Genomic DNA, 1027826 nt, shown 5'->3' on the forward strand with positions numbered 1-1027826 from the left:
GTTCCTTCCTGGTTCCACGTGGTCACTGGCTAGTGACCTTGACTCTGTCCCTTCTGCTTGCAGGTTTCCTTTCTTCTTGATCCCAGCCTTGGGATCCACCGGACACTCTTCACTGACTGCCTGTCAGCATCTTTCTTCAGGCATCCATAGGAGTCGACGACGAAAACGACGCATCTTCACCCCTATGCACCCGCAGCCTGTGGGCTAGGTAACTTGGGTACTCCGGTGCTCATCAGGATAGTGACTATCCTAGTGTCTAGTTTTCAAGTCTCAACTTCCTACCTACTCCGGAAGTGTCCTAAATCTACCGTTTTCTAAACTGTACTATTGCTATTGACTTTTACGCATTACGCGTGAGTGTTTCCACTCTGCACACGAATCCCGTGGGCCTCCCACTTCCTAACTAACGCTAGTGTAGTGTAGCCCCAGCGATTCCCTAGGCCTAGGCCTATTCTATTTCCGTGACAGTGGTTCTTATACCACTTACTTAGTATATGGTTTGCGTGGCCCCTAGGGCCTAACTGTATTACTTACCTGTGTGACTTAATGTATGCATAAATAAGACTGTGTTGTACTTACCTCTAATCTCATAAAGAGTGCTGAGGGTTTGCTTAGAATAAATACACTTTATTTTATATATATATCTGTTGTGGTGTCCTTTCATTTGGTATTCAAGGGATTATATATGGTATCACAGCTGGCTTCACATGCCATTCAGAGTTTAGCCTAAGACTGCTCTTGTCCATGCTACCACTAGGATAGCTGGTCTATAAGGTTGACTTTACAACCAATCACCATAAGGGTATTTGGACTGATATAAGGTGTACACTAGAACTAGTGACATCATACATCAGGCTAACTTCTCACAGACCTCCATTACTATAGGGGCAGTGCCAGACTTTTCATACCTGCGGTGGACTGTTATTCTCTGTGTGCTCTGTTCTTGCTGGACGGCACGGTTCTACATGGTACTGACAGCCTATTTTTGTCTGTTGTTCTGCATGATAATAACAGTCTATTTCTGTCTGTTGAGATATTCTTCCCTTTTTGCACTTGGGAAGGGTCTTCGCTTAGCTTGCGAGGGTCTTTCTCACAGCTTATTCACCTATATGTAGGCAGTGTCTAATTCTGTTTTTTATGATGGTGTCTTGCATCATCCTTCTTATTTTTTCACAGATTTTCATCCATCACACACTGTTCCCATACTTTCACAGTTTTTTTATTGGTAGCTCTGCGTTGTCGCGGAAAAGTTTCTCCGAAGAAAACTGACGTCAGCGCGCCAGGAGGGACTTATATGACCTCACTGACATCACTTACGTGGACGACGTCAGGGCGGGGTCGTGTGGCGCTGTCCCCCGGTGCGCAGAGGTGCTGCTGCAAACGTTTTTCCGGATGCAGTCTGACGCCTGGGGATATTGTAAATCTGAAAGAAACACGTTAGTTAGATTCCTCACCTTAGAATATCCCCAGGCGTCAGGCTGGATCTGGAAAGATTTTCCGTCAGCAATACCCCTTGCGCGTCGCTGGGCGTCGTCTGCAGCTCCGCGTCCGTCGTCGGCGTCATGCGCCGGAATGACGTCGTCGGAGTACTTAGACGCCGCCCTCGCGCGCTGACGTCAGTTCTTCTTTTTTCCGTGCCAGACAGCACCGATCCGGGAAGAGCTTACCCCTTTAGTCACTTTTTGACTAAAACTTTTAGGACTCTTTTGTCTACTCGATTCGAACTGGTGCCGGTAGGATGCCCGGGTTTAAAGCCTGTGACTCCTGTCATCGACTGATGTCGGTGACGGACCACCACCGCCGATGCCTTTACTGCCTGGGGGCCGACCAGGATGCGGAGTCGTGCCTCGACTGCCAGGCCTTGACCTCGAAGGCTAGGCGGGAGCGGTCCCGTAAGCTTCTCGAGCTCCGACACTCGGCTCCGCGGCGTTTACGGTCCCGGTCCAGGAGGAGGTCGAAGGACCGGTTGCGGAGCCACAGCCACCACCACCTCTCGTCAGGGTCGAAGTCTTCGGGTAAGTCGAAGTATGCTAAGAAGTCCAAGAGGCGACATTGCTCTTCAGACTCCCCTCGCCGGTCGCGTGACTCGGTCGAGGGTCCGGGTGGTACCACCCCCGCGGCTCCGTCGGAACCGCAGGAGCCACATCCGTCCCCATACCCACCGGTCCCTGGGACTGACGCGACTCCGGCGGAGATCAGTGCCTTTCTCTCTGCCATGAGGGGCCTGGCTCCGCCATCGACGCCTGCCGGCGCGCCTTCGGGCCCCGCGGACTCGACTGGGCGACCTAGCGAACCGGCGGCTCCCGCCCCGGCGCCGTCGTCGACTTCGGTCCCGATGCCGCAGGTCCCCGTGGGATCCAGGCCTGGATCTCAGTCGTGCCGGTCGACCTCACGACGTCTCCTCCGCTGGCACCGACACCAGTTCCACCCCCGGCGCCATCTCCGGATTACTCCGTTCCCTGGTTCAGCCCCGGTCCAGGCCCGGCGGCGTTGCAGCCGATGCCGATGGATGACAGTTTCATCTACCGCCCGGCTCCGATTATTCCCCCTGTTTATCAGGAATCGGATGACGGGGGCGACTGGGAGGGGTCTGAGGACCCTCTGGCCATGCAGGCCAACTTATCTCAGGACTGGGCAGATGAGCTGGGGGATGCCAGTGGTCTGGACACCTCCCCTGACACTGGTTTCATCTCTCCTCCGACTGTGGCTTCGGAGGAAGGTGCTGCATTTTCAGTGGTGCTGCGTAAGGCGGCCGAAGCCCTTGGGCTGGAGCTGCCTGCTGTGGCCTTGAGGACTAACCTCCTCACTGAAGTGCTTCAACCATCAGCAAGCTCCTCGGAGCCTCTGCTGCAGTTCAATGAGGCACTAGTGGACGTTCTGAAGGGCACCTGGTCCAAGCCCTCCACAATACCTCCTGTGGATCGGAACGTGGCCCGGCGCCAGCGCCCTGCTCCGGGCGACCCCAGTTTCCTGTCCCAACACCCCACGCCCGAGAGCCTGGTTATCCAGGCCTCTACTTCCCAATCCTCCTTCCCGTCCGCTCCCCCGGATCTAGAATCCAAGAGGCTAGAGCAGTTCGGTAAGAAGCTGTTCTCTTCCCTTAGTTTGGGACTGCGGTCCTTGAACACCGCTTGCCTCTTGGACCGTTATTCCCACTCTCTGTGGGATACGGTGGAGGACGTGCTGCCCCAGTGTCCGGAGGAGGCCCGGACGCGGCTCGCCCAGGCTCTTGCCGACTGGCGGGATGCAGCACGACATGCTATTCGATGTGGACTAGACACTACGGACTCGCTGGGTAGGGCGATGTCAACCACGGTGGCGCTCCGTCGCCACGCCTGGCTGCGGTCCACGTCTTTCTCAGGGGATGTCCAGAGCACCCTCATGGATATGCCCTTTGATGGCACTCGCCTTTTTGGCGAGAAGGCGGATAGTGCGCTGGTGCGCTTCAAGGACTCCTGGGCTACGGCCAAGTCCTTGGGCCTCTCGGGGCTGCGACCGCAAACTTCCGCCTTTCGTCCCTTTCGTGGCCAAGGAAGGGGCGCCTCCTCACGTCCGCCTAGCCACCGGCCGCAGAGCCAACCTGCACGTGGTCGGGGAGGGGAATTCCGCCGAGGCGGTACCGGGGGTCAACATGCCGGTCAGTCCACATCCACCCCGGCAGCATCCTCCTCAAAGCCCTCTTAGTCCGTGCTTTCAGGCCCATTCCACGCCAGTGTGAGGCAGAGTTCGCCATCACCTTCTCCACTGGCGTTCCATCACGTCAGACAGGTGGGTGCTGCAAATCGTCCGAAGGGGCTACTCCCTCTCCTTCGAGACGACCCCTCCAGCCATGCCACCGCAGTGCCACCGCATGTCGGGGGATCACTTGAATCTTCTACGGGAGGAAGTTGCAGCCCTCTTGGCCAAGGGGGCCGTCGAGCGCGTTCCTGGTCCAGAAGTAGGTCGTGGTTGCAATTCCCACTACTTTCTGGTTCCCAAGAAGGGCAAAGGGGGCCTACGCCCTATCTTGGACCACAGGAGCGTCAACGCCTTCCTCCGGAAGGAGAGGTTCAAGATGCTTACCCTAGCTCAGGTTCTGGCTGCCCTGGATCCAGGACACTGGATGGTAGCGTTGGACTTGCAGGAGGCTTATTTTCACATTCCCGTCCTGCCGGCCCACCGGCGTTACCTGCGGTTCACGGTGGGTCAGGAGCATTTCCAGTTCACGGTGCTCCCCTTCGGCCTCACCAGTGCCCCTCGGGTGTTCACGAAAGTGATGGCGTTGGTAGCAGCTCATCTGCGCAGATCTGGGGTTCCAGTCTTCCCCTATCTCGACGACTGGCTGTTGAAGGCGGGCTTGCCCCAGCAGGTTGTCTCCCACCTCCAGACTACGGCCGACCTCCTGCATTTGCTGGGGTTCTCCAGCAACGTGCCGAAGACTCATCTGAGTCCCTCCGAGAAGCTCCTTTTCATCGGGGCGGTTCTGGACTCGGCGCAGTTCCGGGCTTTTCCTCCGGAGCAGCGGGTCCGGGATATTCAGGCTCTGATTAGCATCTTTCAGCCTATATCCTGGATTTCGGTCAGGTTGGTGCTGCGACATTTGGGTCTGATGGCATCCTGTTAGTGCATCACGCCAGGTGGCGAATGCGGGCTCTGCAGTGGTACCTGAAGTTTCAGTGGGTCTAGCATCGGGGCAACTTGTCCGACCATGTCTTGACCTCAGAGGGCACTGCAAAAAAGTTTCAGTGGTGGCTCACGAACCGCGATTGGGTCAGCGGCAGATCCCTCTCCCTACCCATCCCGGAGCACGTAGTGGTAACGGATGCGTCCCTCCTGGGATGGGGGGGCCACATGGGGGAGGAGGAGATCAGAGGACTCTGTTGTCCGGCGGAGTCTCGGCTCCATATCAACCTTTTGGAGCTGAGAGTGATCCGATTTGCACTGAAGGCATTCCTTCCTGTTGTTCGGGGAAGTGTGGTGCAGGTGTTCACGGACAACTTCACTGCCATGTGGTATTGTAAAAAACAGGGCGGGTGGGGTCGTGGACCCTTTGTCAGGAGGTTCTGCGCCTCTGGACATGGCTGGAACATCAGGGCATCACCCTGGTGGTTCAACATCTGGCGGGCTCTTTGAACGCCAGAGTAGACGAACTCAGCCGCCGGTGCATGATGGATCACGAATGGCGTCTCAACTCGGACGTGGCGCAAGGCCTCTTTCGGCAGTGGGGAGAGCCTTGGTTAGATCTATTCGCCACCGAAGAGAACGCGCAATGTCAGCAGTTCTGCGCGTTGGAGTTTCCAAGGCGGCACTCGATCGGGGACGCTTTTCGTCACAAGTGGAGTTGCGGTCTGTTGTACGCCTTTCCGCCTATACCACTTCTGCCCAGAGTGCTGAAGAAGATCAGGCGCGACTGGGTCCAAGTCATCTTGGTGGCTCCGGATTGGGCACGAAGGTACTGGTATCCCGAGCTACTCAGTCTGTCAATCGATCCCCCGATACGACTGCCTCTTCAGGAGGACCTTCTGTCGCAGCATCAGGGGGTGGTCCTCCACCCGAACCTGTCCAGTCTCCACCTTCATGCGTGGAGATTGAGCGGCGACAGTTGATGCCATTTGACTTGCCTCCTGAAGTCTGCGATGTGATTCTGGCAGCCAGGCGTCCCTCCACTAAAACGGTATACGCCTGTAGGTGGCACAAATTTGTGGCATGGTGCACAGCAAAGGCTGTGGATCCCCTTTCCGCCCCTCTTTCTGAGGTTCTCCTCTTCCTTCTTTCTTTGGCCCAGCAGGGCTCTGCTCTGGGCACTCTTAAAGGTTATCTTTCTGCTATCTCTGCCTTCCTTCGACTTCCTGATCAGCCTTCTCTCTTCAAATCCCCTGTTGTTTCTCGGTTCCTTAAGGGCATTACTCACATGTTTCCTCCTGTCCCTTTCGTAATGCCTCAGTGGGATTTGAATCTTGTTTTGACATATCTGATGTGCGCTCCCTTTGAGCCTCTTCATAATTGTCCTCTTGGTCTCTTGACGCTTAAGACTGCTTTCCTGGTAGCCATCACCTCTGCTAGAAGGGTGAGTCAGTTCCAGGCTCTCTCTTCTAAGCCTCCTTTCCTTTCTATTCATCCGGACAAGGTTGTGCTCCGCACTCGCCCTTCCTTCCTTCCTAAGGTTGTGACTGCCTTTCACATTGGGCAGTCTGTTACGCTGCCCACCTTCTTTCCGCCTCCGCATCCCTCGAAAGAGGAAGAGTGGCTCCACCGTCTGGACCCAAAACGTGCGCTCTCCTTCTAGCTGGACCGCACAAAACAGTTCCGGGTGGACGACCAACTCTTCGTTGGCTACGTGGGCGCTAAGAAGGGGCGGGCGGTGCACAGGTGAACTATCTCATGGTGGGTCGTTTTGTGCATCAAAACTTGTTACTCTTCTGCAATCCTGCATAGACACTTAAGAGACAATAAAGACAAATAATGCAGCCTGAAATAAACAAGGCTACTCTGGCCAGTTCTTCATCCTGAAGTGAAAAAGGATAGCCAGATAATACTGAATTTTAAACATTTTGCTAAGTTTCACACATAGAGAAACTCCCCTTCACAAAAATCCTTTGTCATGATAGAGAGGGAGGGTTGGGCAGACAAGCCCCAATAGGCTGCCATTATGTGTCTGTAAAAGGCTCCTGTGCCTTTAAGGAACCCTCCAGAGACCCTCGGTATCCCATGATGCACAGCCAAAGGCAGTTCTTTTTTCCGGCTCCTGCTAGCAGGACCCTGGAGCATTGAGCTCTACCTTTAGTGGTATATCTTCAAATATTTAAGCTTTTTTGATAATTTGAGTGTTTCACTCAACGTCTAAGGCCTTTACCTTCCTTTTGCTTTCTTTTTGGGGCAGTTTAGCCACTTTTTTCTTGTCAAAATGCCATCTTTATTTGACAAGTGCCCTGAATGTGGCAGGAAGAAGGCCAAATCGGACTCTCACAGGGTTTGTATACTCTGTCTTCATGTTCCTGACTCCTGTGTCATCTGCAAGTCATTCTCCAGGAGGACCCTGCGTGACAGGGAGAAGATTAGTCTTCAAGGCCTGGAGCAGAGAAGGCAACAGGCTGCAGGTGGGACATCTGGGCATGGAGAGAGCCTTTCCTGTTCCACAACCCATGTGTCGGCCTCTGGGGGGCTCCCCAGTCGAAAGAAGGCTCAGAAACTACGCAGGTCCCGGTCGACGTCGAAGGTGACCACGTCGACGTCGAGGCCAGGTATGACTACCATATGCTCCCCGTCAACCCAGGGCTCTGGGTCCAAACAACGTTGAAGATCAACGTGGAGGGGAAGGACATCGAGACCTCGGACGAGGTCGACGTCGAGGACTTCACAGACGACGTCGACACATCATCGCCATCGATCTGAGTCCAGGAGACATCGGCGCTCGCCGTCGAGGCGACACCGCCGTTCACCGTCGACGCGCAGGTCGCCGTCGACGAGAAGATCAATGCCGTTGAGGAGAAAGTCGACGTCGTGAAGAAAATCAACGTCACGAAAACGGTCGACGTCGAGTAGAAAGTCGACATCTAGGAGAAAGTCGACGTCGAGAAGGAGCTCGTCATCAAGAAGCCTGTCACCCTCTGTGGTTAGCATCTCCACATCTGGGAGTTCAAGGTCAAGACAGCGTCGACGTTCACCGTCCAGGGGCACTGCTTCCAGAGCTTCCTCTTCGAGGCCTGCCTGCAAGCGGAGGAGGGTGATTCATACTTAGGACTTGGAGTACTCCAGGACCTATTCACCAACCAGGTCACCGGAATCAGCTCAGCTTGTGGCTCCTTGTCAGTTGCCGCTGCGACCTAGGACGCCTACTCCTCCTCCTCCTCCTCACGTCTGCCTCCACCTCCGCCACCACCGCTGCCCCCGCCTCAGCCGCTTCCTCGGTCGCCAGCTGCTTCACCTGTGCCAGTGGTCCTGGCGGTGCCAAGAAGGCCAAGATCTTGAGCCCGGCTGAGATATCGCTCTCGTAGCCGGCACCGGTCTTCAACCAGATCACACCGTCGTCATCGTCACGAGCGGTCACGTTCCAGGTATACTAGGGACACGGAGTCCTCTAGTGCAGGAAGATATTTGCAGACTCTGTCGGATTCCCCACCTCCAAGGGTGTCACCGGTTGACATTAGCACGTTTCAGGAGGTTCTGGTAAGGGGAGCGACGAAGCTGGGCATTGCACTGTCCGTGCCTACCCCGTCCACGTCTGTGATCTATGAGACGCTACAAAAGGAAGCAAATCTCTCGTTCTCTGCTTCCTCTGGTACCCGGTTTGGAGGAACTGGCAATGGAGTTGTTCCTGACACCTGCCTCAGTGAAGTCGGCTCCCTCGAGACTTCAAAAGAAATACAGGCCCCTGCAGGACTCTGACCCTGCATTCCTGCGGGTGGATCCCCCTCTGGATTCAGTTATAGTGGTGGCGGCGAAGAAGCAGCACGCTACGGCCCCTTCGACCACAGTTCCACCGGACAAGGAAAGCCTTAGACTTGATTCTGCGGGGAGGAAAGTCTGCAGCACTGCAGCCACTTCAATGAAGGCAGCGAGCTCGACGGCTCTCTTGGGCCGGTATGACTGCTCCTTGTGGGAGTCTCTCCAACAGTTCGTGGAACTCCTGCCTAGAGACAAACGCGAGGACTTTCAGGAGGTTCTCAATGAGGGTCTGATGGTCTCCAATCAAATCATCAGTGCGGCTGCGGACACCTGTCTCCTGACAGCTCATTGATATTGTCATGGTGTGACTCTGCGGTGCCATTCATGGTTGCGTCTCACCTCCCTGAAACCGGAGGCTCAGCAACGTATCTCTAACCTGCCATTCTCGGGTTCCACCCTCTTTTTGTTTCCCATGCGGACGAGGAAATGGCTCGTATGAAGGCGGAGGTTGAGACCCTCAAGGCTGTTGGCTTGGAGAAGCCGAAGGAACAGCGTAAGAGTTTCCGCCCCTACCAACGGCGATACTCTTCCCAACGGTTCCAACGCGGACAGGGACGTCAGGCTGGACAACAGCAGCAGCAGTTTCAGCGGCAGCCCTTTCAGAGACGTCAGAGAAGCAGGGGCAACTAGCAGTCCACATCGGGGAACAAGGGCCCCGCTGGTTCTAAGCCCTGAGGGATTACTGCCCCCTCTTCTGTTACCCACTCCGGAGGGGGGAAGCATTCAAAATTACCTGGCAGAGTGGAGACAAATAACTCAGGACAATTGGGTGCTGAATACTGTTCGCAGTGGATACTGTCTACGTTTCATCAGTCCCCCTCCATCTATTCCACCAGTTCGTTCACAATACCTGTTGCGCGAACTTTAAGTGGAGGCCGATACCCTGTTAAGAAAAAGGGCGATAGAACTGGTTCCTCCTCCTCAAAGGGGAAAGGTCTATACTCCAGCTTCTTTGTGGTGCGCAAAAAGGACAAAAACGAATTCAGGCGATTCTCGATTTGCGGCAAGCAAACAAATGGATTCGCAGAGAGAAGTTCCGGATGCTGTCCCTGCTCCAGATTTACCCTCAGCTGCATCAAGGGGACTGGCTCTGCGCCATGAATCTGCAAGACGCGTACTTCCATGTACCCATTGCAAGGAAGCATCGGAAGTTCCTGCAGTTCCTGGTCGGCACCAATCGTTACCAATATACAGTGCTTCCATTCGGCCTGAAGTCTGCGCCCAGGACTTTTTCAAAGCGCATGGCGGTGGTTGCAGCACACCTGAGGAAGAACAATATCTTCGTCTATCCGTACCTGGACGACTGGCTGATCAAGGCCTTTACGTTTCAGTAAGCGCAGCTACATTTCAACAGGACGGCTGTTCTGTTGAACCAATTGGGCCTTCACATCAACATGTCAAAGTCTGTCTCGACTCCTGTTCAGTGTCTGCAGTACCTGGGAGCCTCCATCGATACACTCCAGGCAAGCATGTGTCCTTCGGAGGAGCGACGCTTATCGATCCTTCGGAAGGCTCAGACTCTCATGTCCATTCCTTCTGCGACGGTGAGGACGGTGTCCTCTCTCCTGGGTTCGATGGCCTCTTGCATCTTTCTCACTCCACATGCATGCCTCCACAGGCGGCCTCTGCAGGAATGTCTAGAGGATCAGTGGGACCAAAAACGAGGGAACTGGGAGGACAGGATCCAACTGTCGCAACACGCTGCCCAGTCCCTGAAGTGGTGGTGTTCACCTCACAATCTCCTCAGAGGGATTCCGTTCCACAAAGAAATACCGACTCAAACCATTGTGACAGATGCTTCTCTCCACGGCTGTGGAGCGCATTCGGAACACCTTCAAATACAAGGGACGTGGTCCCAGACGGAGTCCACGTATCACATCAACTTTCTGAACTCCCGAGCAGTTCACTTGCCGCTGAGAGCCTTCCCGCCATCGTTCCACACCAGTTCCCTGCTTGTACAGACGGACAACACAACAACAATGTATTACCTCAACAAGCAGGGGTGCTTAAGATCGCGCACACTGTCTCGGGAGGCGCAGACGATCTGGAACTGGCTGCTGGCCAGGGGACTGACGATCACGGCAACTCATCTGCCAGGTGTGCAGAATGCGCAGGCAGACACGCTCAGCAGGCTCGTTCAAGAAAATCACGAATGGGTCTTAAACGACGAGGTGTTAAGGTGCATCTTCGCAAGGTGGGGCACTCCAGACATCGATCTGACCACCGCAGAAAACAGCAAGTGCCGAGAATTCGCCTCCAGGTTTTACCAACCGGGTACGCTGGGGAATGCACTGTGGATCAACTGGTTGAACAGCTTTCTCTACTCTTTTCCACCCATTCCGCTGATCCCGGCAGTGTTGATCAAACTGTCCCAGTCCAGGGCCAGAATGATCCTCATTGCTCCGGAATGGCCTCGGCAGTGGTGGTTCACCGACCTCCTACACCAGTCTCTCCTGCCACATCTTCGACTTCCGTGTCGGCCGGACCTTCTCACGAAGTTCGGAGGGCAGATTGTGTGTCCGAACCTCTCGTCGTTGAGTTTGGCAGCATGGCTCCTGAGCTAGTGCAGTATGGACATTTAAATCTGCCTTAGAATTGCATGGAGATATTAAAAGAGGCAAAAAGACCGTCTACAAGGACTTCCTATGCATACAAATGGAAGAGATTCTGCATTTGGTGCAAGTCTAAGGGTGCAGACCCTACATCCTGCAAGGAGGATGTCATCCTCCCATATTTACTGCATTTGGCTCAATCTGGCCTTAACTTTTATTCCATTAAGGTTCACCTAGCAGCTTTAACTGCGTATAGGAAATGCCCTTCACAAACTTCCTTTTTACAAATCCCAGTCATCAAAGATTTTCTGAAAGGTTTGAAGAAGGTGTTGCCTCCCATTAGGCGTCCTTTGCCTCCGTGGGAGCTTAATGTGGTGCTGTCTAGACTAATGAAAGAGCCTTTTGAACCTATTCATAAGGCTTCTCTACAGCATATATCCTGGAAGGCAGCTTTCCTTGTAGCTATAACATCGGCTCGCAGGGTGAGTGAGGTCCTGGCTCTTTGTTGCCAAGAGCCCTATACTGTGTTTCATGCATCTAAAGTTGTCATGAGAACTCACCCAAAGTTTCTTCCTAAGGTTGTGTCCGATTTCCATGTGAATCAAACAATCACGTTGCCCACGTTTTTTCAGCATCCTTCATCTCCGGCGGAGAAGTCCCTCCATTCTCTCAATGTGAGAAGGGTGTTGAAATTCTACTTAGATAAGACTAAGGAGATTCGTAGATCGGATTAATTATTTGTTAATTATGGATCGGTCAGGACTGATCTTGCTACCTCTAAACAGTCCATCTCTAGGTGGATTGTGTCCTGTATTCAACTGTGTTACCAGAAAGCTAACAAGACTCTAGGGGGTAAGCCTAAGGCTCACTGTACCAGAGGTAAAGCTGCTACAGCGGCTTTGCTGCGCAATGTCCCCATTGCAGACATCTGTAGGGCTGCCACTTGGAAGTCAGTCCATACTTTTGCTAAACACTACTGCCTGGACTCTGATGCCAGGGCAGATGCTCAGGTTGGGCAGGCTTTGCTGAGAAATTTGTTTGCACAGTAGTGATTCTGTCTGTTTCTTCCACCGCTGGGTTTGGTTTGTGGGGATGGGCTTGCCATTCTATTCACGTGATTATGACTATACACAGAGATCCCTTACTACAGAAGGAGTAGTTTCTTACCTGTAACTCCAGTTGTGTAGTAGTAGTTCTGAGCTCAGAATTTAATAACACACCTTTTAGTGGAGGTGGTTTTTAAATTGTGTGTTTGAAAATGCTACTTTTAGAAAGTGGGCATTTTCTTGTTTAACCATCCTATGTACCTCTGTCTGTTATTGTATTTGTTGCAAAATATATATCAATATCCATATAAATTCATGTGTTTGCACTTCAAAAGATATCATGCTTAGATATATCACATTAACATGAGACCTGGAGCTCCAAAGGGCTTCCTCTCTGACCTTGACTGGACAAGCTTCAACAAGCTATTCTGTACCCCCTTAGAGGTCACTTTGCCTGTCCTTACTACATGATATTTCTTAATCTGGTTGTGCAAGTTGCTTACACAGTGCCGAGCCAGCCTTTCAGGTCTGCCCCTATCTTGCTGTTTATAATTTGCATGGTGCAGACATTGCACATCCATGTTAGCCATATTTGGCTTGGTGCCTTATTCTATTTACGCTGACATGGCATTACTGAACTATATAGCACCCAGAAACCAGCCACTCTGGGAAGAAGCGGTCTGAGAGCCCCTAAGGCAGGAGACATGACTTCCTCCTTGCTAATTAGCAATGATGCATGCTTTTGGTACCAATAAATACATTTCACTCTGAGCAAACCTTCTATGTCTGGTGAGTTTCATTAATTTGCTCCAGGGATGGTGCCAGTATTTCCCCATCAGAATGGTGTTAGAAAGTGGGACATTGGAGGACTGTGATGTCACCAGTCAGTAAGTGAGATGTAAGCTAAATAACTAACTTGCCTTGCTGCAAGTGACCTTTCAGTCTTTTAAATGCAGCATACACTGCAGGAGAGCCTGGGTAAGAAAATAATTTATGTGTACCTACACATATAAGAAGTAGTGAAACAGGTGACTGATCAGTAACTAAGTTACTTTATGTCAATAAATATTGACAAATGGCTAGACCCTTCGGGGATTTTATAAAAATCCATTGCAGGAGACCCTATGCTAGGATGGGGTATTGATTTTACTCACAAAAAGAAACTCTTTCAGAATATAGTGAGTGGAGCTTCTGATTTGCAGGTTGCACCGGAACACAGGGAAATGATTTTGAAATATGCGTAGTTATGTCATGGATGAATGACTGCATTTGAATAGGGTATTGATCTTCAGTACTGGACCTCTATGTTTCCTTGAAATGTTTCTTTGATTTATATAAAAAACGGATCGCATTAGAAAAGCAAATGGGTTTTATGTGATGTCTCTGGCTGGTCCATAACTGTTGATTTTCCTCTTTTTAACACATTTTATCCACTACCTAACAACTTTTCCTTTGTAGGAGACCTTTTGTATTTATCTTTGAGGGTAAGTGCACATTGTGAGTAAACAAAACACATTTCATGAGAGGAGTTCTCAGAAGAAAATCATGGTAAGCCCACTAGAAAATTTTTAAAAACTGGCAGGAGGAAAAAAAGGTTCAAAGCAAATCATCACCAGATAGCCCTGCAGATAAAGGTAAGAATTGCACTTTAAATTTCAAAGAATTAATTATATAAAATATGTTCACAGCTGCACGCTACTTTAGAGAGTAAAAGCAGTAACAAAGTATAGATGTTTGTACATTAAATTATTATATTCCCACAGGGGTAAAAATTAGAATTAAAAATAGAGGCAGAATTGCCTAGCATTCCATATTAAAAGAGAATGGACTTTTCATACATTGTCCTGTGTTTCATAGAAGATATTTTGTGTTTGTTTATGTACATAATTGATGTATTAAGGAAGGTTAATGTTTTATGTCCCTCTTATAGATGTTATCTCGCAACAAATAAAGCGCTCTGAAACCTTTGAGTATAGCTAGACCCATATAAAATTAATAATAATAATAATTGTAAATGTAATGTTAAAACTAACTTTTCCTAGGAAAGGGCACTAAATAGGAAAAGAGTAGGCCTCACAAAAAGAAAAAAGAAAAGTAGCAGTAAAATGTGCACACAGGCCGAGATTTTCAAAAAAGGCTCCTGTGGAAAACGTTACATCACTCTCCTTAGTAACATGATAATAAATATTAAAAGCATTCACATTGTGTGAGTAATTGGTGGCTGCTGTATGGGTAACATGCTAAAATGAAAACGAAAGATTTTGACTGGCCTGGAATGCCTGGGTTTTAATAGAATGAACAGAGCTGACTCCCAGCGCCAGCAGCTGCTTTTTCTCCTGAGAAGTTTATAAGGTCACACCTGCCGGTCATAAAACAAGCTGCAAGTAAAGACAGTGGCAACTAGGTTTTAAATTAGTATCAAATAGCACATACAAGCCCATGCCTTAAAGACAAATTGAAAGTTTTGAAATATAAGTTGATTATTTTGGATAAAAGAAAAGGGATAAAAGTCAGGACTTCCTTTCCTGCTTTTCCTAAAAATTATATTTGTGGATCTCATAGTAAATAATTACTTATTTCTAAAGGGTGAAAGAAAATGTCTATGTTTCAGTAAAGTTTCTGTACTTAGTTTCAAGAGAAGTTCTGTAAGTATTATAAATAAATGCATTTAAAATAAATATTTGCTAAGTGTGCATTCAGATTTCAATGTGCACATAAAGATTTCTATGTCCAAATGGTTAAATATGTTGTTGCACCAAATTAAAAGGGTGAATATTAGTTTATCTACCAACAATACTGTCTCTTAGTGACAAACTTTAAATGTAGTATGGCCTAATGGCTGCAGTGTCAAATACAAAGGCTATTAAATGTCATGCAAAGGGTACGTTAGGAGACATGTGAATTATATTGCGCGCCTTAATGCACAATAGTTGTGGACGCATTATGGCATTCTGAAAACCGAAATTTTAAGCCAGTTTTTTAGGTACTAGAAAAGCGCAGTACACAAGAATAAAACAAGTAATAGAGTAAAAGTACATTCTACCTTTAAAATATCACCACCGGAGTAAGCCCTTCAGTCATGCTTCTCGAGAGATACTTTCAAATGTGATGGCCACATGGAGTAACGTTGCTCAGACAAGGGACAACAGGTTTAAGGGTCAGAGGCCAAATTCTGTATTTAGAACTGACCACCACTACTGAAAGACAAATGTCCACGCAGGAAGTTTTGGAGCATTTTTTTAGCTGAGGTTAGCTACTGTGACTGTGTGTGTGTAACGTTGAAGAGTAGTTTAACAATTTAATTCCTTTGTGTTAAAATAAAGTTAGCTCTGATGATAGCTCAGGCTATCATGTGCCTAGTAAAATTAGGGTCAAATTAATGCTCAATTCATGTCAATATTATTCAGTATATCATCATTAGTATTTTAACTACATTTAAGAAATGAAAGAATTTACATAGTTTTTTCAACAAAATTATGGCCTTGATTAAGCCTTCCTGGAACTAGATTGGACACCACAGATCTGTTTTAGGTACCATTAGCTAAAGGAATGATTGCATATTATGTTAGGAGCAGATGGGGATAGCACTATTTTCTTGAGAAATAATACCTTTGTAGGAGATATGCAGGGTGTGGTTTATCTTAGTGAATAACATTATCAATGGGCACAACGTAGATACCAGAGAGTACATAAGAGTAGGGTATCAGTGTTATTGTTGCACAGTGTTTCAGGATGAAGATATCAGTCATGCACAAGGAGAATCTCATGTTTCCACTAAGGTGGAAAATGTTTCCACTAACGTGGGAGATAAAGGGATACATTTCACAATTTTAATATAAATAAATATACTTTTTTGCAGCAGTATATATATATATATTTTTTTTGGAATTAATGGAATTTTTTTTAAACAAATTTTATTTGTCAAGTTGCACATATATTGCAGGGCTCTGCACCCCAGAGACAACTGCTCAATTGAACCATACAGTGATAATGACTTTGACTTTTGCATTTAATATCCAAACACATATTAACAACTCCTCCCACCTCCCCCCACCCCCCTGAACGCGCCATTTCCACAGAAACCTGTCCACCACTTAGATACACAACAGGAAAAGCTAGACCCTCCGAGCCTTCCCGCAACATGCCCCCATGGTCTAAAAGTAAGCGTATATATTATCCCGACAAATGGACCTCTACCACCGGTGGCGGGTCCAACATCAGACCCCGATAGTCTGCCCACCGTTTCCAAATCTTGTAGTGTTTGCGCGGGCACCCCATAGCAACGAAAATGGGTTGTTCTAGCCCCATGCAGAAGTCCAGCCCATTCTTCCATGCGGCCACCGATGGGGCCCTAGGTGCCTTCCATGCCCTGGCAATATCCCTTTATGCCAGTGTAAAGCCCAATTGCATGAGGTGTCGCTTATAGATATTACCCCCTACCTTCTCCATAACGTAGTAGGGCCAGCTGCGCCGTGCGGGGGAGCTCCCATCCCAGAACCTCCGAGAGACAGGAATATACCCCACTCCAAAAGCGACCAAGAGATGGACAGCTCCAAACCGTGTGAATAAATGTGCCCTCCTCCCGATTAAAGCGAAGACACAGAGGAGGCATTCAGCCCTGCCTTCCACAAACGCACTCTGGTAAAGCAGACCCTGTGTAGGTACTTAAACTGCACCAGGCGAAGGCTTATTGCTATGGTCACCCCCGCGGGGCTGCTAAGGCCTCTGTCCAATCTTCCTCCTCCAATGTGCCCACATCCTCCTCCCAAACCCTCCGAAGCCTCTGTAGCGTGGGGGAGCAGAGAGTGACCAGGGATTGGTAGATTTGAGAGATCTTCCGGTCAGTTAGATCTCCCATGAAGACCTTCGCCTCTAATGGGCTGAACTCCGGCAGTGACTCCAGGCCCTCTAAGCTAGGGGATAGGGCATGCCTAAATTGCAGGTAGCTGTAAAACTGGGATCATGGCATCGAGTATTCCTTCTGCAGGTCTTCAAAAGATTTGAGCGTCCGGCCCTTCATGACATCGCCAAGGACTGAGATACCTATCGCGTCCCAACCCCGGAAACCCTGCAGGGCCGCTAGCTGAGGCAGACGCCCGTTGTCCCAGAGGGGGGCCTCACGGGTCAAAGTGTTCCACCACCCAATGCAGCGTAGAGCTTTCCTCCAAATCAGGAACACCATTCGCGTGACCGATAGCAGCGACCCCCGCAGCGCTGCCGAATATAGTATCGTATGTAGGGAATGACGCCCCATGAGCTGCCGCTCAACATCATATGCCGGGTCTCCCCTGTCGCCGTACCACCACTCATTAAGAACCAGCAAGTGTGACGTCTGATAGTACGAAAGGACATCCGAGGATGCCAGCCCCCCACAGTAGGTGGACAAGAAACATGTGCGCAAGGCCACCTGCACCTTTCCCCCCTCCCACAGGAACTGTCCCAGTGCTGCGTTCACTTGTCTAAACCATCGGGGTGGGATCTGGTACGGATGGTTCTGCAATTGGTAGAGGAGCCGGGGAAGCGCCACCATCTTAAAAATGGAATTTACTCACAAATACCTAAGGATAGGTTAGAACAGGGCACTTACTGCTTGCAGCTTCAGTAAGGATTCTCTGTTGTACGCACCCCCTGTAGAGCACGTGTGGATGTGTTGAGAGATGATGAATGATGCTGTTAGACTGCAGTTTGATACATATGAAAAGGAAATGGCTGGATGTACACATAACTAACGATAAGGCTATAGAACTAGGGAACAGAGAGGTTTGGAAAAATGCCCTTACCATAAAGTGATATTTAAAATAAAATAAATAAATAAAGAGAGAGAGGGTGGTGAAAACATGCTGTCCCCATGAAGTGATTACCTTATGAACTTGTGGTTCCCTTAGAGCCTGTAGATCCTGACACCAGTACTATATTATTATTTATACCTGTAGAGGCAGAGTATTTTTCTCTACTCAGTGGGTTTTAGCATTAAAGTCCATCTACAGAGTGAAAGCCTCTTTGCTGTCGTGCTGGGATACCCAGTACACTTTGTTCACTGTGAGTCCCAATGTCAATGCACAGGCAGTAAAGAGAGACTTGGACCACCTATGCCTGGAAGGTGGTAGCATCGTCTTGCAGTAAGCTGATGACCTCCTTGTGACATCTCCATCACTTGAGGCCTGTGAAAAAGACACTGTAGAGCTGCTGAATCACCTCCTGGAGAGAGGACACAAAGCCTCATTGTCAAAATTCCAGTGCTGCCATAAAGAGGTGACTTACCTAGGTTATCTGGTATCCAAAGGTACACTCCGCATATCACCTGACAGGATACAATTGTTTCAGGGCATTCAGCTCCTGCCCACCAAGAAAGGAATGATGTCCTTCCTGGGGATAATGAACTGCTGCCACCAATGGGTCCTTAAAATGCAGATGCTATGACTAATGAACTTGCAAACTGTTTCAAGAAATTGAAAGCGACATTGTGTACTGCACCATCGTGGGGACTGCCTGACTACAAACTGCCTTTACATCTCTGTTTCAGAGCAAAATAACATTGCAAATGAAGTGGTGTGCTGACACAGCTGGAAAAGAAAGGCCTGTGGGACACAACTATGTGACTTTGCTTTCTGCTGTAATTAGGGGTCAGCAGCTGTGATGGGGGAGAGGACGGCTCTCATTGTGTTAGACAATACTTGTATTGTCTAGGTGCCACATTTGGTGCTGATGCATTTGGTACGGTTGTTGTTGTCTGGATCGACACAATATTTTCCGCTGGCAGGCACAGAGGTTATAATGGCACCATGTTGTCTAATTGTAATGTCATAATAAGATGCCCACCTGTTAATTTGGCAAAAGTATTACCTGCAATAGTTTATTCTGATGAGATCCATTCTTTTAGAAACAGATAAGACCCCTAAGTAAGTTGGTGTTGAGATTGTAGAAAACGGCACCACGCCAAGATTAGACACTATTAGTAAAGGCAGACTATGAGTGGTACACTGATGGTTTCTTCAGCAGACTGATAGACACTAATTACAGAGCAAGGTATGCCATAGCAATAGCAGACAACGAAGTTGAAAGTGCAGCTCTGCCACTTGAAACATCTACCCAGTAAGATAAGCTGTATGCTGTAACAAAAGCATGAATACGGGTCAAGGGTAAAACTGTTAACATTTACACTGACTCCCATTATGCTTTGCAGTTCTTATTTGTGGCCAGCTGTGGAAGTATTACGGATTCATAACAGAAGCAGAGCGCCTTATTAAAAATGGTCCTTTAGTAAGGATCTTGTTAAAAGCAATACTATTATACACCAGGATAGCGGTAATAAAATGTGAAGCCTACACAGGAGCTAATACTAAGTTAGCCAAAGGTGATGCCATCGCTGATACAGCATGAAATGAAAGCATGTTACAGCCAGTGCAGATGGGACTAATGAATAGAGCATTCCCAAAAATACAGCTCTTTCAGAGACAATTGTTGCAAGCTAATGTAAAGGAATCACAATGGTCTGCAACACCAGATGAACATAGAGGGTGGATTGATGATGGATGTGAGCCGGATAATGAAGAGTATGGGCCTACCAGGATGAGATACCTGTGTCCCCACGCAGTTAGGTCCTTTCCCTTACAAGACTGGAGCAGGGACCCTCTGATATTGCACAAGGGAGGATGAATGCGCAGATGCATGTTGCTTCCCAGTGAATGGATTTAAATATTTGCTGGTGTGGGTGGATATGTTTTCAAAATGAATGGAGGTGTATCCAACAGGAAAGAATAATGCAGAAACTGGGGCGCAGTACTTCAGGAAAGCCATCTCTCCAAGGCTAGGGACCCACCAGGGCATAAATAGCGATAGAAGGAGATCACTTAGTGACTACATTTATGCTAAAGAGGTTGTTTTGGGGAATAAAGTATAACATGCATACCCCATACAACCCTCCAACTTGAGGCCAGGAGGAGTAAATGAGCGCCAAAATAAAAATAGATTATTAGTAAAGGCAACTGATGAACTGGACTGAAATGGCCTGATGCTCTGACTTTAGTACTGCCTGCAATGGGGCAAAGACTTCTAAAGCGATTATGGAGACATGGTCATGGTGAGAAAAATAAAAGCGGTTTCTTTTAGTTCTGGGTGAACTACACCACAGATGGTGAACCAACGCCATGAATGGATTGAGGGGACAAAATGCAGGGCTGCACCCCAACGCCTGAGAGCACGGTACAAGAAATTGATGACCTTCTGTCACCAGAGGACCTGAGCAACACAGCAGTCAAGAAGAGGATGGACCAGACCATTTCTACGATCCATGGGGGCCCATCATAAAGTGTCAGAGGGATGCGACATCTACTGATGCTGTTGAGTGAAGTACACGACGCAGTCTCGAAGAAAGGTGATGGTCTGCACCTGCAGAAAAATAGACTGAAAAGGACAAGGCAGGGCAGGTCCGTGAAACCGCCCCTGAACAAGACGACTGCGGACCAGGAGGAGAAGCAGATGACCGCTCACTGTGTGCCTTTAAATTACAAACACTTGCAGAAAGTACCTGGTAACTGAGTGACTAAGGGACAATGTAGCCTGATGCATTGCATAGAGCAAACAATATTTGATGGACACCTAATTAGGATTATGCTGCTGGTATCACAACAGGCTGCTGATATAATAATGATCTCATCAGGATGTATAAATGTGATAATATATGCATTTTATGCAAACACTGTGTAATGCCATCCAAAGATATGTAACTAATGTTTCCTTCATATATACATATATATATGTTGGTTTTACACTAATGTTGGATAGGTCTATCCAAAAGGGAGGATTGTTGCAAACTATATAAGAATATCCATATAAATGCATGTGTTTGCACTTCATAAGATATCATGCTTAGATAAATCAAATTAACATGAGGCCTGGAGCTCCAAAGGGCTTCCTCTCTGACCTTGACTGGACAATCTTCAACAAGCTATTCTGTACCCTCTTAGAGGTCACTTTGCCTGTCCTGACTACATTATATTTCTTAATCTAGCACCCAGAAACCAGCCACTCTGGGAAGAAGCGGTCTGAGAGCCCCTAAGACAGGAGACATGACTTCTTCCTTGCTAATTAGTAATGATGCATGATTTTGGTACCAATAAATACATTTCACTTTGTTTCTGAGCAAACCTGCTATGTCTGGTGAGTTTCATCCATTTGCTCCTGGGAGGGTGCCAGTATTTCCCCATCAGTATTCACTGTCTGGTTTTGTAGTGACAGGTGCTGGGAATGTGCACTCACTCTAGACACTCACAAGGGAGGTTGAGGTGTGTCCTGCCTATCCTAGGTGACTCTTAGCCAGGCTGAATAGACCTTTCTGCATTTAGAGTGGTCGGAGGAGTTTTCACCAGCAACTGAATAGGCTTGTCTGCTCTTCACAATGCTGTCTCCACCTCCTGTAGTGAAGCTGGACTAGAGAGACAACTGGTTTCTAGTGAGTAAGAGAGACTCGCTGTCTAAAACTTCAAAGGGAAAAGTAGTATAAATATTGGGGCCCTGACCCCAGAAATGTAGAACTTTTTTGGACTAAGGAACCTGCCAAGAAGAAGAACTAGAGAAGCTGTAAGGAGGAACGTCCACTTTGCTGTGTGCCTAGCTGTGTTAGCCTGCACTGACTTCTTTTGTCTTGGGCAGTGGAAGGATTGGAGGGGATTTTCTGCACCTTATTTCTTGAGTTTCTCCAATGCCTTGAAGTAGAGCTTGCCTCCTGTTGTAAGTCTCAGGCACACCAAAGACTTCACCCTCCTCTGGGTACCTGCACCTGGAACTGGGTGTTTCAGCTGTCACAGAAGGAAAAAGCAACCCGACGCCATCAACGGCACCGGTGGCGGCTTCTTGACTTGTTGGCACTGCAGAGAGCACCACCCGCTTCACACCACAACCCTGGCCTCACCAACGCCACCGCCACAACTTGCATGGTGACCTGAGGAATTACGCAAACACCAATTGTACCTTAAGGATAAGAAATTACAGAAAATCAGGAGGGATGAAAGGGATTATAAAAATGGCAGGGTGTATACCTTCGCCAAAGAATTTGATAACATTGGCATTGATAAAAATCCAATTACATTGGAACATCTTCCACGGTCAGCTGATACAGCCAGTACTCCGGATAGATCCAGTATCAGCAGTGCCACGAGTAGTGAATCACTTAACATGCCAGCACGAATGGAGGGTACAGTATCTGATCCCTTTTTTTTAGAATTACAACACTTCAGAAAAGGGAACAAACAGGCATACAAGAGAGATATGGGCCAAAAAAGACAAGAAGGGGAAAATCCAGGTCTAGGTGCACAACAAAAAACAGGGGTGACAACGAGGTCAGGTGCACGCAACCAAAAGAACTAAATGATAAACTAGACAAGATACATATGGATATCGTGAATGTTGTCAATCTATCAAACCATGTCTTGAATAACAATGAAATAAATGTATTGAGGAAGGGCTTGAACTTCTGTCCGAGTACATTGCCTAATTTTACATCTCTACATATCAGTTGTTTCAAATTTGTGAGAAAAATCAAATTATTAAAGTTTTTTCAGGATAAACATAAATTGTCTAGTACAGAGGTTGTTGACACTGATAGGGTAGACATGCCCTCTATTAGGGATATTAAGGATGTACAATTGCTGCTATCTATAGGAGAATGCGATGAGATTCCCACATTGCAAGATGTAGCATCAGATCTTGATTTAAACACATTCTCTAGTATTGATAGCGGCCTAAGACATAAATCCAGGTTCACTCCAAAAATGTCAGGTTATAACCTAATTGACAAATTTCAACAAAATGTTTTCGATGATTTGTACAAATTAGAAGATAAGACTTTCATCAAAAGAACACATCGATCACAAAATCTCTCGAGGGAAGAAAAACGGGCATTACTAAATCTTAAAAATGACCACTCCCTTGTCATCCGGGAGGCTGACAAGGGAGGTAATGTAGTTCTCATGAATAAATCAGATTACATGGCAGAAATAGATAGACAACTGAGTGATACTACAACATACACTCATTTAGATCACAATCCACTTTCCATCACTAAAGAAACAATACACAATAAACTACTATTTTGGAAAGATAGATGTCTTATTTCAGACATTGAATTTAGATATCTATACAATGATACACCAACCATACCATGTATATACTGTTTACCTAAAATTCACAAAGAAGGACAATTCCCCCCGGGCAGGCCTATTATTTCGGGGATTGGATCCCCTACGGAGAGAATTTCGGAATATATAGATTCTTACTTGCAGCCCTTAGTGGTTAATTTACCTTCATTCATTAAAGACACGACAGATGTATTAAGTAAAATTGCGGATGTGGACTGGGTGGAGGGACATTATCTGGTTACACTGGATGTATGTTCCCTCTACACCAGTATACCTGGTGATTTGGGAATTCAGGCAGTTCAATACTTTTTGGAGTCGAGAACAATACAATTTTACGAACATACAGTAATGCTACTGGAATTAATTGAATTGGTTCTCAACAACAAAATTTTTATGCATAATGACAATTGGTATCGCCAAATCAGAGGCGTGGCAATAGGGGCGAAATTTTCGCCCTCTTTTGCCAATTTGTATATGGGATACTTTGAGCTTACACATCTTTGGAAGAAGGGTCCTAATACATTAATGGAAAATGTACTATTTTTAGGAACATATATTAATGATATCTTAATGTTTTGGGCTGGCACTAAGGAGATGTTAGAGGAATTTTTTCTCTTCCTTAATGACAATCCTTTTAATTTAACATTTACCAAAACACAAAGTACCTCTCATATTAACTTACTTGACATCACTATTGTAGTGGAAAAGGATAAATTACAATCAAGACCGTTTAGAAAGGACATGGCATGTAATTCTGTGCTTCATGCCAAAAGTTCACATCCTCCCTCACAAATTAAATCTATTCCGTTGGGAGAGATGATAAGAACAAAGAGAAATTGTAGCGACATGGAAATTTTAGATGAGGAACTGGATGCAGTAGAAAGAAGATTCATGGCTAGAGGCTATAACAATGTAGTAATCAAAAATGCACGCAATACTGTCAATAAAATTAACAGAACACATTTACTCACAGGCCATGCTAAAACCAAGAAACAGAGACACAAGAAAAGATTAATTAGATTAATTACACCATATTCAATTGTTAGTACTGATTTATTCAAAATACTCAACAAACACTGGCATCTACTAACAGATGACAGCAAAATATTGGAGGTAGTGGGACATAAACCTAACATTACTTTTGCAAGGGGTAACACCCTTAGACAAGCATTGTGTCCCAGTTTTATTCCAACAGCCACCAATAAGACTTGGTTATCAGAAAAGCCCAATGGTTTTTTAAATGCGGGACTTTAGTGTTTGTCCTTTTGCATTAAACAAAACCAAAACTTTCAAATACAACTCTGATAGAACATACACAGTCAATAACTTTATAAACTGCAACACGAAGTTTGTGATTTATTGTATTATTTGAATATGTGGGAAAATCTACATTGGCAGCACCATCAGACCGCTTAAGGAACGGATACAGGAGCATATTAGGGCAATAAGAAACAATAATGCCCAATATCCCTTGGCTTCCCACTTCAACACCATGCATAACCAAACAGAGCTGATTCGAATAGGATTTCATGGCCTGGAAGTAGTACTTCCGAACGTGAGAGGTGGTAACAGAATTACTAAATTACGACAGAATGAATGTAAATGGATTATTTCTCTTAGGGCAGTAGAACAAGGAATTAACATTGACAAGGAGATGTTTGAATTTTTGTAAGGATTACAAATGCATATACTGCTATTAGCATTGTTTATCAGTCTTTAGACCATACTCCCTGTTTTTTAGAAAATCTCTTTGCAAAATAATACAATTGCAAAATAATGTCACATGTCATAATGATGATGTACCTGTTTATGTTTGTTCTTACGACTTGGACTATGCTTAGTTCACTACTATGGGGGCTTTGTGGTTTCTTTTTATATTCATTACTTTCTGGTACCTGTCCTGTTCTTTCATTATATTCTCAACCTCTATCAAATGAAAGGGCAGCCCACCTGTGGATTTTTTATAGTGTGGACACAATTATAGATGGGGGTACCTCATTCTAAAAGGATCCATTCCCTCATGATAGTTGATACGTTACACATTGGGTCACATGACCTTATTTGAACGGTGTAAACTGAATGCTAGACTCGTATAAACATGTTTGCATACATATTGCAATACATAAATTATTTTTGAACTTGAATACCAAAAACGACAGACCGTTCGTTATACTTAATTACATACACAAGAGGGTAAATTCTTAACATGAACATTGGTTACTTTCATCGTTATAAGATGGCCACTATTTGTTGAATACAAGGATTAACTAGGGTTTTCCTAGTCCATTTTCTATTGCTACCCACTACGCTTTAAACGGTATGGTGGGAATTCGCGAACGTGCAGACGCCGAACTATGAGGAGGAGTGATCATATGCAGGTTGACAAGGTGAGCAGGCAGTTTCCGATTATAACGCTTATGGAGTTATGATAGGGGTTTTTTGTTACCCACTTCGCTCTAGTTCGTGTGGCGGAAACTTGGAGCGTGTAGATGTTTAATTACGAAATAAGGGGTAATCGGATGCATGCAAAATAAGGTGCCGGTAGTTCCGGACTACAACGTGTATGAGGTTGTGGCAAGGGTTTTTATAGGCATTTGAAATAGGAATGGTTCAATAGTTACGGTCCGTTTGTCACTATTTGAAAACAATTACATTTTTGTTTTCATTTACTTAGTCCTTACACATTTGTTTTTGTCACTCTAGCCCATATATACTTGGCGTGGTACATGCACCACTGGGATTTATGGGTTAAGATTACAGACCGATGACACATTTTATTGTACTTTCGTTGTACACGAATCTATGCATACTTTGAGGCACGATAATTAAGACCACGTGCCTCCAGAGATTCACACATTAATATATGAACTATATTTATTTGATAACCTCCAACAGAATGTTTTCTTTTTTCTTTTACCCTAACAGTGAGGACGGATATTGGTCCTAAATTATCCATATTTTGGTAGCCTGTGAACTAGGAGCTTCCTAAACTTGTGTTTTTGTTACATTGGCTTCTGATCAACCTTGGAAACTGTTCATTTTAGGTAAGATTTCCAATAGGTAAACAATTTGGGGGAACATTGACTTAATATAGGCACCTATTTAACATCACATATATTTTTTTGGTGCCTCTAGTACAAGTTTACGTTAATGGCCAATAACATTTATACATGTATACACATTTCCATTTACTTTCAGAACTCAGGGTACGATAATTAATACTTTCAGGAATCACGTACGGTACTATTTACAAGTGGAACCAGTAAGGTGAGACAGCGGTCCTTACATCAAGCAATACTACTCTCTATACACTATGAGTTTCGACACAATGACTAGCACTTGTCTCAATACCCACCTCAAATGGGGTTTCTATGATTATCACTCGAGCCTAGTTTATTCTATTTTACTTTACAATTTTTTGCTTCATCTGGTCATCTTTTATCCAATCTTCGGTCAACTCTTTTACACCGGGAATAGAACTATTTTTCCGGTGGTGGTATTCTCTCAATCTATATTTTTCAGTCTTGTCCCTATCATGCACTTGGGTGTATCTTAATTTCTTCCCTCACCATATAGGTTTGGTGGAGGGTATTATGCCTTTTAGTTTTTGTTTTTTACGTATGGATTCAAGCAGAATATATGCTTTCTTTTCTTTTCTTGTTTATATATACAGCCTTGAGAAAGCCCTGTGGGCGAAACGCGCGTCGGCTGTGATCTGAATTTTGGAAATGCACTTGGCAAACTATAAGTCTGCGATTTGAATATTGGAAATATATTTGGAAATAAAATATATCCATCTTGATAATTCTATGAAGACTGGACATTGATATATTCCTGTACATGAACTTTTCAACATATGGATAACACTTAATGGATATGGAGAATTCAGGACATTATTAGACTGTTGTGGTGTGCTACGTTGCCTCTTCACCTGAGGGCACTCACTTCGCACCCCCTCGCTTCACATTGCCACCTGGCATCCCCAACGCCAATGCTCCACACCGACATTGACGCCGCTGCCTTTACCATGGCCCGGGGCACCACTCGTAAGTTACTCAACGCACCGCCCCACACCACAGCCTTGGCCTGATGCTGGTGCCATTGACTCCAGATCGTCTACAGACAGCGCTTCAGCAACGACACCACCACTGCTTGCTTAGGGACCTGCCAGCACTGTCATGAGCACCACCCAACTTTGCACTGCAGCATTGGTCTCACTGATGCCGCTGGAGGCCGTCACCGAGTCACTGCCTGCACCGTTACCTGGGAACACCGCACGCTGCTCCACTTTGCACAGCAGCCCTGACGCTTGCTCACGCCGGTGCTCCTGACTTCAACCTCATGGAGTTTGAACTGCAACGTGTGTGACTTCAAGGGCCCGACGACTCCTGCACCAACCTCCAAAGCCGACACCGGCAGACATGTTCGGATTCCATTGCAAGGTCCACGACGCCCTGCATTTCCAAGGTACTGTTTGCTGGGCTTCCCAACACCGTAGCTGGCCCAAAACACCGTGGTCAGCCTGAACTGTTGGATTTCTCTGTTCACGATGCTGTGAAAGCCCCGGACGGAAAACACTGTGCGGGAGATTGTGTGGTGGTGAACCTCCGTAGCAGAGAGCTGGTTGAAGAGTTGATGGTGATTTTTGCAAATAAAAACATGCTAATGACCTCAAATATGACCAATCACATAACTGCTCCCCCTTTGGGATATTTTTATAGGCCAAACGAGGTCAATTCAAAGGCAAACGCCCCCATTTTCCAAAACCGATTCTAAATATCCCTACATATAATAGGTATGAACTACTTAGATCTTGTGGTGAGATCGACTGACATAGGGAAAATATAGAAATTGCTTTGGGTAGAATACCAGAATATATTGCCGCCACATATGTGCTTGATGATAACGTAAAGGTAAACAAGTTAGATGATTGCTTGAGTGCACAAATACCTACTGAGGCTCGATGTTGTGAGAAGTTGGCCTGATATATGATGTCACTAATTCTAGTGTACACCTTGTATCAGTCCAAACAACCCTTATGGTGATTGGTTGTAAAGTCAACCTTATAGACCAGCTATCCTAGTGGTAGCATGGACAAGAGCAGTCTTAGGCTAAACTCTGAATGGCATGTGAAGCCAGCTGTTATACCATTTGTAATCCCTTGAATACCAAATGAAAGGACACCACAACAGATATATATAAAAATAGAATGTATTTATTCTAGTCAAACCCTCAGCACTCTTTATGAGATTCGAGGTAAGTACAACACAGTCTTATTTAAGCATACATTAAGTCACACAGGTAAGTAATACAGTTAGGCCCTAGGGGCCACGCAAACCATATACTAAGTAAGTGGTATAAGGACCACTGTCACGAACACAGGATAGGCCTAGGCCTAGGGAATCGCTGGGGCTACACTATACTACTAAAGGTTAGGAAGTGGGAAGCCCACAGGATTCAGGTGCAGAGTGGAAACACTCACGCGTAAAAGTCGATAGAATTACTAGCAGTTAGAAATTAACAGTTTTAGGACACTTCTGGTATAGCTAGAAAGTCGAGACTCGGAAACTAGACCCTAGGATAGTCAATACCCTTGTGAGCGCCGAAGTACTCAAGTTACATAGCCCACGGGCTGCGGGTGCATAGGTGTGAACTTGCGTCGGGTTTCGTCGTTGACTTCTATGGATGCCTGAAGGAAAGTTGCTGACAGGCAGTCAGTGAAGAGTGTCCGGTGGATCCCAAGGATGGGATCAAGATGGAAGGAACCTGCAAGCAGAAGGGACAGCGTCTAGGTCACCAGCCAGGAAGGAACCAGGAAGGAACCAGGCAATGTCGTGAAGATGCAGGTGAAGAGGTGAAGCTTGTCGCAGCAGCCACGGGTACCAGGAGACGTCGAGGACGACCAGGAGGTGAGCTGTCCCACGAAGGCTCTTGCTGTCGGCGGCGTCGAAGTCGAGTCAGGACCCAACAAGCCTTGGCAAGCGGAACACGCGCAGGATGGAGGACTTGCTTCTGGTGCAGACCAGGAAGGTCTGAGGTGCTTCTCTTTCACAGAGGAGCGGGTGTCAGTCTGGAGGAGCCGGACCAGCAAGGTGAAATTAAAGGTTCGTCGTCGCAGAGGTCACTAGCCAGCGGGCCAGCAACCGGACAACACGTCGAGCAACTCAGGTGCAGAAGGGCCCCACGCAGAACATGTGAAGTGTGGGGAGCTGATCTTCGTTGCAGATGGTGCTCGGGATTGGGGCTTCTCAATTCCCCAAGCACAGCCTTGAGGGAGCCTCGGAAATCGCGCTAGTCAGTTACTAGCCACTTTTCCCAAGTCGCCGGTCCCACGTCCCTCGTCGCCTCCACGGGTCTCAGCTTCGCTGGAGATGTGGATCTGGGTCAGAGGTGTCTGGAAGTCTCGGCGCTGGTCAGTCTCTGCAGTCGTCCCTCGTAGGATCAGTCGCAAAGCAAGCAGCGGTCGCTGGATGGTGCCTGGTTGCCCAGGGTGGTCACTCCTTGGCCACAAGGGAGATTTCTTCAGTCTTCTTCCTGAGGTCGAAGGTCCAGAGTTTCTGTTCAAGTTGCAGATTCAGGTTAATCTAATTTAGCAGGGCTCAGCTACCTACTGATATACTGGGCTAGTGGGCTGGGCTACCTGCAAGGTCCCTCCTATGGGTGGGACCAGGAAGGGGAGTGGCTACACCCTCTTTCCTTTGTCCAGTTTCGCGCCAGAGCTGGGGCTGGAGTGCCCCAGCACCGGTTTGAACTGGACTATGCATGGAGCACCTTGTGTGCCCCAGGCATGTCTCATTCCTTTCAGCCCTCCCTGCCCCAATACACTAAAGTCTGTCTGGGGAGGTGCTAGCACCTCCCCAAGCAGGAAACCTATTGTCCAGGCCTCCCTGGCTGGGAGGGCTCCCAGCTGCAGGAGGTCAGACTCGTGTCTGTGGCAGCAGCATCCATTTTGTGATGCTGAGGCTTTGGTGAGAGTTAAACAGCAAAGTAGGATTTTAACATGTCTCTCCCTCTAGAAGGGAGGAATAATATCCTCATCACCAGAAATGGTAGGGGGTATTATTCCAAAGTGTTAGACACCTTACACGACATGTTTTGATAAAGCCAAACCATAGTTACCATAACCGTTTAAGATTATAAGGTACTTTAAGAGTATATGGTAGGCTATATCATAGAACAGCTATAAGGACATGGTTCCGAAAGCTGCAGACAGGCTCAGCTCATGCTAGAGCACCATCTCACATGTTACCAAGCACTCTGCCTCCAGGATTGTTAAGGCCTGCCATAGGAGTGGCTGATAGGTACACATGTGTCTATATATAAGGTAGGTATAGGAATACTACACCTAAGCAAGGGGTGATTACACGACCTTGCCCCAGCTGAGTGATCAGCCAGTTGTGTCATAATAGAAGGCCAGGCCAGGGGTGGCATAATACATGCTGCAGCCCCTGGTAGGCCTAGGGTACACCTATGCCCTGGGTACCTAGGGTACATTGTACAGGGTCCAATAAGGTGATCCTTACCAATTGGGTATGTACCTAGGGTACATGGAGTCCATTGTAAAGAGTGTGCAGACAGCCTGAGACCCTGAATGGCAGGATCTCAGGCCAACTAAGTCGAAAAACCAGCTAAACACTAGGCAAAAAGTTGGGGGTAACTATAGTCAGATATTCACCTTCCTACAGATGTGACATGGTTGACCATAATATGTGGTAAATAAAATATCACGCTCTCATAATTTCATAATATCAATAAGATCATGCATAAAGCAAGAGGCTGAGTCTGTGGTATCAGGTTCATAAAGGGATTTATTCCATTAACTCGAGTCAAAGGGAGAATATTTCCATCACCAAAAAAGGATCTGGAAGGGACTGAAAAGTATTCTCAATATTCTCAAAACATTATTCACAGAGTACAGTATATATACATTTCTCAATTGTACGTAAGCAAAAGAGCAAGAGAGAATGAGATAAGAGCATGTGGGCGTGTAAGTAGGCGTGAAGGTGGGCGTCCATGGGGGCGTCCACTTGATGATAATGGGTAATTTGTCATGTGTGGGTGGATACCTGGAGAATCCTGCAATGTCAGCAGAAATATTTGGCAGAGATGCGTGCGCAGTCGCATGACGTGTGATAGACGTGCAACTAGAGGGAGAAAGGGACTTGACATTTAGCTCTACATGTGGAGACAAAAGTCTGGGGTTATGTCAACCTAATCCCAAATCATATCTAATATCCTATGTTTAAAGAACTGTGTTATCCAAAAAGAAAGGTCTCTCGAACAAAATCTATTCTATACTGACTGTGAGTGCGTGTACAAGCGTCTAAGTGTTTACACTAAATGCGAGGGGGTAGGAATATTCCATGGTAACAGGGCTATGAATTACTTGCATGAGGACAGAGAAGCCGGGCCTTTTGCTCGGTAGCTGGAAGAATGTTTACTTAAACTACTAGACAGGAATGCATTGGGCAGGGAGCGGAGCAGATAATTTCCGAAGGTGAAATACAGTTCTTGGCAGGCAGCAAGCTGATGTCGGGCATCGTGAGCCGCGCAGAGGATGAGACAAAGTTCATGGTCACAGATGCAGGCTCGGACTGGAGCTTTCAGAGACAGAAAGCAAGAAAAGCTTGATGACAGAATCAGGGCCTACTTGCCTGGACTGTAAAATGGCATAAGTGAACCATATAAAGGCGGTGGCCTTTCGTACTTAGGAATGGAATATCCGGCCCATTCATGGCGGATCAACAGAGGACATGTTAACGGTGGACGCACATGTATTTGCGTCTTCATAACTGGAACTGGAGGGAACATACATGTACTTGTAACATGCACATAGAACCGTTGGGGTCCAAGATAGGGGACATAACTGACCAGAAAAATCCATATTTCCACATTCCCTCCTTGTCCCCTACTTGCCCGTCAAGAGATATCAATCTTCATTAATCCATTGATCTGTTCATATAGCATCATTTGTTCTTCTTTCTTCTTCCGGGATCTTGAATGAAAATCTTGATGTGGAATGCACGATGTGGCACACAGACCACAAATCGCTGGTCCACATTGCAGGCATAAGCAGCAACTGAATAGTATGAGAAGGCCAATACCTAGGAAGGATAGGACCCTCCATCCAAAGGTAGATAATACACTCCAAAACCAACCGGACCAAGTCCAGGTGCCTGGATTCTGGTGTATTTGGCTTACAATCTTATGAAGGCGAGTTATGGCTTTATATACAGATGGCGAATTTTCTGGTATGAAAAATGCAATAGCTTGATCCGATGACCCTACAAGCTCCGCCCCTATCGGCCAGGATAACGTCAAGGACAAGACTATTTTGAAGCACAACAATCCGCATAGCAGACTGCTCTTCTGTTAAATTGCCTAAGGCGGAAATAGTTTCGTTCACTACTGCTTCAAGGGTTCTGGTTAATCTACGTATCAGCTTACTATTGGTAACTGTACCTATATAGGGAAAGAAACCTTTATTGAAATCTGTGTATTTTTCCCATGCTGTTTCAGTGTAATCGACAATTGGGAGATCTCTCTGCTGTCTATTGTGTACTAAATGAGTATTTCTATGATAATCAGGAGGAGCTAGGAAAACAGGTGGTAGGAGGAATGCTATGTAACAGGTACCATCCCAATCTAGAGGTAGGCGTATATATGCGGTCTGGCCACATATAAAGTAGGAATGACGAGAAGCTCTAAATGTAGACTTGCCTTGATCACTGAATTTTATTACAGTGGTGCATTTACTATGGCCCATGTGTATGGAGCCATTCTTTCTTATACATAATTCCCCTTTTACTGGGAATACGGACATGGCGGGCAAGATTGGTGTAGCTTCAGATTCAACGTTCAGGATCATGAGGTTAAGTGTAAAATTACCTAATCCATATACTTCATTTCTTAGATCAGTTCCTGTTCTTTTGGGAAGTCCCTCCTTGTTAGGGTAGCAGACTTTAAGCAAAAACTAAATTCAGGTTTCCCCATACCCAGTTGTCTTGATAAACTGCGGAATTCGAATCTAGGGAATTAATCAAACTAAACCATGCTCCACAGGAGCCATTGTGTGTGAACGGATAGAGAAAGAGGGGCAAAACTCCCTTATAGTTCTGATAGGGGGGGAGTCGGCCACAGACCCAGCAGTCTGTAGCATTGCTAGTCTGATGTGAATGGTGCAGCATCTGAATAAAGGTATTGTTGCGTAAGGCAAGTCGATATGATAGCTCATAGGATGGCAGATCACTAAATGTGTGCTTTATGGTATCATTAGTGGAGGAGTATAAGAGTGAGGCAATAGGAGGAAAAATAGCATGTAGTATTAAGCTGATACATATTATCGTGATGCACATCTTGCCCTTTTTTTATCAATATTATAGTCCAAGATCTTATGCAAGCCAGAATACATGTTCAACCGCTTCACCACCTAGTGGACTTAATTGATCAAACGGGTTCTGACTTTTTTTAGATCTAAGTTTAGCTTTGTGGAAACTGCTGGGGAGTCTCCTCTAGAAAATGGTGTTCAAAATCCAAAATTCAAGTTCAAAGTCTTTTTCCTTTGTAAAAGAGTGGTGAAGGTGCACTTTGACTTTAACGGCCGTCCCCGTGGTCCAGAGCACTGACTTTGGCGCCTTCCATCCAGGAGCGATGGAGTATTCTTTGACCTGGGTGTTGTCAGGGAAGGCGGCAGCAACCTGCGAACAACAAGAGAGTAGTGCAGACATCAAGGAAGCCAGGTAATCTGTCAGCATGTTATTATCTTTTAGGCATTGGAGTGCCCCACATATTTGGTGGTCTACCAAAGACCACTTCATAGGGAGATAAGCCTGTTCTAGAATGAGCTACAATTCGCATGTAAAAGAGGGCAACCGGCAGGGCTACCATCCAGTCTATACCTTTGTCTGCGCAAATTTTTAATGTCTGATTATGTCTTTCTACAAGGCCTGCTGCTTCAGGATGTCGCACACAATGGAATTTCCAGGTATACCCTAACAAAAGGGACACCTGCTTCATTAGTACCAGGACATATTTGTAACCTCTACATCTGTTTATTTGGATATAATCCATTTGGAGCACTTCAAAAGGGTGGTCAGGTGGATGGAATCCACCTTGTTCCATCGGAATGCCTTTACCTGCATTGAATTGGCAACAGATCATACATGTTCTGACCTTTTGTTTCGCTGCTGCACGCAGGTGCTTGTTGAACCATATATTCTGTAAGCTATCTATCATTGCTTTCTCTCCTAAGTGTGCAGGACTATGTGCGGTATTTATAATCACTTGTACCATCGAATTTGCCCTTATTCATCCAACCCTGATCAGTCAGTACCCCTCCTTGTTCCGACCATTTCTTTAATTCGTCCATAGTAGCATGTGTCTGTATGTCTTGTACATCCTTGGAAGGATCCCTAACTGTCATGGCTTTGGACACTTATTGAACCTGTAACTTTGTCATGTCTAGTGGGGTCTGAGCTGTCTGTTTAGCAGTTCGGTCTGCCAGATCATTGCCTTGGGAAATGGTATCTGTGGCTCTAGTATGTGCTTTACATTTTAGGATAGCTATGGCTGTTGGTAAATGTATTGCTTCCAGTAGGGCTTGAATATGGGGGCCATGCTGTATCTTGGCCCCATGAGAGGTCAAGAAACCTTTTTCTCGCCAGAGAATCGGTGTAAATGTTTACTCTCAGGTGCTTAGCTCTTATGCACGCTTGTGTCAGGGCGATGAGCTCTGCTGCTTGTGCTGACAATATGTCTATTCTTTTAGTCTCTATTATTACAGTATCAGTAGTCACTGCATATGCTGCCACTAATTCTCCCGCCCCTGTCCTCATGCATGAGCCGTCAACTTATAGTGTTAGGTCGGGGTCTGGGAGTGCAACGTCTGTCAAGTCTTGTCTTGGTTTAGTCACGGTATGTATTACTTCAACACAGTCGTGTGGTGAAACGCTTTCTGTACTGGAGGGCAAAAGGGTAGCAGGATTCAGTATGTTGCATCGTCTGATCTCTATGTGTGGTTGAAATAACGTTGGCTCATAGCCTGTCAGTCTAGCTACAGTCAGGTGTTGTGTTTGTGTCCGGTTCAAGAGAACCTCTACTGCGTGTGGTACTTGTACTGTCAGAGGGTGGCCCAGCACTATCAAGTCACTTTGTCTTATGGCTAAGGCCGTTGCTGCAACTGATTTTAGGCACGCAGGCAAAGCCTGTGCTACTGGGTCTAATGTACTAGAAAAATAAGCACAGGGCTCGTGTTTTCCTGCATGATCTTGTGTCAGGACAGATAGTGCTGTTCCATCCCGCTCTGTCACAAAAAACATAAACGATTTGTTGTAATCAGGGTTTGCTAAAGCTGGTGCTTGACATAAAGCTCTCTTTAATTCTTCAAATGCCACAGTGTGTTCTTGTGTCCAAGGGAGGACTTTAGTAGAAGCTGTATTAGGGGCTTGGACTAATTCCCCTGAAAGATCACAATAAAACATGAGAAAAAGGGGAAAGCACCATACCTATTTCCTCGACTTAATTTCTAAGGGGGCTAATTTCTAAGGGGCTTAATTTCTTAAGGGGCTAGCGGGAAGCGAACCTCCTCAGGGGCCAGCAGAAAGCCAATATTCTCCTCCTTCCCCCCCTTTTTGACAGGAGGAAATCTGAAACAGATTTCACTGCTGTCAAACACTATCAAACCCTGTGTCTTGTCAACACTATTAATCCCTGTGTGTAGCTACTGGGCGTAAGCAAAATTATAGGAGATACACAGCGTATTTGAAACGGCGAGAAATCCTTCAAATTAATGTACAAACCTCATTGTGTTAGCTCATAAGCTGGCCAAATGACATCTCATATGCAAATGTCCCTATTACATGAACCTACACCAACCTGAAGTCAATATTAATGCTAGTAGGCCCTAATAGGAATGCTAAATTACCTAAATATTCGGAAAACCAAGTTTAAGAACAGTTGTTAATGTTGATAATTAATAATTTATCTGCTAAAGAAATCAGTCATTTTGCAATAATTTCCACCTATACAATAAATAGCCTAATTTAAAAACAAGTCAACTTTTGGGGCCACCACTTACAAGAATGAGCTTACTAAAGCAAACTTTAAAAAGGAAATCCTGTCAGATATTTTCTCATTACCCTAAATACCGAGCCTCATTTGTCACTCTGTGGTGGCAGTCCTTATTTAAAACAGGCCTTCAAGAGTTAAGATGCGAGTGCACAGATCATAATTGTTCCTTAATGTCCAATCTGGAAACATATGACCGAGGCTGCCTGTCTATAAGAGAAAGGCAGTCATGTGAAAAATATTTTAGTCTTGCATAATTTTTCCTTTTATTTCATCCATCTCCAACACCAATTAGACATACACGGATAACGTGTTGTCTGCTATTTTGACAGCATGATAAAGGTAATATCACGTCTGTGAAATTTAGTAATTGTGAACAAGTTCCAGCCAAGCGCTGTGCAAAGATCGCCGTCGTCACGACTATCTCTGTACTTGCACAGGAGAACTTGGTATTAAACGCTAAACAGACTGGTCAATACAACACAAAAACAAAACATATATAAAATACATATGCCAAGCCATCAGTATACCAAGCACAGAAAGCATAGACAATTGCACTAACATATATAAATGAGCAGCGATGCGCAATTACAGTACCTACAGCTCAGAGGCGAACATTCTGGCCTGCTTAATTTGTCAGGCTTTTAATCAATAATTGATTTACCTGCCCTATACACCCCCATCTGAAATCACCGTGTCAAGTCTGACACACAGAATCAGCAAGAATAATCAAAAACGAAGAACACACGAACCTGTTTGGTTTCTTTTATAAAAACAGAATCAGCAATAATAATCAAAAACGAAGAACACACGAACCTGTTTGTTTTCTTTTATAAAAATGAGCTATGCATCTTCGTCAACACAATGTACCCTAATGTCCCAGACGAAGACGCACCTCTCATCTCTCCTCACAGACTTTTAACCACTGGATCATTTATCCAATGCAACTGGTGGCAGCTTGTGGCCACAATTCAAAAATGTCTGAATTTGAAAATCGTTTTTATATAGGCACATAGCCCTTAAAATTCCAAGCAAGAGCAACATTTTACTTTCTGTCCAGAAGCGATATAACAATTGCTAAAAAATAAAACAAATCTTCTCCATAGACATTTCCTCGGGGCACTGGTTTAACACAGAATAGACCAAGGGAATCTTTCTCGACTTACATTTCTCAGCTGCCCTGTCTTATCAGAGAAGCTAAAAATAGCCCCTCAGCGCGGCCTGAGCCTGGGCTGCCAGCCAACTTTTTTTTGTTGTTCCGGCTGCAGGCATTACACAGATGCGATGTCAGAGAAGCTTTCTAAGCAGTGCCTCTGTTCTGCTCCTCTCACCGGCCCCCACCTACACTGGCTACAAGGTCAGAATCTGTCTCCGATTTCTGTATCACATACTGCTCTACACAGCCCCCACCTTCTCCTCACTCTGAAGCTGTCAAAGACAAAAAGACTACTCAATTCCATAAAAACTGCAATAATTCGCTCAATTGAAAAATTATTTTTACATACAATTTGCACTCAGGGGGTCATAATCTCACCGACTTGACCCAGCACATTGGCTCACTGGACCACCAAGAACACAAACCTGTATTCTTGAACAATTTGCAAATTCGAAATACCCACAATTCTTTTTTTTTTTTTTTTTTTTTTCAAGCTAAACTTTTCAAAAATTACTCTTTCATAAGAGTGTTTCGTTGTCCATCTACTTGTTCTGCTTTTACTCGGATACCTTCCTCAACTAACATATTTTCTCGAACTTTATTTGAATTCTCCTTACTCTTCTCTTCCCGTCTACGTGCTTTTTCCCTATGTCTATACCATTCTTTTCGCCATAAATCAATGACGTCTTTCTGTTACTGTCCGGCTATCTTTTTCCATAATTCTTCTTCTACTCTCATGATGCAATCTGCATCCCATGTCCCAACTGCGGGCCACCTCTGACTTTCTGGTAAATCCTTGGTGTAGTTCACCCATAAATCAAGAAATAATACGGCATCTAGGCCATGCTTATGATACATAAAGTACCCTGGAGTGTCCCTAGGTGGAATGGGAACAGCTTCTTCGAGTACCCCTTTTCTAGTTGTGATCTGTCTTAATTTCGAAAAGAGCGGCATATTGAGAACTGATCTGATACTTGATCTTGAACAAACTTAATACAATAAACACGATAATGAACATTCATTCACACCACAATATGCAGGACGTATTTAAAACATTTAACATTTAACATTTAACTGAGCAACGATGATGATGACGATCTAAGGAAAACTTAATCACTTAAACATAATACTCGGCATTAACTGAATTATTCTGAATTTATATACTTGATATACTAGATATACTGCTAAACAGTACAGATACACTGCTGAAACAGTGCAGACCGGATTTGTGTACCCAAACCCGTCTTGACCGGCACAACCTATGTGCACGTCAGAACGCCTCCCCGGTAATGGTACTCACCGGGTAGCTCGGAAACGGAAGGCCTCGGAAACTGAACTGAACTTGAACCGAACTGGACTCGACTCGAAAACTTCGGACACTCTGGACACTTGGTGGGCCTCTGTATACCTCGGACACAGCTCTCTCGCAGGTGGGCTCTGGGTAGGACAATCTGCGTTCCTCACCGCCTCGTATGGATGCCTGGTCGCAGTCTGTCCCCTTCGTTGGCCTGAGGGAGTTGGCGGGAAGACCCGCGACATGCGCGCTTGAAGTCCATCACGGCTGTGGAAGGGGGCAAAACTGGACCTTCATCTCCGGCGTGTGGGGAAAGAGATTGTCCCTGTTCGGGCGCCATTATGTGGTAAATAAAATATCACGCTCTCATAATTTCATAATATCAATAAGATCATGCATAAAGCAAGAGGCTGAGTCTGTGGTATCAGGTTCATAAAGGGATTTATTCCATTAACTCGAGTCAAAGGGAGAATATTTCCATCACCAAAAAAGGATCTGGAAGGGACTGAAAAGTATTCTCAATATTCTCAAAACATTATTCACAGAGTACAGTATATATACATTTCTCAATTGTACGTAAGCAAAAGAGCAAGAGAGAATGAGATAAGAGCATGTGGGCGTGTAAGTAGGCGTGAAGGTGGGCGTCCATGGGGGCGTCCACTTGATGATAATGGGTAATTTGTCATGTGTGGGTGGATACCTGGAGAATCCTGCAATGTCAGCAGAAATATTTGGCAGAGATGCGTGCGCAGTCGCATGACGTGTGATAGACGTGCAACTAGAGGGAGAAAGGGACTTGACATTTAGCTCTACATGTGGAGATAAAAGTCTGGGGTTATGTCAACCTAATCCCAAATCATATCTAATATCCTATGTTTAAAGAACTGTGTTATCCAAAAAGAAAGGTCTCTCGAACAAAATCTATTCTATACTGACTGTGAGTGCGTGTACAAGCGTCTAAGTGTTTACACTAAATGCGAGGGGGTAGGAATATTCCATGGTAACAGGGCTATGAATTACTTGCATGAGGACAGAGAAGCCGGGCCTTTTGCTCGGTAGCTGGAAGAATGTTTACTTAAACTACTAGACAGGAATGCATTGGGCAGGGAGCGGAGCAGATAATTTCCGAAGGTGAAATACAGTTCTTGGCAGGCAGCAAGCTGATGTCGGGCATCATGAGCCGCGCAGAGGATGAGACAAAGTTCATGGTCACAGATGCAGGCTCGGACTGGAGCTTTCAGAGACAGAAAGCAAGAAAAGCTTGATGACAGAATCAGGGCCTACTTGCCTGGACTGTAAAATGGCATAAGTGAACCATATAAAGGCGGTGGCCTTTCGTACTTAGGAATGGAATATCCGGCCCATTCATGGCGGATCAACAGAGGACATGTTAACGGTGGACGCACATGTATTTGCGTCTTCATAACTGGAACTGGAGGGAACATACATGTACTTGTAACATGCACATAGAACCGTTGGGGTCCAAGATAGGGGACATAACTGACCAGAAAAATCCATATTTCCACAATAATAAAGGAATTGCCTTAAACTGCTCTGTAAATAAGTTAGACGGTTTTTTATGCTCCCAAATACCTAGCGCAAACCGACACGAACATCTGGCTGATGAAATAGATAATACTCTAGGTACCGTAACACTCGATATGGAAGTTGTGGACGTATATCGTCCAATTAATCAAGCTAAGAGTTCCACGATTATTATGTTGTGGAACATAGCAGGGATTAAAAATAAGATAAATAATGATGAACGGCGTAAATTGATAGAGAGCTGTATTGTAATTATGATTCAGGAAACATGGAACACGGAGCCCTTTTTTATAAATGGTTTTAAAGTAATCTGCACTAATACTAACCCCTCTAGAAGAGGGAGAGCAAAGGGAGGCGTAGCAACTTTAATAGCAGTTACTGCACCCCTGACAGTGAAAGATGTTAACACCAATTCACAATATTATCAGTTGATACAACTATATTCGGAAGGGAAACAAACAATTGTTGAGGTTGATCTAGAGCACTTTGTAAAGGAACTGGGGGTGGGAGTATATAGTCATATGGGGGTGATATTAATTGCAAAATTTGTGATAGTTTAGTGGGAGAACAATGTGGCTTTAGTGACAGTTTCGGGTATCGAACTCCACATTTTCCACATGATCCGTATGGGGAAGCAATAAATAATATAATTTTTAAATTTAATTTAGTAATTTTAGAACCCTAAAAACTCAGAGTGGGAAACCGCTATTTCCACTTACGTAGGGGCGAGAGGCACATCGAGTATTGATAATTTTATTATATCAGCAAAGTGTAATGATCCAGTGGAAAAAATTATAATTAGTGAAAATCTACTTAGCGACCATCATCCACTAATATTGGCACTCAGATTTGGCCTGGCCCATCAACAAAGGGGTAAGACCGCACACACAGATATTAAACTCCAAGGTAAAAATGGTGTATCCATTAAATGGTCAGGAGTAGATCCAACCATCTTTCTGGAAAACTTAAGAGGGAAAAATCAAAAGGACATTGATAACTGTATGAATAGCTCCTCTACAGATTTGTTAATTATAAATGCCTTTTATAATATCACTACCGAAATAGCGAGTAATTTAACCCTCAGAAAAAAGAAGAGGATATGTGACAATAACCCCAGATGGTTCAATAGTGAATGCTCTAGGTTAAACAGGGATCTAAAAACAGCTCTCAAATTAAAACCAAGAGACTGTAAAAATTAGTACCCTAAGGGAGGATGAATGCGCAGATGCATGTTGCTTCCCAGTGAATGGATTTAAATATTTGCTGGTGTGGGTGGATATGTTTTCAAAATGAATGGAGGTGTATCCAACAGGGAAGAATAATGCAGAAACTGGGGCGCAGTACTTCAGGAAAGCCATCTCTCCAAGGCTAGGGACCCACCAGGGCATAAATAGCGATAGAAGGAGATCACTTAGTGACTACATTTATGCTAAAGAGGTTGTTTTGGGCAATAAAGTATAACATGCATACCCCATACAACCCTCCAACTTGAGGCCAGGAGGAGTAAATGAGCGCCAAAATAAAAATAGATTATTAGTAAAGGCAACTGATGAACTGGACTGAAATGGCCTGCTGCTCTGACTTTAGTACTGCCTGCAATGGGGCAAAGACTTCTAAAGCGATTATGGAGACATGGTCATGGTGAGAAAAATAAAAGCGGTTTCTTTTAGTTCTGGGTGAACTACACCACAGATGGTGAACCAACGCCATGAATGGATTGAGGGGACAAAATGCAGGGCTGCACCCCAACGCCTGAGAGCACGGTACAAGAAATTGATGACCTTCTGTCACCAGAGGACCTGAGCAACACAGCAGTCAAGAAGAGGATGGACCAGACCATTTCTACGATTCATGGGGGCCCATCATAAAGTGTCAGAGGGATGCGACATCTACTGATGCTGTTGAGTGAAGTACATGACGCAGTCTCGAAGAAAGGTGATGGTCTGCACCTGCAGAAAAATAGACTGAAAAGGACAAGGCAGGGCAGGTCCGTGAAACCGCCCCTGACCAAGACGACTGCGGACCAGGAGGAGAAGCAGATGACCGCTCACTGTGTGCCTTTAAATTACAAACACTTGCAGAAAGTACCTGGTAACTGAGTGACTAAGGGACAATGTAGCCTGATGCATTGCATAGAGCAAACAATATTTGATGGACACCTAATTAGGATTATGCTGCTGGTATCACAACAGGCTGCTGATATAATAATGATCTCATCAGGATGTATCAATGTGATAATATATGCATTTTATGCAAACACTGTGTAATGCCATCCAAAGATATGTAACTAATGTTTCCTTCATATATACATATATTGTGGGAGGGCGGGTCGGATAATCAGACGAGGAGGCTGTATATAGTGAGATGCTCTGCGAGTTTTATTCGAAATGACAGGTAATGGACCACACGAGGGTGGTATGAATGTCTCAACAGTCCCTTGCGGTTCTTCTTCTGTTACGGGTCCTTCGACTGATGGTTCTCCGCCCCTTCCGACCGCTCCGAGTACTTTGTGAGATTCTTCTCCTAGTTGTATATCCGGACCCACATTCGTCCCAGGGAGGCTCATAGGAGAGAGGAAAAGACGGCTGTCAGTAACGTATATGGTATGTGCCAAGGTTGTATCCCATCACCGCAACACCACGTGAGAATTGTGCTTCCCTCCTTTCCTATGAGGGTGGTTGTATTTACAGGTGATTTTGGGCGAGAACGGTGAAGAGGTAAAACAAAGGGGGGGGGGGGAAGCGAAGGGAATAAGGTACAGATCGGGAAAGGGTTCGTACTCTCTTCCTTACTCGGATATATGACCCTTAGGCAACTCAAAACGACAAACAGAACATGGGAGAAAAGGGGTTTCAGGAAAGTGCAGTCCTAGGGCTGACTAATCATTCCTATTGACAAACCACGATTACGGAGACAATTGCGGACTTTTACTCTAAACAGTGCAGACAATTGCGGACTTTTACTCCAAACAGTGCAGACAATTGCGGACTTTTACTCAAAACAGTGCTCCCTCTCGTCAGCCAATCCCTCCCTTCCTGTACCCGGTCCCAACCTCCACCCGCTCCTCTTGTGCCCTCGCTCAGGGTTACTCACAGGCTCCGCCGCAACTCTCCCTGAGTTGCGGCCGCTCTCCAGCCTCCTCCGGTGGGCACCACCACTCCTCGCACCACGTCTCGTCTTCTTCGGCTTTTCCGTCCTCTTCGGTCTTTCTCCCGACTCGATCTCGGTCCTCGCGTCCTTCTTCTCCGTTGCTTCCGCCTTGCTCTTCTCCTAGTCCTTCGACCGCTTCCTCCCCGATCTTGTGTCCCTCGTCTCTTTTCACGGTCTGGTCTGTTGTGCTTCCGGGGTTAGCCCCTCCTCCTACCACGCTCTCCGCGTCGCTGATTCGTCCCTGCGAAGGGGAAGGACAAGGGGGGGCGGTTATCCTTTCCGTCATACGTTCGACGGACCTGTGACATCGGGTGTCGGCTCTCCGGGCTCCCCGAGACCAGGGGATACGGGGGCCCCCGGAAGGTAAGTGACGGGGTGAACCTGTCTCCTTCTCACATCCCCTTTCCCTTGCTGTCCTTCTCGTAGGGGTTTGGGTTTGAGGAAATCGAGAAAGAAAGTCTACGTTGGCTTGTTCACTTCCTTTCCGATGTTTGGTATGAAAGCGATATGGTTGGAGGGATAAAAACCACCGTAGTACTCTATCGTTGTTCCCCTTGTTCCGCGCCAACCATTCTAATGGCGCATGATCGGTATACAGGGTGAAGTCCCTTCCTTCCAAGTAATACTTCAGGGCGTCGATGGCCCACTTGATGGCCAGGGCTTCCTTTTCGATGACTGCATAGTTCTGTTCCCTGGGGAACAGTTTTCTACTGATATACAGTATGGGTTTCTCCTCCCCTTGTTGGGTGACTTGCGACAGGACTGCCCCCAGCCCTTGATCGGAGGCGTCAGTTTGGAGTATAAACGGCAAGCTATAATCAGGGCTAGCCAATACAGCGTCTGAGGTTAGGGTGGTTTTCAGGGTGTGAAATGCTTGCACTACTGTGGGGCTGGGATTCCTTAGCATGACTTCTGTTTTTACTGATTTATGTAATAGATCTGTCAGGGGGGCGGCTATCTGGGAGAACCGGGGTATAAACCTCCTAAAATACCCCAGGAGCCCCAAAAAGGCCTGGAGTTCTTTTGCGGTACGTGGGAAGGGTATTTGTGTAATAGCCGCTAGTTTATTGTCTTGTGGTCGTATGACTCCTTCTCCCAACAGATACCCCAGGTATCTTACAGTTTGGGCGGCTAGATGGCTTTTGGCCGGGTTGATTTTGAGTCCCTGGCTGCCCAAGGTCTGGATTACCTCATAGAGATGAGTCAAATGTTGTTCCCAGGTTTCACTGTAGATGACAATGTCATCTATGTATGCCCCGGCATACCTTTCATGTGGTTGTAATATCCGGTTCATAGCCCTCTGGAAGGTAGCCGGAGCCCCGTGCAACCCGAAAGGGAGTACTACAAATTGGAACAACCCATCGGGAGTGGAAAAGGCTGTCTTTTCTCGATCTTGGGGTCGAAGGGGTATTTGCCAGTACCCCTTACACAAATCCAGGGTACTGATGTATTTAGCCTTCCCGATCCGCTCTATCATCACATCTACGCGGGGCAAGGGGTAGGTGTCGAACTCTGAGATTTTATTGACCTCCCTGAAATCAATACAAAAGCGTACCGAACCGTTTGGTTTCGGTACTAATACTATTGGGGAGTTCCATTCACTGGTGGAAGGTTCTATAATGCCCATCTGCAACATCTGCTGAACCTCCTCACGTATAGTATTCCTACGGGCCTCCGGTATCCGATACGGACGAAGGCGTACCGTTTTCCCTGCCTGGGTTTTTATCGAATGTTCCACCAAAGTGGTTCGTCCAGGGGTCAAGGAGAAGACGGGCTGGAGGGGTAAGAGAGAGTTGACTAATTCCGATCGTAAGTCGGAGGGCAATTCCGCATCAATGCATTGGACATATAAGGGAAGATCCTTCCCAACCCCTACTAAAGAGGGAAGAGGTCCTTCCCATCGTTTCAACAGGTTCACATGATACACCTGGTTGGTTCCACGCTTCTTATCTAATTCGATCTTGTAGGTAACGGGGGTCACTCTCTCTAACACTATATAGGGACCCTGCCATTGTCCTAATAATTTGTGGTCAGAGGAGGCCAACATGAGCAGAACGGCATCTCCCACAGCAAAGGTTCTACTCTTCGCCTTTTTATCATATTGTACTTTTTGGGCTTCCTGTGCTTTTTCCAGATTGTTTCTTACTATCGTTCTTATTTGTCCCAGATGGGTTCGTAGTTGGGATACATATTCTACTAGCGGTTTAGCGTGGTTGGGTTCTGCCTCCCAGGTCTCCCGCATCATGTCCATTAAGGACCTAGGTTGGTGACCATACAGGAGCTCGAAGGGGGAGTAACCCGTGCTTTTCTGGGTTTTGCAGCGGATGGCATATAGGGCTAAGGGTAACATATCCTCCCATTTCCTTGTTTCTAGTTCCAATAATTTTTTTAGGGTGATCTTGAGGGTGGCGTTGTATCGCTCCACCACACCGTCGGTCTGTGGGTGATACGCTGCTGTTCTTATCTGTTTTATCCCCAATTGGGCACATACTTGTCTCATTAATTTGGACACAAACGGCGTTCCCTGGTCAGTTAAAATTTCCTTCGGGAACCCGACCCTAGCAAATATGGCGATCATTGCTTTGGCGATACTGGTGCCATCTGGATGTTTTAAGGCAACAGCTTCTGGGAACCGGGTCGCATAATCCACCAGTACCAATACATAGCGACACCCACTCCGGGAAGGAAGTAAAGGTCCTATGATATCCATTCCGATCCTACAAAACGGCTCATCGATTATTGGGAGGGGTTGTAATGGGGCTTTTGGAGGTCTATACCTACTGTTTTTTTGGCAGATAGGACACTCACGACAATAGGTTTCTACCTGTTTATATATGCCTGGCCAAAAAAACTGTTCTAAGATTAATTGTTCGGTTTTCTCGTCTCCAAAATGTCCTCCCAGTAAATGACTATGGGCTAGGCAGAGTATTTTGTCCCTAAACGGGGTAGGCACTAACAACTGGGGATTGGCTGTGGCTTTGGCCTGTCTATACAACAGACCATTCTGGATGAAGAATTGAGGTCCTACATGAAGGGGGTCTACCTGGTCCTTGGCTTGGTTCCAGGCTTCCTGTAATACAGGCTCCTCTCTCTGGGCGGCTCGAAAGTCTTGGTTGGTTTCCCAGGGACCCTCTTCCGTCCTGACGGGAAAAACGGACGCTGGATGACCCTTTTCTTTCCTTCTTTGATTCCTGGTTTTTCTACTCTTGGAGGGTGGCCATTCGTGATTCTCGTCCTGAGAGAAAGGTGCTATCTTCCACCAATCCTTCTCTTCCGGAACGGCTTTCGTGAGTAGCTCGGGTAGATATTTATAGTCGCTCCCCAGTATAATGGGTTCCGGGAGTCGGGGAATCAGGCCCACTTTGAGATCTGAGCCGGAATCTGAGGCATGCTGTATGTGAACATGAGTGGTGGGGTACGATTTAGTGTCTCCGTGTACGCACTGGATGTGCACCGTGCCATCTGGATCCCCACATGCTGGACCTAGATCCTGGGGTCGTACGACACTCTGTCGGCAGCCTGTATCGGCCAGTGCGGTCAGGGGCTGTCCATTTACGTAGACCCCGCAGTGATACGGAGGGGTTTGTCGGGTCGAGGTGTGACAACTGTAATTCCGTGCTACTCCAATCTCCATGGGTTCTTCCTTTTGGGGACAAAACCGGGCTATGTGTCCTAGCCCCCCACAGTGAAAACATTGGGGCCCAGGGGGGGGAGGTCTGAACACCGGTGGACCCTGAGGCCTGAAGGGAGGAGGTCCTGGGATGATTATAGCAGGATCGGGTTTTCGACTTAACGTCGGACGAGAGGGTCGAAGGGTCCCGCTTATTCCTGTTCTCCAAGGATGTTCTTCTCGTCCCTTTTGTGCTTCCTGGGCTTGGCTATAGGCACTAGCGATCTCCACCGCTGTTTCCAGGGTCAAGTGAGCGTGCTGTCTCACCCATTTCTGTATGGGAGGATGAAGGGAGGACAGATATTGCTCCAAATAGACTTTGGCCATAATATCCTCCTTGGTAGCTGTGGCAGGTTTTAGCCACCGGTCGGCCATGTCTTTTACTCTAAAGTAAAGGGCTCGGGGTGTTTCTTGGGGCCCTTCTTTGATCTGTCTGAGTCTCAATTGGTAGGTGTCGTCATTGACTCCTAGTCTTTCCATGATACAATGTTTGATATCCTGATATGGGGTCAGTCCCGTGATGTTCGCTGATTGGTAAGAGGCTTGTAGTTCTCCCGAAAGCAAAGGCCCTAGGTATTGTCCCCATTTATCAGCTGGCCATGCGGCGGCTAATGCCATGCGCTCAAAGTTATTGAAAAAGAACTCCGGATCCTCACCACTGACGTATTTTTGTAGGATGACGGAGGGTAATGTACTGGGGCCTCTTTGTTGTCCCAGGGCATCCGCTATTTTCCCCATGGTCGTATCGGGAGTCTGTCCTTGATTGGTGATGACTTGTTGTAATTTCCCACGATCTTCTTCCACCACCGTGAGGAACCTCTCCATCGCCTTTCCTAGGCTCTCCTGATTTTCCGCCATTTTGGTTAATACGGCCTCCATGTCTCCTCGGGATCCCACTTCTGACACAACTTGTGGGAGGGCGGGTCGGATAATCAGACGAGGAGGCTGTATATAGTGAGATGCTCTGCGAGTTTTATTCGAAATGACAGGTAATGGACCACACGAGGGTGGTATGAATGTCTCAACAGTCCCTTGCGGTTCTTCTTCTGTTACGGGTCCTTCGACTGATGGTTCTCCGCCCCTTCCGACCGCTCCGAGTACTTTGTGAGATTTTTCTCCTAGTTGTATATCCGGACCCACATTCGTCCCAGGGAGGCTCATAGGAGAGAGGAAAAGACGGCTGTCAGTAACGTATATGGTATGTGCCAAGGTTGTATCCCATCACCGCAACACCACGTGAGAATTGTGCTTCCCTCCTTTCCTATGAGGGTGGTTGTATTTACAGGTGATTTTGGGCGAGAACGGTGAAGAGGTAAAACAAAGGGGGGGGGGAAAGCGAAGGGAATAAGGTACAGATCGGGAAAGGGTTCGTACTCTCTTCCTTACTCGGATATATGACCCTTAGGCAACTCAAAACGACAAACAGAACATGGGAGAAAAGGGGTTTCAGGAAAGTGCAGTCCTAGGGCTGACTAATCATTCCTATTGACAAACCACGATTACGGAGACAATTGCGGACTTTTACTCTAAACAGTGCAGACAATTGCGGACTTTTACTCCAAACAGTGCAGACAATTGCGGACTTTTACTCAAAACAGTGCTCCCTCTCGTCAGCCAATCCCTCCCTTCCTGTACCCGGTCCCAACCTCCACCCGCTCCTCTTGTGCCCTCGCTCAGGGTTACTCACAGGCTCCGCCGCAACTCTCCCTGAGTTGCGGCCGCTCTCCAGCCTCCTCCGGTGGGCACCACCACTCCTCGCACCACGTCTCGTCTTCTTCGGCTTTTCCGTCCTCTTCGGTCTTTCTCCCGACTCGATCTCGGTCCTCGCGTCCTTCTTCTCCGTTGCTTCCGCCTTGCTCTTCTCCTAGTCCTTCGACCGCTTCCTCCCCGATCTTGTGTCCCTCGTCTCTTTTCACGGTCTGGTCTGTTGTGCTTCCGGGGTTAGCCCCTCCTCCTACCACGCTCTCCGCGTCGCTGATTCGTCCCTGCGAAGGGGAAGGACAAGGGGGGGCGGTTATCCTTTCCGTCATACGTTCGACGGACCTGTGACATCGGGTGTCGGCTCTCCGGGCTCCCCGAGACCAGGGGATACGGGGGCCCCCGGAAGGTAAGTGACGGGGTGAACCTGTCTCCTTCTCACATATATATATGTTGGTTTTACACTAATGTTGGATAGGTCTATCCAAAAGGGAGGATTGTTGCAAACTAAATAAGAATATCCATATAAATGCATGTGTTTGCACTTCATAAGATATCATGCTTAGATAAATCACATTAACATGAGGCCTGGAGCTCCAAAGGGCTTCCTCTCTGACCTTGACTGGACAAGCTTCAACAAGCTATTCTGTACCCTCTTAGAGGTCACTTTGCCTGTCCTGACTACATTATATTTCTTAATCTAGCACCCAGAAACCAGCCACTCTGGGAAGAAGCGGTCTGAGAGCCCCTAAGGCAGGAGACATGACTTCTTCCTTGCTAATTAGTAATGATGCATGATTTTGGTACCAATAAATACATTTCACTCTGTTTCTGAGCAAACCTGCTATGTCTGGTGAGTTTCATCCATTTGCTCCTGGGAGGGTGCCAGTATTTCCCCATCAGTATTCACTGTCTGGTTTTGTAGTGACAGGTGCTGGGAATGTGCACTCACTCTAGACACTCACAAGGGAGGTTGAGGTGTGTCCTGCCTATCCTAGGTGACTCTTAGCCAGGCTGAATAGACCTTTCTGCATTTAGAGTGGTCGGAGGAGTTTTCACCAGCAACTGAATAGGCTTGTCTGCTCTTCACAATGCTGTCTCCACCTCCTGTAGTGAAGCTGGACTAGAGAGACAACTGGTTTCTAGTGAGTAAGAGAGACTCGCTGTCTAAAACTTCAAAGGGAAAAGTAGTATAAATATTGGGGCCCTGACCCCAGAAATGTAGAACTTTTTTGGACTAAGGAACCTGCCAAGAAGAAGAACTAGAGAAGCTGTAAGGAGGAACGTCCACTTTGCTGTGTGCCTAGCTGTGTTAGCCTGCACTGACTTCTTTTGTCTTGGGCAGTGGAAGGATTGGAGGGGATTTTCTGCACCTTATTTCTTGAGTTTCTCCAATGCCTTGAAGTAGAGCTTGCCTCCTGTTGTAAGTCTCAGGCACACCAAAGACTTCACCCTCCTCTGGGTACCTGCACCTGGAACTGGGTGTTTCAGCTGTCACAGAGGGAAAAAGCAACCCGACGCCATCAACGGCGCCGGTGGCGGCTTCTTGACTTGTTGGCACTGCAGAGAGCACCACCCGCTTCACACCACAACCCTGGCCTCACCAACGCCACCGCCACAACTTGCATGGTGACCTGAGGAATTACGCAAACACCAATTGTACCTTAAGGATAAGAAATTACAGAAAATCAGGAGGGATGAAAGGGATTATAAAAATGGCAGGGTGTATACCTTCGCCAAAAAATTTGATAACATTGGCATTGATAAAAATCCAATTACATTGGAACATCTTCCACGGTCAGCTGATACAGCCAGTACTCCGGATAGATCCAGTATCAGCAGTGCCACGAGTAGTGAATCACTTAACATGCCAGCACGAATGGAGGGTACAGTATCTGATCCCTTTTTTTTAGAATTACAACACTTCAGAAAAGGGAACAAACAGGCATACAAGAGAGATATGGGCCAAAAAAGACAAGAAGGGGAAAATCTAGGTCTAGGTGCACAACAAAAAACAGGGGTGACAACGAGGTCAGGTGCACGCAACCAAAAGAACTAAATGATAAACTAGACAAGATACATATGGATAACGTGAATGTTGTCAATCTATCAAACCATGTCTTGAATAACAATGAAATAAATGTATTGAGTAAGGGCTTGAACTTCTGTCCGAGTACATTGCCTAATTTTACATCTCTACATATCAGTTGTTTCAAATTTGTGAGAAAAATCAAATTATTAAAGTTTTTTCAGGATAAACATAAATTGTCTAGTACAGAGGTTGTTGACACTGATAGGGTAGACATGCCCTCTATTAGGGATATTAAGGATGTACAATTGCTGCTATCTATAGGAGAATGCGATGAGATTCCCACATTGCAAGATGTAGCATCAGATCTTGATTTAAACACATTCTCTAGTATTGATAGCGGCCTAAGACATAAATCCAGGTTCACTCCAAAAATGTCAGGTTATAACCTAATTGACAAATTTCAACAAAATGTTTTCGATGATTTGTACAAATTAGAAGATAAGACTTTCATCAAAAGAACACATCGATCACAAAATCTCTCGAGGGAAGAAAAACGGGCATTACTAAATCTTAAAAATGACCACTCCCTTGTCATCCGGGAGGCTGACAAGGGAGGTAATGTAGTTCTCATGAATAAATCAGATTACATGGCAGAAATAGATAGACAACTGAGTGATACTACAACATACACTCATTTAGATCACAATCCACTTTCCATCACTAAAGAAACAATACACAATAAACTACTATTTTGGAAAGATAGATGTCTTATTTCAGACATTGAATTTAGATATCTATACAATGATACACCAACCATACCATGTATATACTGTTTACCTAAAATTCACAAAGAAGGACAATTCCCCCCGGGCAGGCCCATTATTTCGGGGATTGGATCCCCTACGGAGAGAATTTCGGAATATATAGATTCTTACTTGCAGCCCTTAGTGGTTAATTTACCTTCATTCATTAGAGCAGTGCTTTCCAAAGTGTGTGTCGCGACACAGTACTGTGTCGTTTCCCATGAGTGGGTGTGTCGCGCGACGATGATGTCTGTGGGCTAATTAGGGTGAATGCTCTCTTGGGCTTCTGACTTTAGTGACGCAGTACGGCGTACGCAGAGGAAGGAGAAGCGTTAGGCGGGCGTGAGGTGAGCGTGCAATCTTGTTCCTTTTGCAATGCAGTGACCACCGAGCCTCTTCTGCTCCCCAGGCGCACAGGTAAGGTAAATATTCGATATTTTAAAACTTTCCGTAGAGTGAGGATACTTACACACTCCATGGTTTTAGTTATGTGCGATTGTGACAGTAGCCATATCACGGAGGTTGCTAATGTACTGCTCTATCAGACTCACACGTATTGTACGAACACAGGGTTTATTTGACGCATAAGAGGTTCTGATGACGGATGTAACTGTGTCTGTACATACTCTCGTTTGTGCCTTTTGTCTACCATCCCGCAGGTGAGGGGTGCTCGTTTGTGTGTGTGTCTGAGTGGATGCAATGATGTTAGAGAGCGTGACGTGAGTGCATTATGCCTTATGTGTCAGTCACAAAAGTGTTGCAGGAGAAGTGCTTGCTCGGCAGCCCCCAGGTAAGAGGTCAAGGGGCATAGTACGACTGCCGTTATGTGGGGGTGGGGGGTACAATGCTGCCTTTGCCTTAACAAAGGCCTTGGGGGTCAACAGAGGCATTATTACCTCTGAAGGGTTTTACATGCCAGTGATCTGTGCAGCAAGCAAAGGACATTTGGCGGGGCCAGATGATCTTCACAGATCGCCATTGCGTGTGCATTCCATTTGGTGTTGGGCAAACATTTTACTAAAAAATAGCATCGATTTAGGTTACCCATTTCATTTATTTATTAGAGCAGAGCATTTATTTCTTCAACTATGCACACACCCTTTTACATAAGTCTGCCCCCTCCCCTCAGCACACACATCCTCCCAAACGCACACCGATATCTTTTCATTTCCGCATCATCACCATGCTTTTTATCCGCTCTCTCACTTAAGCCATCCATCGAGGCAGCCCTACAACTTTCGTCCAAGTATTCCATGTATCCACCATCACTAAATCTATTCAGCCTCGCCCGTGCATCCATCCTGTACGATCCTACTGCTGTTGAAAGTGACTCAATGTGTACTGACATTCGTGTTGTCTGTGTGTATTTGTGTTTTGTTTTCAGCGAATGCATAGACATCTGCATATGCCGTTACACCTGTTGGCCTGTATGCATAGTTGTCTGTGTTGATTTGTGTGTGCAAGGTTTTCTGTGGGTATCGCCCGATGTTTGTGTGCCTTCTGTGTGCATTTGCCTCTATTCTGTGTCTTAGTGCAAATGCACTGATTTTTAGTAGTAGTAAACTTTGTTTGGTCAATATAACCTGCAATAACTGTGTGCATACAGCAAATAAATATGCGATATAAAGGAATAGAATTGGCTTTGTCCCATTTTCCTTCCCTGACCTGACCCACTGTGTTTGTTAATGTGCTCTGTTTGGTGGAGTTTAAAGTTTGGCTTTTTCAGTGAAACCTTCTACCCCGTGTGCAGACCACCTCAAACTGTCCAGTAGTCATTGCGCTGCCTTTTAGCAGGCCTGCTTACTGTCTGTGTATTATAGAATGCAAGTTCGTTCTGTGTGTAGCAGTATGTACCACAGAGTCTGCAGCCGTGTGATGCTGTATGCGTGCAGGAGGCTTGAGTCTGTGTGAACAGTGTAGCTGTGCGCAATGCTGTGTGCGTGCAGGAGGCTTGTATCTTTGTGCACAGTGTAGCTGTGCGCAATGCTGTATGCAGGAAGAAGGTTTGCGTCTGTGTGCATGGTTAGCATGCCTCAGGCCTCATCTCTCAGACTCTGTCTACATGAGGATGGATGTTTGTGTGTAGCAGGCTTTCCGTCAGCATACAGTGCACCCAGGCCTCAAACTCTGTGTGCAGCACGCCTCAGATTTGGCATTAATTTATTCACCACATGGCTCAGACTCTACGCTACGTGCACAAGACCCCTGTCTCTGTTTGCTCCAGTTTAAGGCTTTCGCTGCTCAGCAGGCCTCCTGTTATCTAGTGCAGCAGGCCTCATAGTGTTCAAGTTTAGCATTCTGTGGTTCGGTCTCCAAGTTACACATTTTTAGAATTACAAGGAACTATACAGAGAAGAAAACAAGGAGGGAAAAGGAAAAAAACATGTGCAAGTCCTCCCAATAATGTCACTACTGTGGTATTGCACAGAGTCAGCCATCTATAGTACACAGCATCTTAAAGCTGCCTCCCAGGTCATGTTGCCGTCCATTTGTAGCCCTGGACCTCTCTGTTTGTACTTTGTGTTCCTGGGACCATGTCTGGTTACATTCATGTTTAGGCTTTTCAACCTGCATTTATTTGCCTTCCTGTGTTTTTTGTTTCCGAAGCTTTTTCTTTGTGTGCAAGTTGTTGAGTGTGTTTGTCTGCCTGCGAGGGTTTCTGCGTTTGTTTTGCATGTTTTTTCACAGCTGTGTGCGAGTTTAAAGCCAGTTGTATTTGAAACATCTAGCAGGGCAGACATGGTTTCAGTTACTTGAGGGTGTACTGTCAAAAGTGCAGGTGCTTCTGGTTTTGTTTTGGGGTGCTCCCGGAGAGTTTGTCTAGTTTCAGCATTGTGTGTTTGTTAGTCAATTGCCTTTGTGTATAGGAGAGTGCAAGCTTTTGTGTATGCGCGTGTCTGAGAATTTGTGTTCACCATGCCGTCACTTCTTTGGGTCATCTCTGTGTGTGTGAGCGTGAGTGTGTGTATGTGTGTGAGAGAGCGTGTGCTCGAGTCTGGAAATGTCACATATTTCTATGCATGTGTTTATATGTTTGTTTTTGAACATGTGTCGGTTATCCTTGGTCTGTATATTTATGCATGTTTGTGGCAGCGTATGAGGGGGTATGGGAGACATTTACATACTCCAGCATGGTAAGCAGAGTATGAGGGGGAGGTATGAGAGACACGTTTACATACCCCAGGTACCCACTTCTGTGGCATGGTATGCATGAAAATATTTCAAATGGGCTACAGGTGAAAAATGTTTTCTAAGATTGACTTTTTCATTTTAAATGTTTTTTTATTGTGGCGATTCGAAGAGGCGCAGGTGGCAAGAGGCAACTCATATTCAGCAAGGCAGAAGGCAAACTTTGTGCATGGTTGAAAGGGTTGGCAGTGCGTGCACCCACCCTTGTTGTGCCGAAATCACTGGGGCATGTGTCAATGTGTGCATGATTATATTCTTGTTTCAGGCACAAACCTAACCTTGCTTACACCCAGTTTTGCCAGTCACTGTCTTTGTTAGAACAAATTCATAATTGCTTTATTAACCTTCCTGCTTTCTCAAATTTGCTTGAAAATGCACCATTTGCCCACTATTTTTTCCAAATTCGGGCTCAGTTGCTGCGCTCGCTTGCATTATTGTGTCGCAAGATGAAGATTGCCTAAAAGGTGTGTCACCAACATGAAAAGTTTGGAAAGCTGTGCATTAGAGACACGACAGATGTATTAAGTAAAATTGCGGATGTGGACTGGGTGGAGGGACATTATCTGGTTACACTGGATGTATGTTCCCTCTACACCAGTATACCTGGTGATTTGGGAATTCAGGCAGTTCAATACTTTTTGGAGTCGAGACCAATACAATTTTACGAACATACAGTAATGCTACTGGAATTAATTGAATTGGTTCTCAACAACAACATTTTTATGCATAATGACAATTGGTATCGCCAAATCAGAGGCGTGGCAATGGGGGCGACATTTTCGCCCTCTTTTGCCAATTTGTATATGGGATACTTTGAGCTTACACATCTTTGGAAGAAGGGTCCTAATACATTAATGGAAAATGTACTATTTTTAGGAACATATATTAATGATATCTTAATGTTTTGGGCTGGCACTAAGGAGATGTTAGAGGATTTTTTTCTCTTCCTTAATGACAATCCTTTTAATTTAACATTTACCAAAACACAAAGTACCTCTCATATTAACTTACTTGACATCACTATTGTAGTGGAAAAGGATAAATTACAATCAAGACCGATTAGAAAGGACATGGCATGTAATTCTGTGCTTCATGCCAAAAGTTCACATCCTCCCTCACAAATTAAATCTATTCCGTTGGGAGAGATGATAAGAACAAAGAGAAATTGTAGCGACATGGAAATTTTAGATGAGGAACTGGATGCAGTAGAAAGGAGATTCATGGCTAGAGGCTATAACAATGTAGTAATCAAAAATGCACGCAATACTGTCAATAAAATTAACAGAACACATTTACTCACAGGCCATGCTAAAACCAAGAAACAGAGACACAAGAAAAGATTAATTAGATTCATTACACCATATTCAATTGTTAGTACTGATTTATTCAAAATACTCAACAAACACTGGCATCTACTAACAGATGTGAGAAAAGACTTGAGAGGGACCCCTTGAAACTCAAGGGAAATGGGGTACTTTAAACCAGTAAAGAGAGAAATATTCCCTTGTCGTTATACTTAAAAGAGCATACAATGTTATGTCAAAAAAATTATAAAAGGGAGTGGGGTATTCTATATCAGATATTTATTATTCTCTTAAAAAACATGTTTATCCTTAAAAACATACACAATCATAAAAACATTTCATGTTACATTAAATCACATTAGTAAAAACATCATATAATACACATTCATTTGATCTCAATCACATATACAATTGTAGCCCAATTATGACCAGCATAAATGGAGATAGACAAAAATAAAAAGATCCAACTACTCTTTTTCAAATGCACATCAAGAGGAACCCTAAAATACAGCTTGTTACACGTGGATAAATCTGTGCATAATTGAATCTGTATTGGGGCTTTGATTGTGCAAATCCTCTGCGAAACGCGTCGAGTGTATATGTGATTGAGATCAAATGAATGTGTATTATATGATTATATGATGTTTTTACTAATGTGATTTAATGTAACATGAAATGTTTTTATGATTGTGTATGTTTTTAAGGATAAACATGTTTTTTAAGAGAATAATAAATATCTGATATAGAATACCCCACTCCCTTTTATAATTTTTTTGACATAACATTGTATGCTCTTTTAAGTATAACAACAAGGGAATATTTCTCTCTTTACTGGGTTAATCTACTAACAGATGACAGCAAAATATTGGAGGTAGTGGGACATAAACCTAACATTACTTTTGCAAGGGGTAACACCCTTAGACAAGCATTGTGTCCCAGTTTTATTCCAACAGCCACCAATAAGACTTGGTTATCAGAAAAGCCCAATGGTTTTTTAAATGCGGGACTTTAGTGTTTGTCCTTTTGCATTAAACAAAACCAAAACTTTCAAATACAACTCTGATAGAACATACACAGTCAATAACTTTATAAACTGCAACACGAAGTTTGTGATTTATTGTATTATTTGAATATGTGGGAAAATCTACATTGGCAGCACCATCAGACCGCTTAAGGAACGGATACAGGAGCATATTAGGGCAATAAGAAACAATAATGCCCAATATCCCTTGGCTTCCCACTTCAACACCATGCATAACCAAACAGAGCTGATTCGAATAGGATTTCATGGCCTGGAAGTAGTACTTCCGAACGTGAGAGGTGGTAACAGAATTACTAAATTACGACAGAATGAATGTAAATGGATTATTTCTCTTAGGGCAGTAGAACAAGGAATTAACATTGACAAGGAGATGTTTGAATTTTTGTAAGGATTACAAATGCATATACTGCTATTAGCATTGTTTATCAGAGCCTTTAGACCATACTCCCTGTTTTTTAGAAAATCTCTTTGCAAAATAATACAATTGCAAAATAATGTCACATGTCATAATGATGATGTACCTGTTTATGTTTGTTCTTACGACTTGGACTATGCTTAGTTCACTACTATGGGGGCTTTGTGGTTTCTTTTTATATTCATTACTTTCTGGTACCTGTCCTGTTCTTTCATTATATTCTCAACCTCTATCAAATGAAAGGGCAGCCCACCTGTGGATTTTTTATAGTGTGGACACAATTATAGATGGGGGTACCTCATTCTAAAAGGATCCATTCCCTCATGATAGTTGATACGTTACACATTGGGTCACATGACCTTATTTGAACGGTGTAAACTGAATGCTAGACTCGTATAAACATGTTTGCATACATATTGCAATACATAAATTATTTTTGAACTTGAATACCAAAAACGACAGACCGTTCGTTATACTTAATTACATACACAAGAGGGTAAATTCTTAACATGAACATTGGTTACTTTCATCGTTATAAGATGGCCACTATTTGTTGAATACAAGGATTAACTAGGGTTTTCCTAGTCCATTTTCTATTGCTACCCACTACGCTTTAAACGGTATGGTGGGAATTCGCGAACGTGCAGACGCCGAACTATGAGGAGGGGTGATCATATGCAGGTTGACAAGGTGAGCAGGCAGTTTCCGATTATAACGCTTATGGAGTTATGATAGGGGTTTTTTGTTACCCACTTCGCTCAAGTTCGTGTGGCGGAAACTTGGAGCGTGTAGATGTTTAATTACGAAATAAGGGGTAATCGGATGCATGCAAAATAAGGTGCCGGTAGTTCCGGACTACAACGTGTATGAGGTTGTGGCAAGGGTTTTTATAGGCATTTGAAATAGGAATGGTTTAATAGTTACGGTCCGTTTGTCACTATTTGAAAACAATTACATTTTTGTTTTCATTCACTTAGTCCTTACACATTTGTTTTTGTCACTCTAGCCCATATATACTTGGCGTGGTACATGCACCACTGGGATTTATGGGTTAAGATTACAGACCGATGACACATTTTATTGTACTTTCGTTGTACACGAATCTATGCATACTTTGAGGCACGATAATTAAGACCACGTGCCTCCAGAGATTCACACATTAATATATGAACTATATTTATTTGATAACCTCCAACAGAATGTTTTCTTTTTTCTTTTACCCTAACAGTGAGGACGGATATTGGTCCTAAATTATCCATATTTTGGTAGCCTGTGAACTAGGAGCTTCCTAAACTTGTGTTTTTGTTACATTGGCTTCTGATCAACCTTGGAAACTGTTCATTTTAGGTAAGATTTCCAATAGGTAAACAATTTGGGGGAACATTGACTTAATATAGGCACCTATTTAACATCACATATATTTTTTTGGTGCCTCTAGTACAAGTTTACGTTAATGGCCAATAACATTTATACATGTATACACATTTCCATTTACTTTCAGAACTCAGGGTACGATAATTAATACTTTCAGGAATCACGTACGGTACTATTTACAAGTGGAACCAGTAAGGTGAGACAGCGGTCCTTACATCAAGCAATACTACTCTCTATACACTATGAGTTTCGACACAATGACTAGCACTTGTCTCAATACCCACCTCAAATGGGGTTTCTATGATTATCACTCGAGCCTAGTTTATTCTATTTTACTTTACAATTTTTTGCTTCATCTGGTCATCTTTTATCCAATCTTCGGTCAACTCTTTTACACCGGGAATGGAACTATTTTTCCGGTGGTAGTATTCTCTCAATCTATATTTTTCAGTCTTGTCCCTATCATGCACTTGGGTGTATCTTAATTTCTTCCCTCACCATATAGGTTTGGTGGAGGGTATTATGCCCTTTAGTTTTTGTTTTTTACGTATGGATTCAAGCAGAACATATGCTTTCTTTTCTTTTCTTGTTTATATATACAGCCTTGAGAAAGCCCTGTGGGCGAAACGCGCGTCGGCTGTGATCTGAATTTTGGAAATACACTTGGCAAACTATAAGTCTGCGATTTGAATATTGGAAATATATTTGGAAATAAAATATATCCATCTTGATAATTCTATGAAGACTGGACATTGATATATTCCTGTACATGAACTTTTCAACATATGGATAACACTTAATGGATATGGAGAATTCATGACATTATTAGACTGTTGTGGTGTGCTACGTTGCCTCTTCACCTGAGGGCACTCACTTCGCACCCCCTCGCTTCACATTGCCACCTGGCATCCCCAACGCCAATGCTCCACACCGACATTGACGCCGCTGCCTTTACCATGGCCCGGGGCACCACTCGTAAGTTACTCAACGCACCGCCCCACACCACAGCCTTGGCCTGATGCTGGTGCCATTGACTCCAGATCGTCTACAGACAGCGCTTCAGCAACGACACCACCACTGCTTGCTTAGGGACCTGCCAGCACTGTCATGAGCACCACCCAACTTTGCACTGCAGCATTGGTCTCACTGATGCCGCTGGAGGCCGTCACCGAGTCACTGCCTGCACCGTTACCTGGGAACACCGCACGCTGCTCCACTTTGCACAGCAGCCCTGACGCTTGCTCACGCCGGTGCTCCTGACTTCAACCTCATGGAGTTTGAACTGCAACGTGTGTGACTTCAAGGGCCCGACGACTCCTGCACCAACCTCCAAAGCCGACACCGGCAGACATGTTTGGATTCCATTGCAAGGTCCACGACGCCCTGCATTTCCAAGGTACTGTTTGCTGGGCTTCCCAACACCGTAGCTGGCCCAAAGCACCGTGGTCAGCCTGAACTGTTGGATTTCTCTGTTCACGATGCTGTGAAAGCCCCGGACGGAAAACACTGTGCGGGAGATTGTGTGGTGGTGAACCTCCGTAGCAGAGAGCTGGTTGAAGAGTTGATGGTGATTTTTGCAAATAAAAACATGCAAATGACCTCAAATATGACCAATCACATAACTGCTCCCCCTTTGGGATATTTTTATAGGCCAAACGAGGTCAATTCAAAGGCAAACGCCCCCATTTTCCAAAACCGATTCTAAATATCCCTACATATAATAGGTATGAACTACTTAGATCTTGTGGTGAGATCGACTGACATAGGGAAAATATAGAAATTGCTTTGGGTAGAATACCAGAATATATTGCCGCCACATATGTGCTTGATGATAACGTAAAGGTAAACAAGTTAGATGATTGCTTGAGTGCACAAATACCTACTGAGGCTCGATGTTGTGAGAAGTTGGCCTGATATATGATGTCACTAATTCTAGTGTACACCTTGTATCAGTCCAAACAACCCTTATGGTGATTGGTTGTAAAGTCAACCTTATAGACCAGCTATCCTAGTGGTAGCATGGACAAGAGCAGTCTTAGGCTAAACTCTGAATGGCATGTGAAGCCAGCTGTTATACCATTTGTAATCCCTTGAATACCAAATGAAAGGACACCACAACAGATATATATAAAAATAGAATGTATTTATTCTAGTCAAACCCTCAGCACTCTTTATGAGATTCGAGGTAAGAACAACACAGTCTTATTTAAGCATACATTAAGTCACACAGGTAAGTAATACAGTTAGGCCCTAGGGGCCACGCAAACCATATACTAAGTAAGTGGTATAAGGACCACTGTCACGAACACAGGATAGGCCTAGGCCTAGGGAATCGCTGGGGCTACACTATACTACTAAAGGTTAGGAAGTGGGAAGCCCACGGGATTCAGGTGCAGAGTGGAAACACTCACGCGTAAAAGTCGATAGAATTACTAGCAGTTAGAAATTAACAGTTTTAGGACACTTCTGGTATAGCTAGAAAGTCGAGACTCGGAAACTAGACCCTAGGATAGTCAATACCCTTGTGAGCGCCGAAGTACTCAAGTTACCTAGCCCACGGGCTGCGGGTGCATAGGTGTGAACTTGCGTCGGGTTTCGTCGTTGACTTCTATGGATGCCTGAAGGAAAGTTGCTGACAGGCAGTCAGTGAAGAGTGTCCGGTGGATCCCAAGGATGGGATCAAGAAGGAAGGAACGTGCAAGCAGAAGGGACAGCGTCTAGGTCACCAGCCAGGAAGGAACCAGGAAGGAACCAGGCGATGTCGTGAAGATGCAGGTGAAGAGGTGAAGCTTGTCGCAGCAGCCACGGGTACCAGGAGACGTTGAGGACGACCAGGAGGTGAGCTGTCCCACGAAGGCTCTTGCTGTCGGCGGCGTCGAAGTCGAGTCAGGACCCAACAAGCCTTGGCAAGCGGAACACGCGCAGGATGGAGGACTTGCTTCTGGTGCAGACCAGGAAGGTCTGAGGTGCTTCTCTTTCACAGAGGAGCGGGTGCCAGTCTGGAGGAGCCGGACCAGCAAGGTGAAATTAAAGGTTCGTCGTCGCAGAGGTCACTAGCCAGCGGGCCAGCAACCGGACAACACGTCGAGCAACTCAGGTGCAGAAGGGCCCCACGCAGAACATGTGAAGTGTGGGGAGCTGATCTTCGTTGCAGATGGTGCTCGGGATTGGGGCTTCTCAATTCCCCAAGCACAGCCTTGCGTGAGCCTCGGAAGTCGCGCTAGTCAGTTACTAGCCACTTTTCCCAAGTCGCCGGTCCCACGTCCCTCGTTGCCTCCACGGGTCTCAGCTTCGCTGGAGATGTGGATCTGGGTCAGAGGTGTCTGGAAGTCTCGGCGCTGGTCAGTCTCTGCAGTAGTCCCTCGTAGGATCAGTCGCAAAGCAAGCAGCGGTCGCTGGATGGTGCCTGGTTGCCCAGGGTGGTCACTCCTTGGCCACAAGGGAGATTTCTTCAGTCTTTTTCCTGAGGTCGAAGGTCCAGAGTTTCTGTTCAAGTTGCAGATTCAGGTTAATCTAATTTAGCAGGGCTCAGCTACCTACTGATATACTGGGCTAGTGGGCTGGGCTACCTGCAAGGTCCCTCCTATGGGTGGGACCAGGAAGGGGAGTGGCTACACCCTCTTTCCTTTGTCCAGTTTCGCGCCAGAGCTGGGGCTGGAGTGCCCCAGCACCGGTTTGAACTGGACTATGCATGGAGCACCTTGTGTGCCCCAGGCATGTCTCATTCCTTTCAGCCCTCCCTGCCCCAATACACTAAAGTCTGTCTGGGGAGGTGCTAGCACCTCCCCAAGCAGGAAACCTATTGTCCAGGCCTCCCTGGCTGGGAGGGCTCCCAGCTGCAGGAGGTCAGACTCGTGTCTGTGGCAGCAGCATCCATTTTGTGATGCTGAGGCTTTGGTGAGAGTTAAACAGCAAAGTAGGATTTTAACATGTCTCTCCCTCTAGAAGGGAGGAATAATATCCTCATCACCAGAAATGGTAGGGGGTATTATTCCAAAGTGTTAGACACCTTACACGACATGTTTTGATAAAGCCAAACCATAGTTACCATAACCGTTTAAGATTATAAGGTACTTTAAGAGTATATGGTAGGCTATATCATAGAACAGCTATAAGGACATGGTTCCGAAAGCTGCAGACAGGCTCAGCTCATGCTAGAGCACCATCTCACATGTTACCAAGCACTCTGCCTCCAGGATTGTTAAGGCCTGCCATCGGAGTGGCTGATAGGTACACATGTGTCTATATATAAGGTAGGTATAGGAATACTACACCTAAGCAAGGGGTGATTACACGACCTTGCCCCAGCTGAGTGATCAGCCAGTTGTGTCATAATAGAAGGCCAGGCCAGGGGTGGCATAATACATGCTGCAGCCCCTGGTAGGCCTAGGGTACACCTATGCCCTGGGTACCTAGGGTACATTGTACAGGGTCCAATAAGGTGATCCTTACCAATTGGGTATGTACCTAGGGTACATGGAGTCCATTTTAAAGAGAGAGCAGACAGCCTGAGACCCTGAATGGCAGGATCTCAGGCCAACTAAGTCGAAAAACCAGCTAAACACTAGGCAAAAAGTTGGGGGTAACTATAGTCAGATATTCACCTTCCTACAGATGTGACATGGTTGACCATAATAAAGGAATTGCCTTAAACTGCTCTGTAAATAAGTTAGACGGTTTTTTATGCTCTCAAATACCTAGCGCGAACCGACACGAACATCTGGCTGATGAAATAGATAATACTCTAGGTACCGTAACACTCGATATGGAAGTTGTGGACGTATATCGTCCAATTAATCAAGCTAAGAGTTCCACGATTATTATGTTGTGGAACATAGCAGGGATTAAAAATAAGATAAATAATGATGAACGGCGTAAATTGATAGAGAGCTGTATTGTAATTATGATTCAGGAAACATGGAACACGGAGCCCTTTTTTATAAATGGTTTTAAAGTAATCTGCACTAATACTAACCCCTCTAGAAGAGGGAGAGCAAAGGGAGGCTTAGCAACTTTAATAGCGGTTACTGCACCCCTGACAGTGAAAGATGTTAACACCAATTCACAATATTATCAGTTGATACAACTATATTCGGAAGGGAAACAAACAATTGTTGAGGTTGATCTAGAGCACTTTGTAAAGGAACTGGGGGTGGGAGTATATAGTCATATGGGGGTGATATTAATTGCAAAATTTGTGATAGTTTAGTGGGAGAACAATGTGGCTTTAGTGACAGTTTCGTGTATCGAACTCCACATTTTCCACATGATCCGTATGGGGAAGCAATAAATAATATAATTTTTAAATTTAATTTAGTAATTTTAGAACCCTAAAAACTCAGAGTGGGAAACCGCTATTTCCACTTACGTAGGGGCGAGAGGCAAATCGAGTATTGATAATTTTATTATATCAGCAAAGTGTAATGATCTAGTGGAAAAAATTATAATTAGTGAAAATCTACTTAGCGACCATCATCCACTAATATTGGCACTCAGATTTGGCCTGGCCCATCAACAAAGGGGTAAGACGGCACACACAGATATTAAACTCCAAGGTAAAAATGGTGTATCCATTAAATGGTCAGGAGTAGATCCAACCATCTTTCTGGAAAACTTAAGAGGGAAAAATCAAAAGGACATTGATAACTGTATGAATAGCTCCTCTACAGATTTGTTAATTATAAATGCCTTTTATAATATCACCACCGAAATAGCGAGTAATTTAACCCTCAGAAAAAAGAAGAGGATATGTGACAATAACCCCAGATGGTTCAATAGTGAATGCTCTAGGTTAAACAGGGATCTAAAAACAGCTCTCAAATTAAAACCAAGAGACTGTAAAAATTAGTACCCTGAGGAAAGAATATAAAATAATTTAAATAAAACAATGAAAAGTAAAATCTGAGAGGATGCTTGGGCGAGTTTGATTCAGGCCACAGAAACCAGAAATGCAACTTTGTTTTGGCATACCATTGATCACCCTTTTTTTAAAGATAACTCAACCTCGAAAATTGAAATCGCGGTACCCTCACAAGATTGGATAGCACATTTTGAGTCCATTTTTAATCCAGGTGCTGTTAGCGTTACTATAACCCAAAATAGCAATTTTATTTTAGTCGATCCTGTAAATTCCCTGCCAGTTACGACGGCAGAAATTAAAACCGCCCTCCGACAAAAGCGCTAGCGGGAAAGCTGCAGGCCCTGATGGGGTACCTATTGATGTTTTCAAAAGTGACATGGACTTTTGGACCCCTATTTTATTAAATGTTTTCAACGCTGCTATAGGAGGAATCCTACCTGCATCATGGTCACTAAGTATTATCATACCCAGTTTTAAAAAAGGTGATAGAGGGAAGGCAACCGGCTACCGTCCCATATCTCTTCTCAACTCAACGTCAAAGTTAATGGGAAGAATCCTTCTGGGGAGGTTAGAAGATGGGGCTAATGAGAATAACATTCTCTCAGAAGCCCAGTTTGGATTCAGACGAGGTATCAGAACTGTAGAACAGTGCTTAAACTTGGAACTTTTAATAGGAAAATATACACTGGCTAAGGAGGGGGTTCTACATCTTTGTTTCGTAGACCTCACAAGTGCATTTGACCTTGTCAATCATGCCAAATTGTGGCAAACCCTAAAAGAGCTAGGAGCACCAAATGATATTGTTATATACTTGTCCCAAATCTATACCTTTTTAACTTCAAGAGTACGTTTTGGAACGAAGGGTGAATGTACACAAGATTTTATGGTCACAAGAGGAATACGCCAAGGATGTGTACTGGCACCACTGTTGTTCTCCCTATACATTATTAATGTGGATCCTTTTTTGCAAAAGCAAATCACAGACAGATTAAAAGTAGGCAGACATACAACTCCGGTACTACTCTATGCCGATGATGCTGCCCTTTTACCAAGGACAGGGAATGGATTACAATGTCTAATCAAGAAATTTGCCCAGTACATGTCAGATAAGGATTTCACAGTTAAATCGTACCAAAACGTTTGTTATGACAGGTGGAAAGACCAAACTGAAGTATAGACAACATAATGTGGGAGGTGTAATCATAGGTAGGGTGCCAACCTTTGTTTACTTGGGTTTTTTAAATAAAAATGGCAGCTGGAAACCTCACATTGATTCATGTAAATTGAAATTATATTGTACACAAAGAATTGGCAGTACCTTATATAAATGATTCTATCAGTATAGCAGGACTCACATTCTGGCAAAAAGTGGGCAAAAGAAGAGACAACATTTACTACGGATATAATAAAGGATTGTCTGGCCCTTGATTACTGGGAAAAAATCCCATGACTAGAATATATCCAAAATCTACTATTATACTGTATGTTAGACCTTGATAAAGGGGATCCGTCAGCCATACAAGATATCAGTAAAGATGAGCTGAAGTCTAGATACATCTCGGCTAGGGATTGTGTTAGAACCGATGAGGCTAGACAAAAATATAGTGTTACCACCTATTGTCAAATCCCCTCTGTGCTGGGTACACAGACATATCTTACAATGATAGGAAATATCCAGCACAGATTCTATTTAACAAGGTTAAGATTGGGCACAATACACTATATAACCGCTTTTCGTGATAAAGAAAAGGGACTTTATAACCTACCTAACTGTCCATGTAGTGGAAAAACCCCTCAGTCCACGCTACATTTTATATTATTCTGCACCTTGTATAGCGATATTTGGAAATCTGTTTTAAAACCACTTTTCCTTACTAATAGGCTGTATAACTATAAAAATGCTTTTAACTTTATATGTAGCCTGGATAACATGAAGACTGTTTACAATGTTGTTCACTTCATAGTAAGGGCGGTTAGGAAAAGAAAGGAACTAGCACACTTAGATATGTTGTTATATGAGAAATCCGATGAGAGTAACTAGCTCCGTTACAAAGAAGAGCAGAGATCAAATTTTTAGATCCATTTTAGTCACCTTGTATAGTGGTTTTAATTAAGCCTGAGCAAAGCACTATGCTACGCTCGCGTAGTTTGCGAAGTTTGCGCTACTTCGCACTACGCAAATTGCACGTAGCACAGTGCAAACACACGTAGCGTAGTGTTGCGTAGTGCAGCGGTCATTTTTTGCTTGCTCGCGGTCCTCAACGTCAAGTTGGCGACCGCGAGCAAGCAAAATGACATCCCGGCGAGACTTTTTCCTCGTTCGCGATCAGCAACATCAAGTTAGCGATCGCGAGCGTGGAAAATAAACCTCCCGGCGAGATTCTCAACACGAGGAGGTCAGTTTCTCATTGCGAGTGGTCGCGTCTGCTCGCGATGAGAAACTACCAGTCCGCGTTGAGAAAGCTGCCACTCGAGCAAAAATCTACTCGAGCGGCAGAAAACTACAGCTCGCACTGTGCAAGATGCCGTTTTCAATTATTGCACAGTGCCGGTTGCTTGTCCGCACTGTGCAATCATTGAAAACGACATCTTGCACAGTGCGAACAGGGTACTACGCAGTTCGCGAAGTGCTACGCGTAGCTCGTGTAGTGCAAAGTGCACTTTGCGTAGCTTTGCGTAGTGCTACTTCGCGAACTACGCCCAGGGTTAGTTTTAATACGCAGTTTTGTACATTATGCATTTGTTTGCACAAGTCTTTTATTTTGAATATACTGTATTACGATGTAAGAGAAGATGTATTACTAGACACAAATTTTAAAGAATTTACATAATATACATTTTTTGCATTTTCCTTTTAATACGTTGTGCACTGACTCGCCCTTAGAATACGATGTATCTATTGCTGTATTCAATAATATTTTATGGAATTTCTTGTGAAGTATGTATATTGTTACAAAATTATTGTTTGCTATTAATCACCCCCCAACACTTAAACATGTTTTGAGTGATGATCCCTTCGTACCTCCATAAAAATCAACTGTAAATGATCTGAAATTTTAATTTTGCAAATTGCACCCTTGATCTTTCTTTTTGCTGTTTTTATAAGTATGCTTTTATGGTTGTATAATTTACACCGACTAAAGCTGTTTTGACTTGACTTGACTTGACACATGTTAGGGACTGTGTAATTTGGATGCTGGAGATCATATGCTCTGTCCCCGTTTTCTAGGGCTATGCAAACAACCGGTGGAGTACGAGTTCTCTGACCCCAGGAAGCTTGCAATGGAGGCAGACCCTTTGGTGGATTCTAGAGAGTCTGAACAAGCATCTGGGAGTGAACCTGCAGAGAGTGGCTCAGGTCTTCCCCAACCAAGGGAGGTTTGCAGTAGCTCAGTTAGGTCCCAGGGGAGAGGTAGAGGGTCCCAAGTCCCTTCTCAGAAGAAGAGAGGTAGGGGTGGGCCGAGGCCCAGGTTGCCCAAAACCCAGTCCGAGAACCTTGATGGTTCCCAGTGGTTGCACCAGGAGGGGGTCCTAGACGGTATAAGGAGACCATCCACTGAGGGGGGATCCCTAGTGTCCGGGGGGGGGCACAGCTCTGCCCAGTTTCCCTCCAGTACTGATGCCTGGCAGCACCACTCCAGATTGGTGGGTGCACACATCCAGAGAAAGGGGTAAGGGGGGAGACAGTCGGCCACAGAGCTGCTGCTTGCACCGTGACCTGAAGGCACCACACTTTTCACCGCCTCACTTCACATCACCGCCTAGCATCCCCGGCAACGATGCTCCATGCCAACATTGATGCCGCTGCCTGCAATGTAGCTCGCAAGTCACTCGACGCACCGCCTCGTCCCCCACCGAAGCCTTGACCACTGACGCCGGCACCTCCAAATTATCTACAGATGACAGCACTTCAGCAACGACGACAACGCTGCTAGCACCATGACATGCCAGCACTGCAACAAGCACCACTCCACTTCGCACCGCAGCCCTAGTCTCACCGACACTACTGGATGCCGTCACCGAGCTGCTGCCTGCAACGCTCCACTTCGCACTGCAGCCCGATGCCTACCAATGCTGCCACTCCTGACTTCAAACACACGGAGTTCAATTATCAAAATGTGTTACTTCAGGGGCCCGATGACTCCGAAGCCGACCTCCGAAGTCGACGACACATCTTCGGATCCCATTGCAAGGTTCACGACACGCTGTATTTCCAATGTATTGTTTGCAGGTCTTCCCAACACTGTAGCCAGCCAGCGATGCCGCGGTCGGCCTAAACTGTTGGATTTGTTTGTTCACAATGCCGTGATAGCCCCAGACGGAGCTATTGAGTTCAAGGAACTGTATTTTAAGCCTATGTTTTCAATATTCAGATAAATGATTAGTGTATGTTGGATCTTTATCGTTTTGGTATCTTTTTACACAGATAAATATTGGCTATTTTTCTAAAACTGGTGAGGTGTCCTTATGTAATATTTTCACTGTATTACTGTATGTTATGCGCAAATGCTTTACATATTGCCTCTGGGATAAGCCTACCAAGGGGGTGAGCAGGGGTTAGTTTAGAAATATAATCCCCTTACCCTGACTAGAATGAAGGGTCCCTACTTGGACCGGGTACAAACCTGCCAATCAGAGACCCCCATTTCTAACAATGAGGTATACAGTTAACAAAATATTGACAAGGCAAAAGTAAATGGAGTGCTTACATGTGAGTGTGCGCTCTGTTTGTAGTTGGTGAAGTGAAGGAGATGCAAGTTAATTCATCCAGAGGAGAGTGAAAAGAGGGTGCTGAAGAGGAAAGAGATGAGATGTAAGATATGCAGAACGACCGGATGTGGAGGGAAAAGGGGTATACATGTCTTCCTAGAGTCAATATAGCATAAGCGATTGAGACACTGAAGACCACTACCACTTTCAAAAAGGTGTCAGTACTTTATAATTAAGTCTCAAAATTTCAGAATGTAAACATTCTCAATATTCATTTTTTACAACAAAATCATTGTTGTTATTCATTCATCTTAAATAACGAACGACCATTGACAAAGACAATAGCCCCAGCTGGTTTTAAGTGCTTGTCAGTTGTTATTTTAAATATCTGGATGCAATATAAGAAAGGTCAGAGAAGCACCAAAAATACCGGTTGGGTGGCACACTATGGGAATGGCAGAAATGTGTTTTAAGTGTTTAAACCAAACCTTTAGTTATATAGGTCACACCCCTTTTGAGACCCCTCACTTTATCCATCTCACTTAAAGCCCTGCAATGTATACAGTGCACATTAAAATATAAATGTCTCTTAGATTACTCCTGGCACAGTCAGATATCACAGTATTTAATATTTAATATTTCTAAGTTTACCTTGAGAAATTATGAATGTTAATAAATGGCGTAGCTGCCATTTAATTTCCTGTTGTGCGTGGCTTTCGGGCAATCCTGGTTTTGCCAATACATCACGTTGCATGTTGAGCTTTAAATTTGAGCTCGTTCTTAGTTAAAGATGATTTCTTTTGGTTTGTTGGGCTTGTCGTACTCTGAGCATGTCCGAGTGATTAGTATCTCTTCTGGGAGCAAGCTTTTTTGCGCGCTGTCTCTGAGTCTGTTCTAGTGATTAGTGTCTTGTGTTCTGAGCATACGAGCTATAAACAATCCCCTTCGTTTTATTGGTTAAAACTGCAAACTCGTTTTCATAGGGATCGTTTAGCAGGCAGACGAGTGAGATAAATTGAGAGCAATGTCTTTGAAGGATTTAAATGTGGTAAGACTTGCCAAGATTGATTGGTGCATGCTTCGCAGTGCTAGTTTAACTTGCTGATTTTGGAAGGGGCGCTGTGTAAACAGTGATTTGTGCTGGCTTTCCCTAACATACAGAGGAAGAATTTGTTGTATAAAAATCAATTAGATACTGTAGCCTTAGAAGTATGGCCACTCATGGAATATTTTATTAGACTTTATTAATTGCAATTTATTATTGTGTCACTCCCTACTTGGCTTTATTAGAGATATCCCCACCATGCCGCCGAAGCAAAAACTTGACCCCATGGATGGGGCAATCCAAGGACTATAATATGCAGGCCTTCCAATGATATATGTATGATTTGGTTAAATAGCGCCAACCTAGTTTTAGAGCAAAAGAGCGTTGTACAGCAATGGAAATTTCCATATTTTTGTATTTGGATCATTACATATATATTAAGACGGTGATTAATTTGAGCCGGTGTTTGCAGTTTGGAACCACTAGCACTCATCTTTAAGGACCAGCACTTCCTTTTCCTCACCATACTTTGACCGAGAGTTCAAAAGGGTGTGTGATTTTCATCCCAACACAGGCATTGTATTCACAGTGGTTTCTGCAGGGAAGAGTGAAGGAAAAGAGTAACACATGGAAACAGGCAGCAGAAGGAGAAACAGTAGGCGTAACAGCCGGTTAACTGTATGAATTAACTGCCATTTCCTGCACTTGTAGGGCTACCACCGTTCTAAAATATGTACCGCTATCCTTCAGCAGACATAAAAGTGACCTAAGCAACCCGGAAACTGAGCTCAGTTTTTTATTGAGGAAACATAACCAGCAATTTCTAAAGACCTTATTTCCATAACTCTACTATGATAGAGTCCATGCAGTAGCTTCATAATTATCACTGGAATTAGCAAATGGGACTTGTGCGTATGGAAAATTCCATACAACAGTGTGAACAAATAACGGCTCAATGGTACTATGAAACTGTGTACTTCCTCAGCTGAAAGTCTGGTAGAAACGTTTTGATATCACAGCGTGGCCGTTGAGAGTACTGCGCAATGCCACCGTGCCAATCGTTGCACTCGCTTGCAGGATGTCTCAGTGAGTTAAACAGTTGCAGCCGGCACATACTGTGATCTGCAGATCACAAGTTCAATACCTGCTAATGCCGAGTCAGACTTCCATGCTTCCAAACCGAAGTTTGTGAAATTAGAACAATTGTAAACTAGTTAGTTACAGAGCTTAGAAGTGTCAGAAGTGGGGTACAAATCACCCTGTTCCTAATTCTAAAAGTAATTTATTCTGAAAGACTCATATTTCTGTTTAATTTACAGGAAAATTAGCAATTGTTGATCTTTCTTTGTACAATTCCGTAGCGTAGTGGGAGCTTTTTGAAAGTGTTATAGTAGAGAATTTAGGAAAGTGAAAGGTTTGGGGCATGGATGTGCATCAGTGCTTTAAATGGGTCAGTACTGTCCGGTACTGAGTACCAGCACTTTTTAATTTTGAGGGGGAAAGTACCTGCACTTTTCAAGAGAGACCTAATACTTTTAATTGGAGAGTACCAGCACTTCTCTGAAACAAGCAGTTACTCTGGTACAGAGTACCTGCACTCCTATTTTTCCATTTCAAGCACTGATGTGCATAGAGACGCAAGGGTATGGACAGGATGAGAGAGAGAAAGAAAGCCCGGCTGATATGAGGTGATACCCTGAAACCGATCTTAAGATGCTTGTTTCCGGTCCAGGGAGGACCTGGCCTGTCAGTTTGGGCTGAACTGTTCCTATTGGGAGCAGGGTCAAGACTGATTTGCATATGGCTGGGTCCAAACTGGAGTGGCACGGTGAGCTAAAGAATGATTGATTAAACCCAGATCTCTTAACTGGGGTGAGTATTTGAACAGTTTCAGCACTCCGTCCATCATCTTGTTGTGTCTGCTGTGTAAGAAGCACATCTTGTTTAGATGTGGCTCCTATTTTTAAACTTGTTTTAATCTTTTGCAGTGAGTTGGATTGTAGATCAGATTGGTTCTCTAAAAATGTGTAAAGCTGAAGAGAGTCCTCCCTCAGAAGAATAAGCTGTAGTAAAATATCTTATCAGAAAATGATGCACTCATATATCTCTATTATCCAGAGTGACTCTTAGTTTATGACTTATTTGATTTCAGTTTGCCTGTGGCCAGCAAGGGGCGACTTGTGATAGAGCACACAGAACTGAAGTCAATAGTCTAAATCTCCCTTGGGATGGGTTGGCACTGTCAGACTGAAGTTCTTGAGGAAGTCCATGCATGATCATGCTCTTCTTTATTATATAAATATAAATTCTGGCAGGTATCCTCCAATGCAGACGGGTGTGAAATGTTTCAAAGAACAACACTGCTAACCAACTGCGTATTTTCATTTTAAGGTAAACATTGCATTTCACGATACTTCGACATGTTTCTCTGAAGACGAGTGGAAGCTTTTGCAGGAGTGGCAGAAGGAACTTTACAGGAACGTAATGAAGGAAATCCACTATGCATTGATTTCGCTAGGTAAAGTAGTACTTTAACACATTATCCACACATGTATATAGCCTGTTAAGTGTCTTTTTAATACTCAATGGTTCATTGCATGAATTCGATTTAGTGTTTGATGTTCTCTAACATCTTAAAATTTTGCACTAATGTATTATCCTAATATCAATAATTTATTTTCCATCTATCGAATACAGTGGAGTTAAAGCAAGCAGTACAGCACATATATAATTGTAAATGAAGGAAAGCCTTCAATGCAAATAGTTTATAGGTGGAATACAGAGACGGTCTTTGCTGCATCAGAAACAGTGTTGCATTGAATGTTTTTGAGGGAAAGCTTATTGGAGACACTATTCATTTTCATTCATGGACCCACCCGGAGGAAGCGTCCCGGTCTATTTGACGCCTCGAGCTAGTTAAAGCTTACAGGCTTTTTAGATTGGGTGAACTCTATAGGAATGCTATAAATGGCTGTTTAACTTCAGATTTTTTTAACTTTAAAGACTAATATTTATTTGAGATTTTTCTCGATGACGTCTATCCACTTATGGCAAGGAAAGTATGTCCAGTTTAGATGGGGTTGTCTGCCAGTTCATGCACTCACAAACAAATGGACCAAAGCCTCCCCATCTGGCTGTCCTGCCTGTGAGAGTCAGGAAGAGTCCCTTACACATGTTTTCTTCTTTTGCCCAGGTTATATTGCAACTAGAAGGTACTGGCTCCTACCAATATGCAGGAACTTGGGGTTCAGACACACACAAGAGGCTCTTAGTCATGCGAACTGGAACGCATCCCCCGATTGTTTTTGCTGTGTCCCGCTTCCTTAACTCCATGTGGCTTAGGCATCGCAAGTTTTTAAATTCCACTAGCTCAGTCTAAACTTACCTTTTCCGTCTTCCTCAGCTTTGAACTTACTAAATATGAATTCACTGTTTTAAATGCTTTTTAAATTTCAATAACTTTTTAACTTGTTATTAAGGTTGTATAATGAAATGCTATTGGTTATACCTTGTGATGCTTAAAAACAATTATGTATTATATGCTTTTTTATCTTCTGATTTTATGGTCTGTAATGATCGAAATAAAGCTTGGAAATTGGAATTGGACTATTCATTTTCTCATGGCAGTAGACAAAGCAAATCAAACATATAAGTTGAAAACGAAGCCCCAGCTTGCAATCATCCTTGGTTCAGATAATAATGTACAGTGTTTGTATGGTGCAGTGCCTTTCCTTTTCAGCACCCTCTTGGCATTGTTTATAGTTTGAATTTCTGGTGATGGGTTAGTTCAAACTCTTTAGGACCAGTCAGGCCTTGTTTGTCAAACCTTTGCTCAACTCTGGGTAGCTGTGGCTTCGAGCAGTCAGGCTTCAACAAAGGAACAAGTGTAAAGCATTTAAACAACACAAAAATAACTGAAGAAAGAAACATGACTCTCAAGAAATCCAACACCAATTTATGAAAATAAACTGTATTTTTACGAATTTATGGACACCAAAACCAAAAAGATCCAGTGAAAGGTTCCGGATATAAAGATATTTAAAGAAACAAATTATGACTCTTAATTCAACCATGAACAAGCAGTGGCATATTCAACAAATTTGACAGAAAACCTTTCAACCAAAAGTTCCATCAAGGATGAATGTGGTTACTTAAGAACTTTGGACAGCCGCCTTCTGTGGGTAACCAATTAGGAGGACCATCAAGGTCCAATGGAACAGTTACCTCCACAATAAAAGTAGTCTACAGTCCAGTTCCAGCGTTTGTGGCCAGAGGGCTGTAACTCCTACAGAGTGGTCTTATGCACGGGATACAGGATGCTGATAATGCCCAAGAATGCTGATTTTCCTATGCGGTCAATGGGGGACTTCCTGGTACTACTCCTTGGTTCATGTTCCTGATGGGCTGACTTCTGTCCCTCTAAGTCTTTTTTGGATCCAGCAAAGGTCATTAGCCACTAGACAACTGGTCACAGACAAACCAGTGGTTCCCTTCTGAGCATAGTTATCCTTCACGGCGACCAAACTGTGCTCTCACAACTCTCCTGGGACCAGCAGATTAGGGTGCAACTTTTGAGCATCGGGGCTCAGGCTCCCAGGCTGCTCTGTGGTGAGGAGCGACTATCCTGTAATCTAGGCTACCAAGTCGCCCAAGCAGGATTCCTCAGCTTTTGTGGATCTGAGCTGCAAACATGAAGTCAGTCAACTGACTTTTGGAGTCTCTGCATCTGGCTATGTTCCGGGGATTACTTTTCCATGAGCAGAACACTGCAGGCGCAGTCCTTCTTTGCTAGCCCAAGGAGCAGCAAGTGCAGTCCATCTTCAGTGCAGCCTCCCTTTGCCAGGTGCTCAGTCAGCAGGACAGTCCTTCAGTCCTTTTCTCCAATCCAGGCGAGATCTGAGTTTTTTTGTGCCCAGAAAGGGCTCTTTGGGGAGATTGCAGTCACTAGCCTATGAGCTACTTGAATTCCTCCTGCCTGAAGACAACTTCCTGTGAAGTGTGGCATCTAGCTATCTCAGACTGCCCGCTTCCAAGTTGGCTGAACCACTCTCTGTGTGTGGAGTTTGGTACTCCGCTCTAGAGTGTGACTACTTCTGGGCTACACGCTCACAGAACAATCAGTCTGACCGGTGTTTTCCAATTGCTGTCCCTGGTGCCCTTTTGTCTACCTAGATAAAAAAAACGTGACGGATATCCTGTTTGCCATATTATAAGTTCCATTTGATATAATGCACCTGTAATGCGATCGACAGGATATCCGTCATGTGTGTAACAGTGTAACCCTTCTGAACCTGGCCCTTATTCTCTTTTTTTGGAGCTCAGATGGCTCCAGCAGGGCAAAGGCAGCAAGCTGTATCCAGGAAAATTGCACCGAAGTAGGATAGGCTTGCTGCAAGTATCTGCTAAACTGGGTTTTCAGGCAGCAGAAAGCTCTGAGGGAGGACCAACCTGATTAGTTTTGCCCAGCGAGATCGTGCCTTTAGCAGTTTTACTTGGGTGGTTGGTTCGGGTTCTCCAGCGGTCTGGAAGTCCAAAATATTTTGAAGTCCAAATGTTTCTAATATTTAAGTCCTACTGGGTTCCACTAGTGCTCCTAGGTCCCCAGGGGCTGCCCTTAGGGTTTAGGTCTCACTCTAGCAGAGGCCACCAGCATGATCAAGTCCACTTCCAGTTGCAACTGGTCACATGGCACTCCAGGAAAAAGTCCTTTTGCAGCTTTTGATATCCCTGTAGCACACAAGAGGTCAGCCAACTCACCCTTGGAGTCCTTCTTCTGCTCTTTCACAGGTCCAGAAAGAGTTGTAAGTGACTGAAAATCAGTGCTAATTTTGTACAGTTGAGTAGCCAATGGGTGGGAATGGCTCCTGTTTAATTTGCTAAGACTGGCTCTGAATGTAATATTCTAGGTGGTGAATCCAAGATGGCACATGCCTTCTGCCTTTGGAGGGAGCTGTTGTGCTAGTCAGTGGGGTGCTCAAGTGTAGGAAAGTGCCTCTTCTTGACATGGTCACCCCCATTTTGTGCCTGGTATTTGATGCAACTTTGACTGAAGTGCACTGGGTTCCTGCTAACCAGGTCTCTAGTGCCAGCGTTCTTTCCAAAAAACAAGGTAACTGTGCAATTGTTCCACAATTGGCAAGACCGTTAGCATCCATGTAAGTCCCTAAGAAATGGTACCTCTGGTAACTAGGACATGGGTACTAAAGAGGATCACTAATGGCGGCAGCATGTATTGTTTCACCTTGATGGACCCACCACCAAACTCATGCAGACTGCAATTGCAGACTGCATGAAATCTGTGTGGCATGTCCCTTGACACTGCATGCAATATTGGTAAGTCACCCCTACATCAGGCCTCACAGCCCTAAGTCAGGGTGCAATATATTGCACATGAGAACATATCTGCATGTACAGCTATACCCCTGTGCTGCCTAGTCTAAATACTAGATAGTACAAGTAAACTGGGCACTGATCTTTTCGAGTTACCCTGCTACGTGATGGCTGCACTGAAACCTATTGCTTTTGGTATCAAACACCTCATCTTAATTTTTTTTAGATTTATTATGACATGCACCCAGAGGGCACCTTAGTGGTGCCCTTTGAAATCCTACCAACTGCTAGTGTGCTGGGTGACTAGAAAAGACCACATGGGCAGGTTTCTGATCCCCTGCCGGTGAAGTGCCCATGTTCTTGTCAGAGGTGTTATTTCCTCCTCCAAGCAGGATGGCTAGTAATCAGCTTATCAAATCAGGGGGCTTCAAAGGCCTCTGCCACCTTTGATACCCGACCCCGGCTTCCCTCAGACAGCGGAAATGCCACCCCTTGCCCTGGGTCCATTTGGCACCAGGACAGGCAGGAAAATTAGCTAGTCAGGAGGCGTGCTTACTATCAGGCTAGTTACACCCCTAAGGTGGGCTATCTGAAGTGACCATGAGAAGTAGAATTCCACCATCTTGGTTTTTGGTGAAATTAGATACACTGGGTCAGGGTTATTCCTACTTCCCACATGAAGTGGTCATTCATGGGGTGAAGGCACCCCAAAGGTAAGTAGCTTATTGCCTGATACCTTACATTCTCCTTAACACCCCTAAATTGAATATTTAGGTGGCACCCCTGACACCAGGAACTGAGATTCGACCGACACAAGAATAAGAGGACAAAAATGAGCAAACAAAGTGAAAACTGAGGATCAGCTGTGGACTTTTTGGCGCCAAGCCCTGCCTACCTGCACTTGTCCCGACAAACCGTCTCGTCCTGCCGCTGTGCATCTGCTAAGAACTCTGGTGGGCTGCCAGCACTTTTCAAATTGCCAGCAATTTCCCTTGGAGTAGAGAAGCTACTCCCCTGCAGGCACCAAACAGCAAAGGCCTGTCTACCGTTCTGCCGCCATTCGGTTCTACCAAAGCAGCAGCCGCCTAGGAAGAGGTACCATGCTCCAGGAAGTCAGATCTGAGTGAGAAGACACCAGGGTCAGCCGGAGCCGCACAGTACCAATACCTCGGGTCCCGGACCCCTTGCAGCAGCCAAAGCCTGTTTAAGCCCAATCGGACTCTGACTCCAAGTCCGAGTAGCCATCGAAGGACGTCAGCTCAGAAGACCCACTTTAAGAGTTGCCCAGCTGTCCTGATTTTTGTCTGGCGCACAAGCTTAGCTGACCTAACCACTTCGCACCCGAGCACCCAGGTTCCCGAGAACCAACTGTGCATCTTTGCTCCCAGGGCCCTCACAAACCGAGCCCCCTGTTTGGCGCTCCTGGACATGTCTGCATGTCCCCCTCTGCAGCCTGATTCTAGGTGCCCCCCCTCTCCTTTCGTGTAGCGCACAAAGCTAGCAACTCAACCAGCCCCTCTGCACCCAGACGCTCCCGGGCAGGTAAAGACTAACTGCTGGTTACTCTTTGGACCTTGGCCCACTAACACCTTGGGTCCTGAAGGGGATACTCAGAAACCTTTTGCAAGTAACTGCATGCAGTATATACCCTTTTTCCCATAGGAAAGCATCACCGTGTGAAGACGCAGTTAAGTGAACATTATGCTTACCTGTGAAAATCAATATCTCGAAAATTACTTACTTGATAACAAAGTTCTTGGTGATGAAATTTGTATAAAATATGTGGTATTTTTCTGAATTGGTCTTGTATTTATCCATGAGTGTTTCTCATTTATTGCCTCTCTGAGTACAACAAATTGTTAGCACTACCCTCTGATAAGCCTGAACTGCTCGCACACTCTACCACAAAAGAGAGCATTTGGGTTTGTTACTTGTGCCTCCGTAAACCATTAAGGGTCACCTGGACTCTCTACACAGTGTACCTCGTTGTGGTGCACTATATAGAGAACCAGCTTCCTACATCAGGGTTATGCACACCCCCCTCCTAAGCTACACCAAAGAGGTTCTGGCAGCAGCTCCCTCTCCCACTGACATAGAGCCAAGCTAACTACCAAGTGTTATGGGAATATAGTTTCCCCATCCCTTGTTTCTTCTTACAATTAAATATGAATGGGCACACCCCACCTCTGCTCCTTTCAAATAAATGAAGTTCCTGAACCTTTTCCAGTTTTCTTTCCTGAGCTAGAGCTGATATGAATTATGTGCCCTACATCCAGCCCATCATGTCATCAGACTTTGGCCATTTTCTTTCTCTGGGAGCAGTTTTCACATCTCATTAAGATAAAGTACTGGCAGGGACAGCTACTGTTAGGCTAATACAAAGTAGCCCCCAGGAGCTTTAGGTATGAAAAAGGTAACTTTTTAAAAGATAACTTTCCTAAATATTCATTACAAATCTAACCATTGAATTACATTTTTAATGAATATTAAAAATAGTGCTTGAACCATTTATCATGCTTGTCCCAAACCAGAGATAGTAAAATTAATATGTTGTATGTGTGTTGTAGACTTGTAAAGCGCACAGCTGCCCCAGCAACGGGGCGTCCCGGCGCTGTAGACCGCTGGGGAACCCGTCCTGGCTATCCCTGTGAGATGGTCCCTTTCTGGGTATCTCCAAGGTGAAACCAGGCATCCCCAGCGTCTGTGGGGGGCCGTTGTAGAGATGAGGCAAGCTTAATGCCCAGAGTTGCCGAGTGTGTTCCTGGTTAGAGTAGGTACCGAGGCGAGAATTATCGAGTCCGTTTTGACCCTGGTCCACGACCCTGCCGCGTCGGGAATTGAACCCTGGTCCCTGGCCGATTCTCTGCTTACGGGTCTGCCGCCTCTAACTAGTGAGCCACACCTCTCTACAAATATATTCATAGAGCAGCATGAAATCTGCATGTTCCAAGAAACATGGGCCAAAGATGAAATACTTAGAATGGGCTATGCATCGTTCAGCATCCCAGCTACTCATGTGGGGAAGGGCAGACCTTCTGGAGGCCTGTGTACCTGGGTCAGAGTACATCTCGGCTGTGAGGCAAAACAGCTAGAGAGTTCTTCTTGTGACATCCTCTGTGTACTCCTCACCTTTCATACGGGAACAGACATAGTCTTAATTAATGTATATTCCTGACCAGTACCCAGAGGGAAAGAGTCTACCACACTTGAACAACTAACTACTTGTCTCACAACCATCCCTGCAAACCTTGAGGTAATCATTGGCGGGACTTTAATTGCCAATTTGAACCCTTGAATGGCTTTGCCTCCGGCACTCTCTGTGAGGAGGATTGTTACTGGTCCATCCCAGAGCCCAATATTCCTCCAATAAGGTCAGGGACCCCACTAGCATTACAGATAAGCACCCTTACAATAAACTTCTCACTGAGAGCTTGTAATGGACTCACCATATCTGACTCGCCTGGGAATCACACGTTTAACAGACAGGGGCATACTTCTATCATTGACTACATTATGGTAGATGTAAAATTTTGGCCCAGAGTGATAGATTTTAAAATCATCCCTCGCTATGATAGCGATCACAATGCCCTCATTCTTGTAATAAGAACACCTTATGCTGAGAATTAATCTGATGATTTGCCAGCTCCAGATACATGACTGATCCAGTCCAATGGAGGGATGAGAGTCCTCTGGGGCGAATTTTCCCAGTCACAAGATAAACTGGCCATGCTCTACCAAAAAATCCTTCCATATTTTATGGTTGTAAATCAAGCCACAGAGACAAAGGGCACTCTTGAATATAATACCAACAATTTTCAAAAATCACCAAGAGTTGTTTACTTCTATGGCCTCTTTCTTTTACCAAAACAAAAAGCCTAATAAATCCCAACACCCATGGTTTAACTCATATTGTCGTGTGGCTAAAACTGGCCTTATCACCGCCATCAAAAGCAACCCCAGGCCAGCGATTAAAGAAGCGAGGGTAAAATATAAGAACACCATTACCAAGGCCAAAAAAAGTTGGGAATCGTAAAAATGGGATGAGCTCAGAAGTGCTTTTAAAAAATTTCGACCTGAGGACCTTTTGGAATGTCATCAATTCAGGGTCCCAGGAGGGTAAACCAGCCATAGAACCCAATATTAGTGAAGAAGCATGGAAGGCCCACTTTGAATCACTTTACACAACCGTCGATGAGAGAAGTCACCGACGCCCTGGGTATGATTAGACCAGCCAAAGCCGCAGGGCTGGACAAGATCCCTGGTGATCTTTTTTGCTCTGAGCCGACTGTATGGACCCCTTACCTGTCTTCCCTGTTTAATGCTATTCTCCAAGGCATGGCGATCCCCACCACCTGGGCAGGGGCCAAAATAATACCAATTTATAAAAAGGGCTCCCCGCTTTCACCTGTCAACTATCGTCCGATTAGTTTGATAGATGTAAGCCAAAAAATATTCCTACTGGGGTGTCTCCAGAATTGGATGGAGGAACATAACATCCTTACCCCCCTCCAAGCCGGGTTTCGAGCAAGGACATCAACAACTGACCAGATCCTAAGGCTACAGATGATACACTGGAAAACTGTTTGTATAGAGGGTGGCAGCCTCTATCTTATATTTGTAGACCTTAAATCTGCCTTCAACGTGGTACCAAGGGACAAACTCTGGGTAACTCTGCTAGACATGGGACTCCCAGAGTATCTTTGCCACCAGTTAAAAGGCTTACATGAGGGCAATTTTGCTCGAATTAGATTTGGTAAAAATGGTGAACTTTCATCCCCCCTGCCTGTCGAGAGAGTGGTCCGACAAGGCTGTGTCCTGGCCCCAACTCTCTTCTGCCTTGTTATTAATGGCTTATAGAATCACTGAATGCCGGGGAAAACATTGATGCTCCCAGGCTGGCTAAATGCAAAATACCTGCCCTCATGTTTGCAGATGATACGCTTCTGCTTGCTAAATACCCTATGGAAAATTGAGAGGACCCTTAACAACTTTAGCGCCTTCTGCAAACAACGGGGACTAGAAATTAACCTACAAAAAACAAAGTACATGGCTTTCAACGTAGGTTACACCACTCGCCCAAACCCTTGTCTGGATGAAAGTCCCCTAGAGAGGGTAACCATCTTTGAGTACCTGGGAATCACATTGACAGAGAGAATGGATTGGGGTGCCCAAATCAGTAAAACAGGCTTAAAACTATCCCAGACTACGGGGGTATTTTAAAACTATATAGGACTTGTTCTGAAAAACTGGTGAGGCCAGGACGGCTGCACTTTATGGAGAAGAACTATGGGGCACTGTTCATCTGGCCAGTTAGCCCGCACTGAGAATTTATTCGCCAGACAACTTATGGGACTGTCTTCTAGTACACCACTAACACCTCTCCGTATGGATCTAGGGATTAGACCCATTGAGGAAGAAGCTGCTCTTAGACCTATATTATACTGGCGTCGCCTGTGGTGCACCCCTGAATTAGCCCCTACAGAGAAGAACTGACTGATGTCATCAGGCTGCGATGTGCAGGGAAGTTGCCATGGCTGTTGTATGTCAAGAAAACATGTGAGGACCTGGGCAGGGGTAGTCTGTGGCACAATGAAGAAGAAATCTCCCAAATGACTTCCAAAAAAGCCCTGGTAGAGAGTTATAGAGACTACAAACTCACCCAGCTTGAGAGGAGACCCTCAGTGGTGCGACTGACTGCTGAGTTTCTGGAAGTAAAAAAAACATATATCTTAGAACTAGTGTTGGACGACATACAGCCGCTTTTGGCGCAGAAGCTCTATTTGCAATTTAGGTATGGAGTCCTTCCGCTGCGTTCATTTATAAAAAAAAATGAGAGGGCAACACAAACGCAGAGTGCCCTGCGTGTAACAACACAGATGAGACCGAACTCCGTGTGGTATTTTTCTGTCAGGGGTACAGGAAGGCAAGGTCGCGATGGCTACTTCAACTCTGTAGGAATTTGGGGTCTAGACATTGTTGCGACGTGTATAGGATACTAAAATCTGACACGAGCATGCCCATTGTCTTTTCTATTTCACACTTTTTATTTACCATGTGGTGCGCATGCAGAGCCATCTTAAATAAGTCTGCAAATAGGAATGATAATTGCCTATTACATATGTTCTAATTGATGATTTTCGCACATACTGTATTTATTTGGTTGTTGTAAAGATGATTGGAATATTCTTAATGACCAATACTCGCTGGCACTGAATGTATATAGATCATTGCCCCCCAATGTTTTTGGGTTTTACCTAACCACCATGTTGATAACTATGGGCAAATATGCGGGCTGAGTAAATGCATTGCTATTCTGTTTTTTTATCATCATCTGTGTATCTCAATTTTAAATTGTAACACATAATGGAACAAAAATATTGCTTGGAAATAGCCTTCAAATGTATATTGCACAAGCACTTTATGTCCCGTTTTTAAAGATGGCTGATCCCTGAAAATGTTGCTCTAGAGCGTGGACTGTAGATCTTTTTATTCTCTTTTTTTAACTACTTGTATTTTAAATTGCTATTTTAAACTCCTTTTATGGCCAAACGTGCCGAACTAAAGTTCATATGATGATGATGACAATATATTCATTTGCACTCTAGTTTTCTTAATAGCACAGCTAGAGCCTTCCACAGTGAAAATTGCTTTTGTGGACGTCTCACTGTATGGACATGACAACATAAATATCTATAAGTCCCACTTTTAAATGTACCCTTGCTTGTGGGCTACAAGGCCTACTCAAATGTGACTTATTAATATTTAAAGGAAGGTTTTTCTCCTGTTAAAATGGTTATTTTGACAGGAAGGGCTGCATTTTTAAACTACAGCAATAGCCTGTAATGGTAGGGCTGAAGCCATGTTACTTTGTCACACTAGTGGATGGCGCAATAAATGCTACATTCCACAGGCAATGTTTAACCATGGGTGTATTTCTGCACCTTATAAGAAAGTTAAATATGTAATTTAGGAGATAGCCAGTTGTACCATATTTTAGGGATCAGAGCATATCCACCTGGGCCTGATTAGCAGGCTCCCAGTGCGCAGAGTAAAAAATCAGCAGCATCAGTCCAAACAAAATCGGGGTGACCATGCAATAAGAGGCACTTTCTCACACCCACAAAAGCTGATCCTGCGATTTATGGTGGACTTAAGTGAGAATGTGGACATGAGGGATGTATCGTGTCACTGGCTTTGCTATAGGTTTGTGTGTTTGTGTAGCTCAGTGTCTTCAAGGTCCTTGACTACACTCTCCCTGATCTTGGGTGAAGTTAAGCTTGAGTAGTTGTGTTTTGTATTGCAATGTGACATTGAATGGCCCAGACAATGGTGCTTTCCTGTTGCTAAGACACATTTAGCATAGTTACTGGTACCATGTGAGCATACACCTCCCCCCTCACCCCACCGCTCGTGACTTATAGCCTTGTCGCATAGACAGGTAATGGTCACCAGAAAGATCCAGATGTCCCTGCAAATTGAGGTCTTTCCGAAAGCCTTTTTGGATGAAGAGCTCCTTAACGTGTCTTCTTCACTGCTGGATAAACAGCTTCTGTTTTCATAAGTGGGTACACTGGCTTTGCACATGCACACAGTTGCACATACTAGGCATTTTTATTAATAGAATAGGCCAATCTGCTGTTTAGTAGAGATACTACACTCTCCACACAGATATTAAATTCCAGAGTTACCAAACCCAGCATATGCACATGATAAGGGTTGTTAAATGTTTTTACTGTGTCGAGGAGAAGGTGATGAGTCCCTATCCCTCTCACTCCTGATTGTTCAAGCATGAATTGATATTTTTTTGTAACATAGCAACCCTAATTCAAATTCACATCAGAGGATGCTGTGCATAACAATTATTTAGTTCTAAGGATAGTATGGAAAGGAAACCAACTAAGAACAAGCATTGGTAAAGCCAATATGTTTGACTTTCATGTTCTAATGCATGCAAACACACACATGCATAATGCTGTTTGTTTGCTTTAGCACATGAATGCCTGCCCTTTTGGTTATGCCAATGCTAGTTGTTTTGTGTACTTAAGTAGTTTTTTTATATTGACCTAGGTGTTTTTCACAGCCCGCCAAGGTGTTTTTCCTTTAAACATAGCTCTTCTTATGTCAGGTAACATGATCTAATAATGTTAATAAGGCTTTATTAACATATATATATCTATGAGGCCCGCACGCGGGTGACAGCAAGACGAACAGCTCCTCAGCATGGAACAAGTTTATCTAGCACTAACATTCTATGACATCATATTACTACCTAAATATTCTATACCTACTACATCATAATACAAACTGGATTTGATTGGATTATAATGGATACACAGTCAGTCAGGGTTATGTGCCCTATGTAAGTGTGTGTGAACCGACATATGATGTTAACAGTATAAACTGTTATGTACATCTCCCTTCTTTTAATAAAACAAGACATTCAACATAGAATAAAGTCATCAAATTTATTTGGTATTTTTGATATCCTGCCAGAAGATAAAAACATTGTCGTCATTGGCATTATGTGAAGTAATATTTAATTCAGTTGTAACAGCTACACTGTTATCTAAATTATGGTTGTCAAAAATTCTATTGTCATTATGTGAAGAAATATTTGGTTCAGTAAGTGAAACTACATTCTTGCCTAAGTGATGGTTGTCACAAATATCACTGTAACAATCCTATGCATCGTCTACAATATTATCACTCCTTTTCTCATTTGTGTATCCTTCATTTAACATATGGCCAGTATGATTATCCTTAAAACTTTCACCTTTTTCTGTAAAATCCCAATACGAGTACTCCCTTACACTGGAATTACAAGCTTCGCCCTCCTTATTAATAGTGAATGTCCCTATGCTAATAAATCTATGATAATTACTACCTCGCAGCACCCCTAATATAAACAATAAATTCCTACAAGAACAATAGTATAAGTTCTCCTATACATTACAAACTAAAATAATATTCACCACATAACAATATTTCTGAAATATCCATTTATCTTTTCCCATAACTTCTTATATAATCATTTAAATGCTGAGGAGATTTGCGTATCCTCTCACTTTTCCTGATATCTCCTCCTTGTTCAAACAATCTCTGCTCCGCTGGTCCTTTGTCAGCAGGCTGAATACATACGGTTTTGACAACACCTGGCATATGTCGGGCTTCCACTACCCGATTCAAGTTCCATATTCTCCCATCATTGGTCTTAATGGCACTTTTAAATAATTTGGCCACTTGTTTCTCCTTAGTAAATTTGGCCCACTTTTGACACCCAACTGGTGCCTTACTTTTAACCTAATCACCAACCTGAAATGTAATCCTTTTGACACATTTGTGTATATCAAAATAATTTTTCCTATCATGTTGACATTTCAATTCTCTCTCTCTCTCTCCATTCATTGATTCCATTAAACTTTACACCCTTTTCTGGAAACAATGCAACCCGGGCATAATTTTGTATTAGCAGCCCTCCCTTTAAGCAGCTCAAATGGCGTTTTGCCAGTAGTAGCATGTGGTGACAATCTGTAAGCAGTGATTCTTTTTCGTAACTCCCTTTTTCAAATCTAGACTGTTTACTCTTGCCAACTGTATACTTTCTTTCAAGGTTTTGACTAACCTCTCAATTGCTCCATGTGTCTTGGGATGGCACAGCAAACTTTTTTATGACTTATGCTACACTCCTTCAAGTAGCTTTCCATTTCTTGTGAGCAAAATTGTGGACCATTGTCAGACAACATAAAATGAGGATAACTCTCCCTCCTAAACACCTCCTCTAAGAATTTGATCACATTATACGAAGAGATGTCACGCACACCACTCACTTCAATCTACCATTAGTATTAGTCAAGCAGTTCTATAAGACAAGGTGTGTGATGCTCATCATGGAGAGGACCCACTATATCAATTGCTACCTCCTCCCACTGATATTTTGGTAATTCTCTACAAACCATGAGCATTCGTCTGTTTTTTAACACGTCACTCATATTACACTGCAGACAATCCCTCACTGTACATTCTACCATCAAATCTAATCCAGGCCTCCAGAAGTCTTGACGTAAACATTCTTTTGTTTTAGCTATGTCCATATGGCCTTCATGTGCTAATTAAATCAATTTACCCCTCAATCCTTCCGGAGGAACCAATTTAGAGCCTTTCGCTAAAATGCCATCAATCACCGCCAATTCCTCTTTGACCATAGACCATGGTCTCTCCAGTTTGTTCATTTTTTCTGACAAAATTGTGTTTATGGCATTCAAAATTTCAGCTTTCTACTCATTTTCCTCTATTGTACCTAGGACAACTTTACAGAAATTAACTTCTTGTTCTAGAAAATCATTTGAATAATCCTGCGAGTCTTGTGAATTTACTATGACAACCAACTGTGATAACCAATCAGCTGTGTAATTTTGTGCACCTGGGATGTACTCAACAGTGTAATCATGCTCTTGGAGAACAACAACCTACCTCCTTATCCTAGACAAAATTGATTCCAGGCCTTTCTTTTGAAAGACTTCTTTTAAGGGTTTGTGATCAGACAATACCCTAAAAGAGGTTCCCAAATCAGGTTGCTGAATTTGGCTACTGCCCAAAAGATAGCAAGAGCCTCCTTCTCAATCACGGAGTAGGTCAACTCTGCACCTTTCAAGCATCTTGAGGCACATGCAATCAGTTGTTCTGTACCCTATCTCATCTGAACAATAACTGCACCAATTCCTTTACTATCGACATCCATAATAATACAGGTTACTTCAGATGGATCTAATACCTGTAAATTGGGTGCATTGTTTAGATCTATCTTTCAACTGAATACATTCTTTCTGGCACTCCTCATCCCAATTGAATTCCACTTTCTTTCCTAGTTACTCTCTAAGATGGACTGTTTTATCCTCAAATCCTTTTATAAATTTACTGTAGTACTCTGCCATTCCAAGGAAAGACACCAGTTCTCTCCTGGAACACAGGTCTTTCTTGCACACAATTGTTTCCACAAGTTCTTTTTTTGGTTTATCCCTTTCCCAGAGATGTGATATCCCAAATAGTTGACTTCACTTACACAAAACTTGCACTTGTCTTTTCTCAATGTGAGCCCTATTTTTTTATAATAAATTTTTATTGATTTTAATGCAAACAGTACAATACAGCCACATACAAGCACCTTCGTATTTCAACCCACTGTATGGTTTGTGTTATTCATATCCTCGCCATCACAACATGACATAGTGCATACGCATCCCCCTCTGAGCATTAGCAGTCTAAAGTCACCTGTCTTGATACACTGGACCCAACCATTTACCCCACACCCTGCCATATTTCTGCGGGCAGCCCTGTGCTATAAACACCAGTTTCTCTTTGAGCTCACACAAGTCCAAGCCTTTGTGCCACTGCAACATCGTGCGGGCTGTTTCCAATTGGCGGCGATGTTCCTTTTCGCCTACATGAGGGCTGTACCCAAAAGCCTTATCTGCTCGCGATCCTTCCACACCCTCCAAAACCCGCAGGTCACAGACCACAGATTTACGGGGAACCTCCGATCCCAGCACCTTCGTAGGTTCCACAGCTATAGTGGTCCAGTACTTGCCAGTTACTGGGCATGCCCACACCATGTGGTAAAAGTCTGCTGGGGTCTGTGTACAACTGGGACAGTCTGGGCTCGATAAAAGGCCCGCCTTGTACAGCCTGGCTGGAGTGAGATAAGCACAGTATAAGTAGTATGTTTGGACCAGTCTCTGTCGGAAAGAAATGAGGGGGGGCATGAGGGCATCCCTCCAATCGTCATCTAGGGGGCCCAACCAATGTTCCCATCGTGCCCTGAGGTAGTGAATCAGATCGGAGGCATTGATAACGAGTTTCCGGTAAATTTGGGAAACACTCCAATGCCCCCCTCAGAATCTTGGCCTTTAGCGGATTAAATTCAGGAAGAGGAGTGTCTGAAGGAAGATGGGTGTTAAGAGCGTGCCTGAGTTGCAAGTATTTGTAAAACTGTGTCACATTGATCTCATTAGTATCTTGCAACTCCTGAAACGCACGCATATGGGCTCCTGACCAGATATCATCCAGTTGTGAAATACCTATAAGGTCCCCCTGCCCAAAACCCTCCAAAGTGGCCACTTCCCTCAGCCAGGTGCCATGCCGAAAAGGGTCTATAGTGTCAGTTTTGCATCCCAGTTTGTCAATCAAAGTGCATATCTCCACATGAGGAAACCGCTCAGGTCACCGCTGGGATAGAGTGGGGGAACAGGGAAACTTACAATATTGCTTGTAGCTTGGCAAAACCTATGAGGGCGAGCTCCAGCTGATACGTTGAGTCGGACCATCCTTCGGAGAACCAATCATTAAGCACTAATAGTTGGTTGGCTAAGTAATAAAAATAGAGGTTAGACATCCCCAGGCCTCCATCATAGGGCCTGTGCTGACAATGGAGAGGCAGCCGGTGTCTAGATCTCCCCCTCCCCCTCCATCCCCACAGGAACGAGGTTGCCAGTTTATCTAGATTTAGGAACCAATGACGTGGGATGCAGATCGGGAGAGTCTGCAAGACATAAAGGAAGCGGGGGAAGATCATCATTTTATATAGGGCTATCCTGTCCATTGGATTTAGCAGGAGCATCTTCCAGGCCCTCCCGTGCCCTCTTAGTCACCGATGTTAGGTTTAGTGCCCAGGTGAGTTCCAGAAGAAGCGCCACCCATATCCCCAGGTATCGAAAGCTTAAGCGCCGAATTGGAATAGTGTACTGCCATGCAACACAGTACGGGAATTAGCCACTCGGATTTAACCGGGTTAACCCACAGTCCAGATGCCTTGCCAAAAAGATGGAGTAGATGAAGACAGCGCAGGCCTGTCGTCTCCAGTTCCGCCATAAAAAGAGGAACATTGTCCATGTATAGCGCAATTCGCTCCTTTGGGCATTACAGCGTACCATACGGTCCAAGGGGTCAATTGACAAGGCTAAGAGGAGTGTGGACAGGGGGCAGCCATGGCGAGTTCCTCTACGAATGGGGAAGGAGTCAGAGAGGACTCCATTCTCCTGCACTCGGGCCGTAGGGATCGAATTAAGCACCGCGGACCCATACCCGCTCTCAATAGCACCTCCTCCAAATATTACCAATCCACAGTTCAACGAGAGGAGGTGCCGATGGGCCTAGGCAACGTAAAGGTGGTGGAGGCAATGTGTCATGCTTGTGTGAGGCATAAAGCCACACTGGTCGGGGTGAATGAGGGTACTGAGCATTGGTCTAAATCGGGTGGCCAGTATGGTGGAGTAGATTTCCACGTCGGTATTTAAGAGGAATGGGGTGAAGGTCCGAACAAAAGGTCGACTGTGGTTGCAGTTCGGGGATTACCACAATTGTAGCCATGTCAATGTCTGTGTCGAAATGGCACCTCTGCGCTGCATCCTCATGCAAGGTGTGGAGACGAAGCGTCAAGCCCTCTCTAAATGTGGAATAATACTCTGCAGGGAACCCGTCCGGGCCAGGGGTCTTCCCAGATGCCACTGCTGAGATGGCTGCACTCCACTCACCTCCTCCATGGAAATTTGCTGACCCGGCAGCTGAGCGTCAACGGAGGAAAGGCGTGGAGAGGTACCTTCTACAGGAGGTTTGGCTGATGCTCAGGCCTGGCCGGTGGGACGACCGCATAAAGGGTGAGATAATACATCACAAAAGCTTGTGCAATACCACAAAGTGAGTGCTGGGTGCATCCCTGATGGCGATCTCTAGTATGATCTGGTTGGCGAGACCCCCCTCACCCATAGACTCTAGCTGTGGAGGCCTTCCACATGTGCTTCGCTGTCTCTAGAGAGGTGTCGGATTTCTTCCCGTATCAGGCCACGCTGGCGGGAAACTTGTCCCCCAGTGTTTCGAGAGGCCAATTCTCCCTCCAGGAAACCTCTAATTAGGAAAGATGGTAATACTGGGCCTGAAGTTTCCTACAAGGATATCCCTTTGTGTGCCCCCCGACAGTGGCCTTTCCTGCCGCTCAAAGCGTGGCCGGTGATTGAACCATGCTGTCATTAAATTGAACGTATGTCTGGATCTCCGCCCCCACTGCCTGTTTATACTTCTCGTCCTGGAGGAACCAGGTGTTGAGTCACCTCATCGGTTGCAGCTCCCCATGGGGGTACCCAGATGAAGAAGGAGAGGGGCATGCTCCGAGATGCCACAAGAAAGGATTTTAATGTGGTTGACTGCAACACAGTCCAGGGCTGGCACAAATATATAATCTATGCAGGCTTGACTATGATGGGCTGCCGACATGTGGGTGCAGTAGTGCTGCAGAGGGTGCCATATCCTCCACACATCACATACGGACAGTGCAGTGGCACTGTTCGAAAGTCATCGAGCACCCATATGCCGCCCTGTCGAAGGGGTCCCAGTGGCATCTTGGTGGGGAGCCATTACTGCATTGAAGTCGCCTCCAATAATCGTCAGTCCCTCTGGAAGCCTAGAGATCATATCAGAGAGGTTGCACAGTGCCACACCACGAGAACTCCATGAGGAACCAGCCTGGAAGACCCTGTCATGTCCTTGCCTCGCTAAAAAGGGACAATGGTGTGTCTCCTGCAGCATCAGGACCGCCGGAAGTAATCGGTGAGAGTATTTCAGAACTGCAGTATGCTTAATACGGTCCAATAGTCCACTGACATTCCAGGAGAGCCCTTTGAGGGGCTCCGGGGTTCATGGTCTTGATGTCATAGAGCTAGGGTGCGAGGAGCCGGCAAGCCTGGGCGAGCTGCTCGGGGGCAGCAGCGCATCATATCAGAAGATCAGTATTGTGCTATTGGAATTGGCTAAATGTGTGAGAAGAAAGCATCAGTAAGGATCTTGTCATGTGGCGAGAACAAAAAGGAGTGAGCAACTGTGATAGAACACATTCCCCATCTCCCCCTCAACCCCCACCCCATACTTCGACCCTAGAAGCATCTGTTTACCCCCAAATTAAGAGAAAACTAGAACTCAGTCTAAACTCGGGCGGAGTTGTGGACCGCTCCATTTTGCAGGATCACATTTGGCGTAACAGGACTCAGGATCACCAAGCAGCTGTTGAAAGTCTTAGTTAACAGTAACAGCTATAACCCAGTACATCAACTGATTGCAGCGCTCCTGGGCAGATCAGTGTCATCTGTCTGGACGGCCAGCGAGGTAGGAACATGCTCTGAAGAGCTATGCCGGGCCGAGTCTGCCTCAAGCGGACCCAAGGGCGAAGAAGCTGGGTCTAATGATGCAGTTTGATTGTCCCCTGCCGAAGAAGGTGACAGTGAAATCCCTCTCTTGGCGTTACGCCCTCTCCGTGAGCGTGTTCGGTGACTTCTTGGCTTAGGTGGTGTGTCTACCCTTGTCAGTCTGGTGGGGATTTGTGCAAGGCTCACAGTGGCCGCTCCTCAGTAAGCCAAGTCCAGGCTGCTTTAGGGGTGTCGAAGAAGAAGGTTTTGTTGTAGAATATCACTCTGAGGTGAGCCTGGAAGAGTAGTCGGTATGACCAATTGAAAGCTTGGAGCTTCTCCTTGACTGCCGCATATGATCAACGTTGAAATTGCACCTCCCTAGGGTAAAATGGAAACATAAGGACCTTGTGCCCTTGGTAGAAGAGTTTCAACCTGGTACGAGCTTTTTGTAGAATGGTGTCCCTTTCCCTAAAGTTGAGAATTCAGGTATCATGGACCTGTGGGTGGCCCCCAGCGGTCGTTTTGGTGTCAAGGCATGATGCGCCCACTCTATCCTGAACCACTGGGACAGGCGCTCCGACAGCATCCATGATCTGATCCAGTCTTCCAGAAAGGTGGTTGCCTGAAGTGGTTCCACTTCCTTCGGGGTTCCAATAAAGCGCAGGTTATTACGGCAAGCTTGACTTTCAGCATCCTCTGCCTGGCAATGGAGTTCAGCTGTGTGAGAGAGCAAGCAGGATATCAGCTCCTTCAGGTTAGTGACGTCGTCCTCCACCGTGGATATGTAGGACTCTGTCTCAGTTATCCGAGCTGTCGCATTCTGGAGATCCTGCCAAATCAGTGCCATGTCTACCCATGTGTATGGCCTGAAGAATGCTGGCGAGAGTGCCTTGGAATGGCATAGGCTTGCTTGACGAGGTGCTGGCAGCATTACTCTGGTTCGTGGTGTATTGCTTTGTGTGCATCTGTGATGCTGCCTGACGTGTCGGCTTGTCCTTGCCCATGGTGTCTTTTACAGAAGAGGGTAGTCGGCTCGGTATGGAGACAAATGCTTAGTACCAGCGCTCGAATAACGGGGGGGGGCCGTTCACGTGTAGAAGATGGTCCGTAACTCCAAGCGGTCAGGCAGTTCTACTGCCCAGGGGAAACGCGGTGCGCAGTCACATTCCATCAAGATTGGCCCCAGGCGCTCCAGCTACATAACTCTGGAGATGCCATTCAGATTCCAGTTCAAGTGGCGTGTATTATATAGCTTCCAAGGAGCTGGCAGTACCCAAGGGCAGAACAAAGGAGTAAGCCTGGTCCTTGATTCCCTCTCAAGGCACTCTTCAAGGTCGCAAGGACCGGGGCAGAGGAGGTATGATGGACGACTGCAGACACAACGGCCTGCAGGTGGGACTGGGAGAGGGACATCTGCCAGGTCCAGGGAGGGATAACAGGCCAGAGGCTCACAGGTCGGTCGTTGCCCACTGCACATAGTCTGTCCACTCTTTTCTGCACTACATCTTGTCCAGGACCCCAGCAGTTACAGTCCTGAAGAAGCAGGGCTGGGGAGGGATGGGGGGGGGGGTTCATGCACAGTGTTCTGCCCTCTGGCCAAAGCAGTAGAGGGACCCCCACCTCCACACACGTCGAACTTTAACTGGACTTCACAAGGGCCCACCAGACCGAGCAGGATCACCTCGAAGCTGCGGCTCCCAACCACTGCACTCCTAGGACCAGAAGAGGCAGGCTCACCTAGACCACTGCAATCAGGGGGGACTTAGCCCTACGGCTAGAGCAATCGACCTTGGAGCTGGGGAACCAGGTTCGAGTCTCAGCAATAAAGCTCAACATCCTGTGATTCTGGGCAAATCACTTAATCTCCCCATGTCAAAAAAAAAAATGAATGTGTTCATCTGTAACGAAACTGGTGCTCATGTAAAGCGCTCTGATACCCGATTTCCCGGGTCTAGTTTGCGCTATATAAAACTCTAAAAAAAAAAACAATCAGGAAGGAATCAGCAGGGCCCATCTCGCAGAGTCACCTGAAGCGGGGAAGCAAATGACTCCAGGACTCCTGCCACAAGGCTGTATCAAGGGGCTCTCATCACCGCCATGGCCCTGGCATCTCAGCCTCAGCGGTTCCATCAAGCCAGGTCGGGAGCTCGGAGCCAGTTCACCTCCGCTCCATCAGCGCCACAGCCAGTCACTCCTCATGGTCCAGAGTGGCACGGACAGCCACTTGCAGCTCCTTTTGACCCCTCTGAGCTACCCAAGGCTGTCACGAAGTCCGCACAAGCTCACCGCCCTCAGTAGGGGAGCCACGAGGCCCGCATTTGGTCCCCATCGTCGCCACAGACACCGCCACTAAAGCTCTTGGTGTCTTCTTCGGTTCCAGGGGGGTGCGGAGAGAAATCAACAGCTCCCCTGCACTGTCTCATTCATTCGTCTGCCTGTCCGCACTGTCTCACCACCCGAACCCTAACTATAACGACCCTGTAACCTTTGGTTTTTTAAGTGAATTTCTAAGGTTCATCAAAATCTATTTCCTAACTATAACATCCCTGTAACCTTTGGTGTTTTAAGGGAATTTCTATGTTTTTTTAATTAGTAGTCACATTTGCAGAGTGGTGGACAAAGGGTGCAGGGCCTCCGAACAGCTCTCAGAAACCCTGCGGTGTCGTACTTACTTGAGGTAACAGGAGGGCTTCTGGGACCCCAAGGACCCTCAGCATCCAAGAGGACTTCAACCCCCAACCAGCTATGCACCAGGTGGCGTGTTTGCAGAGTAGTGGAGAAAGGGGGTGTGGCCTCCGAACGCTTCTCAGCAACCCCACTGTGTAGGACTTACTGTAGATAACAGGAGGTCTGTTGGCAGCCATTTACCCTCAGCAGCCAAGGGGACTTCATCCCCCACCAGCAGTGCACCAAGAGGCTTATATGCAGAGCAGTGGAGAAAGAGGGCATGACCTCTGAGCACCTCTCAGCAATCCCACCGTGTGGGACTTACCGGAGGTAACAGGAGGTCTTGTTGGCCCCCAAGGGCCATCAGCATCCAAGTGGGCTTCATCCCTCCAGCAGCAGTGTGCAGAGAGGCAAACTTATAGAGTGGTGGAGAAAGGGGGTGTGGCCTCCGAACGCCTCTCAGGAATCCCACTGTGTGGGACTTACTGTAGATAACAGGAGGTCTGTTGGCAGCCATTGACCCTCAGCAGCCAAGGGTACTTCATCCCCCACCAGCAGTGCACCAAGAGGCTTATATGCAGAGCGGTGGAGAAAGAGGGCATGGCCTCTGAGCACCTCTCAGCAATCCCACTGTGTGGGACTTACCGGAGGTAACAGGAGGGGATGTCTGCCCCCAAGGACCGTCAACATCCATGGGGGACTTCATCCCTCCACCAGCAGTGCGCCGAGAGGTGCGTTTGCAGAGTGATGGAGAAAGGGAGCGTGGCCTCTGAACACCTCTCAGCAATCCCACTGTGTGGGACTTACTGGAGGTAACAGGAGGTCTTACTGGCCCCCAAGGACCTTCAGCAGCCAAGGGGACTTCATCCCCCACCAACCAGGAGGGGTGATTGCAGAGTGGTACAGAAAGGGGGCAGAGCCTCCGGCATCATGCCGGTAGCTTTTTCTTTTAATTATAAGGGAAGGGAGCCGTATGGTCCCCCTCCCCAGGCCAATTATGACCTGGGGACCCCATCCCCTGGGGCCGAGCTTTTTCTTTTTGTATATATTTCTTTCTAATAAGAGAAGCGGGCCGCATGGCCCCTCTCCTGGGCTGATTTTGGACCCGGGGACCCTATCCCCTGGGGCCCGATCACAATACTGAGTGCCCTGGTCCCACCCAGGGCACCCAGTTGTTAGGTCTCGCCTAGGCAGCGCTTGCGTTGTCTCTTTGAGATATGCTGTATTCAGGATATGTGCATAAAGCTCTGCCTACTTTTCACCCATCTTTTTAATTGCCTCATGTCCTTTGTAAATGGTGCCTTTTCATTGGTCATTAGGCTTAGTAGTCCCTCCTTAGTACCCCCTTGTCTCTTCTAGTAACCTCCCATTAGGACATCCCCTGTTACATGTGTTGTTACGCCCTAGGTTTTAATTACAGCCTGCAGGCACTATTTTTTTTAAAGGCCTTCAGACAAAACACTTACTTGGTCCTAAACTAGATTGTCAGTGGCTAATTTAGTCGGTAGCACATCTCACATTTATATTAGTCAAGTCAAGTCAATAAGTCTTTATTTCGATTGAATTCATCATAAAAGACATTTGCACAAAGGTTAAAATGAGATAAAAAATACTCTCCTATTAAGAACAAACATTAAAACTCCGCAGTTATAAATAGGATTAAAATCAATACAATGAAGGTTAAAAAAAAAACTACATAAAAACAGGACACATTAGTACCATTATGACCTTGCTCTTATAATCCATGCCCAACCTAAAAATGTGGCCACAGCAAATACGATGGGTTCACTCGTGTCATGTCTCAATAGTCTTAGGGCCGCTCACCCCACTCTAGTGCCCATATTACGGCAAATGGGTTTAAGCCATTTCGCCCGGGACACGGCGTAAGCAGGGTATTCGAAGAATATATGTCCCATTGTTTCTCTGCGATCAATACACCAATGACAAGACTCTGACTCCTCCCTCTTCCAATTTTTTGTAAATGATTTAGTTGGTAGGGAGCCGACCCTTAGCTGATGATAAAGTTTCCTGTCACTGGGCTTGCAGATGATATCCCAGTATTCTTCCAGTAAAGGGTCACTTTTACACACCAGAAACATACCGGTCAGAGAGGTAGCCGAGTTTTGGCTAAAATGTTTCTGCTCAATATGAGACCAATATAGGCTTTTAAGTACTTTTTTAGAGGGGAACGGATTGTCAGCGGGATTAGACCACAAGATTCCCAAGCCCATAGATTCCAGGAGCAATCTAACTTGCTTAAACCAAGCCAGGTTTCCCGAACCCAAGATGGAACGGACATCCTGGATAGCCTTAGCATATAGTGCTATTTCTGGTGTGGTCCAAATTCTTCTCCATAGCGCCACTGGTTTAAACCGGGCAATATCTTCTATTGAGTGACACCCAATATCCAATAGTAGGGGTTTCACGGGGCTTGAGCTAGGGAGACCAATGATTTTCCTCAAAAATGTATTTTGGGCTTTAACCATAGAAGAAAGGTCAGCAAACCCCCAGAGGTCCGCGCCATAAAGAATCACTGAACTGATCCTGGTGTTATAAATCTTCATGGCTGGACCTATCCTTTTAGTCTGAGACAGACACAGCTCTTTAACCAAGCACCCGGATAGCTGGGCAAACTTTAGAGATAAGATGTCAATTTGGGGCTTCCAACTCAATTTACTTTCAAGGACGATCCCCAAATAGGTCATAACATTAGTTTGTTCCAGCTTCTCATTGTTCATCATAACATGGCCTGCCACTCGTCTACCCTTATTAAAAACCATAAGCTTCGTTTTTGAGACATTGACTTGGAGGTCATGATCGCGGCAGAATTCATCAAACTTATTTAAAGCCGCCTGTAAACCCATCTGCGTCTGCGATGATAGGAGGGTGTCATCCGCAAACATAAGTAACGGAAACTTATTACCACCTAGGGAAGGGGCGTCTGCTGAAATAGTTGAAAAATACTGCACAACCCTGTTAATGAATAACAAAAACAGGGTTGGCGCTAAGACGCACCCTTGCCTGACACCCCGCGTTACTGCAAATCTATCTGTGACCTGCCCTTGATTCCCCCATCTTACCCGTGCAAAATTTGCATCGTGTAGCCTAATCACAATGTTCAAAAGATCTGGGGGCATCCCTAATCTACCTAGGACCCCCCATAGTTTAGACCTGGGGACTAGGTCAAAGGCTGACCTAAGATCAACAAAAGCGGCATACAAAGTGCCACCGCCTAGGTAAACCGTTTTCCATACAATCAGTTGAAACATAAAAACCTGATCGATGGTACTAATACAAGATCTAAACCCAGCCTGAAGGGGCGATAAGAACTCCTCCTGCTCGATCCAAATCTGAATTTTAGCTAAAACCATCCTAGCAATGATTTTTTGGATCGAGTCGATCAGACTAATTGGGCGATAATTCCCAGGGCATGAACGGTCACCCTTCTTGAATATAGGCAGTATCTATGTGCCTTTCCAGGATTCGGGGATAGCAGCCCCCATGGCTATGGCAGTTGCCAAAAAGGCAATATATGGTACCCAGTTTCCTCGGTCGTGCTTGAAAAGGTCCGCCGGGACACAATCCATACCAGGTGCCTTTCCACAGGGTATCTGATTAAATGCTGCTTCAACCTTGCTGCAATCAAATGTAAGGTTCTGCGAGTTGGTCATATCACGGAACTTATGAGGGGTAGTTTCATCAATCACGTTAGAACCTGAAAACTGGGACTCAAAATGCTCTACCCATAGTTCAGGAAGAACATGATTAGTGGGGACCTGTGCTTTCAGTGAGTTACCCCACTTTACAATATGCTAGAACTTAGTCATATTTTTAAGTTTACTGGCAGCTAAGAGCTCCAGCCAGTGGTTGCTATCCCAGGATTGTTTGGCCAGGGTTTTGGCTTTGAGGTAATTGCGCCTAGCTAATTGAATGTCACCCATGATCTTGGTTTTAATGGCAAATTTCAATTTGCCATAAGTCTCACGGCACAATTTATTGTACCAATGATTGCGCTTTGGTTGAGTTGGTTTTTTGACTTGAGTGGGTTTGGAAAAATATGTTTTTAGGCCCAGAAATAAGTCCTCGTGGATTTTTGTGATCTCCCCGTTGACGTCTACTTGGTGAAGAGAGGGAGCGCAGGCCTTTCAGGGCACAAGAGACTTTTATACTGATCTCCTCTAAAGCACCAGTATCAATTTCAACCCTGTCCCAGCGCACTCTACGTAGGTTATTAGTAAGAAAGGCATCAGCAGTGGCTATCTCGGTTTGCTCAACACTTCTGTGGGCAATACAAGGCGAAAGGCATAGAATTAGGGGGTTGTGGTCACTCTCAGGGCGATCCAGGATCACCATATCAATAAGGGTGAACCAAAACTCCACTTTAATGAGGGCATAATCAATTCTACTATGACGAAAGCCATCGTCAAATGTGTCCCGACCCATTTTATCAGAATCAGTCCGTCCATTTGCCGCCCTAAAGCCACGCCCCAGGCACAAACTCGTCCACTGAATGGCGGACTCAGTCCACTTCTTGACAGGAGGAAGGTCAAGAAAGGGAATATTCCATAGAGCATCCACATCAGTCATAAATGTTTCCCCATTTACAATCAAAGGCTCAAAACAGCAGTTAAAGTCCCCCAATATCAATACATTAGTATCGGGGTTAACTGTTTCCAGAAACCCATCAAGAAGGAGAAAAGTGTTGGAACCACGCCCTCCTGGCTGGCCTCTATTATAAACATTAATAATCATAATATCGGGGCTGCCCTGGAGGTGCAACAATAATATTAAAAGATCTGGGCTATCTATGAAAAATTCTGTGGGTCTACACTTGGTTTGCCTAACCCAAATACTAAGACCACTTGAGGTTCTTCCCTTAATCCCTCTGATAGCAGCTTTATGGAAGCTAAGGTAGCCAGATAGGTAAACCGGGTCCACTGACCATGTCTCCTGGAAAACCAGAATGTCATGTTTTTCCACTCATGCGGACCACTCATCTATGGAGATTTTACTCCTAAGGCCAGCTATATTCCAGGAGACCAGAGTAAGCTGTTGAAGAACACTAACAGCAGACAGATGTTGCGGAAACAAGACCTGGGGGTTAATCAAATTGGCATTCTTGCCAGAAAGTAGGGACCCTATCTCACGGGGGCTTAGTTCCGAGCATGTGTTATTAGCCATGTCACACTGGGCCTCACTAACATGGGGAGCTTGCACTAAAACGGCTGGCTTTTTGCAAGGTAGATTTCTACCTTGTGAGTAATCAGAGGAAACAGGGGGTAGAAAAGGAAAATCTGGTTTATTAAGTAACACAAATGATATAGGAGGTGGAATGCATAGTTTTTCGCTCCCAGCTCCCGAATACCCATCGAGTTACCTCTACAAAATACTTGCTCCACCCTGCTAGTACTTCCATACCCCATGTTTATTTCACAGTCTAGACCCATGTTGTTATCGACCAGTCAGTCCACCCCCTCCATGCCACTCAATGGTCCGAATCGATTGTGCAAGGGGAATAGAAAATCCTGTCTGATTTGGCCATATGGACGTCTAGAAGCCCTTTCCCACCCATCAGTCTGAGCATTGTATATATCATGATGGATGGTGGAGTAGAAATAACACAAATCAAAAGTAAGGATCCCTCTGGTACCCTGGGTATTGGGTTGACTGCAGATGTAACTAACCACTCTTGGGTCCCTAATATTTGTGATTATGCAGTCACCCTCCACATCCTTGTTTTTGGTACCTAGCCAGCACACTCTTCGAACAGACAACATTTCCGTATTCATATTCTTGTTGAGCCAATGTATGACCTTGTTTTTAAGCCCTCTATGGGACTCAGACTTATCACGGGATAACCCCGGGACACCTGCCAAGATTACCGTATACGATAGGGATTCGGGGGGGTAAGTTAATACACGGGAATTTAGAAAACAGACCATCACTCCGGGGCACGGTAATCCCTCTGTTATTGGACTGGGGTCTAGGGTTATTAATGGCCATCTTCAACCTACCCATTTCGTCGAGCGATTGACCTTCTGCCCTGGTAGAGTCCAAAGCGGGTGGATTTACTAACTCAATGGGCATAGTAGAGGTGGAACCAGGTTGGAGATGACTAGGCATGATGGAATGAGGAGTGTCAGTCAAAACGTTCTGGGCGTTTGTCACTATACCTAGAGAAGTTGTTGGCCCATGGACAGCAGTGGACTCAATGAATTTATTTAAAGTAGCCATATTGGCAAGCACAGTGCTTTCCAAATTCCCAACATTAATGCTAAGTTGTTTAACTCTCTCGTGTATAGGAAGCAATAATGATTTTAACAGTTGCTGAAGGGTCTCCAAGAAGTCCTTTGGGGGCTGATTAGAACAAGACTGGCAATATGTTGGCTTATTTGATCTAAGACTAGGGGCGACTAAAGATGTCGTAAATGTGGCTAGGGAGGGGATTACATTTGAAGTAATGTTGGGTTTAAACACTTTAGCGCATCTTCCCTTTTGGATCCCACCTCCACGTTTTTTCCTATTTCTTTTTCCCACAATATGCTGGATCGTGCTCCCTTTTTCCAAGTTAACAACCGGTGGTATTATAACAGGATTTTACGGCAGGTGGTCTATTCTCTCGAATGGAAATACTTTCAGGGGTGGTATCTAAGCTGCTATGATTGGTTATATCCAACTCCTCGATATCAATACTTAAAACCGGGTTTCGCGCTGGCACGCGCTCGGGGGAGACAGCAGACATTATATTACCAAGTGAAGATCTCTTGGCCAGTAGTTCTAGGGACAATCTTTTCTCCGTAAGGGTAATTTCATGCTTGAGAACACTAGCCGCTCTTATAATGAAATTATCTAGGGTCCCAAACACAGAACCCCCTATACTGTCCTGAGCGATCTTTCTCCCTGACCCTAGAGAAGAAGCCATTATTAATATTTAAAACACCCTGTCTTTCAATGGAGCACACTACGGCCACGTCAGAATTGGCGGAGGGGGGCTTGTTAATCACACAAGCAATGACTCGTGCACTATAGTGAACAAAACACCGCTAGCTTAGACACAAAATACACAATAACAGTCTCAGGGATGACGATAGTCACTCATTTCACAGTGCAAGTCCTGGAATACCGGAGTTAAGGGGGGTGGCCCGGCCCGTCCTCCTTCGTCCCCTGACGGCCACAGACGGCCCGCCCTTTGCCCGGGTCTAGCCCGGCGCTGCCTGCGCGCTGTCCCACGACGCAGGGGCTGCGCTGAGAATTAAAGCGCCTCAAGGCGCGTGTGATACGACGCCGGCTTCCGGCCGCGGCGCTCAGGAGCCTGGGAAATGTAGTCCCCCTCCACACAGTGGCCGCGGTGTTGGCAAATGCGGCGGCGGGAGGGAGACAGGACGGTCACAGCAGGCACAGGTAGATGCTAGGTAGGTGCTAGGTCCCCCTGAACAAGAGTGTCAGACTGGATTATGGTGCCCGCTCCACCTGGGCTGCGCTGAGATTTAAAGCGCCTCCAGGCGCGTGTGATATGACGCCGTCTTTTGGCCTCGGCGCTCAGGAGCCTGGGAAATGTAGTCCCCCTCCACACAGCGGCCGCGGTGTTGGCAAATGCGGCGGCGGGAGGGAGACAGGACGGTCACAGCAGGCACCGGTAGATGCTAGGTAGGTGCTAGGTCCCCCTGAACAAGAGTCTCAGACTGGATTATGGCGCCCGCTCCACCGGGGCTGCGCTGAGATTTAAAGCGCCTCCAGGCGCGTGTGATATGACGCCGGCTTCTGGCCTCGGCGCTCAGGAGCCTGGGAAATGTAGTCCCCCTCCACACAGCGGCCGCGGTGTTGGCAAATGCGGCGGCGGGAGGGAGACAGAACGGTCACAGCAGGCACAGGTAGATGCTAGGTAGGTGCTAGGTCCCCCTGAACAAGAGTCTCAGACTGGATTATGGCACCACATTTATATTAGACCTTCTAGAAATGTCCCTTCATCAGTTCCACATAGAGGACGACCTAATTAATATAATAATTTTTTCACATTTGAAAGCTACTAATTGTATATATGGACATAGCTATTTGAATGTACTCGTGGTACGCTATACGGTGCCACTACTACCGCCCTGTATTCTACAACGGTGTATGTAGTTTCTTGCAACCACTGAACATGACAACCCTGATTCCTCAGGTATCGTGAAAAAAATACGGTATCTTTCGCTCAGTCACTCAGTCACTCAGAATACACATGGAATTAAAAGGTTTAAATAATTATTTATTGGTCAAGCGTCATTCTAGTGTGAAACATATTAGCTGCGACAATCAAAAGACAGGAGCAGACAAATGTGATCGCTAGTACCAATATCGTAAATAGCAGATTCATTTCTACCATAGAGCTAATATGATGAATAAAAGCAGTTTACATAAAACAATAGCATTGGCGTACTCCTACGATGCATAGCTTTACTTAATGTACCTAGCCTAGGTGTGTGGGTGAAGCCTGTGTATGTAATGTCAGGATAGATCCTAATGGAGCCATGAATCCCCTGGGGAAGTACTAACCCCTCAACTGATGGTTCTGAATGAAGGACTCCGTCTCTGCGTCGAGGATGGCACCCCGCAAGGGATGTCAGGTCTCTGCTTCCCGAAGGATCAGCCTGCAGAGTCTCGGTCCAACCTGGAAGGAATTCTCCTCTCTTTTGTAAGGGGAGTGAGGGACTTTTATACTAAAGTGGTCACTCTGGGGTCTAGAATCGATATGTTTTGAAAACATTCGCTAATCCCGATCTAAACAAACATGATCATGCACAGCTGTCTGTTGGCCATGGATGAAAAAAAGTGGTGACCCTTCTACAGAATAAATCTACCGTGCCTGGGAACATGTTTATGTACGTTGGGGAGAGGGATTAAGATATGGTAGGAAATATTAAGAAATACGGTGGGTGTGCAGTTCCTAAGGAAGGGAAAGGAAGGTCTTTTTCTAAGGTGTGCCCTCACACACCCCAGACGATGTCATGCTTCATCATTGGGTCATGCTCCTCGTCGGACCGGCGCAGCAATGTCTGACAGGCACCCGCGAAGGGGCCGCGTTGGGTGAGTGCGGGTGTGTGGGTAGTGGGCTGGTTAGTGCAGTGGGTGTTTGTATTAAAATAGGTCCAGGGCAGTCCTAAATACAAGTGATTTATTCTCAGGGAGCACTAGCCTAATTAAAAATGGTGGGCCCCAAGTGGATATAATGATCCTATAGGGCTAGTGTGATGTTTAGATCGATATGTTTTGTGCCTGCTAAGCCCCCTAGCGGGTCTGGTGGCACTTCATCAGGACTGAATATGAAGTAAAAAAGTGAGTCATGCACTACCACTGGTCTGGTTCACAAATTCATGCCTAACAACCAGACGCATTACAGATTCCGCTGGTGCAATTGTACCGGGGTGGAAGACCTAAGGGGAGAGATGAAAACGGGGAGACAGCCAATGGCTAGTTATAGCAAACAGTAGGAACCTGTCAAGTAGTACATATTAGTAGCAGGCTTACACGTAGTTAATGTGACTAATTGAAACCAAAGTGGCAAAATAAGGTGAGAAAACAGTGCAAAAGCATACATACTCATATCGGTTTATATGAAAGGTCTGTGGCAAAGCAAGAGAATGATTCAAGTTGAGTCAGTAGTTGGGTTTGCACAAACCCACCAACATGAGGCGGAGTCGGTGAAGTGGGCTCGATAAGCTATCGGCATAGACATATCAGTGGCATTTGTATCCAAGACATGGTATCCTCAAGGTTGGCATCCAATTGGGAAGGGATGCTTATCTAGGCACTCAAAAACATTTACACCAACACGCATTCAATTTCAGATTCGAGTGCCATTCCCCGCTAGTGGAAAAGTAACAGGACCTGCCTGTTTGTTTTTCTGTGTCACCGTGCCTGGTAACTAATTAGTGCCGAAGATGCCAAAGTAGCGTTGTGGCTAGTTATATAGTTGAGCGCGTTGTAGTGTGACTAGATCCTCCCCATGAGGCAGAGCCACAAACACACGAGTGCCAAAAGGAGCCGGTACGTGCCTGCGGATTTTATCATATACCTTGGCTGGCTGTCAATTGCTGTCGGTGTTTGCCAAGAGTGAGATTGCTCGTAGTGGAGAAGTGCATGACCGAGTGTGTCTATGACCGTGCTTTAAAATAAATACAGCGTGGTTAAACACTCACCCGTAGTGATAGTCTATTACTGACGGGGATGGCAGAGCACATCGTTGCTCTGAAGCTGTAAGAAAATAGAGCGTGTAACCAACAAGTGATCATAGCATTATAGGAACTTAATACTATCATGGCAGATTGGTATGAGTTTAACGGTGAAAAATGCATTCATACTCACGCAGGGTGGCTGAACGACAGTCGTCTGTCCTACCCTTGCTCAGGGCCCCATGCTGGATGCTTCCGGGTCCAAGGCTTAAGAGGCGGTTCTGTGTACGTGAAGAATGTCGAAAGACTAGACTGTCAACTTGGGCAGCCATATTGGGGATGAAGTTAACTTTATTGACAAAACGAGTCTGTTGGTACGTGAGTGCCGTGTAATAGTCAATACTCTAATATACTGAGATGACCTGAAGATACAAGTATAAACCTTAATGTACTGCTCTAATGAGGTAAAAAAGGTACTACCACGATCAAGTGAGCTTCATCAATAGGTAGTAAATAAAATGGTGTTCATATGATAGCGTGTACTTCTGTAGTGGATGATGTTGACACTAGTCCACATGGAGGAGCCTACCTAAGGTTTGGCGGTGTAATGAATGCTCGGGCATGATAGACCTTGGGGCTCAAACATATGGAGTACATGTGACTAAAAACAGAAATTGGAAGGCCATTAGGGTCGGGCCTTCAGTGGACCAAAGTGTGGAAAGATTCCAAGTAAATGCAGCGCTACAAAGTAGGGCCCTATTGGGGCATGTGTAATGGAACTAGGCAAAGGAGGTTGTTTGGACAATAGTTAGGTTCGTAATCAGTGGTGGTTCAATTCCGCCCAGAGGATATCATCGTTACGACCCCGTATGTGGGAGGAAAGCCCACATACCCAGTTAGTTTTTTCCTAAACAGTGCCTCCTTATAGATATGTGGGAAGGCCCCAGGATGGTCCAGTTGAGGTCATTGCTCGTGTGATTGTGTTCAGCATAGTGGGCGCACATTTTTGTATTAGTTTTTCTGCACCTGATGTTGCTTCTATGTTCTGTTATCCTTGTTTTCGCTGGCCGGGTGGTCATACCTACGTACTGCATCTGGCATTGGCTGGTGAGAAGATAAACACAGTTGTGTGTATTACAATTAGTGTGTTTATTTTGCCGCCATGTCAAGTTGATGGTTTTGGTGGCCTTTGTTAATGGGAAAACTGCACATTGTCCACATGGAAAATGACCAGTTACTGGAGGTAAGTTCCATAGAGTGTTAAGAGGTGGTGTTCTCTTTTTGGGTCTGGTGTTGATGAGCAAGTCTTTCAGATTTGCTGTGCATTTGAAGGCGAATCTAGATTTACTGAAGGCCTGTTCACCTACATGGAGAATGGTCCAGTGCTTGTTAATCACCCGTTTAATTATGTTAGATTCTGGTGTGTAAGTAGTGACATATGTAATTTGGTCAGTGTTGGGTTTGGGTTGTATCTCGAGCATAGCCGCTCAGTTGGTATTGCGGGCTCTTTTCTGAGTATTTTTTTTTTCACTGATTGGGTATTGTCTTTGAGCTAGGTGGTTACTTAGTTCAGAAGCTTGTGTTTTGAAATCCTTTTTTTCTAATACTTAAAAACCGTCCATAGGGGAGGTTATCCCTCAAAGCTTTTGGATGGCAGCTACTATATAGTAATGGACTATGGCAGTCAGTGTTTTTTTTTTTTTTAAAGTAATGGTGTCCAGCCTGTCTTTCTTCCGGCTAATCCTCAGGTCTAGGAAGGGTAATTAACGCTATGAGCTGTTGGCGGTGAATTTGAGATAGAGATTCAGGCTGTTTACCCAAGTCAGAAAAGCAGGGTGGTGTTGGCATCCCCCTTCCAAAACACCAAGATGTTGTCAATGTAATGTGGACCCCCTTATGAATTTTAGGCAGAGTGTGAAAATAGGGCAGTCTAGGGTTGTCATTAGTGAGAAAATCCGCCTCATTCTTGGTGATCCATCCTTGCTTGAGGGAAGATGTCACCAGTGATTTAATGCGGGTTATGAGGCGTGGTGTGGGGTCCTCTATGAGGGGGGTGTAGAATCTGACGTCCTGGAGCTGCTGACGTAGACATTCTGTCCTGTAATCAGTGGTGGACATGATCACGATTGCTCCCCCTTTGTCTGCTTCTTTGATGGTGATACATTAGTACCTTTTTTACCTCATTAGAGCAGTACATTACGTTTTATAAGTGTAGCTCTAGTTCACCTCAGTATATTAGAGTATTGACTATTGCACGGCACTCACGTACCAACAGACTCGTTTTGTCAGTAAAGTTAACTTCGTCCCCAATATGGCTGCCCAAGTTGACAGTCTAGTCTTTTGACGTTCTTCACGTACACAGAACCGCCTCTTAAGCCTTGGACCCAGAAGCATCCAGCACGGGGCCAGGAGCAAGGGTAGGACAGACGATTGACGTTCAGTCACCCTGCGTGAGTATGAATGCATTTCTCACCGGTAAACTCATACCAGTCTGCCATTGATAGCGGTAAGTTCTATGATGCTATGATCACTTGTTGGTCACACGCTCTATTTTCTTACAGCTTCAGAGCAACAATGTGTTCTGCCATCCCCGTCAGTAATAGACTCTATCACTACGGGTGAGTTTTTAACCATGCAAAAATGTATTTTAAAGCACAGTCATGGACACACTCGGTCATGCACTTCTCCACTACGAACAAACTCCGACAGCAATTGATAGCCAGCCAAGGTACACGATCAAATCCGCAGGCACAAACCAGCTCCTTTTGGAAGTAGTTAGTCACTTTGTAAATTGGATATGAAAGCATGTGTTTGTGGCTCTACCTCATGGGACTGATCTAGTCACACTCCAACGCGCTCAACTATATAACTAGCCACAACTGTACTTTGGCATCTTCAGCACTAATTAGGTACCAGGCACAGTGACACGGAAAACAAACAGGCAGGCCCTGGACTAGCCGTGAATGGCACTCGATTCTGAAATTGAATGCATGTTGGTGTAAATGTTTTTGAGTGCCTAGATAAGCATCCTGTCCCAATTGGATGCCAACCTTAGGGATACCATGTCTTGGATACATATGCCACTGATATGTCTATGCTGATAGCTTATCGGGCCCACTTCCTCGACTTGGCCTCATGTTGGTGGGTTTGTGCAAACCCAGCTACCGACTCAATTTGAAGCATACTCGAGTTTTGCTACAGGCCTTTCATATAAATTGATATGAGTATGTATGATTTTGCACTGTTTTCTCACCTTGTTTTGCCACTTTGGTACAATTAGTCACATGAACTATGTGTAAGCCTGCTACTAATATGTACTACTTGACAGGTTCCTACTGTTTGCTATAACTAGCCATTAATTATCTCCCTCTGTTTTTATCTCCCCCCTTAGGTCTTCCACCCCGGTACAATTGCACCAGGGGAATCTCTACTGCGTATGGTTGTTAGGCATGAATTTGTGAACCAGACCAGCGGTAGTGCATGACTCACTTTTTTACTTCACATTCTAATGAAGTGTCACCAGACCCCCTAGGGGCTTAGCAGGCACGAAACATGTCGACCTAAACATCACACTAGCCCTAGAGGATCATTATATCCACTTGGGGCCCACCATTTTTAATTAGGCTAGTGCTGCCTGAGAATAAAACACTTGTATTTAGAATTGCCCTAGACCTTAGAAAAGACCTTCCTTAGGAACTGCACATCCACCGTATTTCTCAATAGTTCCCTGGTGCTTGTGTGCAGGACCTGTTTAAATATAGCTCCTGGTTCCTCTTGTTGCAAATCATTATGATATGGTACTAAGAGCCTGAAGTCAGAGAGACAGAAGTAAGCTACTAAGTAAAAGGTTACCTGTGTATGACCGTTATGTTGTGTGGATGGGACAAAATGTATGTAATTGGTATGTACATGATGGGACTAACCTAAAGGACATGACAATAGGTGCAGAAAGAGGCAAATCAAGTGCAGAAAGAGGCAAGACAGGTGCAGAAAGAAGCAACAGAGGTGTAGAAACAGGCAAGACGGATGCAGAAAGAGGCAGGGGGTGCAGAAAGAGGCAAGAGAGGTACACAAAGAGGGAAGAAGGGTATAGAAAACGGCTAGAAGGGTGCAGAAAGAGGCACAAGGGGTGCAGAAAGAAGCAACAGAGGTGCAGAAAGAGGCAAGATGGGTGCAGAAAGAGACAGGAGCGGTGCAGAAGGAAGCAACAGAGCTGGAGAAAGAGGCAACAGGGGTGCATAAGCAAGAGAAGTGTAGAAAGAAGCAACAGAGCTGCAGAAAGGTGGAAATAGGGGTGGAGAAAGGCCAGAGGGGTACAGAAAGAAGCAAGAGAATTTCAGAAAGAAACAAAAGAAGCGCAGAGAGAAGGAACAGAGGTGCAGAAAGAGGCAAGAGGGGTATAGAAAGAGGAAAAAGGGGTGCAGAAAGAGGCACAAGGAGTGCAGAAAGAAGCAAGAGAATTGCAGAAAGAAACAAAAGAAGCGCAGAGGGAAGGAACAGAGGTGCAGAAAGAGGCAAGAGGGGTATAGAAAGAGGAAAAAGGGGTGCAGAAAGAGGCACAAGGAGTGCAGAAAGAAGCGAGAGGTGCAGAAAGAAGCAAGAGAAGTGCAGAAAGAAAAAAAAGTGAAGAAAGAGGCAGGGGTGCAGAAAGAATGAAGGGAGGTGCAGAAAGAGGCAAGAGAGGTACACAAAGAGGGAAGAAGGGTGCAGAAAAAGGCAAGAGGGGTCCAGAAAGAAGCAAGAGAGGTGCAGAAAGAAGCAAGAGAAGTGCAGAAAGAGGCACGAGTGGTGCAGAAAGAGGCAAGAGAAGTACAGAAAGAAGCAACAGAGCTGCAGAAAGTGGCAAGAGAAGTGCAGAAACAGGCAGGAGGGGTACCGAAAGAAGGAACAGGGATGCTGAAAGAGGCAAGAGAGGTGCAGAAAGGTTAGACCGGTGCAGAAAGAGGCAAGAGGGGTGCAGAAAGAAGCAAGTGAGGTGTAGAAAGAGGCAGTAGAAGTGTAGAAAGAAGTAACAGAGGTGCATACAAAAGAGGCAAGAGAAGTGCAGAAAGAAGAAACAGGTGCAAAATGGTAGGAGAGGTGCAGAAACAGGCAGGAAAGGTGCAGAGAGAGGGAACAGGGGTCCCAAAAGAGGCAAGAGAGGTGCAGAAAGAGGGAAGAAGGGTGCACAAAGAGGCAAGAGGGGTGCAGAATGAAGCAAGTGAGTTGCAGAAAGAGGCAACAGAGGTGCAGAAAAAGGCAAGAGAAGTGCAGAAAAAGAAAGGCGCAGAAAGAAGCAAGAGTGATTTGCACTCTATTAGTACCAATTTAATATCCACATTTAGCAATAACTAATAGGTGACCATTCTAGGTTTGCAAAGTGCCTTCTACCACGCTGCAACACTTGTTGCTGCATTTTTGGTTACGTTTGAGCAAGAAACATGCTTTTTTTGGTTCAAATCTGCAGATTATGCAGCAGATGATGGATTATGTGACAAATGCGGAATATGTATTATTGTGCGAAAGTCGGTGCAACCAAACAGTCGCATAATTCCAGTGGCCCTGCTCATACCTCTGACTAGGTCCAGAAGTTCTCCTCAGTGGTTCTTTCTTTTTTTTGTCTCATTGAGTTTATAGCTTAGCTTCTATGGAAACAAGGAAGACTAAACCTGAGGTTACCACTCCACAACACAGACTACCATACCACATATTTACTCTCCATAACACATAATCCCACTCTACATAATTCCTATACACTAAATACCACATACTTTCTATCCACATAATTTCACTGCACAACATACCACATAATTCCACTACACACAACGTACATCCGCTCCCCCAAAATGTAGTAAAAAACGGTTACATTTACGCTAATAGCTCTAACTCTCGCAAATGCGAAACCTATTACGTTGCAAATACTGCATTAACTAGTAGTCGCGCTTGCAGAGTGGTGGAGAAAGGGTGCTGGGCTTTCAACCAGCGCTCAGGAATTCCGCTGCGTATGACTTACAGGAGATACCAGGAGGGCTTCTTGGCCCCCAAAGTCCCTCAGGAGACAAGTGGATTTCATCCCCCAACCAGTAGTGTGCCAGGAGGGGTGTTTGCAGAGTGGTGGGAAAAGGGGGGCGTGGCCTCCGAAGACCTCTTAGCAATCCCACTGTGTGGTACTTACTGGAGGTAACAGGAGGGATAGTTGGCCCCAAGGACATCTTTGGGGGTCTAACTACCCCACCTATTACCTCAGGTAAGTACCACACAGCAGGATTGCTAAGTTCTCATTGCAGGCGATGCCCCTTTTGCCCACCATTCTGCAAACGCGCATCCTGATGTGCTCTTGGATGAGGAGTGAAGTCCCTTTCACAGCTGGGGGTCCTTGGGGGCCAACAAGCCTACCTGTTACCTCTTAGTAAGCTCCACACAGTGGGATCGCAGAGAGGTGGACACAGGCTACGCCCCCTTTCTCCACCATTCTGCAAACGTGCTTTCTGGCACACTCTTGGTTGGGGGATAAAGTTCCCTTGCCTCCTGAGGGTCCCTGGGGGCCAACTAGCCCTCCTGTTACCTCTAGTAAGCCTCACACAGCTGGATTGCTGAGAGTGGTCAGAGGCCACACACCCTTTTTACACCACTCTGTAAACACGCCTCCTGGTGCACTGCGGCTTGGGGGATGACGTCCACTTTAGTCCTGAGGTCCTCAGGACACAAGGGGTCCTCATCGCCCACCAGCAGGGCTCCAAGAGGCTCGTTTGCAGAGTGGCGTAAAAAGTGGTGTGGCCTCGGACCACCTCTCAGCAATCCCGCTGTGTGGGGCTTACTGTAGGTACCTGGTGGACTATTTGGCCCCTAAGGACCCATAGGATCGAAGGGGACTTGATCCCTCAACACAGAGCGCACCAGGAGGCGCGTTTGCAGAGTGGTGCAGGGAGGGGGTGGGGCCTCTGGCGAGTTGGCGCCTTCTTTTTTTTCTTTTAGGAAGGGGGGCTGTGTGGCCCCCCTTCCCTTCTCCTTTTTGGGCCCCTAGGCTGATTTCGGCCCCGGCCTTATTTTTTAAAAAAAATAATTAAAGCCCCGGGAAGGTGGCGTTCCCCGAGGCTTGGGGGGCCCATGAGGCTCCCGCCCATTAATTAATAAAGCCCCTGGGAGATGGCTGTCCCCGGGGCAGGATGTGAGGGGCAGGAGCCCCCTCCACACATTTCTTTTTTAAAAAGCCCCGGAGAGGTACCACTTTTCCTTGTACTTTGAGAGGTTTACACCACTATGCTATTTGCTTCGACTCTTACAGAGTGTGGTGTTTGATAACACTTACCCCTCTTGCCCAAGAAGGCTCTTGACTAGCTTCTGAGATGCTGACACCTTCCTATATTTTTCTGTGCTTTTCTGCATTTCCTTATTTTTCTGTATTTCCCTTGTTTTTGAGTTCGTGTTAGGTATAAAACCATCCTCTTAGTCTGGACTTTAATTTAAGATGAACTTAGACTTTACTAATGTATAGACAAGAGACACAGAAACATTTCTCTGTGCACCACATTCTATTATTGATCTTTTGCATTGCTATGAATGAACTTCTTGTTTGCCTTCTATTGGTACGCCTAAACTTCTTTAGGAGGTTGGGTTTCCCAGTTGTTATTCTGTATTTTTATAGCAGGGTACTAAGATTTGTGAACCTTAACCTGACTGCTAATTTGTAATAAACATTCTTAACTATAGTCACTGATTCCCGGTTCGTATTGTGTAGCCATATGGCTTTTACTGTTAATTGAAATTTATTGATTTAATGCTAACTCCATTCACCTCTCAATCAGTGAAGAAAAGGTCCATCGGAAGACAAACTGTAAGAGGGTTGGCCCAGAGCACTGCAGCAACTTGGTAGACCCTCGAATGGTTTGTCACTGAGTGGGCAAGTTAGGGTGCGCCATTAAACATTGCCCAAGCCCAGTCAAAACCCCTAAAGATCATGATTCGTACAGAGCATTGATGGAGTTCCAGCGGTTCGGAAGAGAGTTGTAACACATTCGCTGTTTGATGTGAGTATTAATAGGGTTGGGCGTTGAAATTACTTGTGCTTAGCTTGCAGTATTTTGCTGTGATTGTATTATGATCTGCGGAGATGTTTTAAGTTGTTGTGTAAATGTGGCGCTTAATGCAGGTAAGTTGAAGTGGTTATTGGGTCCTTCGTGGCCTGGGATACATGGTAATAAATTGTCAGTGTAGAGGACACTGGGTGTACTTCTCTGCTTTGTTGTGGTCCTGGTTGTGAGATGTCAACAGCATTATTGAGCTAGGAGCTTTATCTTTGTGTGATTGTGAGGTGTGGTTAGTATAGTGAATCTCAGTACACAGGGAGGAACTGTATCAATCTGAGTGAGACCCCGCTGGTCGAGGTTTCATTTGAAGTAAACGTCAGAGTAGGTCGGAAAGTGTTGCTCTGGACCGTTTCTTGTGTGATGGAATACTTTAATTTCATTAGAGGAGCAGACAAGGTTAGTTGTTGAATTTGCTTGCATTTGTGTTGTGCGTAAATTGGTGGGAGAATGCGCTTGTGACATTTGTAAAGGATTGTGAGCAACTGCAAGGAGTGAGACTGATGTCACAGCGTGCCGCGCTGGTATTGGTCGGTTGGTGTAGAGCCGCGCTGGTATTAGTTAGATACTTCATAGAGCGCCGTGCTGGTATTGGTTGTGATCACCGAAAAGAGAATTGTGGGTGAAGAATAATTTCCTGGCTTAAGCGAAAAGTCTTTTGTGAATTTTGCATATTTGTCATCGTAAATCAAATTCTTTAAAGAACTACAAGGCCTAATGAGGGGAGATGTGATTGAACCTGTTAGAAAGGAGGAAGAGGCACCACCCAATAGTATGTCAGATCATATTATGGCAATATACGTGGGTCTTCACACATGTATTTGGCTTGAACAATGGCATAAGATCACTGAGAAGGATCGTCATTTGACATTTCCTTGTTATGGCACATTTAATTTGAGAATCATTGAACATTTAAGGAGGGCATTGTATGACATGAAACCACCTCCTACACAATACGAAGCACTTAATACCTGGGAACATACAGCCCACCTTAGGCAGAGAGAGAGATTTCAAGGAAAGGTAAAGAAAGCATACGCTCTTGTGCGGATGCTAGATGGGATGCACAACAGAAAACATGGTGAACTGACATGTTTGAGGAAGCTAGATTGTACCCTGCATTAACGAGTGAGGAAGAAGGGAAAGGTAAATGAAAGGATAAGAAAAAGAAGAAAGAGGCAGATACAGAAAATGCAGCTGAAGACAGTGATACCGATTCAAATGAAGATTATTTAACAAAATTATTGTTAAACCATCCACTCCCATAGAATGTGACCCAAACTGGAGATGTAATGTACATACTGATGGAACTTTTGGTGTGCCTACGGCACCAGTAAATGTAAATTCTAATCTAATGAGAGAGAGTTCAAGAATGGCAGCCCCTTAAAATTCACCTGCTCTAAATGCCCCAGATGCACTGACTGTTAGAGTCTGCCGCACTGCACTGAAACTCCCTGCTTAGTTTTATTGCCTTGCACCTCGCTCCTTTTTAAATTAACTGTGTGTTGAATTTGATGTACTAAGATTATTTGTAATGCGCACCTCTAAGATGCCTATTGCGCCGTTTTAGAGGGCTCCTAGACACTTCAAGTCAGAAGCTGATAGGACTGGGGGAACCAATCAGCCTTAGAGGGGCAGAGCCTGTTGTGGTCCGTGGTCTCAAAACACTGGCGACAGCGTGGACATGCGCAGCGGGTGCGCCGCTGACTCGTGAATCCACGTAAAAGGCAAGCCCGTCTGTGCCAGTCAGCGTCCGGACGGGGCCAGGGGCCAGCCACTATGCCCAAAAATTTACTTATACATCTAAAGAATTAAAACATCTTACCCCACAAGACAATCAACAGCTTGAACCTTTAGTTAAACACAACCTCAATAGGCTAGGCCTTCTTAACTCCAACCCAGAAATGGACACACGCCCCCTGTGGCCTGCAAACACTTAAAGAGTCATAAGAATACTATTCCCATATTCAACAACCACCTAATAAAGGAACTTAATATTATATACTTAAATACTCACTCCATGGTTAAATACCAGTTAGAAATATTTAACCTTTTAAATACAAAGTCACCAGATAGTTTATTCATGACAGAATCCTGGTTAACGGATGAATCCACTCATGATATACTAGCGGCACTACCAGAAAATGATTACCTTTTAAAGACCAATAGATCCACTGGGAAAAGAGGCGGCAGTACCTGTTAAAAAAATATCTGTCCTTCACTGCCCTATTCTTCTTTTTTTTTTTTTTTTTGGAAAACCTTTATTTCAAAAATCAGGACACAGCTATTCAGCCGACAGCCCGAAGGTTCGGCAGCATTGAGAGTTAGATACAGTGACGTGTCCCCAGTACAGTACAAAGAGTAGTGCAAAGGTCCAATTTTAGGTAAACACAAAAAACCACAACAAACCCCAGCAAGGCAAGAACATTGAAAGCCCATGGTGAAAGCCCCCAGGGGAGGCCGGACCCCCCTCATCTACTAGTTACAAGACGGTGTACGGAGGAAGAAGGGGGACAGCAGAGGCCCAAAACAGTTCCTAAAACCCAACTGTGCTGGAAAGAAGGTCAGGGGGAAAGCTGTTCCTCGGGAGGTTCCAGATCCGGGGCAAGACATATTCCCCCCCTGTATTGGTTCCACCGCCCCCAGATGGCATGCCACTTCCGGGGGCGACCTCTGGAGCAATAGACCGTCTTCTCCCTAAACATGCTCCAGTCCATGTTCTCTTTCCACGCGGTCAGTGTAGGGGGTCCCGAGGAGCCCCACAATCGCGCGATATCCCTTTTAGCGACCATGTTACCCAGAGTCACCCATTGGGTCTGCGCCTCATCGAGGTCAGTGGGCCCCCAGACGTTCAGGAGGCAACACCGCGCCTCCGGCTGCACAGCAATGCCCGTCACCTCCCCCATAACTGCATGGACTCTCCTCCAGAACTCCACAATGGCACCACATTCCCAAATGATGTGCAGGAAAGTGCCCACCATACCACATCCCCTCCTGCACAGGCCATCCTCCGAGAATCCCATGTGGACCAGCCTTGGCCCCGTCACATACACCCGGTGCAGTATTTTAAGCTGCACCAGCCTCAGACGCGACGGGATCGCAACCTCCTTAGGAGAAGAAACCGCTGACTGCCAGTCCTCATTATCCAACTCAAGGCCATCCCTAGTCCACTGTTCTCTCAGCCCCAAAAGCATGTCTGCCCGGACGTTAATCAATTTTTTATATATGAGCGAGATCGTGCTCTCGGGCATATGACCATCAAGGACCCGGTCCTCAAGGGGAGAGGACTCCGGCACCTTCTCACCCTCCACGAGGACTGATCGGAGGGCGTGGCGCAACTGGATATACCTAAAATACTCGGAGGGCCCCAGCTCATACTCTGTCTGCAACTCCTCGAAGGACTTCACTCTCCCCTTATGCAGCACATCTCCCACCTTGGATATACCTATCAGGTCCCACTTATCAAAGCCCTTCGTATGCCAGAGCCTTCCCAATCTCTCCGATTCAAACAATGGGGTAGCGAGGGTGAGCCTATCCTTCCAGCCCAACGAGTCAGTCGCCATCTTCCACACACGCACCGCCACACCTGTGGGCCCCGTGAGGGACGAGTCTAGGGACCGCGAATACAACGCCCTGTAGTAGTTGCCACCACGCAGCAACCACCTGTCCATGGCATACCCAGGGCTGAGGGCGGGGCCATAAAACCCATGGTTGATCGCGCTCAGCTGCGTGGCCCAATAGTACCGTCGGATGTCTGGAAGCGCAATGCCCCCATCGTACCACGGGAGCGTCAACTTTGCAATAGCTATTCGCGGCCGCCCATCCCACAGCAACGTCCGTTGGAGGCCTTCGACCTCCCGAAAGTATTTGGCCGGGACCCAGTCCAAAGTGTTCTGGAGGGCGTAGAGGAAGCGGGGAAGAGACATCATTTTGAACAGGGCCGCACGCCCAACAAGGGAGAGCGGCAACTTCCGCCAACCTTCAACATCTCGCCTCAAACGTGCCGGGGGGGGAGCAGATTCTTCTCGTAGCGCACCGCAGGGTCCATGGATATAAAGATCCCCAAATACACGAAACCCTGCTGGGCGACCTGTATCGAACATGTTCTAGGGATCGGTGGGACCTCGCCACTAAGAACGTACAAGTACGATTTGCCCCAATTAATAACGAGCCCCGAGTTCCTACCGAACGATGCGAGTACGTCACAGACCACTATAAGTGACTTCTTAGGTGAGGCAAGATACAACAGGATATCATCGGCATAAAGCGAGATACGGTCCTCGTGATCAGGCGACCACCGAAGGCCCCGTATATCCGGGTGCCAACGTATCCACGCAGCCAACGGCTCAAGGGCGAGGGCGAACAACAGAGGTGACAGGGGGCAACCCTGCCGAGTACCCCTACCAAGTCGAAACGGAGTAGAGGCCCGACCATTCACCACAACATTCGCTAGTGGCCCCTCGTACAGCAACCTAACCCAACTCACGAAACCGCGACCAAAACCAAACTTGGCCAGCACGGCCCATAAGTATGCCCACTCCACCGTGTCAAAGGCCATCGTGGCATCAAGAGACGCCACAATAGCCGGTTCACGCAGCGTGCCCGCCCTGGCGATGACGCCATGAAGACGCCTAAGGTTTAATGCTGTGTTTCGGTGCGGGATGAATCCGGATTGATCCGGGTGAACCAAGTCGCCAAGTACCCTAATCAAACGGGTCGCCAGGAGTTTAGCCAGAATTTTCGGCTCAGCGTTGAGGAGTGAAATGGGCCGATAGGAGGCGCACCTATCTCGGGGTTTACCCTCTTTATGTATGACCACGATCGACGCCAGCCGCTGGTCCAATGGAAGGATCCCATCCCCCCGCGCCTCCAAAAACATGGCGCGCAGGTGAGGGGCGACCCTATCCGGGAACAGTTTGTACAGATCGATCGGCAATCCGTTCGGTCCAGAGGCCTTACCCGAGTTTAACGCGCGAATAGCCCCCGCCACCTCGTCAACCGTTATGTCACCATCCAAATCGTCCCTATCTATGTCAGAGAGGCAGGGCAACTCGATATCACGGAGGAGATCCGACGAGTCCTCGGGCGGCCTGTCCGACACAGAGGAATAAACCCTATGAAAATACTCCGCGAAACACTTCACAATCCCCTCAGGTTCCGCAATCGCCTCTCCCCTCTCTCCCGTCAACTCTGGCACCACTCTATTGACCCGTTCTTTCCTGTCCAACCACGCCAGGAGTTTCCCTGCCTTATCTCCAACATCATACAGGCGGCCCTGTTGTTCCCTACTGAGGGTCTTAGCGGCGTTCGTAACCAGGTCCCTATACTCCGTCTGCTTCAAGCAAAGCTCATGCAGTGAGGACTCTGTAACCCCCTCCTCCATAGCCCCCTCAAGGGCCGCGATCTCCTCCTCTACCTGCCGTACCTCGCCATCCCTCCGATTCTTGGCAGCCACCACCAGGGAGAGGGCTTCCCCCCGAAGCACGGTCTTAAAAGCTTCCCACAGCGACACCGCCGAGTCCACAGTTCCCAGATTGTCCTCGAAGTAATTATCTACCTTCTTTACCAGGGCGCTGCGCATCTTGGGGTCTCGGAAATACCATGGGTTGATGGGGGCCACCCTCCCTCCTCCCTCCCGACCTAGATCCAGCCGGATCCACACTGGCGAGTGGTTCGAGATACCGCGTGCCATGTGCCTCGCCTCGGATACCAACGAGGCATGTGCGGCCAGAGTGAGCAGGTAGTCAATCCTGGAGAGGCTACCATGCGCCCCGGAGTGGAACGTGTATTGACTCTGTGTGGGGTGCCGGAGTCTCCAGCAGTCTATCAGACCAAGCGTGTCTAGGAAATCTGGAAGCCATTTCTGAGCCCCCCCTGTGTCCCTGGGCGGGTATCTATCCAACAGTCCGGAGCCCACAGCGTTGAAATCCCCTCCCACTACCAGCATACCCCCCGGGAGAGTCAACAAAGCCCTGCCCAGATCAGCAAATGTGGAGGCCTGCAGGGCCGGCGGGACATAAACCGAAACCAAAACCAAAGTCCTTCCTTCCCACCGCCCCGCCACCGCCACAAACCTCCCCCTATCGTCAACAATGGTGGAGTCCACCTCAAAAGGCAACGATGCTCTAACTAGGATGCCCACACCCCTGGACCCAGAAGAGAATCCAGAGTGTGCAATGAATTTATACCCCTTCCTATTCAGGGCATAGCACGTATTACCTATGAGATGCGTCTCCTGCAGCAGGGCAACATCTGGCATTGAGCGTTTCAAAAATTGCAAAACAATCCCCCTCTTGATGCGATCCCCCAAACCATTAACATTCCAGCTTATAACACTTAAGCCTCTACCCCCCATCCTCAAACGGAAAGAGGCCCACCCCACACCCGAGGAGCCACCATGGAACCGCCCTGAGGATAATCATCATGCCTTGCAGAAATAAACCCCCCAACAACAAAGTCCAAATCCCCGAAACTCCCCCCACCCTGCACCCCTGCTGCAGCTTACAAAGCCCCCCCAACTTGCAGTGTGCCTGTCGCCCTAAAAAACCAAAAGTCTACAAAAAGTACCCTAAGGGAGGAAAAGAGCACCCCTCGTCCTCCCGCAACCCTCCACAGTTACTGCATTCTGTTCAATTTCTCAAGTATAGTCAAATCAAGTCAGGCCGTCTCTGAGATATCAGCCCTGTCCATCCCGGCCATTGTCTCCATGTTCGGCTGTGTCGTCCCCCGTCCGTCTCCGGGGCAAAGCGTCCAGCCATTCGTCGGCCATAACAGGAGAGTCAAAAAAGAATGTTCGATCTTCGTGCACCACCCGTAGTCTGGCAGGGAAAAGCATGGCATACTTCAGATCCAGTTCCCGAAGCCTCCGCTTCACCCCCAGGAAGCTCTGTCTCTGTCTCTGCACCTGCTGGGTGAAGTCCGGATAAAAATTCACCGACGCATTCTGGAAGGGAACTGGGCCCGTCACCCTCGATGCTTGCAGGATGGCGTCCCGATCTCGAAAATGAAAGAGCCGGGCGACAATCGGCCGCGGCGGGGCACCCGCCTTGGGCCGCCCGCCCGGCACCCTATGGGCCCTTTCCACCGCAAAAAACTTTCCAAGGCCCCTAGGCTTCAGATGATTAAGGACCAAATCCTCAACAAGCAGGTCCGCCGAAGCCTCATCCGAGGACTCCGGGACCCCGATGACGCGCACGTTGTTGCGCCTGGCCCGGCTCTCGAAGTCCTCCAGCCGGCGGGCGACGAGGTCACTCTCGGCCCTCAGCTTACGGACCTCGGTCTGCAGTTCCGCAACATCATCAGTGAGGCCCGTGGTCCTGAGGTCCAGGTTCTTAACGCGTTCGTTCGTCTTGCCCAGGTCCGAGCGGATCAGATTGACATCCACCAGGATGGCGTCCACCTTATGCGCCAGGGCCTCGAACTGTCTCCCCATCGAGGTCTGCATCCCGTCGAGCGCGCCCATGACATCCTGTAGGGAGAGCTCCGGTGTCACAGGCGAGTCCTCCTTCTGGGCATCCGGCGCCTGGCTCGATCCACTCGGTGATACTTTCTGGAGAGCGTAGCGGTCCATGCTGTTGACTTGGGTATACGTTCCCCGCCTGGTAGACTTAGTCTTCAGCCGATCCCCTTCTGCTTTGCCCGACATAATGGACTCCAGGCCGTCCAGTGTAGTTAAGACTGGTCCCTCTCAGAGAGAGGAAGAAGGAGTGAGCAGTTCTGTCTTAAGCTGCCAGAGTAGCTCGCCGAGCGTCCTTGGGGCAATAAAGCCACCCAGAGCTCTCCAGTGTCCGGGCAGACAAAGGGAACGAAATCGAAAGTGAAAGCGCGGGGACCTCCGTCCAACAGTTCACACCTCGCCTGTCCGTTGTTGATCAACTAGGAGCCGGGCATCCTGCCAACTCTGGCCCCTGGCATCCCCGGGAGATAGGCCGCGATCTTCCGCCAGGCGTAAGTCCGGTTCTCGATGGGCGATCCGACCGCGGGTAGCATCAATCGCCTCCCTGACAACTCAGCAACACGATGCCATGCATACCATCAGGATTAGAGACAGGATAGTCGACGGAGGGCACGAGGGTCTCGGGAGCTCTAAGCTCACGCGGCCATCTTGGTCAAGCGCTAGGCTCCTCCCCCCCACTGCCCTATTCTTGATAGAGATCACATTAGCTGACAGTATAATGATTAAGCTTTGTTCCCGCACTTCTGCCTTGGTGTGTGAGTACTTGTTTATTGACCGTCTAAAGCGCTGTTGGAGTTTTTCAAAGACCTAGCAAATAGCATCGCCTTACTGACTCTTGCCTATTCAGAAGTTTTAATAATTGGACATATGAACTATTGGGCGAATGAAGAGGAGGGAGGCAAGGACTCCAGGTAATTGACTGACATGCTACAGAGTCTGAATCTTGAAAAACATATACATGTGCCTACACATATAAAAGTACATGCACTAGACCAGGTTTGGTCTATTAACCTTACTCTCTCTAATCAGGTTATTCACTCGTGTATATGGTCAGACCATTATTTGACAAGCTTTACACTAAGCGACATTATGCTATCCAAACCCATGGCCCATCCTAAAATTATGCCCAGAAATTGGAATCACATAAATTTGAATTCCTTCTGCAATACTCTGGCATCCAAACTACCCACTACCCACCATGACAGACAATGTGGACAAATTTGAGGAACAAATCTCAAAATGGCTACTCAGGACTGTCACATACACGCCCCTCTTCAAAATAAAACTAGTCACGCTCATCCACACGAGGCTTCCAAAGGGTTTACAGCTGAGTTAAAAATAGCCAAAATAAGAACACGCCAGGCAGAACAGAAAAGGCGTAGAACATACTCGCCAGAAAATAAGTAGCTATTTATTAAAAATATGACAGCTTATCAAAAAGCCATTTGAGAGGCAAAAAAATCCTTTTTCACTAACAGTCATATACTCCGACAATAAAGCTAAAGATATTTTTAACATTGTGAGGAATTTATCTAACCATGACCGAGTAATACCTCCAATTACCTCTTCACAGAAACTGCGATGATCTCAATTCCTTTTTTCTAGACAAAATAAAGTAAATACAAGTATCCATTGTTCCTAGCCCACAAGATACACGGATCATACATGGAAGCAGAAACCCCATCACTATCTCTACTTTTCTCTGTATTAGCAAAGACTGACTCGCAGAATTACTAAACAAAGTAAAATCAGGCTCCCCAAAAGATGTATGCCTCCCCCCAATACAAAAACAAATTCTCACTTCCTTCCCAGAAAGCACTCTTTCCTTATTGAACCTATCCCTTATGAAAGGATATGTCCCTCTAGTTTTCAAAGAAGCAGTGGTTATTCTAATTTTTTTAAAAACTGTCGAGAACACTCAGCAGCTAGATAGCTACAGACCCATCTCTCTTCTCCCTTTCTGCGCAAAAATCTTAGAGGCTCATGTAGAAAAACATCTTTGCTCCTTCATAGAAGAGACTAATTTTCTTGATCCTCACGAGGCAGCCTTTTCGCCCTCTCACTCCTCTGAAGCAATCATTTAATCATTGGTGGACAATATGAAAGGCAGGGCAGATGAAGGACGCACACATACGCTAGCCTTATTAGACTTATCTGCAGCATTCAATACCGTTGATCACTGGATTTTAGCAGATCGAATTGCTGCGGCAGGCCTTTGGGAAACTACTGTACATTGGCTGAATTCCTTTTTAAAAGACCAAACCCGGTCAGTCCGCCTCTTACCCTACAACTCTGCTAAAGTCACATGGAGAAGAAAAATTAATTGTGAACATTTCCGAAAGACCACTCACAGACCATGGTACTCAAACGGGGCTTGGGTTTTGTGCCAGCCCCTAAAATCGACAATTTTCGAACCAACTGCGAGCGAAATAATTTTTTCCGAAAAATACGCCTAAAATCTTTCTTTTGGAATCAACCAGAATCTTTACCAGTGGATACTGGCCTTCGCAAGCCTTCTCCCTTTAGCCCTAAGTCTAGTATGGTACCCCCAGAAGTCCTGACATTTGAAAAGGCTGTCCTGATTTTTTAATACATCTAAACCAGAAACAGAGGCCATTAAGACCTTGGGCAATGACCCTTCCGTCACCATCAAAGAAGCAGACAAAGGGGGAGCAATTGTGATCATGTCCACCACTGATTACAGGACAGAATGTCTGCGTCCGCTCCAGGACGTAAGATTCTACACCCCCCTCATAGAGGACCCCACACCACGCCTCATAACCCGCATTAAATCACTGGTGACATCTTCCCTCAAGCAAGGATGGATCACCAAGAATGAGGCGGATTTTCTCACTAATGACAACCCTAGACTGCCCTATTTTCACACTCCCCGGGAAACCTATTGTCTCAGACATAGGGTCAGTCTTGGAACCCCTCTCTAAATTTTGCGACCACTTCTTCCAACCTTTGGTCCGCACAACACCTGCATTCCTCCAGGACACCAGGGATGTCCTTAATCTGATAGAGGCAACCAATCTAGAGGGCACTCAACCTGATGTTTTACTCACTCTTGATGTTGGGGCCCTCTACACAGACATCCCTCAACTATCTACACTTGAGGTTGTAGAAGAAATCCAACGTAACACGACATGGTCATCACCAACCTCCAAAAGCTTTATTATGGAATGTGTCCATGTGGCACTTACAGAGAATTTCTTCCAATTTGAAGGACCAGCTCTACCCCCAGAACCAGGGGACTTCGATGGGCAGCACTTTTGCCCCTAGTCTGGCATGTCTACGTGTCAGACTTTGATGCAAAGTACATGTTCATCAATACCAACCCCTTCATGGACAACATCACCCTATGGCGTCGTTACATTGACGACATCTTGGTGCTTTGGAAGGGGGATGCCAACAAGATCCCCGCTTTTCTGACTTGGTTAAAGAGCCTGAATCCCTATCTGAAATTCACCGCTAACAGCTCGGAGCTTGAATTACCCTTCCTGGACCTGATGATAAGCCGGCAGCAACACAGGCTGGACACCATCACTTAAAAAAAACCACTGACAGCCATAGTCCATTACTATGTAGTAGCTTCCATCCAAAAGTTTTGAGTAGGAACCTCCGCTATGGACAGTTTTTACGTATAAGAAGAAATTGTAGCAACCTAGACAATTTCAAAACATAAGCTTCTGAACTAAGTAACCACCTAGTTCAAAGACAATACCCAATGAGTAAAATAAAAAATGCTCTGAAAAGAGCCCGCAGTACCAACAGAGCAGCTCTCCTCGAGATACAACCCAAACCCAACACTGACCAAATTACACGTGTCACTACTTACACACCGGAATCTAACATGATAAACGGGTGATTAACAAGCACTGGAGCATTCTCCATGTAGGTGAACAGGCCTTCAGTAAACCTAGATTTGCCTTCAAACTCACGGCAAATCTGAAAGACTTGCTCATCAACACCAGATCCAAAAAGAGATCACCACCTCTTAACACTTTTTGGAACTTGCCTCCAGTAACTGGTCATTTTCATGTGGACAATGTGCAGTTTTCCCATTAACAAAGGCCACCAAAACCATCACACTCACCAACACCTTGACATGGCGGCAAATTAAACACACTAATTGTAATACATGCAACTGTGTTTATCTTCTCACCTGCCCATGCCAGTTGCAGTACATAGGCATGACCACCCTGCCAGCGAAAACAAGGATAACAGAACATAGAAGCAACATCAGGTGCAGAAAAACTAATACAAGAATGTGCGCCCACTATGCTGAACACAATCACACAAGCAATGACCTCAACTGGACCATCCTGGAGGCCTTCCCACACATCTCTAAGGAGGCACTATTTAGGAAAGAACAGAACTGGGTGTTCAAACTTTCCTCCAACTTACGGGGTCTTAACGATGATATCCTCTGGGCGGAATTGAACCACCACTGATTACGTACCTGACTACTGTCCAAACAACCTCCTTTGCCTAGTGCAGGGGTCTCCAACCTTTTCTGTAGTGAGAGCTACTTCTGCTCAAGGAAGGTCTTCCCAAGCTACTAGCAAATTTTATACCTGTAAAATAGTGACTACACTATGACCACTCAAAGCAAGATTTTCAGTAGTTACCTCCCAAGTATACCAAGTGCGGTTACCAGCAGAAATGCTGGGAACAAGTTCTTCAATATTAAATGCCTCTCCTTGACTTATGAAGTAACATTCAAATCTTGACATGCCCAGTGGCCCAAAGGACATAAGCACAGCAGTACGTCTCCCCAGCTCAGCTTGAATTATCATTCACCAGTTTCTGAAAATGCAAATTTTTCTATCTAATGTAAAGAAAATGGTGGTACATTAATGATACAATGCTAATTCTATATGTACCGGATGCCCTTTGACTAATGAATATTTTTCATAACTGAATTGTAGCTTTTTAGAAGTCTAGGACCGTTGATTCCTATACCAATCGTTACCCAGGTCTGTGGACAATTGTGGGTTACCCCATTATATCATAATGGATGCTCACCATAGCACCACAGATGCCTGGATTGTGCCAGTAATGCCCACCATTATACTAGGGCCACAGTTGTGCCAAGGCTGGAAACCAGAATGATCAGGGATAAGACCACATATCAGTCATGACCATAAATATGCCAGAAATAGGTACATATAGGCCAGTCATGCTCAGAGTAGGTCTATGATGGCTGCCAGCATACCACAACTAGACCAAAAATAATAAAATATTCAATGATGACCATAATTATGCCATTGGCACTATAATGTCTGGAATGGACAAAATTATGCCAAATATAACACTCTTATGATGGGGCTAGCATATATATTTGGTGGTTCTTGGCACCGGGCATAGTTTCAGGAAGCAATAGTGATCATTATGGGCACACAATTAAATGTTGATGAATCTCTTAATTTTCTATGGTCTGTATCATAACCTGTTCTCCTAAGGTCTTGAGCTGATCATGCACATCTAACTGACACATTTTAACTCTGACTCCTTGTCAAATCAAGGTTGCGATCTCCCCAGGAACAGATGACTAGTCCTCAAATCCCTCTCACCAAAGCCAGCGACAAAAGATTGACCTCTGTCTCTGAATTCAGCCAAGGGGGAAAGGGGAAGTGGAAGACAAAACATGAGAGAGACTGCCTCTGGTCACTGGTGCTTCACAGGGATTTTCTTATGAAGGTACCTGAAAAGATAAACACACTGATTTTATATTTCCCCTGCCTGCCTTTTCTTCCTTTTGTTATGTTTATCTTCAAACCATTTATTTATTACCTTTTAATACCAGGGATCTTGCCACTCTCTATTTTTGTTCTGCCTATTGTTTATTTGATCAGTCTTCAGAAATTCAGTATATTCTCTATTTGATATTCTTGATGTTTAGAATAAACCTTCTCAACCGAAGGTAAATGGTAGAACAGTCTTTGAAACTTTTCAAAAAGGATTGCTGACAATCTTGCAACTACTGTCCTAAATAGTCATTGTCTCTTTAGCAACTTGCAGGCTACCAAAAAGAGTCTTTGTAGAATTACAATTAGCAGTTGCAATACTTGCTGCACGAGATTTATTGCAAGTGAACTACTGAGAAGTTCAGCCAAGGTATTAGTCTGTGCTTCCTCCAAAACCTTTCCTTCTGCTACAAACTTGAAAATAGAAATAAAATGAACACGCTTACTTCTTAGGAGAGAAGGCTTCTCTTGACTGAAACGCTTCTCCAGGTTCCCAGTACTCCGTTACTCACTTCTGACACAAAACACCAACTGAAAGCCACTTACTGAGCGAGCTCTGTAAATATCAAAAGGCACGTCAGAAAAGCTCCAAAACCTACTTGAATGAGTACTGAAATAACTTCCCTGTTCACTGGAAGCCTTGTGTTTAAACAAAATACACTCGTAGGATTCTCCTCAAGAAAACAGTCATTCAGGAATTCGAAAGACGACCGTTGCGGAGATTCCTACAGTTGAAGTGCGCCGCGCGGATATCGCGCAGGCGCATTGTAAACAAAGAAGTGTCTCGCGCCCAGAACAACTAGACCGAGAACCTGTTCAAGAAGTGTAAGATCGTAACTAACAGTGGATAAAAGAATCTCTCAAACCGTTGAGGATGGACTTGAGAGAGGTCCTCCAGGTCGGAGCCAATCTCAACCAACGCGGATATTTAGCTAAACACAGTCTTTCAGGGAGTGAATCTGCTCCATTTGAAATTAAATTAAAACAAAGCATAGGCGTCTTGACACTCCTGCAGTCCCGCACTTTGGTGGGTCAGCACTGATTACCGCTCAGGCTACTGCTGCCATACTTTTTTGATGGTGCACTGTTCACACACATGTTGCGACTGATAAAGGAGGGACTGCAACATGGTCAATCTCCTTGTGGCTTAATTATATTGAGATTGGATACAGACTGTCATGTAGCAGGTCCTATAGGCTGACACAGTGTGTGTTTGAGTGTTAGTATGAGTTACTGTGATACGTTTGCTGGCTGTCACTCTTAGGGTCTTGAGATGATCAGTGCTGCCTTCTTTAATAGGCACCTACTCTGAAATTGATACTGGGCTTGACTTCACCTCAGAGAGCTACTTTGAAGGTACTGGCGAGCTACCAGTAGCTCTCGAGCTACTCGTTGGAGACCCCTGCTCTAGAGTTATAGTCACTTAGAGTTTCGTTTCTTCATCTGTTGATTAAAGAGTAAGAACTGCCTCTTCTACCAATTCAAAAAGTTATTGTAGACAGACTTGTAACTTCTCTCCTATAAATGTTGAAAACAGTTTGTTACTTGTAGGCAGGAATACTCGGTTCACGCTTGTAGTCTAAATGTCTTTTGCAGATTTTAAACTTGCAGTTCCGAATTCTTACAGCTGCTTGTAATTTTAGGACTTGAAAGTAAACTGCGAAGTTCTGCCAAGGTTTTTTAACCCTGCAGTTATCCGAGCTACTAATTCTGCTTGCAACCATTAAATTTGAAATTAAACACGCTTACTTTGAAGTGGAGAAGGTTTCTCTTCACAGAAACTCCTCTCCGTAATCTGCTGTCTCCGTTCTCACTCAGGAACACTTCAGAAGTATTTCACGCCGTCTTGAAATCAGCTGACTGAAACATGCACTGGAAATAAAAATACCACAAGGCACGTCAGAATTACTCTGTGCAAACACTAAATATATTTTCCAAATACTTCCCTTAAGGATGATTCTTCTGGCCCCAAGAAAAAACACTCTCTTGAAAATCTCCTCAGGAAAACGGGCGCTCTGGAAAACAACGTCCGTTAATATGATTTTTTCAGTTCAAAGGGCGCCACGCGAAACTCGCGCAGGCGCATTGAGCACAGTGAAGTGTCTGGAGTCTAAAACAACTAGACCGAGAACTCTTCCAGGAAGTGGTAAATCGGATCTAACAAAGGATGTAAGAGACTCTTAATCCACATAGAATGGACTTAAGAGAAGTCTTCCAGGTAGGAGTCAGTCTCCGCCAACGCGGATATTTTAAGGGACACAGTCTTTCAGGGAGTGATCTTGCACCTTCAGCATCGATATTGGAACAATACAATGGCGTCTTGACACATCCCTTCCCAATTGGATGCCAACCTTGGGGATGCCATGTCTTGGATACATATGCCACTGATATGTCTATGCCGATAGCTTATCGAGCCCACTTCACCGCCTCCGCCTCATGTTGGTGGGTTTGTGCAAACTCAATTCTGAAATTGAATGCATGTTGGTTTAAATGTTTTTGAGTGCCTAGATAAGCATCCTGTCCCAATTGGATGCAAACCTTGGGGATACCATGTCTTGGATACATATGCCACTGATATGTCTATACCGTTAACTTATTGATCCCACTTCCCTGACTCCGCCTCATGTTGGAGGGTTTGTGCAAACCCAACTACCCACTCAACTTGAAGCATACTCGATTTTTGCCACAGACCTTTCATATAAACCGATATGAGTATGTATGCTTTTGCACTGTTTTCTCACCTTGTTTTGCCACTTTGGCTACTATTAGTCCCATTAACTACGTGTAAGCCTGCTACTAATATGTACTACCTGACAGGTTCCTACTGTTTGCTATAACTAGCCATTTGTTAGCTCCCCCTGTTTTTATCTCTCCCCTTAGGTCTTCCACCCCGGTACAATTGCACCAGGGGAATCTCTACTGCGTCTGGTTGTTAGGCATACATTTGTGAACCAGACCAGCGGTAGTGCATCACTCACTTTTTTTACTTCACATTTGGTCCTGATGATGTGTCATCAGACCCCCTAGGGCACGAAACATGTCGACCTAAACATCACACTAGCCCTATAGGATCATTATATCCACTTAGGGTCCATCATTTTTAATTAGGCTAGTGCTCCCTGAGAATAAAACACTTGTATTTAGAACTGCCCTAGACCTATTTTAATACAAACACTCACTGCACTACCCACACACCCACACTCACCCAACGGCTTCATCCCAAAAGAACTCCGCCAAAGAGCCCCTTCGCGTGTGCCCGTCGGACATTGCAGCGCCGGTCCGACGAGGCGCATGGCCCAATGATGAAGCATGACATCTTCCAGGGTATGTGAGGGCACACCTTAGAAAAGACCTTCCTTTCCCTTCCTTAGGAACTGCATACCCACTGTATTTCTCACTAGTTCCCTGGCACTTGTGTGCAGGACCTGTTTAAATATAGCTCCTGGTTACTCTTGTTACAAATCATTAAGATATGGTACCAAGAGCCTGATGTCAGAGAGACAGAAGGTAAGCTAGTAGGTAAAAGGTCACCTGTGTATGACCGTTATGTTGTGTGGATGGTACAAAATGTATGTAATCGGTATGTACATTATGGGTCTAACCTAAAGGACATGACAATAGGTGCAGAAAGATGCAAATTAAGTGCAGAAAGAGGCAAGACAGGTGCAGAAAGAAGCAACAGAGGTGCAGAAACAGGGAAGATGGGTGCAGAGAGAGGCAGGGGGTGCAGCTAGAGGCAAGAGAGGTACACAAAGAGGGAAGAAGGGTGCAGAAAAAGGCTAGAGGGGTACAGAAAGAAGTAACAGGTGCAGAAAAAAGCAAGAGAAGTGCAGAAAAAAGCGAGAGGTGCAGAAAGAGGCAAGATGGGTGCAGAAAGAGGCAAGACGGGTGCAGAAAGACCAAGTGAGGTGCAGAAAGGTGCAAGAGAAGTGCAGAAAGAAGCAACAGAGCTGCAGAAAGAGGCAAGAGGGATGCATAAAGAGGCAAGAGAAGTGCAGAAAGAAGCAACAGAGATGCAGAATGGTAGAAATAGGGGTGCAGAAAGAGGCAAGAGGGGTGCAGAAAGAAACAAAATAAGCGCAGAGAAGGAACAGAGGTGCAGAAAGAGGCAAGAGGGTTATAGAAAGAGGGAAGAGGGATGCAGAAAGAGGCACAAGGAGTGCAGAAAGAAGCAAGAGAGGTGCAGAAAGAAGCAAGAGAAGTGCAGAAAGAAACAAAAGAAGTGCAGAAAGAGGGGTGCAGAAAGAGGGAAGGGTGGTACAGAAGGAGGCAAGAGGGGTACACAAAGAGGGAAGAAGGGTGCAGAAAGAGGTAAGAGGGGTGCAGAAAGAAGCAAGAGAGGTGCAGAATGAAGCAAGAGAAGTGCAGAAAGAAGCAACAGAGATGTAGAAAGAGGCAAGAGAAGTGCAGAAAGAGGCAAGAGAGGTGAAGAAACGGGCAGGAGAGGTGCAGAAAGAGGCAAGAGAGGTGCAGAAAGAGGCAAGAGAGGTGCAGAAAGAGGTTAGAAGGGTGCAGAAAGAGGTAACAGAGGTGCATACGAAAGAGGTAAGAGAAGTGTAGAAAGAAGCAACAGGTGCAGACAGAGGCAAGAGAGGCACAGAGACAGGCAGGGAAGGTGCATAAAGAGGGGAAAAGGATGGAGAATGAAGCAAGAGGAGTGCAGAAAAAGAAAGGTGCAGAAAGAAGCAACCGAAAGAGGCAAGAGAGGCGCAGAAAGAAGCAAGAGTTGTTTGCACACCATTAGTACCAATTTAACACCCACATTTAGCAATAAGTAACAGGTGACCATTCTAGGTTTGTAAAGGGCCATCTACCACGCTGTAACAATTGTTGCTGCACTTTTGGTTACGTTTGAGCTAGAAACTGGCTTTTTTTTTGTTCAAATCTGCAGATTATGCAGCAGATAATGGATTATGTGTCAAATGCGGATATGTATTATTGTGCGAAAGTCTGTGCAGCCAAACAGTCGCATAATTCCAGTGGCCCTGCTCCTACCTCTGACTAGGTCCAGAAGTGCTCCTCAGTGGTTCCTTCTTTAGGTCTCGGCGAGATTTATTGCTAACAAGGACTTTGAGAGAAGGGCTTTAAGCCCCGCCCCTTATTTCCATTGGCTTGCGTCACCGTTTATGATAAACGGTGGGCTGCCATTGGAAATAAGCTTTCTGGGGTGCCTCCTTTTCGCTATTTTGTCCGGCCCATCGAGAGTGGATCGCTAGCTTCACGGCTGTCGTGAAGCAGTTTTTTATCTCAAGAAGCGTGTTAGATAAACAAGCCCTGAGATCCAGTCCGGATGGGCCGTCTCAAACGGAAACAGGGCCCGCGTGTTTATTTTTTGCAATGCGCTTTCACTTTAAAGTGAAAGCGCGATGCAAAAATAAAGTAAACAGCGGGAATGGCGAGCGCTTGTTAGTTTAGTGCCTAAAGCTGGGGACGCGTTCTGTTCCACAGCGCTTGCAATTTCGAAAGAGAATGTAATAACGGTAAAAGACAAACAACTTCACAAAGAGACACACGAGCCCCAGAGTAATAGAGACAACATCTACCGTCTACTTTATTCTCCATTGGCAATCCAACTTGGAAAAGTCCACACCGAAGAAGGACAATCCTGGCCAATGCTGGGGTTAGGGCTGTGTTTCTGCTTTAAATCTCCTCAGCTTCGCGGAGTAGCAGCGAGTCTCCTATACACAAACACATGTGCCCAGGTAAACAGAGCTCGCAGTCCTCTCTCCCAACTTCCTCATCTCGCAGAGCTTACTGCTGGGGCGCCAGGTTCTGGCAGCTGGCAGTGCCAGCCTGCTTGACGGGTGCTGCTGGGAGCCCAGGTGAAGCCAGTAGGCACAGCTGGAGCACTTTGTACGAGTCCCTTGAATGTCTCTCCCAGCCTAGCCCCGCCTTCTGTACCCCTCCCCTCTTCCCCTGACTCCTCCTGTGGATTGAGTGCATGCAGCAGACTTTCCAAGAATACAGCCCTGCAGCACTGATCTCCCCCTTCCCAGCCAAGATCCTTTGTGTGCGCCTACAAGCCCCCACCCCTAGGAAGGCAGGTGCTTCGACGCGGATGGGTCGGCGTGGCAGGAGGCAGAGATCTCGCATCTTTTGTCCTCCTGGTGCCTCCGTACCTGCAGTGCTGCTGCAGAGAGAGACAGCAGCTCGCCTCTTTCTCCCCCTCTCTCTGCATTATGACAAATCAAGGCAGCAGCTGTGCCCTGAGCACATCAGAGGAAGGAAACAGGGGGAGGGGGCGCAGGATGTGCCGGGAATGGACTGAAGTGGACCGGTGCGGCTGGAGCAGGGTTCAGAAGAAGGGGCAGGCTGCCTTCTGTTCCTTCTTAATTAATGAACCCTGATGAGCAACATTCCGACAAGAGGAGATTATGCAGAGGAGATGTCGTGGGGGCATGAGGGTTAACACTGGTAGGAGGGACATCGGCGGACCAGGCAAGTCTACCACCATCTATCTCCCCGCAGACCCTCCTGTGCCCCTCGCCTACTACCACTTCTCGTCCATATTCAGGGAGCAGACGGGCAGCGATAAGTAGTAGGACAGACCCCCCCACCGCTGACAACTCACTCACTTCACAAACACACGCCGAGGGGAGACGCAGCGATATAGGGGAGACAGTGGGGCAAACTCCGCAGGTTATGGAGGTCCAGAGAATTGGGCGGGTGTAATGGGTGGCCTAACACCTCTCTTCATCAGACTCATGTCCCACTGTCCCCTCCACAGAAACACAGAAAGCAGGAGTGGTAGGGAAATATGTACGAGGGAGTCCGTAATGGGGCTATTGTTTGGGGGCAGTGGGGCGTCCAAGCAGGAACCAGGAGATAGGGTCTGATCATGCCACCCTGAACTCTACATAACCCCGGCCATGCTGTCCCTGCTGCACTGTGTATGGAAATGAAGCCAGGGAGGGAGACGAAAGCATGAGAGTGAAAGGGTGAGAGTGAAAGGATGAGGGCCCCTTGTCTTTATGAGGAGGGAAGTGCAGTGGAGGTGTGAACCTCCGGGCCAGGCTGTTCTAGTTTTTATTTTCTCTTTGTGGTGCCCCTGGCGCTTATCACTCTTCCTGTTGTGAGTCGGCTCTTTGCAGAGTTTTGCTGCTGAAAGGCCCACAGGGACCCACATATAGGCAGAGGATTCCCCTTCATGCAGGATGCTCGCAGCCTGTGCCTCACTTATTGTTTCATGGAGGGTCAGCTGGCACATTGCCAACCTCCCTGTATTGAATGTCTGTGGTTATATGTTCTTGGACTATTGGTGGATAAAAGCAGACTGTTCACCAATCAAAAGAACAGGAAGCTGACAGTGGATGGTATTTAAAGGCGACGAGAACGTCTGCTTACGGTTGCGCAAGTCTTTCTAGTTGCCTGTCTGAGCAGCAGGGACATCGCAAGGATTTGGGGGGCCCTGGGCCAACGTATTTTGGGGGCCCCTGTTTAGAACAGCTTTGAATTTAAGATACAGTTTTAGCTGTTTCAAGCCCTCTTTGGCCAGGTCACTTAGCGATAACCTTCTTCCTTCACGCGGTCCATTTGTTGCAGGTGAATTGCTGTCATTTCCTCTCTTTATCGTCCTCCAATCACACACTGTTGTATTTTTTCGTTTATGCCTGTGGTTTATGGCTGAGCCTCTTCTATGAAGTCTTTGCCCATTCAATGTATCTTTGACTGTTGGTGTTTATTGTAAAGCACCTGCATACCTTACTGTGCTTGAGCGCTTTGTAAAACGGTTAGTTAAATAAAAAATCGCCGCATTCTACAAACCAGCATTTGCAATGCAATAGGTCTCGCATTTACGCGAGTTTAAGCTATTGGCAGTGTAAATGACAATGCCTTTTATTTATGTTTTAAAAACCAAAACATAAATAAAAGGCATTAACATTTAGAATGCCAATAGCTCAAACTCGCGTAAATGCGAGACCTATTGCATTGCAAATGCTTGTTTTTTTGTCTTATTGAGTTTATAGCTTAGCTTCTATGGAAACGAGGAAGACTAAACCTGAGGTTACCACTCCACAGCACAGACTGCCATACCACATACTTACTCTCCATAACACATAATCCCACTCTACATAATTCCTATACACTAAATACCACTTAATTTCTATCCACATATTTTCACTGCACAACATACCACATAATTCCACTACACACAACGTACATCCGCTCCCCAAATAATTAGTAAAAATCGTTTACATTTACAACGCCTATAGCTCTAACTCTCGCCAATGCGAAACCTATTACGTTGCAAATGCTGGTTTAACTAGTAGTCGTGTTTGCAGAGTGGTGGAGAAAGGGTGCTGGGCTTTTGACCAGCGCTGAGGAATTCCGCTGCGTAGGACTTACAGGCGATACCAGGAGGGCTTCTTGGCCCCCAAATTCCCTCAGGAGGAAAGTGGATTTCATCCCCCAACCAGTAGTATGCCAGGAGGCGTGTTGCAGAGTGGTGGAGAAAGGGGGGCGTGGCCTCCGAAGACCTCTTAGCAATCCCACTGTGTGGTACTTACTGGAGGTAACAGGAGGGGTAGTTGGTCCCCAAGGACATCTTTGGGGGGCCAGCTACCCCTCCTATTACCTCAGGTAAGTCCCACACAGCAGGATTGCTAAGTTCGCATAGCAGGCCACGGCCCCTTTGCCCACCACTCTGCAAACGCGCCTCCTAATGTGCTCTTGGATGGGGAGTGACTTCCCCTTCAAAGCTGGGGTCCTTAGGGGCCAACAAACCTACCTGTTACCTCCAGTAAGCCCCACACAGTGGGATCGCTGAGAGGTGGACACAGGCCACGCCCCCTTTCTCCACCACTATGCAAGCGTGCTTCCTGGCACACTCTTGGTTGGGGGATGTTTCTTTTTTTTCTTTTAGGAAGGGAGGCTGTGTAGCCCCCCTTCCCTTGTCCTTTTTGGGCCCCTGGGACCCCATGACCCATTTTTCATTTTCCCTAGGCTGATTTTGACCCCGGGGACCCCATCCCCTGGGGCTAAGCCTTTCTCTATAATTTTATATTTAAGAGGAGGGGGCCCATGTGGCCCCCCTCCCGAGGCACATTTGGCCCGGGGGACCCTATCTCCCAGGGCCCGGCCATTTCTTTAAAAAGTTTTATGGAAGGGCCCAGCCTTAGTTATTATTATTTTTTTTAAATTTAAATTAAAGAAGGGAGGGGGGCCGAGTGGCTCCTCCTTACGGGCCATTTTTTGCCCCGGGGACCCCATCCCTGAGGGCCTTGCCTCACATTGCGGCCGGATATGGAGCCCCTATGCCCCTGCAATCCCTGCCGGCTCCCCGCCTCCTGTGGGAGCTGGCAATGCTTTTGGGCAAAGGGAGCTCCTGACATGCAGCTCCTTTTCCTAAAAGCAATTCTGCTTTGCTTCATGGAAGCAAGAGCAGTTTTTCTGCTCTCGCTTCCATTAACCGAAGCAAAGTTTGCCAAGACATTGCCGGAGCAGGGCTCCCCGGACATTGATGTAGCCAGCCCTAGAGCCATCTAGGGCTCCAGGAGGGGGCCCCCCTCCCAACAGAATAAAAGACCTGGGTAGGCGGTGGTTCCCAGAGCTGGGGGTCCGTTACGGACCCTGTTTGCTAATTAATTAATGCCCCGGGAGGTGGTGGTCCCCGGAGCAGTGTGGGGGGGTGCAGGAGCTCCTCCACGCATTTTTTAAAAAACCTTTGCAATAAAAAAAACCCTGGTCCCCGAGGCTGCAGGGGGGCCATGATGCTCCCCTCACCCACAATTTATTATAGCCCCGAGGAGGTGGCGGTCCCCGCGGCAGCGAGGGGGGCAGGAGCCCCCCACACTATTTTTTTTTAAAAGCTCCAGGAAGGTGGTGGTGCCCGGGGCTTGGGGGTCCCGCGAAGCCCCTGCCCATTAATGAATAAAGCCGCGGGGAGGTGGCAGTCCCCGGGGCAGCATGGGGGGGCAGGAGCCCCTCCACACATTTCTTTTTTAAAAAGCCCAGGGGAGGCAACTTTTCCTTGTACTTTGAGAGGTTTGGCAGGGTACTAAGATTTGTGAACCTTAACCTGACTGCTACTTTGTAATAAACATTCTTAACTATAGTCACTGATTCCTGGTTCTTATTGTATAACCATATGGGTTTTACTGTTAATTGAAATTGATTGATTTAATGCTAACTCCATTCACCTCTCAATCAGTGAAGAAAAGTTCCATCGGAAGACAAACGGTAAGAGGGTTGGCCCAGAGCACTGCACCAACTTGGTAGACCCATGAATGGTTCGTCACTGAGTGGGGGAGTTTTGGTGTGCCATTAAAAATTGCCCAAGCCCAGTCAAAACCCCTAAAGCTCATGATTAGTTCAGAGCATTGATGGAGTTCCAGCGGTTCGGGAGAGGGTTGTAACACATTTGCTGTTTGATGTGAGTATTAATAGGGTTGGGCGTTGCAATTACTTATGCTTAGCTTGCAGTATTTTGCTGTGATTGTATAGTGATCTGGGGAGATGTTTTAAGTTGTTGTGTGAAAGTGGCGCTTAATGCAGCTAAGTTGAAGTGGTTATTGGGTTAGTCGTGGCCTGAGATCCTGGGATACATGGTAATAAATTGTCAGTGTAGAGGACACTGGGTGTAGTTTTCTGCTTTTTTGTGGTCCTGGTTGTGAGATGTCAATAGTATTATTGAGATAGGAGCTTTATCTGTGCATGATTGATTTAGTATAGTGAATGTCAGTACACAGGGAGTAACTGTATCAATCTGAGTGAGACCCCGCTGGTCGAGGTTTCATGTGAAGTAAACGTCAGAGTAGGTCGGAAAGTGTTGCTCTGGACCGTTTCTTGTGTGATGGAATACTTTGATTTCATTAGAGGAGCAGACAAGCTTAGTTGTGGAATTTGCTTGCATTTGTGTTGCGCGTAAAGTGCTGGGAGAATGCCCTTGTGACATTTGTAAAGGATTGTGAACCACTGCAAGGATTGAGATTGATGTCACAGTGTGCCGCGCTGGTACTGGTTGGTTGATGTAGAGCCACCTGGTATTAGTTGGATAGTTCATAGAGAGCCGTGCTGTTATTGGTTGTGATCGCCAAAAAGAGAATTGTGGGTGAAGAATCATTTCCTGGTTTAAGTGAAAAGTCTTTTGGGAATTTTGCATATTTTTGATTGTAAATCAAATTCTTTAAAGCACTACATTGCCTAATGAGGGGAGATGTGACTGTACCTGTTAGAAAGGGGGAAGAGGCACCACCCAATGGTATGTCAGATCATATTATGGCAATAGACGTGGGTCTCCACACATGTATTTGGCTTGAACAATGGCATAAGATCACTGAGAAGGATGGTCATTTGACATTTCCTCGTTATGGCACATTTAATTTGAGAATCATTGAACATTTAAGGAGGACATTGTATGACATGAAACCACCTCCTACACAATACGAAGCACTTAATGCCTGGGAACATACAGCCCACCTTAGGCAGAGAGAGAGATTTCAAGGAAAGGTAAAGAAAGCATACGCTCTTGTGCGGATGCTAGATGGGATGCACATCAGAAAACATGGTGAACTGACATGTTTGAGGAAGCTAGATTGTACCCTGCATTAATGAGTGAGGAAGAAGGGAAAGGTAAACAAAAGGATAAGAAAAAGAAGAAAGAGGCAGATGATACAGAGAATGCAGCTGAAGGCATTGATACTGATTCAAATGAGGATTATTGTTAAACCATCCACTCCCATAGAATGTGACTCAACTGGAGATGTAATGTACATACTGATTGGAGTTTTGGTGTGCCTACGGCACCAGTAAATGTAAATTCTAATCCAATGAGAGAGAGTTCAGGAATGACAGCCCCTTAAATTCACCTGCTCTAAATACCCCAGATGCCCTGACTGTTAGTCTGCCGCACTGCACTGAAGCTCCCTGCTCCCTTATGTACTAAGATTAGTTGTAATGCGCACCTCTAAGTTGCCTATTGCACCGTTTTAGACGGCTCTTACACGCTTAAAGTCAGAAGCTGATAGTACTTGGGGGGGAACCAATCATCCTTAGAGGGGCGGAGCCAGTTGTGCTCCGTGGTCTCAAAGCACTGGCGACAGCATGGACTTGCGCAGCGGGTGCGCCGCTGACTCGGAAGGCATGCAAAAGGCAAGCCCGTCTGCGCCAGTCTGCATCCGGACAGGGCCAGGGGCGAGCCACTATGCCCAAAAATGTACTTATACATCCAAAGAATTAAAACATCTTGCCCCACAATATAAGCAGCAGCTTGAACCTTTAGTTAAACACAAACTCAATAGGCTAGGCCTTTTTAACTCCAACCCAGTAATGGACACTCGCCCCCTGTGGCCTGCCAAACACTTAGAGTTATAAGAATACTATTCCCATATTCAACAACTACCTAATAAAGGAACTTAATAATATATACTTAAAAACTCGCTCCATGGCTTCAGTAAGGCTGCGTTTGCCGGTTATCCATTTTAAAATTGCTTTTGTCTAATCGTATGTTAAATTGAGGGAAACTGTGGGGGCTGAATTTTTATTGTGTGAATTTGCTTTTGTGTAAATTTTGTGAAACGAGCCTCGTACATCAGGCTTTCGTCTGGGGGACGTTTTTTCTATCATGCGGCCATCTTGAGGGCGACGTGCGTTTTTCGCGGTCAGGTCTCTAGTTGTTGCACGCTGTTCCCGGGTCCCAGGCTAATCCTTTTAAGCTGGTCAGTCCGGCAGCGCGGCGCTTCAGTAAGGCTGCGTTTGCCGGTTATCCATTTTAAAATTGCTTTTGTCTAATCGTATGTTAAATTGAGGGAAACTGTGGGGGCTGAATTTTTATTGTGTGAATTTGCTTTTGTGTAAATTTTGTGAAACGAGCCTCGTACATCAGGCTTTCGTCTGGGGGACGTTTTTTCTATCCTGCGGCCATCTTGAGGGCGACGCGCGTTTTTCGCGGTCAGCTCTCTAGTTGTAGCACGCTGTTCCCCGGGCCCCGGCTAATCCTTTTAAGCTGGTCAGACCGGCGGCGCGGCGCTTCAGTAAGGCTGCATTTGCCGGTTATCCATTTTAAAATTGCTTTTGTCTAATCGTATGTTAAATTGAGGGAAACTGTGGGGGCTGAATTTTTATTGTGTGAATTTGCTTTTGTGTAAATTTTGTGAAACGAGCCTCGTACATCAGGCTTTCGTCTGGGGGACGTTTTTTCTATCCTGCGGCCATCTTGAGGGCGACGCGCGTTTTTCGCGGTCAGCTCTCTAGTTGTTGCACGCTGTTCCCCGGGCCCAGGCTAATCCTTTTAAGCTGGTCAGTCCGGCGGCGCGGCGCTTCAGTAAGGCTGCGTTTGCCGGTTATCCATTTTAAAATTGCTTTTGTCTAATCGTATGTTAAATTGAGGGAAACTGTGGGGGCTGAATTTTTATTGTGTGAATTTGCTTTTGTGTAAATTTTGTGAAACGAGCCTCGTACATCAGGCTTTCGTCTGGGGGACGTTTTTTCTATCCTGCGGCCATCTTGAGGGCGACGCGCGTTTTTCACGGTCAGCTCTCTAGTTGTTGCACGCTGTTCCCCAGGCCCAGCTGCGCCCTTTAATTAGGATGCCTGACAGGAAGCGCAGCGGGCGGGCCGACAGCGCACCAAAGGCAAGCCCGTCTGCGCCCGTCAGCGCACTGTCAGGGCATAGGGCATGTTATTCTGCCCGTCCTACCTCTGTGACCTTCGCCCCACTTATCCTGTCGGCTGAGCGGCTCAAATCTCTGCAGCCACCTCGGTGACCTATCGATAAAGTCTGCCCCAACCTCCCCTTCCCAGACTTTGTTTGTGGTAGCTGTGCGTTTCGTTTTTCGCAAGAGCTTACACCACGTGGCTCAGCTGATGTCTCTTTAAGATCTGTCACCATCAGCGCTTGTCTCATTAATGCGCGTTCAGTGAAAAAGCACTATGTGGATGTATTTGACTTGATCTTAGACAACAAACTGGATATCTTGTTTGTGGCCGAGACATGGCTTGATGCTTCTTCTAATCCCTTAGTGACCATGGCTACACCCATGGGATTTAAAGTTCATCGCGTGGATCGCTCCTCAGGCAGAGGTGGTGGCTTGGCCATCTGGTATAGGGACAAGTGGACTTTTCGGAGTGAAATCTCTACCCTCTGGGGCGACTGTGAGGCCTTGCATTTTAGCCTGCAACAGTCGGCCCAATTGACTCTTGGTGGCTCTCTAATTTATCGCCCTCCAGGTACAGCTGCGAACTTTTTAGCATCCTGTGGCGAGGCTTTAGCAGAGCGAGCTTTGAGATTTTCGAAGTTTGTTCTCCTTGGGTATGTTAACATCCACCTTGATTGCAGCGAGGAGACAGATTCGGTTGCCTTCCTAGACTCTTTACATCTTGTAAACCTATCTCAAATGGTCTTGTTCACAACTCATCAGGGTAGTCATACTCTTGATGTGATTTGTTCTAATTTTCCTACCTCAGTTATGAAGCCGCGCCCTGTGGCATGGTCGGATCATTTTCCTATCTTTTTTTCTCGGGCGTTACAAGACTCTTGGAGTCCGTCCAACAGTAAACGCCCGCCCCTCTCCAAGAAGGTGGTTCCTACTCAGCTCAGCCTTGCGCTTGATGTCTCTCGGCCCACCTTTGGTACAGACATGGAGGTTAATGTCAACCAATTTGATGAGTGGATCACAGGTGCAGTGGCTTCCGTGTCGGCTGCTGGGCTGCCCAGGCTGAGAAGAGAGGCCCCCTCTAAGCCATGGTTTACTCCCTCGCTGCGAAGTCTTAACCTCTTCGATGCCGATGACGGAACGGTTCCGTCATGCACGCCGGTTGGGCTGTGCTTATGACGGAACCGTTCCGTCATGGCCCCGCCCGCGCTCAGATCTTTCAGCACTGCGCGGGAATCCGCGCAGCGCTGAAGAGGTTAAGCACATCTGCAAAGCCGCAGAGAGGTCCTGGCGTTCCAGTGGATACCAGCACTATGACAAAGTGCTTCTCAGATCTAAACAAAAACTCTATTATAGAGCGATTGGGGAGGCCAAGGGCCTGTACTATGCTGCCCGTATTGAACGAGCAAATAACAACGCTAAAGAGATCTTCGCCATAGTGCAGAGCTTCCTAGCTCCTAGTGCTCAAGTAGCTGTGGCCCCTGTCTCGGACACCTGGTGTAATACGTTGGCATCTTTCTTTAAGGATAAGATTATTAGCATCCATGAGACATTTCGGCCTTCAATGAAGTCGGCCAGTCCTGAGCAGGTTCCCCCCTTATCTAGGGCTTTTCCGTTCTCCAGTTTCTCGGAGTTCTATCCGATTGACCTGCCCGGCACCCTTAGAATTCTTAAAGCCCTCAAGTCTGGCTCGCCAAACGATCCATGCGCTGCCAGATTACTCTCGGATGTGGCAGATACCATCAATTCTGAGGTCAATTACTTGGTTAATCATTCACTAAGGGAAGCACATGTGCCCATGGCATGGAAACATGCTTTAATTTTGCCACTTCTTAAAAAGCCATCCCTTGATCCTCTGCTCCCAGAAAATTATCGACCTATCTCGCTTCTGCCTAGTTTGGCTAAAGTTTGCGAGAAGGCGGTCACGCTCCAACTGACTAATTTTGTCGAGGATGTGAAGTACTGGGAATTTAAAGCCCAGCGGTGCAGGGGAACACACCCTAATACTTCGGGTTCTTCCTGTTTCAGACCTACAGAAACACAGAGTCTTCTTGGTGAAGTCAAAGATCGATTTATTGGCTGCAGACCAATTACAGGTATCCGAGAAGTACAACACAATGTATGTTCTCAGGAGACTGCTTAAAGTTACAGAAACGGGCTTCTCCTTAAATACAAAATATCATGCTTCAGGCACACATTCCTTGTTTTACGATATGGTCATCTACATGTATCCATTACAAACGAAAAGGCAGAGTCATGATGACCATCCCACATTCCAGTTTAGCCAGCCCACAATTATTTACCCAGCGAGGCTCAGATCCCACATCAGATATCAACAGGCCCCAATAAACACGGGCACCTCCTGTTTGGAAAACAAGCCATAAAGCAGGAAGAGTCAGGTGTGAAAGAGATTAGCCGGAGGCTTGTGTTCATGAAGAGGCTTTATGGTGTGTCAAACCCTGACGCTAATCACAGGTGGCCGTAGGACGGGGAGCTCGTGAGACCGGACTGACCTGGGGCAGCGGAGCCAAGCTGCACAGGTCACAGAGAAGTCAAACAGAAAGTACATGTGTTCTAAAGGCCCATATTTGTTCGTAATGTGTAGCCTATGTGAGGGCAACCATAAGATGGCCACCGCTCCAAGATGGAACCCACGAAGTTAATGTAAAATCGTATATAAAGTGCATTTATCAATGAAATGTTATGCGAAGCACTTGTACATACTGCATTGGCCATTCGTGGTTCGCTAATACCGGAAGAGGCAGGGGTAGGGCCCTGTCTCCCACGCGGTCCCAAATTCTAAAGTACAACAGACCCTCCTTTTGCCCTTACATAGGCAATAACTATACGAACATCAATCCGAGTCTAGGTCAATATTCACAAAGTCATGGAGATGTTGCTGTAGCATCATCCTATTACTTAGCTCGTCCCTCGATACAGGTTTCCTTACACATAATGTAGCACAGAGGCCACATATCGCAGGAGCACACTGTATGCACAGACAGAACAGGAAAAGAATGGCTAAGATCATTCCTATGACCATCAGAACTTTCCAACCCCAGGCAGATATCAGTTCCCAGAACCACCCCACCAGTGACCAATCTCCTTTATCTACGTGTATGGATTCAGATATTTTATGCAGTTTGGAGATGGCCTGATAAACTGTTGGAGCGTTATCTGGTATGAAAATGCAACAGCTAGATTGGATAACTTTACATACCCCACCGCGGTCTGCAAGTATGACGTCTAGAACCATACGGTTCTGCAAAGTCATGAGGCGATCCGCTTGGAGCTCAGCTGTCAAATTACCGAGGGCACCAGCCGTAACATTAACGGTGGATTCAACCACACGAGTCAGTTGTCTCAGGTTCCTACTATTGACCATAGGTCCCCAAAACAGCAGGAAACCAAAAAAGAAGTCTCCTGCTTCCTGACCGGCAGTATCATCCTTACTAATCACTCCTCTCACAACTCTGGTCTTGTGATAGTCAGAGGCAGCAGTAAATGTCGGCGGTAGCAAATTTGCAATATAACATGTGCCCGAGAAATCAGGGGGCAACCATGTATATGCTCGGTCATTGCAGACAAAATATGTACCCTTGGCAGCCAAAAACGCAGGGGAAAACTGTGATGGAAAAGTGTACGTTTCAGTACAGTCACTTCTCCCCAGTTGAGCTCTTGGATTCTGACCATTACCTTGTAAACAGAACCGACCCATGTGGGGTACGACCCAAATTGGGGATGAGATTTTCGCTGTCTTTCACCCAGACTAATGCTATACCCCGTCGCGTTCCACCCTACATAAGCTCTTAATTCATCCTTGGGAATAGATGAGTATGCGTCGATATCTCTGCTCATATCGGCAACTCCTTTCATTAAGGCTTTATTATTTGTACTAGGTCTGATGGAACGCGGTTGTGGCGGGGAGTAGGCGTCTAATGCAAAGAGAAACATGGTCTGGAATGCCCATGACGATCCATTGTAACTAAACGGCAGCACTAAATAAGGAATACCTTTGTTAATGGTATGTGGCATTAACCCACACACCCAGCAATTGGTTGTATTCATGACTAGTTGGTGCTGGTGTAGGAGCTGAATAAACGAGTTGTTTACAAACTCTGATCGTCTAGCTTGTTCGTGTTCAGGCAGAGGGTGGAAAGAGTGCAAGGAAGCAGTAGGAGGAGGTATAGGCTGTACAGTGGGTGCATTGGGCTCTTGAGAGGAGAATAATACAAATCCTACAGTAAACACCATCATACTACATAGTATAAATGAACATAATAATATAAAACGTTTGCTCTTCATTATTTTACATATTTTCGCTTTAAAGTTTATTTCCTCAGCAAGTCTCTCCATCTTGAAAAACTCCATCCTCTAATCGGGCCGCTCGCGGCGGGTGAGTCTCTTCTGCTAAGGAGTACGCCTGTCAGTCCAGGGAACGCCCTAGACCAACCAGAACCGTTGACCTAACGTCTTCGGCCTGTACCCCAAAGTCTTGTCACTGCGACCCTGCGGCTAAACCCGGATGGTGGTTCGAAAAACAAAAATCAAGAAAGTCCTTCAGATGGGAGAGCTATTGATATAAAAAAATAGTAAGGGAAGGGAATATTTATTTGTCCATAGGCCTTGGTCTCAAGTTGTAGCGGAAACGGCCAGGTACTGTCTGGTCTTGAAACAAGAGTTCAGGCTCTGTGGTGTCCAATCGAATTGACGGTGGCACAGCTTCTTGTAAAATATCGTCACTCGCTTGTGCTGAAGTTGTGCCTCTTACGCGTGCATCACTAAATGGTACAAAACGAGGTACAGTGTCTGTTTCAGAATCGGCGATACCCTCCTGGACCCACTGGTCATATGGTAGAGGCAAAGGGATCCTCTTACAGTGGGCGCCGTGAATCCAATTCTTCTTCCCCTTTACTCGAACAGCTGACCTTGTCGACAGAAGTACGAGGTGAGGGCCAATCCAACGGGGCTCATCGTTGCTCTTTCGCTGGAAGTTCTTTACAAGAACCTACGTGCCAGGGTCGATAGGGTGTCCTCGAGCTTCAGAGGCCTGGGGGAGAGTATCATGCACCTGTTGGTGTAAAACACGCAATTTAGCCGTCAATTCACACAGATAATCAAGCAGTACTGGATGTTCGATTTCGCTGAATTTCGTCGGTCTTGGCACACCCCATACATTGCCCGGGCGGCCAAAAACCACCTCATATGGACTAAGTCCCACTCGTGAGTGCACAGTCATTCTGGTGGATAGGAGTGCTAGAGGCAGAGCGTCAGGCCATTTAAGACCGGAGCTCGCCTGGATTTTGGCCAGTTTTAGCTTCAGAGTGCCATTGTAGCACTCTACTAATCCAGCTGATTGGGGGTGATTTGCAGCGTGAAACTTCTGCTTTATCCCTAACCCCTCACACACATTCTTCATCACTTGACCCACAAACTCACTCCCATTATCACTCCACACCATTCTTGGCATTCCAAACCTAAGAAAAAATTCCTTCACTACGGCTTTGGCTGTGGATAAAGCAGTGTTGTCTTTTAGGGGATATGCTTCTATCAATTTTGATAAAGCGCAAACAACAACCAATACATATTTCAAGTTGTTGCACCTTTCCATGTGGATAAAATCTAGCTGCAAAACTTCAAATGGATATGATGGAGGTGCAAAATGACCAGCTGGAGTTGGGGTACCCTACCAGGGTTGTATTTCAAACATACCATACAATTCTTGACCACATTCTCTGCACACTTGGGAATTCCAGCATTCTGCCATACTGGGGCCAACAACTTACAGATTCCTTTCATACTGATATGTGCCATTCCATGTGCCATAGTAACCACTGGAAGCACATATGCATCAGGTAACAACCATCGCCGATGTTCTGACAAATCAATCCAACAACCATTCTCATCCAATTTACCCGTACTTTCTCTCCACTTGCTCAACTCTTTCTCTGTGGCTTCAGCTTGAAGGGACTTCACACTCTGTATCGTGTTTTCACACATTCCAACATCACCAACCCATCTTGCAGGGCCTGCAACATACATTCGAGTCTTCACATCTTTTGCTGTTTCTTTCGCGATTTCATCAGCAAATGCATTACCACGACCAACATCATCAGTGACTTTCTTGTGCGCACTGCATTTCATAATCGCAACTTGTAACGGTAGGGTCAGTGACTCAAGGAGATCATTCACCAACTTGCAATTCTGAATCTTAGCTCCATGCGAAGTCAGGAATCCACGTTCTTTCCACAATCGCCCAAAACTATGGGCCACGCCAAAGGCATACTGGCTGTCAGTATATATGTTCACTTTCATTCCTTCAGACAACACGCATGCTCTTGTAAGGGCAATTAATTCTGCTGCTTGAGCCGAATTATGTGGCACTCGTGCAGTTTCAACAATCGTGTGCAAAGTCGTGATAGCATATGCAGCAGTCGTATCACCATTCGGAAACTTGAAACACGAACCATCCACCCATAAGGTACCATCACACTCAGTCAGGGGAGTATCTTTAAGATCTATTCTCCCTTTTGTCTCTTCTTCTGTTCTGAACAGACAATCATGTTGCTCAATCTCATCTAGGTCTGCTGGAATCGGCAATAATGTAGCTGGATTCAACGTGTTGCATCTCTTTATGTGTATATGATTTGCCAATAATGTCAATTCATATCCTGACAATCGCGCACTAGTTAAGTGCTGTGTCTTGGTCCTGTTTAACAATGTGTCCCCAGCATGTGGAACCATAACAATTAATGTATTATCCATCACTAGTCCAGCAGACTGTCGAATAGACATAGCTGCTGCAGCTGTAGCTCTCAGACAACTTGGCAATGCCCTAGCTACCGGGTCCAAGGTTGACGAGAAATATGCGCATGGACGCGGTCTGTCGCCAAAGGGCTGTGTTAGCACTGATAATGCGCAACCATCTTTTTCATGAACATACAATGTAAAAGGCTTGCTGTAGTCAGGGGTACCCAACACAGGAGCTGAACATAATGCATCACGCAATTCCAAAAAACGTTTCTGACACTCTTCAGACCATGGAATAGGATTCGGTGTGTCTTTACATGTTAGTGCTAACAAAGGTTTTGCCAGCAAAGAAAAATTTGGTATCCAGTGCCTACAGTATGAAGTAATGCCCAAGAAAGCACGCACTTCTCTCTGTGTTCTTGGCACACTCAATTGTGCAATGGCTTGAATTCTTTCTGGGGTCAGTTTCCTTCCCTCCTTCGATAAGAGATGACCTAAGTAGGTCACTTCTTGTCGACAATATTGCAGTTTTGAGAGAGACACTTTGTGATGGAAGGCAGACAAATGACGCAACAATGACAATGTAGCTTCTTTGCAAATCTTTTCAGTATCTGCGGCGATTAGTAAATCGTCAACGTACTGAATGAGGATAGCGCCACTAGGTAAAACAAGTGCATCAAGCTGCGCTTTTAAAGCTTGACTGTATATTGATGGACTTTCACAGTAGCCCTGGGGAGCGCGTTTAAAGCGGAAGCTTCGACCTCCTAAACTGAAGCCAAAAATTTCCCTGTTCTCCTCTGCAATTGGGATGCTAAAGAAAGCATTCTTTAAATCGATCACTGAGAACTATGCAGCGGAGGCTGGAATCATAGTTAACAAGGCAGTTATATCAGGGACAACTGGAAACTGTGGCACAACAATCTTGTTTACCTCTCTAAGATCAATCACAAATCTGTAAACAGGTGGCTGTGAAGGGTCAGTACGTTTTAAAACAGGCAAAACAGGACTATTGCAAACGTTGCCTCTTGTCTCTTCAATTACACCCTTTTTAATCAAATCACTGACAATTGCTAACAACGCTTTCTGACCTTCATTGGAGATCTTGTACTGGGGAATACGTGGCAATCTGACATTGGCTTTTAAAGTGACCACATATGGCGGTATTTCCAAGAGACCCACATCATTGGGACCAGTAGTCCAAAGGACATCCGGAAGGGATGGCAATTCGGGTGGCATCGCATTCTTAGACAAATACACAGGGGAAATCACTTCCTTACCTAATGTAAGTTGTACTCCTGAGGGAGAACAATATAGCGTCGCATGCAATCTTTTTAACAAATCTAATCCTAACAGATTTTCACCACAACCTGTCGTTAGAATGAGGGGTGCTTTTAACTCACAAGGTCCAACAGAAAGTGGCATAGGACTAGAAATCGGGTTCCTAACTGGGGCGCCAGAAAAACCTACTGAAACGTTCATTTCGCCAGACAAAGGCACGCCAGGGAGTTTTGAATGCATAATTGAACTCTTTGCAGCACCAGTGTCCAGCAGAAAGGGCTCTGTTACACCCGCTGTAGTCACTTTAACATATGGTCCGCTCTGATCCACTGGTACTGAAACAACTCCCTCTCTCTGTCTATGGCTGTCCTAGTAATCATTACCTTCCACATTGTCGTCTTCTGCATAATAATCATTATTATAGTACTGAGCTGTATTACCAGTTGCATTGGCTTGCTGATCAAAGCTATTTATGGTATTTTGAGGCGGAAGAGGACGCGCGTTCTGGGGAGCATTTCCACGCCCTCTACCTCTAGGAGCCTGCTGACCACCTCTACCTCTTGCGCCATACGCATTACTAGTACGTTGCATTAATTTAGGGCAACTATACTTGAAATGACCTTCCTCTCTGCAATATGAACATTGATTGGGACTTACAGGGATACGTGGTTGATAATACCCATTCATTTGCTGGTTATTCTGAAACTGTTGGGGCTGCTGATACATACCTTGGGTTTGTCTATAATTAGTCTGTCCTCCACGTGGCGGGTAAGCCTGCTGTAAAAGGACCTTCGTTTTCAGTTCTTTCGTTTTCTTATCTGTTCTATCCTTTTCGTCTTTATCTCTATTTTCATAATTCTGTGCAGTAGCCAGTATTTGCGCCGAAGAGGAAACAGCCCAAGAACTCTCTGAATCTTTTAATTTCTTACACAACTCGGGGAGCAGATTCTGCACAAATTTATCAACAAATAACCGTTGGCCACCTTCAGTACTCCTGTCTTGACCACTGTGGTCGATAAACGTTTCTTCAAACCTTGTAAAGAAATCGGACACTGTCTCATCTTTCTTCTGCTTACATGCAGATAGTTTATCCCAATTCACGCGCATCGTGGGCATTAAAGTTTTCATGTATGTAATAATTCTACCAGGGAGGTCTGCTACTAACGGGTCAGACTTCGCACCACCAACTTGGCCAGCGTCTGCAGCAATGATATTAGCCCATGTGCCCCCTAGTTCTGCAGCATGATCCGTATTACGGATGGATCCCCATAAAGGCTGTGGAACCACATTCCCGAACAACATATCTATGTCAGCCAAATTCATGACACACGATTCTGCAGTTTGTGATAACTCCTTATAATATCCTGCAGGGTTTTTACGGGGGTCAGGCAAGGTCTGCTTAAGCGCTAACACCTCAGAACGCTTCCATGGGACATGTACCCAAACACGCTGAAAATGAGCTGGAGCAGCAACAATACCTCGAGCGGCATCAGCCGCAACGGCTTCCTTCCATACCGGAGGGACTTCTCTCATAGGGTATTGTCGCACTTTTCCCTTTTTCCCCACAGGGAATTCCTGTTGGAACAATGATTGTTGACAATCGCCATTCCTGAAGGACAGTAAAGTCGCAACTGCTCTATCTACATCGGGACCCACAATTGTACCTTTTTCGAAATCAAACCGCATTCGACATAACTCCTGCGGGTTTGGGTTTGAACCATGATCCTCCAATTCCTCACAGAGGAATTCACACATTTTGTCAAAGACATACCTCTGTTTTGGGGCATCCCATTGGTGGAAAACCTTAACAACTGATTCCACATTATAGAGTGAAGGGAAACCAATCCACCTACGCGCCAGATGATCCAGTACGTCTTTCTCTTCAGGATTAGGCAGCTGACTATGCAATTGCTTACGTTGTAAACCAGGGGTCATGCTAGATGACTCAAAGAGAGGCGACATTAAACTAGTAACTACATTAGCTAGTCGTTGTCGTGCTGAAGGAGAAGTTGAGGCGAAAACGGGGGGATAGACAGAGGGAAGAAAAGCGGATTCAGATACAGGTACCTGGGTAGTGTATGAAAGAGCGCCAGGGGAGGCAGTTGGTGTGCTAGGCAAAGTCGCAGGAAGCGCAGGGGCAACAGGTAACAAAACTGGCGGCCCTTGAGAGGGCTGCACTGGAGGGATAGGAGCCAGCTGAGGAGGAGCTGGCGGTTGTGGGAAGGCTTGCGGCATATTTACTGGAGGCTGCACATTTACGAGCTGTGGAGGCGCTGTGGCATTTTGCGCATACGGGGGTGGCGAACTTAGCAAATGGGACATTAGGGAATCCTTTTCTATCTCTTTTGTCTCATCTTGCACAAGGGGTGACAAAACAGGGTAACATTTATTGATCCCTAGTTTGCGCTGTCTATGTAACTGCTCATTAATTTGTTCCTCCTCATTATCTTTAAATTGCACAGCTGCTTGCATCATTGACATACCTGTTTCTCTCTTATTCCTTTTCGCTAGTTTAATTTCCTTCTGTTTGGCTTCCTTTCGCCATAGGCGGAAAGAATCAAACATCGCCGGCCGGGCTTTCTTTTTAAACAATTTAACTTCCAAATTATCTAAGATATCTGTATCGAAACTACCATTTTGGGGCCATTTTAAAACACCGTCCTTTCTGGTGTATCGGATCCATACTTCATTATATGCAATGGGGCCCACGCCATGTTTTACATAAAGCTCATAAGTTGGAGTTCCAATTGGGGGAACCGGACACGAATCCTCTAACTGGGAATCCCTTCTACAACCCAAACAAAACAATCTTCCAAATACACTAGAACCAGGCATCTTCGCTCACTAGTCTAGTTTCAAACTTCAAAGGATTATCGAATACGATAGTCTCGTGAATACTCGAGTCCTCTGGCTTTGGCGCTTGCAAGCTCCAAATCAAAACGATCCCGAAGGATACCAAATTCCCGAAGGATACCAAACAAACTGGGAGACGCTCCACTTATACTTAACTGAATATCGATGATTGATGGCGTCACCAGAAGACTCTCTCGATTGTTTCGCTCTACCAAAATCGTCAAGGGTCCAAAACAGGGCGATTAATCAGGGCAGCAGTCCTTCGTAGCCGTCTGGACGCGGAGAACCTCGCAGAAAAGACTTTCGGACCACGTCGACATGCAGGGGTCGATGAAGTGGCGGCCTTCCTCCGGAATTTCCACACGAAGCTCCTCACGAACCTCTGGCTTGGACTGGTACCGCTGAAATTGAGCCCTACGTTGGGCGCCAACTGAAGTACTGGGAATTTAAAGCCCAGCGGTGCAGGGGAACACACCCTAAGACTTCGGGTTCTTCCTGTTTCAGACCTACAGAAACACAGAGTCTTCTTGGTGAAGTCAAAGATCGATTTATTGGCTGCAGACCAATTACAGGTATCCGAGAAGTACAACACAATGTATGTTCTCAGGAGACTGCTTAAAGTTACAGAAACGGGCTTCTCCTTAAATACAAAATATCATGCTTCAGGCACACATTCCTTGTTTTACGATATGGTCATCTACATGTATCCATTACAAACGAAAAGGCAGAGTCATGATGACCATCCCACATTCCAGTTTAGCCAGCCCACAATTATTTACCCAGCGAGGCTCAGATCCCACATCAGATATCAACAGGCCCCAATAAACACGGGCACCTCCTGTTTGGAAAACAAGCCATAAAGCAGGAAGAGTCAGGTGTGAAAGAGATTAGCCGGAGGCTTGTGTGCATGAAGAGGCTTTATGGTGTGTCAAACCCTGACGCTAATCACAGGTGGCCGTAGGACGGGGAGCTCGTGAGACCGGACTGACCTGGGGCAGCGGAGCCAAGCTGTACAGGTCACAGAGAAGTCAAACAGAAAGTACATGTGTTCTAAAGGCCCATATTTGTTCGTAATGTGTAGCCTATGTGAGGGCAACCATAAGATGGCCACCGCTCCAAGATGGAACCCACGAAGTTAATGTAAAATCGTATATAAAGTGCATTTATCAATGAAATGTTATGCGAAGCACTTGTACATACTGCATTGGCCATTCGCGGTTCGCTAATACCGGAAGAGGCAGGGGTAGGGCCCTGTCTCCCACGCGGTCCCAAATTCTAAAGTACCACAGATGCTGGGGTGCTCCATCAGGCGCAGTCTGGATTCCGTGCCTCCTACAGTACCGAATCTGCCCTGTTGGAGGTTTCGGAGTCGATTCGGGAGTGTCTGGACGCCGGCGGGAAAGCGGCACTAATATTGCTTGATCTCTCGGCGGCGTTTGACACGGTGCCTCACGCTATGCTCCTTGACCGCCTCTCGGATATTGGAGTGTCTGGGAAAGCTTTGCTTTGGATCAGCTCCTTTCTTGAGGGAAGGATGCAGCAGGTTTGGCTTCCTCCTTGCGCCTCGGTCCCCTTGAGGGTTACTACAGGGGTACCGCAGGGGTCGTCACTTAGCCCTCTGCTTTTTAACATCTATGTGACTCCGCTGATTTTTCTGGCAGGGTCTTTGGGGGCTAAAGTGATGGCCTACGTGGATGACACCCAACTGCTGTTCACTTGGAATAAAGAAGACGACTCGGTGGCCAGACCTCATCAGTGTTTGTCCTCCGTCTTTCAGTGGTTGGCCAATGCACAGCTGAAATGCAATGAGGCAAAGTCGGAAGTCCTGTTGTTCGGCTCTTTTTCCTCTGATTTTAGAACAAGACTTTGGCCTTCGGGCTTCCCCTGCCCCCCAGCGATAACTGGAGCCGTTAAAAATCTCGGCGTATGGTTTGATGAAAACCTGAACTTTGCTTCACATATAAAAAAACTTGCTGGCACATGCTTTGGGCTGTTGAGGAGTCTCAAGAAGTTTCTACCCCTGCTGCCAGATAGGGACAGAGAGACGGTGGTGCGTGCTGTGCTTCTCTCTCGATTAGACTACGCTAATGCCCTCTTGGTAGGATGCTCGGGCCACCTTGTAAGGAAATTGCAGGTGGTCCAAAATTCGGCTGCCAGACTTCTGGGCGGCCTGTCCACCTGGCATAGTGCTCGGGCTCAACTTCGGTCTCTTCATTGGCTTCCTGTGGAATCACGCCTTAAATTTAAAATTTTGTCTATCGTTCAGCGGGCCCTTTATGGTCTCGGCCCCAAGTATTTGCAGGACAGATTTTCCTTCTACATTCCCAGGAGACAGTTGAGGTCATCATCACTGCTGCTTATGCAGACCCCCAAATTCAAGCGTGAACGATTGGGGGGTAACTCGTTCGCCCGCAGAGCCTGCCTTGCCTGGAACTCTCTTCCCCTGACTCTGAGGGCCATTTGTGATCCGCACCTGTTCAGAAAGTCCCTGAAGACATTGCTATTTTGATGGATATCTGTGGGTTGGCCGCCTTTTCTGTTGTTAGCCGCCGGGACACTTCCGAGTAGCTGTGCGCTTAATAAATTACAATAACAAAACATAACATAACATAACATACCAGTTATATTAAATATTTAACCTTTTAAAAACAAAGTCACCAGATAGTTTATTCATGACAGAATCTTGGTTAGCATACAAATCCACTCCTGACATACTAGCGGCACTACCAGAAAATTATTACCTTTTAAAGACCAATAGATCCACTGGGAAAAGAGACGGCGATGTGGCAGCAGCCGTTAAAAAACATCTGTCCTTCACTGCCATATTCCCAATAGGGATCACATTAGCTGACGGTGTAGTAATTAAGCTGTGTTCCCACACTTCTGCCTTGGTGTGTGTGTACTTGTTTATAGACCGCCTAAAGCACTGTTGGAGTTTTTCAAAGACCTAGCAAATAGCATCGCCTCACTGACTGTGGACTATTCAGAAGTTTTAATAATTGGACATATGAACTATTGGGCGAATGAAGAGGAGGGGGGCAAGGACTCCAGGAATTGACTGACATGCTACAGAGTCTGAATCTTGAACAACAGATACATGTGCCTACACATAAAAAAAAAAGTACATGCACTAGACCAGGTTTGGTCTATTAACCTTACTCTTGCTAATCGGGGTATTCACCTGTGTAAATGATCAGACCATTATTTGACAAGCTTTACACTAAGCGACATTATACTATCCAAACCCATGGCCCATCCTAAAATGATGCCCAGAAATTGGAATCGCACAAATTTGAAATCCTTCTGCAGTACTCTGGCATCCAAACTACCCACCATGACAGACAATGTGGACAACTTTGAGGAACAAATCTCAAAATGGCTACTCAGGCCTGTCACATACACGCCCCTCTTCAAAATAAAACTAGTCATGCTCATCCACACAAGGGTTCCAAAGGGTTTACAGCTGAGTTAAAAATAGTTAAATTAAGAACACGCCAGGCAGAACAGAAATGGCGTATAACATACTCGCCAGAAAACAAGTATCTTTTTATTCAAAACATGACAGCCTATCAAAAAGCCATTCGAGAGGCAAAAAAATCCTTTTTCACTAACAAAGTCATAAACTCCGACAATAAAGCTAAAGATATTTTTGAACATTTTGAGGGATTTATCTAACCCTGACCGAGTAATACTTCCAAGTACCTCTTCACAGTGATGGAGCAGGTAAAACAAAATGTTGTATATCTCCTCTAATTTGCATGAAATTAATTACGTAATCATTCTAATTTAAATTTGCAATAACCTGTTTGCAGTGAAAATTTATTAATCAACTTTGCACCTTGATAAACACGAATTACATGTAGGACTAAAATGCTAATTGCATGGCAGAACAATTCATTAATTAACTATGGTACGCAAACTAATCATAGATTGTGGTGAAATAGAAAATTGCATGGTTATGTTGCTTTGTGATTGTGCTTTTAAAATCATCAAATAGTAAGTATTATCGCTTTAAATGTTGCTACGGCTAGATTAGTGTGGGTTTAAACATTAGAATCTTCATTTCTATATTTTAAATACTGTTATGTTTATTTTTGCTTAAGTTGACATTTGGGCCTAATAGGCCGCAGTAGCCAGGATGGTGTTCTCTGAAGCAGATGCCACCATGTGAGTGCAATGATTTCTGCGCATGACCGGATGGCTCTGGAGATCTCTAAATGTCCCGAACTCTTGACGCCGTGTTCCCTGTCAAGGATAGGAACTTGTTCGCCTGCCAACAGATGACTATGTGGGAACAGCGGAAAGGACAATAAAGAACCTGTGTAATACAACTTCTTCACCTTGGAAGAGTTACATTCGCTGCTCTCGCCTGGGAGCCAGGATGAAACTTAATAAATTTGTGCCTTCCTATGCCAAGTTATCATGAAGAACCAGTTTTGCTCTTGGAAACTTTTAATAACCTACAGATAACCCCGAACTGTCCAATTAGAACATTTTCTCTGCCCCTAATTGTCACAAAATGTTGTGTGAAGTAAGGGGAAAGAGGGTATAAAATGGCCCTCATCTGTCATTGGGGGAAGAGCTCTTTGTGGTTTGTTCCCGACCGTTCGAGGCGTTGGTTTGCATTGGGCTTGTTGGCGTTTGGGAAACGAGATTTGCGGTGTATCATATAATTTGCCTGAAGGTTTGATCCCTCGGTGTGGGTCAGACAGCCTGTCCTGGGAATTGTATCTGAAAATGCGGATAACTCTCTTTTTGATCAGGAGCCGTCTTCATTTGCTAATTGGTAATTAATTGACTGTGTTTTTCTAAATTCATGTTTATTTACTAAATGTTTGATTTCTCTTTAAATAAAACTAAATTTTCATTATGAGCTGTAGTGAATAAATGCAAACGTAAAGAAATGTGTTATTAGATAAGCAAAATTGAAATAATAATAAATGAGTTTGTGGTTCTTTAATTAATTACAGAAAATACCAAATGTTTCCTAGGCTTTAATTGTGTTTTAGCTGGTTCTAATTCACCATCAACCAGTCCAACTAATTGGTCCATCGACCAAGTGGTGGAGTGCCTTGATGTTAAGGTCAGGATTCTGAAGATGTATATGTATAAAATGTATATAATATAAAGCAAATTAATCCTGATAGGTAATAAGGTACCCACATGTCCAGCGCTTTTCTCCTGTGTACAGATTTGAGTGAGATTTATTGAATGACGAGTGTGTGTTGGTGTTATGGGCCCCACCAATGAATGAGTGTATGGATGAGTTGTTGTGATCAAGAATCTGTGACATAGGGAGAATATGTAAATCTTGTCCACGGCGCTGCAACAACAGAAACTGCGATGATCTCAATTCCTTTTTTCTAGACAAAATAAAGTAAATACAAGTACCCATTGTTCCTAGCCCACAAGATACACAAATCATACATGAAAGCAGAAGCCCCATCACTATCTCTACTTTTCCCAGTATTAGCAAAGTCCGACTTGCAGAATTACTAAACAAAGCAAAATTCTGCTCCCCTAAACATGTATGCCCCCCCCAAATACAAAAACTAATTCTCACTTCCTTCCCAGAAAGCACTCTTTCCTTATTGAACCTATCCCTTAGGGATATGTCCCTCTAGCTTTCAAAGATCATTGGTTATTCTAATAAAAAAAAGCCTGGCGAGAACTCTCAGCAGCTAGATAACTACAGACCCATCTCTCTTCTCCCGTTCCCCCGCAAAAATCTTAGAGGCGCATGTAGCAAAACATCTTTGCTCCTTCATAGAAGAGACTCATTTTCTTGATCCTCACCAGGCAGCCTTTTTGCCCTCTCACTCCACTGAAGCAATCATTTTTTCAGTGGTGGACGATATGAAAGGCAGGGCAGATGAAGGACGCGCACAGGCGCTAGTCTTATTAGACTTATCTGCAGCATTCAATACCGTTGATCACTGGATTTTAGCAGATCGAATTGCTGCAGCAGGTCTTAGGGAACTACTTTATATTGGATGAATTCCTTTTTCAAAAGACCGAATCCAGTCAGTCCGCCTCTCACCCTACAGCTCTGCTTAAGTCAGCGCGAATTGCCGGGTGCCACAGGGCTCCTCCCTGTCCCCCTATCTCTTCAACCTTTATATTCTCCCCTTGATACATACTCTGCAACAGAAAAAGGTCAAAATATATAACTATGCAGATGAAATGTAGCTGATTTTTACAATTGATGAGACACCGGACTCTAGGGAATTTTTCCAGGAAACTATGCTATTCCTCCGAGATTGGAAGAATAGCAACCAGCTAAAACTAATTCTGGCAAAGCAGATTGTCATCCCCAATAACAAATTAAGCCACTGGACTCTTGCTTACTGGTCAATAGAGTTAGATCCCCACCAAATCCCAAGAGCACTGTAAAAAGTCTTGCCGTCCAAATTGATGAGGACTTATCCATGAAACCCTAGATAAGCATTGTAACGTCCTCTTGTTTCCTTAAACTGAGGAAATTCAGAACAATTTGTAGATTCTTCACTAGAGAGGCCAGCATTCTTGACTTGAATGTGACTAGAAGTGATTACACCAATGCCCTCTACCTGGGACTTCCTATTAATCAAAATCATAGACTTCAGCTGGTACACAATCAAGCTGCAAGAATCATTTTCCAACAATCAAGATATTGCAACGCGAAGCTTCTGATGAAGGAGATTCATTGGCTCCCAATGGCTTAGTGCTCAATTTTTAAAACAGGATGCATTATTTTTAAAGTGATCCACATTAAAGGCCCCAAGTACTTAATCTGCAAGGATCTATAGACACTCCCTGAATTGTAATCTCAGTTCTGCTCAAATGAATTTACTGGTGGTCCCGATTTTTAAACACAAAAGGATGGGATGGACACGGTTCTCCACGCTATGCCCCCAGCTCTGGAACTCTCTACCCATCTCAGTCAAACAAGCAGCAAACTTTGTGTTTTAGAAAGCGGCTATTTACTCAAGCCTATAGCTAGGTGTTGGTTCAGACGGCGGCTAACTAACTCAGCGGCAAGAGATCTGTTGGTGTATAAATTCCTCTTAACATAACAATTTACTGTTTCTGTTACAATTGGTCCTGTAGTTCCTTTGTATCAATCTGGAGTGGTAGGAAATATTAAACATACTTTGACTGTTCCTATTGGGATGAGTACATCAGGTAGTAATCCTGTGGACTCTGAAATGAGACCAATTCTTCAAATGATTTGGATTTCTACACAAGGGAATACCCCATGTGCTGCGAGTGTAGACCCTACATTGAATCAGATAGGGTTAGACCCAACTAGAAGGTTCTCCCAAAGATCACCACCCTTTTTCATGCCTAAAACGAATGTGCCTCTAAATGTTATTTACAATAACCCCAGGACAGAACTGCCTACAGGCTCACCAAGTTAAGACAATAGATGAGGCTAAATTGAAACTAGAATTAGATGAAATGATGCTGGAAAATCTTGACACGTCTCAATTAAATGTCTGTTAGGGTGATGATCAATTTTTCATTTGTAAAGACTACTAGACTTGCTGGCCAGGCTCATAAACACTGTCTGAATCGGCGTCCCGATATGAAATTGACTTGCAAAAATCCAACGTCCTACAGAGACGTCACCGTTTAAGCTTTAATGACAGGGATATCTCAAATTTGAGACCAGCAGGAATGAAATTACAGATCAAGGAAATAATTGCCCGTGGCCGAAAGTGGAGTGAGTTGGATAGATGAGAAGGTAGAATATAGGACGTTTTTTTGCATGCATTTACAACGCATGCCATAACAACGCGGTCCTTACAACGACCGCGTTGTTATTTTGCATACCGTTACAGAACAAGTCGGAACAACGACTTGCTTTTAGGGGGTGCTGGATGTTGGAATAGTATAATTTACTATTCCAACTCCAGTCTTTGCGTACACTAGGGAAGGTGTTGGATTTAAAATCCAACACCCTTTGCCCCCTAACGCAAGTCGTTGTACCGACTTGCGTTGTAACGGTATGCGAAATAACAACGCGGTCGTTGGAGGACCACGCAATGTTAGCACATGATGCTGTGGTGGGGTCGGTATCTCGCTTTTAAGGCTGCGTGGCAATGATCTCTGTTAGGGGGCTGGGAGCCATATATCCCATTTCAACTGCTAGATGTGGCATGAATGGGGGTGGGTGGAACCAGTATGTTGCATAATGTGACTGTGCACTAAGGTAGTATAATTCCAGGGCGGATACCTCGAATCCCCCAGTGAGAAAGGGAGAGTCAGTATTTTCCATTTTAGCCTAGGATCCTTGCTCCCCAAATCAATCGAATTATTTGTGTTTTCAGAACTGCAAAATATGGTTGCCCAGGATAATAAGGAATATTTGTAAACAGGTAAAGCATCACCCCATATCATTCGTGATCAACACTGGTGCTACCAACTCTACTGTGAGAACAGCAGAAGTTCCCAACCTACCCCTCTCGGAAAATAGAATCCAAGTTGTAGGAGTTGCAAACAAGCAAATGATTAGTCCAATTTCAGAAGCAGTATCTGTCAGAATAGGGTCCTTCGAGGAGAATCACTGATTTGTTGTGTGTGATTCAAGTCCTGTGAATCTACTTGGATGAGCCCTTTTGTGCAAACTGAATTGTTCCATTTACACCAAATGGCATCGAATTTCAGACACATGATGAAGACATTCTCTTTAAACTTTTCATTCAGAAGACAGGGATTGGATATTACCCCATGTTGACAAAATATGATTTGCCCCCAAAGCTTAGAGACAGTGTGTCATCTGAAGTCTGGGACTTTTCAAGGAACGATATAGGTCTAACAAAGGGTGTTGAACCAGTCCACATAGCAGTGAAACCTCATGCGGAGAACTTGAGGATCCAACAATACAAGCTGACTGGCAAATTTTGCTGGGAGTACTCGTGTGATTGACTCATTGGTGCAGCAAGGCACTTTGAAAGAGATTATAGGAAGTCTATGTAATGCACCCATTGTGGGCTTGCAGAAACCCAATGGAAAGTTAAGGATTGTTCATGATTTGAGACAGATCAACAACATTGTTATTGCTTGCTGTCCTGTGGTACAAAATCCAGCTGTGATTTTGTTTCAGATTCCATATGAGACCGAGTGGTTCTCCGTCATTGATTTATGCCAAGCCTCCTTCTCCATAACGTTACATAAGGATAGCCAATTCCTCTTCGCATTTCAGTTTGGCAGCCATGTTTTGGTATTGTGCTGAGTCCTACAAGGGTATACAGAGAGTCCGTCTATCTTCAACCAGATACTTGATTAGAATCTGGAGTCTTTAGTAATTCCATATCACTCAGTCGACCTATTGGTGGCGTCAAATACACAAGAGGCTTTCAAACGAGACATAATTGCTAAGTTGAACTACTTTGCTGAGAATGGATATACATTTTCCCCATCCAAACTGCAGTACTATAGGGAGTGTGATCGCACCGAGCAGCAAGATGGCCACTTTGTGAGAGGGCTCTGCTTGCCGAGACATGAGTCCTGACTAATCTGCCCGTCAAGAGGATTCTCACTTGCTGCTTTACAAGTGCGCAACACCAAGAAGACCTGCCGGCACTATCTGGGCAGTTTGGGTGCTATCGGCACTCGCCCTCCTACCAGGGGGTCGGAGGGGCTGGACTACCCGACAGTCAGCGGCACCCTGCCTCCCCCTACCCCGAAAAGGTGAACTATCCGAGAGTGGCTGAGTCCTGGCTAGCGTGGCTGGCTGGACATAACCCGGCCGCGGGAGAGAGTGCCAGAGCAAAATAGCCCATCCTGTCCGGGTGGTATCGTGGGCCTAAGGCCTAATAAAATCCCTCATCCGACTGGCCGCTGAAAACTGGAGCACAGCACCATGCATGGGTGTAGTTCGCTGAGTTTTGCTACGTGGAACTCAGGGAAGTTACAAAAAACCTCCGCAAAGTTCAGCGAGTGGCGGAGTGCAGTGCGAACTGCAGTTTTTGCTGGAATTCCTGCCGCTCGGGTAGAAATTCTACTCGAGTGGCAGCTCACCCTCGCAAACTTACCATCTATGATCGCAAACTTACCGTTTGCGATTGCGAGTGGAAAAAAACTTTGCTGCACATCGCGAAGCGCAATTTTCTGCACTCCACAAACTCCGCGAACTGAGCGAAGTTTACTGCCCAGGCCTACCCAGCACCAGAGCCTGGACCTCGAAGCCTACTTGATACCTAGGCCTACAAACACTAGACTCTCTCTCTCCCTGTCAATGATGTGGCTGGCGGCCTGGTAGCCAGAGTGAATTATCGGTTGGAGGTTCCAGCGGCGCCGGGACCTCTGAGATTGAGCCTTCCTTCAAATGTTAAATGCTGCATGAATTTCCCAGAGGGCACTCTTCGGGGTGGAGCTCCTGCCTTCACTAACCTTAGTTGCCTCAGGGTATTAGCCCTGCTTAACTTGCCCATCCTGTCATTATTTTCAGCATTTATTTGCACAGGGATCCAACTGTGTCCGGCTCCATCTCAAATTACCCTGATCTTCAATGGCAAAGGAGAGGTGCAGAAGCTGAGGCCTGCACATGCAGCTGCAAATAACCGACACAGGGCGGTGTGGCAGGTCCGGAAGACACGCTGGTCGGACGACCCCTTCCTGCTTGTCGTCATCCCACAAGGGAGAACTGACCATACCCAAACTGATGCCAGATTGGTCAAGGTGAACATTCCGAATCAACATACGGCCACAGTTGTCCTGTGCATTAAAAACAAGAATGGGCAAAAACAATGTAAAGCAAACAAATGTATCCTTCCAAAACAGGCACTCCACCCGCTAAATTGACCATACCCAAGACACCGACGCGGACACACCCCTGCCAGAGGAGACCAGCGCACAAGACTCAAGTCTCTGTGCGCTACTAATGGAATTCAGAGCCAGCCTGAAAACCATAGACTGCAAACTAGATGTGATCACAAATTGCCTCAACAAGGTTAAGAGTGGACACACACATGCCCGGCAGGACCACCTGAAAATCGGGTCTCAGATGCTGATGACCTACAAGCGGAGTCCAAGAAATATAACTTGAGAATGGACAAAATGCTATAGCTTATCAAGGCAAAAATGAAGACCTGGAGGCCCGCTCCAGGCATAATAAATTCTGCATAGTAGGAATTCCAGAAACCACTGCCATTTCTAGAATAAAAGACTTTGTTGAGACCCTATTGCACAACCTCTTTGGAGCAAAGCTATCCTCTGTCTTCATAGTGGAGAGAGCCCACAGGTCCCCGGGTCCCAGGCCTCCGGTGGCAGCCCCTCCCTGCCCAATTGTAGCCGCTTGCTCAACTATAGGGACCGCAACACAGTCCTCAAGCTGGCCCGCAAGCGAGGGGTGAAACAACATCAGGGCAACAACATCTCCTTCTATCCGGATTTCACTATGGTGGTCCAGGCAGCTTGCCAGGACTTTCTACCAGCCAAGAGTATCCTACAACAAGCGGGAGTAGTATGTACACTTCTGTACGCCGCCAAGCAGAGGATCTCCCACGAGGGTGAAATGCACTTCTTCATGGTGCCAAATCCATGTTGAAATTCGCCAAGCAAACAGCCAGGTCTTGCCGCTTCACGGGAACTTCTCCTAGCTCTTCAAAAGGATCGCAGCTAAGTGATAATGACTGCCTCTTTCCTCAGCCCACTCCGCTGGCTCGGCCTGACTCCTGATGGTGCTCGGGTGCGCTGTACACCAGTTGTGACATTGAAATTGACACTAGAGATGAGCCACTACTGCTTGTAACATTACATCGTTCTGTTTACCTTGTTGCGCTCTCATGCAAGCTTGCTTAATGCTTGGGATCCTCTTTGGCCCAACAGCTCGGCCACCCAGCCGCAAGGCGGGGTAGTTTGCCAGGTGACTCCATGACCCGAGGGTTAATTCCCACTAGTTGGGCTAGTTCTTTTTCGTTTACCTTTCGTTTCTCTAGTTGATGGGGGAGGGATCGCACAACCTGATTGGGGAGTTGGTGTGGGTAGGGGGGAGAGAGGAGGGGCTTTTCACAGTTCTAAGTATAGGGGGAAGCAGGGTGGAGAGAGTTACCTAATTTGCCCAGACAAGGGAGAAGAGGGGCGGGAGGGTTTCGGGGTTTATTGTAATAATGTTGGTTAAATGGCATGCACTATTGCTTTGTTGCAAGAATGCACACTGCAAGTATGGTCCACAGACAACCACTACACACCACTTCATCTAAGCCCATTCCACCTTATTCCAGAGCGGGGCAGATAGTATGGCCTGCGCATCCTGTCTCACATGGACCATGCGTGGCCTGACTGGCGGTAGGAAAGCATGTCTTGTTTACACCTACCTCACACGGCACAAAATTTATATCAAAGCACATAAATAAAGGCATTGTCATTTACATTGGCAATAGCTCAATCTCTCGCAAATGCGAGACCTATTGCATTGCAAATGTTTGTTAATACAGTTGTATTAAGCAAATAGTTTGTGAGAAAAAGGTGCTGCTGTTAGAGGTGTGGTTTATGTACATTAACAATCAGAGTGACATTGAACAATTAACCATGAAATATTGCAGAAGTGAGCAGCTTCCACAACACAGTACTAGAATTTCTTTATACTAAATAGGTTTTCCAGGCAAGACTGCACTGTACCCTAGCAATAGATATATAAGCCCACTAACTGGTCCTGTTGGACCTCAGTGCTGCCTTCGATACGGTGTCGCACGAGGTCCTTCTGACGAGACTGGAGGAAATTGGTATTACAGGGACAGCTTTAGGATGGTTTAGAGACTTTCTTTCCAACAGGTCTTTCAGAGTCTCCACCCTCCCTTACATCTCGAAGGAGCATAACATCGGACAGGGAGTGCCGCAGGGTTCTTCCCTGAGCCCTACCCTGTTCAATGTCTATGTCCGCCCTCTTGCAGAGGTGGCTAGAAGGAGCGGACTAGCATTGGTATCCTACGCTGACGATACCCAGCTGGTGGTGGCTCTTAATGACAACAGTGGACTGGAGGCTCAGCGCTTTAAACAGACACTCACTGACATCACCAACTGGATGACGGCGAATTTTCTCCAACTTAACGCGGGGAAAACAGAGATACTGCTCCTGGGGAAAAATACCGCGTCCTGGGGAGATAGCTGGTGGCCTGATGTCTTGGGACAACCTCCTAAGCCTAAGGAATGCGTTAAAAATCTGGGAGTCTGGGTGGACTCGGCACTGAGGTTCACGCACCATACTAAAAAGGTGGCGGCCACCTGCTTCGGCATTTTACGTAACCTCAGACCTATTTTGAGGTTCTTCGACTGCCGCACCCGCCAGTTAATTGTTCAGGCGACCATCCTTTCAAGACTGGATTATGCCAGTTCTCTTTTATTAGGGGCGAACCTTGCCGAAACCTCCAGACTACAGAGAGTCCAGAATGTGGCTGCCAGGGCGCTGGTAGGTCTCCCTCGCCACTCCTCGGCGACCGGAGCCTTGAAAAAATTACACTGGCTCCCGGTGGGTAAAAGGATCCAGTTTAAGGCACTGTGTTTAGCCTTTAAAATCCTTAAAACCGCCTCTCCCCCAATGTTGTGTCCCCTCTTGTTGGAGTATACTCCTAGGAGGTCACTTCGCTCAGAGGGACAACATCTCGCGATCATCCCTCGCACCAGACTGGCCAGAGTAGGCGGCCGATCCTTTAGCTTCTTAGCTGCCAAGTTATGGAATAGTCTTCCGGAATCTATCCGTGGCATGCAGGACCTTTTGGCCTTCAGAAAGGCTATCAAAACTCACCTTTTTCAATAATTGCTTCCATTTCTTTGCGCCTCTTTCTCTCTGTATTTGGTCTTTTCGCAGCGCCGGGACGCCCCTTGGCTGGGGCAGCCGTGCGCTATATAAATGACCATAACATAACATAACCTCTTTTTCAAGCTATATGAAAGCCTTCGCCATTTGAGGTAATGGACTTCTGATTCACTACGACTTGCTTTTGCCCGTCTGAATACAGGCCCTATCTCTGCAATGATCTTGTATTCCTCAGGGTCCAAATGATTCAATAAGGGGTCCAACCCTTGACATCCCCACCTCCAACTCAACTTTACGGAGTAATAGGGTGATCAAGTGAGGGAAAGGATAGGTTGGGAACAGCAGGGAGGAGAACCTATAAGACAAAGAACAAGTAACATGAATACATACACATGCATCGCTACTCTTATTTGATTTCGCTCTCTAGATACCTTATCTACTTGAGTGATTATCCAAGCCTTTTCCTAGCTTCTGGAAACAACCAGTCCCATTCATAGATAAGCCTATAATACACAAACTCAGTAGGTTAAACCACTCTCATACCATCCCATAACACTAACATCCTCCATACATAGGAACCCCAGTACATACCGGTTCTCTTAATATCTGTGACTTTAAGTTGCTCTTAGCCAAAGTCTCGATCCATAAATAGCAGAGTTCAAAGTATTTTCCACTGGTATCACAGTAGTGTTTAAGTAGCACACCTTATGTGAAATTAATGTATTCGGTTTTGAAGTAATACATTAAAGCTGCTCCCTCCAGGAATAAACTAAAACATAACTGTGTGGAGGCCTTTCTGCTCCTACCTCCAGCAAGTTGGTACGATAGGGCGGAGCGGTTATCCTCACCGCCGCACTAACCAGCTGATCTGGAGCACACTCCCCAGCCAGCAGAGTGTTTGATCAGCTCTTCCTAAATCTCTTTCTTGGCGTCTCCGCAGACATGGCAAGCCTTCCTTGGATAGCCAACTGAATCCTGAGCCCTCAGCAGGACAAGGCCGTGCTCAGCCGAGCACAGCGGAGCGGCGGTTCACCTCCGCACTGATCCTCCAAGGTCGTGCACGGAGCTCTCTCCACTCGGGTCCGTTTCCTGCCTGAGCCAAAACAAAAACAATCAAGAATCACGCACGCTGCCGAGCGTGCGTTGCGTCTTCTTGTTGACGCTTGCTATAAGTATTATTTCAAAACCAAATACATTCATTTCACACGAGGTGTGCTACTTAAACACTACTGTGATACCAGTGGAAAATACTTTGAACTCTGCTATTTATGGATCGAGACGTTGGCTAAGAGCAAAACTGCCCCAAAGTTGCTGAGTTTTGGCACAAGCTCTTCAGTACAGTGCAAGACATCATCAGCGTGCCAATACAACCCAGTCTACTGACTGGCTTACTGGGATACCTGAAAGAGTGTCCTCAAACCCATTGCAGACTCGCTGCTATGCTATTGCTCTTGGCCAAGCACAGGGTCGCAATACACTGAGGAAGAAAACAAAGTGAAATGCCAATAAACCCCCGCCCTCCCAAAAAAACACAACAAACAAGTTTAGTATTATTAGAAGGAAGTCCTGTACCTAGGACATCACAGTGAGAAAGAAGCGGGGAAGGTGTCCCAAGAGAGGATCTCAGCGATTCTGAAAATGAATCAACCAACCACTCAGAAAGAAGTCAGGATGTTCTTAGGAATGGTGGGCACCTGTCGACAGTAGATCCCCAACGTTTCCCTAGTGGCCAGACCTTTACAGAAGTTGACATGCAGAGATGTTTGAGATCCGGCACCATGGGATGACATGTGCATGCGTGCCTTTTCAGAGCTGAGAGGAAGTCTGTCGTACCCCAGCACTGGGAATGCCCGATTACAATAAATATTTTGCTTTGTTTTGCAGTGAGAGGGAGGGCTGTGGTCTCTCAGTGCTAACCTAGACATCAGGAATGCTCAGAGAACCATTGCATAATTTTACAGCTACACTTGAACCAGTAGCTTCTGCTTTGCCTTGCTGCCTCAAAGCTGTGGCTTCCACAGGTGTCCGTATCGAGCAGTGTGAGAGCATTTTTATGGGTCATCCTCTAACTGTTTTTGTTCCCCATTCTATAGAGGTATTGTTAACCCACCAGAACCCAGTATCTTACGAATAGTCGCCTTACCAATTATGAGCAGGCCATACTGGTGGCGGAAAATATTACTTTGGAATACTGTGCTACTTTTAATCCTGCTACTCTGTTACTAATACCTGGGAATTATGTTTCGGAGAGTGAGATTGAGCATGACTGTCTTGATGTTACTGAACTATGCGCCAGGCCGAGACCTGACATACAAGATGTGCCACTACGTGAATCAGACTGTGATCTTTGTTGATTACTCCTGTTTACGAGACCATAAAGGACCCCTGAGAGCTGCCTGTGCAGTCTGTACATTCTCAGGTATGGTCGAAGCTTCCTGGCTTCAAGGGGTATTTAGTAGCTGAAATAATTGCTCTTACTAGAGCATGCTGTGTTTCAGAACTGTTGAGGGGTGACCATTTTCACTGATAGTATGGTTTTGGTGTTGTTCATGACTTGGACAGTTATTGTCGCAACATGGATTTATGATCGCAAAGGGGTCACCATTCCGCAATGGCTAGAACGTACATAATCTGTTAAAGGTGTTACAGTTACCTGCCTAGATTGCGGTTGTGAAGTGTGCTGCACACCATAATGGGACTGACTATGTGACTGTAGACAACAGGTAAGTGGATGAGACCACAATATATTGTGCCCTGAATGCTTGTTCCTATAATGGGGAACACCACAACGAAAAACAGGTGGAGACAAATTACAATCTGTTGTTAGCCACTGTTTATTCTTGGGAGTAAGTATACGAGGTTACTGAAGGTAGTGTCAGAAGCAGAACAGCAAGGTTGGATTAGAGTAGGTTGTGTCAAAAGATATGAGAACGGCATTTAGGTTGCAGGAGATGGGGGACCTGTGTTGTCAGATAGCTTGTTACCTCTAAGGGCTAGACATTATCATGGACCTACACATGTAGGTGGAGAAACCAAGGTGTGGTTGTCGGGTTCAATCCTAGGTTCAGATGGGTGGCTGAAGGGTTGTATCACAGATGTGTTGTGTGACAGCAGCAGAATGTGGGCAGGAGAACAGCAGTAACACTGAGTCACACAGGGAGATCAGGAGTTTATTCAATAAGATGCAACTGGACTTTATTTAGATGCCTGTGTGCAATGAGCTGAGAAATGTCCTAGTGACTGTGTGCATTTTCTACTGTTGGGTATGAAGCTTACCCGGCCAGGAGGAATGATAGTCTGACAGTGGCTAAATTGTTGTTGAGGGAGTTATTACCACGTTTCAGGTTCCCGACTTCTCTGAAGTCCGACGAAGAACTAATTTTAATAATGAGATCCTGAAGATGAAGTTGAAAAGAGGCTATATTGCAATTACTGACTGGAGGCTTCCAGAATTGTGGAACACATCAATGGGACTTTGAAATCCAGACTTGCAAAATTGTGTTCTTCGACATCCTTTGAAATGGTCTGATGCCTTGCCTCTTGTGTTGATGATCCTACGCAGTACTCTGGATAGGAGAACAGGATTGTCTCCCCATGAAATAATCATGGGCAGAGCTATGAGACTGCCAGATGTCCCTGCAAATGCGCTTGTGAACATTACAGATGATGCTACAGCCCCGCCTCAATAAGAGCAGTTCGATGATCCCAGTTCCGGCGACTGGGTTATGGTGAAGAAGCATGTGTGCAAATCATGCTTGGAACCTCAGTGGTGAGGCCCCACTAAGTTCATCTTGGTCACTACAGCAGCTATTAAGTGATATGAAGTCTCCCCCAACTTCGTGCATACCGCCCATACTCGCAGAGTCCCTTGTCCCCTTGATAATATAACAGCACCTGTCCCTGAAGAGCCGGTGGTTGCAGTGAGATCAAGGGATCGGGTTAGTCAAGCTTTTGGGGATAAGCTAGAAGCTGGGACAGCACTTGTTCAGCCTGTAAGTGGTCTGAGACAGTCAACAGTTGACGTAGGTAATGGAGGGTCCCATTATTTAGTGTTGACTGCACCAGAATCAGACCCTAGTAAAGGGCCTAGTGCAGTACTAACATGAGTTGTGCCTGGAAAATAGGAGAGAGGAAGACTTAGTTTGTCTGAAGGGCATGTGCCATACACAATCTAGAAGATACTGAAGGATCTGGCCTAATTGGCAATGATGGGGAAAGGCCATCAGTGAGGATATCGACTAGAGCAAGCGTACCTTGTTGGAGGTATTCTTCACCAGAATGGACATATCTTGCCGTCAGTGATTGGAAGAGAGCATTTTTGACATTTTGCTATAATAATTTTCAATCAATTGAACATACTTGAACTGAACTTTGTGCCTGAACTGAGTTTTGAAATTGCATTGCCACTAAATAGTCTGAATCAGTTTATCCGGGATCAGTAGAGTTTGAACAGAGCATTTATTAGAAAGAACTTAATAGATTTTGACCAAACTACTAAGAAGAGCACCAAGGCCCGAGTCTGCTGAAGGAGGGTAAGGTTGTCATTTAGAAGAACATGGAGTAGGGCTAAGGAAGTCTCACAAAGATTCTTTGTACATATTTTTCTGAAAAGACATTTGAACTTTGCTTTGCTGTTTGTGCAAGTGGAAACAAACTGAGTAGACTCTGCTGCAATCTTCCACTTAAACTGTCTGACCTCAGAGAACTTATGGAACCTAGCTCCAATACTGGTAGATGTAGATGCTTATGTACGGAGTATTTGTCATTGTGACAGAAGTACTCATTGCTTTGCTTATAATGATGAGCTTACCACACCCTTCTCATGTAGAAGAGCTTAGGACTACAAGTGCCCCACAAAAATTATTTCTTACAGACCTTAGTTTACATTAAATAGATGAGAACTACTTACATGTAGATTCATATAGAGGAGACTATTCATTCAATGTTTATTCTAAATTGATGTATGAATATGTTGACACTATAGATGCTAGGGATTGTTATGTATGTATGCATGCAATTGCCTGCTTCAGTTGCTGAGGGAATTACATACCATCATCTTCCCTTGACATATGGAGTTACCTATTGTTTATTGTTTAGCTTATTCCATGATTTAGTCTTTTCAGAAGTTCCCGTGTTGAAGCATCTGAATCGTCAGCGTGATACTGAAACCATAGCAAAGGTTGGACATTTCTTTAGATCCACTATGACATTAGATACTTTCTAAGGGTAGAGAAGAAATTCATAGATTCAGTAGTAGACAGATCTTTTGGCTAAATCAGCAAATCATTCAAAATTACCCCAATGGGCCAAAGAGGAAAGTGAGCATAGGTTGGTCTGAAATTTAGCAGCATTACCTCTAGATTGGCAACGCAGAGGGAAATTATGCTTATTCATTAGGTACTCCAATTTAGACCAAAATTATGTGGGAAACAGTGAATGTGATCATACTTTTGAATTTCGTTGAAATTGGGAATTACATTTGCATAGGGCAGATCCTGTCTTTCCTGGAATTATTATATTTTGTAGGAAACATGCATAATATAGGTTACCCTAGAGATGGTATGGAGCTTGTTACATGGTGATAGTTTTTCCAGAAAGCTATCATATGTAACATCTTGATGACCCAAGAGCGGAAGAACATTTGAGAACTGAGAGAGGTGCCAGTGCTAGTGAAATTGTGGGAGATATCTTTGGTGCTCTAATGCCATCTGTAGGAGTGATACTGAATTTGCATAAGATATAAGAATATATAGCTTTCCATGGTAGTTGATTAGTTGTCTACTAGTACAGCTGGAGGATTTTTTAGTTCTAGATACTGAGATGGTTGCTTTCGGATCTATGGTTTTGCAGAATAGACTTGCATTAGACGCCCATCTTGCAAAAGAGGGCAGAGTCTGTCAAATGTTAAAAGTTCAACAATGTTGTACCTATAATCCAGGCAAAAGTAAAGACTTAAAGGAATACATTAAGAAAGACTTAAAGAAATACATTAAGAACATTACTGACTTACAGAGAGATTTGAAAGCGTTAAAAGCAACAAGTGCTTGAGAAGCGATAGAGAATGGATTTTCTGCTACAAGCAGATGGTTTGGAAACTTAGGGTGTGCAATTGTTGGAAGGATCCTGAAACCCCCACTGATTATTGCTCTTTGTAGATTATTTCTGTTTGTAATTGTTGGACTTGGCCCTTTTTACTGGGGCATTCCTGAACTTTTTGCCTTCCTCCTAGTATTTTTTCTGACCTGGTGTTGGTGGTTTTAGGACTCTGGGCACTTTATCACTGCTGTCCAGAGTAAAGTGCATGTGCTCTCTATGATAAAACATGGTAAGATTGGTCTAAACCTGTTTGGCTAATTTAATTTACCTATAAGTCCCCAGTAATGTTGCATCTCATATACCCAGGGCCAGTAAATTAAATGCTACTGGTGGGCTTGCAGCACTGATTGCGCCACCCACCAAAGTAGCCTGTCAAATCTGTCTCAGGCCCCTGCCATTGCAGGACCTGCACGCACAGTTTACTGCCACTGTGACGTGGCACATAAAGTGGTTGCCACGTCTGTGACTCCCCTTTTACTACATATCAGTCACCCCTAAGGTAGGCCCTAGCTAGCCCTATAGGCAGGGTGCAATGTAGGCAAAAGGTAGGACATGTGCATTAACTGTGTGGCATGTCCTGGTAGTGAACAACATCCATTTTGGTTTCTCACTACTGTGAGGCTGCCCTCTGATAGGAATGCATTGGGGAGTCCCTGATAAGTGTTTCAGTGGTAATTCCTGATCTGAGAGGAGTAGTGTAATCAATTTTGGTATGTTTGGAATAGTGGTAATAAATGCTGCGTAATTGTGTGCGCACATGTATTATCACTATTTTAGAAATGCCACTTTTAGAAGTTGGCATTTCTGTGTGCTATGTGTCTTTGTGCCTGCCTGATGTTTATTGCATGTCTGGCTCTGGTGTGACAGGGGTTGGGGAGGTGCAGTGACTCCAGAGGGGCTGGGTGAGTCAGCGCTAGGCTGAATAGGCCCATCTGCATTTGGAGTGGTGGGAGGAGTAGCACCTGAGTCTGAATAGGACAGGGCCTGCCTTACCCAATGCTGGCTCCGCCCCCCTGTGGTGTGTCTGGGGCCAGAGCCTACACTGAAAAAGGAGGGTGTTTGTGCACTGAAAGGACATTCCTAAAGTGCCCCCCAGAACTGGTTTTGACTGGACCTAGGCCTGTGCCAGGGGGAGAGAGTAAATACATGGGAGGTGTAAGTACTGGGGCTGTGACCCCATGTCTGCTGAACTGAACTGGGCCTGAAAAACACTCTGCCAGGAGGGACTGCCGTGGGACTCATCTATTGCTAGGAGACCCTGCGTGCTGGCCTCATGTTGTGGACGGCTCAGGGACATCAGAGTCTTCCAGGGGCTGTTACTTTGCTTATTTGGAGTTTCCTTGTGTTCTTTCGCTTTCTTGGAACTCCCTTACTTACTGGAAGTTTCCAGGTACTGTGCGCTACTATTGCCAGTGTGTTGTGTCCCTGGCTCTGCCACCGCACTGTGTCATTCACCCTTTGAGTATAAAGGAGCTCTTGGTGTTGGCCCCCAGGAAGCGCAGTGACTTTTCCCTCCGTTGTGGGGAAAGGAGCCCATGAAACGCAGTCCTTTCTCCCCTGTGACGTGGGGGAAAGCGTGGAAGGAGCGCGGGCTGCTTGATGGAGGACTAGAGAGGAATAGCGATTACACGGAAATCTATTTTAAACAGTTGACACCGGGAATAGAGACATTTTTGGAAGCCCTGATGAAGTCAGAGATGCAGACGCATCATATCTGACGAAACACGTGTTGGCTATTGTTGCTATTTTGAAGAAATTTGTGACGTGTAAAGGAAGAATGGATATTGACCTATGATGAAAATATCTCTATCTCAAGAATAAACAACGAAATTGAAAGAAGACGGATTGGACTATGATTTCGCTAATACACAAAGAGTAGTGCTCAGGATAACTTGTTTATTGTCTGCATGTGGAGCTCTATCAGTTCTGGTGTCTGGCGGTGCCGCTCCTGAGTGGAAGGTGCAGGAGTCCAGATGGAGGAATGAGAGGGGGAGGGAGTCCCCAGTGGGAGAACCAATGGGTCAGGGGCTAGCTATAAGGGCTAAACCTCCTAGGAGTGACCATTGTGACACCACTTCAGTCCTGGGGGGTCTTTGTGCACTGTCAGATGGACAGGGGTCGGGAGATCAGCGTCAGGCAGACTGTCACACAACACATGAGATATGTGTTACCCTTGGGTGGAGCATGTGTGCTCCCCAGGAAGTCCTGGTGTACCAGGAGGGTGCTCAGCCGCATGGTTTAGTCTCTGAGTTGGGAGGCCATGTTCAGGTTCTGCCTGACCTGGAAGGAAGGACATCTGTAAGCAGTGTCCTGACTTTGTCTTCTAGGGGTACCACTCCAGGTGGGAGGGTGCAGAACTGTGGAAGGGTGTGCAGAGGGAGGGAGTCCTCACCTCTGACTCCGGTTCAACTGCAGGATTTAGTCTGCGGATTGGGAGGCCAGGTTCAGGTTCTGCCTGACCTGGAGGGAAGGACGTCTGTAACCAGTGTCCCTATCGTTTTGTCTTCTGGGGGTACCACTCCAGGTGGGAGGGTGCAGAACTCTGGAAGGGGGCACAGAGGGAAGGAGTCCTCGCCTCTGGCCTCGGTTCAACCTGAGGGTTTCGATCCTAGGTTGGGAGACCAGTTGTAGGAGAGTGGTCCTGAACTGATGGGAGAGTTGTGTTCTGAGGGTGCCTCTCCTAGGAGGAGAGTGTGGAACCCTAGAAGGAGGTGTAGGGGGAGGAGAGCTTCACCCGTGACTCCTGGTCAGCCTGAGGGTGCGGACTCTAGGTTGGAGTATCAGTGGCAGTTTAGAACTGCACTGATGAAAGGTAGAGTGGAGAATGGGTACTATGTACCAGGGGTTACTGCACCCCACTCTGTGAGATGGCGAGGACCAGAGACTTCTGGATGGCCTAGGGCCTGGTCCTGCCCGCGGACAGATAGGGAGTCCCAGTGGGGTAGCTTAGTTGGTCCTGGTAGCTTTGACAGAGGGAACCACATGGGTTCAGATTGACATAGAACTGGAGTGTGCCCCTGCAGTTGCGTGCCCACGTCCGTGTTCAATCGCCCCAAGCAGGGAAGCCTATCATGGTAATGATTGGACTACCTGGCGTTTGGCTGGAAGAGGGTTGTGTTGGACTTGGCCCTTTTTGCAGGGTCATCCCTGAACTTTTTGCCTTCCTCCTAGTATGTTTTCTGACCTGATGTTGGTGGTTTTAGGACTCTGGGCACTTTGTCACTGCTGTCCAGTGTAAAGTGCATGTGCTCTCTATGGTAAAAAGTGGTAAGATTGATCTACAGCTGTTTGGCTAATTTAATTTACCTAAAAGTCCCCAGTAATGTGGTATCTCATATACCTGGGGACAGTAAATTAAATGCTACTGGTGGGCTTGCAGCGCTGATTGCGCCACCCACCAAAGTAGCCTTTCAAACCTGTCTCAGGCCTAAGACATTGCAGGGCCTGCGCGCGCAGTTCACTGCTGCTGTGATGTGGCACATAAAGGGGTTGCCACGTCTGTGACTCCCCTTTTACTACACATCAGTCACCCCTAAGGTAGGCCCTAGCTAGCCCTATGGGCAGGGTGCAATATAGGTAAAAGGTAGGGCATGTGCCTTAACTGTGTGGCATGTCCTGGTAGTGACAAACAGCCATTTTGATTTCTCACTACTGTGAGGCTGCCCTCTCATAGGAATGGATTCCCTGATAAGTGTTTCAATGGTAATTCCTGATCTTAGAGGAGTACAGTTATCAAGTTTGTTATGTTTGGAATAGTGGTAATACGTGCTGTGTAATGGTGTGCACAAATTATTATCATTATTTTAGAAATGCCACTTTTTGAAGTTGGCATTTCTGTGTGCTAAGTGTCTTTGTGCCTGCCTGATGTGTACTGCATGTCTGGCTCAGGAGTGACAGGGGCTGGGGAGGTGCAGTGGCTCCAGAGGGGCTGGGTGAGTCAGTGCTAGGCTGAATAGGCCCATCTCCATTTGGAGTGGTGGGAGGAGTAGCACCTGGGCCTGTATAGGACAGAGCCTGCCTCACAGAATGCTGGCTCTGCCCCCATGTAGTGTGTCTGGGGCCAGAGCCTACACTGAAAAAGGAGGGTGTTTGTGCACTGAAAGGATGTTCCTAAAGTGCCCCCCAGAACTGTTTTTGACTGGGCCTAGGCCTGTGCCAGGGGGAGAGAAATACATGAGAGGTATAAGTACTGGGGCTGTGACCCCGTGTCTGCTGAACTGAACTGGGTCTGAAGAACACTCTGCCAGGAGGGACCGCTGTGGGACTCAGTGGTTGGACGGGGCTGCCCTCTGCTAGGAGACCCTGTGTGCTGGCCTCCTGTTGTGGAAGGACTTTGCTTATTTGGAGTTTCCAGGTGTCCTTTTGCTTTCCTGGAACTCCCTCACTTACTGAATGTTTCCAGGTACTGTGTGCTACTATTGTCAGTGTGTTGTGTTCCTGGCTCTGCCACCGTGCTGTGTCATTCACCCTTTGAGTATAAAGGAGCGCTTGTTGTTGGCCCCCAGGAAGCGCAGTGACTTTTCTCTCCGTTGTGGGAAAAGTGGGGAAAGGAACCCAGGAAACGCAGTCCTTTCTCCCCTGAGACATAGGGGAAAGCATGGAAGGAGAGCGGGCTGCTTGTGGCAGCACTGCCCGGCGGAATCCTCTTTGTCGCCCCCCTCCTTGCGGCCGGAGAGAGAGGGATGCGTGGCCACCCAGCATCGGGCCCGTGCTAAAGTAGTAGTTAGTAGTACATCCAATGAGAGTGTCCCAGGGCTGGACGGGCTGCCCAGAGCTCCCAGCTTTTCCTTGGCAGCCGCTGAAGGGAGCCCGAGTCAGTGCAGCCCCTACAGCTTTTGACCCAGGTTGTGGGCGGGGCCATACGGACTGCCACCCGAGAGAGGAGATGCCTGGTTGTTGGAGAGGAGGCCCGCGGAAGAACAGGAAGTCAGGCAAGTCTGCGCTTGACTGTGAGCCGGGCCTCCCCTGTGAAGGGAGTCTGTGAGGAGATCGGAAGTCAGACGAAGGACGCCTGGTTGTGGACGGAGTCCCACAAGGGAGATCACGTCAGAAGGCATGGAGAAGCCGCAGTACCACTCGGCGCGCACCACCGCACTGACGGAGACAGTGCAGCTTGAGGCGGGTGAGTGAGCACTGAGCCCCTCACCTCTACCGTCCTTGTTGGGCAGCTGACTTGGGCCATTGGGTTGTTTTCTCCATGGAGGGGAGATCGAGTCTGTGTCTCCCCTCCACCCCTACCTTGAAGGAGCGTTTCCTGACTTCCGGGACTGGACGGAAGCCTCCACGGAGGTCCCAGTCCAGCACAATCGGTCAGAGTACTGTGGGCAGTGGCCTTACACTAACTGGGGCACTTGCTCTTTGTTGACATTGCGGGGCGAGCCCAGGATAGGTCCCCACGCTTAGGAACATGCTGATTGTGGGGCGCATGTGGTAGGGTTTCCACCCTTTAAGGGTTGTACTACGGTATACTGGCGTTCATGTGCAGGGGTGGTGCTTAGGCACTCAGCCTTTATGCGTAATGTTTCTATGCTGTTTGGTAATATGTGCACACTACTAGTGAGTACTAAGGTGCACTGCTGATGTTATGCATAATATGCTATGCTGAGTCCTGTTATGATGTTCATGCCACGAGCTGTGTGCTAAGCGCACTCCTACCAGTAGTTATGGGTTGTTTTTGCCTACTGCCTGATACATATATGGAGGAGGGGTTACATGGTCCAAGTTTGCACACTATGTACAGTGATGGCGATTTTATGGGTTTGCGCACTCTGAAAAGTGTTTACTAAGGTATGCTGCTGATCATGATATGTAGGAACAGTCTTTGCCAGTAGTGACAGAGTTATGCTAATGATTTGGGGGCACTGTTGTTAATTAGGAGGTTTGACTGATCTGTGAGCGCGAGCTCTGTCCTGCGAGGTCCTTCCTGTTGGGCTGTTTGTTCTGCGGCTGCACCTCGCGGAACCCGCTCCGCGGGTCCCGCTTCGCCCGTGTGCCTGGGGGCATCGTTGCTGATTCCTGACAGGGGAGCTGCCTGAATCTCGGGGAGCAGGGCTGCGAGCGCCAGGTGAGGATCAGGGACTCCATTGCCCAGGAGTCCCTGTGCTGCCATCATTTCCTGCACCTGGACGCTCTCCCTGCTGGCCACGCCCCCTAAGCACAGCTGAAAAGAGCCTGCTTGTCCCTAGCTCTTTGGGAGACATTGACTGATCTGTGAGCGCGAGCTCTGTCCTGCGAGGTCCTTCCTGTTGGGCTGTTTGTTCTGCGGCTGCACCTCGCGGAACCCGCTCCGCGGGTCCCGCTCCGCCCGTGTGCCTGGGCGCATCGTTGCTGATTCCTGACAGGGGAGCTGCCTGAATCTCGGGGAGCAGGGCTGCGAGCGCCAGGTGAGGATCAGGGACTCCATTGCCCAGGAGTCCCTGTGTTGCCATCATTTCCTGCACCTGGACGCTCTCCCTGCTGGCCACGCCCCCTAAGCACAGCTGAAAAGAGCCTGCTTGTCCCTAGCTCTTTGGGAGACATTGACTGATCTGTGAGCGCGAGCTCTGTCCTGCGAGGTCCTTCCTGTTGGGCTGTTTGTTCTGCGGCTGCACCTCGCGGAACCCGCTCCGCGGGTCCCGCTTCGCCCGTGTGCCTGGGCGCATCGTTGCTGATTCCTGACAGGGGAGCTGCCTGAATCTCGGGGAGCAGGGCTGCGAGCGCCAGGTGAGGATCAGGGACTCCATTGCCCAGGAGTCCCTGTGCTGCCATCATTTCCTGCACCTGGACGCTCTCCCTGCTGGCCACGCCCCCTAAGCACCCTCCCCCTATATCAGGTGCAGCTTCTTCCGCGGCGCGGGAGCGCGCGGGAGGGCGCCGGGAGAAGCCCGGGACAAGGGCGGGACCATCTGTGGCCGTCCGGGGCCGAAGGTGGCCGGGCTGGGCCTACCCTCTTGGATTGTGCTTCCGACCCCTGGTCTCTTACACTCGGTGGAGCCGCCCGCCGAGTTTAATTTATTGTGAACATTATGCCGTCCCCTGCAAGGGAGAGCACCCCACTAAAACCGGGTGGAGCAAAGAATAGGACTCTAGAGAATTATTTCTCCCGGGCAGTGGGGGAGGGGGACAAAGAGTGTAATCTGTCCAGGTTAAGGGCAGAACGGAGACGCTCAATAGATAATATGAAAAACACGCCCCTCGGAGACCAACTTATTTTACCAAGGGAGGAGTTGTCCCGAATTGATGATGTCCCACTATTGCTGAGGGATTGCACTAACATGTCACCAGTTGAAGCCTTGAGTATAGCCCCAGAAATTAGTTCTAGCCCCCCAAGGGTGACCATTGATTTAGTGTCCCAACCCCCTCCGGCCCCTCCAGCCTCGAAGATTAGGAAAACTAAATCTAAGCCAACTAACACACAAGTAGCCTTTGGACCTCCTCCAAATAAACGCAGGAGGAAATCGAGGGGAGTTCAAGGAAAGAGCAAACCCAAGGTTCCACACTCGGATTTTGGGAAGTTTTTAAAAACCCCCACATTAGTAGAGAAACCATTGGTCGATTTACACCCTAAACCCATTGCTCATGAGGATCCAGCTCCTACTATGATAAAAGACACAGGAGTTGGTATTGCTAATATTCCCTTGTCTGTTGTCCCGCTGGGAAACCTAGAATTTTTGCTAAGGTCCCTGTTATTACCGATCAGCGAGAGTATTAAAAAGATTGAGATCAGACTAACCATTTTAGAGGCCACATTGGGCAGTCTGAAAACTCCAGCTGGCAGACAGGGAAGGCAATCAGAGTCCACTCCCTCCACTGTAGCCCCTAAGCAGTCGGCAAATAGTGTCGCCAATCCAGTCCCTCCACAAGCTGTGAATGTGGCACCCTCGCAACAACCCACAAGGCCAAAGCCTGCAACAGCTAAGCCCCCTAACACCAATATGCCCAACCCTCCTTTAGGATCTGTACCCCCGGCACAGCCGGTAGACAAGAGCACCCCGACCCCTTTAATGAAGCTCACCCTGAGACCACGCAGACCCAATTTACCTCCAGAGACCAATGCTTTTACTGTCGTTATGGCAGGTGTCCCCCCACTTGAGGAAGGTGAAACGGAGGACTTTTGTGCCCTAAAAAGTAGGGTAATCAAGTGGTTAAACATAAATAGACCCCTCCCGACACACTTTAATAACGAAATTATAATGGTAAGAAGGGTACCATGGGTGGGAAGAACACAAAAATCCATTAAAGGGGACTGCATACTGGTGAGTTTTAGGGACACAGGAACGGTGTCCCATATATGTCAAGGGAAAAACAGATCTAGGGAATCCACCATCCAAACCCTCCATGTGTCGTTCTTTTTTCCCATCATCCCAGTCCTATCTCAGCAACCCCAAACTCATGACAACTGGGAGAGGGTTGGCAGGAGGGGGAGTCACCAGGCCTTTAACCCTAGGCCGTTTTTTGCCCGACCTGAACAACCCTTTTTTTCTTATAACCGGTTCCATTGCCTAAATGGCCTTGAAGGGGTCGATTGACAGACAGACAATGCCCCCCAGGGTTGTATAGAAATTGGAGGTACGGTAGAAAGACTGGAGGAGCAAAGATCCAAGGCTCAGCAAATCCAGGTGGTTGGTGAGGGGGAACCAAACTGCGTTGTGCCAAAGGAAATAGTTGTAGACAAGACAGGAGGGGGACATGGGCAGGGAATGCAAAGATCAATGTGGGAAAGAAGACCAAGGGCCCAGGGGGGTGTTGAATGGAGTGGAGAGGGTGTGAGACTTATCTCATGGAATATAGCGGGTATAGCGGGCAAATTCAACAATAAGGAATGGGTGGACTTCATTAGAACATTTCACATTATATGTGTACAGGAGACATGGGCTGTGGAGAATAACTACCATCTGCAGGGGTACAAGTGTTTTTTTGTTCCCGCCCGAAAATCTAGCTCAGGGAGAGCAATGGGCGGTTTGTCCATCTATGTAGATTTAGACCTGCCAGGCACCTGGTCCTTTCCAGACTGGTTCTCATATGGGATACAGGCGGTTCGGTTCCAGGGAAAGGGGTTACGTTTCTCTGTTTTTAACATATATAGCACCGAGTTAGAAAATAGCCACACCCCGGTATTAACTGAACTCGACCAAAGGTTAGGAAAAGAAATCATATCCCAGAATAAGGGACCGTCTGGTGGACTGCTTGTGGTGGGGGATTTTAATTGTCACCTTTGTCCGGCACTGGTCAAAAAGAACACAGATTGGGCGCAATGCCCAATTGAGAAGGGACCGCATTTTTCTCACTCGCCTACTGGGTCGGCTCTTAGGTTGCTTCGGCTTAAGTACGACCTAGAGCACACCATTAATATGGTAGACCCACAGTCGGATGGTACACTCCCACCAACTTTTAAGGGCAGGGGCTGCTCGTCTATTATAGATTATATTCTGGTCTCGAGATCCCTGGTTAATAAAGTAGTCAGTGTAGGGATAGATTGGAACACTTTCAGCGACCATAACCCGCTTGTTTTAATGCTCGCATATAGGGCGGGTATTGGCTCCAATGCCCATCGTTCAATCGTGGAGAGGGTCACCGATCAAGGCAGGAGACTGAAATGGTCCAAAATAGATGGGGCAAAGTTCTATAAAAACCTGAGCGATAAGGGTCTGCTGGCCATAAATGAATGTTTGGATCTGGAAGTCCAGGAACCAAGGTTATTAGAAGCATTTAACCATATTGCCAACCTGATAGACGGATTACTAAGGTCCAGTGCGCCCACGCGTAATCTGGTCAATCCCCGGTGGTTTGATAAAGATTGTTCCAAGGCACTGAGGGAACTGAAATGCTCCCTTAAGTCAAAACCACGAGATCCACAAGTAATCAGGGCATGCAGAGAAAAATATAAAAAAGAGACCAAAAGGAGGAAACTCACCCTGCAGGCAGAAGCTTGGGCAGATCTGAGAGAGGCAGGGGAAAGAAGGGACCTAGCGGGGTTCTGGAGAATCATCAATAAACCGACCTTTCAAGAAAATGATTCTCCGGAGATAGGGGCTAACATCCTCCCGGAGCAGTGGGTCACACACTTTAGGAGCCTGTATAACCATGAATCGGGTCCCCACGTAGAGTCATCAGTAACCCCAAGTCAGGCTCCTCCGGTAGTATTTACCCTTAAGGAGATCACGGCAGGGATGGAGAGTCTAACTAAGAATAAAGCCCCGGGCCCAGATGGAATTCCCCCTGACCTTTTTCTTAGTAATATAGATCTTTGGGCCCCACTGATGACCAGGGTCCTAAACACTGCTATCACCTGCGATCTCCCTCCATCATGGTCTAAAGCGATCATTGTGCCAATCTTTAAAAAGGGCAACAAGGACGACCCCAAGTGTTATCGGCCTATTTCCCTGATTGACGTCTCGGCTAAACTTCTGGGAAGGGCACTCCTGAACAGATTGTCCGAGTGGACCGAAGAGAACAACATCTTCTCGGACACTCAATATGGGTTCAGGTCAGGGAGGTCCACCAGCGACCAATGCCTGAACCTATATATGCTGACTGCCAAATATACTCTGGCCAGTAAGGAACCCATTTATATGGGATTCATGGACCTGGCAGCAGCATTCGATCACGTCAACAGAGGGAAGTTGTGGGACATGATGGCAGGGATGGGGATCGAGAGCGGCCTAATTACCATACTAAGAGAGCTGCATAGCGACACCACGGCTAGAGTTAGATTTAACAGGGAGGGAGGTTTGACGGACTCCTTTCCATGCAAAAGTGGAGTCAGACAAGGTTGTATTCTTGCCCCTTTTTTGTTCTCCCTTTACATTAATAATTTGGAACAGTTTCTTTTGGGCTTAAAGGCAGATTCCCCAAGGGTTGGGACGCGGCAAATCCCTGTCCTGCTTTACGCAGACGACGCGGTCTTGCTGGCGCGTACACCACGAAGCCTACAGATTCTGATAGATGGGTTTGTCAAGTTTATGAGCGATCTGGACTTATCTGTCAACCTAAGCAAATCTTACGTGCTCCTGGCAGGCAAAAAACCTTCCTCAAAATTTTCTTACGCAATAGGCTCCCATTGTTTAGAGGAGGTTAAAACGTTCTCCTATCTCGGAGTAACCTTTGATGGTGCTCTTCAATTTAACTCCTTGGTGGAAGAGCGCTGTAACAAAATGATTGCCTCTAACGGGGCAATAGCCGGATATGGCAGGAGGTTGGGCAGATGGAGTCCGGAACAGGTGATGAACCTGTACGGCTCCATGACATGCGCTAAAGTAAGCTATGGGGCAGAAGTTTGGGGCTTCGTGAATACCTCTAGAATTGACCAGGAAGAGAACAAACATCTGAAATCTATCCTGAGGGTACCACCCAGCACTGCTGGACTCATAGCTCACAGGGAGCTAGGGAGGCCATATCTGGTCGATTTGTTAAAACTTAGGCCAATTGTGGCGTGGCTAAAAATCTGGGTAAATCCAGACGCGCATCTAAGTAGAAAAATCTTACTGGACTGCCTAGGTAGGACCCACTGCATGCGCATCCCATGGCTCAAATATGTGAGAAACACTCTTGAGGAACTAGGGTTTGGAAACCTCTTCAAGAACCCCACCACCATTTCAGCACAGCACAAGAAACAAGTAGGGGAAATTTTCCTAGAGCGGAAAACCCAATGCCGTGCTCTGGCTGAAGGGGAAAAAAAGTCAATAAGGGCTCATACTTTGGTGAAGAGTGTGGAGGGTATGGAGCCCTACCTGTATCTTGTACACAATACACAGGACAGATTTCTTATGTGCCGTTTCAGACTGAGCCTACTTCCTTTTATGTTGGCCTCGCCAGCAGGTTTTACCATGTCAATCGAGCAGAAGGGACCCTGCGGCTGCGACAATCGGTCTCCGCAGGACTCCCTTCATTTTACTTTGCTCTGTCCCTATTATTCAATGCCCAGGCGTAGATTCCTAGTAGACATCCTAAAAAAGGCCCACCTGGAACATGCCAGAGATGCACTAATCTACTTGCAAAAAGCTTCTGACCCGCTAACCTTGTGTTGTGTTATGAATTTTATCAAGGTTGCGGTCCGACTAAGGAAGACGAGGGGAGAGGATTAAAAGACTTGTGACTCCCTGTTTTAAATTTACAGCCTTGTATGTTAGTATTTTATTGTTATTTATGCACAAGGATCTTGACTAATATTTAATGCCGTTTTATCTATGTATATGTATGTGTGCTTTTATGGTGTTTTTTAATCACCGAATAAAGATTCTTCAATTGAATTGAATTGACTATGGTGTGTATGCTGAGTGTACCTTTTCCAGTAGTTACTGGTTGTGTTGAACTTTCACTACTTGTGGGATTCTAATGGTGATGACAGTGGCCCGATTGGCCCTGTAATGTATATAATCCCATGTAAAGTAATACTTAGTGCCAGGTCGCACAGTGTATATATGTGATTGCATTCTACTGTGTTTTATGAATAATACAAAGGCTATTTTTTATATACCCTTGTGTGGAGTTTCTTTTGTGGTGTGCCTAGTGTGTCGCTGCTGTGTGAGTGTGCTGCGCAAACTCTTTACACATTGCCTCTGGGTTAAGCCTGACTGCTCTGCCAAGCTACCAAGAGGATGATCAGCGGTTATCTTCAGCGTGTCACTCCCTTGCCCTGACTACAGTGGTGGTTTCTGCCTGACTTGGGCGCTTGCCCTTGCCAACCAGAAATCCCATTTCTAACAGTAATCTATAGGGGATACACACATGCACATGTGAAAAGGGGAATGAAGAGAAAGAGAGCAGGATTATAACTCGAAAATAGACAGAATAAATGCTATGATGATGGGACATTTCTGGAGGAATCCAGAAGAAAGCTGTAGAAAACAACCAGATTGTGACTTTTCCATCTGATAAAAGAGTATTATCTAGATGTGATGGCTTGATTCACCATCAGAGGAGGGATTGGAACAGCGTAATTTTGGTTCCACCTTTATAGTCACAAATACCTAATATGAACATACAGTTAGCACTTGTTTTCTGTGTGCCCTAACAATATTAATGTACACTGTTTCACTTGACATCATTACTGAAGTGCATTTGCCATAGGATTAAAGAGTTATTATGGAGTTATTATGCACTGTGTGCCTTAATTCATTACATGATATATACTGTTTAGATGGTTGAGTAGAAAGCATCCTCACACTATGAAAATGTAGTTACTTTAGAATTAGATTTATATAATGTGTGCAATAATATTTCATATATGACATTAAGGTATTTCTTAGTCATACTTATACACACGCATTCAAGATTTTACTGTATGCCACATGTAATATGAATCTAATGTACTGACATGTAATGTTTATTTGTGTTTGAAAGTACACACGCATATTAGATGTGCACCATTTATTTAATGCTTTAAAGTTGTCCTGACTAGGCCTCTATTTCATTCTTCATAAAATGTTGTTTTCGATTTCTGCTTGCATGTTTTTTCCTTGCAGGTATAATTCACTTTGATAGTTTGAGAATAGATACAACACTATATTAGCGATAGAGAGAGGCTGCGAAGAAGACCTTGACAAGGAACATGCAGAGCCAGAGCGTTAACTGAAAATCTCCATTTATTAATGATGCAAATGCTCTTGGGTGATTAAGGATAATATTGCTCCCATGTCTGGCCTGGGAGAAACTACAGATGTTACAGCTTACAATGTGAGAATGGAAAGGACTATGGAGCCCCTGATGATTCAAATAGAGGGGTATTACTTAAGAGATTCTGGTGGAAATAACTAGTGCTCACCATGCCTGGTGTTACGCCACTTCTCCTTGGACTTTGAGAGGTTTAGACCTCTATGGTATTCCTTTCGACTCTTGCAGAGTGCGGCATGAGTTCACAATTATCCCTCTTTTGACCGAAGAACTTTATTGACTGAGATTCTGCAGATGCTGACACCTTCTTATATTTTTCCGTACTTTCCCTCATTTCCCTATTTTTCTGCATTTTCCCTAGTTGTTGAGATCCTGTAGGTATACAATCTTCTTCTTAGTCTGAACTTTAATTTAGATTATCTTAGACTTAACTCATCTATAGACGAGAGAAGGAGAAACATTTCTCTGAGCATCAAATTGTATTATTAATCTTTTGTATTGCTGTGACTGAACTTCTTATTTGCCTTCTATTGGTCCGCCTGAACTTCTTTAGGAGGTTGGGTTTCCCAGTTGTTATTTTGTATTTTTATCGCATGGTACTAAGATTTGTGTACCATGACCTGATGGCTAATTTGTAGTAAACTTCCTTAACTGTAGTCACTGATTCCTAGTCCTTATTGTGTAACCAAAAGGGTTACACTGTTAATTAAAATTGATTGATTTAATGTTGTCTCGCTTCACCTCTCAGGCGGTGAAGAAAAAGTTAATCGTAGGACAAATGGGAAGAGGGCTTACCCAGAGCGCTGCACCAATATCATTTATATTATCAATTGGGAATAGGGGAGTAAGCTTTGCTATTATTTTAGTCCGTTGTCTTCCGTGATCCCAGTATCCATACTCTTTTCCTGTACAATTTCTTCCAAGTCAAGAATCACATCAGTATCGAAGCCTAAAAATATTTGTACATTTTTCCAGTCCTTGAAAGTTGTGCATAAAACTGTCTCTTATGCGCTGAACATAAGGTTGTTTCCTTTGCAATGTGTTATTTTTTTTGTTTACTTTATTGTGCTAAGTTCTGTTATGTACTTTAGGTATGTCCACATATATTGCTACATTTCCAATCAACAGCAGCACATGGTCTTAGAGTTCGTGACACAGGCAATCATTTCTCACTGTCAAGGTGCTAAAATTGCATTGCTCCAGCTCTTCAACTATTTAAAACACAAGTCAGTCTTAAACGTTGGCAGATATTATTTCTTTAATTTGCACTTGCAGGGCTCACATTATGCGATGCGCTCTTTGGTGACGGTTTACCTTGATAGACTCATGCCTTTTTGGGTAATCATGTGTATGGCTGCTTGGAGCTCCTAAAGACTTATGCCATGCTGTTTTGCTGCAAACCCGCACCTATTCTGTGGTCTGTTTTTTATGTTTGTGAAATAGTTTACATTGGTAAAATACTTGTTTATTGATCATGTCAAAGCTGTTTTTGAGCATTTCTGTGCTTTTGTGGTTAGTTTTAGAATTAAAAAAAACATGAAAGTTAAATACTGTGTTTGTAGGGTCATGGTCCTACTTCTTTTTAAAATCAATTTATGAAGCATTTTTAATACGTCTTATCACAAAGATGACTTTCTTAGTGGACATTGCTTTTTAGGTCTCGCCTGAGACCGCTTTAGCGCTGCTCTCGCGAGAGCTTTTGTAAATGGGGGATCTGGAAGTGCAAACGAGTGCTTTCAGGCCTCCAAGTACAGTGCATGTGCGCCGGCCGGGCGCGCGCACCATTTGGAGGCCTGAAAGCACTCGTTTGCTTTCACTTTCGCGGGCCGCACGTCAGTAAAGATCGGCAGTAAAGATTGCAATCTCTTTGTTCCCAGCATCAGTGAGATGCAAATGAACAAACAGCGTGAGGCCAAAGGTCTTATTTTTTTTAAAAACAAACCAGGTCACTGCTACAGTGAAAGGAACAACAAGCATTTACACAATGCAATAGGTCTTGCATTTACGCGAGTTTGAGCTATTCACATTGCAAATAACAATGCCTTTTATTTGTGTTTTCGTTTTTCAAACATAAATAAAAGGCATCGTCATTTACAATGCCAATGGCTTAAACTCGCGTAAATGCGAGACCTATTGCATTGCAAATGCTTGTTTGAGAAGGATCAGTGAAATATAAGCACTTATCATAAATCCTAGTTAACCAAACTTGTGTATAAGTACATTATAATCCAGTGTAATGCGAACACATTCGACGTTAATACCAAAGATGTTTACACCTTTCTACAGACATCAAAAAATTCACATGCCATCTTTCTTTCAGAATCTGACTTATGGGTCATCGAAGGCTTTACATACTTTCTCATTCTCTGTACATCTCAGAGAACTCGGTTAAAAAGTTATCTATACGTATAAAAAAAGCTATTCAGTTCTGTTACTCTCCGGCAGAAAGAGAGTGTGACAAGCAAAACTGAGAGCCCACTGCTCCAGGAAGAAGAGTGTCTATGACTTTCCTAAGTGTCCATAACGTTATCTTTAGAAACATTTACCAAACATTATTATGTAGACGTGCATTTAAGGCAGAAAGCGTCAGTTGGAAAAATATTGTTAACACATTTTTTTGCTACTAATTGCGCTTCAAGCCCAGCTTCCTAGGTTAGGTATTGCAGTTCAATTGATGCATGACAGGTGAAGCTAGGATAAGTTAACACTATAAAGGAAAACAAGGTGCTTATTTCTAGCAGTAGGTTAGGGGTGTGGTGGAGGCTATTATAGATCCATCCCATGACATCCTACCCTCATCTTCTCCGATAAAGATTAGTAGAACAAACATGCTAAGATGTGGATAGCTCTCATGTAACGTAACTGGTGCTATGTAATGCACTCTGATACCCGATTTGGGTCAAGTACCCGCTCTATAAAACTCTGTAAAAAAAAAAAAAAATTGCTGCGTACATAATACAATTCATTTTCCATCCTGACATGTCACCATAAATGATAAACTGAATCCAAAGATGGAGGTTACATACTAGGGTATTATGAAACCTACTCTCTCTACGGCTGCTGCTCAAAGTAAAAAACAAAAGACACACAGATGATGGGCGGAATGCAGAACAAATCAAACATTCACCCTCAGTCAAGAGATCTGGGTTAAATCTATCGTTCTTTTGCTCACCATGCCACCCCAGTTTAAACCCAGCCATATGGAAATCAGTCTTGACCCTGTGTCTCATGGGAACAGTCCAGCCTGGACTGTCAAGCCAGGTCCTCCGAAAACAAGCATCCTGGGACTGGTTTCAGGGCATCACCTCTCATCAACTAGGCTGGCTTGAATCCAGTGGCACGAGCATTGGCAAAGTCAATAGGTCTTGGCAATACCGGAGCTATTGGACTTGTGAATGTCTTTTAGCCATTTTGTCTGGCAACACATCTGCTGTTCAGCATGGCTGAAAGTCACTGAAAGCCCAGAATCGCAGGATGTTGAGCCGACGCTGCGTTTCTTCACCCCCCCCCCCCATGTTGAGTTTATTGTCCTGCCCCTCTAACACAAAAAAACGCTACGACGTGGGCTGCGCCGGCCACCTCATAGCACTTTTTTCAGTGATTTTCAGCCATGCCGAACAGCAGAGGAGCTGCAAGAGAACATGGCTAAAAGGCATTCACATTGACAAGGCGAATAGCTTGGGCATTGTCGAGATCTATTGGCTTTGCAAATACTTGTTCGGTGTTGATAGGATCTTGCAGAACAAATGTGGAAATGACAAAGAGAAACAGTTGAGGAGCTTTGAAGTGAAGCGAAGAAGATGTGGCGTAACAGCCAGAGCTGCCAACAGGGAAACTGGCGAACCAGTTTCGAATCTTGGGGTTGGCTGAACAATTTGTGATTTTGGGCAAATCACTTACGCTTCCCCTGCCTACGACAATGAATGAGTCATTGTGTAATGTAACTGGTGAGCACTGAAAGCACTCCAATACCATCAGCTGGTGTTAGCACTTTGGCAAGATGGAGGAATAAACAAGCACTCCATTACCATCAGATCGTGCAAAAAAAAGCAGCAGCTACAAGGGAGGTAATGGGGGGATGGGTGAAACAGGGAAGCAGGAGGGGATGGGGACATGGGTAAGCAACAACAGAAAAAAACCTTCATTGTAGGATGATCAGAGACAAAAATCAATGTGTCATTGTGTAATGTAACTCGTGAGCAATTCCATTGGCTTGTTTTTACGCTATGGACGATGGAGTGAGCGCCCCAATACCATCAGATGGTGCAAAAAACTAAATAAACAATCTTGATTGTTTTAACATCTTTTTCAGAAATATATTTGTTTATGTACAAGTGAATGCATTTTAGTGGTATGTGTACAAAGGGAGACATCTTTAGAACACAAGTACTCCGATGGAGTGCTTGAAAACAAAGGAAAGAAATAGCTCTGCAAATCGGGACCAGTGTAAGGAGATATAAACTTGGTTCTGTGCGCTATGGGAGGGCCAAACACAAGCAGGGGGCATGACGCCTGCATGCCATGATAAACGGATTCAAAGAAAATGAGAGCAACGTTGAAGTTTACTAATGGTAGGAGCTGTGGCCACAGATAGAACACAACAGGCACCCTCAGTGCGGCCGTGACAACAGGGCTCTTCAATACAGTGCTTGCACAGTCAAGCCGAAACCTAAGAATGTTTCTATATGTTTTTCCAGACGCAACCACTAGATGTCAGAATAAGGCCAAGCATATCTGATTCTAAAACCCTATGCGACTGCACAACTATTGTTAAGAGTAAATGAACATGTTTATTAAAGAACTGCAGACGGCCAATCTAAAATATTTAGAAATATTAATTGTTGAAGACAGCAAATTAACAGGGAGATGAAACGCTGACAGAATTATTTTACAGCCGAGAGTAACGACGTTAGCGGCCAGAGGCTATTTCAGTTGAGCTTTGCACTGGGGTGGTGTCTAATCAAAGTACCCATAAAGGAAATCTGGGCTGCAACACAACTGCTCTGCACGTGCTCGAGCCACACTGCTGTAATCTCCATTTGCCAGATGTTGACAACAGGAAGGTGTTCTTGCATATTTTAATCAAACTAATTTTGTCAACTGTTTGCACCGAGTATTGGGTGGTTATCAAAATCTATTTCATTTTGCTAACAATGTGTTCCTCGCAGTGGGTGTTTATTTAAGTCAGCTACATTTTGCATACGTCTTGTACCTTACACTCGCTGTTTATTTAAATCCACTCCAATTAGCCCTCAAGTTGCTCCTGGCATTGTCGACATATTAAATGAACTTCATTTTGCTTAAAGCCGATGCCTCGTACTGTGTGCATAATTTAATTGGCTTAATTTTGCTTAAATCATTTGAATCGAAGTCAATATTATTTTGCTTAAATATATGCTTCAGACTGGGTGCATATGTATCTCAACTTCATTTTGCCAACTTTGTCTGCCTTGCACGGCGTGCATATTTAGACAAACTTCATTTTACTAAAGCTAGATGTATTGAAAACGTGCATGGACTGTGTTGCTATGTGTACATTTCAATCTGCTGCGTCTGCCCTTAAGCTTTTTAGGACTCGCCCACAAAAGCATGTTTGCTGCATGTGCTCTTGCTTGCAAGGGATATTGTACACAGCAAGGGACTTGCAGCCTTCCCAATGCTACCATTGGTTGGCTTCACTGTTCCTCTTATTTGCTGGCTTCCAATTGGCCTGATCTCATTCCAGCTTCACTGCCTCTTTTTTCGGCTGGAGTATGGACCAAGAATTGATTGCATCAGCTCGTTTGCTGTTCTTCTGCTGATCGTGCTCGCTGGGATTGTGGTACTACTTTATTTTTGTGTTGCTCCTTAACCTCTTCAGTGCCCATGACGAGATAGTCTCGTCATGGAGCACGGTTGCGCTGTGCCCATGACGAGACTATCTCGTCATGAACCCCGCCCGCTAATGTAACGCCCGGCACAGGGCGGGGAAAGGGCGGGGCACTGAAGGGGTTAACCTCCCACCCGTGCCTGCATTGCTTCTTTTCCCTCCCATCAACACAGTTTTGGTTCCATGAAGCCTTCTCCTCTTTCCATTATTGACCCTTTCTGATTCCTGTTTACCGCCATCTCAGACTTTAACAGTCTTCCATTGCTTGTGGTTGCAACCCTCTGCTGTATCCCACTGTTGGCGTCTGCTTACGCTGTTGCCTCCCATTCTCTGTGGCTTCTGTACATCCACTTTGTTCAATGGTTCTTTCTTGTTTATGTGAGAGAATACAGCTCAGATAGGGAAAGACGTTTTTAGCCTGCAATGGAGGGAAGAAAGTACAAGTCCTTGCAGTCCTGCCACCCACTTCCTCTGGCTAGATAATATTCTACCTTCTGTCTTGGCTCCCATTACCCACAACTACAAGACTTCTCTCTGCAGTACCTCACCTGCATCAATAATTTCAGTTCATAATGTTTCCATGTATGTTGTCATCATCATCAAGTCTTTATTTCGGCCACTATGGACCATAAAAGATGCAAATAGGTACAATAACAATTTAACAATAAAACGTGAACAATAATAAATTCATGATAAAAAAGACATTTTTAGATGTATTGTTATCTAACATAGAATGATAGACTCATAAAACCAGTCTAAAAATATTTATAATGTAGTATTATCTAGTCATGAGGCGATTACGAATAAACCATGCTGTAGTTAAAAATTTGGCTACGGCACATACAATAGGGGCAGACAGATCAGATTTTAAGATTCTATATGCAGGACGGTGTTCCTTAAAGCCTAAATTCCTGAGGAGTGGAACAAGCCAGTATTTACGTGGATTATTATATGCAGGACAAAAAAAGATCATATGTAAATCATCTTCTCGCGTAAGAGGGCAAACCTGGCAATTAGGTGTAGTCTGCGTTTTGAGCCAGTGTTCTGTGTGTGCCCTCAACGGGAGTGATCCATAGCGCCACTGCAAATACAGTTTTCGTGTTAATTGTGGGCCAACATCATCAAGTACCAACTCCAGATAGTAATGGTCCTTGAGAGCGATGAAATGTATGGACAACGAGTCTTGGCGAAGAGATTCAATTGTTGCCTGTAACTTGTACTCGCGGTATGCGTCCGCCAGTGACCTACGAGAGATCCTTGGGTAGGCACTCCGCGGGTCAAGCCACAACTCTGGCTTCCCCATCATTTTGAAAGTGTTCTTGATGTATTTAAACCAGGGTATTTGCAGCACCTTAGGGAAGCGCATAATTTCTTCTAGTTCTGCTCTATAACTAGATAGCTCTAGGGAACTCCAAACTCTGCGCCAGTACATCAGGGGCCTGAGTCCCAATTCTTCAATAATTGGTCTTAGGCCGAGATCCAATCTCAACGGGAGGAGCGGGGTATTTGATGGTAAGGCGGTCAATTGTCTGATGAAGTTGTTCTCAGTTATCTGCAACTTCTGACACGCTGCATGTCCCCATATCTCACCCCCGTAGGTCACCGCCCCTCTAGCCTGAGTTTTATAGATAAGGAGAGGTGGGCCTAATGGCTTGTAGGTGGACCTGGATATCATCCTGGTTATACCACCTGCAAGTTGAGCAAGTTTCAGATTTACTCTGGTAATATGCGTGTCCCAGGTCAAGGATTGGTTCAGGGTGACACCTAGGTAATCAAAGGTGGAGACCCGATCCAGACTTTCTTTACCAATTGTGGGATTAGGGCGAGTTGAAGGGGGTGGGTTGAAGGTCATGAACTTGGTTTTAGTCGCGTTCACCTCCAAACCACGAAGCTCACAAAAATTGATGAATCCATCCAAGATTCTCTGGAGGCCCATTGGTGAATTTGAAAGCAGGAGGGTATCATCCGCAAACATAATTGCGGGTACCCTCCTGCCATTCAACACTGGGGCGTCAATATAGCTTAGCCCTGTCAGGAAGTCTATAACACCGTTCACGAAGAGGCAGAACAGGGTCGGTGCGAGCACACAGCCCTGTCTGACCCCCGTGTCCACGGGAAAATCCTCTGTTAGAGCGCCTCCCTTGCCACACCTGACTTTAGCATAATTACCCTGATGAAGTCTCATCAGCATAATTAAAATGTCGCCCGGAACATCTAGGTCTTTGAGTACTGTCCACGATTTGGCACGGGGCACCAAGTCGAATGCTGCCCGTAGGTCGACAAAGACCGTATACAGTGTGCCTCTACCCACAGTCACAATTTTCCAATATAAATAGTTAAATCGAGAAATCTGGTCTATTGTAGAAACGCCCTCTCTGAACCCAGCCTGGTATGGGCTCAATATGTCCCTCTCTGCAATCCAAGTTTGGAGACGGTTCAGTAACAGTCTGCCAAACAGCTTTTGTGGGACATCTATTAAGCTTATTGGTCTATAGTTGGAAGGGAGCAGAGGTGATCCCTTTTTAAATATTGGGACAATCTCTGCTCCCAACCAAGTATTCGGGACCTCCATGCCGCCCAGAATGGAATTGAATAGGCACAGCAAGTATGGCGCCCAGATGAGTGGTTCGTGTTTAAATAAATCACCAGGCAGACCATCCAAACCAGGCGCCTTGCCTGGTGCTAGTCTATCTATCGCCTCGTGTACCTCCCTTAGTGTGAAGGAGTGCACTTTGGCTACCTCAATATTAAAATTGGACATCTCCATTATATTTGATGTGCTGTATAGGGATTTAAAATGATTCCGCCAAGCAATAGCTGAAATATTTGGTTCAATTGCATCTGGTAATGTGTCTGACCCTGTGTTAACAAGGCGCCAGAATAAGCGGGAATCTCCTTTTGCTAAACTCATTTTTAGTTTCTCCCACCTACTGTGCTCCCATTCCTTTTGTGCAAAGCCCGTTATGCGTTTATATGCTGAACGCCTAGCCCTGATAGCCTCAGTCCTTTGGCCCTCTTTCAGTGCAGCCAGGAGGCTCAATTTGGCCTTCCGGCATGCAGAGTTATACCAGGTGGGAATGGGTAAGCGTTTGGGCGGTCTTTCCTGTGTTGTAAAAAGGATGTCCGATAATGCCAGGGTTAGGTCTGTATGGAGTGTCCCCCACTCCGTCCAGTTATCGGGGCAATCCTCTCGGTCAGAGATTTCCAGAGCCTTAGTCAGTATAGGAATTGCCCGGGCATAAAGATTGGGAAGGTTGTCTGGGTTTAAAAGTAATCTTTCCCATCTCACTCTCCGTCTATTATTAGCTAGTGTTAGACCCGTCCGAAGGGACGTGGTCTGCTCCCTCATAGCCACATAATCGTGAATAATATATTCTGCTTCAAGAGCGCGGTGATCACTATCCACACCTGGCAAAACCCTAAAATCTTTAATGGAGGACCAGGATGCTAGAGGAACAAGAATGTAGTCCAGTTTGGATTCCCTCCCACCCCTGCTGTATGTGTATTTTGGAGGGATATCGGATTTTTTCCGGCCGTTACAGGCCCGTAAACCGAATTTTAAAGTTAGTGTCGTGATTTGGACCGCAAGAGGTGTCCATGCTTTTGGTCTGGGCGCCTCAAGAGGGGGTATGGACCAGAGCGCATCCTCTTCATCGGCCAAACCATCTGATAGGCCAAGGAGGGGCTCATAGTGACAATTAAAGTCGCCACCAATTAAATAGGGCGTGTCCACAGGGATTTCGCTTAAAACTAAAGCGAGTTCCTCTATAGTACGGGATTCCTGCCCATTAGTTACTGGGCGGGAATAGACATTTACCAGCATGAGTCTATTAGAGTTAGGCCAATCCAGTACTACCACAAGGATATCCTCTGTGGAAAGCGGATGTAGGGCAGCACTACAACCCAAATCTGCCGCTATCCATGTTGCCAGTCCACCCGAGGGTCGTCCTTTTCCTCCCCATTTTGCTTGCATGGTAAATGATTCATATCCTAAATATGTCACCTCATCGCAAGCCCAGGTTTCCTGGAACATACAGATGTCCTTACTCCTAATGAATGTGTTCCATTCTGGACAATGCAACTTATTAGCAAGGCCCGCCACATTCCATGATAACACTTTTAAAAGGGGGGAATTAGTATTGCCAGTGGGTTCATCTGAATCTATGATATTACCCAGCTCATGTATTGAAAATGTGCTCGTGTCAAAGACAGGAGCTGTAAGGATCACCGCCTCAACCGGCGGGATATCTGGATATAAAAGATTGTGATCTACCAAGGTCCTGGCCTCAACCTTCGAAGGAATGGATTCCTTTGTTAGAGCAGATGAGACACATTCCTCTTCACTACTCGTCCAAGTCAGTCAGTCCACCCAATCTAAACTCCCAAATCTGTTCTGCGTGGGGAAGTAGTCAAGGTGTGATAGGTCAGTCATGTGCGGGATACCCCTTTTCCCAAAGCTCCGCCTTCTACCTCTACTGCATACAAGTTCCCAATCAGCCTCTCCCTGCACTTGTGCTAGAGGTGGATAAAAGAAAGATAACGGTAGAGCTTGGATTGTGGTTCCCCTGTCACGATAGGGCCAGTTACATATGCGGGAGACTGTCCTAGAGTCCCTAAAATTGACCAAGACACAATCTCCCTGTATCGATTTCTTTAGGCCACCCAACCATTGGACTCTTCTTACCATCAAAACCTGGCTACTTATTCCAGCAGGGAGTGGTCTGTTGATAGTAAGCCAGTTGGTGACCTTATTTTTAAGCGATTCAACAGATTCTTGGGTTGGTTCTTTTAAGGCAGGGATACCTGCTAGAATTACAATATATGGACTAGCCTCGGGGGGTAGGTCAATGATCATTAGTTCCCCACTAGAGCTCTTATTCAAGCCCTTAGTGCCACCTACAGGCAAATTCTTTTTTGGGGTTCTTTTTGGTGTTAAATCAGTAACTGGTGATTTGGGTGGAAGGGAGAGGATGTAAGGTTTAGAGGGAATGGTGGCAAGATTCAGGTTGGAGGCTGGGGGGGGGTAACTTGTTCGGCGGGCCACTCGAGACAATATCTGGAGCAATAGTGTCTTTTGCGCGAACAGTTGTTAATTTAATTAATTCACTAGCAACACGATTTAGGGAAGTTTCTATTTTCCCCAAGCGTGCTACCAGTGGATTAAGAAGTCGCCTCATCAGATTGTGAATGTCTAAAAGTGTGATGTCCTCCTCCCCCAAAGTTGGGCCAGTATTATCTGCTTTGTTCGATAGCAGATTAGGTGACAGAGGCTCTTTAGTTTGTAGTGTTATTTGGGGTCTGTTAGTGGACTCAGGTTTCTCGGTCTGTGGCACATTTAGTAATTTGGCGTTTTTGCGTTTATTCCCCCGAGACGTCTGGGGCTTCTTACTATGTTTAGGGATGGCTCCTTCCCTCACCCCTGCCCCATTATAATCAGGCAGCGTGGCCCCCAAAGTGTTTTCCTCCCTACGGTGTGCAAGGGTGTTGAAACTGGTCTTAGAATGTGGAGGCTTGGATTGGGGGAGGGGGAGGGGCAATATACTAAGGTCAGCCTGTGATGAAATAGTACATTCAGAGTTGGGAGTACCACGTAAGAGGGGGATGGCAATCTAGCCAAATCTGTCACGTTGGCCGGAAAATTCTCTCCTCAGGATGACGCTGCAGATAATGGGGTCCACCTCCCATCCGTCCCCAGTCCGGAGAACGTGTAACACACACGGACTATGGAGACAGGTGGGCGAGGGAAGGAAGGGAAGGAGCAGCTGGGAGAGGGATCTGGAATGAAACAAGCACACCGTCAGACACCCGTCAATAGTGACCCACATGTTGCCTCCCCCCTCCCGCTTTGCAGTGGTTTCTCACCTGTCACCTTCCCACCCGGGGTTTTGAGGGTTCTCTGGCCTGGCCTGCGTGTCGTTCAGTTGAGGTTCGCACTGACGAGTCACCGCAGAGCCAGGGCGGATTCGTGGGATCTAATCCGGAAGGGCAGAGGGACGCTGCCCACTGGGAGCAAAAGCCAGCACTTGAAGGTCAGTGCTTGATGCCCCCCAGAGCGCGTCCTGGATCAGGGTCACTCCTAAAAGAACGAGGAAATCGCCTCCCTGAAGGCTAAAGGAAAGAACAGTACTCACAGTTGTGTAGTGCTGAAAAAAGGAACGGGCGCTGCTACTCTAAGCCCGGAACTCCATGGGCCGAGGAGCGCCCCAGTTCGCGCTTCCACTCTGGACCCGGTTCTCCGTGGGCAGAGGAGCGCACCAGTCCGCACTACAACTCTGTGCCCGGAACTCCGTGGGCAGAGGAGCGCGTGGAATGGATGAGGGAAGAAAACAGGAACGTGGAAGCGTCGGGGCTCACCGACGAGGTTTTCACCTTCGCGCTACCACTCTGGACCCGGTATCCTTGGGCAGAGGAGCGCTGATGTAGTGTTTCCTGGAGACTGAATACAAGGACTAGGGCAAGGCCGAGGATGCAGGGCTGGAACGTTGTTTCTGGAACAAGAGTACGAACAGGACTGGCTGGAATCATCGGCACCGCTTGGTGTTTGTTGGCGGTTTTAACCGCTGTCGCGCTCGGCGCCGAACACGTGGGGCGTGTTCTGCCGGGCGTCCTGGGAAACGTAGTTCCCCCACATGGCGGGGATGCGAGCGGTGTACTACCGGTTCTGGCCACCTGACAGTACACCCCCCTCCCCACCGAGTCAAGCGCCGCGAGGAGCCCCAGGCTTCCCGGGGCAGCGGCGGTGGAAGGCAGCCACCAGGCGGGGGGCGTGGATCGCCGACGCCGGCTCCCAGGAATGTTCCTCCGGCCCATACCCCTTCCACGCCAGGAGGTACCACACCCTGCCCCGCACCAGCTTGGAGTCCAGCACCTTCTCCACCACGTACTCCCGCTCATGCTGCACCCACACTGGAGGAGGGACACGTTTCACAGGACATAAAGAGGGTTTGAGCAACGAGACGTGGAACACGGGGTGTATGCGCATGTGAGGTGGGAGACGGAGCTGTACGGCCACGGGGTTGACGTGGCGAACCACCGCATAGGGGCCTATAAACTTGGGATTGAACACACTGGGTTTCTTGAAGGAAATGTGTTTTGTGGACAACCATACTTTATCCCCCTTACGGTACACGGGATTGGGCCTACGGTGCTTGTCGGCCTGCGCCTTGTACCTATTCTTTGCTATGCGGAGGTTTTCGCGGGCCGTTGTGAGGGTCGAGCGTATCTGCGCGAGTCGGTGTTGGAGATCGGGCAGAGTGACGCCAGAACGTGGGAGCAAAAAAGGGGTGAAACGAGGGTGATACCCAGAGGAGAGGTAGAAGGGAGTGTGTTTTGTGGATGCATGAACGGTGCTATTATAAGCTATCTCCGCCACCCATAACCACTCCACCCAGGCTTCTGAGGCTTTGTCCACATAGCAACGGAGGTACTGCTTCAGGGTTTGGTTGAGGCGCTCGGTTTGACCATCGGATTGGGGATGGAAGCTGGTGGACAGGGATGATTGAATCCCCAGCTCGGTGCACCAGACCTTCCAGAAGCGGGCTGTGAATTGGGACCCCCTATCAGACACGATCTCCAACGGAAGGCCGTGGAGCCGTACGATGTCCTTCAACATGAGTTTCGCCAAGGTCCCCGCCGTGGGTATCTGTCTGCACGGGATGAAATGCCCCATCTTGGTGAGGTAATCGATGACGACCACAATAGCCGTGCAGTTCTGATCTTTCGGCAGTCCCACTATGAAATCGACGGAGATCTTTTCCCACGGAGTCATAGGGGTCGGTAGGGGACGCAGGAGGCCTTGTTGCTTGCAGTGGTCTGTTTTCATCTGGGCGCAGACGGTGCATTGCTTGACCCATCGTAGGACATCCGGTCGAACCGACGGCCACCAGAATTGTCGCAGTACTTTTTCCAGGGTCTTGGAGCCACCCATGTGACTGGCGCAGGGGGCGTCGTGGCACCAGCTGAACACGAGCTTTCGGAGGCGGAGTGTAGGAACCAGAACTCGGGAGCCACACAAGGGGATGCCTTGCAACAAACGCCACTCCTTGTGGCTGCGCAACCAGGACGACCAGGCGAACGATTTGATACCCCGTTTCACTCCGTCGAGGAACGATCCGGTTTCCACTCTCCCCACCACGTTGTCGGGGGTAATGATGGCTCGTTCGGCATCTGCCAAGGGGAGACAGGTCATACCCTGGCGGGATAAGGTATCCGCCTTTTGGTTCTGGGTTCCTGGTCGGAACGTGACGAGGAAGTGGTACTCCGCGAAGAAGAGCATCCACCGTTGTTGTCTGGGGGTGAGATGCCTAGCAGACCGCAAAAACTGGAGGTTGCGATGGTCGGTATAGACCGTGACCTGGTGTTGTGCCCCCTTCAGCCAGTGTCTCCATTCCAGGAAGGCTTCCCGAATCGCTAGCAGCTCCTTCTCGGCGATCGTGTAGTTCTTTTCGGCGGGGTTGAGTTTCCTGGACAAGTAGGCCACTGGATGGAGGTGGCCGGTGTCTGGATGCCGCTGTGACAGAACCGCCCCAACTGCGATGTCCGAAGCGTCCGCCTCCACAATGAACGGGAGTTCAGGTTTGGCATGGCGTAGGACCGGAGCGGTGGTGAAAGCGGTCTTGAGCTGCTCGAACGCCCTCTGTGTTTCGGGTTGCCAGGAAAACGGAACGCCTTTGCGAGTTAGTTTCGTAAGAGGTGCCACCAGTTGGGAGAAATGATGGATAAAGCGCCGGTAGAAATTGGAGAAGCCGAGGAAGCTTTGCACTTCCTTGACAGTCGTAGGAGGCGGCCACTTCACCACGGCTTGCACCTTCCGATCCGACATGACTTGTCCGGCGGGAGTCAGGAGAACACCCAGGAATTCCACTGTCATCACGTGGAATTCGCACTTCGTGAGCTTGCAGTATAAACGGTGCGCGCGGAGGGCTTGCAAGACCTGTCTCACGTGGACGACGTGCTCCTTCGCGTTGGCCGAATAGATAAGGATGTCGTCGATGTAGACTATAACGGACTTATCCAGGTAATCCCTTAAGGCCTCGTTGAGGAAGAACTGGAAGGCGGCAGGGGCGTTGCAGAGCCCAAAGGGCATCACGAGGTACTCGAATAACCCATACCGCGTCTTGAACGCCGTCTTCCATTCGTCCCCTTCTCTCATTCGAACCAGGTGGTATGCCCCACGGAGGTCCAGCTTGGTGTACAGGGCTGCCTCCCTGACCTGCTCGAGCAGCACTGGGATCAATGGCAAGGGGTATTGGTTCTTTACTGTCACTGCGTTGAGCGCGCGATAGTCAATGCAGCAACGCAACTCGCCGTTGGCCTTTGGGATGAAGAAGAGCGGAGAGGCTGCGGGCGATCGAGAGGGGCGAATGAAGCCCAACGCGAGGTATGTGTCCAGATACTCTCGGAGGTGACTCGTTTCGGGTCCTGTGAGAGCATAGACACGGCAACAGGGGATGACAGCTCCAGGTTCCAGGTCGATGCGGCAGTCATATGTCCGATGGGGTGGCAGCTCTTCGGCCTTCCGTTTGTCGAAGACGTCCGCATAGGCGCTATACCAAGCCGGGAGCACTACGTCTTTCTCCGCCGCCGTGGCGATATGTTGCTGAGAGACCAACGGAGGGGGTGGAGGTGAGTCAGGCACCGTACAGTGTTGGCGGCAAAAGGTGGAGCAAAAGGAAATGGTGTTCGCGGACCACTCTATGGTTGGTTCGTGTTTCCTTAACCAGGGTAGCCCCAGAATGAGTTTGCACCGGGGAGCTTTGATGATGTTTAAGGCCAACCATTCGCCGTGGGTCTTCCCGATGGTCATCCAGAGGGCTGGGGTGACATAACGGATGGGCCCCGAGTCCAACTCCTTCCCATCTACCGCATAGACGAGTTCAGGTGTATGTTTGGGGAGGAGAGTGACCCCCAGCTTCTGGGCTTCGGTCTCGTCCAGAAAGCATCCTGTGGCCCCAGAATCAATCATGGCCCGAATGGTCCGAGTGGTATGGTCTATCACGACTTGAAGCGTGAGGAAGAAGTGGTCCGGCTCTGCCTCAGCATCGGCTTCTACCGAAGGGATAGAGTGGTAGCTTGAAGGCTTCCCTTCGAGGTCCTTCAAGCCTGGGCGTTTCCCGCCTCCCCTTCTCCCGTCACTGCCGCGGCTTGGCCTGCGCGAGGCCTCCCGACCTTAGGACGGACGGGACATTCTCTGAGGTAATGACCTTTCTTGCCGCAGTACAGACAGAGGCCCTGCTTCCGGCGGTAATCCTTCTCACTCGAGGTGAGGGACGCTCTCACGGCCCCTATCTCCATGGGTTCGGGCCGGGCCGGTCCGTGATCGGGTGCTCGTGCCGGATCCGAGGACGGAGGGGGTCTTTCCTTTTTTCTATGGTCTCCTTTCCTTTCTCGGAGGCGGTATTCCAACCGCGAGGCAAGTTCCATCATCGCGACACAGGAGCGTGGTTGGGGATCTATTTGTGCTATGACGTCTTTCAAATCTTCCGTCAGCCCCCGGTAAAATATGGCTGACTGCTTTGCTTCAGGCCAGTCAGTTTCCGCTACCAGCCTCCAGAAACTGTTGAGGTATCCGAGAAAATCGGAACTGCTCTGTTTGAGGTCGAGGAGATCACGATCCGCGGAGAAGGTATCGGCTCTTCGGTCGAAGGTTTTCTCGAACTCTTCGCGGAACGTATCCCAATCATAGAGCAGGGCGTCGTCTCTCCTGACGATAGGCACCGCCCATTGGGCCGCGTCTCCTGACAGGTACGAGATGAGGAAAGCTACCCTAGCCTGGTTAGCAGCGAACAGCTTGGGTTTACAATGGAAGTTGAGGAGGACCTGAGTCATGAAGACCTGTACTTTTTGCATATCCCCATGGAATCGTTCAGGAGGGGCCAGGGGAACATGCGCGGGCATCTCTACCACTACCTGGGGCGTGGAGGCTGGGCCAATACTCCCGGCATCAAAGGGATTCCGTTGGATACGGTCCATCCGGGAGTGGAGGGCAGCGGTTTCTTGACGTGAGGCGGCTAGTTCCCCCTGGACAAGAGCCAGGGCGGCCACCACGTCCTCTAAGGAGGTCATCCCCTATGACAGCGTGATCGGGAGGAGCGATAATTCGTGGGCCGATGATTCTGTCACGTTGGCCGGAAAATTCTCTCCTCAGGATGACGCTGCAGATAATGGGGTCCACCTCCCATCCGTCCCCAGTCCGGAGAACGTGTAACACACACGGACTATGGAGACAGGTGGGCGAGGGAAGGAAGGGAAGGAGCAGCTGGGAGAGGGATCTGGAATGAAACAAGCACACCGTCAGACACCCGTCAATAGTGACCCACGTGTTGCCTCCCCCCTCCCGCTTTGCAGTGGTTTCTCACCTGTCACCTTCCCACCCGGGGTTTTGAGGGTTCTCTGGCCTGGCCTGCGTGTCGTTCAGTTGAGGTTCGCACTGACGAGTCACCGCAGAGCCAGGGCGGATTCGTGGGATCGAATCCGGAAGGGCAGAGGGACGCTGCCCACTGGGAGCAAAAGCCAGCACTTGAAGGTCAGTGCTTGATGCCCCCCAGAGCGCGTCCTGGATCAGGGTCACTCCTAAAAGAACGAGGAAATCGCCTCCCTGAAGGCTAAAGGAAAGAACAGTACTCACAGTTGTGTAGTGCTGAAAAAAGGAACGGGCGCTGCTACTCTAAGCCCGGAACTCCATGGGCCGAGGAGCGCCCCAGTTCGCGCTTCCACTCTGGACCCGGTTCTCCGTGGGCAGAGGAGCGCACCAGTCCGCGCTACAACTCTGTACCCGGAACTCCGTGGGCAGAGGAGCGCGTGGAATGGATGAGGGAAGAAAACAGGAACGTGGAAGCGTCGGGGCTCACCGACGAGGTTTTCACCTTCGCGCTACCACTCTGGACCCGGTATCCTTGGGCAGAGGAGCGCTGATGTAGTGTTTCCTGGAGACTGAATACAAGGACTAGGGCAAGGCCGAGGATGCAGGGCTGGAACGTTGTTTCTGGAACAAGAGTACGAACAGGACTGGCTGGAATCATCGGCACCGCTTGGTGTTTGTTGGCGGTTTTAACCGCTGTCGCGCTCGGCGCCGAACACGTGGGGCGTGTTCTGCCGGGCGTCCTGGGAAACGTAGTTCCCCCACATGGCGGGGATGCGAGCGGTGTACTACCGGTTCTCGCCACCTGACAAAATCTGACGTTTCCTCTAAACCCTTACTCCTATCGATTTGTTGGCTGACATCAAGTCTCTGGGTCGGGGTTGTTGCGGCGGCTAGAGGACCCAACGATGATCTCCTTACCCATTCGATTTCTTGGGAGATACGTCGTTCTAGTGTGGTAATGTCCTCGATTAATAAAGTTCCAGCTTTGGCAAAGTACGCATCCAAGGTGCATTGGGAATTCCCAGCAGCGCTCTGAGTCTTGCTTCGTGTCTCCCTCATGGCCATAATTCCAGAGCAATCAACAGACAGACGACAGGGGGCACAGGAGGGCGAAATTGCAGAGTGACTGCCCGAGACCGATCTCGACCGTCCTCGAACGGCCTCAAACGGCCCGCTCTTTGCCCGGTCTTCGCCCCGGGCTGCGTCCCGCGCGTGTACCGCTAGTTAGAAATAGAAAGAGGGGCGTGGAGGAGGCGGGGCCGGGAAGAGGGACCAGGTGTGCAGGAAGAATGAGCAGTATGCACCCTGGGCCTCGCAGTCCCGTGTGATAAGCCTCCTCGATGAATCCCTCCAATGGCACCACAAAGTCCTCGCAGGGCAGGTAGCAGCGAGCCCAACAGCGTCCCAGCGCTTTATAGCAGCTAAGGGAACAATCCGGCCTACGAGCGGCTCCCGCAAAGCGGGGGCCGCGAGGCGTGGAGTCAATCAGTGGAGGCGGGGCCGGGAAGAGGGACCAGGTGTGCAGGAAGAATGAGCAGTATGCACCCTGGGCCTCGCAGTCCCGTGCGATAAGCCTCCTCGATGAATCCCTCCAATGGCAGCACAAAGTCCTCGCAGGGCATGTATGTTGTATATATGGGTCTGTGTTGTCAGCATTCGTGTTTGTTGTCTATGTTAATTCTTCCTCTCCAACCCCACCCCACCCCTCTGTTGTCCATGTAGCTTATTCCCCCTCCTGCCCCACCCCTGTTGTCTGTGTTGCTTCTCACCCATCCCACCCCATGTTGTCCGTGTTACTTCTTCCTTGCTGACTACCCTTGCTTCTTACTCCTCCTACCCTCACTTATAAGTGTTGCTTTTTCCTCCTCCCACCCATCATAAGAAAAAAAAATTCTGTGACGCGGTCAGCTCTGGTCACGTACCAGCGTCTTTTTGTCCTGTTGCCCGTTCCCTCCCTCTCGCTGCCCGTTCCCTCCCACCCTCTCTCTCATTGCCTGTTCCTTCCTACCCTCCCTCTTGATGCCCGTTCCTTCCTAATTTGTCTGTGTTGTCCACCCCACCTGGCTGCGCCATAGCACTTAAAAAATATATAACGTTTAGCCTTGCTTCAGACGTCATACTGATCTTCAACATGGCTAAGCTTGCATAGACGAGGCCTATTGGCTTTGCCAATGCTTGTTTTTAAATGTATTCTGCTGTTTTGAGTAGTGGGTTGCAAATCTGTTTTTCCCGGTGCATGGGGGTGTGGGGTGTGTGGCATAACAAATTGCTAGTGCTACAGGGTGGGGATAGTCACTCTTTCTTAGGTTTATCATTTTGCAGTGTCACAGGGTTCGTTCGGATGTTCACTCCTGGGCATTCTGATCTCCACTACATTGGAATTTCAGGCCTCATCTTGCCTTCACCCTCCTACCCAACTAGCAAACAACATTTTCCCCATCATGGCCCCATATAGGTGGGCTATAACAACTGTACCATCTAATAAATTTAAGGTATGTGTCTACCATCCTAATCTGCTAGGAGTTCACTTTATAACCACTCCCTACTAGATGGGTGTTGGATTTGGCCCTTTTTGCAGGGTGATCCCTGAAGTTTTTGCCTTCCTCTTAGCCTTTTTAGGTCTCGCCTGGCTTAAGACTGCACAGACATGCGCAGCCTCGCTGGCGAGATTTAATGATTTTAGGAGATTTCTCTAGTGGGCTTTAAGACCCGCCCCTCTTTTCTATTGGCTGGTGTCACCGTTTATGCTAAACGGTGGCCAGCCATTGGAAAAGAGCGTCTAGTGACGTACACTTTTCTCTTTTAGAGCCTTCCCAGTTGGACTGGCTGCCCCGACTTACTGCTGGCGTAAAAGTTTTTTTTATCTTTATGGGGCCAAACACATGGCCCCATAAAGATAAGAAACCAGTCAGGCAAGCCAGTCCAACTCTAAAAGAGAAAAGTGAAAGAAAAAAAAGTGTAATTGCGAGCGCTTGTTCTGCTCTCTTGCCCCCCTCCCCCTTTTCCGTCTTTTCCATATGAGCGTGTGTCCGAAATGATTCTTTCCAAACTTTTTCCTGCCTACAAACCACTCCTGACAGGGCCTGTGGCGCAAGACTCACACATACTCTGTCATGTGTGAGTGTGTGTGTCGTGGCGGGTCAGGGTGCTTGGGTGTCGCAGCGAACTGCTTTTGTCTTTTTCTCTGACTTTGGTGTAGTAGCGCAGGCGTGTCCTGGGAAACTTTCGGACTGTCAGCGAGCGCTGCGCCGCCATGATGTCGGAGATAAGGGTTTGGTGGTCTTTGGTGTGCATTTCTGAGTGGAGGGGGTGAGGCGTTGCTCTGATACTTTCCGCAGACTGCTGCCCCAGGAGAGGGCAGGCGGCAGGGGGTGTCGCTGCCCTGCCTGAGATTTACCAGCACTGGGACTGATTTGGACTCCGCCTGTTTTGTAGATTAGACATTGCTCGACCTCTGCAGTGACAGCAGCTTTCGTACTCTCCCTGTACTTTCCTGTGAAATATACCGCATCCCTGCTGAGAGTTTCGGGGACTGCCTCTTTAAAAGTGCAGACGCCCTGCTGAGAAGTGCTGGCACTCTGTGTCTGCTAGGCCTGGTGCAGGAGTCCTGGCGCGTCCTTCTTGGAAGCGCGGCAGCTTGTTGTGTGGTGCTGCTGGTTTCCTTAAAAGTACAGCGCCGCAGCTGAGAAGGCGCTGAAGTCTACGTGAAAACAAAATTAATTGTCAGAGATGGAGGCCTGGTGTTTCTTGGCTGCAAAAGACGCCGCGAGGGGTTTAACTTGGTTGATCCCAGGAACTCTTTCCATCGACGCTCCATGGACCCCGCTCTTCTAAACCCCCCACCTGACTTCAGCTCTGAAGAAAGACTTTAATAACAGCAGTTATGCATTATGGAAGTCCTTTGTTAGAATGAAAGCCTGTCTCTAGGGGAATTACGCTCGTTCCTTGGATCTCCACAGCCAGATGACCTCTCAAACATTGTGTCGCACCTTGTGTGACAGGGGCCTTTTCCCAGTACAACTATATCAGCTAAACTAATTGAAACTCTTACAATTGGCAGTCCCCCAGCTGGGAATTTTCCTTTGAATGATCCACCTAAAATGTTTCAAATGTGTACTCTGTGTTTGTACTACAACTTGGTAACTTATCTGCTTAAAAACAGAAAGGAGAAACATTCACATTTCAAAGCAATACACACGCGTGGATAATGTCCTTGAGTGCTGAATTTGGGTGGAGGGAGAGATGTGGCGCAGAATTTGTATGCAGGGACAGTGTCGCAGTATAATGCGGTCCCTCTCCACCCCCAAAGTGTGAAAACAAGCAGAGGGGCCTTAAGTGCTCTATTTGGAGAGTCCCCAGCCTGTGAAACTTATCAGGGGAAGCTGACAAGTAAGAAAACACTTTCTCGAGATAGCCATGTGCATCCTGAAATTGGGGGTATCAGTTTAGTGTGACTAGAAGCCCTCTGCCGCGACTCTGATCACGTGCCATGCAGAAGGCGCTGCTCCTTCCAGCCAGGGTCTCCCCCCTCAGAGGGGGTTAGGATACTGTCAGAATAGGAACAAGCTTTGGCATAGCCAATAGGTCTCGCTTTTGGGACCTTATAAGTATTTATTTATGCAGCACAATATCCTTTGTGCAACAACATTAACTGTTGCATGGCTAAACACTTATAAGGTCCCAAAGGCGTGATCTATTGACCATGCCAATGCTTGTTTCTGACATGGTGTTGGTAGTTTTAGGACTTTGGGTACTTTAGCACTGCTGTTCAGTGTAAAGTGCGTGTGCTCTCTGTGGTAAACATGGTAAGATTGGTCTACACCTGTTTGGCATATTTAATTTACCTGTCAGTCCCTTGTAAAGTGGTATCTCGTATACCGGGGGCTGGTAAATTAAATGCTTCTGGTGGACTTGCAGAGCTGATTGCGCCACCCACCAAAGTAGCCTTTCAAACCTATCCCAGGCCTCTGCCATTGCAGGGCCTGTGCGCGCAGTGTTACTGCCGCTGTGACATGGCACCTAAAGTGTGCCATGTCTGTGACCCCCCTTTTACTACATGTCAGTCGCCCCTAAGGTAGGCCCTTGCTAGCCCTATGGGCAGGGTGTATTGTAGGCAAAAGGTAGGACATGTACCTTAAGTGTGGAACATGTCCTGGCAGTGTCAAACCGACATTTTGTGTTTCTGCCGCTGGGTTTTTCTTGGTTGTGTTCAGGACTCTCTGCCAAAGCGCCGTGACACCCGTTCTGGGTAGCCGTGCGCTCAAGAAATATAGCTCTAACATAACATAACATAACATTTTGGTTTCTCACTGCTGTGAGGCTGCCCCCCCATAGGAATACATTGGGGATTCCCTGATAAGTGTTTCAGTGGTAATTCCTGATATGAGAGGAGCAGCGTGGTCAAGTCTGGTATGGTTGGAATAGTAATAATAAATGCTGCGCAATGGTGTGCGCAGATTTATTATCACTATTTTAGAAATGCCACTTCTAGAATTTGGCATTTCTGTGTGCTATGTGTCCGCCTGCCGGATGTGTATTGCATGTCTGGCTTTGGAGTGAAAAGGGCTGGTGAGGTGTGTGTGGCTCCAGCGAGGGAAGGGTGAGTCAACGCTAGGCTGAATAGGGAATCTGCATTTGGAGTAGTGGGAGGAGTAGTCCCCTGACCCTGAATAGGTCTGTGCCTGCCTGGGTGAATGCTGGCTCCGCCCCCCTGTGGTGAGTCTGATCACCGATCCCCACCTGACAAAGGGGAAGAGGAACCTTGTCAACAAAGTGCTCCAACACCCCCCAGAACCAGTTCAGGCTGGTTCCCCCAAGCCCTGTGCCAGGGCAAACAAAGCAAATGGTGTATACATATTGGGGCTGTGACCCCATGAAAGTGTTGTGCTGTTCCTGTGCTTACTTGGACTTGCTACTGCTGGGCCCCAGCAATAACCGCCACAAGGGACTGCCTCCCTCCTGGAGGGCCCTGTGTGCTGGCCTGCCTGGGCCTAGCTGTGCCCCTTGAACCTTTAAGGATTATAGCGCGTCGTAAGCGCTACATCTGTTACCAGGAGAAGGGAGGCGTGAGTACACTACATCGCTAGACTGCGCGTCCTCCTGAAGGGAATCCCGGCATTGGAATCCCCCCTGTGCTGCTGGAGGAAAGCGGGAGCCCACCCCGCACTGTGGTGTTCCTAGAGTCAAGCGGGAGCCTACCCCGCGTTTTGACGTTTCTAGCAGGAGCCCACCCCGCAATTGTGCCTTTCGAGCTGGAGCCCACACTGCATTGATGCTATTTTAGGAGCAGGAGCCTACCCCGCATTTGGCCGGAAAAAGGAGCGCCGTAAAACAGGCAGAATCCTGTGCCTGGTTGTGGGTGGGGCTAATTCCCGGCCCACCAATAGAAGCGGGCTGGGAAGAGAAAGTTGCCTAGGCCGTCAATGGCAGCGCGGGCGTAAAGGAAGTCAGGTAAGTGAAGCCTGACCGTGGGCAGAACTCTACTCCCATCACCGGAGAGAGCCCTGCATGCTGCCCAGCAACGGAAGAAGGCTGCGGAGAGGGACCCGAGCCTCGCGGGCCCCATGCCGGAGTCCTGTGCAGCCGTCTCCCTGATACCTGTAAGGAAGGAGAAGGAGCCTCCCCGGGTCCTGGAGCAGAGGAGCGGAGTCCCCGACAGAGCCCCGGTGAGTGGGGGCTGAGACGTGAGCTGTTAAGGGGTTGGTCGAGGCACATTGTCGGTGCCTTCCCCCTTGGGGTCGGGAGTCCAAGAAGGAGCCCGGTGAGCGGGGTTCCACAGGCACCAGTGGGGCCCGCGCTGATTTCTTTTGGGGCTGTGTTTAAGCCCAGCATAGGAGCCCTGGCGAAGGGGGCTAAGGAGGCACAGTGGTGCCAGTGCTCTTTCTACATCAGCTGCACCGACAGGGGCATATTATTTTTAGAGCCAGGAAGGGGTGAGATACACCCCACGCCCCCAGCACATTACGCACTGTGATTTCGCTGCATTGGCAGCTACGGCCTGACATTCTGGACATAGGGCATTGGGGCCCCAGAGAAAGGCCAGTTGGCCTGGGGTCATTTCAGTGTGTAGGCTACGGTGCTGTGTACACTTTTGCAGTGTTTTTTTTTTTTTTTTTTTTGAAACCGTTTATTACATGTTAAAGAAAGGTTACAAGTATGGGCCTACAACCATCCGGCCGGCCGCTAGAGTGGGAGAAGCATATGACATACATACAGTAAGAGTCTCTTGGCGGTGCAGATCGGTAAATCAGGAGATATTAATAGCGCAGGCCACAGAACTCCAAGCCCACAATACGGTTTCCTTTTTTCAAAACAGAACAACACAAAAAACCACACCCGCAAGGCAACCCGCCATCCAAGGTGACGGCACGTGCTCCTTAAGTGGGGGATCCCAACCAGCAGCCAAACTCTGAAGAGGGGAATGGGAATAGATCAGGGACTGGGGAACCACATGCCCACGGCTGAGGGAGGGGGTCGGCTAGGGGGACGGAGCTGGTGAGGCAGCCGGTAGCAGTGGCGGCTCACAAATACCCCCGCGATAGGCGTTCCAGGGGCCCCAGATTTTCACCCACGCCCCAGGCTTACCCCTCGCCACATACACTACCTTTTCACGAAACATACACCAATCCATATGTTCTTTCCAGGCCAACACCGCTGGGGGCCTCTGGGATCCCCACAATTGAGCAATGTCGCGCTTAGCTATCATGTATCCCAGAGTCACCCACCGCGTCTGCGGGACCGAATAGTCATTTGGTTCCCACACATTCAGCAAGCATCTCCTCGCTTCAGGCAACAGCGCAACACGCGTCACCACACGCAGGACCTCCAGCACACCACGCCAGAATCGCTCCACCTGTGGGCATTCCCACAGAATATGCATGAAAGTTGCCAAGGCACCACAGCCACGCTTACACAATCCGTCACCAACAAAGCCCATACGTAGAAGCCTTGGCCCCGTCACGTAAACCCGGTGGAGGATCTTAAGCTGGACGAAGCGAAGGCGAGCCGGGATGGCCACCTCCTTCGGAGAGGCCACCGCGGAAATCCAGTCCTCGTCGTCCAGTTCCAGCCCGTCGGCAACCCAGGCCTCGCGGAGACTAGTCAGCAGGCACGATCTGTCGTTGATCAGTTTTTTATATATAAGGGAGATCGTGCTGTCTGGGACATGGCCATCCAGCACTCTGTCCTCCAGGGGGGAAGACTCCGGAATGGACGCGACATCCGGGAAGACGGAGCCCAGCGCGTGGCGGACTTGTAAGTACCGAAAGTACTCACTGCCTTGCAGCTGAAACTCCGTCTGCAGCGTCTCAAAAGTTTTGAATCCCCCCCTCGTCCAGAGATCTCCCACTGTGCTGATTCCGATCGTGTCCCACTTCTCGAAGCCCTTCGATGTCCACAGGGAGCCCAACCTCTCAGACGCATATAGCGGTGTCGCCCGGGTCAAACGGTCCTTCCACCCCATAGCTGCATTAGCCGCGTGCCAGACACGCACCATGACACGCGTCGGTCCCGTCAGACGGGAGTCGGGCGCGCCAGAGTAGAGCGCTCGATTGTAATCGCCACCGGGCAGGAGCATCTTGTCCATTTCAAATGCCGGGTTCAGGGCTGGCCCGTAAAGGCCATGATTAATCGCAGCTAGCTGGGAGGCCCAGTAATACCGTTTAATGTCCGGGAGGGCAACCCCCCCATCGTACCACGGGAGCGTCAATTTAGCCAGAGCAATACGCGGCCTCCCGTCCCAGAACAGGCGCCGCTGCAGGCTCTCCACCTCACGGAAATAGCGTGCCGGAACCAAGTCCATAGTGTTCTGAAGCGCATACAGAAAGCGCGGCAAGGACATCATCTTAAACAAGGCCGCTCGGCCAAGCGGCGAAAGCGGAAGACGCCGCCAGCGCGCAACGTCCTCCCGCAAGCGCTGGAGGGGGGGTAGCAAGTTCCGCTCGTAGCGGGCCTCCGGGTCTAGAGTAATATATATACCCAGGTACCGGAACCCCTGGGAGGCAATCTGGATCGGGCAGTCCCGTGGTAGGGCCGGAGCCTCCCCGGAGAGCACATACACGCAGGATTTCGCCCAGTTGATGACAAGGCCTGAGTTACGACCGAAGGAGCGCAAAACATCAACCAGGACAATCAGCGAGTTACGCGGGGAGGCGAGATACAAAAGGATATCATCGGCGTAGAGGGACACGCGGTCCTCATGCTCGGGGGTCCAGCGGAGACCACGGATAGAGGGGTGCCACCGCAGCCACTCCGCCAAGGGCTCCAAGGCCAATGCAAACAGGAGCGGTGACAAGGGGCAACCCTGACGCGTGCCCCGCCCCAGCGCGAAGGGGGCCGAGACTCGCCCATTCACCACCACCTGCGCCAATGGGCCCGAGTACAACAATTTGACCCAGCTAATGAATCCCGGTCCAAATCCAAATTTCGCCAGCATCGCCCAGATGTATGGCCATTCAAGTGTGTCAAACGCCATGGTGGCGTCTAAGGACGCCAAGATGGCCGGCTCCCGCACAAACGGGACACGCGCAAGCACCCCATGCAAGCGTCGCAGATTAAGAGCCGTGTTGCGATGGGGTATAAAGCCAGATTGGTCTTGGTGGACCAAATCGCCCACCACGCCAACCAGCCGGTTGGCCAGTACCTTGGCGAGGATTTTGGGCTCCGCGTTCAAGAGCGAGATAGGCCTATAGGATGTAACCCGCTCACGGGGTCTCCCCTCCTTGTGGATCACCACGATTGTGGCCAGACGCTGGTCCGGCCGGAGGGAACCCTGCGAGTGGGCCGCCAGGAACATGGCGCGCAGGTGGGGCGCCAGTACATCCGGTCGCAGCTTGTAAAGCTCGATGGGGATACCATTGGGGCCCATGGCCTTGCCGGATGCGACCGAGCGAATAGCCAGGGCAATTTCGTCCGAGGTGGGAGGAGCGTCCAGCAAATCCCTGTCCTCCACCGTGAGGGAGGGCAGTGCGATGTCCCGAAGCAGGGCATGGGAATCTTCCTCCGAGCAGGGAGAAACCGGGGAGTACACCTCGCGGAAGTAATCCGCGAAGCAGGAGACAATGGCTTCCGGCTCGGTGACAGGCACACCATCCATCCCCTCAATCAAAGGAACCACACGACTCGCTCTCTCCCTCCTGTCCAACCACGCAATCAATTTACCAGCCTTATCACCCACATCATACAGTCGCCCCTGTTGCTCTCTACTGAGGCCCCTGGCCGCCTCCGTGACGAGGGCCCTATAGGCCGCCTGCTTGAGGTGCAGAACATGCAACTTGGCGTCTGTTACCCCGCTCCCCAGGTCACCCTCTAGTTCCACAATTTCGGCCTCCACCCGGGCTACCTCCTCCCGCTCGCGCCTCCGGGCGTGGGAGATAAAGGAGAGGGCCTCCCCTCTGAGGACTACCTTAAAAGCCTCCCACAGGGAGATGGCAGAAGGGACAGACCCCACATTCTCATCAAAGTATTGCTGTAAGGATTTGATCAAGTTGGCCCGAATAGTGGGGTCACGCAAGTACCAAGCATTGATTGGAGCCACCCTGCCCTCCCCCCTAGGGAAGACATCGAAATGTAACAGTACTGGGGAGTGATCTGAAATGCCCCGCGCCAGATGGCACACCTCTCCCACCCTCCCAGCATAGGCCGCCGGGACAAGGATGTAATCAAGCCGCGAGAGGCTACCATGGGCACCCGAGTGGAAGGTGTATTGCCGCTGTGCGGGATGCTTTAGTCGCCAGCAATCCACCAGGCCCAGTGTATCTAAAAGGCCGGACAGCCAGGCCCGTGCCCGGGGGAGGTCCCTAGGGGGATGGCGATCCATAGACCCAGAAACCACCGCATTAAAGTCCCCCCCAACCACCAGCAGGCCACCCGGGAGGTCCAGGAGGAGGCGCCCCAAGTCCGCAAATGTAGTAGATTGTAACCCAGGCGGGACGTACACTGATATAAAAACAAACACTCTACCCTCCATTCTACCCACCAGAACAGTGTAGCGTCCCCTCTCATCATGGCGCACCTCATCAATCTCCAACGGGAGCGAGTTCTTAATCATGATACCCACCCCCCGCGAGCCCGAGGTGAACCCCGAGTGGGCCACCAAACGATAGCCTCGCCGATTCATGGCATGAAAGGAGTTACCTATAAGGTGTGTCTCCTGCAGGAAGATAACATCTGGTGAGATACGTTTCAGGTACTGCAGGACCACACCACGCTTAATCCTGTCCCCCAGGCCGTTAACATTCCATGACAACACAGTCAAATCCCTACCCCCCATCATACGTAGAAGCAATCAGTCGTCCCCCACAGAGCATCTCGAGAGCAACAACACAGTAAAGGGCTTGCCTTGCGGTGCAAACAAACAACACACCCCCCCACCCCCCCATCCCAACAGAACTCCCCCCTCCCTGCACCCCTGCATGAGCCCAGACAGCCCCCCCAAAGTGCAGTGTGCCTGTCGCCCCATAGATGAAAAACTAACTAGTCCCCCAGAGGAGGAGGGAAGCCCCCAACAGACCCCACACGACCTCCATCGGAGGGGAACATAAACGATGAGTAAATGGTAAAGGAATGTTGTCCAGAGCAAGGCCTATTCTTCACCCCTCAGTTCTGATCCGGCGGGCCCTCCCCGCCAACAGCACCCCCCCCACCCCCTCGGCCCCGATCTCCAGGCAGAGTGTCCAACCAGTCCCCAGCCGCCTCGGGTCGGTCAAAAAAATGCGTGCGCCCATCCACCTCCACCCTTAGCTTAGCTGGAAAAAGCATTGAGTACTTAAGGTTCAGGTCCCGTAGGCGACGTTTAACTCCGAGAAAACTCAATCTCTGTTTTTGGACCGCCGGAGTAAAGTCTGGGTAGAAATGCACATCCATGTTATCAAGCTTGACCGGTCCCTGTTGCCTGGAGGTCTGCAGGATAGCGTCTCTATCCCGAAAATTAAAAATCCGGGCAATGAGAGGCCGCGGCGGGGCACCGGCCTTAGGTCTGCCCCCAGGGACCCGGTGAGCACGTTCCACCACAAAAAGCTTACTCAGCCCCCGGGGCTGGAGATGGGTAAGGATCAATTCTTCCACAAAAAGATCTGCCGCCTCCGCCTCTCGTCCCTCCGGCACTCCCACAATGCGAACGTTATTCCTCCGGGCCCGACCCTCGGAATCCTCCAGTCGCCGGTCCATCAGGGCGCTCGCCTGGCCAAGCCGGCGCACCTCCTTTTGGAGGGCCACCACGTCCGTTGTGAGGCTCGTTGTGGTGTGGGCCAGGGAATCGACCCGGTCGTTGGTTTTGGACAAGTCAGCCCTCACAAGGCTAACATCCACCAGGACCGAGTCTATCTTTTGCGCTAGGGTGTCGAAGCGCTGGTCCACCGAGGCCTTCATCTCTGCGATGGCGCCCATGACGTCCCGGAGGGTCAGATCCACCGGTTGAGCAGATGCCTCCGTCGGGCCCGCCGGGGATGTGCGCGATGTCTCCGGAGATCCCTTCTGGAGGGTGTAGCGGTCCATACTGTTGGATTGAGGCGCCGGGCCGCGGCGGGTCGTCTTCACCTTCGCCCGGTCGCCATCTTGTTTGGTGGACATGTCTGCTCTCCCACCGTCGTGCCAATCTCCTCGAAAGGGCCGATAAACCAGTTCACGGGTTCCGGGGGGGGGGAGGGCGACCACTGGGCCGCAGGACGACTCACAGCCGGCGGGTCAGCCGGGCACCTGGACAAGGCCACACCACCGCACCCCGCTCCGCAACCCTACCTCGCTTGAGGGCAAGGAGAGCGCAAAAGCGAAAGTGAAAGCACGGGATACGCGAGTCGCCCTGCCCTGCCCGCCGCTGTTGTTCGCTTTGTCCCCGGATCGCCCAACTACTCCAATCCGGGGGGCCAGCGCGGAGAAGGCCACAACCTTCAGTCGGTGCTCCCACCGGCGTCCGGGGTCCGATCCGAAAACGAAAAACGGATGGCGCCTCAGCTCGGGTTCACCGATGCAGTCCCCTCAACAAGGACAGGATATAGCCAGGATTAATTCAGGAGGTCGTGGTGGTCCTCGGGAGCCTCGCACCTACGCGGCCATCTTGGTTGCGCGCTAGGCTCCTCCCCCACTTTTGCAGTGTTACTGTGGTGCACGGATTATGCCTAATGTGAAGCCTACTGCATAATGTGTGTATGCTAATGTGTTCTATGCCTAATGTGATTTATGCACCATGTGTTGATGCAGACATAATACGTTTATGTTGCAGGTGATAATGCTAAGTACCATATTTTACCAGTAGTTACTGGTTGCTTTTTACATTTGCTACTAGTACTTTCTAAAGGTTCTGACAGTGGCCCGATTGGCCCTGTCCTGTGTATATAGCCCCCTGTGAATATTGTCTAGTGCCAGTTGGCACAGTGTATAGTGTGTGATTAGTATTCTAATGTGTTTTGGTTAATACAAAGGCTAGTTTTTTATATAAAGCGGTACAAAAGGGGGTGGTGATGGACGGAGCATCAGAACCAATCAAACACTCACACCCAGTCAACAGATCCGGGTATGATCCATCACCGTTCTTTAGCCCACTCTGCCAAACCATACCCTCCCTGGACCGGAAACAAACTTCCTAGGACCGGTTTCTGGCATTAAATTGTGTGATTAGTATTCTAATGTTTTTTGGATAATGCAAAGGCTATTTTTTATATAACTTTGTGTGGAGTTTCTTTGGTAGTGTGTCTAGTGTGTGGCTGCTGTGTGTGTGTGTTGGGCAAACGCTTTACACATTGCCTCTGGGATAAACCTGACTTCTCGTGCCAAGCTGCCAAGGGGGTGAGCAGGGTTTATCTTCAGCGTGTAACTCCCTTGCCCTGACTAGAGTGGTGGTTTCTACCTGGCTTACGCACATGCCCTAGCCAACCAGAAATCCCATTTCTAACATTGGTTGTCAGCCGTGAGGATAGGACTTGTGTTTGCGTAGTACCACATCTACAACTAGTGGCACTACAAACTCTGCATTTAGATAATCACATGTTTGGGGATTATTTTTTCTGAGTTGTATTTCTCCTTAAAAGTGTCATTTTGGAATTGTTTACTCTTGCTTCAGCTCAGACGCCTGGGTCTCCCGTGTTGCACCTGTGTATTTGGTGCCTTGCCAAAATTGAATCTACGTTTAGGTTTTATGATCTGTTCAAAGTCAGTAGGGGGAAGTTAATGGATTTTGTGAGGAGAGAAACATAGAAATTAGTGGATCAGAGACCTTACTAGACCTCAGGAAACTCTACTCCGGTGGCAGGATAACAAATGGGTATTGGAGAACTATGAGAGGAAGGGTTCCCAGTCTGCATACTGAGAGGGTAGTGGGTCTGAGGGTAACCCTGAAGAGGAGGAAGAAGATGACAGGGCAGGAACGCCAGTAGAGAGTGAGGACCCCATAGACAGGGAGTCCCTTGCTGGGTCCAGTGCCGGGGGCAGTGCCCCATCCCTTTTCCTGTCCCCAGAGGAGCGGGTAGATAGGAGGGAAGAAAGGGAGAATGAGCTGGCTTTACAGAAGCTCCAGAGGGAGAGACATGAGACTGTGGAGGCTCAGAAATTGGAGCATAGGAAGTTAGCCTTAGAAGAGAAAAAGGCCTTGTTGGCCCAGGAGTTGAGTCTCAAGGTGTTGGGCCTTGAAGACAAGAAGCTAGAGACTGAGAGGGTCCTAGCGCAGAAGAGGATGGCGGAAGCAGAGAGGCCCTTCGCCAGGGAGAAACTAGCTCTGGAGGGTAGATTATCCCCTGAGTGCAGTTTTAGTTGTCTGGATTCACCAGTGAGGGTGGGGTCCAGTGGTGGCAGCAATATGGAGTCCAGTGCAGGAAGTCCCACACCCAGATCCCAGAGTATGGTGTCTGGTTTTCGGTGTTAGAACTAGTACCATTGGCGTGAGTCTCCCTTCCATTTTTTACTGATTGCCTCCTCTGTTTTTGATATGTTTTGCTGGTTTAGATGCTTTGGGCACTGTGCCACTGCTATTCAGTGCCACAGTGCAAGTGCTCCCTATGTTAAATTGATGTATTGATTAGTGACTCCATGATTGGCTTATTTGATTTACTTGTCAGACCTTAGTATAGTGCACCATGTTTGCGCAGGGCCTGTAAATCAAATGCTGCTGGTGGGCTTGCAGCACTGGTTGTGCCACCCACAGAAGCAGCCTGTAAAGTGTGTCTCAGGCCTGCCATTGCAGAGCCTGTGTGCAGTCTTGTACTGCCATGTCGACTTGAAAATACCACTTTTAGAAAGTAGGTATTTTCTTACCTAACCATACAGCCTGCATCTGCTAGCTTGTGTATTGTGTGTCTGGTTTTGTGAGTGACAGGGTTTGGGGGATTCCAGGAGACAGGGTGAGTCAGCACAGGACTGAATAGTCCTATCTGCATGTAGAGTGGTGGGAGGAGTAGCACCTGGGTCTGAATAGGGCTGCGCCTGCCTTTCACAATGCTGGCCCCACCCCCTGTGGTGTGTCTGAGGACCCTGGCCCACCCTGCCAAAAAAGAAGGAGTCGGGTAAACAAAGTGCTCCAGGACTGCGCAGAACTGGTTTGGACTAGGTACAGGCCCCTCTGCCTTCAGAGAGCAAAGTATTTAGTAGTATAAATATGGGGACCCAGACCCCAAGACTTTAGATCACTTCTGGAACAACAAGACAAACCTCTGCCAAGGAGAAGAACCAAGGAAGCTGTTGGAGTTGGGACTGCCCCCCCTGCCAGTGTGCTGTGTTGGCCTACAGTGGTGTCTTCAGTGCCAAGGAGAGGAGAAGGAACATTCAAAGACCTTTCATCATCTTGCAGAATATTACTCCAAGGGCTTGAACCACCAGCTCCCCTCTGAACTTTTTTGCTGGGAATTCTGTCTGCAGAAGCCTGCATGTTGCTGGGAGCTGGAAGCGCGACTCAACGAGAAGAAGCATGTTGAAGTCGCAGCTGTTGCCGTCGCATTGCCAGAGAAGCGCGTCGTCGCCGCATCACCAGAGAAGCGTGCCTTCGTCAAAGCTGTTACCCGATGCATCACCGGAGAAGCGTGTCGCAGGGCCTGTCGCGGCTCCAAAGTTACAGAGTTCGCCGCCGGGCGTGCATGCATCGACTTCACGTCATCGCATCAAGGGTGCCATCTTATCGCATCGCACCGGATTGTCGCATCGCGGCGCCATCTTGTTGCATCGTAACCGGAACGCAGTACGAGAATCAACGCATCACCTCCTCTCCAGTAAGGAGCAAGACGCATCCTCTCCTCTGCGCAAGCATTGAGGCGCGACGTATCGTCTCCCCCGAAGCGAGGAACCGACTCATCTCCATCCCTGCGAACCTTTTGTTTGTTTTGCGCTACGCATCCAGGTACTTTTGTGAGAACTTTGTTGCATTTATCATCAACTTGAAATAAGTGACTTCTACTATCTTTAAGTCTATTTTGAGTACAATATTGTGGATTTTTGTCGTTTGTGTTCTTGTGTTGTCTATATAAAGAATACTTATTTTTATTAAACCTGTGTGTTGTCCATCTGTAGTGTTTTCACTGTATTACTGTATGTGTTCACAAATGCTTAACACACTGCCTCTGAGATAAGCCTGTCAGCTCGTGCCAAGCTACCAAGGGGGTGAGCAGGGGTTATCCAGTAGTGTAATCCCCTTTCCCTGACTTAGAAGCAAGGGTCCCTATTTGGTCATAGATACCTACCTGTGCCAACTGGAGACCCCCAGTTCTACCACCGGAAAGAAGGGTGCAGGTTGAGGTTCAGGGGCAGTAGAAAACTGTCTCACCAGTCTTGGGGGGAGTTTGTGGATGAATGTTGTGATGCATTGGAGGATTGGGTGATGGTTAGCACGGCAAATGATTTTGAAGGGCTGCTCAATCTGGTTGTCAGAGAGCACATGTTCAGTAACTGTGTTCCGGGGTTGCGCCAACACTTGTTGGAGTGTGAGTTCTCTGATCCCAGGGAGCTTGCACGGGAAGCGGACCTCTGGGTGGTTACCAGAGGTTCTGAAGAGGCATTGAGGAGGGACTCTAAGAAGAGTGGCTCAGGTGTCTTCCAACTCAGGGTGGTGGGAGAGGTTCAGAGTAGCCCAGCTAGGTCCCGTTGTAGTGGGAGGGTTGTAAGGCCTCACGTCCTGTCTTAGAGAAGAAAGAGTGAGACTGGGATGTGTCCGGATGTGCCTCAACCTCAGTCTCAGGGACTGGATGGTTCCTCAAGGGAACACCAGGTAGGGAACTTAGTCTGTCCTGATGGGCCATCCGTTGAGGGGTATCTCCTAGTGTCAGAAGAACTTGGAGTGTCTGTAAGCAGACCTCCATCAGTTCTGGTGTCTGGCAGTACCACTCCTGGCAAAGCTGCTGGCTGCTCGCTGCATTTAGTTATAAAACTGGGCGCAACATAATCCCTGAAACTCGTTGAACCCATATCCAATTTTACCGGCATCTCTTTTAAGAAAACAGTTTTTAATTGCTGTTTTAACTGTTCTGTACCGCATTTTGCACTATCTTAACCTTGCACTTATCCTTTACTTCAACCCCTCAACTTACCTGATTGTTTCTACTGCACATTGTTGTTGGTCCTCTGCTGCCTTCCCTCGCCCTGGTCCACCGCGGCTGAGTGCCGTTTGAGTGGAAGGCGTTTCAGGAAGCAGCTGGGTCATTCACGGGGCACTTCTGGTCTTGGAGAGGGCGGAGCAACGTTCCCGTGCACTCCCCTATAGCAGACCGATAGGCAAGCCTGTCTGCGCCCGCCTAGCCGGGACCAGGGGCCAGGACCCCTGCTTCCCGTAAACCTGCTTCGAGCACTGTTTATCACTACACAAGAAACACACTCCTAGCTATTTCTCAATGTGTAGCAATTAGCAATGCATTTTGTACAAAAGCCCACCCAGGGCACACTGAGGGACCATTTTCTAGGCTGCCGGTGGAGCAGCATAACACAATCAGACCGGTCCTATAAAGAAGTGGACTTGGGTAAACTGACATGCATTTATTTCAATGCCAGGTCGGTACCAAAATATTCCCTTGAAATTTGGGACACCCTCAATAACAGGAACGCCGACCTGGCCTTCATAACTGAAACCTGGTTAGACGAAAACAACTCCCCTGACATTTCTAATGCCCTACAGGCAAATTACAAAATACTAAAACAAGACAGACATAGACGGAAGGGAGGAGCTATCCTGTATAAAGATTATCTGACCTGCTTGCATGTCCATGTGGCACAATTGGGAGAGCACGAGATACTACCATTTCAGCTATCCTAAGATGGCCGCACAATACTTGCTGGAGCAGTGATCTATAATCCCCCTGGACATCAAGCTGAACTCAGCACTAGATTACTCACCCAACTTCTCTGTGTCTGTTTGAAATATAAGAACTACCTAGTAAAAGGGGACTTTAACGTCCACTATGAGAAGACGAACAACCCTGCAGCAACACACTTGGAAAGTGATATGCAAATTCTCCAACTTAAGCAGTAGATCAAGGGGCCCACTCATATTGCTGCGCACACGCTAGATTTATTATTCTCTAATATTGAATCCACACTTATCCAGGAGATAAAACCTCTATCCTGGACAGATCATTCACTTATATCCTTCTCATTCAGTCTGCCGGCAAAATTAGTAAAATCCAGCAAACCCCCCGCAGATGGCCAATAGAGCCTGTAAGCTAGTTACCCAGGACTCCTTTCAGTCCCACTTCATTCCCGACAACATGAAGTCTCTGAGTGCTCTCCCTGTGAACATGGGAGCAGTTCACCTCGAAACGGAAATGACAAAAGTGTTGGACCTATGCGCCCCCAAGTTAAAACGTAAGTCGACAAAAAGACCCCACTCTGAGAAGTGGTACACCTCCGACCTCAGGGCACTTAAAAGAAAGTGTAAAATGACAGAACACCAAAGGAGACTGTCCAAACAAGAATCTGACAGGTCAAGGTACAAGTCTGAGCTTAGGACCTATAACAACGCCATTGGAAAGGCTAAGAAGACCCACTTTGCGCAACAAATTAACGAGAACTGTAACTCAGCAAAAGAGCTGTATAAAATAGTAAGGGAACTTAGTAAACTTGCGAGTATGTCCCAAACACTGCCCCCCTCAGAAGAAGCCTGCGAAAAAATCTGTAGATTTTTCTCTGATAAAATCACCAAATCTACTCTTCCTTCAGCCCAAACATCACGGCAGATTCAATCAACTGGGAACACCGGATTCCTCACCCAGACGCTCCATCCAGCATGGGTAACCTCTCCCCTCTTACAGAGGACGAGGTCCTAAAAGCAATGGGCGAAGTGAAATCAGGATCTCCCCTAGACCCCCTGCCCTCACTTTATCTTTGCTCGGATCTCAGCAGTATTATGTCCTTGTGTCATTCCGCTTTTCAACCACTCTATTAACTCTGCTGCCTTGCCCGAGGCCTGGAAGCAGGCGGTGGTGACCCCCCTGTTGAAGAAAGCAGGAACAGTTGTGCACAACCCTGAAAACTATAGGCCGATTTCTCAGCTCCCATACCGTTGGTAAACAGACAACTATCCAACTATTTAGAGTCCAATGATCTATTAGACCCCTCACAAACTGGCTTCAGGGCTACCAACAGCTCGGAGGCAACGCTTCTGCCCGTACTAGATAACATCAGATCTCTGACCGATCAGGGGGGAGCTGTAGCCCTGATATTATTGGACCTGTCGGCAGCATTCGACACAGTCGCGCACAATCGACTTCTGGAAATCCTGCATGAAAAATGAGTCCATGCCAAATCCCTACAGTGGCTGAGCTTGTTTCTGAGTAACAGAACACAAACGGTACACCTGGGCCATTTCTAAGCCCAGCGCCATCGACTGTGGCGTGCCGCAGGGAGCATCCTTGAGCCTGACACTTTTTAACGCGTACGTGTCATCTTTGGCGAAAATTAGTAAGGAATGGGGCCTCAGCATTTGCTCCTACGCAGACGATACTCAGTTGATGGTAGCGCTCGAGGAAAGGCATGATGACACCAAAGCAAAATTGAAAAACTGCCTCTCAGAGATGGCACTGGATGTCAGAACATTGCCTGAAATTAAACGCAGGAAAATAAGAAATCCTGCTCTTCAGTGGAGCCAACTTGGTTTGGAATGCCACTTGGTGGCCACAAACCCTGGAAGATGCCACAGTACCAAAGCAATGTGCAAAAAACGTAGGCATCCTCATTGACAATACCCTTTCCATGAAGGACCATGTGAGGGCCCTGTGTGGAAGGGGCTTTGCAACTCTGAAATTTCTAAGAAGACTCTTTCCCTAGATCCCACTGGAGTGCAGAAGAACAGTTACACAGGCCTGCTCATCAGCAAGCTAGATTATGGTAATGCTCTGTTCGTAGGCATGGCAGATTACCTCTTTGCACGCCTGCAGGCACTACAAAACGCGGCAGCCAAACTGGTGTGCAATAAAAGCAGAATGAGCTCAGCATCGATGTGCATGAAACATCTCCACTGGCTATCCATGCGACAAAGAACAGTGTTTAAGCTACTCAGCCATGCACATAAGGCAGTGCAGTGCAGTGGAGCAAGAATTTTACAGAATAAAATTGAATTCTACGTTCCCACAAGGTGCCTATGGTCAGTCCATCAAGTGCAGGCCAGGACAAAGCATATATGGAAAGTGAGGGCAATAGGACGTTCATTCTCATTTCTGGCGCCAAAGAATTGGAACAAACTACCCCAAGTCCTACGCCTTACGGCAGACTATTTAGCCTTTAGGAAAAAACTTAAAACTTATCTGTTTCCCAAGACCTAATATCTGACAGATCTACTACCCCCGCTGGCAGTCGTACAACAAATTCTCGATTAGCGCCGTGATATCCTTCGGTATGAATGTTAGCGCTCTATAAATAAATAAATAAATAAATAGAGGGTGCAGATGTCCAGATTGAGGGGTGAGAGGGGGAAAGAGTCCCCAGTGGAAGAACCAGTGGGTCAGGGGCCAGCCAGAAGGGCTGAGTCTCCAAGGAATGACCATGGTGACACCACCTTTATCCTAGGGGATCTTCACACACTGTCAGATGGACAGGGGTCGGGAGATCTGCGCCAGGCAGACTGTCACACGACACATGAGTTATGTGTTACCTTCGGGGGGGGCATGTGTACTCCCAAGGAAGTCCTGGTGCGCCGGGCAGGTGTTCAACCACAGGGTTTAGTCCATGGATTGGGAGGCCAGGTTCGGTTATGCCCGACCTGGAGGGAAGGACAACTGTAAACAGTGTCCTGACCGATGTACCTTCTAGGGGTACCTCTCCAGTTGGGAGGGTGCAGAACTCTAGAAGGGGGTGCAGAGGGAGGGAGTCCTCGACTCTGACCCCGGTGCAACCTTAGGGATTAGATCACAGGATGGTAGATCAGTTGCAGGGTCAAGGCCCTGAACTGGTGGGCGAGTTGTGTTCTGAGGTTGCCTCTCATAGGAGGAGAGTGCAGAACCCCAGAAGGAGAGGTAGGGGAGGAGAGCCTCACCCGTGACTTCTGGTCAGCCTGAGGGTGCGGACCCTAGGTAGGAGGATCAGTGGCAGCTTAGAACTGCACTGGTGAGAGGAAGAGTGGAGAATGGTTACTACGTGCCAGGGGTTACTGCCCTCCACTCTGTGGATTGGCGAGGACCAGAGACATCTGGATGGCCTAGGGCCTGGTCCTGGCGGTGGACAGTTAGGGAGTACCAGTGGGGTAGCCTAGTTGGTCCTGGGAGCTTTGAAAGAGGGAACCACATGGGTTCAGAGTGGCGTAGAACTGGAAGGTGTCCCTGCAGTTGCGGGCCCACGTCCATGTTTTATCGCCCAAACCAGGGAAGCCCATCAAGGTGGTGATTGGTCTGCCCTGTGTTTTGGCTGGAAGGGGGTTGTGTTGGACTTGGCCTTTTTGCAGGGTCATCCCTGAACTTTTTGCCTTCCTTCTAGCCTTCTTTCTGACATGGTTGTTGTGGTTTTATGACCCTTGGGCACTTTAGCACTGCTGTTCAGTGTAAAGTGCGTGTGCTGTCTGTGGTAAACAGGGTAAGATTGGTCTACACCTGTTTGGCGTATTTAATTTACTTGTCAGTCCCTTGTAAAATGGTATCTCATACACCCGGGGCTGGTAAATTAAATGCTACTGGTGGGCTTGCAGCGCTGATTGCGCCACCCACCAAAGTAGCCTTTCAAACCTATCCCAGGCCTCTGCCATTGCAGGGCCTGTGCGCACAGTGTTACTGCCGCTATGACATGGCACCTAAAGTGTGTGCCACGTCTGTGACACCCCTTTAACTACATGTCAATCACCCCTAAGGTAAGCCCTAGCTAGCCCTATGGGCAGGGTGTTTTGTAGGTAAAAGGTAGGACATGTCCTGGTAATGACAAACCGCCATTTTGGTTTCTCACTGCTGTGAGGCTGCCCTCCCATAGGAATGCATTGGGGATTCCCTGATAAGTGTTTCAAGTGGTAATTCCTGATATGAGAGGAGCAGCATGGTCAAGTCTGGTATGGTTGGAATAGTAATAATAAATGCTGCGCAATTGTGTGCGCAGATTTATTATCACTATTTTAGAAATGCGAGGTCTAGAAGTTGCCATTTCTGTCTGCTATGTGTCTGCCTGCCTGATGTGGATTGCATGTCTGGCTTTGGAGTAACAGGGGCTGGTGAGGTGTGTGTGGCTCTAGGGAGGGCAGGGTGAGTCAGCGCTAGGCTGAATAGGGGATCTGCATTTGGAGTAGTGGGAGGAGTAGTCCCCTGACCCTGAATAGGTCTGTGCCTGCCTGGGTGAATGCTGACTCCGCCCCCCTGTGGTGTGTCTGATTACCGAACCCCCACCTGCCAAAGGGGGAGAGGAGCCTTGTCAACAAAGTGCTCCAAAAACCCCCAGAACCAGTTCAGGCTGGTTCCCCCAAGCCCTGTGCCAGGGCAGACAAAGCAAATGGTGTATAAATATTGGGGTTGTGACCCCATGAAAGTGTTGTGCTGTTCCTGTGCTTACTTGGACTTGCTGCTGCTGGGCCCCAGGAGGAAACGCCACGAGGGAATGCCTCCCTGTTGGAGGGCCCTGTGTGCTGGCCTGCCTGGGCCCAGCTGTGCCCCATGAACCTTTAAGGACTCTAGTGCCTCTTGAGCGCTATATCTATTGCCAGGAGAAGGGGAGCATGGGTGCACTACAGTGTTAAACTCCGCATCCTCCTGAAGGGAATCCTGGCGTGGGGATTCCCCCCGTACTGCGTAAAGTGGGAGCCCACCCCGCATTGTGGTGTTCCCAGAGTCAAGCGGGAGCCTATCCCGCGTTTTGCTGTTTCTGGCGGGAGCCCATCCCGCATTTGTGCCTTTCAAGCGGGAGCCCACCCCGCATTGCTGCTATTTTAGGAGCTGGAGCCTACCCCACATTTGGCCGGAGAAAGGAGCGCCGGAAAATAGGCAGAAGCCTGTGCCTGGCTGTGGGCAGAGCTAACTCCCGGCCCACCAATAGAGGTGGGCCGGGAAGAGGAAGTTGCCTAGGCCGCCAATGGCAGCGCGGCCGTAAGGGAAGTCAGGCAAGTGAAGCCGGATTATTGGTGGAGCTCTACTCCCATTACCGGAGAGAGCCACGCATGCTGCCCAGCAACGGAAGAAGGCCGCCGAGAGAGACCGGAACCTCGCGGGCTCCATGCCAGTGTCCTGTGCAGCCGTCTCCCCAATACCTGTAAGGAAGGAGAATTGGCAGCTACGGCCTGACTTTCTGGACATAGGGCATTGGGGCCCCAGTGAAAGGGGTCATTTCAGTGTGGAGTCTGAGGTGCTGTGTGCACTTTTGCAGTGTTACTGTGGTGCACGTAATTTGAAGCCTACTGCATAATGTGTGTATGCTAATATGTTCTATGCCTAATGTGATTTATGCACCATGTGTTGATGCAGACATAATACGTTTATGTTGCAGGTGATAATGCTAAGTACCGTATTTTACCAGTCGTTACTGGTTGTGTTTTACATTTGCTACTAGTACTTTCTAAAGGTTCTGACAGTGGCCAGATTGGCCCTGTCCTGTGTATATAGTCCCCTGTGAATATTGTCTAGTACCAGTTGGCACAGTGTATATTGTGTGATTAGTATTCTAATGTTTTTTGTATAATGCAAAGGCTATTTTTTATATAACCTTGTGTGGAATTTCTTTGGTAGTGTGCCTAGTGTGTTGCTGCTGTGTGTGTGTGTTGCGCAAACGCTTTACACATTGCCTCTGAAATAAGACTGACTGCTCGTGCCAAGCTACCAAGGGGGTGAGCAGGGGTTATCTTCAGCATGTAACTCCCTTGCCCTGACTAGAGTGGTGGTTTCTGCCTGGCTTAGGTGCATGCCCTGGCCAACCAAAAATCCCATTTCTAACAATGGGTGACTATTAATAGCAGCTGAGATCTTTGCTCTCAGCTTTTAAATGGGAGATTTGGGAGGAGGAGCCTAGCGCTCATCCAAGATGGTCGCGTGAGCACAGGGCTCCCCGGACCCTCGCTGCTCCTCGGAACTTATCCTGACTTTATCCTGACTTGGTTGACGGATTCTGGAAGATGAACGTTGGCTGAACCCTAAACTCTTTTCAGAAACCAAATCGGACCTGGGAGACCTGATCTATGGTGGTTTGAATTTTTGAGGCCCAACTGATGGCTGTGCCCGGTGCGAAGGTGAACTGTGGAGCCGGGGCATAGTTGAACAACAACGGCATCGGGGCTGTGCCAGCGGCCGTCCCATCACTTTCGGTTTCACTTTTGGATCTCTGAGTGGCTGGACCGTGGAGTTGCTTTGTGCGGCTGGGTTTTCACTCGGCCTTCGCTTGGTGCCTTTGCCTCCGCCTGATACCAGTCTGCCCATTGACTTTGATCCTCTTGCACCGCCACATTGCGGTCTCTGGTACGGCTCGTGTCTGCTTCGTCTGTGCCCCTTCGACGATTGCTCGGTGGTCCCCTTCGGTGAGCGTGGTTCAACATGGGTGGCAAGGGGGATCCCGAGAGGCGTAAGACCAAGACATCCCTACGTGGGGGACCGGTCCAGACTAACATGGACCGCTACACTCAGGGTAAAGGGTCCCCTGGGACGGCCAGTGTTCTCACGGACGAGGCTGATGGTGTTCCGTCCGTCCCTCCGGATTTGTCATTGCAGGACATCATGGGCGCCATTAACGGCATCAAGGGGACCATCGCTAAGCAGTACGAGGCCTTGGCCCGTAAAATCGACACGGTGGCCATTGATGTTACGCTAATTCGGGCGGATCTCTCTAAGACCAATGAGAGGGTTCAATCGCTGGATTTACGGACGTCCACCCTTGGTACGGATGTGTCGGACCTGCAGACTGCTCTTGGCGACCTCAAGTCGGCCAACGACCTGATGGCCCGGCGGCTGGAGGACTTCGAGGGACGGGCTCGACGCAATAACATCCGCGTCATTGGTGTTCCAGAGACCTTCGACAATCGCCCGGTTGATCTTATGGTTGAAGATCTCATCCTCAACCAGCTTGCCCCCGCTGGCCTGAGTAAGTTCTTTGCCATGGAGCGGGCCCATCGAGTCCCAGGCGGTCGGCCGCGACCGGGAGCTCCCCCGAGGCCTATTGTTGCAAAACTTTTTCACTACAGAGACCGAGATGCGATTCTGCAGGCCTCACGGGTACATGGCCCGGTCCGATATGAGAACTCATCCGTTAACTTTTTCCCGGACTTCACCCAACTTGTCCAGAAACAGCGGATGGGCTTCCAGGGGGTGAAGCGCCGTCTCCGGGACCTGGGTTTTAAGTTCTCCATGCTTTTTCCTGCTAGGCTCCGAGTGGAATACGAAGACCGGACTACCTTTTTTGACTGTCCTGCGACTGTAAGTGACTGGTTGGATTCTCTGCCGGACCGGGGTGACCGGCCTGGGCCTTCTGGTGGTACCGAGGGTGGCGGGCCTCCTTCGGAGTGACTTTTGGTCCTTGACTTTGACATTGTGTTTTGTTCGGCTGGGTTCTACTTCTTTTGTACATTCTGTTTAATTAGGATCTGTGTTGGGGGCGGGCAGGGCTGGGTCCCTTTCCTCCTCCGGGGTCTTTTCGTAGAATGGGGTTTGTAGGGCGACAGGCACACTGCAAGTTGGGGGGGTTTTTTGGACCGCAGGGGTGCAGGGTGGGGGGAGTTGAATTCGGGGGGGGGTTGGTGGGTGGGAGGGGTTGTTTGGATTTGTGTTTTTTGTTTTCAAGGCGAGGTATTGGCTCTGTTTCAGTTTCAGGTGTCGCGCTATTTGCTGGGGGACCCTTGATCTATTGGGGGGGATGGGGGGGGACGGGTTGAGATTGATGTCTTGGAACGTCAACGGATTGGGGGATCGTATCAAACGGGGTGTTGTGCTGCAATATTTGCGTCGTTTGACTCCTGATGTGGTATTCTTACAGGAGACGCATTTGGTTGGTAATGTTTGTCATGCCATGAACAGGGGGGGCTACCGACTCGTGGCCCATTCCGGTTTCACCACCGGCTCTAGAGGGGTGGGCATTCTCCTACGATCTTCACTTCCGCTAGAGATCACTAGGGTTGTCCTAGACGATGTAGGGCGCTATGCGGCCCTGATTGGGAGGTGGGAGGGACAGTCCCTTTCCTTGGTTTCGGTTTATGTTCCCCCGGGCCTCCAGAACTCCACTTTCTCAGACTTGGGTCGTATGCTGCTTGAGCCTCCTGACAGCCTTTTGCTTATGGGTGGGGATTTTAATTCGGTTGTTTCGGGTGATCTGGATCGCCACCCGCCCAGGGCCCTCCCTGCTGCCCAGGCGTGGCTCGGCGGGCTCTTGGATACCTTCGGTCTGGTGGATTGTTGGAGGTTAATGCATCCGACACAGTGTCAGTACACATTTCACTCTGGGGCCCATGGGAGTCTCTCCAGATTGGATTATTTTCTTATGCCCGCGGCCCAGACTGCCCGGATTCGAGAGGTGAAGCACCTGGCCCGGGGTATCTCTGATCATTCCCCACTGTGGTTGCTTTTCGACACCGGGACGCGGTCCGCTGGGCGGATCGCCCCTATTAACCCTTGGTACTTGCGAGACCCCAAGATTCGTGATAGCCTTGTTAAGTCGATTGATCAGTATTTTCTCGAGAATGAGGGGTCGGTGTTGTCCTCAGTGTCCCTGTGGGAAGCCTTCAAAGCAGTGCTCCGCGGGCATGCCCTATCCCAGATAGTGGATGCTAAGAAGGTTAAGAATGAGGCGGTGGTGAAGCTGGAGACTGAAATATCGGGGCTGGAGGCGGCTTTGGAGACGGGGGTCACTCAGGATGGGCTTCATGCCCTCAGCTTGAAGCAGTTTGAATATAAGTCTCTTGTTATGGACGCTGCCAAGACCATGTATAGGGAGCAGCAGGGTAGGTTGTATGATGCCGGGGACAAGGCGGGTAAACTGATTGCTTGGTTGGATAAGAAGGAGAGAGTGAATCGTGTGGTCCCGGAGCTTCGGAATTCGGATGGAGTGTGTGTGACTGACCCTGGTGAGATTGTCGAGTGTTTTGCTGACCACCTCCGGGCGGTGTACTCCCCGGTGTCTGATAGAGATGAGGATGACTCTCGTCTCTTGCTGCGGGATATTGCCTTGCCCGGCTTGTCCGTCGAGGACCGTGAGCAGATGGAGGCCTCACTGTCTGTCGACGAGATTGCTACCGCGATTCGTTCCCTTCGCTCGGGCAAGGCTTTGGGCCCCAACGGACTGCCGATTGAACTGTATAAACTACGCCCGGATAAAATCGCGCCCTTCCTCCGTCGTATGTTTCTGGAGTCGCGCGAGCGGGGTTCCCTTCCCGACGACCAGCGTCTGGCTACTATAGTTGTGATTCCCAAGGACGGTAAGCCACGAGACCGCTGTGCCTCATATAGGCCTATTTCCCTACTAAATGCCGAACCGAAAATCCTAGCCAAGGTCCTCGCTAATCGCTTGCTGAGAGTTGTATGTGATTTGATACATCCGGATCAATGCGGCTTTATCCCTCATCGTAATACCGCTCTCAACTTGCGGCGTCTACACGGCGTCCTCGCTAGGGCGGAGTACTTCTCTGAACCGGCCATATTGGTTTCCTTAGACGCCACGATGGCCTTTGATACCATCGAGTGGCCATTCCTTTGGGCCGTCTTGGCGAAGTTTGGCTTTGGGGAGGGATTTATTAGTTGGGTTAAGCTCCTATATGCTGGACCAATGGCTCAGGTTGTTGTGAATGGGCGGGTTTGTCGGCCCTTCGCTCTCGGGAGGGGTACTAGGCAGGGGTGTCCGTTGTCCCCTCTGCTCTTTGCTCTCGCCTTGGAACCGCTCGCGGCCTGGCTCCGCTGGGAGCCCTCGATCAGAGGGATCCGGTGGGCCCCGGGCTTCGAGGATCGGGTCTCGTTGTACGCGGACGACATTCTTTTGTACCTCACCTCTCCGCGGAAGTCGCTCAATGTGCTTTTTGATGTCCTTACTTCCTTCGGGAGAAATTCGGGGTTGATAATTAACTGGTACAAATCTTGCGTGTATCCTATCTCCGGTGGCCTTCCTCTCTTGCCGCCTTGGCTTCCGATTCCAACATCTCAATCCGGCTTTAAATACTTGGGGGTGTACGTTTTGTTGGATCCGGCGGTCCGCTACGAGCAGAATCTCCTGTCTCCCCTCCGGCGTTTGAGGGTGGATACGGCTCGGTGGTGTAAGTTGCCCTTGTCTCCACTTGGTCGCGCAGCGCTGTTTAAAATGATGTCCCTTCCCAGATTTCTTTACGCAATCCAGAACTCCTTCGATATCATTCCGGCGGCCTACTTTAGGGAAGTGGAGAGTTTGCAGAGGAGACTGGTTTGGGACGGTCGTGCGCGTATCGCTTTGGCAAAGCTGACTCTTCCCTGGTATGACGGGGGCATCGCGCTTCCTGACATTAGAAGGTACTATTGCGCCTCCCAGCTGTCTGCCATTAACCATGCTACGTACGCTCCTGGTTCGAACCCGGCATATGAGATGGATAAATTCCTGCTTCCCGGCGGTAACTATGACAGAGCGCTTTACTCTCGATCTGCCGGGAGGACCCTCACGGGCCCTACTAGGATTGCGGTACGTGTGTGGAAGGCGGCGATTGTAGCTGTGGGCTGGAGTGAGCGTTTAACGTGTGCTACTCCTTTATTCGCCTCAGAGCGCTTGGGAAGCCTCTGGACAACGAAAGGCTTTGAGCACTGGGATACGATTGGCATTAGCAGAGTGGGGGACCTATGGGTTAAAGGCGCGGTTAAATCCTTCGCGGCGCTTCAGAGCGAGTACGAGCTTAGTGAAAGGGAGTTCTTCCGCTATGCCCAGGTTCGGCACGCCCTACTCTCTGTCTTTGGGGAGGGGACCACGGTCCCTGTTTCTTCGCCTCTCGAGGACCGTATACTCGACGGATACGTCCCCGACAGTACTATCTCCCTGATTTATAAAAAACTAATAAATAATCGGGCTGATCTCTTGGCGCGTCTTCGGGAGGCGTGGACGGGGGATGGGGTGGAGTTGGACGACGAGGACTGGCAGTCTGCGCTGTCATCCCCTAAGGAGGTTGCCATCCCGGCCCGTCTCCGTCTGGTCCAGCTTAAGATTCTCCATCGTGTCTATGTGACGGGTCCCCGTTTGGTCTCGATGGGGTTTTCTGACGACGGGCTCTGTAAGCGTGGCTGCGGGCTCAGTGCCACCTTTCTCCACATCCTCTGGGAGTGCCGCGAGGTGGCGGAATATTGGCGCCAGGTGCATGATGTTATGAAACGAGTCACCAGGGTCGCTCTGCTGCCGGAGGTGCGCCGATGTGTTCTGAATGTGTGGGAACCCAATGACTATAATGCGGCCCAGGCTCGGTGGGCGGCCCTTGGGAACATGATTGCAAAGAGAGATATTGCGCAGCTTTGGGGTTCCCAACGGCCTCCCACCGTGTCAGAATGGAAGGAGAACATGGACTGGTGCATGTTTAGGGAGAAGACGGTGTATGTGGCTCGTGGTAAACCGGGGGCGTGGGGTAGAATCTGGGGTCAGTGGAATGTGTATCGAGGGACTATCTGTTCTCCCCCCCTGGTGGATACGTCTGAGGTTGCCTTGTCCCCCTGATCCTTGAGGGTTCCTTGCTTCATTTGTTCATCTGTGTATAGGTCTGGTTTTCCCGTGGCCCCCCCCCCCTCCCTCTCAGACCCCCTTTTTATTGACCACCCTATGGTGGTCGGGTGTGGAGTTCCTCTGCTGTGGTTAGACGCCCTTTCAATGTTTTTCGCCTTGCTTTTTTTTTTTTTTTTTTTTTTTTTTTTTTGTTTTTTCTCTTTACTTTTGTTGATATTTGTGTAAAAAGGGTGTATCCTGACGTCCCTTATGTGCAGTCTGATCTCCTGTAATTTAGCAGAGCCCCTGTGGGCCAGTCATTGTTTTTTGAACTGCTTGACCATTTCTGAATACTAGCGGCCGGCCCAGGTGGTTGTAGGCCCGTGCTTGTACCCCTTTTTCTCTGCACAATAAAGCCTTTTTTACCCAAAAATAAATAAATAAACAAATAAATAAATAAATGGGAGATTTGTCATAGCTACTACGTCTGGCAATAAATCAGGCGGGTCCTCCGGGTTGTATGTGTCTAATCGTACGAATCTTAGTCTGCCAGAGGTAAGGATGACCCCTTTCAGTAGCCACGTTCCTGAAGACACTAGGAAGCCCCAAGTAGGTAAGTGCCCCTGATAAGAAGCCCCTCGTAGAAAAAGGCAAAAAACATCCAAGAGGATACTGAGGTTCTCAGAATATGTTGTCAAGGGCACAGTAGCTGGAGTAGGCCTTAAAAGACGAAGCACAGCAAAGGACTAGGTACAGGAACAAGAGAAGAGGCTGGAAAAACGATGCAAGGAGCTGAAACTTCTACCAAGACTGGATCCGGGCATGAGGAAGAGAGAGAGACAGAGAGAGAGAGAGAGAGAGAGATATGTCACAGAGGAATTCTGGGAAGGAGAAAATTCTGCAACATGCTCCCTCGAGGACTGCCTGATCCTCCCATTGCCCAGGAAAACATTAATGATGCATTCACCAGCAGACCATGAACAAGATAAACTTGGGGGAGAAAAGTGCTGGCCCACAGGTGCCACCAGATGGCTCCAACAACTTGCTCTGCAGGGAGGCAGCTCATCCCATTTGCCCGAGGCTGTCAGACTGTGTGTGAGTAGCGCAAGAGGATTCTACTCATAGTCCATCCCTGCAGATCTTTACCTATACTACATACTCCATGTCTCTACTCTGATCATACATAGGATGACAATAACACAAGCACATCTCAAGTAAACATCCTCTGCTGTAACCAACCCAGTAGGGTCCATAAGAACTCAAAACCTCCAGAGATCTGCAAATCTTTTCAATGCTACCACCCGACACAACTTTAGACCTGCACGTCTATTTCTCACACCCCTCATTAGTCACACACTAAGCGCTGCGCTGCTGACCGCTCACTCATGACACCAAAAAACTTCCCAATATGTTCGCAACTGAGACAACAACTTTCCGTCCACACATTCATCCATAAGTGGCCTGCTACAGTTCTGGGAAGGTGCTGTGGCTCCTCCATAGGGTATGAAGTGCTGTATAGATACTACCAAACAATGAACCAATGACTTACATTGTATTGTATTGTAATTGCTTTTATTTATCTCTTACTACCCCGGACGACGTGTCGAATCGCTTTTTTGGCGAGCAGCACGCTACTCTGGAACCCATAAAGGATTAGTGGTGAATTAGTATTGTGAAATATGAAAGCAGTTTGAGTGGTGGAAATGTTATTCTTCTTTTTGGATTGAAAAGGAATAGTGGAGTGATAGAAGCAGGAAGGATCTAGAATCTTTTTTTTTTAGTTCATAACAGCAGGTGGGGGTTTGGAATGAGTACAAGGAAAGTGAAGAGGAAAGAGTCGGAGGTAAGGGTTTAGAGAAGCTAGTTCTGGAGATCTGAATAATAAAAGAGGTATGAGATGATGCAAGGAGGGGTAGAGGAGGAAAGAGTCTAGAAACAGTTATTTTGGGTATCATAGTAGTGGTATCGGGCTTGGGATAAATGAGAGTGGAGGTAGAGGATATATTGATAGAGGTATTGGGTGAGACATAGGGTAACGCATTGGAAAGAGTAGTAGAATGAGGTTAGAGATGAGTCAGAAAGTTAAGGTAGAGGATATACTGAGAGCAGTATAGGGTGAGATAAGCTAGTGTAATGGATATGCTGAATTAGAAGAAAAGTAATAAATATATAGATAGACAAGTACAATGAAGGTGTGTATATATATATATATATATATATTCACTGAAAAAACCATAGGTTTCACACATGTTATAGTTAGCGGAAATTTTACTGATAAAAAACCAATGAAATTCCCCCGTTATAGTTAGTGCAGGCAACTATAACTCACGCGACCGCAATCCTCTGCTGATGCTAATACTGTATTTAGACACTTATTTGCCCATGTCTTCTTCCATACATTTTTAGCTATACATATATTACAAATATTTTTTTTTCATAAAGACACATATGTCATCAGCAGAAGATTGCGGTCGCGTGAGTTATAGTTGCCTGCACTAACTATAACGGGGGAATTTCATTGGTTTTTTATCAGTAAAATTTCCGCTAACTATAACATGTGTGAAACCTATGGTTTTTTCAGTGAATTTGCAAGGTTTTTTAAATGCTAATTCCTAACTATAACGTGTGTGAAACCTATGGTTTTTTCAGTGAATTTGTACGGTTTTTTAAATGCTAAGTTACTTTACGCCATTCGTGGCGTGCGCGCCCACTTAACGCAGTTCGTTCCGTGCGCGCACGGTGCGCTTCGCGCACCGTGCGCGCACAGTGAGCACGCGGTGCGCTTCGCGCACCGCGCGCCCACTTTACGCAGTTAGTGCCGTGCACGCAGTGCGATGACAAAGCAAGAAAGCACGTCAACAAATCTGTTTCTGCTTTCCTCCGTGACTATGGTATGGGTGCCATTTACCACAACAACTTGCGTTATGACATGCAAGACATTTATAGAGGAGATGGTGTGCACTTCAATGATGAAGGGAACAGAGACTTCCTCTTGAACCTTAGACTCTGCATCGGTACTTACTTGTAGGTACCACTAAAAAATCATTTCATAAACACAACGGCTCTTTTTAGAGCCCCCTAATATCTAAACACTTAAATCTGATTTTCATTTTTTTTTTTTTTTTTTCCTACCGTACGCTTACCGTAAGCTTACAGTACGCGTACCCCGTGATTTTTTTTAAAATCAATAAATGTTTTCTTTGTACTTTTCTGTCCTTCTTTGACCCCCTTACAAATGTTAGGGGGTCTGTAACTCTCCTCATTGCCCCCTTTCCTTGTTTTCACTCTTTTTTTTCAGAGTGAAATACACAAAATGGCGGCCGCCGCTTCCTGGTTTCGGCCGATTCGAATGTTTACTAAGATCTAAGAGCCAATCAGAATCGCGCTCGCGCACGCCACCGTACGCTTACCGTAAGCGTACGGTAAGCGTACCGTAAGCGGGCTCAGATATATATATTGATTTAAAGGCTATTTTCTCAGAATCTACTGAACAGATTTACACCAAACCTACAAAAGGCACTTCCTTGACCTAGGGACTACCTCTCTGCCAAATTTTGAGTAATTCTGTTCAGCCGTTCGGGCTGTAGCTCGTTCTAAAGGTCCTATGGAAAAATGCATGGAAAAAACGCGTTTTGGGACCCCCCTTTTATCTCAGCCCCCGCTTGACGGATCCCCCCGAGACTTTCAGGGTAGGAGCGGAGCGTAGCGCCCCACCTATTTTGAGAAATTCGCGAGGATTCGTCGACCGGCGCCAAAGTTATTCAAAATAGAATGTTGAGGTTTTCCTATGGAAACGTGGTCCTAACTATAACTACCTACTGGCGACCGCCAGTAGGTAATATTATATATATATATTATATGCATACGAAGGTAGAAAATGTAGATTATAGATGCATTTGATAAACTGGCTTTCAAGTGTTGTACTTTGAATTTTATTTTTTATTTTTTGTAATTAGATAGTGAAGGAATTGTAGATAGTTATGATAAAAGATTTACTTATTGATACAGTCACATGCATATTCAAAACAGAATAATGTAACTATCAGTAATATGTACATTTGTTAGGCAGCACTAATTAATATCTATAATTTAAAAAATATAATTATACACGTTTATGCAAAGCAATACACATATATAGGTACATATCTATAGTCCAAATAAATGCTTATATATAGAGGGATATGCTGTATATTTATGTTTGCGTATGGTGGTTGTGTGGGGAAGAGCCAATTCTTGAGTAGTTTTCTGAAGGTAAGGTGGTTATCTGTGGATCTTATGTTGGGGTAAAGAGTTCCATAGTTTTGCTGCTTGTACACAGAAGGATGTGCCACCCATGGTTTACATGACAACGTCCGAATTGGATTAACCTGCCGGCACACATCAACTACCCCATGTATGAGTAACTCTACCTACTCAAACTTTCAATAGAAACCTTTGTAAATGCATGCCCTTTCTGGAATACCATGAATAATCCCTTTCTCTACGTGACTAATACGTAACATTGGGCACCTATACTCCTAACACTGGGGTTAACCTGTACACACAACCAACCTCCGCAGGACAATACTTGCACAAACTTTATGAGAAACATCTTTTAAATTGCATGCTTCTAAATTGCCATAACATGGGTAACAGTAACTCTGATTATGACTAATAACGAACACTGAGTACACATGAGTATTGTGCTAATCGTCTGAAAAAGCACTTCAGCGCTTCATCAAGGGTAGTCAGCTCTTTAAAATACAACCAAAACAAGCTTTGATAAATGCAATAGGTTTCGCAGACGTGATCATAAATAATGTTTGTTGTTAGTTTTATTTAGTTTGGTGAGCAGATGTAAAACTAATATGATAAACTAATATTTGAACGGGGGTACGTGAATGCCAGAAGGTAAGGGTGTGACATGCAAAAGGAGTGCATGCTCACTGCTGGATGTAATGAAAATAATACCTTACTCTCTGTAGGTAGGACACTATTGGAGAATAACCGATTAGCATGGGGATGTTAGAGAGAATGCAGAGGCGAGATGGGGTGACAGGTGGGAAGTGAGTGTGTGTTAGGAGGAAGGACCTGGCAGAGGAGGAGAGAGGTAGGACAGAGATAAACTAGTGGAAAAATATTAAAATAGAGTGTGTGTGTGTGGTAAAAAAGAATTAGGGAAAGAAGGCACTGTGTTACGAGGAGAGAGAGAGGGAGAAATAATGAGAAAATCAACAAAGGAAAGCACGAGAGAAGGATTGACAGAGGAAGAAAGCAAGAAGATAAGTAAGGATTTAAGAAAAAAGTAAGGAAGGGTGGGCGAGCAAGTAAAAAATCAAAGAGGGAAAAAATGTGCAGGCAAAACCCAATAATGTGTTCAATGGCCCCAACCATGCGCTGTGGGGTGTACATATTTGCACCGTGAAATAAGGTGAGTTGTAGCCTTATCATATAAGATGGTGAGTATCCGAACGTACAGAGATTTATCGCGTGGGCGGTGTACGTGAAACTGATTGATTATGTGGTGAAAATACGTTCTATGTGACGTTTTCCATATTTTTCCTACGGTATGAAATATATGGAAAACGTCACATTATTTCACCTTATTTCACGGTACAAATATGTACACCGTAGCCTAGCCGTGTGATACCACCACATGTTGAAAGCCCAATACGTTGTCACCTACCCTGGGAGCACATTTGTTTGCTTTGTTAACAAATGTTTGCAACATCTACAATAACATTGGACTAATGTGGACTATCATATTAATTTGTACCTAGCCGTGAACAAGTCGCATGTACGATATTACTAAAGGCGACGAAACACGTGTTGGTTTGGGAACCACTGTGAAGACTGTGTAACTACTGTGAAAACGGGAATATTAAATTGAAGAAATACACAAGAAAGAAACAAAGAACTGCTTTATTGTGTTACATGCTGAATCTACATAATAATCTTGTAAACCAAATCTTTGTGTGTGCTTGGGTATTCTCAACATCCTAGACATCTCCCAATCCGGACTCCGCAACAACCACAGTACAGAGACCGCCCTACTCTCTGCCACCGACGACATCCACTCTCTCCTCAACCAGGGCCAAACGGCAGCCATCATCCTCCTGGATCTCTCATCTGCCTTCAACACCAACTCATCTGCCTTCGACACCAACTCCCACGGCACACTAGCCACCAGACTCCACAACTCCAGCATCCGTGGAAAGGTCCTTGACTGGATATGCTCATTTCACACTGGAAGAACCCAGCAAGTCAGCTTCCTGCACTACCTCTCAGAACCAACGAAGACCAGATGTGGACTGCCCGAGGGATCTTCCCCCAGCCCCACCCTTTTCAACATCTACATGGCCTCCCTTGCAACTATCGTCAGAAACCACGGCCTCAACATCGTCTACTATGCCGACGACAGCCAGCTCATCCTCTCCCTCAACAAAGAACCTGACATATATACAGGCACAACTGCCTAGAAGGGGTAAAAGCCGTCGCTACCTGGATGAAGAAGAGCTGCCTGAAACTCAACTCAGAGAAATCATAAGTCCTTATACTTGACACCTGGTGGCCCCCTGCCTTCGGAAACCCCCCTCACCCTGCCGACCACGCACGAAACCTCAGCATAATACTAGACTCATTGCTCTTGGTGAACCGCCAGATCAACACAGTATCCTCGGCCTGCTTCAACACCCTTCGCATAATACTCTGAAAAGCGTTCAGATAGATCCCTTCCGAATCCAAAAAAACTGTCACACACCCCTTTACTAGTAGCAGACTGGACTACGGCAATGCCCTCTATGCTGGAATCAAAAAGAAACTACTTCGCAAACTTCAGACCATCCAGAACGCCGCTGCCAGACTGACCATAGACATCCCCCATCGCAACCACATCACTCAACACCTCCGAGATCTCCACTGGCTCCCCATCAAAAAAGAACAACATTCAAGCTCCTCACTCACGCTTACAAGGCCCATCACAACATTGGACCAGCATACCTAAACAACCGACCTCGCAGCCAAGGCCTGGAATGACCTCCAACTCTGGCAAATCCCTAGACTGCTCTAGTTCAGGAAGGACCTCAAGACCTGGCTCTACGGCTGACCCCAGCACTCAACGGAGCCGCCCCCCTCTCCTGCCAGCACCTTGAGACCCTTGCGGGTGAGTAGCTGCACTTTGCCAACCCTGATTGATTGAATAAGCCAAACCTTTTTTGAGCAGAAGGGTCGATCGGACATTGTTGTTTTAAATCTCTATGCTTACATGCACAGTCAGAGTGTTCTTGTGCCAAGGAGTGAAAGTCTGTGTAAGCTTTGTTCAGAAAACCAGCCCTTTGTTTGTTATGACTCAACCAAAACTAAATAGGCTGTTTGTCTAAGTGCACTCATATTTGTCGATGAAAAATATTGCCATAGTGGCTTTAATAGAAGCAGACGTTTTGGCTTCTTTGCGTAGAGAGTCCAAAACAACTTCACAAACATTAATGAAGGAATGCTTTTCTTTGGGCTAGCTTCACAGCACTTCAGTCGCACATTTATATGGAACTAAAAAAATACCTTGAACTGACAGATACAGGCAATGGATCCCCCGCAAGAAATATTATATCTCCTCATTGGCCTTGGGCCTCCTTGCCCTAATCCGGTCATTCTTGGACGCATGAATGGAGGCCTGTGCCAGGATGAGGGAGGAGCTGAGCTGAAAGCGGTGCACACTTATCTATCACGTTTCTGTGACGAGAGCGAGCAGCCGCATGGCCATAACAGACAGGGCAAGCATGCAAGCTACGAGCAACACAGTCTGTTAAAACACCTTAGCTCAATCACCACATGATTTCTTGTCACAAACCATGCCAGGAAAATCAGAAGAAAAGCTACCAAACAGCTGGACAAAAGCGAAGTTTATTCCTTAAGAGAGCTGTTCAGAGCACTAGAGTGAGTCCCTACTTCTGCCCCGGGGGACTGGTGAGTGCGCTTTACAAACAGCTAAACAAGAGCGAGGTATATTGCTTGAGAGCCGTGCCGAGCACTAAAGTGGGTCCCTGCTTCGATGACTGATGAGTGACCCAAAACGAGAGAAAGAAAGAAATACAAGGGGCAAAGAAGGAGGAGAAAAACAGTGACAAAAAAAGAAAGCAAGGATGAGAAAAGAACCTTTAAAAATGAGATAAAGGAGCAGGGGCTGTCTTGTGGTGGAAGAAAGAGGCATGGGGTGGAATCAAGACTACTCAGCCTTGGGTGTGCACACCCCGACCTTTGATAGAGCTGGCCCTGAGCTTCTGATCCAAAATGTGGCCCTTGCACTTATTATTTTACAAATTAAGCATTGCTTCTCAGTGGAATGACGAAAAGAGCTCCTTTTGAGGAATGGATACATCTAAATTACTAAAGATCATCATGTCTTAAAAATTATTTTAATGCATACTTTTGGAGTGCTATCCAGAGGATAGCGACCCAAAGGAAAATCTTTTATTAAATATAAACAAAGCTCACCACTTAAAAAACAGAATCCTTCTATCAGATATACATTTTGCATAATCAAACATAAAAAAAACATAAAAGGTAAATCTTAATACATCACTTGAGATCAACAGGAAAAATGTAAAAATATAGCTCGGCACATGAAGGCAAGATCTGTTCAGGTATCTGTTTCAATGAGGCTTTAGTTTAGATTTCAGTGGTAAGTTCATGTTTGCAAACTCCCTAGTAGCAATTCCATTTGTGCATAGTGATTGCCAAGGTTTTCCGTTTTTTTAGGGAGACGAGGCCCCCGCAGACATAACCACAAAGAAGATGAGATACAGTGGCTAATTCTGGAGAAAATTGACCATAAAACTAAACAAGATTCCGAATCAGTCAGGAAACGCAGCGAAGTGTATTGGATTTTTACGTTGGATACACACATTCATGGTTTAAACTTAGAAATCCCATGGGATCAGGCGATACGGTATAATAACTAATCTGTACCATTATCATTAATGCAGTAGATATTGTATTCCCCCATTATTTCCTGTTGGTAATATAGCTCGAATGGAACATAATGTGTAGCTGTGACATTTTTAGCTATTTGTCCAATTTATTCTTTTGAGCAGACATCCTTTTTCTTTTTATCCCATTAGATGTGACGTTTTTTGACCACTATAGGTATGTCCTTTTCATTCACGAGCGGTCCGTTTACACTGTGGGCAGGCCATTATTGTAGTTTCAAACCAATCCCAATATGGCCGCCGCTGCCCAACGCATGTTTAAGATATAACAACTAGACTACATTGCCTCTATTCGTGTAGAAGGTATATTTCATATAGTATTGTAGGCGAGCTGCAAACGTTCAGGTTTATAATCAGTTTGAATATGCCGCAAACCGTTACGTGTTGGAGATTACATTACTAGACTGTACCATCTTCATATAGTAACTACTATATTATTCTACGATTTCATTTTTGTACATGGCTTTGACTGCCTTATAATTTAAAGTCGTGACGTTTTTAATCAGCTTTCTGATTTAATTATTTTTTCTAATCATTTCTGCTTTCCTTTATTAGATCATATGTTAGGTAGCTGGAACCTTTTTGGCATGTTCATCATACGTATGTATGATTATCGTACTGTAGGTGAGCTGTTATGTCTGGCGCAAACCAGTTCCAATATGGCCGCCGCTGTTGACAATTTGTTCAAGGTATGTTTTCTCCAGCCGTCAGCTGACAGTCAGGTGATCTACCGGCGCGTTTGTTTAAATGTCGGGCACGTTAGCTTCTTCATTGTTTTTGACCGCGACCAGGTTTGGCGGACGGTCCCGTATCCGCGGGCTTTGTGAAGTTATGTGGAGCTGCCTGCATCATTTTGTTCTTTCATCGGTAAGTCGCGCACCACAAAGGATTTTTATAATCAGAGGCCTCATTATGTTTTATGTTATCATTAGGTCATCTCTCTCCGTTTTATTAATATGATCGGCAGTACGTTAATAGAAGTTGATGTACACTTTGTTCCATCTTAAATGTTACAATAATTCTGCACTTCGTAACATTTTCACATGATAGACCGCGGTTATCGCGTTGCGTTTCTTTATGCTAATATAATTGACATTGAACATAAACTGGGTTTAGGCTTCAATCAGTAAGGCCAAGCCTCTAAACGTAAATAGCAACAAAAATACCAATACTGATACTGAACTTTCTATCCACTTTTTTTGTGTGGGGACATTTTGAAAAACAACAAAATGAGCAAAGACCACTTTTTCCTTCTATTTAATCAATCAATTTCATCAATTTTTCTTTCAATTCACCATAATTTGTTAGTGACTTTACAAGAAAAAATTCAAACAAATATCACAAATATATAACTGTGAACATATAAAAAAGTCTTTCTTTCACTCACATTTTTTACACACTTCTTTCATTACTAATCTTTCATATCCACATTCGCTCCCATACCATACTGAACAGTCCAGAAACAGACATAGTCTCAACTAACAAAATCATAATCATGTGACCACTTCTAAAAAATATTTAATATATATAATTGACAGCACGCACACACACATTGTTTGATGGCCAGTTTAATCTATTATGATTGTAGCAAATTCGCATGCCTATATATGAAGGTTTACTCCACATTCACCTTCACCAGTAGGAGGCTAGATAGGCTCATGTTTAGTAAAGGATTTGGTTTAACAACACCTAAAGCCCCTCATTCTTTGGTACAATTCGAGCTGCTGCATTGGCGCTAGTTATGTGTGCATGTTATTAGTTATTCTACCGTCCTCCCCATTTTATTTTTAGCATAAAGAGTAGCTTCAGCTCCCAATAGTGTAGTACAGCATCATGATCCTATTACAAGTTATACCGTATCTAAGGATCCACTATCTTATGTTAGCTTTATCTATATAAACTTTGAGAAAACATTACACTAATAATAGAAAATGTAGACTTTCTTAGCATACTTTTTAATATAGTATGTTTTTTGCTTATTACACGGAGACTTTTCTTAGGTTTGTTTGTTTTTCAGAAAGCAAAACAAGTTACGGTACTTTATGGACTAGCAGCTCATCTATAAGACTAGGACCATGCTCCATGAGGTATTTGTCTTTTGTTCATGGATACTATTTGTCTCCATGTTAGATTATTTTGCTGTATTTGACAATGTGTAGCATTATCAGTTTTTAAATGTTGTTCTCGGGGCTTTTCTTCGCATTGACAGCCCGTTTTTAAAGAAGCAGATATTGGGAAGAATCTTACAACATAAATCGTTCGAGTCATCATGTCAAAAAGGTATAAACATACTTTTGAGCACTACATCTGCTTATTATCAACTGATAGTGCCCATATGTGTTAGGTTATTTATGATTTTGTTTGGTTCCTTCCCCACCTTCTGTCTCTCTTCCCCTGTTGCTGTAACACCTTGGAATACACAGGTATGAACAATCAATATACAGAGATTTATCTGTCCCCTTCTTGGGTCTGTAGATATTTTGAAAAATCGGACACTGGCAGTATTACTGGTAAGCTGCCATATACTTCCTATCGTAATAGCCATGTGCCCCTGCTGTTTTCTTCACAACAGATATATAAACTAATTAGACATTCTATACAGTGATATTTGCAATATATGAGTATGGCATATCTTTTTTTCCATCTGCAGGGTTTGGTTTTATTGTACATCTGCAAATTAAATTATCTGCTGTGACCTACACCCTTTACAAGTGGGACAAATTACTAGTTTAGATATGCTTGCCTGCTGGTAAGTCTATCTATATTTTATACCACATGAGAAGTTTAGTGTGCTCTAGAGAGGTTACATTTTTCTGCGATACTCCCACTTATAGATGTATATATGTTTTACATATGCCGCTCTATTACAAAAAAGAAGGGGCATGTCAATAGAATTCGAGGTCCACTCTCTTTCTCTTTTTTTCTTCTTATCATTTCATACTGTCTGTTCACTTATCTAGCTTTATAGCTATGCACTTAAAATTCTTTCTCAATTTTGAGATTTTAATTCTCTTCATAAGGCTCTTTCCTACATTAGAATAGAAGTGAACTAAATAACATTACCTTAATGTTTAATGATGTAAATATCACAAAGAACTTGTTATGAAAATGGTAGTGACACTACATGTTGTATCAAAATATATGGTTATGATATTCAGTTGTCTTTGCAGAACATACTATTTGGAGGTGGAACTCCTGAGGAAGGCAGTAGTCTGCCGAAATGCGTTATGAGACAACATGGAAACCACCCGAAAATCATATGTTCAAATGAAATCTTTTTTATATCCTGTATAGTTGACCAAAAATGTGTACTACTAATAAGAGAATGTCCAAAACTGCTGTGCTTAGTGGCTCACCAGTCCCACGATGTTGGTGCCGATTCAGCGGTTACAGCAACCGAAATATATCCCAAGAATAGCTTCAAGCGTCCTTCCACCGAAGGTGATAAAGCAGAGGAACGGCACACCAGGAGAATGTACAAAGTTTTATTGTACACAAAAAGCAAGACGACGCGTTTCGGCGTTAAGCCTTTTTTGAGTGAAATAAAATTGGCAAATTCCCTTAGAAATAGGCACCATTGTTTTCAAAATAAAGAAAAACATAGAAGACATACTGCACTCACGTACGGAGCTTCGATCTTTCAATTGTAACAAAATTAAGTATCGGCGATAAATCCTATTCATTGCATTGGTCTCCGGTACTTGTTTGTGTTGACATAACAATAAAAGATACCCAAAAATTAAGATAACACAATTAGATCATGCTGAGTTGCACTTTTCAAACAATATACATTTTGTCCGTGCCTCAGTATATACAATCAAGTTATTAGTTATGTATGCAAACGCTCCGTTGATATGCATTAATCTGGACATTTTCCATTTATAAAGGCATAGATGCCGGGAATAGGCAACAGTAACAATCATCGATGACCATATGCAATTTGCGTTAGGAATCAAATATTGGACATTACTCCGCCATAATAATGATAAAATACCATATATGCGAATGTTGCCCTGTCAACATGGATTCCATCTTCAATTACGCCAGCAATGGTCATGCACTCTTTGAAATTCATAACGGAACATATAGCAATCATACACGTCAAGACAGTGTATTGTGGGTAATGTACCCTTGCTTATCTCTATACTGGTTGCTCAAATCCCTACAGAAATAATAATCATAATAATAGTAGTAAGGGGTAATGTACCCTGTCGCTGCAAACCATGTAAGCGGCCATCTCGACCATATTGTCACCTATACCTATTTCATATTAGCCTACTGGTCCTCCTAAGTATCCTAGGGGATAGCCACTACAAACTAATGTGCCTAAAGTGTGATAAGTGATATCTGAACTGTAAAAGTGCTGATGGTGCTCATATACGGAACTGGACAGGCTATATCATTGGCATTATCGCTAATGACAATTCCCATATAAAGAAGAGATTTCGAAGAAAAGATATTTTCTTATATTAGGAGATTTATAGTCATAAATGTTTCCATGCGATAATCTACAAGGAAAACTGGGGGATTAGCCCTGTACTAATTCCAATTAAAATCAGTGATACAGTGCAATTGATTTTGAAATGAAGAACGAGATACTGCTGCTACATCAAATTCAACCTATGTGGGTGGCCAATTCTTCCCCACTGTTTAGACCATTTGGGGTTTTTGTGTTTAAGTCAATTATATATCTTGATTCCTTTATTTTCAAATTGCGCTCCCGATCTCCACCCCGAATAATGTGGCAAAATTCGGTCAATACCGAAAAAACGCAATAGTTTGTTATCACTGTTGTGTTTGTGTGCAAAATGTCAGGCTACTGGGTAATTTCCATCTCGATTAGTTATTGCCTGTAGATGCTGAAAAATACGTGTTTTCTGTGGTAAGTTAGTGCTACCAATATAGTAATACCCGCACGGGCATTCCAAAGCGTAGATGGTATGGTAACTATTGCAATTGATGATTTTCGTGATTTTCTTGGTTACCCCAGTTATTGTTTTGTACTTTGTACGATTCACCCCATTTTTGCACGCCTTACATGATCCACACGTGGTGAATCCATTGGGAGGATTTAACCAATTGAGGCCCACTGATTCCTGAGGATAGCTATGGACCAGAGAATCTCTGAGGGATTTAGCTCTCCTATATGTTATTTTGGGACTTTGGGCAACATACTTGCCAATTATGGGGTCTGCTGTAAGTAAACCCCAATGTGCCTTCATAAGTTTTCTCAGATCAGATGCCCCTTTGCTGAAAGTAGTTATCATTCTTGGTATTTTATCATTCTTTTTTAGGGGGTCTGATTCTTGTTTAGATAGGTCTTTGAAAAGGAGTTCCCTCTGTGTTATGCCTTTGAGTTTGTTTTTGGCATTTTGCAGAGTTTTGGTACCATAGCCTCTGATTTTAAATCTGTTTACCATATTAGTCCGCTGTGCAATGTAGTTTTCTGTTGTGTTACAATTACGACGGGCCCGCAGCATCTCCCCATAGGAGATACTCTCAATAAGGGGAACGGGATGATTACTTGACCCATGTAGGATGGTATTCCCTGCTGTCTCCTTTCTATGGAGATGTGTTGTTACTTTACTGTCCACTATCTGTATGCAAATATCCAAAAATTCACAGTAGTTTTTGCTAAGTTTGTATGTGAATTTGAGATTGAGATCATTTGTTTCCAATTTGTGTATGAATTGAATGGCCTGTTCAACAGGACCATCCCAAATTAGAAACAAATCGTCAATATATCTTATCCAAATGTGTATATGATCAGTATATTGTTCGTTATCTTCGGCCCAGACAATTTGCTCCTCCCACCAGCCTAGGAACAAGTTCGCTAGGCTGGGGGCAAAGCAAGTGCCCATCGCCGTCCCTGAACATTGACGATAAACACTTTTCTCAAATAGGAAGCTGTTTTCTTCTAGGCAATAAAGCATCATGATTTCTAACATTGCATTGTGTTCCCACATCGTAATGTGTCTGCTTTTAAGAAAGTACATGCACGCTTCTACACCTTTTTTTTGCTCGATACATGTATAGAGGGAACATACATCAAGTGCGATCATTGTAAAATTGTCCTCCCATTGCACATCGTAAATTCTTTAAAAAAAATCTGTACTGTTCTTACAATAAGACCTCAAATTGACAACATATTTGAAAAGATGAAAATCCAGAAATATTGAAGTATTTTCCAATACTAATAAGAGAATTTATTTTAGAAATATGAATCTAATTAGTATGAATGCTTGAAGGATGATTGAAGCTAGGACACTGTATAAATGAAAGCCCTGTGCAGATCTATAAAAACCATATTTATGAATATTTTATAATTATCATATATAATTAAATAAATGTTTTTATGTCTTTCTAAATATTAATGTCACTACCTTTATTTGACATGTTCTGATTTTTCTATAAAAATGAAGTTGCCTTAGATTATTTACAGTTTACTTCCGGTTTACACTTTTTGGGGGAAATTGTATTATAAAACTCACATTGTTTCCACATCTTTTTTGCATGCATATTTTCCTACATATTTTCCTGCATATTTACACTACTATTCGGTGTTATTATAAGTGCAAAATGAGCCAGGCCAGTTGGGCCAGCCACAAAATATTTGGTCCTGTGTTTACATCTGCTCCTACAACTGGGTCTGGCAGAGTCAGTTATAAAGTGGCATATGAAATCCGTGCCAAGATCAATTTAAGCAGCCATGCATTGAGAGGTGATCACACATTAATTGCCCACACAGCTCGGAGGCAAAGGCAAGCATTTCTGCATGACCATGTCTGCTCTCACAGGTAAATAGCACAAGGGAGCAAATAAAAGTTGTCATTCAAATGCACTAATACTCTAGTCGCATAAACTGCCAGGAAGCCCAATTCTAAATCATGCCTAATTCATGGTTACCACTTTACCTGATGTCTCCGAGACAAATGTACTACTTGTGACTAGCAACAAATGTGGAAAGCACACGACAAAGGCGGGTGTGGCAAAAGAAGGCACTTATCACAGCAAAACAATGATTATATGGCGAAGTGCAAATAATCAGAACAAAGACTCCTACAAACAAGGCAGTTACAGACAAACCAATAGTCATGTGCTGTACATCCACACACCCACATGCAGCACAGACATAAAATTCCCTGAATAAAAATGCCATGCAATCGTCTGTGCTGGACTGGTGAGTGCGTGTTGCAGACAGCTGACCAAGAGCTAAGTATATTGACTAGAGTGGGTCCCTGCTTCGGCCCGGGGAAGGGGGGGGGGGGGATTGGTGAATGCAAGTTGCGAATGGAGCATTGGCATCCCACAAAGCACGCAGAGATACTGACACAGAAGCTCCAGCAAAGCAGATGAAAACAGTACTTGGGCCATGGAACACTGATAAGAAAAACACATGAGGAACAGGAAATAGTATGCTACAACCTATAGAAACAGTGTAAAATTAAGTGGCAAGCACACGGACCAGTAAAAAGAAGGGGCAGGATGTAAGCCCCTTTTAAGATTTATGTTAAATACAATACATTTCACATGCACAGCGCAAGCACTGTGCAGGTGAAACCTAAAAGTAACTGATCTCACTTGGCTGAGATGGTATCTTATAATACAGATCCAAGCCCTATCCAAAGTGTATATTTGTTCTTATCTTGGGATGTTACATAACTCTGGGGTTAGCTTTAAGCCTCTTCTCTCAAAAAATGGAGGGATCATGCAAAGGGCTATTTCAGGTCTCCAAAACGTTGCAAGCCGTATTGGGAATAAGCCTCCTAAACTTTTATTAGATGTTTACAAAGCCAAATGTATACCAGTGACCACTTTTGGTTGTGAAGTCTGGGGGTATAGCAATATTGATCATCTGCAGGTGCAAGAAAACAAATTCTTGACAATACCTGCAGAAATTATTCATGAGGAACAGGGAATGACATACATTTCAGATTTTATTTGTGTCTGCCCATTACTACTATGATGTTCTGTATGGCTCAAGGAGGAGTTACATCTCAATTAGCTCATTTTGCAAGATTGCCAACTCCTTGACCATTCTACTTGAATCCATGGATGCATTATATCAACAACCAAAAAAAATTGATGACTTAGGTCGACCAGATTCATTTACTAACCTCAGGGTCATTGGTAACAGGGACCATCAGTAGATTAAGCAAGTGTTGCTCCAAAGGGCAAAGGGCGACAGCTGACAGGGAGAATTTTTCTTTGTTTGAAAACACATCATGGTCAAATCCATTCCTGGATTGAACCTTGCCTCCTTCTGAACATTTCCAGTCGTCATCATTGTTTTCTGACACTTCTGAGGTTAGACATATTACATCAGCTGCCATTTCCGAAAGGAGCATGGTTCAAACTGTCTAATTTGCCTGTTTGTATTTGCGATAACATCTCTGTCTGTGATTCAATGCATATTTTACTTATTTATCCAAAATATTTTAATATTCAGCACAAATTTATTCGACCTCTTTTTTATTGCAGAAGATTTCTCTACTTACAGCTTTTAGCGACACCCACAATCTGTTTTTTGTATCCCACTTCCTTATGGGACTGTTTTCCGTACCCCATTAGTTAGGGCTTATTATTTTATTTTATTTATTTTATTTTGTAGGTTTTATATAGCGCTAGCTAGACCAGAGGGCATCAGAGCGCTTTACATGAATGAGAGAAGAACACAATATAATCAAGTCGCTAACCATATAATGCGAGACATATTGGATTTTAGAACACACATAAAAATATACAAAGAAAATCAGGCAATGAACGTGAGTTACCGTATGTGGGCATTAAGAAAAATAAAATGTGTGTTAAGGTAGAAAGAGACCTAATAGACAACAGACATAAACATACAACCAACTTCCACAGAGGGTTGGGACCTTCAAAAAGAGATAATTAACAAAGTTGCTTAGGTGTTAAAGTATTTGTTGAGGAGGAGGAGGAGTTTCAGGTCTCTTTTGAAGCAAGAGAAGGAGGGATTGCATCGTAGATCCCTAGGTAGGTAGTTACATATGCTGGGTGCATTTCCAGAAAAAGAGCGAGTCTGGGTTGATTTCTTTTTCAGTTTGGGAGGTACGAGAAGAAGTGAGTTGGAGCTTCTCAAAGTTCTGGTTCTTCCCGCTTTCATGAGCTTGTTGTCAAAATAGTTAGGGGGGAAGTGAGTGAAAGACTTTGTGTGTGATGCAGGCAATCTTGAAAGTACATCTTCATTCAATGGTAGCCAATTGAGAATCTTGAGGGCTGGTGTGATGTGTTCAAACCGCTTAACACCTGTTATGAGCCAGGCCGCCATGCTTAGAGCTGAGTTTTTGTTGTGCCTGTGAGGATGGCATAACCATAGTCCAGTTTGAAGAGGACGAGAGATTGGACAACCATCTTGAAATCATCAGAGGGAATGAAGGGTTCAATTTTCTTGAGGTGTTTTAGTGTGAATAGCTCTCCTTTGGCTGAGTTTTTGATGTGATTCTTCATTGACATGTTATTGTCCAAGTTGAAGCCTAGGGACTTTGCAGAGTTGGACAGAGTGAGAGAACAATTTAATGCATTCAGGTTGCTGAGCCATTCGTGGATAGGTAGGCGGTTGCTTTTAGGGGAGAACAGAATAATTTCTGTTTTGTTGGGGTTTGGCTTTAAGTGGTTAGAGTTAAACCAAGATTGTATCATGCTCAGAGTGGCGTCAAGATGTAGGATGTCACTAGGTGATTTAATTTTGTAATAGAGTTGGGTGTCATCAGCATATAGGTGATATTTGATCCCTGCTTGCTTCAGGCTTATTGTAAGTGGTTCCATGAAGAGGTTGAAAAGGGAAGGGGAGAGAATTGAGCTCTGGGGCACACCAAGTGACCCTTGTGGATTTAGATAGACAGGAGTTGATTTTGATTTGTTGTGATCGGTGTTGTAGGTATGATGTGAACCATTTTAAGACTATGCCATTGATACCAGAGTGGATATTCAGTGATTCAAGTAAGGCTTGGTGATTTACGGTATCAAACGTCACTGATAAGTCAAGTAGGATAAGAAGGCATGTGTCACCATTGTCTAGGGATCTGTGGATGCCATCTGAGATATTGAGCATGGCAGTTTCAGTACTGCAGTCTTTGCTGAACCCTGATTGGAAGGTGTCTTGGAGGTTAAATTCCCCTATATGATGGTTAAGTTGTTGAAGGACACATTTTTCCATAGTTCTGGCTAAGAACGGGAGGTTGGAGATAGGTCTGAGGTTATTGAGATCATTAGGGTCAGCCTTGGGGTTTTTGAGAATGGGTGTGATTTGTCCTAGTTGGAGGGTGTCATCAGGGACACAGCCAGAGGTGAGAGATGCATTGATGATTTTTGTCCAGTACGGAGCTAAGATGTGGTTGAGATTTTGTACAATCGTGGATGGGAAGGGATCCTTAGTGTGTGAAGTGGGCTTTAATTTTACGATTATATCGAAGACTTCACATTCTGTCATGGGTTTAAAGTCACACCAGTTGGCATTGTTTTTCAGATGGGTGTGATTATGGTTGTCGTACGTTCCATTTGGTCATTGGTTAGTTCTAAGGGTGGAGCTGCCATGGAGGGAGGTGGGTCGGTGAGGATGGTTAGGGCGGAGGGTAGATTAGTGACTTGTAAGAAGGATTGCTCAATGTTTGCAATTTTGTCCATGAAAAAGATGGCAATTTCTTCTCAGCGGAAATTAGTGGCGATTAATTCATGTGAGGGTGAAGACGTGGTTTGTCGTTTGACAATGTTAAAGAGCTCCCTGGATCTATTGTTTGTACGGTCCAGTTGGTTGCAGAAGAAAGAGGCTTTTCTCAATAAATGTGTTTCTTATATGACAGCCTTGTAGTTCTGAGTAGTGCTAGGTGGATTGTCGAGAGGTTTTGTCTTCATGTCCTTTCTGCTTGTCTGAGTTGTCTTCTTTCGTTGTTGAGATCTGAGTTAAACCAAGATTTTGATTGGATTGATCTCAGTTGTTTTAGTTTAGGGGGTGCCACTTGGTTGAGAACCTTCGACATCGCAATGTTATAGTGGGTAGTGAGATCATCAGCGGTATGCGTGAGGGGGTGATGTTGCAGTCGTTCACAAATCTTGGATTGCAGTTCAGTTATAGAGACTTGTTTGAGGTTTCTTGTCCACTACTTGTGTTTATTTGTTAAGTCTAGGTGGGGTTTGACTGGGGTATTGATATTGAACAGTATGAGATGATGTTCAGACCAGTCAATAGGTTAAATGGAACTGTGCAAGACCAGTTCATTATTAGTGATAATTTCATCTAGAGTGGAGCCTTTGATCTGTTTTGGTTCATTGCAGAGTTGTTTATAGTCGTTTATTTCAAGGTTCGCTAGTAGCCAGACTGTGGTGTCTTCAGAGTTGCTCCAATGAATGTTGAAGTCGCCCAAGAACACATTCTTCATGTCAGTTAAGGAGAACTGAGCTATTAGGTCAGACACCTCTTCTGCGAAGAGGGTGTGATCACCAGGAGGGTGGAAGATGGTGTGAAGGTTGATAAGGGGGGGGGAGCCTTTGCTTTTAAGTTCAACACCAAGGTATTCAAAAGTAGAGTATTCCGCGTTATTTTAAGTGGTAAGATGTATTCCTAATTTGTGAATTATGGCTAGACTTCCACCTGTTCTATTAGGTCTGTCATGTCTAATGATGGTGTACCCAGATGGAGTCAGCAGATCAAGCATGGGGGTAGAGAAGTCATTAAGCCAGGATTCTCTGAGGAAAACAATATCAATTTCTTCACTGAGTATAGATTCCGCGATATCTGTAGCGTGTTGGGCTGCAGATCTACTGTTGAGGAGCATGCATGAGAGAGGGCAGGGATTATCCTTAGTGGAACGTGTTGTTTAAATGGTGGTGAATTGAGCGGGAGGTCTTGGCTAATTAGTAATTATAGGGATTCTATTAGTGCTCACAATTATGGGGATTGCAGAGGGGGTTTTTGGTTCTGATAAGGAGCAGAGAGCATGGTGGGGTCTGTGGGACAGATGAAACAAGGGGGTGGAGGGTCATGGGAAGAGTTTCATGGCCGTAGGAGAACCTGTGTATTTAGGCAAGTTATAACTTTCGGAAGTGTCATTGCGGGATAACTTAGCTTGGGTAGAGAGTTCTGGTCTTAGATGTGCTGTCATTTGCAAGAGAATCAAGTTTTCGCTCCATTCGGTTCATTATCTGTGTGAGTGTGTTATTGATGCTGCCTACATTGAGAGTGGGAGGATAAACAGCAAGTCCTGGGAATAACGGAGCGGAGAGCGCTTTTCTATGGGAAGTTCCTTGTAGTTGGGACTAGGATTGTTGATAGTGTGAGGGGGTTGAATAGGGTCTTTATTAGTGGGGAGGTATGGGTGAGCTGAGGGTTCAGCAGATGATAGTCTAAAGTTGGGGCCCACATCACTAGGCTTGTGATCATTGTCGAGATTTGTTACAGTGTGACTGCTGGTTGGGGTGGGAACAAGTCAAGTCCTTTCAGTGGGTATTGTGTGTTGAAGAAGGTGTCAAGGTCATCAGTAGCATCAGGGGGTGACTCAGAGTTTGATGGTGAATTTGTAGGGGAAGGAAGGCGAGGCAGTTCAGGGTTGGTGGTCAGAGGTAAAGGGGAGGAAGGCGGTTAGGAAAGATGGCCCTGTAATTGGACTGAACAATGACGGGAAGTGTCTATCAAAAATGGCGAGGTGAGGGTCGGTTGCTTGCATACGTATATTTCCTGTCTTGAAAATGGAAATATTGATTTCCCCTCTAAAGGATGGGGAGGGGGAATTCGTCATTTTAGTTCCATTGGGAATCTTGATTGTCTTAGTAACTTGTAAGAGGGGCAGGAAGATGGCAAAGTCGTTATTTTGGGTGCCATTGGTGGTATCACGGATTTGTGTTTCCGGTTGCTGTTTTATAGTTTGTGTTTGAGATTCTTTTTCGCGTTGTTGGAGACATTTTTAGGATACACAATGGTCCATGAGTTGGGGCCATATCTCATAAGTGCAGCGTTGAGAGGTTTGTGGGGGTATATTGTAAGAGACATTAAGTGTCAGGTTAACAGTTGGGTTGAAGATGGTGTGAAGTAAAGAGTGCATAAAGGCTAGACCAGATGTGGTGAAGGAGTGACGGTGCGCAGTGAGCAAAATTAGTTAGGATATGGTAAGGTTGAATAGAAGGCTGAGCAGGACGTTATGAAAGTGTGGGAAAATAATAGTGATCAATATGATTGTCAAGATTGAGACGTGTATGAGCTGCTGATGGGAAAGTCACAGATATGTCCGTCGACTGCGGTTAGAGTAGGCAACTAATAGGCACTTTTAAGTCATAAACAAAGATAAGTAACAAGTAAGAGAAGTGCACAGATCTAACAGATCAATAAGGATTGAAAGCTAAGAACCACACACCAGACATCAGATGTATAGGGATACTGAGCAAACAATATGTGTAATAGTATGACCAAACAGAGGAGGTCCAGGCTAATTCAAAAAGACATCATACAGGGGCATATTAATTATTGTTGCGTCCACAAGGTGGCGCTCCAGGCGTAGACAATCAAGCTCACATGTCTAGGTAGATGAAGACATAGAGTAGTGTGGTTGCAGTGAACAAGGGATAATGGCTGCCATGAGGAGGAAGACACTGAGGTGCAGTTCAGACAAAATGGAGGCGAAGGTGGCCACAAATTTCAAGTATTGATGCAGCCTGATCACAAGTTCCTGAGCATGCAGCAAGTAGCAATTCATACAGGGGGGAAATAGAGAGGGGAGCCTCACCTTAGGTAGCGTCCCAAGAAGGTCAATGCGCCCCCTCTCTGCGGCCCTCACTTCGCAGCCAAACTCACCACACTGGAGGAGGTTCTGCAGCCTGAGGCGTCAGCCAGCGTTGGACCACAACCAGTTGAGAGACACCAGACTGCATCCGGCGTGTCTCGCTGCAATGTGAAGAGGCAAGGCAGCCACGTACCCTACACAAAACAATGGCTAGCAGCCTGCAACCCGGCAGGCGGCATCGGTCTCAGGGCAACGGCAACCGGGCAGAGGCACGGGGTCGTGACCGTGTTCAGAGCCCCTAATAGGCGGCTGTAGCACAAATGGCAGGTCTAACACCAACACAGTTGGTTAAACACCCACCAGGCTACTAGGCCCGTGTCCTGGGACCTCGATGGCTCACTGCAGCCAGCTCAGCCCACTCATCTCTGTGGCCACTGGTCGGCGTTCACCTGGGCAGCGGTACGGGGAGCCTCGTTGGTGTCAGGAGCTCCCGATGGGCAGTATCATCGGGAATAGCGGATCCAACACCAGCACAGAAGGCTGGACTACACCCGCCGAGTCACAGAACCTGTGCCCAGGTGCCTCGATGAAGCCTCCAAGGTCTAGCGCCTCAGCGGTCGCGGCGTCCCTGTGGGTCCTTGCCATGAACAGAAATCTTGGGGCGGCATCATCGTCGTGCAGCAGGCATCACCCCGGTAAGTTAAAACAAGTAGTTCAATTTTCCTCCCGTATTTAGTGATGAGGGTGGGGGATGGCTGGGCTAAGATAAGGATATAAAATGCTGGTTTTATCCCCAGCCAGAAGCATCAGAGGTGAGCTCCTCACCATCGCGGCCATCTTCTTCAGGGGGGGCTAGTTCTTGAATATTCAATGTATCACTTATCTTATTCAAGTTCAAGTAAACTTTATTCGGTTATAAAAACAAAATAACCATAAAAGTACAAAAAACAAATTACATATATAAAATTACTGTCATTGGCACCACGCAAGGAAAAACTGCATAAGTTCAGATCATAATTGTTTTCCGTAGTTTAAAAGCATTTTTAAGGAATGAGGAAATAAATACGACTGTTAAAATACTATCCAATTTCTGTACACCTAAAAAAGCAGGGCGACAACGATTAATTTCCATGATCTTTAGCAGAGGAACAACATACATTCGTCTGGGTCTAATATAAAACTTACAGAAGAAAAGTATATGCATATCAGATTGGACTGATAAATCGTCACAAGGACATTTAGTTAGTTTTTGACCAATTATTCATAGCTGGGAAGCTGAGTGATCTGAATAATAAATTGAATCTAAAGCGTATTAGCAAAAACCTTTCATAATCGCTCATCAATAGCTTAAGATATGGCTGTGAATACTTGCAGAAGACAATTTGCTCATGGGCTGCCACCGTGGTTTTCTCAATCTCTGTTCTAGTTCTAGTCTCATGCAAGTAGGTCATACATCTTTCTTTTAGACATTTCCTAGATATATTACACAGAGTAGGTGGATCTGTGTAATAATTCCACATCCCTAATAGTATGAAGAAGTATTTAATATAGTTCAGCCATCTAATTTTTCCACACTTCTCTAAACCCATCGCATTTTTCATTATCATTCGGTTTAGTCCAGGCTCATCTGCAGTCCATATTCTATGCCATAATAGAACTGGTGCAGTTTTTATTATATCTTCCAAATATGGCTCCCCAAGTTCTACATGGCAAACATATGTCGAGACGCTCTGTGGGACCCCTAGAAGATATTTCATAAAGTTATTTTCGACCACTTGTAGAGTACTGATATTTGCATGCCCCCACAGGCCTGCCCCATAAGTAACAATAGCTACGCAAGTCGCTTTATAAACAGTCAACATTTCTTTCATTGGCTTCCTCCCTATTTTACGACTAAAATTTTTTAATGCCATGATAGATTTACAGTACAACAATTTTCTTGTCTTAATTGTATTGTTCCATAGGCCCGTACTATCAATTAAAACCCCTAAATAGGGGAAAGTTAAAATATCCTCTACTGGGGTAGATCCAATATAAATTGCTTTTTTCTTTCTCTGTGCACCCGGCCCACAGTGCATGGTAAATATCTTAGAGCAATTTATACTTAAATCAAGCTGGTTCATAAAATCAGAGAAGGATGTAACTACTCTTTGCATAGCCTGCGGTGTTCTGGCCATCAGGACCGCGTCGTCCGCATATAGCAGTATTGGGATTGCTCTTTTTCCTACCATCGGCACGTCCCCACACTCAGTTACCAGTGTTTTTTCCACATTATTAATATAGAGTGTAAATAGGAACGGTGCCAGGACACAGCCCTGTCGTACACCCCTTTTGATTGCAATTGATCTAGTACATTCTCAATTTTTTCCATATCTAAGTCTGGCCGATGCTCCTGCATAGAGACCTCTAAGAAAATTAATAACTTGTTTATCTACTCCCAAATTACTCATAACTATCCAAAGTTTACAATGTGTTACAGAGTCGAATGCAGAGGTAAGATCCACAAATGTTAAAAACATTCGTCCCTCTTTGGCTTTAGTATATTTTTCAGTTAAAATATGCAAATTCAAACACTGTTCAATTGTCCCGAGCCCTTTCCTAAAGCCATACTGTAGGTCACTTAAAATTTTAGCTTCATCTGCCCATACATGTAATCTGTTTAAAATTATCCTTCCTAGGATTTTAATAGTAGAATCCAGGAGTGATATTGGGCGGTAACACTGACAGTTATCTCGGTCGCCCTTTTTAAAAATAGGGACTATCAGGGATTCGCACCACGATGGGAGGAGGCCTTTATTCAAGGTCGCATTAAAAAGACGTGTAAGAATTGGGGCCCATAGTTCCTTGTTGTTTTTAAAAAGATCAACAGGAACCCCATCAGGGCCGGGTGCTTTCCCCGCCAGACAAGCATCAATACAGTTTTGCACTTCTATTACTGTTATTTCAGGTTCAAGTGGGCTACTAATGTGAGTACAATCTCTCATTTGGGTATTGTCATTAACACATTCCCTCTTATCTTGAGTATTGGAATACAACTTGTCAAAATATTCAGCCCACTCACTCTCTGTGATTGCCACCTCTAGTGGGTCTGTATTACTATAATTTAAAAAAGGGGCATTAACAACTTTCCAAAATAAGGCAGAGTCTTTGCTTAACGAAGCATCACATAAAGCATCCCATGCTTCAAACTTTAAAGCATTTTTCCTATTTTTGAAGGTTAGCTTATAGACATTCCTACAGTTTCTAATTAGGTCAATGTCTTTCTCCGTGGAATGTATAGCATGCTTTAGACTTTTATATGCCTTTGTACATTCAGTGTCAAACCACCCCTTCTGCCTTGTATTCCCACAACTGGTACCAACCCACAATAGCTTTCTTGTTTGGGCAATAATCAATAAAAAATTATTGATGATATCAGAATCATTGGCATTCTCGTCAGTACATGCATAAAATTGGGGCAACATACTTTTTATTAATTTCTCCTGAAAGTCAACTGGGGAAATTTTTGTCCACTTTAAAGCGTATCCATTTTTTCGGGCCATGGTGATATTATCTATTATAACTTTAGCTTTGGCCCTACCACGATATTTCTTGGATCTCAAACTTAGTTTAAAACTTAAAGGGAAATGGTCGCTAAGCGGGCAATCCAAAGTACTATAGTTCTGTAACATATCCCTGTGACTAGAAGTCATCAAGGTATAATCGATAGTTGTATTTGCCCCTCTGCCATTAAACGTTGGTAAAAAGGGGATTTCTGGACTAATCAACCTGTTTACAAAGTCCAAATCATTCTCAAATATTAATTCATTTAGAAAATCTCCTCGACTAGTATGTTCAAAATGACTAAAGCCAATGTCTCTATCTAATTTTACCCCACATAACCCACTCTCTGCACTCCTGCATATTTGGCAGTTAAAGTCTCCTACCCAAATAATACAAGTATCCTCGGTCCTCCTCCCTGCCGCCGAGGTGATATTGCTACCTAATAGTCTGAAGACATCCACTAGGTCTACTCCTTGGATAGTATTATAAAAATTAACCAACACTAAAGAAAACCCTTTATTAATTGTGATCTTAATAATGTGATAGTACACATTATTAAAAACGAACTCAGTTTTAATACCTGCTAACAGATTTGAAACGTAGGTACACAAACCTCCTTTAGCCCTGCCATAAGGTGAGCTTACTGCTGGGGAGAAAAATGTTTTAAATCCATTAATATGTATAGGTTCAGTTGTCCATGTTTCCTGGAGGCTAATAACATCATAATTACTTAGCAGTTTTTCCCAGTTTTCATTACCCAATTTAGATCTCAACCCTGCAATATTCCTGCTCAAAAAAGACCATACCTCCCCAATAGATTGTTCAACCACTCGATCATTATTGCTGTTTAGAGATGATTTTCCACCACAAGGTACCTCAATTTGTGGGCTCTGCTGACACACGAGGCCTTGCCTCTTGCTAATATGAACCACCTTAACTATCTCTGGTTCTATACTAGTACTTTGAAGCGCTTGGTCCTTAAGCTCATTCCATTCACTCGTGATCAAATCAGTGGGTCTGTTGTCCCCCTTGAGTCAGTCAATGTCTTCTAACCCCTGCAGGATTTGAAATCTATTTGCTAAAGGGATTTCAAAATTTGGGTTGACATTACCTCTATATCTAAACCTATGCTCCCCTTGATACCAAGTATTATCTCTCCTTGAATCCATTAATGGATAAAAATAGGTTAGGTCTACAGTTTGAATTCTGCCAATATCATACTTAGGTTCCCAATGACATATAAAATTCACCGCTCTTCTATCTCTTAGGTTTACAATGATACAATCTCCTGGTATATCTTTGTGTCTCTGACCAATCCAATGTACTCTCCTAACATTTAGAATTTCCACACGTGTTTGTCCAGGTAGAGGTCTATTGTAGTTCAGCCAGTGTATTACCTTATTCTTAAGTAATTGGTAATTTTCTGCCTTTCCTTTACTCAGCTCTGGTACCCCTGCCAGCACTACTGTATAGGGAATTGACTGTGGGGGGAGATCAATATGTATTTTCTTGTCCTTATCGTAGTTATTTTCAGCCTTATTTTGATTATACACATTCGATTCTGCCATTCCCTCCTTCCCCACAAGTCCCTTGTCTTTGTCTCTCTCAGTTCTTTTAGATCCAGAGTCCCTATGGTTTAACATATTTGCCCCCGTAGGTGAAATAAGGGGTACATTATCCTTCTCACGCCTTACAGCTGAAATTGTCGGTTCTAGTGTATGCAAAACACTAATAGCGACATCATCTGATTTATTAGGGATAGATGCAGCTATAGGACTAATTAATGTACTCAGTTGTTCCAGTGTTTGTGAATTATCTACCCCTTGCTTTTCTAAACCCTCCATTTTTTCAACAAGAATTTTTAATCTTCCTACTATTGGCAGTACAAAAGACTTCATTACCTGCTCAATTTTTATCACTTATCTTATTATAAATATATACTTCATAATGAAATGTTACTATTTTATGCGGTAAATGTTGTGTTGTATACTTAAATGATGGTGATTATGATGACTGATCTCACACTTAAAAATTATTTCCAGCCCTTATAATGTTGTGGAGATAGGGTAATCTAAATAAAAATTGCCTCCCTAATTCTCATCTTTAAATGTACTCTATCCATATTTCCCTTGAAAGGTACCCAATTCTTTTTCAAAGACAGATTCAACTATTAACAGATTTCTGTGAGTTGGGAGGAATTAACACATTTCCCATTAAGCAAGTTTCGAATAGATACATGTAGAACAGGATTGAGAATAGCCATCATTTATAATTATCAAATGCTCTTCCGCTCCAAATAAAGTTTAATTAATTTAATCTGTATTATAACCGTGGATAAGAGTGGCTCAAAATTAAAAGAGACCTTGCTAGCCTTTTACTGCTACTTGTAATCATGTTCTGCTAATTGTTTCTACACCTAAGCCAAACCCGTCTACTGTGGAACTCTAAATTTACAAAAAGTATGTCCTCTTCCTAAAGCGATTTGTATGCCAACTATAATTGATAAAAATATCTTATTTGGAACACTTCCTCTTTGAATATATTTGATTTGATTAAATCAAATAGTGTCTTTTAAAGGTATGTGATGATAATGATACAATTTATTTTTGCCGAGATAAAAATTCAAATATATCAATACTAATAGTGAATTCTAAAATGTTTTCGAATTCAAAACAGCCATTTATGTTTATGAGTTTAAATCTGTAATTCCCACCTGGCCTTGCTAATCAAATACTTGGACTGATAATAAATTAGAGTGTAATTACATAATTGATTTCAGAGCTGTTGTTTGCCTTCAATTGTTACAAAAGTTTAGTGTTCACCTTAAGAGATTTTAAGAATCTTACATTGTGCCTATGACAGTGAAACATAGGATACAAGAAGAGATGTGGCACCACGGTCAGGGTGACTGATTCTGGAATATGGGGATCACGGTTCGATCGCCGGCGGCAGATTAGCCCAGCACCATGTGACTCTGGGCAATAGCTTGCTTAATCTTCCCGACGGCCCCCAGCGCCTAGACACCGCTACGGGTGATTGTTCGCACTTTACAAATGTGCAATATTATTATTATGTTTTACAATGTCTGGATGCAAGCTACCTTTCTCATGCTGTCCAAACTCTTAGAATTCAATAGTTGAAGAGTGCTTTCTACATCTTTACATCAGGCCTTAATAACTGGTTTGAGGTCTTAGTGCCTGATTAAAGTTGTACGGTAATATGACATTTGTCAAAAATATGCAGATGCCTCCACCCCCCTCCAACTCTAGCTCCCCCACCTCATTTAGAGGTCATGGAACCACACATACCATTACTTTAAAGCCATCAATAGTGCCAGGGTCAGAAACACTGTATCTACTACAGGACTACATCTGTCAATGGAATCAGAAGGCCTGCCATTTTGGACCGAATTGTTGCAGCCATTTTCAACATATGTTTTCTCTTGCCTGGAATCATCATGGCCTACATGCACTGGGAGACAATCGTGCTAGGGATTTTATTTTAATCCGAAACCTCCAACTTTGGAGGGTTTATCTTTGGAAAATGAAAATGGAAAAAATTCCAGCAACTCTATCATGCCACCATTGTGAGGAGATGGGCCGCCCAGTGTAATGTATTTTTGCCTAAAATGCTCCTGCATTGTCGGTGGAAACACTAGCTGGGAAGTCAAGAAGTGGGCTGGCCAGGCACCGCTGGTCTGATTGAAGTATCCAAGTGTCACTGATAGCCCAACTTAAAATGAGGTCTTAAATGTGTTCACCTGTAGACAGTCATCAAGCACCTGTGTAGTGTTTTCTTCTCTAGATTTCCATAGCTCATTGGTCCTATCTCCTCTTTGCCCATTCATTGATTTGATGGTCAGCCACAGGTATTCAGATCACCAAGACTTCCTCTGCCGCTTCTGTAACACCATAGGATCCTAGAGGTTAGCTCCTTTATTCCCAGCCCCCCTTTGTTTTTTTATTTTATTATTAGAAAGGTAGAAAATTATGTGTATAGTTCATTTCCTGATATTTAAATGTTGTGTGCTAGTAAAAAACTGACTTGCTTCCTAGAGCCTTCCCTTCTTTCATTTCTAGTATCACAGCAGGATTGTCAGCTAGATCACTTTTAATAAATCCTCTAATTTTTCAGTCAGAAAAGTACAAGTACACCCTAGTTTTCGAATAAGCAGCAATTTATCAGAACATATAACATGATATTTGACCTTTGTCATTGAACACGCAGAAAATGTGACAGTATACTCACAAAATGGGTGGGGCTACGGGGACATTTTGGAGCCTGGGTTGGGTTCAAACCCCCATTTCGTTGAAGGTGACACGGTGGCTGGGTGGATAGTCAGTGCATAAAGGCAAGGAAGAAAAGTTACAGGAGTAGTAGGGATAAGGGAGTTTGTAGGTAGGAAGCTATTGGGTTTTGGTTGGCACTGGCAATACGGGTGTGCAGGAGAAATATGGATGACAGGAATGCTCAGGAGGCACTCTGCTTTTGAGAGTGACAGGGCAGAAGAATTTCCTGTAACACGGGCTCGCGACGTGACAGGGAGAGGTTGGCTGCTGAGATGAGCATCAGAAGGGGTGACAGCTGCGATATTTGCTTGTTCACCGCCGTGCACTAAAGCATCCAGAAGTGGCGAGGAGGAGGCAGTGGAGCAGGCGTCCCTGAGCATGGCTGGGCCAGGAGCACAGACATGTGGTTGGAGGCAGCTTCTGCCACAGGATAGGAGCTGGAGGCCTATGCAATATCAGAGAAACGGTCCCCTGGTCCCTCTCACGGCTCGTGAGCTAGGCTGCGTGGGGTAGGGGTGCCTTACACTTAGAAGCTGGGTGGGGCTTTGGGCTGCATCCAGCAACACATCTGAGTCACCCCAGTCACGTGAGGAGGACGAAAGGCAGGACCCGCAGCTGTACCTGCCCTGCAGCCATAGTAGCAATGCTCCAATGGAGCGACGATGAGGAAGCCAAGGAGCAAGGAGACTCGATGGAGCCTGGACGATCAGGTGCCATTCAGGATCAGGCAGGGGGAGAAACCCTTGTATTTGTATAACAGAAAAGGCACCACGGGCGAGCTGCAGGCAAGGAGGCGGGTGGGCACTCAGAGGTAGACAGGTCAGTGGATGCCAGATGCAGGGATAATTGGGTAAGCTCAGAAGGAGCTAACGGAAAATGGGCATCAAGGTTTCCGCAGGGAGTTTAGCACCCCCTGCACATCGAGCCATTCAAAATGGAGAAGGAGGTGGACTTGGGAGAGTCCAGTGTGGCTCGCCTATGCCAAGGTGAAGAGATAGCGTGTTCCAAGGCTGCTAGCCAGAGGATGGCGCAGCACAGGAGCAGCACGGTGTGGGGAAGGTATGGTGGGACATCCTCTGCAGCAGTTGAGGAAAGGTCTGGTGTGGCCTTCCCTGCAGGCAAAGCATGGTTCGACAAGAATGACTGGTGGAAGAATAACGAGGATGGAGAAGAGACAACGGGACAGAGTGGATGGCAAAGCAGGCTGCTGGATATAGGGGAATATGACTACCTGGATTTTGAGGAGGAGCTGGAAGAAGAGTAGCTGGGAGTGCAAGACAAAGAGGAAGGGGTGATGAGGTGCACGATAGCCACACTGTGTTTGACAAAGGGTACAACTGGCAACCCAGTGGAGATTGGTGTTTTACAGATGCCAGTCAAAAGAAGAGCGGTGGAAACAATGCAAGAGATGGCTGGGCAGCAGACTTCAGCACGGGTCCTGACCCTTAAGCCAGTTAGGCAAATGACAGGATGGCCTGTGATGGTGTCAAAAGGGGTTGGGGGTCAGGGGATGTGACAGAGGAAATGGAAGCCCGCTTACACAATGCTAGGCATGTAGCAGGCAGGGGTGTAGGGACAGACATGGCTCAAGAAAAGGGGGTAAGGGAAACAATGGGGAAAAGCCAAGGCAGACAACAGTAAGAAACTAGAGCAGCCTGGAAAGGATGTAAGAAGAGCCGAAACAGGGAAATGGGTCACCACAGGAGGAGGATTACAAAAAAACAGGTGCAGCAGATAAGAAGGAGAGCAAGGAGCTAAAGAGGAAAAGGCTTCTGAATATGGAGATCAACAAACCATCTGGGCATATTTAGTCCATGCCATGAAAGAAAGGATATGGAAAGGAGAGTACATATAAGAATTTAAATTGCTACAAAGGGAGATTAGGACAAAAGAAGGATCCAAAGAAGAAGAAAATGAATTAGCGAAACGGCCCCGGATCCCGGGCAATATCTAGAATTGGACAGCCGCGTTCTTGATCTATGTCACTGTGTACTGCAAAAGTACCCTGAGCACTGCATGGCACTATTTAAATACATGGATGTGATATGGAAGGCTCACATCACATTTGGAGGTTACGATTGGGTTTCAATACGATGAAGAGTTTCGGGTACGGCTAGCAGAAGATGTAGAAAGAAAGTGGGGGGATTTGATCAATGACTTATGATTGCACGAGATTGCACCAACTAGACCAGCATCCACAGTATTTACACTTTGCAGCTGCCTTTGTTTTATTAGACCTTTCAAGAGAGTCCCACCCATGGAGGCTGGGGGTACATGGAGGTAGGGGTCATCCAGGTCAAGGAGAAGCGCGCTGTGCATATAACAGAGGTTTCTGCAAAAGGGAGTATTGAAAATTCAGGAACAAGTGCTCTAAGTGTGCAGCACGGCGCCCTCTCACACAGTGTCGATTTAGCACTGGAGGTGTTCAAGGACAGCAGGGAGTGCCCTGGTCTCATTTGTTGTCCCGGGTAGGAGGAAGGGGGCTGCAGGACCTGCAGGTGAGAGCTTGTACTCTGGTTAAAGGGGACAGGTTGGAATATTGGCTGCAATGGTACCACTGGCAACATATAGCTAAGGAAATGTTATCAGGCTTTCGAGTGGGTTTTTCTTTTGGGTATGTGGGGCCGAGAATCAGGAGGTGGGTAGAAAATGTAAAGTCTGACAGGCAGCACCCTCATGTTGTATGGGAAAAATCGATGAAGGAAGTTTGGGAAGGGAGGGTGGCAGTCCCCTATGATGTGTGCCCTATGGACAAATTGTTAGTGTCCCCTATAGAAATGGCACCCAAAAAAGAAAAAAGGACAGTTTTTCTTGATTCAACACTTGTCTTGGCCAGAGGAACAGTCAATAAATGACTTCATACAGGAAGATCTCACATAAGTATCATATGCCTCAGTTGACACAGCCATTGACTCTGTGCTACAGTTGGACATTGGGGCTTAAATGGCCTAGAGCAGAGGTCTTCAATCTGTGGGGCGTGACCCCCAAGGGGGCTGTGGAGTCCCTGGAAGGGGGTCACAGATTCCCCAGCTTAATTTGTATCTGCAAAATGACAGCGGTCCTGGGACGGCTAATTTAGATCGCTGCTTGCCTGAAATGAAAGGCGAATGTGCCTTATCAGTTCATCTACAAGTGTAAAGGATGCCTGGGAGCAGTTCTTGCTCTTTGTGATGACAAGGATTTGTTTTTCTGAGTGGAAGTGCAATGAGTTAAGAACTGGGCTGGTAAGTTCTTGCTTTTAATTTTAACTGCATTTACACAGCCCTAGTTGCCTAAAGAGGTGTTGAAGGGACAGCTTTGTAAAAAAAAAAATACGCTCTGGTATTATTAAAATCTTCATTTTGAAAGCACAATTTTTTCGTAAAACTATTTGCATGTTTTGCTGCATTCTATTTGTGTGTAATGCAAATATAAAACATTGAGTTACTTATTCACAGTGCTTTCTGTCACAGACTGTGACTATGTAGCACTAAAAATACACATCACTATTCTCCACTGCACCAATCAAGATTTAATTCTGTGGCTCTCTGGTTACACACAGACCTCTGCAGTGCATTAACTAATAGAGGTTTCATAATGTATTACTGTGCATTTCCCACTGAGCAATAACTTTTTTTATTTATTTTTCATTTACGCTGCCAATTATTTTATATGTAGATACCCGATGGTGAAAGACCTAAAAACGTACTGAATATTTTAGGCTTATTTATGAGAGGCTTGCAGTAAGACATAGCAGCGCAATTCATTGCCTTACTCTGAGTCAAGGTGTTCCATGGGCTTTGCGTGGGCTTCCTACGCAACACCCATGGATTTTGATGTTGTCGCATATTTACAACATTTCTTAAACCTGGGGCAGCTCAGAAAATGGACGCCTCCTCAGTGGCAAATGTTTTAATTTCTCCTTGTTGTTTCCTCATTTCAAGTGTGCTGCATTCTGCAGCTCACGCAGGAAGAGGCAAACGCCCCTCAGGATTGTTGTGGTGAAGGAAGGTGCCCCTTCCCGTTCAAAAACAATCCTGCCTATGTTGGTGCTAAGCAGCAATTTGTGCACCACAGCAAGGGAAAAGGACTGGAATGCACTGTATTTCAGAAATACGGTGCATTCCTGCCCTTTTTACATTGGCATAGGGCAGTGTCGCAAGAAGACGATTTCAATGTGGGTAGCCCTGAGGTGCTATTCCTGGCTGAGGTCCACTGTCTTTTCGGGTGATGCCCAAGCTACGCTGTTGGACATGCCCTTTGATGGCCGTCGCTTGTTTGGCGACAAAGCAGACAATGCGCTCAAGCGCTTTAAGGACTCCAGGGCCAGGTCCTTGGGCCTCGCTTCTACCTCTCACCCGCGCAGTCTGCTTTTCGCCCATTTCGTGACTACAGAAGGGGTGCCCCGCCAGCTGTCCAGCGTCTGCATGGCGTGGACGTGGGACCCAATATCCTGGGTCTGGGGGCAGCAGGCGGGACAGTCCACCAGCGCCCCCTCTGCAGCAGACTCCAAACCCTCCTATCTGACCTTTCAGGGACAACATTTACCCGTGGGATGCGCCATCACCCCCCCCACACACACACACTGGCTCACCATCATGTTGGACAGGTGGGTTTTGCAGATAATCTGAAGGGGATACTCCCTCCCCTTAGAGACTACCCCTCCATCCATGCCACCTCAATTCCATCACATGTCGGAGGATCACTTGGCCCTTCTCCACCAGGAAGTTACGGCTCTCTTGGCCAAGGGAGCCATCGAGCGAGTTCCGGCACCAAAAGTAGGTTGTGGTTGTTATTCACACTACTTTCTGGTGCCCAAGAAGGACGAGGGCCTGTGTCCTATCTTGGATCCCAGGAAGGTCAACTGCTTCCTCCGGAAGAAGAAGTTCAAAATGGTGACATTGGCTCAGGTCCTCTCTGCCCTCGACCCTGGAGACTGGATGGTAGCGTTGGACGTGCAGGACGCGCATTTTCACATCCCCGTCCTGCCGGCCCACCGGCGTTACCTATGGTTCACGGTGGGCCACGAGCACTTTCAATTTGCAGTGCTCCCCTTTGGCCTTACCAGCGCCCCTCGGGTGTTCAGGAAGGTGATGGCGGTGGTTGCAGCTCAACAGCGCAGATCAGGGGTTCCAGTCTTCCCCTATCTCGACGACTGGCTGTTAAAGGCGGGCTCGCCCTTGGCTGTCGTCTCCCATGTCCAGACTACGCCCGACCTCCTGCATTGGCGAGGGTTTTCCATCAATGTGGCGAAGTCACACCTGATTCATTCTCAGAAGCTCCTTTTGATGGGAGCGGTTCTGCACACAGCACAGGTTCGGGCTTATCCTCCCGAGCAGCGAGTCCGGGATATTCGGGCTATGATTCTGATCTTTCAGCCTCTATACCGGCTTTTGGTCAGACTAACCCTGAGGCTATTGGGCCTCATGGCCTCCTGCATCCTGCTGGTGGACTGTGGCAGGTGGCATATGCCGGCTCTGCAGTGGCACTTGAAGTTCCAGTGAGCATATCATCTTTCTGATTGCATCCAGATCTCGGAGGGCACTGCACACCAATTGCAGTGGTGGCTAAAGGACCAGGATTGGGTCAACGGCAGGTCTCTCTCCCTTCCCCAGCCTGAGTTCACAGTGGTGACAGATACATCACTTCTGGGGTAGGGCGGACACATGTGGGGAGGCGGAGATCAGAGGCCTCTGGTCTCCGGTGGAGTCTGGGCTCCACATCAACCTTCTGGAGTTTCAGGCGATTTCTCTTGCACTGACAGCATTCCTTCATTCTGTCAAAGGGAGAGTACAACACCACCGCCATGTGGTACTGCAACAAACAGGGCGGGGTGGGGTTGTGGGCCCTATGTCAGGAGGCACTTTGTCTCAGGAAGTGGCTGGAACATCAGGGCATGTCCCTGGTGGTTCAACACCTGGCAGGTTCCCTGAACGCCATGGCTGACGAACTCAGCCGCCGATGCATGATGTATCACTAATGGCGTCTTTACTCGGAGGTGGTGTAAGGTCTCTTTCAGCAGCGGGGAGAGCCTTGGTTAGATAGAACGCGCAATGTCAGTAGTTCTGCTTGTTGGAATTTCCAAAGCAGCGCCGCTAGGCAACGCTTTTCGTTGTGAGTGGAGCTGCGGTCTTCTATACACCTTTCCGCCTTTACCACTTCTGCTCAGAGTGCTGAAGAAGATCAAGCGCGACCGGGCCCAAGTCATTTTAGTTGTCCCGGACTGGGCACGAAGAGTCTGGCATCCCGAGCTCTTGCACATTACCATCGATCCTCCGATCAGACTGCCCCTTCGGGAGGATCTTCTGTCGCAGCAGCTGGGATGGTTCTTCACCCGCACCTGTTCAGCCTCCACCTGCTTGCGTGGAGATTGAGCGGTGATAGTTGACAGCTTTCGACCTTCCTCCCGAAGTCTGTAACATTATTTTGGCAGGTAGGCGTCCCTCCACCAAAACGGTATACGCCTGTAGATGGAACAAATTTGTGGCATGGTGCACAGCGAAGGCTGTGGATCCCCTTTCTGTCACGCTTTCAGAGGTTTTCCTCTTCCTTCTTTCTTTGGCCCAGCAGGGCTCTGCTCTGGTCACTCTCAAAGGCTATCTTTCGGCCATTTCGGCCTTTCTTCAGCTTCCTGATCAGCTTTCTCTTTTCAAGTCCCCTATTGTAAATCGTTTCCTTAAGGGCATTTCTCACTTGTTTCCTCCCATTCCTTTCCAAGTGCCCCAGTGGTACTTAAACCTACCTTATGTGTGCTCCTTTCGAGCTGCTACATAATTGTCCTCTCAGACTTTTGACACTTAAAACTGCCTTTTTGGTTGCCATCACTGCTGCTCGCAGGGTGAGTGAGCTTCAGGCTCTTTCTTCCAAACCTCCTTTTCTGGCTGTTCATCCGGACAAGGTTGTCTTTCGCACTAGGCCTTCTTTCCCTCCCAAAGTGGTTACCTCTTTCCACATAGGACAGGCCATCACTTTGCCCACCTTCTTTCCACCCGCATCCTTCTAAAGAGGAGGAGAGACTCCACTGTCTGAATCCAAAACGTGTGCTTTCATTCCATCTGGATCACACAAAGAAATTCCTGGTGGATGACCAGCTCTTTGTTGGCTATGTGGGCACCAAGGAAGGTCGGACCGTGCAAAAGCGGACATTCTCTCGATGGGTCGTTCTTTGCATCAAAGTTTGTTATCCCTTAGCGAAAAAGCAACCTCCAGTGGGGTTGCACTCCTATTCCACTAGGGCTTCGGCAGCCACGACTGCTTTGGGACGTGGAGTCCCCCTTCATGATATCTGTCAGGCAGCCACTTGGGCTTCTTTGCACACGTTTACCAAGCACTACTGCCTGGACAGCCAAGTCCATAGAGACGGCTTCTTTGGCCGTTCAGTTTTCCAAGACTTCTGGTGTGAACTTAGTTTGCAGACCCACCTCCGGGGTTGGTATTGCTGGGGTATCTATTCTAAGGTGAGGAATCCATAACTAATAGTCTCTTTTAGATGACCAAGTTACTTACCTTTGGTAACATCTTTAAGAGACATATATTAGTTATGGATTCGTCACCCATCCTCCCCGTTCTGCAAACTGACTTATAGGGTAAGGGACTTCCTTTCAGGGCACTAGTGTTTGTGCACCAGTGCTCAGTGTCTTGCATGGCTCTGCACTTCTGGCATGTAATGTCGTGTAAAGAACTGACGTGAGTGCGCAGAGGCGGCATCTAAGAAGATACCACAACGTCATTCCGTAGACCACGATGATAATGACGAACGCGGAGTCGACCAACGCCACCTACCGACGCGCAGGGGTACTTCTAAAGAAAAAATCTGCGGATCCAGTCTGATGCCTGAGCTTAATTTTAAGGTGAGGAATCCATAATTAATATATGTCTCTTACAGATATACCATTACCGAAGGTAAGTAACTTGTTCATTTAGACCGCAACATGTTCCAGGTATTGACAATGATATTGCAGATGATTTGTCTCATTCTCAGTGGAGGAGATTCCATGGGCTAGTTGCGGATGCAGATGCCAATGGAGAGAAGACTGCGATGCCAGCAGAACTGTGAGCGATAGGAAAGTAAGATTGTTGAAGTTAGTGTTGGGGTCTTTAGCACAGTCAACTAAGAACGCATGCTTTAGCGTGGCAGGAATTCTTGGTGTCCAGGGCTCATTGGGGAGAACCTGGGACGGATAGCGACAGAGAGAGGATGTGTCCAGTTCATAATGGACATGATTGAGAAGGGTTGCCCCAGGGTAATTATATCTGGCAAGTTTGGAGAAATAGCATTTGTGGGGAAATTGCTGTTGGGCTATGCGTCATCAGTAGGAGAATTGGGTGGAGGACTTGTGGAAAGATGGGTGAGGGAAAGTCGTATTGGTGGTAGATTGCAGAAGCATTTGACGGGAGCGATGATGCGCTGGATAATTGGTTGCCTTTGGTCGACTGCTGAATATGAATCAGAGCTGATGTTTTCTTTGATGCTGATGTTGTGTATGTTTTTTCGAGTTTTCAAGTTTCAGAGTTGTTAGTAGGAGAGGGCAGTTTAAGGCTGGCTAGTGCAGATGTGGAGAGGATTAAGGGTGGTGGGAATTACAGTTGAGGAGGACAAAGACTGATCAAAGGGCAAGGGGCCAAAGGTTTTGCTTCGGGTACAACCAGTGACCTAAATATGTTCCTGGAAAGAGTGGAATTGACGGTCTTGATAGTGGGACATTCCTTTATAAAATGGGCTCAAAAGCAAGTAGCAGAAAGGAGACAGTGACACTCAGCTTTTTTGATGTGACAAAATTCCGGGTGAAGTGGCTAGGAAAGGGGGGGGGGGCTGTGGAGAAAACTGTTGCCCATTCTGAGTAAGGTGTTGGATATTGAAGGGTGTCTGAATATGTTGGTAGTTCATGTTGGTGAGAATCACTTAGTGAGATCAAATCTTTGGTGTTACTTAAGGCAAAAAAGGAGGACTTGAGGAAAATAAAAGCGAGTTGGTCAGGATGGTATATAATGTGGACGTGGCTGATGCCTAGTATGGCATGGCATTCGGTGGAAAGACCAGCTGCCATTGATAAGGCAAGAAGGAAAATTAATAGGGAAACGAGAAAATTATGTAAGGAAATGGGAATAGGAAGGGTATGTCATGATGACATCAAATATGGGGGCTGGACACGCTTGTCACCTATGGGGATAGATTTATACTGGTAGCAGCTAAGCTAAGAGCATGTCTAGGGAAAGAGCTAGGATTGTAGTGCTGGAGCCAGTAGTACACAGTTGAGAGGGGCAGAAAAACTCCTTCATAGCGATTTTCTGAGTAGCAGAGTTCCAGGATGTTTTCATGGTTAGAAAACCTTTGGGTAGGCAAAACAGTTGGGAGGTGGGGCGTAGGTGGAATTTGACATTCGTGAATAGACAGGAAATTGTGGTTAGAACGATATGAAACTCTTGAAGCTTTGGGTACCATGACGTCCACCTGAGTTGGGGAGTTTATAGGTAGTACTTATGGGTGGGGGGAGGTTGTTAAGATATATATATATAAATTGGTTATCACAGTATTTAGAAAGCCAACAGCTGGCAACACTATTCTTCACGCGCATAGCTCACACCCCGCACCTTTAATTAGGAGTTTACCGTTCGGGCAATTTTATAAAGCAAGAAGAGCATGCAGTGATTTTAATGAATATTGTAGAGTAGAGCGGGAAATGATTAACAGATTCATCCAGAGAGGTTATGCACCACACATCATTAATAGGGCAGCGGTTAAAGCAAGAAAGTTGGAAAGACAAAAGGTGATATTTGAGCCATCCAAGACCCAGTTGAAGAAATGGGAGAAGGGATCAAACTGTCAGAGGTTCATAACAACTTTCAACTCTGAGCATAAGAAAATTAGATCAATCTTAAACAAACATTGGCATTTGGTGAGAAATTATCCGATTTTAGGGCCCCAAAACAAAAAAAATCCAGATATAACTTACAGAAAGTCCAAATCATTGAAAGATCTGATGGTGAAAAGCGAGTTTCAGGAAAAAAGAGGAGGAACCGCAACCTGGTTACAACAAAAGATGGGTTTTAAAAAATGTCTGAAATGTAAGGCGTGCCAACACGGATTAAACCGCACACATTTTACAACATTTTTTAATAAAACAGTGGCTGTCAAAGGCTTTTTAACAAGCAGGTTGTGTTTCGTAGTCTATGTATTGCAATGCCCATGCCTAAAAATGTATATAGGAAGTACCACTCTACCTGTATACCAACGAATCCTGCAACATCGCAGAGCAATTATTAATAAGGATAGAACTTATCCTATTGCTAGGCATTTTGAACTATACCATCAGAGTAATCCCTCAAGTCTACAGTACAGCTGTTTAGCGGAAATCCCCAAGAAGAAGAGAGAGGGGGGACAGGGAGAGAGAACTCAGGAAGCTTGAAACTTATTTTATTCTAGAGTTCAACAGTAAGGAGCCTCATGGATTGAATATCGATGAGGACCTATACACCTGTCTGAAATAAACATATTATAAAGTTTGAAGGGAAAAAAAGATGAAGAGTAGTGCTGCACACAAGGAAACCAGTAGTTTTTAAAAAAATTGATATTTTTGATAGACATGTAACAATAAAGATTGGGTAAAGAGGGAAGCTGAAATTTTAATTTGACGTTAAACAGTACAATCAATTAGTATTTAGTGTTTTTAACTTGTTAACCTTTTAATAAGTTATAATGGTCGGATTGGAAGGAAAAAAACTTTCTTATATATCTTGGTTGAGTATTTGTTTTTTTAGAATTGGGGTATCTAAAAATGGTCCTCTCATTTTTTTATCCTGTGTTTTTTTAGATGAAATATGAAATAATGTAGGGTATTTATATATTTATTGTGGATAAACAGGAGTATATTAATTGGAATCAACCATATATGAAATGTATTGTTTTTAATTTTATATATGTATAAAAAATCTTTTTTTTAAAAGCACATGGCTAAAGTATATGAAATGTTTTATCTGTTTTTTTAGAATTAATATACTGTCAAGCATTTGCAATTTTTGTTTAGTGAATGAACCGACTTGAAGACTAAAGCACTAGCACTTTTTTGGATATCTAGTACTGTAGAAATTTGCACTTTAAGTCAGTGAAGGAACTGAGTTGAAGATTGAAGCACAAGCACTTTTTTGATATCTTGTACTGTAGAGAACATGCACTGGCACTTTTTTATAAACATCAAAATTAATTTATGGCACTTGCCCACTAATTGAGTACTAATGGATCATGTACAATTTATATTCTAAATGAAAAGAGGATAAGGAATTGTATGCGTATAAAATTGGTTTTTACAATGGAAATGTGATAAAAATAAGTAAAAAATTATTTTTCTGCGAAATATTTCAATTTCCATTTGGTTGGATCAAAATAAGCATACTCCTTTTATAAGCATTGAATAATTATTTACAGTATAGAGCTGTGAAAATGCTATCTTATCTATAAAGGCTGTTTTATACTAAATGTTTAAAGATGGCCGCCAAACTCACAGTAAAAATATTGTGTACCAAAATGTAGTCCATTGTTGATGACTACTGTTTTGAATGTCTATTTTAACTTTATTCAAATGGTGTGCCTACATCGTGAACAAGGCGGCGTAAAGCTGTCGAAACGCGTTGATGTAATCGTCACTGCAAATAAAAAAATCAAATGATCTATACCTCGTGGAGTGCTGGATAATTATTGCTAAAACGTGATAATTTTATGCCGATATATATATCCACAACGGTCGCTTATGCTCCCGCCAGCTTTACACGAGGAGTGTGCGGCGAGGTAGCGAACCTCGAACAACCATCCAGAAAGAAAACTGTGATAACAACCGGTATATTGTCCCCGCTCGATAAATCACAGAGCCGCCACTCAAAATCCAATTTCAGCGTATTTATTCTTCACACAAGGCAATAACAACAAAAAAAACGCGTTTCGGCACTCCATGGTAACGGGTTAAGTGTATGCATGGATACCGTTCTAATTAAAGAAACAGTTTGTGTGTTTCAAGAACATAAACAAAATACTTCCCATTGTTTCTTTAACATGTTTTGTATACAGTGAATGAAACAACTCAGAATATTGACATAATAATAAATTATCTGTGTTTAGAAAAAAATCAATTTCAAATAATCACAGTTATTAAATGGCATGACCGGAAAAATCGATTCAAGTCACTACGCTACTTCATAAAATTTGTGTATCATCTAAATCAAGATGTTATCATTAAACATTGCAGCATATGCAGGGTTCTATAAGGAGAACCTTCAAATTTTACAGAGCGTTGACATCCCTTATATTCAAGTATATGCAGTCAGCACTCTGTTAATGTTTGTTATCAATAAAGTTTAGTGAATAAACCGCAAAGTGCACAGTGAACGAAGTAGCGCTCAAGTGGGCAATATCTGCCCGTATTTAAACCTTTAAACATGCCACATTCTTAGTTTGATTCAAGATAGTTATAAACCAGAATATAAACAAGCCAAACTTAGCTTGTGATCAATTCTGCCCCAGTGGGCTAAACCAGTCCTGAATTTCAACATGGACCAACCATGTAATGACCAACACATCAAAGTGTCAAAAGATATTACAGCTCTCCTGCATTTCGTATTCTCCAATCTGAAACAAAACAAATGCAGAAGAAATTCATTAAAACCACAATTTACAACACACAGTTAAAAAGGCATAAACCTGTAAAAAAAGGGTATTTTTTGCAGAATTTCAGACTTAGCCTAGGTGCACTGCCATTTCCTCATCCATATTTAATCCATTTGGGTAGAGGGTGTTGAATTAGATTGGCAAAACACACAAGATGATGGACGGAATGTTGCACATTGGCAAAACATTCACCCCCGTCACAGATCTGGGTTTAATCCATCGTTATTTTAGTCACCACGCCACCCCAGTTCAGACATGGCCATATGCAAATCAGTCTTGACCCTGTGCCTCATAGGAACAGTACAGCCCGAACTGCCAAGCCATATCTTCCCTGGACCGGAATCAAGCATCCTAGGACCGGTTTTGGGGTTTCACCCCTCTTCAGCCAGGATAGCTTGAAACCAGTGGCGTAGTGAGCACGGGACCCACGTCTGGGCATACCCTTCCCACATAGGGCGAACAGCAAAACACACAAGATGATGGACGGAATGTTGCACATTGGCAAAACATTCACCCCCAGTCACAGATCTGGGTTTAATCCATTGTTATTTTGCTCACCACGTTTTTGCATTTGTCACCCCAAGTGGGAAGGGTATGCCCAGACTTGGGTCCCGTGCTCTCCATGCCACTGGAATCAAGCTATCCTGGCTGAAGAGGGGTGAAACCCCAACACCGGTCCTAGGATGCTTGTTTCCAGTCCAGGGAGGACCTGGCTTGGCAGTTCGGGCTGGACTGTACCCATGAGGCACAGGGTAAAGACTAATCTGCATATGGCTTGGTTCAAACTGGAACGGCATGGTGAGCAAAACAACGATGGATTTAGGCCCAGATCTCTGTACAGGGGTGAATGTATGACATTGTTCTGCATTCTGTCCATCAACTGTTGTTTTTGCATTTGTCACCCCGAGTGGGAAGGGTATGCCCAGACATGGGTCCCGTGCTCTCCATGCCACTGGAATCAAGCTATCCTGGCTGAAGAGGGGTGAAACCCCGAAACCGGTCCCAGGATGCTGTTTCCGGTCCAGGGAGGACCTGGCTTGGCAGTTCGGGCTGGACTGTACCCATGAGGCACAGGGTCAAGACTGATTTGCATATGGCTGGGTTCAAACTGGAACGGCATGGTGAGCAAAAAAAAGATGGATTTAGGCCCAGATCTCTGTACTGGGGTGAATGTATGACATTGTTCTGTCCATCAACTGTTGTTTTTGCATTTGTCACCCGAGTGGGAAGGGTATGCCCAGACGTGGGTCCCGTGCTCTCCATGCCACTGGATTCAAGCTATCCTGGCTGAAGAGGGGTGAAACCGGTCCTAGGATGCTTATTTCCAGTCCAGGGAGGACCTGGCTTGGCAGTTCGGGCAGGACTGTACCCATAAGGCACAGGGTCAAGACTGATTTGCATATGGCTGGGTTCAAACTGGAACGGCATGGTGAGCAAAAATACTATGGATTTAGGCCCAGATCTCTGCACTGGGGTGAATGTATGACATTGTTCTGCATTCTGTCCATCAACTGCTGTTTTTGCATGTTGAATTTGATTATCATTTTGGATTCTAATCTCCTTAATTCTTTTGTTCAATCCTCACCTCTTTCCTGTTTGGGAACTGTATCAAGCTCTACAAATTTCAATTAATTACAATTCTGAGAGCGATGTGATTTGAATTGTCTTGCCATTGGGAAATACCTATCATTATCACGAATGGCACGCATGTGTTTCAATATGCGTTTCTTTGCCCTATGGATTGTACTGGCTATATTGGCTAATTTGCAGGGACAAAGAAGAACATAAATCACATACTCAGTATTACAAGTAAAGTGCTTGTCAATCACAAATAGTTTATGATCTGGGGACAGTTTCACAGTTTTGCAGCTGTTGCAGTATTTGCAGGCTTTACATTGGTTGCAAATATAAAAGCCTTTTATTGTTTTTTCGGGTTTCTCGCGATTTATCACACAATGACATAGAGTATTTTGTAGGGATCTCGCTTTTCTAAAAGTTATTCCTGGATTGTGCCCGATGGGTGTAACCAAATCAGGATCAGTTTTTAAAACATCCCAGTATTTATTTAAACTTTTCCTCAGATCCCATGTCTGGTTGTCATATCTTGTGATAAACCACATTTTCTGATCTCCTGTCTCTTTAGGCTTAGGACAGAGTAAATTAATTCGGTCCAATTTCGCCACTTTGTCTACAGCCTGTTGAATTATCTTATTTTTTTTTTTATTTTTTTTTTTTGAAAACCTTTATTGAAATTTCAATCAATTACACGTATGGGCCTACAACCCCCGGGGCCGGCCGCTAAACAGTCAGAATATCAGAAAGCAAGTCCATCACAGTCCGCACCTCGGGGTGCAAAATCTCGACGTTGGCATACTCTCAGTCTCTGAACAGCCCAAGTAGGAGACCAGGATAATAAAGGTTTACATTTTATAATAGAAGAAGATGGAAGGATCAGGCGCCAAACAGTTTCCCAGCAGCGAAAAATGGCAGGCAGAATAATGAACGTAAACAATAAACAGCAGTCTATCGAGGCAATGGCGCTGAAACAGGAAGTTCAGGATGTGAAGGAATGACACGGCCATTTGCGCCTGCAACCCCCCTGCCCCAAGACCCAGGAAACTCCACGGAAATTATGGCACTCCGGAAACAGCAGTGATTAACAACAAAGGAGTTCTACCGTGCTGATCCCAGAAAAAACAGAGAAGAATAAGAGAAGAAAAGGAGGCCATAGAAAAAAGGGGTTAAAGACTAAAGAATTCCCCCCCCCAACCCCCCACCCTGCACCTCTGCAGATGAGTACGGCCCCCCCCCCCCCAGCAGTGTGCCTGTCGCCCCTGAACCAGACCCGAAATATAGAAGAAACAGAGAAAAAGAGTAGGGAAAGAGCCCCCACCAGACGGGGGGGTAGAAAGAGTATTAATAAACTGGAGGAGGGCCTGTGAAACACGCCCCCGGCTTCTCCCTCCCGCACCATACGTTTTCCCGCAAAGCATACAATACAAAACACGAAATCGACCCTGTCAAGGTGAAGTAAGGAGCATTACGCACTTGGTACACTAACAATTATGCCGTGAGAGCACACAACGCCCGAGCCCGCCCGCCTAGTAGATGACCACCTCTGAAGGGTCAGCCTCATCCTTGGCCACTCTTTGCAAACCCACCCATGCAAACTCCTCGTCCCAGTGCCATGTCCAATGTTACCAGGAAGAGAAGCGTCCAATAAAGATCAGGAAGCGACACACACAGGCAGGGTAGAGGGCTCTGAAGATCGACACAATCAGCTCTGTGGAGGGTCGTCTTTCCCAGTGCTGAGCCAGGATTTACACTGCACACCAGGCCCAGGAAGGCGGAATCAGGCAGAGCAGGCGACCGTTGCTTGGATGTTGCCTGAGTCGTCGGAGGCCGCGCACGGGACAAGGCCACCACCCCCCACTCAGGTCCGAAACCTCCGGAACAGACCAGATCCACAGCCAGCTGATCGCACGTTAATATACTGTCCGGAGAGTCCAGGCGTGCACTATTCACAGGGGCGGCCACGACACTGTCCCCCCGTGCGCGGTGTAAGAAGTCCCAGTGTACCTGGGGATAGGCAGGCGGCAACTGTTCCAACGCTGACGTCACTCTATCGAGCTTGCTCCCCAACACCCAGGCGCCGTGAACCAAGGTGAAATGAAGGGCACCGAGAGCCTAGAGAAGGTCACCGTACCCCAGTACAGCTCCCGGCGCTCGCTCCGCTACGCTCCTCAGAGGCGCACACTCCCAATCCTGCTGCAACCCAGTGTACCGGATGGTGGACACTGTCCTACCAAAATGGCCGCTGGGTAGATCCAACCCAGATCGGGACCGGGACTCAGGCCCAAGCGCCTCGGGTTCCATGTCGCTGGAAACAGGGTTCCGGGGGCAGGCAAATGATATGTCCGGTGTGTGGTCACGGGCCACAGTCGTCCCCACCACGGACCAGCGCCCACGAAAATCCGGGAGCAGCCCGCGAGATTCGGGGCGAGTTACGGGCGGCGTCCGGGCAGCTCACCGGCGAAGGCTGATGCAATCACCGGAGAGTCTTGGAGACGCCACCTCGGGCACGCACCCGTTCCGCTACGCTTAGTGGCAGGAACGACCACGGCGAAACGCAGGCCGACATTCGCACCACTCCGGCAGTCCGACTCCACCCAGTCACCGAAGGCCGCTGTTGTTGCACTGCCGCCCGGCCACGGCGTCCACTCGAGGTCCCGGCTCCAGGGCTGCACAGGCCGCAAACTTCAGACGGACATTTCTCCGGCGGTACCGCTGCCAGAAACTTCAGGGTCACACGATCGATTGCCGCTCGCGTTCACAAACACGGGCAGATAGCGCAGGCTAAGGATCTCGTGCAGGATAGCTGTGCGTGGTGCGGAGGTTCACGGAGCCGGGAGCCTACGCTGCCATCCCGGTCGCCATCTTGGCTCCTCCCCGAATTATCTTATTGTTGTATCGTCGTTCACTGAATCTCTTAATCATGACTTTTGACTCCATGTTGTAACCCTCGTCAGTACTGCAGTTCCTTTTGGCGTGCATCAGCTCACCATAAAGAATGGTTTGGATCAGTGAAATGGGGTGACAGCTGTCAGCTCTCAGGAAGCTATTCCCTGCTGTGGGTTTTCTAAACAGGTGACTCACTAATCTGTTTTGACATTTAATCTGAGGTCAAGAAACTCAATCGACTTGCTGTCTGTGTGGCTACTGAATGAGAGATTGAGTGAATTGTCATTGAGAATGGTAACAAATTCCTGGGCTTTATCTTGGGTTCCACTCCAAATGCAAAAGATGTTGTCAATGTATCTAACTCAGAGGACGAAATTGGTTTAAAAAAATTCAATGTTATTAACTACCTTCTCCTCCCACCAGCCGAGGTAAAAACCTGCAAAGCAGGGGGCAAAGCAAGTTGCCTCCCCCTGGGTTTGTCTAAAGATTGTTTCATCAAACACAAAGAAATTACTTGAGACAAATGTGGATCATCTCTATGATCATTTCAGTGTGTAAAAGATGAGATATTAATCTGCCTTTTAAAAAGTGTCTACATGCATCTATGCCTAAGTTATGGGGGATACATGTGTAAAGGCTATTTACATCTAGGCTTACTAGTAAATGATTTTCATTCCATTCAATGACTTTGATATGCCTCAAAAAATCCCCTGTATCCCTTACATATGAGGGGAAGGCCTGTACGTACGGCTGGAAAAAATAATCTACATATTTTGATGTGCTTTCCAGCATACTTCCTCTGGAGGAGACAATGGGTCTTCCCGGTAGATTTGTGGCATCCTTGTGGAGTTTAGGCAGTAAATAGAGTGCTGGTATTTTAGGAAACTTGGATAACAAGAATTGATATTCTTCTAATTCTAAGATGCCTTGATCTTTCCAATCACTTAGTTTCCTTCATACACTTTATTGATGTTTTCATAACATTCTCTAGATGATATTTTATATCTCTCGACATCGTTAAGTTGTTTCATTCCCTCATTTAAATACATTATCAGAGGCCACACAACAACATTTCCCCCTACTTCAGATTTTTTAATGACAATGCTCTTGTTATTCTCCAATTCTTTTATTGCCTCAATTTGCACTTTTTTAAGATTGTTATACCTTTTAGGTTTTTTATGGTTTATGCATTTAAGCTCTTGAATCATACCACGTTCGAAAACATCAATCGCTTCATTCGCAATTTGAGGCAAGACAATTGATTTGGGTCTGAAGCCACTGGGGGCACTCATACAAATGACAATGTCATTGTTAAGAAAGGGATTATCAATAAATCCCGGCTCATCTTCCAGTTCATACATGGTGTGTAACACATCCAAATCATTCACATTAAGTATACTAGTTTTCTCTTTATCTTTTGCAGGTTTCTGAGCACTCATAGTTGCATACCACTTTTTAACTTTCAATTTCCTTACAAAGTGAAAGAGATCAATGTGACTCTCAGTATAACCTTGTTAAAAACTCCCACGGGTCTTTCGTCTTGATTTTTCTGTGCTTGATTTCCTCCTTTGTCTCCTCGTCCGTGACCTCATTTTGCTGGTGTTCCCCTGTTGCTTAGGTTGTTTGACCTTCCACGAGCCATGAGGTTGAATTCCTTTAAAATACTTGCTTTCACTCCAGCCGGTTCACTTTGAGCTGTAGTATCTTTGTCTCCTTGGTTATTGTTATCTCCTTCATGAGTGGTTGCCCTTTCAGCAATTGATCTTTCTACCTCTTTATCATTGTTGAAGTGGATGGTTGTTCGTCTCCACTTATTTTCTCAGCTGCCGTTCTTAAGTGGTCGATTTTCTACCCAAATGTAAGGATCTGACCTTTCTGATAATCAATTTCGTCCCGACAAAGTTTTCTTTGTTTCATGATTTTAATTTCTTACTCCACTTTCAAGAGTCTAATATCAATGTTGGCCATTTCTCTGTCAACTTCCTCTTGTTCATAAAACTCCTTTATTTTAGTAGTGAGTTCTTCAATTTCTTGTTTTAGTTTGGCACCGTCTTTTTCTGCATATTTAACGAGGATTTTCAACATTACCATTACCATAGAGCATTCATGATTATTAGCCATCCACTCTTCCAACATGTTGGGGTCAGGACTGTCAAAAGTTGGGGTTATAAAAATAATATATATATATATATTCACTGAAAAAAACATAGGTTTCAAGCACGTTATTGGAGGAATTAGCATTTAAAAAACCTTAGAAATTCACTGAAAAAACCATAGGTTTCAGGGGCGTTATAGTTAGCTGGACTTTTCACTTGTACAAAACCATTGAAATTCCCCCGTTATAGTTAGTTCAGCTAACTATAACTCACACGCCCGCAATGCACTGCTGATGACGTCACATATTACATCACTCATGATATGGTCGCCAGGGGGCGTGTTTGCAGAGTGCTGCAAGGAGGGGGCGTGGCCTCAGGCGCGATGCCGGTCTTTTATTTATTTTATTTTTTTAAGAAGGAGGGCTGTGTGGCCCCCCTTCTTTTTCTAATTTACTGGCCCTGGGGACCCCATCCCCCAGGGCCTGCACCTTAATTTTTTTTGTTGAAAAAAATAAATGTGGCCCTCCCAAGGCCTTAATCGGCCCCTGGGACCCCAACCCCCGGGTCATGGCCTTTTTGTTTATTTATTTCTTTAGGAGGGGGCTGCGTTGCCCCCCTCCTCAGGCCACTTATGGCCCCGGGGCCGGCCTTTGTTTTTTATTATTAAAAAAATATATATATTTATAGAAACACCTAGGACATGCTGGACAAACCGTATGTACCTATCACCATGACGATTTGCGTGATATTAATTAAAAGGCGATTATGCATAGAATGAATCCACATGGAATGTATTTACACCGCTAGTGAAGCTCTGACGTGTCTGACGCCCTACCGTGCCTAATCCCTGCACCCCCGCCGGTGGGTACTCTCCAAGTAGACACCCTTGTTGTTTATTTATACAAACATGGGTAGCTATTGACGGGCACATTTAATATACACGCACACCAAGCCATTCAAAGGGGATTCGACAAAAATTCGACCAAACTATGCAAGAAACCCAGCTAGTGCATATGCTATGACACCCTCTAGCCCATATGCACTGTAACACCACCCGGTGAATATGTCATGCCACACTTGCCTTCGCACGGGTTATATTGCCCCATCTAACGTGCATTCCTCGATGCCTATGTTATAACGCACAGCGCTATGTCATACATATTACAATCTGGGATCCATATCTTTGTCACAGTGCATATGCAACGTTACACTACCCAGCACATATTTTATATTACAACTTTAAAGACTAGTTAGGTTACACAACACTGCCCTGTGCATATTACACTCCAAGGCGCATATCGCATAGCACGCTCTAGTGCCTGTGCTATCTTGCGCTCTCCAATGAATCTGTCATTGCACAATGTATTGCATATTATATTTCACGCCCCGGTTCATCTTATATCACACTTTTTGGTGCATAGTTTATACCATATACTATATCTAGTTTTAATTTTCAATCGTGCTCTCCACCTACCCTTTTCACGGGCATTACATTTTGCAATGGGGGGTGGAGGGTCAGGGGGTGTTTCTGCCAAGTGAGCCCGGAGTCACAGTCACAAACGTCCTCTTCTTCCTGAATAAAAGTGAGATTATGCTGCATACTTGTTCATATTTTAAGTAGTTCGCACAGACACACATTTTAAAAACAATAAAGTTCCTAATACCCACCTTCTCTGAACAGTTAGCTTGCTGCCCCATCCACCTCCTCCCTATCCTCTGTTCTCTGAATCCATGGACTAGCCTCCTCCCTCCTGCCATGCATGGTCTGATGTGCTGCCACTGCCCTCCATTTAGCATGATGTACCAGTCCACTCCTCCTGCCCTCCATTGCCCAATTCTATGGCCCATCATTGACCTCCTGCTTAGCCTCTGTGCTTAGCTTGCTGCCCCTATTCTCCTTCCCCCTGCCCTCCGATGTCTTTGTGCATGCCCCTGCTCCATCCTTTTTGCCCACCATGTTCCATGGACCTGCCACTCCTATCTACTCTGAGTGTTCTGTTGAGCTGCCACTCCCCTCCCACCTGCCTAGCATTGTCAGATGACTGTAAACCAGTCCCTGCCACCTCCACCCTGCCTGTTCACATGCCATGCCCCTGACCCCCTCCCACCTTCCCTCCATGGTCTGTGTGCATGCCATCATAGTCTCATTGTTGCTCTCCATGGTGTGTCTTGTTTCTAGTGCCCATCCTGCCTGACCTCCATGGTCATCTTGCTGCTCCTGTCCTGCCCCCTTGCCCCCAGCCCTCTGTTTCCATGTGCAGACCCCTATTCCCTCCCTCCTGGCTTGTCTGTTCCATTGTAATGCCCCTGATCCGACCCTCCTGCCCTTTATGGTCTGTTATGCTGCAGCTTTCTCTCCTGTCTGTCCATTATGGTCAGCTAGCTACCATTGCCTCTTTCCCCTCTGTTCTCTGTTGTCCATGTGCATGGTCCTGTCTCCTCCCTATTGCTTTCTATGGATTGTTGTGCTGCACTCCCGTCCCGCATGCGCTGTGTGGTATATTGTGCTGCTGCAAACCCTGATGCCTGCCTTTTACGGTCAGTTTGGTGCACCTCTCCATGTCCCTCCTGTCCTCTGTTATCCGAGTCCATGTCCCTAACCCAATTCCTCCTGCCTACCATGATCCAATGTACCATACTTGCGAACATTTTGAACTTGGTAAGAGAGAGATTTTGACAAAAAACTGGGGTATTGATTTTCCCCTTTGAGTTACATTGAAAAAGAGGAGATTGTAGACAGAAGACAGATCAAATAAAGCCCATTTGAGCTTAAAAACATTGGCATGTATGGTTGTACTACCACAGCCTCTTCCTTCTGCCCACAATGGTCTATTATATTGCCACAGCCTCTCTTGCCAGTCCTGTATTGTTGGTTTGTTGCCCCTGCCCCCCTTTCCACTGCCCTCCATAGTCTGTTGTGCTGCCACTGCCCTTCCTGCCTGCCCAGTGTGGTCAAATTGTTGCCTCTGCACTCTCCTACCTGCCTTCAATTTTTAGAGTCCGTGCCCCTGGCCTCTGCCTCTCAACAGTATCCCAATGAACAACTAGATTGCTATCATTCTATATTTATTACAAAAGTGTGGAACGCCTGACGTCATCTTGATGTAATCAAAACTGTAATACCTAGAGTATTTCCTTTAGAAATGACATATATGAGAGGGTCTTATTTGCATCAAAATTATGGTTAGTGCTCTAAAAAACTAAAATGACATATATTTTCTGAGTTTTCAAATAGCGACAAAGAACTTTTAAATTATTTGTAATCTTTATGTTTTTTTATCCAGTTGACCACTTGATTAAATGTTGCACCTAGGGGAGAGGAGGTGGTGTTACTTCCAGAGCTGCAGACTTTGCAACTGGGGTACCAGGTTGGAGTTTCTGCTTCAGCTCAACATTCTGTGATTCTGGTCAAATCACTTAATCTCCCCATGTCTACAACCAAAATGAATTTGATCTTGTGTGATGTAACCAATGCTCATGTAAAGCACTCCAATACCTGACAAGTCTGCACTATATAAAACTGCAAATACACACAAAATCAGTGTTTTGCACACTTCTGTCATTGGGCTACATGTGGGCTACCTCTGGGTGATATTTGTGCTGCATTTGGGCTCTTTTGTCTCTGGTGGCCATCTTCGTAGATTTATTTGTTATGAAGTTTCCTAATTTCCTCATTTACTGCAGTCTCCTCAGTAGGAAATGCTTTCAGGTTTTTACTTTGATTCCATCAAGAAGGTATTCAGATATGTCACACATTTGCCATAAATTCTGAATGTTAGCACTCTAGTTGCTCATTAGATCACTGTAGTAAAGCCACTGCTCACCAGGGAAGTCTGCTGCTGGTATTCAAAATGCATGTTACAGTCTGCATGTCAGAATTGTTTTATGAAATAGAAGAGGATTTTATTAGTCAAAATGTGCCCTAATTTTTCTTTCTGCAGCACTAATCATAATTTCTAATGGCAAAATTAACCCCCTCATTTTGTTCCTTTGTAAATTAAATTTTTAAGTGTTACCACTTTATTCCAATCAAGATGGCTTCAGGTGTGCCATACTTTTGTCATAAGTAGGACTGTTAGCGCTCTACTGGTTCGTTAGAACACTCTGGGACATTCTGTCATTGGGCTATACTTGGGCTACATCTGGGTGATATTTGGGCTACATTTGGGCTCTTTTGTCTCTGGTGGCCATTTTGGGAGACTTATTTGTTATGATGTTTCCTAATTTACTCATTTACTATAATCTCCTCAGTAGGAAATACTTTCAGTTTTTACTTTGATTCCATCAAGAAGGCATTCAAAAGTGTCACAAATTTGCCATAAATTCAGAATGTTAGCACTCTAGTTGCTTATTAGATCACTGTAGTAAAGCTACTGCTCACCAGGGAAGTCTGCTGCTGGTATTGAAAGTGCATGTTTCAGTCTGCATGTCAGAATTTTTTAATGAAATAGAAGAGGATTTGAGAAGTCACTCAAAATGTGCCCTAATTTTTCTTTCTGCAGCACTAATCATACTTTCTATTGCAAAATGAACCCCCTCATTTTGTTCCTTTTTAAATTAAATGTTTTAAGAGTTACCACTTTATTCCAACCAAGATGGCTTCAGGAGTCCCATATGTTTGTCATAAGTAGGACTGTTAGCGCTCTAGTTGTTCTTTAGAACACTCTGGGAAGCTGCAGTAGAACACAAAGGAATCAACTGACAGTCTCTGCCCTTGTTGGATGTACATGTTTTACTGAGAATGTCAGACTTCATTCTCACATGACTGAGAAAGATAATGTGAATTTACAGAAAATATGCTCTCAGTTTAGCTTATAGATCACCTTCCAAACCTCTGTGGGAAAAGCATGAGAAAATAGTTTTCTCTCAAACATGATTCATGATATCACAGCAGAAGGCTTTTTCACATGGTAAAATCACCTTAGAACACACCACAATTCCTAAAATGAGTATGGTACCATCAACAAATGATTTATAATGTAACTAAAGTCTTAAAACCTTCTATTAACTGCAATGCTTTTTAATGAGGTGCTATCATGTATATTGGTCCCAAGATGGCTGCCAACACTTCTTGGATGAAGTGCTGACAGCCAATCAGATCTCACGATGAGATGTGTGGTTAGGCTCCGCCCAGATATATATGTGATTTTACTTTTGATTTTCTCAGGAACTACTGAACGGATTTACAACATTTAAGCAAAAGGCACGAGTCTGAACTGAGGGCTACCTCTTTGCTAAATTTGGTGTAATTCCGTTCAGCACTGCGGGCTGTAGCTGCGTCAACAGGTCCTATGGGAAAATGCATGGGGAAAACACGTTTTGGGACCCCCCTTTTTTCTCGGCCCCCGCTTGACGAATCACCGTGAAATTTTCAGGATAGAACCGGACCGGAGCTGGCCAAAAGTTTGGAAACTTTCACGAAGATTCATCAATCGACGCCAACGTTATTCCAAATAGAATGTTGCGGATTTCCTATGGTTAATAGGTCCTAACTATAACTACCTACTGGCGACTGCCAGTAGGTAATATATATATTGCAATTACAACTTGTTAGCTGGGTTTTCTCTGTCTTTGATACCCACACCAATAGGGACGACATAATAGAGATAGCCCATACAGGGCATAATACCTCAGATCAATTGTTTGAATGAACAAACAACATGATGTTGATGTGTGTATATATATACATATTTATGTTGTTCATGAAATGTTTCAATTAATAATGAATTTGCATCATGATTTCATTTGCATGTTCAAAGATGGCCGAAACTTTTCCTTGTTCGCATTTGTTGAGTCCCTTGTTTATGTTTGTGTAACTGGGAGCCAAATCACCAATCATTGTAAAGCATTTGATTTAAATCACGCTGCCCCGTGACGCCGTGTAAAATTGACAAAGGCAGTCGCCGAAACGCGTCTTTTGTGTTCATTTTAACCAAATAAATCTGGTTGCATATTCCCCGCGAGTGCTGTACTTTGTACTTTGAAGCGGTGAGATATTGCGTGCATCCACCTGCACGCTGAGAGCACCTGTTCGTGAGTGCAGGGACTCCGGTGGAAACCTTGCAGCAGTTTGTTAATCATCCCTGCCCCGCCTTCGCCATACAGGCTCTCATCTACACCCCAGAGCCGCGAGCCTCAAAAGAAATCTCACGGTGCGGTTCCGCACGTCGGAACACCAACTTGGACCAGCAATGCCACAAGCTGATTGAGACGGCTTGCACAGCTGTCGGTGGCAGCAGACGCCGAGACCAACATCATCATAAACGGTACGTGTTTTCTTTGGGATATACGTACGCGCAACAGAGACTTTGCAAGTATTCTGGGGAGAGAATAACCATTAAGGCGTATTTGCTGTTTTGAACGTGTTTAGCATTTAACGGCAGAACGAGGGGAATTCAAACACACTAATAGCAACATTAAAACGCTTCTGATCATGTTCAGTGATGCGGCGCACCGTGAGGCAGCGGAAGATATTTTCAAAAGAAAAGGAGGCACACAGAGAATTGATAATGGAGTGAAAGCTCCGGAAAGGGATGATTTGAAAACGAAGTTCCAACAACTGGAGCGTCTCTATGAAAGAGAGACACGCAAATGGTGGGGAGCCACATCACTCCAACAATACATTGACATACAAAGGATACCGCGCGATTTGAGGATATACAGGGTCCCAGCCTACGAGAATCCAGATCCCAGGCTACTTGAAGAATGGGCGGAACACACAGCACACTCCTCTCAAGGTATGTTGCGAATATTAGTCAAATTTGCATGGAGCGATCGAACCCGAGCCCTGGAGGAAATTGGAATTCTTGAAGGTGAACTGGCCACTCATATCAATAAAAGCAAAATTGATGAACTAACTGAAGATATGAACAAACGCCTTACCAAATATGAACAGAAAATAAGACAACGTAAACCGGATAAATTTGAAAGAGACGCACGCGACTACGAACTAGGCCGTGTACTAACATTCGCGAAAAAGTTTGAAGCACCACGACGACTCCTACATGATAACAAGAATCAAAAAGTAGTGGAGCAGGTGGTCACTTCGGAATCCGATGTGACTGATTCTGAGCAACCTCCAGACCGCAGGGCTGCACAGCGAGAAAACATTGAACAGCCAGCCCCTTTTCACGAGGAGTTTCTTCTGATCAGACAAACACTGGGAAGAGGGGGCAGAGGCAAGCCCCCGGATGCAACCAGAAGATACACCGGAAGAGGAGGACGAGGAGAGGAAGCTGGCACAAGTACCAGCAACGCGTCGCCCAGAATAACAAGGAGCAAGAGGGGGACGAAACGTCCATAAAGACTTCTGGCAACTTAACAATTGTCAATCTTACACCCAGAATTTTGACGGAAGATGAAAAATCAGTCTCACAGCTGGGCTTATCCTTCTGTCCCTCAAGGAAAATGGAATACACCCAAACTAGAATCGATCTCTTCAAATTTGCCAGAAAAATCAAATTACGTAACTTTTTCAAATTACAAGGACCCAGAAACACCATCAGCACGGCACTTTCTCCGGATATAGGAATGGATTTATTGACCGGTCATGACCTTGAGTGTTAATCCTGGAAGAACTACAAATGGAGGGTCTAAATTCCACACAAGCTGATAGCAATACAATAGTCGGATTTCAGTACAGGATATCGATAGTGGGCTGATAAATCAAGAAAGCCCCAGGAGCCCTTTTGAACCAGTCTCCAATTTTATCCCTCAGATGCCTCATGATGCCATCGATATGTTTACGGATCAAGTTATCAAAGGCCTTATGCAATTCCGACATAAAGAAGATCGTCAAGACACCTGCAACCTTACACAACAACAAAGGAAGGCTTTACATGACCTTCAAGGAGATCACACTATTATTTGTAAACCCTCAGATAAAGGGGGGGATGTAGTCTTATTGTCTTCCGAGTATTATGTCAAGGAGGCACTGAATCAATTGAATGACGACACTAATTACAAACGGATTTCTATGAAAGAATATACAGCAAGTACTCAAAATTATGAAAAGCTACTGAGTAAATGGAAACATAGAGGCACGTTGGACAGTAATGAATTTGCATTTCTCACTTGTAAACATCCTGTCATCCCGACCTTTTATCATCTTCCTAAATTGCATAAGGACAGGGTTAATCTACCAGGGCGTCCAATTGTGTCCTCGAAGGGATCCCTAACTGAAAACATGTCCACATTCATTGATTTCCACCTTTTTAATTTTGTGATCGAACTGACCTCCTACATCCAGGACACTAAAGATTTCTTAAAATGAATTGAGGACATAACCTGGGAATCCGATTTTGTCATGATCACTCTAGACATTTCAAGTCTGTACACCAGTATCCAACATGATAAAGGCCTACAAGCAATTGAATATTTTTTGAAGGGCCGTTCATTGAAGTATAGAGATCATAATTGTATGATTTTGGAATTTGTTGAATACTGTTTAACCAACAATATCTTCCTTTTTCAGGAGCAACTGTTCAGACAGCTACTAGGCACGGCCATGGGCACCTGCTTCGCCCCCAGTTATGCAAATCTTTTCGTAGGCTGGTGGGAGAGGCAGGTGGCTTGGTCGGACGCCAATGAGATATGGACCAGCAAATTAATCAGCTGGAACCGCTATATAGATGATCTTTTTATCATCTTCAGTGGCACTATAGAATCAGCCACTGATTTTGTTATCAGTCTGAATAACAATGATTTGAACCTCAAGTTTAGTGGTGAAATCAGTAAACTGTCTGTTAACTTCCTGGACCTGAGGGTTTTTGTCTCCAATGGTAGATTGTGTACGACTTTACATAGAAAACCAACGGCGGGTAATTCCGTTCTTCATTCTGATAGCTGCCATATGGATAAACTGATTCACAGCATTCCATATGGTGAGCTGTTAAGAATCAAGAGGAATTGTACCCGGGAATGTGACTTTCACTCAGCCGCAGCAGACAGTACAGCTAGATTCCTTACACGAGGATATTCAGAAGTCACTCTACGTAGCGCTAGATGCAAGGTAGACACCAAGGACAGAATAGAAATTAATAAGTGGTCCTTCTGTGACCGAACAGAAGAAAGAACAATCTACTCTGTCCCCCAATATGGACTGCAGGATGATTACTAGTTATTCGAGCAACCATAATGACCTCAGACAAATACTTAGGAAGAATTGGCACATCCTTAGATCTGATCCAGTTATTGGGGTAGATCTGACCAGAGCACCACAATTATCATTCAGGAAGGCCAGATCATTACAAGATCATCTTGTTCACAGCCATCATTCTTCACAAAGAAAAGACTCACGTCTAGGTCCAGTCAAAGGCTTCTACCCATGCCGAAAATGCAAGGCATGTAAAAATAGTGACAAGATTCTAATGTATGAGGTCCCAGGCATCAGGTCCCCTAAGTCAATTGGAAAATTCATGAATTGCAATACTCCCTATACGGTGTACTGTTTAATTTGCCCATGTGGTCTTTGGTACATTGGGAGCACCATACACCCTACTAAGATCGGGATTTTGGAACATCTGCGAGCCATTACCACATGTGATGTCAACTATCCAGTGGCTCGCCACTTTAAAAGTCATCACAGAAGTAACAGGGATCTTTTACGCTTTTTTTGCCTTGACCATGTACCCAATAATACGAGAGGAGGAGATAGGCTTCTCAAACTCCGTAGATTGGAGTCTCGATTCATAATCGATTTACAAACTAAAATACCACAGGGCCTCAATAGCGGTGAAGAATTAGCCATACATCTCTAACCTACAGTATACACCGAATAGATTGTCAGTATATTTATATGCATTATGTAGCATAGGAATTGCTGTTAACCTTTTGGATTCATTTACTGTGGCCAAGTAGGATATTATGTTCTCCCCCTGCATTTTTAATTTTCAATTTTTATTTGTCATTTGCTCTGTAAATAGCCTCCCTCATTATCTTTGTTTGGAATTTGATTAGCCCTGATTGGGCACTCCATTAGTGGGTTATCTTTTTCTTGTTAGGTGGGTTTTTGATTTCAGATTCACTAGACCGAGTTAGGCAGAGAATGCCCATTCTTGGGCTTGATTGCAATTACAACTTGTTAGCTGGGTTTTCTCTGTCTTTGATACCCACACCAATAGGGACGACATAATAGAGATAGCCCATACAGGACATAATAACTCAGATCAATTGTTTGAATGAACAAACAACATGATGTTGATGTGTGTGTATATATATATATATATATATATATATATATATATATATATATATATATATATATATATATATATACATATTTATGTTGTTCATGAAATGTTTCAATTAATAATGTATTTGCATCATGATTTCATTTGCATGTTCAAAGATGGCCGAAAATTTTCCTTGTTCTCATTTGTTGAGTCCCTTGTTTATGTTTGTGTAACTGGGAGCCAAATCACCAATCATTGTAAAGCATTTGATTTAAATCACGCTGCCCCGGGACGCTGTGTAAAACTGACAAAGGCAGTCGCCGAAACGCGTCTTTTGTGTTCATTTTAACCAAATAAATCTGGTTACATATTCCCCACGAGTGCTGTACTTTGTACTTTAGTTCAGCTAACTATAACTCACGCCCCCCGCAATGCACTGCTGATGACGTCACAAATTACATCATTTATGACATGAAGCAAATGAGGTGCAGAAAGAGGCAACAGACTTGCAGAAAAAGGCAAGAAAAGTGCAGAAAGAGGCAAAAGAGGTACATAATGAGACAACCAGGGCCGGGGCCGGACTGATGGGGACCTGCGTGTGCTGAACGACATTCGTTTTGCTTTGTTTATTTCGAAGCACACGCAGGTCTCCATCAACGAAATTAGCCCCCACCTCAGTGACACAGGCCCCCAGCTCGGCAGCATGCCAAAACGCCCGGTAGTCAGTCCGCCCTGGAGACAACAGGGGTGCAGAAAGAAGCAAGACAGGTGCAGAAAGAAGCATGGAAAGTGCAGAATGAAGCAACAGGGGTGCAGAAAGAGGCAAGAGAAGTGTAGAAAGGAGCAAGTGAGGTGCAGAAAGAGCCAACAGAGGTGCAAAAAGAGGCAACAGAGGCGCAGAAACAGGCAAGAGAAGTGCACAAAGAGGCAAGAGAATTGCTGAAAGAAGCAACGGGTGTAGAATTATTTTTTAGTAAACGAAGCGTGGGCTTCCACGCTTCATTTCTTTGAGGCCCCGGGTGGGCCAGGTCCTGGGGGCAATGAGGAAATTATATGTGGGGGCCCGAGAGGGGGCCCCTGCAGCCCCAGGGACTGCCACCTCCCTGGGGCTTTATTAATTATGCTCGGGGGGCTTCACTTTATTTAGAGCGGGGAAGGGAAGACTGCACACAACAGGGGAATGGCACTGACTGCTACTTTTGCTGTGTATGTGCCACCACAGGTCCGAGCTTCGCACTAATGGAGTGCATGCTGCACCAGGACCGTGCACTGCAGGGGAAGAAAGCGCAACCTGGGATCGGTGAACCAGCTGTTACTGGCTCCAGAGCTGGTAGTTATTTGATCTGGAATGCGCCAATGCCTTTACAACTGCATCGCCAGACTATCCTCTGCAGCAGTCAGAGAGAGAGAGAATGGCGGACTGTTCTAGGATTGGGTGAGAGTGGGAAGAAGGGTCAGGAAGGCCCGACTCGTTTGAGGCTCGGGGGTCTAAGAGGACCTCGAGCTTTGCCCCAGATCCAGGCTTTTTGGTCGAGACTTCACAGGGTCACCCACCGCTACGTGCAGGTGAGGTGGTGCGCCATGAGTGGGTTACACAGCCAGGTATGGCACAGACGTGATTGGCCTGTGCAGGGGCAACTGGGTGGGAAAAGGTGTCCATGAGGTAACCATACCCTGAGTGACTGGAGTGGGGACAACGGGGTCATTGGTGGGTTGCCTGGGCATGATTGGTGTCCAGTGCACCATACGTGGGGAAAAGCCGTCCCAGAGTGTGTGCGCCGGCACGACTGAGCTGTGAGTGGTCCCTGTGGAACCTAGGAGCCAGGAGTAATGTGGGTGGCAAAACTTCAAGTGACGTGCGCCTATGCGACTGGACCACGAGTGAGGTGCTTGGGGACTGCTGGGCCACAAGTAACGGGAGGTTATTTCTGGACCATGAGTAACATAAGCAGGGATGACGTTGTCTTGCATGAGTGAGCGCGGGTAAAGCTGCATCATGATTCATGAGTGATATGTAAAGACCGCTTGGCTGTGACTCACGCGCAGGGATGACTTGATTGTGGTGATGACGGGCATTGGTGAGGCGGTGACAAAAGTGGGGCGGGGTGACATTATGCGTGGGTGAAGTCAGTATTTGAAATGGAAATGTACAAGTGCAGGTACTGACTATTTAGAGTACCTATTTGATCCTGAGAAGTGCCAGTACTCTCCTGTTAAACGTAGTGCAGCAGTGCTGAGAAATGCAGATACTTTCCCTTTCACATGAAAGAAGTGTAGGTTCTCCGTACCGGACAGGTCCTGCCTGTTTAAAGCGGTGGGTGACGTGCAAGCGATAGGGCAAGGTGACATGTAAATGATAGCGCATGGGGGCACGAGGGCAGTGGCATTGAACACACTCAAAATCTTTGTTTTAGCTGTAAGCATAAGCTGACTATAGCGCTGAATTGGTCGTTGGTCTGCTATAGATGAAAACAAGTAACAGTGGCACGGTGTGTCCTACCTAAAACGCAGCTTAGTGAATTATGTTTTAAACCTGGGTGAGTAGAGGGGCCCATATGTGCCAGGCCATCTAAGGTGCTTCCAGTGCTTGGAAATGTAGAGTGGTCCATCAGTTGCAGCGGAGTGGAGGTGTGCTTCCGGTGGTAGAGAAAATAGTTCTTTCTTATCACAGCCCTGGCACTTGTACTATGTGACCCGGCGGGACCTCAGCCTGCCCCCAGGGATGGTGATTTGATCTGCCAGCTCTGGTGCCAAGATGGGAGGTCTCTATGCATGGCCCGTGAGTGTGCAGAGAAACTGAGCCTGTGCCAAGCGCCTATGTGGTCACGAGGAAGTCCCCTGCCATTGTCTCGTAGGTCTCACAGTGATACCTGCTTGAACTTGGCTCATTTGAGGATGGCAATGGAGCCTAGAAGAACACTGAACTGGGTACTGACCAGTCACCCATCCACAGTTGCACAGGGCACACGCGGGTTTGCACGATGGCTGTGCTCTGCTTTACAGTCACTGCTGTCGTCAGAGACAAGAGAAGCTTTGCAGAGCCAGGGCCTTAAGTGGGCGGGTCCTGCTGGGTCTCTGAATTAAAAACTTATGACACTTTTTAAGTCATTGGCAAAGTTACTCTAGCTCAACCCTTTCTCTTCCTCTCTGTGCCTGTCTCCTGCCCCTCCCATTTCTCTTACTCCGAGCCAGAGGAAACTGTCTAGCCAGAACAGTGCTCAGAGCAAAAGATGAGATGAGGGGCAAGGCAGTGGAAGAGAATTGCGAAGGAAATGATCATATTTCAGCTACAGCAGTGAAGAAATCCGGGGAGCAGTACTTTAATAATTTGTGCTGTTCAAGAAAGGGATTTGTAAAGCAGATTTATTTGTGATTATAAATATCCATCAGTTAAAGGTAAAATGTCCAATGTGCACATTTCGTATTTCTATTTTCGGCACTACTCAAGTCACGCTTATGTTGTATTTCCTACATTTGTAGAACAGACTGGTTAGACGCTAAATTCCAAGTAAAAAATGTTTGCGAGACAAAAAAAATCTAAGCACAAGTGCAAAAAGAAATGGTCCTAGATTGTAGTGTCCTAGCATGGACACGTTCTAGTGTTCACATGTGTAAGCCATACACTTTACACCCACCCACCACCTACGTCACTGGGTCAGGTGACTAGGCTAATAAAAGGGCCGAGCGCACGTGCTCGTGGCCAGTTAACCCACTATCTAAGAATGTGTCCTGTGTCCGTCATTCCCAGCATGAGGGCCTAGGGCCCCAACATCACATTGGCGACGAGAGTGGGATGTGCCCTAGCGTGCAGCAGCCCAGCAATCTGAAAGGGGGAGAGGAGATGCCGTGGAGACTTTCCCCCAGCTGGCGAGGACAACGCCTGATCGCCTGCGGGCGTGCGAAGAGCCCCGGCGCGAAGCGAGGTGTCTGAGAGCCCACCTCACACCTCATGTGCCTGATTTAATCAGCCCCCTGTGTGGCAGAGCCCTGGGGGAGAAGCGGACCGATCGGAGCCCACCCGCATCGGCCGCAACGAGCCCCCGGTGAGTGAGGAAGGAGCCGCGGGTTAAAATGAACATAACCCCATCCAAAGCGGGAGCCCACCCCACGTGAGGATCGTCGTGATCGGAGGTCTGGGGGAGCCAATCGCGGCCCCGAGATCATTGCTGGAGCTAGTGGGGGGGGGGGGGGCGTGGAGTAGCTAACCACCCCCAACCCATTGCCAGGACGAGCGGCAACGCGGAGCCCACCCGCAGTCAAGGAGCGACACCGGCACCCCTGCCCGCCGCGCAGCACATGAAGGGTGAGACGGCTGCGGCGGGGTGAGAAGACAAGGAAATGCTTGCGGCCCGCGGCCTGTCATCGAAGCGTAAGAACCCCCCAGCGCAGCACCAACGAGAAGGTGGCGAGTGTCCCGGCGCCCCCCCCCCCCCCGCAGCGCGTGAGCTCTGAGGCGCTGCTGCGGTGGGACGGAAGACGCAGAAACGAGAAGCGGAGCCCACCCGCGAAGAAGGAGCAGCGTGGTAAACGGGTGCCTACCCCGCATAAGGGAACACGCCGACACCGACGCACGGGTCAGTGAAGCTACAAAGCAAGAGGTCTGACGACAAGACCGAAGATATCCTGCCAGTGATCGGCAGCGCGGACCGTCAAGTGGTCCAAGAAGCTCAAGAAGAACCAAAGTAACTGGTGAAAAGGAGAAGAACGAAGCGGACCAAGAGTATGGGCTCCCCGAACTTCAACCAAAGTAACTGGTGAAAATGAGAAGATGAAGAGAAGGTCACGACCCTAACTCGGAATGCTGAGGAAGATGAAGAGAGTGTTCTCGGACGAGGACAAGACCAGGGGGAACACGTGCAGAGTGCGCGCGCTGCATGGAGAAGCCTGGCCAGACCAAGAGGAGAACAGAAATGGTCCAGAGTAGGTCGTGAAGCGAAGGGAAGAAGATATCTGAGTGGCACGCTTGCCACTACAAGAAAAGAAGGAAGATGACATCAGAGTGGCACGTCTGCCACTTAAAGGAAAAGGGGAAAGAAAGAGATCTGAGTGGCACGGTTGCCACTGCAAGAAGAAGGAGAAGAAGTCAGAGTGACATGACACCCTCACGGAGAAAGAAATAGAGGAAGAAGAGAAGAGTGTGGCAAGACTACTCACACCTCAAAGACAAGGAAGGTGACAAGCGTCAGAACACAGTGCGCAAGTCCTGAAGAACACCCGTGGCACGGAGAAAAGACCATCTGTTTGACGATGCCTTCAGCACACCCGGAATCTGCAGAAGTGAGCAGGCTGGACCATTCGGAACACCCACCTTTGGGGTTACACGGACACTGGTCAATGCCAGCCGTGGTGACTCAGGGGCAAAGGCCTCAGGGATGCCAGTGAGAGAGAGTGTCCCCGCGACGAGAGACGGTCGTCAGCCGCCCTTCAGCAAAGGTCCCGGGAGGATGAAGACATTGCGTGCTAGAGACAGGAGCCAACAGCTACCCTCCAGGTCTGACTGTGGAATCTGAGGTGAGACCTGTCGTCTCCTCCGCACCCGCACTTATCGGCATGGGAGTAACACGATACAGGACACTTAACCCAGGCCAGATCTGAGGAAGAGGGCCTCAAGGATATCCCGTGGCAGGGGAACACCTGTGAGAGGGGCATCCTGGTGAGAGGGGTGTCTTGCGAATGACCCGTCTTTCTGCAAAACAGAACACACGCCACAGATAAAGAAAAGGACTGGACTAAAAGATAAACGGCAACATCTAGCGGTGAACCACAAGAACTCAACTGTGTTTGTCGCCAAGAAAGTAAAGCGAAGAAAAGACTGTGAGAACAACTTCAAGGCAGAGCCGTCAAACCGACTGAATCCATCGAGCACCCAGGCTGGTGCCACAGTGAACTGGTGATCGTCCGCGACAGGAAGAACATCGTCCGCGACAGGAAGAAGATCGTCTGTGACTCCAGGCTGCTGAAGCGTGAGCGACTCTGCAGAAGTTTAGTCACTGTATTACATCTGTATATATATTTCTTTCTCCCCTAGGTTGGACATTGACTCTGTGTTTTTGTTATTAAAAATTGGGAGGAATGTAGTGTCCTAGCATGGACACGTTCTAGTGTTCACATGTATAAGCCATACACTTTACACCCACCCACCACCTACGTCACTGGGTCAGGTGACTAGGCTAATAAAAGGGCCAAGCGCACGTGCTCGTGGCCAGTTAACCCACTATCTAAGAATGTGTCCTGTGTCCGTCATTCCCAGCATGAGGGCCTAGGGCCCCAACATCACACTAGATAATACCTGTTCATGTTTTCTCTTAGTGCCATTACATTAGTCGGCACCATGCAAGCTTAATCGTTTAGCTATTTTTGAATACCCCTGTTTCTGAAAGTTTAAAAAATATTTCTAAATTGTTTGGCATCAGGAGGGCTTCAATTAGTGGGAAATGTGTGATAAATGTAAAGTTATTTCAAATAGAGGGCCATACTAGTATGTTTTTCGATGGGCCCTACAAATCCTTAAGATGTGCAAGGAGCCACAAGCTCCTCAGTTATTGGCAGCGCCAAAGGGAAAGAAAACGCAGAGATTACATGTGTGCGGGTGGTGGTGAAGTGGAGGAAGGACAGGAAGTACATGTAGAAGGAGAATGCGAAGAGACAGTTCCGAGGAAAAAATAGATGACGTAGGAAACGCAGATGGAGTATTTCAGAAAGATGCAGGAAAAAATTATCCACCAGAAAGACTGCAGAGTAGAGGGGTGTGAAAGGGAGAAACGGGAGTCAGATATCACCACTTCCACAGACCTTATTCATGTTTAGTTTACAGTCTCATATTTTCAGAATTGAAATTATCAGTTCTTACAACAAAATCAATGTTGTTACTCATTTATTTGCTAACAAGCATTGTCAAAGCCAACAGGTATGGCTTGTTTTAGGCAAATTCATTGTTGTGGTTATATGACTGGAAGCAATGATGGAAAACTAAGAAGTACCCACATTCTGGTCAGCTGGCTTTCAGTGTAAAGTGAAGGATTTTACTTTGCATGTTTTATGCCAGGCACGCCTCTTGGAAAAGATTCCGAGATATGCTACTTTGGCTACACCATTTTAGGGACCCCCCAACCCCCCTTCACTTACAGCACTGCCCTCCATCTTATTTTAACACACCACTAGAACTGATGCTCAATCATCCGGCTTGTGGTGTTCTGAGTTTCCCTGATTTGGATTAACGAAGGTGCGCAAGGAAGGGCTTTGACTCTTGAGTGTCAGCGTTGACCCCCTGACAAGTGCCAGTGGAAGAAGAGGAGTCCGAGGAGACCAGCTGTACATGGGCCAGGCCTTTGGGAAGTTTTAGTGAAGATTATGAAGGGCTAAGCTCTGATGAGACTATTATAAGCAGGGTGAGGTGGGTCTCCGGAGCAAGTGGGGGTTAGTGTCTGTGGAGCAGGCTGTACACTCTTGGCTGCTGCGGGGAGGTGGTGGCGCTCGTCCGGGTGGCGTTTCACAGCCAGCCCTGGCATGGGCATCCGCAGACCTTTTTCCAGGGGGGGCTAACCTGGCAAATGAAGGGGCGTGGTTAATGTTAATCAATAGGGGCGCGGCTAAAATGGCAGACAATCAGGATCGGGTAATGCTCAGGCCAAGCTGAGAAAAACAAGTATTGGCATAGCCAATAGGTCTCGCCTTTGGGACCTTATAAGTATTTAGTTCTGCAGCAGGTCCCAAAAGTGAGACCTATTGGCTATGCCAATGCTTGTTGTTATATCTGGGCATGTTGAGAGGCTAGGGGACTGGGTCTCGATGTCGGGTTGGGAGCACAGAAATGACCTACTCAATTTGAATGCGTAGGTAATACAACCGGAGGGGTGAAATGAAAGGTTCACTACCAGTAATAACAGGAAGGTAGAAAGTTAGGCTGGTTAGAAAGGTAAGGAGGGTTAGAAAGGTAAGGAGGGGTAGAGGCAGGCATGGTGGTGAGGGGAGAAACAGATGCATGCTAGGAGAGCGCTGTGAGGGAGGGAGGCGAAATGGGAAGAGGCACTGAAAGTGTGGGTCGGGTAAAGACCGTAGTGAGGCAAACAGAAGGGACAGAGAGGAGTGAAGGGTAGACAAAGAAGTGAGGTGCAGAAGAAAAAGATTCAGGAGCAGAGACAGGTAAATCAAAGCTTGAGAGGGGAGAATAACGCAGTCGTAGAACGTGAGGGGGCCAGGTAGAGAGAGGGAGAGGTGTGTCAGAGACAGATAGAGACAGCTGAGGAAGAGGGAATAATAAAGAAGGAGGTAGACAGGTGAGGTAGAGGGGTGCATTGATATAAAGGAAGTGCAGAGATGTGTCAGAGAGATGTTACTGTAGAGGAAAAGAAGTGGAGGTATTGAGAAAGGAGCAAGGTACTAAAAGAAGTAAGGGGGTGAACAGAGGTAGAAGGAGTGGAAGGGGAGAGAAGACGTAGAAGATGAATGGCAGGGTAAAGTGAGCGATCAGGCAGTGAGTGTGAGGGGTGGGATACAGAGGGATATGTGACAGTGAGCGCAAGGTGCAGCGTACAGAGGGATATGTTGTGGCAGTGAGCACGAGGTGTGGGGTACAGAGGGATATGTTGTAGCTGAGTGCGAGGTGTGGGGTACAGAGGGATATAAGGCAGTGAGTGCGGGGAGTGGGGTATGAGGCAGTGAAACACAGGGTCGGGACGTCCTGCCAGACATGATAGGGTGCATACTGGCAGATAGATATGTTATTGACACGAGCCTGTGTACGTTTTAGTGGGATCTGAAATCCGGGCTATGCTGCAGCCTCAATTTTTGACTTGGGAGGATAATGCATCGACTCCCTCCAGAACTTAATTCAGGAGACCCCTTGCTCTCAGGCTACACAGTGTTAAAAGGAGGTCTTGGTGTCCAGACCTAACCACTCGTGCTTGTGGCGCGCAGCTCAAACTGGCCACTGTCATTCTGTTTGTGATAATTAGCCACAGACAGAATGATAATGGGCGGGAGGGGCTGCGAGGAGGAGAGCGAGACGCCCCATCAGGGAGTTGAGGCCTCTGGCAGGGAACACCTCCGCTCCCTGCAGGGCCCGTAATTACGGACAAAAGGCGTCCGTAAAAGCATAGGCGGCCTCAGGGAGGGGGGGCAAGGAGGGCGCTCCGGGGGGGCAAGCGTCTCCCGTTCTGCCCTCTTTTTGTAACTTGTTCATTTCAGACACGCTTGTTATCTGCCCTTTAGTGCGCACACTGCCTTCTTGACATCTGGCTCTGTGCCTCGAGCGGGTGCTCGAAGCCCAGTGATGGGGAGCTCATGTTGCCCCAGATGGGGTGCAGGGTAGTCAGGTGAGCGGCATACCCTGTGTGACTCGTCTCTGTAGGGCAGGGGGAGGGCCTGGCTCTGCACAGACCTGCCCTGATAGGCCGGCGGAGAGCTGCTAGTTCACATTGCACCCTGGGGTTCTGCTTCGTTGCAAGTTTCTGCATACCTGAATTTCCGGCGGAGAGGACTGTGTGTGTACATTAAGACAGTACTGGGAAGACAGCTACCAGAGAGGAGACGCGGGGGACTGCTGCGAGCCCTGGCATAGGAGAGGCAAACGTGAGTTTCCTGTACACATGGCACAGCTATGTCTACCTGCCTCAGAAGACCCCTAGCGGCTGCAGGAACATGTCATGCTTTGCAGCTGTCGTTACCAAAGAAGTTTGGACTCCCCAGAACTTCTAGGCGGGTGTGACAACTCGCCACTGACAGCGCAAGGGCTGGGTCTGAGCCACACCCGCCCCTTTCAAACTTGCTTGGAGCCTGCCAGCGGTAAAGGTGCCACCTCTCCATCCAGCCTTCCATTGCGCCTGGGATTTCTGTGCATCTCTGAGGTCTGCCATGATGGATTTTACAGCAGCTGTGCTCTAGGCAGCCAGTCTTTTGTTCACCTTACGGGACCAGGAGTTTCTTCCTCATCTGAGCTCTGTCCACCATTTGAGAATCTTTTTAACAAGGTGTGTAACTTCAGACTATCAAGCCCCGGGGAGGTGGCAGTCCCTGGGGCTGCGGGGTCCCCCGCGGGCCCCCGCTATTATTTTTTCACAATGCCCCCCGGGACCTGGCCCACCCAGGGGCCTCGTTAAAATGAAGTGCAGGAGCCCACGCTTAATTTTAAAAGAAATTTCGGCGAAATTGCGACCCCAACGCGAATTCCGCCAAAATTTAAAAAAACTATTTTGGGCCCCTGGGAGTCCTTGTGGGACCCCCTGAGCAGGCTTAGGGGGTCAGGGTGTTTCTACCCTGCCCCCTTTTCTTGTATTTTTTATCTTTGTTTCACTGTTTTCTTGTGACTTGGTTCTACCGAGTCACAAGACGGCTGCCAACACTTCCTGGTTTCGAGTGTTGGCAGCCAATCACAGTGAAGCTCGTGCTCGGGAGGGTTTGCGAACCCACTGCTGCCCCAGATATCGAAACTTTTTCTTTTTCTAATTTCTCAGCAACTACTGAACGGATTTACACCATTTAACAAAAAGGGATCTCACTGAACCAAGACCTACCTTTTAGCCAAATTTGGTGTAATTCCGTTCAGCAGTTCAGGCTGTAGCATTGTCTAAAGTTTCCTATGGAAAATAACATGAGGATAACGCGTTTTGGGACCCCCCTTTTTTCTCGGCCCCCGCTTGACAAATCACACTGAAACTTTCAAGACAGGAGCCGACCAGAGCGCCCCACTAGTTTTGTAAATTTCGCGAAGATTCGTCAACCGGCGCCAAAGTTATTGGGAAAACAAAAAACGCTTTTCCTATGGAAACTTGTTCCTAACTATAACTACCTACTGGCGTCCGCCAGGAGGTAATATATATTATCTATATATATAGTTGTTTAGTGAGGCATTATAGTTGTATACGGCAAGGTTGCCTCGGGATATGTTAAAATGTAATGTGCACCTTCTTCATTAAAGTGTCCTTTTTCACTCTATATAGGATGTCAGTGATCTCTACTGTGCCCTCTTGTCCAATAGGGGCTTAGGAGACAGCGACCTCGGGAGGTATGCCCCTGGGCATGTTGGGCTAGTGGTACGGCCCAGAAGGCTAAAAAGTAGGGATTGGCTAAGGACAGGCAGTGGTGGGGCCAAGGGGACATTTTGGAGCCTTGGTAGGGTCCCCAGCTATCATTTTGGTGAGGTGACACTTTGGCTGGATGTATAGGTAGGGGAAGAAGTGAAGCCAGTCCGCCCTCCCCCTGCAATGAGTGCAGGGGCGTTTGTGTGGGGTAAACAATTTGGACCAAGTGCACAAGGGAGGGGACAATTGTAAGATGTTGTTGCTGATGGGGCATGAGCAGGGTGGAGCAGAGTTCCAAAAAGTTTTCATGGTTAAAATTTGTTTGATCTACAGTTTGGAGGTGAGGTGTTGGGGGCGGCATTTGACGGTCGCGGAAGAAAAGAAGTTGTGGGTAGAAGGATATGAAATACTTGACGTTTTGGGTGCAGTGGCGGCCACCTTAGTTGGGAAGTTTATTGGTGGTACTTAGGGGTGAGGGGTGGGTGTGAAGTAGATGAATAAAGTTATTTTTGTACGGCAAGGTTGCCCAGTGATATGTTAAAATGGGATGTGCACTTTCTTCATCAAAGCATCCTTTTCCACAATATAGCGGTTGTCAGTGGTGTGTGCTGTACCCTCTCGCCCAATACCCTAGTTGTTTTAAGCCTAAAAAATGTGGCCTGCCACTTTTAATTGAGGGGCTGGCTTTCAATGTCGGGGAACGAGGTGATGTTTGAAAGCAGCTTTGTGGATGCTGGACTCGGTTTAATTTCTAAACTTTGAGCAGCGAAGCCTTAAATAAAGAAGCAAGGAGAGGTCTAGTTCCCCGCTAGGAATGTGTGGGGTTTGCAGCTGGCTGATTAAAAGCTGTGCTGTGCTGGGTGTTTCATAAACACGCGATTAGGACCTGACCGTCATATTTCAGGCATTGTTTTCCTGCTCCCTTCTCATTTGGCTAGCAAGTTTACTTTTGACATATTTTTGTTGCAAAGAATGGATCATCTGCAATTGTGGATTATGCGAGTAAGGCCGAGCACACCCTTTTATGTTACTCTAAACAAGCATTTGCAATGCAACAGGTCTCGCATTTACGCGACAATTAAACTATTGGCATTGTAAATGACAATGCCTTTTTTATGTTTTAAAAACCAAAACATAAAAGGCATTGTCATTACAATGCCAATAGCTGAAACTTGTGTAAATTAGAGACCTATTGCATTGTACGACAAGAATTTCTACTTGCCCATAGAAGTGAAATCTGACTTTGTGGCAACCAGCAGCTGCGAGCAGATGCCTTCTTCCGGTTCTGACAGCTATGTGGGGGGAGGGGGGGCTGAGTGGGTGAGGTTGTTGAAAAAACTGCGTGGGGCCACCATTGGCTGCTTCTCCAGGGAAAAATAAGGTGCGCGCCGCTAAAATAAAAGCATGCCGTGTTTGCACAATAAAAACCTAAATAACACATTTTAAAAGGAGCAAGTTCAGAAGAAAATAAAGGCGAGTGGCAGCTTGAAAGCAGACCGCGCCGTGAAATAAATAAATATGCGCGGCCGCTATAGTTGAAGTGGACCGTGCTGTAGAGTAAATACTTTAATAATATAAAAGCGGGTGCTGGGATGTCATGGGTGGAATACGGGAAGAGCATTAAATAGGAGATGTCATGGGTGGAATAGGGGAAGAGCATTAAAGAAAATAGTGCTCACCAACTTATAAAGCAGACCGTGTAACATCACCGGTAAAAGGTCCAGTCGTTATGGGAGGTAACAAATGCAGACAAGGCGGCACCAAGGAGGGACTAATAATCCTGTTTACGAATCACAAGCCAGCATTTACGAAGGGCAATTACACAAGCCAACAACAAATATGGCGGGGGGCTGGGCTTCCAGTGCATACCCTAATACAGCATGCCTCACAGAGCGAGCACGCAATGCGCGCTGCCGCTAGGCTTAACCTAAAAAAACAGAACCATGGGGACAACACGCACAGATGAATGTACTGTGGTTTGAAGTGGGCACCCGTTGAAGGATGTCACATTAGATCTCAAAACCCCGGAAGACATCATCAAAGAAGCAGCCTTCTGGAAAGTATATTGTCATTGTGGTTCGAAACGCAGGATTGGGAAAAGAAAAAAAGTTTGTTTCTCTACACTTGATGGTTCCTTGAAGCTCTTCTACCACAGCTTTTGTTCATAGCAGCATCAGGCTTGGAGCACCTTTATGAAACACTTACTTGTCATAATAATTTCATGGAGTCATGGAAGGCTTGTAGAGAAGGTTAAGCAGGTGAACTGCACGGCACTTATGTTCCAAATGATTGTTAGCTCTCTAACAAAAAATATCTAACTACTCAGTGATTTCTTGCATTGAGGTCTCTAACAAAAAGATATCTAACAAACTCAGCGAATTCTTGCATTGACGGTCGTTCACGAAAAAGTATAGGCTGTCCTGCATTGCGCTACAGATGTAAACAAAATCTAAGTTTCAGCCACGCAGTGTTAGAACTCGTAGTGCTCGTGGCTAGGAGTAAATAAAAAATGCAAGAACATGTTTTCAGACACGGGGCTCTTGATTAGTTTAAGGGTGCTGGCGTTAGCAGTGGCGGCTGGTGACATTTGAAAGTGGGAGGACGTAAAAGTTATGGATGAGTGGTTGATCGGCAGTTTGAGCAGGAAGAGCTCAGCATTAAAGCGCTAATTACACTTTTGAAGTATAACACTTTCAACGTGAGATGAAGAGAGATGCAGAGGTTGGCAGGGGACTCAAGCTAATTCAATTAGGTATGCTAATGTTAAAAAAAAAACAAATTACAAAGGCTGGGCAGTGTATATGCAGATCCAGGATGCTTTGAATGATGCTGTTCGGTGCGACATGTTTCTTCAATTACCTTGCCATTTGGCTGGCACATGGCATCAGGTATTTGAATAAATAAACTATTATCTGTGCAATTTAAAAAATATGCAAATTTACCCCTATGTTACGCATGTTTAGGAAACTGAAATGCGTATACACAATAACTAAAGGAGGCTTTTATATAGGACCTTTCGCCAAGTACATTTTCCATAGAGATTCCCCGTGTACGGTATGTACTTACAAAGGAGACATAGTCCGTAGGTGCAGTTTGGATCAAGATGTTTGTATTTGCAACAATAACTTGCTGGATGTTTAGTGAACAATTTCATACTATGAAAGTAAGACATCGGCACACAGCGATTTATTACTGGATATTTGTAATTCCAAAAAAGCGCCCCCACTTTCACAACTGGCATCTGGCTGTACAATGCAAATCAAAGCACTACACCGACGATTTTCACCATTCCGTCAGGTGAAACCCGAGCGTTTTCTTCTTAATTCTCTTCATTACGTTGTCTCTCCTTTCCACTATCTCTGAACATTTCTAAAGCTAGACTGTGACCTCCGAACCTGCTGAGCGACTCGCACACAGCAGAGGCAGGGTCGGACTCGGACTGGGAACCTATCCTGCCTAACGCACTTTGCCAACACCAGGATGAAACCAAGCTTTGGGCCTCCATAGGCCTTGCAGGTGCGGTACATAATAACGAATACTGTCCCTGCATGTGGAACGCGATGGGCCGCCTACGAGTCCAAAAACAGCTTCCTGTAATTTTTTTGAAAGGATATTATCAAGGCAACTTCCATCCTGTCCCTTGTGAAATGCAAAATACCCAGAGAGAACCGCATTCCACACAGCCTGGGGGTTTAGTGGTCGGCATCCACCAGGATCCCACGCTCGGCAATAGTTATTTTTAGTCACCGAATAGGGGCGGGAAATATCATCTACTCACAGTGAAAAGAGAAATGTTAGGCTTTGACATAAATACCACGAAACAAAGGTATTGAAGAAAAAGAAATACATTTTATATGAATGTAATAAAATAAAACATTTATTGATCGGAGCTTATATTTCTATATACCTTTAGGAGTAGAACACGCAGATGTTTTGGGATAGATTATTGTTAGGTGGAAATGGGGTCGTCAGGTGGGGTATGGGGGGAGGCGGGAGGGGTTTAATAACTTACTTCAAAATATTAAATAATACTTACTGAGCTTCTGGATGGGTCCGACGACTTCCGACTCCCGCCGTCCGGTCCTGCGCCAATTCCTGCAGCTCCTCTTCGTCAACTGGAAAGGCCGCCTCGCTCCTCGTCGACGTCGACAACTGGAAAGGCCGCCTCCCTCCCTCCACCAATCACAATGCTGGTGAGGCGCTGGGGAGAGCGCCCCAGCCGCGCCATTTTCTCCCGCATATAGAAAAAGGGAGAGTGGGCGGTCGTGCTCGAGGGCAGGGGGGAGTGGCTTACCCACTGTTGTGGGTATTGACTGTTTGGTCGGCTCAGGGCCGACGGCCAAACAGTCAGTATCTACAACAGTGGGTAAGCCACTCCCCCCCTGCCCTCGAGCACGACCGCCCTCCCTCCCGCCCCCAACCAAGCACAGAGGCACTTCTGCTTTCTCGCATTGCGAGAAGGCAGAAACATAAATGGTCGTTTTTACCATTTATGTTTCTGCCTTCTCGCACCGCGAGAAAGCAGTGGGGCAACGCCCCAACGCCCTAATGGGGGAGCCGCCACTGGGCGTCAGATAAAATGAGAATTAGGACGAAATGAAGAAGGCTGACGCACTCCGCATACTGTATACCTCATAAAAATGGTTGAAATTGGAATGGAGTATAAGAAAATTAGATGTTTCCTTCCTACATGTATTTTTTTAAATAATGTTATGTCATATCACGCCGCGCCTACGGGATTGCTCGTTATTTGAGCTGCTTCCTGCAAGGAGTGCTCTTTCTCACGGTGCGCGGCAGCTGTGTACTTAAACTCAGCTGTTTGTCAGTAAAAACAGTCTGCCTCTTTGCCATTAAGCTTTGCTCTTGTTCATGCCAGACACACTTAAAATGGGCATATGCGAAACGTGTACCATGTACTCGGTACTGCTATGGCATGTTAGGATGCTGGAAGAAAGACGTCAGTTGATTAACTGAAAATATGTACCTTTAACTGTATTGTTGCTACTAACGTGATCGAAATGGCAAATGTACATGCAAGCATGCCACCAGGAGCACTAATGACACCTAATGATGGATCTAATGTTGCCAGGTGTAAACCTCGCTCTGGGAGACCATGTTCATCAAACACATTTGCTCCAATGTTTAATACTCCCGTGGCTACCTCTTGATTTAGAGGGCATACCACAGGTGGAACGACAACATTGTAAGGAGGTGGTCGAGAATTTAACAAATAACCAAGCAACCCATCCGAATCACAGTCAACCTCTGACTCTTTCTTTCCATCCCCAACTCCCTCTGATGGCTTCCTTGTCTTTGTTCTTTTTCCCCCCGCTATTATCCGATACATGCCTATACCCTCAATCATGTCTTCTCTCCACTCCTCCTGTCACGCATTCCACCTCTCAACCATCCAACTATGGACTTTTTTCTCATTTGGGTTTTATATTTCCCTCGTTCTGGTGCGTGGCATGTTCCCATGTATTCAGCACTTTAACCTGCCCGGGCCTCGGTTGGGGTTTCATCTCATCCATCACATTGTCTCAGATGCTCATTTTTTCTCATATGAAATGTGCCATACCAGGAAAATCCAAGCACTCTTAATCACTGTGATCTTAATCTATTGTTTGACCCAGACACAAGTGTGTAATCTTACCTTGGTAATCATCTCGCATTCAGGTTTGCCCTCTGGAGCACAACATAGCCATTATTTTCTTAAAGAATTTCATCTTTGTTTACTGCAAAACAACACAGAAATTAAATTCCAAATTCAAATAACCAGAAGTTCCCAATGAATCACAATGTTATACTCAGCGATGCAGACAGCCAATCCTAGCGTGACACCACTGAGCTGGCCACTTGCAGCATGCACCCAATGACATAACAACAAATCCCTGCACAGCACACAAGCTGAACAACCAATCTCTGGGAAATACCTAATGAAGTTACTCGCGACAACTCACAATGACTCTCACTTTGCACCGATTAGCTTTGCATAAGCTAAAATTACCAAAAATAAACAAACTCTCTTTTCATAAAGAAAAAACAAACTCAGCAATCACTCTTGGGGGGAATTTTGGGAATAGTACCCTCTTAGCACTGTCAAACACATAAAGTAAGTTCTCGACCAGCAAGAAGTCATCCTGACTTGTATGGTCTACCCCCCTACACAAAGGATAAACCAAGCACCAATCTCAGTTAGTACAATCTCACAATAGAAGTTTATTATATCCCTATTTTGATGTGGCCGATGGCGCCTTATGGTCCAGCACCTCAACCATAACAGACAAGTCAAATGCCTCTTAATATATCGGTAGCTCTATCCCGGGATCTTGATTTTCAACGAATGTGATGACCAAACCTCAACTCTGAGAAATAAGCACATAAATCTTCATAAGCCCAAGCAATATACATAAAAAGCTCTTAATTTCTCAACTTCAGCACAAAGACCTACAGGACTCATACTTGAGACCTCTACCTAAAACATGACAAATCATCAAAAATTACAAACACCGAAGCTCTTGTCAGGTTACAATCAAAATTGCATAACTCTAATTATACTCGCGCTCCTAGGCTATTGCAACCACTTTCAGGAACGCTGGAACACCGTCAATAATTAGAATTGGACCATGGAAGATCGAGAACACAGATTGAGTCGGAGAAAATTTTTGACTCTCAGGACACATTTCAAGCTTCTGAGCTGCGGTGGAAACCATGCTTGGCTACCAAGTTTGTTGACGTTTTTCTTTGTTCAAAGCTGAGGCCAATAAAGTGCTATCTGACCAATCAATGTTTGCAACTGAGGCTAGTCCTCAAATCAATACATTTAAATAATGTAAAGCACACTAGGCTCCACAAGGAAGACGGAAACAGTTTCAAACTATGAAGGTTAGAATGCTTACAGATTCAGAATTTACCAAATTAGTGTCAATCAATACACAAATGCATTTGTTAATATGTTGATCAAATCAAACAAAGTCATATAGTGAGAGGACATCATAAAGTTGCCTCAAACGAAAAGTTGAGTAAAATCAGTTCTCTAATAAATAGAGTACCAAACCCTGCTCTAAGCTGTCTGGGTGGTGGACAAAGCATGTCTGCAAGTGTTCTGGAAAAGGTCTGAACCCTCATCTACATTGCACTAGCTTAAATCACACAATTCAAACATTTGATACAACTACAAGTAATTCCCATAAATCAGGTTAAAACAAGAAGATACAATCTCTAGCTCATTAGTTTATCAGGATTCACCACAATACAACTTGTCTTAGCGTCCTTCAAACTTTCTTATCTGCAACGAAATGAGATACATTAGACTAGACTATAATCTGTAAGTGTACTGTTGCAGTCGATTAGGAACGTATACAGTTATCATTTAAAAAAAAAATTCACATGGAAAGAAAGTAATGGGATATCACATTTGTTAACTGCGATTTCAGCTTCTAGAAATAAAATATACGTGTCGTTAAATAATATGGCAACTAGGCATCAGCCATTTTAAAATATGCCTGCATTAGCTATGGTCATTCTAAATGTGAATAATACACAGTTAATAAGATTTGCATATTCACATGTCAATATCGATAAAATGCAATGCATATAGGGGGCCTATTAGGATGGAGGACGGACTTTAGTTCGCCCGCCACCCTGGCGGTGCTGGGACCGGCCGCCAGTGATGCGACGGTCCCGCACCTGCAATTAGGATGCCACCGCCACCGTGGTGGTGGCATCCTCCATTCCCAGCATTGTGATGGGCGGTCCTCACAGCACCGCCTGCCACAATGCTGGGAATGCACGTTGTGCATTGTCATGCACAAGGTGACAGGCACCGCGTGGTGCCTGCCACCTTGTCTGTGACAATATGGGGGCGTACCATAGGTACCCCCCATGTGCACCCCTCAATACCCTGGGGGCCCACAACAGGCCCCCAAAAGCAAAATCCACATGCCTTTCCGTGGCGGCGTTGCAGCCACGGAAAGACTGCTTCACGCTCCCATGCTAATATCCATAGTGTAGAAAAAAACCACGTGTGTAGAGTGGTATAGCGTGGGCGGGGCCACAGGGGCGGTTGCACGGGCGCAAAACACTTAGGGGCACAACATTTCTTAGGGGCACAACATTTCTTAGGGGCATTCTTAGGGACAAAACATCTTTTAAGAAAAGTGGAAGGATACTTGCCTTGCCCCTGGCGCTGGCAACCTACTCTACTTGGCTGTGTGTGTATGTGTATTTATATTTACTGAAATAACAAAGGTTAAAGTAACGTTATAGTTAGGTGTTGAAATTAGTTAAAAACTAAAGTTTAAAAAACATGAGAGCTAATTATATCTTATGCTGAACCATGCACTGCTTGTTACCTCAAGTCACTCATAACATGTTAAATTACTTCATTGATGAATCAGTGATGACATCCCTAATGACTTCATCCAGCCACTGCTCCTCAAGTTACTCTATAAACCTCTTGATCATTATAGAAAAGGAAGTCATGAGTAAATGACCCTCAAATATATACAACATTCATTAACTGTATGTAAATCTGTGCATCTTTGAAATATGAATAGTGAAGTCCTGGAGACAACTGTGATTCTGTATGATGAAATGTATATGATGCACAGTTATACTGCTAAGTACAAAAAGTGGTTAATTTAAACCAAAGTAGAGACTGAGTGCAACTAGTGTGAGTTGCAGAATGTAAATTACAGATAGTCTAGGGCCTAAATCAAAATTCTGTTGCCAAAATATGTCAAAAAACCTAAAGCTTATATTTACACTACATTATTCACCTGTTGATTTTTGGTGCACATTTTAACATTAAAGAGTCAGTTAGTGCTATTGACAATGGGTATACAAATTGGAGATAAATAAGGTACAGATATTTATTTTGAGAAGTTCAATGAAAATCCTGAAACATAAATGTTTGAAGAATGGATAATCTATGGCTGACTCACAAATAGTTCAAGTCACAAAATAGTTGTAAACGTTGTTATAATGGTGTACGCCATTCTGCTCATTTCAAGTATATGTTTAAGGTATTTTTGCAAACGCTCCTTATCAGTGACTAAATCATACATTTGAAGACGTTGACTTAAAATTCTTTGTGAGATGAGGTATTTAACAGGGGCATCTCATTAAGGTAACAAATGACCAAACACTTTTTTTGAATGATATGTAAAGTTTATTAGAACATTGGAATGTTGGGAGCTCCATTGAAGGTTTAATAAATTGCTGATTGCATTAATGCCTACAGAGACATTGTTTCTTACACTCGAGAATACCAAATAAAAATGAGCATAAGCTCTACTAAATGTCAGTGCTTTCACAGATATGATTTATAGCCTGCGTGCTGCAAAAGGTTGCGCCCATTAGCACTACAGAGGTGCTAGAAAATCGGGTCCAGGTGTAGCTTGCTGATACTTTACAGTTTGAAAAGTGTATAGCAAACTATCACATTAATTCAATGATCTCATCAGTGATCTCATCAATAATGTCATTTGCCATGTCATGAGTAATGTAAAATGTGAGGTTATAAGCAGTACATCGTGAAGGTACAAGTTAACCTTAGGTCAAATGTGTATAGCTGGTGAATTCTGAGTTTGTTTTGTTTTTAAACTTTGTTTTTAAAATGTTATTACAAGACCTACATATATCATATGTCAGAGGAAAACCCCAACACGTTTCACCCATAAAGTCCTAATCACAGCCACCAAGCTCCATCTTCATTGTCAGTGCTTATGATAAATTGGCTTATTGGTTGAGGTGGGGTCACACCTTACTCAAGCAGCAACCACAATCCCTATCAGGGTGAGCCACAGAAAGGCATTAAATTTACCTATTCTTAACCCTCTAGCAGCTTGGTACAAAAGTAGTCAGGCTTAACTTGGAGGCAATGTGTAAAGTATGTATGCAGCATGCAAACAGTGATGAAGTGAAAACAGCACACAAAAAAAATCCCACACCAATTTAGAAAAAAAAGAGCAAACTGTAATAAATTATTTGACACCAAAATGGAAAAAATCCAATCAGTAGCACAGGAGATATACAAATTCAAAGATTTAAGCTAAGTATAGCGCCTAAAAGCACAAAGTGCCACTTGTAGTTATCTGGTTGTGCAAGACCGAGTGAAAGTCACAAGTTCAGGCAGACCCCGGTGTAGCGCATGCCGGATAAAGGGACCAGGTCCTGCTGAAAAAGTTACCTTTTCAAAGTCCAGCACAAACTGTTCTGTTCACGGTAAAGGAAGCCACGAGGAGCAGGGGGAGAGCCGCAGGATGTTATCGTTGTTGTGTGAAGATCTTGTCGGGTGTCGTGGATGGTGATTGCTGAAGCTTTGTGCTGGCAGTCACCACAGGCTGTTGATGCTGTAGCGCAAACTGCTGATCTCGCATTGCCGGTTGTCGCAGGCGATCGCTGTAGTGTGAACAGTCAAGTTCTCCAGAGCTTCGCATGGGTGGCAGCAAGATATTGGAGAGAAGGAGCCCATTCGGAAAGAGCCTAAAACTTCAGAATTTCATCTTTCTTCTAGCAATATCTCAAATGATGCCACACCAAGGCTTCAGGACAAGGGAGTCACCTCTTGGATGAACTCACTTCATCGGAAGCCAGCATGGCTCAGGTTAGTTCAGTTGTAGGTCCAGGCAGGCCCAGTGCAGCAGCTCTGCTGGGCAGCTGCAGGGAGGCCGGGTAACTAGCCCTTGGAGTCAGTCAAGTATCCTGGCATGAAGGATGTAGTATTCCTTCTCAGACAGCAGGACAGGCCCTAAACAGCAGGACAGTCATCTGGCAGAAGGGCAGTCCTTCTTCCATAGTATCCATAGGTCCAGGAGTGTACTGGAGAGTCAGTCTGAGGGTCCTAATTCTATACCTAGTGTTAGTTTTGAAATGTGAGGAGCTTCTGCAGTTTTCCCCCCCACAGAGGTGTTTGGAATTTCCAACTTCCTTGCCCTGGTTGAAGTCTGTCAGCAGTCACAATAGGTTAGTGTGAATTTCTTTGAGTGTGAGCGGAGTCAGTGTCTTTTAAGTGTAAGTGTGACAGGTGACAGCTCCGCCCCCTCATCAAATGCCCATATCCTCTATTGCGATACTGTCTGAGAGGAATACACAAAGGCCAGCTACTAACTATATCTAGCATGAGACCCAGGTAACAGGCTGCAGGCACAAAGTGTTTTGGACAAGAAAATGCCAACTTTCTAAAAGTGGCATTTTCAGAATTGTGACTTAAAATCTGACTTTACCTTTACAGAGGGTCTTAAGTTACATTTCCCCAGACACAAAATATGCGATTCCTACCTGCTTCGACACTGAAGTAATCACTTATTAAAAGCAATAAGGTAACTCAAACCCTAAGGAAGAAGTAGGTGAAAAACACATTTGAAAGTTTTTCACTACCAGGACATGTTAAACTTAAAAGTATATGTCCAACTTTTTCAGTACAACACACACTGCTCTATGGGGGCCTACCCTAGGGGTGACTAGTGTGTATTAAAAAGGAAGGTTTAGGCCTGGAAAAAAGTTTTTTTATCAGATTCAAATTGCAGTTTAAAACTGCACTCACAGGCTGCAATGGCAGGCACGATTTTTTTAAAGGGCTACTTAAGTGAGTGGCATATTAAGTGCTGCAGCCCCACTAGTAGTCTTTCATTTACAGACCCTGGGTACATATAGTACCATTTTACTAGGGAATTACAACCAATTAGAACATTTATATACATGTAAGCCAATGTTACCAAGTTTAAGGAGAGAGCAAAAACACTTTAACACTGATTTGTAGTAGTAAAGTGCAGTCCCAATTTCCACAAAAAGAAATTCAGCAAAACAAGAGGGGAGAAGGCAAAAAGTTCGGGGGTGACCCTGTAGAGAGGGCGAAGTCCAACAATGTCTTTTATATCATGTGAAGTGTATTGTGGGAAATGTAGTGTACAGATCAGTGAATATTATACACACTGGTAGAGACACCAAAGTAAATAACTCTATATTCTTTCAGATACAGGCAATATTTTAGTGATAGCTCCATTTGTCCCACTTCACAATGTTATTTATGAATTCTGGCTCAATTTCAATTGATATACATATAAATCCCTCTATTTACAAGGTTCTTTATCAAAGTGTTCGGATTCCTTCTAGTGGGGTTTTCATGAAAATTGTTGATGGAAATAGAAGTTATCCTGATTGAGTCTTATAGTGGTTTAGCAACAATCTCTGCCAGAAAATGATTATATTACAATACTACAGCATATTAAAATGGAAAACATAGTATAGAGACAGGCAGAAAATTCAGAGAATTTCTTCTAAGGACTTCCATTCCATTTTATATTCCAGAGTTAGCCAATAATCAATAGTCATTCAAAATGTACATTAAATTCCTTATTCAGATTCTTTACCAAGGGAAATTTTGTTTTTTGTTGTATAATGTGTCTAGATTCCAATTGTCTCAAGTTGTACTCTCTGTCATTCTCTCTTTCATGTTTCTTCACCAATTTGAGTTCAAAATACTGCTGTGGGAAGCTATCTTCAATGTGGAATCACTCATAGTGTCTCACCACTGGATAGCTGTAGTTCATATTTTTAATAGGGTGAAGGTGTTTCAAAATTCACTTTTGCTGTGGACATATAATGAATTCTTACATATTTGAGTTCACAAGGGAATCCCAGTAAACATATGCTTTTCCTTGTTATATATTATGTTCCATTGTGTTGGAACTCAGTAACATTTATACCATGTTTACATGACCAGCATTTGTGGCAATTACAAAATCTGCACTGTTTTGATATTATTGTTACATAAAGGGTAGACCCCATGGTACTGGGACCTGGGTATTGTGCAGTACAGTAAGGGATGGTCCCAGTAAGCACTATTTAAACAAGAGAATAGAATGAACAAAACATCAAAAAACAATACATACAAAGATTAACTGAGTAGTGTTATTTAATCACACCCTCATTTTCACAATTATATGCAGAACACATTTATTATTGTTAGCAATGTGCCCAGAAAGGAAGGAAGGGATATGGGGAAAGTGAGTGAATTGTCTGAGGATACAATGTTGTGAAAGGACAAAAGAATTGGTGCAATTAAATGATTCGTATTCAACGTACAAGGTGGGCTTATTATTTAGCCACTGTTGCATAAGAAATTACATAGTTGACATTGGCCAAGCTACTTGGTAAAGCACAGTAAAGGAATATCCGTTGTTTTAAGGCTGGCGTAAAGTGAAGTGTCGACGTTTCGACCCCAAAGATGTGTAGGTAATTGTCCACCTTACAAGGGGGTCTTCCTCAGGACTGTGTGGGGGGATTGGGCACCTATGGTACAATTAAAATCGTGTTAGGGACAAAGAGACTTAAAAACATAGAACTAATGAAAAAAGGTTCCTCTAATTTACCCTCAAAGACCAAATCATGAAGGAATCGGGCACTGTGGCTCCAATGAAAAGAGAGCATGGCAACTGCACCTGCAAAAGTAAGGTGTAGTACGTGTATGAGCCTCTTCCATAGATGGTAAATGGGCAACAATACAAAATTAAACAGGTATTATCTAAGGTAGTGGCAATTTATTCACTTACACTTATAAGAAACAATCTAACATGTCCCATCCGGGCCATATGATTAATAACAGCCGTGGCCATCAGCTGGGGCCAATATATAAAGAATATACAAATAAAAAACAAGGATTGAAGTACACCAACCAAAGCTATACAGGACCACGTCAAAATCTAAATCTAAAAGCGGTGGAGATCGGCCACCTCATAGTACGTCAACATATGACACCACAATTACCTGCTCTGATCCCAAAACGTGTGTCCCACGAGGGCACTCAATCTGGGTAAAGAGGGAAATCGTAAGTAAAATCTACCGCGATACAGGCAATGAGAAAAAAACAAGTTACAGAAAAATGAACTCACCGCTCCTCGGTGGTCTGGAATAAGTCAGGGAACAATTACGTCGTATGTGGCCGGACCTGGAAATGTAACCGCATGCGTCAGGTCACAAAATTGGCACAAGATGTTATAAGTCTAACCAAAGTTGGGATCACACCGCTCTAGAATCTTACCGCTCAAAAGCTGGCTGCTCACTGAAACGGGAAATGAGGGAGACAGGCAGCTCTCCCAGCTGAAGTTAATGAAATGGTGTGAGTGTCGTGTCATCGTATGAGTGTCACGCTAGTAGACGCTAGGTGCTAGAGAAACGGCATCATAGCGTGGTCGTCAGAGGCATAAACATAAAGAATGGACTCAGTTTCTTGGAATTAAATCCGGCGCTATGGTTTTCTAAAAACCGAAAGTGAAGGATTAACTGACTCGGTGTATGGGTTACAGGAATGACATTAAGTTGTTCAAAAAAGAGAGAGGATCTGAGGGAAACGTCATAGCTCTTAGATGTGTACAGGGCCATATTCAGAAACCTATTCATCAGTTATTGCTCATATTTACACATACAGTAAGTTGAAGCATGAAAAAACATTATGTAGCTGGTTTAGACATTGATATATGTAATCACACCAAAGTTACAGTATCTTACGTCTTGGTTGTTGTATATGCCTCTATCAAAAAGATCAAAATACAGCCTGTTGGTTACACATTTACATTATCACAAATCGATTAAATGTACCAGGTGTTTAAGCATTATGAGTGGGCTGTGAATACCGTCAATGCAATTGTATGTGCTTCCATTATAACAAACGTAGTGTATCACATAAAAATGCCGCCGACTCATTACAGAATAGGGAAAACCTGAAGGATGTTATACATTGCTCTGCCCTCATGTAAGACATGCTAGCTGACCATAGCTAGAGTCTTGTTCGTTGAGTCCTTGAGTGATAGAGTCCAGACGTATCATCCATTTGCCCTCTCTTATGTTAAGGATCAGTCCCATGTTGCCCCCTCTGGAGCCCATGGTCACTTTCTCAAGCACAACCCACTCGATTTCCTCAGGTCCGTGATTTGCCATTTTGAAATGGTCCACCCATGGTGCCCCTGGCACACCACATCTTATTCTTTTGCAATGTTGCACTAGTCGTGCTTTGATCTTTTGTTGGGTTTGGCCCACATAGATGAGTCCGCATGGACACTTTATACAATAAATTACATTGCTGGTGTTGCCATTGGTAAATGACTGCAGATCAATGATATTTTGTCCATGCACGAATCTCTTTGTTTGGATGGTCATATGACACGCTTTTCATTGTCCGCATTTAAAATGGCCAAGTGTTTATGGTAGATTCCAAAGGGTCTGTAAGGAAGGTGTTACAGGACTCTCAAGAAAAGAACGAACCACATGGTCTTTTACACTCTTCGCCTTCTTGAAGGAGTGCATTGGGGGATTTGGTTGTTCAATATCATCCGATATCAGACTCCAATGTCTATTGATTATCTTCTGAATGGCATTACTCTGGGTACAATACTTAGTCACGCAGATCATCCTCTGAAGGCTGGTGTCGCTCCTATCGTTTACAGTCAATAGGTCTTCTTGTGGACTGAACCAAACCCGCTTTCTTGTTTTTTTTATTAGTTGTTTAGGGTAGCCTAAACAACTTTCCATCACACGGACATTTCGAAAGATTTGAACTCCATTTACCCATCTTTGGGAAAGCAATTTGGAAGTGCAAAATGTTCAGCCTTAATCTAGTTAAATAAAATCTATGTTGTGTATTTCTTATAAAAATAAGATATGGCTGAGTGCCTGGAGACAGGGGTCCGTCTCGGTACAAATTAACATTTGGTTTAACACATACTTCTGTTTCCATGGCAGCTTCCCTTGATTTAAGGAATCTCCTTTTTACTTCCCCCATACTAAATTTCTCGAAACTCATTGGATCTTCAATGTTAGCACTCACATCACACTCCATAAGGAGGCTGTGAATGTATTTCAGCCAAGGTATGTTCTTCCAATAATCAAGTGTTAAGCAATCACATATAATGTCCTTGGTAAAATGAGTTTCTTCCTTCATCCAAATTCGGTACCATAGAATTAGGGTGGACAAATTAATCAAGTTGTTTAAAAAAGGTATATCCATTTCCCTATGTATGATATATATAGCTGTAGAATTAGGAACTGATAATACTCTTCGTAGAAACTTGTTTTCCAATATTTGTAATGGGGAAGTATCCGCTGTAGCAGACCCCAGTTATACATTTACTCCAATACAATTTTAAAATCTCTCGCACTGGCTTATTGCCTATTTTTTGTGAGAATCTAAAAATGGCCACAGTTGTTCTTAGGAATTTTAGTTTACATAAATTGACGTGTTCATTCCATGAACCTTTACAATTAAAAAGTAGCCCCAGGTAAGAAAAAGTTGTAGTCCTTTCAATCGGTGCACCATTGATGTAATGGGTTCTAATTTTATCTTTACTTTTTCCACACGTCATTACTAGAGTCTTGGACAAATTAATAGATAAGTTTTTATTAGTCATAAAGTTAGTAAATTCATCAATCAAAAGTTGTAGGCCATTTGCAGTCCTAGAAATCAGGACAGCGTCGTCGGCGTATAACAAAACCGGTGTTACACGTTTACCAACGACAGGGGCATCTGTTTAATAACTCTGTAGTAAAAAATCCACTCCATTTATATATAATGAAAATAAGAGTGGGGCAAGGACACAACCTTGTCTGATACCTCGGGTTACTCTAAAGTGCGATGTGCATTTTCTGTTCTGTCCATATCGAATCTTTGAAATTAAATGGGCATAGATTTGTGACAGGAGGCTGATGATATTGTGTGGAGCACCCATCCCTTTCAGCGTTTTCCATAAAATACTATGATTTACTAAGTCAAATGCGCTGGAAAGGTCAACAAAGCATAGGTGAAGTGAGCCAGTTTTAGCCATAGTATATTTCCCTCTGAGTAGCTCTAAATTTACACACTGCTCAACCGTGCCAATTTCCTTTCTAAAGCCATATTGGGCTTCAGTTAAAATAAAATATTACAATCCTTGACCTAACATTCAAGTCTAGCTAATAAGATCCTACCCATAAGTTTAAAAGTAGAATCAAGGAGAGAAATGGGGCGGTAGCATTTAGCACTAGCTTTGTTCCCTTTTTTAAAAATCGGAACGATCACACTTTCGTCCCAAGTTGCGGGTAGCACCACATCAATGATAGCATTAAAAAGGTTAACTAAAATGGGGGACCAAAAGTCACCATTGTATTTGAATACATCAATCGGAACCCCATCAGGGCCAGCAGCCTTCCCACTTGCGTTATTATGCAGGGCGGTTTCAACCTCATCAGCAGTAATAGTTTCAATTTTATTAGTTTTAATTAAAATAATATTGCTGTCCTGGTTCGTTTCATTACAGCATTTAGTGGGGTTAAAAATATCCTCGAAATGTAATAACCAATCTTCTGCGGTAACTACTGTGTCAATCCCTGCCATAGAAGTATCCTTAAACAGGGGTTGCTCAATAGTTTTCCAAATTATCCCATGCAATCTCTCTAATTTCTGTTTTCCTAGCGATTTGTGCTTGTTTATAACTTTTTCTAAGCCTACTAATTTTTTCTCTATTTCTTGGCTCAGCTTTCAGAGCTTCCTTCAGATCTCTGTTTAATTTCGAACATTCTTGATTAAACCAGCGTGGGCAGCGATGTCTTTTATTTTTATGATTCTTATTTTTTTTTTTTTTTTTTTTTTTTTTTTTTTTTTTGAAACCGTTTATTGCAGTTTATAGAAGTTACAGGTATGGGCCTACAACCACCCGGCCGGCCGCTAGAGCATCAAAAGCATATTACATACATACAGCAAAAATTTCCTCAGCGGTGCACAGTAGGAAAACAGGAGTGGTCAATGGTGCAGGTCTCCAAGCTCCATGCCCACAGTACGGTTCCATTTTCTTAATACAAAACAACATAAACAAACCACAACCGCAAGGCAACCCTCGATCCAAGTGACAACACGTGCTCCATAAGTGGGGGATCCAAACAGCAGCAAAATTCTGAAGAGGGGGACGGGAGTAGATCAGGGACTGGGGGACCGCGCGCCCGCGGCCAAGGGAGGGGCGCCATCTAGGGAGACGGAGCCGGCGAGGCCGCCGGTAGCAGCGGCGGCTCACAAATACCCCCGCGGTAGGCGTTCCAGGGGCCCCAGAGTTTCATCCACGCCCCAGGCTTACCCCTCGCCACATACACCACCTTTTCACGAAACATACACCAATCCATATGCTCTTTCCAGGCCGACACCGCCGGGGGCCTCTGGGATCCCCACAATTGGGCAATATCACGCTTGGCTATCATGTATCCCAGAGTCACCCACCGCGCCTGCGGGACTGAGTAGTCATTTGGTTCCCAGACATTCAGCAAGCATCTCCTCGCTTCAGGCAGCAGCGTGACACGCGTAACCATTCGTAGAACCTCATGCACACCACGCCAGAATCGCTCCACCTTCGGGCACTCCCACAGTATATGCATGAAAGTCGCCAACGCACCACAGCCACGCTTACACATTCCATCACCGGCAAAACCCATACGTAAAAGCCTTGGCCCCGTCACGTAGACCCGGTGAAGGATCTTGAGCTGGACGAAACGAAGGCGAGCCGGGATGGCCACCTCTTTCGGAGAGGCCACCGCGGAAATCCAATCCTCGTCGTCCAGCTCCAGCCCGTCGGCAACCCAAGCCTCGCGGAGACTGGTCAGCAGACACGATCTATCGTTAATCAATTTTTTGTATATGAGGGAGATCGTGCTGTCTGGGACATGGCCATCTAGCACTCTGTCCTCCAGGGGGGAAGACTCCGGAATGGATGCAACATCCGGGAAGACGGAGCCCAGCGCATGGCGAACCTGCAGGTACCGAAAGTACTCACTGCCCTGCAGCTGAAACTCCGCCTGCAGCGTCTCAAAAGTTTTGAATCCCCCCCTCGTCCAGAGATCTCCCACCGTGCTGATTCCGATCGTGTCCCACTTCTCGAAGCCCTTCGACGTCCACAGGGAGCCCAACCTCTCAGATGCATACAGCGGAGACGCTCGGGTCAAACGGTCCTTCCACCCCATAGCTGCATTAGCCGCGTGCCAGACACGCACCATGACACGCGTCGGTCCCGTCAAACGGGAGTCGGGCGCGCCAGAGTAGAGCGCTCGATTATAATCGCCACCGGGCAGAAGCGTCCTGTCCATCTCAAATGCCGGGTTCAAGGCGGGCCCGTAAAGGCCATGATTAATTGCAGCTAGTTGGGAGGCCCAGTAATACCGTTTGATGTCCGGGAGGGCGACCCCTCCGTCGTACCACGGGAGCGTCAATTTAGCCAGAGCAATACGCGGCCTCCCGTCCCAGAACAGGCGCCGCTGGAGGCCCTCCACCTCGCGAAAGTAGCGTGCCGGGACCAAGTCCATGGTATTCTGGAGGGCGTAGAGGAAGCGCGGCAGGGACATCATTTTAAATAAGGCCGCTCGGCCGAGCGGCGAGAGCGGCAGACGCCGCCAGCGCACCACGTCCTCCCTCAGACGCTGGAGGGGGGGCAGCAAGTTCCGCTCATAGCGGGCCTCCGGGTCAAGAGTGATATATATACCCAGGTACCGGAAACTCTGGGAGGCAATCTGAATCGGACAGTCCCGTGGCAGGACCGGGGCCTCCCCGGAGAGCACATAGACACAGGATTTCGCCCAGTTGATGACCAGGCCTGAGTTGCGACCGAAGGAGCGCAGAACATCAACCAGGACGATCAGTGACTTGCGCGGGGAGGCGAGATACAAAAGGATATCGTCAGCGTAGAGAGACACGCGGTCCTCATGCTCTGGGGTCCAGCGGAGACCACGGATAGAAGGGTGCCACCGCAGCCACTCCGCCAGGGGCTCCATGGCCAGGGCGAACAGGAGAGGGGACAGGGGACAACCCTGTCGCGTGCCCCGCCCCAGCGCGAACGGGGCAGATACTCGTCCATTCACCACCACCTGCGCCATCGGGCCCGAATATAACAATTTGACCCAGCTGACGAAACCCGGGCCGAACCCAAACTTCGCCAGCATCGCCCAAATATATGGCCATTCGAGCGTATCAAACGCCATGGTGGCGTCCAAGGACGCCAAGATGGCCGGCTCCCGCACAAATGGGACACGCGCGAGCACCCCGTGCAAGCGCCGCAGATTAAGCGCCGTGTTGCGGTGCGGTATAAAGCCCGATTGGTCTTGGTGGACCAAATCGCTCACCACGCCAACCAACCGGTTGGCCAACACCTTGGCGAGGATTTTGGGCTCCGCGTTCAAAAGCGAAATCGGCCTATAGGATGTGACCCGCTCACGGGGCCTCCCCTCCTTGTGGATCACCACAATTGTAGCCAGACGCTGGTCCGGCGGGAGGGAGCCCCGCGAGTGGGCCGCAAGGAACATCGCGCGCAGGTGGGGCGCCAACACATCCGGGCGCAACTTGTATAGCTCAATGGGAATACCATTGGGGCCCATGGCCTTGCCGGATGCAACCGAACGAATAGCCGAGGCAATTTCGTCCGAGGTGGGAGGGGCGTCCAGCGAATCCCTGTCCTCCACAATAAGGGAGGGCAGTGCGATGTCCCGAAGCAAGGCATGGGAATCTTCCTCCGTGCAGGGAGAAACCGGGGAGTAGACTTCGCGGAAATAATCCGCGAAGCAGGAGACAATGGCTTCCGGCTCAGTGACGCACACACCATCCACGCTCTCAATCAAAGGCACCACGCGGCTCGCTCTCTCCCTCTTGTCAACCACACAATCAATTTGCCAGCATTTTCACCCACATCATACAATCGCCCCTGCAGCTCTCAACTGAGGACACTGGACACCGCCGTAACGAGGGCCCGATAGGCCGCCTGCTTTAAATGCAAAACATGCAACTTGGCGTCTGTTACCCCGCTCCCCAGGTCACCCTCCAGTTCTGCAATCTCGGCCTCAACCCGGGTCACCTCCTCCCGCTCGCGCCGCCGGGCATTGGAAATAAAGGAGAGGGCCTCCCCTCTAAGAACCACCTTGAAAGCCTCCCACAGGGAGATGGCAGATGGGACCGACCCCACATTCTCATCGAAATAGCGTTGTAAGGATTTGATCAAGTCGGCACGAATGGTGGGGTCGCGCAAATACCATGCATTGATCGGGGCTACCCTGCCATCCCCCCTCGGGAAGACATCGAAATGCAACAACAACGGGGAGTGATCTGAGATACCCCGTGCCAAATGGCGCACCTCCCCCACCCTCCCTGCATGGGCCGCCGGGACAAGGATGTAATCAAGTCGCGAGAGGCTACCATGGGCCCCCGAGTGGAAGGTGTACTGTTGCAATACGGGATGCTTTAAGCGCCAGCAATCCACCAGGCCCAGCGTGTCTAAAAGGCCGGGCAGCCACGCCTGTGCCCGGGGGAGGTCCCTAGGGGGATGGCGGTCCATAGACCCAGAGGCAACCGCGTTAAAGTCCCCTCCAACCACCAACAGGCCACCCGGAAGGTCCAGAAGGAGGCGCCCAAGGTCCGCAAATGTAGTGGCTTGTAACCCAGGCGGGACGTACACTGATATAAAGATAAACACTCTACCCTCCATTCGTCCCACCAGAACAGTGTAACGTCCCCTCTCATCATGGCGCACCTCGTCAATCTCCAACGGGAGCGAGTTCTTGACCATAATGCCCACCCCCCGCGAGCCCGAAGTGAAGCCGGAGTGGGCCGCCAAACGATATCCCCGCCGATTCATTGCATGAAAGGTGTTACCTATAAGGTGTGTCTCCTGCAGGAAGACAACATCTGGTGAAATACGTTTTAAATACTGCAGGACCACACCACGTTTAATCCTATCCCCCAGGCCGTTAACATTCCATGACAACACAATCAAATCCCTACCCCCCATGATACGTCAAAACAAGCGGTCGCCCCCCACCGAGCATCTTAAAAACGACAAAACAGTTGCGGGTTTGCCTTGCGGTGTTAACAAACAACACACCCCCCCCACCCCCCGGTCCCAACAGAACTCCCCCCTCCCTGCACCCCTGCATGAGCCCAGACAGCCCCCCCAAAGTGCAGTGTGCCTGTCGCCCCATAGCTAAATACTAACTAGTCCCCCAGAGGAGGAGGGAAGCCCCCAGCAGACCCCACCCGACCTCCATGGGAGGGGAACATACAAAAGCAATATATGGTGAAGGAGCAATATCCCGAGCAAGGCCTATACAGTCACCCCTCAATTCTGATCCGGCGGGCCCTCCCCGCCAGCCGAGCCCCCCCCACCCCGATCTCCAGGCAAAGTATCTAAACAGTCCCCAGCCGCCTCGGGCCGGTCGAAGAAGTGCGTACGGCCATCCACCTCCACCCTCAGCTTAGCCGGAAAGAGCATTGAGTACTTGAGGTTTAGGTCCCTTAGGCGACGTTTAATACCGAGAAAGCTCTGTCGCTGCTTCTGGACCGCCGGAGTAAAGTCTGGGTAGAAGTGTACATCCATGTTGTCCAGCCTGACCGGTCCCTGTTGCCTGGAGGTCTGGAGGATGGCGTCTCTGTCCCGGAAATTAAAAATCCGGGCAATAATAGGCCGCGGCGGGGCACCGGTCTTAGGGCGGCCCCCAGGGACCCGGTGGGCACGCTCCACCGCAAAAAGCTTACTCAGCCCCCGGGGCTGGAGATGGGTCAGGATCAATTCTTCCACAAAGAGATCCGCCGCCTCCGCCTCTCGGCCCTCCGGCACACCAATAATGCGAACATTGTTCCTCCGGGCCCGACCCTCGGAATCCTCCAGTCGCCGGTCCATCAGGGCGCTCGCCTGGCCAAGCCGGCGCACCTCCTTCTGGAGGGCCACCACGTCCGTCGTGAGGCTCGTTGTGGTGTGGGCCAGGGAGTCAACTCGGTCATTCGTTTTTGACAAGTCTGCCCTCACAAGGCCCACATCCACCAGGACCGAGTCAATTTTTTGCGCCAAGGTATCAAAACGCTGGTCCACCGAGGCCTTCATCTCTGCGATGGCGCCCATGACGTCCCGGAGGGTCAGATCCACCGGTTGGGCAGGTGCCTCCGTCGGGCCCACCAGGGATGACCGCGCTGTCTCCGGAGAACCCTTCTGGAGCGTATAGCGATCCATACTATTGGCCTGGTGCGCCGTGCCACGGCGGGTTGTCTTCATCTTCGCCCGGTCGCCATCTTGTTTGGTGGACATGCTGGCCCTTACACCGTCGTGCCAAGATCTCCAAACGGGCCGCCACACCAAATCACGGGTGTCAGGGGGGGGGACGGGGGGCGACCACCGGGCAGCGGGTCAACCCACCGCCGGCGGATCAGCCGGGCACCTGGACAAGGCAACACCACCGCACCCCGCTCCGCAGCCCGACCCCGCCAGAGGCAAGGAGGGCGCAAAAGCGAAAGTGAAAGTGCGGGGTATGCGAGTCGCTCAGCCCCGCTCGCCGTTGTTATTCACTTCGTCCCCGGATCGCCCCACTACTCTAATCCGGGGGGCCGGCGAGGAGAAGGCCGCAACCTTCAATCGATGCTCCCACCGGTGTTCGGGGTCCGATTCGAGCCCAAAGAACGGGCGGCGCCTCAGCTCGGGTTCACCGACACAGTCCCCTCAACAAGGACAGGATATCGCCAGGATTAATTCAGGAGGTCGCGGAGGTCCTCGGGAGCCTCGCACCTACGCGGCCATCTTGGTTGCGCGCTAGGCTCCTAGATTCTTATTTTTTAATGTCACATTTTTATTAATTTCAGTTGAAATATTATTAAAAGCCATAACGATGTCGATATTATTAGAAGATCCATCTAGGCAAACTTCTATCATGATTTTTGCTAGTAGCCAAATTTTCCATAAAATTAGCAGGGTTAACGCCGGTCCATTTAATGGAGATCCAATTTTCGCCTTGTGTGCTAATGTCGACTGCAGTGGCACCAGTCTTTTCAATAGAGCATAAACTGGAGTTTAATGTTAACAAAATGGGGTGATGATCACTAAGTAAACTGCGATATAGTACAGTTGTTCACAAAAGGCCTACTGTTCCTTGAAGTCAGGAAATGATCAATACATGATGAAGATCTAGCCCCCTCATAAGTATATGCCTCAATAGCTCCATCATTGTCACCCAACTTCAAAACATCCAGACCATATTTGTACATCACATGGTTAAGTATTTCGCCATAGGGATTATGTGGAAAATTAACAATATAATCCCCTAAATCGTCTGTATGGCCACATTGATTCATTATCGATGACTTACATAGTTCGATATTAAAATCCCCACCTCAAATCACTATGTACTCATTCCCCAGTCTCTTCAGAAAAATGTTGAGTTCTTCCTCCATTGCAGTCACTATCCCTATTCTAGTTTTATTAAAAACATTATTGTAGTAGTTAATCACTACAATGTTTTGCTTTCCTTTTACGCTCAAGAGTAAAAATTGAAAATACTGTGACTTGGTAAAGGTTTTCTGTAGGGTTAACGGTGAAGTTACAGATAGTAATACAGCTAAACCACCACTTGCTCTCCCTGCCTTAGATGGAATTGCTTCAGAAAAAATGGTCTTAAAACCGTTTACATAAAAAGGTTCTACTTGCCAAGTTTCCTGCATTAGAATTAAATCTCGGTTTGCTATCGTGTTAGGCCAGGATATATCAGACCATTTGTTATTAACCCCTGCAACATTCCACGATAGAATTTGCAATGAGCCTCTTGCAAGACTACTTACTTTTCCAATCTCGCTCAGGTGGCTAGTTGAATTAAAATCATTATGAAAGCAAGGCGGTATGGCTTCTACTGGCAAAATTACAGTATTGATACAAGATAAAGGAGAATTACATACTTTAGGCAATATCTCAATATCCATGGATTCTCTTGAAGTACTGGGAATTTTAAGCCCAGCGGTGCAGGGGAACACACCCTATGACTTCGGGTTCTTCCTGTTTCAGACCTACAGAAATACAGAGTCTTCTGGGTGAAGTCAAAGATCAGTTTATTGGCTGCAGACCAATCACAGGTATCCTAGAAGTAGAACAGCGTGTATGTTCTCAGGAGACTGCTAAAAATCACAGAAACGGCTTCTCCTTAAATACAAAATATCCTGCTTCAGGCATACATTCCTTGTTTTATGGCATGGTCATTTATATGTATACATTTCAAACGAAAAGGCAGAGTCATGATGACCATCCCACATTCCAGTTAAGCCAGCCCCCAATTATTTACCCAGCAAGGCTCAGATCCCACATCAGATATCGATAGGCCCCAATAAACATGAGCATCTCCTGTTTGGAAAACAAGCCATAAAGCAGGAATAGTCAGGTGTGAAAGAGATTAGCTGGAGGCTCGTGTTTAATGTAAAGGCTTTATGGTGTGTCAAGCCCTGATGCTAATCACAGGTGGCCAGAGGACGGGGAGCTCGTGAGACCGGACTGACCTGGGGCAGCGGAGCCAAGCTGCCCAGGTCACAGAGAAGTCAAAGGAAAGCACATGTGCTCTAAAAGGCCCGTATTTGCTTCATGATATGTAGCCTATGTGAGGGCAACCATAAGATGGCCACCGCTCTAAGATGGAACCCACGTGGTGATGTATAATAGCGTATACACAGTGCATTCATAGCTAAAACGTTACACGAAGCACTTGTACATACCGCATTAACCATTCGCGGTTCGCTAATACCGGGATAGACAGGGGTAGGGCCCTGCCTCCTACGCGGTCCCAAATTCTAAAGTACGACACTCTTGTTAAGAAATAATCAGCAGTATGGTCAGGTTTTATATTTAGTCAGTCCACCTCACTACATCTCCTTAGGGGATCAAACCTATTAGGCATGATTGGAATGGCTTCTTCAATATTACAATACTGGGGTTTTCCAGGTTTAAAGTATTGCTCAGAGCTAGGTATATGAAAGTACCCAAGTGGTACTGCGGTAATGCCAGTATGTTGGTGGTAATTTCTGCATGACCGCTCCTGTTTATTTAACACCTCATCTAATACGTAGGCCACAAAATGTGGGTGGTGAAAGTTTACTACAACATAATCACCGTTGCAGGTCTTGTCCATATTGCCCACCCATTTCACTCTCCTTAACATAATTATTTCCTGAGCAAGAACCTCAGTAATGCAACAAGTATTACTAGCAAATCAATGTATTTTTCAGTGAATCCAACGTTCCTATGCGATTTTCTGGCAGTATAGGAACATTTTTTAATACGATGACATAAGGAGTAGCCTGGGGGGCCAGATTTAAAAAGACATCACGATGATTTTTAGGTTGTTGAAAATCCTCAGATCTGGGTTTGCACTGCGGGAGCCCAGGAATCCTTTTCTGCGCCTCCTGGCGCTGGGCGATTTCGTTGGCGGCGTGCGCGCCGCTGGAGGTGCCGGGAAGTGGAGTCCGGTATCCCCGCTCCGCTCTGGTGACTCCAGCAGCAACAATGGCCCCTCAAACACGGGCAAAAAGAAACTTCAGGCAAGGCAAGTCTTTAGTGAGCTCCCTTTTCAACACCCAGTTTTTGCAGTTCAGGATACAAACCAGCAGTTCAGATAACGTCAATAGGGGACAGGGACCGTCGCCCACTCACTTGAGCGGAATGCTAAAATTCCCACAAGAACCATGGGTAGGCGTAGCCCCATAACCAAACTATAGACATATAGACACATCCCAGGACACATAAGTCTGCCACAGATAGCCTCAACACATGTGCAATACCGGTATTGTGATAACACATAATGGCAGCTAAGAAGGATAGCAATTACGACTGTACACTCAAGTGCCTACATTTTCTCAGTCAACCTATGCGTGTAACTCGAAATTGGAACACTTTTCTATGCTTCATTGTATCTAAAGTGTTAAAAGTGAATAAAAAAATTGAACAAAAAAAATAAACTGCAAGCCATTCTCAGACTTCTAATTTCCAAGCGTGACTATGGGTGAGCAAAATAGTACCCCAAAAGAAAGAAGCAAAAAAAAGACAACATTTGACCTGAATTACACCTCCCACATTTACTGGATCGTAGACTGTCTTAAATCTCAAATATATGTGGCAATATATCCCTGGGTTGAGGCACTTCCCCAAACATCTATTTAGCAGAGTAAAACAATTAATTAAATAATAGAGTCCACCCAATAACTAAGTTCTAGATAAATTAAAAGTTAAAGAGTTTTAGTGCAAAATTCAAATTAAGCGGTTCAGAGTAAATGCCATAAAGGCCCTCTGATGCAGAGGCATAAAGAGTGTGTAAAGATCAACAAATATTCTAAGGCTCAATTGGCAGCAAAGTCGTCAGAAAATCAGGCAACATCCCTGGCAGCATTAGAAGGCTCACAAACATCTCTGGCTTACCTCCAAAATCAAGGTTTTTTATATACACAATTCTTGCTTATTAAATCAACAGTTCTGTAATTTCATCGTGGTGTGAGCAGATCTATCATTATTTCAGAAAATTAGAGCACATAGAAAATAAAGGTCATATTGACTTAGCACCTAAGCACTAAGCATTTTAAAATAATTATTCAGCACCCTCTATGGTATGTGATCCAGTAATATTCAAGCAAAAAATGAAACATTGACAATAAGACTTTCTTCAGATTAATAGGTTTAGTGGAGAACAAAAGATGAAGATCAAGTTGCAAATAACAATTTTACATCTGCACCATGAAAAGTTCATCATGAGCAAACAATACAGCAATAAAAATAAATTAATTTGACCTCTGCTTGACTGCTATGGAGCCTGTGGGAAGAGGATGTGTGTGGGGTGGGAAGCATGAGGGGCTAACTAAAATGGCTTCCATTTTTAAGTCGCAGCTGTGTGTATGTGAAAGACATCTTGGGGAGCTTCAGTAAGTTGACTGGGGAATGCATTCTGCCCGTTGCTTACCATTCACTTTGTGGCTTTTAACTCACATGTTCTTGCTCCTCATTTGCTGGCTTAGGCTCCAAAGGTTCACATCCTCCCTCCCATGCCATAACTTTATTTACCAGTGTTCTTCTGAAAGCTCCCTTTTTGTAAACAGTCCTTCAAACCTTGTTCTTATCTCATTACATTTACTGTGCATTCAATACAGAGGTCAAATGCCAAGCTGGGTCTTCCAGAGAGCTGGCTGACTTTAAAGTGAGAGTGTTTATAGGAAAGAGGAATGCAGATTAGTCTCTGCATGGAGCCAACTCGTACCCCTTTTATGCTCCATTTACAAGACTGTAAGATAACCCTTAAATAGCACATCATGTAACACGCCGATGACAGATGTATTTTTTTTTAGGCACGGAGCGATAAGCGACTTGTTTTTCTTTCTCCTGCTATGTTGCTTCATACCTCCTGCTCCATTCCATTTGCGCCGTCACTTGTTTATGTATAGCGCGAAATCAGCACAATGTCATTGGAGCTCTTTACCTGGTTAGCAAGTACATTACACAAGGTCACAATCATTTATTAGAGCCAGGAAAATTAATTGATGTGCCCAGAACACTGAGGTACTGTAAGGCAGCCGCAAAATGAAGTCATAGCAAACACAGTAGGCTTGACATGTGACTGCATCTTTTCATACCCTACTGCCCTTTCGGGTAGCTGTTCAAAATGCCAGTTCTTCCTCGAGCTCAACCTCCTAAGGCCATGTTTTGTGATTGGTCTGTCTCAGAAGTCAGTTGAAACAGGAAATGGCTAAGCTCATACACCCGAAACCAATAATTTAGGGCCAGTGAGGGACAGCAACTTCTGTCCTTTTTGTGACCCTGGAATACCTTCTGGGCTGCTTTGAATCCCTAGATATGGATCACTTCACAGTGAGCATGTCGCAGTTGAGACAGTCATTTCACCAAAAATGCACACTTTGCAGTTAGTATGCTGCAGTCAAGATGCTCATCACTGGAGGCATTGGCAAATAAAATAGGTCTGGCCTATGTAAGCTCTGTTAGCTTTGTCAGTTTCTTTGGCCATGTTCTACAGCAATATGGTTGAAAGTAAAAAGAAAAAGTTATTTGACACGGTCAGTATTGACCATGCCATAATGCTTTTTTTAACTTTCAGTCAACATGATTAAAAAACATTGACAAAGTCAATAGATCTCGCATAAGCAAAATCTGTTGGCTTTGCCAATGCTTGTGCTCAAGATGGCATCTGCACAGAAATGAGGCATAGCTAAAACACGATCGCAGCCTGTAAATGTAAAAGTGTAAGTGAAATGCATATTACACATAATGTGCATATGTTAATAATGCACAAAAATATCAATATAAGAAACAGTTCTAGAGGTATGCCAAACGCCTATACCTTGGCGCACCTGCTTTCATTATATGCAGAATTCAACGTATTCAAAATACTGCTACAAGACTTCTTCTCCACCTTCATACAAGGGTAAACATGACTCCAGTCCTGCAAGCGCTTCACTGGCTACCTATAGATACAAGGGCAATGTTCAAGGCACTCTGCATTGTCCACAGGGACTCCCAAGGAAATCCGAAGGAGGCACTGCTTTCTACAAGCCGCAAAGCTCTGTAACACATTACCAGCCAGCGTTAGAAGTACCCAGGAGCATGTACACTTCTGAAGACAGTTAAAAACCTGGCTATTTCCTAGATAGACTGCCCCACCTGCATCCCAGCTACAGAGCCCAGAAAACAGTTGCACCTTAAGTGCAATCCTCAGCTTAGAACCAACGAATTGCAAACAACTCAACAAGCAAACTGCTTTCATTATGCAGGTAACCAAAATAGGGCTAACATCCCTGTGGCACTATATAGTTATGTACTTCCATATATAAAGGTTATGGCCCACAATAATACTAAAATCATATGACGTAGCATTCAGCAACAAATTGTAACTTGTACCTCTTAAATTCACATAAGGCATCTGCTATACGAGTTGTCCTCACCAGCACTGGTCAGACAAAAAATTAAACTTCACCAAATGAACAGGCATGGAGTAACTGAAGAGGTCTGTCCCACGTTATTGAGAAATTTGGAGGACTTAAAAATAGTCCATTCACTGCAGGTCCCAAATATGAAAACAGTCTTATAGCTTACTTACTACACACTCAGATATGGGATGATAATAAAAATGTCCATCCCAGCAGACCTCTCCAACCTTGCCAGCTCAGGACCACATCTATACACAAAATCTCAGATTAGACAACCCACTACTGTAACCAGCTAAATAGACTATATTGTTTGAAACACCATTAAGGGACCTACAGAGGTATTCAAAGCTACTAGCATGCTGAAAATCATAAAACTGGATCTGTCTCTTGCACTTCCTCATTCAACACACTGCTATGTGCTGCGTCCCATAACATGATAACAGCCCCTCTTGGCCATTACGCATGACATGGAAACACTTCATACATAGGATCAAAACAAAAACAAAAACAACATCCTTTCGCCAACCCACCATACAAACTGTAGTATGCTCCTCATGTAAGCAAGCACTTCAGCGCTCCACTTAGGGGTAGTAAACGTTATATCAATGCTGCAATACAATACAAAACAATGTCTAGATGAGGGACAGGAGATGTACAGCACCACTGTGACCTATTGTATAGTTTCCAGGGCTAGTCTGGCGCATTAGGGAGATTCAAACGAAAAAGAATCTGCAGGTAGAAGTAGGCTTCAGAATGTTATGTTTCTCGGATTAGAGAATGACAGTCACAGGAGTTTTCGTGTTCTTGCATGAGTGCACGTGTGTGTGTATACTAAAATATGAAAGGAGCTGTCCATTTTCTGAAGAGAGAATTTGAAACTTGATTTGGGAACAGAGCTCTTTGGGTATAGAAAGGGATGTAACCCTGTACCCATTATCCTCATAACGATCTACTTATCTGTCCAACATCACTATTTCATTTCGGAAGGTATGTCGTGAGAAGTGCAATTGTAGAATCCAGCATTGTAGACATTACCCAACAACGCTGAAAATGCATGTGCATGGCTGTGCTGTGTACAGTGCAAATGACTTTGGGAAAGTAGTCGTTTCCCACTATCAAGATACTGGGAAGCAATCAGTGTTGAAAATGTATAATTCCTAATCTTCAATGTGTATAAGTCACTTACTTATGTTCTACTGTTGACCTGTAACTGGTTGCTTTTAGTTTTGCTAAAGAACAGCAAGATGAAGTCATGTGCCCACAAATGCATGATAATGGTAACTTGGAAACCAGGTACTAGAATATATAGCTTCTGGTACCACAGTGTTGTTGATATGACTTTATTTCGGTTAAAAACCATAAAGAGCACGCATACATATCTCGCATAAAACATATGATGCATAATCATACAGTACAGAGCAATGAAAAGATTCAGTAGTCTCAGTTATGCAATACGCTTTTATGTATCTATTTGAAAGTCTGTCATCAATTGTAAAATGCAAACAACCTTTTGAAAGCATGCTTGGTCGTCATAAATATGCATCCTGCGACCACTCTAGAGACTAAATTCTTTTTCGTTTGTAAACCCACAAGCGTGGCTATCTAAAACATGTTTTGTCCCACTACTTAATCACCCATACATAATTCATCAAGTTAAATAGATTCATCACATATAGTCATTTTTGTAAATGAGGGTTCAAGAGGGGATTATAATACCATCAAAATGTAAGATTTGAAAAAGTATCAATTCTATAATAATATAATACCGTCAACATAAAATTATAAAACATGACTTTTTACTACCCATTGGAAAATACAGTATACCTTAAAAATGTATGCCCTTCTTCTCCTCACAAGCCCACCTGCAAATAAATATCTGTTTAGTCTGAAGACTATATGAGGGTAAGTATCATTTATTTAAATTCCTTAATGCATCTAGATGTTTCTGAAAACTCATTTAGCTAAATATAGGGTGAATCCATTTCTTTCTAAAAATTACCGTATACAAGGCAAAAAAATAAAATGTGAGCTAGATTTTCTTTAAAGTGCATGGTACTTAAGGTGCAGTTAATGTCACCAGAACCATCCTTATCATTTTTCCATCTCGATGTATAGGATCTGATTTGGAGGATGTCATTTAAAAATTTAATATAGAGCTTTTTGGCCAACTGAAACTTCACATAATTCAAATAAGGTTCGAAGTATGGCATGGGCTTAATGAGTAAAAATTGTGCTGACAACCTCCCCAACCTAGAATTTTGATGTAGAACATCGGACACAAATTCCCAATATATCAACTTTAGGTTCCTTTTGGAGTGTACCGTCAAGGATTGGGGGTCATTCCAAAACGAATTGAGCCTAATTTAGGAAACCAGGACTGGACATGCTGAAACCAAAGGAAAACTAAGAGACCTATCAAGCTCCAATAGTTTCCGTAGTCCCTCCCTGTAGTGGTCAGGTTCCTGTGTAGTCCATGTTCTCACCCAAAAAAGCAACGGTCTCAGAACGGCTAGGTTCCACAGTGGATGATTTAACGTGGCTTATTGTTTTACGGCAGTCGATTCAGCTAGTAGCTCATTTCTCCTACATCAATCACAGGAGTGGAGCAAGGTGAAAATTGGAATGTATTCAATGGCACAAACATAACATTTCCTGCAGAAATCTCACAGAAATGTCTCAGAGTTCGAGACTGCGATGATCAGGATTGAACATGGGCGGGTTTCTTTCATTTGAGCAAAGCTGGACTTCATAATTGCCTCAACTCAGTGCTTTAAAAAATGTATATATTTCTAGTCAAACCATTGGGAAACCCAAATCAACCAGACTTGGCAAATTGATCTGTTGTTTTTCTACTTATGAATCTTCAGTCCTCTGAGATTAAAAATTAAGAAAGCCAAATGTCTACAGATTGTGTTTCTCTAGAACATGTGTGTTGATATACATTTCATTCATTCTTTTCCTTGATTTCGGCTGCCTTGTGCTTTGCAGGCATGTCCTCCATCCAGCAGATGATGCTTTTTTGCATCAAGCTATTTTGTCGTTGTTTTTGTGAAATGCAAGACGAACCATGTGGTTTAACCCCTTCGGTGCTCATGACGGAATGGTTCCGTCATGACCCACGGTTGAGCTGTGCTCATGACGGAACCATTCCGTCATGACCACGCCCGCGCAAGATTCCGTCAGCACAGCGGCGGAATCTGCGCAGCATTGAAGGGGTTAAGCTTGTTCAGGAAGCAGAGATGTGTGTGACCATCATTATTATGGCCAGGGGACTGAGCTGTGACAAATTCTTATGCTATTTTCTTGGTGCACACTGCGTTGACCTTTTTTATGCTACCTAGATGGTGCTTGGCACCGGATTGTGCCTCAGATGCTGCGCCGGTGCTGAGAGCCATGCCTTCTGATGTTTTCATCATCCCGTGCTGCTGTCCCAAGTCTCACCGTCACTACTGCACGCAACAGCTGCTGACCAGCGTGCAGCAGCGAGTGCACTCCTGCTGCCTTATTCAAACTCGCTTGTAAAGTAGCAAAATGCCATCACATTACATGTCTAACAATCCAAGCATCAAGCGACTGAACTGTGGGTTGGTTTAAAAGTTCACTGGCTAAAAAAGACTGATCTGTTCCCCCACTCTGTGTACCGTCCAGTGGGCGAAACAAAAATCGGAATCACACTCAAAGTGACCAGTATTGTAAGGAGGCTAATCCAAAATCCCTTCATTCTATTAATATTATGATGCAGATATTCTTCTTCTTTACAACAGCCTGGCAGACTGCTCCGTATTTTTAGGTTGGTCAGTCATGACCGCAGTAGCTGCGGGTAAGCAGTAATGCAGCAACAAAGCAATACTTAAACACTGTGCTCTTAAAGCCACTCAGTCAGTCAATAGTACTTTATTCGATTAAAAATATAATCAAAAAAGTAAAACGTACATACGCATGTATGTAAAAAGCTGAGAAGTTTAAATGTCCAAAACCTAAAAAGACTACCAATTCTTAAAAGGCATCGTCTTAAGACATTGCAAGGCGGGTTTTAAAATGGAGCTTACTGCGAAACAAACATCATGTCCCTTAATAGCTGACTCTTTAGGTCTCGCCTGACCCAGCGCTTGCGCTGGTCTGGCGAGACTTTAAGTAAGGGCTTCAAAAAATGCTACCACCGTCCACAGCTTGCAGTGCATGTGCGCGGGCGCGCACCGGAGCAGAGGCGCCATATGGCGTGATTACTGCTGCGCGCATAGGAAACCATGCTAGGTGCTAGAACCCAAAGGATTTTTGAAATAAATGAAAAAGAGAAAAGTCCAGTATACGAAGTCCAGTATACAATAAAGTACAGTTTTTTTAGACGTTAAGAAACTCCAAAGGTGAATCAGATACCCAAGTGTTGTGTACTGTGATACACAAAACAACCAGTCAGGGACCTTCCCCTGACATGTGAAAACACGCATTTGCAATGCAATAGGTCTCGCATTAGTAAAAGCATTAGTGATGTCCAAGCAATAGGAACTTATTAACAAACACAGTTTCTTATTTATTTTGATCCATATGAAAGAATGTGATTAACAAATACATGTAGTTATGACACATGGTTAGTGAGCTTGTAATCTTCAGAAGAAGCACAGCCAATACGTGTTTCTTCCTAAGTTAGAGTAAGAGGGCTACACCCTTTGACAACCCCTGCTCAACTCTGTCGTAACGTTGCACGAGCAGACAGGCCCATCTCAGAGGCAGTGTGTGAAGCATTTATGACCATACACAATAACGCAGTGAAGACACTACAAGTAGTTATAGAAAAATGAGTATCTTTATATAGGCTTAACACAAGGCTCAAAAGCGATCAAGGAGCCACAATGGACGTAAATATAGATGCACTTAAAAAGCAATAAAAGCAATCAAAAGCATGTGAAACGAACTTAGAGGCCGGGGTCTACTCGACCCTCTGATGCACAATGTACCTGAGGTTTAAAGGGGCACAGCACGCAGCTTCGAGAGGGAGCTGCGATGATGGTAGGCGGACTCGCAGCAGCCACAGCGCCCAGTTGCAGCAGTCCGCGGCGTGCACTCACGATGATCCTGAGATGGCGATTAAAGGCAGGCACTTAGCGGCACAGCTCCTCAGCTGCAGCAGCCCACAGTAGCGATAGCGATGATCCTCGTAGCACAGACAGATGCAGGCTCTCAGCGGCCACAGCTCCTCAGCTCCAGTGGCCCAAAATAGCGATAGCAATGATTCTCGTAGCACAGGCAAATGCGGGCTCTCAGCGACAACAGCTCCTCAGCTGCAGCGGCCCACAATAGCGATAGCAATGATTCTCGTAGCACAGACAGATGCGGGCTCTCAGCGGCAACAGCTCTTCAGCTGCGGCGGCCCACAATAGCGATAGCGATGATTCTCGTAGCACAGGCAAATGCAGGTTCGCAGCTGCAACAGCTCCTCCGCTGCAGCGGCCCACAATAGCGATAGCGATGATTCTCATTGCACAGGCACAGCCCTGCTCAGATCAAAGGGTCACCCCTCCCATACTCCAACCGCAGATCTCTCTATTCAATCCAGGTCGGGCTCTACCTGCCCTGTCCCTCCAAAACCAGACAGCCAATACACATAATAGCAGAGCCTACTGGAAGACGTAGGCAAGAAAATACCTCCTTTCTAGAAGTGGTACTTTCAAACACCGGATACAAAAATAATCCTCACTAAAAGATGTACTCCAATATTCTGAGCCCAGGCATACTAAATTCGACTTTCCAAACATGTTCCTTGGGTCAGCTAGGGTTATAGGGAATACCAAGTCATACAGTCACTTTACAATAGGGAGCATTCGCGCTGTGGCACTGATTGGCAGTGGCACAGCACCCAGGGCATATAACACCAGCAAACACAGAGGAGACAAAAGGGAAAGATGGAAAGGAGACCCACACCAATGGTGCCAGGTCTCACATAATGCAATAGTAATAGTTGTTAATCTTTATTAATGTGAGATTTAACAATGTAGATAGAGTTGCTTAATGAAAACATAGGATCAGGTTGGTATTGTAAGGGAATTATACAATAAAGTACAAGTTGGTTTTGTAAGTTTGTGGGAGTTTTTACCATGGCAGTAATGTTTTACAAACAGATTGGTATGAATATATTTGCTCATGGTAATGCAATTTTTACTATAGTCGGTGCTTTAATGTTAAAAACATGTTTGCGAGACAGGTGCCACCTATTTAATTTGGCAATAAAGAGCAACATTTTTTGGGGCGGTTTATGGTGTGCACTTTTGCAGGATAGACTGCAGAGCACCTTAGTGAGCATGAGAATGTAGCTCTAAAATGGAATACTTTATGGCAAGGGACACTTCAAATCATACATACAAGTAGATCTTATTGAAGTGGGAGATGTGAGTTTTTTTATGCCAAAATACCCTTTTTTGTTTCTGGGATGGTCTAGATGGTATAAAAATTCTGTAAACATTGGTTTATTACAGATTTGTGTATGTAGCCTATAAACATTTTACATTGTATAGGTAGTAAACATGTGTAGATACAGTTTGCATATTATTCGTGGCATATTAAAGCTGCTTAATTATTTCTGTAATACATCCATTCGAATAAAGTACATTTAAAGTTATTGGTAAGTGTGGCATTAATGCGTCACCAAAGTCTTCAATGTCAGTACTTATGTCTAGAAAATCCATTAGAGTAGTATTATTTATGTCCATTGACTGGAAATGTTGTTGTTTGGACTTGTACTGTAATAGTGCTTATCTCCTGGTTAGTTTTTTTAAGTCCATACAATCAATGTAATAGTTATATTTTCTTCTGGTGGTTGTATGACCTATGGATGAAAGGTATTAGTTAAATGGTACATTTGGTAAATTGTTTGTGTGTTTGTTGGAGAAGTACGATTTTGAATGTGGACTTACTTGTAGTTGGGTATGACAAGCTGTGTTCAATATTTTTTCTCCATTATATTCATGCACTGTCATATTTTCCGATTTCAATAGGAAAGTCAGTTGCTTCTCTCCACAAAGTTATTTTCACGGAGTCTGTTGTATCATTTAAGGTAATGGATTTTAGTTTAGTCTCCTGTCCTCCAATGAATATTGTTTTTGTTGCTTCTTCCTGTAATATATAATATGTTCTGGTTGGTGCTCTATTTATAGTACAACTAGTGTGAGTTAGACATTGTTATAGTTTTTTAATACTAGCATATTTATGAAAAACATTTAGAAAATAAATATCAGCATATATATATATATATATATATATATTTTTTTTTTATTTGAAACATCTTTTTATTGACTTTTCACAACAATTATCCTTGTAAGGAAAAGGCAAGATATTAGCATTTCTCTTATGCGACCCATGTCGTATACATTTATATCAAAGACGCAGCGTGTCACAACCATATCCCTGAGGATCTTCTAGAGTTCGTAAATAACACTGCAATAGTTCTTAAGTACGATAGAATAGGTGCATGTCTTTAAAACAATATATAAGCTTGCAGCTCGCGCGCCTTTATCGGAAAATAGTCATTATATATCATTTTAAGTTTACAAAGTCAAATCATCTCAATTTATAACTATTCTACCACAACAAACTTCTCCACCCCTCCCTCCCCCCGCAAGCCTGGCCAACACTTCCCATTAGCAATATATTCACATGCCCAGAACATGGTCCTGCGTACATATGTCCTCCACAGGTATTCCTGAGTGCACCTTGCACCCCACTATGATTAAAAACACTACTATTATTGACCTGTATGATCACTACCTGTGGTCTGGAGCTCGGGCGGGTGTAATCATGTTCCCTCAATAAGATAATATGTCAATCGTGACGTATTCCTCCAACATTGCATTCTAGTCCATAGATATCGGTGTTTTACGTAAGCCCCTGTGTTCTTCTCTTTGTAGTTCAGCCCCTTCCGCTCCACCCCACCTGACCATTTCCGCATGCCAATCCTGCAAGGATGGCGCCCTGGTGGCTTTCCATTGTGTGGTAATGTTCCTTTTAGCTAGGAGAAGCGCAAGGTTAGCAAACTTATAATTGGGATTACCCTTCTTCCCACGGGGGCCCCAGTCCCGGTATACAATATTCCATTGTGTAGTGCCCTAGTCTCGGACAGTCCCATACCATGTGTACAAGTCCCGTCGTGACATCGCGGACATGTATCCCTTGTTCCTGGAAACATAGTGCACAGTCTACGTGGGGTCAGATAGGCTCTGTGTAGCAGCATCAATTGGATAAATTTAAATTTGGGATTGCAAGACACCTTTTTGGGATAGCTTATTATGATGTCCCATTCCTTGTTCGTAAATGCACGGCCACCGGCCCACGTCCCTTTCCCATTTGACACGGAGTGGTTGCAACGAGATCGCCGTTTCAGTGCGGATCCCGTGAGACAGCCATTTAGTCAGGTGTGCTCCATGTCCCATTAGATATTGCATGGTAAGTAGCGCATTTGTATCAGGATAATTATCAGCATATATATGCTGTAGTTTTACAACCATATGATAGTTGTACATATTATAAGATTTCAGACAATTGTTATTTAAACATTGCTACTGGTACTTAGTCTATGAACACATAACAGATTGCAGCATAGATTTTAGAAAATGATTATGCTTAATACTTTGTAATGTGGTTGTTAGCAGATAGGCTTAACTGTAATGGTAGGGTTGTAAAGCATTCGAAAACAGCATTTCAGTTAATTATTAACATACAATATATAGTAAATATGCAATAGCAATTTATAATAACAGAAAATATGTTTATTTTAAATTGAAAGTTATAAGTTATTAATTGAATGAGGGAAACCAAGATATGTATTTTGAAAGTGTAAATCAGTTTTACTTACTTGTTACATTTTCTTTTAGGTATTGGTGGTTTGTTGATAATATATATGCATATATATTATCTACTGGCGGTCGCCAGTAGATAGTTATAGTTAGGACCTATTTTCCATAGGAAATGCGCAACATTCTATTGCCAATAAGTCTGGCGCCGGTTGATGAATCCTCGCGAAATTTTCCAAACTTTTGGCCAGCTCCGCTCCTACCCTGAAAGTTTCGTTGTGATTCGTCAAGTGGGGGCCGAGAAAAAAGGGGGTCCCAAAACGCGTTTTCCCCATGCAATTTCATATAGGATCTGTTGTCGCAGCTACAGACCGAACTGCTGAACGGAATGACACCAAATTTGGCAAAGAGGTAGTCCTCAGTTCAGACTCGTGCCTTTTGCATAAATGGTGTGAATCTGTTCAGTAGTTCCTGAGAAAATGAGGGTAAAAAAATTAGTGATATCTATGGCCGGGGAGGATCCGTGCACCCTACCCGCACCGTAAGCGCACCCTCCCCGAACCGAGCGTGCACCCTGACGATCACGCGCTGAATGCTAATTGGCTGTCGAGTGTCTGCCTACATTCGAAACTAGGAACTGTTGGCGGTCATTTTCTGCCTTGGTAGAAGCGAGGCTGAGGAAGCAAGGGGAATAAGTGTGTAAAACGTATAAAGGGGGCAGAGTGGAAATACTCTGACTCTCTAGATCTGCTTAGGGGGTCCCAGAAGGACCCCCTGGGGCCCCGTTTTTTTTTTTTTTAAACGCGAAATGCGCGTAGGGTGCGCGCATCCTATCGTGTTGGGTGCACGGATTCTCTCGCGTTGGGTGTGCGGATCCAAGGAATTGAAATTTTTGGGAAATAAATATCAAGCTTAAGTGTTTTGTTCTTGAGTGGCTCTAAAAAGAGCCGTTGTGTTCATAGAAAGTTTTTGGTACTTATAAGTAAGTACCTATACAGAGTCTAAAGTTGTTGAGGAAGACTCTGTTTCCTTCATCAGTAAAGTGTACTCCATCTCTCCTATACATCTCTTGCATATGAAGGCGCAGATTGTTATTGTAAATGGACCCCATTCTATAGTCTCGGAGAAAAGCAGAAACATATTTATTCACATGTTTCCTAGCTTTCTCAATTTGTGGACAAAAATGATCGACCAGTCCCATTACTGCCTTACGCATATGTAAGAATACACAAAGGAAGTTTGTAGGGAAAAGTGAAATCAGTTCTGCAAAGGTGTCCTTCATAAGCATTTCTAGACCTACCCCAGTCAAAGTGCCTAGGTCATTGCCACCACAGTGCACTATTATGAGGTCAGGGTGTTTGATATGCATGAAGGATTTCACCAATGGCATCAATTGGTGCCACTTTAACCCTCTCTGTCCAATCCATTTAATGTCTACATTTGGCAAACCTAGGTCTTTGTGAATGCCTTTGTTTTCTGCATACCTTTGGCTCCAGAAAATATAGCTGTGTCCCACAATCCACACTTTAAGCATCTTGAAAGTAGGTCTGGATGCACTCAGATGGTCTCTGTAAATGAAATGGCAGTTTGGAAAGTAAGATGTTTCTAAAATGGTGGCTAAGATGCAGTTTTGAAAAAAGACAAGAAATCATTGGTTGTTTCACAACCTTCTACACTGAAAGGTAGGGTTTTTTAAACGCATGATTCTTATTGGTTAACAAAAACTGATTGTAAGGAACATTATATATGATAAGCTGATATGTTGAAAAGTCAAGCACACTTGCTGTCTTGATTAGCAACATTGTGTGCTGAACTTGTGACCTGTGTGCTCAGTACAGTGTTCCATGACCTGTTTCTATGGTAACGGGCAGAAGGCAGATTGGGGGAAGGATTGAAGTTTATGTCATTTGGAAAGGCTTGAAATGTTTAACCAATAGAAATGTGTGTTTGCTTTTGAATTTATGTGGGAAGGAATGTGATTTGATGTTTACATGTATATGTGTGGAAAATGAGAGGGAAACTTTGCCATTCTTTGGTTTTGCTGAGAGGTGCACAGTGCAGCGATTCTGTATAAGAAAATCTGGTGTGTGACTGATATCTGGTGTGTGACTGATATACTTCTTAGCAGAAACCAAAGGAAATGATGGACGGAGTGTTGAACATTGCAAGCACTCACCCCCAGTCAACTGATCTAATTGTTCGCCTTAAGTTGGCAGGGTATGCTCAGACGTGAGTCCCTTGCTCACTTTGCCACTGGATTCAAGCAAACCTGGCTGAAGACGGCTGAAATGCCAGAAACCGGTCCTAGGAAGCTTTGTTTCCGGTCCAGGGAAGACATGGCTTGGCAGTTCGGGCTGGACTGTTCCCATGAGGCACAGGGTCAGACTGATTTGCATATGGCCATGTCTGAACTGGGGTGGCAGAGTGGGCTAAAGAACGGTGGTGGATTAAACCCAGATCAGTTGACTGGGGGTGAGTGCTTGCAATGTTCAACACTCCGTCCATCATTTCCTTTGGTTTTGCTTTGATATACTTCTTAATCTACAAAACAACTTGAAAGGTGAGTTATTTAATTGTGAGGGGATGTATATAGACTATTTTGATTTTAATCAGACTAATGTATTTCTCCTGCTAAGGTGTAGGGAGTACTTTTTTGTCTACAATCTTATTGACAGTGTGTGTGCATGTAGAAACAATTCTGTGATAAGCATTTGTGTTTTTCATGTGTTTGCAGACAGATAACTGTGCTGTTTTTATATTTTGGTCGAATTAGAAACCAGTCATTGTTTATGAATTTGTGAAATGAGTTATGTTTCTACACTAAAATGTAGTACTCCTTCAATATGAAGAAATGTGTTTTGGTATAGTGCAAGGGATAGTGTTGTTCGTCTAGAATCACACAGTGAGTCTGTGTGCATTTGGGAACCACTGTGAGAGAAGCATTTGGTAACATTGTGTATTTGCTGACCGATAACTCTTTTAAAACCTGTCATGTTGTCAAGTTTTAGTAGCATTAGAAGCCAGTCTTTGCTTATGCATTGATAAAATGAGTCATGCTTTGACACTAATGTGCTGTACTTTAATATGTAGATTGTGTGTAGTCACCTTATCCCTTGCACAGTAGTGAATGAGTTTTGGTAAGCTGCTAGGGATAGTGTTGCTTGTCTAGAATCACACTGTGAGTCTGTGTGCATTTGGGAACCACTGTGAGAGAAGCATTTGGTAACATTGTGTATTTGCTGACAGATAACTGTTTTAAAACCTGTCTTGTTGTCAAGTTTTAGTAGCATTAGAAGGCAGTTTTTGCTTATGCTTTGATTAAATGAGTCAGGCTTTGACTCTAAAGTGCAGTTCTGAAATATGTAGTTTGTGTGCATTCCCCTTACCTCTTCCACTGTAGTGAAGGAGTTTTGGTAAACTCCTAGGGATAGTGGTGCTTGTCTAGAATTACACTGTGAGTGTGTGTGCTTTTGGGAACCACTGTGAGAGAAGCATTTGTTAACATCATGTATTTTCTGACAGATAACTCTTTTAGAACCTGTCATGTTGTCAAGTTTTAGTAGCATTAGAAGCCAGTCTTTGCTTATGCATTGATAAAATGAGTCATGCTTTGACACTAATGTGCTGTACTTTAATATGTAGATTGTGTGTAGTCCCCTTACCCCTTGCACAGTAGTGAATGAGTTTTGGTAAGCTGCTAGGGATAGTGTTGCTTGTCTAGAATCACACTGTGAGTCTGTGTGCATTTGGGAACCACTGTGAGAGAAGCATTTGGTAACATCGTGTATTTGCTGACAGATAACTGTTTTAAAACCTGTCATGTTGTCAAGTTTTAGTAGCATTAGAAGCCAGTCTTTGCTTATGCATTGATAAAATGAGTCATGCTTTGACACTAATGTGCTGTACTTTAATATGTAGATTGTGTGTAGTCACCTTATCCCTTGCACAGTAGTGAATGAGTTTTGGTAAGCTGCTAGGGATAGTGTTGCTTGTCTAGAATCCCACTGTGAGTCTGTGTGCATTTGGGAACCACTGTGAGAGAAGCATTTGGTAACATTGTGTATTTGCTGACAGATAACTGTTTTAAAACCTGTCTTGTTGTCAAGTTTCAGTAGCATTAGAAGGCAGTTTTTGCTTATGCTTTGATTAAATGAGTCAGGCTTTGACTCTAAAGTGCAGTTCTGAAATATGTAGTTTGTGTGCAGTCCCCTTACCTCTTCCAATGTAGTGAATGAGTTTTGGTAAACTCCTAGGGATAGTGGTGCTTGTCTAGAATCACACTGTGAGTCTGTGTGCATTTGTGTAACCACTGTGAGAGAAGCATTTGAGTAGTTCATTTCTTTAAATATGCATAACTGCTTAAAACATTTCCTGTTGTCAAGTTTAGGTAGAATTAAAAGGTAGTCATTCCTTATGTATTCACCGAGGAACTATCCTTGCAATACTGTAAACATTCAGTTAATATTCAAGTAGTAATGGAGTGAGGCAGGCCTTTGCAAATGCATTGATGCAAATGCTTATCTACTATGCATGCAGTTCTCTGTAACCATCTACATAGTTCTCTTTCATACCTTTAATTCCACAGTCAGTATATATACACTCCAGCAAACACCCTGTCACTCCCCTTGCACTTCTCTAGTGACCCATTCAGTACCATGTACTAATCCATTCACTGCGCCAAAACCCAAACACTTATAAATTCATGCATGCACTCTCCTTGCAGTACTGTAATCATTCAGTCAGTACCCAAGTACTCATTCAGCGACCCAGGCCTTAGCACATAGACTGCTTCAAACCCCTATCCAGTATGCATGCAGTCCTCTAACCACCTACACAGTTGTCTTTCACACCTTCAATTTCCCAGTCAGTATTCATACACTTCTAGCAAACACCCTGTTACTCACCCAGTGTGTCTTCTTATAGTACTGTAATCATTCAGTCAGTTCGCATGTAGTCTTTTAGTGAGGTAGGCTTTAGGGAATGAACTGCTTCAAAGTAGTATGCACTATGCATGTAGTGTTTTAACCATCGTCACACTTGTGTTTCAGGGCTATAGTTTCTTAGTCCATTTTTATATAAAATGTGTTTGTACAGTAATGGAAAAGTATACATTTGAAAGTTATTAATATACATTTATTTGTGATTCTTTTTTACAGATACTGTTTTTCAACGTTAAAATAGAGAAATCATGCCAGAAAAAAAAGAAAAAGAAGAGAGACAGGAGGATTATTTGAAGAAACATCAACCACAAGTATTGAATGTACAAGATAATGTGGCTAAAAGGAAAAAATCTTCTGGTAAGATCACAAAGCAGTTTATTAAAAATGTTTGTAGGAGCAAACAGAATGTACATAATGCTGGAACTACTGAGAATTCTTCAAGTAAATTCAAAATAAGAGGAAAAGTAAAAAAGCAAATGGTCAGTCAAAGGAGATAAAGTATGGTAAAAGAAGGCAAAATCAGTATAAGGAATTACGCAAAAAATATTTTACAAGAGAGTAGTGCATCATTTTCTGAAAGATGTGAAGAAATATAAAAAGAGAGCTTTATTTTATAAAAAGAAAAAGCATATTGAAAACATTGTGGAAAAGGCTTTTGAAGTCAAAAGGAAACTGTTTATTTTAGTATTAAATAGAATTCGATCACTAGATAAACCAATCCATGTAATGAAGGCCAAAAGTAGGAGGAAAAGAGTTATTAATAAAAAAATATTTTGTGATTTTTTTTTGGGAGAATGGAAACACAGTTCCAGTTCAGAGCCTTTTTTTAACGAAGAGAGTTATTCACTGAGCGAAAAATTATTGTATGCAGTTGACACCAGTGGTAGAGGTTATGAGGTTAGCGACGGTTGTCCAATTGAGAAAGAGAAAATGGTTGAAAGAAATGCAGAAGAAGTGATAGCTGATAAAGTTTTAGGGAGACGTGCTAAAAACCCTGTGTACACTTGGGATTGCAGTAGTATTTGCAGTGTACGACAGGAATCTATTGAAAAATTATGTCGTTTTTTACGAGCCTATACTAAAAAAAGTGTAAAACAAAAGATTAAGCTGTTGCAAGGACTAGACCCTTGCAGAGTGAGAAAACATACTGGTTTGCAAGGTCATTCTCTGGCTTGTCTTTCTAGGAAAGTTTGTCAAAGTGTTTTTCACCATTTCAGAATGCTGGCAGTACATCATTCTCAAATGCGGAAGTTAGTGAGAAGGTTGTATTATGCAAAAAGTACAGCACTAAAGTTAAGTGAGTTGAACAGTGCTCTTTTGCGAGGGTCAGTATCAGATGTGAAGCAGGTCTGTGATGATATTGAGTTTTGTTACTTTGGTCCTCAGCAAGAGAGTGAAGAAACTGACACATTAGTAAAACAAAATGTTGAAGACAATGTACAACCCGTAATTACAGAAAAATTTGAGGATGAAATCACAAAGTTTAAGGTAATTTCAGGTGAAAGACCAAATGTTTCTTGAATTTGTTGTTGGCGAAGTCACTATAAAAATCAGACTAGGGGTGTCAATCTGTATTTAAAAAGTGAAATAGAAGATAATGATAAGTGGATGGAATTTGCAACTTATTTGTTGGTAGAGGATTGTTTTGATTTGGTATCTGAGCAGCGTATTTGCAAATATTGTTATAACAAATTAGATGAGAATAAAATGCCTGCTAGCGCTGTTCATAATAATCTAGAGTTGGTTACTATTCCTCCAGAGCTGATAGATTTAAATACGTATGAGACTATTCTCATACAATGTGTTCACTCGTTTCAGGCTATTGTTCGTATGGAGCCCAAAACAGGTAAATTACCTCCATCAGGGTTGCAAAGAGGATTGAAAGGAAGAGTTGTGTATTTACCGTTAGATTTAAGGAAAAATATTGAAACTATTGGTGTAGACCATGCAGAAAATGAGCCACTAGTCATTCTAGTTAATGGTGTTCCTACTAAGAATAAGAAAATTTGGCAAGAGTTAGTGGATGTTAGAAAAGTGCAAAAGGCATCATTGTATCTGTTAAAAAAATAATGAGTACTATAGAAATGTGTTTGTAGGAGAAGAAGAAATAGATTTAGCAGAAGATACTGAAACATTAAGTGGACAAATAGAAAAAGTGGACATGTCCAGATGTGAAGAAATCTATGAACATTACAGTGTACATCCACTTCATTCCAAAGAGGTGATGGGGAATACAATTGAGTTGTTTCAAATGAAAAAAGCAACAGGAAGTCCCATGAGTGTATGGGAAGAGAGCTTGGAAGGTCGTTGTTTCCCACAGTTGTTTCCAACAGGAAAAGGTGGACGATATGATGAACGTCCTGTGCATTTTCCTGCATCTGAATATCGGACAACAAGATTATATGCAGAAGATCCAAGATTTCGACAATGTATCCCTTATATGTTTCATCTTCCGTTTGAAAGTGACTTGTCTGGACTTTCATATGCAGTAAATCACATTTTAAAAACTGGAATGCATCTTCAAAATGTAACTGCAAAGGATTTTATGGATAAAGTGCATCAAAGAGATGATCATTTAGAATCTCAGTTGATTAATCTGATGGCATGTCAGCGTGGGACTAATGAATATTGGTACCGTCGACATGGAGAACTGAAATGTATGCTACGGAACTTGGGAACTCCTACATGGTTTGTTACACTAAGCTGTGCTGAGTATGCTTGGGATGATTTACTTGAATTTCTTCGAGAGGCAAATTCCAATATAAAAAATATTGAATACAAGATACCTGGAGAATTATGCTCTTTGGATCCTGTCAATGTATGCAGATATTTCAATCATAGATTTGAAGCTATGATGTCTTTCATCTGCAATAAAAAGAATCCTCCTCTTGGAGAAGTTGTGGATTTCTTTTGGAGAAAGGAGTATCAAGCAAGAGGTGCTCCTCACATACATATGTTGTTATGGATCAAGGACGCCCCCAAATTTGGAACAGATTCAGATGAAACTGTTTTGTCTTTCATTGACGATTATGCTACATGTGCTCTTCCCAATAGCAGAGAAGATAAAAACTTAAAACAACAAGTCTTACGATTTCAAAGCCACAGGTGTGGAAAATACTGTCGACGAAAGTACAAGTCAAAGGATAAGTTCTATACCAAATGTCGTTTTGGATTTCCACGTCCTGTATTATCCAAAGGAAGAGTGAACAGTTTTATGTCAGCTATGTGACATACCATCAAAAGAAAGTCTCCGAAAAACACCTACAACTTAAGAAGAAGCGAAGAATCGAAATACATAAATGACTACAATCCAGTTAATTTATCCATGTGGAACGCTAACATGGATATTCAGTATGTTGCGGACAATTCCATTGCTGTTGCTCGATATGTAACGTCCTACATTACTAAATCAGAAAAGACGGAATTGAAAGAAATGTGGGAAGAGATTTCTCACGAGAAGAGTCTAAGTAAGAAATTATACAGTTTCAGTTTGAAGATGTTATCGCATCGTGAAATTGGAGCATATGAATGTTCAGATCGGTTATCATCTGCAAGTCTATATTCCAAAAGTAGAAGAATCATTTGGGTGAGTCTAGGTCTTGCAGGAATGCGAAATCGGGTACTGAAATCTGTTCAAGAAATTGAATATTTAGCAGAAAATGAACCAGAAAGTACAGATATTTTGAAAACGAATAGGTTGGACACATACTACCCAAATAGAAGTCATCATCTTGAGAACATGTGTCTCTATGAAGTGCTGCAAAACTACACTTTTAAACAGAATACTACAGAGAACATCAACGATGGAAAATATGCAGTGATTGGTTCCGAAGAATGTCTGGTGGAACAAAGGAAAGGAAATTTAATTAATCACAGGAAACTGAGTAGCGACACTGCTGACAAAAGGGAATTTTACTATTTAGCCCTTTTGCAAATGTTCAAACCATGGCGTTCAGAACTGGAATTACTTGGAGATTTTCCCAGCTATGAAGATTCATTTAATGCTTCTAAAGATAGCATACAATGCAGTGCTTTCGCAAATTATGTCAAAATGTTGAATGATGAAATTGATCAAGAAGCTACAATTGCAGCTGAGATTGCTAGAGACAGTTCTCAAGACAGTCAAAGTTCTGCTGCACTGAGTCAAGATCCACTAGGAAAACCAATTGTTGCAAATGAAGCAGCGATTGCAATGAATGAGGTGGAAACAGCAATGTATCAAGCTCAAGAAGATGCAATACAGTTAGGAAACTTGGAAGAACAACTAAATGTCGAGCACAAACAAATATATCAGCAAGTGAAAGAGCAGATTGACCATGGATTACTTCATGAAAAGAGAGGGTGCTCATGTACATCATTTCAACCTATCCGAATGTATGTGAGTGGTCAAGCTGGAACAGGAAAAAGTTTCTTAATTAAAGTAATTATCTGCAGAAAACAACTGATTCGCATTTGTCTTGTGTTGTCACTGCTCCAACTGGGTTGGCAGCACATAACATTAAAGGAATTACTTTACATCGTTTACTAATGCTGCCAGTAGAGCATGAGAACAAATTGGAATACCACAAGCTATCTGGAGAAGCTTGTTGTGAAGTTTCAAGAGTCCTGAAGAAAATGAAACTTCTCATTATTGATGAGGTGAGCATGGTCTCAAACTTGATGCTTGCCTCTGTGCATTTAAGAATGCAGCAAATTCTTAAAACAGAGTATGATGTGTTATTTGGAGGAAAACACGTCATAGTTTTTGGAGATCTACTGCAACTGACTCCGGTAAAAGGACAACCGGTATTTAAAACACTAGCCCATGAAGATACCAGAAAGTCTCTTGGCAGTGTTGGTAATGTGAACATTTGGACTCATTTTGAATACAAAGAACTGACACCAAATATGCGACAGGCAAATGATGGTGAATATGGAAGTATTCTTCAAGATATAAGAATTGGAATTCTTTCAAAACAAGGCAAACAAGCTTTGGAGAGTCGATTACTTTGCAATGTCTTTCCAAATGAAAATGCAGTTCCTGCAAAAGTGTACGTGGAAATTGCTAAAAATAATTCAGTGATTTGCTTAATGCCAACACTGCGCGAGTGTTCCATATTCAACGAAGAACTATTGAAACTGGAAAATGAGGAAATTGTAAAAATGGAAGCCATCGATAAAATACAGCATGAAGTAATCACTATTATTTTGATGGGAAAGTTGAGATCAAAACTAGATTGTTTAGAAAAAAAATATCTAAAACTGCTGGTTTAGAAAAGACACTATATGCGTGTGTAAACTGTCGGGTAATTTTAAGGTGTAATTTCGATGTAGAGAAAGGTTTAGTTAATGGTGCAATGGGTAAAGTGGTGGATTTTGTGAATTATCAGAAAAAAGAAGGAATAGAATTTTTTAAAATTAAATTTGATCAGATTGATGAAGTTAAAGAAATTGGTGGTTGTTCAGTTCGTTTTTTGCTTGTTAAAGATTTATATGTCCGTAGGAAACAATTTCCATTTTCTCTGGCATACGCAGTGACTATTCACAAATCTCAAGGATTAAGTGTAGACAGTGCATTGGTGAACATTGGATCTACCGTATTTAAAGAGGGTATGGCATATGTTGCTTTGTCGCGAGTTAGAACATTATCTCGTTTGTTTTTGATTGATTTTGATGAGACGAAGGTTACCGCAGATGCAAACTGTGTAAAAGAGTATAATAGGTTAAGAAGGGTGTATGCTCCAAATTTAGGTCAATATCCTGTATTTGAAAAGCGTGCGGTTGGTCGAAAAAGAAGGTTAGAGAATATCTGTTCTGAAGGTGTCAAGAAGGGAAAAGACCAAGATAATGTTGTGATTGCAAGTTAAAAGAAATTGGACACTGTTGAAGAGATTGTTGGTTATCTGTTTGAAAATAGTTTTTATCTGGAAGGTTTGCGAGAACAAATTATGCAGAATCAAGAAAAAAGATTTTGTTCTCTGTTGCATTCTGTTTATGAAAAATTGACAACAGATACATGTAAAATAGAATCTGTTTCAGATGTTCGTAGTCTTTTGGATGTGTGTTCTGGTTCTACAGAATTTTCACAAAATATCCAACAAGATGCTCAGGAATTTTTTATGTATATGCTTACCATTTTTGAAATGAAGGTGCAGAAATAGAAAATATTTTTGGCCTTTCTTACAAATGGGAACATCATTGTGAAAATTGCATGTATACATGTAGCACCGATGTAGACACTGAGAGATTTCTGTATTTAACATTACCAGACTGTAAATCAGTGTCTTTCAATAAATTAGTTAAAGGTGCAAATCAAAACATGGAGTGTAGCCAATGTAAATCAGAAATGTTATCCACATTATTCTTAACAAAATATGGAAAATACATAATTTTAATAATGCAACGTTGTACAGCTGACGGAAGAAAATTGGCTACTTTAATAAAGCAATTTGTAGCAGCACAACTATCAATATCAGGAAGGACTTTTGTAGCAATTGCAATTATTTTCCATGATGGTCCTTCCACCACATCTGGACAATACACTGCCTATCTAAAATGTGACAAAGGCTGGACACTTTGTAATGATTCCCAGTTGGTTTTTAAACAACATTTGCCTAGGGAATTACAAAATTCCTACCTAATATTTTTAAAGTCAAAGTTTTAGGAAGATAATTCATTCTCTGAGGAATTTATTATTATAATTTAATAGGACTACCATTGGACAATTTACATAAAGAAGGAGTGCAAAAATACTATTTGGCCTCAAGGAAAGGTATATTTTTGAATTATGGACTTTTTGGTGGTCATTGATTCGGTGAATATTTTAAAGCGACAATATTTACAGTTTTTATAAGTTAAAGTTATAACATTTTGTAAGCCGTAAGCATTTCTTATTTGTGTGATTTGTATTTTCTGGTATTTTACTGAGAATAGCATGTTGTTGTTTTTTTAACAATCTTTCTGATTGTTTTTTTTTTGCCCACTGTTAAGTGATGAGTACGATTGACATCACTATTTCTAGTGAAATTCAATATATTCTGAGAACAGCAAAAAAGGCAAACAAATTACTTTCTGGAAATTATGCTGTGTTGTAAAGAATGTATTATTACATGTTATAATTTTTTTTTTCTTTTCTTTCACAGATCCAAATTTTAAAATAAGCAATTTATATGAATTTAGATTGCAATGAAAATCTGAAAAATATGTATACCATTTTTTATTCCTATTACTGTGAAGGTAAGTTTAACTAAGTCTCAATATGCAGAATGAGGAGGTCTGCAAGAAGCTACAAAGTTGAAACACGTTTCAAAACACTCTGTTTATACCTATGTAGTTTTGAAATCTGACCATAATGAGATATCATGTGACCTGCAAAAAAAGAGATTTGAGGGGTTCATAATATTTCCCATTGTACCTATTGAAGGACCGCAATCATTTCAATCATTCTTCTTTGAACATCTTTGCAGACGAAACTCTGTGCTTATCTTCTATCATTCACAAGCAATTTTAAAAACAGAAATATGCCACTTTTTGTAACACAGTTAATGCGCAAGACAGTCTTTCATATTTACAAAGAGAGGAAAAGGCACTCTGTGCACTTTTTCTACTCCATGTAAATACAACGCCATCATACACGCCATTTTGCGTTGAAAGGGTGTTCTATAAGTGTTGTTGTGCATGATTGCACTGAATACTCATAGAACAAGACACATCTCTAGATTTATCAGAAATTATAAATCTCGATATGTGTGTGAATGCTGCACCATTCTAAAATTGGTGTAGGAAAGCACAACAAGGAGAATTATATTCATTTCTCCACATTTTTACATCTTCAATGCATGCTAAAATGTTCAGCATACATTGAAGGAGAAAAATGCAATTTCTCATTGTTTTTGTGCAGGAAGGTGTGTCTTCCTGCAGAAAAACAAACAAACAGCACATGACACATGACACAGATATCCTTGCACTATGGTGCAAGGGTGCCTGTGTCACCACATGGCTGCAGTTTAAGCAACCGTGCAGAGAGAAGCATAGATTTGCAACATATTTATGTACATATGTTGCATCCCTGTGCTTCGGAAGTACTACAGCTCACTGTAGTTGAAGAGGTTACTGTGTGATGCTGCAGCACTTCCTCATAGTTTTGCACTCATACATTCACCATACGCTACTAATGCATTAGTTCAGTCAATTATGTACTCACAATACAAACTTTCACAGACAAACAAACAAATATAGCTCTTTTTTTAAACCAGGAAAGTTAGTTCTTAGAAGAACCTTTTTTTTCTTCTTTTTTCTTTTTTAATTTTTTTGTACTTTTTGGAACAATTTTGTTATTTTTTTTGTTTTTTTCAAGAGGAAAAAAAGACAACAGGAGGAGCAAAACAGTCAACTTCTGCAAAAAAAAAATAAACACCAGTTTAGCACTTGTGGTTTTGCTGCGCTCGGCAGATTAGTTCAATTGACTGCTCGCCGTAACATAGCAGTTTGTTGCATTTAATGCAACTAATTTTTTGTAGTTTTCCAAATTCTGGACGTATGTCCGGGTGAGTGCTCGATGGTGATGCTGCAGAAGTGCTTGCCACTGCTGGCTGAGGCTGCTGTCGGAGTCTTCTGCATTCCTGCTTGGCCAGGTTCACGGGATGCAGAGTCTTCAGGTGTTTTAACATACTCCCAGTCCCACAAGCATATTTTTTTGACGGATCTCCTCTGGAAAGCACTCTTTGACATATTTTACATGTCACTTTTGTAGAATTCGTTTTATTTTGTCCTTCTGGGAAGGTAAAAAATGTCCACACCACAGAGGTGTATCTTTCTGTGTGTTGAGGTTCCACAACAAATTCCTCATCGGACGAATGGTCTGAATCTGATGGTGGCTGCTGTGCAGAAGCCATTGTCTTCAGAAAAATTGCAACTGTGGAAATCTTCCCGAAAAAGTTTCTTCTAGTTGTAAGGTGTGAGATGTTCCTCCAAAGAAGCGCAAAGAAGAATGATTGAAATGGGTGGGGTCTTTCAATAGTTAGAATAGGAAGTGTAATGAACCAATCAAATCTCTTTTTTTGCAGGTCATATGGGATCCGCGCACCGTGCGCATACGCAGCACACACCCAGCGCGCATCCGCAAAATTGAATTAAAAAGAAATATAGGATTAGATGTAAAAATATATCACTTTTAAGACTAGCTTAGAGTTTGTCTTCAATTAATATTTACATGAAATACATATATATGTTTTTTTAAATGTTAAATATTTCACGGGATCCGCGTACCTAGCGCGTCATAGACGCAGATGACGCATCGCGGAAGTGCGTAAATGTCGCATTACGTACATCGAACGTGTCGCGTATAGGCTGGAAGTCGCGTAACGGTCACATTGCGATCGCGCACTAAACACGTACCCAACGCATACCATGCGCAGATGCTATCGCGTAGGGATCGAGAACGGTGCGCATAGGGTGCGCGGATCCAAAAACATGAAAAAAATATATATAAAATAACGTTTTGAACATATAGTTAAAAAATATTTTTAAAAATATAAAAAAATATGTTTGAAAAACCCAATAAAAACAAATAATATTTTTTAATTTTGAAAAGATTTAAATGAAAAAATAGGTTACAAAAAATAGTGTTAAAAACGAATTTCAAAAAAACATAATTAATGAAATTGACACACTAAATTTGAAAAATATAGAAATCCAATGAAAATCATTAAACATGATATCTTTAGAGATAAGTTATAGATAGGAATTAGCATTTAAAAAACCTTTGAAATTCACTGAAAAAACCATAGGTTTCATGCACGTTATAGTTAGGAATTGGCATTTAAAAAACCTTTGAAATTCATTGAAAAAACCAAAGGTTTCAGGGGCGTTATAGTTAGGAATTGGCATTTAAAAAACCTTAGAAATTCACTGAACAAACCATAGGTTTCAGGGGCGTTATAGTTAGCTGGACATTTCCCTCGTACAAAACCCTAGATATTCCCCCGTTATAGTTAGTTCAGCTAACTATACCTCCCGCCCCCGCAATGCATTGCTGATGCCGTCACATATTAGATCACTCATGACATGGTCAGTGACATCACTGATGACATCACTGATGACATCTGAAATGACATCACTGATGACATCACTGATTACGTCATCCAGTGAGTGTGTGTTTCTGTAAATTTTAAACCTTTGGTTTTTTCAGTGTATATATATATATATATATATATATATATATACATATATGTTTTGATGTATAAATAATTGTTATAGTTCTTATGTTGGGTTTTTTATACATAGATATGTATATAGAATCTCACGTGGGGTTTCTCATAATGCGGTGCATGAAGGCGCCTCTGCGTGTAAACGTCAGTAGTGGATAGAAATTCAATACGGTGCCACAGATGAAGGGGTAACCCTAAGCCCCCCAGGCAGACCGATGTCTTATACAGAGAAACAGCAAAAATCTGTGCACACATAAAAGAGTATTATAACAAACAAATGATGGACGGAATGCTGACAATGCATACATTCTCCCCCAGTCAAGAGATCTGGGTTGAATCCATCGTTCTTTTGCCCACTACACCACCCCAGTTTAGACATGGCCATATGCAAATCAGTCTTGACCCTGTGCCTCATGGGAACAGTCCAGCCCGAACTGCCAAGCCATGTCTTCCCTGGACCGGAATCAAGCATCCTAGGACCGGTTTCTGGCTATCAGCCGTCATCAGCCAGGATAGCTTGACTCCAGTGGCGTAGTGAGCACGGGTCCCACGTCTGGGAATACCCATCCCACTTAGGGCGAAAAGCGTTACAACAAACAAATGATGGACGGAATGCTGACAATGCATACATTCTCCCCCAGTCAAGAGATCTGGGTTAAATCCATCGTTCTTTTGCCCACTACACCACCCCAGTTTAGATATGGCCATATGCAAATCAGTCTTGACCCTGTGCCTCATGGGAACAGTCCAGCCCGAACTGCCAAGCCATGTCTTCCCTGGACCGGAATCAAGCATCCTAGGACCGGTTTCTGGCTATCAGCCGTCATCAGCCAGGATAGCTTGACTCCAGTGGCGTAGTGAGCACGGGTCCCACGTCTGGGAATACCCATCCCACTTAGGGCGAAAAGCGTTACAACAAACAAATGATGGACGGAATGCTGACAATGCATACATTCTCCCCCAGTCAAGAGATCTGGGTTAAATCCATCGTTCTTTTGCCCACTACACCACCCCAGTTTAGACATGGCCATATGCAAATCAGTCTTGACCCTGTGCCTCATGGGAACAGTCCAGCCCGAACTGCCAAGCCATGTCTTCCCTGGACCGGAATCAAGCATCCTAGGACCGGTTTCTGGCTATCAGCCGTCATCAGCCAGGATAGCTTGACTCCAGTGGCGTAGTGAGCACGGGTCCCACGTCTGGGAATACCCATCCCACTTAGGGCGAAAAGCGTTACAACAAACAAAAGATGGACGGAATGCTGACAATGCATACATTCTCCCCCAGTCAAGAGATCTGGGTTAAATCCATCGTTCTTTTGCCCACTACACCACCCCAGTTTAGACATGGCCATATGCAAATCAGTCTTGACCCTGTGCCTCATGGGAACAGTCCAGCCCGAACTGCCAAGCCATGTCTTCCCTGGACCGGAATCAAGCATCCTAGGACCGGTTTCTGGCTATCAGCCGTCATCAGCCAGGATAGCTTGACTCCAGTGGCGTAGTGAGCACGGGTCCCACGTCTGGGAATACCCATCCCACTTAGGGCGAAAAGCGTTACAACAAACAAAAGATGGACGGAATGCTGACAATGCATACATTCTCCCCCAGTCAAGAGATCTGGGTTAAATCCATCGTTCTTTTGCCCACTACACCACCCCAGTTTAGACATGGCCATATGCAAATCAGTCTTGACCCTGTGCCTCATGGGAACAGTCCAGCCCGAACTGCCAAGCCATGTCTTCCCTGGACCGGAATCAAGCATCCTAGGACCGGTTTCTGGCTATCAGCCGTCATCAGCCAGGATAGCTTGACTCCAGTGGCGTAGTGAGCACGGGCCCACGTCTGGGAATACCCATCCCACTTAGGGCGAAAAGCGTTACAACAAACAAATGATGGACGGAATGCTGACAATGCATACATTCTCCCCCAGTCAAGAGATCTGGGTTAAATCCATCGTTCTTTTGCCCACTACACCACCCCAGTTTAGACATGGCCATCTCTGTACTGGGGTGAATGTATGACATTGTTCTGCATTCTGTCCATCAATTGTTGTTTTTGCATTTGTCACCCCGAGTGGGAAGGGTATGCTCAGACGTGAGTCCCTAGCTCTCCATGCCACTGGAATCAGGCTATCCTGGCTGACGAGGGCTGAAAGCCCGAAACCGGTCCTAGGATGCTTGTTTCCAGTCCAGGGAGTACCTGGCTTGGCAGTTCGGGCTGGACTGTTCCCATGGGGCACAGGGTCAAGACTGATTTGCATATGGCTGGGTTCAAACTGGAATGGCATGGTGAGCAAAAAAACGATGGATTTAGGCCCAGATCTCTGTACTGGGGTGAATGTATGACATTGTTCTGCATTCTGTCCATCAATTGTTGTTTTTGCATTTTGTCACCCCGAGTGGGAAGGGTATGCTCAGACGTGAGTCCCTTGCTCTCCATGCCACTGGAATCAGGCTATCCTGGCTGACGAGGGCTGAAAGCCCGAAACCGGTCCTAGGATGCTTGTTTCCAGTCCAGGGAGTACCTGGCTTGGCAGTTCGGGCTGGACTGTTCCCATGGGGCACAGGGTCAAGACTGATTTGCATATGGCTGGGTTCAAACTGGAATGGCATGGTGAGCAAAAAAACGATGGATTTAGGCCCAGATCTCTGTACTGGGGTGAATGTATGACATTGTTCTGCATTCTGTCCATCAATTGTTGTTTTTGCATTTGTCACCCCGAGTGGGAAGGGTATGCTCAGACGTGAGTCCCTTGCTCTCCATGCCACTGGAATCAGGCTATCCTGGCTGACGAGGGCTGAAAGCCCGAAACCGGTCCTAGGATGCTTGTTTCCAGTCCAGGGAGTACCTGGCTTGGCAGTTCGGGCTGGACTGTTCCCATGGGGCACAGGGTCAAGACTGATTTGCATATGGCTGGGTTCAAACTGGAATGGCATGGTGAGCAAAAAAACGATGGATTTAGGCCCAGATCTCTGTACTGGGGTGAATGTATGACATTGTTCTGCATTCTGTCCATCAATTGTTGTTTTTGCATTTGTCACCCCGAGTGGGAAGGGTATGCTCAGACGTGAGTCCCTTGCTCTCCATGCCACTGGAATCAGGCTATCCTGGCTGACGAGGGCTGAAAGCCCGAAACCGGTCCTAGGATGCTTGTTTCCAGTCCAGGGAGTACCTGGCTTGGCAGTTCGGGCTGGACTGTTCCCATGGGGCACAGGGTCAAGACTGATTTGCATATGGCTGGGTTCAAACTGGAATGGCATGGTGAGCAAAAAAACGATGGATTTAGGCCCAGATCTCTGTACTGGGGTGAATGTATGACATTGTTCTGCATTCTGTCCATCAATTGTTGTTTTTGCATTTGTCACCCCGAGTGGGAAGGGTATGCTCAGACGTGAGTCCCTTGCTCTCCATGCCACTGGAATCAGGCTATCCTGGCTGACGAGGGCTGAAAGCCCGAAACCGGTCCTAGGATGCTTGTTTCCAGTCCAGGGAGTACCTGGCTTGGCAGTTCGGGCTGGACTGTTCCCATGGGGCACAGGGTCAAGACTGATTTGCATATGGCTGGGTTCAAACTGGAATGGCATGGTGAGCAAAAAAACGATGGATTTAGGCCCAGATCTCTGTACTGGGGTGAATGTATGACATTGTTCTGCATTCTGTCCATCAATTGTTGTTTTTGCATTTGTCACCCCGAGTGGGAAGGGTATGCTCAGACGTGAGTCCCTTGCTCTCCATGCCACTGGAATCAGGCTATCCTGGCTGACGAGGGCTGAAAGCCCGAAACCGGTCCTAGGATGCTTGTTTCCAGTCCAGGGAGTACCTGGCTTGGCAGTTCGGGCTGGACTGTTCCCATGGGGCACAGGGTCAAGACTGATTTGCATATGGCTGGGTTCAAACTGGAATGGCATGGTGAGCAAAAAAACGATGGATTTAGGCCCAGATCTCTGTACTGGGGTGAATGTATGACATTGTTCTGCATTCTGTCCATCAATTGTTGTTTTTGCATTTGTCACCCCGAGTGGGAAGGGTATGCTCAGACGTGAGTCCGTTGCTCTCCATGCCACTGGAATCAGGCTATCCTGGCTGACGAGGGCTGAAAGCCCGAAACCGGTCCTAGGATGCTTGTTTCCAGTCCAGGGAGTACCTGGCTTGGCAGTTTGGACTGGACTGTTCCCATGGGGCACAGGGTCAAGACTGATTTGCATATGGCTGGGTTCAAACTGGAATGGCATGGTGAGCAAAAAAACGATGGATTTAGGCCCAGATCTCTGTACTGGGGTGAATGTATGACATTGTTCTGCATTCTGTCCATCAATTGTTGTTTTTGCATTTGTCACCCCGAGTGGGAAGGGTATGCTCAGACGTGAGTCCCTTGCTCTCCATGCCACTGGAATCAGGCTATCCTGGCTGACGAGGGCTGAAAGCCCGAAACCGGTCCTAGGATGCTTGTTTCCAGTCCAGGGAGTACCTGGCTTGGCAGTTCGGGCTGGACTGTTCCCATGGGGCACAGGGTCAAGACTGATTTGCATATGGCTGGGTTCAAACTGGAATGGCATGGTGAGCAACAAAACGATGGATTTAGGCCCAGATCTCTGTACTGGGGTGAATGTATGACATTGTTCTGCATTCTGTCCATCAATTGTTGTTTTTGCATTTGTCACCCCGAGTGGGAAGGGTATGCTCAGACGTGAGTCCCTTGCTCTCCATGCCACTAGAATCAGGCTATCCTAGCTGACGAGGGCTGAAAGCCCGAAACCGGTCCTAGGATGCTTGTTTCCAGTCCAGGGAGTACCTGGCTTGGCAGTTCGGGCTGGACTGTTCCCATGGGGCACAGGGTCAAGACTGATTTGCATATGGCTGGGTTCAAACTGGAATGGCATGGTGAGCAAAAAAACGATGGATTTAGGCCCAGATCTCTGTACTGGGGTGAATGTATGACATTGTTCTGCATTCTGTCCATCAATTGTTGTTTTTGCATTTGTCACCCCGAGTGGGAAGGGTATGCTCAGACGTGAGTCCCTTGCTCTCCATGCCACTGGAATCAGGCTATCCTGGCTGACGAGGGCTGAAAGCCCGAAACCGGTCCTAGGATGCTTGTTTCCAGTCCAGGGAGTACCTGGCTTGGCAGTTCGGGCTGGACTGTTCCCATGGGGCACAGGGTCAAGACTGATTTGCATATGGCTGGGTTCAAACTGGAATGGCATGGTGAGCAAAAAAACGATGGATTTAGGCCCAGATCTCTGTACTGGGGTGAATGTATGACATTGTTCTGCATTCTGTCCATCAATTGTTGTTTTTGCATTTGTCACCCCTAGTGGGAAGGGTATGCTCAGACGTGAGTCCCTTGCTCTCCATGCCACTGGAATCAGGCTATCCTGGCTGACGAGGGCTGAAAGCCCGAAACCGGTCCTAGGATGCTTGTTTCCAGTCCAGGGAGTACCTGGCTTGGCAGTTCGGGCTGGACTGTTCCCATGGGGCACAGGGTCAAGACTGATTTGCATATGGCTGGGTTCAAACTGGAATGGCATGGTGAGCAAAAAAACGACGGATTTAGGCCCAGATCTCTGTACTGGGGTGAATGTATGACATTGTTCTGCATTCTGTCCATCAATTGTTTTTGCATTTGTCACCCCGAGTGGGAAGGGTATGCTCAGACGTGAGTCCCTTGCTCTCCATGCCACTGGAATCAGGATATCCTGGCTGACAAGGGCTGAAAGCCCGAAACCGGTCCTAGGATGCTTGTTTCCAGTCCAGGGAGTACCTGGCTTGGCAGTTCGGGCTGGACTGTTACCATGGGGCACAGGGTCAAGACTGATTTGCATATGGCTGGGTTCAAACTGGAATGGCATGGTGAGCAAAAAAACGATGGATTTAGGCCCAGATCTCTGTACTGGGGTGAATGTATGACATTGTTCTGCATTCTGTCCATCAATTGTTGTTTTTGCATTTGTCACCCCGAGTGGGAAGGGTATGCTCAGACGTGAGTCCGTTGCTCTCCATGCCACTGGAATCAGGCTATCCTGGCTGACGAGGGCTGAAAGCCCGAAACCGGTCCTAGGATGCTTGTTTCCAGTCCAGGGAGTACCTGGCTTGGCAGTTTGGACTGGACTGTTCCCATGGGGCACAGGGTCAAGACTGATTTGCATATGGCTGGGTTCAAACTGGAAGGGCATGGTGAGCAAAAAAACGATGGATTTAGGCCCAGATCTCTGTACTGGGGTGAATGTATGACATTGTTCTGCATTCTGTCCATCAATTGTTGTTTTTGCATTTGTCACCCCGAGTGGGAAGGGTATGCTCAGACGTGAGTCCCTTGCTCTCCATGCCACTGGAATCAGGCTATCCTGGCTGACGAGGGCTGAAAGCCCGAAACCGGTCCTAGGATGCTTGTTTCCAGTCCAGGGAGTACCTGGCTTGGCAGTTCGGGCTGGACTGTTCCCATGGGGCACAGGGTCAAGACTGATTTGCATATGGCTGGGTTCAAACTGGAATGGCATGGTGAGCAAAAAAACGATGGATTTAGGCCCAGATCTCTGTACTGGGGTGAATGTATGACATTGTTCTGCATTCTGTCCATCAATTGTTGTTTTTGCATTTGTCACCCCGAGTGGGAAGGGTATGCTCAGACGTGAGTCCCTTGCTCTCCATGCCACTGGAATCAGGCTATCCTAGCTGACGAGGGCTGAAAGCCCGAAACCGGTCCTAGGATGCTTGTTTCCAGTCCAGGGAGTACCTGGCTTGGCAGTTCGGGCTGGACTGTTCCCATGGGGCACAGGGTCAAGACTGATTTGCATATGGCTGGGTTCAAACTGGAATGGCATGGTGAGCAAAAAAACGATGGATTTAGGCCCAGATCTCTGTACTGGGGTGAATGTATGACATTGTTCTGCATTCTGTCCATCAATTGTTGTTTTTGCATTTGTCACCCCGAGTGGGAAGGGTATGCTCAGACGTGAGTCCCTTGCTCTCCATGCCACTGGAATCAGGCTATCCTGGCTGACGAGGGCTGAAAGCCCGAAACCGGTCCTAGGATGCTTGTTTCCAGTCCAGGGAGTACCTGGCTTGGCAGTTCGGGCTGGACTGTTCCCATGGGGCACAGGGTCAAGACTGATTTGCATATGGCTGGGTTCAAACTGGAATGGCATGGTGAGCAAAAAAACGATGGATTTAGGCCCAGATCTCTGTACTGGGGTGAATGTATGACATTGTTCTGCATTCTGTCCATCAATTGTTGTTTTTGCATTTGTCACCCCTAGTGGGAAGGGTATGCTCAGACGTGAGTCCCTTGCTCTCCATGCCACTGGAATCAGGCTATCCTGGCTGACGAGGGCTGAAAGCCCGAAACCGGTCCTAGGATGCTTGTTTCCAGTCCAGGGAGTACCTGGCTTGGCAGTTCGGGCTGGACTGTTCCCATGGGGCACAGGGTCAAGACTGATTTGCATATGGCTGGGTTCAAACTGGAATGGCATGGTGAGCAAAAAAACGACGGATTTAGGCCCAGATCTCTGTACTGGGGTGAATGTATGACATTGTTCTGCATTCTGTCCATCAATTGTTGTTTTTGCATTTGTCACCCCGAGTGGGAAGGGTATGCTCAGACGTGAGTCCCTTGCTCTCCATGCCATTGGAATCAGGCTATCCTGGCTGACAAGGGCTGAAAGCCCGAAACCGGTCCTAGGATGCTTGTTTCCAGTCCAGGGAGTACCTGGCTTGGCAGTTCGGGCTGGACTGTTCCCATGGGGCACAGGGTCAAGACTGATTTGCATATGGCTGGGTTCAAACTGGAATGGCATGGTGAGCAAAAAAACGATGGATTTAGGCCCATATCTCTGTACTGGGGTGAATGTATGACATTGTTCTGCATTCTGTCCATCAATTGTTGTTTTTGCATTTGTCACCCCGAGTGGGAAGTGTATGCTCAGACGTGAGTCCGTTGCTCTCCATGCCACTGGAATCAGGCTATCCTGGCTGACGAGGGCTGAAAGCCCGAAACCGGTCCTAGGATGCTTGTTTCCAGTCCAGGGAGTACCTGGCTTGGCAGTTTGGGCTGGACTGTTCCCATGGGGCACAGGGTCAAGACTGATTTGCATATGGCTGGGTTCAAACTGGAATGGCATGGTGAGCAAAAAAACGATGGATTTAGGCCCAGATCTCTGTACTGGGGTGAATGTATGACATTGTTCTGCATTCTGTCCATCAATTGTTGTTTTTGCATTTGTCACCCCGAGTGGGAAGGGTATGCTCAGACGTGAGTCCCTTGCTCTCCATGCCACTGGAATCAGGCTATCCTGGCTGACGAGGGCTGAAAGCCCGAAACCGGTCCTAGGATGCTTGTTTCCAGTCCAGGGAGTACCTGGCTTGGCAGTTCGGGCTGGACTGTTCCCATGGGGCACAGGGTCAAGACTGATTTGCATATGGCTGGGTTCAAACTGGAATGGCATGGTGAGCAAAAAAACGATTGATTTAGGCCCAGATCTCTGTACTGGGGTGAATGTATGACATTGTTCTGCATTCTGTCCATCAATTGTTGTTTTCACATAAAAGAGTAAGCAGTAACAATTACTGTAAGGGATGAATAAAGCACACAATAACAATTTCAATAAAACAGTGATCCGATGACGTGTTTTCCTTCTGTGTAGATTTATTCGAAGACCATGTGCTCAGCCAACACGTGTTTCATCAGGGATTTAACCCTACGACTTCTTCAGGGTTACAAATAGTACAATGGCATGGTATTAGCAACGTAAAACACAACGTAAGTAAAACTAGAGGCGATACTAAACAGCCAAGGTGTAACAGAAGTAAGTGCGAGCTAGAAAACAGAGACAGTGAAGTGCAAGGTGCGGTACTATAAAATTCAGGGAGGTACACAGCGTGTGGACATCATGTTGTTGCTTAATGTTACCTCAACACGATGTACTAAACAAATGAATGGTTGAAATTAGACATGACAGTTCTGAGGAATGTTGATGACTAAAGGGTGACATGTAGAGGGGAGACAGTAATCCAATTACCAAAAATCAAAAATTAGGGGAAACACCCTCTGAAGTTAAAGATAGAGGAAAATCCAATAGTGTGGCGAAACCGTAAAGTACAGCGAGAGGTGTCTTACCTCAAGGGCAGAAAGGCCGGAATGGTAAATCTAGAAGGAGAAAGGGAATGCACATGACGCCACGTTTTGTCCTTAGTCATGTGCAACGCATGCACTCATATTGGTTCTTTAGTAATCTATATATGTTTATACTATTTATGTATATACTTATTTCTTAATATATGTATAGTTTTTACGTTATTATACACATATATTTACATATATATGTTCACATATATATATATATATATATATATATATATATATATATATATATAGAAATTCACTGAAAAAACCATAGGTTTCACACACGTTATAGTTAGGAATTAGCATTTAAAAAACCTTAGAAATTCAGTGAAAAAACCATAGGTTTCACACACGTTATAGTTAGGAATTAGCATTTAAAAAACCTTAGAAATTCAGTGAAAAAACCATAGGTTTCACACATGTTATAGTTAGCTGGACATTTTACTCGTAAAAAACCAATGAAATTGCCCCGTTATAGTTAGTTCAGCTAACTATAACTCGCGCGCCCGCAATGCACTGCTGATGACGTCACATATTACATCACTCATGACATGGTCAGTGACATCACTCATGACATCACTGATGACATCTCAAATGACATCACTGATGACATCACTGATGACATCATCCAGTGAATGTGTGTTATTCTGAAAATTACATATGTTTTATATATGTATATCTCAAGGTCGATGGAAGAATAAATGGGTATATAAGTGTCTAAATGGATGATTTGTTTTTGAAAAATTGATTGTGTAACTGACTGATTAAGTGTATCTCTCACTTTGTGTATAAGTGGCTGCATGGGTTGGTGAGTAGCTACATGGGTGTCTATATAGGTTATTAGTTGTTTTTTTGAGTATCAGTCTGAGTGTCTGTATGGTACGGTGGGGGGTATTACGTAGTGCATAGATGCATGAATGAGTGACTCACTGTTTGTATGTGTTGAAGACAGCATGTGTGCAGGACTGTATGGGTGGATGAGTGTGTGTATGGGTGTGTTAGTGAGTGAATGACTGTCTCAATAGTGTCTTCAGGAGTAACTACATATGTTTTAAACTAGTATATGTGAGTATTGGTGTATATATGTGAGTATATATGAGAGGGAGAGATTGAAAGAGTTCCTGTATGAATAAGTATGTGTTTCTATAAGTGATTGTTTAAAAGACTAAGTATGTGTTAGTTTCCGTAGAAGTAAGTATGGTGGTGTGTGTATTACTGTATATGCAAGTAAATGTATGTTTTATTCTTTATTAGCATGAGTGACTATGTGTGTGAGTAACTCTATGGATGAGTGGCATTGTGTAACAGGATGTATAGATGTATGAGTACATATGATGAGTGAGTACATGTATGAGTGACTGTATAGGACTGTTGGTGAATGAGTGGATGAGTATGTGGATCTTAGAATTACTGAAGAGGTTGTTGTAACTGGTATTGGTATGTCCATTGTTTTGAAATTTTTAGTCTCTATTTTTGAATGTGTGTATCAAAGCTTATATTAAGGTGAGAGGAGGTCTGCCACTCTATCACAAGGATGATGTCATCAGTGATGTCATCAGTGATGTCATTTGAGATGTCATCAGTGATGTCATGAGTGATGTCACTGACCATGTCATGAGTGATGTAATATGTGACGTCATCAGCAGTGCATTGCGGGCGCGCGAGTTATAGTTAGCTGAACTAACTATAACGGGGCAATTTCATTGGTTTTTTACGAGTAAAATGTCCAGCTAACTATAACATGTGTGAAACCTATGGTTTTTTCACTGAATTTCTAAGGTTTTTTAAATGCTAATTCCTAACTATAACGTGTGTGAAACCTATGGTTTTTTCACTGAATTTCTAAGGTTTTTTAAATGCTAATTCCTAACTATAACGTGTGTGAAACCTATGGTTTTTTCAGTGAATTTCTAAGGTTTTTTAAATGCTAATTCCTAACTATAACGTGTGTGAAACCCATGTTTTTTTCAGTGAATTTGCAAGGTTTTTTAAATGCTATTTTTTGTTTTTTTTCTTCATTTTTTTCAAACATATTTTTAATTTAATTTTTTACCTTTTATAAAGACTATGCTTAATTTTTTAAAATCATTAAATATTTATTTTATATAAATTTTTTAAAATAAACAAGTGACATTTATTTCCAGATTTTTTTTTTTTTTTTTTTTTTTTTATAGTACGCGTACCGTAAGCTCACGGTAAGCGTACGGTTTACGCACCGTCCGTAATCTATCTACGCTGCTTGCGTATAGTTGCGTACTTTGCGTAGCGCGCGTACTGCGCGTGGGACGCGTGCGCGCTTACGCAACACGCGCACGTTACGCGGAAGTGCCGGGAAATGACTGTTATGCGCATGCGCGCAAGCGCGTGTCTTTTTTACGCGCACGCGTACTTTTTGCCGTAAGCGTACCGTAAGCGTACCGTAAGCGTACGGTAGGTCATGTGATCTTGAAACACAACTTTTGATTGGTTGAAACTACTTTCAGTTCTAGAACTCTCCTACACCACACCCATTCCCCTCATTTCTGCTTGTGATCCCTTGGGAGAAGGAGCTGGTTTGTCTTTGGGATACGATGGCAGAACAGCAGAGCTCTTCTGAGAGTGAGGCTAGCACCAGCAGCACTGTCTTGAGGCAGAGAGCGAGGAAAGTAAAACCTTCTTATGTTTGGGATTATTTTACTTTTCCAGAAGGCCAGCAAAAGGTGAATGCACCCTTAGTTACTTGCAAGCTGTGTCAGCGTGTACTTTCTAGAGGTAATCCTGACAGGAAGTATTCCTTTGGGAATCACACCATGATGAGGCACCTCAAGGATGTACACAAAAGGACACATGCTCAACTTTTTGGAGGTAACTCTTCAGAAAGACGAGCCAGTACATCCACAGCAGCTCAGCCTGGACCATCACCTGCAGAGCTTACTCCTTCTTCTGCAGCTCAGGTGAGCCCTTCATCTGTGGGGGGAGAATCTCCTTTTGCTGGCCCTCTGGAAATGAACCCTCGATTTCGGAAGGTTGATATTCATTGCACATTTTGTAAAGCTCTAATTTGTTATAGGGAGACCAGTGTTTCCCTAGTGAATAACAAAATAGATCAGCACATTTGTAGCTTTGAATGATTTTCCCATGGTTCCTTTCCTCTGTCCCTGCATGAACACAACGGTTCTTTTAAGAGCCAACCTTATCTTTCATCTTTTTTTTACATTTTTTTTAAAAAACTTTTTTTTTTTTTTTTACCATACGCGTACGGTAAGCGTACCTTTTTTTTTATTTTTTAAAAAAAACACTAAAAATCATTTTTCACATTACAAGGTCCTTGAAAGACTACAATTATTACTATTGACTTACCATACTCACTGAAAAAAATATTTATTCATTTGTTTTTTTAAAAAATAGTTTTTAAAATGGTTGTAGTTTACGAAAATTTTCTATATCGATCTGAAAAAAAAGAAAAAAGTATTAATATCTTTAAACCATTTTATAATACAGTACACATATTTACATTTTTTACCAAAAAATATTTTTGCCTTATTTTTGCTGTTTTCAGAATATATTGCATTTCACTATAAATTGTGAAAGCAATTGCATTCATCATTTTACAGCGGGCAAAAAAAAATAACAATCTCAAAGATTGTATTAAAAAAGCCCAGAATCTCTTCTCACTTAAACTTATCATTACAGAAATGCATATTATTCTAAAAAAATATCATCTAAAAACAATACTTTTTTCTTTAAAATACCGTCTGATATTTTTGTTTCAGGAGTATAATCACAATATTATATCTCAAATAACTCCAAAATACATCTGATTTTATTTCCTTTAGGCCAAATTGTATTTTTTTTTTTTCCCTGGAATAAATTTCCAAGGGAAAACCATTAAAATTCTAAAGTTTAATCTGTCCAGATCTCACCGATTCTCTGTAACATTTTGGTTCACAAAAAAAATTTTTTGAATAATTTATTTAGTCCACAATAGAATTGCTTACTTTTCCACATGGCCAAATAGTAATTTTTTAAATCATTTTTGTAAAAATTTCCAATGGCAGTCCAATAGCATTCCAAAATTTAAAATGTGCAGAAGTTACCGATTATCTCTAAATTATTGGTTTTTCAAAATTGCATTAAAAATTTAAAAAGTCCACATTACAATTGGTTATCTTTCCTTTAGGCCAAATGATAATTTTAAAAAATATTTTTTCTACAAAATTGCAATGGTAATCCAGTAAAATGGTAAAAATATTTTGTCCACATCTTGCCAAGTCTCTCTAAAATTTAGGTTTCAGAAAGATTAGATAGGAATTTGCTAAATCAAAAGGCAAACGTTGTTTGAAAATCAATTGGGAATCATTACACAGTGTCCAGCCTTTTTCACATTTAAGATAAACTGTGTAATGTCCAGAAGTAACAGTAGGTCCATCATGGAAAATTATTGCAACAGTTACAAAAGTTTTTCCTGAAATTGATAATTGCTGTCCTGTAAACTTCTTTATTAAAGTATCCAATTTTGAACCATCAGCTCTACATCGTTGCATCATTAAAATTACATACTGTCCGTATTCCCTTAAAATTAATGTTGAAAACATGTCAGAATTACACTCGCCACATTTCATGCTATGATTAGCATCTTTAACTAATTTTGCAAAAGTGACTGTTTTACTCTCTGGCAATGTCAAATAAATAAACCTTTCATTATCAACAATAGAGCCACATATATTATAACAATTTTCACAACTATGTTCCCATTTATAAGAGAGACCAAAAAAAATGTCAATGGGAACTCCTTCTTCTTCCACTACCTGAAGAAAAAACAACAAGAATTCCTGTGCGTCTTGCTGTACATTTTGAGAAAACTGTGTTCGTCCTGAACATACATCTAAAAGTTTTCTAATGTCAGTAGCACTTTCTATTTGAGTTTTATCTTTACTCAGCTTTTGAAAAAGGAGACTGAGCTCTGAACAGAATCTTTTTCCCTGATTTACTATTATCTGCTCTTGCAAACTTTCCAGATAAAATACAACATTCAGCACTACATTAGCGTAGCAGTTGACACCAGAGCTATTTTCAAAATGACATCCTACAACCTGTTCTTCATTTTCCTTATTCTTTTTGCTTGCAATTACATCACTCCTCTTTTTTTTCCTCTTCTCTACATCTTCATTACAGATATTCTCATTTCTCCTTTTACGAGAAACTACACGTTTCTCCAACACAGGATACTGACCTAAATGAGGAGCATAGGTTCTTCTTAATCTATTATACTCCTTTACACAGTTTGTATCAGCACTAACTTTTGAATCATCAAAGTCAATCATGAATAAACCTGATAATGTTTTGACTCGTGACAAAGCTACATATGCCATACCTTCTTTGAACACAGTTGAACCAATGTTCACAAATGCACAATCTACAGTCAATCCTTGAGACTTGTGGATAGTTACAGCATATGCTAGTGAAAACGGAAACTGCTTCCTACGTACATATAAGTCTTTCACAAGCATGAAACGAACTGAACAACGACAAATGTCTTTAACTTCCTCTATCTGATCAAATTTTATTTTTAAACATTCAATTCCATCTTTTTTCTGATAATTAATAAAACCCACAACTCTTCCCATCGCTCCATTCACTAAGCCTTTTTCAACATCCAAATTTCTCCTTAAAAACACTCTACAGTTCATGCAAACATATAGATTTTTTTCTAATCCTGCTGTTTTGGAGATATTCTTCTCTAGTGAGTCCAATTTATTTTTCAGTTTGCCTGTTACTGTGACAGTAATTCTTCCATCCTCAATTTTGTCCACTGCTTCCAATTTCATGATGTCTTCATTTTCCAATTTCAAAAGCTCCTCATTAAATATTGAGCATTCACGTAGAGTTGGCATTAAGCAGATGACACTTTTGTTTTCTGCAATATTCTTGTATATTTTCTCTGCAACTATTTCTTCCTTTGGAAATAAGTTATGTAGCAGCCGACTCTGTAATGCTTTTTTGCCAACTTCTGTGAGTAGTCCAATTCTGATATCTTTCAGAATACTTCCATATTCTTCATCGTTTGCTTGCCTCATATTAGTTGTAAGTTCCTTGTACTCAAAGAAGGACCAAATATTTGTATTTCCAATGCTTCCCAATGACTTCTTCGTGTCTTCATGTGTCACAGTATTAAACACTGGTTGTCCTTTAACTGGAGTAAGTTGCAAAAGATCCCCAAAAACTATGACGTGTTTTCCACCAAATAACACGTCATAGTCTGTCTTCAAAATTTGCTGCATTCTTAAATGCACAAAGGCAAGCATTAAGTTTGATACCATGCTCACCTCATCAATAATGAGAACTTGCATCTTCTTCAATACTCTTGACACTTCTAAGGATGCTTCTCCAGTTAGCTTGTTGAATTGTATTTTGTTCTCATGCTCCACTGGTAACATTAGCAAACGATGTAAGGTGATTCCTTTTATGTTATATGCTGCTAACCCAGTTGGAGCAGTAACCACACAAGACAAAGTAGAATCCGTTTTTTGCTTTAGGTAGCTTCTGATGACTTTAATTAGGAAACTTTTTCCAGTGCCAGCTTGTCCGCTTACATACATCCTGATTGGATGAAATGATGTGCATGAGCACTCTTTTTTGATATGTAGAAATCCGTGATCAATTTTGTTTTTGATCTCTTCATAAATTTGTTGCTGCTCTTGATTCAGTTGTCTTTCCAAATTTTCTAAGTCTATAAATTCTTCTTGAGCTTGATTCATAGCCGTTTCCACTTCATTCATGGCTATTGATGCTTCATTTTCAACGATTGGTTGTCCTAGGGGATCTTGACTGTATGTTCCTGAACTTTGGCTGTCCTGAGAACTGTCTCTAGCTATTTCTGCTGCAATTGTAGTTTCCTGTTCAATTTCTTCATTTAACATTTGCAGATAAGTTGAGAATGTACTGCATTGTATGCTGTCTTTGCAAGCATTAAAAGAATCTTCATAGCTCTGGAATTCTCCCAGTAGTTCATCCTCTGTACGCCATGGTTTAAACAACTGTAAAAGAGCCAAGTAGTAAAATTCTTTCTTGTCGGTAGTGTCGCAACTCAGCTTCCGGTGATTTATCAAACTTCCTTTGGTTTGCTTCACCAAACATCCTTCTTCACCAACAACTTTATATTTTCCACTGTTGATGTCTTCTGCAGCTTTCCGTGAATAAATGTAGTTCTGCAGCACTTCATAGAGACACATGTTCTCCAGATGATGACTTCTCTTGGGATAATATGTGTCCAACATGTTTGTTTTCAATATGTCTGTACTTTCTGGGTCATTCTCAGCCAAATATTCAATTTCTCCAACAGATTTCAGTACCCGATTTCTCATTGCTGCAAGGCCTAAACTTGCCCAAATTATTCTTCTTGACTTCGAGTAGAGACTTGCAGAAGATAACCTATCTGAACATTCGTAGGATCCAATTTCTCGATGCGATAACATCTTCAAACTAAAACTGTACAGCTTCTTACTGACAGTCTTCTCGTGAGAAATCTCTTCCCACATTTCCTTCAATTCTGTTTTTTCTGATTTCGTAATGTAAGACGTTACATATCGAGCAACAGCAATGGAATTGTCAGCAACATACTGTATATCCATGTTAGCGTTCCACATGGATAAAATGACTGGGTTGTAGTCATTTATATTTTTTGATTCTTCTTTTCTTTTAAGGTTGTAGGTATTCTTAGGTGATTTTCTTGTGATAGTATGTCTCACAGCTGACATAAAACTGTTGACTCTTCCATTTGTAAGAACAGGTCTAGGAAATCCAAATCGACATTTAGTGTAGTATTTTTCTTTGCTCTTGTATTTCCGTCGACAGTATTTTCCACACCGATGACTTTGGAAACGTAGAACTTGCTCCTTTAACTTGTTCTCTTCTGTGTTTTTAGGTATAGCACATGTTGCATATTCTTCAATGTAAGATAACACTGCTTCATCAGTATCTGTTCCAAACTTTGGGGCATCCTTGATCCACAGCAGCATATGAATATGAGGAGCACCTCTTGCCTGGTACTCTTTTCTCCAAAAGAAATCCACTACTTCTCCAAGGGGTGGATTTTTTTTATTGCAGATGAAGGACATCATAGCCTCAAATCTATGATTGAAATATCTGCAAACATTAACCGGATCCAATGAGCACAGTTCTCCTGCTGTCTTGTATTCGATGTTTTCAATGTTTGAATTGGCCTCTCGTAGAAAATCCAGTAAATCATCCCAAGCGTACTCGGCGCAGCTTAGGGTAAGGAACCATGTTGGTGTTCCTAAGTTGCGTAACATGCATTTTAGTTCACCATGGCGTCGGTACCAATATTCATTTGTCCCACGCTGACAAGCCATCAGATTGATCAGTTGTGTTTCCAAATGATCATCTCGGTGCTGCACTTTCTCCATAAAATCCTTAGCAGACACATTTTGTAAATGTACTCCACTTTTTAAAATGTGATTTACTGCATAAGACAGTGCAGACAAGTCGCTTTCAAATAAAAGATGGAACAAATAAGGGATACTTTGTCGAAATCTGGGATCTTCAGCATATAGTCTTGTAGTCCGATACTCAGAAGCTGGAATCTGTTCCGGACGTTCATCGTATCGTCCTCCTTTTCCTTTAGGAAACAGCTGGGGAAAACATCGAGCTTCCAAGCTCTCCTCCCATACACTCACGGGATTTCCTTTTGCTTTCTTCATCTGAAAGAGATCAATATTGTCTCCCATAACTTCTTTCGAATGGAGAGGATGTATGCTAAAATGTTCATAAATTTCTTCTTCCTTTGACTTGTCCACTTTTTCAATTTGTCCAGTTGGTGTTTCTGTGTCTCCTTGTAAATCTTCTTCTTCTTCTTCTTCTTCTATATAAATTGATTCATACCATTTGTTATTTTTTTTCAAATACAAATTTGCTCTTTGTACTTTCCGCACATCTACCAGCTCCTGCCAAATCTTCTTATTCTTTGTAGGGACACCATTAACCAGAATAATTAATGGTTCAGTTTCCAAAGTATCTGCATCAATAGTTTCCATATTTTTTTTCAAATCCAAGGGCAAATACACCACTCTACCTTTTAAACCTCTCAGTAAATCTGAAGGAGGTAATTTACCAGTTTTGGGCTCCATACGTACTATGGTCTGGAACGGATGAACACATTGAATGAGTATAGACTCATATGTATTTAATTCAGAAAGTTCAGCAGGAATAGCATCCAATTCTAAATTATTATGTACAGCTCTGGTCGGCATTCTATTTTCCTCTAACTTGTTGTAGCAGTATTTGCAAATACGCTGATCTTCACCCAATTCAAAACAATTTTCAAGAAATATATATGTGGCAAAATCCATCCACTTATAATTATCTTCATTTTCACTCTTTCTGTAGAGATCAACATTCCTAGTTTGTTTTCTATAATGAGTTCTGCGGCAACAAATACAAGTAACATTTGGTCTTTCATTAGAGACTATTGCAAATCTTGTTATGTGATCATTAAATGTGTTACTTACAGAGGGTTCTACATTCTCTTCCACTTCTGCCTCATTTATTGTGTCCTTCTCTGCACTGTTTTGTTCAGGACCAAAGTAACAAAACTGAATTTCATCAACAACCTTCTCTACATCTGATACCGTTCCTCGGAACAGAGCCCTATTCAATTCATTTAACTTTATTGCTGGACTTTTGGCAAAATACAACCGTCTCACAAACTTTCTCATTTCAGTATGATGAACAGCCAGCATCCTAAAATGATGGAAAACACTATTGCACACTTTTCTAGATAGACAAGCAAGAGAATGACCCTGCAAACCAGTATTCTCTCTCACTCTGCATGGATCCAGACTTTGAAGCACCTTAATCTTTTGTTTTACACTTTTTTTACTATATTCTCTTAGAAACTCTCGAAATCTGTCAATAGATTCCTGACGCACAGTGCAAATACTACTACAATTCCAAGTGTACACTGGGGCTTTAGGACGTCTCCCCATTGCCTCATCTGCCATCACTTGTACCTCATCTCTTGGAACCATTATCTCCTTCTCCATTATGCAACCATTTTTTACTTCGTATGAACGACCTCTGGTGTCAACTGCATGCAGCAAACTATTACTTTGAAAATAGCTTTCTTCATTAAAAAAAGGTTCACTACTTGAACTATGCATCCACTTTCCTAAAAACACTTTACAAAAGTTTGTTCTGTTCACTACTCTTTTGCTTTTGCTTTGTGATTTCAGTACATTAACCATTTTATCTAATGTACGCATCCTATTCAAAATTAATATGAATAGTTTCCTTTTTAATTCTAATGCTTTTGCTGCAATGGCTTCAATTTCTTTTTTTCTCTTATAATATTTAGCCTTTTGCTTATATTTCTTCACATCCTTTATCAAATTGGACATAACTCTTCTCTGAAACATTTTTCTACGTATCTCTTTAAATGCTGTTTTTCTGTTTATGTTAAACTTTTCAATTGCAGAAGGTATATTTGCATTAACTAAATCCTCAATTTTTTGCTGTTCTGTAGGTTTTGTTACATTTTTCCGAGAACAGACATTTTGTACATTTTTGTTTGTTTTCAATATTTTGTTTAGGAATTGTTTTTTTTGCTTACCAGAAGATTTTTTCTTTTTCCCAACATCAGCATCTTCTACTAACTTTGGTCCTCCAGTTGTCCTCAAATATAGTTTTTTTTTTAGCGTTTTTTGAACTCGAGATTTTGTAGGCATCTTAAATTTTGTTCACTGTTCTTCAGCAATACCTGAAAAAAACTAAAAAAAAAATCCTTTATTGTATTTAAATATATTACTACATTTCTTTTCACAATAGTCACAAAACGAAATTTCTTTGCCATTTTGAATGCACACAAACTGCTCTTTTTTTAAAATTTATTTAAATGCACATGTCCAAGCTTTTTTTTTTTTTCAGATCACCACCGTGTGTATTCTCTGTGACTGCCTACACTCCAGCAGGGGCCACCAGCCTTAGTGATGCTGAATATATTTGCATTACAGACTTAAACCTGAAAACCCCACTCGCTTCTAATTACTGTGCATGACTATACATGGCAAGCACATGGGTGTGTGCTAAGCCTCTGCTTCTTCCCCCAAAAATTCGCTCCTCTTTTCCATCTACTGCAACTGTGAAATCACCAGAGCAAGACGCAATAAATTTCTGCCTATAATTCTTCTATGCACACAGAGTCATGTTTTCACATAAGTGCCAAAACGAAATTTCTTTGCCAATTTGAAAGCACACTTACTGCTCTTTTTTTTTTGGGCCAAGTGAAAATCTCTTTTTACACTTTGAAATCACTTTTACAGACTGACACATTCTGAAACCTTTTTTTTAAATTTATTTAAATGCACATGTCCAAGCTGTTTTTTTTTCAGACCACCACCGTGTGTATTCTCTGTGACTGCCTACACTCCAGCAGGGGCAACCAGCCTTAGTGATGCTGAATGTATTTGCATTACAGACTTAAACCTGAAAACCCCACTCGCTTCTAATTACTGTGCATGACTATACATGGCAAGCACATGGGTGTGTGCTAAGCCTCTGCTTCTTCCCCCAAAAATTCGCTCCTCTTTTCCATCTACTGCAACTGTGAAATCACCAGAGCAAGACGCAATAAATTTCTGCCTATAATTCTTCTATGCACACAGAGTCATGTTTTCACATAAGTGCCAAAACGAAATTTCTTTGCCAATTTGAAAGCACACTTACTGCTCTTTTTTTTTTGGGCCAAGTGAAAATCTCTTTTTACACTTTGAAATCACTTTTACAGACTGACACATTCTGAAACCTTTTTTTTAAATTTATTTAAATGCACATGTCCAAGCTGTTTTTTTTTCAGACCACCACCGTGTGTATTCTCTGTGACTGCCTACACTCCAGCAGGAGCAACCAGCCTTAGTGATGCTGAATGTATTTGCATTACAGACTTAAACCTGAAAACCCCACTCGCTTCTAATTACTGTGCATGACTATACATGGCAAGCACATGGGTGTGTGCTAACCCTCTGCTTCTTCCCCCAAAAATTCGCTCCTCTTTTCCATCTACTGCAACTGTGAAATCACCAGAGCAAGACGCAATAAATTTCTGCCTATAATTCTTCTATGGACACAGAGTCATGTTTTCACATTAGTCCCAAAACGAAATTTCTTTGCCAATTTGAAAGCACACTTACTGCTCTTTTTTTTTCGGGCCAAGTGAAAATCTCTTTTACAGACTGACACATTATGAATCCACCATGTGTAACTACAACAAAAACAATTCCCATTTCTATTATTCATTTCTTAAGTTACCACATACATCCCCTCTCAAACTGTAAACTCACCTTTAAATTTAGTTAGTTGTGAAAGAAATGTGTCACTCAAACAGCAGATTATCAGAGCCAGGATCTCTGTTCTGTACACCTCTCTCCTCTCAGCAGAACCAGATAATGGCAAACTTTCCCTCTATTTTTCCACACATATACATGTAAGTTTCAAATCTCAGTGCTTCCCCCTTTTTTTCAAATGTAATGACACATTTCTATTGGTTGAAAACCAACCCTTTTCCAAAAGTACCCTGCCCCCAACTTGACTTCTGCCTAGTACCCTTCCCCCAACTTGACTTCTGCCTGCTACCATAGCAACAGCTCATGGAACACTGCTGTGTGCAGTTAGGTCAGAAGTTCGACACACAATGTTTCAATTCCACAGAGCAAGAGTGCTTGACTTTTCAATCCTAACTGCAAATCCATAGTACTGTTCTTTGGTTACACATTTTTCTGTACCAATACAAAACATGCTTCTATTAATTTACACATACAGCCTAGTTTTTTTTCTAGAATGGTATGAAACAGCCAATCAGTTCTTTTTGTTTTGAAAAAAATATGTATGCCTCCATTTCCAAACTGTCTTTCTTTTCATATTGCCATTCTACTGAAAGACACCTCCTGAGTGCATCCAGTTCTCCTTTGAAGATGTTCACAGTGTGGATTGTAGGGCACAGCTATGTCTTCTGGAGTGAAAAGTTTGCAGAGAAAACAGGTATGGTGAGAGACCTTGCTTTGCCAAATGTAGACATTAAATGGATTGGTCAGAGAGGGTTAAAGTGGCACCAATTGATGCCATTGGTGAAATCCTTCATGCAAATCCAACACCCTGACCTCATAATAGTGCACTGTGGTGGCAATGACCTAGGCACTTTGACTGGGGTAGGTCTGGAAATGCTTATGAAGGACACCTTTGCACAACTGTTTACACTTTTCCCTAAAACTGCCTTTGTGTTTTCCAACATATGCCAAAGGCAAAAATGGAACTGGTCCAATCATTTCTGTCCACAGATTGACAAAGCAAGAAAGCACGTCAACAAATCTGTTTCTGCTTTCCTCCGTGACTATGGTATGGGTGCCATTTACCACAACAACTTGCGTTATGACATGCAAGACATTTATAGAGGAGATGGTGTGCACTTCAATGATGAAGGGAACAGAGTCTTCCTCTTGAACCTTAGACTCTGCATCGGTACTTACTTGTAAGTACCACTAAAAAAATGACTCCATAAACACAACAGCTCTTTTTAGAGCTCCCTAATTTCTAAACTCTTAAATCTGATTTTCATTTATTTATTTTTATTTTTTTTACCGTACGCTTACCGTGAGCTTACCGTACGCGTACCCCGTGATTTTTTTTAAAATCAATAAATGTTTTTTTTGTACTTTTCTGTCCTTCTTTGACCCCCTTACACTTGTTAGGGGGTCTGTAACTCTCCTCATTGCCCCCTTTCTTTGTTTTCACTCTTTTTTTTCAGAGTGAAATACACAAAATGGCGGCCGCCGCTTCCTGGTTTCGGCCGATTCGAATGTTTACTAAGATCTAAGAGCCAATCAGAATCGCGCTCGCGCACGCCACCGTACGCTTACCGTAAGCGTACGGTAAGCGTACCGTAAGCTGGCTCAGATATATATATTGATTTAAAGGCTATTTTCTCAGAATCTACTGAACAGATTTACACCAAACCTACAAAAGGCACTTCCTTGACCTAGGGACTACCTCTCTGCCAAATTTCTAGTAATTCTGTTCAGCCGTTCGGGCTGTAGCTCGTTCTAAAGGTCCTATGGAAAAATGCATGGGAAAAACGCGTTTTGGGACCCCCCTTTTATCTCAGCCCCCGCTTGACGGATCCCCCCGAGACTTTCAGGGTAGGAGCGGAGCGGAGCGCCCCACCTATTTTGAGAAATTCGCGAGGATTCGTCGACCGGCGCCAAAGTTATTCAAAATAGAATGTTGAGGTTTTCCTATGGAAACGTGGTCCTAACTATAACTACCTACTGGCGACCGCCAGTAGGTAATATATATATATATATATATATATATATATATATATATATATAATAGGTTGCCCAAGAAGAGAGGCTCACACTCGAGAGGGTTGACACACACTTGCTGCCGGCGGTGGTGTAACAGCGTGGACCACACCCGCCCTCTGACTTGCCATACGCGTTTCGGGCGTGGATTCCGCCCTTGTTCACTGGCTACACAAAAGGAGGACAAGACTTCATTTCACGCACCTGTATTTATTGCACGTTAACAAGTCCCGCCCATGTGGGCTGTGGCAAGGCATGCTGGTATTTGAAGTTCCTGCCCACACACAATGCAAGGTGCAAACCCCAGTGGGTGCCTTGATGCTCCCAAAGTTCAAATGTCTACTCCAATATGTACCAACAGCTCAGGCCCCTCTCGTTCAATTCACCGCTCTTGCAATGTTTGTGGGCAGGAACTTCAAATACCAGCATGCCTTGCCGCAGCCCACATGGGCGGGACTTGTTAACGTGCAATAAAACTGGTGCGTGAAATGAAGTCTTGTCCTCCTTTTGTGTAGCCAGTAAACAAGGGCGGAATCCACACCCAAAACGCGTATGGCAAGTCAGAGGGCGGGTGTGGTCCACGCTGTTACACCACCGCCGGCAGCAAGTGTGTGTCAACCCTCTCAAGTGTGAGCCTCTCTTCTTGGGCAACCTGTTTCTACATGTAGTTATATATATATATATATATATATATATATATATGTGTGCGTGTATTATCTACTGGCGGTCGCCAGTAGATAGTTATAGTTAGGACCCTCTTTCCATAGGAAAACCGCAACATTCTATTTGGAATAACTTTGGCGCCGGTCGACGAATCCTCGCGAAATTTTCAAAATAGGTGGGGCGCTACGCTCCGCTCCTACCCTGAAAGTCTCAGGGGGATTTGTCAAGCGGGGGCTGAGAAAAAAGGGGGGTCCCAAAACGCATTTTTCCCATGCATTTTTCCATAGGACCTTTAGACACAGCTACAGCCCGAACGGCTGAACAGACTTACTTGAAATTTGGCAGACAGGTAGTCTACAGGTCAAGGAAGTGCCTTTTGTAGGTTTGGTGTAAATCTGTTCAGTAGATCCTGAGAAAATTGCATTTAAACCAATATATATATCTGTGGCAGCGCTCCGTGCGCTTACCGTAAGCTTACCGTACGCGTACGGTGGCGTGCGCGAGCGCGATTCTGATTGGCTGTTAGATCTTAGTGAACATTCGAATCGGTCGAAACCCGGAAGCTGCGTCCGCCATTTTCTCTCTCGCACTCAGAGGGGTGGACGAATAACAAAGACAAAAAACATGTAAAGGGGCTGTTTAAACAGCTACTAACCACCTAGCCTTGATGATGGTGGCCTCAAAGAACCTCCAAGGCCAAAAAATCAATTTTAATTTTTTTCGAAAAATCGCCGATTACGCTTACCGTACGCGTACGGTAAAATTAATTTAAAAAAAAAAATGTATCCACACTCTCTCCACCCCGTGTGCAGATGGTGCCTGACCATTTATGCATGGCCTATTCATTCTTAAATAAACTAAGAAAATTTAAAAGATTTCCTTTCACAACGAAGCGCATAATATGTCCTCCATGTGCGCACGGTGCGCGAAGCGCATCGTGCGTACATGGCCCATCCAGCGTAATGTGGGCACGCGGTGCGCGTAGCGCACCGCGTGCCCAGCGTGCGTGCACGGCACTAACTGCGTAAAGTGGGCGCGCGAAGCGCACCGTGCGCGCACGGAACGAACTGCGTTAAGTGGGCGCGCACGCCACGAATGGCGTAAAGTAACTTAGCATTTAAAAAACCGTACAAATTCACTGAAAAAACCATAGGTTTCACACACGTTATAGTTAGGAATTAGCATTTAAAAAACCTTGCAAATTCACTGAAAAAACCATAGGTTTCACACATGTTATAGTTAGCTGGACATTTTACAGATAAAAAACCAATGAAATTCCCCCGTTATAGTTAGTGCAGGCAACTATAACTCACGCGACCGCAATCCTCTGCTGATGACATATGTGTCTTTATGAAAAAAAAATATTTGTAATATATGTATAGCTAAAATTTAATGGAAGAAGACATGGGCAAATAATTGTCTAAATACAGTATTAGCATCAGCAGAGGATTGCGGTCGCGTGAGTTATAGTTGCCTGCACTAACTATAATGGGGGAATTTCATTGGTTTTTTATCAGTAAAATGTCCAGCTAACTATAACATGTGTGAAACCTATGGTTTTTTCAGTGAATATATATATATATATATTTTTGTTCAAAACATACTTATTTTTTGGATACATGTTTTTCCAAAATGTATGATGAGATAATACCTCTGATGTATTGTAATTACAATGGTGTTAATCAGTCATATCGTTTTTGTAAAGTTGTATATATATTGTGACTTGGAAGAAAGACTTCTCTTCCGTTGTGATTTTCTCTATGTTTACTATTGTTTACAACGTTTCTAAGCAACCGCTTAATTAATTGCAAGTGTGAGACTGTATATATGACGTACGAATACTGGGTCGGTCACAGTGAGCAAGGCGGACCTGCTCCGCCGAAACGCGTCTGGGTTACATTGTCGTGAAATAAATCTTTTCCTTTGAAATCCCACGGTGTCAGCGCCTGTTTCAAATCACAGGAAATCAGGATTGGATCCAATATTAGAGGCGTTCCGGAACCTCTTCAAGCTGACCCTCCTCGATTTGGCGCTCTTCGTCACCGGAGTTGTTTGTTTGGAGCCTCTTTGCGTGCAAGGAAAACGAAGAGCCCCCCGCAGCGGTAATTTCGGGATCACAAGAGCGTGGTGAATTACGGGACCGTGAGCGTCCTGATTCCCGCGGTTGTCGGAGGGCAGACCGGGATACAGGTAAGCTATCGGTGTGGTTTGCTTTTCGCATCTTGTGAATCCCTTGAGGTGGCTGATGGGAGAGGTAGTTCTGTAGGTGTTTATCTACAGACTGTGGGTGCAAAGGACAATTTACTGTTTTCACGTAACAATGGCCGAGGATTGGATCAATGATAGAGAGGAGGCAGCACTGGATATTTTCAGTGACAAAGACAATTATGATCAAAGGCCGTCTACGAGCAGCAATGCACAGTTGCCGATTGCAAGCAACAATCTTAAAGCGCTACTTGCAGAATTAGAAAAACTACGCAGACATGAGGTAGCCAAATGGTGGGAGTGCACGTCTCTTAAAAGATATTTGGAGGTGAACCGCATCCCGAGAGGTTTGAGGATCCTTGTGGCACCAACCTATGAGAATCCAGATCCGGCTATGCTCCAGGAATGGGCGGATAACAGTGCCCAATCATCACGAAACATGTTACAAATACTTATCAAATTCGCAACCACTGACAGGGACAAGATTTTGGTAAGAATAAATGAAATATATTTGGAATTGGAGAAATTAACCGAACAAGATGAAGTGAAGGCGGGTCTAGAGGATATAAAAAAACGAGTCTCTAAATATGAGCAAATCATCAAAGACAGAAAAGCAAGTAAATTTCAGCGAGACAGAAATGACTACCTACATGGCAGAATTTATACATTTTCAAGAAGATTTGAAAACATTCGTCGCCAGGAGTTATCTAAAACAACCACTGGCCCCACAACACAACAAATACCGAGTGAATCAGAATTGAGTTCGGAATTCGAATCAGAACCTGAAACGAGTGGCAACAGAGAGCAACCACTGATGGCACCAACACCGATTCAGGAACTGGGTTTTTTACGTGTAGAGCGTTTGATGAGTCTACGTCCAAGACCTCAAAGACAGGAATACTCATCAAACAAAGCTCTCAGTCAAGGAGCAGAAGGAGGAAAAACCGCAAATGGGGCAAGAAAAACAGAAAGATCAACATACAGGCGCAGCAAAAGGAAATAATCAAGACAGCCACAAATGATAACACAGTAGTCAATCTCACAACTATGGCTTTGACACCAAATGAGGAAAGAATCCTTGCTTTAGGACTTTCATATTGCAAGGAAACCAATTTTGATTATATCCAAACGAGAATTGACTTGTACCACTTCACACGTAAACTGAAATTAAGAAAATATTTCTTCAACACCAAACAAAAACAAGAAAGTAGGGACCAGGAGGGTATGACATCTCATGAACCTGGAACCCTAAGTGTGGCAGATTTAACTTTCCTAAAGGACATGACAGATCTGGAGAATGAGATCTCAGCAAATGAACAACCTATTGGGCAAGCAAGCGGTATATCAGATCTCAACACGGGGGTGTCTGTTAATACACCCTTTCGACCTAAATCTATTTTTAATCCGTTGATGCCCAGGGATAATATTGATATATTTGCAGAGAGAATGATCAAGGACCTCAAATCTCTGGCACTTGAAAGTAGCAATACCTTTAACAAAAGGAGGCATAAGGAACCGAAAGAATATTCAGGGGTAATGTGCAAAATCAAGGACCGTTCTGATATCGTTGTTAGATGGTCAGACAAAGGGGGCAACATTGTACTGTGGCCCCTAGAAATGTACAACAAAGAAGCGCTAACCCAATTATCGGACAAAAATTGCTACACAAGGATCAGTGCTACCAACATCATTAGCATCAAAGAAAAATACCATGCAAGTCTGTACGATTGGCGAAGGAATGGGCTAATAACAAGGAATGAGTTGGATTATCTGAAAAATGATTACCCTGTAACACCACAACTTTATTTGTTACCTAAGATCCACAAGAACGCAGAATGTCCGCCTGGGCGGCCAATCATATCCGCCATAGGAAGCCTATTTGAAAACACTAGTAAATTCATCGATTTTTTTCTTCAGCCTTTCGTACAATCTTTGCCCGCATATACTAGAGACACCGGAGATTTTTTAACTAAGATTTTTGACTGCAACTGGCATGAAGACTATCTACTGGTTACACTGGATGTACAGAGTTTGTACACGAGCATAAGACATTCGGATGGACTCAGAGCTGCCAAACACTATTTAAGCACAAGGGACATAAGGTTTCATGAACATACTGTCATGATAATGCAAATGATGGAATGGTGTTTAGAGAACAATATTTTCATGTTCGATAAATTGTTGTACAGACAGACACAAGGTACAGCCATGGGTACCTGCTTCGCCCCCAGTTATGCGAATTTGCATATGGGCTGGTGGGAGGAGCAGGTACTCAGAAGGACATACAATGTTCAAATGTCTAACAATGTCATGTTGTATCAGCGCTACATCGATGATATTTTCATCCTGTGGAGGGGTAGTGAACAAAGTGCTAATGATTTCATTGCTGCCATTAATGACAACGAGTTAAATTTAAAATTTACAGGCACGATGAGCAAGCAATCTATTGTATTTTTAGATTTAGAACTATACCCCATGAACAACAAAGTACATTCACGTACACATAGAAAAATAACATCAGGAAATGCCATCCTTCACGCACAAAGCTTTCATCCCATTAAATTGATTGAGAGTATACCTTATGCTGAGTGTTTGCGCATGAAGAGGAATTGCAGTACAACAGAGAGTCTAGTAATCTCGACTAATAACTTGTTTGAGAGACTTAGCAATAGAGGGTACAACGATAAAACTCTGAGAGCTGCGGAGCAAAAATGTGCTAAGGTTACTAGACCACAACTGCTATTCAAGAATGAAACAAAACGACCTACATCTGAGCCAATGATGTCACAAACGCCAAGGCTCATTACAGGATATAACACATATCATCAGAAATTGAGACAAATCCTGTACAGGCACTGGCCATTAGTGAGATGTGACCCCGTGATAGGACCATCATGTATCAAGCTCCCTCAACTGACTTTCAGGAGGGCAAAATCCATGAAGAATGAATTAGTCTGTAATGCTCCTGCACTAACCAAAGGCACTGGTTGGTTAAAATGTCAGAATGGATTCTTCAAATGCACAAAGTGCAAAGCTTGCAAGCATGGAGTCAATACTAGTTCCATCTCCATTCCCTTATGGAAAACCCCATTAGAGATCAGGGAACATTATACTTGCAAAACAGAATTTGCAGTATACGTGCTACGTTGTACCTGTAACAAAATGTATGTGGGTAGTACCATTCACCCCGTGCATGTTAGAATCTTACAACACCTCAGGGCCATTAGTAACAATGATCCTGCTTACCCAGTGGCCCGTCACATCAACAACATGCATAGTGGTAAAGCAGAAGACCTGACATACTTTGTTGTTGACAGTGTGAAGAAAAACATCAGGGGTGGGAACAGACAACTGGCACTAAGGAGACTTGAGTCCAGATATATTATCATGTTGGACAGTAAGATTCCAAATGGCCTTAATGCTGATGAGGCATTAAATGTTCATCTGTAAAACAGTATCTGCCTCTTCAAAATTTCGATGATCCATCCTTTGAGTGTTGACCCAGTTAGTCATTGTTTTTCATTTGGGTTTCAAAAACACTTGGTTAATAGGGAATATCATTTTAATTCTATACTAGTACTGGTATAGATAGTAAGTATGAATTCTTAAGGTTTAGTAAACACCATTAAGAGTAATCAGGTCAGAAAAATGTATAATAGAAGTGAAGTATGCCCACTGGGGCTTTATTTTTGTTCAAAACATACTTATTTTTTGGATACATGTTTTTCCAAAATGTATGATGAGATAATACCTCTGATGTATTGTAATTACGATGGTGTTAATCAGTCATATCGTTTTTGTAAAGTTGTATATATATTGTGACTTGGAAGAAAGACTTCTCTTCCGTTGTGATTTTCTCTATGTTTACTATTGTTTACAACGTTTCTAAGCAACCGCTTAATTAATTGCAAGTGTGAGACTGTATATATGACGTACGAATACTGGGTCGGTCACAGTGAGCAAGGCGGACCTGCTCCGCCGAAACGCGTCTGGGTTACATTGTCGTGAAATAAATCTTTTCCTTTGAAATCCCACGGTGTCAGCGCCTGTTTCAAATCACAGGAAATCAGGATTGGATCCAATATATATATATATATATATACATATATATATATACATATATATATATATATATATTCACAGAAAAAACCATAGGTTTCAGGCACGTTATAGTAGGAATTAGCATTTAAAAAACCTCAGAAATTCACTGAAAAAACCATAGGTTTCAGGGGTGTTATAGTTAGCTGGACTTTTCGCTTGTACAAAACCATTGAAATTCCCCCGTTATAGTTAGTTCAGCTAACTATAACTCGTGCGCCCGCAATGCACTGCTGATGACGTCACATATTACATCACTCATGACATGGTCAGTGACATCACTCATGACATCACTGATGACATCTCAAATGACATCACTGATGACATCATCCAGTGAATGTGTGTTTTTCTGAAAATTAAATATGTTTTATATATGTATATCTCAAGGTCGATGGAAGAATAAATGGGTATATAAGTGTCTAAATGGATGATTTGTTTTTGAAAAATTGATTGTGTAACTGACTGATTAAGTGTATCATAGTGAATACATGGCTTAGTGAGTAATGTTTAAATATGTAAATATCTGTATCAGTCTCTCACTTTGTGTATAAGTGGCTGCATGGGTTGGTGAGTAGCTACATGGGTGTCTATATAGGTTATTAGTTGGTTTTTTGAGTATCAGTCTGAGTGTCTGCATGGTTCGGTGGGGGGTATTACATAGTGCATAGGTGCATGAATGAATGACTCACTGTTTGTATGTGTTGAAGACAGCATGTGTGCAGGACTGTATGGGTGGATGAGTGTGTGTATGGGTGTGTTAGTGAGTGAATGACTGTCTCAATAGTGTCTTTATGAGTAACTACATATGTTGTAAACTAGTATATGTGACTATTGGTGTATATAAGTGAGTATATGTGAGAGTGAGAGATGGAAAGAGTTCCTGTATGAATAAGTATGTGTTTCTATAAGTGATTGTTTAAAAGACTAACTATGTGTAAGTTTCCGTAGAAGTAAGTGTGGTGGTGTGTGTATAACTGTATATGCAAGTAAATGTATGTTTGATTCTTTATTAGCATGAGTGACTATGTGTGTGAGTAACTCTGGATGAGTGGCATTGTGTAACAGGATGTATAGGTGTATGAGTACATATGATGAGTGAGTACATGTATGAGTGACTGTATAGGACTGTTGGTGAATGAGTGGATGTGTATGTGGATCTTAGAATTACTGAAGAGGTTGTTGTAACTGGTATTGGTATGTCCATTGTTTTGAAAAGTTTAGTCTCTATTTTTGAATGTGTGTATCAAAGGTTATATTAGGGTGAGAGGAGGTCTGCCACTCTATCACAAGGATGATGTCATGAGTGATGTCATCAGTGATGTCATTTGAGATGTCATCAGTGATGTCATGAGTGATGTCATGAGTGATGTCATGAGTGATGTCACTGACCATGTCATGAGTGATGTAATATGTGACGTCATCAGCAGTGCATTGCGGGCGCGCGAGTTATAGTTAGCTGAACTAACTATAACGGGGGAATTTCAATGGTTTTGTACAAGTGAAAAGTCCAGCTAACTATAACACCCCTGAAACCTATGTTTTTTTCAGTGAATTTCTGAGGTTTTTTAAATGCTAATTCCTAACAATAACGTGCCTGAAACCTATGGTTTTTTCTGTGAATATATACATATATATACATTACCTACTGGCAGTCGCCAGTAGGTAGTTATAGTTAGGACCTATTATCCATAGTTAGTTAGTTAAGTTTATTATGCATAGTTAATTAAAACCAGTGCAAACATTTTACAAAACACATTTTTTTTTTTTTAAATAGCATAAAATTTGTTCATTATAATCTTCCAAATAAGGCACAGGGTAATTGTCCAGCAACATTTTTTCCCTGATGCAGGGCAGCATGTTCCTTGACGTTCTTATGACCTCCTACTTGTTCTCTGTGTAGTTGGTCTCTGGTTGTAGTAAATTTGACAGTCTGTGCTCGGTCATTGCAAGGAACTTAACAAATCTGCAGTTCAGTTTCGAATTTGCAGGGTTCATACAGGCAAGGACTGCTTGCCTTCTAGTGCTAGTCCCTAACTGCTTGAACTGGTCGTTTAGGAGGTGTTGACGAGCTGGCCGAAGCTCTTCACAGAGGCAAGTCAGGTGGAGGATATCGCCCTTTTCTTGATTGCAGAGCGGGCAGGCCTCTTGGCCTTTGCTCCTGAGCCATGGTGGAAGATGCTCTCTACTCAGCAAAACCCCTAATCTCATTTTCAGGAACCGCAGTTTTGTGGCCTGGGATAGCCCTGACTAAAGTATGGTTGTGGTGTCAGGGTTTTGTATGAGTTTAGGGTCATCCATGCGTGGCTTCTTTTTGTAAATGCAGCCTTATCCTCTAGTAAGGAGAGAGACTTTACGTTTTTCCAAACCAATTTTTTAAAAGTGTTGTGCCCAAGTTGCATATCCCAAATCGTAGTTTGTTTGGTGACCCCCAGGGCTGCCTTCAAGTAAGATCTTATCCATAGGAAATCTGCAACATTCTATTTGGTGTAACTTTGGAGCCGGTTGACGAATCTTAGCGAAATTATCAAAACTGGTGGGGCACTCCGGTCCGCTCCTATCCTGAAAGTCTCGGGGTGATTCATCAAGCGGGGCCGAGAAAAAAGGGTGGGTGTCCCAAAACGTGTTTTCCCCATGCAATTTTCCATAGGAACTTTTAATAGCAGCTACAGCCCGAACTGCTGAAGGGAATTACACCAGATTTGGCAAGAAGGTAGCCCTTGGTTCGGAGTTGTGCCTTTTGGTTAAATGGTGTAAATTCATTCAGTAGTTCCTGAGAAAATCAAAAGTAAAATCACATATATATCTGGGCGGAGCCTAACCACACATCTCATCGTGAGATCTGATTGGCTGTCAGCACTTCATCCAAGAAGTGTTGGCAGCCATCTTGGGACCAATATACATGATAGCACCTCGTTAAAAAGCATTGCAGTTAATAGAAGGTTTTAAGTCTTTAGTTACATTATAAATCATTTGTTGATGGTACCATACTCATTTTAGGAATTGTGGTGTGTTCTAAGGTGATTTTACCATGTGAAAAAGCCTTCTGCTGGGATATCATGAATCATGTTTGAGAGAAAACTATTATCTCATGCTTTTCCCACAGAGGTTTGGAAGGTCATCTATAAGCTAAACTGAGAGCGTATTTTCTGTAAATTCACATTATCTTTCTCAGTCATGTGAGAATGAAGTCTGACATTCTCAGTAAAACATGTACATCCAACAAGGGAAGAGACTGTCAGTTGATTCCTTTGTGTTCTACTGCAGCTTCCCAGAGTGTTCTAAAGAACAACTAGAGCGCTAACAGTCCTACCTATGACAAACGTATTGCACACCTGAAGCCATCTTGATTGGAATAAAGTGTTAACTCTGAAAACATTTAATTTAAAAAGGAAAAAAATGAGAGGGTTCATTTTGCCATCGAAAGTATGATTAGACAAATTAGGGCACATTTTGAGTGACTTCTCAAATCCTCTTCTATGTCATTAAACAAGTCTGACATGCAGACTGAAACGTGCACTTTCAATACCAGCAGCAGACTTCCCTGGTGAGCAGTAGCTTTACTACAGTGATCTAATGAGCAACTAGAGTGCTAACATTCTGAATTCATGGCAAATGTGTGACACATCTGAATGCCTTCTTGATGGAATCAAAGTAAAAAACTGAAAGTATTTCCTACTGAGGAGACTGTAGTAAATGAGGAAATTAGCAAACTTCATAACAAATAAGTCTCCCAAGATGGCCACCAGAGACAAAAGAGCCCAAATGTAGCACAAATATCACCCAGATGTAGCCCAAGTATAGGCCAATGACAGAATGTCCCAGAGTGTTCTAAAGAACAACTAGAGCGCTAACAGTCTTACTTACGACAAAAGTATGGCACACCTGAAGCCATCTTGATTGGAATAAAGTGGTAACACTTAAAACTTTTAATTTGCAAAGGAACAAAATGAGGGGATTCATTTTGCCATAGAAATTATGATTAGTGCTGCAGAAAGAAAAATTAGACAAAAGAGCCCAAATGCAGCACAAATATCACCCAGATGTAGCCCACCTGTAGCCCAATGACAGAAGTGTGTAAAACTCTTTTTATATTTTGTGTTTTTGCAGTTTTATATAGTGCAGGCTTGTCAGGTATGGGGGGCTTTACATGAGCATTGGTTACATCACACAAGAACAAATTAATTTTGGTTGTAGACATGGGGAGATTAAGTGATTTGACCAGAATCACAGAATGTCTAGCTGAAGCAGAAACTCCAACCTGGTTCCCCAGTTGCAAAGTCTGCAGCTCTGGAAGTAACACCACATCCTCTCCCCTAAGTGCAACATTTAATCGAGTGGTCAACTGGATAATAAAACATAAAAATAAATAATTTAAAAGTGCTTTGTCGCTATTTGAAAACTCAGAAAATATGTCCTCATTTTAGTTTTTTAGAGCACTAACCATCATTTTGATGCAAATAAGACCCTCTCATATATATAATTTCTAAAGGAAATGCTCTAGGTATTACAGTTTTGATTACATCAAGATGACGTCAGGCGTTCCACACTTTTGTAATAAATACAGTGAAGTACTCAAAACAAAAATCCCAAGGGCCACACTTACCAGTGGCCCGCAATATCTTTAACAATAATAGTCAGTTGGCAACGGAGAAGGTTTAGAAGTTTTATTGGCCAAAACAAAACTCTATATAGAGGAGCCTCATCGATCCCCACCCATCAGGTGCGCCGAGGAAGACTGCTGGCTCCTTGACAAAACCACACTTATATACATAACAGATTCAGCATACAAAGCCATACAAGTGGAAAAATACCAGTTAGTCCATGGGCTCCTGGATGAACTCATACAGTGTTCAGTTTCAGTCTCACACAAAGGGTTGCTATCAATACAGAGGAGGTCGGCAGGGTGACTCCCTTTTCGTCCCAGGGCCTGAAGGAATTTGCTTGATACTCCCTACAGCAGATGTGACCTTGGGCCTCGGCCGTAAATACAACTAACCTGTCTTGGGGCTGGTATGAACTAAATCATGAAGATGGTAGGCAAAGGAAACCACGTGATCTGAAACGTGGTCTATCACAAACCAAAATGGCTACAGTATGGTTTTCGGCCCTTTTATCGTGCAGTGAGAAACGAAAGAAATAACGCTTCTTCTAGAACATATCATATAGGTGTTTATGTGATCAGAATACCGTCATAGATACATTGTGCTAACTTTACATGGTGTGAATAAACAGAACAAAAGATTTGTATCCTTCAGATCGGCCCTTTTAGCACAATGTAGCTAACATACCAACTTAATCTTCAAAGATGCCTTCATCTATCTGCATCATGTTGTATATTTCCTTCTGTACTAACTGAGTGCCTATCTTTGCTGGGTTTGGTTTAGATTCGGGAAGGGCAAGAAGAAGTCGATTAGTGCAATAAGAACAGCAGGCAGGTCCACATTGTATGCAGACGCAACAGGTGAAAAGGAAACCCGTTATACCCAAAAGGATCATGAATAATTTCCATCCCCAAGTGGTAAAGAGGCCCCAGAACCAGCTAGAAATGGTCCAGGTACCGGTATCTGTATGAATTTCAGATGCTAATCGGTGCAGTTTTTGAATGGCTAAATGCACTGAGGGGGCGGAGTCAGGTATATACACACAGCAAGAACTGCCAATCACTCTGCATGCTCCTCCACGATCAGCTAAGATAACGTCTAAAACCATACCGTTTTGAAGAGTTACAAGCCTGGTCGCTTGAAGCTCAACAGTTATATTAATTAGTATTCCTGCAGTAATATTCACTACTCCCTCTACTACTCTAGATAATCTTCTGATTTCTTTACTAGTCAAAATGGGTCCCCATATGGGCAGGACTCCTTTCATTATGTCCACAAAGTGTTGTGCAGGGGTATCGGTCTGATCAGTAGCATCCCCCGTAGTAGCTCTTTTTCCTAAACTCCGCCGGTTCAGTGAATGGGTCTTATGATAGTCAGAAGCGGCTATATAGACTGGTGGGTATAGGAAAGACAAATAGCATCTACCTGACCATCCTCTAGGGAGCCATGTGTATGCATTTTCCCCACATACAAAATACACATTCGGAGGAGTAAGCATTGGTGGGTTGCTGAATGTTCGTAATCTGTACGTATAATTGCATTTACTAAAACCAACTGATAGATGACCAGTACCATGTATACAAAAGGAAGATGATGCGTTCAATACAGGGACCGGAATGACCCTATCATCTGATACATTTCGTTCCTGGAAATATTTAAAATACTCAGTGAAATTGAAAGACATAAAATCCAATACTTTATCCCTAAACCAAGTGTTATTTGCATATTCAGTATACTCATTCATGCAAGCAGTTGGGTCTAGTGTACCATCTGTACCATCTTCATTCGGAGTGAATCCCTGATGTACTTCTATATATGCTAGAATCATTTCATAATCCTTTTCTGAAAATCTGTGCTCATCAACAGTATAGTGCGTATATATCATTGACAGTAACTTAAACCAGGCTTCACAACTGCCTAGATATGACAAGGACATTGAAATAAAAAGGTCATGTTTGTGCATAACCGAAGGGAGGAGGCCATAGACCCAGCAATTTGCAGCATTAGTCGAGCTATGGGTCGGGTGCAACATTTCAATAAAGGCATTCTTTACATATGTCTGACGATGTCTTTCCTTATGCGGGGCGAAAGTATGAAAACGATGCTCTTAAGGAACAGGAGTAGAAGTTATAAGGGTGTGCACAGGGTGACGAAATTCTAAATAAATGAACACACCTAAACATGTCACTAGTGATACAGCTATTATAGTTATGAATATTATCTTGATACGCAAACTCCAAGTAGAACCATAGGCATATACGGGTGCAAAGGACGTGGCGCTATAGGTCGTTCCTCTTCGGGAACAAAGCGAGCAAAAGGATACATTCTTACTAAAAGTTCAAATATAATCTAAGGGGAATAAGTCTACTTGCAGTCCAACCTGCCAGAGGGTGCTTCTTTCCTGTGTCCGTTTCAGAGCCTCACAGGCAGACTCCTATTGTTCATAAAAAGAAATACAAAAGGAAAAAATGCAAAAACTTCTCGCGTTGGAGCTGTACTTGACGCAACTCTTACTGAAGGACTCCACCTGGGCCCCACTAACCAATCAATGTCCCTATTTTCTTTCTGAACAGAGCTTACTGAAAGTTCCGCGCTCTCAACTAGTTCAGTCCAGTGTTCTTTAATTATACCAGGATTTACTCAAGTCTTTCTTCTCTTTCTCTAGACTGAACCTGGTATTTTTGCCTTTTGTCGGGGCCGCAGGTTGTAGCGAACATGACCAGGGGTTCTGGGATCAGGAAAAAGAGTAGGCACAATAGGATCAAACAAACTACTGGATGTGTGCTCTTTCTGATCAGATGCAGTATTCCCGGAGGCAGAACTGATAGTTGAGCCAGCTGCTGCAGACGTTTCTGAACTCACAGCACCCTCCTCTCGCCCGTTCACTTCGCCTCGGGCTTCAGAGAAAGGTAAATGCTCAATGGGCTGTTCACCTTCATGCACTAACCCTTCACTCTGATCCTGCTGGTCATCCGGCAATGGGAGAGGAACTCTTTTTAGGTGTGATACGTGAATCCAGTGCCGCTTCCCTTCAACCTTAACAGCCGTTCTTGTAGAAAGGAGTATCTGATGGGGTTTGGTCCATCGTGGATCCAAACTCGATTTTTGCTGGTAGTTCCGGATCAAAACCCACTGTCCAGGTTCAAGATGATGTCCAGGACCCTCCGGCAGGGGCTGCAATACTGCTGATATCTGTTGGTGAATGGAACGAAGATCTTTAGTTAATGCGTAAAGATAATTCGTCAACATAGGGTACTCAATGTCTCTAAAGGATTTCGGTCTCGGTACACCCCAGATATTAGCGGGCCTACCAAATATCACCTCATACAGTGATATTCCAGAACGAGAGTGAGGAGTGGTTCTCACGGACAACAAAGCTAGGGGTAAGAGATCAGGCCATTTCAACCCTGTGGTGTCTTGCAATTTAGCCAATTTCAACTTTAGAATCCCATTATACTTTTCTACCAACCCCGCTAATTGAGGGTGGCGGGCAGCGTGAAATTTTTGCTTAATGGACAGGCCCTTACAAATATGTTCAATGAGGTTGGCATTAAAATGCTTTCCGTTGTCACTCCAAATTACGCGTGGCAAACCATAGCGAGGAAAAAATCCCTTTACTAAAGCTTTGGCTGTGGCTAGAGCGGTATTCTCTTTGGTGGGGTATGCCTCCACCCATTTACTGAACGCACAAACCACTACTAGGACATATTTGAGATTGTTGACCCGCTCTAACTGAATGAAGTCCATCTGTAACACCTCAAAGGGTAAGGTAGAAGGTGCAAAATTACCTTTCACAACAGGGACACTGCCTCCTGGGTTATGCTGTAGACAGATCATATAGTTCTGAACCAAATGTGTTGCGGTCTTATTGATGTTGGTATTATACCACACAGGATCTAGTACTGCACAAATACCTTTAACACCTATATGCGCAGGGCCATGTGCCATGGATACTATTACATTCACAAATGCATTTGGCAGTAACCACCTGCATTTGTCTGACAGGTCAATCCAACATCCAGTTTCCCTATCTGCTCTTGCCAATGTACTAGTTCTTCAGGGGTCGCTTCTTGTTGTATTTCTCTAACACTATCCATAGTGCTATTGAATATTTCTGTTTCTACCATTCCTCTCGATGAACTGGTTACAAACATAGAGGTGGTGTTTGACTGGGCAGTTTCTTTAGCGATTCTGTCAGCAAATGAATTTCCTTTGCCTACAGCATCGATTACAGCTTTATGGGCGCTACATTTAACAACAGCAATTTCTTTTGGTAAAGTCAGAGCAGTCAACAATCTCAGAACCAACGGGCCATTCCTTATTTTCTGACCATGCGAAGTAAGGAAACCTCTTTCTGCCCATAACCTACCAAAGCTATGTGCTACACCGAAAGCGTATTGGCTATCAGTATAGACATTTACTCTCAAACCTTCACTTAACTCACAAGCTCGAAGCAAGGCTACTAATTCGGCCGCCTGGGCAGATTGATAAGACACTTTAGCTGTTTCGACTACAGTCTGGAGAGTGGTGATCGCATAGGCGGATGTGATAGTGCCATTCGGTAACTTAAAACATGAGCCATCGACATATAACTCCCCTTGTGGGTCAGATAAGGGAGTGTCTGTCAGATCTATCCGTCCCTTCGTTTCTTCCTCTGTCCGAAATATACAGTCATGTATGTCCTGATTTTGCTCTTCCGAAGGGAGGGGTAGTAACGTGGCAGGATTCAGAGTGGCACATCTTTTGATAGTGATGTGGGGTGCAAACAGGGTCAATTCATACCCTGTAAGACGCGCACTAGTTAAGTGCTGAGTCTTGGTCCTGTTTAATAATACATCCACAGCGTGAGGCACAATCACTGTGAGGTCAGTATTCAGGACGAGCCCTTCTGATTGTCGAATTGCCACCGCAACAGCGGCCGTGGCCCTTAGACAACTGGGAAGTGCTCTGGCGACATTGTCCAATACCGCCGAAAAATATGCACAAGGTTTTTGCTTACCACCAAAACCTAGTGTTAACACAGAAAGCGAGCAACCGTCTACCTCATGCACGTAGAGTGCAAAAGGCTTCCGGTAGTCAGGAGTGCCAAGCACAGGAGCAGAACAAAGAGCTGATTTCAGAGAGACAAAAGCATTCTGACATTCAACAGTCCAAGGTAAAGGTTCATGCACATCCTTAGTTGTCAAATATAGTAGGGGTTTAGTCAGGAGGGAAAAGTTAGGAATCCACTGGCGACAATAATAGGTTATGCCCAGAAAAGCGCGGACATCACGTTGCGTGCAAGGAACAGACATGTTAGATATAGTTGTTATACGATCAGGAGTTAGACGCCTACCCTCCTTCGACAGGAGATGACCTAAATAAGTCACCTCCGGTCGACAATATTGAAATTTAGACAAGGATACCTTATTACCATGTTCTGCCAAATGCTGCAACAATTGAACTGTAGCATCCCGGCAACCCTGTTCAGTATCCGAAGCCACCAATAGATCATCCACGTACTGTAACAGTACATTACCAGCGGGCAAAATTAGAGTATCCAATAGGGCTTTAAGCGCTTGACTATAAATACTAGGGCTTTCTGTATAGCCCTGGGGAGCGCGACAAAATCTGAAGCTGCGACCAGCTAATGAGAATCCGAAAAGATATCAGCTATCAGGATGAATGGGAATACTGAAGAAAGCATTTTTCAGATCAATCACAAAAAAAAAAATAGCTGTAGGAGGAATCATAGTTAATATGGTGGTTATATCAGGCACCACGGGATACTGAGGCACCACAATTTTGTTAATTTCTCGCAAATCAATCACAAAACGATATGTATCTACATAATCAGGATTGTGATCTATAGGAGCCCTCTCAAGAATAGGAAGAATGGGACTATTACACATATTGGAGGCTGACTCCTCAACCACCCCAGTGCGGATCAGATCCTGAATAATGGACAGCAAGGCTCGTTCACCTGCAGGGGCAATTTTGTATTGCGGGATTTTTGGTAGACGAGCATTTTGCTTCAAGGTAATTGAAATTGGGGGTATTCTTAACAAACCCACATCAGTGTCTCCGGTAGCCCAAAGTGTTTTTGGTATCTTCGTTAATTCAGGGGGTAAGGTGTCCGTCTTAGAGAAGTACTGCACCGAAGGGGCTTGAATAGTCAAATAGACACCATCAGGGGAACAATATATACGAGCATATAGCCTCTTCAATAAATCTATGCCTAATAAATTCTCACCACATTGCGAGGTTAAAAGGAATGGTGAATCAATTGAAATAGGGCCCAGGGTGAAAGAAAGAGGTTGGGAAATGGGCCTCACCACCTGAGTTCCAGAGAAACCTACGGACACATTATTCTGGCCAGACAGAGCAGCCCCAGGGACAAGGGCATGTGAAACAGAACTGTTCATAGCTGCAGTGTCAACTAGAAACTTATCCGATGCGCCCATCAAATGTGCATTAACATAAGGTCCGTTTTGATCTATAGGAATTGACACGCGTCCCCCACTCTGCCTTCGGCTATCCTATGCATGAGGATAGCCTGCCGATCCATCGCCAGCACATTCTTCGTTGAAGTACTTCTTTCCCTGACCATGATCAAAATAGTTTTGACTATTCCCACCTTGTCCAGACTCTTCCTGCCTTGTATGTCCACCCCGATTACCACAACCGCGTCCTCTCCCTTGGCCTCGCATAGTGCTGTGTTGCGCATGTAACAACGGACACTGGGAACGCCAATGTCCTTCCTGTTTACAGAATGCGCATTGGTTTATTCCCAAATCAGTTCTTCCTCCACCCGGAACTTGACCCGCCCCTCGTGGAACAGAGGTTGGCACTCCCCGACCCCTCCCACGGCCTCTCTCAACCTGCTGTAACAGGACCCGCGTCTTTAAATCCTTTGCTTTCTTTTCCGTTTTATCCTTACTTTCATTCTCTCGGTGCTTATAGTATTGAGCCATGCTTAATATAATCGAAGGAGTAGTTGTCGTCCAAGTACTTTCCGCTGCCTGGAGTCGGGCAGAAATTTCAGGCAGTAAATTAGTTACAAATTTATTGACAAACAAACGTATGCCTCCCTCCTTGGATAAATCTTGTCCGCTGAAGTCGATAAAAACACCTTCAAATCTAGTGAAAAAATCCAACACACTCTCATCTTTCTTTTGTTGGCACGCTGTTAATTTATCCCAATCAACTTTTTTAGGAGGGATTAACTAATGCATGTATGTAATTATTTTTTCAGGTAACGTTAATATTTCAGCCCTGGGCTTATCTCCCGGTTTTCGATCTCTATCCCAATCTCTGAATTGATCCCATGTTCCCCCAAATTCAGTCACATGATCTTGGTCATGTACCTGACGCCATATATCCACTGGTACTAATAAAGCAAAGAATAATTCTATATCGGCCAACGCCATTACCGCCGATGAGGCGGCTTCAGTAAGTTCTTTATAATATGCTGTAGGATTTTTCCTAGGATCGGGCAGATGAGCCTTTAATGACAGCACTTCACTGCGTTACCACGGGGTGTACACCCACTGTTCCTGAAACCGAGCTGGGCTGGTAACCACTCCTAGTGCATCTATTACTTCAGTAATTTCTGGATGATAAATAGGGTTGACTTCACGCATTGGGAAATGTGTGGAGCCCGCAGGAACAGCAGATTGAAGTCGGGTTCTGTAACTAATCATTGTTCTAATATTTCTGTACACCTCTTATTATTATTATTTTGAGATTTGTAAAGCGCCTGGTGACCCGAAGGCATCCCCGCGCTATAATACTGTAAAATCCAGGACGGGCGAAAACCAGGAACTATTTGGGGAAGAGGAGGGTTTTGAGTTTTTTGCGGAAAAGTGTGTGGCTGGGTTCCAGACGCAGCAGACGAGGAAGTGCGTTCCATGTGGAGGAGGCCTTAACCGAGAAGCGGCGTCCACCGGTGCGCGACTTCTTGAATCTTGGGACTGTGGCCAGATGTTCGTTGTCCGAGCGGAGGTTTCTGTGGGCTTAACTGAAATTTATGCGCTTAGTCATGAATATCATATAATATTGCTGCAGCCTTCCCCCCCATCATGAACCTGTTCCCATAATGATATGATGCGTCCAGCCATGTGTTCTAACGCGTGCTGTTGCATCACAGGCTCATAGTCTTTCATAGTGCTCCATATATCGGACAAAGTATAAATAGGCTGTCGCATCCATTGTGATGCTTGCTGCGCAATGGTCTCCTTTTCCTCTAATCCTAAGGCCGACCGGGTAAACAGCTTCTTACCCTCAAGAAAACCGGGCGGATGTACTGGAGTGGAAACAGCTGGTAAAGGAGTTGCACTCGCTGAGGAAGAGGTCAACACATGGGGGGAATGTGTTGACCCAGGTGACAACTGAAGAGTTTCAGCTGCCGCAGACGACAATAAATTGGGCAATAAAGTCATAATTTCCGAGACAGACGAGGACAACCGGGATACATTTGTTGGAGGCGTAAGGAGGGGAGGGGCTGGAGGCGCTGACACAGTAGGAGCTACTATTGACACAGCTGAAACTTGCGCAGGAGCGGCTGGCCCCGCAACGGCTGATACTAGGGCAACTGGTGCTGCCGGATATAACCGTTGCGGAACACATGGTGGTGGTGGTGGACGCATGTCCAATAGATCTCCAATTTCATCTTCAGCGTCAGGCCGGGCCACATAACTTTTATCGACCTGTAATCTAAACTCACGATTTACACATTCAATCCCTTCTTCCGTTCGGGCTCTGTCGTAGGCAACAGCCTTCTGGGTAATGGTTTGCCCTGCTTTGACTCTAGCTAGTTTCTCTTCTCTCATTCGCCTTCGCTTCGATTCTTTCTGCCAGGTGTTTAACGCTTCAAACATAGACTGCCTACTGCGTCTAGAAAATAACTGATCCTGTAAGAAGGCAATTTTCTTTTCATTAAAAGAACCCGTTTTAGGCCATTGCAATTCTTCATTACCTCTGGTATACTTATGCCACAAAGTATTAAACAATAAAGGAGCTATTCCGTGTTTTATGTACATATAATGGCTAGGACTGCCTTCCGGTGGGGCAGGCTGGCTTTCGGCCAGACGAGAGTCCGACAACAACAACCAAAACAATTCAATTTACTGAAGCACGGCATGTTAGTTAGCAGACAAACACCAACAACATACAAACAAATTCTTGTATCACATATAACACATATTGATTGTTCCTATATAACGTTTTCTGCAGTTCAACCTCAACCTACTTATTCAAACTTGATGCATCCAAACAAACGAACCGAGCCCGTCGACTCCCGTTCGTGGAGAATTATTCAAGATACCGGACCGTCAGAATCACAACGAGCAGTCTTCCAAAAGACTGGCAAGAGGCAGTCAGACAGGTGCGACCACGGACTGGACTACAGACCATCCCATGACCTCCTTGGTTCACCACTGAGACCGTTCTGATGTGGTGCGAGCCTCACCTCAGGTATGTCTCATGGCTGAGACGAAGCTCGGGTTGCCATTTTTAACGAATGCCCAGAAGCTCAAAAAGGGCCTGTGAAACATAGAATCACAGCCCCTGTTAAGACGCTATCGAGCCGGTATGAGACACCCTGGCTGACAACGGACATAAATAATCCAGCATGAAATATGCTGATATGGTGAAGGAAGTCCTGTTGCCCTGAAGAATTTGCCGTACAAGTAAGGCAATGAAACATGTTGGCTTTTTGACTTCGTGTCTGTTGAATTACAGCACTTTTTACTATTGAATTGATCCATGAGCAGAGAATAAAATTGTGGTAGTCATGGCTCTTTCTCAATTTTTAAATCAGGACTTGGGTGTGTAATTGTTCACTCCTTTTTTTTCACCTTTTTCTTTCCTTCAATTTTCTTGGTACAGTTTCCCATTTTTTTGAACAAGGTGGCAACCAATGATGAGAAATGTGGCAGTGCTGGTGATGATCTAACCAGTGTTAGCCCGCTATGGTGTTGCGCACGTGAGGTGCCTCCTTGCTCTGCACATTTTTTCCACTAACTTTTACGGTGTGGGTTGTCACAGATGTAAAATTTGTTCCACAATTGACAACAGTGGTCTACAAGCTGAGGGTTCTTGCAATAAATTACTGTTTTTTGAAAAAAAAGAGTACAGACATTGGTTAATCAGGAATCCACCCCACAAATATAAATAATTGGGGGTGGTTGTGAAGAGGTTAGCTTTGAAGCCTCCCCAACCCTGGTACTACACAATACATAAAGATAGTACTGTACGCTGTCTAGTGGGTCTGGTGTGTTATAAAGATGTCTCATGGCTACCCAATTACAGCCACAGGCTTTTCTGAATACAATCCGGCCGTGTGTTACACACAGGTAACAACTAGGCATCTCATCAGTGTCTCTAAATCACAAAAGATCCGTGGAGTCTCTACAGTCAGTCCCTACTGGACCACCCTGCAAGACCTCCGTAATTCTCCTAGGGTACTCATGACCCCCAAATCAAAATACAGTTAACTGTTCCAAATGCACCGCTCAAATAGCGCGCGCCAAAACAACCAAATCACTCACCGGGTGCACCTCTGTACGAATGTTCGTTCTCTGCTGCCAACTTCTTGGGACCAACACGGTCAGCTCCTGGGTTAAGCCCGCAGGACCCCGGTGAAGGGCTACAAGCAGCAGAGGACACCCCAATCGGGAGTGCGGAGTGGAAGTGTCAAAAGTCAGGGAGAAGGAAAAAATAAAATCCCTCTTCTCCACCCGCCAGACCAGGACGCCCTCAATCCTACCACCCGAATACGGGGGAGGAAAAAACACCCTTTCACGGGGTCCCACCAGAGTCGCCAACTGAAGTACTCAAAACAAAAATCCCAAGGGCCACACTTACCAGTGGCCCGCAATATCTTTAACAATAATAGTCAGTTGGCAACGGAGAGGTTTAGAAGTTTATTGGCCAAAACAAAACTCTATATAGAGGAGCCTCATCTATCCTCACCCATCAGGTGCGCCGAGGAAGACTGCTGGCTCCTTGACAAAACCACCCTTATATACATAACAGATTCAGCATACAAAGCCATACAAGTGGAAAAATACCAGTTAGTCCATGGGCTCCTGGATGAGCTCATACAGTGTTCAGTTTCAGTCTCACACAAAGGGTTGCTATCTATACAGAGGAGGTCGGCAGGGTGACTCCCTTTTCATCCCAGGGCCTGAAGGAATTTGCTTGATACTCCCTACAGCAGATGTGACCTTGGGCCTCGGCCGTAAATACAACTAACCTGTCTTGGGGCTGGTACGAACTAAATCATGAAGATGGTAGGCAAAGGAAACCACGTGATCTGAAACGTGGTCTATCACAAACCAAAATGGCTACAGTATGGTTTTCGGCCCTTTTATCGTGCAGTGAGAAACGAAAGAAATGACGCTTCGTATAGAACATATCATATAGGTGTTTATGTGATCAGAATACCGTCATAGATATATTGTGCTAACTTTACATGGTGTGAATAAACAGAACAAAAGATTTTTATCCTTCAATAGAATGTTAGCAATCTAGTTGTTTATTAGCATACTGTTAAGAGGCAGAGACCAGGGGCACGGACTCTGAAAATTGAAGGCAGTTAGGAATGTGCAGAGGCAACAATTTGACCACACTGGGCAGGCAGGAAGGGCAGTGGCAGCACAACAGAGGAGGGCAGTGGAAAGGGGGCAGGGGCAACAAACGAACAATACAGGACTGGCAAGAGAGGCCGTGGCAATATAATAGACCATTGTGGACAGAAGGAAGAGGCAGAGGTAGTACAACCATACATGCCAACAGACTCGATTCAGCCAGGAAACGTCCAATTGTTTTAAGCTCAAATGGGCTTTATTTGATCTGTCTCCTGTCTATAATCTCCTCTTTTTCAATGTAACTCAAAGGGGAAAATCAATACCCCATTTTCTTTTCAAAATCTCCCTCTTACCAAGTTCACAATGTTCGCAAGTATGGTACATTGGATCATGGAAGGCAGGAAGAATTGGGGTAGGGACATGGACTCAAATAACAGAGGAAAGGAGGGACATGGAGAGGTGCACCAAACTGACCCTACAGGGCAGGCATCGGGGTTTGCAGCAGCACAATACACCACACAGGGCATGCGGTACGGGAATGCAGCACAACAATCCATAGAAAGCAATAGGGAGGGGACAGGACCATGCACATGGACAACAGAGAACAGAGGGTAAAGAGGCAATGGTAGCTAGCTGACCATAATGGACAGACAGGAGAGAAAGCTGCAGCATAACAGACCATAAAGGGCAGGAGGGACGGATCAGGGGTATTACAGTGGAACAGACAAGCCAGGAGGGAGGGAATAGGGGTCTGCACATGGAAACAGAGGGCTGGGGGCAGGGCAGGAGTAGCAAGATGACCATGGAGGTCAGGCAGGATGGGCACTAGAAGCAAGACACACCATGGAGAGCAATAGTGAGACAATGACGGCATACACACAGACCATGGAGGGAAGGTGGGAGGGGGTCAGGGGCAGCTAGCTGACCACACAGGGAAGGTGGGAGGGGCCGTGTCAGCACAGAAGACCATGCATGGCAAGCGGGAGGGTTAGTGGCAGCACAATGGCTATGATGGGCAAGAAGGTGGGTGCAGGGGCATGCATAAAGGACCATGGAGGATAGAAGGGAGGGTCAGGACCTGGGCACAGACAAGAGAGTTCAGGGGAAGGGGACTCACAACAGACCACGTGGGGAAGGCAGGAAGAGCAGTTGCAGCACAACAGACCAGGGAGGGCAGAAGGGTGTGGCAGTAAAATGGACCATGGAGGACAGGAGGAAGTGGATAGGGGCATGAAATGTGGACAGGCAGGGTGGAGGTGTCAGGGACAGGTTACAGTCATCTGACAATGCTAGGCAAGTGGGAGGGGAGTGGCAGCTCAACAGAACTCTCAGAGTAAATAGGAGTGGCAGGTCCATGGAACATGGTGGTCAAAAAGGATGGAGCAGGGGCATGCACAAAGACATTGGAGGGGAGGGGGAAGGAGAATAGCGGCAGCAAGCTAAGCACAGAGGCTAAGCAGGAGGTCAATGATGGGGCATAGAATTGGGCAATGGAGTGCAGGAGAAGTGGACTGGTACATCATGCTAAATGGAGGGCAGTGGCAGCACATCAGACCATGCATGGCAGGAGGGAGGAGGCTAGTCCATGGATTCAGACAACAGAGGATAGGGAGGTGGTGGATGGGGCAGCAAGCTAACTGTTCAGAGCAGGCGGGTATTAGGAGCTTTATTGTTTTTAAAATGTGTGTCTGTGAGAACTACTTAAAATATGAACAAGTATGCAGCATAATCTCACTTTTATTCAGGAAGAAGAGGACGTCTGTGACTGACTCCGGGCTCACTTGGCAGAAACACCCCCTGACCCTCCACCCCCCATCGCAAAATGTAATGCCCGTGAAAAGGGTAGGGGAACGCAGTGTTATATAGAATATATTCCTGAGAGCACGATTGAAAATGAAAACTAGATATAGTGTATGGTATAAACTATGCACCAAAATAAGTGTGATATAAGATGAACCGGGGCGTGAAATATAATATGCAATACATTGTGCGCAACGACAATTTTTTTGGAGAGCTCGAGATAGCACAGGCACTAGCGCGTGCTATGCGATATGCACCTTGGAATGTAATATGCACAGGGCAGTGTTGTGTAACCTAACTAGTCTCTAAAGTTGTAATATAAAATATGTGCTGGGGAGTGTAACGTTGCATATGCACTGTGACAAAGATATGGATCCCAGATTGTAATGTGTATGGCATAGCGCTGTGCGTTATAACATAGGCATCGAGGAAGGCACGTTAGATGGGGCAATATAACCCATGCGAAGGCAAGTGTGGCATACGCACTAGCTGGTGAAATACAATACATCGGCGAGCACTGGTGGGTGCAACACAGCATTGGGCTCAGCCAGGAGCGTGCTGTGACTCTCAAGTGAGGTTCGTCTCCTTTCCAGAGAGTAAAATAAAACATCCGGCGGTGGATGTGTGTTTTATTAACCGTGAGGGGGGTTTCTTGCATAGTTTTGGTCGAATTTTTGTCGAATCCCCTTTGAATGGCTTGGTGTGCGTGTGTATTAAATGTTCCCGTCAATAGCTACCCATGTTTGTATAAATAAACGACAAGGGTGTCTACTTGGAGAGTACCCACCGGCGGGGGCGCCGGAATTAGGCACGGTAGGGCGTCAGACACGTCAGAGCTTCACTAGCGGTGTAAATACATTCCACGTGGATTCATTGTATGCATAGTCGCCTTTTAATGAATATCGCGCAAATCGTCATGGTGATGGGTACGTACGGTTTGTCCAGCATGTCCTAGGTGTTTTTATAAATATATATTTTTTAAAATAATAAAAAAACAAAGGCCGGACCCAGGGGATGGGGTCCCCGGGGCCATAAGTGGCCTGAGGAGGGGGGCAACGCAACCCCCTCCTAAAGAATAAATAAATAAAAAAAAGGCCATGCCTAGGGGGCAGGCCCTGGGGATGGGGTTCCCAGGGCCAATGAATTAGAAAATAAGGGGAGACACTCAGCCCACGTTCGTAAAAAATAAATAAAAGACCGGCAACGCGCCGGAGGCCACGCCCCCTCCTTGCAGCACTCTGCAAACGCGCCCCCTGGTGAGATGTAAGTTGGGGAATTAATTCCCCTTCAATACTGAGGGTCCCTGAGGGCCAACAGGTGTCTCCAGTATGCGCCAGGGAGCTGCGTTGCAGACAGGTGTTCTGAAGCCACGCCCCTTTTACACCTCTCTGCAACGCAGCTCTGTGGTGCTTACTGGAGGTACCTAGTGGGCTAGTTTGACCCTAGGGACCCTTAGGATTCAAGGGGACTTAATCTCTCAACTTAGAACAGCCAGAGGGCGCGTTTACACAGGGGAAGGGAGGGGACGGGGCTTGAGGTGACATGTGCAAACACGCCCTGTGGCACGTTTTAAGTTGGGGACATAATTCCCTTTCAATCCTGAGGGACCCTGGGGGACCAACTAGCCCACCCGGTGCTTCCAGTAAGCGCCACTGCGCTGTGTTGCAGAGAGGTGGTGCAGTCCGTGCCCCTTTTTACACCTCTCTGCAATGGCGCTTACTGGGCGTACCTAGTGGGCTATTTTGCCCCTAGGGGCCCTCGAGATTCAAGGGGACTTAATCTCCCAACTTAAAATGCCCACAGGGCGTGTTTACACAGTGGGGAAGGGAGGGGACGGGGCCTGAGGTGACGTGTGCAAACACGCCCTATGGCGTGTTTTAAGTTGGGGAAATAATTCCCCTTCAATCCTGAGGGCCCCTGGGGGCTAACTAGCCACCAGGTGCTTCCAGTAAGTGCCACTGCGCTGCGTTGCAGAGAGGTGGTCTAGGCCGTGCCCCTTTTTACATCTCTCTGCAACGCAGCTCTGTGGCGCTTACTGGAGGTACCTAGTGGGCTAGTTCGACCCTAGGGACCCTCAGGATTCAAGGGGACTTAATCTCCCAACTTAAAACGGCCACAGGGTGTGTTTACACAGTAGGGAAGGGAGGGGACGGGGCCTAAGGTGACGTGTGCAAACACGCCCTGTGGTGCGTTTTAAGAGGTAGTTTTAATCCCCCTGCCCTATTATATACTAGGAGCTTACAGAGGAGGTCATGCTAATCACAGGGGGACCCCAACTCATAGTGTTCCCTAGTGTATGTAGGTGTTTTCACTGTATTCTAAGTGTCTTTTAACATAGCACTGGCTCTAGGACTGGTTAGTCAGACTCAGTTACCACCAGTATCCGTCTGAAAAAGTTGAGGGTACAGGATGATTTTGCAACAAGGCTTCTTTCTGCTCTTCTGTTTGTTCTTTCTGCACGTTATCCTTCTTCCTGCACTTTTCTTCATTTTTGAGGACTTCTGTTGCTTCTTTCTGCATTTCTTTTTTTTCTTTCTGTGCGTTTTCTCTTCTCTTTCTGTGCGTTTTTTCTTCTTTCTTCACATGTCCTATCTCAGTAGGCATAGTTAGAAATTAGCATTTAAAAAACCTTTGAAATTCACTGAAAAAACCATAGGTTTCAGGCACGTTATATTTAGGAATTAGCATTTAAAAAACCTTAGATGTACACTGAAAAAACCATAGGTTTCAGGGGCGTTTTAGTTAGCTGGACTTTTCACTCGTACAAAACCATTGAAATTCCCCCGTTATAGTTAGTTCAGCTAACTGTATCTCGCACACCCACATTGCACTGCTGATGACGTCACATATTAAATCACTCATGACATGGTCAGTGACATCACTCATGACATCACTGATAACATCTCAAATGGCATCACTGATGACATCACTGATGACATCATCCTTGTGATAGAGTGGCAGACCTCTTCTCACCCTAATATAACCTTTGATACACACATTCAAAAATAGAAACTACAATTTTCAAAACAATGGACATACCAATACCAGTTGCAACAACCTATTCAGTAATTCTAAGATTCACATACACATCCACTCATTCACCAACAGATGTATACAGTCACTCATACATGTACTCACTCATCATATGTACTCATACACCTATACATCCTGTTACACAACGCCACTCATCCATAGTTACTCACACACATAGTCACTCATGCTAATAAAGAATCAAACATCCATTTACTTGCATATAAAGTTATACACACACCACCACACTTACTTCTACGGAAACTTACAAATACTTAGTCTTTTAAACAATCACTTATAGAAACACATACTTATTCATACAGGAACTCTTCCAATCTCTCACTCTCACATATACTCACTTATATACACCAATAGTCACATATACTAGTTTAAAACATATGTAGTTACTCATAAAGACACTATTGAGACAGTCATTCACTCACTAACACACCCATACACACACTCATCCACCCATACAGTCCTGCACACATGCTGTCTTCAACACATACAAACAGTGAGTCACTCATTCATGCATCTATGCATTACGTAATACCCCCCACCGAACCATACAGACACTCAGACACTCATACTGATACTCAAAAAAACAACTAATAACCTATATCAGTGGTTCCCAAACTTTTTCGGCGTGTGGCTCCCTTTATCTATTGACTGTTGTCCGTGGCTCCCCTCCCCCTGTTACTTTTTTTTGGGGGGTGAGGAGGATGTAATCCCAGCCTCTGCAGAACTTCCATTTTACTTCTCTGTTGTCCGGTGACTGCTTCCTTGCTTACCAAGACATCCAATGGATGTTCAAAAAACACAGAGTCATTCCACATCACAGGCAGACTCTGCTAAAGTGGCAGGTACACAAAAACCCAAACAGTAAATAAATAAATGAGCCAGTTAGAGTTGCCACCTGACCGGTTTTCTACCAGCACCACCGGTATGTTGATGTACCAGCTGGTCCAAAAAAGAACAAGACCACCCAAAGCTGGTATTTTTATAGCACTTATGATCTGTATGTACTTCATACAGAAAATATACCTTGAAATCCCTTTTAAATGTATTCTAGAGCAGTGTTAATGATCTGTGAGTAGTATTTACTGAAGTAAGCACCATTATGCAGTGCTGCTGCCTGTTGAGCCCTGTAGCTGACATAGGAGCAGTCATTCAGGAACTTTCCCAGCGTGAACAGTAAACCATCAGCGCTGTGCTCTAACCTTCAACTGACTCTTGCTGATTCATGAGTCACAGGTGTAAACTAAGTCTACTATAGATGAGTGGGGGTTTATGCATACGCGCATGCCACCACATTCCAAAACTTTTACATAGTGGTGAATATTTGAAAGAATGGGGAGTGAGTATAAGCAGGTTGAAGACTTAACTTTTTAAGCTAAGCCAACTGACAACGGAGTATTTTGTTTGTATTGGCAGGAAAGATTGCAACTCACACAACATAGTTCTCCAGTCAATTAATACACCCCAAACCTCCACGAACACTCATAGCTGAATGTGATTTGACATCAAAGTTTGTTAGAAAAACATCCCATTTCTGAGCCATGCCAGCTCAAGGCTTCTCGGAGCACTCCTAGCTTCCAAGTACAACAGAGAAGCAGATGCAAGTGCTTGGAAATGTTACCCAGGTATCTCGAAATAATGAAAATTATTTTGCTTTTCATGCGGAAATAAAAAATAATACACAGTCACACGTGATGTACTCCCCTCCACCCCCCATTTGCTAAGCACCACCATCATTATAGTTTATTTTATTGTTGAGCTGATTATTGGAACCAGGTGATATTAAATGGGCTTTATTCTCCTGCTCTTATCAGCGCAGGGAGTGAATTAATATTTATAGTGTGTTTCTTTCTCAGGGTTGAATTTGGCAAGTCCAGTGCTACGTTTCAAGGGAAGGACTGACTACATGTCATAAATCTGAATGAACCGCACGGCGCTCACTCAGTGATCTGCAAATTAGCGGCTTACATGATTAGGATATCATTGTGATGTGTATTCTGAGGAAAGTGAAATTAGAATGAGCAGCTGCGCCCCTTTTCCAAGGCCTCTCTCTCCTTCGCATCCGACATTCTCTTTAAACGTGAGTCACCTTCACTCACTTTATGTCTTCGGATACACATGAAGGACCCGTTGTTGGAGTGAAGGGGCGTGCAGCCCTTTGTTGTTCTGGAAATATACAAGAACTTTTAATCAGGCAAATTTCACATTTATAATGATTACCCGATTTTCCTGGTAGAAGCCATAGCTACAGTCACTGCAGATACGGGCCACAATAACGCTCGGCATCCCTGTCCTGAATGTTTGTGCCTGGCCCTGCAACACGTCACACGCTGGTCCAACCCGTTCACGACGCTGCCAGGTGCTGCTTCAGAAACTACCCCGCAAGACATTCCTACCTTACTGGGGCCCGCAAATACAGATTTCAAATATGCAACTACCATGTTTTACAATGGAGGCTTACTGATCGAACCCGCTACCTTTCCCATATTCTCAAGAAGTGTGTGGCGCCCCTGGCGAGTTCTGGTGGCGCACCAGGGTGCCGCGGCGCACAGTTTGGGAACCACTGACCTATATAGACACTCATGTAGCTACTCACCAACCCATGCAGCCACTTATACACAAAGTGAGAGACTGATACAGATATGTACATATTTAAACATTACTCACTAAGCCATGTATTCACTAAGATACACTTAATCAGTCAGTTATACAATCAATTTTTCAAAAACAAATCATCCATTTAGACACTTATATACCCATTTATTCTTCCATCGACCTTGAGATATACATATATAAAACATATTTAATTTTCAGAAAACACACATTCGCTGGATGATGTCATCAGTGATGTCATCAGTGATGTCATGAGTGATGTCACTGACCATGTCATGAGTGATGTAATATGTGACGTCCTCAGCAGTGCATTGCGGGCGCGCGAGTTATAGTTAGCTGAACTAACTATAACAGGGGAATTTCAATGGTTTTGTACGAGTGAAAAGTCCAGCTAACTATAACGCCCTTGAAACCTGTGTTTTTTTCAGTGAATATATATATATATATATATATAATATGTGTTAGCTTATTAGAAACATGTATTTGTAAAGTAACATAGATTTTACTTACCTGTGAAATTGTTTTTAAAGTACTTACATCTGTTTATTGTTTATATTTATATATATATGTTCTTATACATACATATATATATATAGTTTTTATATTAATGTATGTATGTATTTGTTAAATATTGTTTACTTACCTGTCATGTTTAGAAAGGCTTCAATTGGTATACTGTTTGTTATATATAGTTGTTTTAAACATGGTAATCATTAGCACAAATATATAAGAATAATAATTTTAAAATGTACTCACCTTAAATTTGTGGGTGATATATTTGTAGGTGTGGTTTTGGCAATATATGTATATATATATCAATGTTGCAGTCATGTTTCAAATAAGCCAACGAACCCTCCCCTGCAATGTTGCATATGATTAAGAGGTTGCTTACCTCGAAACGCGTTATGCTTTGTCTGCCGAAAATAAAGGAATTTAAACAGCGCGATGGAGTGGCCTGTTTCATGCAGCTGAAGGGTGCGTGTGTTCTTTGGGATTTACAAGGTGTCTGACACACCTAAACGGGCCCCGACTCGAGAGGCTGTGGCGCTTTTTTCTGTCAGGAAAATTTCGTTTGGATATATATATATTATCTACTGGCGGTCGCCAGTAGATAGTTATAGTTAGGACCGTGTTTCCATAGGAAATCCGCAACATTCTATTTGGAATAACTTTGGCGCCGGTTGACGAATCCTCGCGAAATTTTCAAAATAGGTGGGGCGCTCCGCTCCGCTCCTACCCTGAAAGTCTCGAGGGGATCCATCAGGCGGGGGCTGAGAAAAAAGGGGGGTCCCAAAACACGTTTTCCCCATGCAATTTTCCATAGGGACCTTTAGTCCAAGGTACAGCCCGAACGGCTGAGCAGAATTACTTGAAATTTGGCAAAGAGGTAGTCATCACGTCAGGGAAGTGCCTTTTGTAGGTCTGGTGTCAATCTGTTCAGTAGTTCCTGAGAAAATCAAAAGAAAAATCATATATATATGTGGGCGGAGCCTAACCACACATCTCATCCTGAGATCTGATTGGCTGTCAGCACTTCATCCAAGAAGTGTTGGCAGCCATCTTGGGACCAATATACATGATAGCACCTCATTAAAAAGCATTGCAGTTAATAGAAGGTTTTAAGACTTTAGTTACATTATAAATCATTTGTTGATGGTACCATACTCATTTTAGGAATTGTGGTATGTTCTAAGGTGATTTCCCCATGTGAAAAAGCCTTCTGCTGGGATATCATGATTGAGATAAAAATATTTTCTCATGCTTTTCCCACAGAGGTTTGGAAGGTGATCTATCAGCTAAACTGAGAGCTTATTTTCTGTAAATTCTCATTATCTTTCTCAGTCATGTGAGAATGAAGTCTGACATTCTCAGTAAAACATGTACATCCAACAAGGGCAGAGACTGTCAGTTGATTCCTTTCTGTTCTACTGCAGCTTCCCAGAGTGTTCCAAAGAACTACTAGAGCGCTAACAGTCCTACTTATGATAAACGTATGGCACACCTGAAGCCATCTTGCTTGGATTAAAGTGGTAACTCTTAAAACATTTAATTTAAAAAGGAACAAAATGAGGGGGTTCATTTTTCCATAAAAAGTATGATTAGTGCTGCAGAAAGAAAAATTAGGGCACATTTTGAGTGACTTCTCAAATCCTCTTCTATTTCATTAAAAAATTCTGACATGCAGACTGAAACACTTTCAATACCAGCAGCAGTTTTCCCTGGTGAGCAGTAGCTTTACTACAGTGATCTAATGAGCAAAAAGAGTGCTAACATTCTGAATTTATGGCAAATGTGTGACACATCTGAATGCCTTCTTGATGGAATCAAAGTAAAAATCCTGAAAGTATTTCCTACTGAGGAGACTGCAGTAAATGAGGAAATTAGGAAACTTCATAACAAATAAGTCTCCCAAGATGGCAACCAGAGACAAAAGAGCCCAAATGTAGCCCAAATATCACCCAGATGTAGCCCAAGTATAGCCCAATGACAGAATGTCCCAGAGTGTTCTTAAAAACAACTAGAGCGCTTACTGTCTTCATTATGACAAAAGTATGGCACACCTGAAGCCATCTTGATTGGCATAAACTGGTAACACTTAAAACATTTAATTTAAAAAGGAACACAATGATGGGGTTCATTTTGCCATAGAAATTATGATTAATGCCGAAGAAAGAAATGAGGGCACATTTTGAGTGACTTCTCAAATCCTCTTCTATTTCATTAAAAAATTCTGACATGCAGACTGAAACATGCACTTTTAATACCAGGAGCAGACTTCCAGTTTTACTACAGTGATGTAATGAGCAACTAGAGTGCTAACATTCAGAATTTAAGGCAAATATGTGACATATCTGTATACCTTCATGATGGAATCAAAGTAAAAAACTGAAAGCATTTCCTACTGAGGAGACTGCAGTACATGAGGAAATTAGGAAACTTCATAACAAATAAATCTCCCAAGATGGCCACCGGAGACAAAAGAGCCCAAATGTAGCCCAAAATCACCCAGATGTAGCCCAAATATAGCCCAATGACAGAAGTGTGCAAAACACTTATTATTTTGTGTTTTTGCAGTGTTATATAGTGCAGACTTGTCAGGTTTTGGAGTGCTTTACATGAGCATTGGTTACATCACACAAGAACACATTCATTTTGGTTGTAGACATTGGGAGACTAAGTGATTTGACCAGAATCACAGAATGTCGAGCTGAAGCAGAAACTCCAACCTGGTTCCCCAGTTGCAAAGTCTGCAGTTCTGGAAGTAACACCACATCCTCTCCCCTAAGTGCAACATTTAATCAAGTGGTCAACTGGATAAAAAAACATAAAGATAACAAATAATTTAAAAGTGCTTTGTCGCTATTTGAAAACTCAGAAAATATGTCCTTATTTTAGTCTTTTAGAGCACTAACCATAATTTTGATGCCAATAAGACCCTCTCATATATGTAATTTCTAAAGGAAATGCTCTAGGTATTACAGTTTTGATTACATCAAGATGACGTCAGGCGTTCCACACTTTTGTAATAAATATAGAATGTTAGCAATCTAGTTGTTTATTAGGGTACTGTTGAGAGGCAGAGGCCAAGGGCACGGACTCTGAAAATTGAAGGCAGGTAGGTGGGTGCAAAGGCAACAATTTAACCACACTCAGCAGGCAGGAAGGGCGATGGAAGCACAACAGACTATGGAGGGCAGTGGAAAGGGGGGCAGGGGCAACAAATAAAACAATACAGGACTTGCAAAAGAGGCTGTGGCAATGTAATAGTCCATTGTGGGCAGAAGGAAGAGGCAATGGTAGTACAACCATACATGCCAACACACCCGATTCAGCCAGGAAACGTCCAATGTTTTTAAGCTCAAATGGGCTTTATTTGATCTGTCTCCTGTCTACAATCTCCTCTTTTTCAATGTAACTCAAAGGGGAAAATCAATACCCCAGTTTTTTTTCAAAATCTCCCTCTTACCATGTTCAAAATGTTCGCAAGTATGGTACATTGGATCATGGAAGGAAATGGGGTAGGGACATGGACTTGGATAACAGAGGACAGGAGGGACATGGAGAGGTGCACCAAACTGACCCTGCAGGGCAGGCATCAGAGTTTGCAGCAGCACAATAAACCACACAGGGCATGCGGGACGGGAGTGCAGAACAACAATCCATAGAAAGCAAGAGGGAAGGGACAGGACCATGCACATGGACAACAGAGAACTGAGGGGCAAGAGGCAATGGTAGCTAGCGGACCATTATGGACAGACAGGAGAGAAAGCTGCAGCATAACAGACCATAAAGGGCAGGAGGGACGGATCAGGGGCATTACAATGGAACAGACAAGCCAGGAGGGAGGGAGTAGGGGTCTGCACATGTAAACAGAGGGCTGGGTGCAAGGGGGTTGGGCAGGAGCAGCAAGATAGCCATGGAGGTCAGGCAGGATGGGCACTAGAAGCAAGACACACCATGAAGAGCAACAGTGAGACTGTGATGGCAAACACACAGACCATGGAGGGAAGGTGGGAGGGGGTCAGGGGCAGCTAACTGACCACACAGGGAAGGTGGGAGGGGCCATGGCAGCACAGAAGACCATGCATGGCAAGTGGGAGGGTTAGTGGCAGCACAATGGCTGTGATGGGCAAGAAGGAGGGTGCAAGGGCATGCACAAAGGACGATGGAGGACGATGGAGGATAGAAGGGAGGGTCAGGATATGTGCACAGACAAGAAAGTTCAGGGGAAGGGGCCTCACAACGGACCGCACGGGGCAGGCAGGAGGAGCAGTTGCAGCACAACAGACCAGGGAGGGCAGAAGGGTGTGGCAGTACAATGGACCATGTAGGACAGGAGGAAGAGGATAGGGGCATGGCATGTGGACAGGCAGGGTGGAGGTGGCAGGGACAGGTTACAGTCATCTGACAATGCTAACCAGGTGGGAGGGGAGGGGCAGCTCAACAGAATACTCAGAGTAGATAGGAGTGGCAGGTCCATGGAACATGGTGGGCAAAAAGGATGGAGCAGTAGCATGCACAAAGACATCGGAGGGCAGGGGGAAGGAGAATAGGGGCAGCAAGCTAAGCACAGAGTCTAAGCAGGAGGTCAATGATGGGGCATATAGAATTGGGCAATGGAGGGCAGGAGGAGTGGACTGGTACATCATACTAAATTGAGGGCAGTGGCAGCACATCAGACCATGCATGGCAGGAGGGAGGAGGCTAGTCCATGGATTCACACAACAGAGGATAGGGAGGAGGGGGATGGGGCAGCAAGCTAACTGTTCAGAGAAGGCGGGTATTAGGAACTTTATTATTTTTAAAACGTGTGTCTGTGCGAACTACTTAAAATATGAACAAGTATGCAGCATAATCTCACTTTTATTCAGGAAGAAGAGGACGTTTGTGACTGTGACTCCGGGCTCACTTGGCAGAAACACCCCCTGACCCTCCACCCCCTGTCGCAAAATGTAATGCCCGTGAAAAGGGTAGGTGAACACAGTGTTATATAGAACATAGTCCTGAGAGCACGATTGAAAATGAAAACTAGATATAGTGTATGGTATAAACTATGCACCAAAAAGTGTGATATAAGATGAACCGGGCGTGAAATATAATATGCAATACATTGTGCGCAATGACAGATTCATTGGAGAGCGCGAGATAGCACAGGCACTAGCACGTACTATGCGATATGAACCTTGGAGTGTAATATGCACAGGGCAGTGTTGTGTAACCTAACTAGTCTCTAAAGTTGTAATATAAAATATGTGCTGGGGAGTGTAACGTTGCATATGCACTGTGACAAAGATTGGATCCCAGATTGTAATATGTATGGCATAGCACTGTGCGTTATAACAGGCATCGAGGAAGGCACATTAGATGGGGCAATATAACCCGTGCGAAGACAAGTGTGGCATGACATATTCACGGGGTGGTGTTACAGTGCACATGGGCTAGAGAGTGTCATAGCATATGCACTAGCTAGTGGAATACAACACAGAGGTGTGTGGAACTCGGCAGGCAATGGTGGGTGTAACACAGCATTGGGCTCTGCCAGGAGCGCGCTGTGACTCTCAAGTGATGTTCGTCCCCTTTCCAGAGAGTAAAATAAACAGTATTACACATCCGGCAGTGGATGTGTGTTTTATTAACCGTGAGGGGGGTTTCTTGCAAAGTTTTGGTCGAATTTTTGTCGAATCCACTTTGAATGGCTTGGTGTGCATTTGTATTAAATGTGCCCGTCAATAGCTACCCATGTTTGTATAAATAAACGACAAGGGTGTCTACCGGGATTAGGCACGGTAGGGCATTAGACATGTCAGAGCTTCACTAGTGGTGTCGCCTTTTAATGAATATCACGCAAATCATCATGTTGATAGGTACGTACGGTTTGTCCAGCATGTCCTAGTTGTGTCTATAAATATATATTTTTTAAAAAGAATAAAAAACAGTGGCCGGTCCTGGGGATTGGGGTCAAAAAAATATAATTAGGAGACAGGCCCTGGGGGATGGGGTCATCAGGGCCAATAAATTAGAATAAGAAGGGGAACCACACAGCCCCCCTTCTTAAAAAATTAAAATAAATAAAAGACTGGCATCGTGCCGGAGGCCATGCCCCCTCCTTGCAGCACTCTGCAAACGTGTCCCCTGGTGAGTTGTAAGTTGGGGAATTAATTCCTCTTCAATACTGAGGGTCCCTGAGGGCCAACTAGCCCAACAGGCATCTCCAGTATGCTCTAGGGAGCTGCGCTGCAGACAGGTGTTCTAAGGCCAAGCCCCTTTTTACACCTCTCTGCAACGCAGCTCTGTGGCACTTACTGGAGGTACCTAGTGGTCTAGTTTGATCCTAGGGACCCTTAGGATTCAAGGGGACTTAATCTCTCAACTTAGAACAGCCACAGGGCGCGTTTACACAGTGGTGAAGGGAGGGGACGGGGCCTGAGGTGACGTGTGCAAACACGCACTATGGCACGTTTTAAATTGGGGATATAATTTCCCTTCAATACTGAGGGCCCCTGGGGGCTAACTAGTTCACCAAGTGCTTCCAGTAAGCGCCACTGAACTGCATTTCAGAGAGGTGGTCCAGGCCGTGCCACTTTTTACACCTCTCTGCAACGCAGCTCTGTGGCACTTACTGGAGGTACCTAGTGGGCTAGTTGGTCCCTAGGGACCCTCAAGATTCAAATGAACTTAATCTCCCAACTAAAAACAGACACAGGGCGTGTTTACACAGTGGTGAAGGGAGGGGACAGGGCCTGAGTTAACTTGTGCAAAAACGCCCTGTGGCCTGTTTTAAGAGGTAGTTTTAATCCCCCTGCCCTTTTATATACTAGGGGCTTACAGAGGAGGTCATGCTAATCACAGGGGGACCCCAATGCATAATGTTCCCTAGTGTATGTAGGTGTTTTCACTGTATTCTAAGTGTCTTTTAACATAGCACTGGCTCTAGGACTGGTTAGTCAGACTCAGTTACCACCAGTATCCGTCTGAAAAAGTTGAGGGTACAGGATGATTTTGCAACAAGGCTTCTTTCTGCTCTTCTTTTTGTTCTTTCTGCACGTTATCCTTCTTCCTGCACTTTTCTTCGTCTTTGAGGACTTCTGTTGATTCTTTCTGCACTTCTTTTTTTTCTTTCTGTGCATTTTTTCTTCTTTCTTCACATGTCCTATCTCTGTAGGCATAGTTAGAAATTAGCATTTAAAAAACCTTTGAAATTCACAGAAAAAACCATAGGTTTCAGGCACGTTATAGTTAGGAATTAGCATTTAAAAAACCTCAGAAATTCACTGAAAAAACCATAGGTTTCAGGGGTGTTATGGTTAGCTGGACTTTTCACTCGTACAAAACCATTGAAATTCCCCTGTTATAGTTGTTCAGCTAACTATAACTCGCGCGCCCGCAATGCACTGCTGATGACGTCACATATTACATCACTCATGACATGGTCAGTGACATCACTCATGAAATCACTGATGACATCTCAAATGACATCACTGATGACATCACTGATGACATCATCCTTGTGATAGAGTGGCAGACCTCCTCTCACCCTAATATAACCTTTGATACACACATTCAAAAATAGAGACTAAAATTTTCAAAACAATGGACATACCAATACCAGTTACAACAACCTCTTCAGTAATTCTAAGATCCACATACACATCCACTCATTCACCAACAGTCCTATACAGTCACTCATACATGTACTCACTCATCATATGTACTCATACACCTATACATCCTGTTACACAATGCCACTCATCCATAGAGTTACTCACACACATAGTCACTCATGCTAATAAAGAATCAAACATACATTTACTTGCATATACAGTTATACACACACCACCACACTTACTTCTACGGAAACTTACACATACTTAGTCTTTTAAACAATCACTTATAGAAACACATACTTATTCATACAGGAACTCTTACAATCTCTCACTCTCACATATACTCACATATATACACCAATAGTCACATATACTAGTTTAAAACATATGTAGTTACTCATAAAGACACTATTGAGACAGTCATTCACTCACTAACACACCCATACACACACTCATCCACCCATACAGTCCTGCACACATGCTGTGTTCAACACATACAAACAGTGAGTCACTCATTCATGCACCTATGCACTACGTAATACCCCCCACCGAACCATGCAGACACTCAGACTGATACTCAAAAAAACAACTAATAACCAATATAGACACCCATGTAGCTACTCACCAACCCATGCAGCCACTTATACACAAAGTGAGAGACTGATACAGATATTTACATATTTAAACATTACTCACTAAGCCATGTATTCACTATGATACAGTTAATCAGTCAGTTACACAATCAATTTTTCAAAAACAAATCATTTATTTAGACACTTATATACCCATTTATTCTTCCATCGACCTTGAGACATACATATATAAAACATATTTAATTTTCAGAAAAACACACATTCACTGGATGATGTCATCAGTGATGTCATTAGTGATGTCATTTGAGATGTCATCAGTGATGTCATGAGTGATGTCACTGACCATGTCATGAGTGATGTAATATGTGACGTCATCAGCAGTGCATTGCGGGTGCGTGAGTTATAGTTAGCTGAACAACTATAACGGGGGAATTTCAATGGTTTTGTACGAGTGAAAAGTCCAGCTAACCATAACACCCCTGAAACCTATGGTTTTTTCAGTGAATATATATATATATATCACTAGATTCCGTAGAACTGCCTCGAAGCAAATACGGACACGGACCAGGTAATTCGTGCAAAGATTTATTTGGTGCAGTATGTCGCCATAACGTTTCGGCTCGTCCGAGCCTTGTTCACATGACAATGTGAATGAGCTAGACCACATTATTTAAAGTGACAGTGCTGATTAGTAAGAGTTCAAAGTTCAAGCATGTGATAGGTTTTTGGGAATCTAGGTAGAAGAAACACACAATCGTGTGGTAGAATGTAAACAGTGCATTTTCAAATGTTTCACATAATATCTTATAAATAGAAATGACTTGCATACATTGGTTATAATACAATTGTTTTGAATTCAAACTTTTTTAAATAATTAAAAAGCAATTGTGCAAATCAGCAAATAGTGCAAATTTGGATAGCGATTAAATAAAACACAGTATTAATTTTGAAAAGCGGTCGGATGCCACCTATCATAATAATGACTGCTCTAGTATGTATTCATTGGTTAAATCCAATTATAAGTCATGTCTATTCTGATCAATGTACATTCATGGGTTAAATCCCAAGTCAATATTATGTCTCAATACACCCCGTTCACATACTTATTACCCTTATACGTGCAAATAGAATGTTAGATGAACTTAGTTGTGTCATCCATTTAATATTAAATGGCATATCTACTTCCTGTGACTATTTATTGGATATTTTATTTCCATGATATAAATGTCGTTTCTCTTTTATTTTTTGTTTGCTTGTAAATACATAGAACCCTTGTATTACGTGAAGAAAATTGTCTAAAAGTTTTGTGAAATCTTATTCTCTTTAGTGGATAGGGGGACTGACTAACCCAGCAATACTGAGATAGTACTACATCAACAATAGCCTATGCAGATAAATACTTGAAAATAATTATAAAAGTGTTAATGAAAATGTGTTCGTAAATAAACACAGACCTAATAAAATAATTGTCAGAGTAGAAGATGATTGTCAAGAGGGATGCTCTGACAGAAGTATTGCATACATGTTAAAAAATAGATATATGGTCCAATCCTGGAATCTATGTAAATAATGATATAGGTGGTAAAAAACGCGTATGTCGATGTAATTGACAAACGCAAATGTGTACAGTTAGTAAAAACACATAAAAAATACATATAGATATACTCAATCAAATTTATTGAATATAAATAAACCAATAAATATTTAAGAAAGTTAAAAGATCCCCAAAGGGATCTACTATTAAAATTGAAAAAACCACCACTGAGTTAAAGTAAACATGTATGTAAATCCTCTGTGATATTAAGGCCTCCTGGGTGCTTGGAGTCCAGTTGTAATATGTATCTGGTTTCTAATTTACGTAACTTGGACTCACGGTCACCCCCTCTTCTGCTAGCATTTACCGCATCTATGACATAATACTTGAGGCTCTGATTGTCACTGTTATGATATTCTTTAAAATGCCTAGCGACGGGGTATATATATATTCACTTAAAAAACCATAGGTTTCACACATGTTATAGTTAGGTGGATATTTCACTCGTAAAAAACCAATGAAATTCCCCCGTTATAGTTAGTTCAGATAACTATAACTCGCGCGCCCGCAATCCTGCTCATGACGTCACATATTACATCACTCATGACATGGTCAGTGGCATCACTCATGACATCACTGATGACATCATCCTTGTGATAGAGTGGCGGTCGCGCGAGTTATAGTTATCTAAACTAACTATAACAGGGGAATTTCATTGGTTTTTTACGAGTGAAATATCCACCTAACTATAACATGTGTGAAACCTATGGTTTTTTAAGTGAATTTGCAAGGTTTTTTAAATGCTAATTCCTAACTATAACGTGTGTGAAACCTATGTTTTTTTCAGTGAATTTGTACGGTTTTTATAAATGCTAATTTATTTATGTATTATTATTTTTTTTATATATTTATTTTACAATAAACTACGTATTAAAAATTTATTATTTTTTGGGTTTTCACCCCCACGATTTAAAAAAAATATATATATAAATTTCTGCCTTCGGGGTCCTTCAGGGACCCCCTGACAAAGGCTAGGGGGTCAGGAACTCTCTACCCTGCCCCCTTCTCACGTTCGCCACCTTCCTTTTTCACTCTCGCACTGAAAACAAACAAAATGGCGGCCGACACTTCCTGATTTCGACCGATTCGAACGTTGACTAGCATGTAACCACCAATCAGAATTACGCTCGCGCACGTTAGGGTGCTCGCACGGTGCGCGCGTATAGATATTGATATGTTTTTAAATGCTATTTTCTCAGGAAATACTGAACAGATTTACACCAGACCTGCAAAAGGCACTTCCTTGACCTTATGGCTACCTCTCTGCCAAATTTCAAGTCATTCTGTTCAGCCGTTCGGGCTGTAGCTGCGTCTAAAGGTCCTATGGAAAAATGCATGGGGAAAACGCGTTTTGGGACCCCCCTTTTTTCTCGACCCCCGCTTGACGAATCACCCCGAGACTTTCAGGGTAGGAGCTGAACGGAGCGCCCCATTAGTTTTGAAAATTTTGCGAGGATTCGTCAATCGGCGCCAAAGTTATTCAAAATAGAATTTTGAGATTTCCTATGGAAACGCGGTCCTAACTATAACTATCTACTGGCAACCGCCAGTAGATAATATATATATATATATAGGTACTATTAATTAAAACTGTCACTGAATATACAAATACCTAACCACCAAATAGTTACTATAACTTTAAGAATAGCAGGTGTCGACCCGATCCGTGCAGAAGTCCTTCCATAGTGTTCACTAATTACCTGAATATTTAAACAAACGTACTAAACCACGCAGTGTTACCGCATGATTAAGACCGGAAGGTGTCGAAACGCGTAGCGGAGGTTGTTTTATCCATGGGCATATTCAAATAAAAGAATATTGAAGTAATTCTGGCTGGTGGGCTCGAGTGCTGTTCCGAAGGTGGAGAGCGTGTCGTTTGGAATATATGGGCAGTGGCGCCTGCCGACGAGCCCCGACCCGACAGGCTGGGCGTCCTTCAGCGTCAAAGTTGCATTTGGATTTTTGTACAAAAGGATGTCCGCCGGCTGCTGACTTTGAGGGAAAGAAGAATGTGAAGTAAGGCCACTGGCAAGGAAACGAGAGGCCTGTCACGTACTAATTAACTGAAAAAGGTAAAGCAGCCAGGGTTCGCGGGGAAAGTGTTCTCTGCGCAGCCAGTCTTTGGTAACTTTTAAACTCGAAGTTGTCCATGGATGGGAAATGCCAGCTCTCAAGTTAAACAAATATGCTGTGTGAACGTGATGGATAACGAACAGTGAGTTTCATAAAAAGAACATTGAAATAACGAAAAGTGACAATTATGGATGGCAGTAAATCACACTGGGTGAACAATTGCAAAGCATTATGGATATTGTGGTCCGCATATTACAATTGGTAAAAGACTTTCAGTGATGATGACTTTTAAATTGTGCTACTAAAGCAATATACAAGTGGTCTACTGAAGACCAGGTACTATTAATTAAAACTGTCACTGAATATACAAATACCTAACCACCAAATAGTTACTATAACTTTAAGAATAGCAGGTGTCGACCCGATCCGTGCAGAAGTCCTTCCATAGTGTTCACTAATTACCTGAATATTTAAACAAACGTACTAAACCACGCAGTGTTACCGCATGATTAAGACCGGAAGGTGTCGAAACGCGTAGCGGAGGTTGTTTTATCCATGGGCATATTCAAATAAAAGAATATTGAAGTAATTCTGGCTGGTGGGCTCGAGTGCTGTTCCGAAGGTGGAGAGCGTGTCGTTTGGAATATATGGGCAGTGGCGCCTGCCGACGAGCCCCGACCCGACAGGCTGGGCGTCCTTCAGCGTCAAAGTTGCATTTGGATTTTTGTACAAAAGGATGTCCGCCGGCTGCTGACTTTGAGGGAAAGAAGAATGTGAAGTAAGGCCACTGGCAAGGAAACGAGAGGCCTGTCACGTACTAATTAACTGAAAAAGGTAAAGCAGCCAGGGTTCGCGGGGAAAGTGTTCTCTGCGCAGCCAGTCTTTGGTAACTTTTAAACTCGAAGTTGTCCATGGATGGGAAATGCCAGCTCTCAAGTTAAACAAATATGCTGTGTGAACGTGATGGATAACGAACAGTGAGTTTCATAAAAAGAACATTGAAATAACGAAAAGTGACAATTATGGATGGCAGTAAATCACACTGGGTGAACAATTGCAAAGCATTATGGATATTGTGGTCCGCATATTACAATTGGTAAAAGACTTTCAGTGATGATGACTTTTAAATTGTGCTACTAAAGCAATATACAAGTGGTCTACTGAAGACCAGGTACTATTAATTAAAACTGTCACTGAATATACAAATACCTAACCACCAAATAGTTACTATAACTTTAAGAATAGCAGGTGTCGACCCGATCCGTGCAGAAGTCCTTCCATAGTGTTCACTAATTACCTGAATATTTAAACAAACGTACTAAACCACGCAGTGTTACCGCATGATTAAGACCGGAAGGTGTCGAAACGCGTAGCGGAGGTTGTTTTATCCATGGGCATATTCAAATAAAAGAATATTGAAGTAATTCTGGCTGGTGGGCTCGAGTGCTGTTCCGAAGGTGGAGAGCGTGTCGTTTGGAATATATGGGCAGTGGCGCCTGCCGACGAGCCCCGACCCGACAGGCTGGGCGTCCTTCAGCGTCAAAGTTGCATTTGGATTTTTGTACAAAAGGATGTCCGCCGGCTGCTGACTTTGAGGGAAAGAAGAATGTGAAGTAAGGCCACTGGCAAGGAAACGAGAGGCCTGTCACGTACTAATTAACTGAAAAAGGTAAAGCAGCCAGGGTTCGCGGGGAAAGTGTTCTCTGCGCAGCCAGTCTTTGGTAACTTTTAAACTCGAAGTTGTCCATGGATGGGAAATGCCAGCTCTCAAGTTAAACAAATATGCTGTGTGAACGTGATGGATAACGAACAGTGAGTTTCATAAAAAGAACATTGAAATAACGAAAAGTGACAATTATGGATGGCAGTAAATCACACTGGGTGAACAATTGCAAAGCATTATGGATATTGTGGTCCGCATATTACAATTGGTAAAAGACTTTCAGTGATGATGACTTTTAAATTGTGCTACTAAAGCAATATACAAGTGGTCTACTGAAGACCAGGTACTATTAATTAAAACTGTCACTGAATATACAAATACCTAACCACCAAATAGTTACTATAACTTTAAGAATAGCAGGTGTCGACCCGATCCGTGCAGAAGTCCTTCCATAGTGTTCACTAATTACCTGAATATTTAAACAAACGTACTAAACCACGCAGTGTTACCGCATGATTAAGACCGGAAGGTGTCGAAACGCGTAGCGGAGGTTGTTTTATCCATGGGCATATTCAAATAAAAGAATATTGAAGTAATTCTGGCTGGTGGGCTCGAGTGCTGTTCCGAAGGTGGAGAGCGTGTCGTTTGGAATATATATATATATATATATATATACACACACACATATGTATGTATTAGCTTATAAGTATATATATGCTCCCTACATGTATGTGGCCTAAATAGCTATAATAAGAGACAAGGGATAGCTGCTGAACTTCGGGTGATTCAACCAGATTTGGTCTGTTTACAAGAAACTCATTTACCTTGGGGGAAAGCGGAAAATCTAATCAGAAATGGGTTTTGTGTTATTAGCGGCCTCTCAACAATCTTCAGTGACTTGGGGGTGGCGGTGTTAGCCAAACCTGCTATACAAACTTCAGGACGGGTATTAGCTGATAAGCTGGGGCGATGGCTTATCATGGAATGTATGATAGGGGAGAATAAATTCACGCTTTGTACTGTTTATGGCTCCAATCTTGATGAAGCCATGGTTTTGGAACAACTAAATGTGGAACTTGCACTTTGGCCAACCCATCTAGTGGTATGTGGGGATTTTAATATTAACTTGATTAATAAGGAACTTCAAAATTAACACAAAAGGTTTTCTCTACCTGTTTTTCTTCAGTATGTGCTATGCATCATATATTCAAAGTGTGACACTCTGACTGGACCATAGCCAAAACAATTAAGACATAATAGAAGATATATTCATTTTTAAATTGATTGTTTTATTTTTCATGTTTTTTAACAAAACGAAGTTTCTTTGAAAAATGTACTGACTATATATAAATAACAATACATTAAAATGACAAAAATTGACTACACAAATAGTCGAATCCCGATATATTTGATCCCATTACACAACCATTCAAACACAGCACTCACTCAGCTCCAGACTCAGCTACCTACTCATACCATAGTCACACGGCACCACAGATACATTTGTCACAATTATACTAACGAAAGGCTAAATATGCATTGGGGCCCTCACGGTATCTGCTCAGTTTTCAAAAAGATAGTTTGCAAATGCTGAAATTAATACACAATTATAAGAATTCAATCATGATTTCAGAAAAGCATCGTTCGTAGAGTTCAAAACATAATTCGTAGAGTTAAAAAATAAAGGGGGGGCCTCATTCGAAGTGTCGACGCGCGTTTCGGTGAACTGCCCCTACATAGGGGTACCACCTTCTTCAGGGCACAAATGGAGTATATCGAACGAACTAGAGATGTAATGGGACCTGTCACATACAGAAAAATAAATAATAATTTTGTGAGATAAGACATGTAACTTCCGATTGTGTCTATTTATTTAAATACAAAATTGGCAAAAGGTCAAAGGCACAGAGTGTCACACAACAGGTTTAATCAAGTGTTTATATTACACTAGAAACTAGTCACTTGAACGTGAGACAGTTGTCACACCAAGATAGAATAATCACAATAATCATGGACCACAGAATGAAAACAAAAAATACGATTAAATAACAAACTCAACACAATAAAAGGAAAAAAGAGAAAGGAAACAGCAAGATAGGCACCTGATGTAAATTTAGACATCATACACAGAAAAAATATATAAATATTCAAAAAGCTCCAGTTGTTCAGACAGGGCATATGTGGCCACGATGAAGGTGATAGCCAAATAAATAATGCATAACTCTGCTGGTCAATTATCTGAATCATTTGGTTTTCTTTTAAACTTACCTATCTAAGTCAGAAGGAACTGTTCAAGCACTGTTGCTCAGAGGAAACAGATCAAGCGAGAGCAGGGGATAGGCAACTGTCATCCGCCTGTAAACCGGTAGTCAAAATATATACATGGAAAATATAAAACGCAAAAATCTCGTGTCATATATTTTGTTAGAGAAAGGTCTCTGTTAACGCCGACTCTCTGCATTGGCTAATCAAAGGTTGGACATCTCACCTTAAATTCGAGGGGGGCGTGCGTAGTATAAATGGGCATGAATAGAATCAGGTCCCGTCAGGGTTTCTTAACTGAGAGGAAGCAAACAAAATAGCAAGCGCAATTCAGTAACAGAGAATGAAATCGCCGCGTTACAGCGTGTCCACCATTAGTCGTCTCGTACCCAGTGTAACATACTTGCCAAGCTAGAGCAAATAAACGCTCACCTGATTGATGCTGTTCAACAGGGCGGGGGATGGAGGGCGTCAATCAAAGGCGGACGATTGGCAAGGAGGATATTTGACGTGGATAGCTACACAAGTATATAAAATACAAATAAAGATAAAATAACCCATTCACGCCGAACCAAGGTGCACACACATCGCCACAGATTAGATGTAAAATTCCGAGATGTAAATACCTGATAAACAAGTTTCTTTGTTGAAAAGACGGGACTGCTAGCTGTGATAAACAGTAATCCTGATAATGCGACCACGGTTTAAAGCTCTAAACAAACTAAAAAAACAAAAGAGCATTTTTAACTAGATCGCTCAGAATGGGCTGAAACACATGTTACAAAACAAACAGCGATAAGTCGGTCGAGTGGGAAGCAAAGGCAAAAATGCCTAGCGTGTATACCTCTTTAAATGAAGACAGCACCACGGCTGATCGGGTTCAGCGTCAGGGAGACATCCCTCTGATAGAGAAACCGGAAACAATCCAAAAGCATGCGCCGATTGGTATGGGGCGTTTAAATAGTCCAATAGAGTTCCACATAGCCAATAAGGCATGTAGTGCAAGAGACGTCCCTACGTATAGGGAGTCCGCAACATTCCTTAAAGGGATAAGACCTCATAAATGAAACTGAGCACAAATAGATAATATAAAAGATGGTTAATACGAACAGTTTCCCGGATACCACGGGGGGTAGAGAAACAAGATAGCCAAATGGGAATGCTAGTATACAAAAATCTAATAATGGTCACGTCACAAACGATTGATATTCAAATGAATTTGATTTAGATTGGCTGCCTCATAGAATAAGTCAAAAGCAGGTCGTCAAGATAATGATTCTAGTGGCAAAGTGATCCTACATATGCCGGCGAAAAAATACCTGGGAAAAATCAGTCGAATGAACAAATAGCTATAGGCTGAGGACTCTATCAAAGGTCGACTAATCTGGAAGGAACAAAGGGTATGACAGTCAAAGAAACGCAGGGCAGATGAACAGGTAGGAATTCTTATAGGATAGCATTTTCCCATGGAAGGGATTCGTTCAATCCCTTGTCCTTAGAGTTGAGTACAAAAATCCAAAACACTTCACGTTTCCTACGTGTGTTGTTGCTGTCAAGTCCCTTTTGTGGGCGTATTTTTTCAAGGATTATCCAGCGGAGATCTTCCTCGGTGTGTTTGCTCTCCGTCCAGTGTCCTACAAGTGCCGTTGCGTGATTCAATCGTCTGATATTGGATTTGTGCTCTCCTATCCTCAACCTGACCTCTCTAGCGGTTTCACCTACATAGGTGAGGTTACAGGGGCACTGAATGGCATAAATGCAATTAGAAGTCCTGCAATTGGTCATCTCTTTTAAATGTACAGTGCGGCCATTAATACAGATTTGATTGCCAACAATGGCATTAGCACATGCATGGCATGTCCCACATTTGTAGTTACCACTGATGGGACAGGCTCCCGTGATGGACTTTTGTGTCCATTCTCTTTGCTCCGGGTATTTAGCTTTGACCAATAAGTTTCTCAAGTTTTTGTTTCTACGAAATGCAAACAATGGTTTGGGCAAATGGGCAGTTTGATCATCCAGATTGAGAAGATGCCATTGTGAATGGAAGATCTGCCTGATTTTATTGTCGATGGGCGAATGCTTCGTGACACAGACAAGTTTGTCCGTCTGTTCCTGTTGTTACGGTTGGAACATGGAGCCACGATTGTAAAAGCGCGCTCTTTTAAGTGCGTCTCTAACCATTCTAGGTGGATATCCTCTTTGAATGAATTTTTTCTTTTTTGTTTCAGCGTTCTGGAGGTAGTAATAAGGAACTTCAATCGGGTATAAAAAATTACAAGGGAAGGAAACCTCGGGTTTTTAAGGCGTTATTTCACTTACTTATGGATCACAGCTTGGTCGATGTATGGGATTATCTCTGTATGCACGATCCTGGCTTCACAATCTATTCCCACCCCATCAAAAGCTGGTGCGCCTCGATTATTTTTTTGTATCGCCTCGATTATTTACAGAAGCCAAAATCCGAGTTTTCCCAAGAATTACATCAGATCACGCACCAGTAGTTCTGAACATCCCTGCGTTAGGTTCTTTTATAAATCCACAAACTTTTACCTTCAATAGGAAACTCCTTCTTGATGACACTTTTATAGATCACATCAAGAGCTGGATTAAGGGCTTCCTTCAAAATAATCAGCATTCAACATCAGTTGGGGTTCTGTGGGATACTTTTAAGGCTTGCTTTAGAGGGGAGGTCCTGAGTTATGGATTGTGCCAGCAAAAGAAAGCTAAACTCGTGAAGGTGATAGCCAAATAAATAATGCATAACTCTGCTGGTCAATTATCTGAATCATTTGGCTTTCTTTTAAACTTACCTATCTAAGTCAGAAGGAACTGTTCAAGCACTGTTGCTCAGAGGAAACAGATCAAGCGAGAGCAGGGGATAGGCAACTGTCCTCCGCCTGTAAACCGGTAGTCAAAATGTATACATGGAAAATATAAAACGCAAAAATCTTGTGTCATATATTTTGTTAGCGAAAGGTCTCTGTTAACGCTGACTCTCTGCATTGGCTAATCAAAGGTTGGACATCTCACCTTAAATTCGAGGGGGGCGTGCGTAGTATAAATGGGCATGAATAGAATCAGGTCCCGTCAGGGTTTCTTAACTGAGAGGAAGCAAACAAAATAGCAAGCGCAATTCTGTAACAGAGAATGAAATCGCCGCGTTACAGCGTGTCCACCATTAGTCGTCTCGTACCCAGTGTAACATACTTGCCAAGCTAGAGCAAATAGACGCTCACCTGATTGATGCTGTTCAACAGGATGGGGGATGGAGGGCGTCAATCAAAGGCGGACGATTGGCAAGGAGGATATTTGACGTGGATAGCTACACAAGTATATAAAATACAAATAAAGATAAAATAACCCATTCACGCCGAACCAAGGTGCACACACATCGCCACAGATTAGATGTAAAATTCCGAGATGTAAATACCTGATAAACAAGTTTCTTTGTTGAAAAGACGGGACTGCTAGCTGTGATAAACGGTAATCCTGATAATGCGACCACGGTTTAAAGCTCTAAACAAACTAAAAAAACAAAAGAGCATTTTTAACTAGATCGCTCAGAATGGGCTGAAACACATGTTACAAAACGAACAGCGATAAGTCGGTCGAGTGGGAAGCAAAGGCAAAAATGCCTAGCGTGTATACCTCTTTAAATGAAGACAGCACCACGGCTGATCGGGTTCAGCGTCAGGGAGACATCCCTCTGATAGAGAAACCGGAAACAATCCAAAAGCATGCGCCGATTGGTATGGGGCGTTTAAATAGTCCAATAGAGTTCCACGTAGCCAATAAGGCATGTAGTGCAAGAGACGTCCCTACGTATAGGGAGTCCGCAACATTCCTTAAAGGGATAAGACCTCATAAATGAAACTGAGCACAAATAGATAATATAAAAGATGGTTAATACGAACAGTTTCCCGGATACCACGGGGGGTAGAGAAACAAGATAGCCAAATGGGAATGCTAGTATACAAAAATCTAATAATGGTCACGTCACAAACGATTGATATTCAAATGAATTTGATTTAGATTGGCTGCCTCATAGAATAAGTCAAAAGCAGGTCGTCAAGATAATGATTCTAGTGGCAAATTGATCCTACATATGCCGGCGAAAAAATACCTGGAAAAAATCAGTCGAATGAAAAAATAGCTATAGGCTGAGGACTCTATCAAAGGTCGACTAATCTGGAAGGAACAAAGGGTATGACAGTCAAAGAAACGCAGGGCAGATGAATGGGTAGGAATTCTTATAGGATAGCATTTTCCCATGGAAGGGATTCGTTCAATCCCTTGTCCTTAGAGTTGAGTACAAAAATCCAAAACACTTCACGTTTCCTACGTGTGTTGTTGCTGTCAAGTCCCTTTTGTGGGCGTATTTTTTCAAGGATTATCCAGCGGAGATCTTCCTCGGTGTGTTTGCTCTCCGTCCAGTGGCCTACAAGTGCCATTGCGTGATTCAATCGTCTGATATTGGATTTGTGCTCTCCTATCCTCAACCTGACCTCTCTAGCGGTTTCACCTACATAGGTGAGGTTACAGGGGCACTGAATGGCATAAATGCAATTAGAAGTCCTGCAATTGGTCATCTCTTTTAAATGTACAGTGCGGCCATTAATACAGATTTGATTGCCAACAATGGCATTAGCACATGCATGGCATGTCCCACATTTGTAGTTACCACTGATGGGACAGTCTCCCGTGATGGACTTTTGTGTCCATTCTCTTTGCTCCGGGTATTTAGCTTTGACCAATAAGTTTCTCAAGTTTTTGTTTCTACGAAATGCAAACAATGGTTTGGGCAAATGGGCAGTTTGATCATCCAGATTGAGAAGATGCCATTGTGAATTGAAGATCTGCCTGATTTTATTGTCGATGGGCGAATGCTTCGTGACACAGACAAGTTTGTCCGTCTGTTCCTGTTGTTACGGTTGGAACATGGAGCCACGATTGTAAAAGCGCGCTCTTTTAAGTGCGTCTCTAACCATTCTAGGTGGATATCCTCTTTGAATGAATTTTTTCTTTTTTGTTTCAGCGTTCTGGAGGTAGTAATAAGGAACTTCAATCGGGTATACAAAATTACAAGGGAAGGAAACCTAGGGTTTTTAAGGCGTTATTTCACTTACTGATGGATCACAGCTTGGTCGATGTATGGGATTATCTCTGTATGCACGATCCTAGCTTCACAATCTATTCCCACCCCATCAAAAGCTGGTGCGCCTCGATTATTTTTGTGTATCGCCTCGATTATTTACAGAAGCCAAAATCCGAGTTTTCCCAAGAATTACATCAGATCACGCACCAGTAGTTCTGAACATCCCTGCATTAGGTTCTTGTATAAATCCACAAACTTTTACCTTCAATAGGAAGCTCCTTCTTGATGACACTTTTATAGATCACATCAAGAGCTGGATTAAGGGCTTCCTTCAAAATAATCGGCATTCAACATCAGTTGGGGTTCTGTGGGATACTTTAAAGGCTTGCTTTAGAGGGGAGGTCCTGAGTTATGGATTGTACCAGCAAAAGAAAGCTAAACTCGTAATGCAGGAATTGTATGCCAAACTCAAGACAGCGGAAGAAAATCTGGCACAGGGGATTCTGGTTAAGAATAATATTGCTAAATTACAAACTAATGTTGCTAGATGTAAGGCTAACATCAATCTATCCTGGAGCAAGGAAATTGCAGCTAAATATTTGTTATACAAAAAGGAATGTTATGAGTATGGAGAGGCGGTACGATGCTGCCTGGTTAACAGGCTACGCTCTAATGAAGCTGCTCATAGAATAGCCGGCATGAAGAATGTGTCAGGTGACGCGGTGCATGATCCCCAAGAAATTCCTAGGATTTTTTATAAATTTTATTAAGATTTATATTTGGAAAAAGAGTCAGGGCTGCATATTGGGGACCCTGGCACACAACAGTTAGTGGAACAGGTTGGTCAGGAGGAGGCAGAGATATTGGAGAGCCCTATCCCCATGGAGAAGTTAGAGCTAGCCATAACTAGTATGGCTATCAGTAAGGCAGCAGGCCCTGATAAACTCCCTTCGGGGGTTTATAGGGCCTTATTTCAGGATATTAAAATAGATCTGTTGGCCGTCTTCCAAGCAGCCCAAATGGGAAGTGCACCACAATCATGGGGCGAGGCCAATGTTGTTATCTTTAGGAAAAAAGATAAGCCACCGGGCCAGCCAGGGTCATATCGCCCAATCTCTCTTGTCAACTGCGATGGGAAGATCTACGCCAAAATGCTGGCGAATAGGCTTGCAAAAGTCATTTCTCCTTTGGTCTCCCCAAAACAGCATGGATTTATCCCTGGCAGGGGGACCATGAATCATATTAGCAGAATCGTGACGCTCTTCGATATTGCTCAGGTTGAATCTAGGGACCTAGGGCTGATTTACTTGATGCCAAGAAGGCGTTTGATCGTTTAGCCTGGGACTTCCTCTGGGGGGTTATGCAGCAGATGGGGTTCGGTCAGGGGTTTATCCAGGCTATACGAGTACTATATCGATCGCCCATGGCTAGGATCTGCTCTATGGGTCTTGTAACAGATCCTATAAAAATTTCAAGAGGCACACGGCAGGGGTGCCCTTGCTCTCCCCTGCTGTTTGCCCTATATATGAATTGTTTTTTAATAATGTTAGAGAGTAGCACCTGGATCAAATCGTTTCACGTTCTGGAAGATAATTAAAGCATTTTTGCATATGCTGACGATATTGCCATCACAACATTGGATCCTGTCACACCTATACCTGAAGTAGAACGCTTAGCATGCGAGCTCGGCACTGTTTCGGGCTATAAGATGAATATATCCAAAACCCAGATCCTGTGTACGAAGCATATTATGGCTAGCGATCCTAGAGTGGTCAAGGAGGTCACGTATCTGGGAATTAAGATTCGAGAAAGCCTAAAAGATTTGGTTGACATCAATTGGGGGGATATCACTACCTAAGTAAAGCAATCATTAGAAAGATGGGAGTTCCTATATATGTCCTTGGTGGGTAGAACCAACATCCTCAAAATGAAAATACTCCCTAAGGTGTTGTATTTCTATAGATCAGTACCCTTGGAGGTATCTTGTGGCCAGCTACAACATCTGCATGCACCAAATTCTTATGGGCTCCAGGGAAACCTCGGAGGGCTATGCATTTTATGACTCTTCCCAGAGAGGGGTGGGTGGTCGGTTGCCAACTTCACACTCTATTAATATTTGTGTCTTTTATCTATCAAATATGCGGATAAGGTTGACTGGAGAAGATGTGAGCAATGCTGCTGAGGCTCCCTCAATCTACCAGATGGTGTTAGGTGAAGAGGTTAAGAACTGCCTGTTCAAGAAGTTGGATAGGAGCTATTACAAAAGAACGTGTTTTAAAGTTTTGGGGGAAGCTTTTAAGGTTTGGAGTATGGTACAAAAAAACTTACAAATTCAGGGATTAACTTTTTATACTCCTATCCCTGCCGTAGGTATATTACCATCAATATTTCACGATCAAGTGGCAATTAGGTGGACACGCAATGGTATTACCCAAATCGGGGATTTTTACGACACTGGGGGCTTTATGCATCCTTTACAGACCTAGCAGATACATTTCTTGTCCATAAGAACCAGTTTTTTAAATTCTTACAAATACGTGATTTTCTGAGTAAACAACCCATAGCGATGGTACCTCTTAAATTAGTGGAAGCTATTAGGTGCCAGAAAAGGATAGGGGTCCTTTATAAAATCCTTTTAGCTTCAAGGAGGGATGATCTGGATAAACACAACTGTAAGTGGGCACTAAAAGTGGGAGACCCAAGTGTCTCTTTGGAGAAGGCGATTGCTATTGCCGGGGAAATCTGCTTGTCGGCGAATCTTAAAGCCTAGTTTTATAAAACCATATTTAATCTCTATCATACTCCTGCCAAGATGATGAAATGGGGGAGGGGGAATGATGGTAAATGCTTCCGAGGTGGTATGGACAACGCTGACAGTCTCCACATTTTCTATGTCTGTGCTAAATTGGTGCCATATATAGAACATATTGAGAAGTTTATGACAGAGATTTTGGGGGTTGTTGTTAAAATATCGGCTTCTATGATGTTGCTGGGGATCAGTGAGGATCTCGAGCAAGGGAGACCCATGTATAAATTCCGGTATTTGCTCTTTATTGCCACAGCGGTATCACGGTTGTGTTTAGCGTATTCTTGGCTTCAGCCTGAAGTGCCATTTTTAAAAATGTGGCGAGCCCGGTTTTATAATATATATAATTTGGAGCATAGCCTGTATTCTGTTAAAGGGCCAAGGAATTGCTAATTAAGTATTTATGTATGGGGGGGCAATGATCGATCATATGAATTGCTGAAGGGGAAAGTGAATGTAATTTAATGTAATGATTTTTGGTATAATTGAATGAAATTAATTGCTTTTATGTCTTGTTATCGGATCTGTATGTATTTATTGATGTTTTGATACTGTGGATAATAAAGAAAAACAGTATTTACTTTGCTTAGTTATTTCTATTAAAAGGAAACATTAGCAAAAAAAATGCATGTAATGACTAAGATAATATACCTTACCTCTGATATTGTTCCTGAAACACTTAATAGTGTTTTAATGTTCGCTTCTCTGTCTGTTTTTATCGGAGACAGCGGTGCAGCCAGTGACTGTAAAAAATATTCAGCTTCCTGAATTATGGATTGTGGTAGAGTAATTGGAGGCATTCTTGATATTTTTGTTTGTTTTGTTAAAATCAAAATATTGTTTTTGATGATATAATTGCAGATGAGCATTCCATTTTGTTCCTTTGTCTGGTTGTAATATTCATCATTTTAACATGTTGCTTTAATTGAGCCACTTTGGTCTGCTAGAGCCATATGATACAATATCTTGTCCTCTTGATTTGCATTCTGATAATGGGTTTTTGTTGTACATTTAATATTGTTGACGCATACAGCCTTTTGGTATGGCTTAGTTTCTTCTTGTTTTATATCTTTAAGTTCTTGAATAGAAATCATCTGAAAAGAGAAATGTATTGGTTAAATATACATGTTATTTAAATAGCTATCCATATTGGTTTGTGATCACTGTAATACGATTCTAATGTTCCATAATGTGGTACATCTTCCTTTGTATATATCTGATCTAGCAAAGAATTGTAGTCTGTTGTAAATGTGTCTATTTTTTGGGTGCAGTTAAAGTGTGTTGCCATGTAGTCCAATAACAGAGAAGTAGTTTGTGTTGTTTTATGTAGATCTATGTTGAAATCTCCCATAATCACATACTTATAGTTTGGACATTCATTTAATATGGTAGTTAAAAATTGCAATAATGTTTGTATTGGTACATTTGGTGGTTTGTATATAATTATTATTAAGTAGTTTGTGTCATTAATATGCTTTGTAAAATGTCAATTTGCTGGTGTGTTGTATATATTGGTTTTAAGAGATGTTTTTTGTTGTATCATATTGCAATGCCATGGTTTGTATGTTGATTGTGAAATTTGTCAAATAGTAGTAGATGATAATCATTAATTAAAAAGCTGTTGGTATCTGCTTTTTGTGTTGTATTTATTTATGTTAGGCTTTAAATATCACCATTTAATATATTAGTGTCTGCTATCATTGCTTTGTATTTTTTTTTGTAAAGATCGTATATTATGCACTAGAATTGTAAAATGCTTGTTGTATTGTGTAATTTGTGGTATTGATATTTCTAACAACATATATGTCCTTAATCTTAGCATTTCTTCATGTTCTTTTGGGTGTACTAGTATTTTTGTTTCATCAAAGTTTTTAATATATATGTTTGTTATTGATTTTGCTCTGCTTATAGCTACATAATGTAAATGATGTATTTTGCTATTGGTAAAATGTATATATAGGGGCTCTATTGTTTCGCCTAATGTCCTATATATAGTGCGTGCAGACGATTGTCGCAATGGGAATTGTTTACGTATTATTGTGATACATTTTTTAGTGAACTGAAAATGTCTTGATATAGGGAGTATTGGTGTCTAATTATGTGAAATGTTTATGTGATACAAGTGGTTGTTTTGTTGTCTAGTATATTTACCTACATTGCAATTATGAAAATGTATCCATACTATAATTGGTGTGTTGTTTGTATGATCATCCCTATCCCTGTTGCACCATTAGTTAACCCATCGTTTACATTGATATTGGAAGTTAAATCATATCGCAGTTTTATTACGATATGCAATATGTATGATAGGCCCATTGTTTTCGTTGGTAACTGTTTTAGTATTGCTTGCTTTACATCTTCGCTTAAATCTGAAGCAACTGTATCAACCGCTATTGTTGTATAGTCTGCATTTTATTGTATGTGTTGCGTTAAAACTTCATTATTTATTGTATTTACTTCTTTGTTGGTAAATATTATAAATGGTATAGTTTTGCTAATACTGGAGTGTGGTTCTATTTCTCGTAATTTTCTGTTATATCAGTGTGTTTATGTTTTCCTTCTTTTAATCTATTGAGCATTTGTGCAAAAGGTAGGTCATCTAGCTGTCTCATTATTTTTGTGAGCTCATATAATTTAAAATGTGTTTATCATAATTTTGTACTCAATGGTCCATATAAATGTTTGGAATTGTCAAATATGTATGTGTCAAAAACTGGTTTTAATTGATAGAAATCTCCAATTGCTAAAATGGATATTTCTCCAAAGGGCTGGTTAGATGCTTTTATTTCTTGTAATCTGCTATGGATAAAATTGAACATATTTGTACCTACCATTGATATTTCATCTATTATCACTACTTTTAGATGCATTAGTTATGTTTGGAGTGCACTTCTGTTTTCATGAGTTGGTTGTTTATACGTTAAGGTTTGTGAGACTGGGACCTTAAATGTACATTTATATTATGTGCTGCTTTGCCTGTTGGTGCTATAAGCAATATATAAATGTTGTCTGGATTTTCTCCTGCTTTGGTATTGTAGTAGCGTAATAGTGTTTGGTAAAGTGCAGTTATGAGAAAGCTTTTTCCCACTCCTGCACCACCTGAACAAAAGGTATAGCAAGGTGTTTCTTGTGTTTTAATCCAATTTAAGTGGTGATATATAAAGTTAAGCTGTTCAGGTGTTAAATGTTGCCAGATATCATTGTATTTGTCTTGTGGTAGGATATAATTATTTAATATTTCTTCTTCAGTAGTACTTCTAATTCCCAAATCTAATGATAAGTCATATTGTAGTTGCTGTTCATGTAATTGTGAATCATTGTCTATATTATCAATTGGGACTGCAGCTATGGGTGTTAGTGGAGGTGTGAGCATAGGGTTATCGTTCGTAGATATATTAGGATGGGAAAGTATTTCAGTTTGTTTATTATATGTATTATGGTTTGTATCAACTATTTTTTAAACTTGCAGGTATTTTTCATAATATGTGTCTTCAGTACCAATTATTGTAGTTTCTATTCTCCATGGATAATAAACCATTAGTCATTCTCCGTAATAATTCTCTGAGTCATTAGTTTTGTTAAGCCTACAGTAACGGATAATTTTTTTTGTTTTCGCTTTGTATGTATTGTGGTGATTTTGTCATTAAGTAAGGTATCTATTTGAAGTTCCTCTTCATCTGAGCTATAAAAGTTGGTTTCTGAAAAGTAAATTGTCATAGTCGTTTTGGATATATATATATTTTTTTTACTGGTTTTATTGTAATTGGATGCATAGTCAGCTAAAGTACACTGTTCTAATGTTTTTGGCCGATGAAAATGTCTGTGTTTTATTGGCCACTGGTAATATGGTATTTAGAGCATTACTTTTGGGTAGTATTGTCCGAGTTTGTGTAGCAGGTATGTTTTTATTATGTGCTATATGTGGAAATGTATTAGTAGTATCTGTGTTATATATTGTTGTACTTGGTTGTGTGAATTTGCTTGCAGAGGTGTTACTAGTAGCTAATGGTATATTGTGTACTTCGCAGTAAATGCAAGTGCATTTGTGAGTATATTTGTATGTGTTGCATAACTTTTTTGTATTACATACTGTTATAGGATTTTCTAGTGTGTTTGTATTTTTGCTTCTTTTGGGTGTTTTTACATTTGCTGTGTTTGGACTTTGTCGTTAGTTAACTGTGTTTTTACGCGTTACAGTTTTATGTGTGGTATTTAATGGGGTACATGATTGTTGTGTACATTTTGTGGTATTGGTATTTGGTTTGTGTAGCTGTGATGTTGTTGCTTGTTCAATACAGCGATTAGTATTCTTAATAGCATATGTATGGGCTTTAGTATTATGCACATAAATCTTTATTATTGTTTCTGGTGTTGTTTTTTGTTTGTTCCTCTGTTGTGCTTTTTGCAGTGAGTCTTTTTTAATAGTATTTATATTAATTGCAGTTAATTCAAATGGAACATCATTTGCATTATGTAGCTTTATGCTATTTGCAAATCGAAAATGTAGTTTATTAGTTCATTAAAAGTATTTTTTTGAAGAGCTATACATGTTTCATTTGCTGTCACGACTATGTGAGTCAAATATAAAATATTTATTGTTATTGTTCATAATGGTGTCCATACAAAGTAAAGCTCCAGAATGGGGATTTGAGGATATAGTTAATGCTGCTCGTATATCTGGATATAATGGATCGAAGGGCTTTAATATGTTCCCATAGTATGGTTTGCAAAGTTTAATGGAATACACGTTGTCAATGTGTTGTATGTAATTAGGTAAATCATCAGGATGCATAAGATTTTCTTTATTAAGGGAGTGCATTTCTGTATAGAAAGCATCTCCAAGGTCCATTATATAATGTAAATCTTCTACACTCCATATATCTGCTGGTTTATAGTAATTGTGGATGATTGCAAATGTGCTATTTGGCAAACACTGCTTGCCTCTTGAAGTGGCTGAAATTTTTTCATGCCCTTGGTGATAATCAGCTTGTATTATTTTATCTATTCCACTATATAACAGCCCGGGTGTTAACTTTTTAGTATTGCTACTTATATATGTGTATTAAGAAGTTATATTTTTATATATTGATATATATATGTTTATATATATATATATATATGTATATTTATACGTATATATAAAAATACAGATTTATATGGATTTTATGTATAGGTTTCTTTTTTATATATTTATTTGTGATTATATCTGGTATAGTATTTTAAAGTATGGAAACGTTTTTGGAGAAAGTGTTGTATAGAGGTATATTTTTAAGAAAGTCTCTTAAAAATGTGTATACCTAAGATAATTGAAAAATTCTTACCTTGTTGATGTTTTCTTTGTTGAATAAGTATCTGCAAATGAAAGAAAATAATGTTCTAATGCAATATATTTTACTTATGTTTTTATATAGTATACAGTTTAGCCAATATACAGTGTGAGCTATCCTCTTGTAGTGTATGGAATATGAGAAAAAGCAGCGGTGTTACAGTAAAAAATGGGCCTATAAAAGCTATGTATTAATTTACAATATGCGTGGAAAAGTTTGTACATAAAGTGCAAGTTAACAGCGAAGCAATATGATGAGCAATTACAAATTTGGCACAGAAGCACACTTTAGGTACATTGTGTATGTGTTACTAAATATATTGTTTATTTGAGCAATTATTTGGGAAGGATGTCGCATAATAATTGCATGCGTTTATAAAAAGATGAGGTAATCATTAGTGCCCTATATGGTTTTGCATTTAATAGGAATTTGCAATAAGGTCCCTTTACACTAGCGTTAATACAGTTTATTGCTTTAGTTTAGTACATAGTTGTTAATGTTTTACTAGTTTTATGCAAAACATGTTTTTTTTAGCCGCATTTAAGATAGTATAATAGGAATCCCATTTGAGCAATAAATACTAGTGTGATAATTTGCCCCTCATGTAATGAGCTGTGAAATTTGGTTGTTGAGAGAATTTGTCGCAATCGATTTGCTAATATAAGTTTATAATAGGCATTAGATTAAGCAATTTATACTAAGCAAAAAAACTAGTATAATACTTTGCAGTATATGTGGGGAGCTGGGGAATTTGCTTGCAGATATACCAGGATTTTTATGGCAGCATAGTTATGAGGGTGTTTTTGTTATTATTACTGTGTTTGGAGTTGTATGGTTGTAATGATATTTATAAGTGGTAGTAGGCATTCCCTACATACATTGCGATTTTATGTATGTAGTTTTGTACATGCTAGGACATATTTTTTGCTTATAAATACCTTCCAACATATGTACAATAATTGATATACATGCAAAGTGATAATACAGCATTAATAGGGTGTAGTAATTAGCTAGGCTATTGCTGTTCAGAGTTGTGTATGTGGTGCAGTGAAGGCTTATAGCAATTCGTTAGGGGCAGAGCACTTTATAGTGATAGGTTAAGTGTTGGTAAGTAAGGTATTGTTAGGGGTAAATCTAGGTGCGCTTTTAAAAATAAGGATATTAAAACATGATAGGACTTAGCATATGTGTTATACAATTATTTCTATGGCAAACCTTTAGTAACATGTCTATTAGCAGAGAGGCATACCTTGAGAGACAGTTATGTTAAGTATCAAACTATATTATTTTTCAAATAATGAAGATCCAATACAGTATGAAAATTGAGCATTAATGTATCCTTAGGAAACATTTTATCTGTAAAAAGCCACCATAATGACAAAAATGCATTGGAGGGAAACGGAGATATTTATTTTTTAATAAAGAATGCTGAAAACAATAGGCCTAATTTATCTGTGCGTACTATTGAAATCGCCACTATGTGTATTTAGGGGTAAATGCATTTGAAAAAAAGACATTTTCAGCACAACACTTTGCATAATCTGTCTTCTGCATAGGCATTGAGATAGACAGTGAGATGTCATCAGGCCTACTGCAATAAGGCTAAAGTAAAGCCCAATTAAATATGACTTGTGGTTTTTGTGCTACTACCCATACATTTAAATTATGTTTGGTGCACACTATATAACTGCACTTTTGATAGCTTGTGTAGATGAAAGCTTAGCAGGCAAAAAGTTAGCAAGCAATGTCCTGTAAGCAAAAACTGTAGTGAAATAATGTGCACAGTGTGTGGAAAGCTTGAAAGTTGCTTGCAGATGTATTGTTAACTGTCTAAAGCATATTTATGAAAGCTTTGTTAAGTTAGTTAGATGTGAGCTTTAAGAAGGCGTTTGTGTAGTCAAGGTGTTCGTGGGGTAATAGTTTAATTGCTAGCTTTCATGCAGTTTATCACTATGGCACATGGGGATCACAGTAAAGGTATACTAGCTGTATTCCAACAGTTTTGTAAATATAGGTGTATAGAAGTATATATATTGGTTGCAAATGTACTGTGTACTAAATAGACATGCATAATTATGAAGGCTTTCTGCACTTTAGTTGGATGTGGGGGGTAAATAGTTGTAATTAGCTATCGCAGTGGCAGTAGGCATTCTCTATACAATTATCAAAATAGCATATGCAATGCAAAATCTGATAGATCATACTTTCTGTACAAAAATTCCTTATAGGAGTTGTGCAATAACTTTTATACATACATAAAGTTTTTATATGCAGCACAAAAAGATTTCCTTAAACAAAATTGCCCTTTAAAAAGACTTGCGTGAATTGAACCTTTGCTTATTGAAGGTTGCACGTGATTGAAGCACTGTAGTGCATATGTTAATCTGCAGGCAGCATCTAATGTTGTTTATATTGAGCAGCATAATGTTATATTACTGGTTATGTCACCTGCCTGAGTGGTGCTTGCACTAAATGTGCACTGCAGGTAGGTAGCACACAGCTATTATATAGTAATGGACATAGAGTTATGACCTGCCTACAACGTGGCACTGTCCGACCAGGGAAGTGGTGTAGTCAATAATTGTGTCTGGCTGGCTATTCCTGGGGCTTGCATAGGCAAGGAAGTGTTGCTTTTCCAACTGAGTGCACAGCAATTGACTTAGTTTGTTATTTAATAGTAAAAGCAAGGCAATAAAAGCAGCTTGCCGTGAATTACCATGCTGTAGACTAGAGGGTCAGTTGTGCAGGGTTTTTTTAATAGAATCCTAGCGTCTGCCAGCTAGACGTTTGCTTTTATTGCTGGACTTTATTTATTTATTTATTTATTTATTTAACTTATATAGCGCGTTATAACCACCGGGGTCTCTAAGCGCTGTTTGTCCAGATTACGTAGTGAGGTATGGCATTCACTTGATCCCAGCAGTGCGCCTAGGGTCTGCTCCATGCTTGCTTAAAAAGTACAGTTTTTAACTTTTTCCTGAAGGATAGCAAATTGCATTCCTCCTAAGTTCTGGGGCCAGTTTGTTCCACAAAGCTGGGAGTGTGTTGGAGAAAGCACGTCCCCCCACCGTGGCCAGTTTGAAACGGGATTGGGACAAGAGGGTAGCGTCCGACGAGCGCAAAGTCCTGCCCGGTATATATGGGAGTAGGCGGGATTTCAAATATCTTGGTGCTTTACCATACAGCGCCTTGTGTACGATGCACAATCCTTTAAATACAACCCTCTGCCGAATCGGGAGCCAATGTAGCTCCTGCATCAGGGGGGAAGAATGGGCAGTCCTGGGTTTCTTATAGATCAACCTGGCTGCATCATTCATAACCCCCTGTAGTTTATCCAGCAACCGCTGGGGTAAACCTATATACAGGGAGTTCCCGTAGTCCAGCCTAGCCAGGATTGTGGCTGAGACCACGTGTCTCAAAGTAGAGAATGAGAGTAATGCAGAGATCTTCCTTAATTGTCGTATCAGGCCTATACAAGTACCCACTACCGTAGTGACTTGTTTTTTCATGGACAGTTTGTCATCCACATATAGGCCCAGACTTTTGACTGCATGGTGACCTATGGTTTTTTAAGTGAATTTGCAAGGTTTTTTAAATGCTAATTCCTAACTATAACGTGTGTGAAACCTATGTTTTTTTCAGTGAATTTGTACGGTTTTTATAAATGCTAATTTATTTATGTATTATTATTTTTTTTATATATTTATTTTACAATAAACTACGTATTAAAAAATTATTATTATTTTTTTGGGTTTTCACCGTGCGCGCGCCCCCACGATTTAAAAAAAATATATATATAAATTTCTGCCTTCGGGGTCCTTCAGGGACCCCCTGACAAAGGCTAGGGGGTCAGGAACTCTCTACCCTGCCCCCTTCTCACGTTCGCCACCTTCCTTTTTCACTCTCGCACTGAAAACAAACAAAATGGCGGCCGACACTTCCTGATTTCGACCGATTCGAACGTTGACTAGCATGTAACCACCAATCAGAATTACGCTCGCGCAAGTTAGGGTGCTCGCACGGTGCGCGCGTATAGATATTGATATGTTTTTAAATGCTATTTTCTCAGGAAATACTGAACAGATTTACAACAGACCTGCAAAAGGCACTTCCTTGACCTTATGGCTACCTCTCTGCCAAATTTCAAGTCATTCTGTTCAGCCGTTCGGGCTGTAGCTGCGTCTAAAGGTCCTATGGAAAAATGCATGGGGAAAACGCGTTTTGGGACCCCCCTTTTTTCTCGACCCCCGCTTGACGAATCACCCCGAGACTTTCAGGGTAGGAGCTGAACGGAGCGCCCCATTAGTTTTGAAAATTTTGCGAGGATTCGTCAATCGGCGCCAAAGTTATTCAAAATAGAATTTTGAGATTTCCTATGGAAACGCGGTCCTAACTATAACTATCTACTGGCGACCGCCAGTAGATAATATATATATATATATATATATATATATATATATATATATATATATATATATATATATATATATATATATATATATATACACACACACATATGTATGTATTAGCTTATAAGTATATATATGCTCCCTAAATGTATGTGGCCTAAATAGCTATAATAAGAGACAAGGGATAGCTGCTGAACTTCGGGTGATTCAACCAGATTTGGTCTGTTTACAAGAAACTCATTTACCTTGGGGGAAAGCGGAAAATCTAATCAGAAATGGGTTTTGTGTTATTAGCGGCCTCTCAACAATCTTCAGTGACTTGGGGGTGGCGGTGTTAGCCAAACCTGCTATACAAACTTCAGGACGGGTATTAGCTGATAAGCTGGGGCGATGGCTTATCATGGAATGTATGATAGGGGAGAATAAATTCACGCTTTGTACTGTTTATGGCTCCAATCTTGATGAAGCCATGGTTTTGGAACAACTAAATGTGGAACTTGCACTTTGGCCAACCCATCTAGTGGTATGTGGGGATTTTAATATTAACTTGATTAATAAGGAACTTCAAAATTAACACAAAAGGTTTTCTCTACCTGTTTTTCTTCAGTATGTGCTATGCATCATATATTCAAAGTGTGACACTCTGACTGGACCATAGCCAAAACAATTAAGACATAATAGAAGATATATTCATTTTTAAATTGATTGTTTTATTTTTCATGTTTTTTAACAAAACGAAGTTTCTTTGAAAAATGTACTGACTATATATAAATAACAATACATTAAAATGACAAAAATTGACTACACAAATAGTCGAATCCCGATATATTTGATCCCATTACACAACCATTCAAACACAGCACTCACTCAGCTCCAGACTCAGCTACCTACTCATACCATAGTCACACGGCACCACAGATACATTTGTCACAATTATACTAACGAAAGGCTAAATATGCATTGGGGCCCTCACGGTATCTGCTCAGTTTTCAAAAAGATAGTTTGCAAATGCTGAAATTAATACACAATTATAAGAATTCAATCATGATTTCAGAAAAGCATCGTTCGTAGAGTTCAAAACATAATTCGTAGAGTTAAAAAATAAAGGGGGGGCCTCATTCGAAGTGTCGACGCGCGTTTCGGTGAACTGCCCCTACATAGGGGTACCACCTTCTTCAGGGCACAAATGGAGTATATCAAACGAACTAGAGATGTAATGGGACCTGTCACATACAGAAAAATAAATAATAATTTTGTGAGATAAGACATGTAACTTCCGATTGTGTCTATTTATTTAAATACAAAATTGGCAAAAGGTCAAAGGCACAGAGTTTCACACAACAGGTTTAATCAAGTGTTTATATTACACTAGAAACTAGTCACTTGAACGTGAGACAGTTGTCACACCAAGATAGAATAATCACAATAATCATGGACCACAGAATGAAAACAAAAAATACGATTAAATAACAAACTCAACACAATAAAAGGAAAAAAGAGAAAGGAAACAGCAAGATAGGCACCTGATGTAAATTTAGACATCATACACAGAAAAAATATATAAATATTCAAAAATCTCCAGTTGTTCAGACAGGGCATATGTGGCCACGATGAAGGTGATAGCCAAATAAATAATGCATAACTCTGCTGGTCAATTATCTGAATCATTTGGTTTTCTTTTAAACTTACCTATCTAAGTCAGAAGGAACTGTTCAAGCACTGTTGCTCAGAGGAAACAGATCAAGCGAGAGCAGGGGATAGGCAACTGTCCTCCGCCTGTAAACCGGTAGTCAAAATATATACATGGAAAATATAAAACGCAAAAATCTCGTGTCATATATTTTGTTAGAGAAAGGTCTCTGTTAACGCCGACTCTCTGCATTGGCTAATCAAAGGTTGGACATCTCACCTTAAATTCGAGGGGGGCGTGCGTAGTATAAATGGGCATGAATAGAATCAGGTCCCGTCAGGGTTTCTTAACTGAGAGGAAGCAAACAAAATAGCAAGCGCAATTCTGTAACAGAGAATGAAATCGCCGCGTTACAGCGTGTCCACCATTAGTCGTCTCGTACCCAGTGTAACATACTTGCCAAGCTAGAGCAAATAAACGCTCACCTGATTGATGCTGTTCAACAGGGCGGGGGATGGAGGGCGTCAATCAAAGGCGGACGATTGGCAAGGAGGATATTTGACGTGGATAGCTACACAAGTATATAAAATACAAATAAAGATAAAATAACCCATTCACGCCGAACCAAGGTGCACACACATCGCCACAGATTAGATGTAAAATTCCGAGATGTAAATACCTGATAAACAAGTTTCTTTGTTGAAAAGACGGGACTGCTAGCTGTGATAAACAGTAATCCTGATAATGCGACCACGGTTTAAAGCTCTAAACAAACTAAAAAAACAAAAGAGCATTTTTAACTAGATCGCTCAGAATGGGCTGAAACACATGTTACAAAACGAACAGCGATAAGTCGGTCGAGTGGGAAGCAAAGGCAAAAATGCCTAGCGTGTATACCTCTTTAAATGAAGACAGCACCACGGCTGATCGGGTTCAGCGTCAGGGAGACATCCCTCTGATAGAGAAACCGGAAACAATCCAAAAGCATGCGCCGATTGGTATGGGGCGTTTAAATAGTCCAATAGAGTTCCACATAGCCAATCAGGCATGTAGTGCAAGAGACGTCCCTACGTATAGGGAGTCCGCAACATTCCTTAAAGGGATAAGACCTCATAAATGAAACTGAGCACAAATAGATAATATAAAAGATGGTTAATACGAACAGTTTCCCGGATACCACGGGGGGGTAGAGAAACAAGATAGCCAAATGGGAATGCTAGTATACAAAAATCTAATAATGGTCTCGTCACAAACGATTGATATTCAAATGAATTTGATTTAGATTGGCTGCCTCATAGAATAAGTCAAAAGCAGGTCGTCAAGATAATGATTCTAGTGGCAAAGTGATCCTACATATGCCGGCGAAAAAATACCTGGGAAAAATCAGTCGAATGAACAAATAGCTATAGGCTGAAGACTCTATCAAAGGTCGACTAATCTGGAAGGAACAAAGGGTATGACAGTCAAAGAAACGCAGGGCAGATGAACAGGTAGGAATTCTTATAGGATAGCATTTTCCCATGGAAGGGATTCGTTCAATCCCTTGTCCTTAGAGTTGAGTACAAAAATCCAAAACACTTCACGTTTCCTACGTGTGTTGTTGCTGTCAAGTCCCTTTTGTGGGCGTATTTTTTCAAGGATTATCCAGCGGAGATCTTCCTCGGTGTGTTTGCTCTCCGTCCAGTGTCCTACAAGTGCCGTTGCGTGATTCAATCGTCTGATATTGGATTTGTGCTCTCCTATCCTCAACCTGACCTCTCTAGCGGTTTCAACTACATAGGTGAGGTTACAGGGGCACTGAATGGCATAAATGCAATTAGAAGTCCTGCAATTGGTCATCTCTTTTAAATGTACAGTGCGGCCATTAATACAGATTTGATTGCCAACAATGGCATTAGCACATGCATGGCATGTCCCACATTTGTAGTTACCACTGATGGGACAGGCTCCCGTGATGGACTTTTGTGTCCATTCTCTTTGCTCCGGGTATTTAGCTTTGACCAATAAGTTTCTCAAGTTTTTGTTTCTACGAAATGCAAACAATGGTTTGGGCAAATGGGCAGTTTGATCATCCAGATTGAGAAGATGCTATTGTGAATTGACGAGTTGCCTGATTTTATTGTCGATGGGCGAATGCTTCGTGACACAGACAAGTTTTTCCGTCTGTTCCTGTTGTTACGGTTGGAACATGGAGCCACGATTGTAAAAGCGCGCTCTTTTAAGTGCGTCTCTAACCATTCTAGGTGGATATCCTCTTTGAATGAATTTTTTCTTTTTTGTTTCAGCGTTCTGGAGGTAGTAATAAGGAACTTCAATCGGGTATAAAAAATTACAAGGGAAGGAAACCTCGGGTTTTTAAGGCGTTATTTCACTTACTTATGGATCACAGCTTGGTCGATGTATGGGATTATCTCTGTATGCACGATCCTGGCTTCACAATCTATTCCCACCCCATCAAAAGCTGGTGCGCCTCGATTATTTTTTTGTATCGCCTCGATTATTTACAGAAGCCAAAATCCGAGTTTTCCCAAGAATTACATCAGATCACGCACCAGTAGTTCTGAACATCCCTGCGTTAGGTTCTTGTATAAATCCACAAACTTTTACCTTCAATAGGAAACTCCTTCTTGATGACACTTTTATAGATCACATCAAGAGCTGGATTAAGGGCTTCCTTCAAAATAATCAGCATTCAACATCAGTTGGGGTTCTGTGGGATACTTTTAAGGCTTGCTTTAGAGGGGAGGTCCTGAGTTATGGATTGTGCCAGCAAAAGAAAGCTAAACTCGTGAAGGTGATAGCCAAATAAATAATGCATAACTCTGCTGGTCAATTATCTGAATCATTTGGCTTTCTTTTAAACTTACCTATCTAAGTCAGAAGGAACTGTTCAAGCACTGTTGCTCAGAGGAAACAGATCAAGCGAGAGCAGGGGATAGGCAACTGTCCTCCGCCTGTAAACCGGTAGTCAAAATGTATACATGGAAAATATAAAACGCAAAAATCTTGTGTCATATATTTTGTTAGCGAAAGGTCTCTGTTAACGCTGACTCTCTGCATTGGCTAATCAAAGGTTGGACATCTCACCTTAAATTCGAGGGGGGCGTGCGTAGTATAAATGGGCATGAATAGAATCAGGTCCCGTCAGGGTTTCTTAACTGAGAGGAAGCAAACAAAATAGCAAGCGCAATTCTGTAACAGAGAATGAAATCGCCGCGTTACAGCGTGTCCACCATTAGTCGTCTCGTACCCAGTGTAACATACTTGCCAAGCTAGAGCAAATAAACGCTCACCTGATTGATGCTGTTCAACAGGGTGGGGGATGGAGGGCGTCAATCAAAGGCGGACGATTGGCAAGGAGGATATTTGACGTGGATAGCTACACAAGTATATAAAATACAAATAAAGATAAAATAACCCATTCACGCCGAACCAAGGTGCACACACATCGCCACAGATTAGATGTAAAATTCCGAGATGTAAATACCTGATAAACAAGTTTCTTTGTTGAAAAGACGGGACTGCTAGCTGTGATAAACGGTAATCCTGATAATGCGACCACGGTTTAAAGCTCTAAACAAACTAAAAAAACAAAAGAGCATTTTTAACTAGATCGCTCAGAATGGGCTGAAACACATGTTACAAAACGAACAGCGATAAGTCGGTCGAGTGGGAAGCAAAGGCAAAAATGCCTAGCGTGTATACCTCTTTAAATGAAGACAGCACCACGGCTGATCGGGTTCAGCGTCAGGGAGACATCCCTCTGATAGAGAAACCGGAAACAATCCAAAAGCATGCGCCGATTGGTATGGGGCGTTTAAATAGTCCAATAGAGTTCCACGTAGCCAATAAGGCATGTAGTGCAAGAGACGTCCCTACGTATAGGGAGTCCGCAACATTCCTTAAAGGGATAAGACCTCATAAATGAAACTGAGCACAAATAGATAATATAAAAGATGGTTAATACGAACAGTTTCCCGGATACCACGGGGGGTAGAGAAACAAGATAGCCAAATGGGAATGCTAGTATACAAAAATCTAATAATGGTCACGTCACAAACGATTGATATTCAAATGAATTTGATTTAGATTGGCTGCCTCATAGAATAAGTCAAAAGCAGGTCGTCAAGATAATGATTCTAGTGGCAAATTGATCCTACATATGCCGGCGAAAAAATACCTGGAAAAAATCAGTTGAATGAAAAAATAGCTATAGGCTGAGGACTCTATCAAAGGTCGACTAATCTGGAAGGAACAAAGGGTATGACAGTCAAAGAAACGCAGGGCAGATGAATGGGTAGGAATTCTTATAGGATAGCATTTTCCCATGGAAGGGATTCGTTCAATCCCTTGTCCTTAGAGTTGAGTACAAAAATCCAAAACACTTCACGTTTCCTACGTGTGTTGTTGCTGTCAAGTCCCTTTTGTGGGCGTATTTTTTCAAGGATTATCCAGCGGAGATCTTCCTCGGTGTGTTTGCTCTCCGTCCAGTGGCCTACAAGTGCCGTTGCGTGATTCAATCGTCTGATATTGGATTTGTGCTCTCCTATCCTCAACCTGACCTCTCTAGCGGTTTCACCTACATAGGTGAGGTTACAGGGGCACTGAATGGCATAAATGCAATTAGAAGTCCTGCAATTGGTCATCTCTTTTAAATGTACAGTGCGGCCATTAATACAGATTTGATTGCCAACAATGGCATTAGCACATGCATGGCATGTCCCACATTTGTAGTTACCACTGATGGGACAGGCTCCCGTGATGGACTTTTGTGTCCATTCTCTTTGCTCCGGGTATTTAGCTTTGACCAATAAGTTTCTCAAGTTTTTGTTTCTACGAAATGCAAACAATGGTTTGGGCAAATGGGCAGTTTGATCATCCAGATTGAGAAGATGCCATTGTGAATGGAAGATCTGCCTGATTTTATTGTCGATGGGCGAATGCTTCGTGACACAGACAAGTTTGTCCGTCTGTTCCTGTTGTTACGGTTGGAACATGGAGCCACGATTGTAAAAGCGCGCTCTTTTAAGTGCGTCTCTAACCATTCTAGGTGGATATCCTCTTTGAATGAATTTTTTCTTTTTTGTTTCAGCGTTCTGGAGGTAGTAATAAGGAACTTCAATCGGGTATACAAAATTACAAGGGAAGGAAACCTAGGGTTTTTAAGGCGTTATTTCACTTACTGATGGATCACAGCTTGGTCGATGTATGGGATTATCTCTGTATGCACGATCCTGGCTTCACAATCTATTCCCACCCCATCAAAAGCTGGTGCGCCTCGATTATTTTTGTGTATCGCCTCGATTATTTACAGAAGCCAAAATCCGAGTTTTCCCAAGAATTACATCAGATCACGCACCAGTAGTTCTGAACATCCCTGCATTAGGTTCTTGTATAAATCCACAAACTTTTACCTTCAATAGGAAGCTCCTTCTTAATGACACTTTTATAGATCACATCAAGAGCTGGATTAAGGGCTTCCTTCAAAATAATCGGCATTCAACATCAGTTGGGGTTCTGTGGGATACTTTAAAGGCTTGCTTTAGAGGGGAGGTCCTGAGTTATGGATTGTACCAGCAAAAGAAAGCTAAACTCGTAATGCAGGAATTGTATGCCAAACTCAAGACAGCGGAAGAAAATCTGGCACAGGGGATTCTGGTTAAGAATGATATTGCTAAATTACAAACTAATGTTGCTAGATGTAAGGCTAACATCAATCTATCCTGGAGCAAGGAAATTGCAGCTAAATATTTGTTATACAAAAAGGAATGTTATGAGTATGGAGAGGCGGTACGATGCTGCCTGGTTAACAGGCTACGCTCTAATGAAGCTGCTCATAGAATAGCCGGCATGAAGAATGTGTCAGGTGACGCGGTGCATGATCCCCAAGAAATTCCTAGGATTTTTTATAAATTTTATTAAGATTTATATTTGGAAAAAGAGTCAGGGCTGCATATTGGGGACCCTGGCACACAACAGTTAGTGGAACAGGTTGGTCAGGAGGAGGCAGAGATATTGGAGAGCCCTATCCCCATGGAGAAGTTAGAGCTAGCCATAACTAGTATGGCTATCAGTAAGGCAGCAGGCCCTGATAAACTCCCTTCGGGGGTTTATAGGGCCTTATTTCAGGATATTAAAATAGATCTGTTGGCCGTCTTCCAAGCAGCCCAAATGGGAAGTGCACCACAATCATGGGGCGAGGCCAATGTTGTTATCTTTAGGAAAAAAGATAAGCCACCGGGCCAGCCAGGGTCATATCGCCCAATCTCTCTTGTCAACTGCGATGGGAAGATCTACGCCAAAATGCTGGCGAATAGGCTTGCAAAAGTCATTTCTCCTTTGGTCTCCCCAAAACAGCATGGATTTATCCCTGGCAGGGGGACCATGAATCATATTAGCAGAATCGTGACGCTCTTCGATATTGCTCAGGTTGAATCTAGGGACCTTGGGCTGATTTACTTGATGCCAAGAAGGCGTTTGATCGTTTAGCCTGGGACTTCCTCTGGGGGGTTATGCAGCAGATGGGGTTCGGTAAGGGGTTTATCCAGGCTATACGAGTACTATATCGATCGCCCACGGCTAGGATCTGCTCTATGGGTCTTGTAACAGATCCTATAAAAATTTCAAGAGGCACACGGCAGGGGTGCCCTTGCTCTCCCCTGCTGTTTGCCCTATATATGAATTGTTTTTTAATAATGTTAGAGAGTAGCACCTGGATCAAATCGTTTCACGTTCTGGAAGATAATTAAAGCATTTTTGCATATGCTGACGATATTGCCATCACAACATTGGATCCTGTCACACCTATACCTGAAGTAGAACGCTTAGCATGCGAGCTCGGCACTGTTTCGGGCTATAAGATGAATATATCCAAAACCCAGATCCTGTGTACGAAGCATATTATGGCTAGCGATCCTAGAGTGGTCAAGGAGGTCACGTATCTGGGAATTAAGATTCGAGAAAGCCTAAAAGATTTGGTTGACATCAATTGGGGGGATATCACTACCTAAGTAAAGCAATCATTAGAAAGATGGGAGTTCCTATATATGTCCTTGGTGGGTAGAACCAACATCCTCAAAATGAAAATACTCCCTAAGGTGTTTTATTTCTATAGATCAGTACCCTTGGAGGTATCTTGTGGCCAGCTACAACATCTGCATGCACTAAATTCTTATGGGCTCCAGGGAAACCTCGGAGGGCTATGCATTTTATGACTCTTCCCAGAGAGGGGTGGGTGGTCGGTTGCCAACTTCACACTCTATTAATATTTGTGTCTTTTATCTATCAAATATGCGGATAAGGTTGACTGGAGAAGATGTGAGCAATGCTGCTGAGGCTCCCTCAATCTACCAGATGGTGTTAGGTGAAGAGGTTAAGAACTGCCTGTTCAAGAAGTTGGATAGGAGCTATTACAAAAGAACGTGTTTTAAAGTTTTGGGGGAAGCTTTTAAGGTTTGGAGTATGGTACAAAAAAACTTACAAATTCAGGGATTAACTTTTTATACTCCTATCCCTGCCGTAGGTATATTACCATCAATATTTCACGATCAAGTGGCAATTAGGTGGACACGCAATGGTATTACCCAAATCGGGGATTTTTACGACACTGGGGGCTTTATGCATCCTTTACAGACCTAGCAGATACATTTCTTGTCCATAAGAACCAGTTTTTTAAATTCTTACAAATACGTGATTTTCTGAGTAAACAACCCATAGCGATGGTACCTCTTAAATTAGTGGAAGCTATTAGGTGCCAGAAAAGGATAGGGGTCCTTTATAAAATCCTTTTAGCTTCAAGGAGGGATGATCTGGATAAACACAACTGTAAGTGGGCACTAAAAGTGGGAGACCCAAGTGTCTCTTTGGAGAAGGCGATTGGTATTGCCGGGGAAATCTGCTTGTCGGCGAATCTTAAAGCCTAGTTTTATAAAACCATATTTAATCTCTATCATACTCCTGCCAAGATGATGAAATGGGGGAGGGGGAATGATGGTAAATGCTTCCGAGGTGGTATGGACAACGCTGACAGTCTCCACATTTTCTATATCTGTGCTAAATTGGTGCCATATATAGAACATATTGAGAAGTTTATGACAGAGATTTTGGGGGTTGTTGTTAAAATATCGGCTTCTATGATGTTGCTGGGGATCAGTGAGGATCTCGAGCAAGGGAGACCCATGTATAAATTCCGGTATTTGCTCTTTATTGCCACAGCGGTATCACGGTTGTGTTTAGCGTATTCTTGGCTTCAGCCTGAAGTGCCATTTTTAAAAATGTGGCGAGCCCGGTTTTATAATATATATAATTTGGAGCATAGCCTGTATTCTGTTAAAGGGCCAAGGAATTGCAAATTAAGTATTTATGTATGGGGGGCAATGATCGATCATATGAATTGCTGAAGGGGAAAGTGAATGTAATTTAATGTAATGATTTTTGGTATAATTGAATGAAATTAATTGCTTTTATGTCTTGTTATCGGATCTGTATGTATTTATTGATGTTTTGATACTGTGGATAATAAAAAAAAATAAAGAAAAACAGTATTTACTTTGCTTAGTTATTTCTATTAAAAGGAAACATTAGCAAAAAAAATGCATGTAATGACTAAGATAATATACCTTACCTCTGATATTGTTCCTGAAACACTTAATAGTGTTTTAATGTTCGCTTCTCTGTCTGTTTTTATCGGAGACAGCGGTGCAGCCAGTGACTGTAAAAAATATTCAGCTTCCTGAATTATGGATTGTGGTACAGTAATTGGAGGCATTCTTGATATTTTTGTTTGTTTTGTTAAAATCAAAATATTGTTTTTGATGATATAATTGCAGATGAGCATTCCATTTTGTTCCTTTGTCTGGTTGTAATATTCATCATTTTAACATGTTGCTTTAATTGAGCCACTTTGGACAGCTAGAGCCATATGATACAATATCTTGTCCTCTTGATTTGCATTCTGATAATGGGTTTTTGTTGTACATTTAATATTGTTGACGCATACAGCCTTTTGGTATGGCTTAGTTTCTTCTTGTTTTATATCTTTAAGTTCTTGAATAGAAATCATCTGAAAAGAGAAATGTATTGGTTAAATATACATGTTATTTAAATAGCTATCCATATTGGTTTGTGATCACTGTAATACGATTCTAATGTTCCATAATGTGGTACATCTTCCTTTGTATATATCTGATCTAGCAAAGAATTGTAGTCTGTTGTAAATGTGTCTATTTTTTGGGTGCAGTTAAAGTGTGTTGCCATGTAGTCCAATAACAGAGAAGTAGTTTGTGTTGTTTTATGTAGATCTATGTTGAAATCTCCCATAATCACATACTTATAGTTTGGACATTCATTTAATATGGTAGTTAAAAATTGCAATAATGTTTGTATTGGTACATTTGGTGGTTTGTATATAATTATTATTAAGTAGTTTGTGTCATTAATATGCTTTGTAAAATGTCAATTTGCTGGTGTGTTGTATATATTGGTTTTAAGAGATGTTTTTTGTTGTATCATATTGCAATGCCATGGTTTGTATGTTGATTGTGAAATTTGTCAAATAGTAGTAGATGATAATCATTAATTAAAAAGCTGTTGGTATCTGCTTTTTGTGTTGTATTTATTTATGTTAGGCTTTAAATATCACCATTTAATATATTAGTGTCTGCTATCATTGCTTTGTATTTTTTTTTGTAAAGATCGTATATTATGCACTAGAATTGTAAAATGCTTGTTGTATTGTGTAATTTGTGGTATTGATATTTCTAACAACATATATGTCCTTAATCTTAGCATTTCTTCATGTTCTTTTGGGTGTACTAGTATTTTTGTTTCATCAAAGTTTTTAATATATATGTTTGTTATTGATTTTGCTCTGCTTATAGCTACATAATGTAAATGATGTATTTTGCTATTGGTAAAATGTATATATAGGGGCTCTATTGTTTCGCCTAATGTCCTATATATAGTGCGTGCAGACGATTGTCGCAATGGGAATTGTTTACGTATTATTGTGATACATTTTTTAGTGAACTGAAAATGTCTTGATATAGGGAGTATTGGTGTCTAATTATGTGAAATGTTTATGTGATACAAGTGGTTGTTTTGTTGTCTAGTATATTTACCTACATTGCAATTATGAAAATGTATCCATACTATAATTGGTGTGTTGTTTGTATGATCAACCTATTCTACTATCCCTGTTGCACCATTAGTTAACCCATCGTTTACATTGATATTGGAAGTTAAATCATATCGCAGTTTTATTACGATATGCAATATGTATGATAGGCCCATTGTTTTTGTTGGTAACTGTTTTAGTATTGCTTGCTTTACATCTTCGCTTAAATCTGAAGCAACTGTATCAACCGCTATTGTTGTATAGTCTGCATTTTATTGTATGTGTTGCGTTAAAACTTCATTATTTATTGTATTTACTTCTTTGTTGGTAAATATTATAAATGGTATAGTTTTGCTAATACTGGAGTGTGGTTCTATTTCTCGTAATTTTCTGTTATATCAGTGTGTTTATGTTTTCCTTCTTTTAATCTATTGAGCATTTGTGCAAAAGGTAGGTCATCTAGCTGTCTCATTATTTTTGTGAGCTCATATAATTTAAAATGTGTTTATCATAATTTTGTACTCAATGGTCCATATAAATGTTTGGAATTGTCAAATATGTATGTGTCAAAAACTGGTTTTAATTGATAGAAATCTCCAATTGCTAAAATGGATATTTCTCCAAAGGGCTGGTTAGATGCTTTTATTTCTTGTAATCTGCTATGGATAAAATTGAACATATTTGTACCTACCATTGATATTTCATCTATTATCACTACTTTTAGATGCATTAGTTATGTTTGGAGTGCACTTCTGTTTTCATGAGTTGGTTGTTTATACGTTAAGGTTTGTGAGACTGGGACCTTAAATGTACATTTATATTATGTGCTGCTTTGCCTGTTGGTGCTATAAGCAATATATAAATGTTGTCTGGATTTTCTCCTGCTTTGGTATTGTAGTAGCGTAATAGTGTTTGGTAAAGTGCAGTTATGAGAAAGCTTTTTCCCACTCCTGCACCACCTGAACAAAAGGTATAGCAAGGTGTTTCTTGTGTTTTAATCCAATTTAAGTGGTGATATATAAAGTTAAGCTGTTCAGGTGTTAAATTTTGCCAGATATCATTGTATTTGTCTTGTGGTAGGATATAATTATTTAATATTTCTTCTTCAGTAGTACTTTTAATTCCCAAATCTAATGATAAGTCATATTGTAGTTGCTGTTCATGTAATTGTGAATCATTGTCTATATTATCAATTGGGACTGCAGCTATGGGTGTTAGTGGAGGTGTGAGCATAGGGTTATCGTTCGTAGATATATTAGGATGGGAAAGTATTTCAGTTTGTTTATTATATGTATTATGGTTTGTATCAACTATTTTTTAAACTTGCAGGTATTTTTCATAATATGTGTCTTCAGTACCAATTATTGTAGTTTCTATTCTCCATGGATAATAAACCATTAGTCATTCTCCGTAATAATTCTCTGAGTCATTAGTTTTGTTAAGCCTACAGTAACGGATAATTTTTTTTGTTTTCGCTTTGTATGTATTGTGGTGATTTTGTCATTAAGTAAGGTATCTATTTGAAGTTCCTCTTCATCTGAGCTATAAAAGTTGGTTTCTGAAAAGTAAATTGTCATAGTCGTTTTGGATATATATATATTTTTTTTACTGGTTTTATTGTAATTGGATGCATAGTCAGCTAAAGTACACTGTTCTAATGTTTTTGGCCGATGAAAATGTCTGTGTTTTATTGGCCACTGGTAATATGGTATTTAGAGCATTACTTTTGGGTAGTATTGTCCGAGTTTGTGTAGCAGGTATGTTTTTATTATGTGCTATATGTGGAAATGTATTAGTAGTATCTGTGTTATATATTGTTGTACTTGGTTGTGTGAATTTGCTTGCAGAGGTGTTACTAGTAGCTAATGGTATATTGTGTACTTCGCAGTAAATGCAAGTGCATTTGTGAGTATATTTGTATGTGTTGCATAACTTTTTTGTATTACATACTGTTATAGGATTTTCTAGTGTGTTTGTATTTTTGCTTCTTTTGGGTGTTTTTACATTTGCTGTGTTTGGACTTTGTCGTTAGTTAACTGTGTTTTTACGCGTTACAGTTTTATGTGTGGTATTTAATGGGGTACATGATTGTTGTGTACATTTTGTGGTATTGGTATTTGGTTTGTGTAGCTGTGATGTTGTTGCTTGTTCAATACAGCGATTAGTATTCTTAATAGCATATGTATGGGCTTTAGTATTATGTACATAAATCTTTATTATTGTTTCTGGTGTTGTTTTTTGTTTGTTCCTCTGTTGTGCTTTTTGCAGTGAGTCTTTTTTAATAGTATTTATATTAATTTGCAGTTAATTCAAATGGAACATCATTTGCATTATGTAGCTTTATGCTATTTGCAAATCGAAAATGTAGTTTATTAGTTCATTAAAAGTATTTTTTTGAAGAGCTATACATGTTTCATTTGCTGTCACGACTATGTGAGTCAAATATAAAATATTTATTGTTATTGTTCATAATGGTGTCCATACAAAGTAAAGCTCCAGAATGGGGATTTGAGGATATAGTTAATGCTGCTCGTATATCTGGATATAATGGATCGAAGGGCTTTAATATGTTCCCATAGTATGGTTTGCAAAGTTTAATGGAATACACGTTGTCAATGTGTTGTATGTAATTAGGTAAATCATCAGGATGCATAAGATTTTCTTTATTAAGGGAGTGCATTTCTGTATAGAAAGCATCTCCAAGGTCCATTATATAATGTAAATCTTCTACACTCCATATATCTGCTGGTTTATAGTAATTGTGGATGATTGCAAATGTGCTATTTGGCAAACACTGCTTGCCTCTTGAAGTGGCTGAAATTTTTTCATGCCCTTGGTGATAATCAGCTTGTATTATTTTATCTATTCCACTATATAACAGCCCGGGTGTTAACTTTTTAGTATTGCTACTTATATATGTGTATTAAGAAGTTATATTTTTATATATTGATATATATATGTTTATATATATATATATATATATATGTATATTTATACGTATATATAAAAATACAGATTTATATGGATTTTATGTATAGGTTTCTTTTTTATATATTTATTTGTGATTATATCTGGTATAGTATTTTAAAGTATGGAAACGTTTTTGGAGAAAGTGTTGTATAGAGGTATATTTTTAAGAAAGTCTCTTAAAAATGTGTATACCTAAGATAATTGAAAAATTCTTACCTTGTTGATGTTTTCTTTGTTGAATAAGTATCTGCAAATGAAAGAAAATAATGTTATAATGCAATATATTTTACTTATGTTTTTATATAGTATACAGTTTAGCCAATATACAGTGTGAGCTATCCTCTTGTAGTGTATGGAATATGAGAAAAAGCAGCGGTGTTACAGTAAAAAATGGGCCTATAAAAGCTATGTATTAATTTACAATATGCGTGGAAAAGTTTGTACATAAAGTGCAAGTTAACAGCGAAGCAATATGATGAGCAATTACAAATTTGGCACAGAAGCACACTTTAGGTACATTGTGTATGTGTTACTAAATATATTGTTTATTTGAGCAATTATTTGGGAAGGATGTCGCATAATAATTGCATGCGTATAAAAAGATGAGGTAATCATTAGTGCCCTATATGGTTTTGCATTTAATAGGAATTTGCAATAAGGTCCCTTTACACTAGCGTTAATACAGTTTATTGCTTTAGTTTAGTACATAGTTGTTAATGTTTTACTAGTTTTATGCAAAACATGTTTTTTTTAGCCGCATTTAAGATAGTATAATAGGAATCCCATTTGAGCAATAAATACTAGTGTGATAATTTGCCCCTCATGTAATGAGCTGTGAAATTTGGTTGTTGAGAGAATTTGTCGCAATCGATTTGCTAATATAAGTTTATAATAGGCATTAGATTAAGCAATTTATACTAAGCAAAAAAACTAGTATAATACTTTGCAGTATATATGGGGAGCTGGGGAATTTGCTTGCAGATATACCAGGATTTTTATGGCAGCATAGTTATGAGGGTGTTTTTGTTATTATTACTGTGTTTGGAGTTGTATGGTTGTAATGATATTTATGAGTGGTAGTAGGCATTCCCTACATACATAGCGATTTTATGTATGTAGTTTTGTACATGCTAGGACATATTTTTTGCTTATAAATACCTTCCAACATATGTACAATAATTGATATACATGCAAAGTGATAATACAGCATTAATAGGGTGTAGTAATTAGCTAGGCTATTGCTGTTCAGAGTTGTGTATGTGGTGCAGTGAAGGCTTATAGCAATTCGTTAGGGGCAGAGCACTTTATAGTGATAGGTTAAGTGTTGGTAAGTAAGGTATTGTTAGGGGTAAATCTAGGTGCGCTTTTAAAAATAAGGATATTAAAACATGATAGGACTTAGCATATGTGTTATACAATTATTTCTATGGCAAACCTTTAGTAACATGTCTATTAGCAGAGAGGCATACCTTGAGAGACAGTTATGTTAAGTATCAAACTATATTATTTTTCAAATAATGAAGATCCAATACAGTATGAAAATTGAGCATTAATGTATCCTTAGGAAACATTTTATCTGTAAAAAGCCACCATAATGACAAAAATGCATTGGAGGGAAACGGAGATATTTATTTTTTAATAAAGAATGCTGAAAACAATAGGCCTAATTTATCTGTGCGTACTATTGAAATCGCCACTATGTGTATTTAGGGGTAAATGCATTTGAAAAAAAGACATTTTCAGCACAACACTTTGCATAATCTGTCTTCTGCATAGGCATTGAGATAGACAGTGAGATGTCATCAGGCCTACTGCAATAAGGCTAAAGTAAAGCCCAATTAAATATGACTTGTGGTTTTTGTGCTACTACCCATACATTTAAATTATGTTTGGTGCACACTATATAACTGCACTTTTGATAGCTTGTGTAGATGAAAGCTTAGCAGGCAAAAAGTTAGCAAGCAATGTCCTGTAAGCAAAAACTGTAGTGAAATAATGTGCACAGTGTGTGGAAAGCTTGAAAGTTGCTTGCAGATGTATTGTTAACTGTCTAAAGCATATTTATGAAAGCTTTGTTAAGTTAGTTAGATGTGAGCTTTAAGAAGGCGTTTGTGTAGTCTAGGTGTTCGTGGGGTAATAGTTTAATTGCTAGCTTTCATGCAGTTTATCACTATGGCACATAGGGATCACAGTAAAGGTATACTAGCTGTATTCCAACAGTTTTGTAAATATAGGTGTATAGAAGTATATATATTGGTTGCAAATGTACTGTGTACTAAATAGACATGCATAATTATGAAGGCTTTCTGCACTTTAGTTGGATGTGGGGGGTAAATAGTTGTAATTAGCTATCGCAGTGGCAGTAGGCATTCTCTATACAATTATCAAAATAGCATATGCAATGCAAAATCTGATAGATCATACTTTCTGTACAAAAATTCCTTATAGGAGTTGTGCAATAACTTTTATACATACATAAAGTTTTTATATGCAGCACAAAAAGATTTCCTTAAACAAAATTGCCCTTTAAAAAGACTTGCGTGAATTGAACCTTTGCTTATTGAAGGTTGCACGTGATTGAAGCACTGTAGTGCATATGTTAATCTGCAGGCAGCATCTAATGTTGTTTATATTGAGCAGCATAATGTTATATTACTGGTTATGTCACCTGCCTGAGTGGTGCTTGCACTAAATGTGCACTGCAGGTAGGTAGCACACAGCTATTATATAGTAATGGACATAGAGTTATGACCTGCCTACAACGTGGCACTGTCCGACCAGGGAAGTGGTGTAGTCAATAATTGTGTCTGGCTGGCTATTCCTGGGGCTTGCATAGGCAAGGAAGTGTTGCTTTTCCAACTGAGTGCACAGCAATTGACTTAGTTTGTTATTTAATAGTAAAAGCAAGGCAATAAAAGCAGCTTGCCGTGAATTACCATGCTGTAGACTAGAGGGTCAGTTGTGCAGGGTTTTTTTAATAGAATCCTAGCGTCTGCCAGCTAGACGTTTGCTTTTATTGCTGGACTTTATTTATTTCTTTCTTTATTTATTTAACTTATATAGCGCGTTATAACCACCGGGGTCTCTAAGCGCTGTTTGTCCAGATTACGTAGTGAGGTATGGCATTCACTTGATCCCAGCAGTGCGCCTAGGGTCTGCTCCATGCTTGCTTAAAAAGTACAGTTTTTAACTTTTTCCTGAAGGATAGCAAATTGCATTCCTCCTAAGTTCTGGGGCCAGTTTGTTCCACAAAGCTGGGAGTGTGTTGGAGAAAGCACGTCCCCCCACCGTGGCCAGTTTGAAACGGGATTGGGACAAGAGGGTAGCGTCCGACGAGCGCAAAGTCCTGCCCGGTATATATGGGAGTAGGCGGGATTTCAAATATCTTGGTGCTTTACCATACAGCGCCTTGTGTACGATGCACAATCCTTTAAATACAACCCTCTGCCGAATCGGGAGCCAATGTAGCTCCTGCATCAGGGGGGAAGAATGGGCAGTCCTGGGTTTCTTATAGATCAACCTGGCTGCATCATTCATAACCCCCTGTAGTTTATCCAGCAACCGCTGGGGTAAACCTATATACAGGGAGTTCCCGTAGTCCAGCCTAGCCAGGATTGTGGCTGAGACCACGTGTCTCAAAGTAGAGAATGAGAGTAATGCAGAGATCTTCCTTAATTGTCGTATCAGGCCTATACAAGTACCCACTACCGTAGTGACTTGTTTTTTCATGGATAGTTTGTCATCCACATATAGGCCCAGACTTTTGACTGCAGTCGCCGGTTTCGGTGGCACACCCAGCTCCACAGGCCAAAATTTCTCGCTCCAGGGGTTGCCCGCGATGGAAAAGGGCAACACTTCCGTCTTATCCGGGTTGATTTTTAAGGAATTCTCGGACATCCAGTTAACCGTGGCTTTGAGTATGTCCTGTAACCTGGTGGCCGCTCCCAGGCCATCATCCAGCCGGATGATTATCTGGGTATCATCGGCGTAGTTGTATACTAGGCAGTCCATCCTATTCAGGAGTGCGATTAATGGCTGCAGGTAAATATTAAAGAGTAGGGGTGACAGGGCAGATCCCTGTGGAACCCCGCAGGTGATGGGAGCAGAGGTGGAAAGTAAGTCCCCCAACTGTACTCTTTGTGTCCTGCCCTGCAGGAATGACGTAAGCCATGCATGTGCTGTACCCCTGATACCAAAAGATCTCAACCGCGACAAAAGCTGTTCATGACACACGGTATCAAAAGCCGCGGAGAGATCCAGTAGTACCAGGGCGCTCGGTGTTTTTACATCAACCCGAGTTCTCAATTCATCCAGGATTGATAGCATGACTAATTCCGTGCTATGGTTAGCACGGAACCCTGCCTGATTGGACTCCAGCAGGTTGTTGCTCTCTAGATGACCAGAGAGTAATGTTAACACATGCTGCTCAATCACCTTAGCCAGGAAAGGCAACTGGGAGATGGGTCGAAAGTTCTTCAAACACTTCGTGTCCGATCCAGGTTTTTTTTAGTAGAGGAATCAGGCGAGCCTCTTTAAAAGCTAGAGGGACCTGTCCTGTGTGAAGGGAGGTGTTTAGCAAATGCAAAACCTCATCCTCAATTCCTGGCAATGCCAACTTGAACACATCAGGAGGGCATGGATCCACCAGGGAACCCGATTTGACTCGGTCCGTGATCGTAAATAGTTCTTATTTTGAAATTGGGGAGAACTCAACTAGTGGTGAAATATCTGGCGGGACAGTGAGGTCCGGTGGGTAAGGACATTCGAGGGGTGTAGTTGCAGCAATTTCTCCCAGAATATCGGAGATCTTATTTACGAAGAAATCCTGGAACCTCTGGCAATCCTCCTGGGTGAACTCAGTACTTTGCTCTTTATTTATCCTGAGCTCCGCCAGGACCCGGAAGATTTCCTTCTGTGGATTTCTAGCTGCAACTATTCTTTCCTCAAAGAAAGCAGCCTTCCTAGTTTGGATGGCTAGTTTGTAATTTGCTAAGGATGAAATGTATTCTTTCTTGGCCATAGCGTCATACTCTTTGCGCCATGCCCGTTCTTTCTTCCTCACCCCCCGTTTCATATCCCGTAGGGAGTCATTGTACCAAGGGGCCCCAGCTCCTCTCTCCACCTTCTTCACCCTACGAAGAGGTGCCACCAAATCAATGGCGCTCCCCAGTTTATGCTGAAGGTGACCACAGAGGGCATCAATGTTAGCATCCTGCTTCTTTACTGAAGGAGACTGTTCCAGGAGGTAGACCATTTTTTCCCCATCAAAGTTTCTCCACTTCCGGGCCATTTTTCAACCTTCCCCAGGTTTGGACAAATGGCCACTCAATAAAATTCTACCCTTTATTAAAAAGTGGTCAGACCAGGCACAAGGCAAGATCTCTGTAGAACCCTGGGCTGACATGGTGGTCCAGACTAGATCAAGCATATGTCCCTTCTCATGTGTCGGTCCCTTCACCTGTTGGGTGAAATCCAAGGAGGAGATAGCCTCCTCGATCTGTAGTGCTTGCCCCTCTTTGGGGGATTTTTCCCAATAGTAGTTAAAGTCCCCAACAACAACCATTTTGTCATATCTCGAGCGCAGATCCTGAACCAATCTAGTAAAAAGAACCGGAAAATCAGGCGACGCCCAAGGCGGTCGGTACACCACCAAAAACACCACACATACCGCCCCCCGCCTGAGCTTTACCCCCATAACCTCTGCTCCCCCTAGGGTTTCGGAAAGAAACCTTTCGGCGCGGAGACGTGCCTGATAGAGGAGAGCTACTCCACCTCCTTTCTTAGCTCCCCCCCTATTGAAATGGAGTGCCAGATAATTATCTGGTAGGGCCGCCACTAAGTCCGGCGCCGAGCAATCCTCCAGCCATGTTTCGGTGAGCGCAAGGGCATCTAGCTCCCCGTCTTCCAGAAGTGAAAAGACCTCCAACTTATGGCCCTGCAAAGAGCGCGTATTCAGCAGGCCATAGTTTAGAGTATGAGTATTAGAGTCGCTGCCGCGCTCTTGTGCTCTTAGGTGATTTGTTATTTAGTGATAACGTGTGACCCACTGTCCTACTGCATTTATAGGGGAGGAAGACAGTAGACACACATGTCCAATTGTTTTGTCTTGAATGCAAGCAGAAATGTGAGGACAGAGTTATTCCATCTGCCAGGTGGTGACAAAAAGCAGGATGTTTATTGTTAAAAAAGGTAAACTTGCACTGCGCAAAATGTAAAGCAAAAAACAATGGCATGTAATAAAGCAAAAGGGACTTTATTGTGTCAAGGAGGGAGGCAATAAGTGAGTAGCAGCTGGGTGATAGTAAGGTGTTATGGTGTGCAAATGGGTTGGTGTATAGTAAAAAAAACAGTAGGGGCTTGATGGAGAGTGGAAAGGAAGGAGGGCAGAAGCTGTAAAGCAAGTAGGCGTGGCATGTAGTTAAAGCAGAACAAGCTTAAGAAATAGGGAGAGAGGGAGCAAAGAAGTAGAAGTCATGGTATGGGAAAGTGTTATTGTATTTCAACACTGGGAAAAGTATATGGGGAACAATAAAAAGTAAGTATAACAGGGGATGAGTATGGGCATATAAGATAGTAAGACGATTGTATTGTAAAAAGGTAAAAATAAGCATATGCAAAAGGAGAAAAAATGTAAATGGCATTTGTGTGGGTATTTATTAATGCAAATGGGATGGTATATAATAAAAAAGACTGTAGGGGCTTGTTGGAGTTAGGGAGAGAGGAGCGTGCAAGACGGAAAGCAAATAGCAGTGGTATGTAGGCAAAGCAGGATGTGCCATAAAGAGAGGGAGGAAGGAATAAGAAAAAAGAATTGTGGCACAATATACTGCTTTTGTGTGGCAATGCGGTTATAATTGTATGGGTAACAATAAAATAAATTGGCAAAGGGGATGCGTATGAGTGTATAAGATAGTAAGGCACTAGTATAAAATAAAGGCAATAATTTGCGTATGGAAGACGCAAAGAAATATTAAAGGGTATGTGTGTGGGCATGTAATAATGCAATTAGGAGGATGTGCAATAAAAAAAACAGGAGAGGCTTTATAAACACAGCAAGGTATGAGTATGCAAAGCAAAAAAGAAATAGCAGTGGCATGGAAGCAAAGTATAAAGGGGACTAAAAAAAGGGAGGGAGGGAAGGAGTAAGTTAGTTAATTGTGCTGGTAAACCACTGTTGTGCGGAAATGCAAAAGTGGCGGTATATTGTGAACCCAGGAATAACAATAATGTGGAAACAGAAGGCGTTGCTTGAATCTGTGGTAAATAAGCTTGTTAAACAGTTGAAAAGGTATTATAGGGAAATTGTATAGCTAAATAATAATGAAGTATGGGCATGGGGAAAACATGGCACCCGCGTGTTGAGCGGCGGCGCGCGTCCTCAGAGAAGCTCTCCACTCCTCTCTCTCTCCCGCGAGAGGCAGCTTGCTGCAGAGAACAACATGGGGCCGGCGATTTGAACGGCAGCATATCCTCGGAAGTTTTTTTCTCCTTGCTCTCACCACTCGGAGTGTACGGAATACGGCAGGTTTTTTTTTTTTTTTTTTTCACCTCGATGTGATTGCTGGATCGGCGGATGTGCCTTGGAGTCTTGGATTGGGCTCCTGCCCTCCCTTGCACCTCTGCTTCTGCTCCTGGGCTCTCCCTGCCGCAACGCTGGGAGGCGGCAGCCGTGGAGCTTAGACGCGGCCGCAGTGTAGCGGCTCGAGGACTCCTTCGGGGGAGAATAGTACATGGAGGCAGTAGCACTGGAATACGCGGTAAGGTGACGGGGGGTAGGACCGGCACATACTGTTCCCAGGCAAACCCTTTGTTGGAGCACTCCAAAGCTACGGTGGCGTGCGAAGGCGACTTGGTTGATGTTGGAGGACTTGGACAGACTTTTTGTGGGGGTGCTTTGGGTGGGGTTGAGCCTGAAGGCTGCAAAAATCTCAACTTTGGTCAAAAGAAAGAAGCTAAGTGCAAGTTACGGAAGGGGAGGGGTAGGGGCAAAGGCGGGGGAGTGAGGGGTAGAGGCAGGCACGGTACCCAGGCCTCTCCGGATGACCGCGGTAGTGAGAGCAGTTTCCAGGAGGAGAATGTTGTCGACCTAAAAGGGCTCCAGAGAGTGTCAGCAAGAGCAGCTGCTAAGGGGAGACAAGGAGAGCTAAAGCCCTCCCGCATAACCCCATCCCTGCGATCCTTTTTTAGAGTTTTGCCTCAGGTTCTGACCATTCCAAAGACCCACCCATCTGGCCAAGACTGTGCTTCTGTATTAGTAGGTTTCCACGAGAACATGGCTTCTCCCCTAGCAGACTTAAGTCTACCTGCGGCTGGGTCAGTCTGTGGCAATCAGACGGTGGAAGATGTCAGGGCAGGGGAGATGAGGGAGCCTAACAGAGTTGTCAGTTCACAATCTGTCCAAGACTCACAATGTGACCCACCGACAGAGAAGGTAATTCCTACTGAGGGATCTGCGGATTATGCAATACGTTCTGAACAAAATCCTGTATCGTTAGATGAGACAAAGATTGTGGATGGTGGGGCGGACACTACCTCTTCTTCAATAGAATCCCTGCTAAACTCCCTAAAAATAGATATAAAACAGGGTTTTACGATCTCCGCAGAAAATCAATCTGAGATTAGGGCTGCATGCGATGTTTTGGAGCGAAAAGTGGACCGGCTCAGCGAGAGGACAGAAACCCTTGAAGACACAGTAGAAGCGCTTAAAACCAATTTAGGATCTGCCCAAGAAAAAATTCATAATTTGCAAAGAGAGGGGGATGTGATCCGCGAGAGGGTTGAGTCATTGGAAAATTTTTCAAGAAGGAATAATCTCCGACTCTTGAAGATTCCTGAGGGGAAAGAAGGGAGCGACTTAAAAACCTTTGTCGTAAACCTCCTTAAAGATTCGCTTAATCTAGAGGAGTCACCAGACATTCTGTCAAGAGACATTCAAAGGATACATAGGGACCCCTTCCGCATGAGACCCGGCAGAGAAAAGCCTAGGAAGATCTTGGTCAACTTTCTGACCTATTCGATCAAAGAAAAAATCTTAACTTTGGCCCTAAAAAACAAGTCTCTAAGTCGCCCTGATTTCCTCTTTGAGATCCGCTCTGACCTGTCTAAGACCACCTTGGATCGGCAGTGGGAATTAGGTCAGAGAATGGAAAAATTTCGTGCCCTAGGTGCAACAGTGCAGATGAGATTCCCTGCCTTCTTGCGTGTGATGTTCAAAAATAAAATGTTCAATATTAGATCCCCTCTTGAGGCAGACGAAATGCTGGAGACACTAAAGTTTTCTCCATGAAAGGAATGAAGAAGAAAGGAGGAAATTGAGAAGGGAAAGGGTGGGAGAAATAAAAAAAAAAAAAAAGGGAGCAGGGGCAACTAAATAATAAGGGAAAAAAAAAAAAAAAAAAGAATTGAGAAAGTATATGGATTAAAGGAAAAAAAAAAAAAAAAATAAGAGAAAAAAAGTGGGCTTTTCACCGGTAGAAAAACCCATAATAGGCTATAAATTTAACCAGTACTAAATGTATTGTAACAGGGGAAAAGAAATTTATGGTTTAGTAGGGTCACGACTAAGAGCGATTAAGCGCGAATAGAAAAGGAATAATAAGGGGAGGTACTGGTGTATGATTTATTCTGCAGTTTTTTTTTTTTTTTTTTTGGTGTGGTGGGAGAGGAGGGGAGGGTAAAGGAGGGTGGAGGAGGAAGAGGACGCAAAACTGGCAATACATCTGACCAGTGTAGGTTGGGTAGGGTTTTCCAGGGGGGAGGTTTTTGCACAGGGTGGGAAGGGTGAAAAGAAAAATAAACCTCAAATGTTCAAGCCTAAAAGAATTTTTATTGTCAATGGCCGAGTATCATCTTTTGTTTTATGCCCTAAAAACGGTCAAGTAAGCTATGACAATATGGCCGTAGGGGAATTGAAAAAAATAAGGGGGGGGGACAACTGTTTGACGAAATGATACAGCTAAAATTTCTATCTTGGAATATCAATGGCCTGCGTACTGGGAGCAGGAGAGCAAAGATTTTTCAATATTTGAGGGACTCCCCGGCACAGGTCATAGTCATCCAGGAGTCACATCTCCTTAAGGGTGAAACCACAGAATTCTTGAAAAAAGAAAAATGGGTAGACAAATTTATTTGCACAGACCAATCAGCTAACATTAGGGGGGTGCTCTTCATTTTCAAAAAACAAGCAAAGGCACAAATCATGGAGTATAAGGAGGATGGGAGTGGTAGGTGGCTTATTGTAAGGGTATTGTTGGATGGCTTTCCTCTTATTTTGGTCGGGTATTACGGTCCTAACCAGGACGATCCCTCCCATCTAAACAGCATCCGAGATAATCTATTGGCTTTCCATGACCCAGTTATTTGGATGGGCGATTTCAATATCGTTTTAAATCCGAATTTAGACAAGTCTGCTAATTCTAGAGCCTGTGTTTTATCAAAATCTAGAGAGGATCTCCTGATAGCCATGTCACAACTGGGGCTTGCAGACTTTTGGAGGGGAAAGGATGGGGGACCAACTGGGGGTTTCTTTTCGAAACTTTAAGTACAAACATGTGTCCAGGATAGACTATGCTTTATTTAGCTATAGCTTAAATGATCTATTAATAGACATCCACTATCTCCCCTCACACCTTTCCGACCATTCGGCCATTCTGTTTGTATAAAAACTTGAGTCTATACAAACAAATACTTCTTGGTCGTTTGATCGTTCCATCCTCTTAGAAAATGAGGAGGTTAACTTCCTACGATCAGAGTCCCATCACTTCTTGGAGGCAAATATAGACTCTACGGATATACACATTATGTGGGATGCTCTAAAAGCTTTTTGGAGAGGAATTATTACAAACAGAGCCTCTTATAGAAGAAAGAAATATAGGGAGTGCATTGATAATTTGGAGGGGGAAATGAAGATTATCGAAGGAACCCTGGACCCCCAAACGAGATCAGGTGCAGACTTCGAAAAGTATAGAGAGCTAAAATCGCAATTAGAAAGCCTATTACAAGCTAGGGTCGCCAGGAGGTGCGAAGCGAGTAAAATCTCTCATTTCGAGTTTGGGGAGGCGGCTGGAAAAATTCTCGCCTGGAAAATTAAATCTGACCAAGCCCGAAACTACATCAGAGAGATCAAGGTAGAGGGGGAATTTGCCCCCCGAACCACAAAGGACGAAATAGGTGGGGCTTTCCGAGATTTTTTTCAGGAAATTTATAGGGATGATATTCGGGAAGATACGGCAGGGAGGGAGGCATAGTTGGACCAAATTTCCTTGCCAAAGCTATCCCCAGAGCATAGTAGGTTGCTGGAGAAAGAGATTTCCTTTGAAGAGATTAGGAAGGCTTTGGGTGACGTAAAGCGAGGGAAGGCAGCAGGCCCTGATGGGTTACCAGGGGAACTCTATAGGACCCTTACAGAAGAGATCACCCCGGTTTTGGCCTCTGTTTTTAATAACATTCTTTTGGAGGGCCGAGATCCCCCAAAGTCTTGGAATGATGCCACAGTGGTCTTAATACTTAAACCTGGGAAAGACCCGAAGGAATGTGGGTCATATCGCCCGATTTCGCTCCTCAACAGCGATTATAAAATCTTTACCGCTATTATGACATCTAGGTTGGGGAAAGTGATAAGCCATCTGGTTCATGAAGATCAAAAGGGCTTCATAAAGGGCAGACACTTAGCTGATCTCACACAAGATCTGGTGGGGGCGATCGACATTGCAACCACTTTTTCTCTGCCTCTGGCCGCTTTTACGCTAGATGCGACCAAGGCCTTTGACAGGGTAAATTGGCCCTATCTGGCTGCAGTAATGAAGAAATTTAATATCTCTGAACATTTTTGCCGTATGATTTCTTTAATATACAAGGCCCCTACGGCAAGGCTTAATGTAAACAGTTTCCTAACAGAGCCTTTTGTAATTACGAGAGGCACAAGGCAGGGTTGCCCGCTATCCCCCCTCCTCTTTAACCTCTACATTGAACCCTTTGCACAGATTCTTAGAGAGGAGGCCACCATACCATCATTTAGCTTTGGAGGGTGGGAAAGACGGGTAGCCCTGTATGCCGATGATATCCTCATAATGACTTCAAATTTAGATCTGGCTCTTCCCTCTGTGATTAGGAAGGCTGAGGAGTTCGGAAAAATCTCTGGATATAACATAAATTCAGAGAAAACAGAGATCATGGCCTGGAATTCCCCCAATACTCAGGTAGAGGTTGTGCCCTCCATGCGGTATCTTGGTATAAGAATAACTCAAGATATAAGTAATATCACCACTTATAACCTCGAGCGAGTACATAAAGAATGCCAGAAACAACTAAAGGCATGGAATAATCTCCCGCTATCCATCTTTGGGAGGACAAATCTTCTAAAAATGTCTATCCTACCCAAATATACCTTTTTGTTTAATTCGATCCCTATGGCTTTTGACACTAAACAATTACTTAAATGTCAACAAGGTCTTAATTCTTTTATTTGGAAGAACGGAGCTACAAGATTGGCTTGGAAAAAGTTGAGGAGAAGGAGAGAGAAAGGAGGCTTAACGTCTCCAGATATTCAATACTATGCTTGGGCATTCCAATTATCTTACTCGAGAATGCTCCTAAAAACACCAATGGATAATCTTAGAGGAAGGATGTTCCAAGCTATGTTGGAGGGGTCCGATCTTCCATCTGACGGCTTTCTTTTTAAGTTTGGAGACCAGAAATTCTTTAGAAAAATAAAACTAAAAATTCTTCAATCTTTGGCTAGAAGTTGGTCCACAATCAGAAATAGAATAGGGTTGTGCTATTATTCTAACTTAGCACCCATGTGGGATTCGCCAGGCACTCCCTTGTGCCTTAAAGACAGGTTGGCAGGCACAATTAAAGAAGCTGGAATTATAAAATGGGGAGAGCTGACGGCAGGTGGGTCAATGATACCTTGGGAGACTATGCGGGAGAAAGTCGGACCAGGATTATCTGCCTTCAAGTATATGCAGTTGAATAGCTGGGTGCAGGCTTTGACAAGGAAGGGAGCCCCCCTGGGGAATTATAGCAATTTAGAAAATCTTTTAGTTACAAGGCCAGGGGGGGGAAAGGAAGTTGCTTGTTGGTATTGGGCGATCTTGGAGGAGATAGACGATGACTCTAATCTCCCTGAGGTGTTATGGGGTAGTAATGTAGGCGAACAGTGCCAGCATTTGTGGCTGAACTCATTTAGTCTTCTGTATAAAATTGTGAAGCCAGCTTGGCCAAGGCGAAACCACCTTTTTACACTACATCGCGCATACCTATCCCCTCAAAAACTAGCGAAATTCCAACATGGGAAAAAATGCAATAAATGTGACCTAGTAGAGGCCTCGGATGTGCACATGTTTAAAGATTGCCCAGTTATCGGTCTCTTTTGGGAAGAGGTGATGGAAGCAATATCCTCTATCCTAAACATCACTCTCACCAGCACTCTTCCCTTGATTATCTTTGGGATTGATGAAAATATTTTAGGGCCTGCTAGATCCTTCTTGTTTTTTGCAATTTTAATGGCTAGGAGACAGATTTGCAGATTCTGGGTGGATGCAGCTCCTCCAACATATACAGGATGGTTATCGTCCCTATATGAAGTTTCTAAAACAGATCTGGCTAGACCCTGCAGTATAAAAAATAAGAAAACTGCTTTTTGGGATTATCTGATACAGTGGAAGTAGGTTTACCGGGGTTTTTTTTTTTTTTTTTTTTTTTTTTTTTCCCCCCGGTCCTATGATTATGCCAGTCTCCCTACTCCATGGACCTACAACAAGGGTCTTCTCCGATTTTCTGGTCCAAATAGGCTGAAACATGCCTAGATGGAGTTTCTAAAGGCCGCCTTTTTTGTGTGTTGCTCTCTCCTTCTTCCGCCAATTTGTTGTCCGCTCTTCCTTGTGCAATTGTCCAGATCACACTAATGGCCTCTAGGTGGTTGGGACAAGATAGCACAAAATGGTGGTTGGCGGTTTTCTTTTTTCACACACAAGGGCTGGGCAAATGAGGACAAAAATAAAAAAATAAAATAAAATAATGTGGAAACAGAAGGCGTTGCTTGAATCCGTGGTAAATAAGCTTGTTAAACAGTTGAAAAGGTATTATAGGGAAATTGTATAGCTAAATAATAATGAAGTATGGGCAGCAGGGAGCAAGTGAGTGTGAATATGGGGCAAATTAGAGCCAAACAGTAATATAAGTTTTATGACAAATAATAAATGCAGTGGCATGGATTGAAAGTAGAATGGGTGCTAAAGAGAGGGAGGGAGGAAGGGAGCAAGGAACAGAAGTTGTGCTATAATATATTAGTATTGTTTGGTAATGCAGCAATAATGATGCGAGCAACAATAAAAATAGTGGGAAACAGCATGTGTATGGACATATTAAAATTGCAGAAGTGGGGCCAATATTATGAAAGCAGTACATGATGGCTGAATACAGAGTAAATCAGCATGTGAAACAGTAAAAAAAAGTAGCACATAACAACTGGATAACTATATAATAATGCATAAGGGGCGGCAGGCAGGTAGTGAGTGGGAATATTGGTTAATTAGCATGTAAAAGAGTAATATAATGATCACAGGGAAAATGTATACCTTAACAATAATACACAAGGGACGGTAGGGAGCCAGCGAATGAGAGAGCATGGCGTGTATTGCAAGACACGTGCATATTTTTGGGCCTCCAAGTTGCGCTAACAGCGCTGTACGTGTGCGAGCAAGCAAGGAAGAGGAGTGTTAATGCTCCTTCCAGCCGTGCTCGTGCACACTTCCTGTCCGTAGAGTTCTGCTGTTGATGCCATACCCGTGCACAACGCCGAGTTTTGTACCCGCTCGTTGCGGGGAGCTGAGCAGCATTGGAGTACCAGCATTGAAGTAGCACATAAAACTGTAAGTTCTTTTGAAACAATAATGAGTATGTGTGTGGCCTGTAGGATGCAGAGGCTTTGGGCTTGTGTTAATTTGCAGCGGAGTTTTTTGTTGGCGTTCGCAAACGTGGTGTAGCTGAGTGTTTGATATAAGTGGCGTTGGTTACGGCGGCGGCCTGGACTGTGTTAGTGAGATTACAGTTCCTGAACTTGGCAACGTCTCTACTTTGTCCATTGCGGCTAACTTTGACAGTGGATTGCAAATTAGAGGCAATAATAAGAAGAAACGGTATGCGTGCTTTCTCTTTTAACCTGTCGGGGAAAAAATCCTTTAAGCAGTGCAAATCATTTAATCACCACATCTGCAACAAAAGGGAGTACAAAAAGGTTTATTGTACATGCCAGGCTAATTCAGCTGGGAGAGTGATGTGCTATGAGTGAAGCACAAGTCAGTCTCAACTAACATACACTTCGGGTCTACTTCTTATAATACTAATTTTGGCCTAGATCCATATTTAATACAATGTTCACAATAGAAAAAGCTTCCTGCTTTTCCGTTATGTCCCACCCAGATTACATACATTTATTTAAAGAACAGCTCTTTCCTGTTTGTGACTTCTCATGCCAAACTAAAAGACTACAATGGAAAACATTTTTGCTGCTCTGAATTTCCTGGTACATATCCTAGGCAGGACGTTCTCAGCTCGAATACAATGAAGAGGAAAAAACACTTAAACCAAACCGCATTGAAACCTTTTTTTGAAAGCAGGCTGTAGGTTATTTCCAGATACAATTGTACAACTTTAACATGCATGTTTAAACAGCATTATGCTGTTTTTCTTTCTTTACATAATATTTCACAGTGTGTGGGCACGTGACAGATAAAACTGAATAATTAGGTCCTAAATCTAAATTAGGGTTTTGATTCCTTTCATTCCCCTCTCTAGTTGATTCTTCGACTACTTCTTCACTACCGCTGTGCATTTCTTCCAATTCTATATTTTGCATCTCTTTATTTCTCCTTATAGGGAACATACCTCCCATTTTAGCTGTAACCCTCTTGCAACATGCTAAAATAACCTGAAATACTAGGCACATCAATAGCAACAGAACTATTATAGGCAACGAGGCCTTAGACAACCCCGACATTCAGGACGGCACCCAATCAAACCAGCCAGTGAACCACTCATCTGGAGCACCCCCCTCTTTCTTCATCTGTGCATGCAAATTATGCAAAGTCAATATGGCCTGAGTTAGATTTCCTTCATCTTCCTCATTCGCCGGTATGAAAGTGCAGCATACTGAATTAAGTTTTTTACATACTCTTCCCTCGATTGCTGTCATTAAGTCCAAAACATATCTGTTTTCCATCACCATAAGTCTGATTAAACGCAGCTCTTCTTTAATTGCATTAAAGCCATCTTCAGTAGCATTTATGGCTTACATTAGCTCCCACCGGGTGATCTGAACCCAGTGGGCAGTTGCTTTTGCTTGAAACAAAGGTATCAGACTTCCAAAAAATGTTTGGGCGTCACTGAACAACCTATACTCTTTGGGCACATCCTGCCACACTGAAGTTCCAAAGTACTCAGCCATCCTTTTTCTTCTGTGATGATGCAGCAAAGTTGATGCTTTACTCATGGAATGCAAATGCAAATTTTGTATTTCTTTTGCTGGTATTACCATAGATGTAGTATGCAAAGTCACCAGAGAGCAGATTCCGCTCCAGTCGGGGGTAATTGAGTGTATATTCGAGCTCCACACTGCCAGTAAAAATCCATAAGGCTGGAGGTACCGCCCTGCATATCGGCATTGTAAATAGTTGAACTGCAATTGAGATTCCATCCCACTTTAACAATCCCATTTCCCTGAAAGCAAAGAGAAAATCTCATTAGTTTCACAGCCAGCTTAGGATGACGTTTAGTTCCAGTACATGTATATCTCTGTATGTTTTCATCCCATACTTGCTGACATGATGCTTTTATATCATCAAATCTCAAATGATTTTTTGTTTCTGTGCCATTCCATAAATATATGGCCCTACATGAAAACCTAGCTCCAGTAAACCATTTATTATTGGCAAATACTGATGCTTTAATACTTAATACTGGCCTGGCTGCGCAATCTGGGGGCAGTGGTTTGGCAGAATAATTATTACAGGTGGATGGTGGATTAGATCTCCCTAGAATACCTCGTTCCAATACGGCTTCCTCCCAATTTGCATAACTATATTTCTGCCCTGATTCTTTCATTCTGGATATCTCTTTCATTATCTCTGTTTTATCTGTCAAAGTTTGCAAAATTTCAGGGGTTGTATCAAAACTGGTTGTATTAACTCTGGCTGTCATAGGACTAACATGCGTTGGCTGTAACTGTGCTTTTATCCTACACAAGAAAAGATGCAATAAACACTTTGTCATATTAACAGGCACTTCTTTAGGATACACTAAAGGTGGTGTTTCTATGGCATGGGGAATAAGAGAACATACATAACAACTATCATTTTGTGTATTGGTACCTATATCATGCATGCTTTTGTACCACTAATTATCAAGTAGACAACCATGTAAAGGATGTATATCTGTTTCATTGAAAACCGCTCTACGAAAGCGTAATACTTCTTCCCTATGGGTGGGATCTTTTGCATCTACATAACACATAATACAATAGCAAATTATCAGAGTAATAATCATAACCACTGAACTCATTATTATACTATGAAAAATATCATTTAACTGTCTCTTCATTGTATAATTTGTTCTTGGACCATTGCCTCCTCCACTCCTTGTGGGAGTGAGGCCAAAAATGGAATAATGTCCGTTACGTGCACCCAGTTCCGCATCCCCTCCACTTTTACTGCTGTTGGCATGCTCTGTGTTACTTGGTAGGGGCCTAGAAACTTGGCATCCTTCCATGTTCTCACAAAGTTGCGCACGAAGACCTAGGAACCAATGCTGATGGCTGTAGACAAGGGCAGGGGTGGTGCAGTACTGTTGGCCTGTTGCAGCTGAACCTGTTTAGAATAGACCTGTACAGCTTTTGTTAAGGCAGACATGTATGCATTAATTTCTTGCCAAACACTTTCTGATGCAGACTTGGTATCAGAACAAATCATTTGATTTTGTTTAAAAGAAACATTAGAATGCCTACCTGTTACGACTTGGTGAGGGGTCAAATGATCTTTTGAAGGGGCATTTCTCAATGCATACAGGGCAAGGGGAAGGCAGTAAAGCCAATTCTTTTTCAGTGTCTCACATTTTTGACACTTTGCTTTTCAATAAGCCATTCATCCTCTCAACAATTCCATTACTCTCTGGGTGGTAAACTGGTGTTCCACTCCTAATAGTTTAGTAATTTGCTGAAATACTGTGTTAGCAAAGTGTTTTCCATTATCGCTGCGTATCGCCGCTGGAACCCCCCACCTAGGTATGACCTCTCTCACCAGGAATTTGGCTGCCTGGACAGCATCACACCTGGAGCAGGGTCCTGCTTCAATCCATTGCGAAAATGGACCCACCACTACTAACAAATACCTATTTCCATTACATTTTTGTATCATATCTACAAAATCTATGTGTAACCTATTGGTCTTGGAATGGAGGATGAAGCCATTTTTGGTGACCTCTTATTAGAGTACTGATAACACACGACATGAAGCTAGAAATACATCAACTAATGGTCCTAGATTAGGGATAAACCAGCTTTTATTTAATTCATCCATCATTTCTCTTTTAGAATTGTGTGTTGGTAAATGAAGTTGTCGAAGGGCTGTTATAAGTAATGACTGAGGCATTATAACTTTACCTGAAGTTGTTGATCTATAAAGAAGATCTGGAAATCCAGTCACTCCCCCCCTTGATTTCCAGAGATCTTTCTCATGTTGTGGTGCTGCATTTTGAATGTCTAATAATGCCTCTGTAGAAATATTCTCATAGTGTTGTATCTTAACCTCATCATCTGCATCTAAAGTGTGCATACTGTATGTTTTCATTGCATATAAACTAGCTTCAGCTTCCTTTGCTGCTGTATCAGCAGCTTCATTTCCCTTAGACACCAAATCTGTTCCCTTTGTATGTGCCTGGCACTTAACCACTGCTATTTGACATGGTATTTGTAATGCAGCAATAAGGTCAGCTAAAAGATGTTGGTGCCCTACTGGTGTCCCATCAGATTTAAGAAATCCTCGCCTTTCCCATCTCTTCAGCCCTGAGTGAACTGTGGAAGCTACATATGCTGAAACAGTGTATATTGTTACTGGCTGACCCTGACAAGCCTGTAGGGCTGTTATCAATGCTGTTAATTCAGCCACTTGGGCTGAGTCTTGGAATGGCAAGGATAAGAGGTGCAATGTGTGTGAGGTATGATCAGTAGGTGTAACAATAGCCTCAACAACAGCTGCACCTGTATGTCTTTTACCTGTCTCCTGGTCTATCCATGAGGAACCATCAATAAACAATTGTCGGCCATCAGACAAGGGGTCTTCGTGTGCCAGGTGATCGTCCTCCTCCAATGTTGCACTACAGTCATGATCAGTGGGTTCTAGTGGGTGCACTAAAAAAGTTGCAGGATTGACTGAGTGTACTCGCTCAATGCAGATAGAAGGGTTTGACAGTATTACTTCATAACCTGTTGCTCTTTGAGTGGTCAGTGTACTTTTACTTTTCTGCAGCACAGCTAATGGAGAGTGCTCAACATACAATGTTACAGCGCATCCTGCTGTAATAGTACTACTCTTTTCTACTGCAAAAGCTGCTGCTGCAAGCGCTCGCTCACAAGGAAAGTGACCTTTCATTACTGGATCTAATAGTCCACTAAAATAGGCGACGGGTTTATGACCCATTGGGAATTTTTGAGTAAGGACTGATATAATGGAATCCTCTGTGGCAGCAGAAAACAGAAAAAATCTCTTTGTATAGTCTGGATTTGCTAGCACTTTATAATGCACTGGCTCTGCGCTTCCAACCACATTTTCCTCTGGTATTCTTAGTAAATGTATCCCACATTTCTCTTGCCCTGGTATTTCACATGTCATGGACCCATCAGAGGAAAATCTTATTCTCATGTTTAATTTAGACATGATATTCCTTCCTAATAAATTTGCTGGTGAATTTGGAGAATAAAGGAAACGCACCGGCATTTGCACTCCTGCCACCTCTATGGGCACACGTGTTGTGCATGGAATGCGCTGTACTTCACCAGAGAAGCCCTGCGTATCCATGGTGGCAGAGGACAATGGAACATTTCCTTCTGAGAGGCAAGATTTTGTTGCCCCTGTATCAACCAAAAAAGCATACCTCCTTCCCATTATAATCATTTCTACAATTGGTTCTTCCTCTGGGTCTATAGTCCTAGCTACCACAGTACTATTGGGATTCCCTGGTGCATCCCATCAGGCTGTATGATAAAAGGGGGTTCCTCCTTGAACAATCACTCCCCCTTGTCCTTGACTCCCTGTGCTCACCAGTGCAGTAGTCTGCACCTGATGCTGGCCTCCTGCCTGCACAACAGGTGCTGGTGCCCCTTGAATAGGTACGTTAGCAAATTGCTGTTGTGGCATATAAACCTGTGGTAGTGGAGTTATTTGTTGTTGAGGATAGAGGGCATACTGATAAGGACCATATTGAGGCGCTGGCCCTGACGTGTTCACATTTTGTCTTCCCCTTCCTCTCCCTATTCCTATCACTCCCTGCGCTTCATCACTCTTCTTAAAGCGACATTCAGCGATAAAATGTCCAACATTACCGCAGTAATGGCATTTAAAATGTCTTCTTCCTTGCATCTATCTCCCCTCTCTTTGACCCCTTCCTTGCTCCCTGTTTGCAACAGGAACCTGCACAGTCATTTCTTTTCCTGTCTTTTCCTTCTCATTTTTCTGTATTTCTTTGTGTCACCAGTTTAGCTTGGGCTCTGTCACTTTGGTCTTTATTCCTCCTTTCCTTTTCTTCCTTTTTTCTACAAAAATGTATAATATGTGCTTGTATTTCTGCCCATGGTTTTACATCTAAAGCCACAACCTGATCTAAATGTTCTTGTATATCTCCTGGTAGCCCCTGTTTTAAAACATTGTAGAATAATCTGCAACTACCTCCCATGTCTACAGGTCCTACATCTGCTTCCCACTTTTTCTTCATCATTGTTATGTAGTCTGCACAGGACTGTCCTGGAGACATAGTTTGTATCATCAATGCCCCAATATCTGGTCGGTCTGGGTACCTATTCCTTAATTCAGTCCACACTCTAGAGCGCTCAACCCCAACAGCAGACCCATAATGTTTTCCTTTAGTAATAGTTACTCCTTGTATCCCTGCACTTCTCATTATAATATCCACCTCATCCCCTACTATGGAGCTCAAAAGGCTCTTTACATCCCCAAGAGCTAAAGGTATCCCAGCTGTTGCATTTTCAAATGCTTTTATCCATTTCCCTGCTCCTTCATGTAATGGAGGCAGGCCTTTTTTTAGATTTTCTTTATCCATGTGTTGCCATGGAACATAGACAGGCTGCGCTCCCTGTGTCTTATACACCAGTGGCATCTGCATTACAGCGGTATTCCTGTCACCATGTCCCTCATAAGGTGTGTCAGACCTTAAAGCATATTTCTTCCACTCACACACAGACTTTGTTGCATGTAATCATAATCCCACTCTGGATCCCCATAACCTTGAAAAATACATAAATCAGCCATATCTATCAATTCAGGGTAAAAGGATCCTGCTCTTGGCCACACTTTCATCTGTGGCACCATGCCTGCTGTCCATCCTGCAAGGTTATTAGTAAATGGGACAACATTATACCAACTATTTTCTCGCTTTGCTACTATTTTTTTTATTTTTTTTATTGGCATTTGTAAGTGTTTACAATCGAACAACAACCATAACATTGCGGTCACAGCACAACAGCATCCTTCATCCAAATTGTCTGTTTGTTTCCTAACCAGAGGTCTTCTACACCCACCACCCTTCCACTCATATGCTAATCGCTTGATGATTCTGTGGAAACACTTTGCAGATATTGGGTTAAATATACCCAGTAGTCTCTGGGTTTTGATCCAGCAGGGAGTTCCTCTTCGTAAGTCCTCAGGGTATCTCTACAGTACGTTAAGTCCGTAAGCCAGTCTTTCAGTTTTGGGATCTTCCTTCCATACCAACATAGCGAGACCCTTCTTTTGGCCATTAGCAACGCAATCCCGCAGAATCTGCGCTTTAGGGCCCGTAACTCGGGCAACAGTCCTAGCAAACAGGTTTTAGCCTCGCAGCGCACCTCACCCCCCACCATGGCCCCCAGTAATCTCGTCACCTGCTCCCAGTATTCCCCCACTGCCTCACACGACCACGCCAGATGAATGAAATCTGCACCATCAGCCCCACAACGCTCGCATCTAGCATCCCCACGCAGCCCATAGCGGTGTAGCCTAGCCGGTGTGTAGTATGTTTGGTGCAGGTATTTGAAGTGTAGTATGCGGAGGTTACCATTAGGCGTCAGCATTCCCGTCAGGGTGCAGGCAGTAGTCCACTCTTCCTCCGTTAGCTGCGCATCTAGACAGCTATTCCATTTCTCCATTGAAGTGTGTGTGTTCCCCGCTATGTCCCCCTGCAGTTTTGTATATAGTGTAGATACCAGGTGTCTTTTCGCAGGTGTGGTGATCAGCCATTGCAACGCGGTCAGTTCTTTCGGTTCCAACGGGTAAGCTGGATACAGTCGCTTCACAGCTCTTTGCAGCCTGTGATAATTGAAGCGAAATAATGTAGACATGTTACTAATGAATGTGAGATGCTCAAGTGTTTTAAAGGTCCCGTTTTCGTACAAATCACCTACGGTGTCAATGCCTACCTGCCGCAGCAAGTCCAACCCCACTCTTTCTTGCGTTACCGATATAGCCGGATGCCATTGGAGCCTGAGCGCCGGGGCATACAGCGGCAGTTTATTGGCCAGTCTGCCCATGGTATGCCATGCTTTGTTCGTTGCGTCAATGGTGTTTATGTCTTGCGTGTGCAATGGTGGCCTACGATGGGTGATAATCGCCTCAAGCGGAACAGGCAGTGCATCCCCTTCCTCAATCGCAGTGTGGGTGAGAAATGGGATCCTGTGGTACCAATAGTGTGCGTACTGTGCCTGCGCACAAAGATAGTAATGATAGAGGTCTGGGACCCCGAACCCTCCTTGACTGTACGGTAACGTGAGTATCCGCATCTCTACCCTGGCCGACTTTCCCGCCCAAACAAGCCGGAGGACCATCGAGGCAATCCTGCGGAACACCTCCATTGGGGGGTGTATAGGGATGTTAGTGAACAGGTAGAGTAACTTCGGCAGGATCACCACCTTGACGATAGCAATACGGTCAGCCAGCGATAAAGGCAGCTGAATCCATCTCCCCACCTTCTCCTCTAGTGTGTCAATCACCGTCCCATAGTTAGACCTGATCACAATTTCCGGATCCCTGTGAAACCATACCCCCAGATATTTTATCGGGTCCGTTTTCCACTCCAAGGGATAATCTATGGGGTGCGGGTGTGTGGTATCAGTCAAGGGAATAATCAGGGATTTGGCCCAATTTATAGTGACACCAGATTGACGCGCACATTTTATGTATTCCCTCAACAGTGGATTCAGATTGGTCTGTGGGTCCCTCACGTAGAGCAGCATATCATCTGCGTACAGTGAGATGTGCAACGGCCGTTGCGGAATCTGCAGGGCCGAATAGTGATGTCCCTGTCTTATCTTGCAGGCGAGCGGCTCCAGTGCTATTGCAAACAAGAGAGGGGACAGCGGGCATCCCTGCCTCGTCCCCCTCCGGATAGCAATGGTGTCTGAAATATAGTTATTCACCCGAATCCGCGCCACAGGTGCATCGTATAACAAGTGGATCCATTGAAGGAACATGAGTGGGAAGCCCATCCTCCGCAGTACCTTAGTCATATATTTCCACTCTAGAGAATCAAAGGCCTTGGCGGCGTCTAGGAAGACCGCCGCAGCCTTCGTCTCAGGTGTTAAATAATGCGATAGCGCAAACAACGTCCGTGTATTGTGTGCAGTGGAGCGTTCTGGTATGAATCCAGACTGGTCAGGCAAGATCAATCTGGGCATCAGCGGGTTCAGTCGAGCAGCAAGCAGTTTGGCCAAGATCTTGTTGTCCACGTTTATGAGGGACAATGGTCTATAGGAGTCGCAAAGCTCCGGATCTTTCTGTGGTTTGGGGAGTGCCAGCAGTATTGCTTCCCGTAATGTTGGCGGCAGTTGTTGTTGCTCATGAGCGTTACCATACATTTCCACCAGACGGGGGGCCAGCTGGTCAACAAACGCCTTATAAAATTCGCACGTAAAGCCATCGGGGCCCGGAGCCTTACCATTCGGCAGTGACTTAATTATGTCTGTGACCTCCTCTACTGTGATTGGTTGGGATAGGTATTCGCGATGTGTGTCCGATAGCCACGCTATCGCCACGTCTTCGAGGTACTCCCCGATTTCAGCATCAGTGGCCGTAGGCCTGGAGGCATACAGCTCTCCGTATGCAGCCATAAATTCCCCCAGTATTTCTCGCTCGCCATACTTTCGTTCACCCCGCTGTCCACGGATCACCTGTATGTTCTGTGGTGCACGTCCCTCACATATGTTAGCCGCCAGTCGCCTGCCTGGTCTGCCGCCCTCCCCATAGGCCCTTGCAACCTGTCGTTTCATGGTATATTTAATTTCATCGTCCGCGAGGCTCTGAAATTCGGACAGTGTTGTCCGAATGTCCCCCAGTAGCCGAGCATTTTGTGTGCGCTCGTATTCACGTTCTAGAACTCGGAGTTTATCTTCTCTGGCTCCGATCTGCTGTTGGATGTCTTTAAGTATGCCTGCATTGGTGCTTATGCAGACGCCACGTATAGTAGCCTTGCAGGCCTCCCAGAGCACTCCCGGGTCGGTCGCTGTAGGCGCGTTATTGTCAAAGTATTCCTGTATCGCCTGCCCAATGGTATCAGTGTACAGGGGGTCTATGAGTGCTTTAGCATTGAATCTCCAGCTGAACGGAGGTGGCGTGTAATTCGGGAGCTCCAAGGTGAGGAGCACCGGGCTATGATCGGATATTGTTCTAGGTAGGTGACGAACCTCCCTCGTCCACCGTGCAACGTCACCCGATACCAGCCAGTAGTCAATACGGGACCAGCTACTGCGCGACGTAGTCACATGAGTGGCTTCCAAGTCATCCGGGTGCCTATTCCTCCAAATATCAGTGAGTGCCCTATCCACCATTATGTCCTGGAGGACATGACGTGCGTGCTTATCTGGCTCCGTTGTCGCCCCAGATCGGTCAATGTCATCGCAGAGCGCAATATTAAAGTCTCCACCCCACACCACATGGGGAGCCTGTATTTCGCGCAGTTTGCTCCACAGTAACTGGTAGAACTGCGGATCATCCACATTAGGCCCATAGACATTCACCACAGCCAGCCTCTGCCCCCGCAGGAGACCAGTCAGAATAACAAACCGTCCCATGTCATCCTTCTCGACCGTCTCAATTGTATATTTCAGCCCTTTTTTTATCAGTACCATCACCCCCCGTGCATAGGAGGAGTAAGAGGAATAGTGTACTGACTCGGCCCACCTACGGCCCACATTTACTCGGCGTGACGGTGCGCAGTGTGTCTCCTGTATGAGTGCAATATCTACGCGCTGCCTGTCCAGATATGCCAGTGTTTGCCTGATTTTCTTGGGGTTACCAAGCCCTCGGACATTCCATGTTATTAATCGAAGAAATCCCGCACCTAATCCGCTATCGGCCATCTCCCAACAATAGCATGTATACAACAGTCACCCCGACACCTAGCGGGCGTGTCCCTATAGCTGTCGTAGCGGGTAAGGACCCTCATGTGTCTCAGCAAACTTACTCGGAATTCAGCGATGCGTCTCATGCACAATGACCAACATTTCAACTTCCCAACCGTACCCCGCTTCCCCCCACCCACTTCAGCACCCCAACTATGCCAAAGACATACCCCATAACTAAGGTCAAACATTAAAATAACTGGATTCGGGGATCTCCCTCTTTGGGGGACCGCCTAGAACACACCACTCCATCCAACTCAATGGATGTGGACGGGGACAAATCACTGTTCAGAACCCCATAGGTCCCATATCTGTGTAAGCATCGTATCGACCCTCCCCAGGGCCCGTCGCAGCCTCAGCAGCGTTCACATCGTCCCATTTACAGCATTACTGCCCTGCTAGTAGAGAGTCCCTTTCCAGCCATTTGCTCATCCCTCCTCCCGCACCTGACCTACATACCTATGATCTAGTCCTGTTAGTCAGGGTTCGTTGCTCCCGCTATTCATCTGGGTGGATCGTCTTCCATCCCAGAAAACCGAACGCCATCCCAGCAGGGAACGGCTGCTTCCAACTGTAGGCGGTCTCTGTCTGATGGGGGAATCCTACCCCTGAAATCCCGTAGTCAGGAGCTATTGCAGCACCACCATGACTGATATGGCAGCAATATTACCGGTTCCCAGCCCCTCAGAGGCCCCGGCACGATCGTTCGCAGCAAGTGCACTCGCAGTCTGTGCCATGTTAGAAGTCACCTCGCCGGCCGTGTCGCCCTCCACAGTCCACCCCGCCAAGGCCGCGGGATCAGCACGCGGTGTAGAGCAGCTTCGCCGGTCTTCTGTGGTCCTTTTGCACAATACGTTAGTCAGCGTCCGTAGCTTGATCAACTCTCCGCCTCTCCTTTCGCTTAGCTCCGATTTTTTTGATAAGTTCAGACGCCTCTCGGGGCGAATGGCACAGCGCCGCACGTCCGTCGTGCGTTATCCGTAGCCGGGCAGGATAGAGCATGGCATAATCGACCCCCATATCACGAAGTTTCTTTTTTACCGGATTGAACTCCTTCCGCGCTTGTTGGACTGTGAGGGTGAAGTCCGGATAGAATGCCAGTTTGTTTCCTTGGTGCGTGATCTGTTGTTTCTCACGCGCTATTCGGAGGATAACATCACGGTCCCTGTAGTTGAGGACTCTGGCGACTATGGGCCGCGGGGGTGCCCCAGGCTTCGGTCTTGGAGCCAACGACCTGTGGGCTCGTTCAATGAGGAACATTGGGGACAGGTGCTCCGCGCCCACAACGTCCTTAATCAGCTCCTCGACATACGTTTCCATCCGGCCAGTGTTGGTAGATTCCGGAACCCCCGTGATTCTCACATTATTGCGTCTTGAGCGCGCTTCCAAATCCTCTGTCTTGTGCTTCATCGCCTCCAGCAGTCTCTCAGCCTCCGTATATTTTTGGGTCGTGGCTTGGGAGACGTCCTCCAGTGCCCCAATTCGGGTCTCTGCCTCCGTTAGCCGCTCCCCGTGCGCATCCAGTTTCGCCGCCATGTTGTCGACTCGCAGCGTGATAGTATCAAGTTTACCATGTATGTCCTGTAGGCTCTGCTGGATGGCCCTCAGTGCCTCCGCCATGCCCTGTGGTGTTGTGTCGTCAGCACCCGTTGCGTCGTCTGGTGGCAGTGCGGCGCCTTTAGTCTGGCGCTTGGTTTCAAATGGGAGCTTCGTTTGCGTCTTCTCCGGCTTCCCCATTTTGTCCGAGTGCGCCACTGGGCCCCCTGGGTCCCGCCGACAAGGTCACCTATCAGCCCTCCCACAGACGGAGTTTGGGGGTGTCGCAGCTGGACGGCAGGCGCGCAGCTCTCCGCAGTAGCTCAGGTGTTCACCTCTTCATTCCAGCCATTCGCCCCGCATGGGCCCCATTGCCGCCATTCAGCGCACTTGCGATCGCTATGTGGCCCAGCTCTCACCGTCCCGCCGGCAGGCTCACGCGTTTATCACCATCCGCTGAGCGCTGCATGTAACGCTCACGGTCTCAGCGTCGCACCAGACGCACATGGATCTTGCCACTGTCCGGATTTTTCACGCCCATGGGGCCAGCCTGCATCAGATGTCCTCCTTAGTGTCAGGCAGGTCGCTCCTCGATCCTGCATCGGCGTCCCCAGCAGCCGCCTCGTCTCCCCGTTCTCACGGCCCCCGCCGCAGCACAGCGCTATGCGCCTCCATCCGTGCGGCCGCACCGCAGTCGAGCCCTCACCTCCTCAGCGGTCGATCAGGCAGGCGGACAGCATGCAGCCTCTCACGGGGCCTCCGCAACGCTCCACAGTCTGTGCCTGCGCCCCCAGGGCTCCCGCGACGTGTCAGCAGTGGATATCCGATGGCCACGCGGCGATCGCGTCCCCCGCAGGCGTCAGTCTTTAATGGCAGGGCCGACGCCAGCCAGATCGCGTCTTCGTACTGGTGGGCGCCGCCATCTTGGGAGCCGCTAGCCTCTCGCGCCGTGAAGCACCGGAGTTCGTTATTTCAAGGAGAGCGGGGCTCTTGAGCGGTTCTCTCATTCCCCTTCCGTGGAGGGCAGTCTTCGATCATTGCTGCGATATGTTTCTGGCCGCGGCGCGTCCCTGGTCATGCTTTTTGCGCCATTTGTGTTCCCCGTCCGGCGGAGCTGTCTCAGGAGGCAGCCATTCCGCTGTGCGCCCTCTAGCGCCCCCCTCGCTTTGCTACTATTTCATTGGATGTCAAGTCACTGTTTCCTTTCCTTTCTTTTCTCTGTATAAAACTGGTAATTCACTGCATATTGTGTACATGAAGGGATCTTACTTCAGCTAGAGGGGAACTTTGTCCTAACTCTATCATACCCTCTGCGCAAAGTGGACGCCCAGACCTTGTTGTACTACTGGGAAACACCTGCTCTCCTTTTAATTGTTCTCTAAAAGCACTTTGTTCCTCTAATCTTCTATTTATTTCAGCATTTCTGTTCTCAGCCTCTTGCCACAATTCCATGCATTCCTGGTCAAGAACTCTTCTAGTTTCACTCTCCACTAAGTTTATATCTTCCTCATCTTTCTCATCCTCTCCTGTCACCTTCTTGATTTCTAGATCATATCCTATGTCCCTTACAACTGGCTTTGCATCTGGTTTAAATGATATGGAATTACATATATTTGAACAGTCATCAGCAATAAGGCTTAATCTCTTAATTGTAATCTGTATTCCCTTTACAGTGGTGGTCATGGCACGATAACCCTTATCCTCTTCCTGATATATTTTTGATGTGCCCCTAAATCCAAACTTCACCTGTGGGGTGCTAGTATAATATCCATTTCCCTCACTTGAGTTTTGAGGAATCTTGCTAGCCCATTCTAAAATATCTTTTGACTTTTGTTCCAGCAATTTTCCATTGTTGTCTTGTCTTAATTTTACTGAAATGTCTCCTGTTAAGGACACTGTTCCCTCATATACTTTTTCAGGTTTAAGAGGGTCTTTATTAGTTGTTTGAGCAAAATCAACCTCCCCCTTTTTAAATAAGTTATCAACCTTTGGTGTAACTTTGTTTATGTCAGTCAATGGAATTAATATCGGATCTTTATAGCCTAAAGCTGGAACATCAGTGTCCACTGAGTCTATTGAGGTAGTGGATTCCTTATCTTCCACTGACAATGATGAATACATACCCTGACGGCATAAGGGCCCTTTAATTATCTCAGAATATGTCGGGGTGGTGCTGTGGCTTCAACATGGGAATCCTGACTGAATATCTTCCACATGTCCAATGATGCTAATCTTTTTGTTCTCTTATCTCCTTTATATGCTCCTAAGATATATGATATTACATGGACTATCACTGTATTATCAAAAGAGCCATCTGGGGGCCATGGAACCAGGGAAGTGTCTGTGCCTTCTGCCCATTCCTGACAATGTCTTTTTATTCTGCCAGAGTCTCCTGGAAATGTGGAAATCATATGGCCTAAAGGAGTCCCTTTGTCTCCCTGCCTCCCCTTGGAAGATTTCTTAAAGAAAGGCATGACCTCACAATTTTCCTTTTAATCTACCCAAAAACATTTACTATTCTTAAAGGCTACTGTTCTAATGTAGTTCACACTAAAAATACAGTTGGTACCTCTGATAATGCAAGAGAACTCATAATCTATTACACATGCTATAACAATCACAAATCTACATTATATTTATATATACATATATATTTAGAAAAACAACTCACATAACATATAAATACAAAATGTCAACTTTTCCTCTTTCTCTGATGTTTTCCTAATTCAAACTGTCAAGATAAACCTCTTAGATAATTCCTATTTCTCTAATAATTCCCAAAGGGAAAGAAAAACAGTCTGCCAAGTTTAACTAAATAAACCTCTATTTCTCTGACGATTCCTAAACAAAAGGTCTGTCAGGATCAACAAAATACATTTAATTCTCTCTCTTCCTCTCTGACGATTCCTAAACAAAGGTCTGCCAGGATTAATTAAATACACATTTCCGTTTGTAACCGTTGTGGATCAATACACAAGGATTCGACAATCACCCTTTTTTCCTACCTTATCTGGCCTCTACAGACGTCCCCCAGACCGGTACCCCTGTCGTCCAAAAAACAGATCTTTCGTATCAACGGGCGTCTGTCATCCTCCTCAAAATGTGCACGACTAAATTAGTTGTCCGAAGGGGTCCCGAAGGGGAACCTCCCCAGCGGCAGGCAGGAGCAAAGGGAATCTCCTGGCTGGCTCTCCCACGATGTCAGGAAAAAATCCTTTAAGCTGTGCAAATCATTTAATCACCACATCTGCAACAAAAGGGAGTACAAAAAGGTTTATTGTACATGCCAGGCTAATTCAGCTGGGAGAGTGATGTGCTATGAGTGAAGCACAAGTCAGTCTCAACTAACATACACTTCGGGTCTACTTCTTATAATACTAATTTTGGCCTAGATCCATATTTAATACAATGTTCACAATAGAAAAAGCTTCCTGCTTTTCCGTTATGTCCCACCCAGATTACATACATTTATTTAAAGAACGGCTCTTTCCTGTTGTTTGTGACTTCTCATGCCAAACTAACAGACTACAATGGAAAACATTCTTGCTGCTCTGAATTTCCTGTTACATATCCTAGGCAAATGAAACGAGAAGTAGCAGGCATAAAAAACTTGCAGCAAAGCGCAAAACTGTTATATTAACATGAGAGCTGCAGTAGGGAGCGAACTTTAGGCATTAGTAAGCATTGTATTTATCACATAGAATACTATTGTTGTATACTGGAAATACTTTCCAGAAATGGTATCACGGCAAAAAATGTAAGTTTTTATTTTTTTATAGAAATGTTGAGTACTCACCGCTGTTTTGGCAAAGTAGCACTTTGGAACGGCGGGGCTTGCAAGATCTGTTCCAATAGTTCTTTTTTTGCTGAAAAGTCTTCAAATGTTTTTGTCCTGTATTTAAATAAAGGAGCAGATAAGTTTGCGTTATTGCGTAAAAACTTTGCGGGTTTAATAAATTAGCAAGTACAACATAAAAGGTAGTAAAATTAGCAATGTTTGTATACAGGCAAGAATCTGTAATGCTTTCAACTGTAGGGAGGCAGGGCGAAAAATATGCTTATAATGACGGTATTGTGTTTGTAACATGTGATTGTCTGCAAGTTAGTTAATGCTGGTGCGTTTGTAACAGCAATATGGTTTGTGATAATGTATTGTGGCGCAAAGTATTTGGTAGTTTGTAAAGCTGTACATTACTGTAGGGTTGAGTCCCTGTATATTAATTTGTGGTATACCTAAGTAGCATATGGCGCGTAGCAAGAGTTGATTATATTGGCTAATGCGGCAACGCAAAGATATTAGTTGAGTGTACGGATAATTTGTATATATTAATTTCTGTTATAGCGAGCTAGCATATGGTGAGTAGTAAGAGTATATTACATTAACTGATGCGACAACACTGCATAATATGGCATGTAAATACGTTTTTGAGCATAGGGAATATACTTTGTATAAAGCGTTATTGCGACTGAAAATAAAACAGTTAATTGCGATTCTTCAAACTCATAGTTTTTAAGAAGTAGTAGATAGCAAGACGTCCGGCTCCCACAATGTATAGCAACAGCTGCGTTTTTAGAAAGTTTGTGAATATTTTACGTATTGCGTTTAAATAGAGGAGTAGGGAAAAAAGATAGCCATCTTTTAGGAGCAAGAAAATGGGAAATGCATGGATATGGTGTGAAGATGGCTAGGTGTTAGTAAAGAGCGTGTGAAAATAAAGTACCTTGGAGCTAATTGTATGGTTTGGTAAAGAATGTGTGTAAGTTAAAGTAGAGGGGAATTTCAGCAAAAGAGATGTGGACAAATTTGTTGCAGGAAAAATAGTAGCTAACTAATCATTATTATAGTGCATCTAAAAGAGCACAAACTGGTTGTATTGGGTTTGTATTTATGTTGTAAACACTTTTTTTGGGGTGTTTAGATGTAGTATTTACGAATATGTATATATGGTATTTCTTTATAGTAATTATGCGTACATTAAGGTACAATTAGCGAAAATAATACATTTTTGCTTGTAGTGGGATTTTTTGCGTTGCGAGATAATTGTGGTAGCACTGTTGCTAGTTGCAGTAATAGCATGTGGGCTATGTATTGTATATTGGGTTGCAGCTTAAAAGTTATATAGCTCTATTTTTTAGCAGCGCAGGTTATTTTCTAGTAGTGCTACACAATGTAAGGTAAAAGATTAGATGTACGTAAGGAGGGAGCGAAGCGAGGTGAAATCGTTATTGTGTGCTAATTATGTCTACACCAGTACAAATATTGCTTTAGGTCATGTGTGTGTAATATTAAAAATGTAGAGGGTAGAAGTATTCTGAAGAACAATTTGAAAGGCGCAAAAGTGTATGTCAAACAGGTAACACAATATCGTGGGATAGTGTTTATAATAAAGTTTTTGTTGTAATAATGCTGCTATGTCGAAGATGGCCGCTTTTGCAGTAATACGCGTCCTAGGCGCGGACCGCTAAAAGTATGTAGGGGGGAAGATGTAGGAATAACAAAAACAAAAGCTTAAAAAACTATTAAAATATTGTAGCATGCTATAATATTTGGGAATATTGCAGAGAAAGTCAATTATAGCAGCATTGCAGCTAGGGGTTTGGTGCCTGCTTGTGTAGTATCACAACATGGCGTATGCTTATTAATTTATTGTTTATCAAGGGTAAAGCATGTACACTGTTGGTGTATAGCCACGCTGTACTTTGGAGAGCCCATACCTAAAATATACAGTAGGAGGCCTTGCTAGATATAGAGGGGGAGCGAGCGACGGCAATGGGAAATCTGTAATAATGTGGGTGTAAGCCGCTAAAAGCTTCTAGGGAGAAATCACTTGGTAATACCAAAATAAAAACCACAGAAAGCTAGTGATAAATGTGAAAACGCTACATTATTTGCAAATACTGTGACAAAGGCTGATTACAGTAGCACTATATAGGGGTTTTGGGCCTGTTTGTGCCACAATACAACACATAGTATGTGTTCTAATTCATTGTTTGGTATGGGTAAAGTATGTAGAGTGTTGTGTATAGCCATGCTGTAATTTAGACAGCATCTATACAAAAAGTATGGTAGAAGCCTTTATTACGTAAGGGGTGGTAGCGAGCGACAGCAAATGGGAATCTGTATTTAAGGTGGAAGAAATTAGCGCGTGTCAAAATGAAAAATCGAAAGAGGGTTTGTGCACATGCTTCAAAAGTATGTGTATTGCAATTTTATGTTAAAATAAAAGATAAAGGGCATAGAAATATATGAAGAAATAGGTAGGCTAATGCCGCAGTGGGAAAAACTCAATAAAGCAGTACAACTAGGCTAAATATAACAGCTTGTCCATTGGCACAATATAACATAGGGCTATTTATTTACTAATTGGCAGTGGTTGATACTTTGACAGCGTTTGTATTCAGGGAAGCTGCAGCAAAACGAGCACCACTACATAATATAGGGTAAAGAGAAAGGAAGGAAGCAACTGATAGCCGACTGGCGGTTAGTGCGCATGGTAGTACAAATTAGCCTGTGCAACAAAAAGTATACAATGCTATTTGTGTTGGCTGTGCAAAATATGCACAGCAAATAATGTAATAAGGGTAGGATGCAAAGTGCAGCAAAGTATGAATAAATATGTACTACGCTACTGTATGTAATAATGGTGTGCTTGAAAAAATGTATTAAAGCTCTGCACATAGACTAAAAATGGCTGTGTGTTTACCAATAGAACACGCACTTTGTATATTAATGCAATGTTGCGCATAGTTGAAGGCCATATACTATATATGCATAGGTATGTTTGCCTTTTGCTAATGGCATGTAATAGTAGTGAGTCTGGAAAAGTGAAGAAGCAAGCAAAAGAAGAAGTAGTTTGTGTGTGCAAGGTGCCACAAATTAACTTGCGAGTAAGTTAAAAAAAATGCGCTGGAGAAGATGTGTAGCTCGTGAAAAGTATGTACGGCACAATTTGTATGTAAAGCCAACATAATAGGTATAGTAGTATATAAACATATAAGTAATGCTGGCTTGTAGGGAAATATATATCTGAAGATTGCTATTGCAGATTTGTAATTAGCTCAAGATAGCTGCTTGTACAATTAGAACACCTGTTATGCATTTTTTTTGTATTGTTTTGGCATTGGCTCAAAACTAGTACAGCATTTGTGTGAATGCAAAATAGGAAATTGACATACGGATGCGCTAAAGGCGCCTTCTAGTCTGGCTGTTTTTGTGTTTGCAATTTGTCTGAAAGCTTTCACGGGGAGGGGTAAAATCGCAGCAAGTGGTATACCAACCAGAGCAAGTTGCTTTAGCAGCTACCCGAGGATGCCTTTAGATGCCTTTAGTGTGATAGATTATCCTAAGGAATTTGTTTGGTAGACAGTAAACAACGTTACAGGGCACAAATGTGGTCTAAAGGAGTTTATTAGGCAAAGGTACATTATCTGGTGCATTACTGGTTACAGAGTGCAGCGAAGATGCCTTTAGATGCCTCTATTAAAAACTATGTAGCGCTATGCGAATGTAATTTACCAGCACGTCTATTTTGGGAAAAATTATTTAAGTAAAGATTAAGTTAGTGTGCCCCTATACCCCCTCCTCACACAGGCATACTATTATTTGGGAATACTGTTAGGGAAGACGATGATTGCAGGACTGCAGTTAGGGGTATGAGCACTAGCACACAATATAGGGTTAAGAACTGATGAAGTGAAAATAAGAGCAAGTGGCAGGTGAGTGTGAGTTAGTATGTATGTTAGGAAGGAATAGGGTGTATGGGAAAACTATTTAAAGGAGCACAACTAGACTAACGATAACTGCCTGATTAGCGGTAAAATATGGGAGCTGTATATTACCATGTTGTAGTGATAGGAACTTGAAAATTGTATACTGGATGTCTTATATATGCTTGGTTTTTTTACTAGCGGTATGTAATGAAAGTAGAAGGGCCTAACAGGGGAAAAGGTAAGGGAGTGAGGCAGCAAGTGAAAGGCAAACTGGTCCTTTTTATGCAAGCTGCCACAAATTAACCTGTAGGCTGAAGATTAGCACGTTGGTGTGCCAGAAACTTTAATAACCGTATATTGTAGGTGCTTATGTATGTTTGTGTTTTACTAACAGCATTTAATGGAAGCAGAAGGGGCTGACAGAGGGAGGAAAGGGGAAAAGAAGTGAGGCAGCAAGCGAGGACAAACCGGATTTTTGTGTGTGCAAGAAGCCATTAATTAACCTATGCATTAGGGAAAAAAGTACTGCTAACTATGTGTTTAACTCGCAAAAAGTATTTCGGTACAATTTATTTTTAAAAGGCAAAAGTAAAAGGAGGAGCACATTAGTATATAGGTGGTACTGGTTTTTAGGCTGCTGGCTGGACTAAGGGGGTGTGTCGCGGGTACGGGGGGCCGGGTCCTAAGTGCGCGTTCGCTAAGGGTCGCGCTTGTCATAGGGCCCGGACCCCCCAGAGAACCCACACCCCAACCTGCTGTAAACCCACAATCAACTAGTCAGTCCAAGGGTGTGGGTAAAAACAACCATGTTTAATCAATCAAAACATTCATAAACATGACAAGTGAAACATTATTAACTTTCAAATTTAAAATTCACTTAATCACACTTTTAATATTTACAAACGTTCATAATCACTGTTTATGCGATATCTAAGTACTCCAGCACTAAGGGGCCTTCTGGCTCGCATCCCCTATCTGAGAACCACGCAAGGCGCAACCCACCTGTGTCCTTGAGCGGTGAGCCCCCCAGCCCTCGGTCCTTGTCCGTCTTTTTCCGGGGGCCCACCCCTCTACCACCAGGCTGCCAAGGAGGCTTGTGTGACCTGTCGCCCTTGCCTCTCCAGCCGGTGTCCCCATTCTCCCTGCGGAGAGCTTACCGTCTCTCCCCTCAGTGCTGGCCTCGGGAGTATGCCAGCGGGCCTCCCGTTACCCTGAAAATCACTGTTCTGTGGCCTCTTATCCACCACTAGGGTGACCAGGGCCCACAGGTCCTTCACCCTCCCCACCAAAAAACAAGTTCTGCACGAAAGATCCCTTTAATCCCCATGTCTGTGCCAATGTCCGACAAGTGGACGCCGCTTGATGAAACATCGGGTCCCCAGCGATTAGCCTGTGGGGGATATGACACAAGCGGCCCGGACCTCAGCACAGCTTGGCCAACTCCCCATTAAGACGTCTCACTGACACGTTCAAAGCCCGAGATCTGACCCCGTGGCCCATGTCCGGCGGGGGATCATGCAGGACCAAGCAATCCGGGCCAGTGGAAATGTTCTCCCAAGCCAGGCGAATTCGGTCAGTAATTCCTCCCTTACTGCCATGCGACCCAATTTCACCATGTCGTTTCCGCCCAAGTGCAGGATAATTAAATCCGGGGACTGGTGTTCCTCGTGTTCCCGCGTCTCGTCAATCAGCTGCCGCAACTACCGAATTCGCAGGCCGCCGACGCCTCGCCATAGGAACGACGTTCCTTTTAAAGCCGGTGGTTTCGACACTCGCTTCTGCCGTAGCCAAACTGTGGCGCGCCGCACGAACGAGTGTCCCAACACCCAAATCACTTTTGAGGACATACTAGTAGCAGGAAGAGAAATAGAAAAGTCAGCGTGGTCTCATCCATACATCGGTTCATTGTCTCAAAGTAACTGAGGTCGCACATAGCGCTTAAAACAGGATGATGACCAGCGCCCCACCTTTTTTACCTTCTCGGTCGGTAAGCCAGCGCCTGCCACCAGCGTTGACGCCCCTATTCTGAATTAATGTGACGAATATCCTGTAGGGTCTAGACCAAGACACTCCAGGGCCCGTCGAAACACGGCCCTGAACTGGTACTGTGACAAACATTCACCCTGTTCATGTATGAACAGGGCCTGTCCCCCCCCCTGTAGGACGTACTGCCAAATATACTTCCATTCTGGCCACAGGGCAAACCTCTTCCCCCGGTGCGGGAGACAAGTGAATTATGGACCCTTTCCCCAGTGGATCAGTCTTGGATTTCCTCAGCGCAACCACCAAGCCACCGGGGTCTACTTTCGTGTCCTGCCACTGGAGCCCCCCGGCGTGATCCAATTTAGAGGTCCCTACCAATTCTCCCAGTCGGAATTCCCCATAAAAGGCTAATGCAAAAGCTGCCCTGAATAATGTACACTCATAATGGGAGGCGCATACTGACTGTAGTACCCCCAAAATGTCCCTTAGTGTCTTTGCATCCAGTGGCCTTCTCCTATCTTTTTCCCCCCCCTCCAGCCTAGCCCAGCCTGACAGCGCCCTCCTCACTACAAAAGTTGCCCCGGGGTCATGTTGACCTGCCAATTTTGCAAAAAAGCCTATCACAGTCACGTGCGCCCTAGCATAAGATGCTGGTCTACCCTGATCCTTCAGTGCCCCTAAAAATTCGCAAAGCAACTCTGTGGAAAAAAGTGGGGACCGGCTTGTGTGCTTAGCAAACATCCTGTATGCTTTGAACTGTTGTTGGTAAGTCCTTCTAGTGCATTCGCTCAATGACGCTCCCACCAGCCCCGCTAGGCCGTGACTTCCACAGAGATGTCGGGAACACCGTCATCTGCTCCTCTGCCTGAGGGTGATACTTTCTGAAATCCTGCAATTTGGAGCGAGACAAAGCATCAGCAGCCTGATTTTTTACACCTGGGATATGTGCTGCCTTGAACAACAGATTAAGCTTTAAACAAGCCAAAACCAAATGCTTCAACAACCGTAAGACATGTTTGCAAGTAGCTCCTTGCCTATTGACAGCTTCCACTACTGCCATATTGTCTGACCAAAAGATTACTGTCTTGTTCTTAAAGAATGCATCCCAAATATCCACCGCCACTATGATCGGAAATAATTCAAAGAAGGCTATGTTCCTGGTCAGGCCGCTCTCATGCCAAGTAGCAGGCCAGTCGCCTCTACACCACTGGGACCCCAATACTGTCCCAAAACCAATGCTACCTGCCGAATCAGTGAGCAAGCCCAAGTCTGAATTGGATACTGCTGGCTCAGGCCAGATTACCTTACCGTTGAAATCCCTAATATGCCACACCCTCAGGTCTTCTCTCACATCCGCCTGTAGTCGTACGTGATGGTGTTTCTGAGTCAGTCCCGCCATTGCCCGTGCAATTGATCTTGAGAAAGGGCGACCCATCGGGATGATCCTTAATGCGAAATTCATCTGGCCAACTAGTACCTGAAGCTGATGCAGCGTGACTTTGGGTCCTGCCAGGGCAGAATCTATTGCTTGCGAGAAAGCCTGTACTTTGTCTAGTGGCAACCTGCATTCCCCCACTACTGTATCTATCTCAATGCCCAAGAAGGACATGCTGGTAGCCACCAGCTTGCTCAATGCCTGGCCACACCTTCCTGATGCCAGGGGGCCCATGATCATAAAATCATCCAAGTAATGTACTATATCGCTGTGTCCTGTTCTGAAGACAAACGACCACTGCAGCATAGAGCTGAACATCTCAAAATATTTGCATGAAATGCGCAACCCATTGGCATGCACCTGTCATAATAAAAGTGGAAATTCAGCTGGAAACCCAGCAAATGATAATCATCGGGGTGCACTGGCAAGAGCCGGAAAGCTGACTCAATGTCAGTTTTCGCCATGAAAGCGTTGGGCCCTAAGTCGCGCAGCCTCTGCAGAGCCGCATCAAAAGAATAAGTCACAGAGCACAGGGACGGGTCAATGGCGTCGTTCACCGATGCTCCCCTTGGCGCTGATAAGTTATGAATCATTCTGAAGTGGCCTGGCTCTTTTTTAGGAACCACTCCCAGAGGAGAACACACGAATCCTGGCAATGGAGGTGCCGTGAACGGGCCAGCCACCCGCCCTAGCGCCCTCTCCTGTGACACTACTTCCTGGTGCATGCGCGCAGACAACAAGTTCTTGCAATAACCTACTGGGGGCACCCCTTGCGCTGGGATGCGGAAGCCTGTAGAAAAACCTTCATATAATGTCCTGGCTGCCTTCCTGCCAGGGTACTGATTTAGCCAGAAAATGAGCTTCCCTAAATCTACTGGTGTAGGTAAATTATTGTTGAGGTGGTGGCTTAGATTCCCTCCCTTTTTCTTTGGACTTCTTGATACACTTAAACTCGGGATGGAAGGGGTGGCCGCAGTATGCACATGCGTGTTTGAACTTGCCTGCCCCTGGCCCAACACGTCCCTTTCTTTTCACCTGCACCCCCTTGGGAAGTCCGAAAGGGGTGCCTCATGGGAGTTTTATTGTTAACGCTCTCCAACCATACATTTACCTCTGTTTGGTCCCAACCCATGTCGGGGTCATCTACCTTGGGCCACCTAAAATCCCTATCATAATCAACCAAGCTGCTCCCCCATACATGGCCTGAGCCTTTAGAATTTTGTTAGAATAACATATCAGGGGTATCGCCAATTCTGGCTTCTTCTCTAACATTACTATTGAAAAGACATTGAAACCAAACAAACAATTAGTGATTGATTCTTCCATCCTTGGTTTCCTCTCCCTGAAGGAACCTTCTTTCTGGTCCTTCTCTCTAGTTTCCTCTTCCCTCCTCTTCGGCCTAATTAAGGAGAATATGTCCACAAATTCCCCCTTCCAGATCTTCTCTCTTGTGTACTTACCCCGCTTGGATAACACAGACTCATGACCACCAATTATCTTACAGTCTTTTTCTATATCTTTGCCTGAGCACTCCACTGCCTTACCTGCAGTGGACCCTGCCGTCACGGGTTGTGCGGGGGCCGCTTGACCCACCGCTTGCGGAGGTGTGTTCGCATCTTTTTCCTGCACTTTGCCCACGAGGGTCACTTGCTTGCTCAACTCGCCAAGGACCCCGCCTGTCCCTGCCGGTGAAGCCCATGGTGCCACCGTTGCGCCGCCAATCTAGTTCCCTACTGCGGGAGCCCCCAGCTGCGCCAAAAGAGTTGCTACTGTAGCCAATATGCTGGCGGTGGCTGTCTGCCCCCCCCTCAACTGCTGGGTTGGGTACCCCCTCACTTGGTGCTCCCGCCCTGCGGGTAAACAGTCATAATATCGAAAAAAATATATCGACTAGACAGAATATCGAGTTTTTAATATAGAATGGACAGAATATCGAATTGCCAAAATATAGTGGTGAAGAATATCGAAAATCAGGTAAGAAATATCGATTTACATAATATAGAAGTAAGTAATATCGACAGTCATAATATAGTTGTTAAAAATATCTTTTTTTTTTAATAGTGTTTTAAGTGTTAGTATATGTGTTAAAAGTATGTATTAATTTTGGAATGTATGTTTGAATATTTTTAAAGTAATGAATTTTATGTTATTTAATTTTTGTGTAATTTATTTCCATAGCGGGTTGTGGGTTTATAGGGGATTAGGGTGGGAAGTAATTTAATTATAGTACATCAAATAATAATTTTTCGGAGTTACTAATTATTTGTAATTTAATTTTGCGTTTTACTTCTGTAGCGGTTTGTGGGTTTATAGGGGAATAGGGTGGGAAGTAATTTAATTGTTATTAATTGGCATTGAAAATTAATTGGTTGTTGATTAGTTATTAATTGGTAAATAATTTGTATTAATTGGTAATTAATTTGTATTAATTGTTTAATTGATAATTATGTTAATTGTATTAATGTATTATTTGTAGCGGGTTGTGGGTTTATAGGGGAATATGGTGGGAAGTAATTTAATTGTAAATAATTAATTATTGAAATAATTTTTGTATATTGATAATTAATTTATTATTACTGAATTATGAATTGGTATTATTTGTATTTATTAATTTTTGGTATTGAAAATTAATTGGTTGTTGATTAATTACTAATAGATAATTAATAAAAAAAACTGGTATTTATAATTAATTAATTATTAAATATTGTGTGGTTGGTAATTAATTTTAATACTTTTTTTAGTATTAATTAATTTATTTTTAATAAAATATTAAATTATTATTTTCCCTACTATTGCACTCACTGGAGTGGGAATAGTACATTTTACCCTCCCGCTATCCAACGCTTTCCCTACTGTTGCACTCTCTGGAGTGGGAATAGTAATTTTTACCCCTACGCTATCCAACTCTTTCCCTACTGTTGCAATCTTTGGATTGGGAATAGTAATTTTGATCCCTACGCCATCTGACGTTTTCCCTACTGTTACAGTCACTGGAGTGGGAATAGTAAATTTTGGCCCTCCCGCTATCCAACGCTTTCCCTACTGTTGCACTCTCTGGAGTGGGAATAGTAATTTTTACCCCTACGCTATCCAACGCTTTCCCTACTGTTGCACTCTCTGGAGTGGGAATAGTAATTTTTACCCCTATGCTATCCAACGCTTTCCCTACTGTTGCACTCTCTGGAGTGGGAATAGTAATTTTTACCCCTACTCTATCCAATGCTTTCCCTACTGTTGCACTCTTTGGAGTGGGAATAGTAATTTTTACCCCTACGCTATCCAACGCTTTCCCTACTGTTGCACTCACTGGAGTGGGAATAGTAAATTTTACCCTCCCACTATCCAACGCTTTCCCTACTGTTGCACTCTCTGGAGTGGGAATAGTAATTTTTACCCCTACGCTATCCAATGCTTTCCCTATTATTGCACTCTCTGGAGTGGGAATAGTAATTTTTACCCTCCCGCTATCCAACGCTTTCCCTACTGTTGCTCTCTCTGGAGTGGGAATAGTAATTTTTACCCTCCCGCTATCCAACGCTTTCCCTACTATTGCACTTACTGAGCAAAAAATATTGAATATTTTTAAATAATATTACGTTAATATATATGTATTACATTTTTATTTTTACTTACATTAATTATATTAATTTTAAAGTTATTTAAGTATTTTTAAGTATGTTTTAGTTAATTATATGTATTATTTCATTAATTTTACATTACTTTTAAGACATTTAAAAATTCGATATTTTGACCAACTATATTTTTTACAACGATATTTTGGATTCTATATTTTTGTACTTACCTGTTTGTAGATAGGGATTCGATATTTTGTCATTCTATATTTTTTCCTCGATATTTTGGCAGGTCGATATTCTTCTTCTCGATATTTTGTCAGTGATCCCCTTCTGCGGTATTGGCGCTACCACCGGTATTGGTGCTACTACTGGTACCACTTCTGGGACTATGGGTATTGGAGGATTGGCCGGCGTCAAGGCCTTCAAAACCCCTCTAATTTCGGCCAATACGAGGCTCACTTCATCCCGTCCCTCTCCTGGCACCCCACTGACTGGGCGTGGGGGTGCTTCGTGCGGGGTCTGAGGTGCCGTATTGGGCCCAGGCACTGGAGTTAAAATAGGTAAGGAAACAATAGGCCCCGGCCCCGCAGGCGCAAGAGGCAATGGAAGCGCTGGTTCTGGTGCGGGAGCTATGAGCGCCGTGGGCACAGTAGGCAGCGGGAGTAGTGGCTGCAACAAGGGCACTGGGGTAGCTGGTGCAGGTCCGTCCAATTCCCTGCCCCCCCCTTCTTTTCTTGTTTCCCCTGGGCTTTTTTACTAATGAAGGAAAGGCTGCTTTGGGTGGGACTGTGGCCCCCCTGTCACTGACTCTGGGACCTCCTCGCTATCTGACTCCGGAGCCTCACTCCCTGCACTCTCATGTTGTTCCTCTTCACTATCCTCATCCCTGTTCAATTTTGCCAGCACTAGCTTCAGCAGCTGCGCTATTTCAGACTCTCCCTCCTTTCTCTTCGGGTTGCGCTTAGGAGGCATTGTAAAATATCTGGGTAATCAGAGAATGGCCCCTGTCTTACTTCCTTATAAGCGCTAACCACAGGTAAAAAGAAGCACTAGAAACATTCACCCAGGCTACTCACTGAAGATAATTAAGTACTTGCACTCACCACCCTCTCAAATCCACCTGACAATCACTCTCAATCCCTTATTTGCTTGTACTTGCCTAACCAGAACCAATACCACTTCACTAGTACATCGCACGCAGCTCTGACCACTGTATTAATGAGGCAGTACTCTGTCCAATCTGTAAATAAATGCTTCTGAAAATAGTTCCCAACCCTACTGAGTAAATATCATTGCCTACAATTTAGACTGAGCAAAACAGTGATATTGACAGACTAGGGATTGAACACCTAGGTGCCAATTCCGATCCGGTAAAAAAATTCCCCGTCCGACTCGTATCCGGATTTTTTTCCGTCCGAATCGTCAAAGTAGCGTACAAACTGCCAAGTACGATTCGAACGGAAAAAAGTCCATACGAATCGCATTGGGAAGATTTCCCCACACGTCCTCGGGTCGGGAAAAGTCACCGACACGTCCCCGGGCGAGAAACCCACCGTGCGGAAAAATAAAGTCCGACTGCGCAAGTACGATCCCTCCCGTCCTCCCCATTTCACAACCGTACGCAAAAAACACCGTCCGAACCGAACTCCCATAGCAACCATGGAGACATGTGCCCGCATACGCGCCGAACACCCCACCACCCCCCGCCCGCGTATGTACGCCCCGAACCCCCACCCGTGTATGTACGCACCAAACACCCACCCGTGTATGTACGCCCCCGAACCCCCCCCAGCCGTGTATGTACGCACCGAACCACCAGCCGTGTATGTACGCCCCCGAACCCCCCCCAGCCGTGTATGTACGCACCGAACCACCAGCCGTGTATGTACGCACCTAACACCCACCCCAGCCGTGTATGTACGCACCGAACCACCAGCCGTGTATGTACGCACCAAACACCCACCCGTGTATGTACGCCCCCGAACCCCCCCCCAGCCGTGTATGTACGCACCGAACCACCAGCCGTGTATGTACGCCCCCGAACCCCCCCCCAGCCGTGTATGTACGCACCGAACCACCAGCCGTGTATGTACGCACCAAACCCCCACCCCAGCCGTGTATGTACGCACCGAACCACCAGCCGTGTATGTACGCACCAAACACCCACCCGTGTATGTACGCCCCCGAACCCCCCCCAGCCGTGTATGTACGCACCGAACCACCAGCCGTGTATGTACGCACCAAACACCCACCCGTGTATGTACGCCCCCGAACCCCCCCCCAGCCGTGTATGTACGCACCGAACCACCAGCCGTGTATGTACGCACCTAACACCCACCCCAGCCGTGTATGTACGCACCGAACCACCAGCCGTGTATGTACGCACCAAACACCCACCCGTGTATGTACGCCCCCGAACCCCCCCCCAGCCGTGTATGTACGCACCGAACCACCAGCCGTGTATGTACGCCCCCGAACCCCCCCCAGCCGTGTATGTACGCACCGAACCACCAGCCGTGTATGTACGCACCAAACCCCCACCCCAGCCGTGTATGTACGCACCGAACCACCAGCCGTGTATGTACGCACCAAACACCCACCCGTGTATGTACGCCCCCGAACCCCCCCCAGCCGTGTATGTACGCACCGAACCACCAGCCGTGTATGTACGCACCAAACCCCCACCCCAGCCGTGTATGTACGCACCGAACCACCAGCCGTGTATGTACGCACCAAACACCCACCCGTGTATGTACGCCCCCGAACCCCCCCCCAGCCGTGTATGTACGCACCGAACCACCAGCCGTGTATGTACGCACCGAACCACCAGCCGTGTATGTACGCCCCCGAACCCCCCCCAGCCGTGTATGTACGCACCGAACCACCAGCCGTGTATGTACGCACCAAACCCCCACCCCAGCCGTGTATTTACGCACCTAACCACCACCCCACCAGGGAATGTACGGACCGCACCCCCACCAGTGCATGTACGGACCGTACTGACGCCAAAAAAACACGTACTGAACCCGGACAAACCATATTTACACAAGGAGAGTCAAGTAGAGTTTCCCCACACCACCAAACAGGCCCAACAACCCCACAAACATCACATACACTCACCTGCAACTGCCAAACTGCCAAACAGAGGCCCAAAACTCAATCACTCCTCATAACACACCCACACAAATTTCAAACACAGCCACACCCACAAATGGACCAATAAAAATGGACCACACACACAAACCATGAGCCTTTGCAACAGACCCACTGCTGCCAGAGCCCACAGACGACCCACACCACCATACTTGAACCTCACACTTGCATACCTTCACACAACCACCTACACAAACACCCCCTCATCACATTCACACACACACCTCCACTACCACACCCACACACCCACAGCCATCCACACCCACACCCCCACAACCACACCCCACGCCATGTCCACCACCAAGAATCCAAAGTTCACAAAGGAGGAGCTGGAGATCCTTGTCGACGAAATCCTCAGAGTCGAGCCACAGCTCTTTGGGACATTGGTCAGACAGACCAGCATATCCGAAAAAACCGCCATGTGGCAGAGGATCGTCGATTCTGTGAATGCTGTTGGGACAACCAGAAGGACCAGGCACGAGTGCCAATCCAGGTGGTACGATCTGCGGAGGACGGTCAAGAGGAAGATGACTGACAATCACAACCAGGGGAACATCACTGGAGGAGGGCCGCCCCCCAGACCGGTACAATACCATCCCTGGGAGGAGAAGGTGATGTCCACGCTGGCGGTGGAGGGACTACACGGACTGCCAGGACTCCCAGACCCTGGTGAGTACACAAACAACTCACCTCACATGGGGGGGATGCCATACACAATCAATCATGCATGCCACCCCCCCCAAGCCACCACCGGACACAACAACACTCCACAAACACACACATGCCACTGGCACCTCCATGCCCCATGCATCAATCAGGGCCATGCCAAGTCACAGGCCACACAATACACCAACACAACACAGGATGTGGTCGATGCTGGGAGTGGGGGCAGCAAAACTAACATTGAGCAACTCACAAGCACACAACAATGCCCTCAGCCCATATGGCCCAGGGCACAGCCATACAAACTGTGTGTACCCACACAGTACTGTCTTGCCTGCAAATGATGGCTGCCATGCAGGATGCCATGGGTCTGAAGGCACAATTTGCACATAACAGCAGACAATGAAGATGCATCGCTCTGATAGAGTCTCAGCACACACCGCCACAGCAGCAGCCTACACTCAGACACACTGCCCAATGGGTGCCCGGAGAACAGGGACTAACTCACATGAACAAGCCAATGGCCATTCAAAGACCGGCTAACTGTGTGTGCCCAGGAAGCTGGCCTGAGGTGACAGAGAGTGACAAAGAGAGGGAGGGAGAGGGGGAATGAGAGGGAAGGAGACAGAGGGGGGACACAGGGAGACAGACAGAGGGAGGGAGTAGGGTGACAGAGGGAGACCGACAGAGGGAGGGAGGAGGGTGACAGAGGGAGGGAGGAAGGGAGACACAGGGAGACTAAATCACCCTTGGGTGGTGTGGCCATGTCCACTCGTCAGCCGGTGGACTGTGTGCATGCAGACCAGGTCTGGCAGTGCCTCAACCCCCCCTTCCGTAGATGAAGACCGGTCCATGTGTCAATCTGTGCACGAGTCCATCCGTGCTGCAGGCACAGACCTAACCACACACCCAGTATACCCACCCACCGTGTCGGTAAGAACCCTGTCACAAATGCTTCAGTCCCCTACCTGCAACATCAAATTGCCTTGCCAAAACACCATTTGGCCACGTACAGTGCAACACGTAAGGCGCCTCTGCATGGCTCGCTACGCCCGCACACCACACTGCTGACTGTGTACCCAAATAGATGCATCAACTAAGATTGTGTCTCACACATGCGTAAAGCCCTGACAGCTGTGGCCAAGGGACATAGCCATGCACAAGTGCACTGTGAGAGGAATGCAGGACAGATCCAACTACCCAGAGGAAGAGTGCCAAATCAGAAATGCATGCAACATGGATGCCACATGTGACACTGTTAACATTGTCTCTCTCACACACAGGTCAACGTCGACGAACACCCCCCAACACTGGGGGGGAAGTCACACAGGACCAGGCTCCGCGGGATGATGACCCCACCGCCAGCGATGACTCTCACCACTCCGTGGATGACCCAGACCAACCTGGCCCCTCTGGTGTCCAACCACCTGCAGCACCTGCGTCAGGTACAACTGTGCCAACCACCACCCCCATTCCTGCCACATCCCAGGAGACGTCCAGGAGCCCTGCCCGCACACGACCACCCAGCCAGTCTGCCCAGGAGGGACACGGTCCTCCGGGCACCCAGGAGGAGGCAGGCGGCAACGCAGATGCCATCCCTCAGGGGTCCCGGAGACCCGATGCACCCACAACGGCAGGCCAGGTGCACGTGGGCAGGGGTGGCGGGAGTGGAGGACGGCGGAGGCGCGAACCTGACCAGGCAGCTCAGGACCCGGTAGTGTCCCAGGTCAGCAACATCCTGGATACATACCGGCGTGACACCAGGGGCATGGACCAGATTGCGTCCACCCTCAATGACATCAAGGGGACCCTCCAGGAGATGAAGACCCTGCAGTCCCAGCAACATGCCTGTCAACTGCAACACCAAGGAAGGATGGAGGATAGACAGGCTGAGCTCGTGGCGGTGCAAACCCAAATGACCGGTGTACTCCGTCGGATTGCCGACAACATGGGCAACCCTCCCTGTGGCACCAGGCGAAGGCCATTACCAGACACAGGGAGGGATCAGGAGGAGGAGGATTCATCCGACGGAGCGTCACAGACATCGTCACGGACTGCTTCCGAGGGTCCCCGCAGGAAGGTGGGTCGTCCACGAAAAAGACTGTGAGAGTCAGCAGAACATCACCATCTCCCAGGTCACCTGGCCTGGCACCTGGCCCTCTGGCCCAATAGCAGCACATGACATTCTCTGCCACATGGACTTGCTGGTCACTGTCTGACCTATGTTGACGAAGACTGTGGCATGGACTCTGACATTTTGCTACGACAAGGATACCAACTCCCCCAGTGAACTCTGGATTCTACACTCCCGCTGTGCACCTCTTGTCATCCCCACAAACCCGTACCCCACCACAAATAAATGAATCACACTTACAAGATGATGCCGTGATTCTACATTATTACAATACATGTGTGTGTCGTACAGTCAAAGCATGCCTGATCTCAGAATTAACTCCAACCATCCAAACCGTGGGGTCGCAGTCTTGCCCAGGACACACATGGGTCCCAATGTCTCATCTGATACAGACATGGAGTACCAAACTCACCTGTGCTGGGCCCAACCAGCTGAGTGGTTCCCGCACAACTGTGGCAACAGACACATTCAGGGGAGCAACAGTCATGCGCAGAGGTCAGGGATCATGTGGAGTGACCTGGCTTGCCGCTCCCAGGTATGTCTAGACATGTGTCCCTACAATGTGCAGCATGCTTGCGTCAGGCGGATGTTGAGAATGGTGGCTAGGCCAAGGTTGGATGCATGGAGATGCCAGAATGCAGTTTAGGATCACTGTGCCACATGGTTGTGTTGGGGTTGTGGGCTGCATCATGAGTGTGGGCGTGGATCTAGAAGGTCATCCTGCAGCTGGCTGTGAAACATTCCCCCCATCCCGTTAGGACGTTGATGTGGCCTGGTTGCCCGACGCAGTAGCAGAGCTGTGCAGATGCACTCCGGATATGGACAAGTACCATGGGAGTCGTGAGGCACATGTCCGTAGACTGCAGGGTAGGATTCTACACAGATGTTGTAGTTTCCCTGGGGGATGGTCTCTCTTGCCTTGAGGTGGATGGAACTGTGCATCTTGTGCATAATACAGTTCCCACTCCCTGACAAACCCCTAGCATCTTGTCACTCTACACATAGACACATATGCACCACCTATGAAAACTATGCCAGACCTGCGGCACGCACAGTGGCAACAGGGCACCATTGACAGGGAAGAGGCACCTTGGAGACAGAGGGACAAATTTATTAGTCATGTGTGTTGGAATGACAATGATACTCTGTCAACACATACACAGGTCATGTGGATGTACATGTGGGAGCAACACTGGCACCCCCCATTGCAACACAGATGCTGGCATCCCATTGACCTGGCACACAAGTGACGGATAACAGCTAAACACCCCCTGCTGCCACGGAGAGGCCGCTATACACCATTGAGGCCCTGATGGGGCAATCACACACCATGTCAACCCGGTGCAACCTGTATGTTTCCGAGGCCAGTGTTACACACAATGATGGCCTCATCACAATCCCCAATCCCCTGCCACATGACAGTCACCAAGTCTGAGCATGGCTCCAGGTGAAGCCTGCCCCATGTCATGTTCCCCATGTAGGATCACCATGTATGCAAATGGAACACACATGAACCGGAGAAGTGCACACAGACTACAAACAATTCACACACCCAAAACGACGTGAGGCATCCCTTACCCTGAGGAGATTTCAACACTTGCCCGTGCATGTGACGCTGAATCAGCACATGTCGCTGTGTTCATGAGGAGTAGCAGGAGCACAACAATGCCACCAGCAGACAGCATGCACATGGACCTGTGGAAGAGAGACACACAAGGATTCAGCACAAAGGAGCACATCCGCAAGCATGTACTTAACACGTATCATGTTGTTAACATGACAGGTGACAATGATGACCCTCAGACAACATCCTTCCATTGCGCCATCACTTGAGTGACACTTCAATACACACCACTGACTCACTTGGCAGACATGCAGATGGACACACACATTGCAACACATGCCACACACGGCCCAATGCGTGCACACTCAGACACTGGAACTCACCACTAAGCAAAGAAGTTGCGTATGAGCCGACTCCGCATGTCCTCCACAGCCTCCTCCTCCTCCACATCACTTGCCCCGTCACCAAGCCCTTCATCCTCCACGGGTGGATGGTCCTGGTCATCTTGATCCAGTATGAGTGGAACAGCTTCCTCCACTGCCATGTTGTGCAGCATGCAGCAGACGATGATGATCTTGCACACCTTCACCGGGGCATATGGGAGTGCTCCGCCGGTCTTGTGGAGGCACCGGAATCGGCTCTTCAGAAGTCCAAACGTCCTCTCAATGACTCTCCTGGTCCGCCCATGTGCGTTGTTGTAGAGGTGCTCGGCAGCCGTGCTGGGGTTGCGGACAGGCGTCATCAGCCATGGCATGTTGGGATAGCCAGCGTCCCCTACAAGGAAACATCATGGACAGAAGTGTGTCAGCACAGGCAGTGAGATTGGAAGATGACGCCAAACACTGAACTGCCAGAGTCTACCCACCAACAATACATGCTCGCTCGTTCCGCAGCTGCAGCATCATTTCTGGCACCCTGCTACGCCTCATGATGAAGGCATCGTGTGCTGATCCTGGAAAGCGAACACAGACATGTGAAATCACCATGTTGGACAGACACACCACAAGGGCATTAATGGAGTGATAATGTTTGCGATTCCTATACACCACCTCCTGTGCCTGTGGTGGTACCAACGCAACATGTGTCCCATCTATGGACCCAATGACATGGGGCATCCCTCCCAGGGCATAGAACTCACGCTTGACATCTGTCAACTGCTCACGATTTGGGAATTTAATGTACTCATCCAGGTGAAACAACATGGCCTCTAAGAAATCATGCAGAACACGGCTGAACATCGTCTGGGACATGCCCCCGACATCAGCAATGGTATGTTGGAACGTACCCGTGGCAAGGAAATGTAGGGCTGCCATCACCTTCAACTTGGGTGTCAGTGCACTTGGATACCTGTGGCGCGGGAGGAGTTGTGCTTCCAGCCGGCCAGTCAACTCATCAATCAACCGTTGGCTGAATCTGTAGCGGCGTATACAGTCCCGTTCATGCAGGGCAGCAATGTCTGGCATACGTCGAGGGAGAGGCGGAGCCCTGCAGTGAAATGGAAGGAACACCTAAGAGTGAGCACTGTACAACAACATCGTCAATGCACTGAGCACATGTTACACAGCCAATACACATATGCCACGTTGTGAGTCAGGTCTGTGCCACAGTTCCTGGACACGAACGCCAGTCAGGTTACACTCCTACCAAGGGACAGCCACTAACGGAGGGGGGCAAGATCACGATGACATGGCATGAGACTAGCTGTGGGCCAGTGTAAGTGAACATGCACACGCATCACAGGATTCACAGACATCCACACATGTGCAGAAGTAGTATGCGTATGGTACAGACAGGTAGTTGGATGCGATATGCACTGGTCACATGTCATAGGAATAGGACAGGCCACACACATTGCCTTTGAGGAGTACATGTCGAGACAGAACATACATAGGGAGCATGTGGATATGTACTTGTGTTGATACTCCGTGTAGTTGGATACATACACACCTCATGGCAAATCACATATGTGGGCTGGTGTGCGGAACAGTGTGCCATGCCCATCGACACACAGACACATGTTGGCAGCAGCAACTGCTGACACATTGAATCACACACCTACAGCAAAATCATGGAAAGACATGCCACACACATGACATGGTTGCAGCATGCAACGCAGCCATACACGTGTCATATGTAATATTCCGTGTACCTGGCATCAGGGGACAGGTGCGGGTGTCCGTGACTGGGACATGCAAGTGACTCATGGCTCCACTAGTGTGTACGACATGCACACATGTCAAAGGAGTGCAGGGGATGTGTGGTACAATGCGCACCATCACACACGACATGTGTACACAGCTCATCGTACATGTGCTTTGCCCACACCTCAGGGGTAAAGTGCCACATCACATCCTGACACACCTGTGTCACACACAGGTGGTATTGCACAGACAATGCATTGGTGTCCACCCTTGGCAATACCTGTCCGCTCCATTCCTGTCTGTGTGCCGCCTGTCACCACTGACAGTTGTAATACGCACCGTACATACGCTCGGAGCGCGTGTATAGGGTCCCTGGGCCAATATTGCCGCTGGCGTATGCGTACGCCACAGTAGTACGGACTGTACACGCGCTTGTACGGTCCGGATCACAATATGGGCGCTGGCGTATGCGTACGCCACAGTAGTACGGACTGTACACGCGCTTGTACGGTCCGGATCACAATATGGGCGCTGGCGTATGCGTACGCCACAGTAGTACGGACTGTACACGCGCTTGTACGGTCCGGATCACAATATGGGCGCTGGCGTATGCGTACGCCACAGTAGTACGGACTGTACACGCGCTTGTACGGTCCGGATCACAATATGGGCGCTGGCGTATGCGTACGCCACAGTAGTACGGACTGTACACGCGCTTGTACGGTCCGGATCACAATATGGGCGCTGGCGTATGCGTACGCCACAGTAGTACGGACTGTACACGCGCTTGTACGGTCCGGATCACAATATGGGCGCTGGCGTATGCGTACGCCACAGTAGTACGGACTGTACACGCGCTTGTACGGTCCGGATCACAATATGGGCGCTGGCGTATGCGTACGCCACAGTAGTACGGACTGTACACGCGCTTGTACGGTCCGTACTACTGTGGCGTACGCATACGCCAGCGCCCTTATTGTGATCCGGACCGTACAAGCGCGTGTACAGTCCGTACTACTGTGGCGTACGCATACGCCAGCGCCCATATTGTGATCCGGACCGTACAAGCGCGTGTACAGTCCGTACTACTGTGGCGTACGCATACGCCAGCGCCCATATTGTGATCCGGACCGTACAAGCGCGTGTACAGTCCGTACTACTGTGGCGTACGCATACGCCAGCGCACATATTGTGATCCGGACCGTACAAGCGCATGTACGGTCGGTATCACTGCTTGTGGGGTGCCCTAGGGCGTGGAACGCACCGTACCTGTGTGTAAATGTATGAAAACACATAGGGGACACATGAGGGACAAGTATAAGGGCCTAAATGCCTGATGGTTGCCATGGAGACTGAGTTAAATTTTTGATTTTGAGCACCAGGTGCACAGCAGAAGTCAGTTTGAAAGAATCTACATTGTTGCAATGTGGATGTTGACTTGACATCATTATCAAAACTGAAACCATGCTAAGCCACACACTGGGGTAGGTTTGAAGGGATTGGATGAAACGTAGGATGCTAATGTGACTGACCAATCAATCTGTACTCCTATACATGAACAGGCCAGCCAGGCATATATAAGGCAGCCAGGTCCCATGAGAGAGCACTTGCCTGCACATCCATTCATCCATTACCACTGCTGCTGATAGTGATTCCTCTGGCACCATGTCCAGGACTGTGGAGAGGTCACAGCCATTCACCCAGGAGGAGAACCTTGCCCTGATAGATGTGATCCTCCCACAGTTCCAGAGCCTGTATGGTCGACCAGGGGTTCAGGTGAGTGCAGACTCCACTAGCTTAGACTGTGCCCCTTTTGTGTGACAGTGACTTCTGGCATTGTGTCCATGTGTGACAGACATGCACTGTTGTTTGGAGTGGGTCCCAGGGTGTGGAAGGCCTCATGTCACCCATGCAGAGCATGCTGTGTTTCCTGTGTGCACTCCTCACTTGCATAGTGCCTACTGTGACAATGAATGCAAGGTGCATGCCACATTCTGCCTGCATACTCCTCCTGGGGATGTTGTTTCCACAGTCCTGATGTGATCCTGTGTTCCCCCCAGTGTGACAGGTGTCAGTACCCATGGATGTGTGTTTGTTCAGTGTACCTGTGCTGTGAGTGTCCAAAGGCCGTGTTCGTCCCCTGCACATTGGTGTGTGTGTTAGTCCCCTGTCATGTGGGTGAGTGCATATGGGGAGTGTTGCACACAAGCAGCATGAGGGATGGATATGGCCTGGCCATCGGATGTGAGCAGGGAGCAGTGCTGTGTGCATGCCGTGCTGAGCCAGCCCCACACCTGTGACACCCCCGTCTACTGGCACATGGGCAGAGTGAGGTGTGTACCCGCAGTTGGCAATGCCATGTGATTGTCCTGTACCTGTGTGTGTCTGTGTACTCTGCTGAGGTAGCATCAGTGTGCTGGGGCAGGTGACTGCTGTGAGGTGCTGTACATAATCCTGGTGTAGCCTGTGAGGCACAGTGTGATCCCTGGTCAGTGAGTGTGTGGTACCCCTCATGCCACCCGTGTGCTTCCACTGGCACGTAGTGCATTTGGCCTTCCACAGTGGATAATGTCCCTATGACAAAGGTGCAATTAGTTGCATGCATACCATGGCCTGTTCATAATGAGGATTGTTCTATATGTGTGTCTCTGTGTCTTTGCTCATGTGGATTAATGTATTCTCTCTTTTGCATCCTCACAGGTAGGCGCCATTGCCAAGGGGGAGATCTGGAGGGAAGCCGTCAGTGCCGTGAGGGGTACAGAGGGTCGGAGGCGGAGCCTGTCTCAGGTGAGGAAACGCTGGCAGGACATCCGGTGCTGGACGAGGAGGATTGCACGGCTCCTGCTGGGGGACTCACCTGAGAGCCGTAAGAACCGTGGCCGCCGTCGTCTGACCCACATCCAGAAGCGTGTGCTGGCGGTGGTCTTCCCCGATATGGACAGGCGCCTACAGGAGAGGCAGCAGCAGGAAGGGGGTAGGTACATGTGTGTCAGTTGTGTGTCCCCAGCCAATGTAAGTGTGCAGTTGCATGGATACACTGCCAGGGTTTGATTGTGCAGTGCGTCAACTTCTCCACAAAGTAGCACAGTGCTGTTCTCACTCCCTCCCTTCCCCTCCTTGCAATGTGTTCCCTGGTCTGTCGCCACTCTTGCACAAGGTTATTTATGCAGGCAGTTCATGCAGGTGCCCTATGCTATCAGCATCATGTGTGGGGGTGATGTGCCACAGGTATGGGGACCTTGCGTGTGCCATGGCCAATTTCAGTCATTGTGGTGTCCATGTCACTTGGCACTGATTGTGAATCACGACATAGGGGTGTGTCTCCAAAATGTACAGCCTTCCAGCATGCATGTCCAATTGTGTGCCCTCTGACATGATGTGCCTGAGTGGGAGGCCTGCTAAGTGCAGGGACGGTTGCTTAATTTGCAGTCATGTCCATCCTGGACCATGGAGGAGTGTGGGCACTACTGTGCCCTGGGGCACCTCTTCCTAGGTATCATGTGCGTCATCCAACAATATGGCCATTCACTGTGTCTTTGCCATGGGTTGCGTAGGGTGGCATTGTACCCTGGGCTCAACTGTTAGGACCTACAGGTTGCTACATGTGTCCACTGTACAGGGGGACCCATTTTGCTTGTGCATACTCACAGTGGGCATTACCTGTGTGTGTTGTTGAGACAATCTGATGATGTTTGCCTGTCAATGATGTGTGGACATGGCCACCAGGGGCTGTGTGTTTACAGTCATGAATTAGTGGAGGCCATGTGTTTCCATCCCAGAGTAAGAGGTGTACATACTTTCTCCGTCTCAATGAGATTGTCTCAGGTGTGGGTGGTTTGTGCGTACAAGGCCTACATGTCAGAAGCTTCATCCTCCTTGCTGGGTTTAGCCTGTGTGTGATGTTTGACTGGACATACGCTCAAGGTGCAGTGACCCTGTCATGTGTGGCCTGGTTTCATGTATTGCCTTTGCAGCATGCGGCAAGAGTAAATGGATATGATTCATGCTCATCCCTTTTTGACGACGCAGTGTGGTGCAGGTGCTGTGCACATTTGTCCCCAGAGGCTGACTCCTCTCTAAAATTTCAGGTGCAGTGATTTGCTGTTGTGTCATGATCTCCATTGTGTCTCAGTGGCATGGTGGGTAGAAAAACTGTGTGTTCCATGGCCTACATGTGTACATTGTTTTGTAGGTGTTACTCCTGTAGCTTTTCAGGCTATGCAATGTGACCTATGTATATTTGACTCATGTGACATATGTGTACAGGTGTCTGATTTTCTCCTGTCTCTTCACCTTGCCCACAGCATCGCCGGGGGACACGGAAGGAGACACTAGCACGGACCGGGAGGAGAGATTGAGCACCAGTACCAGCAGTGCTGTCCTGTCTGGCACATGGAGTGGCACGGAGGCCGAAGGGAGTGAGGCGGAGGACCTGTTGACTGCCAACACAGACTATGACGCAGACGGGTCCGAGGCTGAGCTCCCAGAGGTGGCGGAGTCTGCCCCCCCAGCTGATGGCAGCCCTCCACATCCCCCCGCCACCTCAGGTTCCATCACCGGCCTCCCACATGCTCGTGGCCCTTCCCTCCGTGCTCGGTCCCCACATGTCTCCTTCCTGCCAGGCACCGCACCCCCTGCCCCTGTCACCACTGCTGCGGTGAGTGCGGAGTCTGTGGACATCCTGAGGCAGTTGCAGGTTGGTCAGACTGCGATGCTAAATGTCCTCCATGCCCACACCCAGGTGCTGACCCAGATGGAGGCATACATGGAGGGCATGTCGGCTGCGCAGTCTGACCAACGGCAGTTGCTGAGGTCCATAGACTCCACACTGACTGCAGCACTGGATCTCCTGCAGCGCTGCGTAACACCCCCTACCCCTGCCCCATCCCCAATTCCCACTCCCGTGCCTGTCCCACGCACATCCAGACGTCAGCGTGCACGCACCCCAACAGACACAGGCACCACACCACCAGGGAAGTCGAAGCGCACACCTCCTGTCACGCACACACAGGGTGAGGAAGGCACACCCACTGGGTCGGGGGGGAAACGTAGAACACGCAGCCACAGTGGGAGTCCGCATTCCACACAACCCACTCCCTCCAAATCCACTCCCCTTAGCTCTCCTGGCCAACAGTCAGTGACAGCATCATCCACTGCGAGTGTGCCCCCCAGCCCCAGGATGACACCACCCCGCAAGCGGTGGAGGCGGGACCCGGCCAGGGGAGTTGAGTCCCCCACCCTGTCCACACCCTCCCCCAGTGGCGCTGCGACCCATCCCTTTGCCCCCCCCCCCTCCTTGGGGCCTGTGGTTGGATTGGGTACGGGGGAGTCGCTGGGGGAACTTGCCGACGTGTGCAGCGCCATTCTGTCCTCCACCTTTGGCGCTGGCACCCCCCCTGTGGCAGATTCATCCCTCCCTGCACCCACAACACCTACCCTTTCCCCTCCTGTCCCTGCGGTGCCTGTTTCCACCCTCCCCCCTGATGCCCCCTCTTCTGTGGATGAAATGGACTTGTGAACTGTGCAGCCAAGCTAGGGGACACACGTCCCGATGTGTACCCCCCCCCCGGACATTGCTGCTGGGCTGGCCCATGGCCCTTGTACATAGTGGACATTTTCTCTGATATATTTTCCTGCTGAATAAAGCCTTTTCTTTTTGTTTTGCACACTGATGCTTTCCTGGACTTGCTGTTGGTGCTGGTGCTCCCTGCGTTGGGGTGGTGATAATGTGTTAGGGGTCTGTGAAATGTTGGAGTGTGCTGCTCATGGGGTGTACCCTGCCATCTGCGTGCCATCACAAAGGTCTCTGCAAATGGTATTTGGTCATGTTTGCTCTCACTGTATGGTGACATTGTCCCAAGGTGTGTTCCGTCCTCTGTGGCCCAGCCCATTTTTCCTGCAGGGTGTCTCCCAAATGCTGTGCTGTGCTGTGTCTACATTTCCTGGATGTGTGAGGGTTGCCTTTCAATATAGCCATGCTGGCTCAGCGATGTCTCCGCCTGCATCTGGGGTATCACCCTTGTAGGTCACTGAACTTGTTGATGGGGTATATTGTCCGATGTCTGGGCACTGCTGGGAGTGATAGGTACACACCCCTCCTGTGTCTGGGCACTGCTGGGAGTGATAGGCACACACCCCTCCTGTGTCTGGGCACTGCTGGGAGGACCCTGCACCCACCCCTCCTGTGTCTGGGCACTGCTGGGGGTGTTTTGCACACCCCATTCTTATAGCAGGTTCGGTGCGTACATGCACGGGTGGGGTGGGGGTTTGGTGCGTACATACACGGCTGGTGTGGTGGTTTGGTGCGTACATACACGGGTGGGCGTTTGGTGCGTACATACACGGGTGGTGGTTTGGTGCGTACATACACGGCTGGGGTGGTGGTTTGGTGCGTACATACACGGGTGGTGGTTCGGTGCGTACATACACGGCTGGGGGGGGGTTCGGGGGCGTACATACACGGGTGGGTGTTTGGTGCGTACATACACGGCTGGTGGTTCGGTGCGTACATACACGGCTGGGGGGGGGTTCGGGGGCGTACATACACGGCTGGTGGTTCGGTGCGTACATACACGGCTGGGGTGGGTGTTAGGTGCGTACATACACGGGTGGGGGTTCGGGGCGTACATACACGGCTGGGGGGGGTTCGGGGGCGTACATACACGGGTGGTGGTTCGGTGCGTACATACACGGCTGGGGTGGGTGTTAGGTGCGTACATACACGGGTGGGGGTTTGGTGCGTACATACACGGCTGGGGGGGGTTCGGGGGCGTACATACACGGGTGGTGGTTCGGTGCGTACATACACGGGTGGTGGTTCGGTGCGTACATACACGGCTGGGGTGGGGGTTTGGTGCGTACATACACGGGTGGGCGTTTGGTGCGTACATACACGGGTGGTGGTTTGGTGCGTACATACACGGCTGGGGTGGTGGTTTGGTGCGTACATACACGGGTGGTGGTTCGGTGCGTACATACACGGCTGGGGTGGTGGTTTGGTGCGTACATACACGGGTGGTGGTTCGGTGCGTACATACACGGCTGGGGGGGGGTTCGGTGCGTACATACACGGGTGGTGGTTCGGTGCGTACATACACGGCTGGGGTGGGGGTTTGGTGCGTACATACACGGCTGGTGTGGTGGTTTGGTGCGTACATACACGGGTGGTGGTTTGGTGCGTACATACACGGCTGGGGTGGGGGTTTGGTGCGTACATACACGGGTGGGCGTTTGGTGCGTACATACACGGGTGGTGGTTTGGTGCGTACATACACGGCTGGGGTGGTGGTTTGGTGCGTACATACACGGGTGGTGGTTCGGTGCGTACATACACGGCTGGGGTGGTGGTTTGGTGCGTACATACACGGGTGGTGGTTCGGTGCGTACATACACGGCTGGGGGGGGGTTCGGTGCGTACATACACGGGTGGTGGTTCGGTGCGTACATACACGGCTGGGGTGGGGGTTTGGTGCGTACATACACGGCTGGTGTGGTGGTTTGGTGCGTACATACACGGGTGGTGGTTTGGTGCGTACATACACGGCTGGGGTGGGGGTTTGGTGCGTACATACACGGGTGGGCGTTTGGTGCGTACATACACGGGTGGTGGTTTGGTGCGTACATACACGGGTGGGGGTTTGGTGCGTACATACACGGCTGGGGGGGGTTCGGGGGCGTACATACACGGGTGGTGGTTCGGTGCGTACATACACGGGTGGTGGTTCGGTGCGTACATACACGGCTGGGGTGGGGGTTTGGTGCGTACATACACGGGTGGGCGTTTGGTGCGTACATACACGGGTGGTGGTTTGGTGCGTACATACACGGCTGGGGTGGGTGTTAGGTGCGTACATACACGGGTGGGGGTTTGGTGCGTACATACACGGCTGGGGGGGGTTCGGGGGCGTACATACACGGGTGGTGGTTCGGTGCGTACATACACGGGTGGTGGTTCGGTGCGTACATACACGGCTGGGGTGGGGGTTTGGTGCGTACATACACGGCTGGTGGTTCGGTGCGTACATACACGGCTGGGGGGGGGTTCGGGGGCGTACATACACGGGTGGGGGTTTGGTGCGTACATACACGGCTGGGGGGGGGTTCGGGGGCGTACATACACGGCTGGTGGTTCGGTGCGTACATACACGGCTGGGGGGGGTTAGGGGGCGTACATACACGGGTGGTGGTTCGGTGCGTACATACACGGCTGGGGTGGGGGTTTGGTGCGTACATACACGGCTGGTGTGGTGGTTTGGTGCGTACATACACGGGTGGGGGTTTGGTGCGTACATACACGGCTGGGGGTTCGGGGCGTACATACCAGGGTGGGGTGGGGGTTCGGGGCGTACATGCACGGGTGGCGCTTGGGTGCGTACATACACGGGTGGGGGTTCGGGGCGTACATACCAGGGTGGGGTGGGGGTTCGGGGCGTACATACACGGGTGGCGCTTGGGTGCGTACATACACGGGTGGCGGTTCGGGGCGTACATACACGGGTGGGGGTTCGGGGCGTACATACACGAGTGGGGGTTCGGGGCGTACATGCACGGGTGGGGGTACGGGCCGTACTTCCACGGGTGGGGGTACGGTCCGTACATACCCCTGCCCACGCTCTGCGTGCCTGGGTACGGGCCGTACCCATGCCTTTGGTGTGTGGGTACGGTGCGTCCCACCATTGTTGCGGGCCGTGGGGTCCGCACCGTACACAGGCCTTGGGGGCGTGGCTACGGGTCGTACCACGCGTACCCCTACATGACCCCAGCAATGCTGGTACGAGCTGTACCAAGGCCTTTCTGACGTGGGTACGGGCCGTACCGCTATTGTTGGAGTGACGTAGGGGGACGCGTGGTACGTTCCGTACCCACGCTCTTGCGGCCTGGGTAGGGTACGTACCGGTTCGCGTGACCATCCACTTCCGTTGTGGCGGACGCTTGCGTTGCTGGCCTTGCCCCCACCCCCTGGAAGTGACCAGGCCCTGATGGTCAGGTATGTCCAGGCCATGTGTGATTTGGTACCATGTGTTGGTGTTGTGTGTCCTGCCCCTGCCCCCCCCTTTGCCCCTGGTTGTTGTGCTGACCTTCTGCGGCGTCTGCGTCGGTTCCTGTACGCCAGGTGGACTGCTAGGAGGGCAGGGATGGCACGTAGGTTCGGGTCCATGTCTGTTCGTCGCGTCCAGCTGCTCCTTGCGTGTGTCGTCCTGATTTCCCGGCAGTTTTTGGCAGCCGGTAAATATTTTCCGTGCGGGATGACGTCGGTTCGAATCGTACTTCCTGGTTCGTGAAACGTAGGCTGGATGCGTACCGACGTCACGTCGGCTCCTTTCAGGATCGGAATTGTGTTTAGTTTCTGTTCGGTCGGTGTTTTGTTCGAATCGTACGGAAATGGTGTTTCCGTATGATTCGTACTTGCATTTTCGGATGGATTTCGCACCGGGTACGAGTCGGACGGAGAAAAGGCTCCGTCCGACGGTTCGTACCCGGTTTTTACCGGATCGGAATTGGCACCCTAATCTTCAGTGTAAGGAACTAAGCCCTTAAACCATGAGGCCAGAGTGACTCTTTTCCGCGTGTTCTACGCGCACGCTTGCTGCTTGAAATATCTAGCGCTTTGATTGGATCTTACCCTACACCGAGCAAAGAGATTGCCTAATACCAGCAGCCGCTTGTAATCGGCCTCCAACCGCTGTCCCGTGATCGCGCCTGACCCCAATCTGTGCGCCTTCGCCGCTTAAGACGACCTCACGCGCTGTGTAAATCAGCGCCGCACTCCTATGCGCGCTTCAAGCCTAACGCGCCTAATGCTCGGCCCGCGGCAAAGCCCCCAATCCCAGGCTCCAAAAAGACAACCGCGGAATAAACCCCGCATATTCCCCACCAGCACTGCTCTCTCCCGCACGTTAAAGCCACACGCTCGGCCTGCTACCGGAAGGAACGGCACGCCTGCCCGACTAACACTGCTCCTCCCCGCACGATCAAAACAACATGCGCCGATTTCACCGCCTAAAGAACAGACCCAGACACCACTCCCCCCTCGCACGCTACGGCTCATGTACCGGTAGAAGGCTCGGAAATTACGCTCGCCCCCGTAATCACTGCTAGCACTAGGAGGACACCGAGCCACCACCGGGGACTACGGCACAACGACTATAAGTACCACTGGCCGCCCACTGTGTCCCGAAAGCCACACAGCGCTCCCCACCGCCCCAGACACCTCACCTTAAAAGTCCGCGACTCCCCGAGACGCTTCGAGTGCTGAGACTAGACACCAACCGCCGCAACGATAGACCCTACGAGCGCCCGCTGCGAACACCGACGCAGATCCAATCAATCCGATGGCACAATGTCTTCTGGTCCAGGCAAGAGTAAGCGGGAAAAGAGAAGGAGTGGAGGTGAGTCTGGGGCCTAAATAGCCCCACCCTGGCTCCACCCCTCCTGGACGCTACCTGCGCCGGACACCTGTCACGGTGACCCGGAAGCACTACCACCAGCCAGCAGCCAATTAGGCTGCTGGCCGGACTAAGGGGGTGTGTCGCGGGTACGAGGTGCCGGGTCCTAAGTGCGCGCTCGCTAAGTGTCGCGCTTGTCATAAGGTGTTTGAAAAATTAGCGCGCACAGCAAAAAAAAATAATAAATGGTATGTGCGTAGGCATTTAATAATTGAAAAGCGAACACATAATAAAAGCAAACGAGGCCTGATTAAGACAGAAAACACGCATTCCAAGCAAATAAAAGCGGCATGTGATGAAAGGAAAAGGGACGTTATAGAGGCAGGGAGGAAATAAAGGAACGAGTAGCAGTTTGGGGATAGTAAGGCATTATTGTGGGAAAATGGGGCGGTGCATAATTTTTGGGAAAAGTAGGGACCTGATAGTAAGACGGAAATAAGGCGCGTGTAAAATGGAAAGCAAATAGGAGCGGCATGTAGGCAAAGCATAACGGGGGGTAAAGAGAGGGTAAAAGGGAGCGAGCAAGATGAGTTGTAGTACAGTAAAGCGCTATTGTTTGATAATGGGGTTATAGTTATATGAGCTTGATGAAAAATAAAGGAAAAAGGGGGTGTGTCTGAGTATATAAGGTAGTAAGGCGCCAGCCTCGTTTAAAAAACAAAAAAAATACGTGAATGCAAGAGCTAAAAAAGTATAAAAAAGCAGATTTCTGGGCACGCATTAAAGCAAATAGGAAGGCGTATAATAAAAAAACCAGCAGAAGCATAACGGGCACAGGAAGGTAGAAGCGCGCAAGGGAAAAAGAAAATAACGACAAGGGAACAAAGGCAAAACAGGCGTTAAAGATAGGGAGGAAAGGAGCAAGCAAGCAGAAGGTGTGTTACAATAAATTGGTATTGTATGGCAATGCAGTTATACTCATCCGGCTAATAAAAAAAAAATGGCAGAAGGGACGTGTAAGAGGATATAAGATAGTACGGCAGGCAGTAAAGAAAACGGGCCTTAAACACAGGGAGGGAGGAAGCAAGGAAGCAGAAGATGTCCTATAATCCTTAAATAGAGGGAGGGAGAAAGCAAGGGAGCAGAAGATGTGTTGTAATAAAGTGCTATTTTGTTGTAATGCGGGTAAAATGACATGGTCAACAATAAAAAAGGAACTAAAAGCCCATGTGTACAGATATAAGAATGTAGAAGTAGTGGCACTATTCTGAAACAGAAGGCAACGTATGAACACAGGGCAAATTAGTATACGTAACAGTAAAAAAAGTGTCAAAGGGCAAGTGTATAGCTATATAATATAATATAATATAAGTTTTTGCTAGGTAAGCGCCGCGATACTGAGGCTGCTCCTGTTAGAATTTACATGCTGCTACTAGCGCGAGTATAGCGCTTTTTAAATGCGGAAATAATTAATTAATTTGCACTTTTAAAATTTTTCGAAGGGTCCCGTTTTCTGGTGGGGTTTGAGTTAGGATATACCCACACTCTAATCGGAGATTGCACCGCTGTTGAGCGGGTCTTTAGCTGCTTTCTTGGGTTCTTGGGGCGGGAGCCATCTTGGGGGAGGAAGCGCCGCTTTGGGACGCCATTGTGGTTGACAGCCTAGTTGCTGCCTGGCCACCTTGCACGCTCGAGGCTACTTAAGCTGAGAAGCACAGGGCTTCTTCTTGCTAGGTAAGCGCCGCGATACTGAGGCTGCTCCTGTTAGAATTTACATGCTGCTACTAGCGCGAGTATAGCGCTTTTTAAATGCGGAAATAATTAATTAATTTGCACTTTTAAAATTTTTCGAAGGGTCCCGTTTTCTGGTGGGGTTTGAGTTAGGATATACCCACACTCTAATCGGAGATTGCACCGCTGTTGAGCGGGTCTTTAGCTGCTTTCTTGGGTTCTTGGGGCGGGAGCCATCTTGGGGGAGGAAGCGCCGCTTTGGGACGCCATTGTGGTTGACAGCCTAGTTGCTGCCTGGCCACCTTGCACGCTCGAGGCTACTTAAGCTGAGAAGCACAGGGCTTCTTCTTGCTAGGTAAGCGCCGCGATACTGAGGCTGCTCCTGTTAGAATTTACATGCTGCTACTAGCGCGAGTATAGCGCTTTTTAAATGCGGAAATAATTAATTAATTTGCACTTTTAAAATTTTTCGAAGGGTCCCGTTTTCTGGTGGGGTTTGAGTTAGGATATACCCACACTCTAATCGGAGATTGCACCGCTGTTGAGCGGGTCTTTAGCTGCTTTCTTGGGTTCTTGGGGCGGGAGCCATCTTGGGGGAGGAAGCGCCGCTTTGGGACGCCATTGTGGTTGACAGCCTAGTTGCTGCCTGGCCACCTTGCACGCTCGAGGCTACTTAACCCTGCCACCATGCAGGCGCGCAGCGTAAGCGCGCAGCGTTGGCGCGCCGGAGCCCATCCGGGACCAGACAGGACCCGGGGCCACGACCCCTGGTTCTCGCTTGGTATATACCAGAGGTGAGTTGGAGTCTTTGAACACCTGCAATTTTGATATTAGCCCAGATTGTGTTGACATTCTTGTGCGTGAGAGAATCTTGTCCGCCCCCACTCCCCAGCCGGGTCGTAAGGTTATGAGTCAGGCCCGCGGCTTACGCTTTGGCCTCCTTAACACACGCTCCCTGCAACGACATAATTTAGAGGTGTTTACCCTTCTTGAAGAAGGAGAACTAGATCTCCTGGGACTCACCGAGACATGGTTAGAGGATTCCTCTATGCCGGATCTCGTCGCCTCCCTACCATCCGACTTTTCGGCACTTTTCTACAATAGATCTGGAGCCAAGAGGGGGGGAGGTGTTGCCCTCCTGTACAACTCACGCCTATTGGTTGAAAGGGTCTTGACGGAAAATTTGGCAGGCGCGGAAGTGATGGGCGTTAAGTTGCAATCAGGGACGGATTGTCTGCTGATTCTGTTAGTCTATCGCCCTCCGTGGACCTCGCCTGATTTCCCTGACTTGTTCATAAGACTGGCCCAGGACATTCGCTCAAGATATGACAAGGTAATGATAATGGGGGATTTTAACTACCATTGGGAGAAGGTCCCAAAAGATGGTCAGGCGTTACAGATCGATGAGGCGTTAACCTCATTAGATCTGGCTCAACAAGTAAGAGGCCCAACACATGCTAAGGGACACACCCTAGACTTGGTGTGGACGACAGTTCCTGTCCAGGACATGGCTGCGGCTCTGCCATGCGTATGGTCTGACCACCACTTGGTGAGAGGCAAGGTTTTGGCGGACAGACTGAAAACAATAACCAAAGGAGGATGGAAGGCAGTTAGGAAGTGGAATAAGTTTGATGGGGATAAAATGATAAATTTACTTCGCACCAACCCCCTTGCCAACAATTGCCCCCTCAACCCAGAGGCCCTCTGTGGGGCACTCATGGACAAACTTCAGAATGCCACAGACAAAGTTGCACCAATCTGTAGGGTGAACCGTACGGATAGGAAACGAGGGGCCCCGTGGTATAATGACTTACTCAGAGCTCAGAAACGTGGGCTACGCAAACTGGAAAGAACCTGGCGGAAAAACTACAGTCCTGACTCTCGTAGTAACTATCTACGGGCTCTCGCTGGTTATAAGCAAGCGATTATAGCCAGGAAGTCCGAGTTCTACGAGGAGAAGATTTCTACGGCCACGAACCCTCAGAAAGAAGTCTTCCGAGTCCTCACGGAGCTCAGGAAGAACAAGGAACAGCCCCCGGACTTTAGTCAGGAGGACTGTCAGAAGTTCCAAGATTTCTTCACCAACAAAGTCATTGATTTGGTCACTGAAATTACGGCAACCTCGCAAATTGACTGTCCACCGGTGGATATCCCAGCCATACTGCCAATTATAATCCCGCTCTCTAATCTACCCTTGATTACAAAGGAGAGTTTAGTCTCCCTCACGGGACGGGTCAAGTCCGGCTCTAGGGCGGATCCATGCCCACCGGAAGTCTTCAAACTCGCACTCCCGGGCATTGAGGATGACGTGCTGAGTCTCCTGAACCTCTCTCTACAAACTGGTCAAGTGCCATCTGCCTTCAAGGAAGCCCGTCTGATTCCCTTGCTAAAAAAACCGGAGGCAGACGCAAAATGTCTGAAGAACTTCAGACCAATTTCCTTATCACCCTTTCAGAACATCTGGAAAGCAACACGCTGCTAGAGCCGAATCAAGCAGGCTTCCGTGCGAATCACAGCACGGAGTTGGTTATGTTGTCAATCGTAGACGAACTTAGGAACAGAGCAGACAAGAAAATCCCGGGGGCCCTGGTGCTGTTGGACCTCTCCGCGGCATTTGATACCGTGTGTCATGCACAACTACTGTCGCGGATGAGGGACTTCGGCATTCAGGGCATAGCACTGGCATGGTTCACATCCTTCCTTCAAGGGAGGACGCAGAAAGTGCAATTAGGTGACATGCTCTCTACCGCAACCTCGATCACTTGCGGAGTCCCACAAGGGTCTGCTCTGTCACCCCTATTGTTCAACATATACCTACAGCCTTTGATTCGAATGCTTAATCAAATGGACTGTCAGGTATATAACTACGCAGACGACACCCAGATCATTATCCAGCTGGAGGATAGCCAGAATGCCTTTACCAGACTGCAAAACATTTTGAGAAGTACAGCTAACTGGATGTCCGGCAACTCCCTAAAAATCAACCCGGACAAAACCGAGGTGTTGCCGATTACCATCGCTGGCAACCCTTGGTGTGACCGTTTCTGGCCTGGGGAGTTGGGCACGCCTCCAGAACCGGCTGAGGTGGTTAAGAGCCTGGGCATCCAGGTGGACAGCAAGCTGTCCATGAAAAAGCAAGTCACAGCTGTGGTGGGCTGCTGTGTCGGCCTCCTTCGCCAACTCAGGAAAGTTTCCCCGCTGCTCTCTTTTTCCACCCTAAGGAGCGCGGTTTCTGCAATGATTTTGGCTAGGCTGGACTATGGCAATTCATTGTATATAGGACTCCCACAGGGCCTCTTAAACAGAATGCAGACGGTCATGAATGATGCTGCCAGGCTCATTTTCAAGAAACCAAGGAGTACCCAGGCATCCCCCCTCCTGTGGGAACTCCATTGGCTGCCAGTTAGGCAGAGGCTAATGTTCAAGGGGCTCTGCATTGTACACAAAGCGCTTCATGGCAGAGCACCCACCTATCTGAAATCTCGCCTGTCCCTTTACAAACCAGGGAGGGTGCTTAGATCTGCTGATTCCATATGTCTGGTTCAGCCACGCTGTAGACTGACCACTGTGGGTGGGCGTGCTTTCTCACATACTTTGCCAGCTATGTGGAATAAACTACCGCTGAAACTCCGCAATGAAAAGAAACTAATGCCCTTCCGCAAGCAATTAAAAACTGTGCTTTTCCAGCAAGCGTGGGGTGGCCGCTAAATTTTAATCTGATGCATCTTTTTATTGTATAGCTGATCCTAACAAAGCGCTTAGAGACCCCTGGGTTATAGTGCGCTATACAAGTCACAAGAAATAAATAATAATGCGCAAGAAACTGCAAGCAGCCAGCAAGTGTGAATACAAGAAAATTAGCATGCAAAACAATAAATAAGGATCGCAGGGCATGTGTATAATTCAGCAATAATACAGAAGGGGCAACAGGCACACAAGGGGCGGCAGGAAGCCAGTGAACGAGAGAGCACGAAGTGTTATCACGCCGTGAACCGGACACGCATTTATGTATTCAGAGGACTCGTGCACATCTCCTGTCCTGCGAGTTGTGCGCCGCTGTATGCGTGCGAGAAAGCAAGGAGGAGGCATGTTAATGCGCCGCAAGCTGAGCCCATGTGTATAGATATAAGAATGTAGAAGTAGCGGCACTATTCTGAAACAGAAGGCAACGTATGAACACAGGGCAAATTAGTATGCGTAACAGCAAAAAAAGTGTCAAAGGGCAAGTGTATAGCTATATAATAATGCGCAAGAAACGGCAAGCAGCCAGCAAATGTGAATACAAGAAAATCAGCATGCAAAACAATAAATAAGGATCGCAGGGCATGTGTATAATTGAACAATAATACATAAGGGGCAACAGGCACACAAGGGGCGGCAGGAAGCCAGTGAACGAGAGAGCACGGCGTGTTATCACGCCTTGACCCGGACATGCGTATATGTATTTTAAAAAGTATCAGAGGACTCATGCACATCTCCTGTCCTGCGAGTTGTGCGCTGCTGTACACGTGTGAGCAAGCAAGGAGGAGGCGTGTTAATGCGCCGCAAGCAGTACACGTGCACATCTCCTGTCCTCCGAGTCCTGCTAACGACGCCATATGCGTGCACAACTGCTGTCTTTTGTACGAGTGCACATATCCTGTCCCCCTTCGCAAACCAAGTCGACAACAATAGATCACGCCAAGGCGAGCAGTGCATGCGCTGCGTCGCTAGGCGACACCTGAAAACATGATTGATAAAAAAGAAAAGGAGTGGGGTGGACCCATACAACTTTGGCGCCGATCACGATCCTGTAAAAACCGGGTACGAACCGTCGGACGGAGCAAAATCTCCGTCCGACGCGTACCCGGTCGTCAAAATCTACCAACATGGAATTACGATTCGCACGGAAACACCATTTCCATACGAATCGTACAAAACCCCGACCGACGAAAAAAAAAATACAAATGCGATCCGGGAAAGCGCCGACCTGACATCGGGACGCTCGCAGCCTGCCATTCACGAACCAGGAATTACGATTCGCACCGACGTCATCCCGCACGGTGAATATTATCCGGCAGCCAAAAACTGCCGGGAAATCAGGACGACGCGAACAAGGAGTACCAGTACGCGACGGACAGACAGGACGACGCGAACAAGGAGTACCCGTACGCGACGGACAGACATGGACCCGAACCTACGTGTCATCCCGGCCCTCATAGCACTCGACCTCCTCTACAGGTTACGACGCAGACGCCGCAGAAGGTCAGAACAACAAAGGGAGGGGGGAAAGGGGGGGGGGGGTGGCAGGACCAGGGCAGGCCACAAACCCCCCACCAAAGTCACACAGCACACATGCCCTGGACATACCTGACTCCCAGGCCCTGGTCACTACGAGGGGGTGGGGGCGTGTCCAGCTAAGCCAGCGACCGCCACAACGGAAGTTCTTCACGACGCGAACCGGCAACACAACCAGACAGGTACGTCCCGTACCCACGCCTTAAGAGTGTGGGTACGAGTCGTACCACGCCCACACCTACGTCACCCCAACAATGGCGGGACGGCTGTACCCACGTGGCAAAGGCCTGGGTACGGGCCGCACAAGCATCACATAGCGTGGGGACGGACATGTACGGACCGTACCCCCTTACCCGTATGCATGGAGCGTACCCCCACCCCAACAGTGTAAGTACGATCCGTACCCTCACTTCGAATGCATGGAGCGTACCCCCATGCAAACATTGTACGTACGACACGTACCCCCACCCGCGTACGTATGGAGCGTACTCCAACCCCAACAGTGTAAGTACGATCCGTACCCTCACCTCATATTCATGGAGCGTACCCCCACCCCAAAAGTGTAAGTATGACCCGTACCCTCACCTCGAATGCATGGAGCGTACCCCCAGCCCCAACAGTGTAAGTACGACCCGTACCCTCACCTCGTATTCATGGAGCGTACCCCCACCCCAACAGTGTAAGTACGACCCGTACCCTCACCTCGAATGCATGGAGCGTACCCCCCATGCAAACATTGTACGTACGACACGTACCCTCACCTCGAATGCATGGAGCGTACCCCCTATGCAAACATTGTACGTACGACACGTACCCCCACCCGCGTACGTATGGAGCGTACCCCAACAGTGTAAGTACGATCCGTACCCTCACCTCGTATTCATGGAGCGTACCCCCACCCCAACAGTGTAAGTACGACCCGTACCCTCACCTCGAATGCATAGAGCGTACCCCCACCCCAACAGTGTAAGTACGACCCGTACCCTCACCTCGAATGCATGGAGCGTACCCCCTATGCAAACATTGTACGTACGACACGTACCCCCACCCGCGTACGTATGGAGCGTACCCCCACCCCAACAGTGTAAGTACGACCCGTACCCCCACCTCGAATGCATGGAGCGTACCCACATTCGTGTATGTCATAAGCGTACATATTGTGAAATAGGAGGGGTGTGTGCAGAGTCCTCCCAGCAGTGCCCTGAGACAGGAGGGGTGGGGGCCTATCACTCCCAGCAGTGCCCTGAGACAGGAGGGGTGGGGGCCTATCACTCCCAGCAGTGCCCAGAGACAGGAGGGGTGGGTGCAGAGTCCTCCCAGCAGTGCCCTGAGACAGGAGGGGTGGGGGCCTATCACTCCCAGCAGTGCCCTGAGACAGGAGGGGTGTGTGCAGAGTCCTCCCAGCAGTGCCCTGAGACAGGAGGGGTGGGGGCCTATCACTCCCAGCAGTGGCCTGAGACAGGAGGGGTGGGGGCCTAACACTCCCAGCAGTGCCCTGAGACAGGAGGGGTGGGGGCCTATCACTCCCAGCAGTGCCCTGAGACAGAAAGGATGGGGGCCTATCACTCCCAGCAGTGCCCTGAGACAGGAGGGGTGGGGGCCTATCACTCCCAGCAGTGCCCTGAGACAGGAGGGGTGGGGGCCTATCACTCCCAGCAGTGCCCAGAGACAGGAGGGGTGGGGGCCTATCACTCCCAGCAGTGCCCAGAGACAGGAGGGGTGTGTGCAGAGTCCTCCCAGCAGTGCCCTGAGACAGGAGGGGTGGGGACCTATCACTCCCAGCAGTGCCCAGAGACAGGAGGGGTGTGTGCAGAGTCCTCCCAGCAGTGCCCTGAGACAGGAGGGGTGTGTGCAGAGTCCTCCCAGCAGTGCCCTGAGACAGGAGGGGTGGGGGCCTATCACTCTCAGCAGTGCCCAGAGACAGGAGGGGTGTGTGCAGAGTCCTCCCAGCAGTGCCCTGAGACAGGAGGGGTGTGTGCAGAGTCCTCCCAGCAGTGCCCAGAGACAGGAGGGGTGGGGGCCTATCATTCCCAGCAGTGCCCTGAGACAGGAGGGGTGGGGGCCTATCACTCCCAGCAGTGCCCATGGAACGCTAAGGGTGGAGTAGCCACAGATACCATGCCCACAAATGTCAGTCAGGTGCACAAAGACCCTGCAGTACATGTACCACATGTGTGCGAGGCTGGGAGTATACGCATGCATAGGGCTAAAAAGAAAACATGTACACATGAAGTCATGTCAATAGTCCACATACACAAGTACAATGACTACCAAGGATGCCACGAATGATGCAGGTGGAGAATGGCTCAGCATGCATGTGCAAAGTTGAAGGAGTCCGTCACACACCCAGCTAATGTACACACAGCTCGGCGCTAAATGTTGGGAACACCCTGCAGGGAAGAAGTCAGGGTACACAGAGGAAGGAAAACACCTTGGGACAATTGCAACATGCAGCAATTGCTTACATTAATTGAGAAAGCTAGCTAACACCGTGTGATGGCAGTGCCCTGAGACAGGAGGGGTGTGTGCAGAGTCCTCCCAGCAGTGCCCTGAGACAGGAGGGGTGGGGGCCTATCACTCCCAGCAGTGCCCTGAGACAGGAGGGGTGGGGGCCTATCACTCCCAGCAGTGCCCTGAGACAGGAGGGGTGGGGGCCTATCACTCCCAGACGTGCCCTGAGACAGGAGGGGTGGGGGCCTAACACTCCCAGCAGTGCCCTGAGACAGGAGGGGTGGGGGCCTAACACTCCCAGCAGTGCCCTGAGACAGGAGGGGTGTGTGCAGAGTCCTCCCAGCAGTGCCCTGAGACAGGAGGGGTGGGGGCCTATCACTCCCAGCAGTGCCCTGAGACAGGAGGGGTGGGGGCCTATCACTCCCAGCAGTGCCCATGGAACGCTAAGGGTGGAGTAGCCACAGATACCATGCCCACAAATGTCAGTCAGGTGCACAAAGACCCTGCAGTACATGTACCACATGTGTGCGAGGCTGGGAGTATACGCATGCATAGGGCCAAAAAGAAAACATGTACACATGAAGTCATGTCAATAGTCCACATACACAAGTACAATGACTACCAAGGATGCCACGAATGATGCAGGTGGAGAATGGCTCAGCATGCATGTGCAAAGTTGAAGGAGTCCATCACACACCCAGCTAATGTACACACAGCTCGGCGCTAAATATTGGGAACACCCTGCAGGGAAGAAGTCAGGGTAAACAGAGGAAGGAAAACACCTTGGGACAATTGCAACATGCAGCAATTGCTTACATTAATTGAGAAAGCTAGCTAACACCGTGTGATGGCACACAGATCCCATGGTCCCCCCTATGAGCAGCACACTACTACATTTCCCACACACCCAACACATGAACACCACAACCATGTAGCAGCCCCACCGACAGCAATGCCAGCAAAGCAGGAGTGTTCCAAGGGCAAAAAATAAATAGCTTTATTCAGCATGATCCAAAAACTGGTATGTAGGAAGTTCAATATTTACAAAGCCCATAGGGCAGTCCAGGAGTCCCAGCTGGATGGGGGACACAGTGGGATGCGTGTCCCCTAGCTTGCCTGCACAGTTACAAGCCGTTGTCTTCCACAGGGGTGAGGGCATCAAGTGGGGGGGAAAGAACAGGCACCGCAGGGACAGGAGGGCAAAGGGTAGGCGACGTGGGTGCATGGATGGAGGACTCCACCACAGGGGGTGGGGCAGGGCCAAAGGCGGATTCTCGGAGCGGGCTGCACACCTTGGCAAGGTCCTCCAGGGACTCCCCTGCACCCGAAGGAACCACAGGCCCCAAGGAGGGGGGGGTCAGAGGGATGGGTCGCAGCGCCACTAGGGGAGGGTGTGGACAGGGGGGGACTCAAGCACCCTGACCGGGGACTTCCTTGACCGCTTGCGGGGTGGTGTCACTGTGGGGCTCAGGGACAGAGCGGCCATGAAGGAGTCTTTGGGGGAGATGTGGCCAGGAGAGCTGAGGGGAGGGGATTTGGAGGGAGTGGATTGGGTGGAATGCGGACTCCCACTCTGGCTGCGTGTCACACGTTTGCCCCCCGACCCAGTGGGTGTGCCTACTTCACCCTGTGTGTGCGTGTCAGGAGGTGTGCGGCGGACCTTCCCTGCTGGTGTGGTACCTGTGTCTGTTGTGGTGGGTGCATGCTTACGTCTGTGTGTATGTGGGACAGGCATGGGAGTGGGAAGTGTGGAAGGAGCAGGGGTAGGGGGTAGGGGGTGGGACGTAGCGCTGCAGGAGACCCACTGCTGCAGTCAGTGTGGAGTCTATGGACCTCAGCAAGTTGCGTTGGTCAGCCTGCGATGAATGAATGCCCTCCAAGTATGCCTCCATGTTGTTGAGGACCTGGCTGTGGCCATGGAGGACATTAAGGATCGCAGTCTGACCAATCTGCAACTGCCGCTGGATGTCCACAGACTCAGCATTGGCGGCAGCAGTGGAGACAGGGGCAGGGGGTGCGGTGCCTGGCAGGAAGGAGACATGTGGTGACCGGGCACGTTGGGAAGGGACACGAGCAAGTGGGAGGCGGCTGATGCCAATGGAGGGGGCGGTGCGAGATGTAGGGCTGCTGTCAGATGGTGGTGCAGCCACCGCCCACTCGGAGAGATCATCCTCGGACCCGTCAGCTTCATACTCTGTTGTGCCAGTTGACAGGTCCCCGGGTTCACTCTCCTCCGCCTCTGTCCCACTCAAAGTGCCAGGCACGATGCCACCGCTGGCACTGGTGCTCGGTCCCTCCGCGCCGTCTGTGTCCATGTCTCCCTCCGTGTCCCCCGACGATGCTGTGGGCAGGGTGAAGAGACAGAAATTAATCATACACCTGTATACATATGTCACATGAGTCAAATCTACTTAGGTCACAGTGCATAGCCTGAAACAAAGGAAGAGTTACATCTACAAACCAAGGTACATATGTAGGACATGCAAGACACAGTTTTTTGACCCACCATGCCATGGAAAAACTATGGAGAGCATGACACAATAGCAAATGAGATGACATGGAATTTTGACTGAGGAGCAAGGCCCTGGGGACAATCCAGCACTGCATCTGCACCACACAGCGTGGCAGGAAATAGGGATGAGCAGGGACCATAGGCAGGAACTAGAGGCACATGCAGCATAGGTAATACTGATAACATGCCCACCCTGACTGGCACACTGCACCTTGAGTGTATGTCCAGGCAAACATCACACACTGGCCAGTCCTAGCAAGGAGATATCATGTCTTGACATGTCGGCCATGCCCGCACCACCCACCCCCTACATGAGACAAATCTATGGAGACACAGGAAGCACGTACATCTCTTAGTCAGGGTGAAATACACATGGGATGCAAAACTTCTATATTGCACACAAACTACCCAAGGTGCGGCTGTCCAAATTATCATGTACAAATGGGCATCATCAGATGATTGCAACAAGACACAAAGGCAATGGCCACCGTGAGTATGTAATAGGAAAATCAGGTCAGGCTGTACAGTGGACACTTGTAATACTTCTCACGTCAATATACATGGTGCCAGGGGACAATGGCACAGAGCACAACCTATGCTGTAGACACAGAGATTGTCGACATTCTCGGATTACACACATGATACCTAGGAAAAGATGCCCCTGGGGACAGTAGTGGCCACACAACTCCATGCTCCTGAATGGGAATGACTGCAACACACGCTAACATCCCTGCACTATGCGTAACGCACAATCATGCACATCATGTCACAGGCCACCACATGGGACATGCCTGCTGGAAGGCCTCGCACTCAAGAGATTAACTCCCATGTCTGGAATCAGCATTAGTGCCAACTGACGGGGAACCCACAAGTCCAGAACTGGACAGGGCACAGGCAAGGTCACTAAACCTGTTACACACCACCCCCACACATGATGCTGCAGGCATTGTACACTTGGAGAAGGTGTCAGGCTACATAACTGTGTGATGGAGTGACTACACAGAGACCAGGGAACACATTGCAAGGTGGGGAAGGGAGGCAGGAGAGCCCTGCAACACTGTGGGTAACAGGATCTGCACAGCACCATAAACCATGGAAGTGTATCCATGGAACAGTGCACTTACAAATGCTGGTGAAACACAACAAACACACTTATGTACCTACCCCCTTCCTGCTGCTGCGTCTCCTGTAGGCGCCTGTCCAAGTCAGGAAAGACCACCGCCAGCACACGTTTCTGGATGTGGGAGAGACGGCGGCGCCCACGGTTCTTATGACTCTCAGGTGAGTCCCCCAGCAGGACCCGTGCGATCCTCCACGTCCAGCACCGGATATCCTGCCAGCGTTTCCTCACCTGGGACAGGCGCCGCTTCCGACCATCCGCACTCCTCACGGCGCTGACGGCGTCCAGCCATATCTGCTCCTTGGCAGAGGCGTCTACCTGTGAGGATGGACAAGTGACACTACATCAATACACCTGGCACATGTCACAGAGACACAGATTAGAACACATTTGCTGTTTACAACAAGGCATAGTATGCATCCAACGCATTGCACCTTTGTCATAGGGACATGATCCTCTGGGGAAGGGCAAAAGCAGTACGTGCCATTGAAAGGACACAGGTGGAATGAGGGCAACTACACAATCATTGATCCAGGCTCACACTGGGAGGACTCTGTCAGTCAGGTGCACAAAGACCCTGCAGTACATGTACCACATGTGTGCGAGGCTGGGAGTATACGCATGCATAGGGCCAAAAAGAAAACATGTACACATGAAGTCATGTCAATAGTCCACATACACAAGTACAATGACTACCAAGGATGCCACGAATGATGCAGGTGGAGAATGGCTCAGCATGCATGTGCAAAGTTGAAGGAGTCCGTCACACACCCAGCTAATGTACACACAGCTCGGCGCTAAATATTGGGAACACCCTGCAGGGAAGAAGTCAGGGTACACAGAGGAAGGAAAACACCTTGGGACAATTGCAACATGCAGCAATTGCTTACATTAATTGAGAAAGCTAGCTAACACCGTGTGATGGCACACAGATCCCATGGTCCCCCCTATGAGCAGCACACTACTACATTTCCCACACACCCAACACATGAACACCACCCACAACCATGTAGCAGCCCCACCGACAGCAATGCCAGCAAAGCAGGAGTGTTCCAAGGGCAAAAAATAAATAGCTTTATTCAGCATGATCCAAAAACTGGTATGTAGGAAGTTCAATATTTACAAAGCCCATAGGGCAGTCCAGGAGTCACAGCTGGATGGGGGACACAGTGGGATGCGTGTCCCCTAGCTTGCCTGCACAGTTACAAGCCGTTGTCTTCCACAGGGGTGAGGGCATCAAGTATGGGGGAATGAACAGGCACCGCAGGGACAGGAGGGCAAAGGGTAGGCGACGTGGGTGCAGGGATGGAGGACTCCACCACAGGGGGTGGGGCAGGGCCAAAGGCGGATTCTAGGAGCGCGCTGCACACCTTTGCAAGGTCCTCCAGGGACTCCCCTGCACCCGAAGGAACCACAGGCCCCAAGGAGGGGGGGTCAGAGGCCACCACATGGGACATGCCTGCTGGAAGGCCTCGCACTCGAGAGATTAACTCCCATGTCTGGAATCAGCATTAGTGCCAACTGACAGGGAACCCACAAGTCCAGAACTGGACAGGGCACAGGCAAGGTCACTAAACCTGTTACACACCACCCCCACACATGATGCTGCAGGCATTTTACACTTGGAGAAGGTGTCAGGCTACATAACTGTGTGATGGAGTGACTACACAGAGACCAGGGAACACATTGCAAGGTGGGGAAGGGAGGCAGGAGAGCCCTGCAACACTGTGGGTAACAGGATCTGCACAGCACCATAAACCATGGAAGTGTATCCATGGAACAGTGCACTTACAAATGCTGGTGAAACACAACAAACACACTTATGTACCTACCCCCTTCCGGCTGCTGCATCTCCTGTAGGCGCCTGTCCAAGTCAGTAAAGACCACCGCCAGCACACGTTTCTGGATGTGGGAGAGACGGCGGCGCCCGCGGTTCTTATGGCTCTCAGGTGAGTCCCCCAGCAGGACCCGTGCGATCCTCGCGTCCAGCACCGGATATCCTGCCAGCGTTTCCTCACCTGGGACAGGCGCCGCTTCCGACCATCCGCACTCCTCACGGCGCTGACGGCGTCCAGCCATATCTGCTCCTTGGCAGAGGCGTCTACCTGTGAGGATGGACAAGTGACACTACATCAATACACCTGGCACATGTCACAGGGACACAGATTAGAACACATTTTCTGTTTACAACAAGGCATAGTATGCATCCAACGCATTGCACCTTTGTCATAGGGACATGATCCTCTGGGGAAGGGCAAAAGCAGTACGTGCCATTGAAAGGACACAGGTGGAATGAGGGCAACTACACAATCAATGATCCAGGCTCACACTGTGCATCACACCCACCCCTCCTGTCTCAGGGCACTGCTGGGAGGACTCTGCACACACCCCTCCTGTCTCAGGGCACTGCTGGGAGTGTTAGGCCCCCACCCCTCCTGTCTCAGGGCACGTCTGGGAGTGATAGGCCCCCACCCCTCCTGTCTCAGGGCACTGCTGGGAGTGATAGGCCCCCACCCCTCCTGTCTCAGGTCACTGCTGGGAGTGATAGGCCCCCACCCCTCCTGTCTCAGGGCACTGCTGGGAGTGATAGGCCCCCACCCCTCCTGTCTCAGGGCACTGCTGGGAGTGTTAGGCCCCCACCCCTCCTGTCTCAGGGCACTGCTGGGAGTGATAGGCCCCCACCCCTCCTGTCTCAGGGCACTGCTCAGAGGACTCTGCACACACCCCTCCTGTCTCAGGGCACTGCTGGGAGTGTTAGGCCCCCACCCCTCCTGTCTCAGGGCACTGCTGGGAGTGTTAGGCCCCCACCCCTCCTGTCTCAGGGCACTTCTGGGAGTGATAGGCCCCCACCCCTCCTGTCTCAGGGCACTGCTGGGAGTGATAGGCCCCCACCCCTCCTGTCTCAGGGCACTGCTGGGAGTGATAGGCCCCCACCCCTCCTGTCTCAGGGCACTGCTGGGAGTGATAGGCCCCCACCCCTCCTGTCTCAGGGCACTGCTGGGAGTGTTAGGCCCCCACCCCTCCTGTCTCAGGGCACTGCTGGGAGTGATAGGCCCCCATCCCTCCTGTCTCAGGGCACTGCTGGGAGGACTCTGCACACACCCCTCCTGTCTCAGGGCACTGCTGGGAGTGTTAGGCCCCCACCCCTCCTGTCTCAGGGCACTGCTGGGAGTGTTAGGCCCCCACCCCTCCTGTCTCAGGGCACGTCTGGGAGTGATAGGCCCCCACCCCTCCTGTCTCAGGGCACTGCTGGGAGTGATAGGCCCCCACCCCTCCTGTCTCAGGGCACTGCTGGGAGTGCTAGGCCCCCACCCCTCCTGTCTCAGGGCACTGCTGGGAGTGATAGGCCCCCACCCCTCCTGTCTCCGGGCACTGCTGGGAGTGATAGGCCCCCACCCCTCCTGTCTCAGGGCACTGCTGGGAGGACTCTGCACACACCCCTCCTGTCTCAGGGCACTGCTGGGAGACATCAGGCATTCCCCCCCCCTGGGACCCCCCCTACAGTACATAGCATGTGTGTCACACCTGGACACAATGGCAGAAGTCACAGTCACTAAAAAGGGACACAGTCTGTGCCAGTGGACACTGCACTCACCTGATAACCTGGTCGCCCATACAGCATGGGGTACTGTGGGAGGATCACATCCACCAAAGCCATGTTCTCCTCCAGGGTGAATGGCTGTGACCTCTCCACAGCCCTTGACATGGTTCCAGGGAATCAGTAGCAGCAGCTGGGTCGTGGAATACAGAGATGTGCAGGCAAGTGCTCCCTCATGGGACCTGGCTGCCTTATATCTGCCTTGCTGGCCCATCTCATGCACAGGAGTACAGAGTGATTGGTCACTCACATTTGCATCCTATGTTTCCTCCAATCCCTTCAAATTTAGCAGTCTGTGGGTTCTCAATCTGTTTTTTTCTCCTGCATGATGTCAGCCCCACAAACACATTGCAACAAAGTAGATTCATTCCAACTGACTTCTGCCGTGCAGCTTCCTGAACAAAATCAAAATTTGAACTTGGTCTCCATGACAACCAACATGCATGTAGGCCTTAATACTTGTCCCTCATGTGTCCCCTATGTAATTTGGAGCTTCAGACACAGGTACGGTGCGTTCCGGGGCCCTAGGGCACCCCAAATGCATAGCAACGGCCCGTACACACGTGCATACGTTCACTATCACTCTGGGTGTCCACGCGTATGCGTACTCATAGTGGTACGGGCCATACGCGCGCCTGTACGCTCCCTATCACTACGTGTACGCATACGCGAGGACACCCATAGTGATATGGAGCGTACAGGCGTGTGTACGGTCCATATCACTATGGGTACGCATACGCAAGAACACCCATAGTGGTAGGGCCGTACACGCGCCTGTACGCTCCATATCACTATGGGTGTCCTCGCGTATGCGTACACGTAGTGATAGGGAGCGTACGCACGCGTGTACGGCCCGTACCACTATGGGTACGCATACGCGCGAACACCCATAGTGATAGTGAGCGTACAGGCGTGTGTACGGTCCGTACCACTATGGGTACGCATACGTGAGAACACCCATAGTGATAGTGAGCGTACGCACGCGTGTACGATCCGTACCACTATGGGTACGCATACGCGAGAGCACCCATAGTGATAGTGAGCGTACGCACGCGTGTACGGTCCGTACCACTATGGGTATGCATACGCGAGAACACCCATAGTGATAGTGAGCGTACGCACGCGTGTACGGTCCGTACCACTATGGGTACGCATACGCGAGAACACCCATAGTGATAGTGAGCGTACAGGCGTGTGTACGGTCCGTACCACTATGGGTGTTCTCGCGTATGCGTACCCATAGTGATATGGACCGTACACACGCCTGTACGCTCACTATTACTATGGGTGTCCTCGCGTATGCGTACCCATAGTGATACGGACCGTACACGTGTGCGTACGCTCACTATCACTATGGGTACACATATGGCAGCACTCCCATAGTGATAATGGAACGTACACAGGCCCTCTTAGCAGCAGTACGGCGGTTTTCACACATCACAGTGGTGACAGGCAGCACACAGGAAGGAATAGGGCGGACATACTTGTCCATGGATGGACATCAAGGCATTGTCTGTGCATTACTACATGTGTGGAGCACAGGTGTGACAGGCTGTGATGTGGAACATTACTCCTGAGTGGAGAAGGCACCAGATGTATGATGAGATGTGTACAGATGTAATGTGTGATGGTGCAATGTGTGCCAGGCATGCCCTTGACTCCTTTGACATGTGTGCATGTCGTACTGCACACTGGGGATGAGCGTCACTGGCATGGCACGGACACCAACACACGCAAGTGTCCCCTGATTGCCGGAACAGGGGTTACCACACCTGACTTGTCACTACCCACGGTGCACGATGTGACTATGTCATGTATGTGTGGGGGGTTCCCATTAGGTTGATGTTGGAGCACCCTCAAAAGCTGCAGCTGTTGCAGCAACCAACATGTGTATGTGTGTAGATTGACATTGGACACTGTTCCGCACACCATGCCGCATGTGGTATCGGATGTGAGGTGCGTCTGTTTGCATGGGACACGGATTAGCGTGACAAGGACATGTCTGCATCCTCTCTATGAATGTGTGGTGAGTCATGACATGTGCACCTTCATGGCAAGGTGTGTGGGCTGTCCTAGTGTAATGTCATGTGACCTGTGTCTCTAGTGTTCCACTACCAGTCTCTGCAATCGGCATCCTACTTCTGCTGATGTGTGGGTGTATGTCACTCCTGTGTTGCGTCTGGCTGTTCTCTTGCACTGGGACACAGCTAATCCCATGGCATGGCATGTGGAGGTTCTCAATCTCCGTGTGTAGCTGGGTCTTGGTAGGAGTGTCACCTGCCAGCCATACGTGTCCAGGGCATGTGGCACATACCTGACTCCGTATGTAGCATATGTGTATAGACAGATTAACATGTGCTCAGTACAAATTATTTGTTGTTGTGGGGCACTCACTCTTCCTTGTCACTTCAAAATTCCTGCAGAGCGCCGCCTCTTCCCCGAGCAATTCCGGACTTGGCTGCCATGCGGGAGAATGATCGTATCCGGTGCTACCGCTTCCCCCGACGGTTGATTCTGGAGTTGACGGCGAGACTGGCACCATACCTGGAACCGCTGCACAGGTATCCTACGGCACTGACACCCCAGCTGAAGGTAATGGCAGCCCTACATTTTCTAGCCACGGGTACCTTTCAAAATACTATAGCTCATGTTGGTGGCATGTCCCAGAGCATGTTCTGCCGTGTGCTGCATGATTTCTTAGAGGCCATGTTTATTCACCTGGATGACTTCATCAAGTTCCCAACCCCTGAAATGTTGACTGGGGTCAAGCGTGGATTCTATGCCCTGGGAGGGATGCCCCATGTCATTGGGTCCATAGATGGTACACATGTAGCTTTGGTACCACCACATGCACGGGAGGTAGCGTACCGCAATCGGAAGCACTACCACTCCATCAATACCCTTGTGGTGTGTCTGTCCAACATGGTGATTTCACATGTCTGTGCTCGTTTTCCAGGATCAGCACACGATGCCTACATCATGAGGCGTAGCAGGATGCCTGAAATGATGATGCAGCTGCGCAACGAACGAGCATGTGTTATTGGTGGGTACAGTCTGTCTGTCCTGTATTTTGCATAGCCTACCAGCACGACCGCTTCACCAGTTCTAACGATGTCCATGTGCTTCCCATGTAGGGGACGCTGGGTATCCCAACATGCCATGGCTGCTCACACCTCTCCGCAACCCCATCACGCCGGCCCAGCTCCGCTACAACACCGCCCATGGCCGGACAAGGCGAGTGATAGAGAGGACGTTTGGCCTGCTGAAGAGCCGATTTAGGTGCCTCCACAAGACCGGCGGCGCGCTCCCATATGCCCCTGCGAAGGTCTTCAAAATCTTCATGGTCTGCTGCATTCTGCACAACATGGCAGTTGAGAAAGCTGTGCCACTCATCCTGGATCAAGATGATCAGGACCATCCACCCGTGGAGGACGAAGGGCTTGGCAATGGGGCTAGTGATGTGGCATCCATCTGTGGAGGACGAAGGGCTTGGCAATGGGGCTAGTGATGTGGAGGATGTGGAGCCGCAAGAGGACATCTGGACTCAGCTCATACGCGACTTCTTTGCTTAGTGGTGAGTACCAGTGTCTGAGTGTGCACACATTGCTCCACGTGTGGCATGTGTTGTGATGTGTCTCTCCACCTGCATGTATGGCACGTGAGTCAGAGGTGTGTGTGGGTGTGTCACTGGAGTGATGGTGGCAGTGATGGTTGTATTTCCCCAGTCATAATTGTGAACTAGCATGTTGTCATCCATACATGTGTCGAGTTCATGCACATGCAAGTGGCTGTGCTTTTTGTGGCTGACTTCTTGTGTGTCTCTCTTGCCCAGGTACTTGCGCATGGCGTCTGCTGGTTGCATTGTTGTGGCACTGCTATTCCTCATGGACACGTCATGGTGTGCTGACTCAGCGTTACACGCACGGACAAGTTTGGAAGTCTCCTTAGGGTAAGGGATGCATCAGGGGTGTATTGGGTGTGGCAGTTGTTCACGATGTATGCACACTGCCCCTGTCGATGTTTGGTTCCTCTGCAGCCATGTAGCATCACCATGGGACACGACATGCAGCTGTGTACACCTGAATAGATGGTCTGACTGGTTGACAGTCATCTGTGATGGGATAGTGGATTGTGATGATGGCATCAATGTGTGTGACACTGCCCTCAGACACATACGGTTTGCATTGGCTTGACATGGTGTGGGAATTCTACATCAGCGGATCAATGGTGTATGGCAGTCTCTCTGTGAGCAGCTGTGGGTGTTTAGCTGTTAGCCGACAATTGTGTGCCAGTTCCATGGCTAACACGCATTTGTGCTGCAGAAGGGGGGTGCCAGTGTTGGACCCACATGTTACTCCACAAGAAGTGTTCATGTGTACTTCAAGTTGCCTCTGCAATCCCGAAAACATGACTAATAAAGGTGTCCCTATGCCTCCAAGGTGCCTCTTCTCAGTCAATGCTGGTGTGTTGCCACGGTGCATCCAGCATGTCTGGCATGGTTTTCCCGGATAGTGGCTATGTGTCGATGTGTCGAGTAGCAAGATGCAAGCTGTGTGTGTGGGCTGAGACTGTGTATTGTGCATGATGTCCATGACTGTGTGGGTATTGTGACATGTGCCATCCCCATGCATCCAACGTTGGCCAGGCCCCCATTCTCTGCATCCACCGGACTCAAGCTTGCAGGACATGGTTCTGCCACCTGTCTACACATACCTGGGTGCCCCCCAGGACACTCCACATGATCCCTGACCTCTGCGCATGACTGTTGCTGTACTCAATGTGTCTGTCAGCACGGTTGTGCGGCCACCCCCTCAGCTGGTTGGGCCCATCACGGGTGTGTATGGTGCTCCATGTCTGTCTTGCCTAATACACTGTGACCCGTGTGTCCTGTGCCAGACTCAGGCCCCAGGGTGTGGATGGGTGAAGTCAAAAGAGAACTCAGGCATGTTTAGACTTTACAACACACATGTAAGGTAATAATGCAACCAGCAGGCATCTTCTCTTCATGGTGTGATTTTTTATTTTTGTGGGGGGGGGGGGGATAAAGTGAGGGGCGTTCCGGGAGTTTGGAATCCAAAGTTCAGTAGGGGAGTTGGTGTCCTTGCCATTGGAAATCCTCAGAGTCCATGCCACAGTCTTTGTCAACATTGGTCAGACAGTGACCAGCAGGGCAATGTGGCAGAGAATGTCTCTTGATGCTGTGATGCTGTTGCTCCAGTGGGCCAGGTGCCAGGCCAGGTGTCCTGGGAGATGGTGATGTAGTGCCGACCCTCACGGTCCTTTCCGTGGACGACCCGGCCTCCTGCGGGGACCCTCAGAAGCAGGCCGTGACGATGTTTGGGATGCTCCGTCGGATGTCTCCTCCTCCTCCTGATCCCTCCCTGTGGGTGGTGATGTTCTACGCCGTCTGGCACAGGGAGGGTTGCCCATGTTGTCGGCCATTCGACGGAGTGTATTGTGAATCCCCTGGAACACCGTCACTTGCTCAGCCTGTCTGTCCTCCATCCTCCGTTGGTGTTGCAGTAGACAGGCATGTTGCGCCGCATGTTGCTGGGCCTGCTGGGTCTTTATCTCATCGAGGGTCCCCTTGATCTCATTGAGGGTGGACACAACCTGGGCCATGCCCGTGGTGTCCTGCCGGTATGTGTCCAGGATGTTACAGACATGGGAATATACCGGTTCCCCAGCCAACTGGACAGGCTCGCGCCTCCGCCGTCCTCCACTCCCACCACCCCTGCCCACTTGCACCTGGCCTGCCCTTGTGGGTACATCGGGTCTCCGGGACCCCGGAGGGGTGGCATTGGCGTTGTCGCCTGCCTCCTCCTGGGTGCCCGGGACACCGTGTCCCTCCTGGCCAGCCTGGCTGCATTGTGGTGGTGGGGCAGGGATCCTGGGTGTCTCCTGGGATGTGGCAGGAGTGGGGGTGGTGGTTGGCACAGTTGTACCTGACGCAGGTGCTGCAGGTCGTTGGACACCAGAGGGGCCAGGTCGGTCGGGGTCGTCCACAGAGTGGTGAGAGTCGTCGCTGCCGGTGGGATCGGGCTCCCGCAGATACGGGTCCTGTGAGTCTTCCCCCCCAGTGTTGGGGGGTGAACCACGAGGTTGACCTGTGTGTGAGAGAGACAATGTTAATTTTGGTCCATGCAACATCCATGTTTCATCAGTTTCAAAGTTGGCACATTTCCTCTTGGAATTAGGATCTGTCTTGCATTCCACTCACAGTGCACTTGTGCATGTGTGTCCCTTGGGCACCACTTTGGCCCCTTTAACTATGTGTGGCACAGTCTTACTTGCTGCGTCAAGTGTGACTGCAGTCAGCAGTGGAGTGGGCAGGTGTGGCGAGCCATGCATTGGCGCCTTCCGTGTGGCACTGTACATTTGCACATGGAGTGGATCCACACACTTATATAATGCAGGTAGCTGTCGTTGTGCTCGTGAACAGGTTGTGACATGGCCCTGTGTTTTGCCATGGAGAAGAGGGGGGGTTCTGGCACTGGCCGCCCTTGGCTACATGCACGCAGTCTACCTGCTGACGAGCAGACATTCCCACACACCACACGGCTGATTTGCTCTCCCTGTGTCTCCCTCCCTCTCTGTCCCCCTCTCCCTCCCTCTCTGTCCCCCTCTCCCTCCCTCTCTGTCCCCCTCTCCCTCCCTCTCTGTCCCCCTCTCCCTCCCTCTCTGTCCCCCTCTCCCTCCCTCTCTCTGTCCCCCTCTCCCTCCCTCTGTGACAGCCTCTTCCCTCTGTTCGTCTCCCTGTGTCTCCCTCCCTCTCTGTCCCCCTCTCCCTCCCTCTCTGTCCCCCTCTCCCTCCCTCTCTGTCCCCCTCTCCCTCCCTCTGTGTCAGCCTCCTCCCTCTGTTCGTCTCCCTGTGTCTCCCTCCCTCTCTGTCCCACTCTCCCTCCCTCTCTCTCTGTCCCCCTCTCCCTCCCTCTCTGTCCCCCTCTCCCTCCCTCTCTGTCCCCCTCTCCCTCCCTCTCTGTCCCCCTCTCCCTCCCTCTCTGTCCCCCTCTCCCTCCCTCTGTGTGTCAGCCTCCTCCCTCTGTTCGTCTCCCTGTGTCTCCCTCCCTCTCTGTCCCCCTCTCCCTCCCTCTCTGTCCCCCTCCCTCTCTGTCCCCCTCTCCCTCCCTCTCTGTCCCCCTCTCCCTCCCTCTCTGTCCCCCTCTCCCTCCCTCTGTGTGTCAGCCTCCTCCCTCTGTCCGTGTCCCTGTGTCTCCCTCCCTCTCTGTCCCCCTCTCCCTCCCTCTGTGTATCAGCCTCCTCCCTCTGTTCGTCTCCCTGTGTCTCCCTCCCTCTTTGTCCCCCTCTCCCTCCCTTTCTGTCCCCCTCTCCCTCCCTCTCTGTCCCCCTCTCCCTCCCTCTCTGTCCCCCTCTCCCTCCCTCTCTGTCCCCCTCTCCCTCCCTCTGTGTGTCAGCCTCCTCCCTCTGTTCGTCTCCCTGTGTCTCCCTCCCTCTCTGTCCCCCTCTCCCTCCCTCTCTGTCCCCCTCTCCCTCCCTCTCTGTCCCCCTCTCCCTCCCTCTCTGTCCCCCTCTCCCTCCCTCTGTGTGTCAGCCTCCTCCCTCTGTTCGTCTCCCTGTGTCTCCCTCCCTCTCTGTCCCCCTCTCCCTCCCTCTCTGTCCCCCTCCCTCTCTGTCCCCCTCTCCCTCCCTCTCTGTCCCCCTCTCCCTCCCTCTCTGTCCCCCTCTCCCTCCCTCTGTGTGTCAGCCTCCTCCCTCTGTTCGTCTCCCTGTGTCTCCCTCCCTCTCTGTCCCCCTCTCCCTCCCTCTCTGTCCCCCTCTCTGTCCCCCTCTCCCTCCCTCTCTGTCCCCCTCTCCCTCCCTCTCTGTCCCCCTCTCCCTCCCTCTGTGTGTCAGCCTCCTCCCTCTGTCCGTGTCCCTGTGTCTCCTTCCCTCTCTGTCCCCCTCTCCCTCCCTCTGTGTGTCAGCCTCCTCCCTCTGTTCGTCTCCCTCCCTCTCTGTCCCCCTCTCCCTCCCTCTCTGTCCCCCTCTCCCTCCCTCTGTGTGTCACCCTCTGTCACCTCAGCCCAGCTTCCTAGACACACACTTTTCCAGTCCTTTGAATGGCCCTTGGCTTGTTGATGTGAGTTTGTTTCTGATCTCCAGGCACCCATTGGGTGTAGTGTCTGTGTGTGCGCTGCTGCTGTGGTTGTGTGTGCTGCCACTCTTTCACAGTGTTGGCTGTTCATTAGCTGCTGTCATGTGCAAAACAGTGCCTTCACCCCCATGTGTTGATGCAAGGCGTCTGCCATTTGCTGGCGAGTCTTTCCTGTGTGGGGACACACTGTTTGTCTGGCTGTGACCTGGCCATATGGGCAGAGAGCATTGTTGTCTGCTTCTGAGTTGCACTATGTGATTTTTGGGGCCCACCCTCCCGCCATCCGGGTTACCGTGTCATGTGTTGGTGTCTTCTGTGGCCTGTGACTTGACATTGTCCAGCTGGGTGCATGGCACATGGTGGCGGCAGTGGCATGTGCGTGTTCATGGAGTGTGGTTGAGTCATGCGATAGGTTGGAGTGGTTACGTGCCTGTTAGTGATTTTGGTTGTGGATGACGTTCCCCCCATGTGAGGTGCGTTGTCTGTGTACTCACCCGGGTCTCGGAGTCCTCCTAATCCTTCGACTGCCTCCACCGGCTGTATGGCCATCACCCTCTCCTCCCAGGGCTGGTAGTGTACGGGTCTGCGGGAGGGTCCTCCTCCAGTGGCGTTGGCCTGGTTGTGTTCCTCCAGCATCTTGGCTCGGACCCTCCTCCGCAGATCGTACCACCTGGCTTGGCATTCCTGCCTGGTCCTTCTGGTGTCCCCAACAGCATTCACAGCATCGATGATGGTCTGCCACATGGCTGTTTTTGCTGCCATGCTGGTCTGTCTGACCAATGTTCCAAAGAGCTGTGGCTCGACTCTGAGGATTTCATCGACAAGAACCTCCAACTCTCGGTTACTGAACTTTGGATTCTTGGTAGTGGGCATGGTGAGGGGTGTGGATGGTGGGGCGGGTGTGTGGATGGTTGTGGGTGTGTGGGTGTGGTTGTGCAGGTGTGTGTGTGTGTGTGAATGTGATGAGGGGGTGTTTGTGAAGGTGGTTGTGTGAAGATGTGCAAGTGTAAGGTGTGGTGAAGCTTGTAGTATGGTGCTGTAGGTCTGTGGTGTCTGGCAGCAGTAAGTCTGTTGCAAAGGCTCATGGTTTGTGTGTGTGGGCCCTTTTTATTGGTCCATTGGTGGGTGTGGCTGTGTTTGAAGTTTGGGTGGGTGTGTTATAAGGAGTGGTGGTGTATTGGGCCTCTGTTTGTTTTCGGCAGTTGCAGGTCAGTGAATGTGTTATTTTAGTGGTTGTTGGACATGTTTAGTGGCTTTGTGCCATTCGAATGGTGTATTCTTGTGTTGTTTTGTTTTGTCCTGGTTGTGTATGAGCGTTTTTAGCGTGTGTACGGTGTGTACATGGGCTATTTGGTTGTACGGTGCTGTCCTTGTGTGTGGCTTGGTACGACTCGTACATGCGGTTGTGATGTTGGGGCATGGGGTGAGCTCCGGACTTAGGAGGTTGTGGTGGGGGTGCGACTCTGACGTACACTGGTGTACATACAGGGGGGTACGACACGTACAGGGGTGTGGGTACACGGGGGTACGACACGTACAGGGGTGGGGGTACGACTCGAACGTACAGGGGTGTAGGTACACGGGGGTACGACACGTACAGGGGTGGGGGTAGGAATCGAACGTACAGGGGTGTAGGTACACGGGGGTACGACACGTACAGGGGTGGGGGTACGACTCGAACGTACAGGGGTGTAGGTACACGGGGGTACGACACGTACAGGGGTGGGGGTACGACTCGAACGTACAGGGGTGTAGGTACACGGGGGTACGACACGTACAGGGGTGGGGGTAGGACTCGAACGTACAGGGGTGTAGGTACACGGGGGTACGAAACGTACAGGGGTGGGGGTACGACTCGAACGTACAGGGGTGTAGGTACACGGGGGTAGGACACGTACAGGGGTGGGGGTAGGACTCGAACGTACAGGGGTGTAGGTACACGGGGGTACAACACGTACAGGGGTGGGGGTAGGACTCGAACGTACAGGGGTGTAGGTACACGGGGGTACGACACGTACAGGGGTGGGGGTAGGACTCGAACGTACAGGGGTGTAGGTACACGGGGGTAGGACACGTACAGGGGTGGGGGTAGGACACGTACAGGGGTGGGGGTAGGACTCGAACGTACAGGGGTGTGGGTACACGGGGGTAGGACACGTACAGGGGTGGGGGTAGGACTCGAACGTACAGGGGTGTAGGTACACGGGGGTACGACACGTACAGGGGTGGGGGTAGGACTCGAACGTACAGGGGTGTAGGTACACGGGGGTACGACACGTACAGGGGTGGGGGTAGGACTCGAACGTACAGGGGTGTAGGTACACGGGGGTACGACACGTACAGGAGTGGGGGTAGGACTCGAACGTACAGGGGTGTGGGTACACAGGGGTACGACACGTACAGGGGTGGGGGTACGACTCGAACGTACAGGGGTGTAGGTACACGGGGGTACGACACGTACAGGGGTGGGGGTACGACTCGAACGTACAGGGGTGTAGGTACACGGGGGTACGACACGTACAGGGGTGGGGGTACGACTCGAACGTACAGGGGTGTAGGTACATGGGGGTACGACACGTACAGGGGTGGGGGTAGGACTCGAACGTACAGGGGTGTAGGTACACGGGGGTACGACACGTACAGGGGTGGGGGTAGGACTCGAACGTACAGGGGTGTGGGTACACGGGGGTACGACACGTACAGGGGTGGGGGTAGGACTCGAACGTACAGGGGTGTAGGTACACGGGGGTAGGACACGTACAGGGGTGGGGGTAGGACACGTACAGGGGTGGGGGTAGGACTCGAACGTACAGGGGTGTGGGTACACGGGGGTAGGACACGTACAGGGGTGGGGGTAGGACTCGAACGTACAGGGGTGTAGGTACACGGGGGTACGACACGTACAGGGGTGGGGGTAGGACTCGAACGTACAGGGGTGTAGGTACACGGGGGTACGACACGTACAGGGGTGGGGGTAGGACTCGAACGTACAGGGGTGTAGGTACACGGGGGTACGACACGTACAGGAGTGGGGGTAGGACTCGAACGTACAGGGGTGTGGGTACACGGGGGTACGACACGTACAGGGGTGGGGGTACGACTCGAACGTACAGGGGTGTAGGTACACGGGGGTACGACACGTACAGTGGTGGGGGTACGACTCGAACGTACAGGGGTGTAGGTACACGGGGGTACGACACGTACAGGGGTGGGGGTACGACTCGAACGTACAGGGGTGTAGGTACATGGGGGTACGACACGTACAGGGGTGGGGGTAGGACTCGAACGTACAGGGGTGTAGGTACACGGGGGTACGACACGTACAGGGGTGGGGGTAGGACTCGAACGTACAGGGGTGTGGGTACACGGGGGTACGACACGTACAGGGGTGGGGGTAGGACTTGAACGTACAGGGGTGTAGGTACATGGTGGTACGACACGTACAGGGGTGGGGGTAGGACTCAAACGTACAGGGGTGTAGGTACACGGGGGTACGACACGTACAGGGGTGGGGGTAGGACTCGAACGTACAGGGGTGTGGGTACACGGGGGTAGGACACGTACAGGGGTGGGGGTACGACTCGAACGTACAGGGGTGTGGGTACACGGGTGGGGGTTCGACACGTACACGGGTGTACATTCAGGGGGGGGTGTACATTCACGGGGAGTACGACTCGAACGTATGGGTGCTGGGGGGAGTGTTGGGCGCGTATGCGGGCACATGTCTCCATGGTTGCAATGGGAGTTCGGTGCGGACGGTGTTTTTTCCATACGGTTGTGAGATCGGACGCACGGGTAGGATCGTGATTCCTCGGTCGGACTTCACTTTTCACGTTTGTACGGTAAATCGTCCGAGGACGTGTCGGACACATTTTCCGACCCGAGGACGTGTGGGGAATGATTCCCAATGCGGTTCGTATGGACTTTTTACCATGTGAATCGTAATTGGCAGTTTGTACGGCACTTGTACGATTCGTACGGTAAAAAGACCGGATACGAGTCGTACGGGGACATTTTTTACCGGATCGTAATTGGCACCATAGTCTAGATAACATAGGTCTTGGTCACGCTCTTTGGCAGATTCTAAATCAAGTGGAAAGGTAAAATAATGTAACATGTCGTACAACAACAACAGGTTGTCCTAGCTACCAGAGAAAGTTAGACATATTCGGCGTAGAAAGAGGCAGGAACTGCATATTAATATTCATTTAGTAAAATGTACCACTGTACCAAGTAATACAAAGATAAGATGTTCTGTAGCATTCGTGACACTCAATTCCAGTCCTGAAAAAGGATTTAGAAGAAGGAATAAAATAATAAATAAATGAAGTGTGGCTCAGTATGTGATTCTGGGTTAAGCAGTAATGTATTTCGATAGTGCCGGGTCCAGATTAAGAAAATGCCAATGCATATTAAGTATTCTGTATACATCCAATATGAGCCTATTAGATATGGCTCAGAACACGAGTACTCATTACCTGTGAATTCTACTTATCCATGACTACCGTCTAACAGTTGACATGTTGATGATTGACTTTAGTACAGCTATCACATCGTTTTCACTTAGAATGGGATTTTACTATGGACTCCCTAATAGCCTAATCAGTGACGGCTTTTCACAGACTGTTTGCCTCACGATATTGTGCTATCCCATAACTTTGGGGTAAGTTGCTCAATATTTCTTGTTCACTACCAGCATGCAACACACCGTTTGGTCAGTACTCCTTTTGCTTCGCTTTCTCTGTCTCTTCACGTGGTCATGTTGTCTTATGGGCATTTGCTTTTAAATTAATTTATTTATTATTCCTTTTTCTAAATCTTTTTTCGGGACTGCAATTGAGTGACACGAATGTTACAGAACATCTTGTCCTTGTATTACTTGGTATAATGGAAAGTTTTACTCGATGAATATTAATATGCAGTTTCCGCTTCTTTCTACTCCCACCATCTCTTACTTTCTCTGGTAGCTGTGGCAACCTGTTGTTGTTGTACGATGTGTTACATTCTTTTACCTTTCCCCTTGATTTTGAATCTGCCAAAGAGTGTGACCAAGCTGGGTTTGTCCGTGCTGGGTCTATTATTAATGTGTGATTACAACAAATGTGGTTCTTCCGTATATGTGTGGAAACCATCACTTAGAATCTTATAATTAAGTAATTTTGTTACTTAAACATGTCATTTGAAAAAGCAATAAAATCTGTTTTAAAAAAAACAACAACAAAAACATGTCTTTGAAAACTATGTTTATTTTCTTTCCTGACCTCTATCCTGATTTGATTCCTTTTTTATTATTGGACTACTCCACCTATACGCAGCTTTTTGGCCTCCGGAATTACTATCCGACAAAAATTATTATTGTAGTGCGCTGTGGATGGCAAATTGGACAGTGTTATCTTTACTCTTTTTTTCTCAAGGTGGGTTATTGACGTACACCTTGAGCTTACTTCCACTTATGTTACTAGACTCTTTTGTATGGGGCCACACCACTCCAATTCCTTTTATCACTCATTGTGTTTTCACGTGTCAGGGGAAGGTCCCTGACTGGTTGTTTTGCGTATCACAGTACACAACATCTGGGTGTCTGATTCACCTTTCCTTTGAAGTCTTTAAACTTCTCCCTGAACAGTAGTTTATCATATACTGTTCTTTTCTCTTTATCATGTATCTAAAACATCCTTTGGGTTCCAGCACCTAACATGGTTTCCTATTCACAAAATCTTGGGCCATCTTTCCATTTGTCTTTATACCTATGTATTGTGTCTCTCTATGGCATTCATTAACTATGTTTTGTCTAACTTCTTTTGTAAATATTCTGCAGCCTTCAAAAGTGTCACAAGGTGACTAAACATGTCTTGCCTGGGCTTCTTCTGAAGATTACAAGCTCACTAGCCATATGTCATAACAGAATATATTTGTTAATCACACTCTTACATTTGTATCAAAATAATTAGGAAACTGTGTTTGTTAATAAGCCCTATTGCTTGGACATTACATTTTCTAATGTAAAACGCTGGAGAGTATGTTGGTCTTATGTATGGCTTACATATTTCGGAGGGATCATACTGAGTCAGTGGTAAAGAGATTTGGGAGTGAATAATACCAGTCTAAAAACAAGTGAGAATTGTGCTATCCCAACACCCAGCCACCTTCAATAAATAGGTTTCAGATCTCAGGCATGTCTGCAACATAATCTAAGATATAAAGGGAGGGTTTGAGTAGTTTCACGTCTTCCCTTGCCGAATGCATCTTCTTCAAGAACAGCGTCTTTAAATTATATGTATCCTGTTTAGGAATATTAATGGGGTCTGTGAACAGATCATCTCTCCCCAGGAGCTCTAAAACACTCTTATTGTATGAGAGCCAGGGCGTTTTATGCCCGCCTTGCAGTCTAAATAGTCCTTGATGACAGATTGTTTGAGGGTGGCAATATGGTTGGACCAAGTTGAGAGCCAGAGTAATAATGGAGCTAGTTTAATGGAATCTTTGGTGTAGCGAAGGCTAAGCTCCTCATAGCATGTACAAGTGGAATAAGAGGGAGTAAGCCCCAAACAATTACGCAAACATTGATTCTCTTTAAGTTGAATGGTACATGCATTTCAGTATCCCCAAACTCCTGCTCCATACAAAGTAACCGGGATGACACATTGTTATGATTTCTATCAAAGGAGCAAAGGCCTTGCTGCCTATTGTGGAGGATAAAGAAAACAAGACACCCACGAATTGACGTAGTTTCTGGCTCCCAATAGACACATTTTGATTCCATTATTTGGAGTGACCAAATGTAACCCCCAAGTATGGGAACTGTTAGGGCCCTTATAGTCTGTCTGCGACATCTGCATACCATTATTTTCAACTTATTAAAATTGGTCTGCAAATCTAATTCTGACATAAAATTTACAAAATTACTGAGCAAAAGTTTGAGGCTATTTAGAGTTTGGACCATCAAGATCACACCACCTGCATACAATAAGATTGATACAGGTGAAGACTTAATTCGGGCTTCGTCCAGCCCCTCTTCTCCAAAAGCGTACTCAGATCGTTAATGTAAAGAAGAAGTCAAATCGGTGCTAGGTTGTAAGCCTGACTCACTTCACGTTCCAACTTGATAGGGGAGGAGAGCTCACCAGTCTGGATAAAACGCAACCTTCCTCCAGGTCACTCTGTAAGTCAGCCAGAACACATACCGGAGACACGTCCAAGTGCTGTCCAAGAAGAATTTGCCAAAGTTCCAACTGATTGAACTGGTCAAATGCCCATGATTCATCCATGAAAGCCAGGTGGTACACGGGGCAGGGGTGAGCTGTAACATATTTACCATCTGTAGGAGAGTGGAATCTGACTAATGGTTGCCCCCAACTTTTTGCCTGGTATTTAAGTGGTTTTTGACTAGTCTGGCTGGGATCCTGCTAACCAGGACCCCAGCCTATCTGCTTTCTCCCTAAAACTGTTGTGAGTACTCTAGGTACAAACATAATTGGATGCTGGGCATGCCCTACCAGTCCCTGGTAGATGGTACCCTAGGTACCCGGGGCATGGGTCCCCCAGTAGGCCTACCAGGGCTGCAGCACTTATTGTGCCACCCTGGGACAGCCACCCAAACTGACACCACCCGGCCACTACTGTAGCCTGGGTAAGGTGGTGCTAGCACCCCTTACAGGGATGTAGGTACCCTATGTCCCATACCATTACAACACATATACTCTCATAGGTCACCCCTATGGCAGGCCCTGGTAATCCTACAGGGCTGGGTGCTGAGGTATGTGTGAGGGGGGACCCCTACGTGAGTAGGACCTCTCTGCAACCTTCGTAACACCGTTACTGGGCTGTTTGTAGTGTAGCCATACCATATACTCTAAACCGCATTATAAGTGAATCGCGTCATCGCGATAACTTGAGAATGGCTACACAGAACCATATCGTGTTTGGTGTCAAACATGAAGGAATCATACCCCCAGTCCAGCCATGGGCATGGGGGCACGATTCCCCCTTGCTAGGAGGGTGATATGGCAAAAGCGGTAGATTTTAGAAACCAATTTAAAAGTGCACATGTACCACAAAATGGCTACTGTCCGCCTCCTACACGACTCTGGCTGGCTGTTGCGGGGGAAAATCCCAGCCTCGCCAGCTGGACAATAGGGCTCCTGTGGCAGGGAGGTGCCAGCACCTCCCCAGACAGGATAATGTGGATTGGAACAGGGTGGGTGCACCAAATGTCCATTCAGAGTTGCACGTAGGCAGCTGCAGAGCCCCAATTCTGCATACACCGCCTGGAACCAGTTCAGGGGCATCCTGCCCCTCGCCCAGGCGGGAAACACACAAAGGGGAGTGGGTGTAGCCACCCTTTCCCGCCTCTACTCTAATTGGTAGGCTCTATTTTGGACCATCCCCTAATCTTGGGGATATATGGGAATAACTTTGCCCTAGAGCCTTAGATTCGTCCAGAACTTCACAGAACTGACCTTCGACGAGCTGCTGCCCAGCTGACAGAAGAAATCTCCCTTGGGATAAAGGAGTTATCCCCCTGCTTGGCAGGCACCTAAAAGACTACAAGATACCCGGTTGGAACTTCGTGGCTCTCCCGACCTTCGACGCCTTCCAGCAACCTCGAGGTGGGTCTCCAGTGCATCCCAGCGTCCTGTGAGTGTGCCCAGCAAGTCTGAGCACCCTGGACCACGTGGGTGTCGAGATCCCCGCATACCCCGAGACACCGGCCACCTCTTGTCCAGCACACGACCCCGACCAGTGGGGAAGTTGTGCTTTGGCCCATTTCTGAGCCAACCATCCAGCAGCATTTGTGCCGACCCTCAGCTCCCTGGCCCGCTCCGGTGGCCCGTGGGAGCCCTTTTACGCACTCCATTTTGCTGCCTTCCGCGGTCCCTTGTCCCTCGACTTGTGGGCCCTGACGGAGGACAATCTTTGTTTCTAAGAGTTCCCCTGGTTGCTCCAGGCCTGCTCTACGCTCCCTGCAAAAGAGAGCACCCTCAGACCTCGTGGGTCTGCACCAGCAGCTGCTTTGTCTATCTTGCGTGGGTTGCGGTTGCCAAGGCTTAGTGGATCCAATCGGGACACTAACACCGCAGCGACCCTCAGCCGACGTGGGACAGTCGCCCTCCAGAAGCTGGCCTTCCTTGAAGCCTCCCGGAGCCCGTGACTGCAGAGCCCAGCTGTACCTTCTACACCTGAAGCACCCGACTTCCACGAGCTCCTTGCTGTGAGCTCCCTGGTCACTTGCTGTGACCCAGACTCTGTCCCCTCTGCTTTCAGGTTCATCTTTATCTTCTCTTCAACTTCAATCTTCACGACTTCAACGACACTCGCAGCTAGCAGCAGTTTGGACTACTTTTCCATAGAAAAACAGCCCGCGACCCGACACCAGAATCGACCTATGCACCCGGCTTCCCTGGGGCAGGTAACAGTGGTACTTCGGTACTCCCGTGGTGGTGGGCTCTCCAAAGCCTTAAGTCTCAAGCCTTAACTTTGTACTGTTGCTAGAAGTGTCCTTTAACTTTAAATATTCAACCGCGACATTCTCCATAGGCTAACATAGCGATCCCGATAGCAGCTCTTTGCACTGCACGCGTCTCCCGTGGGTCCCCTTCCTCTTAACTGTGGGTGGATTCTGAAGGGGCAAGCGATCCTGAATGCCCTAGGCATTGCCTGTAGAATTGTCGTGGTTCTTATACCACTATTTTAGTATATGGTTTGGTCCCCCCCTGGGGCCCATTGATTTCTGTGCTATTTATTGTGTTTATAAATGCTTGTTTGAATTGTAACTGTGCCACTAGCCACATAAAGTGACTGTGGGATTCTGTCTAGAATAAATACATATATTTTATATATATACCTGTGTGGGCTACTCTTTCATTTGGTTATTCAAGAGGTTATTATGGTAAAACAATAAGCTTAACACTCCTTCAAGACTTAGCCTGAAGGCTGCTCTCCACAGCTACCACTAGGATAGCTTTCTTTAAAGGTTGTCTTAAACCTATCATCAATAGGAGTCGAATTGGACTGGTGCAAGGTGTCCCTATAACTAGGAACAGCATATGCCAGGCCAACTTCTCACACCATCTATAAGATGAAGGTTCAGGCACTACTCCAGTGTACCCAGACCTTTGCAGAATCCTTACTGACATGGGTTGATGACGTTGTGCTCTAAGGCCTAGCCACTGATCCTGTAGTAAACCACCCCACCTAAAGCCACTTGAAAGATACTGCCATTCATCCCAGGTATCTCAAGGGGTAGCGGGCAGCTGTAGCTCACTTCTTCTTTGTTCTCTGCCCTCACTTCTTACTTTCGGAGTCTTGACTGAGGACATAGTTCTTCAGCGCCTGCCACCTGCCCCAACTCCTGGAAAGACCAAAGTTGAAGAACAAGAACGCTTCATTTACTTACTTCACAACTTTTCCCAGTTCATGTACAAAAGGTGCTCTGAACGAAGGTTAGGAGGATCCGAATGGTTGATCAATGTGATACTTGTCCCAATTTTTTTTCCAGTTGACATTAATAGCATTTCTGATATATAATGGCGAGTGTGTAATCATTCCACAGTGTGCCACCTGTTAAACACAGGAACTTGGTGGATAATAATTGTCTGTTCATTTTACTTTCAGGCCCTCTTATTGCAACCACTGTCTGTTCCTTAAAAGCTAAAGAGAAAGAAGAGGTGTATACAATGAAGAACAAAAGCTCGGAGATAAACAACCCAATCCATCAGTCTCCATGTGAGTAAAAAAGAAATTCATTATCTGCGTACTAACACTTCGACTTGACCAAAAAATGTAACCACACATTTAAAGACAGACTCTGGGGCATATATACATTTACTTAAATGAACACATCTTTTCTTACACTCACCAGCATATTCGAGCAGGCATACATGCGCCCTTGTGGGTGTGCAGTCACAGGCATTCACATGCATACACACAGGCATACTTCTTTTCGGATACCTGTGTGGCCTCCCTATATTTAGAAAGGTACCATGGACAATCTGAGAAAGAAGGAGAGATTTGTAGGAAAAATATATAAAGCAAAACCGGAGGAAGGTTTTAAGAGAAACACATAGGTTAAAGGTGAGAACGAGCGAAACACATTCACTCAAGAAAAAAAGCGTGTCATTCAGGGGACCAGGAGTGTGACAGAAAACATAAGTAGAGGAGAGAGAGAGCAAGAGGCATCTAGAAATAAACAGATAAAAGAGAAATGGCTCCGCAACAAGCATCTACAAAGCCAATAGGTCTCGCCTACACAAAAGCTATTGACTTTGCCCATATATTTTTGCCATGTTGTACATCAGCGTGGCTGCTGTTTGGCATGGCTAAAATGTTGTGGTGTAAAGGGGAGTGAAGTGTCATCATGTGGAGTAGAGGTGAGTGTTATGGACTTGTGTAGAGAGTCATGAAGTGGTGTAGAGTAGAGTGGCATGCAGTGGCGTGGCATACAATGTTGTGCAGTGTCATGAAGGGAATAGAGTGTTGTATAGTGGAATGGCGTAGATTGGAGTAGAGTTGAGTGGTGTACAGTGAAGTAGAGTTGAGTGGCATAGAGTGGAGTTTCAGAGCGGAGTAGCATGTTTTAGTGTGGAGTGGCATAGAGTGTCGTTGAGTGATGCAGAGCATAGTGGATTAGTGTAGAGGGTATTGCATAGAGTGGAGTAGAGTGTTCTAGAGTAGAGTGACATACAGTGGAGTAGATTGTTGTAGAGTGGAGTGGCATAGAGTGGGATAGTGTAGTAGAGTGGAATGGCATGGAGTAGGGTATTGTGGAGTGGAGTGGCATAGAGTGGAGTGACATAGAGTGTCAAAGTAGAGCAGCATGGAGTGGAGTATTGTTCAGTGGAGTGTAGGGGACCAGAGTGAAGTGGCATGCAGTACAGTGGTGCAGAGGTGATTGGCCTGGAGTGCTCTGGTTTTGAGTAAAGTGGTGTAGAGTCTATTGACGTAGAGTAGAGTGGTGCAGAGTAGAGGGAGGTGGCATAGAGTGGAGTTGTGTGGGTAGAATGCAGAGGAGTAGAGTAGAGTAGTGTAGTGTAGAGTGCAGTGTTAATATAGTAGAGTGAGTGCAGTGGTGCGGAATAGATTTGAGTGGCATAGAGTATAGTAGCGTAGAGCTGAGTGGTACAGAGTAGAGTGCAGTGGCATAGAGTGCAGAGGTGTACAATGTAGTGGTGCAGAGTAGAGTGGTGTTGAGTTCAGTGGCGGAGAGTAAAGTCTTGCAGAGTAGAGGTTTGCAAGGGCATGGTGTAATTTGTCATAGAGTGGTGCAGAGTACAGTGGTGCAATGACTATGGTGCATAGTAGAGTGGGGTAGCATGCACTGCATAGAGTAAAGTGGTATAGAGTTGTGAGACATAAAGTGAAGTGGCGTAGAAGGCAGTTCCATAGAGTGCATTGTGCAGAGCATATTAGAGTGCGGTAGAGTGGATTGGTGTAGAGTGCAGTAGAGTAACATAGAGTAGTGCAGAGTAGAGTGTTGCAAAGTATAGTGTCATTGAGTGCAGTGGTGTAGAGTAAAGTTGTATAGAGCGAATTAGTGTGGAGTGCAGTGTCATAGAGTTGTGCAGAATAGATTGACATAAAGTGCAGTGGTGTAGAATGCAGTGGAGTGGTGCAGGGTAGAATGTAGTGGCTAAAGTCGAGTGGCATAGAGTGGAATGGTGGAGAGTGGAATAGAGTGGTATAGGGTGAAGCGGCGTAGAGTAGATTGTTTAAGAGTAGAGTGAAGTAGCGTAGAGTGGAGTTGTGCGGGGTAGAATGCAGAGGTGTAGAGTAGAGTAGTGTAGAGTGCAGTGTTATAGAGTAGAGTGAGTGCAGTGGTCGGAATAGATTTAAGTTGCATAGAGTATAGTAGCATAGAGCTGAGTGGTACAGAGTAAAGTGCAGTGGCGTAGAGTGCAGAGGTGTACAATGTAGTGGCGCAGAGTAGAGTGGTGTTGAGTTCGGTGGCGGAGAGTAAAGTGTTACAGAGTAGAGGGTTGCAAGGGCAAGGAGTAATTTGTCATAGAGTGGTGCAGAGTACAGTGGTGCAATGACTGTGATGCATAGTAGAGCGGGGTAGCATGCACTGCATAGAGTAAAGTGGTATAGAGTTGAGAGACGTGAAATGGCCTAGAAGGCAGTGTCATAGAGTGCATTGTGCATAGCATATTAGAGTGGTGTAGAGTGGATTGGTGTAGAGTGCAGTAGAGTAACATAGAGTAGTGCAGAGTAGAGTGCAGAAGTGGAGAGTAGAGTGTTGCAAAGTATAGTGTCGTTGAGTGCAGTGGTGTAGAGTAAAGTGGTATAGAGTGAATTAGTGTGGAGTGCAGTGTCATAGAGTGGTGCAAAATAGATTGACATAAAGTGCAGTGGTGTAGAATGCAGTGGAGTGGTGCAGGGTAGAATGTAGTGGCTAGAGTCGAGTGGCATAGAGTGGAATGGTGCAGAGTGGAATAGAGTGGTGTAGGGTGAAGTGGCGTAGAGTAGATTGTTTAAGAGCAGAATGAAGTGGCATAGAGTGCAGTGGTGCAGAGTAAACAATTAGATTGACGTAGAGTACAGAGGCAAAGAGTGCAGTGATGCAAAGTAGAGTAGTGTGGGGAAGAGTGTAGTGGCATAGAGTAGAGAGGTGTCAAGTGAAGTGGTGTAGAGTGGAGTGGTGCAGAGTAGAGTGCATTGATGCAGTGTGGAGGGGTGTAATCTGGAATGGTGCAGAGGAGAGTGCAGTGGCATAGAGTAGTGCAGAGTAGATTGGAGTGTGGTAAAGTGGAGTATGCATAGTGTGGTATCTTATTGCCATAACAGACAACACATCTTGAATTGAAATGACTGTTACATTTGCACAAACATACAGATTTACTGATAAAAGTATACTGCAATGATAATATGTGGAAATGTCATCAACTAATGTATTGATTTGTATTGATCATATTAAAATATTTGTGTCCACCACACTTCAGAATTACCAAAATTGTGCTTCATTTCTCCTTGCCGTATTCTGAAATATCTGCACAGTTCGTTTACAAACATTTACATTTTGTTTTGTGCCTGAAAAAAAACTACATTGTGCAGCACATCAAGTAGCCAACACGATTGTCACATAAATCCTCTCACTTTGTAGTCAGAGAAAGAAAAGTAGACACATGCTCCCTGGAAGACTGAGCCTCACTTTTCACCTCAGCCTTTGAATGGACAGCAATATGACAAGATAAGAACAAGATTTAATGGCCTGTTTACAGAAATTCAGTAGGGGTGGAAGAATACACTAAATAGGGTTTGGGCAAGGGAAGGGACGAACTTGAGCTGGACAGCCTAAAACAAATAGAGCCAGCAAATAGAAAGCAAGCAAATGTGAGTTACAAACTGCAAAGCCAATGGTAAGCAATGGGCGGAATGGCCCCAAAATGTTGTTAGCAAACCTGACAGCTGCTCTCTCTGGTAGGCTTTACCTTCAAAAGACTGAAGCATCTGCAAAGCATATATGTCAGACTTTAATGTCCTTGAGTATGCAAGCACAGGCATACAGAAATGCACTAAATATATTTGCTGTGCTGTCTTTGTGCAATCGCCTTCTCTCTGTGCCTCATTTGATTGTGCCCTGTGTTTCCATTCCTCCAGCTTAGGGTACTGCTGCTTTGCTAGCGCAAGCAAAGATACCTTGCAGCACAACAAGTTAGGGGAATAAAATGCAGGACACAGTAAGAGGCAGTTTTCACAAATACTGTGCAGATAGTACAATTAAGCTGGGCCTATTTGTTTAGACAATTCATATACTTTGTGCCCATGTCTAAATGAACCCTCTCAGAGACTAAAAGAAAAGCAGTTTGAAAGCACAAACAATGTTTTCTGATATAAAGCTCATGTGGCTCACAATTAAGTGATTGATTCTTGTTTGGCATAGGGACTAGACTGGTATATCCTTCCCTGTCCCATTTTAATGTTTTCTAAAAAACGAACTTGCATGTCTGTAAAAAAATGTGCACACGTGGAAAACATATGTTCAGAAGACAAGGAGGCAACAAGAATTCGTACTTAAGTTAGGTATTTTATCGAAGGTGTGCCGCCACAGAAATGCCAACAGGGCGTCCAGGAGGTTGCTGCTTCCCTTGGGGCTCACTGTCCCACATTGCTTTGCTGAGGAAGAGGGGCTGAACCTGATTCCTTTGGGCCGCTCACCTTATAAGCGCCCTACCACCTCCCTCAGGGCCAGAAAGAGCCAAGGCAGGGCTACCCACCTTGACTCTACCTCCGGACATCCGTTGTTATTTAAGCCAAGAGTATCCAACATCATTCAGGTCCATTTTCTACCACTGCATTTGACTGCACCGCCTCTGGCCAGCATGCATCCTCTGATCAAAGAGGAGGGTTCACTGGCTGCCTGCGGGTAAGTGTGGGGCATATGGCCTCTTGTTGTTTGTGCGGCATCCCCAGACCTAGCTCTTTCCTTCTTTATGGCCTCTCTAATAAGATCAATCCTTGTTCCTCAGTTTACTGGAATGAACAAGAGTGACTGCAAGGTGCACTTCAGGCACTGGGTCCTTTGTCTTTGGACTCAGTTTGCCTCCTGTATTTGACCCCATTTTTATCTATGACCACTTGCCCGGTGGGATGGGCTACCTTATCCTAATGTATCTGAACTGAACTGAGCCAAACTGAGCTAGGGAGTCGCTGTGTGGCTTGTATTTGGTTGTTCACTGTTTCAACTTTTATCGCAGCTGCCACTCCCCAGGCATGGTCTGGTCCTAGAGCTAACGTTCCTGGTAAACGGTATTTTTAACGTTTGTATTGTTTATTTATTATTGCACTCCAAGTTGCTGGCAATTCCCACTTCTCTTGGACTTCCTGAACTACTTGGATTTGTCTTTTTCTTACTAATCTACTTGGGTTTCTACCCCTTGAAACCAGGTCACATTAGGCCTTGTGACACCGGTGTTGATTTGCCACATTGCCCTTTGTATTGTTGATCTTTGGTTATTTTGCAAAAAGTCAATTTTTGGCTGTTCTAATTGGGAGGGGGAATTCTAATCAATTGAATTTTAGTAATATGTTCTTATTTTCAATCTGAAGAATTGTTTACCTAGCTTTTAGGTACCCCTTTGACTGAACTGGAACTTGCTGAGTGTTTAACGACTTTGTAACTTAGTGTTTGCTTACCCTTTAAGCACTGCAACCAGAGGATAGGCTTCCTTGCCTTCGATATGGGGAAAAGAAAAGCCTAACCCAGCATAGGCAAGAAAGGCTAAGGAGCAGGCAATGCATGTGTTGCCAAATTGTGCCGTAGATGAAGTTGATGTTCTCATAGAAGAAGTTAAGTTTCTTCTAAAAGAAATGAGAAGGGAAAAAGCCCAGCCACAATTAGTGGTGCCAAGGGGAATATTAAGTCGCATCTGGTGAAACCCAAGTGGGTGTGAGAAAGGGGGTAACATGCCCAAATCCATCAAGATAGTCCACAAGTTGGTTGTAGGGAATCAGTGAGTTTAGTTGCCCCTGAGAGAACCACAGAAGTGCACAAAACTTCCACTGATATTATTACAGTTGAGTGTACAAATAGATTCCAAATCTCCTGGGATATAGAGAATGATATGATGCAAGATATTCCCCCGCCAAATGCCCAACCTCTCACCACCGGCTCATGGCAATTCACATACCAACATTAAGGGGTGAGGTTGGGCTCCAACTCAACCTACTAAAAATTGAAATCATGGGGCTAAAAACCTTTGTCACTTATCTTAAGCAAATTCTTACAGAGAAAGTGGAAAATCTGGGGTTGATGCTTGAATCTTTAGTAAAGGAATGGCACAAAAAGTATCCAACCGCCAACTCTCTCTAATAAGGGCCCTTGGGTTCTGCCACAACCCAGATACACCACTCTCATGGAGAGATCTGCCTCAAATGTTAGAGCTTACCAATACCTCCAGTCATAAGGTGTGTTGCTAATAGTAATGTGCCATATTTTACATTGCAGGCAGCAAATTCTGCTTCCCCCCCTTAGAGCACCTATTCCCCATCATCCAATGGGTATGAGGGGTAGTCTGCCAGGCAGGCAATTGAGTAGAGATGCATTTTTCACAAATGTCCCAAAAATCTCTCTCAGCAACCATGAGAGTAATGTGTCATTAATTAACAAAACAACTTTGTGGCTCCATTATGTGCACAATTGTAGATCTGTGATTAGGGAAGACATTGTTATCGGGTCAAGATATGCGAGTAAGCATAGTAGAACTGATTGCATTGGTTTGAGATTTGTGAATAATGCTATAGTCAATGGTTTAATCAAAAAGGACCTCAGAACGGCCTTAATTAGTGGTTCTCCCATCAGCTTAAGACTCTCCCTACCTGATGAATTTGCACCCGGAAAACCAAGCTCATTAGCCCTTATACAAGCCCAATTTTCAATCAATCTTATGCAAAGACCTTGTTCACAGGGTGCATCTGACATTGACTGACTGCAACAGGTTCAGTCTCAGGGCAGTGGGACTAAGGATGGTAGGGATATCATGAAGGGTGTGGCCCAATCACAATTATTGATTATTCCTGACTAAAGACCGACTGAACTAGTGGAACTGCGGTCTTGGAATCTGACAGGTATTCATTCAAAACTTAAATTTAGACTGGGGTGAGTTTATTACCCAACTTGTGTTTAGGTCTGGCTATTTAACTTTCTGTAGGAATGCTACCCCTACAAGATAATGGCAAGCCTCATGGGGCCTTAAAATATGGGTAAAATCCATGATTATTTTTAAGATTGAAATACTCGATTTGTTGTCTTGTATATAATTATAACAGTGTGGTGATTTTACTGTGGTGTTACTATGCTCATGTTTCAAATGTGATTTAAATGTACTTTTATGGTTATATTTATGTAATCGAAATAAAGTTACTGCTACTAAATGGCAATATAGGAATCGCAGTAAATTCCCTAAAAGTAGCGAAATAAATACAATTAAAACTGTCATTTTCAGAAACGCCAAATGTGTATATTTGAGTTTTCTTTTTTATGGAAAGTTAAACTTCCTAATGTTATAGTTTTGAAATCTATCAAGTATACATACTGGAGTGTTACATGTATCATATCTGTGAATAAACTAAATAGTCCTAAGATTCAATGGGCACGGGCAGCTTCATAAGAATTGGATTGTCCTAGAGACTGAGTACATACATGTGTCTAGAGCGGTGATATGAATTCCATGAGTTTTTTTTTTTTTGCTTGGACGTTTGTAAATTGTTTTTCTTTTCTTTTTAAGATATATTGTCTATATTGTTTATTTTTCTAAATCAGAAATTCTTTGTTTTTATAATGTATTCTTTTATGGCTTGGAATATAGCCGAATAAAGATTTCTGAATGAATGAATGAATGAATGAGTACATACATCACCTGCAAAAGATATTCCTCTAGGGACAGGTCAATGATTGAATGTGCCGTGAACCTTTGAATGTGATTTCCACCATTAGAGGGTTCAGTAAACATTATGAAGCTTGCATTGCCATGGAAGTAAAACCAGTGTGTATGTGCCTGCGTGCGTGTGTGTGTGATCTGCATGAGTTTGTATATTTGCTTAAAAATGGCTACGTATGTGACTTTTTGTGTACTGATATGCCTGTTCATCTGTGTGCCTGGACGCCTGTATGGCTGTTGGTCTGTAGACAAAAGTGTCTGTAACTATGTTGGTCTGTCTGTGCACGTGTGACTGTAGGTTTATTGTTTGCATGTGTGCTTTACTGGTATGTGTCTGTTGTCATTAGTCAAACACAAAGCAGGACATAGTGACCTAGAGGTTTTCTTACTGAAAGGATAAATGTTGAGAAGGGAATAGGGCGAGAGATTTTTTCAAAAGATACTGGATTATTCGAGGCTCGTATTTTATGTTGTATCTGGGAAAGGAATTTGCAGCACGCCTCTTGGAATACTTTTTATGGTATGGTAACAGATCTCCTGATATAACATGAGATTTTGATTAGATTAATAATTGACATTCCTATAACAGCCAACTGAATTCTGCACACTGGTGTTTCCTCTCTATGGTGCTGCTATGGCAGCATGTTCTGTTGTTTTCGTTTGTAGATGGTGAGACAAAAAGTGCCTGGAATACCGTATCTACTTTCCTTCATAGCTTCATTAACTAATATGCGGTTTACAAAATGTTATTTTATCTGTACTGTATATAATCAAATGAAACTTAACAGCCCCTGGGCTTGCAGTTGTTTTAATAAAGTTCCAGGCTAGCGATGCTCCATAACCTGCATCTCTAAAATGCAATTGGATTCTGCAACAACGTCATCATATGTGATTCCTGGTCAGGTAAATAAAAATAACATTTGAAAGTCAAATGTAATGAAAGGTCTCAGATCTCCCCTGGACCAAGGTATGTACCGTCACTTTCCCAGGGTCAGAATATCAGTTCCAAACTTATGGAATATAACATATACACAGCACCACCTAAGGTGGGCAAACTTTCAACACTCCCCCAAAGGCAAGGCAAGAAAACAATATCACATGAGTCTCCTCTAGACCTAGGTAACACACACAACAGTTCTCTAGAGCGAGATATACTTTGCACATCACTTGCCAGGAGGGCACACTCATCACCTCCTAAGACAAGGAAAAGACGAATTCAAACATATGGAATATATAAATTTATTAACACAATACTTCAATCACGGGCAGGCCGAATATATATTGATCATGGCAGACTCTCACATATCAAATAACCGATTGAAATACACAATCAAAGCAAATATATATGTAGAAATATATATGTATGGATATAAGAATCAGAAAATAAGAAGGAAAGAATTCAGAAAAGAATCAAGAGACAGTTAGTAGCAGAGACACATCACCTACTGCTCCATCATTTCACCCCACTTCGCTCAAGGGGAGTCCATTGCTTGAACCGGGTGAAAGCACAGAGGTGACATCAGCCCCCACTCTTCCGTGACAACACGTCTGCTCCACGGCATGAACTTCCACCAGGCCAGTGTAGGCTCCCCTTTTTAATACAAATTCAAACACAACGAAGCTTCTAGCAAGCCTCGCCCCCTCGTTCTCATGAGAGCCCGTACCAGCCTACTTCAAGGCCACTGCATTGGTTGATCAGGCCTTTGCTATGGCTCCGAGACAGACCATGTACATTCCTCTGATAAGAACCAGTTCTCTCTAGTCAGTAAAGTGCGAAAAACAGGAGAAGAGCAAAACATGCCCTCCCCACCTCTGCAGCTTTGTGCAGGCCCAGAAAATAGCTTCAGTCATGAAAATGGAGTTAGTTAAGCCATGCACACAGAAAGGACCAAAGCAAGATGGAATCAGAAAAGCAAGGATGACACGAAACCATGTCAAAGGCAATAGTCAGCACTGCCATAAAGCAAGGTAAAGTCAGAAATCAGAATGACATGAAGCCATGTCAAAGGCAATAGTTCAACACATAATTCACATAACCCAAATAACACTATAGACTTTATCCCTCAGTATACAACATTGAGCACATGTGTGCACCACCACCCACAACACTGCACCTCAACATCCCATACCTTCTATTCTTAGCAAGACTGTTCTACTGAAAGACACCAAGATTACAGGACAGAAGAGAAGCAGACATATGCAGGGCCATCCTACGTTAAGGCTAGGGTAATATAACACACTAAAATCAGGTAAAATGGTGGTGGTTGAGGGTCATCATAGGGTGTCAGACCACAAACGTTGCTCAGTCACTACATCTTATCAAATCATAACTTCAGTAGTAAGAGCCAACTGAAGACAGTCATAGCTCCCTTAATATAAAACTCAACACCTCGGGACGCCTAAAAGTCTAATATGCGTTCAATGGGACGAGCGCAAGTGGCACTGGAAAATAACACGTGACTATTGCCAGTGCAACTGACTATAGCCTTCGATCAAAATGCCAGTTGGAGCATTGCCCGAAGTGATGGCTTTCAGCTGCGGTGCGTGAAATAGATTAGCTGGCAGGAGATTGGTTGAATGAAGGGGAATTGTGTGCAGGTGAATTGAGAGTTATGTGAAGGACGTTGGAGAAGAATCACTGCTATGGCTCAGGTACTGTCTTCTCTCTTGGGCTTTGTGGGGATTTACTTTTACACCACCATCATTTTCAGCTACAACTTCATGAAAAATATACACCTCTGTGAACTGCCTTGGACTGATACCAGAACCTGACAGGCAACCCAGGTGACTCAAGAAAGCAAGCGTGTGGCCGAAGAGAACAGACCCAGAATACCTTACTGTATGTTACGTGTGTGTTAAGCTGACACGAGGTCATACAAAAGAACTAAAGCTGTCTTTACCTGCGCCTTAAAGGCTCCAAAAGGTTAACATATTAGAGACAGAGGGAGAAATATACCAGTTGGATGATTCTGAGAATAATTGCAGTGGTCAAGAACAAAATGCACAGGGTATCATTGATGTACACAGTTGGAGTAGAAAGAAGTAATACAAAGAGGAAATGGCAATAAGAGCGATATATTGAGTAGTAGTGAGAGAGGTGCTCAATGTATGGGAAGTAAACCCCAGTGAAAAGAAAAGTATACTTGGAGAAGAAATATTGTGTGAAGCCTGCAGAAAAGATAGTAAGAGAAGAGGAAGAAACTGAAGAATATCCACAGGCATAAAAGACAGATGAGGCATGTGAGACAGACACAATGTAGACAGAATCGAAGTAAGAAGCAGGTAAATGACAGTGAATAAGGTAGAAGGAAAGAGATTAAAAGTTTGGAGACATTTTAGAATAAAAGAAGGCCATCACACCCAAAGGAAAGAAATAGCTTTGTCTAAAAAGAAAACATAGAGCGATGCACTTATGAATAAACTAGCGGCAGGTTCTTTTGGGGCATCAGCAAGAGGGAGAGCGAGGTGTAGGTAGTGGTGATATCCAGGCACGCTTAGAGAGAGTGGGAATCAAGAGGGAATGAGTTAAAAAAAAACTCGTTTGGATTGTAGCATGCACATAGTAGTATGTTAATATCTTTAAAAAGTCACTTACAACGACATAGTAATGCAGAAATAGTGCTTCTAAAAGATTGCCCTTGACTGTAGTTCCCTGCATCCCTCTTTTGTGTTTTGAAAATGCTAGGGTCAGTGGGAGGCAGCACGCCAGAAATGTATGCCAGACTTAGATGATACTCTATGAATGCAGTTGTATGTGCTCAATTTTTGCATGTGTTATGTGCTTGCAGGATAACGTCTGGCTGAGCCTCTTTCATTTTTCAGCATGTGTTCAAAGGAAATGGCTAATCTCTGAAAGCTGTAGCATCAAGGCTAAAATGGAATGGGCAATTTGAACGGCCCGGAGAATTAATGTTTATTGGGAGCTTGAATTATACACTTCTGTCTCCTTACGTTAGATGATACAATGGCCGAACTCGACGTGCGTTTTATTACGAAGAATGAAGAACCACTGTACCAGACCTATCCACAGGATTCAGAAGGAAGGGAGAGAAAGGATTATCCCAGAACAGGTGAAGAAAAAGAGATGCAATATGTATAATAATCAGATCTGAACAGATTCTAAACACCACTTCATTCTAACCTCCAATGCAATAGCTACGATAGAATTATAATGTACACGATTATATGTATATGTTCAAATAATTTTTAAAAACTCCGTTTTCTGCAGAGTGGAAGCCATTTCATACAACAGTTGATTCTTCCATTGTGGACCATCTTTAGAGTTCCTTTGATGAGTGGAAACAACCTTAGGACAACGAGCCGCAGAAAGCGAGTTTCCAAATTAAAATAAGCAAAGGCCCTCGCTCACCGAGATGACATACGTGAGTCCCTTCTTCACCATGAAAACGGAGCTGTCGGTCACAGTACGCTGTCCTTGAGCTCTTTGGTCGGAGGATAGTTGAGTATGCCTTGATGAATGCCCTGGCCCCAACTGAGCCTTAGGTGTGGGTAGAAACGTGTTGATATAATACCAGGGGAACTGAATTACAAACCTCCGTAGGTAACACCCCCCTACATGTTTTTTACACTTTTAGTTGTTGGTCTCCGAGGACGTTTAAAAACAAACAGGCATACTCAACCACTTCTCCAAACAAAGGAGCTCCGCGCAGTGCCTCCTTTATGGGTGAGAATTATGTTTCCATGGTGTAGGGACACTATGATGAAGCATGCCACCTCCATGAAGGTCTTCATCCTTTGTAATGGGAAAAACCACTGTTCGTAGCATGTGTGACTATAGATACACATGCTGTGCATAACCCTGCCATCTAGTGTTGGACTTGAACATGTGCAACATGTTTTTCTTCAAAGATGAACTTCTAGTCACGTGGTCCACCGATTACTGGTAATGGACATGGACATTGGCTCCATTGCTAGATTGTATTTTTTGGCTCCGTCTGGCTAAGCCATGTTTGAATAGAGCTCAGAGTCAATTCAATTCAATTAGCTTTATTCGGCAATTAAGTCATAAAAGCACATACAAACATTACACATGAATACATATAAATTACCTAAAAAGGATAAAATTGCAATTAAATTTACGGTGGCCGACGAGCTTGCAGTAAAAATCAGATTAAAAAGACATTACATGTCAGTTTATAACGTACAAAAAATTAGCTAAACGAAGCTTTCACATCCCAATACTCTGTTTGTTAACAACCGGTAAATTATCCAGGGCGGATAAGCAATTTATGTGTTAAGTCAAAGAAGAAGAATTGGCAATTTGCCTCAGTGCTTTTGTTCTTATACACCAGGCCCACCCTAGGAATTTAGCCACAGCTATACATATTGGAGGGGTAGGATCAGTGCACAGGATACGAAGGGCAATAGCATATCTTCTAGTACCAAAGAACTTGCAGATGGGTTGTATCCATCTTTTACGAGGTGCCATATACATTGGGCAGAAAAATAACAGGTGCCCGATATTCTCACATGATGCAGCACATCTGTAACACTTATCATTATTACTGCCTTGCCTCCCCCATCTAGAGGTAAATTCCGCTATGGGTAGTGTACCCACCCGCAGCTGGAAATACAACTTGCGGTCAGTTGTTTTTTCAATGAGATCCCAGTAATCCTCTCGATGAGGAAGGGCTTTTAAATCCAAAAAGCGGGCTGTTAGATGGGTAGAAAGGCCTTGGGTGGTTTCCAATCTATATACCCATTCCCAATACATGTTTTTCAAGTTTTCTTTGGAAGGAAAAATGGTGTCTGCAGGTTTTTTCCAGAGATCTATCAGGCCTATACTTCCCAAAAGGGATTTTATCCCTTGTAGCCATGATATTTTTTGTGACCTGTCAGATTCTATGATGTCTTTAAAACCACTCCTATAATGGATTAATTCATCAGTACACCAGAGTCGACGCCAATATAATATTGGACGTAGCCTCACCAGATGTTCTAGGGGTTTTTTGCCCAAATCCAATAATAGCGGTCGCAGTGGTGTGCTGGAAGGGAGGTTTGTGACTTTGCGCAAAAAAGCATTTTCTAGGGCTTTCAAGCTAATCAAGTTATTAAAGCCCCAGAGCTCGGCCCCATAGAGGCATGAGCCCAGGACCTTGGTACCATAGATTTCTAAAACTGGAGAAATTGGCTTAGTTAGTGAGGTTTTAAATCTAGCCAACAAGGCCCCTGCTTGTCGTTTATGTTGTAGGCCAGCCCGATCTAATTGGCAACCCCAACGCATGTCATTTTGCAATGTTATCCCCAGATATGTAAATGATGTCACTTCCTCCAGGGGCGACTTATTCATGATTATTTTTCCTCTAAAGGTTTTTGATCCATTAAAGGACATGTACTTTGTCTTCCCCGTGTTTACCTCCAGACCTCTTTCTGCGCAAAATTCCTCGAAACACCCGACAGCCTTCTGCAATCCGCCAGGGGTCTTAGAAATTATCAGCGTGTCATCCGCAAACATGAGGATAGGGATACGCACTCCTGCCAGAGTCGGCGCATCGGTGGGGGTCCGCGAGAGCCAGTCGGTCACCCCGTTGACGAAGAGAGAGAACAGGGTCGGCGCCATGACGCAGCCCTGCCTCACTCCCCTGCCAACCGGGAAATCCTCCGTCACCTCCCCCGGGCCCCCCCAGCGGACCCTGGCAACATTTCCCTCATGCAAGCGGATGATCACGGTGAGGAGTTCAGGTGCTATTCCCAACTCCATTAGGACCTGCCAGAGCTTACTTCTTGGGACCAAGTCAAATGCAGCTTTTAAGTCTTCAAAGACTGCATAAAGGGCGCCTTTCCCCAAGACCACCGTCTTCCAATATAAGTTGACAAACCGGAAGACTTGGTCGATTGTACTTATCCGGGAACGAAACCCTGCCTGCATTGGGCTGAGGATGTCATAGTCATCCATCCAGGTTTGAATTATATGTAAAAGCATACGGCCTACGATCTTTTGGACCGAATCAATCAAACTGATTGGTCTGTAATTGCTAGGGGTTGCTTTGTCTCCTTTTTTGAATACTGGGACAATTTCAGCGCACTTCCATGAAGGCGGTATGTCTGCCCCCTGTGCAATTGCGTTGGCAAGTCGCATATTATAGCTCGACCAGAGGCTTCTATCATTGGTAAACATGTCTGCGGGGATACCGTCCATTCCCGGGGCCTTTCCTCTGACTACTCCATCTAGTGCTCTGTCCACATCCTTAAGCGTGAATATGGCCTTTTTGTAGAATACATAGGGAGAAGTCTCAATAAGAAAGTTTTGGGCAGGCGCGGCATATTGGGGTTTGAAATGGTCAATCCAAGCATTCTGTGGCACATTGTTTTGAGGACGCTCTGCTATACCACCCCTATCCCATTTGTAGGTATCCCAAAAAACTTTGCTGTTCTTACTTTTTGAAGCCTCAAGAAGATCCTTCCAAATTTCATTCTCCCAGGTTACCTTTGCCTCTTTGAGAGTTTTCCCATATTTTGACCTAGCAAATCTTACGAGTGTTGGGTCCTTCTGCTTGAGTGCACTGCCTAATTCGTCCCGGGCCTTCCTGCACTCACTGTTATACCATCCCGCTTTCCTTTGCGGCACGGAGCTCCTGGGAGGGACGGGTTTGAGGAAATATTTCCGCAGGCCCGCAAAAAGCCTTGCGTGAATTTCCACTGTACGTTGATGGAAGTCCTGAGCCTCGACCGGTAAGCTCAGTTCTTCCAATGCAAGGGTAACTTCTTCTTTTATAGCTAATAAAACTTCTGGGTCATCTACAACCTGGTCCCATTTTAGGTGGCGCATGTCGTTAGACAGGCGATGCTCTGACTCGTATATTATTTGTGGCTTTTCTATAGCTCCAAGTAAGGATGAATTAAATGATGAGACCAACGGGTGATGATCACTCTCGGTTCTATTTACTACCTCCATATCTATGAAGTAGGGCCAGAGTTTGGTATGAATCAATAAATAATCGATTCTACTTGCCCTACGACCATTGTCAAAGGTATTTGAGCCACTTTTGTCGGACGTGCTCCTGCCATTAGCTGCTCTCATATGACTCCCTAGACATAATCCGCTTAGCTGGATTGCTGCCCCAGACCACCTTTTTACTGGGGCTATCTCAAGGGGTGGGATACCCCAGCTTGCATCTTCTTCAGCCGCAAGCTGAGATATATCGTGATCCAGGGGCTCAAACGAGGTATTGAAATCGCCTGCTATAATGGGTAGATAATTAGAGGGCAGTGAGTCAATTGATTCTTCCAGCATGTGTACTACTGGAGACTCTTTCCCCCCCAGCAGACCTCGTGCATAGACATTAAAAATTGCGAGGTTTACCCCGTCCTTTGAGGCAATCTTTACAAATAATATATCGTTACTAATGTTAGAACTTTGGGTGACTTGACATCCTAGGTCTTGCTTAATCCATATAGTTAGCCCGCCAGATGGTCGGCCTCTTCCTTTTTTTAAAGCTGGGATATGATAATTGAGAAATCCACTGCATATCAAGGGATCTATCAACCAAGTCTCTTGAAAGAGACACATGTCAAATTTTGATATAAAACCCAGCCAATCAGGGTCTACCATCTTTGAACCTAGGCCTGCTATGTTCCAAGACATTATTGACAATTGGCCACTTACTTGTAGTCTTCCCTTATAAGGGCTTGAAGGCCCTTGTGGTAGGCTTAAGCTTTCCCTTGCTAAAGAAGTCAGGTTGATGATACTACTAGTTTTCCCATTAGTTAAAGTATCAAGCATGACATTACCAGATGTACCAGCTACAGCTATATCGGTATTCAGTGGGGATATAAGTCCGGTCCCAGCTGGAGGCCGGTATATTTCCCCCAGCTGGCGCTGGTCCAGTAATGTATCATTAGTTATGTTAGTGACAATGTTGGCATCCTTGGTTATGGTATGGTAAGCTACCCAATTTTCTGCAAGGTTTACATCTATATTGCACGTGTGTTTCCTAGACCTACAGGAATTTGATCGTCAATCGCAGTCTTCCAGACCAGAGGATATGATACCCTCCGTCTGCACATTAGGATATCTGTTACTTCTAGGCCACATATTGTTACCACTGTAGCCGACATCCACTATATTGGGGCGCTGACAATTATCATAGAAGTAGGACAAAGGCAGGGAGAGGATGGGTGTGCGAGGGTTTGAGTTTGGCCAGTGACAAATATGCTCAACTGCCCTGGGATCTCTAAAATGTATAATTACACAATCTCCTGCTATGTTTTTCTTTTTGGGGCCCAACCAATTAACTCGACGCGCAAAAGGGATTTCTGTAGAAACATTCTGGGGTAAGGGGCGATTGGAATTTAGCCAATACAGACACTTATTCTTCAAACCCCCGTAGTCCTCCCTAGAGTCTGAGCCCAAGGGTTTAACTCCTGCCAATATTATAACATAAGGGCTTGATTCAGGGGGGAGGTGAATATTTGGGTGTTTCATTGTAGCTCGAAGACTATAATCTACCCTATTTGCTGTTTTTGTTACATGGCTACTGTTAGCTGTCGCTTGTATAATCCCCCCACTCTCTAGGCTACCTACATGTGAGGTGTGCATTGTGTTCCCTAAGGCCTTGACAGGTGGGTTGGTTGCAGCAATAATTGGGTTGGAAGTGGGTACGATATTAGTAGCTGGAGCATTTTTATTCGGGGATTTCACAGTAGATTTTTCACACCCCCGGCTATTGGTAGCATGTTTCTGCCGGGACTGCGTTGATTAACACAACAACTCCAAACAAGTCAATCTGTTTTCAATTCTGTCCAGCCTACTATAGATTAGTTGACAAGTTTTGTAAAAAATTGATTCCAATTTCCCCCCAAAAACTTCATCCAAATTATGCAAGTCCTTGAGCGGGATCAAGGGGGGTAGCATAGGAGCGCTCTCCTTCCCGCTAGCTAACAATACTCCTTTGGGGTCAGGGATATTCTCAGGTGGGGCCCCTAAGCTAATTCTTCTGGACTTTGCTGTGTGACCAACGTCCAGTGGTTCTCTCCGCTTTCTCTTAGGTTTCAAGGTTTTCAGGGATTCTTTGTTATTTAAGGTGGGTGCTTTAGCCTTTGAATTCGTGGCAGACCTGGTCTTTACACTTTCCGTCACACCAATAGTTTGTGGGGGATTAGTGGAGCCCTTTTTTGGTCTTGTGTTGAGATTAGTTCCATCAGATTCTGGAATGCAAAACATTGGTGAGTCATGGCAAGAGGGATTATTATCACAGTCGTCCGGCACAGGGCTTACATTGCCGGTATCAGTTCCCGATTCCAAAGTACGAACAGGGGAACGTACTTGTGACAGATAGCCCAACGAGGAGCGTTTGTTAGCAAGAGAACCCAGCGACAAACGCTTCTCGGTAACATCAATCTCCTTGTCCAAGATAGAAGAAACTCTTACCAAGAATTGGTCTAATGTACCAACAAGGGACTTCCGGCCTGCTACTGGTGCGATAGACATCTTTCAATGGGGAATATTCGACTCTTTGCGTACAGTTCCAATTAGGCAGCAGAGCTCCAAGCACCAATGCAAGTTATACAAATGTTGTACGGCTATGGTGCTTGGTGGGCTGGGGCCGCTATATCAAGAGTACCTGAGGACACACAACTTTCAAATATCCAGCATTCACTGACCTTTTGACGAGATTTAAAGGGGGTGGGCCCGGCCCGGCCTCACTCGGTCTCTAACGGGCACAAACGGGCCCGCCCTTGGCCCGGGCTTCGCCCGGGCGCCGCCCGCGCGCGTCCCGTGCTGCGGCGTGCCTGATGGGCTTAACAAGGGGCTAGGCACTAGTGGATGACGTCCTCAGCAGCCGCCCAAAGCCGAGGATTCTGGGGGATGTAGTTGTAACAGCCGTTCCCCTCACGGCGACGATAGTGCTTGCCCAGCAGCAGCTCAGAGTCACCTTAGAACCTCTCCATAACATTGGGGAAAAATATACTGTCATCTGCAGAATCTTCAGTGTCATTGCGTCCTCTGTTGTGCTCAATAACTGAGGTCCTCTCAACACCCCTTCAGGGCTAGTGCCCCTCAGGGCCTTTAACCTCCAACTTCGCTCCTCGAGAATGCATTCATTGTAATGGAAAGGACCTCTATCCAGTACTGCCAACAGTGTAGAGAAAAGTACCCCTGGACAGACCTCCATCAGGTTAGCAACATCTATCTGTCCCCAGAGCACGACAAGGCCTCCTGAGCATCCAGCTTGTCTTGCCTTCTGATCAAAAAAGACCCTAAGATACCCAAGCGCACTGCGTTTCGCTCAACACTCCAAGCGCACTGCGTTTCGCTCAACACTCCATGGCGCAGCAACAAGGAGAATATACTCCTGTCCTCTTCGGGGCCTACGACATTGAGGAGAAACACCAATTCGGACTCTCCACTGAGCAGGATGCTCACATCAGCCTGATCCGAGCTCGCACTCCGAATCGTAGACAGAAGAACCTCGGGTCGTCAAAGTCCATCCGAAAAAGACGTTGACCATGAGTACCTACACCCCTGTCCTAACACTGGTTTCAGGCCGAACACCACCCTCGAGATGGTTGGGCATAGAGCCCAGAAGCCAAGCTCAAGCTTACGGTCTGCCACTGCCTGAGGGCCATGGTCAGCACCAGCACAAGGCTCCAGATCTGATACAGATTTAACCTTCTGCACCGAAACTTCAGTCGAGGACCTGGCATCCAATGCTGACACGTAACGAGTATTTTTAAAGCGCACATTCACCTGTGGGCATCTTGGCACTGAATAACAGATGTTTATTGTTACCCAACTAAGTGGTACTCATTTTATTGACGTCAGGAGGATGGAAGGCTGAGTTAACCGGCCGGGATTTGAACCTGTGACCATGAGGTCAAACACAGACCCCCCACATTGGACGCATTAGTCCACTAAACCACCACGCCCTCCATGCCAAGTGCACCCTCGGCGCAAACATTGAAACATGCTTTGTAGCCACCCTTGGGTCCGAAAACGTATTTGGAGCCAAAAACAGCGTACGTTCTGGTGGCGCCACAACCATTTTCAGCACCAAAGAGAGTGATGCCCAAAGCTCTGTTCTTCATGGCCCCTTACAACCAGGAACAGCCGATCTTGCAGTGCCTGCAACAGGAACTTAACGCCAGGCGGAAGCAGCTCCTAATCTAGCCGCAGACCAACAGGATCTCACGCAGCCTTCTCCCAATGTTTTGGACACTGTTCCTCACTAGAAGAATCTGCCAATTTAGGAGGCTCTAGTCTTGGAGCTTGATCCACCATCTAAGGCTAGGAACCTTGAGGATTGGGGCACTAGTCCGCTCCCTCCTAGACCTGTCTTTCACCTCCTCCTCCATCGCCTCCATCACCACTTCCATCCTCTCCTCCTCCACCCGCTCCTCCTTCTCAGAGTCACCCCTCCCCAGACTCACATGGGGGTTCCTCACATCACTTGGGGGTGGGGTCTTCCTATCCCTTAGATCCTTATGAGGCTCCTTTTGACCCCGAGCATCAGGACCCTGGGATGATTATGATGTTGATCCACTTGGGGACACTGATCCAGACCTCAGTCCTGCTAAGCTGCCCCCTCCAGACGACACCATGTTGTACCACAAGATCTTTAATATAGCTACCGCATTCCACAAAGGGGACATGGATAAGGACCAAGAGGATGAGGATTTCCTAGTGTAGACGCTCTCCTCCACACAGCACTCCCTCCAATTTGTACCTATGCTTAAGGGCATGCTGGAGACCCCTCCTGAAACATTCAAGGAGCCGGTCAAAGTGAGGGTGGTCGCTCGTAGGGTGAACAAGAAGTATAAAGTTTCCCATTTAGATCCTTCTTTCATCAGAATTCAGCTCACCTCACGCACCTTGGTAGTCTATTTTCTGTTTTAGAAAGTTACAGAATACATACAATACACAATACAACTGTGAAAATTGGTCGCATTAAAACTTTGTCATCGTCAACATAGTCAACACCCACTTTCTTTTAAATTCATGCTGGTTTGTTTCAACACCAGTGCCCTTGCATAGCGACTACACGTCCCTTTTGGGTCTATAAAACTGCTGTCTCACCTGTATGGGAGTCCCCCCTCAGATCTAGCCGCAGATGTCTCCTGAGATATTTGCAATGTGGATTGTTGTGTGTCTTCCCCCAAATCAAGCTCAAAGTGCCGCCTCCATGGACCCCATATTTTGTGGAATTTCCTGGGGCATCCCCTACCGAGGTACATTGTATGTTCAGCGGCCATATATAGGTCCATTTCTCTCATCCATTCCTGGACCGTGGGGCTTTCAGCCACCCCCCATCTTCTGGCTATATCTCTCTTGGCCACCACTAGACCCAGGAAGGCGAAGTTCAGTTGGGCCCTGGTGATGTCCACCTCACTTGGGATTCCCAGCACCACAAATCTTGGTTCGACTGGCAATGTCACACCCAGGACCGTCCCTAATGTCTCAATTATCTGCGCCCAATATATCTGCAACTCGGGACATCCCCATATTGTATGGAAAAAGTCACTTTTGACCGTTTTGCAGGTGGGCAATATGGTGACTCTGCCCTTCCCATTTTATGTAATTTGTTCTTGTCGTAATAAGTTCTATGTAGCACCTTGTATTGAATGAGGCGGAGCCTTGCCTTAATAGCTACCTCCCTGGGGTGCATCATTGCCGCCTCCCAGTGTATGTCTTCGAGTTATCCGACGTCTTTCTCCCATCTTGCCTTCAACTCGCCCAGTCCATCCAGCATATTATTGTTAATTGTTTTGTAATTTTAAAAATTGCCTTATCTACCAATTCTTCCTGTAAAAGCCTTCCCTCTAGTGGGGCGTATTCCGAGAGGTGCTCTCATTGGATATTCTCTGCCTGCCATGTGTAATGCATTTCTGCATATTTAATGAATTGAGATTTGTGCAGGTTGTATTCCTGGCTAAGCTTTGTCCATGTTTTAAGTTCCCCCTTTTCTATGATTTCCCATATTGTAGAGATTCCCAGGAGATCCCAGGCTTCAAACCCTTTTAGTTTTCGTAACTCTTTAAACCAACTCCCATCACAGAGCGGAGTGGTCCTTGTGACCCGGTCCGTCCATCCCATGGTTCTGGTCGCTCTCGCCCACGCAGCCAAAGTGACTTCTCTTCGGCGTTACCAGACGCTTGGTGTTTAGACGGATCATTACTATTCGGTTTCAAAACTATTCCACACCTGATTGCGGTGTGCTGTATATCTATTACATTTTGGATTGGACTTCACCTAGTGCCACTACGACTCATAGCTATTTTTGGTTTCTGTACCATCTGACACCTTATTGCGGTGTTTTTCCTTTAAATTGTTTGGACTGGTTATCACACACCATCATATCAATTCAAGCTTTATCTTGCTAATTTCATCATGCTTTTACCAGCATCCATGCGTATTACCATTTATTGGACCATGGTGTTGGTCTTTTTGATTTGATGCCTTACTTGAAATAATGAACTGGATTTGTGGACTATCCGACTATATTTTGAGCCTTGAAAAAGTCATTGTACAAATATAAGTACAGACGAAACACGTGTTGGCTGCTTTGGATATTTGACGTTTGTCTGAAAACTGATCCACAATCAATAAAGAAGAAAAACAAATTTGGAAAACTTTGCCAACTTCTGTATGCTGTTCGGTCATTTCTATTTGTGAATCGTCCAGAGACTATAACAACGTGTATATTCATCTCAAGGAAATGTCCTTAGACTCACTTGTTAGACATTCAGCCCTATTTCATAGTAAGGGTGTGCTTCAAAGCTGATTCTCTCTTTCACAAATGACCTGTGTTGCAGGCAGTAAGTGGGAACCCCCCTTCCCTCCATATAAGTGATGTAGGTGTGTATGTGGTGCCATTTCTTCCGTTTCTAGGCGGTATGTAGGGTGGTCCCTGGCCTTATGAATCCATTCGTTTATGGGTACCATATGGGATGCCCAATAATAGACCTCTACGTCTGGTAGCGCAATCCCTCCATTATAGGGATTTTGCTACAGTGTTTTGAGCGCTATTCTGGGGTGACCACCTTGCCACAATAAAGACCTAAGTTCGCTGTCCAACCCTGTGACGGTGCCCCAGGGGAGTGGATGATATGTATTTTGAAGGGCATACAGCAGTCGGGGTAAAATAATTGTTTTAAGAATGGCCGCTCGTCCGAGCAGGTAGAGAGGGAGGTCCCTCCATCGTTCCGCGTTTAATTTGAAATTGGGCAGAACCTTTCTGAGGTTTCTTTCCCATATGTCTCGCGATGTGGGGTCATGAATATCCCCAGGTACTGGAAGCCCTCCTGCACAACCCTCAGATCGCCAGGTAGAGGCCAGTATATTTGGATGTAATTCGGATAATATAGCATGGACTTGTTCCAATTTATCTTATAACCGGAGTGACTGCCATAGTCTACTATGGTGTAAAACAAGGCCAGTATCATCATGATAGGGTTAGTGATATATAGTAAGATATCATCAGCGTAGAGGGAAATCTTTTCCTCCCCATTATCTGTGGGAGCCCTTCAGAATCCTCTGATAGCAGGGTGCTCTCAAACTTTGCAGGCAAGGAACTCGTGGGTTAACGCGAAGAGAAGTAGCAAGAGAGTGCAGCCTTGTCATGCCCCTCTCTCAGTAGGGAATAGTGCCTAACACGTTCCATTAGCTCGCACGGCGGCCACAGGCTGGTTATAGAGGAGTGCCACCCAACTGCGAAATTTAGGCCCTATACCGAATTTAGTCAGGGTGCAGTCCAGGAATGGCCAATTTACTGCATCGAATGCTTTTTAGCGTTGAGTAATAGAAATATATGGGGAATTTGCCCGGTCCTTCACCTTCATTAACCAGTTATGGGTCCTTTTGAGATTCAGGGGGGTAGCTTGGCTCAGCATGAAACCCGACTGGTCATTGTGAACCAGAGTCATGATGATCCTAAGGAGGCAAGTTGCCAGGATGGTAGCTAATACCTTCGCTTCTGTGTTTAGTAGCGAGATGGGCCTGTACGAGCCACACTAATTGCAAGGTTTGACCTCCTTGTTTATGACCACAATGGTTGCCAGTCTTAGATATGGGGGTAGGATACCTTCCTCATGTGCGTGGTAAAAATCCGAAGTAAGTGGGGGCCTAAGAGGTCGATATAGTGCTTATAAAATTCGTCCGGCAACCCATTGGTGCCGGGGGTCTTCCACAGGCGCAGTTTCGTCACCGCCTCTTGAATTTCCATCAGGGACAGATCTGCTTCTAGTTCTTAGGATTCTTCCCCTCCCAGTATTGGAGTAGGAATTGCTGCTAGGTATTCACTTATCTCTGCATGTGATTTAAGGTTACGGGTCCGATAAAGGTCTCTGTAATATGCATCAAACGCTCTCACCACCCCTTCATCTGTGGAGTGAATGATTTCCTTCACCCATCTGGCTTGTATCTCTTTTTTGCTTATCCAGGCTAAGAGCTTCCCCGCCTTATCTCCCACTTCGTAAAGGCGATGTAGTGTAGCCAGGTGTTGTTTTGTGGCATTGTCCATGGCTAACTATATTCGTGTCTCAGAGCGGTCAGACTACGGGTCAATGCAGGGCCTTTTCTGTGGGATATCTGCTTGTCCAGGTCTATTATCTTATGTTCCATATCTTCTAGGCACCTACTTCTTTCTTTTATTTTCCCAGCCGATGCAGCTTTGTGCTCTGTTCCGTACCACCGCCTTGTACACCTCCCACACCCTCACCCCGGAGGTAACCAAATTTATATTTTCCTGAAAATATATTTCTGTGTCTGCCCGGATACCATTTGCCACATTACTGTTCTACAGGTCCCATGGGTTAAGTCTCCATCTCTGGTCAATGCCTCGACCCATCAAGCCTATTCTAACCAGAAGCGGAGAGTGATGAGAGAGACCCCTTGCCGTGTATTTTGCATGGCTTATCTCGTTCAATTCATACCCAGGAACAAATATATAGACCAGCTTAGACTACGTGTAGTGTGCCCCTGAGTGATGAAAGAATTGTTTGGTGTGTGGTTGCTTCCCCCGCCATGCATCTACCAGCCCCATTGTATGGAGAACTGCTGCAAAGGGGTGGTTTTTGCGGATTTATCACTTCCTCCAGTGCGATTCATCGCCGGGTTCATTACATCATTAAAATGCCCCCCCCCCCCTACTATATGAAGAGTGCAGAGCGTTTCAAGCAGGACATCCACAATCTTATCCATGGTAGGAGCTTGAAGTCTGGGTGGAGCGTAAACACATATCAGAGTTACCTCTGTTCTTCCCCATTGCCCTGTCACCTTCACGTATCTACCCATAGGTTCCTGCCAGAGGCGTGTGGCTTGAAAGGAAATGGTTTTCCTAATCAAGTTGGCCACCCCCCTCGCCCCGGAAGAAAATTCCGCGTGTGCTAGCACTGTATAGGTCCCTCGACCTATAAATCCAGATTGGGTGCCTTTGAGATGTGTCTACTGGAGCATTACAATATCGGGGTGGAGTCTTCTAATGATCTGTGTCACCAGTCCCCGTTTAATTTTGTCCCCCAACTCATTGACGTTCCATGTCAGCACCGTTAGATCTGGATGGTGGGCCATTTTGTGTCTAGTGCTTGTGTATGTATGGTCCTCGGTCCCAGTGGGGAGGAGCAACTCACCTCCGCATCCAATGTTTTGCAGGAGTCCCCTGTTCCGATGACCCATGCGACCAATGAACTATGATATAAACAGCTGAACCCAAACTGTGTTGTCTCGCATCTATCCTTCCACGGCCCCTCGGCAGTCTGTCCCCTCATCAATAGAAGTGACTTTCAGCCAGGGAAGGCAGGTCGGTCTGTCGTCCCCCCAACCCAACTTTATACCTCAAGTCCCCAACTCTAACAAATTTGGACTCACTCTACAAAAATAGTCTCGTTTTTGAATATCTTAACGCCTTCTAGGGGCTTTGTGATGTACATAGTTACCCTCCCGCCGGTGTTCAAGTGCCAGTTCCTGGCTCACTCGGGTCAGGATCTGGAGATATACTTCTCTCCATTGGCCTCTCGTTCTCCCCACTTTTCTCCAATGCCTGGATTCGATGCTAGTGGGTGCATCGACTCCGGCCCTGAGGACATCCCCTTGTCTTCTGAGTCTGAATGTGAGTCTGAGGATTTGGCCCCTGAGGCGGCCTCAGTTTCTGACTGGGATCGCTCGCCTCCTTCCTAGGCTTGGTGGGTCTTGTCTTGCGTGGCCCTCCTCAAGGCATAGGGAGTTCCCTCGCTCAGTCATCTTGACCGGCTATTGGCTGTATGCCTCCTTCTGCGCGGAGTTACCTGTCTCTCCTCCATGTTCGGTTTCATGGGTTTGACTGACTTTAGCCCTCCTGGGGGCTGGAACGTTGGCCTTTCTTCCACCCAGGCCCATGCTCGGTCTGGGGTTTGAAAGAAGTAGGATTTCCCCTGGTAGATGACTTTTAGTTTGGTCGGAAAAAGAAGAAGCATGTATTGAATTTGGAGGGCCCTGAGCTTACCCTTGACTGAATCAAATGTTCAACATTGCCTCTCTTTACTTCTCGGCTGTAGTCTGGAAAAGTCATTATCTTTGAATTTTCATAGCGGACCTCTCCATTGGGACACATTTCGCGGAGTATCATATCTCTGTCCATAAAGTTCAGTAGTTTTGCAATAATTGTCCTTGATTCCGCTCCGGGGCGGTTTGCGCTCAGGGCACGGTGTGCGCGTTCTATGACGAAACATGGAGAGAAATGTTCTGCCGGGGTGATGTCTTTCACCCAAGTTGCCAGAAACGTTGATGTGTTGGTTCACACAGCCACCTCCGAAAATCCCACAAAGTGGAGATTATTTCTTCGAACCCGGTTTTCGGCGTCATCAATTCGCCATAGCATGTCCGCGGAGGCACTATGCATGTTTTTCATCCCTTTCTGGAGGTCTCTTATGGCATCTTCCACTTCTGAGACACGAGTCTCTGCCTCGGTTACTCTTTCGGATACTTTGTGGAGGTCTTGACGGAGCACTGATACTTCAGAGCAGACCTGCCCCAGCTTGCCTTCCAGGACTTCTCTAGAATTCTGTAGTGCTTGGAGGAGCAGCGCTGTGTCAGATTGAGGTTGCGCAGTTTCCGTCAATTCTGCTTGTGCTGGGATTGGTTTGGTGTATCTGTACATTTTCCCCTGTCGTGGAGGTTTTGACTTTTTGTCTTTTGCCATCATCCTGTCCACTACCCCTCCAGACAAGGGTTCTTGGGCTCCAACCTGTCTGAACCTTTGGACCAGGCAAGGGGGGTGCCCTCTCCAACCTCCGGGGCTCCTCTCCTCCACAGTCTGCAGATATGTCAAGGGAGGAGTGGCCCCCTCTCTGGGCTCTGTTGAGCATGCGACTCTGCCTTATAGAGTGGAACTTTACATGCTTATATCAGGGTCAAGGCTTTGGCTGTCTTCTTCGCCCCTGGCATATCGTGCAATCCGCCCAATGCGCTGCGTCTTTCAGTAGTCTTTCGTGGCTCTTGTGTGTCTGCCTTGTCCCTTCCGGCACCCGTGATCACTCCGGGCCCCGTCTCAGCCACCCCACCAGCTCCTATTATCCCAGGGCTATGTCTCCTCTTCCTCGGTGCCTAGTCTACGCCGGAAAGGATTTGCCCCTCATTTTATCGCTGGCCACTGGTTCTATCGCCCAGTGTCGACACCTCACAGTCTGTCTTCTGGCACCCTTTTGGGTATATTGTTTACGCCGTCACACAGGCGGGGGCCAGTTGCTGGTCCTCTCTGGGCCCCCCTGCCTCTTCATTCGCTGGGGGGTTCTGCAGGGGTTAACAGGGATTCCTCTGCATCTCTAGGCTGCCCGCACTCGGGTATATCCTGCTGGACGCTCGCCTGGGTCTCGGCGGATCGCAGCGAGAGGGACACCGCACCTCCTCCCCAGTTCCTCCCGTTCCAAGCTCTGCTCAGCGGTCCTTGTCGAGGGGCTCCTCTTCCCCCCTTACGCCTCTCAGGAAACCAGCGGGCACCCCGCCTACCGTATCTGAACCTGTGATCTCAGGCAATCATCCGCAGTGCAGGCCGGGCTTCTCAGCGGCCGCTGACATCCCGAATCCGTATCCACGCTCCTCTCCCAGGCCGACTCGCAGGCCGCTCGTCAATCCACGGGAAAGGACGCCACCCTACCTCCTCTCCTAGGCCTACCGCCAGGTGGTGATCGTGTGTGAGTGTCACTGGATCTGCGCTCAATCTTTTCGTCGCTTTTAATGATAGTCCAGAGATCCGCACACTCGGTGGTCTGCCATTTTGATTTGCCATCGGCCGGCCGTTTGTCCGATCTACGCTTCTCGGTTTCCATCCTCAGGTAGTTTTTAGGGTTTCCGCGGGGTGCCGGTGGGTTTCAACCTCTCAGGGAAACCTCCTGTGGCCCTTCACGGCGCGGTTACTGCTGGATTTTGTCCGTATTAAATGCTCTGGCGGAAGCTCTCTTTCTGTGCGTCTTACTCGTCCATGAGATAGGCCATGCCCCCTGGGTACCAGTGATTCTTGACCCTAGGACAACAAAAGAAGGAATACTGATGCAGACGGTAAATGCGTAGTGGCCCAGTCAGCCACCCATTGGTGTATCACCAATTCAATGGGCCTGCTCTCCAGGTACATACAATAGGACCCACTGTGATCAAGTGAAGAGCTCCTCCAGTACCTCCCAGAGTAGTGCCAAAAAAGAGTTCATGACCTTGTCACAGAGAGGACAATTATATCCAACACTACCATTGTGTGTCCTAGACACCGTGGACAATTCTCTGCACTGAACCAAGTTGAGCATACTCATCCAACGCCATGCTTGCTTGTGTCTCTGGCTGCAAGCCAGAACAGCACCTGCTCAACCTACCTTTCGATGGGGAGCACTTCTTCGGATCACAGGTTGACCAGATGCTTGAGAAAATAAAGATGAACTGGACACAGCCACTCGCAGACAGAAGGAACCCCATATCCGGAGGCTCCTAATCAGCAGAATATTATCTTTGAAATCAGCAAACAGAATTACATTCAGTTTTTTCATCTGCACCGCATCGTATCTAACTCGGAAAATATAGAAAGTGACATCCGGTCACTCAGTGACATCACTGAGCCACTTTGCCTGTCCAGGCGATGCCCAATTTCATTATTCTATTACCCAATAGGCATCCAGTATATTTCTACCTAATCAACTAGAGGACTGATTTGTCAACCATCTCCGATGTACTGTCAGCGCCCTTTTGCCTATGGCATCTGAGATTATATTTGAAATATCGCATTGCTCCCATTGACTGTTCAACATTATAGGTCTCCTAACCATATCGAGAATTCACCAATTGTCTCTACTGTGGCCTCTTCCTGAGGAAGGCACTCCTGTTGTGCCGAAACGCGCGTAGAATTCCACCAGTCATTTGAATCTGTGCCACTCAATTTTCAATTGCTATTGTTTTTTATTCATTATGTCAATTTATCAGTTTTGAATAATATGTTACCATTTCAACAATGTCTTTAATTCGTCTTCTGTATGTCTGTGAGTCTGTGTGATGGATATGAAAGTGAATGAATGATTGTTATATATTTTTTCTAATTGTTTAAAAACTTAATAAATGCTAATTTTGTTCTTTTGATGAATTATTTGTTGTCTTTGGTTCTTTCCGATTATTATTGTTTATGTATTAGTATTAATTATGGTCTATACATTGTTTACCTTAAATCTGTACACTAATTGATTTTTCCCTACCTTAAGGAACCTTATCGTAACTGTAGGGGGCCTCTTCTTTGCACCTGGGCACAGCCAAGGCCAGGGGTCCAGACACCATCTCCTCATAGTTCCTTTCGCGGTCCCAGTACCGTGAAAACTCCAAGTTCTCCTCCCCTGAAGCCTTTACATACTTGGGGGCGTGGCCAAGCTGCGAGCTGAGATGGCCGCGCGGCGTTAAAGCTCCGCCATCGACCCGGCGCAAACCCTGATTTCCTCGCCCTCCTGATGCGGGCGCGGGACGCCCGACACCGCCGCTGATCCTCCTACGGCCCCGGAGCGCGCCAGGATGCTGACCGGACCTCTCGTGGCACTGGGACGTCCGGCGAAGACCACATCGCCCTGAGGCCCAAGATGGCGGGCTGATCCGGGGATTGGGGACGCGAGTGCGTGGAAGGCGGCCGGCCGAGAGACAGGTACCCGGGGGGGTCAGAGGGGGGGGGCATTGAGCACCGTGGTGCTGTCTGGCGGGGGCCTGCTTCTCTCCCTGTGCCGTTGCGAGCCAGAGGACGACCGGGCGCTCGGCTCTTGCCCTGCGCTCCGGGCGCGGCCTCGCTCGTTGTCTCCTCCCTGGGGCCCCGGGCTAATTCGATCGGGGAACCTGGGAGGGGTGGCGGGACGGCCTGCTAGCGGTGGGGGGGGGGGGGGGGCGGTTGGGGCTCGGCGCTGGGCCTGGCACCCGGGTTGTCTCTGCCTCGGTCCTTGGGCCCTCTCTGGGTGTGCCATGTGTTCTGCGGCCGGTTTGCGCGGTCCTCCCTTGCCCCTTCCGGCAGCGCCGAGTCGCGGCTGCTGAGTACATCGCACTGGTGCCCCCGATGCTCCATCGGGACCCTGCTGGCTACATATAGTGGTGGCCCTTGCCACAGCGAAGTCGAGACCTGTCCGGTACCTGGTGGGCACAGCAACGCCCGTGGACCAGAGCTGCTTGGCTGAGGATTGGCCTGCGCTGCTGGACTGACGCTCCATCGTACCTGTGCCACCCTTGCTCTACACACAACTGGCTGGTGGCCGTCTGGCGGTTGGGGGCATGGGTCGCAAAGATCCAAAGCAGAAAACGTTGCAGTTCGAGAAACTATCTGAGCAGCCCGCGGAGAGCCGCCCTGACATGCCGGACCCTGCTGGTGGCGCGACCGGTGGCTCGACGGCCCGTGCCCCATCCCCGGACTGGCTACAGGAGATGCGTGCTGGCTTCAGGGCCCTGGATGGTCGCTTTGATGCCCTGGATAAGACTCTGGAGACTATGGGGACCAAAATCCAGGCTCACGACAAGCGTTTAGGGGAGGCTGAGGCCCGGATCTCTGCAGTGGAGGATAGATCGGTGCAGGAGACCAAAAGGGTGGAAAGACTGGAGCGCATATTGAAAGAAGTGGCCAGCAAAAACGAGGACTTGGAATCGCGCAGTCGGCGCAACAACGTGCAAATTATTGGGGTTCCGGAATCCACGGCCACGAGCAGGCTTGACGTTTTTGTTGAACAACTGTTGGCTGACATCTTTGGGAGAGAATCCTTCACTCCGGGCTTCGGGGTGGAACAAGCTCACCGCTCCCTGGGGCCGAGACCTAACCCGGGGCTTCCGCCTCGCCCGCTTATTGCCCGTATTATGAACTTCCGGGACCGCGACACTGCCTTGCGGCTTGCCAGAGAGAAGGGTGAGATTACCTGGCAGGGCTCGAGACTCTCACTCTACCCAGATTTCACCGCCATGGTCCAGGAGGCCAGGCGTAAGTATGCGGGGGTGAAGGCGGCGCTCCGGAACCTTGGCCTCAAATATGGCATGCTCTACCCGGCCCGGCTGCGGGTCGAGATAGATGGCCGAGCTTGGCTCTTTGACAATCCCACTGAGGTACAGGACTTCTGCCGTAACTACAAGCCGCGCAGAGGCCCGCCGGGGGGGGATGAGGGCGGACGGTCTCCCCCTGGTAGTGGGTCTGCGGGCAGCCAGGACCTGTTTTTGACCTCCGGTGTCGGCTGAGACGGCGCCCGTAACCTAACTTTGTTCTATTTGACTCTGGCTATCTGGGGACGTATTAACATTTGGAGTATACTTGTACTGCAGCGCTGGGTTGATTGCGGATCGTTGTCACCCCCCTTTGGTTGAAACCGTTGGGATCTTTTTTGGTTGCGATGCTCTGCCTCTTCCTGTTTGGTTACACTTGGTATTACTGTTTAGAGCTATGTTTTTTTCTTCTAGGTTTGGGACCGCCTCACGATTGCGTGGTTTGGCTGGGTGGGGGGAGGGGGGTAGGGGTAAGCAATTTTGATCCTTCTGATATGGCTGTGTGTGAACGAACTTTATTGATACACGGAGACATTCCGTCTTTCTGGCTCCCATCACCTGCAGACTGGCATCAATGGCCCATATAGGTTTGAATGAAACTCCTCTCAATCTGTCGTTAATGACTTGGAATGTCCGGGGCCTAAACAACCGGAGTAAATGCAAACAGATACTGCACTACTTAAATCGGCACCGGGTTGACATCGCTTTTCTTCAAGAGACTCACCTGCACGCCCCGATGACCGCCCGCTTTGCAGCTTCCTGGGGCGCTCACCGATACTTTGCCAATTTCAGTAATTACGCTAGAGGCACCGCGGTGCTGATCCATAAGAGAGTCCCGTTTCAGTGCCAGACGTTTCTGGGGGACAGGGAGGGACGCTACTGCATTGTGAAAGGGGTGTTGATGGGTCATGTGGTCACTCTTGTCTGTGTGTATGCTCCTAACACTGATTCCCCGGACTTTTTCCATGCGCTTGCGGCCCAACTGGTAACCCTTGCGCCGGCTGGTATCCTGCTTGGCGGCGACTTGAACATGTTGCTGGATGTGGGGCTGGATAGCACTTCTGGGGCCGCAGATTCTAAGCCTAGAGCAAGGCGCGCGTTCCTGGACCTCTGCCGTCTGTTCTCGCTGACTGATATATGGCGCAGGCGCAATCCGAGCACTACTGAATACACACACTTCTCAGGGCAACACAACACTTGGACCAGAATTGACTACTGGCTCCTCTCCCCGGGCCTGTCCCCTTGGTTCCGCGTGTTGAGGACGTTCCCGAGAACGTACTCGGACCATTCTCCGGTCTTACTGGGATTAGACGTTCCTCGGCCTGAGGGTTTTGAGCGGCAGTGGCATTTCCCCGGGAGGGCGCTTTTAGACGACCTCTTTGTACATGAGGTTTCCGAGGCGATAGAGGACTACTTCACCATTAACACTGGCTCGGTGGACTCGTGGGCAGTACTCTGGGAAGGGTTCAAGGCCTATATCAGGGGGGTTTGCATAGCTAAACATGCGGGGGTCCTGAAGGTATTGCTCACAACAATCACACAACTGGAGACACAGCTAGACGCGATAGACACTGAGGCACAGCGGGCGCCCTCTGACGAGGTGTTTACCAGGCGCTTACGCCTGCTGTCCGACTTCCGGGAAGCCGCGGACAGGGAGATCCTCTATCTGGGGAAATACCATGTTGCTCGTAGGTACGGAGAGGGGGATAGGCCAGGGCGCACGCTAGCGCAGGCTCTGAGACCACCATACAGCAAGTCCCTGATCGCCGAGGTGCGGGGCACGGATAGTGCGCTCCGCACGACGCCCGCTGAGATCCGGGACGAATTCCTGGTCTACTACACTGATCTATATACCACCAAGTTGGGGGACTCCGCAGCCGCTCGTGAGGCCTATCTATCGGAAATCGCTCTTGTGTTCCTGGATAGGGGCATGCAGGAGTTCATGGCGGAACCCATAACGGTGGCGGAAGTGCGAGGGGCGATCAAAGTGCTTCGGGGCTCTTCAGCCCCGGGCCTCGATGGCTTCTCCGGTGATTTTTACAAGGCCTTTTCTGATCTGCTGGCGCCCAAGCTAATAGAGGTTTATGCGGAGGCTTTGGAGCGCGGCTCCCTCCCGTCTACTCTTGGTGAGGCAGTCATAGTGCTGCTCCCGAAACCGAATAAGGAACCGTCGTTGTGTGGGTCGTACAGGCCCCTCTCCCTCTTAAACACCGACTATAAGATCTTGGCCAAAATAGTGGCCAACAGGCTTTCCCAACTGATGGAATTCATTATATCGCCCGCACAATCTGGCTTTGTCCCCCGTCGCTCGACGTCACTGAATTTGCGAACGCTCTTCACGGTTCTGCACAGAATTAACCCGACCACACCTGCTGCGGCGATCCTCCTCGACACCGAAAAAGCGTTTGACTCCTTAGAATGGCCTTTCTTTCTTTCCGTCATGGAGCGCATGGGCATGCCTGCGAACTTCCTAGCTACTACTAGACTTCTCTATAGTCGCCCTACGGCCCGTTTGCGTATCAACGGCACGCTATCTCGCCCATTCTCGCTCACGCGCGGTACACGGCAGGGTTGTCCGCTTTCACCGCTCTTGTTCATTTTGGCTATGGACCCCCTGATCCGGCATTTCCAGGAGCGGCACCTTCACAGGGGTCTCCAGTTTCGGACGGGCCCCTTGCTTGCCTCTCTCTATGCAGATGACACAATCCTGTACGTCAGAGAACCGCAGGCCAACCTTGCCCCCTTGATACATGAGATCCTTCGTTTCAGTAGCCACTCGGGACTGGGCATAAACTGGCATAAGTCCATCATCTTCCCGTTGACTAGCGGCACCTCCCCATGGCCGTGTGAGTTCCCGTTGGAATGGTGCTCGGACTCGGTACGGTACTTGAGCATACAAATACATTTGAGCACGGACGAAATTATCCGCCTCAATTATGGCCACGCGATTGCGCGGCTGGAGACGCAGGTGGATGGGTGGCTGCGGCTCCCGCTCTCTATGTCAGCTAGGATAGCCATTCTCAAAATGGTAGTGCTCCCCAAATTTTTGTATCTTTTCAATAACATCCCTGTTCCTCTTATCCGGGCCTTTTTTTCCACCCTGCGGTCCCTCCTGATTAGACTGGTCTGGGGCGGGAGGCACCCCCGGATCCGCTGGACGACTCTCACACTCCCACAGGATCGAGGAGGCCTTGAGGTGCCTGATCTATATCTATACTACCTTGTCGCTCAATGTGCACATGCCTATGCCTGGTATCACCCTGACGCTCGGATCCCATTCCTTCGCCCAGAGGCGGACTTTGTCCTCCCGGGTCGCTTGTCGGCGGTGTTGCCCAAAGGTGTCCCCAGAGACCCGGTGGATATTCAAACGGTATCCACTACCAGCTGGGCTTGGAACAGACTCTCGCGCTACTTAGCTCACCCTCTGCTGTATTCCTCTTCTCTCCCGATACCCAACCCTGGGTTATTACCGGGCACGGATGAGGCACTGGTGCAGCGAACGTTAACCAAATTTAACCTCACCAGGATTGGGGATTTATACCCGGGTGGGCACATTTTCTCGGCATCGGAGGACGCGCGATTCAGTGAGGCTACGTTCATGGACCGGTTCGTTCTTCGCCGGCTCTATTGTGCCGCGAGAGCGGAAATTAAGGGATTTCCCCTTGAGCCGGCTTCCTTGGAACCCCTCACCACCCTGATTGATAACGATACGGGGGCCCATATTGTTTCTAAGCTGTACAAGGCGTGTGCAGCTCGGGTCCCATGTGCGGATGATCGGGCGCGGGAGGAGTGGGGGACAGACTTGGGTAGGCCTATCACGGACGAACAATGGACGGCATGCTGCAAAGTCACCGACACGGTATCACTGAACAGTCATCACAAACTCCTACACTATAAATTCCTGCGCCGTTGGTATATGACCCCTGATAGACTCCATTCCATTGATCCCGCGTGACCACACACATGCTGGAAATGCTCTGCACCAGATGCTGATTTTGCACACATGTCCTGGACGTGTCCGAGACTGCAGTCATTCTGGACACAGGTTTACAAGATCCTAGAAGAGATGCTAGAGCTTACACTGGTTCCCACTCCTGAGGTCGCATTGTTGGGTTATACCGTAAATTTCCCTAAGAATGTCCGTAAACTGGCCTCTCTGGGGCTTCTACTTGCCAAGAGGGAGATTGCCAGGCACTGGGGGGGTAAAACGGCTCCCACGTCCAGGACATGGCTTACTGCCATGGCTTTCTGTAGCACGAATAGCGAGATCTACTCTAGTCTCCTCCCCACAGTGGCGCGTCCTAGGGACATCTGGGGCCCTTATAGAACATATATTGCAGGCTTACCTGGCTCAACCCCGCCATCCTCGAATCCCGGAATAGTTCCCACGGGAGTGGGGTAGGTTGTGCTGCACCAAAGTTACGCAGATGGAGTGGTCATGTGATGGTTAGGACACGGGGTATTCGGTGCCTGGGGTCAGGTGAGGTTGACTACATGGTTTTTTCCCATGACCGAGATATGATCAGGGGAAGGGGGTGGCTGTGGGCCCCTAGGGATAGATCCTTGGTCAGAGATCCCCCTGTTTCAGGTCGGACAGATGTTGATGATGGATTGGTAAATGGGGTCTTGATGTCTGATGCATTGATGATGTGGTATTGTTTATCTAAGAACCGGAAGTGTCACAATGTTGCTCCTTACTTGCTTTCTGTTGAACGCACAGCCGCAACCTTTGTCTTGTTTGATTTTGCTAATCTCAATAAAACTTTAAAAAAAAGCCTTTACATACTTTCAGAGGCAGCAGAGCCACCAAACCCCTTCACGAGCCAATTGGGGGGGGGGGGGGGGTAGGTTTACTGGGGTAGTGGAAAGGGCGTTGTTGCTAAAGCAGCCGCCCGGCAAACACTGACTTGCTCACACTTCTCCCTGACCACACTACGCCTGTTGGGGGAAGACCACAGGGGTTTCTTCCACAATGGTTGCAAATCACCACAGATCAGTGGGTCCTCGCCATTGTACGCCAGCGCAACTGCTTGAAGCTCACCACAGCCCCGTCAAACATCCCACCATGCAAACGCACGCTCTCTCCAGAACACAAGTGCCTCATCCAAGAGTAAACAGAGGCACTGATTTAAAAAGGGGTTATAGAGCCTTTGCCGCCATACCACATTGATAAAAGAGAGCACTCCCTCTACTTTCTCATCCCGAAGAAAGATAGGTTTGTATCTTTACCTCGGGCCCCTGAGCAAGCATATCCTGTCAGAGCACTTCCACGTGGTGACATTCCGGGATGTGCTCTCTGTAGTAACACAAGGCGACTTCATGATCACCCATGACCTAAGGGACGGACGCCTACCTTTTCATCCGGACCCACCTTGCACATCACATGTACCTCTGTTTTGTGGTAAGCGCCCAGCATTTGTAGTTAAAAGTGCTGCCCGTCTGGACAATCACAGCACCCAGGCTTTTCACAAAGTGTCTTGCAGTGGTAGCTGTTCATCTCAGGAGGACTGACATTATTACTATTATTAGTTTTGTACAGCCCACGATTACCCAAGGGTGCTCAGGTCTTACAAGGATAACTCACTTTGCAAACTTAATGCATAAAATCAGAGAAAGAAAAATCTACTAGAATTCAAAATAAAATATTAGGTAAAGAGATGGGTTTTCAAAGCAATATGAAATTTTCAAATATTAATTTCCAAACGTAGCTCAATAGGATGTTTGTTTTATTCCTCTGCAATTACCACCGAAAAAGCACATCCTCCCAATCTTGTCCTTCAATGTTTAGGTACAGTGATCAGACAGGCGGCGGCCGAGCGAAGCAGTCTTGATGGGGTGCGTTTTTTGAACATGTCAGAAATGTAATTTGTTTGAGATGCTGGGTAAATGGCTCAGTGATACATGCAGCAATCCATGAATTAGCATCTCTTTTTGACAGAGAGACAATTTGACAGTGTCTTGAAGGTGAGTCGAAACACTATCAAATTTCCTAATGCCAAATTCCAGTGTGGTAGGCTCAGTCTGAATCAACTACAGTCTTTGCAAAAGATGAGCAGGGAGACCAGCACACAGTGCATTACAATAGTCTAACTTACTGAGAATTAAGGATTGTATTAAGAGCTGCCTAGAGTATTGAGGAATAATTTGCAGATTGTTTTTTAATTCTTTCAGTTTTGGGAAACAGGTGGTCATTAACGTGTTAATATGGTGTTCAAATGAGAGTTGATTATCAAATAGAACACCCAAATTGTGGGCACTATTCGGTTTAGGGCACCCCCTAGCATCTTGGGCCACTACAAGGGGGACCAATCTGAGAGGTTACCAAATATCAGCACCTCTGTATCGTCCAAGTTTAACCGCAGGGAGTTTTCATTCATCCACCAAGCCACCTCTATCATGTAACATTTAAATAGATCTTGAAGTTGTTTAAGATTGCCTTCCATGCGGATAATGGTCTGAGTGTTGTGGGCATGCCCATAAAATTGAATCCCCAAAAAAGCAATCGGATCTGCCAATGGAGGGACATATATATTAATATAAGTTGGATTGAGAGCAGATCTCTGAGGGATCCCACATGCATATCTTTAAAATCAGAACAAAATGAAGAAATCTTCACACACTGTGCTCTAGTTTTAAAAAAGGATTCAAATCTTTGTAGTGATCCATTAATCAGGGATCAATAATTTCTACACTTATCAAAGGCTGATTTACTTTACCCAACTAATCCCTTCATGATGGGTTCAGTGTGATACAAGTTTTTACCCAACTTACCAAATACACAATAGAACCTGCATTTCTCCTTATAATATATATATATTTGTGGCGACAGACATTGGGGAGTTGAATAGTTGATAGCATTAATCTGCACTTATCAATACTACTAAATATTAACAGACTCGGTGTGCAATTTATGATGTTTATCGTGAAATAATGTGAAGTAAATGCTCATCAAGTACCATCATACAATGCAAATCATAGATTATCACGGAGAACATGTATTAGCAATGAATAGAAACAAACTCATATCAAATAAACAATGTATTGAAAGAGTGCATAGGCAAAGGGAGAAAAGTTTCAGAGTGAAAAATAAATTTGCAAATGATTATGCAAATTCAGAATATTATCTATATTAACCAAAGTGAGAATCGGGGAAATCTACCCTCTGCCCAAAGGGCAGTAAGGCCCCTCAAGAAGAGTCAAGTGGCAAAGATTAAGTCAGGAAACAGGTAGGCCTCTATCTGGAAACTGCAAACCGACGACAGCGACGATCTCCCGCTACCTTAACACCAGACTACCATAACCACACCCACCAGGGACTTTCAATTATAACCTAAATGTCCAACCCACATTTGTTTCAATATGAGAGCGAACTCCGTCTCTCATTGGCTAAGGATGGGGGTGTGCTGTCACATCACTCTCATCATGACCATTTTATTCATTGTCCTTTTGTCTTAAACTTTCAGCATTACGACAGATTTTTCCCAGGAAACAACTTTGAACACAATCATAGTACATATTTCCTGCAGCACATTTCATGTAGCAGGAGTCCGCGCTTCTATTGATTGCCTCTGCCATCTCGAGAAGGAAGTTGTTCGCTTCCACTGATTATTTTATTTACTCTGTAGCTTGGCAGTCAAACAAGGACATGCACAACCTTTGTGCTCTCTCTTCTCTCTCAAAACCCTCTTTTGGTCATTTTATTTATCCACCAATTATTAACCCCAGACTGGCATGCAGAAGAGTAGGCCCAAGCTTGCTTTTCTACAGAAAACAAACACAAACAATATTTATTTTCATGAAATGTAATTTCATTGGACACCATCCCAGCATTGGACTAACCCATTCACAACCCGTGTTATTTTCCTAGCAATCATTATTAACGTGCACACAAGCAGCATAAGTCTTTTTATCTAAGCACTTGTGGCCTAGTTTTCATGCATTAGTACACACATGCGTAAAAGCATTTCCCATTATTTTAGCTTTTTAAATAAAATTTTCACAGCACACTGTTAATGAATGTTACTGAGGGTTTAATCCGAGCAGGTATTATTTTCGCAAAGCCCTGCTCCATCAGTAGCTTGTTATCCCGCAGACCAATGGCAATGAATCTCTTCAGCAGGACAGCACGTGAGACAGTGTAAAAGGCTGCTGATAGATCAAGAAGGATAAGAGCCACCAAGCTCCTTCCATCCAGGATCTTGCGTATTTCATTGAAACCCTCTGTAAGCACTGTTTCTTTGCTAAATAGGAGTCTGAAATAGAATTCATATTTATTGAGAATCCTACTTCCTCAATATAAGAAGCTAGTTGTGTTTTCTCCTAACGGTCTAAAACCTTAGTTAAAAACGAAAGTAGAGAAATGGGATGATAGTTTGAAGGGATAAAGGGATCTAAAGTCCCCTTTTTTTTTAGCTCTAACGAACAGCAGTGCTTGGCTCACACCCAGACCACCATAGACCTTCTACACCAATACCTCAAAATCCCACCTCCAGCCCTTCTTGTGGAAGTGCTCAACTCATTCACTGGGAAAGCCTATCCCAGCTGTGCATGGGTTCAAGCTTTCCAATCGTTGCTCTTCATTTTCCAGCCAGATCACCAAATATCGGTCAGGATGGTTATGTGCCAACTCAGCATGATGACCTCCTGTATTGCCATAGTTCCTCATGCTCGGTTACACATGTGCCCATTGCAAGAGTGTCTAACTGCACAGTGGTCTCAGGTGGAGTATCACTGAGAGGATCTAGTGTGGCCACACCCATTGCTCTCTGCTGTGGTGGAACAGCAACAATCTGTGGCAAGGCCATCCCTTTCTCGACCTATTTTCACAGTTGGCCATTATAACGGATGCTTCCCTCAATGGGTGGGGATGCATTTTCATGATGACCATTCAGGGAATCACCATAAACAAGGTCTCCACATCAAAAACCCGTAGCAGCTTTTTTCCATTCAGCTTGAACTCAAAGCATTCCTCTGTCACATTCAAAACGAAGTGGTTCTCATTTGTTCAGACAAAATGACCACCATGTTCTACCTACAGAAACAGGGTGGCACATCCTCGCCACAGTTGTCGGCATTAGCACAAGGCATTTGGCGGTGGGCACTCCATCACAGAGTCCATCTACTAGCACAGTACTTGCCTGGAGTGGACAACAACTTTGCAAACCTACTCAGCAGTATACAGCAACAAGTCCACGAGTGAGAACTCCACCCACAAGTCCCACTCCTGTACTTTCACCATCGGGGGTTTCCCAGTGTAGAACTATTCCTCATGGACCAAAATGCAAAATGCCCAAGCTGTGCATCCATGTACCTACAGTCTATGGGCAATGCACTATGGATGGACTAGTCAGGGATATTTGTAGTCAGGGAAATTTGCCAACACTCCGCCTCTCCCGTTTCTTCCATTCATGGTTTGGAAGCTTCGGCATACATCTCTCACTCCCATCCTGGTGACTCCCACATGGATCACACAGCCCTGGTTCATTGTCCTCCTCGACCTGTCCCTAGTACCCCACGAGAGGCTGGCTAGCCGGCCTGACCGTCTCCCAAAGAGCCAAGAAACAGTCAGACACCTGAAGCCCAGGCAGCTCAATCTTGCGATTTGGCCTCTGAGGTCCTAGGATTTGGCTACCACAACCTCCCTCCGGAGTGCATGACCATCCTTAAGGAGGCATGCAGACCTAACACCCAAGCCTTCTATGCAGTCAAATGTAAGAGGGTTTGTGCACTACTGTCTTTCTAAGTGACTTAACCCGCTCAAGGCAGCAGTCCAAGACATTGTCTGTTATCCCAAAAGTCAGGCTTCTCTTATACTTCCATTAGAATACATTTGTCTGCATTTGCTGTTTACCTTCAAAACAGAGAACACACCTCACTCTTCAGGGTTCCTGTCATTAAGGCCTTCATGGAGGGCCTTCAAAGGGCCATTCCACTCAAGGTACAACCTGCCCCTGTTTGGTACCTCAGCAGTGTCCTCACAAGACTTGTAGGCACTCCTTTCTTCACTTGTGCCCTTTGCAGTTCCTTTTCAGCCACGCTAGCTTGAATCCAGTGGCAAAGTGAGCAAGGGACCCACGTCTGGGCATACCCTGCCAACTTAGGGCACACAATGAAAATACAAGGAGATTAATTAAAGCTAGTCTGGCTGATGAGGGGTGTTACCCTGAAACCAGTCCCAGGATGCTTGTTTCCAGTCCAGGGAAGACCTGGATTGGCAGTTCGGTCTGGACTGTTCCCATGAGGCACATGGTCAAGACTGATTTGCATATGGCTGGGTCTGTACTGGGTTGGCGAAGTGAGCTAAAGAACGATGATGGATTCATCCCGAATTTGTGACTGTGGGTGAATGTCTGAAAATTTTCAGCGCTCCGTCCATCATCTCCTTGTGTTTGATTTAAATCCTTAACCAACTCATCCATCATAGGGGATTTTGTATTGAATTCTCTATCACTAGGAACCAATATAGGATTATCCACACTAGAATAATTCTTTGCCCATCTGAATCTTTTGTGGTGTGAAGTTTTTGATAATTTTGATGTTCATGAAACAGTGCTTTATGTTGCTTAAGGCACTCACAGCAATAGTGCTTGATAGCTAATGAGAATTCCTTTGCCACTGGACTGAAGGTTACAATATAGTAGGATAGCAGGATAAAAGGGAAGACAGAAAGTGTGTGGGTGAATTAATATTTTTTCTTTAGGGGTCGTAAACGGGCTCTGTAAGCCTGCAAAGAACCTGCCATCATGCTGCTGGTGGGGTGGGACTCGGTCCCCCAGCATCCTTCTCACCTGCACCAGGAGGGAAGGGCCTCCCCGTCACCAAAACACGCTGCAGTCTCCCGCAGTGCGGAATGTGCCCGGGCCAAGCCCGGTCCAAGGGCCAAGCCCGGTCCAAGGGCAGACCCTCTGCGCCCATCCGTGGCCGATCGAGGCCGGGCCGGCCCCATTCTCTTGGCTGGAAGAGACCGGAGCTGGTGTATAGAAGTCGTACACTATCTTTCATCCGCGGAAGGGCACCTACATCGCCATTACTGAACATTGGTGATATTGTATCGCAATCAGCTTTATTGCGAGTACTATCTTGATTGTGCGCAGCTTGTGTGTTATTTGGGGATCAGCATTTTGCACTTTCTTGGAGGATTCGCCCTAGTCGACCATCATGGGAAAGAGGAAGGCAGCGCCCAGCGATAACTCTAATAGCAACAATAGGGCCACTATGACTCGGTGGTGGCTTTTTCAAAGGAAATTTATAAAGCAGACTCTCTCCGGGCTCCGCTGGCCTGTCATTACCCTGGTGAAACCTCAGACAGGGCAATTTTAAACTCTCAAATCACAAATCCCTGGAAACATCAGGATTCTGCCCCAGGTGGTTTAATACCTGCTGCAGTAGACAAGAGCCCTAGTACCCCCTCTCCTGGTCTAATTCGGGGGGGGGGGGGAGTGGCCAGCACCCAAGAGAACACAGAGAGCCAAGAAGCGAAACAAGCCCCAGTGTCGAGGGGAGGAACCTTTAACAACAATTACCCTGATATACACAGGGGAATTCTGGACTTCTCTAAGGCAAAAAATCACTGATTTGTTGACGGATCTGCTGTCTCAGCTCTGGGACAAACTTAACAAAGTACTGTCAGATTCTAGAGACACACTTGTTAGAGTGGAAAGTATGTTGGACACTAATAATAAGGCGTCCCCCTCACCAAATCCCCAGATACAGACAGCACGATCTGGAATGCCCTCATCAACCAATCTAAAATGCAGGCCACTCTCCTAACCACCTGATGGAGAAGGGGATTACAAGTGCAAAGAAGAGGACCCCTACAGTTCCTAATAAGGTTCCTTAAAGCAGGGAAAAAGACAATGAGTGTACAGATTTAAGGCAACCAAAATGCAGACCATTTGATACTCCTGCATATGTAATAATTGTCAGCAAGAACCAAAGACAACAATCAATTTACCAAAAATACAAAAGGTTAACCTTTATTAAGTTTTTGAACCATGAAAGAACATTTATATTGAATCATTCATTCACTTTCATATCCAGCATACAAACTCACAACCATACTGAAAACAGATTAAAAACATTGTTATAATGATAACACATTATCATGAATTAATTAATCAGCACAAAATTTGCAAAACGCTATCAGAAGAGTGGCACAAATTCAATTGACTGGTGGAATTCTACGCGCGTTTCGGCACTGCCAAAGTGCCTTCGTCATGAAGACGGCCATAGTGAAAGCAATTGATGAATTCTTAATTTAGATAGTAGACATATGATGATGCACAGTCGAATAAGGACAATACGATATTTTGAAGATAATCTCAAAAACAAATGACGGTGGGACATCAGTTTATGCCGCAAAATACTGAAAGATGTGATTTCAGTAAGGGTATATTAATTACGTTATGATGCAGATGAAGGGAGTAAATACAATTCTAATTGCTGGTTTCACAGATAATGGTGAATGAAATCAGAGCCTCCGGATATGGGGTTCCTTCTGTTTGCAGGCATGTCTGGAAACTAACAGAAGGGGATTATGACACACAAAACGGTTTCTGGGAGGGCTCCTCACAGATCACGTAATCCCCAAGTAAGTGGTACGGATAGGGGTGATAGGGAACAGTGCCCCCTGTTAAAGATGCGCTGGACAGCCAGGGAAAGCTCATATATTACAAATATTCTGGGTTTACCAGTCATTGATCTTCCTCCTGCCTGTTGCCCCTTTACTGTGGTTTTTGTTGGGGTACCAGGCTTGGGTACTCATTGTGAGGAATCCACGGATAAATTAATTAATAAAGTGGTGCACTGGCTAGGCAAACACAGTAGATTTAATGTGGCAGATCACAGCCACATTTTGATGGCCAGAAGGGTCTCTTGGATTGGCCCGGTCTAAGAAAACACTTAAGGGAGATAATGTGATTGACACATTTAGGTTTCCAGAACTTGCGCAATAATATTTTGAGACACTCTTCCCAGTTCCCCTCCTACGTTTTTGACATCAAGCCACTCCCATTAGGTTTCTTCTAAAGGCCTACCCCCAACACCCCAAAAAATAGCCATGTTCTAGGCCTGGATGGGGGTGTTTGTACCTTGGAGGAAATAGAGGATACGCCTAACCCCTATGCCCCTCTGTCGGGTCTTAATGGCTTAGATTGACAAATAGAGGGTTAATAATAGTATAGCGCATGTCATGCCGGTTAAAATATTTACACAGGAAAGTAAGCCTAGTGAGCCGGGCCATGCGCAAAGGAAGACCATCCTTTTAGTTGTTCAAACCCCACCAGCCCAATAGACCCCCATGGGGAAGCCACAGCCTGTTATATACCCTACAGGTCGGAACTCGGGGGAGATGTACATTTTATTTCCTGGAATATGGCAGGCCTAGCCTCTAAAATTGTAGATGACAGGTGGATTCAATTTATAAGATCATTCAACATTGTTTGTATTCAGGAGAACTTGGAGGTTGGAAACAATTTTTTTATTGAAGGATACAAGACATTCTTCCTCCCAGCAGAGGGCTCCACTTTGGGCAGAGCAAGGGGAGGATTAGTTATTTTTATAGCTCTTGGGCTCTGCGTTTGTGAAGCAATTGAACTGGGACTCCAAAGTGGCACAAGGCCTAAAACTAGTGGTAGGGAGAGCGCTGAGGTTAACAATAATTAACTTTTACAATGCAAAAAGTAAGAAACCGAGCCCCTCCAGCCTGTCGGAGTTAAAGGGCCTCCTGGAATCGCTGCAGGACGATGGGCTCCTATAAGAGAGCCTTATTCTGTTAGGAGATTTCAATTGTCATCTATGCCCTAATATCGGACAGTGCACGCAAGACCTCCCCATATGCATGGTTTCAGAGGAATGGCACATGGAGCATATCCCAGACGTGCGTGAACTAAACGTCCTTCTAAACACTTACGATCTAACATTTACATTAGATAAGGTACCTTACCCCCGAAACTATGACCACCCGCCATCTTAAAAAGGTAGGGGATTTGCTGCAACTATTGACTTTATTTTTGCCTCATCATCCCTGGGCCGTATATCTCTTTTTAAAATTCTACATAGTCCCTTTAGTGACCACAACCCTCTGACTATGCAGCCTGAGGTGCAGGGCACCCAGTAAATGCAAGGTAGTAGGAATTCTGGGCACAATAGCTGCAACAGATCAGGAAAGGCGCCTGCGGTGGTAGCAGGTGGATACTAATGTTTTTAATCATTCTCCTTTTAAAATGAGGCAACAGGAGATTTTACAGTGCTTAGATACATCTGCAACATAAGAGGATATAGTTAGTTCATTTATTGTTGACGTCCAGTCAGTTGCTAATTACTAACTGCCTCAGTAGCAGCTACCTGCTCGGATAATCCGAGATGGTTTGACAGTGAGTGCTCTAAGGCGCTCAAGAACCTTAAGTTGGCCCTGAAACAGACTCCCCGTAACAGATCCTGGGTGGCCAGTTGCCGAAATAATTATAAAAGGGCCCTTAAGGAATGGAGGTCCCTGTTACAAAAATAGGCATGGGATGAGCTGACACAAGCAAGCGAATTAAAAGATAGTACTCTCTTCTGGAAGGTCATAACAGCCCTTGTTTCTCTGAACCGGACAAGTCTTATTTATGTCACCATATTACCTCTGACCAATGGAAGGTTCACTTCCAGGCTGTCTATAATCACTGTGATGGAGAGGGACTTACTAATGAATTATAGCCCTTCCCCTACAAGGTGCCTATTAACTTCCCCCTTGAGGGCGTTGGGATCGGCATCGAGGGACTGTCCCAGAACAAGGCCCCAGGACCGGATGGGATCCCCCCAAGTTGTACTGGAACAATATTGATGTGTGGGCTCCGGTCCTGTGATGGGTATTAAATGCTGCAGTATCATCAGCTATGCCTCCCTCATGGTCTACTGCCACTATTGTCTCGATCTTCAAGAAGGGAGATAGGAATAATCCTCACTGTTACCGCCTCATATCCCTGATTGACTCTACAGTTAAGGTTTTGGGTCGGGCTTTACTAAATAGGCTGTCTGAGTGGGCAGACAAAATCAAATCATTTAGGAGGCCCAATATGGCTTTCATATAGGCAAATCTACTGTAGACCAGTGTCTGAATCTTTATCTTTTAATTTCCAAATATACGATCGCCAAAGTGGGACTCTTCTTCCTGGGTTTTATGGACCTCACAGCAGCATTCGACCGAGTGAATCGTAACACATTGTGGATGCTGCTTAGTGAGCTAGGAGTTGAGCCAGAAATTATAAATGTTTCAATGACTCTTTATGCCCATACCACAGCTGCAGTTAGATTCACCCAAGAAGGGAGACTCACAGATAATTTTAAGTGCTCTAGGGGGGTGCGTCAAGGGTGTATTCTTGCTCCCCTTTTAAACACCTCATGTATTAATGGATTAGAATGTGCCCTGACACCCCTACAGGTCGACACACCGAGAATCACTGGGAGACCAGTGCCAGTTCTGCTGTACGCGGATGACGCTGTTCTCATAGCACGTACACCTAGGGCGCTGCAAGTTCTAAAATATGGGTTTGTCTCCTTTATGAAGGGTTGGACCTGCCCCCTAATTTTACTAAATCATTTGTGATGGAGCTAGGTTGTCGAGGTACTAGATCAAAAACCTATAAGGGACGCACTCTTTAGTCTAGCCAAGGTCCTGGCTTTAACATACCTCGGCGTTTTATTTGGTGCCAAATTAAATTGGAAAAATTTGAAGAAGGAGAAGCTACGGGATATGAAACAATCCTTGGGAGCTATAGTAAATTAGGCACACAGATTAGGCACATGGTCTCGGGGAGTGATTTTAAAATTATATCGGTCTTTTTGCATTTCCAAGGTCCTGTATGGGGGTGAGATCTGTGGGTACATGGCGGTCGATAAATTACAGGCTGCACAAAATAAATTTTTAAGGCGGATTTTGAAAGTGCCATAGGGAACACCCACTTATTCTGTACATGAAGAACTAGGACTAAGTATATAACCGACCTAGTTGCGGTTAAGCCTTTGTTGTGTTGGGTGAATGTCCGGTCCAATGAGGCGGCATCTTTACTGTGAGGGCATGGAGATCAGTAAACCCACAGTAAGAGGACTGGTTCTACTTAAATCAGTACAGGGCATGGAGACCTATCTCTCCATTTTAACTAGCTCCCATGATAGATTTTTAATCACTTGTTTTAGATTAAATATGTTTCATCATTTAGTGGCCACACCTTCAGGCATTGTTTTATGTGTAGAAGATTGAGACCCCTGTGGCTGCGACAGTAGGTCCCCACAGGACACTCTGCATTTTGTTTTGTTATGTAAATATTTTTCCTATCCTAAGCGACTGTATCTTAAGCTTTATTTAAAAGAAGAGAACACAGAGAGCCAAGAAGCGAAACAAGCCCCAGTGTCGAGGGGAGGAACCTTTAACAACAATTACCCTGATATACACAGGGGAATTCTGGACTTCTCTAAGGCAAAAAATCACTGATTTGTTGACGGATCTGCTGTCTCAGCTCTGGGACAAACTTAACAAAGTACTGTCAGATTCTAGAGACACACTTGTTAGAGTGGAAAGTATGTTGGACACTAATAATAAGGCGTCCCCCTCACCAAATCCCCAGATACAGACAGCACGATCTGGAATGCCCTCATCAACCAATCTAAAATGCAGGCCACTCTCCTAACCACCTGATGGAGAAGGGGATTACAAGTGCAAAGAAGAGGACCCCTACAGTTCCTAATAAGGTTCCTTAAAGTAGGGAAAAAGACAATGAGTGTACAGATTTAAGGCAACCAAAATGCAGACCATTTGATACTCCTGCATATGTAATAATTGTCAGCAAGAACCAAAGACAACAATCAATTTACCAAAAATACAAAAGGTTAACCTTTATTAAGTTTTTGAACCATGAAAGAACATTTATATTGAATCATTCATTCACTTTCATATCCAGCATACAAACTCACAACCATACTAAAAACATTGTTATAATGATAACACATTATCATGAATTAATTAATCAGCACAAAATTTGCAAAACGCTATCAGAAGAGTGGCACAAATTCAATTGACTGGTGGAATTCTACGCGCGTTTCGGCACTGCCAAAGTGCCTTCGTCATGAAGACGGCCATAGTGAAAGCAATTGATGAATTCTTAATTTAGATAGTAGACATATGATGATGCACAGTCGAATAAGGACAATACGATATTTTGAAGATAATCTCAAAAACAAATGACGGTGGGACATCAGTTTATGCCGCAAAATACTGAAAGATGTGATTTCAGTAAGGGTATATTAATTACGTTATGATGCAGATGAAGGGAGTAAATACAATTCTAATTGCTGGTTTCACAGATAATGGTGAATGAAATCAGAGCCTCCGGATATGGGGTTCCTTCTGTTTGCAGGCATGTCTGGAAACTAACAGAAGGGGATTATGACACACAAAACGGTTTCTGGGAGGGGGCTCCTCACAGATCACGTAATCCCCAAGTAAGTGGTACGGATAGGGGTGATAGGGAGCAGTGCCCCCTGTTAAAGATGCGCTGGACAGCCAGGGAAAGCTCATATATTACAAATATTCTGGGTTTACCAGTCATTGATCTTCCTCCTGCCTGTTGCCCCTTTACTGTGGTTTTTGTTGGGGTACCAGGCTTGGGTACTCATTGTGAGGAATCCACGGATAAATTAATTAATAAAGTGGTGCACTGGCTAGGCAAACACAGTAGATTTAATGTGGCAGATCACAGCCACATTTTGATGGCCAGAAGGGTCTCTTGGATTGGCCCGGTCTAAGAAAACACTTAAGGGAGATAATGTGATTGACACATTTAGGTTTCCAGAACTTGCGCAATAATATTTTGAGACACTCTTCCCAGTTCCCCTCCTACGTTTTTGACATCAAGCCACTCCCATTAGGTTTCTTCTAAAGGCCTACCCCCAACACCCCAAAAAATAGCCATGTTCTAGGCCTGGATGGGGGTGTTTGTACCTTGGAGGAAATAGAGGATACGCCTAACCCCTATGCCCCTCTGTCGGATCTTAATGGCTTAGATTGACAAATAGAGGGTTAATAATAGTATAGCGCATGTCATGCCGGTTAAAATATTTACACAGGAAAGTAAGCCTAGTGAGCCGGGCCATGCGCAAAGGAAGACCATCCTTCTAGTTGTTCAAACCCCACCAGCCCAATAGACCCCCATGGGGAAGCCACAGCCTGTTATATACCCTACAGGTCGGAACTCGGGGGAGATATACATTTTATTTCCTGGAATATGGCAGGCCTAGCCTCTAAAATTGTAGATGACAGGTGGATTCAATTTATAAGATCATTCAACATTGTTTGTATTCAGGAGAACTTGGAGGTGGAAAACAATTTTTTTATTGAAGGATACAAGACATTCTTCCTCCCTGCAGAGGGCTCCACTTTGGGCAGAGCAAGGGGAGGATTAGTTATTTTTATAGCTCTTGGGCTCTGCGTTTGTGAAGCAATTGAACTGGGACTCCAAAGTGGCACAAGGCCTAAGTCTAGTGGTAGGGAGAGCGCTGAGGTTAACAATAATTAACTTTTACAATGCAAAAAGTAAGAAACAGAGCCCCTCCAGCCTGTCGGAGTTAAAGGGCCTCCTGGAATCGCTGCAGGACGATGGGCTCCTATAAGAGAGCCTTATTCTGTTAGGAGATTTCAATTGTCATCTATGCCCTAATATCGGACAGTGCACGCAAGACCTCCCCATATGCATGGTTTCAGAGGAATGGCACATGGAGCATATCCCAGACGTGCGTGAACTAAACGTCCTTCTAAACACTTACGATCTAACATTTACATTAGATAAGGTACCTTACCCCCGAAACTTTGACCACCCGCCATCTTAAAAAGGTAGGGGATTTGCACCAACTATTGACTTTATTTTTGCCTCATCATCCCTGGGCCGTATATCTCTTTTTAAAATTCTACATAGTCCCTTTAGTGACCACAACCCTCTGACTATGCAGCCTGAGGTGCAGGGCACCCAGTAAATGCAAGGTAGTAGGAATTCTGGGCACAATAGCTGCAACAGATCAGGAAAGGCGCCTGCGGTGGTAGCAGGTGGATACTAATGTTTTTAATCATTCTCCTTTTAAAATGAGGCAACAGGAGATTTTACAGTGCTTAGATACATCTGCAACATAAGAGGATATAGTTAGTTCATTTATTGTTGACGTCCAGTCAGTTGCTAATTACTAACTGCCTCAGTAGCAGCTACCTGCTCGGATAATCCGAGATGGTTTGACAGTGAGTGCTCTAAGGCGCTCAAGAACCTTAAGTTGGCCCTGAAACAGACTCCCCGTAACAGATCCTGGGTGGCCAGTTGCCGAAATAATTATAAAAGGGCCCTTAAGGAATGGAGGTCCCTGTTACAAAAATAGGCATGGGATGAGCTGACACAAGCAAGCGAATTAAAAGATAGTACTCTCTTCTGGAAGGTCATAACAGCCCTTGTTTCTCTGAACCGGACAAGTCTTATTTATGTCACCATATTACCTCTGACCAATGGAAGGTTCACTTCCAGTCTGTCTATAATCACTGTGATGGAGAGGGACTTACTAATTAATTATAGCCCTTCCCCTACAAGGTGCCTATTAACTTCCCCCTTGAGGGCGTTGGGATCGGCATCGAGGGACTGTCCCAGAACAAGGCCCCAGGACCGGATGGGATCCCCCCAAGTTGTACTGGAACAATATTGATGTGTGGGCTCCGGTCCTGTGACGGGTATTAAATGCTGCAGTATCATCAGCTATGCCTCCCTCATGGTCTACTGCCACTATTGTCTCGATCTTCAAGAAGGGAGATAGGAATAATCCTCACTGTTACCGCCTCATATCCCTGATTGACTCTACAGTTAAGGTTTTGGGTCGGGCTTTACTAAATAGGCTGTCTGAGTGGGCAGACAAAATCAAATCATTTAGGAGGCCCAATATGGCTTTCATATAGGCAAATCTACTGTAGACCAGTGTCTGAATCTTTATCTTTTAATTTCCAAATATACGATCGCCAAAGTGGGACTCTTCTTCCTGGGTTTTATGGACCTCACAGCAGCATTCGACCGAGTGAATCGTAACACATTGTGGATGCTGCTTAGTGAGCTAGGAGTTGAGCCAGAAATTATAAATGTTTCAATGACTCTTTATGCCCATACCACAGCTGCAGTTAGATTCACCCAAGAAGGGAGACTCACAGATAATTTTAAGTGCTCTAGGGGGGTGCGTCAAGGGTGTATTCTTGCTCCCCTTTTAAACACCTCATGTATTAATGGATTAGAATGTGCCCTGACACCCCTACAGGTCGACACACCGAGAATCACTGGGAGACCAGTGCCAGTTCTGCTGTACGCGGATGACGCTGTTCTCATAGCACGTACACCTAGGGTGCTGCAAGTTCTAAAATATGGGTTTGTCTCCTTTATGAAGGGTTGGACCTGCCCCCTAATTTTACTAAATCATTTGTGATGGAGCTAGGTTGTCGAGGTACTAGATCAAAAACCTATAAGGGACGCACTCTTTAGTCTAGCCAAGGTCCTGGCTTTAACATACCTCGGCGTTTTATTTGGTGCCAAATTAAATTGGAAAAATTTGAAGAAGGAGAAGCTACGGGATATGAAAAAATCCTTGGGAGCTATTGCAAATTAGGCACACAGATTAGGCACATGGTCTCGGGGAGTGATTTTAAAATTATATCGGTCTTTTTGCATTTCCAAGGTCCTGTATGGGGGTGAGATCTGTGGGTACATAGCGGTCGATAAATTACAGACTGCACAAAATAAATTTTTAAGGCGGATTTTGAAAGTGCCATAGGGAACACCCACTTATTCTGTACATGAAGAACTAGGACTAAGTATATAACTGACCTAGTTGCGGTTAAGCCTTTGTTGTGTTGGGTGAATGTCCGGTCCAATGAGGCGGCATCTTTACTGTGAGGGCATGGAGATCAGTAAACCCACAGTAAGAGGACTGGTTCTACTTAAATCAGTACAGGGCATGGAGACCTATCTCTCCATTTTAACTAGCTCCCATGATAGATTTTTAATCACTTGTTTTAGATTAAATATGTTTCATCATTTAGTGGCCACACCTTCAGGCATTGTTTTATGTGTAGAAGATAGAGACCCCTGTGGCTGCGACAGTAGGTCCCCACAGGACACTCTGCATTTTGTTTTGTTATGTAAATATTTTTCCTATCCTAAGCGACTGTATCTTAAGCTTTATTTAAAAGAAGAGAACACAGAGAGCCAAGAAGCGAAACAAGCCCCAGTGTCGAGGGGAGGAACCTTTAACAACAATTACCCTGATATACACAGGGGAATTCTGGACTTCTCTAAGGCAAAAAATCACTGATTTGTTGACGGATCTGCTGTCTCAGCTCTGGGACAAACTTAACAAAGTACTGTCAGATTCTAGAGACACACTTGTTAGAGTGGAAAGTATGTTGGACACTAATAATAAGGCGTCCCCCTCACCAAATCCCCAGATACAGACAGCACGATCTGGAATGCCCTCATCAACCAATCTAAAATGCAGGCCACTCTCCTAACCACCTGATGGAGAAGGGGATTACAAGTGCAAAGAAGAGGACCCCTACAGTTCCTAATAAGGTTCCTTAAAGCAGGGAAAAAGACAATGAGTGTACAGATTTAAGGCAACCAAAATGCAGACCATTTGATACTCCTGCATATGTAATAATTGTCAGCAAGAACCAAAGACAACAATCAATTTACCAAAAATACAAAAGGTTAACCTTTATTAAGTTTTTGAACCATGAAAGAACATTTATATTGAATCATTCATTCACTTTCATATCCAGCATACAAACTCACAACCATACTAAAAACATTGTTATAATGATAACACATTATCATGAATTAATTAATCAGCACAAAATTTGCAAAACGCTATCAGAAGAGTGGCACAAATTCAATTGACTGGTGGAATTCTACGCGCGTTTCGGCACTGCCAAAGTGCCTTCGTCATGAAGACGGCCATAGTGAAAGCAATTGATGAATTCTTAATTTAGATAGTAGACATATGATGATGCACAGTCGAATAAGGACAATACGATATTTTGAAGATAATCTCAAAAACAAATGACGGTGGGACATCAGTTTATGCCGCAAAATACTGAAAGATGTGATTTCAGTAAGGGTATATTAATTACGTTATGATGCAGATGAAGGGAGTAAATACAATTCTAATTGCTGGTTTCACAGATAATGGTGAATGAAATCAGAGCCTCCGGATATGGGGTTCCTTCTGTTTGCAGGCATGTCTGGAAACTAACAGAAGGGGATTATGACACACAAAACGGTTTCTGGGAGGGCTCCTCACAGATCACGTAATCCCCAAGTAAGTGGTACGGATAGGGGTGATAGGGAGCAGTGCCCCCTGTTAAAGATGCGCTGGACAGCCAGGGAAAGCTCATATATTACAAATATTCTGGGTTTACCAGTCATTGATCTTCCTCCTGCCTGTTGCCCCTTTACTGTGGTTTTTGTTGGGGTACCAGGCTTGGATACTCATTGTGAGGAATCCACGGATAAATTAATTAATAAAGTGGTGCACTGGCTAGGCAAACACAGTAGATTTAATGTGGCAGATCACAGCCACATTTTGATGGCCAGAAGGGTCTCTTGGATTGGCCCGGTCTAAGAAAACACTTAAGGGAGATAATGTGATTGACACATTTAGGTTTCCAGAACTTGCGCAATAATATTTTGAGACACTCTTCCCAGTTCCCCTCCTACGTTTTTGACATCAAGCCACTCCCATTAGGTTTCTTCTAAAGGCCTACCCCCAACACCCCAAAAAATAGCCATGTTCTAGGCCTGGATGGGGGTGTTTGTACCTTGGAGGAAATAGAGGATACGCCTAACCCCTATGCCCCTCTGTCGGATCTTAATGGCTTAGATTGACAAATAGAGGGTTAATAATAGTATAGCGCATGTCATGCCGGTTAAAATATTTACACAGGAAAGTAAGCCTAGTGAGCCGGGCCATGCGCAAAGGAAGACCATCCTTCTAGTTGTTCAAACCCCACCAGCCCAATAGACCCCCATGGGGAAGCCACAGCCTGTTATATACCCTACAGGTCGGAACTCGGGGGAGATGTACATTTTATTTCCTGGAATATGGCAGGCCTAGCCTCTAAAATTGTAGATGACAGGTGGATTCAATTTATAAGATGATTCAACATTGTTTGTATTCAGGAGAACTTGGAGGTGGAAACACATTTTTTTATTGAAGGATACAAGACATTCTTCCTCCCAGCAGAGGGCTCCACTTTGGGCAGAGCAAGGGGAGGATTAGTTATTTTTATAGCTCTTGGGCTCTGCGTTTGTGAAGCAATTGAACTGGGACTCCAAAGTGGCACAAGGCCTAAAACTAGTGGTAGGGAGAGCGCTGAGGTTAACAATAATTAACTTTTACAATGCAAAAAGTAAGAAACAGAGCCCCTCCAGCCTGTCGGAGTTAAAGGGCCTCCTGGAATCGCTGCAGGACGATGGGCTCCTATAAGAGAGCCTTATTCTGTTAGGAGATTTCAATTGTCATCTATGCCCTAATATCGGACAGTGCACTCAAGACCTCCCCATATGCATGGTTTCAGAGGAATGGCACATGGAGCATATCCCAGACGTGCGTGAACTAAACGTCCTTCTAAACACTTACGATCTAACATTTACATTAGATAAGGTACCTTACCCCCGAAACTATGACCACCCGCCATCTTAAAAAGGTAGGGGATTTGCTGCAACTATTGACTTTATTTTTGCCTCATCATCCCTGGGCCGTATATCTCTTTTTAAAAGTCTACATAGTCCCTTTAGTGACCACAACCCTCTGACTATGCAGCCTGAGGTGCAGGGCACCCAGTAAATGCAAGGTAGAAGGAATTCTGGGCACAATAGCTGCAACAGATCAGGAAAGGCGCCTGCGGTGGTAGCAGGTGGATACTAATGTTTTTAATCATTCTCCTTTTAAAATGAGGCAACAGGAGATTTTACAGTGCTTAGATACATCTGCAACATAAGAGGATATAGTTAGTTCATTTATTGTTGACGTCCAGTCAGTTGCTAATTACTAACTGCCTCAGTAGCAGCTACCTGCTCGGATAATCCGAGATGGTTTGACAGTGAGTGCTCTAAGGCGCTCAAGAACCTTAAGTTGGCCCTGAAACAGACTCCCCGTAACAGATCCTGGGTGGCCAGTTGCCGAAATAATTATAAAAGGGCCCTTAAGGAATGGAGGTCCCTGTTACAAAAATAGGCATGGGATGAGCTGACACAAGCAAGCGAATTTAAAGATAGTACTCTCTTCTGGAAGGTCATAACACCCCTTGTTTCTCTGAACCGGACAATTCTTATTTATGTCACCATATTACCTCTGACCAATGGAAGGTTCACTTCCAGGCTGTCTATAATCACTGTGATGGAGAGGGACTTACTAATGAATTATAGCCCTTCCCCTACAAGGTGCCTATTAACTTCCCCCTTGAGGGCGTTGGGATCGGCATCGAGGGACTGTCCCAGAACAAGGCCCCAGGACCGGATGGGATCCCCCCAAGTTGTACTGGAACAATATTGATGTGTGGGCTCCGGTCCTGTGACGGGTATTAAATGCTGCAGTATCATCAGCTATGCCTCCCTCATGGTCTACTGCCACTATTGTCTCGATCTTCAAGAAGGGAGATAGGAATAATCCTCACTGTTACCGCCTCATATCCCTGATTGACTCTACAGTTAAGGTTTTGGGTCGGGCTTTACTAAATAGGCTGTCTGAGTGGGCAGACAAAATCAAATCATTTAGGAGGCCCAATATGGCTTTCATATAGGCAAATCTACAGTAGACCAGTGTCTGAATCTTTATCTTTTAATTTCCAAATATACGATCGCCAAAGTGGGACTCTTCTTCCTGGGTTTTATGGACCTCACAGCAGCATTCGACCGAGTGAATCGTAACACATTGTGGATGCTGCTTAGTGAGCTAGGAGTTGAGCCAGAAATTATAAATGTTTCAATGACTCTTTATGCCCATACCACAGCTGCAGTTAGATTCACCCAAGAAGGGAGACTCACAGATAATTTTAAGTGCTCTAGGGGGGTGCGTCAAGGGTGTATTCTTGCTCCCCTTTTAAACACCTCATGTATTAATGGATTAGAATGTGCCCTGACACCCCTACAGGTCGACACACCGAGAATCACTGGGAGACCAGTGCCAGTTCTGCTGTACGCGGATGACGCTGTTCTCATAGCACGTACACCTAGGGCGCTGCAAGTTCTAAAATATGGGTTTGTCTCCTTTATGAAGGGTTGGACCTGCCCCCTAATTTTACTAAATCATTTGTGATGGAGCTAGGTTGTCGAGGTACTAGATCAAAAACCTATAAGGGACGCACTCTTTAGTCTAGCCAAGGTCCTGGCTTTAACATACCTCGGCGTTTTATTTGGTGCCAAATTAAATTGGAAAAATTTGAAGAAGGAGAAGCTACGGGATATGAAAAAATCCCTGGGAGCTATTGCAAATTAGGCACACAGATTAGGCACATGGTCTCGGGGAGTGATTTTAAAATAATATCGGTCTTTTTGCATTTCCAAGGTCCTGTATGGGGGTGAGATCTGTGGGTACATGGCGGTCGATAAATTACAGACTGCACAAAATAAATTTTTAAGGCGGATTTTGAAAGTGCCATAGGGAACACCCACTTATTCTGTACATGAAGAACTAGGACTAAGTATATAACCGACCTAGTTGCGGTTAAGCCTTTGTTGTGTTGGGTGAATGTCCGGTCCAATGAGGCGGCATCTTTACTGTGAGTGTATGGAGATCAGTAAACCCACAGTAAGAGGACTGGTTCTACTTAAATCAGTACAGGGCATGGAGACCTATCTCTCCATTTTAACTAGCTCCCATGATAGATTTTTAATCACTTGTTTTAGATTAAATATGTTTCATCATTTAGTGGCCACACCTTCAGGCATTGTTTTATGTGTAGAAGATAGAGACCCCTGTGGCTGTGACAGTAGGTCCCCACAGGACACTCTGCATTTTGTTTTGTTATGTAAATATTTTTCCTATCCTAAGCGACTGTATCTTAAGCTTTATTTAAAAGAATTGGGATTCAGGCATGCTCATATAGCCCTCTTACATTTGCAACTTTTGCACACTGTTTGTTGTCACAAATTTTTTAAGCTCAGTATTAAGATCAATAAATTTGAGACACGATTGATGTATACAGGGACCCCCGCGATGTTGCACAAGTGATGATATATTGTTTTAATGGATTTGTTCCTGATTTTTTTTATCTTTGTATGTTTTATGGCTGTGATTACCGCAGAATAAAGATTATTGTTATTATTATTATTACTATTATTATACTTTAGGGGTCCAAGAACAGGGCCTTTCCTGTACTTGAACACTAGATTGTGTGTTGATTGCTGATTCTAGAATGCTGCAGCAGGACATTTCTTAGAAAAAAGTATCCCAACTTTAGAACCTCTTTAGTTTACTGTCACAATTAAAAGATTTTCAATATCAACAGAAGACTATCTTGAGATCTACAAATAGAACACAATTGGTTTATCCATTGGGTGGTTTAGAATGTAATGTTTGCAGTGTGTGAATGACAATTATATGCTTCCTTTAACATTGTAATCGTTTATCTCTTGTTTCACAGAATCTCCATTTTTTAATGGTGAGACCCATTTAAGAACAGAAGAAAGAAACACTTTACATTTTAATGAGCATCTGAAAGGTGGCATGGAAGAAGTCAGCACAGACCCTAGCTCAGGTCAGTGGCTAAGAGTTCTTATTTTTTTAAAGGGCGATGTACCCATGAGTTATAGTTTTCAAATTAGCGGCAGATGTTACATAACATATTCTGTTTCTTTTGTGAGTATTGAATAACTCCCTCCCAGATCAGATAACGTGCAAAATTTATGGGTAGCCCATATTTATTAGGAGATTAATCCTTCACTCCCACATCTCCAGTTCCTGTTAAGGTGGTGCAGCAGCTACTAATTGCCCAAGGAGGATATAATATCCCTTAGAGGTAGCAAAGGATCCGCTTCCACAAGGCGAGGGCTGATCTATTCCATTGTTAACATCGATCACAATGGAAATCATTGACAATGTGCCTCCATTCTACTGTAAGAGTTATAGTCAGGCCTTATGGAAACTCCACAGATATAGAAATCACACCAGAAGATGGGTACTCCTGTACCATTTCCAGTTATTAAAAAGTAATTAAAAATAAACCCCTTCAGTTGTGAAAATAACAAACACAAACCAAATTGGCTCAGGTGCAGGCCCATATAACTCTAATTATTGGAAAGAAATCATAAATCCATGAACAAAGCTAGGGAAATGGCTGTTGTGCTGTCTTCTTCCTGTACTGATCTCTTAATCTTTGCCAAGCAGTGGTCCGCTCCACTTTACAGAATGTATTAGGCATCTTTTTTTCCTAAGTTTCAACTTTGACAGTTGGATTAGTGTTTATGGTGGATGTGGTGTTTGCATTAAATTTCATCTACTCACCAGCATCTTGTGCAGTCTTCCTGTGAACTTTACTTGTTCACTACATTGGTGACAATTTGAAGAGCTGGTGCGAGAGCTAGACACCACAACTCTACATTGCCTGCTGAGCTGAAGAAAAGTGTTTCTCAGCAAGCAGTAGAAGTCAAAAGTCTGACGATGGACATCAAACCTGCAACTCTCAAGTTTGAATCAATTCTTTGGAAAAGAAAATAATTAAAAGAAAAGACAGGACTGATCTGTGATTTCTTTTCACAGTTGTGTCAAGCAGCCTCTCTTGACGTGATGCAAAAACAACAGTTGATGCACAGAATGCAGAACAATGTCATACATTCACCCCAGTACAGAGATCTGGGCCTAAATCCATCGTTTTTTTGCTCACCATGCCATTCCAGTTTGAACCCAGCCATATGCAAATCAGTCTTGACCCTGTGCCTCATGGGAACAGTCCAGCCCGAACTGCCAAGCCAGGTCCTCCCTCGACTGGAAATAAGCAACCTAGGACCGGTTTCGGGGTTTCACCCCTCTTCAGCCAGGATAGCTTGATTCCAGTGGCATGGAGAGCACGGGACTCACGTCTGAGCATACCCGTCCCACTCGGGGTGACAAATGCAAAAAGAACTATTGATGGACAGAATGCAGAACAATGTCATACATTCACCCCAGTACAGAGATCTGGGCCTAAATCCTTCGTTTTTTTGCTCACCATGCCATTCCAGTTTGAACCCAGCCATATGCAAATCAGTCTTGACCCTGTGCCTCATGGGAACATTCCAGCCCGAACTGCCAATCCAGGTTTTCCCTGGACTGGAAACAAGCATCCTGGGACTGGTTTCACCCCTCATCAGCCAGACTAGCTTTAATTCATCTCCTTGTATTTTCTTTGTGTGCCCTAAGTTGGCAGGGTATGCCCAGACGTGGGTCCCTTTCTCACTTTGCCACTGGAGTCAAGCTATCCTGGCTGAAGAGGGGTGAAACCCCGAAACCGGTCCTAGGATGCTTGATTCCGGTCCAGGGAAGACATGGCTTGGCAGTTTGGGCTGGACTGTTCCCATGAGGCACAGGGTTAAGAATGATTTGCATATGGCCATGTCTGAACTGGGGTGGCGTGGTGAGCAAAATAACGATGGATTAAACCCAGATCTGTGACTGGGGGTGAATGTTTTGCCAATGTGCAACATTCCGTCCACCATCTTGTGTGTTCTCTTGACGTGAGACATCACGTTCCAGGCAGCTTGATCGTGTGATGCAAGCACATTCTGTTCTCAGAATGACGTTCATTCTTTATTATGGTCAAGGTCAAAGTTCTAGGCAGCTTGAGGCAGACAAGGACCGGCAGCAAGTGTCCATGACGTGGACGGGCTCTGGTCCAAGAGTGACGTTTGCGGTATGTCGTGTTGAAGGTCAAAAGCACTTCACTGTTCACACTGACGTCTATTCAAAGGAGGTACATGAGCAATGCTTTGCTCTTCAAACTGCTCAAGGAAAGAGAATTTATGAACTCAAGGGCGTGTGGCACTAACTTAAATGCTGAAAGGAAGCATGCCTAGCTCCACTAAACTTTGCTGCGTTCTCTGTCCTCGAGGCCTCAGTTCCTGTACCGTTGTAGAATGACCGCTGCCTGGCTTGGTAATTGATATTGCTGGCAATCTTAGTCTAAGGTAATCTTTTGGGTACAGCTTTTGTTTTAGTTTTGCTTACTTTGTTTGTTTGGCCTCTTCTGTTTTACATGCTTAATTTAGGGGTTGGAATACTGCCCCCCCCCCCCCCCCCTCGCTCCTGTCATTTTCTTGCTCCAGACGTTTTTCCTGCTCCCGCTGGATGCCCTCTCCCTGCCCTCCTGCCTCCCTGCCAGTCCCTCCCACCTCCCGGGACTACTTATGGAGGCTGCTGCATGGTCCCAGTGAGTAGCCCTTGACCCTGGTCTCGTGTGCCACTCCCCTGCTGCAGCTGCTTATTTCCACTAGACTATGCCACGTTCTCTGCCCTCGAGGCCTCAGGTTCGGCCCCACTATAGGGTGACCGCTGCCTGGCTTGGTAATTCATATTGCTGGTAATCTTAGTCTGAGCTAGTCTTTTGGGTGCAACTTTTGTTTTAGTTTTGTTTATTTTGGTTTATTTCTTTGGCATCCTCTGTTTTACTTGCTTTATTTAGGGGTTGGTTTACTGCCACCTGCTCCAGCTGTTTTCCTACTTCCACCATTTTCCCTCTCCCGCTGGTTCCCTGGTCCTGGTCCTCCCGCCTCCCTGCCAGCCACCTCCCAGAACTGGCAGTTTTTGTTGTATGGATCTACCACCATAAGAAAATAAAATCACATCTTTGAAGAAATCCAGTGCGGTGGACTCTGGTTTCTCTATAGAACCGGAAACTTGGACTGTCTATCTTTTGTACAATAATCTGTGTAATGATTGTTAGCTCCATAGATTAGATATAAGGCTAGTACATAGGCCTGGAATTTCAATGTTTTTTATGAATATAAGGGTGTGCTGAATATTTCTTTCTAAATTTCATAACCTCTCAGAACTACTTATGGAGGCTGCTGCACGGCCGCGCTACAGGCATGCCAAAGGCAAGCTGCCTGTGCGCTCCTGGTCTGCGCCCAGTGCCAGTACCCCTGGCCCTCCCAATTATACAGCACAAAGGAGCTCCTGGATCTGGTCCCCGGACACCGAAGCAACAGCTGCTGCACTTGCATCAACCAAACGGCCTTTCAATTGCCACTATTGCTGATTCTTCTACAATACAGGACCGCCAGTCCACACTGGATCCCGTGCTGCTACCGCCCAGAAGACCACAAACAACCCAAAACCACTCCAATGCATCCTGCTCAACGCCTGATTCCTCTGCAAGCATGACAATGAAATCTGGGACACCATCACTACCCTCTCCCCTGATGTTGCCTTCATCACCGAAACATGGCCCAACCCCTCCTCGAACCCTGACATCGCCATCGCAACCCAATGGCTATAAGATGATAAACCGAGACCACACGAACAAACAAAGCGGGGGCATCGCCATCATCTTCAAGAAAACCTTCTGGTGCAATGTCAACAACGACTAACCCACACCTTTCATGGAACACCTCAACTTCCAACTACAGACCAACATCAAGACCACCATAAGAGGCCCCCTCATATACAGACCCCTGGGACCCCGACCGGCTTTCTGCAATGCCATCTCCAACTTCATTGCCCCCGAGCCATCGACTGCTACCACTACATCTTACTTGGCGTCCTCAATGTCCACGCCGACAATCTTCCAACGCCAGCCCCACCACCATCCTGGAAAACCTGAACAACATAGGCCTCACCCAACTGGTCACCGAACCCATGCACAAAGACGGAGACAGACACTCGGTTCCATTTTCACCTCCAGCGACTGAATCATATTTAGCCACATCAGAGAACTTACCTGGACCAACCACGCCATCATTCACTTCACAATCTCTGACGTTCAACACACCATCACCAAGCCTCACAACTACTCCCACCACAGCTGGGGCAAGGTAAATGAGACACAGTGGACACAGGCCCTCAGCACCACCCAACCCGCAACTTTATCAGACCTTGACCAGGCTGTCCAGAACTTCTCTGCATTGATCACCAAATGCACTGACTGTGACGCCCCGACGAAACCAGCAAAAACCTACAAAATCTCAGAACAAAACTGCTGGTACACCCAGGAGCTCAGAACCACCAAGCACAACTGCCACCGACTCGAAAAACTATGGTGCGCCACAAGGAATGACTCAGACAGAGCCGCTCCCAAAGCAGCCCTCACCAATTACCACCTTTGCATGAAGGAAGTTAATAGAGCAGCCATCACAGCCTGCATCGATACAGTGGCCAACCACTTGTAAGAACTCTTTAAGATAGTTAAGGACATCTCCAACCTGACAGTCCCAGAGAACACCATCCATCCCTCCCTAGAACTCTGCAACACCCTCTCGGACTACTTCCACAGCAAGATTGAAACCATCTACAAAAACTTCAACCCACAACCCACAACTCTCAACCTCAACAGCCTCAACTAACCAACACACACCAGCCGAATGATCAACACTTTGTCTCCACTCACAACTCAGAGCACCATGGCCATCATGCTATCCATGACATTGAAAGTCTTTATACAAACATCCCACAGGATGACACCCTGGGAGTATTAAAGACAGCATTAGATGAAACTCCCTGGAGATATAACACACCGAAGAGTTTTATCTTGGATTGCGCCAGACTGGCTCTGAGGAGAAACTATTTTGAGTATGAGGGGACACTTTTTCTTCAAACAGGAGGTACTTCGATGAGGAGCACCTTCGCTCCCAGTGTGGCAGGGCTCTATGTCTTCGATTTCGAGAAACGATTCATACTGGATACACTGAATCCGTATTTTTCCAACATTCCTTTCTGGAGAAGATATATCGACGATGTACTTGTCATTTGGCAGGGACCCCCTGAGACTCTAACCGAATTCTGTACATGGATAAACACCTGTAACCTGAATCTGAGATTTACCCACACGATGGATCCCACCACCTTAATTTTTCTGGATCTGGTGATTACCAAAGAGAATGGGCGTCTGGAGACCAAAACTCACCATAAACCCAGTGCAAGAAACAACCTCCTTAGATTCGAAAGTTTTCACCCCAGACCCCTGAGGGAGAATCTCCCATGTAGTCAATACCTTAGACTACGCCGCAACTACAGTAAAATCACAGACTATCGTGACCAGGCAAGAGTTTTGACGAATAAACTTTCCAACAGAGGCTATCCCGTAAAAATACTCAACAAATGTCAAAAGAGAGCTCGAAATCAACATAGAGAAGCCCTCCTAGAAGACAATACACAGAGGGATGATGAAATACCACTAACTTGTGTTACTACCTACAACACAGCGTCCAATCAAATGACACGATCTATCAATAAACATTGGTCTATCATTAATACTGGTAATTTACATTGGGAAAAACCGTTATTCTCCTTTAAAAAAGCAAGAAGCTTGAAAGATGCCTTGGTGAACACACGTCCTAAAGACTGCCCACGGGTAGGGACACCCACTGTAACCAATGCTTGGGGCCGACCAAACATAGTAGGGCATTATCAATGTGGTAACTGTAGGGTGTGTCACCTGACCGCGAACATAAAAACATTGTCATTAGAACCAGGGAAGACGTGGAGCCAGCGAACCCATACGAATTGCAATAGTACCAATGTGATCTATCTGATAATTTGCCCTTGCAATCTGAAATATATAGGGATGACCTGCAGAAAGGTTAAACAAAGAATCTGTGAACACCGTAGTACAATAAGGTGCAAAAGGGTGGCAACCAAATTAACTGAACATTTCCTTGAACATAACCATACAACCAACGATATGAATTGAGATCCTTACAGAGATTTAGCCACCAGTGACAACACATGCCTCAACGTTCCTGCATGCTTCACACAGGCAGCAGCTGCCATGTGGTAGTCATATGTTCTGTGCTCAACTCCCCTGAGTATAGACCCATTGATGGAGCGGAGGATTAGCAGCCAAAGATTTACACAATTCACATACTCACCTGGGCCCATAACCATTCATACATAAGCTAGTAAGCACCGCTCGGATCAATTTAGTATGATGATACCTGCGAGATGTATTTACCTCAACAATTCTTACCATTCGTCTGAATATAATTTCTCCTGATCAATGGACCTAGTTGTTAGCAGTTTAGGTGTAAATACCATCAAGTCAATACTTTAAATGACCACAGACTCAAGAGAATTTTAAATGTTTAAATAATACATTTCATGTGAATCCAGAAGCATAAAGTAGAGTTCGAACACCGTTTCTTTCAAGGAAGGAAAATTAGATTATTCATAACTTTGAACTGAGTTATACGATGACAGTACCTGGAAAAGTAGAAAATCAGAGAGCGCAGTACAATGAGATACTACACAGAATTATATTTACCTGGGATGGTGTGGAAACCAACCCCTTGGCCTAGGAGCTAGAAAGGGTCCCCTGGGACAGGTTAGGAGACCGAAGGATTCAGGACAGGATTCAGGACAGGAACGGTGACCTCTTCTAGATCCGACGCCTGTGTCGCACCCCTCTCTGATACTCTCTTCCTCCTCGATTCTTCTGCAATCGCCTTCTAGCTCTTGACCTCATTCCCTTCTCGGTTATTCCGCAATGTTCTCTAATTTAGCTTCGGTTCTTAGTTTTAAAGTTTGGTTCTGCTTAGGATCTGCTCAATCTTCGGACAGCATCTCAGTCTCTCTGCATCTCTGCAGCATGACTGATATCTAACTAACTAAACTACCTCAATTATACTCTTCTAATGGAAACCACCACCCCCAAATGTTTCAATGTTCATGAAACGCCTAATTATGATTGGATAAGCAAGGGGAGATGATCATCACACCATGCTAAGTTTTAATATTTTCTTAAAGCTCATTGTTCAATGTTTCTACCCCTTAATTTACTTTCCCAAGCTTTATTTCCCACCCGTATTCACATCTTAATCATTACAATGTATACAATTTGGTTCCGTTCACAGGTCTTCATGCTTGTTTCCAGGACATGTTGCTCTTTTATTTTGGATGGCATTCAAGGCTTTGCTGTAAAGTAAAATATTCCCTTTGGGCTGACTCACAACAATAATAGAGGCACTGCTAAGGTGTCTTGTCCAAGCAAATTGTCACTTATGGTAATGTCTGTGAAGACCAGATAAATGGACCTATGGTGTTCAAAGCACCCTAAAGGCTATTATAACAAAATTGAGAACAGGGAATAGAAAAAATCTTTCCAACAACTTGTCACAAGGGTGATCCAGTTTGCCCGTGATGAACGAGGTGGCGTAACGGAATCCCGAAGCTGTAGAGCTATACAGCCTACCAGTTTTTAAACAGAAGAGATTCAATTCTGGTGAGTTGGCAAACTATTGGATACAGACTACCAACTACCAACCTTCATCCCCCTCAACTTCCGTTTATGAATAAACGTGCTGCGGATAGATTGAAAGCTAACAGGGTTTTAACCTCAGCCAATTAATAATCTGGTAAAATATAACCATAGTTGAACGATGCGAGGGGAAGTTTATTAAAATATACCCACATCTATTTTTGTTACATCTCGTGAACTAGCTGAAGTTTTATGGGGAGACTGCGAGTGTTCAACTAACTATTACAGACCACAGGCATCTTTTCAATCGTATATATTGAGGTATTGTTAGATGTACGATTCTCAGAAGGAAGGACTTCTATTACCCGTCCTGAAGAAGGTGGCCCTATAAATTTCTCCACCGAAACGCGTCGACGCTCAAAATTTGAGTTGTATTTGTCCCTGGGACCAAGGTTGCCAAATACCAGGGTATAGTGTGCCCGGTGGGAATTGGTCCATAGGGTATACAAACCAACACTACTAAAGCATGATTGTGGTGCTTTCATTGTAAAATGTGTCCTTCCATTAGATTTGTGTGATTAGACTTATGAGATAGATTGCTTGTGAATGTGTGTTGAAAATTCTAATTAAGAAAAACTGTTTTAGAAAACAAAAAATTAAATATAAATTTGTGCAATTACTATTATTGTGTGCATCCATGATGCGCCTTTGTTTTAAACTTGTTTTAATAAAATTTGTATTGATCAATTGAATCTATTTGACGTAAGTTTTCGTTTTCTTTATTGCTGTGTACTGGATCACCCTTGTGACAAGTTGTTGGAAAGATTTTTTCTATTCCCTGTTCTCAATTTTGTTATAATAGCCTTTAGGGTGCTTTGAACACCATAGGTCCATATATCTGGTCTTCACAGACATTTCCATAAGTGACAATTTGCTTGGACAAGACACCTTAGCAGTGCCTCTATTATTGTTGTGAGTCAGCCCAAAGGGAATATTTTACTTTACAGTATATCTTGGTGCTCTGTCCCTTTGGACTCTATCGAGCCCCTCTCCTTGTGTTTACAAGATTCAAGGCTTTGCACAACGGATTTCGGGTTTGTCGTTTCTGCGCATGTGAACTGATCACATGGTACATCAGTCCAGCTTCCCTCAGAGGCCCAAATACGAACTAGTAGAGAGGTCAAAGAAAGGAATGTTAAAATCAGAAATAAATGATTTCACTGTATACCACCTATCTCTACTCTAATCCCATTTACTTATAAAAATCTTTTGCGTTAGCAATTTAGTAAAACTTGCATAGTTTAGTTTCAGCAAACATGCGCATTATCATGTGAGTTTCAAGCGGCCATATTTAGAGCAACTGCGCAGCTGCACAGGTTTCCCTCCAAGCAATAGCACATCATACTATGTAGATGCAGTAGACGCATGCGCAATGCAGAATCCCGCGTTTAGCAGCCATTTTTAGAGACACTCTGATTACTTGTTAGTAAAACACATACGCAAGCTTTCCCTAGATTTGTATGTATGAACATGCAGTGCAAATTAGTATTTACAAACACAATTATTACGGGGTTACGAGTGATTTGAGAGCATTGCCTCCAAGCAAGTCTCCTTTTATACGAGTCCTTGCTCCATCATTCTCCTCTCTGATGGCATTTAATGCCATCACTAATTTCCCACTACCAAATCAAATGCCAACTTTATCACATCTCAATTCCCTCTTCAATCTTTTCAACCCTTTCTTTTCTTTCTTTTCCGTTGTTAATTTGTAAATTCTTCAACTTTTTGTATAGATCTCCTTTCATTTCTTTATTTCATTGTATTTTCTCTTCTTTCCCCTTTCGTTCACTGTATATCTCTTTCTCTTCTTGCAATACTTGAACCATGTCATTACTGCTAGAACTAATAGTGTTATTCCTAATACTGGTAATATTATTTGACCTATAAGGCTATTACCTAAGTTAGAAAACCAACCACCTATGGTTGTAATACTATTTGTTAATTTCTTCCATACACTCTCAACGTCCAGTGGTTTCAAATCTTCCTCCAATTTTGTGATATTTTTAATATATCCTCTAATTTCGACACTTTTGTCAGGAATGGAAGTGCAACAATGTTGCACTTTCAGAATTTTACAGACTCCGCCCTCTTTTGCCAATAATATATCAAGAGCAAGTCGATTTTGCAAAACCATAAATCTAATCGCAACCATCTCTGTGTTAATCATCAAGAACCCTCCAGCAGTATCAGTCGATAGACGATCAATCACTGTAGATAATTGACAAATCCTACATGAGTGTAGAATTACTCTCACTGAAGGTATCAATGCACTGAATATATCACCTACTATTTCTGAAAAACTAGCCCTCTTCATACGTGTTAGTTCCTGTGCGTTTTCATTGCTTCCAGTGATTCTTTTCACATGGTACACCTTTGGGAAAAATATTCCAAAATAGCAACTCCCGTACCAATGACCAGGCAGCCTAAAATACGCTTTGTCTCCACATACATAATAAATCCCAGAAAATACTGGATCTGTTCCACCTTTCAGTCCCCATCCCCCAATTACTAGAACATTATGCTCACACTCACTGGAACCAATAAATACATTGTTATAGTTAGTCTTTAATCTATGGAGGCAGATCTTTCCTTTCTTTTCAAAGTCCAGGGACATAGCAGCATGAGTCTTGCCAGTTTTGTACATATTTTCTTTCTCAGCCCATTGAGGTATCTGAGGTTTTGGTTCAGAAGCCCTACTTTGGAAGTCCTGTCTCCTTTTCTCAACTAAATTCAAAAATATATTTTCTTCTTCACGTAATTTACATGTTAAATTGTGCTTGTGTGCTTCAGCCATATCTATTGTTTTCATAGTTAGAAAATATTCTCCCATAAACTGTGCATCCTTAGTACTAAGAACTGTGTTCATGCCTTTTCGCATAGGAACCTCAGAGAAAATTACATCTAAATTAGAGTAATAATACTGTAACTTCCCTGTTCTATAAAACAAACTTACTAAAGCGCTACAAGAAATACCATAGGTTAAAAGAATATGGTGGTATGTTACGCCCTCTGCTACTGATGCTGGTAATTTCATACACACATAGCAATCACTCACTTCCATAGTGTCTACATATTGCACTAATACATTTGTGAAAACATTTAAAGCAGTGTCCTTATTTGTCAGGGTGTGTTGTACATCTAACTCATCTGGTGCATCTAAATCTACTCTATCTCTTTCAGTCTTAGACTAATTCGGTGAATTCAATCCTACTCTATCTCCTTTAATGTAATCTACCCTTCAATGCGTACTTGTAATATTCTTTTCTTTTGTAACCATCAAATAAGGAATGGCTACTGTCAGTACTAACCAAATTATGAGCACTAAAAATATGCTACAAATACATATTTTACAACATTTTTGTACACCATTTCTTTTCGGTTTTCCAGCAGCCCTATCATCAGCCATTCTGGGCTGAGAAGATTTCTCTTCTTTAATTTAGATTAAAATTTTAAATATAAAATTCTTGGAGAAATTTCAAGTTGGCCTCACTTCTTTGGCAATCTGTTCTGCATTTATTTCCTCATCACTTTCTTCATTTAAATCTGAATTCGCAAAATCTTTGAGCATTACATAGGTCCATTCAGGACCTTTGAACTTATTGTTCAATACTTTTAGTCTTTGACTTCGTCATCTGGGCCTTTCAGCAGATGTCTCAGACTGACTTGAAATTTCGTTTACTTGGTCAGGTTCTTGATTAATTGTTTTGAAATGATACTTTAATCTTTTCACACTTGGCCAATTATCACCTCTTCTGACCCATTTTGCCTGCACTGCACTGTCTTCAAGTGTTTTTTTATTTTCATTAAGTTGTGGCACAATTTGATCCTCTTCGGAAATTCTCTCTGTCTGGTCCTGTCCAGGGCTTGTTTTTGCAAAGTCCTTTTCTGCCTGGATGTGTTCTCCTTCCCTAGCTGAACCCTGTTCAGGTTTTATTTCGATTTTCTCCTCTTCTACCTGAACTTGTTTCTCTTTTCCTGTCTGGTCCTGATCAGGTCTTATTGCACTTTGGCTTTCTGCCGCCTGAACGCGTTTTTCTAGACCGATCTGTCCCTTCCCAGACTCGTGATTTATTTTGTCCACTTCTGTCTGAGTAGATTGTTCTTTCCTTGTCTGTTCCTGCTCAGGTTCTCTAATAATTGTATTTTCACCTTCCTGAGCCTGTTCTTCTATACCTGTCTGGTCCTCACTAGTTTCCTGTCTTTCTAACCTAGTTTGGCTTCTGGTTCTCACAATCACTTCAGGTATGTCAACCACTGGTATCCAGTAATCCTGACTTGTGCTTGGTTGTTCTTGTTCAGCTACTTCAGGATCTGATATTCTAGATCCTTCAGCTGTACAACCTTCTGCAGCCTCAACTGCTTGAGTCAGTTGGGGACCTTCTGTGTCAGGTGCTGGTTCTTGCCTAGTATGGCTTGCGTGAATCCAATTAGGCAAGCCTGCACATTTCACTGCTGTGGTTGTAACCAATATAACCTGATGTGGTTTTGATGGAGCTTAGATTTCACCTATAAAATGTATGCATTATTATATGACAAAAAGCTGCAGACATGAGTTCTAAAATGGCACGCAGATTGTGGAAAAGCAAGATGAAAACATAGGGCCTGATCAGAATGCTTCAGTTTGGAGGTCCTTTCATGTGAAAACATGCTTAATTAGTTGAACAGCCATGTTTATATGTGATTAATCCATATGTAATCTCACTATAGAATGCACATTAATTTAGAAAATGTATTTGTACTTTCAAAATGGCATCATGTATTTTTGCAAGAGTAGAAATGTGCTGAATTGTGTTTCACAGTGTAGAAAACCACGTGATTTTAGTTTGCTTTAGTGGACACAGCTAAACTGCAGTTTGCCCTTGAAACATTAGCTTGGAATGTGCTCCTCTGTGCTAGCAACTTTCAATGAAAGGGCTCTGATAAAAAATCCTGCCTACAGTTTCCTTCGACCTTCACACAATGTTGCATATTTTTGTAGCCTGTTTAAACGTGGAGAGAAGAACACACTTTTTTTCATAAATCACAAGACCGAAATTTGAACAGGAACAAGCCTGATTATTGACGTATCCAGTCAGCCCATGGGGAGATGATGTGTCTTGAAGTTCTGAATGGACCAGCTATGAGGACTGAGCACGTGAACTTTTACTTGAAATATGGCTTACAAGTGGGAGGAGTGCTTCTTTTGCCTTGCCTTGCTCCTCTTTTTTCCTTTTTTCTGAGGGCCAGGCCAGTTTCTGTGCTGGACACAGAGACAAGGAGGGGCTGCATTCTGTGGGGGCTATGGTGCAGCTTGAGACAGAGAAACAGACTAGCACAGCGAAGCAGAGGCAGAGGGAAAGAGCTGAAAGGATCAGAACATATTTAGATTTTAGGTACTAAACTGCATTTATTTCTCTTTATGGGATATTTTTGCCATTATTAATTATTGATTAACCTTGTAAGACTTACTCTTTTTCTTAGAAACTCTTTAAGAATGTTGACTGACAATTTGCGCCACATTTCCCTTCCTATATGTGATGCTTATATGCAGACTGTAATATGTTCTGTATTAATGCTATTTTTCCTATTTTTCAATTCTGTAACCTGATTGATATTTTACTAATGAATAAAGAGTCAGAGAACCTTAACTTTTGACTTAAAATAAAACCCTTTAAAATAACTCACCACTCTCATTATTGCCTCTAATATTGTTTGCATTTAATTTTCATATATATGTAAAGTCTCCTGTTTGGTGAAACACGGTCATCAAAAGATCCATCATTTTTCACCCTTTAAAGCGGTAAACCATGGGTGATGAGGTTTTGAATAGGGAAATTAACAGGTAATTACCGCTGGATCAGTTTTCCCCAACAGGGTGCTAGGCACGACTCTCGTGTATGTTCCTTCACCACCACCCAATCACCAGGATTCAGATCATGTGCTTGGTTTGGCTGCCTGGCAACTGCATCTTCTCCAACCTGGTGAGAGATAGAACGCAGTAGGTCAGCCAGTCCTTTGCAATATTCCAATACCAAGTCATCAGATATATTTATCAGTTTATGTCCTGGTATGCATGCCTGCCTCATTGCTCTTCCCATGAGTACTTCATGGGGACTGAACCCTGTATTCCTGTCAGGAATGCTTCTGAGCCCCATCAGAACAAGAGGTAATGCATCAGGCCATTCCAGTGGGGTAGATTCACATACTTTTCCCAGTCTTGCTTTTAAAGTGCCATTCAATTGTTCAACCACTCCAGTAGCCTCTGGGCGGTATGCACAGTGCAGTTTTTGTTCAATTTTAAATGCTTCACAGATTAGTCGAATTACTTCATTATTAAAATGAGACCCTCTATCTGATTCCAAGGTTACTGGAAAACCGAACCGTGGAATCAGTTCTCTTAACAATAGTTTGGCAACTGTTATACTGTCATTTCTTCTAGTAGGGTATGCCTCCACCCACGGTGAGAATAAGCAAACTATGACAAGTATATACTTCAAACCTCTGCAAGGTGGTAATTGAATAAAATCTAATTGTAGCCTTAGAAAAGGACCTTCTGCTTTACCAATTTTCCCTGTACTGAGTGACCTGGATTCATTTGCTGACAAATTCAGCACCTCCGGCATAGACTCTCTGCCACATTCCTGAACCTCGGATTATACCAATCCTGTTTAAAATGTTTGATCAGGGGGAGGAGCCAAGATGGCGACCGGGACGGCAGCGTAGACTCCCGGCTCCGTGAACCTCCGCATCCCGCACGGATATCCTGCACGAGATCCTCAGCCTGTGCTATGCGATTGTGTTTCTGAAGGAGAGTGGCACCCGATCGTGTGACTCCGAGGTTTCTGGCTGCGGTATCGCCGGAGAAATGTGCATTTGAACTTTGCGGCCCGTGCAGCCCTGGAGCCAGGACCTCGAGTGGACGCCTTGGCCGGGTGGCAGTTCAACAACAGCGGCCTGTGGTGACTGGGTGGAGTCGGTCCACCGGAGCGGTGCCAAACTCGGCCTACATTTCGTCGGGGTCGTTCCTACTGTCAAGCGTAGCGGACCGAGTGCATGCCCGGGGGTGCAATTCTCAGATCCTCCGGTGATTGCCCCTGCCTTTGATGGTGAGCTGCTCGGACGCCGCCCGTATCTCGCCCTGATCCTTGCGGGCCGCTCCCGGATTTTTGCGGGAGCTGGTCCGTGGTGGGGACGACTGTTGCCCGTGACAACGCAACGGATAACTTTTTGCCTGCCCCCGGAACCCTGTCTCCAGCGACGTGGACCTCGAGGCGCTTGTCCCTGGGTCCCGGCCCCAATACGGGTCGGGCATACTTGGCGGCCATCTTGTTGCGATGCGGCCTACCATCCTGTCCACTGGGTCGCAGCAGGATTGGGAGTGTGTGACTTTTGGGAGTGTGGCGGAGCGATCGCAGAGAGCTGAGCTGGGGTACGGCGACCTCCTCGAGGCCCTTGGTGCTCTTCATTCCTCCTTGGTTCATGGCGTCGGGGTCTTGGGGAGTAAGCTCGACGGTGTGGCATCAGCGTTGGGACAGCGGCGGCCCGCCTGTCCTCAGGTACACAGGGACTTCCCACACTGCGCACAGGAGGACACTGTTGCGGCCACCCCTGAGATTAGCGCACTGTTGGACACTCCGGACAATATGCTACCGTGTGATCGGCTAGCTGAGGGTCTGATCTGTCCCGGAGGTATTGGACCTGAGTGGGAGGTGGTGGCCTCGTCCCGTACACAGCCTCCGGCGACCCGGGGACAATTCCAGCAACAATTGTCTACCTTGGCTGCTTCTACCTTCCTGGACCTCGAGTGCAGTGCAGATCCTGGGGCGGCACTGGGAAGCCCGTCCCTCCATGATGCGGACTGTGTTGGTGCTCAGAGACTTCCACCCCACCTGTGTGCGTCGCTTCTCGGTCGGTTTTGGACACTCCTCTACCTTGGAACATCGGACATGGTGCTGGGTCGAGGGGTAGGCATGGGCAGAATTGCAAAGAGTGGTCAGGGATAAGACTGATCCTTCAGGGGTGGTCATCTAGTGGACGGGCGGGCTCAGGGGTTGCGTGCTCTCATGGCATAGCTATTAGCATAATAGGTGCATAATGTTCCCCATCTTTCTTTGTTACGATCGATTTTGTGCTGTTTATTGTTTACTTTGGGGAAAACTTACCGTGCGGGAGGGAGAAGCCGGGGGTATGTTTTGAAGGCCCTCCTCCAGTTTATTAACACTTTCTATACCCCCCCGTCTGGTGGGGTTCTTTTCCTACTTCTTTTTCCCTATTCTTCTATATTTCGGGTCTGGTTCTAGGGCGACAGGCACACTGCTGGGGGGGGGGGCCGTACTCATCTGCAGAGGTGCAGGGTGGGGGGTTGGGGGAGGGGATTCTTTAGTCTTTCACCTCTTTTTCCATGGCCTCCTTTTTCTTCTCTGATTCCTCTTGTTTTTCTTTTTCTGGGATCAGTGTGATACACCTCCTTTGTTATGACTCGTTGCCGTTTCATGTGTGCCACAATTTCCGGGGTGTTTTCTGGGAGTTCGGGCGGGGTACTGCAGGCGCAACTGTTTATGATATTCTTCCTCATCCTGAATTTCCTGTGTCTGCGCCATTGATCCAATAGATTGCTGTTTATTGCTTACGTCTATTACTCTGCATACCTTTTATCGCTGTTGGGAAATTGTTCGGCACCTGATCCTTCTGTCTTGTTCCATTGTAAAATGAAAACCTTTTTTTCTCCTGGTGTCCTACCTGCGCTGTTCACAGTATTAACATGAAGATTCTGCTCCCCGAGGTGCTGCCTGTGTTTACATTTGATCTTTGTTGTTCTGATTGCTTAGCGGCCGGCCCCGGGGGGTTGTAGGCCCATACTTGTTCTTGATTGACATGTCAATAAAGGTTTTTCAAAAAAAAACAAAAAAAAAAAAAAATGTTTGATCATGGCATCCCTGCCTACATGGGTATCACCATGGTACATTCTAGCAAAATTGAGAAAGCATACAGTTTGGCATTACTGGCCTGCCATCTTGGTAAACCCACACATGGTCTTGGGACCGCCTTTCGCATCCTTCTTTCACCCATTCTTCCTTTTCTTTCAAGTCTACCTCCTCTTGTAATTGTTTTACTTCATCCCATGTTTCTAATCCAGAGAGTAGCATAAGTTGGCAGCTGATTCCGCGTGTCTCAATCTTTTTGTTCACGGCCATTTTATATTTTGCACAGTGTTGGGCAACCTGGTCAGCATATCTATTTCCAGCAGTCACATTTCCTGACTGATGTGCGGCACACTTGACCACTGGCAATTGTATTGCTTCAAGCAATTCCTTCACGAAATTTCCGTTTTTAATCGGGGATCCTGAAGAAGTCAAGACATCCCTCTGCGGGGGGCGTGGCTAGCAACCGTCGTGAATGGCCGCTGCTTAAGCGAGCTCCTGCCTTCCTCAAGCCGATCCTGCAATATTCTGGCCGTCCATGACGATAGATTCGAACCCAAGCGATTGCTGAGAATCCCCCAATTCCCCCCGGAACATCTTGGAGATGTGGCCTGTGGTGGAGCGGCCCGGTGCAATCTGTTTACTCGGCGGGGCCTCCTGTGCTGAGGGCGCCCACGTAACGGCAGCAGCGGGGAAGCGGACTGGTGTCCAATCCGACACATCGGTGGTTACCCCTGGGGCGTCCAAGGCTCGGAGGAGCGGTGTGCACGGAGCGGGCAGCGCTCAGTGGAAGTGGCGCGCCCACGGACAAAAGACGGGAGCATCGCCCGATGCGGTGACGGAGCCTCCGGCGGGCGGCGGATGTGCTGGGGGACCCGGCTTTCAGGCCTTGGCGGCGAGCTGAAGGGGTGTAAAGGAGGCGAGTGGCGGAGGTTACCTGGGGGCTTGGAGGTGGTGCTTGGTGTGGTCCCCCCCTCCTCACGATTGGACCATGGAGCCTGGCGACATGTTGGTAAATTGAGGCCCCAGCTTCTACGGAATAGCACAGCGAAGAGGAAGCGGCGACAGAGCGCTATCAGAGGCCGCGTCTGTGAGTGGCGGTGGCGGGCGCCCTGAGCACGCTGTCGAGAGCTGCATTCGGCAGCGGGTGAAGGAGGGCGACGTCCAGTGACCGTTGCAACGACTGCAATTGCAGCTACTGGAGGACCTGGCTCTGGGGCCTAGACGGAGGGCCGAGCTGCTGGGGGTAATTCGACCTGCGGACGGCGAGGTAGAGGCCCCACGGAGGGGTGAATTGAGCCGGATAGGCGACAGAGCCCGAACAGCAACTGGGAACGAGGACCGATGTGGGAAAGCTGGCGGCAGGCGCGCCCGCATCCATCGGTGAGTGGAGCACGGGGACCATAATAAGGGGCAGGAGCCCCGGTGACGAGGGGTGCGCAAACGGTATCCCCAGAGGCCGGAGGAGTCAGGAGGGCTGAAGAGGGAGTGGCGGACCTGGAAAAGGTTATGGAACAATATCTACAGCCGGGGGGGCATACCAGAGGCTGATCAGCAGTGACCCAACAGTGTGGACAGGGTCGGAGAGGTTCGCAGTGGGGGGCCTGTGGCCCGCAGGGAGAGCTACCACAGTGATAAGCGGCGGCAAGTATAGACTGTGGGGGACACGCTGGAAGGGACGAGGTGGACCCTGAAGATCTCCTCATATGGTCAGGTGGTGGTGCAGTGGATGATAGCATAGTCCTTGGAAGGTGTGGTGGCGGCTTGGAGTCTACTGCAGGACTGGAACTGACGGACAGAGCCTTGCCTCCGACACATCTAGAAGTAACTGCAGACAACTGGAGATGGAGATAGCTGGAGTCTGAGCAGGAGGGGCTTCTAAGGCCCGGACTCTACGGTTGGAAAGTGAGGTACGTAGGTCGAACGCTACAGAGCCTACGGCACTGGAAAGGTGCGCCTAGCGGGCAGAGACATCTCGCTGGGGTAACTGGAGCAGCCAACTCAGCTGTCCTGTCGACCAGTGCTGTAGGAGGAGGGATCCGGTCAGCCCTACCCACCGCTTGGAGGGAGAAACACCGGAACAGAGGTTCCGAGAGACGGCCACATAGCCACTCACTCCTGCCAATAGGAGTCTGCCGGCTGTCGTGTAACAATGGCTACGGGAGGAAAGGGTTCCAAAACTAGTGCCCAAAAGCAGTTGGCGAAATTTGCGTGGTCCAAAACGCCGGGCACGGGGGACTCACCGCCATCAGAATCGGGCGGGGGGACGGCGACAGTAGCAGCCACATCTGGGCAGACCCCGGAGCCCACTCTTCACGATGTCATGGCAGCCATAAACGGGGTGCGGGCTTCGGTGGATTCGGTCACGGTGGAGGCCTCTTTGGTCCGAACCGATCTCCGGAAAATGGATGAGAAGGTTAAAGAACTAAAGGTGGTCACTAGTGCCCTACAGTCCGACATGGCGGAACTCTAAGTGCAGATGCTCAAAATGCAGAAGAGGCAGGAAAGAATGTCGCAGCAGCTTGACAACTATGAAGGGCGGGTCCGTCGCAATAACATCCGAATTCTAGGGGTCCCGGAGAGAACTGAATGCCCGGCGGCACACCTCTATGTGGAGGAGCTCATCACGAAGCACCTAAAGCCTAAATCGTTGTCCAGCTATTTTTCTATTGAGAGAGGCCATAGGGTACCAGGAGGAAAACCGAAACCGGGGGCCCCCCCGAGGCCCATTATTGCTTGGGTGTTCAACTACCGAGATAGGGATGCCATCCTGCAGGCTGCGCGGTCCAATCCCCCCCTCCATATAGACAACTATGATGTGGCTTTCTTTCCAGACTTTACGGCTAAGGTCCAGGCCCAACGGCGCAGTTTCCAGGCAGTGAAGAAGGAACTAAGGGACCGAGAAATAAAGTATGCGATGCTCTTTCCTGCACGTTTGAGAGTGGAATCGGAGGGCAAATCGTGGTTTTTTGACTCTCCAGAGGCAGTATGGGACTTGATGGAAGGATGGAGCTCGGTGGGTAGCCGCAAGAGAGACAGACCGAATAGATCTGGTCGACACAAAGAACTTGGCAAAGAAGTTGGAGGAAACGGCTCGATGGAGGAAGAACGTCAGCTGAAGGACAGGGATTGAGCAACCTGGGTTGTGAGGAACACGCGTGCAACCCCAACTACAAGCGCAAGTGGGGGGGGGGGAATTCCACCGTAGTGAGACTGCAATCTAGGTGGGGATTGTTAGACAAAAGTAGAGTGACATGTTTCATTACTGTGACCTGGTATAAAGACGTTAGTATGTTCATGGATGGCTTAAAATACAAGATGCATGTGATCTGTATAGGCGGGGAGGGGAGCTAAAACACCCCGTGTATATTTCAGAATGTTGGGGGGGGGAGAGGCACTCTGCCAAGTTTGGGAGTGGGTAGTTTGAAATCCACAGGCAGGTGGGCAGGGAGGGGGGTGGGGATTGGGGTTGGGGGTGCAGTGGGTAGTTGGGAGTTTCATTGGTTAACTAGGAAGATGATATGCTCAATACTAGGCTGGACGTATTTATGTTTCTTGCTGATCGTTTTAATCCGTGGAATAATTGCTCATTCCGTGATGTGGGATGGAGGGGGGTAGAGAACGGACGCTTTCTGTGTTGACATGGAATGTAAACGGCATGGGGAACAAGATTAAGAGAGGGATAGTACAGCAGTTTCTGAAGAGGCACTCTCCGGATGTGGTCCTGCTACAGGAGACGCACTTGGTGGGACAGAAGACTAAGGCTCTCACTAGATGGGGGTTTAGGCTCTTGGCCCATGCAGAATACACGTCAGGGTCCAGGGGGGCGGCAATTCTGGTAAAGAAGTCTGTACCCCTCATAGTCTGGGGGGTGTGGGCGGATCCAGCAGGAAGGTTCGCCGGAGTAGAGGCCAGTTGGGATGGAAGGGACTTCAACATAATCTTGGTTTACTTACCGCCAGCCCTGGGTAAAACAGCTTTGGGAGACCTTGGGGGCAGACTGGCGGGACTTCACGAAGGTACACTGATTATGGGAGGGGACTATAATATGACACCAGATGACACAGTTGATCGCCACACGCCGAGGTCGCAGGTAAAACTTAACACGCAAATGGCGGACTTCATGGCGGCGATGGGGCTGATGGATGTGGGCCGAGCGCTCCACCCGACGGACAAACTTTTCACTTTCTTTTCCAATAAGCACCACAGCTTATCGCGTATTGACTATTTCCTTACACACAGTTTGTCAGTGGGGATTTTCGTTACGTCCCGTATTTTGCCACGGGGTATTTCGGATCATTCCCCGGTTTGGGTGGATTACACGCACTGGGAGAGACAGGCACGTTCCACTATCGCCCTTAACCCATGGCTCTTGCAAGTACCAGACATAAGGGAAGAACTTAACACGCAAACGGAGAATTATTTTGCTGAAAATAAAGGCTCGGTTACGTCGGCCTTGACACTGTGGAAGGCATACAAGGTTGTTCTGAAGGGACACGCGTTATCCTTGAAGCTGGGATACATCGCTAAGATACGCGAACTCTTGGTTAAAGTGGAAACAGACCTTTTAGACCGAGAACGCGAGCATGCACGGAGTCCGTCCCCGGATACTGCCCACAGGCTTCTATTGAAGCAGGACGAGTATCGGATAAAAACCAGGGAACATATGCTGGCGAAGTATAGTTATACCCAGCATAGAATCTACGAAATGGGGGATAGGACGTGTAGAACCCTGGCGTGGCTGGAGAGGAGAGAACAAGGCTCGAGATGGATACATGAGTTGACCACCTTGGGGGGGACACCGTGACCCACCCGAGGGACATTGCAGAGGAATTCGCTGTGCACCTGCAAAAGGTGTACTCCCCCTCTACTTCCTATGCGGCGGAGGAGTCACGCCAGCTTCTCCGAGATAGTGATGTTCGAATCCTTTCCGACACAGATAGGAAGATTCTCGACGAGGATCTTTCAATCGAGGAAATTGGCAAAGCTATAGGCCAAATTAAGTCGGGTAAGGCGATGGGGCCTACTGGTATCCCGGTTGAATTCTAAAAGGCTACGGCATCACGGACGATATTGCATCTGAAGGCTATGTACGAGGAGAGTCTAGAGGTAGGACGGATGCCAGAGGATCAACGACTGGCAACTATAGTAGTGATTCATAAGCCGGGTAAACCGAAGGACGCTTGCGGCTCTTATAGGCCAATCACGCTAATTAATATAGAAGCGAAGGTATTGGCGAAGGTCCTTGCTAATAGGCTGGTATCGGTAATTGCAACGTTAGTTCACCCAGATCAGTCCGGGTTCATGCCTGGAAGGAATACCTCCCTCAATCTAAGACGTCTGCATAACGTAATGGCCCGTAGGGAATACATTGAGGAGGATGCTGCGCTGTTGTCACTCGATGCCTCAATGGCCTTTGATTCAATAGAATGGCCATACATGTTCGCAGGATTGGAAAAGATGGGTCTCGGCCCCAAGGTTATTGCCTGGGTACGGCTGCTGTATACTGATGTCTTGGGGCAAGTGAGGGTGAATGGGCATACGTCCCGGATATTTCGACTACAACGAGGCACTAGGCAGGGATGCCCTCTGTCCCCGTTGATATTTTCTCTCCTTCTGGAACCCCTGGCAGCATGGGTACGCCAGGATGGTATGGTCCGAGGGCTGCGATGGGCAGATGGAGTAGAAGATCGAATATCTCTCTACGCGGATGATATTCTGTTGTACTTAGCTTCCCCATACATCTCTATATGGGTGGTGCTGGACATCTTTAGAAATTTCGGGAAATATTCGGGATATGCGATTAATTGGCATAAGTCCGTGTTGTACATGTTGAGAGGTCAGGTCCCCCAGCTTCCGGCGAGCTGCTCGATTGTGGTGGCGGCAACGGGGTTTCGATACTTGGGGGTCTTTGTTACGTCAGATCCATATCTCTTCTACGAGTCAAATTTAGCCCCCCCATTGCCCAGATTACGCGCAGATGTGAAACACTGGAGGTCCCTACCGCTGTCGCTGCTGGGACGGGCAGCGCTTTTTAAGATGCTGGCTCTACCCCGCTTCCTATATATCCTACAAAATTGCCCGCACAAGGTTCCAGACTCATATTTCAAAGCAGTTGACGGAGAGGTCCGTACGCTGTTATGGGATGGGAAAACCCCGAGGGTGGCACTAAAGAAAATGACTAAAAGTTGGTATGATGGCGGCATTGCATTGCCGGACCTGCAACTTTACTACTGGGCGGCACAGCTAGCGACTGTTAATCAGTGGATATACCAACCTCCAGATGACCCAGCATACGCTCTGGACCGTTATCAAACTGATAGGTCTGGATATCTGGGGGCCTTGTATGCTAGTGGCAGGAGAAACAGGGGGCGATTCTTTGGACCCACACTACATACACTTGAGATTTGGCGTAAAGTACACTCTCGCCTGGGCTGGGCAGACATTCTCACAAAGGTAACGCCCCTCTGGCAGATGCAGAAACTGGGCATGCTGTGTTACCAGCCTGGTTTCGACAAATGGGACCTTATCGGCATCTCAATGGTCAAAGATTTGATTAAACAGGGGGCTATAATCAAATTTGAGGAACTCCAACGGCAATATCACCTGGCTCGTGGGGAAACATATAGATACTTGCAAATTCAGCATGCTCTAAGGGCGGCCTTTCCGTCCTTTGTGGATATACCGAAATCTACACCACTTGAGGATAGGCTCTTAGATGGGCCCCTAAACTCGAAAGTAATATCACTTACATATAAGAAACTGTGTAATAATCTCCCGGATAATTTTTTGAGACTCAGGGAAAAATGGCAGGATGATCTGGGGTTGATGGATGACGAGGACTGGCAGGAGGCCCTTAAGTCCCCTCGAGAGGCAGCCATCACACAAACATTTAGATTGATTCAGTTCAGGATACTGCATCGATCATACATGACAGGACAGACACTAGCAAAAATAGGTTCCAGATCGGATGATCTTTGCTTGCGGGGGTGTGGCCAGAGGGCCACATTCTACCACATCCTCTGGAGCTGCCCGGTGGTACGTGTCATATGGGAGGGGGCCTCGGGGCATATGCAGACAGCCCTCCATAAGGAACTTGTTTTGACGCCGCAAATGGGCTTATTGGATATATGGGAGGCAACGGACCTAACGGAAGCGGAGAAACAATTCACGACGCTAGGATACACATTAGTTAAACAGGAGATTGCTAGGGGATGGGGGGGGGGGGAGGTAATGCACCACGGGCCCATGTATGGATGACGGAGCTAGGTAAATGCATGCTGGCAGAAACGGAGGTTTTTGTAACTAGGGGATGCCCAAAAAAATGGGATCGGAAGTGGGAAAAATGGAACAAATATCGAGGGGAGCCTGTAGTATCCCCTATGGTGGAATTGGAAATGCGTCAACAGAAAGAAAGAGCAGTTTGTATGTAATGTATACTTTGTTTAATGATTCGTTAGATACGAAAGTGGTGTCAGACAAGCAAATGTCGTCTGTCTACAATGTATAATGATGTTGTTAAACCAATAAACAAATTTAAACAAAAAAAAGAAATCCCTCTGCATCCAAAGCTGGCCAAAATCATGCACAACCCCGTAACAATACTGGCTATCAGTAAATATGGTTACTTTCCAATTTTTCCCAATTTGACATGCTTTAATTAAAGCCACCAATTCTGCTACTTGTGCAGATTTGACTCCTGGTAAATAGGATGCTTCGACTATTCCTGCCAATGTACACACAGCGTAAGCAGCACTTAGCCCTCCCTCCTCATGGCACATACACGAGCCATCTACAAATAGCTCATGTTCAGCATTTTTCAAGGATTCTTCCTGTATATCTGGTCGGGGTTTGGTGCAAAGTTCAGTCACATCCAAACAGTTGTACTCGACTTCATCTTTCACTTCTTCTCCATATACATCTGGTAACAAAGTGGCTGGATTTAAAACGGTACACCTGACAATCGTCACATTCTCAGCACCTAATATGATTCTTTCATACTTAGTCATCCGACTAGGGGTTTGATACTGAATTTGAGTTCTTGTCAGCAGAATTTCAACTGAATGTGGAACATGTACCTTTACCAGATGTCCCATCACAATTGACTCTTTGTTCTAAACTTGTGCATGTGGCAGCTACCGCTTTTAAGCAACTAGGCAAAGCGGAGGCTACAGGGTCCAAGGTGGCAGAAAAATATGCCACTGGATGTCGCATCAATCCATGTCTCTGAGTTAAAACTGAAAGTGCACAACTATTTCTTTCACAACAAAATAGTGCAAATTCTTTCAAGTAATCTGGCATTCCTAAAGCAGGAGCTTCACATAGACATTTTCGTAATTTTACAAAGGCTTCCATACTTTCATCATCCCATTCTATTGATTATCTTGCTCGTTTCTTGGTCATTTGTATCAGGGGTTTGGCTAGCAAAGAAAACTCTACAATCCACTGCCTACAGTATCCCACACATCCAAGGAACATTCTTATTTCTCTTTGGGTTTCAGGCAATTTCATCTGTCTTATTATTTCTATTCTTTCAGGAGTCACTCTCCTCACTCCACGTTCTATTTGGTGTCCAAGATATTTGACTCCGGTTCTGCAAAACTGCAATTTTTCAGGGTATAGGTTATGTCCACCATCAGCCAAATGGTTCAACAAGGCAATTGAATCAGTAACACAGTCATCTCTTGTTTTTGACGCGACCAATAGGTCGCCAATATACTGCACCAGGACTGACTTCCTAGGCAGCACTAAGGTTTCAAGACACTTTTTCAAAATTTGGTTAAAAATTGAAGGACTTTCAGTATACCCTTGAGGAACACAATTCCAAACGTAAACACGCTCCTCAAATTTGAAAGAAAACAAATATTGGCTATCAGGATGCAGCGGGATGGAAAAGAAAGCATGACATAAATCAATTACAGTGAACCATCCGGCTTTCCATGGTATCTGGTACAAGATTACTGCTGGGTTTGGTATCACAGGGCAACATGGTACAACAATTTTGTTAATCTTTCGTAAATCTTGCACCACCCTATATTTTCCATTAGGTTTCTTAATGCTAATTATTGGTGAATTGCATGGACTGCTCATTATTTCTTTTGAAATGCCTTGTTCAACCATCCGATTAATTTCTGCTGAAACACCAGCTTTAACTTAGGGAATCATTTTATATTGTCGAGTGTGTGGATAAACTGCACCTTCCTTTACGGTTACTTTTATTGGATCTACATTTGCCATTAATCCTACTTCTTTTCCTGTGAAATCCCACACCTCTGGATTCACTGTCGATTTAATCTCATCTGGTAAATCGTCTATTGTCATCATAGAACACATCTCATCTACCTCTGTGCCTTGTTTAGCTAACATAATTTTATATACTCCTTCTTCATCTGGGGTTTGAATTGCAACACCATCCGGTGTGCAAAATATTGTGCAGTTCATTTTGCACAGTAGATCTCTGCCTAATAGATTTACAGGACTGGAGTCACACACCACAAATGTATGCATTTCCCTGAAATTACCAATTCGTAACTCTATTGGTTCTGTAATAGGAGTCCTAGGCTGTTTGTTCGAGACACCAACTACCTGAATTGATTCTCCCGAGAGGGGTAGGTTTGGAATGTCTGCTCTTCTCACAGTAGAACGGGTAGCACCAGTGTCCAATAAAAAGGTAATATCCTTTCCTTCTACCTTACCATCAATATATGGACCTGACTGATCTACCAGTAAGGATGCGCCAAGTACGCACTCCTTTTCCTCCCCTCTCAGGCACCGTCATTGATCACTATCCTGGAAATAATTATCCTGCAAAAGAAATTGTGATGTTACAGAATTTTTCTTACCATTTCCTCCTTGAAATCCGGTATCCGCACTGTACTTGGCCTGGTTCACAAAATTTGGCATAGAGGCAGGTGGCAACTGACTCTGTGGACTTACAACCTGCTGTGGTTGGCTCATTATCCCCTCATTCTGCGTCTGTGGATTTAAATTTTTATTTGGGCCATTATCAATCTGAATATTTTTACACTCGTTTTTCCAATGCGCCAATTTTCCGCACCCATGACAGGGAAACTTTTTCTTCGCCTCCTCTCTACTCATTCTTGCCCTTTGTTTTCCCCCATTATTTTCACCTTGGCCTTGCCCCTTCCCTTGACTTCCCGTCTGACTATTTAGTTGGAGTGCCTGCTGTTCTGCTAGTTTCACTTGAGCCCACATCACTTTTTCTTCTAACTTTTTTTGCCTATTGTCAATTTCATCCCCACAGTACTTTGCGTACTTAAGGATATCATCTATTGGCCTTGCCTGCCAACACAACATGTGCTGACGCATCAAGTCTCCAATTTCTGGGTTTAGTCCTGTCACAAATCAATACACAAAATGTCCCATATCTTTATCTCCAATATTTTTAAATCCGCTATACTGCTTAAATACTTGTAACAGTAGTTCTAATAAGTATGTACCGACTCATTTCTATCCTGGGTTGTTCTGTCTATTTTTACCCAATCTGTTTCTTTCGGAGGAATTTTCCCTATCAAGAAAGTGATCACCTGGTGATATTTCTTCATTACCTCCTCTGAAGGAGCTCCGGGTTTCTCATCTCTCGGGTACTCATCACTAGGCCAATGAACGGTAATTTTACATTCTGTCCACAAATCTGTAGGTACCACTATATCAAACAAACCATCCAAATCTTTTAGCAGAACGTTTGAAACCTTTACAAAACTTTCAACTTGCCTGTACCATTCAACTGGTTTTTCTCTTAACTTCGGGAAATCATTAGTAAAAGACAAATTATCCTGTCTAGTCCATGGACATATACATATCCTCCTCCTGGTACCTCTCTCATGGGACATAATCTCTCAACCTTTCCTGTTTCTTTCAACAGATATTCAGAAGCTGTTCTATTTGCCTGTGCTTCTTCCTTTTTCCTTATCCATCTAGCTTTCCATTTGTCTAGATCACCCCATTTTTGCAGAATGGTCATTAATTCTTTAGCCTGTAACTTCCTTCCGGACACATTCATATTTTCTAAGTCTTTATCACTAAATTCTGCTCTGTATGGTTTTTGTAATACCTTGGATTTCCCTATTTCAATTCCCATTTCATGGGCTAAATCTGTCAATTTCTCATGGAATAATTTTGTATTTCTGGTGATACTCCTACAAATGAACAGTAACTCTTCTTCACTGTAAGTATTTAGCCTGTCAAGTCCCACATTTCCCGCTATCAATTCTTCCAATTCTACTTTTAATTTGTAAATATCTAGAATTTTCAGTGGCTGTTTTGGCTTCTCTATTTCCTGTGCCCACCTTTCTATTTCTTCTGGGGACACTATTGTGGCACTCTTGACTCCTGTTGAAGTCTCTATTTGTACTTCCTTTGAACTGCTAGGTATAATTATTTTCGGGGTTTCATTTACCTGTCCTCTTATTGGTAAATCCATTAATGATATCACTTACTCACATTCACTGCCTTGGTCATTAATTATTATTTTTTCTTTTCTGGGTTCTATTTCATGTGTGGACATTACTGGAGGTTTAGGGCCGATCACCTTATCCCCATACAGTGGAACAACCAGACCTATAGTTACTGGTATGGTTAATGCTTCAGGATGGGTATTTAATTGGGTTATTTTCTGTATTAATTCTTCTCTGTTCTTATTCATTGTATTTGTATTTGTATTTGTAGGGGAATTTATATAGCGCATGTATACCGACAGGTCTCTTAGCGCTGACAGAAGGAGATTTGCAAAATTAGCCCGGTAAAGACAGTCCTGGTCGCAGAGATCTTAGAAAATGTCTCTGAAAAGCAGCGTTTTCAGTATCTTTCGAAAAGGGAGTAAGCCTGGTTCTTTCCGAACGACATCCGGCAGTTGATTCCAAAGGCGTGGCAAGATCACAGAGAAAGCTCGCCCGCCCTTGGAGGCCAAGTTGCTTCGGGGACAGACCAGTTGGAAAGCATCTGTAGAACGAAGTAGGCGTCCCGGAATATACTTAGCCAGGCGATCCCTAATGTAGCTGGGAGCGTGACCATAGAGGGACTTATGGGCGATACATAGGGCCTTAAATTTAGCGCGTTGTCTAACGGGCAGCCAGTGTAGCTTTAGAAGCAGAGATGATGCATGAGACCTTCTGGGAAGGCCAAAGACTAGCCTAGCGGCATCATTCTGAGCCACCTGGAGTCGGTTAGTGAGTTTCAGAGGAAGACCTAGGTACAGCGCATTTCCATAGTCAAGGCGAGATAGAATAGTAGCCGAGACTATGGATTTCATGGAGGAAGTAGACAGAATGGGGACCAGTTTCCTCAGTTGCCTCTTAATACCAGAGCAGATGCCCACCACAGAGGAGACTTGATGACTTAATGAAAGTTCTGCATCAATCTTGATTCCCAAGCTTTTCACAACTGGGGATGGGCATGGAGGAGTCCCCAGTTCTTTGGGCCAAAACAGGCCACCCCAGGAGTTGTTAATGGTTGGGATGACGAGGACCTCCGTTTTATCGGGGTTGATTTTTAAAGAGTTAGCTGTCATCCAGCTAGTTGTGAATCTTAAAATGTTTTGAGCCGTCTCTTGGGCTTGAGCTGAATTGTCAATCCTCAGAATGAGCTGGGTGTCGTCAGCATAATTAAAAACACGACAGTCAAGATTGGATAAGGCGGCCACTAAGGGTTGCAGATAGATATTAAAGAGCAGAGGGGACAGCGCAGAGCCCTGGGGTACACCGCATGGAATGACACCTTTCTTAGAGGAGTGGTCGCCAAGCTGCACCCTTTGCGAGCGACCAGAGAGAAAGGATTTTAGCCAGTCAAGGGCCGAGCCCCTGAGTCCTAGGTCCAACAGACGGGTCAGCAAGATGGAATGGCTGACCGTATCAAATGCTGCGGAGAGGTCCAGGAGCACAAGTGCGCTCGGCTCTCTCTTATCAGCATTCAATCTAAGGTCGTCGAGGACGGACAGCATGACTAACTCCGTACTATGGTATGCTCTAAAACCTGCCTGACATGGATGTAGAAGCTTAAATGTGTCCAAAAAACCAGAAAGGTGCTTTAGGACATGTTGCTCCATAACTTTAGCCAAAAAGGGGAGTTGTGAGATAGGCCTGTAGTTTTTCAATTCAGCCTTATCAGCTCCTGGCTTTTTCAATAGAGGAATAACTCGAGCCTCCTTCAGGTTACTTGGCACCTGTCCCGTGGCCAGGGAGTTGTTAAGGAGCGAGAGAATCTGACATTCCAAGATTGGGCGAGCCAGCTGGAAAATCCTAGGAGGGCAGGGATCAGCCGGTGAGCCGGATTTGATCTTATTTATCAGGAAGGCCAGGGCTTCTGAGTCCAGCGGCGGGAATTGGGCAAGAAATTGGGCTGGTGAAATTTGAGGCGACACCAGCCCTTGACTAGCAGGAATCGCAGGGGATCTATTGATCTCAAGCAAAATATCCATCACTTTCTGCAGAAAGAAGGACTGCAAGGTGTCGACATCGAAAGGTATTTGAGTCGAAGGCACATTGACCTTTCTGCTAAGTTCTTTTAGGATCTTGAAAGTTTCCTTTTGCTTATTAGGTGCCTCAATAATCCGAGCCTCATAATATTCTGCTTTCCTTGAAGTGATAGCTTTCTTATACAGGGCCAGAGCAGCTTTATAAAGGATCAGATCAGAAGCCTTATAAGCTCTTCTCCACTGTCTTTCAACTTTACGTAGGCTCTGTCTATGTATCCGTAGGGCCTCGTTGAACCAGGGGGCCCCTTTGTTTTTGGGCTTGACTCTTTCCCTACGTACTGGTGCTAGATGGTCAATAGCCAGGAGGAGAGTATCACTAAGAGATTGGCTGGTTAAGTCAATGTTGGTATGGCCCTCCTCAGGCCTATACGGAGGAAGTCTTTGAAGGAAATCAGTGAGATTATCCGACTCGATCTTATGCCAACTTCGCACTCTCCTCCACTCTGGAGGTAAAAAGGTGGAGGGACCATCCAGGGGAACCCAGCAAGAGATAAGGAAGTGATCCGACCAGACACATGGGAGACACTTTAAAAGTCTAACTTGCTGGCAAGTTGACCAAACCAGATCAAGGGTGTGTCTCTTGAGGTGAATAGGGCCATTAACCAACTGATGGAATCCCAAGTTAGACATAGTCGTGTCGAGCTGACTGGTCTGAGATTCACGGGGATTGCTGTCCCAGTGGAAATTGAAATCGCCCACAACCATAAGTTTTTGATAGCGTGTACTAAGATCTGATATAGTTTCGCTAAAGTAGTCACAGAAACCTGGTGAGGCGTCCGGGGGGCGATAAACTGTCAGCAATACAAAGCAAGAGGAGTCAAACGTAAACTTGACTCCTAGGATCTCAGAATTATCCAGGCTTTCAGATAGTATTGTGGTGGCCTTTAGACTAGATTTAAAGAAAGTCACCACCCCCCCACCTCTTCTATTATCCTGCCTATTGTGCCAGCAGGCATCAAAATTACCTGGCAGGGAAGAGATGAGGTCGGGGACTGATGCATCCCCCATCCAAGTTTCTGTCAATGATAGAATATCAATTTCGCCATCTTGAAGGAGGGTAAAGATTTCAAGACAATGTTTATGTAAAGATCTTGTATTCAGGAGAGCCACTGTCAGGCCCGGCGGTTTCACTGATCCAGATACAGGATAGGCTGGGGGAGCAACAACATGGGCTGGGGTCGCAGCGTCGCAGGGGTCACAGCGGGTTACGGCGGGAGTCCTAAGGAGGTTTTCCGTTTCCAATATTGACAGGGTAGGGGGTTTGAGAGGAAAGGTCAATGTAGCAAAGGACATCAACTCAAGAGACGAATACCTCAGCGTTTGGCCAGAGTTTATGGCCCCTGGTCCCGGCAGGGTGCGGACGGGCACAGACGGGCTTGCCTTAGGCGCGCCTTCGGCAAGCCTCTCTTTCCTTTTCCTGCAGTGCCCCCCCCATTTGTTGGATCATGTATAACTTGTGGAACCAGTGGTATTCCCAAACCTGGGGCACTAGGAATAGTTCTACTAACTTCATTGTGATATGGTGGAGAGTTTTTCATTAATATGTCCTCCCAAAAATCATCTTCTGATTCTCCACTGCCTGTCATTGTTAAATGTTTTGTCTTCTCGGTGCACTTTCCACCTGACTGTTCCTCTGTCATCAGTACAGGATATAATCCTTCAGCCACCATTGCTTGTCTCCATTGTTTCATCTGATTATCTCGAGTTTCAAGCTTTAGTCTGGGATAAAATCCACTAAGGTTTCTACTACTTCTAGATCTGTCGAGCTCAAATGCTTCGGTTTCCCACTCTTCTAATGCCTCGTGTTGAGTTAATCTAGGTCTGGGCTCTAATTCTTTTATTCTCATTCTCAGATTATGTAAAACTCTTCCATTAAACATACCATGTTCTGGGAAAGCTAGCACTCCATCACTTTTCGTATATGCTATCCAGTTTTCTAAGCATACACAAGTATGATAACCTCTTTCCATCATCATGTATGATGCAGGTGTTTTCGGGGGAGGGATAAGAATTCCCTCTCTAGTGTTAAGGGGTTTATCCTTCTTAAAATAATTTTAAATTTTCTGCATAAATGTAATTTTCCTCTTTCTCCGTACATTATTGTTGTTGATCCTTTTATGTACTGTTCTCTGGCAAATCCTAAGTATCTTCTGTCTGGGTGATTCCCTATCAAAGTAGGATCGTGTTTCCACATCCAAGACCCACTATTAATTATTATTATGGCTTCTGTTTTCAACTAATTAAATGTCTGTTTTTCCTTTAATAATTGACCATACCAGCGCAGCTTCTATTCTTCTAGCCAATCTGATTCTGTCTCACGCTATGCGTTTTAGCCAATGCTAGCGCGGCTCTCAGTGAAGTCAGTATCACTCCTTACTACTGACCCCTCCTTTACAAGTTTCGTGTCAGTAACACGCCCGCCGTTTCAACCAATCCCAAAGTGGCTCTCTGTGACGTCAGTGCAGCACTCGCAACTGACCCCTCCTTTACAAGATAACACGAATGACTTATTTTCTTACAATTTTCATACAAAATTTATTAAATGACAACATAAAAACATTCACTACTCTGTTTGCTTCTGCTACAAATCTGGGAATCGATTTACATTTGCTGCGAGTAAAACTATTCCCCTTACTCTTCATACATTACGAGTAAAACTTTCCGCTTACTCTTCACTCAAGCATCAATGAACCTGCTACTCCTTCGGAATTACCCTTTCTAGGTGATATAAGACCAAAGTTTCACCAGCGAGCTCTTTGCTATTAATCACTCTCACTTTTATACAAATTAATCCCTAACTCAGCACTGTCAGCCCTGCATAACTTCTCAGCGCTACTTTTTGCAAACGAGCAACCTCACTGCAGTGTGGCTTCCATTTACCACACGCTATACAATATTGCCGGGAATTTCCAGACAACTCAGAACAAGAAACAAAACGGGTATGTTAATACATAAATTAAAATCTCAATATTTACACCTACCTAACTAAAACTAACCATAGCTCTGCTACCAAAAAAACTGATGGAGCGGAGGATTACCAGCCAAAGATTTACACAATTCACATACTCACCTGGGCCCATAACCATTCATACATAAGCTAGTAAGCACCGCTCGGGTCAATTTAGTGTGATGATACCTGCGAGATGTATTTACCTGACCAATTCTTACCATTCATCTGAATATAATTTCTCCTGATCAATGGACCTAGTTGTTAGCAGTTTAGGTGTAAATACCATCAAGTCAATACTTTAAATGACCACAGACTCGAGAGAATTAAAAATGTTTACATAATAAATTTCAGGTGAATACAGAAGCTTAAAGTACAGTTCGAACACCGTTTCTTTCAAGGAAGAAAAATTAGATTATTCATAACTTTGAACTGAGTTATAAGATGATAGTACCTGGAAAAGGAGAAAATCAGAGAGCGCAGTACAATGACATACTACACAGAATTATATTTACCTACTAGGATGGTGTGGAAACCAACCCCTTGGCCTAGGAGCTGGAAAGTGTCCCCTGGGACAGGTTGGAGACCGAAGGATTCAGGACAGGAAAGGTGACCTCTTCTAGATCCGACGCCTGCGTCGCACCCCTCTCTGTTACTCTCTTCCTCCTCGATTCTTTCGCAATCGCCTTCTAGCTCTTGACCTAATTCCCTCCTCGGTTCTTCCGCGATGTTCTCTAATTTAGCTTTGGTTCTTAGTTTTAAAGTTCGGTTCTGCTTAGGATTTGCTCTATCTTCGGACAGCATCTCAGTCTCTCAGCATCTCTGCAGCATGAGCGATATCTAACTAACTAAACTACCTCAATTATATGCTTCTAATGGAAACCACCACCCCCAAATGTTTCAATGTTCATGAAACGCCGAATGCTGATTGGACACGCAAGGGGAGATGATCATCACACCATGCTAAGTTTTAATATTTTCTTAAAGCTCATTGTTCAATGTTTCTACCCCTTAATTTACTTTCCCAAGCTTTATTTCCCACCCGTATTCACATCTTAATCATTACAATGTATACAATTTGGTTCCGTTCACAGGTCTTCAAGCTTGTTCCCAGGATATGTTGCTGTTTTATTTGGATGGCATTCAAGGCTTTGCATCACGGATTTCGGGTTTGTCGTTTCTGCACATGTGAACTGATCACATGGTACGTCAGCCCAGCTTCCCTCAGAGGCCCAAATACGAACTGGTAGAGAGGTCAAAGAAAAGAATGCTAAAATCAGAAATAAATGATTTCACTGTATACCACCTATCTCTACTCTTATCCCATTTGCTTATAAAAAACTTTTGCGTTAGCAATTTAGTAAAACTTGCATAGTTTAGTTTCAGCAAAGCATGCGCATTATCATGTGAGTTTCAAGAAGCCATATTAAGAGCAACTGCGCAGCTGCAAAGATTTCCCTCCAAGCGATAGCACGTCATACTACGTAGATGCAGTAGACGCATGCGCAATGCAGAATCCCGCGTTTAGCAGCCATTTTTAGAGACACTTGGATTACTTGTTAGTAAAACACATACGCAAGCTTCCCCTAGATTTGTGTGTACGAACATGTAGTGCAAATTAGTATTTACAAACACAATTATTACGGGGTTACGAGTTACTTGAGAGGATTGCCTCCGAGCAAGTCTCCTTTTATACGAGTCCTTGCTCCATCATCATGCCCTTCAGCAATATTATAAAACTCATTCCAGAAGTAAGATGTAGAAATAACTTACAAATAGTTGTCACAACAAAACTACTACCGATATGGTTAACAAAAAAATCACTCATTCACATACTCCAATACTGCACCCAGAGCAACAGATGTATAGCTACATGTCTCTCAACATCATTCTCCAATTTCATGTAATCCTTGACAAAGAGCTGACACCTTAAGTGCCAATGTGTCAAATCATGGTCTGATCCTTTGATATATTTCACTGTGTGGTCATGATTTCCTTCTGTTCTTGCCTACAGTTTGTTAGTGTTACAATCACTTATCCATCCTACAATTATGAATGTCCTGCGACTGACGATCTCTCTCAAGGTGTTTTTCTCTAACGAAATATAGGTGGATCAACTTTTAATATCATTCTAAGGAGTGAGTTCACTCCTCTCTCATTCAGCAAAAAGAATGTCTAACTGAATAATATCTTGCCAAGTGATCTTTTTTCCAGTTTTTTTCTTTTTTTGTACGTTTCAGAATATGAAGTTGTTTCATTCCGCATAAAAGAAGAGGAGGAGACCTATTCTGTGAACCATCAGAACAATAATAGAATTGAAAGCTTTACCTGTTCTATAGGTGAGTAAATGGCGAAGTCACGTACCAGAGTATATAGACAATAAATGATCCAACAATAAAAAACAATTTCAAATTTGGATCAGAATAATAGGATGGGGACACTACTGCACACCTATGTAACAAAAGATGTATGCAATTTATTTCTTACTAAGCCAAGATTTTAAACCTGCTCACACACAGTTCAGGTTAAATTGTGCTTTATTCTACTACAGGACTTGAAGCACAAAAATATTCCTCGACTTCCTATTCACTAAGAAGGTGACAAAGTCTGTTTCCTTAGGACACCGAACCAGCTGTTTCTTCTTCCTTGGATAACTCCCTGGCAGCTCCACTTCAGACAGACAAACACCTAGGGACACAACGTTTGATATGTAGCTCCCTACACCTCCAATCCTAGTAGTGCAAACCTCCGCTTGTAAGGTTCTGCTAGACACCTTACCATCTTCTGCTCCAGATAGGCAGTTAAAGTGGATTGATGCAATGCTCAATAAGATCTTTTCTTCAGGCAGTTTTGTTTTGCATTCCTTGAATGCTTCTTGCCTTTAAGCTCTCTATTCTAAGCCCTTTGGGCGATGGCCCAATTGATTCTATCGGCATTCCCGCAATGTCCTTTACACAAACAGTTCAGTATGGACAGGACACAGCCAAGCAATTTGTTGGGTTCTGGTTTGGACTGTACAGACTAGGTTGCCTGTAGAGGAAGACTGCCTGCCCTGGAAAGACTTAAGAATAGCTGTTTAATCGCAGGTTCTCTTAATTTAACCTCCTTAACGAGTGAGCTCCACCACAGCATTAGATGTTTTGAGGTAACTGTAAGGGCCTCAACTTGTGTCAGAGTCATCTGTCTCAGCCTGTTCAGCAGCGTATACAGAACATTCAGTCCTTTAGGGTCAGAGATGGTGCTAAAGTGAGAAAACAGCAGTAACAGCAATCTTCCTCCTCCTCAATTGACACATTTAGTTTGAACATGAACGTATAATGGGGAGTCAAATCCTGCATTTCCTATCCTCCTAACAATCCATAACCGCGGACCAGTGAGTCTGGCAATTGTCCAAGGGGACTATGCCCTACTCTCTCTGAATGCTTCTCCTCATATGCCCCTAGCTTTCACACCATTTTTGGCGACTCATGCTCAATTCCTGTCCAGGGAAGTACTGATATTACTCACCAACAGTGTAATTCAAATCCTTCCTGAAGCAGAACATTACTTCCTGGTCCTCAACAAATATGAAGACCTGAGGCATATTCTTGATCTCAGCAAATATTGAACATATTCCTCCCAGATGAGAAGTTCAAAGTAATTACCTTTGAGCACATTCTCTTGGTGTTTGGCCATGATGGCTGGATGGTGTCCCTAGACCTGCAGGACCCGCATTTTCATGTACAGATCCTGCAGTCCCACAGGAGGGGTGGAATCCACTCACATTCAATTCCCTGTCTTTACCTCTGGTTTTACATCAACCCCTTGGGTCTTTGTGGAGGTCATGTCAGCATTCATGGACCACATTCTCAGGATGCACATATAAGCCTTCCTGTACCTCAATCACTGGCTATTAAAGGCAAGCTTGCCTCAGCTAGCCTGGGATCACAAACAGAGTACAGAGCCATTTGCTGTTCATCATGGGATTAGTTCCAAAAAAGAGGTCAGGGAGGATTTGAGAAGGGCTAGTACACTACCTCACCTATATTCTACTGAGTGTACAGTTCCCAAGGCGGAAAGGTCATGTTTGTCCCTTATGACTAACTGACCCTTTTTTTATGGTCAAAAACAGCATAGCTGCTTAAGAGCAAATGCCCTCACCCATCGATTTGATGACATGCTTCATCATCGGGAGTATGCTCCTAGTAGGGCTGGCGCTGCAATGCCCTACTGGCACCCCTGGGGTGCTTTTTGCCACAGATCTTTTGTTTAGGCAGAGAGTCTGTCTATATACGTCTATAAGTGTGGAATTTAGACTGGCTTTCAAGATGAGTGAGAGTGGTTAAAATTAGCTAAAGAACTCTAAAGCTGATGTTTAATATGCAAAGGCATTTGTTAAGGTTAAAAACAGAATCGATCCTAGGGAGATAATGTTTCTTTGGATCTGGTTGTGGTGAACATGTTTCTTGCCTTTTTGCAGTACCTAACGGGATCTAATGGCAATTCATCAGGACCTAGGGTGTTATGACTAGTCTACTTCGGGCTCTAGTCAAGATAGAGTAGTTCAAGAGTGCCTTTGTAGTAGACCTACACCTTGTGTTGGATCCACAGTTTGTGATTAACTGAAAAAAATGTCTTTGTATGTATACCTCTATTGTCGATGTTATAATGCTGCCGTAGAACGTAAAATGTGAAACAACACAACACAAACAACATGTAGATACACATAAGTACTCAAGATATTTTCTTTTAAGAGTGATCATGCTGGTGTGAAGTTGCTCAACTCGTTGTAGAATTGTGTGCTACATACAGACATAGCATGCCTATAACTGTGAGAAAACAGGAGGATACTGGTGTCTCACTTGGGACCTATGAAAGATTGATGGTACAGTCAGTTTTCCACATGGTGCGCATTTGCAGACTGATTGTAGCTCCACTCCTGGTGCTATGTTCATCTGTGTCCCTATTTGTGTGTTTAGGAACAACGATCCAGGCTATATCATCTCAGGTACCTCTGCACTCCAGATATAGCCTCCACGGTGGTTAGGACCTCTTACACAACTTCTCCAGACTTGGACAGAGCAAGAGAAATTGCATGATTTTTCCTGTTGCCCCTCCTAGATTTTCATAGGCATTTTATTATACAAAACAACACGCGGGAGAAAGACGTAGCGCGTCATCTATCATAACATGATTCGCTTTTAACACCTAAATGTACATTTACACAGTTTGATTGAATATATCTTTAGACAAACAAAGCAGTGATGGATTGAATGCTTTAACTACTCTGATCCGGTAAGTTTTTAATTTGGCCTGATTTCAGTCCATTGTTTTATTGCTTGCTTGGCCAATCGAGACAAACCACCCATATACAAATTAGACGTGGTCTTTCAGTAAAGTGACCATGGCACTAATAACTGGGCATACCTTTCAAATTCAGTGTGCCTTGGTTGGAAAACAAAAAGTGATGGGTGGAAGCTCGCATCCATCCAAGCATTTGAAATTACTGAGTGGTGCATTTCATCACCTTTTGTTGTTTGTTTTATGTGAATAATTCTATCAACAGCATCTCCTTCCCCTGGTCCTCCGCTTTTGCAGACCCTCTAGTTAGTACTGTTCCATCCAGAGTCTAGATTTTCCTTATTTTTGTTCAGGCACACCATACTCTCAAACACTAATGTTTAAGTACACCGCCAATTATCCATTCCTCTTAAGCATCCCCTTCTGTCTAGAGACCCTTTTGCATGGCACGGAAATGTGCCTTTGTGCCACTGTAATATATTTGCAGTATAACTTGTGTTATTTCTCAACACATTTCCACTGCTCGGCTCTAACCCTTTCGCTCCCACAAATGCTATTCCCCAATTCCACCCCGAGGTGTTGCGCGTCTAGGCAGAACCAGAATGCATGCAGCAGTGTCCACTCCAGACTTCCCAAAAATTACTTTCGTGTAACGTGTTATATACAGAACTACTCGAGCTATGTCAGGAGAAAGCCATTTTTTATTAGTCGTGTAGTACTTCCACATTCTCCGAATGTCACTTTATATAAACATCCTTCCCATATCTCTATGACGTTATTAACGGCATCTGGAGCATTGTAAAAGCAGGGTTTATTGTAGGTACTTTCTTGTTTCAAGGCTGCCCATAAGTAGTTTTGCCTCAAGAGAGGTGAACTCTGAGACCACAAACATCATCTTCGGATAGGACTTGCTGGCACATGCCTTCATTGCAGATACTTGTAAAACTCTCCATTGTGAAGGACGTACTCCTCTCAAACCCAACAAGTCCTTTGGGATTTGCTACCTTTTGATGTGAAATACCCAGTTAAAGTCGGGTCTCCTTGTTAGTTTGTACGCACCCTGTCATGGGTATAACTTCAATCAAAATGTTACTCTCCACTTTCCTTGTCCTTGGGTCCACGCTGATTAGACAACTGCTCTACAGCAGGAGTAGGCACAGGTCGATTGCAGATTCACACACTATGCACACTTCTGCCATCTGAACGTGGGATGTTGGGTCCGGAATATTGCAAGCTTTGCTTGCGGCTCCAGACATAATTCAGAAGACTTGTATTCATGCCCCCGGAAGTTCACAGTGCACAATCTCCATCTCAGATAATTTTTTCCCTTGTTTATTGAGTATTCTGTGTATGCTTCAGTGTAAATTGTATTCAACTGTTCTGTCAGCGCTGAGCTGCCCAAATCCGATTCAAAGCTTCAGTACCGATCAGCCCCTTCAATCCGACATTTCTGGGATTCAGGTGGTATGAGAATGACTCTTGATGCCCAGGGGAGTGGAGGCAGGTTGAGAATACCCTTTAAATGTTGCTTTGGTGATAATTCCTGCTATGGCTAGAAAAGCACCCAACGAGCCTGAAACATTTGTTGCTCAGAGATCACAAAGTATCGGGTGTGCCTAGGTGTTTTTGTGCAAGTAAACAATTGAGAAGACAAACTTGGACTCAATACACTGTAATGGTGCAGGAGGACTCTACAGTAATTGGAACATAGCATCTTAGCTGGTGAGGAACGTTTGTATGACGTTCCATTTCTTGTTTTACCCTTCCATGAGGAGGACCAGAGCTAAGCTCCAATAGCCCTTTTACTGCGGACGATGTATACCGAGCGACACCCATCAAAACGCACAATGCACCCCAAGGACTCAACCTTAGAACGTGCAAATACATCAAATCAAAAAGCAATGCCCACACCATCATCTTTGAGGACATTTCCAGTAATGACACCTTCCATATTGAAACCAACAGGCTCCTAGAACTGAAACACAAATTTGGGTGTGGACTTTGGTTGGATCAAAATCTGAATTTAGAAGGGCCTGACCTCAAAATCCACAACTGGTCAGTTGCAGAAGGCTCAATCTTGGAAAGCGAATCGACCTTGAAAAGCACATTGCCTTTGAGAAGAGATCTGTTTTGAAAAGAGGAGTGGCCTTGAAAAGGTGATCAGGCTCAAAAAGAGGAACTGCCCCCAAAAGAGGACTGACCTCTTTACATAAATCTTTTCCATTATGACGAACTTTATCCTAACGTTAGGCTTCAACCTTCAGTAGGCACTGAATCTTAGACTACCAAGCGTCGAACAGAGCATTGAACAGATCTTAAGCAAAGCATCATTCTCATTGACCCAGAAACTGACTAAGTAGTGGCCCTTTAAAATTCTTTTGAGATTCAAAGCACAATGTTCCAAAGCTAGAAGACTGACTCACTTAAAGAAACTGTTATCTCTGAACTCTAGAGCTGGGTAGTATTAAATGTTTATTTCAATACAAATGTATCCGTGAGAAATATAATATCACATATGTGAGGTAAAAGAGACACTCTCAGCATTTAAAAAAAGAATAAAATACCAATCAGCAAACCAAATGAGCACAGTAGCAGCCATCAAGTAACAGGTAACTATCACAAATGAAAAATGCAGGTATTAATGTATTATGTATTCTTTCGCCTCATTAAAAAAAGAAAAACAAGTAACATTATGCAATATTTAACATTGAATAGTCACCTATAATTAAAACAAACAGCAGGTGCAAATAAAGTGCATTATCGAATGTATGCAAAACTACATTTAGGCACACTGTAAAATACAAGACCACTGCTAAATTACATACCAAGCCCATATCTCTAAATTATATTCTTAAATTGCCTCATCTTCAACCCAATATTGTTAAGGATACAACTGTCACAGCTACCTAAAAAGTGGCATTCGTTGTACAAATTTTCTATGCACAACAAATGTAAAATTGTACTATTCCATTTTCTAATCCGTTACCGATAACTTGGGGCATAGTTCCTTGTTGTGATCTTACATTCCAGCAAGAACGGTATTAACAATCGCCTATTCACAAAGAGGGCACAAGAACAACAAGGATTGGCAAAGCCAGAAGGTTTCATCTATGCAAGACCTATTAGCATTGTCAATGTTTTTTTTTGCCATGTACGACATGACTAAAAAAAACACTGGCAACGACAAACAGCTCTATTATTTGGCCTTGACCATGTTTATGTAAGCCCTGCTGTACAGCAGGGCAGCTGCTGTGCAGGATGGTTGAAAGTATATTTAATAAAAACACTATGATGCGGTCAATGCTGACAAAGTCAATAAAATAGATCTTGCATAGGCGAGACCTATTGGTGTTGCCAATGCTTCTTTTCCTGGCGGATGCAGCGTGCAAGTACACATCGAAAGCACAATCAGACAAAGAAGCAAACGACTGCACATTAGAAGTGGGTTTCAATCCCCCCCCCCCTCCCCTTCCTGCACAGATGACTTAGAGGTTGAAGCCGTGGCTGAGCCAGAAGCTGCCCCCATTGTGTCCTCAAATGACCTGGAAAAGGTCCACACTTGTGATAAAGCTGGATTCTTATCTTATCGTATCTTACCATCCCTAAGAATCCTCAGGCCGACTGGATGTTTTTACCTACTGAATAGTGTGAAGGGGAGAGAATCCAATTTCTCAATGTAGCCAATTAAATTTCACTTTATACTTCAAAGATCAGTGACTCCGAATTTCAAATGTTGGGGTTTATTACAAAGCCAAAAATAGTTGCACATTCAAGCACCTCACCACGAGGTTAACGAAATAAATGGGTACTAATACAAAGAATATTCTACGCAGGAGTCTCATCTGACTGAATAAGGAGAATAGTTAACTCCAAAAGCATTAGGCAACCTATAACTGCTCCAATATCTATGTTAGAAGTCATTAACCTAAAAAGAAAAGCAATTAATCTATCCCTAATCTATCTCTTAGATGACATCCCTACTTAGCATTTTCCCCAGGCAAGAGAGAACAAGCATTTGCAATGCAATAGGTCTCGCATTTACGCGAGTTTGAGTTATTGGCATTGTAAATGACAAAGCCTTTTATTTGTTTTGTTTTTTAAAACATAAATAAAAGGCATTGTCATTTACAATACTAATAGCTTAAACTCTCACGAAAGCGAGACCTATTGCATTGCAAATGCTTGCTTAAAAATTGATGGATCCTGCCGAAAATTTCAAAATATAAAAAAAAGCTTTATGTTGGCCCTGCGGGATCCCCAAGTCACAGCAGATGTCTGCATAAAGTTTTAAACTGAATAAGCTATCTTGCCTGGTCCATAATGTTCTGTGAAATGATTGAGAAACAGTTTTCTCCCACTATTACACAAACAAAATGTTCACTGAATTAGACTTGGTTTACAAATGTAGTGCAATGGCACTCTGATGGGTCTGAAGGTATTTAACCTTTAGCCCACGTTTTTTTACCCTGCATGGAATTTATCCTGCAGTCTTTACCACTCAGACAGCATTACATAGGCAACACTCCCAGCCAGGGCTGGCCCTAGCACAGTGCAACAGTCTTTTTTGGTGCCCCCTCCCCCATTTCCTCCTTCTCCATGAATTCCCTCAGTACCACTCATCAACAAGGCACCTCGCCTCTCTATAGCGCCTTTCTGACAAACATTTCAATTTTTTATAGCGCTACTCATAGTTCTGTGATCTGCATGGTACACGTTCTGTAGCAGGCACATTAACCCTCTGCGATGTGTGGGTGTCAGGAGTGCACATGTGAGTGCATGGTGAGCTATGCGACAGTGTGAGAGTAGGGCTGAGTAGTGTGCTCATGTGACTGCAGGGTGAGGTACAGGGAGAACAGCGCAAGTGCATTGTGAGTGCAGAGTGATCACTGTGGGTGCAGGGTGAGCGGGTGAATGGTGTGAGTGCATGGTGATTAGTGTGAATGCATTGTGATTGCTGTGAGTGCAGGATGAGCGTGAAAGTAAAGAATGAGGAGTGAGTTGTCTGAATGCAGGGTGCATCCCAGACACTTGAAGTAACTCGGCATGTTATTGACGGCGGCGTAGAGTTTCAGATATAAGATAAACTATTTCTGATATGCAGGGCTTTAAATGGGATTTAAAAAACTGGGGGATCTCTCAAAGGGGCGTGGCTGATATAATTTAGGGCGTGGCTTAAAATATTTATACTAAAAATCTGTGCTCAGCATAATGTGCAGCCCGACTGGTATTTCGCTGCTTCAGTTATTGCCTCCACATAAGTAACATTACACCTACAACAAGCCAGGACTAGTGGCTTTGTCAAAGGTTGTTAGTTACCTAATACGAATATACTACATGCATACATACAACTATAGCTTTGTTGTATATAATATTGAAAATGCTATAGTTCTTGCGCAAGTGGTTGTGGGGTAACGGCTAGAGCTGCCAACTATGGAGCTGAGGAAGCAGCTTCGAGTCTCAAAGTCAGCTCAGCATCCTGTGTGTGTGGGCAAATGACTTATTCGTCTGTGCCTACCTAAAATGAAAATGCAATCGGTCTCGCATTTGTTTGTGTTAGAGCTATTGGCATAGCACCCAGGCCTTCTAGCATTGAAGTCTCCGCTAATGTGTGCACTGTAGGTTTAAATGCAGAGTTGAAAATGCAGTATTGTGTAAATGCTGTTCATTATGCAGTAAAAGGGAGATTCTGAAATCTTCCAAAGGGTTGAATGTCTCTAAAAATAAATAAATAAACTAAAAGGTTGAATGTTTAACTGAAGCAATCAATAAATCATCCTAAAATTATCATGAACCAGTCTTTTTAATTAGAAGACTGTGGTGCTAGTCAAGTAATTCGAATGTAATTTTTCAACAATCCTAAAACCACCAGTAGCAATGCATCTTGTGAAGTAATCAGGGAATCAGTTTCAAGTCATCCTCAAATCATCAGGAACAGTCACACCTTGTGAAGTCATCAGATACTCATTTTCAAGTAATCTTCAAATCATCAAGCTCAAGTTTCTAAACTGCTGATGACTTTAAGAGCTTGATGATGCCTGATTACATGAAAATGACTTCTAGAGTAGTTGGATGATCCTCCGATGACTCTGGGATGGCTTCTAAAGTAATCCTGTTTGACCTGGGATCTGGGTAAAGGTGGTCTTACTAAGGGACAACTCCAGGGCCAGAATTTGATTTTCACGTTTTAGAGCAGCAGCGAGTTGTTTGGCTCCATAGTGTAGACTCACCTCATAATGTTCAGACTCTGACAAGGAAGTAGAAACAGACTAATGGGATTGCCAGTAACTTACTGGCAGTAAGTGATGAAAGCATGAATGCATGGCCTCAGGTCTGCTTCTGCACTTTATTCTCCGTCCCCCCCAGCCCATGTTATAAGGTATGAAATGCTGTAAGGGTCTGCTGTTGGTGTTCATTCACTGTGTACCCCTTATTTCAGGCCTTTGGTTACTCACATGTGTCCAGGTATGACCTGGAGTAAGTGGCCCACCCACAAATATGGGACCAACCGCAAGTTGTGCTGCAGTTGTGACTTTAAGTAAGGGCTACATACCATTTCTTACCTGATTTAAAGTTATCTCAGCAATCAGACTCATGCAGTAAGCATTTAAATAGACTATTTCCTTCTCTCATATGTGGGTTTAAAAATACATTGATTTATGTATGTTATGGAATGATTTGCGCATGTGCGTGTACGTGATTGCATATGAGTGCGAGTGTGTGTAGCGTGTGGGTGTTTTTTCTTCTGGGAGTTTGTGTGGATTACTTTAGCTTTAACAGTGTTCTCTCTCCCTATTTGTTGTAATCGTCGCACTCGCCTCATTTCCTCACATTCAAAGCAAAAAAAAATCTGCCTGGAATATTTGGACAATCTGTCAAAGATTTTGAACATTTGCAGACTGTAAAGCACAAGCAGTTAAGCTACAGTTTTTGAAGACCCATCTTATTTGCTGGTGAGCTTCAAATCCCTTGCAGAGAATGTTTGATTAAATTTAACACATAGCGCTTATGCGCCTGCCACAGGGCATTAAGCCTGGTCAGACCTGAAGGGATTTAATTTATTACATGCGAGATTGCAGGGCTTTATTAAACGTAATATCCGGCCACTGCAGCGCCACTATTACCGTGAAACAGACTCCCAAGGAGAGAGGCCACACACGAAATGACGAATGGAGACGCTATCATTTTGTATTCCACTCTGAAAAAAAAATGAGGCCATTTCCAAGCAGGCTGGCATCGAAATCTAATATGGGGCGACAACGTTTCCTCTATTAAGTGTCTTTTGTTTTTCCGCACGGCCGGATGGTTCGATGGATGCGCTAACATGTAAACAAAGGCCCGTCTTTCAAATGCAGTAATGAAGAGGCGGAAACGCAGAAAAAAATGCTTCAGCGCGGTCCCTTTCCCCAGCCCTTAAATTATTATTTATGATAGAATTAGGCTTCCAGTCCTTTAACTAAATCTGGTCTGCGAGTTATCTCCGTTAATCCTCTCTGCCAGGCTTTGCCCAGTAAGCCAAATGCCTGGTAAAAGAGCCTCGCTATTGCTTGTCTGATTTCATAGTTTCCTGCTCACTCGAAATTTTCTTTTCTGTTTTTTGCTCTTTGGCAAACAACTCTTTTAGCAAACGGGGGCCACGTTCATCAAGGAACAGATTGACCTGCGGTAAGCTGCCTGTGCCGCTAATGCAGGTTCCAGGGAACAGTTACGTAACTGGTTGCCTAGAAAAATTACTGCACCAGAAAACGAACACAGATATTTAGAACAAGCGTCACTGAAGAAAAAAAAAAACACGCCTGCGAGTGGTGCGCGTCCACTGCGAGGCATATGTTTTAAATTATCGCACCCGTGTCTGGGAACGATAATTGAAAACATATGGGCTTTGGTGCGCGTAACAGACACCAATAGGCCGTGGGCGGAGCAGTGCACCCGCCTTTGGCCTATTGCGTGCTCAGTTGAAACAAAACACGCACTCAAAGCCCAATTATAGACCCCAAAACAGAAAACACACACACAAGCGTATGCGATTCCAGGGTCCATTTCTGAACCCCGGACAAAAGGACTCTCGCCATTGCGAGCACTGCTGCGCAGTGCAACGCAGGTCGCGAGACCTAAAAAGGTGTCAGTAGTGAAGACTTCCTTAGAAGTACACTCACTTTCTTAAATCAGTAGCCAAAGCTATAGAGCTTGCTCTAAGATGCTCCTTCTAGCTTCCCCTGTAGTCCTCGACTGCTCATCCCTTAGGGCACTGTCCCTAATTCAAAATCACAGAATATTAGAACATGCCCTCGTCACACCTCTTCGGCCAGGTCTTCCTTCTATAACTTTCCATCAAAACTCTTACTTCATCCAAAGGCGGTTGGATTTACCTTTGGTCCCAGGCACCTTCTCTGCTAAAAGGATCATAACTGCATTCCAGTGTACTCCCATGGTCGCTTCTCCTACCATCCTAACTCCTAAAACAAAGTGTTAGTCTTCCTAACGAGCTAGGTGTCCCTGCACCTGCAATCAGAAACATGGGAACGAGAAACTTTCCACTCTCTGAGATCTGCTGACTTTCTAAAAACCCAGAGCCTTTCCTAGGGAAACAATTTTCGGCCTAGTCAAGTCAAGTCAATAGGCACTTCTATAGCGCAAAAACATATCTCTCATGGCACTTGCAGCAGCTGGGAGCGGAAAGAACTGGGAAGGTTTACTGATCGAATAACCATGTCTTAAGCTTGTTACGAAAGCAACTATGGATGGGGGTGGATCGTAGGTCAACAGGCAATTTGTTCCAGGAGGCCGGGGCTAGGTAAGATAAAGATTTACCACCTTGACTGGTGGTGTGCATTCTGAAGGGGGTATTCAAGGACTTGGTACTGGACCTAAGTGCCCTCTGAGGCTTGTACCAACAGAGTTTTCTGGACCAGTATTGTGGGTTCAGTTGAAGATGGTTACTTTTCATCCACCTGTTAACGTGGAACATACAGTCTTTAAAACGCACCATGGTTTCATTCGGGTCAGGACCCAGTGTGACTATGATCTGACATCAAATCCATAAGCTCTAATCACTGGGGCCAGTGGAGTCATATAAAGATTAAAGAGGGTGGGACTCAGAATGGAGCCTTGTGGAACACCCATCGTGACAGATCTTGTAGAGGAAACACTTGAGTCCCAACTGAACAATGGTGTTACGGTCTGAGAGGTAACTTCTGAACCATTTCAGGGCCTTACCGCTGACACCAATCTCCCACAGCCGATGTATAAGAGTGCTGTGAGAGATGGTGTTAAATGCAGCCGACAGGTTGAGGAGTACAAGAATGACCGATTGATGACTGTCCAGAGCCCGCCTGATGTTGTCTGTGACCTCGACCAGTGCCGTCTCAGTGCTGTGAGCAGCTCTGAACCCAGACTGTGAGGGGTCTAGTAGATTGTGACTCTCCAAATGAAAGTTGCTGATTAACTAGAGATTCCAGTACTTTCCCAAGGTAGGGGAGTAGAGAAATTGGACGATAGTTGGAGAGAAGTTTAGGGTCGGCCGTGGGCTTTTACAGAATGGGCTTCACACGGGCAGTCTTCCAGCTTGAAGGAAAAACAGCTTCTGATAGTGATTTGTTAAAGAGATCCGTAATGTTTTTGACCAATGCAGGGGCAATCATTAGAAGTAGTTTTGGGGGGATCAAATCAGTGGGGGAACCGGATTTTATCTTTTGAAGGGCCTTGAGGACTAATTTAGGATCGACCTTAGTAAATTCATCAAAAAGATGGAAAGGGGCTGTGCGGGCATCGGACTCGTTGACTGGATCCGAACTGTTGACATTAAGAGTCAAGGACTGGTGGATGGTTAGAATTTTATCTTCAAAGTAATTGGAAAAGGAGTCCACCCAGTCTTGTGAAACGGGCACAGAGGGCAGGTTCCTAGGGGTTGTAAATTCCTTCAGGACCTTATAAAGCTCCTTAGTGGAGTTGCCTGCCTTATTTATCCTGTTGGTTAGGAACAATTTTTTTGCCATTTTAATTTCCGACATGTAGCTATGGTGAGTTTCTTTATAAATGGCGCGGTCCTCAGAGCATTTACTCTTACGCCATTTGCGCTCCGCTGCACGACAAGTAGTCTTTGTGACTCTAAGCTGATCAGTAAACCATGGGGCAGTTCTTATCTTGGTCTTTACCAATGCCGGAGGGACAATTGTGTCCAGTACAGTTAAGACTGCTTCCTCCAGGGTGTGTAGCGTCTGATTTACGTTTTGGTCAGAGCTGATTAGGTCGCGGGGAAAGTGTTCTAAAAAGAGAGGCAGGGTTACTTTATGCCAAGGTCTTCATAAAGAAAGATCAGTTTCCGAGAACTTCTTTTTTTTAACATATTTGGGATTAAATTTTTTTAAAGATAATGGTCGGTCCTGAATAGTGGAACAGGGGATAGTACAGTCGTCTCGGGTCAATTGGTAAAAAGAAGGTCCAGAGTGTGACCAGCCGTGTGGGTGGGTTCATGCACCAATTAGGTAAGGCCTAGAATACTCATATTAGAAATCGGCTTTTCTGCATCTGGGTTACACAGTGCATCAATATGATAGTTGAAATCCCCAATCAAAAGAAAATTGTCTGATGCCAGGGCGTGAGGAGCTAAAAGTTCCAATAGTTTCTCTGGGAAGTTGCCTTTGGGTCCGGGAGGACGATACACCAAAGCCCCCCTCCAGGATCCATAATGGCAACTCTTCATATTAAAAATACAGGTTTCTAGGTGGCTATCGACGTGGACTTCCAAGAAAGTTAGATCAAGGTCGCCAGGGGTGGCTATTAACAAACCCCCTCCCTTTGTCTGAGTCCTATCTGCTCTCATTATTTTGTATTGGGGGGGGGAAGGCGACATGTATGTCTGGCAGGGAGTGTTCATGAAGCCAGGTCTCTGTTATTAAACAGATATCTGGAGCCTCTTGATCTAGAAGGGTCCATAGCTCAATGGAGTGCTTGGGTATGGAGCGGGCATTCAGATAGATAGCACTAAGTTGCGGTGCGTTCCTCCGTCTGTAATACGAGTTGGGGCAACCTCTTCAGGTCTAATTGTGTGAGGAGGAGTATTTGAGACTATGCTAATACTCGCTACGTGATAGTCTGAGTTGAAGGGAGTAGAAGTATTTATTTCTATGAGTTCCTTCCTCGAGTATTTTAGGATAGTCATATTGGGAGTGACCGGCAGGGTAGTTCTAGGAAGGGGTTGGACTTAAACGAGGGGAAGCAATTTTACCGTGAAAAGAACAGACGTTCTGGCGTCTGGCGGAGGTCAGGCGCAGACGGGCTTGCCTTTGGCGTGCCGCTGTGCGTGTCCGCGCCCCTTCCCGGTTTAAATAATAATGACCGGAGAAAGGCTGAAAGGCTGAAACGCCAACCTCCTACTTCCGGGACTGGAAGTGTATACTGCCAGCCGACCCTCCGCTCAGTCGGCACAAGCAGTGACGGAACGTGGTCTAGGCAGGGGGCTACAGGCAGATAAGCTCAAAGATGAAATATAGCACAGAAATAGGTTAAAACACACAGAAGTGTCAAGTGAACAACAAGTTAAATTAAATAAGAATAGCGACTCGTTTGTAGATAAAAACAATTCACACAGAGGATTTTACCGAGTGCAGGTTAGATAGTAAGCGGAGGTGCCTGTAATCCGCAAGGCGCCGCCTACAATATTTAGCTAACATAAGAACAAATAGACCTTTCTCTTAAACGTATATGCAGTCAGGCCTTTACACAATTTAAACACACATTTCTAAAATCACATTTAAAGCATTGATTACATTATACTTCATACATGAATAAGCAAAACTACAAGTGCAGACTTTAATATGATGCACGTTTAAACCTAATGCATCACCTTATACATGAACTAATTCATTATGCATCATCTAAAATACACTTTCAATTAAACACTGCATTGATCTTCATAACTGACATGATTACACTTCTATTCGCACTATTATATGCTACCTTAGTACTATATTTCTAAAACCCACACGTTAATATATTTCCTCTAAATATATGGGTGCGATCTATATGTGATTATGATGCACCCCTACAATCTCAGAGTGACATGGCGCTCTATCACTTGTCTCTCTCTCTGTGGCCTGCCTGGACGGACTACAGCTGCTCCTGTGAACAGCAGGTCTCCTCCAAGAAGCAGAAGCGAGTGAAGACTCAAGTTGCTGGCTCCTGCCGCCTGCAGTTTGAACACGGAAACATGCAGTTCAAGAGACTTTAAAGGGGACTTGACTTAACTGAGTGCTGCTTATGCTGGGCAGGGATACTCTGCACAGGGTACTTAATTCATGCTGCATAGACCCTTTAACCCTTAGAGGAACTTGCCTAGCCTTACCAGGGTAAAGGTGAGGGTCGGGCAGTATCCTAAGGTGCAGTAACCTCAGTTATACTTCCCGAAGTTGTGCCTTTTAGTATTTTCTGTGTAGAATTCCATTTTAATATGTGTAATAAAGTGCTTTTCATTTCTAAAGTAAAGCAGTGAGTTGTACAATCGGATATTGCGCTGCTGAGTGAATGTTACATTATGAGTTTGTAGAACCCCACACTAGCTCCCTGAGAAGCCTCTGACTAGTTGCCTTTGCTACCACTACCACTACTGGGCCAAGTGCTGAAACGGGTGCACTTGGCCCATGAAGAACCATTGTAGGATGGATCCCAGGACATCAGAGGCAAACAGACCCAGCTCCTACGGTCGAGGCCCAGTAGCTATTTGTGTGGAAATGGGGTGTATTATATAGTGTGGTTGTGCAACCTCACTGTGTAATACACTTACCAACCCCTTTAGAACCATTAGGTTTTGTTTGTTTAACCTTCAGCTCAACTCTGGGTAGCTGTGGTTCTTAGCAGCAAGTGTAAATAAAACATTTAAACAGCAACAAAACAATTGAAAAAGAACTCAACAAGGCACCAAAGAAATCCAACACCAATTTATAAAAACTGTATTTATGTATTTTTAGACACCACAATGAAAAAGATCCACAGGAGGGGTTCTGAGGTATGGAATTTATATGGTATAGGTTATTTCACTGAACCGTGAACAAGCTTGTCAAATTTAACAAATTTGACACCCCAAAAATGTTTCACCAAAAAGTTTGGCTAGTTGGAAAGCGTCACTTAAAGTCACTTTAGGCAACCAACTCCACTAAGGGAGGCAGTCAGAGGGACCATCAAGGTACTCAGACAGTTATCTCAGTCCGTCCCAGGGACTTTTATCCGTTGCAGGGGTTTTCTATGAAAGTGGTCCTGATGCAAAGGATGAAGGATGCTGAAGATGCCCAAGGGTGCTATGGATGCGATATGGTCACTGGGGTCTTGCTGTGACTACACCTTGGTCCACGAAGTGGGTGAGGTGGTCCTGGTCACAGGGTCGACATCCCTTCTTTCAGTCCCGGCCGAAGTCCAGTCGCCGCTGGACTACTGGTCACCCAGTATCGTAGTCACCGGCCAATCCTTTCTGGATCTGGATCGATAACTCGTCTGGGGGTCTCGGGTATACCTTAAGAACACTCCCGTGCTCAGCGAACTCATCTCCAACTGTAGGCGTCCGCAGGGGCGTTGCTTGGTCAGTAAGCTTGGGGGTGTGAGCTTCAGAGTTTCCAACAATCAGACTGGCATATAATACGTTCCTTTTCCCCCAGAATGACTAACATCTCTGGATGCGGCTCAGAGGAGGTCTGTCTGTGTGTACACGTAGCGCTGGGACGCTCAAGGGCAGCCATGCGCTTTAGAAATTCTTTTTCATTTCATTTCATTTCATATTTATACATTATACAACAGGCAAAGCACATGAGAGGGGCCTAAAGGGCAATGCAAAGAAAGAGGAATGCGGATTGGTAGGCATACTAGGAGAGAAAATACAATATTCGGTAAAATAACTAATATTTTGAGGACTTTCAAAACGGAGAGCGACTGAGAATGAGTGCCTTTTTGTCTGTGTTTATGTAAAAATCTCTCAGGAAATCAAACTACATCTCACAATAGCCAAATGAAAGCACTTGTATCCAACTATTTATCTGAAAATACATTTATGGGAGGGAGGGGTTACATCTCAAACATCCCCTCAGACCTGAAGCTACGCCCCTGGGCGTCGGGTCCTGGTCCCTGTTGCTGCATGATAGCGGTTGCCTGTGGGCTGAAGACTGGGCTACCAACCTGGCCCAGCAGGCTTCTCAGCTGTTATGTCCCTGTGCTGTGAACAGGAGGACATCTCACTGATCCTTGAGGTCTCTTGACTCTGGCTGGACTCTGGAGAGGGCTTCTACTCAAGCAGGACGCAGCAGGCACAGTCCATCTCCTTTGCTAGCCACCATGTTCAGCAGGTACAGCCCAGCCCGTGCAGCCTGTTTGCTCGTTCGGTGTTGCAACAGAGCAGTCCTTCTTCCAGTACAATTGAGATCTTAGCTTGGGTGTCGGGGTGCCCTACTTATGCTCAGAAAATGCCCTCAAGACAGGATACAGTTGGTAGCAAATGGGCTACCAGGTCCCCTCCCACTTGATGGCCACTTCTTGCAAAGTGTGGCATCAGGGCATCCCAGGATGCACCATTCTTTCCACTCCCAATATGGCAGTGCTTCTCTCCTGGCGTGTGGAGCTCTCTAGCCCAAACCAGAGGTGTGGCTACCAAGGGAGCTACACGCCCCTGGAAAACCGCTTTGGCAACTGGCTTCCCCTCTCCTGTTCCAATTGCCTGTCTGTCTGCCTTAACAATGGAGCAGCCCCTCTCACAAGTGTTACTTATCTGCCTTCAGAGGCGGCTTCTCCTTTGAAGATCGCCTTATAGGACAACACCCGTGTGGCTTCCTGCAGGAGGAAGTTTCCAGAGCAGGCCCCTATTGTATCTTTTTCTGGGAGTCGTTAGCATGTTGTGTTTCGATTTAGAAACCCGTATATGGGTTTCCCTGAATCATGTCCTTATATAGGCACAATTCGTATTGCCCTTATTTAGGCATAAGAATCCCAGTCCTTATTTAGGCATTAGCCATGCTATCCAAATACAGGCATGGTCACCTACATCCGTTCATCCCACGTCACAACGACATCTTAGAAACCAAACCCTTAAGCCGACAGGACTTTCCCTAGCTAGGATTATTGGTTTCTCCAATCACTCATCTATTATGCATGAACTTCTATTCCTTAGGGGTTCATCCATGACGTCTTCCTCTGCCCGACTTTCCGTCAATGCTAGCATTCCTAAGCACCTTCCAGGTATAAATATACCTTCCCTTACCATGGCAACCCACGGCACGACTCAGCATGACTTGACTGCACCGTTCGTCACGGCAAGTTCAGAAGAGACCATATCCAGGCCAGACGCACTGACCAGATGCTGTCATCCCTGCTCGCAGAGAATCCAGCTTCCAGTGTTCTGACTCCCTTCGCGGGGTGTTAGATTTTGAGACCCGGAAAGAGATACCCACCTCTCTCATTCTAAAGGTATGGAGCTGACTAGAACCTAGAGGGACACTTGGCATACTAAACTTAGTATATACCATACTATAGAAAACAGCACCTACTTCTTACCTTGTACTACATGTAGGTTAGGTACACTGGGGTAGAACTATTTAGAAGCATCAGACGAGTATTCACTTTTTAGCCTGTGTTATTTATGTATGTATATATGAATATATGTCATAGCTAAAAGACAATGCTATTGCAGTATTATTTCTTCTTACTGTCTAATGATTGTAACAGCTCATATCTCTTACACAAGAAACAAGAATGGTCAATAAATCCTTTTATTGAAACGCCCTTCTATCTATTTCTGTGTACCTCTGGAGAAACTAAGCATGCACGATTGACTGAGTGATACTGTTATCTATTGTTTCCGCGATTCTAAGACGTGTTCCGATTCTAAGGGAAACAAAGTTGTCATGTTTATGCGGTTGTCAGAAACTAATCCCTTCTTGTTCATTCGAGAAGTTTCTAGTGACCTCTGCGTTAGCTGGCAAACACAAGTAATTAAGTTTAATATACTCAATTTGAGCATACTGACCTTAGTCCTATGCTAAAACTATAGTGTATATTATTCGAATGCGCAGAGCCTACAAGGGAAATAGGAACTACACTACATGGCGCCCAACGTTTGGTAAGGTACTAATTTGACGCTAGATACTGAATAACTGAGTCGTGCTTTTCTCAGAGACCCCTACTCATAATACTCCATAAGACGTCTGGAGTGGGTAGGGATAATATCCGCCATAGCTGAGTAGGACGAAAATCCTATGTATTAGCTGTTTGGTTTATTCAACGTTGAAGGATACAGTGTTCCAAAATATTATGCACCTTATCTTTGTTTCCTTGAAACTTGTTCTACATTTTTTATTAAACAAAATGTCTGATACAGAGGCTGCGGCTGACCAAGTTGTAGCAGGCTTTAATACTACAGGTTTAAATGAAACCGATGAGGGTGTTATAAACATCCATCCAAATTTAAGGAGAGCCATCACTCTAAAACTTATAAAACATGGCCTAACACCAAGAGGTGGTAGAGCAGATTTTGTGATAGAGGCACATGAATCTTTTCAGATAGAGGTATTCTATTCATGGATTACATTCCCAGAATGAAATCCAGTAACAAAAATGTTTCACTTCTTCAAAGAAGATGAACCACTTGAGGAATACATTTCCTTCGAGGATGTTGAAATTCCACTCACATACCAGGAGCATCAGCTCTGGTTTAAAGGTGCCCTAAAACATTACAATCACATTACCAGGCTCGGTCCACTAGGTAGACCAGGAGCCACATGGCCGATTTTAGCCAACTACACACCACATCCTGACATTGAAGCAATGTCAGACGATGAATTACTCACTCAACTCAAAGAATTGATAAAAATTTGCAGACAGTACAAGATGTCATGTGGACTTTAACAGTCCAACCACCAATAACCATTCCAAATCAAACCCCTCATCAGGGGAATACACTAAAAATTACTCCACAAGCGTTACACGCAGTCATGGGTAAAATGCCCACAAAACTTGAACAAATTCCATTCTGGATAGCTCAAAAAATTACTCAAATCGAAGCAGTATTTCCTAATACTAACCCTTATGAGAAACACAGAATCCTAACAATCTGTTTACCAATGGGGATCACACCACATCTGGAAGTCTGCACTGCACCTCTTGGGGCACAGTCTTTGCTCCCATCTATACTAAAACACATGGTGTTCCGTCTATTGCGGTAATACCTGATGTCCTGAAACAAATTCAAAACGAATACGGGGCAGAGCCTGCTCTGAACTTAGGTATGAAATTACTGAAAAACGTCGACCAGGTCTCAACAATAATATTATCTAATATTAAAGGGGAGGCAGCATCAGCGGCGATCCACCAGAAATTAAGGGAATTTGATGTAACAGAACATCAACATGAACTACCCAGAATAATAGAAAGATCCTATGAAGAATTAGGCATAGATAGTTTAGGTGGGAAACCAGTTAAACCACAACTGTCTGAGGTTACTGAAAAGAACTCAATTAAACACAACCCTACATCTTTTGAAAAGAAGTGGGAAAATAAAAAACAACGTTCAAAAGAGAAACTTTCCCAATCCGGAGGTAGGGCTCCTCAAAAGGAGCACTCTGACGGGAGGTATAACCTCAGCAATAGGGATAATTTGAAAACTCCTGACAGGTATCAAGATACTGATACACATTCTTCTCGTACCTTTTAGACATCATCACAGACATCCGAAAGAAGAGGACTGTCACAAAGAAGAACGCGTGAAGTCCAGAGACGATCAACACGTTCAGAAAAATAAACCAAAACCTTAATTCACAAAGAAAAAGGTAGCATATATCAGTGTTTCAGTATAACAGGCTTCTTCCCATTCTCAATATCACTGATAGACCATTAAGTGATACTGTCCAAAAACTCTTTGGCTTTTACTTCCGAAGTAAAAAATTTGGTCTGGCCATTGTATATAACTTTCAACTTAGCAGGGTTATTAAGATAAACTAAGGCTTTCTTCTCCATAAAGGGTTTAATAAGTTGTCGCAGACGCCATCTCCTCTCCACCGTCGTGTGGCAAAAGTCCGGTTTTACAAAATAGGAAATGGAGTCCCTAGTCCGTCGAGCTTCTGGCCTGGCTCTATCCGAGATGGCTTGTCGAAGAAGAAAATTTCCGAAAAACACAAGAACTGCCCGTGGATAATTGTCTTGCTTCCGCGTGGGTCGTATAGTGATTGGAGTTCTATGGGCCCGTTGAACCTCATTCTCCCAGTTCTATGAAGAAAGCTCAGGAAGTGTATCTTTGAAAAGTTGAATGATGAAAGCTCGAATATCAGTACCTTCAATATTTTCAGGTATTCCAAGAACGCGTAGGTTGTTACGTCGTAAGCGATTCTCCATGTCCTCGAGCTTCCATCTTACATCACTCAATTCTGCTTCGTGTAATCCCACTTGTTTCTGTGTAGCTGCAACCTCTGCCTCATTAGTAACTATACGGTCTTCCATTTCTGTCATTCGGGTGTTAAACGCAGTAACAGATCTTGACAGTTTACGTACTACGCCCTGGACCTTATGCAAAGCAAGTTGTGCTTTGCGTCCATCCCTTGATGTCTCCTCTCGATGAGAGGCGATAGCCAGGAGGACTGTATCCATCACCGTGGAGAGCGTAGCATCCTGTTGATTTGGAGAGCACCGCTGCGTCGGTTGAGAGCCGGTGGCTTGTTCTTGAGACCCCAGTGCGGTAGCAGGGGAATAATCCCAAGTTAGTCCCTGGGCCCTCTTCTTCCGTATGGTAGCTCTTTTATTTTCCCGGGATTCTGCTATTCGCGCGTCTTGGTCGCTCTCCGTATCTGAGCCAGTGTTAGTTTCCATGTCCAGTTCAGAGTCATCTGACCATCTCGCGTCTTCCATTCCTTCCGATATTGAATAAAAATCTGAAGGATCCCTGTCGGTGTCCGTTGGATCGGGAGTTATCTCATCCCCATCAGCTTTCTCCTTGCCGTCAGGAACCTCCAGTAAATCTCCCAAATTTTTTGAAGCGGCGCCAAGATCTGCTATCTCATGACCATTCTCTGGAATATTGCAAATGGGTTGGTGTTGCAATACTTGCTCTTCCTGCTCAGCCAAAGCCAGAGTAATTGGGGTTATAGTGACTGTTGGAGTGATTTCCAGTACAGTTACTGGTGCTGACGTGAGTGAGCCTGCTGAGGTGGTCTGTATCGATGATGTTGAAGAGGCTAGAGCGTCATTAGACAAGACAGGAGTATCACACAAGAGAAGATTCCCTGTATCTTGTATTCCAGCATTAAAGTCTGTCCCAGCCTTTAAATCTTGCGCTCCTGCCATTGCACCTTTAGGCTCATTGTAAAGCATAGGGCTGTCCACTCCTATACTTATAGCAGCATTCACTTTGGTATTCACTGTTTCCTTGTCCTTAATTAAGCCGTTCTGAGTTTGTCCACAAGGTGCCGCTATAGGCCCAGAAATACCTCTCAAGTCACCCGCGATTAGAGAAGCAGCTGGTTTCTCTGATGGGCACAGCTGAACCTGAGCCGAAGAAGACACTGGAGCACTGATATATACAGAATATACAGAATAGAGAATCGAGAATTTTGGAAATAAGAGCTGACGAAAAGGGAGAGAACTGAGAGTGGATTGGACATCATTTGGAGTTTATAAAGATAGATTGATAGAATGATAGAATGATATAAAGATATATAAGAATTACTAGTCTTTATATGCTTCTATAAGCCTCTCTATATCTTCCTTATTATTTTTTTGGGCCTTTTTTTTTCCCCTCTTCTTTTTTTTTTTTTTGGGTGGCTTGGGAGCATCTCTCCATCACTAAAGACTCTTATAGAGTCTAATTGCCTCACATCATGGGTGGGGGAGGGTGGAGGGTTGGGTGCAGGGGTCTGCTGGGAGGGGGGGCGGGAGGGGATACGGGGGGGGAAAAATGCAGAAAAGAGCTTGATCTGTAGTATAGGAACCTTTAAAGGCTTTTTTGTTATTATAATCTACATAAGTGACTGGAGTTTTACATCAACTATTTTGATTGATTGGAACGGAGTAAATATCGAATGCAAAGTTGGCTGGTGGTGGCGCAAATTATTTAGTATTGGTGGTATCAGTCCAATGGGGAATAGTTTTGAATGGGGAGAGTAAAACTACGATGTTGGAATGTAGCGGGTCTCAATGATGGGAGAAAGCGAGCCCAACTGTTTCAACTGCTACGTCAGGACCCAGTTGACATTCTGTGTATTCAGGAGACTCACATAGCTGGATGCGATAAAAATTTGTTAAAATTTCCTGGATATAACCTGATGGCAGCAACATCTCAAACATCTAAAACGCGTGGGGTTGCTATTTTGGCAAAACCCGGTTTGGGAAGTCCTAGACGTCGACTTGTCGACAAATATGGTAGGTGGGTTGTGGTTCAACTGGAATTGGATATAACCATTTGCTCACTTTACGGTTCTAATCTGGATGACCCACAACTCTTTATTGAACTTGAACTAGAATTGGCTTCTTGGGCTGGTCCACTTATCCTGTGTGGTGATTTTAACATAAATATAGAAAAATTAGTAAACAATAGACTCCCACGGAACTACAGTGGCCGGAAACCTAAAGTCTATAGGGCAATATCTTGTCTGATGGATAGTCTTGATTTAAGGGATACTTGGGACACTTTGAGGCAGAATGATAATGGCTTTACCTAATACTCCTATCCCCATAATAAGTATGCTCGATTAGACTATATTATGACATCAATACATAGGACAGCCTTAATTGATATAATTAAAGATCCCAAAACTATTTCTGACCACAATGCACTTACATTAATTTTTGAATTGGATAGTTTTAATAGATCTAATATCCAATGGTCGTTCGACCGGAAGCTTTTTTTGAACCCAGATTATATTAACTATATTACATCAGTTTCTCAATCCTTTTTCGACTGTAATCAATATAGTGCATCCAGATTTAGTGTATGGGACTGTTTTAAGGCAGTAATCAGAGGAGAGACTATAGCGTATGTTGCTAAATGTAAGAAAACTCAGGACAATATTAATAAGCAACATAAGGCGGCACTTATCAACTTGGAAATAGTACATGCCAAACAAATCCAGCAAGGAACACCAACTTCTGACATACTACAAAAATTATTGATCTTAAAAACCGAAATTAATAGCTCGTTAACGCATAAAGCAGCGGAAATATATCAAGCCAATAGAAACAGAATCTATGAAGCAGGGGAAAAAGTAGGGAGGCAACTAGCTCTCAAAACTAGACAAAAAGAGACATACAACAAAATAAAGAATATAGAATATGAGGGCCAACAGTATACCTCCCCTCAAGATATAGTAGATGTCTTTCGAAAATACTACCAAAAACTATATCAAAATGATAACGAGCATCTATCTACAAGAGATATGAAAACCTTTCTTAGCGAGTGGTTGCCGGAATCAGAGCTATCTAGAGTACTTGATCAAGGAGATAGAGAAGAACTAGAGAAAGAAATCACAATGGTAGAGTTAGAAATTGCCTTGTCGGATCTAGCTAATGGGAAAGCGGCTGGTCCTGACAAGATCCCTTTAGAGTTATATAAGGTGCTGGGCAAACAGATACTCCCCTATTTACTAGACCTGTTTTTAGGAATACAATATCACTCAGCTACACCAGAGTCTTGGAAACATACTAACATAGCAATATTTCCAAAAAAGGGGAAACCTCCCCAGCTTCCATCTTCATATCGACCTATCTCACTTATAAACTCTGACTCAAAGCTATATTCCAAGATACTTGCAAACCGAATGAGGGGGATCATTGAACATCTTGTATCCCCATGGCAACGCGGTTTTATCCCGGGGAGAGGAACAACTGACCATACCCGTAGAGTCATCGCCTTATTTGACATCATGGGCGTCACGGGGGGAGAGATGTCAATGGTCTTACTCGATGCCGAAAAGGCATTTGACCGAGTGTCTTGGCGGTTCTTATGGGAAATAATGGAATACAATAACTTCGGCCCAGGCTTTGTCAAAGCTTTAAAAGCTCTGTATGTCAGCCCTAGAGCTAAACTATTTATTGATGGCTTGGAGTCAGAGTTTATAGAGGTAAAAAGAGGCACTAGGCAGGGCTGTCCTTGTTCCCCGATATTATTTGCCCTAGTGATTAATCCTTTAATTTTAAAGCTCCTTAACTCCTCCCAAATACAACCAGTTACGGTGGGCTCATACTCTACAAAAATATTGGCATATGCCGATGACATTGCTGTGCTTACAACGAATCCAGACGAAGCAGTAGCAGAAATAGAACAAATAACCCAGTATTTTGGTGTTTATTCCGGCTACTCACTTAATAGAGACAAAACCATGGTGTTATGTACAAATAATACTATATTTGAAAGTCCTTACAAAGTTAGAAATGCAACTTATCTTGGTGTAATTATTTCTCCTGAGGTAAAAGAGATTAACCGGCTTAACTATGATCCTTTGATTAAGGTAGTAAAAACAGATCTGAAGAGGGTAGATAACCTACATCTCTCAATAATCGGGAGAGCGAATTATATCAAAATGAGTATATTTCCCAGAATACTTTATCTGTTCCGGGCTATTCCATTGATTGCCGACGGTAGTATTATCAAAATTTTTGACTCCACGATATCTAAATTTATATGGAACTACGGTAAAATAAGGAGAGCATTACCATTATTAACTCTCTCCGTACAAAGAGGTGGCCTTGGTATCCCGAACCTGACATTTTATCTTTGGGCGACATTACTCCAACAAATGGGCCCTCTCTTTAAAGTTAAACCGGCCAATCTACCCAACATAGACTCCTATATTCCTTCCATTTTTGAACTGGGATTGGGTGAAAAATGTCAAGGGCTATTTCTGAGACAACTGGAAGCGTCTTATTACAAAAAGACCAAGTTTAAGGTGATTGGAGACGCATGGAAAACCTGGAAACTTGCCGCAAAACAATTAGGTATACCCAAAATAACAAGATATACATCTCTGTGGCATAGCAAGATCATTTCATCATCTATGATAGATAATGTCTCTAGGAGATGGGAGAATCTAGGCATATGTACACTTGGTCATCTTCTTGGACAAAATTTTATTCCATCTTTTGAGGGACTACAGCAAAGATTTGATATTCCATCTACAGATTATTTAAAATATTTTCAAGTTTTTACTAATATACGGAAATCAAAACTTAATATCAACTTAGATAGTTTTCCTTTTTTTTCTATTATTGAGAAACGAGCCACTAGGATAGGCACTTTATATGATATTTTCTCTCAATCCTCTAAAGACGATTTAGATCGTGTGGAGAGATCCTGGGCACAAAAACTTGGAAACCCAGATGTAGATATTGACTACTCCCTAACTCTCTACACAACATTATTTTTAGCGCCCAATCTCAAAGCACAATATTTCAAAACTATCTACAACCTTTATTTTACCCCGGCCAAACTTTTTACCTGGGGAATGCGACTAGATGATTGCTGCCCTAGATGTAGACAGGGACAGGCAAATTTAATTCACATGTTTGCTGAATGTCCAAAATTGGATAATTTGCAAACATTGATTGGAGGATTTTGGACTCAAATATTCGGGCGGATTCTTAGATCCTCCGCAACCCTATTTCTTTTAGGTTTTGACGAATCTTTGGGGTACAGCTTGGACGAACAGAGGATTGTCTTCCTGGGCACAGCCGTTTTTCGTATCATTTTGGCTGCTTGTTGGAAAGATCCCAATGTACCTACTTTTCAGATGTGGCTTAGCCGATTTCTTGCCATTTATAAGCAGGAGACAGCTATATATAGTACAAGAGGCAGGAAAACTAGACTCCGGGGTACCCAGATCTGGGCCCCAATTTCCAACTGGTATTCCAATGTATGATCACCCCCCTGTAGAGAGAAGGGCTGATATGATTTGATGATGTAAAACATGTAGAGATTTACTTTGCATTTTCTATATTTTATATTAATTGTGCATTCGTATTGTGCTGTAATGATTTTGTTTTTCTTAACGGATGTACTTCTTGTTGTATTAAGAATATATATATTTTGTTTGTTTGAATGAAACAGATCAAGCTCAATAAAAACAAATTAAAAAAAAAAAAAAGAAAAAGGTAGCAGGTCTGAGGATCAGACATGCCGAGAATTCTGAGGACACAACTCAAGAACGGAGAATGGGCTCAGACAATGCCGGACAGTACAGCAGAAGTAACATTAGCTCGCCAGAACCTGAAGGAACTTCTGGAGACAGTGGACTTGATTGAGTACACAACAGTTGAAACTGTAGACTTCTGTCGACTCCCTCAAGGGTTCAAGAATAGCCCGGGGTTATTCTCAGCAAGAGTAACAGTTACTACAAATTTATGATGACGAGGCATTGTCATATGTCGATGACATCTATCTGACAGACAATGACCTGGATAGGCACTTGAACAGGGTGAACACCATTATACTGGGCTTCGCCTCTGAGGGCTATAAATTCAATTTTAAAAAATCAAGAATTGCCCATCTCAATGTCCTTTTCCTAGGATATGAACTTTCAAGTGAAGGCAAAAGCCTGGCAGCTAACTTTTTAGAAAAGTTTGCGCTGCTCCAACTTTCAAAAACGCTGAAAAACGTAGTCGTTTCTAGGTTTCCTGAATTTTGGAAGAACTTATATTGTAAATTACGCAGAAAGGGTTAAACCTCTCTATGAATTAATCAAACTTGGTTTCAAAATCAAAAATTGGACACAGGAACACACAGAAATCCTGCGTTCACTTCATGCTGACTTGTTAGCAACAAATCACTTACAAACACGCTTAAATACACGCAAATTAGTGATCCGAATAATTTCGGGTCAATGCGGATTCACCTACTTAACTTTTAATGAAGGTGAAAAAGTACCTATTGCATACAAATCACATTTGTACACACAACAGAAAAAATTCTGACAGCAGTTCAAACCGCTGTAGCAAGAGAAAGAGCTCTAGCTCAGGGGAAACGCATTATTGTCGTGACTCCGGTACCAGCCTTAGAGGCAGTTACAAAAGCAAGCATTCCAAATGCAAAAGCTTTACATCCAAGATGAATACAATGGGTTAATTTTCTTGCTGCAACAGATGTTGAATATGGTTTTGATCCTTATTTAAAAACACAAGCATTCCTGCAATATGAACATGAATTTCCTCTGCCTTTTGAGATTCTCCCTCTTGACCAGTATAAATTCATAGTTTATACTGACGGATCAGAACAACCCGCTACGGGAAGTAAGCAAGCTTACAGTGCAGCCTGCGCGATCGTTAAAGGTCGTATGCGCAATGGTAAATTCCGACCAATGGTCACTAAAACACATTCTCTAGGAGATTGTACAGCTCGGAGAGCTGAACTACAAGCATTCAAATTGGCACTTGAAAATACGGATCGCGAATTCCCCACACTTATAGTGTGCGATTCTTTTTACTGTGTACAATCATACAATGAATATTTACAGAATTGGCTTCAAAATGGTTTCAAAGATGCAAAAGGTGGCACAATCAAGCATAAAGCGCTTTGGGAACAAGTAGTCCAGTTGCGAGACGGACTACAAAACACTTACGTTATACACGTGATGGCATTCACGTTGCAGGGAATTTATTGGCTGACGAAGCTGCAAAGGGGGTTGTGCAAACAGCTTCCGTAGCTGCAATCACTCGTTCAAAAACGAAAATAGACAGTGAGATATTGTTGGCTGTCATTGCTTCAAGCAAAGGCAGTGGTGCAGCGTTACCTAAAAAAATTCCACTCAAATACTTGTATTTAATTGATGCGAACAACGTTCCGTTTGCTCGAATCCCTGGAGTGGGGGATAGGGTAATTCCAAACATGGAACGTGGAGCAGCTTTGATTTATGAAGCACATCTGGGAGAGGGTCTGTCACATCAGGGGATCTCTAAAATGATTTTAGCATTAAAAGAGATGTACTGGTGGCCTGGAATTAATACAATGATTCACATCTTCGTCAATAACTGCATGGACTGCAATAGAGATCGCAGTACAGAACGCCACCAGACTACGAAGTAGCCTGCCCAGTACAGACACCATTGTTAGACAGCATTAGACTATCTACGTGCAGGCGTCCTCTTGGACGAATGCAATCCCACGAACACTAAGTCAAGGTTCCTATGGATGGGGCCTCAGCGCTCGGCTGACGCTCGAACTGTTATAAAAGATTTGCGAGTCTTTATCGGCACATACGCAATAGGCACGCTACACTCTGACCAAGGCCCTGTGTTTAGCTCTCGGGCATACAAAGAAGCCATGGCCAGTTTGGGCGTAGCATTGCGGTACTCATCTCCATTCCATCCTGAGGGAAATTCAGCTGTGGAAAGGAAAAACCGGGACATAAAGCGGTCTATAACAGCTAGGGTATTAGGTTCAGGTGATGGGTGGGTCAAACATCTTTATGGGGTCCAACGCTCATTAAACAATTTGCCAAGAAGTTCTCTAGGGGGGACACTCCATATGAGGCCCTATTTGGACATCTGGGTAGTATAAGAATCAGTTGGCATAAGGTGTGTCAACATGAATCAGAGTAACATAAACCTATGAAAATAAAGCATCACCACATCAGCGTTAGGCATAGAAACCTGTGGGCACAATTTCTTCAGCATAAATCACAGTCTACCTAAACATGTGAGCCTAGATCACATTTGCCTAAATCGGAGGAGGCCTAAATATATGCATGGGGCATCGCACATTAGGCGGACCACCAACCAGGTAATCATTAGGGGTAAAACATTAGGCATAATATAGGCATAACATTAGGCCTGCTCATATTCACATGGAGGCATCATCCGTAGCATAAATGCAACAGTAGGCCTAAAAAATATATTCTGCACCAATTCTGGGGTATAAACATATTGGGCATGAATCATGGTAAGTACATAAGGCATCTAATCCATCGTACCTGCAACCAGCAGTGTAGCTACATCGCACATAACATTAGCGTTCAACCACCTTATGCAGGAAATAGTACGAGGCAATAGGCCTCGCAAGTATAAACACTGTGTGCCCCCCAATCGTTGCAACTGCCCACTGTCCGGTGGGGCAGTTGTGCAAAGCACAGTCATTCTATTACTGAGACAGGGGGAGCCCCTCTTCTGGGACTCTGGAAATCAAAAATTATGTGGCCCACAAAGTACCGTTGCCCACAACGCATCAGCAGCGCTGGCACCACTGTGCCCGCTGGAACCCCACTCTGGGATTCGAAGGAAAGAGACTTGGCTCTCTCCAGCCAGGCGAGCCCCGCCGAACAGATCTGGGCCTCTCCTGACTTCTGCGGCGGTACTCCGAGCTTCTCCTCCGCTGGGGAGGCTCCGGCGGCAGCCCTTCTTCCTCGGCGGCAGGGGCAGGCGCCGACAATGTGCCTCAGGCCCCCTCCGCCTTTACCAGCCGAATGCTGCAGGACTTGCGGGGCTCTCTCCACTCACGGGAGCCCCGCCGGACAGATCTGGGCATCTTCTTCACCCAGTCCCCCCTCCGGGGACCGGGGCTTCGCTCCGTTGCCCGCGAGGCTCCCGGATGGCTTTTCTTGCTTCTGTTGGGTACACGACTGCGAGGCAGGCTCCCGGCGGCTTCCTGCTGCTCGCGGGGCGCCCCGACCACCACCGGGTTGCTCTGTTGGCTTCTGGGTCACCGCAGGCAGCGCGACAGCCCTCTTCTCATTCGCAACCCGGGTAGTGGCGGTAATTCCTGGCAATTTCAAAGTGCGGGGTGGGCTCCAGCTGACGGCAATAAACCTGCGGGGTGGGCAACCGCTTGGTTTGTAAATATACTGCACGCAGGGTAGGCTCCTGCTATCCTTAAAGGTATGAACAGGCAGCACTAACGCGGGGTGGGCACCCGCTGTAGGTTCAAGGGTCTAGAAGCGGTACACATGCAGGGCAGGCTCCCGCTGGCTTCCGGAGCGAAAGGGGGAATCCCATTCCCTCACAGCACGTCGCAGCCGCAGCGCTGCGGGATCCACGCTCCTTCTTCACTGGCCATTTGAATATGGCGCTCACGAGGTGCTAGGTCCCACCAGAAGCTTCAGGGACAAAAGATAGCGCTCCTCACCTCCTTGGTGTGCAGGCAAGCAATTTGTAGTGCTCACGAGGCGCTAGGGCAGGAGAGCAGGCAGGCAATACTGGGCAAGATCAGCATGCAGTGGGCACTCATCAGTACAGGACAGCAGTTCCTAGGAACAGTCAACCCCCATAATGTGGCACTCCTCCTGGCACAGCAGTCTTCACTCCAGTAAAGGGCTCTCACTGGCCAGGTGGACAACAGAGGGGGATAGATGGGCACAGGGGCCAGCACACAGGCCCTTGTGGCGATACCTCCTGGCAGAGTGTCCCCTCTCAATCAAAGTCCACGCACAGCTCAGCACATGGAGTCTCAGATCCTCTATATATACACTCCTCACCCCACCTACCAGAAAGGGCCAGACGCTTCTAGAAGGTTTTCTGGGGAAACTGGTCCCAACTGGTTTGGGGGGAGGTGTAGAGCACCCTGTCTGCCAGGCTTCCCTCCAAAAGCTGGGGGTGTGTAAGACCGACACACCCCAGGGGGCGGAGTCGGCCCCAGTCACTTCGAGCACTAGACCTGCAACCCACTTCAGGCAGGCAGGCACAAAACAGACAGAAATGGTGACTTCTAAAAGTGACATTTCTCAAGCATTGAAAATAAACCTTGCGTACACCATTGCGCAGCATTTATTCTTGTCCGTTCGACCATCCATATTTATTGTGTTTTCATTTCAAACCACCAATTCCAAGTTAGGAAAAAACTAGGGAGAAGGCAAAAAGCTCCGGGGTGACCCTGCAAGCAGGGCCAAGTCCAACAACCGGTACCTGTCCTAGCAATCCACGGATCAAGAACAGTACTTCTGCCGCCCCTTGCTGGTTAAAAGGAGAAAACATTTGTGTCCATCGACCTCATCAAACCACAGTATGTGGCCGATACTAAGCAGTAGGCCATGTGGACTCCGACCAAGTAGCAGACGCACTCCTCTAGCAACTATCCAAGAGGTTGAAACTGAAAGACTCATCACCATTGAGACTCCAACAGTAAGAAATTAAGGACTAAGCAACAATGCTATGGAACTCATTCCTCTTGAAACCCAAATATCAGTTCGTCCTGATCCACTGGTCCCAGCGAATTCAACAAATCCTGATGCAATTTCAACCATTGACAGAATTGCTTCTGGCTATTTCATTAACTTTGATACGTTTTCTGAGGCTCCCAGTGAGCCTGAAACGACGCCAGTGAAAAGAACTTTCAAAGAACAAGCACAAGACTTTTTTCATCACGTGAAAAAGACTTATCTGGTTTCACCATGGATTGAATTATGGATTAATTCTGGAATATTTTTCTTTCTACTTTGGCTAACTTTAGTAATAACTCTGAGCATGTTGATAGATGGAAGATATATTCATTTGGACACAGGAAGTAAAAATGTGAACTTACTTTTGAAACCACACAAATCATCCCATCGTGAAGCAAGAGACTTGTCAACAGTGAACATCACAGCCGTTCCTATACAAGATGGTGTAGTTTGGGACAAAACGGATTATGATATATTCGGTCCGCCTGAACTTTTGAAGATTCCACACCTATTTAAAATTTCATTAAGTGACCTCATTACCTCCAGTACCTGTTCTGATGATTGGGACTTTGAGACTGTAACATGATGTCTGATCTAGAAAGGTCTGCTGCATTCTCTAACCATGAATACTTAGAGAGTTCAACAGACTATGAACAGCTTTTTTGTTACAACCACTATGGTCATCATTTCTTGCATAAATCTGCAACACCTAGGAATGTATTTATGTATAACCAATGGGAACATTGTCCTACAACACCCAGGGGTAGCCCAAAAAATGTTTTAAATGAATTTTCCATATTTTTCTGGATACAATACATCCAATCCAGAAACGTTTTACTTTAAAAATGTGAACAAAACAGGAACGAAAAATATGTTAACCAATACAAAACAGATTTATTCTGCAGTCTTTGTTGCCCAACTGTCTAGACAAGGTTTTGACTTTTGGAAAGACACAATTGACACAAAATCTGTCTGGGGTACAAAAGATTGGCAAGTGCAGGGGATAGAAGCTTTGTTTAGAGCCTGCATCATCCCACAGCAGATAATGTTTTTGAATGACACTGCCCAACAAACGTCTTGCCTTGGGTTAGCCAAGATCAAAGACATGAACACACCGTCCATACCTACACCTGCAAGTAATAGCACTACACAGGGGGTGGTCAACGTACATACTATCTTACGAAACAACAGATCAGATTCCAAATGGGAAAAATGGTTGCTCTGGCCCACAGATACAAACATCTGTCAAGAACGATTACTGAACAAAACACAAGGTTTAACAATCAATATGCCAGACCCACGCTATTGTCAAAGACAGCATCCAGGGGTAGTAACAACATACAGTGTATGAAAATGATGCCTTGATTGGCTACAGACATCTACACTAGAGGATGTGAAACAACACTTATCCTTACTTAAAGAAGAAGCAGACCTTAGGGAATTCTTGCTAGGTCCAAGAAAACCGCGTCAAAAACGTTTCATATATACCGGCATCTATGCTGCTTATAATGAAATATGGAACGTTACCCAAGTAGACACTGCAGAAAGAATACGAGAAATTGATCGTATTCATTTAGAGAAATCTCTCGCTGTAGTCAACAATGGGTTAACGACTCTGTCATCCAGGATATATTCATTGGGCAACATTGTATCCTCTGCTATAGACATTGTGGAACAAGATTTGGTCCTGCTGCGTCATGGCCAGTCTCAATTACGTTCTATTCTGTTATTAGGCTGGACGCTACAAAACTTGCATGCAGGCTATGTGACTTGGCGTTTCATCAACACTTCTTCTCTGTTTTCTGATTACAATCTCACTGATAGACAGATCGAACTGGCACAAAGGGGAGTAAAGTATACAGTGCTGAGCATTGAAAAACTGGTAAAATTGCCATTTACGGTAGCAGAAAAACCAGCTACAGAATGGATCATACATGGCAAAATAACTCTGCCTGTTACAACTTTCCATTTTCAGTATTGCCTTAAACACATGCCAGTAGGCAAATATGAAAGGTTGGGTAAAGAATACATCAGGACATCCTGGGATTTACCTTATACACACAGATGTTGGAGTGGGGGGCGTGAAGTGTTTATTAGTGGTACACACTGTGAAAATGCACTGAGCGGTTCACTATGTCGGGATATTAGTTTACACGGGGCCTGTAGTGTTTCCACTGCAAATTTATCCTGCCACCTGCAAGGTTCACCGGCCTCTGGGATTAATCCAACGTTTGGACAACTGTCAAATGGGAATTACCTCATGTTGAATGATCAGAGCTTTTGTGGCATGTTGCCAGGTATCCCATATCTAGTAACGGTTACTTCCAGGGTCACTTGCTGTATGCCTTGATCCCCCAAATAGACACAGTCAGGGAGTCGCCTTTATGGCCTTCACTGAACATCTCTTCTATACGAATTGATACTTTAAGCAGAATACAAGCCATTTGTTTACAACAAACCGTGCCTTTGACCTCGGCCAAAGAAACCTATGATCTACAAGTCGCAAGGACTTTGGCTGAGATACAGGCTCTATTAAGGACAAATTGCCCTACACATTTCACAGAAATGTTGGGACGTATCTTAAACATGTCTGATACGAGCGGTATTGTGCATGTATTTAAGACTGTATGTTCGGGACTGTTAACACCTTTTCAAGCAGTCCTCAGAATCATTCCAAACTTCATGCACTCGGTGTTTGGTGGTCTGCAGCTAATTCTAGCAATCGTCCCAGGAATCCTATTTTTATTCCTACTGCTGCGCTATGGCAAGCCAATCCACCAGCGTCACTCCCAGCACCTTGGAGAATGCTCTCCTGGAAAGGAGGTGTCGTTAGCGCATAGTGCAACTATTGGGTTTACCTCGTCTACGAGAACTAAATACCACATGGTTTCTGTCGTTCAGACCAATCTGGCAAGATTACATCTTACCTGTTCTACGCTGCCTGCTTTGCGGTGAAGAATACGGGCTAGACATCTGTCTAACACTCCCATCAGTTGTGGCAACGTATATCGATACTCTGCTGGACCCGATATCGGCCCATGCTCTGTGTTGTCCCCAGAGGCTACCGATCCTGATGACAGCATTCATTGAGATCTCACAGACGCAACATGCTACTGCTGAGGTACGAGATGGATCAACAGGTAACATCGGCAACGAACACTGCTACTGACGATGCATCACATCTATGTGCAGTTAGTCTTCTAAATGAGGTAATCGACCTGTCAACGACAACGGTAGACGATCTTTTGTCTACAGGATTAGAAGATTTCATGTTTTCCCCAGCATCTTCAAATAACTTTTGATTTGGCTCACAGTGTACCTTGTAATCTATGAATTCGGACATCATTTTTTCAAAACAAAAAGACAAAATTTGGAACTTTCCTAAGATCGCACTTTTATGGATATTGACTTTCTCTTTTATGGCTAAAAGCTCTGCTTACAGTAGAACTATTCATAGAGAACAGACTTCTTTGAAACACTTCCATGGACATGTTGTTGCCTTTTTCCACATTTATGTAATCATGACATGAAATGGCTCTGAACTTTTTCTTTCTGTAAAACTGGACCATTTCATTTCATATGTGTATATATATTTTGTTCATTCACTTAAGCATTCACTGTAAATATATGCTTAGATGAAACATTACTTCAATATGTACAGCACCTTTGCGTTTCATGTGTAGCTAACTTTTTAACAAAGTCTTCTTTTAGTATGCTTTTACAAATGCTTTTAGTGAACATGTGATTCTCAATTTCATGTGTTTAGCACGTTAAACATTTAGTAATATCGATCATTCGTCAATGGAGTGGGTGTTGTGTTTCGGTTTAGATAACCGTATATAGGTTTCCCTGAATCATGTCCTTATATAGGCACAATTCGTATTGCCCTTATTTAGGCATAAGAATCCCAGCCCTTATTTAGGCATTAGCCATGCTATCCAAATACAGGCATGGTCACCTACATCCGTCCATCCCACGTCACAACGAGTTCTTAGAAACCAGACCCTTAAGCCGACAGGACTTTCCCTAGCTAGGATTATTGATTTCTCCAAGAACTCATCTATTATGCATGAACTACTATTCCTTAGGGGTTCATCCATGACGTCTTCCTCTGCCCGACTTTACGTCAATGCTAGCATTCCTAAGCACCTTCCAGGTATAAATATCCCTCCCCTTACCATGGAAAACCACGGTACGACTCAGCACGACTTGACTGCACGGTTCGCCACGGCAAGTTCGGAAGAGACCATATCCCGGCCTGACGCACTGACCAGACGCTTTCATCCCTGCTCGCAGAGAATCCAGCTTCCAGTGTTCTGACTCCCTTCGCGGGGTGTTAGAGTTTGAGACCCGGAAAGAGATACCCAACTCTCTCATTCTAAAGGTATGGAGCTGACTAGAACCTAGAGGGACTCTTGGCATACTAAACTTAGTATATACCATACTATAGAAAACAGCACCTACTTCTTACCTTTTACTACACTTAGGTTAGGTACACTGGGGTAGAACTATTTAGAAGCATCAGACGAGTATTCACTTTTTAGCCTGTGTTATTTATGTTTGTATATATGAATATATGTCATAGCTAAAAGACAATGCTTTTGCAGTATTATTTCTTCTTACTGCTTACGCTGTGCGTATTATATCTTGCTTACTGTCTAATGATTGTAACATATCTCTTACACGAGAAACAAGACTGTTCAATAAATCCTTTTATTGAAACGGCCATCTATCTATTTCTGTGTACCTCTGGAGGAACTAAGTATGCACGATTGACTGAGTGAAACTGTTATCTATTGTTTCCACGATTCTGAGACGCGTTCCGATTCTAAGGGAAACAAAGTTGTCATGTTTATACGGTTGTCAGAAACTAATCCCTTCTTGTTTATTCGAGAAGTTTCTAGTGACCTCTGAGTTAGCTAGCAAACACAAGTAATTAAGTTTAATACATTCGATAGGAGCATACTGACCTTAGTCCTATGCTAAAACTATAGTGTATATTATTCCAATGCGCAGAGCCTATAAGGGAAATAGGAACTACACTACAGCAGGTCTCCCCAGGAGGGTAGAAAGCTGTCTTGGGTACAAGACCCCTTGTCCAACCAGTATGGGCACAGGTGACTGAAGGCAACAAAGTGGCACACTGCAACTTGTTACACTAATTTCAAGTCAGGCTTAATGTAACAAGTTATCTGAAAGAAACACGTAGTGATAGATTCCTTACCTTAGAATTACCCCCAGGCGTCAGACTGGATCAGGAAAGTTTTTCGTCAGCAGTACCCCTGCGCGTCGGAAGGTGGCGTCGTGCGGCTCCGCGTCTGTCGTTAGCGTCGTGGTTGCCAAGATGACATTGCGGCAGCTACTTAGATGCCGCCCTTGCGTGCTGACGTCAGTTCTTTCTTTTACCGCGCCAGCAAGTGCAGATCCGGGAAGAGCAAGTACCCCCAGTCACTTTTTGACTGAGTTTTTTCGAGGCCTTTTGTCTCTCTTTTTTCGAGTCGATCGACTCCTGTTGTCGTAGGGATGCCCAGCTTTAAGAACTGTGGAGACTGTCACCGCATGATGTCGGTGATGGACCCACACTGCGTGTGTCTCCACTGCCTGGGGTGCGAGCACGACTCCAAGTCGTGCCCCGTCTGCCGGGCCATGGCGCCGAAGAGTTTGTGGAAGCGGTCCCGAAAGTTGCTGGAAGTCCGGCAGTCGGCTCCGCACCGCTCATGGTCCCGGTCCCGTGGGAGGTCGAGGGACCGGTCGCGGAGCTGTCACCATCGTTCCTCTGGATCTAAGTCTTCACACTCGGTGTCAGGTAAGTCGAAGCATTCCAAAAAGAAGTCGAAGAAGCATCATCGCTCCTCGACTTCCCCTCGCCCGTCGCGGCTGAGGGTGCGGGAGGTGCTGCCCCTGCGGCTCCGGCGGAGCCTGTGACGTCGCCAGCGGTAGGGACGACGGTGGCAGCTAGTCCCGACCCCGCTTGGCGCCAATATTGCTGATGGTTCATTTTATTGCTGTGTGTTGTTTTTACAGAACTTGTCAAGTAGAAACGCTTTTAATATATATTTTTTACCTTGTAATTTTAGCTGCTGCATGGACCTCTTGATGCTAGAATTTTAGTGTCACGCTGTTTAAAACTGCATTCCCGCACTCACGAAGGGATTAGGTAGCGCTCTAAAACTCGAACAGTGCCTACACGCCCGGTCCGACCCAGTAGCCAATCACGGGTGCGGAGGGCGGGGCAGTGACAGGCCCACACAGGAAGGCGAGCGGTTAGCGCTCTAGCTTTCACTCACTTGGGGGCTATTTAGGCAGCGAGGAGGCTCCAGCCTTTGCGGTAGGGACGACGGTGGCAGCTAGTCCCGACCCCGCTTGGCGCCAATATTGCTGATGGTTCATTTTATTGCTGTGTGTTGTTTAACAGAACTTGTCAAGTAGAAACGCTTTTAATATATATTTGTTACCTTGTAATTTTAGCTGCTGCAGGGACCTCTTGATGCTAGAATTTTAGTGTCACGCTGTTTAAAACTGCATTCCCGCACTCACGAAGGGATTAGGTAGCGCTCTAAAACTCGAACAGTGCCTACACGCCCGGTCCGACCCAGTAGCCAATCACGGGTGCGGAGGGCGGGGCAATGACAGGCCCACACAGGAAGGCGAGCGGTTAGCGCTCTAGCTTTCACTCACTTGGGGGCTATTTAGGCAGCGAGGAGGCTCCAGCCTTTGCGGTAGCGACGACGGTGGCAGCTAGTCCCGACCCCGCTTGGCGCCAATATTGCTGATGGTTCATTTTATTGCTGTGTGTTGTTTAACAGAACTTGTCAAGTAGAAACGCTTTTAATATATATTTGTTACCTTGTAATTTTAGCTGCTGCAGGGACCTCTTGATGCTAGAATTTTAGGGTCACGCTGTTTAAAACTGCATTCCCGCACTCACGAAGGGATTAGGTAGCGCTCTAAAACTCGAACAGTGCCTACACGCCCGGTCCGACCCAGTAGCCAATCACGGGTGCGGAGGGCGGGGCAGTGACAGGCCCTCACAGGAAGGCGAGCGGTTAGCGCTCTAGCTTTCACTCACTTGGGGGCTATGTAGCCCCTCGTCACCTCTAGCGCGCTGCGTTTGCGCGCAGCATGGCGCCTATTCCTGCGCCTAAGACGAGCCGAAGACTAGCCCGTCTGCGCCCGTCCGCGACAGATCGGGACGAGGGGCTGGGGGCTATGGAGGAAAATCCAGCCTGCATAGATATTTCTTGCGACAACAGGATAACATACACCTCACAGGTAATGATGGAGATTGGCTCAAATTTACCTAAAGTTTGTACATATGAGATGGGAACCAATCTGGAGGGGCCGTTTGCCTGTCATGGATGTCATGGGCAATTGTGTAACTCCTCTGAAATCGGACATCATTGGGCATGCCCCCCGGAACTGATGGGTCAAGTACAACACATATCAGAGGCAAACAACCCTATGACTGATTCACCACGGGGAAGTAAGCACTTGCTATGTAACATCCGCTCACTAGCCAAACATTCCTCGGAGGTATGGGACCTTATATCATCAGAGGAACCAGACTTATGTTTCCTTACCGAAACTTGGCTCAAACCTCATTCAGTCCCGGCCATAACCCTGGGCATACCAACAGGATACAAAATATCCAGGTTGGACCGCCCGAATAAAACAGGGGGGGGGGGTAGCTATTGTATTAAACAAGAGTTGAATGTTACTATCATTGATGAACTTTGTACACCTCAGATTGAGCTAATGATTTTTAAAATCAATCTAACATCAAAGGAAAATAGGAAGGGAGCTGTGGTGTACTGCCCCCCTGGCCCATATGAGAACTTCTCTGTTCTTCTTATTGAGGCTTTAGCCCCTCGCGTACAAGATAAATCTAACTTTCTCCTTGTAGGAGACTTTAACGTCCATAGTGAGCTGGGTGGTTGTCCGGAGGCTACTACCCTGCTTACGGACTTAGACCTTTTGGGATTAAAAAAGTACAACCGTGGCCCCACCCATCAAGCTGGCCATACGTTGGATCTAATTATGTCCAATTCACCCCTGATTAAGTGTATGTCCCCGACTCAAGTGGACTGGACGGACCACTTTATTCTCAAATTCTACACTGCTACTAACTATAAGCTTCAGGCTACACAGACTACGCTAGCCAGCACAAGGAGACCCTGGCATAAACTTACCTTGGAGAACTTCAGGGATAATTATAAGGAACCCACAATTCATAGCCCAATAGGAGATATTTCATCTGCATTAAAAATGTTTGAGGAAACGGTCACTAAGGCGATAAATGCCACTATCCCTCTAAGAGTGTATAAACCACGTACAGCTCATAAGCAAGAGGTTTGGTTCTCTGAAGAACTAAGAACTCTTAAGTCAAAGACTAGGAAACTAGAGAAAATATGGAGATCCTCACGGGGGACTGAAGATAGGGAACATCACAGGATAGCTCTTAAGATATATCATAAGGCAATTCGGACCGCACGTAAAAATCACATTGCAGCACAGCTGTCTGCAGCTGGTAAAAACTCAAAAGTATTATACCAAATTTTACAAACATTCACAAAGCCTGCAGCCTGTGAGACGGTAGAACTAACATCGCAAGAACTCTGCAATGAGATCTCACGATTCTTCACACAAAAAATAGATGGGATCTATGATAAAATAATACACTCCAACAAAACCGTATCAATTGATAACATCATTTCTTTGGCTGTTGATGCCCAGTCTCACTCTAGACTGTACCTCACTGAATTTCCTTCCATATCGATAGTTGAGGTAGCTAGACTAATTACGGAAATAAAGAGTGGTAGCCCCTTGGATACCATTCCGGCACGTATCATGCCCATACTAGCTAATGAATTAGGCCCGAGAATCCTGAAATTAGTTAACTTGTCCCTGAGTACAGGGGAAGTTCCCCTAGAATGGAAACGGGCGCTGGTAAGACCTCTAAGGAAAAACAATGCCATACCCTGGATAGAATTATCCAACTTGAGACCTATCTCTCTTCTTCCCTTTTTGGCAAAGCTAACTGAGAAGTTTGTAAACAGCCATCTTTCGACACATATTGAAAGAACTGGGACTCTGGACCCCTCCCAGTCAGGGTTTAGGCCTAGACACAGCACAGAGACCACCTTGCTGTCCGTCGCAGACGATCTACACATGCTCCAGGATAGGGGCTATTCCGTTATACTGGTGCTGTTGGATCTGTCTGCGGCGTTTGACACTGTGTCACATAACATTCTGACCTCCAGGCTAGCTGACAGTGGCCTAGGAGGCAAGGCGCTGGCCTGGCTGAGGAGTTTCCTAACAGATCGTACCCAAAGTGTCACCTTGGGTACATTCCGATCAGAGGAGCTAAAGATCTCAAAAGGGGTGCCACAGGGCTCTTGTTTGAGCCCTACGCTTTTTAACATCTATGTGGCCCCCTTGGCTAACATCATGAGATCCCATGGGTTTATTCCGGTGTCCTACGCCGATGATACACAACTCCTCTTTCCATTTAAAACTCTCACCACAGAGATTAGGAACTCTTTTGCCCAGGGCATGAAAGCAGTGGCTCATTGGATGACCTCCAATTATTTACAATGTAATGTGGCTAAAACGGAGGTGATGCTATTTGGGGAGGCTAAACGTCTGTGGACACCAGACTGGTGGCCTCAAGATCTTGGGCCAGTTCCTGAGCCCAAATTGGTGGTGAAAGACTTGGGGGTGAGGTTGGACCAGGAGCTTTCATTGAAACAACATTGTAACCAAGTGGTGGGCACATGCTTCCACATCATTGGGCTGCTCAGGAAGGTGTTTCCTCACTCCCAGATGCAACACGAAAGACCCTGGTGCAAGCGTTAGTGTTGAGCAGAGTTGATTATTGTAACGGCTTGCTACTATCTGCCAACGAAGGAGTCATCTCTAGGTTGCAGGTTGTTCAGAACACTGCTGCTCGTCTTGTACTAAACGCACCCACTCGAACAGCCTCCAAACCTTTGCTGCTCAAACTTCACTGGTTACCAGTGAAACAGAGGGTTAAGTTTAAAATATGCTGCATAATACATAAATGCCTGATGGGAATTGGCCCGGTCTATCTGGCCAATAAGTTCATCCCATATGTCCCTACACGCTCCCTTAGATCCGGGGTGGGAGCTTTGTTATGTGTCCCCAGAGCTAGGAAAACAAGACAAGGGTTTAGAGCTTTATCCGTGGCGGGTCCCACGCTATGGAACAGCCTTCCCATAGAGATCAGACTGCTCAGAGAACATTTTCCTTTTAGGAAACGTCTGAAAACTTTCCTCTTTGAAGTTTAGGATATTTTCTGGTTACATTCTACATGGCTGTTATTTGTTCTTGAGGCTGTTGGTGCTAAAGGGCGCGGAGATACTCCTTAGGGAGTCGATTCTAGCGCGGTACAAACACGCAAAAAAATAAATAAATAAACTGCACTTTCCGGGTTTGTCGGCGACTGGGCCGTCTGGCCCCGCCGGTGCACCTACAGGCCCGCGGGCCCGACTGGGGGTCCTGCCCTTCCATCGCCGGTGGCTCTGGCCCCGGCGCCTCCGTCGGCTTCAGCCCTGGAGCCGCAGGACCCCCCTGGATCTGGGCTCAGATCCCGGGTGACACCGGTGGACTTTATAACACCTCCACTGGTGTCGACCCCTCCTCCGGCACCACCTCTGATGTCGTCTGGTGCCACCGCTGACGTCGACCCCAGTTTAAGCCCTGAACTGGACATGGCACCAGATCGGTGTTGCTTGACGCCGATTCTGATGCCGATGGGGCCTTTTTACCCCTATGTCTGTCCTCCTTATTTTCAGCGTGTTTCACAGACTTCAGAGGACTGGTAGAGGTCTGAGGACCCTCACACACAACAGTGTGATTATGATCCACCTCGAACTCCCTACAGTGGCTGTCAGGACTAACCTCCTGACGGAAGTTCTTCACCCGGCGGCAACCTCTTCGGAGCCCTTGCTGCCTTTTAATGACGCACTTTCTGACGTCCTTTTGGGCACTTCTTCCAGGCCCAACACAGGGGCTCCTGTGGACAGGAACGTGGCCCGACGCCATTGCCTGGCTCCGGGTCACCCCCTCTTTCTCTCTCAACACCCCACTCCTGAGCACTTGGTGGTCCAAGCCTCTGCTTCCCAGAGCGCGTTCCCTTCCGCACCTCCGGATAGGGTGTCCAAGAAGCTGGAGCAGCTTGGCAAGAAGCTGTTTTTATCTGCCAGCTCAGGGCTGCGGTCGATGAACACCGCATGCCTCTTGGGCCATTATTCCCACTCTGTGTGGGATACGGTTGCGCAGGTGCTGTCCAACTGTCCGGAGGAGGCACAGACAGTACTCTTCCAAGCTATAGCAGTTGGGAGAGACGCAGCTAAGTTCACTATTCGTTGTGGGCTTGATACCGCTGACTCGCTGGGCAGGGCAATTTCCACGGCGGTGGTGCTTCGGCGCCACGCCTGGCTGAGGACAACTGGCTTCTCAGGGGATGTCCAGAACACTTTGATGGACATGCCCTTTGATGGCATTCACGTTTTTGGCAATAAAGCGGATAGTGCGTTGGAGCGCTTTAAGGACTCATGGCTACGGCCAAGTCCTTGGGCCTGTCGGCCACTCGCCCTCCTCTGCCTTCCACTTTTCGTTCCTTTCGTGGCCACGGAAGGGGTGCCCCAACACGTTCATTTTAGAGCCACAGGCCTGCGCAGCAATAGCCTCAGCGCGGACGTGGGAACCGTCGAGGCGGTTGTGGGGGCCAGCGGATAGGTCAGTCCACCTCTACCCCCGCAGTATCCACTGCAAAGCCTTCCTAGTCTGACCTTTCAGGCCCATCAAATGCCAGTGGGCGGCAGAATTCACCATCATCTCCCCCACTGGTGCAACATCACATCGGACAGGTGGGTGCTGCAAATTGTCCGATGGGGCTACTTCCTCCCCTTCGAGACTTCCCCTCCAGCCATGCCACCTCAGTACCACCGCATGTTGGGGGACCATCTTGCGCTTCTTTAGGAGTAAGTCACGGCCCTCTTGGCCAAGGGGGCAATCAAGCGCAATCCTGGACCAGAAGTAGGTCGTGGTTGTTATTCCCACTACTTTCTGGTCCCCAAGAAGGACAAGCGCCTGCGTCCTATCTTAGACCTTCGGAACGTCAATCGCTTCCTCCGGAAGGAGAAGTTCAAGATGCTTACACTTGCTCAGGTTTTGTTTGCCCTAGACCCGCAAGACCGGATGGTAGGATGCTTACTTTCATATCCCCGTCCTGCCAGCCCACCGGCGTTACCTGCGGTTCACGGTAGGCCACGAGCACTTTCAGTTCACCATGCTCCCTTTTGGCCTTACCAGCGCCCCTCGGGTGTTCACGAAAGTGATGGCGGTGGTTGCAGCTCATCTGCGCAGATCAGGGGTTCCACTATTCCCCTATCTCGACGACTGGTTGTTGAAGGCGGGCTCGCCCCTGGCAGTCGTCTCCCACCTCCAGACTACGGCCGACCTCATGCATTTGCTGGGGTTCTCCATCAACGTTCCGAAGTCGCACCTGATTCCCTCTCAGAAGTTCCTCTTCATCGGAGCAGTTCTGGACTCGGCGCAGTTTCATGTTTATCCTCCCGAGCAGCAAGTCCGGGATATTCAGGCTATGATTCCGATCTTTAAGCCTCTATCCCGGGTTTCGGTCAGGATGACCCTCTCGGATACTGGGCCTGATGGCCTCCTGCATCCTGTTAGTGGATCATGCTAGATGGCATATGCGGGCTCTGCTGTGGGTCCTGAAATTCCAGTAGGCACAGCATCAGGGTAACCTGTCCGATTACGTCCAGATCTCGGTGGGCACTGCACGACAATTGCAGTGGTGGCTCACGAATCGCGATTGGGTCAATGGCAGATCCCTCTCCCTTCTCCAACCGGAACACTCAGTTGTGACGGACTCGTCCCTTCTGGATGAGGCGCCCACATGGGAGAGGTGGAGATCAGAGGACTCTGGTCTCCGGCGGAGTCCCTGCTCCATATCAACCTTCTGGAGCTTCGGGCGATCCGACTTGCACTGAAGGCATTCCTTCCCTTTGTCAAGGGGAGAGTAGTGCAGGTGTTCGCAGAAAACACCACTGCCATGTGGTCAGTGTTAGTACTTCTTGATTTAAAAAAAGCGTCCCGGGACTGCCCTAATTCAGGCCCGGTTCTAGTAAGGGCTTGAAGACAGGCGCGAAACGCCATGGGGCTCAAAGTGCTTCAGTGCTTCAAAGCCCCCCCCCACACCTCCCCCGTAGTGTGTGTGCGCCCGGGCGCGCGCACACAGACAGTTTCAGAGATTATCGCAGCCATACCTGAGTACTTCACAGGTCTTTAAAAGACCATTTACATGTTAACGAGGCTTTGTTTATTTTTTCACCCCTTCATCTCCAACAGGGGCATGGCGAAAGGCGACAAATCCTTTCTTTGGCCGCGGTAACCTTTGCCTACTGTCCTGCTGCGTGGATATTCTTTTTCTATGCAGCGCAGGAGAAAAGAAGTTTGTTTATTTTAATTCACCTTTGCCAACCCCTGCAGCTGCTTATCACTTCAGGCTGCGACACTAAGATTGACTAATGGAGTAGGTAGGAGAATGTGTCACTATTTGTTTTTCTTTTTAAATTCTGCACAGGTGCAGCAGGACATGTACTTTGTGTGTGCTTCATTTAATCCGTTTTTATCATTATCATGGCTGATGCAGGACAAATATAGGACAATAAAAAAATGCTCAGATAACGCTGGGGATTAATGATCCTGCTGGAGAGCAATCATTTCTCTGTTAGTAGTTAAGTGCAGATGAACTGTATTTTATGTGGCAGCTCAGTGGGTTACTGTCATTGTGACAGAGATCCTTGTGTTACTTGCAGTTCAGAAGTTACAATCCTAACATAGGACAGTGACCAATGAACTGTCATCAAAGAGCTGTATGCAAACCTGAATGATATAGTTAGAACTTCGCGTTTTTTGTTTTGTGATATAGTTAGAACTTCCCCAGTCTTTCATTATTCTAATGTTGCTAAAATGAGTATCTTTGGGCAGATATACATTTTTATCAGTAAAGCCAACCCCTAACCACTGGAGTACTCTTTAAATCCTGAGTTTGTGCTTCTCCAGACCAAACCCTCTTAAAATAACTGCCCACCAGCATGGATGACATGTGATTCCTACACCTTGTAATCCTCATTGGCTTATGTTACATTCCCTGTAGGCTGATTTACATACTTGTATGATTCGTTGTCTCTGTATAATGTGTGCGTGGTGTAAAGTACTGACACACACTACACTGATATGAGTAGCGCTACACAACAAATGAAATGCATATGAGAGAGGGGCTACATAAAGATGAGGGGCACTCTTGGAGGGTGGCAGTGAGGGAATCCGAGGAGGAGGTAGTGGGAGTGGCTATGGAGCGATGAGGGGCACTATTGGAGGGTGGCAGTGAGGGAATCCGAGGAAGAGGTCATGGGGGGGAGGGGGGAGCTAGGGAGAGATGAGGGGCACTGCTGGAGGATGGTAGTGAGGGATTCTGAGGAGAAGGTCATGAGGGGGGGGGCTACAGCGAAATGAGGGGCACTGGTGGAGGGTGGCAGTGAGGGAATCCGAGGAGGAGGTCATGAGGGGGAGGGGCTATGGGGAGATGAGGAGCACTTGTGGCGTATGGCAGTGATTATTGGTGTGGCGCCAAAAAAGACTTTCGCATCAGCGCTAAAGCCGGCCTTGTCATGGCCTTTCTGTTTTTGTTTATTTAATTAGCAGTCGGGTCATAAGGGCTACTGTGGAACATACTTTAAAGTGTGTGCTAATTATATTTACTGCTATAGTCAATGTTTTAAGTTTGAAGGTGATTTTACTAATGTTTTTACTGGGAAAAATGAAAGTGGAGCTCGATGGTGCCTGATATGGGGCTGGGGCCCAAGGTCAGCTGTGAGATAAGGTGCACTGGAGAGGAGTAGTGGATAATCAAGCCTGTAAGGGAGTGCGTTGCGGAGTCTGGGGTCAGGTGGAGGTAGAAATGAAGAGGAATCCTCCATGAAGGCTCGAACAGAGGGAGCCCAAGTAGTGTCACTTGCCTGATACTACCACCTCAGAAACCTCCTCTTCCCATCAAAGGAAAATTACATAGAAAAAACAGTTTTTGAGAGTGATAATATTTAGAAAGAGATTTGGAAAAGAGTGCGATTTACTGGGCCTTGTAAGACTAAGAAGAGATAAAGGAGGGCCCGGAGGATTTGCAGTCTGGGTGTTGCTACTCCCAAGATAATTTTGAAAAAAAAACTATAGGGTCAAATACTGCATTTTATTTTCAACACCCCATTTTTACACAAATTCTCTCAAAAGCCATTACTGTGCCAAGACAACATCCCCAGGAGTTGACCACATTTTTTTTCAAGATGCACAATATGTTCCTCCCATAAGTAAATATTTACCTCCACTTTGCCAAGGCCTGTGTTTTGTCCTGCTTGCTCACATGTTATCTCACTCAGGCTCACTACCCCCATTATTCATTCTCATTCACTTTCCCTTTTACTCAAAATTGCTCACTTGCACTCACTCTTCAACATTCGGTATCACATTCTCACTCACTCAGTCTCACCACTTTTTCCTACTCTGATGACCTCATTCTAACGTACAGTTTCACTTACTCTACGTGACTCCTTCTCACTCACTTTCTCTCACTTTCATCGACATACACTCTTTCACTCATGCTCAGTTACATTCAGGCACTCAATCATTCACACCCACATTTACTTACTCGCACTCATTCTTCTTTGCAGGACACTTGAATACATATGTGCTATACTATGTTTGAGCAGCTAGCTGGCTGACATGAATAAGAATTATTTATTTATTTATCTCACTTGTAAAGCGCACTCTCACCTAACAGGCATCCTGGCGATGACAATCAAGAGTGCACAATTTGTGGATAAGAAGGAGCCCTTGTGGGTTTCCGTGAGTCAGATCAGATTCTCTTGAAGAGTTCCTTTGTCTCTGAGCCCTGCTTAACACATGTGTACAGGAGGAGTCCTATATTCATGTCCTCAATGTTTGAGACAAAAAATACTCATTGATTTCTGAACGAGAGTAAAAGCGTTAAGGTAACATGTCGTTCCTGCTTATATTTTGCATGCTTTACATAATCCTGCATTCCCTATGAGTGTTTGCTTTTCCCAGAATGTTGTTACTTTTTTTCAGGCACTGCATAATTTGAAATGAGTCACATCCAGGTGCTTATAATGGGACAGAATTGGGTGGTAGGTGAATACAGTGCCCGTTTAACTCAGTGGGGCAGAAGGGTGTTCGGTGGGGATAGGATGTGGCATTATGGCCAGAGCTACCAAATTTGGAACTGGGGAACCTGGTTCAGCCTTCATGCCTTGTCCATCAGACCACTCCTGAGGGAGCACCCATGATAGACTTTAGAAGGCCCCACTAGACCTTAGAAGCCCTGGTCTCTTAGCACCAGCAAGTGAACCCTACCGGTGGCCAGTTGGGTAAACTTGAAGCCCTGTCCACCACAATTCATACCCAGGTTCACCACCAGTCTTGCGGGCAGGTCTACAAAGCAGCACACCCTAGAGCAGCAGTGTCTTTGTCACGCAGTAGTTTTCCTGCAATAATAAAAGTCTCCCACACAACCCCCACGGTTTTTGACGCATTCATAGATTTACAAGGACTTGTAATCCTGGGAATGCGGCAAAATCTTGCGCTGCCCCAGAGGAGGCATAACTAGGAGAAATATCTTTATTTCTCCTTGCTTTTTCCTTCCTCTTTCAAACTGTGCTTTATTCTGCAGCCCACATAGAAAGATGAAAAAGCCTCTCAAGATTGTTTTTGTACAGGAAGGTGCCCCTTCCTGCACAAAAACAATCCTGCATGCAAAGGAGGCACCCTTGCACCATGGGGCAAGTGTGCCTGTGTTGAAGCTAGGCTGTCAAAATGGCGCCAGTGCAGGGGGAAAAGACCGGAATGCACCATATTGCGGCATATGGAAAAGGTACCCTAGCTCTTCAGAGCGTCTGGGGACTCGCGCATTCAAGTGCTGTGGTGAAGGTGTGCAGTGCTTTTTTTTAAATTTCCCGTTTTGTATCTTTGTTCTACTTAGTTTGATTTTCCCCTGTTTTTAAATTGGGCATTCTTCCTCTTACCTGCATTATAATTTGTCATTTCACCGCTGCTTTAGCGGGTCCGGTCCTGGTGGGTTACGATACTGGGGGGAACTCGGCCGCTATCTTGGAGTGGTGGTGGTGACGTTTTGAGGCGCCATTTTGAGCGGTCTAGTGGTGTTGTCCACACGCGGACACTCTATTTAAACCAGTCCTCAAGCGCGCAGCGGTAACGCGCAGCGTGCGCGCCTTTCTCGCGCCTGAGTCGTGCCAGAGTCCTGCCCGTCTGCGCCCATCAGCGCTGAGGCGTGAGGCGTGGGGTATGCTGCTCGTTGGTGTTCCCCATCTATTGAGGTGATGTCTGCGGTGAGGGGATATTTTAGGGATGAGCTGTTGTATTGTAGACAGGCGGTTCAACAATGTGCGTTTGAGCCTGTTAGCCCCCTTTGTGGTCAGTATAAGTGTGCCTGTGGTAACTGGTCACTTGACGCCCCCTCTTTAATTTCTGCCTTGACGGAGCCATCTCCGTGTAAGTCCTTTGGCAGTAGAGCATCTGCCACTCGAGATATTACTATCTGGAATCTTAACATTAGGTCCCTTTCAAAGCACTATCTAGAACTATTTGAACTTTTACGGGAGGAGACACCTGACGTGCTCTTCATGATGGAACTTGGCTGCAGGATGTAGATACGGCAGTTGTGAATCTTGCTCTTCCATCAGATTATTCCATCTTTACTCACAATCGGGCGTTTAGGGGTGGTGGCATTTCTATGGTTGTCAAGTCCTGCTACCCTTGTGATTGGAGGGTAGTGAATTTGGTAGGATGCAAGAGTGCATTCTTCAAGATTTCTATTAGTCATCATTTTGCTCTATCTGGCCTTCTTATCTATCGTCCTCCTGGGTGTGACACTGCTTTTCGAAAGGCTCTCCCAGAATGTGTCAGCTGGCTGGCATTGGGCTGCGCTAACTTCAGCATCCTTGGAGACCTTAATCTTCATTATGATTGCCCTCATATCTCCTCCATTAGTAGCACTTTGGCGGATTTGGAGGCTTTTCAGCTCATTCAGTTGGTCACCTTCCCCACTCATGTGGGGGGCCACATACTTGACCCTCTGTTTACAAATTTGACAGGGGCCAAGGTGGCTATGCCTAGCCCTATTGCCTGGTCTGACCACTTTTTAGTTAAAATCTCCCTTTCGATTAATGACCATCTATTTAAGCCCTTGGATAGAGTAGTGTACAAACGCCACTGGAATAAACTTAAACTGGAGGATTTTTATCATCTGTTGGATGTGAACCCGTTAGGTCCTTATCTTAATGTTGATTCTGGGTATGACCTTTTCTGTGATTGGGTTTCTCGGGCCTTGGATGTATTGGTCCCTGCGGCCTGGATGAAATGTCGTCCCAGAGAACCCAGCCCATGGTACGACAGTTCCCTGGTGCTGTTAAAAAAAGCCTGTAAACAGGCAGAAAGGGACTGGCGGAAATCCTATGAGGCTGAGAAAAAAATCTCTGTACTTTTCCAAAGTCAAAAAATATCATAGAGCTGTGTGTAGAGCCCGTGCTGCCTTTTATGCACAGGAATTTAGAACAAGTCTCAGTCCGTCCAAGCTAATCTTTAAGGTCCTAAAGGATCTGATGGTTAAAAGAGCTCCGGCGGCGGAAATCTGTTCTGTGGCCCACTGTGAAGATCTGGCCTCTTTTTTCCTTGAAAAGGTTCAAGTTATCTACCGTGCCTTTTCCTCTACTGAGCCGGTAGTTGAACCCACCAGCCCTACACCTACTATAGAGGAGGCATTAGCATAATTTCCTAGTTTATCGATGGAGATATTTTTAAAACTAGCCCATAAGATAAAATCTGGCTCGCCAGCGGATCCCATGAGGCCAGCTCTCTTTAGAGACTCTGCCACTATCTGCCTCCCTCCATTGCGTCATCTTATAAATCTCTCTCTTGCCGCAGTTGCTGTTCCAATTAAATGGAAACAGGCTGTTGTAACACCCATCTTGAAAAAGCCCACATTGGACCCTCTAAAACTCGAGAGCTATCGCCCAATCTCTCTCCTCCCTTGGGCCGCCAAAGTTGTTGAGTCTCATGTGAATGAGGTGTTGACCGAACATCTTGTAAGGGCAAGTATTCTGGATCCCTCCCAGAATGGCTTCCGTGCTGGTCACAGCACCGAGACTGCCTTGCTCTTTATGACGGAACATCTCCGCTCAGTGCTTGACTCTGGTCAGACTGCGGCACTGATATTACTTGATCTCAGTGCCGCGTTTGATACGGTCTCGCATAGGATTCTACTCCAACGTCTTAGAGAGGTGGGTGTTATGGGCATTGCTCTCGACTGGTTCCGCTCTTTTCTTACTGATCGGACCTTTAAGGTTGCTACTCCGCCTTTCGAGTCCAAATTCTATTCGCTGGAGATGGGTGTGCCTCAGGGCTCGTCGTTGAGTTCCACTTTATTCAACCTTTATGTGAGACCGCTGGCGGATGTCGTCAAGCACTGGGGCTTGACTATGGTCTCCTATGCTGACGACACGCAGCTGGCGGTTGCTTTGAGTGGGGACTCTGACTTTGATGCCCCCAGATTCCGGGATGGTCTCTTGGCGGTGGCTAGCTGGATGAAGGCCAATTGCCTTCAATTAAATGCAAAAAAAAACGAGGTCATGATTGTGGGTAAGCGGACGGATCTTTGGGGTGACAGGTGGTGGCCTCCGGAACTGGGTGTAACTCCTGTTCCAGTTTCAGAGGTAAAGAACCTGGGGGTGTGGCTAGATCCTGTCTTGAGTTTCTGTGTCCACGCAAAAAAAGTGGCGGCTACCTGTTATGGCATTTTGCGAGGGCTGCGACCCATCTTGAGATTTTTTGATGCTTCTACTAGACAGCTGATCATACAGGCATCCATACTCTCGCGGCTTAACTACGCCAGTTCGCTCCTGTTGGGGGCCAACCAGGCTGAAATTGCCCAGATGCAACATGTTCAGAATGCCGCAGCAAGAGCCCTGGTAGGCTTACCGAGGTTCTGTTCTGCAGAAAGTACCATCCGTGCTTTGCACTGGCTGCCTATGACACAGAGGATCCACTTCAAGACCCTGTGTCTTTCTTTCAAGATCCTCAAGCGGGCCTCTCCTCAGATTCTTGCCAATCTTTTGGTGCCCTACGTGCCTTCGCGCTCTCTTAGATCTCTGGGTCAACACCTGGTGGTGGTCCCGCGGTTTAGGCTTTGCAGGGCCGGAGGCCGGTCTTTCCGGGTTTTGGCTGCAAAGTTGTGGAACTCTCTCCCACCCCATATGCGTGAAATGGACGAGCTTCTGAAGTTTAGGAGGGCCATCAAAACGCATTTGTTTCCTTCCTCACTCTAGTATTTTGATCTGCGCGTTTATGCCTCTGTATAGTTTTGTTGTGTTGGGACCTTTCTTTCAGCCCCGGGACGCCCCTTGGCTGGGGCAGCTGTGCGCTATATAAGTGCTTTTAACATAACATAACATTCCCGCCCTTTCCCTGTGACGCAGGGCAGCGCAGCAAAGTAACTTGCTGTGCTGCCCTGCGCCACCATTCCCATAAGTATGTTTCTAAGCTCACAAATAGTAAATTGACCACACTAATTATCTGTGTAAGAGCATGTATTGATAAACACAATGAGCCACTGACCTTTTTCTTGGACCTTGTTGAGTTGTCAAGCACAGCAGCAGATCTAATCTTAGATACCTTACTTGCATGCTTAGAGAGACACGGTTTTACTGATGAGTATTTAAAAAGTCATTTGGTTCAGCTTGTAACAGATGGTGCTTCCAATATGATAGGTAGGAAATCCGGTGTGGCAACTCTTCTGAAACTGAAATATCCACAATTGAGTGTATGGCACTGTGCTAACCACAAGCAGGAGCTTGCTGTGGGTGATGTTTGTAAAGAAGTCGCAGGCATTAATCAGCTCAAATTTTTTTGGGATAAACTATATACCACCTACCATGCCTCTCCGAAAAATCAGAGAGAGCTTGGGGAATGTGCTCTGGAGGTAGAAGTAAGACTTCTGGCAATTGGAAAGGTGCTAGATATACGTTGGGTATCCTCAAGTGAAAGATCTGTGAGAGCTGTTTGGAATAACTACAAAGGAGTTATTAAACATTTCATGGAATCTTCCGAAGACTCAACGAGGAGTGACATTGAGCAGAGGAAATATGCTGGTTTAAACCGTTTATTAACCTCCCTGGTGTTTGTTGAAAATATGGGCATTTTATATGATGCTCTCACAGAATTGGGTGACCTATCCAGAAGGCTGCCGCAGCGTGATATGACCATATATGAGGCCGATCGTTCAATACAGATGCAGATTTTAGTGTTTGAATCAATGGCTGATGCACCTGGGCCCTTTGTTTGCTACAACTGCATTAGATGCTGCTGAACGGATGCAGTTTGCTGGTGTAGGACTGCAACAGAACAAAGGCTGTGTTAGCATCAATAGGGCACAGTTCTTTAGGAGCTTAGCAAATAACCTGCGAAAAAGGATGACAATGTCTAATACATCAAATGTTTCTAGATGCACAACCACAAACAATGATGAAATAGAATACAAAGAGTTAGTACATAGAATGAAACTCCTACAACCAGTTTATTGGCCAGAGCCAGTAGACATCTTATACGGTGAGGGAGAATTACAAAACCTTTGTAGCAGGTTGCATGTATTTGATACCAGGCAGTACATCCTTGGTTTCAGAGAGTACAAACAAAATAAAAATTGCATCTCTGAAAGCCTGAAACCATTAATGCACATTATAAACACCTTTTGTACCTCAACTGGTGAATGTAAACGGGGCTTTAGTGTAATGAATGATGTGCTCACACCACTGCGGAACAGAATATCAATCAATCGTCTGTCTTCTACAATGTTCATAAATATCGTGGGGCCACCTGTCATAGAATTTAAACCTGAATTTTTTGTTCAGAAATGGTTAGAAAAAGGGAGGAGAAGTGCAGATGAAAGAAACTGCATGGCTCGGAGACAAATGGCTTATGATTCCACTTATAAGCGTATTTGGAATATTCTGTGATTGGAAACATGTCCCTCATTGTAAATGAATTAAATATAAACAACTTGTATATTAAACCTCAAATAAACATGTTTATTGATTCTTTGAATTAAATAACGTTATAAGCTGTAACTGGTCAGTGAAATGCCAAACGTTCAAAAATTGGTATGTTTTGCTATTTCTAGCCACACCTCCAACTCCGCCCACTAATCCAATCCTTGGGTTATTCCTGCCCCCTGAGTCTCCGCCCACAGTTCCCCTACTTTTTTTTCCCCACTTCGACCACTGCATGTGGTACTGCAACAAACAGGGCGGGGTGGGGTCCTGGACCCTATGTCAAGAGGCTCTGCGCCTCTGGACATGGCTGGAACATCAGGGCATTTCCCTGGTGGTTCAACACCTGGCAGGTTCTTTGAATGCCAGGGCGGGCGAGCTCAGCCGCAGGTGCATGATGGATCACGAATGGCGTCTGAACTCGGACGTGGCGCAAGGTCTCTTTCAGCAGTGGGGGGAGCCTTGGTTATATCTATTCGCTACCGAAGAGAACGCGCAATGTCAGCATTTCTGTGCGTTGGAATTTCCAAGGCGGCACTCGCTAGGCGACGCTTTTCGTCGCAAGTGGAGTTGCGGTCTACTATACGCCTTTCTATACCACTTCTACCCAGAGGGCTGAAGAAGATCAAGCGATCAAGCGCGACTGGACCCAAGTCATTCTTGTGGCTTCGGACTGGGCTCGAAGAGTATGGTATCCTGAGCTACTCAGCATGGCTATCAATCCCCCGATCTGACTGCCTCTTCGGGATGATCTTCTGTCGCAGCAACAGTCCTCCACCCGAACCTGTTCAATCTCCACCTCGCGTGGAGATTGAGCAGCGGCAGTTGACGTCTTTTGACCTGCCTCCCGAAGTTTGTGATGTAATCTTGGCAGCCAGGCATCCCTCCACTAAGACGGTATACGCCTGCAGGTGGAATAAGTTTGTGGCATGGTGCACAGCAAAAGTTGTGGATCCCCTTTCTGCCCCTCTTTCAGAGGTCTTTCTATTCCTCCTTTCTTTGGCTGAGCACTATCAAGGGCTATCTCTCGGCCATTTCAGCCTTTTTACGGCTTCCAGATCAGCCTTCTCTTTTCAAGTCCCCTTTTGTAAATAGATTCTTAAAAGGCATTACTCATCTTTTCCCTCCTGTTCCTTTCATAATGCCTCAGTGGGACTGGAACCTGGTTCTGACATATCTGATGTGTGCTCCTTTTGAGCCCCTTCACAACTGTCCTCTTCATCTTCTCACTTTAAAGACAGCTTTCTTGGTGGCCATCACCTCTGCCAGAAGAGTGAGTGAGCTCCAGGCTCTTTGTTCTAAACCTCCTTTTCTCTTTGTCCAACCATACAAAGTGATTCTAAGGACTCGTCCATCTTTTCTGCCAAAGGTTGTCACTGCCTTTAATATTGGGCAGACCATCACTTTGCCCATCTTCTTTCCGCATCCCTCAAAAGAGAAAGAGAAGCTCCACCGTCTGGACCCAAAACGTGGGCTCTCATTTTCACTGAACCGCACACAACAGTTCCGGGTGGATGACCAGCTCTTTGTTGGCTACGTGGGCGCCAAGAAAGGTCGGGCCGTGCACAAGCAGACCATCTCTCGGTGGGCTGTTCTGTGCATCAAGGCTTGTTATTCTTTGGCTAAAAAGGAGCCTCCGGTGAGGCTGCGAGCCCATTCTACCAGGGCGACGGCAGCCGCTACTGCTTTGGGACGGGGAGTTCCTTTGCATGACATCTGTCAAGCACCTACGTGGGCCTCGCTGCACACGTTTACCAAGCATTACTGCCTGGACAGCCAAGTCCGGAGAGACGGCTTCTTTGGCCGTTCTGTTCTCCAGGACTTTCTGGTGTGATCTTGGTTCGCAGACCCACCACCGGGGTTGGTATTGCTGGGGTATCTATTCTAAGGTAAGGAATCTATCACTACGTGTTTCTTTCAGATGCTCAAGTTACCTTCGGTAACGATATATCTGTAAGAAACATTAGTAGTGATAGATTTCTTACCGCTCCACCCATCCTCCCCGCTCTGCGAACTGATTTCTAGGGTTAAGGTCATCCCTTTCAGGGCCCTAGTTTCAAGGCACTAGTGGTCAGTATCTTGCATGACTCTGCGTTCCTGGTGCGGACAGTCATGTACAGAACTGTCGTCAGCACGCAAGGGCGTCGTCTAAGTAGCTGCCGCAACGTCATCTCGGCGACCAGGACGCCAATGACGGTTGTGGAGCCGCATGACGCCACCTTCTGACGCGCAGGGGTACGGCCAACAAAAAACTTTCCGGATCCAGTCTGACACCTGGGGGTAATTCTAAGTTAAGAAATCTATCACTACTAATGTTTCTTACAGATATATCGTTACCAAAGGTAAGTAACTTGTGTGTTTGATACCATGGATGACCCACTTTGGTCATACTGTTCCAGTTTTAGCACAACTGAGGGGTCAGGGGGTAATTCTGAACTTGCCATTTGAGCAACCAAGCTTTTACATAGTAAAAACGACAGTGTACTGATTTTGTAACCAGAACATTTAAAATATATGTTCTGCCCATGAGATATGTTGCACCCTGCCTTAGGACTCACTGGACCTGCCACAGGGGTGCATCACACTAGTCCGAGGAGCAAGTCTGGCTCTGCCATTGCTTGAAATGGCAAAGCTGGGCCAGCAGTTAAACTGCTCCTCCAGCCTGCAAATGGAAGTCTGGGAGTCTTGTTTTACTCATATTCCATCCAGGTGACACAACCAGTGCTGCAATCTCTGGGGGGACCTTCTAGCTTGCATGCCCTGGGTACCATTTACAAGGGGTTTACAGGTAAGCTAGCTCAGCCACTTGTGCAGAAGCCAATTTGACATATCAATTCAAGAGTAAGGGCACAAGTGCTGAGGTGTGGTTAGCAGGACTCAGTGCACTCTCAGAGTAAAAAAACAACGGGACCAGTCCAAAAACGTGGGGTGACCATTAAAAAAGAGTCATTTCCCTATATTATTGCTTAGCCTGTCGCCCCCTAAACAGGATCTAACATCTAACAGGAGGCCGAGGAAGGCCAAAATAATATAGTCCCCTCCCTGATGATGAAATACTTTAACCCCTTCGATGCTCATGACGGCGCGGTTCCGTCATGAGCATTGGTTGGGCTGGGCTTATGACGGAACCGTTCCGTCATGAGCACAGCCCCTGGGGGAAGCGCTGGCGCTCCCCCCCCCTGGGGCATCGATCGTGCCCCCACAGAGGGGGATGGCAGCGGAAGAGTTTCCGCTGCCACCCCCGAGCCCCCCCACGCTTCCCCATGACGTCAGCGCGCACAGCGCGCGCCGACGTCATCAGGAAGCGCTGGGACGCCTGGAAGCCATTTGCTTCCAGACGTCCCAGCAGCAGCAGGTATGTTTCCTTCTCCGGTGGGGCAGCGGGGGTGATTTTGTCAGTATTGAGGCATCGGGGGAGAGGAAAGAGTATTTCCTCTCCCCTGATGTCTCAATACAGGGCATTCCTGCTCCACGATCGCGAAAAGCCCACTAGACACCAGGGATGTTTTTTTTAGTATTAGGAAGCGACCCCTTAGGCAAGGGTCGCTTCCTGGGGGTTATTTATTTTTATAAGACTTTTCTGCCTCCCCTGTGGGCAGATCGGTCTTATAATTTGCCGTTTCTGCTCCCAGGGGGGGCAGAAAAGCCCACTAGACACCAGGGATGTCATTTTTAGTATTAGGAAGCGACCCCTTGGGCAAGGGTCGCTTCCTGGGCCCCCATTTTTCTGGTGAGACTTTTCTGCCCCCTCTGGGGGCAGATCGGTTTCATTTTGATGCCATATCCGCTCCCAGGGGGGGCAGAAAAGCCCACTAGACACCAGGGATGTGTGTGTTGTTGTAGGAAGCGACCCCTTGGGCAAGGGTCGCTTCCTGGGCCCCCATTTGTTTTGTAAGACTTTTCTGCCCCCTCTGGGGGCAGATCGGTCGTTTATGTAGCTGTTTCTGCTCCCAGGGTGGGCAGAAAAGCCCACTAGACACAAGGGATGTGTTTTTTTGAGTAAAGGAAGCGGCCCCTTGGGCAAGGGTCGCTTCCTGGGGGCCCAAATATTTTTCAAGACTTTTCTGCCCCCCCCTAGGGGCAGATCGGTCTTTTGTGTAGCCATTTCTGGCCCGGGGGGGGGGGGGGCAGAAAAGCCCACTAGACACCAGGGAATTAGTGTAAATAAAAATGGAAGTGACCCCTTGGGCAAGGATCCCTTCCAGGGTGCAATTTTTATAATATGTATTTGGCCCACCCGCCCCGGGACAGAGTAGCCTTTTTTTTTCCTGCTGTTTTCTGCCCCACCTGGCACACAACCCGATTGACCATTAGGGAAGTAACATAGCATGTTATAATGTTTATTGTTATATTTTTTGTGAATTGCAATTGTAATGGTTTTTTTTTTTTACTTTTTTGTTCTAGGTCAAGGCTTTTGCTCTTTTCAGTTTGCCGTTTTGTTACTGGTGGTTCTGCTGTTTGTGTAGTTTGGTAAGAGACTTTTTTTGTACAATGTAAATGTGTTTGATTTCTCTGCATGAATTTTTTTTGCAAATGGTGTAATAATAGCAGTATGTTTTGTTTTTTGAGTGTCAAAAACTTTTTGCATTGGTGCTCGATGTGTATTTTGTTGTCTTGTGAGTAATTTGTTTTTTTTCTTCTTTCTAGTTGGATATCGTTGGTTTTTGCTGTGTCACTGCAGAGTTGGTTTCTGGTGAGTGCAGCTGTAATTGAATTGTATAGTTTTTGAGTACATTGATCTTTGTGATAAAGGTACACATTTCTTTACTTACTTGGTTTGCACATTGTTGGTTGTTGTTGACTTGTTTGTGCAGTCTTCTATCTTAGTAAGTATAATGGCTAGCCGCAGGATTACTGCTCAGCAGGTTGTTGGTTTGCTGTTTGAGTCTTCCTCTGACCATGGTTCAGAGACTGACTCTGCATCTGAGGGAGAGGAGGCAGGGGACGATTCTGGCAGTGAGTTTTCTCTCCGTATGGAGTCATCGGTTGAGGAAGATACTCTTAGTGCGGATGAAGTGCCTGTGTTAGAGGAGGAGACTGATGTGCCGATAGTGCGGCAAGAGGCATCTGGGCTGCAGCCTGGGGCTGCAAGGCTTCCTGTTGGTGTAGTGCGGCAAGAGGCTTCTGGGTTGCAGGCTGGGGCTGCAAGGCTTCCCATTGGTGTAGTGCGGCAAGAGGCATCTGGGCTTCAGGCTGGGGCTGCAAGGCTTCCCTTTGAAAGTGAGGACCTCTGGGTTGCCCCTGGCATGGTGCAGCCGGCATTGCCAGAGTTTACTGGTGTTCCAGGGTGTAGAGTGAATACTGAAAACTTGCCGGTAAATTTGTTTTAGTTGTTTATGGACGATGTGTTTTTGGCAGAGATTGTTGAGCAGACTAATTTGTATGCCGAACAGTTTTTGCGGGACAACAGTGCCAGTCTTAAGCCACACTCTAGAGCTACCCGGTGGACTCCCACAAATCTTGAAGAGATGAAGAAGTTCTTGGGTTTAACTTTTTTGATGGGCTTGCTAAGGAAGCCATCAATGTCTTCATATTGTCTACCAGTCCCTTGATGGCAACGTCTATTTTTCCGGCAGTCATGAGTCGTGACAGGTATTTGCTTCTGCTTCGGATGATGCATTTTGTTGATAATGGTTTAGCGTTGCCACGAGATCACCCTGAGTGTCACCGTCTTTTTAAGATTAGGCCTGTCCTTGATCACTTTGTTGATCGATTTTCTGAGATTTATGCTCATGGGAAAGAAATTGCAGTGGATGAGTCTTTGGTTGTTGTTCAAGGGCCGCTTGGTTTTTAGGCAATACATTCCTAGTAAGAGGGCACGCTATGGAATAAAGCTGTATATGCTGTGTGACAGTAGGACTGGATATGTCTCTAATTTCAGGGTGTACACCGGTAAGGAATCCAGGATTAACCTCCCTGGTTGTCCGTCCACTTTTGGAGTGACTGAGAAAATTGTTTGGGAACTTGGTAGAGGATTTTTTAACAAAGGCCACCATTTATATGTAGCTAACTTCTACACTGGTGTGCGGTTGTTCAGGGAATTGGCCAAAGTGGACACTCTTGCTTGTGGCACAATCCGCTCTAACCGTAAAGGTTTCCCGAAAGAACTTGTTTGTCAAAAGCTTGTGCGGGGACAGTGCAGTGCGTTGTGTTGCCAGGAGCTTCTTGCTGTGAAGTTTTCAGACAGGAGAGATGTCTACATGCTGACTACCATCCATGATGAAAGCACTGCACCTGTGACTGTTTGGGGTCAGGTCGCTGAAGCGCGCAAACCTGTGTGCATTTTAGACTATAATAGGCACATGGATGGTGTTGGCAGAGTAGATCAGAGGTTGGAACCTTACACTGCTCTTCGTAAGGCTTACATTTGGTACAAGAAGTTGGCTATCCATCTTTTCCACTTGGCAATGTTTAATGCTTTCGTTGTGTTCCAGGATTCTTGCCCTGAGTCAAAGATGACTTTTGCTAAGTTTCAGGAGTCTGTAATAGGCAGCCTTGTTGTAGTGGAATAGGCAAGTGTTCCTAGAGTTGGAGTGGTGGAGGATGTTGCTAGATTGAAAGATCGCCACTTTCCAGATCACATTCCTCCCACACCCTCAAAAGATTTTCCCAGTAGGAGATGTAGAGTCTGTTGGCGAAGAGGTACGCGGAAGGAGAGTCGTATGTACTGCCCCGACTGTCCTTCTCAACCTGCACTGTGTGTCCCTGCTTGTTTTAGAGCGTACCACACGCGAAAGAATTTTTGGGAGCATTCATGAGTGGTAAAGTGAACTGCCTGGTCTGTATTCTTTGGATAATTTGATTCTGTTTCAAGGTTGGTGTTAGTGCACTGTATTTAGTTGCTGATTTTGTGTTTGAAGATTTGTATCTATTTGCGATTTGTTTGTGTTTTTATTTTTTTCTAAAAAAAATCCTAAATGTGATGGCGGTGTGTGTAGGCTGGCGCTTGGCTGTTGGTGTGTGTGGACTGGCACTTGGTTGGTGGTGTGCGTGGAATGGTGCTTGGCTGGCGTTGTGCGTGGACTGGCGGTGTGCATGGACTGGCGGTGTGCGTGGACTGGTGCTTGGCTGGTGGTGTGCGTGGACTGGAGCTTGGCTGGCGGTGTGCGTGGAATGGTGCTTGGCTGGCGGTGTGCGTGGACTGGTACTTGGCTGGCGGTGTGCGTGGACTGGTGGTGTGTGCGGACTGGTGCTTGGCTGGTGGTGTCCGTGGACTGGAGCTTGGCTGACGGTGTGCGTGGATTGGCGATTGGCTGCCGGTGTGGCTGGACTGGCGATCGGCTGGCGGTGTGCCTGGACTGGCGCTTGGCTAGCGGTGTATGTCGACTGGTGTTTGGCTAGCGGTGTGCGTGGACTGGCGCTCTGCTAGCGGTGTGTGTGGACTGGCACTCGGCTGGCTGTATGTGAGTAGTGACTTTTTGCTGGTCACTACACACACTGCTAGCTGAGTGCCACTCCACGCAATCCATCAGCCTGTGTAGTTGCTGTGTCAGGATTGTGGGCGTGTGAAAGTGATGGGCCCTTGAATGGCGCTGTGTGCTGGTGTGAGTTTTGTTATGTGATGGGCCCGCGGCTGGCGGTGTGAATGGTTTTGTATGTCTCACACGTATGAAAGGTGTATGAATGGCCTGTAAAGAGGTTGGTGCCTTGTCGTGGCTTTACAGCTCACGAGCTGTGAGTCAATGGTTCAGTTTCTCGCCCTTTCAATTATTACCAGTGCATTTCATTTTTGTGAAATCACTTGCTAATACAATTGTATCTACTGAACCATCACTCACCCTCGTGCCAAATCCAACCAGTATGTATGTGTGTGTGCTTGCGGATTAGATGGCTGTGCAGTAATATTTGTCTTTCTGAAGCAGGGTGTACCTTGTCCCTTTTTGTGAATTTTGTAATGTGTTGCTTTTGTGCCTGGTGGTGCGAATGGTCTTGTTTGTATCAGGTATGTAAGGTGTGTGAATGGCCTGTAAAGTGGTTGGTGCCTTGACGTGGCTTTACAGCTCACGAGCTGCGAGTCATTGGTTTGGTTTTTTGTGAATGTAATTATTTTTTTATTTTTATTTTTTGAAATATTTTTATTGTGCAGAAAGAAGGTTACAAGCACGGGCCTACAACCACCAGGGCCGGCCGCTAGTAGGTGAAAGATCAAACAGTGCAATCACGATGACTGGCCCACCGGGTCTCCGCACCCTACAAAAGAACAGACTGCACATAGAGGAAGTCAGGATACACCCTTTTAACATAAATAACAACTTAAAACAAAGGCGAGGCAAGAAAACATAAGATGGGCGTCGGGCCACAGCAGGGGTGCGTCCATATCCGACCACCCGATGGCAGTCAAAAAGCAGGGAAACAAAGAGGTAGGGGGGGGGAGACGGGAATACAAATCTATATTCAGATGTGCCAGATAAGTAAGGAACCATCAAGGATCAGGGGGACATGGCTACATCAGACGTTTCCACCAGGGGGGGAGCACAAATACTTCCACGATACGCATTCCACTGTCCCCAAATTCTGTTCCAAGCCCCGGGTTTACCACGAGCCGTGAATTTAATTATTGACAGTGCATTACATTTTTGTGAAATCTCTTGTTAATAAAATTGAATACACTGAACCATGACTCGCCCTCGTGCCAAATCCAACCAGTATGTGTGTGTGTTTGAGGAATAGATGGTTGTGCAGGAATCTTTGTCTTTAGTTTCTCTGCCAAGGTACACTTTCCATGTAAGAATAACCCACCAACTGTAGATATGGTCGGAAACCCATGGGAGTTCATGGTGATGTCTCTCTTGTGAATTCAAAAAGTTTTTTTATTCCCAATGTCCTGCAAACCTCAAAATGTCTGCCACATTTTCATTGCAATATTATTCCAAAATTCTCACGCTGTAGGAACAATAGTTAATCTGGGTTTGCAAGGGGGGTCACTTTGGTTTTTGGCCCGGTGCTCAGCGGCCATCTAGGGAAACCTACCAAACCCACACATTTCTGAAAACTAGACACCCGGCGGCTTCCAGGGAGGTATGGCTTGCGTGGATCCCCCAACGTTTCCTTACCCAGAATCCCCTGCAAACCTCTATTTTAGCTGAAAAAAATCACTTTTTTCACACATTTTGGTGTGGGAAAGTTGTGGCATCACCGGGCTCACACAAATTTACCAGCACCCAGCGTTCCCCCAGGTCTCCCGGTAAAAATGGAGCCTCACTTGTGTGGGAGGCGCAAGTACCCGTGGTAGGCAAGGGCCCAAAACGTAGTGAGGCGACATCAAAATAGCCTATCGCAAAACCACCTGGTTTTGCAAGGGGGGTCACTTGGGTTTTTGGCCCGGTGCTCGGCGGCCATCTAGGGAAACCTACCAAACCCATGCATTTCTGAAAACTAGACACCCGGCGGCTTCCAGGGAGGTATGGCTTGCGTGGATCCCCCAACGTTTCCTTACCCAGAATCCACTGAAAACCTCTATTTTAGCTGAAAAAAATCACTTTTTTCACACATTTTGGTGTGGGAAAGTTGTGGCATCACCGGGCTCACACAAATTTACCACCACCCAGCGTTCTCCCAGGTCTCCCGGTAAAAATGGTGCCTCACTTGTGTGGGAGGCCCAAGTACCCGCGGCAGGCAAGGGCCCAAAACGTAGTGAGGCGACATCAAAATGGCCTATCGCAAAACCACCTGGTTTTGCAAGGGGAGTCACTTGGGTTTTTGGCCCGGTGCTCGGCGGCCATCTAGGGAAACCTACCAAACCCACGCATTTCTCAAAACTAGACACCCGGCGGCTTCCAGGGAGGTATGGCTTGCGTGGATCCCCCAACGATTCCTTACCCGGAATCCCCTGCAAACCTCTATTTTAGCTGAAAAAAACACTTTTTTCACATATTTTGGTGTGGGAAAGTTTTGGCATCACCGGGCTCACACAAATTTACCAGCACCCAGCGTTCCCCCAGGTCTCCCGGTCAAAATGGTGCCTCACTTGTGTGGGAGGCCCAAGTACCCGCGGCAGGCAAGGGCCCAAAACGTAGTGAGGCAACATCAAAATGGCCTAAACAAGGGGGGTCACTTGGGTTTTTGGCCCGGTGCTCGGCGGCCATCTAGGCAATCCTACCAAACCCCCACATTTCTGAAAACTAGACACCCGGCGGCTTCCAGGGAGGTATGGCTTGCGTGGATCCCCCAACGTTTCCTTACCCAGAATCCCCTGCAAACCTCTATTTTAGCTGAAGAAAAATCACTTTTTTCACCCATTTTGGTGTGGGAAAGTTGTGGCATCACCGGGCTCACACAAATTTACCAGCACCCAGCGTTCCCCCAGGTCTCCCGGTAAAAATGGAGCCTCACTTGTGTGGGAGGCCCAAGTACCCGCGGTAGGCAAGGGCCCAAAACGTAGTGAGGCGACATCAAAATGGCCTATCGCAAAACCACCTGGTTTTGCAAGGGGGGGTCACTTGGGTTTTTGGCCCGGTGCTCGGCGGCCATCTAGGGAAACCTACCAAACCCATGCATTTCTGAAAACTAGACACCAGGCGGCTTCCAGGTAGGTATGGCTTGCGTTGATTCTCCATCGTTTCCTTACCCAGAATCCCCAGCAAACCTCTATTTTAGCTGAAAAAATCACTTTTTTCACACATTTTAGTGTGGGAAAGTTGTGGCATGACCGGGCTCACACAAATTTACCACCACCCAGCGTTCCCCCAGGTCTCCCGGTAAAAATGGTGCCTCACTTGTGTGGGAGGCGCAAGTACCCGCGGCAGGCAAGGGCCCAAAATGTAGTGAGGCAACATCAAAATGGCCTATCGCAAAACCACCTGGTTTTGCAAGGGGGGTCACTTGGGTTTTTGGCCCGGTGCTCGGCGGCCATCTAAGGAAACCTACCAAACCCATGCATTTCTGAAAACTAGACACCGGGCGGCTTCCAGGGAGGTATGGCTTGTGTGGATCCCCCAACGTTTCCTTACCCAGAATCCCCTGCAAACCTCTATTTTAGCTGAAAAAATCACTTTTTTCACACATTTTGGTGTGGGAAAGTTGTGGCATCACCGGGCTCACACAAATTTACCATCACCCAGCGTTCCCCCAGGTCTCCCGGTAAAAATGGTGCCTCACTTGTGTGGGAGGCCCAAGTACCCGCGGCAGGCAAGGGCCCAAAACGTAGTGAGGCGACATCAAAATGGCCTATCGCAAAACCACCTGGTTTTGCAAGGGGAGTCACTTGGGTTTTTGGCCCGGTGCTCGGCGGCCATCTAGGGAAACCTACCAAACCCACGCATTTCTCAAAACTAGACACCCGGCGGCTTCCAGGGAGGTATGGCTTGCGTGGATCCCCCAACGATTCCTTACCCGGAATCCCCTGCAAACCTCTATTTTAGCTGAAAAAAACACTTTTTTCACATATTTTGGTGTGGGAAAGTTGTGGCATCACCGGGCTCACACAAATTTACCAGCACCCAGCGTTCCCCCAGGTCTCCCGGTCAAAATGGTGCCTCACTTGTGTGGGAGGCCCAAGTACCCGCGGCAGGCAAGGGCCCAAAACGTAGTGAGGCAACATCAAAATGGCCTAAACAAGGGGGGTCACTTGGGTTTTTGGCCCGGTGCTCGGCGGCCATCTAGGCAAACCTACCAAACCCCCACATTTCTGAAAACTAGACACCCGGCGGCTTCCAGGGAGGTATGGCTTGAGTGGATCCCCCAACGTTTCCTTACCCAGAATCCCCTGCAAACCTCTATTTTAGCTGAAGAAAAATCACTTTTTTCACACATTTTGGTGTGGGAAAGTTGTGGCATCACCGGGCTCACACAAATTTACCAGCACCCAGCGTTCCCCCAGGTCTCCCGGTAAAAATGGAGCCTCACTTGTGTGGGAGGCCCAAGTACCCGCGGTAGGCAAGGGCCCAAAACGTAGTGAGGCGACATCAAAATGGCCTATCGCAAAACCACCTGGTTTTGCAAGGGGGGGTCACTTGGGTTTTTGGCCCGGTGCTCGGCGGCCATCTAGGGAAACCTACCAAACCCATGCATTTCTGAAAACTAGACACCAGGCGGCTTCCAGGTAGGTATGGCTTGCGTTGATTCCCCATCGTTTCCTTACCCAGAATCCCCTGCAAACCTCTATTTTAGCTGAAAAAAATCACTTTTTCACACATTTTGGTGTGGGAAAGTTGTGGCATCACCGGGCTCACACAAATTTACCACCACCCAGCGTTCCCCCAGGTCTCCCGGTAAAAATGGTGCCTCACTTGTGTGGGAGGCGCAAGTACCCGCGGTAAGCAAGGGCCCAAAACGTAGTGAGGCGACATCAAAATGGCCTATCGCAAAACCACCTGGTTTTGCAAGGGGGGTCACTTGGGTTTTTGGCCCGGTGCTCTACGGCCATCTAGGGAAACCTACCAAACCCACGCATTTCTGAAAACTAGACACCCGGCGGCTTCCAGGGAGGTATGGCTTGCGTGGATCCCCCAACGTTTCCTTACCCAGAATCCCCTGCAAACCTCTATTTTAGCTGAAAAAATCACTTTTTTCACACATTTTGGTGTGGGAAAGTTGTGGCATCACCGGGCTCACACAAATTTACCATCACCCAGCGTTCCCCCAGGTCTCCCGGTAAAAATGGTGCCTCACTTGTGTGGGAGGCCCAAGTACCCGCGGCAGGCAAGGGCCCAAAACGTAGTGAGGCAACATCAAAATGGCCTATCGCAAAACCACCTGGTTTTGCAAGGGGGGTAGCTTGGGTTTTTGGCCCGGTGCTCGGCAGCCATCTAGGCAAACCTACCAAACCCACACATTTCTGAAAACTAGACACCCGGCGGCTTCTAGGGAGGTATGGCTTGCGTGGATCCCCCAACGTTTCCTTACCCAGAATCCCCTGCAAACCTCTATTTTAGCTGAAAAAATCACTTTTTTCACACATTTTGGTGTGGGAAAGTTGTGGCATCACCGGGCTCACACAAATTTACCACCACCCAGCGTTCCCCCAGGTCTCCCGGTTAAAATGGTGCCTCACTTGTGTGGGAGGCCCAAGTACCCGCGGCAGGCAAGGGCCCAAAACGTAGTGAGGCAACATCAAAATGGCCTATCGCAAAACCACCTGGTTTTGCAAGGGGGGTCACTTGGGTTTTTGGCCCGGTGCTCGGCGGCCATCTAGGGAAACCTACCAAACCCACGCATTTCTGAAAACTAGACACCCGGCAGCTTCCAGGGAGGTATGGCTTGCGTGGATTCCCCAACGTTTCCTTACCCAGAATCCCCTGCAAACCTCTATTTTAGCTGAAAAAAATCACTTTTTTCACACATTTTGGTGTGGGAAAGTTGTGGCATCACCGGGCTCACACAAATTTACCAGCACCCAGCGTTCCCCCAGGTCTCCCGGTAAAAATGGTGCCTCACTTGTGTGGGAGGCCCAAGTACCCGCGGCAGGCAAGGGCCCATAACGTAGTGAGGCAACATCAAAATGGCCTATCGCAAAACCACCTGGTTTTGCAAGGGGGGTAGCTTGGGTTTTTGGCCCGGTGCTCGGCGGCCATCTAGGCAAACCTACCAAACCCACACATTTCTGAAAACTAGACACCCGGCGGCTTCCAGGGAGGTATGGCTTGCGTGGACCCCCCAACGTTTCCTTACCCGGAATCCCCTGCAAACCTCTATTTTAGCTGAAAAAAAACACTTTTTTCACATATTTTGGTGTGGGAAAGTTGTGGCATCACCGAGCTCACACAAATTTACCACCACCCAGCGTTCCCCCAGGTCTCCCGGTCAAAATGGTGCCTCACTTGTGTGGGAGGCCCAAGTACCCGCGGCAGGCAAGAGCCCAAAACGTAGTGAGGCAACATCAAAATGGCCTATCGCAAAACCACCTGGTTTTGCAAGGGGGGTCACTTGGGTTTTTGGCCCGGTGCTCGGCGGCCATCTAGGGAAACCTACCAAACCCACGCATTTCTCAAAACTAGACACCCGGCGGCTTCCAGGGAGGTATGGCTTGCGTGGATCCCCCAACGTTTCCTTACCCAGAATCCCCTGCAAACCTCTATTTTAGCTGAAAAAAACACTTTTTTCACACATTTTGGTGTGGGAAAGTTGTGGCATCACCGGGCTCACACAAATTTACCACCACCCAGCGCACCCCCAGGTCTCCCGGTACAAAAGGTGCCTCACTTGTGTGGGAGGCCCAAGTACCCGCGGCAGGCAAGGGCCCAAAATGTAGTGAGGCGACATCAAAATGGGCTATCGCAAAACCCCCTGGTTTTGCAAGGGGGGTCACTTGGGTTTTTGGCCCGGTGCTGGGCGGCCATCTAAGGAAACCTACCAAACCCATGCATTTCTGAAAACTAGACACCGGGTGGCTTCCAGGGAGGTATGGCTTGCGTTGATCCCCCAACGTTTCCTTACCCAGAATCCCCTGCAAACCTCTATTTTAGCTGAAAAAAATCACTTTTTTCACACATTTTGTTGAGTTATGTAACAGCTCTCCTGTTTACATAAGGGCGTGTTTTCCTTGAGTTATGTAACAGCTCTCCTGTTTACATAACCTCTCAACCGCTAAGCATCCTGGGAGATGTAGTCCGTTTACGCTGGTTACCGTTTTCCTCCCCTCGCATGACAGGAATTCTTGACAGTACATCCTCCCTCTCAGCGGCTCCCCACGGGTCCAGCGCTGGCAGGAAAACGCCGATGGAACAAGGAGACCAAGCGCGGAGCATGAACCCCTTCAGCCGGTTCCCATGATTGCTCCTCCGGGCCATAGCCTTTCCACGCAACCAGGTACCACAGCTTCCCCCTGCGCCATTTGGACGCCTGTATGCCCGACACTTCATACTCCACCTCCGACTCCACGCATACCGGCCTAGGTGTCCCAGACGGCTTGGAGGGTGCTGGTTTGAGCAATGATACATGAAAGACAGGGTGTATCCGCAATGACTGGGGCAAGCACACCTTCACGTTCACGGGACCCAAACACTTGGTAATGCGATAGGGGCCCATGTACTTGGGATGGAACACACAGTTCTTTCGAAACCTCATGTTTCTTGTGGATATCCAGACGTAGTCTCCAGTGCGGTACAGTGGCCCGGGCCTTCTCTTCCTGTCGGCCGCAGCCTTGTATCGTCTCTTGGCCTCTATTAGGACAGCCCTTGAGCGCATCAACGTGTCTTTTATGTGTGCCACCCTGTCCGCTGTGGCGGGAATCCTGTCCTCTCTGAACGGATGTAGAAATGGCAAGAACCTGGGATGTTGGCCAATCCACAGAGGGGTTGTGTTTCTGTAGCCACGGCAATCCCAATATGACGCCATATTGGGGCGCTCGGATGATGTTAAAATCGATTTGTTCCAAATGGTTCCTCCCATATCTCATCGGAAGGACCCCCGTGTGCTGCCCGATGGGCCCTGTCACCAATCGCCTTCCGTCTACAGCATAGACATCTTCGGGTACAGCTTTGGGAAGAAGCACTAGCCCTAGCCTGCATGCCTCGTTGTGGTCCATAAACATGCCAGTGGCCCCTGAATCCACCATGGCCACAACGGGTATCCACTGGTCATGCACTCCCACGTGCACCGTGAGAAACAGGTGTCGGTGTCCCTTAGTGACCGAGTTGGAGAGTGAAGGGATGGATGAGTGACTCCGAGATGCCCCTTCTTTGGTCTGGGAGTCCTCTAGTTTTCCGCCGGTATGTCCACCACGGCTGTTACCGACCGGTTGGCCCGATAACGTGACGTCTTCGGTTTGGCAGGGCATTCACGTACGTAATGGCCTTTTTTGCCACAATATAGGCACAATCCTTGTTTACGGCGTGACTCTTTCTCCGTGGCTGTGAGGCTCGCTCGTATTGCGCCGATGTCCATGGGTTCTCCCTTGGATGCGGTGGAAGTTTCAGGACTTCCCACCGTCACATAGGATGGAAGGGATTTTCCTTTTCTCCCCTGATCCCCTTTTCTTTCACTCAGCCTATGTTCCAGCCGTAATACCAGGTTGATAAGGCCCTCACATGTCTTGGGTTGAGGGTCAATATGAGCCACGGCGTCTTTGAGCTCATCGCACAGCCCGTGATGGAAGAGCGCCGTCTGTTTAGCAACAGGCCACTTGGTTTCCGCAACTAGCCGTCGGAACGCGTTGAGATACTGCACCAGGTCGTTGGATCCCTGTCTCAACTCAAGCATTTCACGGTCCGCCGTGTACGAGTCAGCCCTTCTGTCGAATACCTTCAGGAATTCCTCGCGAAAAGCTAAGATGGGGTCCTGCTCACCAGAGGTACGGCCCATTGTGCCGCGTTTCCAGCCAAATAGGAAATAAGGAAAGCCACACGAGCCTGACTCGTGGGGAACGCCTTTGGTTTGCACGATAAATGTAGCGCCACTTGTGTGAGGAATACCTGCACTGTGTTAGGATCCCCACTGTACCTCTCTGGTGTTGCCAAGGGGATGGCTACCGGCATTTCCACTACTACCGCAGGGGTCTGGTTCGTGAGGGAGGTGCTGGGCGTGAGCGGGTCCAATTGGATAGCATCCAGTCTGGCTTTTATATCGGCTGTTTCTTGCCTAGAGGCAGCCACTTCAACTTGCACGGTCGCTAAAGCAGCCAGCACATCATCAAGTGTTGCCATGTCTGTTATCGACCGGGAGACAGTTAGTGTTATTACGGTCGGATATTTTGTAACGCCCTGAACGTCCCAGGATCGTTTAACAGACACGATAATGAGGACGCAACCACTTGTGAAGGGTTAGTTATTTTAATGAAGGCAAAACAATACAACGAATAAACAAAAGTTATAGTCACTGGAATCCTCCAGGCTAAGTACGTTACCAGCCCACAGCACGGATGGTCCTAACCGTCCTCTGCATATACGCCGATCCCGGCGTATGCCAACAGAGGGCAGAAATGAAATGGCCGACAATGCCAATCGGTAGGCTGTGAGGGGCACGACGAGTGTTGGGGAGAATCGAGGAGTCAGGGAAACACCCAGCCGGGGTCTCTACCTGAAGGGAGCAGCCGCTCAACCTCTTCCTCAGACTGCACCGGGACGCGGAGTCACCTCCTGGTGATGCGTCACCGATACCCCAATCAAAAGCAAGAAGACTGAACCGAGAGCAGCCGCTCGATCGATCCTGTGGACTTCCGAGTCTGTAACGCGGCAAACACCTCCTGGTGTGCGTTACAGCTGGCAGTCCCTGTATCTCTGGTCGGGCTGGGAGTTACGACTCCAACCAGCAAAAGCGCCACTGCGCTTTGACTCAGCCGAGTCAAAAAGCGAAGCTCAATGGTTGACCGGTAGAGCTTCCGGGTCCTTCACAGGTGACGATGGGGCAAGACACGGCCCAGGGAGTAACGACTCGACCTACCTCCGTTCTTGCCTTACTGGAGCACCACTCCGGAACACTGCTCTTCACGAAGCAGGTACGTCGGTGTAAACACAATATCCGACAGCCTTGTACCTCCCGGTTCCTCCCTTTATAGGGCGTGTTTTCCTTGAGTTATGTAACAGCTCTCCTGTTTACATAAGGGCGTGTTTTCCCTTGAGTTATGTAACAGCTCTCCTGTTTACATAAGGGCGTGTTTTCCCTTGAGTTATGTAACAGCTCTCCTGTTTACATAAGGGCGTGTTTTCCTTGAGTTATGTAACAGCTCTCCTGTTTACATAACCTCTCAACCGCTAAGCATCCTGGGAGATGTAGTCCGTTTACGCTGGTTACCGTTTTCCTCCCCTCGCATGACAGGAATTCTTGACAGTACATCCTCCCTCTCAGCGGCTCCCCACGGGTCCAGCGCTGGCAGGAAAACGCCGATGGAACAAGGAGACCAAGCGCGGAGCATGAACCCCTTCAGCCGGTTCCCATGATTGCTCCTCCGGGCCATAGCCTTTCCACGCAACCAGGTACCACAGCTTCCCCCTGCGCCATTTGGACGCCCGTATGCCCGACACTTCATACTCCACCTCCGACTCCACGCATACCGGCCTAGGTGTCCCAGACGGCTTGGAGGGTGCTGGTTTGAGCAATGATACATGAAAGACAGGGTGTATCCGCAATGACTGGGGCAAGCACACCTTCACGTTCACGGGACCCAAACACTTGGTAATGCGATAGGGGCCCATGTACTTGGGATGGAACACACAGTTCTTTCGAAACCTTATGTTTCTTGTGGATATCCAGACGTAGTCTCCAGTGCGGTACAGTGGCCCGGGCCTTCTCTTCCTGTCGGCCGCAGCCTTGTATCGTCTCTTGGCCTCTATTAGGACAGCCCTTGAGCGCATCAACGTGTCTTTTATGTGTGCCACCCTGTCCGCTGTGGCGGGAATCCTGTCCTCTCTGAACGGATGTAGAAATGGCAAGAACCTGGGATGTTGGCCAATCCACAGAGGGGTTGTGTTTCTGTAGCCACGGCAATCCCAATATGACGCCATATTGGGGCGCTCGGATGATGTTAAAATCGATTTGTTCCAAATGGTTCCTCCCATATCTCATCGGAAGGACCCCCGTGTGCTGCCCGATGGGCCCTGTCACCAATCGCCTTCCGTCTACAGCATAGACATCTTCGGGTACAGCTTTGGGAAGAAGCACTAGCCCTAGCCTGCATGCCTCGTTGTGGTCCATAAACATGCCAGTGGCCCCTGAATCCACCATGGCCACAACGGGTATCCACTGGTCATGCACTCCCACGTGCACCGTGAGAAACAGGTGTCGGTGTCCCTTAGTGACCGAGTTGGAGAGTGAAGGGATGGATGAGTGACTCCGAGATGCCCCTTCTTTGGTCTGGGAGTCCTCTAGTTTTCCGCCGGTATGTCCACCACGGCTGTTACCGACCGGTTGGCCCGATAACGTGACGTCTTCGGTTTGGCAGGGCATTCACGTACGTAGTGGCCTTTTTTGCCACAATATAGGCACAATCCTTGTTTACGGCGTGACTCTTTCTCCGTGGCTGTGAGGCTCGCTCGTATTGCGCCGATGTCCATGGGTTCTCCCTTGGATGCGGTGGAAGTTTCAGGACTTCCCACCGTCACATAGGATGGAAGGGATTTTCCTTTTCTCCCCTGATCCCCTTTTCTTTCACTCAGCCTATGTTCCAGCCGTAATACCAGGTTGATAAGGCCCTCACATGTCTTGGGTTGAGGGTCAATATGAGCCACGGCGTCTTTGAGCTCATCGCACAGCCCGTGATGGAAGAGCGCCGTCTGTTTAGCAACAGGCCACTTGGTTTCCGCAACTAGCCGTCGGAACGCGTTGAGATACTGCACCAGGTCGTTGGATCCCTGTCTCAACTCAAGCATTTCACGGTCCGCCGTGTACGAGTTAGCCCTTCTGTCGAATACCTTCAGGAATTCCTCGCGAAAAGCACCCCAATCACATAAGATGGGGTCGTCCCTGCTCACCAGAGGTACAGCCCATTGTGCCGCGTTTCCAGCCAAATAGGAAATAAGGAAAGCCACACGAGCCTGACTCGTGGGGAACGCCTTTGGTTTGCACGATAAATGTAGCGCCACTTGTGTGAGGAATACCTGCACTGTGTTAGGATCCCCACTGTACCTCTCTGGTGTTGCCAAGGGGATGGCTACCGGCATTTCCACTACTACCGCAGGGGTCTGGTTCGTGAGGGAGGTGCTGGGCGTGAGCGGGTCCAATTGGATAGCATCCAGTCTGGCTTTTACATCGGCTGTTTCTTGCCTAGAGGCAGCCACTTCAACTTGCACGGTCGCTAAAGCAGCCAGCACATCATCAAGTGTTGCCATGTCTGTTATCGACCGGGAGACAGTTAGTGTTATTACGGTCAGATATTTTGTAACGCCCTGAACGTCCCAGGATCGTTTAACAGACACGATAATGAGGACGCAACCACTTGTGAAGGGTTAGTTATTTTAATGAAGGCAAAACAATACAACGAATAAACAAAAGTTATAGTCACTGGAATCCTCCAGGCTAAGTACGTTACCAGCCCACAGCACGGATGGTCCTAACCGTCCTCTGCATATACGCCGATCCCGGCGTATGCCAACAGAGGGCAGAAATGAAATGGCCGACAATGCCAATCGGTAGGCTGTGAGGGGCACGACGAGTGTTGGGGAGAATCGAGGAGTCAGGGAAACACCCAGCCGGGGTCTCTACCCGAAGGGAGCAGCCGCTCAACCTCTTCCTCAGACTGCACCGGGACGCGGAGTCACCTCCTGGTGATGCGTCACCGATACCCCAATCAAAAGCAAGAAGACTGAACCGAGAGCAGCCGTTCGATCGATCCTGTGGACTTCCGAGTCTGTAACGCGGCAAACACCTCCTGGTGTGCGTTACAGCTGGCAGTCCCTGTATCTCTGGTCGGGCTGGGAGTTACGACCCCAACCAGCAAAAGCGCCACTGCGCTTTGACTCAGCCGAGTCAAAAAGCGAAGCTCAATGGTTGACCGGTAGAGCTTCCGGGTCCTTCACAGGTGACGATGGGGCAAGACACGGCCCAGGGAGTAACGACTCGACCTACCTCCGTTCTTGCCTTACTGGAGCACCACTCCGGAACACTGCTCTTCACGAAGCAGGTACGTCGGTGTAAACACAATATCCGACAGCCTTGTACCTCCCGGTTCCTCCCTTTATAGGGCGTGTTTTCCTTGAGTTATGTAACAGCTCTCCTGTTTACATAAGGGCGTGTTTTCCCTTGAGTTATGTAACAGCTCTCCTGTTTACATAAGGGCGTGTTTTCCCTTGAGTTATGTAACAGCTCTCCTGTTTACATAAGGGCGTGTTTTCCCTTGAGTTATGTAACAGCTCTCCTGTTTACATAAGGGCGTGTTTTCCTTGAGTTATGTAACAGCTCTCCTGTTTACATAACCTCTCAACCGCTAAGCATCCTGGGAGATGTAGTCCGTTTACGCTGGTTACCGTTTTCCTCCCCTCGCATGACAGGAATTCTTGACAAAATGGCCTATCGCAAAACCACCTGGTTTTGCAAGGGGGGTCACTTGGGTTTTTGGCCCGGTGCTCGGCGGCCATCTAGGCAAACCTACCAAACCCACGCATTTCTGAAAACTAGACACCCGGCGGCTTTCAGGGAGGTATGGCTTGCGTTGATTCCTCAACGTTTCCTTACCCAGAATCCCCTGCAAACCTCTATTTTAGCTGAAAAAATCACTTTTTTCACACATTTTGGTGTGGGAAAGTTGTGGCATCACCGGGCTCACACAAATTTACCACCACCCAGCGCACCCCCAGGTCTCCCGGTAAAAATGGTGCCTCACTTGTGTGGGAGGCCCAAGTACCCGCGGCAGGCAAGGGCCCAAAATGTTGTGAGGCAACATCAAAATGGCCTATCGCAAAACCACCTGGTTTTGCAAGGGGGGTCACTTGGGTTTTTGGCCCGGTGCTCGGCGGCCATCTAGGGAAACCTACCAAACCCACGCATTTCTGAAAACTAGACACCCGGCGGCTTCCAGGGAGGTATGGCTTGCGTGGATCCCCCAACGTTTCCTTACCCAGAATCCCCTGCAAACCTCTATTTTAGCTGAAAAAAAATCACTTTTTTCACACATTTTGGTGTGGGAAAGTTGTGGCATCACCGGGCTCACACAAATTTACCAGCACCCAGCGTTCCCCCAGGTCTCCGGTAAAAATGGAGCCTCACTTGTGTGGGAGGCTCAAGTACCCGCGGTAGGCAAGGGCCCAAAACGTAGTGAGGCGACATCAAAATGGCCTATCGCAAAACCACCTGGTTTTGCAAGGTGGGGTCACTTGGGTTTTTGGCCCGGTGCTCGGCGGCCATCTAGGGAAACCTACCAAACCCATGCATTTCTGAAAACTAGACACCAGGCGGCTTCCAGGTATGTATGGCTTGCGTGGATTCCCCATCGTTTCCTTACCCAGAATCCCCTGCAAACCTCTATTTTAGCTGAAAAAATCACTTTTTTCACACATTTTAGTGTATGAAAGTTGTGGTATGACCGGGCTCACACAAATTTACCACCACCCAGCGTTCCCCCAGGTCTCCCGGTAAAAATGGTGCTTCACTTGTGTGGGAGGCGCAAGTACCCGCGGCAGGCAAGGGCCCAAAATGTAGTGAGGCAACATCAAAATGGCCTATCGCAAAACCACCTGCAAGGGGGGTCACTTGGGTTTTTGGCCCGGTGCTCGGCGGCCATCTAAGGAAACCTACCAAACCCATGCATTTCTGAAAACTAGACACCGGGCGGCTTCCAGGGAGGTATGGCTTGTGTGGATCCCCCAACGTTTCCTTACCCAGAATACCCTGCAAACCTCTATTTTAGCTGGAAAAATCACTTTTTTCACACATTTTGGTGTGGGAAAGTTGTGGCATCACCGGGCTCACACAAATTTACCAGCACCCAGCGTTCCCCCAGGTCTCCCGGTAAAAATGGTGCCTCACTTGTGTGGGAGGCTCAAGTACCCGCGGCAGGCAAGGGCCCAAAACGTAGTGAGGCAACATCAAAATGGCCTATCGCAAAACCACCTGGTTTTGCAAGGGGGGTAGCTTGGGTTTTTGGCCCGGTGCTCGGCGGCCATCTAGGCAAACCTACCAAACCCACACATTTCTGAAAACTAGACACCCGGCGGCTTCCAGGGAGGTATGGCTTGCGTGGATCCCCCAACGTTTCCTTACCCAGAATCCCCTGCAAACCTCTATTTTAGCTGAAAAAATCACTTTTTTCACACATTTTGGTGTGGGAAAGTTGTGGCATCACCGGGCTCACACAAATTTACCACCACCCAGCGTTCCCCCAGGTCTCCCGGTTAAAATGGTGCCTCACTTGTGTGGGAGGCCCAAGTACCCGCGGCAGGCAAGGGCCCAAAAGGAAGTGAGGCAACATCAAAATGGCCTATCGCAAAACCACCTGGTTTTGCAAGGGGGGTCACTTGGGTTTTTGGCCCGGTGCTCGGCGGCCGTCTAGGGAAACCTACAAAACCCACGCATTTCTCAAAACTAGACACCCGGCGGCTTCCAGGGAGGTATGGCTTGCGTGGATCCCCCAACGTTTCCTTACCCAGAATCCCCTGCAAACCTCTATTTTAGCTGAAAAAAACACTTTTTTCACACATTTTGGTGTGGGAAAGTTGTGGCATCACCGGGCTCACACAAATTTACCACCACCCAGCGTTCCCCCAGGTCTCCTGGTTAAAATGGTGCCTCACTTGTGTGGGAGGCCCAAGTACCCGCGGCAGGCAAGGGCCCAAAAGGAAGTGAGGCAACATCAAAATGGCCTATCGCAAAACCACCTGGTTTTGCAAGGGGGGTCACTTGGGTTTTTGGCCCGGTGCTCGGCGGCCGTCTAGGGAAACCTACCAAACCCACGCATTTCTCAAAACTAGACACCCGGCGGCTTCCAGGGAGGTATGGCTTGCGTGGATCCCCCAACGTTTCCTTACCCAGAATCCCCTGCAAACCTCTATTTTAGCTGAAAAAAACACTTTTCACACATTTTGGTGTGGGAAAGTTGTGGCATCACCGGGCTCACACAAATTTACCACCACCCAGCGCACCCCCAGGTCTCCCGGTACAAAAGGTGCCTCACTTGTGTGGGAGGCCCAAGTACCCGCGGCAGGCAAGGGCCCAAAATGTAGTGAGGCAACATCAAAATGGCCTATCGCAAAACCACCTGGTTTTGCAAGGGGGGTCACTTGGGTTTTTGGCCCGGTGCTCGGCGGCCATCTAGGGAAACCTACCAAACCCACGCATTTCTGAAAACTAGACACCCGGCAGCTTCCAGGGAGGTATGGCTTGCGTGGATCCCCAACGTTTCCTTACCCAGAATCCCCTGCAAACCTCTATTTTAGCTGAAAAAAATCACTTTTTTCACACATTTTGGTGTGGGAAAGTTGTGGCATCACCGGGCTCACACAAATTTACCAGCACCCAGCGTTCCCACAGGTCTCCCGGTAAAAATGGTGCCTCACTTGTGTGGGAGGCCCAAGTACCCGCGGCAGGCAAGGGCCCATAACGTAGTGAGGCAACATCAAAATGGCCTATCGCAAAACCACCTGGTTTTGCAAGGGGGGTCACTTGGGTTTTTGGCCCGGTGTTCGGCGGCCATCTAGGGAAACCTACCAAACCCACGCATTTCTGAAAACTAGACACCCGGCAGCTTCCAGGGAGGTATGGCTTGCGTGGATTCCCCAACGTTTCCTTACCCAGAATCCCCTGCAAACCTCTATTTTAGCTGAAAAAAATCACTTTTTTCACACATTTTGGTGTGGGAAAGTTGTGGCATCACCGGGCTCACACAAATTTACCAGCACCCAGCGTTCCCACAGGTCTCCCGGTAAAAATGGTGCCTCACTTGTGTGGGAGGCCCAAGTACCCGCGGCAGGCAAGGGCCCATAACGTAGTGAGGCAACATCAAAATGGCCTATCGCAAAACCACCTGGTTTTGCAAGGGGGGTCACTTGGGTTTTTGGCCCGGTGCTCGGCGGCCATCTAGGGAAACCTACCAAACCCACGCATTTCTGAAAACTAGACACCCGGCAGCTTCCAGGGAGGTATGGCTTGCGTGGATTCCCCAACGTTTCCTTACCCAGAATCCCCTGCAAACCTCTATTTTAGCTGAAAAAAATCACTTTTTTCACACATTTTGGTGTGGGAAAGTTGTGGCATCACCGGGCTCACACAAATTTACCAGCACCCAGCGTTCCCCCAGGTCTCCCGGTAAAAATGGTGCCTCACTTGTGTGGGAGGCCCAAGTACCCGCGGGAGGCAAGGGCCCAAAACGTAGTGAGGCGACATCAAAATGGCCTATCGCAAAACCACCTGGTTTTGCAAGGGGGGTCACTTGGGTTTTTGGCCCGGTGCTCGGCGGCCATCTAAGGAAACCTACCAAACCCATGCATTTCTGAAAACTAGACACCGGGTGGCTTCCAGGGAGGTATGGCTTGCGTGGATCCCCCAATATTTCCTTACCCAGAATCCCCTGCAAACCTCTATTTTAGCTGAAAAAATCACTTTTTTCACACATTTTGGTGTGGGAAAGTTGTGGCATGACCGGGCTCACACAAATTTACCACCACCCAGCGTTCCCCCAGGTCTCCCAGTCAAAATGGTGCCTCACTTGTGTGGGAGGCCCAAATACCCGCGGCAGGCAAGGGCCCAAAACGTAGTGAGGCAACATCAAAATGGCCTATCGCAAAACCACCTGGTTTTGCAAGGGGGGTCACTTGGGTTTTTGGCCCGGTGCTCAGCGGCCATCTAGGCAAACCTACCAAACCCACACATTTCTGAAAACTAGACACCCGGCATCTTCCAGGGAGGTATGGCTTTCATGGATCTCCCAACGTTTCCTTACCCAGAATCCCCTGCAAACCTCTATTTTAGCTGAAAAAATCACTTTTTTCACACATTTTGGTGTGGGAAAGTTGTGGCATCACCGGGCTCACACAAATTTACCACCACCCAGCGCACCCCCAGGTCTCCCGGTAAAAATGGTGCCTCACTTGTGTGGGAGGCCCAAGTGCCCGCGGCAGGCAAGGGCCCAAAATGTAGTGAGGCAACATCAAAATGGCCTATCGCAAAACCACCTGGTTTTGCAAGGGGGGTCACTTGGGTTTTTGGCCCGGTGCTCGGCGGCCATCTAGGGAAACCTACCAAACCCATGCATTTCTGAAAACTAGACACCCAGCGGCTTCCAGGGAGGTATGGCTAGCGTGGATCCCCCAACGTTTCCTTACCCAGAATCCCCTGCAAACCTCTATTTTAGCTGAAAAAATCACTTTTTTCACACATTTTAGTGTGGGAAAGTTGTGGCATGACCGGGCTCACACAAATTTACCACCACCCAGCGTTCCCCCAGGTCTCCCGGTAAAAATGGTGCCTCACTTGTGTGGGAGGCGCAAGTACCCGCGGCAGGCAAGGGCCCAAAATGTAGTGAGGCAACATCAAAATGGCCTATCGCAAAACCATCTGGTTTTGCAAGGGGGTCACTTGGGTTTTTGGCCCGGTGCTCGGCGGCCATCTAAGGAAACCTACCAAACCCATGCATTTCTGAAAACTAGACACCGGGCGGCTTCCAGGGAGGTATGGCTTGCGTGGATCCCCCAACGTTTCCTTACCCAGAATCCCCTGCAAACCTCTATTTTAGCTGAAAAAATCACTTTTTTCACACATTTTGGTGTGGGAAAGTTGTGGCATCACCGGGCTCACACAAATTTACCACCACCCAGTGTTCCCCCAGGTCTCCCGGTAAAAATGGTGCCTCACTTGTGTGAGAGGCGCAAGTACACGCGGTAGGCAAGGGCCCAAAACGTAGTGAGGCGACATCAAAATGGCCTATCGCAAAACCACCTGGTTTTGCAAAGGGGGTCACTTGGGTTTTTGGCCCGGTGCTCGACGGCCATCTAGGGAAACCTACCAAACCCACGCATTTCTGAAAACTAGACACCCGGCGGCTTCCAGGGAGGTATGGCTTGCGTGGATCCCCCAACGTTTCCTTACCCAGAATCCCCTGCAAACCTCTATTTTAGCTGAAAAAATAACTTTTTTCACACATTTTAGAGTGGGAAAGTTGTGGCATGACCCGGCTCACACAAATTTACCACCACCCAGCGTTCCCCCAGGTCTCCCGGTAAAAATGGTGCCTCACTTGTGTGGGAGGCGCAAGTACCCGCGGCAGGCAAAGGCCCAAAATGTAGTGAGGCAACATCAAAATGGCCTATCCCAAAACTACCTGGTTTTGCAAGGGGGGTCACTGGGTTTTTGGCCCGGTGCTCGGCGGCCATCTAGGGAAACCTACCAAACCCATGCATTTCTGAAAACTAGACACCAGGCGGCTTCCAGGTATGTATGGCTTGCGTGGATTCCCCATCGTTTCCTTACCCAGAATCCCCTGCAAACCTCTATTTTAGCTGAAAAAATCACTTTTTTCACACATTTTAGTGTATGAAAGTTGTGGCATGACCGGGCTCACACAAATTTACCACCACCCAGCGTTCCCCCAGGTCTCCCGGTAAAAATGGTGCTTCACTTGTGTGGGAGGCGCAAGTACCCGCGGCAGGCAAGGGCCCAAAATGTAGTGAGGCAACATCAAAATGGCCTATCGCAAAACCACCTGCAAGGGGGGTCACTTGGGTTTTTGGCCCGGTGCTCGGCGGCCATCTAAGGAAACCTACCAAACCCATGCATTTCTGAAAACTAGACACCGGGCGGCTTCCAGGGAGGTATGGCTTGTGTGGATCCCCCAACGTTTCCTTACCCAGAATCCCCTGCAAACCTCTATTTTAGCTGGAAAAATCACTTTTTTCACACATTTTGGTGTGGGAAAGTTGTGGCATCACCGGGCTCACACAAATTTACCAGCACCCAGCGTTCCCCCAGGTCTCCCGGTAAAAATGGTGCCTCACTTGTGTGGGAGGCTCAAGTACCCGCGGCAGGCAAGGGCCCAAAACGTAGTGAGGCAACATCAAAATGGCCTATCGCAAAACCACCTGGTTTTGCAAGGGGGGTAGCTTGGGTTTTTGGCCCGGTGCTCGGCGGCCATCTAGGCAAACCTACCAAACCCACACATTTCTGAAAACTAGACACCCGGCAGCTTCCAGGGAGGTATGGCTTGCGTGGATTCCCCAACGTTTCCTTACCCAGAATCCCCTGCAAACCTCTATTTTAGCTGAAAAAAATCACTTTTTTCACACATTTTGGTGTGGGAAAGTTGTGGCATCACCGGGCTCACACAAATTTACCAGCACCCAGCGTTCCCACAGGTCTCCCGGTAAAAATGGTGCCTCACTTGTGTGGGAGGCCCAAGTACCCGCGGCAGGCAAGGGCCCATAACGTAGTGAGGCAACATCAAAATGGCCTATCGCAAAACCACCTGGTTTTGCAAGGGGGGTCACTTGGGTTTTTGGCCCGGTGCTCGGCGGCCATCTAGGGAAACCTACCAAACCCACGCATTTCTGAAAACTAGACACCCGGCAGCTTCCAGGGAGGTATGGCTTGCGTGGATTCCCCAACGTTTCCTTACCCAGAATCCCCTGCAAACCTCTATTTTAGCTGAAAAAAATCACTTTTTTCACACATTTTGGTGTGGGAAAGTTGTGGCATCACCGGGCTCACACAAATTTACCAGCACCCAGCGTTCCCCCAGGTCTCCCGGTAAAAATGGTGCCTCACTTGTGTGGGAGGCCCAAGTGCCCGCGGCAGGCAAGGGCCCAAAATGTAGTGAGGCAACATCAAAATGGCCTATCGCAAAACCACCTGGTTTTGCAAGGGGGGTCACTTGGGTTTTTGGCCCGGTGCTCGGCGGCCATCTAGGGAAACCTACCAAACCCATGCATTTCTGAAAACTAGACACCCAGCGGCTTCCAGGGAGGTATGGCTAGCGTGGATCCCCCAACGTTTCCTTACCCAGAATCCCCTGCAAACCTCTATTTTAGCTGAAAAAATCACTTTTTTCACACATTTTAGTGTGGGAAAGTTGTGGCATGACCGGGCTCACACAAATTTACCACCACCCAGCGTTCCCCCAGGTCTCCCGGTAAAAATGGTGCCTCACTTGTGTGGGAGGCGCAAGTACCCGCGGCAGGCAAGGGCCCAAAATGTAGTGAGGCAACATCAAAATGGCCTATCGCAAAACCATCTGGTTTTGCAAGGGGGTCACTTGGGTTTTTGGCCCGGTGCTCGGCGGCCATCTAAGGAAACCTACCAAACCCATGCATTTCTGAAAACTAGACACCGGGCGGCTTCCAGGGAGGTATGGCTTGCGTGGATCCCCCAACGTTTCCTTACCCAGAATCCCCTGCAAACCTCTATTTTAGCTGAAAAAATCACTTTTTTCACACATTTTGGTGTGGGAAAGTTGTGGCATCACCGGGCTCACACAAATTTACCACCACCCAGTGTTCCCCCAGGTCTCCCGGTAAAAATGGTGCCTCACTTGTGTGAGAGGCGCAAGTACACGCGGTAGGCAAGGGCCCAAAACGTAGTGAGGCGACATCAAAATGGCCTATCGCAAAACCACCTGGTTTTGCAAAGGGGGTCACTTGGGTTTTTGGCCCGGTGCTCGACGGCCATCTAGGGAAACCTACCAAACCCACGCATTTCTGAAAACTAGACACCCGGCGGCTTCCAGGGAGGTATGGCTTGCGTGGATCCCCCAACGTTTCCTTACCCAGAATCCCCTGCAAACCTCTATTTTAGCTGAAAAAATAACTTTTTTCACACATTTTAGAGTGGGAAAGTTGTGGCATGACCCGGCTCACACAAATTTACCACCACCCAGCGTTCCCCCAGGTCTCCCGGTAAAAATGGTGCCTCACTTGTGTGGGAGGCGCAAGTACCCGCGGCAGGCAAAGGCCCAAAATGTAGTGAGGCAACATCAAAATGGCCTATCCCAAAACTACCTGGTTTTGCAAGGGGGGTCACTGGGTTTTTGGCCCGGTGCTCGGCGGCCATCTAGGGAAACCTACCAAACCCATGCATTTCTGAAAACTAGACACCAGGCGGCTTCCAGGTATGTATGGCTTGCGTGGATTCCCCATCGTTTCCTTACCCAGAATCCCCTGCAAACCTCTATTTTAGCTGAAAAAATCACTTTTTTCACACATTTTAGTGTATGAAAGTTGTGGCATGACCGGGCTCACACAAATTTACCACCACCCAGCGTTCCCCCAGGTCTCCCGGTAAAAATGGTGCTTCACTTGTGTGGGAGGCGCAAGTACCCGCGGCAGGCAAGGGCCCAAAATGTAGTGAGGCAACATCAAAATGGCCTATCGCAAAACCACCTGCAAGGGGGGTCACTTGGGTTTTTGGCCCGGTGCTCGGCGGCCATCTAAGGAAACCTACCAAACCCATGCATTTCTGAAAACTAGACACCGGGCGGCTTCCAGGGAGGTATGGCTTGTGTGGATCCCCCAACGTTTCCTTACCCAGAATCCCCTGCAAACCTCTATTTTAGCTGGAAAAATCACTTTTTTCACACATTTTGGTGTGGGAAAGTTGTGGCATCACCGGGCTCACACAAATTTACCAGCACCCAGCGTTCCCCCAGGTCTCCCGGTAAAAATGGTGCCTCACTTGTGTGGGAGGCTCAAGTACCCGCGGCAGGCAAGGGCCCAAAACGTAGTGAGGCAACATCAAAATGGCCTATCGCAAAACCACCTGGTTTTGCAAGGGGGGTAGCTTGGGTTTTTGGCCCGGTGCTCGGCGGCCATCTAGGCAAACCTACCAAACCCACACATTTCTGAAAACTAGACACCCGGCGGCTTCCAGGGAGGTATGGCTTGCGTGGATCCCCCAACGTTTCCTTACCCAGAATACCCTGCAAACCTCTATTTTAGCTGAAAAAATCACTTTTTTCACACATTTTGGTGTGGGAAAGTTGTGGCATCACCGGGCTCACACAAATTTACCACCACCCAGCGTTCCCCCAGGTCTCCCGGTTAAAATGGTGCCTCACTTGTGTGGGAGGCCCAAGTACCCGCGGCAGGCAAGGGCCCAAAAGGAAGTGAGGCAACATCAAAATGGCCTATCGCAAAACCACCTGGTTTTGCAAGGGGGGTCACTTGGGTTTTTGGCCCGGTGCTCGGCGGCCGTCTAGGGAAACCTACAAAACCCACGCATTTCTCAAAACTAGACACCCGGCGGCTTCCAGGGAGGTATGGCTTGCGTGGATCCCCCAACGTTTCCTTACCCAGAATCCCCTGCAAACCTCTATTTTAGCTGAAAAAAACACTTTTTTCACACATTTTGGTGTGGGAAAGTTGTGGCATCACCGGGCTCACACAAATTTACCACCACCCAGCGTTCCCCCAGGTCTCCCGGTTAAAATGGTGCCTCACTTGTGTGGGAGGCCCAAGTACCCGCGGCAGGCAAGGGCCCAAAAGGAAGTGAGGCAACATCAAAATGGCCTATCGCAAAACCACCTGGTTTTGCAAGGGGGGTCACTTGGGTTTTTGGCCCGGTGCTCGGCGGCCGTCTAGGGAAACCTACCAAACCCACGCATTTCTCAAAACTAGACACCCGGCGGCTTCCAGGGAGGTATGGCTTGCGTGGATCCCCCAACGTTTCCTTACCCAGAATCCCCTGCAAACCTCTATTTTAGCTGAAAAAACCACTTTTTTCACACATTTTGGTGTGGGAAAGTTGTGGCATCACCGGGCTCACACAAATTTACCACCACCCAGCGCACCCCCAGGTCTCCCGGTACAAAAGGTGCCTCACTTGTGTGGGAGGCCCAAGTACCCGCGGCAGGCAAGGGCCCAAAATGTAGTGAGGCAACATCAAAATGGCCTATCGCAAAACCACCTGGTTTTGCAAGTGGGGTCACTTGGGTTTTTGGCCCGGTGCTCGGCGGCCATCTAGGGAAACCTACCAAACCCACGCATTTCTGAAAACTAGACACCAGGCAGCTTCCAGGGAGGTATGGCTTGCGTGGATTCCCCAACGTTTCCTTACCCAGAATCCCCTGCAAACCTCTATTTTAGCTGAAAAAAATCACTTTTTTCACACATTTTGGTGTGGGAAAGTTGTGGCATCACCGGGCTCACACAAATTTACCAGCACCCAGCGTTCCCACAGGTCTCCCGGTAAAAATGGTGCCTCACTTGTGTGGGAGGCCCAAGTACCCGCGGCAGGCAAGGGCCCATAACGTAGTGAGGCAACATCAAAATGGCCTATCGCAAAACCACCTGGTTTTGCAAGGGGGGTCACTTGGGTTTTTGGCCCGGTGCTCGGCGGCCATCTAGGGAAACCTACCAAACCCACGCATTTCTGAAAACTAGACACCCGGCAGCTTCCAGGGAGGTATGGCTTGCGTGGATTCCCCAACGTTTCCTTACCCAGAATCCCCTGCAAACCTCTATTTTAGCTGAAAAAAATCACTTTTTTCACACATTTTGGTGTGGGAAAGTTGTGGCATCACCGGGCTCACACAAATTTACCAGCACCCAGCATTCCCACAGGTCTCCCGGTAAAAATGGTGCCTCACTTGTGTGGGAGGCCCAAGTACCCGCGGCAGGCAAGGGCCCATAACGTAGTGAGGCAACATCAAAATGGCCTATCGCAAAACCACCTGGTTTTGCAAGGGGGGTCACTTGGGTTTTTGGCCCGGTGCTCGGCGGCCATCTAGGGAAACCTACCAAACCCACGCATTTCTGAAAACGAGACACCCGGCAGCTTCCAGGGAGGTATGGCTTGCGTGGATTCCCCAACGTTTCCTTACCCAGAATCCCCTGCAAACCTCTATTTTAGCTGAAAAAAATCACTTTTTTCACACATTTTGGTGTGGGAAAGTTGTGGCATCACCGGGCTCACACAAATTTACCAGCACCCAGCGTTCCCCCAGGTCTCCCGGTAAAAATGGTGCCTCACTTGTGTGGGAGGCCCAAGTACCCGCGGGAGGCAAGGGCCCAAAACGTAGTGAGGCGACATCAAAATGGCCTATCGCAAAACCACCTGGTTTTGCAAGGGGGGTCACTTGGGTTTTTGGCCCGGTGCTCGGCGGCCATCTAAGGAAACCTACCAAACCCATGCATTTCTGAAAACTAGACACCGGGTGGCTTCCAGGGAGGTATGGCTTGCGTGGATCCCCCAATATTTCCTTACCCAGAATCCCCTGCAAACCTCTATTTTAGCTGAAAAAATCACTTTTTTCACACATTTTGGTGTGGGAAAGTTGTGGCATGACCGGGCTCACACAAATTTACCACCACCCAGCGTTCCCCCAGGTCTCCCAGTCAAAATGGTGCCTCACTTGTGTGGGAGGCCCAAATACCCGCGGCAGGCAAGGGCCCAAAACGTAGTGAGGCAACATCAAAATGGCCTATCGCAAAACCACCTGGTTTTGCAAGGGGGGTCACTTGGGTTTTTGGCCCGGTGCTCAGCGGCCATCTAGGCAAACCTACCAAACCCACACATTTCTGAAAGCTAGACACCCGGCATCTTCCAGGGAGGTATGGCTTTCATGGATCTCCCAACGTTTCCTTACCCAGAATCCCCTGCAAACCTCTATTTTAGCTGAAAAAATCACTTTTTTCACACATTTTGGTGTGGGAAAGTTGTGGCATCACCGGGCTCACACAAATTTACCACCACCCAGCGCACCCCCAGGTCTCCCGGTAAAAATGGTGCCTCACTTGTGTGGGAGGCCCAAGTGCCCGCGGCAGGCAAGGGCCCAAAATGTAGTGAGGCAACATCAAAATGGCCTATCGCAAAACCACCTGGTTTTGCAAGGGGGGTCACTTGGGTTTTTGGCCCGGTGCTCGGCGGCCATCTAGGGAAACCTACCAAACCCATGCATTTCTGAAAACTAGACACCCAGCGGCTTCCAGGGAGGTATGGCTAGCGTGGATCCCCCAACGTTTCCTTACCCAGAATCCCCTGCAAACCTCTATTTTAGCTGAAAAAATCACTTTTTTCACACATTTTAGTGTGGGAAAGTTGTGGCATGACCGGGCTCACACAAATTTACCACCACCCAGCGTTCCCCCAGGTCTCCCGGTAAAAATGGTGCCTCACTTGTGTGGGAGGCGCAAGTACCCGCGGCAGGCAAGGGCCCAAAATGTAGTGAGGCAACATCAAAATGGCCTATCCCAAAACTACCTGGTTTTGCAAGGGGGGTCACTGGGTTTTTGGCCCGGTGCTCGGCGGCCATCTAGGGAAACCTACCAAACCCACGCATTTCTGAAAACTAGACACCCGGCGACTTCCAGGGAGGTATGGCTTGCGTGGCTCCCCCAACATTTCCTTACCCAGAATCCCCTGCAAACCTCTATTTTAGCTGAAAAAATCACTTTTTTCACACATTTTGGTGTGGGAAAGTTGTGGCATCACCGGGCTCACACAAATTTACCAGCACCCAGCGTTCCCCCAGGTCTCCCGGTAAAAATGGTGCCTCACTTGTGTGGGAGGCCCAAGTACCCGCGGCAGGCAAGGGCCCAAAACGTAGTGAGGCGACATCAAAATGGCCTATCGTAAAACCACCTGGTTTTGCAAGGGGGGTCACTTGGGTTTTTGGCCCGGTGCTCGACGGCCATCTAGGGAAACCTACCAAACCCATGCATTTCTGAAAACTAGACACCCGGCGGCTTCCAGGGAGGTATGGCTTGCGTGGATCCCCCAACGTTTCCTTACCCAGAATCCCCTGCAAACCTCTATTTTAGCTGAAAAAATCACTTTTTTCACACATTTTGGTGTGGGAAAGTTGTGGCATCACCGGGCTCACACAAATTTACCACCACCCAGCGTTCCCCCGGGTCTCCCGGTAAAAATGGTGCCTCACTTGTGTGGGAGGCCCAAGTACCCGCAGCAGGCAAGGGCCCAAACATTTTTTTGATAGGCAATGTTGATTACGCCTCACTACGTTTTGGGCCCTTGCCTGCCGCGGGTACTTGGGCCTCCCACACAAGTGAGGCACCATTTTTACCGGGAGACCTGGGGGAACGCTGGGTGGTGGTAAATTTGTGTGAGCCCGGTGATCCCACAACTTTCCCACACCAAAATGTGTGAAAAAAGTGAATTTTTTCAACTAAAATAGAGGTTTGCAGGGGATTCTGGGTAAGGAAACGTTGGGGGATCCATGCAAGCCATACCTCCCTGGAAGCCGCCGGGTGTCTAGTTTTCAGAAATGCATGGGTTTGGTAGGTTTCCCTAGATGGCCGCCGAGCAGTGTGCCAAAAACCCAAGTGACCCCCCTTGCAAAACCAGGTGGTTTTGCGATAGGCCATTTTGATGTCGCCTCACTACGTTTTGGGACCTTGCCTGCCGCGGGTACTTGGGCCTCCCACACAAGTGAGGCACCATTTTTACCGGGAGACCTGGGGGAACGCTGGGTGGTGGTAAATTTGTGTGAGCCCGGTGATGCCACAACTTTCCCACACCAAAATGTGTGAAAAAAGTGATTTTTTCAGCTATAATAGAGGTTTGCAGGGGATTCTGGGTAAGGAAACGTTGGGGAATCCACGCAAGCCATACCTACCTGGAAGCCGCCGGGTGTCTAGTTTTCAGAAATGCATGGGTTTGGTAGGTTTCCCTAGATGGCCGCCGAGCACTGGGCCAAAAACCCAAGTGACCCCCCTTGCAAAACCAGGTGGTTTTGCGATAGGCCATTTTGATGTCGCCTCACTACGTTTTGGGCCCTTGCCTGCCGCGGGTACTTGGGCCTCCCACACAAGTGAGGCACCATTTTTACCGGGAGACCTGGGGGAACGCTGGGTGGTGGTAAATTTGTGTGAGCCCGGTGATGCCACAACTTTCCCACACCAAAATGTGTGAAAAAAGTGATCCACACAAGCCATACCTCCCTGGAAGCCGCCGGGTGTCTAGTTTTCAAAAATGCGTCGGTTTGGTAGGTTTCCCTATGTGCCGGAAGAACTAGGGTTTAAAAACTACAGCTAGTCACTTTGCCAAAAAAGGGTAATTTTTCACTGCAAAATTGAGGTGTGACCACGTTGCGTTTTTTGCCGTTTCCTGTCGCGGGCACTAGGCCGACCCACACAAGTGAGGTACCATTTTTCTCGTAGGACTTTGGGGAACGCGGGGTGGGTGGAAATTTGTGGATCCACGCAGATTCCAGAACTTTCCATCACAGAAATGTGGGGAAAATGTGTTTTTTTGTCACTTTTTTACCTTTGCAAGGGATTCTGGGTAACAGACCATGGTGGGAGGCAGTCAAGTCACCCCATCCGGCATTCCCCTGGGTGTCTAGTTTTCAAAAATGTATAGGTTTACTAGGTTTCCTTAGGTGCCGGCGGGGCTAGGGTTCAAAAACTAGAGCTAGTCACTTTGCCAAAAAGGGTCATTTTTCACTGCAAAATTGAGGTGTGACCACGTTGCGTTTTGCGCCGTTATCTGACGCGGGCACTAGGCCGACCTGCACAAGTGAGGTACCATTTTTCTCGTCGGATTTTGGGGAACGCGGGGTGGGTGGAAATTTGTGGATCCACGCAGATTCCAGAACTTTCCATCACAGAAATGTGGGGAAAATGTGTTTTTTTGGTCATTTTTTTACGTTTGCAAGGGATTCTGGGTAACAGACAATGGTGGGAGGCATTCAAGACACCCCATCCTGGATTCCCCTGGGTGTCTAGTTTTCAAAAATGTATTGGTTTGCTAGGTTTCCCTAGGTGCCGGCAGGGCTAGGGTTCAAAAACTACAGCTAGTCACTTTGCCAAAAAAGGGTCATTTTTCACTGCAAAATTGAGGTGTGACCACGTTGCGTTTTGCGCCGTTTCCTGACGCGGGCACTAGGCCGACCCGCACAAGTGAGGTACCATTTTTCTCGTAGGACTTTGGGGAACGCGGGGTGGGTGGAAATTTGTGGATCCACGCAGATTCCAGAACTTTCCATCACAGAAATGTGGGGAAAATGTGTTTTTTTTGTCTTTTGTTTACGTTCGCAAGGGATTCTGGGTAACAGACCATGGTGTGAGGCACTCAAGACACCCCATCCTGGATTCCCCTGGGTGTCTAGTTTTAAAAAATGTATAGGTTTGCTAGGTTTCCCTAGGTGCCGGCAGGGCTAGGGTTCAAAAACTACAGCTAGTCACTTTGCCAAAAAGGGTCATTTTTCACTGCAAAATTGAGGTGTGACCACGTTGCGTTTTGTGCCGTTTCCTGTCGCGGGCACTAGGCCGACCCGCACAAGTGAGGTACCATTTTTCTCGTAGGACTTTGGGGAACGCGGGGTGGGTGGAAATTTGTGGATCCACGCAGATTCCAGAACTTTCCATCACAGAAATGCGAGGAAAATGTGTTTTTTTTGTCACTTTTTTACCTTTGCAAGGGATTCTGGGTAACAGACCATGGTGGGAGGCAGTCAAGTCACCCCATCCTGGATTCCCCTGCGTGTCTAGTTTTCAAAAATGTATAGGTTTGCTAGGTTTCCCTAGGTGCCGGCGGGGCTAGGGTTCAAAAACTAGAGCTAGTCACTTTGCCAAAAAAGGGTCATTTTTCACTGCAAAATTGAGGTGTGACCATGTTGCGTTTTGCGCCGTTATCTGACGCGGGCACTAGGCCGACCTGCACAAGTGAGGTACCATTTTTCTCGTCGGACTTTGGGGAACGCGGGGTGGGTGGAAATTTGTGAATCCACGCAGATTCCAGAACTTTCCATCACAGAAATGTGGGGAAAATGTGTTTTTTTGGTCATTTTTTTACGTTTGCAAGGGATTCTGGGTAACAGACCATGGTGGGAGGCACTCAAGACACCCCATCCTGGATTCCCCTGGGTGTCTAGTTTTCAAAAATGTATAGGTTTGCTAGGTTTCCCTAGGTGCCGGCAGGGCTAGGATTAAAAAACTACAGCTAGTCACTTTGCCAAAAAAGGGTCATTTTTGACTGCAAAATTGAGATGTGACCACGTTGCGTTTTGCGCCGTTTCTTGTCGCGGGCACTAGGCCGACCCGCACAAGTGAGGTACCATTTTTCTCGTAGGACTTTGGGGAACGCGGGGTGGGTGGAAATTTGTGGATCCACGCAGATTCCAGAACTTTCCATCACAGAAATGTGGGGAAAATGTGTTTTTTTTGTCACTTTTTTACGTTTGCAAGGGATTCTGGGTAACAGACCATGGTGGGAGGTAGTGAAGTCACACCATCCTGGATTCCCCTGGGTGTCTAGTCTTCAAAAATGTATAGGTTTGCTAGGTTTCCCTAGGTGCCGGCAGGGCTAGGGTTCAAAAACTACAGCTAGTCACTTTGCCAAAAAAGGGTCATTTTTCACTGCAAAATTGAGGTGTGACCACGTTGCGTTTTGCGCCGTTTCCTGACGCGGGCACTAGGCCGACCCGCACAAGTGAGGTACCATTTTTCTCGTAGGACTTTGGGGAACGCGGGGTAGGTGGAAATTTGTGGATCCACGCAGATTCCAGAACTTTCCATCACAGAAATGTGGGGAAAATGTGTTTTTTTTGTCTTTTGTTTACGTTCGCAAGGGATTCTGGGTAACAGACCATGGTGTGAGGCACTCAAGACACCCCATCCTGAATTCCCCTGGGTGTCTAGTTTTAAAAAATTTATAGGTTTGCTAGGTTTCCCTAGGTGCCGGCAGGGCTAGGGTTCAAAAACTACAGCTAGACTCTTCGCAAAAAATTTGTAAATTTTCAGTGTGAAAATGTGGTGTGTTCACCTTAGGTTTTGAGCCACTTCCTGTCGTGGGCACTATGCCTACCCACACAAGTGAGATACCATTTTTATCGGGAGACTTAGGGTAGTTCAGTTTTGTAAAGCAACTGTTATTACCTATTGATTTTTGATGCATTTCTCCCTTCCAAATGAAAGACATTGTGTAAAAAAAAATCATTTTGAAAAATGACCAATAATTGTCATGCAAGTATGAGTATTCCCAATTTCGAAAATGTGCAAATATGCACTGTTTCTAAACTCTGTAATTTGTTCCCATTTCAGAAATACATAGGTGTCTTTCATACCGATTTTTCCATGTATACATTTTCCCACAATAATTGCTATATACCCGGAACAAAAAAAAAAAACATTACAAAATGCTGCTCAGTTTTTTACTCTGGGTTCGTTGGGCTCTTGGTGAACCTACAAGTCCTATATATCCCCACAACCAGGAAGGTCCACCGGATGTAACGGTACATTGCTTTCAAAGAGATGTCATAATTAGAAGAAGTTACAGGTGAAAACGTTGACTCAAAAGGCTGCTTTTTTCAACAAATTTTAAATGTTTCCTATATTTACCTGTTAGTTTCTATAAAGAAACCTTGATGGATCTACACAAATGACCCCTTGCTGAATTCAGAATTTTGTCTACTTTTCAAAATTGTATAGCTTTCCAGGATCGATTATTGCTTTTCTACCCATTTCTACCATTATCTGGAAGGAGGTTGAAAGCACAAAAAATAGCAAAAATAGGGTATGTCCCAGAAAAATGTCAAAACTGTGTTAAAAATGTTGGATTTCTGACAAAAATCTGTCATTCCCTAAAAGCTGGAGAAATGGTGATTTCAGCCCCACAAACCCTTTTTTGATATCATTTGCAGAGAAAACCCCAGAGGCTTTCATTTGCGGCCACTTTTCCCCATTTTTCACAAAAAAAACAAAAAGTTGCTGTATTTTGACTAATTTCTGGGAACCCTCTTGGAGAATCCACAAACCCAGGGTACCTTTTGAATCCCCATGATGTTGGAAGAAAAGGATGCAAATTTGGCGTGGATACCTACTGTCGTCAAAAAGTTACAGGGGCCTAAGCGCGCACTACCCCAAATAGCCCAAAAAAGGCTTAGCACAGGAGGGGAAAAGGCCTAGCAGCGAAGGGGTTAAATAAGTGCAACTAGTAACCTTGTTGAGCTGTACCTTTATAAAATCCGGCATCAAAGTTAGCACAGTTGTCTGCATATCCCAACTGATTTTGAAGCCTAACAGCTAATATTTGGCAACATAGTTTCCACGCTTCATCCAAATATTTAATGGGGAGGTGGGTAGGCTAGAGTTAACCTTTATCGTTTGTATAAATTGGGCCAATTGCCGCAATAGAACTCTTTCAGAGATCAATATCTTTTTTTTAAGATCCAACAAAAAAGATGCACTTAGCCCTATATCAAAACCAAAGAGTTCAATGGCAACCATATCTGGGCCAGATGCCTTGTAGCTTTTTTGGCTCCTGAGCCCAGCACAAACCAACACTCGTTTAAGGGGTACACAAATATAATCTATTAAATACTCTGGCACTATGTTAGTCTGTTTAGTGATATCACTAAGAGAAGTTTCACTAATAAGCCGATCTGAGAAAAGCTGTAGGCAATCTGATTCAGAAATAGAGCATCCAGTAATACAATTTCTGCCGTTAAGACTAAATGAATCAATTGGCCAAAATGTTCTGCAGTCCTTAGATGCAATACATTATTAAAGATAGTTCCAATTTATCTAGCCCAGCCTTGTTTTTTTGTGATGTGCATTTCTTATATTCTGATCTACATGATGAAAAAATTCCATCCTCATTTTAGTCAAATTTTAAAGCCAAAATAAGATGTTTCGAGCATTCAGGTTTGCTGTCAAACCACCCAGCAGTGTTTATTTTGATCGATTTAGAGTAGGCTTTGTTGAAAAGCTTACCAGTAATAAGCAGTGATAGTGTTTTATTGTATCAATTTACACAACTCAATTACAATATAGCAATTAAAAAAACTAATTTCGAAATTATAAGAGAGATTATACGTGTATTAAATGAGCCTGGCTATATAAGCAAAGTTTGGAACAAGCACATAAAATGAAACCGTTATTTTATATCATATAAGTGGTTTTAGACTTCTCTGAAACTCTGTGAAACTTTGTATACGTTTTGGACATAAATCATTAAAACAATATCGGGAGCCTTTTGAGTATTCTAATGTAAAGCTAGCGGTCTACGAGAGTTGCCGAAGTTCGACCCCAGTTCAATGCCACTCTGTACTATGCCAGTAACAGCATTAGAGGTACTAATTTCTGCACAGTGGTCGAACCTTCCTTGACATAACCTAAAAGTGCCACCATAGGTGTTCGGGGCACCAGGGTGGCAGCTGTTGCTTCCGTCCTAGAAAGCACCCCATCACAGAAGTCGGAAATTCGCGAACATTGCCAACCTAAATGGAAAATATCAGTACCCTCCGCCAAGTATCTCGCACATCCTGCATCTCTGACAGTTGCAGGGGGCGTCTAGTACAGTGTGTGTAAAAACGTAATATGTACGAGGCGCAATCTATAATTGGGGGCTAGCATGCCACTCTGGGTGCCACAATAAGTCCACTGACTATCCGAGATGTCATTCCCTAGGACGTGCTGTAAATCTGCATGGGCCCTAGGTTTCACAACAGGTGCTTTAGTCTGCACAGTGAAACAGTTTAGTAATCAGTCTTTTCAGTGGGGGTGTTGTAAAAGCCACGCGTGTAATGTATCTGATTGCCTGGTAAAGGTAGGGTGCGCCTGTCGGCATGCACTACCGAGCTGGTAGTAAAGGAACACGTCCAGGGGCATGCAAGGGGTCATCACCAGCAGCTCACCCAGTTCGAGAAAGCAATAAATGTCTCCCAGAGACTTCAGCTGCATACGGTTTATCTGCTGGCAGCATCATGCCTCCGATGTAAGGGGTAAGTTTGGCATTTGCGCCATTCGGAGTGCTGGTGAGTACAGTACTGGATAGGTGGGCCCTGCGTCGAAGCCCATCCCAGCCCCAGGTTGTGCACCGCACTGTGTCAGTCTTTCCCCTCTGCTGCACTAGGGCAGAACAGAGGGCAGCTGACAAGGAGCAGGGTGCTACATTATCCAGCTCAACTGCTAAATGAGGTGTAAAAGGCTCAGGGTGCAGCCAATGAACTGTGTCTGCACGCAGTAGCAGTAAAGTTCCATATCTTGTGCACTTAATCCTCTCTGGGCAAATGGTAGGCTCAAGATTTCCTATGCAAGTCGCAGCTGTCCGCCTCCCCAAGATAGCATCACTAAAGTAGATTGTAAGAGTGCAAAAAAGACAGTTGCATGGGGAGGTTAACGAATAGATAAAGGAGTTTAGGCAGGACCACCATTTTCGCAATAGAAACTTTCCCAGCATTGTCAGAGGTTTGCCAATCCAACGCGCAACTCTGTCTACTAGTCAGGTGACCGTTCGGCCAAAATGCTCCCTCCACAGTTCTCCCAAGTCTCTGCCGATCCAAACCCACAGGCATTTAACCATGGAGTTAGCCTACCTCAAAGGAAAGTCAATGGTAAATTGCAATGTAGCAGGCATGAGGGGAAAATAACTGATTTAGCCCAGTTTATATGGATTCCTGCGAGACCACGAGACTCTGAGGAATTCACACAGGATTGACGCAAGATGCAGTTCGGGCGTTCAAATAGAAATTGTGACAGCATCTGCATACATTGAGACCACCAAACTGCATGAGGTAAAATTGAGTCCACGCTCAGCATGGTGCTGCTGGAGGTGGGCTTCCAAGGGCCCCATGGCTATCACAAAGAGCACTGGGGACAACGGGCAGCCCTGCCTCGTACCCTGCTGATCCGAAGTGTGGGCGAGACTACACCGTTCTCCCGAATGCGTGAAGCCGACTTGGTGTATGCCAGCTCTATCCACCAAAGAAGGCTGGAGCAAAGACCAATGTGGCGCAATAGGAAATATAACAAGCATTGGCATAGCCAATAAGTCTCGCCTTTGGGACCTTATAAGTGTTTAGCCATGCAACAGTTGCATAACTAAATACTTATAAGGTCCCAAAAGCGAGACCTATTGGCTATGCCTTGTGGCTCTGCGGCCGCGAAAGTGATCGCGATCAAACATCAAAGCGGCCGTGAAAGTGAAAGTAATCGCGGTCAAGCGCGCGCCCACGCACAATTCTGTCATGGAATGTCACTGCTTGTCACTGCTTGCCCTGTGGTTGCTTCCTAGTCGTCGTTCCATGCAGTTGCCTCCATTCAGTATTGTTTGCTACCCCTCATGCTCACCGTTGCTTCGGGTTGTTTCTTTTATGTGATGCATATTATCATGACACTTAGTTCTGATGTCGGAGGCACCGTGAAGGCACTAATCTTTCACTTTGTCAATGCTTTCTGCTTGCGCATGCAGTAGACATGGGAAAACCGATGTTATATTTTACATTTTCATGGCATATAACAAAATCGCTGATCACAGTCCTTGTATCGGCACTCATGTTCTCCTCCAATCTCTATCTTTGCTGTCTCCTACATTTTCACCTTGTTTTGCTAAACCTTCAAAAAAGCCTTTTGTGCTGCATTACCAGTCCGTTTCGGATCGGGAATAGAACAAGGAAACACACTTCATACAAATGCATGCGCACAAATGATGCCTTTTTTATTATTCGGTATGCTGTACATAATGAACTAAAGGCAGAGGCAATAGGTTGCTAAAGAGAGTGCTTTTAGCGTTGAAAGTGCATGCTATCCACCTCTGCAGAGGAAGCAAACGTCCCTCCCTTGAAGATCTCTGCACAAGAGCTCGATCTGAGCCGGTTCACTATCAGCTGCAGTTGGGTTCTGTTTGTACTCGAATAATTGGTTCGGCGATGCGGAAACACAGTTGATAATGTCTGTGTATTATTCTCATGTTGTGTCCCCATAAGCTAGGCCTATTGGCTTTGCCAATCCTTGTTTATTGGAAGCCTAACCTACGATAAAAAGAAAACCTGCACCCATCTGAATATGGCCAAATATGGTTGCAATAAAAACTGCATATTTAAAAAATATTGATGTTGCGGTTTTCTCTGGTTTAAGAAACTGCCTACCAAGCTGCTCCATGCATTTTAGTATCATTGCTTGTGACAGTCAGGTATACATCTAAAAAGCAGATGGAAAAATGAATCCAAATGTAACTGGGCTGGCCTAGTGCAGGAAAATGAAAAGCTCACATTTATGTTAATTTTAAATAAAAACGCACACTTTCAACCAGCTTTTTCACTGTAGAGAAAGGAACTGTGTTTAGACAGATTTGAACAATGTGCACATAATTTGTGCAGTCCTTAAAAAAAGTGAAGACCACCAACGGGTTGCGTAATCAAAATGTTTAATCGCCCAATGGATGAAGCCTGCTGACAAAATGGACCTTTATTTATGTATATTATGTATTATAAAAAAACACAATAGTCTGGTGAGACAGCTGAAACTGACGCAGAGGGCAAGCCTAAAAAACTACTGTGATTACCAAGACACTATGCATCCATCTCAAGAAGGGTCATTGGGGTCGAACAATGGCACCAGTTGGAAGAAAGAAATGGACACTGCAAGTGCTGAGGGTTGCTACACACCATATAACAAGGGGACAGACTTGTGAACTAGACTGTTGCAAAGAGCCAGTCACTCCTTCCTGTGGGTGCAGGATTGGCCCTTTGCATAAGCTGCAGTGGGCGTGGCATCCTGCATTTCAGGGGCTTGGAAGTGCCAGGTTCCGAAATAGAACAAGCCGACGCAGCCTAAGCCACCTTAAGTGCTTCTCATTGCGGAAGCTTCTTTAGGGTTTAGTAACGAAAGAGCAGCGCTCAGAATGTCAATTCATTACGTAATCCCTCTCGAATTCCACGAACAGATTTGCACTCACCTAGCACAATGAGGATGCTGTCATTTTTAGCAACCCACTTATTATGCACGATAATTGTGCATTGTATGCTTGTGCAAGACTTGGGGGGTGCATTCTGAGGGCCATGAAAGGATGCATTCAAAGGCCAGGCGATGGCGGCTACCCGACAGGCACCGGTTGGAGCACTGCAACGCCTGCACTTGTAAACACAGACAAACACAAAAGAACCCGACAGAAACATGCCGGCTCTGCCAGTCAATGACCTGTGAAACAGCTGATCACAGCGCTTGGGTTTCCTTGCTATCAGCACGTCTATCCAGACAAGCTCCGATCAGGCGGCTATATAGACACCCTCCCTCACACGTCAGCAAGGAGTCCATCCTTAGATTTGAAAAAAAATTGGAACACCCACTCTTGCTCTGGTAAATAGCTGTCGGGTCACAAAGCCAACCTGCCTGCCTTTTCAAGCTGCTGCAATAGGTAAATATTTTATTTTTTTATTGTCCGCATATGCCACAAAAAGAAAAAGAAAAAATACTTCTAAGGTCCCAAAAGCGAGACCTATTGGCTATAGCAAGCGGCCGCGAAAGTGAAAGTGATCGATCGCGATCAAACATCAAAGCGGCCGCAAAAGTGAAAGTAATTGCGGTAAAGAGCGGCACGCGCGCCCGCGCACATGCACTGTAGCTCTAGGCTGGCCTGGTAGCATTTTTTGGTGCCCTCTCAATAAGTCTCGCCAGACCAGCGCATGCGCTGGGTCAGGCGAGACCTAAAAATGGCCATTCCTGTATGTCAAAGGCCTTAGTGGCATCAAGAAATAGTGCCACTGGCGGCAGCCTGGGGGAAAACGAGTGAAGCAGTGTGAATAATGTGCACAGGTTGTGTGCAATGGAACTTCCTGTCACGGCAGGGCAAACATGAGGAGGAGTGGTTTCAACCTGTCTGCTATGAGTCTGGTCAAGATTTTGTTGTCAATGTTGATCAAAGGCAGTTGCCTATACAAATTACACTGGAAGGCAGATATATCAAGTTTGGGTATTGTCACTATGAGCGCTTCTCTCAGCGTCTGAGGTAGAATTTCAGTAGACGAAGCCTCCTCGCACATGGACTGCAAATGGGGGGGCTAGATGCTCCGCTTATGTCTTGTAAATTTGAACTGTGAGACCATTGAATCCAGGAGCCTTCCCACTAGGCATACTCTGAATTGCGCCTATGATATCATCAGTGTCAAACGTCATATCTACATATCGCCTGAGTATTGTCCAACCACAGCTGGTTGATGGAATCAAAGTAGTCAGCCATCGCATTGGAAGCGGCAGTATGGGTGGAGTCGTAGAGTCAGGAGTAGTATTGGACCATCACCCTCATAACATCCCCCATTACATGATGATGTTTTTCTTCATCTTCTTAAGAGTTCAGTTATATAAGTGCTGTATTGCTGTCAGAGCAGGCTCGCAAGAGTTTTCCTGGCTATGTCTCCCTCCCCAAAGTGCCTTGCACAAGCCTCCTTATGTAGGTAATGAGTTTCCATCTTGCCTCTACTTTATATTCAATAAGTTTATTTCGGGTCTGGGCTTTGATCAGTGTGCCATTAATTAAAAAAAGGAGTTCTCTAGGTCCCTTAGCTCCTAATCGAGAAGGAATATGCATCAACCATGTCCTTCAATAATCATAACCTTAGAGGGACATGTTGGTTATGGAAGAAGAGGATTAGACCAATTTAGTATGGGTCAGCATGAATTTGGTGTGGGTAGCATTATTTAATCTCTACAAATAAGATATTGGGCCAGATAGATTGTAGCCAGTAAAATATACAAATTTACTTTTCTGAGTCAATGAGCTCCCCTGTGATGGTGTCGGGCAATGCTCAGATTGTGTGTAATTAAAATGAGGTCTCTGACTATTGGTTTATAGGGACTGAGTCATCCTGCCACCTTAGTACCCATGAGCCCAGGACCGACTAGATATAGTGTCTAGCTTGCTCTCCTACTCACTCACAGAGAAACAAGTGATTAGACACCCCAGAACACAACCCTCCTGAATCTCTCAGGAATTGCGGTTGCAAGACACACCATTTCGCTCACAATCTTGTACTTGTCCACAATTAGTTCTGACAGAGACCCGAAAAAGTTTAAAATATTTATTTTAACTAACTTGCTCTAATATGCAGTATGCATGCCACAATAAGCAGAAAAATGCATAATACCAATATGGTCAGCATAGCAGCTAGCCCATAAATCATGAAAGGAGATGTCATCATGAAAAGACAGTGTAGCCCAACCTCCCTCCCCTTGCGTAGAAGCAGTATTATTATAGATTAGAAGATCTCTGGGCTTAGTCTGCAGACCTCATACCTTAGATTATAGATGGTAGATCTACATCATAGGTGCTGTCTCGCTCTTCTCCCTGTAAAGGTCCCTCTCCAAGTGTGTGACCCCTATGCATGTATCCCAATAGGATCAAAGTGCGATTTCCCAAACAACAGCTGCATTGGTATGTTTTGTCTAGGTGCAAGGACTTGACCAGAACAGAATAACAAGGGGCATTGTTTATCGACCTTGCTCACAATGTTCAGACTGAATCCTAGGAACCTGCAGAGAGTTAACACAGCAGTCGGTTCTCATGTGAAAAGTACGAACAAAGCATTTGCAGAAATAAAGCCATGTAGTAACATGCGCAAAGCAGGGTACTGCCTGCAGCGTGCTCATGCTAACATAAAGAAGGCGACAATGTCCACATGGGCCAGGTGACATGGTGATAGGCATAATCATTGTCGCAGAGGTGGTCTTCACACTTACCCTCACTGGCTGTATCATCCACCTTAGTTCTCTTGAGTTGACAGTGCCTGAATTTCAATGCCAACTTGGGGTCAGTAAATATATGCATTTTACCCTGAACTGTGACTTGTAGTTGAGCTGGTTATAAGAGAGCATGGGAGATTCCCACTTTCATCAAAAGTCTTTTGGGAAGTAGGAAGTCTTTGCATGCACTTCGGACAGCCAGTGTGACGTTTGGGTATATAGACAACTTGTTTCCTTGATAGTGGAGGTCCGTCATTTCGTGTTAATGTCGTTGGACCATATCACGATCTCTGTGATGGAGGAGTCGAATGGCTATCGGCAGTACCGGGGCAGCGGACGGGGGCCAAGCGAGTGGTGACCCCACTCAACTGAGAAGAGGCCAGTGAGGTGTTCCACAATAGGTCTCGATATTTCCCATCGTGGTGGATTCCGACTGCCCAAGGATTCTGATCTTGTTTCTTCTGGAGTCTGCTTCCAAATCCTCATTTTTGGCCTGGATTATGTCCAGCAACTTTCCCATGAGCAGCTACGAGTTGAGCTATCATCTTCAACGTCAGATACTCTCTGCTCGACCAGATCCAGGCTATCTTCTTGTTTTTCAAGCTTATTATTTGTCCTGTCCAGCCGAGCAGTAAGGGTGTCAATTCCGGAGTCAATCGTGCCAAAACTGTGCCACTTGTTTCTTTTGCACATCTCATTCTAGAGCATCTTTACATCTTAATCTCGGCCAGCATCTGCAGGGGGCCGTCCCCAGCCTCTGCGCTGGGCCTCTGCATGGCTTTCTTCCTCTCAGAGGATATTTTTGCTTGGCAGCAATCATGTTTTTCCATGACAGGATCTGAAGTCCTAGTACTGTAAATGGAGCAACTCAGTGCTTCTCATAGCACTCAACGCACTCACAGTCACGATCGCCGGGAAAGACCTGGACATGGGTCCTGTCACATCGCAGTTTAGGGTACTGCAAAAGTGGCTACAGGTAGCAAGAGGCAGTAACAGTGGGGCGGGTCGGGGCATGCTGGAAGTGGTTGACGTTGAAAATCTTGACAGGCAGAGTCCAGCTACAGATCGTCTTCTAAGGTGCACAAGCAGACCCAAGTCCATCCAGAGGCTCCAACTTCTCACCGGCAGCAAGCACCTCAGCTTCCCCCGAAGGCTAGGCCTGAAGACACAAGCTCACTGGGTGGCTCTGCAGCTCCAGACAGGGGGCGCTGTATACCCCCAGGCCATGGAGGGTCAGGTCCAGGGGAAAGGTCAGTGGAGTTGTAAAGGGCCTAGGCCCAGCAAAGCCCAGCTTGGTCCATGAAGTAGGGAACCCTTCTTGTTCGGTAGGCAAAATGTCAGGGGAGGCACCCCCAAAGCAAGAGTCAGAAATTACCAGGGGAGAGTCGCAGTCTACGCCCCCCCCCAACATCAGCCGACAACATGATGCAGCACTGTATTTGAAGGCCAGGTGGGCTCAGGCTCAGTAAGACCCAGCTTGGTCCAACTGTCAGCAGGCCTTCTTCTCTGCAAAAGGCCAAGGAGAGGAGGGGGGATGCAAGACGAGACTTGGAGGTGAGCCAGGGGCAAACCGCAACCTGGGTGCCCCATGCCTGCTGCAACCAGGATGCAGCACTAACCCTGAGGCCTGGCGGATCCCAGGCCCCGCTGGCACCCTACCTCCAGACTGTCGGCGGGTCCCAGGCCCCGCTGGCACCCTACCTCCAGTCTCTCAGACCGCCAGTACAACATACAAGACTCGCCCATGCCCAGCAAGCTCCATTGACGGCGTGCACAGCTATAGGGCAGTCATAGCAGTCATAGCAGCAAACCGCTGGCGCGGGACAGCTGGCAGCGCCCTCACACAGCGCAGTTTAGCCACCGCACCTACCTCCCCAACAGCCGGCGGGCACAAGAACACTCAGGGGCACATCATGCAACCAGCCACTGCCGCCGGTGCTCTCGCTGTTGGCAGTCGGAGCCCGGATGATCAGCAATGTGCACAATGCTCGACCCTCCTGGAGACACTAGGGGCAAATTATTGGAAGGTTCAGTGGCAATTATAGTAGGATCTTTGATGCAGAGTTGGCCCGGCCGGCAGACCCACTATAAATGGGTGCCATTCTACAGTGCGGTTCTTCCTGACTGTTCTAACGTTAGTTACTCTGAACAACTGAAGCAAGTATTTCTTATGGTAGGCACTTGTTTTCTATTAACCTCCATCATAGAGGATGCCATCTCCCATGCGCCATAGTTTCTGGAGAAACGTTTTAGAGCATTGTAATGCTCAAGCTTTAAGAGTCCAACTTTGGCACATTTACGTTCCAAGCATCTTCATTATCAATACTACCGCAAGGTATGTATAATTTGGGACTTGTTCAATTAAATAATTACCTAGTACACATGTAAATCTTAAGGTGTGCGTTCCAAATGGCATGATTTTGGTTTTAGTTAAGTTTACTACTAATGTATTCATGTAGGAGGTTCAGCAGTCATCTAATGTTCATTTGGGTCGGTGAAATAAAACCCAGATCATCTGTGAATGCTAGGTAGCTAATATTTTTCCTGCCCAGGATTTGGGTCGTATTCTTCAGAATAATTTACACTCTCTGGCAAATCAGCTATATAGATTGAAAAAAGGGGGATCTAGAATGCAGCCCCTTTTTAGACTATTTACAGTGTTTGTTTTGGGTGTAAGACTCAACCCATTTGTTAGTTTAACTAGCACCCATGTATTTTTAGGCAATTCAGTTAAAAATATGGTCTGGTGTTACTGATATCTCGTAAGTGCAATTTGTACCATAGTAGATTCTGCTTGACTATTTTGAATGCTGTAGAGTAGTCAATATAACAAGCAAAAAACATAATGCTCCTTTTTCACATTGTTCTCTATTTCCTAGTATAGTTGAGGCCATAATGTTGCCAATTGTAGAACAATGAGATATAAAGCCCGTTTGAGAAAAATTTATATTTTTTGTTTAAGAAACCCATGTTTGCATTGTCCAGCATTCCGTCCATCAATCGTTTCTTTTTCATTTGTCGCCCTAAGTGGGATTCAAGCTAACCTGGCTGATGAAGGGTGATGCCCTGAAACCGGTCCCAGGATGCTTGTTTCCGGTCCAGGGAGGACCTGGGTTGGCAATTCGGGCTTGACTGTTCCCATGGGGAACAGGGTCAAGATAGATTTGCATATGGCTGGGTCTAAACTGGGGTGGTGTGTTGAGCAAAAGAATGATGGATTAAACCCAGATCCTTGTGACTGGGGGTGAATGTTTGCATTGTCCAGCATTCCGTCCAATTGATTCTTTTGCATTTGTCGCCCTAAGTGAGAAGGGTATGCCCAAACATGGGTCCCGTGCTCACTGCACCACTGTATTCAAGCTAGCCTGGCTGATGAAGGGTGATGCCCTGAAACCGGTCCCAGGATGCTTGTTTCCGGTCCAGGGAGGACCTGGCTTGGCAGTTCGGGCTGTACTGTTCCCACGAGGAATTTGCATATGGCTGGGTCCAAACTGGGGTAGTGTGGTGAGCAAAAGAATGATGGATTAAACCCAGATCCTTGTGACTGGGGGTGAATGTTTGCATTGTCCAGCCATCCGTCCGTCAAGTGTTTCTTTTGCATTGGATAAAGAAAGCGGTTGAGCACAAACAGATAAATTCAACATTCACTGAGCCGTCCAAAAGGTTTCTTTTTGGCACAACTATTTTTATTGTTTCACCCTACCAATCGGAGGGAAAGCTAATAATATTTGAAATTCGCTTCCTCAAAGGTGTCATTCCTTATTATAGTATAACACCAATAACTTCACATACAGTGAAAAACATGTTTAACAAAATCTTAGGTTTCAAAATGTAATTTCAAAACAGACGACAACCCTTCAGGAAATACTGCGTTGCTGTTAGTCTGATAAATGTACTTAACTCCATGGGGAACAGCCCTAGAGGAACCTCTTACTTTCCGTTACTTCTATATGCAATTGCGCAGGCACCCACCATTAGGTGAAGGGGCCTTTAATGTCTTCTTTGTCTACATATTTGAATAGGATTTCCCCCAATAACCTGTTTTTCTCTCTTTTGGGCAGTGGGTCCCCTTGTGCATTTTTTATTGGTTTAGATCTAATGGAATCAGATGTACTACCTTTGTTAATAGGCAGAATCTCATCATTGGGATTAATTGTGTATTATGTCCTACACATATTAGTACTCCTTGGAGTTTATGAATCAAAGAATTTATATTAGCTATTTCTCATAGCAACAGCGTGTAATTGAGACCTCCAATCTGGGTGAAAAAAACATTGGAACCAATAGATTTGCTAATCCAACTTGATTTGCAAATGTACTAAGCCACCAATACTTTGTACACACCCTAAGGTCTTACCGGCAGCGATGTCAACAGTATAGTTTAACCAAATCATAGAATTGTCTTATCGTTTTCGCTCAGTCACACCCAGGTAAAACCCTTTATACAATTGGTTTAGCCAGATGGTTTGTCCAGTGAATTCAAGTCTGTTAAATGTGTTTGAGTCACCATCCTCATGGAGTGCCTAACCAACACTCTACATGCAATCTAAGAAACCTACCCAGAGCTGATATTTGAAAGACAATTTGGCCAATATACGTGCTAGAAGAAAGTTCTGAGTGGTTTAAAAAGTGTCTATTTCCTCTTTTTGCCTCCCACCACTTTCTGGAAGGTGAGGGCAATGCTTAATAGGCTGCCAATACCCTGAAAATCTGCAAGAGACAAATGCCGCAAACAGTTTTATTTACCTTTAATCTGCACTTGTTCTATTGCAGATTCACATGAAATCCGCCTATCATCCCAGGGGAGGGCCCCGTGTTTTGATGGTTTCAGGGGACATGATCAAAAGTAATTTGAGTCACACTAGAAGACGAAAACACATATTTTAAATAGAAAAAGTCTATTTGTAATGCTTAACCTTCTCATTTTCAGGATATAATTACAAACTCATCTGTTTACCTGTAAAGTGCTTTGTTGCCTTATGAATAGGTTCGCACTATGTAAGTACTTTAAATAAATCAAATAATATTTGAGTCCCAATAGTAGAAACCATGAATATGCATATCATATGCCTCTGTAACAAAATAAGCTGCTATTACTGGTACATACTATTTTACTTGTGTTTGGCGTTCGTGTTTTAAGGGTTTGACAGTAGCATTTGATACCTTGGACTACAGTGTGATCATGGAAAAGCTTTATCTTGCTGGTAGCATCCATTTAGTTATGTTTTGGTATTAGATAACACGAGTATTTCCACTTTAATGGGGTTAATTGTGGGATTTCTGGCGTCTCTTCTTTAAGCTCATTAGTATTTGTAATCAATGCTAAACAATTGGTGAATTTGATTAGGGGTTTTCGAATTCCTTTGTAGGCTAATGAGACATGAACCTATTAAGAAGATTTCAAGTTCAAATTCAAAGTTGGCCCAGCGTATGAAAACCTTACCAGCCAGCCTGAGCGACATTCTCAGTTTTATGGTATTAAGCTGCCTGTAACTCAACTCAGAAATAAAGTCATTCTTTCAATTCTAATATGTACTACATATGTCATCAGTGTGAAAGATGTGCCCTTATATCAAGGGCACACATTCATGAAAAAGAAGTAGGGTAGGTTGGAAAATTCTTGATTTTGATATACTTAGGATAAATGGGTCACCACACTCATTTTTTACATCAAGGATTTCAAAGACTAGGAATATCCATATTCATGGTAGATTGCACTGTTTTTCTATATTTTTTTTACCTATGAAAGTGTGACTTCTTCCTTGCTCTGAGGCCTTTTATTTGCACAGCTTCAGGCAATTTATCTCATAAGGTCGAGGGCTTGCCAGCCTCCTTGCCAGGACAACTGAGTGGATCTGGAGATATATAAAACAGGAGCATACACATACAGTACCATAAAAAAGCAATTGTAAAAGTGCATGTAGCATTAGCATCTGATTTGGAAATGTGGAGAATTCTAGTTTTCTGCACAGTATTAAAGTTAATAATGTGCAGCTTTGAAAGCTGCAGTCATTCTTGATGACAAATCTTAAAGATCCATGTCTCATAAGGATACACATAAATTAATTCTGCCTTTAGATGTCAGAAAAATGGTCAGCCATTACTATCAAAATCCCATCGTAATTATACTTTGGCCTGAAGTGGTCAAATCTCTAAACAGATTTGACTTCTTTTAATAATTATGAGATATTAAATATTCTGTGCCTGAACCAGTATACGTGCGTTTTTGGGACCCACCCTTATGGCTGAAGGACTTCCACTACTTCACAACTCATAAAAACCTAGCCATAGCCACCTGCAAGGTCCATTACTTCAAAGGGAACACATGCTATAAGCAGGAAGGGACGGATGGGTTAGCTTGAACTCCCTGCCTCGACATTTGTCATTGAACTGCCCTCCTATGACAAAGCTTCTTTCAAGAACCAGTCTACTGCAGGCTCTCCGTCTACACTGTTGATAGTTAGCTTCTACAGAAGTTGCTTGAAAGCCTTGGAAGTGGACTGTGCTGAACTTGAACTAGCTAGAGAAAGTAAGCTCGAGCGCATATCACTTTTGCCAACATTTGATGGTAAAGTGTGTGAACATTTAGGAAATTAGATTAGGATCACCTACCTGTGGCATATTTTACCGCCTTTTAAAATCAAATCTGTGTTACCCAAATCAAACTTCAAATTCAGCCTGAAAGCACAGGAAGTGTCACTTCCCTGTCTGCTGGCGGGAAAGAATTCCTGCCTGCATTCTGGAACACTCTGGAAGTGTTGTTCCTTCATCCTCCTCAATGTTGTTCCATCCTAGATTTGATGACTTGAATCTGATGAGCCATTCTCCAGGCCTGGTCCATAGGAATAAGTTGACAAGCTCAACTGGAGACAGCAATTTGTTTTTAAAGGGACCGGCTTCTTGAAATGTGCACATGGAGGATCAAGGCTAGAGGAGTTTGTTGAGCATTTCACAGAATCCCAGTTAACTCATGTACCACTGAGAGAAGGGAGAGCACAAGGTGTTGAGAGACTGTACAACTGATTTCCAGACGACCAAGTACACTGGAACCAATACTGAAGCAAACATTTTGTGCAACTAATCAGAAGGCTTAGAAGCTACTCCAGAAGCGTACATACTTGAAAAAGAGCAGCATCGGGGAGGAGCCAAGATGGCGATCGGGACGGCAGCGTAGGCTCCCGGCTCCGTGAACCTCCACATCCCGCACAGATATCCTGCATGAGATCCTTAGCCTGCGCTACATGCCCGTGTTGGTGGTTGAGAGCGGCAACCGATCGTGTGATTCTGAAGTTTCTGGCGGCGGTACCGCCGGAGAAATGTTCATTTGAAGTTTGCGGCCTTTGCAACCCTGGAACCGGGACCTCGGGTGGACAACATGGCCGGGTAGCAGTTCAACAACAGCGGCCATTGGTGACTGGGTGGAGTCGGAATACCGGAGCGGTGCGAATATTGGCCTGAATTTCGCTGTGGTCATTCCTGCCACTGAGCGTAGCGGAACGAGTGCATGCCCGAGGTGGCAATTCCAAGATTCTTCGGTGATTGCCTGCGCCCTCGCCAGTGAGCTACTCGGACGCTGCCTGTAACTCGTCCCGATTTTCGCGGGCTACTCCCGAATTTTCGCGGGTACTGGTCCAGGGTGAAGATGGCTGTTACCTGTGACCACACACTGGACACATATTTTGCCTGCCCCCGGAACCCTGTTTGCAGTGGCATGGAACTGGATGCGCTTGTGCCTGAGTCCCGGTCCCAATCTGGGGTGGAACTACCCTGCGGCCATCTTGATAGGATGGAGTCTATCATCCTGTATACTGGGTCACAGCAAGATTGGGAGTGTGTGGCGAAGAGGAGCGTAGCGGAGTGGGCGCGGGGAGCTGTGCTGGGGTACGGTGACCTTCTCGAAGCTCTCGGTGCCCTTCATTCCATCCTGGTTCACGGCGTCCGGGTATTGGGGAGGAAGCTTGATGGCATCGCGTCCGCGTCGGAACAGTTGTGATCTGCCTGTCCCCAGGTACACAAGGATTTGTTTCACTTCACACAGGAGGAAAGTGTCGTGGCCGCCCCTGTGAATAAGGGAAAGCTGGAAACTTCGGACAATGTGGCAGCGTGTGGTCGGCTGGCTGTAGGTTTGATCTGTTCCGGAGGTTTTAGATTTGAGCAGAAGGTGGTGACTTTGTCCCACGCGCAGCCTCCGGCGACCCAGACAATATTCAAGCAACGGTCGCCTGCTCTGGCTGATTCCTCCTTCCTGGACCTTGTGTGCAACGCATGTCCTGAGGCAGTACCGGGAAAGATGATCCTCCATGATGATGACTGTGTTGGTATTCAGCGACGTCCACACTACATGTGTGTGTCGCTTTCTGGTCTTTTTTGGACGCTCCTCTTCCTCGTCACATTAGACATGGCAATGGGTCGAGGGGTATGCATTGGTGGATTCGCAAAGAGAGGCCAAGGATAAGGCTGATCCTTCAGAGGTTGTCATTTAATAGGCGGGCGGGCACGGGGGATGCGTGCTCTCACGGCATAACTAATAGTGTAGTAGGTGAATAATGCTCCCCATTTCTCATTGACATGGTCGATTTTTTGTTGTTTACTGTTTACCTTGGGGAGGAATATATTGTGCGGGAGGGAGCAGCTGGGGGCATGTTTGAAGGCCCTCCTCCAGTTTATTAATAATCTCTCCATTTCCCCGTTAGGTGGGGTTTCCTTTCTTTCTCCTTTTTCTCTGTTTCTTCTATATTTCGGGTCTGGTTCTGGGGCGACAGGCACACTGCTGGGGGGGGGAGCCGTAGTCATTGGCAGGGGTGCAGGGTGGGGGGTTGGGGGAGGGGATTTTTTAGTTTTTTACTTTGTTTCTATGGCCTCCTTTTTCTTCTCTTATCCTTCTTTGTCTTTTCTTTTCTGGGGTCAGTACGGTAGGTTTCCTTCGCTGTCAATCACTGTTTTTCCATCTGTGCCTCAATTTCCATGGTGTTTTCTGGGTCTTAGGGCAGGGGACTGCAGGCGCAATTGCTCGTGATATTCCTCCACATCCTGAACCTCCTGTTTCAGCGCCATTGACTTGATTGATTGCTGTTTATTGTTGACGTTTACTATTCTGCCTGCCATTTTTCGCTGCTGGAAAATTGTTTGGCACCTGATCCTTCCATTTTCTATTATAAAATGAAAACCTTTTATATCCTGGTTTCCTCCTAGTGCTGTTCAGTGGCCAAGAGTATACTAGCATGGAGAATCTGCTCCCCGAGGTGCTGCATGTGATTACAATTTGCTTTCTGTTATTCTAACTGCTTAGCGGCCGGCCCCGGGGGGGTTGTAGGCCCATACTTGTCTTTGGTTGAAATGTCAATAAAGGTTTTTAAAAAAAAAAAAGAAAAAGAGCAGCATCTATGATAGGGAAGATGGACCACCCAGGTAACCTGATCAGATTCTCCCCAGCTCTGCCATCTTTTGAACAGCCTTGGGATCTGGTTTACTAGTAATGATTCTTAATGTGTTGCTCCATATTTGTTTATTGTCAATAACATGTTCGAGGCATATGAGCTGCAGATTACACACTTTTGCATAGATCGCCATCTGGTGTTGGGTCCGGATGTTTGCAGTTTGTTTTTCCTCTTGGAAAGTCTTTGGAAGTCACGAGGTCGGTGACTCCTCCCTTGGATCGTATTGCGCATGGGCTTCGGCTCCATCCTCAGATTGTTTTTTCCCGCCATCGGGCTCGAATGTAATCTTCGCGCTCCGGTTCCGAACAGCTTCCAGTTCGACGATCGACGCGCAATCCTCACCCCAATCGCTGTATTGTTTCGATCACGATCTCTTCAATCAACGCGCCTTCTCATCGACACAAACCTTCGGTTCCAGTCGTCGACGGCGGCCTTCGGGACTACCCAGGCTCCGGTCCCGGCTCATGGAAAGAACTCCATTTAAAAAGTGCCCTCGATGTGGGTCCAAATTTCCCCACACCGATCTTCATGAGGTATGCAACCTTTGCCTCTCCCCTGAACACGAGGCTCGCGACTGTCCGGCCTATAAGTCTTTCCGATCCAAAAAGACTATTCGGGACCGAAGAGCCAGAAGGAACATGGCACACTCCTCGACGTCCATTCCAGTCGACATCTTCGGAGACGACACCGACGATCCGGAACATCATCGCACCGAAGAGGACCTCATCAGCACTTCCGAGGCCGACGAGTCAGATGTGGAGGACATCACTTCGGCGCAGAGGGTCGTGAGTACCAATCTCCCCCTCCCACACCCGCGCCGACACCCAAAAAGGCTTCGGTCATGCCTTCGCCTCCGGTCCTAGGCAAGACCAGAGACACTGCTTCACACACCCCACCTTCGGGCCCGGTGAAGAAGCCAAGTAAACCTTCCGGCGGCTCGGGCTCGAGCCAGCCTGCCAGCGGTGCCGAGAAACACACTTCGGCACCGAAAAAGAAACCGGCCTCCACCTCGACACCGAGCCCCGCACCGAAGCCCTCGGGGTCGAAACCCAGCTCTTCGGCAACGACGCCATCTTCGGTGCCGACCAAACCACACAAGGCCCCCGGCACCAACACGTCCAAGCCGAAGCCCATCTCGGCACCGACCAAGAGACCGGAAGGTACCAAGCCGGGTTCTAAACATCAAACCGGCACGGAAAAACCTAAAAAATCATCGGCCCGACGCCTTCGGCGCTGACGGACCAAATTACCTCACCAGAGCTATTTACACCGGATCCCTTGCAAAAAACTCTCACCAAGGATCCAAAAACTGGACATTTGACACTCTCTCCTAACAAGAGACATTTGGAGAAGCCTGCTCCACCTCCAAAGAGGAAGGACTCTGCTACCTCTCCGTTCAGAATACCTTCCCCTCCCCCTCCACCTCCTCCTCCTTCCCCACCTCCACCCCCTCCGCCCTCTCCACCCCCACCTCATCGTTCTCCTACTCCGTCTCCAGACGATGATGATCAGGGGGACCCATATGATGATACAGGGAATGTGCCACAAGACCCCACCCCTACAGGATCTCCAGATCCATGGGACGATTACAATATACCAGACATCCCCAACGTCCCACAAGACAATATTTACCCTTCTAGACCATCTCCACCAGAAGATTCATTAGGGTTTAACCATCTTCTACAAAGGGCAGCACATTATCACGGGGTGGACATGCATAATGACCCTGTGGAGGAAGAAGTCCTCCTAGACACATTCGATACTTCACATAGGTCCACCTCCATACTGCCCATGCTCAAAGGGGTGGTAAAGCATGCGGCAGAAGTGTTTAAAGACCCAGTTAGAGCCAGGGTCCTTACCCACGTATTGAAAAGAAATACAAACCTGCTCCTTCAGATGCCTCTTACATCAGAGGACCAGCGCCACTAGATTCCTTAGTGGTATCTACGGCACGTAAAAGGGCAAACTCACAAGCGTCAGGTGATGCACCACCACCTGACAAGGAGTCAAAATTGCTAGATGCATCAGGCAAACGCACAGCATCCCAGGCCGCCAACATATGCCGTATAGCAAACACTCAGGCACTGCTGGCCAGATATGACAGGGCTCATTATGACAAATTAGAAAGCATAATGCACCATCTCACTGAAAAATATAAAAGTAGAGCCAACGAGTTAATTCAAGAGGGTAAAACAATCACAAACACCTCTATACGTTGTGCCCTAGATGCAGCAGACACAGCCTCCAGGGCCATTAACACCAGCGTCCTTCTCCGTCGTCATGCTTGGTTAAGGCTATCTGGGTACCAGAGGTACAAGCCTCCATCCTTAACCATCCCTTTGACCAGGAACATCTATTCGGGCCAAAGGTGGATGAGGCCTTAGAGAAGATGAAAAAGGACACGGATACCGCAAAATCCATGGGGGCTTTACAGTCTCACCCACCCAGACGCTCCTTTCGCCGCTCCTCCTTTCGGAGTGCATCCAGAGGCTACTCCTCAGACACAGCGTCCACATCCTACAAATCCCCTACTCAGACCACCTTTACAAAAGGTTACCAAAGAGGCGGCTACAGGGGTACCAACAACAAGGGCAGAGGCAAAAGAAACAAAGCCCGTTCTGCCACACCTACTACCCAATGACTTCCCCCCGCTCACCCCAGACTATTACACTCCGGTCGGGGGCAGACTTCAAAATTTCCTTCATGTCTGGGAGATCATCACCTCAGAAAATGGGTGACCCAAATAATTCGGTCAGACTACTGCCTGGAACTAACATCTACCCCCCCAATCATTCCACCCAGGCAACGCCCAATGTCACAAGAACATTCAACATTACTAAAGCAGGAGGTAATCTCCCTCCTACAAAAACAGGCAATAGAACACGTTCCTGTCAATCAACAAAATTTGGGGGTCTACTCCCTATATTTTCTAATACCAAAAAGGGACGAGACTCTACGACCTATTCTAGTTCTCCGGCCCCTAAACACATACATACACTCAGACCATTTTCACATGGTAACGCTTCAGCAGGTACTTCCGCTCCTCTCCCAGAACGACTTTCTCACCACACTGGACTTGAAAGACGCATACTTCCACATTCCAGTACACCATGCTCACAGAAAGTACCTCAGATTTGTTGTGGACGGACAACACTACCAATTCAAAGTGCTCCCGTTCGGAGTCACAACAGCACCACGGGTATTCACCAAGTGCCTAGCGGTGGTGGCGGCACACCTAAGAAGACAGCACATTAACGTCTTCCCATACTTGGACGATTGGCTGATAAAAGCCACTTCATACAATCAATGTGTACACCACACCGCCACCACAATCCAACTACTTCACCAACTAGGCTTCACGGTGAACCACCAAAAGTCCCAGCTAACACCATCCCACATAAAACAATACCTCGGTGCCACCATAGACACCTCAAAAGCAATAGCCTACCCCAATCTGGCCAGGATTGCAAGCATTCAGGCTTTGCGTCAAAAATTCATACCTCAACACTCCCTTCCAGCATGAGTGTTCATGCAACTAATAGGGATGATGGCCTCTTGCATTTTTATAGTGCCCCACGCAAGACTCCAGATGCGTCCACTCCAAGAGTGCTTAGCGCGCCAATGGAACCAGGCCCAGGGTCAACTGACAGATCTGGTGTTGGTAGACGGCCGCACCCATCGCTCTCTGCAGTGGTGGAACACCACAAACCTTTCCAAAGGTCGACCGTTCCTGGACCCGGTTCCCCAGATAATACTAACAACGGACGCATCGCTCTCCTGCTGTGGAGCTCATCTATTACACCTCACAGTGCAGGGCACATGGACGCCGCAACAAAAGTTACTCCATATCAACCCTCTGGAGTTACTAGCAATCTTTCTAGCCCTGAAATCTTTTCAAACACAGATTTCAGGCAAGGCAGTCCTCATTTACACAGACAACATGACGGCCATGTATTATATACAAAAATAAGGCGGCACACACTCTCCACAACTCTCTCAATTAGCACAGAGCATATGGAGATGGGCAATTCCCCACAAAATCTTTCTCCTAGCTCAACATGTCCCAGGAGTCCAAAACACCGTGGCAGATCTGCTCAGCAGACAGACACAACAAATCCACGAGTGGGAACTTCACCCACAGGTTCTTCCTCCGTTCTTTCAAATGTGGGGGCATCCGTAGATAGACCTCTTCGCCACCCACGAAAACACAAAATGCCCAACCTTCGCCGCCAGATACCCACACCCATTGTCCAAAGGAAATGCGATATGGATGAACTGGTCAGGCAAATTTGCGTACGCTTTTCCGCCTCTCCCACTCATTCTATTAGTGGTGCGAAAACTACAACAGCACTCCCTCACACTAATCCTAGTAGCTCCAACGTGGGCCAGACAACCGTGGTACACCACGCTGCTGGAACTCTCGGTAGTACCACACCAAAAGCTACACCTCTCACCATGCCTCCTAACCCAGAACCATGGAGAGATCAGGCACCCGGACCCAGCTCAGCTCAACCTTGCGATCTGGCTCCTGAAATCCTAGAATTCGGGTACCTAAATCTTCCCCCTGACTGTATGAACGTCATCAGAGAAGCTAGACGCCCTACCACTAGAGCCTGCTACGCTGCCAAGTGGAAAAGATTTGTTTTCTATTGCCATAACAACACCATCAATCCTCTGGACGTGTCTATACAACACATCATAGGCTACTTACTCCACCTACAAAGGTGTAATCTAGCCTATACGTCCATTCGACTACACCTCGCAGCAATTGCAGCTTACTTACAAAACAGGCAACATCTATCACTCTTCAGAGTACCTGCCATTAAAGCCTTCATGGAAGGCCTGAAAAGAATAATTCCCCCCAGAGTACCACCCTCACCTGTGTGGAACTTAAATATCGTTCTCACAAGGCTGATGGGGCCTCCCTTCGAAACTTTGTATAAATGCGAACTGCAATTCCTAACATGGAAAACAGCTTTCCTTGTAGCCATCACTTCCCCTAGAAGGGTCAGTGAGATACAAGCACTTACCATACAAGAACCTTTTCTTCAAATGCACCAGAAAAAGGTTGTTCTCCGTACCAACCCAAAATTCCTACCTAAAGTCATTTCCCCTTTTCACCTAAACCAATCTGTAGAACTACCAGTATTTTTCTCGCAACCTCAGACTGTTGCAGAAAGGGCTCTGCACACGCTAGATGTCAAACGAGCCTTACTTTACTACATTGAGAGAACACAACCTTTCCGAAAGACCAAACAACTGTTTGTCTCTTTCTCTCCACCACACAAGGGCAACCCCATCTCAAAATCAGGGATAGCTAGGTGGATTGTAAAATGCATCCAGATTTGCTACCACAAAGCAAAACGGACGCTTTCCGTTCCCCCTAAAGCCCATTCTACACGAAAGATAGGGGCTTCCATGGCATTTCTAGGGAATATCCCATTAGACGATATCTGCAAAGCAGCTACATGGTCAACACCGCACACTTTCACCAAACACTATTGTGTAGATGTGCAAACTAAGCAACAAGCTAGTGTGGGCCAGGCTGTACTTAAAACACTATTTCAAACCACTGCAACAGATACCGGTGGTCGCCGCTAAGGATGGGAACTGCTATATAGTCTATGCAAAAGTGGGTAATCTGCAGCTCATATGCCTCGAACTGAATATGCTACTTACCAGTATGCATCTGTTCTTGGCATGTAGAGCTGCAGATCTACACACGCCCACCCGCCTCCCCGGCTACCTGTATCTGTTCCAGGTTATCTTATTTAGATACAACACACATGGGTTTCTTCACTGTTGTTACTACGCTCCATCTTTCCCTGCTGGCGAAAAACAATCTGAGGATGGAGCCGAAGCCCATGCGCAATACGATCCAAGGGAGGAGTCACCGACCTCGTGACTTCCAAAGACTTTCCAAGAGGAAAAACAAACTGCAAACATCCGGGCTCAACACCAGATGGCGATCTATGCAAAAGTGTGTAGATCTGCAGCTCTACATGCCAAGAACAGATGCATACTGGTAAGTAGCATATTCCTTTAACCCCATACCCACTTCCCAGAACGTATACTTTCACTTTCGTATTAAATGTTTCTATTTTTATTTCAACTTATGTGTATTTTTAAGTTCCTCGTTTCTGGCTTGTACTGTCATATGATAAGTTTGGTTGTTAAAATATGCATGTTGTATTTATATAACCAGAACCTAACCAAAAGGCAGCAGAGCACTGTACAGATACAGGAGCAAAGATACCGTTAATGTCTAGATACAGTGCCTTCCACATTTTTTCTAGCGATTGCCTTGCTGCGTGTACTAAGCTACAAATGGTGAACCAAGCTTAATCCGATTACTTCTGTTCAACTACTTAGCATGGCAACGCTAGAGCTCATCAGCTGCTTACAAAAACAAATGTGTAATGAAATCAAACACTGGTCCCCTCTGGGAAGTGAAAGCCTCATCTTCCTTGGCAATTTACAGATAGTACTTATTGTGAAGAGTACGTTCATTCACTGTACAGTTGTCTCATGAGTACACAACACTTTGTATCATATCATAAAACAGGTGCTCCAAGAAAACAACACAGTGCAAGTGAAAAGAGTGAGCGGAAGGTGCACATGTGATATATACAAAGCCTATATAAATACCAGGGCTAATATAGAAATAGTTTACAATAAAGATTTTGCTGACTGTATGGTATACATAAAATCCTAATTCTTTAAATATTCATCTAGTATAATTGTCGACGTTTCAACCCTAATAGACTGAATTTGAAAGGGTCGTCATCTGGACCAAAAGACCTAGGTAGCAACCTGTAGCAAACGATAATTGCAGCTTACTCACAGACAGGACTCTTTTCAGTTGCTTCAAAAAGAACAAATCTTACTGTTCTTGGAGAACGAAGTAAATCACAGTCAAGAGATTGGTGACAGGACACTCCCTCAAATGCAGATCTAAAGTGATGCTTGGTTTTCTAAGAAACTATGAATATATACAAAAATACACACATATTCACACTTGGCGTGTCAGTAGATTTACCTACACTCTGATTAAGGCATTGATACCGTTTTAGAAAATATTTCAGTCGTGTTTTTTTGCAGCTATTTCAAATTATTAAATACTGTAGTCATTTCAAATTGCACCTACTTTAATGAATGAAGTACTGAGGACATATTTTTCCCTACACCTGAGTGCTCCCAATTTGCTTTTTATTCTGCCCAGGTCTGACAAGTCGTAAGTTGTACGAGTCAGGATCCTGATTCTATTAGGTCTTGCTAACCTTTACAAAGCCAGTAAGTTTGAACTAGAAGTTTCACCATGTCTGCAGATGCTGTGTCAGGAAGCTTTGGAATTCTTTACCTTTATTAGTGCCTACTGTCACTTGGTTCTACAAAAGTAAGTTCTAATTATGGCTCCTCATGCAGCCTTATAAAAGGGAGTTTAGACATCTGTTTGGAAGCATGATGTAAAGAGGGGGGCAAGTTGCACTTGGAAGTAGAATTGAATTAGCTCCATACAAATCTATCAAGATAATTTGACTGTTTGCAGAACCTTCGAAAAATGTTTTTTGATGGATATCTGTCTCTTAGAATGTTGTTCCAATACAAAGAGGAATTGTTCTACTGAGGTCAATATGTTGATATAGATAGATAGATCGATTAATCGATCCGGGACCTAGATAAAGTGCAAAACATATTGGCAGCATGTTAATGCAGATAGCCTGCAGCAGCAGTACTACTGTCTGTCCGCCAGTCGTGACCACGATGTCTGCAGAGTTGCTAAAGTGCCTTTAAGTAATTTCAAGAATCGAGTTGCTAGCTGATTGGGTTCACCTTTCCAGCAGGCTAGCACGGCATCTTGGCAAGTCCTGATGTTTATTACTCTCCATATTGGGCGTAGCCAGAACTTTCTTAGCAGGAGCAATTTTTCACAAATACAGAGAATATGGGAGAGGGATTCTTCTCCCTTTGCACAAAATCGACATTGCCTGTTGTCATCATCGAGATCTTTGTGGCAATACCAATTGGTTTTTAAGGAGATTAAACCAAATCTTAATTTCATCAGCTGTTTTTTCCTATCCTTGTCAAGAGGTTGTGAGAGATTGGTCGGAGGTCGGAGGAACACCTGGTTTATACAACACTACTGCAAGCTTCCAAGTGCCTTTTATCTTCAGAGTCTGCACATCCTGTGTCCTCATTATTAAATCTGCTTGTTTGATAAACAGCTTAGATACAAAGGCCGTAGGAAGGTCACTTGTCCAAATCTCAAAAGCCTCTAAGGCATTCAATGCGGTGTTCAAGTAACTTTTCCAACTAGTCTGTGGGTTTTTGTTACTTCCCAGATTTAATGTTTTAATGTATCTTCTTCGCCTACCTCGCTTTGAGGCAATAAGCTAGAAAAGTTGCCTTCAGTATCAAATGCTGCGAGAACAGGCAACATTCTAGCTGAAGTTGGGCATGTGAGGTACAATCTGGTAGGGAGATGATTTTTCTATAGCAGGTACATTGAGTTCTATCCAGCCAGTTTGCCAACTTATCTCTTAATATTGTTGCACCCTATCAGATAGTGGGTAGGAGCTTGCAGCCCATCACTTTTAGAAGGGGCTGTAATTCTGGATTCACCATTGATTTTTGTAGTTTATGGAATGTTCATGTCATAGAATTTGTGCTGCCTGCTGGGCCTGGATGTGCAGTGCAGTACGACCCCTACAGCCAACCTTACCTCCAAATATTTTTAGGTGTCCACAATTTCAATCGCACTCCCCTGGATGAACCAAGCTCCCCTTTTTGTAAATCTGTAGGAAATGATCATAACCTTTGGTTTTGCAACATTAATCTTTAAGTTGTTGCCTTTGCAATAAGTGGCGAGTGCACATAGCAGAAGAAATTATGCACCACAAACACGAGTGTAGTCTCAATGAGTATGTGGGAGTGCATTAATTGTTCATGTCACTGTTGCTCATGGTTTCAGACGTGGTTCTCACATTTCAAATGAAACTTGAGAGGAGCTTCTGTTTACCATACACTTTTGATTTGAGTTTGCGATACGCGGATATTCTATAATAATTTATCAAAACACGAGCATGCATGGTTTGGGTTTATATTTTCTTTTTTACTTAAGGGAGAAATTAACATTTTTGTTGCTTATTTGCATATATATTAATCCACTCCTCATTTGTATATATATTAATCCACTCCTCTATCATTTATGTTACTTCAGCAGATGATGAAACCATGAGGCGATATCATACCATAGGACATTCTGCAAGACGTTCTGGAAAAGCAACACCTGAAAATTCTTCTGGAATAACAAATTCGAAGATGGGACAAAAGCAAGAGACTGGAGTACAATCTGGAAACCAACTATGGACTGAAATTGTGGACGCACGAGGTAGAGAGGAAACTACTAAATGTGCAACAGGTTTTAGTAATAAAGTACATCTCAGTTTTCATCAGGAAATTTCTGACTCTCAAAGATCAGAATTCAGAAAGGAATTAGGAGGTAACATCTATCAAGCAAAACCATTTAAATGTCAACGAAACATACAGAAAGTCAAGAGTTTAAATTCATGTAATGAATGTAAAAAAACCTTCAGTAAGAAAAAATATCTCACAGAACACAAGAGAACACATATGGCAGTAAGACCATACCAATGTAATGAATGCGTAAAAAGCTTCAGGAGAAAGTACAGTCTGCATGTACACAAACGTACACACACAGGAGAAAGGCCTTATCACTGTACTATATGTGACAAACGTTTTACTCAGAAGGGAGCTCTCAACAGGCACAAGCGAGCACATGTTGGGGCAAGACCTTATCAATGTAATCAGTGCAAAAAAAGCTTCAGTCAAAATGGAAATCTTATTACACACCAGAAAACACACAATTCTTCAAAAATCAGAATTATCACTCCTGATTCTGTCTAGCAGAAAATTCACTGTATAAATGATTTTGATGTGGGTTTAACACTAATGTAAAAAATGAAAGACATGCTTATTTTAATCAACTTTGGCCCTCACCACAAGTTCTGGTATTTGCCCTAGAGTGGTAATGCCATTTTGAATTTTTCGGGGCCTGGAATCATCTGTCCAATTCTTCAGACCTGAGAGTTCCATGCCCAGAGACACAGGGTCTCTCAGAGATGCTGCGGCAGGAAGCATTGCGCAGCCTACTCCACCGCCCGCTGTAAACTAGGGAGAACAAATAATGCTCCGGGCAAATAGGCACAATCATGCCCGTCACCCCTGCACTCCCTTTTAACACCCTCAACCCACCACCAGTCTTTAAGGCCATTTTCCATCACCCTTTCTTTACAGGAATTGTGAAAAACTGCTTGGAAAAGCAACAAGTAAATCAGGGTAATTATTCCCCATTTGGGGGGTGGGGGTGCTCGTAATGGGCGGACTTTGCAGTTAAGATACTGGGAGGGATACTTAACTCTGGTATTTCCATTGCAAACTCCGGGAAGTTGTAATGGAGCTCCTTGTGGTTGACCTGCAACTTTTTGCTTTACATGATCAACATCTGGTGAACTATCCAAGTAGAAAGACTATCATAAGCTAAAGTGCATGGAATTTGGATGGAGAGGCTGTACTTCTAAAGTACAAATGTGCTTGTCCCTGGGATAGTCAGTCGTAAAGCACTGGAATGAAGGATCAACAGGGAACACAAAAGAATGTTTGCTAAAAGTTGAAAGATCGTTAGTGTAACATAAAATAACATGTAAACTCTGTGTGCCATAGTCATACTCATAGTTTTCACCGGATTGATTAATTTTGGAAATTGCTCCATAAACTAGTGTTAGAAAACAATTACATCAATTAATAAAACTCTATAGTGAATTTCTCTGTTTCAGTCCAAATTCAGATTATTTACAATACTTTAACAATTATTACTTCAGTTAGCTGTTCATTGTTTTGTAAATTGAAGTATCAGCCTCTTCTTCTTCAATCAGGCCTTCAAATAAAACTTGCTGTCCAAATGCGATCTTAATTAGTACATGTTGCTTTACCTAGCAATGATCCTTCGATCAAGACTTTTACATCAAAGTCTTAGAATCAGATTAAAGAGACTAAAGGAAGAGAAAGCTACATCCATCTTTAATACTTATTTCATCTCAGCAGTACGGGAGAACACCCTGTCCCCTTTATAAATGTGATTGTTCAAATGAATGATTCCCAAGTGGACTTTATGCGAAGAGATCAAAACTATTGATGTTTTCTCGTAGCTACTTAACCTCTTCCATGCTCATGACGTCTCCCGGCCGTCATGAGTCACGATGGGCGTGTGCGGACGACGGCCGGGAGACGTCATGATCACGCCCGAGAATGGAATGTCCAGCACTGCGGGAGCGCTGCATCGGAATTTGCGCCGCAGCGAAGAGGTTAATACTGGCTGCCTACCATAGCCCTATATTTACAGTAACATTAATAAAACAACTTAATGATATCTTCCATTTCACAAAGCTCAGAAAGCTTTTGCTTTGACAGTACTGGCATCCCAATATATCCTTTCACATTTGGCCCTATAGCAGTTCATGGCTATCATCAGGAACATATTTTGGATATTCAAAAAACAAGGAAACTGTTCAGGATTGTCCACACAGAGCCCTTCCTGATCCAGAGAGATGTTTAGATTTTTGATTTGCCATTGGTTAATCCAATGCAAAAGTCGAGTGAATGCTGCTACCGTATGTGTTCGAATAACACCCTTGGGCATCAATTTGGGAAGTCATATTATTTTCCCAAGAACAAAATAAAGGACTTCCCACAACGGTAGTCATTAGATATCAGAAGTGCTAGTCAGTGCCTGTAGATTTTTCATATACGAGCTGATCAATTTCCTCTTTAATCAAACCTTAAGTCCAACTGGTTAAAATCTTGCATCAATTTCATGGGGAGCCGTTGTATAACACCTTTTTGTCGAGAACATAAAAGCTCCTCACATTCAATATTTTGCCCTGGTTTGTGTGTGGATTGAGTAATTTTATGCCACAGAATAACCCAAAGGACATAAGAAACGTATGCTGGGTGTTTTCAATGCATGTCATGGTCTGTATTACGTAGACAGCTAATCACACATTAATTGGGGACCTGTTTAAAGCTGGTACAGTAGAGGGGTCGGGGCTCGAAAAATCATACAATGTTACTAGACCTGTAGCTCTAGTAACTTGAATAACCTACTCAACTTAACTGTAATGTTGACCTGTGAATGGGCTCAAACTGTGTGATCCTAGGCAAATATTTTATCTTATGGAGCTGCCTTTTTCTTTATTATCATATCAGAGAGCACCTTCAAATATGCAAGTTCACTATTTCTGCTGTACAAAAAAACCTCTTTATTTACTAGACTAAATGTTTGCTCCTTGTATAACAAGAATCAAGCCCATATATAGGGTACACATCATTCCTGGCTTAGCTCTTAGTTCACTAATAGCGTTGTCATTTTGGCAGGAGGAGTAATAATTCCCAGGACCCTTCCTGCAAAGAAGCGCTGCTCCTGTGTTGTTGCTGTCTGGCCACTTCGCCACGCCTCGCGGCCCCCGCTTCGCGGGAGCCGCTCGTAGGCTTAGACTCTCTCTGGGGAACATCCTTTTTGCCTCCCTTCACGTGCTTTGAGCACCAACGCGCCCCTTGCAAGCTGTCATCTGGTCAACAGGGGTAGAGGCGGGACTGCGAGGACCAGCATTCCTAGCGGCGTGGATCGGCCGCAGCTGGTCCTCTTCCCGCCCCCTCCTCCTCCTCTTTAAAATCTGTGTGGAGTGAGTGAGCCTTGGGACCCTTCCTGCAAAGAAGCGCTGCTCCTGTGTTGTTGCTGTCTGGCCACTTGGCCACGCCTCGCGGCCCCCGCTTCGCGGGAGCCGCTCGTAGGCTTAGACTCTCTCTGGGGAACATCCTTTTTGCCTCCCTTCACGTGCTTTGAGCACCAACGCGCCCCTTGCAAGCTGTCATCTGGTCAACAGGGGTAGAGGCGGGACTGCGAGGACCAGCATTCCTAGCGGCGTGGATCGGCCGCAGCTGGTCCTCTTCCCGCCCCCTCCTCCTCCTCTTTAAAATCTGTGTCGAGTGAGTGAGCCTTGGGACCCTTCCTGCAAAGAAGCGCTGCTCCTGTGTTGTTGCTGTCTGGCCACTTCGCCACGCCTCGCGGCCCCCGCTTCGCGGGGGCCGCTCGTAGGCTTAGACTCTCTCTGGGGAACATCCTTTTTGCCTCCCTTCACGTGCTTTGAGCACCAACGCGCCCCTTGCAAGCTGTCATCTGGTCAACAGGGGTAGAGGCGGGACTGCGAGGACCAGCATTCCTAGCGGCGTGGATCGGCCGCAGCTGGTCCTCTTCCCGCCCCCTCCTCCTCCTCTTTAAAATCTGTGTGGAGTGAGTGAGCCTTGGGACCCTTCCTGCAAAGAAGCGCTGCTCCTGTGTTGTTGCTGTCTGGCCACTTCGCCACGCCTCGCGGCCCCCGCTTCGCGGGAGCCGCTCGTAGGCTTAGACTCTCTCTGGGGAACATCCTTTTTGCCTCCCTTCACGTGCTTTGAGCACCAACGCGCCCCTTGCAAGCTGTCATCTGGTCAACAGGGGTAGAGGCGGGACTGCGAGGACCAGCATTCCTAGCGGCGTATATCGGCCGCAGCTGGTCCTCTTCCCGCCCCTTCCTCTTGTTTTTCCTTCATAGCTTGTGTGGACAACGCGCACGCGGGACGCGCGCGGGGCAACGGCCGGGGCGAAGACCGGGCTAAGAGCGGGCCGTTTGAGGCCGTTCGAGGACGGCAGAGGACGGCCCAGGCCCACCCCTCTTATTGCTCTTAACCTGCTTGTTATTGTATCATCGTGCTGAGACAGGTTAGCTTAAACTGAAGCTCCCTAGTTAGTAAGTCGAATGACGACCCTGATCTCATCGTAAGCACCATGAGTACTAGGATGACACGTAGCAAAGCCTCCAAAGGTGGTTCACAAATCTGTGGCCCTATGGACGACTTCATCACCCGCACAAATATAGCCATCGATGAAGAAATATCTAAACTTCAAACCCGGGTATCCCTAGAATTGGTAGCTGCACGTAGGCTGTCTGAGGTAATTGCCCTCTCGAAAAAATCATCCCTAGGACATATAGCCTCTGCTGTCACTCCAGCACGCCCTGCCCGCCCAAATAGTATTACCACCCAGGTTGATTTACACCAGCCCCCGATTACTTCCACCCTCACTCCGCCCTTAGAACAATCACGCATTACAGAAGAGCTAAGTTTTGCTGCACCTTCTCTCGCCCAGACCCCCACCCTTAATCCCCTTTCCCAAGCATTCCCAACTACTTCCCGTGTTAGTGGTGCACAACCCAAAAGAAAACGCCAATTACGCTCAGCCTACTCTCGTAAAAAGGCAAAGGTCGCAGTCTCCCACCAGCTCACAATGACCAACACTCAGGCACGTAATGCTTTACCTGAGGGTTCCTTGAGCACACAGTCAGTATGCCAAAGTATGGGAGAGGGTCCAGCCAACACCACCCCAGTAGACGGGGGCGCAGGTACAAGACCAGGGAAGGAATGATAAGGAATTTATAGATCAAGTCTGGGAAACATTAAAAAAACTTCTCTCACCACTCGACTTAAGATTGTCTAGGATAGAAAACAATCTACTCGAGATGGAGAAGAGCATTATTGCTCTGGCCACTCTCGGCCTAAGAAGTCTCGAAAACCAGGGCGTGTCCTTATCTGACCCACTTTCGCCAGCCCCTGTTTTGCAAGCTGAGCAGCACCCCCCACCAGTACCTGTTGCTGTAAGGCCTGTTCCTAAGTCGAGGACTGTGGCTGTGGATCAAGTTTCCATAACCGCTAAACCTCAGGCTACCAAACCGCAGATTCCCACACGGAACTCTAAGCCTGGAAAAGTAAATCCAAACCTGGTAGCATCCGCCAGACCCCAGCCTGCCGAAACCCAGGGTCCTCGTCCAAAAGAAAATTTTAGAGGAGGCTATATAGACCTTCCACCAGAGGCCAATGACTATGTGGTCGTGTTGACAGGCGTCCCTGTGATTGGCACTGACCAACACGAAAACCACTGGTCATTGAAAAATAAAACTATGCACTGGCTTAACGTCAACAGACCGATTCCCAATGGCAAAAGAAGCCGAGTAATGATGGTCCGTAGAATACCCTGGGTGGGCCCAACCAAGAAATCTAAGCAAGGGGACTGTGTAGTTGTAACTTTTGAAGACCCACATACGGCGCACCATATCTGTTCCTGGCCAACTAGTGAAGATTCTTTAGTCATACCAAGGCCGCTATCCTATTTTTACCCCCCACGCCAATTGTATACCCAAGCGGATAACTGGTCCTTGGTGCAGCACCACCCATGGAACACCCATCCCATGAGGCAAAAGAATACTCTTTTACACTGGAATGGCCTTTCAACCTACAATAGATTTGGAGGCCTGGAGGAGGTCGATTGACTTTCTATGTTCCCAGCATGCCCACAACTAGAAAAAGCATTGTCTCCACATGTTATAGACATAATTGGAAATCCAACCAACGACCCTCCGACTAGCCAAGCCGGGCTTCTGACTCTCTTGCCCCGGGCCATGGAACCGATCAAAATGACCATTTTAGATTGCAAAAGAGTGGAAACGAGGCCAGACAGCCCCTGTTCGATCCCCCCTCCTCCAGTACAATCTAATCCAATGGAGATCGACCTGCCTGATAGAGTTGCCTCCCCAGGCGATTCTTCACTGAGGGTCTTAAGCTGGAATGTGGCTGGCCTTGCACGTAACTTTGATAACCCGGAATGGAACACCTTCCTGGCACCCTATGACATTTGCTTGCTACAGGAAACATGGTGCCAGGAACCTAGACATAGAGTGGGGTTTTCGACCTTCTATGTTCCGGCTGTATGTCACCAAGGTTCTAAAGGACGCCCATCCGGTGGTCTTCTCATCTGGATCAACATAGCACTAGACCTCAGTGTTTCTCAAAGGACCACCGAAACACCTGACCTTCAATGGCTAACAGTGCACTACAAAGGGGGAAGGAAACTAGAACTATTTAATCTCTACTTAAGGGGCAATAGGAACGGAGGATCTCTAAACTCTTTAGGCTTAAGTAACTACCTGTCTGCCTGTGACGCCGACTCTCTCGTCCTGCTGGCAGGCGATTTTAATTGCTGTTTTGAGCCTTTAGCCAAAGAAGATATTCTGGATACCAACGAGGAGGATAACAGGAGGGGCATCCCTATTTTGAACCTCGAACCGATCCCTAAATGGACACAAAAGGCGATCGATATAAATGCTCTTTGCATGGAGCATAACTTGAGAGCAACGAATGGGCGTTCTAAATCAGATCCCATGGGTGCCCATACATACAATAGGACGGGCCACTCATCCAGAATTGACTTTGTTATGCTCAACTATAACCTCTGGCCATATCATCAAGACATGGAGGTTATAGAGACCTGTGACAGCGACCACAACCCTCTCGCTTTAACCATTTCTGTCCCCTGGCAAACTGGGTCTCAAGAAGCTACTAATCAGTTATGGAAAGCTTCACATGAGATTCTTCCCTCAAACTGTGGCAGACGTCTTAAATGGGCAAGAGTCTCAGCGGATGAGGCTAGGATGTCACAAGCTGAAACCATCTTACTAGAGGCTGAATCTAGGCTTGATAGCACGAATAGCGATAGCAAGATGTTTTTATCGTTATTTACGGAGACTGTAACGGCACTAAGTGGGCTGTTCATCATTCCCAAACCCAGCTCCAGAACTGCCTCAAAGGGGGCCCTGAGAACAAGTGAAAAGTGGTTCACAGCCAAGTGTCGACTTGCTAAGGGTGATCTTGTTGCTGCAGTAAAAGGAAAAGACCAAGCTACCATCAGGTCTGCAAGGAAACTTTATAGGAAAACTGTGACTGAGGCCAAGCGGACATATGATTTCAACTTTTGGCGTGACCTAACGGAGGCGAGCACAAGGAAAGATGCCAAGGGGTTCTGGGACTTGCTAAGATCAAGAGACAAGCCCATTGATCAACAACTGACTTGTAATATCCCTGGTGTTGCCTGGTTTGCCCACTTTTCGAAATTGTATTCGGCTCAGACAGGGCCTCCGCAACCAGACCCGCTCCCAAGGCTCAGCTCCACAGATCTCCCACCAAATGAAGTCCTATTTACCACCTTGGAAGTAGAGAAGGCAATCAGGTGTATTGTTTCTAACAAAGCGGCAGGACCTGATGGGATCCCGGGCGACTTGATAAAAAATAATCCCCCATTTTGGAGCAGATTAATTGCTGCTCTTCTTAATGAGGTTATGTTGGGGGGGTCTTTCCCTGACTCTTGGAGGGGCGCTGAAGTAGTCCCCATTTTCAAGAAGGGTAGCAGGGAAGACCCAGCCAATTACCGCCCCATCAGTTTGCTGGATTCGACGCAAAAGGTAGCGGGGAAAGTGGTATTGGGCAGGATTCTGGAGTGGGTGGATGAAAATCAGATATTGTCTGATTTCCAAGCGGGTTTTAGATCAGGGACAGGCACCGTCGAGCAGACATTCCGCCTTTTAATGCTCTATTGGAAGGTAGTGGTGCTAGGAGGGGGCAGCTTATACTTAGTCTTCATAGACTTAAAAACAGCCTTCGACCTGGTTCCAAGAGCATTATTGTGGAAGGTCCTTGACGAGTTAGGTCTACCTCCCTATTTGTTGGCCTTGCTGATAAAATTCCATGAAAACAACTTTGCCCAAATCAGATGGGGTGCCCAGGGAGAAAAAACCCCGTGTATTCCAGTAGACAGGGGCGTCCGCCAGGGGTGTGTGCTTGCCCCCACTCTGTTTTCGCTTTACGTCAATGGAGTGGTGGAGCACCTTCTTCAACATCCTGCAGATGCACCATCCCTGGCTGGAAGGAAAATCCCGACGCTCCTGTTTGCGGACGACACCCTCCTGATTTCGAAATCACCTGTAGGCATACAGTCACTACTTTCCAGCTTCAAGGCCTTCTGTGACACCAAGGGACTGGCCATAAATATTGGCAAGACCAAATTTCTTGTCCTCAACCCCCCTAAGAAATCTGTTAAACCCCCCACTCTAGACTCTGTCACATTAGAACGGGTCAAAGAATTTGACTATCTAGGCATACGTCTTTGTGATAGTATGAGCTGGAAGGCCCATCACCAAAAAGTGTTTCTAACCCATAAGAGGGTTGTTGGTGCGTTACTTAAAGAGCAGCGTGCTTCCTTCATAAAACCTATTGGGGCACTTCTTGATATTTATAGGGGTAGGGTTGTGAGTGCAGCACTGTATGGCGCAGAACTTTGGGGTACCCAGAGAGTGGATACTTTGGCCCACCTAGAAAATAAATTTCACAAAGATCTGATGAGGTTACCCCAGAGCACCCCCACAATCCCCCTCTTGCTGGACGCAGGTACCCGTCCAATCTGCGAGCAAGCTAAATTACGCCCCTTACTACTATGGTCTAGAATTTGGAACGTCCCCGAACTCCACAGCTATGCAGACGCCCTAAAAGATGTACTGTCCTTACCTGGCTGGCATAAGATCGCCTGGCTCAGAGAGGTCAAGAGGGCATTATACAAGCTCGGTCTGGGAGCTGCGTGGGAAAATAAAACAGCACCTCCTAAACAAGAACTGAAGAAGGCTTACTGGTCTTGGGTGGATAACGAGAGACTTGGTAAATCAAATCACCCAAGATCTGTTGCCAACTTCTTGATGGTTAAAGATATCCCCTCCAGAGAACCATATTTGGACTTGATTCACAGTCCACATGATAGGGCATTATATTTTAAATTCAGGGTTGGGGTCTTACCTTTATGTCAGTTTACCTCTACCTGGAAACCACCACTGCAAACTGTACCCTATTGCCCATTCTGCGAGCTAAAAATCGAATCTGTCGCACACTTTCTATTTGAGTGTCGAGTCTATATGGCCCCTAGACGGAGGTGGTTGAAGCCTCTTTGTAGGAGCCTGGGAACTCGCTCACATCTGGAAGCTATAAGAATACTGCTCTCAGATACAAGACGCTTTTTTGCCATTTGTTTGGCTAAATTCTTAGGCTGGGCTTGGCGCATAAGATCTGCTAAACAACTGACGATACAGTAAAGTGTCCCTTTTTCATTTTTCATAAATTTTAAGATTATCCCGTGTAAATATGAAATGTTTTTAATGGTAATATGAATTGTAAATTGCTTTGTTTCGACCATTGTTTTTATGCTGTCATGTTGCTTTTATGATATGTTTCTATATCGAAATAAAGCTTTACTACTACTACTATTCCCAGTTCATGTTTAAAAACTCACTTTTCATAAATATATTACGAAAGCATGATGTGGTAGTGCAATGTCATTTACAGAGAGCATATTTTCCATTGAAATGGCCACAAAAACCTTCCCACTAACATGCAGTTTTACTGATAATAATTTAACATTTGCACATAACTAACTAAAGTGTTCTAATTTGTTTTGATCCTATGAAAAAATTTATTTTCACCATTATATTTGAAGTGTTTGAACAGTTCACTTAGCTATGTCAGTGTTGTGTCAAAAAAAGGCCTGACATCTTAGAGCCTTTCATTCAACAATTGCCACACAATTCACTTTACTAAAAATAAATCAGTTAAAGACTTCTGTCTCTGAAAGCCAGCAAATATTTAACAAGATTTAATGGCATTTTATTGCTCTTTCACTTTGTGAGCAATAAAGATGCATTTAAATCTTGTTATCTTGTCACATTTGCTCTGCTTTCAAAGACAGAGTTTTAAGCACAGTGGTCCCTAAACAAGGATAATGATAAGGAAAAAGATGAATATAGACTCAGAGTCAGTACTATATTCGAAGCTGTCCAGCCAGACAGCAATATTTTTAATATTTATAAATTTGTACAAAGGCAATAAAGTGGGACACAAGCCTGCATCCAACTTGACATATAAAACGAACAAAGTGCAACAGAAAAGGCTCAGGCAGAGTGATTTGTTTGTATATTGCACATTCTGATAGCATAAACAAGAATGTGGTGGGACACCGTTACACATAATATTCAATAGAATAGTGTATATGGTGTACATTAAGTCGACTGTGTTTCGATCCCTTTTAAACATATTGGGATCATCATCAGGACATTTACATTAGCATGCCTGAATACAATTGCCGTAATACTTGGTCCGCACACAATGGTTGCTGTAAACCACGTCCCCGGTTTCACAGGTGAAGGGTTAGGAAGGGTCAGAATCGACCTTTTCAAAGGAGCTGCTGTGGTCAAGGCATACTCAGTGCCGGCATCTTCGGGGGTTTGAACAGTTCACTTAGCTATTTCAGTGTTGTGTCAAAAAAAAGCCTGACATCTTACAGCTTTTCATTCAACATGCTTTGCAAAGTTCAATTGTAACACAATTCACTTTACAAAATCCTCTAACTTAAGTCACAAAAAGAAAAATAAATGTAATAAGATAAGCTAACTTTTGACCTCTGTCTCTGAAAGCCAGCAAATATGTAACAAGATTTAATGGCATTTTTATTGCTCTTTCACTTTGTGAGCAATAAAGATGCATTTGAATCTTGTTATCTTGTTACATTTGCTCTGCTTTCAGAGACAGAGGTCAAAAATCAGTTTGTCTTCCCTGAAGTTAGAGGATTTTCAATTCGCCAGAAAGGGCGAGTAGTCCATAAAAATAGCTTATCCTGAATAAATCTTGCTCAACAACGCAGCGGGAGAGTGGATTTTTCGAGCCCTGGGGGTTATTAGTAGTTTGGCTGAAAGATTAATTATAAAAGTTATTTAACAAAACAGTGGCAAACATACCTAACTCCCTAGTCATATCAGATGTATATCTGAACATTCTCCTGAGGGGCCATACCTGATCCTAGCACTAGTGCAGGGGTCTCCAACCAGTAGCTCATGAGCTACTGTAGCTCTCCAGCTACCTCTGAGTAGTTCACCTGTGTGCAGCTCAGGTTATTAAATTAGAAGTTTTTGCTTGGTTGAGTTAATATACATATAACAAAAATGAAATTATACAACACTAATAATATTAGCATCGCTCAATGAACTCATTTAACATAAGTAGCTCTCAGTACGGAAATGGTTGGACACCCCTGCACTAGTGCAATTGTAAAGCATAACAATTGCTTTATTAAAAAACCAAGACTGACAAAACTGTCAGATTACCTCAGAATGGCGGCCCTATCAACATTGTTGAAGGCCACTTGGAGGTCAAGAAAAGCAAGAAATAAATGCCATGTTTGTAAAAAAATATAATGTTTCCAAGAATTAATCCAGCTTTACAGGCTCTTCTGTTGCACCGACTTCTTATCTAAGCCTGGAATCCAGATTCTTCCAAGAAGTACAATAATCGATCACTTACCAAATGTCATTGTCATTCCATCCAATTACACAATTCTATAATTATTTGCAGACATCTTATCTCCTTTCTTCTAGCTCAGAATAATCATGTATGATTTTGGTATTTGTATTGTGTTAACCTAGCTAAAGACAGCAGGGGGCTTTACTAGATCAAAGGCAAAGATACAGTTAGCAATTGATCTTAGAGGTAACTGGTTTGTGGACTGTTGTTGCACCACAATGTTGTGTTCAGTAAAGAGGTGCTTCTTCACCTAGGGTTGCAGCCTGGCTGTTTGGTTACCGGCCTGGCCTATATTTTGTAGTCAGAATTCTGGAGTGGTAAAAATATTGGGAAATGCAGTATTTTCCCTTCTGAAACATGAATGTAAAACAGCAAAGACATTATAAAGCATTATAATAAAGCAATTGTTATGCTTTACAGTTGCACTAGTGCAGGGGTGTCCAACCATTTCCTTACTGAGAGCTACTTATGTTAATAAGCTTTGGCATAGCAAATAAGTCTCAATTTTGGGACATTATAAGTATTTAGCCATGCATTATCCTGGGTGCTACAACATCTTGTTACTTCATGCCCCACTGGTAACAGCCACACACACCCATGGATGGGCTTCTGTGCTATTTAATACAAATATGATAAAGTCACTTCAAAATTCAAAAAAGTGTATTTCTTTAGCAAAGACACTTTTACACTAGTAGGCACATTATAGCACTGCATTCTTAAAAAGTAGTTGACAATAGTGGGAGCTTCCGTTAACTTTTGCTTCAAGTTTACCAACATCATCATTCATGATACTGCACCAAACCTCACAGCTGGAAAAAAGCCCAACCAAAGGTAACACCACTGATTTGGTTAATGCCAAGTAGTCTTAAAAGTCCAGTAACTCGCAGGGGTATATGGTCACAAACTGGCACATGGTTGTGCAAGGTTATAGCAATGCACTTAACTCTGTATATGGATGTTCATATCTGATGCTGGATGTGCTTCGAGTATGCTGTAAGACATCGGGGCAAGGTGCGCAAATATTTTCTTTTCTTAAACTTTTTTCCCCCTCAAAAGTAGTGCCTAGAGAAATGATAGCCTAAACTTTGTTATGAACATCACATGCTCCTAAGTGCGTAGTGGTGGCATTACTTTGTTGAAGCAGAATCCTGGCAACTGGGTCTGAGAAGCCTGCATTCCTGAAAATGACCCGGATGTTACTGGAGCCTTTTAAGTCCGATAGACATGTACTTCTTCCCCATTGGGCTGAGGAAAGCCTAAGCACTTATTCAACAATTCTGTCCTCAAGTTACAAAATCTCGCAAGGTTTTAAAGTGATGCGGTATGCGATGGCGCCTCCTCGTGTGGACGTCAGTATCTTAGCAAAACAAATTCGCACGGTGCTACAGGTGGGGGGATAACCCTGAACCCCCTAAGAAGACCGGAATCTAGTAGAAAGTTTTACAGATGACCTGTGCACACGTTATAATATCAACAGTATGAGTTACTGCATGTAATGAACACACAATTATAACAGTAGTCAAATGGCGTTTTCTTTCTTTGTGGTTATAATCGGTGATCAGATGCCCAGCCAACACGTGTTTCGTCAGGGTATGAACCCACGACTTCTTCAGGGCTACAAGATGTACAATGACAGTGTATTAGCACAGTATACCATAAAGTTAAAATTGCATATTGACGAAATGGCGATACAATGTGACAATGGTGTAAAAGGTACCCAGTGCAACTAGAACCATAACCTGTAAGTACCATCGGGACTCCGATACACAGAAGAAAATAGAACCCATGTAAAAGTTAGGTGTTGATGTTAACCACCTATAAGGAGTCAGGCACGACGTATACATTACAAATGAGCAATCCGCAACAAAATTATTTAAAAGAAAAAGAAAAATACAGAGTAAAATTCCACAATACAAGATGTATGAAACAACGTGACATTAGAATAGCTGTTGGACCGATAAGATGTTAAACTGTGAAAGTGACATGGAATAAGGGGAAAGTAAACCCTCACCAGAAAGACACATAGAAAAACAACAAGCAAGTAGCACCACAGCTAAAGAAGGTGAAGGTATGAGAGAAAAAGCTGAAAGATCAAATCTTACCTAATGGACAAAAGGTCTGAAATTGAAATCTGTAAAAAGAGGGGAGGGGGGAGTAGAAAGGAAAACTGGTCAGAGCAAAAAGTTGCACATAGGGTAACCGGTAAGAGTAAGTCAAAGAGAGGATGAAAATCAAGCTCACCTCTCCGCCGGTTGTAATTCCATCCCGGCTAAAAAAAGGGCGAGTAACTCCCCGGAAGGGCAATGAGTAGAATAAGGTAAGTACCAGAATAAAGGCACTAGAGGGAAAAAAAATGGGAGGGGGTATGATGTAAGTAAAAGTAGGCGGGAAAGGGGAGTAAAAAGATCAACTACAGTAAGAAAGAGGAATAGTACTATAAGTAGCTGCGCCTCCGCCTGGTGATAAGATGTCACAAAGCATTGTGTGACCCTGTATTACTAAATTGTAAGAGCGGTGTATAAAGCTCCACCGTCATGTCAGTAACAAGGAATATTCAGCAAAATGAGTGCCAACGACCAGATCAGAATACAACATATGGTTGATCCATGAGTGACTAAGAATATAATATAATTATGGCCAAAAATTAAAATTGCATAATTGTAAAAGAAGAGGTGGAATAAGAGCATGAGGTGCAAAAAACGGCAAAAAATGCCTAAAACTACACGTAATTATAAAAACCTCTAAGCGAAAAGTGGTCGGTGGACATGACGTGTAAATAGCACTAAAAAGCTGCTACGGCGAAGGTGGCATCGCAAACCTAGGGCCAAGGATAAGCGGTCGGAACAAAAAAGGTACAATGCCGGCTCTAACTAAGGCGCGTACCTGGGGCCTAGGATAAGCACTCGGAACAGAAAAAATATAAAATGGGCTCTAAATCAGGCGCGTAGCATATAGATAAGAAAAGACAGTGAAGCCAGAAACTAAGTCCAAAGGTGTACAAAGGTGGCCGGCGGACCTATTATGAGACGCTAATAACGCGGAGGGCTGTACTGGAAAGTAAGGTGACACAATGGAAAAACATCCATGCGGGGAATACAAATGGGGAATAAAAAACTCGGAAACCAGAATAACGTCTTACCTATGAGTGTATCTGGATTCAGGTGGCTAGCGAGTACGCCTATGGACGAGCAAGTAAAGCACTAAACCGGGAATTGAGGGGAATCCATCACTTCCGTTTAAATAACAGGAACTTAGTTAGAAGGTTAGAAGTGCTAACTCTATACCGGTGAATAAACCGGAAGTGAGTATACTGAGAGACATGAAAAAGAACACGCCAAAACAACGTACGAGAAAAGACCATATTGGTAGAGTGACTGAGGCGTGTATCCCGAATTCGGGTAGAAATACGAAGTGATATCGAAATAAATGAATACACAGTATGAAATATCTAGAATATGTAAAGCAAGCAAGGCGATCAAGAATATGCTAGTCCATATTTAAAAGAGCAAAACCAGGCAGAAAACCTGGGATGTGAGAACCTGGATAAGGTTCAGGAACCGCGAGAGGGTAGAGATAGAACCCTGTCACGAGTACAGTGACAAAGTACCCTCAGGTATGAGGATAGGCCGAATAGAAACAACATAGTAAAAGGCATCAGCGTGGCTGCTAAGTCTGATAATGGGTACGAAAAAACGTTAGAGAAGGAGGTGAAGAACAATGTAGCGAGAAGGAATGCTAGTGTGCTGTCATGCAGGAGAGCGGTTGGTAGCTGCAGAACGGTGCACTTGTGAATACTCTATTAATACAATCAATAAGCGTAACATGTCCCACTTAGGGATGTGAATAATAAGGTTAATGCCAGGTTGCATAGTATAGAAAAATTACTACATACAATATAGGTGATACATATATCAGTACTAGTCATGCCTGCGGTAATTTGAACGTCCAGGTTCCAGAGCAAAAGACAACATTGACTCAGTGCCGGTGGTAACTAATACCCAATATGTCAAGTTAATCCATGTAAAACAAATACAGGTTCAATTAGAGTAAAAACATACAGTGTCAAAACGTGTTGGCTGGGCATCTGATCACCGATTAAAACCACAAAGAAAGAAAACGCCATTTGATTACTGTTATAGTTGTGTGTTCATTACATGCAGTAACTCATACTGTTGATATTATAACGTGTGCACAGGTCATCTGTAAATCTGTCCTCAAGTTGTATATGTATTTTTTATTCCTAGAATTGGATGTGAAAAAAAAAGAATTCTGGATCCCCAAAATTGGGAAAAAAATGCAGAATGTGGGATATACAGTTAGAAATGGCCCAGACTAAGCTCATCGCTATAGAACACTTCTTGTAACGTATCTACACCCTTTCTTTTCTATCCTCTCTCTTTCTATCATCCTGTCCTTAATCTCCCAGCAAGTCAATGTAAAGGGGTGCAGCTAGACATGTATACCAAGTACCTGTAACTAATGCAACACCAACCACGTTTGGCTGGTACCTCGCAACGGAAACGCTAATGTACTTGTCTATAAAATTAATAAAATAAAAGAATTTAAAAAAAGAAATGGCATAGAGAGATGTAGCCCTTTATAGCTCTCGAAATTAGCAGGTGTTCACGTTGCAAAAACTCATTGTTATTCATTTTTCCGGCCTAATAAGAATGAAAGGCTACGTAAGCCCCTCTGCTTTTCAAGCCCATGCCCCACAGATGACATAAATGCAAGCACTCCAATACACTGGATGTTTATAGGCTCCTTGCTCAATAGAAGTTAGGCGTGCTCAGCGGTATTACATGGCCCCCAAGAGATTCCCCTCCTTTTAAACGCACCTTTACATTGAAGCACCACAGCCGTGAATCAGCTGCCGCGCTAAGTGGGAAGTGCTTGGTCTGAGTGTGCAGTTTGTGTGGGCACACGCACCAACACAAATAAAAGTGCCCGCATCTAACATAAATGGCCAAACGCAAAATGTGCCATGTAACAAGGCCAGTAAATATGCGAGGGTAAAACACAGCAAAAGGAGGGACAAATGACAATGATTCACCACTGAAAATCAAGGAATTTTGAAAGGCACATGAAGGAACCGATGAAAAGTGATGGGCGAATTCAAAGCCCACAGAGTGAATACAGCATGTCTCGAAGACAGTGCATGCACACTGCCTAGGCTAGACCGAAAAAGTATTTGAGAGCAGGCTACATCTTTTCAGAACAATTTTTAGAGCAAACAGTGGGATAACTGGCTCTTGGATGTTCCAGAACAGCAAATAACAATCAAATGGCCGGTATTTTTTCTAGAAATAGAGCAACCTTTTCTTCAACAGTTCTTTGAATCAGAGCAGGGTTTAAATGGTCATGATGATACATTATGTTGTTTCAGATTCTGAGTATAGACCATCCTTCCAAGAATTTAGTACCTTTATAGGTTACTGCTGATTAGAAATGTCAGTGAAGCTTTTTAAATTTTGATGATTGCATACAAAGAAAGTCCATTTGAACTAAATCAGGGCCTGGGTATTTTTTAACTTCTACAGGTCTACTAACCTTCTGTCGATGTTGTTGGTTAAAGCTGACTCATAAGATATCCCATGGGTTGAGTGCTCCCTCTATAGGGTTAAAATAGATGCAGTGAGACAGCACTTTTTATTTAGTAATAAAATGGATACAGCAGCTACTGCAGAAGGTTGAAAACTACAAGTTTTAGGCTGCTCTATTTCCTCCAACTTCCCCTGTTTTGCAATAGTTAGTGATAGCATCACTAGACATGTACGGGTCAGCAAAACTTAATTGTTTCGCCTTCAGCAGGCCGTTTAAAAATTGGTTTAAACGTTTCTATTAAGGACAGTGATACTATCGAAGTAATACCATCTGTAGGCCCAGTAAATAGTTTTGTCACTGACCCGCAGTTGGAGAGAAATCAAAGACAGGGTAATAGTGAGCAGAAATCCGTCCCCTTAACTGACTCTGTTAAAGGAAATGTCAGAGTGGTATTTTGGAATATATCCGGTTTACAATCTAAGGTGGATAATCAGTTTTGGCTAGACTTCATCAACAATTTTGATATTCTTTGTTTACAGGAGACTTGGTTACTGGACGCATTGCATATTGACGGCTTTAAAACATACATTGCATATTGACGGCTTTAAAACGTATCATACACCTGCTCTGCGTTCAGTACATGGTAGACATAAAAGTGGGATTTGTATTTATATTTCAAATATGATGAAAGTCCAGAAGATAAAAACATTAAAGTCGACCCCTTATTATCAAATTGTCAACATCTACCTCTCCACGCAAATTGAGGTAGTGATTATTAACTTTTATAACAACATTGACAAGGGTAATTTTGTAGGTATACTAAAAAGCCTCCTGGATTTTTTAACTAACATGGTTGTTTCTAGAGGAAAGGATGTGATTACGATTTGGGGTGGGGATTTTAACACTAGTATTTGCCGAAAATCTGAATGTGGGTTTGGGGGATATTGATACAGTCTATAATGCCCATGCAGCCCACTTTGCTCACTCAGATAGAGGAGAAAGTTTGAACAAAGTGATGGCAACCTTTGATTTAGGCTTTGCTAACACACTGTGCTCACCTCCAGTTGAGTTTGGCCCCACGTTCATTGGTCGTGGACTTAATTCTCTGATAGATTTTATTGTCATTCCATATCGCTATGCTAACTTGTTTGATCAATTCTGTACTCATCCAAATGGCCTGAGCGACCATTTGCCGTTAGGTATAAACATTCTACTTCCAATTAAGAGTACATTCTCAGTCATGGAAAGTTTGGCCTGGACTCAAGATATCGTATTGGCCCGCAAAAATGGTTTCTCCCTGAGTTGGGGCATGAAGGACCCAGAAGCATTGAATATAAAGATAATAACAAAGGCTCTAATTCCCATCACTGAGTGTCTGCAAGAAGGGACATCTCCTAGGGACATCCTGTATGCATTTTCTGTAGTTACCTCGGTGATACAGAACTTGCTGAATCGCCCTACAAGGGCCCCACCCAATAAAAATCAGGGGTGGTTTGATAACAAGTGTTCTAAGACATATTCCTTGTTAAAGGCTGCCCTTCATAAAGCATAGAGGGATTGGGAGGAAATTAGAGCCTGTAGGAAGGCCTATAACTTGGCTAGGAATAATCGCAAGAAAGAAATCAAAAATCTAGCCTGGAATAACTTATATGAGGCATCCTTAGGTAGAGATTGTTTCTATTTTTGGCAGGCAGTTAAGGCACCATTCTTTGCTAAAAAAGAGGAAGCAAGAGTTGAGATAGCGATCGATGAGCATTCATGGGTAAATTTATTTTCTAAAGTGTACGGAAATAAGAGCAATGAGGATACCACCTTATCCCAGGAACCTTTTTTAACCCGGTAACTTTATTGACTCAACGCCTATTGATATCCACTTTTAACATGGCGAAGTGCTGGTGGCAATAAATGAGAGCAAAAGAGGCAAAGCTCCAGGCTCCGACGGGATCCCAATTGATTTATATAAAAGTACAACAGAGCTTTGGTCCCCATTGTTAACCCAAATTTTAGAAGCCTGTTGTGCTATGGGGTTCATTAAATCCTGGTCGGAGTCTGTGAAAAAACCAATCTTTAAAAAAGGGGACCGGGAAAACCCAGCATGTTATCGTCCTATCTCTCTCTTAGATTCTTTTATGAAAATTGCAGGAAGGGTTGTCCTGAATAGACTTCAGCAGTGGGCCGAGGACAATAATATCTTGAGTCGGTTCCAATATGGGTTCAGGGAGGGGATGGGTACTATTGAGCAGGTTTTAAACTTTTCCCTGATACAGGGGAAATATACTCAAGCCAAGGCAGGGAAATTATTTGTGGTATTTGTAGACCTTACTGCCGCTTTTGATTGTGTTGATCATAGAAGATTATGGAGTATTTTAGAGGATCTAAAAGTCGACCCCCCTTTAGTGCAATTTTTGAGACAATTATACCTGGGGGCCTCATCTAACGTGAGGTATGGATTAAAGGGAGAGTGCACTAAAGCATTCCGTGTGGAGAAGAGTGTAAGGCAAGGCTGCGTATTGGTCCCGTTCCTCTTCTCATTATATACCAACGCATTGGAGGAGGAATTGGTGGTCAGGGTGATTGATTCACCGAAAATTAAGAACCAGCAGATTGTCTCCCTTCTCTACGCGGATGATGCGGTGCTAATGGCCAGAACCCAGCTTGGTCTTCAGAGGGCCCTGCTAACTTATATTGATTTTATGGATAATAGGGGTCTAAAAATAAATGTTACAAAGACTTTTGTGATGTCTTGATGTCTTGTGGGAAGGGGAAGAATAAGTGTAGAAGCCTAGCTACGGGGGACGGCAGAATTGAATCAACTAAAACGTTTTCTTATCTTGGAATTTTGCTGGGGGATTTGGATTCCTGGGGACCAGCGGTTAAGAGAAGGACGCTTTTGTTTAAAAGGTCAACCGGGGCATTGATGCTTTTTTCAAGAAAAATGGGGAACAGGCCCCCGGGAATATTATTGAAAATTTACCAAGCAAAATGCATTAGCATTGCCATATATGTGGCGGGGATCTGGGGTTTTCACGACGTTTCGTCTATCCAAGTGGTTGAAAACACTTTTTTAAGGTTCATTTTAGCCGTTCCCCGGAGTTCTTCCATTTTTAACTATCATAATGAACTGGGAATTTCCTATATCTCCGATTTGATTAAAATCCAACCAATTTTACTTTGGCACAGAGTTTGGACCTCTCCTAGTTTAGGCCTGAATCGTGAGATTATAAAAGATTCTATGGGATTAGATCAGGCAAAAAAAATCCCCTGGTTAAACTATACAAGTAATTTATCGCATGATTTATGTAGACCTGATTTTTACTGTAATCCAGACACTATGAGCACTTTATCGAGAAAGTAGCTTAAATCCTTATGCTTAAATCATTTTGAATCCCTTAGATTAATGGCAGGGATAAGTAAAAATTCTGTGACTCAGCATCAACTGAGTCTGTCTAGTAATTCTATTCAGCTCTATTTAGTGTGCTGCTTACAGGAATTTGACAGATATATACTGACAAGGCTTAGATTTGATTGTTTCCATCACCTGGTTTATTTTCCTGCTATAAATGACTGGTCCTGAATCTCTGCCACTGTACTTGTGATAACGTTGCATCACAAACAACAATGCACGTTGTTCTTTTTTGTAAATTTTATGTTAAAGAAAGAGCTAGATGGATTAAGCCTATTTTAAAGCAGGGAGGTTGGCAGCAATGTCGCCTGGCATTTCTTTTTTTTAAACTATTGGATAACATGTACTGTATTGGAGCAATGACGGGGCTCTTGAAAAGTATCTTAAGGAAAAGAAGAAGTTTAACCTGTTAACTCTCGTGCCGTAAAATTATGTATAATTGGATTAGCTGTATCTACTAAGGCATTTTTAATGTAAATCTCAAATGATTTGTTTTTATTGTATTTTGTGCTTTTATGATTTTACTATTTTTAAAGTCGAATAAAGCATTTACTGACTTACTGACTGACACTAGACATGTAGTAGTAGTATAATCCTTTATTTGTTTTTTTCATCTCCATAAAGTGCAGTGCATAAAATATGTTCTTTGGTCACTTTATAAAATGTACTGTTTACAAATGTTAAAAGGTGTTTATCTTTTCCATAAAATATTTTACATTTGCCTCTACATGTTTATGCATCACTGGACATATTTTCTCATCTTGAACCTTCTGCCAATTCATGTACCCCTGGTAGCCTTATATATATATATATATATATATATATATATATATATATATATATATATATATATATATATATATTCACTGAAAAAAACATAGGTTTCACACATGTTATAGTTAGCTGGACATTTTACTCGTAAAAAACCAATGAAATTCCCCCGTTATAGTTAGTTCAGCTAACTATAACTCGCGCGCCCGCAATCCACTGCTGATGACGTCACATATTACATCACTCATGACATGGTCAGTGACATCACTGATGACATCTCACATGACATCACTGATGACATCACTGATGACATCATCCATTGAGTATCTGTTTCTTAACAATTTTAATATGTTTAATATATATAGGGAAAGGCCTGTTGAAGAATGAGTGGGTGTACAAGTGTGTAAATGGATGATTTTCTGTGGTGCATAACATGATTCTATAAGTGAGTCATTAAATGTATCTTACTGCAGACTAGTGACTAAACTGTGTAAATGTGTGTATTTGTCTGTATGTTGGTGTATAAGTGGCTGCATGGTTTTGAGAACAGCTATATGAGTGTCTTTATGGGTAATTGATTGGTTGTCTGAGTATCTGTATGGGTTCGTGAGTGTTTGTGTGGGTAGGGTGTGTGTCACTCTATGCATAGATGTGTGAGTGGGTGATTCTATGGGTACATGGTTTTAAGAGTGCATCTGTGATGGACTGTATGGTTAAGTGAGTGTATGTATGGGTGTGTTAGGGATTGAATGTATATCTCAGTAGTACATTTGTGACTAACTACATATCTGAAAGGCAGTATATGTGCGTGTAAGAGTATATAAGTGAGTAGATATGAGAGTGTGTGATTGTGAAAGTGACTGTATGGATGAGTGTGTGCTTGTATCAATGATTCTATAAGAGTGTAAGAATGTGATACTATTTTTATGAGTAAGTGAACTTGAGTGTGTTTTGCTGCATAGGTGAGAAAATGGGAGTGTGATTATTTGCATGACTGAGTAGGTGTAAGAGTAGCTCTATGGATACTTGTTAGTGTGTGAGTGTCTATATAAGTGTTTAAATCTATATGATAGTTTTGTACGGAGTGACTGTAAGTATGAGTGACTGTACAGGTGAGCGAGTGGAGGTATATGAAGACCTAAGAGTTAATAAGTGGGTATGTAATGATTGGTATTGCAGTATATATGGTTTTGAGAATGGAACTCTAAAATTTTTAGTTGGTGTATCAAAGGTTATATTAGGGTGTGAGAAGATGTGGTAATTTTTTACATGGATGATGTCATCAGTGATGTCATCAGTGATGTCATTTGAGATGTCATCAGTGATGTCATGAGTGATGTCACTGACCATGTCATGAGTGATGTAATATGTGACATCATCAGCAGTGGATTGCGGGCGCGCGAGTTATAGTTAGCTGAACTAACTATAACGGGGGAATTTCATTGGTTTTTTACGAGTAAAATGTCCAGCTAACTATAACATGTGTGAAACCTATGGTTTTTTCAGTGAATTTGTAAGGTTTTTTAAATGCTATTTCCTAACTATAACTTGTGTGTAACCTATGGTTTTTTCAGTGAATTTGCAAGGTTTTTTAAATGCTAATTCCTAACTATAACGTGTGTGAAACCTATGGTGTTTTCAGTGAATTTCAAAGGTTTTTTAAATGCTAATTTTAGAATTATTTAATATATTTTTTATATATTTCTTTTACAAAAATTTCCCTATGTATACATTTATAAATTATCTGTATCCTTTAATTTTGTGTGGGTCATTTTTTTTTACTTTGAATTTGGATAAAGTTGAACAGCATAGTTAATATCTTCTATTAACTTATGTCCACTTTATTTCTTTTTTTTTTTCTATAAATTTTTAGGGTGCGCGCACTGAGCGCGAACCTAGTACGTTTGCGTACGTTTTTCATGTATGTAGGCGTACGTCATCTACGTACGCATACATAGGTTTTAGTGCGCGCTCGCAGCGCGCACCTAGTATGCATGCGTACGTTTTTTGTGTACGCATGCGTACGTTATATACGTACGCATACGTACGTTTTAGTACGCGCTCGCAGCGCGCACCCAGTACGCATGCGTGCGTCGTACGTGCTCTGCGCGCTACACCCGCGTATACGCGCAGAGTACGCGCGCTGAGGTTCGCGCATGCGCGCATAATTCTTATGCGCATGTGCGCGTTCGCGCATGCGTAATTGCACCGTGCGTGCTCTGAGCTTGCTCCGTGCGCGCACCTCGGGTTATGTGAATAATAAAACAACACTTTTAATTGGTTTTCATTACTTTCAGTTTCAGATTGTTTCAACACCACACCCAATCCCCTCATGGCAAGTCATGTGATCAAGAAACATCACTTTTCATTGGTTCAAAGTACTTTCAGTTCCAGAATCTTCCAAAACTACACCCACTCCCCTCATTGTTAGTTCTGATTCCCTTGGTGAAGGAGCTACCTTCTGAGAGTGAGCAGGACACTCTTGAGAGACAGAGGCAGAGGAAGCAGAAAGACTCCTTTATATGGCAGTTTTTCACTTTTCCTGAGGGACAAAAGAAGGTGAATGCACTAAAGGTCACCTGCATACTTTGTCACCGCATCTTGTCACGTGGGAATGCTAATAAGAAGTACTCTTTTAGTATTCACACAATGATGAGGCACGTTGAGAAAATGCATCCTGTGACTTTTCGTCAAGCTTCTGGAGCAAACCCTCCACCAGCTCAGCCGACGACATCTGCAGTAGCTCAGCCAAGCACATCTTTGGCAGCTCAGCCGAGCACTTCTTCTGCGATGGTGCCTTCACCTTCTTACACACCTCTGGATATTCGTCCTTGTTTTGGGAGGATGAGTACACGTTGCATGGATTGTGCTACTCTTATTCCTATGGGTGAGAGCAGTGTTGATCTCATTCATAGAAAATTTGAGGAGCACCCTTGCACTAGGCCATAGTTTTGTTATTTTTTTTTCTTCGTTTTTCTCTTCCTCTGTCCCTACATTAACTCAAGGGCTCTTTTTAGAGCCACCTAAAATCTAAACACAAAAACTTGTTTTTTGAATCTATTTGTCAATTTTTTTTTTGGGTTGCGCGCACCCTGCGCGCTCCCAATGATGTTTTTTAAAAAACAAATCATTTTTTTTCTACTTTAGTAAACCTTCAGGGACTCCCTGACAAAGAGAGGGGAGTGGCAAAGTAATTAAAAAAGAGATGGTGTACATTTCACAGATGAAGGGAAGAGAGTCTTCCTATTAAACTTTAAACTCTGCATCAGTACTTACGTATAGCTACCCTAAACCTATCAAAAAAGATAATAGCTTATTTTAGTGCTGCGTTTGAATTGGCTGTATTTACAAGGAGAGGAAAAGACACACAGAGTGGCTTATCCTCTCCTTGTAAATATGGAGGAGCACCCTGCGCCACTAGTACGTCAAGAAAAGTGACGTAGTGGTGGCGCAGGTGGCTTGTAAATCTGCCCCAGAGATGTTAAGGAAGTTAAGGGTAAAACAGACAAACAGAGAGTGACAGATACAGAGACAGAAAGCAAACAACTGAGAAGGAGTAAGGCAGTTAAAAAGACTAGGACATATGGATACAGAGAAAGAAACATGGATGAAAAATTAGTGATGGAGGTAGTAAAGGTAGGGGAGTAGTAGAGAAGGAGTGAGGGAGTTACAAAAGAGTAGTAAAGCAGGAAGAGAGAGTGAGAAGAGAAATGAGAAAAGCAGAGTAAGGAGAGGTGAAGAAAAGGAAGCATGAAACGAAAGCAGTGACACATACAGATATTTTAAACTTACCTGACCATCAAAGTAACTTATTTAGAAATAAATATTTTTATTTAATTGCAAGGAAACTGAATTACATTTTCTAAATTTTCTTTCTAGTTCTGAAAAACAGAAAAAAAGTATTAATATTCAACAATACATTTTATGTCAGTCATAAGCTTTTATTCGATATGCAAGATATCTTGTAAGCACATAAGAAATACAATAAGCACATTAAAAATCACAGATACAAGAAGCCAGTAAGAAATACATAAGAAGATAAAAAGGGCGTAAATTTCCCATAATAAATTATCTAAAAAAAGAATTAAACAGCTACTGACAATCTCTTACAACGAATAAGCCAGGACCACTTTAAAAATTTCGCAATTCCACACACTAAAAGGGGGGAAGTGTCCGTAGTTAAAATACGCAGGGCTTCGAGGGAACTACGTGTGCCCATATTGCGGCAAAGGGGTTTTAACCAGACACTCCTAGGCCTTGCATAGTCCGGGCAAATAAATAAGACATGTACAATAGTCTCGGCCTTGGTGGGGCAACACGCACAGTAGGGAGAAATGCGGGACACAGATGACCAACTCGATACCAATGCACCTAGGGGGAGGCATCCAACTCTAAATTTGAAATAAAGGGCTCGGTCATAAGGGAGAGTTATCAAGTCCAGGTAGGGTTCAAAAGCCACAGTGTCTTTAATTTGCAAAAAGGCGACAGTCGACTTACAGTGATTAGAGTTTGTATTTAACCGCTCCGCACACCAGTTCCAATAATGCGCCTTGACAACTTCTTTTGTAGGGGCTGAACGTGATGACCAGCAATCTCCTAGACCGACATTCTCCAAAAGCTTTTTGGTATCTCTTAGCCACTTTATTTTGGCCCAACCCCCCAAGCTCATAATTTCCCGCAGGGCATCAGCATAGGATTTTAATTCTTCACCCCTCCAAATTCTTGTCCATAACAAAAGCGGGCGAAGCTGGGCCTGGTCTTTAATATTTTTACAGCCCATATCCAGCCGGACAGGTACGGATGGAGTACTCAGGGGGACGGAGATGAGAGATTTCAATAACTTGCTCTCCGCTGTCTCTAGGTCGTTCAAACAACAGTGGCCCCACAATTCTGCCCCATACAAGGCTGATGACACTACTTTAGCCTTGTAAATTTCAACTACTGGGGTGAGTGATCTCCTTGGAGAGGCCCTGAACTCCCTCATAAGGGCACCTCCCACTCTCCTGTGGCTGAGGACCATTTTGTCAATATGACTAGCCCAGGACATCCTATCCGTGATCCGGATACCAAGGTAGTCAAATTCGGCTACTTTCTCTAGGGGGGTCAAGTTTAGAGTCGGAGGGCGGCCCAGTTTCTTAGGAGGATTTAGGACTAGATATTTTGTTTTATCCACATTTATTGTTAATCCTCTTGCAGCACAGAACTCCTGAAATCGTGTTAATAATTTCTGGAGACCTTGAGGGGTCTTCGAAATCAGGAGCGTGTCGTCCGCAAATAGCAAGGTGGGGATCCGGACTCCTCCGAGACAGGGGGCGTCGGCCGGTTCTTGCTGGAGATGTTTTACCACCCCATTCACATAAAGTGAAAATAGGGTTGGCGCCAAGACACAGCCCTGCCTTACGCCCCTAGAGACTGGAATCTTCTCAGTAAGTTCACCGTTTTTACCCCAACGGACCTGGGCGAAGGTGTGGGCGTGAAGGCTGATAAGGAGTGACAAGATGTAAGGGGGTAAGCCCAGCTCGTAGAGTACCCTCCAAAGATCTTCTCGGGGGACTAGGTCAAAGGCAGTCTTCAGGTCTATAAAGGCCAAATAAAGACTGCCCTTTCCCAGTTCCACCACCTTCCACCCCAATAATACCAGCCTGAACACCTGCTCAATTGTCCCCATTCCAACCCGAAAACCTGCCTGGAAGTCTGAAAGAATTTTATTCTCCTCCACCCAGTGGAGAATCCTTCCAAGGATAGCTTTACCTGCTATCTTTTGGGTGGAGTCGATCAGACTTATGGGTCGGTAATTACCCGGTGCTTCCCTACACCCTTTTTTATAAATTGGGACCACCACCGCCCCTTTCCAGGATTCAGGTACTGGCCCTCCCATCATGATGTCATTAAGTAGCGCTGATATGACCCGAGCCCATTCCGCTGGGTATGCCCTCATGAGGTCCCCCGGGAGGCCATCGGGACCCGCAGCCTTGCGTGGAGCTACCCACCCTATAACCCCCTCAAGTTCTAGTGGAGTAAAGAGATCGTAGGCATGGGGTACAATTATTTGCGAAAGAGCCATCCCCACATTACAATCCCCATCTGGAGGGAGGTATAAGGACCCAAAGTGCTTTACCCAGCTTTGTGGCGAGATGTTACAGGGTCTCATAAGTGCATCGGGATTTTTCCGTGCACTTATAAGTTGCCAAAATGCCCTTGGGTCCCTACTTTTGCTGGCCTGGAGCAGGTCATCCCAATATTTGTCTTCCCACTCCCTCCTGGCTAGTTTGAGAGAGTTATTGTAGGCCTTCCTTGCTTCCTGTATCTCAAGACGGGACTTTGCTTTGATCGCCTCAACTAACTTAGCCTTAAAAACCCTACATGGTTGAGAATACCAACCATCGTGGGATTTTTTAGAGAGTTTGTTACCCAATTTATTGTGGTGAAGAGTAAAGACATTAGTTAAGGCTTCTATCAGGGAGACAAAGAGCCCACTCACTCTACCCACGCCTTCCGAGGATGTTCCAAGGTTTAATACCATATGGTTTAGGTGAGATTGTATTTCTTCTACCTTCCCCTCTGATAAAACCAGTTTGGCCCATTTAATTCGCCTACCACAAGGGGAGACTTCCGAGATCTCAGGTGGTGCTGCTACCTGGTTTGTAAAATCCTTACTTGAGTGGCGCCACCACTGGGCCATACTTAAAGAAAGCAGGTTGTGGTCGCTTTCAACCGAGGGGACCACCTGCATGTCCTTTACATAGGGCCACAGGCACACGTCTACTAAAAGATAATCTAACCTAGAGGTATGTCCGGGCCTATTATACGTGTGGGCGCCCAGCCTGTCCGAGGGTGTCCTCCCATTAGCAGCCCTTAGATTGAATTCGAGGCACAGGGAGTATAACTGAAGCGCCACTTCTGACCACCTCTTGATCGGTGGGATTTCCAGAGCCGGAATCCCCCACCTAATGTCCTCCTCCTCTTGGTCGAGGGAAACGTCCGAGCCCAAAGGCTCGAACGAACAATTCATATCGCCTGCAACCAGTATACGAGTCTTATATGGGGTGTTGTTTAACAAAGTCTCGAGTAAAGATATTACAGGAGACTTTCTCCCGCCCACGGTTCCCCGGGCATAAACATTAAAAACGTTTAAAGCAGCTCTCCCCCTTTGGTCTATTAAGATGATGTTTTGTATATCAGGCGAACCTGTGGGGAAATCCATAATTTTGCAATTAAGAGATGCCGCAACCCAGATAAGGAGGCCACCGGCTGGGCGCCCCCTCCCTGAAGGCGAGACATGCGCAGGGGAGTAATAAGAGGAAAAACCCACCCTGTAGACCGGCACACAACTCCATGTCTCTTGAAAGAGGCACAGAGAGTGCTCATCAGCCTGAGTAATAAAGTCAGGCAGGGGCAGCTTTCCTGCAATCCCCGCGACATTCCAGCTGAAAACCTTGAAAGCAAGGTCCGTCACAGCTGGAGTGACGCAGGGCGCCGGAATGTCCCCGCCTGTAGAGCTCCTCGGGAAAACATGAGGACAGCAAGGGTCATGCATGGTGGGTATAAGATCACCTATCCCCCTTGTAGACTTACTTTTGCTAGGTGATAGAATTTCCACTAAATCTACTCTCTGCCCAACTTCCAGTCAAATGGGTCCCACTGGCCACAAATGTTTCTCCCTAGTGTCCCCTGAAACCCCGTCCCTATTCTGGTCAAGAACAGGGAGACTTAAGCTTCCACCGGTAGAGTCAATGATTTGCCTGGGGTAAAAGAAGGAAAGGTCTACCACTTTAACCCCCGGGACCCCCATATTAGAAATAGGGGTACAAATCGATGGTACCACTCTTGGGTCTTGAAATACATTTTATTAAACAGTGCATGTTTTTTCATATTTAGCAAAGCAATTTTTTGCCCTTTTTTTTGCTGTTTTCAGAATGTTTTGATTTTCACTGAAAATAGTGAAATCAATTGTATTCATCATTTAACAGCGGGCAAAAAAAAAACAATCAGAAAGATTGTTTAAAAAAGCCCCAAATGTGTCCTCACTAGAACATACCTTAATAGAAATGTCAAAAATACCTTTTAAGTACAATAACAATTTTCAAGAAATAACGTCTGTAAACATTGTTGCAAAAGAACATTTTCCAAAATAATATCTGTCAAAGAAGTCCACAATTGTTTGTTTTACCTTTCCTTGGGGCCAAATGGTAAGTTTAAAATCCTTTTTGAGTGAAATATTCATTTTTAATCCTTTAAAATGTAAATAATGCTTTCTTCAGATGCTGAATTTAGTATTTAAAATTTGGGTTTCAGAAAAATTAAGTAACAATTGGGTAAATTATAAGGCAAACGTTGCTTGAAAATCAATTGAGAATCATTACACAGTGTCCATCCTTTTTCACATTTAAGATAAACTGTGTAATGACCAGAAGTTATAGAAGGACCGTCATGAAAAATTATTGCAACTGCTACAAAAGTTTTTCCAGATATAGATAATTGATTACCAACAACCTTCTTTAGTAAAGTTTCCAATTTTGTTCCATCAGCTCTACAACGTTGTACCATTAAAATTACATACTGTCCATATTCCTTTAAAAATAACGTTGACAGCATTTCAGATTTACATTCAGAACATTCCATGTTGTGATTAGCATCTTTAACTAATTTACTAAAAGTCACTGTTTTACTTTCTGGTAGGGGGGCATTGCAACGAAACCTGTCACTACGGACACAGCGCAGCACTCACCTGGGCTCCTGTCAGCAGCCTGCACGAACCTTCTGGCCGTTTGTTTTTCCCGCCGCCTCTTGCCATCTGAGGCCGCAGTAGGGCGAAACTACAGGCCCCAGCATTCTCCTCCGCCCCGCCCACTTCCGCCGGACAACGCGCCCGGAGGCGCTATATAGAACGAGGCTCCTTCGGTGGAGCGGGGGGGCATTGCAACGAAACCTGTCACTACGGACACAGCGCAGCACTCACCTGGGCTCCTGTCAGCAGCCTGCACGAACCTTCTGGCCGTTTGTTTTTCCCGCCGCCTCTTGCCATCTGAGGCCGCAGTAGGGCGCTCCACAGGCCCCAGCATTCTCCTCCGCCCCGCCCACTTCCGCCGGACAACGCGCCCGGAGGCGCTATATAGAACGAGGCTCCTTCGGTGGAGCGGGGGGGCATTGCAACGAAACCTGTCACTACGGACACAGCGCAGCACTCACCTGGGCTCCTGTCAGCAGCCTGCACGAACCTTCTGGCCGTTTGTTTTTCCCGCCGCCTCTTGCCATCTGAGGCCGCAGTAGGGCGAAACTACAGGCCCCAGCATTCTCCTCCGCCCCGCCCACTTCCGCCGGACAACGCGCCCGGAGGCGCTATATAGAACGAGGCTCCTTCGGTGGAGCGGGGGGGCATTGCAACGAAACCTGTCACTACGGACACAGCGCAGCACTCACCTGGGCTCCTGTCAGCAGCCTGCACGAACCTTCTGGCCGTTTGTTTTTCCCGCCGCCTCCTGCCATCTGAGGCCGCAGTAGGGCGAAACTACAGGCCCCAGCATTCTCCTCCGCCCCGCCCACTTCCGCCGGACAACGCGCCCGGAGGCGCTATATAGAACGAGGCTCCTCCAGCGTCGCGGGACGCGCGCGGGCGCCGCCGGGCTGAGCCCGGGCAGAGGGCGGGCCGTCTGTGGCCGTCCGGGGCCGGAAGCGGCCGGGCTGGGCCACCCCTCTGACTCGCGAGCTGGCACACCAAGGTACTGTATTGCTGAGATTCTTCCATCCCCAGAACAAACCTGGGCCCATAATATACTATACAACATTGCCATCTGTGGGAACTTGAATTAAGTACTGTCGTTGTATACTGCTCCCTGATTATACACTGTTCCCAGGTCTGTGGCGTTGCTGTTATCCTCCATTTCCCTTGTGTTGTTTCCATGGCTAAAAGGAAATCCATGGAAGGAGGAGGGGGCAATGCTTCCAAAAAGGGGAAGAAAGCAAAAAAAGTTAACCATGCTGCTGGCAACTGTATTCTAGACAGGCTTGAAGCTATTGTGGACGATTGTCAAGTCATACTAGAGGACTCTAGCTCTGCTCCCCTTAGCATTGGGGACTTGACCAATGATTTGCCATCTAGTCTCTCCATTCGCAAGATCCCTAGTATGTTTACCAAAGCCAGGGAAGCCCCTTCCAATGCACCCGCTTCCCGTACACCTATAGTCCATAATCATGAGTCCTGTCAGGAAGACAAACAGGCTACACAGAGTCTTACACCAGACACTGAATCTCTCTCTTCCACCACTCAGCTTGACCTCACTTGCTCTAATAGGTTTGCTATCCTGGAAGATCTAGAGGAGGATACAGCTGCTTGTCAAGCGGCTGGTCCCTCGCTCCCTAACGAAGCTCAGACCCCTGTCTTGCATGGGGTCTTGATGGAACAAAAAATTGACCAGTTATTGTCAGAGATAGTATCCCTGAAGAAGATAGTCATGGAATTGAGCAAGAGGCTCTTATTAACTCCTATGCAGCCTGCAACGTCTAGTAGCCCTGTGGAGCCAACATCACTTGCAACTCAAACCACCGGCCAAACAGGCCCTTTGTCAGTTACTCGTAAGGCTAAAGATCAATCCCATGCCACAACTAACTTCACTAGCCAGATTACTCTGCTCCCTCCTAGCCGGAGTATACCACCAAATAGGGATACTGCAAACAATCTGAGAACTGACAAAGTTACCACTCCTATCCCACCTTTAGCTGTAGGAATTGGACCAGTGAGACCCAGTAGCCAATGGTCTGTGCCATGCCCTGGAGACAGTATCGCACCCAATACTACTCTCGCTAGTTCACTGTCCAACCCAACTGTAGTATATATGACTGGGGTACCAAGACTTACTAATAACCAATCTCACGAAAATGCGGACTCCCTTACAAACAAAGCCATACACTGGGTTAGGCATGTCAGGGGCTGTAGGTCCATTATTCGAGAAGACATTACCAAGGCCAGGAGACTGTCTCATTATACTAGCCAATCGGATTGCATTGAGCTTACTCTTTCTAACAGTACCCTGGCCGAGAATCTGGTACTCCTCGAGTATCGTACCTCGGCCCCGGACCACTCTGGTATCCAGAGAAGGCGCATTCCGCCTTGGATCCCAAGCAACGATTTCCCAGCGGGTAGACAGAGGACTTTTAGCAACGATTCCAACTTGAACAGGGTTGACTGACTGGCCCAAAATCCTCCTCTCGAGGTTTGTCTTATGGAGCAGATCACTGTTGTTCTTAACGACATCACCACAGCCCCTGAAAGCTTGTCCCCCCCTTTTCTGCCCTCCCCGTCCTGTGAGATGCCCCCTGTCACTCAGTCTACCATCCCACCTGCAAAGCCTATGCCCCTTTTTAATCTTGTGTCATGGAACGTTGCGGGGCTCACCAAAAAGCTTTTGATCCCGGAATGGCACGATTTTACTGGCACATTCGACATATGTGCATTCCAAGAGACATGGAGTACAACCCCGTTATACAAATCAGGGTATTCCACATATTTCTTACCGGCCATAAGCTCAGGGAAAGGTCGCCCTTCCGGGGGACTCCTTGTGTGGATAAACATTAAGCACAACTGGCAGGTTCAGTGCCATAACAATGTTTCCCCGGATCTGCTACATCTGACAATAAAAGGCACGCATGGCGGCCCCACCCTTGATCTCTTCAACATTTATGCTAGAGGTTCTATGGGTGGTCAGATCTCTCAGACAGTGGTTGCTCTGGAACATGAACTTACACATATTGACCGGAACTCCACTATTATTATCTGCGGAGATTTTAACTGCACTTTCGAACCCCTAGCCTCAGAAGATCTACTCGGGCTTAGTGATCCAGATCTCACTTGGGGAATCCCGCCTTTGGAACTTGCTCCGATTAAGAAATGGTCACAAAGGGCCATCCAACTGAACGCACTTACACAAGAATTCAATCTACGTGCAGTGAATGGCAGATCTATATCTGACAAGGGTGGCGCCTTCACCTTCAACAGATTATCTTCGCCATCACGTATCGATTATATCCTTGTCGATATCCACTCATGGGGGCTCATCATAGATATGGTCGTCAAAAATACAATAGATAGCGACCACAATCCACTATGTCTACAAGCCAAAGACCCTTGGATGATAACACCTAATGTGGCCAACGAATCCCCAGTAATGGCAACCAAGGAGGTGTCATTGGCAGGGTGCTGTCGACGCCTTAAATGGCACGGGATCTCCCAACATGAGGAGAAGCTTGCTCTGATCAAAGAGCTTCTAGCCGGGAAACTTACCGAACTCCATGATGCTAGTACTAAAATGGATGATCCCCACCTAATAGCCTCTGTCTATTATGACACCATCAGCAAAATAGGGGATTTCTTTATTGTGGGGGAGAAAGCTCGCCCCAAGGCGGACTCCTCAATGAGCGGGAACCCTTGGTACTCCAAAGGTTGCAGAAGGGCCAGAATTACTCTGTCCCAAGCCTTAAGGAAACAGGACAGAAACCTAATCAGTAAGGCAAGACAAGACTATGCAAGATCATTGAAAGATGCCAGACGGGATTGGGAAGAAAGTCATTGGCAGGAACTCAAGGAGGCGGCTTTAAACCGGAATTCGACAACCTTCTGGGATATTCTGAACAGAGCCAAAAGGGCCAAAACAATAAGTATCCCTAATCACATAGCGGAGCTGCAATGGTTCGACCATTTCTCTGCTATATATGAGGGGGTGACTGCCTCTGACACACCGGTGGCGGAGGATTCGCCACCCATTGTTGAGTTCCCAGCGGAGACCAACTTTGGGATCCACGAAACCATCTTGGCCATCAAAAGTATTGCCCCAGGTAAGGCGGCTGGGCCTGATGGCATACCAGGTGACCTTCTTCTACATGACCCAATTCCCTGGGCCTCATTCATTGTTGTTGTCATGAATGCCATAGCTAAGGGCTGTATAGTACCGGCGTCCTGGAAAGCCGCGGTGGTTGTGCCAATTTTTAAAAAGGGCAATAAGGAGGACCCTGCTAACTATAGACCTATCAGTCTAATTGATGTAATACAGAAGGTAGTTGGCAGGGTTCTCCTAATGAGACTGAGATGCTGGATTGGGAATGGGGATGTTTTATCACATTATCAAGCAGGTTTTAGACAAAAGGTAGGCACCATGGATCAAGTTTTTAGATTTTTTATGATATATTGGAAAACGGTAGTCTTAGGCAAGGGAACCCTATATTTAGCTTTTATTGATTTAAAGTCGGCTTTCGACCTAATTCCCCGCCAACGTTTGTGGCAGGTTTTATTTCAACTAGGTGTTCCCCATGAGATTCTTGCCTTTTTAAAGCTTCTACATGAAAATAACCATGCCAATATCAGATGGGGGGCCCAAGGCCAGCTTACAGGGAGTGTCGCGGTGAATAGGGGGGTACGCCAGGGCTGTGTGCTGGCTCCCACCCTGTTTTCTCTATACATTAATGGGGTGGTGGACTTCCTTAGAGAGGTCCCTGCCGATGCGCCAGCCCTGGCTGGTGAAAAGATCCCCACCCTCCTGTTCGCCGACGACACTCTCCTGATTTCAAAATCCCCGGCTGGCCTACAAAGAAATCTAGATAGATTTGCTCTCTTTTGCAAATCCTATGGGCTCATTATTAATACTGAAAAAACCAAATTAATGGTTATAAATCCTCCGAGACGCTTTAGTTATACTTTTACCCTTGATGGCACTCCCCTAGACATTGTAGATTCTTTTGATTATCTAGGGATACGCATTGCAAAAGGGATGAAGTGGAGTGCACACTTGACCAAGATGCTTCTGTGCCACAAGAGGGTTTCCGGTGCCATTATAAGAGAACAACACCTCTCTACTAGCCGACCTGTGGCACCGGCTCTTGTGGTATATGAGGCCCAGGCATTGTCTAGCTCCATGTATGGGGCTGAAATTTGGGGTTACGAAAACATTCACGATTTGGTTGTCTCAGAGAACAAATTTATGAGGAACCTCATCTCCGTCCCAGTATCATCCCCGTTAAAACCTTTGCTGCATGACCTGGGGAGACACTCCATCCAGGACATTGCACGCCTACGCCCTTTACTATTCTGGGCTAGACTGCGGAGGACCCCTGAACTTGCTAAATATGCGGCAGGTCTAGATGATCTCCTATTAGCAGACACTGGGCGGAGGTTAAAATGGATCACCCACATAAAGCAAACACTGAAATCCATTGGCTACGAAGATTCCTGGGTATCTCAGGTACCCCCTCAGAAACAGGATCTTAAGGAAGCATATTGGAGTTGGGTAAATACAAGAGATCTGAATAATCCCAAATTGGGGAAGTTGAGTGTGGCTTTCTTAGAACATAAGCCCGTTTGTAAACTTGAGGCATATCTTGACTTCATCCAGTCCCCTCTGGATAGATCCCTGTATGTACGATTTAGACTAGGGTCCCTCCCCCTTAATTGTGTGACTGCTGGTTGGAAGGGATCCCTACTGCCATCTGCTGGTTGTCCGAGTTGCACAGCACCTAGTGAGTCTATTCCTCACTTCCTATTTGCTTGCCATCATTATCGAAGGCCAAGAGCTAAATGGCTCCGTCCGATCTGCAGAATGTTGGGATGTCGTGACTACTGTACTGCGCTACGCATTCTGCAGACGGATACTTCGTCCCTTACTATTGTCTGCGGCATTGCCAAGTACTTGGGTTGTGCGTGGCTATTGCGTAAGAAAAACATTCCATCCCAACTGCACTGACCCATTTATGAGATCGACGGCTACCATGTATTTTAACGAATTTTAAATAACTAAGCACTTTATTCTCTGTTTCTTATATGTTGCTTTTAACTGTTTTTATAACTTTTTAAGACGTTCGCGACTACTGATGTTTTTTATGTACACTTGATCCTCTTTTTTATCATTGTATGTTGTGCTTTTATGATATTTTATATCGAATAAAGCTTTACCTACCTACCTACCTTTCTGGTAATGGTAAAAATATGAACCGTTCAGAATCAACATTAGTACTGCTTGTGTTCATACAGTTATCACAACAATGTTCCCATTTATAAGAGACACCAAATAAATGTTCTACTTCTATCTCTTCATCTTCCAGTACCATCAGGATATACATCAAGAATTCCTGTGCATCTTGCTGGACATTTTGTGTAAACTGTGTACATCCAGAACATACATCTAAAAGATTTCTAACATCAGAAGCACTTTCTATTTTATTTTTATCATTACTCAGCTTCTCATAAAGGAGACTCAGCAAAGAACAGAATCTTTTTTCATGATTTAGTATTATCTGCTCTTGCAAACTTTCAAGATAAAATACAACATTCAGCACTACATTTGCGTAGCAGTTGACACCAGAGCTATTTTCAAAATGACAACCAACAACCTCTTCCACACTGTCCTTTTTCTTTTTGCTTGCATTCACATCACTGGCTTTTTGCTTTCTCTTCTGTACATCCTCATTACAGATATTTTCAAATCTCCTTTTCCGACAAACAACACGTTTTTCAAACACAGGATACTGACCTAAATGAGGAGCATAGCTTCTTCTTAATCTATTATACTCCTTTACACAGTTTGCATCAGCACTTACTTTTGAGTCATCAAAGTCTATCATGAATAAACCAGATAATTTTTTCACGCGTGACAAAGCAACATTTGCCATACCTTCTTTAAACACAGTAGATCCAATGTTTACAAAAGCACTATCAACAGTTAATCCTTGAGACTTGTGAATAGTTGCAGCATATGCTAGAGAAATCGGAAACTGCTTCCTACGTACATATAAGTCTTTCACTAGCAAAAAACGAACTGAACAACGACTAATGACTTTAACCTCTTCAATCTGATCAAATTTTATTTTTAAGAATTCAATTCCATCTTTTTTCTGGTACTTTACAAAACCCACAACTTTACCCATAGCTCCATTCACTAAACCTTTTTCTACATCCAAATTACGTCTTAAAATTACTCTACAGTTTATACACACATAAAGATTCTTTTCCAAACCAGCTGTATTTGAAATGTTTTTCTCCAGAGAATCTAATTTAGTAGCCAATTTGCCTGTCAATATAATAGTTATTCGTTCATGTTGAATTTTATCCACAGCTTCCAGTTTTATGATCTCTTCATTTTCCAATTTCAAAAGTTCTTGATTGAATACAGATCATTCATGTAGTGTTGGCATTAAGCAGATTACAGTATTTTTTTCAGCAATTTTCTTGTATATTTTCTCTGGAACTATTTCTTCTGTTGTAAACAAATTACTCAGCAATCGACTCTGTAATACTTTTTTGCCATGTTCTGTGAGTAGTCCAATTCTTATATCTTTCAGAATACTTGCATAGTCCTCATCATTGGCTTGCCTCATATTGGTAATGAGTTCCTTATACTCAAAATATGTCCAAATATTTACATTGCCTATACTTCCTAATGACTTTTTCGTGTCTTCATGTGTTAGTGTATGGAATACCGGTTGTCCTTTAACTGGAGTAAGTTGCAAAAGATCCCCAAAAACTATGACGTGTTTTCCACCAAATAACACGTCATAGTCTGTCTTCAGAATTTGCTGCATTCTTAAATGCACAAAGGCAAGCATTAAGTTTGATACCATGCGTACCTCATCAATAATGAGTACTTTCATTTTCTTCAATACTCTTGAAACTTCCAAGCATGCTTCTCCTGCTAGTTTGTGGTACTGTATTTTGTTCTCATGCTCTACTGGTAACATTAGCAAACGATGTAAGGTAACTCCTTTTATGTTATACGCTGCTAACCCAGTTGGAGCAGTAACAACACAAGACAAAATGGAATCCATTTTCTTCTGTAGGTAGCTTCTAATTACATTAATTAAGAAACTTTTTCCAGTTCCTGCTTGTCCACTTACATACATTCTCATTGGTTCAAAAGATGTGCATGAGCACTCTTTATTTTCATGTAGTAATCCGTGATCAATTTTTTTCCTGACTTCTTTATAAATTTGTTTTTGTTCTTCATTCAGTTGCTGCTCCAAATATGTTAAGTCTACTAAATCTTCCTGAGCTTGATTCATAGCTGTTTCCACTTCATTCATGGCTATTGCTGCTTCATTTTCTACGATTGGTTGTCCTAGAGGATCTTGACTGAATGTCCCAGAACTTTGACTGTCTTGAGAACTGTCTCTAGCTACTTCAGCTGCAATTGTTGCTTCTTGTTCAATTTCTTCATTTAACATTTGAACATAAGTTGTGAAAGTACTGCATTCTATGCTGTCTTTGCTAGCATTGAAGGAATCTTCATAACTCTGGAATTCTCCAAGTAGTTCGTCCTCTGAACGCCATGGTTTAAACAGCTGCAAAAGTGCCAAGTAGTAAAATTCCTTTTTGTCAGGAGTGTCGCAACTCAGCTTCCGGTGATTTATCAAACTTCCTTTTGTTTGCTTCACCAAACATCCTTCCTCACCACTGACTTTATATTTTCCATTGTTGATATCTTCTGTGGCATTCCGTTTAAAAATGAAGTTCTGCAGCACTTCATAGAGACACATGTTCTCAAGGTGATGACTTCTTTGTGGGTAATATGTGTCCAACATGTTTGGTCTTAAAATGTCTGTACTTTCTGGTTCGAACTCTGCTAAATATTCATTTTCTCGAATAGATTTCAGTACCCGATTTCGCATTCCTGCAAGGCCTAAACTTACCCAAATTATTCTTCTGGATTTCGAGAACAGGCTTGCAGATGATAACCTATCTGAGCATTCGTAGGATCCAATTTCTCGATGCAATAACATCTTTAAACTGAAACTGTATAGCTTCTTACTGACAGTCTTCTCGTGAGAAATCTCTTCCCACATTTCCTTCAATTCCGTTTTCTCAGATTTAGTGATGTAAGATGTGACATACCGAGCAACAGCAATAGAATTGTCAGCCACATACTGTATATCCATGTTAGCATTCCACATGGATAAAATGACTGGGTTGTAGTCATTTATATATTTTGACTCTTCTTTTCTTCTTAGGTTGTAGGTATTCTTAGGCGATTTTCTTGTAATAGTATGTCACACAGCTGACATAAAACTGTTTACTCTTCCTTTTGAAAGAACAGGTCGTGGAAATCCAAATCGACATTTTGTGTAGAATTTATCTTTACTCTTGTACTTTCGTCGACAGTATTTTCCACACCGATGACTTTGGATACGTAAAACTTTCTCTTTTAAGTGTTTCTCTTCTGTGCTTTTAGGTATAGCACATGTTGCATATCCTTCGATGAAACTTAAAACTGCATCATCAGAATCTGTTCCAAATTTTGGGGCATCCTTGATCCACAACAGCATATGAATGTGAGGAGCACCTCTTGCTTGGTACTCTTTTCTCCAAAAGAAATCCACAACTTCTCCAAGAGGTGGATTTTTTTTATTGCAGATGAAGGACATCATTGCCTCAAATCTATGATTAAAATATCTGCAAACATTAACCGGATCCAATGAGCACAATTCTCCTGCTGTCTTGTATTGTATGTTTTTAATGTTTGAATTTGCCTCTCGAAGAAAATCCAGAAGATCATCCCAAGCGTACTCAGCACAGTTTAGGGTAAGGAACCATGTAGGAGTTCCTAAATTCCGTAACATACATTTCAATTCTCCATGGCGTCGGTACCAATATTCATTAGTCCCACGCTGACAAGCCATCAAATTGATCAATTGAGATTCCAAATGATCATCTCGCTGTTGCACTTTGTTGATAAAGTCCTTTGCTGACACATTATGTAGATGTACTCCAGTTTTCAAAATGTGATTTACTGCATAAGATAGTGCAGACAAGTCACTTTCAAATAAAAGATGGAACAAATAAGGAATACTTTGACGAAATCTGGGATCTTCTGCATATAATCTTGTAGTCCGATACTCCGAAGCAGGAATCTGTACTGGACGTTCATCATATCGTCTACCTTCTCCTGTAGGAAACAGTTGGGGAAAACAACGAGCTTCCAAGCTCTCCTCCCATAGACTCACAGGAGTTCCTTTTGCTTTCTTCATCTGAAACAGATCAATAGCGTTTCCCATAACTTCTTTAGAATGAAGAGGATGTATGCTGAAATGTTCATAAATTTCTTCTTCTTTTGACTTATCCACTTTTTCAATTTGCCCAGTTGGTATTCCTGTGTCTTCTAGTATTTCTTCTTCATCTTCATCCATATAAATGGCTTCATACCATTTATTATTTTTTTTCAAATACAAATTTGGTCTTTGTACTTTTCGTACATCCACCAGCTCCTGCCAAATTTTCTTATTCTTTGTAGGTACACCATTAACCAGAATAACTAATGGTTCAGTTTCCAAAGTATCTGCATCAATTGTTTCCATATTTTTTTTCAAATCCAATGGCAAATAGACAACTCTTCCTTTTAAACCTCTTTGTAAATCCGAAGGAGGTAATTTACCTGTTTTTGGCTCCATACGCACTATGGTCTGAAACCGATGGACACATTGAATGAGTATAGACTCATACGTATTTAAATCAGAAAGTTCTGGAGGGATATCAGCCAATTCTAATTTATTATGTACAGCTCTTGCTGGCATTCTATTTTCTTCTAACTTGTTATAACAGTATTTAGAAATACGCTGATCTTCACCCAATTCAAAACAATTTTCCAGAAATATATATGTTCCAAAACCTTCTATTATAATTATCTTCATTTTCACTTTTTTTTATACAGATCAACATTCCTTGTTTGAATTTTATAATGGCTTCTCCGGCAACAAATACAAGTAATATTTGGTCTTTCATTAGAGATGATAGTAAATTTTGTCATTTCATCTTCAAAAATTTTACTAACAGTAAGTTCTACATTCTCTTCCACATTTTCATCAATAACTGTGTCATTTTCTGCACTTTCTTGTTCTGGACCAAAGTAACAAAACTGAATCTCATCAGTAACCTTCACTACATCTGATACAGATCCACGGAACAGAGCATTATTCAACTCATTTAACTTTACTGCTGGACTTTTAGCAAAATACAATGTTCTCACAAACTTTCTCATTTCAGTATGATGAACAGCCAGCATCCTAAAATGGTGAAAAACACTTTGACACACTTTCCTAGATAGACAAGCCAGAGAATGTCCTTGCAAACCAGTATTCTCTCTCACTCTGCATGGATCTAGTCTTTGAAGTACCTTAATTTTCTGTTTAACACTCTTTTTACTATATTCTCTTAGAAAGTCACGTAATTTATCAATAGATTCGTGACGCACAGTACAAATACTACTACAATTCCAAGTGTACACTGGGGCTTTAGGACGTCTCCCCATAACCTCATCAGCCATCACTTCTTCCTCATTTCTTGGAACCATTTTCTCCTTTTCCATTACACAACCATCCTTAACTTCATATGCTCTACCATTGGTGTCAACTGCATGCAACAAACTATTACTTTGAAGATAACTCTCTTCATTAAAAAATGGTTCAGTACTTGAACTATGCTTCCATTCTCCTAAGAACACTTTACAAACGTTATTTTTTTTCACTTCTCTTTTCCTTTTGCTTTGTGACTTCATTGCATTGACTAATTTATCTAATCTACGCATCCTGTTCAAAATTAAAATGAATAGTTTTTTTTTTATTTCTAATGCCTTGGTAACAATACTTTCAATTAATTTCTTTTTCTTACAAAATTTGGTTTCCTTCTTATAGTTTTTCACATCCTTTAGCAAATTTAACATCACTCTTCTCTGAAACATTTTTCGACGAATGTTTTTAAAATCTATTTTTCGTGTTAAGTCACTCTTTCTTACTTCTGAGTCTACATTAGCATTTTGTTTTTGCTGTCGACTCTGTTGTTGTTTTGTACTTGAAACACTGTTTGAATTTATCTTTCGATCATTTTTTTTTTTTGAAGATATTTTTTAAAAATTCTTTAGTCTGCTTACCAGAAGACTTTTTCTGTTTTCCAACACAAGCTTCTCCTCCTATTTTTTTTTTTACCAGTTGTCTTCAAATATAGTTGTTGTTGCTTTTCTTTTCTCTTTCTTGACTTTATAGGCATCTTAAAAATTTTTCACTGTTGCTTAGAAATACCTGCAAAAAACAAAAAAAATACCTTTATGTAATTTTAATTCATTACAATTTTTTTTTGAGCTTTTCAAATCCTATCACATGAGCTGATCCTTTCCTACGAGTCCAAGTCTTACAAAACAAGAGAAACATGAATTAAATCTCTAACAACAATTCCTGTGTGCACACAGACTCATGGTGTGATTCTAGGCAGAAAGCGATATTTCCTTTGGCAATTTGAAAGCACATTTAGTACTGTGGATGGAGCAAGTGATAATTACTGTGACAGCCTGACACATTTCCCTTATATTTTAGACAAGCCAAAAAGAGCACATGTCCTAACAGCTCCTTGAGACCATGACCATGTGTTACAGGGTGAGTGATTAGACTACAGCAAAGGAAATGTGCCTTGATGACGTTGAATGTGTTTGCATTACACACTGCTATCTGAAACACAACACAGAGCTGAGTATTATGCATGGGAGTGTAGGAGAAGCTGCTGCATGTGTGCAAAGAGTGTGTTTCTGGAGACTGTGTATTGTCAGTTGCAAGAGAGATCTGCATGGAGACTTGCACAACTGCATGAACACTGCAGATATGTGTGTAAGAGTACATGTGTGGTAAGGGTTAATTTGAGTTTTGAACATGTAGGAACTACCTCAGCCATTGCAAGATTTGATGGAAAATCTACCTTGTTGATTTGAAATGTGTTAGCATTTGCCTCTCATTTTTGAGATTGTGATTTCTGCTGAGTGCTAACCAACACATTTGAAGAAAACAAGCTGGCCCTTTCCTGAAAGTGCAAGTTTTACAGAACAACAGCAACACAAATTAAATCTCTGACAATAATTCCTGTGTGCACACAGACTCATGGTGTGATTCTAGGCAGAAAACGATATTTCCTTTGGCAATTTGAAAGAACATTTAGTACTGTGGATGGAGCAAGTGATAATTACTGTGACAGCCTGACACATTTCCCTTATATTTTAGACAAGCCAAAAAGAGCACATGTCCTAACAGCTCCTTGAGACCATGACCATGTGTTACAGGGTGAGTGATTAGACTACAGCAAAGGAAATGTGCCTTGATGACATTGAATGTGTTTGCATTATACACTGCTATCTGAAACACAACACAGAACTGAGTATTATGCATGGGAGTGTAGGAGAAGCTGCTGCATGTGTGCAAAGAGTGTGTTTCTGGAGACTGTGTATTGTCAGTTGCAAGAGAGATGTGCATGGAGACTTTTACAACTGCATGAAGACTGCAGATATGTGTGTAAGAGTACATGTTTGGAAAAGGTTAATTTGAGTTTTGTACATGTAGGAACTACTTCGCCCATTACAAGATCATGATTTCTGCTGAGTGCTAGCCATCACACTTTAAGAAAACAAGCTGCCCTTTTCCTGCAAGTGCAAGTTTTACAGAACAACAGCAACACAAATTAAATCTCTGACAACAATTCCTGTGTGCACACTGTCTCATGGTGTGATTCTAGGCAGAAAACAGTATTCCTGGATCATACCAGTACACCTTAACTTATTGTGAAGACATACTCCATAATATCTTTCAAGTTCAAGGCACTTAAATATCTTCCTTAAAATGAAATGTAAAACACAACTTTTCAAGTGGTAGGAAAATGTACCATGCTATTTTCAAATGTGTTTGCATTTGCCTCTCATTTTTGAGATAGTAATTTCTGCTGAGTGCTAACCAACACAGTTGAAGAAAAGAAACTGCCCTTTCTTAAAAGTGCAAGTTTTACAAAACAACAGCAACACAAATTAAATCTCTGACAACAATTCCTGTGTGCACACAGACTCATGGTGTGATTCTAAGCACAAAGCGATATTTTCTTTGGCAATTTGAAAGCACATTTAGTACTGTGGTGGAGCAAGTGATAATTACTGTGACAGCCTGACACATGTGGTGCCTGCGAGTGCAAGGGTAATAGAGCAAGACCAACACAAATTAAATCTCTGATAACAATTCCTGTGTGCACACTGTCTCATGGTGTGATTCTAGGCAGAAAACAGTATTCCTGGGTGATACCAGTACACCTTTACTTATAGTGAAGACATACTCCATAATATCTAACATGTTCAAGGCACTTAAATATCTTCCTTAACATAAAATGTAAAACACAACTTTTAAAGTGGTAGGAAAATGTACCATGCTATTTTCAAATGTGTTTGCATTTGCCTCTCATTTGTGAGTAACTGATTTCTGCTGAATGCTAACCATCACACTTTAAGAAAACAAACTGCCCCTTTTCTGCGAGTGCAAGGCTAACAGAACAAGAGCAACACAAATTAAATCTCTGACAACAAATCCTGTGTGCAGACAGACTCATGGTGTGATTCTAGGCACAAAACAGTATTCCTCAGTGATACCAGTACACCTTAACTTACAGTGAAGACATACTCCATAATATCTTACAAGTTCAAGACTGTTAAATATCTCCTAAAACACAAAATGTAAAACACAACTTTAAAAGAAGAATGACAATTCTAATATTTATATAAAAAATCACCACATACATCCCCTCTCAAACTCATAACTCACCTTTAAAATTAGTTAGTTGAGAAAGAAATGTGGCACTCAAACAGCAGATTATCAGAGCCAGAATCTCAGAGCTGTACACCTCTTTCCTCTCACCACAACCAGTAAATGGCAATGTTTCCCTCTCTTTTTTCACACATATACATGTTAATGTAAAATCACAGTCCTTCCCACATTTTTTCAAATGGAATCACACATTTCTATTGGTTGCAACTTTCAACCCCTTTCCAAATCATCCCTTCCCCCAACATGACTTCTGCCTGCTACCATAGCAACAGGTCATGGAACACTGGTGTGAGCAGAGAGGTCAGATGTTCAGCACACAATGTTTCAAATCCAAAGAGCAAGAGTGCTTGACTTTTCAAACCTAACAGCAAATCCAAAGTAATGTTCAGTGGGAACACATTTTTCTGTACCAATCCAAAACATGCTTTTAAAAATGTAAACATACAGCCTAGTTTTAACTGTAAAATAGTTTGAATCAGCCAATGAGTTCTTTTTATTAAAAAAAAGTATGTATGCCTCCATTTTTCAACTGTCTTTCTTTTCATATTGCCATTCTACTGAAAGACACCTCCTGAGTGCATCCTGTTCTCCTTGAAAGATGTTCACAGTGTGGATTGTAGGTCATAGCTATGTCTTCTGGAGTGAAAAATTTGCAGAAAAAAGAGGTATTGTAAAAGACCTTGCTTTGCCAAATGTAGACATTAAATGGATTGTCAGAGAGGATTAAAGTGGCACCAATTAATGCCTTTGGTGAAAACCTTTCTACATCTCCCACAGCCTAACCTTATTATTGTGGACTGTGGTGGAAATTACCTAGGCACTTTAACTGGGGTAGGTCTGGAAATGCTTATTAAGGACACCTTTGTGCAATTGATGTCACTTTTTCCACAAACTGCCTTTGTATATTCTAATATATGCCAAAGGCAAAAGTGGAACTGGTCCAACCAATTTTGTCCGCAGATTGACAAAGCAAGAAAGCAGGTCAATAAGTCTGTTTCTGCTCTCCTCAGAGACTATGGTATGGGTTCTATATACCACAACAACTTGCGTTACAACATGCAAGACATTTATAGAGGAGACGGTGTACATTTCAATGATGAAGGGAACAGAGTCTTCCTCTTGAACTTTAGACTCTGCATCGGTACTTACTTGTAGGTACCGAAAAACACTCAATAAACACAAGGGCTCTTTTTAGAGCCACCTAATATCTAAACACATAAACGTGATTTTTATTTCGATTTTTTGTAATGTTTTTTTTCGGGTACGCGCAGAGTGCGCGCACCTTGCGATGTTTTTAAAAAAAATTTAAATCTTTTTTTTGGCCCTTCGTGGTCCTACTGTGACCCCCTGACAATGGCTAGGGGGTCAAGAACTCCCTACTCTGCCCCCTATTCACGTTCTCCACCTTTCCTTTTCAGTGCGACAGACAAAATGGCGGTCGACACTTCCTGATTTCGACCGATTCGAATGCTTACTGACATCTAACAACCAATCAGAATTATGCTCGCGCACGGCAGGGTGCGCGCACAGGGCTTGCTCAGTGCGCGCCCCCTGCGCGCGTATAGATATTGATATGCTTTTAAATGCTATTTTCTCAGGAAATACTGAACAGATTTACACCAGACCTGCGAAAGGCACTTCCTTGACCTTATGGCTACCTCTCTGCCAAATTTCACGTAATTCTGTTCAGCCATTCGGGCTGTAGCTGCGACTAAAGGTCCTATGGAAAAATGCATGGGGAAAACGCGTTTTGGGACCCCCTTTTTTCTCGGCCCCCGCTTGACGAATCACCCCGAGACTTTCAGGGTAGGAGCTGAACGGAGCGCCCCATTAGTTTTGAAAATTTCGCAAGGATTCGTCAACCGGCGCCAAAGTGATCACATGACAACGTCAGTACATTACAAAGACCAATAAATAGCCAGTATTCAAAGTTCAAAGTGCACCAATTGATACCATGTGACTTATGTCTTTCATGAATATAAAGAAAACACTGTTTCATTTACATGCTCTTGTTCAATATAACGCAAATGGCTTGATCCCCATAAAAAGAGAACAGATTATTAGAATGTGCAAATTGTCGCAATATTACATGATAATATATATTTAAGACAATAAATAGATAAATAAGTTTTTAAAATAAAAACATATACAATCTATTAAAATTCTTTGATTAAACATCACCCGTATTGGTGAAGGCATATTCAACAATTATGGCTTAAATGCCTGTTAGTTATATGCCAATTGTCCCAACTAAAATCAGACAATGCAGACAATATAATTAGATATGTTGTATGATCATAATAATGACATGAATGCCAAATGTATCGATTGTCCGAGATGTGAACTTCCAATTATGTATAAGTTGGGGCTATCGAGCAGGTAGATCTGAATAATAGCTTGTCTCTACAACAATAGGGAAGGACCTTGTGTATATAAAAGCATTCGTATAAAAAACACATGTATCAGAAGGTCTCACTTGGTATGTATCAGGGCTAAAATGGTATCATAAATAGATATAAATAAAGAAAGATGTGTGTGCACAGGTGGTGAAATAATAAAAAAAGTGACTAAACATGGTGTGCCTCATCCAACGAATATGTGTAACTATAAATAGCTGGATAAGAACCACTACATTAAAAGCTAAACGCACAAGGAGAATCAGGATCATAAATCTTAAAAAATCTCATTGATAAACTGATCATATGGTGTATCCTTAAACACTGTGGAACCTAAAGAGGAGATATAGGGTCACAGCTGGCAATGACATAAAATCTTCAATAGAATAGAATAATAAAAAGATCATCATGAACCATCACATCACATAATCACGGTAAGCAAGTGTAAAGGTCCTCGGTTGTGTTAAGCCCCTTTGGATGTTTCGTATCAAGGCGTAATATGTATTGGGTTTCTAATTTACGCAATTTTGCCTCCCTGTTGCCACCCCGTCTGCTTGCATTAATTGCATCAATGACATAAAAACTGAGTTGGCGACTATCACAATTATGGGACTCCCTGAAGTGTCTTGCCACTGGGTATGTATTATCTTGATTATTGATTGCCCTCAGATTTTGGAGGATGCGTTTATGCACTGGTAGCTTGGTGCTTCCTACATACCTTAATGGACATGGGCAAGTCAGGATATAAACTGCGAATTCCGTTTTACATGTAAGCAGTTTGGTGATCAGGTGATCCTTGTTACTGAATCCATCATGATAATTTTTGGTGTTTACACCTTGGAGACAAGATTTACATGTTTTGCATTTGTAAAACCCTGAATTGGACTGTAGCCATGAAGTTTTCTCAATGATTTCCGGATTTGTGTCAACCAGTGAATCACTCATTGAGGGAGCTCTGCTAAAAGTAAGTGATGCCCGTGTAGGTAGTGACGCACCAATGACTGGGTCATTGAGTACTATGGGCCAATTACGATTAATAATCTTGTATATGTCCCTATGCTGCTTACTGTATCCTGTGATAACCCTGAATGTGTTTTGTTTTTCATCATCAGGAATGAGTATTGAGCTTGCAATTTGGGTACTTTGATTGATAGCATAGGAGCTCAATAATTCCTCCCTAGTATGCTGCATAGATTTGCTGATGGCACTATCAATGATTTTTTTAGAGTAACCTCTCTTGGAATCTCAAGCTACTGGATAGTTGAGCCATGGTTAAATCCGCTGGATTACTGCAAACCCTTCTGATGCGTAGCATTTCCCCGTAGGGGATGCTAGCTATCAGATGGGCCGGATGTGAACTCTTAGCATGCAATAACGTGTTACCTGCTGTTTTTTTGCGGTAGAGTTTGGTTTCCAATTTCCCTTTATAGACATATACTTCTGTGTCTAGGAACGTTACTGACGACTGACTCATTGTAGCAGTAAAGCTTAAATTATAATCATTGCTGCTGATGTCTTCAATGAATTTATTAGCCAAATCTGCGTCACCCTGCCAGACAATGAATAAATCATCGATAAATCGATACCAAGCTACCACATTATTGTTCATAACCTCATTGAATTGGGTCCTGAGGACCAGTTCCTCCCAAGCCCCCATTACCAAACAGGCATAGCTTGGTGAAAAACTGGCCCCCATGGCCACACCCTGTAGTTGACGGTAGAGAAGGTTATTGAACATAAATACATTGTTGGTTAAACAGTACTGTAACATCTGCAATAACATGGTATTATGGTCCTTGTCCTGGTCACCCCTTTGTTGCAGAAAATGCAAAATTGCTTTAAGACCAGTCTCATGAATAATGCTCGTATAGAGAGCTGTAACATCTAGTGCTAGCATCCAGTAGCCTTCTTCCCATTTGATTTGCTGTATCTTGTACAAAAAATCCCCTGTGTCCTGAATATAAGAGGGTAGTTGTTTAACAAAGGGTTGAAGGAAATAGTCAATATAAATTGATGTTTTTTCCAGTAGTCCACCCCTGGCTGAGATTATTGGTCTGCCAGGAGGTTTACTGATATCCTTATGTACTTTAGGGATGAAATAAATAATAGGTGTAATAGGGTTATCAACTCTGAGGTACTTATACTCTGCTTCCGTGATCAATTTTTTGTTTTTCCATTTGGTGAGTTTTAGGTGGTAGTCTTGAATCATGATTTTTAAATCACTTGCATTGGACCTCATATAGCATTCTCTGTCATTGAGCTGGGCATAGGCTTCCTTCTCATAGAGTGATCGCTCCAAAAGTACCACGTTGCCACCTTTATCACTTTGACGTATCACAATGTTTTTATTGTCCCCTAATTTCTTCATTAGGTTGTTGTATTGCATGGTTTGACGGTCATACTTTTTCCTTTCTGTTACTGTATTTTTATAAAGTTTTTTGATTTGACTGACCGTGTTTTCATGAAATATGTCAATGGCATCTCGTGGCATTATTGGATTAAACGTAGATGGTGGTTTGAAATGTGTCGTTATTGGTTTTCTTTCATTCTGGTTAGATTGGTATCCCTCACCTTCTGTTTCCCATAATTCTAGGAGCTCTGCTGTTTGTGACATATCACTAGATTCCATGTTGCTCTCCGCCTGACTGCTGATTTTTTTACCGTCAGTGTTTTTGTTGAGTGCAAAGAACTTTCGTAATTTTAATTTCCTCACCGCTTTGTAAATGTCACACCTAGTTTTGGTATAATTCATGTTGCTTGGCGGTACGTAGGAGAGACCTAGTTTGAGAACATCCTCCTCTTTTTTGGTTAGAATACAAGAGCTGAGGTTAATAATGGTGTTGTCTGTCGATTTGGTGTTTATTCCTTGGGCTTCCACTGACCCCTGCCCCTCCTTCTGTTTGAGAAGGCGCCGCCTCTTCCTCGCCCTCTGCCTGTGCCTGTTCTTGTAGTTGGTGTGTTTTCTTCTTGCTGTTTTTGGGTCCGGGGTCTGAGCGATTGGAGTCTCTCCCGGTTTAAAAAAACGATTTCTCTGCCCGGGGAAGGTTTGTTGCTTTGCCTTGCTTGAGTCTCATCGCGCATCTCAGTTTCAGATTCTGTTCCTGTCCCTGAACTCAAATCTGATACCGTTGTTTCAGCTTCATTGGTTTTTCGGGTAATTCCCCTCCTCATCTGACCTGTACTGTTGGCTTTCCTCAGAATGTCAAATTTCTTCGAGAAGGTAAATATTTGTCCCAACTCGTAATCATTTCTGTCCCTCTGGAATTTATATGCTTTTCTTTCCATAATCCTGGTCTCCTCCTTTTTCAAACGAGCTTTCATTTCACTGGTTAATATGTCTTTCTCCTCTGTGGTGCCCATGGTTTCAATTTGTTCCTGAAGGGAAGCTATCTCTATTAGAAGTTTGGCCCTGTCGATCTCCGCATATTTGATGAGGATCAAAACTAATCGGCGCGAGGCGTCGAGGTTGCTTTCCGCCCACTCCCTCATGAGATCAGGATTGGGATCCTCGTAGCTTGGTGCTATCATAATTCTCAGTCCCCTCGGTATGCGGTTGACCTCAATGTAGCCTTGTAGAGATTTCGCTTCCCACCATTTACCTTACTCGCTCTTGTGCTTTTTTTCTAATGTTTTAAAGATTTCCTTCAGTGATTTGGTGGTGTTAGTTTCCTCATTAATTCTTTCACGTGTGTTAAGATTAATAGGGAGGCTGTCTGAAAACATCGAAGACGCCGCTGTTTCCCGGTCCCTCACGTTGTCAATCGACATGCCTGAATTCGAATGAGATTAAGTAAGGCGGCTTATTGCCAGTTAACTAATGACGTTACTGAGCTGCGCCTATGCACTAAGAACTTTCCTCCCACAAATGCACAGTGTCCCGCTTACTTCGGTGTCTCGGTTTCTTGAAAGTTACCTTCGAAGCGCCGCGTCCTCCGACTCGGTTCCCGTCGGCTGCTTTCAAATTCCGTACAACTACCGCTTCACCGGGTGCTGTGGGGGTCCAATCGCCTTGCTCCTTCCGGAGAAACAGTTCCACCAAGAAAACTTGGATACGGCTTCAGTGAATGGCGTTGACCTTTGTTGGAAAGGGTCCCGTGTTGTGGCTTGCTGAAACCGAATCACCACATATATCAGGAAATTGCTGGTGCATGGAAGACGTAGTTGACATCCAGAACTCCAAAAAACACTCGCTGACACGGACCTTTGGTAAAGTGCTTGATTTAATTAGATCGTGAGGCTGTCGTCATAACGTTTCGGCTCCGTGGAGCCTTGATCACATGACAACGTCAGTACATTACAAAGACCAATAAATAGCCAGTATTCAAAGTTCAAAGTGCACCAATTGATACCATGTGACTTATGTCTTTCATGAATATAAAGAAAACACTGTTTCATTTACATGCTCTTGTTCAATATAACGCAAATGGCTTGATCCCCATAAAAAGAGAACAGATTATTAGAATGTGCAAATTGTCGCAATATTACATGATAATATATATTTAAGACAATAAATAGATAAATACGTTTTTAAAATAAAAACATATACAATCTATTAAAATTCTTTGATTAAACATCACCCGTATTGGTGAAGGCATATTCAACAATTATGGCTTAAATGCCTGTTAGTTATATGCCAATAGTCCCAACTAAAATCAGACAATGCAGACAATATAATTAGATATGTTGTATGATCATAATAATGACATGAATGCCAAATGTATCGATTGTCCGAGATGTGAACTTCCAATTATGTATAAGTTGGGGCTATCCAGCAGGTAGATCTGAATAATAGCTTGTCTCTACAACAATAGGGAAGGACCTTGTGTATATAAAAGCATTTGTATAAAAAACACATGTATCAGAAGGTCTCACTTGGTATGTATCAGGGCTAAAATGGTATCATAAATAGATATAAATAAAGAAAGATGTGTGTGCACAGGTGGTGAAATAATTAAAAAAGTGACTAAACATGGTGTGCCTCATCCAACGAATATGTGTAACTATAAATAGCTGGATAAGAACCACTACATTAAAAGCTAAACGCACAAGGAGAATCAGGATCATAAATCTTAAAAAATCTCATTGATAAACTGATCATATGGTGTATCCTTAAACACTGTAGAACCTAAAGAGGAGATATAGGGTCACAGCTGGCAATGACGTGGTCCTACTTCGTGGTCCTACTGTGACCCCCTGACAATGGCTAGGGGGTCAAGAACTCCCTACTCTGACCCCTATTCACGTTTTCCACCTTTCCTTTTCAGTGCGACAGACAAAATGGCGGCCGACACTTCCTGATTTCGACCGATTCGAATGTTTACTGACATCTAACAACCAATCAGAATTATGCTTGCGCACGGCAGGGTGCGCGCACAGGGCTTGCTCAGTGCGCGCCCCCTGCGCGCGTATAGATATTGATATGCTTTTAAATGCTATTTTCTCAGGAAATACTGAACAGATTTACACCAGACCTGCGAAAGGCGCTTCCTTGACCTTATGGCTACCTCTCTGCCAAATTTCACGTAATTCTGTTCAGCCATTCGGGCTGTAGCTGCGACTAAAGGTCCTATGGAAAAATGCATGGGGAAAACGCGTTTTGGGACCCCCTTTTTTCTCGGCCCCCGCTTGACGAATCACCCCGAGACTTTCAGGGTAGGAGCTGAACGGAGCGCCCCATTAGTTTTGAAAATTTCGCGAGGATTCGTCAACCGGCGCCAAAGTTATTCAAATTAGAATTTTCAGATTTCCTATGGAAACTCGGTCCTAACTATAACTATCTACTGGCGACTCCAGTCCACGTAACAGTAGGGAAGGTGTTGGGATAGTAAACAACACTATTTTTAATGTTAGCACGCCATCTAGTGCAAGTCGATGTAAAGACTTGCGTTGTAATGTCCTGCGTTGTCAATGCACTCACGTTGTAACAGTTTTGTTGTAATGGTAGTGCGTTGTAAAAGTTGCGTTGTAAAGGCTGTTCCCCCACTCGAGCTAATACCCTGTACCAGCGAGACTTGCCGTACCTGCATTCTTCTGTGGACTTGGTTTTTGGTTTCTACGGCAGCTGTCTGACGGAAGGCAGCCGCCGTAAATTGCCGGAGACTCCCAGTTTAGTATCCAGCTACGCGCGGACTGTTCTCCACCCTGGAGCGGTGTTTCATGACTTCCTGACGCCTCACTGTGAATCCCAGGGGCGTGAGAGGAAGTGTATATCGGAGCGAAGCAGGTCTGAATGGTTTCCCGACTCCCGCGCACTCCGTGATCCAGACAGAGGATTACGCAGAAAACTAAAGACCGCTACCCTGCAACCGTGTCAGGCCTTCCTCGGATGTTACGAGGAGGAGGCTCGACGCCTGTGTCGCACCTTCTTTGATTTTTGGGATTATTCAGTTTCTACCTTCAGGAAGACGCATTGGGCAATTGCATGTTCCACCGCCGTCACAGGGAAAAGTGGTTCTATTATTTCTCTGCAACGTATTAGGGGTGCAGTTGCATTCGGACCTCACACACTTTCTGCAGAATTCAGCAAGGGGAGCAGCGAGATACTAACCATCAGCAAAAGAGGATTATCTGCAGTAAGATAAGTACCTCGTTCAAATCCAAGACTGTGATGATATTTTGTATCCTTTATTTTTCTCTTTTGTGCCTTTTTTACATAAGTGAAGCACAGCTAGCATTCAAGTAAGTAGATGACACATAGGGGGTATAGGGGCATTACGGATAGGAAGGGGGAGTTCTCTAATGTGTGTATTGTGTTCCCACTTACAGGGCAGTTGGGGTGAGCTATAGAAGAGAGAGGCCTACATCTTCTGACGACATCCCTATTCTGGGCCCTGAAGCGGCAACGTTATTGTTTCCTTTGTCCCTTTTTTCCCTTTCCCCTCTGGAGGGGCTGTCTGTGGAGTGTACACTATATCTACTCCTAGATAGTCCTCTATAGTGGAAGGGATTAACTCACTTCACCCATCGTTCCTGTTGTACCCGGCTGTAAGGCTAGTGTTAACCATCCTTTGTGTCTGACAGTTTTCTATAAATTACGCATAGAATTCACACAAACCCCTAAAAGACCTTAGTTGTTCTTGATTGGTAGGGTGAGGAGCATTGATGATGCCTTCAACGATACTGGGCTTTGGTTTGACACCCTCATCTGAAAGAATGTGACCTAAATATTCGATTTCAGTCACCTCGAAGATGCACTTGTCATCTCTAAGTGTTACACCATTCATTTGTAAGGTGGTAAGGGCTTGTTCAATAATCTCATTGTGTTTCTCCTGTGAGTCAGTTTGCACCAAAAAGTAATCCTGAAAAATCACAACATTGGGTACGTCCTTGAACATGATAGTCATCACCTTTTGAAAACCGAGGCTGCCGAGGCCAATCCAAATGGCATGAGACAGAAAGGAAAGGTACCATCAGGTGTAACAAAAGATGTTAAATGATGAGAACGCTCATCGAAAACCACCAGATGACATGCTGCCTGCAAATCAAACTTGGAAAACCATTTGGATTGACCAACGGCAGTGATCAAATCGTCAATTCGTGGGAGGGGAAATCTTTCAACCCAAATAGCGTCGTTAAGAGACCTTAAATCTACACAGAGATGAAATTTGCCAGATTTCTCTTTGGCAAGAACGATGGGAGACAATCACGAAGTAAATTCCACTTTTTCAATGATCCCTTCATTTTTCATTTTAGTTAACATTGCAGATAACTCACTTCTGATGCTGTGAGGTACATTGTGAAGTTTGTGCTTAACTGGGGCAACATCTTCTTTAACCTTGATGAAATGGAAAATGTTTTTGATATGCCCAATTCTTTCTTGAAAAATACCCTCAAACTTTTTCTTCCAAGGTACCTGGCCACCTACTGAGTTGACTAAGGACACAGGATTTTTCTGACGAGGTTTGATGATCATGCCAAACTCAGCTTGATGCCACCATCCTAAAACATTAATACCTTTAAATGCCACAGACACTTTACCATGAATTGCTTTCAAATTTGATAACAGCCCAAAAGTACCCTCCCAATTCAATTCTGCTTCCTTCAAACACAGTTGTGATGACATCAGGGGGTAACAACATTTTGTGAGACCATAACTCTTTGTATTTGCCAACTGAAATTATGGTAATCCTTGCTCCAGAATCAATAAGCAGTGGAATAACACGCCATTCAATTTCAATGTGTACCAGAGGATCACCAATATCTTTGCTGGTCTGAATGTTATTAACTGCCACACATTCTACAAATAATAAAAGTTCTTATACCTTTTTACAACTATATCTTGTTCATTGGATGCTGCACAGTCTTGAACACTCCTTATGGGTAAGCGTCTACCATCTCTGCACACTTTGCCAAAATGCCCTAGTTTTTTACATTTCGAGTATTCCTGTGAAGCTGCCGGACATTTTTTAAAATTAGAAACATGAGTAGATGATCCACATCTAAACATTGCAATTTTGGAAAACTACGTCCAGAAACAATGATTTTGCTTCCTCTAATATTAGTTTCTCCAGAACCTGCCCCTTTAGAGTTGTTACTACTGGAGCTGCGCAACTAAGATGTTTTGGTCGCCGAACTGACAACAGCTACCTCTGCAACAGGCACAATAACTGCTAACTGCTTAGCATCAAGCTGTGAACTTTATGCTATATCAATAGCCTTGTCCAAGGACGGATTTTTGCATGACAATAATTTTTGTTGAATATGTTTAGAGTGGCATCTACAAATGATCAGGTCTCTAATGAGTTGTGAAGTGACACCTTTGAAATCACAATACCTAGCCAACATTTTTAGAGCAGTCACATAGGGATCAACTGATTCATTAGGACCTTGCACATGCGTAAAAATCTTGTGTGTGTGTACCACTAAGTTGACTTTTCCTTCAAAATATGTATTCAATTGTTTCAAAGCTAATTGAAATTCATCAAGCTCTTCGCTGTCATGACAGTGTATTCTGGTAAATGATCGAATACATTCTGTCCTTCTACACCTAAGTAATAATATAAAGACTGTGTTTTCTATCTTCTTTTACCCTTAAGACCATTAATTGCCCCTAAGTATGCATTGAAAGATCTGTAGCATAAACGCCATTTCAAAGGTGGTTCACCTGGTTCTTGTAGAAAAGGACTGGGCAGTGTAACGGTTTGCATTGTGGAACAATGGCAAGAAAACTAAAAAAATATGTAACCTTAAGACGAAACCTGGAAAGTAAAAGAGTTAGTAGCAATAAAAAAATAACAAAAAGAAAAATAAACATAGCACTGTAAAGAAAATAGTGCAAAACTATAGTATAAATCCAATGACGGTCAAAGTTCCATCCAGAGAGGAGAAAAAAAAAAATCTGTTTGATGACAGTAACAAATTTGTCCACACTGAGTGCTGAACATAATGTGAGGATAGTCCGACTGAGTGATTCTCAGAATGTCCACACGGGGTGCAGAAAAGACAACTGACAACAATATCTTCCCTACACTCAAAAATGTGGTCTCGGCGAAATCCAATGACCCCTACCCTCACCCTTCCATTACTCAGGACCTAACTAGTCCCCATCCCACCACAGCCGGGAGGTCCTCACTATCTTTAAAATATTCTTCCCCTTTAGATGATCTCAGTGCCTCTCAGTCCCCTGTCGAACTGGCCCAACCCAATAGACCCCCAACTCCGAAGGTGGGCGGGCCTACGGGTTCGCTCTACTCGCAGTTCTCCAGTCCGATACTGGCTGATTCTCGAGCTGAGAGGTTCCCTCACGCCCTACCGCCATTGCTCTCAACGAAAGATCCTTCTTCCTTCACCCCTCTTTCCACGACATCCGCTAGGTCGGAGACCTGTCCATTGCCCTCCACCGACCATGATTGGGCAAACCCACTCAACCCTGATTGGACCGTCTCTGACTCACAGGTCAATTGCCCACCCACCCTCTCTCTTTTACCAAACTCTCTATCCAAGCATCCGGGAACACCGCTAGTCCATAATGAGCAACCCCCCACCCCGGAACTCCGTATCACCACCTTAGACATCCCGGGCATACATCGAGGCCCCTCCTCTCTGCCAGATCTCCCAACACAACCTCTACCCCTCACCCAGCACTCAGACTTGGTGGCACGCCTGGATGATATATCGCTCCAGCTGCACCTTCTCACCGTCGAACTATATGTCTTGAAAGCCCTCTCAATTGAACATTTCCCCTTGATCAGCTCCCTCCTCTCCTCTGCGAACTCTCCCAGAGCCCACTGTAGTGATAGAGGTCGCCTTGACCAGTTCCCCCCTCTATCTCAAAAACCATACTGCTACCTAATGCCCCCTACCACTCCAGAAGGTTGAAGGCCTATCTTGCGTCTAATGATATCGATGACCTACTCAACTCTTAATTGCCTACTACAGACAACAACACGATCCCTCCGGGGCAAATTCATGCCATCCACTCTAACCCGAACAGAGAACCCCCTCTCAATCTTAGTGTAATTAATAATGACAACCTCATGAGAGTGAACATCATCCAGACTCCTTTCCCCCCTTACCCCGGTATGACTTAAATGCATACCACTCAACTGCAGGTCAGCCAGTAAACACGCCTCTGATATCTTTGACTTCATTCAACACAATGAGTTAGACATCATCATCCGCACTGAAACTTGGCTCAATCTCTCCTCCACGCCTATCCTATACCTCCTAGTGCCTCCTACCCACAACATAATTCATTTAGACAGAGCTTTGAAGCTGGGTGGTGGCCTAGCTTGTATATATCGCACATTCTCGGTTTCCCACTCGGAGTCTTCCACGCCATCCTCCTGCTACTACCTGTGTCTCAACATTTCAAGTAGCAACCTTCCGGTTTGCAAACTTCACACTTTTTATCAACCCCCGGGGGACAATCTTCCCTTCATCTAACAATTAATGGAAATCATCTCTGGCAATTTCGACTCCATAATGTCCCAAATCTTCCTCGGTGATTTCAACCTTCACTGGTCTAACCCCAATGACCAAGCTGTAACAAGCCTTAAATCATTCTTAAGTGATCAAGAGTTGATTCTACATTGTGACCGGCCAACCCATAATCTCATCATCATCATCGCCAAAGGATACACCATGACACTGGATACCATTACCACTTGCGATTTGTCCGACCATCACAGCATCTTATTTTAGATTAACAGGGAGGTGTCTCTGAGGAAGGCTCAACCAACTAAATCGAAGAGCTGGAAAAGGGACCTCAGATCTATCAATACAGATGAACTAGCAACCCATTGTAAATATGCCCTCTCCTCCCAAGCTGACATGTCTGAGATACAGGTACTCACTGATTTCTACAACTCTACTATCTCTAGCATCATGGATTCCATGACACCACTCCAACAAAAAAATGCCTCAACAAAAATATCCAAACCGTGGTTCAATGACAATTTAAACTCAGAACGCCGCAACCTTAGGGCAATTGAACGATCTTGGATATCCAAACCTTCCACGGATCAGCTAAAACTCCTTAGAGAGGTTAGGTGTTCCTACAACAAACAAATCAAGAGCGCTAAGGTCGACTACTTCAGATCCCAACTTGATCAAGCCGCTAATCGCCCCAAGAAACCTTTTGAACTGGTTAAACAGCAATTGGTGGAAGCTCCAAACCACTCTGACTCTGGAGTCACCCCACCCTCAGGCGACGAACTGGCTGCTTTTTTTACTGAGAAATCAAGACTCATCAATATTGAAATTGCTTCTAAGAAGGCTCCATTGCCATCCTATGGGTCCACGCCAGCCTTTGCCCTCTTAAAAAAGCTCAAACCAATCAGCCTGAGCACCAAGAACAATGCCACATGGGTCACCTTTACTCCCTTCAGTGAAAGAGACATCAACAAGATTCTTCAGAGTATCAAATCATCTAATCACTTCAGCGACCCGTTGCCACCTTCCATCTTAAAAGAAATCAAGGATGTCGTCATCCCCATCTGTACAAAGATTGTCAATGCCTCACTGTCACAAGGCACAATCCCAGATTGCCCTAAAGCAGCTAAGGTATCACCTATACTGAAAAAACCTAATGCAGATAGTGCTGACTTTAACAACTTCTGCCCTATCTCTAACATCCACACCCTAGCCAAACTCCTAGAAAAATGCATCTAATCACAACTCTGTGCTCACATCGAGAATTTCCAACTCCTGAACCAGCATCAATCTGGCTTTCGGAGTGGGCACAGCACTGAATCAGCATACACTCACGTTATAGATGACATTTTCAAAATGCTTGACCAAAATGAATCTTGCCTCCTATTCATCCTTGACCTTTCCTCTGCGTTTGACACTGTCAATCACGACAACCTCCTTTTCATTTTGAAGAACAGGATGGGTCTCTCTGGTTTGGTGTTGCAATGGTGCTCGTTCTTCCTCCACCACAGATCACAAAGAGTCAAGGCGAACCACTCTCGCTCAGCCCTCTCCAGTATCCATGGGGGTCACCCAAGGGTCCGCCCTATCTCCTATACTCTTCAACTTGTTCTTGGAACCATTAGCTAATGCATTAAATTCCACAAACATTCTCTTCCATATGTATGTGGATGATACGCAACTTTATCTGAAAATCTCTTCCCCGGATAACCTCATATCACTCAACACTACTCTAACGTCTACTCAAAACTGGTTAACCGAGAATCACCTCCTGCTCAACACCTCCAAAACAGAATTCCTTCTCATTTCTCCTCCGAGTCACAGCCCCAAATTAGACCTTTGGATGAACCACCTCACTGCCTTCAACTGCTCCCCCTTCATTATTGACTCAGCCAAATCTCTCGGAATCAGCCTGGACAAGCATCTGAACATGAAGAATAATATCAGCAATGTGTGCAAGTGAGCTAATCACCTGATGAAGATACTCAGGAATATCCACAAGCTGGTTTCAAGCAGGTGGTCCAAGCGCTTGTTCTACCGAGACTAGACTATGGCAGTGCTACACTCTGTGGCCTTCCCAAATATACCTTGGCTCCACTAAGGGCATTATTGAATGCTGCTGCTAGATTGGTTACGGGTACCAAAAGAAATTCGCACATATCCCCAGTCCTAAAATCCCTTAAGTGGTTGCCCTACGGAGAACGAATTCAGCTAAAAATTGCCTGTCTCACAAAGCCCTCCATTTCAAAACCCCCAGTTATCTAGCGCAAAAGCTAGAATTATCCGGAGGTGGTAGACCCTCAAGAAGTGCTAACTCTTTCCTCCTGAAACCACAGATCTTTCGTAAAAAGAGAACATGTCACCGAGCTTTCTCCGGCTCTGCCCCGAAGATATGGAACTCTCTTCTACCGGAAGTACGCAGAATCTCCTCCACGGTTGCTTTCAAATTGGAAGCTAAAAGATTCCTTATAAACAAGTTCTTACCCTAAATGGGTTTGGATCATTTGCTCTAAGTCATTGGACTTAAAACCTTACGACCTGCACTGGGTGGTACTCTTCTTTAACCAATCATTTGCTCCCCTCTTAGCTCGCTATGTACTAGTTATTGTATTACTCTCTATTGACCCCTTTCGTTTTGTAACTGTTCTGTTTGGTATTCTTATTTGATGCTGGTACTGCATTTGTTACCTTCCTTCCCTCCAATTGTAATGGGCTTTGATATCCTTCGGGATCATGTTCGCGCTATATAAAACATTATAAATAAATAAATAAGTAAAATAAACTAACAAGAGACAAACAAGGAGAACTCGCTGTTATGCTATATCCGGGAAGCAGGGATGAAGAAGAATGCGCATAGGCGGACAGTTATTTGCTGTTGGAAATTATAGAAAATGAAGTAGACAGGCAGACGTGGTGGAGTAGTCTGTGCAAATTAAAAGAAAAACAGGAAGCAGGTAAACTTGTAGGCAGTCTTTTCTGTTTTTTTAAATGTGGAGTTAGAGAACTTCCTTGCTAGAATCAAGCTCGCCAAAAGCGTACACTGGGCTGTCGTGCACCGCCCATGGCAACACGAGTACAGGACGCAGCTGGATCGGGTGCCACGATTTAACGCCGGCAGTACGTGGCAAAGCTAGCGCAAGGCAGAGCTAGCGCACACCATCAATGGCAACGCAAGCACGAGAAACAGCTCGAGCGGGTACCACAACTTAAAGCCGGTCGTAAGTCACAAAGCTAGCGCGAGGAACTGCTCGCAAAGATGGCGTTAGACATATTGCACAAAAAAAACCAAAGTCACCAATTAATGAAACTGGACATTCACAAAAGCGCCCGGTGACATCAACAACAAAAAAACAAGGATGGGAACGGCCACGTCCCTCACTTAGTGATCACTGGGCCCTCGTGAATCAACTGGGCGGTACCTGTGTATTGTAGAGTAGAGAATTTTCCTCCTTTTGCGAAATTCGTGGTGGAAGCAGGAATCGAGTTTATCCCAAGCTTGTTGCCAGTTTGTAAAGTTCACAGAAGGAAATTGTTGTGCTTCAGAGAGAAAGGTTTATTAAGCAAGAAGTCAGGTGGTCCACAGGGCCCAAGGGATAAGCATCAACTGCCTAACAGTTCCAATATAAACATTCCAAGAACTGCATGACATAGTGGAAGAACCAAGGGAAGAATGATCATTCAACATGTCAACCCCAAAAATGTAATATACAATACAATAAGAAATACAATGAGAACACAACAACATGTTGTAAAAGAAAGTGCTAATTTACCCAATAAGAGGCCTCTCGTCTCAGTGAAAATATGTCTTTGAAAACGCCCTAAATAAATTAACGAACAATACAGTTGTGTCATGGCTGAGCTTATATGGGTATTGCCCTCCCTAATATAAAGAACATTAGTTTGTACAACGGGGGATCAGCTGCCATCTTGGGATCTTATGAGCAAGTGGTGTTAGCTCGTCTACTTCATAAGACTCTCTAGGAGGTATATTGCAAACAAAAATTGCTGTTGCACCTAGGTACAGCTCCAGCCCATTCTGGTGTAGTGGAGACGGAGTTCCATGTACACACATTGCTATGTTAGCATAAGCGCCTTAGATGTAAAACGCCATCTTGCCGCTTTTGCACACGGCACTGCAGGTAGCTGTTATTACAAGAAAACTGCTTGCTTGCTTTTTCTTCACATGAGAATGGTCTGTTGTTCACATCCCTAGACGCGCACCGCGACCTTAGTCTGAACACTGTGTGCAGAAGCTGTCATGGTCAAATAACAATGTATGGGGAGAGGATGTGGTCCGTCGGCTGCGCTGCCGCCTCTGGTGCAGGAAACCAGGGTTCAAGCCTCGAGGTCGCGTCCACATCCTGTGATTCTGGGCAAATCACTTAATCTCCCCGTGCCTGAATGTGTAATATAAATACGGTGCTATGTAAAGCGCTCCAATACCTTCGGGTCAAGTTCGCGCTATATAAATATGCACAAAAAAAATGTATGCTTTTGAGTTCATGTTGATCAGCCCACGCTCTAGCCATAACACGCACACAGCTGCAAATATCTGAAACTCAGGTGCCTTTAATATTGCATTTGCATGCACGATTCACACACTTTGGAGAAAACCTTTCCAGACACAGAGCAGAGCTGATCCTGTGATGTGATTCACCTAAGCTGATCTTTGAAGTATGGGGTTCCCCATTCAAGCCTAAAGACCTTGTATTAGTTTAATAAAACTAGCTTATAAGTGAAGGGAGGGTGGCTTTATCCCACTGTTATTTGTAATATGATTTCTCTCTTCATTTTCTATGGTATTGTAACAATGCTGATGGTTTTGTTTTTAATCATTTGTCTGCTTATGTTAGCCAAAGTACTGCACTTTAGGGCACGTAGTTAAAAATAAACATTTTAAACTTTTACTGTGTCTGATTACTCTTGTTGTGGACTGATATGAGAATAATAACGAAAGGGTGTTTCTGATTCCCACCATTCCTGAGAGTACTGTGGTAAATATTTAAATTACCTGTACTATTTTTTATCCGGTAAAGTCTAGTAAGAATAACTCAGTCAAAATAAGAGGCAGAATCCGTGGTATTAGAGGTTCTGAAAAGGGCTTTATTCCTTACAAAGGAATTATAGTTCGAACCAGGCAATCATATTCCATCACCACGAAGGTTCAGGAAGGGATCAGCAATACATTATTGACAAGTAACAATATTTATATGAAAAGTATTGCATTAAGACAGATGCAGGAGGCGTAACAGCTGATAATACAGATAAGAATACACATACGTAATGAAAAATAGGCGTAAATACAGGCGTATACTAGAAACGTCATTTAAAATGATGTCACAAGTGGGTGGATCCATAAGAGAATCCTGCAGTGTCAGCAGAAATATTTGGCAAAGGTGCGCGCGCAGCCGCATGACGTGTGATTGACGTGCAACTAGAGGGTGAAGGGGAATTGACTTTTAGCTCTACATATGGAGACAGAAGTCTGGGGTGTCAGGACAACCTAGTCCTAAATCATATCTAATATCTTGTGTTTAAGGAACCATATTATCTGGAAGGAAAGGTCTTCTCGGACAGATCCTATTCTATACTGACTGTTAGTGCGTGTACAAGCGTCTATGTGTCTACATGAGATGCGAGGGGGCAAGAATCTTCCATAGGCCTATGAATTACTTGTATAAAGACAGCGAGGCCGGGCCCTTTGCTCGGTAACTAGAAGGATGTTTACCTAAACTACTAGACAGGAATGTATTGGATGAGGAGCGAAGCAGATAACTTGAAGGCTGAATACAGTTTTTGGCAGGCAACAGGCCGCGTCAGGCACCGTTAGCCGTGCAGGGAGTAAGACAAAGTTCATGGACACGGATGCAGGTCCAAGCTGGAGCATTTCAGAGGCAGAAGCAGAAAAAGGCTTGATGGCAGAATTCAGGGCCTACTCGCCTGAACTACAAAACTAGAAAAGTGAACCACATAAAGTCGGTGGCCTTTCATACTTAGGAATGGAATATTCGACCCATTCATGGCGGATCTGAAAGAGGGCATGTTGACGTTGGACGCACATGTATTTGCGTCTTTATAGCTGGAACTGGAGGGAACATACATGTACTTTATAGCATGTACATGGAGCCGTTGGGGTCTAAGATAGGGGACACAATTGACCATAAAAATTCACATTTCCACATTCCCTCCTTGTCCCCTACGGACCCTCATGAAATATCCATCTTCATCAATCCATCAATCTGTTCATATAGCATCATTTGTTCTTCTTTCTTCTTCCGGGATCTCGAATGAAAATTTGAAGGTGGGATACACGATGTGGCACATAGACCACAAATCGCTGGCCCACATTGTAGACACAAGCAGCAACTGAATAGTATGAGAAAGCCACTACCTAGGAAGGATAGGATCCTCCATCCCCAGGCTGACAACACGCTCCAGAACCAACCGGACCAAGTCCAGGTGCCTGGATTCTGGTGTATCTGGCTTACAATCTTATGAAGTCGAGTTATGGCTTTATATACTGACGGTGCGTTTTCTGGTATGAAAACACAGCAACTTGATCCGATGACCCTACAAGCTCCGCCCCTATCGGCCAGAATGACGTCAAGGACAAGACGATTTTGGAGAACAACAATCCGTATCGCAGACTGCTCCTCTGTTAAGTTGCCCAGGGCGGAAGTAGTTTCATTCACTACTGCTTCAAGGGTTCTAGTTAATCTACGTATCAGCTTATTATTAGTGACTGTACCTATGTAGGGAAAGAAACCTTTATTGAAATCTGTGTATTTCTCCCATGCTGTTTCAGTGTAGTCGACAATCGGGAGATCTCTCTGCTGTCTATTGTGTACTAAATGGGTATTCCTATGGTAATCAGGCGGGGCTAGGAAAACAGGTGGCAGAAGGAATGCAATGTAACAGGTACCATCCCAATCTAGGGGTAGGCGTATGTATGCGGTGTGACCACAGATGAAGTAGGAGTGACGAGAAGCTCTAAATGTAGATTTGCCTTTATCACTGAATTCTATTACAGTGGTACATTTACTATGGCCCATGTGTATTGAACCATTCTTTCTTACACATAATTCGCCTCTAACTGGAAATACTGACATAGCGGGCAAGATCGGTGTAGCTTCGGATTCAATATTCAGGATCATAAGATTAAGTGTAAAGTTACCTAATCCATATACTTCATTTTCTAGATCAGTTCCTGTCCTTTTGGGAAGTCCCTCCTTGTTAGGGTAGCAGACTTTAAGTAAAACTAGGTTCAGGTTTCCCCAAACCCAGTTGTCTTGATAAACTACTGAATTTGAATCTAGGGAATTAATCAAACTAAACCATGCTCCACAGGAGCCATTGTGTGTGAACGGATACGGAAAGAGAGGCAGAACTCCCTTGTATTTCTGATAGGGAGGGAGTCGGCCACATATCCAACAATTTGTAGCATTGCTGGTCTGATGAGAATGATGTAGCATGCTAATGAATGTGTTGTTGCGCAGCGCAAATCTATAGGACAACTCATGTGGGGGTAATTCGCTAAAAGAATGTTCGGCAGTAGCATTGAAAGCACGCTTGGAAATAGGGTAATACATGTGTAATAATATACTGGCAATGATAATCAGAAGACTTAGAAAAAACATAATTAACAATGTCACTATGCAGTGACTACGAAGTGATTTACAGTACGCATGTTTCTGTCTATTTCTCTCTCTATTTCGGTCTAGAGGATACATGTCAGAGACAAATTCAACCGATTCACCTTGGAGAGGACTTAAACAATCAAATTGTCTGACTTGCTAGACCTTAGTTTCAGTTTATAGTTTTCACTCTTGGCCATTTCAACCAGAGGTAGTTTTGAATCAGTCTGTGAGGGAATGCAGGGCTGAGGGTTCACATCGGACGGTAGTCCATGAAATTTTTTGATTTGGCTCGAGTGCAACCACCCTTTACGTCCCTCAATCTTCACGGCTGTCCTTGTGGTCAATAAGACGAGCTTCGGCGACTGCCACCGAGGCTCCAGCTGGCTCCTCCTGTCAAAATTCCTCACAAACACGAGGTCCCCCGGAACCACGTCGTGGGGCTTCACCTCAGTGTTGTCGGGAAAAGCTGCAGCTACCTGTGAACGACAAGATTGTAGTGCAGACATCAAGGAAGCCAGGTAATCTGTCAGCATATTACAGTCAACATCAGTGATTTTACGAGGTATAGGCGTCCCCCACATATTTGGTGGTCTACCGAAGATCACCTCATACGGGGATAGCCCTGTTCGAGAATGTGCTACCATTCTCATGTAAAAGAGCGCAACTGGTAAGGCTACTATCCAGTCGACACCTTTTTCTCTACATACTTTGGACAGTCTAATTTTCAGAGTTTGATTATGTCGTTCCACTAGACCTGCTGCCTCGGGATGTCGGACACAGTGGAATTTCCATTGGTAGCCTAACAGAAGTGAAACATGTTTCATTAGCTCGGATGAGAACGGCTGGCCATTATCTGAGTACACGATGCGGGGCAAACCATACCGTGGGAAGAATTCTCGAACTAACTGTTTGGCAGTAGTCGGGGCAGTGTAATCTGAGACGGGATATGCCTCTGTCCACCGGGAAAGAGCGCATACAACTACGAGGACATATTTGAATCCTCGACAACGTTCCATCTGGATATAATCCATCTGGAGGACTTCAAAAGGGTGATCGGGGGGTTGAAATCCACCCTGGTCTACAGGTACGCCTTTTGCTGGATTGAACTGACAACAAATCATACAGGTACGTACTTTCTGTTTAGCTGCTGCTCGTAAGTGTTTATTGAACCAAATGCGTTGAATACTGTCTAGCATAGCTTTCTCTCCTAGGTGCGCTGGACTATGTATTGTGTTAATGATGACCTGAACCATTGAGTCGGGGAGAAACCATATAGATTTTCCCTTCGTCATCCATCCTTGATCCGTTTGGATCCCTCCTAATTCAGTCCATCTCTTTATTTCTTCTGGTGTAGCATGTGTCTGTATGTCAATTACATCAAGGGTGGGATCCTTAACTGTCATGCAGTGTGTTGGTGTCGGAACTATTGTCTTTGTCGTGTCAGTTGGATGAGTCTGATTCTGAGCAGTCTGTTTAGCTGTTCTGTCAGCTAGGTCGTTACCCTGAGAAATAATGTCCGTCACTTTCGTATGGGCTTTGCACTTCATGATAGATATTTTTTTTTTTTTTTTTTTAAAAACCTTTATTGACATTGCAAATAAAGACAAGTATGGGCCTACAACCCTCGGGGCCGGCCGCTAAGCAGTGAAAGTAACAGCAAGCAGATTCGAGTCACATGCAGCACCTCGGGAAGCAGATTCTCCATGCTAGTATTCTCTTATCCACTGAACAGCCCAAGAGGGAAACCAGGATATAAAAGGTTTTCATTTTACAATAAAGGATAGAAGGATCAGGTGCCAATCAAGTTCTCAGCAGCGAAAAATGGCAGGCAGAATAGTGAACGTCAACAATAAATAGCAATCTATCAAGTCAATGGCGCTGAAACAGGAGGTTCAGGATGTGGAGGGATATCACGAGCCGTTTGCGCCTGCAGTCTCCTGCCCTAGGACCCATAAAACCCCACGGAAATGGGGCACAAATGAAAAACAATGATTGGCCACGAAGGAAACCTACCGCTCTGACCCCAGAAAAGAAAGACAAAGAAGAATAAGAGAAGAAAAAGAAGGCCATAGAAACAAAGTAAAGGACTATAGAAGCCCCTCCCTCAACCCACCACCCTGCACCTCTGCAGATGACTACGCCCCCCCCCCGCAGCGTGCCTGTCGCCCCAGAACCAGACCCGAAATATAGAAGAAACAGAGAAAAAGGGGAAAGAGAGGAGACCCCCCCTAACAGAAAAGGGGAGAGAGTAATAATAAACTGGAGGAGGGCCTTCAACCATGCCCCCGGCTTCTCCCTCCCGCACAATATCTTCCTCCCCAACGCAAACAGTAAACAGGAAAAGTTCGGCAATATCTAAGAGAAATGGGGAGCATTATTCACCGACTACACTATTAGTTACATCGTGAAAGCACACAACCCCCAAGCCCGCCCGTCTATTAAATGACAACCTCTGAAGGATCAGCCTTATCCTTGGCCACTCTTTGCGAATCCACCAATGCAGACCCATCGACCCATTATAATGTCCAAGGTTACAAGGAAGAGGAGCGTCCAAAGAAGACCAGGAAGGGACACACACATGTGGGGAGGACGTTTCGGAACACCAACACAGTCATCGTCATGGAAGATCACCTTTCCCAGTACTGCCCCAGGGCCTGCGCCGCACACGAGGCCCAGGAAGGAGGAATCAGCCAGAGCAGGCGACCGTTGCGTGAAGATTGCCTGGATCGCCGGAGGCCGCGCGTGGGACAAAGTCACCACCTTCAGCTCAAGTCCAAAACCTCCGGAACAGACCGACCCCACAGCCTGCCGACCACACGCTGCCACAGTGTCCAAAGTTTCCATCTGTCCCTTATTCACAGAGGCGGTCACGGTACTTTCCTCCTGTGGAAGGTGAGACAGAGCCTTATGTACCTGGGGACAGGCCGACCGCAATTGTTCCGACGCTGACGCAATACCATCAAGCTTCCTCCCCAAAACCCGGGTGCCGTGAACCAGGGTGGAATGAAGGGCTCCGAGAGCATCGAGAAGGTCACCGTACCCCAGCACGGCCCCCCGCGCTCGCTCCGCTACGCTCCTCTGCGCCACACACTCCCAATCTTGCTGCGACCCAGTGTACAGGATGATAGAGTCCATCCTATCAAGATGGCCGCAGGGCAGGGCCACCCCAGATGGGGACCGGGTCTCAGGCACAAGCGCATCAAGTTCCATGTCACTGGAAACAAGGGTCTGGAGGCAGGCAAAAAGTGTATCCAGTGTGTGGTCACAGGTGACAGTCGTTCTCCCCCTGGGCCAGTGTCCGCGAAAACCGGGAGCAGCCCGCGCAAATCGGGACGAGCCACGGGCCGCGTCCGATCAGTTCACTGGCGAGGGTCCAGGCGATCGCCGATAACCCCTGGAATCGTCACCCCGGGTATGCACCCGTCACGCTATTCTCGGTGATAGGAGCGACCACAGCGAGATTCAGGCCAATATTCGCGCCGCTTCGGTATTCCGACTCCACCCGGTCACCAATGGCCGCTGTTGTTGAACTGCCGCCCGGCCATGTTGTCCACCCGAGGTCCCGGCTCCAGGGCCGCACAGGCCGCAAACTTCAAATGAACATTTCTCGGGCGGTACCGCCGCTAGAAGCTTCAGGATCACACGATCGGTTGCCGCTCTCAATCACCAACACGGGCACGTAGCGCAGGCTGAGGATCTCATGCAGGATATCTGTGCGGGATGCGGAGATTCACGGAGCCGGGAGCCTACGCTGCCATCCCGGTCGCCATCTTGGCTCCTCCTGTTCATGATAGATATTGAAGTAGGCAGATGTATTGCATCTAACAGAGCTTGAATAAGGGGACCGTGCTGGATGTGGGCACTGTGAGAAGTTAAATAACCTCTCTCTCGCCACAGCACGCCGAAGTCATGGACGACTCCGAATGCATAACGTGAATCTGTGTATATGTTGACTTTCTTATTTTTGGCTTGAATACAGGCTTGTGTCAGAGCGATGAGCTCTGCTGCTTGAGCTGACAAGGTATCGATACAATTTGTTTCAATAATTTCAGTGTCTGTTGTGACTGCATAAGCGGCCACTAATTCTCCTGTATTTGTTCTCATGCATGAACCATCTACATACAATGTCAGGTCTGGGTCTGATAATGGAATATCTGTCAAGTCTTGTCTGGGTTTCGTCGTAATAGTAATGACTTCAATACAATCATGTGCCAATGGGTCTGTTCCATTTAATGGCAAAAGTGTGGCAGGATTTAATGTACTACAGCGTCTGATTTCTATGTGTGGCTGGAACAATGTTAGTTCATAACCCGTCAGTCTTGCTATAGTCAAGTGTTGTGTTTGGGTCCGGTTCAAGAGAACCTCTACTGCGTGTGGTACTTGTACTGTCAATTGATGTCCTAACACTATGGCGTCGCTTTGTCTGATTGCTAAAGCTGTTGCTGCGACTGATTTCAGGCACGCAGGAAGAGCCTGAGCTACGGGATCTAATGTACTAGAAAAATAAGCACATGGCTTGTGTGATCCTGCTTGTTCCTGCGTGAGTACTGACAAAGCAGTACCTTCACGTTCTGTAACAAAAAGTGTAAAACGTTTGTTGTAACATGGCGTTGCTAAAACAGGTGCTTGGCATAAAGCTTTCTTTAAGCTTTCAAAAGCTTGTGTATGTTCCTGAGTCCAAGGGAGGACAGTCGGTGTCGCTGCCTCCTGTGTTGTTAACTGAATGAGTGGTTTAGCTAAAAATGCATATTGGGGTATCCACTGCCTACAGTACGAAGTGAGGCCTATGAAGGCCCGTACCTCCTTTTGTGTCTTGGGTGGTGGCATGTTTACAATTAACTGGATGCGATCAGGTGTGAGCTGTCTCCCCCATTTGGACAGCAAGTGCCCTAGGTACACAACTTGCTGGACACAGAATTGTAGTTTCGAAGGGGACACTTTGTGCCCCTTGTCGGCTAAGAAATGTAAAACCGTCAGTGATGCTTTTTCACATTCAGGTTCGCTTCGTGCGGTGATCAGCAGATCATCGACGTATTGAAGCAGGGCAGTGTTAGCTGGCATGTGAATACTGTCAAGTTCTCTTTTCAGTGCTTGGCTATAGATGCTGGGGCTTTCTGTAAATCCTTGAGGTGCGCGTGTGAATTTAAAACTTCGTCCATTTAAACTGAATCCGAACAAATATTGGCTTTCCGGATCGATTGGGACGCTAAAGAAAGCGTTCTTGAGATCAATTACAGTAAAGAACGTTGCTTCTGAATCTATGGCCGTTAATAATGAAGAGATATCTGGGACCACGGGGTATTGTGGTACAATGCATTTATTTAATTCTCGCAGATCAATAACTAATCGATATACTGGTGGTGCTTTTGGATCGGTTCGTTTAAGAATCGGAATTATCGGGGAATTACATATATTGGAGTCGGTTTCTACAACCACTCCTTGTGCGATGAGCTCGTCAATGATTTGCAGTAAAGCCACAACAGCATCTGGCGGTAATTTGTATTGTCGCATTCGTGGTAGTACCACTCCTGTTTTGAGTGTGACTCGATATGGTGTAATGTGCATACAACCTACATCAGTGGGGCCTTGTGCCCATAAATGTGCAGGTAGATTCTGTAACCGGTGATCCATGTCTCTAGACACGTAGTGACCTTTAAAGTCACGCAAAAATAGTCGTACTCCTTCCGGAGAACAACAAATTACAGCTCCTAGAGCCTTCAATGTTTTTATACCTAACAAGTTTTCTGGACATGATTTCGTAAGTAATAGATCTGTAGTCCGTGTTAATGGACCGACTGTAAATGCAAGTGGTTGCGATACTTCGTTAACAGTAGGCTTTCCTGAAAAACCAAGGGAGATATTTTGTGAGCCTGAGAGGGGTACCCCTGGGACTTCGCTGTGACGGATAGTGGTTCTGCTTGCCCCTGTATCGAGTAGAAACTTTCTATCTTTCCCTAATAACTGACTTTGTACATAAGGACCCTCTTGATCTACTGGAACCTCAATAAGGGGTAAGCCAACTTCCCTCTCTAGGCTATTTCATGTGTAGCGCTGATACTCTGGATAGTCATTTTGTGCATACTGGTACATCTGTTGTGTCGTGTTTTGTGTTGCAGCAATAGGCTGTGGCTGTTGTTGTAATTGTTGTTGTGGTTGTGGTGCGGTCTGTTGTACAGCTGGCATAGGCTGTATATTCTGAGGTACTTGTTGTTGGATCTGATCCTGTCTAGGCGGACGTGGTCTCTCTTTCGTTATACCCGTAGAGATATTATGTTTCAAAACTGCGCAATCGTGTATATAATGACCTGGCTGTTTACAATAGTTGCATGTCCCTCTAACAGGACCTACTGAATCATTGGACTGTGTCATACCCTTTTTATGACCGTCAGCTGGAACTGACTGAGCAACAAGCATTTTCATTTTCGTGTCTTTCATACGTTTTTGTTCATGTTCTTGTTCTTCTCTAATTCTATTGTGATGATATTGTAACATTTGTAACATCTGTGACGGTGTGTTACCTTGCCAAGTACTCTCGAATTTTAATACTCTACTCTTAACTTGTGGCAGGGAATTTTCAACTAATTTTGTCACAAACAGATGTGGATACGATTCACTACTTGCTTTTATGCCACTATTAATACCAAAACATTTTTCAAATCGGGAATAGAAATCACTAGTGTCTTCATCTTGTTTTTGTTTACAGGCTGAAATTGCACCCCAGTCTTCCTTTTTCGTAATTAATAAACGTGGTAGTACCTGCACTAGTAATCCTGGTAATGCTGTAGTCCTTTCCCCAAGCCCTGAACCTGCAGCTCGGGCCTTTTCTTCGTTTTCTAATACTGTCCAATCTATCTTTTGGTCTCCCACCTCCCATTCCTTTTCTTTGAGTTTCTCGTAAATACCGGCAGGTAATAAGACTTTTAATATTTTCATAATGTCAGGGTATGTATACTCTCCCATGAGTAACATGTCTTTTATCTCACGGTGGAAACCTGCTGGGTCTTTGTCATGGCTAGGTACTACTTTCTTCATCTCTAATAATTCAATTTTAGTTATGGGCGCGTACACAAACACGCGTTTAAAAATATTGTCCTCACCTCTGATTGGGTGCACTTCGCGTAAGGGATTCTGTCTGTCTATGTGATACGTTTTTCTTTCCTTGGGGGGAACTGAAACATGTTCTGGGCATATGAAGACAATGTACTGGTGTCGATATTCCAGAATTTCTTTAATTAAATCAGTACCTGAACCTCTCCATTTATTCGTGAGTAATTCTATCAGTATATCAGGTAGGGGACCAGGATCGGAGTGTTGGCTTCTATATAATATAAGGAGGTGTTGTATCATGTATATACCAGCTAAACGCTGTTCGTCTGGGGTAAGATTCAAAAACGTGTGTGCTAACGCATCATCACTGTATTTTTCAGAACTGTCAGCCCATTGTACCGCTGACCTGGCTAATTCTTGTTCATCCATAGAATCGAGCATATGATACCCCCTTCGGTCTCAGAGTAATTTATCAGCAGCCTGGAATAAGTGTTCAGGGGACTTCGTATTTAACATAGGGGCTTGAAAATGTCTGTTACATTCTGGACGTATCGGACGTATCGGGTCATTAAAGTATCTGGTATTGTTACAAGGTCTTCCCCTACCTACATAGGCTATCGTTTCTAATTGTCCTGTGGGCATTTCTGATTCTTCCTCCTCCTCTCCCTCTGATTCAGTTTTGTCTGCCTCCATTCTGGCTTTATGTGTTCGTTCGACTTCTTTGCGGATCTTTCGGCACATAGCTGCTATACATGTCTGTTTATCATGTTTTCCCTCGGATATATTCTGACCCCATCGGGTAAGTACTTGCATTTCATCCTGGTCTACCTCGGACCTATCTCTGTCTCTGATCAAGCAGTTTATGAAGAAACGTAACAGTTGTCTCTGTATATCCGCTTTCTGGTATTCCATGGCTTCGTCAATACTTTCAGGGCCTTGCCCTGTTTGGACAAAGCGATATATATTGTCTAAATGTTTAATCATTCCTGGTAGCGTCGTTAAATATAGTGAGGCTCGTCGTATACGTAGTGATGATAGCAGCATTCTATCATTTTTACCGGGCACTGGATCATATCTACAATCTACAAGATGTTCTTTAAACATGTCGGACGTTGCTATTTGGGGTGTACGTTGGTTTGCTAAATCTCTAAGAGACGATTTACTTCGTGATGGTGGCGTGGCAAAAATTGCTGTCGCACCTTCTGAGGTGCTAGGCACAAAAGGATTTGTGGGGTGTAAGGTAGAGACTGTGGATGCAGGAAAAGCGGTGGAAACAGATGGACCTGTGGGATCGTGCGGAGGAGTTTGTTGTTGCGGATGTGGGGGCGGATGATCTCGGCGTTAAGCACCATCGACAGGTGGTGTGTGTGGAGGATCATTAACATATTCGGGAGCTGCATCGTCTAAATAGGAGGAAAGGAAAATATCTTTCGCGGTCTTGGGATGTGCTTTAATCGGGAGTAATGGGGTTGGCAAATATTTCGGTATTTCCGGGGTGGCCTTAGGTAAACCTTCGGCCAAAAGAGGATACATACCATTCATAAGAGTGTTTCGTTGTCTGTCTACTTGTTCTGTTTTTACTCGAATACCTTCCTCAACTAATACGTTTTCTCGGGCTCTATTTGAGTTCTCTCTACTTTTCTCTTCCAGTCTGAGCGCTTTCTCTGTGCGCCTATGCGATTCTTTACGCCATAATTCAATAGCATCTTTCTGTGACTGTCTGGCTTTCTTTTTCCATAATTCTTCTTCTACTCTCATGATGCAATCTGCATCCCATGTCCCAGCTGCGGGCCACCTCTGACTTTCTGCTAGATCCTTGGTGTAGTCCACCCATAAATCAAGATATAATACGGCATCTAGGCCATGTTTATGATACATAAAATACCCTGGAGTGTCCCTAGGTGGAATGGGAACAGCTTCTTCGAGTACTCCTTTTCTAGTTTTGATCTGTCTTAATTTTGAAAAGAACGGCATCTTTAAACCTTGCTACTTGGTTCTTACTCGAACTGGACTTGAACACAATTAATACAATAAACACAATAATGAACACTCATTCATACCACAATTTTTGAACACAGTAAAACATTTAACATTTAACATTTAACTTTTAACTAACAATGATAATTAGAAGAAAACTAGTTACTGACATAATACTAATACTAGATGATATGGAATTATATACATGAACATACTGGATATACTGCTAAACAGTACAGATACACTGCTAAAACAGTGCAGACCGGATCTGTGTACCCAAACCTGTCAGGACCGGCACAAATTAATGTGCACGTCTAACTGCCTCCCCAGCAACGGTACTCACCGGGTAGCACGGAACGGAAGGCCTCGGAACTGAACTGAACTGGACCGGACTGGACTCGACTCGGAACTTCGGAACCTGGTGGGCCTCTGTATACCTCGGATCTTGCTCTCTCAGCTAGGCTCTGGTCGGGATACTTCGCACTTCTCACCGCCTCGTCTGGGTGTTGATCGCAGCCTCAGTCACCCCCGCTTGGTCGGAGGGAGATACAGGAAATCCTGCGGGTACGCGTTGTTGTCCGTCCGGCTGTGGCAGGAGACCGGGCCTGCAACGCACCTCCGGCGCGTGAGATGAGAAAGTGTCCCTGTTCGGGCGCCAATTTATGTGGTAAATATTTAAATTACCTGTACTATTTTTTATCCGGTAAAGTCTAGTAAGAATAACTCAGTCAAAATAAGAGGCAGAATCCGTGGTATTAGAGGTTCTGAAAAGGGCTTTATTCCTTACAAAGGAATTATAGTTCGAACCAGGCAATCATATTCCATCACCACGAAGGTTCAGGAAGGGATCAGCAATACATTATTGACAAGTAACAATATTTATATGAAAAGTATTGCATTAAGACAGATGCAGGAGGCGTAACAGCTGATAATACAGATAAGAATACACATACGTAATGAAAAATAGGCGTAAATACAGGCGTATACTAGAAACGTCATTTAAAATGATGTCACAAGTGGGTGGATCCATAAGAGAATCCTGCAGTGTCAGCAGAAATATTTGGCAAAGGTGCGCGCGCAGCCGCATGACGTGTGATTGACGTGCAACTAGAGGGTGAAGGGGAATTGACTTTTAGCTCTACATATGGAGACAGAAGTCTGGGGTGTCAGGACAACCTAGTCCTAAATCATATCTAATATCTTGTGTTTAAGGAACCATATTATCTGGAAGGAAAGGTCTTCTCGGACAGATCCTATTCTATACTGACTGTTAGTGCGTGTACAAGCGTCTATGTGTCTACATGAGATGCGAGGGGGCAAGAATCTTCCATAGGCCTATGAATTACTTGTATAAAGACAGCGAGGCCGGGCCCTTTGCTCGGTAACTAGAAGGATGTTTACCTAAACTACTAGACAGGAATGTATTGGATGAGGAGCGAAGCAGATAACTTGAAGGCTGAATACAGTTTTTGGCAGGCAACAGGCCGCGTCAGGCACCGTTAGCCGTGCAGGGAGTAAGACAAAGTTCATGGACACGGATGCAGGTCCAAGCTGGAGCATTTCAGAGGCAGAAGCAGAAGCAGAAAAAGGCTTGATGGCAGAATTCAGGGCCTACTCGCCTGAACTACAAAACTAGAAAAGTGAACCACATAAAGTCGGTGGCCTTTCATACTTAGGAATGGAATATTCGACCCATTCATGGCGGATCTGAAAGAGGGCATGTTGACGTTGGACGCACATGTATTTGCGTCTTTATAGCTGGAACTGGAGGGAACATACATGTACTTTATAGCATGTACATGGAGCCGTTGGGGTCTAAGATAGGGGACACAATTGACCATAAAAATTCACATTTCCACAGTACTCTAAGTCGCTTGTTCTGAGTTGTCTAATCATTGGTAGCTTTGAGATGATACGGAGAACGAATGAGACACTGATGCTAGTCGGATAGGGGTTCTGGGCACTGAGGTGAGTTTTTGGTACACCGCAAGTCACTGAGGTCCTGGTTTCCTGCGCATAGTTCTGTGCATGAGCAGAATTCCTGCAACATGGCGCACCTAACGTTTTGGTCTTATGATTGAGACGCCTTAGTAGTGCTTATATTAGTCCACAATACCCTCACTCTTGTTTCCGGTTGACGGGAGTGACGGTTTATACCTACCTAAATAGTTGATATATAGGTTCTCTCAAGCTTGACAATTAAAAAGGTTTCGTTTTATCATGTACCCGTTTTGTGCTACCGTATATATCTAGGATTCTTATCATTAGTTTGCAGAAAGGCTTAGTCCCAGAGGTGGCTGATTGTGATAACTGGGGTAAAGTGTTTGCAGCAGTCTTCTCGAAGTGCTTTGGCACCCCGTCTATGGCTGTACTGCCCTCCGTGATCAAACGCGTTCAGGATCAATACGGTCCGGAGGCGGCGGTCGTGTTAGGAATGAGGCTTGTCGGCGTGTTAGACGTAGTTGCCATGCTCATCCTTGGTAACGTCAAGGGAGATGCGGTTAACTTTCAAGTGTCGAATGCACTGCGCCTCGTTGACGACGTCGATAAACCCCGAGAGTTACCAAAGATTATTGCGGAGGCTTATAGGACCATTGGCCACAATTGTTATGGGGTTAAGCCTTCTGTTCAGACAACAACTACACAACCGCAAACTAAGTCAGGGACGTCGTCTAAGGACAAACGTCCAACATTTCTGAAATAGAATTGGAAAACTAAGAAACAGGGAAAGCAGCAACAGAAACAGGGGTCTCGTCCAGCGTCGCCAGTCCAGGTGACTACTGAGTGCACATATGATTTGCGCGATCGCACTAGGATTAGGTCTTCTGATAGATTTCAGGTTTCTGAACAAAGTTCTCCTCGTTCTTCACAGGAAACATCGGTCTCACAGTCCGGTGCAAGAGAACGTGGCAAAGGTCGGGGTACCCAACAAGGACATGAGCAACCCCGCCAGATTGAAGGTAAAGGCAAGCAGGACGAATTTGCAAGACAACGATCCCCATTTCAAAAGAAGAAAGTTGCTGCACTAACAGCGAGGTATGCCACAGATAGTGAGAACGCAGCTTCGGATCCTGACATGGGCACTAACGCTGCTCAACAGCGCAGCGGAGGTCACAGTAGTGCGGCAAGCATTGCGTCCATATCTGAAGGCGACAGCAACTAATACATTTATTACTGTAGAAACTGCTGATACTAGAGTGGCTCCCCCTGACAGACTATATGACATAGTCCTTTTAATTGAAGGTGACATTCAACGTACCATAAAAGGGATTTTTTGGGAAAATCTGACCTCTACATATGACATTCTGTTAGCAGAGGCGGACTGGCCCCCAGCTTTCGTTTTGGTCGCTCCTAGAGAGGAGGAGATAATCCTCCCATCTTTCGCGCACACTGTGCCGAAGGATCAGGCTCAGAATTTGCAGAAGAGTGGGCTCAGGTACTTGCTCCAGCGTTGTACCGTACTCAGGTTGGGTGGGATAAGTTGTCGCCCAGCCATGAGATTCCATTACGGTCTGTGCCCCAGCCGCAACCCCAATATCCCAGGCGCCACGAAGCTAGATCTCACGTCGCAGAAATCCTTGAACAATGGGAATATCAAGGTGTTATTGAAACATGTGTGTCACCCATGAATAATCCTCTATTCACTGTAACTAAACGTGTTGGGTCGTACCGCCTAGTTTTGGATTACCGGCATTTGAACTCTCATTGTCTTACCTGTGCTGTACAGAATACCCACAGTTCAGCCCTAGTTGATAGTCTCGTGAGAAAAAGGTTTAAGACCACACTTGACATCTCCAATGACTTTTATAGCCATAATCTGTCCTCTATTAGTAGTCAATGGACAGCCTTTACTTCTGGCGGCAAACAAAAAACAGTTTAAAAGATTAGCCATGGGCTACAAAACCAGTTCGGGTTTTGCCGCTCGTGTTGTCTCACTGTTAGAGACCATTGACCCTGATGCGTACTCGTATGTTGATGATATCTATCTCACAGACGACTAATTATGGCCACATCTGTGTCGCGTTGACTCTGCAAAGTCACACATTGCAGAGTATACAGTGTTGTTTTTGGGCTATGAGCTCAAAAACGAAGGCTGAGAATTAGCACCTCACTTCCTGGAGAAGTGCGCATGTTTGCGTGCTCCGACGACACTGAACAAATTACAGTCTTTGCTGGGTTTTTAAAATTTCAGGCGTACTTACATTCCCGATTATGCCCAGCATATCAAGCTGCTATATGCCTTGGTACAACCTACTTTTTCGAAATCGAGCTGGCTGCCTGAACATTCAGCTATCTTGCAATCTTTGCAGGCTGATCTTCTTGCTTCGAAATCCTTACTGACGCGTGATAACCACACTAACCTGGTGATAAGAATTGTGTCTGGTGCAGTGGGTTTCACGTACTTAACGTTCAATGAGGGCGATACAGTCCCCATTGCTTACAAATCACACTTGTACACTTTGGCTGAATTGCGCTTTTTTCCACTTTCGAGAAAGTTTTGACTGCAGTGCAGATGGCGATTCTGAAAGAGAGAGCGCTGTTGCAGGGGAAACGCATGTTGTTGTCACACCGTATGCTGCCCTAGAGGCAGTAACGAAAGCTAGTGTACCTAATCCTAATGCTTTGCAGCCACATTGGATACAATGGGCCACTTCTTTGACATCGCCGGATGTCACTTACATCTTTGATGCCTCATTGCAGACTCATGAGTACTTGTAGTATGAATTTGTTCATCCAGCTCCTCTGTCCTTGCGCCCGCTTGAGGATTACCATTGTATCATTTACACTGATGGTTCGGCGCAACCGGCGACGGAATCTAAGCATTCTTATTCAGCGGCCTGCGCAATAGTGGCTGGTACTTTCGTGAAGGGTGAATTCAAATCTGATGTCGTGCATACGCAGACGTTGGGTGATTGTACCACCCAGTTGGCAGAGCTACGTGCTCTGGTGCTTGCACTGGAGTTTTCTGATCCTCAAGTTACTACTCTTATAGTGAGTGACTCTTTTTACTGTGTTCAGTCTTTCAACGACAATTTATTCTTTTGGTCTCAAAATGAGTATCGTGATTCCAAAGGTAGCACAATCAAGCATAAAATGCTTTGGATTCGAGTCGCAGACCTAAAACAACGTCTGCCTCTTGTGAATGTAATTCATACTCTTGGGCACCAGCGAGTAGGTGTCCACGCTGTCGGAAACAGCTTAGCTGACGAAGCATTGAAAACAACAATGGCAACATATCTAGTAGCAGCAGTTACAAAATCCAAAAGTAAGATTGATGATGACATCTTGGCAGCTATTGCTGCAACAGAGAAGGGAAGTGATTACCCTAGAGGTTTCCCTTCTAAATACTCTTATCATTTAAGTCCTGATAAAGTTCCCTATGTGAGAATTAATGACGTTGGTGACAGATTGATTCCCAACGCGGACTGCAGACTTTCCTTGATAACAGCGGCTCACGAAGGTATGGCTTCCGCACATGCCGGCGTTTCAGCAACTGTTAGTCTATTACAACAACGTTACTGGTGGCGAGGATTGTATAAACAGACTCGAGCTTATGTTCTTAATTGTGACATCTACCAGCAGATTAAGCCTTCGACTGCTGCGTGTCCACCGCAAACACAGTTGTACATACCTAATAAACCACTTGGATGCATTTATTTGGATCACTGCGGTCCTTTCTCCTCTGATACTGCATATAAGTACATCTTAGTTGCAGTGGATTTGTGCACACGTTTTCTTTGGGTATGGCCACAATGGAGTGCTGATGCTCGAACTGTCATCAGGGATTTACGTGTCTTTGTGGGAATTTTCGCATGTGGTACCCTTCATTCTGATCAAGGTCCTGCGTTCGCCTCTTTGGCATACAAAGAAGCCATGAGATCTTTGGGGATCCAAGTCAAATTTTCGCCTCCATACCGGCCTGAGGGCAGTAGTGTTGTGGAGCGAATGAACCATTGACTTAAAGCAATCCCTGACAGCTAGGGTTATAGGTACTGGCAGAAACTGGTTGGCCCATTTGTATAGCGTTCAACGTGCACTTAACAATCTCCCTAGAAGGTTTCTGGGTGGGCGGACTCCATACGAAATGCTCTTTGGCATAAAGATGTTTGTCCCGGACCTTGATGGTCTAGACATGGCAGCGTCAGCCGCACCCTTTGACGTAGATGATCACTGTGCTGTATTGCAGAATCTACAAGAGACCAGAGACAGTCTTGCAAAGGAACGCTTGCCCTCCACAACTGATGCTGCGCCTCAGATTCTGGTAGTTGGCTGGATACCTCAAGTTGGTGACCTGGTCCGAGAGAAGGTGGAGAACAAGAAGTTACAGTGTACACAGTGCATACCTTACGATGTGCAGGTCCTCATAGCATATCCACTGTTAAGTATATTTATACGGAGAACAAGAAGGAGTTTGGCCCCTCTTATCGTGCTCCGGTTCCAGTGCTTGGCGTGCAGGGTACAAGAACAGTCATTTTACCTCCACTTCCTGGTCACAAGGATAACAGGTACATCTCCATTGACAATGTCAAACTATAGCGAGTGGCCGATTCTTCTTAGTATGACTCCAGCGGTCTCTTGTCCAGCAATGCTAAGAAATTCTGTTTTGAGTCCGGCAACTACCAACAGGCCTGACATTGCCATCAAGATGCACACAGTTACTAATCCTTTGTTGCCTCCACCGGCTGGTGGTCCTACTAAAGATACTGAGTATACTTATCCCACAGATGTGTAGTTGCCTGGTTTACAGTGAAGTGCGGTTGACCAGTCTCATTTTTCATTTGATACTGACTCTATGACTTCCAATGCCCCATCGAAAAATTCTATTTTTGCTGCTTGGTTTAAAAGACATTTTTTAATTCCCCCTTGGACTTACGTTTGGCTGGTGCTCATAAGTATTTTTTTGTTTATGTCTATTGGATTTGTGGTGGTATTTTTTCGTCTCATAAATGGACACTATCTCATGGAAAGATCTGCAATTAGATTAATTGATGGAACTTTGGCCCCCCACTCCTCTTCGTACATCATGAAAAGGGACCAGACTTTTGTGAATATTACTGCCTGGCCTGTGTTGGATGGGATTGTGTGGGATGCTGTTAAATTTCATATTCATGGACCCACGGAAGTGATTAATGTCCACAATGTACTTCGTGTTTCTATGCGGGATGTTGTTAAACAAAACATCCGTTCTGACGATTGAGATGTACAAGCCGTAGAGGCTCTTTTTTCTGATTTGAAATGTTATGCTGCCTTTGATGCTGAAGATTTGTATTTAGACACAGCTAATTATGGGGAGTTGTTTTGCTACCAACAGTATGGCAATCACTTCCTACATAAAGCAAATATGTTTAGAAATGTTGTTAATTATACGCAATGGGAACATTGCCCGACACCCATTGAAGGCAGCTCCAAAACTCTTGTGAACAAATTTGCATATTTTACAAATTTCGGTGTATCTGAACCTGAAGCCTTTTATTTTAAACTGGCGGCTGAGTCAGCTTCCAAAGTTAGACTGACCCCCACTAAATTATTGTATTCCAAGTCCTTTATGGATGAATTGGCTATTGGAGGCTATGAGCTGTGGAAAGATACCATTGATCTTAAATCCATTTGGCGTTCTAAAGCATGGCACGTACAAGGTACAGAAGCTCTGCATCGTGCTTGCCTTATTTCAAACCACATGTTGTTTTTGAATGCTACCATTTTTCAAACCACCTGCTTTGGATTGGCTAATTTTAAGAAACTTAATTCCCCCTCTACCCCTGATCTGGGTGCTTATCCTAAATGGAATAATCACACAGATCTGTCCCTTGATGCGTTGCAGTCCTACATTACTAATACATCCTTCAACATTTCCAACCTAGACCCTGAAGGGTGGTTAATATGGCAGAAGAGCTCGGATTCCTGTCAACATCGTTTCCTGGGTCCATACCCTGGCTATATACAGGTTAGAGTGGACCCCCGATTTGACTCTTCCCATTCTGTTACTACCTATTCTGTCGGGAAGTTATGTCAGAACTGGCTGCAACATTCCACCTTGGCATCTGTTAAACTTAATTTATCAAAATTAAATGACAAGGTTGATTTGAATGATTTTGTTAAGGGTCCTGCGGGTGGCAGATCCAAAAGATGGGTGTATGCTATTTATAACTAAGTTTGGAAATTATCTCAAGTTGAAGCTGCTTCCAGGCTAAGAGCTTTTGATCAAGCAAATTTGGAAAAAGTGCTAGCTGTCATCAATAATAGCATTAACACCCTTTCTTCCAGAATTTATACATTAGATAATATTGTTTCATCTGTTGTGGATATTGTACAGGATGATATGTCTGTTTTATACCATGGTCAAAATCAATTGCGGTCTATTATGCAGTTTGCATGGACTTTGCAGACATTGAAGGTTGGGAAAGTTCCCTGGGACTACATTAATACATCATCTTTATTCCTGCCGTTTAATCTGACCGCAAAACAGCAATTCATGTCAATGAAAGATGCAACATACTCATTACTGCATATTGAAAAGTTAGAACCTTTACCTTTCTCTGTGGCCGAATCGAACTCAGCTGTGTGGCTTATCAATGGTTTAATCACCTTGCCGTTTTCATTGTTTAAGTTCAGTTCATGTATTAAACATTATGCCCTAGGCAGATATGAACCATTGGGTACTGCTTTCCTGCATGAAGTTTGGTCACTCCTATTTACGTACAAATGCATGAGAGAGGGTAAGGAAGTTTATTTGAAAGGGGAGGAATGCGCTTCCGCACCTGATCACTCTGTAGTCTGTAGGCACATCCAACTGCATGGCGCCTGCAATGTTCAGGCACCAAATTTAGCTTGCATTCTGAAGGGAAATCCTGTGCCGGCAATTACGCCCACTTTTACACTGTTAGCTAACGGTAGCTATTTGCTTTTAAATAATGAGGCATGCTGCGGGATGATAGTGGCTATTCCGTACATTGTAACTGTCTCACAATGCGTAGTCTGCTGTAAAAATGTCCTTTTCCCACCCCCGCATGGGAGACTGGATGTATCCATCTGGCCTTCCATCCCAACCTTGAAAGCAGAGTTCAACAAGGTGAGCAGAATAAGGGCTCTATTGTCTCAAAAAGAAGTCGCACTGACTTCCTCCCGTGAAACATTCGTCCTTCACGTGGCAAACACCCGCACCGAGGTGCATGTGCTTTTGAATACTGATCTCCCCCTTCATTTCGGTGCTCTGATTCATACTATATTCAATGCCTCGTCAACAACTGACTTAGTGAATTTTTTTTAAATTGTGGGCTCCGGCCTCGTGACCTCCTTCCAAACAATATTTGCTGTGATCCCGGCATTTTTTCATTCTATTTTTTCCAGCTTCTTCGGCGGGATTCCGTTGATTCTCGCCCTCACTGCTGGTGTGCTCCTGTTGGTCTGCTTGCTGTGCAATGGCTGCACGATATGTATCACACAACAGCCTGTCCCGGCTGCTTCAACTGCGTAACCGGATGCTAGAATACTATGGAAAATTACCACTGGCCACCTTAAGCATAGCCTATGGATTATCCTTCCGGTTCTCCTACTTTACTTGCGTGCAACCTGTTTTCCATTGCCTAGATTGCCCTTTCGAATGGGCTCTGAATTTGTGCCTGTCGAACTCTGCGTCTCCTGCCCCGGATTATGATCGACTAATGAGTGCCTTAGTGGCTCATGAGTTGGACTGTTCTGGCGTCGGGATTATGGCCTGTGGTGCGGCACATGGAGTCCTAGGGAATTGGGATATATATGCGGCAGCATATGACTTTTTGGCAAGAAGTTATCTTGAAGAACACACAAGTTGTCTACTGATTGTGCTAGAGGCTCCAGTTATTGAAGAACATGTATGCTTATTTGCTTTGCTTGACTGGATGGCGGACTCTTTTACTGAACATTATAATGACTTTCTCTTGGAGGCAGTTGCTACTTATTGTGCCTACACTAGATTTTTCCTTTTTACTCCACACTAGGCTCTGTTACGCCTTTGCGAGATGTTTTATATTTTTTTTCTTTTTTCCCCACAAGTTTTTCGACCTGTCACTACCGAATATATATGGATTGGCAATACACGAACTTGTTTCTGTCTCAATCGAACTTGAACTCTGCGTTCCTACTTTGCTTCCCTATTTTGTTTGTGGTCTGATCAAGGAAGGGTGTAGTGGAGACGGAGTTCCATGTACACACATTGCTATTAGCATAAGCGCCTTAGATGTAAAACGCCATCTTGCCACTTTTGCTGCTTTTGCACATGGCACTGCAGGTAGCTGTTATTACAAGAAAAACTGCTTGCTTGCTTTTTCTTCACATGAGAACGGTCTGTTGTACATAGATAATAAATAGCCTGAACGTTCAGGTTACAAGAACCTAACCTGGGGGTGTCAGGAAGACAATTGTTTCCCGAAGAACACCCAAGGAAAAAAGGAAGAAAGGGGCAGGACAATTCCTTTCTTGAGTCCCCTCACTCACCGGGGTTTCCCCACGGTGACATGCTTCATCATTGGGGTCCTCTCAGTCCTCTACGGGCTGAGGCGTGCTGCAACTTGCGGATTACGTAGGAGCACTGAAACAAATTATGTGTGGTGCAAGTGTAGTGGTGTGGAGTGGAACAAGTGAATTAAAATAATCAACTAGTGGGCCAAATACATTTTATTCTTGCTCCTAGCTAATTGGTTAAAAGGTGGGTAATACGCTAGAATAACCTACTGTAATGGGTAAGTGTACCTAGCATATGGTCAACTAGTTTCGAGCTTCCCCAGCTCTTCCTCAGGACTACACTGGGACCAGCCCAGTGCAAGTACCACTCCTAGTAGACCTAATTCCGGTGCAAAAACAAGTGAAAAAACGCTGCGACTAATAAGCATGCGTTATGGACAATACATACGTAAATGTACGCCTTGCAATGTCTGTAGGGTATAAAAATACAGAAGTTAAAGGGAAAAAAGATAATATGCAATGAAAAAAACAATGGCGGTTACACTATACACCAGTGTTGTAATCAATCAATCAATCAATCAATCATAGGCATTTGTATAGCGCACTGCTCACCCGGAGGGTCTCAAGGCGCTGGGGGGGGGGGGGAAACGTTACTGCTCGAACATCCAGGTCTTGAGTTGCTTCCTGAAGGCGAGATGGTCTTGCGTTGTCCGGAGGTGGATGGGGAGGGAGTTCCATGTCTTGGCTGCCAGGTAGGAGAAAGATCTTCCTCCGGCGGTGGCTCTGCGGATGCGGGGGACGGTGGCGAGAGCGAGGCTGGCGGAGCGGAGCTGGCGGGTGGGCTTGTGGAAGGTCAGGCGGCTGTTGAGGAACTTGGGGCCCAGGTCGTGGAGGGCCTTGTGTGCGTGGGTGAGGAGTCGGAACGTGATTCTTTTGTTGACGGGGAGCCAGTGCAGGTCTCTCAGGTGTCCGGAGATGTGGCTGTGTCGGGGGATGTCCAGGATGAGTCGTGCTGAGGCTGTAATACTTATTTAGTATTGGTTCTTATTGTGCCACTGTGTTGCTATCCAGCAAATACATCCTTCATGCAGGCGTTTCGCTATAATGTGAATAAAAGGTGTCTATGAGTGCACATACAAACAAAACATGCGTCTGTTGTTCTCATCCCTAGACGTGCACCGCAACCTTAGTCTGAACACTGTGTGCAGAAGCCGTCATGGTCAAATAACAATGTATGCTTTTGAATTCATGTTGATCGGCCCACTCTCTAGCCATAACACGCACACAGCTGCAAATATCTGAAACTCAGGTGCCTTTAATATTGCATTTGCATGCATGATTCAGACACTTTGGAGAAAACCTTTTCCAGACACAGAGCAGAGCTGATCCTGTGATGTTATTCACCTAAGCTGATCTTTGAGGTATGGGGTTCCCCATTCAAGCCTAGAGACCTTCTATTAGTTTCATAAGACTAGCTTACTAGTGAAGGGAGGGTGGCTTTATTCCACTATCATTTGTAATATGATTTCTCTCTTCATTTTCTATGGTATTGTAACAATGCTGATGGTTTTGTTTTTAATTATTTGTCTGCTTATGTTAGCTAAAGTACTGCACTTTAGGGCACTTAGTTAAAAATAAACATTTTAAACTTTACCGTGTCTCTGATTACTCTTGTTGTGGACTGATATGAGAATAATAACGAAAGGGTGTTTCTGATTCCCACCATTCCTGAGAGTACTCTAAGTCGCTTGTTCTGGGTTGTCTAACCATTGGTAGCTTCAAGATGATACTGAGAACGAATGAGACACTGATGCTAGTCGGATAGGGGTTCTGGGTACTGAGGTGAGTTTTTGGTACACCGCAAGTCACTGAGGGCCTGGTTTCCTGCGCATAGTTCTGTGCATGAGCAGAATCCCTGCAACACTGGTTCTTAACATTCGTAGCTAGCTTGTTGTGTTGTGATGTAAATGATCTTTTTAGATGTCCCCACTCTTGCTGGAGCAAAGAGGAGCATTACAGTGCAAATCAACATCTCTTCAAGATCCAGGATTTCCGGATTTACTAATATAATCTCTACACATTTATCTTTTTTAGGAATGTTGTCACAAATACGTTTATTGTGAGGTGTACCATAGAAACAGGTTCCTTTTATTGCACGTCCCTCTATTCCTAAGGGAACACCAGGTTAGATTGACCTAATTCCCCGGTTTTCAGTTATATCCATATCCTTCTAAGGAGATTGGGAAATGGACAGGAACCTGTGGTCTATGCACATTTGCAGGAGAGACATTTGGAGGAAGTATAGGAAAGGCAACCAAAATTAGAGCTAGTATAAAAACACCAAGCATAATGGTTCATTAGTGAGAATGATACATTACCTTCGTACACAGTTCTGCCAATCTTTGTAAACCTCTCTCCACTAACCTTGGTACACCCTTAATGACTGAGCTGCTGACTTATTGGAAGGAAAATGTTCTTGATCTCAGTTTCAAATGGACATTTTGCTAAGCGATGGGCACAGCACGGAAAGCAGCATGTCCTATGTGTCTGGATACCCTCTCGGGTGAATACTGCTCTATACAAATCAATATTACATAACATGGGGGAGGATGGCAGCCTCCTCCTATTACAGGCCTTGTGCTGTGCAACATGTGAGCCGCTATTGAGTTGCATGACGGCCATGCTCATTGTCACTATGGTTATGCACAATTTGTGTAAGCATCTATCTGTGTGAAAACAAGGTATACGTCGTTCTATATTGCTAAGCCAATATGCACACTAACCGACCGAGTATGACATGAGGGACTGCTTTACAAACTTATCAAGCTCATGTTTCCAAGCTACCTGGTTAAACTGCTGTATAGCTGCTTGTCAAGACGGACCTTTCACGTGGCGGTACAAGAAGAAGCTCAACGTCATGCCCAATTCTTGCTGGAGTGCCTCAGGGATCAATCCTAGGACCATTCCTCTTTAACATATTCACAAACGACATCCCCACGGACCTGAAGAAGACTGATCTTGCTCTTTACGCCGATGATGTTGCAGTCATCTCACAATCCTTCGGCGAAAAGGAAGTGGCTAAGAACCTTGAGACATCACTCAGCAGACTCTCCGAATGGTACAGCGACTGGCAGATTACCCTGAACACAAGCAAAACCACAGCAACATTATTCACCAGGAAGCTGAACAGTAAACACCCACAGATCCTCCTCAATGGGGAAGAGATCAAATGGGAAAACAGCAGCTCCTACCTGGGGGTGACTCTGGACTCTAAACTCAGCTTGAGAAACCACATAGAGAAGACCTGCCAGAAAGCAGCAACAAAACTGGCTACATTATACCCACTCCTGAAGACCAAGTCGATGCTCATGCAGAGCAAGGTACGAGCAATCACCACAATAATTCGACCAACTATGACGTACGCTTCACCAGTTTGGAGTGGCTGATGCCCGCAGCATCGGAAAGACCTACAGAGACTACAGAGCAGGGCCTTACGGATTGCAGCAGGTGCTCCTGTCTTCACAAGAACAGCAGACCTCCACAGAGACCTAGGCGTTGAGATGTTGGACGACCATCTCCGCAAACTCAACAGGACATTCTACAAAGGATTGGATCAAAAAGAAAACCCACTGATCAGGAAACTTGCAGACATTTCTACAAACCCATTTGACCACTACTCGCGGCCCATCGAAGCGCTAACCTTGTGAAACTGAAACAGCAACACAGCATCCAAAAACTCATCACTGCCAGGCGGCACAACGCCCCGGCAGGCACCCAAAACTCATCACTGTCAGAAGGCAACCGCCGCGGCAGCCATCAAAAGCTCATCACCGTCAGAAGACATTTGACAGACGAAAACAAGACTCTGCGATAAAACTTGCTGACACTTCTGCAAACCCAATTGACCGCAACCCACGGCCTATCACAGCGCTGCCCTTGTGATCCAACCTCAACTGTGACAAAGCGTCACACATCAATAAGTCAACCTAAACAGCGACTAAAAAACTCAAAATGAATGTGGAGTAATGAGGCAACCGCCTCGGTATCCAAAAACTCACCACTGTCAGAAGGCATCTGACAGAGGAAAACAAGACACAGACTGGCGGCCTCTTTGCCCCCCACCCTGACGCCGTTTGGATGTGTCCCCTAGGAGCTGCCGAAAATTGGCATGGTGAGTGCATGACATTCGGGCCCACCCCCCCTCCCCCAGCCCGGTCTCCCCAGTCGGGGTTCCACCGAGAGCAGGGTGGCCCGGTCATGCCGCAAGCCACCAGTGGGGGGGGAGGTTTGGGCAGCTCCCTTGGGGTTCTCGCGGGGTCGCCTACGGGCTGTCTGGCCCCGTGTTAGTTGTACTGTGGCCTTTCTCCCCCTCCATGCTGGGGGGAGTTTGGGGCCGGAGGGGCCTGGGCCCACACGGTCCTGCCTAATTGTGCATGCCGCAGCAGCAGGGACGGGTGTCTAGGCCCCAGCTGCGTTGGGGAGACAGAGGTGGCTGAACACCTTTGCCTTGGTGCCATCTGGGTCCTGGACCGGGGCAGATCGGGACATAGGCCTTGTGTGGGACAACAGTGCAACACTGTTAGGCGGGCTCCCGTTAGGAGATTCGACGGGGGTTCGCGTTGGGAGCCACGCCGCATGCGTCGCGTTCGTGGTAGCCTGCAGGGAATTTGGCGGTGATCCCCCCTCCCTCCCCCATTAAGTGTGCCACGGTGCCTGTGTGGGCTCTACTTCGAATGCCACCCTTTGTTCCCCTCGGGGCATGCTGGCGGGCCCCTGGTCTGGCACTGGTCCTTTTACGGGCATTGTCTACTCCCTGGATTCCAGTGCGGCCGAGTGATTGCATTGGTTCTGGCGATCGGGCATTGAGCGGTGAGAGGGTTGTTTCAGGTTTCCCTTGTTTAGTGGATGCACCGTGTCCATGGGAGGAGGTGGCGCTGTACGGTGGGAATTCCTTCCTTTGTGGTCTGCCCAGGCTTCACCAGCCGACCTGTCTTGCAAGTCCGCTCATCCTCCAAAAATAGTTTCGACCCTCCGGGTCACAGTGGGGGTTGCTCACCCGAGGTGCCTGGCATGCTTTCATCCGCCTGCGGGCATTTAAATGGACACTGGGTGGGTGGAGTTTTGAAGTGAGAGGAGCATTCTCACACACACCAGCACAGCCCCTCCCCCACCCCCAGGACAGTATAATTCCCGGTCTAGGGTGGCTCGTACCGAACGGGTGATATGGGGGCGGGAGTTGTATTAGTAATAAAGCTGCCACTGCGCCCCTCGTATGCAAAATTGCTTCCTGCCTCAGAGAACAATGCTACCGAATCCCTACTCGGGCGGCGTTGTCCCTACTTGGGCGGGTGGTTGACGTTGCGGTCTCCTTTGCACCCGCGGTACACGCTGTGTTGGCAGCGCGCCTCGGGTGTCGTGTACCTGGTACCAGACGGGCGTCGTGCGCGTTGAATCCCAGGGGCAGGGAGGGCCTTGGGGGCCTTTTCTTTCTAAATTCTTTTTCGCACATTTTAATAATTAACATTAGGCGAAGTCGGTTTAGCCATGGTATGGACAGGCGGACAGCTGTTAGAACACCCGCCAGCCTGGCTCCAAACCCCGCGATCACGGGTGAGGGGCTATCCAGTGCAGCATTTATCGCTCGGAGCACTCAGGCGTAGAAAGTTCTGCTCAATGTACCAGTCGCCAAGGTGTGGCGCTGTTTAATGTAACATTTGTTGCACTGAGGTAAATGAAAAAGGAATGATGTTGGTTTCAAAGAATGCACTGCGGAACCATCTCTGGTATACAACCAATGCAGCATTTGTAAGGCTGCCCGGGGGGGGGGTTGCGCAGCGGCCCGCCCCTTGGAGGGCGACCGCCTTAGTGCCACAGGAAGGCACAGGGGTGGGAGGTCGAGTCCCTGGGCTAGTCCGGGGGAGACCCCAACAGATAGCTGTTTCCGGCGAGGGCGGGCAGGAGACAGGGGTACTTATACTGTCTCCGCCCCCTCCTCGTCCTCTTGTCCGCTCGTTCGCCTTGGGCCGAGGTCGCAGTTCGTCGTCGCAGAATCGTCGTGTGCGCGCTCAGCCTGCTACAAGCTTACGTGGTGAGTTTGCCGGTGACCTTCCTCTCGCCCCGGCCCTGTCCCTGGGCAGTACCAGGAGACGGGGCCCTGTGGTCGGTGTACCACGGGCGGGGGGGGAGGGCCGTGCGCGGAGTACTGTCGGTGTTGCGTGGTTGTGGGGTGACTAAGGGGTCTGTATGGTGGAGACGCGGTTCGTGTCTCACACTGGTGGTGTGCGTCAAGATTCCATCATGCGTTAGCAAGCGATGCATAGGAGGCCTGGTTTGTGGGAAGTGGGCCCAACTGACCTCTTCATCGCGAGGCTACTGGGTCCTCTGTATTCACACCGTTCACCTGGCCGACATTCTTGCAACCTCCCGACGTCAGTACCCCCTGCCAACACGACTAAGTCTCCTGTCCGGAGTACGCCGCTGGTGGGCTCGGGGGGGGGGGTGGGGGGGGGGGGGTTTCGCCCCGGTCGGGTTCGGTTGGGGCGGGCTCAATGTAGAAGGGTCGCCCTTCTCCGTGGCCATGTCCGGGGATAGTTTTGTCGCGGGCTGTCCCGGGTGAGTTAGGTCCCTTACTTCGGCGGGAAAGGAGTTGTGGCCGGGGGGGGGGGGGGGGGGGGGGGGCGGACAACCTTTATGGGGGACCGGGGGATTTTCTCCCGGATACGACGCTGACTAGGCCTGTGTTCCGGGCCAATCCCGACAGACGCTTTGTGGCCTAAGGGATGGTCGGAGACTCCCAGTCTCAATTTTACTGTTTTAAAGGCGTACACGCAATTTGTGGTCTGGCGGCTAGTTTGCCGACTCTGGTGCTGGAAACCGGGTTTCGAGCCTCGGGGACGCGTTCACATCCTGTGATTCTGGGCGAATCACTTAATCTTCCCGATCCTGAACCCAAGCAGTTGACCCGGGTTCGATAAAAACGATGGGCTGCACCATGCTCCTCGTGTGTATGTTAAGGTTTACTATTTAAAACAATTGCAAGCGCCTTGATGCCCGAGATGTGGCGGGTGCGGGCCTCTAGCACAGTCTGAGGTCACGTGACCAGGCATCTTATTGAGTGTGAATTGTTACAGGTCCTATTTAGACTTGTAGGCGCATTCTTATTGTCTAGTGGTAGTGTCTGCGCGGCGCACTGTACAATGTTTACTATCTTTAATGTGATGCTCTTTGGAACTCTCACGCGTGAACCCAAGCCTGACGGCATTCCACCAGACTCGTTAGTTAATGTGAATTGTTTCTTCGTCGACATAAATGCGTTAGTGCCCGACTGGCTGGTGCTTTTCTGCAGTCTGTACACGCAAGCCTCGAGATATTGTGCGAATGGCTGGGGTTGGCATGTTCTCGTGCAGACATACAGTGCCCGGGTGGTTGCTGCATGTCTGCACCACAGACGTCGATGCAGTTCGGCTGTGCCAGGGTTTTCACTTGCGCTACGGCGCATCTGCAGCCTGGTCCAGGCGGCCTCCGTAGGTACAGTATGGAAGGTTTGCAAGGCTGCCCGGGTACTTAGTCTTTAGTTGATGTGGTCCGTCGGCTTAAAGCGGCCCACTTTGGTGCAGCAATCCGGGGCTCGAGCCTCGAGTTCGCGTCCTCACCCTGCGAGCCTTCGCTGATTCATGCCATACCATTATTATTAGGACCCTGACAGGCCCGGCTCAGATGTCCCTGGCGCGGCTCGTGCACCTAACTCCTGCCCCGGCTCCCCTGTGGCTCAAGGGCCCATGCGGAAGGAGTCCAGCTCCTGCAGTTGCAGCGCCAAGACGCCCCTAGGCATGAGCTGCGCTATATAAATGATATTTTAGATTACATTACAGCAGTGCATTTACCGTGCCCACACTCAGCGCTCCTAGTCCCCTTTGTCGCTCTCGCGCCATCTAGAAGACCTTAATCATGCGATGCTCCCGGGCCACGTAAGCGCTATGATATGTTATGTTGGCAAGGGTTGGCCTGGCAGCGCCGCTCCAGAACGTAACTGGTGCTCTCCTTAAAGCGTCCCATTACCTCCAGGTTGATTTCGCGCCATATATCAGCCCACCTACCTCTAGAGCGGGATTCGCACTGTCGTACTCGTGACGTGATCGCACACGTTCATTTGCACGGACCGCGCACGCAGGGTGGGCGGCATGGGACCCGGCTCGGTTGGTCCTGGGGGTTAGCGTACGGGCCGGCCGTCGGACCCCTGACAGCTGGGGCTCTCGGACAGGCTTGTATCCCCCCCCCCCCCCGGACAAGAGGGGCGTGGCTGCGGGCACCAGTGGTATAACAAAACAAAAAAAAAATTTAACAACAAAATTAGTAACTTTTCATTTTCCTCCTTAGTTTGTGACTGGTGCCCGGCCGATCTGGAATATCGCTCGCTGCTGGACAGGGGTGTAAGTTCAATGGAGGCCGGGGGGTGGGGGAACCGGAGTGTATGCACCGGGTGCAAGCATCGGTCTCCGTGTAGCGCTGGACATAACAGTTCTTGTTCTCTGTTTTACACAGGATTTTGTGACTCCACACGTTCGAATCAGACGGCCGTGCGCACGCTCCGTGAGGTGAGGAACGAGGCGAGGGATGGATAGCGAGGGTGAAACGAGAACGTAGGGCCATCTGCCGCCTTCAAGTATAGCGAGTCAGTCGTGGCGTCCGCAACACCATCAGAACTGGTGTTAGTCACGTGGTACTCTGTGTCTGGCCTTAGCAGATTGCAATTGGACTGAAGTGAGTCGAGGGGGCGCCTTGCAAATGGTACAACAAACTTACGCTTTGGAGCAATCATGCTATTAAGCAGGCAGACACCACTCACCCATGCATCGTGGGTCTGGGGTTTTTAGTGTTTGCACGAGACTAGGCCCGATCTGCATCCCGGTCTCCAGGGCGCGCTTTCGTCCGCCCCCCAGCGCAGCAGAGCCGTTTTCTGCTTTACGGTCTCTAGTGCTGGGCGCACGATTGTTTTCCCTCGGCTTCGCTCTCATATGCAGTCACTATTCTTGTGGTGATTCAGTGCACTGTGTGTAAGTCAAGTAGAGTTGGGCACAGTTAGTACTCGAATGGGAGGTCTGTTTTGTGTCTCGGCGGGTATAGGTTGTGACCATTCTGATCTGTGGCGTTGTATGTACCGAGTGAAGCTCTGCCCCTTGGCCACAGCATTGCAGTTTCTCCGCGAGAGTGTGCGAGTTCGACAGCATTTGAGTCATGTTTGGAGAGGAGCATAGTTTAGGAGACTGCCTCAAGTCTTTAGTTTGACTAGGCACTTTTTAAGAACTCTGCTCCATGGCTGTGAGATGATTTTCATCTGGCAAGGAAATATATGTTAACATAGGGGTTGCACCACACTTTGGTACTGAAGTAGTCGCAACGCAGCACAAACGGTGCACTATGCATCTATACATATATGTACCACAACTCCCCACCACAGCGACATCTAGGGTCTAACCATTGTTCGTTGCATGGCAGTTTTCTGTTCGAAAAGAAACCCATTGCTAGGCACCGTGCTCCTAATTGCACCAGTCTTTGGGCAGGGTTGACCATATTGAAATTGCTAGTGTGTGCTGCCCATGCCTTGCTTTTAGCCGTTGGGGCCAGGAATAGTCAATTGGTTTTGTATACTGCAGGGGGAGGGACTCCTATCATCTTCAACCCTGCCAATATAGAGCAGTGCTACAAATTTTCCAGATTTGCAGTTACATGGGCATCGCTCCTTTTTGCTATCCTCGCACAATTCTAATGCATGTTTATGTAAGGGCACGGCATAGCACAAGACCTGCTAATTATATACATCCTCCAGTACCTTCAGTATACGTGCGCGCACATATCTCTCACTTCCTGTGGAGGGCAAATGAGACCGAGTGGACCTGAAACACCTAGTAAATGCGTGGTGTGTTGGTGGCCGGTCTGTATGCCATAGCCAGTGCCTGAGCATGCTGGGTAGCCCTGCAGACCAGTTTTACTCTGTAAAACACTTGTAGCTGCGCAAGGCTCCCTCGGTTCTGTCGAGGTCTTTTATATTATCCGAGCACTCCTGGGACACTGCACCACTACGGTCGGGAGCATGGGGAGGTGTCACTTTGCTTCCAGCACTTAGGCTAAGCAAAGAGTTACGCCTAGTGCTGAGTAAGTGTTAATGTTACCTGGTCGTTCATAGGGGCCCCTTAGGGTGGGATGGCCTAGTGGCAAGGAACGGCTAGGGTGGTTTACGTGTGCTTCAGCGATCATGGAAAAGTATGCATCGCGGGCCCTGGCTCACACGGAAGTGGGCAAAGATCGCACACTCCACAGGTGCCGAGGCTTGCTCTTTGCCTGGCTTTGGGGCTCCAGGTTACTTCTGTAGTGCTAGGCCTTCAGATGCTGTAAGGATGCCCGTTTTTATTCACTCAATTGTCAAACGATTGGTATTTCCGGGGTTATTCCGCGGGTGTTGAGTGTTTGGCGCTTGTTGTTTTTCCATTGGGTCGGTTTGATGCGGGATGGTGGTTTTTGGGCACAGCCACGTGGTGGGTCTTTCTGTGTCTGACTGGGGTTAGCCTTCCTTTAATCTCCCGGTCTGTCACACACGGTTGCAAGACTTTTCTGGGAGCAATAGGGGTCCAAATACTTGTGGGGTTGCCAGGCGTGGACAGAGGTTGGTGGCGAGCTCCCACATCATTCGGTAGGAGGATTTCGTAGAGTCTTGGGGCAGGTCACAGGCCGCTTCCTCTCGCTGTGTTGTTCTTCTAGGTGTGATCGGGTCAAGCGACGGAGGAGAGCAATTATCACATGGTATATCTGGGCATGAAGGAACGAACGCCAGGCAAGATTGTAGCGTAGGCAGATAATGGTACTTATCGGGGACTGGACGTTGGTCTCAATGGCATGCCGCCATGCAAGAGGACCATGTACCAGGTCACGTACATCAGGCAGTGACAAGTGATCTGGGACCATGTGTACTAGAATATACAGGAGTGGTTCCCACCACGGTTGGTCAGATGGGAAGCTGTCATCTTATTCTCACTGTATACCCTTACTCCATCACTCCTATTGTAAGCTGAGGATGCCTGTTGACGCTGTTAGACCTGCTATTAGTTATTACATTACTTGTGTGCCTTGGCATTGTTTGGCTCGCATCAGGGCCAGTTTGGGGTTACTGGCGAATTGTTTGCTCTAGGGCTGAAGCGGGCGCTTCTAGGACAGGGCAAGATTGATTAGGCCAGGCAGCATGACAAAGGTCTTTTCGGCACTGGCAGAATGGTGCAGGCTGCGAAGTAGTGCCATTGCAGAACATAGATTTGTCAACATTCTGCTAGGAAATGTTTAGCAGCAGGAAGGTATTGAACCATGGCGAGCAATTGGTTGTGGGTTCGTGCTCATCAGGAGCAAGGGAATTGCATTCTGTTCCATCAGGCTACGGGTACCGTCTATAGCACCAGAATCTGTGAAGCTGCCATTTTCGCCCTGGGCTGGGGTGTCAATGTCATCCAACTTTGCAGCCAGACTCTAGGCAGGCAAAGGCATACTTGCAATGGTGCAACAGGCACTCAGCAGTAGAGTTAGATGTGTCATCATACCCCGATATAACGTCAGTGATGAAACGTAGGTTGTGGCCACACACGACCAAGCACTCTAGGGCAGCGGGGGTGTGCCAGCGCCAGGAGGGTGCGGGTGCCTGGGTAGGGCTGCTGGCTTGGAGGGAGCACTACTCGGATCGCCACAAGGGCACATTTTGCATTCATAGAAGGCTGAATTGATGCTTTTATGGCATGGTGCCAGTTGCTTTAGTTATGCGCATGTTTCTTGGCAGTGTCAGAAACATTCAGAACGCAATGCTGGTGGTTAGCCTGTTGTCATGCTGTTCAGAGGTATTTTAGCTCAGGCATGGCCAAGCATGGGTTATAGGCCGGTGGTCTGCCCTGGGATTCGTGTTAACAGGCAGGTGAAGCAGCAGAACTTGGAGGGGGTTGGGTTTGACCTCTTGATACAAGGGTGGAGCCTGGTTGCTCACTTATTAGCCCGCCCTTGAGTTCGACGAAACAGGTACCTTGATGCGAGTATCGGTACCGGGTAACTTCTCCCGCCCTCCAGCACTGGCTGGCAGCTAGGCAGGTTGTGGAAGTGGCTTATGGTCCATACGATTAAGGGAAACAACGGGGCAACACTTTGAGCTACAAATCTGCAGGAGAACAATTGGCGTTGTTCTCCTCTGTGGTCACCCTGATCTGTCTCTCTCTGGTATACTAGCAGAATTTTGGGAGGGCAAGGCTTTACATTTGGTGGTGACTGATGGAATACGATGGGCCTAATCCAACGGAGTGAAGGAGGAAGTAAGGCAGGCTTGTCAACTCTTACCTACTCCCGCATGGGCACTGCCAGGCAGGAGTGACTTGGCAAAGAGATTGTTATTTAGCCATGCAAAGGCAACCTTGGACCATCGCCTATTTTAGGTTTAAGGTCATTCCAGTTAAATCCACGGGGGAGTTAGAAAGGATGGGGGAACCTGTCCTGATTGTGCCCGCTGGCCGCCGGCTCGGTTGTGGCATAGACTTGTTTTGGCTGGACCTGGGAGAAGCCCGGTATCAGTATGGTGTAGGTATGAAGGCCTATCGGGAGCCATGCGCAGTTGCGCAGAGCAAAGAGGTCTTGGCTTCATCAGGCATGGTCTTGTACACGCCAAGTCCACAGGGTGCCTGGAGGGAGATGGGGTGCACCTCTCTAGTTTAGGCATGGACCTTTTCATACTGGACCTAGGGGAAGCTTGGGCTGCAACAGGTTGTAAGTAGTGCTACAGTTTATTTCACCTTTGATAATAGGGCCACGATTACGTATTCCAGCTAGCCACACACCTTCTATTTACGAATTTGCAATGGGTACAGATTGTCATTGTAGTTTTTTGAGAATTGTAGAACCTAGTTATTTAAAAAAAACAAAGTTTAAGGTTTTGAGTGCGGCTTTCGGCACTTGGCGGCTAATTAAAAAGCAAATGGGTATCGGCAAAATCTTGGTGTATACACCATTCAAGTCATTTAATATCTTTCCTGCAATTTTTCAGGATACAGTTATGACACGTTGGCGCAACTTAGGTATCAACTGTATAGGCGATCTTTGTGAGGACGGTCAGTTAACCCCCTTCTCAGTGTTAGAGACCAAATACAACCTAACCTGTAATGATTATTTTAAATATGTGCAGATACATAGTTTTTTTAATACCCTTTGCCCGTCAGTTCGAACACGGCTGACTAGGATCCCTCTTATAGACAGTCTTTTCACTAAAAAAAAGATCGGCACATATTATAATCTACTTTTGGCCTCATTGCCTGATGATATTTTGCTATGTCAAAAAAAATGGAATGAAAAATTGGGGATAACTAATACCAAAATTCAAGAATCAATAGATTTGGCCAACACAATACTAATAACTGGGAGATCACGTACACAGCACTATATGGCTTTATTCGATCTATACTATTCACCAGCCAAAATTAGCAAATGGTCAACTACTGTAGGTATACTGTGTAGCCGATGCGGACTTTACGCAGCAGACGCTCTCCATATGTTTTTTGCATGCCCTCGTTTGTCTCCTGTATTGTCAGAAATCCAAACTTTTTTAACAATATTGATGGATCAGACAATTATTTTGACAGGAGAATTAATAATAATAGGTCTGAAACCATTTGAGTTATCTGTGGGACAGACAAATTTTCTTTTCATTTGTATGTCCACTTGGAGGGCATGCATCACTCAGGCCTGGCTGAGCCCAGACTCTCCCACTTTTCCTACCTGGAGAGCATGTTTACTTGCCAAGTATAATTTGGAAAAGGCCATATATAGTGTTAAAAGTAGGAAAAAGAGAAGGTTGGGTGAAGAACTCTGGAGTCCTTTAGAGAATTGGATTAACGATACCTTGACCTAAGTAATGTACTTGGTTTCTTCTTTTTTCTGTACCATTAAGTGTATTTGTGGACTGTATTACTGGTTCTTTTTTCTTTATACATTGCTGTACCTTGCTTGCAATAAATAATAAATGCTTATAAATAAAAAAAAAAAAAAAAAAAAAAAAACAGGTTGTAAGTAAACAGGTCTACCTTGGTGGGGGGCCCTGGTAGTGACGGTGGCCACTCCCAAGGCTGTGGAGGAGTTACAGGGCGATCCAGGGTCTGCACATACCAAGGGGTACAGCATGCAGCAGCACCGCGGGGTGCTAAGCCAGGATACCCAGGGATGTTTAGCGGGTCCCCTGGAAGAACGACGGCGCCCCGTTAACCGAAAGGCGGTTGTGGGTCTGAGCAACCGGGGGCTGCCATGTATGCTCCGCCCACCCATCACGGGGGGGCGTGTGAAGCATGTGGACTGGTGGTCCACGGATGGGAGGGGTGGACCCTCCCAATATTTGGTATACACCAGTTGGCGTTGCCATGGTGACTCTAGGCTTATCAGACGGGCAGGCGGCATAGGGCTGGCCTGCCCTGGGATCGCCCGTAAGATAACCCACCTTGTTTGCATATTGGTTATGCTAATAAACCTGCAGCAATATTTCTCCACTTACATTACAGTGTCGTGTGTTTTATTTATGTACTTATGTACTTATGTGCTTTGTGATAACTGTTGCCGATATTGGCACTATGTAAGGCTGCCCGGGGGGGGGGGGGGGGTTGCGCAGCGGCCCGCCCCTTGGAGGGCGGCCGCCTTAGTGCCACAGGAAGGCACAGGGGTGGGAGGTCGAGTCCCTGGGCTAGTCCGGGGGAGACCCCAACAGATAGCTGTTTCCGGCGAGGGCGGGCAGGAGACAGGGGTACTTATACTGTCTCCGCCCCCTCCTCGTCCTCTTGTCCGCTCGTTCGCCTTGCCCGCCCCTCCGCTTACCCGGCGTCCGGAGGGACAAAAAGGGGGGGGCAGGTTTTTTCTAACAATTTTACTTTGTGTTGCAGGAGGAGTTACAGGGCGATCCAGGGTCTGCACATACCAAGGGGTACAGCATGCAGCAGCACCGCGGGGTGCTAAGCCAGGATACCCAGGGATGTTTAGCGGGACCCCTGGAAGAACGACGGCGCCCCGTTAACCGAAAGGCGGTTGTGGGTCTGAGCAACCGGGGGCTGCCATGTATGCTCCGCCCACCCATCACGGGGGGGGCGTGTGAAGCATGTGGACTGGTGGTCCACGGATGGGAGGGGTGGACCCTCCCAATATTTGGTATACACCAGTTGGCGTTGCCATGGTGACTCTAGGCTTATCAGACGGGCAGGCGGCATAGGGCTGGCCTGCCCTGGGATCGCCCGTAAAATAACCCACCTTGTTTGCATATTGGTTATGCTAATAAACCTGCAGCAATATTTCTCCACTTACATTACAGTGTCGTGTGTTTTATTTATGTACTTATGTACTTATGTGCTTTGTGATAACTGTTGCCGATATTGGCACTATGCTTGTGCGGCCTTTGTGGCACAGTGGGAAGAGCGTCAGTTTCGTAACCTGAAGGTACTGAGTTTGATTCTTTAGAGTGCTTTTCTGTACTCAGTTTACATTAGCCCCCGCCTTTCCCCTCGTGTTTAAGCTGATGGCATCCCGCGGCTATCTCTGTCGCATGCTGCTCGGTGTATTCAGAGCAACGGGCAGTGCCTGGGCTAGCATTCACATCCGTCTGGCAGCTCGCAGTCATATGCCACATGCTAAATTTCTAAATCTTACTTCGCTTAACCCTCGTAGGCTTAAGGTGATATTTGCATAATACAATATCACATTTGTTCACTTCCACCCAACAAATGGAATTTATTAGTCTTCCCCCAGATATAAGGCTCTTGCTATGTGTCAGGAGTGCACGCCGCACTAAGAGAAATACGTCGCTTAGCTTTGCTGGATGGGGAGCAAACCTCCCCACAGTATTAAACTTATGGGCACGCTAGAGAAGGCGAGGGTCCGGTGTGGTATGGCGCCTAGGTGTTTTCGATTCACTTTTGATATAATGCTATAGGCTTAGGCGCTGGAGCACTGTACGAACAGATATTAATTTACTCAGTTTGGTGCTGCCCACGTTTGCCTCGCGGGTATTTTGCAGCGCTGAATTTGAGCAGGTGGCAACTGACACGGGCGCTTATGATTGTTGCTACAGGGGGCCAATGTTTGGGGCGGTTAAGTGCGGAAAAAGCTGTAATTAACTTCACCGGGGCGAGGGTGAGTTGCCAGCCACAGGATTACAGCAGAGGAGTATGAAAAAAGAGGTTAGGCCGAATTATGAATGTATTTGGCTAGAGCGAGGATGGGGTGCCGCCCAATTTTCGCCCGTTTGTCAGATTTGCCCCATGCAGTGAAATAAAGGGAATGCTATGAGTTTTAATTTTATCAGAAGCCTGCCTTGATTACGCCGGTCAGGCTGATTGGTGAGCCGGAGGTACGTTAAACTCGTGAGGAACAGACCCCTCTGCATTAGCATCTTCCCCTTCAGTCACAGGGGAACGCTTGTCCATGTGAGGCTCTCCATAGTCCTGAGCATGCTTTATAAGCAGCAATTAAAATACATTTGGAATATAGCTAGGGTGGGGGGAACATATTAAGGATTTCAATTTCCCTCCTGCAGGGCTTGGTCGACAGAGAAGTAAGCTTTGGGTTATAGTTTACAACACAAGAATTTTATTCTGCGGCAGCCAAGCATGGTAATGGTGTTATGTAACCCCAACATAGAAGGTTACGAGCCACAGCTCCAAAGATGCGGAGTACCCGCCCCGGTTTAGTAACTCGAAGGTAGCATGTTTTAATATAAAAGTAATTCCCTTGTTTTGGAACATGGTATTATGGGGAGAATGCAAGTTAAATTCTGCTGTGCTTCTGATTTCAAGGCACAGAGGTAGCATTTCAGGATCCCTCCATGCTGTTATGCTGGCACATATTGTCAGAGGCTGCAAGACACCACTTATATCAATCTTATTCACATTAACGGGGGCCAAACTAACACAATTTGTGCACAATGCATTCATGTCTCTTGGACAGGGGCAGGATCAGTGTGGTATATGAACTGTTTGGACTGTGCTGTTTGTCCTCTCAAAAATTTCAATTGCATTTATGAATGAATGAGGCCCCATCCACTGAGGGAAGGGTAGATGCACAGATAAGTGTAGAGTATTTTAAAGACAATGAAGTTACTACACCCTTGGCACAGTCTGATCTGTTCAGAATGGTGGAATTTTGATATTCGTACACGATAGACACAGTTGTTGCTTAATTACCTTATTCAACTATCAAACAGCAACAAAGACGCTTTGTGCAGTTACACTGGGGGTAACGCTGTGTGCAGTTACACATGAGATATCTATGTCTGCAGTTACACAGGAGGTGTCGCTGGGTACAGCTACCATGAGGAGACACAGCAGTTACACTTGAGGTGCTTTGATTATAAATATAGTTGGAAAACTTGGAGTGAACTGCTAAAACAGCGTGGGCCTCACAGGTTATACGATACAGGTGTCTGTGGGCACCCACACGTTACCAGCGGGGGAAGCACCACACTTTTCCAGGTAATAGGACCAGCAGTCCGGGGCATCTAAGTTCAGGGCAAATAGTGGGTCTTTCTAACTCTGCATTGGACTGGCCACGTTGCTGCGCTTGAAAGACAGAAGTTGAATGTCTCCTGACAAGTTCTGCTTGAATGTTAGTTGGTTCAACATTGGATCTGGGGCCTACAATCTCCTCGCAATTGTCAGTTATAGAAAGAAAATAACTGTAAAGGAATAGCAGTGTATGAACTGGGCACACTTGGCAGTAAAGCCAGTATTTATTAAGAATTGGGGGGTGTCAGATATTATTTGCAGTAATATCAGGGAGCCGCGGCTATGATCAAACGATGTGAGGTACGTGGATGACTGTCTTGCTTTACCCACAGGGTAGTAGACGTGTTATACAATACGGTTTTTGAACCTGCAGGGGGAAGGACTCAATCAACTTTCACCCTCCCTATAGAGTCACAGTGGTACACACTTTACAGTCGAACTACACAGGCGCTGGAACTAGGTATATGGACGCAAATACAATTAGAACACAGGGGCCAGCAGGCGGGGAAGATTTTGGCAATAGGTGGAGCAGGCTTGTTAACCGATACTTTACGGGATCTGAAGTATTACAGGTACTTGGAAATGAACTGTCGCTTTTATTACTGCACACATTTACATAAGTTGTATCACAGCATCACCAGTTTCTTATACTCAGGCCCATTGGCACTATGGTGATGCATTATCAATTTGCACAGATTTTGGGCCTACATTAGCCACACATACCTCCTCCAGTCTGACCCACACTAAGACCATTCAGATCTGGCTCCACTTCGGGTCTGGCTGATACAATAAAGCCTCTAACTTGTTTAATCTCATTGGACACATGTTGGCACGTTAATGGCCATGTAGGTTGTGTCCGGGCAGGAGGGCCTGCGATTGGTTTGGCTGGTTTTACTGAAGAAATAAAAACCTTCTCAGGGGTTCACTAATACACCTGGTCCTTTTAGACCAACAAAGAAGAGATTGGCACAGAAGCTGTAATATTTTTAAAATAATGCATTTATTAACCTCAGATGAGGGAGACTACGTCACACAGTACCCTCAGGCAACTGTAGGAGGCATTCTAAGGAACACAAAAACCAGGGGCCTTATATATGCATAGATTACATAGTCAACATAAAACCAAGGGGAGGTCCTGGTACATACAATCATGCTTATTGACTAATATGGGTATACAAAAATGCCTTGCTCAACAAAGTGGGAGGGGAGACTAAACTGCTTACATCAGTAAGAACAGCCTGACAGTTACATAGTGGGACATGGGTATTGGCAGCTACAGGTCTTTCTGAGCATGTGCAAGGCTCTGGCTCAGTGCTGAAGGAGTTAACTGAAATAGATGACACAAGCAGAATACAAGGGCAGGCAACAGTGAACAGAGAGAAAGCACATGACTAACTAAAATGGCTGCCAAGTACAAAATGTCTTTCAGCTCATGCTAACAGTGATTCCTGCAATCTTTAACATTTCTTGAAGGGTCCGCATGTGGACAGGCAAAAACAACAGTCTAAAACACAACAGGGGTACACACGCAGTGGAGGGCCCTTGGCTAGGTGCACTGGTAATCTTTTACCTTAGACAGTATTTATTTAGTGGTTATTCAGGTACTAAGGTGGGGGATACCTTTTGCAGTATTTACATGCCTGGAAGTATGTAGTGAGGAAGTAATAGTGCCCCCAGTTGCGCAACATGTATATACATTTGTATAGGGTGCTTGTTAAAAGCTTCCTTGGGTCCAACGAGTGCCAGGCAAACAGGTACGACTTGTACAAGATATAGACATGAGTAGTTACTCAACACGGTGAGTGAGAAGTGATGTTGCCTAAGCAGAACTCAAACTGGCCTTAAACGCATGATGGAGACAATTAATGACATGCCTAAAGCGGTAAATCCTTTGTTAAAGGGATGGTATGCCAAGGGAGATAGCTTACATATTTCACAGAATTTCCTCTAGCCAACATGCCTAAAGTAAGCTAGGAATGCCCGAGTGATTGTTGGACCTGTTATTAGTTTTATTAAACACACCAAGTACTGCGAAGTAGTGACATTTGAACTCATATCAATGGTACTTCCAGAACACATCTCCTTCAGTACACACACCGCCAGACAGGGCTGCTCTCCCCTGGAGCAAAGGGAAGCTAAACACCATATACGGCATAACGCCAATGTTTGGAAACAAGAAACATGGTGATGGATTGGGGAGCGATGAATCTTGGTCTGCTAGCACAGGCATGCAATTTCCGCAGGGGCCTAGCTAAGCTTGCGGCCAGGCAGTGGTCTTGTCCAACTAATGTGATAATGTTAAGGGTTGCAAGCATGCACCAAGAGATGGATCCTCAAGACCATCCAGGACAGACAAAAACACCCGCCCTAAAGCCAGGGAGCCAGGCATTTGCAGAGTGCCTGCTAACTAGGGGGTTGCGGTGAAATAAGCTGAGGGGAACATGGGGTCAGAGCACAATTTGGCTACAATGACTGAAGGATTGTTTTGGCGTTCCCACTGCTCAAGAAGGGACAAGTATTCGTTCATGTTGTTCCCCCTCTTACACGGCAGGTACACGAGGACACCTGTGCTTAATGTCTCATATCCCCTGACAGGATAGTCACCAAGGGGAGGAATGGCCATGGACATGCCTTTCCAGGACAGGGATAGCCACCACACTAACTGGAGCCTCTGAGGAAGATAAATGTTGGAAACACAGACTGGGGTGTGCTGGGCCCAAAACCCCTCACCAAATCTGCAGGGGGCATCAGGCTGTCAGGTGTCTTTGAGGGACGGCTAAGGGCATTAAAGGGCCGTAGTGTGTGACACAGCATTTGCAGGGATGCAGAAGGGTCCCAGCGGATCCACCAAAGGGACTACAGCATGGATCACAGGTGGATAGCAGGGACTGGGCATCTGTGACCGGTTGAAGGTTCAGCAAGCAGGGTAGGCTGCATAATTTGGCACTTCACGAAATGGTGCAGTGTCTAATAAACAGGCACCATACACTTATTCCCTCAAACATGTTGTGACACCATTCTATGTTCGCCAGGGATCAATCGAAAAGGACTGTGAAATTGTCTGGTCAAATGTGGTGAAGTAATGCACCCTAGAAGAAGACCACAAGGTGCAAATTAGCAACCAGATGGGGACAGGTGAACTTTAGTGGCCTGAATTCACCCCTGGCTCCCGTGGCATGGAGCTCGGTCGGAGGAGGCGATTGAGCCTGCGTGCAGGAGGTTTATCTGCGCTATGCGTAAATTCACTGAGCAGGGGGGATTTGGCTTCATTAGACATGGGTGCTACACGCCAAATTCACAGGGTATTTTGAGGATGATGGGGTACATCTGTCCAGTATAAGCATGGACCTGTTCTTGCTGGATAGGGGAGAGGCCCTAGAAATAGCAGGATGTAAGTAGGAATGCCAGCCTTGGTGGGGGACCCTGACTGCGACGGTCACCACACCCATGGCTGTGGCGGAGTTACAGGGCGATCCAGAGGTGGAAAGGTACTCAGGGGTACCCTCTTCAGGAGCACAAAGGGTGATGAGGCCTAATATCCCCAGGAAGTCTTTGCGGTGGACCCTGAGGTGCGACGGCGCCCCGTCTGTCCTACGGGCGTTTGGAAACCTGTACAGCCGGGGGTCGCTTGAAAGCTCCGCCCCTCGTCGGGGGGGGGGGGGGGTGTGAGTAAGGAGGTGGACCGACGTTTCACCGGAAGTGGGAGGGGCTATCCCCTCATCACAACCGCTAAGCACCGATTGGCTAAGGCCACGATGCAAGTTGGCCCATCCTGCTCCCACCTCCCTGCCAAAACATGGAACACCCTCCCACTGAGCCTACGACAGACCCAAGACCTGCAGACCTTCAGGAGAACACTCAAGACCTGGCTGTTCGATCAGTAGCACCTTGAGACCCTCGCGGGTATGTAGTGCGCTTTACAAATGACTGATTGATTGATTGATCAGGTGGTAGGCCGCGAGGGGTGGCTTGCCTTTGGATCGCCTGCAAGATAACCCACCATGTTGGCATATTTGGTATGCTAATAAACCTGCAGCAATTTTCTCCACCAAAAGTTGTCTTGTCTGATTATTTACGTTACCTGTATGTTGCTGCAGGAGGGCTGGTGAGTGTGGCCGATATTGGCACTATGTGGGCTGACCGACTCGTCCTCGCAGGGTACCCTCATAAGAGGGCGGCCCCTTTAGTGCCACAGGATGGCACACTGGACAGCCTAGTGTCCGGAGACCCCTTTGGGGTCCCACTCGTTACTTCCGGCCAAGGTGGGGGAAGGGGAGAGGGTATAAGTTCCTCCCCCGCCCACCTGGCGGCCTCTTTGTCCCTCACCCTGACGCCGTTTCACTCCCTACCGCTTACCCGGCATAATCAGGGTGGGGGGAAGGAATTTCTAATCTTTTTATTGGTGTTGCAGGCGGAGTTACAGGGCGATCCAGAGGCGGAAAGGTAGTCAGGGGTACCTGCTGCAGATCGGCGCATATAAATTCTCCCTACTTCCACGGACAGAGTAAACCTACAGTCGCACGCACATACACTCATCATTCGCTAGGACCCATCACACTGAAATTCACACTATTACTCTATCCACACTGAATATAGGAGAGAGAAACCTAAACCAATCTGCATCTAAACGAGGTCAATGCGACCATAAAGTTATTGTCCTGAGTCATGATTTTAAACATAGGGAAAACATTTGAAACTCAATAAATGACAAAGAAATAACCACCCGACACTGGAATTCAAACAAAGATCATTTTTTTATCTAAATTAGTTCAAAATGAAAGTCAATCAATAGCAAAATCATTATTCTCATAGTTACCTATTCTAGCTAAATGGGTCAGGACAGGTCTCTCAGTAAAGTCTCTCGAGCTGCCGTCCTCAGCATAGGTTCAGGAAGAAGTGGCCTCAAAAATCCAAAATGTAATGACACAGACCCTCTCTAGCCTAGTATATTTATACCAAAACTAACAGAATTAAAGTTACAAACAAATTCTGAATATCCGTTGAGCCGCTGAGCAGAGCGAACAGGAAAGGATGTCACTTGGTAACATTTAGAAAACCTCCGCTCAGAAAAAATCACAAAAATAAAAACACGGAAGAAGGAAACTCGAGTTTGCAAGCGATACTTTTATGAATGCTCTCCCTTGGTACCATAGCAGAGCCACCGCATATTTATCGTTGTTCATTGTGGCTTTATTCTTTTCCAAGGGCAATTGGAAGCATGCCCGGAGCTGCTGTCCTCACGGAAACTTTTAAATCAGACAGAGGCTGTGGTCAGGTGACTCCCAACCATGTTCAGCAAGACCTCTCGTCACATCTCAATCACTCGAGCGCAGGGTGTAAATAGCAGCCATCTTTGTTTAGGCCAAAACGGACCATCTTAATTAAAAGAAACACAAAACAACGTTACCACATCATAATGATTATACAGTGTTAATCCCCACTAATACCCTTATGTGTATGTAATTACCTAGCCGTCTGCAACACAAAGAAGCATTAGCACACGTTATTTTAAAAGCGCAAACTCGAAACGAATAGCACTTTTACGATACTCATTTAAGTAAATTGCACATATTATTAAGCAACATATATGCATCCCCACGTGTAGTTTCTCTCATTAGTAATGTTGATTAATTTAGACCTTTAACAAAACAAATAATTAGTAACTATAAATTAGTAATTTTAATCATAACATATAAACAAAACCGGAGCTTAAAACTCGATAAATTTTCAACAGAAAACTCTGCTCCAGCATACCCTCTTCAGGAGCACAAAGGGTGCTGAGGCCTAATATCCACAGGAAGTCTTTGCGGTGGACCCTGAGGTGCGACGGCGCCCCATCTGTTCTACGGGCAGTTGGAAAGATGTACAACCGGGGGTCGCTTGAACGCTCCGCCCCTCGTAGGGGGGGGCATGAGTAAGGAGGTGGACCGACGGTTCACCGGAAGTGGGAGGGGCTATCCCCTCACCACAACCGCTAAGCATTGATTGGCTAAGGGCACGATGCAAGTTGGCCCATCAGGTGGTAGGCCGCGAGGGGCGGCTTGCCTTTGGATCGCCTGTAAGATAACCCACCATGTGGACATATTTGGTATGCTAATAAACCTGCAGCAATTTTCTCCACCAAATGTTGTCTGGTCTGATTATTTACGTTACCTGTATGTTGCTGCAGGAGGGCTGGTGAGTGTGGCCGATATTGGCACTAATGTCATGTGACTGATGAATAATTTACTTAACAGAATCATTGAGTAAAAACTACACCCCATCCCCTATCTGTATGTAGATTTGCGTGTTAGATATGCATGGAGAATGTGCAGGGGGGCATATAGCAACATGTGTCCACTGCTGCTTCCCTCTTGTAAACGAAGAGATGAATAAGTGTTGCATGAAAGAATTTTGGCAAAATAGCAAACTGAATTTTCATAAATGTTGGTGGTCAGGCAGTACAGGAAAACTATTGTGAAAAGGTAAAATAGTGTTTGAGGGCCAGACTGTGGTGAAAGTATAGTGTTCGGTAACTAAATGTACAAATGGCAAGAGTCGAGTGGGTCTAATTAAGCCCTGGTTTATAATCATCAAAAAACAGTAGTAGCTGACGAAACAAATGAAGATTTAGGACACTGGCTAAAATTCTTGAGCTGAGGCATACGATTGGGGGATGTGTGCCTAATGGATAAGCTCCTGACACATTTTTGAAGCGGGTGCTGTCAGTTACTGTGACAAATGCACGAGCATCAATGCTATTAAAGTAGGCTAGGTTACTGGGGTTAGTGAAGGGAATGGAGTTGTAGCCAAAGTCGCAGGACAAAGAACGGCAAAAACTAAAGGAGCAAACAATGAAAGCTGCTTTTGCACAGCAGAGGCTGTGGTTTGACACACTGATAAACAATGCTGGTTATTGTTGAAACAGATAATGAATCATTGGTTTGTGAGCCAATGAAATAAATGCTGAAGTGCTGTGAGGCACAGTTGCTGCTGCAAGTTGAAGAAGAGGTCAAGATGACACGCCACATGCTGGGTGGGCAGATCCAGCAATGGATCATGTGACACGGGGGACAAACATCAAAAGATATCTGTTGATGAGCAGGCCTCCGAAGCCAAAGCAGAGATGGTCGGCTGTGTCTCAGCCACACCAGTTGATGCATAGGCTGCCAGTACCCGACAGTAACATGAAAACACAGCATTCATCCTCCTACACTAGCAGTAATGCAGAAATGATGAAAATGCACCCACGCTGTGCACTCACAAAGAGAAGTCGATGATGAAAGAGTGCACATCGCAGTCAAATTAAGAGGGGTGGTTAAAGGTAGGCTGTGGGACTTGAAAAGACAGTGTAGCCAGGGCACACCAACTGTGTGGATTGTCATCAATCGGAGTTGGGAAATATGAGGTTATTGTGAAAGCTCCTTTTGTACAGCAAGTAGAACAACCAAACGGCTTCTCTGAGCTTCAATATGGGTCTCAGGTCAGCAGAGTGAAGTAGCCAGCTGCCTTTGAAGAACCTGAAAGTGCGCAGGAGCACAGAGCCCAACATAAGATCCCAGAGTCCCGCTTTGCAGTGTTGGGTGCAGCAACAATTGGCGAGATCCCATCCTCAAAATCAGGCAAGCAGCGTGCTTTTACTGTTCAGAATATAACATTGACCTGCACGAGGTGATATGTTCAGCACGCTTAAGTAAGAGAGGTGATATAGTTGGCAAAATAATCACATGTAATGGGGTTAAATCATGAGAGATCACTGCCTGAGAGTTCAGTCTTTGTGTGGTGGTAGGAAGAAGGTAAAACATAGGCGACATACTCGTGCTGTCAGCGTGACTAGATCAAGTATCGGAGAAGTTAGAGGCAGGCATGGGCTTAAACTAAGCAGGCAAGACACATTTTGTAACAAGGAGAAGTGTTGCAGAGTAAAGGTGCAAAGGCTCCGTTGTTGTTAAACTGCATGAGCAGCGTATCTCCTACCCTACACGATAAACCGTGGATTGAAGGATTATTACACGACGGGTGATTGAGTAATACAGATTCATTGATAAAGAGACGGTGATATTTATACCCGCTGGCCCGTTAATAATGCAAAGCTGTATTCGCTAAACATGAAAGCTACCCTAAGGTTTCATCAGTTGAACATCTTGAGATACTGCTTTGTAATCATAAATGAAACTGCTCCATGGATTAAGCGCCACTATGTTGGTGTATCATCAAGCGTAAACGACTGCAGTTCCACCTGTTGTCCTTTGCATTGATTCATGCTTGCTAAAACCTCACTGTGGAGCAAGCAGTCCACAGCTGTGGAAGGACAGCAGATCATTCAAGTTAGACCACGGGATTCTGATGTCCATTCTTGTGTAACCCATATGGTCATGCTGCCCACTTTTAAATGATTCCAAATAATCACCCCTGAGTAATGTCAGTTCAGTGAACGTGAGCTCATAATCAATTTGCACATTATCACCTATGGTTTAAGAGCAGCACTCATGTTATTCGTTTCAGTCTCTTAAAGGGTGTGGCTGTTTCTGGGAGTGAATTCGCCGATTTGTACAATACATGAGGATAGTTGACATATTCAGGCTCGGCCTACTGAGCAAATCAAATTGGCATCCACATTTGGACTTAAAATAACAATGTCTGCTGCAATAGAGAGAATCAAGCAATCTTCAGACCATTTTAACACAGTTTACTTAAACCTTTTGTCACCACTTTTATGGATACGGGGTCAGGACAACTGTTCTTGGGAAGCATCTGTTGGGAAGTTAAAAGTGCAAATATCTGTGTAATAGCCCGGTGGGCCGGGTGGCTGGGCCGCGATGACCAACTTGGGGAAAAGTGGATGGCTTGTCAGAAAAACGACAGAAACAAATAAAGTTTTTCTTTAAAGAAGTTGCTGCTTCTTTTAATTTCTTTGTTTTCTCAAGTGCTGTGTTAAAGTACACACGTAATTTGTAAACGAGTAGAGGAGGCAGAACACCAGAAGTTTCTTGTCCCGTGCAGGCCAAAGTCTTCCCTTGCGAAGTCCGTCAGCTGTTCTCTTCTCTGGCTGATCGTGGAGGATTCCGGGCCCCAGAGACATGTAAAACAACAAATACACGGGGTTTCTGGTTTGTTCGTACGCTAGTCTCCGCTTGTGCTACCATCACCAGGGATTGTGGTTCTAACGGGTTTAAAGTGACTAAAAGGGTAATCGGTCTAAGTGGGACTGGGTGCTGTTTGGTCAACGAAAAGAGCCTTGGTCAGTAGCGGCAAAGAATTCACCTCCAACCCTCTTGTGCCCCGTTCACAGCCCCATGCAGCCCTGCCCAGCCCACCACCACAACGAACCCCGAGCGGTCACTTGCCTTGAGCCACGACCCAGGAACTGGGCCGCGGCGCTGGGACCTTGAGCGTCCTCGGTCGTAGCTGTGCTCCCGGACCCTCCGGTCTTCGGATCTCCCGTCTTCTTCTCCTCTTTGTTACCGCTGGGCTCCACTCGCTCTGGTCTCTCAGATGGCTCTTGATTCCTTCCCGACTTGTTCTCTTCCCTGCTCTCGTCGTTCCCCTCCTCGCGTTCAGTCTCTTCCTGTTGGCAGACCGCTCCTCCTTCATTCCCCGCCTCTTTTCTATTCTGGACTGCCCCTCTCTCCGCCTTCGTTTGGTCGTTGCACCAATCCCGTGTCTGTGACGCGGGTGACGCTTGGTGGTGTGTCAGAAGTGCTTGGGCCACTAGACCGCTCCGTCCTTCCGGAGGGGAGTCGCTGCCTCCCTCGCCTGAGTTCCGGGATTCTGACTCATCGGAACTCTCACAATCTGGTATGGTGCATAGCACAGATGAAGGCAAAACTCTATCCTAAACCCAATCAGGGAAGTGTGAGTTGTATCTGAAGATGTGAGTGATGTGAAGCCTTAGCACGTAGTTGTTGGATTGTGTAATTAGGAAAGAGGATGTCTTGTGGGTGCATGGATGCAGGACAGAGTGTTTCTGATCAATGTAGATGCCAACACTATGCACTATTTTAACGTTTTAAAGAGATTGCACTTTACCAAGCATCATAATGCTGTGTATCTTAAAGAAACAAGGAAGAACACAGCTTTGTGCCATGTCACCAAAGTTCAAACCAGATTTTCAGGTTTGTGTAAATAGCAATAACATGTTGAATTTAAATGTTCATTCATATCAAAATACAGAAACAATTCAGCTAAGGATGGTGCTCTGTAGATGTGTGGCATAGCGCTATGCTTCTACCGTGTGCACGGAAAGATTTCCCTTGAGTCAAAGACATGGAGGTACCAGTACCCATACCTGTGTATACAGTACATTTCTTGATATTCAAATATGCACCACAATCTTGTACAGATTAATATTTCACAAGCTGTTGAAGGAGTTGATCCCCATTACTAATTTGCCAGTCGCTGGTGAAGCATCCAGGGAACACCATGTGATTCAGATGAAGAAGTTGGAGTTTGTTACATAAGACACCTTTCTGGAGTGGGGAAGCTCTGAGGTTGTAACAGTGGGCTGAGGAAAGAGGGTGCAGTTCAACATGAGCATGTTCAGGTCCTTCAAGATTGGAAAGGTAATGTCCATGTACAGTTTTGACGGGATAAAGGATCTTTGTAAGGCTATGGCTGTGAGTACCATCCAGGTGTAAGTCAATGTCCCATGATTGTACCTGCTTCGTTTGTGCTAACAAGCAGTCATTCTGCTTTGAGGGCCCATTCTGGGGTCATCATTATTCAAACTTTATTTGGTTCATGTTAAACACACCATAAAAGCATCAGATCAATACGTGATACAATTCTACACAATCATCCATTTCACAGTATAACACCAATTAATAAAAGCACATTCAAATGCTAAAACAATAAAATTGTCAAAATGTATCTAATAAAACACCTGTCGTGATACATTAAGAGTGGCAAGCTCCAGATCACATCGAACAATCGTTGGACACTTAGGCTAATTCATTTAATTTCCCAGATCGCTCAATGAGTCTCTAATACGAGCACTATGGAAAGGAACATAGCGACCCTGTAGCATACTGTCACATTATTAAAGTCATGTAAGTATTTAAAGGCCTCATGATGGTGGATTATTCTTTACTTAAAAAGGGGTTTGAGATAGTATTTCCTTGGAATTATGTAAAACCTGTAGAACAGTTCATTGTGCTGAGTTGACTGCTCCAACCGACTGTCACTGGGGCATTTCCGAGTAATGGTTCACCAACCTGTTTTACTTAGAAATGCGATTTTACAATGAAGGATGAGAGGGCGAAAACGTGTTAGAAATTACCTATGATACGTGTTATGAGTTAACGTAAAATACAACTTACAACCATACTGGTCATTCCAATCAGTATAACAACCCACTGACACCTTGTTGAGATCTGAGTGGGCCCTTTCCTCTTGACAGGCCTTAATTACATACTCCCTTCGATCCCTTTTAGAGTAACCAGTGATGTCCAGGTATACCCAGGGGTCCCTCTCTCCCTGCCCAAGACCTGCAACAGCAGTTTTATATGCCACAGTCAAGGAATTTTATTAGCCTGGTCTAGAACCATGCAGTCCTTAATGATTGATCTGGTGTAACGGGTCTCTAATTTAGACCACACAGATCGGCATAGTAATAACTGTTTACTTTTAAGGTATCTTATTGAAAGTCTGCTCCCAGTTCCCAATGGATGTTAGATTCCAGGATTGAGTGGGGTACAGCTAACAATCTCCTAAAAAACCTGTTTTTTCATTTGCAATATCCTGTTGCTCGAGATCCCGGCGCCACATGTCACAGCAGAAAATAATTCGACATTATAAAGATTTAGCAACTCCACAATTGGTTTACTACCTAACTTGGAGGCAAGCCTAACCAGGTCTTTATTGTTTCTTATCATATTAGATGTGAAGGTTTCCCTTAAGACACCTCAAGTCCAATTTGGAGGAATCCCTAAGTAACTAAAGGTACTGGTGCTCCCCCCAATGTGGAACATTTTAGGTTTCTTCCTTCCTTGTCCAAGCTCATACTATAGGTTTTTGCTATGTTTTTTTTTTTTTTTTTTTTGAAACCGTTTATTACAATCTCAAATATATACAGGTATGGGCCTACAACCTTCCGGCCGGCCGCTAAAGTGACAGAAATAAATGACATATATACAATAAGGCACTTGGCGTTACAGAGACGCTAAAGCAGGAGGTATCAACCACGTGGGCCACATGACTCTGAGCCCACAATACGGTTTCGTTTTATACAACACAGCAACATAAAATCACACCCGCAAGGCAACCCGAGAGCGAAAGTGACAACATATGCTCCTCAAATGGGGGGACCCCAACCATACACTAAAATTGAAGGAGGGGAAGGGGAATAGGTCCGGGACTGGGAAAACACTGTGCCCGGGATTGAGGGAGAGGGTCATCTAGGGGGACGGAGCTGGTGAAGCGGGAGGCAACAATGGCGGCTCGCAAATACCCCCGCGGTAGGCGTTCCAGGGGCCCCACACCTTCAGCCACGCCCCAGGCTTACCCCGCGCCACATACACCACCTTCTCTCGGAACATGCACCAATCCATGTGTTCTTTCCAGGCCGACACTGCCGGGGGCCTCTGGGATCCCCACAGTTGAGCGATGTCACGTTTAGCAATCATATAACCCAGCGTCACCCATCGCGTCTGCGGAACCGAGTAGTCGGTCGGTTCCCACACATTCAGCAGGCATCTCCTCGCTTCAGGCACCAGCACGACATGCGTAACCGCTCGCAGGACCTCATGCACTCCACGCCAGAATCGCTCCACCCTCGGACATTCCCACAGAATATGTAAAAAAGTCGCCAATGCACCGCACCCACGCCTACACAGTCCATCCTCGGCATAGCCCATACGCAGAAGCCCTGGCCCCGTCATGTACACCCGGTGAAGTATCTTAAGCTGGACGAAGCGAAGGCGAGCCGGGATGGCCACCTCCTTCGGGGAGGCCACCGCGGAAATCCAGTCCTCGTCGTCCAGCTCCAACCCATCGGCAACCCAAGCCTCGCGGAGCCCAGTCAGTAAGCCCGAGCGGTCATTAATCAACTTCTTGTAGATGAGGGAGATCGTGCTGTCCGGAACGTGGCCATCTAGCACTCTATCCTCCAGTGGGGAGGACTCCGGGATGGCGGCCACGTCTGGGAAGACAGAACCCAGTGCGTGACGGACCTGCAGGTATCGAAAGTATTCACTGCCCTGCAGCTGAAACTCCGCCTGCAGTGTCTCGAATGTTTTGAATCCTCCCCTCGTCCAGAGGTCCCCCACTGTACTAATGCCTATCGTGTCCCACCTATCGAAGCCCTTCGAGGTCCATAGGGAGCCCAACCTCTCAGACGCATACAACGGTGACGCCCGGGTCAAACGGTCCTTCCATCCCATAGCTGCATTGGCCGCGTGCCATACTCGCACCATGACACGCGTGGGTCCTGTCAGGCGGGAATCGGGCACGCTAGTGTAGAGCGCTCGATTGTAATCGCCACCGGGCAGGAGCATCTTGTCCATTTCAAATGCCGGGTTTAAGGCGGGCCCGTAAAGGCCGTGATTAATTGCAGCTAATTGGGAGGCCCAGTAATACCGCTTAATATCCGGGAGGGCAATCCCTCCGTCATACCACGGGAGCGTCAACTTTGCCAGGGCTATACACGGCCTCCCGTCCCAGAACAGGCGGCGCTGCAAACTCTCCACCTCACGGAAGTAACGCGCCGGGACCAGGTCCATCGAGTTCTGGAGAGCGTACAGAAAGCGCGGTAATGACATCATCTTGAACAATGCCGCCCGGCCGAGCGGCGAAAGCGGCAAGCGCCGCCAGCGCGCGACGTCCTCCTTCAAGCGCTGGAGGGGGGGAAGCAAATTCCGCTCGTAGCGGGCCACCGGGTCCAGCGTAATATAGACGCCCAGGTAACGAAACCCCTGCGAGGCAATCTGGATCGAGCAGCCCCGCGGGAGAACAGGAGCCTCCCCGGAAAGCACATAGACTCAGGATTTAGCCCAGTTGATGACAAGACCTGAGTTACGGCCGAAGGAGCGCAGAACATCGACCAGGACAATCAGTGATTTACGCGGGGAGGCTAAGTACAACAGGATGTCGTCGGCGTAGAGGGACACGCGGTCCTCATACTCAGGGGTCCAACGGAGACCACGGATAGAAGGGTGCCACCGCAGCCACTCCGCCAGGGGTTCCAAGGCCAGTGCAAACAGGAGCGGCGACAGGGGGCAACCCTGTCGCGTGCCCCGTCCCAGCGCGAATGGGGCCGAGACTCGACCATTCACCACCACCTGCGCCAATGGGTCAGAGTACAACAATTTGACCCAGCTGATGAATCCCGGGCCAAATCCAAATTTCGCCAACATCGCCCAGATGTACGGCCACTCGAGCGTGTCAAACGCCATGGTGGCGTCCAAGGACGCCAAGATGGCCGGCTCCCGCACGAATGGAACACGTGCGAGCACCCCGTGCACGCGCCGCAGGTTAAGGGCCGTGTTGCGATGGGGAATAAAGCCGGACTGGTCTTGGTGGACCAGATCGCCCACCACGCCGACCAGCCGGTTGGCAAGCACCTTGGCGAGGATTTTAGGCTCCGCATTCAAGAGCGAGATCGGCCGATAGGATGTAACCCGGTCTCGCGGTCTCCCCTCCTTGTGGATAACCACGATGGTAGCTAGACGCTGGTCCGGCGGGAGGGAGCCCCGCGAGTGGGCCGCAAGGAACATCGCGCGGAGGTGAGGTGCCAGTACATCCGGTCGCAGCTTATACAATTCGATAGGAAGGCCATTCGGGCCCATGGCCTTGCCCGAGGCGACCGAGCGTATGGCGAGGGCGATTTCATCCGAGGTGGGAGCGGCATCCAACGAATCCCTGTCCTCCACTGAAAGCGAGGGCAGCGCGATGTCCCGCAGCAGGGCATGGGAATCCTCCTCCGAGCAGGGAGAGACCGGAGAATATACCTCGCGGAAATAATCCGCGAAGCAGGAAACAATGCCTTCCGGCTCAGTAATTCGTACACCATCCATCCTCTCAATCAGCGGGACCACACGACTAGCTCTCTCCTTCTTATCCAACCACGCAATCAGTTTGCCAGCCTTATCACCCACATCGTACAGTCGCCCCTGTTGCTCTCTGCTAAGGCCCCTGGCCGCCTCCGTGACGAGGGCCCTATAGGCCGCCTGTTTAAGGTGTAGAACATGCAGCGCCGCGTCAGTCACCCCACTCCCCAGACCACCCTCCAATTCAGTAATTTCGGCCTCCACCCGGGTCACCTCCTCCTGTGCGCGTCTGCGGGCATGGGAGATAAAGGAGAGGGCCTCCCCTCTGAGAACTGTTTTGAAGGCTTCCCACAGGGAGATAGCCGACGGAACGGACCCCACATTCTCCTCAAAATACCGTTGCAATGATTTAATCAGGTCAGCACGAATAGTGGGGTCACGCAGGTACCAAGCATTGATTGGGGCTACCCTGCCCTCTCCCCTCGGGAAGACACCCAAGTGCAATAGGAGCGGGGAATGATCTGAAATACCCCGCGCCAGATGGCGCACCTCTCCCACCCTCCCAGCATAGGCCGCAGGGACAAGGACATAATCAAGCCGCGAGAGGCTACCATGGGCACCCGAATGGAAGGTGTACTGCAGCTGGGTGGGATGCTTTAAACGCCAGCAGTCCACCAATCCCAGTGTGTCTAAAAGGCCCGCTAACCACGCCTGTGCCCGGGGGAGGTCCCTAGGGGGATGACGATCCATAGTCCCAGAAGCCACCGCATTGAAATCCCCCCCAACCACCAGAAGTCCCCCCGGGAGGTCAAGGAGGAGGCGTCCCAGATCTGCAAAGGTGGTGGACTGTAGCCCCGGTGGGACGTACACAGAGACAAAGACAACTACCTTGCCCTCCATCCTCCCCACCAAGACAGTGTAGCGTCCCCTCTCATCATGGCGCACCTCGTCTATTTCTAGCGGGAGCGAGGTCTTGACCATGATGCCCACCCCCCGTGAGCCTGATGTGAAGCCCGAGTGGGCCACCAAGCGAAAGCCACGGCGATTCATGGCACAAAAGGAGTTACCAATAAGGTGTGTCTCCTGCAGAAAGACCACATCAGGCGAGATCCGTTTCAGATACTGCAGGACCACACCCCGCTTGATCCTATCACCCAGTCCGTTAACATTCCAGGACAGCACAGTCAAATCCCTACCCCCCATCACATAACGAAGCCATCATTTGTCCCCCCCAGAGCATCTCAAAAACAACAATACAATAACGGGTTTGCCTTGCGGTAGAAACGAACCACACCCCACCCCAACCCACCCAACCCAACAGAACTCCCCCCACCCTGCACCCCTGCATGAGCCCAAACAGCCCCCCCAAAGTGCAGTGTGCCTGTCGCCCCATTGATAAGAAAACTAACTAGTCCCCCAGAGGAGGAGGGAGATCCCCCAAGAGACCCCACACGACCTCCACAGGAGGGGAACTTACCCTAACAGTCAGTAGTGACAACAACGCAGTCCAGAGCAAGGCCTACCATTAGTCCCTCAGTCCTGATCCGGCGGGCCCTCCCCACCAACCGCACCCCCCCCACCCCCCCGGCCCCGATCTCCGGGCAAAGTGTCTAGCCAGTCCCCGGCCACCTCGGGTCGATCAAAAAAGTGCGTGTGGCCATCCACCTCCACTCTCAGCTTAGCTGGAAAAAGCATCGCATATTTGAGATTCAGGTCCCTTAGGCGACGTTTAACACCAAGAAAACTCAGTCTCTGCTTTTGGACTGCCGGAGTGAAGTCAGGATAGAAATTGATGTCCATATTGTCAAGTTTGACCGGCCCTTGTAGCCTGGAAGTCTGTAGGATAGCGTCTCTGTCCCGAAAATTGAAGATCCGGGCGATGAGAGGCCTCGGAGGGGCTCCAACCTTAGGCCTACCCCCGGGGACCCTGTGGGCACGCTCCACCGCAAAGAATTTACTCAGCCCCCGAGGCTGGAGATGGGTGAGAACCAGGTCCTCAACAAATAGATCCGCCGCCTCCGCCTCGCGTCCCTCCGGCACCCCGATAATGCGAACGTTGTTCCTCCGGGCCCGACCCTCGGAATCCTCCAGCCGACGATTCATCAGGGCGCTCGCCTGGCCAAGCCTGCGCACCTCCTGTTGGAGGGCCGCCACGTCCGTTGTGAGGCCCGTGGTAGAGTGGGCCAAAGAATCGACCCAGTCGTTGGTTTTAGACAAATCAGCACTCACGAGGCCCACGTCCACGAGGACCGAGTCAATCTTCTGCGCCAGAGTGTCGAAGCGCTGGTCCACCGAGGCCTTCATCTCGGCGATGGCGCCCATGACGTCTCGGAGGGTCAGGTCCGTGGGCAGAGCGGAAGCATCAGTCGGGCCCGTAGGGGACCTACGCGGCGCCTCTGGGGATCCCTTCTGGAGGGTGTAGCGGTCCATACTGTTGGATTGCTGGGCCGCGCCACGGCGGGTCGATTTTATCTTAGCCCGATCGCCATCTTGTTTGGTGGCCATGGTTTCGATCCCCAAGACGAGTCAGTCTCCTCAAGAAAGGGGGGGGCCGACAATCCAGTTCAAGGGGTCCAGGGGGGAGCGACCACCGCTCCGCAGGACGGACCGCAGCTGGCGGACCGGCAGGGCACCCCAGCGAGACCACACCACCGCACACCGCCCCGCAACCCAACCTCGCCTGGCAGCAAGGAGGGCGCAAAAGCGAAAGTGAAAGTGCGGGGTACGCGAGTCACCCAGCCTTGCCCGCCGCTGTTGTTCACTTTGTGTCCGGATCGCCCCACAACTCCAGTACGGGGGGCCGGTGTGGAGAAGGCCGCAAACCTCAATCGATGCTCCTGCCGGTGTCCGAGGTCCGATTTAAAAACGGAAAACGGGCGTCACCTCTGCTCGGGCTCACAAATACAGTCCCCTCATCTGGGACAGGATTCTGTCAGGATTTCTGCAGGAGGTCGCGGAGGTCCTCGGGAGCCTCGCACCTACGCGGCCATCTTGGTTGCGCGCTAGGCTCCTCCCCTGGTTTTTGCTATGTTGATTATCATACCCCTCCCTTCCATAATATCTTCATTGTTATTGATCAGAGCCTGCAAGCTATTTGGAGAATACGCCAAAACCGCCTTACCATCCTTGTACAGCAGTATTGGTATTTGCCGCCTTACAACCACCTGTCGCGTTTATTCCAGTCCATTGATATATAGAGAGACGAGGAAGGGTGCCAATTCACACCACTGCCTAACCCCTCTTCCTATACCAAAAGATGGGGTTAATTCACACTTCATTCCAAAGCGGACCTTGGGTGTTCGATTACTATACGGGCCAAGATCAAGAGGATCTCCTTGGGTGCCCCGAATTTGTCCATACATTCCCACAGTCAGCTGTGATTGATTAAATCGAATACGCAACATAGGTCAATGAAGCATATGTGTAGTAACCCTTCTTTGGACAAAATGTACTTCCATCAAAAGGTTCAGCTTGAGCAATTGCTCAACTGGACCCAGATCTTTCCAAAACCCATATTGGGCATTTGAAAGAATATCTTTTTCATCTGCCCATAGTTCTAGCCTCTCTAAAAGGACTCTCTCCAGCAATTTAGCGAAGAAGTCGAGTAAAGAGCGGGGACAGTAACATTTAGGATTGATCCTTGATCCCTTCTTAAAGGTGGGTATGATGAGAAAGACATACCATGATGGGGGAGCATAACTGGCTCCTGCAGTGTTGAGTACCTTTTGTCAAAAGCAGGGCCCATAATTCTGGTTCTAACTTGTATGTATCCACTGAGACCCAATCGGAGCCAGGAGCCTTCACCTTTGGACTTTTATTTAGTACCCTCACCACCTCTTCAAGAATGATGGTCATTTCTGTTTAGAGTTCCACTGCTGGGGGATTGGAGGCTCCCTCATCTCAGCAGGGGAGAGAAAAGATCGATTCGAAGTGGCCTACCCAAAGTATGGGGGTGATTCAGGAATCCAAGTTGGGAACTAATCCCTTGGTAAATGTTGAAGCGTTTAAACTATCCTTGGTTTCTGCAGCCTGTAGAAGGTTCACCCAAGCTTCCCCTTGTACTTCTTTCTTCCTGTTTCTTATAGCCTTATTATAGATAGATCTGGCTTTCTGCACCGCCAGGTCGTCCCTTGGGCATTGGTTTAATATTTGAATCAAATTACTTCGAGCCGTTGAACATTGCCAGTTAAACCAGCCCCTTGTTTAATTATTTTGCCACTTTGGCCTTGCCGTCAATAATTGATTGATAAGAGTTTGATATGTGAATATGGGCGTCCCGCGACTCTAAATGGTTTATTAGTGGGGCTAGTCCTATCAGAAAGTTGGTCAGATTCCCTGCTAATAATTCTTCTAAAAAACTAGCGAGCTCAACACCTGCCCATTTTATTTTAACACCTTTCAGACCTGTGGGAGTAATGTTGTCAATTTTTCCCGTGTCAGGCACTTTAGGTGAGATAAGCTTTAGTGTAAGAATCACTGAATTGTGATCACTTGTTCAGGTAGTTCCCACATGGATTTCAAAAATTGTGTCTTTATTTGAAGTAAGAAAATGGTCAATAATACTACTTCAGCCTCTTCCTATAAATGTAGGTAACTGAGGGTGAGTGCTAAAACTACATTGTCTGAATAATATTAGATTGAATTTCATTAGCAAATCATTGAGAGCTTGACCATATGAGCTATGTCTGAAATAGGCCAGGGTACACCCGCCCACATCCCTATACCCACAAACTGATTTGGACATGATAGTACGTACCGTAGTGTTAAAATCAACAGCACAGATTATATAGAAATCCTTACTGGACTGGTCAATTAAATGAACCAGATCTGTTTCAAAGATTTCTAGCACATCCACCTTCGAAGGTCATATACATTACTATTTACATTTATAGCTATTATGTCCAAATTGTTACCTAGGGTGAATGGAATAAATTGATAATAGGGGCAAGTTAAAAAACTTTTCCTAACTTGTGTGGCAAGACTGGTGGAAATAAACATAACCAGACACCCCTTACCCTTAACTATATTAGAGAGGATTGCAGCAGAATTAAAAGACACACATCCATCCAGATCTATTGGAATAGATGCCCAGGTTTCTTGAAAACAGACAATGTGTGCTGTTTTGACATATTTTGCCCAATCCTCTATATCTATTTTGTTGGCAAGACCTGCAATGTTCCATGAGGTAACAGTTCTCGTTTACTGGGGCTAGGCAGGATGTCTCCATTGTATTACTACTGTCTATGGGCTGGAGTTGACTGGAAGGGGGAACTTGAACAGAGAGTCAGTCCTGATGATCCAGTTGCGTAAGAGGCAAGAGGCTGTTTGAGATGGGCACCAAGTGTAGGTATCCTGTTGGTGATGGAGGCATGGAGATTTAACGCCTGGCCCTGATATGGTTACAGAAAATGAGATCCTGTGCACACGTATGGATAATTATCGGGTTCTGTATGCATTCAACATGAGCCAGAAGGTGTGAGATAATTCTTATTTATGGATAAACACTGGTCGACATCAGGCGTGTTGCGTGTAAGATTTCTTTTAATGAAATGTTTCAACTCAATGTACAAAAGAAATTAATCAGCCGACACGTGTTTCGTCACAACGTGTAGCTATTGTGACTCATCAGGGCTGTTACGGAAGGTGGTTGTGTCGTAAATGACCTTGGTACGAAGTCACACGAGGAGAGGGACCCGCTGAGGAAACGGCGGGAACTGGGATCGAATGGATAAGAGCTAAAATAGCAGGATCGGTTGAGGAGCGGTCTCGGGTGTGGGATCAGCTCTCGATTCCAGGGTGCGCAGGTTTCCTCAGCGGGTCCCTCTCCTCGTGTGACTTCGTACCAAGGTCATTTACGACACAACCACCTTCCGTAACAGCTCTGATGAGTCACAATAGTTACACGTTGTGACGAAACACGTGTCGGCTGATTAATTTCTTTTGTACATTGAGTTGAAACATTTCATTAAAAGAAATCTTACACGCAACACGCCTGATGTCGACCAGTGTTTATCCATAAATAAGAATTTTCGCACACCTTCTGGCTCATGTTGAATGCATACAGAACCCGATAATTATCCATACGTGTGCACAGGATCTCATTTTCAGTTATTGATGTGGGTCTTGACCTACGCATTGCAGGGGTAATTTCATTGGGTTTGTCCCCCCTGACCTAGTTGCACCGGACACTATTGGAGAAGTGTGGCTCACTGGTTAGAGTAGGCAGACCTGGAAGCAGAGGTCAGCCCGGGACCAGGGTTCAATTCCCAGCTCGGCTGGGTCTTGAATCCATAAATTGTCCATGGACTCGATAATTCTCGCTCCAGTGCATACTCGATTCATGGGTTCACACTCTGCGACTCTGGGCAATAGCTTGCTTAATCTCCACAATGGCCCCTCGCGGCGGGATGCCTGGCTTTCACCCTGTGGATGCCCTGCTGGGTTATCTCACAGGGGAATACCAGGACGGGTTCCCTAAGCAAGCGCTTAGAGACCGGTTGGTGATTTGCGCTATATAAATATCTGTACATTTACATTTACATTTACTATTGTTCTCTATACTCAACTACGTACTCGCTTGAGCGCCAAGCTTCCTCCAATCAATCAAACCCTTACCACTGCCAAGCTGATATGGTTACAGTCACTCCACTTGGGTATTCCGTCTTTGGAGTTGATTGAACAGATAAAAGGGGTGGCTGGCAAGTCAGGAGTTCATGGCAGTCAATCCTGGATCAACTACCTATTCACACATGCGCACGACATTTGAGACTTCGTTGAGCTCACGACTCTGGCGCAAGGTATATCTGATCACTCCCCTGTTGTGGCGATCTCCGGCGTTCGGCATCTCAGGCGTCCTGGCACAATTAGGATACAGCCGTGAGTATTAAAGATACCCCATGTTAGACCTGTCAGCCCTTTGGGTGATCCCTCCTCATCATTATTTATTTTGTCCCACTTTTGCCTCAAACCCTGTTTGAATTTTTTTCCTTTTTGGGAACCACCAGACTTTTTCGTGTTGCTGCAGATTCAGGGAGCCATTTTAGCTACCCCTGAAACTTCTGTCTGAGGGCCTGGAGCACAAAATGGTGGCCACCTGTGACATCACCAGCCTCCACTGGAACCTACCAGCACCTTCCAGAACATTCCAGGAGATTCCAGAACTCTGTGACAGTTGGAGACCGTTTAGAATGTTGGGAGGATAAGAGAGGCAGTTGGCAGTTGGAGCTGGCAGTTGGCACCTGACTGGTGAAGAGAGAGGAGCACAACAGTGAAGGAGGAAGGAGTGAAGCAGCAGGGGTGGAAACTTGTGCCTGGAGTGGGGTCCATAAACCCACCCTTGATACTTGTCCCTACTGATGGATCCCAGCCTATAGCCCTGTGTGGGAAGAAGACAGAAGAAACTTATCCTAAGGACCTGGACAGCAGGAACAGGCCTTAGAACCAAGAAAACAGCAAGATTCTGACCTGAGAACTGGTTTCCCTGGAGTCCGGCGTCGAGTAGCCTGAAGACCTGGAGCCCGAGGTGGAGAAGCGGCGCTGACTGAAGTAGCAGACGTCGTACCCGGAGCCGCCTGAGGTCGTGAGAGGGCGCCGACGGAGGTCGTGAGGAATACCAGAGGTCGAGGAGGAAGTGAACCGAGGTCGAGCGAGCGGCGTCATCGGAGGAGTGAAGTCCGCCCTCCGGAGTCGTCGGAGACCGAGGTAGAGGAGCACCGGAGGTCGGGAGTGAGGATCGCACTCCGGAGTCGCCCGGAGCCTGTGAGGAGGAGCACCGGAGGTCGGGGGTGAGGATCGCACCCCGGAGTCGCCGGAAGTCGACATCGAGGCCAGGCCGGCCGACGTCATCGGAGCCGAGAGCGCCATCGGACCGGAGCCGCCCGAAGTCGACATCGTGAAGAGACTGCCCGACGCCGTCGAATCGGAGGTCGAGATCGAACCGAGGCCACCGACATCGGACCGGAACCGCCTGCCGGCGTCGTCAAAGAACTGACATTGTGCCGAGGCCGCCGAGACCGAACCGGAACCGCCTCACGGCGTCGACACGACTCCAGCGGCGTCGGAACATCAGAAAAAGGGCAGTAAGTGGAGTAGAGGGCGCCTAAGGCCCTGTGGAGACCTGAGAGACTGCTCTAAGGGGCTAGGGAGGTGCTGAAACCAACCTGACTGTGCAAGGGGTGAACTGGGACTAACCTAGAGAGGTTGTGTGGAGAGAGAAAGCCAGGGCACTGGTATTCCCCCCTTTGATCTACCTCAGCTTAGGCCTCAGCCTTGTCCCAGCCAGGGAGTAGCCCCCCTCAAGCCTTCCACAACCCTACAAGCTGTGCCTGGGCCAAATCAGCCCTTAAGAATTGAAGTGTCATCTGATTATATGAGGGTTGCTGTATACTTTTAATTATTTATTGGGGGTACTGTATTTATTGAGTTTTTACCTATTTATTGCTGCACTATATTTATAGGTCCACAGGACTTGTTGGTGTACAATATTTATTGGTACAGTATTTATTGCCTCAAAGTATTTAATTGTCTGTATATATTGCACTTGTATTTATGCCCTGTTATTTATGATCACCCCTATTTATTTCATCAAACAGCCAATATTTATTTGACCTGCACTAATTGAAACTTGTATATTGTGATTGACCTATTTATTTCTCAAATCAGCAACTAAGAGAAAAAGATAAAGAAGAATATTTTCATAATTTTTACGGTGTAGAGTCGTTTTTGGAACGGATGCACGCATGGTTATTGTAGGGGTATATTGTATGCTTAGCACTGCGCCTGTTTCCTGACCACTCGAGCCAAGCTACCACAGTGTGTCCGGAAGACCACCACCACCCTTTCAGAGTGGGAGTGCGGTTTTCCAACACCCCACGTCAGGGAAAGTCTCCAGCAAGACACGGACTACTATTTTGATGAAAACATGGGTTCGGTCGGATCAACGGTTATACTTTGGGGGGCATATGCCGCGGTGATCAAGGGGAGGGCATTGTCGTTGATGGTGGGCCACAAAACTGAGCGCAACAAGAGAGTGGTTGAATTAGAAAAGGACATTTTACACTTTAGAGGGGGCCCTCGCCCTCACCCAGGACCCAAATCCTGATATACAACACAGGATCGGAATAAAGAGGCAAGATTATAAACAGCTTCTGCTGGAGGACGCTACACTGCGATCACTGGCCACGCATCACTGGATTTACGAACAGGGCGAGTGTACAGATAAGCTCCTGGAGTGGCTGGAGCATAAGGAACAGGCAGCAAAATGGGTAAGAGCGGTAACAGGCCCGATTGGCACGTTGATCACGGACCCCCAGGGGATCGCTGACACATTTGCGTCTTATTTCGAAGAGATTTATCGGGTCCCGCAGAACTCGCAAGCCTCGTTGGCAGCGGCCCTCCTGGCCACTATCGATGTGGTGAGCCTCTCGACTCAAGATAGAGAGACACTTGACGCGGATCTCTCGGTGGAAGAGGTCCAAAAAGCAATATTGGACGTTCGGTCGGGTAAAGCGATGGGTCCAAATGGCATACCTATCGAGCTTCTTAAACCTATTCACTACGAAGCTAGTGCCCCACTTGTTAAACTTGTATAACGAATGCTATGACTCAGGGATTCTGCCAGCCGATATCCATAATGCTGCCATTGTTGTGATTCATAAGCCCGGCAAACCGGCGGAGGAGTGCAAATCGTACCGCCCTATCTCGCTGTTAACGGTGGAAGCGAAAATCCTTGCCAAGCTCGTGGCCAATCATTTGCTCCCGTATCTGACTGACTTGATCCATTCAGATCAGTCAGGCATTATGCTTGGTGGAATATGGCTAGGAATCTCTGTCACGTTCACAGGGTGCTGGGGAGGATAAATACGATTGAGGAGGAAGCAATCTTATTGTCACTGGATGCCACAATGGCATTTGACACTGTCAAGCGGGACTGGACTATCTCTTCGCTGTCCTCGACCGTATGGTGTTGGGTCCCAAACTGATTGGTTGGATCAGGTTGTTATATGAGCAACCCACGGCACATGTCACGGTTAATAATCACTGCTCTGCCTCTATTCCCCTTCGGCGGGGCACGAGACAGGGTTGCCCACTGTCGCCGCTCCTTTTTGCCATTGGCAGTCTGGGTGAGGGGCGACCCCGAAATCAGGGGCCTTAAATGGACCCGCGAACACGAGGACCGCATATCGCTCTACGCAGATGATATCTTATTATATTTGGCCTCACCAGCACGATCTCTACGTTGAGACCCTCATATTTTCCACATCTTTGGGGCACACTCGGGGTATTGGATCAATTGGTCCAAATCTCAAATGTATGCACTCTGGGGTGAACCCCCATATAGCCCTAGAGGTTACGACATCCCAGTGGTAGAACAGGGATTTCGTTATTTGGGCATTTTTATCACACCCGACGTTAATCTTTTCTATGAACGAAATCTTAAGAAGCCCCTGCAATGCCTGAAGTCGGATGTATGCATTGGAGGTCGTTGGCCCTGACTCTCGTGGGACGCGCCTCCCTGTTTAAAATACTCGCTCTTCCGCGCTTTCTTTATGCCCTGGAAAATGCTCCTAACCCGGTCCCAGATTCCTTCTTTTCGCAAATTGAGGGGGTGGTGCGGGGGTTGCTTTGGGAGGGGCGGCCCCCACGTATTGCCATAAATAAACTCACAAGGGGGTGGTATGACGGGGGTATAGGACTGCCGGATTTGCGACTTTATTATCAAGCGTCGCAGCTGACAGCCATCAACAGATGGGTATTTGGACCACACGAGGACCCCAATTTCCGGACAGATCACTCACTGATGGGGAAGGGGGGATGCAACAGCGCGCTTTATCCGAACCATCGTAAATTACGCATGACCGGCCCCATGGCTCGCACGGTGGAAGTGTGGCATGCAGTCCAGCGTAAGCTGGGGTGGCACACTCGTCTTACTAAAGTGACTCCGTTGTGGGAACCAGATATCTTAGGTCACCTTAGCGCATGTCCAGGGTTTGACAAGTGGGACCTGATTGGGATTTCTAGGGTGGGGAACTTGTGGGTGAAAGGGAAAAAGGCCACGTTCGCAGACCTTCAAACGAAATACCAACTTGCACCCTCTGAGACTTTTAGGTATATACAAATTAGCCGTGCCATTGATTTAGCCCTCCGTGGGGATACCCCCCTTCCAGCCTCCTCCCCACTGGAAGATCAACTATTGTTAGATCCCATGGACTGCAAAGCCATCTCCCTCATGTACAAAAAATTAGTGAATAATCGGATGGACCCAATGTTGAAATTACGGGAGAGCTGGGAGCGTGATTTGGGGGAGATGGAAGACGAGGACTGGAGGGAGGCGCTTGCTTCCCCCAGGGAGGTGGCGATTCCTATGAGACTTCGACTGGTTCAGCTTAAGGTGCTCCACAGGGTTTATTTTGATGCAAAGTTGTTGTTTAGGTTGGGTAGGAGGCCGGACCCGCTCTGTCTACGACGATGCAACCAGACTGGTACATTTATGCACATAATCTGGGACTGCCCCCACATCCAAAAATATTGGACGGTTGTCACCCAGCAACTAACCAGGGCTTGTGGCAAACCCATTCAACCTTCCCCCAAACTATGCCTCCTTAATATTTTGGTGGCAACAGATCTCATGCAGATGGAACAATCATGGGTGACCATGGGGTGGACCATAGCCAAACGCAGCATTGCCCAGAAGTGGAGGGCTTACGTGCTGCCACGGGTAAGGGACTGGGCAACCAACATGGACTATGCCATGGTGGCCGAAAAAACGGTGTTTAAGGGGCGAGGCGGTCTCAAAAAGTGGGACCACAAATAGGGAAAGTGGAATAAATATAGGGGTTATATTCGCATTTCTCCCACGGTGGTACTGAGGAGGGAGAGGCGAGCACTGATGGACACACTGGGTGGGACGGTGGGGACCCTTTCACTGGGCAGTCACCACTAGTACGACTCAGTACATGTACCACACATCTGTTTTCAAATGTTTATTGACCATGTAAAGATGTAATCACTGTAGAAGCTGTTATGGTATCTGGTGAGAGAAGTACTATGTATCCTTTGACTGTGGATAATTTGCGAAGCATTATATTGATTTTGTCCTGCCATGCCACGGATTTCTGTGTAATGCCTGAACCGATGCTTTTTGTTCTTCATAAAAATTGTTAAAACATTTTTTTTAAAAAAGAGGGGTGGCTGGGTAGCCATCATCTACCAGACCAATGTTTCAACAATTTCTTTCAACCAGTCTCCCTCCTGCACTGCGAAGCATTCTCCTTCTCCATTAAAATTGAGAATGCTCAGTCCTTTAATGGGGTACTAATCTTTCGCCCTCCTGCCCCAGTCAGAATTTTCGCAAGCCATAATCCCCCTACTCGAGTCAGGCACACTGGCTAATGATTTTACTTTACTTGGAGACTTCATCCATTGTTTAGAAGACCCCAAGTCTCTACTTGATTTGATGACCACTTCCGATCTTACCCAGATAGTTAAAGGCCCTACCCACACTGCAGGTCACTGCAGATATTCACGAACAGTCCTTGGCTAAATAATTTTAGCATTCTGCCGATAACTTGGTCAGATCATCTGGCAGCTACATTTGATTTAAACCTGCGCACACAAACCAATTTAGGAAAAACTTCTCTTTGGCACAAGATACTTCTCGGAACTTGATCGGTACCAGTCGGCTGTTCTACGAGGTACGGTAGGACCAATGCAGGCACTCTACGTGGATGTAGTAAGTCACCTGGGACAAAAGTAATAAGGGAAAAGTATGCGCAACTGGATATTTAATACCGTATACTATATTACCTGGTAGTTTTGTGAGCTAACATAGGGGAATACAATGTGTTTTTTCATCTGGCTGTTACAATTTTCTCTCTACCCCCATTTTTATTTGATAATAGGATCACACCCATAGAGTGTGATTATAGGAGGTGTCCACCCCGAACAGACCATGAGGCGACTAGCCTTTGTGCATTAGGTAAAGCTAAATGGGTTTGGGATGATATACGGTGTCCCTGCAATCACATGTGTTTTCACAAATGCATGTGTGCTATGAAATATTGTATCTTTGTCACTGTGTCACGTTTGGTACTGTTTTTAATATTTTTTGTTTGTAACTGTCAATGTGCAGGGAAATGATATTACCATGATGGGAAGTTTACTATTGTGGGCTGCATTCAGTGTCTCTTTTGCCACTGTTGCTACATATGTGTTTGTTTCTCTCGCCTTGACTAGATTATTGTGCCTGATGCTATTAAAAAAAAGAGACGTAGGTCCTCTCTAAATACGTTATTTGGTTCTCTGCACTATTAGTTTTCTGGGTTGGGTATACTTAGACCTGACCCTGACTAATGTCCTAGACCGCTCGGCTCTAAAGAAAGGTCAGAAACATGTTGCAAGTTAATTCTGTAGCATGTAATAGTCATAGTAACCATATACATCCTCTTATAACACCTTATGTTTTTTAAACAAGCCTAGGATACCATCTCATTAAAGTGGTTTATCCTAAGGCTTTTTTATCTATTGATCTGGATCCAAGGTTCTATCCAGAAAAAAATAAGTCATTTCTAATAAATAATTCTAGCCAGCCCCACCCTGAGGTTGAGTCTGCCCTAGTCGTACCACCTTACTGGGGTGAGACGCGGTGGCAAATGATGAAGCATGTCACATTACATGAGTCAGCCCACCTCCTCCAATTCTTGGAATTGCCTTGTTTTACCTGAAGGGAGTGTAGCAGTAGGTGGTGAGACTGCACGAGATATAGGTGTGCCAGGAAAACTGTTCCATGCACCAGTAGAGGGTGTCACGCCAATTTTTGTGTTTTAATGGTTTCTCTAAGGCATGCGTGAACCCGTTAGTGCCTTTTGTTCTCTCGCACTGTGTTATATGATAACAAATTAATCTTCACCGCTAGTAACAACTCAGCATTCACTAGTCAAACCTTTTGTGATGACTTAGCTAGCTTTTTCCATTACAAGATTGAAGAGGTAGATAATAGATTCTCTGCTTCCCAATCTGCAATTCTATGGGGAATACCTCCCCCCAGATGTCTCAAGTCTGGTCATCTCGTATAATTCATGAATCCAACTAATGAGCAGGCTACTCAGCTCATTAAAACCCTTAGGTCTGGGTTCCCCTTTAGATCTATGTCCACACTCTGTGGTCAAATTAGCACCCAACATCATAGCTGCCAATTTAACAGGCATAATTAACCAGATGTTTGAAACTGGCTATTTTCCCATGCAGTGCAAGATTGCATCTATACTTCTACTACTAAAGAAACCTTCTCCCAATCCAACTGATTCCAACAGCTACTATCCTATTTCCCGTCTGCCATTTCCAGTAAAAATGGTAGAAAAAACATGAATACACAATTGGCAGCCTTCAAACAGGCCAATCTTCTCCTGGACCCCACTCAATATGGTTTCAGAAGTGGCCACGGCACTGAGACAGCCTTGATCATGGCCACCGAAGAGATTAGAGAAGCCCTTGATCAAGGGAGGAGTGCGGCTCTCATATTGACCTATCTGCAACTTTTGATACTGTCAACCATGACCTTCTGATCAGCTGCCCTCAAAATATTGGAATAGAAGGACCGTCCCTGCCTCCTCTGAGCTCCTTTCTACTAGGTCGGGAACAAGCAGTGGCAGTGAATGAACATGCTTCCAAACATCATTGCCTTGCGGGGTCTCACAAGGCTCCATGTTGAGCCTCTAATGGTTTCCCGTTTATGTTACACATTTGGGCGACAATACTCAAATTGTTGTCTCCCTAACCAATAAGCAGCAGAATACAGAAACCAGATTTCATGACTGTGTGCAGGCAGTCAGTGCATTGATGACTTGAAATTGTCTGAAGCTATAATCTAGAAAACAGAGGTCCTTTTATTCGGCAACCAATTCTCTAGAACTGGGCTCCCTTTCGACAAAGATGAGGAAAGCCCAGAATCTGGGAGTCTTAATGGATGACAAACTTATTTGGGGAGCCCATGTTAATGCAGTCACATCAGCGTCCTTTTATACGCTGAGGACCGTAAAGACGAATCTCCCATATATTCCCTCTGATCTTCCAAAAAACTGTAGGGACATCCATGGTTCTATCGAAAATTGACTACTGTAATGACCTGGGAGCCCCTAGGGAAATTATCAGTTTTCTTTCCCACCTATATGAAAAACTAACTAGTGCGGTCCGTTTTGGACCCCAGGCCGAATGTACACCTACATTTTAAGTGGAACAGGGTATACGACAAGGATGAGTGTTAGCACCAATTTTTTTTCCCTTTTTATTAACCCCTTCAGTGCCCATGACGAGCTGGACTCGTCATGGGCCGCGGTGGCGCTGTGCCCATGACGAGTCCAGCTCGTCATAGACCCCGCCCGCTAATGCAACGGCCGGCACTGGGCGGGGAAAGGGGCGGGCACTGAAGGGGTTAATGAGGTCGATATTTAATTACAAAAAAGACAGGCTGATGCAACAAGGGTGGTTGGTCGACCGATACCTGTATTATTATATACAGACAAAGCTGTACTATTGGCACGGACTCCAGTAGGCCTCCAAAGACTGATGGATGGTTTTTTCAAGTTTTATGAAATAACGGAGGATGGTAATTAACAAATTGAAAACATTCACCATGATATGTGGGTCCAAAAAGAAACCCTGTAAAACTTTCTTTATAGATAGTACCCCAATATGTACAGTAAATTCCTTCTCTTACCTTGGCATTCTATTCTCAGGTAATGGTACATGGTCCCAACACATCATAAATACAAGAGCTAAAATGAGCTGAGTTAACCAAGGGATTTTTAAATTTGTTGCCAATTTGGGCAACCGACCAATTAAGGAGATGGTAACCATTTATAAAGCCAAAGGAGTAAGTACCGTTTTATATGGGGCAGGACTTAGGGGCTACACAAGCAGTGTTGCACTGCAAATAGAAGAAAACTATTTCCTAAAACTCCTGTTGTCTTTACCATCTTCTGTATCGAATACCATCGTACAACATGAGGTGGGGTTGCAATTTTTGGGGGACACCTTATTGGTAGGGCCATTGTTATTATGGGCATCAATCTGGGGACGTGAAGAGACTGCTTTTACCAGGTCGATCATCTCAGATTGCTTAAATTTGGATGATGCTCTGAAACTCCCTTGGTTGTTTTATATTAATACCACATTGGGGAATCTGTTTAATATGTCAATATGGTCGGACCCTCGAAAAATATTAACTATCACATAGAAAGAGATCAAGGTTTCTTTTCTGTCATTCAGACAGAATCTCAGCGCTAAATCAGAACTGAGCAAACCGAATGTGGTTTTATATAAATCTTACATGCTAGAAGAGGGAGCTAATGGTTATCTGTTGCACGTGACCCATGCACAACATCAATTTGTTTTACTGAGGCTGAGATGTGATATTGTACATTATTGTGTTGCTTTCCCAAAAATGAAGACACGCCCTTTAGATACGATACCTTCCCCGTGTGAAAATAAGAGTAAACAAAGCATCTGGGGTTCCTTTCCAACCCCTGACCACGCTGATAGACCCTGAGGGGAGGTTTGTGTTGGTGGCTGGCCGCCTGGATGGTAGGGATGTGACGTTTTGGAGTATCTATGCCCCGAATTCTGAGCACTCTGCATTTTTTGCGCGGCTTTCTGGGAAGCTGGCGGCGTACTTAGCGGGTACCGTGTTCCTCGGGGGGGGTCTTTAATTCCGTAACGGATGGAATTGGATCGCTCTCACCCCCCGCTGGCTCAGTCAGGGGTGCGTAGAGTGGCTAAGGTGCGACGGGATTGGCAGGAGGCGTGGGGTCTAGTGGATGGCTGGCGAATACACCACCCATTAGATAGGGACTACTCCTTTTACTCGGTACCACATGACTTGCATGTTCGACTGGATGGTTTCTTGTGTACCCCGGGGTCCCAAGAGCTCACGTCTTATAGTGAGTACCTGGCAAAGACGCTCTCGGATCACAATCCGTGCCTGATCACGATACTTTGGTCGCGGCAGCGGCCGGCGATCCCGACGTGGCGTTTGAATCCGGTGCTGCTGGAGGACCCCGTGTTTCATGCGGAGCTGGGGGACGGTGTGGAGCGCTACTTTCAGGGTAACTCGGGGACGGCGACGAGTAGAGCGCACGAGTGGGATGCACTCAAGGCGGTAGTGAGAGGGATTTGCATTTCGTCTGTGACTGGGACGTGCAAGGTGCTGCTACGTGATGTCGATCGGGCGGAGATGCGATTGCGCCAGGCAGAGTTGAAGGACCATGCGTCTGAGGGTACCCGGGGAGAGCTGCTGGCAGCGCGGGAGGAGGTAGCCCTGCAGGTCGAGCGGCTCCGCTGCTATGACCACAAGGAATATATGGTGCGGGCACAAGCGGAACGTGACAAGGTGGGGACGCTTTTGGCCTGGTTGGCTGATCCGACGGCTCGGGGCTTCCCGGTGGTGTCGTTGACTGCGCCGACGGGGAACCCAGTGCACTCGCAAAAGGAGATTAATGACTTGTTTTTGGGTTACTATTCTCTGCTGTACCAGAGTAGGATGCAGGGTCTACCGGATGGGCTGGACGATTACTTGGAGGCTGCGGGGTTGCCCCGCCTGGACCCGGAACAGGGTTCTGCTCTGGGGTCGGAGATCTCGCTGGGCGAAATTAGAGCGGCGGTCAAGCATATATGGCGCGGAAGAAGACTCCTGGGGCTGACGACCTTCCGGTGGAGTTCTACGCTGCGTATTTGGACACTCTGGCGCCGCGGCTACAGGCGGTATATCGGGAGGCGTGGGGTCTGGGACGGCTTCCGGCCACCATGAGAGAGGCGATCATAGTCCCATTGTTGAAGAAGGGTGGGGTTCCTACCTCCATGGCGGCATTCCGGCCGCTTTCTATGCTCTCGGTTGACTACAAGATTCTTAGTAAGATCTTGGCCACGCGATTGTTGGGTCATATGCGCTCCTTGGTTCATTCGGATCAATCAGGGTTCATCCCGACTAGGAACACTGCGACGTGCATTCGGCGGTTGGTGCGGATAATGGGAGACGAGGGGGAGGGGAGATCGGATGCCGCGGTGTTGTCGGTCGACATTGAAAAGGCGTTCGATAGTGTGGAGTGGCCGTATTTGTTCCGGGTTCTGCGGGAATTTGGCCTAGGTGATAATTTTGTGCGCTGGACCGAGCTGCTGTATAGCTCCACTACGGCTAGGGTCCGTACGGGATGTACTATTTCGGCGGCGTGCTTGGTGGGGAGGGGCACACGCCAGGGTTGCTCTCTCTCCCCGCTGTTGTTCGCGCTGGCTGTGGAGCCCTTGGCGGCACACGCCCGGCAAGGGCAGTATTACGGGGGGGTTTGGTGGCGCGAGGAACTGCAACACATATTGTTGTATGCGGATGACCTCCTGTTGTATCTGGCTGATACGGGGGATTCCCTCCGGGGTGTTCGATCTTTGCTAGAGGAATTTGGTCGCTTGTCGGGGTTGCGGGTGAATTGGACTAAGACCTGCCTGTTTCCTCTGTCGCTGGGAGCGCGGCAGCCTCTGGAGCTGGCTGACCTGCGGTGGGAGCATGGCTGTTTGCCGTACCTGGGCGTTCGTATATTCCACACCCCCAATGACCTTTTTGAGGGGAATGTGGGGGGCGCGCTGAGGGGGCTCAGGGGTAGTATGGCGTTCTGGTGCACCCTTCCTCTCTCGGTTGCTGGACGAGTGGCGCTGTTGAAGATGATAGCGCTACCGCGCCTGCTCTATTATTTCCGTACTTTGCCGATCTGGATTCCGGACGCCTTTTTCCAGACGCTTCGGTCCTTAATGACAGGGTTCATATGGGGAACTGGGAGGCGACGAGTGGCGATGTCGACGCTGATGAGGCCACGGGAGGCGGGAGGGCTGGCAGCCCCCGATTTTGAATGGTACTATTTGGCGGCGCAGCTGCAGTGGCTGACGCAGGCCGTGGCACGTGAGTTTCGGGGCCCAGAGGGTCCGCAGGATAGGGTCATTCCGCGCCATGTGTTGTCGTTCATTGTGCTCCGGCAAAGGCTCAGATTGGATCAGCTTACCCTCTAGGAACGCACGCTTCGGCTGTGCTGGATCCGTAGTCAGAAAAGGGCAGGGTTTGCTCGGCCGTATGCCCCGGAGATACCGTTGGGCATGTGCACGGCCCTCCCGCACTGCGGGGATTGGTCGGCCCTGGCTCACTGGGAGGAGTGTGGGGTGCACATGATTGGGGACTTATACGGAGATGGCGTCTTGCTGTCGTTCCAGGATCTGCAGGGGGCATATGACCTACCACGGGGGGACTACCTTTTGCATGCTGCCTTGGTACGTGGGATCCAGAAGCACTGGAGGATGGGGCTGTCGGAACCCCCAATTTCCCAGGGATGTCAATACGTCACTATGGCGGCGGGTACGGTTAAGGCCATTACTTGTCTGTATAGACGGTTGTCCACGGAGAGGCTGGCACCCTTGGAAGTCTTGCGGGGTAAATGGGAGGGGGATCTTGGCAGGCCCATTCCTGAGACGACTTGGGCACAGCTTTTGCGGCGGGCCTGGAAGGGCACGCGCAATGCTAGATTCCAGTTGATCCAATTTTACACCCTTCATAGGGCTTACCTCACTCCGGTCAAAATTCTGCGGTATTTTGGAGGCTCTCAGTCGCCATGCCCGCGATGCGGAGTAGAAGGGGCTGATTTTGGTCACATGTTCTGGTCCTGCCGGGGCCTGGGCTCGTACTGGGCGGATGTGGTGGCGTGTCTGAATCAGGTGACTGACCGTGAGTTGGAGGTGGAGATGGGGACTTGCCTTTTGTTGTGGTTTCCGCACACCCCCCGCACCAAAGTCACAAGCAAGTTTTGCGATTTGGGGCTGATACTAGCGAAGCGGGAGCTCACTCTGCATTGGAAGGCCAAGCCCGGCCCGAGTTTTCGGAGATGGAGGGGGAGTTTCCTGGCCTGGGCGGGAAGCGAAGGGACGCATCGGCTTCAGATGGCCAGGCGGACCGCTAATGAGAAGGCGCTGGATGTGGCGAGGGCGTGGGGGGTGTTGGTGGAAGAGCTGCGCTCCTGGGAGACGAGGAATGTGGAGGCTGTGGAGGATGGGGATTCTGTAGACGTGGATGGGGGAGTGGAACCTGGGACAGGGTCGGTGGGGGCCACGGGGGAGTACATGCAGGACGGGGTCACTTAGTTACACTCATGGAGGACTTGCTATCTGCACTCTACCTGGGCAGCGGTTGAAGAGCGCAGGTGGGAACAGGGCTGCGGAGGGAGGTCACGGCGGGGCCCTCTCTCTCGGGCTGAATACTAGCAGGGGTTTGTCCGTTTGCCCGGAGCTGGGACGTCTCAGGCCATAGGGCCAGATGGAAGGTGGCTGATGAGGAGTTACTGCGGGCACACTGACTGGGGGGGTGGGGGTAGAGGGGGCGGTGGGTGGGGGATGTAGGGTAGGAATGCAGTGGAACGGATTTCTCCTGATGCGTATTTTGAGGGGGGATTCTTCGTCTGCTGGTCATATGTGTAATGTTGGTCTGCAGGACCCTGGGTGTGAAAAATTAATAAAAATATTTTACAAAAAAAAAAAAATAAGAGTAAACAAAGCACGCTGCACTTTTTATTGTTTTGTAAATTTATTGTAAATTTAGACATTTTTATCTGAAGCCCCTGTTTTTTAATCATGGAATTAGGTCTTATAAAATTGCAATTAAAATTACTGTAAGTTTAGAGGACCCATTGACGTGTTATAATACTGCCCAGTTCATTTTAAAATCGATTACTGCAAGGGAAAGTATTGTGTTATAGATTAGAAACGAATTACCTCAATGTTTGTACTTCAAAATATTCGTTAAAACCTTTATTGTATTATATTGTGTGTGCTTTTATGGTTGTTCTTTAATAGTCGAATAACAGGCACCCATACTTTAGAGGAGGTCAAAACGTTCTCTTATCTTGGAGTAACCTTTGATGGCGTTTTGCAGTTTAACTCTCTAGTGGCGGAACGTTGTAGCAAAATGATTGCCTCTAATGGGGCTATAGCTGGATATGGAAGGAGGCTAGGTAGATGGAGCCCGGAACAGGTGATGAACTTGTATGGCTCCGTATCATGCTCCAAAGTAATCTATGGGGCAGAAGTATGGGGCTTTGTGAACACCACTAGAATCCAACAGGAAGAAAACAAATATCTGAAATCTATCCTGAGGGCACCACCAAGTACCGCTGGAATCATAGCTCATAGGGAGCTAGGGAGACCATACTTGAATGACCTGTTAAAACTTAGGCCAATTATGGCCTGGCTAAAAATATGGGTTAATCCAGATGCGCATCTAAGCAGAGAAATTTTATTGGACTGCTTAGATAGGACCCATTGTATGCGCATCCCCTGGCTTAAATATGTAAGAAACACCCTTGAAGATTTAGGCTTTGGAAACCTCTTCACGAACCCCACAACAATTTCAGCCCAGCACAAGAAACAAGTAGGGGAAATTTTCCTAGAGCGGAAAACCCAATGTAGAGCTGAGGCTGAAGGTGTTAAAAAGACGGTGAGGGCTCATAATTTGGTAAAGAGTGTGGAGGGTATGGAGCCTTATCTGTATCTTGTGCATAATGCACAGGATAGATTTCTTATGTGCCGTTTTAGACTGAATTTACTTCCTTTTATGTTGGCCTCACCAGCAGGTTTCACCACGTCAATTGAGCAGAAGGGACCCTGCGGCTGCGACAACAGGTCTCCGCAGGATTCCCGCCATTTTGTTTTGCTCTGTCCCTATTTCTCTATGCCCAGGCGCAGATTTCTTGTAATTATTTTAAAAAAAGCCCAACAGGAACGTGCCAGGGACGCATTAGTCTTTTTGCAAAAAGCCTCTGATCCACTAACATTGTGCTGTATTATGAATTTTATTAAGGTTGCGGTCCGATTAAAGATGACTAGGGGAGAGGAATGAAAGACTTTGGATTTTCTATTTTTATGACCCTGTATGTCGGTATCTCTATTTGCACTAACTCTGTACAAGGATCTCGATTAATGTTTAATGACTTTTTACCCATGTATATATATGTGCTTTTATGGTGTTTTTTAATCACCGAATAAAGATTCTTAAAAAAAAAATAATAATAATAGTCGAATAAAGATTTTGATGATGATGATGATGATGACTACTGTAATGGTCTCTACATAAACATGCAACAACAACTGAATAAATTGCAAATTCTGCAGAACGCTTCTGCATGAATGTTTACTAGGAATCCCCAAATTGAAATCTGCTTCTGGGGCACTAGAACAGATACACTGGCTACCGGTCAGACACAGGATAACTTACAAAGCTCTCTGGCTCACCTTCAAAGCCTTCCACAGAATAGGACCAGCATACCCGAGGAAAAAAATCAAATGGCATCTGCCACCCAGAACACTACCCTCTTCCTCAGCTAAGAATGTGATGGTCCCAAAAGTCAATTTTGTTTCCTGGGGAGGAAGACACTTTATGATTAGTACAGCAAAAACCTGGATCTTCCTTCGCCGCCACATTAAATCCTTGAACAATCTGCTTCCATTCAGAAACATTCTTGAAACACTACATTTTCAGGCCCTGTAAGCACTGTTGAGTCCCCGTGAGCACTGGGGGTTTTGGCTCGGTTCAAGCTAGCGCCAAGAAACCCTTGGGTATACACACGCTTAAGTAAAAAATGTAACATAACTAATGTAACATAACCAAGTGAAATGGGGGCAGAGAGGCAAGGGACCCTGGCCTCTGAGGTCTGTAGAAGCCCAATGGTAGTGTCTCGATTAGTGAGGAGGGTTGCCCAGAGAAGTGGATTCTTGTTAGGATATCCTTTGTAATAGCCTTATCTTTGAAGTTAATGACCATACAGTCAGTTTTATCCAATTTCACGGAATGGCCCACCCATCCCACCCTAAGATCAACGTAATCCTGCTTGTGCAACCGCGCTTGATTCATTATTTTGCCATTTATTCAGTGCACTGCTTTGTTCAGGAGCTGGTCGTGATTGTCCCTCACATCCTACGTCTGAATCTATGCTGATCCTTAGCTGATTACATTTCATGCGTCTGGATGACGTGTGACGTGCGAGGAGTAGGAGGAGTCAGAGCCATCGGACCAGAGCGGTGGGAGGCAGCTGTGAACCAAGAGCTGTGAGCCACGAGCTGCGAGCGACAGGCCGTGGGCCGTGAGCCGTGAACAGCCTTTGGGCTTGCTCTGAGGGTCCAGCCCCGTTTGGCCCCATTTGGGCTCTTGCGGTCCTTGCCTCGGTAGCCTGCTGTGGTGCCTCTCTCTGCTTCCGGCGGCTGTGGCGGGCGTTGGCTGTGGTGCCGCGGTGCCAAGGGAGTGTCGCGTTGGTGCTGCGAGAGCAGAGCGGGGGGCTTGCCTTTACCTGCCCGGCCTGAGGTCCCTGAGAACCCCTGAGGACCCCAAAGGTGCTGAATTCGAACTCCAGAGTAGCGAGGGTACCCCTTGGTTGAGCGAGTGCAGTGAGTGTACCACTGTTAGTTGGCTTGCGTCCGCCTGTAGTGCCCCACTCACTGGTCATTGCTCTTTTTCTTTTTGTTTACTCCTAGCAAACCTAGGGGCATATCATTAACGAGGCGATAAAAAATTATCGCCACTTTTGCGTCCGTTTTCGGACCAAAAGCGGCAATAATTTTATCGCCTAATCAGCAAGGTCACGCTATCGCGTGAAACCTTGCATTAGCGCCTGTATTCTGAACGTCCAGCTTTGCATCTCTAATGAGATGCAAAGTGGGCGTTCCTGCCCTGACATAGCAGGAGAATGTCGCTAAGCGACCTTTCTCCAATTATCAATGGGCACGCTAACCTGCAGAGCGACAAGCAAAGTAGCGATAACCTCTGTTATCGCTACTTTCCTTACGCCTGCTTCAGGACAGACTTAGCCATGATATCCTATGTAAGGTGGATATCATGGCTAAGTATGCCTTGCCCTATCATCAAGCTATCGCCAAACTTCGTGAGATTATCGCTGGATTTCCAGCGATAATCTCACATTTGGCAGTTAGCGCTTGGAATTTTATCGCTTTTGAGATAAGCTTTGCTAATAGCAAGCTATCTCAGCGATAAAATTCCACGTTACCCGGCGATAGTTATCCTAGCGCTAAGTGCGCTTAGCGATAATTATCGCCGGTCCCTGATGATATGCCCCAAATATCTAACACTTAACACTCAATAAGTCGTCTAGTGATGTTTGGTGCCTAGCGAACTGTGAGGTGATAGCTGTGAGGAGCTGTGAAGAGCAGAGAGCTGTGAGGAACTAGAGGAGCGGCTCCTTAAATCATCTTGGTACTTCTTGGTACTTCACCAGCTGTGAGGGGCTGGGGTTGCATTTAGTTCTGCTAACAGTCCTGCTAAGAGCCCTGCTAAGAGTGCCCTCCTTCCGAGCATCATGACCTCCAAAAGATTACGCTCGGGCGTGTGCTCTCTTCATCTCCAAGTCGGTGACATAAATTAAAGAGATCATTTAGAGACACTAGACAACTGCAGCCACTCTGTTATAAAGCCCACCCAGTTATTACAGGCTTTTTCCGCAAGGTGCCCTAGAATGCACCTGAAGTGGCAGCAGCAATTCAAGACGGACAGTTCTCGAACTGCCACCCAACAATGCTCCCTCCCCTTTTTTTCTGTGGAGTCACTGGGAGACACTTGCATTCTTGCATGGGGCTTGAACCACTCCCGGGAAGGGGTGCGGGCACAGAAGAATGATGCTGTAGAGAATGGTCAAAGTGGGAAATCCTCGGTTGCCCCCTCATATGCAAAATTGGATTTTGTCCCTCGTGATATCCAACAGAGCCAGAAATAGTCTTTTCCAAACAGGTTAAAGCAAGATTGTATGTCTGGTGGGTTATCTGTTACACCTGACGTTTTCTCATGTACAAAATCGTGCTCAGACTTTCCAGCCAATCCACAGAGTCTACAACATATTCCTTTGGATGGTCAAAAGTCTGACTGTAGGTCTGTTTTTTTACCAGCTGCTTTATCTGCTTGAGGGGATATCTGCAAGCGAACAAGCAGGGAGGGTGATCCAGATGGTATACTGGACGATGCTCCTTCTATGGTCGAGAAGTCGAGTGCATGCAAGAGGTTAAACCTCGGGGAAGACTTTACTGTCCCAGACATTGACATAGAAACTCAAACAAGGGACTAGGAAGTCCGTCACAAGGAAGTTCATCCGGCGAGTGGTCTCAAAGGAAATAACACTCTTATTATAAGGTCTTCTCCTAGGTGTCTCTTTGCCTCTTTTGTATTGTAGTACAAGTCATTTGAGTGGCACTTTTTTGGAGCCCGCCCATGATGTTTTTTTACCCTGTACACAATCAAAGTTGGGGAAAAAGAGGGATGTTGTGCCTTTGGAATATCTTGTTTGCATTGAAAAAAAATTGAATTCCATTTTGTCTTTACTAGAGAAATCTGTTTTAAGTTCTGACCATATATTGGAAATGATCTCTGTAATGTTGTTTGAAGTACAAAAAGCAAGTAAGTTTGATTCTATTAAACCCAAGCCTACGATACATCCCCATATCGAAAAACTGGTAAATGGAAGGCTTCCTTCATCTGTCCCCGTGAGAGAGTCGAGAGATGTCTATGTTCAAGCGGGAATACCTCTTTATCTGTTGCCCCCTAGTGAACCCATGTATAATCTTGAAAAAGAAGAGTTATGTTTAAGGACTCTATTTGGGGAGGACGTATTGAGACCCCCACCGGAAAAGTCTATAAATAAAACCTTTCCCCTTGTTTAATAATGGTAAACAAGGGGGCAATAGAGAAACTGAGAAAATTAGGGGTTCTGAAAAACTAGGGGGTAGGGGAGAGGGGGAGGTTTTGACTCTCTCTACCTCGCATGCCTGTTCCTCAGACCTGCCAGAGAAGGGAAGGCCAAAAACATGGAAGAGGGGATGCCCCACGACAAATCATAAGGGGGAAAATATGAAAAACAAACATAAAAAGTTGAGACAATTTTCTAAACGAAAAATGTCAAAATTGCACTTTTCACTGATTCCTGGAAGCCAAAGTGATACTCAAGTATTGAAGGAGGAGTGAGACCCCACACCCCCGTCAGAAGAGGGTGTTCCTATGGAGCCTCACATAGTGCATATGTCAACGGCTAGGGGAACGGGGGTATCTGGAACAGGAGAATTGTTACTAAATTTGATGTCTCAGTCCACTCAAGTATCTCATACTCCCTTGATTAACGAGTTGGTTGTTCACTCTGAAAGGGGACCACAAACGGAAGGTGGGGCTTGTATGCTCCAGACTTGGTTTGGGGTCTCTGAGGCTAGGGTGGTTGAGAATCCAGAGGAGGGGTACCAAACACGAAGCATCAAGCAGGTTGGGTGGAATAGAGCTCTTATAGGAGTACATCTTTACCTATCAGAAGATTAGAGGCCCCAATTTCCACAATGGTGCCGTATTTGAACATTCAGCTCAACCATGGCTCACATGTTGCCAGTCGTGGTGATAGGGTCCCTCTATAGATCCTCTCAAGGTATGCATCAAAGAATCTCAGTATGGTGCATAGTGCTCTATCCACCATGGTGGATTTTACTTGGCTATTTGACAATGAATTCTATCTGGAAAATTGAGGATCCATTCTTCGGCTATTTTCAGAGATTTCAGGTTGATCTCAAGTAGGGATATTTTAAATGTGAAGATTAATTTACATGACACCTTCTCCTATTCTAGAGTTACTTTTTGCTCTTTGATCATTGGCAACTTGGTAATGCAGAATTGTGAGCATTTCCTGAAATGAGGGCTTGATATAGCATCCGTTCTTGAATATGAGGAATATCCCTCTATGTGTTTTCCAACACAGTATTCAACAGCTTTTAGGCCTGTTAATTCTGTGGCACTAGATGCGATGGGCCCTGCATTTGAGTATTCTTTGGGCAACACCAAAAATATTGTGGTTTCCCTGGACAGAAGGGGCCGCTCAATAAAGCTGGTGTCTGATATGGTGGCTGTTCCCCAGGCCTTAGATCTAGAAGCAGAATCGGCACAGTGGACCTGTGTCGCAAGAGCATGAATAATACTTGTCTGGAAGCAGAAAGAAGCGCTCCTTTGAGGTAGCCTGCGTGGGTTACTTCTATCTTGGAATATGGCTTGGGTCATAACAAGGAGAAATTTAATTATTTGAAAACCTTGAATCCTCTAATCATCTGTTTGCAAGAAAGTCCCCTAGTGGTAATTGTTGGAGACTTAAATGCCAAAATTTCCAACTCTGCTCTAGAGATTTACGCGAATATCGATAAAAAGGGAAACTTGGCATATCCCTGAGATTCTTCTCCCGTAAAAAATAAAAACAGATAAACAGGGCTTCTCCTTGTTGGATAGTATTAGAAGCACAGACCTTGTTATTTAAAATGGAAGAGTGCCCATTGATAAAATAGCCCAATTCATTTTCACTTCCGTCACACTCAGAGTCTTTTAGACTATGTAGTTGTGTCTTATCAAATGTTTAGGGCCTGTGAAAACGTATTTGTCCTTACGACCGCATGGAGTGACCATAGTATAGTAGGTATGGCAATGGCTTTTGTTCTTCGCGCACTGGATTCGGGGAATTTGGACTAGGGCATGGTGGTCTATAATAAAGCAAATGGACACTCTTTATGGATGTTCAAAGATATCACTGAAGTGAGCTCAATAGTGAAGAAGGCTCATATAGAACAGGAGGGTTTTACATATGCAAATGTTATACAGCACTTTGAGGCCCAAATGGAAGAGATACGGAATTTAAGTTCCAGATCTGCTGGTCCCAGTTTGTTTAAACAGGGAAGTCATCATTGAAACTGTTAAACCAGGAAATTAATCAACTAGTTCGAAATCAATACATTCAATTTTCAATAAGTCAACAGCAGGAAATCAATCGCCTCAAGCGAATAAGAAGCCACCGTAAACTTAGCGAAAAGAGAAGGGAGTTTGACGCCAAATGGATTGGGTTGAGGGAATCCGCAAGGGGCCAAAGACTCAAGAAAGTACTGGCACTTGATCGCGGAATACAGTGACTCAACGCAGAGGGCCTTACCTATACCGATTCCAGAAAAGGAATGGGTGGATTATATCTCTTTACTATATAAAAACAATAGTTCAGTAGCTCTAGTAACAATACGTGTGAAGGAGTCTTCTCTCCTGGAATATGGTACCCTGTCAGGGAATGAGGTAGTAACGCCAGAACCTCCGGCGCACAGGGGCCGGCTGGAATTCCGCATGCGTTAATCAAAAAGGAGTCAGCTGCATGGGGATCTTTTTTGGTGCCATTGTTCAAACATTGTTTTCTAATGAGTAACATTCCGCCCTTTTGGAAAGGGAGTATCATTGTCCCGTTGTATAAAAAGGGTCCAAAAACTACATCAGCTAGTTTTAGACAGATTGCTCTGTTGGATGCCTCGGGCAAGTGGTTTGCAAAAAGTATCCTATGGGGGATATTCTCAACGTGTGATAATCATTGCAAAATGAGCTTAACGCACCTCTTCACATCGCAGTCTATCACGGGAAAATAACACGTGGTAACGTGGTATCTCCAAGCCGGCGGTACCATGCGATAGGCCCACGATAACGCGTCAAATGTCCGCGCTAAAATCAACGCGGCTCCGCCAACACTAACACTAACACCAACGCAAAAAAAGTTGCGATGCCCCAAATCGCAATTCAAAAATCAGCTACACCCAGCCACAGGCCTCCAATTCCCACTCATCATGCGGGAAAATGTACTATAAAAGCAAAACAAAAAACACACCAATACCAAGTCAAACTGCGTAGCACCATGGATGCACCTGGACCGAGTGCAGAGGACAGCCCGAACCCCACAAGCCCCACAAGCCCCACGGAGGACCAGCCAGGAACCCCGGGGTTGGTGAAGGGCAAGGAGAAGAGGAAGACGGGGTTCAGTCCGCAGGAAGACCGGATCATCAGCACGGAGTTGAAAGAACACTACCAACAACTTTTCGTCACCTCCACTGCGTCTTTGGCAACACAAACGGAAATATGGCAGTCCATCGTCACCAATGTGAATGCAGTCGGAGTATCGAGGAGGTCAATGGAGTAGGTCAAGAGTAGCTGGCATGAAGTGCACAGCCAAACCACGGAGAAACTCGCTGCCAACAGGAGGGCAGCAAAGGCTACTGGAGGTGGGAGTTCTGCGCCACAGGAGGAGCTGGATGAGCTGGAGGGAATGGTGGCCACAGTCATCAGTGTGGAGACAGTGGCAGGAGTTGGGGGTCTGGACACAGCTCGATATGACCTGACCCAACAGCAACAGGGTGAGTAACGACCAGGGACTGGGGGGACCGAGGGAGGGAGATAGGCACAATGTCACACATGCACAATAATGAGCAGCACACTGCACACCCACAATGAGTGTGGAACATGTCCCTGATACCTTTGGCACACTGCAGCACACATTGAAACACCAAGTAGGCCACCGTCCACAATGTGCACAAATGGGCACCCCTCAATATCACCAATTTCCCAACTACCTATGCACATGTGCTGAATCCAGAAAATCAGCGGCTCTGTGAGCCACATGCACAATGCAAGTCACACTGCATGACAGATAGCATGGCTGCAGTCACAATACATGACATGGTGCATGAGACGACTTTGAGGTGGCTGAGTGTGGACCAAATCCGTAAAAGAGCAGGTCACACTCTGACACATCCACGTGCACCTACAACCCATGACGTCAGAAACACATCTGCAGACAAACAATGCACAAGAGTACAAAAAACGTCCAAGAGCACAAATGACCCAAGACACAAACATACCAGCACCCGAAAAGCACACAAGTCAAGGGCACACGGACTCAAAGGGATAAGGGACTGCAAAATCAGAGCTGCAGGGTAGACTCGCCAACGATGCAGCACACACACATAGCAAGCACAGTATACCAACATTGACGACAATGTCGTACAAAGTGCAACCCTTACACTACAGGACAGAGGACATAACTGGTGCTGCCCGTGCGTAGTAACTGGCCAATCACATCTGGCATTGCATGACACTGAGATGATAATGTACGATATCAACCTCACATCCGTCATGTAGTCGAAATGTCCACTGTCTCCCATCAAATAGCCATCTTCACCAAAACAGCCAAAATGTACACTGTCATGCAGTCTGAATGTAAACATCTCCAATGCGTGAACATACATGGAACACACTGTTAACCTGCAGCTCCCCGTTACATTGCAGAGGGTCAATCAACACCTCCTGCAGAGCAGACCACACATCTCTACAGTGATGATGAAGAGGACACCCTGTACATTTGCCCAGACACCCTCCAACAGCTCGTGGACAGCATCTACCCACCACCCCCAGGAGCAGGGCAGCCCAGCTGCATTGAAGTGACACCACACCCTGCACAGACCACACAGCAGGAAGCACACACCACCACGGCTGGCTCAAATGACCAACATGACCAACACAAGGAATTCCAACGCCGTGTGTTAGGGTGCCAGGAGAAGATGGCTGATCAGCTACGGGTGTGGTTCGACCTCATGGCCGCCAAACTCGATGCCAAGGGTCCCATCAGGGACCACTTACAGTCCCTGACGGACACCCACTGTCCGCACCATGCTCACCAACAATCCTTGGCTGACCTCGCTGGGGCCATTACTCGGATACAAGGATTTTCTAGTCAGACAAGCTACAGCGATGACAGCACAGAGTTGGCACTGTTGTGGAGGACAATGGAGACCATGGAGCCAATGCAGGCTGGAAGTAGGTCTGCCACGGCTGAACACCAGCGAGATGTAGCTGGGATCTTCCATGCCTTGCAGATCCTCATATTGCCATTGCTGCCACAGAGCCTGTCCCAGATAACTGCTGCTGGAACTTCAACACACACATCTCCGCCCCCTGATGTGTCATTGGCACACAGTGATGCAGCCCTATCACCTCCTCCCCCTGATGTGTCAGTGGCACACAGTGATGCAGCCATAACACCACCACACATGCCTGACACACCGGACACAGAAGACGTCTCAGAGGAGTAAGATGTGGAGGGTAATGACTGTGTGAGGAAGGAGGCAGTAGCATCTGTACCCGCCACATGGCCTGTCCCTGCCTGGTTCAGCCCTATGCATCATGGCCTGGAACAACACCCCCCACTGTCCCCCGGAACACTCAGCGACATTCACCTGGACCCCGACATGGCCTGTTATATCTGCTCTGGTACCAATGACACAGCAATCCAGATGCGGACTGAACTCTTCCTCTCTAAATTAACCTTGCATTCCCCCAAGGACTCCGGTTGGCCCACTACTGGGCAACAACGTTATGTGTGCTTGAACTGGCCATGCAACCATCCAGCTCCGCCACTCCCCAGAAAGTGAATAAAACATTCCAAATCACACAGATGTGTCATGTCTATGTTCACTCACGTATACAAGTATGGATGAATGTAGGGATATTGATTGCACAAAAAGACACACCCTGCTAAATGTCATGTATGCGCATGTTTGACCCTGATCCACATGGCCAATTAGATGACTGTGAAGGTGTGAACTAGCTGTGGCCTAATTGCACATGAACAACAATCTCGCAACCCCCCAACGTAGCCCCACGCCCATTTGTCATAAAGGGCTGTGTGTGGAAATGTCAAAATCGGTCGCACGCCTGCAGTAGCGTCCCCCCATCTCATGTGGCTATAGAACAGCTCTTCGCATGACCTACTCACACACATCAGTGTGGACACAGTCAGTTTTAACGGATCACATTGATAAACATGGCAAGAAATTGGACACCATACTCACATTGCTGAAGACACGTAAGAGCACAGGTCTACCAGCAACTATCCCAAACAGAATGTCTGGCTCACAGAGGTGGAGCTGCCAATATGGATTCACCACCAATGTACATGCGGCAGTCTGTCCCTCCCTGTGTACGGACAATGCTCATTGAGGCACAGGATTTGTCATACTAATCAACACTCATCACAGTTGTACACTGGTGAAGTTGCGTAGACTTTATTAGCATGTGCATGTCAGTATGGGCAAGGAATGGGCAACAACAGGCAGACAAATGCTTAAGACACTTACAGGCAGAATGGGAACGTGTCGAGGTGCAAGAAATGGGGAAGCAAAAATAAACGCATATCCTTACGGATGGCAACAGTCTCAGCTCCCCTTGCCTTGCTGGTCGAGTCATGTGATGTTTGGCGTCTGCTCATTGTCACGTGTCTGGGGACACGACTCACAGCCCATGGGGTCTGCATGGGGCTGCACCACCGGACTGCGCCGACTGTGTGCTATGCTGATAGTGAGCAGGTGAAAGGGACCAACAAGCTCACATGTTGTGCAACATTGTCATGTGTGTAGTCTCCCTCCAGTATGTCAGATTTAGGAATGTTGCCAAACGATGCTGTGCAGCTCCGCCCATGGGACTGCATCATCTTGCACAGGTGTGTGACAACACGCATAGGTGAACGCACATTCATTCTGAGTATGGGCAAATGCATACATGTCCACTGTTGTCCTGGGATGTGTTACCATTCCTCCATGATGCAACACGGTGTTGGGACCTGTGCTATGGGTGTCAATCAGTTGTGGCTGCAGGAAGGTAGTTATTCGTCCATGAAAGTGAGGGCAGCTTCATAGGCAATGAGTTCCAGAAGTACGTCGTTCTCGAGTTCAAGGAACACGAGGGAGAGCCAATCCATTAACTGGTCCGGACAGATGTGATCCGTCCACAACGTTTCACCAATCCGCAACACAGCCCAATAGGGGAGCGTCTCGATGTGGTCACTGCACACGATGACGTGTTCAATCTCCCATCCACTACTGCCAGCACATACGCCACAGATCAGGGCGTCCCATGCACGGGTATCCCGGTTGCACTCCTGTTCGTGGGCCAACAGAGGGCGCACACACGAGTCATAATCCAGTTCAGCTACCGTTGTGTTGGATAGGCAGACCTCTATGGTCCACTCAAATGTAGACAGTAGAACCATGGCTGGACACATGTGACGTACGCAAGCCGGAAACTCAGGCGGCAACTGATTTGCAAAACTGCCATTGGCAGAGCTCTCAACAGATGCAGCATTCGTGCACGGTACAGTTCCACGTGACAGGAGTTGTGCATGTGCCCGGGATTGCCTGCCATTGCGTTGGTTGGTCTCGTACCATCGGCACTCCTCAGACCGGCTGCAGTTCTGTGGGCGATATGCCACAGCTCGGAGTTATGAGTCTTATGTGTGTTCAACGTTTGGACGTATGGGTTGTTTTTTTCAAATGTGTCAGGGGCATGCGATGCAGGTGTAGCTCGAGCAGGGACAAGTGTGTGTGGGGTGTGGACACGTTGGTCTTTCATTAGCGCAGTTCGTGGTGTGGGAGTCGTCAGGGTCTGGTATGGTATCTCACTCAGGGGTTGCCGGGCGCATTGAAGACCAAGGTCGGAGGTTCAGATGTCCTTCCGCCTTGTGTATTGAGACAAAGGAGCTTTCATGCCTAATTTTAGTCTGACCACTGCTTGCATTTCTGGAATGTGATGTGGCCTTCGCACTGAAATTGATGCCAGGCCTTAGATTTAGGGTGCACCAATTGCAAAACACACGCAACAGTTGGCATGTATGAGCCAAGGGCCCAATTGTCCTTCCGCTCCTTGTTCTGTCTCTCTCTCTCCCCTTCTCTCTCTCTCTCTGTCCTTTGATGAGTGCCTGACACACCTTCTTAACTTGGATATTGTCTTACAGACTGTCACTTACAGATTGTCCAGGGATGACCCGCCATGACTCTTCTAAATAGTTGTTTGGAGACATATTTGATTGTGATATTTTCTTTGGACTTTCAATGGTGAATGATTGATTGTGCTCTTTCTGTACTTACATGACTGTTATTTGTTGTGATTCTGCGGCATCAGGCGAATGATTTTGTTCATGGTTTCGTGACGTTGATGTGCAATCACTAGGTCCGGGGGAGGTGGGGAGTGCCCGGGATAGGGCCCCGGGGAGGAGGGGTTGGCTCTTGTGGCCCTCTCGGGGCCCCGAGATGCATGATGAATAGCTCCATGGTATCTGTTGTTCTTCAGGTGTGGCTGTGCACTGTGCTCCCTTTTCTGGTGCAGGTTGTCGTCCGACTTTGCACCAGGTCAGAGCAGGTGTTAGTTTCCTGCTGCTGATGTGCCTTATCACCTATTTTGTGATCTTATTGCAGATCTGGCTGGTCGTTGAGAATGTTGCGGAGTGGTGTTGTCACAGCTTTTTGCTCTGGAACGCCTACTCTGCATCTCATTAGTGATAGTTGCTGGGGTCATCTGTGGCGATGTCTTTTGGGGCTGCTATCGCAGGTAAACTGGTGTTATCGGCTGTTAGCACCAGCTTGTGAACATTTTACCTCCAGAGCAAGCTGGCTTTAGAAAGAATCATGGTACTCTGGACAACATTGCGGTTGTCAAGAGCATTGTAGAGAAATAGGTCTTCTTGCAAAGTATGCCAGTTTATACGGCATTTATTGACTTCTTCACAGCGTTTGACCAAGTCGACCGCAAACGCTGTGGAGAAAGCTTGACCAACTTGGCATACCACAGCACCTCACATAAGATTAAAACGTACAATGGGCTAAAGCAGGGTTGCTTGTTGGCCCCTTTATTGTACATATCTGATCTTCCCGCCGCCTTGAACTCAGTGAGAGAGGATGCCCCCAAGATTGGCACAATGTCCGTTGGCTCTTTATTAGATGTGGATGACATTGCGGTCTTTGACTTAACGCCTATTGGTCTGCAGCATCGTCTGGATGTCCTAACTAGATATGCAGAAGCCCACTTTTTGAAAATTAATATTGCTAAAAGCAAAAATGTGGTCTTCCCAAAGAAACGCCATAGACTAAAGAGACGTTTTAAGTGGTCACTGGGGTCCGAAGAACTGGAATTGGTGGATTTCTATTTATATCTGGGTAAGGTCTTTTCGAAAACTGGGCAAGATCTAGACCACATTAATCTCTGTGTTAGCAAGGCTGTCTCCCAGGCGGGAGCTTTAAATAGATTTTACAATACTTGAAGGAAACGCCATTTTGGTCATGTTTTGTCAGGTTTTTAAGGTAAAAATTCCCCTCTCATTAATATACGCTGTTGAGGTATTGGACACGAAATACTGGCCTTCCTTTGAAAGGGCTGAAGGTTGAATCCTTCGTCAAATTTGCATCCTAAATTCTCAGGCTGCTGCACATGTCTTATGCCTGGAATTTGGTTTCCTCATATCTTTTATCCTAGGCTGCGGTTTTGAGGTGGGGTAATTCTCTGTGTTGGGGGAGAAGGGCACTATCAGGGCTGCTTTGAGATTAGAAATCGATAAATTGAGAAAACATTCAACATTGTTTAGGTCCTTCGCTCAGCAAATGACTCATTTGGGCTTACTTTGAATTTCGATTGCCCCATGTCTAAAACTGCACTAAAGCTGTCTATAAAGAAGTTTGCACCCTCTATCAGCTTGGCTAGAGACATCGTCTTGAGCCAGTCCAATTCTCGTAATGAGGTGGTTTGTGGACGTGCTTTGGGGAATAGACCACAGCCCTATTTAACATGAAACCTTCCTCATGGAACTCATGGGACTCAAAGCAGTGGAGAACAATTTAAGAACACGCTTAGAAATGTCATCTACAAAGATGGTATGCTGCTCCCCACCAAAGTACTGGTTTGACTTATCTATGTTTTGCCCTGGACCATGCTGACAAAAAGGTAGTCCAGGACACGATCTTTTCGACCTTCCCCTTTTTGTGTATTCCCTTTGCCTAAAACTGGACCTGATGAATGTGTTATTTCCCCCTGGTCATCAAAACAGGCATAGTATCAGGTTCCACAGGTATGGGCACAACAGCCTCAGCCACTCAAGCTACACTATTATTAGGTATCAGGTTGTCATATGGACCAGTTGGGGCACTTACAAAGGGAAGGGATGTAGAGGATAAGTGCCTTTCAGCCGACTTGACTCCTTTAATAACTGTAGGAAAGTAGAAATTGCTCTTATGGTTACCCCCACTTTTTGCCTGGTGTTAAGATGTTATTGACTAGTCTGACTGGGATCCTGCTAATCAGGACCCCAGTCTATCTGCTTTCTCCCTTAAATGGTTATGTTCAGTACTTAGGTACATCCCAGATTGTATACTGGGGTACCCTTATCAGTCCCTAGTATATGGTAATAAGATACCCAGGACATAGGTACCCCCAAAGGTCCCCCATGGGCTGAAGCATGCATTATGCCACCCATGGGTAACCATTCAAAATGGAACTACAGGCCTGCCATTGCAGCCTGTGTAAGCTGGTGCTAGCACCACTTACTGAAGTGATAGGTTTCCTATATCTAGGGTCACTGCACTTAAAACCTATGAGTCACCCCTATAGCAGGCCTTATCAATCCTGAAGGCAGCGTGCTTGGTTCTAAGTGTGAGGGTGCCCCTGCATGAGCAGGATAGCCCTATAGACTACGGAGTCCATTCTCCCAGGTTTTAAGTAAAGCAGCCATATGTAGAGGGGAACCGTATAATTACTCAATGACCTTCTCGTAACTGGCTGCAACAAATCCTATCATGTTTGGTATCAAATATGTTGTAATCATACCCCCACACCATAAACGGTGTGGGGGGTATGATTCCAAGCATCGAAAGAGCCCTCCATTAGACACGCGGTGTTCCCGGTACCAGCCTTCTACACCTGGACAGCACAAAATGGTTGCTGCCGACCAGAGACACGATCCATCCTTCCTGCTGCTGAGCTAAGCTTGAGCAGGGAAAGGCAGAACAATAGGCATCCTGTCACATGGAGGTGTGGCCACCTCCCTGACAGGATTTAGTGTATTGGGGCAGGGTGGGTAAGCTTTGCAGTGCCACTCAGTCTGCATGAGGGGCACATTTGGTGTCTCCATGCACAGTCCAGTTCAAACCAGCTTTGGAGCCATTGGCTTCAGCTCTGGTACGCAACTGGACAAAGGACATGGGAGTAACCTCCCCCCTGTCCAGATCCTCCCCTCAGAGGGTCCCCTGAATCATCCCAAACCTTTCTTTAGGGAACTTAAGGGCTTACCTGTGAGTGGGTCCCTAGATTTGTCGAGGACAACATTCAGATCAGACACCACTTCTTCTTCTACCGTCTGGGCACTCTGAACTTTGCTGGACCTTGTTTGGCCTCAACTTCGTCTCCCTTCCGTCTGCTGCATCGCCTGTGCCTGTGCACCATACAGGAATGTTCCAAGGCCTGTGGGCATCAAAGACACCTGAAGGAATCACCCTTGAAGTGAATGAGTCACTTCCCTTCATTCGCAGGCACCCCAACGAAGTCGACCGGTCTGCTGATCCTGAGGTCCCCCAGACTCGGTAATGTTCTGCAACACAGGTGGTGGTTCTCCACAGCTCTTGAGGCCTGCCCCGCCCTCTTACCAAGTTTGAGGCCAGTATCCCTCGTGGGGGCTGCAATAACCGAACCCCAGGGCACAGCATCAAGTTGCAGTTGCAAAGGATTGTTTGCTTCCTTTCAAGAAGATCTTTGGGCTCCAAGTAGCTCCAACCTCGAGCATCTCCAGTGACCAGAATCTTTGGCCACACCGCATCATTGTGCATCGTGGCCTGCATCTTTTGGTGAGCTGCTTGAGGTCCTCTTGCAACCCCAGTGCCTCCGACCTGTGGGCCCATTTGAGAGTCACCTTTGTTTCTTTTGGGCTCCCCTGATTGCTCAGGGCCTACCCTGACTCTCCTGCTTGTGATGAGACCCTCGGACCTTGCTGGTCCCGACATTGCACCTTCTTTGACTTCTGCATTGGTTGCATTTGCCAAGGCTTGTTGGTGCTTCACCGGACACCAACCCCTCAGCACGCGACATCCGATGTGGGACAGCTCGTGCACGGATCCTGGTCTTCCTCAGCGTAGCCTGATCCTCACAGCTACAGAATCAAGGTAATCCTTATCTCTCCTGCAACACCCGACATCGGAGGGTATTCGTCTTCTAAGTCTCCTGGTCACTCCTGAGAGACATAGACTCTGTCCCTCTGGTTCCAGGTAACTCTCAACTAGAATCCACTTTCGTATTCCACCGGACACTTTCTCCATCTTCAGCAGTGGCACTTTCCTGAAGTCCCCCATTGGGTTCGACAGCAGTTTCCGACACCACTTCACACCTATGCACCCAGCTTCTCTGGGGTAGGTAACGTGGGTACTAGAGTATCCACGGTGGGGTGGGTCTCCAGCCTTCTGTCTTCCACAGGGTATTTTCAGGGTCCACTGGGAAAGGTCCTTAATCTTTAAAATTCCAACCGTAACTTATACGTAGAGTTATACGGAGCACACAGTCGCGTTCCCACACTGCACACACTCTCTGTGGGGTTCGTAGTCACTCACCTTGGGTGGTTCCTTGGGTCCCCAGCACTTCTATGTCCTCTTGGGATTGTTTTGATCCGAGTCATGGTTCTTATACCACTCTTAGTATATAGTTTGGACCTCCCCTTGGGCTCACTGTGTATTCTGTGCTATTTACTATATTTCCATGCAAGTATTGTGCATTGTGTTTTTTCCGTTTAGGAGATATCTAAACGTGTTAGAGAGTATAATATAATAAATACATATTATTTTTTTATCAATACCTTGTGTGATTCTTTTTCACTTAATCTATACTATAAGATTGCATTCTGGTAAAACAAGCTGCTTTACACTCCTTCCGGACGAAGCCTGAAGGCTGCTCTCCACAGCTACCACTTAGAGAGCTTTCTAAGGTTGTCTATGACCTCTTAAATCACTATAAGGGTTGTTGTGACTAGTGCAAGGTGCCCACTTACATGACTGAATCAACAGTTTAGTGTCTAGGTGCTCAAATCGACTTATAGTATTTAGCTATAAAAACCACATTTACACTTATAGTGGCCTTAGTGATTTATTTCACGCCCATTTTCTACTTTAGAAACAATTATAAACATTCATAGCATGTCTTTCTTAGAAGGGCAACTCTGTTTTTCTTTTTTTGTATATATACATTTCATAATAATAATTAAACATACGAAAACATTGACATTTAAATGAAAAGACAAAACAATTGTGAAGTAAACCAGTCCTTCAATCTAAGAACAAAGAACATGGTGGAATTCTCATTTTCACATCAATCACGTTGTACATCCTGCCAGTGTAGGCTAGTTGGGATTGTGTGGTACAAGAACAGGCAGTTTGCCGTGTTTCCTGACTTCTGCTAGTCTGTTCGAATAATATCTTCCCCAACCAGCTTGGTCAACGTGTTTCGAACTCTTCGTAATTTCAGGGGTTCTCCTCAGAACCTGGATTGGTCAGTGCCAAAAAAGTGAAACAGAAGACAATATTTTAGAATGTTAATCTAATCCCTCTTTTCCCTTTTATTGAATGGTTGGGACTTGGGGCTGCACCTTACTTGTGGTCGTTCACTACTGGAGTCCTGTTCATAGTGGTTTCTTTGAAAATGCAAATGTTCTGTGTATGTTGAAGCAAGTTTCTGGAGAAAAATCAAGTTATGGGTTTAACTGCGTGTCTTATAGCAGGTATGCGCATCTTTCCATAATGTCATCTGTTGGTCAAATGAAGCTCATAATTACACCAGAAAGACTTTTATTGAAGCTATTTAGGAGTCATGTTATTGTGTTGCCAATTTACAAATCAAGCAAACTTGACTGCTCTTTATAGTATTCAGTAAACGGCAGTCGGCGAACAAACTGGAATGTTTCTAAGCTTTGGCAGACCAGCGTGTCTGAACAGATTGAAACATTGTATCATGCTTAATTGTCTTCACGGAGCTTGTAAAGACGAAGTATATACATTATATTTTGACCGCGCTTGATTTAAACTTGTTTTATGAAGTGAAGAACATTGATTGCTTCCTGCGGTGTAACTTCTGTGATATTTCGAAATAGCTTGCCTGAAAGAGTACGAAACATTGTATCATTTCGGTATGGTCGTGCGGATTACAAGATCAGGTTGCACGTTTACAAAACTCCGTCTATTTCCACTTGCTTTTGGGGATGAAGCACATTCATTTCTTTCTTCTCCTTAGTTTGGCGCTGGTGATCAAGCAACGTGGAAGTGAATGAGGGCAGGACAAGTCTTGCAGGCATTGCTAATAGACTATCTGCAGCGCATTCGTTGCAGGGCTGTGTTGCATGCTTGAATTGGTAATCCGGTTGTTGAGCAAGGTTTCAACTATGGGATTAAGTGTGGATTTGTCTAGTATAATCTGTTATTGTGACTTCACTTATGACAAATACTGTTATAGATGAGGGTTACAGTCTAATAATTTCTGTCATTTCGTTCAATCCTCGAGAAGCCGCATAAAATTTTATTATCAAGTACGCTTCTCTCCTAGTTAGTGCGATTTTTGGATCGCCTCCTCTGGGGTTTGGCTTGATGACACTGAGGACTGTCCAGTTGAATTCTTTCCCATTGTGATTAAGTTCTTGACATTTTTTCACTAAGGGTGCACTCATCACTTTGGGCCTCATGTAGGTAGCTAAATACCGGTCGGTAACGGCCGAAAATCGGTAAATATCCCGTTACCGACCGGTATTTAGGCATTTGAGATGTAGGAGGCATGATTTAAGGATTCGGTAATTTACCGAATCGGTAAGGGATCAGTAAAATACCGAATCGGTAAAATACAGAATCTGTAAATTACCGAATCCTTAAATCATATGTAGGGAGCACTCAAGTGAGTGAATTTCAGTAGTAAGGATTCGGTATTTAACACCAACTACAGGTTGATGTTAAATAACGAATACCTTTCAAAAAGCTAAATTTGGCTGCTTTAAAAGTGCCATGTGGCAAACCTACATGCCCTTAGGGCATGTATGTGCGCCACATGTGCACACATGCACGAATCAGGGGTGCAACAGGGTGTCAATGTGACACCCTGCCACCCATGATTATGCTTCCCCTATTACCGATTCGGTATTTACCGAATCGGTAATAGTAAATGGCTTCCCATTCATTCCTATGGCCCATAGGAATGAATGGGAAGGGATGCATTATTACCGATTCAGTAAATACCTATTCATAAATACCGATATTTACCGAATCGGTAATAATTACCGATTGTTTACCTACATACTATTTACCGATTCATAAATACCGAATCGGTAAAATTCGGTATTTATGAATCGGTAAATATAATTTATCTACATATGGCCCTTTGTCTTTAATCTGGAATGGTGTTACGCAATACTTTGTCTGATCTCCTGGGTGGTTTTACCAATGTACATTTGTGAACAAGGGCAAATTATTGCATTAACTACATTTCTGTTTTTGCAATTTAAATAAGCATTATGTGTCCATTGTTCACGACCATTTGTATACACCGATCCTTCAATGGGTGGGCTACAAGCCAGACAATTTCCACATTTGTGGTGACCTTGAATGGGTTGGACATTCAGAAAGAAACGCAAGTTATCTGGTTTCTTCTATTTTTCGTCTGTGTCCCTGATTATACGTTGCCCAATACTGGTGTTTTTCTTTAAGGCGAAGAGTGGTATCTCAAGATCTTCGTCCATTCCTTTAATAAGATGCCAGTTGTGGCAGATGATCTTTTTAAACGCATTTGTATGTGGGCCAAACGTTGATACACATACAAATCTGTTCATTGGTGTAATGGGTTTTTTGTACAGCAGTTCTTCACCTGGTGTAAACCAAGTCCTTTTCCTTGAATGTTTCAGTAGTTTATGTGGGTAGCCTTTCTCTCTCAGTTTTTCCATCAGCGTAAATGAATGGAGGTCATAGTCCTCCCTCCATGTGCAGTTAGGTCTCACTCTCAAAAACGGGCCATAAGGTAAGTTATCTTCAAGCTTTTGGAGTGGAATCTTGTGAAATGCAAGGCAATTCGCTCGCACCGGCACCCGGACTTTGTTGCTTGTCCCTGGCCTCATCAGCACAGAGCACTTTATTGCACCCCTGGAGGTGGTGTGACGCCTCTTAAGACAGGACGCGGTCCCGCAGCGAGGGTGACCGCTCGCACCAGCACCTGGACTTTGTTGACTGTCCCTGACCTCATTAGCACGGAGCACTTTATTGCAGGCCCCTGGAGGTGGTGTGACGCATCTTAAGACAGAACGTGGTCCTGCACAACGGCTGGTGCGCGGGGCATGCCCAGGCGAAGACCTGGCCAAGACGGGCCCGTCTTAGCCCGTCATAGCCAGGAAGAGGCTGGGATGGGCCCCTTCTCTTGGTCTATCCATCTGGACTTCCCAATGTGCTCGTGTTTTGCCCTATCCACTCTTCGGATCATGAAACTCTCTGGGTTGGTCAACTCCTAGCCTCAGTGTGGTCGTTACCAGGACTATTCGTAAGTGCCATCTGAACATTCTTTTATAGCTATTTTTGTTTCCTATATTTTGATTTAATTTTTTGTTTTGTAACCCCAGTATAACCAACTAGTGGGCTATATTTCTGATATCAGAAATGGGGAAGCGCACTACAAATGCAATGCCATGCATCACCGCTGCCCCTACCCCTTCCGCAGACATCCATTGATAGTATGCTCCAGAAGGCCATAGGGGTGGTGGCCACAGAGATAGAACTTACAGAACATCGGCTTTCATTGACCCCGGACCTTCGACAAGCCTGTCCTGATATGGTTTTGCCCACAACTCATAGCTCACTAGAATGATCGCTGGAGTTGTCCCCACAAATACTAGATGTGGGCACTGGAACAATACCCAAAGTAGTCACAAGGAGGAGGGGTGTTACTAAGGGTGTAGCCAAGTCCGGTATTACCAAACAGCCTACAAAGCCCACCAAGGCAGGGGTCAAGCGAAAGAAATCTAATGATGGAACTCCGATGAACATGGGAAGTGCGACTGACTAGGTCGCGACTGAGGGGCCAAGCCAGCAAGGGGATATGCCCCTACTAGCTTTGGCCGCTCACTTGTTGGAAATTCTTCGAGGACAAATCAGAGATATTGTGAGAGATGAACTTGCCCAAGTGCTCACACGTCTGGATAAACTCTCTAATCTATTTACCAGCAACGTAGGAAAATTGCCCACTTCTTCATCACTGGCCAGAGAGAGAAGAACTGTGTCTGTGGGCCCCACAGCACCTGGAGCCGTCGAGACCGGTGATAGACCAAGTGCATCTTGTGGGCACCCACTGCCACCCCGGTTGTTGCCAGTACTAGTCCAGCTACAGGTCACAAGCCAGGGGTCAGGGCACCACTAACTGAGGGCTCATTGAAAAATAGCACTAGCAATTCTGGTCCTCTGAGATTGAGAGGCGGGGTTGGGATGGATCTACCAACAATCAATCTTCCACCAGCCTCAATCCCCTAAGTAATTGTTCTTGCTGGAGCTCCAGACTTAAAAGATGGGCAGAAGGAAACCCAGCTTGAGTTAAAAAACAAATGTTTGCACTGGCTTGTTAGACACTGTCAATTTGCTTATGCCAATGCTAATGAAATACTGTGTTATAATTAATTTAGGAGCCCACGCACTGTACAACACCTTTTGCATCTGAGCCAATCCGTTCTAACTTCAGGTTCCGCTGTCAGGCTTCTTCCGCTTACCTATTTCTACACTCTTGAATCTATCTCTAACGCAAGGGCTGACACTAGACATCAACAGATTGAACGGTATCAGAACCAGCAAAACGGTGGGACAGGGCTCTCTACAACTGAGACCAGACACTTTTAATCTGCCCCTGGCAAATAGATTTGGGGTTTTGGAAGAAGTTGACTGACTCAGGGCTGAGTGGGCACCCTGGACGGCAGGTGTGAGTGAACCCTTAGTGGAAAGGGCCCCGGATTTTAAGACCAAGGCATCTAGTTCCACAAACAAGGACTTTATTTTAAACCCTGTAACTGCCCACCCTGGTCCTGATCTCTACTCTAAATTGCCTAAAGTTCCACCAGCAACCTCCAGCCCTAAGCTCACCCCACCCATACTAGACAAAGATTCTTCCTCATTAACAAACTCCCATGCTCTTATTTGTCCCCACGGCACCCTAGAAATTCCTGGCAACTTAGCTAGTTGGACTAATCCAGTGGTATCTACAGATCCACTGAGCAAGTTCCACACAGCGTCATTGGAACCAGAAGCTACATCAATCAGTGCATGAGGTTCAGGGAGGTACTCCAGCCAACCCAAGTGTACTGAACAAATATAAGTTTCTATCCTGGAATGTGTCAGGTATTAAAAGCAAACTAGACTGCCCTGACTGGGGGTGGGGTGGAGGGGCGGGGTTGTGGATGCCTGTGGCATTTGTATGTTTCAGGAATCCTGGGCAACAGAGGAATTAACACGCTTGGGGTTTGCTTCATTTTATATACCTGCTGTATTTAGGGGACGGGGTAGACCCTTAGGAGGGCTTTGTACATGGGTTGGTTCTCATCTAGATTGTACAATCACACCAGTGGTGTATCGCTCACCAGACATACTGTGCCTTATACTGACCTTTACTCCAGAGTTTAAAATAGCCTTAATTAACGTCTACTCAAGGCCGGTGAGGACTGGACAAAAATCTCCGACCCTGAACCAACTCGATGGTCTGATTTCTGTTTCTTCAAACAACGCTTTGGTAGTGCTGGGGCGTGACCTTAATTGCCAGTTTGAACCCATGAAATATCTAATTGGTATACCTGCCACAGAGTAGGACGAGCTGTGGGCTATTCCTAAGACCAATACGTCTCCGATCAGGGCTTGGACACCTTTGGCTCCTCAAATTAAAGCACTTACTCTAAAGCATTTCCTGCGAGACTGTAATGGCCGATTCAGCTCTGACTCTCCCGGGAAGTACACTTATAATAGAGTTGGCCACTCTTCTATTATAGATTATATTTTTGTAGAGACCAGGATGTGGGGCCAGGTTATGTATTTCACAGTTAGGCCGATCCATGATAGTGATCATAACGCTCTAATACTCGAACTCACTTTGCTAACGACTGGGTCTAAACCAACTGAAGTTCCTGCAATTGACTACAGACTGACACTCACAAATGGTAGGCCACTAAGAAACTCCAAGGGGCTATACGTAAGGTTAACAAAACATGCTCTGAAATCAATGAATGAACCACAGCACTAGAGGAAAGTATTGTTCAACTCGAGGAAGGGGCTGATAATACAGGACGGCAAATAGCGTCGAATGAGATGATGTCCGATGTAATCTGGAAATTGGAGGACTTTGAAAATCGGCAGTGGCGAAATAATCTCCGCCTACTGGGGATTGCTGAAAAGGCAGAAGGAGATGACATCCGTGGATTTGTCCTTAGATTACTTAAGGGCGCTTTTCCCGAACTGTCTCAGTGGAACTGGGAAGCGGAGGTTCAAAGAGTGCATCGATTCCCTCTGATGCTAAAGAAGAGAGCTGGACAGGATGAGAAACACAGAGCCATACTTATATTCTTTGGACATTTTCTGCTGTGTCAGTCCATATTTGAGAAGGCCAGACTGGATGCGAGACGAACAGCCGAGGGGTGCTCCTTCTTTGTACCACCTGACTTCTGTCATACCACGGTAGAAAGGAGATGGAGACTCCGGCAGTTAACAACCCCTTTCCAGAAGCTGGGCTGCGAGGTCTTTTTAATGAATCCTGCTAGACTTAAGGTTATCCTCAAAGACACAAGTAGGGTATTCACATCAGAGATACTGGCCCAGGAGTATCTGCAAGAACTTTCTCAGAAGTGGTGCTTTTTTCCCCCCTCTTTTTTCCTGTTTAAAAAAAAAAAAAATATTCTACTGTATGGTTTTGACTTTTCATTATGTTCTTCTTGGCAGGGAACTGCAATGGGTACAGCATGACACAGGAGGCATCACAAGGGTCTATGGACCTTTTTTGCCTTTTTGAAGGGGTTGGGGAGGGGTCAGGGGTGGAGGGGGTCCGAAAGGGCGAAGGGAGGGTCTTTATCCTTTACACGCATACTGGTACAGGGTGGGCACTTTTTAGGGTGTTTAAACATAATTTTCAATGAAGCAGCTCAGAATAGCCACAATTAATATTTGTGGACTGAATAATCCCCAAAAGAGGCGGAGAATAAGTCTGGATATTCAATATCTGCAGGCAGATAGTCTCGGACCTGCAGGAAACACATATAGAAGCTAGTAGGTGTGGGATTTTGGAGCTGGCAGGTTATCAGTTGATTTCTAGTACTACACAGGATACAAGGACTTGAGGGGTGACCGTATTGGCAAGGGAAGGCCTAGCCAGATTTCCACGATCTTATGTTGATAAAATAGGTAAGTGGATAATTATACAATGCTGTTTGGAAAATAGTGCTTTTACATTATGTTCGGTCAACGCATCGGTGCTTGATGATCCAGCATTGTATGAGTGGCTTAAGATAGAATTAGTGCGCTGGCCTCTTCCTCTCATAATTTGTGGGGATTTTAATATTAATATGAATTGCCATATCTCCAATCAACCAGGTGTAGTATACAATGGTCGTAAAACTAAAGTGTATAGAGCTATTTTACAATTAAAACTCCTGCATGGGTTAGTAGATGTTTGGGCTAAACAAGAAGCCAATGATCCAGGCTTTACGTAGTTCTCTGCACCACATAAAACACACGGTCGGCTGGATTCTTTTTTTGTGTCAAAGGAGTTCTTACAAGAAAGCAAAATAATAAAATATCCCAGAGTTATGTCTGACCATAACCCGCTGGTGTTAGAAGTAAATATTCAGATAAAAACTCCACTGTCAAGATGGACATTTAATAGGGATTTATTAAGCCAGCAAGATTATATACAATATATGGAGAAGTGGATCCCCAGGTTTATTAAAGAAAACTTGAGAAGTACTAGTATCTGTGTAGTATGGGATACTCTAAAGGCTGGTATCAGAGGAGAAACTTCTAAGTGTGGGTGGGAAACGCAACGGAAGGAAAAAAAGCTGCTACAGACATTATATGATGACCTGGGAAGAGCAGAAGTTGACCTGATTGAGATTCTATCTGGCGGGGTGACACGGTGATAGCTCAGTCAAGGATCATACTCATCAGGTCAACAATCACAGAGATCTCGATTAAAAAATCATCTGGCAGATATATGGCCTGGCGTAGCAGGGTGTATGAAAGCAATGAAAGGGTTGGACACATGTTAGCAGTCCGTACTCGCAAAAAAGTGGTCCAAACCCGGATTAGCGAAATTAAAGATCCTAGCGTAGGCATGGTTTCTGACCCCGAAGATATTCTTTCTGCTTTCCAAAACTTTTATTAGATTTTGTATTCAGATGATACCCAGATAGGGGACCAAGAGATCAGGGAATAACTAAATGGGCAGAATTTAGATAAGATTTACCCAGAGGAGAGAGGAAAAATAGAAGCACCAATATCAATTGACGAGATATTAAAGGCGATTGACTCTATACCATCCGGCAAAGCAGTCGGTACGGATTTGATACCCGGGGAGTTTTCCAAAAAGTTTAAAACACAGATGATAGATATTATGTTTGAGCTTTTTTTAAATGCACAATTGAGTGAGATGGCCCTGGAATCGTAGAAATCCGCCAATATTGTAGTATTTCCAAAGAAAGGCAAACCTTTAAATGAACTGGGGTCATACCGCCCAATCACGTTGTTCAATAGCGATACAAAAATCTATTCAAAGATTTTAGCCAATAGACTTGCCTTAGTGATTCAGAAAGTAGTTTCTCCATGTCAACATGGCTTTGTCCCGGGTAGAGGAATGATAAATCATATGCGGCGCACTATTGCCTTATTTGATTTCTCTAAGGTTACGGGAGACCCTATGGCTCTTATACTTTTAGATGCAAAAAAAGCTTTTGATAGGGTCTCCTGGCCTTTTTTATGGACAATTATGGAAAGAAAGGGTCTGGGGAAAGGATTTATTGGGGCTATCAGCTGTATGTACCAGGAACCTGTCACCAGAATTGCCATGATGGGCTCTACTTCTGAAGTAATCAAAATTAGCCGAGGTATGCGACAAGGGTGATGAATACAGGCCCCAGCTAGGCCCGCAGGACACAAGGGTTCGCTCTCCTGTAATGGAATCTATAAGGAAGTTGGCACGGAAACTGCAAAGTATAAAGACAGCATTTATTAACCCTTAAGGGTGGTCCTACAATCCACACAACACTCTTCAGTATTGCATAGAGTAGCACAAAGAACTTACGAACATGGTCCCCTTTTATACACAATAGAGGGGCTCATAAGTGGGTGGATACAACATGAGGCCAAAGAACATTACCATTTATGGTCATTTTCGATACTGAATCAATATGTGGGCGGAGCTAACACACTCCTTGAGCCCGCGAAAACATGGTCAAGCAAGGCTAACTGATAACAGATGTGGTCAAGTCTGGCATGCGCCAGATGGACAAAGGAGCTATTTATAGACTGTTACTAGGCAGATTACAAGAGCAACTAACACAGAGGTTGGACTCTTCTCGTGGGGAACACGTGGAAGCATGACAATACAAAATGGAGTCCGAACTTCGGTCAACACAACAGAGGAAACATGATCTAAAGTAAGGGAATTAATGTCTTTAGTGAATGCTTAATCACATCGTTGTTTCAATTTACAACAGACGACCCTTTCAGCATTTACTGAAGACATCCGGTTTGTTAGGATAATCATCATATATATCAATTATCATCATTTCTTCTACTTCCTTAGCTAAACGTTTCTGGTAAGTGACATTGGCAATAGCTTTCTTATCGGGGATACAAAATGATACACATACAGAACAGAGCAAGGGACCACACTGAACACAGAGACAGCATGAAAACAGAACTGCTACAATAATACAGAGACCAGTTAAAACCTTCCATCCCCAGGCAGTAATTAATGCCCAAAACCATCCAGAAAAGGACCAAGTGCCGTTTTCTGTATGGATTTCAGCTGCAATTTTATGTAATTTATTGATGGCATTATAAACTGATGGCGTATGATCAGGGATAAACACACAACAGCTACTTCCAATAATTTTACATGCTCCTCCTCTGTCAGCTAGCATAACGTCTAATACCATACGATTCTGCAATGCAACAATTCTAGTAATTTGTAATTCCTCCGTAAGATTCCCAAGAGCAGCAGCAGTCTGATTTGTCACAGCCTCTACCACTCTTGTTAATCTTCGGATCTTTCTACTATTCAGAGCAGCTCCAACAAAGAAAAACAGTCCTAAGTTAAAATCAATATACTGTTGCAGACTGGTATCAGTCTGATCTACATCATCAATTGATAAAGTACGTTTATACCTATTTACAGTCACATTATTCAATAATTTCAGATCCTTATGATAAGATGCGGGTGCTAGGAATATAGGAGGTAATAGAAATGATACATAGCATACCCCAGACCACCCAGCCGGCAGACGGTAATAACCTTTATTTCCACACACAAAGTACGTATTATGGGAGGCTAAAAAGGTACTATTGTTCAACCCATCAATGTTCAGAACAGTAATACAATCACTAACACCAACAGGAATAAAACCCACACTCTGGACACACAGGTCCGCTTGAGCTTGTGCTACTTGAATCACAAATTTGTCCTTTCCCACAGTGTCTCTTGTGTTCGTGAAGATGTAGGGAATGGATTCGTTGTCTGGTCGGTACTCTTCCCACTCCCAAATTGTCCCGTTTGCTTGCGGATACCCATTTTTATCTTGATGGCATTCTTTATTGAGTCTGAAGAGCAATCGTCCCACTGTCGGTTTCCGAGTGGCGAAAAGCAAAGTATACCATGCTCTACAAGAGCCATTATGAGAGAAAGGAAGTGGTATAAATGGCGTTCCTCCTTTCTTCTGATGGGCTGGCATCATCCCACATATCCAACAGTTCGTAGCGTTCGTAGCAACGTGGGTATGATGCAGCATCTGGATGAAAGTGTTATTCAAGTAAGACTGTCGATGCTTCAACTCTTGATACGGTAATGTATAAAAGTAGTGCTCCTCAGGCACCGGAGTTGTCAACACAAGTATTTTCCGAGTGGGAGTTACATCCTCCACAAACCATGTGGTTATCCCAACAATGGCTACTGTCAACATGAACCCTAATGCACAAAGGATTTTCTTTTTCTCCATGTCAAAAATAAAAAAAACACAATATCTTCCTGAAACTAAAAGTCTGTCAGAACTCTTCCCCTTGGGCAGCGGTCGATTTCTTCACCAGCGGGCCAAGACGGGTGTCGCTACACTAATGCAGGGCTGATCCCCCCCCCTTGCCTCATCGGCTCTCCGTTTCACTAACCCAAGGGCCGTTCTGACAGTATGTCCCGGTACTGGAGAACTCACTTCCTTGGTCGAAGATGATATCGCCTTCCTCCAGGAGTCGCGTGGTCCGGAAAGAGCTCCTCAGTGGCGTTTGGCTCCGCAGCACGGCCTGTCTCTGCAGCCAAGATTTCTCGTTGATCGGTCAGCACGGCAGGTTCCACCAATCCGGGCGGCACCTTCCTACAGTGCAGGGAATGGATCCAATTCTTTCTGTTGGAGACTCGCACAGCCGTCCTCGTTGCAAGGAGGACCTGCTCAGGACCCACCCATCTCGGTTCCAAGCTGTTTGTTCTGTCAAAGATTTTTACCATCACGTGGTCACCAGGTCGGAGACCATGTCCTTCACCGGTGGACCGATCAGGGAGCGCCTCTCGGACCTGTTGATGAATAGAAACCAAGTTATCCGTTAACTGTGCCAGATAATCGTTCATCATTACACAAGGTACATCATACACAGTTTTAGGTTTCGGTGGACCCCAAATATTCATTGGGCGTCCAAAGACAATTTCATACGGTGTAAGGCCAGTTCGAGAGTGTGGTACCGATCTAATTGACAATAACGCCAGCGGTAGAGCATCTGGCCAAGTCAAAGACGTCGAAGCTTGAATTTTAGCGATCTTGAGCTTCAGTGTACCATTATACTTCTCGACTAGTCCCGCAGACTGAGGGTGGAATACCGCGTGAAACTTCTGGGTGATACCTAGGCCCTTCAAGACGTACTTTATAACATCCGCTACAAAATGAGGCCCATTATCACTCCACAGAAGTCTACAGACGCCATATCGAGGGAAGAACTCTTTCAGCAGCAGCTTCGCAGTAGTCATTGCAGTATTGTCTTTCGTAGGGTACGCCTCAACCCATTTACTGAAGGCGCAAACCACTACTAGAACATACTTCAAATTGTTACAGCGCTCAAGCTGGATATAATCCATCTGCAAAACCTCGAAGGGTGCAGTGGGTGTCACGAATCCTCCTGCTGGAGTTCGAGTACCCTTTCCTGGGTTATACCTCAAGCAGATCATACAAGTCTGCACCACCCTCTTTGCCGTGCTAGCAATCTCTGGATGCTCCCAGACTTGGGTAAGCAATTTTACAATTGCGGAAGCTCCAACATGTGCTAGCCCATGTGCCATCTGAACCATAGGCTGTACAAAAGCCGTAGGTAATTTCCATCTATTCATTTGCTTATTTCTTCAGCAGCCCTCATCATCCAGCTCTCCGTCATTAGCCCATTGTTCCCGCTCTTTGTCAGAAGCGGTCCTTTGCATTTCCCGCACTTCCTCCTTCGCATCATGCCATCTTTCCACTTGTGACTTCACTACATACATGGCAGTAGCACCGGGCTGCATCGCAGTCTCCCGTGCTACTCGATCTGCTAACGCATTCCCTTCTCCAACTTTATCAACTACTTTCCTATGGGCGCTACACTTAACGATGGCAATTTTCTTTGGGTATGTCAATGCAGTTAAAAGATTGTGAACTAACTCTCCATGCATTATCTGTACTCCATGTGACGTTAAGAACCCTCTCTCCTTCCAGAGTAGGCCGAAGTCATGCGCTACTCCGAAGGCATAGCGGCTATCTGTATAAACATTCACACACAATCCTGTACTGAGCTCACATGCTCGTGTTAATGCTATCAGTTCCGCTGCTTGAGCTGATTTCTGTGGTATGCGTGCAGTCTCCACTATCGTTTGCAACGTGGTAATTGCATACGCTGCTGAAGTCGTACCATCTGGTAGCTTCAGACATGATCCGTCCACCCACAGTTCTCCATCTACATCTGGAAAGGGCGTATCCTGGAGATCAATACGACCCTTTGTTTGTTCCTCAGTCACGAGAATACAATCATGTGCTCTCCGCGCCTCAGGCTGGGTTTCGGGGTATGGCAACAACGTTGCCGGGTTTAACGTTACGCACCTTTTCAACGTAATATGAGGAGCCAAAAGCGTCAACTCATATCCCGTTAAGCGGGCACTTGTCAAATGCTGCGTCTTTGTTTGATTAAGCAGGGCATCGACAGCATGGGGGACTAATACCAACAGCTTATGGGATAACACAATTCCCTCACTTTGGCGTATTGACACAGCTGTCGCCGCAACCAAGCGAAAACACCCTGGTAATGCTCGGGCGACAGGATCAAGTACAGCCGAAAAATATGCACAAGGGCGCTGCTTATCGCCGTGCATCTGCACTAAAACTGACAATGCACATCCATCTTTCTCATGCACATACAACGAAAAGGGTTTTGCATAATCAGGGGTCCCTAACACTGGTGCTGAACAAAGGGCCTGTCATAGTTGCTGAAAAGCGGTATCACACTCATCTGACCAAGGGATTGGGATAGGCGTGTCCTTTGTCAAGAGGGCTAACAATGGCTTAGCTATATGTGAAAACCCCAATATCCACTGTCTACAAAAAGAAACAAGACCCAAAAATGCACGCACGTCCTTCTGCGTGTACGGTCTCGGTGTGTCCAAAATTACTTGGATACGATCCGGTGTGAGTGCACGTCCCTCCTTAGACAAAAGGTGACCCAAATAAGTCACCTTTGGTCTACAGAATTGCAATTTCTTCCTAGATACCTTATGATTGTGGGATGCTAAGAAGGAAAGTAAAGATAACGTACTTTTTTCACACAACTCCAGGGTGTCAGCCGCCAGCAAGATGTCATCGACATATTGAATGAGGGCGACCCCCTCGAGTAGAACAAAGGAATCCAATTGTCTTTTCAAAGCCTGACTGTAAATGCTAGGGCTTTCTGTGTAGCCCTGGGGGATCCTACAAAAACGATAAGATCTATTATTTAATGTAAACCCAAAAAGATATCGGCTATCAGGGTGAATGGGAATGGAAAAGAAGGCATTCTTCAAATCGATCACTGAGAACATAGTCGCCGTAGGCGGGACCAAAGTAAGCAACGTCGTGATATCGGAAACCACTGGGTACTGAGGTATCACGATCTTGTTTACTTCTCTCAAATCAATTATAAACCGATAAACTCTGGCATCCGTATCCTTTTTCAGTATGGGAAGAATCGGACTGTTACAGATGTTGTAGGGGACTGCCTCCACTACCCCTACTGCCATCAAATCCTGCACTATCTGTATGAGAGCCTCCTCGCCCTCCTGGGAAATACGGTACTGTGGGAGGCGAGGTAACACCGCCCCCTCCTGGACACTAATGTGGACCGGCGGAATCACCATTTGTCCCACATCAGTATCTGACGTCGCCCACAAAGCACGAGGGAGGGTAGCCAACAGCGCATCCTCTGACATCGCACACATCCGTTCAGACCGGGGGTAATTGTCATTCAATATTACCCGCACACCAGCAGGGGAGCAGCGGATCGTAGCCCTAAAATGCTTTAACATATCAAGGCCCATAATGTTGTCCGGTGTGTACGGGGCAAGCAGAAATGGACAGGGTGCAGAAAAAGAATCAACCTTAAACAGGAGGGGCTGCGAAAGAGGGCTTCGGGAGAGTGTACCGTCAAACCCTACCGATGTGACCATTAAGCCGGATGGGGGAGCCCCCGGAACCAATTGCTTAGACAGCGCACTACGTGTCGCTCCTGTATCCACTAGGAACTGATCAGTAGAGCCCAAAACCTCGGCCGATACATAAGGACCCTTCTGATCGACCGGCACCTCAACTGATTCTAACCCCCACCCAACGCATTCCTATGCATGCTGAGAATCATGGTACCCCGATCGGTCAATCCCCGACACTTGATACTGATGCTGGCGATCGAAAACATTTGATCTATCTCGGTGCTGCCCAGCAGAATCAAAACGAGCCTGTTCGTTAAAATTCCCTCTAAAGTTCGAGAAACCCCCTCTACCTCGCGGGCCACCCTGAGTATGCCCCTGACGCGAAGCATGCAACACCGGGCAGTCCCAATGACCCGATTGCTTACAATACGCACGTTGGTTCCTATTCAAATCAGATCGGCCCGAGGGAGGACCATAAGATCCTCCCCTACCTCTATTACTACCCCGTCGGGGCGGGCCATATACTTGTGCCAACATCACCTTTGTTTTTAGATCTTTCGATTTCTTTTCCTCCTGACCCTTTGCTTCTTGCTCCTGACGCTCATAATACTGAGCGATAGTCAGGAGGGCCGTCGGGGTTGCGGAAGACCAAGAACTTTCGCTCGCTTTTAAACGGGCCGCAACTGCCGGCAGCAGATTAGCCACATATTTATCCGCAAAGAGGTGGCGACCCGTATCATCAGTAAGCGACTGGCCACTAAAATCATGAAACGTCTCCTCAAAACGCGTAAAGAAGTCCGCGACGGACTCGTCAGCTTTCTGTTTACATGAAGCTAACATATTCCAGTCAATCTTTTTAGGGGGGATAATTGTCTTCAACTTAGTCAGAATAGCAGCAGGGAGGTCTAAAATACTCTGGGGTGGTTTCTGCGCGGGCTTCCGTTCCCTATCCTCATCCTCAAGGTCAGACCACCGAGCCTTAAAGGCAACTATATCATCTACCTTTCGGACAGATCGCCACATATCCGGTGGTAGAATAAGGCCAAAGAACAGGTCTATATCTGCTAAGGTCATAACGCAAGAATTCAAGGCCCCCTCGACTTCTTCGTAGAAGGCCGCTGGATTCTTGCGGGGATCAGGCAACGCATTCTTTAATGCCATGACGTCAGCCCTGTGCCAGGGAGTATAAACCCAATTATACACAAAATATCCCTTAGCATCGGCGGAGGTAATGTCCGAGCTAGTACCCGCTCCTTTAGGAGGAACATACAAAGGCGCCGCCTCTCGCATTGGTTTAACATGCACTGTGCCATCCTTATCTGACTGGGAGGTGGATGAGTGGCCTTCTGCTGTACACGGATCCGACTGCTTCACCTCCCCTGCTTGTTGGCGCGCTTTTCCTTTAAGGGCCAGCACCGCGTCCCGCAAAGCGAACAGCCGCCGAGCCGTGTCAGGAGCCTTAGAGGGAGAGAAAACACCATTATGCAATGCTTTAGCATCCAATGTCACATCATCAGGCTCAAAAACACTGGAATATTTCCGGTAAGCAGCAGTCACTTCATCAGCAAAGTGACCCAAAAAATACAATTTCTCTCTCTCCTGCCACGGCCCCCAAGTATGAAACAATTCATCCAGGGACACCTTGCCCTTAAGTGCACGGAAGGAAACTTGCCGAAGCTCAGCCATTTGCTCGGCCGACAGCATGGACCGCGTATCTACCTTACCCGGAACCGGGTCAGAATCTTGTGGCCTCGGAGCAGATGCGCCCACATAAGGGGGCGGAGAGCGATCTAATAAATAAAAATCATCATCAAGATTATTAAGGACAGGATAAAGTGGCTGCCGAACAGCATATTGACCCGAGACTTGCAGCCTACGCTCTTTCTCTTGTCTCTCCGTTTGTTCTTTGTCCTCCTGACGCCTCGCTTCCTGTGCTCGCACATGATCATTCTTCCGTTGTTCTTTATCGAACAGCGCTTTCTCACGCTTCTCTCGCTCACGCACTTCCTTCACCCACAACCGCACACACTCAAACATATCCTGCCGAGCACGCCGTTTACACATACACTGTTCCACATACTCAATCTTACGTATATCAAACGATCCATACAAAGGCCATCGCAACTCAGGATCTTTCTTAGTATATTTCCTCCATACTGTGCTGTACATTATGGAAGAAAGACCATGCTTCACATACATATCCCTATTAGGAGTCCCCTCTGGGGGAGCCGGAGCAGATTCCTCGAGGTTCAACCGTTTTCTAAAGCAGCAACACCACTTACGGAGTGCGCTAAAAGCAGGCATGCTCAGAAATAATGCAAAATATGCAATATTATGAAGAAAATGGCACTTAATCGTTGCGCCGTTCAAGGTTACACAGCCCCGGAGAAATCTCTCCACATTACCTGCCTATATGTGTTGCAACGCATATATTTTCACAAAGACAAATACAAAATATGACTAGTCATCACAAATCAAACTCAAAATAGCCAGATCAGGCTTCAAAAACTCGGAGCAAGTACCGTACAACGGTTCTTACCAATCAAGAGTCCAGATTCCAACTGCCAAGCTCCAAAATCGCCCAAACGGCTTTCACGGCAGGACCGACAGAAGAGGTCTCAGTCGAGGACCGGCGCCACCCAGACGGTCAGCTCGGAAGGGAAGGAAGAAAAACCCTCGGGATGCCAGGGCTAAGACGCCGCTGGCAGTGATCACGTCCCTGGCCAAATTCCTCACCTTCGTCGCGACCAGTCCTTCGAGCATCCGAGTCGCCGATGAGCCCCACGTGACGGGCGCCAATTGATGAATACAGGCCCCAGCTAGGCCCGCAGGACACAAGGGTTCGCTCTCCTGTAATGGAATCTATAAGGAAGTTGGCACGGAAACTGCAAAGTATAAAGACAGCATTTATTAACCCTTAAGGGTGGTCCTACAATCCACACAACACTCTTCAGTATTGCATAGAGTAGCACAAAGAACTTACGAACATGGTCCCCTTTTATACACAATAGAGGGGCTCATAAGTGGGTGGATACAACATGAGGCCAAAGAACATTACCATTTATGGTCATTTTCGATACTGAATCAATATGTGGGCGGAGCTAACACACTCCTTGAGCCCGCGAAAACATGGTCAAGCAAGGCTAACTGATAACAGATGTGGTCAAGTCTGGCATGCGCCAGATGGACAAAGGAGCTATTTATAGACTGTTACTAGGCAGATTACAAGAGCAACTAACACAGAGGTTGGACTCTTCTCTTGGGGAACACGTGGAAGCATGACAATACAAAATGGAGTCCGAACTTCGGTCAACACAACAGAGGAAACATGATCTAAAGTAAGGGAATTAATGTCTTTAGTGAATGCTTAATCACATCGTTGTTTCAATTTACAACAAGGGTGCCCTTGTTCTTCTCTATTGTTTGCGGTTTACATCGATCCCTTAATAAAGAAAATAGAGGAGAACCAAAATATTCAGGCTTTACACACTATTGGAGGGGACACCAATATTTTAGCATATGCGGATGACTTGGCAAGAATAACACCAAATCCGAGAGAGGCCCTTATAGAAATAGAAAGGGAAACAAATCAATTTGGCAAGATTTCAGGGTATCATCTTAATGAAAGTAAAACGATAATAGTCAAGAATGAGAAAACAGTTCTGGACGATGCTAGAGTAGTGGGAAACGCTAGGTGTTTAGGGGTCAAAATCAGTGCTAATATAGATGAAATTATCAATCTTAATCTGGAACCTCTGATACAGAAATCTAAGGTAGAGTTTAATAGGATGAATAATCTTTACTTAACACTATTAGGTAGGTGTAATGTAATCAAAATGTTGTTTTTACCTAAAGTCTTATACTTTTTTAGAGCTATTCCTGTGGAGATAAACAAATCATGGTTCTTGACGATGAATCAAATGATTACTAGATTTTTGCGGGCTGGGCAACCTCCTCGAAGAGCTTTAAAATATCTGACTTTGTCTAGAGATCGCGGAGGCTGGTTTCCAAACTGCCAATTATATTATTGGGCTGCGGCACTACAGCAGATGTCTGTGTTATTGGGAAGACACAGTGGGACAATGAGAGAAACAGCCAATGTCTCTATATATGAGTTAATATTTGGGACAGAGGCCCGCGGTTGTCTCATGCGACATCTTGATTTTGCTTACTTTAAGAGAGTTAAATTTAAGGTACTGATTGGAGCATTTAGGGTGTTTACTGCAGTCTGAAAAAAATTGAACATTGTTAGAATTCATAGATATTCTCCTTTAGATAATAATGATTTGCTCCCAGTTATATTTCACGATGGTTATATGAAAATATGGGTGGATAGCGGTGTCAGACATATCGGGGATCTAATGGAAGATAAGGATGTATGCTTATTTGATACTATTAAGGACAAATTTGGGAAAGGGAACAATAATTTTTTTAAATACCTACAATTAAGGGATTTTTTAACCAAGAAGGTAGTTAACTGTAGTAAAATTCCCCTACTGGAAATGTTGCTGGTGGCTTTCCCAACTTTATCTACAATATGTAAATTACTTAATAAAGAAAAGGGTGACGATATAAATAAACATATAACCCGCTAGCAGGAGACGCTTCAAGCATATATCGAGGAATGTGAGGATTCCCTTTTGTTAAGCCAGACAGCATTTATCTCGGCCAATCTTCAAGTGCAGTGTTTTAAAACATGGCTTAACTTATATATTACACCAGCACGGATTTTTAGATGGGGCGGGACGTCGGATATACACTGCTCCCGCTGTGGATTATTAGCTGCCAATAGCGTGCACATGTTCACCACCTGTCCTAAACTCGATCCCTTGGTAATTGAGATGGGTAATTATCTGAGAAATATGCTGGGATTCGAGGTAGATATTACACCTCAAGTGATAGTCTTGGGGGTAAGTAAACAGGAAATGGCAGAACCAAATCAGACTTTGTTATTTACAGCGATGGCGGTGTACAGGCTATATTTGGCTAGTGCCTGGCTTCACCAAGATCCCCCTTCAATACATGTTTGGCTGGGGAAGTTATTAGCCATATACCGGTGGGAGAGTGCAGTATATAAGCATAGGGGATTCAGAGCAAAAAAGAAAGGGACTGCTATATGGGCGCCAGTATTTAGATGGCTTAACAAGGATTTGGTCCCTTCGACGTCAGAATAGTTTAATTATTTCAAAGTCCTTCAAGGGTAGGTGATACAGAATGTACTCTCCTTTATCTTTTTCTTCTTCTTCCTTTTTATTTTTAATTAAATCAAATTTCTTTTTTTCTTTATCTGGTATATAATATTTGAAGTATATGTGCATATGTGTACCTCCATAGGACCTGAGGGAGGGGGGTGGGCTGTGTAGGGTGGGGGTAGGAATCGTGGGAAAAAAATAAGACATCGAGAGTTTATGCATTGTTTAGCATATGCTTTGTTTGTTGTTCCTTTGTTTGATGTCAAAATAAATATTTTTTTTTAAATTAAAAAATGATAGGCGGAATGTTAGGTGGGCATGGTTAGAAAAATGGCCCCAAAAAATGGCCGTCCTATTGGAAGCCATCATACCCAACCTTGAGGCCATGTTAGAGCTTGTAAAGTCAGGAGGTATCGCTACATTCCTTTCAGAGGTTGCCAAGATCAATGAGTCCACCACCTCAAAGCTGGAGGAGGTGTTTTGACCAGTGTGTGCAAGGGGATGTGGGATGAAGCCGAAGCAGACCTGGTTCAATGGTAGCTGTCGGGTGGCAAAAAATGCATTGATAGAGGCTATACAATCCAAGTGTAATATTACAGTAAAATTAGCAAGGACCCTCTATAAAGCCACCATTGCATCTGTAAAAACTGCATGGGAAATGGATCAATGGGATAGTTTGAAACTGGCCCTTGAGGTGAAAGATATGAAGACATTCTGGAACATTATATCTACAGGTAGCAGCAAAGGAAAGGCGTATTTTGTGCCAAATATAGCAACTGACTGCTGGAAAGGGCACTTTTTGGCTCTTTATGCCTCATATGCTGTTGTGGCCAGCAGCCCGACCCCAGCTATTCTGACACACCCGAAGTCCAAAATAGTTAGCCCCGAGATCACTCTGGCAGAAGTTACAAAAGCCCTGAGCAGAATAGTTCCAGGGAAAGCAGCAGGCTTGGACAAGATACCAGGGGATCTTTTTCGGGCTTGTGGTAAATTTAAATTACCTAGACTTAATTTATGTGGTAAAATTCAATAAGAATAACTCAGTAAAAATAAGAGGCAGAATCCGTGGTATTTGAGGTTATAAAAGGGAATTTATTCCTTACAAAGGAATTGGTTCGAACCAGGCAATCGGGTTCCGTCACCACGGAGGTTCAGGAAGGGATCGGCAATACATTATTGACAGGTTATTATATATATAGTAAATGCATTACAGTAAAGACAGATGCAGGAGGCGTAACAGCTGATAGGAAAGATAAGAATACACATACGTAATAAAAAGGCGTTACAGTAGGCGTGCATAAAGGCGTATACTGGAAACGTCATTAAGAGGATGTCACAGGTGGGTGGATCCATAAGAGAATCCTGCAATGTCAGCAGAAATACATGGCAGAGATGCGCGCGCAGCCGCATGACGTGTGATTGACGTGTAACTAGAGGGTGAAGGGGACTTGACATTTAGCCCTACATGAGGAGACAGAAGTCTGGGATGTCAGAACAACCTAATCCCAAATCGTATCTAATATCTTGTGTTTAAGGAACTATATTATCTGGAAGGGAAGGTCTCTCGGACAGAGTCTATTCTATACTGACTGCTAGTGCGTGTACAAGCGTCTAAGTGTCTACATGAGATGCGAGGGGGCATGGGCCTACCATGGTAACGAAAGCTATGAATTACTTGCACGGAGACAGTGAGGCCGGGCCCTTTGCTCTGTAGCTGGAAGGATGTTTACCTAAACTACTAGACAGGAATGCATTTCTCGAGGAGCGGAGCAGATAACTTTGAAGGCTGAATACAGTCTTGGCAGGCAACAGGCCGGGCCAGGCACCGTTAGCCGCGCAGGAAGTAAGACAAAGGTCATGGATACAGAAACAGGTCCAGGCTGGAGCATTCAGAGGCAGAAGGCAGGAAAAGGCTCGATGGCAGAATTCAGGGCCTACCTTGCCAGAGCTGGAAAACGTGAAAAGTATATCATATAAAGACGGTGGCAAGGCATACTTAGGAACGGAATATCTGACCCATTCAAGGCAGATCTGAAAGAGGACATGTTAACGTTGGACACAATTGTATTTGCGTCTTCATAGCTTGAAGTGGAGGGAACATACATGTACTTGTAGCATGTACATGGAGCCGTTGGGGTCTAGGATAGGGGACACAATTGATCATAAAAATTCATATTTCCTCATTTCCTCCTTGTCCCCTACGGACCCTTCATGAGATATCGATCCTCAGGAATCCATCAATCTGTTCATGTAACATCATTTGCTCTTCTTTCTTCTTCCGAGATTTTGAATGAGAACTTGAACGTGGAATACATGATGTGGCACACAGGCCGCAAATCGCTGGTCCACATTGTAGACACAGGCAACAACTGAATATTATGAGAAGGCCAATACCTAGGAAGGATAAGATCCTCCATCCCCAGGCTGACAACACGCTCCAGAGCCAACCGGACCAAGTCCAGGTGCCTGGATTCTGGTGTATCTGGCTTACAATCTTATGAAGACGAGTTATGGCTTTGTATACTGATGGCGTGTTTTCTGGAATGAAAACACAGCAACTCGATCCGATGACCCTACAGGCTCCGCCCCTATCGGCTAGGATGACGTCAAGGACAAGACGATTTTGAAGAACAACAATCCGCATCGCAGACTGCTCCTCTGTTAAGTTGCCTAGGGCGGAAGTAGTTTCATTCACTACTGCTTCAAGGGTTCTGGTTAATCTACGTATCAGTTTACTATTAGTGACAACACCTATGTAGGGAAAGAAACCTTTATTGAAATCTGTGTATTGCTCCCATGCCGTTTCAGTGTAGTCGACAATCGGGAGATCGCTCTGGGGTCTATTGTGTACTAAATGGGTATTCCTATGATAATCAGGAGGGGCTAGGAAAACAGGTGGCAGAAGGAATGCAATGTAACAGGTACCATCCCAATCTAGAGGTAAGCGTATATATGCGGTATGACCACATATGAAGTAGGAATGACGGGAAGCTCTAAATGTAGACTTGCCTTGATCACTGAATTCGATCACAGTGGTACATTTACTATGACCCATGTGTACTGAACCATTCTTTCTTACACATAATTCACCTTTAACTGGAAATACTGACATAGCGGGCAAGACTGGTGCAGCTTCGGATTCAACATTCAGAATCATGAGGTTAAGTGTAAAATTACCTAATCCATATACTTCATTTTCTAGGTCAGTTCCTGTTCTTTTGGGAAGTCCCTCCTTGTTAGGGTAACAGGCTTTAAGCAAAACTAAGTTCAGGTTTCCCCATACCCAGTTGCTCTGGTATACTACAGTATTTGAATCTAAAGAATTAATCAAACTAAACCATGCGCCACAGGAACCATTGTGTGTGAACGGGTACGGAAAGAGAGGCAGAACTCCCTTGTATTTCTGATAGGGAGGGAGTCGGCCACATATCCAACAATTTGTAGCATTGCTGGTCTGATGGGAATGATGTAACATACTAATGAATGTGTTGTTGCGCAGCGCAAGTCTATAGGGCAACTCATGTGAAGGCAATTCACTAAAAGAGTGTTCGGCAGTAACATTGTAAGCAGAATGAGCACGCTTGAAAATAGGATAGTACATGTGCAACAGTATACTTGCAGCAATAATCAAAAGACTTAGAAAAAACATAATCAATAATGTCACTACACAGTGACTACGAAGTGATTTACAGTATGCATGTTTCTCGAGCTGTTTCTGTCTATTTCTCTCTCTAATTCGGTCTAGAGGATACATGTCAGAGACTAATTTAACCGATTCACCTAGGAGAGGACTTAAACAATCAAATTGTCTGACTTGCTAGACCTTAGTTTCAGTTTGTATTCTTGTGATTCGGTTTTCTCAACCAGGGGGAGTTTTGAATCAGTCTGTGGAAGGGGGCAGGGCTGAGAGTTCAAATCAGACGGTAGTCCATGAAATTTCTTGATATGGCTCGAGTGTAGCCAACCCTTGCGACCCTCAATCTTCACTGCTGTTCTCGTGGTCAGGAGTACTAATCTTGGCGTTTGCCAGCGAGGCTCCAACGGGCTCCTCCTGTCGAAATTTCTTATGAATACAAAGTCTCCGGGAACCACTTCATGGGGCTTCACCTCGGTGTTGTCGGGAAAGGCTGCAGCTACCTGTGAACGGCAAGATTGTAGTGCAGACATCAAGGAAGCAAGGTAATCTGTCAGCATATTACAATCAACATCAGTTATTTTTCGAGGTATAGGCGTCCCCCACATATTTGGTGGCCTACCGAAGACCACCTCGTACGGGGATAGCCCTGTTCGAGAATGTGCTACCATTCTCATGTAAAAGAGAGCAACTGGTAAGGCTACTATCCAGTCGACACCTTTCTCTCTGCAGATTTTAGAAAGTCGAATTTTCAGAGTCTGATTATGACGCTCCACGAGACCTGCTGCCTCGGGATGTCGGACACAGTGGAATTTCCATTGATAGCCTAACAGGAGTGAAATGTGTTTCATTAGCTCGGATGAGAACGGCTGGCCGTTATCTGAGTACACGATACGGGGCAAACCATACCGTGGGAAGAATTCACGAACTAACTGTTTGGCAGTAGTCGGGGCAGTGTAATCTGAGACGGGATATGCCTCTGTCCAACGGGAAAGAGCACATACAACTACGAGGACATATTTGAATCCTCGACAACGTTCCATCTGGATATAATCCATCTGGAGGACTTCAAAAGGGTGATCGGGAGGTTGAAATCCACCTTGCTCTACAGGAATGCTTTTACCGGGGTTGAACTGACAACAAATCATGCAAGTACGCACTTTCTGTTTGGCTGCTGCTCGTAAGTGTTTGTTGAACCAAATGTGTTGAATACTATCTAGCATAGCTTTTTCTCCCAGGTGCGCTTGACTATGTATTGTATTAATGATAACTTGAACCATGGAGTCGGGGAGAAACCATATAGATTTTCCCTTCGTCATCCATCCCTGATCTGTTTGGATCCCTCCTAATTCAGTCCATTTCTTTATTTCCTCTGGTGTAGCATGTGTCTGTATGTCAATTACATCAAGGGCGGGATCCTTAACTGTCATGCAGTGTGTCGATGTCGGAACTATTGTCTTTGTCAAGTCAGTTGCATGAGTCCGATTCTGTGCTGTTTGCTTAGCTGTTCGGTCTGCTAGGTCGTTACCCTGGGAAATAATATCGGTGACTTTTGTATGGGCCTTACACTTCATGATATCGCAGTAGGTAGATGTATTGCATCTAATAGAGCTTGAATGAGGGGACCGTGTTGAATGTTGGCACCATGAGAAGTTAAATAACCTCTCTCTCGCCAAAGGACTCCGAAGTCATGGACAACTCCGAATGCATAACGTGAATCTGTGTATATGTTAACTTTCTTATTTCTGGCTTGAATACAGGCTTGTGTCAGAGCGATGAGTTCTGCTGCTTGAGCTGACAAAGTGTTAATACAATTCATTTCAATGACTTCAGTGTCTGTTGTGACTGCATAAGCGGCCACTAATTCTCCTGTACTTGTTCTCATGCATGACCCATCCACATAAAGTGTCAGGTCTGGGTCTGGTAATGGGACATCTGTCAAGTCTTGTCTGGGTTTTGTCGTAATAGTAATGACTTCAATGCAATCATGTGCCAGTGGGTCTGTTCCACTTAATGGCAAAAGTGTGGCAGGATTTAATGTACTACAACGTCTGATTTCTATGTGTGGCTGGAACAATGTTAGTTCATAACCCGTCAGTCGTGCTATAGTCAAGTGTTGAGTCTGAGTTCGGTTTAAAAGAACTTCCACGGAGTGTGGAACTTGCACTGTCAATTGATGTCCTAATACTATGGAATCGCTTTGTCTGATCGCTAAAGCTGTCGCTGCGACTGCTTTCAGGCACGCAGGAAGAGCCTGAGCTACGGGATCTAATGTGCTAGAAAAGTAAGCACATGGTTTGTGTGATCCTGCTTGTTCCTGAGTGAGTACTGACAAGGCAGTACCTTCACGTTCTGTAACAAAAAGTGTAAAAGGCTTACTGTAACATGGTGTCGCTAAAACAGGTGCTTGACATAAGGCTTTCTTTAAATCTTCAAAAGCTTGTGTATGTTCTGGAGTCCAAGGGAGGACAGTCGATGTCGCTGCCTCCTGGGTTGTCAACTGAATGAGTGGTTTTGCTAGAAATGCATATTGGGGAATCCACTGCCTACAGTACAAAGTGAGGCCTATGAAGGCCCGTACCTCCTTTTGTGTCTTGGGTGGTGGCATGTTTACAATTAACTGGATGCGGTCAGGTGTGAGCTGTCTCCCCCCCTTGGACAGCAAGTGCCCAAGGTACACAACTTGCTCAACACAGAATTGTAGCTTCGAAGGGGACACCTTGTGCCCCTTGTCGGCCAGAAAATGTAAAACCGTCAGTGATGCTTTTTCACTCTCATGTTCGCTTCGGGCGGTGATCAACAGATCATCGACATACTGAAGCAGTGCAGTGTTACCTGGCATGTGGATACTGTCAAGTTGTCTTTTCAGTGCTTGGCTATAGATGCTAGGACTTTCTGTAAATCCTTGAGGTGCGCGTGCGAATTTAAAGCTTCGTCCATTTAAACAGAATCCGAACAAATATTGGCTTTCCGGATCGATTGGGACGCTAAAGAAGGCGTTCTTGAGGTCAATTACAGTGAAGAACGTTGCTTCTGAATCAATAGCTGTCAGCAATGAAGAGATATCTGGGACCACGGGATATTGTGGTACAATGCATTTATTCAATTCGCGCAGATCAATAACTAATCGATATACTGGGGGTGCTTTTGGATCAGTTCGTTTAAGAATCGGAATGATCGGAGAATTACATACATTGGAGTCGGTTTCCACAACCACTCCTTGTGCAATGAGCTCGTCAATGATTTGCAGTAAAGCCACTACAGCATCTGGAGGTAACTTGTATTGTCGCATTCGTGGTAATACCACTCCTGCTTTGAGTGTGACTCGATATGGTGTAATGTGCATACAACCTACATCAGTGGGGCCTTGTGCCCATAAATGTGCAGGTAGATTCTGTAACCGGTGATCCATGTCTCTTGACACGTAGTGACCTTTAAAGTCACGCAAAAATAGTCGTACTCCGTCCGGAGAACAACATATTATAGCTCCTAGAGCTTTCAATGTCTTTATACCTAACAAGTTTTCTGGACATGATTTAGTAAGCAATAAATCTGTAGTCCGTGTCAATGGACCAACTGCAAGTGGAAGCGGTTGCGATACTTCGTTAATAGTAGGCTTTCCTGAAAAACCAAGGGAAATATTCTGTGAGCCTGAGAGGGGTGCCCCTGGAACCTCGTCGTGACTTATAGTTGTTCTGCTTGCCCCTGTATCAATTAAAAACTTTCTGTCTTTCCCTAATACTTGAGTCTGTACATAAGGACCCTCTTGATCTACGGGAACCTCAATAAGGGGTAAGCCAACTTCCCTCTCTAGGCTATTTCATGTGTATCGCTGATAATCTGGATAGTCATTTTGTGCATACTGGTACATCTGTTGTGTCGTGTTTTGTGTTGCGGCAATAGGCTGTGACTGTGGTACCGCTACGGTCTGTTGTGCAGCTTGCATAGGCTGTACATTCTGAGGTGCTTGTTGTTGGATCTGATCCTGTCTAGGCGGACGTGGTCTCTCCTTGGTTTTACCCGTAGAGATATTATGTTTCAGAACTGCACAATCGTTTATATAATGACCTGGCTGTTTACAATAGTTGCATGTCCCTTTTACAGGAACCGCTGAATTACTGGACTGTGTCGCACCCTTTTTATGACCGTCAGCTGGAACTGACTGAGCAACAAGCATTTTCATTTTTGTGTCTTTCATACGTCTCTGTTCGTGGTCTTGTTCTTCTCTAATTCTATTCTGGTGATACTGTAACATTTGTAACATTTGTGACGGAGTGTTAGCTTGCCAAGTGCTCTCAACTTTCAATACTCTGTTTTTAACCTGGGGCAGGGAATTCTCGACTAGTTTTGTTACAAAAAGATGTGGATATGACTCGCTATTTGCTTTTAGGCCGCTATTAATACCAAAACATTTTTCAAATCGGGAATAGAAATCACTAGTGTCTTCATCGGGTTTCTGTTTACAGGCTGAGATTGCACCCCAGTCTTCCTTTTTCGTAGTTAATAAACGTGGCAATACTTGTACTAATAATCCTGGTAATGCTTTAATTTTGTCCCCAAGCCCTCGGCCTGCTGTTCGGGCTTTTTCTTCGTTTTCTAATGCGGTCCAATCAATCTTTTGGTCTCCCACCTCCCATTCCTTTTCTTTGAGTTTCTCGTAAATACCGGCAGGCAATAATACTTTTAATATTTTCATAATGTCAGGATAGGTATAATCACCCATGAGTAACATGTCCTTTAGTTCACGGTGAAAACCTGCTGGATCTTTATCATGGCTGGGCACTAATTTTTTCATTTCCAATAGTTCTATTTTAGTTATGGGCGTGTACACAAACACGCGCGAAAAAGAATCATCCACATTTTTAACTGGGTGCACTTCGCGTAAGGGATTCTGTCTGTCTATGTAATACATTTTTCTTTCCATGGAGGGAGCTGAATCATGCTCTGGACATAGGAAGGCACTGTATCGATGCCGATGTTCTAGAATTTCTTTAATTAGATCGGTACCCATACCTCTCCATTTATTCGTGAGTAATTCTATCAGTATATCAGGTAGGGGACCAGGATCGGAGTGTTCGTTTTTATACAATATAAGGAGGTGTTGTATCATGTATATACCAGCTAAACGCTGTTCGTCTGGTGTGAGATTCAGAAACGTGTGTGCTAGCGCATCATCACTGTATTTTTCAGAACTGTCAGCCCATTGTACTGCTGACCTGGCTAATTCTTGTTCATCCATAGAATCGAGCACATGGTACCCCCTTCGTTCTCGGAGTATTTTATCTGTAGCCTGGAATAAGTGTTCAGGGGTCCTTGGATTTGAGATAGCTGCTTGAAAAATTCTGTTACATTCTGGACGTATCGGACGCATTGTATTATTAAAAGATCTTCCTTTTCCTACATAAGCTATCGTTTCTCTAGCTGGTAATTCTATTTGTCCTGTGGTCATTTCTGACTGTTCCTCCTCCTCTCCCTCTGATTCAGTTTTATCTGCCTCTAATCTTCTTTCATGTATTCGTTCTACTTCTTTTCTGATCTTTCGGTGCATAACTTCTATACTCTTCTGTTTATCATGTTTTCCGTCTGCTATATTTTGACCCCATCTGGTAAGTACTTGCATTTCCTCCGGATCTACCTCAGGCCTATCTCTGTTTCTGATCAAGCAGTTTATGAAGAAGCGTAACAATAATTTTTGCATGTCCACTTTCTGGTATTCCATGGCCTCGCCAATACTTTCAGGACCTTGCCCTGTTTGGATAAAGTGATATATTTTGTCTAGATGACCAGTCATTCCTGGTAGCGTCATTAGATAGGTCGAAACTCGTCGTAAACGTACTGATGATAGCAACATTCTGTCATGTTTACCGGGCACTGGATCATATCTACAATCTGTAAGAGGCTCATTAAATATATTGTGATTAGCTGTTTGGGGTGTACGTTGGTGTGCTAAATCCCTATAAGTCAACCTAGGTGCTGGCGGTGGCGTGGAAAAACCTTCTGTCGCACCTCCTGTCGCACCTTCTGAGGTGCCAAGTCCAAAAGGATTTGTTGGATGTAAGGTAGAGAGTGTAGATGCAGGAAGGACTGTGGAAACAGGTGGAACGTTTAGAACGTGAGGAGGAGTTTGTTGCTGCGGAGGTGGGGGCAGATGATCTTGGGATTGAGCGTCATCAACAGGTGGTGCGCGTGGCTGCGCACCATTAGCATATTCGGGGGCGGCATCATCTAAATAGGAAGAAAGGAAAATGTCCTTTGCGGTCTTGGGATGTACTTTAATCGGGAGTAATGGAGGTGGCAGATCTTTTGGTACCTCCAGGGTGGCCTTAGGCAAACCCTCGGCCAGAAGAGGATACATACCATTCATAAGAGTGTTTCGTTGTCTGTCTACTTGTTCTGTTTTTACTCGGATACCTTCGTCAATTAATATGTTTTCTCGGGCTTTGTCTGAATTCTCCCTGCCTTTCTCTTCTTTTCTGAACGCTTTCTCTGTGCGTCTATGCGATTCTTTACGCCATAATTCAATGGCATCTTTCTGTGACTGTCTGGCTTTCTTTTTCCATAATACTTCTTCTACTCTCATGATGCAATCTGCATCCCATGTCCCAGCAGCGGGCCATCTCTGACTCTCTGCTAAATCCTTGGTGTAGTCCACCCATAAATCAAGATATAATATGGCATCTAGGCCATGTTTATGGTACATAAAGTACCCTGGAGTGTCCCTAGGTGGAATGGGAACGGCTTCCTCGAGCATCCCTTTTCTAGTTTTTATCTGTCTTAATTTCGAGAATAACGGCATCTTGAACCCTGCTACTTGATTCTTACTCGGACTTGAACACAATTAATACAATAAACACAATAATTGAAGATCGAACAATCACTCATACCACGACATTTAAAACATATCAAAACATTTTAGAACGAACAATAATAATTAGAATAAAACTAGTTACTGACATAGTACTAGATATACTGGATGTACTGCTAAACAGTACAGATACACTGCTGAGACAGTGCAGACCGGATCTGTGTACCCAAACCCGTCTTGACCGGCACAAACTAATGTGCACGTCTAAATGCGTCCCCAGCAACGGTACTCACCGGGAAGCACGGAACGGAAGGCCTCGGAAGTCTGGACTGGACTAGACCAAACTGGACTGGACTCGACTCGTGACTTAGATACTTCGGAACTTCGGAATCTGGTGGGCCTCTGTATACCTCGGATCTTGCTCTCTCAGCTAGGCTCTGGTCGGGATTCTCCGCACTCCTCACCGCCTCGTCTGGGTGTTGATCGCAGCCTCAGTCGCCCCCCGTTGGCCTGAGGGAGATACAGGAAATCCTGCGGGTACGCGTAGTTGTCCGTCCGGCTGAGGCAGGAGACCGGGTCTGCAACGCACCTCCAGCGCGTGGGGTGTGAGAGGTGTCCCTGTTCGGGCGCCAATTATGTGGTAAATTTAAATTACCTAGACTTAATTTATGCGGTAAAATTCAATAAGAATAACTCAGTAAAAATAAGAGGCAGAATCCGTGGTATTTGAGGTTATAAAAGGGAATTTATTCCTTACAAAGGAATTGGTTCGAACCAGGCAATCGGGTTCCGTCACCACGGAGGTTCAGGAAGGGATCGGCAATACATTATTGACAGGTTATTATATATATAGTAAATGCATTACAGTAAAGACAGATGCAGGAGGCGTAACAGCTGATAGGAAAGATAAGAATACACATACGTAATAAAAAGGCGTTACAGTAGGCGTGCATAAAGGCGTATACTGGAAACGTCATTAAGAGGATGTCACAGGTGGGTGGATCCATAAGAGAATCCTGCAATGTCAGCAGAAATACATGGCAGAGATGCGCGCGCAGCCGCATGACGTGTGATTGACGTGTAACTAGAGGGTGAAGGGGACTTGACATTTAGCCCTACATGAGGAGACAGAAGTCTGGGATGTCAGAACAACCTAATCCCAAATCGTATCTAATATCTTGTGTTTAAGGAACTATATTATCTGGAAGGGAAGGTCTCTCGGACAGAGTCTATTCTATACTGACTGCTAGTGCGTGTACAAGCGTCTAAGTGTCTACATGAGATGCGAGGGGGCATGGGCCTACCATGGTAACGAAAGCTATGAATTACTTGCACGGAGACAGTGAGGCCGGGCCCTTTGCTCTGTAGCTGGAAGGATGTTTACCTAAACTACTAGACAGGAATGCATTTCTCGAGGAGCGGAGCAGATAACTTTGAAGGCTGAATACAGTCTTGGCAGGCAACAGGCCGGGCCAGGCACCGTTAGCCGCGCAGGAAGTAAGACAAAGGTCATGGATACAGAAACAGGTCCAGGCTGGAGCATTCAGAGGCAGAAGGCAGGAAAAGGCTCGATGGCAGAATTCAGGGCCTACCTTGCCAGAGCTGGAAAACGTGAAAAGTATATCATATAAAGACGGTGGCAAGGCATACTTAGGAACGGAATATCTGACCCATTCAAGGCAGATCTGAAAGAGGACATGTTAACCTTGGACACAATTGTATTTGCGTCTTCATAGCTTGAAGTGGAGGGAACATACATGTACTTGTAGCATGTACATGGAGCCGTTGGGGTCTAAGATAGGGGACACAATTGATCATAAAAATTCATATTTCCTCAGGCTGAATCCAAGATCTAGGGCACTTATTTATGGGTGGTCTATAATGCCATCCTACAGGGGATGGCTTTCCCTGCAACCTGCTGAGATCCTTCCGGTATATAAAAAGGGACCACCTGTATTATCAACACATTATAGACCAATCAGTTTGATCGATGTATCACAAAAAGTATTTGCCAGGATTTTATTAGATTGTCTGCAATCCTGGCTGGAAGAACACAAGATCATGACCCCTTTGCAAGCCGGTTTCAGATAATAAACATCAACGGTAGATCAGATCTTTAGGCTCCAACTTCTTTATTGGAAATCAGTATATCTAGAAGGAGGTTACTTGTATCCGGTCTTTGTGGACCTCAAGAGCATTTGACCTGGTACCTAGAGACGCATTGTGGGGTTGTTGAGTGAATTAGGATTACCCTACTATTTTTAACTATACTGAGAAGGCTACACACTGGTAACTATGCCCAAATCAGATATCGGAAGAATGGGGAACTCACGCCGCCCATCCCCATTAATAGGGGAGTCAGACAGGGATGCGTGCTTGCCCCTACCCTGTTCTGCATTTACATCAACGGACTGGTAAGTACGCTGAGTGAATTGAAGGACATAGATGCCCCCAAACTAGTGCACAAGCCAATGATGTTTGCAGACAATACTTTATTCCTCTCTAAATCTCCTATGGGCATACAGAGAATTTTAGATGGGTTTTGTGAGTTCTGTAGGTCTAGGGGGCTGGAGATCAATATTCCAAAAACAAAATGTATGGTCTTCAACCCGACTAGATCAACCCGCCCCAAGCCTTGCATGAACGGTATTCCCCTGGAGCGGGTATCTGTATTTGACTAACTGGGCCTTACCCTTACTGAAAATATGGCATGGGGGCCCCAAATGGATAAGTCAAATCTTAAATTGGCCCAGACTGCCGGTGGCCTGGCCAAGTTTTACAGAAACTCGTTACATAAGCCTGTAAGTCCAGTCATGGAGATTTATAAAACTCAGCTTTGGATTGCTGCCCTAGATGGGGCTGAACTTTGGGGGCACTCTTACCTTAGCCCTATTGTCAAAACGAAGAACAACTTTCTTAGGCAGCTATTCGGCCTACTGGTGAGTTTCCCACTGGTTCCACTGTGTATGGATCTAGGGGTGAGACCCATCGCAGAGGAAATTGGCTGCAGACCTCTACTCTTTTGGCGGCGCCTCTGGGTGACACCCGAACTGGCCGAATACAGGTCTGAGCTCCTAGAAATGTTGAGACTCCCTGGCATAGGCAAGCTGCCATGGTTTGCACATATCAGGGAAGGTCTCTGTTCCATTGGCAGAGACAATCTATTGTATAATCCAGATTCAGCCTGTTTGACAATCCCGCGTAAATAACTAGTTACCAGCAATAGTGTGCGCAAAATTGATAAACTCCATGTAGGTTCTACCACTGGATCTCTTACATCAAACTTCCTGGATGTGAAGGATACGTATATTATAGAGCCTAGCTTAGATGAAATTCGACCGGCATTAGCCAGGATACTGTATGTGCAGTTTCGGCATGGCTGCCTTCCCTTGCGTTCCTTCTCTAATAAATGGTCCAGTGGTACTACTTTGCGGTGGCCAGCGTGTAGATTGGGAGATGAGTCTGAACTCCATGTATTCTTCTTTTGCCCGGGATACCACAAAATCAGACTCAGATGGTTGATCCAATTGTGTAGGAGCCTTGGCACAACATATTGCAAAGAAGCATTCAGGCTCCTAAAATATAACACTGAACTTCAAATTGTTTATGCGGTATCACGTTTTTAAGCTCTATATGGTGGAGAACGGATTAATTTTCTTAAAGTTCAACCATGGACTGGGCTATGTGATTGACCTTCTCATTGTTTTAACCCTCAAAATAATTTTAACCTAAAATTGTTTTTATCTTGACTTTTAGCCTTTTTAACTGTTTTAGTATTGTCTGTACTTATCTGTGTTTGTTCTTTTATGGTGTACAAACTGAAATAAAACAATAACGAATGAATTAATAAAGAGCAGTCAAGTTTGCTTAATTTGTAAATTGGCAGCACAATAACATGACTCCTAAATAGCTTCTATAAAAGTCTGTCTGGAACAACTATGAGCATCATTTGAGCAACAGATGACATTATGGAAAGATGTGCATACCTGCTACAAGACACACAATTAAACCCATAACTTGATTAACGAGTAAGGTATAGCCCCAAGTCCCAACCATTCAATAAAAATTAAAATAGGCATTAGATTAAATTCTAAAATATCTTATGTTACACTTTTTTAGCACTGACCAAGTCCCGGTCCTGAGGAGAACCCCTAAAATTACGAAGGGTTCGAAATGCGTTGACCAAGCTGGTTGGGGAAAGATATTATTTGAACAGATTAGCAGAAGTCAGGAAACACGGCAAACTGCCTGTTCTTGTACCACACAATCCCAACTAGCCTACACTGGCAGGATGTACAACATGATTGATGTGTAAATGAGAATTCTGCAATGTGCTTTGTTCTTAGATTGAAGGACTGGTCTACTTCACAATTGTTTTGTCTTTTCATTTAAATGTCAATGTTTTCGTATGTTTAATTATTATTGTGAAATGTATATATGCAAAAAAACAAAAAAAGAGTTGCCCTTCTAAGAAAGATATGCTATGATTGTTCATAATCATTTCTAAAGTAGAAAATGAGTGTGAAATAAATCACTAAGACCACTATAAGTGTAAATGAGGTTTTTATAGCTAAATACTATAAGTCTATTTGAGCACATAGACACTGAACTGTTGATATTACTTTATAAGAGGCCCAGTCTGGGTGCTAGTTAGAGGCCCAACCCCCCACTCTTACCACTTACATTAGTGGACATCATATAGCAGGCCAGCTTCTCACATTGGTGTGCAGTGACTGGGATTCAAGCCTGCATTGTTTTACCAGATAAATCTTTGTATTGATTAATTGAAAAACATCACTAATATTAGGCACATACAATACAAGCTTAGAATAGTAAGTTCTACTGAACTTAGGGTTGGGTAATTCAAGGGTCTAGCACACCCTTTCTCCAACCTCAGAGAGCTTAGTTCCCATTAGGTTAGGTAGGTGAAACTCCACACCTCACTTAGTATGTCTTCTAAAGGAAATGCCAGTGTCTCTCTGCCTACTAGATACAGTGAGCTTTCGTTCCAAGAACTGAAAGCCCTGTGTTCCTCTAGGAAGCTAAAGGCAGGGAAAAGGGCCAACATTCAACGCCCCCTAGAGGTGTTACTGTTAGGTGACCTAAGGAAAGCCAGTGGGTCAGTTGAACAGGAAAGAGTGGGTGGGCAGGAGACTGAAGGTAGGCCAGGAGGGGGACTCCTCTTAGACCTAGAATCTAACCCTGACCGGGTAGAGCCTGATGACTCCCACCTGGAAAACTCAGATCTACGAGAGGTTACTACAGGTGGCCAAGAGGATGCCCCGTTTGTTCATCCTGGGAAAGTGCAGAGTAGACCAAGGAGGTCTAGAAACTGCTCTGGAGAATCCAATGCCTCAGGACAGTCAGTTGAGACCTCCATTTCTAGTAAGAGGGAGAACTCTTTGGATAGGGAATACCAAATGCTTGAACTTGAGAAAGCTAGGCATAGGCTTAGGCAAGAGCAGCTGGCCCTTGACATAGAGTACCTAGAAGTCCAGAGAGCAAGGAAGAAATTGGGACTAGAGTCCCATGGTGGCAGCAAAAGTGTCCCTAGAGTTAGAGAAACTTCTCATTACCATAGGACCCTGATCAGGATAGTCCATCCCTAGCATGTTGGGGATGACATCTGCAAATGGACAACTGCTTTAAAAAGAGCCTGTAAAGTTCAGAAGGTCCTCTGGGAGCAGTGTGCAGCTGTCTTGTGGCTCTCCCTTGCTGACAAAGGTAGAGATAGGCTCTTCACTGTTAGAAAAGAGGATGCTGATAATAACTCAGTTTTGAAGAGTGCTCTCATTGATGGGTTTGGTTTAAACCCTGAGTGATACAGGATTAGGTTCAGAGACACCCAAAAAGAACAAACCCAGGACTGGGTAGATTTTGTGGATAGTGTCATTGAGGCTCTGGAAGGTTGGCTACATGGCTGCAAAGTGCATGACTGCCAAGGATTTTACAATTTGATTATGAGGGAGCAGGTCCTTAATAATTGTCAGAACCAGCTTTTGCACCAGTACCTGGTGGACTCCGATTTGACCTCTCCCCAAGAATTGGGAAAGTAGGCAGACAAATGGGTCAGAACCAGGGTGAAGCAGAAAAATGAGGGCAATGGTGGTGACCAGAAGAAGCAAGATTCTTATAAATCACAGGATAAGGGTGGGGGCAAGGGCAAAGATAAGAAAGAGTCTTATCAAGAGCCCCTAACACCTGCATCTGGGGGGGAGTCCCAAACATCTAAGAAAGGCAAGAAGTAACCTTGGTGCTATGTCTGTAAGGTAAAGACCCATTGGACAAAGGATGATGATTGTCCTAAAGCCAAGGAAACTATTACTACCACTGCCCCTAAGGCAACTGCACCCCCCTAGCTCCAGTACAAGTGGTAGTACAGCCCCCAAGAGATTGGTAGGGTTAACCTTGGGTTCTGAGTGGGTTTTGACTTAGTCAGGACTCTAGCTCATACTGTTTTGGTCTATGATGGTGGCATAGACCTTGCCACCTTACTAGTCAGTCCCACTAACTAGGGCAAATAAAGGCAATAGCCTTTGATAAATGGACAAGATGCAATGGCCTCCAGGGACACTGGGGCCAGTGTCACAATGGTGACAAATGAACTTGTACCATAAACGTTGTGGGAGGTATGATTCTAAGCACTGGAAGAGCCCTCTGTTAGGCTCTCAATGTTTCTGGTACCGGCCTTCTAGACCTGGACAGCACAAAATGGTTGCTGCCGACCAGAGACACGATTCTGCCCTCCTGCTGCTGAGCCAAGCTCGAGCAGGGGATGGCAGAACAATAGGCATCCTGTCACAGGGAGATGTGACCACCTCCCAGACAGGATTTAGTGTATTGGGGCAGGGTGGGTAAGCTTAACAGTGCCACTCAGTCTGCACGAGGGGCACATTTGGTGTCCCCATGCATAGTACAGTTAAAACAAGCTCTGGGAGCCATTAACTCCCGCTCTGGTGCGAAACTGGACAAAGGACATAAGAGTAGTCTATCCAGATCCTCCCCTCGGAGGATCCTCTTAATCTTCCCAACCCTTCCCTTAGAGTACTTAAGGTCTTACCTGTGGGTGGGTCCCTAGATTAGTCAAGGACAGATTCAGATCAGACACCACTTCTTCTACTACCGTCTTGGCACTCTGGACTTTCCTGGACTTCGTTTGGGCTCGACTTCCTCTCCCCTCAAGTCTGCTACATCGTCTTTGCCTATGCACCATACAGTAAATGTTCCAAGGCCTGTGGGCATCAGACACCTAAAGAAATCTCCCTTGAAGTGAAGGAGTCAGTCAGTCAGTCAAAATTACTTTATTCGGTTCATAACAAAAACCATAAAAGTACAATACATCAAATACATACATACATAATAAATAACATTTAAAATAGACATTTACAAATATATTTTAAAAAGTTAATAAAAACTGAGACTTCGTAAAAGTTAATCAAAGTTCAAGAAATGTTCAATTACAACACTATGTCCACTTGATTTTTTTCCTTAATCTCATCGCAATGGCCAGAAAGTTTGCAATGTGTAACGCCCTGAACGTCTCAGGATCGTTTAACAGACACGACAATGAGGACGCAACCACTTGTGAAGGGTTAGTTCTTTTAATGAAGGCAAATAAAATACAAAGAACAAACAAAAGTTATAGTCACTGGAATCCTCCAGGCTAAGTACGTTACCAGCCCACAGCACGGATGGTCCTAACCGTCCTCTGCATATACGCCGATCCCGGCGTATGCCAACAGAGGGCAGAAATGAAATGGCCGACAATGCCAATCGGTAGGCTGTGAGGGGCACGAAGAGTGTTGGGGAGAATCGAGGAGTCAGGGAAACACCCAGCCGGGGTCTCTACCGGAAGGGAGCAGCCGCTCAACCTCTTCCTCAGACTGCACCGGGACGCGGAGTCACCTCCTGGTGATGCGTCACCGATACCCCAATCATAAGCAAGAAGACTGAACCGAGAGCAGCCGCTCGATCGATCCTGTGGACTTCCGAGTCTGTAACGCGGCAAACACCTCCTGGTGTGCGTTACAGCTGGCAGTCCCTGTGTCTCTGGTCGGGCTGGGAGTTACGACTCCAACCAGCAAAAGCTCCACTGCGCTTGGACTCAGCCGAGTCAAAAAGCGAAGCTCAATGGTTGACCGGTAGAGCTTCCGGGTCCTTCACAGGTGACGATGGGGCAAGACACGGCCCAGGGAGTAACGACTCGACCTACCTCCGTTCTTGCCTTACTGGAGCACCACTCCGGAACACTGCTCTTCACGAAGCAGGTACGTCGGTGTAAACACAATATCCGACAGCCTTGTACCTCCCGGTTCCTCCCTTTATAGGGCGTGTTTTCCTTGAGTTATGTTACAGCTCTCCTGTTTACATAAGGGCGTGTTTCCCTTGAGTTATGTAACAGCTCTCCTGTTTACATAAGGGCGTGTTTCCCTTGAGTTATGTAACAGCTCTCCTGTTTACATAAGGGCGTGTTTCCCTTGAGTTATGTAACAGCTCTCCTGTTTACATAAGGGCGTGTTTCCCTTGTATGACAGGAATTCTTGACAGTACATCCTCCCTCTCAGCGGCTCCCCACGGGTCCAGCGCTGGCAGGAAAACGCCGATGGAACAAGGAGACCAAGCGCGGAGCATGAACCCCTTCAGCCGGTTCCCATGAATGCTCCTCCGGGCCATAGCCTTTCCACGCAACCAGGTACCACAGCTTCCCCCTGCGCCATTTGGACGCCCGTATGCCCGACACTTCATACTCCACCTCCGACTCCACGCATACCGGCCTAGGTGTCCCAGACGGCTTGGAGGGTGCTGGTTTGAGCAATGATACATGAAAGACAGGGTGTATCCGCAATGACTGGGGCAAGCACACCTTCACGTTCACGGGACCCATACACTTGGTAATTCGATAGGGGCCCATGTACTTGGGATGGAACACACTGTTCTTTCGAAACCTCATGTTTCTTGTGGATATCCAGACGTAGTCTCCAGTGCGGTACAGTGGCCCGGGCCTTCTCTTCCTATCTGCCGCAGCCTTGTATCTTCTCTTGGCCTCTATTAGGACAGCCCTTGAGCGCATCAACGTGTCTTTTATGTGTGCCACCCTGTCCGCTGTGGCGGGAATCCTGTCCTCTCTGAACGGATGTAGAAATGGCAAGAACCTGGGATGTTGGCCATAGTTGCTATAGAACGGAGATGACTGTGTGGAGCTGTGAGTGGCGTTGTTATAGGCTATCTCTGCAACCCATAGCAAGTCGACCCATTCTTCCCTGCCCTGGTCCACAAAACATCGCAGATACTGTTTGAGCGTTTGGTTCAGGCGCTCGGTTTGGCCGTCCGTTTGAGGGTGGTAGCTGGTGGACAGGGCGGTCTTAACATGCAGCGCAGTGCACCAAGTCTTCCAGAATTGTGCAGTAAACTGCGACCCCCGGTCCGACACGATCACCCCAGGTAATCCATGCAGTCGTACCACATTCTTTAGGAGTAGTGACGCCAATTCCCCGGCCGTAGGGACTCTCTTGCAGGGGATGAAGTGCCCCATTTTCGTCAAGTAATCCACCACCACCAGTATTGCCGTCATCCCCTGGTCTACCGGTAGGCCCACCACGAAGTCCAGTGATATGCTATCCCATGGTCTATCCGGGGTCGGAAGTGGATGTAAGAGCCCTTGGGTTCGGCCATGGTCGGCCTTCATGGTAGCACACGTAGGACACTCCTGTCCCCACCTCCTGACATCCACTCTCATGGTTGGCCACCAGAAATGCCGTCCCATGCTAGCCACCGTTTTTTCAAAGCCCAAATGACCTGCGCATGGAGAGTCATGGCACCAGATGAATGCTTGTTTCCTTAGCCTAGGCGTGGGTATCAATAGGCACCTGCCCTTCAGGGGTATCCCGTCCTTCAGCTGCCATTCTCTGTGACTGAGGAGCCACCTCCGCCATACGAATGACCTGATCCCTCTCTTTATTCCCCTCAGGAAAGTATCCGGTTGGATAACCCCCAATACCATCCTCGGGGAAATGATGGAACGCTCGGTTGCAGGCAATGGTTCCTTAACTGCAGATTGACGGGACAGGGCGTCCGCCTTCCGGTTTTCCGTCCCCGGCCGATATGTGATGCGGAAGTTGAACCCCGCAAAGAAGATCATCCACCGCAGCTGCCTGGGAGAAAGGTGTCTAGTGGCCGTCATGAACTGTAGGTTCCGATGGTCCGTGTACACCGATACCACATGTCTTGCCCCCATCAACCAATGCCTCCATTCGGTGAAGGCGTCCTTGATTGCGAGAAGCTCCTTCTCCGCAATATGGTAGTTGCGTTCGGCGTCGTTGAGTTTGCGGGACATGTACGCAACGGGATGAAGCACCCCTGTGTCGTGGTTGCGTTGGGACAAGATAGCCCCCAGCGCCACATCCGACGCGTCCGCTTCCACCACGTAGGGGAGATCCGGATCGGGGTGAGCCAACACCGGCGCCTTACCAAAGGCGCTTTTCAGGGGCTCAAAGGCTTTGTTCGCTTCAGGGGACCAGACAAACTCCTTGGACTTCCTCAGTAGCTGTGTGATTGGGGCCACCACTCCTGAAAATCCATCTATAAACCGCCTGTAAAAGTTGGCGAAGCCAATGAAACTTTGGACGTCCTTCACGCTTTGGGGCACCGGCCATTCTTTCACCGCCTTGATCTTTCGTTCTGCCATCTCCTGTCCCTCTGGACTCAGCATCACTCCGAGGAATTCCACGGATGTGACGTGGAAGTCACACTTGCTGAGTTTACAAAACAGCATGTTTTCCCTCAGCTTTTGGAGCACAGCTTTGACGTGGTGTACGTGCTCCTCCACACTGGACGAATAGATGAGGATGTCGTCGATATATACGACCACGTAGATATCCAACTCCTCTCTGAATACCTCATTCAAAAAGTACTGAAAGGCTGCCGGGGCGTTGCACAGACCGAACGGCATGACGAGGTACTCAAAAAGGCCGAACCTGGTCTTAAAGGCGGTCTTCCACTCGTCTCCGTCCCTCATGCGCACCAGATGGTATGCCCCTTTCAAATCCAACTTGGTGTAGATACGAGCTTTCTTGACCTGTTCCAGAAGTACACTGATGAGAGGCAAGGGGTACCGATTTTTTATGGTTATCGCATTCAATGCCCTAAAGTCCACACAGGCTCTCAGCTCCCCATTAGCCTTCGGGATGAAGAAGAGTGGCGAGGCGGCCGGAGACTTGGACGGGCGGATGAATCCTAGCTTGAGGAGTTTATCCAGGTACCCCCGGAGATGCACGTTTTCAGGCTCCGTCAGGGCATACAGCCTGCCGCTGGGAACGCTGGCCCCTGGCACCAGGTCGATCTGGCAGTCAAACTGTCTATGTGGTGGTAGCACTTCCGCCTTCACCTCATCAAATACATCCTCAAAACTGTGATAAGCCTGGGGGAGAGCCACATCTTTTTCTGCCGCTGTAGCCACCGTCTGACTCCCGCTCTCATCTGCGTCAAGGGATTCCGTTCTTATTCCACAATGCAGGATGCAATACGGTGACGTCATTTCGATGCGATGTGTTGGCCAATCCACAAAGGGGTTGTGTTTCTGTAGCCACGGCAATCCCAATATGACGCCATATTGGGGCGCTCGGATGATGTTAAAATCGATTTGTTCCAAATGGTTCCTCCCATATCTCATCGGAAGGACCCCCGTGTGCTGTCCGATGGGCCCCGTCACCAATCGCCTTCCGTCTACCGCATAGACGTCTTCGGGTACTGCTTTGGGAAGAAGCACTAGCCCTAGCCTGCATGCCTCGTTGTGGTCCATAAACATGCCAGTGGCCCCTGAATCCACCATGGCCACAACAGGTATCCACTGGTCATGCACTCCCACGTGCACCGTGATAAACAGGTGTCGTTGTCCCTTAGTGACCGAGTTGGAAAGTGAAGGGATGGATGAGTGACTCCGAGATGCCCCTTCTCTGGTCTTGGAGTCCTCTAGTTTTCCGCCGGTATGTCCACCACGGCTGTTACCGACCGGTTGGCCCGATAACGTGACGTCTTCGGTTTGGCAGGGCATTCACGTACGTAGTGGCCTTTTTTGCCACAATATAGGCACAATCCTTGTTTACGGCGTGACTCTTTCTCCGTGGCTGTGAGGCTCGCTCGTATTGCGCTGATGTCCATGGGTTCTCCCTTGGATGCGGTGGAAGTTTCAGGACTTCCCACCGTCACATAGGATGGAAGGGATTTTCCTTTTCTCCCATGATCCCCCTTTCTTTCACTTAGCCTATGTTCCAGCCGTAATACCAGGTTGATAAGGCCCTCACATGTCTTGGGTTGAGGGTCAATATGAGCCACGGCGTCCTTGAGCTCATCGCACAGCCCTTGATGGAAGAGCGCCGTCTGTTTAGCAACAGGCCACTTGGTTTCCGCAACCAGCCTTCGGAACGCGTTGAGATACTGCACCAGGTCGTTGGATCCCTGTCTCAACTCAAGCATTTCACGGTCCGCCGTGTACGAGTCAGCCCTTCTGTCGAATACCTTCAGGAATTCCTCGCGAAAAGCACCCCAATCACATAAGAGGGGGTCGTCCCTGCTCACCAGAGGTACGGCCCATTGTGCCGCGTTTCCAGCCAAATAGGATATAAGGAAAGCCACACGAGCCTGACTCGTGGGGAACGCCTTTGGTTTGCACGATAAATGTAGCGCCACTTGTGTGAGGAATACCTGCACTGTGTTAGGATCCCCACTGTACCTCTCTGGTGTTGCCAAGGGGATGGCTACCGGCATTTCCACTACTACCGCAGGGGTCTGGTTCGTGAGGGAGGTGCTGGGCGTGAGCGGGTCCAATTGGATAGCATCCAGTCTGGCTTTTACATCGGCTGTTTCTTGCCTAGAGGCAGCCACTTCAACTTGCATGGCCGCTAAAGCAGCCAGCACATCATCAAGTGTTGCCATGTCTGTTATCGACCGGGAGACAGTTAGTGTTATTAAGGTCGGATATTTTGTAACGCCCTGAACGTCTCAGGATCGTTTAACAGACACGACAATGAGGACGCAACCACTTGTGAAGGGTTAGTTCTTTTAATGAAGGCAAATAAAATACAAAGAACAAACAAAAGTTATAGTCACTGGAATCCTCCAGGCTAAGTACGTTACCAGCCCACAGCACGGATGGTCCTAACCGTCCTCTGCATATACGCCGATCCCGGCGTATGCCAACAGAGGGCAGAAATGAAATGGCCGACAATGCCAATCGGTAGGCTGTGAGGGGCACGAAGAGTGTTGGGGAGAATCGAGGAGTCAGGGAAACACCCAGCCGGGGTCTCTACCTGAAGGGAGCAGCCGCTCAACCTCTTCCTCAGACTGCACCGGGACGCGGAGTCACCTCCTGGTGATGCGTCACCGATACCCCAATCATAAGCAAGAAGACTGAACCGAGAGCAGCCGCTCGATCGATCCTGTGGACTTCCGAGTCTGTAACGCGGCAAACACCTCCTGGTGTGCGTTACAGCTGGCAGTCCCTGTGTCTCTGGTCGGGCTGGGAGTTACGACTCCAACCAGCAAAAGCTCCACTGCGCTTGGACTCAGCCGAGTCAAAAAGCGAAGCTCAATGGTTGACCGGTAGAGCTTCCGGGTCCTTCACAGGTGACGATGGGGCAAGACACGGCCCAGGGAGTAACGACTCGACCTACCTCCGTTCTTGCCTTACTGGAGCACCACTCCGGAACACTGCTCTTCACGAAGCAGGTACGTCGGTGTAAACACAATATCCGACAGCCTTGTACCTCCCGGTTCCTCCCTTTATAGGGCGTGTTTTCCTTGAGTTATGTTACAGCTCTCCTGTTTACATAAGGGCGTGTTTCCCTTGAGTTATGTAACAGCTCTCCTGTTTACATAAGGGCGTGTTTCCCTTGAGTTATGTAACAGCTCTCCTGTTTACATAAGGGCGTGTTTCCCTTGAGTTATGTAACAGCTCTCCTGTTTACATAAGGGCGTGTTTCCCTTGTATGACAGGAATTCTTGACACAATGTTAAAAATCCCCCAAGTAGAACCTAGCAGCTGAAGATATAAAAGAGCTGGTTTGACTTGTCTGAATCCTTTATTTTTGATGAGGGGGATAATGAACTTTTTGCGGAGAGGGAGCAGATGTTTACAAAAAAAGATAAAATGTGTAGTATCCTTAAGGGAGAATCTGTCACAGGAACAGATCCCCAGCTCCCTGTCCTTCGTCCACCCTGGTGAATCAGTGAGCAAAAGATGGTATTTGTTCAGTCTAAACCTGGTCAATAAAAAACGATGATTCATGTTGCTCACAATTGCCAAGTAAGGTTCAATATTATTAGAGGTGATAATTAACTGACGGGCCTTAACTGTGGGTTTAAGTAACTCCTTTTCCTCTCTAGCTAAAGTTATCCGCTGCTTATACATATTCTTCACCCATTTTATATCCCCCTTTAATATATTACTTGGTTTATCAAATAATTCTGGACGGCCTAATTCACTGGTCATGTTCTTAACGTGATTCAGCCAGGGGATACGTTTTTCGTGCTCTAGGGATAAGCAATCCTTTAAAATTTCACGGTTTAACTCAAGTTCCAGATTCTGCCAGATTGATAACCATTTTAATAACGGAGCTACAGCTATCCGGTCCACTAAATAATCGAATCCACATTCTTGATGGACAATGTAGCCGGGGGTTGCCTGAGGAAGTGATAGAATGGATTTAAGAAACTTATCCTCTACCACCTTCAAATCCTTTACATTTTTGGTTCCAAAAATCCGATTGGCCGCACTCTGCTAGTCCTACCAGCGTGTTACCCCAAAGAATAGTGGTCCATGAAGTAGCGTCGGCGGGTACGCCTATGCCAAAAGTTTAAAATGAAAATAAGTGTCGCGTTAGCCATCCCTGGACACGTGTTTCGAGGTAGTTGCCTCTCGTCAGCAGGGAGTAGGTATGTGTGTAGGGTTGCTGCGTAGGCTGCCGAAAAATATTCTCAGGTAAAGTACCACTCAAGCCGCGCAGGTGCGTAGCCATGGGCTCGTCAGCCCCACCGGCTCAAGGGAGCCTGAATGTAAACAAAAATCCAATTGGCCGCACTCTGCTAGTCCTACCAGCGTGTTACCCCAAAGAATAGTGGTCCATGAAGTAGCGTCGGCAGGTACGCCTATGCCAAAAGTTTAAAATGAAAATAAGTGTCGCGTTAGCCATCCCTGGACACGTGTTTCGAGGTAGTTGCCTCTCGTCAGCAGGGAGTAGGTATGTGTGTAGGGTTGCTGCGTAGGCTGCCAAAAAATATTCTCAGGTAAAGTACCACTCAAGGCGCGCAGGTGCGTAGCCATGGGCTCGTCAGCCCCACCGGCTCAAGGGAGCCTGAATGTAAACAAAAATCCGATTGGCCGCACTCTGCTAGTTCTACCAGCGTGTTACCCCAAAGAATAGTGGTCCATGAAGTAGCGCCGGCGGGTACGCCTATGCCAAAAGTTTAAAATGAAAATAAGTGTCGCGTTAGCCATCCCTGGACACGTGTTTCGAGGTAGTTGCCTCTCGTCAGCAGGGAGTAGGTATGTGTGTAGAGTTGCTGCGTAGGCTGCCAAAAAATATTCTCAGGTAAAGTACCACTCAAGGCGCGCAGGTGCGTAGCCATGGGCTCGTCAGCCCCACCGGCTCAAGGGAGCCTGAATGTAAACAAAAATCCGATTGGCCGCACTCTGCTAGTCCTACCAGCGTGTTACCCCAAAGAACAGTGGTCCATGAAGTAGCGTCGGCGGGTACGCCTATGCAAAAGTTTAAAATGAAAATAAGTGTCGCGTTAGCCATCCCTGGACACGTGTTTCGAGGTAGTTGCCTCTCGTCAGCAGGGAGTAGGTATGTGTGTAGGGTTGCTGCGTAGGCTGCCAAAAAATATTCTCAGGTAAAGTACCACTCAAGGCGCGCAGGTGCGTAGCCATGGGCTCGTCAGCCCCACCGGCTCAAGGGAGCCTGAATGTAAACAAAAATCCGATTGGCCGCACTCTGCTAGTTCTACCAGCGTGTTACCCCAAAGAATAGTGGTCCATGAAGTAGCGCCGGCGGGTACGCCTATGCCAAAAGTTTAAAATGAAAATAAGTGTCGCGTTAGCCATCCCTGGACACGTGTTTCGAGGTAGTTGCCTCTCGTCAGCAGGGAGTAGGTATGTGTGTAGAGTTGCTGCGTAGGCTGCCAAAAAATATTCTCAGGTAAAGTACCACTCACGGCGCGCAGGTGAGTAGCCATGGGCTCGTCAGCCCCACTGGCTCAAGGGAGCCTGAATGTAAACAAAAATCCGATTGGCCGCACTCTGCTAGTCCTACCAGCGTGTTACCCCAAAGAATAGTGGTCCATGAAGTAGCGTCGGCGGGTACGCCTATGCCAAAAGTTTAAAATGAAAATAAGTGTCGCGTTAGCCATCCCTGGACACGTGTTTAGAGGTAGTTGCCTCTCGTCAGCAGGGAGTAGGTATGTGTGTAGGGTTGCTGCGTAGGCTGCCAAAAAATATTCTCAGGTAAAGTACCACTCAAGGCGCGCAGGTGCGTAGCCATGGGCTCGTCAGCCCCACCGGCTCAAGGGAGCCTGAATGTAAACAAAAATCCGATTGGCCGCACTCTGCTAGTCCTACCAGCGTGTTACCCCAAAGAACAGTGGTCCATGAAGTAGCGTCGGCGGGTACGCCTATGCAAAAGTTTAAAATGAAAATAAGTGTCGCGTTAGCCATCCCTGGACACGTGTTTCGAGGTAGTTGCCTCTCGTCAGCAGGGAGTAGGTATGTGTGTAGGGTTGCTGCGTAGGCTGCCAAAAAATATTCTCAGGTAAAGTACCACTCAAGTCGCGCAGGTGCGTAGCCATGGGCTCGTCAGCCCACCGGCTCAAGGGAGCCTGAATGTAAACAAAAATCCGATTGGCCGCACTCTGCTAGTCCTACCAGCGTGTTACCCCAAAGAATAGTGGTCCATGAAGTAGCGTCGGCGGGTACGCCTATGCCAAAAGTTTAAAATGAAAATAAGTGTCGCGTTAGCCATCCCTGGACACGTGTTTCGAGGTAGTTGCCTCTCGTCAGCAGGGAGTAGGTATGTGTGTAGGGTTGCTGCGTAGGCTGCCAAAAAATATTCTCAGGTAAAGTACCACTCAAGGCGCGCAGGTGCGTAGCCATGGGCTCGTCAGCCCCACCGGCTCAAGGGAGCCTGAATGTAAACAAAAATCCGATTGGCCGCACTCTGCTGGTCCTACCAGCGTGTTACCCCAAAGAATAGTGGTCCATGAAGTAGCGTCGGCGGGTACGCCTATGCCAAAAGTTTAAAATGAAAATAAGTTTCGCGTTAGCCATCCCTGGACACGTGTTTCGAGGTAGTTGCCTCTCGTCAGCAGGGAGTAGGTATGTGTGTAGGGTTGCTGCGTAGGCTGCCAAAAAATATTCTCAGGTAAAGTACCACTCAAGGCGCGCAGTTGCGTAGCCATGGGCTCGTCAACCCCACCGGCTCTAGGGAGCCTGAATGTAAACAAAAATCCGATTGGCCGCACTCTGCTAGTCCTACCAGCGTGTTACCCCAAAGAATAGTGGTCCATGAAGTAGCGTCGGCGGGTACGCCTATGCCAAAAGTTTAAAATGAAAATAAGTGTCGCGTTAGCCATCCCTGGACACGTGTTTCGAGGTAGTTGCCTCTCGTCAGCAGGGAGTAGGTATGTGTGTAGGGTTGCTGCGTAGGCTGCCAAAAAATATTCTCAGGTAAAGTACCACTCAAGGCGCGCAGGTGCGTAGCCATGGGCTCGTCAGCCCCACCGGCTCAAGGGAGCCTGAATGTAAACAAAAATCCGATTGGCCGCACTCTGCTAGTCCTACCAGCGTGTTACCCCAAAGAATAGTGGTCCATGAAGTAGCGTCGGCGGGTACGCCTATGCCAAAAGTTTAAAAAGAAAATAAGTGTCGCGTTAGCCATCCCTGGACACGTGTTTCGAGGTAGTTGCCTCTCGTCAGCAGGGAGTAGGTATGTGTGTAGGGTTGCTGCGTAGGCTGCCAAAAAATATTCTCAGGTAAAGTACCACTCAAGGCGCGCAGGTGCGTAGCCATGGGCTCGTCAGCCCCACCGGCTCAAGGGAGCCTGAATGTAAACAAAAATCCGATTGGCCGCACTCTGCTAGTCCTACCAGCATGTTACCCCAAAGAATAGTGGTCCATGAAGTAGCGTCGGCGGGTACGCCTATGCCAAAAGTTTAAAATGAAAATAAGTTTCGCGTTAGCCATCCCTGGACACGTGTTTCGAGGTAGTTGCTCCCTGCTGACGAGAGGCAACTACCTCGAAACACGTGTCCAGGGATGGCTAATGCGACACATACTTTTCTACATACATCGTGGCATAGGTGTACTCGCCGTCGCCACTACATTTACCACAGTTCCTTGGGGCAACTTGCTGGTGTGACGAGCAGAGTGCGACCAACTTTTGATTAATTTATTACGGCTCCCTTGAGCCAACAGGCTGACGAGCCTTGGACCTGCACCTGCGCGCCATGAGAGGTACTTCACCTGTTTTAATTACATTTTGGCAGTCCACGCGGCACCCCTTTACACTGACCTGCTCCCTGCTGACGAGAGGCAACTACCTCGAAACACGTGTCCAGGGATGGCTAATGCGACACATACTTTTCTACATACATCGTGGCATAGGTGTACTCGCCGTCGCCACTACATTTACCACAGTTCCTTGGGGCAACTTGCTGGTGTGACGAGCAGAGTGCGACCAACTTTTGATTAATTTATTACGGCTCCCTTGAGCCAACAGGCTGACGAGCCTTGGACCTGCACCTGCGCGCCATGAGAGGTACTTCACCTGTTTTAATTACATTTTGGCAGTCCACGCGGCACCCCTTTACACTGACCTGCTCCCTGCTGACGAGAGGCAACTACCTCGAAACACGTGTCCAGGGATGGCTAATGCGACACATACTTTTCTACATACATCGTGGCATAGGTGTACTTGCCGTCGCCACTACATTTACCACAGTTCCTTGGGGCAACTTGCTGGTGTGACGAGCAGAGTGCGACCAACTTTTGATTAATTTATTACGGCTCCCTTGAGCCAACAGGCTGACGAGCCTTGGACCTGCACCTGCGCGCCATGAGAGGTACTTCACCTGTTTTAATTACATTTTGGCAGTCCACGCGGCACCCCTTTACACTGACCTGCTCCCTGCTGACGAGAGGCAACTACCTCGAAACACGTGTCCAGGGATGGCTAATGCAACACATACTTTTCTACATACATCGTGGCATAGGTGTACTCGCCGTAGCCACTACATTTACCACAGTTCCTTGGGGCAACTTGCTGGTGTGACGAGCAGAGTGCGACCAACTTTTGATTAATTTATTACGGCTCCCTTGAGCCAACAGGCTGACGAGCCTTGGACCTGCACCTGCGCGCCATGAGAGGTACTTCACCTGTTTTAATTACATTTTGGCAGTCCACGCGGCACCCCTTTACACTGACCTGCTCCCTGCTGACGACAGGCAACTACCTCGAAACACGTGTCCAGGGATGGCTAATGCGACACATACTTTTCTACATACATCGTGGCATAGGTGTACTCGCCGTCGCCACTACATTTACCACAGTTCCTTGGGGCAACTTGCTGGTGTGACGAGCAGAGTGCGACCAACTTTTGATTAATTTATTACGGCTCCCTTGAGCCAACATGCTGACGAGCCTTGGACCTGCACCTGCGCGCCATGAGAGGTACTTCACCTGTTTTAATGACATTTTGGCAGTCCACGCGGCACCCCTTTACACTGACCTGCTCCCTGCTGACGAGAGGCAACTACCTCGAAACGCGTGTCCAGGGATGGCTAATGCGACACATACTTTTCTACATACATCGTGGCATAGGTGTACTCGCCGTCGCCACTACATTTACCACAGTTCCTTGGGGCAACTTGCTGGTGTGACGAGCAGAGTGCGACCAACTTTTGATTAATTTATTACGGCTCCCTTGAGCCAACAGGCTGACGAGCCTTGGACCTGCACCTGCGCGCCATGAGAGGTACTTCACCTGTTTTAATTACATTTTGGCAGTCCACGCGGCACCCCTTTACACTGACCTGCTCCCTGCTGACGAGAGGCAACTACCTCGAAACACGTGTTCAGGGATGGCTAATGCGACACATACTTTTCTACATACATCGTGGCATAGGTGTACTCGCCGTCGCCACTACATTTACCACAGTTCCTTGGGGCAACTTGCTGGTGTGACGAGCAGAGTGCGACCAACTTTTGATTAATACATTTTTGGTTCCCCACAGGTCCGCACCATACATTGCTATGGAAACACATTTCGCTACATAAATGTTCATCATAGCCTGCATGGGCTTGACCCCCAGTTTACGCGCAAAGTCCATAACACCTGAGATTGACCTGGCAAAAGCGTTTCGTTTAGCTGCTAGCTGGGGGGCCCAGGTAGATTTATCATCAAAAATGACCCCCAAATATGGGAAGCTAGTGACTCTAGATAAGATATGCCCTTCACAGAGCATAGTCTTACCTCTCTTAGGTTTACAGCCTACAACCATGACGTGAGATTTAGTAAAATTCACGCTTAAATCAAGTTTTTTCATAAAATCAGCAAATGTGTCTAAAAGACTTTGCAGCCCTACTGCCGTGCGTGCTAACAAAGCAGCGTCGTCTGCATATAGTAATGCAGGAATAAGATACTTCCCAGCCCTAGGGATGTCCTTACATGACTCAGTTAAGGCAATGGCTAGGTCATTAATATAAAGAGTAAAAAGTAAGGGGGCTAAAATACAGCCCTGCCTGACCCCATTGAAGATTCCAATTTTGCCTGTGCAATTGCCCAAACGGTCAAATCTGACAGTGGCAGTAAGGTCTCTGTGTAGATCTGCTAGGAAATACACGATATTTTCGTCTAAGCCATACTTGAGAAGTAATTCCCACAGCTTTGACCGATTCACTCGATCAAAAGCCGAGGACAAATCCATAAAGGCAAGGTAAAGCGACCCGTTCTTAGCTATAGTATATTTTCCTATTAATAGGTGTAAGTTCAGGCTTGGGTCAATGGTGCCCCGTCCCTTTCTAAACCCATATTGTAAACATGAAAGGATGTTTGTGTCTTCCAGCCAATCTGTTAGCTTACCCAAGACAACCCTCCCCAGGATTTTAACTGCTGAGTCAATAAGGGAAATAGGGCGGTAACAACTAGTGTCCCCCCTATTTCCTTTCTTGAAAATGGGTATGATCGCTGACTCGGACCAGGTGTCCGGAATGCCTGCGACACAGACCCTATTAAAAATATTCATAATAATAATAATAATAATAAAAAAGGTCCGCTGGGACACCGTCGGGACCGGGAGCCTTATTGATTGTCATCTTACCGATGGCCTCAGCCACCTCACTCTTAGTTACCGAAAAAGTATATGAATTCGTAAAGTGGGAAGGGGCATACAACCCCCCGTTGGTTCCCACTTCATAGACTGACTTAAAATGAGTACACCATGATTGTTCCCCGATACCGCAATCTAATTTGTCATTACAAGGGTCACGAAAAAATGGTTTATTAACCACAGACCAAAACCTTGCGCTGTTACGAAGGACGTCGACGGAAGATAGCTCTTCCCAGGCGTCCTCCCGTATCATCTTTTTCCTACGCTCCAAAGTTTTGGTGTATTCTTTCCTTAGCTGGGCGACGATAGACCGGTTCACTGGTTTGCAGCTCAAGGCTTCCCTCAACTTTCTATTAGCCAATGAGCAGTTTTTATGAAACCATCCCTTCTCAGCCTTATCATTAGCCTTAACAGGACATCGAAGGTCAGCTGAAATCTGCGAACAGATTACAGAGTACGCCCCTAATACGTCCTCATTTCCTGCTTCTAGGTAAAGGCACACATTCAGCTCAGAGCCAACCTTCCTTTTTAAATTAAGAAAAAAGTCACCGGGGATTATGTTACTCCATCTGATCCTGCGGTCCTGGTCTGTAGGACGGATGTTAGATTTATCCGTCTTGTCCTGAGTTATAACAGGTTTTAAGAGAAAATCAGACAAAGTAAGTACCACAGGATTATGGTCACTAAAGTGTGACCAGACAGCTGAATAACCGTTAATCCTTTCCCCCAAAGCTGTACTGACAAAAATGTAGTCAATCACCGAATGTCTACCGTTCCCTTTAAAAGTAGGTATGTTCTCGTCTCCCAGGGGTGGAAGTATCAGATTATAATCAGCCAGGATTGTTTCCACGAACTCACCCTGAACTGAGTGTTCAAAATGGGCCACCCCCGACTCTGTTGGGCCTAAAGGGTCTATGGAAAAACAATTATCCGAACACCCATGAACATTAAAGTCGCCCATGATAATAATGAAACAGTTATTTTCGTTATTCTCCTTGTAAGTACCCAAAAAGCGATTTAATGCGGTCAGGTGTTCAACTATGGCATCTCTATGGTATGAATTATAAAAATTGTCAATTAAAATATCACTTCCCCCGATTGGGGAAATTTGAACTGCCAGACAGTTACATGAACCCGTGTCTAATTGAATCTGTGAGCCAGAAATGCTTGCAGAAATCAGTGTGACCAGCCCGCCCTTAGCCCTACCCATGTTAGATGGTACCGCAGACAAATAAAAGCTTGTATAACCATCTAAGACCAGAGTATTATCAATGTCCCAAGTTTCTTGAAGACAAATTACTTCTCCCATACCCATGAGGTCTCTCCAAGCTGGGTCGTCTATTTTGTTTCTAAGACCGGCTATGTTCCAGGAAACCAATTTTGTTAAAGGGCCCAAAATCCCCAAATCGGGGCCATTAATTGCCGAGGTCACTACATCAGAAGTGGAGAGCCGGGTGTTAGGAACAATAGTGTCTTCCCGTATCCCTAGTCACTCATTTTCATCTAAGTTGGAGAAGGCAGAAAACCTATTTGTGACAGGGACAGCATATTCGTAACAGCCACTACCAGTAGGATAAACATTGATCGCTCTCCTGTCGTGAACTGGTGGATAAAAAAAGCCCAGAGGAAAAACGTTAACATACTCCTGATGGATTCTAACTGAACCGGCCTGCCTCAAAATATCACCAACTAATTTAGGTGCCCTAAAACTTATAACAATACAATCACCATCTAGACTCTTTTCAGTCCTACCCACCCATGGGACTCTTCTAATCATCAAGAAATTGCTGTCGAGATGATGCCCCAGAACAGTTTTATTTGCCAAGTAATGTAGGGCCTTATTTTTTAGGGAGGTCCAATGCTCCCGTTTCCCGTCCATTAGCTTTGGTACATTGGCTAAGATAATTGTATAGGGACATGCCTCTGGAGGTAAGTGTAATGACGAATCGCTCCCGACAGACTGTGCTGTGGAAGATGTCCTCCCCCCAGAGTTTTGTATACAAGTTTCTTTGCCCCGGACTGTAGCGGGATCTTTTAGTGGTGGGGGTAAGGTTTTAGGGCCTGTGCCAGAGATGATAGTAGAAAGCACAGGTTGTTGATGCGGAATAATCATAGAATCCAACAGGTTGTTAACTGTTGTTGTACACGTATTTTGGGAATCAACTACCATAGTACTTGGGCCTACAATTGAACTTGTTTTCTTAGTGTGAGATTCAATTTCAATAATGCGATCCTCTATTCGCTTCAGAGAGGCCAATAGCGGTACAGTAAATAGCTGAAGGCGGGCATCTATAATCTTCGCAAGCTCAGTCGCTATATTTGCATTGACATTTTCAGGACCCCGATTTCTTTGTTCAGTTATTCCCCCATGCATTATCACGCTACCTGTCTGTGGGGCACTAATTTTAACCTGGTTCAACCCAGGTGCGGGACTGGTAATTCTCGAGATTTTAGCCATTTTCCGGTTACCCTGGGGATTCTTCTTAGCCTTTCTCTTACCCAACTCAATATTACCCCTACTTAATGTCTGGTTGGATTTAGCTGTAATGTATGACTGTCTTGTACGAATAGCCACAGGGGAAGGTGCTGGGCTTATAATCAGTAGGGGAGCGGTTGTAGCCAAGGAAGAAACGTCAGCATTCGATCCATTTAAAGTTATACAAGACTGAGCAGCAACGGGGAGTGCATTGCTTGGAGCAGGGTCCGTAGGAGATGTAGCTAACAGGGGCTGCCTAATCGGTTCTAAGGACAGCCTACGCTCCACCAAAGCTATTTCTTTCACAATGGCCGACTCGGCCTGTTTGAGGTAACTATCGAAAGTTCCCGTGCCAGCAACTCTCGTGCTCGCCTTGGCGTTCATATTCAGTACTATCGGCAAAAAGACACTACCGGCAACCAAGCATCAACTGTGGCCTCACAACAATGCACAAACCATCAACCCGTAAGTGATCAATTGGTTGAAACACAAAACCAAGAGAATAACCCCAGCCCAGCCTCTATCGGCCTCTGAGGGCCTAAGAGGGCCCGCCCTTTGCCCGGGCTTAGCCCGGCGCCGTCCGCGCGCGTCCCGCGAGGCGGGAGTCCCGATTCAAATTTAAGCGCCACTGGGCGCGAGCTGACGGTGAGCGTCGTCCAGCCGCTAGGGCTCCTGGGAAGTGTAGTCTCCCCGCACAGCGGCCGCGCCCTTAGGTGTAACGGGGCTGCAGGCAGCGGGGGAGACCAGCGATGTATGTTCCCACAAGACCCCAGGGAGGACAAGAGTTCAACAGGGGCTCGCCGAAGGTCCACAGGGTCCAGCAATCAGGTGAATCACCCGCACAGTTCACGGCAATACTGACAAGGCTCCCACTCGCCCGGAGTCCCGATTCAAATTTAAGCGCCACTGGGCGCGAGCTGACGGTGAGCGTCGTCCGGACGCTAGGGCTCCTGGGAAGTGTAGTCTCCCCGCACAGCGGCCGCGCCCTTAGGTGTAACGGGGCTGCAGGCAGCGGGGGAGACCAGCGATGTATGTTCCCACAAGACCCCAGGGAGGACAAGAGTTCAACAGGGGCTCGCCGAAGGTCGGCAGGGTCCAGCAATCAGGTGAATCACCTGCACAGTTCACGGCAATACTGACAAGGAGTCACTTCCCTGCATTTGTAGGCACCCCAACAAAGTTGACCAGTCTGCTGATCTTGAGCTCCTCCGGACTCCGTAAGGTCCTGCAGCACAGATGGTGGTTCTCCACAGCTCTTGAGGCCTGGCCTGCCCTCTCACCACGTTTGAGGCCAATATCCCTCGTGGAGGCTGCAATAACCAAACCTCTGTGCACAGCATCAAGTTGCAGTTGCAAAGGATTGTTTGCTTCCGTTCAAGAAGATCTTTGGGCTCCAAGTATCTCCAACCTCGAGCATCTCCAGTGACCAGAATCTTTGGCCACACCGCATCGTTGTGCATCGTGGCCTGCATCTTTTGGTGAGCTGCTTGAGGTCCTCTTGCTACTCCAGTGCCTCCGACCGGTGGGTCCATTTGAGGGTCACCTTTGTTTCTTTTGGGCTCTCCTGATTGCTCAGGGCCTACCCTGACTCCCCTGCTTGTGATGAGACCCCCGAACCTTGCTGGTCCCGACATTGCACCTTCTTTGACTTCTGCATTGGTTGCATTTGCCAAGGCTTGTTGGTGCTTCACCGGACACCAACCCCTCAGCACGCGACATCCAATGTGGGACAGCTCGTGCACGGCTCCTGGTCTTCCTCAGTGTAGCCTGATCCTCACAGCTACAGAATCAAGGTAATCCTCATCTCTCCTGCCACACCCGACATCGGAGGGTATTCGTCTTCCAAGTCTCCAGGTCACTCCTGAGAGACATAGACTATGTCCCCTCTGGTTCCAGGTACCTCTCAACTAGAATCCACTCGGATTCCACCGGACACTTTCTCCATCTTCAGCAGTGGCACTTTCCTGATGTCCCCCATTGGGTTCGACAGCAGTTTCCGACACCACTTCACACCTATGCACCCAGCTTCCCTGGGGTAGGTAACGTGGGTACTAGAGTATCCATGGTGGGGTGGGTCTCCAGCCTTCTGTCTTCCACAGGATATTTTCAGGGTCCACTGGGAAAGGTCCTTAATCTTTAAAATTCCAACCGTAACTTATACGTAGAGTTATACGGAGCACACAGTTGCGTTCCCACACTGCACACATTCTCTGTGGGGTTCGTAGTCACTCACCTTGGGTGGTTCCTTGGGTCCCTAGCACTTCTATGTCCTCTCGGCATTGTTTTGACCCGAGTCGTGGTTCTTATACCACTTTCTTAGTATTTAGTTTGGACCTCCCCTGGGGCCCACTGTGTATTCTGTGCTATGTACTATATTTCCATGCAAGTATTGTGCATTGTGCTTTTTCCGTTTAGGAGATATCTAAATGTGTTAGAGAGTATAATAAAATAAATACATATTATTTTTTTATCAATACTTTGTATGATTCTTTTTCACTTAATCTATACTATAAGATTGCATTCTGGTAAAACAAGCTGCTTTACACTCCTTCCGGACGAAGCCTGAAGGCTGCTCTCCACAGCTACCACTTAGAGAGCTTTCTAAGGTTGTCTATGACCTCCTAAATCACTATAAGGGTAGTTATGACTAGTGCAAGGTGCCCACTTACATTATTGAATCAACAGTTTAGTGTCTAGGGGCCCGATTCACAGAATTAACTTAAGACAAAATCCTAAACTTAATACCACTTTGGTATTCACAGAAGGCACTTACTCATTTTGGTATTCACAGAAGGCACTTACTCATTTTGGTATTCACAGAAGTTAGGAGTCCTAACTTTAGGACTCCTAAATGCCTTCTGTGAATACCGAAAGTCTTAAAGTTAGGATTTTTCTCAGTTTAGGAGTAGTAAAGTTTGGACTCTTAACTTTAGGACTCCTAAATGCCTTCTGTGAATACCGAAAGTCTTAAAGTTAGGATTTTTCTCAGTTTAGGAGTAGTAAAGTTAGGAGTCCTAACTTTACTACTCCTTAACTGAGAAAAATCCTAACTTAAGACTCTCGGTATTCACAGAAGGCATTTAGGAGTCCTAAAGTTAGGAGTCCTAACTTCTGTGAATACCGAAATTAGTAAATGCCTTCTGTGAATACCAAAATGAGTAAGTGCCTTCTGTGAATACCAAAATGGTAGTAAGTTTAGGATTTTGTCTTAAGTTAGTTCTGTGAATCGGGCCCTAGGTGCTCAGATCGACTTATAGTATTTAGCTATAACAACCACATTTACACTTATAGTGGCCTTAGTGATTTATTTCACGCTCATTTTCTACTTTAGAAACAATTATAAACATTTATATCTTGTCTTTCTTAGAAGGGAAACTCTGTTTTTGTATATATACATTTCATAATAATAATTAAACATACGAAAACATTGACATTTAAATGAAAAGACAAAACAATTGTGAAGTAAACCAGTCCTTCAATCTAAGAACAAAGAACATGGTGGAATTTTCATTTATACATCAATCATGTTGTACATCCTGCCAGTGTAGGCTAGTTGGGATTGGGTGGTGCAAGATCATGCAGTTTGCCGTGTTTCCTGACTTCTGCTAGTCTGTTCGAACAATATCTTCCCCCAACCAGCTTGGTCAACGTGTTTCGAACCCTTCGTAATTTCAGGGCTTCTCCTCAGAACCCGGATTTGGTCAGTGCCAAAAAAGTGTAACATAAGACAATATTTTAGAATGTTAATCTAATCCCTCTTTTCCCTTTTATTGAATGGTTGGGGCTGCACCTTACTTGTGGTCGTTCACTACTGGAGTCCTGTTCATAGTGGTTTCTTTGAAAATGCAAATGTTCTGTGTATGTTGAAGCAAGTTTCTGGAGAAAAATCAAGTTATGGGTTTAACTGTGTATCTTATAGCAGGTATGCACATCTTTCCATAATGTCATCTGTTGGTCAAAAGATGCTCATAATTACACCAGAAAAACTTTTATTGAAGCTATTTAGGAGTCATGTTATTGTGTTGCCAATTTACAAATTAAGCAAACTTGACTGCTCTTTATAGTATTCAGTAAACGGCAGTCGGCGAACAAACTGGAATGTTTCTAAGCTTTGGCAGACCAGTGTGTCTGAACAGATTGAAACATTGTATCATGCTTAATTGTCTTCACGGAGCTTGTAAAGACGAAGTATATACATTATATTTTGACCGCGCTTGATTTAAACTTGTTTTATGAAGTGTTACATTGATTGCTTCCTGCGGTGTAACTTCTGTGATATTTCGAAATAGCGTGCCTGAAACAGTATGAAACATTGTATCATTTCGGTATGGTCGTGCGGATTACAAGATCAGGTTGCACGTTTACAAAACTCCGTCTATTTCCACTTGCTTTTGGGGATGAAGCACATTCATTTCTTTCTTCTCCTTAATTTGGCGGTGGTGATCAAGCAACGTGGAAGTGAATGAGGGCAGGACAAGTCTTGAGGCATTGCTAATAGACTATCTGCAGCGCATTCGTTGCAGGGCTGTGTTGCATGCTTGAATTGGTAATCCGGTTGTTGAGCAAGGTTTCAACTATGGGATTAAGTGTGGATTTGTCTAGCATAATCTGTTATTTTGACTTCACTTGTGACAAATACTGTTATAGATGAGGGTTACAGTCTATTAATTTCTGTCATTTCGTTCAATCCTCGAGAAGCCGCATAAAATTTTATTATCAAGTACGCTTCTCTCCTAGTTAGTGCGATTTTTGGATCGCCGCCTCTGGGATTTGGCTTGATGACACGGAGGGCTGTCCAGTTGAATTCTTTCTCATTGTGATTAGGGGGCATATGTATTAAGCCCTTTTCCCGTTTGCAAACAGGCCGATTCTCAGAATCGGCCCGTTTGCGAACGGGAAAAGGCCTTTTGGGATGTATCATCCCAAAGGGGCATCGCATATTAGAGAATCACAAATTTGCGATTCTCTATTTTGCGATTGCATTTAAGGAATTGCAAATTGCGATTCCTTAAAGGCGATGTAACAAGCACCCAAGTTGTGCGATTTCTCCTTAAGAAATCGCAAATTACCACCAACTTCAAGTTGGTGGTAATTTGCGATTTCTTTGAAAGATGCACTTTTTGGCATTTTTCAAAGTGCCATGTGGCGCACATACATGCCCTTAGGGCATGTATGTGCACCACATGCGCACAAATGCTCATTTCAGGGGTGCATCAGGGTGTCCTTATGACACCCTTGCACCCTTGAAATTATTCTCAATTTGCGATTCTCTAATTGCGAATCGCTAATTGAGAATGTCTTCCCATTCATTCTTATGGGCCTCCTGGCCCATAGGAATGAATGGGAAGGTATTCCTTAATTGCGATTTGCAATTTGCTAATCGCAATTAAGGAATGCTAAAGAATCGCTAACAATTTGCGAATTTTTACTTACATCTCGTTTGCGAATCCCAAATAGCGATTCTCAAAAAATCGCTATTTGAGAATCGCAAATAGAGATTTTGATACATATACCCGTAAGTTCTGGAAAGTTTTTCACTAAGGGTGCACTCATCACATTGGGGCATATGTATGAAACTCCCGTTTTGCGAATCTCAAATTGCGATATTTTGCGATTTGCAGTTTGAGATTCGCAAATCGGGATGTAAATAAAAAATTGCTAATGTTTAGCGATTTCTTAATAATCGTAAAAAAGTCTCAGAAACATGATTTGCGATTCCTTAATTGCGAAATTCGCAAATTAAGAAATCGCAAAAGCGGGAATCTGCCATACAGGTGCAGCCTGATGACATCACAACCAGGAAGTGGGAGTGATTTGCTGCACCTGCTTACCTGAGCCACACCCAGAGGCTGTTTGGAGAGTGTGAGGAGGCATCTCAGGAGAGAACAAACACCAATGGAGTCCCAGAAGCAACATGAGGGCAAGCAGGCTGAGAAGAGAAAGAGGAAGCACAAATTCTCTGACAAGGAGCAGGAGGTCCTCATAGAGGAGATGGTTTGCAGCCATGAGGTCCTCTTTGGGAAAAAGGCACTGCTAGTCCCAGAAGCAAGAAAACGAAAGATCTGGCTGGACATACAAGAGAAAGTGAATGCTGTGGGTGTAACACATCGCACTGTCGAAGAATTGCGCAAGCGATGGTACGACGTGGCAAAGGTCTAAGGAGAGGGTGACAGCCAGACTCAAGGATGCAAACAAGACCGGGGGAGGACCATCCAAAGCAGCAGATTTAACACCCCACGAGGAGCTTTTGGAGTCCACCCTCCTGCCTGAGAGCATCGGTGGTGTGGCTGACATTGACAGCTCCGACCCTGCATCCAGCAGCCAAGGTAAGATGCATGCAAAATAAATCTGCCCCGATCCCCATCCCATGCAGACTTCCCCAAATGCGCAAAATATACACAGCAAATGTCATTCCAGTCCAAGTCTTACAGCACACCCAGCAATGCATCATGGAACTTGTAGTAATATGTATGACAGTTTGTCCATGAGACATAGGAAATCTAATGCAACATGTGGGTCGGGGATAAGGAAATAATACAGTGTCAGAAGTTAGCCTAGACAAACTGTAGAAACTTTCTTGAGTGCAAATTGCAGACAATGGCACAAACTCATGTATTCCCCCTTTACATCCACAGCTCAATCCAGGGCACTTGATGACAGTGCAGAGGGAGATGAGCATGAACATCCTGAGGAGCAGCATGATGATGGCGACTCCAGTGACGATACGGAGCACACAACAATCATGCGCAGGAAGCGCACACATGTGCCCCCACTGCCTCCATTGGAGGATGACATACAGCCCACAGGGGAGGACAGTGACAGAAGAGAGGAAAGTCAGGGTGTGTCACACATGCCGAGTCAGGAAACATAAAGGATGAGCATTCCACCACTGGAAAGACGCAGGTCAAGGCCCAGGAGCAGCACTGCCACTGATGCGGACAACACCATATTTTCAGGTCTGGAACACAGCATGCTGCAGGTACAGCGCATGCACAATGTAAATCATTGCGCTCAATCATTAGGCAGCTATGCACTATGAACAAAAATCAGCGCAACATGGGGGAGGGCATCATGGCCATGGCAGGTGCCATACGTGACCTCTGTGACACCCTGAGGCACAACCAAGACGCCAGTGACAGGACTGCCCGATGTGCAAATGCACGGCTGCACAATTACACTAAGGCCATGAACCGCCTCTGCACCACCACCAGCAATCTGACACGTCGCAGCATTACCATGCAGTTGGAAATGTTGCACTGTTGTCAGGACATTGCAAGAGGGCTAGAACAGGTCACCAGTGCAGTGGAGCAAATGCAGACGGCCAACTCAGGTGGCACCGCTCCCATGGTCTCTGGCGAGAGTGAGGAAACCTCAAGTAGGAGTAGCATCACACCTACATTGCCTGGAGCAAGAAGGCGCAGTTCCAGACAGGGTGCAGGACCTAGGAACACCATGGAGGGCACTCAGCCTGGAACCCAAACAGCACCAATGCGTCACCGAAGGAGGTGAACTGTTCAGTGACAATTTAGCATCAATGGGTGATGCAACCCAGCAACGCATATTGAACACTTACTTGTGAAGTACCTGCACTGTGTGCATAACATGTGCTGGGTACAGCAACAATGAATGCTTGAGAAGTGTGAATAAACACAGCACACATTAGAATCATTTTTTGACTCATGTCATCATTACTCACCTAGAAGTAGTTTTGTCTGATCTCAGTCCGTCTCTGGCTTCAAGCAGCTGTCCTGACTCCTGATGCTGGTCTGCCAGGGGGAGCAGGGCAATCGTCATCCGATGTGTCTGTATCTGTCACATCAATTGTGGTGCCTTTTCTCATAGCCATGTTATGTAGCATTGCACAGCTTGCCACGATTTTACAGCAGGTCTCAGGGCTGTATTGCAGTGCACCTCCACTTGTATGCAGGCACCGGAACCGGCTCTTTAGGATTCCAAACGTACGCTCAATGACGCAGCGTGTAGATCTGTGTGCCCTGTTGTATCTCCTCTCACTTGCATTGGATGGATCCAGATACGGGGTCAGGATGAAGTCCCACACTGCATAGGCACTGTCACCTGCAGGGATAGACACAATAGGTAAGTCAATGCCCCCCCCCCCCTCCAGTGATGTAGTGGATATATGGATGTGTGCCATGTATCTACCTAGCAGGTATCCCTCCCCAAACTCTCCAGCACTCAGACGTCTGTGTATTCCACTGTGTCTAAAGATGAAAGAGTCATGTGTACTGCCAGGGTATTTGGGTACAATGTCATTGATGATATACTTTGCGTTGCACACAATCTGTATATTCGGGGAATGGTAGCAATTACGGTTTCTGTAGACATATTCAGTTGCTGATGGGGGTGTGATGGCCATATGGGTCCCATCAATGCAGCCAATGACGTGGGGGAAACGTGCAATCTGGTAGAAGTCAAGTTTTGTTTGCTGTAATGCCTGTTGGGTGGTGGGGAAGTATATGTGATGTGATAGCCTCTGTAGCATTGCATCTAGAAAGGCATGGAAAAAGCACGAAAGGGCACTCTGTGACACCCTGCCAACCTCCGCTATGACCCCTTGAAAACTCCCTGATGCCAGGAGGTGCAGGGAGCACAGGACCTGCACATGTGTGGGAATTGTTTGTGTCCTGCGTGTAGGGTGTTCCAAATAGGGTTTCAGCTCCTCAATCAGGTCCAATATGGTCTGTGGGTGCAGCCTGTACTTGTCATGGATGTCCTCTTCAGTCTGCTGGAACAGAGTGATGCGTAGCCTGAATATACGTTCCTGTCTCATTCTCCTCTTTGCAATAGCCCGAATACGCAGCCTCCTGGCTATCACAAACAGTGCTGCCATTGTGGAAGGTTCTGTTGCATTGTGGGGTGGTTTAAGTACCTTACACCTGTTTACCACCTGCATGCACTTGGTGTTAATTGCAATTTCTTATTTTGCGAATCTCGCAATTAGCGATTTTTTCATACATGTCCTTGAGATTTCTTAGTTTGCGATATCCTTTTTGCGATTTTCACAAATTGAGAATATCGCAATTTAGGAATTCACAAGGATATTCGCAATTTTGGGGTTTCGCAGACTAAGAAATCGCAAATTTAGCGATTTCTTATTTTGCACTGGGAATGTGTGTCATACATATGAAATAGCGATTTTTTTATACGCAAACGCTGTTTTTTGCGATTCGCAGCGTTTGCGCATAAAATTTGGTTTCATACATATGCCCCTTTGTTCTTTAACCCCTTCCATGCCCATGACGGAACGGTTCCATCATGAGCATCGGTTGCGCTGTGCTCATGACGGAACCGTTCCGTCATGGCCCCGCCCGCGCTCGAACCCTTCAGCACCGCGGGGGAATTCCCGCCGCGCTGAAGGGGTTAATCTGGAACGGTGTTGCGCAATTCTTTGTCTGATCTCCTGGGTGGTTTTACCATTGTACATTTGTGAACAAGGGCAAATGATTGCATTAACTACATTTCTGGTTTTGCAATTTAAATGAGCATTATGTGTCCATTGTTCACGACCATTTGTATACACCGATCCTACAATGGTGGGGCTACAAGCCAGACAATTTCCACATTTGTGGTGACCTTGAATGGGTTGGACATTCAGAAAGGAACGCAAGTTATCTGGTTTCTTCTGTTTTTCGTCTGTGGCCCTGATTATACGTTGCCCAATACTGGTGTTTTTCTTTAAGGCGAAGAGTGGTATCTCAAGGTCTTCGTCCATTGTTTTAATAAGATGCCAGTTGTGGCAGATGATCTTTTTAAACGCATTTGTATGTGGGCCAAACGTTGATACACATACAAATCTGTTCATTGGTGTTTTGGGCTTTTTGTACAGCAGTTCTTCACCTGGTGTAAACCAAGTCCTTTTCCTTGAATGTTTCAGTAGTTTATGTGGGAAGCCTTTCTCTCTCAGTTTTTCCATCAGCGTAAATGAATGGAAGTCATAGTCCTCCCTCCATGTGCAGTTACGTCTCACTCTCAAAAACGGGCTATAAGGTAAGTTATCTTTCAAGCTTTTGGAGTGGAATCTTGTGAAATGCAAGGCAATTCGCTCACACTGGCACCTGGACTTTGTTGCCTGTCACTGGCCTCATCAGCACGGAGCACTTTATTGCAGTCCCCTGGAGATGGTGTAACGCCTCTTAAGACAGAACGTGGTCCTGCAGCACGGCATGTGCGCGGGGCGTGCCCGGGCGAAGACCTGGCCAAGACGGGCCCATCTTAGCTCGTCATAGCCAGGAAGAGGCTGGGCTGGGCCCCTTCTCTTGGTCTTTCCATCTGGACTTCCCTATGTGCTCGTGTTTTACCCTATCCACTCTGCGGATCAAGAAACTCTCTGGGTTGGTCCACTCCTAGCCTCAGTGTGGTCGTTACCAGGACTATTCGTAAGTGCCATCTGAACATTCTTTTATAGCTGTTTTTGTTTCCTATATTTTGATTTGATTTTTTGTTTTGTAACCCCAGTATAACCAACTAGTGGGCTATATTTCTGATATCAAAAATGGGGATGTGCACTACAAATGCATCGACTCACTTTGATGCTAAAGAAGAGAGCTGGACAGGATGAGAAACCCAGAGCCTTACTTATATTCTTTGGACATTTTCTGCTGCGTCAGTCAATATTTGAGAAGGCCAGACCGGATGCGAGACGAACAGCCGAGGGGTACTCCTTCTTTGTACGACCTGACTTCTGTCATACCATGGTAGAAAGGAGATGGAGACTCCGGCAGTTAATAACCCCTTTCCAGAAGCTGGGCTGCGAGGTCTTTTTAATGAATCCCGCTAGACTTAAGGTTATGCTCAAAGACACAAGTAGGGTATTCACGTCAGAGATACTAGCCCAGGAGTATCTGCAAGAACTTTCTCAGAAGTAGTGCTTTTTTCCCCCCTCTTTTTTCCCGGGTTTTTTATTTTTTTTATTCCACTGTATGGTTTTGACTTTTCATTATGTTCTTCTTGGAAGGGAACGGCAATGGGCACAGCATGACACAGGAGGCATTACAAGGGTCTATGGACCTTTTTTGCCTTTTTGAAGGGGTTGGGGAGGGGTCAGGGGTGGAGGGGGTCCGAAAGGGGGAAGGGAGGTTCTTTATCCTTTACACACATACTGGTACAGGGTGGGCACTTTTTAGGGTGTTTAAACATAATTTTTAATGAAGAAGCTCAGACTAGCCACAATTAATATTTGTGGACTGAATAATCCCCAAAAGAGGCGGAGAATAAGTCTGGATATTCAATATCTGCAGGCAGATATTCTGTGCCTGCAGGAAACACATATAGAAGCTAGTAGGTGTGGGATTTTGGAGTTGGCAGGTTATCAGTTGATTTCTAGTACTACACAGAATACAAAGACTAGAGGGGTGACCGTATTGGCAAGGGAAGGCCTAGCCAGATTCCCACGATTTTATGTTGATAAAATGGGTAGGTGGATAATTATACAATGCTGTTTGGAAAATAGTGCTTTTACATTATGTTCGGTCTACGGATCGGTGCTTGATGATCCAGCATTGTATGAGTGGCTTAAGATAGAACTAGTGCGCTGGCTTCCTCCTCTCATAATTTGTGGGGATTTTAATATTAATATGAATTGCCATATCTCCAATCAACCAGGTGTAGTATACAATGGTCATAAAACTAAAGTGTATAGAGCTATTTTACAATTAAAACTCCTGCATGGGTTAGTAGATGTTTGGGCTAAACAAGAAGCCAATGATCCAGGCTTTACGTAGTTCTCTGCACCACATAAAACACACGCTCGGCTGGATTATTTTTTTGTGTCAAAGGAGTTCTTACAAGAAAGCAAAATAATAAAATATCCCAGAATTATGTCTGATCATAACCCGTTGGTGTTAGAAGTAAATATTCAGATAAAAACTCCACTGTCACGATGGACATTTAATAGGGCTTTATTAAGCCAGCAAGATTATATACAATATATGGAGAAATGGATCCCCAGGTTTATTAAAGAAAACTTGGGAAGTACTAGTATCTGTGTAGTATGGGATACTCTAAAGGCTGGTATCAGAGGAGAAACTTCTAAGTTTGGGTGGGAAACGCAACAGAAGGAAAAAAAGCTGCTACAGACATTATATGATGACCTGGGAAGAGCAGAAGTTGACCTGATTGAGCTTCTATCTGCCGGGGGTGACCCGGTGATAGCTCAGTCAAGGATCATACTCATCAGGTCAACAATCACAGAGATCTCGATTAAAAAATCGGCGGCAGATATATGGCCTGGAGTAGCAGGGTGTATGAAAGCAATGAAAGGGTTGGACACATATTAGCAGTCCGTACTCGCGAAAAATTGGTCCGAACCCAGATTAGTGAAATTAAAGATCCTAGCGTAGGCATGGTTTCTGACCCCGAAGATATTCTTTCTGCTTTCCAAAACTTTTATCAGATTTTGTATTCAGATGATACCCGGATAGGGGACAAAGAGATCAGAGAATATCTAAATGGGCAGAATTTAGATAAGATTTCCCCAGAGGAGAGAGGAAAACTAGAGGCACCAATATCAATTGACGAGATCTTAAAGGCGATTGACTCTATACCGTCCAGCAAAGCGGTCAGTACGGATTTAATACCCGGGGAGTTTTACAAAAAGTTTAAAACACAGATGATAGATATTATGTTTGAGCTGTTTTTTAAATGCACAATTAAGTGAGATGGCCCCGGAATCGTGGAAATCCGCCAATATTGTAGTATTTCCAAAGAAAGGCAAACCTTTAAATGAACTGGGGTCATACCGCCCAATCACGTTGGTCAATAGTGATACAAAAATCTATTCAAAGAATTTAGCCAATAGACTTGCCGTAGTGATTTAGAAAGTAGCTTCGCTATGTAAACATGGCTTTGTCTCGGGGAGAGGAATGATAGATGATATTCGGCGCACAATTGCCTTATTTGATTTCTCTAAGGTTATGGGAGACCCTATGGCTCTTATACTTTTAGATGCAGAAAAAGCTTTTGATAGGGTCTCCTGGCCTTTTTTATGGGCAATTATGGAAAGAAAGGGTCTGGGGAAAGGATTTATCGGGGCTATCAGCTGTATGTACCAGGAACCTGTCACCAGAATTGCCATGATGGGCTCTACTTCTGAAGTAATCAAAATTAGCCGAGGTACGCGACAAGGGTGCCCTTGTTCTCCTCTATTGTTTGCGGTTGACATCGATCTCTTAATAAAGAAAATAGAGGAGAACTAAAAATTCAGGCTTTACACACTATTGGAGGGGACACCAAGATTTTAGCATATGCGGATGACTTGGCAATAATAACACCAAATCCGAGAGAGGCCCTTATAGAAATAGAAAGGGAAGCAAATCAATTTGGCAAGATTTCAGGATATCATCTTAATGAAAGTACAACGCTAATTGTCAAGAATGAGAAAACAGTTCTGGACGATGCTAGAGTAGTGGGAAACGCTAGGTATTTAGGGGTCAAAATCAGTGCTAATATAGATGAAATTGTCAATCTTAATCTGGAACCTCTGATACAGAAATCTAAGGTAGAGTTTAATAGGATGAACAATCTTTACTTAACACTATTAGGTAGGTGTAATGTAATCAAAATGTTGTTTTTACCTAAAGTCTTAGACTTTTTTAGAGCTATTCCTGTGGAGATAAACAAATCATGGTTCTTGACGATGAATCAAATGATTACTAGATTTTAGTGGGCTGGGCAACGTCCTCGAAGAGCTTTAAAATATATGACTTTGTCTAGAGATCGCGGAGGCTGGTCAGTTCCAAACTGCCAATTATATTATTGGGCTGCAGCCGAAGCAGACATATTTCAATGGTAGCTGTCAGGTGGCAAAAAAGCATTGATAGAGGCTATAAAATCCAAGTGTAATATTACAGTAGAATCAGCAAGGACCCTCTATAAAGCCACCGTTGCATCTGCAAAAACTGCATGGGAAATGGATCAATGGGATAGTTTGAAACTGGCCCTTGAGGTGAAAGATATGAAAACATTCTGGAACATTATATCTACAGGTAGCAGCAAAGGAAAGGCGGATTTTGAGCCAAATATAGCAACTGACTGCTGGAAAGAGCACTTTTTGGCTCTTTATGCCTCGTATGCTGTTGTGGCCAGCAGCCCGACCCCAGCTATTCTGACACACCCAAAGTCCAAAATAGTTATCCCCGAGATCACTCTGGCAGAAGTTATAAAAGCCCTAAGCAGAATAGTTCCAGGGAAAGCAGCAGGCTTGGACAAGATACCAGGGGATTTTTTTCAGGCTGAACCAAAGATCTAGGGCCCTTATTTATGTGTGGCCTATAATGCCATCCTACAGGGAATGGCTTTCCCTGCAACCTGGTCAGGTGCTGAGATCCTTCCAGTATATAAAAAGGGACCACCTCTATTATCAACACATTATAGACCGATCAGTTTGATCGATGTATCACAAAAAGTATTTGCCAGGATTTTATTAGATCGTCTGCAATCCTGGCTGGAGGAACACAAGATCATGATCCCTTTGCAAGCCGGTTTCAGAGAATAAACATCAACGGTAGATCAGATCTTTAGGCTCCAAGTTCTTTATTGGAAATCAGTATATCTAGAAGGAGGTAACTTGTATCTGGTCTTTGTGGACCTCAAGAGTGCATTTGACCTGGTACCTAGAGACGCATTGTGGGGTTGTTGATTGAATTAGGATTACCCTACTATTTTTAATTATACTGAGAAGGCTACACACTGGTAACTATGCCCAAATCAGGTATAGGAAGAATGGGGAACTCACGCCGCCCATCCCCATTAATAGGGGAGTCAGACAGGGATGCGTGCTTGCCGCTATCCTGTCCTGCATTTACATCAACGGACTGGTAAGTTCGCTGAGTGAATTGAAGGACATGGATGCCCCCAAACTAGCGCACAAGCCAATGATGTTTGCAGACAATACTTTACTCCTCTCTAAATCTCCTATGGGCATACAGAGAATTTTAGACAGGTTTTGTGAGTTCTGTAGGTCTAGGGGGCTGGAGATCAATATCCCAACAACAACATTTATGGTCTTCAACCCGACTAGATCAACCCGCCCCAACCCTTGCATGAACGGTATTCCCCTGGAGCGGGTATCTGTATTTGACTAACTGGGCCTTACCCTTACTGAAAATATGGCCTGGGGGCTCCAAATGGATAAGTCAAATCTTAAACTGGCCCAGACTGCCGGTGGCCTGGCCAAGTTTTACAGAAACTCGTTTCATAAGCCTGTAAGTACAGTCATGGAGATTTATAAAACCCAGCTTTGGAGTGCTGCCCTAGATGGGGCTGAACTTTGGGGGCACTCCTACCTTAGCCCTATTGTCAAAACGAAGAACAACTTTCTTAGGCAGCTATTCGGCCTACTGGTGAGTTCCCCACTGGTTCCACTGCGTATGGATCTAGGGGTGAGACCCATCGCAGAGGAATTTGGCTGCAGACCTCTACTCTTTTGGCGGCACCTCTGGGTGACACCCGAACTGGCCGAATACAGGTCTGAGCTCCTAGAAATTTTGAGACTCCCTGGCATAGGAAATCTGCCATGGTTTGCACATATCAGGGAAGGTCTCTGTTCTATTGGCAGCGACAATCTATGGTATAATCCAGATTCAGACTGTTTGACAATCTTGTGTAAACAACTAGATACCAGCAATAGGGTGGGCAAACTTGATAAACTCCATGTAGGTTCTACCACTGGATCTCTTACATCAAACTTCCTGGATGTGAAGGATACGTATAATATAAAGCCATGCCTAGATGAAATGCGACCGGCATTAGCCAAGAAACTGTATGTGCAGTTTCGGCATGGCTGCCTTCCCTTGCCTTCCCTTGCGTTCCTTCACTAATAAATGGTCCAGTGGTACTACTTTGGGGTGGCCAGCGTGTAGCTTGGGAGAGAAGTCTGAACTCCATGTATTCTTCTTTTGCCTGGAATACCACAAAATCAGACACAGATGGTTGATCCAATTGTGTGGGAACCTTGGCACAACACATTGCAAAGAAGCATTCAGGCTCCTAAAATATAACACTGAACTTCAAATTGTTTATGCGGTATGCGGTATCACGTTTTTTAAGCTCTATATGGTGGAGAACTGATTAATTTTCTTAAAGTTTAACCATGGACTGGGCTATGTGATTGACCTTCTCATTGTTTTAACCCTAAAAATAATTTTAACCTAAAATTGTTTTTATCTTGACTTTGAGCCTTTTTAACTGTTTTAGTATTGTCTGTACTAATCTGTGTTTGTTCTTTTATGGTGTACAAACCGAAATAAAAGAATAACGAATGAATGAATAAAGAGCAGTCAAGTTTGCTTAATTTGTAAATTGGCAGCACAATAACATGACTCCTAAATAGCTTCTATAAAAGTCTGTCTGGTACAACTATGAGCATCATTTGACCAACAGATGACATTATGGAAAGATGTGCATACCTGCTACAAGACACACAATTAAACCCATAACTTGATTAACGAGTAAGGTATAGCCCCAAGTCCCAACCATTCAATAAAAGTGAAAATAGGCAATAGATTAAATTCTAAAATATTGTCTTATGTTACACTTTTTTAGCACTGACGAAGTCCCGGTCCTGAGGAGAACCCCTAAAATTACGAAGGGTTCGAAACGCGTTGACTAAGCTGGTTGGGGGAAGATATTATTCGAACAGATTAGCAGAAGTCAGGAAACACGGCAAACTGCCTGTTCTTGTATCACACAATCCCAACTAGCCTACAATGGCAGGATGTACAACATGATTGATGTGTAAATGAGAATTCTGCCATGTGCTTTGTTCTTAGATTGAAGGACTGGTCTACTTCACAATTGTTTTGTCTTTTCATTTAAATGTCAATGTTTTCGTATGTTTAATTATTATTGTGAAATGTATATATGCAAAAAAACAAAAACAGAGTTGCCCTTCTAAGAAAGACATGATATGAATGTTTATTATTGTTTCTAAAGTAGAAAATGAGCGTGAAATAAATCACTAAGGCCACTATAACTGTAAATGTGGTTTTTATAGCTAAATACTATAAGTCGATTTGAGCACTTAGACACTGAACTGTTGATATTACTTTATAAGAGGCCCAGTCTGGGTGCTAGTTATAGGCCCAACCCCCCACTCTTACCACTTACATTAGTGGACATCATATAGCAGGCCAGCTTCTCACATTGGTGTGCAGTGACTGGGATTCAAGCCTGCATTGTTTTACCAGATAAATCTGTGTATTGATTAATTGAAAAACATCACTAATATTAGGCCCATACAATACAAGCTTAGAATAGTAAGTTCTACTGAACTTAGGGTTGGGTAATTCAAGGGTCTAGCACACCCTTTCTCCAACCTCAGAGAGTTTAGTTCCCATTAGGTTAGGTAGGTGAAACTCCACACCTCACTTAGTATGTCTTCTAAAGGAAATGCCAGTGTCTCTCTGCCTACTAGATACAGTGAGCTTTTGTTCCAAGAACTGAAAGCCCTGTGTGCCTCTAGGAAGCTGAAGGCAGGGAAAAGGGCCAACACTCAACGCCTCCTAGAGGTGTTACTGTTAGGTGACCTAAGGAAAGCCAGTGGGTCATTTGAACAGGAAAGAGTGGGTGGGCAGGAGACTGAAGGTAGGCCAGGAGGAGGACTCTCGTCCATAAACATAGTGATCCACCCACAGATAAGAATAATATGTCAGAATCTCCCACAATAGATATGTATCCCACAGTGGTGGAGAGTACACATTAGTTGTTAAAATACCCCTCACACACCAAAAGGGCCCTTGGTGTCATGCTTCATCATAGGGGTCTTCCCACCCCTCTACGGGACGGGCGTGCTACAACCTACGTTTGCGTGGGAGCACTGATATTTATGAGACAACTATGTGTGATGCGGCGTGTGAGAGGAAGGGTCTGGAGTGAATAGAAACGTGAATTAAAAAATACCTGGCTCTGTGGTCTAGAAAATTTTAATATACCCTTGAGCTGGTATTAGTAAAAGGTGGAGGGGAGGAGGTGTGGATGCCTCAATGAGCTGTGCCTCCTATGTCTGCCGACATGTTTCGAAGCTCCCCAAGCTTCTTCTTCAGGACCTTAAGGATCCCTTCCTAAAAACTCACTGTGTCGTGTAGTAACGTAAATATAAAGTAGAAAAGATAGTGTGCCAGGAAGTAAGTAACCTCCTAGGGTAAGTAATGCCTAAATAGGTCTTGTGTAGTCGATAAACCTGAAAGAGAACATAAAAGGGGAGATAAAAGCCATATTCACGTAGCAAGATGATTCCATCGTGAGCATTAAGTGATCTGAAAAGAAGTGATTTAGTAATCTCCTTTTAACGCTATTCATAACGTTATCACGTGTTCTGTCGTGAAAATAATGAGTGAAAATAGACAAAGACATTAGACAGAACGTACATATAACATAAAGCACACACTCTATATAAAAAGGAACACAGTTCCAATAATCATATTGTCCCAAATCAATATCTGTCGAGATCGGTGTGAAGACATCAAAAGGTCAACCTACTTGCTGTGGAAAAAAGAAAGACCTCATGAGCCTGTAGACCGAGTGGTAGGAGTGCCTAGTAGGCTATCTACAAGATGGGAAAGAGAATGGTATATGAAAACATAAGCCACAAGACTTACGAGGAAACCGCCCGAATAGGGCACAACCAGGACTAACGGCTATGCCGTACTTACAACTCCAAGGAACAATGTCCTGCCACGATTACCAGCCCGGTCAGCTCCGTCGGTAAGGCTGAGCTGGTGGGCGGGTGTTTAAGTATAGATTCCAATCAGGATATGCGCGCGAAAACAAGTGGCTACACCGTGGCGCGATATCCCGCTGGCTCTGCTGTCAAAGACCCGGAACCGGAAATAGACGGGCCGGGTCAGAGACGTGTAATAGTAAACAAAGTTTTTTTTAAACAAAAAAGTAAAGTGTGGCATAGCACTGGGTCAGCAATTATATCGGAGTGAAGACCGCGGGAAAGCAATCCGTTGGTGGTGCGGATAAAAAATATATATAGCCGCATCGGTAAAGACATTGTTACTGAGGAATTAAAGTAGAATAAACATTAGTTTGATGAAACAAGGTGAGGGCACAGTAACTGACCAGAAATTAGGAAGAATATTATTACTGGGTGTATCGGGAATGGACCCGTAAGTACTCAATGTGAATATTCTGAGACGGGGGAATTAAGCAGTCACTGCAGAGAGCATCAAAAGGTAGAAGTGCAATGTTAGAGCAGCAACTGGGTTTATCAAAAATGGACCCGTAAGTGCTGAATGGGAGCGATCTACCCTAAACCGGGGGTGGATTACATAATCATAGCTGTAAGTATCAGACAGGCAGAAGTATAATATTGGGGCGGTAACAACCTGGGTGGTGGTCTTCCGAGGACAACCCTCCATATGGAAAGGAGGAGGGAGAAGGTTGGCAACAAACGCACATCCTGGTGGTCATCACTATCAAATAAATTATCGCTATATCAGTGGTTACACAGATGTGTTGAAATTCAAAAGTGGAACTGATTCCATGGTATGTCGTCATTGAGCCCACAGATATGGGTTCCCAGGCGGAACACCCAGCGTTGTTCCTTTTCAAGAAGGCCATTTTCTCCATTGAGTCGTTCGATCACTGTCCACTGTAAGTCATCAATTCCATGTTTGTTAGATATGTAGTGACTGGACATCTTTGTGGTGCTCCTACCACATCTGATATTACTTCTGTGTTCTCCGACACAAATTTTGACTGGTCTTGTGGTCATGCCCACGTATTCGAGACCACATGGGCAAGTGATTAGATAGACCACATTTTTGCTGTTACAGTTAGTAAAGCTTCTCTGGTCCCACTCATCACCATTTCTGAACTTGATGCGCCTACTTCTTTTTGTGAGGTAGCATGTACTACATTTCCCGCATGGGTGGTGTCCCTGTATTGGCGGTAGCATGCCTTCTTTTATGACTCCTCTTAGACCTAGAATCTAACCCTGACTGGGTGGAGCCTGATGACTCCCACCTGGAAAACTCAGATCTACGAGAGGATATTACAGGTGGCCAAGAGGATGCCCCCTTTGTTCATCCTGGAAAAGTGCAGAGTAGACCAAGGAGGTCTAGAAACTCCTCTGCAGAATCCAATGCCTCAGGACAGTCAGCAGAGACCTCCATTTCTAGTAAGAGGGGGAACTCTTTGGATAGGGAATACCAAATGCTTGAACTTGAGAAAGCTAGGCGTAGGCTTAGGGAAGAGCAGCTGGCCCTTGACATAGAGTACCTAGAAGTCCAGAGAGCAAGGAAGAAATTGGGACTAGAGTCCCATGGTGGCAGCAAAAGTGTCCCTAGAGTTAGAGAAACTTCTCATTACCATAGGACCCTGAGCAGGATAGTCCATCCCTGCCATGTTGGGGATGACATCTACAAATGGACAACTGCTTTAAAAAGAGCCTGTAAAGTTCAGAAGGTCCCCTGGGAGCAGTGTGCAGCTATCTTGTGGCTCTCCCTTGCTGACAAAGGTAGAGATAGGCTCCTCACTGTTAGAAAAGAGGATGCTGATAATAGCTCAGTTTTGAAGAGTGCTCTCATTGATGGGTTTGGTTTAAACACTGAGCAATAAAGGATTAAGTTCAGAGACACCCAGAAAGCACAAACCCAGGACTGGGTAGATTTTGTGGATAGTGTCATTAAGGCTCTGGAAGGTTGGCTGCATGGCTGCAAAGTGCATGACTGCCAAGGATTTTCCAATTTGATTATGAGGGAGCAGGTCCTTAATAATTGTCAGAACCAGCTTTTGCACCAGTACCTGGTGGACTCTGATTTGACCTCTCCCCAAGAATTGGGAAAGTAGGCAGACAAATGGGTCAGAACCAGGGTGAAGCAGAAAAATGAGGGCAATGGTGGTGACCAGAAGAAGCAAGATTCTTCTAAATCACAGGATAAGGGTGGGGGCAAGGGCAAAGATAAGAAAGAGTCTTCTCAAGAGCCCCTAACACCTGCATCTGGGGGGGGGAGTCACAAACATCTAAGAAAGGCAAGAAGTAACCTTGGTGCTATGTCTGTAAGGTAAAGACCCATTGGACAAAGGATGATGATTGTCCTAAAGCCAAGGAAACTTCTACTACCACTGCCCCTAATGCAACTGCACCCCCCTAGCTCCAGTACAAGTGGTAGTACAGCCCCTAAGGGATTGGTAGGGTTACCCTTGGGTTCCGAGTGGGTTCTGACTTAGTCAGGTGTCTAGCTCATGCTGTTTTGGTCTATGATGGTGGCATAGATCTTGCCACCTTACTAGTCAGTCCCACTAACTAGGGCAAATAAAGGCAATAGCCTTTGATAAATGGACAAGATGCAATGGCCTCCAGGGACACTGGGGCCAGTGTCACAATGGTGACAAATTAACTTGTACCGTAAACGGTGTGGGAGGTATGATTCTAAGCACTGGAAGAGCCCTCTGTTAGGCTCTCAATGTTCCTGGTACCGGCCTTCTAGACCTGGACAGCACAAAATGCTTGCTGCCGACTAGAGACACGATTCTGCCCTCCTGCTGCTGTGCCAAGCTCGAGCAGGGGAAGGCAGAACAATAGGCATCCTGTCAGAGGGAGCTGAGACCACCACCCAGACAGGATTTAGTGTCTTGGGGCAGGGGGGGTACGCTTGCCAGTGCAACTCAGTCTGCATGAGGGGCACATTTGGTGTCCCCATGCATAGTCCAGTTCAAACCAGCTCTGGCACGAAACTGGACAAAGGATATGGGAGTAACCTCCCCCTGTCCAGACCCTTCCCTGGGATGGTCCCCTGGATCGTCCGAACCCTTTCCTTAGGGTACTTAAGGGCTTACCTGTAGGTGGGCCCCTAGATTCATCGTGGGACAGGATTCAGATCAGACACCACTTCTTCCCATGACCGATAATAGCAGCGTAGTCCAAAACATAACAGAACGCTCCAATCCCTCCGGTATTCCCCATGTTCAAAGCATACTGGAGTCCGCTGTTGAGGGTAATCTAGATACCTAAATACCAAAAGCTATGTGTTTCACACACTATTGACACATCCGGAAGACGCGACCCCTCTCTACGGAGCAATCTGGCCAGGGGGTAAAGACCCGTCTTATGGCTTTTAACTCACAACCCAGACACCGCGGCAAACTGCTCCAGCAGTCGCATCAGAAATGGGATGAATTCTGCTGGGTCCTTCGCATATACAAGTGTGTCTTCTGCATACATGGAGACTACATGATGGCCATCCCCAGTTGGAATACTACAACCCAACAGCTGATCCCTTAGAAATATTGTGAGTGGATTGATAGCAAGCACAAACAATAGCGTAGACAACGGGCAGCCATGCCGAGTGAGCATATATACAAATATGGACATCACTGTTGGATGTCTAGCCATATAATTCCACTGAATTCGGTGTTGTGTTGGTACCTATATGACTACGCTAGCATTATTACAATACATAGAAGCATAAGTGACTGTATAAGGAGGAATATTTGACCTTTTCTATGAAACTAAATGTCTCTTTGATTGAAATGTTTTACAGATTTTGGCAAAAATGGTCAAGCCACATCAAGTTTGGACCTGCATTTGTATTTCTGTCCATGTTTTATTATATTAATAATAATAATAATAATCGTAATTATACTAAAGAGGTGGCCCCACAGCCATAGGGAACAGGGCACTACTAAGCAGTAGAGGTAACGAGTTTTTCCCTTAGAAACAGAATTTAAAACACACTCGTTCACAAACTCACTCAGAATAACAATTCACCATGCATAAAATGTACATATGGAATGAGACCCCCTACCACACACTAATGTGGCACCAATTTGAAAATGTAACACCAGAGGCTTTAATTAAAAAAGTGGAAAATCAAATCGTAACAAATCCATTATTTCCATCTGTTGGACCTGTCAGCCCTAGGGTGGTCTCCCCTTCTATTTTTGTATCGTGCCTCATTTTTTCCACCCTCATTTTTATGTTGGACTAGGTCTCCGGGCGCCTTTTCATTGCCAGGCAGTGTTAAGGTGCAGGTTCTCCCTTCTCCCAAGATGGCTGCCACAGACCCCTGCTACTGCAGGGTGGTAGTTTTTCATAGTAGCACCCTAGCTGCCAGGAGCTGGCTGGGACCCACAACAATGTTGCGATACCAGCCCACCTTTTTGTCCCATAGTTAGAGTGGGGAAGCTCCTGGAAGAAGCTGGAACCTTCTAGAAGGGAGGTGGGGTTTTACTTTTGCCGCCTTGGCTAGAGGTCACCTGACCTAGGGCTACTTAAGAGTGGGAGGGAAACTTTTGTGGTGAGTTGGCCATTGGGGTGAAGCAGAGCTGGAAGAATCCACCAGGAGTGTAGGCGGTAGGGCCTAGCCAGGGACTTATGCCTCTGAGAGTGACAGGATTTAGGTACTGCCTCTTAAGTGAGTGAGGTGCCCTGTGAATCCCACTGATCTTGCCCAGTAGTAGGAGGACCCAGAGACTCTCTGCCAGCCTGACTAGGAAGGATCTAGTCGCCCTCTTCATTCCTACCCCCTGTAACAGAACCCCTTAAGGGCGCCAGATACATCTGCGCCAAAAGACTTCATCTGTCAACTGAGAACTGAAACCTAACTTTAAGAACTGAGACTGCATGACAAGAGCGAGCTGTAAGCCTTGAATGCCAGAGCTGAGACTGCGTGTCCAAGCTGACCTATCAAACTAAATGCTAAGCCGATTGCCAAGTCACCGGGGATCGACCAGGTACTAGCGCTGTGACCCCCGCGCTCCCTGCCCTGGTCTGGGACCCCCGGCAGCGTGCTCCGCTGAGCACCATATCCCCATCCTTAATTTGAGCCCCCCCCCTGCGACGACGAAGCCAGCGCGTTCACCGCCGCGGCCTGGAGGCCTGGAGGAGTGCCCTGCTGTGTTGCGAGGCCCAGGCGAAGCCCGGGGCCCCGTCGCTGCCGTCGCAGCCGTGTGAGGAGGTGCGCAAGGTCGGGGCCGAGTTCCCCCAACGTCGTGAGGACGGACGCCTGCTGACGCCGAGACGGAGGTAAGCCCGGAGGCCGAGATCCCCCCTGGTGCGCCCCCTGCTGGTCTGGAAACCACACCGCACTTGGCCCGGGTTGTCCCCTCCGTGGGAGTCCCCTCCCCTGCCTGCGCGACGGAGAGACCCCGCCGAGGGATCCTGTCCGTGTCCCCCCTTCTGTAATACTGAGCGCGGTGCTCTGTGAACTGCACCGGAGCATAGGGACCCGCTCCGCAAGTCCGGTCATCCTCCCCGCTGGAAGCCGCCCAAAGAACTGACTGACATTACCCTCGTGTGGCGCTTCATGCCACCGACCCTGCTTCCCCAGCCGGAGAGACAAGGAATGCGAGTAGCGCACTGTGTTATATGCTCTGCTCGAAAGTAGATTACATGACAAGGAATGCGAGTAGCGCACTGTGTTATATGCTCTGCTCGAAGTAGATTACATGACAAGGAATGCGAGTAGCGCACTGTGTTATATGCTCTGCTCGAAAGTAATTACCTGACAAGGAATGCGAGTAGCGCACTGTGTTATATGCTCTGCTCGAAAGTAATTACCTGCCAAGGAATGCGAGTAGCGCACTGTGTTATATGCTCTGCTCGAACGTAATTACATGCCCAGGAATGCGAGTAGCGCATTGTGTTATATGCTCTGCTCGACCGTAGTTACATGCCCAGGAATGCGAGTAGCGCATTGTGTTATATGCTCTGCTCGAAGGTAATGATATGCAACTGATTACGAATAACGCGTTGTGATAACTGTTCTACGCAAACGTTTCCACATGCAACTGATTGCGCGTAGCGCTGTGTTTTATATGCCTTGCTTCACAGTACTAGGGGCCAGTGGTCACGAGGAGCGCTCAGTTTGACAGGCGCCATGTTAGTGAACCCAATGTTTCCCCTTACAAGTATTACGCTGTGTTAGACGGCCGGTTCAGGGAAAGACTTTACGTAAGCGCGCACAGCGCTAGAATCGAGGTTAGGCACTGCATAGATATCACCAAGAGTGTCGCATGTACTGAACGATGGTATTGTGATTCATGTATTGTCTTGTTATTTCCTGAACTGCAACTGACCAGCTATACTTGGATAAACTTGAAGTATTTGCATAATTTAAACGGTGTGGCGTCCCTTATTGTGTGTGACTCTAGTCCCTGAGAAGCGTGTGGTGTATGGTTGCTTAACACATAGCCCTCTGATTGCCTGACCGGCTCGCGCCACGTTACCGCCTATAGGGCCTGGTGACCCCAGGTTCCTACATTGTTGGCCAGCGGTGGGATCCTTGGGACTTGTGACCATACAGCACCCTTCCGTGAGGCGAAGGGCGCCACAATTAAACGCCTATCCTACATTTTTTGTTCCACAGCTCAGAAACCATTGTTGCTGGATCATTAGTTCCACTGTCCAGGTAGAGAGTGCAAGAAACCTGGTGAGCCACTAACTGTTGCCTACACCCTAGGAATTTTCTCCTTAGAGTCTAGGTCCCCACCTGCCAGAATGGAATCCCGGTTAGCTGACCTCGAGGGGTACACAGTGAAGCAACTAAGGGAGTTCGCGCAGGAGTTGGAGGTGCCTGGGATGCGGAGGGCCAAAGCGCCGGAACTCCGTACCGCCATTAGGGCATGGGTAGAAGCCCACCCAGAAGGGAGAGGGGATGAGGGACAGGGGGCGCCAGATGCACCTCAGGAGGAGAGCGCCCAAGAAGTCGTAGACATTGTAAACATAGAGGAGTCTGAAAATGTGCCCCCAGGGAGACGTTCTGGGGCCAGTAGTAGGACAGGGTCTAGTAGGAGCGCGTCTCCAAAGGAGTATGAGGACAGAAGGGAAGAGAGGCAATTAAGATGGGAACTAGCCAGATTGGAACAAGAAAGGGAGAATAAGAAATGGGCAATGGAGGAGAAGAAGCTGGCGCACGAGCTTCAGTTAAAAGAGCTGGAGTTACGCGCCCTCCAATTGAACGCGTCTAACAAAGACAATGGTGGCAGCATACCCAGGGAACCTCAAGAACCAAAATTCTACCTACCCAAAGAAGTCATAGCCAATTATACATTAGGGGATGACATCATGAAGTGGTTGGAGGCATACGAGGTAGCCTTAACGGCCCATGGGGTACCCGAGAGTAACTGGGGAGGTGGTCTCTACCGGTATATACCTCCCACTGTTAGGGACACCCTGTTATATTTGGCCAAGGCGGATCAGGTTAAGTACGCCCCCATGAAAGAGGCCTTGTTAAAGAAGTTTGGCCTGAACCCCGAGAAGTATAGGCAGAAGTTTCGTGGCAGCCATAAGCTGTCCACCCAGACATGGGTAGATTTTTTTGATTATGCGAGGAAGGCACTAGATGGTTGGGTGCGTGGCAGCGAGGTACAGGACTACCAAGGGTTGTACGATCTTTTTTTAAGGGAGCACCTCTTGGATAAGAGCTTTCCGGAGCTGCGCCAACATCTGGTGGACCGCAAGCTGAAGGATCCTCGAGAGCTTGCGGAGGAGGCAGATATTTGGGTGAGCACCCGGGTGTCTCACAAGGGCCCCGGGGGAGATGGCTCGAAAGGCGGACAGGGTTTCCCCCAGAAGAAAGAGGGGGGAGATAAAAAGGTGGAGTTCTCAAAAGGTCCCCAAAATAAGTTTGGGAAGGGAGTAGGAACCCCACCCCCGTCCAATTCCACAAGACCCACTTACCCTGACAGGAGTCAGCAGCCAAGGATTGTGCGGTGCTACGAGTGTGGGGAGATTGGACACTACAGAGGAGATCCCAAGTGTCGCAAGCGACCACCAGCCCCATCGGGCGTGAAGAGTCCCGGGGTGAGTAGTATAGCGCTTGGGGTGGAGCTGCCCTTAGATAGGGAAGGGGAGTGGACAGGCCTGACACTGGTTTCACTCGGGGATAGAGAGGTGGTCCCCATAGTGTCCCTGCCCCCGAACACTGCTAAATATCAGCAGAGGGTGAGAATTAATGGGGAGGAGGTGGAAGCTCTGAGGGACACAGGGGCCAGCATGACCACTGTCGTGCGGCGGCTGGTGTCCCCAGACCAAGTAGTCCCCGAGGAGTTCCATCCGGCCGTATTGGCTGACGGCAGTTTGAGTCACTATCCAGTGGTTCGTGTTCCATTCGAGTGGGGAGGAGTCAAAGGCCTACTGCGAGTTGCTGTGAGCCCTGCCTTGCCTGTGGGGTGTTTGCTAGGGAACGACCTGGAGCACACCAAATGGAAGGACGTCGAGTTTCACGCTCACACTGAGATGCTGGGATTACCAGGGTGGACTTGCGTGAGCACGCGGTCCATGGCTGCCCGGCATGGAACTCACCCGGAGTTGGAGCCTGGAATCATGGCCCAACCCCAACCCAAACGTGGGAAGAAGAAGGTGGTAGAGGACATGCCCCGTGAGTCGGATGGGGAGGCCGCAGAGGTGCCCCCGGAGTCCGCGGAGGTAGATGTCGTTCCTGTGGAGAACTTGCCGACCCTTGCTGACTGGCAAGTGGAAGGAGGGCCTACCCGGGAGGAGTTTTGTCAAGCACAAAGGGCGTGCCCCACTCTTGAGGGTATGCGGCGGCAGGCCGAAGCTCAAGTGGCTAGTCAGGAACTGGGAGGTTATCATGTGTATTGGGAGGATGGTCTCCTATACAGTGAGCCCAGGGTGCCGGTACATGGATCTTCGAGGGCCATAGTGGTCCCCCAGTGTTACCGGGCCTTCCTGCTGGAGTTAGCGCACGAGATCCCCTTAGCTGGACACCTGGGCCAGGACAAAACCTTTGCACGGTTAGTCCCCCATTTTTATTGGCCCAGGATGAGGATTGCCTCAGATGCCTTTTGCAAGACCTGCAAGTCTTGTCAGGCTAGTGGCAAGACTGGGACAAAGTTGAAAGTCCCGTTGGAACCGCTCCCCGTGGTCGGGACCCCTTTTGAGAGGGTCGGTATCGATATTGTTGGGCCATTGGACCCTCCGACCGCAGCGGGACACCGGTTCATCTTGGTTTTGGTGGACCACGCCACAAGGTACCCAGAGGCTATTCCTCTGAGGACCATCACTGCACCGGTGGTGGCGCGGGCACTGTTGGGAATTTTTACCCGAGTGGGATTCCCGAAGGTCGTGGTGTCGGACAGGGGCACCAATTTCATGTCGGCCTACATGCAGGCCATGTGGAAGGAGTGTGGAGTGACCTACCGGTTCTCCACCCCTTACCACCCCCAGACTAACGGACTTGTAGAGCGCTTCAATAAGACATTGAAGGGGATGATACGAAGCCTTCCCGAAGGCTTGAGGCGTAAATGGGACGTCCTCCTCCCCTGCTTGTTATTCTCCTATCGGGAGGTACCGCAGAAGGGAGTCGGGTTCAGCCCGTTTGAATTGCTCTATGGCCATCCCGTTAGGGGTCCCCTCAGTTTAGTGAAAGAGGGGTGGGAGAAGACTTCACAGAAGCTTCCCCGTGACATTGTCAGCTACATGCTGGCATTCCGCAGCCAGATGGCCAAGCTGTGGAAGGCAGCCACAGAGAACCTGGAGGCTAGCCAGACCGTAATGAAGGAGTGGTATGACCGCAACGCTCGGACGGTCGAGTTGGACGTTGGACAGAAGGTGTGGGTTATGAAACCTGGAGAGCTTTGTGCCCTCCAGGACCGGTGGACTGGCCCGTTCGACATTGTGGAGCGGCGAGGCCAGACCACATACGTTGTGGATGTAAAAAACCCCCGTCAGCCCCTCAGGGTGCTCCACGTCAACCGCCTGAAGCCGCACCATGAGCGATCGGAGCTTGCTCTCCTTATGGTGACGGATGGGAGCGAAGAGGAAGAGAGTGAAGCTCTTCCTGACCTTCTTGCGGCACAAGAGAAGGATGGTTCGGTGGAAGGTGTAGTCCTCTCCCCATCCTTGACCCCAGAGCAGCAGAGGGACTGTCGCCATGTCCTGGGACAGTTCGCCTCGTTGTTCTCCCTCACGCCTGAAATCACTCATTGGTGTACCCATGATGTGGACACAGGGGATAGCCCCCCGGTAAAGAACAAGTCTTACCGGCTTTCTGACCGAGTGAAGGATAGCATCCAGCGTGAGGTGGCAAAGATGCTGGAGCTGGGGGTGATAGAACCTTCCAGCAGCCCGTGGGCTAGTCCAGTGGTGTTGGTGCCGAAAGCGGCCCCACCGGGTACGACGCCAGAACTTCGGTTCTGTGTGGACTACCGGGGGTTGAACTCTGTCACGAAGACAGATGCTCACCCCATCCCACGTGCAGATGAGCTGGTGGACCGGCTGGGAGCAGCCCGGTACCTCAGCACCATTGACCTGACATCCGGATATTGGCAGATTGCCATGGCCGACGGAGCACGGGAGAAGACAGCGTTCTCCACCCCAGAGGGCCACTACCAATTTCGAGTGATGCCCTTTGGGCTCAAAAATGCTCCGGCCACATTCCAGCGGTTAGTGAATCAGGTACTATCTGGCCTGGAGTCCTTCTCAGCAGCCTACTTGGATGACATAGCTGTCTTCAGTAGCAGCTGGGAGGACCATCTGCAACACCTCCAGGAGGTATTGCAGGCGCTGCAACGCGCTGGTTTAACCATTAAAGCCAGCAAGTGCCAGATTGGACAGGGATCTGTCGTGTACCTGGGACACCTGGTGGGCGGAGGTAAGGTGCATCCCCTCCAGGCCAAAATTGAAACCATCTTGGCTTGGGAGCCCCCCAAGACCCAAACAGAGGTCCGAGCTTTCCTCGGCCTCACTGGGTATTACCGCCGGTTCGTCAAGGGATATGGTACCATCGTGACCCCCTTGACGGAGTTGACCTCAAAGAAACATATGTCCATATGACCTCGCAAGGTCATATGGACAGCTGCATGCCATGAAGCCTTTGATACGCTGAAAAATGCGATGTGTACCGCTCCAGTACTAGCAACACCCGATTTCAGCAAGGAATTTATTGTACAGACCGACGCCTCAGAGAACGGCATAGGTGCGGTGCTCTCGCAACTCAACACCGAGGGCCAAGACCAACCTGTGGCCTTCATATCTCGAAGACTCTTCCCTCGGGAACGGCGATGGAGCACCATTGAGAGAGAAGCCTTCGCGGTGGTAGGGGCTCTGAAGAAGTTGAGGCCATACCTCTTTGGCACTCACTTCCTTATCCAGACCGACCACCGCCCCCTTCGCTGGCTCATGCAGATGAGAGGCGAAAACCCCAAGTTGTTGAGGTGGTCCATTTCCCTACAGGGGATGGACTTTCGGGTGGAACATCGGCCCGGAGTTGACCACGCCAATGCTGACGGTCTCTCCAGGTTTTTCCGCCTTAGTGAAGAGAACTCCCTAGAGGTTGGGTAGCTCTCCCCTCTTTCGGCTGGGGGGGACGCATGTTGGACCTGTCAGCCCTAGGGTGGTCTCCCCTTCTATTTTTGTATCGTGCCTCATTTTTTCCACCCTCATTTTTATGTTGGACTAGGTCTCCGGGCGCCTTTTCATTGCCAGGCAGTGTTAAGGTGCAGGTGCTCCCTTCTCCCAAGATGGCTGCCACAGACCCCTGCTACTGCAGGGTGGTCGTTTTTCATAGTAGCACCCTAGCTGCCAGGAGCTGGCTGGGACCCACAACAATGTTGCGATACCAGCCCGCCTTTTTGTCCCATAGTTAGAGTGGGGAAGCTCCTGGAAGAAGCTGGAACCTTCTAGAAGGGAGGTGGGGTTTTACTTTTGCCGCCTTGGCTAGAGGTCACCTGACCTAGGGCTACTTAAGAGTGGGAGGGAAACTTTTGTGGTGAGTTGGCCATTGGGGTGAAGCAGAGCTGGAAGAATCCACCAGGAGTGTAGGCGGTAGGGCCTAGCCAGGGACTTATGCCTCTGAGAGTGACAGGATTTAGGTACTGCCTCTTAAGTGAGTGAGGTGCCCTGTGAATCCCACTGATCTTGCCCAGTAGTAGGAGGACCCAGAGACTCTCTGCCAGCCTGACTAGGAAGGATCTAGTCGCCCTCTCCATTCCTACCCCCTGTAACAGAACCCCTTAAGGGCGCCAGATACATCTGCGCCAAAAGACTTCATCTGTCAACTGAGAACTGAAACCTAACTTTAAGAACTGAGACTGCATGACAAGAGCGATCTGTAAGCCTTGAATGCCAGAGCTGAGACTGCGTGTCCAAGCTGACCTATCAAACTAAATGCTAAGCCGATTGCCAAGTCACCGGGGATCGACCAGGTACTAGCGCTGTGACCCCCGCGCTCCCTGCCCTGGTCTGGGACCCCCGGCAGCGTGCTCCGCTGAGCACCATATCCCCATCCTTAATTTGAGCCCCCCCCCTGCGACGACGAAACCAGCGCGCTCACCGCCGCGGCCTGGAGGCCTGGAGGAGTGCCCTGCTGTGTCGCGAGGCCCAGGGGAAGCCCGGGGCCCCGTCGCTGCCGTCGCAGCCGTGTGAGGAGGTGCGCAAGGTCGGGGCCGAGTTCCCCCAACGTCGTGAGGACGGACGCCTGCTGACGCCGAGACGGAGGTAAGCCCGGAGGCCGAGATCCCCCCTGGTGCGCCCCCTGCTGGTCTGGAAACCACACCGCACTTGGCCCGGGTTGTCCCCTCCGTGGGAGTCCCCTCCCCTGCCTGCGCGACGGAGAGACCCCGCCGAGGGATCCTGTCCCCGTCCCCCCTTCTGTAATACTGAGCGCGGTGCTCTGTGAACTGCACCGGAGCATAGGGACCCGCTCCGCAAGTCCGGTCATCCTCCCCGCTGGAAGCCGCCCAAAGAACTGACTGACATTACCCTTGTGTGGCGCTTCACGCCACCGACCCTGCTTCCCCAGCCGGAGAGACAAGGAATGCGAGTAGCGCACTGTGTTATATGCTCTGCTCGAAAGTAGATTACATGACAAGGAATGCGAGTAGCGCACTGTGTTATATGCTCTGCTCGAAGTAGATTACATGACAAGTAATCCGAGTAGCGCACTGTGTTATATGCTCTGCTCGAAAGTAATTACCTGACAAGGAATGCGAGTAGCGCACTGTGTTATATGCTCTGCTCGAACGTAATTACATGCCCAGGAATGCGAGTAGCGCATTGTGTTATATGCTCTGCTCGACCGTAGTTACATGCCCAGGAATGCGAGTAGCGCATTGTGTTATATGCTCTGCTCGAAGGTAATGATATGCAACTGATTACGAATAACGCTTTGTGATAACTGTTCTACGCAAACGTTTCCACATGCAACTGATTGCGCGTAGCGCTGTGTTTTATATGCCTTGCTTCACAGTACTAGGGGCCAGTGGTCACGAGGAGCGCTCAGTTTGACAGGCGCCATGTTAGTGAACCCAATGTTTCCCCTTACAAGTATTACGCTGTGTTAGACGGCCGGTTCAGGGAAAGACTTTACGTAAGCGCGCACAGCGCTAGAATCGAGGTTAGGCACTGCATAGATATCACCAAGAGTGTCGCATGTACTGAACGATGGTATTGTGATTCATGTATTGTCTTGTTATTTCCTGAACTGCAACTGACCAGCTATACTTGGATAAACTTGAAGTATTTGCATAATTTAAACGGTGTGGCGTCCCTTATTGTGTGTGACTCTAGTCCCTGAGAAGCGTGTGGTGTATGGTTGCTTAACACATAGCCCTCTGATTGCCTGACCGGCTCGCGCCACGTTACCGCCTATAGGGCCTGGTGACCCCAGGTTCCTACATTGTTGGCCAGCGGTGGGATCCTTGGGACTTGTGACCATACAGCACCCTTCCGTGAGGCGAAGGGCGCCACAATTAAACGCCTATCCTACATTTTTTGTTCCACAGCTCAGAAACCATTGTTGCTGGATCATTAGTTCCACTGTCCAGGTAGAGAGTGCAAGAAACCTGGTGAGCCACTAACTGTTGCCTACACCCTAGGAATTTTCTCCTTAGAGTCTAGGTCCCCACCTGCCAGAATGGAATCCCGGTTAGCTGACCTCGAGGGGTACACAGTGAAGCAACTAAGGGAGTTCGCGCAGGAGTTGGAGGTGCCTGGGATGCGGAGGGCCAAAGCGCCGGAACTCCGTACCGCCATTAGGGCATGGGTAGAAGCCCACCCAGAAGGGAGAGGGGATGAGGGACAGGGGGCGCCAGATGCACCTCAGGAGGAGAGCGCCCAAGAAGTCGTAGACATTGTAAACATAGAGGAGTCTGAAAATGTGCCCCCAGGGAGACGTTCTGGGGCCAGTAGTAGGACAGGGTCTAGTAGGAGCGCGTCTCCAAAGGAGTATGAGGACAGAAGGGAAGAGAGGCAATTAAGATGGGAACTAGCCAGATTGGAACAAGAAAGGGAGAATAAGAAATGGGCAATGGAGGAGAAGAAGCTGGCGCACGAGCTTCAGTTAAAAGAGCTGGAGTTACGCGCCCTCCAATTGAACGCGTCTAACAAAGACAATGGTGGCAGCATACCCAGGGAACCTCAAGAACCAAAATTCTACCTACCCAAAGAAGTCATAGCCAATTATACATTAGGGGATGACATCATGAAGTGGTTGGAGGCATACGAGGTAGCCTTAACGGCCCATGGGGTACCCGAGAGTAACTGGGGAGGTGGTCTCTACCGGTATATACCTCCCACTGTTAGGGACACCCTGTTATATTTGGCCAAGGCGGATCAGGTTAAGTACGCCCCCATGAAAGAGGCCTTGTTAAAGAAGTTTGGCCTGAACCCCGAGAAGTATAGGCAGAAGTTTCGTGGCAGCCATAAGCTGTTCACCCAGACATGGGTAGATTTTTTTGATTATGCGAGGAAGGCACTAGATGGTTGGGTGCGTGGCAGCGAGGAACAGGACTACCAAGGGTTGTACGATCTTTTTTTAAGGGAGCACCTCTTGGATAAGAGCTTTCCGGAGCTGCGCCAACATCTGGTGGACCGCAAGCTGAAGGATCCTCGAGAGCTTGCGGAGGAGGCAGATATTTGGGTGAGCACCCGGGTGTCTCACAAGGGCCCCGGGGGAGATGGCTCGAAAGGCGGACAGGGTTTCCCCCAGAAGAAAGAGGGGGGAGATAAAAAGGTGGAGTTCTCAAAAGGTCCCCAAAATAAGTTTGGGAAGGGAGTAGGAACCCCACCCCCGTCCAATTCCACAAGACCCACTTACCCTGACAGGAGTCAGCAGCCAAGGATTGTGCGGTGCTACGAGTGTGGGGAGATTGGACACTACAGAGGAGATCCCAAGTGTCGCAAGCGACCACCAGCCCCATCGGGCGTGAAGAGTCCCGGGGTGAGTAGTATAGCGCTTGGGGTGGAGCTGCCCTTAGATAGGGAAGGGGAGTGGACAGGCCTGACACTGGTTTCACTCGGGGATAGAGAGGTGGTCCCCATAGTGTCCCTGCCCCCGAACACTGCTAAATATCAGCAGAGGGTGAGAATTAATGGGGAGGAGGTGGAAGCTCTGAGGGACACAGGGGCCAGCATGACCACTGTCGTGCGGCGGCTGGTGTCCCCAGACCAAGTAGTCCCTGAGGAGTTCCATCCGGCCGTATTGGCTGACGGCAGTTTGAGTCACTATCCAGTGGTTCGTGTTCCATTCGAGTGGGGAGGAGTCAAAGGCCTACTGCGAGTTGCTGTGAGCCCTGCCTTGCCTGTGGGGTGTTTGCTAGGGAACGACCTGGAGCACACCAAATGGAAGGACGTCGAGTTTCACGCTCACACTGAGATGCTGGGATTACCAGGGTGGACTTGCGTGAGCACGCGGTCCATGGCTGCCCGGCATGGAACTCACCCGGAGTTGGAGCCTGGAATCATGGCCCAACCCCAACCCAAACGTGGGAAGAAGAAGGTGGTAGAGGACATGCCCCGTGAGTCGGATGGGGAGGCCGCAGAGGTGCCCCCGGAGTCCGCGGAGGTAGATGTCGTTCCTGTGGAGAACTTGCCGACCCTTGCTGACTGGCAAGTGGAAGGAGGGCCTACCCGGGAGGAGTTTTGTCAAGCACAAAGGGCGTGCCCCACTCTTGAGGGTATGCGGCGGCAGGCCGAAGCTCAAGTGGCTAGTCAGGAACTGGGAGGTTATCATGTGTATTGGGAGGATGGTCTCCTATACAGTGAGCCCAGGGTGCCGGTACATGGATCTTCGAGGGCCATAGTGGTCCCCCAGTGTTACCGGGCCTTCCTGCTGGAGTTAGCGCACGAGATCCCCTTAGCTGGACACCTGGGCCAGGACAAAACCTTTGCACGGTTAGTCCCCCATTTTTATTGGCCCAGGATGAGGATTGCCTCAGATGCCTTTTGCAAGACCTGCAAGTCTTGTCAGGCTAGTGGCAAGACTGGGACAAAGTTGAAAGTCCCGTTGGAACCGCTCCCCGTGGTCGGGACCCCTTTTGAGAGGGTCGGTATCGATATTGTTGGGCCATTGGACCCTCCGACCGCAGCGGGACACCGGTTCATCTTGGTTTTGGTGGACCACGCCACAAGGTACCCAGAGGCTATTCCTCTGAGGACCATCACTGCACCGGTGGTGGCGCGGGCACTGTTGGGAATTTTTACCCGAGTGGGATTCCCGAAGGTCGTGGTGTCGGACAGGGGCACCAATTTCATGTCGGCCTACATGCAGGCCATGTGGAAGGAGTGTGGAGTGACCTACCGGTTCTCCACCCCTTACCACCCCCAGACTAACGGACTTGTAGAGCGCTTCAATAAGACATTGAAGGGGATGATACGAAGCCTTCCCGAAGGCTTGAGGCGTAAATGGGACGTCCTCCTCCCCTGCTTGTTATTCTCCTATCGGGAGGTACCGCAGAAGGGAGTCGGGTTCAGCCCGTTTGAATTGCTCTATGGCCATCCCGTTAGGGGTCCCCTCAGTTTAGTGAAAGAGGGGTGGGAGAAGACTTCACAGAAGCTTCCCCGTGACATTGTCAGCTACATGCTGGCATTCCGCAGCCAGATGGCCAAGCTGTGGAAGGCAGCCACAGAGAACCTGGAGGCTAGCCAGACCGTAATGAAGGAGTGGTATGACCGCAACGCTCGGACGGTCGAGTTGGACGTTGGACAGAAGGTGTGGGTTATGAAACCTGGAGAGCTTTGTGCCCTCCAGGACCGGTGGACTGGCCCGTTCGACATTGTGGAGCGGCGAGGCCAGACCACATACGTTGTGGATGTAAAAAACCCCCGTCAGCCCCTCAGGGTGCTCCACGTCAACCGCCTGAAGCCGCACCATGAGCGATCGGAGCTTGCTCTCCTTATGGTGACGGATGGGAGCGAAGAGGAAGAGAGTGAAGCTCTTCCTGACCTTCTTGCGGCACAAGAGAAGGATGGTTCGGTGGAAGGTGTAGTCCTCTCCCCATCCTTGACCCCAGAGCAGCAGAGGGACTGTCGCCATGTCCTGGGACAGTTCGCCTCGTTGTTCTCCCTCACGCCTGAAATCACTCATTGGTGTACCCATGATGTGGACACAGGGGATAGCCCCCCGGTAAAGAACAAGTCTTACCGGCTTTCTGACCGAGTGAAGGATAGCATCCAGCGTGAGGTGGCAAAGATGCTGGAGCTGGGGGTGATAGAACCTTCCAGCAGCCCGTGGGCTAGTCCAGTGGTGTTGGTGCCGAAAGCGGCCCCACCGGGTACGACGCCAGAACTTCGGTTCTGTGTGGACTACCGGGGGTTGAACTCTGTCACGAAGACAGATGCTCACCCCATCCCACGTGCAGATGAGCTGGTGGACCGGCTGGGAGCAGCCCGGTACCTCAGCACCATTGACCTGACATCCGGATATTGGCAGATTGCCATGGCCGACGGAGCACGGGAGAAGACAGCGTTCTCCACCCCAGAGGGCCACTACCAATTTCGAGTGATGCCCTTTGGGCTCAAAAATGCTCCGGCCACATTCCAGCGGTTAGTGAATCAGGTACTATCTGGCCTGGAGTCCTTCTCAGCAGCCTACTTGGATGACATAGCTGTCTTCAGTAGCAGCTGGGAGGACCATCTGCAACACCTCCAGGAGGTATTGCAGGCGCTGCAACGCGCTGGTTTAACCATTAAAGCCAGCAAGTGCCAGATTGGACAGGGATCTGTCGTGTACCTGGGACACCTGGTGGGCGGAGGTAAGGTGCATCCCCTCCAGGCCAAAATTGAAACCATCTTGGCTTGGGAGCCCCCCAAGACCCAAACAGAGGTCCGAGCTTTCCTCGGCCTCACTGGGTATTACCGCCGGTTCGTCAAGGGATATGGTACCATCGTGACCCCCTTGACGGAGTTGACCTCAAAGAAACATATGTCCATATGACCTCGCAAGGTCATATGGACAGCTGCATGCCATGAAGCCTTTGATATGCTGAAAAATGCGATGTGTACCGCTCCAGTACTAGCAACACCCGATTTCAGCAAGGAATTTATTGTACAGACCGACGCCTCAGAGAACGGCATAGGTGCGGTGCTCTCGCAACTCAACACCGAGGGCCAAGACCAACCTGTGGCCTTCATATCTCGAAGACTCTTCCCTCGGGAACGGCGATGGAGCACCATTGAGAGAGAAGCCTTCGCGGTGGTAGGGGCTCTGAAGAAGTTGAGGCCATACCTCTTTGGCACTCACTTCCTTATCCAGACCGACCACCGCCCCCTTCGCTGGCTCATGCAGATGAGAGGCGAAAACCCCAAGTTGTTGAGGTGGTCCATTTCCCTACAGGGGATGGACTTTCGGGTGGAACATCGGCCCGGAGTTGACCACGCCAATGCTGACGGTCTCTCCAGGTTTTTCCGCCTTAGTGAAGAGAACTCCCTAGAGGTTGGGTAGCTCTCCCCTCTTTCGGCTGGGGGGGACGCATGTTGGACCTGTCAGCCCTAGGGTGGTCTCCCCTTCTATTTTTGTATCGTGCCTCATTTTTTCCACCCTCATTTTTATGTTGGACTAGGTCTCCGGGCGCCTTTTCATTGCCAGGCAGTGTTAAGGTGCAGGTGCTCCCTTCTCCCAAGATGGCTGCCACAGACCCCTGCTACTGCAGGGTGGTCGTTTTTCATAGTAGCACCCTAGCTGCCAGGAGCTGGCTGGGACCCACAACAATGTTGCGATACCAGCCCGCCTTTTTGTCCCATAGTTAGAGTGGGGAAGCTCCTGGAAGAAGCTGGAACCTTCTAGAAGGGAGGTGGGGTTTTACTTTTGCCGCCTTGGCTAGAGGTCACCTGACCTAGGGCTACTTAAGAGTGGGAGGGAAACTTTTGTGGTGAGTTGGCCATTGGGGTGAAGCAGAGCTGGAAGAATCCACCAGGAGTGTAGGCGGTAGGGCCTAGCCAGGGACTTATGCCTCTGAGAGTGACAGGATTTAGGTACTGCCTCTTAAGTGAGTGAGGTGCCCTGTGAATCCCACTGATCTTGCCCAGTAGTAGGAGGACCCAGAGACTCTCTGCCAGCCTGACTAGGAAGGATCTAGTCGCCCTCTCCATTCCTACCCCCTGTAACAGAACCCCTTAAGGGCGCCAGATACATCTGCGCCAAAAGACTTCATCTGTCAACTGAGAACTGAAACCTAACTTTAAGAACTGAGACTGCATGACAAGAGCGATCTGTAAGCCTTGAATGCCAGAGCTGAGACTGCGTGTCCAAGCTGACCTATCAAACTAAATGCTAAGCCGATTGCCAAGTCACCGGGGATCGACCAGGTACTAGCGCTGTGACCCCCGCGCTCCCTGCCCTGGTCTGGGACCCCCGGCAGCGTGCTCCGCTGAGCACCATATCCCCATCCTTAATTTGAGCCCCCCCCCTGCGACGACGAAGCCAGCGCGCTCACCGCCGCGGCCTGGAGGCCTGGAGGAGTGCCCTGCTGTGTCGCGAGGCCCAGGGGAAGCCCGGGGCCCCGTCGCTGCCGTCGCAGCCGTGTGAGGAGGTGCGCAAGGTCGGGGCCGAGTTCCCCCAACGTCGTGAGGACGGACGCCTGCTGACGCCGAGACGGAGGTAAGCCCGGAGGCCGAGATCCCCCCTGGTGCGCCCCCTGCTGGTCTGGAAACCACACCGCACTTGGCCCGGGTTGTCCCCTCCGTGGGAGTCCCCTCCCCTGCCTGCGCGACGGAGAGACCCCGCCGAGGGATCCTGTCCCCGTCCCCCCTTCTGTAATACTGAGCGCGGTGCTCTGTGAACTGCACCGGAGCATAGGGACCCGCTCCGCAAGTCCGGTCATCCTCCCCGCTGGAAGCCGCCCAAAGAACTGACTGACATTACCCTTGTGTGGCGCTTCACGCCACCGACCCTGCTTCCCCAGCCGGAGAGACAAGGAATGCGAGTAGCGCACTGTGTTATATGCTCTGCTCGAAAGTAGATTACATGACAAGGAATGCGAGTAGCGCACTGTGTTATATGCTCTGCTCGAAGTAGATTACATGACAAGTAATCCGAGTAGCGCACTGTGTTATATGCTCTGCTCGAAAGTAATTACCTGACAAGGAATGCGAGTAGCGCACTGTGTTATATGCTCTGCTCGAACGTAATTACATGCCCAGGAATGCGAGTAGCGCATTGTGTTATATGCTCTGCTCGACCGTAGTTACATGCCCAGGAATGCGAGTAGCGCATTGTGTTATATGCTCTGCTCGAAGGTAATGATATGCAACTGATTACGAATAACGCTTTGTGATAACTGTTCTACGCAAACGTTTCCACATGCAACTGATTGCGCGTAGCGCTGTGTTTTATATGCCTTGCTTCACAGTACTAGGGGCCAGTGGTCACGAGGAGCGCTCAGTTTGACAGGCGCCATGTTAGTGAACCCAATGTTTCCCCTTACAAGTATTACGCTGTGTTAGACGGCCGGTTCAGGGAAAGACTTTACGTAAGCGCGCACAGCGCTAGAATCGAGGTTAGGCACTACATAGATATCACCAAGAGTGTCGCATGTACTGAACGATGGTATTGTGATTCATGTATTGTCTTGTTATTTCCTGAACTGCAACTGACCAGCTATACTTGGATAAACTTGAAGTATTTGCATAATTTAAACGGTGTGGCGTCCCTTATTGTGTGTGACTCTAGTCCCTGAGAAGCGTGTGGTGTATGGTTGCTTAACACATAGCCCTCTGATTGCCTGACCGGCTCGCGCCACGTTACCGCCTATAGGGCCTGGTGACCCCAGGTTCCTACACCATCCTTAAAACACATTCATATACAATATACAATACAAAACAATGTGTACAAAGTTTTTTTTAAACTCTCGTCAAAATATATAAAAAGGGGACCACAGGTCATAGCGGGGAGACCCTATTGCACAGTCTAAAAAGTGCTGTTGCATAAACTGATCCGACTGCATCAAGTTCGTATCCTGGTGAATGCGAGACTCAATTAATTCTAGTGATTCCTCGTGGTCAGATCCAGAAGCACTTAGCGTCGACGCGTTTTGGTGGAAGTAACTAAATAAATCCCACCTTCCTCAGGACAAAGAGATAAGGGATTATTACCTACCTCTTACAGTGGTACTAACAGTGCTCCATGGTTGGAGTGTGGTTGTTCAGATGCATCCAACCATGATTGTTGGCACATTCCCAGTTTTACAAAGAGTTGTAAATCTGGGAGTACATCAAAATGGAACACCTCCCAGACCCAGGTGAAGAGGAGAAATATCTTTATTTCTCCTTGTTACTTACTTTTTCTATGTGTGATGCACTCTGCATCACACATAGATCAAATAATATGGCTGTTAGTATTGTTTTTGTGCAGGAGGGTGTCCTTTCCTGTAAAAAACAATCCTGCTTATAACACAGGCACTCTTGCACCACGGTGCAAGGGTGTTTGCATTGGCACTAGGCATCACACAGTGTGCCAGGGCAAGCAGCCAGCAAATTGTACCATATCTATGTAAATACAATAGATTTCTGATGTCTCCCTTTCACGTAAAGCAGTGCTGCACGTTCTTTTGCTCTGCTGCATTGCAAGACCTTTTACTAAATGTGGCCCATGGTGTCTTGGAATGAATTTACACTGCTGTCCTATAGGTGCTTACATGTTAAGGTGATTTTACTGTGTGTTTGACTTACCATATTACCTATACATTAATAGATATTACATTCATCATGTTCAAACTTACCCTGTACCTGTTCTTGATCCTCAATGTCAGCACTGTCCATGCCCTCAATTCTGGCAACCAACTCAGTTGAGGTGAGTGATGTAGCCGGCTCCTCCACTGGGCTCAACTCCACCTGGACTTCTGGTCCTACTTCAGTCTTCAATGCAGCGCAGCCATCAGGTTCCTGTCTTGTTTCTCTTTTGTCCTGTGTTTGTGGTCATGCTGTATTTTCTGACATCCAACCACAGTCTATCTGGTTGGTGCCACACAGTGTATCCTGTCCACTTTTGATTGCCATAAAGCATCCTCCTTAGCTATGGGTAATTACCGGGCTTCAGCCAATCCCCCCCCCCCCCCTCATGTGTGTCAGCCCGGCTGAGACAGCCTCGCGGGCTGGCGTCTGTCTAATTGCAGCCGCGCCCGAGTACTTCACAGGTCTTTAAAAGACCATTTACTCGTTAATGAGGCTTTTGTTGTGTTTTCACCCCTTCTTACAGCCACTCTGCCTATGGCTGGAAGACTTAGCCCCCCCCCCCGAAATCTTTTTCAGCCCCCCCCCCCCCCGAAATTTGGCTCTAGTTGCCCGCCTGGGACAGAGGTTACACTATTGCACAGAGCAAAACATCGCACAGGCAATTCCAGCAGCTTCATGACTTGCCACAAATTTGTAAACAGCGTTGCCGGTTAATTTCAAGTTCATTTTCATGTACCGCTACCTGTGAACTAAATTACAGCAGGGAGGGAAAGTGAAAGCACGGCGCTATGCGGGCTGTCCACATGCGTGTGCATTTATTTGTCCCTCCGTGTGTGTTGCCATTACAATACAAAGCTATTTGACACAAGATGGCGTCGGACTGTCCACTGTCCGTACGTACGTACGCGTGCATGTTAGCTTTGGCTGAATAGTGAGAGCAACCATCTTTGTCCATCCGTACGCGTGCATGGAAAGCTTTGGAATAATCGATTGCAATAGGCACTCGCATTGCGAGGACAGCGCATACGCGCTGCTAACGCCAGGCGAGACCTAAACAGAGGGCAGACAGGCACTACTGCAGCTGCTCAGAAATGCCAAGCCTTTTGTGTGTTAAATGAAAAGGATGCTACCTTGGTTTGGGCCATACAAACATACCTCTGTGCTGGACGTTTGAGCTCTCACACATCTGCTTCTGGTGTGTCTGCCCCTAGCCTTATAAATTCACCATGTGGCCCAAGACACTGTGCCTGCAGAGGCGTCAGATGCAGAGATTTGAGAATCATGGCCATACTATCTTGGGACCTACAGCTGTTTTGACCATGGCAAGGGGCTAAAAAAAACTGTGAGGTGTGAAGGTTTAGGATTGCGGGCATGGGAACCATGTACCTGCAGTGGACTCTAGGAGGCAGGTTCAGACCAGGACCCACCACAGCGCCCACTTCCTTAGTCCGGGGCTGTCCTCGATGAGTCTACTGCTGTCCAGTGAGTGTTCCTCCTAACTCTCTCTCATGCAGGGCACCGCAAACAACCCGCCAAAGAAGACACGGTCATTGGACAGGCCATAACGCCTCTGCACATTTCTGGCATTCCCCAAGACCCTCACGCTGGCTATTGCTTCATACCCTCACCCCAAGTTTGAACCAACAGTATCTATTTATGTGCAGAGCCATCTTTCTGGCATCCTAAACGCCCTCAGACATCCCGAAAAATCTGCCCGCTGAACCTCACAATAGAGCAGCACCCACAAAGGCAGCAGTTACGGCTTCCAGAACTGACAACGTTTAAATTAGGGGCACAGTTTACAAGTAATCCACATGACTATAAGACATCGTTACCTCTTTATTTTTTTGCGTTGTGTTCGTGTGCAGTAACTGCAATCACCGGTCACTACTCAGTGATGTGAGGTTCGGGTGTAACTGAATTAGGCGCGGTGCCGGTCACATTAGATTTTTGACTTCCACGCGGCAGCCCAAGGCTGGTGCGAGAAGCAGGCAGACACAGCGCGGCGAGCGCCATGATTAAAGCACCACCCGCTTTCTCCCATAACAAAATCCCCCCTGGAAGACGTTTTAAGGTAAATCAACTTAATCTGACCGGCCCCGCCCCCGCTGTGACAATAGTATTCATTGGGCCTGACAATGAAGTCGGGCTGTCTGCAAGCGGCGCCACAGGAAATAATTAGATTCAATGTAGCAGTGAGCTGCCTGCCAGTAGCAGCTTTAGCCAGCTGCAAGCACCAAACTGGCAGGAGCAGCACGCGCAAGGCATGGGCAGTGCGCTGCCAGCTACCACATGATAATATTACAGTTTTAGGCAGTGCTTCATGAGGCTTAGATACTATGCAAATGCGTGACAACGCATTTCAGTGCGGTGATGCGGAGCACCACACTGAAATGCGTTAGTCCAACGCCTGATGCGTAATACTTGGCAGGATTGCCTGGCCAATGTGTTTGCATTGCTGGGAGCAGTTTTCCCCAGGACAAAGACAGTCAGTGATGGGGGAAGAAGAGCATCATGCGCCCCCTGTTGGCAAGTGGCCACCACTGCAGGATAAGTACAGCCAAGGTAGTGAAGCCAAGGGCAGCCAAAGCAAAAAATCCTAAGAAAAGGCGGTAACTAAGAAGAAGACATGGAGGAGAGCAGCACGAGCCACTGAACTACAGGCTGCAGCGCCTGTGAGGAGCAGCACAGGATGCTCTAGCCTTCCCAACAGCAAGAACGTTTAAACATAGACTGTCAAGCCCAGCGAGTACTGCCGCCACCATGTGCCGCCAGAATTCTGCAAAAGGCAGGGTAGAAGGTGCGCCCCACAGATGTGAGACAAAGAAAACAAGACTGGCCCAGAGAGATGGCTGTGCCGTTCTCTCCCACCAGATTCAGGTACCTGCAGCGCTAAAAGCAGTTTCACAGCAGTGCAAAGAAAGCCTAAAAGAATGAGGCGAGTGTTGTGCACGCCTCAAGCAACTGTCTGCTGTCTCTGCAAGGAAAGAAGAGAAAGCATACAGGGAGCCAGCAGAGGGCACCCTTCAAGCAACAATGTCAAGAAAGCATAGAGATGATGCACCACTGCATGAAAGGAGCAGCACTAGCTGGCCGATCAGCACCGCATGGTCACTGGTGGCTTATCAAGGAGGATGCCACATGGAGTACCAACCCAGCCAAGCAAGCACAAACCTAAGCAGGACTAAGCGTCGGAACAGTGCAGACTTGAGGTGTAAGCACTTTGACCATGGAAAAAGAAGAAAGCATGGCACAACGCCACAGCATAAAGGAGACGCTGCTATTGGTGCCATGATACGGAAAACTGGCACTGCTCCCAACCACAAAACAAGTGGGAAGCTGCCTGCCATCTACCACATACACATACCCAGAGCCACCACTGCCCCCAAGAGTAAAGAGGGGAGGAAAAGCTTAGGATGGCCTGACGGCAGGAAGAGCTTAGGATGGCCTGACGGCAGGAAGGGCAACATTTACACCCCAATTGCACCAGCACAGCCCTGCAGTTGGCCTAAGACTGCACCAAGAGTGTCCTCCCCCACACTGCTTTAAGACAGTGTCGCCAGTGGCCCGACACAGGCAAGAGGAGAGTCGCACACCCCGCGCGGCAAGCTGCTACCAACCCAGCACCCTACTGCCCACAGGAGCAATTCCCAGAAGAGGGAACACCCCAAAGTAGAAGCTCCTAGAAGGTCCCTGGAGAGGGAATAGGAGATACATGACCAGATGCCACCCACCACTCAAGAGGTAAAGAAAAACAGATCAGCGAATTCCCTGATCATTGTTAAGTTGGAAAAGGAGGACAAGGGAACCCTACTCACTACGGAACCAGGGTAATTAAACTATACAAGACAACAGTGGTTCCTGTGGAATAGTATGGTTATATATAAATGTAACAATGCGTAATAGTGATATAAGGGTTATAGATGATGTCAGAAAGGAAGAAACACACACACCAATGGTTTAGTTAGCACATATATGAATTACTCAATTAATAAACTGAAATTAGACAATTGTGCAAAAAAAGTGTCCCTAGTGATATATGAACCTAAAGAGTGCGTAACATAATGTGAGTACAGCCTGGCCCACACTAGCTTGTTGTTTTGTTTGAACATCTACGCAATAGTGTTTTGTGAATGTGTGCGGTGTAGACCATGTGGCTGCTTTGCAGATGTCATCTAGGGGAATGTTCCCTAAAAATGCCATTGAAGCCCCTATCTTTCGGTTACAGTGGGCTTTAGGAGGAACAGATATGGTGCGTTTAGCTTTGTGATAGCAAATCTGTATGCATTTGACATTCCACCTTGCCATGCCAGATTTGGATATGGGGTTGCCCTTATGTGGTGATGAGAAGGACACGAAAAGTTGTTTGGTCTTACGAAAGGGTTTTGTCCTTTCAATGTAATAAAGCAGTGCTCTTTTAACATCTAAAGTGTGCAGAGCTCTTTCTGCAACTGTCTGTGGTTGCTCAGACTGGTTGAGGTGGAAAGGAAAAATAACTTTAGGAAGGAATTTTGGATTGGTTTATTTATTTCGCACTTATAAAGCGCCTGGTTACACTCAGACAGTGTGTGCCCGCGCTACGGTGAGAGCCGCTAAAGTAAGCTACCGAACCATTATCCTGAAGGAAATAGATGAGTCTTCAGATTTTTCCTAAAAACGCCCTCTAGGGGCTCCAGTCGGAGACTCGGTGGAAGTTTATTCCAGAGTTGAGCCGCCAAAAGGCGAAAGGCGCGACCTCCCATCCTGGCTCTCTTTACAACCGGAACACATACCAACCCTCTCCCCTCCGACCTTAAGCGGCGAGTTGGAACATAAGGAGTGAGAAAGTCCAGTAAATAGACTGGCGCAGTCCCATGAATAATGCGGTGGCAGACACACAACGCCTTGAACCAGACTCGTTCCCGAATCGGTAACCAGTGGAGGGAGGCAAGAGCTGGCTTCGATGGAGCTCTCCTAGGACGCATCAGAACCAGGCGAGCCGCTGCATTCTGCACACACTGGAGCCTCCCTGTTACACCCAGATACAAGATATTACCATAATCGAGGCGAGATGTCACCAGGGCATGGACTAAGGTCTTGAAGAACCAGGGCCTTATGGGCCTGGCGGCACAGGGCACGCCTTAATCTCCTGAGTTCACCTGCTTTGTTGAACAGAGACACAGGACACTCTGTTGAGCGTAGAAGATCAGGTTTATTAGCTGCAGCTAAGTACAGTTGTCCCAGAAGTACACTCGGTATGTTCTTAGGAGACTGCCACTTTACTCTGTGGCGCACAATCTTTTATAGCACATAGATTCACCAAGAACACTCCCAATGCATACATGGTTAGCCAATGAGAAGAGTTTGAAAATAAGATATAACCAATGAGAAAAGTTTGAAAACAAGATATAAAGTAACCCAAATAAACCTCTCTTCCAACTGTTTTTGTCACCCCTCCCCACAAGTTAATCAGTGGTAGTGTCTACAACTCAACTTGCAGGTGGCAGGACACATTTGTATGCTTTGGAGGACAGTTGTGAAATGAGAGACTACAAGTAGAGAATAGCGAAGGCCAGAAGATAAGATAAAATCAGGAAAGAATGGTGAGAACCAACAGACAGTTGAGACAGGGTTTAGTCAAACCAGACGAGGATTAGTGGACTCAGCCAGTCCCTGACATCAGTTTCGTAAACAGAGGCAGGAGGTTATTTGACACGTGGCAGTACAAAGGGCAAAAACACTCGGTTTACCAAGCTGCCTGAGTGAGGGCAACAAAATGGCGACAGAATACAGAATGGAGTTAAAACTGAATTACCTCAGACTCTCCTTTTGCCATTACTCAGGCAAATCCTAATTCATTGCTAGGTGAGCATTTTCCATTCTACACATTTCATTTAAGCAGGTATATGTAAGCTATCAACAGGGATACAAAGAGAACAAAGCATCGGGTCATAATTAACATTCAGATAGCAGAAGAAAGTAATGACCATTATTACAAACAGGATTATCATTTTTTCACAACCCTAGGCAAAAGCAAATCCTAAAATTATTTTGCGAACCTTTTCAGGGCTCCTATGCATTTCAGTGACTATTGTATACTCAGGTGAAACAGTGGCGATCCTTATCAATGCTCTCAGGTGAAATGGGGATACTCTTCAACAGAGGATAGACTTCATTCTGCTTTTACTAAACAGAATACTACTCTAAAACAATGGCAGCAAAACAATAAGAATCAGTCTCCTAACACCCATTCTATGCAATTGCACGGGAACAGCTTGTGCAACCATAACTATGCCCAAAGTCCGTTCTAAGCCTCTCTGGTAGGCTTCCATCGTCCATCAAATCTGCTTCTGTTGTTTTCTTTCGCATTGGGCCTCTTCATTCAGGCCTTCCATGAAAATAGTGCTTCTCAGTATCCGTTGGAGTGCCCTCCTGGCAAACACTCACAGCTCACTCGAAAGTCTCAATGTCTCAAGGCAGTGCACCAATATATTTCCTCTGCGGCAGGCACTACAGATATTGTGCTCTTCGTTGGTGATGGGCACAGATCATCTCGTGCAGACCCAAGTACTATTAATCGGAAAGAGCAACAGACTTTCACGCTCAGCCACACTTTCAGGCTCCAACACTCGCTATTCAGTGTCAGAGGATGTTCGGGCTGCTCTTTCATTTAATTTTCCTTTCATCATGTAGTGCCTTAGATCCTCCGGTGCACTGCCATTCCGTTGGAGCAAAGAAAAGAGGGGGGGGGGGGGGACCAAAACTCAGGCCAAGGGGCTCAAGGGTCTGCACACTGTCAGAGGTTACCAGCACAGGACAGGTAGAAAACTGAAGCCTCAAACCAGC

The 1027826-nt window shown here is 45.9% G+C and overlaps 1 protein-coding gene across 3 annotated transcripts; it reads left to right on the forward strand.

Annotated features, from left to right (window-relative positions):
* Positions 1-51876: 51876 nt before the first annotated feature.
* LOC146798244 (uncharacterized) lies at positions 51877-772130 on the forward strand. 3 transcript variants are annotated; one of them, XM_085625533.1, is made up of 7 exons: positions 51877-51987; positions 72901-73027; positions 555774-555884; positions 567490-567603; positions 613678-613791; positions 649057-649155; positions 768725-772130. In XM_085625533.1, exons 2-7 carry the CDS (start codon positions 72994-72996, stop codon positions 769429-769431), a joined length of 1179 nt encoding a protein of 392 aa, XP_085481659.1. In that variant the 5' UTR covers positions 51877-51987; positions 72901-72993; the 3' UTR covers positions 769432-772130. The 3 variants fall into 3 exon arrangements, with proteins under 3 accessions (XP_085481659.1, XP_085481657.1, XP_085481658.1); XM_085625531.1 differs by lacking the exon at positions 51877-51987 and adding an exon at positions 70389-70512; XM_085625532.1 differs by lacking the exon at positions 51877-51987 and adding an exon at positions 70389-70512 and having other exon boundaries at positions 768728-772130.
* Positions 772131-1027826: the final 255696 nt, after the last annotated feature.

Source organism: Triturus cristatus, chromosome 9 (assembly GCF_964204655.1).
Source record: "Triturus cristatus chromosome 9, aTriCri1.1, whole genome shotgun sequence".
Taxonomy (NCBI): Eukaryota; Metazoa; Chordata; class Amphibia; order Caudata; family Salamandridae; genus Triturus; species Triturus cristatus.

What these genes read in the sequence shown, in the direction of transcription:
- LOC146798244 (XM_085625531.1), top strand. Translation starts at nt 70,489, where the DNA reads ATGTCTTTGAAGGATTTAAATGTG. An exon ending in CTTTGAAGGATTTAAATGTG is followed by an intron (nt 70,513 to 72,900) that starts GTAAGACTTGCC and finishes TTTCATTTTAAG; the next exon opens with GTAAACATTGCATTTCACGA. An exon ending in CAGCACAGACCCTAGCTCAG is followed by an intron (nt 613,792 to 649,056) that starts GTCAGTGGCTAA and finishes TGTACGTTTCAG; the next exon opens with AATATGAAGTTGTTTCATTC.